The following is a 1,153,433-nucleotide window of genomic DNA, read 5'->3' on the forward strand; positions in this document are numbered from 1 at the left end:
GATAAAAAAATTGCCTGATAAAAAAGAATAAAAAAAAAGAGGAAAAAACTTGGCATATTGTGTATTGAATTGAAACGCGAGGCTAATTTAAATTTACTAATTAATCAGCAATATTTGGGAAGAGAAAGTTAAAATAAAAATTTGTATTATTTTTTCTTCTTTTGCACATACGTAAAGGTTTTGTGATCATCTTCTGGCTCATGAAATTCATTGAAACATTTCGAACAATACGAGTCTTTATAACAATCAATACATACTATAGAGGGTTCAGATTTACAAAATACACAATAATTTGGTGGTGAATCCGAATCATCTGATGATGAACCATCGTCAGCAGACATTTTTCCAGAATCTCTATCGTCATCTTCAACCATTTCATCTTCGACGTCATGCCTATGTAAACCTGGTCTTGAAAGTAATTCATTTACCACATCAGGCACACTTTTAAGTCTACCAATTTCCTTAAAACTTGCTTTTGGTGGGCCGAGTTCCCATACTTTCAATCTTTCCAATCTTCTACGGATTTGTGCATCAATTTCTGTTTTGTCTTTTCCGTACGCTTCGTCTAGCACTGATTCGTCAGTTAACTGTTTTAACAGATCATCTACCTGTTCAACGTTAGTCTTCTTTGACGGTTTTGGTAGGGAATCTGATTTTTCCGAAGTGAGAGAACCACTCGCGGCTTGTTCATCACATCTTAATTTTCTCAAACGCTCTCTGATTACTTCATCTACAGCACTCATGATGTTTTTTTCTGTTAACTTCACTAATAAATTCTCCACATAATATTGAAAACAACTAAGTGGACACAAACTACTTGTTATTGCGTCTATTGATAAGGAATTTTGGAAGGTTATTGCACTGTTGTACTTAAATTCAACAAACAATATTTAAAACATAAATTATTTCTATTTAAGTAACTGTTTGTCTGTTACGTAGGACATAAAAACATGTTTAATTTTTTCTTATTAAATTAACAGTAAACGAAATTCTGTACACGAAGAAATTATTCTGTTTTTTTTTTGAATTTTTAACCTAGAAGTTATTCTAGTTCAAGTGTGACAGTGGTTAGTAGTTACTTGTTACATTAAGTATGAGAGTGATTCCGTATAAGTATTAGGGGTTTCTTGTGTTAACTAACAGTATATGGTCTGATTTACGTTTTTTGAATAAATGTTCACAATTTATTTTAGAATTGCATTACTTGTGAAATTCCTAAAATGTGCAGTAACATAGTTTGGTTATTCTGTATATTATTTTTATTGATAGAAAATTATGCGGCTCTAACTAAGCAGACCTTCTTCAAAACCGATAGACTAATCAAAACTGTTGCATTTCAAAGTAGAAAAAACTGTAAGATTGAAAATAGTGATCAATTATTAAATGATCATGTTATTTTTGACGAATGTGAAGATAAACTTTTACCTTCATTAGAACGAAAAAACTATTTTAAAGAGAGGGATTATATTTTATGTTTTGCCTATTATGAAACTCTTTATGGACTTTGTCAATTCTATTTTGATGGTAAAAATAGTTTAGAACTAGACACTATTGAAGATACTAAAGTCTATGATAAAGTTTGTAATTTCTCTCATGATGTTTATTCCAAAATGTACTTGGATCATACGTCTGATGAAGTAAAAAAATGGTCGGAGTATGTTAAGGAATCTATGTCAAATCATACCATTTGCTTAAATTTATGTGTTTTCCTAGAAAAAGTTGATCCTAAATGTACATCTTTATTGAATTTGGCCTATCACTATAATGAAGTTAAATCTAAAGCAGTATTAAACCAGGATAGTAAAATAAGTAAGTAGTAATTTAAATTTCTAAACACTGATAAGTAAATTCGAAATATTTTAGTTTGTTTTCAATACTAAGTTGTAAACAGAGCACTTTAGATATCTCCGCAATTCCTATTTTCTTTAAACTAAACATTCTTGCCGTTGTGGTAAGTTACTGATCAAAGTAATTAATAAAAATGTTACAGGAGGCAGTTTAGAAAATAATTTTTTTAACATTAATAATAAAAATACTTCAACCACTAAAACTAAAAGCAAGGATGTTCCGCCGATAGTCACTAACCAAGTGGGCGCATCACCTCAGCAGGGTACCCCAAGTAAAAAGCAAGAACAATCAACGAATGGTAATAAGAATGAAAATTTAACCAGATTGCCAACAAAGATTGCTACGTTGAATGTTGAACAGGAAAACGAAAAACCAAATCAACCAGCTGTACAATCTGTTTCGGAAAAATTGCATGAACATTCAGCTTCTATAGAAAATGCAAATAAAATACATACAGTCAGTTCTACAACAAATTCATTGTTACCACAACAGGATGTGGAGGTGAGTTATTTGATTAACTGGTACTCTGTTTTACTTCTTTATTAAACGGAATAATTGTCACGCCAACTCGAAGTGTGTTTCTGAGTGGCCACTTCTGAAGCTTATGGTCATCTGAATTTCCGGCCCCCAAACTAGGAAAATATTTTTTTGACATCAAGTTCTTGTCAGGTGCCCAAACGTATCCCAACTCTATAAGTTGCGAGTAGTGCGCCGAGCTGTTTCAGAAGATGACAGCTCTGGAATTAATTAGGTATCCCCAGTAGTATGGTTTCCTGCCTCGATTGTAAACATAAAAAAATATGGCGTCTAAAAAGTCGGACATTCTTTTCGTTACTCTTATATGTATTTAAATTTGTATGCAATCACTTGTTAAATAATTGTGACGTTTCAGAAAGAATCAGTTATACAAAATATTCCCACTGAGTTTGAAAAGCCAGGACTGGACGGATTGGATGATTTTGGAGATGATAATAATCCACCATCAAGTGAAAAAGAAACTCAAGGTAGTTTTACCATCCAGTTGTAATCAAATTATTTCGTTAATAAGGATATTTGAACTAAGTTCGTATTTAGAATTTTAAACCTTAATTCCTGAAAACCAATTTTTTTACAAGAATTTTAATCAGGTGATCTGGTTACCAAACTTAACCCTTTTCTTTTTAATTCATGTCTCCGTGAAAACTAAGTCTATATTTTAATGGAAAAATAAAGAGACTGAGGTCGAACCAATAAGACCATGATGACTGGATGATGCCTTCTAGTCTGAATGGTCCAGGATGTATTTCTAAGATTTCACAGTGACCTGTCTTGGAGCCATTCCAAAACAAGGTGGCTACGACGAACACTTGAGGGCATATTGCAATGGGCGAGATCGTTGTCCGTTTACCAATAAAATGCTGTATTGCCAGTTCGGATAGATGTTGATAGTCTAAACTTTAGAATGATTTACAATTTTCATTGTTTTCTTTATGATAAGTAGGGTTTTTATTATTCAAAAAATTTTGGCATACTTAAATTTACATCTAGATTATATTACTGGGTCATATCTATAATATCTTTGAACCAATAAACTTCTTTTTTATTACTTTTCTTTGCCAAAACCTTCCGATTCTTTTAATCAACATATACATTATGAAATATAGGCGATAAAAAATTTCTGAGTGTCGAAGATACGTGGTTAGAATGGAGATTTCTAATGCACTATATAAAATTAGAGTATGTTGTAGCAAGTTAAACAATTTTTTAATGGAAATCCAGAATATGTTTCTACATAGCACTTTTTTTTTTAACTTGTGAATTAATGTTATTTATCATTTAATATTAAATAATTATCCTAACATCATTGTTCTGAATGTATAACACTTTTTATGTATTTCTTTTTATGAGAAGAACCTACCGATGAGGTTGCTAAGCCTCCACTTGATAAATCCGGTGAGTTTTTGTCTTAATTTTACACTTTTATGATAGACTGACTTTAACACGATATGTTAAACGTTTAAATATTCTTGCTTATCCAGATTTGTACTTTTTTTTTGCAGGCTTAGACGTCAGTGAAGCAGCATTAAAACCTGGAAACCAAGTTAATCCAAATGGTAAGCTTGTCTTTTGGTGTTTTATTAGCAAACATGGAGTACTAAAGTTACATTAACTATGCGAACGGACACATGTTCTAATCTCTAACATTAATTGTTTATTATTTATTAACCACGCATGTGTTTACAAAAAATGTGTTCTTAGAACGCTGATCTGTGTTCGCACTGCCTAGAGTGCTGTGTTAGCTTATCTTTACAACAACGTTATTTGATATTAAATTTATAAAATTAATATCCTTACTTATCTAGCTTTGTACTTTTTTGCAGGCTTAGACGTCAGTGAAGCAGCATTAAAACCTGGAAACCAAGTTAATTCAAATGGTAAGCTTGTCTTTTGGTATTTTATTAGCAAAGTTGCATTAACTGTGCGAACGGACACATGTTCTAACCTCGCCGCAGGCCAAAGCCTCTAAGCATTCTGCAAATTTATTGAAATGCTCTCTTGGTTGGTGTAAACGCCACGTGTTTACACAAAATGTGTACTTAGAACGCTGTACCTGTGTTCGCACTGCCTAGAGTGCTGTGCTAGCTGATCTTCACCACAACGTTATTTGATAATAAATTTTACACAAAATCTCACATTAGAAATACAGCGCATAACTAATAATTTCAATACATAATAGTGCTTTGATACTGTACAGGTGGGGGGGACATAATTATTTAAGATTTTCTTTTATTTAATTTCAGATCAAGAAATGGAAATTTTACCAGGTGGTGGTGAATTTATACGTGATAATTTTAAAGAAGCAGAAGATTCCAACTTTTTTGCGTATTTCTTAGTGATGACTGGAGGGTGTATAGTTGTTTACGTCCTCTTTCATAATAGAAACAAGGTGAGTTACTTCTAAATAGTTTTGTTTAAAATCCTTTTCGTGAGCTTCTTTTAATAAGACAAACAGATTCCTGTGTTTACAGGGTTTATTTAAATGCTACTGGGAAGTTTCAAGATATGGCGATAGCAACAAAGCTATATCCAGTACTCTTAGAATTTCTTCGAGTGAGTGGGGGTAGGGTTTGTTTTGAAAAATTACCCCGTTTTGTTTCATTTTAAAACTATTAGTCCATTTTAGGATACAACCTATTGACTTTCTTAATGAGATTGTTTCTGGGAATAAATAAGATATTAATGAGAATATAAGATACTAAAACGTATAAAAATAATTGCCTAACATTAATTGTTTATTATGTCTCTGTTGAGGTTCTCGGATGGCTCTAGGTCAGAAGTGATTGAATAAAGTTGACTAGCCAACTAGAAAGCGTTGGGTAGGCTTTGCTGTAGATTCATTTCGGAGTAATGTTTTTCAAACCGTTTTAATATTGATTAGAATTAAGTATGACTTAAGAGTTTCGGAGTATGGAGAAAATTCAAGTTCGGATCTTCATAATAATAGTTATAGAAAATTTGAAAGTGGTCACATCAGATTTTCTGTTATTCAGAACCTTATAATGCATATTTCTGGTGAAAATTCTGTGTAGAAAATTAGGCACGATCGCATGACTTCTTCTAAACAGAGGTAGAAAGTAATTTTTTTTTTTTTTTTTTGAAATTCAAGTTTTAGTTGATTAACACAAGAATTGTTACAGTTAATGGCCCTAGCTCTGGAAGGTCGTAAAGGAAGATCAGCCAGAGCTCGTGCGGGTGGCCGCCATAGTTCTGCCAGTTACAGTAAATTACATTCAAATCTGGAAGAAGCAATCGCCTCCAATGCTACCACACCGTCAGCTGCTAATGTGCTCTATTAATATAAAACTGTAAGAGAAGAATACGAATAATAAAGGAAACTAAATGATTCGCTGTTAAACATTTAAAAACTTTTTTGTTTATATATTGTAGTTTTAAGTTTTAACGTAGAATGTAATAAACACTAATTGTAACCTATAATTGGAAGAAGGATGTTCGACCTGGCCATTTTTTTTTTATGTAAAAAAAATCGTATATTTCCAATGGCCCATAGGAATTCTAAAGCTCGTGGAATTCTATTGCGATAAAGGAAAGTGACCCTTTGATTGAATCTCTAAGTATAGTCTCATAATATTCAACTGCTTATATTTGTTTGACAAATAGAGCTTATATTATTTGTTTGTTTTTTTTTCTATTGATCAATGAAGAGTGATGTTTCTGCAATTCTTTAGCATCTAATCTATTCTAGAATCGGGCCTGCATAAACGAGAAAGAAGTTCACTTGGGCTACATATTGTGCCTCTCGTAGAAATCATTTGTACACATAACGCTTGCTTTCTCCAAAGAAATAGAACGAAATTTCAATTCCTTGGCCACACTTCCTACGCATAGTTTCGTAGCTATCCAGCATATGTAGATTAATTGCCAAGAGGCAACGCGTGTAAGTAAGGGCAGTGATCTTCATTAGCTTCCTTTCCGTACTGCCAAGGAGTTATGTAGGGCGGTCTTGTCTTTTCAGTTTCTTTAAGAATCATCATTAATTAAGTTTGACAGTTTCCAGTTTTGCTAAAAATTCATACATTTTTAGTAATATGATTACAAATCTTTTGCTATACTCGCGTATTATCTGGTGCTATTAGTTTTGCAAAAAGAGTCAACAAATACTAAATAGAAATTTGTCATTGAATACAACATATATATTCAAACAAATACAAATTTTAAAGTGAAATAATATTTTGATACTTCAAATTAAGAAAACAAAGTTTAGTCCCCTTTATTTCAGAAAAAACTTATTCCTCTGAGATTTAATCTAATTGGGTGATTTAATAAAGTATAACTAATTTAATGGTTAATAAAAGAAATTTACAGTAAAGTATGTTTGCTAGTCGCCTCCGTCCACGACACCTAATTGGTAGTTGGACGTTAAGCCCCGCCTGAAAAAATAGGCGATTACTTTCCTTTTTTTAAAATAAAGTATAGGATGAATTGACGATAAGATTAGTTACTTATCAGTCGCATGAATTCAGTTACTTGTAATCGCTTAGTCGCTTTTGATCGTTTCTAAAAGACGAGAGGCCGAAATTATAGTTTAAAAATTTCTTCAATCTTCATTGTATTGTAAGATTATTGCTTATTTATTCTTGTCACTGATTTGTTTGTTTTTGTCAATTATTTTCGAAAAATGCTAAATGTTAGAAATTTTTTTTTTTACATTGAAACTTTCCCATGGGACAGATGTATGTTTAGGTTGATTGCGTGTAAGTATTATTAATCTATATATGTGAGATCAGTTCAGGTTTGGTGATATGATCTAAAGAATATATTGTGTAAATTTATATTTTGAAACTAACATCAGATTGATGCATGAATTCGTATTTTATTTCTGTTTTTTTTTTTCCACAGAAAAATATCAAAATGCAAAATAACAGTTTTAAAAGCAAATGTACATAGCTAGTCTATTTTGTTAATCTATCTCACATTAAGTAGTCTTAAAATTAATAATAAAGGAATAGATTATTAATTAGCACAGAGACGAGAACGGTAGATCAGAAGTTCCTGGTTTCGAGTTGCTCTGTTGCCCTTAGGCTGGAAACATAGTGGAGCGGCGAGCAAAGCGGCGATGATAGCGAAGAGCGAAGCGGCAAAAACAAAAACTAGAAATAGATAGAGTTGCTCTATCTTCGCTTTGCTCGCCACTATGCGCGGTCCCATATGTTTACTTGTATTTGATTTCGCCGCTTCGCTCTTCGCTATCAGCGCCGCTTTGCTCGCCGCTCCACTATGTTTCCAGCCTTAGACGCCTTGGCATCCGCAACCTACAGCTTACTTTCTCCCAGAAACCAGAGGAGAAGGTTCCAGGTGATCTGAGATGTGGTCGCGCCTTAATTAAAAATAATGTGAGAGCATAATTTTAAATTAATATAAGCTCCAAATTAACTGGCTATTTGCTAGCAAGAAATATGTACTTTTTAAGTTTTTCATGTATGCGTTAAGTAAAAAATACGACAAAAATAATAATATTTAAAAGCGCTCAAATATTTTAAAAATTAATAATTTTTTACTCAAAATATATTGCACATTATTTTCAAAAATTGTAATTGTATTTTAAAAAATTGAGTGGCACTTTTATAGCATTAACAATCTGTTTTAAAAAAAAACTATATATTTTAATTTAATTGAACTTAAAAATTCTCTTCTAATTGTTAGTGAATAAAATTTTAGGTTAGTGATATGTGATTTTTATATTTGGTTTGAGAGTTGTTAAATGTATTATAAACATTGGAAATGTGGTCAATATGTGAGAGGAATAGGTGTCTGATATAGAAAAAGCTTGGATTTCTTTCTTTTTTTTAAGATGATTTGGAGCAGAGTTGGGCCTTATATTTTTGAGAAAGCGAAAAGGATGAATTGAAACGATCTTGAAAAGTTTCTCTAGCAAGCTATATAACACTTTCTTTTTTTTAATGAGATTGTAAACTTCGATTAAGAATTTCTACCTCCTGTTATCAGGAAGGGTAAACCCTCCCTAATCCATCCAGGCCACCAAAACCTAGAATTTGGAAATATCCTGAGAAGGAGGATATTTTCTTCCTGTGACATCTGATAACTTCTAAATCTCCTGACAACATCCACTCTTTAGCCTATTTTGAATAGTCTGCTTTAAAGAACTGGCAAGAGCTATCTACGCTCAATTTGTCTTTGGCTGGAGAGCTAGATACATCCAGATTGATTTTCAGTTGTGACTGCCCCAACTTAGAAGAAGTTTTTTCTCAGATTCATAGTTTTTTTTTTTACAGTTCAAGATCACATCTCCAAGAGTCTAGAATAAGAACACACAAATATAAAACAATATGATTTTATATTATTTGTGAAGTTAGATACATTTTATTTTATTACATTTGAGCACTACTGATAAAAATTATTTACCATTATTATAAAGATTTTTTTTTTTTCCTTTCGATCCAGAAACTGTGTTAAGGGTTTTCTTTTTGGCGAAAAAGAAAACTGGTACCAAAATTTTTAAGAATTTAAAAATGGTGAGGTGGAAAGTGAACATTAGTTTTTTACAATTAATGTTCTTACACTGTGATTACCTTGTAAATAATTTGAAATATATTTGTAAAAAGCATTTTTATTCTTATTTATTCAAAGCCTGAGTAAAGAAATAAATCTTTTCCTTTAGCAATTTATTTATTTTAATTTAGTTGCAGCCTAGGTTTTTGTAATACAAAGAAAGATAGCTGACGATAATTAAAACTGTCCTGTAGTTGTATAAGGGTTGATCGTCAAAAAATGCACGAAAAAGCGTAACTTTGAAAAACACCCAACTTTGACAATTTTTTTTCTCTTTTCCTATAAAAGATAAAATTCCCAAATTTTCTTTATAATATAAGGCAAATCCACCTTTATAACTGTAATTTTTTTTGCAATAACCCAGATCTAATAGATTTCGTGAAATTGTTGTCAAAAATTGAGGGAAAAAAAAGGCATTTTCAGAAAATGTTGTTGTTCTTTTTCTTCTGCCTCTTGTTACCTTTTTTTGTAAACAACGTAGCGCCCAAACGCGCGAACCGATTTTCATGAATTCGAGCGCTATTCTTGACATTTACCGTTAGTTATAAAAGGTCAATAAAAGGAATATTTTATTTTTCAAAAAAATCATTTTGAGTAGGTTCTACCTTGGAGTTTAAAGTTGACCACTGCTCTTGAATAGAAAGTGATAGAAAAATTAAAATTTCAAAGGAAAAACGGTTCAAATAAACAGGAAAACTTGAAACTCATTAACAGTTTATGATGAATTTGGGAAAAGCAACGGATAAGACCACTTCTTATATGCAAGTGTGTAGCTGAATTAAAGTAACTTAGTTCTGGCTGTAGGCAGTCCACACAACAAAGATAAAAGTATCGTATTAAAAGAAAACGACCAAGAATAAGGTTACATCAATAAGAGAGTTGTCATAGTAACCAAGTATAACGGGGAAGTTTCGGGCCTATTGAGTATTCAAGTTATTTCTCTAAGAAGGGATTAATAATATTTTTTTTTTATCTAATTTTCTGAACAATGGGTGATCCAGTAAATTCAAAGTAAGTAGAAAAAAGAAACATTAATCACTTAGATAAATCGATTGTCCTAGACTAGCCTATTTTTTTTTATTGTCTGTCACTTCCGATAATGTTAATATTTTTTAACAATATTGCATGTTTCCAAAACTTGTCTCCAAGTCGCATATTGGCACGAAACTCGTGGTGATAATATATAAGTTTAGTAAAGAACGTTTACAAAATAGACTAACTTTTTTAAATATATTTTTTTTTTTTACTGAATAACTTTTGTTGTTTATTTGCAATAATGTTACGAAAAGCAACACAGGTCTAAGAGGGAGGTGCTCTGCTCGAGGCATGCGTAGGCCGGGCGCAGCCACTCTCCTAAAGAGTGTTTCATTGTTCTTTGCGAAGACATCAAGAGGACGTGAACAAGTCCACTTCAACGATATGAAGTCAGAAGGAAAGACGTCAAAAAGTGCAGACGTCATATTGAAGAAACCTACACATTTCACCAAGTATTTAACTTTTAATTTATGTTTCATATTTTAGGCTAATAACAAGAAAATTATTTTATTTTAAAACTGGAAAACAAGTAACCAAGTTTCTGACTTAATAATTTATAATTAGAAACAAGGACAATCGTTAAAGTTAAAAAGAACCACCATTATTTAACTCACAATAATATCACTGTCTCTAACAAAAACACAGTTTAAAGAAGTTTAGTACAAGGTTTGATTAAACGGTAAAAGGTACCCAAATCAGCAAGTACCTAACAATTCATTAATACTTCATTGAAATCATTTGAGTAATTTTACTGAATTAACATATCATTAATATTTTTTAGAATTTATTAGATGTCACAGACCCTTATGCTGGCCATTTCATTCATAATAATTTTTTGCTTTAATGATAAAATGTACATTACATATTCATAAAAAAAATAGGCCCTAGGTATATTTTAATTCTATTCCAAATTATTTTTCTAATTTATCTTTATTATGCTCTTGATTCTGTATAATCACATACACAATTAAAATAGAAAACCACAAAGTTAGTGTTGGTTACTGTTTAAATTTGAATCACGGAGGTAAAGCCAAAATTTGAATCTTAAATTCGTCTAAAAGAAGTATTCCAGAGCACAAATGACCACATAGTTAATAACAAGTAAATTATTCAATAATAATTGTTAAGTTTTCCATTGTAATTTACTGTAGTTCCTTTAATTGAGTACTTGTAGTAAAATAGTAGTCACGCAGTAAAGCTCGAACCACTTCCTCCTGCCAAACTTAATGTCAACTGGGAGAAGATTATTGATAATAGTTTAAAAGGGGTCTTACTTAAGTAACGCAAACTCCCTTTGTATTGTTGTAGAAGCACAAAAACAATATCCATATAGCATTTAGAGACGAATGTCAATTCATTCAAGTAAATAGGTTCACGAGTCAATAATTTGAACGATAGCAGTACTTCACTTGCTAGGCATAAAGGCAGGATAACACCTTAATGTCACGTAGAGAAGCCCAAACCTCCTGCCAAACATTATAAAAATCAGGATAAGATTTACCGAGAAATTACTATTAATACGTTAGATCTAAAGAGACCTTACATAAGTGGGGCAAACGTCCCACCTAAACTGTGTTAGCCTTGAGACCTAGAGTATCTCATTTACTATTATCACTAGAACATTGCAATTTACACCAGTTAATTTGAACGTATTTGCAAACTACTAAAACTTAACCTTTCATATCTTTTTAACTATTTACAATAAAACAATGGAATTTATACCAGTTATACATCTCACTTTTCTCTATAATTTGGTAAAGAAATCATTGAATTCTCTTCAATACAAAGAGAGATATAAAGGTTTGAATTTTCAACGTATTTGCAAACTACTAAAAATTTAACTTTCTATACCTCCTCTACACTAAAACAATAGAATTTATAGCAGTTATACAGCTCACTTTTCTCTACAATTTGTTAAAAAAATCATTGAATTCTGAACAGAACGAAGAGAGATATAAAGGTTTACGTTTTGAACGAATTTGAAAACCTTCAAAATTTAACCTTCCGTATCTCCTTAACTATTGAGACTAAAACATTGGAATTTTTACTACTTATACAGCTTACTTTTCTCTACAAATTGTTAAAAAAATCATTGAATTCTGAACAGTACGAAGAGAGATATAAAGGTTTGAAATTTGAAAGTATTTGCAAACCTCCAAACTTTAACCTTCCATATCTCTATAACTATTCATACTAAAAAATTGCAATTTAAAACAGTTATACATCCCACTTTTCTCTATAATTTGGTAAAGAAATCATTGAATTCTCTTCAATACAAAGAGAGATATAAAGGTTTGAATTTTCAACGTATTTGCAAACTACTAAAAATTTAACTTTCTATACTCCCTCTACACTAAAACAATAGAATTTATAGCAGTTATACAGCTCACTTTTCTCTACAATTTGTTAAAAAAATCATTGAATTCTGAACAGAACGAAGAGAGATATAAAGGTTTAAGTTTTGAACGAATTTGAAAACCTTCAAAATTTAACCTTCCATATCTCCTTAACTATTCACACTAAAACATAGGAATTTTTACCACTTATACAGCTTACTTTTCTCTACAATTGGGTAAAGAACTCACTGAATTCTCTACAGTACGAAGAGAGATATAAAGGTTTGAGTTTTGAACGAATTTGAAAACCTTCAAAATTTAACCTTCCATATCTCCTTAACTATTCACACTTAAACATTGGAATTTTTACTACTTATACAGCTTACTTTTCTCTACAATTTGTTAAAAAAATCATTGAATTCTGAACAGTACGAAGGGAGATATAAAGGTTTGAAATTTGAAAGTATTTGCAAACCTCCAAACTTTAACCTTCCATATCTCTATAACTATTCATACTAAAAAATTGCAATTTATACCAGTTATACATCTCACTTTTCTCTATAATTTGGTAAAGAAATCATTGAATTCTCTTCAATACAAAGAGAGATATAAAGGTTTGAATTTTCAACGTATTTGCAAACTACTAAAAATTTAACTTTCTATACCTCCCCTACACTAAAACAATAGAATTTATAGCAGTTATACAGCTCACTTTTCTCTACAATTTGTTAAAAAAATCATTGAATTCTGAACAGAACGAAGAGAGATATAAAGGTTTAAGTTTTGAACGAATTTGAAAACCTTCAAAATTTAACCTTCCATATCTCCTTAACTATTCAGACTAAAACAATGGAATTTTTACAACTTATACAGCTTACTTTTCTCTACAATTTGGTAAGGAAATCATGGAGTTCTCGACAGTACGAAGGGAGATATAAAGGTTCGAAATTTGAACGTATTTGCAAACTACTAAAATATTACCCTTTCATATCTTTTTAACTATTCCCACTAAAACATCGTTATTTATATCAGTTATACAACTAACTATTCCCTACAATTTAGTAAAGATTTCATTGAATTCTCAACAGTACGAAGAGAGATATAAGGATTTGAAAATTGAATGTATTTACAAACCTCTAAACTTTATCCTTCCATATCTCATTAACTATTCACACTAAAACATTGCAATTTATAAAAGTTATACAGTTAACTTTTATCTACAATTTGGTAAAGAAATCATAGAATTCTGAAACGTACGAAGAGAGATATAAAGGTTTGAGTTTTGAACGAATTTGAAAACCTTCAAAATTTAACCTTCCATATCTCCTTAACTATTCACACTTAAACATTGGAATTTTTACTACTTATACAGCTTACTTTTCTCTACAATTTGTTAAAAAAATCATTGAATTCTGAACAGTACGAAGGGAGATATAAAGGTTTGAAATTTGAAAGTATTTGCAAACCTCCAAACTTTAACCTTCCATATCTCTATAACTATTCATACTAAAAAATTGCAATTTATACCAGTTATACAGCTCACTTTTCTCTACAATTTGTTAAAAAAATCATTGAATTCTGAACAGAACGAAGAGAGATATAAAGGTTTAAGTTTTGAACGAATTTGAAAACCTTCAAAATTTAACCTTCCATATCTCCTTAACTATTCAGACTAAAACAATGGAATTTTTACAACTTATACAGCTTACTTTTCTCTACAATTTGGTAAGGAAATCATGGAGTTCTCGACAGTACGAAGGGAGATATAAAGGTTCGAAATTTGAACGTATTTGCAAACTACTAAAATATTACCCTTTCATATCTTTTTAACTATTCCCACTAAAACATCGTTATTTATATCAGTTATACAACTAACTATTCCCTACAATTTAGTAAAGATTTCATTGAATTCTCAACAGTACGAAGAGAGATATAAGGATTTGAAAATTGAATGTATTTACAAACCTCTAAACTTTATCCTTCCATATCTCATTAACTATTCACACTAAAACATTGGAATTTTTACTACTTATACAGCTTACTTTTCTCTACAATTTGTTAAAAAAATCATTGAATTCTGAACAGTACGAAGGGAGATATAAAGGTTTGAAATTTGAAAGTATTTGCAAACCTCCAAACTTTAACCTTCCATATCTCTATAACTATTCATACTAAAACATTGAAATTTTCACCACTTACACAGCTTACTTTTCTCTACAATTGGGTAAAGAAATCACTGAATTCTCTACATTACGAAGAGAGATATAAAGGTTTGAATTTTCAACGTATTTGCAAACTACTAAAAATTTAACTTTCTATATCTCCTCTACACTAAAACAATAGAATTTATAGCAGTTATACAGCTCACTTTTCTCTACAATTTGTTAAAAAAATCATTGAATTCTAAACAGTACGAAGAGAGATATAAAGGTTTAAATTTTGAAGGAATTTTAAAACCTTCAAAATTTAACCTTCCGTATCTCCTTAAGTATTCACACTAAAGTATTGCAATTTTTACCACTTACACACCTTACTTTTCTCTACAATTGGGTAAAGAAATCACTGAATTCTCTACAGTACGAAGAGAGATATAAAGGTTTGAAATTTGAATGTATTTGCAAACCTCCAAACTTTAACCTTCCTTATCTCTATAACTATTCATACTAAAAAATTGCAATTTAAAACAGTTATACATCCCACTTTTCTCTATAATTTGGTAAAGAAATCATTGAATTCTCTTCAATACAAAGAGAGATATAAAGGTTTGAATTTTCAACGTATTTGCAAACTACTAAAAATTTAACTTTCTATACTTCCTCTACACTAAAACAATAGAATTTATAGCAGTTATACAGCTCACTTTTCTCTACAATTTGTTAAAAAAATCATTGAATTCTGAACAGAACGAAGAGAGATATAAAGGTTTACGTTTTGAACGAATTTGAAAACCTTCAAAATTTAACCTTCCGTATCTCCTTAACTATTGAGACTAAAACATTGGAATTTTTACTACTTATACAGCTTACTTTTCTCTACAAATTGTTAAAAAAATCATTGAATTCTGAACAGTACGAAGAGAGATATAAAGGTTTGAAATTTGAAAGTATTTGCAAACCTCCAAACTTTAACCTTCCATATCTCTATAACTATTCATACTAAAAAATTGCAATTTAAAACAGTTATACATCCCACTTTTCTCTATAATTTGGTAAAGAAATCATTGAATTCTCTTCAATACAAAGAGAGATATAAAGGTTTGAATTTTCAACGTATTTGCAAACTACTAAAAATTTAACTTTCTATACTCCCTCTACACTAAAACAATAGAATTTATAGCAGTTATACAGCTCACTTTTCTCTACAATTTGTTAAAAAAATCATTGAATTCTGAACAGAACGAAGAGAGATATAAAGGTTTAAGTTTTGAACGAATTTGAAAACCTTCAAAATTTAACCTTCCATATCTCCTTAACTATTCACACTAAAACATAGGAATTTTTACCACTTATACAGCTTACTTTTCTCTACAATTGGGTAAAGAACTCACTGAATTCTCTACAGTACGAAGAGAGATATAAAGGTTTGAGTTTTGAACGAATTTGAAAACCTTCAAAATTTAACCTTCCATATCTCCTTAACTATTCACACTTAAACATTGGAATTTTTACTACTTATACAGCTTACTTTTCTCTACAATTTGTTAAAAAAATCATTGAATTCTGAACAGTACGAAGGGAGATATAAAGGTTTGAAATTTGAAAGTATTTGCAAACCTCCAAACTTTAACCTTCCATATCTCTATAACTATTCATACTAAAAAATTGCAATTTATACCAGTTATACATCTCACTTTTCTCTATAATTTGGTAAAGAAATCATTGAATTCTCTTCAATACAAAGAGAGATATAAAGGTTTGAATTTTCAACGTATTTGCAAACTACTAAAAATTTAACTTTCTATACCTCCCCTACACTAAAACAATAGAATTTATAGCAGTTATACAGCTCACTTTTCTCTACAATTTGTTAAAAAAATCATTGAATTCTGAACAGAACGAAGAGAGATATAAAGGTTTAAGTTTTGAACGAATTTGAAAACCTTCAAAATTTAACCTTCCATATCTCCTTAACTATTCAGACTAAAACAATGGAATTTTTACAACTTATACAGCTTACTTTTCTCTACAATTTGGTAAGGAAATCATGGAGTTCTCGACAGTACGAAGGGAGATATAAAGGTTCGAAATTTGAACGTATTTGCAAACTACTAAAATATTACCCTTTCATATCTTTTTAACTATTCCCACTAAAACATCGTTATTTATATCAGTTATACAACTAACTATTCCCTACAATTTAGTAAAGATTTCATTGAATTCTCAACAGTACGAAGAGAGATATAAGGATTTGAAAATTGAATGTATTTACAAACCTCTAAACTTTATCCTTCCATATCTCATTAACTATTCACACTAAAACATTGCAATTTATAAAAGTTATACAGTTAACTTTTATCTACAATTTGGTAAAGAAATCATAGAATTCTGAAACGTACGAAGAGAGATATAAAGGTTTGAGTTTTGAACGAATTTGAAAACCTTCAAAATTTAACCTTCCATATCTCCTTAACTATTCACACTTAAACATTGGAATTTTTACTACTTATACAGCTTACTTTTCTCTACAATTTGTTAAAAAAATCATTGAATTCTGAACAGTACGAAGGGAGATATAAAGGTTTGAAATTTGAAAGTATTTGCAAACCTCCAAACTTTAACCTTCCATATCTCTATAACTATTCATACTAAAAAATTGCAATTTATACCAGTTATACAGCTCACTTTTCTCTACAATTTGTTAAAAAAATCATTGAATTCTGAACAGAACGAAGAGAGATATAAAGGTTTAAGTTTTGAACGAATTTGAAAACCTTCAAAATTTAACCTTCCATATCTCCTTAACTATTCAGACTAAAACAATGGAATTTTTACAACTTATACAGCTTACTTTTCTCTACAATTTGGTAAGGAAATCATGGAGTTCTCGACAGTACGAAGGGAGATATAAAGGTTCGAAATTTGAACGTATTTGCAAACTACTAAAATATTACCCTTTCATATCTTTTTAACTATTCCCACTAAAACATCGTTATTTATATCAGTTATACAACTAACTATTCCCTACAATTTAGTAAAGATTTCATTGAATTCTCAACAGTACGAAGAGAGATATAAGGATTTGAAAATTGAATGTATTTACAAACCTCTAAACTTTATCCTTCCATATCTCATTAACTATTCACACTAAAACATTGGAATTTTTACTACTTATACAGCTTACTTTTCTCTACAATTGGGTAAAGAAATCACTGAATTCTCTACATTACGAAGAGAGATATAAAGGTTTGAATTTTCAACGTATTTGCAAACTACTAAAAATTTAACTTTCTATATCTCCTCTACACTAAAACAATAGAATTTATAGCAGTTATACAGCTCACTTTTCTCTACAATTTGTTAAAAAAATCATTGAATTCTAAACAGTACGAAGAGAGATATAAAGGTTTAAATTTTGAAGGAATTTTAAAACCTTCAAAATTTAACCTTCCGTATCTCCTTAAGTATTCACACTAAAGTATTGCAATTTTTACCACTTACACACCTTACTTTTCTCTACAATTGGGTAAAGAAATCACTGAATTCTCTACAGTACGAAGAGAGATATAAAGGTTTGAAATTTGAATGTATTTGCAAACCTCCAAACTTTAACCTTCCTTATCTCTATAACTATTCATACTAAAAAATTGCAATTTAAAACAGTTATACATCCCACTTTTCTCTATAATTTGGTAAAGAAATCATTGAATTCTCTTCAATACAAAGAGAGATATAAAGGTTTGAATTTTCAACGTATTTGCAAACTACTAAAAATTTAACTTTCTATACTTCCTCTACACTAAAACAATAGAATTTATAGCAGTTATACAGCTCACTTTTCTCTACAATTTGTTAAAAAAATCATTGAATTCTGAACAGAACGAAGAGAGATATAAAGGTTTAAGTTTTGAACGAATTTGAAAACCTTCAAAATTTAACCTTCCATATCTCCTTAACTATTCACACTAAAACATAGGAATTTTTACCACTTATACAGCTTACTTTTCTCTACAATTGGGTAAAGAACTCACTGAATTCTCTACAGTACGAAGAGAGATATAAAGGTTTGAGTTTTGAACGAATTTGAAAACCTTCAAAATTTAACCTTCCATATCTCCTTAACTATTCACACTAAAGCATTGGAATTTTTACCACTTATACAGCTTACTTTTCTCTACAATTTGGTAAGGAAATCATGGAGTTCTGAACAGTACGAAGAGAGATATAAAGGTTTGAGTTTTGAACGAATTTGAAAACCTTAAAAATTTAACCTTCCATATCTCCTTAACTATTCACACTAAAGCATTGGAATTTTTACTACTTATACAGCTTACTTTTCTCTACAATTTGGTAAAGAAATCATGGAGTTCTGAACAGTACGAAGAGAGATATAAAGGTTTGAGTTTTGAACGAATTTGAAAACCTTAAAAATTTAACCTTCCATATCTCCTTAAGTATTCCCACTAAAACATCGTTATTTATATCAGTTATACAACTAACTATTCCCTACAATTTAGTAAAGATTTCATTGAATTCTCAACAGTACGAAGAGAGATATAAGGATTTGAAAATTGAATGTATTTACAAACCTCTAAACTTTATCCTTCCATATCTCATTAACTATTCACACTAAAACATTGCAATTTATAAAAGTTATACAGTTAACTTTTATCTACAATTTGGTAAAGAAATCATTGAATTCTGAACAGTACGAAGAGAGATATAAAGGTTTAAGTTTTGAACGAATTTGAATCCTTTCGAAATTGAACATTCCATATGTCAATGACATATACCTAGAACATTGTAATTTCTTCCAGTTATAGAGATAACCTTTCTCTATAATTTCAGGAATATTTTATTAAAATCTGGAAAATACGAAAAGAGATATAAACGTTTGAAATTTGAATGAATTTGAAACTTCAGTTTGAAAGTATAATACGGTATAGAAGTAAGGCCTTCAGAGTTTCATTTAATGGTTTTTATAAGTTTGGACGAATTAGTGTAATATTTATCTAAATGTTGACGAAGGTTTAGGTAAAATTACTTTAGATCTTAGTATGTCCGTTGCAGCATAAAGGCCTTTTACATATATCGATCTCATGAAAGTATTGTACGACTGACACCTCACCTTTTTTTCTAATTCATTTATTTCGTTTCTATTAATACTCGCCCGACATTATTTATTAGCTGTAATGCCTATACTTGAAATTTATAATAGAGTTGGTTCAATAATAAATTTTGGAAGGAAAAAAAATTGTTTCTACTCATTTAAATTTCAATAAAACGTCCTTGATTTAGATTTTAAATTTTACTTTTTTAACCTTTATATAAATTTTTGTTTTCTTAGGTTTTTGTTTGCTTTTTTTCCAGACAAGAAACTGAAAGTTTATTGTTAATTTATGATAAACTTATGGGTGCTTCCAATCCCGATAACGAGAGCGCTCTGGTGGCAGCACCTGTACTAAGTACTAAGGTAAAATCTTCTTTTTTTTTAAACAGATTTTAATTATTTGGAAAATTCTCAAGTACACGCTCACATGTTGTTCTATTGCTAAATTCGAAAAAGTATCTTGAAACTTGAGATTTTTATTTCTAAAAAGAATGGCTCACAGTACTAAAATAATTTAAAACGGAAGAGTAGCCTCCCACAACAATTGCTCTCAAAATAAATTTTCAGAAAAGTATTTGGAATAAAAGTAATCGTTCAATATCTGAGTAGATTGGCTTTCCATATGGTTCAGAAGATTTTCTCCAAAATAAGGATTTTATTTTCAAATTTTAAACTTAACTGTCTAACACTAGGGTAAAACCGTACTATTCAATTGTAAAGGCACGTTATTCTACTTCCAACCATCCCTAGAATGCTTTAAAAAAAAATTATTTAATTTTTCAAGTTTAAAACAAAGGTTGCCGAAAATATTTCCATTCTTCGATTAAGAGGCATAAAATGATATTGCCTTCTCGTCAAAGCTTCGACGTCGTGTTTTTGATTTAAAAGTAAAAAATCGCAATAAGCTTGTACTCCATATTTCATTTGGGATCCACCAAGTTACCCGGACGTAACTGAGTAGTCACCATTTCTCGGCATTAACGTTTTATGCAATTTTTTTTTATATAATGGTTCGATTTTCTTGCAACGAAGCTTAATTATTCGTTTTAGCAAGTAATATTCGTTTAAGAAAATTCGTGTGCTGTGCAGGAAGCTGTAATACGTATGAAAAAGGGATTTTCATTTTTGGACATTTTCTGGAAATTGGCTGCAATGATTTTCAATAAACTTATTATACAAATTGTTCGTTATGATAGACAACTAAGTTTAACGGGAACATTTTGTAAGGAAAATTCAATTGTGTGCACTACTGGTGAAAGGCTTTCCTTTAAAGTAGCTTTCCAATTTAGTAAGGTACTGTATCTTACCATTTATTTGGAAAAGTAATGAATTATTTTTTAAAAAAAATTCACAACCTTACGTCACCATTTCAATAGATTTTTATTTTTTTGAAACTCTCCTTGACGTTTTGCCTTTTACGATTTTTTTCTAAGGTTTATCCCATATATTTTTTAAAAAATGAAGGGTGACAATTTAATACTTAACAAAACTTTTAGTTAGAAAGAATGTATAAGTTAGGGGAGTAAGTTCAATAAAATTCTGTGCCAGAAGAAAATTTCCTTATTAAAGTTTAATGATTGCAATAAATGTGAGAATTCAAATTAATTTTAAGGTTTTTCTAAAGTGATATGTGACCTAAATTTTGGAAGCGATCAATCCTCATAACAAAACAAAAGGGCGGACTGAAAGTTTTGTAATATTTTAAACAGTTTGATCGATATTGGAAAGAAGATTTGTTATTGTTTCACCCCCACTACACACCAAGAAGTTCCATCTGGTTATCATCTTGTATGTCTGTCAAAGTGGTTCCTTTTCTTTTTCCATCCTAGCTTTAGCCGTCACCGCGGAGAGAGTCTGGTTGTTAAAAATCAACTACTAGCATGCAATCTTTTTCTAATCCAGGATGTTTATTTATTTTTTTCTATTCACTGTAAAACACCGATAGTTTAGGAGAATCAACTTTATTTTAGCTACTCTTTCTCCTATGATGAAGTAATCCTTCTTAAAGGGGCAGATTTTTGGAATATCAGGGTTTACTGGAGATGTTTGTTTTGACAACCAAAGCCTGAAAGCCCGTGCAGACAACAGATGCAGATTCAAATGCTCTAGTAATAATGAGGCCAGTTTGTCTAGATTTACCGAAATACCTTGCGTTAGCAGCCGTACCCCAGTTTCCACTCTTTCTTCTACCTCTGGAATCTTACAAATTCATAAGATTAATACGATCGTACTTTAAGAGATCACATTGTAGTTTTAAAATAAAAATTAATGCATTTACTAAATAAAAACCAAACTCCGCCCATATATAATGTATACATAAAAATATTATATTACCTTTTTATAGGGCAAAGAAGGTTTAGAACGAGTTGTATTCCGCGACTTATTGCACAATACGTTCGGTGTGAACACTGAAGAAATATTAATGGATCGAATATTCTGTGCGTTTGACAGTTCGTGCGACGGCCTTGTCAAACAAGACGAATGGTTGATTGGAATGTCGTCATTTTTAAAAGGCAGCCTACTTGAGAAAACAGCTTTTGCTTTCTCCGTATATGATTTGAATAATGATGGATTCATTGTTAGAGAAGAGATGTTCAATTTACTTAGGTGAGTGCTTTTGTTTGTTTTGCATGTATAGAATTGTTTATGTTCTAAAAAAAAAAAAACAACTTTACAAGCAAACTTAGTAGTTGACATAGATATTTAAACATATTTTGGGCATGTATTTTTACTTTCTCTTTATAATAATAATAAATAATTTAAATAATAAATAATGTGCGAGAATTAACACAACGGATTACATAAGCAATATATGTACAGCGCGATATGTAACCGTCACGAAGGCTGATATGTATGTATATATAATTCAGAAATAAGTAATAAATGAATTCAAAAAATATGTTGTGTACATACACTACTTCGGAGTAATTTCAAAAAGAAAGAGAAAGAGATTTTTTCCTTTTTAACACTACCATTAATACAAATGGTATTAACAGATAGGATAGTACATACAGATAGATAAAATGGTATTTCAGAGCGGTAATCTATTCAGCCATAAATCGTACTTTACAACAAAAACTACCTTTACGGAAATACTTAATTTTCTCTAATAAAAACAATAATACAAAATGGAAGAAAGATAAACTTTATACTGCAGTATAGAATGGTTTATAGTCACGCAATTCAATGACATACAATAGTTGTTTAATTTAACTGTTATTCTGGACTGTAATTCTAAAAATCAAAAACTTTCCCTAGATAGTTTATTACACTTTTACTATTGGTTCTACTATAATGCACTTTTGATTCTTTGTTTACACTACAAACATTCACATCATTTGCTTAATGTTGGGCGTGTTTTAACGTTCTACTGGACAGTTTCTCCTCTGTCCTCTCATAACAAAATGATCACGATAATAGAAAACATGAAGAGAGCTCCCGATAATGCCTCAAAAATCAATTTTCCTAGAAAAATGTTTTAAACCAAAGCCTAACAAATGAAAAACCTTTAGCGTCTGTTTGGAAAATTAAAGAAAACTCGTAAACTTTGTTCTGAACAGAATATAATTCCGACGAACTGTGTTCTTCTAATTCGGATTTTGGTTACCCAGTCGGCATGGATAAGTATAAAAATATAATAAAGTAAAAGCTGCGCATTAAAAGTGAAAGCATCAAGTGTCTGAAAGCAATCGTGACAATAAAAATGAAAATAAAAGCTTAAATTAAAGAGAGAGTGCCTGCGGCAAATCGATGTCTGTTTGTAATTGCAAAAGCAATTTTGGAAGTCTGTCACTAATTGCTATCTTTGTATAAAATCGTAGTTAGGCCAATAGTAAAATATGGAAGCGATGTAAGTGTATTATAAAAAATTAAAGAGCCAAGTTGCTCAGGATATAATTTTGAAGTTCCAGGGGAAGCTTTTTAGCTTGAGGTTAGTAAATAATCAATGGTGGCTATGGTAGAATGAAGAACTGTATCACTTACATATAAACAGCAAGCTTTTCTAATCTTTACAAAAAAAGAAGAGTACACTCCTGTTGGCTGGTCATTAAAAATGAAAGAGTAACGGCTATCCAAAAGAAGTTTGGCTGGATGATCCTCAGAAGAAACTCAATAAAAATAAGGCACAGGTCAGCTGAGCTGAGCAGCGCCAATTACTGGACGAATTCTCGGATTTTGCAAGACTATAGAGCAGTAATGATGACATGTCCGTCAGTGTAAAAGACTTCCACTTGCCTGAAAAAAATAAATAAATATAATTAAAAAATAACGATAAAAATTATCATAGAAGGAAAAGTGTATCTCTGTGGTATTAGCTACTGGATTCCTACTTGAAGATCCTGGATTTGAACCAGCAGTCATACTTTAGAATTTCTTCTCTAGGAGCTTTACAGCCGGAGAACGAAAGAGTTGTCCGTAACGAGAGAACTGTCCAGTGCCTGACAGTGGCAGCAAAAGTTCCAAGGCGCCAATTTCCTTAGATGCAATTAAAAAAAATAGGGAAGGGATTAGCCCTGTGGTTAGCGCATTCTGAATTCAAAAGCAGCGATCCCGGGATAAAGCACATAATTTAAAAAAAAAAATGGAAACACATTTCGGGACTCCAAAATACGTATCTTTTGGCCATAACATAAATTCGAAAAACCTTCCTCTAATAGCAGTAAAAAGGCAATGCCAACAAAAAATTGCACTATTATTTTCATAAGAAAACAATTTATTAATTTATTTAAAAGTATTTTAAATGTAATAACTAATTGTGTCCCTTTTAATAACCTATCTTATCAGATTAACCTGCGAATACTTAAATATTTATCTTCTATACGGTTATGATTTGTAAACTTATTAACTTGAAACTTGACACGTTTTGCTTTACATACAATATTGTCAGATGAATCTCATGAAACAAATTTTAGAAATTTACTTTACTTAAGCAAAAAAATTAAATTTTCCTCTTTTTTTGTGTGTTACACAGAAATAGTTTGGTGAAACAACCACAAGATGAAGATCCAGATGAAGGTGTTAAAGAATTAGTAGAACTGGTGCTTAAGAAATTGGATCGAGATAAAGATGGTAAAGTTTCGTTTGAAGATTTCACCGAGGCTGTACAAGAAGAGCCTTTATTCTTAGAAGCTTTTGGCCAATGTTTACCATCAGATAATGCTGTTATAGCTTTCCTTTCCACATTATCTTAGAAGAAATTTGTCTAGCAAGATAACGTATTCAATATTTTTGTAAATATAAAACCAATTTACTGTAAATAAAGGATATTTTTTGTTTAATAGTTATTTTTTGTTTAATTAATTAAGAATGCAAAACATTTTCTTTTAATTTGTTTTAAATAATTTAGGCAACATGATTTAAGTAAAAGAAAACAAAGAAGTAATAACTCTAAACTTAACTCAAGGTACAAGAAGGAGCCAGAGAGAACTTTGCTAAGCAAAGTTTTGAATCTCTGTAATAACAGAGAGATTGAGACAGTTGAGAGTGTGGAAATTGAGTGAAAAATCACTCAATGATACCTTGGAATCCCTCTCTAAAGTAGAAACTAAAGGATGCTACAGGAGGAGCACTCACTCAAGAGATTTTAGGTAGCAGTGACATATACTGACTTGCCAAACCCCATGGAATCTAATCATACATACAAACATACGTCCAATAATTAATTAGATTCCAGAATTTTGTAAAGAATTCAGACTTTAGACAGATTATTTTTACACAGAAGTAAAATAGTTAATAAATTTTATCTCGTCAAACATAATGTACAGACTTTTTTAAAATAACATTATTCGCTGGTTCTTATTGGTAAACCATTACTTTTACCTACATTTATTTTTGGAAGGGGGAGTTAATCCTTAATACCATTCTAAGGGACACCTTGGATTCGAGCACAGTTATTGCCTAAAAACATCCAAGTATTCAAGAAATGTTAAAGACTATTCAATTGAATTTGAGCAATGGTCAAGTTATTTTAAGCGTTGACAAAAATCAGTGCTGGCTTTATGCCGACAAGCTGATACTGAACATAAATTTAAACATCTAATTAAAAAGAGATTTGATTGACTTAGGAAATTTAAATCACGCACTTGATTAAGAGGCTCATATAGTTATCATTTAGTTAATTAATTTCCATGAATTATTTTCAAACTTGCCATGCTATTAACAAAAAATAAAATGCATGCAATATGAAACAATGAAATTTTACATTACATGTTCGGAATTATCAATCGAATCAACAGATTTAATTGTTGAAGAAACAGACTCTTTTTAATTCAAAAGTTATTGAAAATAACACTTTACTTTTAGTTTAAATAGCAGACGTTATAAAATAAAAATGATGTAAAAGAACACAACCAACTTAGCTAAGATTTGTGAATTATGTAAATAAAATATGGCGTTTTTTCCAAAATCAGAAGACACAGGCTTAACAAAATAATAAAGTATAAGTTGAAAAATTAAACTGATATACGTTTGTATACTACAAATTAGCAAGAAATTAACAAAGATCAAATTAAACAAATATTTTTTTATCAAAATTTAATATTTCTTCAATAATTAAATAAATATTAATTTTAACGTAAAAACGAAATTAAGCTCCCATTGTTTGCCAAATTAAGTTCTAATCACTGAATTAAGAGCCGTCAAGTTGACTTGAAATGTCTAAACCATAAATGACCTGTTCCTAATAATTTTACATTTTTGGTCGGTCACCGGATGTAAAATAGAAACTACAGTAAAAAGCCGGCGTTTAAGGAAATTTTTGAAAATGCAAATTTTAAGGAGTAAGCATTTTTCTAGTACCTACCGTCCACTTAAGCTGGTGCTTCAGATATGATGTATCTCTTCAACTCCAGATTAACCAACGAACTTTACTGACTTCATTCTTATCTATAACAACATCTTCAGTTTAAGTAAGTTTAAGAATGGTTAATGAGTAATTACTATTCAGGTTTTATTCGGTTTTCTATGAATGATATAATTTCTTTTATAATTATTTTGTATCAATCAATATTTTGCACAATCTGTACATTTAAGGCAGTAACAAGTTATAAAAAATTAAAAGTAACCTTAGAGAAACTGACATTTTTACTTTCTCTTACTAGTTTTTACTTTGGGTACGGTAACCATTCACTTTAAATAACTGCAGTATTTATTTAGTTCAATAAATCAATATTTATTAGAAATTTATTTCTTGTGGACAGTAAGGGCATGAATTGAGAAATTCCCTGATGTCTAAGATTAACTTAATCTAATAAATTTACATAAGTAAGAAATTTGCTAAAACGCTTATCAATTGATTCGCTTATAGGAAAAATATCGATTAATCTAATGTATGTCGATATTCATAATATAAGATGCATGGAATCGAAGTTAGCATGTGCTGTGCTAACATCTAGTGTGATACTGTGATATTCTTTGCTCAGAACTTAAGTTTCTAAGGTTCCTTTTGGGTGACATATTTAATAGTAATTATGTTCTGTACTTAGTTACGAAGATATCTTTCATGAGATTATGCTTATACATAAGTAATTTCTCTGAACATTTGACGATTCGGCACTATGCTAAACAGCAGATTTTAATTCAATATAGAAAATGGTTTGAATGCAACTAAAAACATTTTGACTATTAACAGCATATTGCGTTATATTAATTTTAGGCAATAGCACAAATTAATCTCGTCTCTAGTTATTTCAGAGAAGAAATGTTTCGAAGAATTGAATGGAAAAAGAGGGAGTTGAGGAACTTTTAAGGCGATTGGAGCTGGAGAACCAAGCACCAATCAGACGGAAATTAATGTGGAAGATGTTTATAGGAAATATCGAAAGCAAGAGATAGTAATCCTATCCAATAGCGAGGCTGGCTACCATCCAAGCGTTGACTTTACAAGGTAACGGCATGCAAATTTGTTTGGAGAATGACTTGGAAACTGAATGTTATAATTAAAAGAAAATAAAATTACTCTATTTTGGCAGCTGGCTATGTTGGCATGATGGGAAACTAGGAAATGTACACTCTCGTCTTGTCGTGGGCAATTCCCTTCATGGGGCCTGACCTCAATGGTGAGATCAGCAACAGTCTTCTCCAAGAGGTGCTCAAAATGCGAGGAGAAAGCAACCTCACCTACTTTGACCTCTCAGGATTTAAACAAGTATAGTTCTGTCTTGGTAATTACAACCGGAAGAGATCTGAGGTATGTTTTTATCTAATTAAAAAACTTTTGAGAACAATACATTATTTCCTCTTGTTCAAATGATTATAATCCTCGTATTCTCCAATCTAACAATTTTACATTGGACGTTTTTAATTATCTATATAACAGTTGGGCCAATCATAAAATTACGTGCTGTTAATAAACTGATAGTTACACCATTTGCCAACTAATTACTCCAATATCTTATTCGAAAGTGTTTTCAAATTAAATCTGTCGTTTCTAAAACACGCGAAAACAATTTGTATTAGACATTTGTAACAAATAATAGTGAAAAAATAGCTTTCCAAATTTAATAAGTGCCATTTTTCGAAAATGATATGATGGAGATGGTTTCGTAATAGCAATTATAATAACAAAACAAGAGCGCTTCAATACGAAGCGTTTATTAATACTTGGCATTTTTGTCGATCGCTTTATCAATTAGTTGCGTAATTTCTTGCTTAATAATTATACAATTATACATTTGCGTAAATTATGTATATATTAATAAATAAGAAGGTGTAAAGATTATAATAAGTAATAAACCAGTAAAGTAAAAATATGTTACAAGAAATTTGTACACTAATAACAAAAATTATGAAATTTAAAAACCGCTAATATAAAAAAAAAGACCAGTTAAGATCATTACTTTCTGTAAATTACTTACATAAAAAGTACGATTTTTTTTTATTATTTAAATTATTATGCAAGTTTTATTTACTCAGCACATTAAATAGTTGTCGTGAAAAATGCAATTTTTAAATTCCCTCGAGAGCAATGCAGTAACCTCCCATTAGGTTTCAAGGCTGAGCTTAAAAATATTTTTATAAAAAAAAAAAAAAAAAAAGAGTAAAGTTTCTACTAGAATTTTTGTCACTACCAATATTTCAGCTTACGTATATTACGCTTTTTAAAACGAATCAATATGAGAATTATACCAACGGCAACAGCTTTTCGCCGCCTTCTACACTTGCGCAGTTCTTATTTGGTTGATAGCAGGTAGGAAGCGCGCATTGAGTTAAATCACATTTCATTTTAAACGAAATAACTACTTTCAAGTGCTCTGTTATCGTTCCAGTTTTAAAATTCTTCAATTCCGGGCAAGCGTATCCGCTGATTTGACTGATATTACAGCTTTAATTGAAATAGAAGATTTTACGGATACTTCATTAGAATCTCTGACTCTCTCTCTCTCTTCACTCATTAAAAGAATTGACAATAGAAGATTTGTTTTTATGTATTTCACTCGTGAAATTAATAATATTTAGATTTCTGTGCTAATTCAAATTTTAAAGGGGGTTCCTCCAGAGGGAAACAGCTCCCAACAATTCTCGTGACCTATATTTTATGACCACGACTTTGGAAAAGTTTTGCCTAAATTTTAAGGGTCGCTTTGTCCAGAGCCTTCTCATCGCCCTAAATCTTTTTTATTTTTGTCACTTTCAACCATGAAAAGTATTAGGAGCAAGCTAATATCCTAAAAGAAGAGCTAACTGTACAAAATATAACCTTCAAAGTTAAGAAACATTAATTATTTTGAAAACAAAATATTTTTTTTTAAATTGTAATTATATAGGTCAACGATTAGCTAACATACTGTAAATAAACTCAGTTAAGAATTTACAAACAGTCGCTACCGTTCTACTCTGCATACTAAACTTTTAATAAAGTAAAGATAATCTGTGAAGAAATTGACACTAAATATTGTACAACTTTTTAAAAGTTCTTAAAACTCCGGATATTACTATTTACTATTAACATGGCCAACTTCCGAAATGACACTTCAGAGGGAACGTACTCTATCCCATTATATATAGGATGCCATTAAAACAGTTTTCCCCACAAACATTATTCATATAAAAGTTATTAATTTAATGTATGTAATGTGTATGATTAGTTAAAAGGAAATCGTAGGAGTTTTCGAGAAAAAGATGTGAAAAGTGAAGCAAATACTTCCAGTAAGCACCAATTTCTTGGTGAAAACCAAGTTCCAAGCCAGGATCATGTGATAAAATCGTGGAGAAGAAGTCAATGATTGTGGTTCGGTCATTCCAAACTGTAAGGTTATATTCCTATGGGTTATGAAAAATGATTTGGAATCGCTCCAAAGATATAAAGTATGTTTGTAGCAGGTAGAAATAGATGGATTGCAGTCTTTGCTGTGTCTGGGGGCCTTTCATGGATCTTTAAGGCTCGGGGGGCCAGATGTGAGATGGGAGTCTTCAGAAATATACTCCAGAAAGTATATAAACTGACTGAAAGAGATTAAATACAAATAAATTACTTACTTTCATTGAATTGGAGTCGGAGAAGAAATCATTTTATTTCAAAGTCGCAATATCCAGTGATCAATTTAAGTATTTATTTTATTATCTGGTAACCAAAAAATGAAATCTCTGCAATTTAGGAAATAGATAAGAAAAAAAAAACCATTAAGAAAGATTTATGAGTCCTACCATACTCATATTTCCCTCAACATACACCTGAGAGCTTCAAAATAAAAAAAGGAACATTTGTAACAGTGTGGCGCCCCCTACAAAAACAAAAGTAAGTCGAAAGAAAGTAACTTCCCGTTGGAGATGGTTACTGTAGCTGGATGAATTGTTGGTGATTGTAAATAATAATGATAAAAATGGAGATAAATATTAGACTTGGTCACGCTACTGCGGGACTGGATCACTTCAAAGATGGGCTATAAAACATGACGACTTGTCTGAACTTGTTCAAGCTAAAGCATACAATATAAAGCTAGAAATTTTATTATTCTATTTTATCTTGAGCTTTATTATTTCTCTTGTCATGTCATCGCATGATAGTTTCAGTCTTTTTAACATTTAAGACAATCCTTTTTGGATCTAAACTGTTTTTTTTGGATTTGTATTTTAGTTTTTCTTAAACGCTGTTAAAAAAAGAAGAAACCTTCGAAAGGCCTCAGGATAATCAATCACTCTCTTACATTCTAGGTTGAAATCTCGCCATGAAGTCCAGTGCTTGACTCCCCTCTGGATGGTATGCAGAAAGAAGTCTTCTGGATTTGAGTAGTTGGACGTATGGTGTCAGCAAAGATGAAGTTGCCGATACCCTAGCCAAGAATGGAGCAGTCATTCCATTTACTGCAGAACCTGTTCTAACCAACGGCACGATGCGAACGTCTCAAGGAATGAACTATGGTAAGAAGCTAGTATAAAATATTACAAAAGGATGATAAAACTAATTGCCCAAAATCATTGTAATTCTTTACGATATATGTATCATAAAATTCAATGTTGGCCGACAGCTTAGGGCCCAATCTCTAGGCCAGTGGTTCTTAACCGGTGTTTCGCGGTCCAAGTGTTTCGCGAAATTTCAATTTTAAATGTATTGAAGATTAGAAAATTTTCTTATTCGTAGCAACGTACTTTTATGTTCATTGTTTGATTAATTTAATTTTCAGAATTTATTTTTTAAAACTTTGTAATAATTTATCCTTTTTAATTTTAATTAATACATATATCTTTTTTGAAAATTATATTCGATTTTTTATTATTCATTAATTTTATGTTCTTGCTAAATGCCGAATTTCAAATTTTTTAATGTTAGTGTTCCGCGAGAAAAATATATACATAATTGTGTTCCTCGTCTTTGAAAAGGTTAAGAACCACTGCTCTAGGCTAATGCTGAAAAGTTTGCCCTAAAACTGCTCTTCAGCACTCAGGATGTTCCATTGCCTTGTTTAAGGAAGATATCTCCTCCAAAGATATTACTTAATTAGTTCCTCTTGATTACCCTCTCCTTTGACCTAATCTTCTTTTTGTATATAACATATGTCCTATTTTAACGTTTCATTTCTGTCAGTGTTCGCCAGTAGATTTTGTTTCAATAAATTTAACATCTCCAGACTTGATTACTCCTCCAGGAAATCCAGTGTAATATCTATTATCCTTTAAAATTTTCAAAATATCATACTATTGGCTACATTAGGAATTACGAATCCATTTTTTTTGTCTCATTTGATTTTGAATGTGTGTATTTGGCTCGTATTAGTTACAAATTAATTTGAATCATCTAACATAGAACGCATTTTCATATTAGTTCTTTCATTCTCTCTCTAATCCTGTCTAGACAGGTGCATGAAGAATAGAGGTTTGATACCATGAAAGTTTGAAGAATTCTTGAATCCTCTAATTTCTGTACTGACCATTAGCTGAGTGGTCATCTGTTTTAGATTAACAAAAAAAGTTTATTTGGAAAAGTTAACAATAAACGTTAGTACTTATTACCTTATTTCTTTCCGAGTGATTTTAAAGTGAATTTTTAAGCACGCTTGAATTCTCAGATAGGCAAATGCTTGCCTTAAGTAATAGCAACACGACGTGCTGGGTAGCCCTTGTCGGAGAGTTTGATAGGTCTATCTTAATTTCTGAGATACGAGTGGAGTGCAGGTTAGCTTATTGTCGAGTTGTTACAATTGTCTGGTTTCTTTCACAGTAAGACGGCGTGGTTAAATTTTTGATGTTTGCTGCCTACAAAAGGTTAAAATTTTGGCGTCTTTTGTTCGTTCCTGTACGAATTGTGGAACATACCTCTTATTTTGTCTAATGCTATGTTTGTTTTTGCTATGGCTTCGAAAAGTCTGTATTGTATTTAATGAAAGAGAATATCGTCTGAACAAGTTGCAAGAATACATGTATTAAATGTCGGAGCGTCGTGTGTGTGGGTGTAGATTGTGAATTAGTTTGCTGTGAAGTGCATCGATGTCGAAAGCGGAAACTGTGCCTTATGTTACGACTGTCGAGTTAATAATATATCACTTGTTCTATAATTACAATGGGAATTAAATAACACAAGCCTCGCTCTCTAATGATATGTTCTTAGTAGTAGTAGCTGCTCTATAGATACTGAAGCGTAGCTACTGAACTATCATTTATCTCCTACCTACCCATTCTAGCACTATAGCTTCAATGCATGGTTGCAGGTCCCTTCTTCCCATGTCATGATCTAATGTCTAGTAAATAAATAAATAATCCTGATTACAAGGGCTCATGGTAGTAATATCACATTGGAACATTTTACAAGTTCCTATATTCCAGTTATCGTGGATTCCTAAAGACATACAAGACTCACCCAATGGGCAGTATTTTCATGGTGTAAACAGCTTGGGTTATTATTTTTTGTATGTAGGACATTTTAAGAAATAAGAAACGTTTTTAAGAATTTGGAAAATAAAAAAAAAACTTTACAGAAAAGAGGAACAAAAAAATTTGGCGTGTCTTCTATCCTAGCGGTTTGGATATCTTTGATGTTAACAAAGTAAACAATATTATAATTGTTAATGATAGTTTTTGGTTTTTCGACCTTTTTTAATTGATGATTTTGGGGAATATTGAGGTGCGGTTAATAAATTCACAAATTTCTATCTTCAAACCATGGGTATGGAATTTGTTTGTGAATTTATTAATTGCACCTCAATATTCCCCAGAATTATTAGTTATAATTGTTATAAGCGTTAGCCCTAAAGATAGTCTAGTCTTACAGGGATGGCGAACTTTTTTGAGATGTGGGTCAAATTTTGTTCATTTTTTGTTTAGTACTAGCTCTTGGGTCACTAATGCCCCATTTGCACAAGAGTTAAGTTTAAAAAATTTTAAAAATCCTTAAAATTCAGTTGGTTTAACTGGGTAAAACGGGACGAAACAAAGTGCTATGGAAGTCTCTTTTTTACAAACTTAACTGAACAAAACCTTACAAAAGTGTGTTTTATCTGAAGAAAAATCTAAATATGGTTATTTGCTTTGGGTTGTCGATTTTTTTTTTAACAAACAATATATGAGTAAAATTATACATTTTATTTGATATTTTGTAAACACCTTTGCTTTATTTCAAATAGTACAAAAGCATTTGCCGTCATTTGCGTTTTTATTTATTTATTTATTTATTTATTTGCGTTTTTAGAACTGTAATGATCAAACTAGAGCAGGGGTCGGGCAACCCGCGGGCTCGCGAGCCGCATGCGGCTCTTTTATCCCAATTGTGTGACTCTTCAGCCTGCCCAAAATATATTGTATATTCTAATTTCATTGAAACGAATGAAAATTCCATTTATTAAAGGTATTTTTTCAAAAATAATTTTAAATGCGATAGGTTCGAAATTGAATAGAATTATACAATATCAAAATAAAGTACTTGATTTATATTGTAATACTGCCGCCTTTTCATTCGTGAAGTTATTATTTATTTGTTTATTTACTTCGCAATATATGAAAATAAATATATAAAACAATTAAATGTTATTAAATAAGGCGCCACGGTAGCCGAGCGGGTTAAGTGGCGAGACCTGCAAAGCTAATGTGTATTGTGGTACTGGGTTCGATTCCTGGTCTTGGCCTTGGATTTTATTTGATAGTTAATAAAAGAAATTTACAGTAAAGTATGTTTGCTAGTCGCCTCCGTCCACGACACCTAATGGGTAGTTGGACGTAAAGCTTGCCTGAAAAAATAGTCAATTACTTTACTTTACTTTATTAAATATCGTAAAATAATAATTTGAGAATACAATTGATCTACAGAATTTTGTACATTATCATCCTTGCGGCTCTTGGTAAGATTTATTAAAATTATTTAAGGAGAAATGGCTCTCTACTTAAATTAGGTTGCCGACCCCTGGACTAAAGGTATTTAAATTGCTTTTGTGTCAATGCGTGATTGAAAAAAAAAAAATACAGATAGAATATAAATTATCCACAACAATTAGAAAATCTAAATCAGCTCGCGTAAACAAACAAATGGTTGGCTAGCAATTGTGGGTCAGTGAAAAAGCTTGCGCGGGTCAGTGTGTGACCCGCGGGTCATAGGTTAGCCTCACTAGTCTAGACCGCAGGTTGGGAGCTGCTAAAAAATAAATAAAAAAGCTTTTTCGATAAAATCGAAACTCAACACAATAATGGCATTTACTTCCTCATTTAAAATTAGACCATTCTAACTATAAGTTTTTTCATGCATAAAAAAAAAATTTCCCATTTATTTCCGGGCAGTTCAAAAAAAAAAAAAAAAACAGACTACAGGAAATGATTGCCTAAGTGGTCAACTATGTAACTGAACTGAAAAAAAAATTGATGACGTCCTTGAATGAGGTCAGTATTTATGTGTGTTGGCAATTCATACTGTACACTCTTGCCGCCTCGTCGAGATCCATGTTATTGGCACAAGTGTTTTCTAAACCTAGCTGTAAGAACTTTCTTGATAGACTGGTGTTTGTGTGTGGGGGGGGGGGATCTCCTGACGGTCTGGCTAGGAAGGGGGAACGTCCCAACTAAGAATCTTCATAGGGGAGCTGTTCTTGTTATCAAGTCGCTGTTTGACGAGGATTTTTATTACATTGCGAAGTGTTGTTTTGAATAAACCGTTGTTTTTTTTTTCTGTTTATTTCTAAAAAGAGGACCCTGATGCAGCAAAGTTGTGGATGTTCAAAAAGTTATGGTATGTTTATTTGTTATTTTTTCCCCTGATTCCCTGAATCCGAAATTACAACTTAGTGTGAACACACTCACACGACTTTTTCTTACCGCAATTTACGTAGAGATTTTTTCTTTAACTGTTCCTACACATTAAGAACAGGAAGTGATGCGATCGTGACAATTTTTTTTAACCGGAAATATCCATTTATAGGTCCCCTGAGTTCACAAAAGTGATTTTTATCAAATTGTTCAGTTTGTCTGTGAAATGGTGTGTCCAGCAATACGCAAAATAAACTTCAAATTTGATATTTGGTTTTATCCGATGCCGAACGGTTCTGACATTAGGCATTCTGGACAAAATTATCTAACCGGAAATGCCACTTAAATGAATAATTTTTTCAGTATTTGGAATTCTTCCTAGGAAACAGCTTCTACAATTTGTATTTGAACTGTTTATACTTACTTGCCCGTAAGGAGTTTGATCTTGAAAACTTCTATTTGTTCCAAGCGATTTATTTTAAATGCACTTCTAGACGAGGGACGTGATTAGCTATCCTGTAATGCTCCATTCCATTTAGGAACTTATCTATTAATTATTAATAAGGATTAAATAATCAAAGTTTCGAATTTGAAGAAAATGGCTGATTAGAAATGCATTTTCAATAAATAGATTTATGTTCTTCGAAAACAATTTCTTTCAAAGTGATTATTATGCATAAATTGAAGTCTTATAATTTTTAGGTACTAATTGTAAGATTGAAGTAAAATAATAATGACATATTTTATCATTTTCAACATCAGGAAAGCTGATTAGCTATAATTGGTCGGCCTATTGGATTCCCACACGGAGATGCCGGTTTCGAATCCAACTGTCTACCCTTAGATTTTCTCCACTTGGGATCTTCACTGTCCGTTGATGGTCAGTGTGGTCTGTATCAAGGGAACTCTGTCCGTAGGTCGGCTTAAAATATCTACAATGAGATCCGGGCGCACAATGATCTCAGTTAGATGTGTTATCTGCTAAGCGAAATGACAATTTTAACTTTTCTTTTTTTTATTATTCTGATAAAGTCTCGTTACCGCAAATTTCACAGCCTCCTAGCTCTCCATCCTAATCCTCTTGTAAAATAGCTCTCCTCTCCACACCTTCCAGACAATCCTCCTCGTCGCTTGAAGCGGAAGTGGCCTAGGGACCTATTGATGTGAGTGTAATATCCACTGAGAAATAGTTTCACCAATGGGTGGTTGCTCTTACATGACATTCATGAGAACCCAACCAGTTTCATCAAATTTACTTGATGCAACATTTGTTGCTGATGAATTACAGTTGTAAATGTACTAATAATGTGAAAAAAACACTTTTTTTAAAGAAGTTTTTGCTTGTGATGGACAAGCAAACACAGCTCACTTTGTTACGCATATCACCTTGAAGTTATTACTACCCAATTGTTGGTATTAAATGGCAATCAGCTGTCGCGGAGTCGCGACTCCGTTAAATCTATTGCCACAAACTCGTGCCCTAGAACGATTGAAGACAATGTAAAACTTTAATTTGCCTGTAGTGAAAACCGTTTTATCACCTATCTTATCTCATTAGCTTATCACGGAACAGAGTTGCCAACAGAGGAACAATGAATTAGTGACCGATTGCAGAAGGAAAGTGGCGCCCACTGCAGGGCGTTTCTTGATCTCACATTACAGGTCAACTGAATAACCTTCCATACACTATAAACTACATTCTATAAACTGCTGTAATAATTTGCAGAAAACTACACTGTTTGACATTTAGTAGTCTACTTAATTAAGAGCGTGATACGTACTGCGATCGTGTCTAATTTTCGCTTTTGATTTTGTATCGATAGCATTCGTTTTCGATAGTTTCGTGGTTGTGTGAACTAAATATCTCAAAAAAAAAGACGCTGCGAGCAGAAGCTTGATGATACAGTTGAGTCATTTTATTGCGGTTGGTTTGGAACACACTATAACTCAACTAGAAGTAGCACTCTACTAACTGGAGTAACATTACTGTTATTTTTTTTACTGTTTACTGTTGTCTTTGTTTAGACAGTCTATTAGAAAGATAAATATTGAAGTTGCGGAATAAAGATTTGGTTAGTTAGACGTTGAAAAGAGTGATGGATAGATAAATAGAGAGAGATCGAGATCTATACTCCCAGTTGGGGCAAGTGCATCGACCTTTCTTCTCGTTACCGGTTTAGTTACTACTAACTTTCCTGCAGAAAGTTTGTTTATGACCTTCATTGCTAATAAATTGTAGTTTATTTATTTTATGGGATACTTCAGGATATTGATTACTTCTTCATGGATGTGCATTCTGAGACGTATAAAGTTAGGACTCTTTAAATCTTTTAAGTCTTCTGAGTTTCGAATCATGTTTCCCTTGCTATTTTCTCGTACAGAAACTTTTACGTAACAAAATTTAAAGAGTAGGTATTAGTGAGTAATTTTGGGAACAATTAAATCAAGTTGTGATTGTGACAGTTATAGGAAGTCTAACAGTTTTATTCTATTAATATTCCATTCAAAGATTAATATTAAACAAATTTATTCTTGCGATAAACAAAGTAATGAAACATGTGTTTAAGATTTCTTGCAAGTTTCTGGAATTTTATTGGACAATAAAGTAATAGGGAATTATTACTTATAATACAATACTGTAAGGGATCGAAGTTGAGTTATCGATGTTTTGGAGAGGTTAACAGTAGTATTGTATTATGTTTTGTTGATGGTAATTGTAATAAAAGTTGTTTTTCTATAATAAGAAAAGTATTCATTGACATGGCGCAGTCGGAAGATGGCATAGGCAAAGTAAAAGGAAACCATGGTGATAGGAAGAAATCTTACGATGTAAAGATGAATAAGGGAGGAGAACTATGGCGTAATAGACGATTCATAAGAAAGGTTAAAAGGCCAGAAAAATATAAAGACTACGATTGTTCTTAACTTTAAAGTAACGAATTAAAAGAGGGAGATGTAAGGGATCGAAGTTGAGTTATCGATGATTTGGAGAGGTTATCCATAGGTTTTAATAGCAGTATTGTATTATGGGTGCGTTCCACTTGGCGACCACAACGACCAAAACATACTTTCAGGCGTTCCACTTGGCGACCGCGGTCGTTGTGGTCGTGGCGAAAACGTCACTAATGACGTCATTATTTTCGCCCACACAACGACCACAACGCCCCATCTATAGAGCTGGGTCGAAGTGGGCTTTCAGAGTTGGCGCAATTTTTAAAACAAAATATGGCGACCGAAAAAATTATCTCATGTAAATGAAAGTATTATTTCATGTAAATAATAGAATGTGTTTCTCGAAAGTCTCCAAAAAATAAATAAATAAATAATTACTTATCCCTTTACATACTAAATCACTGAATAACACAAAATCATTTACCTGAAATAACTTTTAAATTCTTCATTTGAATAAAGATCAATTACTCTGATAGCTAATAATACGTGGCCTAAGTTTTCGCCTTTTATCATTGCAATTTTGTAAAATTACATTCCACTCTAATCGGAACTAGATAAAGAACTTTCTAAAGCATTATTAATAAATATCCAACTGTTGCCACAAAAGACATTTTAATTTTATTTAAACGTAAATTTTATAAATACTCCACTAAAATGTAATATAAAAAATTGAATTATATATATTCTTTTAATATAAGTCAACTTTACCAATAATTAATAAAGTTTATTATAACTGCTTATAAATGGGGTTTAAATTAAAAAATAATCTCTTCAAGCTTCTAACTTATTTTCGAGGCCGCCATATGCAATGTTTACATGAACGGTTAAAACGCCCACAGTCCGTTCCACTTGCGTTTTCGATCGCAACGCTCACAAGCAAGTGGAACGGGCAAAATCGCGGTCGTGGTCGTGGTCGTTGTGGTCGCCAAGTGGAACGCACCCTATGTGTTTTGTTGATGGTAATTGTAATAAAAGTTGTTTTCTATAATAAGAAAAGTATTCATTGACAATTACCATAATTACAAAAAGCTGTACTTGCAAGTTATACTTAGAAGAATAAAGGGTCAAAATTTATTTAATACTTTTTGGAGAGCATTTCCTTTAAAGAGCGACTTAGCTAAGATTATTTAGCATAATTAACAACTCATCAGATCTCTAAGTAAGAAAAAATCAGAAAGAAATAGTAAAGAATTAAAAACAAGAGAGAATAAATTCACCTTTAACGATGGAGGAACATAGAAAACTTTGGGAACAAAGAAAGTTTCTTGAGATTTAGCAACAATATTATTTATCTTCTTTAGCGGTAACTTGCAGCAGCTAGTTTGCACGAAGTTCGTACGTTGTTCTTTGTAAAGTTTCTGTAATACTTCAACGTAGTAAGTCCTAGTCTAGGCAATAAACGGATGTAGAAGTAATTAGTGCTCTCTTAGTGAATTCTAGTCCACAGTCTAAAAAAGATATTTTCACTCATAAAACAAATATTGACATAAATACTGTTACCATGGCAATCTTGTTGCCAACAAAACATTCGCTTTTTACCCCCGATTACAGGGGCAGTGGGGCTTTTCTAGTGTTTACGTTGGCTGCATTCACAATAGGATTCTGTCTGTCCGCTGTGACAAACTTTCTCTCACTTCCATTGCCATTACATTGCACAAAGGTCAAGAGTATTTGCTGATTGCCTTCCTGAATTTAAAAAAGAAACTTAGGGGAATCAGGCCGATTGGAACTTTGTGAACTCACGTCATAACACATGACACACTTAATTGTTGATTTTGGTTGGGAGTTTTGAATCTCTTCAGAGCAGAATTAATTATTTTTTCACTTCTTTCCTTTTATGATCTGTTGAATGGTCTATCCTAGAGGCGAGTCTTTGTTGTAGAAGTTATGAGGATGGACTAATAAGTGTGAGATCTTGCGTATAACCACTTTTTATTTTGTGGAACTTCAGCTTTAGAGAATTTGTTCATTAAGTTTCTGGCGAAGGAGAAATCAAATTGAAATTATATATTCTTTTAACCGGCGGCGAATTTTTCTTATTGAGATATTTTGTAAAAACTCACAAAACTTCTCCAGCCTGGCTTAGGGATCCATCAAAAATGGATATTGCCGGTAAAAGCGTTACCATATCGAAAATTCGATTTGAAAGTCGAAGAAGAAAGTACAAACAAGTGAATGGAAAGGAAAATCAGTAGTGCGTAATAATTTCAACATTAATCGATGGATGTAATCGATATATATAACGTAATTTCAACATGGCAACAGGAGATACGTATTTACAGTGTAGGTTACGGTATGTTTTAGACTCAGATATCATCAGTTGCATGAAATTTACATGATATAAATCCACAGTAATTATATATGAAAGTTTATTTTTATTTTTTTACTTTCACAAGTTGTGATATTGTACGAGATTGGCAAAGGATGTTATGTTGTCGGTAATTACCAAGCGAGAATAATTGCAGTAGAATCTGTATTTTCTTTGAATTTCCTTTTTGCGGTTACGAAAACTTGCAGTTAATTGGTGCTACGATTAAAAATTACTAGCAACATCTTTTTCTTTTGTTAGCAGTGTATTCTGCTAACCAATCAATCTGTTTTGTGCCTCTGTGGGTAGGGTTCGAACCATGGGTATTGTAAGAGAAAATCATGAGGGGGCATGTGAATTCAAATCGGATTTTTTTCTTTCTCTTAACATGAGTGAAGCTAACATGATTAAGTGATTCTAGTGAGAACAACTCAATTACAACAATCACTATTTGGCTTACAAGTGTGAAAGAAAGCTTAGAACCTCTACAGCTTTTTAATATTTTATTAGAATGATCCACACAGCTCTACTGCGTTTCTTTTCACCTCCATCATTATTCAGTTGTTCTACTTCTTTTTTTTAAGCAATGTGAAAGTTAACCAACCTGCAGTGCATTAGCTCTGAGTACTCCCGCTCGAATGGCCCGCTTTTTTTTTTTTCACTTGCATTCACTTTTGCAATAGTGCAGAACATAATGCAGAAATGCACTCCCTCCTAAAAATATTGCACTACCATTCTGAGCGACCAGTTTGCTATTATTACTTAATCTACTCTAGGATTATTGATTATTATGTTTCTAACATTAAAAGAGAGTTCACATTGAGCGTACAGTTTCTGCAATAATTAACGCCACACCTTAATGAGAGATTATGTTCCATCAGAATCCTGAATCAGGTAACGTTTTCAGTTCTGGGCAATTTTTTTTTTTTTTGAGTAGGACTGGATGCTGTGCTCATCTTAAATCATCTACTTTTTACTTTCTCAAAGACAAAAACCACATTTTTGGAATCAGGGGATCTTGAAACGAAGATTTCAAATGTCACTTCACACTACGAGGGGGTACCCAAAAATAACCGGAATTGCGTTGTTGCGCATGGAGCTTATGTAGTACGCATTTCTGCCGCTAGACGTGTATAGCGCAATTCCTTGCCAGTTCAGTCCTGCCTGTGTTGTCTGCCTGGCTTGTTCTGTTCATCTGCAGTGATTGTTTTTACCAGCGCTGTTTTGTTCTTTTTTCGTTTTTTATGATGGCAAGTTTAAGTGAACAACGTGCAGCTCTGAAATTTTGTTTTCTACTCGGCAAAAATGCTGCTGAAAGTGTTTTAATGTTGAAAACAGCTTACATAGATGACGCTATGGGAAAAAACTCAAGTATACGAGTGGTTTACTCGGTTTAAAAATGGCGACATGTCGATTGATGACAAACCTCGTTCTGGACGTCCATCAACTGCCCGAATCGACGAAAATGTTGAAAAAATTCGAGAGCTGGTGTTCACAGACCGTCGACAGACAATTGATCAACTGTCAGAGAGTAGTGGGTTATCTTGGAGCTCGGTTCAGCGAATTTTAACGGAAGATTTGGGGATGAAAAGGGTTGCTGCCAAGTTTGTTCCTCGAGTTCTGACTGACAATCAAAAAGAACATCGAGTTGAAACATGTCGTGCTTTGAAACAACAGCTTGAAACTGATCCAGACTTTCTGTCAAAGGTCATTACTGGTGATGAGTCATGGTGCTATGGTTATGACCCAGAAACAAAGCAACAGTCGAGCCAATGGAAGACGTCATCTTCACCCCGACCAAAAAAATGTCGTCAAGTCAAGTCAAACATCAAAACAATGCTGATTTGCTTTTTTGATGCCAAAGGCGTAGTCCATTCAGAGTTTCTCCCCCCAGGTCAGACCGTCAATCAAATTCCGGTTTTTTTTGGGTACCCCCTCGTAATTTAGTGAAAGGAAATAAAACAATTTGAAAGAATAAATTACCAAATGATACGTGTTATTTGTTGGATTGAAGATCCATGATGAAATGTTCAATAAATAGGCGCTCTCTTTCTTTGATTCCAAAACTAGGTACTGAGTTTTATTTACTGCACTCCATTCTGATGAAGTAAGCACTAAATTGTATATTATTACACCATGTAAATTATGTAAAACAAAAATAAATACCAATCTATTTATCTTACAATTAATAATAATGGAAATAAAACTGTATTTTCGATTCTTTAAAAATTGCAATCAACTTTACAAATTTTATATTGTCTAAGTCGAAGTTATTGACTAATTGGTGTTACAATAATGCATTTATCTTCTCTTGTTTTGCTGCAGAAGAAAATCGAAGTGACTCCGTGCTCATTTGCGACTGTGATGAACAGAAATAGTTATTTATTTAACAAGTGCGGAAAGTAGTACTTTTCCACTCCAGTTGAATATTATAGTTTTCCTGCAACCATTAGGGTTATTAACTAAAAAAATTAAAAATTTCATTTTTACAGTCACTAGAATCACTAGAATCCATTTTAAATTTCTATAAGGTAACTATATAACCTTTTTACCTGTTATAATTAAGAATATCTAATTATTTATTAAAGTATTATTTTTATTTCTATATTCCTTTCAATTTTTATTTTATTTTTTTAATATTCGTATTTTAATTATTTAGATAAAATAAATTTAAATAAGCTTATTAAAGTTTTACAGAAAATATTTAATAACAAAACTTCTTATATCAAGGAAGCACAATAAAGTTTTTCTACTCACTAGTGAGGAAATTGACACTAATGGGAATTTTTCCCCACTAGTGAGGTAAAGTTGGGCATTACACAGCTGATTTTAATTGAGTAATGAGAACATTCCTACATGGTTGCAGAAAAAACGTAATTACTATCTTAGTTTACAGGCCGCGCTGACAAATAATATGAATAGCATCAAAACCTCGGTTTATCTTTACAATATTTAATACTGGTGCAAAGTATCTAAAGTACCTCCTAAATGCCAATATTTGTGTGGACAATTCAATTGGTGTAATTCAGTAAAAATTGCAAATTGAAATCGATTTGTTACAACGTGATGGAAGTAAAAATGACATTTAGAAAGGATTCAACTGTTTGTGCAACATATAACATAATTTTTTACTTCAGCTGTTTTGAAACAGAAACATTAAATGATAGCGACAAATGAGCATTAAATTATATATATATCGATAAGAAAGGAAGTAAAAGTGACAGGGCAATCGTTTTTTTTCTTGTGTCATTTTTTTTAATTGGTCATTTTTTTTTTAGAGGCAATTTTGCAAAAATTGGAAAAAATGAAGCAAAATTTATCTGAAATGCATTTTTAATGGTCCTAATTTCGATAATCTTGTTTCAAATTTTTGTATTTCATTGGAAAAACCCATTTTGAGGCTTTTTGTTTCTTATAAAATAGTTTTTAGCTTTGTGTGTGAGTCTTTTCGTTAAAATGTTTAAAAAAAAAATTGCATTAATCTGAGGCGATTTTTCCATTTAGTACCACCAGAGGATAGCCATCAAAATACCCCATCCGGAAAAGTTTTTCCCCAAGTTTTCTGCGCCTCTCCCACAATTAGTTAGCTTTCACCTTAACAACCTATTCATATTCCCTAGATTCATAGTGACCTTGGATCTGCTCTCTCTCATGTACTAAAAATACATGTAATAAAATTGAGATAATAGTTACCATCCTTTGAATAGCTGGCTTTAAAAAAAAAGAAAATAGATACTTTTGTTAACCTAATGCATTGTTATGTTAAAAAATGTTATTTTCAAGAGAACTAACCTTTTTCTTTTCACAGAATGAATGACAGGAAGATAACAGAAAAAAAATTTGAAAAAGTGAGGTTAACCAATCAACAGCAACCATGCTGACAATAGCAAAGAGAATAACCGATACGGTACATGACAAAGAGCCGTATGTGGAAATAAACGACAAGAGGTCAGTAGTGTTTGTGGTCTAATTTAAATAAACTAATTTATCTATTCAATTCTTTAACCGCAGGGGGGGGCGTGCTACTGGTGGACTAATTCGGGATAATTTTGGTGCACGATATGATTTCAAGGTTTGTAAATAAGCCGACTTTCGTCAAAGTCTAGCTACTTTAATGGAAGGTATTGCTATCGATTCAAATATATAAAATAACGAGTGTTCACAAGAAATATCCGTTTTAAGTCCAGATCCCCCTGAGACAGAAAAACGGGTCAGAGGCGCTACAACAGTTGAATGGTTATAGGCGAGGCCCGCCAAAGATAAGATGTATTGTGGTTTAGTGGGTACGATTCTTAGTCCAGGTTTTGGATTTTTTTATTTAATGATTAGTAAGAGAAATTTCAAGTTCAACTACTAGCTTATGCAGACGATATTGATATCGTCAGCCGGTCGGAAGCTGGAGTAAAAGAGGCGTTCAAAGCACTGGAAGCATCAGCTAAAAAATTGGGACTCGTAATAAGGGGCCGTACTTAAATTACGTAACGCAATTTAAAGAGCTTTTTAATCCCTCCCCCCCCGATGTAACAGATCGTAACAAAATGTCAACCTCCCCTCCCCCCCTAGCCAAATGTACGTAATTTTTTGTTATGGAATATCGTCATTGCATAGTATTTAATTAAAATCAAACATATATTTTTTATTTATTACTTATTTAATTACATTATCACTTAGTATGAAGGTTGGCTATAGTAGAATTTGGCGCGAAAAATATCGTTAGTATTTTTCCATTAATGACCAAAAAATTATAGATTCAATTGGAAAAATTACGTACAAGCATTAAAAAAACCCCTCCCCCGAACCATAACGAATGGTAACAATCGAGCCTTACCCCCCTCCCCCCTTGCGTTCGTTACGTAATTTAAGTACGGCCCCTAAATGAAAAAAAGACCCAAGTATGTGGTAGTCGGAAGAAGTTGCTCTACTCCTTACCTGCAAATTGAAAATTACAAGTTCGAAGTAGTTCAGGTTTTTTTTTTATCTGGGTACTTTATGTAAATGCCGCAAAATATCCTCTCAAAAGAAATTGAAAAGAGAATAGCGTCAGCTAGTAGATGCTATTATGGACTTTAGTTCGAGACTAATTTCACAAAACACCAAGGCTACTCTATATAAAACTTTAGTTCGGCCAATATTAACTTACGGTTCAGAATGCTGGACTCTCAAAAAAGTGGACGAGCAAAAAATTGCTAATTTTTGAAAGAAAAATTTCAAGACGGATTTATGGACCAGTTCAAGTTAATGGTGAATGGAGAAGGAGACATAATTCAAGAGCTCTACGATAAATTTGAGTACACTACGGCGCAGTGCAAGTAATCCCGCATTAATAGGCTCCGGTGGGTAGGGGACATATTCTGAGGATGGAAGGCGGCAGAATGCCGAAGAAAGTTTTGGAACTACAGTGTCATCGGTACTAGAAAGGTTGGACGCCCGAGGGCTCGATGGATGGACCAGGCTGGGCGCGCGGAATTGGCGGTCTAAGGCTTTGGATAGGGACGATTGGGGTCAATTTATTTTGGAGGCTAAGGCCTGACCCGGGCTGTAGCACCAGGGAAGGAAGTAAGTAAGAGAAATTTATGGCAAAAAGTACGTTTACTAATCCGTCTTTCCAACCACGACACCTAATTTGTTAGTTGGACGTAATACCCACCAGAAAAAATAGGCAACTTAAAAGTCGTATCACCATTTTCTTTTTCTTTCGTAGCAAAATGGAATAGTTAGCCAATAGTTTTCGTGCATGTTATCACAGTTGATTGCTAATGAATACTCGATACGGCTCATAGACTATGACGTGATGTCACGCTAGTTAGCGATGGTCACGCTATCCAAGGGTTCAAACTAATCCAGCCGGATAGTTGTTACTATCGCTTAGGAAAACACAATCAGTTCTGCAATCACCATTCCCCGACACAGCAATCATCCTAATCGCTTTGAACTGGAAATTTTTATTGGATTGAGATTAGTAACGAAATTTTCAATCAATCCGTGACTTGGCAGCATTAAAACCAAGTGTTTAACGCTTAACTCCGAACATTTTAGAGTTACATCTTAAAAAAGAAAAGAGTTACCATTCTGGTTTGACCCTCTTCTAACCTCTAGCGGATTTTTGCTGTAGTTGTGTATACTTTTACCCTTTCTATTTGAATTCAAATCAATCCTCGAAAGTAATTAGATAAAACAAAATATTTGTTCTTAATTTTGGATGAGGAAATTACTATTTTATTTTATAATTATTCTACTAGAAAACGATTGATTACAAAAAAAAACCTTGAAAACGTACAAATTGTTATTTGAAAAATAGGTTCAGACATGCGCACTACAAATATCATGAAAATTTCTTCATTGACACAAATTTCCACTACCAGTGAAAATGAGGGAGGTTCCTCCTTTTAACCTTGAAAGAAAAAACTAAAAAACTGCAAACTGCCCGGGAAAACTTTAGAGCTATAGTAAAAAAGAAAAACCGTGGGAAAATTCTCCTCAGGAGTTTCTCCCCCCCTACATTATTTTCATACAAAATGACCAGAAATTTCCACAAAAATGGAATATCTAGTATCAGGTGTACAGAATTCTATAGGAGCTCAGTAAAAATCAATTTTTCCCTTAGTGAGAGTGTGAGAGAGTTGGCTGCCGCCCGTTGCATGGCAACCGTTTAGAAGAGGATCTGGTACAGGGAAATTGTTTTATTTTGGAGTAAATATGTCAGAGGGAAAAGTTTTTTTTATGAATAACAATAAATTTTATGAATACAATTTTTATACTGTTGGTATGTAGCTATGTTTGCTCGGAACCGAGTTTTTTAAAGGTATTTCATATTTTTGAAGTAGCAAAAAGGTTTTTGGGAATGATTTTTGTGGGTAATTGGTCAGCGTTACAACTTTTATTTAAATTCGATCAGCCGAAAATGCCACCTTTAAGAATTATTCAAGTTTTTTAAAAGAACAATCTATGAGTTTCTTTAAGCATTAAATACGCCCACATATATGTAGTTCTATAACATGTATTTGAAACATTTGTTCAAGGAAAACTTTACCTTATTAGGGTTAAGCCTTAGAACACCCGTATTGTGATTAATAATGGCGTGTGTAAATAATATTAAAGCCTTTAAATGAATTTGTACTTAAAATTCAGAGTGTTCAAAAAGTGTTGATTAAAACAACTTCGTAATTGCAGAAAAGAAAATTATGAGCTAGCTGACCCTTTCTGTGGTAAAAGGTACAAGATACTTTTTAGGCTCTAAAATATTTGTAAATATGAAATAAAAGATTTCAAAATAAAAATTGTTAAAAAACAGGAAAAAACAAAAAAATATCCCAATTTAATTAGGTTAACAGTATGTTTGCAAAACAAAAGTATTAAATAAATAACTATTGATTATAAACAAAAGTTACATGGTCAAAAAACTATTAATAAATATTTTTAAAGTAACAAAGTAAATTTAAGCGCACAAAAAATAAATAGGTTTACTAAAATTGATAATGTATACTGTTTTATACGTACGTATTTATTAAAATGGGCGGAACTCTGTAGCGTCATCAAGATTGAACGGTGAAAGCATAGTTCATTTTCAAAACATAACCTTTCATTTTTGAACTTCTCTATAGTTTTCCTTGTTGGTTAAATAATATTAAACTCATAGTGTTTGTAGAAAAAAAAGTTGTAATTTTTAGTTATAATTTCAGATAAACTGTAATCGCCAAGAAAAACTTCACAAACTAAAATAGTTGTACAGTTCGCCTTTTCTTAATTACTTTTACGGGGTAAACAAAATGAAAAGTTTGATGAGAGAAAAACTTGTATGGTTTAAGAAGTTTGTACGTGTTCAAGAGTAGTTTTCCCAAGTATACTGCTACTCGATTATAATTAAAAGTTTTTCTTAATGTAAAAGTAGTAATAAAAAACAAAAAAAATTAAATAAATAATTACTTAAATGTGTATGTTTGTTAGAAGTTCGTGTCAAAAGCTCGTTTTATGACGGAAGTCACGCGAACTTAGATAGCAGGTGTAAACAAGTTTAAGAAACATTGCATGTGAACAGGTAAAAAGTTTTTATCTAAATCAACAAGTTGCAGTATGAAACAGTAACGGATGTTTCGTGTAATAGGGGAGATGGAGTATCATCCTCTTTTTCAGGGATATTAGAACTGCCCTGTGTTGATTTCCTGGCGTAGATTATTATACTAGAATGGCGTTTCCTATACGGACAGTGAGCTGTAAGAAACTCCTAGGAAGAGAAAATCTAAGGGTCAGCAGCTGGATTCGAACACGGGACCTCCGCGTGGGAGTCCAGTATGCTAACCTCATAGCTAATCCCTTCCCTTACTACTATTTTTTTTTTTTTTTTTTTTTTTTTTTTTTTTTTTTTTTTGGCGCATCAACAGCTAAGGTCATTAGCGCCCGGAGCTTTTTCCAGTGCACTGCCGGCCTCCGGACAGTGTTCTCTCGTTACAGACAACACTGTCCATCACCGGACAGTGAGCTGTAAGAAGCTCCTAGGAAGAGAAAATCTAAGGGTCAGCTGCTGGATTCGAACCCGGGACCTCCGCGTGGGAGTCCAGTATGCTAACCTCATAGCTAATCCCTTCCCTTACTACTACTATTATTATTATTATTATTATTATTATTATTATTGATATTTTTTTTTTTTTTTTTTTTTTTCAAATCCCTCGCGGCCCGCAGGCAAGGGAGGAACCTGTTTTCTTTATCTGGTATTACGGTTCTAACTGGAACCGGACAATTGTCCTATGATAAAGACAAAAGAAAAAGAAAAATATGTCCGTGCTAGTCTCTGGCGTCTTCCCTTAGCACTTCCCTTACAATGCGGCAGGTGTGGAGAACCACAGCCTGCTGCATCTCGTATATGATGGTCCTCCTGATTCCCATCATGCAAAGGCCCTCCCCCAGCGACCGCGGCACAAGTCCCGTGGCTGAAATAATCAACGGGACTATCTCCACCCCTGAGACTCCTCTCCATATAGCAGATATTTCTGCCGCCAGTGGCCTGTATTTAGCCAATTTCGTGGTATACCCGCGGGCTATGTTATTATTATTTTTTTTTTTTTTTTTTTGCGCATCAACAGCTGAGGTTATTAGCGCCCGGAGCTTTTTCCAGTGCACTGCCGGCCTCCGGACAGTGTTCTCTCGTTACAGACAACACTGTCCATCACCGGACAGTGAGCTGTAAGAAGCTCCTAGGAAGAGAAAATCTTAAGGGTCAGCTGCTGGATTCGAACCCGGGACCTCCGCGTGGGAGTCCAGTATGCTAACCTCATAGCTAATCCCTTTCCTTACTACTATTATTATTATTATTATTATTATTATTATTATTATTATTATTATTATTATTATTTGGTTAAGTGATTATTCATAAAGATATTTAAAAAGATTATTGCCAATTTCAGTTGTATTTTTTGTATTTATTTTATTGCTAAACTTTTGATCTGGGGACTAGGACATCTTCTGCTTGTTCACAGTATGTTCCACAGGCCTTAAGATGCTCTGGTCCCCAGTTCGAAAGCTCCACAGTAAAACAAATAATAAAATTATGACTGAAATTGACAATAATCTTTCTTCCTCTAGTAATTTCTTGTCACTAGTATGATCTGCAAGGAAACTGGGTTCTATTTCCTCCATGGGGATTCTTCTTCGTTGGTAACGAGCCTTTGTCCAAATAGCCTCGCCATACCTTGGAACGCTAAACAGAAACAGCTGCGTATAATAACCACCTCCTTATGCACCACGTGCTTGGTGTTAGTTTTTGGGACTTCCCAGTCACTTCCTGTTCGAGGGTCTCCTGTGTCAAGCGGAATTCTTACTCCTTTCTTTATTATATAATAAAAATGTTTTTTTTTTTGTTTTTTTTTTAGCCATTCACCATCACTGCAGTGGTGAAAGTAATCCAACTATAGACGAGCATAATCGGCTCCTCCCTTTTCTGCATTCTTCCATAAACGTGTTTCCTGTTCATTTACTTATTTCCTGTTTAGTCCTCCCATTAATCTCCGCAGTGACTTTATCGGTGATAGACTTTTGTTGGAGTAATTAGTATATTGAGTTTAAAGAAATCAGCTGGTGTGGTTTACGAGAAAATCTTGTAAATCTGTGGGTGGGGGGACGGAAATTTCGTACTTCTGACGTCATCGTTGCCTTAAAACTGGACTTTTAAACAGCAGATTTTAATTCAAATTTAAATTGAAAAAAAACCTCTATCCCAGAAGAGCTCTTAATTTATCCTAGAAATTTCAAATAAAAGTTTCAGGCTGCCCTGAGAACGAACAATGAAAATCCATTCAGTACTTCCGTTTAAGGGGATTTGATCACGTAACCCTCTAGTCCCACTTGCTAAAAACAGTTTTTCAGTGTTAGGCTGGAAACATAGTGGAGCGTCAAGCAAAGCGGCGATGATAGCGAAGAGCAAAGCGGCGAAATCAAACACAAGTTAACATATGGGACCGCGCATAGTGGCGAGCAAAGCGAAGATAGAGCAACGCTATCTATAAAGAGTAGAGCGAAGCGTTATGACATGTTTGATTTCTTCGCTCTCATCGCGCTCAATTTGTAAAGGTTATTTTTCAAAGGTTATGGATATTGATACATTATTGGTTTAGTTTGTTTAAAGAAACCTCTGTGGGGCCATAGTATTTGTGAAGCTACAATAGTTTTTAATAATTAATTAACAATTAGTAGTTAATGGAGAATTCAGGTAATTTTTGCTACATTTAATTTGGTTCTCAATCCCTTAATGCTAACTCTCATCTAAATACTAGGCAAAATTAAATTACATTTTCACGTCCTACTACTTCTGATCAGGACGAATTCTCCAATTCTTCTTCTGTAGCGTCGTACTACTCCAGTTTTTCAGATGAACAACATTAATTTACGACAAATCATGGTGTAGTGATTTAATAAAATTATTGTGTTTTTTTAATTGACTAATTTCTTTTTATCTGCATATATTTCTATTTTATTTTTATTTATTTTGATTTTCTTATCTTAAAGTAACTGCTAGGAGTAATGGGGCTACACAGATTTGTATTTAGTTAATAACCTACATAGTTAATTTTTCTATATTGTGCCTAACTCATGTTATGAGCTGTATTACTCAAAAACAATATTTGATTTTGATTAATGGGGTTACACTGGGCTAGTATGTAATCAAATGTTGATATAGACATTCGAAAATACGCATGAAACTTGCCAGGATGCTCCCGAAGTTGTTGGTACAAGTGATGAAATTCACCAAGTTCATTTCTAAACTTATTTATGTCATGTACATTGCAGCTCCTACTACTAAGCTGCTGCAAATATCAAAGTTTCAACGAAGAATTTTCATATAAAAATAGTTCCTCCATCTTGTTTTGTCAAAAGGAGAACGCGACTAAGCTCGTCACTATGTGCATGCGAATCTTTGCTCGCTGCTCGTCGCTCTCTTTGATTTGAAGCAGCTATCATCGCCGCTTTGCTCGCCGCGCCACTATGTTTCCAGCCTTAGGGGCTGGAAAACAAATACTACGGTGAAAAATCAAAATCGAAAATCTGCACTAATGCAGTAACTCTTTTACGAGAGGTAATAGGATAAACAAAATGGACACATAATCTGTTCATTTAGTTTTACATGCATACATATGTATTTATATTCTTACCTTTAGTATTATTTTTCGTCAATTAAGTTTTAAACTTGCATCATACTGAAAGAACGAAATTATCAATATTTAGAACAAAAAATTGTAAACAAAATAAATGTTGACCTTGTTAACTTGTTATCAGTTTCTAGATAATAAGCACATTTTTTATTTTTTAAATATTTCTTTTTTTCTTACTATAGTAATCACTCAAAAAACTAATTGTACTATGCCTGTGACTAACAGATCCACGATATGGACCAATTCAATATACGATCAGCTGTTGATATTACTGGAGGTGATTTTATTATTTTTGAAAATGTTTCTGGCTGGATTGGAATCAATAATCAAATTTTTTGTACCACCATATGAGAAAACTTTAGCTGGAGAAATTATTTTGGTACGTATAAAATAAAAAAAAATTATTAAAAAAATAATGATAACTTCTTGTTATTGATTAGTTTGTTACTAATTTCGATTAAATCTATCGATTACTTTTCTATCTGATAAGTTGTATACCCAATGTGCGCGGAATAGAATTGGCTCCTCTACTGGGTTCTTTTAATATTATTAAGGAAAGTATTTTCGTGAAAATATTACTCCAAATATAAAGAAAATCGTAGGAACCGATTTTGGAGAAATTCTTGAAAACTGCCTTTAATAACGCAGATATTTCAGGTTGACAGATTTCCAAAAACAACTATGGCGTCCTCTAAGCGACATATCAAATATTCTTGAGTTATGGTGAATATACAGAGTGAACCAGTAAGTATTGTCCATAGGCCTACTGTGTGTAGTACATCTAAAGTGGGAGTTCAATGACGTATTGGCCAACTTCATATTTTCCACTGTTCTTGAGTGACGTCACATTTAATTTTTTTTTCTAAAACCATTACTTTTTTCCAATAAAAATGTTATTACTCAGAAAGTTTTAGTCCGAATTCGATTCTGATGACACGGTTAGAAAGACAGATAAATTTTCTAAAAATTGATACCATTTCGAAGCATAAGTTATTCTTCAAACAGCCTCAATCTTCCTCCTGGATACTGGATAAAAATAAGAGTAATCGAAATTTTTAAGAAAACTCATTAGGCCCTTATAGGGATCATTATCAGGCCTAGGTACTGGCACTTTTTATAAAAGTTTCCTTGTCTAATGGGCTTTCAAACGGTATATCATTTTCCTGGATTCCTTTTATCTTCGTAGGAGAAATTACATTTGTTTTACAAGAAAACGTGTTCACGAGCACTCAACAGTGTTAGTTATATATATACCAATTTATAAAATAATATTTGTAACTTTCTAGGTAACTGGTACAGGCCACGGAATCGGCCGGGAATTGGTGTTGCAATTAGCATCAGAAGGATGCACACTAGTCTGCTGGGATGTGAACGAAGAAGGAAATGCAGAAACAAGGAAGCTGCTGAAAGAAAAAGGACTGGGCAATAAATGCCACTTCTATACGTAAGTTGAAAGCACCTTTACTCGCTAATAAAGACTTAAATAACTTTCTTATTGCATAAATATACTCGAATGACACCTCATTCATGAAAATCGGTTCACGTGTTTAGGTGCTACGCAGTTTACAAAAGAGGTAACAACAACAAGTAGAAGAAGAACAACAAAAACAAGAACAATTTTTGAAAACGCCGTTTTTGCTCATTTTCAGCATCTTCTTTCTCAAAATCTATCAGATCTGGGTTGTTGCAAAAAAATTATAGTTGTTAAGGAAGATTTTTTATATATTATAAAGAAAATTTGGGAATTCTATCTTACATAGAAAAAGATAAACAAAAAATTGTCAAAGTTGGACGTTTTTTACTCTTTTTCGTGCAGTTTTTTACGATTAACCCTTATATGTTACCGGTAGGACAGTTGTAATAAACGTGTTGGAGCGAAATTCCACAAAGTAGAAATTTGAAAATTATCGCCATAATAATTTGATAATGGTGAAACAAGCTGTTGAGAACAGCTAGAATTATATTGTTTATAAATTTAGACAAGATTCAAATAAAATAATCAGATAAGGTCTTCAAAAATTGTTATCTATTGGTTAAAAATAAACAATTTGACTCCTAAAACGAGTTTTTCTTACTTCAATTTGATGAGGTACAGGATCATTTTTCAAACAAAATTATTTAAATAAAAAAATGTTGATCAATTTTCCTAAGTTTGGGTCCCCTAAACATTTAAATGAAAATTTTAGACTAAACAGGTTCCATGTGGATTCGAATTATAAAGAAAATTGTTGGAGCCAGCTTTGAGAAAATGTCGTAACAAAAGAAAAAAAAAAAAATTATAATCCAATATTAAGTGGAAAAATTCCTGTTGAGAGATTATTCTTAAGTTTGTTTTCATACATGGACACACATACCCTCAGGCGACCATTTTCTGAACTACAAAAAAAAAACTTCCCGGACTCAGCGAATCTCAAAACCTTCTGTGGAAATTCATGGGTAAAACAATTGACATAATCGCCATGCTTCCTCTTTTCTAGTAAGGGAAAGCGGAAATGACAACACTAACAGGCTGTGTTTAGCACGTACCAATAAAGGCCAATGCTGGACGTCGCAAAAGTCCCAGCGAATCGATTCCTCCACTGTCTCTACCTGCAGCTTGTGTTATCTTCCTTTCATTTTACTTCGGCCTCAGATATCTCTTTAATATTTTGTAGTTTACATGAATATTTACTTTATTTGAAGTGGAGTACAAAATGTGACATTATGCACAATCGTTAGCCAATGGGGACTGATAGTGTGGATTCCATGGTCAGCTAGTGTCCGTGACATTAATATTAAATTACTTCCAGATTTTTTTTTGTTTCAATTTGTCAGTCCGCCTTGAATGCTATACTTAGCATTTCCGTTGGGGAATTGAAAATAATTGACCATGAACATCATACTCAAAAAAGATTATTTTTAAACTTCTCTTAAATTTTGATAACATTATTTAAATAAATGTACGTTAAGATAAATCAATAAAGTTCAGTAATTTCGATTCATCAAAAAACATCGATCATCGATAACTACAATTTTTATTGTTCTAACCTATACATTCTCTTCCAAACTTTGAATTGAAACCAATTTAATCCTACCTAACATTAATACAGATGTTAATACCATACTTTAGAGAGACGCCTAACCTTAACCTCTTTCAGAACTAAAAAGTAAACAAGTATTCAATTAAAGGTTAAGTTATGGAGATCAATCTGTACATTGAGAGTGTACATCATAGAAGTTTCTTAACTAACTAGACAGGCAAATTTCATCTCAGATCTAAAAAAAAAATATATATATATTTACAAATGAATCAGTGAATTGCAATCCTTGACTTTGATCTTGTTTTCAGGTGTGACGTAACCAGCAGAGAAGATATTTTAAATTTGGCGCAAAAAGTGGGACAAGAAATTGGTGACGTAACTATAGTAATAAATAATGCTGGAATTATGCATTGTAAACCGTTACATCAACAGTCTAATGAAGTAATTGAAAAAATATTCAACGTTAACGTTTTCTCACATTTTTGGGTGAGTAGCTTTTTGGCTTGCATTATTTATTTTTGTTACTTCAATAGTAAGAGATAGTAATTGGAATCGTTGAGTCCATTGAGTATCAAAAATAGTTTTTTTAACCTTCCAGTGGGCGCGCCCAAAAACTTACAAAAACGGGGCTGCGTATCTTACAGATAAACTTTGGTATTTTTAATTTTTTCGATCAATAGAAGAAATGAAATTAATTAAATAACATCTAATTATTAAAATTGAAATAACAAATAAAAAAAGGCTCAGAAAACGACGGTACTTTTTATTTTTTATAAGCCAATAAGTGTAATAATTACAATTAGCATGTTCAGCCACTAGACTGTCTGAAAGTTTTCGCAGATATTTCCTCCTCGTATCTGAGAAAAAGAAATTCTTATAAACAATGTTGAAAATAGTTCAATTTGATGGACATGGAGAAGAAATAATTTAAATAATTGGTAAGACTGGAAACTTACTAGATTGGTCGCGAGTATATGTCAGGCACGGATCGACAATTGCAAAGAAATGTACAACCCCAAACAAGATGAGATTAGCACTGAAGGAAACTAGTCATGAGGGTGTAGTATTGCTTAAAGGACAGCATCCTCCGCCGCTCCGTCACTAAACTGCGATTATTTTAGTCTTAGTCTGTATCTGTGAGATACTCGCGCCCGCTAGAAGGTTAAATAAATTGTTCATTGTATATCGGTCTGCTTGACACAAATTTGGAATTTTAATTTTTCACTAAAATACCACCAAAGAAGACTAGAATCCGTCTCCCATATGAGAACATATGTTCACATTTGTGATAATGTTGCGATGATAAATTATTATTTATTTATTTTTCAATTATTTTCAGGTATTGGAAGCATTTTTACCGAAAATGAGAGAAAGAAATTCAGGCCATATTGTAGCAGTGTGCTCAATGTGCGGCATCATAGGGTTGCCTTATGCTGTGCCTTATTCAGCTTCGAAATTCGCCGTTCGAGGTAAAATAAGTGTGTAAATTTTCCTTCCTCTTTCTAGGTAAGGAAGAATAATGAGATCATGTTTTCGATTTTTGAGTTCTCATTGGAAATATCCGTTTTAAAAACCCCAATAATCAGAAAGAAATGGTCCAATGCTTAGTTAGGAAGTGTTAACTTTAATTTACTTCTGATAATGGATGAAAGTTCGAAACGAGTCAGGGATACCCCGAGGAATATGGCAGATTAAATCAAAGATATTATCCAGCACATTGTCTAAGTTCATTATTTTGACCTTACTTTTTTTTTATCTTAAACTAAATACCTTTTTTTTTGTTTTTACCTCTTGAAGGATTGATGGAAGCATTATCAGAGGAATACAGGAAATGTGAAGAAACTTCCGCCATTAAGTTTACAACAGTCTACCCAATAATGGTGAACACAGGATTGGCAAAGAAGCCGAAAAATAGGTAACTTTAATCTAACTTAGATTAGATACAGGGATGGGCAACCTTTTTCTGTAAAGGTCCGCATTGGTTTATTACCGAGGGCCGCAAAAGGTTATTGGTTTACCACCGAGGGCCTCAGTATATAAGTATATACATATATATATATATATTTCTTTTTTAAGAATTAATTTGTATTTATTTTGGGTTCTTATTTATTAATTATTTTTATTTATTTATAATACAGATTATTAATTTATTATAATGCAATTTTATTAACAAATCAACATACAAACGGCTTTAGTGACTTCTATGAAATTGCTTCACATCTTCCTTCATCATTTTTTCTGTTAAAAGCCGGACGAAATAGAAATAATTCGATTGCATTCACAATTGTACATCAACTGTTGCACCATAAAATAAATAACTAGGGAAGAAGCGAAAATCTATAGCTTCGACGACGAGAACACGCTTTCACACTGGTGTCAAAGTGGGGTACTAAAAGTCACGGGATACTAATTGTAACGCTGAGACAGCAAATTGTACCAGCGAAAATTACCAAATTTTGAATAACATCAAATTTTGACATATTTTATTATTTAACTTTTTATTATTTGCCGTTGTGTGTAGCGGGCCGCAGGAAAATGTTAGAAGGGCCGCTGCACGTTGCCCACCCCTCGACTAGAACATGATGCAAGGTGTGCCTGTCTTCTTGATAGTACAGCGTAGAAGATTCTTATGTGATTTCTTGATCTCCTAGTAGAAGTTTCAGCTTATAAAGCCCTGCATACACTTGTTATCACAAGACATGTCTTTTACCATTGTAAAACATTCACTGATCAGAGATAAATATGACGAAATATTTATTATTATGTGTAATTTTACGCATATCACTTTTGCATCGAACGATAAGCACAGGGACTTTAAGGATTTTTTTTTTTTTTGGAACACCCAGACAGATTGGGTGTCCCAAACCCTCGTAAAAGCTTGATATTACTGTTTTAATTAGTTAAGAGCTCTACTAAATCCATTTTCCGCAAAGTGTGTTGCGATATTGATAGATATGCTTCATATTACTAGATCATTTCTAATATTTTTTTGTTTTCTGTGGTTGCAGGTTTCCATCATTAATCAATATCCTACAACCAGAACATGTGGCCGCGGAGATTATAAAAGCAACCAAAAGAGAATCATATGAAATTGCATTGCCTTCTTTTATGTTAACGTTTGATAGAATTACCAGGTGAGTTATTTTTTATAATTGTTTCCTGTATTTGTTCAGTATAGTTAGTATTGCGATCAAATTCAAAATAAAAATTTCAAATTCGAGTTTACAACCGAAAGATCCATTTTATGGTTCTTTGAGGCCCCCCCAAAAAATTGGTTTCTGGAGAATGGTCTGCGTTTTGAGTATGTCTTCCTGATTTATGGAAGAAGCATAGCTCAAAAAACGAAAATTCCCAGCTAGTATAACTTTTATTTGAATGAAACAACAATTTTCTCCTGATAACGCTTTTTCAGTTTTGGAGGAACCATCGTCTCAAGACGATGCACTCAAGTGCAATTTAAGAATAACGTAAGACCATTATTACCTTTTTTTTTTTTTTTAGGAGTTCAATATGTAAACCAAATCTCGTGATTTTGTTTTGAAGCCATGAGAAGATTAAATAAATATAGTTCAAAAAATTTGCGTAAAGATTTTTTTTTTATTCATAACTAACAAAAACGAAAAATTGCCCAAAAATAATAGCTCATCAAGGTCTAGGATCAAGAACTGCCATTATACCTTTAATTACTTTTACTTAACTTTACTTGAGTAATTGTTCTTTGCAGATTAATGCCTAGGAAAGCGATCCAATATGCAAAAGATTTTTTGGATACAGGTGTCGAACCAGAATAAATATTCGTCTGGATTTGTGGTGTACATATTTTAATAAAGTGTTCGATACTAATTATAAGGTTAGTTAATTGTTGTTTTTTAATTTAATTTTTTAAAAATCTTGTTAAAATTGAAATGAGACTAAGTTAAGAATTAAGATTTTAGTAAACAGAAACTATATTTGACGTTATATTATAGAAAGGAAAATATGTTAATCATTCGTTCTGTTTGCCTGTCTGAAAATGATTTTTTTAGGCTAAGAAATTTAAAAAAAAAAATGAATGAATAAAGATCTCTAATGTTACCTATTTATCAGATTTGAAAGTTTATAAAAAAAAGAAGAAAAGTTTATAAAGAAGAAATACTATTTTCAGAGTGTTGGACATTTGTTTTCATATCTACATGCAGTGACCCTTTCTTATCGATCGTATCAGCTTTTTGAATTCTATTTCTCTAAAATTCAAAGTGTGGTCAAAAATGAAGCTAAATTGGTCTTTCGATTAAGATCTATTGTGACTGTTCTTCTAGGTTTCACTACAATTTATCTACGAATTATAAATGAGCAGTTGTTCTCTGTAAGCTCTTAGGATATATTGTTCATTGTATGAGCGTTTAGCACAGCATATTGTGACCCGCAGAGACGGGAATTATCCAGATTAGGTATCTCTTAGCTGTACCTAATGTTTCACCAAGGGGGTGATGGTGGTGGTCTTACCGAACAAATTCCTGACACCCAATTCTTTAGTCTAAAAATTGGACTTAAGCGTAGTTAGATTAGATTGCATGGGGATTGGTAACCTAACAGGAATCCGTTGTAGCAATCTCTTAGTTGGAGCATTCTTCACCAGTCCTGTTTTTAAGAGGATTAAACTCCAGATAGAAAGTTGCGAGGACATGACTTTTTATTCCTCAAGAGTATAGGACTCTCAGCGATGCAGATAAATGTGATGCTTAGTACAGGTGGAGCTGCTAATTCTATCTAAAAAAACGTGTTCTATTTGGTCAAGAGACTTAACTGCGTCATTGATGGTGAACACTTAAATCAATGTATTGCGAGTGACTAGTAATTGCTAGTGACCTGCTCCACTGTGACTTTTTCGCTACATCCTTTAAAGGAGCAACGAGAAGCTCCCAAGCCAAGCAGGTTGTCGTGTCCATATGTCCTCCAATGTCCGAACATTCTGACAATACGGTCAATGTTCAACAACTTCCTAATCAATGTTTAGATTTAAAAACTATAGTCTGCATCTGTATATGTGTAAAATTGTAACTTTTACGAAGTTCAGTTTATAAATTGGAATGTTGTATATTTTTTAAGAAAATATGAAAGATTTGTGTTTTAGTTTCTTGTAGGTTTCCTTTACGAGCAGTAGTACTATTTAGATATACACTTCTTTTGTATTTACATATTATATACATCGAAAATTTTGTATTTTATAGATTTTACATTAAATAAACAATTCCTAAAGCGAAGTATTTGTTATTTCAAATCGACCTAAAGCCCGATTTTTTGTATTTTATTTTAGGTCGAAAAGACTTAAAATAGGCTCTCACAAAACAGTAATTGCACTGTTATCCCTAAAGCCAACTTAATGAAGAATTTAGAGGATTATCTATATGAACAAATACGAATCACATGTATAAGGATTTTTAAAAATCAGTCCCTGTAAAAATAAAATATCTATCAATGGGATTGAAAAAATAACTGCCATTTCAGTCTAGTAAAATTTATTTTGCCGAGCTAGGGACTAGGTCATCTTCAGGGCTAGTTTAGAAATTAATACTATTACATTTCAGAGTTGGTGTGTCTTCTGTCTTGTCTGTTCGTGGATTGAGTGTTCTCTCAAAGATGACGCTTATCAATTATGACGAAAGTACAATATTTTGTAATCGAGACACAGTCACCCCTCACTTCTGAACACTCCAGTGTCCGGAGACCTACTGAACAAGAAATCAAATTTGTGTCTCCCATAAACTTACAACAATGAAAGGCCAGTAAGTGTTGATATCTAGTGACGATTTCTGAAACTACATTTTTTGCTGTCTAATAAGTGCTGTTTTCTGGTGACAACTTCTTAAACTACTACTTTTGTTGTCCAGTAAGTGCTGTTACCTGGCAGTTTTTGGAACTTCTTTTTTGTTTCAGTCGTACTTTGATATGCAGGTTTTATTTTTAAATTTGTATTCGAGACTTTTATATCCTTAACACTTTTTTTGCGAGTGAATAATCAGATTAAGTTCTATTTTTTAACTCAGGTTTTACTGATTTTTTAAAAATACTTTCTCTTCTTTTTATAATAATTTTAATCTTTTTCTATTAAAAAATTAATCTAACTATAAAAATACCTTTTTTGCGAAAAATTGGTAAATAAGTTAAGATGAATTATCTTAGCAAATATACATTTATTTCTTTTTAAACACAAAATACTTTCAAGTAAATATTTTCATAATAAATTAGTTTATAAAATAAAATCGTTTTGTTTTTTATATGGGGTAGATTATTACTTTTCATTGTGGCTTAAATAGATGAATAGTTTTGCAGGCAATTATTTAAGAAAAATAAAGTTTTTACTGAGTTTAATTTTGTACAAAAAGTTGTACGTATATTGATGCTAAAAATTAAAAATTAACGAGTAATTAAAGATATGTACATTATTTTTTTCTTTAAAAAATTAAAGTTCAAATATTTGAAACAGACTGATATTTTAGAATAAATACACAGCATTGAGAATCTGACACTTTACTGATTATTGATCAATATGGAATTATTTGGATCTTATTCACTACCATTTTGGTATTGTAGTAATCACGGATTTCTTTTTACAAACAAAAGGAACTATTTTGCATTCAACTAACTTAATTTTTTAATTTATAATTGTTCATAGTACGACGTTTGATTAGGTATTTTACAAACATTTATAAAGATATAAATATAATTGAATTTTTTGTTAAATATACTTATGTGGGCTTTAAACAAATTAGAAAAAAAATAAGTTAAACAAAAGTAAGTATGTGATGAACATTACATCAAAGAAAATAAACATTTAAAAGTTTAGTAGTGGCTTACAAAAACAACATGAACTATAAAGCATGAGAGATATTCAAACAGTTCTTAAAGAATTCTTAACATCTCTTGTCTACACAATTTAACTTACGAAAGGTAGTCGACCTTGTGCAGAAGAAATTTTAGATATTAATGAAAAGAAAAGAGTTTAATACGCATTGACATTTTGGAATTCTGAATTGGATATTTGATTTTTCTTTTTTTTAAATTCCAGCTTGTTGTTTTCCATTACATAACACATAACGAACTTACTTTGTTCCCACAAAGAGCTTTACAACATCTGTTTCTTTCGAATGCCTAGTCCTGGCCGAATTTCTGTAATCTGTAACCAGAGAATAAATTCACTATTTGTAAGTGAAAAAGAATCTTTGAAATAACCTGAAGAACGATTTTGTAAACAATAATGGCGATCGTCTGCCTAGGCAGTTATAAATGTTACAGAATTGAGGAGCCCAGAAAAAACTTCGGGTCTGGAAACGCTCTTGTACCTGCAGAGACGGAGAGAACTCCAATGTGCCTCCTAACTGGCTGAGAAGCTGAGGAACATTTAGACTATAAGAAATTACCAGGAGTTAAAGAGTAGGATGTACCCTTCTCCTAGATCTGGGATGTCTCTATTATCTGTGAGTGAAAGGGACTCTCATATCGCAACAGTAAGGGAGGACAAAATACCGAAGGGCTTTGTTACAAAAATCTGGAACTCAATCTTAATGCACTCTTCAGTAGTTAAGTAAAATTTGCATATGAGAGGAGTAATTCTTTTCATTCTGCGCAAGGTGGGGCTTATCAGCTCGGAGCCGTTGTGCAGATTATGTCAGGAAGAGGAGGAAACGGCCTCGCACCTGTTGTTCGATTGCGTTGCAATCGAACGTTTGCGCTATGAAACCTTTGGAACGTTGAGGCCGAAGGAGATAGTAGCGCAAAAAGAACTAGTAGGGAAAGTCCTTGACCTCTTTAGGAGGGGAGGGTTCGCCTACTAGAACTAAGAAGGGACTGGCACAATAAGTCTTCTGTGGCTGCGGTGCCTTGGGGCATAGGTCCCGTCCCATCTACTATCTAATCTAATCTAATTCTTTTCATTAGGATTTGAAATCTGCTACAAACCTACTTTTAAGAATCTAAACGCAGCATACGAGTATGTCTTATGTTTACTTCCCTCTTCTTTAACTTCAAGGGCTCATAGCTAGTTATCTAATCCTAAAGTACTAAAGAAATTGAAGAATCTGAATCCAAAATGACAACTTATTTCTAACAGATTTTACATACCTTGACGGAGAAAAACAAAATTTGTTATCCACGATCGGTCAGGTCTGAACCATGAATATTCTCGCACTTCAGTACAGATCGGCATTTCTGAACAATTTCACAATTTTCAATGTTATTTCCTTCTTTCACAATGATCGTTAGTTTTCTTTGAGTTGATTGTTGGGGACATTTTTCCTTATTGAATGCCATCATTAGCTGGAACAAACAATTATCTTGTGTAACGTATCAAATAAGTATAATGAGCAAGCATTTATTATAAACATAATGTCTTTTGATGTTTATTTCTATTTTGTATCGATACTCGCGAAGATAGTGTAAACAAAAGTGCCATAAATCTTTTAACAGAAGCCATAAACTACAATCACCGCCTCCTATAAATGGATACGTGCATAATTCAATGTGTAAGAAAACGCATATTTTATTGAAACGGTTTGTAAGAGATTGATTGATCTCTAGCTATGTATTTTAAAAATATGGGTAGGGAAAATTAAATTTATTGTAAAGTGTACTATTTATACAACTTTTTCAAGCGATGTGTAAGGTGTGATAAAACTTTTTTCAAGTGTTCAAGATTTTTTTTTTTTCTACAATCGTTTAAACAAAATAAAAAACTTACCTAATAATAAAGAGGTTGTTCTGTGAAGGTTAAGTAGGTAAATGAATTTATATCTATTTTTGGAGTATATTGAATCAACTTGAGCTGTAGAAGTGTTTATAAGACAAATTGAAATTGCTAACTTATATTTTACTAACAAAAAATTGAATCCGTAACTGCATGGCAGGCAATCTTGCTGTTTGATTAGTTGCTATTACTATATTAGTAAGCTTTAAGTAAGTTATCTACTAGTTATCTAGCACTGATTTAATATTAGGAGGAGATTATCATAAAAAATTACTATTACAAGAACTTCGTTACAGAGTTTATCAACCTATAGTGGATCAGTAGGTAAGAAGGTTTTTCTTAGGTTACAGCGCAGAGGTCACTCAAATTTCATAAAATATTGTAAAAATGTTGCTAATTTATAATTTTAAATTGTATTTATTTAAAATTCAGAATTAAATATTCTTTTAAATTTATAAATATTACACGACTCACACAGCTGATTAAATGAGAACTAGATAATTATAGATACTCTAAAAACAGTTCTTTCTTTGAAGGGGTGACTCTTTTTTTCTCAAAAACAAATGTAAACGACTACACACCAAACACATTTCAATTCCCCCGCTGCAAGACTGGAACAGCATGGCAACAAGTTATGGAGTAAAATTATGAGTTCAAAGCAAATCATCTGAATGCTAATTCACTTTTAACTGACCCGAAAAGTTAGATTTTATGAAGATAAAATCCACAACAAAGTACAACAACCCTTGGCCTTTTCTAATCTCATACAATCCTTCTTAGTAAATATCCTCTATAATTAAAATACTTACTTAATAATTAAAAAAAAAGCACCGGGAGACGATCAAATCTGACTGCTAATAAATCTGTTTTGGAAAAGGATTGACTTTTAACGTGCATCCTTAAGGCTGGTCTTCGATTAGGATACTTTCCTAGATAACGGGAAAACGCTACTGCTAATAATAGTACTTTATAACCTGGTAAATGAAAAATTGATATAACCTAGAAAACTAACAGCCGGTAGCCCTACTGAACTCTCTTACAGAAATATTCTACAACAAACTTTTTTAAACTACTGGACTCTGTTAAACACAAATTCCACAAGAACAATTCGGATTTAGACCGAAATACCCGAAAGTAAATCAACTCTAAGAGAATGACAGAAGACGTTATATACAATTTTGAGGATAAGACGTTCACGGCGGTGATATTTCTTAACGTAGTGGCCGCATTTGACTGAGTTTGGTACTCTGATACCAGACTGAATGAAATAATAATATAACTAAAAACACTACAGTAGCCGTGAGGTTAGAAGAGTGCGAGGCTCGCAAAACTAATATTATATAATGTATTCTGCGTTCGATTCTCGATCTAAGCCTTGGATTTCATTTAATGTTAATACAACGGATTTACAGTAAAGAATGTTTGGCTACCCATCCTAGTCCGCGAAAAGGTAATCAAGTAAAGCTCGCCTGAAAAAAAAAAATTATCGGCATTACTTTACTTAATATTTGTTTTGTTTACCAATAATAATCAGCTTCTAAAACAATATGCATTTCTAGAAATAAAATATCCTCCACCATTCGCAGGCATATAGAATTTCCGAAAATTAGGTTTTATATTTAACTCAACACAATTTGATATTTGTTTATATTTGATATTTGATAATTGTAATTTAATCTTTTGATAATTTATTATCTTTTATAACATCGAATTAATAATATTTTAAAATAGACAATTACAATAGCTATATTATGCGTATTGAACATTCTATGTTTTGTACGCTTTTACAAAGTGTAGGTCGGTAAGAGACTTAAATAAGACTCAAATGTTCGGATTTTTTTTTTTTTAATTGTTAATTAGAATCGAGAACAGCGGTAAAATGAAGTCATGAATATTATAACATTGAATTTATACTGTTGTTTTATAGTATTTACTTCATTGTATTAGTCAAACTTGCATACTTGGAAAAATGAATGCAACTAGTTAAATATCATTACTTACAACTTCTTGTTTTGCTCTGTTTTGAGCCACCCCCTCTTTTGCTCTTGCTCAGACTTACTCACTCATCAGTCTCTCTCTCACTTTCACTCGTTTACTCGCAGACATCCCCTCTTATCTCTTTAGTCTCTCGCACTCTTCCTAAGTCAATCACTCTCTCTCCAATTTATACTCTCTGTGCGTGCTGTGCGTGCTGTGTGTGTGTGTGTCAACCGTGACGCAAAATGAGAAACCACATAAAGTTCAAAGTTCGTATGGATGGATTATTCGCTAGACTTTTCTCTTCATTCATCAAATAAATACTATTTCATTGAGTAAATTTACTCTAATTTGTATTGCATTTATTTTTACTAAACGCTTCAGTTTTCCTTCAAATTGAAGGGGATTTATAACTGCCATAAATTGTCAGTTATGAACAGTAGTGTTTTATCGAGATGGTTAGCACGATTTTCTTCATACCTGTTATACTCCAATTGCAACCCGTCTTCTGAAGAGCGGGTAGCCTGTGACTCGTAAATACCGACCTCTCCCACAGAACCGCCCTTACACTAATTTTCTTGGGAAAATGTAAAAAAAAAATTAAAATTTATAGACTAAAATTGAGACACACGCCATTGTTGAGAAATGGTCAAAAATCTGTTCAGAAATGAGGTACCTAATCGAAATGTGTAGTTTCAGCTTTCTGTTAATTTTTTAAACCTAAAAATGATTATTTCTAGTCCAAAGTGGATATCGAAATATTTGATGCGATCCTAACATTTCCTTTTATGTTACTTTAGTATAACCAGAAAAATGGCATTCAACAAACAAACAGTAAGTAGCAATTTGATTCATACCAATAAGTTTATTTTTAATTTTTGTTATGATTTAAGGCACGTCAACAACTAAGGTTATTGGCGCCCGAAGCTTTTTTTCAGTGCACTGTACGGCCTCCGGACAGTGTTCTCTCGTTACACTACACAACACTATCCATCACCGGGACAGTGAGCTGTAAGAAGCTCCTAGGAAGAGAAAATCTAAGGGGGCAGCAGCTGGATTCGAATCCAACTGGGGACCTCCGCGTGGGAATCCAATACGCTAACCGCTATGGCTAATCCCTTACCCTCACAGACATCCCCCCCTCTTATCACTAGTCTCTCGCACTCTTCCCTAAGTAATCACTTAACTAGTAATAGTTAACCTCAAATTAACTATTTGACCTCTATCAAACCACTCTAGTTCCAATAAAATATTCACGATGTTCCAGCAACTTGTTCAATATCGATCGATCCCATCAGTGGTGTCCATCACATACAATATGTGTGGTTTCTCCCCCCCCCCCAAAAAAAAAATTCCGATCTGTAAATCGATATTGTACAATTATTATTCTTTTTACATAGTTATCATTTTTTTTTTTTTTTTTTGGGCGCATCAACAGCTGAGGTCATTAGCGCCCGGAGCTTTTTCCAGTGCACTGCCGGCCTCCGGACAGTGTTCTCTCGTTACAGACAACACTGTCCATCACCGGACAGTGAGCTGTAAGAAGCTCCTAGGAAGAGAAAATCTAAGGGTCAGCTGCTGGATTCGAACCCGGGACCTCCGCGTGGGAGTCCAGTATGCTAACCTCATAGCTAATCCCTTCCCTTATCATTTAAATGTGTCTTAATTACTAAATTTTTGTTATGGGTGTCTCTCCCACAACCATGAGTCCGAAAAAGTGGTTTCTAGAATTGCTTCTTTCTGTGTGTTATATGAACAAAATATTTCTAAAATGAAAAATTAAAACTATATTCATTTTATTTTATTTATTATTACACCTATAATAAATCAAATTTTATAGTACACTATAATATTACTATTTCTAACAGAAAATAGTGTTATTAAAAATTTTTATAAAGGAAAAATACATACAAAATATCAATAAATAAGAAATACTATTTTTAACAAAACTTATCACATAGTTGCTTATTGGAATTCTTATCAAACCCTATAATTAGGTAGTTCCTATTTTTGAACTAATTAAAAATTATATCTAATGAGAAATTTGAGGTGCAATAAACAAACAAGTAGATTATAAATAACATATTTAGTAAAAACCTAAATAAAATAGGTAAGAACTATCGCAAGATGTTCTTTCACAATAATTTAAGCGATTAAATTTGTCTTAAAACCTAAAACATAGATAATAAATTTTAACTTCAATTAACTTCACTATCTTTAGTAATAAAATGGAACTCTAGAAGAATGTAACGTCATAGCTTAGCTCTCAATAATCAATAATATTTTTTTCAATCTTTAAACTCATAAATCTTTTCTAAAAACAATTTACGCAAAGAATGAACCTAAACTCTATAGATGGATGAAAGTTCGAATCCTGTCTGAAAAATGTGTGCAACTACTGATGAAATCCACAAAAAATATTAAAGCATTAGAATTGTACTCGTATTATGTACATATAATAAACGGCAATGTATGTAGAGCTTTCAATCGCTCACACTTTGTGAAAAAAGCATTTCACTTCTTTTGAAAAAGAAGTTTGCTCGGAAATGTTTCAAATGAAAATATTAGACTTGTGTAATACGAGTACAGGTGCTAAATAAAACTTGTAAAACAACATAGAAACCATTTTCAGTGAAAATAACATATCGGAAAAACTGAAAGATCTATTCAGTCAAAAATAGCCCACTTTCAGTCGATTGATTTTCTTCAAATTTTAAATTTTCCTTACTTATCTATTTGCTATTGATGCAGAAACAACTGGCGCGGCTATAGATTACTCTGAAGAGAGGCACTATAGAGGAAAACCTTTAGATTGATTGCTTTAGATGGGTGGTTCCACCAGAAAGGGGAAGGTACGCAGGCAATCCAAAATGCTCATTGTTCCCCGCCCACCCCTCATCTCATCAGAGATATCGGGGTTTAAAAAACAAATCCGGCTAAGGGTTGCCAGATGCCAATACAATAAACTAATAAAGTAGCAACAGGACCCTAGGGAGCATGGCTACTCAATCGCCCAGTGCAATGGAATAATCCAAGAAAGTTCTGGTAAAGATTACTAGATACCACAATCTCCGGTAGGGAGACATTTGCCCTATCGAAGACAAGGAATCTAGTTTTAGAATAAACGGGGCACACCTCTACAAAGTGCCGCACAGTCTCATTGGACTCACCACAGCCAGCGTTGATTGGCGAGACTGGGTAAGTTTTGTAAAAGATGGTACGCTAAATTCGCATTTCCCTCTCAACATCTGAACCAACTGGCGGATCCGAGACCTGCTAAAACCAACCATATTCGTTTTTGACAGACCAAGAATTTCCTTAGCCTGGCGGCAGTCAGCTCGGGATCTCCACCGTTTCCGATGTTCCTCCACAAAATCCACTGCTCCACCACTGTTTTCTACAACGTCGATAGGATACACAGGAATAATGTGGGCTGAGGAGTCATTGATTATCATCGCAGCTCCCTTCCTTTGCTGTTTCATCAGCAAGTTCGTTACCCGGAATCCCAGAATGACCAGGGGACCAAGCAACCGAAACATGTTCTCACCTTTACTCCAAAAGTGCTCTTGTGTGATTACTCTAAAGAGCAAATATTTCAAAAAATAGTTACACATCTGTTCGCTGTGAATATAAGAAGTGGAAAAAAAAATCCATTGAAGCCATTTTCGTGAAAATTCCCAAAGAAAATTGAACAATCGATTAAATACATTAGGCTGATTTTTTTCCTGAAAGCTTATTTCATTGGGGTTCATCATGAAACACAAATTAAACAAGTAATGTTGAATTTGTAACCGTTTTCCTCTCGTACAGATAGAAAAAATGTTAGATAACATTAGTAGTGAAAAAGATAATAACAAAGTGTTTACTTTTTGTTAGCAATTTTGAATTTGTTAGCAGTTTTTCTGGTCTCAAGTGGATCTTAAAACTAAAAATATTGTTTGTGCATGAACGACGATCAAGTTCAAGTGAGGGAAGTAGAAGAAAAATGATATTCACCTTAGAGGAAACCTCCAACTTGGATTTCCGTTAGAATGCTCGAACTTCTTCCTAAGAAACGATCTTAATAAAAGTGCCCAATTAGATTTTGGCAACATTATTATCATTATTTTTGGGCTGCCCTAAAAAATAAAGCAAAGAAGTATAATATTAGTAATATTTCGTATGTTTTGCATTAAAACATACATACATCATATACACACACAGAAATGTTGGTAGTTCGGATGATTCTCGCCATACCCACTAGTGGTGGGGTCCAGCAGATATGTTGGTAGCGATAGTCCGCGGCCTTTCAAAAGCTACGTTGTAGCGGGGTGAAAATATATTACATTCAAACCGGCTCCACGACCACAGTAACATAAGTACGTGTGTTTCCGGAACAACTGGCAACTCTTTTAAAGTGTTTGCTAATTTTTAGAAAACCAGCAATAATAACCTCAGCTGGTTTGTTTTCTTTTTCTGATCGATTTTTAGTTTTTGTTTGTTTTGACTACCTTTTTTTTTTCCAACAATCGACCGTCACAATGATCGATAATGAAAGGTAGGTTAAATATTGATTTTTGTTTTAATTATTTATAAGCCAAGCTCGCAATACAATTTAAATATACTAATAACGAGTTTGATAAGAATTAATTCTAATTTACCAATTTACACTAGAAAAACTAACTTATCACTAATATCAATTTTTTTTAAATATTTTTGATTTCCCTCACCTCTCTTAAGAAGAATTAGTATTAGAACAGGATTTTCTACATTCAATTTGTTACAGGAAAAACTCTTTCCCAGGTCCACTGAGTACGAGTAACAGGTTGCGTGTGTGAAAATGCGGTTTTAATTAAAAATCTGAACCATCACTTACTTAAATTACATCAATTTATCTAATTAAATATTCTTCAACACTTTAATTAGTACCAAAAATACTGTTGACTTAATTGGTAAACGTTCACTTGAATACAACCATATTTAATAAAGTGATAAATTTTCACATTACATTGAAATGGCACGTTAGAGAACTCTCTCTCTCTCTCTCTCTCCAGAAGTTTGCTTAATACGAGTTTTTCTCGGATAATGTTTAAAAATTAAAATAGTTCTAGATTAGTCAGCTTCATGATTTGTCAAGATTTTAAATTAAAAATCTCTGGTCATTGTCAGCATAATACTTCCAGCTGATCAAAAGTTCGTACAAAATCTTAATATCATGCATCCTTACACAGAGAAAGCGAATTAACAAATTTAAAGATTCTGAAGATTCTCATACTTTTTAGATCTTCAGATCTTAAAAAGTAGAAAATCTTCAGAATTCAAGTACCTTTACTTCCTTGAGTAAGTGTAAATAATTTGTATAGATGAACTTACTCGGTGGATATTCTGTCCCAGCGTGTTTTGGTCCAGCAAGTAAACTTCAACTTGTCACCGCGAGCAACTATTTATTTGCAATCTGCTTCTTTTTATATGCACTGGAATCTGCGCTCCACTATATAACATTTAAAAAAATAGTTATTTATTCAACAAGTGTGGAAAGTAGTACTTTTCCTCACACGAGGCAGGGTATGCACGCACGAGCGAGCAAAGCGAGGCGAGTGCAAGTGCAAATTGCCGAGTGTGAGGAAAATACTTTACGCTCGAGTTAAATATTATATTTTTTCTGCAACCATTAGGGTTATTAACTAAAAAAAAAAAAAACTAAACAGGAATCACTAGAATCCATTTTAAATTTCTATAAGGTAAAACTATAACCTTTTTAACTGTTATAATTAAGAATATCTAATTATTTATTAAAATATTATTTTTATTTCTATATTCCTTTCAATTTTTATTTAATTTTTTTAATAAAATAAATTTAAATAAGCTTATTAAGGTTTTACAGAAAATATTTAATAACAAAACTTCTTATATCAAGGAAGCACAATAAAGTTTTTTCACTCACTAGTGAGGAAAGTGACACTAATGGGAACTTTTCTTTTATCCAAACTGTGGGGCTCTTCAGCCTGTCTAAAATATATTCTATATTTTGATTTCGTTGAAAAAAAATGAAAATTTCATTTATTAAAGTAAAGATATTTTTTCAAAAAGAATTTTAAATTGAGATTTGGTTTGAAATTGAATAGAATTATATTAAAATGCAGTACGCAATTATATAGGACTGCCGCCTTTTCATTCGTTCTTATTTATTTGTATATTTACTTTGCAATATGTAAAAATAAATGTATAAAACATTTAAATGTTATTGAATACCATAAAATAATAATTTGAGAATACAATTGATCTACAGAATTTTGTACATTATCATCCTTGCGGCTCTTGGTAAGATTTAGTAAAATTATATAAGGAGAAATGGTTCTCTATTTAAATTAGGGTTGCCGACCCCTGTCTTAGACTGAAATTAAAACGAAGTGCACTGAAAAAAAAAAGCTGGTGATAACACTCGTATCGATATCTTTAATCAATTTGGCAATTTGCTGAATTCTCTCTTCAGCCAAAATTTTATTTTAGTAAATCTGCACAACTTTTTTTTTTATTTTTTCAGAAATAAGAAATTGTGTAGCGTGGAAAATTGTTGAACATTCAAGTTTGATCATTGGTTTAGGTTTCCAGCAATAAGATTTCGATAAAATCTGCTTCAATTGGAAGTGAAACTTTCAACCAAATCGATTTTTCAGATTTTTTTTTTTAAACAATTAAAACTACTTTCTTTAATTTAAGTTTTCCTCATCACAATCCACTGGAACAAACATCTTCCAGAATATTTCCAGACAACACTTCCAGACGTCTTAAAAGACAGTGGCCTCGCGATCTCCTCTCTGTTGACGAGAATCCATAGAAAGTAAAATTCATATTGGTGTGTTACCGCTGGATAACTTCTCCACTCTGAGTTATATGTTATGTTATATGTTTTGTTTGACCGGGATGGTCCCGGTTTGAGATCCCTCTCCCGGCGTCCCGGTCAAACTTGAACAACACCGACACCCCGGCCGATCGTTCCCCCGCGCCCATTTATCAATATCTTTTCAGTTCTTAATAATTTTGATTGCATTTCAAATATGAAAAACACAAATTAAGCGAAAAGCAAAACGAAAATGAGCCTCTTCCTCCTCTGCGTCCCGGTTTGGCTCTCCGTAATTATGGTAAGCCTATTTATAGTTATCATTGTTGCTTATAACGGAATAAAATGCGCTGATTGTAACTAAATAAACAATAAAAAAAAAAAATGTAATACATTAATATTTAATGTAATTACATTTTTCTGGTAAACTTCATTTAACAGACGTTCTTAGGGAGATGGTGAAGTTATGTTAAGTTCTCCTCTAAAGCCGCAATATCAGGATACTGCACGGCACCCGAATACTTGTATATTTATGAGTATTTAAATGAGTGGCTAAAATTTCGAATTAGAAAAATACAGTTTACCGGAAGTTGAACAAATTAAGTAAAAAAGTAAAAGTAAAGTAATCGCCTATTTTTTCGGGCGGGCTTAACGTCCAACTACCAAATTAGGTGTCGTGGACGGAGTTGACTAGCAAACATACTTAACAGTAAATTACATTTATTAACCATTAAATAAAATGCAAAGCCTAGAGACCGGGAATCGAACCCACTAAACCAACAATACATCTTAGCTTTGCGGGTCTAGCCTATAACCGCCTAACATACTTTACTATAAATTTCTCATATTAACCATTAAATAAAATCCAAGACCTAGACCTGGGGGAATCGAACCCAATAAACCAACAATACATCTTAGCTTTGCGGGTCTAGCCTATAACCGCCTAACATACTTTACTATAAATTTTACGTATTAACCATTAAATAAAATGCAAGGCCTAGACCGGGAATCGAACCCACTAAACCAACAATACATCTTAGCTTTGCGGGTCTAGCCTATAACCGCCTTACATACTTTACTTTCAATTTCTTATATTAACCATCAAATAAAATCCAAGGCCTAGATACCGGGGGAATCGAACCCACTAAACCAACAATACATCTTAGCTCTGCGAGTCGCTAAGAAAAATTAAATTAAAGCGCTAAGAAATTAATGGAATCTTGAGAGAGGCCTGATTTAGATAGATCGAAGAGAGCAATTTATGACTGAATGTAAAAATATACACATCAAGCATTTGCTTTATTTCTTTTCTCTCTATTAACGAAACCAGAATTTAAGGACATTAAGATAGGGTAAAAGCGAGCGAACAGCAATAAAATATATCGATCGTTACACAGTTGCAACTACAATTGAATGAAACATTGCATAGTAACGGTAATTGCATTAATTGAAACCGCAACACGTTTTGTCGTTTATCGTTATTACTAACCAATAACACATTTCATTACATCATCATCTCATTACAGGGTAATAAAACATTAATTGCAGGCTAATTTTATAATAATCTATAACTCAAGCGTTTTAAATTGCCATAATTAAAACAATAATTATGTAAATTGCAAAAAATATCAATAGTTTTCTTTTATTTCCGACCAAATGCAATTAACTTATTTTTTTCTATGAGTATATACTCGTATTGTGGCAATTATTTCTAAAAATATGCACCACTGCATTCTCCAAGATTGGATATGATCGTAGGGCAACTTTCTCGTAAAGAAAAAAAAAAATTAGTGCAGTAAAGAAGTGACCCTTCTTCAAATTTGGAAATTTGAAGCAATTAAAATTCTGAAAAAACTGCTTCAATAAAGCGAAATTTTTGTTTGAACAATTTAATCACAACCATATTGTAGCATCCTCTGGTGATATATCTTACTTTTTTTAGTTTTTCGTTAATGAGATTTGTGATATGTTCGATGGAGATAATATATCACGGTTCGCCTAGAACGATTTTAATTGAAAAGTTCACCAACATTAAAAAAAATTTTTTCTCCTTATTATTTGGGTCAAAACTAACCAAAATCCACTGAAAACCAAATTGGTTTACGTTGCGGATTTTTTTTATTTTTTTATTTTTTAGGTCAAAAAACGGTTTGTTTTTGCATTGTTAAGCTTAATAAGGAAAAACAATACAGTTTTCTGCAAAACCAATGCATGCATTTTGAAGCTGAGGGAATTTCCGACAGATTGATGTATTTTATAAATGATAAAAATGAAATTTCGACATTCAAAATCAATAAAAAAATTTTTTTTGAGCAAAATAAGGCAAAAACAAGGTGTTTCTCGCATTTCAAAGCTTACTTAACAAATAAATCATCGTTTTTTTTGTGGAAGGGAATGGGACTTTTCAAAAATGGGAAAAATTCCTGCAAAATACAATATTTATACACTGGGAAAAGGGAAATTTTCCAATTCAAATTCATTTAATGAAACTTTTTGGATTAAAAGACAAATGATTACATTTTTTTTTTTTTTTAATACTTTATTAAACTCATAGGAAAGTGCAAGTACCATACGGCATGGAAATACCAAAGTATGGTGAAAGACTTCTTCGTTCTATTGTTGTTTACAACTGTAATCATTTGTAATTTCTTTTGTTGACAAAATAATTTATATCATAATATATGACATCAAAGTATTGTACTATCGTTGTTCACGATAAAATTATTGAGATTTTTGTTAAAAGTTGATAATTACTTTAAATTTTTATATTTATGTACATGTACATAAATGTCTTTTTTGTGAAAAAGGGGTAGCGGAATAAGAGGGGTCTGGCGGCCCCCACCGGTTTTGATACAATCGACCCAAAAACCTTGGAGGAGACCGAAAAAAAATTTTTTGAAAATTTTTCCGACCCTCTCCAACCCCATAAAAACCCGTAAACGAGAAAAATGTGTTTTTTTTATATTTTAATTTTTTTCGAGCGTTCAAATCATTTTAAAGCGGTTCCAACGCAACTAAAAATTTATTTTGGATGTGTAGATGTTACCTGAATTTTTCCGGTTTTTACTGTACAGTTAAATGAAGTGAAACATAGCTTTGAATCCAAAAAAATCGTTAAAAATCGGGATTTTTTAAAAACAAGTCTTCGGCATTTTGGGCTGACTCGATGGAAAATGACGGCCTAACTATGGTTGAAAGATACACTCTTACTCTACAAAATGGCGCAATTGAAACTCAATTTGGTTGCTTGTTGTCTGCGATAACTCAATTTGAGTAAAACGCGAATTTAAAAGGTATGCGATTTTGGCCTATAAAATAAGTCACAATTTAATTAAACAAAAAAAGTACCAAAAATAATGTTCGTATAAAGGTATTCTAAATCGCTGATCAAGAATTTGATGTCAAAACCATGTTTTGACAATTGACAGCTGTTAAAAATGCTGTCAACAAAAAACGAAGAATTCATTTTTTTTAAATGCACGGATAATTGTTTTTATTTTCAATTCATTGAGGTAATTATAATCTGAATTTGATGATAAAAGTATATGTTGATAAAACGTCATATCACATTTTTTTAGTTTAATTTTGTCGAAGATGTTAATTTTTTGAATTTTTTTTTACCAAAAAAACGAAAACTTCCAAATGATGAATGAATGATGAACCTGTAAAAAGGATCTTCAAATCTTTTTCTGTCATTTCGGGAAAGTCTGATACATCGTCTGATGTCAGTGGTTTGAAGATCCTGATGCTGACAAGTTTGAGAGTTCTGATAATTGTCGTTCCACACGATCACGATCTTGCGGAAAAGTTTCGTGATGACTGTGGCTTGTTGATGGTAGATTCGGATCCGAGGAATTGGCATCTGGCGGAGAAGTTACATGGAGATCGTGGCTCATCGATGATAGGTTCGGATCCGCACTGACTAGACGAGTTGAACGACGACTTTCCGCACAGAACGTTTCCTACAACCACTTCTTTGTCCAGTTCAACCGAAAACAAGTTGGCTTCTTCTTCTGAAGTAATGACTTTTTTTTTGCCCGGTGCCGTATCGCAACAGTAGGTCGCATTTTATGCACCTTTCATCATTTGGAAGTTTTCAAATCCAATTCCTCGGATCTGAATCTACCATCACGAGCCTGACTTATTTGTTAGTGACTTATTTTATAGGCCAAAATCGCATACCTTTTAAATTCGCGTTTTACTCAAATTGAGTTATCGCAGACAACAAGCAACCAAATTGAGTTTCAATTGCGCCATTTTGTAGAGTAAGAGTGTATCTTTCAACCATAGTTAGGCCGTCATTTTCCATCGAGTCAGCCCAAAATGCCGAAGACTTGTTTTTAAAAAATCCCGATTTTTAACGATTTTTTTGGATTCAAAGCTATGTTTCACTTCATTTAACTGTACAGTAAAAACCGGAAAAATTCAGGTAACATCTACACATCCAAAATAAATTTTTAGTTGCGTTGGAACCGCTTTAAAATGATTTGAACGCTCGAAAAAAATTAAAATATAAAAAAAACACATTTTTCTCGTTTACGGGTTTTTATGGGGTTGGAGAGGGTCGGAAAAATTTTCAAAAAATTTTTTTTCGGTCTCCTCCAAGGTTTTTGGGTCGATTGTATCAAAACCGGTGGGGGCCGCCAGACCCCTCTTATTCCGCTACCCCTTTTAATTTCTATGAATATCTATCTTTATTCAAATAAAGTAAAAAATGTTGACTAAAAAAACTTAAAAATAATTGAGTAAGTTCTTCACAACCTCTGCTGTCAATCACAATGTCTCCAATAGCAAAAACTTTAATTTTTTTTGTTACTAAGCCCTGCAATGCGATAAAAAATTATTTGGGCTCTTTTAATTCAAAAAGTTTCATTAAATGAATTTGAATTGGAAAATTTCCCTTTTCCCGGTGTATAAATATTGTATTTTGCAGGAATTTCTCTCATTTTTGAAAAGTCCCATTCCCTTCCACAAAAAAACGATGATTTATTTGTTAAGTAAGCTTTGAAATGCGAGAAACGCCTTGTTTTTGCCTTAGTTTGCTCAAAAATTTCTTTTTTATTGATTTTGAATGTCGAAATTTCATTTTTATCATTTATAAAATACATCAATCTGTCGGAAATTCCCTCAGCTTCAAAATGCATGCATTGGTTTTGCAAAAAACTGTATTGTTTTTCCTTATTAAGCTTAACAATGCAAAAAAAAAAGCCGTTTTTTGACCTAAAAAATTAAAAAAAAAAAATCCGCATCGTAAACCGATTTGGTTTTCAGTGGATTTTGGTTAGTTTTGACCCAAATAATAAGGAGAAAGAAAAATGTTTCATGTTGGTGAACTTTTCAATTAAAATCGTTCTAGGCGAACCGTGATATACACACCCCAAAACCGTTTTTAAAAATCTCTTTTTAGTACCCAGGGCCTTAAAACTAAATATTTCTGGAGAAATTTTAAAATTGAAAAAAATGCTCGATTACAATAAAAGTAAAGTAATTGCCTATTTTTTCAGGCGGCGCTTAACGTCCAACTACCATTTACTAGGTGTCGTGGACGGAGGCGACTAGCAAACGTACTTTACTATTTCTCATTTAACCATTAAGTAAAATACAAGGCCAAGACCGGGAATCGGACCCCAGTACCACAATGCATATTAGCTTTGCAGGTCTCGCCTCTTAACCCGCTCGGCTACCGTGGCGCCCTATAAATTACAATATTTGCTCTTACAAATGACGTAAGAGAAATTAATTTAGATGAACTTGGTGCAATAATATACTACTGCCATAAATGTTATCTTTGAACTTAGAATGGAATGCAAACGATAAACGCTAGCAATTGGTGATAACGCATATTTTTATCTCTTTAGTCCATCCGGAATTTATACAGAATTACTTAACAAAATTTATTGCATGATCGATATGTATTCTAGATACTAAATCATTTTTTTTTAATTAGAAATAAGCTCCTAAAGCAGGGGTCGGCAACCTAATTTAAGTAGAGAGCCATTTCTCCTTAAATAATTTTAATAAATCTTACCAAGAGCCGCAAGGATGATAATGTACAAAATTCTGTAGATCAATTGTATTCTCAAATTATTATTTTATGATATTCAACAACATTTAATTGTTTTATATATTTATTTTCACATATTGCAAAGTAAATAAACAAATAAATAGTAACTTAACGAATGAAAAGGCGGCACTCTTATGTAATTATGTACTTCATTTTAATATAATTCTATTCAATTTCAAACCAAATCTCAATTTAAAATTCTTTTTGAAAAGATATCTTTACTTTAATAAATGAAATCTTCATTTTTTTTCAACGAAATAAAAATATACAATATATTTTGGGCAGGCTGAAGAGCCACACAATTTGGATAAAAGAGCAGCGCGTTGCCGACCCCTGGTCTAAAGCGTTACCTTTAAAATCTCTTCTAAAAATCGATTCAAGCTGGCACTTTTTTTTTAATCTCTTGACTCTTTCACTTTCTATGAAACCAACGACGAGCGCTACTCGTATCTTCATCTTTTTCAAATATTGAAAAAAAAAATCCAACTCCTTATCTTAATTGAAAATGAATCTCTATCCTCTTGATTAACAAATTATGCCGAAGGATACACTAATTGAATGGAGAATACCAGGTTCGGTAAACGCTTAATGGGAGAGTCCGTTGAACTTCCTTTAGGGAGTGGAAGTGGTCTAACCACTTTTTTTATTTCAAGGATTATCGACAAGTTTCCTTGACGATTTTGACAGCACATTTAAGTCACACTTCACGTTTTTTGAGCCACGCTCTGCAGAAGGCACTTTTCAGAAATAGTTTTTCAATTTCAGTTTATGGCTCTTGCGAACATGTTGCAACAGGAAATAAAGAAGATGGAGTATCAATTTTTTTTTTTTTTTTTTACTCAGTCATGCACGGAAATAGCGTTGAATTTTTTCGCCAACCAAAAAAAGTAAAGTAAGTGCCTATTTTTTCTGGCGGGTTTTACGTCCAACTACCAATTAGGTGTCGTGGACGGAGGCGACTAGCAAACATACTTTACTGTAAATTTCTATTGTATTATTAACTATTAGATAAAATCCAAGACCTAGACCGGGGAATCGAACCCACTAAACCAACAATACACCTTAGCTTTGCGGGTCTAGCCTATAACCGCCTAACATACTTTACTATAAATTTCTCATATTAACTATTAAGTAAAATCCAAGGCGTCTAGAACGAGAATCGAACCCACTAAACCAACAATACATCTTAGCTTTGCGGGTCTAGCCTATAACCGCCAAACATACTTTACTATAAATTTCTCATATTAACCATTAAATAAAATCCAAGGCCTAGCGACAGGGAATCGAACCCACTAAACCAACAATACATCTTAGCTTTGCGGGTCTAGCCTATAACCGCCTAACATACTTTACTATAAATTTCTCATATTAACCATTAAATAAAATCCAAGGCCTAGCGACAGGGAATCGAACCCACTAAACCAACAATACATCTTAGCTATGCGGGTCTAGCCTATAACCGCCTAACATACTTTACTATAAATTTCTCATATTAACCATTAAATAAAATCCAAGGCCTAAGACCGGGAATCGAACCCACTAAACCAACAATACATCTTAGCTATGCGGGTCTAGCCTATAACCGCCTAACATACTTTACTATAAATTTCTCATATTAACCATTAAATAAAATCCAAGGCCTAGAGACCGGGAATCGAACCCAGTACCACAGTGCATATTAGCTTTACACGTCTCGCCTCTAACCTTCTACGAATTTTTTTTTTTTTTTTGCAAACGTAGAATAGTGATTACAAAACATATAAAACTATAACTTCTATTGGAAATTTTTTTTCCGGCAATTCCAAATAAATAAAGCAATTCAGCGTGTGGAATGAGTAGTTTCCTTAGAAACTGATAAGAATTAGGTGTAACTCAAGACGTTCAAAGATTAAAGAAAGATTTGTAGCTTTGAAAGGTTAAGAGAAAGAGACGTTCAGATCATCTAATATGACAAATGCAAATAAAATAACTTTTTAAAATGTATCCATGAATTTTTGAACATATTTATATGTTCTTATTTTAAAAGTAAATAAGATGAGAGAGATACTTGAGATAACAAAAAGTAAATAAGCACTAAAATTATTTTGAAATAAGCTGATAAAGATAAACAAATTTTAATAATAAAGCATTTGACATTCAAAATAAAGTTTCTAAATTGACTTACTGGTTACCAAAAAACTCTAAACTATATTTTTTTTTTTTGTATTTTTCATAAATAAAAAACATTTTTTAGTATTAAAATCGTTTTATTTTAGCTTCTTATTACCATTTATGTAGTTTCGATCGCGTGACTGTAAATATCAATTTAAAAAAACGTCCTATTCAGATATTATGATTTTAATTCCCTAAAATAAAAAACGGATATTTCCAGGAAAAGCCAAAATCAAAATTCTGCCCGATTTTCCCTTAATTAGGCTGGAAACATAGTGGAGCGGCGAGCAAAGCGGCGATGATAGCGAAGAGCAAAGCGGCGATGATAGCGAAAAGCAAAGCGGCAACAACAAAAACTAGAAATAGATAGAGTTGCTCTATCTTCGCTTTGCTCTCCACTATGCGCGGTCCCATATGTTTACTTGTGTTTGATTTCGCCGCTTCGCTCTTCGCTATCATCGCCGCTTTGCTCTTCGCTCCACTATGTTTCCAGCCTTAGAGACAAAGAGTGTGAAAATAAGACAGAAATTGGTAATAATTTCTTGTTTCTAATTAGAAAATCTATTTTCTACAAAATAGCAATTATAGCTTTCCTAGATTAACGGAAACATTAGCCCCATTATAGTAAGTTAAATCCATTAAATATTTCTGTGTAAATTTAGAGACCTGTCATAAATTTTAAGCAATTAATTATTTCAACAGACCCACTCAAAATAGTTGTTATTGTATAAACCAGTTTAATCAAAGCAACAAAAATAAAAAAAAAAACCAAAATACCTAAGGAGGTGGGAGTAAACATTGGCTGGAGATGTTGCAGGAATAGAACAGAACCGCCTCAGTCGCGACCGTGAACTTGCCGAAGTGAAAGTACGACGGCTACGACTGGTTACACTGGCTGGTCGCTGGTAGAATATTTTACTTTCAGTCCTTGTAAACAGCTGTTCGTAGGAAGCATTTCTTTTTTTGCATTTAACTCTATCAGCACGTCAAAAGCGGAAGGACTGCCGTTCATGTCAGATTTTTGAAAATGAGTTTTCACCAAAAAAAAAAAAACGGTCTGGCGCACGAACATACACGAATTTATCTTACAATAAGATTAGATTTACTTTCAATCCCGCTTGCTCTAAGCGATGTAATTACATTTCTTAATCATCGACAATGTTCTTCGAGGGTGAAACTGTAGATAATTACATCATCCAGGAAAACCAGACACTCCACCCTTTTGATTTCCGCCAATAAATGGTCCATCAAACGTTGAAACGCAGCCAGCACGTTAACCACCACCAAAAGCCATCCTCCTATACTCAAAATGGTGGAAAAAGCGGTATTTTCACAATCCTCTGGCTGGATGGGGATTTGGTGGTTACCACTGGCCAATTCGATTGTTGTAAAGTACCGGCTTCCACCTAAGTTTTCCAACGTTTCCATTATTTGTGGTAGTGACTTCATTAAATCCCCTAAAATCAGTTCAGAAACTGTATTTACAAGTGATGTCACTACTTTTATTTTTCCTTCCCATCAATCATTCGTTGTGACCTGGTTACCTTTTTGTCAGCGGGTTACCTTTACTCCGAGCTCGCATACTCTTGTCTTCTCGAGACCGATTAGGGTTCCTCCCTTTATTCTATGAGCTTTTAATTACTATTAATAACAGATAACGTAATGCCATTAGTTCTACTGCAGTCAGCTTGTTACGAGCTTTCCAACAATACCCCACAAATCTCCAAGAATTTCTTTAATCGCCTAAATTTCGCATGAATGAAGCTACATTCTTCAAACTTATCATTTCAGTATATTGTACGGTTTTACAAACTGCACAATTGTGGCAACTGAATAATTTGTATAAGAAAGCAAGTGAGCGTTAAAGACAGATTTGTTTTTATTTATAAACAGAAAAATGTAATACTTCCGGCGCTACAGACTTTGGACACGTACAAATCTGATTCCGGTCAGAGCTATAATAAAACTACGCAAAACGTGTTTTAAACCCGTTTAAATAATTTTGTTATTTAAACTGTATACAAAATAAACGTTCGTGACTGTTAAAAATCATTTAAACCAAGGTTACACTGCTCGGAGACTCGATTATAGTTTATAAAAAGTTTATGGAAGATAGATGTTGTTCTAATACACTTGTATACTGCAGAGTGAGTAATTATATTGTTTACAACAACATTTAGACGACGTTCACACTTTTACGTTAAGGTCACGCTAAGCTAACTTAGTTAATTGACGAAGTTCCTATTTATTATTAATATTATTACCAAAAGATATACAGAGTGTTCAGCATAAGACTACCGAGACTTCGGAAGGCGATTCTGGGCATCATTTGCCACAAAAAATTCTATATAAACTATGGCTCGATTCGGCTCCGTTTTGTAGATATTTTTAATTTTATGTTTTTTCAAGGTACTACTACTTTTTAGCAAACAATTGTCTATATTTCTTAAACTACTAAAGCTACAGCAATTTCAATAAGCTCATTAGAAAGAAGGTTAAGTTTCCTTTTAAATAAGCTAATTTATATTTCAAAATAATTATATTAAGTACTTCACTTTGTAGCCCAAACTTAAGAAATAGCAAGTTTCTAATTTTCTCCAAAAACTTTGACTTCATTTTTCTCAAAAATATTATATAAGTTTAAAACGTGCACTATTCATGAAACACATCTACATACGATCACCTTTCGAAAGGTATACAATGCATTGGGGTTATTTTAAAAATTGATGCAGAAATTGGTGATTAATTGCAAAAAAGTAGGCCTCAAAACAGCGACGGCATTATGAAAGGAATTCACCTACCATAAGAATATAACTGATCAGAATCATCAAATCCAGTACGTTTGCAAACGTGTAATTTAATAATTAATTTATTTAAGAACTATATTCAAAAATATAAAATTTACATTGTAAATAATAAATTAAATGAGTTTTGTGAATGAGTGTAAAATGAGTAAATTAGCTTATTTAAAAGGAAATTTAACCTTCTTTGTAATGAGCTCATTGAAATCACCTTAGCTTTAATAGTTTGAGAAATATAGACAACTATTTGCTAAAAAGTAGAAGTACCTTGAAAAAACATAAAATTAAAAATATCTATAAAATGGAGCCGAATCGAGCCATAGTTTATATGGAATTTTTTGTTGCAAATGATGCCCAGAATCGCCTTCCGAAGTAACGGTAGTCTTATGTTATGCTGAACACTTAAACTTAAAATGAGCTTAAATGCTGCTATCTGTGGGCGGGTCTTACAATTTCCTTTGGAAGGAGTTTTCATCAGAGAAACATTACTTTACTCTCTCTAACCCTTCTAGTAAGAAAGAAGGAAGTATTTATATCCGTCTTAGAAGATTTTTGGTTTTCAGATTTCACTGAAAATATCCGTTTAAATAAGAAAAAGGGATATAAACAAATTGGTGTGTTTGTTTATATCTCCATTGTAACTCAAAAACAGTTTGATTGTCCGTCTTAGAAACTTACGATACCGCAATAAGGCTTAGGCTAAAACCGCTCCAACACTTTACTAAATGTCCAAGATTGGATTTTCTTCAAACTTAGTACAGTACCAATCACTTAGCTGTAGAACTATGAGTTTTTCTTAAAACATTTTCCCAGAAAACCCGTTTAAGAGAGAATTTCTGGGAGAGGTTTGTTTAGTGGTTACCTCTAGAATGCTGTAATGTACCGTCTTTGCACAGTGTTATCTCTCGCACTGTACTGAAGTGGGTGAAGGGTGTTGCTAAGTAGAGGTTAAAACCCAAGGGTTTTTTTTTACTTAAAACTAAAATGTCTTCAGCCCTTTTCTGGAAAATTCCTATAAATACCCATTGATTTAAACCTCTTTCTTTGTGATCATTTTTTCTTTAATTTTGACGAGAAATAGTGAGTATACAAAACAATGTAGTGTAAGAAAATAAATAGTTAAAATCGACAGAATTTATAAATATAGAAATAGTTTGAAAGGGCAAACAAAGGTTCTGATAAGATCAAGGCCGTTTATAGAACTATTTCTCTCTAATGTGTCTTTTAAGAAACTGACCAAGAAGCGTTATGATTGTAGTTCCGAGGATTCTGGATCTGGACATTATCTGGATCTTAAATTTTAGTAAGATAGTTTCTAGTTTTGTAATTATCTCTCACTTCTAAGTTAGTACTAATGCCAGCCAATAAACTATATAGCATTCAAATCTATTTTTAATTCCACGAGCGCCATTTCTAGTCTATTCCACGCAATTTACCGCTTAATTACAAGGAAATACTACCACGGCAGGTAATATCTGTTAAGTCTAAATCATTCCATTAAATCTTTCAATTCTAAAATAAAAACATTAATAACTGACAGTAACTTATAATTAAGATACCTCCGTCACGTGTAGTATATTTTTGGGGTCGTATCATGGCTTGGGCCCCAATACACACCCTTTTCCGAAAATTTTCTCCGTCTGAGAAGAGCTTCCCCTAGAGTAGAGCTTCCAAATTAAGAAATTTGAAAGAATATATATCCCTCAACACTTGAGTACTTCACAGATCCCTAGTTGAAGTTCTGGAGGAATAGAGAAGGCCCAGCAGTCAGGGAATCCCTTTTTTCGCAATTAGGAAAATCGAAATCGAATATATATTAGAATTTTCTTTTCCGAGGGTTAAGAGAAGATAAGGAAAAGTCAAGATAAATGAAAAGCGACAATTGCTGTGAATGATAATTTTATTCCATTTCATCTTCGTCAGTTTCCAGTTCCTCAGTTACTACTGAGGCAACTTCTTTCCTCCTGCCCATCTTCTTTCTACCTTTATCGCCCTCCTTCGGCTTGTCTGCAGCAGTTTTCTTTTCTTTTTTCTTCTTCTTCTCATCAAAATCAATCTCTTTAAAAGATTGTTTCTCCTCTTCATCCTCAAAATCGTCTTCCGACATTGTAGTTAGCGATTCCTTTTTCTCTTCAACAGCTTCCGTTGTATCGTCTTTCCCACATTCCTCAGTTCTTTCATCATCCACTGTGGTTTCCTCTGATCCAGAAACTTCTTTACTTTCCTCCTCAGTATTGCTTTCTTCTTCACCAATAATTTCTTCGTCAGATTCTATGCCACCCATACTTTCTATACCACATTCGTATGAGCTAGACACTTCAAGTAATAAGTCCTCTCGACCAAGATCGATAGTCTCGGTTGCATCTTCAAATTCTTCATCACTTGTGGAAGAATCCTTCTCATCCAAGTCCATACTCAGTTCTTTCAATTCATCTTGTACTTCTAATTCAACACCTGTACTATCCGCAGTTACAGCTTCTACTTCTTTCTCCATTTCTTCCTCTTCTGATACTTCTTCTTCGACTATCACCTCTTCTTCATCCCCGGCTTCAATTGATTCTACTTCATCATCTTCCATTAGATCTTCTTCATCGTAATCTTCATCATCATAGATATATTCATCTATATCCTCATCATCTAATATGTTAACCTGTTTAACAACTTCTTGTTCTTCATCTTCATCTACTTCAGATTCTCTTTCTTCAACTTTGAAAGAAGCTTCCTCGATGATTTTATTAAAGATTTCATTTAAATGATCTTGTGAGAAAGGTGCCATCTGCAATTTGAGTAGATTCTTCTCCCTGGCAGCTGGTCCTTCCGCTGCAGTATCCGTTTCTTTCTCATATATAAATTTCACGTGGTGAGTGGTGACTAGATGGGTGAAGGTAGTTAAAAATGTGTACACGGCTAACCGGTCGGGAAATATTTGCCCAAGTGCTTGCAACAATGGAGGTTGCTCCAGGATGGCCTCTTTAAATCGGTTGTAAGAGATTTTCTTTTCATCGTACGGATCAAACATTTGTAATATATATGAAAAATATTCCTGGAAAATAGGAGAATTCAAAGTTAATCCAAAGAAGTATTTTAAGTGTTTTATATAAATTGTTTGATTCTTTAACTTTTGTTTGTTTTTTCTCCCGATTACACTGTATGAAAGTAATTTTGATGTAGAGTTCTGATTAAGAAAAAAATGTTTTTTAAAAAAAGGAACGGCTGCGGATTTTCAAGGTTCTATTCTCTTACTTCTGAGGTCAGAATGCATTCTATTAGCTTGCATCGCTACTGACTGCACAGTGGAGGTTCCAGGTGAGAGGGGTACGACTCCGCGTTCTAGGTTCCTTACAAATTTTCCTTTGCAAAATATAGAAAGAGGTACGACAGAGGTTTTAATAGAATTTCACAATCCTAGAGCTAAAAAAATAAAAAGTATTGCGGCATTCATTAACATCAAATTGAAGTACCCAGAATGCAGTCATCCGCAACGTAGTACCCAGCATGATTGATGATGAGTTAAAAGTGTTTGCTCGTGAGTCCGCTTAACCCATATAGTTGTACCATCTACCCACATGTGCAGGCCGTGAGTGTAGGGTTTGATAGAAGACTGGTATATCCACCAAGTAGTGAAAATCTACAAAGAAATAAGACATAATTTTAAAATAGCTCACCAGATAAATGATCCTCAAAACATCACTCAAACGTCATTCACACGTCCAATCTAGATGTCATTAAAAACCATCAAACTTATTTACCAATTAATCGTATTTTTAATCAGCAATACTATTAATAACCTCGCTTTAAGCACTGCCTTAATCACTTTTCTTATTGAACGTTAATGGAATTAATTGGAAAATAATTAACTAAAACACTACATATTCAGCTACCTTTTAATGTGCATAGTTAACAAAAAATAAACTGCCAACAACCTTGTAACACGGACATAACCTTCCATGTAAACTTTTATCTCATGTTAAGTAATGAATAAAACATTTTATTAGAAAATAAAAAGTGGGACTACATTGATTACCTTCTCTCTCTTTTACATTTAGATGACACTTTTAAGATAAATTTAGACGGAAGGATATTTTTAAATGAAACTGATAAATTTAAACAGGTAATTAGTAATCTAAATTTAGAGACGATGTAACAATTTCCGACAAGAAGCGAAAATAAAAACAAAACGAATAGCAACCTCTGATTGGCTGATTTTAACCAAAAGCTTTCAAGTAAGCACTTGAATATAGTACATAAATTTCATTTTTAAGCTAAGGTGGAAACGTACATAAAAAAATTCCAATTTCAAACTCAAGAGGGCATAATGACGGATGTTTCCACTAAAAAGTCAAGATCGAAGAGCTGCCCGATTAAATTTTTTTTTCTTCTTTTTGACAGTAAAGATGAACTAACGATTGGCGGATTTCTGCCGTAAACATGACGTTGAGGTGACGGTGAGAGTCAAACGGAAGAAAAAAGTTAAGTTTTTGTGCTTCCTGATTTTGTTTATTTCACACACTCGTAAATTTTCAAATGTGTGTTCATTCTTCTAAAAATAACGTACTCTGACTTTAAGAAACTTAAAATAAGTAGAGTTTTATGAAAAAAAAAGCAAAACATAAACTTCTCGGAAATTACTGTTCATTATTTTTGGTGACTGAATCATACTTTCAATAGGATGAAAAAATTAATGCCAGTTTCAGTCATTAAAAACTTTATTCTGCCGAGCTTTCGACCTAGAGGGACTAGGTCATCTTCAGGGCTGTGGAACATATTTACAGTGTGTTAACAATAATTATATTACAATGACTACGTATAATGTAACGAAAATTTACAAAAATATTTACCTAATTTACATTTCGTTACATTATAACTACATATTCATTGTAATATAATTGTTAACACGCTGTTCCACAGCCCTGAAGATGACCTAGTCCCTCTAGGTCGAAAGCTCGGCAGAATAAAGTTTTTAATGACTGAAACTGGCATTAATTTTTTCATCCCATCTTCTCGAAAATGTTTTTCCACGATCTTAATGAAATGCTAATAGTAAACAAAAATGTGAAAAACTGTAGTGGAAGTACGCGAAGGTTTTGAAGAGGGGTTGTTAGGTTCTTAATTGCTCCACAGGTAGGTTGCAGGTGCTACAATAGCCGCTGAAGCCACATTTAGCAGTGGTCCTGGTAGTGAAGGTCACATTTGATGATAGGATACTGACCATGTGTTCTCAATTAAAGTCGCCAAACTCGGACATAGACCTTGGGCTCTAAGCGTCAGTTTTCGTTTTGGAATTTAATAATATTTCTATTCTCTTTTTTTTTTTAGTCTGTTGATTTCATTTTGTTTGGTTATATAAAACAAACTAAATGTTTAATTTCATTATATCGCACCAGCCTTTATGGTTATATAACCAAACGGAAATATTTTTTAGAAATACCAGTATAAACAAATATGAAGTGGACAGTCACTCAGCTAAAGACTTTAAAGCTTGTTAGAACCATCTTCTCCTCTGCTAAGTACCCTGACTTAAATGTGCTTGTATTCGAAAAGTTCTCTTCATACTTAGAATTATCACTAAATATCAGTTGGCTTTAGTTCACTAAATGAAAAGGAACTTGGAAGAAAAGTCAATTTTCTGAATGAATTTTTCACTTTTTGGTGATAAATCTCGGAAATGGATTCTATTTTCTCTAAATTTCTTACTTATAACTTGTATTAACTTTACCAAGCTGATGTATAACTTCTATTTGAATAAACTTTCTCGAAAAATTAGTTTTAGGGCAATGTGAGTAAAAGTTAAATTTGTTTTGAAATTTTTTGGTTCGCTAATTGTTCACATCAAACTTTTCACTTTCTCATCTTTCAAGGTAATGCGAACACGAAACATTTTTAGAAATTAGGTTTTCACAAGAAATATGTGTTTTGAAGCCCATCTTAATTTGTAAAATAATTGGAGCTAGAGAAAGTCTAATGGTTTCCCTTTCAAGATTTTCCCTAAAACATCAATTCGGGAACAGCGAACTTTTAGTATTAAATTTAGATTTACAGTTTGACCTTGTTGCCTCAAAAAATATAATGTAGATTAGAAACTGCTTAGGACTTGGGAATCTATTGTGTGAACCAATTCTTATAGATGAGGCCGTGCGAATTGTACCGTTTTTAATTACTTAAAAAGATTACTAATAACACGGTATTATTCAAATTAGTACCTTTTTTTTCCCTGAGAATAATCCTCACAGATTAAATATTACCATTGTTGCACCAGTTATTGAAATGTAATTAAAAAAAAAGAAATCAAGGTTGGGTCCTCGCAAGATTTTTTGTGAAATTTCAAAACATCTTAAAATTTCATTTGCTAGAAACTTACATACTTCACTGTTACTATAGTTTGTAAAACTGTAAATTTCACGAAAATTTTTCTTTGAAGGAGGAAAAATCCATGCTTTCTTGGCCATTTGGTTTTCCTTTATATACACTATATACTCACGATTTTGAGAAAATCATAAGAGCATTAGTAAAAAGCACAAAACAAATTTAAAGTCTACTCAGCAAAGAGTAAAGCCATTTCTATCGCATGTTTCATTGGAACACCAATCTACATGTTAGGATTGCCCAACTGTAATTGGGCTCATTAAAAGTGTCTCTTTACCAATTTCATGATTTTATTTTTAATTCAATTTCACTATATTTACAAAAATATTTAGTTGTTTAGTAAAAATTTTAAATAACATACACACGCATGATACGTAACCTCTCGCACTCAGTCAGCAAATGTAGTGTAAGACGAAAACAGCTGAAGTCAAATTCTCTAAACCAGGGGCTACCAACCTTACTCCTAAAAAAAAATTCACTCGAACTTCACGCCCCCTGAAATTTATATTTTGCTCAAAGATAAATATAACAAAAAAAAAAAATCAAACACATAGATTATTAACAAAGAAAGTATACTTTACAAAAAAATTATAATTTCCTTGAAATATGTGCAAGAGAATTAGAAATATGAAAAATATTTGAACAGTACTAACAGAGGGAAGGGATTAGCTATGCGGTAAGCGTACGCTTATCCCACGCGGAGGTACCGGATTCGAATCCAGCAGCTGACCCTTAGATTTTCTCTTCCTAGGAGCTTCTTACAGCTCACTGTGCGGTGATGGACAGTGTTGTCGGTAACGAGAGAACCGGCAGTGCACTGAAAAAAAAAAGCTCCGGGCGCCAATAACCTTAGATGTTGACGCGCCATAAATCATAAAAAAAAAAAAAAACAGTACTAACAATATCCTATTTATCTGGACATTTCTCGCACCCCAGGTTGGGAACCCCTGCACTAAACCGTCGTGATTAATTAATCTGTAATGATGGATGAAAATCCGAAACCGTTCAGGGATAAAAAAACCTATTTCATTAGAAACATTTTACTTGTATAACATTTAAGTCTAACTGCCATTTTGATACAAAGCTTAACTTTATGCTTAACAAGATAATTATTAGCGTAAATTGCGATAAAGAGGAAGTCGTTAATGGTTCACAATAGTTTTTTTTTTTGTCACTCTTGTTATAATTTACGATCGTGTCTTTTAAAAGACAATAAAGTTCCTCAACATAACACGTAACACTTGTAGCAGTTATTGTTTGACAATATTTCAGTATTTATAGTTTACTGTCGGCTATTGTAATAAAAGCGTAATTACGTGCTCACCTCACGGTCGAACTGGGTCATCAGTCCGGATAAAAACCACCTACGTTTTTTTATCTTCCGGTCAGTGTGTTTGTGTTCAGTACGGGAGGAAAAGCTCCACACAGTGGGCGCATTTATTATCCTACATTGGAAGTGTATCAATAGTAATCTTTTTATTTTCGTAAAGAAATACTTTTGTGCGATTTATTTACAAGCGAAATAAATCACATTAATCGATACATTAGTTTGTATCGACCAGCATTTTTTTTCTTTTTACACATTTTTAAGAAGGTAATATTTTTCTTATTTTTTTTTTTTTTCTTAAATTTTAGTTATTTTTAACTTAATACTATTTTTCCTATATAATCATATTCTTTGCCAGTGTATTTTAGCTATCTCGAGTGTAATTTTTTTACTAGATTCTCTTTGAGTGTTTATCTTCAAAAAATATAAGATAGCCTCACACTTATTTTTATTAGTCACAATCTTTACAAATAAATAGTTCGGATGGTAATTATGAATAAAATATGTTACATGAAATTGTGAGGCTTATACAGTTAATTAGTGACAACTGCTATTGAAAAATTTCTGGTTTATAATTGATGAACACAAGAAACTTTGTATAAGAAGTTCATTGCAAAATGTTTTAATTAGTAATGAACATGACTTGCTGACGAATTGTTAGCAAAATGTAAAATTGTGACAAATAAAAAATAAGTCAGAAACTATTTAGATTGTTTTTTTAGATGAGTTTTCAGAGAAAATACCCATTTTGAGGTCCTCCTGTGTCTGAAAAATGATCTACGTGAGAACAAAATTCTCCAAAACCAAAAACCTCAGGAAGCTAAAACTTTCAATTTCGATTGAGCCCTACAAGAGCAAAAATCAAAATCTCTGACATGAAAATACCACATAGCAGAATGCATTTATTTATATATTTTGATGTAACATAAATCAAGCACGGCCGAGAACACGACACCTTGTTCTAAAAGAAGGGTTCTAACTTGTCCTGTGAGCCATGCTCGCTCAACCAATTATTACCTATTATCGTTAATTTTATTTGTTAAAAATAATAAATAAACTCAGATGATATAATTACCTTTGGTTCATAATCTATAAGTCTATTTTGCATGCCCTTCTTGTAGAAAGTCCTGCGTATATATTTCATCACAGTTTCTTCGGATAAGAAACCGGCACCTTGATCGTAAACCTACAGATAAATACAACATTATTAAACAATAACAATAGATAAAATTTATTCTCTAATTCAATTTATATAAAGAGACAATAAAATCACTGAAAATGAAACTTGCTACAAGTTTCTAGGAACATAAGTACATTGCCCCAGCATTTCTCTCAAACACAACCACTTCCACGGATATGCGCGAACCATTCTCCTGAAATTCTAACTTCGTCACTATTTCTTTACAAAGCATTTTCTAACAGACGAAAGATGTCATGAAAAATGTGACTTAAATCTAAATCTGCTGGAGCGTTTAGATGTTGCAACAAAATATATAATAACCACAACGCAAATGGATACTCCACTAAGTACGGTGGATGGGCCCCGTATCAATTGAGGATACAGGCTTCAAAATTACTGTGGAGAATAACCAGCTAGAAATCCCTTGATAAATAAATACCCCTGATGAGAAGCCTCTGAAGATTTCTGGGAGGAATTCCCTCTAAAGTGCCATCTCTATGTTATGTACAGATGTAGTACCTCTCATGACCTCTAGAGGTCAACTACCATTTTAGTACAAATTGTAAGAGGAGGTAAGAGGAAATCGCGCGATTGGTTCCCACCAGATGTTTTATATATTGTATTATTTCACGATTAAATGTTACATAAGTGAATAAATTTAGTTAAAAGAGAAGATAATGAAAACTCAAAGGTCAAGAGCCGCTTATTTTTAGTTCGAGAAAAGAGATTATTTTAATTTTTTTTTTTAAAGAGCGATAACTCGGATACAGAGCTGTACTACTCAACCACTGTATTATCTTGCTCTGTGTGATAAGTGTTTAGGTGTAGTGTCTCTCTGATAAGGCTCATTCTAAATAGAAGATTTTTAAATTCTGATTTTTTTTTTGGTTTTTTTCTTGAGTATCTATCAAAATATTTTGACAAAGAGATTCTGTCCATCATTAGATCGTCTCAGGATATAAGTAGTTGATCGATATATTCTAGATTTCGACTTCACCTTGGAATTTTTGGACAAAAAAAAGGTACTTATCGTTATATTTCTATATTTTATTTGACTTTAGAAGGATATTACGGGCTAATTACCATCCGTTTGCGTTACGCTTGCATTGACGTCACAGGAAGTGCACCTAATCATGATTAACATTTCTTGGTAAAAAAAAAAAAACAAGTCTAATAAAGATTTTCAAGGCTTAAAATTGTACGCAAAAACACTAGCATACAGATTAAACTTAAAAAAACGCCACTTTTATACTCTCTTACTATTAATAAGGAAAATCTTGCGATCATATCCCATTTTTGAATCTGAATAATCATCAGAAATGAATGTTTTTAAGGAGTTTCCTTGAGTCGGAAGCAGTAGTTTTTTAGAAGTAAAGCTAAACGGAATTCTTTATTTTGAATTTTGTCAATAATGGCTTTAAAATTTACAATGAACATTGAACACACGTTGCGTTTATGAAAGACTACAATATTTTTAACGGGAAATTCGACTAAAAGGCACTTCTTGGAAATGAAGTCGATAGGTATCCTTCTAAAAGTGTAATTTCAACGAAATGAACGGTCAAATAATTAAAATATATTGCTAAAGTTGCGGGTTAAAAGAAAATATCACTTTTAGGGAGGTTTCTTTTTTTAATGATCAAAATAGTAAAATCGCCTAATTCTCAAACTCGGCAGTTTTGAGATAAGACCAGCGGGCTGTTTATTAGCGGTAACCCGAGAAGAGGTGTGCCTTCGGCCTTGACCAGTCAAGACAGTTGGGATAGAACTGTAAGATGTGACACGCCCATCCTAAGTAACTATGTAATTGCCTCTCTTGTTTAACGGCTCCAAAATCCATAGTTGATCCTAGTATCATCCACATTGGCCCAAATTTGGTAACAGACATCCCATTTTGGGTAACAATCACGGAAAAGTAGATATAAATAATCTCTTGTGCTTCCCGTCCAGCTCAACAGTAATAGTCAACCTCCAGTTCACAAGTCTATGGTTCTTCTTAGAAAGTACATTTATTGGAAGTATATCTGTAGATATAAAATCAAGTGAAGCCAAGATTGCTAAAAGTATTATGATCTCTCTTCAATCTATTAGCTTTTGCAGTGTTCTTGTCTGCAATCATGGTAACTGCGTTTCATTTTTCGGAGATATGTATTGCAGTTTGCTTGATTTTTCACGAAATAATATTTTTGTGCGAAAGAAGTAAGTGAATAAGTCCATATAAACTCAAAGTTTACAAGTCCACATCGCCGGCTTGGTAGCTTATACATATTACTCGTTTGCGGCTACACTGAGATGAAGAAGAAAAAGACACGGTAGAGATGCTGATCAACAGGACGGGTAGCGAGCTATTGCATTCATCTTAATAGAGCTCAACGAATGTAGTTCCTATTTTTTAAACATTTCATGAACTTGTGTGAGTTTTTTATTTTATTTATTACTTGATTTAAATAAAGTTTTTTCCTTATTTATTTATTTTTATAAAGTTGATTAAAATAAAACTTTACATCATAAATAACCGGATCCAAATCTTGTGTTGCATCATAACATAAGTAAATTGTGTAAAACAAGAGGATTTAGTTAACCTATTTCTTCATTGATAGCTGTAAAAGAAGAAAATTTTTGTAATATCTCAGGGAAGTGTTTACAGGGGAGTTAGCGGATCCCGGCGATACTTCACGGAATAGACAAGGTGATCAATATCTTGTGCCGCAATTAACAAGCTAAAAATAATCACCATATAGTTAAACTATCGCTTAAAATTACCTTCAAAAACTTGTTTACGTTTTACGTAGAGGTATAAAAGTGCATGCTTTTTTTATGTTAGACCGCCTAGTTGTCAATTAACTGGAACTATCCCAAGGTTTACAGGAAAAGCTTGTCTAGTTTACCAGAAACTGGGTAATGAAAAACCGTTATAAGGAATATTATAAAAGACTAAAATTCTAATTATGGAGCTAGTAAAATAATCGAATGGCCAATAAAAAATAGCGACAGGCTAAAACTATTTGCAGTAGTGTACCTTCCTCTCCTCCTCGATCTTTAGATTTATCTTCTTTGTTTGGTTCTTACGCAAAATCGTGAATCTGAAGGCTAGCCAACATTATTTATCCGCCTAACTGTAATTGTAATTGTTCCGACTTGTATTTCAGTTCCTATTTGTACTTCTAACTTACATTTCTGATTTCCTCATTCGACAACATGACAATTATTGGAAAATAATCGAAAACATAAGTTCTTCTTCTTGAATATAAAAATATTCTTGTTTTACATCTAATTTGTTTAATTAAAATTTCAAGTATTCACAAAGGTTTATTATTTTACTCCTTACTTTATTTTTTTAACAAGAGAAAAAAGTATTGGGATTTAGTCAAACTTTTCATTCAAGTTTTCAATAGAAAAAAAAAAAGCTTCAACATAATCGCAATATTCTAAGGAAAATTTGGTTATTTGAGAGGACTTTAAACCCCGGCCGTCTGGGGCTGCATTTACGGAGACTCAGACACGGATGACGCTCTGCACACTTTTTTTTTTGAATGTACACATTGGGTACAGGAAAGAAGAAGAAGATTGCAGGAGGGGGTTACCGGTCCGATAACTCCGGATAGCATCGTCGGGCGGATGCTGGAAAATGAGGAAGCCTGGGCGAGGGACTCTTCCATGGTAAGGAGGATCCTAATAAGAAAAAGAAAGGACCTGGAATAATTGCAGGTGTAATTGAAGAGGAAAGCCAAGTTTACGAGGCGCTATCCGGAAGTAATGCTGTTTGGCGGTTCCGGGATGGACATTTTACGCCTGAAGGGGAGGGTTTTTTTTTAGTGGGTCGAGCCCCGCACACCCGACAGATCGTCGGAAGGTGCCTTTAGCATTTTTCCCCCTCGCAAAAAAAAAAAACAAAACAAGAAATCTAATTGAAGTAAGGTTCTTAGGATGGGATGAATGCTCTCCTCTCAAGTGAGCTTTCGGAGTAATATACAGTTTTATTACTTGTACAATATTTATGAATTTCAAATGTATAATATTTCCAAATAAGTGATAATAAAAGCTCATTGGAAGTTCGACTGGATAGAACAACTTTTTTCGAATTTAAGGCAGTCATCAAAGAAGTTCTTTTGAACTTGAGGATAAGGTATTTTATAGCACAATCACTATGGCTTTCGCAAGAATAATTGACTTAAGTGGAGTTTTGGGGGGGGAGCTGTGACTTCAAGATTCCTTCAACAGTAAAATTTATAACATTAAAAATCTTCTTTTTTTTTTTGCACAAATTAAAAAAATAATAATAATAAGAAACAGGTGTCCGCACGCGCCGCGTTTTGAGTAACGCACTTAATTATTTCTTTTCCACTTCTTAAACACTTGCGTGCAAGAATTAAGACTAATAAATTATCTGTTAAAATTTGATGCAAATAACAAAATGGTAATAGCCAAGGCCATCAACTTTAAAAAAAAAAAAAGGAAAAAGCTTTGAAATTATTTAAACTTAAAAAATATATTCACTCATTGAAAAATAGTTCTGCGGGACGGGGCGTGAACGCACGATTGCCAAGGACAGACGGAATCAGCTTCCTTTCCACTACATTATATAATCATACACCTCGAGTGAAAAAAATTCACTTTTTTCCCCAAAAAAAGTTTTGGATACATCATTCTATATTTTTTAGATAATGTTTCTTGATTAGTGCATTGAGAATTTATGTTATTAGTTCCAAGTTTTTTGGAAGAACATTTAGATTAAGTTACTGGCGAAAACAAACATCTTTACTAATGCATTCAATTCTCGTGAGTTCTGTAGAGATAATAGATTTGTACATCAGATTGAAACAGCCCATTGAACAAAGGAAGTCCTCGAGCCATGAAATGCCTTAAAATGGATATTCCTAGGAAAACGTTTCATATAAAAGTTTTAGATTTATATTTTATTTATTCACACATGTATTTACACTAAGTGATTTCGGTATATCTTCTAAAGGACTATTTCAGTATGATCTGCAAATCTATCATTTGTACTTAACAAACGAGGAAAGAACAACATTTTAAAAATGTTATTCAATAAAACACAAGTATTCTGTTTTCATCCTGCTCTTAAGGGGAAGTTTGCAATAAGGGAAATTCCCTCAGAAATACACGTTACGGTCCCTTGGTGATGGGTACGTGCATCCATCACGACTCCAATACATCCAAATCCCAGAAACTTAAAACTGTTATTGCGTTTAGATGAAGTTACAGTAAACGTTTGGCCAAAATAGTTTGTTTTTCTATGGAAATCCATTTAAGAGTACTTCAAGGGTAGGGTTGCAAGTAGTTCTCCTGAACTATATCTTTTAGTTTCCCTGGACCCTCTTACTCACTTACTTATCTTAATTAAAACAAAAACTAAAGTGATTACCCTGAAAGCGAAACTAATTTTCTCCTCTAAAGATCCTCGGCAGAATATTGACAGCATGATGACAAACTGGGCCGGACCAATCCGACTATGGCCTTCAGTCAATTTTTTCTCTTTCAAAAAATTATATATCAATTTGATCATATAAGAATTTGTCATGCCGAACACATGATACAGAAAAAACTGAAATTCCACAACGTTCATCCGGGCGATCTGCGTCATCTTCCAGTACATGTGCAACAATCTTTCCGCTTCAAAATCATGGAAATGGGTACGCCCTTTCAACTCTTTCCGCACATTCTGCATCTGTTGTCTGGCCTTACTGTTAGCACTGTTCGACATCGTTAAGTCCAACTTGTCCATTAGAATACAACCACTCTAAAAACCATCAACATGTTTTTAATTTTATCAAATCAGAGAAGATTGAGCTTTTTGGAATTCTGAAGATGCGATCCCGTAACTAGGATTTCCAACACCTCAACAAAATTTTCCTAGGCAGTTATTTAATCAGTAACTAACATTCTATGGCCACATCCTTCGAAAGCTACTCATTGGCGGGTCTTAGTAGCCAAAAGCTCCTAAAAACCTTTCTCCGAAGCAGCCTTTCGGTCTTCCTATATGGAATGTCCCTGAGCTCTAATCTTCCAATAATACCCTAGATAATGTTGTACGTCGAACCAATTTAACCTACGATTGGAGAAAAAGTGACTGAATCAGAATGCATCCCTAATATCTTCTTCAAATTTATGAATCATCAGTACTAAAAGTCCTTTCCATTTTGTGTGAAAGGCTATACTTATTCTCTACAGAATTTGTTGCTGTTCAGGTTTGATGAATCAGTAACAAAATCTAAAATTGACAATAATTCCTTTTTGTTTTTTTATCAGAGCCTTCAAGGCTCCAACATGCGCCAGGCGTTGTTTATCTTTATGCTGAAACTCTATAGCAACAATAAGTTCTTTTAGTGGAAAATGTATACTGAAATCTCGCCACTATACACGTCCGCGGATGACTGCTGCTGATCAGATTACAACTGGATCGGCTTTATCATTAAGGACAGGATTATTGATCTAATTTTCTTCTAGTTCTATCTACGATGTCATTATTATTTCCCATATTAACCCACTATTCAGTTTTTGAATTAAAAAAAAAAAGTAATTGAACTTACGTCATCTTTTTTTTGAAAAAGATCCACAAATTTTTTATTCTCTGGTTTACAAACAGATTTGACTGGGTTTGTTGACCCCATTTTGTACTTCTTATGCTTAAAACAATTCTGCTAAACAAAACTTCAAAACTGGAAAATTTTAAACAGATTTTTAGATTTATTTTAAGTCATAGTAATATTATTTATACGGTGAAGTAATTTAAATAGATTAACATATGTTCTCTTTATAATAAGGTTATAAAATATCGTACAAGTTAATCATTCCAACCTTAGTAGAAAACTTGAAGATAAAACATGTTTTGCTTATTTATAAAATGAATTTTTGGAATAAGAAATCCATGTAAAACATACTAATGATAGTCTCAATTTTAAAGTATTTTACTGATTTACTATTTTCAAGAAAGTGCATATAACCAGCAAACGAACTAAAAAAATATATAAAATATGCTACGAACAACTGCACGACTTTCTCTTAAAAATCTTAAAATTTTGTTCATACTTACTTTATTAAAAGTCATCCGAATTTCAGTTCAGAGATTTAACTGGAATATACCAACTTGCTGTTGGTGTTGTACCGAAAGATGTTTTAGCAGTTACTCCCTGTGAAAATAAATGAAAAATAGCAGATTATTCTAACCTATGAACATCTCTCAGTAAATTTACCACATGATAGACGAACTCATTATAATAGAATATTTAATAATGGCATGCGTTTATTCTGTTCTATGACGTTATGGAATACTGGTTTATATCGAGCACTGAGCGGGTCGGTCCCTTTTTTTGACCTTTCGTTCCGTGGCAATTTGTTTCTAGACGCTGATTTATCCTGTTCTGTGATAATGTACAGGAAATATACATACATTTCTACTTGCTAAATTTTAATCATATAAAAACATTAGTACTTATTAACGATCATATAAATCCCAAGACTATTACGCCATTGATCCAAAATTCAATACGCCTCAAGTCAAGCACCTTTAGTTGAAACAATATTTCGATACAAATTATTTTATTCAACGAGCGTTTTGAATTAAAATCTAACCATAATGCCTTTTAGTCCACAACGTTCCAACTTTAGATCAGCAACTTCATGTATTCAATAGTTTTAATCACTTACAAAAGTATTGCGGATTCTCAGGTCGATTTTCTTGCTATAAGATAATAAATAGATGATAGAAGCCTGAACACCCTACTACAAAAGTATTCTTATTAGCATGCAGTTTAATAAAAAAAAAACAAATGAATCTTTGAAAAGACCATCTCGAAACTTTCTCTTAGCAAAACAACAGAAAGTAAAAATTGGAAAAACCTTTCTGTGGTAATGTACTTCCGAATAATCGATTTTGACCAAAATCTAATTATGACATCTAAAGGAAATATAACTGTGATTTTCGATATTATAATTTTGACGGATTTAATAAAGCACACAGAGTAGTTCTCGTATAATTTGTTTGTTTACCTAAGGTAACTTTAAACAACAAAAAAGTATTTCTAATGAATACTCAAAATATAAAATCTACAATAACTTCACATTTTTTTTAAATGAGGGTTAAAAGAAAGTAAACAAAAATTAAAGGCGAGCGGTTAACCTCCAATTTTGTTAAAATGCGTTACTTATTCATGTAAACAATTATTTAAAAACATAACCAAATCAGTTTTATTAATACTAATGTATTTTCAGTCAGTACTTTTTTCCCACGTTTCATAAAATTCACCTAATTTGATTGTACGTCTTTAAAAAAAAAATTATGAATTTCAAATTGCACTCAATTCTTGATTTTCTCATTATCTGCACTGATAATATTTAATTTTTTCCCCTAAGAATCACCGTTTTTGTGAATTTGTTCTATTTCTTCACAGATTTAGTTAAATTTATTTTTCTTTGTAGTTTACCATTACTTTCTAGCCGATAAATCCATGTACAATAGGCAAAAAAAGTATTTGCACACCCTGTTATTTCAAGGTTTCATATAAAAAAAAATCGCTTTTTTACCCAAATTACGTTTATTTAACTTCTTAAATCAAGCACTATAAGATGATAAATAAAAATATGCAAAAGAGTCAAATAAATTAAGTATAAAGAACATAATATTATTTTATACTGCAAAAAAAGTATTTGCACAGCTGTATTTGGGATCTCTTGACATGTAAATAAAACAAATGCCCTAACAAAAGAGGATTAACGTCACCTTTGGTACTGTCTATAGTCCCTTTACTAGATTCATTAGTTTTAATAGTGTTTTCAACTGGTGCATTGAGATGGCTCCAAAATCTAAAAAAAATTCCTGTGAGTGTGAGACAGGAAGTGCTTATATTACATCGTGCTAGAAACAGTAATAGAGAAATGGGAAATAAAGTAAATTTATCGTTTTTAACAGTGAGGTATATCATTGAAAGAGGAACAACAGAAAATAAACAGCGAACAGGTCGACCAAGAGCCTTAAATGAACGGGAGAGGAGGAAGGTCGTCAAAGACGCGCTGAGGAAACCAACTCACAGCGCTCAAAAACTTGCGCATGACCTGGCGTCTTGTTCAGGAAAGACGGTTACACCTCAAACAATAAGAAACGTCCTTCACAATAAAGGCATACGAGGCAGGCGACCCTTAAAAAAGCCATTTATCAGTGAGGTTAATAGGAAAAAACGTCTTGAGTTCGCCAAAGAATTTGTTAAAAAACCTGTTGAATTTCGGGAAAAAATTATTTTTTTTCTGATGGAAGCAAGATTGAGTTTTTTAAACCACAAAATATAATAACAATTTGGATAAGAAATAAAACTGGTTTGAATACAAAAAATATATTAAAAACTGTTAAGCATGGAGGAGGAAATATTTTGGTTTGGGGCAGTATGGCTTACTCTGGGGTGGGTAATTTTGAAGTTCTTGAGGGCATAATAACAGCCCGGTCTTATTTGGAGGTGATGCGAGGCAACTTGAAGGCAAGTGCTGTAAAATTAGATTTGGAGAACGATTTTCATTTCCACCAGGATAACCAGCCAGAACATACGGCCAACGTTACAAAAGAATGGCTTCTTTATAATGCCCCAAGAAGATTACTGACCCCACCTCAATCACCAGACCTCAACCCAATTGAAAATCTGTGGCATATCCTGGACAGGAAAGTCCGCCAGACCTCTATTACAAGTAAGGAGCACTTAAGACAAGTGTTAGTTAATTCCTGGAACAATTTATCAGATGAGGTGACAAGAAATTTAGTTGAATCAATGCCAAGGCGTTACAAGCCGTAATTTAAGCTAAAGAGATGCACACTAAATATTAAGGGCAATGTTATGATTGGTTATGGGTCAACCAAATTATTTTTTGAAATATTTAACTAGGTGTGCAAATACTTTTTTTGCAGTATAAAATAACATTATGTTTTTTATACTTAATTTATCTGACTCTTTTGCATATTTATATTTATCATCTTATAGTGCTTGATTTAAGAAGTTAAATAAACTTAACTTAAAATAAATTTGGGTAAAAAAGCGAATTTTGTTTTTATATGAAACCTTAAAATAACAGGGTGTGCAAATACTTTTTTTGCCTATTGTATGTAGTGCCTTAATTTTATGTAAGTTAGTGTTCCGCAAGAAAAACATCAAGTAGAAAGTGTTCGGAATTTCTAAAAAGGATTGAGAACCATTTCTTTAGAAAAGCATTAGAGCAATCTGATCTTGTAAATTTTCATTTTAAAAGTTACCATAAAAATTGCAATTAGAACATACGGCGCCTTCCAGCGTCAACAGCATGCATTACTTCTTCAAAGTACTTGATTCGTCCCTAGCATTTAACTTATTTATAAAATTCAATTAACTGGAATTTAAAATTATCATTTCACACGTAATAATATAAATTTTCATATCTATTTCTGAATTTTATTTATAAAAGAAAGTATAATCTTCAATTGGTTGGCATTACTTCTGAAAGAAGTTCATACGATTCATAAGTCTGTCAAAGTGCTAAATAATTCTTGATGTAGTTTATGAAATAAAACTAGTATATTAGATGTATCACTTAAAATATTCATCAGCAAATTTAGAATTTGAGAGTCACTCGTCTCAAAAGTCAGAAATTAAATAGTCTTGTAACATGTAACAGTTCATTACCTCCTCTAACCATGGAGGGCTAACGAGTTCTATTCTAGTCAAATTTAGTTTTTAATTTTTTTACTGAATTTAGTATTTGAATAGATGGTACAGTGGTAAAGCTTATCAATGTTTGTTTATGTACAAAAAAATAAAATCTTAATAATTGCCATGCTCGAATTTAGAATGACCATTTGTTTATCTTTCAAGGGAGGAGAACACAATGCTCCTCAGACTATACTCCATTGGAATATTATTCCTCGACATATTAAGCATGATGCTCAAAGCATGTTATGCATCCTTAGAGGCCATATATCTGGCAATAATACCTCCAGCAGAGAAATCCGTTGCTGGTGAAATAGTGTTGGTAAGTACTTTCTTATTTTGCATCTTTATTAACTAAATTTTAACAATCACAGTGGTTGCTACACGAAATAAACAGTATAGGCTGCATAAAACACAGGGAGTGTAACCGAAACTATATTGCGGTGTTCAGTTTTAATTGGGCGTAAAACTAATGCTTATAGATTTGCCAGGATTAAAAAATAAACATGCATTAAGAGAAATGATATCCTATCTAATAGTTACACTTTAAAGAGATGACCTCCAATTAATTTATCCAATCCACTTAATCAGCCAATGATTAGGGGAGTTTTTATAAAGATGTAGATCCAAAATCCACATAACAAATCTTGTATACCGAATATATTCTAAATAAGAATATAATCTTGTTCTAAAAAAGGATAAAATCAGTTCCACAGAGGCCAGAGTGCACACGGAGATCCAAGGAGTCAATTGGGACACCCACTATTTAGAAAACCTCTTCCAGTCCTGTTTGTTTCATAGAAATACTGGTGTCTTGAAACAGTATGAAGTGAACATTTTTTTTTTCCGAAGGGACTTACTCCAAAGAATATGTTTTCTTTGGACTGCAACTTAAGAGTCATTTAGATATGTTACAAAAAGGTTCAGGTCCTATGAAACCCTACAAAGGTTTTCCTCCTAGGCCTCATTTCATCTATATCCGAAATGGCCTTATTGTATTTTCCGATCCTCTTAGAATTACCAAGCAGTTAAACATTAGCCTAGAACAGAATTCATAGAATGATAACGAGGAAGTAGAAGTTTAAATAGGAACATATATTTTTGTTGTTATTATGTCATAAAGTAGAAAATTTGGTTCATCTAAAGATGAGTTGCTCATATTTCAGTCAGCAAAGGGATTTTCTATTTTGTTCATTAGGCTTAGCGCACTTACTGCACATACTACAGTTAAGATTACAAAAAAAAGTAAAGGCATTACAATTGCCAGATGTGTTGTGAAAAATATACATGAAATGGGGTTTTAAAATTTAAGATTGTTACATTTCTCTAGCTATAAAATTTGGAAAAGGAAAGAAAGGCCTTACTAGGGTCCTATTCAATCCCTATTCGGATTTAGTCAATGAATCAATTACATCAGGAAAAAAAAGTTGTAGACTTAGAAATAATTATATTCTGCGATTATTTGCAGGTTACTGGAGCAGGGCACGGTATTGGCCAAGAACTTGCCGTACAGTTTGGTGAACTTGGTGCCGTAGTTGTTTGTTTAGATATTAATGAAAAAGGCAATGAAGAAACTATACAGCTGTTAAAAGAAAAAGGATGTACAAGAGCTCATGCTTACAAGTAAGTAACTATTGGAAATTTTAATAGATTTATATTACATACGTAGTTTTGAAAAACAGTGTAGAGATGAAAATATTTATTAAAGCACTCAAGCCGTGTTTAGAAAAGGAACTGGTAGAGGCAGAATTTGAAGGCAACAACCAATCATGATTGGTTCCGCAATGACATACATTTCCAATCGTATAATGATAATGACTTATTTAATGGAGAAGAATTCTGAAAGGGGTCGATGTTGAAATTGTATCAGCCAATATCGAAGAACTAATATAGCCATCTAGATAATTTAGGCTGGAAGCACTCTACAAATTAAAATAAGATCGAAATGATTCCACAATATCCCTTATCTTCAAAAGCCCTCTTCAATATGTGCACTGACTACTACTCTCTTTTAAATATTCATATATAGCGAACTTCTATCTCTATATTCGAGCCGATATATCTTAGTGAATGCAGCAATATTAAATCTTCGTAGTTGTTATATAATTACTTTTGTAGACGAGAACGTGCCTTATATTTTACAGAAAATTTTGTGTTTTATATAAAAAGTATAAAATAATTGTCCTTGTTGGGTGTTTTCCAACGTTACGCTTTTTCGGGCACATTTTGACGATCAACCCTTATCCTACTGGACAGTTTTAAACAAATTTTAAATAAATTACATTAATTACCTAAAAACTGTCTTGAATTAAACTACTTTTCTTTGTTGAACTTAGATGCGATGTTACATCACGAGAGGAAGTACTTGCCACTGTAGATAGGATTACCAAAGAAGTAGGAGCTGTTACAGTTTTGGTCAACAATGCTGGTATAATGCCTTGCCATAGATTTCTAGATCATAAACCTGAAGAAATAAAAAAAATGTTTGACGTTAACATTTTATCACATTTTTGGGTAAAGTGTTATTTTGTTATAAGGATACAATATTGTTTGCTTTAAACAGAATTATCCTATTTTGTTTTTTTTAATTTAGGTAATGTTATTTCTCTAATTTGTTTTTTAATTACAGTTACTTGAAGCAGTATTACCAGATATGGTCAATAAAAATCACGGACATATTGTTGCTTTATCTTCTATAGCTGGACTAGTGGGCCTCAAAAATCTCGTACCTTATTGTGCTACTAAATTTGCTGTCAAAGGTTCGTATATGAACGCTTAAGTTCATTTTCTTAAACAATATTCTTGACAAAGTTTTCTTCACAAATTCTATCTTTGAAATAAACAAACAAAGCATAGGCTCCAAGCTGCTTTGCTCAGAAAGGTATATAGTGTTTGAAAGCCAGAAGGTTACGCGTGCCGACCTAGCACAATCAAATGACAATAGGAATGAGATAGGCTAAGTGATCAGAGTACTGGATTTCCATGCGGAGTTCCTGGTTCGAATCTAGCTGCTGGCTTTTTGATTCTCTTTACCTGGGAGCTCTTTACAACTCTAACTGTCCGGTTAGAACATCGCGTTTTGAGACAACACTATTCAGAGACCGTCCCGGGTACCAATAACCTCAGATGTGGATGTGTTTTAAATAAAAACAAAAAATAAAACATTTAAATTGAACAAGAAATTAACGTTTTTTTCAAAATATTGATTTGGTTCTACAAGATTCTTTTAAATTGCAGGTTTAATGGAATCACTGATAGAAGAATTTCGAGAAGAAGGAAAAGCGCCTGATGTAAAATTTACTTGCATTTTCCCATATATGGTTAACACTGGACTGTGTAAAAAACCTAAAATAAGGTTTGTTTATATTTTTACTAGTTCCTTTTTTTTAGTTCTTAAGAAAAAATGTCTGTTTTAAAAAGTTATTCTAAAAAATGTTAATTAACTGATAAGCTTTTACCAAATAAATTATAATATTGGGATCGTTTACAATTTTCAACAGATATAATTCGCTTTACAGAACACCTGAGTTCCAAAATGATGTTCTTTTGTGAATACTAGCTTCTAATATTAGAATAATCATTCTTCTGTGATTTTAGCTCAATTCCACGTAGGAAGCACTGTGCAAATTTTTGCCGCTTTTGTAAATGATTCAGCCCATCTCCAAGTTACAAATTTGTTTTAATGCTAATAGATGAACTGCTTACATCTCCGAACTGCCCATTTCTGAAAAATGAGTTTCACTTTCAGCTTCTAACATCAAGGATCCTCCTGTGAAATGTTGAAATCGATAATTTCAAATCGTATTACAAAGATCGTCGTAATAATTAGGTAGAAGGTTAAAAAAAAAAAAATTATAGTATGTAAAATGTTTTATTTTATTATTTTATTTTCAGATTCGAAGGAGTAATGGGTCTTGTGAGTCCTAAAGATTGTGCTAGTGATATTATCAAAGCGATGAGACGCAATGCATTAGGCGTCACCATACCTTCATTTTTGTTAGTTATCCACGATGTAGTTAGGTAAGACTATTTTTGGTGAAGTTATAATTTTATATTTCTCCCTGATTTTTCAGTTAACAACTCTCATTTCTTCATCTCTTTAATATTGCTATCTCTTCGATACTTCTTTAACCCAACTCCATTTATTTTTTCTTCTTCTTCTTATCACTTTATCCAATCTAGTCCACCAGAATTTTTTTCAGAACTACAAATTGCTTGAAAATAATAATGCCGTACTCATGGCAACCTTAACTTAAGAGTCTTGCAGCCCAATATATCCTGCTGCATAGGGCATCTCCATAAAGCGGATGCTTTATACGATATCCTATTCTGTTCATGACGACACAAGGTGCAGTGTTTCAACGCCGGTACGTTACAGATTGTTTTTTTTAATAATCATGGCACATTAATTAACCTCTTGAAACAGTGCTCCTACCTAGCTAATTGGTCCAGCCAATTCTATTAGCCTTCCCATAGCTGCCAGCTTTGCCATTCCACTAACCTAAAATTATTACTACTCGAGACGCTCAAGAAGATGATTTCATTATGAGTAAACATCTTCCTCTTTGGCTTATTCACAGAGTTTATTCTAGTCCGAAGAGTCCGCAATGACCGGGAATCCAGTGCTATTGTGGCACTTTTAACCTTTTAAAGAGCTAACAGCTCTTTGTATCGAGGAGCTATCACCCCTCAAATTTAAATGCAGACTTGAAAAATCAGTCTTTCTCAATAATAATTAAAAAAAAAAAAAAAAACTGTAGGTCGATGACCCAAAATAAAGCAGGCTTAATTGTAAAGACTTCGACAGACATGAATTTGAAATATAATATTTATCTATTTTATTTAATTATTTATTTACTTTTATTTTGCAGACTATTTCCACATAAAGTTGGTCAGATTGTAAAAGATTTCTGTGATAGTGGTGTAGAAGCTGTTGATTGATCTCTTTATTACTTATCAATTCGGAGGAGAAGGGGGAGTTAAACCTTCAAAAAGAAACAGTGAAGATTGATTAACAGAAATTTGATCGAAAAATGAAAAATGGCACCCTATGTACTTCAATGCAACAAACATATTCAATAAAACCGAATTTGCACATCGCTAATGATAAAACTGTGAAATGCTTTAAATAGTTTTTAAAATAAAAGATTTTATTTTTAAATATTTTTTTTTTTTAGTTTTTGTAACTAAATTATTACGTCTTAAACATTTTATAAAATATTTACTAGTCTCTTGCTTGTTTGAAATTTAAAAATATTGTATGGTACAAAAATGATGTAAATAATACCGATTCAGTTGCCTTTTTTCGAACCAGTTCATTTTTTAAAACAAAAGTATAAGGCTAAGAAATTTACATTTTACTGCTAAAAGACTTGAATTTACTTCTACTATTTTTATAAAACGTTGAATAATACGAATTTTGATACACTTTTTATAAATGAAAATGGTTCACCTTTTCAAAAAATAAAAATAAATCTATATTTGTAAGTTAAAATTTTAATATGGATTGTTTTTCAAATCAAAATAGAAACTAGTCCTCGCTTATGTAATAAACTGTTTGTTACCTTCCATAATTAAGCTTTTTTTTTTTTGTTTATAAAATAATTCAAAACGATTAATTTTAAACCTACTAATTTTATAACAGCAGAAAATATTTAATTCGCATTTCTAAGTGTTACCTGTAATTATAATTTTAATTAAATGTGTGTATTTAATTCAAATATCAATTTTCAATTACCTATGCGTTAGGTGTACAAATTTTCTTAATTAAAAAAAAGAAAAAGAATTTAAAAAACAAGTAATAAAATAAAGGATTAAAATTTAATGAAAATTGGGTATTGTCTTGTTTTACCAATCCTTAAATGTGGCTTATTTATATTTGGAATCTTATTAAGTAAAGATTAGCTGCTCTTTCAAATAAATAAATAAAAATAAGTGCTTAAATAAATTTATTTAATCTAAAACTTTAATATTTAGTTTAGATTTGATTAAATTCCGAGAGGATTACCTAATCAATCTTTTCTCTTCGACTTAGAAAGCACCTTTCCAGTCCTGTAAGTTCAATTTCATTTAAGATCTGGGTAGGGACTCCTGCGTATAACTTGAAGGTACGGTTTTTAGTGCCGGACTCTCAGCTATACACGCTTTTCTTTAATGACAGAAAATACTTAATATGTAAAGGGCCGTTTCTTCTTCTTTCCGTTGATTGGCTCATGCGATGTACGTATGTGTTCACTCAGACGGGTATGGCGCTTTAAGAGGCTTACAATCGTTCGAATAGCCTTCCGCTCCAACCAAGTGTTATCATGGCTCGGATTGTACCGAACGCCCCAACTCCGCCCTTTCACAAAGTTTTGGAAACGTCCAAGTACCACACAAAATCATTAAAGTAATGTCTATCGATTATTGCTTATTTTGTAGTTAAAGAGATCATGTTACGTAAATTATTTTTCAAAAAAAATTCTCAGAAACCATTTCATTGAGAAAAAGATTGTGTTGCATTTTAAATGAAAAAGTAATAGCTATACTTCTTAAACGAAGAAAAATAGAGTGGCCGAAATACAATGGATCTGCTAACTAAATTATAGCCTATGAAAAGTTATTGACGCCTACTTAAGTCCGATTGGCAAAAAGACCAACCTACAGCAGTTGCCATCAGACGGATTGAATCTATGGCAAGATCATATCCCAAAACGAAGACTATTTTTTTTTTTTTTTTAATCAAACAGAAGTAGTGCGTAGCCTTTTAAACGCTTAGCCAGAATTTCAAATTTTAAAAATAGACGGAAGTGGGACTGGTTTGGGTTCCTTTTTAACTTTATTGTACATAATCACTTATATTTAGTGAAAAATCTTTTATTTTCCATGTAAATCTGGACTTCCCAAAACTAAACTAAACAGAAAAATATGGATATTGAGCATTTTACTTAGCGGATTTAGGTTCGGGACTCGGAGCACATGCCTCGGCTGACAGGTAAAAAATTATTTGACGAGAGGTTGGAATTTATCCCCCCAAATCATCTGACCCACAATCCTGGCAGAATCAATTTCCCATTCTCTCTTATTATTTTAAATGATCATTTATTCAAAAGACAATTTTTCCAGATTTGTTTCTTAATTTAGTTTTACGATTTCTGATTAGAATTAATATTTAATGGAAATTATCTATATTTATTCTATTATTTAATGACGGCGGCTTGTTTTGGTACTGAACATTAATATGGAATTTTATTTATCTATCTAAGAAAACTTACCAGATTGTTTCTGTCAATTCCAAACTGTCTTGTAAAAAAAACTCTTTTTCAAGAACTAGATAAACTTTTCTTTAAAAATCCATTCGAAGTGTCCAGACATCATTTATATATCCTCTGTTTCCATAAATTCCTGTATAAATATGACAATATATGAAAGCATCTGGTGTCCACCCTCGTTAACAAGACTTTCATTTACTACAATTCTTTAAGTATTATGATTCACAGATTTTCTCCACATTCCACAAATAAAAATTGTGAAACATATTTTACATTTCTTACTTACAAATAAAGTTCGTAAGAAATAAACTTCTTATTCACAAAATCAAATTTTGGAAGTACTCAGAGAACCGTTTCTTTCCACTATTTTCTTATTTGAGAAATTCAAGGAGGTTCGACTTTCCGAGAGTGATTCTTCTAATTATTATAAATTTAAATATCGTCGAATCTTCTCGAACTCAAATGAAAAGACTGAGAAGAAACCTTCTAAGTACTTCAACAAGATGTTTGAGTAGAGAACTAGCGAAATCTTATTAAACCTTTTGCTTTAAAAAAAAAAAAAAAAAATCGGCTATTTGCACAGAAAAAAAGCTGTACCATTCGATTAAATTACTTAATGAATGCGTCTAGTGTAGGAAACATATTGCTGCCCATATCAGGAAAATAATATTTACTTATGTAAAAATATTACTTATGAACAATAAGTGCTAAAAATATATAAATATAATTTTATCCATTAGTATTACTAGTTTATTCGTCGGAAATTACGATTGTCGATAGTTGTAGATCGTAGCGTCCCGAAAAATAGCCTTTAGTTCCGCACAACTAGCTGATTTTTGTTGTTCATTCTTTTTGCTGACTGATTCATAGTTTCAATAGGATGAAAAAATAATTACCATTTCAGTCGTGATACATTTATTCTGCCCAGCTTTCGTCCTAGGGACTAGGTCATCTTCAGGGCTTGTCCATAGGTCGAAAGCTTGGCAGAATAAATGTATCACGACTGAAATGGCAATTATTTTTTCATCCTAGCTGATTTTTTGTTCAAAACAGAGTTTTGTTTGATCTCGTATGCTTCTCACACTACGTTTGGTGGTAGTAGGATATCTTAACATAGAAACGGAAGAAGTATGAAAGAGGAAACGTCTACAGGTCTAAGGCTGACTTTAATTTTTTTTTTTGTTATTCAATTTTTTGTCGATTTTTTTTTGGTTCCACTTCAAAGTGATGATAATGAAGGAGAGAATTTTGGGCTCGCCTCTAAAATGAGCTTCTTTTTTTTTTTTTTTAGAAACTCTTAGCTTTAACCGCCAACAATTTGTTTCTTTAATTAAATGAGCTGCCAAATCTCGCAAGTTTGTGGAAAAATCTGCCAATAGTCACTGTGAGAATTATAGTAAACAGTGTTTTGTTCACAAGTATTTACACCATTTTTTTGCTGGGAAAGTCACAATAAATAATTTGCTGATTAAAAGATTTTTCATTGAAAAAATAAAATTAAATAATTACAATAATAAGTAGTTCTTTTTTTCATTAAATAAAATTAATTTTTAAACTTTTTTCCCTTCTTTTTTCCACGTACATTTTATGCACAATTAAACCAAAAAAATTCGCTCCACAAATTTCCATATTTCGCTCCAAAATACTCAATTTTTCTAAATTAACATAATAATAAATATAACACATTATTCAAAATTATATTACATAAATATTGTACTTCTTTTTTTTTTTTTTAAATGAAATCATTTACCTTTCAATAGGATTTTCTTCTTTCTTCACCGCTCACAAATTACACCAAATATAATATTTATTTATTATATAATATAATCAACGAAAAATATATATTTATATATATCTTAAAATAAAATTATGACGTAGATTCTTGTTCAGTCGTTAGATTAATTTGTTGCTCAAAATTGAAACAATTGGTCAACTGATCTAAGATCGTCTGCAGACTGGCTCGCTCTTCCATTAGCTGGGCCAGGGTGACTTGTAATTGATGGCAGTGTTGTCGCAACACTGCATTGTGCGCCTCTCGCATAACAACGCTGGAAGGGGGGAAAAACAAAAAAAGAATTTTAATAAGATTCAATGAATAAATTTTTCTTTTAATACTCTGCTCCACAAAAAAAGTGGCGCACTTTAAAAATGCGTTATTTTTTTTTCTCTGTAACTTTTTTGTTCTACTTATTATTTTAGTTAGCAAATATAAGAAGTATAAAGTTACGGGAGGGCTAAAATAAAATAAAAAATGATCTAAAAGAAATGAAAACCTTTAATTTAACAAAAAAGTACTTCTCGGCAAAAAATGAATTTGAAAAAAAAAGTATTTCTTCCGATTAAAAAAGAGAAAAAGAATTTTAGTAACGTGTATTGCTCGCATTACTGCATCCGATCTCCTCGGCATACTCCTTATTAAATTTCTCACGAAATCTTGTGTTAATTCCTCCCATATCTCCACCAGGGCACCTCGCAACTCTTCTAAGCTCCTGGGAGGATTATTTCTCCATCTTAATCGCCTACCAAGCTCATCCCAAAGATGTTCAATTGGATTTAATTCCGGGCTGCGTGCTGGCCACCTCAAAACACGAATGCTAGTATCCTGTAGATATTGAACAACACAGGCGGCAGTGTGTGGTCGGGCATTATCTTGCATAAAAATAAAATTTTCCCCAATAAATAGTGCATAGGGTATCACATATTGCTGCAAAATTTCCCTCACATACAAATCTGCATTCAAAATTGCCCTGTTGAACACGTGGAGCTCAGTCTAAGCCCCCAAAGAAATCCCAGCCCACACCATCACTGAAACACCTCCGAATGGTAGTCTACCAGAAATATTGCACGGAGCGTAGCGCTCCCCAGGCCTTCGGTAAACTCGTCGCCTCCCATCAGGTGCGTAGAGAGCAAAACGGGACTCGTCTGAAAAGAGAACGTTTCTCCAATCGTTCTCAGACCAGTTGCGGTGTTCCCTAGCGAACTCTAGACGGGCTCTCCGATGGTCTACGGTGAGCAATGGTCCTGTGGCTTGCTTCCTAGGGCGTAAATTCATTTCAGCGAGCCTTCTTCGTACGGTTTCGGCACTGAATGAAACTCCACGAACAGTAAGCAGTGTTTGAGCAGTTTCAGAAGGAGTTGATGTACGATTTTTCAGAGTGTGAATTCTAATAAATTGGTCATCAATTGCTTCTGTGGCTCTTGGTCGACCCGAACCTTGTCTGCGAGTGCAGAGGCCTGTCTCCCGGTAACGATGGATGGCTCTACGGACGGTGGTTTCAGGCAACCCTAACGTTCGTGCTGCGTACCGGTGACTCCGTCCATCCTCAACTGATGCAATAATACGGGCCACTTGCTCTGCTGTAATTGAGAGTTTGCAATGCTTTCAGCTTGAAAAAAGTCGAAACGCAACTGTAGAGGTCAATAAATTTATTTACTGTTGAGGTGAAGTTCATGTTGTTGTTTACACAAAAAGACCGAAGGGGATTAAACGAGGAATTGCTTCTCTATTTACAAGAAACTTTGGACCTTGTTTCGATTAATTGTTCCCTGACAGTTTATGAAAATAATTAAAACTAATAATCTTTCCCCAAAATGTGATAAAACAAAAAATAAACGCTTTTTTAAAGTGCGCCACTTTTTTTGTGGAGCAGTTTACATATAAAAGTACCATCAGAGGGGGCTGCCGACAACGCCACACAGCCTGAAGGTTAGGTTATAGTCTAGGAAGGTTTAGCGTCATTTTAGAGTGTTTACGTTAGTTTTTCAAAGTGTTTAACGACAGTGAAATATAACTAGTAATTTAATTATTCTTTACAGTTATTTTATTGTCTTAATTATTTATGTATGTATGTATTAATATTTTGTATTAATTTATTTATAAAATTATATTCTTTACAGAATAATAAAATCTGTTTTTGAAAACCGTCTTACATATATACAAAAATTAGAGGAAATTTTTGCAAAAGATTCAAATTTTAGACAAGTTTTCACAGGAAAAATAAGTTTTGAGGTTAACTGAATCCAAAAAAAAGATTGTTTTTAACCAATTATTCAGAATACGGTGCATGGATAGGTCTGACTGAGGAGTTTGCAACTCAAAAATGAAAAATCGCAGAATTTCAAATTGGAAATCTGGTTTAGTTGCCATTGAATCGACGCCTCTTCATTAACAACGATTTTTTTTTCCAGTTTTTCTTTTTTTTGCGATTTTCTCAACAATGCCTCAAAACGATTATTGTAAAAAAATTGTAATATTTTGCACAAAAAAATAAGTTTTATAACTTCTGAATTAAAATATCTTTAAAAAAATTAAGATTATGTTGTATTTGTTGATTAAATTTTGCGTTTAATGTAAATTCCATTTCATTTAAAGGCTTCTTAACTTTTCCAAGAGATTTTCCTTAAAAATAGTCTTTAACAATTTTCTTTAAACTTTCTATTCTCGCGGAACTAGTGTTGGCCTACAACCTTTATTTTTCTCTAGGGTAGATTTCTCTAGAGCGTTTTCAATATAGTGGAAGTACTCTGCGCGTTTTATGATTAGAAAAGGGTAAGTTAAATGTCGATAAAACTCCGAGAAGGTGGAAAATTTCAAAAGTACCGGGAAGTACACGTTACTCGTATGGTTTTTCTTTTACTTTGCTGAAATTTTTTTCGAAAATACCTCCAAATTTTCTTTAAACTGACCATCAATTAAAGTCTAATTACTGAAATAAGAAATAAGCCCTTGAGAGTATTTCACTCCAATTAAAAAAGAAGAAATCAAATATCAATTTGCTGATATTTGTTTATTAAACAACTTAGACAGTAACATACCTGACGTCCAATGGTATTTCCGCGGGTGACCACTGACCAGCTTCAGTAGTTTCCGAAACTAAATTGTGTTTTGTTACGTTAGTATTTCCTGAACATTACCAAAAGTAAAAAAATGGCACATTACCCTTCAGAAAAAAAAAAAAAATTTAAACTTACAATATCCAAAACATAAAACTTACCAGGTTTCCTATATACTTGGAATGCACCAGCGTTTACTTGTTTTTTATCGTCAGGAAACTGGGCAAAATTTGCAAATCCAGACTCTATTTCATTACTCTTTTCAACAACTGATTGCTTTCTTGGTGACACCTACATTAAAGCAAAAAAAAAGATAAAAATCAATCATTTCGTAAAAACTGAATAATAAAAGTGATAAAATAAGTTTTACGTTATTAATTACGCGACTATAAAGAAGATTGCAGTATTTTAATTTTAAAAAAAAGGGCGTCGACTGAATAATAAAAAAAATATTATTTTAACCATTCTTGAAGACCACCAAATATTAAAATGCTTCACTATAAAATCAAAAATTTAAATTTAAAATTACCGTGCCAGGCGAAGTTCTTGGAGGAACTGTAGGTGGCATATTCAATAAAATACTTGCTTTACCTGTTGAAACAGAAAATGTATATTAAGAAGATTAATATAGAAAATATATAAAAATTAATTGATTCAGTTTAAAAAAACTCTATTAACCTAGTCTGGTTAGGTCCAAAGATGAACTACGTGTATGGTGTCTATAAGGCCTTGGAGGCGGCGGAGGAGGTGGCTCTTTCTTACCACATCTGCGAACAAAAGGTCAATGTAGAAAATGAGATTAGGTCCGCCCTGCTGGATAATGTAGCTGAATTTATCCGTTGATGCATATGGATGGTTTTCATCTCTCTTACTTGGGTAAGAAAAAAATTGCGATCAAGTCAAATTTTCGACCTTTCACCAGAAATATCCTATATGAGATCCTCTGAGTCCGAAAAATTGCTTTTCTAGAAAGTTGTGTGTGTCTGTGTATGAGAACTAGTTAATATTGAAAATACTGGTCCTTTACATGAGAATAGTCTTAAGAGTATCCTGCAAATGCAAAAGCTACGCGATGGTACATGAGGAAGATCTCTTATATCAATTAAGGAAAGGATTTGCATGTGAAGAGGCAAGAGGAAATTCTGGATTTAAGACGAATTCCTAACGCACATGCTATGCGATTATCCAAAAGAGCATCTGAGATTACGGAATAAAAAGTCTGTTAAAATCGTTGAAAAAATCCAAGCACTCTCAGGAAACTCTAGCGGAAGAAAAAAAGAACAAGAAACGTTTATGTCTTAAAATGTTGTCGTAACATAAATTAGAGATAACTGGGGATATGAAACATAATCTTGAGGAATCCCTGCGATTAAAGTATTCCATAGATAAAACTTTCCACTCGATAATATTCAATTGTTGCTGTTGCTTCTACACTTCGATTTGACTTGTGAACAACCCTACAACTATTTTTATCACTATTCCAAATTTTTTTTTGGTACTTACATTACACTATCTTCAGGGGCAGCTTGAGCAGGCGGAGGAGGTATCGCTCCAGGTCCTGGGGCTGAAAAATATTTTTTGATTTAGATTCAAGAACAAAATTATTATTAGATTTTCATACTGGGCAGTGTAAACATATCCCAGACAATATCAAATAAATTTTATCTTTTTTTAAAAATAGAGTCCTCGTGAAAGCGCCTATTGAAGAAATAATGGTTACTATCATTAGAAAGAGGAGCGAATAGTGGTTATGAAGCGAGGAATTTTAAGTAGGAGACCCACCAGTCGTACTCTATTTTTAAAAAAAGAGAGTTCTATTTCTTATTTATTATTAAAATATTTAACAGTAGATTATGTCCTTCAGTTTCCCGACCATGATACACTTAATCAGTAGTTGGACATAAAGCCCAGCCTGAAAAAATTGGTGATTTCTTCACTTTTTTAGTTGTTTAGAAAGAAATATGGTTTCAACGAAATGGAACCTCAGATTACTCGACAAGAGTTTTGATTTAAGATGTTTGTGGAATGATCGATGTCCCCAGAACAAAACAACCACGCTAAGTTGATTTATTGCGATTACACTTGTGGGATTATGATGCAAAAGCTCTTTGATAAATTTTGCTGAGAGAGCTATTTGAGAGAGGATCTTGCAACAATGCTAGAATGAAAATGATGTTAAGTGTGATTTCAACCCTTGAAGAAAAGAAATCAAAACGTCATTTTTTTTTTTTTTTTTTTTTTTTTAGAAATTATTAATCAAAAGTATAACTGAATTTACAGCAAGTTCAATTTTGTCTACGAGTTAGATAAGTGCCGATTTTTCTTATTGCATTCATACCAATCGTCGAATCACAAAAAAAACGAATGCATTACTAATCGAAAAGTTTTAACTTCTATTAAGAGATTACTTCTTTTCTTAAACTGTAGAACAAAAGTAAAGTTACCTGTATGTTTCTTAGGCTGAGGACGTTGAATAGGCCTGATTTCAGCAACCGAAGAAGCTTCTTCAACCTCACCCGGACCTGGAGTAACTCTTAAAGCGACCGGATGCAAGATTTTAGGATCCTAAAAAAAGGAAACCAAATAAGCTCTGCTAAATCAATTTTAATAAAAATAAGGGGACAAAACTTATTATTGATAAACAGAAATATCAAAGAAAATTGGAATAAGAAAAACAAACCTGTTCAACGGATGCTTTTTGAAAATCAAAATTGACTGGTTTAGGCCCAGGAGAAGAAATTGAACTGGTCGGCGATTCAACAAACTTTGTCCACTGAAAAAGAAACATGAATGCTGAGATGTAATTACTATTTTAAATGTTGGTATAGACAACTATATAATAGTACTCAAAATATGCAGCTGCTGCCGAGATACATTTAAGACTCCATTTGAATTAGTTTATACGGTGAATGAAGATTTACCCCAAACTCAGATACCCGAAATTTTTAGTGGTGTTTGATAGGAAAAAATGTTTGATATAACTGCAATCAACTTCACATTATTTGGGAAGGAGTAATAAATATTTAATAATTGTTGTACATACTAGATTATTACTAAACTTCTTAAATATTCTTTGTTGGACAATAGTATACAAATTTCTGTAATTTCAGACGTAGGGTTTTTTCTTTTCACTTTATTGTTCATTATATTTAGTTTTGTGTTTCTCTTAAGTTTATTAATTTTAATGAAATTTGAGAGTAAAATTGAATACGTATCTTAATAATTGTTTTAACAATTCTTACCCGCACGATCCCACTAATCATCGGGTTAGTTTATTATTATTTGCTTTTTATTGTTTACATTAAAGTGCTGAAAATAAAGACAAGTCATCAATCTACTTACTCCCATTTTTAATGTAAATTATAACAAATAGATTCAGTAAATACAGAATCTTTCCTTCAATAGGTCAGTTTAGAATAATTAAGTTCTAAATTTCCCAGATCCCTCTAGTTACAGTAGAAGGGCTACTTATACTTCGTGCCCATTGGGCAACTTTAATTAGCTTTTTAGGTTTGATGAAAAGTACGACTTTGAGAAAAAACCCTTTTTTAAATAAGTATTTTCTTAATTTAAATTTGATTGCTTAAATTGTCTCAGCAAAGTAAGTAAAATTATACTAAATAGTTTAACCTGTTTTCCGCGATGTGGAGATGTCCTGAGGGAAGATGAAGCAGTACTGGTGGCAGCTGGGCTGGAAGGTATGAGACAAGGAGGCAACGAATCTGGCAACGGGATGTGATTCCTTCTTAAAACCACCAAATGCATGGCCGTATTGAATTCTTCTAAGGATAACGCACCATCTTTACTCACATCAGACAGTTGCCTTAAGAAAAAAAAAAATTACAACAAAAAATAAAGATTTGCTCTGGAGTAATGATAATAAAAAAATAAAATAAAAAAAATACAAACCATATCTTTCTTAACTCAGTTACAGGGAGCTTAGATTTTTCGAAAAACGCTCTGGCAACTGTACCCGGCAGTAGACCATGACAATCCGGTTGCAACGATAGAAACTGGGCACGATAATAGTCCCTCTGCTCGTCTGTCACTTCCCAGACATCTTCTTCCGCAGTACAAGAGGTAACAACTCCGCCGGCTGCACCTACTGCAGCTGTTTCACCATCACAATCGCTTTGTCTGTCCGATGAATCCTCTTCAGTGCCAAGTAGTTGTCTCTGTTCTTCACACACTGTAGGCAACAGTAAAACCTAATAATCTTTTCAGTTGTAAAATTTTGTAATTTCTAGAAACAAAGTCTAGACAATGAAAAAAGCTATACAAAGAACAAGAACCGTTGCAACAGTTTTCTTTTATTCTGACATTGCAATTGAATGTATGGAGAATTTACCCCCGATTGAGTTTCAATCCCGTTACAGAGTGAATTAGCGCTTTGGACTGCCACAAAAAGAGATAAGGTTCCCTGGAGAACACACATAACGAGGATGAATTTTAGTCGTGCTAGATTATAGGCCAAAAGAAAATGTTTAGGAGTTACTTCAAGAAAAAAGTCTGATGGTATATCCTTAATTTGGAAATGCTGTCGAAAAACATCTGGGAATCTTTGATGAGATGGATGTATGGATTAGCATGGTATCTCTGCAATTCGCTCAAATTAGCGCTTCCTTAGGGTACCTGGTAGTTAACAGGTAATGAGGGAAGTGTTTTACAGTAACTAAAAAGAGCTTTAAAGGGAAGATATGATTTGAGTCAGTTTCGTAATATACTCTAACTTGCGGCTTCCACCGCTCATTTTAGAGAACCTAGGTGAGTTTCCATTAAATAAAGGGACTAAACCATCAGACACTTGTTGCGGCACAATACGACTTCTTTTCAGTTTAAATGCTAAACATCAGATAATTTAGAAATATGGAGCACAGACTCTATTTACCAGTCTCGTCGATTCTACAAACTATCAAAACCCATGAAAGAAAGAAAGAATGGATATTAAATATAAATTAAACTTGGCATGAAAAAGCTTAAATCAATAGGCCAATCTTCCATAAGTAAAAAAATGACATCAAAAAAGAAAGTATGTCATTTGCCAACTGAAAAAAACAGGTTACTGTTGGAATAATGTTCAATTAAGGAGAATCTAAGCTTTCTAATTTAGCTTAGAATAAATTTAAATAATCAAGTTTCATTAGCTTTAAGTAAATACGAAAAACTTATTTAAAAAAATATATAAATTTCACTGTGACTTTAATGCATTAATCACTGATATTTCAATTTTATCAATAAAACCTAAATACATAAAGTCTGAAGGTTTTGGAACCGCCTACGTAAGATCGTGCACAACTATTGATGTTATGTGCTAACTTAATGAATAATTTCAAACTATCAGAAAATACCCACTGACATAAATAGTATATGTTTAAAGTGGAACTAATTATACTTACAGTTTTTTCCCCTTAATCTAATTGGAAATCCAAGCTACGCTTTATTGAATTATTCCAAGCTGACATTGTGACATTGAATTTTCTAATATTATTAAATATAATCCTAACCTCAAAGAACATATTTTAAAAAAATCTTAACGGAGATAGTCTTGCTTGAAAAAAAGAAAAAGATTTTAAATATTTTTTAACTTACCTAAAGCCTGCCAATGCGTCGTATACCAATTCTTTTCGTGTACACTGTTCGTTGGTGTTGGGGAATCACTAGCCGTACTTGATGCTTCTGGTGAAGTCGTAATCGGCTTTGGTAGCCCATTACTTTTAATAGGTTCAATATCTTCTGATGAGACACCAATGTCATCCTAGATTTCAAAAATTGGATTTATAAGATTAATACTCCGGAAATGTGTTTCTTAAGCTGGGATTTTTAATTAACTGAATTCCAATATAAATGTAATCACTAGCACTAGGTACTCACATCATTTCTAAATACTGACATTTCAATAAAAAATATAATATTAATTTCTAAAATGACCCCAATATATTTACATCACACATTTTCCCTAATTAATGACATCAAGACGTTGCACTAAATTCTCCTCCTGTGCAGGACATACCACACGGTACAAACCAGATCAACAGTTACTTAAAAACTCAGTGTTACCAAGTGACAATTGGTTTTAAGTTAATGAGCCTTTATGTTTAATACGATTTTTTTTTCTCTCTAATACGCAATTTTTATAAAATTCTAAAATAAAATATTTTACTTTGTTCTACGAAATTTGTTTATTTGGATGACAAGGAATAAACTCTAGAAATTTGAAATTTCTAAATTACGTACGAGGGGGGATAATACCTCCTTAACTCTAGTGAACAGACGATGAACTAACTTTAAACAAAAAAAATCTGAAGATTTAAATATAATAAGACAAATAGTGAGACTATATATATAAAAAAAAGTAAACAATTTCTTAAATCAAGGGAAGGAGTCATCACAGAAATTATCGAAATTCATTAAGACCACTGGCCTTATAGTGAATCCGTAAATATTGTTGCTTATTAAAGCAATCAATATTGTTGTTTATTGTAAATATTCTATGTATTGAAGTAAGATCCGCAAAAAAGTTAATTACAAATATATATAACTATAAAATGAGGATTCGGAGAGGAAAGACGTTTACAAAAGGATTGAAACTGCCTGATACGAATCAATCCTGCATAAAGATTGAAAAAAAGTTAAATTAACAGTAAAAGTCCCAGTTTGAAATTACCCAAATTTTATTTTTTTTGTTGAAACTATTTAAACAACTTTTACCGAATTAGGCCAACATTTGTAAATTAACCAATATAAATATGTATAAAAAAATGAAATATCAGCAACAGTTAATGAGTTCTGAAATCTCCGAATTTTGACATTTTTTTTCTTAGCTGAATGTTGCTTTTTGTTTACATTATAACTGCACGAAGGCGTGGTTCGATTTTGATAAATGAGGTATCATTCTACTCAGAATTTAATGTAGATATTGCTTTTCTTAGTTTCATGTGGAAGGGTCTTGAGAGGAAGGGTTTTCAGAGGAAAGCTTAAGTTAAGATTCAGTTACCCTGAACTTTATAAAAAAAAAATTGAAGAGAAAATACTAAGTGTGCTTTCCAAATTTAGACGTTTCGTATACTTATAATATTCATGATCACAAATTGTACAACTAAGCGTTAATTTGTATGATTATAGTAAATTAAAAATTCATCACAACAACTAAGGAAGGGAAGCTGGATATTTTGTCTTCTATAAATACTATAGCAAATTTGTTACCTAAGATAGTTTTGAGGATCTGTTCAAAACTTTTTTCAATTGTAGAGAGGAAAACATTTCATACATGAATAAAGAGAAAGTTTATATATAAAAAAAATCAATCATTTTCTAACATACGGTAAGTATTGATTATGGTTTATATTTTAAATTATATAATCTTAAGGCTTCTAATGGAGCCACTAATGGTCTGTATCAGCTCCTGAGCGGTAGTCTATGCACCCATACATTTCTGCCTGCCATTTTCTACCTTGTGATTTGTGCCAGGCCTATTGCACCATAATTATGAAGTTGAAAGTTGAACAATATTCAATAATATAAGAAAATTGTATAAAATAAATGGTAAATATTGCAATAAACGGAAGTAGTGTGTGTTCACTCTAGATTTTTGTAGTTACTAATCATCTAATTTTTTTGACAATTGAATATCTATGTTAGAAATTCTAGGCTCTTATGCTGCCTACGATCGGAATTAATTAAAAAAAAAATGGCCCTCTAGTACATAAATATTGCCCACTCCTGTTAACTAGCTCTGCCCAGAGGTGTATTTACCAGCCAATTTCTACCTGAAATGTGGTTTATGCCTGGCATATTGCACCAGAACTATGAAGAAAGGAAGTTCAACAATATTCAATGAGTTATATTTTTTTGCGTATTCAACCTTTTCTATTCAAAAATAAAGAAGAGACTTGATCTGACCTCTTTTAAGAATACAATACTAAAAGAAGATTGTATCAAGATCATGACTAATCCAGACTTTTTTTCTCAACTTTGTTCTTGACAAACTCATATCCGAGAGACAGGATTCTAGACTAACGGGACCAATGACTGTATGGAAATCGGTATAGGTAACTCACGATAATTTTGGCATTATAGCTTCATCGTCAATGATTTCCTAAATCCATTGCGCTTAGCTTTGGACATGAGACTTACTAATGTGACAAAACATAAAAATAAATAATACAAAACTTAATTTAATAAATTTATTCCAGAATACATTAGTTTACACACATTGCACAAGATAAATGTTTTGTGGGCCAAAGATTTCGAGAAAGGAAGGATATTTATTAAGGAATTTTTGGAAATTATAAAAATAATTTATTTATTTTTATAAAAAAATCACTTTTGAAAGAATATCATCCACAAAATTATTTGTTGATTGATTCGATTTTTTGAACTTTCGTTTCTCAATTCGGGATGATATGATGAACTTAAATATTAATTATAAAAATAGATTTCATATATGTATAAGCGTATAAATTTGTTGTTTTTTTTTTGAAAACGGATTTTCCTTTAGTTTATTTTCTGAACGAGAGTGAATGTGCTAAGAACAAGAGAAATCTGGAAATCACTATGTTTATTCAACTTTTTTAATTCCATCCTACATTTTTATTTTCTACATAACATTTCCGCTCAAGTAGTTCAAGTTTCCTGTTTTGTTCTGTTTTTTAAATTTAGTTTCGATCCACCCGTTAAATTATTTCGATATGTATAAATATATTTGTTATGCAATACAATCCTTTTCTTTGCATTTCACCAGCAAAATTAATAAATTGTAAAATTCTTGAACGGGAGAAATGTGTTGATTCGTATTTAATTTTTTGTTTTATTTTTTAAACATTTCTTAAACGTTCCTTTGAGGATTTGTATGAGATACATTTAAAAAATATGCTTTCTATCATATTAAAAACTGTATCGGCTGGTTTGGAAGCATCAATCTTATAATGTATGCCTGGAATAAAAATTTAGTAAAAACACACACAAAAGGCGGATGTTAAAAATATTTAGCATAAAAGCAATCAAAATAAATTGGCCATCATCAGTCCTTCAAGCCAGTGATCATCAAGCTGCAGATAAACACTGGTAAATTAAGCTAGAACTATTATCTATGGAAATAAGATGTCAGAATATTTAAAAAACCGGGACAAATTCGAGCTTATTCAAAAGCGAAATTCGCCTCTTTTACTATACGGCTATGATTTAAAAGGCCAAGTAGCGAACTAATTACTAAATATTTACAACTTTGTAATAAAAATTTAGTTATTCATTATCACGACTAGAGACTGACCTGGACTCCACTCGTTAAAGGCTTTCGAACCCTCAAATACCTGTTTTCTCTAATTAACTTAAGGAGACTTTTGAAATCTCACTGCTCTAGCCTTTTGTAATCATCTACGCTCAGACAATTACTGACTCATGTGCAAGGGACTGTAATGAATCTGGCTACAGGTTTTCCAAAACAAAGTGCTGCATATCCTTTGGGAGTATCACTGAATGAAGAAACATACAGAGAGCTAGAAGTACCCACAATAAAAAAGACATAATGATTAAAACTACAAACGTATTTATACTGAACCTACGTAAACAGAGGCGGACAACTTGGACAGAATATGGTTATACTTTAACTTCAAGATGAGATACTTCCAAAATTTTATAAAAAAAACCGCCAGTGATAATTTTAAACGTGTACTTTGTTTCTTAAAGAATTCTTTATTTTTTAATTGCGTCGAAATTTCAATACAACTTGAATTGTAAGCAATTTAGCCAATGCACCTCATTCTTTATTATAGAAAAAATCCTTTTATGTATGCAGATATGCCTATCAGGCTGGGAATGAATCCCATAAATTACATGATATCAAATTTTGCGTTTAGTACAAACCGTATATATTTCACATTCACAGAAACAATCAGATAAATCATATTAATTTTGGGTGATTTTGGCTAAACGTTGTCTGTTTGTAAACTTGGGTTTGGAATTTCAAGCAAACCTCGTAAATCGTCATTATAAATTAAAAAGCCAAACTATAAAAAAAATTCTATAAAAATGTTTTCATTAATAAAAAAAAAAAATTAAATAAACCGTTTTGGAAGAATTTAAAAAAAATTTAAAAGCACACAGCGTTTGTGATCCAAGATGGTTTATTAGAACAAAATAAAATGGGCAGCCAGCCACAAAATGTTGCAAACACATCGAAAGTAGAAATATTTACTAGGAATAAATTATATATTTGTTCTCGCAACTCTTCGAGCGATTAACTGAACGATTTGACGTACCTTTGCCTCTGTAATAGTTTTTAAGCTATTTCTCTAAGAAAACTTTGAATATACAAGAAGAGAAAAGTTAGAAATTTCACTATGAAGAACCACCAAGTTCGCAGAAGAAAGGACGTTGATTATCTTGAGAGTCACCAGTATATCACACAAGGTCATTACAGTAAAAGAAGAAGCTAATTCCTTCCCTAATACTTTCTTTTAATTCAAATCTTTCCTTCGCCATCAGAATGCACCTGATAAGAACCAAGGTCTTCTTTGGACAACAGCATCTCAGACCATCTACAGGTAAATCCTTCTGCTGATTCCGTCATGTTCCAGTTCTTGATGGTGAAGTCCTCTCACTTAAAGATCACCGTTAGGATAACCAATGTGTTTCGATGAAGATTTTGAATAAAAGATCTTAGCTTCAAACAATATTTCCTATTAGAAGTATAGAATGTGCCCAATCTGAATTCCCTTAGCAGATGCACTAATTCCCACCGTTTTTAACTCTAGTTTCGGATCTCACAAAATCTGATGATGGTCTTAAAGATGATAAACAAAAAGAAATGAACTTGAAAATAATTTTTTTTAATACCTTGTTTGCGATAATAATCAATAAGCGGTGATGTTTGTTTATGGTAGCTATCTAGACGTTTCTTAAGGGCATCTACGTTGTCATCTGACCTTTTGATTAATGGCTCACCAGTCAACTAAATAATTTATATTAATATTAAATAATAATAATAATAATAATAATAATAATAATAATAATAAAATTCAAATTTTAAATAAATATGAGAAATGATGTGGATAACATCATATAAATCTTACATCATCCTTCATTGGCACTTTTGGTGGATGAAATTCTTCATGGTAAGATCTTCCACTAGCTGGGTGGAACAATCGACCAGTTATTCTTCTAACCAATAGATTGTCATCAATACTAAATTCTACTGCAGCATCTAAATATGTACGCCTTTTCTCCAACAATTTGTCCAACTGCAATATAATAAATAAAAAAGTCACAAACGAAAATTTTAACTAACAAAGCTTCTTTGATAGGAAGATCAGAGGTTTTGCGAGTATGAAAGAAAGGTTTCAAGAACTTTTTAACCTGTACAGTCTCATGATGGCTGTAGAATGACGAACCGAAGAGAAGTTATAGAATTCTTTGGTAAACCGTATTGTAGATATTGTAGCTACTATTCAATTCAATTGCGACGGTTGGGACACTTGCATAGGATGGAGAAAACCTTTGTAAGATCGGTTCGGGGCTGGCCAAAATTGAAATGTCTGCAGAATAAGAGTGAGGAGGATTTGAAATCATCAGGTCAGTTGGGGTGTAATTTATTATGATTTTCTAGACTCGTTTAAATATACACATTGCACATTAAGGGAGACTAAAGGCAGGTTTAAACGGTTAAATTTTGACGAGCTTACAGGATGATGGATGAACAAGCAGTGATATGTTCAATGATGATTCTCCAAGACGATTAATCTAGAGTGATAGTTAATAGCTAATGGTCTCTGCCTGTAAGCAGCATCAACTACTTTTAACCTTATTTCCACTACCATAAACTCACAAATTGGCACAAATAATTCTAGTAACCAACCTTTTGTGCTTGTACAATTGTCCTAGGAAATCCATCAAGAAGAAATCCGTATTTACATTCTGGCTTATCAAGATTGCTATCAATTAGATCACACACAAGATCATCACTAACCAGCTGACCTGTAGTTAAAAAAATGTTATATATAAATTAAAAAATGTGCTTTCGAATGGCCCAATATATCTAATTTAATAATAATTGAATTTTATAATTTAAAAACCTATTTAAAGCACACAAGAATTATTCTGATGTTTCAAGGTCAACTGTAATATCGTTATCATTACATAACATAAACTAACGCAACACATTACAAGGAAAAAAAAATGCCTTAAACAGGGAATTGAGAATGTATTAAGTCAACGAAGTATGATTCAAATATAAAAAAATTACAACTCATTTTACCTGCATCCATTACTTTTTTAATTCTTTGCCCAAGGGAAGATCCAGTAGCAACCTCAGCACGTAGCATATCACCTGTTGCTAGATGGCATACCGAAAAGCGGTTTTTCAGCAAAGGAGCCTACAAAAATATATATATGTATAATTTAAATCTCTTCAGTACATTGATTTAGCTTTCAATTATATTTTCAAACCCTATAATAAGAAGATATTACTATAGAAAACATATTGATAAGGAACGTTACCGTGTGTTATATTTAAATGTTAGGAGTAAAATTCATTAAGGGAATAATTTTAAAGAAATAATTAAATTTACTTGGGTTCCTTTTCCAGATCCTGGCGGTCCCAAAAATACAGCACGTAAAGTGTCTTCATTATCATCTCTGACCTGTAATGCCGGTTTAGCTTGCGGGGCCATGATGTGAATTTTGTTATTTCTTTCTCGCTTCCTTGTAGGACACTACTGTGACACAATCCCCGTTATAAAAAGCAGTCGATTTGTCTTAAACGAGTGGAACCTTTTAATATGGGTCACGTGCTAGATCGTTATTTCGAAGGCGTTAATACCAACTAGGCAAATATAACAATTTCAAATTTATATTAAATAATTCTATTGTTCCATTTTGTAATGATTTCAATAAAAAATAAACTAAAACAAATGTACAACATAATAAGAACGACAATATTAGAGAATTTGGACAAACTACTGAAGGTAGCCATCAATGGCAGTGGTTGAGGTAAGGTAACACCAGCTGTATTTTGGTGCAAAATATTTCCAACGGAAAGATGGCAGCAGCTTTGGCAAATGCTGCATTAAAAACAAGCTCCCTAGGAGTAGCAGTTAGTCGAAGTTTTTTAAAAAATTGCTGTCCTCTTTTTATTGCAAGGTAAGAATTTTTCTTTGTGTATTATGAAAATTAGGGAATCTAATTATAGCTGATTTGTTAACATGAGTTTCAATAAAAATAGATTTGATCACGCAGTAATTGAATAGAATTTGTTGTTTATTCTTTCGAAAAATTTTAATAATGATCTACAATTAAGGTCATCGTATAGAAAATGAAATGTGTAGTATGAATATCGGGTCGTTTGAAGGTTATTATCAAAGTACAAGCTGCTAGGTGCGTAATTTAATTTTAATTTTTGGCAATTCCCGCGCAGCAATTGATAAAGCAGTCGTTTCAGTTTCATATTTTAAAGGTTTTTAGAGTCCAAGTATGAATAAATATACAACTTGGAATACGGCAGTATCAGATGAAGTAGTTTGCGGTGCAGCTTCTCAAGTGAGTTGTTGTTAATTGAGGGTTATATAATCAAGTTAAATGAGAATTTGAACAAGGTGGCAACTGCTAATTTTCGAAAGCCAGATCAAAAGCTCCTTGCCCTCAACAATAAGTCTCCCTCTATTACCCATCCTATTCAAGCCGGCATTTTGATGAGCTGATGAACAGGAGCAGCATTATCATTCACGAAATGCGGAATTCTTTTGTTTAGTCACAGTGTTTGCCCCAAAATATGTTATCTAACGGTAGATAAGTATGCTGTGTTAAACATCTTAACGTAGTAAAGTAGCACCACTTTAATTTGTTTATATAATGTAATTAAGCTCCTATTTCACTAAAATATTTATTATTTTAGCTCGAATAGATATGCATCAAAATGGTATCCAGATATAGATTTTTTCAAACAACAAGGTGGCCCTGTTATGTACCCTGATGAGATCACATCCAAATGGAAGGTGAAACAATGGAATCCAGAGTATCCAATAGCAGAGAAAGCTGTGAGAAATTTGTCTTTAAACTTTGGTCCACAGCATCCTGCAGCCCATGGCGTACTTAGGCTGGTTCTTGAACTTGATGGAGAGGTAAGTTTTAAGATATTAAACATTCATAAAAACTAATGAAATGAGTTTCAATGAGTGTTTTGATCTATTGAATTCACAATTTTTGTGCAGTATGTGGTACGAGCTGATCCGCACATTGGACTTCTACATAGAGGAACAGAGAAATTAATTGAGTACAAAACTTATACGCAAGCTTTGCCATATTTTGACAGATTGGATTATGTTTCAATGATGTGCAACGAGCAGTGCTACTCTCTCGCAGTGGAAAAATTATTAAATATTGATGTTCCAATAAGAGCAAAATATATTAGAAGTGAGTAATTATACTTAATAATTCATAGCCGTAAAATATTTCACGGAAAAACGCAAGATTTATTGGCTACATTATAAACATTCATTTTTTTTTTCAAAAGGGGAAAATTATGAGAGTAGAAAGTATAGTTTCCTTACGCTTTGTGCTTATAATTTAAAGTATCAATAAAGAAACTGCTTTTCTTGTAATAATGTTTAGTTATTCTCAAACTTGACGCTATCGTGGACTACGCACATAACACCAAAATTAAGGCATAATTACCAAACTCAGACAGCTCTCGTTTCCGATTAATCGATGGTCACTTTTAAAAGACTTTGGACATTTTTTATCACGTATTATCTTTCCCATTTTTTTATTTAATTGTAATAAAAGTTGACATAAGTTTATATTTGTTAAAAACTGTAAATGTATGAAGAAAACCCACTCTTAAAATTTCCTACTGAGAGCACTTAAATGTTTCTTAACATCAAATTGAAGCTAACTACTGAGTAATTATTTAAGTAATAATTTGTATTCCTGATTGGATTTTTGTGTCAGTATTTATTGAAAATAATTAACATGCAATTTTATTCGTGAAATTAAGGTCTATAATAATAATAATGAAAATAGTTTAATTTTCTTTTTTAGCACTGTTTGCTGAAATTACCAGACTTTTGAATCACATAATGGCCGTGGGAACGCATGCTCTTGATATTGGGGCTATGACGCCATTCTTCTGGCTGTTTGAAGAACGTGAAAAAATGATGGAATTTTATGAAAGAGTTTCCGGCGCTAGGATGCATGCTGCGTATATAAGACCTGGTGGAGTTGCTTTGGTAAATATATATATTTTTTCTACAATTATTAAATTCAAGTCCTGATAGTGAGATGTTGGAATTAAACGCACCTCTCTTAGGCTCCTGGTTAGATCTTTTACTACGTACAATAGTTTGGGGATAGCTATCTGTAAACTATGTGAATGACCCTATTTTAGAGTGGGCAAGGCAGAGTAAAAACATGCATCCATATTATAACGGATTAGTTTGGCATCTAACTGGCCTGTATCAAAGGATATCTCTGGAACCTCAAGCATTCTCGATGAACAAATGCCTTTGTAGAACACTAAACTTTTTATTGGTGAAACTCTTTATCAAGGCGTGCTATTGACTGTAGGGAAATAAGGTAATGGGCATCCTACCTGCTTCCTTTTATAAAGCAGCAACCTTCAATCACCCTCCAGTACTGTTGAAGTCTTAATTTTTAATTTATCTGTCCGAAAATTTCTTGATGACGTTCATTTTTACAGGATATACCGTTAGGGTTGTTAGAAGATATTTATGATTTTATAACCAAATTCCCTGAACGCTTGGACGAAACTGAAGATATGCTTACTAATAACAGGATATGGAAAGAAAGAACCATAGATGTTGGAATCGTCAGCGCAGAAGATGCTCTTAATTATGGATTTAGGTTAGAATTACTAACGTTGATTTTAATTATTTTTGTGAAAAACGTTTTCAGCATTATTTTATTTTGTTTACATTGTTTAGCGGTGTCATGTTAAGAGGATCTGGAATAAAATGGGACCTTAGAAAAGCGCAGCCTTATGATGCCTACCATCTTGTGGAATTTGATGTTCCTCTTGGAACCAAAGGAGATTGTTACGATAGGTATGCAGGAAGTTACTTATTACGGCTATTTTTACTTTGCTTTCAATACTTTCGAGAAAAATATTAGAGCTCCTTTTAGTAAAGGGAATTGTTACTTATCTTCTAGTAGTTTAAGAAAGGTTGAACCAGTTATTTAGAAGAAGAGGGCTAGTCCCTTCCATTTTTGCGAAAAAGCTGTCGCTTCTACGTTCTTAAGCTCATCACTATGTTTAGGGAAGGATATTTAGGAAATATGAGACATGTGTAAAGTTTAAAAATAATAATAGATTAGGAAATATATTATTAAAATTATAATAATCGGAATTAGAGAAAGAGTAGTGGAGTGTTCACCTCAGAAGTTTCACTTTTTCTGAGCATTTTGATGTCTCTTGAATGTTGACTGGGAAATCGTTTTGAATTTTTTTCAATTTTCACTTTCTTAAGTTATATGAATTTTTATTTTTTAATCTTTTATTTCTTTCTTTTAGATATCTTTGTCGAGTGGAAGAGATGCGACAATCAATGAAAATTATAGAGCAATGTCTAAATCAAATGCCAGAAGGTGAAATTAAAACGGACGATATGAAGATATCGACTCCTTCAAGAGCGGAAATGAAGGTAGGTAATCTCTCGTAAAAATCTGCAAGAACTTTTATCTATTGAGTAATATATAAGAAGAAGAAAAATTACCTGGAAAACTCCTAAGATTTGCTTCAAAGTTTTTGTACAATTATTGCGCATAAGAATTTTACACTTTTGGTTCAAATTGTGTGTTTAAAGAAAATTTAATTATGTACAATGCGGTAACAGTAAGTCGTGAGCGTGTCATCTCGAGATTCTTACTTTATTAATTTATCTTGCCACTTTTAAACAAGGTTTTTCTGGAAATTTTCAGCAAATTCAAATGTAATTTAAATGGTGTAAGATGACTATTTCTGGCTTTTCATAAACAAATACCATTTATGGGTTGGTGGCCAATCAAATTAGATGTTCAGGGGTGGAAACGAAAGAAATAGAATTCAATATTTTCAGTTCGTTAGGAAATTGTTCAAAGTTTGTAATTGCAAAAAAAATATATATATATATTTGTTCAACCTTATTGAGGCATAAAGGCCACAAATTTAGAGCGTAGGTAGGCCATTTTCAGCCATCCTTTTTTTTTTTTTTTTTTTTTTTTTTTTTTTTTTTTTTTTTTTTTTTTTTTTTTTTTTTTTTTTTTTTGGCGCATCAACAGCTGAGGTCATTAGCGCCCGGAGCTTTTTCCAGTGCACTGCGGGCCTCCGGACAGTGTTCTCTCGTTACAGACAACACTGTCCATCACCGGACAGCGAGCTGTAAGAAGCTCCTAGGAAGAGAAAATCTAAGGGTCAGCTGCTGGATTCGAACCCGGGACCTCCGCGTGGGAGTCCAGTATGCTAACCTCATAGCTAATCCCTTCCCTCAGCCATTCTTTGCACACTCATTGCTCAACTAAACACTTATTGGTGTTTTTAAATAAACTACACAGTTTAAGAAATTTACCCATTTTCCACCAAAAAAAATGGTAGTTTTTTTGTAATATTGTTTTCCTTACAATCTTTCCAAATAAAAACAGTATTTTCCATTATCATTGCAGACATCCATGGAAGCCTTAATTCATCATTTCAAATTATTCACCCAAGGATATCAAGTACCGGCCGGAGCAACTTATACAGCTGTAGAAGCACCAAAAGGTATTGCATCTATTTATTTGATGCTTTGTTTTTAAATGATTCAACATTTTTATCATTAATATTTTTGTATCTAGGTGAATTCGGTGTGTATTTAGTATCAGATGGAGGTTCACGGCCTTATAGATGCAAGATTAAAGCACCTGGTTTTGCCCATTTAGCAGCTCTAGAAAAACTAGGCAAAGGACTGCTGCTAGCTGATATTGTTGCCATCATTGGTAAGACATAATTGTAACTTACTCCAGTTCGGGGGGAAAAAATATTGCGAACCAGGCGGTTTTCCTCTCTTTTTTTCCCCCTTTTTTCAATTCCCTTCGTTCATCAAACTTTTCTAGTTAAAAAAGTTTAGAAACATAGATGCTACGCTTCTGAATCGATTTTCTTAGAACTAAGTACACATATTGAACACTTCTACTGCTTTTATTAATGTTTTTTGTCGTCTTCCGGGAAATTAAAAAAAAAAATCAACTAATTATTGTTTTAATATGTTTCAGGAACATTGGATGTTGTATTTGGCGAAATTGATCGATAAGAGGGTTATCATTTCTGACAAATAGTGTAAAATAGTTTAATTATTTATGAATTGTTTAGAGCAATTGGATTTACCCGAACAATTGAAGCAATTTTTGTTTATTGTAAATATAGACATATATTTTTTAACATAATTTGAAAGTAATAATTTGCTTTCCTTATAATTTTTGATCCAGAAATTATTTCATGTTATGAATTGATATTTATTCTTCATCAATCGGAGAAAGTTCTGTTCGATTAAGAACTAATAAGTTGTATATAATAAAAACAGAAAATAAACTAATCTTTGTTTTTCCATTTTAATGCCCTAGTTCTACCATTATTTACTTCAATTATCTGAAATTTCTAAAGATAGTTCTTGAATCGTATGCTGCGGAATAAATATAAATACCCTGTCTGTATCATCTAGCACTTATTTCTTATTGAAAAATGCCCATATTTCTGACTAAACCATGAGTATAATATCACATTTAGGAGATCTTTGTTCCCATATTTCAAGATATCAACGAATCGGACTGTACCGTACCATCCACTACAGAACTAGCTTCGAAATAAAATGTAAGAAGGAAAAATGCTGAATTTCTGATCAAGTTAACAGCATATTCTCACTTTTAGTGTTTGTACACTATAATTTCCAGATAAGGACGGCTCTGACGGCATTTTCCAGCCCTGTCTTAAGAATCATATTACTTAGGAAAAAATGCAATGTTTTCAGACGAAAGTAAGAGAATATACACTCAATTTAGTTTGATTTTTGCATTAACATTTACGGATTATGTCGACTTCGTCTGCACCACCTACTAGAGACTTTGAAATAGAACGTTTAAAGGAGAAATGCAGTATTTCAAGGTTTACTAAAAGAATATAACGACATTTAGTGTGGTAATATAATGACACTAGTGTAAAATTAAAAGGTGAAATGAGTAATTAAATTAAATTAAAAAATAATTTGGCCCGAATTTGGAACTGCAATTGCAAAATTAATAGTTTGTAAAAATAACAGACGTAACTTCCACCAGGCAACCCTTTGTTTGCGTTCCAACTCTGGATTAATTATTAACACGCTGAAACCGAAATCTTAATTCTCCTTGTTAAACTAGACGAGGATTCCCCTTGTATTTTCATTAATTTTGAAACTTCAAAAGATTGACTGCCATAAAAGAAGACGGCTAATCTTCAGAATAGCGACCGGGACCGTTTTAGTTTTTTGATCGTGTTATTTACTGCGAAATGTTTGATTTAATTGACTTACGCCTCATGATTTCTTCCACAAAAGGGGTCCACTGAGGCTCTGTCGCCCAAAAGCCCAAAAAAAGCTGGAGCTGGCCAGTTATGGTACAAAGAAAAATCTATAATAATTTCTGCCCATTTACGAGAGTATAATCTCATTTAGTTTAATAGTATCACTCTTTTGCTTTGCTATTGATTGTTGGAGGAAGAATTTTTTGTTTATGTCAAATTGTTTGACAGTACATTATTCCTTTTCTGATTTTCTTTTTAACTATATAATTTGTTTCAGATTTTGAAAATTATTGGGATTCGATGAAACGTTATCTTTATTATGAGGCACATTAAGAAATATAGTTTTTTGAGTTTTATCAATGATTCTATAAAAATAATTGTGAAATTATAATTCTATTTCTACTTTATGCCGCTAGATGACTGATGCTTCTAGTTTGTGCGTATAGGTTTTTCTGGGTTATCTTTCTGTTGTTACTATATTCTATTATCATTTAAAAATCACGACTTAATACGATGTATTCACAGTGTATTTATAACAAATACTTTGATAACATGTCAGTATTAATGAAACTTATGTTTTAATTAAGAATTTTAGGATATAATTGTAGTTAGTAATGGTTAAGTAAATGAAACTCTCACACACCTGTTTTTACATCAGATTTTTTAAAGAGTGAAAATGAAGATTTATTTTTTTCTTTAATTAAGAATTTTCTCAGCTGGTAAATGAAATTAGTAAAATGTACGCAGCATTACATAATGTTCAAGGGATAATTGGTAGAAAGGTTTTAAGCTGGCGAATACTTAATAAAACATTCAATCAAACGAGATATAGTAGTTCGAATGAGAGTAAGTTCGTAAGGTAGTTATTTCCTTTTTACTCAGTGAATTTTTCGGTTATTATAGAAAAAAAATATTTTCTGGAAATTGACTGCTAAACTTAATGCAAACTTGGAGATAAATGTTTGAAAAGTTAATGCTGAGATACTTTTTTTCCTGAAGTATAACTAGTATTTTTGTGGTTGGCTGTTTTACTTTAATGAATATGGAAAGTATAAGACTTGCCAATTGATACTTTAAAGTATAATATAAAAGTTTTATACTTAAAAAGAAGTAAAGAAGTAGGGATCGAAATAAGTGGTAGTCTGATGGAGTAACTCACACATTGACAGGTTTTGGTAAAGGCAATCAGTTTGCCGAAATATCGGTAAAAAAAAAGAAGTATTTTATTTCCGTACCACTCTGAATAGAAATTAATTTATATAGGCTATTTATGTAGTAACCTAAAAAATAACTTTATAATGCTTATCTATCCTAACAATATTTTTCTAGCTAAATTGGGCACATGAATACAAAATCCAATTATTAGTGTAGTTTTTTTTTTTTTTTTTTACAGTGGCAAGAAAATATGGTACCCAGATATAGAACATTTCGCAGAACAAAGTGGCCCGGTTATGTATCCGGATGAGGTAACATCCAAGTGGTGGGTTAGGCACTGGAATCCGGAATCTGCCTGTCCAGCTAAAGAAAAATGTTTTCGCACTATGACAATCAATTTCGGGCCTCAACATCCAGCAGCTCATGGTGTCCTAAGATTAATATTGGAACTAGATGGCGAGGTAAGTTTGTGCAGACTATAGCTTTAGCTGGAGTTTCAACATACACGATTTGCTCTTTCTCCAGTGGCTTACATAATAATATTTTAGCTCACTTACTGTCTTCAGACAATTGGTTTTCCATCAATAAGTGTGGACGTAGGAATAATGACGATTATGTCACAGGAATCATTGTATAACAATAATTAGTATTATTGTTCACACGTTCTTAATTCAGATATTATATTACCATACTCCATTAGCTTAATATCCGGCAATCTTGTTCTAGTATGTCGTTCGAGCAGATCCACATGTAGGACTGCTCCATCGTGGCACGGAGAAATTGATCGAATACAAAACTTACTTGCAATCTATGCCATATTTCGATCGACTTGATTACATATCCTGTGTTTGCAGTGAACTAGTATTCTGCATAGCTGTTGAAAAATTGATGAATATAGAGGTACCAATCAGAGCGAAGTACATTAGAAGTAAGTCTTAAGAATTTTATATAAATTCTAAAAACATTAGTAGAAAATTTAGATTCCTCTCTTTTTCTGAGTGGAATTGGGTTATCGTTTCATGCCTTTTTTCCGAAGTTAAAGGGTGGTACAATGTTTGACCCGGACTAAGATTTGAGGGACCCGTACTCTCTTGACATTGAAAAATATATCGTAAGAATAGTCACTGAAGATTGAACGTAAGTTATGATCGTGACTGTTCGGTAGAGCCTTCAGGCATAAGGCAGTCGAAAAGGGTTTTTGTAAAATGCATAAAGTTCGTTTCTTTGAAGATGGTAAAAAACATAGCCTTAACTTTGACCTCCCTGGCTCCTCACCAGACAATCTTAGTCTAAATAATCAGACAGTTCTGGAGGATATGCTCTTATTAGCACCCTTTTGGGAGGCGATGGCCAAGCCTTTCGGACCACCTCGCCTGGAGTATAATCTACTAATATTATTTAGTTTGTATAACCGATCGTCACGTGAAATAACACTTTAGAGGGAATATTAACTTCTAACCTTTTCCCGGAATTGCCGTACAAAGAATTTTCATAGAAAAATATTTACAAAAATAGTTACAGATCTATGTATGTGTAATGTATGTAATTGAAAGAAAATCTTAAGCAGTATATTATGAAAATTTAACCAAAATGAATATATAATGAAAATTCCAGAAATAAGTGGACTTTCTTATATTTGTTTCTTCTGTAACAGCGATGCTGTGTGAATTGACACGTCTCACAAATCACACGTTAGGCGTGGGCGCTCACATTCTAGACGTAGGCGCCATTACACCATTGTTTTGGTTTTTTGAAGAACGAGAGAAAATGTATGAATTCTTTGAGAGAGCCTGCGGAGCAAGAATGCATACTGCTTACGTGAGACCCGGAGGAGTAGCTCAGGTAAGTGTAGTCCATTTCAAAATTTATCACGCTTTGAATAGAAAACGAATTGGTTTAAAAATACTTACAGAAATCCAGGAAAAAGCACTTTCTTGTAACGCCTAACATCTCTAGCTTTTCCAATTTGGATTAGGAGGTTGTACAATTTTTTTTATCAAAGATTCTAATTACTTCTTGCGAAAAAAAGTAAAATGAAGTAATGCCTATTTCAGGCGACTAACAAATATTCTTTACTGTAAATTTCTTTTATTAACCATTAAATAAAATGCAAGGCTTAAAGACCGGGAATCGAACCCAGTACTTTTTTGGCTCTTTAACCGATCGCAAACAGTGAAGCCTACGAAATGTCCATACATTTTACTTTATATAGTATACTTTATTTATATGTATACAAGCACTTCTCTAACGACGTTTCTGTTTCATTACATAACTAATAATACTTTAACTTATTACTGAAATCCTTTGGAAGGAAGAAACTGCACGACCAAAGATACCCTGATGTTTTAACGAAGAGGTTGCAGGACTTGTCCTGTTGTCTTGGCTTTAGAGTTAGGTTTCTAGTCCGGGTTGCTTGCTAACTAAGATTGGGGAGGTTTTTTTGGGGGGTGGGGCGGTTCTTGAATAGGCGTTTGTCACTGCGATCTTTGTCTAACGTGGTCCAGAAGCTGTTCCGAGGGACATTCCCATTATTACGAGGGTCGTTTGAAAAGTCCGTGCAAAAATAAAAACTACTTAATTTTTTGGGGTAAACCTTTTTTATTTTTCAACATAGTCTCCTTTTAGGCTTATACACTTGGTCCAACGCTGCTCTAGTTTGTTGATCCCTTCCGAATAATAGGATTTGTCCAAGTCTGAAAAATAGCCATTCGTTTCTGCAATCACCTCCTCGTTTGAATAAAATCTCTTTCCCGCCAGCCATTTCTTCATATTGGGGAACAAATAGTAGTCCGAGGGAGCCAAGTCTGGAGAATAAGGGGGGATGTGAAACGAGTTGGAACCCTATTTCCATTAATTTTGCGACCACAACTGCTGAGGTGTGAGCTGGTGCGTTGTCGTGATGGAAAAGGACTTTTTTTGTGGGCCAATCGTGGGCGTTTTTCTTGCAGCTCGGTTTTCAAACGGTCCAATAACGATAAATAATATGCACCTGTAATAGTTTTACCCTTTTCCAGATAGTCGATGAGGATTATTCCTTGCGAATCCCAAAAGACAGTCGCCATAATCTTTCCGGCCGAAGGAACGGTCTTCGCCTTTTTTGGCGCAGATTCCCCCTTGGTAACCCATTGTTTAGATTGTTCTTTGGTCTCAGGAGTGTAGTGATGTATCCATGTTTCATCCACAGTGACGAAACGACGCTTAAAGTCCTGCGGATTCTTCTGGAACAGCTGCAAACCGTCCTTGCAACACTCCACACGATTTCGTTTTTGGTCAAGCGTGAGCAATCGCGGCACCCATCTTGCGGATAGCTTTGTCATGTCCAAATGTTGATGCAAATTATTATGTACCCGTTCATTCGAGATGCCCACAGCACTAGCAATCTCACGCACCTTCACTGTTCTGTCATCCATCACCATATCATGGATTTTATCAATGATTTCTGGAGTAGTAACCTCAACAGGGCGTCCAGAACGTTCAGCGTCACTTGTGCCCATATGGCCAATCCGAAAATTTTGAAACCACTTATAAACTGTTCTAATCGAAGGTGCAGAGTCACCATAATGTTTATCAAGCTTCTCTTTAGTCTCCTGAGGCGTTTTGCCTTTCATAAAGTAGTGTTTAATCAACACACGAAATTCTTTTCCGTCCATTTTTTGAAAATCACTCGACTTCCTCGATTCAAACGAATGCCAAACACAATGAAATAGACCGATCTGGCTGAAACTTGGTGTGTGTTCTTCCAAGAGATGCTACTAACTAAACATAACCTCGATACGCGCCAGTGGTGCTATCTCTCTGACTTTGCACAGACTTTTCAAACGACCCTCGTACAATCTATATAGCTAGGCGACCATGTAATGTATACTGGAAATTTTTTGGCGAGAAAATTACAATCATTGAAATATCCATACTGTGAAGTGGTCTTCCTTTTTAAACAAGATTCTCCAAACTTGGCATTGAAGCATCTCATTTAATTCTACTTAATACTATCAATGTTTTAATAAGGACGTTCATTAGAATAAAAAGGTACTTTATACTACTCTAAAGTACCCTAAGAGGTACTTATGAAAAGTTCTACTCACAGCCCTGTCCCATTATGGCCCATAATAGAATTTTCTTGGAAAAATGTTACAAATAAAAGTTTTAAATCTACATGTGTTCAATTAGTATGCGTAATTTGAGGAAAATCTTTGAAAAGCCATTTTTTTTTAAAGAAAATCTTGAAGAAGTAAAAAAATATTGTAATTGGTTGTTCAGGTTAAGATAATATGAGAGTTGATATAAAAATATCTCAATAGGATGAAAAAATAACTGCCAGTTTCAGTCATGATAAACTTTATTATGCCGAGCTTTCGAACTAGGGACTAGGTCATCTTCAGGACTGTGGAACATATTTACAGTGTGTTAACAATAAATATATTACAATGAATATGTATAATATGACGAAATTTATATTGATTTATATTTATATATTGTGATGAAAAAATATTTACCTAATTTACAATGTACTTACGCCAACACTGTCTTCCTCAAAACCAAACACATATCACTCACAGACCGATCATACTCAGTCCATGAACAGACAAGACAGAAGACACTCCAACCCTATGATTTAAAATAGAATAGTACATTGTAAATTACGTAAATATTTTTCCATCACAATATATAAATATAAATCAATATGAATTTCGTCACATTATACATATTCATTGTAATAAAATTATTGTTAACGCACTGTAAATATGTTTCCCTAATCCAGCTCGCAGCTCGCGAGCCGCATGCGGCTCTTTTATCCAAATTTTGTGGCTCTTCAGCCTGTCCAAAATATATTGTATATTTTAATTTTATTGAAACAAATGAAAATTTCATTTATTAAAGTAAAGATATTCTTTCAAAAAGAATTTTAAATGTGATAGGTTTGAAATTGAATAGAATTATATTAAAATACAGTACGTAATTATACAATACTTTCATTCAAACACAGGTTTAGGTATTATTTATTTACTTCGCAATATGTGAAAATAAATGTATAAAACATTTAAATATTATTGAATATCATAAAATAATAATTTGTGAATACAAATGATCTACAGAGTGTGTTTACACTACCATCCTTGCGGCTCTTGGTAAGATTTATTAAAATTATTTAAGGAAAAATGGCTCTCTATTTGAAATAGGTTACCGACCCCTGCCCTAGTCCACAAGTCAAAAACTCGGCATAATAAAGTTTATCATGACTAAAACTGGCAATAATTTTTCATCCTATTGAAACTATAAATCAGTCACCAAAAATAATGAACAGTAAAAATATCTCTTTGTAACCGGCAGGTCCCATTTTGGGCTTTCCCAAAAACATAGTCAGCTTTCTGAGATTTTTTTTGTTTTCATTTTTGATCTCAGTGACCCACATCATACTCTGAGTCTGTGTTCTAAAAACCATTTTTTTTTTTAGCCTCAAAATAAGATATAATTTTTGAAATAATTTGAAACGGGCACCAAGGATTTACCAAAAAAACTTAAGAATGTTCACTGCCTCTTATACTTTTAAAGTAAAGAAATGCCTATTTTTTTTTTTTTTTTTTTGGCAGGGCTGAACGTCCAACTTCTAAATTAGCTGTTTATTTGTTAAATTATAATTATTGCAATAAAAGATGTCCTATGAATGTTCGATCTAATTTGAGGGGTAGAGGAAAAAATGGTTTACAGGAAATATGAAGGTTTCCTTACTTGAAAATCCAATACCATTTCAAGCTCCATATCTTTTCAGGACTTACCCATAGGATTCCTCCATGATCTTTATGATTTTATTAGAAAATATAGAGACAGACTGGACGAAATAGAAGATGTAGTAACGGATAATCGTATCTGGAAGGAAAGAACAATCGGCGTTGGCGTTATTTCCGCTGAAGATGCTCTTAATTTTGCTTGTAGGTAAGTAGGCAAAATGGATGAATACTAGTCACATGAAAAGAATGTCATTTTATTGCAATTTTAGCCCTAGGATTAGGGCATTTCTTTAATCCTTCATTATCTCTTTTCGCAACTCCATTAGATGTAAATAGATTGCAATAGTTTGCTGTTTTATTGTCTTTAAGTAAGTGGTGTAGTCTAGTGAGCTTAGATAACCAGCTCACGTTACCACTGTCACAGGTTCGCAGCTCGCTGAGTACGAACGTAGAACTCTTCACTTATTGTCTTTAAAGCTATCACAAAAAAAAAAATTCTAACGGAAGTAAGGATTAAATGATCTGCTAAAAATTACTTTTTTTTTTTTTTTGCAAACATTGTTCCAAAACTTGTGTAAATGTAAGAGAAAGATGTGTTAGTATTACCCAATAATATTTTTGTTGCTTTTTGTTTCGAATATCTTTAGGGGGCCCATCTTCAGAAGCTTCTTTATTATAGTACAGATAACTTCGCAATCAGTTAAACGATTTAATTTATCCGGTTTTCCAATTCTAATGAATTTGTTTATTTATATATTTTTAAACATGTTATAGTGGACCAATTTTGAGAGGTTCTGGTATCAAGTGGGACATGAGAAAGGTACAACCTTACGATGCGTATCCTTTCGTGGACTTTGATGTGCCAATCGGAACACACGGCGACTGCTATGACAGGTAATTGATTTAACTTAAATCGAATATCGATATGTTTGGTTGGAACAGTGGGGCCATTGATAAATAGGAACCTAGATCATCTCAACAGTTCTGTAGTGAGGCTACAATAAGTAGCTGCAGGCCTTTGCAGCTTTTTAATTGGAAAAAAAATTCATTCATCATTTTCATTCATTTTATACCTTGACGTGTATAACATAATTTTAACAATAATTGAGGTTAACGAATTAGATAATAAATATTCATTACAAATTATTTGTGCTTTTTTTTTTTTTTAGATACCTGTGCCGAATGCTAGAAATGCGAGAATCTTTGAAAATAATGGAACAATGTATAAATCAGATGCCAGAAGGGGAAATTAAAACAGATGATATGAAAATTTCCCCGCCAAAAAGAGCAGAAATGAAGGTTAGTTTTTTGATTAATAAAACCTAGAAAACAAAAAACGGTAGGAATATCCGGATAGTCATTTTAGGATTTATTTTTTTCCTTTAATTTTAATATCCAGACATCCATGGAAGCGCTGATCCATCACTTCAAGCTGTTCTCGCAAGGATTCGAGGTGCCACCTGGTGCTACATATACGGCCGTAGAGACTCCTAAAGGTGAGCACAAATGTAATACGTAATTTTGTGATTTAATACATGTCTTGAATAAACTTTTAAGCACAAAACTTTAAACGTGAAAACTTAGAAAGGGAAGAATTATTAAACTTAAATACTAGTTTGGGTAGATTGAGACTTTAATAATTTCACATCCACACTCCTATAAGTTAGGCCCCATTAACTTCTAGGCTCTTCTTTAACTGTCCTCTCCATATGCTTAAAAACAGACCAAAATAATTTAAACCGATCTTGCACTTAAGAAGCCGGATTTGTTTTTAAACCCCGGTATCTCTTATGAGATGAGAAGTGGGCGGGGAACAATGGGCATTTTGGATTGTCTGCGTTCCTTCCCCTTTCTGGTGGAACCGCCCGACTAATACAATCTACAATCTGTTGTTGGAAAGTGTTGCTGGATTTAAAGGTAAAAATATTCTTGGTAATAAGACCTGTAAAGCTAAGATGTATTGTGGTGCTGGGTTCGATTCCCGGTCTTAGGCCTAGGGTTTTATTTAATGGTTATTACGTATGAGAAATTTACAGTAAAGTATGTTTGCTAGTCGCCTCCGTCCGCGACATCTAATTGGTAGTTGGACGTAAAGCCCACCTGAAAAAATAGGCAATTACTTATTCTTGGTAATAAATTATTATTATATTAAGTATTGTGCTTAATATTATAATGTCAGCAAAATACACTTATTTAAAAGTGAGAATACAAAAAAAACAAAAACATTCTAAACAATAAATAAAAGCAACCTTGCTAAGTTGGGGCTGTAAAACATGTTGTTAACAATGACAAACCCAGGTTCCTAACTATTAGTAGAATCTTTAAGTTACATTATTAATTAAATATAATTTTAAATTGTTAACTCGGTGATTTCATCGTGAAAATAGTTCTGAAATTCAAATTTCGTTTCATATTACGACTGCTGGTTAAACAAAAGAAAAAGACAAGTACATATTATATAAATAAAAAAGGGCTATAGGGGTTATGTTTTTTATGTGGAAGGGTTCGGGAATGGATATGGTTTTTCGGTAATTTAATTAATTTTTTCCAACAGGTGAACTGGGAGTCTATCTAGTTTCAGACGGATCGTCCCGACCGTATAGATGCCGTATAAGATCGCCTGGATTCACCCATTTGGCTACAATGAAAACAATGGGGCCTAATCATTTTCTAGCCGACGTGGTCGCCATTGTAGGTTAGTAACTTTCTTTTAAAAAATTTTAAAGATATACTCTGGGAATGTGTATCAAGATGATTGTTTATTTTGGCTTTCATTATCTCAAAATGACCTATACTTAGTGAAAACATTGGTCCATCACTTCAAGCTGTTCTTGCTAGGACGTGCCGCCTAGTGTTATATTTCTCTGAACTCTGGTTCAACACAAGTTCTGAAGATAAACAAGAATGCGGTATCTTTCCCTTACATCTTTCGCTAAATCTTTAAATCTCCCTAAGAATATCTTAGCAAGGCTTCTTTATTAATAATAAAGTAAAAATTCATTTTTCTGTATAGATTTGCTGCGTTTCAGTCTATTCCTACTTAATTCTGAAACTCCTGCGCTTTTAGTCCCGTAATTCCGCGGGCATAATTACTCAGATCAGGAAACCTTTCTTTAAGCAATTTCTTACCTCAGAACAGTACATTCTTGACTAGAAGCTGTGGGAGAGTTCTTCAGTGCTCTTTAAAAGCTACTCGCTTGCCTTTGAAACCTCTATCTCGTTTCTTTTAAAAGAAGCAGCACTACAACGGTAAATATTAAGGTGGACTGAGGATGGCTATCTACTTGTCTAAATCTCTGATAAAGAAACATGGATGTAATCCAATCATCTTCAAAAAAAGAAAAATAATTAACAACTGGTTTTCCAGGTTCTTTGGACGTAGTTTTTGGTGAGGTAGATCGATGAATTATTCGATTGTTTTTGTGTTTTGGTTTTCTAGTTTGGGAGAAGACCCAAAGATTATGGAAGTTGCTTAAAATAAAGAAATAAATAATAGAAAAGAGGGCTAAAATTTAAAAAAATAAACTTTTTTTAACAAGTGTTTTGCAGTTTTTTTAAAGTAGCTCTTTCAGAAACGCGCTAGTTCTGTTTGGGCTCAACTAGGGATTATTTTAAGACAGTATAAATGCATGTAAGAAGAATGACCGTCAGTGATGAAACATTGAATTCTGATGTTTCTTAAGATCAAGGTTCACCATTGGCAATGATAATTCGCCGACAGACTTTTCTGCAGATCATCTTTACTAAATGTTTAATGGATAGTGTTGGCGAATAGAATATATGGCGAAATGGAAGAGTCTGTAAGCAGAGGTGGGCCATTCATCTGGACCAATGGATGGTTTGATGCATGCTGGACCTATACAGTCAAGAGCGAAGGTTGAACTTGTAGGTAAATTTAAATGTTTGGTATTTGAGTGGCTACCCAGTAGAGGGATGACCGTTAGGTGGTTGCAGGTAGTAAGTGACATTCTTCACTTTAGTTTTGTCGCTCTTTATGTATGTTATGTTTTATGTGTGTTATGCCTTATGAATTAAGTGAATAAACTATACTTATGTTAATTTATGTTTAAATTCACCCTTATAATTTGTATGTAGTAAAATTACTTAAAATAATATCAATGAAATGTTGGGTACTAGCTGATTTGTGTACCTTTTGGCGTTTAATCAACCCTTATACTTAATTAACATTTTAAACTGTAAGTTTTTGTTAAAGAGATTTTTGTACCTTTTGGATAGATTTTCTTTTTTGTATGTTTTGCAAAGTTACATATCTGCTTTTCAGATTTTATTAAAATTGGGAATAAATTTAATTTTATCATTATAACCTGAAAAGGTGTTAAGTCGGAGTTACTACCACTGGACAGATCTTTTTAAAGAATGATTATAGTTGCGGTCCCCAAACCATCCTCAATAACAATTTTTTTGAGAAAGCGTTTTGAATAAAATAGGAAGGTAATTTGTACGTAAATAGCAAAATTAAACTGCGATTTCAGTACTTCCCTTTAAGAGGAGTAAGAAAAATAAACTGCGATTACAGTACTTCTCCCTAAAAGGCAAAGAGGCAAAGATTTTGAATCGAACTACAATTCATTGATGAAAATCGGTTCACTCATTGAAAATTTTAACGATTGCAATACTTCCTCTTAGTAGGTGTAAGAGCATGATGGCACTTCACAGCCACGTAGAGGAGCTTTAACCACTTCTTCTTACTAAATTTTATCAAAATCGGACTAACCGTTATAGAAATATTGGTAATAATAGTTTTAGAAAGGGCCTTACTTGGGTGGGGCAAACTCCCCTCCTTATGAGGCACAGCGTCGAGACTTTTAAAGTGCAAATCTGTACAAAATTTCGATTCGAATGACACTTTATTCATGAAAATCGGTTTACGTTTCGATAATTTGAAACGATTGCTATACTTCCCCTTAACAAGTGTAAGAGCAGATTGTCGCTTTAATGTTACGTAGGGGAGCCCTAACCCTGTCATCCTACCAAATTTTATCAAAATCGGGCTAAGATTTACAGAGTAATTAATGATAATAATTTTGGAGGGGGCCTTACATAAAAGGGGCTAACTCCTCTCCCATTCCATGTACAGCGTCGCGACCCCCAAAAGGCACATCTACATAAAATTCCGAATCGAATGACATCTCATTCATGAAAATCGGTTCACGCGTTTAGGCGCTACGTTGTTTACAAAAAAGGTAACAACAACAACAACAACAACAACAAGAAGAAGAAGAAGAAGAACAAGAAGAACAAGAACAAGAACATTTTTTGAAAATGCCGTTTTTGCTCATTTTGAGCATCTTTTTTCTCAATATCTATCAAATCTAGGTTGTTGCAAAAAAATTACAGTTATAAAGGAGGATTTGCCCTATATTTTAAAGAAAATTTGGGAATTTTATCTTTTATAGAAAAAGAGAAAAAAATTGTCAAAGTTGGGTGTTTTTCAACGTTACGCTTTTTCATGCAGTTTTTGATGATCAACCCTTATACAACTGTCCTACCGGACAGTTTTAATATAATCAAAGTATATAATTATTATTGTTGTTAGTGTTTAGTTTTAGTTTTTCTCTCATTTTTTTATTTTTTACAAACTAAAGGTCTCGAAACTGAATGAAATCGCCTTATAAATCGTCCGCCCATTGTTGGCCAAATAAAAAACCATACAACATGTTCTCCCCTCCATAATCGGCTCAAACTATATTAAAAGTTGGGGCATGGAGGTCTTACCTTCACTGCCCGCTAGCTAATTACGTATGAGTTTGACAAAAACAAAAACAAACAAAGAACAAAAAAATAAGGAATTAAACCAGCAGCTGACCCTTAGATTTTCTCTTCCTAGGAGCTTCTTACAGCTCACTGTCCGGTGATGGACAGTGTTGTCTGTAACGAGAGAACACTGTCCGGAGGCCGGCAGTGCACTGGAAAAAGCTCCGGGCGCTAATAACCTCAGCTGTTGATGCGCCAAAAAAAAAAAAAAAAAAAAATAAGGAATTAAAACAAATCATTCAAAATATATAGCTAAGATAAAGTTTAGCTAACAGCTGTAGATCCCAATATATACCAGTTTTGTATAATTGTTGTTCAAGGTTAAAATAGAGATTTGTAAAGGAATTTATCAGTGTTTGGCTTGGAAGATTAATGTTGAGCAGTGTTGTTATTAAGGCGAAATCTAATTAATCTATGGACGGCCAGCTGGCTTAGTGTTGCCAGTACAGTCCTCTTCATCTATTTAGACAACAATTGAAACAACACTTCTAAAGCGGCTTCAATCCCGAACTGTAATCTTCAGTTACCCCTTTGTTTAGATCTAATAAAATTTTGATTAGCGAGGAAATTTAACTCTAATATTCTTGGATTAAAAACAATTCTGTTTGATATTTATTTATTATTGATTGATTTTGAATAAATTTAATAATAGATTCTGAAATTGTTCTTCAAAATAGCAATGGTCCCGTCAACCCAGGATAAAAAGGCCCTGAAACCAAGGAAGAAGTAATCCTCCTCATTTCAACTTTCTTGGTTGTACCTAGTAGAAAACTCTTGGAATAACTCGTCTTCTTCTTCAGTAAAGTGTAAGTCTAGTGTAAGTCATACTTCCCACAGGGAGTTTTAAAGGAAATGCTTCAACAAAGATTAGGAAATGGGAGTTACTCTTAGAGAACCCTTTTTTTTTTGGCAGAAATCAAGTAATTAATCAAGGAAATTAAGTAGATAAATCTGACAAGAAATGAACCACCTCCTCTTACCTAAGTAAATTAAAAGTAAAGCGTCCAACTTCCATTCAGATTACGAAATAGAAACAATGTGTACAACATACTATTTCATAAATTTAATGGAGAGGTAAAGAATTCCTTTTTTTGGTCTCTCAAAAACAAAAACTTATCTAAAAACAAATTATGTAGTTTATTTTGAAAGGAAACAAAAAAAGGAATAGAAGTTATATGTATGTAGATATCAGAAGCACGTCGTGGGGGGTCTGTTTGTATGAGGATGAGTTCACGTACATGAAAATGTAACAAGAAAGTGAGTATGTCAGGATGACGATAATGGTGAAGGTGCTGCTTGAAATGAATACCAACAGTAGCTGCGAAGGATATCCTACCTGTCGGCTTCCAGAGAGAAATAAAAACGTAACACCTTTCACCAACATTCTCTTCTACTTCGAACTTTACAGTCTCATTTACATATCTTTTTAAATTGATTTTAAGGGCAGTTCTGGGAAAGTTTAGATAATGTGGTTTTCGCCTAAACTATCATTTCATTGGATTGTCCGATGCTTTCTATTAAAATTAATCATATGGCTGGAATTCTGAGTTGATGGCAAATCGCTGGACCATTTCAATGAAAATCTCAAAAGAATGAAAAATCGCTTCAGTAAAGACGCACACCCGATTGACCAATATTAAATACAAAATTTGAGTTATCAACGACATTTAAGCTATCAACAATTCTAAATTTGAGTTATCAACGACATTTAAGCTATCAACAATTCCAAATTTTGATTTATCAATGACATTTAAGCTATGAAGGACTTTTGTTTTTGTAGATATTCTATTAATCTCGAAAACTAATAAATCTATGTTATTACTAAAAAATTTCACTTATAAAGAAGGATTTGCCCTACATTATAAAGAAAATTTTGGAATTTTATATTTTTTAGAAAAAGAGAAAAATTGTCAAAGTTGAGTGTTTTTCAACGTTACGCTTTTTCGTGCAGTTTTTGACGATCAACCCTTATACAACTGTCCTACCGGACAGTTTTAATACATTTTTTCCTGCAATCAGCTAATAGTGGCCCCAATTATTATACAAAATTCAAATTTTGATCAGTGTTATTTAGTAAGTTCTTATTTTTAAACAATCATAACAACAAAATAATTAAGTAAAATTACTAATCTATTAAGTTATAGATTGGTAAATTCAGTATAATAAATACAAATTTAATTTTAAAATAACTAGCTAACAATTCCCTAATTAAAAATTTTATAAGAAATTTTGTAAACAACCTTGATCTATAACCTAAGAAAAACCTTCTTACATACTGGCCGATCATTAAGCAGTAACTTTACATTCAGGATCAGTGTTTTTCTGTAAATAATCATTTTAAATTAAATTAGTTGCTATAAAATAATGAATAACTTACTTAAAACTTACAAATATATCACTAAACAACTAATCAGCAGCAAGATTACCATTCTCTGGCAGTTATGGAAACAAAATTGTAAGTACAATAAACATCTGTATTAAAAAAAAAACTAATTAGGTACATATCTTCAGCTCAAGTTAATCAAATAATCTAAATTCAATAACGTACCTAAACAACAGTGTGTAGCCTTTTCAGATTAATTTTAGAGTTCATTGTATTTTTTTAGAATTACTGAACAATTTAAGTAGTAGATTTTTTTATACTTCGTTCAAGGTGCTATGCTAAGTTAAAGCATAAAATTTCATGAACTTGGTGCACTATTTTAGAGTAAAGTAACTATTTTTTCGTGTTCAAGGGTCTTGAAATAAATACAAATTTTTTGCTTCAAACTTAACTTGGAAAAATTTGAAACCATCGCAAATACTTTACCATAAGTTCGTAAAGGGTAGTATTAAATGACTCAAAATAAACGTAAAACTACCGGAAGTTAAATATGATTTGGCATCAGACCAGAGTAAAAGAATAAGTAATAAAGATAATGAAATTAAACAGCTGGCCGAGAGGTTTACTTTGTTGACACCTTTTATGAAAATATAGCCCTTATAATTTACTAGCTTTAAATGCTAAGGGATGTCACTAAAAAAAGAAGGAACTCCAGGTCTTTTACCAGCTCGTAAGCTCAATAATTCAATGATAAGACTCTGGAGCAGAGAAACGGATGTAGCAGCAATTTTGTTTTTTTCCCCCCAAAGTCGTTTAACTAGGCATACATTAAACACATGTTCACGAGCAGTACTCCCTGATGGTTTACTACGTTAACCTTATCATTACTTCCGCTCCACCTACAAAACGAGTGGTATTGCAGAAAAAAAAGAGAGAAGGAAAATAATGGTCAGCATAAGTGGTTTTTTTTTGGGTTGAAAGTACTTAATTTTCAATTAGCTGGGACGTTAAAGATTAGTTGCAGTCACCGTTTAAAAGATTACAGCTGGGGATATTAAGCCTGCAGACTTTCTTGGCTATACAGAACCTGGCCGTCGGTAATCTCCCTTTCATGGTGTACTCCTACAAAATCCATTTAATGTATACTCTGTATATATCATGTCCATTATTCATTCCGTTAATTTATTTTCGACCTCCATTAAGGTAGTGTGTAAGTGTCTCTTCCAAATCTTTTTTTCTTATGGCTTTCTCTCAAAGAAATTTTCAAGATTCTAAACTTCTGGGAAATAGAATTGATCTTTTCGTGGAGATAACTTAAAGGTGTTCCGAGTTGAGATTAAAATTATGAAAACCATCTTTGGCATTGCGACATTCTGGCGATCGATAGAGGTCGATGTAGAGCTCTTAGCTGAATATGAACAATTTTTGAGAAGAGGTGATTCTGGAAAGATCAAATGAACACGTCGTAAGTGTGATAATGAGGTTAGGAGGAAACGTTGCCTTCCACCCACTAAATAGATCAGTTCCCTCCTTCACTGACGCTAATTAGGTTCTGTGCCCGGGATGAATACTCTGAACGGTAATGTTCCTGGAACTATGTTTCAAATACAAGTTACACATCTCCATCTATACCAGTGGTTCTCAACCTTTCTGATGCCGTGACCCCGCAATACAGTTCCTCATGTTGCGGTGACCCCAAACCAAAAAATAATTTTGGTGGCTACTTCATAACTGTAATTTTGCTACAGTTATGATTCGGAATGTAAATACCTGATGTGCATTATGTATTCTCATTGCTTCAAACATAGTGATTAATCACAAAAACAGTACTTAATTATATATTGAGAAATATTTATTACTAATTCCAATAAATAACATTAACGGCCATAACGACGTGCGTTCCAGCTGAATGGCGCTGCTGCAGACAGTAGCGCGGCTTCTTAGCGGCTGAAGCCATCGGAAATATGTATTTTCCGATGGCTTTAGGCGATCCCTGTGTTTTGGTCGTTCGACTCCCGCCGGGGTCGTGACCCACCGGTTGAGAACCGCTGATCTATACAATCTGGAAAATCGTTCCAGTTATTTTTGAAAGAATCGCAATAAAGTGAAAAGAACAAAGGATCTACGCCTAGCTGATGGCACCATATTCTAAATTTTATTTAATAAATAATGTGTCTGGATAGGGAAGAATCAGTTGTAAAATTTGGTATTCAATCAAATGTGATTGATTGGTAGGTGTTAGAACTGAGAAGATAAAAGCAAATATTCCCTGGTTAGGGAAGTTTTGGCTAAATAGTAAGACAAATAGGTAGCAGTATTAGATCTAGGTCTAATTGGAGGAAACAAGACTTTAACAGTTGGCAGATTTCGTTCGACCAGAGGGTGAGGTCGTAAATATAGAAAAGGGAGATTGTGATAAAGAGGGCAAGAACTACTTAATTCACCTTAGACAGGGTGGGTAATTATTTCCACCCAGGGTTTAGGGCTGATGAGGTTTGTGGAAATAGCTTCTAGTAGATTGTGAGCCCGGAAGTAGGAGGTAAATGTCTGGATGTTTCTTGTGGGCACACTTAGATACATTAATCAACCAGAAACGTTTGCTTGAGCTACACAGAGGCTTGTAATCCAGAAAATCCTGAAACCTTTTTGGTTAGAGAGAGAGAGAGGGGGGGGAGTAGTTGGCCGCTGGTTCTGATGGTGGTCGATTTATCCCCAAGCCTGCTTCTTCCCCATCCGCAAACCTACCAAAAACACCTAGCCCTAGTAGGATCACCGATTTTATTTCTCCTCCTCTTACTCTATCTACCCAACTCCCAACTACAAGGTTATACCGTTCTCCGAACTAGAGCTGGATTTGGGTTTAAGGTGGTTGCATACAGAGGGAACATTGTCAACAGTAACAGTATAACTTTAATTATTCCCTGTAAGCCAATGGTTCATAGGAACCAGCCACAAGTAATGCAATGCTTCCGCGTTAGCACACACCCTGCTGATGACCAAGAAACGTGCTGACGATCAGGGTAGTCTAAGAGAAGGAGGATTCACTTAGTTGGAGGCACCCAGTGAAAACATACCAACATTGATGTTCTACTTATAATCAATTACTTACTTACTGTAGGGCGCTACGGTCCTGTAAGGACCTTGGCTTCTTTCAGCACAGCATTCCACTCGTCCCTGTCCAAAGCACGGATTCTCCATCTTCTGACTTCGTCATCGGTTTCGACATCGTCCCGCCATGACGTGCTCTTTTTCCCCTTCCACCTGGATTTCCATATAACAATTTTTTTTTTTTAGAATCCTTGTTTCGGGCATCCTTTCTACGTGCCTTAACCATCTTAATCTGGCGGCTTTAATGAAACAGACTTACTTACTTAACTTATAATCAATAATACGCAGATATTTTTGTCAATGAAACAACTAAAAAGAAAGCAACTTGGCTTCGTCTTTCGCTCATACAACCTGAACATCTTTTTATTGTTTGTAGCTTTAATATTTTCCTTTTTTTTTTTCCAAGCAGCGTTTCCAGTTAATCAAAGGGAAAAGCTGTCCTCCGCAGCTTTATTCCCGTAAGTCCTCAGAGTTTGGAGGATAGTATTGTATCAATCGCTTTTATTTTCTAAAAACTTGACCGCCTAGTCCCTTTCGTCAAGTCATTGACTGTTTAGTCGGAGAAAGGACTTCAACCGGGAACGAAGAAGTACCGTGTCGTAAGAGGAGTGTTTTCTACGCCTTATTACTTAACTTAGAGAGCAAGGCATTGCCTTGTTTAGATACTTGGCTACTTCCTATGCATTCAATGACTTCTTGTAAGAACAGTGAAGGAATTTTTTCATTGCTTCTCGTGCTGCAATTTTGATTTAAGTCGTATCTTCTTCACATTCGTCTTAATGCTACTTTTACTTGGTTTAGTTTGTGGTTAGTATTTTAGCTCTGTTTTATTATTCTTATGTACCACTTTCCCGCACGGGAATCAGGTAAAATTAAATGCGATCACACTTACGCGAAATTAACCTTTTTCTGTAAATTCTTTTTTTCACGTATTTCAATTCAATCAAATACGTCCTAAAAATACGGCAATGATCAGCTACGTATTCTGAAACTAGAGAACACTATCCGGGTGCCGGTAATATACTCGTAGAAAGATTACTCCGTGTTTCAACGATCATAAATGTAGAGCGTATTTTATTTTATAACGTAATTATTTTTTCCTAAACTATTGTGAAAACATGCATTTTTTTTTAAATGCCATATTCGTCATTACAAATCATTTTAACATATTTCTCAGTCACTTAGTGTGAAGTTAAAGTGAGATAGTTTCAGCGTGGAAATCGGGTTACCAGCATTGTTCCTGCAATTCCTTGTTCCAGATGTTGTTTATTTTAGTTTTTTTATTTTGTTTATTATTTTGAAAACTAGTTTCTTCTCCCTAGTACTGATTTGATTCTGTAAAATTTAATTTAAAAAGGAAGTTGGCGAATTAAAATTATTGTTGTAATAATTGAGAGGGAAGTCGTCTTAGTCGTATAAGTAGGATGTTGTTAAGTTTGTTTAAATAGATCTATATTTAGTTATCTAAAAAGATTAATTATTGATGGCAGTAAAATCGGGTATCGAGAGGTTATGGTAGGCATATATAACAGTGTAGGAAGGTTTCCCATTTGATTGCGTTCTATCTTGTTGCTTTAGAATTTATGGTCAAATAAAAGTGAAGCCACATAAAGCCGAAAAGCCTCACCTCATCCCTGGATGCTTTTTCTCTCTCCCTTTACCCCCTCTCCTCGCCATACTTTAATCCTTTGGTTCGGCCCTTCATCATCTTACCAAGTAATATTCTCAGTTATTCCGGCCCCAAACAGTTCTACGTAGTTCTTTATATTTTATTCATGATTTTTTTTGAAGAAAGTCATATTTATAGTTGGGCGAAAAAGAACATAATGCTAGCGAGATTGAAATTTCTCACAGTCGTGGTCTTGCAATTTCACGTAATTTAAACATCGTCGTCAGATGTGAATGTCTACCCAACTGGACATGACGTCGTAGGTGCTAAGCATCCACTTATCTTCCCGGGAAGCCGAATTTCGTGGTTAATCCTTCCAGAAAAAATAGGAAAGGGATTAGCCCTTAGATTAGCGTAATCTTACGCGGCGATCCTGGGTACATATTCATCTACAGGCCCTTAGACTTTTCTTCCTCCTAATGAGCAGTCCTTCTTACAGCTAACTGTTCAGTGAGATGGACAGTGGTTATCTGGCGACCGGCAGTTCACAGTAAAAACTTCACTAGATTAAAAAGACTCAATTATGAATTTAGCTAAATATGGTAATGCGGTTTCCGGCGGATGTATGGTGTGGGTGTTACAACTGGTGATTCATTTGGTGTTATAATAAATAAATAATAGATTTTTATTTATTAAATGAAAATAAATACATATGTACAATGGAGTTCCAGTACGAATACTATAACCTCCAGCAATAATTACAAAAAATTGTATAAAATATAAAACATAAAATTGGAAAATGAGGCAAAAAACTCGTGAAAAAAGACTCAGCCTCTAAGGAAGGTTTTACTTCAGGGAGTCCTTAACTCTCCTGTGCCTGTGCACCGTGTCCAAACTAAATATTTGTCTGCATAGGTGGTTTGTGACTTGATTCACACTTACTAAAGAAACCAGTAGCGAGGTACTTGATGTAGAGGTTCTACATAGTCCATGTTGGTGTTAGAGTGTAAGTCTATAATAAGGTCTGTAGCGGGGGGAAGTTGTGACCGGGTCTGAGGAATTGGTTTTGGATGATCTGCTGCGAGGCGATATTGGATCGACATGTCAGACTCCAGGAGGGAGACAAGCATAAAGTAACATGGGCCTAACCATTACCTTGTACAGGAAGAGTTTTTTTCTCTGGGGACAGTTTAGAGTCCCAGCAGAACAGTGGGAATAGTGCTCGAATGGCTGCTTTGCCTTTATCATTTGGTATTCTTTAGCTACTGTCCGCCCCTGACTAGTCCTTCAAGGCGGGGAGATGATGGTAAATAGTATTCGAACTATTTCTCCCACTCTCGAACCAGCTACATTTCATCTACCCACTTCCGGTGTTCGTCTTTTAATTTTCTAATCCTAAATTCGAGATCATCCTTATCTTTTCAATTAACTACCTGGTCTTCATGTTCTTACCTGTCTATTTATATTCTTAAAATTGGTTGGTTGCTAAAAAATTAATAAAAATTAAAAATTACAATTAAATATCTAAAGAAGACTTAGTCCTGAATACAGACGGCCATAAAATGGCGACCGGAAGTATCGGAATGTGTGTGCACAGCAGCGCGTATGAACGAACAGTTTGGGGAAATTTAAGCAAGTTATGGCGGCCAAGAAGATTGGCTCATGGTTGCCAACCTAATTGAACCCGCCCCCAACCCCTCTCACTAAAACTTATATTGATAGACTTTACCACAATCTAGTTATATTACTACTATATACTGTAACTAACCTGATACTAGAATGGTACGTACATAACTTTGTTTTGCTTAAAGTTTGTGAAAGAGTACACGCTTTCCAGTCAGTCCTCTGGAGTTGTGGAAGCTGGAAGACAGAGTTTCTTAATAGTCTTGACCCTGGAGGACATATTCCTGTTCAACGTCCCACCCACCCAGATCGGTAATAAAATAACTTCTAAGGGAACACTCCCTGGGGGATTTGCTTAGGTTTTGTCAAAAGCATTTCTCGATACAAAACGCGATATTTACAACTAAAAAGAGGAAGGAGTTAATTTTGAAATCTTGGAGTTTAAAGCGGAAATGAATATTTTAAAATTTTTGCGAAACTACATTTTCATTTTCTCCGATAACTGGTTAGAAAAAGTTCGTACTTTAATCGTGCTTATTTTTTTTATTTTATTTTTTTTTTAATGTTTAAGGCGCGTCAACATCTAAGGTTATTGGCGCCCGGAGCTTTTTTCAGAGCACTGCCGGCCTCCGGACAGTGTTCTCTCGTTACAGACAACACTGTCCATCACCTTCCGGACAGTGAGCTGTAAGAAGCTTCTAGGTTGGGTTATGTTAGGTTGGGTTAGATTTGGTTAGGTTAGGTTAGGTTAGGTTAGGTTGGGTTGGGTTGGGTTGGGTTGGGTTAGGTTAGGTTAGGTTAGGTTGGGTTGGGTTAGGTTAGGTTAGGTTAGGTTAGGTTGGGTTAGGTTAGGTTAGGTTAGGTTAGGTTAGGTTAGGTTGGGTTGGGTTGGGTTGGGTTGGGTTGGGTTGGGTTGGGTTGGGTTAGGTTAGGTTAGGTTAGTTTAGTTTAGGTTAGTTTAGGTTAAGTTGCGTTTGGTGAAGTCAGGTTAAGATGGGTTTGGGTTGGTTAGGTTAGGTTGGGTTAGGTTAGGTAAAGTTAGGTTAGGTTGGGTTAGTTTCTTCTTACAGTATTCCCGTTTGCATTCTTCTTCGCAGAATTCATTCTCCTAGCATTCATCCATTACAGCATCTTTATACTACCTGTTGTTGTGATTTAATTTAATTTCATTCTCATCATTTTCACTTCCTGTCTCTTTGTTTACTTCCTTCTTAAATTTTGTTTTTAATTTTAATATTTCAGTGTTGTGTATTGCTCACCACTTTCTGTTGGATCTTTGTTTTCTTGATGCCGTCAGCAAACTCCTTATGGTGGACACCTTTCAATTTTAGGAACTCTCTTCCATTCTTTCACTAAAATTATATTCTTCGGAAAAAGATTCAAGGAATCCAGCGAACCTTTACAGATTCGAAGTCTTTACAAATTAGCTGTCGCATTAATCTACCTCTATATCCTCTATATGACGTTTCCTCATACTTCTACTCTAACGTGCTGCCATCGATCGTGGGAAGCGCCCTTCCAATTTATCAAGAGCCATTAATACAGGTGTCTCTGCCTTAATCTGAGTATAATTCGATTGCTTCTTGATGCGATATCTTTTATGTGCCAAAAAACTTTATGACAGAGGAAAACGAGTGTGAAAAATAAAGCAAAAAACGGAAAGAAATATGAAAGACCTTTTATCAAAAAACTTAAAAACTTGAAATATTTGATCTCTTTTAATCTCGGTTCAGGCTTACGTCTTCTCTTGTCTTGCCATTCTTCTGGTAGCAGGTCTTTTTCTCAACCCCACTTAGGCCGTCTAGAGCCATCTAGCGGCTTCAACGCGTAGCTAGGTTACAGCATAATGTGTTAAGGTGGGAAATCCTGCTAAGAATGTCATTTACGCCTCAATAAATAAACTAGTTTCACTCCTAAAAGGGTTTTAATGAAGAAGTAGTAGTAGAATTAGAAGAAAGATAACTTTCGAAACGTTCGCGTCGGCTCAATTTATTGTAGAGGAAATATAAACCTAACAGCACTGTTATGATTGGGCAAACATAGCAAAGTTGTGGTAATCCCAGATATAGGGTGTAAATATTTAAATGTGGTTAACACCCTAGCTATTATTACCAAGCAGATTTAAAACGATATTTAGCCAGCAATTAACCCAATCTGTTTCACCGTTAATGTTATTGCCTATTATTATTTTCGATTATTATTGAATTTTATTGTGTAAAATTAAATCATGGCCAAACTCCATAAAATTTTATTTCATTATAAAAATAAAGTTTGGATTGGCTTTTTGAACCTTTTTTGGAAATGGAAAACAGCATCGTATCCTTGAACCCCCTGAATTCGAAAATTGAAGTTTCTAACGGTAACTTTTCTCGAAACTTAATATTACGCATAATATTGTAACGAAGTTGACCTGGGCAGAAACGAAAGGCCTAGATTGTTCTAGGGGTTGAGCGACCAAAGTCGGTAACAGGCCGCCACTGCATTAACAAAAGGGCGGTATCTACCTGTGGCAGAGAAGAAAGGCCTAGATTGTTCTAGGGGTTAAGCGACCAAAGTCGGTATCTGGCCACCACTGTGTAGACAAAAGGGCCGGTCTCTATCTGAACTAGAAAGGAAAGAGCTAGATTGTTCAAGGAGTTAGTGACCTATGTAAAAGCCAGCTAAGAGAAAGGCCTCAGTTGGGGTGGTGGCATATGTGTTTTCCCAGCCAGTGATTGACAGGTAGGAGCGAGACAGAGAGTAGGAGGAGGGCGGCCCCAGCTGAGGTGGTGGCACTAGTTGTGTAAGTAAAGTTCTTTCTTAGTAAAAGAACAAGAAAAACTTTCCAATATGTTATTGCAGATGTTGTTTACACATTGGGTATTTTCTTTTATTTGAAAACTAGCGCCCACCATTTTCTTGAATCGATGTTAACATTATTTATCGATTTTTTCAACATTTTCTTGAATCGATGTTAACATTATTTATCGATTTTTCTCAAGATTTTCTTGGATCGATTTTTGCACTATTTATCGATTTTTTAAAAACCTTTTCTTGAATCGATGTTAACATTATCGATTTTTTCAACTTTTTTTTGAATCGATGTTTGCACTATTAATCGATTTTTTCTTCAAAAATTGACACTTTCCTACAGATTGAAGTCAGTTAGTAAAAGTGGTTTGTTACAAGAAAATTTAATTACGTATATTACGAAATAGAAAGTCGTGTGTGAGTGTGTGTGTACAGCAGATTTGTTCTTGTTGCAATCAACATTTAACCCCAAACACATGATTTCTGGGCGATTTGTGAAATACAAATTTAATGTTTCCTCTTTGTAAAATTGTCTGCAAAGAAAATTTATCATATCCTAAAACTGAGATAAATTTCCGGCTCCGAGAGAGAGAGAGAGAGAGAGAGTGAGGGAGAGAGGGAGTGAGTGAGTGAGAGAGAGAGCAGCGAATGCTTGCCATTGAGATCAATGTTGAACGTGGTTGAACTATTTTATTATATTTAGAGGAGAAGGCACCGCCTCCACAATCAGAACACGCCCCACAATATTTCATACACTTCATTAGTATTCACATTTAGATATCTCTATGGCTGTGGTAATTTTAATAATTATTTCCAATGGTAATTATAATTGTTAAAACCAATTGGTTATCATTTAAAGCTCACACATATTATGGTTACGACTTTGTCGACTGTTCCAGGCAGATAAGTTTCCAATGTTTCCAGTGTGTATCCAAATAATTTATTACAACGTATATTTTTGATGTAGAAGCAGTTTTAATGAACGTTGATTTTAATTGGTGCGCTCAGCGATATTTAAATAGTACACTAAAAATAAGTACGCCAATCGTCAACATTGTTGCGTCACATTTTCGATATAGATTTTTTTTATATGATTGTTTGTCTGTCTTGTGTTTGAATGTGCGACTGTCCGAAGGTAATGGCGTGGCTAGTAAGTTTCCTTTTAGCTAGAAGTACCTCCTGTAATGAATGGCTTTTCCGGGATATCCAGTTTTTACAGCGCACTGCCAGCCTATGGGCAGGGTTCTCTTGTTACAGGACAACATCCATGACCATCACCGGACAGTGAGAAGCAGTAAGAAGATCCTAGGGCAGTGATGGCGAACCTATGACCCGCGCAAGCTTTTTCACTGACCCACAATTGCTAGGCAACCATTTGTTTGTTTACGTGGGTTGATTTAGATTTTCTAATTATGTGGACAATTTATATTCTATCTGTATTGTTTTCAATCACAAATTGACACAAAAGCTATCTATAATCTTTAGTTTGATCATTACAGTTCTAAAAGCGCAAATGACGACAAATGCTTTTGTAGTGTTTGAAATAAAGCAAAAGTGTTTACAAAATATCAAATAAAATGTTTAATTTTACTCATATTTTGCTTGTTAAAAAAATCGACAACCCAAAGCACAAATAACCATATTAAGATTGTTCTTCAGATAAAACACACTTTAGTAAGGTTTTGTTCAGTTATGTTTGTAAAAAGAGACTTCCATAGCCACTTGTTTCGTCCCCGTTTTATCCGTTAAGCCAACTGAATTTTAAAGATGTTTAGTTTTGAAAATATTCAGTTTAACATTTTTAAACTTAACTTTTTGTGCAAATGGGCATCAGTGACCCAAGAACTAGTTCTGAAAAAAAATGAACAAAATTTGGCCCACGTCTCAAAAAGGTTCGCCATCCCTGTCCTGGGGGAACAGAAAATCTAAGAGCTAGATTTAAATCCAGAATCTTCCAGTTCGCTAAACTCGCACAAAGCTAAAATCCCTCTGTTTTTCAGTGTAGTATAACGGATGCAACTTGTAGTTCGAACGAAGTGAATAAGTAAGATACTAGGGAATTGATAGAGAAGATCGTTTGTGGGTCCATCCCATTGTTTAGTCTTAACAAAGATTTTTTCTTGGACACAAAAACTGAATATTTGGTGATTGTCACAATCACAAACGACTCACTTTTAAGACATTTTTAATCACCGTGGAACCTCTTCCGGTAAAAAACAATCTATTTGAAGAAAACCAGTGGTCCCAGTGGGAAGGGGAGAAATATGAAGAATTTATAATAATGGTTAGTAGGGGAAGTAAGATCCCAATGGTTGGTGGACCAGTTTGGAGAAGGTGTGCAATGTGCGGAAGTGACGAGGCAGAGGGGTGTAGTTGTGGGTTACACGCTGCCCCCAAGGTAAGCAGCGGTTGCAAGTGAAAAGGCCATCCCATAAGTTGGTTCTATAGGCCCCCATGGAGCGAATATTGGCAAGTCCTGTGGCCGCCACCTGACGCTTCCATAAAGTAGCGTTCAACGGGGAGGCCGAAGCAGGTCTCTGGAGGCTACCTGCTTACTCACAATCCCTTTACACCCTTTTTCCTTGTTGTCCCTTGGTTTTCCATTTACCCACTTTCCCTATAAGAAAACTATCGTAAGATCCTCTCTCTCTCTCTCTCCACATTTCACGTCTTAACCACTCCATGGAGACGCATAGAGGACATCTGCGTTCTTCCTTAAGTCCACACTGTTCCAGCTGATTTATAGTCAAGTACCCACCTTCATGCAGAGAGTTCTTTCTGTAAGCTTTAGTCAAATTGACTGCCTCTCAAACTGGACATCACTTCCTACCATTTCGGCGAAGTATTGGTTTCGAACCCTACATTGAGAAAAATCTGGCATGACTTTCTCTTATCAAAGTTTACCTAATTAAATGTTCTTGCAGCTGGATTCGAACCCGGGATTTTTTGCGTGCTACGGAATTCAGTTCACTGTCCACGTAGCTAATCCCTTACTTTTTAATCCCCAATAGTGCTTCAACAGATAAGTCCATAAATTCCTCTAAAATGTTACTTCCAAAGATAGTCGGCTAGTTTGCTCCACCACTCCTCTGGATCGGAAGAACTCTTATTCGCAATTTCCCGGGAAAATGTTTCAAAGAAAATGTGTAAAGCGGATGAGCAATAAACGTACCAAGTTTACTGAAAGTCCTATGCGATCTTTTATTATATTTATTTGGTTTAAATTCTAATTTAATTATTTATTTTGAAAATTTACAAAACCCAGAAAAAGTGGGCATAAAAATAGTGACTAAAAGTTGCCTTTTTGAAAGTCAGTGATTATAAGATAAGCTAAATTATAGAGCTTCAAAGCCTGATTATAATGTTAACGCTGAAAGTTAACGCTAGAAATATGGTTACGTATTTATTAGTAGTCTAAATCCGTAGTCTAAGAGCCGGGCTTAGGCCCTCCCCCCCCACTTAAATTCCCCTAAAATCCTCCCCATAATTACAAAGTTGAAGTAAATTGGCGCCTGCGGCATCACTAGTATAGATAAAGTGAAGTAGCTTAATTTGAATCAATAGATGCTGATAATTAATAGACTCTTGGCTTGGAGAATAGACTTTCGGGAATTATGCTAGCAACAAGATGGCGTTGGAAAAGTTTGTTCTTCTTCTGCACTCCTACATCCACTCCTTACCGTGCTGGGAGGATGTCCCAATGACTGGGAGAAGGCTTTCTACAAAGAAAGTAGAGGATTTCCGTCCAACAAAATCAAGACTACTATTTCCGATTTCACTTATTATTCTAAAGAACAAGTTTTTATTGGATTTTTTATTTTTGAAGAAAATTTCCATTTTCCGGGTGGAGGGGGGATTTCAAGCCATGCACCCTCTCCCTAACTTCGTCATTTCTGTGCATTGTACGGTTTTTCAATCATCCTAAATGATTGAATAAGATGTAGAATATTGTTCATCATTTTTTTGATTTCTGATTCATTAATTCATCAAAGAAGAACGATTATTCCCAATTTCATTCATAATTTTTTATTTATTTTTTTAAGACAACTACGTCATCTTAAGGGCTTATAACACCATTAGGCAAGTAAAGAGATATCTCGATAGGAAATTTGTTGGGCGTGTTATATCAACACGGGAGACTGTTCACCGGATTTGACACCTATGGACTATTTCCTTTGGGGATACCTGAAAAACAAGGTGATTATTCATAACTTTTTTCTTTCTTTCCTTATTTCTGCTTATCTAAAAGCATTTCTAAATCTAGGTGTATCAGAATCAAGACGGAATTGCATCTGTAGATGAACTAAAGCAGAGAATAATAGATGCCTGTTAAACTCGGTTAAAGCAGAATCTATTTCTTTGGCAGTAAGCAACAATTGGCAGGAAAGAGCATGTCTATGCATCTCACAATGGTGGAGGCCATTTCGAACATGATCTGAAAATATTAATGGAGGAGTAAAATTTATAATAAAATAGTACTTTTCTTCTTATTCAATCAAAAAAACCCGTTATAATATCATTTTGAAATTTCTTATAAGAATCATGATTTCATTCATAACTTGTAAAATATCGCTCACAGAAAAAAATCGGTCAAGTAAATTTTTCTTAAAAAAATAGAGGAATCTAGTTCTGAAATAAAAACCAAACCTCCCCATTTGAAAAAATGAAGTTGGTGCCTGTATCTCGCTTCTGGAAGCACCGAAAAAAATTTACAAATTAAATTTGGATTTCTAACAAAAAACTAAGGGAACACGTATTTTTTAGTTTTTTTTTAGCTATCTTAGTTTCCGAGAAAAAGTCGTTATCCATATAGCTTGGGACACCCTGTATTTGAAAATAAAACAAACAGGCTTAAGGTAAGAACATAAGTTTAGTACAGAACTTAAGTAAGTACAAGTCTAAATATATTTTAATAATATATAACGAATGAAGATTCAATTTAAAGGTTAACCTTTTAAGAGCATTTAAATTCTATTAAGGATATAACTAAATGCTGTTCTATTATTAAATTGTTTATTACCATTTACTTTACAAACAACAACAACCGTGGAACAAGTAGTTTAATTACCAAACAACTATTGTATCTTCGTGGTTTATGGTAGAAACTTTCATCCAAATATCAAGTCAAGAATATTAGAGATATAGTTGGCATTTTGCAAGCATCAAGTGTTATCATTTATCATTTTGGTGAAAATTTTCTTTCTCATGACGACAGAGACTGTAGTCACGGTGTTTAACCTTTCTCCCGCTCCGGGAAATCGCTAAGTGTTAGCAAAATTCACCAAGACTAGGTCCATAGTCAAAAGAGATTTCCAGGATTAAATGGTACAAACCAAATTAAATTGGAACCTAACAGTGACTAGGGATCCTAGTTAAGTAGAGTATTGGTAGAGGGGAACTGGTAGAATTGGGAACAGTTACGAGTTGGTTTTAGCAGTTAACGTTTCTCAGTTTTATTGTGTTGTTAGTTAACTCTCCTCTCCCTCTCCTCGGATGTTTGGTGAAAGTGTGGTGGGGGGGGGATCGGAAGGAGGGTATGGGAGATGTTAAGATCGCATGGGTGTGATCGTGTGGTTATGTCAAGTGAAATTTTAGGAGTACAAGAGTTTACGTGAGCGGAAATATTGGTGGGAGGCGTATGGGGGTTTGAGTAGGGGTTGGTAGTTAGGATTAGTGAATTGTTTTATGGTGGTGGTGGTGGGGGTTCGAGAACTGTTCAGGTTCATGCATGCTCACCTCGTTACCCCCCACCACCACCACCACAGTTCACTTTACTAGTTTAGGAACCTCCTTACTTGGCGGCGCCCTTGTTGGCAGGCTTTAGCAGTTTAGTTTGATAAATTATTACTATATTCATTAGAGCAATGTATAAGTGTGCGCCCAGGTGTGATATATATATATATATATATATATATACAGAGTTTCAAAACAATCGCACACTAGCAATGTTGCCTTTGTGCATTTGTATTCATTTTGGACTCGAAAGCTAAGTTTAAGTTTAGCATAGTAATTACAACGTTCAACTAAATTTAACAAACTATATTTATTAATGAGTTGTGAACTTCAATTAAAAACTAGCATTTTAATAATTTCATCTCAATCTTTTTTTTTTTCATCCCCGGTTTTAAAAAGGAAGTGATGTAATAGTTATTTATTTAACAAGTGTGGAAAGTAGTGCTTTTCCTCACGCGAGGCAGGGTTTGCACGCACGAGCGAGCGAAGCGAGTATCTTTTCTGCAATCATTAGGGTTATTAACTAAAAAAAAAAAAAAAACTAAACAGGAATCACCAGAATCCATTTTAAATTTCTATAAGGTAACACTATAACCTTTTTAACTGTTCTAATTAAAAATATCTAATTATTTATTAAAGTATTATTTTTATTTCTATATTCCTTTCAATTTTTATTTTATTTTTTAATATTCGTTTTTTAATTATTTAGTTACGTTAAATAAGCTTATTAAAGTTTTACAGAAAATATTTAATAACAAAACTTCTTATATCAAGGAAGCACAATAAAGTTTTTCCACTCACTAGTGAGGAAAGTGACACTAATGGGAACTTTCCCCCACTAGTGAGGTAAAGTTGGGCATTACACAGCTGATTTTAATTGAGTAATGAGAACATTCCTACATGGTTGCAGAAATTAGTTATTTTCTTAATGATGGGTTTTTTTTTTTTTTTTTTGACCGTTATTGTTGGATCATTTTTGGGGAATATCGAGGTGCGGTCTTAAATAAAAACAACTTTTCTGCTTTATACCAACGTTTCGGTAATTTTTATCACCTTTTTTATTCTAACTTTTTTTATAACAACCTGAAGAAGAAGGAGTTCTTAAATTGTGTTTTTAAAAATAGTAAAATTAGCAACCAATATTTTAGATCGCAGTGGCCATGGATTACCATCAAGCGAGCGAACACACGTTCTAACTACATGAAAATATATTGGAATGCTCGCTCGGTTGGTGTAAGCTTGCTCCCCGAAAACCAGCCGTTATCTTAACTAATTTATAAGAAGAAATATAAGAAGTTTCTTTCAGCTTCAGCATTCAGGTTTTCTGTTTTGATATACAGTCGGCGGTTATCCGCCACCCTTTTATCCGTCTATTCCAATTGACCGTCACTCTCCTCAGTATTTAAAAATTATAAAAAAAAAAAAAAAACCAAAAAATTATTTTAAAAAGAAAACTATTTAAAAATTTATTTTAAGTGTCCAGAAATTTTAAAGAGTCCTTTTTAGCCTTAAAAAAAGAGTCCTTTTGTCTTAAAAAAAATATCTGGGGTTTACCCCATTTGATATGGTACTTAAAAGCAAATACATACACAACGCGGAGTGTGAATATTTTCTTTTGACATTTTTTCCTTTGTCTTTTAGGTACATACTCGTGTCCATCATTCGACAGTTTGTGGGGTTTTTTTTTCCTAAAAAGATCAACCACAAACAAAACCGCCCACAAAACCCGATTAGATGTCGCCCGACATTGTATTCATTAATTTTAATACCCAATAGAATGAATTGAATAATGAAAGATACCTGGACCTTTAAGGCTTAAGCGTATAAACGTATAAAATATGTATACCAGCTAATACAAAGTTTTATACACGTTAAACAAAATAATCTGGAAATTTTCCTGTTTTTTTCCATTATCCGTCTATTCGACTATCCGTCACGTGTCCCGGTCCCGGTCATGACGGATAACCGAAGACTCCACTGTATTTTGTAAAGATATTTCCGGGGACTTTTAACATAGATATTTCCGGAGATTTTAAACATAGATATTTCCGGTGAAAAATCGATCTGGCACGATCTCAATTACCCTCTTTACTTAGGGGTAAGAAAAACAAAAAAAAGTATAGACCGTGTAGCAAATGTAATTTCTCCAAATATTTCTATTTCCCTTAACTCATCCAAGCTTCTTCCGTCTATCTTATAGCCAATGACCTATGGTAGAGACTATATCGTACAGTTCGGAAACAGCTTATTAATATAAAGTAATACTTTTAGCACTCTATATATCTGGGACAGCTAATAGGATTTGAAAATAGGAATGAAAAGAGTGGTAGAAAGAAGAATTACATTAGCGTGGAGAAAATATTGGTCGCTGAAGCATCTAATGAAGAACCGCAAAGTGCCAATAAAGAAAAAAAGGAAAAATATTAGATTGCTGTGTAATGCCTTGCTTAACATATGGATGTCAAACATGGACATTAACAAAGAAAATAATTAATAAGTTAATAAAAGTGACGCAAAGGGCAATGGAAAAAAGTATGAAAGGTGTGAAAAGAAAAGACAGAATCAGAAGCTCAATAATTAGGCAAGAAACGTTAAGTTAAAGATATAGAGAAGACCCTGAAATGGAAATGTGCTGGCCATGTTGTGCGATGTAATGATGGAAGATGGTCTAGGACATGCAACTTTATGGACGGCCCTTTTATGGCAGCAGGAAGAAAGGAAGGCAGAAAATGAGATGGCAGGATGACATTGTAATGGTAGCCGAACACAAGTGGTATAAAAGAGTCTACAATAGAGGCGAATGGACAGAGATGGGAGAGGCCTGTGCTCAATGATTGGGCCTGCTTTCAAATAATTAAGTTTTATTCTATTTTATGCAAAAAAGTAGTTTTTGTTTATATTTTTGTTTTTGATTAAATATTTTGATTTATAATTAACTGAAAAGAAAAAAGAATAAATAAATTATGTTAAATTTTATAAATCAGTTAATATGTATGTAAATAGAAATAGAAAAGAAATTTAGTATTCTGGGACAATTGTCCCCTAAGAATAAATACAGGTACAAATAGAGGCCTTAACAGTTTGGCCTGTGATTATACAAAAATTAAATAAATAAATAAGTATTTACAAAAGTGAAAATATAATAAGTGAAAATGAAAGTGAAAATAAAATAATAAAACTGCAGAAATTAAGGAAATAAATTAAAACAATTAGGATTTCGGAGGAAGCTGAATAGAAAGTAGATAACTGAATAGACGGGATTTAAAGATGGATAGGGTAGGAGCATGGCGGACAGATGATGGTAAGGAGTTCCAGAGAGAGGTAGCACGTATTAGGAAGGACTTGTCAAAGGATGAGGTACGGTGAGAGGGAATATAGAGATCAGATGAGCGAGATCTAGTGTTACGGGTATGGATGGAGGATTTAAACTTAAGGAGTTGAAAAATATAGGAAGGCCTTTGAGATTGGATGACTTGAAAAAGGAAAGAAGCCAAAAAATATTGGCGGCGATAGACAGGAAAAAGCCACTTCAACTCATCGTAGCAGTGCGAAATGCGGGAGTCTCTGGAAATGGAAATATGTAAAGAAACCAATAAAGGCTTATCATTATTATTATTATTAATACTTTTTGAACCACATTCTAACGAATATTTTTTTTAAAAAAAAGGCCAACAAACAAAGAGGAAAACAAAGTTATCCACAAAACGAAAGAAGTTTTTAAAGAAATGAATATTAGGCGGCATCAAGATAAAAGTAAAAAGAAAATAAAATAAAAAATAAATGTAAAATAAAATGCAAGTAATAAAAGATATAAAAGATAAGTTTATTGCATCTCAGTTCTTTTTTATTTTCCTTTTTTAAACATTCATTTTGTTAAAAGCTTTTCAACTTATTTTGGGTTTATTCCAGAATTCGTTTTCCCTTTTTTATTTATATTTTATTTTTTTCAATTCTTTTTTTATCTCATAACTTTCTTGTAAGTTTGTCTTCTGCTCTTTACAGCAGTGCGAATAGAATGCACAAAAAATGTTCTTTATTAAAAATTAAATTCTTTTTTTATAAAGTCCATGTTTTAACTTTAATAATCTAATGTTTTCCAAAACGAAGAGGAAGTATGTAGGTGTGTGAGTGAGACAGTGAAAATGAGAAATACAGAGAAAAACAAATCGCGTTAGAGTATTGTTAGCTATTAGTTTAGCCATTACTTATTAATGATTACGTAATAAATAAAAATGAGACCTGTAAAGCTAATATGTATTGTTGGTTTAGTGGGTTCGATTCCTGGTGACTAGGACTTGGATTTTATTTAATGGTTAATATGAGAAATTTACAGTAAAGTATGTTAGGCGGTTATAGGCTAGACCCGCAAAGCTAAGATGTATTGTTGGTTTAGTGGGTTCGATTCTCCCTGTCTAGGCCTTGGATTTTATTTAATGGTTAATATGAGAAATTTGCAGTAAAGTATGTTAGGCGGTTATAGGCTAGACCCGCAAAGCTAAGATGTATTGTTGGTTTAGTCGGTTCGATTCCCCCTAGTCTATGCCTTGAATTTTATTTAATGGTTAAGATGAGAAATTTACAGTAAAGTATGTTAGGCGGTTATAGGCTAGACCCGCAAAGCTAAGATGTATTGTTGGTTTAGTGGGTACGATTCCCCCTAGTCTAAGCCTTGGATTTTATTTAATGGTTAATATGAGAAATTTACAGTAAAGTATGTAAGGCGGTTATAGGCTAGACCCGCAAAGCTAAGGTGTATTGTTGGTTTAGTGGGTTCGATTCCCCCTAGTCTAAGCCTTGGATTTTATTTAATGGTTAATATGAGAAATTTACAGTAAAGTATGTTAGGCGGTTATAGGCTAGACCCGCAAAGCTAAGCTGTATTGTTGGTTTAGTGGGTTCGATTCCCCCTAGTCTAAGCCTTGGATTTTATTTAATGGTTAATATGAGAAATTTGCAGTAGAGTATGTTAGGCGGTTATAGGCTAGACCCGCAGAGCTAAGATGTATTGTTGGTTTAGTGGGTTCAATTCCCCCTAGTCTATGCCTTGAATTTTATTTAATGGTTAAGATGAGAAATTTACAGTAAAGTATGTTAGGCGGTTATAGGCTAGACCCGCAAAGCTAAGATGTATTGTTGGTTTAGTGGGTTCTATTCCCCCTAGTCTAAGCCTTGGATTTTATTTAATGGTTAATATGAGAAATTTGCAGTAAAGTATGTTAGGCGGTTATAGGCTAGACCCGCAAAGCTAAGATGTATTGTTGGTTTAGTGGGTTCGATTCCCCCTAGTCTAAGCCTTGGATTTTATTTAATGGTTAATATGAGAAATTTACAGTAAAGTATGTTAGGCGGTTATAGGCTAGACCCGCAAAGCTAAGGTGTATTGTTGGTTTAGTGGGTTCGATTCCCCTGTTCAGATTTTATTTAATAGTTAATATGAGAAATTTATAGTAAAGTATGTTTGCTAGTCGCCTCCGTCCACGACATCTAATTGGGCAGTTGGACGTAAAGCCCTGCCTGAAAAAATAGGCAATTACTTTACTTTACTAATAAATAAAAATAAAAAATCAAGAAGCTGATTGTAATAGAAAAATCTCTTACCGGAAATTAATATGATGTTAAAAAATAAGAGGGATATTTTCCTCTCTCTTTTCCTTTGGGGGCGTTGGAGGAGTTGAGTCAAAAAAAAAAAAGAAAAACTGAATTAAGGAGGGAAGTAAAAAGTTGGCGGAGAAAGGAAAATACGGCGGGATAATGGAGGGGGATTTTTTTTATTTTATTTAGGAAACTAGTAATCTAGGAGCGGAAGTTGCAGGTCACGAAGAGTTCACTCTTTCTGTTGGCTACCTGTAGAATGCAGCACTTTATTATTTTAGTTATTTATTTTTAGGTTAACTTTATTTAATTTTTTTGGGGGGGGCGGGGGAGGGAAAATAAATTCAAACAGCTGTTGATGTTGAAATACTTGGCCATGTATTTTATTTTCCCTGTTTCACCTGGAAATAGAGGCCATTTCCGGTATTGCGATCTTGTTTCCAAATTAATAAACATAATTTCTTAAACTTGCGTTTTACTTTAAAGGGCCACTTTCTCGTGAGTTATCGAGATTCTGTAAACTTCCTGTAATACATCGCATGCGTATAGCTTTATGGCGTTTACTACAATTATCTTTCTGTAAAAAATCAGTTTTAGGCCCACTTTTGAAAAGTGGAAAGAACCTTAATTGGATTTCCTTTGAGGTGAATGAAGAAATTACTCTTAGGATTTCCTATAAACCTCATATGTAAATACGCTAGGCGCAACGGTAGCCGAGCGGTTATAGGCTAGACCCGCAAAGCTAAGATGTATTGTTGGTTTAGTGGGTTCGATTCCCCTGTTCAGATTTTATGTAATGGTTAATATGAGAAATTTATAGTAAAGTATGTTAGGCTAGACCCGCAAAGTTAAGATGTATTGTTGGTTTAGTGGGTTCGATTTCTGGTCTCTAGGCCTTGGATTTTATTTAATGGTTAATATGAGAAATTTATAGTAAAGTATGTTAGGCGGTTATAGGCTAGACCCGCAAAGCTAAGATGTATTGTTGGTTTAGTAGGTTCGATTCCCCCGGTCTAGGTCTTGGATTTTATTTAATGGTTAATATGAGAAATTTATAATAAAGTATGTTAGGCGGTTATAGGCTAGACCCGCAAAGCTAAGGTGTATTGTTGGTTTAGTGGGTTCGATTCCCGGTGTCTAGGTCTTGGATTTTATTTAATGGTTAATATGAGAAATTTATAGTAAAGTATGTTAGGCGGTTATAGGCTAGACCCGCAAAGCTAAGATGTATTGTTGGTTTAGTGGGTTCGATTCCCCCAGGTCTAGGCCTTGGATTTTATTTAATGGCTAATATGAGAAATTTATAATAAAGTATGTTAGGAGGTTATAGGCTAGACCCGCAAAGCTAAGATGTATTGCTGGTTTAGTGGGTTCGATTCCCGGTCTTAGGCCTTGGATTTATTTATTCTTAATCGCACAAAAAATTAATTTATACAAGACTTTATCAAATGTAATAATAATTTACTCAGTGTTATTGAAGAAAGAGGTTTGAATTTGATTATACAGTGTTTATACCACTTCGCTAAACTTATATAAAGCGGAAATATATTTGGCTGTTGGCGGCGCAGTATTGCTTTGTGGTTCAGGTTGCTAAATCAATAATGAGCAAAACGCATCCTGTTACCTTTCACAAGAGCTCGACATTATAATAAAGCCTTTGGTGAAATCTTGGTATCCATGTGTTTGTATGTGTAAGAGAACAAGTGTGTTGTCGGCGGGTACTTGCTTTATAGCATTACTACATTGACATAAGGTTTATGCTTTCATTATACAAAGCTTACCCATGCTTTCTAAAGCATAGCTTCCACTTCACTAGTGACATGTACGCCTGTGCTTCTCTCAAGCTAAGCCTTACTGCTACTATCCTGTTCCTTAGCTGCTCTCCAATACTCTAGTCTTGTCGCCATTAACCTACCACCTCTCTCTTTCTCCGTTAGAAGGATCAAACACATCCGCTGATTGCTATACATAGGATTCTCTTCTGCCAGTCGCATGCATTAATGCTGTATACTATACCTTTCTGGTCAGGATATCTTGGGTGCGTGCGTATGGTTTCTCTCTTCCTTTTCCTGTCAAATCCTCGTTTCCTCTTCTTCTTCTTCTGCTGCTCCTTATGTTTCCTTATAAAAGCGTTGATCATGTCTGCAAGCATTTTGCCATATATCTGAAGTTATTAAATTTTAATTAGGCAACATATTGTCTGAAACCAATTTCAGTATATCGCTGAATATTGGTTAGTGCTAACAGAGGATTGGCTAAAATTATGTTTTGGTCAAAATCGATATACCGGAAGTACCGCATTACTTACTCGTATTTTTTTTTTAAGCTTATCTCGTAAGTAGCTCTTTACACAATGGATTGATCGTTGCTTTTTTACTCAATGGATTGTTCCTTACTTTTTACTCAATGGATTGATCGTTACTTTTTTACTCAATGAATTGATCATTACTTTTTACTCAATGGATTGATCGTTGCTTTTTTACTCAATGGATTGATCATTACTTTTTGCTCAATGGATTGATCGTTGCTTTTTTACTCAATGGATTGATCATTGCTTTTTACTCAATAGATTGATCATTGCTTTTTACTCAATGGATTGTTCATTTTCAAAGTGACTTCGACACTTTCGGTAATCATTTATTAACTTTACATAAACTCATACATTTTTTATATACGAGGGTCGTTTGAAAAGTCCGTGCAAAGTCAGAGAGATAGCACCACTGGCGCTTATCGAGGTTATGTTTAGTTAGTAGCATTCTTGGAAGAACACACACCAAGTTTCAGCCAGATCGGTCTATTTCTTTGTGTTTGGCATTCGTTTGAATCGAGGAAGTCGAGTGATTTTCAAAAAATGGACGAAAAAGAATTTCGTGTGTTGATTAAACACTACTTTATGAAAGGCAAAACGCCTGAGGAGACTAAAGAGAAGCTTGATAAACATTATGGTGACTCTGCACCTTCGATTAGAACAGTTTATAAGTGGTTTCAAAATTTTCGGAGTGGCCATATGGGCACAAGTGACACTGAACGTTCTGGACGCCCTGTTGAGGATACTACTCCAGAAATCATTGATAAAATCCATGATATGGTGATGGATGACAGAAGAGTGAAGGTGCGTGAGATTGCTAGTGCTGTGGGCATCTCGAATGAACGGGTACATAATATTTTGCATCAACATTTGGACATGACAAAGCTATCCCGCAAGATGGGTGCCGCGATTGCTCACGCTTGACCAAAAACGAAATCGTGTGTAGTGTTGCAAGGACGGTTTGCAGCTGTTCCAGAAGAATCTGCAGGACTTTAAGCGTCGTTTCGTCACTGTGGATGAAACATGGATACATCACTACACTCCTGAGACCAAAGAACAATCTAAACAATAGGTTACCAAGGGGGGAATCTGCGCCAAAAAAGGCGAAGACCGTTCCTTCGGCCGGAAAGATTATGGCGACTGTCTTTTGGGATTCGCAAGGAATAATCCTCATCGACTATCTGGAAAAGGGTAAAACTATTACAGGTGCATATTATTCATCGTTATTGGACCGTTTGAAAACCGAGCTGCAAGAAAAACGCCCACGATTGGCCCACAAAAAAGTCCTTTTCCATCACGACAACGCACCAGCTCACACCTCAGCAGTTGTGGTCACAAAATTAATGGAAATAGGGTTCCAACTCGTTTCACATCCCCCCTATTCTCCAGACTTGGCTCCCTCGGACTGCTATTTGTTCCCCAATATGAAGAAATGGCTGGCGGGAAAAAGATTTTATTCAAACGAGGAGGTGATTGCAGAAACGAATGGCTATTTTTCAGACTTGGACGAATCCTATTATTCGGAAGGGATCAACAAACTAGAGCAGCGTTGGACGAAGTATATAAGCCTAAAAGGAGACTATGTTGAAAAATAAAAAAGGTTTACCCCAAAAAATTAAGTAGTTTTTATTTTTGCACGGACTTTTCAAACGACCCTCGTAATTTTCATTATCATTATTTTTTTTTTTTTAAAGAAAAATTCGTTTAGGACATTTAATTAGGAGAGTTTAGGATTTTTCTTAATCCCGTGAAATTTACTGGTACAAACTGAATTACAACGGTGAGCTAATACTGGGTTAAAAAATATTTTTGAGTTAGAACGTTGTTGAGATTGGTAATGAGAGAAAATCGTTTGTGCTCAAATTTTTACTTTTCATTTAAGAAAAACAAAAATTGTATCGTATTTAAGATCTAATAGCTGAATGAATTTTCCAGTATTTCACTATATTTACTTGAGATAATTAATTTTGTAGATGGCTCTATCAAATCATCGCCGATAATGGTCTGTTCTGAGTAATTGGCTCTAAACTCCTTGTGGCAGCAATAAATGAAATGAAGAAAGTGATGAAATGATGATGGTAGTTCTCTGGAGAGATATATGGTGGGGGTAAATGTCGAAGGTAGAGATACAATTGATCAGCATCAGCCCAGCGGCTAGGAAAGGTGAAAGAGGCGAGATAAAAGAGCTGTTGTTAATTTCTGTAATTAATCTTGTTCTTGAACACATAAGAGAGCTCTGCTAGCTAAAGATATAAGCTGAAACTTCCCCCCTCCCCACACACAGAGTCTATTATTGTCGTCTTTGTTTGTCGACTGGGTAAGAGCCGTGAACAACTTGATCCAACCCAATGGTGTGAAGTAATTAATGGTAGTAATAATGTACTCTAGCCAACCTTTTAAACAATTTGTAATAGTATTTTGATTTGCTAGGAGGAAGTTGTTTTGTTTTACCACCGGAAGTGGAATTGTCGTGGTATCGTTGCGTTTGCCTCTGTTGTATAAAAAGAAAACTTTAACTTCAAATAACATGAAAACTACTCGATAGATTTTGTTTATATTTTACATGTATATGAAGACTACTATTGTCTATAATAGTGCAAATTTTAGTAAAAATCTATTGAGTAGTTTTCGAGATTTTTTTAGTTAAAGTTTGTCTCTGTTGTATAAAGTGAAAATATTTAACATCAAATATCTCGAAAACTACTCGATAGATTTTGTTTACATTTTAGCTGTATATGGAGACTACTATTGTGTATAATAGTGTAAATTTTAGTAAAATTCTATTGAGTAGATTTCGAGATTTTTTGAGTTAAAGTTTGTCTCTGTTGGGTAAAGTGAAAACTTTAACTTCAAATATCTCGAAAACTGCTAGATAGATTTTGTTTATATTTTAGCTGTATATGGAGAATACTATTGTCTATAATTGTGTAAATTTTAGTAAAAATCTATTGAGTAGTTTTCGAGATTTTTTGAGTAAAGTTTGTCTCTGTTGGGTAAAGTGAAAAGTTTAACTTCAAATATCTCGAAAACTGCTTAATAGATTTTGTATATATATTAGCTGTATACGGAGTCTACTATTGTCTATAATTGTGTAAATTTTAGTAATAATCTATCGAGTAGTTTTTGAGATTTTTTGAGTTAAAGTTTGTCTCGGTTGTATAAAGTGAACACTTTAACTTCAAATTTCTCGAAAACTACGCAATAGATTTTGTTTACATTTTAGCTGTATATGGAGACTACTATTGTGTATAATAGTGTAAATTTTAGTAAAATTCTATTGAGTAGATTTCGAGATTTCTTGAGTTAAAGTTTGTCTCTGTAGTATAAAGTGAAAAGTTTAACTTCAAATATCTCGAAAACTGCTTAATAGATTTTGTATATATATTAGCTGTATACGGAGACTACTATTGTCTATAATTGTGTAAATTTTAGTAATAATCTATCGAGTAGTTTTTGAGATTTTTTGAGTTAAAGTTTGTCTCTGTTGTATAAAGTGAACACTTTAACTTCAAATATCTCGTAAATTACACGATAGATTTTGTTTATATTTTAGCTGTATATGGAGAATACTATTGTCTATAATTGTGTAAATTTTAGTAAAAATCTATTGAGTAGTTTTCGAGATTTTTTGAGTAAAGTTTGTCTCTGTTGGGTAAAGTGAAAAGTTTAACTTCAAATATCTCGAAAACTGCTTAATAGATTTTGTATATATATTAGCTGTATACGGAGACTACTATTGTCTATAATTGTGTAAATTTTAGTAATAATCTATCGAGTAGTTTTTGAGATTTTTTGAGTTAAAGTTTGTCTCGGTTGTATAAAGTGAACACTTTAACTTCAAATTTCTCGAAAACTACGCAATAGATTTTGTTTATATTTTAGCTGTATATGGAGAATACTATTGTCTATAATTGTGTAAATTTTAGTAATAATCTATTGAGTAGTTTTTGAGATTTTTTTGAGTTAAAGTTTGTCTCGGTTGTATAAAGTGAACACTTTAACTTCAAATTTCTCGAAAACTACGCAATAGATTTTGTTTATATTTTAGCTGTATATGGAGAATACTATTGTCTATAATTGTGTAAATTTTAGTAAAAATCTATCGAGTAGTATTCGAGATTTTTGGAGTAAAGTTTGTGTCTGTTGTATAAGGTGAAGAAGAAAATGCTAAGGAATGGGCTCTCAATGAGTGCACTTATGCTAGTTTGATATTGGCCAAAACTTTATTTGCAAGGGCTCCCCCTCCCTAATTTGTATCTGAACATCAAATTTGAAATTAAAAAGAAAACATGTTTTCCTGAAAATAAACTCTGCCCGATTGAGATACTCCTTTTTACAGGTGGGGGATGAAATACTGGAAAAACATTTCCACTTGGCTTTGATGTTCCCGCTTTGCGAGGGTGGCACAAAATGCTTACGTAATGGAAGAGTCCACCCACACTTAGATAAATTCTGTGCTGGAGAAAGGGGAGATAAAGCTGTTACAAAACAGGAACTAAGTAAAACTAGAATAGAAGCCCACCTGGTGTAAAATATCTATAGAGGAAAGTATTGTAGTGTGAACTATAGTTTAATATTAAATTGTATCAGACTTTCTGGAACATTCATTATCTCATATCACAGTTTTCCAGCTGTAACAATACTCCTTTATTTTCACCCACACTTCTGGTTTTTCTACTCGAAATACATTGAATAGAAAAAGAAGTAAAGGGAAATTAGTTAGGGTGCTGAATTCCCATGCGGAAATCCCCAGATTCCAGAACTAAGCTGATGGTGCTTAGGATTTCCTCTTTCCAGGAACTTCTTTACAGCTCATTGTCTGGTGATGGAACAGTATTGTCTGTAAAGAGAGAACATTACTAAGTGAACATGACTGACAGTGCACTAGGAAAAAAAGCTCGGGACGCCAATAACTTCAGACGTTGAAAAAATATATTTAAAAAACGTTTCAACGCATTGTCTGTACTTTTGTTTGTTCGTTACCTTTATCTAATTCAGTTTTCAGATCGAAATTTAGCCAACCGGAAGTGTCAATTACATAACCAATTTTTGTTTTTTTTTTTCTTTAAATATTCCAAAACTTATTTAGCATAAATGATTTTACAACTTCCTTTTCAGAAAATTTTTCCCGGCAAAATAGGGTTAAGAGCGGGGAAATGATTGAGTTCTCCCTCTCTAACGTGTCATTTCAGTGCCGTGTATGGACCCGCCACCAAATATTAATTAAGATAAAATATTTTATTTCGGATTTTGAAATTATTTCAGAAGTTCATTTTACGTAAATATAGATTTTGTTTTTTTTTTTAAATTTTATAGCAATTTCTTCGAAAACTGTTTTCCGCTAAAGTAAACTAGTGTGACCATGGACAACTAGTATCGTTTCAGTACAAATTGGAAGTATACAGAAAATGAATTACGTAAATTGGGGTTAGCGGAAGTCGTGTGAGTGTCCATGCTAGATATATTTTTTTTTCTAGCTTTAAGCCTAGATTTAATCACAGCTTTTAACTAGAAAATCATAGTTTAAACGCTGTAAGTTGTCTATTACTTAAATAAAGCTTAGATGTTGCTGTGTACGTATGTTGTACGTGCGCGCATGCGTGGACCTTATAGCCGTGAAGGTTACAATATGCAGATGGGACTGCTTGTGAAGGACCCCCCATATGGGACTGGGCGAGAAGGTTATTCCCTGGGATAATCCAATTCTAGGGGGGACTTCAACTTCTGAACGCTAAACTTAACTAGTTGTATGCATTAGGGCGATATCTCGGGAAGAGATGGAGGAGAGTTTTCAGACCAACTTAAGCACAAGTCCCTCTTTGTTATAAAATAATTGTTGGTAAGCATCGAGAAGCTTTGCGGTGGTAAGCCTGGAGTATATCCTCCTTTAAAGCTTAATACCCTGTGAAAGCACGTTAAGCATAAAATGTTTACGTTTAGAAATTTTTTTTTTTTTGACTTCCGCTTATTTTTCTTCTGCATGCTCCTAGCTGAAACGGAAGTAATCGTATAGATTTTTAGATGATAAGTTTTCACCAGTTTTTCACCCAAGATTCTGTTTTATGTTACTGCGTGAATCACTTAAATTTTACGTACAATCGAGTATTAAATCGACATTAAAATATTGTTGATTCTACAGTGTGTTCAGCATAAGACTACGGTAACTTCGGGAGGCGATTCTGGGCATCATTTGCCACAAAAAATTCTATATTAACTATGGCTCGATTCGGCTCCGTTTTATAGATATTTTTAATTTTTTGTTTTTTTCAAGGTACTACTACTTTTTAGCAAACAATTGTCTATATTTCTTAAACTACTAAAGCTACAGCAATTTCAATTAGCTCATTCGAAAGAAGGATAAATTTCCTTTTAAATAAGCTAATTTATATTCCAAAATAGTAATATTAAGTACTTCACTTTGTAGCCCAAACATAAGAAATAGCAAGTTTCTAATTTTTTCCAAAAACTTATAACTTCATTTCTCTCAAAAATATTTTATATGAAAAAAACGTGCACTATTCATGGAAAACATCTACATACGATCACCTTTCGAAAGGTATATAATGCATTGGGGTTATGTTAAAAATTGATGCAGAAATTGGTGATTAATTGCAAAAAAGTAGGCCTCAAAACAGCGTCGGCATTATGAAAGGAATTCACCTACCATAAGAATATATATAAGTTGTTCAGAATTTATTCTATTTTATTATTTATAATGTAGATTATATATTTTTGAATATAGTTCTTAAATAAATAATCATTAAATTACACGTTTGCAAAAAATGGTACTGGATTTGATGATTCTGATCAATTATATTCTTATGGTAGGTGAATTCCTTTCATAATGCCGTCGCTGTTTTGAGGCCTACTTTTTTGCAAATTAATCACAAATTTCTGCATCAATTTTTAAAATAACCCCAATGCATTGTATACCTTTCGAAAGGTGAGTGTATATAGATGTTTTTCATGAATAGTGCAAGTTTTAAACTTATAAAATATTTTTGAGAAAAATGAAGTCAAAGTTTTTGGATAAAATTAGAAACTTGCTATTTCTTAAGTTTGGGCCACAAAGTGAAGTACTTTTTTTTTTTTTTTTGCTTTTTTTGGCATTGGCTTCCGCCATACAGCCAGCATCGTCTAGGTGCTTATCACTAGAATATCACTCACTCTCCATTCTTACCTACAAATACATTCGCTTCACACATTCATCATTCTACTATATACCGCTATTTACATAAACTACTGCTAATGGATGGAGCAGCACTCTGTGCTCCTGCCATCCTTATAGCTTAACCAAAATTAAAATCACGTAATCCTTCTCTAATCATTTTCTTCCATTCATTCTAATCGGCTATAACTTTTAAATACAATCATATTTCTTAGCTAGCTCTGCTACAGATTTAAGCACATAGATGTTGCTGGAGAATATTATGTCTTCGTAGCGAAATGGTGCATCTAAATACCTGTATATGTCGTCAAACATTCGTTTCCTGTCTACCACATTACGTGTACATATCATTATTACATGTTTGAAATCCTCCTCCTCATTGCAATCTACGCAAAGAGGAGAGGACCTTTTGTTGATCCGATCCTGTGTAGATACGATCCGCACACCGCGTGGTTCGCTCTCAGCCTGCTTATTGTCGTAAGTGAAGTACTTAATATTATTATTTTGGAATATAAATTAGCTTATTTAAAAGAAAATTTAACCTTCTTTCTAATGAGCTTATTAAAATTGCTGTAGCTTTAATAGTTTGAGAAATATAGACAAAAGTAGTAACACCTTGAAAAAACATAAAATTAAAAATATCTACAAAACGGAGCCGAATGGGGCCATACTTTATATGGAATATTTTGTAGCAAATGATGCCCAGAATCGCCTCCCGAAGTAACGGTAGTCTAATGCTGAACACCCTGTATAAATAAACAGCGCTTTAAGCATATTTTGACGTAAATACCTTTTTTTTTGTTATTTTTTTCCCCTTGAATATGTAAATATGTTCCCTTTTAATCTATACTAATATTTACCTGATGAGTGTATATAAGGCGCCAAGCTTGTAACCTCTATTTCTGTATTCTCTCATTTTTGTGTACATACGTCAAGTTTTGTAAATAAATAAATTATTATTATAAATAAGAAAATAATTGCGTAAATAAAATTAATACCTAATAAATTCTCTTACATCGAGCCAGAGGTTCTAAAAATTGATAAAGAAAATAAATATGATAAAAGCGGAGCCAAGTGGGCAAACATTGAATTTATTTTTATTATTTGATTTGAAAAAGTGAAGAGACTGGCGGAATAAAGAGCTACGTAGTTTGTTTTACCGGAAATAAAGATGTTAAATAAATACAGAGACGAACGAATAAACATACGAGTATATAACGTATCGATAGATTACGTTGAAAGGTGATTTATACAGAGAGGTATTTTTTTTTTATTTTCTTATTTATTTAGTTTTTTTCTTACTGTTTATAAGAGGAAAATCTTTTAAAACTCGTGTTTTACTACAAAAATTTGTGATTTTATGCGTGTGGTTCCCACTTTCAGTCCTAATCTAACTCTACCTGGAAAAAAAGCAAACTTTTTCTTTTGCAAATTTCTGGTTCTTAGGGAGGGGCAAAAACAATATGGCCCCTTTTCTCTAAGACGAGAAAAAAAAAAAATCAATTTTCTCGACTAGTTCAAAGAAAAATGGTGTTTACAATGTGGTGTAAGTGTTTGTCTGTGCAGTATATTTGGGCCAACTAAGAGCACCATTTTACTGAATAATTTTTTGATTTCATTTGATTATTATATTTATTTTTTTTTTTTTAAGAAGTTCATAAAATTTTTGTCTAAGATTTCGTTTAAATTTGGTATCTTTATTGCATATAAGTAAGTTCTAAGACTTTTGACGTGAATACGTCTTTAAATTTGCTATCATATGGAGGCAATCCAAAAAACCTAATGATAACAAAATCGGGGGATACAGTTTGGCATTATAGTTTCCAATCTATCGTCTACATCCAAAATTAAATTAGACCATTGGATAGCCAAAGGATCAAAGAATTCATTACGATAAGCGAAGACTGTGACGCATCGCGCGCGATGGAGGGGGAAGCGCCGCCATTTTGAGATCATTTTGCTGCGTATCGAGATTTGCAATTGGTATAACTTTTGACTCGGAGAAGCTACGATTTTCGTTTAAGTTTCAATCGTCAGCTGTCGTCACAATCTATTGATTGTATATAAAACATTAGTGTAAAATAGTGACAGTGAATATAATAAGGTGTTAGAATAAAAAAATATTATCAAAAATATATAATGTCGGCCTATACACGTTGAAAAGTCAAAACCAAATACAGAGATCCCGTATACGGTTGGAAAGGGCTTCTCAAGAACAATCGAATGGTAATAATAAAACACGATATGACCGAGTCAAGCTGTGCCGGGAACGTAAAAGAATGAATGCGGCCGAGCGGATCAACGACGACGGTGTCAGTACATCTGCAGCTGGGGCGGTTGAAATTATGCAAGTGGTTGATGAAATCGCTTCTTCATCGACAATGGACTGTATAGGCATTGATTGTGCTCGATCGTCGATTATGACGACGCATTGGACAGCAGCCTAGTGCACGTTTCACTACGACGTTTGTCAACAATCCATTCGGACATAAGTGAGGTGTGTGTGATCGTCTATGGTTTCTGCGCTTATTGAAGCTAACAAAAGAAAAACACTCACCGCTGCTTAATAATATATTATTATTTTTATAAAAAATAACCCGTTACGTGAACGTATTCACGTACAACACACGGCCGTGTCCATGACACAGCCACACGTTAATTTTTATTTGACGCATTTATCCAAGGAAAAAATTCAGTGCACTGTCAGTCTCGGGACAATGTTCTCTCGTTAAAGTCTTACAGACAGTAGTTTCCATCACCGAAGCAGAAGAAGAAGAAGAAGAAGCAGGCCCTCCAAGTACACCAAGAACGTGAGCTGTAAGAAGGAAGTTCTTAGGGCTACAGAAAAATCTAAAGGCCAGCAATTGGATTCAAACCCGGAGGGTTTCTTTGTGGAAATCCAGTTCGCTAATCCATTTCCTGTACAGAGACTTTTTTTTTTGTTTCACTTTATTTGTATATTTACAACTACAACAAATGTTGCATCAAGTAAATTTGATCTTACTGGTTCAGTTCATTGGTTAGAGCAATCACCCACTGGTGAAACTCTTTCACAATGATTTAATCACAGCAATAGATCTCTAGGCCATTTCCGCTTCAAACGACGAGGAGGATAGTCTAGTAGGATTGAGGAGAGGAGAGATGTTGTACAAGAGGATTAGGATTGAGAGGGATAGGAGGCTGTGAAAGTTGCGGTAGCGAGACTTTATTAGGTCAGGGACAAAAGGGATGTGAAGGTCCAGTGTGTATGGTAAGGTTAGAGATGTAGTATGGAGCATTTAGGATTTTCCTGTAGGATTTTAGACTGTACTGTCTGCTGGCGTCTGGAGAGACTTATTACCAATTAAATATTGATACAACTTAAATATGTAACTAAAATTTCAAACGAGAAGAAAACTTAGCGGAAGTTAGGATTTAGAAGTGGAAATGTCTTAGAAAATCGTCGGTTAAAAATCATTTATCTTCTACTAGTCTACACCACCGGAGCCTTTTTGACTCCCCCGCTTTCACTGGTCCATTCCGGGAGAGAGAGAGGGCGGAAGTTGGATCTCAAAAAATTCACTTCCTCCCAGAATTTCACTGGCCTTAATTCCCCTCCACTCATATTTGAAAAGTACATTTATTAAAGCATCATCAGAACTTTATTTATTTCTTTATTTTTTCCTTTGAACATGGAAAAAGAAAAATTATATCAATTCTAAAGATGAAAAACGAGATGGTTGTTTCAATCTTTTTAGCTTGATTGACCCCGCCCACACCCCCCACCAACTTGAGAGAAATATTTTTGAAAATTCGTTAAGAAAAGTTTTCCACTTTGATATTCAAGTATCTTTGATATTTTCCTTTTTTACTAAATAAATTATGCTTACCTTAAAGTAGCAGGATACATATTTTTCCCCAAGAGGGGCAGGGGGGAAAACTCTGTAAATGGTAAACAAATATAACTTCCATATTTGAATAAAAATTGGAGTGGGGGAACCAAGTCTGACCTAAAAAAATGAAAAACTTTTTTAATTTATTCAAATCGAATAACAGAAATCATGACGAAAATCACGGTAAATGATCAAACTTCAGAAATTATTTATCTCTTGCAATATTAATTTTTAATAAATAATTAAATTATATTTATAATTATAATTATTAAAGTAAAAAGTAGAGTAAAGTAATCGCCTATTTTTTCAGACGGGGCTTATCGTCCAACTACAAATTAGGTGTCGTGGCGGAGGCGACTAGCAAACATATTAGCCATTAAATAAAATCCAAGGCCTAGACTAGGGGAATCGAACCCACTAAACCAACAATACATCTTAGCATTGCGGGTCTAGTCTATAACCAACTGACACGCTTTACTATAAATTTCTTTTATTAACCATTAAATAAAATCCAAGGCCTCTAGACCTGGGGGAATCGAACCCACTAAACCAACAATACATCTTATCTTTGCGGGTCTAGCCTATAACCGCCTGACATACTTTACTGTAAATGTCTCATATTAACCATTAAATAAAATCCAAGACCTAGACCGGGGGAATCGAACCCACTAAACCAACAATACATCTTAGCATTGCGGGTCTAGTCTCTTAACCGCCTAACATACTTTACTATAAATTTCTTTTATTAACCATTAAATAAAATCCAAGGCCTCTAGACCTGGGGGAATCGAACCCACTAAACCAACAATACATCTTATCTTTGCGGGTCTAGCCTATAACCGCCTGACATACTTTACTGTAAATGTCTCATATTAACCATTAAATAAAATCCAAAACCTTGACCGGGGGAATCGAACCCACTAAACCAACAATACATCTTAGCATTGCGGGTCTAGTCTGTAACCGCCACATACTTTACTATAAATTTCTCATATTAGCCATTAAATAAAATCCAAGGCTTAGAACAGTGGAATCGAACCCACTAAACCAACAATACATCCTAGCATTGCGGGTCTAGTCTATAACCGCCTGACATACTTTACTATAAATTTCTTTTATTAACCATCAAATAAAATCCAAGGCCTAAAACAGGGAATCGAACCCACTAAACCAACAATACTTGTTAGCATTGCGGGTTTAGTCTATAACCGCTCGGCTACCGTGGCGCCTTTATAATTATTACAATACTGGATACTTTCTCCAAAATGATCTGTGAAGGACTGTATTACACTTTACTGGAGAGAGAGCTGAAGTACTTAAAATTGCCAATATTGCTCAAAAGACGACTTAAAAAGAAATCGATAAAATAATATCCCTAATTCGATAAATACATATTCACTAATTAAATTTTTATTTTTATTTTTGTAGATTTTGTGGATGAAAATAAATGAAAAGAAAAAGCAAAGTTAGTCAACCTGCTCAATTTATCAGCTGATCTGCCTGTGGCCTTCCTTAACGCGTTACTGGTGTCTATTCGTTAACATGAAGTAAATATAAGTGAGTGTTAACGTAAAATACTACGTAGTACATGATATTGAGTTTTATTGAGATTAGTGTTGTGAATCATTCTAAGAAGAGTCAAGTGTCAAGTACTATTGGAATGGTGATCTTTTAAATGTTGATGAACTTAGCTATTAAGATTATTCCTTAAACAAAATAAAATTTAAATCTGAATTATATTTTATTAATCTTCCTTAAGACTAGCATCCTATCTTGTATTCTTTAATTTTTTCCTTTAACCTTCTACATCTCAGTAAGTATTGTAGCTAAAACATTGCTATATATATCAGTTATAGAGGTAAGTTTTCTCTACAGTTCGGTAAAGAATTAATTTAAATCGGAACAGTAGAAACAGAGATATAAAGGTCTGAAATATTAATGATTTTCAATATCTCCAAACTTTAACCTTCTATATCTCTATAGGTATTGTAGCTAAAACATTGCTATTTATATCAGTTATAGAGGTAAGTTTTCTCTACAGTTCGGTAAAGAATTAATTTAAATCGGAACAGTAGAAACAGAGATATAAAGGTCTGAAATAATAATGATTTTCAATATCTCCAAACTTTAACCTTCTATATCTCTATAGGTATTGTAGCTAAAACATTGCTATTTATATCAGTTATAGAGGTAAGTTTTCTCTACAGTTCGGTAAAGAATTAATTTAAATCGGAACAGTAGAAACAGAGATATAAAGGTCTGAAATATTAATGATTTTCAATATCTCCAAACTTTAACCTTCTATATCTCTATAGGTATTGTAGCTAAAACATTGCTATTTATATCAGTTATAGAGGTAAGTTTTCTCTACAGTTCGGTAAAGAATTAATTTAAATCGGAACAGTAGAAACAGAGATATAAAGGTCTGAAATATTAATGATTTTCAATATCTCCAAACTTTAACCTTCTATATCTCTATAGGTATTGTAGCTAAAACATTGCTATTTATATCAGTTATAGAGGTAAGTTTTCTCTACAGTTCGGTAAAGAATTAATTTAAATCGGAACAGTAGAAACAGAGATATAAAGGTCTGAAATATTAATGATTTTCAATATCTCCAAACTTTAACCTTCTATATCTCTATAGGTATTGTAGCTAAAACATTGCTATTTATATCAGTTATAGAGGTAAGTTTTCTCTACAGTTCGGTAAAGAATTAATTTAAATCGGAACAGTAGAAACAGAGATATAAAGGTCTGAAATATTAATGATTTTCAATATCTCCAAACTTTAATCTTCTATATCTCTATAGGTATTGTAGCTAAAACATTGCTATTTATATCAGTTATAGAGGTAAGTTTTCTCTACAGTTCGGTAAAGAATTAATTTAAATCGGAACAGTAGAAACAGAGATATAAAGGTCTGAAATATTAATGATTTTCAATATCTCCAAACTTTAACCTTCTATATCTCTATAGGTATTGTAGCTAAAACATTGCTATTTATATCAGTTATAGAGGTAAGTTTTCTCTACAGTTCGGTAAAGAATTGATTAAAATCGGAACAGTAGAAACAGAGATATAAAGGTTTGAAATTTTAATGATTTGCAAAACCTCCAAACTTTAACCTTCTATATCTCAGTAAGTATTGTGGCTAAAACTTAATTTTCCTCGCTAGTGTAGTAACTATTTTAATGAGAAAATTATTTACCATTTTTTTAAATAATAACGTCATAAAAATAATATTTTTGATTAGCGTAATTAAAAATAAATAACAATGAAAACAAAAGGTGAATAAATGAAGCGACAAAAGGATGGGAAGAAAATGCTTTAAATTGTTTATATTAATTTTGGCAGGTTTTTCCTATTTTCTTGTTAATAACAGGGCAGCACCTCGCTTTTTTTTTTAAATGGAAATATTCTAAGATTATGCGAGTGCGTAAAGAAGAGTTTAATAAAGTATTACAAAACTTTAAGTGTACTTTAATGAAAGTAAACGGTTAATATTATACTGCATCAAGGAGATGCGTTAATTAAGATAACTTTGTGCTGAACTTCTAAAACAATGGAGAAATTTTTTTATTTTTATTCTCTCTCCCTCTCAGTAAAGTTCAGAATGTTGTTTTTTCCCTCTTTTCTCTCTTTTTCTCCTGGAAAAAGAGAAAAAACCTGATTTGCACTTTCTCTTACTGGAGTTTTCTTAATTAAATTCTAAAGAAACCAACAATTTATACTAAAAATTTGGTACGAATATTTACACTAAATTCACTCCAGTATTATTCCCAAGATTTGGGGCTGGGTGTTGGTGTAGTGGTTAGGAGGAGATGTGGTTATGTAAAAGTGGGAGATTCCCTAGTTTGAAACCTGTGTGTGTACCTCTAAATACTATTTCTTTGATTCGTTGAAGCCTTGGTTGACTTCAGATTTTCAGTCATCATCAGAGAGTAGATTTAGAATTAATTTAGATCGTTGTCTCGGAACTGTATCTGCTCATTGAGCCAATATACTTAATCTATACTATACTAATACTACTTCGATTTTTTTTAATTTCATGTTCTTTTTAAAGGTGCTCAACATCTCAGGTTCTTGGCACTGACAATGTTGATGAATGACACTATACTAGCTCATTCTAAACTAAAACAATCATTCTACTAAAATACAAACTCATGCATATAAATACATTCATCCACAAATAAATGCAATCACACACATTAAATCTAGCTAAAATGCATTTTTGTTCGTTCAGTCACTTTAAATTTACTTATACTAGTCGCAATTTGTGATATTTGATATTGTACGCATCACATTAATAACCTAATCTAAGATGAAAACTTATACATATACATACTGACATACTTATGTACAGAGGCGCCACGGTAGCCGAGCGGTTAGAGGCGAGACCTGTAAAGCTAAGATGTATTGTTGGTTTAGTGGGTTCGATTCCCCCGGTCTAGAGGCCTTGGATTTTATTTAATAGTTAATATGAGAAATTTGTAGTAAAGTATGTTAGGCGGTTATAGGCTAGACCCGCAATGCTAAGATGTATTGTTGGTTTAGTGGGTTCGATTCCCCTGGTCTAGGTCTTGGATTTTATTTAATGGTTAATATGAGAAATTTATAGTAAAGTATGTTAGGCGGTTATAGGCTAGACCCGCAATGCTAAGATGTATTGTTGGTTTAGTGGGTTCGATTCCCCTGGTCTAGGTCTTGGATTTTATTTAATGGTTAATATGAGAAATTTATAGTAATGTGTGTTAGGCGGTTATAGGCTAGACTAGCAAAGCTGAGATGTATTGTTGGTTTAGTGGGTTCGATTCCCCTGGTCTAGGTCTTGGATTTTATTTAATGGTTAATAAATTTATAGTAAAGTATGTTAGGCGGTTATAGGCTAGACCCGCAAAGCTAAGATGTATTGTCGGTTTAGTGGGTTCGATTCCCCCGGTCTAGTCCTTGGATTTTATTTAATGGTTCATAAAAGAATTTAACAGTAAAGTATGTTTGCTAGTCGCCTCCGTCCACGAAACCTAAATGGTAGTTGAACGTATAGCCCGCCTAAAAAAAAATAGGCAATTACTTTACTTATGTACAGAACATTCATACGGCCATTCACACATATGTCAGGGAGCCAATCCCGGACATGGACCCACCCACCAGAATACAGTGGCTCCTGAAATAAGCGGAGAGAATCGATTTTTAACCAAAACCTTATTATGGCGTCCTTCGTTGGCACAACTACCGGAAATATCAAATCTCATCTTTCTGCAGGTTTTTCTTTTTCCCCATTTCTAAGTTACGATTGGTTCATAACACACATGCAGACCGAATTTCAGCTAATAACTTCCCCCCCCCTAGACTCTGGGGACCCTCAAAAAAAAGGGTTACTTCCGGCAAGAACTCATTGTAGGAAATCTGCAGGAAAAGAAGGACTTCTCTTAATCTAGTGGAGTGTAAATTTTAACTTATTAAGAAAATGGTGTTTCGTAAATTACGATGAGACGAGGTCGAGGGAGTGTTTCGAAACTTCTATTATATCCTATCTAAAGTTCCTTTACTAGTTATCTGGATTCATCAAAATCCGCGTTGACTATTGGGAACTGCCGATAATGGGGGGAAGGGTGGAGAACAAAATAAAAGTCCATTAGATTGGATTGGAAGTACAAGACTTGGAAAGAATATTATTGTTCGGAAGTGACTTTCGCACTGGTTACAATCCGGAATACAAATACGAGATTTTATGCAGTTTGGTGGTGTGCGGGGGCGGGAAATACTACAAGAAGCAATCGAATTTCACCATCTTTAGCGTCATGTCCTGCCACACACAATGAAAACAATACTGTTGTTACCTTCATTGTGTGTGACACTGGTAAACCTTTAGTAAAGGAAATACACTTCTCCGAGTGTTCAGGGTTGGTATCACTGTTTGCTAGAAGAAGCTCATCCTGTGCCATTCCACTAAAATGTCTCACAAACACTCACGTACAAAGACACACACAACACAATGTAGGGAAAATTCTATTAGTAATTCTAAGCATACTAGCTTTTCAATGATGTTTTGCATTTGTAAATAGTAGAGCGCACGACTTTCCATGAGAAAAGTTAGAAAAAGCAAGGTGGATCACTAAAAGGGGGAAATGAAAGAACAGTGTACTTGGATGTAGTCAGACTCACTGGGGGAAGCTCTAGGTAGTTCTGGGATATTTGCTGACCAGTGTCGAAGTATCCTTCTTCCACCGTCTAGAAGTACCGAGAATGGCATTTCCAAATTAAGGAAATCTGAAATGGGTTTTTTATTTTTTTTTTTTTTAAAGTTGCTCTCTTGATGTTACCTGGAAAGAGCTGGGAGTCTGCAGTCAGAGATAACCACTGTCTTGATATCAGTACTTCCATCTTCCATTGTTTCAAGGATGGGGCTCTGGATATTAAGAGATTGTGAGAGGGTTTTTCTTTTTTGGAGGTTTGGTTTTCTCCTCCAACTCTGCAAACCCGTCTGAGAAAAGCTTTAGAAAAACAGCAGAGAGCTGGCAATCAAGGATAATTCACTCCTTGGAGTAACCCTTCTAAATATTTTGAGGATGATTCCCTTTAACTGCAACTCACTAGGCGAAGATTGAGAATTAGCTAAAAGACGAAAAAGGACCTAAAGGTTAGAGACGAATCTCATATTAGCACTTTTAGCAATGTTAAAGCTGAGATTTGGAAGGTTAAATTTTGGAGGTTTTGCAAATCATTAAAATTTTAAAGCTCTATATCTCTGTTTCTACGGTTCCGATTTTAATCAATTCATTACCGAATTGTAGAGAAAACTTACCTCTATAACTGATATAAATAGCAATGTTTTAGCAATAATATTTATTGAGATATAGAAGTTTCTAAATGCAGTCGCCCGGGTAGGAGTACGCATTCAGGTTTGGTCTCCCATTATACTTAAGTCAAATTATTGACTTTAAATGCCCCCTCACAATGCACCGGAAAGATTTTTACTAGAAAAATTAAAGAAAATCGTAAAGGGTCACTTCCTGCTTGGGGATTTCAATGGCTAAGTTACCGTCAAGTCCTCTGGTGCGACCCAAACTAACATAAACATTAAATTTCAGTTTCCGGCAGTTTTTTTGTCTTATTTTGTTCACAAAAACTCTAAAACCAAAAAAAGGGGCATTTCCGGTCAAAACTGGAAACCGGAAGTTTTTACGTAATCACAATACTTTCCTTGCCTAAACCAGAAAGAAAAAATAAATGAATAAAATATTTTTTTTTTTTTTCTTTAAACAATTTTACAAAATTAAAATAAAGAAAGTTGTATATAAACAAATTATGAAAAATATTCAGTGTTTTTCCCAAGTTTTCCCAGGTGGGGCAGGATTTGCTGGAAATAATAAGGCCTAGGTAATACTGTTGGAAAATAGCTCCCCCACCTCCACAAACTCACTCTAAACCGTGTCCTCCCTCTTGCTCAGTCTGGTCTACTCCGTGACGTTATACCTACAGTCAGGTTCGTGCTTGGAATTTTAATTCATTGCCAAGTAATTCAAGTTGCTTTTCCAGGCAGTGCGTAGGAAGGCGCCACTCAGCGGAGTATCTAATAATAGGAAAGGGATTTCCCTTTAGTGTTTAGCGTACTGGATTCCCACGCTGGGGTCTTGTGTTCGAACCCAGCAGCTAGCTCTGAAGTCTTCTTTTCAGGAGCTTTCTTACTATCTATTGTCTGCAACGAGAGAAAACTGTCTGAGGGCTAGCAGTGCGCTGGAAAAAAAACAACTCCGTCCGCCCCATATGTTGACCCGCCTTAAATTTAAAAATAATAATAATAAAGAGGGAAGGATGTGGTCATTCCAGTGTGCCCTAATGATCTGAAAATACTAATGAAAGAGGTCATGATAAGTAAATGGCAGAATCTGTGGAACCTCACGAGTGATAAATTGAAAGACGTGAAGCCTTTAGTAAGAACCAGGCAAGTCGAGAATCTCCCGCGGCGAGAGTCGGTTATAATCACGAGGCTGAGGATTGGGCACACTCGAGTGACCCATGGGCATCTCCTCATTGGGGCTAGAAGACCGAGGTGCTCATGGTGCAATGAAAGGCTAACTGTGGCACATGTGTTGGAAGAATGCCAGACCCTGCGTCAACATAGAGCTCAAGCAGGTCTGCCAGATGATTTGCGTGCCGTGCTAGAAATAGGGTCTTCTCACAAAAAAAGGCTTTTTGCATTTTTGAAGAAAATTCAATTTTACCATAAAATTTAGGATTAGGTTTGTAACGGTGGTGGTGAGGAGAAGAAGCAGCAGTAGAGTGGGGAGCGCTCGATAGTAGTGGAGTGGGGCAAGCGGCCGGTTGGTCTGTGAGGTAGTATCGGCCGAAGCGAGGCCTGGAATGCAGCTGCATTAAACAAACAGTAAATTCAACTACAGATCAGTAATTATACCGCTGCTTATACCGCATCACCTGGAGCACCTTGCTCGGTCTGAGCTAAGAGAGAGAGAGAGGTGCAGGTGAAGAGAGGAGCAGAGGTGTGAGGCACTGCTTGACTGGGCCCAGACGGAAGGAAGCGACAGCGAGGATTCTTGCGTGAGGCACTTGTGTACTTTCATGTGTTAACCGCTAACCCGGGGGAGTTATTTGAAGGGACTTTGATTCTGTAGGCTTAAGTTAAATTAGAATTAAGATATTAAATTAAGTATTAGTTCTGTAGTTATTATTATTATTATTATTATTATTTATTATTTATATTGTATTGGGGATCATTTAGTAATTATTAATATTCTGTACGCATTCAGCTGAATGGCAGGGGTATTTTATTAGTTAAAAAGAAGCGTAGTTATTTATATTGTAATTATAAAAATATATGTTTATAACCTCTGAACTAACCATGTTGTACTCTAAACACAACCCAATTCCCTCTCCTTACAGGTTATTTAATAGTTAGGTTAGCTAATAGGTTAGTTTAACAAAAGGGGAGAGGAATATCGAGTACTCTCCCCTCTGGATGGACGAAGTATGAATGTATCAGTAGTCATGAATGTATTTATCAGCGTGAATGTATTTATCAGCGAGAGTGTGTTTATAAGCATAAATGTATTTATAAGCATGAATGTTTCAATTAAGAAGAATGTAGGTATAAATGAGTGTAAATATTGTACATATAGCTAGGCTTAGTGTATTGTAAGGGGTGTAGGAATATTTATAAGAGTACTACACCCCACAGTTCAGAACTGATAGCTAGGATAGTTTAGGAAAGGATATAGATGCAAATAGCCTTTAGCTAGTAAATAAAATTGAGACAAGACGAATGAGTTGGGTAAGAAGAGGATGGCACTACTGGGTACCCGCACTCCCTCTTGTCGGCTGGACCGATAACCTATGAAGGGAAGTGTGGACCTAGGTCGGATTACCCGGGGCTCCGCCATGCCTCACTGGATGAGACATTGGTTGGACGCTAATCGGGTGGAGAGACATGTGCCATCCTAGTTCGAGAAAAGAACGCAGCTCTAGGGGCGCTAATGACCACAGTCGTCGATGCGCCGAAAAAAAAAAAAATAAAGAGGGAAGGGATTAGCTATGAGGTTAGCATACTGGACTCCCACGCGGAGGTCCCGGGTTTGAACCCAGCTGCTGACCCTTAGATTTTCTCTTCCTAGGAGCTTCTCACAGCTCTCTGTCCGGTGATGGACAGTATTGTCTGTAAACGAGAGAACACTGGAAAAAGCTCCGGGCGCCAATAACCTTAGCTGTTGATGCAAAAAATAATAATAATAATAATAGCAATAATAATAAAGACGTCTTAACTATTCTAACAAGATTTTGGTTCATATTATTTTTGGTTAAACAAAAATCCAAATTGTTTAATCTGTTTACAGTTTGTTTAAATCGATAGTATTAGAACTTAACTTTATATGGTGAGCTTAGAATCAAGTTGTAGATTTACCGGTTAGGTAAGTACCAAAACTTTCGCTAAAAGATCTTATCGAAGCTTTCACTATTAACTCCGCAAGTTTTAGCAAACTGTTTCCGCTTACCTTCCTGGTCAATCGGTTTTACCTATCGGTAGGTTGGATCCTGGGAAGTAGTTTAATACAAGGTTATAAGGAGCAGGTTTTGGTTTGAGCGGTGGTGGTGGTGGTGGTGGTGGTGGGGGGCTGGTTTGGACAAAGAGAGTTCTGGAATGTGGAGTTTTTGGGGATGGATAGATCTAATGTGATTGGCTACAACTTATTTACACAAAGTGGTCAAAACCTTTGGCAACTTGTTGAAGAACTAAGATGTTCCGGTTTTGTGGTGGCGCCGGAAGTTAGAAGATTCACTAACTTAAAACGCTACAACTTTTGCGTGCAGTAATGCTGGTGTTATAAATATTTTAACCCTAGAAAACGGAAATTGAAAACCCAGGGTGCGTTCCTCTAAGCGCTCTCAACGATCAAAATGTACCTTCAGCCGAATGGCACCACTTGACGACCGCGGTCGTTGTGGTCTCGGCGAAAATGTCACTAATGACGTCATTATTTTTGCTCACGCAAGGCCCACAACGCCCCATCTATAGAGCTGGGTCGAAGTGGGCGTTCAGAAATTTGGCGCAATGTTTAAAAGAAATGATGGTGACCGAAAAAAATATATCGGGTAAATGAAAGTCTTATCTCATGTAAATAATTGAATGTGTTTCTCGAAAGTCTAAAAAAAATAATAAAATGAAAAATTACTTACCCTTTAACATACTAAATCACTCAATAACTATCAATTAAACTTTTGTAGTTAATAATACGTGGCCTAAGTTTTCGCTTTTCAACATTGCGATTTTGTAAAATTGCATTCCACTTTTCATCGGATCTAGATGAAGAACTTTCTAAAGCATTATCACGTTGCATTAATAAATAACCAACTGTTGCCACAAAAGACATTTTAATTTTATTTAAACGTAAATTTTATAAATACTCCACTAAAATGTAATATAAAAAATTGTATTATGCAGGGTGTTCATTTTAAGACGGCTCAAATGCATTTTCATGCTTAAACGGTCAATCTGAGCTAAAAATGGTAAAGGAAAAAGTTGTTACCCGTCACCTCTAGTTTCAGAATATGTGACTTGATTTTAGATTCCTGCCCGCATACGCGTCTGACGCGCGACCAAAAGTGAGGGTTCGCAGTTGACCCCCATTTTCATAAATACACTTTTAAAGAGAATAAAAAGTTATGAAAGATACCGGAAACCGCAATTCGATATGTTCAAAATTAAAGGTGTTAGGCCATTTCAAAATCTGATATTTACTAATCATATTTCAATTTTTTAACTTGTTATCAAAGAGAAAGAAGAGCACGCGATAGGTCAGTTTTATGTATTTTTTTTATCCCCTTTCTACTAAAAATATTGCCAAGGCAGTAAAGCTAGTATTTTTCTTAATACCGGGAAATAAGTAGTTTTCCGAGTGATTTTTTAAAAAGAAAAATCAAATGTTAAGAGAGCTTTAGATGTTCTCAAGCATACACAAAATGGCTAAAAATTAATTTTACATCTGTTACAATCAAGAAGGTTTAATAATTACTTGGTAATTTTGGGAGAGTTGCGTTTAATTACCAAAAAAATTGGAAACCTCCTGTCACATACGAGTATCTAAGTAATCAATATCTTTCATTTAAAGGATCAAACTTATTCCTTAATTTATCAAATAATGCAGTTTAAGCAACTTGTGAAGCATGTACTATGCCTTCAAAGGTGCCTCCTCAGATACAGAGAGCAGTTGATAACCTCCTGGCTAACCTGGCTTGCGAGCCAGAGGAGGCACCCTTGAAGGCACCTTTGCTTATAAACCGGGTTAAAATTAAAAAACAACCTCTTCAAGCTTCTGACTTATTTTCGAGGTCGCCATTTGTAATGTTTGCACGAACGGTTAAAACGACCCCGTAGTCCATTCCACTTGGGTTTTCAATTGTAACGCTCGCAAGTGCAAGTGGAACGGGCAAAACCGCGTGGTCGTGAGCGTGATCGTTGTGGAACGCACCCACAGTACATCGTCTATAACCTCTCGGTTTCTCATCACAGGCAACACTTGAATCTGTTGAGACAATCCTATCATTTACTATACAGAGGTAGTTATTATGAGCAACCATTTGTGTTTAGCGTCCATCAGGAAAAACTCATCTTCGGCCAATCACAAACCTTTTTACTTTCTACCAGAAACAGGAAGTATGGTAATCGTGTAAATTTTAGATTTTCAGATTTCACCCGAAATATTTGGGAGTTATGATTTACAAATTCTGTCTGTAAGTCTGTAGCATTATTTTGCAACTTTTTATATTTTTTGAGACGATTTGATTTTTTTTTCCTTCCTGTTTCTCTTTTCTCTTACAGATGTAAGAGAAAAAAAAAGTACTAAAATAGAAATACATAAATTTTATTGCCAACATTATAAGGAAAGCTAAAAATACTCGTACATCTACACACACTCCAATATGTTTTCTTTTACTGTAAGCGGACATTTATTTTTCTCTAAGAAAAACAAAAAAACAAAAAATTACATTTTCCATTGTACTTTATATTTCCCCAGGGGTCGGAAAAGCCGAAAAGTATTTTCTTTTAGGTATATATAAAATAGCAATAACTATAATATAGCCCAAGGGGGTCATCCCCACATTTAAAACGGAAGAATGATGCGAAAATATAAATATAAAGGTAAAATTCATCTTATTTTAAACATACAAGATTACTTTAATATTCACCTTTAATGTTAGCTTCAACAAAATATAAAATTGTAATTATTTTTGTCTGTCTGTCTGAAATAATATCCCAAATAAAGCAGCGGGATATGGTCCTGCTGGAATTCCATGAATTCATTTTTTTTTTTTAGCCAGAATCCTTCTCGCGTTTATTGGGATAAAACAAAATTCCCATCATTTCAAAATCGATATAAACTTAACTCACGCTGTATTAGTAATACGTAGGTTGTAGGACGAACATTTTAGGAAACCATTTTAGAACATTAAAATGAGATTTTAAAGGAAAGCAAAGTCACTCTCTACCACCGGAAGTACTCTTAATTGAATTTTCCTATAATTTTTTTAATCTGGAAAAACATACCACTTCTTTTTACCGCCTTTAGTTGATCCAATTTTTTTTTTAAGATTATTTGAATGATAAAATTGTTAAAAACTAGTATCATTTAATCAGTTTAACGGCACTTCCGCTCGAAAATTTCTGTTAATATTTGGGCGGATGTTTAGTATACGAGGTGTGTTCAAAAAGTAACGGGAATTTTCGTTTTTTGAAAAAAATATTTATTTATTCATCTACATTAATATTGTCGCCTTCAAAGTAGTCCCCTTCGCATACAATACACTTGTGCCAGCGCTTTTTCCAATCCTCGAAACACTTCTGAAACTCGATCTTTGTGATAGCTTTCAGCTCTTTCAGCGATTCGCTTTTAATGTCATCTATGCTTGTAAAACGACGGCCTTTTAATGTTCTCTTTATGTTTGGAAATAGAAAAAAGTCACATGGAGCCATGTCTGGCGAATATGGAGGCTGGGGCATCGTTAAAGTTTTGTTTTTGGCCAAAAATTCACGAACAAGCAATGAAGTGTGAGCAGGTGCATTATCGTGGTGCAAAATCCATGAATTGTTTTGCCACAAATCCGGGCGTTTTTTTCGGATTGCTTCACGCAAACGGCGTTGAACTTGTAGGTAGTACTCATTGATTGTTTGACCTTGTGGCAAGAATTCATGATGCACTATGCCATTAAAATCGAAGAACACAGTGAGCATAACCTTCACATTCGACCGCACTTGTCGAGCCTTTTTCGGTCTTGGCGATCCAGAATGCCTCCACTGGGACGATTGATCCTTAGTTTCGACATCATATCCGTAAACCCATGTTTCGTCACCTGTTATAACACGTTTCAGTAGATCCGCATCGTTGTCGACTTCATTGAGTGACTCTTGAGCAACTTCCATTCTCCGCTGTTTTTGTTCGAAATTCAACAATTTTGGAACAAATTTTGCTGCCACACGTTTCATACCCAAAACATCCGAAAAAATTTCATGGCATGAGCCAATTGATATGGCAACATCATCAGCGACTTCTCTGATTGTGATTCGGCGATCGTTCATAACCATTTCTTTCACTTTTTTCACGTTTTCATCGGTTGTTGATGTGCTTGGACGTCCAGGTCGTTCGTCATCTTCAACGTTTTCGCGGCCATCCTGGAAACGCTTATACCACTCGTAAATCCTTGTTTTACTCATAGAAGACTCACCATATGCCTTTATTAACATTTCACACACTTTATTTCATTTTTTACGCAAAATTTAATACAAATTCTTTGATCCATTTTTTTTAACAAACAAAAATCGCCAAGCTCGAAAAACACGTCTAACCTTAACGGCTGCCACTTAAGAAGTAAACAATGAATATTACTGAAAATTTTATCGTACTTCAGGGGCATGTGTACCAACATAATAAAAAAAAAAAATTTCACAATCAGACTCTCCAAACCCGCGAAATTTAAAAATTCCCGTTACTTTTTGAACACACCTCGTATAAAGAAAATTTAATTTTGATGCTGTATTTTGGTATCGTAACAGCGCCTCGAATGCGGAAGCTGATTAACTTGAGGAAAAAGAAAATTTAAAATGTAAAGTATCGTTAATTAAAATTATTATACTGTAAAGTTTTTCTTGTCCTTTTACTAAGAAAGAACTTTACTTACACAACTAATGTCTGCCACTAGTTATTAAATAATATGTGGGTTTGATAAATAATAAAACTCGCTAAAGTTGTAAGTAATAACCTGATTTATTAACACGTTAACATTACTCACATTAACATTTACAAGCAACTAACGCTATTCATTACAGTCACCATTTACAGTCACAACAGTCACAACAGTTTACTGTTACTTACTCACTACGTAACGCCACAAAACTGTTCCACGACTGACCACTGGTCCGCACTGCACCGAATTGCACTAGGCTCAGCTGCACTAACACAGCTCTACTCATCAACTGACTAATTGCCCAACTAGCTACCACTGAAGCACTCCGCAACACTGACTCTCTCAAACTATGTCTCAACACTGACTCTCCAAGACTAACTGAACTCTAAACTCTCTAAACTCAATAACTTGATTAAAACTGATTAAAAACTCGTTAAGAACTCCTTAAAACTGACTTCTCCAGCGGTGTCTGCCTCCTTTTAACTGCGACTGCCCCACTCCGTCTGTGTCACGCCTACCGGCCGGTCACTGGCTGAGGAAAACACATACTGCCACCACCCCAATTGGGGCCGCCCTCCTCCAACCTTCTGTCACACTCCAACTCCGCCTGTCTTGCTCCCACCTGCCGCTCATTGGCTGGAAAACACATACTGCCACATTCACAACTAGGGCCGCCTCCTCCAATTCTCTGTCTCTCTCCAACTCCGTCTGTCTCACTCTCACCTGTCAATCACTGGCTGGGAAAACACATATGCTACCACCCCAACTGAGGCCTTTCTCTTAGCTGGCTTTTACACAGCGGTGGACCATTACAGGCTACGGTCACTAAACTCCTTGAACAATCTAGCCCTTTCCTTTCTAGTTATACTTAGGATGAATGATTTGCGAGGAATCGGTCAAATAAAACAACTCGTCTCTTTGCCAACGCTTCGACAAATATATTGTCCTCTTCAGAGCCTGGATATTACAAATACAAAACAATTTACAGAGTCAGTAACATAGAAAAAACAGTAAAAATCAGTAATACAAAAATAAACAGTAAAATACAATATCTTTATAATTATTGAAAACTTACGTGGCTATGCCGGGTTGGTTGAGTTACAGGAACTAAGAGCCAGAACTGGAGAACAGGTAAATTTATACAGATATAGCGGGACTTACACGGGAATTTTGGTAATGACAATGGGTACAGATACAACAGACTAATAACAATGATCAATTTGACAAAAGAGTAAATAAAATAGATATTGGGAAATTTCTTTTAATACAAAAACGTTAAAGACAAAACATCGGAAAAACCAAAAACCCTTATGAAATTAAATACTATAAGAACCAAATGATTAGAAGTAAATTTAAAAAAACCCAGCAATAATTATTTACTTTAAGAAGTTGGATATCTTTTTATTTTTTTAATGATACGAATTGTAGCAATTGTAGCGATTCCTCGCCAATCTTGAATCCTTAGTTTAATAATTTACGGTCACGAAGCCTAGATATTCATAAAATTATTATGATAATTATTTTACTTAAAGCTCGCTAATATCCTAATAGTGAATCCTGTAAAATAAATATGGGCATCTATTTCCGCTCAACTATCGCATCTCGTATGCGTGTTAATATTTCCTGTTTGGGAATTTTTCAACTTCTAGATTAAGTATGCAATATTGATTTAGAGTTCTGTGCGTTTCAAAGGAGAATTTTTTTTTTTTTGTCTGGGTTAGATGGCCTGTAAAAGAGTTCAACCCGGTTAGATCAGGATAGCCTTCAAGCGCTTTCCTCCGGAGAATGAGGTGGAAAGAGAGTTCTCCTCCAAGTGTGGCTTTCAGTTAGCATACTAAGACTAAAGTTTGAAAACTGGCGGGGGCGGTGCACTAAGTACGGACAATAAAGCCGGGAGGCAAAGCCCCACCGCCCCCATACTCTCCAGTAAAGTACCACAATACGTAACACAACTTCCCACCAGCACCGTTGCAGCACAATCTGTCCCCTCCCCGTTACCAACTAGCGGTGGTGATGGTAGTGGCTGGAATAACGCTTAACAGAACTTTATAATTAAAGTTAATTAATTTCATTATCACTTTAACGAGCTTCTCGCCCACCCCCGCTCGCTGCACACCCTGGCGGCCGCTTGCCAAACCACTCTCTCTCTCTCTCTCTTTCTCAGTTCTTGCGGGGCAACCAATCAAAAGCATTCGTTTTCCTTCATTCCCCCCTTATTCCCCCATCAGACAAGTTCCAGTTGTACAAGACACGTTTACTTGTTCCTCTCTCGCCATGTTTCCGGTCAGTAGACAGCAATAACCGTTCTCTTTGTCTCTTGTGGTTATTATTATTCTAGGATAGTATCTTGTCTCTTTTAGGTCTCGGTCGTACTCTTATAGAAATGAGAATAGACGATAGACGCAAAAAATTTGCTTTAAAATTAAAGTTATTCGCTGTTTTTGCAAATGGTTCCAGCAATCGTGTTTCGTTCCGTACAATTTATTTTAATCTCCTTTTAGGCTACTTTTCTTATTGTAAGGATGTACTCTTAGGGCGCCCTTCTATTGTGCCAAATTAGGTACTTTCCAATATTTTTAGGATAAAATTTAATTAAGAAAAAATGAAAAATATCCGAGTAGGAAAAAAAGAAATAACAAAACACAGGAAGTGCCCCTTTTCAGAAAGGCTTTTTCTTTAATTTTCACTAGCTTTTCCTAAATTCATTTGAACGTGGAAAAAACTACGTAGGTCTATCAGTATGATTTAAAACCTTTTTTTTGTCAGAGAATCTCGTTCTTTGCAACCTTACTCTCAGAGAATATCATAGTTTGAAACCTTTCTCACAGAGAACATCGTTTTTTTGCAACCCTTCTCTCACTGAATATCGTAGTCTGCCATCTTTTTCTCAAAGAATATCGTGGTTTGAAACTTTTTTCTTAGAGAACCTCCTTCTTATTAATCTTTTTCTCAGAGAAAATCTTGGTTTAAAACTTTTTTTTTTCTGAGAATATCGTGGTTTAAAACCTATTTCTCAGAGAATATGGTTTGAAACCTTTCTCTCAGAGAACATCGTTTTTTGCAACCTTTCTCTCAGAGAGTATCGTGGTTTGAAACCTATTTCTCAGAGAACCTCTTCCTTTGCAACCTTTCTCTCAGAGAGTATCGTGGTTTGAAACCTATTTCTCAGAGAAACTCTTCCTTTGCAACCTTTCTCTCAGAGAGTATCGTGGTTTGAAACCTATTTCTCAAAGAATCTCTTTCTTTGCAATCTTTTTCTCAAAGAATATCGTGGTTTGAAGTTTTTTTCTTATAGAACCTCTTTCTTATTAATCTTTTCCTCAGAGAATATCGTGGTTTAAAACCTTTTTCTTTGAGAATATCGTGTACTTCTGAGAAACTTTGGCGTCACCTATTTTTTATAATATTCTAGAAGTGTCCGTGGTTTGTCTCTGAAAAATTATCATATTTAATTAATGCATTAATGGTGTCAAATTCTTCAAAGTATATTTCTTATGTTTTATATTTAAAATAATAATTAATGCAAAATATTATCATTTTGGTCCAGTGAGTAAATTTTATAACCATTGTAAGAGGATTTACTACCATGTAAGAGACTTAAACTCTGTGGTAGATGGAAGGGAGGTTGGGCTCTTAGTCCGAAGAGGGGCCACTTTACCTGGATACAGCCACTTCAGAACTAGCAGCGCATCTTCTCTACCTCATCTTAACAATAACAATGCTCCCCCCTACAATAACTTAAACTTTATCTCTCATTTTGGGGCAGCATCACTTACTTTACCATAATTAACTTCAACTGCTGACTCCGAATAAATGCATAATTCCTCTACAAAATCCTTAAAACGTCTCTCTCTCTCTCATTCACTCTGTTGTACACCTATCCTTACTTATTCCAGGAAACAAGGGAAACTAACTGGAAGCTAGGGAATTTGGACCACTAACTAACAGTTCCACTATTCTGGTCCTATCCCCAGAAATAATTATTAAAAAAATGCGGTTAGGTCCGGAGGTTAGGACGCCGTAACACGTTGTATCCATTTCCGGTTTCGGAGTCAACAAGTGCGTAGTAAGATAAGGAAACATAACTACGCTGTTAAATTCTTTATATCAAACTAATTAATCTATATCTGATGATGCATCAAAGTCCGAAATGCTACGATCAATAACATCTAAGATTTAAATTTCTTTTATTTTAAATGTTCACACAATTTCTTTAGCAGTAAGTCAGCTGTTTCGTGCTACACAAATAATTAGTTTCAAGTACAGGGTAAGCCGTATGTCCTGTGACGTAACTTGTGTTTTTACTTAAAAAAAATAAAGATTAAAAACATTTTATCCCAATTTGGTAACTGTCACAAGCACACCTGTTACTACTACAAAACTTCTACTTACGTTTATCTGTTCGTCTTTTCCTAATTCTTTTTTACGTCTTTATTCCCAGCTCTATTTTTATAGCATTTCTTAACAGGTTTTGGGGGATGTTATCTCTTCTCTCCCTCTTTATTCCATTCCTACATTTTCATCATTTTTAGTCCCACGTATAAAAAAATAAAAATAAAAGAACCATCAAGCACAACTTGTGTGTTCTAAACTTTGAACTCAATTTTAAGTTTAAAACTTTATTCTCTGAGGTATACGTAACTTTATTCCCTTTATTACGTGAGGATTGTAAAAAAAAGGGGATATTTTCCTTTTCTGTTCTAGATATTCTGTTTTATTCATTCATATAGCTTCAGTTTTTCCTCCTGCCTTTACTATTAAATGGAAATCTGTCTTCCTGTATGTCTGTAGATCAAGAATTAGCTCTCTTAGTGACTTTTGTAAGGGTTTCTGTGTTGTGCCCTTAGCATTCTTTTTTTTTTTTTTTTTTATCCCTTAAGCGTGGACTTAAGGTGGTAGGAAGTTATCTAGTAGCACTCTTTCCGTTTTTTTTTTCGACGAAATCTAAAGGAAATTGGGTTGACCGGAAATTGCCCTTATTTTATTATTAAACATAGGTTTAGTCCAGGGGTTGGCAACCTATTTGAAGTAGAGAGCCATTTCTCCTTAAATAATTTCAATAAATCTTACCAAGAGCCGCAAGGATGATAATGAACAAAATTCTGTAGATCATTTGTATTCACAAATTGTGATATACAATAACATTTAAATGTTTTATATTATTTTTACGATACTTAGGACTGTACATTGACAAGAGACTCTCGTGGAACCCCACATACTCGACTGAAACGACAAGACGTGAACAGACGCGCTACAAGCTACTTAGTAGACTACTTGACCGCAGATCCAAACTCGACGTGAATCACAAACTGGCTATTTACAAGACACTGTTAAAACCCATATGGACATACGGAGCAGAAGTGTGGGGCTCAACCAAACCCTCTAATTCCAAAACGCCTGCAGACACTACAGTCTAAAATCTTACGGAAAATCCTGAATGCTCCATACTACATTTCTAACCTTACCATACACACTGGACCCTTCACATTCCTTTTGTCACTGATCTAATAAAGTCTCGCTACTGCATCTTTCACAGCCTCCTTGCTCTCCATCCTAATCCTCTTGCCCAACAACTCTCCTCTCCTCACCTGCCAGACAATCCTCCTTGTCGCTTGAAGCGGAGGTGGCCTAGGGACCTACTGTTGTGAGTGCAATCCACTAGAAAGAGTTCCATCAATGGGTGGTTGCTCTTACATGACTTTCATGTGAACTTAACCAGTTTCATCAAATTTACTTGATGCAACATTTGTTGTAGGTGTAAATATGGCTAATAAAGTGAATATATATATATATATATATATATATATATATATATATATATTATTTTTACAATTTGCGAAGTAAATAAACAAATAAATAATAACTAAACGAATGAAAAGGTGGCAGTCTTACAAAATAATACATAATCAAGTACTTTATTTAGATATTGTACTATAATTCTATTCAATTTCGAACCTATCATATTTGAAATTATTTTTGAAAAAATACCTTTAATAAATGAAATTTACATTTGTTTTAATAAAATTAAAATATACAATATATTTTGGGCAGGCGGAAGAGTCATACAAATTGGATAAATGAGCCGCGGGTTGCTGACTCCTGGACTACCATTTTTGTCTGTATCATTTGTTTTTTTGCGGACAACTTCATTTCAGTACCTTGAACGGTTATACTAAGTTGTAATTATAATTATGAGCATCAGTTGTATTTCGTCAAAATTGGGAAAATTTAATTCAACTAAGACTTTTTTATGTGTGTTTTCTGGACGGAAGCAAAGACTCTCTTGCTCTTAACGTTTCCTGTGTGAGTATGTCCGTATTGTTAACACCAAATATTCCTGGGAGCCTTGTTTAAGCAGTCCTCTAACAAGCTGCAAGAGTATGGTGTCTACGTGTGGGGGCTGTGTGTATATGTGTGAGACAGCACGAAGAGTCTTAGTGTTAAGGTCTCCTAAGTTGGAGCTAAACAGAACGCCCACCTCTAGAACAGCGCACAGATTGGGAGTAAGCCACTTCGCCGCGATGGTGATAAGAGGGTGTGCACGATGTGCGGGGGGAGTGCTTTAAGTGAATCGTTAATGGCATTTTGATGGCATTGTGGCTCGGCCACGGTGAGATGACTGGGTTAGGCTGGAAGTGATAGAGGAAGTCCGCTTGCATCTAGTGGAGAGGACCAACGTCGCGGGGCAGTACTTCCACAAAGAGAGGTACACTGTACATCACGAAGCGAGTGTAGAACGTGTTGGTGTCCCGCTATCTGCGTGTGTCACTGTGAGTAAAGTCAACACCCAGAGCCAGCCAATGAGCCGTCGCTCCATTAATATCTGACGTCATTACTGACACTATCACCAAAAAGCCTTGAAACGTGCCATAAACTGTAAATTAGCAGTGCTAACCCAGCTGACTATTGATTGCTGTGGGTTAACCAAACTCTTATTACTTCCTGGAGATCTTTCAAATGAGACTTGCTGACGACTACCATGCTCTTCTAAAAAAAATTAAAGAACCACAACTTCCTTTTTTCTGATAAGAGGAACCAAATCTCCGTGGGGAAGAAAAAATATCCGGAGTAAAGTTCATTCAATTGACTCTTACTACAGTTAGCAGGGTTCTATCTGGCTCACATGTTTCCTTTGAACTCCGATTTAGAAAAAAAAAGGTTCCGGAAAAATCTGGATAATTCGCTCAGGAAAGCACTATTTATGAGAAATTTCCTTTCAACTCGGAATTTCCGCTAAACATTCTTCTTCCGCACTATCCTGAATAATAAAGGAGAAGCAGGGAAGGGATTAGCTATGCGGTTAGCGTACGGGACTCCCACGCGGAGAATCCAGTTGCTGACCCTTAGATTTTCTCTTCCTAGGAGCTTCTCACAGCTCACTGTCCGGTGATGGACAGTGTTGTCTGTAACGAGAGAACACTGTCCGGAGGTCGGCAGTGCACTGAAAAAAGCTCCGGACCTTAGATGTTGTCGCGACTTAAATCATTAAAAAAAAAAATAAATAAAATAAAGGAGCAGCGATAAGGACCGCCATAATGGTGCTTTAGAGGGAAACTCTACTGTAACTAGGGCTTTTCATAACATTTTCCGGGAAAAATGTTACAAATAGAAGTACAGATTTAAATATGATAAGTTTGCTAGAATTATTTGCGCATCCAAATTTTTCGGATCATCCGATCTTCAACATTGGACTGTGTAAAGATAACGCAGCTTTTGCTGCTACATATATTTCAATTATATTATATAAATACAGCTATATGACAATAAAACAAATTCTTTTTGTTTTGTGTGCTCTAGGAATAAACAAAAACTTAAGCTTCTAGAATCCAACTAAAGGCTGGAGTTTTTGGCAGCCTTCTGCACATGCTCAGTGGTGAGTCTCTCTTCTTTTACAGTGCGCATCTCTCTTCCTATTTGTTTTTAAGACCAGTATTTTGTGACTTCCACAAATATAAGTCCAATAATTCGGAGAAGTTCGTTAGAAAGAAGTTTTACCTGATATAATTATTGATGATTCACCCCCCGGCTACAGCCTACCCTGATCAAAAAGCACGTTACGCTTCGTATTTTTCTGGTACTATAGATCCGTTATATGTCAAGAAGGAAGAAGGGGTCTGTCTCTACTGAGTATACGTACATAACCTTTCATCTTTTATGAACGCGTGCACTCTCATTTACATGTCTGACCTATTCAAAATTTTCCTTTGATGATGGGAAATTTACATTAAACGCCTCTAGCCACACTTTGCGCATGCGTTCAAGATTCGTTTGGTATACCTACATGTGTAAACATGTACACAGTCATACCAACTAGCGTCTTTGTTGTGTAATAAGTGGTCAATGTGTATGCAAATGTTGACGAGAGTAAGTTAATGCTGGGTCCATGGAGAGCAGAAATGAGTGCTCCTCATGTTTACCAGGGTGATCCTGTATAGTCATAATTAAGTATAAATATTTATCTAAGACATCAAATTGGAGTGAAATGGTTTTGAAAGACTAATAACTTTCACAAATTAGTCTGAAAATTGAACTGTAAATTACGTCTTTCCTCTGTAGTCAACAGACTGCCTTGAACATTCAAGTTCTGGTACAGTCTACCTCAGCATTCTCTTTTAGTTTCCAGGATAATTTTATTTTCCTTTATTTTGTGCTACAATCAGCGCGTTGGCGCTATAAGTAACAATGATAGAAGTAAATTGTAGTGGATACAAACGAGTGGAGAAGTTACCGCAGTGGTAACACTTTAGACCATTTTCTTCACTTGAGAGGAGATCACGAGGCCTCTGTCTCTTAAGGCGTCTTGTCCGGATTATCAGAAAGAGTTCTTGAAGAAAGATTCTGAGGCTAGAGGATTTATATGAGATTGCAGGCTGAAGTGGAGTCTCCTTTATCGTGTTTTCAGCGACTTGTGCGATAAAAGGAATGTTAAGGTCAGTGTGTATAGTCAGAGGTTGGAGACATAAAATGGAGCGTTTACTATAGTTCGAAGTATTTTTGATTGAAAAGATTGAATCCTTTGGAGATTTGTGCGTTCGGTTGAATCCCACAGCTCTATTCCATACGCCCAGATGGGTTTTAAAAATAGTAGCATAAATCAATCTTTTGTTATCTAGAGAGAGTTTTGATCTATCGGGTACCAGGAAAATTGAATGAGTCTTTTTTTGATTTCGAGACCTCTGATCAGATCATGTAAATTAAAGTTTTCCTCAAATGCTGTTCTGTAGAAAGCGACTCATTTCCACGAAGGTCTAAATTGAATAAATACTATCCTCAAGTACACTTTATAGATCGGCTACCCAAAATTCAGTACTATTCCCAAATAATAATGCCAAGTGAGGAATCACGCGAAAAAATTAACTTCTAAGACTTGTGCAATAAATAATATAGAATCTCCTTAACAAAAACTTACAGTTTAAAATGTTAAGTATAAGGGTTATTAAACGCCAAAAGGTACACAAATCAGCAAGTACCCAACATTTCATTAATACTTCATTGATATTATTTAGGAAATTTTACTGCATTAATTTTCATTAATATTTTTTTGAATTTATTAGATGTCACGGACCCTTATGCTGGAAATTTCGATATACAAAATATTTATTCATTAAAGTGAATTTGTAAACGCGAATTTCCTCTACATTTTAAAGAAAATTTAGGGAATTTTCTTTGTCAAAGTTGGGTGTTTTTCAACGTTACGTTTTTCGTGCAGTTTTTGACGATCAACTCTTAACCAGTTAAGCGGTGGAATTTAGTTAAAACAAAAAACAAAAAACCCACAGTGTGCGGAATTAAAATCACGACAATGACGTGTATACAAGTCGAACGCAGGGGACAAAACAACCAAAAGTTTACAATAGTCGGTAATAGTCACTGCAAGCGACTTTTTCTGCAATCTCTCTGGGGGCTTACAGATTACAGAGCATTCTGTGCTCATTCAAAAATCTTGCACAGCTTTACGTATGCATTGCTCTAGTTATAACTAGGGACGTAAGAGCTTTTTTTACAAGGAAGAAAAGAGCTTTTTGAATTCTGTGCAAAATGAATTCTGAATCTCTATCTAAAAGGTAAAAAACGGGCATTGCACCAAGGATTGAGAGCTTCTATTTGTGTGCCTAATTCCCCAATCTCTAAGGGGGGAGACCAAACATGTACCAACCACTTATCATTTGGCTGACTCCCTCCACTACCCTCCGTATAAAATACTTGGCAGTTCTATTGGTAAGATAAAGGAAACATCCCACCAAATAATATTCTTATTGTATTTTATTAAAATTTCGAGTTTTTATAGTTAATGGCAATTTTATATTTTTCACAACGAGTATACAAGTCGAACGCACCGTAACAGAGATTTGGTTTGACGTGTATACACGTCAAACGCGCTTCACTGGTTCCACTGTAACTGAAAACCACTGTCCAACTGGAGTCAGTTTTTGTAACTGTTATTGTTAATACTTTTAATAAAGATATCCACGTAGAAACTTTTCTCCACTATTTGAGGTATCTCACTATTTGATGAAATCTACATCTGTCACACTTCCGCCATGGTCGTAAAGATGAAGACGTACTTTTCTGCAAGGTGTTGATGAGTATAAGCTGTGGTACGTGAGCTCCTCCCCTAATCCAACTACAACTACCAACAACACCACAATACACAGAGCCTGTGAAAGTGTGCCCAACAAACTATAACTATCTTAAAAATGGCCAACACTATAGTGAGTTTTCTTTGTACCCACCTGTGACCATAAAGAGAGCATCCCCACAATCCTGCGTGTGTTCCCCCCTTCTCCTTCCTTCTATGTCCCTAGATCCCCCACCCACCTTGGGGAAAATACTCTCCTGTATACATTGTATCTGCTCTTTTCACTTCTTTTTTTAGGAATTTCCCCCTGCTCTGTTGTTGGAAGTTTCCTTCTTCTCTTCTACTTATTTTACTCCCTTTTTTCCCTTCTATCCCACCTCCAAAAGCTCCCCATACTCCATACTAACCGACCACAAAGTGTATGAAAGCAGAGGAAACATGAGAAAGAAGTTCTCGGTTATGGACTACGATATTACAAAACTCAATAGGACAGACATCGCTACCACTAAGGACACGATACTTAGGTCCTAAACTGCTACTTATTGCTTTACCTCCCTCGCCCTTTTGGTACTTGTAGCAAAGGTTAAGTACTACCCGATAAACTCCCCTCTACCTCTTTTTTGGGCAAGAAAAGTACTTGTTTTTTTTCTATTTGTACTTAAACTTAATTTACTTTTTCTTTTTAGTTTTTCAAAGAAAACTAAGCATAACCCACATCTTGGGTATTAATTCAATTTTCTTTACCCAAATTTCCTTTTCGAGACCATTCCTGGAAATTGAAAGATGTCTTCATATGGCTGAGGCTTTCAACACTTCTAGGGCTGCTCTAAAAAATTAACAAGCTCCTCAGTTCCGCCCACTCCCGCTCCTCCTGCAATCCAAATTGACGGAACGCTAATGCAGAGTGTGAGATGAGCCATTAAAGTCTCCCATTTACACGTTTAGGGTAGTAATTCTGTTACCATCTACACAGCCGATATCCCCCAGACTGTAGCCCTATGCGGATTACCCCCTCTTATTCCACTCTGACTTACCTACTTTATTACAGGAAATAAGATCAACTTGACTACTAGTTGGAGTCACTGTTCTTGCAGTAGATGAGCACTCCGGTGCTCAAGTAAACCATCTTTCTTTGACCCTGTTGCTCTCTAGCCTAAGGTACTTCATTATTGGACTTACCATCAATAAGATCTGTGGAATCCTATTTGCAAATTCCTGTACTGATATTGGTTCTTTGAGCTCAGTTGTCCCTTCAGGCTTTTTCGCATTTTATTTTTTTTTTGCATGGTAGTAGGTTAGTATGAGTGGATGAATTCAGCGGAAATGGAGTCTTTTTTATTTATTTATTTGATCGTTACAATGACAAAATCTCAAGTGATGCAGGTCTTACTGAGTGCAGAAACTACCCAGTGGTACCAATTTCCGGTAAGAGATTTAATAACTTCTATCAGTTGTATCTCTTCCAGCAAATCATGACGCCATTGGCCTTACGTAAACCGTTCCTTACATAAACCGTCTCTTACATACACCGTTCCTAACATAAACCGTTCCTTACACAAACCGTTCCTTACATAAACCGTTCCTTACATAAACTCATTTAGGCGATACATATAATTGAACATGAAGGAAATAATGTAGGATTTTTTTTAAAATATTTACTTATTATCTTGAAAAACATATAAGAAATTGTTCACAGGGGAAAAAAAAGAAAAAAAAATTATTTAACGATGAAAATCATCACTTTTTCCATTTTCCCTTGTCTCCACCATTACTTGCTATTCAGTAATTTTCTTTGTTCCTTGCTACTCAGTTTCCCTCCCCCTCCCTTGATTTATAATTAAAAAAATGCAAATAGATTCAATCATCTGACAAGACATTGGAGGGAGGTGAATTTCTCCGAGTTTACAATTTAATTTTGAGTCATTTCTATTCGCGCTTTTTTTTAATTTCCTTTTTTTTAAAAAAGGAAGTTGTTTTGCCCACAATTATATTACCACCCGACTTGTTAAGCCCCAACAAAAATTAAATTTTAAATGAAAGTAAATAAAGTGAAGCTGAATCTTTTTTTTTTTTTTTTTAAAAAAAAACGGAAATACTTATTTCGGTGTTCCTTCAGTTACGAAAAAATGGCTGTATCAAAATGGTGAACGCGCGTCCACCATAACTTCAATAAAACAAACACAAATAATGGACAAATCACAAAATAATAAAACTTAGTTTTTTTGGGTTCGGACGACGCTCTAAACCAGGGTTTTGGCGAAAATAAGGTTCTGGTCTAAATCTTCTAACCGGAAGTGCGTCTTTAAAGAGGATGTTTTACTTCTTTCTTTCTTTTTTCTTTTTGAAATTTTCTTTTAAATGACCGCTAAGTTGTACTTCAAACATTGTGCACACATATACGAAGATTTTTTTGGAGGCAAATTCTATTAGGGTATGAGGCTTTTCATTGAAGTATCATTTCAGTATAATGTATGGTTCTTGTAAAATACGTTTGAGGATTAAATATGGTGGCTGAAATTTAGAGATTTGAAGGGAATTCTACAAACCGGATGTACCATTTTACTGATTAACCAGTTAAGCGTGTTTTAAGTCAAACCAAATCTCTATTACGGTGCGTTCGACGTGTATACTCGTTGTGTAAAATACATAAAATTACCATTAACTATAAAAACTCGAAATTTTAATAAAATATTATAAGCAATATTATTTGGAGGGATGTTTCCTTTATCTTACCTATAGAACTGCTAATTATCTTATACGGAGGTGGGAGTCAGCCAAATGATAAGTGGTTGGTACATGTTTGGTCTCCCGCATTAGAGATTGGGGAATTACGCACACAAATAGAAGCTCTCAACCCCTTGTGCAATGTCCGTTTTTTTACCTTTTAGTTAGAGGTTCAGGACCTCAGTATGAGCATGATTTCATTTTGGTACAGAATTCAAAGCTCTTTTCTTCCTTGTAAAAAAAAAAGCTCTTGCGTCCCTAGTTATAACTAGAGCACAATGCATAACGTGAAGAAGCGGTGCAAGAGTTTTTGAATGAGCATAGAATGCTCTGTAATCTGTAAGCCCCAGAGATTGCAGTGACTATTACGACTATTGTAAACGTTTTGGTTGTTTTGCCCCCCTGCGTTCGACGGTGTACACGTCACTGTCTGATTTTAATTCCGCACTCTGTGGGTTCTTTTTTCTAAAACTAAATTCCACCGCTTAACTGTTTTTTTTCACATTCCACAGAATTTGTCTTTTAGAAGGAAATTTCTTTTACGGTTTTTCCTAGACTTGGTGGAAATGTTACTTATACGTATGTTGGTGAATTATACCTGATACCAAGGAAAATCATTTTCATGGCATTCTGTGAACGGATTTAGGGTTTTCTTTGATAGTCTATTTCCGGTGTACGAGGTCTGTAAATTAAGTAATGAGACTGATTTTTTTAAATTTTTTTGTTAAAAAAGAATTACAATTCTATATTGTCACCTTCAAAATAAGCCACTCAGCGCTGGAGACGTTTCTTCCACTCCTCATAGCAGTGCTCGAACTGGAATAGCCTTCAGCTGGTCGGTTACAGCCGTTTGAATGTTTTCCGACTGTCCTAAAATGAGTTCCCTTGAGGTGATTTTGTCAACTTCGGGAAGAAAAAAAAAGTTACAAGGATTCGAAGTCAGGCGAATAAGGAGGCTGAGGAGCCAAAGGAATGTTTTTACTGCCCCAAAAAATAGTTTATTGAAATTGCTGTGTGACACGGAGCATTATCGTGATGCAACACCCAAATTGTTCTTAATGTTTGGTCTTGAGCCTTTTTCGATGTTTTTCAAGAACCTCTCAGTAAAAGTGTGTTGATTGACCGTTTGACCTTGAGATAGAAACTCTTTGTGGACGATTCCGTGGATATCGAAAAAGCAAATGTTCAGCTTTTCAATAATAGATTTGTTAGTGATAGTTTTGAAGCTGTTGACAAGTTTCTGCGGGGAAATTTTGATTAAATGCAGTTATGCAGTTAGGTGTGTAGACTTTCCTTTTTCCTTTATAGAGGAGATCGGCAAGATTTTTTATTTTATCAGCAGCAGAGAACCATTTTGTATGAAGTCAGATCAATGAGGCTGTGATTAGATTTTCTCCGAAATGAAGCAACTGATTTGGTTTGTCAACACGGTTTGACTAATTACTTTCTCTCCCCTCCACTTGGAATTATACCTGTATTAATTAAAAGGTACCCCGTATCTAGGCCTCAGCCTACAGCTTCCCCCTCCAACCTTTCTGGTGAGCAAGTTTTAATTACTTACACCTTTCTGAATATTCCATCTACATCAACTCATACTTTGAGCTTAGTACTGTACAAATATTAACTGTACCCGGAAATCATTTCATCTGTTCACTGAAATTGCTTAGCTTCCAGTTTGACTCGTACGAGTCTTAGCCTACTCAAAATCTTGGAAACACGAAAAAACATTGCCTTTTAAAATCTGTATTTTTCTCCTACTGCTAGAAAGAGAAAATACCCATTGCGGATCGATGAAATTCTAAATTTGGAACTTTTTACCGAAAATGCCTGGTTAGAGACCCGTAAAATTAGTGTTCACAAAATTGGTTTCTTCAATTTAGGCAGAGAATAGGTTGGGAAATGTGGTAAATGAAGTTGAATTTTTGAATTAATCTTTAGTAAAAAAAAACGAATATCCTGCACTAGATTTATACTAAATGACGATATCGAGCTTCAGCTCATCATTGTTTCAACAATGATGAATGATGACTGATCACATCGAATGATGGCAATATGGAGAGATGGTAGCGTTTGGAGCAGCGTTTCCCAGCGAGTTGCTGGTTGGTGGTACGCGAAAAATAATCAATAATGGCGGACATAAAAAAATTAAATCATAACAATATCATAGAAACGATTTTTTCCCTATAATTCATAAAAATTATTTTAATTAATAATATTGTACAGTAAAGTTGTTAATATGTACAGCAGTAGAGTAAAAAGGAGGCTTCTGGCTCAGTAAAGATGGCGGACTAGGATGAAGTAGGGGTGGCTGGTGCAGTTTATTCCTGCTCTATCCTTCTCTCCACACTATTAAGGTGCATCTTTCTCTTCTCTCCACACTATTAAGGTGCATCTCTCTCTCCTCTCTACACTACTAAGGTGCATCTCTCTCTCTCTCTCTCGCCCATCCATATTAGTTAAAACTAAATAATAGTTGATTTGAATTGTGAAAATAAAATACTTAAATGGGTGAATAACCTGAAAAATCTCAACTAGCCTGCGTCAACATGCTCAAACTCTCTCTCTCTCTCTCGGTTAGTTTCTCTTGCTGTAGACATCAACTACTTATATAATACTCATCATGTGTAGAGCGGTACAGTCCCACACATTCTCTACTTAGAGAGGGACCGGTTTTAAAAGACTATATAATAATACTATTGCAAATACGACACAGTCAGTCAACTTGCTTTGACTCCATTGAGCACTTCCTGCAGATTCTTCTATTATTAATTAAAAAATGGCAGATCAATGGAAAGTGATTTCAGTGAGGGATAATTATAATAAGTTTGTTACAACATTTCCCACCATTACACTAGCCGATTTGGATTTAGTACTAGCTTATATCAATCTACGTGATGATTTGAAATCTTTAGAAAATTACTCTAAAGAATATATTGTTAAGACTGCTAATGATTAACTGTGTTTGGTCCAATCCGAAGCAGACTGTTGGGCCTGATACTTGCCCTTGTTCGAACATTGCTTGGTTATCCCACCACATTACCAAAGAATTAAATCTGCTATGCAAAGAAGGGATAGATGATGAGAATTAGTGTGACATAGTCAGTTTGTGACAAGATGGCGAGTGGTACAGGATTGCAGCTTACAACCAGCTTCTCGTTGAACGCCAAACACTCAAAACAACTGGTAACAGGCTTGTCTGAAGATGGTGCACCACTTATTGCATTCAAAACTACTTACAGCATTAAGCAATAAGGTTAGTCTGTCTCAAGATATTCGAGAAAATATAACAGCACATTTAACAGGATTAAAATTGTCTTTCATGGGCATATTTTCCAAAACCCGAAAATATAATTGATAATTGGATTTCTAAAAGATAACCCCTAAAAGATAAAGAAAATTTAATAGAATTATCATGTGACAGAACTTAAATGATAACCTTAGGATGGAAGATTTGCGTGGAATCGGTCAAATAAAACAACTCGTCTCTTTGCCAACGTTTCGACAATTTGTATTGTCCTCTTCAAGGCCTTAGACACGTCGAATTTGGCCAACTGCTACAATTTTATCATTAAAAAATAAATAGATATCCAAATTTTGTACATAATTATTGCTGGGTTTGTTTTAATTTACTTCAAATCTTTTGGTTATTTGTTATTTAGTTCATAAGAGTTATTTGGTTCTCCTGTGTTTTGTTTTTAACGGTTTTTATTGTTTAAAGAAATTTCCCAATATTTATTGTATTTACTCTTTTGTTGTAATTAGTCTATTGTATCTGTTCAATTGTAATTACCAAAATTCCCGTGTAAGTCTCGCTATATCTGTATATACGAGTATATATGTTATACCTGTTCTCCAGTTCTGGCTCTTAGTTTCTGTAACTCAACCAACCCGCATAGCCACGTAAGTTTTCAATAATTATAAAGAATTTATTGTATTTTACTGTTTATTTTTGTATTACTGATTTTTACTGTTTTTCTACTGTAAATTGTTTTGTATTTTTAATATCCAGGCCCTGAAGAGGACAATATATTTGTCAAAACGTTGGCAAAGAGACGAGTTGTTTTATTTGACCGATTCCTCGCAAATCATTCATCCTAAGTATAACAATTTACGGTCACGAAACCTATAAATTCTTAAATGATAACTATATAAAAATCTGCTTAAAGAGAGACTGGATTGTAATGAGTAAACTCTATCCAAGCAACATTAAATTTAATTGGTACTTACAGGTAGTTGGATGCTTAAAAGAAATTAATTTAGAAGATTTGGGCACAAATATAACAATCCTAAAGGAGAACTTTGTTAATTAATTTAGAATTTAGCATGATTGTACTTACTACCAAATGGTACGCGTGCCCAAAAAAGAGGGTTCGGGAAAGGCTGTCCTAAGTCGTGGCTAGTGGAAAGTTGGTTTGAACAGGACATACGTCACCACTATTAACTTACGTCATCGACCACTACTCTGCCGTCATTAACTGCTAATAAATTTTGGAATAAAACAGCCAATACGGAATTGCCATTTCACTGAATCGATTTCTGTACCAAAAAGGAAGTAAAGTCATGCCAATTTTATTTTGAGGTGGACTGTACCTACCATCTACCAAATTGGGGTGATTTTTTTTTACTAAAATCTTGGTTATTTTATGCTTATGCTTACTGGCCTCACCGTATATTCTTACGAATTTAAATGTGGCCCATAAATTTGAGCCAAAAAAGGAACCAATCGGGATAAACTAAGCCCTGAACGATAACGTTATTATTTGATTGCAGAAAAATGTTATGACTAATATTTATTTAAGTACGTTTGGAGGGAAAAATTGGCCCATTCCCTTAATATTTTTCTTTTTACTTTTCCTTCTTACTGGGATTTCCAGGAGAAATGATAAAAAGTAAACCATTTCCAAGATTTTTTTTTTTACCTTGGGGAAGAAGTTTTTCCTTTTGGTTGTGTGCCTCTATTGGAAGGGATGGATGGACACAGGACCGACGGAAGTTGGAGTACCTCCGTCTATCCGCATACCGACTGACAGAACCTAGTTTGTCTGGGCCTCTTCCAGACTACATGCATAAAAACATCGTCTCAGAGAGAGCTATCTAGCTCTACTCGCAAGATATCTTTTACCTACTTCGGCTTCTATCTCCTCTCTCTCTCTCTCACTCCCAAGACTTACATATCTACTTTTACTAAACATAAGACCTCCCCCTCCACCATCCCGTATTACATATTTATGTAGGTGAATAATTTGTAATACATTGAATTATGTATTAAAGAAGGGATTTCTCAATTTTTTCTTTTTTTCTGTATTTGTATTTTGCGCTCCACTGCAGGTTTGTCCTCCTCTTACCTAAGGGTGTTTTTTTTTGTCGTCCTCCTGGTTAGTAAGAAAAGGGACAAAGGTACGTCAAGGATGATCAGTTAACCCGAGCAGAAAGGAAGCAAGGTTAGTTTTCTATGTTGCTTTATTTTTTTACATTTTCTTACTACGTAGAAACGGATTTCCTGCGATCGGCGATTGCTTTGTAAAACATACCTTCAATAGATTAATTCCTGTTTTTTCGAACTCAGGATACCTGAAAATGGATACTTCCGGCGGAAAACTTAGTATTCCTAATTTAACACGATCGTAATACTTTACTTCTTCATACTGACGAGCAAGGTAATAAATACTTCTGAAAGTAACAACAACAGCAGAAAAAAAAAAGTGTTAGTATAAGACCTCTATTTTCCACCCACCATTGTACGCTATATCAGCAATAAGTAAGGAAAAACAAATTTCCACAAGTTTTCCTTTCTCCTTTTATTTTCTTTCAAAGTTAGTAACAGTGAACACATTGATTGTTCGGTAGCCCAGAACTTTTCCCCCTACACACATTCGAGTGAGGAAAAAGGCTTTGAAAAATTACTCTCGACTTGAAAGACGACTAACACCACAGGAGATAAGTTCTTCAAAAGGGGAAAAAGTGAATCTTCCCGCGTGTTTGTATGTATGTATGTTCGTCTATTACATGTGCGCATGCGTTTTACTTTGAGGCTAGGAGAAAAGATCTGTCAGAAAGCATGTAATAAGAGACACTAGAAAACATTCTTTTGAAGCAATTTGTATCCCACATCAGCTGTGTTGAGAAAGGAAAATCCATCTTATATAGCGCCAAGTACCCGTCAGTATTATTACTTTAACTTTCTGGTTACTTCCGCAACAGGAATCGATTCATACGAGTTTTCTTTTGTTTCTTTTGAGTAAGTCCCATTTTGAAATTCCAACGCATGCGCGCTGTGCACCTAGATCTGACAGGAAGATACTAGACGCTATTACGGAAACATATTCCACACCGCCTTTACGTTTGATTGTATTTAAAATGCCTCTCCCCCACCCCCTAGATTGTGAATGCCTCCGTCTGTGATGAAATACGCGCTCTGTGATTCGCTTTTCTTAGGTGTTAAAGCGCTAGAAATTCATCAGTGAAATTCATCGATTTTTCAATAGACTTTTACGGTTTTCTATCAAAAAGGATACTTTAATGTGTTTTTGCTCAAGCTCGAAACCGGAAGGATATCATATTATCAACTTTAATGCGTACTTATGAGAATAATAATTATTGATAACACTGATTAATCTATATTTTGTTTTTTAAGAAATAAAGTTGTTTCATGCAACTTTTGTTGTTCATAAACAGGAAAAAAACAAAAGAAAAAGTTTTAATTATATAATGTCTTTAAAACACAAAACAAAGTAAAAATAAATAAACTTTTAAGGAGCTTGCGGAAGCAGCTTAACGGTAAAAAAAATGTGAAGAGCTTATTCTTTTTTGTTTAACGAAGAATGACGTGTTGGTTTTGGCGGTACGGAGGCTTGGCGGTAAATATTTAGAGGACTTTGCTGGTTTTAAAGGATTTTTTTTTTTTTTCAAGAAGTCCACGATGAACAAGGGGATGGGCATACTTCAAGTCCTGGTTGAGGGTATAAGTCATCCAGTGGAGGGACTTAAAGTCAACAACACAAAACAATGAAGTTCAGTCTATTAAAAGAGGCTAAAAAATAAATAAATGAATTTTTTTTAATGGACTATAAAAATTTGATCTCAAATTTATGATTATGATGTAACAATAGTTTTATTAAAATCACTTTTCGCCATACAGCCAGCATCGTCTAGGTGCTCATCACTAGAATATCGCTCACTCTCCATTCTTACTTATAAATACATTCATCCCTCTACTAAAGTAAAGTAATCGCCTATTTTTTTCAGGCGGGGCTTAACGTCCAACTACATATTAGCTGTCGTGGACGGAGGCGATTAGCAAACATACTTTACTGTAAATTTCTTTTATTAACCATTAAATAAAATTCAAGGACTAGATTGGGGGAATCGAACCCACTAAACCAACAATACATCTTAGCTTTGCGGGTCTAGCCTATAACCGCCAAACACACTTTACTATAAATTTCTCATATTAACCATTAGATAAAATCCAAGGCCCAGAGACCAGGGGTATCGAACCCACTAACCAACAATACATCTTAGCTTTGCGGGTCTAGCCTATAACCGCCAAACACACTTTACTATAAATTTCTCATATTAACCATTAAATAAAATCCAAGGTCTAGACCGGGGGAATCGAACCTACTAAACCAACAATACATCTTAGCATTGCGGGTCTAGCCTATAACCCCCTAACATACTTTACTGTAAATTTCTCATATTAACCATTAAATAAAATCCAAGGCTTAAGACCAGGAATCGAACCCACTAAACCAACAATACATCTTAGCTTTGCGGGTCTAGCCTGATGCAGGATTTAAGCACATAGATGTTACTGGAGAATATTATGTCTTCGTAGCGAAATGGTGGATCTAAATACCTGTATAAGTCGTCAAACATTCGTTTCCTTTCTACTGTATAACGTGGGACGTATCATTATTATATGTTTGAAATCCTAATTCATTGCAATCTACGCAAAGAGGAGAGAGGACCTTTTTGTAGATTTTGTGAAGATACGATCCGCACACAGCGTGGTTCGCACTCAGCCTGCTTATTGCCGTAACAACCCATTTATTAGTGACAGTTCCCTTAAACCATGGTTGTCTAGGTAACTGATCTGCCATAGTTTTATAGAATCTCCCTTTATTACCATTACTGTAATCTGTCGGCCATTTTTTTTTTAGTGCACTTTTTTTGTGGTTTAACCGACAAAATTGACCATTTTTTATAGAACAGTACATTTAGCCTTTTACAAGAAGAGGTCTTGATAGATTTTGGAACGATGAATCAACGGAAGTTGATTGCTTGCTTCGAGCACCTTCGAAATATGGAAACATTCTCCGTGGATACCTTTTAGGTAAGCGCAATCGACTTCTACGATTAAATTGTGCTGATCGTTTATTGTGTTGATTGATTTTCTTAATTTTTTTGTTTTTTTCTTGATGCGGCGAGAGAACTTGAGGCTCTTGAAAGCTTCTTCCGTTCTCGTAATCTTCGAAGAAGGAGAAGAAGAAGAAGAGTTGTTACGGGGAAAGAGGTACCATCTTGAAGAGAATTCACAAAGTTACTTTATACATATAGAAAACGTCTGCGCAGCCGCCCATGTTTACATAACCTTACCCACACTATTAACACAAAAGCGCGCTAAGTGCAATGTTTAAATATTTAAGGATAACCCTCACCATAACCTCCCCGCTAGACTGGCCCAGATGTTGTGTTGCTACAGTACTCCTACTTGCCGCGGCCAAATATTAAAGGCCATTCTAAAGTGCCGCCTCAGTGTAGTTGTGTAGGAGCAGGAAGTGTTGGTGTCAGCGTCGAAGTCCACCGTCCGTCCCCACACCTGTGTGTTGATGCCACTGTGAAAGCACTAGCTTGACTAGCTCTGTTTTAATGGGTTTCAAACCTAGAAGCTTGGCCAAATGGTAATATGGTTGGGAAATGGTTAAAGTCAAATACCTCCTTCCTCCTTACTCCTGCAGCCAGATCTCCTCCGCTCTCCAGGACAACATCTGGCTAGAACACCTTCTTCTTTTAGCTGGGCAACAGGCCAGGTAGGGTTACCGCCGGGAATTTAAGAGCCTATTTCGTTGCCTTGTATCCAATAAAAATTTTAAAAGGTTAGAAAAAAAAAAATAATCACCGAAGCATGTGAAAGCCTTTTTAGCCGATGTTCTGCCTTTAAGCCTAGTTAAACTTTCTGCATATTTATTTTTTTGCCTTGCATAATAATATATATATTATATAATTTCAACTTCAAACTAACTAATTACTAAATTTTTCCCTTTTTGCCTAAAATATTCTGAGGTGATGCGATAAATATGTTGTGAACCACTCACACGACTTCCGGTTACTGCAGTTGACGTAATTGAATTTTCTCGAAAGAGAAAAGTATGTTACATCAGTTTTACACATGTCCACATTAAGGGTAAAATTTTCTTTAAAGAAAAATCGCTAACAATTACAAAGTTATGGTAAATGATACTTCCGGTCTGTCAAATTTCTTGAAATTTTTCCTTGAATATCTAATCTTGAATATTACCTTGAGAATTACCTCTAGGTCCCTAGAACTACTGGCTTGGCACAATAAAGTTCGGCTAGAATGGGTGCCGGGTCATTTGGGGGGATTAAGGGGAATGAGAGAGCTGATCGACTGGCCAGGAATGGAGCTAACACTCCTTTCATCGGCCTAGAGCCTGTCCTGGGGATCACCAAGGGTTCGGCTCGTCAGGAAGATTGTGTTACAATCGCAGTGGTTGCGCTATGAAACCTTTGGAACGTTGAGACCAAAGGAGGTATTGTAGCGCAAAAAGAACTAGTAGGGAAAGACCTCCACCTCTTTAGTAGAGGAGGTCCAAAGGAGGAAAGCACATTAAGCCTCTAGCGGCTGCGATGCCGTGGGGCATGGGTCCCGTCCCTTTTTCCAATCTTAATCTTACCAGTGATACTTTCGCAACAGAGAACTGTATCTGCAGACTGTTGGGCTCTCTTTTCTCTTCATATAGGCCTCTGGGTTAACCCATGTGCTAGATATCCTAGTAATTCCTGTGCGAAGTATTGGGGTAGAGGGTATCACACCAAAAAGTGGTTATGCACTACCGGCAATAGACTGAGAGACCATGTTTTTTTTTTTTTTTTTTTTTTTTTTTTGCAACTCCCAGATGTTGAGGTTAGATTCAGACTGGACAGGGTTCCGGGAAATCAGAGAAGGTTAATATTTGATACATAGAAAAGTCCATCTGAGAAAGACTAGTGCTTGCGTCAAATTAAAAGACTAGAAACTCAATTAGTCGCACCAGGATTTTGTCTAGACCATGTTCTTTGGACTTCCTTGGCCCAGGAAGACAACTAGTGCCAGAAATGGACAGCTAAGGAAGGGGAGAATGTCGTGAAAGAGGATTGTTAGAGGGAGAATGTGGAAGAACAACTAGGAGTACCGTAGAGAGGAAGGTCAACTCCTTAAATCTCCTCCCGAAACTCCCTCCTTCAAATTTCTTTTCCAATTGAAAAGTCTCTGAGTAAGATAAGAGATAGACACTAAACATGAATATTTAAGATTGAAGAAAGACAAAAAATTAGATGAGAGAAATAGTCTTTTCATTTTAGTACTCAGTCGTCATTTTCTCTTCTAAAGAAGAAAATCAAAAGTAAAATAAATTCTATTAGGATTATTCAATTTTATTTTCATTTCCCGCCTTCCCGCGCTATTCATCTCGGCCTTCCCCCCCGCCAAAAAAAATTTTCTTTGACTCCCAACCTCCTCTTATAAATATGCATTTCATTCCAAACTTGCGATATAATGGAGAGTGAGCGAGCGAAAGAAGTGGTGGGTTCAAAAGAAATATCTGAGTACTGACGAACGGACGGGCTAGTATTCTTGAGAGATCTGGCAAAATAAAAAACTCCATTAATGATTGAACTTCTTCTTCAAGGAACAATACACTCTTGAAGACATCATTAACTTTGCTTTGACGTTGATGGCCATCAAGACAAGAGAGCTGGTTCTAAAGAATACATGTTTATATACGCAGCAAATAAAAAATAATTCAATTTACTTGAACGGCGACCATTCAGCTTACACTTTGACGCCGAGGCCACCTCTGCTTCCGTCTACTATGTAGGCTTGACGGAAGTCGCGGGTGAAATGAGTGGAATGTTTTTTCCCCCCTTGGTAACGGCATTAGGTATTAGGTCTGGGATGAATGGAATATTTTGGTTGATCGTTTAGCAGTTCCATTGGGGGCTATTTAAAAAAAAAGGTTTCAAACATAAGATCTAATACTATATGAGTATTTCAGATAAGGTCGACCCTGGGCCGGTTATTGACTTGGCAGGGGACAGCATCTGTTCTAAATACAGTTTCGAGACTCCATTTCAGGTATGTATTAAACCGAGGACTGAATGGAGGGTGAACTGGACGGACCAGTACCGGAAGGGAGGTATTTGGTTTACCGATGGCTCCAAGATGGACTGTAGAACTGGGTCTGGAGTGTATGGGGTTAAACCCGAGGTACTCATTGAGAGATACGCCACAGTCTTCCAGGCCGAGGTTTTTGCTATTAAAATATATGCTGAGGAACACCTGCGGATGGAACCTAGAAATAGGGAGATTTGCATCTTTTCGGTCAGCCAGGCTGCACTGAAGGCACTTGTATCCTTCAGAATGACCTCTTCCCTGGTTTGGGAATGCAGGAAGGCCTTGGAACTGGCGCGGCACAACAAAGTTCGGCTGGAATGGGTGCCAAGTCATGTGTAGGTATTGAAGGGAATGAAAAAGCTGATCATCTGATCTAACACTCCTTTCATCGGCCCGGAGCTGGTCCTGGGGATCACCAGGGGTTCGGTTCGTGCGGCTCTCGGAGATTGGATCTGGAGGGAGCACGAAAAGAACTGGGTGATGTGTCCTGGGGTTAAACACAGCAAGACCATGATGCCTTGGCTGTGTAAGCAAAAAACCAAAGAGACCCTATGCTTGGGTAGAAATCAGATTACTCTGTTTACAGGCCTATTCACGGGGTAAGGTAGGTTCAGGACGCATCTGCGCAAGGTGGGGCTTATTAGCTCGGAACCATTGTGCAGATAATGTCAGGAAGAGGAGGAAACGGCCTCTCACCTGTAGTTCGATTGCGTTGCAATCGAGCGTTTGCGCTATGAAACCTTTGGAACGCTGAGACCGAAAAGTAGCGCAAAAAAAAGAACTAGTAGGGAAAGTCCTCAACCTCTTTAGGAGGGGAGAGTTCGCTTACTAGAACTAAGAAGGGGCTGGCACAATAAGTCTTTTGTGGCTGCGGTGCCGTGGGGCGTAGGTCCTGTCCCATCTATTATTCTATTCTATTCTAAGATCTAATATGTTTCGAAACTCTACATGAAGTTTTAGCGAAATCGTTGGTACCAATTTCGAGAAATCTTAGAATACTGAAAAAAAAATCTATTTAATTACTTCCGGTTTACTTGGGCGAAATTTACAAAGTAACAAACAGACAGACACACTGTCCATTTCCGTAAAAATCACTTTTTGCAGACTGAGAGAGAGAAAAACGGGATTTTTCTGGTGGAAATTCAAAATAATAAAAGAAATATCACGTTTACAATTACGATTTTCTAACTACAAGTTGAGTCTGCGAAGATACGAGTAATTAACGATTTACAATATGATGATTTAATAGACGATTTTTTTTAAATTTATTTATGATCGAGGTTTTTATCGGCAATGGACGAAGTAGTTTTTGGTACCTTTCATCAGCTGAGTACCTGAAAAGACTGAACCAACATCATAACTTCCTGTTCTTCTAAATACGCTCCTGACTGAAAAGTGCCTACTGTACCGGAAATTGGTCTCCTACAACCTTTGCCGATAAAAAACTTATCATTAAAAATTTATTATCTTGCCCAAGTACTACTTAGTGACGATAATTTTGTACTCAATTTCGAAAATATGATAGTTATTCTTACCCAGCATCAGAATATAAAAACCTTTAAAGCTAAATATGATTCTAAATAAAATAGATCGAGAGCTGACAATGGTCGTAACTGTTATACAGATCTTTAAAATGGTCCATAGTGGCAGTCTGTGCGCTTAACATTTATTGTCCTGCTCATCCATTAATCGGGATTATATGGAAATTAGTACATAACTAATCTGCAGCAACAGCCTTCTGCTGTTAACGGTCCAATTTTATTGGGTCTGGAGTGAGGGGACAATTTTCATATTACAAGGGTTCAAATTTGTGGAACCCTCATTCAGGAAATTTTATTGTCATGAAAATGGGAAATCTTCCTAGGTTGAAATTCTTTCCTATCTTATGGAGGTAATGGAATGAGTGAATGCTGTCGTAGCAGAGTTGGTAAGTCCTGGGGGATCGTTTTCAATCTAGCCTGGAGTGTGATACGTAATAGGACATGTGTGACTTGACTGACTGACTGGGCGGGCGGTTGTGTCAGGATCGGTCAGGATTGGTATGTCCCCTGTAAAGCGGGACATCTCTTTGACCTGTCACACACTCTGCTGCGATGTGTTGGAAGCAACCCAAACATTCTGTCGGCGGAAGTGATGCGTGAGAGCCAATCTTTTCCATGCCCAGGAATGCCACTGCCTTCTAGAGAACACCGGTTCTTCACAAGCGTGCCTTCCTGTTCTTTCTAAATATAACATACATCTAAAGACTTGCGATTTTCTGTAACCGCAGATTATATAATAAAATTTGATTGAAATTTCCTATTTGATAATAAAGTTATCAACTTCCGGATTGTAACGTTGAAGTTTCTATTTCCGAAAAAAATCGCTACCAAGAGCTACGAAAATCTATCCTGGGAAGTACTTCCGGTAGCCATAAAAGAGAGGGCATAATTTTTTTTTTACGCATGTTTGTTGGAATCCCTGACCTATATCGTACTTTCATCCATTACCAGAGGTGTATTAATCGGTTTTGCTGACACATTTCTTTTTAAACATCAGTCGTATACTTTTTTTTTTCCAAAGAATGGAAATTAGTGGAAAAGTCATGAGTCTAAACATTTTCTTTCGAGGAGAGGAAGATAGTAAAACAAAGAGTGATTAATATGGGTTTTGCTTAAGGAAGGAGCTGCGATGATAACTATGAAATCCTCAGCCCATTATCCCCGTATCCTATCGACCTTGTAGAACAGAGCAGTGGATTTTTGAAGGAACATCGGAAACGGTGGAGATCCCGAGCTGACTGCCGTCAGGCTAAAGAGAAATTCTTGGCCTGTCAAAAACGGCTATAGTTGGTTTTAGCAGGTCCCGGATCCACCAGTTAGTTCGGACATGCGAATTTAGCGTACCATCTTTTACAAATGTGGCCTTATCCAGTCTCGCCAATTTGCGCTGGCTGTGGTGAGTCCAATGAGACTGTGCGGCACTTTGTAGGAGGTGTGTCCCGTTTATTCTAAAACTAGATTTCTCGTCTTCGGAAGGTCAAATGTCTCTCCCTACCGGGGATTGTGGCATCTGGTAATCTTTACCAGAACTTTCTAGGTTTATTCCAGTGCACTGTGGCGATTGAGTTGCCATGCTCCCTAGTGTCACCACCCCAAAATCGTCAAGATCAGTCTTATCCATTTCTGCATCTGCTCTGATTGATTTAAAATTTTTTTTACATATCAGCTGTCGAGTAACTCTGTTTTACACCACCAACGAAAAAGTGGTAGGCATTCAGTTTTCATTAAGGGTACTAGTTAAAATAAAAAGTAAAGTAATTGCCTATTTTTTCAGGCGGGTCTTAACGTCCAATTACCAATTAGATGTCGTGGACGGAGGCCACTAGCAAACGTACTTTACTGTAAATTTCTTTTAAATCATTAAATAAAATCCAAGGCCTAAGACCGGAAATCGAACCCAGTACCACAATACATATTAGCTTCGCAGGTCTCGCCTCTAACCGCTCGGCTACCGTGGCGCCTTACTAGTTTTACTAAGTATTGTTTGGGTGAAAAAAAATCGAAGGGGACTTTAACTTGTCAGGGACTTATTTATTTATTTTTTTTAAAAAAAAAGCAAGTGCGCTACCTTTATTACGTATTCAAGTTGTGCGCTACTTTTAGAAACATGCTGAAAACAAAAAAAAAATTTAGATAAGAATTACGTCACCAACAAGAACGTACCATCTTTTCTCTCCGTTTCAGCAAATGGAGTCACTTTCAGTGGCACTAAGTATTGATAGTGACAGTTGTGTCTACTGTGTTGGTGGAGCCTGAAACTCTTCAGCAAACTGAAGGAAGAAGAGAAACAGCAGCGCCATGTAACACCACGTCACCACTCCCCGATGTGACGTAATAGTGTCTCATCTTTGCCACTCTAGTTACCCCATGGAAGTTATACGTGTATCCCTAGTTTCCTCTGTTTGCCCTTTCACTGAAACACACTCGAAAAGTTCCTTCCTTCGTCTCACTTATTCACTCACTCAGTCAGTATCTTGTCGGCTGGTTCGCTTTACGAACTTTACGACGACCACCCTACCCACTTGCCCAAAACTTAAGTGATTACCCAGGGAGTTCATACCCGTAGGAATAAATCTAAATAACAAATTACTTATTAATTTGGAGAGAGAGAAGGACAGTGCATAGTCCTCGGGGATTGGATGTAGAGGTAAACTCCTCCTTGGTGGGTGACGAAAGTTCTGGATGGTCTCTAGGTCCTGGTGGAGCCGAAGAAGAAAGTAGTTTGTCAACAGAAGATGTTACTAAAAACTTTACTTTCTTTTGAACTAGGGAACAAAATCGGATGTAAAAAATACCCTAATTCTTATCAGTATTTAATGGTGATCCAAGAAAAAACATTACAATGTAAGTAAAGTAATTGCCTATTATTTCAGGCGGGGCTTAACGTCCAACTACCAATTAGGTGTCGTGGACGGAGGCGACTAGCAAACATACTTTACTATAAATTTCTCATATTAACCATTAAATAAAATCCAAGGCCTAAGACCGGGAATTGAATCCACTAAACCAACAATACATCTTAGCTTTGCTGGTCTAGCCTATAACCGCCTAACATACTTTACTATAAATTTCTCATATTAACCATTAAATAAAATCCAAGGCCTAAGACCGGGAATTGAATCCACTAAACCAACAATACATCTTAGCTTTGCTGGTCTAGCCTATAACCGCCTAACATACTTTACTATAAATTTCTCATATTAACCATTAAATAAAATCCAAGGCCTAAGACCGGGAATTGAATCCACTAAACCAACAATACATCTTAGCTTTGCGGGACTAGCCTATAACCGCCTAACATACTTTACTATAAATTTCTCTTATTAACCATTAAATAAAATCCAAGGCCAAGTTTACGTATGTTCCGACTTACGTCGAAAAAACGGTTTTTTCGACGCCGCTTAGGAACGAATCAACGTCGTAAGTCGAGGACTACCTGTACTCGGAAGTATCTGCAGAGGAAGTTGTTGAATATAATGGGTTAATCGAACCCTCGAACAAAACACGTTGGAAATTGGACGCAGTAAACTAGTAATCTAGATAAGTTAGCAAAAAAATCCGTACGTTTTTTAAAATTCTGGGTAAAATAGAAAAAAAAAGTGTAATCTAAGCGGCAACCCTTGTGAACATTTAGCTCCATATATTTTTTAATTACCACTAGCGAATGTAGTGTCCGATACTGTAATTACATTTTTAAAACTACCATTTACTTTTCTCCCCTTGTTTGGCTCCGCCTCAGTTCACTTCAGGAAACATATATAACAACCAATGAAATGTAAGTATCCCAAGTTGTTCAGTCTGGCGTTTGTTTATTTGCTCGTTGGTAATAAATCGAAACGTGGGAACTTTTACCATTTGGTTGGGTTTTTACCATTGTAAATATTACACACACAACTCTTTTAATGTATTGTAACTACACTACCCCTACATACACACATAAGTGTGCACCCTTTAGAAGAAGTAAGCTGCTGCGATGTTTTAATACGAACAAAAACATCTATAGATTATACTCTATATAGTTTATTGGGAATCTATAGAAAACTTTTCTATTGTCTGGCAATCGTGTAATAATGTGACAATTATTTTATTAATGGAAAAAGTAATGTTTGATTTTTATTTACAATCATTAGCAGTCATTTGTTTTCTACTTGAAGTGAACTTCAAGCATTTGAACTGAAGACTCCACATATACTTAGGTGAGTAAAGTCTTAGTTTTTATCACTAGTGATGGAAAGAGAAGGACAACCATTAGTAAAAAAGTAAAGTAAAGCTACTAGCAAACAGACTTTACTGTAAATTTCTCATATTAACCATTAAATAAAATACAAGGTCTAGACGGGGGAATCGAACCCACTAAACCAACCATACATCTTAGCATTGCGGGTCTAGCCTATAACCGCCTAACATACTTTACTATAAATTTCTCATATTTACCATTAAATAAAATCCAAGACCTAGACCGGGGGAACAGAACATACTAAACCAACAATACATCTTAGCTTTGCGGGTCTAACCTATAACCGCCTAACAAACTTTACTATAAATTTCTCATATTTACCATTAAATAAAATCCAAGACCTAGAACAGGGGAATCGAACCCACTAAACCAACAATACATCCTAGCTTTGCAGGTGTCACCTATAACCGCTCGGCTACCGTGGCGCCTGTATTGTTCCAATTTTAGTATATGTACCGCCGAAGCGAGATTATCCTGCGACAACGCATTACTTTTAACCATTTGTGAATTTCCCCTAAAAGAAAGTAGTGGGTGGGAGTAAGATATGATAAGATTCTAGAGGGGCGGCCCCTTAAGGCCTACGTGCCACTGCGATCTCTTTGGATCTATTGTGGCTCTCACTACTCTAGAGCCGTCGGTTTAATCAGACTCTTAATTCTGGAGAGTGGCTCCTGGGTAAAGCTCTCACAGGCCTTGGTTTTACCTCCCCGAGAAGTAACATCCTTAGCCAGACAAGCCCCTCACACTGACACAACACGTGCAGTGCCGTTTCCTCCTCCTTTTGATACAGAACCTACAAAAGGTTATCATCTGCCAGGCCCATGCGTTGCATCTGTTTTCTGAGCCTGTAGTGGGCCCAGTTTAATTGGCCTACAATTATCCTTATAGCCCCGCACGGCCCTGACGGATTAATTCTGCGGTCAGCCTTGGTGAATAGCCCATTATGAACTCCTTCGCCTGTCTCTGCCCTGTGGGTGCCAAGCCACCACTTCTGAGACCTAGTCTCATACCCATAGTTTAATGGCCGCAGTCTTAAGAAACTTGGGAGACCCCCAAAATAGGGCTACGGGCCAAACGATGTGGTCCCGCACAGCCTTACCTGGCCAATAAATCTGCCGCTTCGTTTTACTTTTTTCCTTATGTCCCTGAATGACCAGGCACCCGCACTAGAAAGACCTTATTTTGTTCACTAAATTTCCTTCAGGGCACCCAGACAGTCCCATACCAGTCATGAATTGACCTGGTAGGCACCGATAGCTCGCAGAGCTCCAAGCTGATGAAAACAACAGTTATGTTTTAACTTTTTTAACCCACTTAAAAAAATATGTTTGCAAAATAATAAAATGGATAAAAATGGTGGCATAGAATAGAATAGCAAGAATATTTACTTTTTTATTATGGCTGTACACCATTGATGATATTGCGGGACATTAAGGAGGAAGGAGTTGTGGGTTACTTTGTGGTTACCTTGGAAGTATTACCTTGAGCGAATATCCCGGGTAGGTTTTATTGTAATAGGTTATTCTCGTAGTGGAGCCACTTATTCAGCTGTTCTGCTTAGTTTCAATTTTCTTTCGTGCTGTCCATCCGTTGTTGTGTGTGTGGGGGGGGGGGTTCATGCGATTTGATATGGTTGCAACATTTAGGATTGAACATTACTAGGCTCTCTATTAACGGAACTATCCTCTGGTTGGTTAATGGTCAGTCAGCGACATACATATTGACCATTTAGCTGTGGGTGGATTACCATTATTTTTATCCTAGGTCTTTTAGGGTACAACCTTTCTGTTTTAGTATTCCATTTCTCAGTAACGTGTTTTCTGGAGAACTGGAAATAATTTTTTTATTATTTTTTTTTTGGGGGGGTTACATTAATCAGTTAAGCGTGGAATTTAGTTTTAAAAAAAAACCCACAGTGTGCGGAAATTAAAATCAGACAATGATGACGTGTATACACGTCGAGCGCAGGGCGCAAAAACAACCAAAAGTTTACAATAGTCGTAATAGACATTGCAAGCGACTTTTTCTGCAATCTCTCTGGGGCTTGAGATTACAGAGCATTCTGTGCATTTCATATATATGCATTGCCTAGTTAACTAGGGACGCAAGAGCTTTGAATTCTGTGCAAAATGAAATCATGCTCATATACTGAGGTTTGAATCTCTATCTAAAAGGTAAAAACGTCATTGCCCAAGGGTTGAGAGCTTCTATTTGTGTGCGTAATTCCCCAATCTCTAATGCAAGAGACCAAACATGTACCAACCGCTTATCATTTGGGCTGGCTCCCACCGTATAAAATACTTAGCAGTTCTATTGGTAAGATAAAGGAAACATCCCACCAAAAAATATTCTTATTGTATTTTATTAAAATTTCAAGTTTTTATAGTTAATGGCAATTTTATATTTTTCACAACGAGTATACACGTCGAACGCACCGTAACAGAGATTTGGTTTGACGTGTATACACGTCAAACGCGCTTAGCTGGTTCCACTGTAACTGAAAACCACTGTCCAACTGGAGTCAGTTTTTGTAACTGTTATTGTTAATACTTTTAATAAAGATATCCACGTAGAAACTTTTCTCCACTATTTGAGGTATCTCACTATTTGATGAAATCTACATCTGTCACACTTCCGCCATAGTCGTAAAGATGAAGACGTACTTTTCTGCATGGTGTTGATGAGTATAATAGTTAATGCCAATGCCATATTTTTCACAACGTGTATACACGTCAAACACAACTTAACAGGTTAAAATTCAAGAATTAGTTGTTCATTCATCTAAGTACAGGGGTCGGCAACCCTAATTTAAGTAGAGGAGCCATTTCTCCTAAAATAATTTTAATATATCTTACCAAAAGCCGCAAGGATGATAGTGTAAAAAAACTCTCTAGATCATTTGTAATCTCAAATTATTACTTTATGATATTCAATAACATAAAACTGTTTTATATATTTATTTTCACATATTGCAAAGTAAATAAACAAATAAATTATAACTTAACCTGTGTTTGAATGAAAATGGCGACAGTCCTATATATTACGTACTGTATTTTAATATAATTCTATTCAATTTCAAACCTATCACATTTAAAATTCTTTTTGAAAAAAATATCTTTACTTTAATAAATGAAATTTTCCCTTTTTTGCAATAAAATTGAAATATACAATTTATTTTGGACAGGCTGAAGAGCCACAAAATTTGGATAAAAGAGCCGCATGCGACTCACGAGCCGCGGGTTGCCGACCCCTGGTCTAAGATAATGAATATGAGTCTGCTTTTTCTTTTTTTTTTAGTGGAAAAGTGTTTTTCCGGTTTGAACATGTACTGTGTTTCCTGTAAGACATCATCCTTAAGATATACGATAATTGATGTTTGGTGCAAATCACCCATCCAGTTATCCAACTTCTTCTTTGAAAAACTAAGAACAATTCTCATCCAGAATTTTTCTTTTAAATAAAAGAATAGATCGGAAGTCCAGAGAGTGTTAAACCAAAAAAAATGACCGGAAGTTCCTGCAGTTCATGCTTGGAATCCCGTTCCCAAACACTGTTTACCAATCTTACTTGTAGTAAGATTTATTGTCCTGATGAATTGTTTTTGTTTTGCGCGAGTTATTATCCCTACGTCCTCTTGCGTTGTATTCATCAATTTTTGTTAACCCTTGTTTGTTTTTCTTTTCTTCAAGGTAATCAATAAAAAGAAACCCATTTCCCAACCCAGAAAACATTTTGCGGTGGTTGAAACCGGGTTGTAACCCATTATTTTGATTCATGTTTTATTTATGGCGCGTAAATGGGAACCCACAATAAAAAATTGGCGCTCAAAATCAGCTGGATCGTTTTCGCAAACATGTGTTTGGTTAAGTTTTGTTTAGCAAAAAAAAACACAAAGCTTGGATGTAAAATCTACCAAACCGTTTCTTGTAATATCAGCGACATTGTCAGCCTATCTCGTGCCCCCGTTAATCGCCGATCTACCATCGCTATCTTACTCGTTTTTTTTTTTTTCTGGTATAATTTTAAAACGAAACTAGATTTCCCCTCTGATGTCATGCTCACACTAACTTGTTCTTGTAATCACAATTCTTGGTGGGGGTAAACCTTTTCTAAAAACGTCACACCCATTAAATCCATGTATCCACCATCCTCTGGCGCTATGTTTGTTAATTACAGTCTGCCAGAGAGGAAGGAAGTGCTCTCCACCTCCTAACCAACAATTCAACTGCTGTCGAGTTCTCTGTCTCTTTCTCATTCTCTCTCTCTGTCTCTCTCTCTCTCTCGGCCATTCAGTGTGCCTGTGGAATGTGACAGGTCTCTTGACTGCCGGTCTCCGTGAAGCCACAGCTTCTCAAACTACCCTAGCAAACCTAAAATCTCCTTGTTCCATCCACATTCCAATCTTTCTCGCTAAACTGATGGATCGCTTTTAATTAAGTTTACCTGAAAAGATTTAATTTGAATATATATACAATATATAAACAAAAAAAAAAAAAATGTCATTACCTCCAGAATCATTTTGCAATCCTGATACTTTTTTTTTTTTTTTTTTTTTTTAAATCAACAATTTCGAGCTCTTCTCTTGACTCCTGATACATTTATTATTAGCATTATTTCCTCTTATCCTTTCTTAACAGGAAGTCTTTTTACGCGACGATTTTTCTATTCATAGTTTGCACCGGAAATACACGACTTGGATGAATTCTTTTGAATGACCAAAAAAAAGTAGTTTTTACAAATTGTTCACTGTCCTGTGATGTATTCGTCAAAAAGAATCGGCCAAGACGCTGAATTTAAATTATCAGGTCTCTCTTTTTTCAATTTCATCAATCAATTTTCTAAGAATCATTGCCTTTTTCTCCTGCACTGAGTCATTATTTTGAAGCCTAAATAAATGTGGTAGTAAATGCCATGTTCTATTATATTGGGCATCCTTTTGGTTCCTAGTGGACCATTAACATTTTTAGCCCAAAATAACCTCTCTTTAATGATAGTCGAAAAAATCTTCAGCCTCATGATCATGCAAGTCCACACAGCTTCTCAATCTACCTCAAAATTGAATGAGCTATTTCAGATTATTAATAATAATAATAGTAATAATAGGTAATAATAATAATAGTTATTAATAATAATAATAGTAATAATAATAGGTATTAATAATAATAATAATAGTAATAATAATAATAATAGGTAATAATAATAATAGGTAATAATAATAACAGGTAATAATAATAACAGGTAATAATAATAACAGGTAATAATAATAACAGGTAATAATAATAACAGGTAATAATAATAATAGGTATTAATAATAATAATAATAGGTAATAATAATAATAGGTATTAATAATAATAATAATAATAGTAATAATAATAATAGGTATTAATATATAGGGAAGGGATTAGCTATGAGGTTAGCATACTGGACTCCCACGCGGAGGTCCCGGGTTCGAATCCAGCTGCTGACCCTTGGATTTTCTCTTCCTAGGAGCTTCTTACAGCTCACTGTCCGGTGATGGACAGTGTTGTCTGTAACGAGAGAACACTGTCCGGAGGCCGGCAGTGCACGGGAAAAAGCTCCGGGCGCCAATAACCTTAGATGTTGACGCTCCTTAAACATTAAAAATAAAAAAAAAAATAGGTAATAATAATAATACTTAAGTATTTTACTGCAAGTATTCAATTAAAGGGACTACAGTAATTACAATAGAGAAATAAATAATTATTGTTGAATAATTTAACTGTTATTTACTGTGTGTAATTAGTGCTCTCGAATACTCAGATTTTGTTTTATCTGCGTGATCAAATTTCAACAGTAATCAACTCTAATTTCGTCTTTTTCTACTTTAACGTGCATGTACGAGTCGTATATGTGACTACTCAGAATAAAGGGCATAATAAATCATGAGAAAAATAATTTGGAATAAAGTTAAAATAAAGTGCCTATTTCTTTATGAAGATGTAATGTACATCTTATCATTATTAAAACATAAAAAATTATTATGAATGAACTGGCCAGCATAAGGGACTGTGACTGTCAAAAAAAATATTAATGAAAAGTTAATGCAGTAAATTTTCTTACTTGATATCAATGAAGTATTAATGAAATGTTGGGTACCTTGCTGATTTGTGTACATTTTGGCGTTTAATTAACCCTTATACTTAACTTTTTAAACTGTAAGTTTTGTTAAAGAGATAATAATATTAAGGGAAGGGTTTAGCTATGCGGTTAGAGTATTGGAGGCCCCGGGTTCCAAGTCATGCTGCTGGCCCTTAGATTTTTCTCTTCTAGGAGCTTCTTACAGCTCACTGTCCGGTGATAGGCAGTGTTGTCTGTAACGAGAGAACACTGTATGGAGGCCGGCAGTGCACTGGAAAAAGCTCCGGGCGCCAATAACCTGAGATGTTGAGGCGCTATTAAGAAAAATTAAATAAAATAATGGCTAAACAGGGTAAACATTTTACTTTGAAAGAGAATTTGAAAGTAGACGTTATCTTCCAAAGAGGAATCGATAAAACATGGGTTAAATGATATAAAAATCTTAGCCAAGTGGATCTCAAAAAATATAAACTTCCGCTTTGATCAGAGCAAGTTAATATACTCGTCTTCCAGAAAATGAGTTCTAGAAGTGTTTGTTCGTGGAAATCTGTTTATGGAAAAAGTTCAAAGTAAATTATGTTACCTTTCTCTGAAGAAGATCACTTCGTATAAGGGATTCTTAGTACAAGAGGCTTTGTTCTATTGAGAACAAAGCGCACGTTTGTGCACGTAGATTTTCGACGTAAACTTCATTCCTAGTACTACATTATAAACCTGGTTTTAATCTTATTCTAATTACGCAAGAAGTTGCGGAAGCAGAAAGTGAAAGGTGGAACAGGAAGAGGAAGCCAAGGAGATGGAAATCCACACACGTACTTCTTCATCCTTCATCCCAACAACGCAGCATCTCCCTTTGGAACTCACTTCATCGCCGCCAAAAGGCCATTTTCCTTTCTACTCACTGACAACGTATCTGACTGTATATCTATCTTGGCAAGAAAAGGAGTTTATTACATTCCTTCTGTTTCTTGCAACACCTTATAGCAGCAACAACAACAATCATATCTCTCACTCTCTTTCAGCCTAAATTGTTCCATTCTCTTGAACTCCTAAAGGGAAGCTTAGTTCAGAAAAGGAGCCCAACCACATTCTGACTAATTGACTTCATCACGAGCTACACTTAATTAGTAATTTGTGTACATAATGATGTTGACGTTTATAACTGGTTGTTTCCGGTCTATATGTTTTAAAACAAAATTCAGATGATTGTCTTACAACCGGAAATGGGAGAAAGCAAAACCACGTAAACTTTTAAGGAACAAAGAGTTACACAAGACCGTTTTACACCACTTTTTTACCCAGAAAAAATTTATTTTTTAAGTCCTATTAAGATATCTCTTGTTTCCGTGTACAAAGATTAAGTTAAAGCTTGGGTCTGGGACACTGCAACCAAACAGGCTTATACCTCATTCCATAAATGTCAATTTTTCTACCTCATATATAGGTCGAATTGTTTTCGATCTAGAATATTCTATCAAGTGAACACTTGCAAAAAAAATTAGGGGTGTGTGACTAAACGCGCTCTTCACTTGTAAGTTTAAGTGCTTTACTTTAAAATCCAATTCTTCGAGTGTTTGTGTGAGTTGAATCGGAATTGAAGTTTTTTCAACTTAGTTTCTTCAACTTTGTGCGCCGAAGTACTGCCTACAAGCACTAGGTCTAATACAGTTTCCTGATGGTGATATCGCTTGCCGATCTGCTGCTACTGCTTCTTCTTTTCTTTTTTTTTACAAGTACAAACAGGCAAAAAGGGTTCTCTCTCTATTTCTTATTGGTTTCCAATTGTTCAAGGGTAGGGGATGATCTGTTTGTAAAATACTTTTTACTTCTTCTTAAGTCTTTCCGTTCAAGAGCTGGGTGTTTCTAAAACTCAATTGTCTATGTATCGTCTGTGATGTTAAACAGTTTCTCATATTGCAGTAGGTTAACAGAAAGCATTGCTGCGACTTTTAATTTCCACCGGAAATAGCCTTCCTGATCTTCCCTTCCAAGCAGCCACTGTCCTGCAGTTCCCAGCCGATCATTAACTGCGGTTTATCTCGCCTCGGTCTACCTCGAATTACTCACTAATTAACTGAGTAATGTAGCCTTACGTGAGATCTTTCTAATCCAGGAACGTCCTACAAAACGAGGTTAAGCAAAGAAGAAAGGGAAGTAGCAGTAACATGGTGATGAGTAGTAGATAGATTGATAAAGCAATAGACTAATTAATGCGATAAAAAAGTAAGTTAATATGAGAGCAGGATGGTCCTACATAAGTCTAGTGAGTCATCAGCATGGTTAAATATGTGTGTAAGATAGTTCTATATAAGTCTAGTGAGTCGTCAGATGGTTAAATATAAGTGTAAGATAGTTCTATATGCGTAAGTCTAGCTAATTACCTACATAGTTGAATGTGAGAGTAAGGGTACGTTCACAACGGAGCTGTGAGTATAGATGATAGCGGAGATGATAGCAGTGATGCATCAGCGCTTATAGAATAACCTAGTACATTCTTATGTGAGCGTGCACAACGAAGCTTCGACTAGTGACTCATACTCGCTGCTATAAACGAGCATAGATGATAGAATTGAATTTTTCATTTTTCTGCTAGCTGAACTCCAGTATCGCAGCTTCAAAATGGACGTCGAAAAATTATTTAGTGCTGTCTTTACTCATTATTTTTGGTTATTATTTTATTATTTACTTTTAAACAATATTTTGTTTTTTAAATCGTGCTTACATTTATTTTCATGTGTATTTATTTGGTTTTTTTTTCAATCAAATCATTACTAACCTAAGAGTAATCAATAGTTTTTCTTCTATGGTTATAGGATTTCCATGACAATTTTTCCAAAGTTTTCTTAATTTTGACCTTATTTTTTCTAAAATATAGTTGAATGTGGGTGGACCCATCCTCACATATTCAAAAAAACGATCCGGATAATTTCTAAGTTCCTTAGAATAACCTAGTAAAAAAGTTAAATTCTTAGAATAACCTAGTTAAAAAACCTAGTAAATGGTGAAATTCGCCCAAAGTACTTCGTTTTTTATTTATGGTATGTACATGATATTTTCTAAAGCGTTTTTTCTTTAAAATATACCTTTTTGTTGCTGCTGAACATAAAAACTCTTCTTCACTACTCGACATGTTGCATGTATCACTGCTCCGTTGTGCACACTAATCAGCGATTATATTTTACTCTATCAGTTATCATCTCTGCTATCATCTATACTCACAGCTCCGTTGTAAACGTACCCTAAGGTAGTTCTATATAACTCTAGTTAGTCGTCAACAAGGTTAAATGTGAATATAGAAACTGCATTTATGTTTACAGAAATTGCCACTAGAGTTCTCCACCTGATGGAGTGTGAAGTAAGCTTACAGCTTATTTAATGGCGGCTAACAAGCCTATTTCTCTTTAATCTATTTCACGATTAAACAATACAAATTCTGAAGTTTTTTGTCTCTTTTAACGATAATTGTGTAAAACATGAGGAATTATTCCAAAAGAAATATTATTTATCATATTTTTAATGGCATTTTTTTTTCTTGCTTAAATCGAAAGTTTATCAAATACCTATGGGAGAAATGTTGGAAAAAAAATTTTAAATTAATTATTTCATTGAAATTATTGAGCTTAAAGTAGTGGCCAATCACAGCGTAGTAAGGTTATAGACTGTGGGCGGGTCATGCCCACCTCTAGTTTAGTCACGCCTACATCTAGTGTAGTCACGCCCCATCCAACCAGTTATGGGCTGGTCAAAGCGTATTTAACAATGGTGCTTCAATATCTTTTACTTATTTTTCTAAATCGTTTATTATTTTCTCATATTTTATTAACTTTTTTTTTGTTATTTTAGAAATAATAATCTTATGTAGATATTGAGTTAAAATTATTCGAAAAAAAATCATTCTTAATTTTCAAGTAATTTTTCATAAATTAAGATAGTTTTCGCCAATATTCGACAGTTTCCCTTTACTTTCGCATGAAAAGAATCTCGTATGAACACTCACATGACTTTTTCTTACCATAATTTACGAATATAATTGAATTTTCTTGTAACTTAGAATTGCATTATAAAAATGAAAAAGAGATCATACGTACATATTTAATAATAATTTAGACAGGATGTGATATATTCCCTGTGAACCAAATTATTAATTAAGAAAACATTAAAAGCCAAACTGCTTAAGCTGCTTTAAGCTTAAGTACGCCAATAGATCAGCTTCAAATGAATTTGTTTGGCAAATTCATAGTAAATTACAGAGAAAGCCTTTCTTTAAAATTGCACTTCCGGTGTATTAATTTTCTATCTTCTTGGAAGTTTGATTAGAAATTTAATAATCAAATACTTAGGAGGTAGTAAAACCTTAAAATATCTAAAATGGAAGTTTAGAAAAACCTTAATTAAGCCATTTTAAATTGAGAGTATAAGATGGTCCTATGTAGGTGTAGTGAGGCACCAACACCGGTTAAATGTGAGTGTAAGGATGGGACCTATCTTGGTTTAGTGAATCGTATGCTTGTGAAGTCGTAAGTATTGGAAAGATGGCCTCGCCAAAACGTGGTCCGAACAATTACTTGAGTAAGTCCATATAGTGATTGATTAAATCAATTTGATTAACGATTAAATTTGAAATTTAGCTCACTGATTAATTGTCATATGATTAAAAGTACGATTAATTTCATCGATTAAATTCTGATTTAAATTTTTAAAACAAAAATAGTTAATTAAATTGTATTTTTAATTAGTGCCTATCTCAGGTCCGTGCCATGTTACAGCTATATGATAGATTCGGACTATTAGGACGTCGTCTAATTCCAAAAGCCTTCCGGACCTTCTCCGTTTTACTCTTGATCATCGCGCTGATCTTTGCCGGAAATCCATTTCAACAGCTCTAAGTGGGACTACTACTTAACAGAACGAGGGGGGGAAGGAAGTAAACAAATTATGATTCAGTAAGGCAAAGTTTGTGTTTCTTTTTCTATTTGCATAATGTAGTTTTGTGGTAGGCTTTATAGCCTTAATGGCTATTAAGTTTGCTGGTACCGAATGAGGCTGGAAGAGTGGAAGCTGCAACAGTGGACCACGAGTTAAGAGACAGAGAGAGAGAGTCCCCCACCAACATGGGCACATTAGAGGCAGATTCCGCAGATTCAGTAACAAACTCGAGTTCAGTGAGTTCTCTCACTGAGTAAGCCACATGATTCAACTGTTCTGTCATAAACAAAAGGTACATTACCTGCCGTGGCAGATAGTTACCAACAAAACACTGTGGCAACGGCCACTCTTTTACTGTGTACTGGGTCTCGCTAAATGAGATCTCTGCATCGTGTGGACCATTTCATCTCTCTAGCCAAAGTGTATGCGTACTAAAATGCTGCTTCACCATCAACACACCTAGTGCGTGTTTTCTATGTATCATTTCCCCCGCTGAACCCCGCCTATTTTTCTTCACTCTTTTCTAGCATATCAAATTTCTTTCCACTTTTATATTCTTTTAGATGTTTTTCTATTGTAGAGTGCAGTTTCTATTTTGGAGTTGATTGCAAAGAGGGTTTCGGAGGAGATAATGTGTTTGGGTCCATTTTCCAAAGGTCCCATTTAATAATAATAATAATAATAATAATATATATTTTTTTTTTATATTTGAAAGGAGGTGAAATGCTTTTTACGCACGGAGTGCCGGACTCCCAACAAAATGGCCTACCGGCTAAAACACCCCTCTTCATCCCTGGATCTAGCCTGGATTCACTTGTGCAGCATTACATCAGGCTAGGCCTCCCATCCTGACCCTAATTAGGGATTCGCTTCCTCCTCATCCAACTCCCTTTTTTTACTTATTAACACCTCTCTGGCAAAAGTGGTGACCGCACTCCAATTCGCTCTGCTTGTGAGCACTATACTTTGGAATCGGTCAGGAGTCTACCGGCCGACGCTCCCCTCCAAATCCCTTCTGAGACGACCCCACCTTTCACACTCAAAAAAAGTGTGATGGGCATCGTCCCTCATCCCTATACAATGGGGGCAGTTCCCTCCCGGCCTCTTGCCCATTTCCTTCAGATAGTCTCGGAAGTAGCCGTGACCAGTGAGGAGCTGGGTGAGATAGTAATCTACCTCACCGTAAGACCGTCCGGTCCAGCTATTCACGTCCGAGACTAACTTCGCAGTCCACCTTCCTCTGGTCTCCTCCAGCCATGCAGCCTGCCATTCCGACATAGTACGCATCCGCTCCTCTGAGTGACTGCTGCCTTGTCCACTTCCCTCCTTCTCCCGAAGATTCTCTTTCGTTCGGAGGCGAGAAATGAAATAGGAATGACCCCCGCAATTACCATCACAGCTGGCTCCGAAACAGTCCGGTATGCAGAGGCTATCCGGAGAGCACCAAGCCTCTGCACCCGCGCCAATCGTTTCCTATATGTATCTCTGTTGTAATAATAATATATGTATATAATATAATATCCTATATGTATATGTAATAATAATTTTTTTTTTCCGAGGGGGAAAAATGCCACAGGCACCTTCCAGACTAAAACTGGGTGTGAGGGGCTCCACCCACTAAAAAGAAAAACCTCCTCTTCAGGCATTACGTCCACCCCGGAACCGCCATAAGCATTACTTCAGGGTGGTGCCTCGTATTAAATGCAACTATCTTTGATTTGTCTAATTGTCTGGACCGTAGACCCTAACGACGGTCTAGCTCCCTCTTCTTACTTTTTAGCAGAGACCTAACGAAGTACGAAACTTCCTCCCATAGGTCTGGGCTAACCAGCATTAGTATCAACTACATTATGCGACGAAAGCGGACCAGTCCTTGCTTGCAGTCTCGCTCTTTCCTCCACCCATCTTTCACATTCGAAGAACGTATGATGCGCATCATCATAGGCAGAATCCCCGGATATACAATTTTGCGTGGCCACTTTACCCATTTTGCCAAGATACGAGGAAAAGTATCCATGGCCGGTCAAAAACTGGGTTAGGTAGTAGTCTACCTCGCCGTGTCTCCTATCCGCCCAAATTGCAGGATCTCCGATGAGACTAGCTGTCCATCGACCCCGAGTTTCAGCCAACCATCGTTCGCGCCTGTTTAACATACTCTCTTGCTTGCGCCTTAGCTACGCATTTCCCTAGGGCATCCTTCTGCAAATGGATCAACCTTCTGGCTTGAGCGAGCAGATCTATAGGTGTCACTCCAGCCACCACTAAAACCGCCGGTTCAGACACTGTTCTATATGCACTAGCTACTCTAAGTGCACCCCTTTTTTTGCACCACAGCCAACCGCTTACGGTACTTTTCTTTGCTGAGTACATCAGCCCAGAACTCGCTACCGTACAGCAAGATGGCATTGGCAGTAGACATCAATAGGCGTCGTCTGCTAGGTCCTCCAGTGTTCGCCATCAACCCGCTCAATGCGGAAGTGACTTTTGCGGCTTTCATTGCTGCATGTTTAAGCTGGGCACCAAACGTGAGCTTTGTGTCTAAACGTACACCAAGATACTTGACTTCACTCTTCGTTTCCACGGCCAAGGCCCCTACCTGTACACGAACATTTGTGGGAATATGCCTTCTGGTTATCATTAAAACATCAGAGGAGCGTAAAACCCCGGCAGTTGCGCACAACAACTACCCCTTGCAGGAATAATAATAATAATAATAATAATAATAATAAAGAGGGAACGGATTAGCTATGCGGTTAGCGTACTGGACGCAGAGGTCCCGGGTTTGAATCCAGTTGCTGACCCTTAGATTTTCTCTTCCTAGGAGCTTCTTCTTACAGCTCACTGTCCAGTGATGAACATTGTTGCCTGAAACGAAAAAACACTGTCCGGAGGCCGGCAGTGCACTGAAAAAAGCACCGGGCGCTAATAACCTTAGATGTTGACGCGCCTTAAATCATTAAAAAAAAAAAAATGGGTAATAATAATAATAATAATAATAGATAATAGTAGGCAACCCCGAAAACCATTTCCCACTATCATTGAGGTCATTGGCAGCCGGAGCTTTTCCACTGTTCTCTCGTTACATCACAGGATAGTGAGGGAGAGAAAAATTAACAACCAGCAGCTGGATTCGAACCCAAGATTTTTCTTCTTCTTCTCTTAAGATTCACCTCCAGATTTCTCTTTCTATCTCGCCAGGAATGCAACTTCCTTTTATTCCTAAAAAAAAAAAGGAAAGAGATGGTAAAAAAAATAATTGAAGAAAATCATGAAGTGGAAAATTGAATTACACGCTTTAAGAACTTCCAGCGGAGAGGTGGGGGGGGGGGAAATTGTTTAATGGAAATTGGCCATTGTGGGAGTAGATAATGGATTGTGCAGCCAAAGTCTCAAAAAAGATAATTTTATTGTCTAAAAATTTTATTCGCAAAATTAGGGTGCGTTTTTATTCTAAAGACGACTTTCAAAAAGGGGCGAAAAGAACTAGGAGAACAGAAACATCCCCCTTCTAGGAGCTCTTTCCTTCTCAAAAAAAAAACCCTGGTAAGCTCCTCCTCCAGCTTTTTTGAACAGAATTCCCAAATCCTAGTAGCATGCTTGTACTGTGCAAAACATTTCAGGGATCATGAAGGAGTTCCCACCATTTTCCAATGGTACTAAGCTATTTCCACCCAGTTTGGTCCAGTTTCTTGAAGCTCTCCATGACTTTGCCATGAGGTAGTAACTCGTGATCGTATTCTATCTAGATTCTAAGAGAGAGAAATACAGCGTAATTTTCTGTGATTCTGACGTTTTAGGAAACCTCCTGTCAGGACAGGAAAAAATTGCTTTTCTGGGGCTGAAGTTTTAAATTTTTTTTTGCTGAAATGGGTGATTTCTGGCCTTAAGGGTCGCGAGATTATGATTTTCTTTGCGAAGATCAAGAAGAATTCCAGCTAGTTCATCCACTTTCTATTAATATTGAAAAGTTTATTTACAATTTAAAAAACAGTTGTACAAATATACGTATATACAAAAGGAGGTTTCAGGCTGCAGTGCCTATATACACTCCACAACCATGATTTTTTACTTTGATAAATAGTCCAAACTTAATATGAGGCAAAAAATCTTACAACATAAGAGTTAAATTATAGCAGGATATGTTTTAGCTTTATGTGCTTATATTTTTTTTATAACTAAGTGAACTTAAGTTGTCTAAAAATTTTATTCGCAAAATTAGGGTGCGCTTTTATTTTAATATCGACTTTCAAAAGATCAGGCAACTTTCAAGAAGGGGCGGGAAGAAATAGGAGAACAAAATTCTCCCGCTCCTAGGAGCTCTTTCCTTCTTAAAAAAAAAAAAACCCTGGTGAGCTCCTAATCCAGCTCTTTGGAACAGAATTCAGAATTTAGTCTATAATACCTCTTACATGCGGGTAGGAACTGTGTATACAGGAAGTTACAAAGTTTTCTGTGGCGCTACAGATAAATGTAGACACGCTGGCAACATCACTTTCTAATTGACACCTAATCTATTGTCATTGCCCTGGTACATTAGGGTTTCTTTTCTACGTAAGTGAGTGGATACAGCCAGCAATCTGTCATTGACCAAGTAACCATATGGCCTTGTTTGACTGCAGGAGTAGATCCCAATCCGCCTGTCATTAAAAATTCGCTTTAAAATTTTGGTTTTTGACGTGAATACCGTCTTTAAATTTGCTATCATATGGAGGCAATCCAAAAAAACCTAATGATAACAAAATCGGGGGGATATAGTTTGGCATTATAAGTTTCGAATCTCCAACATCCAAAATTAAATTAGACCACTGGATAGCTAAAGCGAGTACTGTAACGCATTGCGCGCGGTGGAGGGGGAAGCGCCGCCATTTTGAGATCAATTTGCTGCGTATCGAGATTTGCAATTAGTATAACTTTTTTGACTCGGAGAAGCTACGATGTTCGTTTAAGTTTTAATCGTCAGCTGTCGTCACAATCTATCGATTGTACACATAAAACATTCGTGTAAAATAGTGACAGTGAATATAATATGGTGTTAGAATAAAAAAAATATATAATGTTGGCCTATATTTGGTACAGATCATAATAGACACAATCTTTGCTTGGTACTCACTGGCCCATTTCCCTTGGCTCTCCCCCCCCCCAAAAAAGGTTATTCGACTTCCGGCAATAAATACCGCCTCCAATTTGTACTGTACTCTTAGAACCACCAGTACTCCGATCAGAATCAGCCGGTGCACAAGTACCTGAGGCTAATTCAGAAAATCGAGAAATATTAATGAAAAAAAAATATAATTTCATTAATTTTACAATTGAAAAGATGAATGAAAACATTTGTACAGACACACCCGCTCTCCATCAATTTATACACACATCAAGGATCTTACAAACATACAAACAAATTAAACTGACTACATATGTATAGATGTACACACACATAGCTTATAAGTGGAGTACGTGGGGGATGGTTTGTAAGCTTTCAATTTTCGTAAACAAATATTTGTGAAATTCCGCCGCTGGCTGTTCGATATATGTGGCTGTAAGCGAGAGAGAGGGAGAGAGTGAGAGAGAGAGGAAGTGAGAGTGGGGGCGAAGAGTTTTTGAAATGAGAGTTTAAGTTTTGGATTTCTTGAGGGTCTTATATGGTAGTGGGTCTTCTTTGCCAGTGCCTTCGAAAATATATTTACACAATTTTTAAAGTAAGTACATATTTTGTTGCAGACTTTTCAATTTTGTTTTTTTTTTCTTCCTCTTTCACTTCCGCTATGTAAGAGGAAGTAAGTAGTGTTTTATAAATTGAGTTTTAACCGGAAACATAACGTTTTTAACAACATTTTGAATACGAAAAGAAAAAAATTGTTTTTAGATAATGTTCTGTGTGAATCTTATGGAGGTGATTTGATTGTATGGTAGGAGGTACATTTTTGGAAGGGGAAGTGGAGGGGAAGTTCTTCCCCAAAATTTTGTTTATTACTCGGTCATAAAATAATTGGCGGAAACATTGGCTAAATCCGGAAGTATTTTGTATTGTAGAACTTATTTAAAGTTATGTTTCATTTTTTTTTTTGGATCAGAATTCCCAGAAATTTGTTTTTGTTTTACGTACGCAAAGCTGCAGAAAGGTTTACAATATTTGTATTAAAGTACGGCTACCTTGGACTGTACCTAGAAGCAAACGGTTGACATGGAATCCCCCAGACTAGACTGAAAAGACAAGAAACTAACCAACGTTACAAAACTTCTCGCCAGACTACTTGACAAACGTTCGAAACTTAACCTAGATAACAAAAGACTCCTTATATCTAATGTTACTGCGACCCATTTGGTCATACGGCCATCGAAGTATGGGGGATCGACTAAAAGCGTTCCAGCTCACTACGCCTCCAGGGACATTACAGTCCAAAATACTTCGAAAACTTCTTAACGCTCCATTCTACATTTCTAACCTCACCATTCATAATGACCTCAAAATCCCTTTCATTAACGACCATTGGTTGGACGCTAATCGGGCGGAGAGACATGTGCCATCCTAGTCCGAGATAAGAACATAGCTCTAGGGGCGCTAATGACCATAGTCGTCGATGCGCAAAAAAAAAATTAAAAAAAAAAATTAACGACCTTACTAAAACTTGTTTCTTAAAATTTCATCCCTTTACAGCAGCTCATCCTAATCCTTTAATATAGTGGTTCTCAACCTTTCTAATGCCGTGACCCCGTAAGTTTCTCATGTTGCGGTGACCCCAAACCAAAAAATAATTTTGGTGGCTACTTCATAACTGTAATTTTGCTATAGTTATGATTCGGAATGTAAATACCTGATATGCATTATGTATTCTCATTGCTACAAATCAAACATAATTTAAACATAGTGATTAATCAACAAAAACAATATTCAATTATAAAGGCGTGCGTTCCAGCTGAATAGCGCGGCTTATCAGCGGCTAAAGCCATCGGAAATATGTATTTTCCGATGGCTTTAGGCGATCCCTGTGTTTTGGTCGTTCGACCCCCACCGGGGTCGCGACCCACAGGTTGAGAACCGCTGCTTTAATAGAACACCTATCTTCTTCCACATTACCAGGCACAATCCTCCAAGGAGATTGAAGAGAAGATGGCCCCCCCGCGACCTACTCTCCTCATAAGAGCAGTATAGTGCATCTATTCACGTTAATGGAGTGTCGCCACTGGGTCGCCTTCTCCAATCTTCAATCACTACATTATGCTACATCGCATTTGCTTGTTGCAACAATCGTTGCAACAAGCAACAATCGTTGCAACAAGCAACAATCGTTGCAACAAGCAACAATCGTTGCAACAAGCAACAATCGTTGCAACAAGCAACAATCGTTGCAGTCGCGAATTTCAATAAAAGATTTAAAAAAAATTTGTTGGTTTTCTCCAGCAAAATTCAATGTCCAGGCGCACTTCTCTTTCAAAGGGATTGGATAGAAATCTGCCCACCTAAAATGTGTATTCAATCACACTGGCGTAAAAATCCAAAATTTGGTTTAGAATTTCGACTCACACTACTTTTGGCTAACTCAGTCAAGATGAAATCTCTCCTCTGTAAGCAAACTGATTAAGATTAAGTCCCTAAAACCGGTCAGGGATAAAATCAAAATTTATATCATCCCCCCCCTTTAAAAAATTAGCCCAGTCGTCTCAGATTCTGGATAATTAGGATAGAGCCGAATAAAAGGACATCTCTTTAATAATTTAAAATTTATCGTTAAAAATAATAAAAAGGGTTCAGAGTGAAATATTGGCTTTGATATAATCCCTAAGAAAGGGTTTCCGCTTCAAGGGCGCAAGTGCTCACAAATAAATAAATAAATAAATTAAAAAAATACAAATCTAAATAAAAAATAATTGTGTCAGTTTAAAGGTTTTGTAGTTCACATTAAAGTGGAGACATTTTGAAATGTTCAGCCATTCAATAAAGATGGTTCAAAAGGGGAAATACGTCCTTTTGAACCACTTAAAAGCGGCCCACCCCTTCGGAGAGAAATAAAGGTATCCAGAAAAAATAAAAGATTAAAAACGATATTTATGGTTTTACTCTTTTTTATTAAAGCTCGGTGACCCAATCAAATCGCTTTTTGAAGAATTTTACCCATACACTCACGATACTCACAAAACAGGAAACTATGTCCGGTCGGGTTTATGGATAGGGTTACCCTTTCACCTGGTACTTAGAACGGACAACAGAGTACTACCTTCCAAGCAGTTAACTTACTTTTTTTAAGTATCTTTCTTGTTATTTGAAGTACTTTGAAGTTGTAACCAATTTTATATTATGTTACGAGCACCTCTTCACTCAAACCATTTTTGATTGTTGTTTTAGTCTTAATCAGTTTTGTGGATTTATGTAAAGGATATATCCTGCGATTGCACGTTGTATAGTACATAATAAAGACTTCACTACAAATTATTATTATTACATATTATTATTAAAGTAAAGTTATTGCCTATTTTTTCAAGCGGGCTTTACGTCCAACTAGCAATTAGGTGTCGTGGACGGAGGCGACTAGCAAACATACTTTACTACAAATTTCTCATATTAACCATTAAATAAAATCCAAGACAAAGACCAGGGGGAATCGAACCCACTAAACCAACAATACATCTTAGCATTGCGGGTCTAGCCTATAACCGCCAAATATACTTTACTATAAATTACTCATATTAACCATTAAATAAAATCCAAGACAGACCAGGGGGAATCGAACCCACTAAACCAACAATACATGTTAGCTTTGCGGGTCTAGCCTATAACCGCCAAACATACTTTACTATAAATTTCTCATATTAACCGTTAAATAAAATCCAAGACCTAGACTGGGAATCGAACCCACTAACCAACAATACATATTAGCTTTGCGGGTCTAGCCTATAACCGCCTAACATACTTTATTGTAAATTGCTCATATTAACCGTTAAATAAAATCCAAGGCCTAGTCCAGGGGGAATCGAACCCACTAAACCAACAATACATCTTAGCTTTGCGGGTCTAGCCTATAACCGCCTAACATACTTTACTGTAAATTTCTCATATTAACCATTAAATAAAATCCAAGGCCTAGAGACCGGGGGGGAATCTAACCCTCTAAACCAACAATACATTTTATCATTGCAGGTCTAGCCTATAACCGCCTAACATACTTTACTATAAATTTCTCATATTACCCATTAAATAAAATCCAAGGCCTCTAGATCGGGAATCGAATCCAGTACCACAATACATATTTGTTTTACAAGTCTCGCCTCTAACCGCTCGGCTACCGTGGCGCCTATTATTATTATTATTATTACTACTTTAAGGATTTAAATTGGCGAGTCCAAATAAAAAACAACAACTCGTCTGTTTTGTAAAGAATCTGAGTGATCCTAGGGAAACTGTGGAAAGTTGTTGCATGTGGTACAGCTGTATTGGTGAAACTGAAGAGAGAAATTGAACAGTTTTCACTGGGGAGGAACCATTTCGGGAAAAGCCCGTTGACACAAGAGCTGACCCCGGATCTCATGTGAAGCTCCACCATTTTCAAGGGCAACCATTTACATGTGCGTGTGTGTGTTTAGTAAAACTATCTTTCAGTTCCTCCCCACCATCTCCAATACCTCTTTTCTTTCAGGAAACGGCCGTAACATTTTTGTATTGCCGGTGGTGGAGGCTACAGCTGACTTTCCCTCCAAAAAAAAATCAAACAGGTTCTACATCGAAGTAAACATGATAGGAAGAAAATTTCTCTTTTCCTTCGTGCCTTCTATATATCGTCTTCTCTTCCCCCCTCACCGTCTAGACCTACTCTTTTCCTCCATAGAACAATAGTTTCATTGTTTTTTTTTGTCAGAAAGTTTTCCCAGAGAGAGGGTGAAGATGACAAATTTATGTCTCAAGCATTATTATTATTGTCATCTTTTACAGCTACGTAAAAAAGGAAGTGGCTACACGGTCATGTCTAGTTTCTTAAAATTGAATATTTCCCGTACGAACATGTATTTTTTGTTTTTTACCAACCGGAAGTAGGGCTCTTTTTTGGCTATTGATCTTGTTATTTTCTCCAGCTGCCAAGAGATCGGCACAAGAATTCCCAGTAGGAAATGCGTTTCACTGTTTCCGGCAACCTATAAGTTGATTTAGGTAAATTTTTGGGGAAGGAGAAAAAAAAAGAATTTGACCGAAAAATTGCTGTATATAAAATTAAGAGGAATCAATAGGTGCCATTTTGTGAGATTTTCTTTTAGTAAAGAAAAATTCTTTTAAGTTTATGTTATTTCCGTTTGAAAAAAAGTATTCTTAGCTTTTAAATTCTATTGACACTTTTAGGGCTCAATTTGTATTGTAAAGTGATTGATTCGTACATTACCCTGAAATGGTACTTTAGTCAGCGATTTCCAAGTCTTAGTGTGCCTTAGTCGAATTTCGAATACTATGTTCATAAAATTGAATCGTCGGAGAAATTTAAAAAAATAATCCACTCATCAAAATGATATTCCCGGTTGTTTTACTTTTGTCGAAAAATTTTTTGTTCGATCCATTATTCGGTTCTAATTTTTTTTTTTTCTCGATTTTTTTGTTTATCAGGTTATTTTGACTGTACATTCCCGCGGAAGGACAAAGAACCGGTTTACACGTACATTGTAAATATCCAATTCGTGAAAAACACTTTTTTATCGTCTTTAATAGATTTTAAAATGTGATTTCCGGTTTAAACATAACATGTAAACTCTAAACATCGCCAGAGAGAAGGAGATGGTAAAAAAAAACAAAAAAACAAAGATTAAGTACAAAAAGAGAAGCCATGTTTTTACTAATTTCAAGGAGTAACCTGTGACCCCTTTTTACTGCCGCTTGAACTTTATACCGATGTCCAGCTATAATAATGTACCTAAAAACTGTTTAGATAGAACTGAGCGTAGGGTCCCCATTGTAAGTTCATGAAGCACTGAATGTGCGTGTGCAAATGATGCTTACTATTTACTAAGTCTGTACATATGTCTGTAGATATTTGTATAACCTCTTTCATATACATATGTTTACTTTGTAAACATATGTCCACCACATTCTGGATTTATATATATGATAACATGAATATAGTTGTAACTTTTGTTATGACAGATCTCTCAGACTCCATCTCTATTATTACCACCAGAACTCTAAATTTTCACTGACACATACCGTGCCCCCTTACTCGGTTTTATATTTTGTACAATGATTTGATTTATATTCCCAATATTTACCTTCATTAACTTGTATTCTGTGGGGAATATATATATATATAAAAAATGAATTATTAAATTTTGTAAAAATTCTGTTAATAGCGTTGCATTTGAATAATGAATTATTCAAAGAATACAAATTATCTAACTATTATTCAAAAATTGTAATCAAATTTATTAACTTAAAATCATACATCCATAAAAACTGACTGTCAAAAAAAAAGTACCGGAAAAAGAGGATTACACTTCAGCCTTCAATATCTCAATAACTATTATCACTAATACAATGCTATTTATATAAGTTATAGAGCTTACTTTTCCCTCCAATTGGGTGAAGAAATCATTGAATTCGGAGCGATAGAAATAGAGATATAAAGGTTTGAAATTTGAATGATCTACAAAACCATCAAAATTTAACCTTCTATATCTCAATAACTATTATCACTAATACAATGTTATTTAAAATAATAAAATAAAATAAAAAGAAGGTACCAATTTCGAAAGAAAGGATTTTCGTTTGACGAGTTTACATCCGTGTATTATTCTTTAGTTAATTAAAGAAATATGCCAAATAATGTGAATAAATAACAGATTTTCTTGAACTACTCAACAAACATTTGGAATTAACAGGTTGTGAAGAGCTAATGAATAAGCCGAACACAGGAGATTGTGGAGAGCTAATGAATAAGCCAAGAACTTATTACTCGCTCTGATCCCCAAATTAAATAATAGTGGATGGAATACTTCACGGGACCGCCAGTACACCTCCACGATCGTCTTAGCGTTCGGAACACCCTATCAGAAAACATCTAGAATACTCCCACCTAGCTTTTCCACTATTCCAATCTACGAAACCTTAGGTGTACAACATAACGCGATATTCAATATTCGAATTCGTTGGCATATTGATAGCAAAATGACAACTAAATATCTAATGAAAATGTAGACTTTAAACTATCTTTTCTTCTTGTTGTATTTATTTATAAATGCAACTATATTTTTGAGTATAGTTCTTAAATAAACTAATTATTCAATTACACGTTTGCAAAAAATCGTACTGGATTTGATGATTCTGATCAGTTATATTCTTATGGTAGGTGAATTCCTTTCATAATGCCGACGCATTATGTTATGAGGCCTACTTTTTTGCCATTAATCACAGATTTCTGCATCAATTTTTAACATAACCCCAATTATTGTATACCGTTCGAAAGGTGATCGTATGTAGATGTTTTTCCTGAATAGTGCACGGTTTTTTCATAGCAAGCTATAGTTATATTGTGTACCGATCTATAATTTGAGAAGATATTGAGAATTGAAATTTTTTTGTGTCATGGTTTTTTGTGAAATTAGGCCCACTATATATCTCCTTTTGTATAGAAAATATTAGTATGAAATTTGGTACTCTTATACACTCGGTTTTCCTCAGTAATAAGCTATAGTTCTTTTGTGTACCGATCTATAAATTGAGAAGATATTGAGAATTGAAATTTTTTTGGGTCATGGTTTTTTGTGAAATTAGGCCCACTATATATCTCCATTTGTATAGAACGTATTAGTATGAAATTTGGTTCTCTTATACACTCGGTTTTCCTCAGTAATAAGCTATAGTTCTTTTGTGTACCGATCTATAAATTGAGGAGATATTGAGAGTTGAAATTTTTTTGGGTCATGGTCTTTTGTGAAATTAGGCCCACTATATATCTCCTTTTGTATAGCACATATTAGTATGAAATTTGGTTCTCTTATACACTCGGTTTTCCTCAGTAATAAGCTATAGTAATATTGTGTACCGATCTATAATTTGAGAAGATATTGAGAATTGAAATTTTTTTGGGTCATGGTCTTTTGTGAAATTAGGCCCACTATATATCTCCTTTTGTATAGCACATATTAGTATGAAATTTGGTACTCTTATACACTCGGTTTTCCTCAGTAATAAGCTATAGTTATATTGTGTACCGATCTATAAATTGAGAAGATATTGAGAATTGAAATTTTTTTGGGTCATGGTTTTTTGTGAAATTAGGCCCACTATATATCTCCTTTTGTACAGAACGTATTAGTATGAAATTTTGTTCTCTTATACACTCGGTTTTCCTCAGTAATAAGCTATAGTTATTTTCTGTACCGATCTATGAATTGAGGAGATATTGAGAGTTGAAATTTTTTTGGGTCATGGTTTTTTGTGAAATTAGGCCCACTATATATCTCGATTTGTATAGAATATATTAGTATGAAATTTGGTTCTCTTATACACTCGGTTTTCCTTAGTAATAAGCTATAGTTATTTTGTGTACCGATCTATAATTTGTGAAGATATTGAGAATTGAAATTTTTTTGGGTCATGGTTTTTTGTGAAATTAGGCCCACTATATATCTCCATTTGTATAGAACGTATTAGTATGAAATTTGGTTCTCTTATACACTCGGTTTTCCTCAGTAATAAGCTATAGTTATTTTCTGTACCGATCTATGAATTGAGGAGATATTGAGAGTTGAAATTTTTTTGGGTCATGGTTTTTTGTGAAATTAGGCCCACTATATATCTCCTTTTGTACAGAACGTATTAGTATAAAATTTGGTTCTCTTATACACTCGGTTTTCCTTAGTAATAAGCTATAGTTATTTTGTGTACCGATCTATAATTTGAGAAGATATTGAGAATTGAAATTTTTTTGGGTCATGGTTTTTTGTGAAATTAGGCACACTACATATCTCCTTTTGTACAGAACGTATTAGTATAAAATTTGGTTCTCTTATACACTCGGTTTTCCTCAGTAATGAGCTATAGTTATATTGTGTACCGATCTATAAATTGAGAAGATATTGAGAATTGAAATTTTTTTGGGTCATGGTTTTTTGTGAAATTAGGCCCACTATATATCTCCTTTTGTACAGAACGTATTAGTATGAAATTTTGTTCTCTTATATACTCGGTTTTCCTCAGTAATAAGCTATAGTTATATTGTGTACTGATCTATAAATTGAGAAGATATTGAGAATTGAAATTTTTTTGGGTCATGGTTTTTTGTGAAATTAGGCCCACTATATATCTCCTTTTGTACAGAACGTATTAGTATGAAATTTTGTTCTCTTATACACTCGGTTTTCCTCAGTAATAAGCTATAGTTATATTGTGTACCGATCTATAAATTGAGAAGATATTGAGAATTGAAATTTTTTTGGGTCATGGTTTTTTGTGAAATTAGGCCCACTATATATCTCCTTTTGTACAGAACGTATTAGTATGAAATTTTGTTCTCTTATATACTCGGTTTTCCTCAGTAATAAGGTATAGTTATATTGTGTACCGATCTATAAATTGAGAAGATATTGAGAATTGAAATTTTTTTGGGTCATGGTTTTTTGTGAAATTAGGCCCACTATATATCTCCTTTTGTACAGAACGTATTAGTATGAAATTTTGTTCTCTTATACACTCGGTTTTCCTCAGTAATAAGCTATAGTTATATTGTGTACCGATCTATGAATTGAGGAGATATTGAGAGTTGAAATTTTTTTGGGTCATGGTTTTTTGTGAAATTAGGCCCACTATATATCTCGATTTGTATAGAATATATTAGTATGAAATTTGGTTCTCTTATACACTCGGTTTTCCTTAGTAATAAGCTATAGTTATTTTGTGTACCGATCTATAATTTGGGAAGATATTGAGAATTGAAATTTTTTTGGGTCATGGTTTTTTGTGAAATTAGGCCCACTATATATCTCCATTTGTATAGAACGTATTAGTATGAAATTTTGTTCTCTTATACACTCGGTTTTCCTCAGTAATAAGCTATAGTTATTTTCTGTACCGATCTATGAATTGAGGAGATATTGAGAGTTGAAATTTTATTGGGTTATGGTTTTTTGTGAAATTAGGCCCACTATATATCTCCATTTGTATAGAACATATTAGTATGAAATTTGGTTCTCTTATACACTCGGTTTTCCTTAGTAATAAGCTATAGTTATTTTGTGTACCGATCTATAATTTGAGAAGATATTGAGAATTGAAATTTTTTTGGGTCATGGTTTTTTGTGAAATTAGGCCCACTATATATCTCCTTTTGTACAGAACGTATTAGTATGAAATTTGGTTCTCTTATACACTCGGTTTCCCTCAGTAATAAGGTATAGTTATATTGTGTACCGATCTATAAATTGAGAAGATATTGAGAATTGAAATTTTTTTGGGTCATGGTTTTTTGTGAAATTAGGCCCACCATATATCTCCTTTTGTACAGAACGTATTAGTATGAAATTTTGTTCTCTTATACACTCGGTTTTCCTCAGTAATAAGCTATAGTTATTTTCTGTACCGATCTATGAATTGAGGAGATATTGAGAGTTGAAATTTTTTTGGGTCATGGTTTTTTGTGAAATTAGGCCCACTATATATCTCGATTTGTATAGAACGTATTAGTATGAAATTTGGTTCTCTTATACACTCGGTTTTCCTCAGTAATAAGCTATAGTTATATTGTGTACCGATCTATAAATTGAGAAGATATTGAGAATTGAAATTTTTTTGGGTCATGGTTTTTTGTGAAATTAGGCCCACTATATATCTCCTTTTGTATAGAACATATTAGTATGAAATTTGGTTCTCTTATACACTCGGTTTTCCTCAGTAATAAGCTATAGTTATATTGTGTACCGATCTATAAATTGAGGAGATATTGAGAATTGAAATTTTTTTGGGTCATGGTTTTTTGTGAAATTAGGCCCACTATATATCTCCTTTTGTATAGAACATATTAGTATGAAATTTGGTTCCCTTATACACTCGGTTTTCCTCAGTAATAAGCTATAGTTCTTTTGTGTACCGATCTATAAATTGAGAAGATATTGAGAATTGAAATTTTTTTGGGTCATGGTTTTTTGTGAAATTAGGCCCACTATATATCTCCATTTGTATAGAACGTATTAGTATGAAATTTGGTTCTCTTATACACTCGGTTTTCCTCAGTAATAAGCTATAGTTATTTTGTGTACCGATCTATAATTTGAGAAGATATTGAGAATTGAAATTTTTTTGGGTCATGGTTTTTTGTGAAATTAGGCCCACTATATATCTCCTTTTGTACAGAACGTATTAGTATGAAATTTGGTTCTCTTATACACTCGGTTTTCCTCAGTAATGAGCTATAGTTATATTGTGTACCGATCTATAAATTGAGAAGATATTGAGAATTGAAATTTTTTTGGGTCATGGTTTTTTGTGAAATTAGGCCCACTATATATCTCCTTTTGTACAGAACGTATTAGTATGAAATTTTGTTCTCTTATACACTTGGTTTTCCTCAGTAATAAGCTATAGTTATATTGTGTACCGATCTATAAATTGAGAAGATATTGAGAATTGAAATTTTTTTGGGTCATGGTTTTTTGTGAAATTAGGCCCACTATATATCTCCTTTTGTACAGAACGTATTAGTATGAAATTTTGTTCTCTTATATACTCGGTTTTCCTCAGTAATAAGCTATAGTTATATTGTGTACTGATCTATAAATTGAGAAGATATTGAGAATTGAAATTTTTTTGGGTCATGGTTTTTTGTGAAATTAGGCCCACTATATATCTCCTTTTGTACAGAACGTATTAGTATGAAATTTGGTTCTCTTATACACTCGGTTTTCCTCAGTAATAAGCTATAGTTATATTGTGTACCGATCTATAAATTGAGAAGATATTGAGAATTGAAATTTTTTTGGGTCATGGTTTTTTGTGAAATTAGGCCCACTATATATCTCCTTTTGTACAGAACGTATTAGTATGAAATTTTGTTCTCTTATATACTCGGTTTTCCTCAGTAATAAGGTATAGTTATATTGTGTACCGATCTATAAATTGAGAAGATATTGAGAATTGAAATTTTTTTGGGTCATGGTTTTTTGTGAAATTAGGCCCACTATATATCTCCTTTTGCACAGAACGTATAAGTATGAAATTTGGTTCTCTTATACACTCGGTTTTCCTCAGTAATAAGCTATAGTTATATTGTGTACCGATCTATAAATTGAGAAGATATTGAGAATTGAAATTTTTTTGGGTCATGGTTTTTTGTGAAATTAGGCCCACTATATATCTCCTTTTGTATAGAACATATTAGTATGAAATTTTGTTCTCTTATACACTCGGTTTTCCTCAGTAATAAGCTATAGTTATATTGTGTACCGATCTATAAATTGAGAAGATATTGAGAATTGAAATTTTTTTGGGTCATGGTTTTTTGTGAAATTAGGCCCACTATATATCTCCTTTTGTACAGAACGTATTAGTATGAAATTTTGTTCTCTTATATACTCGGTTTTCCTCAGTAATAAGCTATAGTTATATTGTGTACTGATCTATAAATTGAGAAGATATTGAGAATTAAAATTTTTTTGGGTCATGGTTTTTTGTGAAATTAGGCCCACTATATATCTCCTTTTGTACAGAACGTATTAGTATGAAATTTGGTTCTCTTATACACTCGGTTTTCCTCAGTAATAAGCTATAGTTATATTGTGTACCGATCTATAAATTGAGAAGATATTGAGAATTGAAATTTTTTTGGGTCATGGTTTTTTGTGAAATTAGGCCCACTATATATCTCCTTTTGTACAGAACGTATTAGTATGAAATTTTGTTCTCTTATATACTCGGTTTTCCTCAGTAATAAGGTATAGTTATATTGTGTACCGATCTATAAATTGAGAAGATATTGAGAATTGAAATTTTTTTGGGTCATGGTTTTTTGTGAAATTAGGCCCACTATATATCTCCTTTTGTACAGAACGTATTAGTATGAAATTTGGTTCTCTTATACACTCGGTTTTCCTCAGTAATAAGCTATAGTTATATTGTGTACCGATCTATAAATTGAGAAGATATTGAGAATTGAAATTTTTTTGGGTCATGGTTTTTTGTGAAATTAGGCCCACTATATATCTCCTTTTGTATAGAACATATTAGTATGAAATTTGGTTCTCTTATACACTCGGTTTTCCTCAGTAATAAGCTATAGTTATATTGTGTACCGATCTATAAATTGAGGAGATATTGGGAGTTGAAATTTTTTCGGGTCATGGTTTTTTGTGAAATTAGGCCCACTATATATCTCCTTTTGTATAGCACATATTAGTATGAAATTTGGTTCTCTTATACACTCGGTTCTCCTCAGTAATAAGCTATAGTTATATTGTGTACCGATCTATAAATTGAGAAGATATTGAGAATTGAAATTTTTTTGGGTCATGGTTTTTTGTGAAATTAGGCCCACTACATATCTCCTTTTGTATAGAACATATTAGTATGAAATTTGGTTCTCTTATACACTCGGTTTTCCTCAGTAATAAGCTATAGTTCTTTTGTGTACCGATCTATAAATTGAGAAAATATTGAGAATTGAAATTTTTTTGGGTCATGGTTTTTTGTGAAATGAGGCCCACTATATATCTCCTTTTGTACAGAACGTATTAGTATGAAATTTTGTTCTCTTATACACTCGGTTTTCCTCAGTAATAAGCTATAGTTATTTTCTGTACCGATCTATGAATTGAGGAGATATTGAGAGTTGAAATTTTTTTGGGTCATGGTTTTTTGTGAAATTAGGCCCACTATATATCTCCATTTGTATAGAACATATTAGTATGAAATTTGGTTCTCTTATACACTCGGTTTTCCTTAGTAATAAGCTATAGTTATTTTGTGTACCGATCTATAATTTGAGAAGATATTGAGAATTGAAATTTTTTTGGGTCATGGTTTTTTGTGAAATTAGGCCCACTATATATCTCCTTTTGTACAGAACGTATTAGTATGAAATTTTGTTCTCTTATACACTTGGTTTTCCTCAGTAATAAGCTATAGTTATATTGTGTACCGATCTATAAATTGAGAAGATATTGAGAATTGAAATTTTTTTGGGTCATGGTTTTTTGTGAAATTAGGCCCACTATATATCTCCTTTTGTACAGAACGTATTAGTATGAAATTTTGTTCTCTTATATACTCGGTTTTCCTCAGTAATAAGGTATAGTTATATTGTGTACCGATCTATAAATTGAGAAGATATTGAGAATTGAAATTTTTTTGGGTCATGGTTTTTTGTGAAATTAGGCCCACTATATATCTCCTTTTGTACAGAACGTATTAGTATGAAATTTGGTTCTCTTATACACTCGGTTTTCCTCAGTAATAAGCTATAGTTATATTGTGTACCGATCTATAAATTGAGAAGATATTGAGAATTGAATTTTTTTTGGGTCATGGTTTTTTGTGAAATTAGGCCCACCATATATCTCCTTTTGTACAGAACGTATTAGTATGAAATTTTGTTCTCTTATACACTCGGTTTTCCTCAGTAATAAGCTATAGTTATATTGTGTACCGATCTATAAATTGAGGAGATATTGGGAGTTGAAATTTTTTCGGGTCATGGTTTTTTGTGAAATTAGGCCCACTATATATCTCCTTTTGTATAGCACATATTAGTATGAAATTTGGTTCTCTTATACACTCGGTTTTCCTCAGTAATAAGCTATAGTTATTTTCTGTACCGATCTATGAATTGAGGAGATATTGAGAGTTGAAATTTTTTTGGGTCATGGTTTTTTGTGAAATTAGGCCCACTATATATCTCCATTTGTATAGAACATATTAGTATGAAATTTGGTTCTCTTATACACTCGGTTTCCTCAGTAATAAGCTATAGTTCTTTTGTGTACCGATCTATAAATTGAGAAGATATTGAGAATTGAAATTTTTTTGGGTCATGGTTTTTTGTGAAATTAGGCCCACTATATATCTCCTTTTGTACAGAACGTATTAGTATGAAATTTTGTTCTCTTATACACTCGGTTTTCCTCAGTAATAAGCTATAGTTATTTTCTGTACCGATCTATGAATTGAGGAGATATTGAGAGTTGAAATTTTTTTGGGTCATGGTTTTTTGTGAAATTAGGCCCACTATATATCTCCATTTGTATAGAACATATTAGTATGAAATTTGGTTCTCTTATACACTCGGTTTTCCTTAGTAATAAGCTATAGTTATTTTGTGTACCGATCTATAATTTGAGAAGATATTGAGAATTGAAATTTTTTTGGGTCATGGTTTTTTGTGAAATTAGGCCCACTATATATCTCCTTTTGTACAGAACGTATTAGTATGAAATTTTGTTCTCTTATACACTCGGTTTTCCTCAGTAATAAGCTATAGTTATATTGTGTACCGATCTATAAATTGAGAAGATATTGAGAATTGAAATTTTTTTGGGTCATGGTTTTTTGTGAAATTAGGCCCACTATATATCTCCTTTTGTACAGAACGTATTAGTATGAAATTTTGTTCTCTTATATACTCGGTTTTCCTCAGTAATAAGGTATAGTTATATTGTGTACCGATCTATAAATTGAGAAGATATTGAGAATTGAAATTTTTTTGGGTCATGGTTTTTTGTGAAATTAGGCCCACTATATATCTCCTTTTGTACAGAACGTATTAGTATGAAATTTGGTTCTCTTATACACTCGGTTTTCCTCAGTAATAAGCTATAGTTATATTGTGTACCGATCTATAAATTGAGAAGATATTGAGAATTGAATTTTTTTTGGGTCATGGTTTTTTGTGAAATTAGGCCCACCATATATCTCCTTTTGTACAGAACGTATTAGTATGAAATTTTGTTCTCTTATACACTCGGTTTTCCTCAGTAATAAGCTATAGTTATATTGTGTACCGATCTATAAATTGAGGAGATATAGACAACGTTTTGCTAAAAAGTAGTAATACCTAGAAAAAACATAAAATTAAAAATATCTATAAAACGGAGCCGAATCGAGCCATAGTTTATATGGAATTTTTTGTTGCAAATGATGCCCAGAATCGCCTCCCGAAGTTACCGTAGTCTTATGCTGAACACCCTGTATACTCTGTAATGTATATTATAGTTCCTCCATTTGATTTGATATTGGTGAGCTGGAATTAATATTTGCATTAAAATGTTTCTCTCTCTCTCTCTGGTGTAATAACTAATACTTCTTTGATTTTTCTATTTTATTTTATTTTTTTACTTTTTTATGTTTTCAATGTTTATTTCCTAATTATATTTCAAAATATTAATAATCCAGGTCTGCTAGTGATAATGTTTGTTAGAGGCAAAATGCTATGTTTCTAGTTTTTTTGGTTGTTTTTGAAGTGTTCTTTGTTAACTAGGTGCTTTTTCCTGAAAGAGGCGTTGTTGGTCATATTATCTTCGATTTCTACTTTTGGTCGGTGCAAATATGGTTGGGGTAGGAGCGGGATAAGCCGCCATTTTGCGCAGATAATTTTGTTAGAATTTTTATTTCTCCATTTCTTACCCAGAAATTAGGGTACTCTGGATGACATTTATGCTGGCAGCCATAAAGGGTCGTTGAAAACATCTGAATCTGTGGTAATGACTAAGACTAGCAGTTCTGTTGTCTTCTGGTGCGCCGAATTACCTAGGATTTCTGCAAATTATATTACTGGAGAATGAACATCTTTCTTTTGCCTAGCTGTTAACTACCATACTTGTTTCCTTTGGATTGTCTTGAGGTTCTAATAGAAGAAAGCTTTCATCAATTAACTGCAGAGATTAGGTAGTATGCTGTGTTTTTACATCGCTTAAGTGAAGGCACAGGATAATTGGTGAGGTGTGCTGTGGTGTTTTCTTAACATTTTGTTAGATAAAAGACCTCCTTCTACATCTTTTGTGGTTGTTGAACAAGTCTTGGTGATGATGCAGCTGTAGATGGCGTCTTCTTCTTCTTCTTCTTCTTGTACCAGACACCACAGTTATGAGGTCTCCATTATACAGGAAGAGTACCAGTATTTGTGTGCGTCCCTGCCAGGCTAAAAATCTTCGAAACGCACAGAAAACAATCTCTTCCCAAGTATTTTACTATCTAGCGGTGATCAACTGCCATGCGTAGCTGGTGGCACCGCGTCTTTCCAGTGTCACACTGACATCCCTGTGGAACATGATTGCTTCTTAGAACAAGTACCTGGAGATTTATATATCTGCTTATATAATGTTGTCACAATGGTAAAGTCTTCCCCGTTTGGAGGTGGTGGTGTCCCCCATTTACTGCTACAAACATTACAAGCTACTGCGCCTGCGTAAACTCACTTTTTCGCTACTTTCTCTTCCCCCCCCTCTCACTCTGTCAAACACACACACACACACACACACACACACACAGACAGACACACAATGGGTTGGGCATTCCCCCTTTCACCACATTAGCCCTGTTTTTGACACACGTTATTACACCTAAATTTATATCTACCAATTCCCAAATGTTCACAGGATATTAAAATAAATCTGTTGCGAATCTCTTATTACCATTCTCAGGGTTCTAACTCATTATATTCTCCCAAACAGGGCACAAGGGATAGGATCGTCGACCCTCCATGTCCTTACTCCCAGATTTCTAATGTCTTCTTCCACATTATCCAGCCCACCTAATCCTCTCGGTCTTCCTCTTTTTACACCATTTATACTTCATACTTTTCTTTCAAAAAACAGGAAGTAACAAGATGTTGGAGTATTGGAGAGTAATCAGGAGGTGTTCTAGTTTTTTTTTTTTTTTTTTTTTTTTTTTTTTACGTACCTTCTCTGATCCTGTGACTCTGGTGAAAGCTCAAGTTGCGGCAGGCGCTGCTTGGGATCTGCGTACCCTCTCAGATTCTGAGTCTTCTAGAATATTTGAAATAAAAAGTGCAGAATACTAGATCTAGGAAGATCTCAGTGTGCCACTTTCCTTTCCTATTTACCTAAGATGAATATACCAAAAAAACCGAAGACGATAAACCAGGCTTGTCCATGGAACATATTTTTCTGTCCCATCCCATCCCATCCCATGGCAATTTATGCCTGTCCCATTCCATCCCACGGGATTCCCATTATAATATTAATATGGAATACAGTTCAAATAAAATTATTAAATTTATGAAAGTTTACGTTTAGTGTCTACTAAATAGAACTACATGTACAAAGAGACATGCAAAACGACTAAATTTATTAACTTTATTAACTTTAACACTCAAAAGTATAATGACAATTCAGTATCATTCTGACACTCTCATTCTATTTCTGAGTCACTCTGCTCGTTCAGCACACTATCAATTTCCTGCTCATCGACCGTTTCTAATAATTCAGTTAATCCAGGTAATCCCTGAACCATTTCAGATGATGAATGAATTCTATTTTGTTGCACTTACGCAACTGCAAATTTCAGCCTGAATTTATTTTACAATATCAAGTATCGACTACCATGGGAAATACAAATGTGTGCTGTCCCATCCCATCCAATCCTATGGGACGTTTCCCGTGGGAATAACATTCCTATGGACAACACTGCGATAAACCAGATCCCCCTTCAAAAAAAATAGGGCCATAAGGGGGGGACTTTCTAGAGTGACTCTCCACTCGGCCCCCAAGTCAACCCCACCTCCACGTGCTGCGGCCTGGGCACCTTGCCTATCCAGATTATAGGGCGAACAAGGTGGCAACTTAGCCAGTGGTCAGGTTAACCTATTAATCCCACCTGAAGGTCTTCCTCCCTTATCTCTATGTAAGATCGATTGTCCTCGAAACTCGATCCATATTTTACTACAGACTTGATTTCTGTCCGCTTCTCCTATAGCCACATTCAGAGTCGTCCAAATCGTTGTTTCAACTTAAAGTATTTTGTATGTCACTTCCCACGTTGGTCGTTACTCCAAATTCCATTCTAGATCGAGTAAGCAATTTATTGTGTAGAAGATGTTCCGAGTATAAAAGCAGGACAAATATCTCTCTCTCTCTTTTAGAGTAGAGATCGTATCGTATTGATTTCTTAGCGTTGAGTTTTATTCCCAAGGGTTTTAGCCCAGGAGAAAGGTACATCCAGGTGTTGCAGATTGTATAATACTTGTGCGCGTCAAATTAAGATTGAAGATTGCTGTTCCTGTCTGCAAATTGGCTGCTGTGAATTTACTGGTGTGAAATTGTGAAAAAGGATGTAGTAGCGAACTGGCAACTCATCCTTGATATATTCCTATTCCCGTCTGGAACTAGTTAGCGAACTTTATTGCATGTAATTTAATTTAGAAGACTTTGTTGTTGGGCTTTAGAACTGACGTGTCTACCAGCCGTACCCTGTCATTTCCGTCACAGAACTTATGAACGAAAATTTAAATTATTTAAATATTTTAGTAAAATAACGAATCATTTTCTATTTTCGGGGGAAAAAAATCTGCTGTGACCACTCACAGGACTTTCTGTTAGTGTAATTCTTGAGTTGTTGACTCATAGGAACACTTTAATTTCCGCCACAAAATGTCCAAAAAGAATTTACCAAGAATTAACTTTTTTATCAAAAAATTTTTCGAGAAAATTTTGAGGAGCCCTTTTCGAAAAAAAAATACTGTAGAAATCTATTCATTATTTCCCACTTCCGGTCTGCTGTTTCTTTTAAATCTATGCCTTTAGTACCACATTTGATTCTCATTATTTATTATACAGGTGACAATACAGCGTAATAATAACAGTAATGGCACTTTAAACGGAAGTTCATACCCCGGAAGTGCTCTTAATCGAATTAGCAACTGCATATATCACATCACAGGTTTAAGGAAGTCGTTGAAGCCGTTTTCGTGAAAATCCTTTTAAAAAAAAAACTGAAAAATTGCTAGTTCCGGTCGATGGATTTCGATCTAAACTGTATCGTGGCGTGCTCTGTTGGGCACCTACGTGAAATATCAAATTTGAGCTCTGCACGATTTTTCTTTATCGAGTTATGGTGGGATATAAACATACATACAGACAGAAGATCGATTTGTGAAAAAACCATTTTCCTGAATTAAGGTACCTCGAGAAAAGGGGTTTTCTAATAAAAGTCAATATGGAAAATCCAGAAAATTAAAATATAATTTCTCTTATTAAGTAAAAATTTCCTAGTGAAATTAAAAAGAAAGTAGAAAAAAAAGGAGGGCTTATAAAGATAACTAATTTTCTTTTTTTTGTTAAAGAAAATTTAAATTCGGAATTAGTAGTAAGGATCTTCTTTCATTTACAGCATCCACAACCTCTTGTAAGAGTTTTCCCAACTAAATTGCCCGCTTCTAATAGATTCGCACGGTTCTTCTCTTTTAAGAAAAGTAAAAGCGGAAAATAAATTTCATTAACATGCTTTTCATCTCTCTATCTCTGGCATCGTTCACGTGAGAGAGAGAGAGAAGCTTTCCCGAAGTGATATTTGTTTTTCCCCCCTATTAAACTAGGATGTTTTCTGCACCGTATCTCTTTCTGTTCAATTGGATCCTACTTTAGGATCGTTATTTGCTATAAATTTGTTTAAAATAGAGAGAGAAAAAGAAAGGCAGTGTTAACACTTCCGGTAACTTCCTTTCTTTTTGCAATACAGTATCAAGGTCTACCATTAACATTTTCTTCTAACTATGCATTTTTACTGAAAAATTATTTGTTTTATTTACCACTGATTGTCAGTAATACTTTCTACACTAAACTCTTGAAAATAAACAAAAACGTGTGATGAATGAAAATCCGAAACGAATCAGGAAAAAGCGAACCATCAACGTAAATTTTCCCTTCTGTTTGGCAGGATAATGTTACGTGTAAATGTAATGTAATCGTCTCCAGTGGTTTTATGTACAGTCGAGCCTCCTATAAAGGACACTCTCACTAGCGACCACCTACATTTACGGGTCAGTTTTTGGATTTCCCCGTTTTACCCCTATTCATTTTCTATATAAAAGAACCTCCGACTAACGGACACTCTACAAAGACATTGTTTTTGGGGAACAGATTATATGTTTCACCTCCCAACCAACGACCACCTTATTATTAAAAGTTCGTTTGTCGCGGCGATCAAAATAATTATCCCCTCTCAAGTTTTTCTGGTTTTCTTTCTGGTTTTTCCTAAAGTTTCCTATATATAAGCTCCATACATTTTGTACCATTTTAATCTCATCTTTCAATATTACTTTGGACGAACAATATTATTTTTTTCCGATATGTCTCTCAAACGAAAGTGGTTAACTCTAGAAGAGAAAATAAATGTGTTGGAAGATTTTGTAAAATACCAAATCGAGCCATCGTCAACTTGCCGAAAGGTTTGTTCTATTTTTCTAATAATAGATGATAGTATGATGATAATTTATAATTTACCATAAATTATTATTGTTATGAATAAGTGTGATGATTATTATAAAAATTATTAAATAAGTCAATGATATGTAGTTTTTGATAAATTTTTTGGATAATTAAGAAAAATTTGATGCATATCATATAGCTAAATAAAGGTAGACGAGCGGTTAGAGGCGAGACCTGCGAAGCTAATATTTATTGTGGTACTGTACTGGATTCGATTCCCGGTCTTTAGGTCTTGGATTTTATTTAATGGTTAATATGAGAAATTTACAGTAAAGTATGTTTGCTAGTCGCCTCCGTCCACGACACCTAATTGGTAGTTGGACGTTAAGCCCCGCCTGAAAAAATAGGCGATTACTTTTTACTTTTTAAATGTAATCGTCTCTAGTGCTTTTATATATTTAAAAAGAATGGATAGGCTGACCGGAAATGCAGACATAGACACACAAACTTGTACTCAAGAATCTCGAAAATATTCCCAGGGAGAAAAACTCAAAATTTAAATTTTGACCCAATCGAAGTACTTGCTGAAACCGTTAGAAAGAGGAAATAAAAATTTCATTCCTACGCTAGTCCTTCTACTTATCAAGTAGTCACAGCCATCTTTTGTTCGCCAGGTTACTTATGCAACTACTTACATACATTTTGGACCATAATATGCTGTAAGAGGAGAGACAGACTTCGCATCACCTTTCCCTTATGTAAATCGTATTCATTTATGATTCAAACATAAAGTACACCGTCGGGTAACCCTTTATGCTGGGCTCTCATCACCACGAGCATATATGTATGTACCAGATGGAGTTCCCAGTCCCTTAGTGCGCGAGACCCTCACAGGTCTGTTTTATGAAGTTCATCTAAAATTTAATCTCAGCCTCTTAGGTTTCCACTGGATGGAGAATTATTTAAACCAAAACATCATCTTATTTCAATCAGTGTACTGTATTCCTTTTCCAGACAAATTTTCATTTACTTAGTTTATAGAGAAAAGAGCATTGCAAGTAGGGAAATTGAATATTTTTTTAAAGGAAAATGGAGAAGAAATGCAACCTTCCCAATACTCTTGAAAGAAGACCTTGAACTGGAAATCGTTCCTGACGCATTCCTCCTACGTAAACCCTTGGTCTTCCTCTGGCTTTTTACCCCGGCAATTCGGTTTCACCTACCTTTTTCGAGTTAAAGCTAAGAATAAACTTTTATCTATTTTTGGATACTTCCCATTGATGAATTCTTCCGTTCCCTTAATTCTTTTGGAAACGGAAGTATTAAGTGTACTGCTAAATTCCTGTTTGACGTGAATTCCTTAACCGGAAATAGCTTTTCTCGAAAATTGGCTCCAAGGTTTTCCAGTAAACTTTGTATTGGTAAACTTCTCTGTAAGGTTACATTGCAGCGTAGTGTTCATTTTTTTAAGAACTACAATGTTGATGAGAATGAATGTGCGTCAAATATTCGGAATTTGGAGAATATTAATGAGTTAGATTTAGATTTGAACGGCGGGACGGGACCCATGCCCCACGGCACCGCAGCCACCAAGAGGTTTATTGTGCCTTCTTTTAAGTCTAGTAGATGAAACCTCCCCTTCTAAGAAGGTTAAGGGATTTCCCTATCAGTTCTTTCTGCGCTATAATCTCCTTTGGTCTCAAGGTACCAAAGATATCTGTAGCGCAGTCTCTAACAGGAAAGAGGCCGTTTCTTCCTCTTCCTGGCACAATCTGCACAACGGTTCCGAGCTAATAAGCCCTATCTTGTGCAGGTGCTTTCTGAACCTTCCGCGCCCCTGTGAATAGGCCTGTAATCAGAGTGATCTGATTCCTGCCCAAACCTAGAATCACTTTGGTTCTTTATTTACACAGCAAGGGCATGACACTCTTGCTGTGTTTGAACCCAGGAAGCATCACCCTGTTCTTTTCATGCTCTCCCCAGATACAATCTCTGAGAGCCTCACGAACTGCACCCCTAGTGATCCTTAGGACTGGCTTTTTACTTTCCCAGACCAGGGAAGAGGTAGTTCTGAAGGAAGAGAGGGCCTTCAGTGCCGCTTGACTGTCCGAAAAATTGCAAATCTCCCTATATTAATGAGTTAGAGCTACCAGACTTCTTCTTTTTTATTTATTATAACTTACAGCTATTTTTTTTTTTTTTTTTTGAACGGATGTAGATTTTTTTGATGATAAATGATGGAAAAACACAAGTTATCAATTATCAACGTATTACAGCCCGAGAATTTCCGGTGCCCCTAAACTCCATCTACGGTCTCACGCACCTTTCCTTCAGAGGTTGTCCCCCGTGTTCGCCCAAAAGTTAAACTATAAACGTGCTCAACCTACCCTCAAACCGCCGTTCCTTTACTCTCCAGTCACAGTAGCGTTACTCTTCTCTGTTAGTTACCAGACTTTAATTACTGCTGTGGTGATGATGATTAGACGTTTCTCTCATGGAGGAGTTTGTTGCAGCAGACGCTACATGCTAGTTAGTTTCATCAGTTATGAATGTCACGTAACACTCCTAATGATCTAGGAAACATTGGCTGCATATTGTTATTATTACTATTGTGTGTGCCTTACGACAAATACATAGACGAGCAGACAGATAGTGTGCTCACAATAGAAGTAACATGTGCCTTTTCTTCCTTTTGAACTTCACGTGCACATTATTTAGTAACCATTAAGGGCAGGGAAATTCACGGAATTCGAACGTTTAATCTACGTTGATATTGTACGTATATTCAATTCATCTACATTTTGAACGAACAAACAAAATCTCCTTTTAATGTTAATTAAGATCAAAGTTAGGTTAACATTTAGAGACGTACTCAAGCTTACCTTTTAACAAATTTTAGCTTAGTCTAGAATCAAATTTTTTATTTGCAGTACAATTCAATAATTCTATTTGTTAAACAAACTTCATTATAAATTTCTCATAATAACCATTAAATAAAATCCAAGACCTAGACACCGGGGAATCGAACCCACTAAACCAACAATACATCTTAGCATTGCGGGTCTAGTCTATAACCGCCTAACATACTTTACTATAAATTTCTCATATTAACCATTAAATAAAATCCAAGGCCTAGAGACAGGGAATCGAACCCACTAAACCAACAATACATCTTAGCTTTGCGGGTCTAGCCTATTACCGCCTAGATTAGATTAGATTAGACTAGGGCGGCCTCAAGGCCTACGCCACTGCGACTCCTTTGGATCTATTGTGGCTCCCCTCACTTTAAAGCTCACCCTCCAGACCTGTCCTTCTAATCAGACTCTTAATGCTGGAGAGCGACTCTTGGGTAAAGCTCACAGGCCTTGGCTTTTCCTCCCCGAGAAGTAACATCCTTAGCCACATGAGCCCCTCACACTGACACAACACGTGCAGTGCCGTTTCCTCCTCTTCCTGACAGAGCCTACATAGGCTATCATCTGCCAGGCCCATGCGATGCATGTGTTTCCTGAGCCTACAGTGGCCAGTTAATAGGCCTACAATCATCCTTATAGCCCCACGGCCTTGACGGATTAATTCTGCAGTCAGCCTCGGCGAATAGCCTTTAATAAACTCCTTCGCCTGTCTCTGTCCAGTGGTGGCAAGACCGCCTAACACACTTTACTATAAATTTCTCATATTAACCATTAAATAAAATCCAAGGCATAGAGACCAGAAATCGAACCCACTAAACCAACAATACATCTTAGCTTTGCGGGTCTAGCCTATAACCGTCTAACATACTTTACTATAAATTTCTCATATTAACCATTAAATAAAATCCAAGACCTGGACCGGGGGTATCGAATCCACTAAACCAACAATACATCTTAGCTTTGCGGGTCTAGCCTATAACCGCCTAACATACTTTGCTATAAATTTCTCATATTAACCATTAAATAAAATCCAAGGCTTAGACCGGGGGTATCGAATCCACTAAACCAACAATACATCTTAGCTTTGCGGGTCTAGCCTATAACCGCCTAACATACTTTGCTATAAATTTCTCATATTAACCATTAAATAAAATCCAAGGCTTAGACCGGGGGAATCGAACCTACTAAACCAACAATACATCTTAGCTTTGCGGGTCTAGCCTTCAACCGTCTAACATACTTTACTATAAATTTCTCATATTAACCATTAAATAAAATCCAAGACCTGGACCGGGGGTATCGAATCCACTAAACCAACAATACATCTTAGCTTTGCGGGTCTAGCCTTCAACCGAGGCAGACAAACTGTTTTCTGAAACAAAAAAGAACATGTATAAATAAATATAATTACATGTAAAATTCAAAAATGTTCGCTAGATGTCTTGCGTAGCTAGTTAGTATATATATATGTGTGTGTATGCGTTATATTTACTTGAAAAGAACCAATCAATTATCCAGAAATACCGTGATGTAATTTGCCATTTGTTAATTGTTTTTCACAAAAACTGATTGATGTATGGGGTGGGTTTGGAGTGGGAGTGGATTGTACGAGATGAATTGTTTTTCGTTTTTTCGCGTATGTATGTATCTGTAAATGTATGCGTTTGCTTTGTATGTATTGATACTGCTATGTATCGAGTTTGACCAATGTATCGAATATATAGAAAAGTAGGTAGAATATGAGGGCACATGCGCAAATGTGCTTGTAAATTTTGGGTTTCCCTTCACACAACTACAGTACGCACTAAAATCTCATGTTATCCTCTTCAACCAATCACATACACTCGAATCGGTTGCTCTCCGCCAGTAGAGTTAGACAATAAATCAACTTTCCAATGATATGATGTCACAATATAAACTCCTCCCTTCGTGCCATACTGTTGGCTGTTATTGATATCGTCATCGTAAATTTCACACATATCTATCCTAGAGGATATTTCCGCTTGAATATCGCTATTTAAAAAAAGTCTGCACCATTATAGTACCGTCTCCTTATTGGTAGAATAATGAAATGATTAATAATAATTGAATGTATTTTCCTATTCATAATGGCGTATAAATATCTGTTTCCATGATGTTGAAAACATAAGGTCCAATTAGTATAATTATTTGGAGCAATTTGAATGGCTCAAGAGAAAATTGGACCTCCAATAATAATTGAATATTAATTAATGAATGGTTGAAAGATAATTAGTCTGTCCTCGATTTATTGTTGCAAAATTTATCTGTGGTGAAGAATGAAGAATAAGAAGAAGAAATATAGCCGACTGGTGGGGGGGGGGAGAAGTTGAGATAAATAAATGATCTCAAGGAAGAATGTGGCTTTAAAAGCCTGGGGAAGATATAACATGGGCTAGAAATTAAGATAGAATTCTAAAAAGGGCCAAAGATAGCGCTGTGGTTTGAAGCTCCTTTTCTAAACCGCTTTATGTTCCAATTTATTCAAGCTCTGAATCAGCAGCTGTAGCTTACTCCAAGCCCACCTGTAAAGTTGAAACTTTCAATGTTTTATCAGATGATAAGATCCTTCTTTTTCTTCTTTCTTTTATTTCCTTTAAATGCCTTTACTTCCTTTTTTCGCTTCTCTCCCCCCCATGCCCAAAGAAGAAGTGATCTTGCAGATTCCAGAAAAATACATGCAATTTTATGGTCCTCTGAGATCGATAAAATGGGTTTTACAAAAAGCTCTTCGTGTCTGTCCAAGTTAAGGTGCCAAACTTAGGATCCGATTGAAGCGTGTGTACCGAAAGTGATCAAACCGGAAGTTAAACATTGAGATTTGTATAAGTCTTTGTTTTGATAGGATTTCCTTTAAAAAGCATTTTCCAAGGAAATTGCTCTTTTTTTTTAAGTAACTTATTTTATTTTCATTTTTTTTTCCTCTGCTGGTAAGAAAACCAAACATTAATACGTTCGTGCCAAATGTTTGTGAGTTTTTGTAAGCGCATGGACAAAAAACACTTTCAAACATGTAAAATCTAGAAAATTCTAATTTGATATTTCATATCGATAATAAGCTTTTGAATAATTACAGCTGGTAAGTTTTACCAAGTCGATTTTCCAGTTTTGGGGGGGGGGGTACTTACAGTGCGTGACTTCTTCTAGGCAATCATGTCATGGGTTAACCTTATTCAGTTAATCGATCAGGATATCGATGAAGTGAAATCAAAAGATGCTCTCTTCTATCATCTGCGATCACAAGACCGTTGTCGCTTCAGCCTTTGCAGAGATTCAAGGGAACAGGTTGCCAAGTTTTTGGAAAATTTGGAATGAAATTTGATGTTTGCTGGATTTGGCTAGATCAAGGACAAGTGTGAATAGTCCGATTGCTAACGTAGGAAGATGCGTTAACGATGGAGCGGTTAAGATTGGAGCGCTTAGCTGTACTGCATAGTTCTAGTCCCTAAGTCCGGAATGGAGCGCTTTGCTGTACCGCACTGATCTAGTCCCTAAGTCCAGATTGGAGCGCTTAGCTGTACCGCACAGATCCAGTCCCTAAGTCCAGATTAGAGCGCTTAGCTGTACAGCACAGTTCTAGTCCCTAAGCCCAGATTGGACCGCTTAGCTGTACCGCACAGTTCTAGTCCTTAAGTCCAGATTGGAGCGCTTAGATGTACCGCACAGTTCTAGTCCCTAAGACCAGATTGGAGCGCTTAGCTGTACCGCACAGTTCTAGTCCCTAAGTCCAGATTGGAGCGCTTAGCTGTACCGCACAGTTCTAGTCCCTAAGTCCAGATTAGAGCGCTTAGCTGTACCGCACAGATCCAGTCCCTAAGTCCAGATTGGAGCGCTTTGCTATACCGCACAGTTCTAGTCCCTAAGTCCAGATTCAGGCTAACAGGACTGTATAGTTTCTTTTTCTTCATTGGAGTCAATATGGATCGTTTGTCGATGTCTTTTGATTTTATTCAGTAACTTAAGTTGAGTTCACGTTGCTTGAGTTGGGTCCACGTTTTCCAGAGGAGGTACAGTCCAAGATATCGCACATTGTCTGCCGGAAGTATAGGAACATGGTTCAGATTAGTGGGAATACTTTTTAAGATTGAGCATAAAGGTTTTTTAGTGGGATAAAATCTTTTTAGATTTGTAGAAGTTCCAATTCTTCATTCACAATGCTTTTATATATCTAATTCCAACACGGAAAGGGTTATGCTTTCCGTATCATTGTCGCCATCATACATCATATAATTCATCCATTTAAAATGATGATGATCCTGTTCGCAACCACTAACAGTAACAACACTCCTGCTGGAACCACAAAAACTCGTATGGAATTTAATACCTCTTCTCATTTTATAAAATCGTTGCCTATAATACCGGGGGCGACAAAATCTCCGAACTATTCGGCGACGACGATACATAATAGGCATCCCTACTAGTAGAAGTAGTAATAACGTCTTCGTCCGTAACTTATTGATAATTCAATAAGTTAAGTAAAATTCATTGTTACGAAATAATTTGAAACAAATGATAAAAAAATTACTATTGTAAGAGAAATAGTAAGAGAAAAACTTAAGGAAAAATAAAGTAATGCTGTTGCTGTGAATAAGTACATATAGTAAGTACAGAATGAAGTACCTTGCCTCCAAACTATCTCATCATCTTTTGGTCTCTCTCTCGTTCTCTCAGTTTCTCTCTTAGATCAGCAGAATGTGCTTAGAGCAGCCAGTACAATGGCTGACGTTTGTGGTTATGGTGGGGGAAAGTCTTCAGGCTCAAGTATGACGCCGAAGCTCGGTCAAGAGGGTGTCTCTTCTTCTTCTTCTTTTTTTTTTTTTATGGCGACATTCTCACAACAGTGACGTTCAATTTTCCTACGTCATCATCTTTTATAACACATCACACAGCGGCGCTAGGTCCCTGCAAGTTATTATATAGGGAGGGAGGGGGCTCTCTTTCAAATCTTCAGGATATGGCTTAGATATGACCTCATTTAGCTCAGCCCTTTCAAAGACAGTAATGAAGTACCTTTCTCATCCAACTACTTGACGCTTGCAATCCATCTGGATAATCCCAAACCATCCGTCCAGGTTCTCACCATTTAGGACGCTCTGCCGACAGTTTACCTCAATGTCATCCCCACATCTTTCGTACTGCCAACGTTTCACTTCTCTCCAGGGTGCTGCCCGCAGTTCCCCCCCCCCCCCCCCGTACATACATGACTTGTCAGGTCGTACTCTCTCTCCTCAGTTATCCACTTCCAAATAACTCGGTCAGTTTCTCAACAGCTTTCCCTAAAAAATTCTTCTCTCAGACAATTAGTTTTGAAAATGTGGTTAGGTTGGCAGTGGTGGATAATATCCGTCGTTGCACGCACCGGTTTCGAACATCGGAAGTAGATTAATCAGTTTCGTGTAGAGATTTCGACATCACTACGTGTAACCGTTTTCCACCTTCACTTGCTTAATGGGTCACCCACTAAAACACGGCACTAGGTTTCATTAATTTTATAAAAAATGTTTTACGGAATATTTAAATTTAAATTAACACGCGCATACACTTTAAGGAAGAAAGGTTCAGTCATGATTTTGTATTTTTTTATTTTATTTTTTTGCCAATCTTTCGATCTAGGCACCATGTCACCTTCAAAGCAGTAGAACATATGTTTTACAGAACTAGATTACAAGTTACATTCATTTGATTTAATAAATTGTTTACCCAACTTTTTTGCAGTATACTGTTAGCGTATGTGTGTGTGTGTTCTGTCCTGACGGTTTAGGTTTTGATTGGACGATCTTATTACGTGCAACCAAGTTAAAGAAAAACGTAGCAAAATCGTTTTTGTTAAAATCTCAAGAAACTAAAAAAAAAAAATCCATTCCTGTAAATAGGCACTTCCGGTGGTCAGATTTAGTCCGTTTCGATAAATTTCGAAAAATTATATTTCAAAATCAATTCCTGTATGAGTTATATGCTGCCTACAAACTCCACTGAACAGACTCATCCACGTAATGGGTTATATTTTTTATATAAAATATTTTTATTTATGTATTTTGGATGAAATTAAGGAAACAAATAATTACATAAACTGATGTCACATCAGCATGACTCGGTCATATGGTGTTTTATTATTACCATTCGATTGTTCTTGAGAAGCCATTTCCAACCGTATACGATCTCTCTGAATTTGGTTTTGGCTTTTCGACGCGTATAGCCGACATTATATATTTTTGATAATAATTTTTTTATTCTAACACCTTATTATATTCACTGTCACTATTTTACACTAATGTTTTATATACAATCGATAGATTGTGACGACAGCTGACGATTAAAACTTAAACGAACATCGTAGCTTCTCCGAGTCAAAAAAGTTATACTAATTACAAATCTCGATACGCAGCAAAATGATCTCAAAATGGCGGCGCTTCCCCCTCCACCGCGCGCGATGCGTCACAGTCCTCGCTTATCGTGATGAATTCTTTGATCCTTTAGCTATCCAGTGGTCTAATTTAATTTTGGATGTAGACGATAGATTCGTAGAACTATAATGCCAAAATGTATCCCCCAATTTTGTTATCATTAGGTTTTTTGGATTGCCTCCATATGATAGCAAATTTAAAGACGTATTCACGTCTAAAGAATACTTCCGGAGAAAAGTGGAAGTCAATAATTTGACACGATTGCAGTAACTTTCTCTTATCTAGTACAGTAAGATGGGGGGGGGGAGCTCTGTGTCCTCCATCATTGAACTTATGGGCCCCCAAAAATTTCAAAATTATTCTGTAGTCTCGGCTGAATTTAGGTTTATTTCCTATGGGAATTTTAGGGAATTTCAGGTTAAGAATTGGTGTTCTATAGTGGAACTAACAGTGTAGTGTATAGTTTTGTTTCCGTTGTAGTTGATTTATCGGTTTGTCGTTGAGAATTTGACCTTTAAAAGTAAAAATCACGTGAGCATACACAACAGAATTGTTTACTCAACAAATTTTAATTATTTAAATATCCCAAAAAACAAACAGGAATTTTGGGATAATTTTTCTTCCCAAATAATTTGAATAGCTAAATTGAATTAGATTATTACTTACAGGTGAAATTAATAATAGATCTTTAATTATGAATCATGTATAGATTTCTGTGATTATAGATGGATGTAGGTTTAGAGACATTAAGCTTATGGGAGCTGTTCGCATTAGCTATCCTAATCGCTCCGGAAGGCCTAATATTGATTGAGGTCACCTACAGACCTAGTGCTTGCTGGTTATTACAGTGACTTGGTCCACGGGCTGCATAACACTGGGGTAGGCTCTGTTCCAAATGAGATAATTAATTCAGTAGAGATTCCTTGGGGGATTACATCGCAATGCTGTAATCCAAGCTCCCCGGGGCTGTGTGCTTGTATAGGCGATAGTTGTACTAGTGGTAGTACGAGTAGTTGCTGGAAGCAAAGCTGATGGTAATATTTGTGCAATGCTTTATAATATCACGCCGCATCTTGATTAATGATTTACTGCATTTCATTTGTTCTTATAGTAGTTTTCTTCTTGAACTACGTAGGCGCCCATGGTAGCCGTGCGGTTAGAGGCGAGACCTGCAAAGTTAATATGTATGTATTTGTGGTACTGGGTTCGATTCACTGTCTTAGGTCTTTGATTTTATTTAATGGTTAATATGAGAAATTTATAGTAAAGTATGTTAGGCGGTTATAGGCTAGTCCCGCAAAGCTAAGATGTATTGTTGGTTTAGTGGGTTCGATTTCCAGTGTCTAGGCCTTGGATTTTATTTAATGGTTTATATAAGAAATTTATAGTAAAGTATGTTTGCTAGTTGCCTCCGTCCATGGCACATAATTTGGCAGTTGGAAGTCAAGCTCGCCTGAAAAAATAGGCAATTACTTTACTTTTTTTACTCTCTTGATCTTCTGGTACCTTCCTTTGTATTGATTAGAGTCAAAGTAACCGCTCTCTCTTTGACTCTAAGACCATAGAACTATGTCCTTGCCTTTTCTTCTCATTTCCGGCATCATACATGTCATCTCTCTCTCTCACACCACATCTTGGTCTTCCGCTTTGATGTCCTCCCACACTCTAACCACTTTATCATGACATGTTCTAACCATTTTAGCTTCTTTCTTTTTTTCAGGACTTCAGTGACTGGACGGACGTCCCTCTAATCTTCTTCATTCCTATTTTAAACAAAGCTTCTCCCAGTGGTTATAAGGATTCTTCAAATATCAAGTATTTTGTGATCTTTGCAGCTTTTGGGTAGCAGTACATAGACATACATATGGAAAAAAATTTATAAAAACTACTTTTTTCGGATTCTGAGGACCTTAAATCAGATAGTTCTACTGAAAGCTGAAACCAAATCTGCATGAAAAAACATGCTAGGTTTTTGCCGCTCTATTTTTGTTCGTTATTTATTTTTTTTCTCTTCATTCTTTGCCTTTAAAATAAAATTATTTAACCAAAAATAAATAAAATTAAGGAAAAATCAGTGATGAATAGCAGGCCTCGTAACTAGACACCCTTGGACTGCCCCTCCCCCCCTCACCAGGCCTTATCACCTACACACTGACAGAGAGCGGGCTGTGTACGCGCATGCCCGCCAAACCTGGAGAGCTGTTCGTGTCAGTCACAGACCGGCAGTTTCGCGGTTATAATAGTACCCTCCTAAATTCTATTCAAACGTATATATGTATATACATATACGATATATATGTACTATATATATATATATATATAATATTAATATATAATTTTTAGTGAAATAAATCATAATAGTGCATCAACTAAAGTACAAAATCTGGCCATAGTTATATTTATTTTTAATTAATTAATTTAAATCAGCTGATTTCAACTATAATCAGCTGATTCCGTTGGAAAGTGATGATTTTTTAATTGAAAAAAATTGATATATATTCAAATTAGTATTGTTAAATCGAAAATCTAATTAAAAAATGTTTATTATTAATATTAATTTAATTTAAATAAAAATAAAGTGCGCCAAATTTTACAAAAATCGCGTTTTTACGTTTAAATTTTTTTTTTTTTTTTGAAAAATAAGAATTATTACTGAGTGTTTTTTTGGAGTTTGTCGTTTTTTTGTTTGTTTTGTTTTCTGGTTATTAATTTTGGTAATTTCTTAAAGTGATAATGGTAACACATTGCATTCGTTTGACAAGAATTAAGTACAACATTCTGTAAAAGGTATGTACGTATTTATGTAAATCACTAATCTAGTAATTGTTAGTTGTATTGTTAGATTATCTGGTTAAATTTTTGAATCTAAAAAGTTACGTAGATTTTTTTTTGGCGATTCTGGCTCAGCATTTGCCCTTGATTTTGTTAATGTTCGTACTGTGATTGATGGATAGAATTCAAAACAAAATTTTAGTTCTAAAATCGGTTAAATAATTAAAAGAGATTGCCTATTTTGGGAGTCTTCGGCCATAGTTGGACTCGATTCTGGAGAGCTCTTAGTTGCTAGTCAGGACTCAAAACCACTGCACTAAACCCACCTTCTAACTGCGCTTCAAGACCCATTTAAAGTCGGACACTTTCCTGTCTATTCCTGCTTAAAGAAAAAGGAATCTGTCACCAAACAACCTCCAATTCTTCAGCTAGTCGATGAATTGTTTCGATATGTGGGAGTCCATGTAAGGTCTGGCTCTAACACTTCTCTTCTAAGAGAAGATCTTGTAACTCCTGTCCGTTGTTTGGCGGAGATTTACTATGTTTAGGCTTACCATACGTACCGGTTTGACCGGGATGGTTCCGGTTTGAGATCTCTGTCCCGACGTCCCGGTCAAACTTGAACAACACCGACACCCCGGCCGATCGTTACCCCCCCGCGCTCAATTATTAATATGTTTTCAGTTCTTAATAATTTTGATTGCATTTCAAATATGAAAAACACAAATTAAGCGAAAAGCAAAACGAAAATGAGCCTCTTCCTCCTCTGCGTCCCGGTTTGGCTCTTCGTAATTATGGTAAGCCTATCTATGTTCATTGCGTACTTGGAACTTGACAGTACATCAAGATTTCCGACGAAGTAGTTGATGGCCTTCCCCCTAGTCTTGAAAGACCCCCGTATTAACCATAAACAATAAAGAATAACTCTGGTGGGACGAGCGTCCCGAATTTTCGCGGGTGGTTGTACCATAAAGTGGGTTACGGGCAAAAAAAAAAAACAAAAACAAAATGGAACTAAAAAATGTATAGAACATTTATTGAGACTAATTATGTTTACTAAAAATCCCAAGTTTGCGGAAAATTTATCAATTTAAACCTTGAGAACTAAAAGGGAAAGTCGTACCAGTAACAGCAACATAATTTTTAATTTTTTACAAATATTAAACGGAAGTGCGTAACAATGAAACTATCAAAACTATAAAAATTGTTTTTTCTTTTAAACTTTCTTTTAAAATAATAAACGATTTACTGTTTGTTGCAATAGTTATTTTAGAATAATGATTCTCAAACCAATGATTGATGCAAATTGAAAGTGAGTGTAGACATATACGTACGTCTTTATAAAACGTTTGACAATTCCATTAATTGGAAAGTGTTAGTCTCTGGAACAGAGAAAAAGAGTTTCCGGTTGAAGGAAGACCAGTCGAAAGTTAGCGATCAGTTAGCAGAAGAGCCGCGTGAAATCGTGAAATTGTTGCTCGAGGAGGGGGGAGGGGAACACACGCCAATAAATTCGAAGCGCCGAGTGAATTAGAAGAAGAAGATGTAGTCGAAGAGTAGCTGTACTCCCTGATGTTTATTGATCGTAAAAATTAATTAAAATAGGACACCATCATCTTACATTGACCCATTCTGGGCGGGTACAGAGTAAAAAATGAATAGCGCTAAGATTTTGGCCATGATTTCCTGTGTAACCAAACCTTTCACCTCCAGACTTGAGATGCTGGAACAAAGACTATTTATTGCCTAGATTTCCAATAATCCAAGAATGCAAGAACTGCATCCAGTTGCCCCCTCTAAATACCTCCCTCTGCAAACTGAATTGGGGTGGTGTGGGGGGAGAAAAACCTTCCAGTTCTGCATAAGGAAAAGCTGTGGTCTGTCAGATTTTCCCCTCGTGGAAACTGGCTCTTGTTTTATTTTATTTTATTTTCTCAGGATGTTGGAAATGGCTAATAGTTGGCCGTAGTTTATTTTTTTTAAGAACATGTTTGGGGATGCTGGTGTTGTTTATGAGTTAGACCTTTTGTTTGGGTTCCAGCCAAATGTTTTGCTTGGATCTTCGGGATGGGTTTAAGTGGACAATTGAGATGGTGTAGAGGGGCTGGATAGTTCTGGGATACCCGGGATAAATAAATGATTTCACAGACCCCCTCACTTCTCCTTCTGTGGCTATATATTTTGTTGGGCCTTTTATTTAGACCCTATTTACATCTTTTCTGACTCCGGTTGGTGGCCCTTTCTAAGATCTTTATTATCATTTAGTTACTTCTTGAATCTTTTAGACAAGATGTTTTTTTTTTGCCCTTTATTTAATTTTGTTCAAGGCAGCATCGCCGCATCCCTTTCGTTTCTTTTTAAAAACTACACTTTTGTGGTTCCCCTGAAATCTGGAATTAATATTCAATCGACTTTGAACCAGCTTAATGCACTTCTCATGAGCTTAGAACAATGCTCAAGGGATACTTAAAACTTTGATTTTTTTTTTTTTTAAACAAAGAGTTGATATCTTCCTGGTTAACTTAATAAAGAGGAAAAATTGAGGGACTAATGAGTCCCAGTAAAAAGTAAAGTAATCGCCTATTTTTTCAGGCGGGGCTTAACGCCCAACTACTAATTAGGTGTCGTGGACGGAGGCGACTAACTAACATACTTTACTGTAAATTTCTTTTATTAACCATTAAATAAAATCCAAAGCCTAGACCGAGGGAATCGATCCCACTAAACCAACAATACTTCTTAGCTTTGCGGGTCTAGCCTATAACCGCCAAACATACTTTACTATAAATTTCTCATATTAACCATTAAATAAAATCCAAGTTCTCTAGACCGGGGAATCGAACCCACTAAACCAACAATACATATTAGCTACGCAGGTCTCGCCACCCAACCGCTCGGCTACCGTGGCGCCCTCCTGTGATGTAACGAGAGAACAGTGGAAAGCCAATGACCGGCAGCCAATGACCTCAATGATTATGGGAAATTGTGTTTTTTTTGGGGGTAGCCTATTATTACCTATTATAATGAGTCCCAGTACTCCTCATGAAAATCCATTTTTCTGAAAAGTGTTTCAAACAAAAGGGGATAGCACTTGTAAGTGAGTCGTGTATGTCTTTATAAAACCTCTTACCGGAAGCGTGAGTCTCTGGAAGGGAGAAAAAGAGATTCACATTTCCGGCGGAAGGAAGACCAGTCAAAGTTAGCGATCCAAATCAGGAAGTGACGATTCAATAAAGAGATTACTTCCTTTTACTATTAATAAATAGACTTTCCCAATTAAAGTTCCTACGGATTCATTTAAATTTGCATTTAAAATGCAGTAATTACAAAAACATATACGTAAATCCTACAAGTTAGGCTTCAAACATTGTTGTCTTTGTCGGAAAATTCCATTTAAAGGGTTGGGTTAATCCCTTCTAAAGTTTTCCATTTTTCCTGTTTAAGTACGGCCCTTACCTTTAGGGTGCACACATTGAAGGAGGGGGAAATGTATAGTTAAAATTGAGTTTAAAGTGAATTCCTGTACCGGAAGTACCCCCCTTTATTCAATAGTTTCTGGAAAATGGGCTCCCCTAGGATACGCACTGGTAGGGATAGGCTTCTTCTTTGTAAGGTGGAATTTCGGTGTAGCGGAAGATTTTGCGTATTGCTATTTTGGTATTATGAACATTTATTTTTCTCGAAGGATTCCTGTGAATCAAGTTCGATAGATGGTTGATTTCTGATTGGACCATCAGATAGAATTAGTTTTTTTTTTTAGTATTTTCCTTCAGGACATTGATACAGAATTGGATCTGCTCTGATTCCTGAAAGAAAAGCTTAGATTGAAAGAGCCCAAAAAAAAATCCCCCTCTTCACCTCTGCCCATCTCTCGCAGTCTGTGATGCTCTGTTTTAATATCAAGGAATGAGAATCCCCTGCTGTATCTTATATTGTCTTTGCTCGGTGTCCCGTCCACTATCAATATATCTTCCAGCAGCTGGAAATAGTGCCCCTCTTCTACTTCTTCTTCATGTTCTCCTTCTGCTTTATGAAGTTACAGCAATTGGATCACTTCTCATAATGGAAGATCTTCCAGCCTCCTTGGTGCCCCTAGTGGGCAGCCAGCCACACCGACACACACGCCTGTCAAAAGGTTCCCGTGCTTTCCCATCTCTCGTTTACCCATGATATTTTACTCATTTTCCACGTTGAAGTTAATCTAAGCCCAGGCTCCATATCTCTCTTCTTATTTCTTTTTTCTCTCCTCACCTTCTTTATCACCAGTTTCCTGATTCTCCTTTCTTTTTACCGGCATGTCCGCTCTTCCGCCTTTCTGCTTCATGCGTCGTAACTTCTGCAGACTTCTATTCTACTTTACTTCAAGTTATTAAATTATAATTTGACCGGTAATCTTGCGTAAGGAAGGACAAGTTGTATGTATTCGGCCAAAAATGGAAAATTATTCAATTTTCTTTAGAATTTAACCTGAAAAATTAATATTCAATTGCTTCTTCCTCTTATTCTAGTAAGAGAAGCTTTACGTCCAACTACCAATCAGGTGTCGTGTACGGAAGCGTCTAGCAAAAATACTTTATTTACTATAAATTTCTCATATTAAACCATTAAATAAAATCCAAGGCCTAGACCGGGGAAATCGAACCCACTAAACCAACAATACATCTTAGCTTTGCGGGTCTAGCCTATTACCGCCTAACATACTTTACTGTAAATTTCTCATATTAACCATTAAATAAAATCCAAGGCCTAGACCGGGGAAATCGAACCCACTAAACCAACAATACATCTTAGCTTTGCGGGTCTAGCCTATATAACCGCCTAACATACTTTACTGTAATTTCTCATATTAACCATTAAATAAAATCCAAGGCCTAGACTAGGGGAATCGAACCCAATAAACTAACAATACATTTTAGCATTTCGGGTCTAGCCTATAACCGCCTAACATACTTTACTGTTAAATTCTTTGTAATACCCATTAAATAAAATCCAAGGCCTAAGACCGGGGGAATCGTACCCACTAAACCAACAATACATTTTAGCATTTCGGGTCTAGCCTATAACCGCCTAACATACTTTACTGTTAAATTCTTTGTAATACCCATTAAATAAAATCCAAGGCCTAAGACCGAGGGAATCGAACCCACTAAACCAACAATACGTCTTAGCATTGCGGGTCTAGCCTATAACCGCCTAACATACTTTACTGTAAATTTCTCATATTAACCATTATATAATTCTCATATTAACCATTATATAATACCTAAAGGGAATCAAACCCAGTAACGCATCTTAGTTTTTGGTACATAGTTGACTTTACACCCCAACGATCGCCGGGTAGGTCCAGATTTAAAGCTGAGCCCTTTACTATTGCGCCAATAACAAGGAATGCAAATCTGGAATGTCGAACCGGACATGCCTTCTGAATAACTGAAATGCGTACATCTTTTAAGATTTTTTGTTTGTTTTGTTTTAAAATAAATCCTGATAGATCCTGTATTGGCAGCAGGATAGGTCGGGAGCTGAGTTATTTAAAACCCATATTCCCAGATTTTTCATCTGCGCTTCGTATTTCCTTCTATGAATCACTCTTCGCACAACGGAAATGAAAATATATTTTTACGAACAAGAGAAATGACATGCGATTTCCTTTATTTTTTCCTTTCCAATATTTCCTCGGCGCTGTGTTCTCGCTTGCTAAGGCTGGAGAGAAAGAGATTTGGTTATCTACTATCCATTCCCCCATCCATTTAAATCCAAAATCCATTCCGCACGTATCATGCATTAAACCTTCTGCTATATATGTAATCCTGTTTCTTATTTTTCTTCTTTTTTTTTTTTTTTTAGTCGATTCAACTGAGCTCCTGTTTACTCCCTCTTTTCCACTCTACTCCTGGTAGAGGTTTTGGATTGTGGGATTAGGTTATTGCTGATAAAAAATACTAACCATTTTTATTGGCTACATTCTAACTCCAATGAAATCCTCGCACGACCAAATTTACTGGCAGCCAGTTAAGGGGTTAGTGTTTCATTCTAATGGATTTACCTGAATCTGCCAAACTTTATTATTAATTTTGTATTTGAGGGAATTAAAACTGACTCCGGTAGGACAGTTGTATAAGGGTTGATCGTCAAAAAGAGCACGAAAAAGCGTAACGTTGAAAAACACCCAACTTTGTCAATTTTTTTCTCTTTTTCTATAAAAGATAAAATTCCCAAATTTTCTTTATAATATAGTGATAGTATAATGATAGAGTAAATACTTTTTCAAGTTTAAAATAATACTAGTCCAGCCATTTAGGATATCCTGTGTATATAACCTTAATAAAAACTTACAGTTTAAAAAGTTAATCATAAGGGTTGAGTAAACGATAAAAGGTACACAAATCAGAAATACCCCACATTTAATTTAAACTTCAGATCCTATTACAGCATCCATATAGAAATATTCAAAAAGCAGGTATTTAACTAAAATATAACAATTAATATCATTTAGGTAATTTTACTGTATTAAATTTTATACTGTATTATAATCATTAATATTGTATTAGACCCTTATGCTGGCTATTTCATTATAATAATTTCTAATAGGGAATATCATCCCAATCCTAGGTAGAGATTTTGGTAAAATTACATAATTTGATTGGTTTCTCTGAGTTTTTACGTTTAATTGATGCCTAAACCTTTTCATAGGATCAAATAAATAAAAATCTGTTTCTATGTAGTGGTGAGGGGGGCCACATTTGAACAGAATTTACATTTTTTGTTACAGAGTGCGCACAGAATCTGTATTGTTGAACCTTTTTATTTTGTTTTCTACAAACTTTCAAGTCTTCTTGAACGGATCTATATCAATAAACGGTACTTTACATACATGTCTATATTTTTAAATTTTTAAAAATGTGGTGCTCAATGTTAATATCTGCCCCACTGGTGGGGGTAGCTTTGAACACAATATAAAATAGAAAGAAATGATAATACTTTACTCTGAATCTACCTTCTATCAGTTATTTCTCTCGACTACTACATTACTTTCTCTTTTAAACCACTGGAATCTAGTTCAAAAATCAAGTTCGGGATGTTGTATCCGAATTGTGATGGGTTCAGGAAGTTTGAACGTAATATCCGGTTTCATTGCGCTTCTTAATGTAGTGGTTCGAACCATTTTCCCCTTCTCTGCGATTAAATAAAAAAAAAGTCACAAACTTGCAGGAGTCAGTAGGGCGGCACATTTTAACTGGTGATGTTGAAATGTGGTGCCCCTCTCCTTCCATAAAAGAGAAAATATAATATCCAACACTTTTTGCAAGCAAATTGACTTTTTGTAAATACTAGATTTTAAAAATACTAATTCCAAATGTTAATATGGACCAATAATACTTACACCTTGTCCACTACAATCTTCACCAATACACTTCACAAAGCTGCAACAAAAAATTTTACTTCCACCTTACAAAATATAACCATTCCTCAATTCTGGACTTTACCAAACAATGAAAACGAAGGGTAACTTTGTCAATTATACACAACAGGTCTACCACATATGGAGAAAATTACCAATCATAAATTTCTTAAATATTTAGCGGGAAATTAAAACTGTTCAAATGTGGCCCCTCTCTCCCCTATTTTTAAAGATCTATTTAATAAAAATTATAAATGCTACGTTGAATTCAAATATTGAACTTCAAAACAATTTTGACGCACTATACAACTTATAAACTGAACTTGTTTATTTATAATATTTACATGCTTCTTAAACTAAACTTTGATTACAATCTATCGATATACTTTAATAAAAAAAGAGAGAAAAGTCACTTCATTACATTCGATAAATCGAAACCTTTGTAACAGAGAATCGATAAAAGTATCACTGTTCACTTTGCCAATTATTTTTGGTAAAAAAACTTTTCGATTTTTTTCTGGCGTTGAGGAAAGCCGGAAAAGTATTTTCTCGTCAAAAAATCGATTTAGAAAACATTTTTTATTACCATCGAAATATTCTTGGTTGTGTTTTAATCAACCATTTCAAGTTAAAACTCTCCCCACCCACCCAAATCTTATTTGTGAATTAATAATTATAATAGGAATTAACTTTTTTTAAAATGAATTTTCTTATATCTGTTACAGACTAAACCTTCCGTAATGATAGCATTAGGGAAGGTTACACAATCCGGACCATCCAGGATGCTGAGAGGATACTGGCCGTTTAGAGTGACCATGATCGCGGTATTGGTTATGTTCGCACCGTTAACAGGTTAGTGCTTTCCTTTATAATCTGTTTGTGGTGGTAAATGGGGTAACATTTCCTAAAAAAATTTGTTGAGTTATTTTGAGTTTTAAATTGTGGTTAGGCTTCTATTCTCTAAATTTAAGCACCTTAGTGGTTATCATTTTAAGCAGCCTGGACCCGTCTGTGGATGATTCTTCTTATTTATCTTCCTGGTTTTTCTTCTTCTTCTTCTTTCTCTTAGAGACCCTCGAAGAATGGTCAGTGTAGTATCACATAATCACTTCATAAGGAAATTGATGCAATACAAGTTCTTATGCTGCAGTTCTAGGCTCTTCCCCTTAACATTTCTTTAATTAAAAACATCACACATTTTTAATGCAGTTTTAAATAAAATTGCAATGATACTCCAAAGTTGAAACTTTCCAGTCATAAGTGACGTCAATAAATGCAACGACATGGTTGAGAGTTTGAAGAAGAGTTCCGTCCTTACAATTTTTAAGAGGAAAAGGTAGATTTTGATTTTTCTGGCAGCTGATTACTCTGGTTTTGGATAGAGAGGGAATGAAAATAAAAAAAACTTGAAGATAGAATGAAAAGTTCTTAAAGAATACCTCGGAAAATTGAATAATCTGGACACAAGATATAAAGCCAGCTTTTATTTTGGATGAAGAATCAGGTTTGGTGTAGAAAGAAATGGGGTTTTCGGACGTTCTCGGAAAGCAAAACACTGTATCTTTTCTAATGAGGCCCTGAACCTTAAGTGAGTTAAGCAAAAAGGTTTGTAAAGGGAGGGAGATGCTTAAGCTGTGCAAGTAATTTCTCAGGACTACGAGTATGTCAGGGCAACTATAAAACGGAAGAGATCAGAAGCAAGCTGTGGTTTTTAGTCTATGTAAGAATTCGGGCATTGTCAACTCGAAAGAGAGCAGTTACAAGATAGTTCACTGCAGATTTTACAAGGAGTTGGAACACTTAGGCTGGAAACATAGTGGAGCGGCGAGCAAAGCGGCGAAAACAAACACTCTCTATAGATAACGTTGCTCCATCTTCGCTTTGCTCCCCACTATGCGCGGTCCCATATGTTAACTTGTGTTTAATTTCGCCGCTTTGCTCGCCGCTCCACTATGTTTCCAGCCTTAGGATGATTATGGAAAATTTGGGAAGATAGTGGCTGATGGTTCAGGAGGATACAACCATTTAGAATCCATCCAGATTCAAGATATTTCCCAGATTATTTTGGTGGTGTCTTTACTTTAAGACGCAGGCGTCACGATAGCCGAGCGGTTAAGAGGCGAGCAGAGGACATTTTTATTTAAAACCAATTATTATGAAACTGGCATAATTTGTGGTTATATTTAAACGATAAATATAGTCAACATTTACTTTCGTATTTCACTAACAATTTTTTTTAATTCAAACACCTTTGGTTATGCATTGTGCATATTGGGTTCGATTCCCGGTCTATAGACCTTGGATTTTATTTAATGGTTAATATGAGAAATTTATAGTAAAGTGTGTTCGGCTAGGCTAGACCCGCAAAGCTAAGATGTATTGTTGGTTTAGTGGGTTCGATTCCCCAGGTCTAGGCCTTGGATTTTATTTAATGGTTAATAATAGAAATTTATAGTAAAGTATGTTAGGAGCTTATATGCTAGACCCGCAAAGCTAAGATGTATTGTTGGTTTAGTGGGTTCGATTCCCCAGGTCTAGGCCTTGGATTTTATTTAATGGTTAATAATAGAAATTTATAGTAAAGTATGTTAGGAGCTTATATGCTAGACCCGCAAAGCTAAGATGTATTGTTGGTTTAGTGGGTTCGATTCCCCCGGTCTAGGTCTTGGATTTTATTTAATGGTTAATAAAAGAAATTTATAGTAAAGTATGTTAGGAGCTTATATGCTAGACCCGCAAAGCTAAGATGTATTGTTGGTTTAGTGGGTTCGATTCCCCCGGTCTAGGTCTTGGATTTTATTTAATGGTTAATAAAAGAAATTTATAGTAAAGTATGTTTGCTAGTCGCCTCCGTCCACGACACCTAATTGGTAGTTGGACATAAAGCCCGCCTGGAAAAAATAGGCAATTACTTTACTTTACTTAAGACACAGAAGAGGAGTGTTAATGGAGATTTGGTCATGGGAGCTGTATACCAATTTCACATTCCTCTATTTCCAGCACTCCCAATAATTTTAAGACGCAACAAAAGATCTTTGAGTGCCCTGGAAGGTGGAAGTAATTCTCTTCAAGTTTTGCAGAAGTAACTACGATAGATACTTCGGCTAGGGCGTGCTTTGGCTCTAGCTGGTCTAAGCACAAGTCATAAGAGCGGGGGGAGGGGCCTTTAAGCTAGAAAGTTTATGGTTTTTCTTTCTTTTATTGTTTAAACTTGAAATTAACTATGCGGAAAAATTATACTTGATAAGTCCTGGATAATTTACACAATGTTAGTCTGTAATTTAGCCATGATTTACATTTTAATTGTAGTTAAAAGAGTTCACCAAAATGCTGTGGTTTCAGTGGCCATGCTAAAAAGATGGAATGGAAAGTTACTACTTAATTCCCGCCCCGCTAAAGCTCGCTTTGCCCCCCAAAGTAAGCCGACTCTACTTCTCCCCCCACACGCACGCATAATACAAACTTTTTTAAAAAACTTAGTCATGATATTTAATCAAGAGGTTTTTTTTCTTTTTTGTTACTTAGATGAGCTTAACTAAAACTTTCAGCAAGCCTCTTCATCTTGAATTCATTTTCGGTCAGCAGACATCCTGTTTTTTTTTTTGGCGTCGACGTCATCTTCGATGGCTTCAGCTTCCTTTTTAATTTTGGCGCTGCTTCTTCGATAGTTTCTAAATTTTGAGATTTTCGTTTTTTTTTTTTTTTCAATCATCTCCTCATATCTATCATCTTTTGCATTTTTTGTTCATTACATCTTCTTCGCAGTCGTCGTTCCGCTAGCACTAATCCATTACAGCATCTTTATTTTCTGTATTTGTTATTTCTTCCTTAATTTTATTCTCACAAGATCTCGTCTCTTCGTTTGCTTCCTTTTGCTTCCTTTTTAAAGTTCATTCTGTTTTATCTGCTCACCACAAATGCTCTTTCTGTTTGATCTTCGCTTTCAAAGCCAACTAGGGTACTCACTTTTCTGACAGGCAGGCTATTCAACTTCAATAACTGTCGAATCTTCCATTGAAATGATTAGATTCTTCGGCGAAGACTCGATGAATCCAGCGAACTAATATCTCCACTGCAGTGCGATGGAGGAGATGCCATTCATCAGATGCCACCTCTAATCACAGAATTACAATGCCCCACTGGGAAATAGAACGGTGAAATAGAACTGGATGTTGTCACACCCAGTACTTCCAACGGACGACTGTTGTACTAATCATCTTCACCGTCACAGTTCTTCTTATCGTTTTCATCCTTTAAGCTCTTTGTTTAGTTCTCAGCAGTGACGTAATTTTGGTTATTGTGATCACGCTAGGCTGTAATTGGCGGTTAATCTTCAATTTTACAACAGCAAAAACTTCGAACTCCCTCGAATATAAAGGAATTTCGTGTGAAATATTTTGATTTAGCGCCCAATTTCCTGTGACAGAAATGAGGAGTAAATTTTTTCCATGAAGCGTCCTCAATGAGGGAGATTTTGAGTAGACCTAGAAAGAGAAGAAGAAAGACGGAAATTTCATACGTTAAGGCTTTTTCAAGATCTACACAACGACCTCAACATCCCCCCCTTCATAGAAACAACTCGCCAAGACTAAATATCACAAGTCCCATTCTGCTCTCTCTACTTTCTCTAATCCTTTCGTTCAACCTCTCGCCTCCTCTGACATCCCTAACAATCCTCCTCGTCGACTGATTCATCGATGGCCCCGCGATTTCCTCGCAGTCTGAAGCTTATAATCATTGCCATTCATATCCTGTAGAGTGCTCCGCTGGGTAGTTTCTCTCCTCCTGCCTTTTACGCATCCATTTATCCTGTAAATTACTAAAGTAAAGTAATTGCCTATTTTTTCAGGCGGGCTTTACGTCCAACTACCACGACGGAGGCGACTAGCAAACATACTTCACTATAAATTGTATTTAAATTAAAAATACAATGCCAAGATCAGAGGGAATCGAACCTACTAAACCAACAATACATCTTAGCTTTGCGGGTCTAGCCTATAGCCGCCTAACATACTTTACTATAAATTTCTCATATTAACCATTAAATAAAATCCAAGGCCTAAGACTGCGGATCGAACTCAATACCACAATGCATATTAGCTTTGCAGGTTTCGCCTCTTAACCGCTCGGCTACTGTGGCGCCTTATATATATATATATATATACAGATTGTAAATAACTAAATAAACAAAAAAAATAGTTTTCAAGCTCGACTAATGACCATGATTTCCGATTTACGCAGATAATATACTATATAATTGAGTAAGAACGTATTTTCATATTTCAGTTGATCATAATTCAATGTAAATTAAATTTGAATCCCTCACATCTAAAATCAAATTCCATACACAACAAATCAACAAAGGAGTTAAACGCTTCTCTGGAATTTAGGAACAGATTATTCTGTAGAGCTAGTTATTCAGAATAATTATTATTTAATAACGCTGCATCTTTAAACTGAAATATTGGTACCTTTCGTAGACTATTCCCGCTCCCCCCTCTCTCCGCGCAAAATATTGTGGGGAAGCTCAGCTTTGGAGCCTTAAAAGGAAGCTGCGCGTCACTGGTTCTTAGAATTAAGCAGATTTATCGATCTTCTGTTTTGATTATATTCTGGCTAATTCATGGATATACGTATATATAAACCATTTTGAAGGACGGAAGGAAGCCGTACAAATTCTTAGTGCGCTATTTACGTGTACTTCCGACGACTAGAAAATTATTCATCTGTCAATGAAAACATTTGTGTGGTTGTGTGTAAGTTGGATTAAAGTTCTGGACATTTCAGCGGAAATGACGTATAGAGAGCTCAAACCTCCATCCATTGTGCCTGGATTTAGTGCGGAGCGTAAGGGTGGTTCTTTTTCGATTGGTATCAATTTGTCAAATCGTGCTGCTAGCTGAGTGATTTATATACGTACGTGCCCAGCAGCGAATGAAATTTCACAATTTTATCTAATACCTAGTATACGAGGTGTGGCTATTAAATAACGAGACTGATGATGTAAAACATTTTCTTTCAAATTTGTACATATTTAGTTATTATACCATTGTTCGAAACAGTGCTGGAAGTCTTTTTCTGTGAGCTCCTGCATGAAGCGTGCCGCTTTTTCTTTCACAGCTTCATCGGACTGAAATCGTGTTCCTTTTAATGCAGATTTGACTTTGGGGAAGAGATAAAAGTCACATGGGGCGGCCAGGTCAGGCGAATAAGGCGGTTGGCCTAAAACTGGGATGTTGTACCTGGCTAGAAACGTCGTCTTGACAGACAATGCAGTGTGAGCTGGCACGTTGTCTTGATGGAGAACCCGCGTGACTTGTTCTTCCACAAATCGGTTCGTTTTTTCCTTACTCTTTCACCAGAGTTGAGCAAGCACCTCACCGGTAGTAATGTTGATTAATTATAATCGATGCAAGAGTCATTTTCAGCTCTTTAGTACGGAGTAGAGCTCCCTAAGGCTGGAATCATAGTGGAGCGGCGAGCAAAGCGGCGATGATAGTTGTTTCAAATCAAAGAGACCGACAAGCAACGAGCTGAAAGATTTTTCATGAGATATAGTTTTTCTACGAGGTGTTGCTATTAAATAATGAAACTATTGCTGTAAAACATTTTATTTTAAATGTAAACATATTTAGTTATTATCACCTTCAATATACACCCCACCCCAATCCCTAAAACGCTCCATGCGAATTTAACATTGTTCGAAACAGTGCTGGAAGTCTTTTTCTTTCAGCTCCTGCATGACGCGTGCCGCTTTTTCTTTCACAGCTTCAACGGACTGCTGAAATTGTGTTACTTTTAATGCAGTTTTGACTTTGGGGAACAGACAAAAGTCATATTGGGTCAGGTCAGGCGAATAAGGCGGATGGCCTAAAACCAACAATCAAATTATGTGTCGTGCAAACATACTTCACTATTAAATTCCATTAAATAAAATCCAAGGCGATGGGACCGGTGGAATTGAACCCACTAAACCAACAATACATCTTAGCCTATAACCGCCTAACATACTTTACTATAAATTTCTCATATTAACCTGGGCTAGAAACATCGTCTTGACAGACAATGCAGTGTGAGCCGGCGCGCTGTCTTGATGGAGAACCCCCGTGACTTGTTCTTCCACAAATCGGTTCGTTTTTTCCTTACTCTTTCACCAGAGTTGAGCAAGCACCTCACCGGTAGTAATGTTGATTAATTATAATCGATGCAAGAGTCATTTTCAGCTCTTTGGTACGGAGCAGAGCTCCCTAAGGCTGGAATTATAGTGGAGCGGCGAGCAAAGCGGCGGTTGATAGTTGCTTCAACTCAAAGAGGCCGACAAGCAGCGAGCAAAGAGTCGCATGGACACAGTTACGAGTTTAGTCGCGTTCTCCTTTCGAAGAGACATGATGGAGGAATTATTTCTGTATGAAAATTCTTAGAAGCAGGAGCTGCGGTGTTCATGTTAAAAAAACAGGACTAGACATGAACATGGTGTATTCCATCACTTGAACCAACAACTTCGGGAGCATCCTGGCAAGTTTCATGCGTATTTTCGAATGTCTATTTCAACATTTGATTACATACTAACCAGTGTTGAAGGCATGTTAATCAAGAATAGGACGAATTTCAATGTTAACCTCATTAATCCTGCCCCATTTCTTATCCAACACAAATCGGTTGTGATGTAGAGAATCCTGTTGGTCCCTCAAGAGGTTTCTTTAAAAAAACTACACCAATAACTGCAGCAATATCCATTTTAGCGAAGAAATCAAACATGTCACAACGCGTTGCTCTATCTTCGCTTTGCTCTCCACTATGCGCGGTCCCATATGTTAACTTGTGTTTGTTTTTGCCGCTTTGCTCTTCGCTATCATCGCCGCTTTGCTCGCCGCTCCACTATGTTTCCAGCCTAACATCAATACTCGGGGGGTCTGCAATAGCCAACGCGTGGTGTTCTAAGGGCAAATTGCAACGTAAGTAATGATTGTTCCCAAGATCAAACTTAAGCGCTCTGTAGTAAGGGATAAGCATCATGTACTATAAGTTTGTTCGCAATTTCCGCTTTGAAGTTTAAGCTAATCCATTTTTCATCTTTTTTTTCTTTTTTTTTATTGATTCATGAAATGGTTTAGAACTCCAAAGCAAATTTTTTCCCATTTATTAATTACTAAAAAACACATTTGATCCTCTACTTTTCAAATGGTTAAAGTTTGCCCTATCTGTAGTATAGAGTTCTTCCACCCATACGCTATTTTTCACAAGCAACTGCTGGTTGTTGCTGTTAAAAGATAAAAACAACTTTGATAAGTGTGTTGGGTACTTGAATGAAGTGCTTACCTGCTTTCTGCTCATGTTGCTTACCTTGTAGTAGTTGCGGAAAGGTAGGTGGCCCCGGGTAGCTTATTCTCATTATTCGTAAGCACATGCTTCCCTTCAGTTGCCTCCTTTCTGATACTTCTTCTTCATCACCATCATCTTCGCTTTCCTGACGTAATGATGGTATCTAGTGAAGCGTATACCTACTTATATATACACTGGTTCATACGTATATACATATTCATTATATGAACTTTTTATAATTCTCCGTTCTTATATAATTTTACCTTACTTTATATAATATATTTTACAATGATTATAAAAATTCATTAGCTCTTCTTTTTTTTTGCCGGGATGGGGGCTTATGGAACGGAAATATGCAAATTTATCGTTTCATGGGATCTAGAGTGAGGCCCTAAAGCGGATGTTTTTATAATTTTTCATTTTTTCCCCGCAGGAAAAAAGTCAAAAATAAGGGCCTACCTTCATTTACAAGGATATACGATTGTAAATGCTGGCCAATTATTCGAGTATAAGGAACATCCTAAGAGCCATTAGATATACAAACTCAGTCCTAATATTAGGCTATATGTGTTGCTGAATTTCGATTCCAAGAACAACCCCACCCTCGATTTTCTAGATTTTTCTCCAAAATTGCTCTCTAGATTTTCCATTAACATCGTACATATTACGCACGTAGATTTATTATTGATTTTTCTGGTGGAAAAAAAAAATTTTGATTTAGAACATTTCTTGGATTTTCAGTGTTACATAAAATTATGTGAAAACACACACAGAAACGACTTTTCCTTTTATGCATATGAATATGTTTTATTTCAATTATGATGTGCCTAATTTTGGTTTGATAGAAGTATTTTGTCGGAATAAAACAGTAAAGTTAAAAAATACATTAATTTTTGTCGTAATAATTTTTATTGCATAAACTGATTCTTTATGAAATACCTACGGAGGAAAAAATAGTAAAAAAATTCTAAACTACTGTTTTATTAGAAATATTAAGCATTAAAAATCCTAATGGCGGATCGATGAAAGGTCTAGTGGGCGTGTATACTGGCCAATAGAACCGTAGGTAGGTGGGAGTAAACCACACACAATTACACGCCCACATACCACTTCTAACTTCCACCATTATGATATTTTACTCGTTTTTTTCGTATCAAAAATGTACTCCAGAATTTTTTCACTATTTTTTCCTCCATAGGTATTCAATAAAGAATGATATAATGCAAAAATAAAAATAAATTATTTTCAAGATTTATTTTACGTCACACCATCAACTACGGTTTATGAATGATTGCAGAATATGTTTTATTTCAATTATGATGTGCCTAATTTTGATTTGATTGAAGAATTTTGTCGGAATAAAACAGTAAAGTTAAAAAATACATTAATTTTAGTCGTAATAATTTTTATTGCCTAAATTGATTCTTTATGAAATACCTACGGAGGAAAAAATAGTAAAAAAATTCTAAACTACTGTTTTATTAGAAATATTGAACATTAAAAATCTTAATGGCGGATCGAAAAAGGGTCTAGTGGGCGTGTATACTGGCCAATAGAACTGTAGGTAGGTGGGGTCAATTACACGCCCACATGCCACTTCTACGTTCCACCATTACGACTTTTTAGAGCTAAAATTCTTGACAAAAATGTACCCTAGAATTTTTTCACTATTTTTTCCTCCATAGGTATTTAATAAAGAATGATATAATGCAAAAATAAAAATAAATTATTTTCAAGATTTATTTTACGTCACACCATCAACTACGGTTTATGAATGATTGCAGAATATGTTTTATTTCAATTATGATGAGCCTAATTTTGATTTGATTGAAGAGTTTGGTCGGAATAAAACAGTAAAGTTATGAAATACAATAATTTTTGTCGTAATAATTTTTATTGCCTAAATTGATTCTTTATGAAATACCTACAGAGGAAAAAATAGTAAAACAATTCTAAACTACTGTTTTATTAGAAATATTGAACATTAAAAATCTTAATGGCGGATCGAAAAAGGGTCTAGTGGGCGTGTATACTGGCCAATAGAACTGTAGGTAGGTGGGGTCAATTACACGCCCACATGCCACTTCTACGTTCCACCATTACGACTTTTTAGAGCTAAAATTCTTGACAAAAATGTACCCTAGAATTTTTTCACTATTTTTTCCTCCATAGGTATTTAATAAAGAATGATATAATGCAAAAATAAAAATAAATTATTTTCAAGATTTATTTTACGTCACACCATCAACTACGGTTTATGAATGATTGCAGAATATGTTTTATTTCAATTATGATGAGCCTAATTTTGGTTTGATAGAAGTATTTTGTCGGAATAAAACAGTAAAGTTAAAAAATACATTAATTTTTGTCGTAATAATTTTTATTGCATAAACTGATTCTTTATGAAATACCTACGGAGGAAAAAATAGTAAAAAAATTCTAAACTACTGTTTTATTAGAAATATTAAGCATTAAAAATCCTAATGGCGGATCGATGAAAGGTCTAGTGGGCGTGTATACTGGCCAATAGAACCGTAGGTAGGTGGGAGTAAACCACACACAATTACACGCCCACATACCACTTCTAACTTCCACCATTATGATATTTTACTCGTTTTTTTCGTATCAAAAATGTACTCCAGAATTTTTTCACTATTTTTTCCTCCATAGGTATTCAATAAAGAATGATATAATGCAAAAATAAAAATAAATTATTTTCAAGATTTATTTTACGTCACACCATCAACTACGGTTTATGAATGATTGCAGAATATGTTTTATTTCAATTATGATGTGCCTAATTTTGATTTGATTGAAGAATTTTGTCGGAATAAAACAGTAAAGTTAAAAAATACATTAATTTTAGTCGTAATAATTTTTATTGCCTAAATTGATTCTTTATGAAATACCTACGGAGGAAAAAATAGTAAAAAAATTCTAAACTACTGTTTTATTAGAAATATTGAACATTAAAAATCTTAATGGCGGATCGAAAAAGGGTCTAGTGGGCGTGTATACTGGCCAATAGAACTGTAGGTAGGTGGGGTCAATTACACGCCCACATGCCACTTCTACGTTCCACCATTACGACTTTTTAGAGCTAAAATTCTTGACAAAAATGTACCCTAGAATTTTTTCACTATTTTTTCCTCCATAGGTATTTAATAAAGAATGATATAATGCAAAAATAAAAATAAATTATTTTCAAGATTTATTTTACGTCACACCATCAACTACGGTTTATGAATGATTGCAGAATATGTTTTATTTCAATTATGATGAGCCTAATTTTGATTTGATTGAAGAGTTTGGTCGGAATAAAACAGTAAAGTTATGAAATACAATAATTTTTGTCGTAATAATTTTTATTGCCTAAATTGATTCTTTATGAAATACCTACAGAGGAAAAAATAGTAAAACAATTCTAAACTACTGTTTTATTAGAAATATTGAACATTAAAAATCTTAATGGCGGATCGAAAAAGGGTCTAGTGGGCGTGTATACTGGCCAATAGAACTGTAGGTAGGTGGGGTCAATTACACGCCCACAGGCCACTTCTACGTTCCACCATTAATCCTTTTTAGAGCTAAAATTCTTGACAAAAATGTACCCTAGAATTTTTTCACTATTTTTTCCTCCATAGGTATTCAATAAAGAATGATATAATGCAAAAATAAAAATAAATTATTTTCAAGATTTATTTTACGTCACACCATCAACTACGGTTTATGAATGATTGCAGAATATGTTTTATTTCAATTATGATGAGCCTAATTTTGATTTGATTGAAGAGTTTGGTCGGAATAAAACAGTAAAGTTATGAAATACAATAATTTTTGTCGTAATAATTTTTATTGCCTAAATTGATTCTTTATGAAATACCTACAGAGGAAAAAATAGTAAAACAATTCTAAACTACTGTTTTATTAGAAATATTGAACATTAAAAATCTTAATGGCGGATCGAAAAAGGGTCTAGTGGGCGTGTATACTGGCCAATAGAACTGTAGGTAGGTGGGGTCAATTACACGCCCACAGGCCACTTCTACGTTCCACCATTAATCCTTTTTAGAGCTAAAATTCTTGACAAAAATGTACCCTAGAATTTTTTCACTATTTTTTCCTCCATAGGTATTCAATAAAGAATGATATAATGCAAAAATAAAAATAAATTATTTTCAAGATTTATTTTACGTCACACCATCAACTACGGTTTATGAATGATTGCAGAATATGTTTTATTTCAATTATGATGAGCCTAATTTTGATTTGATTGAAGAGTTTGGTCGGAATAAAACAGTAAAGTTATGAAATACAATAATTTTTGTCGTAATAATTTTTATTGCCTAAATTGATTCTTTATGAAATACCTACAGAGGAAAAAATAGTAAAACAATTCTAAACTACTGTTTTATTAGAAATATTGAACATTAAAAATCTTAATGGCGGATCGAAAAAGGGTCTAGTGGGCGTGTATACTGGCCAATAGAACTGTAGGTAGGTGGGGTCAATTACACGCCCACATGCCACTTCTACGTTCCACCATTACGACTTTTTAGAGCTAAAATTCTTGACAAAAATGTACCCTAGAATTTTTTCACTATTTTTTCCTCCATAGGTATTTAATAAAGAATGATATAATGCAAAAATAAAAATAAATTATTTTCAAGATTTATTTTACGTCACACCATCAACTACGGTTTATGAATGATTGCAGAATATGTTTTATTTCAATTATGATGAGCCTAATTTTGATTTGATTGAAGAGTTTGGTCGGAATAAAACAGTAAAGTTATGAAATACAATAATTTTTGTCGTAATAATTTTTATTGCCTAAATTGATTCTTTATGAAATACCTACAGAGGAAAAAATAGTAAAACAATTCTAAACTACTGTTTTATTAGAAATATTGAACATTAAAAATCTTAATGGCGGATCGAAAAAGGGTCTAGTGGGCGTGTATACTGGCCAATAGAACTGTAGGTAGGTGGGGTCAATTACACGCCCACAGGCCACTTCTACGTTCCACCATTAATCCTTTTTAGAGCTAAAATTCTTGACAAAAATGTACCCTAGAATTTTTTCACTATTTTTTCCTCCATAGGTATTCAATAAAGAATGATATAATGCAAAAATAAAAATAAATTATTTTCAAGATTTATTTTACGTCACACCATCAACTACGGTTTATGAATGATTGCAGAATATGTTTTATTTCAATTATGATGAGCCTAATTTTGATTTGATTGAAGAGTTTGGTCGGAATAAAACAGTAAAGTTATGAAATACAATAATTTTAGTCGTAATAATTTTTATTGCCTAAATTGATTCTTTATGAAATACCTACAGAGGAAAAAATAGTAAAACAATTCTAAACTACTGTTTTATTAGAAATATTGAACATTAAAAATCTTAATGGCGGATCGAAAAAGGGTCTAGTGGGCGTGTATACTGGCCAATAGAACTGTAGGTAGGTGGGGTCAATTACACGCCCACATGCCACTTCTACGTTCCACCATTAAGACTTTTTAGACCTAAAATTCTTAACAAAAATGTACTCCAGAATTTTTTCACTATTTTTTCCTCCATAGGTATTTAATAAAGAATGATATAATGCAAAAATAAAAATAAATTATTTTCAAGATTTATTTTACGTTTCACCAACAACTGAGCTTTATGAATGATTGCAGAATATGTTTTATTTCAATTATGATGAGCCTAATTTTGATTTGATTGAAGAGTTTTGTCGGAATAAAACAGTAAAGTTATGAAATACAATAATTTTTGTCGTAATAATTTTTATTGCCTAAATTGATTCTTTATGAAATACCTACGGAGGAAAAAATAGTAAAAAAATTCTAAACTACTGTTTTATTAGAAATATTGAACATTAAAAATCTTAATGGCGGATCGAAAAAGGGTCTAGTGGGCGTGTATACTGGCCAATAGAACTGTAGGTAGGTGGGGTCAATTACACGCCCACATACCACTTCTACGTTCCACCATTACGACTTTTTAGACCTAAAATTCTTAACAAAAATGTACCCTAGAATTTTTTCACTATTTTTTCCTCCATAGGTATTTAATAAAGAATGAAATTATGCAAAAACAAAAATAATTTTTTTTTGCAGCTTAGCAACAGCCTGCTTTCTTCCTTGATCTTGAACTGCTGATACAAATAACCTTCCACTAATACCAAGGAACCTTACAATAATTAATATCTTTCTGGAAATGCTGCCCCAAGGTTTCTTAGTAGTAACTAAAACTGAAAGAATCCCCACTACGAACGGCTCATATCCCTTATAATACCGTTTTTATTGCTTGAATGTCAATTACTGGTGCCAAATCGATTACTGGTCCCTTTACTCTAGTTTTTTAGCAATCTTCTTTTTCTTAATTTTCTTCTTTTAACGTTCTGTCAACTCGGTGCTTCTTTTCGCCCACGCAGTTTCTAGAACTTCGGCCAGTAAGAAATAATGTTTCGTGCTGCAATTTTTTTAATATACAATTTTTTTGGGGGAAATGTTTAATTTTATTTGGATGGATCATCAAATCATTGTAAAGTGTAGGCGGGACCATGGGGAATAAATGATGGGATATGTTTCAGCGATGTACTATATCGGCCATGTGTAACTCTTCTTGCCTGTTTCCGCCGGATGGTTGATGTACGAGAAGACGTATGTGACGTAATGATTTCTATACGTCAATGTGTGACGTATAGTGTGGACGACAGTGGCCAGAAAAAAGTTGCCAAACCTTTATCCCCAGATAACCTGTACTTTAGACAGGATCTAAGGAGGCTGTCCACTTTATACCAATTAAGTATAAACAGTGTGAATACTATGAATAGGTTTAATTAGGAAGCCCCCCCAGTTTCAATAAAATTTAAATCGATGCCCCCCTTCCTCGAAAATTCGATTATCAATTTCCTCGATTATTTTGCTCATTAAAGAAGCCAGCCAGCTGACAATAAATCCTAGTTAATCCGTTCAGATTTCCGTTCGTTCGCTTATTAGCTGGAATTGTAGGGATTTGGATTTAAAAAAAAAAAAAAAATTGATAATCCCCCCCCCTAATTTTTTTCCCCCTATATCTTTATTTTTACTTTTTAAAATAATCCAGAATTATTTTTTTGGGGGGGTGCCCCTGTTTGTTACATTTTACTAGAAACGTGTTTTATGTTGAGATCGTCCAATTAGTGGTAGACTTAAACCGATATTAGCGTTCCAATTTTTATTTTTGGGTGGGGGGTGTTATCCCTAGAGGCTCATCTTTTATTGGGTATAAAATTTCCTCTCTTATTTCTCTTTCTATAAAGTAGCCAATAGAATTTTTATTAATAATTTCATTAATTATTTTAAATAAAATAGGGAACATATGAAAGCAATTAGGTTTTAACAATAATCTCCATTCATAAACTCTTATAACTAAATCGATATAGATTTCTTGATAAACAAAAAGGTATATTTTACAGAAAAAACGCTTTAGAAAATATCATGTACATCCCATAAATAAAAAACGAAGTACTTTGGGCGAATTTCACCATTTATATAAGGAACTTAGAAATTATCCGGATCGTTTTTTTGAATATGTGAGGATGGGTCCACCCACATTCGACTATATTTTAGAAAAAATAAGAGGGCATCCATAAATGACGTAACGCCACTATGGGGGGGTAGGGGTAGAAAAATTGTGACAGTTTGCGACAAGAGGGGGTTAGGGGGATAGAATCAGCGTCACGCTTTTTTAAATCACTTTTTCATTTCCTTTTTTTTTTTTTGAATAGCGCGCGTTTTGTGTATCATTATGATTTCATCGTTTTCATCGACTGGGTTTTATCGATATGTCGGTATATACAAGAGCGCTACTCAAAGACTGTTGTTTTGCGTTGGTTTTTATGGCTGCCCGTAGGGAAATTCGTTGCAACTAAAATTAATCGCGTTTGATTCCTACCGTTTGTTGACAATAAGATCGGAAATTTATATTATAAAATGTCAGAAAATCTTAATCAACGTTTTTACAAAGCTGTAATAGTAGCAATATCCTTCAATACAAGGAAAATTTTTAATGAAAATGTATAAGGGGGGGGAAACCAAGATGTGACGACATTTTTAGGGGGGGAGGTGGAAAAACTTGTGACTCAGGGTGACAAAGGGGTGGCAGGGGGTCAAAAAGGGAGATTTTTAGCGTTACGTCATTTATGGACGTCCCCTAAGGTCAAAATTAAGAAAACGGAAAAATTGTCATGGACTTCCTATAACCGTAGAAGAAAAACTAGTGATTACTCTTAGGTAAGTGATGGTTTTATTGAGTAAAAACAAATAAATACACATGAAAATAAATGTAAGCACGATTTAAAAAACAAAATATTGTTTAAAAGTAAATAATAACAAAAAATAATGAGTGAAGACAACACTAATTAATTTTTCTACGTCCATCTTGAAGCTGCGATACTGGAGTTCAGCTAGCAGAAAGATGAAATATTCAATTCTATCATCTATGCTCGTTGATAGCAGCGAGTATGAGCCACTAGTCGCAGCTTCGTTGTGCACACTCACATTCGAATGTATTATGTCTTTCTTTAAGCGCTGATGCCTCATCACGCCTATCATCTCCGCTATCATCTATGCTCACAGCTCCGTTGTGAGCGTACCATAAAGATTCAAGATTGGCGAGCAATCGGTCAAATAAAAAACAAACTCGTGTTTTTTTTCTAACGATTCGACAAATATATTATCCTCTTCAGGGCGTGGTTGAGTTTCAAGAAAATCGCTTAACTTTCCTTTTAACCATTATTATTGGAGGAATTTTTATGAAACACTTAACATGATTTACGTAGTTACGAGGGTCGTTTGAAAAGTCCGTGCAAAAATAAAAACTACTTAATTTTTTGGGGTAAACCTTTTTTATTTTTCAACATAGTCTCCTTTTAGGCTTAAACACTTCGTCCAACGCTGCTCTAGTTTGTTGATCCCTTCCGAATAATAGGATTTGTCCAAGTCTGGAAAATAGCCATTCGTTTCTGCAATCACCTCCTCGTTTGAATAAAATCTTTTTCCCGCCAGCCATTTCTTCATATCGGGGAACAAATAGTAGTCCGAGGGAGCCAAGTCTGGAGAATAGGGGGGATGTGAAACGAGTTGGAACCCTATTTCCATTAATTTTGCGACCACAACTGCTGAGGTGTGAGCTGGTGCGTTGTCCTGATAGAAAAGGACAAACTTCTCTTTAGTCTCCTGAGGCGTTTTGCCTTTCATAAAGTAGTGTTTAATCAACACACGAAATTCTTTTTTGTCCATTTTTTGAAAATCACTCGACTTCCTCGATTCAAACGAATGCCAAACACAAAGAAATAGACCGATCTGGCTGAAACTTGGTGTGTGTTCTTCCAAGAGATGCTACTAACTAAACATAATCTCGATACGCGCCAGTGGTGCTATCTCTCTGACTTTGCACGGACTTTTCAAACGACCCTCGTAAAGGATGGGGCTGTTATATTCTAGGACTTTTTCGCTTAAAACCTTTTTCTATGTAATGAAGGGGACCTCAAAGCAAGAATTCCCGATAAAAGCTAATTTCGGAAATTTGATAAAATCGTAATCATTTTCCTTACCGGAAGTGAGATAATCATGCGCTCGCTTATTAATGGCACCACAGTCCAACGTACTGTGAATACTTCTTACAACATTGTAAACAGTTCGGTTTTACAAGTATGTAAGCGATTAAAGTATACTCAGTACTTTCTACTGCATTTTCACAGCCATTACCGATGGTTTACTAAATAAAAACAGATGTTTCTATGCCACACACACATTACAACATTTTCCCGCCCCCACAAAACACACACACACACACACACATACACATTTTACAAGACCGCTAATGTGTAGATAAATTTATTATCACCTACATTCCCTCTAATTACTAGTCAGCTGCTCTAATTACTATACGAAATAGAGTATCACATGGTTAATACTGCTGCCACCTAGATATTTTTTCGTAATAATATAGTGAGCAATATAAAAAGTAATTTTAAGTTTTCTTCTCCCTTTTAGTTTATTTTATAGTTTCGAAGTCCGCTGGGTCCAAAAAAGGGATTTTTAGAAAATATTCTGGGTGCGAGTCCTGTAAAATTTAGGGCTTTGCAAGTTTCCTCATACGCTCACAAACATAAGATAAGGAAAAAATTTCAGTAAAAGAAGTAAGGGAAACATTTTTTTATGCTTACAAATAGCAATTGGCCATCTATCCCCCCCACTGGGTTGGGTGAGTTGGCCAATGTAACTTGGGAGAGATGGCCACACATTGTAAATGAAATTGCACTAGTAAAACGTAATAATAACAGAAAAAAATGAATGGTTACTTAATATTTACTTATTCTTCTTCTTTTTAAATGCGCTTTTACTTCAATTTCGGCAAGCGTATGCAAAAGAAGAGCAATTTTCGTGAAATCACTTCCGGCATATTATGCATTCCAACCAATCTTTGTTTTCTGCTCTTGTTATAGCTTTCCCCCATATCCTGTACATTCAGTTTCATCGATTTCTGAAATGGCATCACTTTCCACTTCAAATTCGATTCCTGTTTCATCCTCTTCATCGGAACTTGGGGAAGGTGAGCGTTTTCTTTTTCAGACAATCCTTTCTTTCAGAATTATCTCTCTTTGGGGATGGCTATTTCTTGTTGGTTTGGATTTCTTTGCAACTCCGGTTTTTCACAACAGCAATGTGCTCGGATGAAGTTAATAAAGTGGCAACAGACTTGGCTCGTTTTCTTGCAGAGACGACAGTTTCGTGGGTGTGGGGTAAATACGATCTCAAATTTTCTTCAGTAAAATTTCCTCGGTTAGTGTTCTGTCTTTTATGCTGAGTTGGCATTTTTCTGCAGTGAATTGGAAACTGAGCGAAAGTATAACAAAATAAAAAAGTAAAAATAATTGGCCATCTATCCCTACTGTTTGATGACCATCTGTCCCGAATGCTAGAGAGAGATGGCCAACATGATAAACATAACTCAACGCATAATTTTTGACAGTTTTAGAAGTTAGGATTCGTTAATGTATACTGTACTTTCCTAATATGTAACTAAATACAACACTAAAATTTCGACACATACATTCACTGCAGCACGCAGTATGTAACTATCATAAAATTTTTTGTTGAGACGATAATGCAGACCAAAATAAGCTCACTGTAGTCAGACATGAATGTTCATCACTTGAGAGGTCACGCAGCGCCGTCGGACTACATTTCGGTTAAATTTCGGCTGTTGGCCATCTCTCCCGATTGGCCATCTCACCCGACTTTACCCTACTATAAAAAAAAAAAACATTAAATTTCTTGATTAAATTTTGAAAAATTTCCCAAACCGGAAATCCACAAAATCGATCAACCTGTCAACTGAATAGATTTCTCAAAACCTCCTCCTCCTTACTTACTCGTACAAGACTAAAAAGGAACAATATCAAGTATGTCTGTATAAAATTTAAAAAAAAAAAAAGAAACGGAAGTAGTTAGCTAGTTAGAGAGTGAGTTGTTTAAAAATTAATCAAGAAAAGTTGTAAAAAGCACTTTTCCGTAGACTTTTACATTTTCTTCTTCTTTCTCCCTACTTATTTAGTAAGCACGTTGTTAAACATTTATGCTTACTTTAAAATAACTTTTGTCGTTTACCCTTTCTCCACCACCAGTGCTTCTTCTTTTCTTTGTGTGTTTATTTTCCATTTAAGAATGCTTAGTAAGAAAATTTAAAATTTATTTTTTAATTACTTAATTGTTTCTTATTTAAATTAACACTGGACCTGTCTTTATCCCTTCTCTCTGTCGTGCTATTCTTGGGGTCACGCTCGCTCGATCTGAGGTAATTAAAGTGGGCATCACGGGAAGATTTCATTCTCATTGTTTCTAACCATCTAATTAGAACTCAATCCTTCGGGATCTACTCTTTCTTCGTTTTCGCATTCTCGTGCAGGTGGGCTGCTGGCTCCGGAGAGAGCTAGAACTTCCGATGGACCGTAAGATAAGCCCAGACTGGAAAGGAATAAAGAAAATTACAGATTAACCTCTTCAAGAAGGCAGTTCCTGTACGCAGACTCCTTTAAAATCTCTGGTCCTCCTTCCTCCATAATACACACACATGGAAAAAGGTTTTAAGCGAAAAAGTCTTAGAATACAAAAGCCCCATCCTTTAACTTCGTAAATCATGTTAAGTTTTTCAAAAAATTCCTCCAATAATAATGGTTAAAAGGGAAAGGGAATAGGTTCAAGGGTAAATACAATATATGTGGGAAATTTCAACGCAGAGATCCTCGGGGTTCGAATCCAGCTGCTGGCCCTTAGATTTTTACCCTTCCAAGAAGCATTTTTACAGCTCACTTTTCGGTGATGGATCGTGTTATCTGTGAAGTGAGAACACTATAAGGAGGCCGCCGGCATTGCACTGAGAAAAAAAACTCTGGACACTTCAGATCTTAACGCTCTTTACAAAAAAATTATAACAATTAATTATTAAGAAAAATTATTTCGTGTTTTATTTCCCATCCAAAGCCAGAATTCATTGTGAATGGTATTTATAACATTAAAGTATTTACGTAAGTAAATAATAAGTATTTACTTAGATATTAGTACTTATTGGTGCGATTGTGAATGCTTGAGTAACCAAACTAAAGTAAATATGGTTTAGCAGCTGTGAATAGCAGATTTGGTATATTCGTAGAGAATAAAAGCGCTTCTAGCAAATCATATTTCTGATAAGAGATAGATTATTTCTATTTATCTAGCTCTTAAAGCCAGTACAAGAGATACCCTAGCATAGAAAAAGCTTTAAGCATTCAATAGCATGATCAAAATTAGTAAACTTGAACCTTGTTCTAAACACACGTGCAGAGAAAATGACTAAATTTTGTCACTTCCTAATACTTTTTTTTTTTAATCATTTATTTAGTTACAATCAACGCATTTTGCGTTATAAGCAACAATGATAACCATAGATAACATTCACACATATCAGAGTGGAGAAGTTACCCAGCGGTAACTTCTCCAAAAACATTCTAAATTCTACTGACTCTCTCCATCAGAGAGGAGATCGCGAGGCCACCTGTCTTTTAAGACGTTTGGAAGTGTTGTCTGGAAATGTTCTGGAAGATAGATGTTTTTTACAAGTGGACTGTGATGTGATTTGAATGTTAAAATGGAATTTTCTGTATCATGTTTTCAGCCACTTGTGTGACGAAAGGAATGTTCCAAGTCTGTGTGAATGGTTTGATTGGTGACGTAGAAAGGAGCGTTTACTATAGAACGAAGAATTTTAGACTGCAAGGACTGAATCCTTTGCAGATTTGAGCGTTTGGTTGAACCCCACAGTTCGATGCCGTAAGCCCAGACTAGCTTTAGTATATGTAAGTACATATATTAGTCTTTTGTTGTCCAGAGTGAGTTTTGATCTGTTGCCGAGTAGTCTTTTCAGTTGTCGGAAGCGTCTGTTGAGTTCTGTTCTCTTAAGTCTGAGTATGAGGGTTCCATGTAAGTCTTCTGTCATGGTAAAGCCCAAGATAGCGGACTACGTTGACTACTGGTAAAGGAATTAATTTGTAAAAGACAGGAGGAAGAGTGATGCGTCGAAGAGTGAAAGTAATGTTTTGAGATTTTGTTTCGTTCAGTTTGATAGCCCCATTTTTTGAACCATTTTTCTAAGGAGGTGAGATGAGACTGAAGGTTTCTATGAGCTATTAATGGATCTTTGTTAGTAGATAAGATGACAGTATCGTCAGCATAGGTGAGAAGAGTAGTTCAAGGATGAGTAGGTATGTCTGAGGAGTAGATTGTGTACAGAATGGGGCCTAGTATGCTGCCTTGCCGGAACTCCAGCGTCAGCATAGCTGAATGGAGAAAGAATAGTTCCTACCTTCACTCTAAAATGTCTTGTCAGTCAAGTATGATTACAAAATGAGGAAATAGGTGGCTGGAAGGATGGTAACTTCCTAATATTAAATTATAAAAATGGCATTTAATTTGGCGCTTCTTAAATTGCGTGGAAATAAATCCGCGTAAATCTTTTATTTTACTCTAGATACTCTACGTTCTTCAACTTCAACTGTTCTTATCTTGGAACTTCCGGATCCTGTGAAACCGTACCCAGGCCATGGTCTTCTTCATCATAACTTACCCTAGGCATTCCCCGCTTCTTTGTTCCTTCAATCTCCCGCTCAACCATGGGTATTAGGTATTCTTCCGTTCTAAATGGGAAGGATGTCTAGACCATTTCAATTCTAAAGCATGACGCATGTTCCGTTTATCTGTATCTTAAATATTCACGTACATCCTTTTCCTGTATTATAAAATTCATTTCACAATATTTTGGTAATAAATATAGTGAATAAACTACTAAAAATAATAATCACGGGCCACTAAACTACACAAACTACACGTTGTTTCTGATAATTTATTTCGCAGAACTCAAAAATTATATTTCCTGCGAACAATTTTGGGTGGGGGAAATTTAACATGTGATTGCTATAGTTCCTAATTCCAGTGGGAAGAGGAAGTATACCCCCCCCCCCCCCCGAGTAGCAAGGGTGAGTCTCATTAGAATTTCTCTAGCGTAAGTTAACTGAGGGTGACTTTAAATATTTTCCATTTCATTGGAGCACTTAGTTAAGAAAATATCAACTACTGTGATGTAATTGAAATGTGTGGGTGACGTAAATATTGGGAAATTATGCATACAGTAACTACCCTCCCCCACCCACCCAATCACCGTTTTTGTTTCCCCGCAAACAGCTGTTTGGCAGGCGTTATCTCCCCCCGCGAACCATTTCTTCCCGCTCGTACAATACACATCATACAGATATTTCCGCTAAATTTACTGAAATGTAAATTAGTCAACTAAAATTTGAATGTAGATATTTTTAAAATAAACACAATGTTAGCTAAAATTTTGCTTTTTTTTTTATATATATATCTCTTACTGATGGAAACAGGATGTTAGTGATCGTGAAAAATTTTCCTACATTAATTAATTCACGTTAAAGTCCTGTTTGTCCAATAAAAATTGTAGAATCTCAGGTAGCGGATATTTTAGAATATATGGTGCCACCTTAATATTATTTTGCTTTGGATGGTCGATCGTCAACGGAAATTATCCGAATTTATTTTACCTAATGTCAAATTACTGGGCATAAGTGAGGTAAAGATTGTATTTATAGGGGGTTTGATTGTATAATACGAGTAAATGTTACACTTTTGGGTTAGGGTATTCTAGGGAAGATTAAGATTAAGATTAGAAAACGGGACGGGACCTACGCCCCACGGCACCGCAAGAGACTTATTGTGCCTTCCCCTTTTTGAGTCTAGTAGACGAAACCTCCCCTACTAAAAGAGGTGGAGGACTTTCCCCTACTAGTTCTTTTTGCGATACTATCTCCTTTGGTCTGAAAGAGCCAAAGGTTTCATAACGCAACCAACTAGATTGCAACACAATCGAACAGCCAGTGAGAGGCCGTCTCCTTCTCTTCCTGACACAGCCTGCACAACGGTTCCGAGCTTAATAAGCCCCCCACCTTGTGCACATGTTTCCTGACATCCTACCATGCCCTAGTTAATACCATTCTAGGGAAGCTGGGTACATGTTGCTAGATTAAAAACCAGTAAGCGGACCCAAGCAAGGATGATGATAATCTACAGACTACAGACATGGCATATACGAGGTGTGGCTATTAAATAATGAGACTGATGCCGCTACAGAAGAACAATGCATGCGCCAAATCCTAATGACCACGACAGCTGTGCAGCGTAAGGCATTCTCTTTCGATTGCAGCGTCTCACATATTTGTAAAAAGAAATCTGTCTGACCGGAACCGTCGTTTGGGTAATAGGTATTAGTTTCGTTTTTGCCGAAAACATGATACCTACACATGTAGTAGAGCAACGAATTGTCGTAAAATTTCACCGCTACTGAAACTTATCTTTTATTAAAAGAAGTTTATAGCGATGAATGTTAATCACGTGCGCGAGTTTTTGAATGGTTCAAGCGTTTCCAAGATGGCCGAGAAGACGTCGGAGATGATGACCGCTCGGGTCGCCCTTCCACGTCCGAAACGGATGAAAATATCGATTATAATTAAACAGCATTACTACCGGTGAAGTGCTTGCTCAACTCCGTGAAAGAGTAAGGAAAAAACGACCCGATTTGTGGAAGAACAAGTCACGGGGTTCTCCATCAAGACAGCGCGCTGGCTCACACTGTATTGTCTGTCAAGACGTTACTAGCCAAGTAAAACATCCCCAGTTTTAGGCCATCCGCCTTAATCGTCTGACCTGGCCGCCCCATGTGACTTTAGATCTGTCCCCCAAAGTCAAATCTGCATTAAAAGGAACACGATTTCAGTCTGTTGAAGCTGTGAAAGAAAAAGCGGCACGCGTCATGAAGGAGTTTACAGAAAAAGACTTCCAGCACGGCTTCTGAACAATGGTAAATTCGCTTGGAGCGTTGTAGGGATAGGGGAGGGGTGTATATTGAAGGTGATAATAACTATGTACTGCCGTCTTTATTTTCCACACCCAAGAATTGGTTTAGATGGACAAATGAAGAAGAGGGACGGCTATAAAGAAGCGGTGATGGACGTGCACGAGATATTTCATGCTGTACCGATCATGGGTGTAAAATATCGTCAAAGCGGCACTAATGACCACTAATTTTCCGGGTGGAAAATGGGGTCTTCCTAGTCTTTTGTTAGCTCTAAGTAGCTAATTGCTTCAATGGACAAGCTGCCAGGTGTTTCTCTTGCTTAAAAATCAGAGGGTTGCCCTGGTCTCTGGAGCAACCCTTACGGGAGCAGGCAAGTTGGAACCCTCTCTCTGAACACCAGTCCCCCCAACTTATGGACTTCACCACAGACACGGAATTGACGGAAGTCCCAATACTCCAGAGACATAAAAAAAAGGGCACACCACTCCTTCCCCTTACTAAAGCAACAAAAGATATGGAGATATCCTAATATTTATTTATTTTTAGCTACAATCAATAATCTGGGACCGTAAAATGGGAATTTACGAGTTGTAGTTGCACTTTCTTTGTTTTGTTTTTAATTTAATTTTGTTTTTATTGAAGTGACTTTTTTTTTTGTACTTTATGTGGACTTGATTGAAACTTAGTTTCTAGTTTTATGATCACAATCCAAAAACAAGCAGTAACACAGCATCCGCTGGCCAGAGGAAGTATTTCCAATATGTCTGGGATACACATTTAGATGAAATCTACTCTAGCTTAGCAACTGTGTAGGCATCGTTTGCATAATGATACAGTTGTGCTCGGTTGCTCTCCTTCGGGTTGGTTGCAGACAATTTTCTCTATAACAGGCGACCATTCTCTTGATGTCGAAGATATAAGTAAATTGGTTTTCATTCGACCTCCTATAGTTTTTTATTTACAGAGTTTTTATCGATTTGGTCATATAAAAACTGTTAGATACATTTAATAAAAAAGATTTCATTGGATTACGAGTACTTTTCATCTTATTCTTGAAAGGAAAAACTGAGAGGAAATAAGATTTTCTCGTATAATACACGTTCCCTTTTTTGTGGTCTTATGAAATAATCTGAAACAATTTTTCCTGATTTTTCTATTATACTTTCCATTTTTCTTTTCTTTTTCTTTTATTTTTTCGTAATTTAAGGCGCGACATCTGCGGTTATTGGCGCCTAAAGCTCTTCGTTTTGTTTTAACGCACTGATGGTTTCCGGATTGGGTTCTCTCGTAAGAAGCTCCTAGGAAGAGAAGCCGGGTATCCGCTAAACATGAACTAATCCTTTCCTCTTTATTATTATTATTAATCCTATTTTTAAAAGGGACTTTTTTTTTTAAATCTGAATTGCTCTTAGGATTAGCTACCAATAATCTCTCGCTAAGCGGAAACCAATTAGGAATTACTGCGATCTACTTTATGCGATTACGCTCAGTGGCACCATCCGCTGAAGGATATTCAACGTAACTGTGAATTACTAATTACTAATTAATCCCTTAGGATTTGCTTCTTCAGAGATCTACTTCTTTCCCTGGGAAATCAGGTTTAGCGGTTTCTTTTTTTTTCCGCTCTAGAATTTGGTTCGAGGAAAATCTGTTTACTGTTGGACTACAGTTTTGAGTTCATTGAAAATTTCTCGAAAAATGACTGCATCGGGTTGCATTAATGATAAATCTTCATCGACTTCCACATAGCTATAAAGGAAATAGGACTTAAGAAGTAAATCACGAAGTTAGATACGGGATGAAACTTGGGCTAAGACGCTGGAGCATTTGGGAAAAATATTTCCGTTTTAAATAGATGACGAATTCAATTATCTAGATATATTCTAAATATATTCTAACCTTCTTCAGGGTATTTTAATATTTGTGGGGTTTAACGTTAAGCTACGTCATCATAACTGTTGATGATTAAACGTTGGTATAAAGAGACAAAATTTGTATTTTGTATTTATTGAGCACACCTCAATATTTCCCAAAATCATCAATTAACTCGATGAGTAAAGTAAAGTAATTGCCTATTTTTTCAGGCTGGCTTTACGTCCAACTACCAATTAGGACAGAGGCGACTAGAAAAATATACTTTACTGTAAATTTCTCATATTAACCATTGCATAAAATCCAAGGCCTAGACCAAGAATCGAACCCACTAAACCAACAATACATCTTAGCTTTGCGGGTCTAGCCTATAACCGCCTAACTTACTTTGCTGTAAATTTCTCATATTAACCATTAAATAAGATCCAAGACCTAGACCGGGGGAATCGAACCCACTAAACCAACAATACATCTTAGCTTTGCGGGTCTAGCCTATAACCGGCTAACATACTTTACTATAAATTTCTCATATTAACCATTAAATAAGATCCAAGACCTAGACCGGGGGAATCGAACCCACTAAACCAACAATACATCTTAGCTTTGCGGGTCTAGCCTATAACCGGCTAACATACTTTACTATAAATTTCTCATATTAACCATTAAATAAAATCCAAGGCCTAAACTTAACCTCTCGGCTACCATGGCGCCTCGTCTACCTCGTGGAAGTGTACTACTGAACTTAGATCGCTAGTCTAATTTATATCCGTCAGATCTGCTCAGTTGAGGAACTCGAAGATTGTGGGAATCAGGAATTAGATATAACTTTTTTGACAGGAAGTCGATGTAATATGAGCTAAATTAAACAGGGCAGGATACCTAAGAAGGATGAATCATGTAAAAGAGTCAAAGAGATCCTGAAAGAAGACAGATTAAGGAACTAAGATCCAGGACTTTCCTTGGAATCCATCCTCCTGCAACCACTCCCTTTTCTTTACGCAAAGAAGTGAATATAATTGGAAACTAAAAAAAAAAATTAATCTACGCAACCCAAATTTAAATTAGTAAATTTATTGGCATAATTTCAGTAATGGATTAAGGTAGAGTGGTGCCCGCCATAAATTTCGCCAGTTCATTTAGTTAATTGGGTTAAATTTAAGCGGGAAAAAATGGTACTCAAGTAGAAGTAGCGCGCGCTTTCCTGATAAATAGCAGCTGTTTTTCGTTCTAATTTATTCTTCCCCCACTCCTGACATCTAGCGTTTTTTTTCTAAAGTTAAATTAGCTTATTAATTTTTCTGTAGAAATAATAATTGGTCTTCTTTCTTTACCTTATTTGGCTAATTCAAACTGGACGAGCTGACACACCCTTATTTCGTAGGGCATTCTGTAAAGAAAGTGTTGCATTTTACTAAGAAATGGGTTAGATTTGGAAATATAATATTTGCTTTTTAAGACGTTTCTAAATTAGATTCACAGGAAACTCTTCAAGTTCATAAAGTATTCATAAATTTCAACTTATTTGCGTCTCAAAAAATTTTGGCCGCTTTACTTCACGTCCGGTTTGAAGTTGTAAAAAATTTGAACTTTTACTGCATTTTTTTTCTTTTTTTACATTCTTCTGTTAAAAGGAAGGGAGTGGAGTTTCCCGATTTCAAGTTGGTAACCGTATATTATACTGAAATCTTGCAGGGCCTCTTACACTAACTACACCCAAGAACTGCTTTCAACCCGAATTCTTCTAGGATAAATGATAAATCTGGGTGCATGTAATGGGTATATGAAGAAAAACTTTGTGGGAGCCATTTACGGGAGGAAATCGAACAAGTGAAGGGCTACTTCCTTCCGGTTGAAGGATTTTCCTTAAAAAAAAAATCGAGTTTTAGCAACTCATTTATCAGTGTACACAGGAAACAGGACCGTACATTAGTGAAAAATTGCACATTTAAAGAGAAACTACCCACCGCCGCTGCCACCACCTCTTTTTCTCCAGGAGTGTCCTTAAACGAATTTTCCAGGAAAATTGAGTGGAGAAGGTGTTAAATGGTGGGGTCCTGCCAGGTCCTGGAAGTGTAGAGTCGAGGGATTGAATCTTGGCAGCACCAAGTGCAAGTAATAAACGACTTTTCCGCAATTTCCTTTTTTTTTTGCAGTTAAGCTGGCAGGAAAAAGAAAATCTGATGTGCCCACTGACAAGAGTGGCTCAGCCATTTAAGGTTCTAACAAAATTTCCAAATAGGGCCGAGAAGGGACGAGAGAAAATCTATCTGTTACCCAGAAAGGCTCTTAATAGAATTTCCCGGGGAAAAATTGTTTCAAAGAAAAGTTATACACGCAGGATGTCTTAGAGTAAAGAAAGAGCCTCCAAGGAAGGGAACCCTAGAGTGAGAAAGGCGATGATGTCCTATGTAGGGGTTAGGCACTTGGAACACTCTCTGTCTGCTGAACTGAGTGCTCTCTACCTTGCTGGATGCTGGGGTGATTATGAGGGAATACTATTTTCTGAAGAGCACGAGATAATGCGTCTGGAGAAACACAACAGCATCATCCCTACCAAGGTGTGTCTGTCTGCCATTCTGCCAAACCCAAGCTAAACCGTCCGTGTCTCCTATTTTCCTTCAGGAATTATTCCCTTCTTCTTCTTCTCCTCTTAAAATTATAGTCTCCCCCAACACCGACCGCTTTTCCCATCCAGAAAGCCCTTTTCCATGAACAAGATCTTGCACGCAGTTTTTAAGAGCTATCCCGTTGAATTTCAAAGTGGATAGGGGAGTTGCTTTCGCTTATTTTACTTTTATGCGCATACCCGGTTGAATTCCTCTCCTATCTCAGTGAACTGAATTTTCTCACAGACCTTTCTCTTTTCTCACATCTTTTCCATTCCACAGCATCTGGTTAACTCCTACAGTCTTCTCTTGAGAGTTATGGTGCATTCACGGGAGATGATTCCTTGGTTTCACTTATTTGAATGGCTCCTTGATAGATTTGCTCAATTTTCGGCATATAATGTACAGGTCAAGACCTTCAAAGCTAATATGCATTATGGTACTAGATTCGATTCCCTGTCTTAGGCCTTGGATTTTATTTAATGGTTAATAATAGAAATTTACAGTAAAGTATGTTAGGCGGTTATAGGCTAGACCCGCAAAGCTAAGATGTATTGTTGGTTTAGTGGGTTCGATTCCCGGTCTAGGTCTTGCTTTTTTTTTAATGGTTAATATGAGAAATTTATAGTAAAGTATGTTAGGCGGTTATAGACTAGACCCGCAAAGCTAAGATGTATTGTTGGTTTAGTGGGTTCGATTCCCGGTCTTAGACCTTAGATTTTATTTAATGGTTAATATGAGAAATTTATAGTAAAGTAAGTAAGGCGGTTATAGACTAGACCCGCAAAGCTAAGATGTATTGTTGGTTTAGTGGGTTCGATTCCCGGTCTAGGCCTTGCATTTTATTTAATGGTTAATATGAGAAATTTATAGTAAAGTAAGTAAGGCGGTTATAGACTAGACCCGCAAAGCTAAGATGTATTGTTGGTTTAGTGGGTTCGATTCCCGGTCTTAGACCTTAGATTTTATTTAATGGTTAATATGAGAAATTTATAGTAAAGTAAGTAAGGCGGTTATAGACTAGACCCGCAAAGCTAAGATGTATTGTTGGTTTAGTGGGTTCGATTCCCGGTCTTAGACCTTAGATTTTATTTAATGGTTAATATGAGAAATTTACAGCAAAGTATGTTAGGCGGTTATAGGCTAGACCCGCAAAGCTAAGATGTATTGTTGGTTTAGTGGGTTCGATTCCCGGTCTAGGCCTTGTATTTTATTTAATGGTTAAAAATAGAAATTTATAGTAAAGTATGTTAGGCAGTTATAGGCTAGACCCGCAAAGCTAAATGTATTGTTGGTTTAGTGGGTTTGATTCCCCCGGTCTAGGTCTTGGATTTTATTTAATGGTTAATAAAAGAAATTTATAGTAAAGTATGTTTGCTAGTCGCCTCCGTCCACGACACCTAATTGGTAGTTGGACGTTAAGCCCCGCCTGAAAAAATAGGCGATTACTTTACTTTACTAATGGTACAGGTTAAATGATTTGTTGTTTTTAATTTACTGCCCGTTGATAGTGTTGTCTGTAACGAGAGAACATTGTCCAGAGAACGGCAGTGAATTAAATAAGTTGTTGTAATACTTTATTTTCGACATCATTTTTAAACAAAAAATAAAAATAATGGAACCTCTTTTTATCTTGAAAATTATATTTTGAATGCTTGTGTGATATCACCCGGACGGGCAAGAATGTACAGGATTTCTCTTCCACCCAGGATGGGAATGACATGGTGGAGGCAGGCACTGATGTCACTGGTGACTACCCTACGCAATGTCAGAGTGGAAATAAAATGGAAAATTCCAAGGATATATTTTTGTTTTTGTTTTTTGTTTTTGTTTTTGTTATTCTGACACACAAAAGACAAGAGACACTTGGGACAATGACAATGCTGACGTATAGGCGTACACATGCGTTCGGGGATTTCTGATAAGAGTGTAATAGCTCCGCCCCCTCTACTTGTTTGATTTTTTTTTTGACGTCATTGCTTTCTCGTTAAAGTTAATGATTTTGGCTTTAATTGAAAGTGAAAAATCTCTGGAATAATTTAACTTCATTTCCAATAAACAGTTTCGTATGTATTTCTGACAGGAAAATGGAAAAAATGTTATTTTAACTTTCTGTTCTAGATAGACACAAATTTTTCTTGAAAATATTTACGTACATAACACCAATGTATGAACATTAAAACTTCTGTACATAATTTTAAGGTAGAACTAGGATATTATATGAGGGGAAAAACGTACAGCTGGTGAAAAATGTTAAAGGTGGATATCTTTAATTCTTTTATAACTTCAGCATTTGAAAAACCAAGTGAATGAATAACAAAATATTTAAAACAACTTTTTTTTAGGATGAAATTCGGAAAAAATGATTTTTATAAAACCAAGCTTTTGATAAGGTGTGTTCTGTGGCCCCGTCTTGTTGAAACCACACAGTTATCCAGATCATTTTCTTGGTGAACAGAGGTAAGAAGAATTGTAAGGATCATTGCCGCTTAACGGTCTGTATTGATTGGTAACAACAGCACAACCGTTTTCTTGATATAAAAAGTTTTAGCCCCCTCCTGATTACTTTCTATGGGGGGGGGGTTATCTCAAGTTTAAAAGGATCTGGAAGACCTGCGGGAACAATATCCGAGCCCCAAAATTGACAATATCCCGGTCGATTAGGTGGATAGAGTGATTCAAAAAAACTTCCAAAATCGACTGAATCAGTGTAAATGACAAAGGAGGGTGCTGCATTTAAAATTCGTTGTGTTTAAAACTGTGTAAATTCAAGTTTCCAATGTTGTTGTGGTGGGCGGAAAATAAGAATAGAGAGAAACCAGGAAGTTTGCCAACCCCCCCCCCCCCCACCCTGTACAATTTTTAAATAACCTGGAGATAAAAGCAAGATTGAAACTGCTAGAGTATTCCGACTGTGTTGGGCAGGATAATGGGATTCTCTAAAGGGGAGGAGGACAGTGACGCTGCTCTAGGACAGATAAGATATATATAGAGTTCAAAGGGATTGTTTGATGTTGCCGACAATACGCCCTGTTTAGTAAATTGTACTACGTCCTCCTATTTCTCTCGCATGTGTTTCCAGGCCAACCAACCAACCGCTGGAGGACGATTGTGAGTGTGGCTAGCAACTGCACAACATTACACTGTCTTGTAATTCTAGGGAAGTATTTTTAGCCATCTATTACAGTGAAATGCAGTTTTAGAGACAATCTGACTGAAAAAAATGTAGTAAGTTGTTAGTCTCTTAATGGCCAACGATTGCTGGCAGAAAAAAGGCACGGAATGCTCAAATGTGTTAGTCTGTTTTTTGGGAATAATTGTCACAGCCGACAATAGGCCGAAAAGTGCCTAGAAGAGCGAATTCAAGGAAGTGTTCTCTGATTTTCAATTTCTTTTCTAATAACTTCGAAAATTTAGCCATCCTGAAGTCCATGAACTTTATTACCCTCTCTTGCTAAGTAAGCGGAAGTAATGTGGCTGATAATATTTTCGATACCGGAAGTGTTCTTGTGAAGATCCACTGACTTCGAAAAAGGAAAAAAAATGCTGCAAACAATGATGCTCTTCAGGATTAAGAGATATGAACTTGGGTCTTTATTTCTACCTTTAAGAAGATTGCTCAATGTTTATGGTTGTATCTGTTTATGGCGTCTTATCTTTAATAGGAAATATAATGAATGGAACGGGTAATTAAAACTGTCCGGTAGGACAGTTGTATAAGGGTTGACCATCAAAAACTGCACGAAAAAGTGTAACGTTGAAAAACACCCAACTTTGACAATTTTTTTCTCTTTTTCTATAAAAGATAAAATTCCCAAATTTTCTTTAAATCTTACTCCAAACCCTCCTTTATAACTGTAATTTTTTTGCAACCACCCAGATCTAATAGGTTTCGAGAAAAAAGTTGCCGAAAATGAGCAAAAACGGCTTTTTCAAAAAATGTTCTTGTTCTTGTTGTTGTTGTTGTTGTTGTTGTTGTTGTTGTTGTTGTTGTTGTTGTTGTTGTTGTTGTTCTTGTTACCTTTTTTGTAAACAACGTAGCGCCTAAACGCGTGAACCGATTTTCATGAATGAGGTGTCATTCGATTCGGAATTTTATGTAGATGTGCCTTTTGGGGGTCTCGGCCCTGTACATCGAATGGGAGAGGAGTTAGCCCCCTTTATGTAAGGCCCCCTCCAAAATTATTATTACTAATTACACTGTAAATCTTGGCCCGATTTTGATAAAATTTGGTAGGATGATAGGGTTAGGGCTCCCCTACCTAACAATAAAGCGACGATCTGCTCTTACACTTGTTAAGGGGAAGTATAGCAATCGTTTCAAATTATCGACACGTGAACCGATTTTCATGAATGAAGTGTCATTCGAATCGAAATTTTGTACAGATTTGTACTTTAAAAGTCTCGACGCTATGCCTCATAAGGAGGGGAGTTCGCCCCACCCAAATAAGGCCCTTTCTAAAACTATTATTACCAATATTTCTACAAAGCTTAGTCCGATTTTGATAAAATTTAGCTCAAATAAAGTGGTTAAAGCTCCTCTACGTGGCTGTGAAGTGCCATCATGCTCTTACACCTACTAAGAGGAAGTACTGCAATCGTTAAAATTATCAATGAGTGAACCGATTTACATCAATGAATTGTCGTTCGATTCAAAATCTTTGCCTTTTAGGGAGAAGTACTGTAATCGCAGTTTATTTTTCTTGCTCCTCTTAAAAGGAAGTACTGAAATCGCAGTTTAATTTTGCTATTTACGTACAAATACCTTCCTATTTTATTCAAAACGCTTTCTCAAAAAAATGGTTATTGAGGATGGTTTGGGGATCATTCTATAAAAAGATCTCTCCAGTGGTAGTTACGGTTCCGATTTAACACCTTATCAGGTTATAATGATAGAATAGCTTATTCCAAATTTTAAAAAATCTGAAAAGCAGACGTAACTTTGCAAATAGACAAAAAGGAAAATCTATCCAAAAGGTACAAAAATCTCCTTAACAAAAACTTACAGTTTTAAAAGTTAGGTATAAGGGTTGATTAAACGCCAAAAGGTACACAAATCAGCAGTTCCCAACATTTCATTCATACTTCATTGATATAATTTAAGTAATTTTACTGCATTAACTTTTCCTTCGCATTTTTTAGAATTTATTAGATGTCACAGACCCTTATGCTGGCCAGTTCATTCATAATATTTTTTTATTATAATTATGATAAAATGAGTGATGAATTATTCTGAGTAGTCACATATACATGCATGTTAAAGTAGAAAAAAACAAAGTTAGAGTCGGCCACTTTTTAAATTTCAATCACGGAGGATTCAAAACAATATTTCAGTCTTAAATTCGTCTTACCGAAATATTCGTGAGCACAAATAACATACATTTAATAACAAGTAGATTATTCAACAATATTTACTCATTTCTCAATTGTAATTTAATTTAGTCCCCCTAATTTTACTTATGGTAAAATACTGGAATAATTAGCTGTCCTAAAAATATGCATATCTTTATTTTCTTTATTTTATATTACATATATATAACATTGTGGGAAGAACACCTAGATTGAGAATGTAATTGAAGAAAACTATATTATTTGCGATAAAGCCAGATTATTTATTACTTATTATTACAAACGTTTGACTACAACATAAAATAACAATTACTTTAATCGAAGAATGAACTTAAACCAATGATTTTTATTTAAAAATAAAAATAAATGCATAAAATCATTGATGTAAAAAAAGTTTATGAATTTTTTAGCCTCTTATTTTTTTTATATTTTTTATAACGTTTTCTTTTTCACCTGTGATTAATAGTTTGATTATTATAGATAAATAGATATTACAGTCAATCTAAGTTAAATGGTGTGCTACTTGAGTAAATATTTTGTAGACGAAAATGGCCAGCATAAGGGTCTGTGACATCTAATAAATTCTAAAAAATGTGAAGGAAAAGTTAATGCAGTAAAATTACTTAAATTATATCAATGAAGTATTAATGAAATGTTGGGAACTGCTGATTTGTGTACCTTTTGGCGTTTAATCAACCCTTATACTTAACTTTTAAAACTGTAAGTTTTTGTTAAGGATTATTAAGATGAAGCGGCTAGTTAACGTGGTACGATTACAAAGAAAATTATTAAAAATGGTAATATAAGGCCAAGATAACCAGTTTGTGCGGTATTATGGGAAGATCCTAGGCGGCTTAATAAAGCTCACAAAGTGGCTACAAACACATTTGTATCCTAACAAAAACAAGACCTTAGATTTTAGGCACAAATAAGTTTTCCCTTACATTGATTACGTCTTTAAAGGGTGTCCTAAATTTTGAAATGATAATTAACATGGTCCTTAGATTGTCTCCTTGTAATTCTGATAAGATTATGGATCCCCCAGTGTAATTTCTATGAATTACAACTGAATTTTCATCTTCATATCCAGTAAAACAGAAACACTACAGTAAAATGTCCATACCTTATAAAAAGTGCCGAAATTTTTAAAAATTAAGAGAAATTTGAAAGAAACAATTTAAAAGAAAATGAAGCAGAAAACAGGATCTAAACAATTTACTTCAATTGTAGGAATCAATGTGTAATATCGATAGATTTTATACATCGAAAAAACGCATGTTTATTTTATTCCTGACCGGTACCAGACTTCATCCATCATCAGAGAGGTAGATAAGTCAGTATAGTGTAGAACATTTGACTTCACTTACATTACCATCAGATTTTCTAAACTAAACTGAATAATTTACCTCTGACTATGCATGAAAGTCTGAAATCGGTCAGGATACAATAAACATGCGTGATTCGATCTACGTATATTTTTTATTATTATTATTTTTTTTTTTAATTTATTTTGTAATTTACAATCTGTATAAATACATACAATAAGTAAATAGGAGGTGAATGAGATGAACAGGAGCGGGAAGAGCAGGAGGAGAGAAGCTACCCAGTGGTAGCACTCTCTATAGAAGAGAGGCGAATGTGAGGAGGAGAATATGAGGAGGAGAGAGGAGAGATTTAGTTCTTCAGACCTCAAGGAAGTCGCGGGGCCACTGGCGATTCAGTCGGCGAGATTGTTAGGGATGTCAGAGGAGGCGAGAGACTGTACAAGAGGATTAGAGCAAGTAGAGAGAGCAGTATGGAATTTTTGATATTTAGTCTTGGCGAGTTGTTTGTACGAATGGGGATGTTGAGGTCGTTGTGAAAGGGTGAGGTTAGTCACCGTAGAAAGGTGCGTCAGCTATCTGTGTCGGAGGAGTTTTGATTGAAACGTTCTGTACAGTCCGTATGTTTGTAGATTTGGCTGAACCCCAGTCAGCTCTAGTCCGTAAATCCCACATAGGTTTGAGGATAGTACTGTAGGTATGTTAAGCGTTTGAATTCAATGGGTAATTTGGGAGCGTTGTCCAAGAAGTCTGTAAAGCAGTTTAGCACGTTTTGTCATTGCAAAGTCTTTTAAGTCTAGTGTGGTGGGTTCCAAGTGAGTCTTGTGTCTTTGTAGAGCCCAAGGTAGCGTACCCAGATCTGTGTACAAGGAAGGAGGATTGCTGTTGAAGAGGACAGGTGTGCAGGAGCCCCGCCGTAGAGTAAACGTGGCATTTCTGTGAGTTCATTTTCATCCGCCACTTATTTGCCCAGGATTCTATTTTATGTAAATGTGTCCTGTAACTTGTATGAAGCTGATGTAGGATATGTACTTGTGGCTAATATGGCTGTGTCGTCTCGATGTACGTATAAAATCCATCGATATTAGCAAGCGCTGAGCACACCAAACCACACAATATACAACGTTATATCGTTAATATCTTAAAATTGAGAATAAAAATCCCTCGTACCTTTTTTGGTAAACATGCGTAACAAACAAACGGTTAGTTGTTTGGTAACTGGACGAAAATAGTTATAATTAATTAAAAATCGATACTTAAAAAGTAACCGTAGTAACAGGTTCCCCGGTTGTGTGTTTAGTAAATGAATAAATAAAATCGACTGTTATATAAGTTGTTTTAGAGGGAGAAGTGGATGTGTTAATAATTAAATGGCCGTTTGTTTTGCCAAAATTCGAGGCAAAATAATATTGTTAAGCAATTGAAAAAAAAACAAAATGTTATATTAAATTTTTGTTGATATCAATTATAAATAAATATATTCTAGAAACGTTTACAATATATTAATGCAGAATTATTAATTATTTTATATTATTTAAATCATTTTTTTCCAAACTGGTATGTTACATTATTAAATAATAAAAAAACGACCTCTCTGTATTTGGTTTTGACTTTTCGACGCGTATAGGACGACATTATATATTTTTGATAATATTTTTTTATTCTAACACCTTATTATATTCACTGTCACTATTTTACACTAATGTTTTATATACAATCGATAGATCGTGACGACAGCTGACGATTAAAACTTAACCGAACATCGTAGCTTCTCCGAATCAAAAGTTATACTAATTGCAAATTTTGATACGCAGCAAAATGATCTCAAAATGGCGGCGCTTCCCCCTCCACCCGCGCGCGATGCGTCACAGTCCTCACTTATCGTAATGAATTCTTTGATCCTTTAGCTATCCAGTGGTCTAATTTAATTTTGGATGTAGACGATAGATTCGAAACTATAACGCCAAACTGTATCCCCCGATTTTGTTATCATTAGGTTTTTTGGATTGCCTCCATATGATAGCAAATTTAAAGACGTATTTGCGTCAAAATGTTTTAACTTTTTCTCTTATAGCTTATCAGTAAGAGAAAATATATTGATTTGGAGTTTATATTTCTCAGCTGTTTTTAGAGTAAAAATGTCTACCATATCCAATACGCAGTCTACTGAGTTTTTTTTTTTTGGAATTCAGTATGGTTTTCTCTACTTTATGATGATTTAAATTCCTGTCAATTACTTTGAACATTATTGATTGGTTCCTAGAATATTGGTTTGTTGGCATCAAATGTTTCTTTTTTAATTACAGCGCGCTGAATTTGGATAAAGCTGATTTTATTATAATTGTTTGATGTATACTGTAATTTGTTTTTTCGATATCATATTGTTAAGCTTAATTAGCGATGAAACTCTTAATTGGTGCTTTAAATACCCACTTAGCCCACTTTTTCTATTCAATTGTTATTGATTTTCTTCTCAGACTGACACTAGTTTGGTTCCGTATTATTCATTCAAGAGCTCCATATTACTGAGCTCCATATTATTGAGCTCCATTTTCTATCGCCTGTTCCTGGTGCTTTTTTTCTGGAAATAGATAGGGCGTTTCTCGCGAGCCTACCACTTAATCCATGATTCGTATCTAGCTGTCCGTTTCTTCTGAGTGCCATCTGGCTCCGGTGGTGTTCTTGCTCCCATCTTTTTACACCTTTTAAAGATTATCTTCAGAATTGTAGATATTGTTAAAAATCCAGGTAAACAGTTCTTCGTGTTCTTGGCTTACGATCAGTCACTCGAAAGTTGGTTCGCGATAATCCAGAGATTCTCTCCATTAACTCCAACCATCTCTATCTTTCTTACCGAGTTCTTTTACTTCCATATTGATTCTCATCCTCTACTCCCTATTCTCGAACAGAGGCCCATGGCTGTACCTTTTTCTTCTGTTCAACTCTTTTCACGAGTTGCTGAATTGAAACGCAATTTCTGTCTGTCCAGCACTGCAGTGAGAGAAAGTAAAAAGACAAACAAGTAATGCCTATTTTTTTGAGGCGGCCTTTACGACTAGCAAACATACTTTACTATACATTTGTCATATTAACCATTAAATGAAATAAAAGGCCTAAGACCGGGTAATCGAACCCACTATACCTACAATACATCTTAGCATTGCGGGTTTAGCCTATAACGCGCCTAACTTACTTTGCTGTAAATTTCTCATATTAACCATTAAATAAGATCCAAGACCTAGACAGGGGGAATCGAACCCCCTAAACCAACAATACATCTTAGCTTTGCGGGTCTAGCCTATAACCGCCTAACATACTTTACTGTAAATTTCTCATATTAACTATTAAATAAAATCCAAGGCCTAGAGATAGGGGAATCGAACCCACTAAACCAACAATACATTTTAGCTTTGCGGGTCTAGTCTATAACCGCCTAACATACTTTACTATAAATTTCTCATATTAAGTATTAAATAAAATCGAAGGCCTAGACAGGGGGAATCGAACCCACTAAACCAACAATACATCTTAGCTGTGCGGGCCTTGTCTATAACCGCTCGGCTACCGTGGCGTACTGTACTAGTTAAGTTCAGGTTGGAATGAATGAATATTAAATAAATGAGAGAATAAGTATTTTTGTTTAATTAATATTTTGCTCAGAGTAAAGTTCAGTTCACTTTATTTATGTTACAAAACAGATGTGTAACAGAATAGCCTCTCTTTATTGATAGCATGGAAGCCATAATCCCGTTTATTTGCCATTATTTAATATCTGGATGTATTGAATAGGTTCGTGGAAATGATGGATAACAAATGAAAATATTGGTGAACTCTTTGGAAAACACTTTTTTTTGTTCAACCCTTTCTCATATTTACAATTTTGTGCTAAAAGTTCAGGTTATGAAAATTCTATTTTCATTTAAGGGTTCATGTTTTTGTTATGATTTGTTTTCCAGCACTAGACTACAGGATAGAATAGCTTATTGAAAAATTAATCTATTTCCGGCTTTGATCAATAGTTTGTCTGAATTGTGTTGAGAATTTTTTGCTTGGTCGTTTTTTCTTTAAATATTGAGTAGTCGCTTTTTTTTTTGTCCCAGATTGAAAGATTAATGTTTATCTAAGTTCTTGCAAGTTTTCCGATTTAAAGTGGCGTTTCTTCTCTCACAACTTTAGCTGAGTAATTCTAGTAAATAATTACTGCAGACAAATTTTTTTTGGTTTTCTCCCAATCTGCTACAGTAAGAGAAATCGTGCGGATATTAGGGATTTCCTTTCGCCGGAAATACTCGTATTGAGAGTTTCCTGAGTGAGAGAAAGTGCTCTTTTCAAAATGGTGTCTTTCTCTCTCTCTCTATCTCTCTCTCTCTCTCTCTCTCTCTAACAAAATTTCTAAAACTTTGTGCCAGCTTAAATACAATAGGAATATTCTGCCTATTTCGCTAAGAAAACAGCTGATTACTACACTTATATTTCCGCATTTAGATTACTGTTCGCTAGTGTACAATGATTTAACAGCTGAATTGAACATAAAATTACAAAGGTCAATAAATTCCTGTGTTCGTTTTATTCTAAATGTAAGAAGAGATGAGCATATTACTCCTCATTTTATTTTTCTTAATTGGTTGAATGTCAAGTATAGAAGGAAGTATTTATTGGGAAGGTTTCTGTTTATGCTTCTAAAAAATAAACGTCCTGAATATTTATTTAATCTGTTTATTAGGAAGGCCCAATTAGATTTAAAAAATACCAGAACTGCTAATTCCAAATTTTATATTTCTCCATATCGAACAGTTACCTATAAAAATTCATTTCTTGTGCAATCTTCCCTTTTCTGGAATTCTTTACCTCTTACATTAATTCATAAAAGTACAATAGCTTCATTTAAAAATGCATTGTATGATTTCTTAATGCGGTCCTTCATAGAAGACGCTTCTCATTAGAGAATTTATTATTTAGTTTTATATCTATTAATTAAGTGCATTTCAATGTAATTTTTGTTATAATAATTTTACTTTTATATTGCTTTTACTTATAGAGAACTTATTGTAATTAATTTTGTAATTTAAATTTTGTTTGTTGTCCTTAAGGGATATTGTCCCAGGACAAAATAAAAGTTTCTTTCTTTCTTTCTTTCTCTCTCTCTCTCTCTCTCTCTCTCTCTCTCTCTCTCTACAGTTCTAACCAGTTCACATCGTGTCTGATTAAATTTGTTTTTTTATTGTGGTTTTTGGAGGTTTTATGTGCTGATTTTTTGCATAAATATTTGCCAATAGATTAGCTGAATTTTGTGCCATTCAGAACAATTTTCTGTTAAATAGTTCTTCGTTATTCATATAGGAATAGTTAACTCAATAAATAGCAGGTTGGTACGTTTTCAATCTATTCTATACAATCTGTTGTTTGTTGTTTGAACTTTGATAAGTAACTATGGCAAAGTGTGGTAAGTGCAATGTTGTTCTAACGCGCGGCCCTAACAGTACACACGCACAATGCATAAAATGTAAGTTGTTGTTTCATTTAGATTGTGTTAGTTTATCCACAGATGACTGGTCAACTTTTAAAGAATTAAACAAACCATGGATATGTATACATTGTAATAAAGAATTAAGAACTACACGTACTGATTTTACACCTGCATCACCTATTATTGCAAAGCCAATAACATCAAATAAAGAAATTACATCTTTAAATGATGTACTACATGCCATACAAATGAATACTACAGCTTTGAATGCGTTTATTGAAAATCAAAAAGCTCAGAATGCTGACATAATAAAATCTCTAGATGAATGTCATGCTTGCATTAAAGAAAATACTTCTTCAGTTACTAGTTTGCAGACTAAAGTTGATTCCTTGTTAGCTCAGGTTGATTATCTAACAAATGAGAAGAAGATACTTGAGAGTAAGGTCTCTGAATTACACTTGACTGTTGAATTACTGAAGCAGGCATCTCGAAGTAAAACAGTTGAAATACATAATATACCGACTACGCAAGGTGAGAATGTAGTTGAATTACTAAATAAAATTGGTACTGCACTCGATGTTGATGTCAGTGAAGTTGATGTTGTATATAGGACTAGACCAACTGCTACTACATTTGATCCACCTCGGCTTCCGCCTATCATTGTAACTTTTCTCAGCCAGAGTACTAGGGACAGTCTCATAGCTAAAAGGAAGGTCAAGAGAGACTTCGCTACTAGGCATATTGGCTGGAATTCTCAAGAGAATTTTACCATCTACATAAATGAATCATTAACTCCTTACTTTAAAAAATTATACGGTGCAGCTCGTGCAGCGAAGAAATCTAATATTGTTAAGTATGTATGGGTTAAGAACGGTAGAATTTTGATACGAAAAACTGATGGGGCTCCTGTCATCACAGTCCACACACTAAACGACATCCCGACAGCATGAACAGCTTTCATCGTTTACTATGTTATATTAATTATTTTAGCATTTATTATCATTATTCTCATTAATTTCAAAGATTTAACGGTTCTTTTAATTTTTTACAATTGTTTTTATTTGTTTGGCTTTTTTTCTGTTTACATATTAATTTATAAAGGCAAATATTTCAGTTTCATTATTATGCTCATTGGTTTTATTTTTATTACTATTATCTGTATTATGATACTCATTATTACTGTTCAGAAAATCAATTTATTTCTTGGTTTAGGATATTGTAACTGCTTTTCTTTTTGGCGTGTAATGGATTTTATTTTGGTTGTATTTGTAGTTTTCACAGGATTTTTTCTCTTTTTTTGCGAAGATCAATCTGGATACGTTAACACTCGGGCATCGACTGACTATTCAGCTGCATTGTTGCTGGTTATTTGCAATACAAGCCTATTTAATCATTTTAATGTCAAGTAATTTAATTGTTTGTCACGTTAATTGCCAGTCTTTATTAGCACATATAGATGAGTTTCGTTATTTTTTTTCAAAGAATTTCTATCATGTTGTTGCTGTATCTGAATCATGGTTGAAACCGCATATTAGTGATGCGGCTGTCAGTCTTGCAGGTTATAGTTTAATTAGATGGGACCGTTTAGGAAGGATAGGTGGAGGTGTGGCTCTATACATCCACCAGTCTTTATCTGCCAAAATATTAGCAACTTCAACTGCACAATATTGTTTTCGACCTGAATTTCTCCTAACTGAAATAATCGGACACCAATCATCTAAAATATTATTCGGTGTGCTTTATCGTCCACCTAAGATTGGTTTTATATCAGATTTTGAAAATGTGTTTCATCAATATTATCAGCATTACAATCATATCATTATAGCAGGAGATTGGAATACTGATATGAATGTTGTCTCCTTTGACAGCACTTATATCAATAATTTCTTATACGAAACCAACCTATTCCTTGTTCCTTTCTATTCTACCCATCACACTGCCACCTCACATACCTGGCTTGATCTTTTTATAGTAGACGATGAAGATAAAGTTCTGGAACATTGTCAACATCCAGTTCCATTTCTTTCCAATCACGATCTAATCCAAATTAAATATTCCTTTAAAGTTCCACGTACTAGTTGCGATAACATCGTGATTAGGGATTTTAAACAATTTTCTGCCGATGATTACATAGATGACTTACAGAATTGTGAGTGGTCTGATCTGTATAATTCTACATCTATTGATGATAAAATACAAATGTTTAATACTTATATTATAGACACAATGAATAAACATGCTCCACTGCGTTCTATTCGAGTAAGACGTCCACCAGCTCCTTGGTTATCAGATGATATTCGGAATTTAATGCGTGAACGAGATAAGCTCAGAAGAGCCTTTATCAGGACGCGTAAAGAAGACTTACATATTAAGTTTAAAACACTTAGAAATGTGGTTCAAAATAAAATTAGAAATGCGAAACGTTCGTATTACTCAAATGTTTTTTCAAACTTAAACAATAGCAAAATAACCTGGAAAGAACTTAGGAAGTTAGGATTAATTAAAACTCGTTCTCAACTAAGTAATATTCCTTACAATTGCAATGAAATAAATAAACATTTTGCTTCATTTATCAATAAAACTACAGATTATGATACTCTGGAAATAACTCATACAGAGAAACCTTTCAATGAAAATAGTTTTTATTTCAAACATATTACCTTAGATACACTTTTATGTAATCTCTTCCACAGTAAATCTGAAGCCAAAGGTGTTGATGAAATTTCAATAAATTTTCTGAAAAAATCCATGCCTGTCATCATTCCTCCTCTATTAGACATTTACAATTTCTCCTTAAATCATTCGACATTTCCTTCCTTATGGAAACATTCCTTGATTCGAGCCTTCCCTAAAACTAAACATCCATCCTCACTAAAAGATCTGCGTCCTATTTCATTGCTGTCTGCTGTTTCTAAGCCTTTGGAAAGAATGGTATGCCATCAGCTTAAGGAATACTTGGAAAATAATAATCTCATGGATCCGTTTCAATCCGGTTATCGTGAGTGTCACAGTACACAGAGTGTGTTACTAAAAGTTACAGATGATATTCGTTTTGCTATTGATAAGCGCATGTTAACCATTTTAGTGTTGTTTGATTTTACAAAGGCTTTCGAATCAGTTAATCACACTCTTCTTCTAAAAAAATTAAAATTATTGGAATTTTCTGATGCAACTCTTAGATGGTTTCAATCATATTTGTGTAATAGAAAACAGTCCGTTGTCTCTGGGCATGGAGATTATTCATCATGGGAACCAGTTTATTCGGGTGTACCCCAAGGTTCTGTTCTAGGTCCTCTTCTGTTCTCTCTGTATATCAATGATATCTCATCATCTATCAAGCATTGCAAATATAGTCTATATGCAGATGATTTACAGATATACCTTCATTGCCCATTGTCTGAATTAGAACAGGGTATAGCCCAAGTCAATTCCGATGTTTATTTAATTAATGAATGGGTGAAACAAAATTGTATTGAGTTTAATGTTTCCAAAACCAAAGCCATGATTGTTGGAAGTGCCAGATATGTCAACGATATTGATGTGAGTTCTATTTCAAAAATAACAATAGATCAGGCTTCTATTCCTTATGTAGATTCTGCTAAATGTTTGGGTGTCACTATTACTAGTACTCTATCATGGAATAATCATGTTGGTGACATATCTAACAAAATTTCTAAAACTTTGTGCCAGCTTAAATACAATAGGAATATTCTGCCTATTTCGCTAAGAAAACAGCTGATTACTACACTTATATTTCCGCATTTAGATTACTGTTCGCTAGTGTACAATGATTTAACAGCTGAATTGAACATAAAATTACAAAGGTCAATAAATTCCTGTGTTCGTTTTATTCTAAATGTAAGAAGAGATGAGCATATCACTCCTCATTTTATTTTTCTTAATTGGTTGAATGTCAAGTATAGAAGGAAGTATTTATTGGGAAGGTTTCTGTTTATGCTTCTAAAAAATAAACGTCCTGAATATTTATTTAATCGGTTTATTAGGAAGGCCCAATTAGATTTAAAAAATACCAGAACTGCTAATTTCAAATTTTATATTTCTCCATATCGAACAGTTACCTATAAAAATTCATTTCTTGTGCAATCTTCTCTTTTCTGGAATTCTTTACCTCTTACATTAATTCATAAAAGTACAATAGCTTCATTTAAAAATGCATTGTATGATTTCTTAATGCGGTCCTTCATAGTAGACGCTTCTCATTAGAGAATTTATTATTTAGTTTTATATCTATAAATTAAGTGCATTTCAATGTAATTTTTGTTATAATAATTTTACTTTTATATTATAGAGAACTTATTGTAATTAATTTTGTAATTTAAATTTTGTTTGTTGTCCTTAAGGGATATTGTCCCAGGACAAAATAAAAGTTTCTTTCTTTCTTTCTTTCTTTCTCTCTCTCTCTCTCTCTCGACAAGTGGATACAAAGTTGTACACGCCCACACCTAGGACTGCAACCTATCAAAATTCTTTTTATTTAAAAGCTTGCAGGTTATGGAACTCACTTCCGATTGGTTTGCGTGCAAAGTCTGTCAATACGTTTAAACCTCATTTATACGAACATCTTATCAAAAGTTATCTAAATCAGTGATTTATTATTAAAGTTATTATTATCATTACTATTATTACTTCTTTGTTCTAATTATTATCTTTATTTTGTCATGTTTTCCTCTACTTATTATCACTATCACTATTACTATTATTATTGATATTATTGTTATTAATGTTACTATTACCATTATATAATTATTATACTGTAAGCAGTAGACCTATTCTTCTCTTTTAAGTTAACATTTTTATTTAGGTATTGATTTGTGTATATATTTAAAACGGAAATGGAATTTTAGTTTTATTTTTTATCTTTTTGTTTTACTCTGTATATATTGTAAATATTAATTTGGCAGCAACTCAGAAGAGAAATTTTAGTTTATTAAATTTATGTATATACTTTTTGTTGTCCTTAAGGGACTAATGTCCCAGGACATTAATAAACGTATTTCTTTCTTCCTTTCTTTCTTTCTCTCTCTCGCACACTCACTGAGGGGTCTGTCTGTCCATATCCACCGAATTTCAAAGATGGGAAAATCGCAGAAAAATTTAATTTCTATAATTCGCGTAGATGCCAACATTATGGACGCCACGATGTGGATTTTTTGCTCCTAAAATTTTCATTTAAAGTGCCATTTTTCTATGAAAAACTACGGCCCTAACTTTTATCTTACTGTCAAGTGGTGGGGAGTTGTTAAAATCGAGTTTCAAGAAAAACCCATTACCGGAAGTGCCACTTTAATACGTGTATTTTCAGTGGAATTCTCAAAAAATTTGCTGCACAATCGCAGTACTGCCTGTTACTAGAAGGCAGAGAAAGAGAGAGAGAGTGAGAGAGAAAATGAATGTGGAACAACATGCCAGTCAGAAGCTTGTCACGCAAAAACCAAAACATTGTCAACATCCAGATTACCCAACTTACGTTTCCATAGATTTTTGTAAAGCAAAAAAAGATATGCATCGGTTATTTAGTTAAGCGTCAAAAAAAACTTTAATTTTTTTTTTTTTTATCGATTTGTAACCCATCCCGAGTGCTCTACATCCTTTACAACATTTGTGACCTATATAAATATGCGCAGCGGTTTTTCCCAGTATGTGCATACACGAATATAGTGAAGAGAATATTTCCGGATTTTTGTCCAGTTACTGTTGTCACCTTCCTTTTTTTTGGCGCCTCTTGCCCATTTTCCGCAAACATTTTTCTCTAATGCTGTAAAAACTGGACCAGTTGGTGAAACTGGTTCTGTTGCTGTGGTATCAAGGTGGCCATTGTATGTTTTCCGAGCTATCCACTCTCTTCCGTTCTTGCCTTTACTCACTTCCTCACTCTCTCTCTCTCTAATACCGGATGCAAGTTACCTGTAACTAGCACACACGTACTCTCTCAATTCGCTCGCTTATTCCCTCACAGTCTGCTTTGGCCTCGATTTTATCTCGTTACAATAAAAGAAAAAGAGAGCACCAATCGTCTATTTAACTTTTTTAGCACTCAGAGCTTTTTCATTTGACGCTCAGAGCGAGCTTTTTTACTTTCTCTTACTTTACTACAGTAAAAGTATTGCAATCCTCACAATTACAGATTTAGTCCCTCTTTCTTTGTAAGTGTAAGTCTGTCCTGTCTAAAGAGGAGTAAGAGTAAAGTAATCGCCTATTTTTTCAGGCGGGGCTTAACGTCCCAACTACCAATTAGGTGTCGTGGACGGAGGCGACTAGTAAACATACTTTACTGTTAAATTTTTCTTTTATTAGATATAAAAATCCAAGGCCTAGAGATAGGGGAATCGAACCCACTAAACCAACAATACATCTTAGCTTTGCGGGTCTAGTCTATAACCGCCTAACATACTTTACTATAAATTTCTCATATTAAGTATTAAATAAAACCAAAGGCCTAGACCAGGGGAATCGAACCCCCTAAACCAACAATACATCTTAGCTTTGCGGGTCTAGCCTATAACCGCCTAACATACTTTACTGTAAATTTCTCATATTAACTATTAAATAAAATCCAAAGCCTAAAGAGGTGTAAGTGTATAATTTAGAAGGTGAAGTAAAAATTAGTTTAAATACCAACTTCCAATCAATAAAATGTTTAACAAAATTCTGGTTGCTGATTTTTGGCGCTTTACGGAGTAGATTTTCTAAATTCTTTTAAATAGCAATTGGACATTTATTTAAGTAGTATTGTAATGATGAAATTAGTAACCAAAATTCTAAAAATTGAGTAGAATTAGCTGTGCAGGAAGTTCATTACTCTTAATAGATTTTTAAATTGAACATGTATAATATTGAAGTTAATATCGCTATTTAGCATCAATTGAAAACTTAAGACAAAAAAAAAAAATATGACGTAAACTCTCTCCCCTCTGTCGACTGTAGTCGATAGTCAAATGGTTGGAGAGGAAAGATGTGCTCCAGTGTCCCTCGTCTCCATACTGCTTCCTGATGGAAGCTGTAAAAGATGTAACGAGGAAGGAGGAGGTACCATCCGAGTTAGAGGGGATTTTAAGGGACGAGACAGCGCTAATGACCAAGCTGTCGATGCGCCGGGGGGGGGGGAGAATTATGACGTAAACTCAGGAAGTCGCGTTGAGTGTTCACAACGAATTGTTGAAAACATAGTCACCACTTCCTGGACTGAGATCTTTTCATTTTGCCTTACCTTTTACACAGGATTTCCCTAAAGAACATGTAAAGGGACATACGATTTGGTTGGCTGGAGCTGTATGCTTTATTTTTCCTTATTGTTATTTAGGAAATTTAGGAATTTAGTTCTTATTGGGTTATTTAGGAGTTTTATGGGTTATTTGGGAACATTTTCTGGTGCTAAAACATTAGTTTGGGTTATGCCTACATATGTTTTTTGATCTGGAATACTCATTAAATGAAAATTGTGGAACCTTTGAATGAAGATTCATTTATAGTAACAAGGAAAACGGAACTAAATATGAAGTTACAAAGGGGAAATGAGTCACTCACATTAGCAAGTACCAAGGAAATAATATTTACTGCGGTGTAGTTTATTCATGGTTATGAACATGCCTTCTTGATTAAGTTTTGATTATAGCAAAGAACAAAGCATCACGTACATTCCTTATTAATTTGTTAATTAAGTGTAAAGTTTCTCTCTAAGCATTTTAAATTAAGTTTTGTAGCATTTGAAGAGAGAAGTAAACTTTAACAAGCTAGCGGTCAGTTGGGTTATCCTGGCTACCAGAAGAAGATAGTGGTGTTTTTTTTTTTTTGAAGGGCCACATGTTTTTGGTCGAGTCTCCTTAGAGAGGGGAAATACATTCCTTTCTTATAAACTAACATGTTCCTCCCCCCTCGGACCATCTTGGTTAGTACGGTTCAGATTGTTTCTGGGAGTACCCAAAGAGATTTAATAAAGAGAGAGTTATAAAGGAGAGGTTTGGATTTTGCTCCTTCACTTCCTCTTCCGGCTGCAGTCTTCCCCTACACTGTTGGCGTTTTCTTTATAAATCCGTAGCTGCAGAGCGTAGGCACGGCTAGCTCCTTCTTCTGGTCGCACTCCCAGCACTCCGCTCTACCCAAAGATGAGCGCCTCATCATTCCGCTCCTCCCACTCTAGTTTTTTCCCCCCCATTGTAATTGCCTTCATATGTCCTTCTATTATTATTCTCTCCCCATTCTTTATTCTTCCACTTTAATTTAGAAGTGCCTTTCACATATTTTACTGTCAGATTTTGAAATTACAAATCTTATCCATTATATCAATAAAAACAAAAAATCCGGTAGGCACCACGATAGCCGAGCTGTTATAGGCTAGACCCGCAAAGCTAAGATGTATTGTTGGTTTAGTGGATTCGATTTCCCCGGTCTAAGCCTTGGATTTTATTTAATGGTTAATATGAGAAATTTATAGTAAAGTATGATAGGTGGTTATAGGATAGACCCGCAAAGCTAAGATGTATTGTTGGTTTAGTAGGTTCGATTCCCCTGTTCTAGGTCTTGGATTTTATTTAATGGTTAATATGAGAAATTTATAGTAAAGTATGTTAGGCGGTTATAGGCTAGACCCGCAAAGCTAAGATGTATTGTTGGTTTAGTGGGTTCGATTCGCCCGATCTAGGCCTTGGATTTTATTTAATGGTTAATATGAGAAATTTATAGTAAAGTATGTTTGCTAGTCGCCTCCGCCCACGACACCTAATTGGCAGTTGGACGTAAAGCCAGCTTGAAAAATAGGCAATTACTTTACAAATTACTTTTTACAAAAGAATCTGGATACCATTTGATAGAATCCTCTAAATAATTTATTAGGAACAGTCATGAATCAATTTTTAAGCCTTGACTGGGAGTATGTCCGGAAGTACATTCCTTCTATCGCTTATATCTGTCTACTTTTAACCGCTCTTACTCAGATAAGACTTCCGCTTCTAGAGCGGATTGTGTAGTAGGTTGGGTTTAGAGTGCTCGGATTAGAAGTTTTGATCTTCAAGCCTACTTTGAGACTGGAACTCACTTGTTGAGTGAATCACTGTTTTCTCGGTGGAGATTTGATGCTGTTTTTTCATTTTTACCAGAGGAGTAGGTATTTAAGGCACGTCAAGATCTAGAGGTTATTGACGCCCTGAGCTTTTTTTTTTTTTAGTGCACTGCCGTTGTTATAGATAACACTTTCCCTTTACCGGACAGTTAGCTGTAAGAAACTCGTAAGAAGAGAGAAAAAAATCTTAGAGCCAGCAACTGGATTCGAACTTATGATCTCCTCACTAGAAACGGTAACCACTCAGCCTAATTTCCCTATTTTATAGACTTTATTAATCCCAGAATTACGTCACAGGAGTAAAAAGTAAGTAAAGTAATCGCCTATTTTTTCAGGCGGGGCTTAACGTCCAACTACCAATTAGATGTCGTGGACGGAGGCTTCTAGCAAACATACTTTAGTATAAATTTCTCATATTAACCATTAAACAAAATTCAAGGGGAATCGAACCCACTAAACCAACAATACACCTTAGCATTGCGGGTCTAGCCTATAACTGCCTAACATACTTTAATATAAATTTATCATATTAACCATTAAATAAAATCCAAGGCCTAGACCGGGAGGAATCGAACCCACTAAACCAACAATACATCTTAGCTTTGCGGGTCTAGCCTATAGCCGCCTAACTTACTTTACTGTAAATTTCTGATATTAACCATTAAATAAAATCCAAGACCTAGACCTGTGGAATGGAACCCACTAAACAAACAATACATCTTAGCTGTGCGGGTCTAGCCTATAACCGCCTAACATACTATACTATGAATTTATCATATTAACCATTAAATAAAATCCAAGACCTAGACTAGTCTCTTAACCATTCGGCAACCGTGGCGCCTCAGAAAGATTAAAAAATATTAATAATTTGGAGATGACTGTAATGATTGGGTTTACAAAAAACTATTTATCTTTTTTTTCTGTTTTGTTTTTTAAAATCTCTTTTGGGCTTTTTTTTTATTTATCTTTATTTTCTTTTTATCTCCCTTCTGAATGAGTAAATAAATTAATAAATACTAATAAATACTAAAGCTCTGAAAAGCACAGACTTGATGATGGACTGCAAATATGATGAGTTGGACAGGCTTTATGGGTAAATAAATCTACGTCCAGACCGCAAGCGTGCACCCCCCCACCCCTTCTGAAATTTTTAGATGCTGACAAATCAGTAAAAAAGGAAAGCAGGGGGTTGGTGGGGGGAACTTACCCCCCTCATCGTTAGCCCATTATTCCAGCGTATATTCCGCTGGCTGATAATAATGTGTGACCAAGCATATTCTCACACAAAGATATAGATTTAGGCATATACTGTGATGGTATACTGTAAATATACATAACTCTTATATATACATATATACACACACGTGTATATATATGTAATTTTTAGAATGATGTTCTTTCGACCGAACATTGGCTGAGAACTGTATGCGTATGTATGCGTTTGTTTCAGTGTTTGTTTTAACATTAAAAAAATTTAAAAAAAATAATAACATGGGTTTATTCTAGCTTCCAGTTGCAGACTCTCTGTTATTGGTTGGTTGTACTGTGGTGGGGAGAATTCACTGGAATGTGTGGTAAACACAGTCAGCGAATAATAAACAGCAAAAAAAAAAAAAGTTAGAAAACTTTACAAAATACATATAACTTTAAATATCTATTCAACTAGTTATTTTTTCTTTCAGTTTCCATTTTTTTTTTTTGGAGAGGGGGATATATGTGCCTGTCGAAACATGTTCTTTTGTTGATTGCAATATTAATAATAATAATAATAATAAAAGTTATGAGACATAAATCATGACGTTACAGAAGTCCTGGAACAACTCTCCAGACTACATACTGTTGTCAACAACATATATACGTATACTTTTTTTAACAAATCCAGATCTCTCTCTCTCTCTCTTCTCTCTCTCTCTCTCTCTCTCTCTCTCTCTCTCTCTCTCTCTCTCTCTGCTCAGTTTGCTAACCGGCTTCACCCAGTTATAAACTCAAAATACGGTTCAAACTATACAAAACTCCACCCATAACTACAGTCAGAGACACAAACGTACAGGCACAAACACACACACACAAAAAAAAAACGAACTCACTGGGGAGTCCTTATTACATTTGACACATACGATGCGAAGGTTTGTTGTATATGTTGGCCTAGTCCCTTAAGTGACGAGAGTTACACTGGGATGGGGGAGGAGGTTGGGACCCAAAAAAAAGGGAACAGAATCTGTCCCTGGCAAAAAAAAAAAAAACAAAAACAGAATTGCAAGCCGCCCTACGGTGAATGAGAAGACCATAGTGGGGAGCGGCGTGGATCTGTATAAATCAAGATGTGTGCTCATATTTATTCAGTTTCACGCAGCTTCTCTTCTCGTTGTACTTCCCAGCATCTCTCTTGGACCCAAGTCCATTCCTCTCACTCTCCCTATTTCATCTCCTCTAAAAAAGTTTTTCATTTAAATTTAATTTAATCTCCTATAAGTTTTGTTTTTCCCCACTGGTGATGGTTGGATGTTGTTGAAGAGAGAAAGAATGGTCCACCATGTTGCAATGTAAATCTGCAGATTTTCTTCTTTTTTTTTTGGTAACGAGAATAACGAGAATAACGAGAGAATAACATTTCTCTTGAATTTGGTAAGTATTCCAAAAGAAAATCAAATCTCTTGTTAGTCCGATTGATTGGTTCTGTGCTGCCGAGATTGACGGGCAAGGAATTATTGATTCTCGGATAGTCAGGCTGCTCTACGAGCTACTAGTTCCTATCAGGTCAACTCGAAGGCTGGTTTGGGACTGTCTGGGAGTCCCTGAAGTGAAATTAGTGACCAAAATAAGGTCTTTCTGGTTTTGGGTACCCGGTCATTCAGGACATAAGGGAGAATGAAGCGGCAGATTTATTGGCCCCGGGAAGGCTCTGCGGGACACTTCGTTTGGCCCGGAGCCCTGTTTTCGGGGTTTCGAAGTGTGTGTGAAGACTGCGGCTATTAACTTATGGGTGCAGAGTAGGTCTCAAGAGTGGTGGCTTGCCACCCACAGGGCAGAGACAGGCGAAGGAGTTCATCAGAGGCTATTCGCCGAGGCTAATGATATACTTGAGGTTAGCAGGTGGGACGATACAAAGATTGCCTGAGGAGCTACCATTTCTTGTATTCAATTTAGATTCACAGTTTCTTCAGGGTATTGGCTACCACTGGGTAGAGACAGGCGAAGTAGTTCATTAAAGGCTATTCGCCAAGGCTGACTGCAGAATTAAATCCGTCAAGGCCGTGGGGCTATAAGGATAATTGTAGGCCTATTAAACTGGCCCACTGCAGGCTCAGGAAACACATGCATCGCATGGGCTTGGCAGATGATAGCCTGTCAGGAAGAAGAGGAGGAAACGGCACTCTGCACGTGATGTATCAGTGCGAGGGGCTCGTGTGGCTAAGGATGTTACTTCTCGGGGAGGGAAAACCAAAGGCCTGTGAGAGCTTTACCCAAGAGCTGCTCTCCAGCATCAAGAGTCTGATTAAAAGGACGGGGTCTGGAGGGCGAGCTCTATAGAGTGGTGGGAGCCACAATAGATCCAAAGGGGTCGCAATGGCGTAGGCCTTGAGGCCGCCCTTAGTTTAATCTATCTATCTATCTAGTCCGATTGGTTGGTAGAGAAAATGGAAAATTCTAGTGAAAAACATTTGAACATTATTCTCACCAAAAAAAAAGTTGGACCGGAAATGGTGGAATTCAGGTATGAAATGGGGGTTGAGAAGCATGTTGATGGCTAGAGATTCCACCAGCGGTAACGTCACTTGGGCTTAATTTCAAAAACAAGTACCACCCTCCACTTCAAGACATTCCAGTGACACCCGAAGAAGACCCAAACATTTGCTCCACACACTCCGGGCGCCATCCTTGTGAAAATTTAATTTCACGCATGCGTAAACATTGGCACTTAAGAAAGGGTTTCCGGCCACTAGTCTGCTGCTTCCCCCTCCATTCAGTTACTTACTTCTAAAACACCTCCTGGGATACCCACTACTTGAGAAAACATTGTTATGTGGACACGGTACACATGTTTTCATTGTGCTCTTCTATAAGAAGTTTAAAGGCTGGGTAAATCTCTTCTTTTCCTTTTTTTTTAATAGAAAAAGAGGAAAAAGGAAGAGATAAGCTGGACCAATTGTGTAGCCTCTCACAATGTCCAGTTTTTTTCTGGAGTACTCAGAGAAGAACGAAGGGGCAGCGGATTTAGCTCTTATAATGGGGCTATCAGTACCCCCAACTGATTCTAACAAAATAAACTCTTCTAACGACAGTAATACGGAGGTCAATATTTACTTTATAACATCAAGTTTGATCTAACAACAATCAAAATACGTCAAATGTAATATCTGATGAAGTAACACAACGAAATTAACTCGCCTTTATTTTACGTCGTATTTATTAGTTTTTACAATTTTGTTTTCATTCCGTTCGTTTATTGTTTATTTCATTTGTTCAGCGAGTTAACTGGAATTTTCTGATATTTTTGTTCTGTTACGTATTTCACTATCAGTGGCCTGTGAATGTTATCACTAAGTTTCTTCTAGAAATATGTAAAAGCTTGCATGTGAACATTGACTGGGAATTTCTCTTATCGTAGTTTACGTGTTTAAATTTTTCTTACGACTTGCAATTTTTACTAAAATTTGATGAGTAAAGTAAAAATTGATGCCTGGTTTTTTTTTTCTAGTCGGGCTTTACGTCTATCAATGAATTAGGTGGTGCCGTGGACGGAGGCGACTAGCAAACATACTTTACTATAAATATCTTATATTAACCATTGAATAAAATCCAAGGCCAAGACCGAGGGAATCCGAACCCACTAAACCAACAATACATCTTAGCTTTGCGGGTCTAGCCTATAACCGCCTAACATACTTTACTATAAATTTCTTTTATTAACCATTAAATAAAATCCAACTCCTAGACCGAGGGGATCCGAATCCACTAAACCAACAATACATCTTAGCTTTGCGGGTCTAGCCTATAACCGCCTAACTTACTTTACTATAAATTTCTTTTATTAACCATTAAATAAAATCCAACTCCTAGACCGAGGGAATCCGAACCCACTAAACCAACAATACATCTTAGCTTTGCGGGTCTAGCCTATAGCCGCCTAACATACTTTACTGTAAATTTCTGATATTAACCATTAAATAAAATCCAAGACCTAGACCTGAGGAATGGAACCCACTAAACAAATAATACATCTTAGCTGTGCGGGTCTAGCCTATAACCGCCTAACATACTATACTATGAATTTATCATATTAACCATTAAATAAAATCCAAGACCTAGACCTGAGGAATGGAACCCACTAAACAAACAATACATCTTAGCTGTGCGGGTCTAGCCTATAACCGCCTAACATACTATACTATGAATTTATCATATTAACCATTAAATAAAATCCAAGACCTAGACCTGAGGAATCGAACCCACTAAACCAACAATACATCTTAGCTTTGCGGGTCTAGCCTATAACCGCCTAACATACTTTACTATAAATTTCTCATATTAACCATTAAATAAAATCCAAGGCCTAGACCGGGGGAATCGAACCCACTAAACCAACAATACATCTTAGCTTTGCGGGTCTAGCCTATAACCTCACGGCTATCGTGGCGTCGAATTCGATGAATAATATACTTAAAAAAATTGTATTTTCGATAAAAATCTAGAAAACTAATTGGGAAAAATCTGAGGTGCCTTCAAAATTTTCCGGAAAAATCTTTAAATAAAAGTTTGTTTAGCTACATCTGAGCAATTAGTATGCTAGCCTAAAAACAAAAAAACGAAAAATCATACTAGCGGTTTTTACGAAAATCTTAAAATATTTTATATTCAGTTAAGTATCATTTCCGTTCGGTTGGATGGGTCGATAAGCTTATTGTTTGGATGCTCCTAAGATATCAAATTTGTACTTCCTGTGAATTAGCACTTTCGTGTTACCCTGGCCACCCTTCAAAGACAACTTCCATTTTTTTTTTTTTGTACTCTAGGAACTTCAAATCGTATGTCTGCGATTTAAACTCGATATCTAAATTTTGATACTTCCTTTAAACGTCGGATGAGAGAAAATGAAACAAGCTAGAAAGGAATGACGTCACACTTTTTAACGTTATTACCTCAAAAAGCAAAAGGAAAAGGTCTTGGTAACAACCAAAAAGCTTTGGCTCCACAAAGAGCGGAGAGGCAATCCTCTTGACGTCGGATAACAAGACAGTCACAGAGGTTGCCCTCTGGTGACAGAAATGGTAAACACCCTCTCATTTCTTGCTGCTAACAGATAAAAGGAAATAGCACGGCTACGTAGTTGTTAACAAGCTGTAGTTTTCTGTTTGATTATTTGTTTCAACTAGGCTGGTTTTTTAACTCGGATTGAAGAAAGTATTTGTGAGTTTAACAACCGCAAAGACATTGATGTGATTTCTCGCAAGATTAAGCACTATTAGACTCATTTAGTAACTAATCCTGCAGTTAAAGTCTCCCGTTATAAGTTTCATGTTTTTCTACTATAGATCGCATTACAAGGCTTGGTCCCACTGATTACAATTAATGTAAACTAGCCTAACATAATTAAAATCGCGGTTACACTTTATTGTAATTAGGCATCTATTTGTAATTTTACATAAATCATCCGTTATCTTTCTTATCTTGCCTGACACTAATATCACTTCCGCCTGAAGCAGCTCTTCCTTTTAGTTGGCCCCAACAAAAATGTTGGAAAGTTTTTGATTAATGCAGAAGCGAGTTCCATATCTTTTTCTTCAGTCTAACTTTCACACATCGAATTTCCTAAGATCTTCAAGGAGAATTACAAATTATTTAATTTTCCTTTTAGATCGCCAATGTTGTGCGCCAAAATAGGGGAGGCAATTTATAATTGATCGTTATGTTTTTTAGAAGCGCCACGGTAGCTGAGCGTTTAGAGGCGATACCTGTAAGGCTAAGATGTATTGTTGGTTTAGTGGGTTCGATTTCCCCGGTCTAGGCCTTGGATTTTATTTAATGGTTAATAAAAGAAATTTATAGTAAAGTACGCTAGGCGGTTATAGGCTAGACCCGCAAAGCTAGGATGTATTGTTGGTTTAGTGGGTTCGATTCCCCCGCTCTAGGCCTTGCATTTTATTTAATGGTTAATATGAGAAATTTATAGTAAAGTATGTTAGGCGGTTATAGGCTAGACCCGCAAAGCTAAGATGTATTGTTGGTTAGTAGATTCGATTCTCCCGGTTTAGGCCTTGGATTTTATTTAATGGTTAATATGAGAAATTTACAGTAAAGTATGTTTGTTAGTCGCCTCCGTCCACGACACCTAATTGGTAGTTGGACGTAAAGCTCGTCTGAAAAAAAATAGGTAATTACTTTACTTTACTTATGTTTTTTAGTTTCACCTCTGGATGATCCTCTCGCTGGCTCAAGCTCGTCGGAAGTATCTAAACTGCACTAGATTTGTTTTAATACTTCCGGGGAAGAAAACTGAAAGTAGCCGTTTTTTTTGTTCCTGTTGGAGATTTCTACATTTTCGTGTTCAATGAGCTAGAGCATATTTCAGCATTGCAAAACTTGGCCTGCTCGCCGTGCTTGAATTAGTTGTAAATTTCACCTAATTTCAATTCTTCTCTTTCGAAAAATCTTGCACAATATGCATGTATCCTTGGGGATGCTTGGGACGTCTTCTAAGTCTTCCTGGCTTTAACCCTTTAAAACCTTTCACAGCCACTTCTTCCAACTTTTGATTACTCCTAATTCTAAGACCCTACTTCCTTCAATTGAACTGTCAACTTTCAAGCTCATTTGACTTATTACACTCAAGGAAAGTATTGCGGAATTCACCGGAAATAGCCGTTTTACATTTCGTGTGTGTAACTGATTGGGTAATTTTTCCCGAAGAATTTGAGGCAGTTCCGGGCTGGGAGGTGCGTCGGAGTTTCCGCCAACGTCACAGCGTTATAATGCACGCTATTGGTAAGCTGTATTAATTTCAGTTAGAGTTAAATATGCTCGGAAAATTGCCGGAATTTGAATAAAATGTATCGGCTAAAAAAAGACAGTTTTGAGATTGAGTTAAATGTGTGGGTGTCCTTGTTTGTGGATTCAGTAATAACTGACTGGTTGCCACAGTCAGAGCGTGACAGTCAGTGTGGGGGGAATAATTCGCTCACAGTAACTACACTGGCAAACTCTGGGAGGCTGTGTAAGCAAGCGGAAGTGGGACAAGGAAGGCCCGCACGCAGACTGTTTGGCTGTCCCAAAGTGCTGCCCATTAGGATGGTCGTTTCATAAAAAGCTGTTGGAATAGCAACAGCGACAACAACATGGTCCCTTCTCTCTTCCCTTTCTCTCTCACTCTCTCTCTCTCTCTCTCTCTCTCTCTCTCTCTGCTTATCCCCTCCCTCAACCCCTGAAGACCATACTTACGTAATGATGTTCACAACCTCGAGCACATCGTCCACATTTCCTGCTGCGACCCTTTAACGGGAATAAACTGATAAAACTCTTTTCTTATGATTTTCCTAAAGGTTTTCTTTTATGGATGGGGAAAAAGGCTCTACCCAAATTTTCTTTACCAACACATCCCTCCCAACCACAAGCCAGCTTTTACCATAGATTTTCCTATTTAATTGATTGTCCACATTAACTTTTTGTTTAATGATTCTCCTCGTACTGACGCTAAAGTGGAAGGTGGACCCTATTTCCAATAACTTACTAGCATAAGAAAATTTATCAGCCCTTGACATTTATCAGCTTCGCTCCCTAGAGTAAGCGATATCCTTGAAGCTTCATCCTACCATGGAGTTTTGGGAGTTTACGAAAAGCTGCGATGGGGTTGGAACAGAAGAACGATCATTCTTGTTCAGTTTTTTGGTCGATTACCTCCCAAAAAAAGAAGGCCATGCTTTTCTTTGGCATACTTTTACAGGTCTGTTACTTCCGCTTGGAAAAATTTTCCATGAACATTATTCTAAGGGAATCTCTAAGAAAGGGCGCAATAAAAATGCTGAGATTGGGGGAGTATCGTGACTTAAAAAAAATGAAGACCATACTTACGTAATGATAAAAAAAAGAAGAACCTGTGCATTCACAAGGTTATCCCCTCTCTTAAGGATGGGTGTTTAGGTCACCGGAAGAGATTTTTTTTTTTCCAATCTGGTAAGTTCTCTTCTCTTTCTTGACTCACCTAGAAAGCCTTGGTAGTTATCAGAAGTTGAAGCTGTAGATATATCCTGCAAGAGAAGAGGTTCCATTTCCATGGTACAGGACTATTTCAGCACTATTCACTCATTTTGCAGCCATTACTTATCCTTGTAAAAGTGCCCTATCCTTGTTTCTTCCCTTAATTAGAAGGGTTCACTTTCCTGTGTTTCCTATTCCGTAATTAATTCCTAATGATTTTTGGGGAATATCTAGCAGCGGTCATCAATAAATACAACTTTTTTGCTTTATACTAACGTTTCGGTAATTTTTACTATCTTCTTTAGGGTATTATAAAACAGTTTGTGAAGTTTAATGTAGAGTTATATCATCATAATTGTTGTTCAACGTTGGTATAAAGCAAAAAAGTTGTATTTATTGATGACCGCACCCCGATATTCCCCAAAAATGATCCAACAATAACGGTCGGGAAAAACCATAACCATCATTTACGTAATTTCTAATATTTTTTTTTTTTTTTTTTTTTAATCTTTTATTGCAATTTACCACTGCAACAGTTGTTGCAACAAGCAAATACGGTGAAAGGGAAAAGAAATAACGGGAAATCATGATTGGAGAAGGCACCCAGTGGTGCCACTCCAGTAACGTGCTTAAGATAAGAGAAGATCACGAGGCCATCTTCTCTTCAATCTCCTTAGAGGATTACCTGGTAATGTGGAGGAAGATAGGTGATCTATGAGAGGGTTAGGATGAGCTGCTGTAGAGGAATGAAATTTGAAGAAACGAGTGTTAGCAAGATCTGTAATGAAAGGAATTTTGAGGTCATTATGGATAGTGAGGTTAGATACATAGAACGGAGCGTTAAGAAGTTTTCGAAGTATTTTTGACTGTAATGTCTGGAGGCGTAGTGAGTTGGAACGCTTAGTCGATCCCCATACTTCGATGCCGTATGACCAAATGGGTCGCAGTAACATTAGATATAAGAGTCTTTTGTTATGTAGGTTAAGTTTCAAACGTTTGTCAAGTAGTCTGGCGAGAAGTTTGTAGCGTTGGTTAGCTTCTTGTCTTTTCAGTCTAGTATGGGGATTCCATGTCAACCGTTTGTCTAGGTGCAGTCCAAGGTAACGTACTTTGTCCACAGCTGGTATAGGAGTTTGGTTCAAGATGACAGGAGGTAGGATTTTCCGTCTGAGAGTAAATACTATAAACTTAGACTTCGTAACGTTGGTTTTGATTCTCCATTTGAAAAGCCAGTCCTGTAAGTGGTTGATGTGTGTTTGTAGAGTTCGTGTAGCGATAAGAGGATCGGAATGTGGAGATAAGATAGCAGTATCGTCAGCAAAGGTGGAGAGGATAGTATTTGGATGTTGAGGTATGTCTGCTGTATACAAGGAGTAAAGAATAGGACCTAGGACACTGCCCTGAGGAACACCAGCTCGAGCTAGACGGATATCAGAGTCTGCTGCTCCACAGTTGACTCTGAAATATCGATCTTTTAGGCAAGATTTGAGGATTTCTAATATTATACTTATAAATTTTTAGACTAATGTTTTTACACTAGTTTAGTAAGATTGTTCCAGAACGTTTCTAATACAAGATGATTCATGAGTTTTAGACTCTGGTTAATTATATTACCGTACCCTTTAGTACAGACAGGAAATACAAATTTTTTTGAGTCAAAAGTAACGGAAGTAAAAGATTAAAAGAGTTGAAAACAGACAGGAAATATTAATTAAAGGAAAATGGGTACGATGTGCAGGTTTGTCTTGGGGGAAATAGATGTGGGAAAATTTTAGTCTTAAACAAAAAAAAAGAAAATGAATAAATAGCTGGAAAATCTGCACGCTCGTAAAAACCTGAAAAATTATTGCCGACAATTTGTTCATTAAAAGGTAGTGGGGGGCACTTGCTAGTCCTTCATAGAAAAAAGAAAGAAAGAAACGGAAATGGCAGTTGTACTTTTGTCACAGCCGGTGTTGTGGTTGTTTTGCAGTCGGGTAAATCTTCCTTTTCTCTGGGATTCCCTCTTCCCTGTTAAAACCGGGTAGTAATTTAGCGACTACCGTGACAGGGATACCCCAAAAGGAAGTTTTTGGTCTTTAAGGAGAGTTTTCAAGTGTGGAGAATGGTGGAACGGTGCTTCAGGATGCTGTAAGTACATGATTAGGGGAATAATACTCTCCACTCGAGATACTTTGCTAAAAGTAATGGTATAAAAACACACACACACACACACACACACAAACCCAAACCCACATCCGGATCCTCTCTTTCTCTCCTGCATTCAGTTAACAGCGTCAAGTAACTTCCCGTTTCTGGAAGTTGAGCCTTTAATATATTGAGGACATTGCACCCTCTAATTATCACTTCAAACTTCATGATTATTATTTAGGAAAAGATTTGATGGTTTTAATTTCATTTTCCCTTCTGAAGAGGAAGTAGAGCAATAGTGCAGTTTTAGGAATTGAAGATTCTAGCGGAAAGACACGTTTTATAGCCCCAAGTTGGTTCCGAGTAAAGATTTCGAAACTGAATGCCTAACTATATTAAATTCATTAATTTTTAATAATTATTTATTGCATTGATGCAAGTTGTGCTTGCATTAAAAAAGAATTTGTGTGGTCTGTACCACACTTAATTGGAGAGAGATTAATAATAATAATAATAATTTTTTTTTTTTTTTTTTTTTAATGGAGGGGGAAAATGCATTATGCATCATCGTGGGGAAATGCCCACGGTATGTGGGACCCTCACCCACTAAAAAACCCACCTCCCCTAGGGGCATTGAAACCCACCCTGGAACCACTTACGCATTACTTCAGGGTGGTGCCTCACAATAGCTCATGCGAGCTCCCACCGGCCTTTATTAGACTCTATCACGACAGGAGCAGACGGAAGTCCAAATCATTGTTACTATCTTCTACAGGAAAATGTGCATTCATTGCTTTAAACACTCTCTTTTCCGGTTTTTGCTAGGATACGCGCAGGATTGCCAAGATCCTGTGGAAGAAGTCGGAAGTGTTAACAACAGATTTTTTTGTTTCCCTCTTCTTTGATGTGAGTTGAAAAGTAAGTTATAAGAATTTCTGGAAAGCAACAGGCTTCAACGCCCTTGAATTAGGGAAGAGTTGATAAAATGGGAAGGAATATACCTTATCACATACTGTTCTGTTGAGTTGGTGAGTTGGGGCGGCTGACAGTCATGGTACTGACACCGGAAGAGAGAGAGACAGAAGATGAGTGAATGAATACTTTAGAATTTCCATATCTCGCAACAAAGTTCCCACGTCGCTAAGCCTTCCTTGCCAAACTTATCTTAACTCCCCTGCAGGCATATGTTAAAGAAACGCCAAGAATACACCGTGTCTCTGTTGGTAAACTTCTTCCCTCTTCTTCCTCTTCTTGGGTAGCAATTTCGAATCAGGTGTATCTTCACAGTTCCCACGGTATGATCAGTTGAGAAGTAGATGGCTCACGAAGGAGGGTAACTTTAATTTCTTGTGCACAAGAAGTCCTCCCCAGCTAAGGCTGACTTCTTCTCCATTACGAAAGTTTTGGTCACAGATAAAACTTCTTGTTTTTTTTTTCTTGGCGTATGAGACGAGAGGATCAGTCATATACATGATTGCCACAATTTTAGAAGTTATATTACTTTTTTTCTTATTTCCTGTTGCTCCTGCAAGGAGGATTTACGGTTCCGCCGGAAATAGATCTTCTGAGAACCGCTGCTTACAAAAAAAAACAAAAAACCGGATGTGAACACACACACACACACACTCGATTTTCTCGTACTTTCTCATATCCTCGAAAGTCCTAAATCACTAATTTCCTTCAAACTTCGTGACAACTTCCAAGAGATCTGCCCCGGATAGTCGTGACTGAATTCTTCTAATCTCCCCTCGGAAGTGTTTGAAAATTCCACGGCACTGGAGGAATATCTTTTGCCAAGGATTTAGTTCTTTCTCTCTCACTCTCCCTCCGCCTGAGACATGTTCGGACATGTCTATCCGTCGATGGAGTCTGTGCTCAGCATAACCCAAAAATGATAATTGAAAGGCTACCCGAATTACCGGAAACACAATCATCCAACCGATAATGCCTCTTTACTAAATACGTAAATACTTTTACGTAAGTGAAGCTGAAATCTCTACACCAAACTGATTCATCTATCTAATGGATTTAAGTGCGATACCGGGATACAATTAACTTCCAGCTACAGATTTTTAAATTAAATTTTGAATTAAAGTTGTTTACCGATCCTCTTACCGCTAAACGGGCTCTTCAAACACACATCAGCCATTTACAGGACTGGCTTATCAAATGGCGAATCAAAACTAACGTTACTGACTCAAAATACGAGTAGGTACATAGTATTTACCCTTAAAGGTAGGATCTTTATCTTCCATCTTCATCAGCCAAACTCCTGCACCAACTGTGAACAAAGTACGCTACCTTGGACTGCACCTAGAAGCAAACGGTTGATATGGAATCCCTCCATACTAGACTGAAAAAGACAAGGAACTAACCAACGCTACAAAACTTCTCGCCAGAACTACTTGATAAACTATCAAAACTCGACCTGCACAACAAAAAAGACTCTTATACCGTCTGTTACTGCGACCTATTTGGTCATACAGCATCGTCGAAGTATGGGGATAAGCGTTCCAATTCTCTAAGCATCCAGACACTACAATCAATAATTCTTCGGAAAATCTTAACGCTCCGTTTTTCTGTTTCTTACCTCACCCACCCATAATGATCTCAGAATCCCTTCCGTTAAAGATCTTGCTGGAACTCGTTTCTTAAAATTTCATTCCTCCACAGCAGCTGAATCCCTCTAATTGAACAATCTTCTTCTGCAATACCAGGCGATCCTCCAAGAAGATTGAAGAGAAGATGGCCTCGCGATCTACTGTCATCATAGCATTACATACATACGTATGTCCAAGATAATGGAGTGACACTGCTGGGTGCCTTCTCCAATCATATATTTTCACGTATATTTTTTGTTGCTTGTTGCAACAATCGTTGCAGTTGTAAATTTCAATAAAAGATTAAAACAAGAAAAGAAAAGTTGTTTACATTTATTATAATTAATTTACCTAATTAATTGTTAATTAAAAAAACATGTTCGGTTTAAAGAAAATGTAAAAAAAAGGGAATTAAGAAAAAATTAATTGCAATCCAGGGACCCAGGGCCTGGATAAGCAAAAAATTACACAAGAAAGGAGGTGGTACGTGTGTAGGCATACGAGATGGAGAAACGTGATTGCGGAGTCTGTTTACAGGTGGTGGTAAATTTAACTTCCTCTTAAATAAAAGATCGCTCTTAAAAGGAAATTATTCATTTTCTTTCTCTTCTTTTTCGCTGGCTTAAGAGTGGCTTAATGAAGTGGTCAGGATTTACTTAGCGTGCTTAATATACGTACACATGGGGAACTCTTTAAAGCTGAAGTGGTAATATTGAGTTTCAGTTACTTAGAGTGTAGGGATTAACTAAGTGATTGGATTGCCGGGCAGAGGATCCCCTGGTTCGTGGGGTCCTTTTAGGATCTCCTTACAGCATCAAGCGGGAAAGATAGTTTCTTTCAAATCAATCTAAGGATGGATTTCTTAGTAAAGATAGTTTAGTCTTATATATTCTCAATCGATTTAAGGTCTATCTGCGACAGAATTAGGAAGGGCAGAATATGATAAAGTAAGATCAGTTTTCAAGGTGAAAGAAGTTCCAAAAAAAGAAAAGCCACTGGTTTGGTGAACTTGTAAAAATCTTGAAGAACTAAAATTTCGAACTTCTGGAAAAACGATTTTCTTCATAAAATTTGAATAACTAAAATAACACTTTAGAGAGATTTCTTTTCCCCTTGACACAACCAGAAGTGTTGCCCTGGTTTTTTTACGATATACTCAAAGCTCCTTCTCAAAACTCTCTATTGAAATTTTTTGTCACGATCAAAGGATGAGGGGGGGGGAAATTAATGTAAAACCAAAAAAAAACATGTTCGAACATGTCTTTGTGCGATATGCTTCAAAACGTGTTATTTATCATATGGTAGGCTTTATAATATGTATTTATAAGCTTTCCTGTGATAACAAAGTTACTGGGGCTACTAGCTTTGTAGCGAACTTTTCGTGTTGCAGTTTGTTTGTATGTATGTTTGTATTTATGTAGAGGAGTTATGTATGTGTATGTTTGTTGCAGCTTTGTAACTATGTCAAGCTTGACGTTTTCTATTTCCATGAGATATTACTGTATAACTAAACTTTATACATTATATATTTACTTTAAGCGTCCATATATTATATTGTGTACATATGTCTGTCGCTTTGTATTATATTTTATGTTCGGTATTAAGTATATCGCATTTACATATTTCTATTTCAATAGGTTCAACTGTGTTTTTTTAAAAAAAAGGTTAAGTGATTGCGAATTTGCCGATTTGAGCTTTCAGCGGAAATGATTTCCATGAATTAGTGTTTTCCTGATGAATAAATATTAGAGGTCTCGAAATCTGGGTAGCTTCTAAGGAGACTATGTGGTCCTCCGATTAGTTGGTAACTTTTCAGGCTTCTGAAACGCATTTTCTGTGTCTCCTCACAGAATCAGCTGGCGCCAATCAGCGTTCCTTACGCTTCATTGTACTGGCTTCCAAATCTGCTGGAATGCCTTCCTGTAGCCAATCAGTGGGGGAGTTCTTGTGCCTTGATCAACCATACTTGAAGAACTTATTTTGTTTACTTATTTTGAACATACTTATTATGCAGCGATGTCCTGAGTTTCTAACGTCTTTTGTGCGTGGACAGAGAGCAGTGAAAGTCTTCAGTAATCTGTCAAACGCGTCTTGTAAGATCTGGAGTATTCCCTGGAAATGTCCAGAGATCAGAGATTTCAACGTTAAGTGACTACTTAACCTCTTTAGCTTTAGATTCCCTTTTGTATATTAAGAATTCTGGTGTAAATCCTATCCTCTGCGAAGTGCTCCCCCTCCAATGTCTTCATCAGTTCAATGAAGTGGCCATTTGTATGACGGCCTTCTCATATAGGAAGGAAAAACGAACGAATTAAAAGGAAAATAAAACTAATATGGCGGATGACCACCGGTCGGTATCGTAAGTGGTATTTTATAAGAGAATATTTTGTATGCGTACAGTCTCTCTCTCTTTACCCCATACACAATCTTTCTCCCTACTCTGAGTTTGTACAAGCATGTTTCAACATGCAGAGCTTGTCAATGAATGCGTGCGCATATGTATGGGTGTGTGTGTGTGTGTGTTAAATTCACCCGACAGAGTCGCGAGTATAGCCTGTATATATCCGTGTGTTTTTATATGGTTCAGAGTTATACTATTCTGGTCTCCCGCGCGCGCTCCACTCTAATGACATAGCCTATCGGAAACCCATTCAATTTTTGCCGCAAATTCTTCTGATATTGCATTGTTGCCAACATACCATAATAAAAAGGAAAATAAAACAACAGGAAATAAAAAAAAAAAAAAAAAAAAAATGATAAAAGCAAAGTCATCAGTTATTGTTATTGGTTTGTATGTACTACATACTTCTTCACATATATATGAATACTTCGCAATTTATATATATAAAACATGGAGGTCTACCCGGGTTAACTTATCAATGAATTTATTTTCTTTGCTCTACTGTATTCTTTCCCGGTTAATAAAAATCAGACAATTTGTATTTTTTTATACAAATATTTGTATTAGTTTTTATATTTTATCTTCTTCTTTTTTATACAAATATTTATTCATACAATAATAATTATTGTATTCGTAGATTAACTGAGACAATTGTGCAGCGCGGCGTTCAGAAAATGAAATAGACGATCATGAAATAAAACAAAACGGAACATCTGCAAGATTCGAGATACTTCCTCTTCCGTTTACGCTGGAGAAATTAAATATTGAAACAGTTTTGTAAAATTACAAAAGACAAAAGCTACCCATTACTAAACAAGTGGATAGGGTATTTAAGAGCGGGTTTTCCAGTCTATGGGGGCTAAAGAAAAGCAAAATTGATATTGGAAAAGAAGAAAAACTACATGGTTACCGGGAAATGGGAGAAAATTTTGTACAGTTAGCAGTGGTGGTGGGAGGGAAATAGGAAAACTGTGCTCGCGACAGAAGAAATGAATGAACAATCAGAAGTAGCTTTTTGCAGAGAGCGAGCAATGTTTGATAGGCTGGTCGGTTTCGATGTTACTTTTTGCGAAGAGTGGGGCCTCTTTTCAATGCTTTCTCCTATGGGGCGGGGGCCCCCCCTTATCGATTCACTCTACACCACTTTTCATTCCCCTCCATTCCTTACAGACTCAATCGACCATTCTACAGATGAAGTTCACCACATTGCCCTGCCGAACACATTACCAAGAGAGGGTGATAAATCCAATTCTGAAATTGGAAAACGTCTATTTCCTTATTCTTTGATGAAAGAGGCTAAACTAGTCTATATCGTTCATAGGTTCCCTCTCACCCACCCCGCCAAAAAAAGAGCAGGAAGCGTGACGTACTTGTTACGGTTAAAAAGCAGTAAGAAATACATTTATATTACTTCCGCTTCTATTTTCATTTTCTCTAACTCTATAACAGTAGGAGAAGGTTACTGTAATCGTGCAGATTTCCGATTTTTGAGTTTTAATACCGGAAGTATCCCTTTTGAGGCCCCCTGAGTTCGAAAAAGTCGCTTTTACAACTGTGCCCCTCCCTCTCATCCCTCTCTAGTGTGTATATTCACCGAATCTCAAAAGAACGGATAGCCTCTAATAATTATTAGACCTTCTTGTTTGTAACAGATGTAAAATTAATTTTTAGCCATTTTGTGTATGCTTGAGAACATCTAAAGCTCTTAACATTAGCTTATTGCTTAGAAAATCACTTGGAAAACGACTTATTTCCCGATATTAAGAAAAATACTAGCTTTACTGCCTTGGCAATATTTTTAGTAGAAAGGGGATGAAAAAATACATAAAAATGACCTATGGCGTGCTCTTCTTTCTCTCTGATAACGAGTTAAAAAAATTAAAATATGATTATTAAATACCAGATTTTGAAATGGCCTAGCAACTTTAATTTTGAAGTTATCGAATTGTGGTTTCCGGTTTCTTTCATAACTTTTTATTCCATTTAAAACTGGGTAGGTATATGAAAATGAGGGTCAACTGCGAACCCTCACTTTTGGTCGCGCGTCAGTCGCGTATGCGGGCAGGAATCTAAAATCAAGTTACGTATTCTGAAACTAGAAGTAACAGGCAACAATTTTTTCCTCTACCATTTTTTGCTCAGATTAACCGTTTAAGCCTTGAAATGCATTTGAGCCGTCTTAAAAAGTTAAAATGAACACCGTGTATTTTTTTTTTCATTTTATTAGTACATTTACAACTGTAATTCATCAGCAACAAATGTTGCATCAAGTAAATTTGATGAAACTGGTTAAGTTCTCATGAAAGTCTTGGTAAGAGCAACCACCCATTGGTGGAACTCTTTCTCAGTGGATTGCACTCATATCAGTAGGTCCCTAGGCCACTTCCGCTTCAAGCGACGAGGAGGATTGTCTGGAAGTTTAGGAGAAGAGAGCTGTTTTACAAGAGGATTAGGATGGTGGAGAGCTAGGAGGCTGTGAAAGTTGCGGTAGCGAGACTTTATTAGATCAGTGAAGGTCAGTGTGATTGGTGAGGTTAGAAATGTAGTATGGAGCATTAAGGAATTTCCGTAGGAGTTTAAACTGTACTGTCTTCAGGTATTTTGGAGTTGGAGGGTTTGGAATCGTATATTTGTGTTTTTTTAATGGTGTGTGAGTACGCACTTTCTGAATATTTGTGAGTAAGCTTGCCCAAAAAACGTAAAAAATCACAATTAAGTGCAAAGCTAGCTGTCCCTTTAAAGTTTCCCCATTAAAATTTCACATCATTAAAATGTTCAGTTCAATCATTCATTTCCTGAAACTTCATGATGTTTATTGCCTAAAAATATGATAAATGTAAATAATGATGAATGTAGGTAGCCCAGGCCAAAAAGCCATTAACTCCAGTCTCTGGAATCCTCTCTCTCTCTGGATTCCCTTTATGAAGGTATACGAATGAAATTATAGTACATAATGAATTCCTGGTTGCCGCCGGTGAATTAGACGTGACGGCCCATATGGAGGTTGACAGAATCGCCTAGCCTAGTCGGGGGCCGCACATTTAGGTTGATAAATGTTTGAGGGGGTGAGCGCTGAATGTAGCCACAGTAGGTGTGCGCCTACAATATAGTTATATATAGCAATGAGGACATATATATATATATATATATAATGTAATGTGCGCGTGCATGAGTGATAAGGGGCGTATTGCCCTAGTGGCAAAGAGCTGCCCCAGCCCGTCCGCCAGTCCTATACTGTAACGTACGTTCACACCCATCACGTGGGCGTACAGGCCCTTTGTAGGGTCCATTGTGGCCTTCGCTCCACAGTTGACTGATGGGGCCACTAAGGCCATTTGCAAATTATTGCGGTAATGTGGGAAAGGCCCTTCGTAGTTGTAGTTTGAGAGGAACTGAGAGAGTAATATTTCCTATATTGTCCTCTCTTTCTTCCTGTGCAAGAAAGTATAGAATTGCTGTTGCTTCAGATTTTCGAAGTGTTTCTCCGTATTCTCTCAAGTCAGAGAATTGTTCTCAGTAAATGGTCAACGTGGTGCTTGGATACGTGTGGGTATCTATATCCAAGGTGTTAATAAAGACACGACAGCCAGTCTGTTGAAGGGTTAAGGCTCCCATCCATACTTAATGAAAAGACTATGTGAGAAGCATGAGGAAAACCTCGATTAGGATCTATCCTCTGACAGAAGATATTATTATTATTATTATTACTATTATTATTATTATTATTATTATTATTATTATTATTATTATTATTTAGAAGAATAATTCAAATACAAATTATAGATCTACATCTATGGGTACATTAGTGTCTGTTTTGAAGTTTAAACTGTTATTTGTCTTAGATATGTACGAGGGTCGTTTGAAAAGTCCGTGCAAAGTCAGAGAGATAGCACCACTGGCGCGTATCGAGGTTATGTTTAGTTAGTAGCATCTCTTGGAAGAACACACACCAAGTTTCAGCCAGATCGGTCTATTTCTTTGTGTTTGGCATTCGTTTGAATCGAGGAAGTCGAGTGATTTTCAAAAAATGGACGAAAAAGAATTTCGTGTGTTGATTAAACACTACTTTATGAAAGGCAAAACGCCTCAGGAGACTAAAGAGAAGCTTGATAAACATTATGGTGACTCTGCACCTTCGATTAGAACAGTTTATAAGTGGTTTCAAAATTTTCGGAGTGGCCATATGGGCACAAGTGACGCTGAACGTTCTGGACGCCCTGTTGAGGTTACTACTCCAGAAATCATTGATAAAATCCATGATATGGTGATGGATGACAGAAGAGTGAAGGTGCGTGAGATTGCTAGTGCTGTGGGCATCTCGAATGAACGGGTACATAATATTTTGCATCAACATTTGGACATGACAAAGCTATCCGCAAGATGGGTGCCGCGATTGCTTACGCTTGACCAAAAACGAAATCGTGTGAAGTGTTGCAAGGACGGTTTGCAGCTGTTCCAGAAGAATCCGCAGGACTTTAAGCGTCGTTTCGTCACTGTGGATGAAACATGGATACATCACTACACTCCTGAGACCAAAGAACAATCTAAACAATGGGTTAACAAGGGGGAATCTGCGCCAAAAAAGGCGAAGACCGTTCCTTCGGCCGGAAAGATTATGGCGAATGTCTTTTGGGATTCGCAAGGAATAATCCTCATCGACTATCTGGAAAAGGGTAAAACTATTACTGGTGCATATTATTCATCGTTATTGGACCGTTTGAAAACCGAGCTGCAAGAAAAACGCCCACGATTGGCCCACAAAAAAGTCCTTTTCCATCACGACAACGCACCAGCTCACACCTCAGCAGTTGTGGTCGCAAAATTAATGGAAATAGGGTTCCAACTCGTTTCACATCCCCCCTATTCTCCAGACTTGGCTCCCTCGGACTACTATTTGTTCCCCAATATGAAGAAATGGCTGTCGGGAAAAAGATTTTATTCAAACGAGGAGGTGATTGCAGAAACGAATGGCTATTTTTCAGACTTGGACGAATCCTATTATTCGGAAGGGATCAACAAACTAGAGCAGCGTTGGACGAAGTGTATAAGCCTAAAAGGAGACTATGTTGAAAAATAAAAAAGGTTTACCCCAAAAAATTAAGTAGTTTTTGTTTTTGCACGGACTTTTCAAACGACCCTCGTATATCATTTCCAGAACTTTCCTTTTTTGTGTGTTGGTTTCTGATTTAAGTATCTTTGAGTTTGGGAAAATCGAAAGTGTGATGATTTTCTGTGCTGTGTAAGGAAAGTGCTGGGTGTTCTTTTTTAGTTTTGTGTCAGAAGAGTGTTGGTACAGACTTTTTTTTTAAATATTGTTATGTTTCGTCTATATATTTTTTGTGACAGTCTTTGCATTCAGTTTCGTATATAAGATTTGAACTAAAAAAGAACACCACAGCACTTTCCTTACACAGCACAGAAAATCATCACACTTTCGATTTTCCCAAACTCAAAGATACTTAAATCAGAAACCAACACAAAAAAAAGGAAAGTTCTGGAAATGATATACATATCTAAGACAGAAAACAGTTTAAACTTCAAAACAGACACGAACAATTTAAACAACATATACGGCCAACTTACTGCGAAAATACTTGACAATTGGCAACACTGACTTCCACACAACTTAACACATTACACATAGACCGATCACACTCAGTCCATGAACAGACAAGACAGAAGACACACCAACCCTGAAATGTAAAAGTATTACTTTCTAAACTAGGTAAATAATTTTTGTAAATTTCGTTATATTATACATATTCATTTTAATAGAATCATTGTTAACACACTGTAAATATGTTCCACAGCCCTGAAGATGACCTAGTCCCTGAGGTCGAAAGCTCGGCAGAATAAATGTATCATGACTGAAAACTAGCATTTATTTTTTCAATCCCACTAAGATGTATTGTTGGTTTAGTGGATTCGATTCCCTGGTGTAGGTCTTGGATTTTATTTAATGGTCAATATGAGCAATTTATAGTAAAGTTATATACGTCGCCTCCGTCCACGACACCTAATTGGTAGTTGGACGTTAAGCCTGCCTGAAAAAATAGGCGATTACTTTACTTATTATGCGTGTTCAGGAAGGATAAGTGCACCTAGACTAGGTGCGTTTGAATGAAATAATCAAGCTACGTCACTGTATACGGGCACTTCCTCTTTGCCCAATTTGTTTTTTTCAGCCCCTGCATCCTTAATTTAGTATCTTAATTATTCCTTGAAAGTATTGTGGAAAAGCAGCAAATAATCCAGAGTATAAATTTTCTGTTTTCTTTAGGAAAACACTTTCAAAGAAAAAGGTTTTTCTTTCTGATGTTTATAGTTGGATACTTCTTCTTGGGTGGCTGCTGGTGGAGCGTTAAGAGAAATTAAATCCCACTAGTTTTATTTACCGTCTCCAAGGTTGGAGGTGTTAAAACTCGTTTTTTTTTTTTTTTATCCACTTGCTTTATGGTGCTGACGAAATTAGAATTCTTTAAACAGATTTACAACTGACAAAGCACAAGTAAAACTCTTGGGCTTGGGCTATATATCTGGCGAAAAGGAGAGGGAGAGCTTCATTGGTGACGAAGGCGGTGCTGGGTAGTCTGTAGAAATGGTGTAGAGTGAGAGCATTAGAGGGAACATAACGTGCAAGAAAGAAGGCTGAAAAATGAATGGCAAAAGACAAGCGTAATAGTGTTGGTAGAAGTTGGCTCAATGCAAGAAGAAGAAGAAGAAGAAGAAGAAGAAGAAGAAGAAGAAGAATAATACCAGGTCCCTGGAAGAAGGGAGAGTCTTGAAGAAGAACTTGAGAATAAGGGGGTTGGCAGGGTTGAATGTGATGTGGATTTTAAAGAGGGTAACTACTACTTACTTTACTCTCCTCGAGGAACGGTGGACAGGTATACACCTAGGTGGTTATAGATCAACGGGAGTTAGGTATTAACGGGAGTCCTAAGGCAAGGTAGAGGACAGCTTCCCATCAATACAGCGTGTTCTCTGTGCGTTTATTTGGTATGTAGCTTGTTCTTTTTTTTTTGTCAGTGTGTGTTCGTATTTGTGTTATTTAGTTGTGTCCTATATATAAGCTGAACACTATTTCTTGCTAGTAAATGGCCTTCTTTGCTAAGAGATACAAGAAAAATCAATTCCCACAGGAGCCTCTAAAAGGTATGGCTCAGCACGATGAGAAAAAAAATTGCGGAACATTGCAATTAGTAGTGTACCTGTAAGTAGTGTACCTGTAAGTAGTGTACCTGTAAGTAGTGTACCTGTAAGTAGTGTACCTGTAAGTAGTGTACCTGTAAGTAGTGAACTTAAAGAGGTAACCATGCTGATCCGGCTGACAGTGTACCGGGGATGAGTGCATCCAAGTTTAGACGAAGAGCTTTGTGAAAATTTGGTCCAAGGATTTGTCAGCTGTTTCTAGAATGGCTCTAGAAATCCTCTGGGGCTGGAGCGAAATTCCATCCCTGTTTTACGATTAGGAAGTGACGACATTTGCAGTCTTCTCCCAATCAGTCTTCCGGCTCCACTGTTGTTTCCGCCTTCCATGTGCCAGTGCAGCTGCTATTCAAAGGTCCCCATAGTAAACATATGCTCTAATCCAGGGGCCGGCAACCTATTTGAAGTAGAGAGCCATTTTTCCTTAAATAATTTTAATAAATCTTACCAAGAGCCGCACAAGGATGATAATGTACAAAATTCTGTAGATCATTTGTATTCACAAAATTATTATTTTATGATATTCAATAACATTTAAATGTTTTATATACATATTTATTTTCACATAGTGCAAAGTAAATAAACAAATAAATAATAACTTAACGAATGAAAAGGCGGCAGTCTTACAATATAAATCAAGTACTTTATTTTGATATTGTATAATTCTATTCAATTTCGAACCTATCACATTTAAAATTATTTTTGAAAAATGAAATTAAAATATACAATATATTTTGGACAGGCTGAAGAGCCCACACAATTGGGATAAAAGAGCCGCATGCGGCTCGCGAGCCGCGGGTTGCCGACCCCTGCTCTAATCCAATCAAAAGCATACGATGGTATTCACAGACATGATTAGAACACATTAATTAGTGATCGTTCGGCCTCAAAGTTTACTAGTATCAAAAGTGGGGCTGATTTTTCCCCAACTTGAAGAAAATCTGAAAACATTTTTTATCTTTACCTACTATTAGGTTCTTCTGTTTCTTGAGATATTTCCACAAACGGCTCTTACTAATTTTACAACTTTTACTGGACACATTTTTAGATTAAGGGTACTTCTGAGAGGGGAAATGGGTACGAAAAAAATCACGTCACCTTTAAAGCGACCATTCTTTCGGTTCAACGATGTAACCAAAATCTTACTTCCATTTAGGGATCTTCGTGGGCTTCCGCTTAGTCTATTTGTACTTACAATTGTATTAAATGAGCAATACTTTCTCTTAAAAAGTGTAAGAAAAAGGATTGAATTTTAAAATAATAAAATAAAATTATATGCACAATTTAATAATTATTAAATATAATAAAAGTATTTTTCTTACTTTGAAATCCAATATTAAAAAAAATAAAAATTAAAGAAATGTTTCCGCCCGGGATCGAACCGGGGACCTTGTGCGTGTGAAGCACACGTGATAACCACTACACTACGGAAACCTCTGAAGACGCCGTAGCTATGAATGTGGATTTTAAGTATGAATTAACTTACTTTCAGATACATAAAGTAATTCCATTCTTATTATTTTTTTAATAAATCATAAAGTAATACAATTTTTAATAATAAATTAATTTTAGGAATTAATTTTAATTCTAATTTTATTTTGTTCATTTTTGAGAGATTGTGGATGCATACTCGACACTCTATTCAGTAAAAACTCTACGTGCTCAAAAAATCTATATTAACTGAGAAAACTCTGAATTAAATTCAACACGATTACAATACTGTCTCCGTTAGAGGTGGAAGAGAATGGAGAAAAAACTGTTAATTAATGTGGCACTTCCGGTTGAAGTACGAGTATTTTGTTCGGTAACTTCCTGTCATATTCTATGAGAGGATCTAATCAGACCTAATGAGACTCGCACTTACATACAGAAACCAGAAGGGAGGCATTTGGTTTACCGTTGGCTCCAAGATGGACTGTGGGACTGGGTCTGGAGTGTATGGGGTTAAACCCGAGGTACTCATTGAGAGATCTCTTGGGAGTTACGCCACAGTCTTCCAGGCCGAGGTATTTGCTATTAAAATATGTGCTGAGGAAAACCTGCGGATGGAACCTAGGAATAGGTTCGCATCTTTTCGGACAGCCAGGCTGTACTGAAGGCTCTTGTATCCTTCAGAATGACCTCTTCCCTGGTTTGGTAATGTAGGAAGGCCCTAGAACTACTGGCGCGGCACAACAAAGTTCGGTTGGAATGGGTGCCGGGTCATGTGGGTATTGAAGGGAATGAAAAAGCTGATCATCTGGCCAGGAATGGATCTAACACTCCTTTTATCGGTCCGGAGCATGTCCTGGGGATCACCAGAGGTTCGGTTCGTGCGGCCCTCAGAAACTGGATCTGGAGGGAGCACGAAAAGAACTGGGTGATGTGTCCAGGGGTTAAACACAGCAAGACCATGATGCCTTGGCTGTGTAAGCAAAGAACCAAAGAGACCCTGTGTTTGGGTAGAAATCAGATTACTCTGATTACAGGCCTATTACAGGGGCACGGTAGGTTTAGGAAGCATCTACACAAGGTGGGGCTTATTAGCTCGGAACCATTGTGCAGATTATGTCAGGAAGAGGAGGAAACGGCCTCTCACCTGTTGTTCGATTGCGTTGCAATCGAGCGTTTGCGCTATGAAACCTTTGGAACGCTGAGGCCGAAGGAGATAGTAGCGCAAAAATGAACTAGTAGGGAAGGTCCTCAACCTCTTTAGGAGGGGAGGGTTCGCTTACTAGAACTAAGAAGGGGCTGGCACAATAAGTTTTTGTGGCTGCGGTGCCGTGGGGCATAAGGTCCCGTCCCATCTACTATCTTATCTTATCTTACATACAGACACACTAATATACTTAGTGTGACCTAGGCGTTCCTCAAAAGCGGATGTGTCCGATGAAAAGTCAAAATAAAAAAAATCTTTGCGCGATCGCAGTAACATACTTCCTCTTCTAACCAGAAGTAAGGAGAAAGTAAAATGACCAGTGACCTTATTATTTTCCCGAAGCTGGGCTGTTAATATGAGCATATCGATCGGCCAAGGAGAAGCTGTCACCTGCTGTGGCCATTAATGCTAAATTAGCTCTGTGTTTTCATTTATTCAGGTGAATGACTTCCCCTTCAGATTGTTATTGAGCTAATCAGACTCGTACCAGGTGGTCGATGGCGGAAGTGTGCCGTGACGTATACTCCAATCTGTCTACCTGTTACAGGTTATACACTAATCAAGTCTTATAACACGCGCTTTACTCTTTTATCATTACCGGGATATTTCTTGTTAAGCGGGGCATTAGACCGTTCGGTTTGTCTTGAGTTGGATTAAAAAAAAATTCATCATTTCCTGCTCAGGTTTGTCCTTAAGCGTGCTTATGTTTGCAATTTCCGGAATGAACTCTAAAAATTCAGTTCTTTATTGAACATATTTAATAGTACATAAAATGTGGATCTAAACGCAGAGAAGTAGCAGCTATCGTTGGGACTCTACAAAGGTTTGGAATATGGCTTTATCACAGGAGGATAATCGTCGTTTTTAGACAGTTTGTGGGTTTTTCTGGGATAACTGGGTAGATCAGTGCCGAAGGGAAACATGAGCGGATTAGTTCGGAGTAATAGGTCTTTATAGAGAAGGTATGATTGGAAACATAGGAAGGAGCATTGTCGATGCTGAGGACTTCCGATTGGTTAGACAGTATCTCTGGTTGTTGCAGGTGACTGATGAATTTCGCTCAGTAAGATCGTTCTTGCCGTAAAAGTTAGTTTTTGTCTGTGAGTTCGCAGTGGAATTCAGTCTTAGTACTAATCGTTTACAGAAACTGTAACTCCTGATTAGTTCTGGTCTTGGTCGAATTGTGGGTTCAAAATTTTCTTTTTTTGTTGGGCTTTCAAGGGAGTCCAGGTAAGAGGAAAGAGCAAAGGTGTCGTCTAGTTTGGTAGTGATCTTTGTATTTGGATTAGGTTAGGCATGTCTGCTGAATACATAAATGGGTTTCAGGATGGATTGCCTGAATCTCAGTCAAGTACGGATTTCATGCCTAAATATTCATCCTCACCGGCAACTTTGAAGGAGTAGGGTAGGATTTTAGGATGGCGTCGTATTTGCTAGAAAGGAAGTACTAAGTGTACCTTGAATAGGAGTTACTAAAAAAAAAAAAAACTGTACAGCGGAAGTGCTAATTTTAAGGTTCTTTTGGCAATTTTTTTTTTGCGCATAAAATTGAATCAAGGCAATTTCTTTATGTAAATTGCGGAATTTTGGGAAACTCAAATGAGAGTTCGCAACGGATTGATGGATATATTCTGGGAGTAGAAGGATTCTGGCGTCAACAATCCTGGATATTCATGGATCTTTAAATTAATCATAATCATAATTACAGTAGAACCTCGATTAACCGGGCTGACCTCCCCGGAAAACTGAAATCCCGGGTAAACCGAATACACAGTATTACATAAGTACATTTGTACCTATGAATGTACATATGTATATAAGTATGTATGTATTATACGGGTGCAAAAGGTACACTGGATCAGTAAGATGCCTATGTGGAAATATGTAAATTAAGAAGCCGTTTCGTCACGTAAATCCCATCGTCTTTTGTAAGATCGTGGTAAATCCCAAGAAATTCCGTACTAATTGCACCATATTTTTTTTTTTAAATAAGGAGTCCAGAGTTTTGGCTTGCCTATTCGTTAATTGTGCCCAGTTTGAACAGATTCTTTAAAAAAAAAATAACGTAATTTTGACAATAAACTGAAATTTGTTTTTCATATTTTAAATTATCATAACTTTCGAAAAACCTAACCGATTTCAAAAATTATTTTTTTGTTTTTTTTAGGAGCTAAATTTCTATAAAAATATAACGATCCATTTGAAAAACAAAAGTTGGATGCTGTATCTCGAGGTACAGAGGTTTAAAAAAATGGGTCAATCACTGAAAATAAACAAGACTAAAAATGATTAAATACGTGTTTTTTATTTTTTCGAAATTTTCAGCCGTTAAAAAAAATTGGGTGGAGCATATAACTTTGGTCACCCTGTATAATAAATTTAGTAAATTTTTAAATTTTCTCTCACTTTTCGCTCTCTCTTCAGGGTTTAAAAAATAATTAATTATCGACTGATTAAATTAGACGTAATTATTTACAAATCAAGATGAAGACGTCTAAATAAAAAAAAAAAAAAAAAAAAAAGAGAGAAGCATTCCAATTTTATTAAATATTTATCAAATTAATAATTGATTTGAAAAACTCTCTTAATTCTTTTCAATCACATTCTCTCGAAATCCTACACAAATTCGGTGATATGTCCATGGACTGGTACGTGAAAACAATTTACTGAATACGGATTTGGTAACGAACAAATGAGTGTTAACTAAAACACACACACATCAACATAGATAGGAGCAGATCATACTGATTAATATTCTATGGCCAACTCACCTAAATCACGATCAAGAGAGATAAAATAAAATATTCATTAAAATTAATTTGATTAAATTAAAAAAAAAAATAAAAAAAAAATTTAGCTTATTTAGTTTTAAATTTAAAATTAAATATTTACAAAATTCTACTGCGTTATTGTGGGCCAAAATAATTCCTTTAACTCGGGCGCCACGGCTAGCCGAGCGGTTATAGGCAAGGCCCGCAAAGCTAATATGTATTGTTGGTTTAGTGGGTTCAATTCCCCCTGGTCTAGGCCTTGCATTTTATATTTAATGGTTAATATGAGAAATTTATACTAAATTATGTTAGGTGGTTATAGGCAAGACCCGCAATGCTAATACGTATTGTTGGTTTAGTGGGTTCTATTCCCTGGTCCCTTCGCCTTGGATTTTATTTAATGGAATTTAATAGTGAAGTATGTTTGCACGACACATAATTTGATTGTTGGACATAATGACCTCCTGAAATAGAGGTCATTACTAATTTTCTCTTACTCCAATTAACGTGGAGCTCTTTCAAATGATCAGGCATTGCAGCCAATAAGAAGGCTTACAGTGTGCTTAGACCGTGTTTTAGGTCTAGTTGGAGCTACTGCCAAGCGTTTTTTTGCACCTTTATTTGCAACCAATAAACTCTTATTTTAAGCCCAGTAGCTGAAACGAACAGGGAGAAGCTGGGGCGATTTTAAGTAAGGTTTTTCGGCCCTAATCAAATTATTGATTAGTAATAAAGACTAAAGGAATTTAAAAACATAAAAATAAATTGTAGCGTCGTCAGGTGGTGTCTATGAGAAATATTAATATACAACGCTTATCAGCTTCGCTTAATATTAGTTTCCGTTTTTGGGTTACGGTGAGTACAGGCGCACGTACACAAAGAGAACGAGATCAATGTGTAAAAAAAAAACAATTTTTCGGACTCATGGGGCCTCAGAACCCAACATTTCCAGCGTAATTTCAAATCGAAATCCTGCAAAATCAATTCGATATACACCTTCTCCAAAAGTGCTAATTTTATCATCAAACTTGTGGCGTCATTTTTTTTTTAAAAAAAGAACACCAACAAGCGGAAATGCTGGAGCCTCTCTGGAGTCTCACTCAATTCCACCGCTAAGTGGGCAACTCCCGACTGGAGCCGGTCACTAATTGATCCTCCACAGCAATCAGGTCCTCTGTCTCTAACAGGTTGTTTTTCGCTTACTCTGCTAGCACTGTAGTATGAGAAATAGCGTTAAATGTTTCGCAAAAGTGGAATGTTGTAGAGAAATCGGTCTGACCGGAACCGTCGTTTGTGTAAGAGGTGTTAGTTTCGTTTTGACGAAAACATGATTACTACACATGTAGTAGAGCAACGAATTGTCGTGAAATTTCACTGTAAAACTACTGAATACCGCTACTGAAACTTATCTTTTAATAAAAAAAGTTTATGGCGATGAATGTTTGTCACGTGCGCAAGTTTTTTGGTGGTTCAAGCGTTTCCAAGATGGCCGAGAAGACGTCGCGGAGATGATGACCGCCCGGGGTCGCCTTTCCACGTCCAAAAACGGATGAAAATATCGATTATAATTGAATCAACATTACTACCGGTGAGCTGCTTGCTCAACTCTGTAAGGAAAAAAAAAACGACCCGATTTGTGGAAGAACAAGTCACGGGGTTCTCCATCAAGACAGCGCGCCGGCTCACACTGCATTGTCTGTCAAGACGACGTTTCTAGCCCAAAGTACAACATCCCAGTTTTAGGCCATCCACCTTATTCGCCTGACCTGACCCCATATGACTTTTGTCTGTTCCCCAAAGTCAAAACTGCATTAAAAGTAAAACGATTTCAGCAGTCCGTTGAAGCTGTGAAAGAAAAAGCGGCACGCGTCATGCAGGAGCTCACAGAAGAAGACTTACCAGCACTGTTTTGAACAATGGTAAATTCGCATGGAGCGTTGTAGTGATAGGGGAGGGGTGTATATTGAAGGTGATAATAACTAAATATGTTTACATTTAAAATGAAATGTTTTACAGCATCAGTCTCGTTATTTAATAGCCACATCTTGTAGAAAAACTATATCTCATGAAAAATCTGTCAGTAAACAAAAAAGAAATTCATATAACGTAAGTCTACAACTTCCGTTCAAAATACTGCCACTGGAAATACCTATCGAGGTAGTGGCTAAAATCGATTTTTCCTTAACTCGATAAATCCACTGCATACTTGATCTTTTGGCTTCTGTTATTTTCTTTTTCTTTTTTGTTTTGAACAGGAAGTTCTAATATTCAAAATAACATGTTTCTAGCACACCTTTTTCATCAATTGTTTTCTAATTAAATATCAAATTAGCCCTTTGCTAGCCCTGTAGGTATTTCTCAACTAATTCAATGTTAGTGCTTTGTACCCGGGTTTAATAGGCAAGACAAAGTTGTTTGAATAGCTTTAATAGTCCGATCTGGGGCACACGGGGATGTTGATTAGTTTCTCTCATCTGAGGAGGTACTCTCACTTACTCGTAAATAACTATCTACCAGGATTAGACGAGTTGGGGGGAAATTGCGTGACGGGATGTCGAACTGCTTTTTTCCGTTTTCCAAATCGAAAACTTCTATTGTTTATTTCTTAAGGTTCTGTACACTAACCACTGCAATACTTTAACAAAACGGTATTTTTGTTTTGAATTTTTTTTTTTTTTAAAATAAAAATAAGTTCTTTAACACCTTCCTCCTCTAACGTGCTATTTAAGTAAATTGAGCATCTACACAACCCAGTATTATTTTTAAGAGAATTAATAAGTTGCTATATTTAGTATCTCATTTAGTATATTATTTCGGTAATTAGCTTCTTCAATATTTAGGGAGCACTTCCGACTTCCGGACAATATGCACTCATTAAAGACAACACTGTCGATCTCTGGACAGTAAGCTGTAAGCATCTTCTAGGAAGAGAAAGACGTGAGGATCTGAGAACTGGATCCGAACCAGCAGGGATCTCTCCAGTGTTGTCCATAGGAATGTTATTCCCATGGGAAACGTCCCATGGGATGGGATGAGATGGGACAGCACACATTTGTATTTCCCATGGTAGTCGATACTTGATATTGTAAAATAAATTTAGGCTGAAATTTGCAGTTGCGTTAAGTGCAACAAAACAGAATTCATTCATCATCTATGCAACTGCATGGTGCTATGAGAAGGATATCGAGTCTAAAGAATAATTCAGGTTTTCCTAGATTTTTTAAAGGCTCTGTCTAGGTTTTCTAAATTTAACGAGCGATAACACTGCCAGACTGGCACATTGGATGGGATGGGATGGGACAGAAAAATATGTCCAATGGACAAGCCTGGATCTCTCCTCGTGCGAATCCAGTTCGCCATGTCTACTGAGCGCGTATCTCTTCCCTGCATTGAGTTTCTTTTCAAGGATTCAAAGATTTGGTACTAAAGTCGAAAGCAGTTTTTTTTTTTTACGGCAATAGATGCACTTGTACCATTTAATAGATCTAGCATAGAAGATGGTTCTAAATTTGCATTCTTTTTTTTTAAATCCGTGTTTAAACCAATGGACGGATGCTGGTAGAGTGGGTTTTGTGAGTTAAGATGATTGGGCTCCCCCACCCCGCCCACCACAGACACGAAAAGATTCACTTGGACTAGGTGGAGAGGGGGATGACTTTTTATGTAGTAGAAGATCAGAAAAAAGGGTTTGAGTAAATGTACGTACATAGTCACAGGATTTTAGCTCAGCCTTGAGTTACTGGGTGAGTTAATGCAGCCGAGCATGTCCCTAAGCTGGGCCCCTTCTCCCCCCCCACCACTCAAGGGTTTCTTAATAATCCTGCTGCTATCCCATCCCAGCAATTTTCCATTAGTTCTCCTCTTCCTTAGCTCCAATCTCACTCTCACTCCCTCTAAATCTACTTCATCCACCCCACAGAGTTACAAGGGTCCCGGGATCTTTGTGGAAGGGAGAAGGTTTGTTAGACCCTGGGTTGTAATACGTTTCCAATTAAAATTGGCATTTCCAACCCTTACCACTACTACTTCTTCTTCTTCTTCTTCTTCGCCGTCGTACACTCACACATCCATTAATATATGAGAATTGGAAAGGCAATGTCTGGAAATACTGGTTTCCTATGGGATAGAAGCTGGAGAGGCTGAGAGTACGTACAAGAACTAATAGCCTAGACTTCGGCCCCATATATTCCTTTACCACCTCACACACACACACACTCGATCGTGGAATTCTTCTGTACTAGCTACCATGTGAAGGGTATGGGCAAGTTATTATCATAGCACCCTGGCTAAGCTTCGGATACCCGTTTCTCTTTTTGGTTAAAAACTTTTTTCTTATTTTATTTTTTATGGTACCATGATTGGAACCAATAATTCTGCACTCTATATTTTCAGTAGAAAAATTAAAAAAAAAAAATATACTTTTTTAGGGCTTTCACATGATTTAATAATTTTAATTTTTTTAATATAAGGCGCGTCAACATCTGAGGTTATTGCACCCTGAAATGCCCTTTTATTCTCCATCAATTAGCTGCCTTTACCAGGCAAATCAAGACCATACAGTTCGGTAAAAATTTATAAACTTACTCTACAATATTGCCATCTCTTAGCTCGCTTTAGAAATGTTGAATTGCAATCTGGAACACCCCCCACACCAGAAATAATAATAAAAAAAAAAGAATAATAAATTCCCCCCCTTCACCCTGGGAGAAAAGCTAATATCAGTTTCAGATTTATTACAGCAATTTTATGTCACAATATAAAAACTTTTATAGCACGCTGAAATTGCTGTGACATTTCATTTAAGCATCAAACATTTTTTTTCTTTTTTTGAGGTTTTAAAAACTTCGAACAATAAAACTCTCTAGACTAAATCAAGATTTTTGGTTTACAGATTCTGTACGAGTGCATGATGCATTTTTTTCTCCTTACTGCAGAAGAAACGTTGCAGCGTTCAGTACTGATAGTCTTGTTAAAGATCGTTACTTGGGCTCATTTACTTCACACACCCTAGCTTTGAAGTAACGTCACTTACAGACGATATTCTTATTAACACTGCATTGCCAATGCTCGAACTTAGTCAGTTATTGCCCAATGTGCAGTCATATTGACTCCATAATTTATTTTTATCTTTTTTTTTTTAAATCGATTTCAATTTTAATAATAAAATTTGCATGAAAAAAATGAGAAAGGATAGGAATTAAGAACGAAAAACAAATTTTGTCCTCAAATCGTCTTTAAAATTTCACGCAGAAGGCATTAACTTCAACATTAGGATCGCAGTAATTTCAGTATTTTCTAGAACCCTGACTGGACTGCCTACTGATCAGGGGCTTTTTCATTTTTTTAATTACATTCACTATTTTTTCAATTACTATGTGCTACAGTGAGAAGGATCAGAAATTACCCAATTCTCTGCTAAGTTTTTGCTGCAATTCGGACAGAAAATCAATTCTAGAAAGAGGCTTTTTATTTTGTTCCTTGAAACTTTCTATGAAAATTATGTAAATTTATCAAATAAGCTTTTAGGCAATCATCTGGAGTTAAGTTAATAACAGAAAATCTACTAATATATTACCAATCTGGAGTCAAAATGACTCTTATGATTCAAGCAAACTAATCTGCAAAAAAAACCTAAGAATTCCATGGTCTTCAGCTCGTGACAATCGAATGGTGAGAGAGTGGGGGATAACATATCTAAGAGCATTTTGGGATAGCTATGAGATGTGGGGAATCAGAGACCATACCTATTTTTTTTTTTTTTTTTGGAGTCAAATTGACTTCGGGGTTGGCAATGCAGTGTTAAAGATCGTTACTTATGCGCTCGTTTACTTCACACACACTAGCTTTGAAGTACCGTCACTTACAGACGATAGTCTTATTAAAGATCATTATTTACGCCTTACGTTCAGAGAAGCAAGTCTTTGAATACCATTAAACACTCTGATCGCAACCACCTGGAAGGTCTTTGTCCTTCTAGATCACCATTGAGTTAATCCACAATTCAGCCAGCTGTAGTCAGTGTTGCATAAAAGAAAAAAACCATACCGAAGTAAAATAGTCGTATCAAATAGACAAAAAAAAAAATCTATTTTGTTAGCATCACTGATACAGATGATCGTAAAATATATATATGTATCTTCAACTTCTAACCAAGCTTCAGGGTAAGAGCGTCATATCTTTTCTTAGCCCCGAAAAGAGTATGCTCTGACATAATGCACGTATATACATCATGGGACAAGAAACCTCTCTAGTGCTCCACACGTTACTACAACCTCCATGCGTTATCTCTATACTGGTTCTCTTAAAAGTAGTCACAAGTGATATAATAAACTGATAGCCAGTGTTCACAAACCACTTTACCCAGCGAACGGCCGCTGTGCTCTTTTTGTAGGGTAAGAAGTGGAAGAAGATCTTGGAAGGTTACTATCATCAAATCAGGCTATAAAAACTGGCGCTTTACAAAACTGTACGCTGGATATCTCTCAACATAGTTACACTTCACTACCCCATTCTTAGTAACACATTTACACTTTTACTACGCTCACAAACTACAAAAACTCGTAGTTTATATAGTTTGGTTCAGTGGTCTCTCTCTCTCTCTCACACTCTCTCTCTCTCTTTAGGACTTTTCATCTGGCCAATAGCGCAATTTGTTTCTTCACACTCCATGTTTATACGACCTCTCTAACTCCAAGGGAACCAATGAAAAAGTCTTCTACGTACTAAAACAAAAAAAGGAAGGGGAAAATAATACACGTAAAAAAGGTAATATTTTCCTCTTTTAAATAAATATTAAAATGGTTGTTAGTAGGACCGGAAACATTAATAAACTTGATAGAAAACTCACACGACCGCCTCCAATCTTTCAATTGAGAGAGTTTCTAGCTTATGAATTTTTCTTCGAACTCGAGTTTCAAAACATAAGATAAGATAATAAACCTACGCCCCACGGCACCGCAGCCACAAAAGACTTATTGTGCCAGCCCCTTCTTAGTTCTAGTAAGCGTACCCTCCCCTCCTAAAGAGGTTGAGGACCTTCCCTACTAGTTCTTTTTGCGCTACTATCTCCTTCGTCCTCAACGGTTCCAAAGGTTTCACAGCGCAAACGCTCGATTGCAACGCAATCGAACAACAGGTGAGAGGCCGTTTCCTCCTCTTCCTGACAAAATCTGCACAATGGTTCCGAGCTAATAAGCCCCCCCACCTTGTTTGCAGATGCTTCCTGAACCTACCGTGCCCCTGTGAATAGGTCTGTAATCAGAGTAATCTGATTTCTACCCAAGCACAGGGTCTCTTTAGTTCTTTACTTACACAGCCAAGACATCATAGTCTTGCTGTGTTTAACCCCAGGACACATCACCCAGTTCTTTTCGTGCTCCCTCCAGATCCCAGATCTCTGAGAGCCGCCCGAACCGAACCCCTGGTGATCCCCAGGACAGGCTCCGGGCCGATGAAAGGAGTGTTAGCTCCATTCCTGGCCAGATGATCAGCTTTCTCATTCCCTTCAATTCCTACACATGGCCCGGCACCCATTCCAGCCGAACTTTGTTGTACCGAGCCAGTAGTTTCAGGGCCTTCTTGCATTCCCAGACCAGGGAAGAGGTCATTCTGAAAGCTGCAAGTGCCTTCAGTGCAGCCTGGCTGTCCGAAAAGATACGAATCTCCCTATTTCTATAGGTTCCATCCGCAGGTTTTCCTCAGAACATATTTCAAAACATATTAGATAGTTTAGATAGATTGCTTTAGACGGGCGGTTCCACCAAAAAGGGAAAGGAACGCAGGCAATCCAAAATGTCCATTGTTCCCCGCCCACCCCTCATCACATAAGAGATACCGGGGTTTAAAAACAAATCCGGCTAAAAGTTGCCAGACGCTAATATAATAAACTAATAAAGTAGCGACAGGATACTAGGGAGCATGGCGACTCAATCGCCCAGTGCACTGAATAAACCTAGAGAGTTCTGGTAAAGATTACCAGATGCCACAATCTCCGAGGAATCTAGTTTTAGAATAAACTGGACACACCTCAACGAAGTGCCGCACAGTTTCATCGGACTCACCACAGCCAGCGCAAATTGGCGACTGGGTAAGGCCGCATTTGAAAAGATGATTCGCATGTCCACTCAACACCTGAACCAAACTGGCGGATCTGGGACCTGCTAAAACCAACCATATCCGTTTTTGACAGGCCAAGGATTTCCTTAGCCCTGACGGCAGTCAGCTCGAGATCTCCACCGTTTCCGATGTTCCTTTAAAAATCCACTGCTCCACCTCTGTTCTACAACGTCGATAGGATACAGGGATAATGTGGGCTGAGGAGTCATTGTTATCAACGCAGCTTCTTCCTTTGCTGTTTCATCATATTACTCGAAAATTCTTTCATTTTCGAACAGGTTCTGACATGCCTACCGGACAATTTTAATTACTATGGAATTCAATGTTGATCATAAATGGAATTATTAAGAAAATACTGAGTAAAAAGCAAAAAACTCTCATTATTGATATTGTAACTTAGTGGAGGGTAGTTCGTTAATTAATTGACCGTTCGTGTGTTAGTGAGTTAATGTGTTTCAAGTGTTTTTGTGTGGATGAGAAGTCGCATCTCTTGAGAATGTAAGGGCTGTTTGCCTCCCCACCACCGCAGAGAGCGGGACTAAATATCAAATATTTTACATTTCTTTTATTGTTTTTATTTTATAGTAGCCCATACAAAACTGCATATGGACCACGGATGTATCTGCTTTAGAGATTTGTGTGCGTGTACCCTTTTGGTCGCCTCTTACGACAAGCAGAGAGTCCAGAGGGTGAAGGCCCCCACCCACAGGGCCAAAATGTGAAAAGTAATTCGTGAAAAACTTGATTCAAGGGTTATTTTGAATGAAGATTAAATAATAATCAGTCTTTGACACTGAACAAACAATTATTCCCCTGTTAATCTATAATATGTAGAATTTGCAATAACACACAATATATATGCAACAAACATTCTAGCCGTAGATAGGTTATCTCGTAGTATAATCAGACATTAAATTTGTTAGTTTCTATGTAATAATATGGATATACGTACACATTGTTTGTTATGGTATGTCGACCAAATATTCTAACGTATTATATTGAATTTGCATTGTTGTAAACATACGTTGAATTATTAGAATCTATTATGTATGGTTTTCAACAATAACAGATCTTCCCTCTTTGTCCATTTTATTGAGGCTATTGTACTGTTATTGGTACTGTCACAGTACTGTTCGTTCTGATGTCTGTGTGGTAATATGTTCCTTTCATGTGGTTACAAGTGATTCCCGGTTAAAAAGTAATTCAGTACAATGAAATCTTCCTGCAGGAGCTAACTTCCTGGAAAAAATGCTGTCAAACAACCATGAAGGCCTCCCTCAAGCCCCCGCTCTGTCCTTCACCGATCTATAGTCCTTTTTCACTGCACCTTCCAAGGAAATAAGGCGCCACAATAGTCGAGCGGTTATAGGCTAGACCCGCAAAGCTAAGATGTATTGTTGGTTTAGTGGGTTCGATTCTCCCTGGTCTAGGCCTTGGTTTTCATTTAATGGTTAATGTGAGAAATTTACAGTAAAGTATGTTAGGCGGTTATAGGCTAGACCCGCAAAGCTAAGATGTATTGTTGGTTTAGTAGGTTCGATTCCACTGTTCTAAGCCTTAGATTTTATTTAATGGCTAATAAAAGAAATTTACAGTAAAGTATGTTAGGCGGTTATAGGCTGGACCCGCAAAGCTAAGATGTATTGATGGTTTAGTGGGTTCGATTCCCCCGGTCTAGGCTTTGGTTTTTATTTAATGGTTAATGTGAGAAATTTACAATAAAGTATGTTAGGCGGTTATAGGCTAGACCCGCAAAGCTAAGATGTATTGATGGTTTAGTGGGTTCGATTCCCCCGGTCTAGGCTTTGGTTTTTATTTAATGGTTAATGTGAGAAATTTACAATAAAGTATGTTAGGCGGTTATAGGCTAGACCCGCAAAGCTAAGATGTATTGATGGTTTAGTGGGTTCGATTCCCCCGGTCAAGGCCTTGGATTTTATTTAATGGTTAATATGAGAAATTTACAGTAAAGTAAGTTTGCTAGAAGCCTAATTGGTATTTGGACTTAAAACCCACCTGAATCCCTAATTTTACGATACTTCTATCATTTTTAGTAAATATTTGGCGTGTGTTAGATGATCTCCTGATAATAGAGAGCATTACGTTAGCGCTTGCAAGGAGTATTCTTGTAAGTTTTTAAAACCATTTTGAAAGGCTATATTTATCAATTGACAGAGAAAAAGAAATCAAACATTTTGTAGTTCTTATAAAAAATTTAATCAGTAGAAGGTTTAGTTTGTTTGTGAGAGGGGGTTTGAAACCATATGATATTATTGGCAAAAAGAAAGCACTGAAAGACATGCAATCCTGATCACTAAAACTATAGGATTGTAGTTAACCAAGAGTTGCCTTTAAAAGTCAAACCGCACTGTGTACTCTCGATCGTCTACTGCGTACAGTTTTGCGCAGTACGGCCCCGAAGTAAATGGTAGTTGACTTCTCCCCTTTCTTTTTTTTTTTCTCTATCAGGAGGGGACCCCCTCATTTATAGGAGTCAAATAGCTTGCTCATGATTTTTGGAAAGGAAATAAAGACAAGAAAACTTACCGGAAATAAAGGTTTTAGGCCACACCAGGGGAGTTTCGTGCTATGTTCATAGAGAGAGTTACTCTACAACTCGGCACTCTATGGTCGGAAAGTTAATTTTAGAGAAATATCTTTGGCCCAATTTGAGAAGGAAAAACATTGAAAGCACTAAGCACGAATTCCAAAGAAGCTTTGGGTTTTTATTTTGGAGATAAACATTATTGTGATATCATAAAACGTTGTAAATCTTTTGAGGATGAAGCAAAACATGATTCTATACGATAAAATATTACTGATCTCCCGAAAAGAATTAGGAGAACTACGTGACGGGCAACGTTTCAAGCTCGATAAGTAAAACTTTAAGAAGAAAATTTTGGAAAATATTTTTCTCTACAAAAAAAAGAAGAGGATCTTGTTTTTCATTTGTGAAAAACATGGTAAATGTATTTGAAAGAAGTTTTGCCGTTCAGAAAGCCGCACAGAAAGCCGCGCAGAAAGCCTCCGCAATAGTGTGCTTTCATTTCTATGTGAACGAACACAATCTTCGGCTATTGAACTGCGGTCAAGCTCTTTTTTAGCGCAGCAGTCCGACCCCCCCGAAGTATTTGATAAATGGTTGTTGACTTCTCCCTTCCCCCATCAGGAGGAGGACCCCCCCGATAAATAAATCATGAGCAAAAATAGTGCATGATATGAAGCTCCAGTTTTCAGCGCTTACGCTCAACTCGATCGTCTACCGCGTACGTACAGTGGGTTAAACTTCCGTTCAGCTTAGTTATTTATTTATTTTTAGGGACCACTTCCGTTCTTCGGTAAAATATTGAGGCTTTAGAGTATAAAACTGGTGTTGAAAGTTCCATGTTTCTATTTTTATTTTGTAAGATTTATTGCTTTGTTTTCTCTCGCCGTTTATCTTTTATATTAAAAATCAAGATGTCAAGCGATACGCGGATTGTATTTTCAAATTCAGGGTTTCGTGAAACTGGTGATTAGTTTTAGTATTTGGTTTTCAGTATTGATGAATGATGTTTGAAGGATTAGTTTTGCTCGTGAGAGGTATACTTTGGAATTATAAGGGCATAATTCAGGGGTAAAAAAGACTCGGAGAGACGAGCACATTCTGACCAATCACTGTACACTACTTTTTCAGGGTCAAGGTCAAATCAAAACATGTTTTTTTTCCGGTGAAGACTTTTACAGAGCGTTAAAAGGAAGTAAAAAAAAAAAAAAGGAGATACACTTAGGATCATCTTTTCACCAGCGTTTACTGATTGATTTGTCATTACAACAAAAGGATTACCGGGGCGCCACGGTAGCCGAGCAGTTATAGTCTACAGGCTAGACCCGCAAAGCTAAGATGTGTTGTTGGTTTAGTGGGTTCGATTCCCCCGGTCTAGGCCTTGGATTTTATTTAATGGTTAATATGAGAAATTTATAGTAAATCGTATGTTAGGCGGTTATAGGCTAGACCCGGAAAGCTAAGATGTATTGTTGGTTTAGTGGGTTCGATTCCCCCAGTCTAGACCTTAGATATTATTTAATACAAAGAATTTAACAGTAAAGAATGTTTGCTAGTCGCCTCCGTCCACGACACCTAATTGGTAGTTAGACGTTAAGCCCCGCCTGAAAAAAATAGGCGATTACTTTACTTTTTTTTTTATTTTACAACAAAAGGATAGATTGGCGGCGGTAATTACTAGATGAAAATTAGAGGCGGAAGAAGGTAAAGGAGGCGGCTGTCATTCTGGGGAGATTTTCTTTTTAAAGCTGTGACTTTTTACTTGGAGAATATCTCGCGTAAACTTTACACTTTTCGTGATGACATCTTGGTGAGTCACTCAATATTCTTCAGCGCTTCTTTGGAGGCGCAAGACCGGGGAAAGGTTAAACTTCGGGGTGGCAAAGAAAAAATAAAGAAAATTACTTACGTCAATATTTAACTTCAAATTTTTTTTCTTATCTTTTCCCACTTCTATCAAATTCATTCATCATTTTTCTATCCTCTCTACAGTTGGTTTCTTCTTATTGCTGCTGCGTCTTCTTCGAGGCTGCTTCAGGATGGTTGAGCAATTCCAAAACAGAAAGGAAGTAAAGATCAAGTGACTGAATATTAATTTTTCATCTCAAAACGAGTAAAGAAGATACCGGAAATTGCTTTTGGCCATGCAATAACTATGTTAGTTTTATTTAGCGTTGTTTACACACGTGTGTATGTATGTGTGCGCTTGCTCAGTAGCTTTTCTGATCCGCACCAAAAATACATCTGAAATACTAACCTTTAAGGGGGAAGCGGAAGAGCAGTAAAAGAGGGGTGCTGGAAATATTTACGCTAGCCAATAGGATGAACAGATAGAAAACCCAAACATACAGTTCGCCCATGGTTCGTTAGTAAATACACAACTACAATTTCATTGGTGTAGGAGGGAATTTCGTTTCTTTTCACCTGTCTGCCAATAATATTTGTATTTATTTTATTTACCAATTTCCTTTGTTTTCTCTGAAGGTCTTTTTATTTTCCCAGCTGTAATTGTAGACAGAAATGTAAACAGCAGACGTTCTCCTCCACCCCCCTTCTCGTGGAAAATTTTATTTTTAAAATTAAATTAAATAATTGGTAAAACATGCGGCCATTTGTAGAATTTTCTACGAAACTTTTAGTGAAAAGAAAAATTAGAAAAATAAAAAAAAAAGTCTTGTTGGGTTTTCTTTGTCCGTGGAAATCACAAATTCAAAAAATAGAAACACGCACACAGGCGTGCTTCTTCAAATCAGATGTTCCAGTGTAAAAAACCCGGAAGTGACGATCTTCAATTTTCTCTCTAAAAAGTTTTTTGATTTTTTTTGTTAAACCTTTTGAGAATCTACTCTCGAGAGTTAGTCGTGGAATGCCCATATCAGGATTTGCTATTCTATCCCACGAAAGCAGTTTCCATAGGGCTGCAAGTCCAATGTGCCTCAAGACCTTGGGCACCCTGATTTTTGGAGGCTCAAAAAATTTTCTGTTCATATTATGATTTAAAGTTGATGCTGTGAAAGTTTCCAAATTGTAATGTTGGCCCCCTCCCCCTAAGCATGGACTACATCAATTCTTCCTGACCAAGTCTCCAGAATGGAAAAAATTCCAAAATTTCTTAAGTACCTGGAGAATGTGATGCAGGGAGCTCAAAGAACTTGAAAAAAAACTTGATTGCTTACCCTCTTCAGCGACCCCAGTTTATTGGATCATGTTATTGAGAAGGTTATTAGTAGAAGTTAGGTTTCCATCGGGAGGGAAAATTAAAAAAAAAACACTGGGCGGAAAAACTAGATGATGAAGAGAAAAACAGAGCGGGCAATATGTTGTGATGTTGATTTTATCCGTAAGTAGCGCTATATGTCAACGTCTACCTTCTATTACGTCATCCATCACCAGCTTCAACCTGTTCTCACGGAACCGTCGCCTTTCATGTAAGTGAAAATTCACGTATCCCGCCATATATCTTATTTCCCGAGAAAAATATTATAGTTTACATTTCCTTTTTTCTTTTTTTTTATTATCATTATACATAAACGTCAGTTACACGTCCTGTGCTATCTACCTTTTTCCGAGCTTGAAAGGAGAGGCAACGTAATGCAGTAAATCATGAATATTGATCTCTTCTAAAGAAAGGTCCATGACTTTAGTACTGATCATCAATACAAACAATCTGCAATACTCGTAAAGTGTGTAGAGTATTTGTTCATAGTTAATGAACAATACATCAACATATTAGTTTAAGCACGAAGTTTAAGCGGAAAATCCTAGGATCGAGTTTCAATAGAGTTGAAAAGTTGAGTTGAGTATAGGCTTCGGATTATGTACTTGAGATTGAGGAATTTTCCCTCCTTACCAGTACACAATAGTAAGGTCCATAAATTACCCAAGAATTTCACTTAAGATGAAGTCTATAATTTTTACATTGTTTACATTAAAGGTGGTGAATCTTGGGGCCCTGACTCTTTAGGTACCTGACTGTTCATTTTTTCAGGCGGGCTTTAGGTTCAACTACCAAATTAGGTGTCGTGGACAGAGGCGACTAGCCTATAACTGCCTAACATACTTTACTATAAATTTCTCATATTAGTCGTTAAATAAAATCCAAGGCCCAGACCGAGGGAATCGAACCCACTAAACCAACAATACATCTTAGCATTGCGGGTCTAGCCTATAACCGTCTAACATACTTTACTGTAAATTTCTCATATTAACCATTAAATAAAATGCAAGGCCTAGAGACCGGGGGCATTGAACCCACTAAACCAACAATACATCTGAGCTTTGCGGGTCTAGCCTATAACCGTCTAACATACTTTACTATAAATTTCTCATATTAACCATTAAATAAAATGCAAGGCCTAGAGACCGGGGGCATTGAACCCACTAAACCAACAATACATCTTAGCTTTGCGGGTCTAGCCTATAACCGCTCGGCTACCGTGACGCCATCATTATCATTGTTATAAAGCATAAGCCCTGAAGATGGCCTTAGTACCTAAGTCGATAACTTAGCAACAAAAAAAAATCGATCTTTCTTAGTTTTGGATTCAGTAACCAAAAACTTATTAACAATAATCTACAAATAGTAGATTGTAACATATACACTGACGTAGTATCTCAAGATATAAATTGATATAGCCACATCAATAGTATTCAATATCTTGTAAAATTCTAAGTTTTTTACCAAAAAAAGGCGGTTGTCAAGATAAATTATGATTTCATAGATTAGATTTTAATTAGAACTGATATTGTTGATCGATGTAGCATCGAATTGTATCAACTAACTTTATTAGCATTAACGTTAACCCTCAGGAGAGTGCATCCAAATCGATTAACAATGGGTTGATTAACAGCTACTTATCGAGTAATGAATGTATCATGTCACCTCCAGGACCTATACTACTCTTGCCCCTGGGGGAATCGATGGCCACAAGCCATTTAAATTGTAATTGTAATGATATACTCAGCTCTAGAGATAGTTACTTGCAACCTCCATTGTTTCATAGTTGTAATAAATCTGTCAGCTGTTGCCAATTTTTTTTAATTGAAACCTGCTTTATGGTTTTTCCAGGTACGTGGAAAAGTTATCTTGTTACCTGTAGATGATCTGAATAATTAAGGTATGTTAATAACATCAATTTAGATTACGTCTTATTTTGAACAAACCAATGAGCTCAGTTTTCAAACACTAAACATTGGTAACAGTCCAATTATATGAACAAAAATTTTACCTGCAGTAAATGTTATAACAGTAATTTAATTTATCAACAATTAGTTTCCTGTACTACGAATGAACTGCATTAAACTGCAACTGCACAAGTATAAAATGCACAATCATATGAGAGATAGTTGAAATGCCCCAATTCCAAACTCAATATTTCGCTAGTCATTCATCAGATCATTATGAAATTGTAAAGAAATGTAACCTACAATGGCTACAATAACCTAATATAACCTAATATGACTAATAACAATATGATCTCTTTCGATGGATTAATGAAGGAAATACTCAAATGAGACCAAACGGAAAATCGGTGATGCATTTCCTTTAGCCAGCTCCTAAGACAAGGCACCAATAGGTTAATTAAAACTGTCCGGTAGGAAAGCTGTATAAGGGTTGATCGTCAAAAACTGCACGAAAAAGCGAAACGTTGAAAAACATCCAACTTTGACAATTTTTTTCTCTTTATCTATAGAAGATAACATTCTCAAATTTTCTTTAAAATAAAGGGCAAATCCTCCTTTATAACTGTAATTTTGTTGCAACAACAAAGATTAAATAAATTTCGAGAAATATGTTGATGAAAATGGGCCAAAACGGCATTTTCAGAAAATGTTCTTGTTCTTGTTGTTCTTGTTGTTATTTTTCTTGTTGTTCTTCTTGTTACCTGTTTTTGTAAACAACGTAGCGCCTAAACGCGTTAGCCGTTTTTCATGAATATTTATAAGAATCAATTATGGTACTAAATTTATAGCTCTACGGAAGTGCCAAAAAACTCTACGGAACATCAACCGACTTCAAACCTTACAGTCTAAAATCCTGTGAACAATATAGTTAGCGCTCTCTTATACGTCTCCAATCACACTATACACTCTGATCTAAATATTCCTCTCGACTCTGGAAATAGCCCCAATCTCGGATACACAAAACTCCACTCAAATCTACACAGTCATTACAACCCTCTGATCCACAATATGTCTACTACAAGCGCTTCCTTCAAATCCACATCGCAGACTAAAGCGGAGGTGGCCACGCGACCATCTCAACACATATCGCCGATTTCCTCCTAGGATGGTTGCTGTGTAAGCTTGCCAATCTGGCGAACTAACGGCTTCCATCACTGGATGGTCGTCGTTCACTCCATTCACGGCCCTTGGCGCACACGCATGTGCGTGCACGTGTATTTGCGCCATTTCCTTATCTCTCATCACTTTTGCCTATTGTACTAGATACAGTCGCAAAATAAATAAATTGAAAATAAAAATTATAAATTTGAGAATATTATTGGCTGACCGGATGTTGGTACAAATTTTTAAGAGTTTCGAGTGAATTTGAGAGAATATAACTTTGGAAATATAGCTCGTGAGTATTTACACCATATTATTAAAGTTATTTCCGGCGAAACTGTGGGTGAAAATAATATTTCCTATTCTAAAAAAACTACTTTAATAAAGTTTTAACAATACGAGAAAATTCCGCGAAAAAGAAAATAGGCGGGTATAAGAAGGATGGAAAAAGATTTAGTTCCGGTTCAGAAAAGTTTAATTCACCACAAGAATTGGTTTGTGCAGCTGTATGAAGAACAGTGAGCCGTGTGGGTTCTGTTCTGTGTGGTGGGTTTTTGTGAAATAGGATTGGGATTGGGGGAGCAAAATGGGGATAGCAGCTTGAATGCTATTGGATGAAAATACTCATTCCCTCTCTGGTTTTCTTTTTTCCCATCCCTGCTCTGTATTTGGGTCTTTCACTAAAACTTTTGGACCAGACTGCGCTGTTAACTACTGTTCGATTCCATCCTATTCTATCCTGGTCCAAAATTAGCCTCCATTTCTTATTCTGGCTTTCATTAGAGGAGTGTGTGTGTGTATTTTCATTGGCTGGACTTTATTAATTTATTAATTTTCCAGCACTGTGCTGGTGTTGAAGAGTACTTTACACTTTGGTAGGGGATCCAGTATTTGTAGGATTCGTTTTGCGATTAGGTTAGCGTCCGGCAAAAGTTTGTATTACGTATAAAACTAAGGCTCCTGAGTTCATTTTCCTTATTGTCTCTTTTCTAACTGGGTATCTAAGTTGGGAATTACTAGCATGAAGAGCATTTTAGTCAAACTGAACTTCTTCTTCCACTTCCTCGCCGGGTCCAGTTAAAACTTGCGCTCTTAAAATCCCCCGCATCCACTCTGTGGCTATTGCTGTGTGTCCTTCTAATTCAGTTCCGGAACATTTCCTTTGGCCCGAGACAACTTATACGGGTCCTCCCTCCGCACCAAGGCGAATTTCTCTCTCTCACTCTCTAACAGTTCTCTACTGGAGTCACCAAGAAAGATTCTTCAACTCCCACCGGTTGGAGATCGAGGCTTCGCCAAGAACTAAGTAAATTCCAAAGAGTTACCACCAAGTTAGAAGAACTTGACAAACATTGATTGTAGAGTATTCTATATTGCTGTACAATTACAGCGATTACATTACACGCGTTTGATGTAATTTATAATCGTAATTAAAGCCAGATATATTTTTGAGCTTTGAACCTCGAGAATAGATATTTAGAAAGGGATTAGACCCACAATAGTTTCTGTTACTATTATTCTCAACCTTCTAACCCAGAGGTCGCCAAACCTTTTTTTGCACAGTAACTGACAAAACGTCATGGGCAGACTACGTCATCATTATGCACAAAACTTACAAACCAGAACCGAAAACTCTGAGAAAAACATGAAAAACCAAATTCAAAAAAACAAGGATATTTACTTAATAAAGAAAAAATAAAATTATATTTCGTAAAAATCTGTCGAGTAGAAAACGAGATATTTTGAGTTAAATTTTGGTTTCGTTTGAAACAGTGAAATCTTTAACTTGAAATATCTCGTAAACTACTCGATAGATTTTGTTTATATTTTACCTCTATATGGAGACAACTTTTGTCTATAATTGTATAAAATATCGTAAAAATCTGTCGAGTAGAAAACGAGATATTTTGAGTTAAGTTTTGGTTTCGTTTGAAACAGTGAAATCTTTAACTTGAAATATCTCGTAAACTACTCGATAGATTTTGTTTATATTTTACCTCTATATGGAGACACCATTTGTCTATAATTGTATAAAATTTCGTAAAAATCGGTCGTGTAGGAAACGAGATATTTAGAGTTGAATTTTGGTTTCGTTTGAAACAGTGAAATCTTTAACTTGAAATATCTCGTAAACTACTCGATAGATTTTGTTTATATTTTACCTCTATATGGAGACAACTTTTGTCTATAATTGTATAAAATATCGTAAAAATCTGTCGAGTAGAAAACGAGATATTTTGAGTTAAGTTTTGGTTTCGTTTGAAACAGTGAAATCTTTAACTTGAAATATCTCGTAAACTACTCGATAGATTTTGTTTATATTTTACCTCTATATGGAGACAACCTTTGTCTATAATTGTATAAAATATCGTAAAAATCGGTCGAGTAGAAAACGAGATATTTTAAGTTAAATTTTGGTTTCGTTTGAAACTGTGAAATCTTTAACTTGAAATATCTCGTAAACTACTCGATAGATTTTGTTTATATTTTACCTCTATATGGAGACAACTTTTGCCTATAATTGTATAAAATATCGTAAGAATCTGTCGAGTAGAAAACGAGATATTTAGAGTTAAATTTTGGTTTTGTTTGAAACAGTAAAATCTTTAACTTGAAATATCTCGTAAACTACTCGATAGATTTTGTTTATATTTTACCGCTATATGGAGACACCATTTGTCTATAATTGTATAAAATTTCGTAAAAATCGGTCGTGTAGGAAACAAGATATCTTCAGTTGTGGAAGCAATGCTTACACTATGGGCACATAGCTCTGCAGAAGTGGATAAAGTAGAGCAACTCTTTGGAGTTTAGCGAACCAAATAGGCCACCACATCCACTCACACTACAATTCTTTTACAGACGCCTAAAATCCGGGTAAAAAACTCAGACACAGATGATCACAATAAATATTTTAGGTTCTTAGTAAAAATACGGCCTACAAAACAAAGTGGTTAAATTAAATGAACCAGGAATTTGGTAATTTTCAAAAGTTTTATTACTAAGAGGTTCATTTTTCTTCTTTTTTTTAAGCGACGCTTAGAAACGTTCTGATGAGAGTAACTTGCTCATTTATTTTACTCATTCTCCTCAGAGTGAGTGAGAGAATGTGGAAGAGGTGGCAATATATAACTCTCAGTGGAACAATAAACTACGCAGTAGCGGATGCTGTGAGTTTAAAGTCTAGTCTGGCAACTATTAGCGGTTTCAACGAGCCGAAAGACGCAGCCGGGGCTATAAGACTGGTCAGGGACAAATATCTCTGCTATTTATTCAGATGGTGTAGTTGCTGGAGTACTCACAGAGAGAGAGAGACAGACAGACTTACTGGCACACAGAGAGAGTTTATTGTTCTAGTTCCTACATTAACCACTTAGGCCGCCACTGGGCCAGTAAACATAATTCCCTGTAGTATAATCTATCAGGACCGGGGCATTGTCTTAGTGTGCAACCTCCTATACACTCCTACTTCAAATCCTAATCCTAGCGAGTTTATCTAATTAGAATTGTTGATGGGGACCCTCGCCCCGGAACTGTGGCCCCAAACAGTAGTCTTTAAAGGCCATTACCGGGCCCCCCCCCAAAAAAAACTCATCCACCATACTTTTGCCCCCTCTGTGTGCGTGGCTCTTTAAAGATAATAAGTTTTTGACTTTGCAAAGCGGTTTGTTCTACAATTTCGATAATAAAACCTCAATATTTCTTGAAAAACTATTGACTACAGTGCCACTTTTCAATGATCGAATTCTCCTCTTAAATTTTATTACAGATTTTTTTACCCATTGACTTGTGAGTCTCCATGACAACAACGGGTATTTCCTCTTACTCACGCTGGGAAATACTTCCGGTTTGAGCACTCTCTCTCTCTCTCTCTCTCTCTCTCTCTCTCTCTCTCTAACTTCTCTTCTCAAGTTTCTTTCACAATAATATTCATCATAATCCGAATATTTAGAAAACACTTAATTTTTATATTATTTTGAAAAGGAGTTATCTTAGATTGAAATCAAATGGAAATACGTACAACTAGGTAAAAACTCGTATGTACAATTTTAAAGTATTCGTTTACCTCTACAATTGTGCACAATTCCAGCTTTATAGCAGTATTTTTAGAGGAGATATAAGGTGTCAAAATGTTTGGGAGTTTTGCTCATATTTCCTTCATATTTTGAATTGCTGTATCTCCTCTCTTATTGGTGTAATCTCTGCGGAAATGTGTACAATTAAATTACACGTTTACCTCTACAATTATGCCCAATTCCAGCTTTCTGGGTGGCATTTTTTGAAGAAGATATAAGGTAATAAAGTTCGGCATATCCTTCAAATTTCGACGTGCTATATCTCCTGTCCTATTGGCGTAATTTCTGCGGAAATACGTACAATTTGAAGTAATCGTTTACCTCTGCGGAAAAATGTACAATTTGACCCAAGGGGTACTAGTTTACCCCTACAATTTTGCATAATTCCAACTTTCTGGCAGTATTATTGAAAAAGAAGGGGATAAAATTTGGGAGTTTTACATTTCCTTCACATTTCCTCTCTTTTTTTATGAACTAAGTAAAGTAATCGCCTATTTTATGAGGCGGGGCTTAACGTCCAACTACCAATTAGGTGTCGTGGACGGAGGAGACTAGCAAACATACTTTACTGATTTTATTAACCATTAAATAAAATGCAAGGCCTAGACCGGGGGAATCGAACCCACTAAACCAACAATACAGCTTAGCTTTGCAGGTCTAGTCTATAACTGCCTAACATACTTTACTATAAATTTCTCATATTTACCATTAAATAAAGTCCAAGGCCTAAGCCCGGGGAATCGAACCCAGTACCACAATGCAGGTCTCGCCTCTAACCGCTCAGCTACCGTGGCGCCTATATTATCTATGTTTCTTTGTATGAATAATAATTCATTCTGTTTTGTTTGTTTTGGGGTTTTGTAAGGTGCGCAACAACAAGGGTCCTTTGCACCTAAACTATACTGTAGAATAGACACTTTACTACACAGCCTAACCTAGTCAATCTGATCGATACAAACCTAACGGTTGGCCTAACTCCTATTTTCTTCTAACCTAACTAACTAATATTGGGGTGGAGTACTCGATATTCCTCGCACCCCATAGAGATCTAACCTAAATTTTAAAAAAACCTATTTACACAAAATTTATATGTACACTCATATACTCATCTTATTAATTACATTCATCCTAATAAATACAATCATCCTAATAAATACAATCATCCTAATAAATAAATTCATCCTAATAAATACATTCATCCTAATAAATACATTCATCCTAATAGTTATATTCCTATATTCTGTTTTGAATATTCACTTGTAAAAATATTTGTATTTGGTCCAGTCTAATAGATACACATTATAATTGTATAAGCGGCACGCAGGCTTATTAATGAATTTCCTAATTGGCCCACACGATCATTTGGTATGGCCACCCGCCCCCCTGTCTTTAAAGATCACATTGGAAAAAAAAAGGAACAATGGGTTACCTGTACTTGAACGAACGTATTGGGTTACTAGGTCAGCGTGTTCCTCCTAACCCAGCCTTCTTGGTGCAAGGTTTGAGAAGACTAGATAGGGTTTCCTGAGAAGGTTACACCCCCTCCCAAGTGCGGTAGTGGGGTTACCGATATTGAATTCAAGAGTGATTCCACACCCTTACTGCTGTATGTGCACGCATGGGCAACATCTAAAACTCTTCCTCCACACAACGCTGACACGCTAAGGTTAGAATTGCGGGGGGCGGGGCGGCGAAGTATCGATGAAATTTATGTCCTCTTCTTCTTTTCTTTACTTTTCTATCCTTCTTCAACCTTTCCTTACCGCCTGTTTCCTGTTCCTCCTTGAAACCTTTTCTTTGCGAGAGTAACGTCTAGATGTATGCGTTCCACCTTTACTGCCAGACTGACATCTAAAGAAATATGTGCTCTGGAGTATTGCTGTTACCTAGAATACATTTTCCCCCCGGGGATCCCGTTGGAATTCTTCCTGTATCACACAAGGAGTCCTAGAAATTCACAAATCTATCAGTGGGCAAAAAAAAAGAAAAGAAATAAACACGTTAACAAACTGTACTGCAATTTAAGTAATTACATTTCCTTGAAATTAGAATTTTTACTTTAAAAAAAGACACTTGACTTCAATATTATACTCGTTCAGTTGTAATAAAGATTCTGTTTGTAGAGAGCACGAGATCCCAGCATCTCAAAACTCCAATCTTTTTTCCTCTGAGAAGTTTTAAACTTAAGTGAATGTTTCTTCATGTAATAATGTCGCAAGTTCAAATATAAATTTTTGGCTCAGCTTCACTCCCATAAATAATATCAAATGTTAGAACCGTACAATATATTCCTTTTTTGACGTGAATACGTCTTTAAATTTGCTATCATATGGAGACAATCCAAAAGACCTAATGATAACAAAATCGGGGGGATACAGTTCGGCTTTATAATTTCGAATCTATCGTCTACATCCAAAATTAAATTAGACCACTGGATAGCTAAAGGATCAAAGAATTCATTACGATAAGCGAGGACTGTGACGGTAGAGGGGGAAGCGCCGCTATTTTGAGATCATTTTGCTGCGTATCGAAATTTGCAATTGCTATAACTTTTGACTCGGAGAAGATACGAAGTTCGTTTAAGTTTTAATCGTCGGCTGTCGTCACAATCTATCGATTGTATATAAAACATTAGTGTAAAATAGTGACAGTTAAAATAATAAGGTGTTAGAATAAAAAAATATTATCAAAAATATATAATGTCGGCCTATGCGCGTCGAAAAGCCAAAACCAAATGTAGAGATCGTATACGGTTGGAAAGGGCTTCTCAAGAACTATCGAATGGTAATAATAAAACAGCATATGACCGAGTCAAGCTGTGCCGGAAACGTAAAAGAATGAATGCGGCCGTGCGGATCAACGACGGTGTCCAGTACATCTGCAGCAGGGGCGGTTGAAATTATGCAAGTGGATGATGAAATCGCTTCTACATCGACAAAGGACTGTATAGCCATAGATTGTGTTCGATCGTCGAATTGTTTCCTTGATTTCATCCTAAATACATAAATAAAAATATTTTCTATAAAAAATATAACCCGTTACATAAACGTATTCACGTACAACACATGGCCGAGTCCATGACGCAGCCACACGTTAATTTTTCTCTCTCTCTCTTACCTCTTCTTGGTTTGAAGCAAATCCATCATGCCTCTCGCTGCTCAATAACAGCTGAACAACATTAAATTAAGTGATACTTCCTGTTTTAATAGTTTCGAACCCAATAGTTTTCTTATTAAGGTATTTAAGGAATCAAAGAGGCTGACCCAAAATTGAATTAGTCGTTTCGAGGTGACATCAAGAGAGCTCAGAGTATTATACATCGCAGTGGTGTTCTTGCGTACAGACCCTCCCGACTGTGCCGGATCTTCGTCTACACTTTCCAGCCCCAGATCAAGTGGGTTCCACAAAACCATCCGCGCAGTAAAACTTATAAACAACTTGTTCTTTGTTATCCTCCATGAAAGATCTTGTGCTTCTACCCGAACAAATCAGATCAATAGAGGGGTTATGCAAAAAAAAAAAATATACTCAACTTTGACCTGGTCATCCATTCTATAAGATTATTCAGGATTTTTCAAGTCATTTCTTCCAAGAAACAAAAAGGAGGTTACCCTTTACTAGCCACGGTTATCATTAAAGTTCCTTAAATGAGGGTGATTTCTTAAGTCCTTTTTTCTTTTCTTTTTTATGAACAACTTCAGCCAAAGGTTCCTTGAACTTTATCATTCTCCAAACTCCAGGATCGACGGAGTTAATCTTCCTGACTCCATTCTCCTCTTATCTGCAGTATTCTTCTTCCTTGCTTGCACCTCGACTTCACCCGTTGTTCCTTTAAATAATTTTTTCATTCCTCTCCAACATTGTTGAGCAAGAGATTATTTTGTTTCTTTATCGTTCATCTCTAGAGGATTGTTTACCTTTTTCTCAGTTTCAGATTCATTAATACAATCTACTAATTAACAGTTATTTATTTTTCATAGCCAACATTAAAGGTTGGTGTTTCCCTATGTACTATGTACTCAGCAACAATATCCAAGAAAATTTGTTTAAACGTTACTAATGGTGGAGGAACATCTAAGGGAACTGGGTGGTTGATTGCGTGAATATTTCGGGTCTAAATATTGTTCGTGTTGTTACTCTAGGACACACAGGGCCAAGAAGATCCCTGTAGAAGTGGCTAGTCTACTTCTTCCGATGGGGATCAACATCCCTTAATTATTAAAAAAGAGTAATAAAAGTGCCAAATTTAGAAGAAAAAGGAGTTGATCACCAGCCCATCTTGAAAGAGTAAGATGATGCAAAGTAAATGAAGAGAAGATAAAATAAGAAAAATAAATATAAAATCGAATAATCGTGGGAACCTACGTTGGGGGGACTAGATAGACCGATGTACCGGAAGGAAGTAGTGTAAGGAAATGGCGTTCTTGCTAAATCAGCTCTAGATATCCCCTACATACACACCACCAGAAACACACACAGAAAGATACCTATATAATAAATTCATATACCTGAAAAAAAAAAAAAATCTGAATTGAGGACACCTGATTTTTTCTTACCTATAATTAGGTTACTTCGATAATAATTGAAACACATTTAAAAAATCAATTGGTTATGGCAATTAATTAGGATATAAAATCACAACTCTCAATACCTCCTCAATTTATGGATAGGTACATACCAATAATCGGCTGATTACTGAAAAGGCCATAGAGGCACCATATTACAGCAAACCATGACCCAAAAAAATTCAACTCCCAACATCTCCTCAATTTATAGATCAGTACACAAAATAACTAAAGCTTATTACTGAGGAAAACAGAATGTATAAGAGAACTAAATTTCATACTAATATGTGCTATACAAAAGAAGATATATATTTCACAAAAAACCATGACCCAAAAAAATTTCAACTCTCAATATCTCCTCAATTTATGGATCGGTACACAAAATAACTATAGCTTATTACTGAGGAAAACAAAGTGTATAAGAGAACAAAATTTCATACTAATATATGCTATACAAAAGGAGATATATAGTGGGCCTAATTTCACAAAAAACCATGATCCAAAAAAATTTCAACTCTCAATATCTCCTCAATTTATGGATCGGTACACAAAATAACTATAGCTTATTACTGAGGAAAACAGAATGTATAAGAGAACTAAATTTCATACTAATATTTGCTATACAAAAGGAGATATGTAGTGGGCCTAATTTCATAAAAAACCATGACCCAAAAAAATTTCAACTCTCAATATCTCCTCAATTTATGGATCGGTACACAAAATAACTATAGCTTATTACTGAGGAAAACAAAGTGTATAAGAGAACAAAATTTCATACTAATATGTGCTATACAAAAGGAGATATATAGTGGGCCTAATTTCATAAAAAACCATGACCCAAAAAAATTTCAACTCTCAATATCTCCTCAATTTATGGATCGGTACACAAAATAACTATAGCTTATTACTGAGGAAAACAAAGTGTATAAGAGAACAAAATTTCATACTAATATGTGCTATACAAAAGGAGATATATAGTGGGCCTAATTTCATAAAAAACCATGACCCAAAAAAATTTCAACTCCCAACATCTCCTCAATTTATAGATCGGTACACAAAATAACTATAGCTTATTACTGAGGAAAACAAAGTGTATAAGAGAACAAAATTTCATACTAATATGTGCTATACAAAAGGAGATATATAGTGAGCCTAATTTCACAAAAAACCATGACCCAAAAAAATTTCAACTCTCAATATCTCCTCAATTTATGGATCGGTACACAAAATAACTATAGCTTATTACTGAGGAAAACAAAGTGTATAAGAGAACAAAATTTCATACTAATATGTGCTGTACAAAAGGAGATATATAGTGGGCCTAATTTCACAAAAACCATGACCCAAAAAAATTTCAACTCTCAATATCTCCTCAATTTATGGATCGGTACACAAAATAACTATAGCCTAATACTGAGGAAAACAGAGTGTATAAGAGAACAAAATTTCATACTAATATGTGCTGTACAAAAGGAGATATATAGTGGTCCTAATTTCACAAAAAACCATGACCCAAACAAATTTCAACTCTCAATATCTCCTCAATTTATGGATCGGTACACAAAATAACTACAGCTTATTACTGAGGAAAACAGAATGTATAAGAGAACAAAATTTCATACTAATATGTGCTGTACAAAAGGAGATATATAGTGGTCCTAATTTCACAAAAAACCATGACCCAAAAAAATTTCAATTCTCAATATCTCCTCAATTTATGGATCGGTACACAAAATAACTATAGCCTAATACTGAGGAAAACAGAGTGTATAAGAGAACAAAATTTCATACTAATATGTGCTGTACAAACGGAGATATATAGTAGGCCTAATTTCATAAAAAACCATGACCCAAAAAAATTTCAACTCTCAATATCTCCTCAATTTATGGATCGGTACACAAAATAACTATAGCTTATTACTGAGGAAAACAAAGTGTATAAGAGAACAAAATTTCATACTAATATGTGCTATACAAAAGGAGATATATAGTGGGCCTAATTTCACAAAAACCATGACCCAAAAAAATTTCAACTCTCAATATCTCCTCAATTTATGGATCGGTACACAAAATAACTATAGCTTATTACTGAGGAAAACAAAGTGTATAAGAGAACAAAATTTCATACTAATATGTGCTATACAAAAGGAGATATATAGTGGGCCTAATTTCACAAAAAACCATGACCCAAAAAAGTTTCAACTCAATATCTCCTCAATTTATGGATCGGTACACAAAATAACTATAGCTTATTACTGAAAAAACAGAATGTATAAGTGAACAAAATTTCATACTAATATGTGCTGTACAAAAGGAGATATATAGTGGGCCTAATTTCACAAAAAACCATGACCCAAAAAAATTTCAACTCTCAATATCTCCTCAATTTATGGATCGGTACACAAAATAACTATAGCTTAATACTGAGGAAAACAGAGTGTATAAGAGAACAAAATTTCATACTAATATGTGCTATACAAAAGAAGATATATAGTGAGCTTAATTTCACAAAAAACCATGACCCAAAAAAATTTCAATTCTCAATATCTCCTCAATTTATGGATCGGTACACAAAATAACTATAGCCTAATACTGAGGAAAACAGAGTGTATAAGAGAACAAAATTTCATACTAATATGTGCTGTACAAAAGGAGATATATAGTGGTCCTAATTTCACAAAAAACCATGACCCAAACAAATTTCAACTCTCAATATCTCCTCAATTTATGGATCGGTACACAAAATAACTACAGCTTATTACTGAGGAAAACAGAATGTATAAGAGAACAAAATTTCATACTAATATGTGCTGTACAAAAGGAGATATATAGTGGTCCTAATTTCACAAAAAACCATGACCCAAACAAATTTTAACTCTCAATATCTCCTCAATTTATGGATCGGTACACAAAATAACTATAGCTTATTACTGAGGAAAACGGAGTGTATAAGAGAACATAATTTCATACTAACATGTGCTATACAAAAGGAGATATATAGTAGGCCTAATTTCATAAAAAACCATGACCCAAAAAAATTTCAACTCTCAATATGTCCTCAATTTATGGATCGGTACACAAAATACCTACAGCTTATTACTGAGGAAAACAGAATGTATAAGAGAACTAAATTTCATACTAATATTTGCTATACAAAAGGAGATATATAGTGAGCCTAATTTCACAAAAAACAATGACCCAAAAAAATTTCAATTCTGAATATCTCCTCAATTTATGGATCGGTACACAAACTAACTATAGCTTAATACTGAGAAAAACAGAGTGTATAAGAGAACAAAATTTCATACTAATATGTGCTATACAAAAGGAGATATATAGTGAGCTTAATTTCACAAAAAACCATGACCGAAAAAAATTTCAACTCTCAATATCTCCTCAATTTGTGGATCGGTACACAAAATAACTATAGCTTATTACTGAGGAAAACAAAGTGTATAAGAGAACAAAATTTCATACTAATATGTGCTGTACAAACGGAGATATATAGTGGTCCTAATTTCACAAAAAACCATGACCCAAACAAATTTCAACTCTCAATATCTTCTCAATTTATGGATCGGTACACAAAATAACTATAGCTTATTACTGAGGAAAACGGAGTGTATAAGAGAACAAAATTTCATACTAACATGTGCTATACAAAAGGAGATATATAGTAGGCCTAATTTCATAAAAAACCATGACCCAAAAAAATTTCAATTCTCAATATCTCCTCAATTTATGGATCGGTACACAAAATACCTACAGCTTATTACTGAGGAAAACAGAATGTATAAGAGAACTAAATTTCATACTAATATTTGCTATACAAAAGGAGATATATAGTGAGCCTAATTTCACAAAAAACCATGTCCCAAAAAAATTTCAACTTTCAATATCTCCTCAATTATGGATCGGTACACAAAATAACTATAGCTTATTACTGAAAAAAACAGAATGTATAAGAGAACTAAATTTCATACTAATATTTGCTATACAAAAGGAGATATGTTGTGAGCCTAATTTCACAAAAAACCATGACCCAAAAAAATTTCAACTCTCAATTTCTCCTCAATTTATGGATCGGTACACAAAATAACTATAGCTTATTACTGAGCAAAACAAAGTGTATAAGAGAACAAAATTTCATACTAATATGTGCTGTACAAAAGGAGATATATAGTGGGCCTAATTTCACAAAAAACCATGACCCAAAAAAATTTCAATTCTCAATATCTCCTCAATTTATGGATCGGTACACAAAATAACTATAGCTTAATACTGAGGAAAACAGAGTGTATAAGAGAACAAAATTTCATACTAATATGTGCTATACAAAAGAAGATATATAGTGAGCTTAATTTCACAAAAAACCATGACCCAAAAAAATTTCATCTCTCAATATCTCCTCAATTTGTGGATCGGTACACAAAATAACTATAGCTTATTACTGAGGAAAACAAAGTGTATAAGAGAACAAAATTTCATACTAATATGTGCTGTACAAAAGGAGATATATAGTGGGCCTAATTTCACAAAAAACCATGACACAAAAAAATTTCAACTCTCAATATCTCCTCAATTTAGGGATCGGTACACAAAATAACTATAGCTTATTACTGAGGAAAACGGAGTGTATAAGAGAACAAAATTTCATACTAATATGTGCTATACAAAAGGAGATATATAGTGAGCCTAATTTCACAAAAAACCATGACCCAAAAAAATTTCAACTCTCAATATCTCCTCAATTTATGGATCGGTACACAAAATAACTATAGCTTATTACTGAGGAAAACAGAATGTATAAGAGGACTAAATTTCATACTAATATTTGCTATACAAAAGGAGATATATATAGTGAGCCTAATTTCACAAAAAACCATGACCCAAAAAAATTTCAACTCTCAATATCTTCTCAATTTATGGATCGGTACACAAAATAACTATAGCTTATTACTGAGCAAAACAAAGTGTATAAGAGAACTAAATTTCATACTAATATTTGCTATACAAAAGGAGATATGTAGTGGGCCTAATTTCTCAAAAGACCATGACCCAAAAAAATTTCAACTCTCAATATCTTCTCAATTTATAGATCGGTACACAAAATAACTGTTCATCTTTACTGTTCTTTAGCCCATCTTAAAGCCCAGCCTTATCCAGTTGATACCCCAATCATCCTATCCCAGAAAGCTGCCTCAAATATCTCAGATAATGTCTTAAATCGTTTAATCCCTTGGCATTGCGCCTTCCTTTTTGGCTATTTAAGAATTACGGTGGAAAAACTTATCAAATAATATAGTTTTTAAATGAGTAGTTTTTAATTATTTCATTCGTGCAAAATGTAAACTTTTCTCTCTTAAAACTGTGACAATTTGTAACAAAAACGCGCCACTCAGAGTTAAAATTATTTATGGACGTTTCGGTCTGATGAGGCCACCATTAGCATATTATGATTCACTGTGTTGTTGGCCTGGAATACACCACTTATTGTATATAATTGACTTAATTTATTAGTTGCTCTAGCTATGCATTGGTAACATTTACTTCTTTCACTGTAGTTAAACTTCATTTTTTCCTTTTTTTAATATTAACTGGATGGATTATTTACGGTTTTAAAATTTCCATCGAAACGCAAAATTGAAAATTTTGACGATTCCAATACATCCACTTATGAAAAGATGGCAACAGTTATCCTAAAACATAATTATGTTCCGGTATGGCACTTCAGTCATGGAATCTATTGATTGAGAAAAGCACCGGACAAAGTGCTCGGATATGGGACGAAACTAGGAAGAATAACTTTCCCTAGGGAACGATTGGCTCAACCAATACCAACGCGGAGATGCTGGATTTAAATCCTGCTGCTAGCTCTTAGAGTTTCTCTTCTTACAGCTCTCATTCCGGTGGTCTGTAACGAGAGAGCACTCGGATACCGGCAGGGCACTGAAAAAAGCTCCAGCGAGCCAATAACCTCAGGTGTCGATGCGCCCTAAATTTAAAACATAGCCAACCTTTTGTTGTCCAATCCAGAAGTTTTCATTTTTATCTTGTCCCCCAATTCTACGTCGCACCACGTATCACGTCATTCAAGGCAGCCCCAGAGTTGGCCCTAGGGCATTATAGGAAAATCTCTTTCTCTTCTTCAATGGCTGCCACTATTGGTTCATGTCAGCTAAACAGACTGTCGTAATTATAGAAGGTTCCCCTTGTACGTACTTTCTCTCATAGGTGTGAATCTGTCTCATAATTCCTCGGACAACAAAGCCCGTACCGAAGGGGTAGTTTTACTGGTGGCAACTGTAACATATCGTATGGAATTTCTTTTCCTGTTATCCACTGCTGGTCCAGCGAACCTCCTGCATTGCAACTATGTCCAATCTATAGTAGTCAATTTCTTTGAGAAAAATTTGAAGTTCTCCTGGTTCATATAAAGTTAAAACGTTCCAGAATCTAATTCTGAAGTCCATTATGCGATTCCCATTGTCTTTTACCCTAAATCAATCCGGCGTTATCTCTTTGGGGTCTCACAATAATAGTGATTTAAGGCGAGCAGGTTATATCAGACTACTACTGAAGGGGCTGCCTTTTTAGTGCCTCCTGACTTGCTCCCCTGATCTGGCGTGGCTTCCTAGGGACGGTAACCCTACGGCGTGTACTGTTTATGCCTTAAAGTTTTGTACACCTTTGTGTAAATGCAATGTGTATGGACGTGGTGAGTATGCTTGGTGTGGTGACCCGTGGGGACGCTGCTCCCCAAGTAGCTGCAAGTAACAGCTACACCCCTTGCGCGGTACGCGGCCCAGAGTTTTTTCAACCTACATCTACATAGACAGGATTTCCTTTTTATGAGCAATGTAATCAAGATGAGAATTTGGTAGCCCTAGACTATAGACGACCAGATTTCCAAACAGTTTACTCTGGATCCACTCCTATAAGAATCACACTCACCCCGGGTGGAATCTCACCTGTGTCTAGAAATAGTTAAGAAGTATTTCCTTTGTTCGGCACCGTTCTGTAAGCTCCCAGACCCGCAGAAGGGAAAAACACCTTCCTTTTCCACCCTCATGACCTATCCCAGGTTGGTCCCAAACGATCAATTCCTTCCACCTCACAAAAAAAAAGAAATCATTCTCCCCTATTGTTGTGAAACGAACAGTACAATACTGATTTCCACTTCTCAAGAACACAATAGTCAGGCGAAGGATGAAGGAGATGGGGGAAACATTGAATGAGTGGGGTTATGAGAGAAAGGTTGCAGAAAAACAGTCCATCTTCTTTATATAATCGTAAAAAGTACTTTTTTAAATTGTGCTCTAGTCGCACCCTGCCGGCCATCTTTTATTTCTTGCAATTCAAAAGTTTTTATTGTCTCCATATTGTTGAACCGATGTAAAATTTTTCTATTAGAATATTTTATTCCTTTTAATTGTTTTCTTACTCTTATTATAGTTGGAAAGAGGCGCCACAATAGACGAGCGGTTATAGGCTAGACCCGCCATGGTTTGGTTGGTTTAGTGGGTTCGATTCCCTCGGTCTATGCCTTGGATTTTATTTAATGGTTAATATGGGAAATTTATAGTAAAGTATGTTGGGCGGTTATAGGCTAGACCCGCAAAGCTAAGATGTATTGTTGGTTTAGTGGGTTCGATTCCACCGGTCTAGGTCTTGGATTTTATTTAATGGTTAATATGAGAAATTTATAGTAAAGTATGTTAGGCGGTTATAGGCTAGACCCGCAAAGCTAAGATGTATTGTTGGTTTAGTGGGTTCGATTCCCCGGGGTCTAGGCTTTGGATTTTATTTAATAGTTAATATTAGAAATTTATAGTAGAGTAAGTTAGGCTAGACCCGCAAAACTAAGATGTATTGTTGGTTTAGTGGGTTCGATTACCGGACTAAGCCTTGGATTTGGTTATTAAGAGAAATTTATAGCCAAGTACTTTTGCTAATCGCCTCCGTCCCTGATACCTGATTGGTGGTTGGATGTTAAGCTCGGCTGAAAAAAAAAAAATACGCATAATATATATGTGCGCGCATGTGTATGTGTATTTGTAATCAGCATAACTCTAAACTGAAAAACGCAGTAAGTTCAAATTCGATATTTGGTCTACAGTTGCCATCGCTGTATTCCTCAAAACGGAAGTGCGCTAACCACTTATGAATGACCCTACTGAGTGCAACTATTTGGAGTATATCGAACTCACAGAACATCTTACTTACACAGACGTAATACATTCAATGTATTCGACGTCCACATTCAGCGGACACATAGTGACAAATAAGGGGGGGCTTCAACCTTGCCAACATAGTAGCATATTCAATCGGCTAAGTTTAAAGTTAAAAACGTCACAAACATGGTGCTTATCATCGTGAGAACTTAGAAATGTTAGACAGCCAATTCAAGAACAATTTAACAAAGTGTGTAACAAAGTTGTTGGAAACTTGAAACTTAATAATGAAAATTTGATTGGCCAGTAAAGATGAAGCTATTGATTGATTGGAAATTGCATGAATATTAATTAGCATTTTATTATTTTTTATTGATTTTTGAATTATTTTTTCAGAATTAATTATTTTTCACAATTTATTACAAAAATAAAAAATAAGTAATTAAGAAAGAAAAAAGTTCAATATTGAGTTCTTTTCTGGGTTTTTTTATACAAAATTCTTTTAACAGAAAATGAGACCTGAAACTTTTTGCGGACCTGGTGGATTTTGATCTTGAATGGCTGCCTCTGTTGATTCATGTCAGCTAAACAGACTGTCGTAATTATAGAAGGTTCCCCTTGTACGTACTTTCTCTCATAGGTGTGAATCTGTCTCATAATTCCTCGGACAACAAAGCCCGTACCGAAGGGGTAGTTTTACTGGTTTTACTGGTGGGTAGTATTTCTTGATCCACAGATGATGACAACTATTATGATGGTTGGACGTTACTTCCACCACATCTTCAACGATCTTGGTGTCCCCTGTGGATATTCCAGTCAAACAAAACAATTGTCTAAATGTTCACTCAATACACTGTAGTAGGGCTTAGAAATTTGATGTGAGCCCTGACTGAGTTTAAGAAACCTGTATCCAAAATTTAGCTCACCATTATGTACAAGGTGTTCAGCATACGGTAGTCTTATGCTTAACTTCGGGAGGCGATTCTGGGCATCATTTGCAACAAAAAATTCTATATAAACTATGGCTTGATACGGCTCCGTTTTGTAGATATTTTTAATTTTGTTTTTTTCAAGGTACTACTACTTTTTAGCAAACAGTTGTCTATATTTCTCAAACTATTAAAGCAAAAGCGATTTCAATGAGCTCATTAGAAAGAAGGTTAAATTTCCTTTTAAATAAGCTAATTTGTATTCCATAATAATAATATTAAGTATTTTACTTTGTGGCCTAAACATTACAAATAGCAAGTTTCTAATTTTTTTTTCAAAAACTTTCGACTTCATTTTTCTCAAAAACATTTTATATGAAAAAACCGTGCACTATTCAGGAAAAACATCTATATACACTCACCTTTCGAAAGGTATACAATGCATTGGGGTTATGTTAAAAATTGATGCAGAAATCTGTGATTAATTGCAAAAAAAAAGTAGGCCTCAAAACAGCGCCGGCATTATGAAAGGAATTCACCTACCATAAGAATATAACTGATCAGAATCATCAAATCCAGCACGATTTTTTGCAAACGTGTAATTTAATAATTAATTTATTTAAAAACTATATTCAATTATTATAATCTACATTATAAATAATAAAATAAAAAGAAGAAAAATGAATATGATGTTAAATGAGTGTTAGGTACCAGTTTCGAAAGAAAGGATTTTCGTTTAACGAGTTTAGGACTGTGCTATTCTTAAGTTAATTCACAAATATGCTAAATAATTTGAATAAAAAACACAGATTGTTTTGAACTACTCAACAAACTTTTGGAACTAGGCGGTTGTGGAGAGCTAATAAGTAATCGAGAACTTACTTAAAGGCTCTAATCCCCGAGTTAAAAACTGTCAAGTTTTATCCTAATACGGAACTGCCCCAAATCTAGACTAATGTGCACATCAAATAATTTTTCAATTGAAAATGAGATCATAAGTCTGCTGGATAAAATCAGCAATTTTTCTTATTCTTGTTTTGTGATTTCCTCTTCATTGGACCAACTCCTGATTGCTTTGAAGAGATCTTTCACTCAACCCAGCATCCCCACTCCCAAAACATCTACAATGACAAATTTTTTGTCATAGTTTCTTTTATAAAGGGAAGATGAATCCAGTTCTACGTATTTTTTTTTTTTTGTTTATAGTGTGCCTTTTAAAAAGGGAGGAAGAAAAAGAAAATTTCTATATTTGGCAATTCTTTCTCCTGAGGGACCCAGGATTTTATCTGGAATTGGGAGCTATAACAAGCACTAGTTTGTGAGGTTCTCCCAGGAGTTGTGGGTCGCGTGAATATACGTGGGTGCGTGACGCTTTCTGTGGGCTAGATTAGAGAGAGAAAGTAATTGAATTGACGCATTGATTGGAACGTCTGTTAATTGCGGCAGGATATACCGCCCCCATACTTCCTCTACAGTCCGCCCAAAACTTGATCTCGATACTCCCTAAATTGAATACACCATTTCCGCTCAACACTGGTACACCTAATTTCCGGATAGCGTTCACACATTCATCAAGAGTCTAGTCCATCATTCAAGTAATGCCACGATTTCTTTCCATTGAAGATATTCAATTTCGTTTTATATGTACGCCTGGATCTGGACATAATTTCTTTACCTAATTTATTTACTTAATAATAAATAATGTATTTCTTTAAAAATAATTCTTAATTAGTCAGCAAGTGTAGTCCAAGACGGTAACATGAGTGAAGTCGCAATCTCTACATCAAACTGTTTAATGAACCTCTGATGATGGAAGTAAGTTCGAAACCATCAGATTTTACAATAAATTTAAAGGGAAGGGATTAGCTATTCGGTTAGCGTACAGGACTCCCACGCGGAGGTCCCGGGTTCGAATCCAGCTGCTGACCCATAGATTTTCTCTTCCTAGGAGCTTCTTACAGCTCACTGTCCAGTGATGGACAGTGTTGTCTGTGACGAGAGAACACTGTCCGGAGGCCGGCAGTGCACTGAAAAAGGTCCGGGCGCCAATAACCTTAGATGTTGACGCGCCTTAAATGCTAAATAAATAAATAAACATGCACGGCTACGACAGGAAAAAATCAAATTATGACGAGCGGACTGGAAGAACACTGCTATCTGCATGCTGCTGCAATATTAATGAGAATATTGATGTTGTGTGTATGTAGGGTTGCCAACTGCCCTTTTTTTTTTTTTTGGAAAGGACAGTCCTTTTTTAACACCTGGTTGTCCTTGTCCTTTCTTAAATTAGGAAAGGACGCCTTTGGTCCTGTTTTTGGCAGATATTGTTCGCACAAATCTAATTTATTTTATTGTATTTTTTGATTTAAGTTCTGAGATTTCTGAGACTTCTTCATTTGGAGTGTTGTTTTTCTGTTCTAACTGAACTGAATAGGTCAACAGGTTATTGACGTAACGATGAACTTTTCATGAATAAGTATCTAAGATATAAATGTACCCAAGCCATATTACAGACGGGGGAGAGGGGACTTCTTCCCGGGGCCTGGAGCCGGAGTCTCTGCTTGTACACCTAAAAGAAAAAGGAATACGAATGATATACAGGGTGAATCAGTAAGTATTGTCAATAGGCCTACTGCTTGTAGTACATCTAAAGCGGAGTTCAATGACGTATTGGCCAAGTTCATATTTTCCTCTGTTCTTGAGTGACGTCACTTTAAAGTTTTTTTCTAAAATCATTACTTTTTTCCAGTAAAAATGTTATTACTCAGAAAGACAGATAAATTTTCTAAAAATTGACACCATTTTGAAGCATAAATTATTCTCCTAACTGCCTTAATCTTCCACCGGAACCTAGGAAAATAAAAGTAATCGAAATTTTTAAAAAAAACTCATTAGGCTCTTATGTGATCATTTTCAGGCCTAGGTGCTGGCACATTTTAGTAAAAGTTTCCTTGTCTAATGTGCTTTCAAACGGTATATCATTTTCCAGGATTCCTTTTATCTTCGTATGAGAAATTGCGTTTGTTTTGCAAGAAAACGTGTTCACGAGCATACAGCAGTGATATTGTATTGTGTTGTTTAATTCATTAAACTCTTGTGGATGGAGCTGTAGTCAATTTTTAAAGTAGATTGTTTTAAAATAAGGTAGTCTAAGGTTACTTATTGCACATAAAAAAATAAAATAAAAAATTAGCCTTCGATTATAAAAATAGCACTTGTTTAAAATATTTTCCAACATTTTGTCAAATATTTCAGTTTAGATTTTTTGAGTTTATCTAAAATTTCGATTACTTGTATTTTCCTAGGTTCCGGTGGAAGATTAAGGCAGTTTGGAGAATAATTTATGCTTCAATTTTTAGGAAATTTATCTGTCTTTCTAACCATGTCATTAGAATCGAATTCGGACTAAAACTTTCTGAGTAATAACATTTTTATTGGAAAAAAGTAATGATTTTAGAAAAAAAACTTTAAAGTGACGTCACTCAAGAACAGTGGAAAATATGAAGTTGGCCAATACGTCATTGAACTCCACTTTAGATGTGCCTACACGCAGTAGGCCTATTGACAATACTTACTGGTTCACCCTGTATATTCCCGGGCCCAAAAATCCTGTCGACTGCCCTGAATGTACTTTATAGAGTTGGCAACCCTATGTATATAAATAAAAAGTAGGTACACGTATCGATAGGGGTGAGTCTGGGTCAGTAAAAGTTAAGCTAACCAGGACAGTGGAGTTAGTTAAGCCCATTTTGAGGCCAGTCCCCCCCCAAAAAAAAACCTATACAGTAATTCCTGCCCCATTATAAAAATAGGAAAGGTTAGTGATGCGATAAAAAAAAAAACAACGGAAATATGATTAATGTAAATTATTATCAAACCAGCACAAGGTAAAATTTTTGTTATTTTACAAAACAGAAAAGTTGATAGTTTAAAATTTATCGTTTACGCCATTTTTTAGTTTACCCTTCCTACAACTAACCACAACAAACTGTCACCCCCCCCCCCCACAAATCCTGAATAAACGATTTCAAGCGTTATATTTAACGATAAACTTTACGATTAGATCATGAAAGCTAAGCTTCACGCCTGTGTTTGTGCGTCAGTGCACCCATGCTGTTGTTTTTGTTTGTAAATTAATTATTAATTTTCTGTACAAACAACATCAATAATATTTTACTACATGCATGCTCACTGATCACATTACAAATTTTATCACTTGGAAATTATGAATGCCATTTCATGTTTTACCTAATCACGTACGTTCAATCGTGTACATTTTAAAACATGCGAATAAATACGTACTTTAATATAGAAGGCAGTGGGGGATCAGTTAACCGAGTAATGTTGATTTTTTGTTTTGTTTTTCATTTAATTTAGGTTGGTATTACTTTATTTATAGCTTTGTTTCATCGGCTAAGTAATTACCGTGATCATGTCGATTTTTTTTTCAATTTCCGGTTTGGACCGGAAATATCCTTTTCCGGAGTTTTCACTGATTCTAAAAGATTTTTCTTTTTTTTTTTAAACTAATAGATTTTTATATCAGCGTCTTATGGTATTATTATTAATGCTGGAATGTTAATTTTATATTTAAGACGCCACAACAACACCTGTATCTCGTTTACAAACAGGAACAGATAGACGGGATTCGATCCCGAGATTTCCGCGGTTTACTCCACTTACCACTAAATTATAATCCCTTTCTTCTGGAGCGTTCTTGCTTTGAAATAGACGACTTCTGTAATTATTTTTTATGTGACGTAAATAATTTTATCGTCAGTAATTAATAAGTGTTATTCTGAGAAATAGACTTTATAATGGACAGAAGACGGCGCAGGGTGTTCTTGGGAGTCCTTCATTAGAAGTTCTGGTGGGCCCTTAGACTTCAAAGTAGCAAGCACCCCCTGTTCTATCTAAATCAACGTTTAACAAACGTCTTTTAACACTAGCTAAGTCAACAAAATCAACATGAACACAATTAAACTTAATCACACTTCCCTTTACCCAAGAAGGAAATGAACCGTACTTATGAAGTTGTGCAGGGGGTGGAGATGCTGTAGTTGACCACAAGAAGAAACTAGGAAGGCGGGTACACTATGTGAGAACTAGACGGGATGAGTTTCCCTAAGGACAAGGCTGTTAGTAAAGAGGATTTCCAATATCTGATATAAAGGAGAGTGCAAGTTTAGCCGCTCCTGGTCAGCTATACAACCAGGTTTTAAAGGAGACATGAAGTTCTTGAGGCTCTGCTTTCTCCTATAATCCTCTCTCTCTCTCGCACACTAAAGTTCTATCTCTTGGGGTCAGATAGTTGGCAACCAGCAGGAAAAGCTGGGTAAATGGAAGCAAGAGCCTAGTTATCTTCGTGTGAAAGGGCAATTACCTATGGAGGATTAGATTTAGATCAGTTGCTAGTTGGGTAAACTCTCCAGCCCTCCAGCAGCCCATTCTGGCTGGATTGTAGTGGTCTTGTGAAGAGATCTTGTCTAGTTCCGACCATCCGCTTTGCCAAACCTTCCGTGGTCCAGTCTCTTTCCCCTTTTCATCTTTTTTGTGCCTTAACTCTGGACACTGTCCAACATTAACTTTGGAACTTTAGTAGAACATACAGAGATTGTTACTTCCTTTCCATCGATATCTAGATCACATTATAGAAATGAAAGCCGCCAAAATGATTGGTGTTTGACAAAAAAGAAAAATTATACTAAGTCCTTCAGCTAGCTCCACATCCTGACCGGAGCAGCTACAATTTCCTTAAGAGTTCGCCGATTATAAATAAATTACAGCAACTCAGTGGTGAGCACTATTGTTGTATCAGTGCAAAGCTGGTATTAGTAGCTACCTTAAGTAATTTAGGTCTGAGAAAGTTTAGGTTTTGCAAAAGATGTTTCAATAACATTATACACGTTTACGATTAGTCGTGACTGAAAACTTAACGCTAATGAACGTTGCTTTAACTTAAAGATAACGATTTACGTAAGAACGCAAATGAACGTTGCTTTAACCTGAAGATAACATTTCATATAGAACGCAAATGAAAGTTGCTTTAACTTAAAGATAACGTTTCACGTAAGAACGCAAATGAAAGTTGCTTTAACCTAAAGATAACCATTCACATAAGAAAGCAAATGAACGTTGCTTTAATCTAAAGATAACCTTTCACGTAAGAACGCAAATGAACGTTGCTTTAAATTTAAGATAACGTTTGACTTAAGAATGCAAATGAACGTTGCATTAACTTAAAGATAACGTTTCATGCAAGAACGCAAATGAACGTTGCTTTAATCTTTCACGTATAACGTTGCTTTAACTTAAAGATAACCTTTCACGTATGAACACAAATGACCGTTGCTTTAATCTAAAGATAACCTTTCACGTAAGAACGCAAATGAACGTTGCTTTAATCTTTCACGTATAACGTTGCTTTAACTTAAAGATAACCTTTCACGTATGAACACAAATGAACGTTGCATTAACTTAAAGATAACGTTTCATGCAAGAACGCAAATGAACGTTGCTTTAATCTTTCACGTATAACGTTGCTTTAACTTAAAGATAACCTTTCACGTATGAACACAAATGACCGTTGCTTTAATCTAAAGATAACCTTTCACGTAAGAACGCAAATGAACGTTGCTTTAATCTTTCACGTATAACGTTGCTTTAACTTAAAGATAACCTTTCACGTATGAACACAAATGAACGTTGCTTTAATCTAAAGATAACCTTTCACGTAAGAACGCAAATGAACGTTGCTTTAAATTTAAGATAACGTTTGACTTAAGAATGCAATTGAACGTTGCATTAACTTAAAGATAACGTTTCATGCTAGAACGCAAATGAACGTTGCTTTAATCTTTCACGTATGAACGCAAATTAACGTTGCTTTAACTTAAAGATAACCTTTCACGTATGAACACAAATGAACGTTGCTTTAACTTAAAGATAACCTTTCACGTAAGAACGCAAATGAAAGTTGCTTTAATCTTTCACGTATGAACGCAAATTAACGTTGCTTTAACTTAAAGATAACGTTTCACGTAAGAACTCAAATGAATTTGCTTTAACCTAAAGGTAACCTTTCACGTAATGTAATGGTTTTTGAGGAGATGTTGGTTGTAGACGTTGATGGATAAATAACACTTTAGTATCGGTATAAGATTTTGTATATATATATGACTGACTGCCAAGGACTGTATACTTTACACTACAAGAACAGAACAGACTGACTGACGTGGCTAAACGATGTGTACAACTGAAGTGTAAAACTTTGAACCGAATCACAGAATCTCTTTTTGACTTTCCTCTCGTTCTTATATACATTCACCGAGCCTCCCTTCTCTGTGTGCCGAGGGGGCTGTCTCTCTCTCTCTCTCTGGCTAGAGTGGGTGAGTGGTGGGGTTTCACTACCCCTACGCTAGAGTGGATGAGTGGTGGAGTTTCACTACCCTTACACGTAAGAACGCAAATGAACGTTGCTTTAACCTAAAGATAACCTTTCATGTAAGAACGCAAATGAAAGTTGTTTTAACTTAAAGATAACCTTTCACGTAATAACGCAAATACACTTTAAACGTTTAAAAGAAAAGAAAAAAACTGCCTATCGTTAAACTGAAGACACCACGCGCCCGGTCGTGAACAGAGCGCTCCATTTGACGGTTACCAAAAAGAAAGTAATGATTTTTAAACTGCCAGAATTACGCAAAATCTAATTACAAAGAAGTTTAACTTTTTTAAGTAACATAATCCGGGAGTTGGTATTGAGCATTTGTAGAGTGCGGACGTAATTGACTGTTCTGTTTTAGTTTCTGTTTTTCTCTAAGTTAAATTCGAATTACTTAGTTAAATTTAGTATCAGTTTTTTCAGTTTTCTGCCTGCTTTTTAGTGATAATAATTTCATAAATAAGTTGTTTGGCTTCCTTTGATAATTTAAGAAAAACTTAAAATAATTACTGTTAAAAATAATCAAGTTTAGAAGAAATTATGTACGGTAAAAATCAAAGTTCAGTTGGTGGGGATGTGCAGAGTGACAGTGTGCCGGGGAGTAGTGGGGGCACCGACTCTAGTAGCGTAATACTGGCCCGACTGGATTATATTTTCACTGAACTGCGAGATTTAAAAGCTGATCGAGCGGAAGTTGTTCATCTGTAAACGCTTGTAAAAACGATATTGTCACAGCCATTTCTGCGATTGATGAGAGAATAAAAAAATGTAACGACGACAATCGTCAGCTTAAAAAAGCTAACATGAAACTGCAGAAAGAACATGGAGAAAGAAGTTAAGCTACAAATAAATGAGCTAATTCAGTCTACACAATATAATAGCTCTGTTTGGATAAATAATGTCCCTTACACTGAGCAGGAAAATGTGTATAATATTGTACAAAAAATAGGCCTAGCTATTGGCTTTGAAGTAAGGGAGGAGCGTATTTGTTCCTGTTATCGACAATTCTTTAAAAAATTGACGGCCAATTATAGAGAGGAAACTGTCTGCCCTTCAATTATTTTGAAATTTGTGAATACTAAAGATAAAAACGAATTCCTGAAAAGTAAGAAAATAAATAGAGCTAAACTAACCACCGAATTATTCAGTGCTACTTCACCTGGTAAACCTATCTTTATAAACGAAAATATGTCTCCTTATCATTACAAATTATTTAAGAAAGTTAAAGAGCTTCAAAAACAAATTATGATAAAGTATGTTTGGTTTCAAAATGGGTGCATCAAGGTTCGAGTATCTGATACTACGTATGTGAAGTCTGTAAAAAGTGAAAATGATTTAATTTCCCTTCAGTTGGGCTTTACGGGGCAAAAGGAAACTGCTGAGCTGGGCGGAGAGTCAGAATATGACGAACCGGATACTGATGCCTCGGGCATCTCAACTGCATCCACACAAAGCAGCAAGAAAAGGAAATTGAAGAATTTGAAGAAAAACTCAGACTCCAGCTCGATTCTTCCTTTTTTACGAGGCCGACCTCAGCGTCCACTGAGTCAAGGGGAAAAGAACAAGGAGGAGAAGAAATAGAATTTAAAAACAGTCTGGACGGATCTCTGGTAACGATTTTGGCTTACAATGTTTGTGGTATGAAAAGTAAAAAATTTAATTCTGGTTTTTTTAATTACATAAAAAGGTATGAAATTTTTCTCTTATTTGAAACTTTTTTAGTTGAGGAGGAGTTTTCGTTTTTTGTTTCTCTGTTTGATGATTATGAGCTCAAGTTTATACCCGCAGTTCGCGTGTCAAATTATGGTAGAGCCAGTGGGGGTTTTTTGTTCGGCATTAAAAAATCTATTTATAATTTTAATTCAGTGAGATATGTAAATATTAATGGCTTTTTTACAATTAATTTATGTAGCTGTGATAATATGTCTGTATATGTTCTGCCAGTGTACTTAAATTGTAACAGATGGGAAGCTGATTTTATTTTGTTAAGTAATTTAATAACTGAATATCAAGATGAAAATTTCATCTTATTGGGCGATTTCAATGGAAGAATAGGAGATTTACAAAATAAATTATCTAGTAAGCAAATAGAGAATGTTGAATTTATGAACGTAGTCAGAAATAGTAAAGACAATGTAGTAAATAAAAACGGGCTAAGTCTAATTGAGTTATTTGATAACTACGACTTTATTGTATTGAATGGTAGATCACGAGGAGATATATTTGGTGAATTTTCATTTTTAGGCCCTACTGGTTCGTCTACAATTGATTTGTGCTGTGTGTCTAGAGAATGTTTGCCTGTTGTCTTGGATTTTAAAATTGATTCTCAAATTTACTCTGACCACATGCCCATCATAGTTACTTGCAAATTAAAAAGGCAATTCAAGTACGACCAGTCGTTAAATCTAATTCCGAAACTAAATTGGAAAATTCAAAACAAATCAGATTACCAATTTAAACTTGAAATAAGTACCGAAAAATTTATTTATGAATATAATACCACGAACTTAGAGTCTATTTATCAACTAATATTTATCTCTTCACATAATAACCTTTTGTACACAAACAATAATAACATAAAATACAATAGAATGAAAGAACAGCCCTGGTTTGATAAAGAATGTTTTCAAGCTCGTAAAATTTCTTTTAGTTCACTTAGATTGTACAGAAAGACAAATAATATTAATGATAGAAATAATTATTGTATTTATAATAAAGAATTTAAAGATGTTTTTAAAAGGAAACGTATAGAATACTATAGAAATATAATTGGAAAATTTTTTGAAATAAAAGATACCAAAGAATTTTGGGAAATAGTTCGATCTTTTAAAACTAAATCTTACGTCACTGGACCGGATATCTCGTTGAACCAATGGTTAATGCACTTCAGTGATATGTATAATCCACCCTTGCTTGCAAATCGCATTCATTTCTGCCCACCTTTTATGACTAATGAGTTTTTGGGCGCTCCATTTAGTTTTCCAGAATTAAAACAAGTTTTGAATACAGTTAAATGTGATAAAGCACCAGGTACAGATCGAATCCCGTACGAATTCTATAAATATGCCCCAGAAAACTTTTTAAATGTATTACTTAATTTTTATAACAACATTTTAGAAAATGGTAATATTCCAAAGCGTTTTAATGAAGCAATAATATTTCCTTTACATAAGAAGGGCAACACTAATTGTGTAGAAAATTACAGGGGGATCTCTTTTGAGAACACCGTCGGGAAAATATTTTCCGGGTTAGTTTTGCAAAGATTAAACCAGTGGTTCACTGAAAATGATATTTTAAAAGAATTTCAGGCGGGTTTCCGCCGTAATTACTCAACAATAGACAATGTGTTTACGTTAATTTCTCTGGTAAAAATCAAATTAAGCGTCAAAAGGCAAAAAGTGTACGCCTTTTTTGTCGACTTCAGTGCGGCATTCGATCGAATTGATCGACATGGACTAATTTATAAATTATACAATAATGGGCTCTCTTATAAAATAATTAAACTTATTTTTGGTCTTCACAATGATACTTATGGCAGGGTCTGGTGTAGGGAAGGTTTGTCAGACTCATTTAAAATCGCGATGGGAGTTAAACAGGGTGCACTTTTGAGTCCTCTCCTTTTTTCTGTATTTATTAATGATCTGGAGGAGTATTTAGATGGCGGAGTGAATATTGGTGCATCTAATGTTAAACTTTTAGCGTACGCCGATGACATTGTCTTGCTTGCGTCGTCGCCCATTTCACTACAAAAAATGATAAATTCATTGCACAGTTATTGTAGTACTTGGAATTTGGTTGTTAATCTTGCAAAATCAAAAATCATTGTTTTTAGAAACGGCGGTAAAATCTCTTCAAATAACAAGTGGTGGTATGGAGCTGAACAAATTGAAATTGTAAACAATTATAAATATCTTGGAATCAATATCACGCCAACCCTTTGTCTGACTAATCATTTTAAAAATAAATTAAAAAGTTCAAAGTCTTGTCTAAATTCCGTTTGGAAAAGTTTTATTTTAAACAAAGATATTGGCTTCGAAAGTAAATTAAAAATATTTAATTCTATATCTAGAGCAAGTATCTGCTACGGAGCTCAAGTGTGGGGAGGCCAAAAATTTAATGATGTGGAAAAACTATTAGTATTCTTTATTAAGAAAGTATTTAAATTGCCAGTAAATACTCCAAATTATTTATTATATCTTGAGACAAAGCTTTGCCCATTATTTACTTTCACGCTTAATTTACATCATAAATATATTTTAAAAGTACTGAAAATGCCCGACTTTAGATTTCCGAAAATTCTTGCCCAGTTTGCTATAAAAAAAAATTTATATTGGTTCAAGATTCAAAATGAATTGTTTCATTCGCACGGAATTCGATTTGATGTGGGTGCTGTAAATCCAGAAGCCCTTAATAATAGCTTTAATAAATTAAGAGAACAAATAAGTTTTAAATTTCTGGAAGATTGCGTAAATGCAGCTACCTCGTCTAAAACCTCAGTAATTTATAAAGATTTAAAATACGATTTAAACTTCATAAATGAGTGGCTCTCCTTAAATGATCTTACCTGGATAATAAAAGCTAGAGGGGAATTGATTTGTTTGAACTACAAACGTTATGGAACAAGCGCATCATCCCTCTGTTCGCTTTGCAATCTTTCACAGCAGGAGGACATTTACCACTTCATTGCAATCTGTCCAATACTAAAAGAGTTTCGCGTGAAGTGGTTAAAAAAGGCTGTACTTACACGGGAAGAATTAATAAACTACTTAAATGGTGCCGATTTTAAAGCATTGATTAATTACTGCAAAACGGCCTGGCAGTACAGGTATTTCCTAGTACAGGAATTTAATTATTAATCTTTAATGTAACAATCCCTATACGTTCCCTTTCACTTGTATTTCATTGGTTTTGTTTATAAAATGTAGTATTTATTTTTATTTTTGTTTGTTAATTTGGAGTATTTTTGTAATGTATCCGAGTCAGAAGTACCATCTTATAACTTATATGCAGAATGTTGTTTTATTTTTATTTTATTTTTATTATTTATTTTTGTTTATTAATGCCAGCTCCCTCTGATGGTTTATTAAACCAAGAGTATTATCTTTATATTGTCAGTGATTGTTTTGTTTTCATCTCTTTCTAATTTGGCTTAATAAAGATATTATTATTATTATTATTATTATTATTAATCCGGATTAATATCCGTTTGTATAAACAATCTTACAGATCACAGTAATCAGCACAGTGAGGTTTAGCTGAAGGTGATACTTGTCAGTTATATTATACATCGCACCAACACTGTGTAAGCAGTAAATGCTTTACGAGTAATTTATGCACTCCTTTATAAACATTGTTGCAAGCTAATTGCAACAAAAAAAGAAAGAAAAAAATGCAAATTATGGATAGAATATAAATGTGCAAACATAAAGGGCTTTTCTTTTTGTTTATTTCAAGCTAAATTTACATTGGAAAAATAAATTGTTTAGCGAATCCAAGCGGATTGGTTAGATCTGTATGTTTAGATCTGTACGATACAGAATCAGCTTTTTAATTAGCAGAGTAAAGCCACTTTAACTAAAACACTGGGAGTCTGTTAATTCGCTTGACATAAAATTACTTTAATGAATTAGATTAGAGTTACAACCATAACCTTTTCCATTCTTTGAATGTCATTATGTTTAGTCTGGCTTCCTGTGTTTATTCTTTTTGCTTCCGTCCAACAAATAAAACTTGGAAAAGTCACGTAAAGATTCTCTCCACTCAAAGAATTCTTTAGAAAAAATGTAGTATCCTGGGCGTGGGTTCAAGTGATGAGATTACTTTTAATTAAATTGGGAACGGAAGTGAAGTTACCGAAGACTCTCCAATGAAGAGAGGTAGTTCAAAGAAGTGTTACCACCGTCTCTGTACGAGTGTCTATTGACTAAGTTTTGTTTGTGGCATTATTTCCGTTTACAGTCCGGAATTGTTTTGCAATAATGGCGCTTGTCTGAAGAGAGACAGCAAAAATGATCGATAAAGTGGTTTCATCTACAGAGCTGGAAAATATCTATTAATTTTATCGATGGTAGGGCGCAATCGAATTTCAAATTTAACGGAAGCTTTTTCAATCGAAATTTTCAATCGGAGGTTGCACTTTGTAGTAGTTATAAAGGAACCGGAACAAAGTAGTAGAGTAATCGCCTATTTTTTCAGGCGGGGCAAAACGTCCAACTACCAATTAGGCGACTAGCAAACATACTTTACTGTAAATTTCTCATATTAACCATTAAATCAAAACCAAGGTCTAGACCGGGAATCGAACTCACTAAACCAACAATACATCTTAGCTTTGCGGGTCTAGCCTATAACCACCTAACATACTTTACTGTAAATTTCTCATATTAACCATTAAATAAAATCCAACGCCTAGACAGTGGGGATCGAACCCACTAAACCAACAATACATCTTAGCTTTGCGGGTCTAGCCTATAACCGCCTAACATACTTTACTATAAATTTCTCATATTAACCTTTAAATAAAATACCAGGCCTAGACCGGGGGAATCGAACCCACTAAACCAACAATACATCTTAGCATTGCGGGTCTAGCCTATAACCGCCTAACATACTTTACTATAAATTTCTCATATTAACCATTAAATAAAATCCAAGGCCTAAGACCGGGGGAATCGAACCCACTAAACCAACAATACATCTTAGCTTTGCGGGTCTAGCCTATAACTGCCTAACATACTTTACTGTATATTTCTCATATTAACCATTAAATAAAATCCAAGGGCTAAGACCAGGAATCGAACCCAGTACCACAATACATCTTAGCTTTGCAGGTCTAGCCTATAATCGCTCGGCTCCCGTGGTGCCTCAACCGGAACAAGGGTGTCCTAAAGTAAGGACATGACGTCACTTTTTATGTCCGGTAGTTGCCACAAAATGGCCACCCAATAATAAATTTCTATTAATATTATTAATCTATGCAAAACATATGTTGATTTAATATGATATAAACCCAGGCAGAAACCCAAAGTTGAAATATATATATGGACATTCAGGATTATGGTTACTGGTAACCCCGAACGTGGGAATTGGCATATCTATTATTAGTGGGACACCTGGCTTTATCCCTCTCCTCTTCTCTCATAGGTTATCTATTGCTAATAGACTTAACTCGGTGGAGCTCCTAGCAACATCCTCTTAATGGAACAACTATGGCTGCTATTCAAACTTAGCCTTACCAAGGTCGGACGTCCGAGCCAATAGGTTAACTCAGTCAGTGTTGCTAGGGATTGTAGCTGGGCTGTTACAACAATCCGATCTTCTAATACTATTATTAGGGCCTACGCCAAACCAAAACTTACTTTAGTCCAGTGATTGTGAACCACTGTGCCGCCAAATTTTAGAAATGCATACAAAATATGAGAGTAGCATTATCATTTATACGCCCAAATATAAACTGTAATTATCAAAAAACATCAAGCTCAAATTTCTCGTTAAAAGTATTCTGTATTATTAACTAATAATTAATCCCTTACTAAACATATACACTGTTGTTTTTGTAGTACATATTATTTTATTTTATATTGAAAATAAACATAAACTATTTTATTATGGATAAGTAAAATACTTTTAAACTTATCTTATTGTTAGTGTATCGCCAAATTTTGTAATTGTTAAAAGTGTGCCGCCGCGACAAAAAAATAAGGTCGAGCATCACTGGTCTAGTCCTGGCCTAGCATGTCTTTGCACGTATTTAATTATCTATTTACTTTGCTGTGTCACTGTTGAGTTACTTCCTCTTGATATCCAATGATGATTGGATAGAATTATTTTTTTAAAAAAAGGGATTTTTAGCCAATACGATCACAAAAAAAACTCTTGATCAGCTGTTTCCGTTTAGTCCATCTGTCTGTATAGAGCAGGGCTCCCCAAACTACGGCCCGCGGGCCACATGCGGCTCGCTGAGGACATTTGATCCGGCCCCCTGCCGCACTTTCGGAAGGGGCATCTCTTTCATTGGTGGTCAGTGAGAGGAGCACTATGGCGGTGCCACGAAGCGCTGCGTCGCTCATGCACGGTACTACTTCCGATGAAGCGGGACGCACGCGTCACGGCTCCGAAAAATAACAGCAGAAGTAGGAAGAAAGGTAAAGCACTACAACTAAACCGGACATTGACCATCTCATTAGCCAAAAGCAGGCCCATAGTTCCCATTGAAGAAATTCAGGGCAGTTTATTGATTTAAATTTACTTGTTCTTTATTTGAAATACTGTATTTGTTCCCGTTTTTTACTTTTTCTCTAAAATAAGATATGTGCAATGTGCATAGAGATTTGTTCATAGTTTTCTTTATAGTCCAGCCCTCCATCGGTCTGAGGGACAGTGAACTGGCCCCCTGTGTAAAATTTTGGGGATCCCTGGTCTAGAGCATATCCACAGTGGATGGATCTATTTCTTGTTTCCATCCTCTATGGAAGTTTTAAAAGAGGAAATAGTCTACGACATTAATGACTACGATAAGATGCGATCGCTATTCCGCTGGCACTTAAGAAAAACACCAGAGGAGAAAGCAAGCGAAAACTCTTCGCTTTGTAAGATGCGAGAGGAATTTCGCCTTCTAGAAACTACAAGGAGGGTGGCTTAACTCTTTTTTTTCAGGAGTGCCTGTACAATCGGCTCTTGTTCCCAGTTCAACAACTCCCATATCCTTTAATTTTGACAAATTATCTCCGGAAATTACTTTTTCTCAGATTTCTCCGCGCAGTTGCTTTGTTAACGGGTCCTCTTTTTAACTTTTTAGCTAGCTGTAATTTCTGTACCTTTTTGAACATTACTATTTGAGGGAAATCAGAATGGTTAATTTTCTACGCCAAATTTTCTTTTTTTTTCAACCCCCTCTCATTCTTTCCCTCTCTCTCACTAAATTACGACTCTATTTCCGGTAATGATTTCCAAAAGTTGCTGACTGAATCTTTTCATTATAATTTTCCAGTAAATGAAAGTCATTTTCCAGCGCCATATTGTTTTGTGGTTTCCATATTGTGAAATTAATTTCAAAGCCTGTCATATTGCAGGTTTCAATGGATATATGTGTGAGTGTGCAGGTAAAGGTATATATATATATATATATATTCGCACTTGCGCATAGCTTTGCTACAGTTAGTCTGCGTAGGTGTTTAATTAATATTTATGCATATATATATGCTGTGAAAAGCTCGCATCTACTGTGATACGGTCTTAAATTAATTATTTTAAAATGAATTTTGGCATTCCCATATTAAAGATAAGGAGTTGGTGAATTATATCACCCATCGCTTTTGGTTGCGGGTAGCAACCTCAGGAAGGAGTTGTCTCTAGAACTAGAGGAATGCCCGTAAAGTAACTCAGGAAAAAGGAAGCATCGTGGGCGGGCCAAGAATCAGATGATTTGGTTTGATGATTTTGATGATGAGTTTGTGAGAGAATACGTTAGAAAATTAATTTTCTTTCAAAGTCTAATAAAACTTAATGAGATTAAGTTGTTCCACGTCACAAAGTTCCGGTGGCAAAGCTGTCATAGATGAAACAGCGAATTTTGTATTCTCACCTCCGGGTTAGGAAGGAAATGATCGGATGAACACCGGAATATCTGCTCACAGTTATTTCACTTCCTTTTGGTTAAGACATTGGGGGGGGGGGAAATTGACCGTAATAAGGACTAATTTTTAGCAATACCATAGGGAACTCACCCGTATTCCGATTACTTCCATAAATAGGACAGATTTACCCTTAAAGGAAGTGGCTTAGCCACGTTGACAATCCTCAAAAAACTCGCACGAAAGGGCCAGCGTAGTTAGTTGATATGTGCAAATATTGTGAGTACTATTCCTGTCCAATTATATAAAAGTTATGCAACCATTGTCAAAAGGTTGATGGATGACCCCATGGTGTGGAGAATAGAGGCTAACCTTTTGGAGAATCTAACCATTCCTTCCACTAACTGAAACTTTTTCAATAAGCACTTCGTATTGGCGTGAATGTATTTATTGGCATGAATGTATTTATTGGTGTGAATGATTTTATCAGTATAAGTGTATTTATTGCGAGAATGTTGGTACGAATGTTAGATTTAGGCTTTTAATCCGGGGTTGAAAGAAATTTATAAAAGTATTTCAACCCCCCCCTTAGGTTTAAATTCATTTAGGATTAGGTCCCACTTTTAGAGTGTGCAGGAACATTTGTTAAAAGTACTGCACACTCGAGTTAGATTCTACGGAAATAGCCTCCTTACGATAGACTATATACTTGAAGCGGATAAGGCATCGTGATTATATAGTATATATGTTTAGTTGAAGCTAAACCCAAATAATTTACTTTAATTGATTGATTCTTGACCAAATGTGAGTTTAAGAATTAAGGGATGGTACCATCGGCGAAACCGCATTCCCCCTCGTCGACCAGTTCGATGATGTAAGAGGGGAGCGCGGTCCGATATCCGATAGCCTAGGCTCCACCTTGCCTTGCTATGCAAGATATGTATGTGGTAGCCCGATAGGCCAATAGGTACCATCCCAGCTCTAGTGGCCATTGAATAAGAAAAGAGATAACGTGTGGTGGGCGCTAATGGCCATAGACGTCGATGCGCCGGCAAAAAAAAAAAAAAAAAAAAAAAAAATAAGCACTTCGTTGCTACCAGGTTATAGGGTATATTCCCTATTGAGAGTGGAGAGTGTTTAGACGTCACGTTATCCCCAGTCTACTGGTTCCCCTTTTATCCTGTGGCCTTCCATTGACATAGAACTCTCCGTAGAAATCTTGCAACTTCTTAAATCTTTTTGAATATCTGGTAAAAGTGTTACAAGAAGATGTGCATTGGGTTGCCAGGAAGTAATTATTCCCTGGCAACTAGATCTTCTTTATCCCTTGAACTTTTTTAGTGAGGACGATGGGCTTTTTTGAGGGGATGCTCCATCCTCAGGATATCTAAGGAGCTTTAGGAAGGAAGTATATACAGGGTGAACCAGTAAGTATTGTCCATAGGTCTACTGTGTGTAGTACATCTAAAATGGAGTTCAATGACGTATTGGCCAGCTTCATATTTTCTACTGTTCTTGAGTGACGTCATTTAAAAAAAAAGAAAAAAGGGTTGTTGAGGTTTATTCACATTATTTCCTTTTTCACAGTGTAGTTGTGTGTGAAATAGTAATTTGGAGTAAATACAAACTATATGAATTTTTGTTAATAAAAAATAGTACTTTTTTAAAATATTTCCTAACATTTTCTCAAATATTTTAGTAAGATCAGAAGTAAATGTTGTAAAGTGCAATTCGTAAACCTTTGACTTCCTTATTTTTAAGACAGCCTACTTTAAAAATTGACTACTGGTCCATCTAAAAGAGTTTTCAATGAATTAAACAACTTGATAACTAACACTGTTGAAGTGCTCGTGAACACGTTTTCTTGCAAAACAAACGTAATTTCTCGTACGAAGATAAAAGGAATCTTGGAAAATGATATACCGTTTGAAAGCCCATTAAACAAGGAAACTTTGATAAAAAGTGCCAGCACCTAGGTCGGATAATGATCATGTAAGGGCCTAATGAGTTTTCTTTAAAATTTCGATTTCTTTTTCTTTTTCCAGCATTCGGAGGAAGATTGAGGCTCTTTGGAGAATAGCTTATGCTTTAAAATGGTATCAATTTTTAGAAAATTTATCTGTCTTTCTTAGCCGAGTCATCAGAATCGAATTCGGACTAAAACTTTCTGAGTAATAACATTTTTATTGCAAAAAAGCGTAATGTTTTTAGAAAAGTGACGTCACTCAAGAACAGTGGAAAATATGAAGTTGTCGAATACGTCATTGAACTCCACTTTAGATGTACTACACACAGTAGGCCTATGGACAATACTTACTGGTTCACCCTGTGTATACCAGGGAATAGAGTTATCCCTAACTTCCGAGTTCTTGCTATTCCTAGCACTTCCCTCGTATCATTAGGAGAAGTTGCAGAAGAATCTAGCGTATCTAGAATTTCGTCTTTTATTTTTAAGGAATCTTCATCCCTTATTTTCTGAATTCCACAGCTCATCCTAGAAATTCCCTGGGTAAAACATGGATAATTTTATTTTGCATTTTTTTTTTTTTTTTTTTTTTTCAATCACTTTAGGGTGCTTTTTAGTATCTCACCTTCCCCAGATCGGAGAACTGATCTCTCTGATCAGTGCAGCATAGCAAACTAAACTGTACAGGCAGAGAAGCTGATCACTCATTTTCGTCTCTAGAGTCTTCAAAGCGTGCATTTTCAGGGCAAACTCAAAAATGAAAGTTTTGATCGATTACTATTCTTCCTCTTACTAAGGGCGCGAGACCATTAACCTCGTATAAATGATAAGTAGACAATCAAATTTCCCACATCATATTTATGACGTCAGCCCTATAAAATATGGATGTTCAGAACATCGCCTTACTCGGCCTACTCGATATGACCCCCCTGCTGAGTAAGCACTTTATTTAACATCTTCCCTCTTCTTCTTCCCTCTATACAAAAGCTCCACGTGAAGTTCACAGCTTCCTCTGTGCTTCCTTTTATTTACCGAGCTTTAAAACTTAATTAAGCTAACCTTATATATTTATAAGGTAATAAAGAAATTTAGAATTATAGGTTAGCGAGGAATCGGTCAAATAAACTGCAACTCGTCTTTTTGCCAACGTTTCGACAAATATATTGTCCTCATCAGGGACTGGATATTACAAATACAAAAATACAAACAATTCAGTAACACAGAAAATCAGTAAAAAAACAGTAATAAAAATATAAAATAAATATAAATAATATAAAATACAATAAATTCTTTATAATTATTGAAAAACTTACGAGGCTATGCCGGGTTGGTTGAGTTACAGAAAATAAGAGTCAGAACTGGAGAACAGGTAAATATATAGGTACAGATATAGCGGGACTTACACGGGAATTTTGGTAATGACAATGGGACAAATAGAATAGAGTAATTACAATGTTCAATTTTGACAATAAAATAGATATTGGGAAATTTCTTTTAATACAAAAAGCCAGAAAAACCAAAAACCCTTTTATATTTATCGAAACGTTGGCAAAAAGACGAGTTGTTTTATTTGACCGATTCCTCGCTAACCTAGAATTCTGAGTTTAACAATTTACGGTCACGAAACCTATATATTCATAGTTATAAAGAAATACATCAAAAGATGTCGTTAAGATTGGGAAAAGAGGAGAAAAACTATTTCCGTTGTAGCTCAATGTTTATACCCCTTATCTGTGCTTCCTGGACCCCATCAAATACGTACGCGAATCTCAAAACTGATACGATTTCCTTTATCCCAAAACCAGCTTCTGGGAACTTGAAATAAAAGGAGAACACAATATAAGACACTCCAAAGACGTCTGAAAAGTTCTGGGAAACTCTGATAACCTCTCTTGATCCTCCTGGACAGAAAGAAAGTTGAGGAAGTAAGATTACTTTTCTCTGTCACAATCCTTAGGATTTAAAAGGAAACATCTTGAAAAAGGGATTATCTAGTTATCATGTAGGAAGATTAAAACTGTTCGTAAAACATTTTGATTTTGCCTGTCACAGCGTGCATGTTTATCGTATCGGTTTCGGAGTTTCATCCATCTTCAGTTTGTGTGTGTGTGTGTGTGTGTGTGTGCTGTTCAAAATTTTAATCACTTTGAAAGTAATAAACATTTAAAACTCTAGTCAGATTTATTTAGTTTAAAACTCCAAAAAAGCATGTCTAAATTCTCCCTTTGTTTTTTAATAAATAATTCCAGATTAAATTGTATCAGTGTAAAATTAAGAAATTAGATTTTAAAATAACAGCAAAGAGATTTAATTCAATTAAGCTCTGAAGCTTTGTAAAAGCTCAAAACAGTATTAGTTGGGCAAAAGATTAATTATTTAAAGTATTATTTCCGTCGTTTTTTAGCAGATGAGAATTTTAAAATTTCAAGGAATAAATAATAAATCTTTAGTACACTTTATTCCTCCTTTATTCTCTTTGTTCTCATTTAGCGTCATAACTAACAAAAAAAAAGAAAAGATATTTTAGAAATTAAAAAGAGAACCAAAAAACATGGTTTTTCTGTTCTCCTAATCATCACAAAAAGGTGATTTAGAGATTGTGTCCAGATTTCGAAACTATATCTTCAATGGAAATACAGAGTGGTGCCAAATAAGAAATCTGTGTTTCCTAAATTTGTTAATTTTCAGTAAACTAGAAAACGATGATAATGTCCTATATTATATAAAGACAATTAGGAAATTTTATCTTTTATTGTAAAAGAGAAAAAAAAATGGTGAAAGTAAAGAAAAGTAAAGTAATCGCCTATTTTTTTCAGGCGGGGCTTAACGTCCAACTACCAATTAGGTGTCGTGGACGGAGGCGACTAACAAACATACTTTATACTGTAAATTTCTCATATTAACCATTAAATAAAATCCAAGGCCTAGACCGGGAATCGAACCCACTAAACCAACAATACATCTTAGCATTGCGGGTCTAGCCTATAAACGCCTAACATACTTTACTATAAATTTCTCATATTAACCATTAAATAAAAATCTATGGGCTAGACCGAGGGAATCGAACCCACTAAACCAACAATACATCTTAGCATTGCGGGTCTAGCCTATAAGCGCCTAATATACTTTACTGTTAAATTTCTCATATTAACTATTAAATAAAGTCCAAGACCTAGACTGGGGGAATCGAACCCACTAAACCAACAATACGAGTACATCTTAGCTTTTGGTCTAGCCTATAACCGCCAAACATACTTTACTATAAATTTCTCATATTAACCATTAAATAAAAATCTATGGGCTAGACCGAGGGAATCGAACCCACTAAACCAACAATACATCTTAGCATTGCGGGTCTAGCCTAACTTACTCTACTATAAATTTCTCATATTAACCATTAAATAAAATCCAAGGCCCAGACCGAGGGAATCGAACCCACTAAACCAACAATACATCTCAGCGTTGCGGGTCTCACTTCTAACCGTTCGGCTACCGTAGCGCCTAAATGGTGAAAGTTGGGTCTTTTTCAACGTTACATTTTTTCCTGCACTTTTTGACGATAAAAAAAAAAATGCATTCTCTAATACAAATACAAATAAAAATAGGTCCTCCACCTACAGGTGGGACCTATTTAAGGAGCTAATGCTTCTGTGGACAAAAACTTTGTAGTCCAACAGTGAACTGGAGTCTATTCTTTCTCCCGACAAATTCTTCGGGTGCTATCGCGTTCCAGCTTCTTCTGGTGGCAACCGAGTCACGTAAAGAAACCATTTTTAGCTTAAGAAGCCTATTTCTCTTTTTTGTACTCATCTTAGGTGGTTTTCGGAAGGAAGCGTTAAAAGGATATCACAAACGCCTTCGACAAACTGTCGACGTACCTACAACAGTCGAGGTTCGAAATCAAGGCAATGGTACCAACTTCCTGTGCTCTCAAGCTCCGATTATAATTGCTCAAATTGATCTTCAGCTGTCTCAAGCCTGCATCCTTCTTTTTTGGGCTTCTTCTAAAGTATTCTGTCGCCAGAATATTCTACAGAAAAGTTGGGTTCCCATTAAGGGAAATACAGTACTCAGCATTGCCAAGGTATCTGTTTTGTTCATTCCCATCAATCTCTTCTTTCTAGGAAGTCCACCCTAACTAAGAAGAAAGACAGTGTGTCTGGAAGAAAAGAGGAATTAAATTTTCTTGATCTTTGAACATTTATGGGAAACCAAAGAATGACTGGGGGGGGAAAACGTGTTCAAAGAACTTCTTATAAAGGTCCAGGTTACATCCTCTGCTTCAAGACTATCCAAAATATCGATTCCCAAGTGTCTATGCGAGGAAATTAAATAACATATAGACATGTTACTTAGATGAGACCGCTATGCAAAGATGTCGGTCAGTATGCAGAAGTTTTACTGAATAACAATCGACGAGTGTCTAGGGGGATGTAGCCTACCCAGATAAAATTAAGGGAAACAATTACATTTCTCTCAACAGCATTTTCAGGAAATTGTAGCGAGCACAGTTAGACTTATAAATAAGTTGAAATTAAATCATTACAGTTATCCAAATTTATAGCCCCGTATTGGTTAAGTTTTGTAATAATATTTGGGCTCCAGGATAAGTGGGTTTGGGTGTATAACATCCAATCTTGTGGATTTAGCCAATTAGTGGACAGTTCTCGCACGTCTAAAGAGGTTAGGCCGCAAAAACCACAAGCGTTCACGTGTTGTGTGGCTCGGGCGGGAATTTATTAATGTGTGGGGGGCATAATGCCGGGAGAGAAATGGAGGGAAAAATAATTTAACGTCATAAATCTGGGTCTCAAGATATAAATTATTAGATGGGGGAGCATTTTGGGTGCGCGTAGTATTTATTAGTTTCATTATCCCTAGGGAGCATCTACATGCCTCACACACTTTCTTTTGTAAGGCAACCCACAAGTTTTGTACGGTAGATCCCGAGTAGTCCGAGTATATTACAACCTCCACAGGGACAGCAGGTTATATTACGTTAGCAATGCGACTATCCCGGGTGTTCTATTATCAAACGCGAGTCCATGTTTTTCGTTTTTGCGCCTTGTAGATTGTAGATTGTAGATTAGAAGGGCGGTTCCTTCAAAAAGGGGAAGGAACGCTGGCGAATCCAAAATGCCCATTTTTTTCCCCGCCCATCCCTCATCTTATGAGAGATATCGGGGGCTTCAAGACCAACAAATCCGTCTAAGAGTTTCCGGATAGCAGTACAATTAACTAATAAAGTAAAAGTAAAGTAATTGCCTATTTTTTCAGGCGGGGCTTACGTCCAACTACCAAATTAGGTGTCGTGGACGGAGACGACTAGCAAACATACTTTACTGTAAATTTCTCATATTACCCATTAAATAAAATCCTAGGCCTAAGGCCGGGAATCGAACCCAGTACCACAATACATATTAGCTTCGCAGGTCTCGTCTCTAACCGCTCGGCTACCATGGCGAACTAATAAAGTACCAACAGCACACTAGGGAGCATGGCGACTCAATTGCCAAAGTGGACTCAATAAACCTAGGAAGTTCTGGTAAAGATCACCAGAAGCCACAATCTCCGGTAGGTGAACAAGGCGCCTTAGCCCGAGTTGACTCTCTGTCAGTGCTGAGGTCTATGGTATAATATAGTTGGCTGGCTTTCCATGAAGAAGATATTCAGCCGGCATTGCACTTCTTCTCTCAGATCTGTCCACGAAATGATGTTAATCGTTGGTAGTTTCGGCCCAATCGACGGTATAAAAAGCATCAGGAATTTTTGTTTTATTTCGCTCCATTTGGCAACATCCCATCATTATTCTTCCAGAGAGATCCAGAGTCCATCCTTTTACCCGCTTCATACAACCATCTTCCAGATAAAAGAAAAAAAAAAAAAAGGGAAGAGCAACCTCCCAGAAACCTATCAACATAATTCTATTGTAATAAGTCAACGTCACCAAAAAAAACCGAAGTTGTTGATGTGCCTACTATCCCTTGTCAAGCTAGCCACCCAGTCCAAACTCCCCCCCCTCAATGGCTTGTACCCTTCAATAATAAAAGAGAGTTTAGAGCAAAGTTTGGCCACGCCCCCTCTCATAGTTTCACTCATCATAGTGTTTTCTTGTCGCCAAAGTTTATCAGTTTGGTGAAAAAAAAAGCTTCTTGACAAGTTTTGCTCCAAGATTTACTCCCATATTACGTCATTTTTTTTTTTTTACTTCGTTCTGAGAGAGTATTGCGATTACGTCAACTTTTCACCGGAAATATACCGTTTCAGGTGCTAATAGTCGGATTGTAAAGTAAAGTAATCGGCTATTTTTTCAGGCGGGGCTTAACGTCCAACTACCAATTAGGTGTCGTGGACGGAGGCGACTAGCAAACATACTTTACTGTAAATTTCTCATATTAACACATTAAATAAAAATAAAATCCAAGGCCTAAGACCGGGGAATCGAACCCACTAACCAGCAATACATTTTAGCTTTGCGGGTCTAGCCTATAACCGCCTAACATACTTTACTATAAATTTCTCATATTAACCATTAAATAAAATCTAAGACCTAGACCGAGGGAATCGAACCCACTAAACCAACAATACATCTTAGCTTTGCGGGTCTAGCCTATAACCTCCCTAACATACTTTACTATTAATTTCTCATATTAACCATTAAATAAAATTCTAAGGGCTAGACCGGGGGAATCGAACCCACTAAACCAACAATACATCTTAGCTTTGCGGTTCTAGCCTATAACTGCCTAACATACATTAATGTAAATTTCTTTTATTAACCATTAAATAAAATCCAAGGCCTAGAGATAGGGGAATCGAACCCACTAAACCAACAATACATCTTAGCTTTGCGGGTCTAGCCTATAACCTCTCTAACATACTTTACTATTAATTTCTCATATTAACCATTAAATAAAATTCTAAGGGCTAGACCGGGGGAATCGAACCCACTAAACCAACAATACATCTTAGCTTTGCGGTTCTAGCCTATAACTGCCTAACATACATTAATGTAAATTTCTTTTATTAACCATTAAATAAAATCCAAGGCCTAGAGATAGGGGAATCGAACCCACTAAACCAACAATACATCTTAGCTTTGCGGGTCTAGCCTATAACCTCCTAACATACTTTACTATAAATTTCTCATATTAAACATTAAATCCAAAGCCTAAGGCGGGGATTCGAACCCAGTACCACAATACATATTAGCTTCGCAGGATTGTTTTATTTTATTTTATTTTAATTTTTTTCAAAATGTTCCATTTAACCTGCAAGAATGCAGTATCTTCTCTAACTGGAAGGAAGTAATACTAGCCGGGTAATTAATGCAGGAGTTCTACAACAAAATTTTAACTTCTGATCAGGACAGTTTTCTAAAATTGGGTTTTTATCGGGAAAACCTTTTTTTGAGCGCTTTCGGGACTAGCAGAAAGTGTTCTAAGTATTCTAAATACGAGCTGTAGTAATGATTAGCGATAATTGTATGGCCGACAGCTGGATAGGAGATCTCCGCGAGAGTAATCCAATAAATGGTAACCACTGGGTTAGCCCTTTCTCCCTCTATTGTACCGTTTTTAACGGCCATATCTTTACAACCCAATCTAAATTATTCTCGTTTAATTAATTCGGTTTTAATCAAATAATTACTATTTCCTTTATCAATTCCTACAACCCCAGTTATTACTAACTGCCCTCTGTAGTTGAACAACCATTGTCTCTGTCTCGCTCTAGTTAATTGTAATTTTAGCTCAAGCCTGGCCCCTATAGTGTTCAGGTAACCTGGGTAAGCAGGAATTAAAGGTATTTATCTTGCATGTGATGAAGCTATTAAATGAAATAATGTTTGCATAGCAATTATATATGTACAACGTTTCAATGAAGCCCCCCCAGAGCGCTCCCCCTCCAATAGGGAGGGCAAATACTTTATGAAGCAATCAGTAGCAATTATGTTGCTGATATATTTACATGTTTATTTTATGTTTTAGGGTAAACCCTAGAGCCTGTCGCTTCCTTTTTCCCTTCAATAGCGATTTCATTGCTTCCCAATGAAATGAATGCCCTATACACAAATTGGAAGGCTTACAACGTTATTTTATTTTTTCCATTATTATTATTATTATTATTATTTTTTTTTTTTTGGCGCATCAACAGCTGAGGTCATTAGCGCCCGGAGCTTTTTCCAGTGCACTGCCGGCCTCCGGACAGTGTTCTCTCGTTACAGACAACACTGTCCATCACCGGACAGTGAGCTGTAAGAAGCTCCTAGGAAGAGAAAATCTAAGGGTCAGCTGCTGAATTCGAACCCGGGACCTCCGCGTGGGAGTCCAGTATGCTAACCTCATAGCTAATCCCTTCCCTTATTATTATTATTATTATTATTATCCCGGGGTCGATAGACAGCTAGTCTCACCAGAGATCCTGCAGCTTGGGCTGATAGGAGAGACGGCGGGGTAGACTACTACCTAATCCCTTTCCTGATCGGCCATGGATACTTTTGTTCGTATCAGCTCACGATGATGCGAATCATACCTTCTTCGAATTTAGAAAGATATTCGGAGGAAAGAACGAGACTGCAGGAAAGAACTGGTCCTCTCTCACCGCACAATATAGTGGATACTATGCTGGCTAGCCTGGGACCTATGGGAGGAAGTTTCCTATTTTGTTAGAGGTCTGTGCTAAGAACTAAGAAGCAGGAGCTAGACCGTCGATAAGATCTACGGGGCTAGACAATTTGCTAATTTACAGTTAGTTGCATTCAATACGAGGCACCACCCTGAAGTAATGCTTATGGCGGTTCCGGAGTGGACGTTACGCCTGAGGAGGAGGGTTTTTTTTAGTGGGTGGAGACCCACACACCCAGTCTTAATCTGGAAGGAGTTTGTGGCATTTTTCCCCCTCGGAAAAAACAATTATTATTATTATTATTATTATATATTATATATTATTATTATTATTATTTTTTTTTTTGGCGCATCAACAGCTGAGGTCATTAGCGCCCGGAGCTTTTTCCAGTGCACTGCCGGTCTCCGGACAGTGAGCTGTAAGAAGCTCCTAGGAAGAGAAAATCTAAGGGTCAGCTGCTGGATTCGAACCCGGGACCTCCGCGTGGGAGTCCAGTATGCTAACCTCATAGCTAATCCCTTCCCTTATATATTATTATTATTATTATTATTATTATTATTATATTATTATTATTATTATCGAGGGTGTTGGTCTAGTGGTCAAGAGCTTGGCTTTGTAAGTGGGAGATCTCCAGTTCGAATCCCGCGTGACTACTTTTTATTTGTTAGAAAACAATGTTAATACTGAAGTATAAGCTTCCGCTCCCGTCCTTGCCATCTAATTGGTAGATGGACGTTAAGCCCCGCCTTAAAAAAAAAAGAAAAAAAGTTTCCTGAAAATAGCTAAAAGTTACCCACTTTTCTAATTATGGATTTACAATGAATAGTACTGGCTAGTTGTAGTCGCCTCCGACCACGACACCTAATTGGTAGTTGGACGTTAAGCCCCGCCTGAAAAAATAGGCGATTACTACTTACTTTTACTGGCTATTTGTTGTGGAAAAAATTATTGAGTAATAATAGTTTTTCATTTAATTTTTTAATTAGGTTTTCGCGAATACACACAAACACACAGACATACACGAGTTAGTTTGTTAATACTTCCCTTTTTTGGGGGGACTTAGGGGGGCCATGAAAATGGAAAACACCAATGAAAACTTAAATATTCCTGGAATTTACTCGGCTTTTCCTTGCCAGAATGTCCGCCCCCTTTAAAGTCAAGAATCTCTTCCTCTTTGAGAAAGGAAATATTCTTTCTTGTACTCAGAAATTTGGTGCCAAATAAGATTTAGTTGGGGGCAGGAAGTGATACCCCTTATTGTCGGCCACCACAAAGCCAGGCCACGAGTTACAGACAATACGATTGGCTTACAGTCCTCTCTATCCTGTCACACAATATAACCTAATAGGGAGTAACCTAGAGGGGGTGTAAGAAGGAAGGAAGCAGTTTGAGGCACCAAAGGCAGAGGAGATACCTTCTCTCTTTTTCATTTCCTATCTCACTACTTGTCAATGCGTAAAGCTAAATTACAATCAGATAGAACACCAGCTGACAGCTAACTGTAAACCACAGTCCTAGTGTTGTTTCTGTAATCAAAGAGGATTGGATCTTCCGCTATCCTGTTTGTTAACACCCTGTCTTGGCAACACTTCTACACTGCTTCTTGATGCTTACACCAACATACCCTTAACTATTTACTGTTACGGTCGCCTAAAGTTACTTTGATTTTATTACAAGTTTTGAAACTTGTGTCGTTTTTAAACGGAAGTAAGTAGATAATATTGTTTTTTTTTATCAAATTATTAACAAGCGGGAATATTTCTCGTCACCTATTTTTATACTTCCTCTTACTGCACTAGTAGAAAGTATTGTAATCGTGCAGTGTAATCGATTTTCAAGATTGCACCGGAAATATTCGTTTTGAGATTCGCTAAGTATGTGTGGGTATCCCACCTTAACTCAAAATGAAAAAAAAGATCATTGAAAGCGGAACTTTAGTATTTCGCTCGGGTGCCAATTGAAGAAGCTCTAACTGGGTTTTGGTCAAGCTGAAGTCGACCGGAAGTATTACTTACTGAATCGTTTCAATTTTTTAAGGACGAAAACGACTTTGATCTAGTTCAGGGGTCGGCAAGAGCCGCAAGGATGATAGTGTATGATCTGTAGATCATTTGCATACACAAATTATTATTTTATGATATTCAATAACATTTAATTGTTTTATATATTTATTTTCACTTATTACAAAGTAAATAAACAAATAAATAATAACTTAAGGAATGAAAAGGCGGCAGTCTTACAATATAAGTCAAGTACTTTATTTTAATATTGTATAATTCTATTCAATTTCGAACCCAACACATTTGAAATTATTTTTGAAAAAATGCCTTTAATAAATGGAATTTTCATTTGTTTCAATAAAATTGAAATATACAATATATTTTGGGCAGGCTGAAGAGCCACAAAATTTGTATAAAAGAGCCGCATGCGGCTCGCGAGCCGTGGGTTGCCGACCCCTGATCTAGTTAAACGAATTTTTTTCAAAACTGTATTTTGTAGGTCCGTTCTATTTGGGTTGATTCATTAAATCTCTAAGTGATTACGGTCATCTTGATGGCGTTATTGAGTGGTACTTTTTTCAGCCAGACATACCGTTTCATCTTAGATTAGATTATTAGATTACGTGGAGTAAGGAAGTTAGGAAGTAAGGACCTCACGGCACCGCAGCCACAAAGAGGCTTATTGTGCCTTCCCCTTTTTGGATCTAGAAGACGAAACCTCCCCTACTAAGGAGGTTGAGGGCTTTCCCTACTCGTTCTTTTTGCGCTACAATCTCCTTTGGTCTCAAAGATCCAAAGGTTTCATAGAGCAATCGAACAGCCAGTGAGAGACCTCATTCTGACACAATCTGCACAACGGTTCCGAGAGCTAATAAGCCCCTCCTTGAACAGATGGCTATGCCCTATGTTTACTGGGTAAAAGTATTGGGGGTGTAACAGTATATGGTTCATGTAGTTAGGCAGAGTCGCCAAGTACCCTGAAAAAGTTAGGCTAATCCACTTCCTCCCTATGAGGACCGTTTTATCTTACTTAACTTCCGACTCCTCCACCATTGATTTTACCGTTCGACCAAAAAATTACGCATAATGTATTCGTCACCCTCTGTATTCGAAGTATTCACGACCTGTCCGTAAATTCACCAAATTATCACTCGACTTTAAATCACCCTTGTGTGAATCAGTGAAAAGTATTCAGTTTAGACTTAATGACCGGCATCTATGCTTTAGATTGCACCAAATCTTAAGGTAATGTTTTCTAATTTTGTTACAGGTGAGAGAGCGGATTGGTTTATCTCGTCGCTAAGATTTGTGAGTGATTATTTTGTTCTATTTATTAAAAGTCATTTTTGAATTAAAAAAAAATAATAATAATTTTAAAAACCAGTTATTTGTATTAATAATCGTGTAAACTGGGAGTAACGATCTTCCTTGATGGTGATGACGTCATAGCAATTTCCTGTATTTAAATGCTTCCGCCCCCTCTCCCCAAAAAAAGGTAGAGCTAGAGACTTTTGGTGTAATAAAATTTGATTAGCTTATTTAAACTAGTAATAATATTAAAATTTGTGGATGAGAAAGTTAGGCAATGTATTTAACAAGGTGAATATAATGAACATAACAGAACTGGATAATAAAGCGGTGAGAATATAAGGCAATAGAAGGAGGAGGATGATAATCCTTGGCGAAGAGGAAGCGAGATTATATCCACCCTGTCGCCATCATTCTCGACAACTAGTTAGCATTGGGGGATCCGTTAAGTGTTATTCGTAAAGTTTCAGGAAGTGAAGTGTATTAAAACTCTGGGACTCTTACTTGTAACTTCCTTTAATATTGCCACTGTCTTTTCCGTTTGGAAGACGTCTCTCTCTCATTCACTCACTGTGACCTATTTCCGTTTATTTCCTCCTGGAATATGTGAACTATTCCCTGAAGTGTTACTTAAAATGGATTCAAAACACAAAACCTGCACTTGCTATTCATAAAATGCTTGGAATGATGGAGAAAATTATTGATGTGTCTTAATGGGTTTGTCCTCGACTTTAATTGATGAAGCCAATATCAATTACGTCAAAGGAAATAATGGAAGAAAAAAAAAATGGAGTGCGAGCCCAAAGAATCCTTTCTAATTAGTGCGATCTTTAAGAATCTACTGGAACATCCTCAGTAACCAATGTTAGCCGATTGCTTAGAGCATATACGTACGCAAGGCCTAATGCACACAGTCAGGTCTAAAATTAAAACCTTCACTTGCTATTCATAAAAAGCTTGGAATGATGGAGAAATTATTGATGTGTGTTAATGGGTTTGTCCTTGACTTTAATTGATGAATCCAATATCAATTACGTCAAAGGAAATAATGGAAGAATAAAAATTAGAGTGCTATCCTTAAGGATCTACTGTAACATCCTCAATAACCAATGTTAGCCGACTGCTAAGAGCATATACGCAAGACCTAATGCACACAATTAGGTCTCAAAAGGCTCCCTGAGTTAATTGTCACCGAAAGTAATTCAACGGAGGAATTTTCACCTTTCCCATGCCCTCACTTTGGTAAAGGACATGAAGCAGTCTTAAAGTTAGCTCAAGCTAGCAAAATAATGGAAAGAATCATTATTTACCAACGTAAAACGCTTAACGCCCAACTACCAATTAGGTGTTTTGTGGACGTTGGCGGAAGCTCATATTTTACTACGTATAAACAATTTTATCAACTAGACCAACCACTAGACCAACGCCCATCCCTAGATCCTGCAGTATAAGGAGCCTGAATACCCACCTGAATAATATCTTAAGAATCCTTATACCTCGTTAAACAACTCCTTTTTTTTCAGTCTTTGGTAGGTAGAATCTAGACCTTAGAATGATTTCGTCACTGCTGAAAGAACACGGTACAATCAATATAGAGGGCCTACAAAGGCAGATTCATTCTGCGCAAGTATGATGAAAGCATCTTTTTTTAGCACAGCACTAGAAATTGAACAACTTCCAAGTTGAAAGTGCATATTCACTAGAGGCAAGCGCACAAACTAGACAAAAAAATAAAAGGGATCGTAGCGAGTCCTAGGAATGATACCCAATTTTCGCCTTCAAACTATAGTGGGATCATTTCAACTTCCTTGCTAGAATTTGGCACTTCAAGGGAGCTAAATGGATCGTACAAAGAAACGTAAACTACTCGTACACTTCCTTCCTTCATATTGCTAGAACTCCGCCTCCTTTTGCATCCACCAAGACAGGAAACTATTGACAATAAAAGTGATGAAAGAAGTACTCTGTGATTTTTTTTTTTTTTTTAAATGCATTTCAACGTACATATTTCTGGGATCGTCATAGAATTATCCTAGATATGGGACTGGCTAGACATTTATGAGGAGGTTATGAGAAGTGCTCTGTGGAGTGGGGGATGGATATAAACATCGGCAGGACTTCGTATTAATGCTCAAACTGAATTGACAAAGTTCATTAAAAAGCTAAGTCTTTTTACTGTTTTGGTAATTAAATTCTTGTCTTCTGAAATCCTGCCTTGAGCTGGGTTTAAGTAACCTGGGTTTAAGGTAAACCCTAAACCTGATGGATAGCCTACACCCTTTAAAAAAAAGGGAAGAAACGCTTACTTTCTCGAATGTTCTAATTCTCTTTAACATATATAACTCTTTTGCTAATATGTACCTTCTCCTTTCAAGCATAACCGGAAACAGGGCAAATGTCTTACATCTTTGCCAACATTATGATTTATGTTGACACAAAATGAGGGACTGAACAATTTATCTCCCAGTTGGGAGAACATTGTAAACTATTTCTCTTTTTTCTTTTTGTAAAGAGAGAATTAGTTTGGGATGGTGATAACGGAAAAAAGAGTTTCCCTAACAGTGAAATTGGAAAAGTGAGTGAAGTGAAAAGAAAACTTGAAGAAAAACTAGCTATTACCCAGAGTCACGTACCAACGAATAGATCTTCCAACTCGTAATGCCAAAAGAGTAGCGCTACCTCAGTTTTCTTATCCAATGCTTGCTTGCCAACGCTGTTTACTATATATATAGCTAAGGTACTGGAACTTGTGCAAACGTATCCACCAATAAACTAAAAAGGAACTGTGGGTTTTTTTGGGGGTCGAGGGGATGGGGCTGGAATAAGGACGTTTGAGCAGGGGAGTAGGGGGAGGTTTTCGGTTTCTAAACGGAAGAGGGGGCGTGAAAAGCGGAAGTAAAGATTTAAGGAAGTTGGCATAATTATGTTCGCCGCAGTGTACAGATCTCTACTGCAATCTCTTTATGGCTAATTGCTGATTTATATGAATATTATAAAATAATCGATCCACTGAAAATCGAATCATTTTTTATTTTTCATGGGCAGTACAGATTGAGCTAAAATACTTAGCACTTCACGAGCGCTGAAAAACAATTCAGTCTACAATTCCTTTTCAGCCGCAGTGTACGTCCCATTCATAATACCAAATTACCTAGCTGGTTTCCTGATTCAAACAGTATGTCGACTTCATTTAAACTTGAAACTGAATATAGAATGGTAGCATACTTAAATGGTTAACTCCAAATTTTAATTGATGGCTCCCAGAAGAATTCCTTGCAGTTAGGTCAAGCAGGATTCCGCTGACAGAATTTTGTAGCACAATTGAAAAGAACGCTGAAGAGATTGCAGATTGTGTAGTTGGCACTGGAGACAGAAAAAAAAACCTACCTTCCCCCCGGAAGTACCCGGCTATGATGTATTGTTGGTTAGTAGGTTCGATTACCCCGGTCTAGGCCTTGGATTTTATTTAATAGTTAATGTGAGAAATTTATAGTAAAGTATGTTAGGCGGTTATAGGCTAGACTCGCAAAGCTAAGATGTATTGTTGGTATAGTGGGTTCGATTCCCAGTCTTAGGCTTTGGATTTTATTTAATGCTTAATAAGACAAGAGAAATTTACAGTAAAGTATGTTTGCTAGTCGCCTCCGTCCACGACTCCTAATTTGGTAGTTGGACGTAAAGCCAACCTGAAAAAATAGGCGATTACTTTACTTCATTTACAGCTCAACGTGGGCACTTTTAGAAGCCTACCAAACAACTCAATCGCCCTAATCTGAAAACAGCATGCCAAGTCCACTAGAAGAACCGATGAAGTTACCACTCATGCAGCAGATTACTCGTTTAAGACGGCCAACTACGAATTCAACGTCGACTGTTCAGTGTAGCAGACGTGAACCTCCTGCCATGGTCTGCTAACGCTGGATGGCCGTCCTTCACGTCAGTTTCATGATTGTGGGCTAAGATAATGTTTTATCAACATCATTGTTTGTACGAGTTATGTTGGTCGCTTAATTTCCTAAAATTTAAGCATGTGACGCAATAAAAAAATGGTTTACAACTACCTGAAGTATTTGTTCTTTCTTAAGACATTACAGTTGTCTGGTTAATACTGGTATTAACCAGTATTACGAAAGGACCTACAATAGTGAGAAAAAAATATCAAACCTAAATGAGGTTCAATAAAGCGTTCTCTAATTGGTCGCCATTGAATTAATATTGTGTTCATTTAATCGTCGTGACTTAAACCTAATCATCTTCCACTATCTCTCACCATATCTTCTCTTGTAAACTAGAAGCTGAGAATTAGAAGTTTATATGATATTGTTAAGTGACTGTATCATGTACAGTTATCGACAAAAACTTTCAAAGCTCATCAACGATTATCAAGAAACGTTCCAGTTTTTGCTTTACATCGTACAATGTATATAAAAGAATAAAGTTCTTATAACATACTTCTAAGTACACATTTCATAGCAGTTCCAGTCGTTAAAGTTATGACCAATCAAGATTACAAAATGGCCACCGCTTCTATGAACACCAATCAAAAAAGTCTTAAGCTATATTTGTTTTAATGTTTATTAGAAATTTGTCCTGAAACTATTATTTTACCAAAATAGAACATCTCTAAACTGGACTATTTTTTTCCTCCAGTAGATAAAGACAGCTTCGTGTTCTATTATCTAGCTAAGAAATAAACTATCGGCTAACTGTCCAGTATCTAGTTTACATAACAAGAGCTAGGAGGGCAATCATTGAAGCTGTAGTTAACCAGTTAAGCGTGGAATTAGGTTTTTAAAAACCTCCCCACAGTGTGCGGAATTAAAATCACGACAATGACGTGTATACAAGTCGAACGCAGGGGGCAAAACAATCAAATGTTTACAATAGTCGTAATAGTCACTGCAAGCGACTTTTTCTGCAATCTCTCGGGGGGCTTGAGATTACCAGAGCATTCTGTGCTCATTCAAAATCTTGCACCGCTTCTTCACGTATGCATTGCCTAGTTAACTAGGGACGCAAGAGCTTTTACAAGAAAGAAAAGAGTTTTGTATTTTGTGTAATGCGGGAGACCAAACATGTACCAACCACTTATCATTTGGCTGACTCCCTCCTCCGTATAAGATAATCAGCAGTTCTATTGCTGAGATAAAGGAAACATCCCACCAAATTTCGATTTTTTATAGTTAATGGCAATTTTATATTTTTCACAACGAGTATATACGTCGAACGCACTGTAATAGAGATTTGGTTTGACGTGTATACACGTCAAACACGCTTAATTGGTTAAGTTAAAAGGAGATATGATGATGTGCTAGTTGTATGATGATGAATCGCGTAAAACGATTCTCTTGCATGTTATTTCCGCTTTTCTTACGATTCTGTTACTTGTATCGGAGGGGTTTTTATCTTCGCGACTTCCTTTCGACTTACTTATAGACTTTTATTTTTAAATATTTATTTACGTATTTAATAATTTTTGGGCGTGGCTGGTGATTAAACCTCAGGGCAATAAATCAATAATTCTGTGCGTTTCTATTTACTAAATACTTCGAATACATAACATTGCAGGAAAATGTAACTTTATATACTAATTAGGTCTATTCAGAAAACTCAGCTGGGTAATTTGAGCGGTCCAAAATACCTGAACCGGATGCCCCTCTGTATTTTTATTGAATACATTATTCACTTTTATTTTTGACACTTTCTTGGAAATTGGTCTAAAAGTTTTTCTTGTATCAGGAAAAATATCTTGTTACAGACAACACTGTCCATCATCGGGTGAAGTGTTTTCTGTAAGAAACTCCAGGGAAATGAAAAATCTATGGGGGCTCTATCAACTGGGTTTTTCCCAAAATGTTTATGATTAAATTAAGGTTACTGGAAAATTATAAATAGTTATTTTTTTAAGACCACGGTTTAGAGATTTACAAAGGTTTTCCAACTCTTATGGAAATCGGCCAAAAAAGAAAAAAAACTTGTGAAGTTTTTCCCCCCTTTTTCTTGTTAAAACTTTTCTTAAATGTTCTTCTATAACCGGTTTTATAAGATTTTCACCCGCTCCTAAATAAAGTAGGGAAAACTTTTTGCCTCAAACAACACGGCCATCTACAACCATTCGAACTAAGTGTTGTTGTACTCCTGGCACTTTTATTTCGTACTTAACACAGGATTTGGCTATGGTACTTCATTTTTTATGGTCCCGCATTAGCGCTGAACTTAATAACTTGGCGCCAGCTAGTACATTGGGCTTTCCTCTTGAGTTGGTTGTCATAACAACTGTACATTGTGCTCCCCCCCCACATTTTCAAGGCACAATATGTACACACTTTAATTCTTTTAATTCTTAAGTTATTATTGTCGCTAAGGCTGCACTAGGGACCTGAATCCTTACTTAAGACATCTGGAGTATCTATAACTTCCATTCCTTGTCGACCGAAATCTGTTCGCTTCCTAACAATCCTTAACATCTTCCACAACCACTTTCAAACAATGCAGACGATGCAGTCTTTGATAAAGTAAAGCCGTAAATCCAATGATAATTTTGGATCGAATTCTTGTTTTTTGGTACTTGATGATATCACAGTGAATCAAGTTGATTTCAATAAATAATTTTCTAATTTCGAGTTTTTTATTTTTTTTATTTTTTATTTTTTTATTTTTTGGCATTGGCTTCCGCCATACAGCCAGCATCGTCTAGGTGCTTATCACTAGAATATCACTCACTCTCCATTCTTACCTACAAATACATTCGCTTCACACATTCATCATTCTACTATATACCGCTATTTACATAAACTACTGCTAATGGATGGAGCAGCACTCTGTGCTCCTGCCATCCTTATAGCTTAACCAAAATTAAAATCACGTAATCCTTCTCTAAGCATTTTCTTCCATTCCTTCTAATTCGGCTATCGCTTTTAAATTAATTTCGAGTTACAAGAAACCTTATTTGCAGCTATATCTTTTAGAATAAAAGTAAAGTTTCAGGCAGTGCTTAACGTCCAACTACCAATTAGGTGTCGTGGACGGAGGCGACTAGCAAACATACTTTACTGTAAATTTCTTTTAACCATTAAATAAAATCCAAGACCTAGACCGGGGGAATCGAACCTACTAAACCTACAATACATCTTAGTTTTGCGGGTCTAGCCTATAACCGGTCGGCTACCGTGGCGCCCTCTTTTAGAATAACTCGTTTTGACTCTTATAAAAATCGTTGCCCTTCGTTTAGATATAGGATTCAAGTCAAGGCTAGCTATCCAAATTTTGGGCCAAATATGGAAGTCCTCTTGGGCGATCGTTGGACGTCCAATTCTGGCTTTTCTGGTCTTACTTCAAATCCATTAAAGCAGCATCTTCGTTTTTTTTAAAGAACTCTAGCACCACCTAGAAACAATTTTTGACCAATAAACGGCCTTCATTAATTATTGTGCCATTTTATGATAAAGATTTTGATTCGCTTTAATGTCGAAGATCAACGATCTGTTCAAAGATTTTTAGCTACAGAAGATTTCTTTAAACCCAGCTTTATTTTATAGAACGCTCTCTAGATTGAAATCTGAATCCTACCTGAAACCTGAGGCGTTTTAACGCCTCTTAGAGGAACGATATCCGTCCCCTTTGGGAACTTTGATCTAAAGACTAATTGATTTTTGGGCCAGGGATTTGGACCATGGATAGATCAAAGGATTTTGTACTTTTTTTTTGAGTTGTACATTCGGGAAACTAAAGAAGAAAGGCCTAGAAATAAGGAAACAAGGAAAGAATCCAAATAATAGGTTTTGCAAATGAAAGAAAAGTCCTTAAGTAGTTCTATGGATGGCCTGATGGAATTAGGAGATGACAAAGGAAGCTGTTAAACGACACGAATGCAAAATAAAAAGTAGATTGAAGAAGGAATTTGCGTGCACTGATAAAAAGCTAATTGGAAACGTCCTGAAGTAGTTTCCTGAGACCAGTTCGCAGGCCTGTAGTGCCCGTGCATCCCATGAAGATCGAGATATGTATAAAAAAAGATACTTTCGTAGCAAAGACTGTGTCCTAATCTGTTAGTTTTGTTGGTCGAATGAGACTATGAGAAATACATCAAGAATAAAATGTGTTAAAACTTGCACACAAATCGAAAAACCACTGGACGGACGTTCACTACTACCAGAAACCAGACTAAGGTCTGAGGTTTATTGTGACCACAATATATTACGTTTGGAATGCCTTCCATTTCTTGGCCTCTTCCCTCTTAACCCGACACAAACACATTTTATCCTTTAGGATGAACGCACACAAATCCCTTTACTTGGAGTGAAAAGTGATTGCTGACCACATTCCGACACCATCTTACTCTGTAACTGGACCACAGCTACAATTCGCTTCCAAATCATCCTACCCAAACTTGGTGATCAAAAGCCAAGATAGATACAGAATTCAGTTTCTTTGCAAGTACCTCTAGCAGTAAGTGAACTGAAAACTTTAATTTCATAAAAATATTCTATAAAAATTTATATAAATACCTAAATAATAAGAAAGAAATGCGAAATAAGGGAATAATAAATAATGGCGAAACAATGTAATACCTGTCATCATATAAAGAAAATTATTACAATTTTTAAGAGGAAAGAAAATTTAAGAAAAGTGCCTAGTTTACAGTTTAGAGATGCGTGGAAAATATGTTGTGGTAATATGGCTACCGCTGGAGCTTATAGTCAAGTGTTCGTGTGGTACCTTGGAGATACTGTGCCCTGCAGGAAGTGAAAGAAACTGTGCTACAGTCGGCCCAGGTAGGAGGGTGTAAAATATTGTCATGACCTCTCCCTGAAGTCCTTAGCCGATACGAATATTGGAGAAGGTTGTGGTTAAAGGAAAAAGTAGAAATGAAAAGGCTACATGAGAATTTTTGCAAGGTATGAAGCAGAAGGTTGTTGGAAAATGGGATACGGCATGTGTATATGTGGGCAAGTTTTCCTGAAACTGGGAAGAAAAAGGAACAACGGGAAACCGACGGGGAGTCAGTGCAAAAGAAGGGAGGTTAAATAGTTTTTTTTTTGTTTTTTGTTTTAAAGGAGGTTAGTGTGGTTGGGGGAAGGATTAGGATTCAAGGTTTGGAGAGCAGGCAGTCCTCTTCTACTTTCTAGGGAGTATAATAGAAGAGGAAGAGGGTGTAGGCGCTCCACCGACAGAGGGTGTAACCCAAGAAATATTCTGGCTAGTTTTTTTTGCTGCTACAGAACCCACAGGCAAGATGACACTGGAATCTATTTTCGCACCCATCTTATAAGCCTGACTCACATGGAATAATACCCATGGCAAGGAGTACGCATGCGCACATTCTACTATGTAAATAAATCCTTCTTTCTCATACCCATGGACCTGCACACACACACCCACACACATACGTTGTGCCACATCCTTTTCCTTTCTAGGAGTTTCATCCTAAGTTTATAACCAAGCTTCTATGTGGACTTCCACACTCCTCTGCCGTGTGAGCTGTGCTCCTTAGAATCTTGGTACGACCTCATGGTATTCCCCCCTCACCCCACGAATCCCTGGAATGTTCAGAGTCTTCACCCTCCCATATCCAATATGAGAAGACGGCTAAGTCTCATCTCGCACCAATAAATACAAGGGGGAAAAAAGGACTCACTATTGTCTGAGCTACTCACGGAAAACTAAACAATTTATTCAGCGACATGTCCCAACATGTTCCTGAGTTTCCCCCCTCTTCACTAAGCCAACAAACCAATAGTATTCACACAATGCCATTCTTTCTCCCCCTCACCACCCCTCCCTTTAAAAAAAGGGAAAACACCCTTCTTTTTTCAACGCGAAGAAAATGTCTCCAATCTAAATGTAAAAAATGGCTGCTTTCTTATCTTTAGTGCTGTGGAGCGGATGTTTTTTTTTTTTCCTTAGAACCGACTGATGTACGATTGTACTTCCGCTTTCTCTTTGTACAGAATTGAAATCGTAAAGATATTCCAAAATTTTGACTATTTTGACGGGAAAATTCGTTTTGTTTTCCCAGAGTAAGATAAAGTAGTTTTTTTTATAAAAATCTACTCTTACGTGTCAACAGAGAAACACGACGCCAATTCTCTGAAATAAATAACAATTTTCTGGATCATCTTGGATCGGCTGTTCTCAGATTTCCTGCTTCAACGATCTGACTTCCTCATTTAGCAAAGCCACAAGCTGACTCATTGATGATTAATATACAAAAAAAAATTACGTCACGGATCGCACACTAAATTACCCGCTTTATTATAAATTAATAAAAATGAATGAAATTCAACCAAAATTGGGTAAATTCTAAGTCGCAGGCAAAAATTTGGGCCTTTTATAATATAAAACAAAAAATTAAATAACAAAAAGCAAGCTACTATTGGGTACAAAAAAAACAATGGCGTATTTTATTAATAAATTAATATTAGAACATATAAATTAATTTTATAAATTAAATTATCTTGGAAATAATGAACCAATATTTAAAATAAAGTTTAAAATTATGTTTCTTAAAAAAATAATAAATATATATTATTATATAATGTTTTATCTAATTATTAAAAAATGGAATCTATATTTTAATTAATTTACTAATTTAAATGGAACTGTTGCTGTTATTAGTAATACACTAGTTCAATGGGATTGTTTCCATTCTCAATGTAGTTATTAATCAATAGATATCGCCTTGATTAAAGAGATAAATACGTAATAAATGTTTTTTATTTGTTTGTTTTTTTTTTTTTTTTTTTTAATAATATCAATGTATGTGCCTTCACCTAATTGGTAGTTTGCTGAATTTCTTCCAAAACTTTGCAAAATATTGTCAAAAATTGAATCGTGTTTAATTGAGTGGGGGGTTGGGTAAAGTTTTATCGAGGCCAGTAGTTTCATTTAAAGCTCAGTTAGTTTCGAGATGTTCAATGGCGCATGAAACATTGGATTAACTATTGCTCCCTCGAGTTCTTATTTTTTTTTTTTTTTTTTTTTTTTTTTTTTTTTTTTTTTTTTTTTTTTTTTTTTTTTTTTGTTGGAAGAGACGAGAAACTAAGATAAGTAACGGAAGTACAGGAGAGTGAGAGTGGAGGAAGGAATCTCTGGTTAAGGCTACTGTGACCATCGTCTCCATTATGTTCAATGACGCGCAAAAAAAGATATTAAGCAGAACCATAGCGTGGTAGATACTCGTACTTTTATCTTGGATAGGCAGACGGAATTTTCAGTCCTATTTCAATGACGATTTCCACTGAAAATTCCAGAGAAAAACTGCTTCACTTTGAATTTTAATTCAATCGATTAATCTAAATAATAATATCCACTTTCTTGACGGAAATACAGGAAGCAGTTTGTACATACGTAACTGTTTTTTTAAAAAAAATAACGTGTCCATTTCCGGTCAAACATTCTTGTAAAAACATTACGAATCGATTTTTTTGACGTGAATACGTCTTTAAATTTGCTATCATATGGTGACAATCCAAAAAAAACCTAATGATAACAAAATCGGGGGATACAGTTTGGCGTTATAGTTTCGAATCTATCGACTACAAGGGTCGTTTGAAAAGTCCGTGCAAAGTCAGAGAGATAGCACCACTGGCGCGTATCGAGGTTATGTTTAGTTAGTAGCATCTCTTGCAAGAACACACACCAAGTTTCAGCCAGATCGGTCTATTTCTTTGTGTTTGACATTCGTTTGAATCGAGGAAGTCGAGTGATTTTCAAAAAATGGACGAAAAAGAATTTCGTGTGTTGATTAAACACTACTTTATGAAAAGGCAAAACGCCTCAGGAGACTAAAGAGAAGCTTGATAAACATTATGGTGACTCTGCACCATCGATTAGAACAGTTTATAAGTGGTTTCAAAATTTTCGGAGTGGCCATATGGGCACAAGTGTGACGCTGAACGTTCTGGACGCCCTGTTGAGGTTACTACTCCAGAAATCATTGATAAAATCCATGATATGGTGATGGATGACAGAAGAGTGAAGGTGCGTGAGATTGCTAGTGCTGTGGGCATCTCGAATGAACGGGTACATAATATTTTGCATCAACATTTGGACATGACAAAGCTATCCGCAAGATGGGTGCCGCGATTGCTCACGCTTGACCAAAAACGAAATCGTGTGAAGTGTTGCAAGGTCGGTTTGCAGCTGTTCCAGAAGAATCCGCATGACTTTAAGCGTCGTTTCGTCACTGTGGATGAAACATGGATACATCACTACACTCCTGAGACCAAAGAACAATCTAAACAATGGGTTACCAAGGGGAAATCTGCGCCAAAAAAGGCGAAGACCGTTCCTTCGGCCGGAAAGATTATGGCGACTGTCTTTTGGGATTCGCAAGGAATAATCCTCATCGACTATCTGGAAAAGGGTAAAACTATTACAGGTGCATATTATTCATCGTTATTGGACCGTTTGAAAACCGAGCTGCAAGAAAAACGCCCACGATTGGCCCACAAAAAAGTCCTTTTCCATCACGACAACGCACCAGCTCACACCTCAGCAGTTGTGGTCGCAAAATTAATGGAAATAGGGTTCCAACTCGTTTCACATCCCCCCTATTCTCCAGACTTGGCTCCCTCGGACTACTATTTGTTCCCCAATATGAAGAAATGGCTGGCGGGAAAAAGATTTTATTCAAACGAGGAGGTGATTGCAGAAACGAATGGCTATTTTTCAGACTTGGACAAATCCTATTATTCGGAAGGGATCAACAAACTAGAGCAGCGTTGGACGAAGTGTATAAGCCTAAAAGGAGACTATGTTGAAAAATAAAAAAGGTTTACCCCAAAAAATTAAGTAGTTTTTATTTTTGCACGGACTTTTCAAACGACCCTCGTACATCCAAAATTAAATTAGACCACTGGATAGCTAAAGGATCAAAGAATTCATTACGATAAGCGAGGACTGTGACGCATCGCGCGCGGTGGAGGGGGAAGCGCCGCCATTTTGAGGTCATTTTATCGAGATTTGCAACTTTGTATAACTTTTGACTCGGAGAAGCTACGATGTTCGTTTAAGTTTTAATCGTCAACTGTCGTCACAATCTATCGATTGTGTATAAAACATTAGTGTAAAATAGTGACAGTGAATATATCGTAATAAGGTGTTAGAATAATAAAATATTATCAAAAATATATAATGTCGGCCTATAAGCGTCGAAAAGCCAAAACCAAATACAGAGATCGTATACGGTTGGAAAAGGGCTTCTCAAGAACAATGACCGAGTCAAGCTGTGCCGGGAACGTAAAAGAATGAATGCGGCCGAGCGGATCAACGACGACGGTGTCAGTACATCTGCAGCTGGGGCGGTTGAAATTATGCAAGTGGATGATGGAAATCGCTTCTACATCGACAACGGACTGTATAGGCATAGATTGTGTTCGATCGTCGATTTGTTTCCTTGATTTCATCCTAAATACATAAATAAAAAATATTTTATATAAAAAATATAACCCTTTAGGTAAACGTATTCACGTACAACACACGGCCGTGTACATGATACAGTCACAGTTTTTTTGTTTTTCCTTTTATAAATGATGCATTTTTAGCCTGAAATATAGATAGCTGCTGCAAAAAAACAATATTGCCTTTGTTCATCAAATAATTGTGGTATGGAAGGTCCAGCCTTCGAGGCTAAAGGGAAGCTACGTCACTGATACCAAGAAAAGTGTTTTCTTACTTTTCTCTTGTTAAACTCTTACTTAATTTTTTATCTTTAAAGTTCCGCTTAATTAAAGTAACTTTCTAATTGCAAAGGGATCGCTTACTCCAATCAGAAATCTTCTTCCCTAATGACTTTCATCTATGAGAAAGGGTCCATTCAGCAGGGGGAAAAAAAGGTGGTTGAGGGAAGTTAGAGGGGAATTGTAGCTCCGACATTTCTATTGGACGGAAGCGTAATAAGAAGAAAGGGCCGGAAAGTGGGAAAAGAAAGGGACAAAAGGGAAAGTATTGGTAAAGGACAGAATATAGGGCGGCGAAACTTCTTCAAGAAATCACATCATCGCTCACCCAATCTCTCTCTGTCTCTCTCTTTCACTGCCTTCTTTATTTTAAAAAGCTTTTTACTTTTTTATTTAGACTACATAGTCTTAATAGTCAAGATAGTTGTTACGCACAATTTTGATTTCCCCCCCTAATATAATTAAAAACACAAAAAATACGATCTTCAGAACCTACTTAATGATCTTAGAGCGTACTCCCCTCCACCACGTTCTTTGTCCTACAGCTATGATCTAAGACAAGATCAGTATTGCAGCATTCCATTTTATGAATTAATCATCATCATTAGATTCCTAATTGGGATCGATACTAATCATGGAATGAGCACTTCCTTACTGGAACGGTGAATGCTTTTGCCACCTAGCCTTGTTATCAACGATTACCTTAGCAAACCTTAATTGAAGTCTCCATGTCCTATAATTGATTACAGAAAGAATCATTGGCTATGAAATAGCTTTGGTTCATTATCTTTGTCCACAATCCTAGAATTGTTGGCATGTTGGGGGATTTCTATGCTAAGTCCGGTATTTCCTTCTACAACGCTTCTTGGTTCATAATATAAAAAAAGGGATTGATGGTAAAGCGCAGTAGGTAAGCTGCAAACTTATGTTCGGCTAGAGTAAATTTTTACTATAATTAAGGGCTTTTGGTGAGAATTGAGAGATTCCAGAACTTATTCCATGGAATGAATTCCTACATTGAATGAAGATACGAACCCCAATCTGACTTCTACAGCCTTCTCCAGAGTGTGTCCCGGTAGAGTTCGCGTTTACGTAAGAAGTTAGGATTGGGTAGTCTCTCAATTTGATGAAAAATTTGAATTCTGTTTCGGTTGCTTGGTCCCCTGTGGTCACTCCGGGATTCCGGGTAACGAATTTGCTGATAAAACAGCAAAGGAAGGAGCTGCGATGATAATCAATGACTCCTCAGCCCGCATTATCCCTATGTATCCTATCGACTTTGTAGATTACAGAGGTGGAGCATTGGATTTTGGAAGGAACATCGGAAACGGTGGAAATCTAGAGCTGGTTGCCGTCAGGGCTAAGGAAATTCTTGGCCTGTGGTTGGTTTTAGCAGGTCCCGGATCCGCCAGTTGGTTCAGGTTGGTTGAGTGGACATGCGAATTTAGCGTACCATCTTTTACAAATGTGGCCTTACCCAGTCTCGCCAATTTGCGCTGACTGTGGTGAGTCCAGTGAGACTGTGCGGCACTTTGTAGGAGGTGTGCCCCGTTTATTCTAAAACTAGATTTCTCGTCTTCGGGAGAGTTTAAATGTTTCCTTACCGGGGATTGTGGCATCTGGTAATCTTTACCAGAACTTTCTAGGTTTATTCCAGTGTACTGTGGCGATTGAGTCGCCATGCTCCCTAGTGTCCTGTTGTTTCAATGCCTCGGTATCTCTCATGAGATGAGGGGTGGGCGGGGAACAATGGGCATTTTGGATTGCCTGCGTTCCTTCCCCTTTCTGGTGGAACCACCCATCTAATACAATCTACAATCTACAAGAACTGGGTAGTCCAAATTTTTATGGCATTCAATTTATTTTTGATGAAAAAGCTATTAAAAAAAAGAAAAAAAAGGGAATCAAAATCCCTATACAATCTTTTACCACTAATCCCCGGGGAAAAGGAAATCATCCCAAAATCCCCACCAATCACAACTGATCGCCGAGTCAAGGTCAAAACGGGGCACAAATCTTCACGTTTGTGAAAAACTAGGGAAGCTTTGGGGGCAGGCAGACCAAAATGAGCAACAGAAAAGGGAGTAAAAAAAATCTTTCCACAAACTGCCACCCTCCAACTGCTGCTTCCAGTTCGACGGCTATTCTAACCCTTCTTGGGAAAACTCTTATTTAATATTTATCCACTCTTTTGGTCCGACACTTCTTTTATAAAAAGAAAAGAAAAGCAATGCTGCTATGCATCGCTCTCTCGGAGCCAGCTGTTTTCTCCCAGAATATTAGCCGCCTCCGGACGGCCAAAGTTGCCGCTCCTCAATCCTACTTTCTTTCTTTCTTTTTAATAAAAGGCTTGTCTTTAATTTGCCAACAACCCATTGAATTATTTAAAACCTTCAACTAGTACACTTGAATTAAGCATGACTTCTGTTTCCGGTCTTTGGACACAACGTCACTACCTCACCCAGCCAATCAGCTTTTAAATTAAGTCACGACCAGGCAATTTCCTTACTTTATTTTATTTTATTTTTCCTTACTACCTCGTCTTTTCTTTCATCAGCTTTTCATTCCTCGTTTCCTTCCCACTTTTGATTATTTTTATTTTTAGTTGTCCTTAATTGTTAAATAACAAAAAAAAACTAAATCTGGATTGAACCACTCCTTGTTTTGCTCTTATACAATTATTCCCAACTTCTTCCCCAAGAAGTGCTCTATTTTTCTGAAAAGAGGCTTCAATCCGGAGGACATCAAAGCGGATATTGAGGAGGAAGATTTCAAACATATAATAATGATATGTCCACGTTATGTGGTAGAAAGGAAACGAATGTTTTGACGTCTTATACAGGTATTTAGATGCACCATTTCGCTACGATGACATAATATTCTCCACCAACATATACGAGGTGTGTTCAAAAAGTAACGGGAATTTTTTAAATTTCGCGGGTTTGGAGAGTCTGATTGTAAAATTTTTTTTTTTATTATGTTGGTACACATGCCCCTGAAGTACGATAAAATTTTAAGTAATATTCATTGTTTACTTCTTAAGTGGCAGCCGTTAAGGTTAGACGTGTTTTTCGAGCTTGGCGATTTTTGTTTGTTAAAAAAAATGGATCAAAGAATTTGTATTAAATTTTGCGTAAAAAATGAAATAAAGTGTGTGAAATGTTAATAAAGGCATATGGTGAGTCTGCTATGAGTAAAACAAGGATTTACGAGTGGTATAAGCGTTTCCAAGATGGCCGCGAAAACGTTGAAGATGACGAACGACCTGGACGTCCAAGCACATCAACAACCGATGAAAACGTGAAAAAAGTGAAAGAAATGGTTATGAACGATCGCCGAATCACAATCAGAGAAGTCGCTGATGATGTTGCCATATCAATTGGCTCATGCCATGAAATTTTTTCTGATGTTTTGGGTATGAAACGTGTGGCAGCAAAATTTGTTCCAAAATTGTTGAATTTCGAACAAAAACAGCGGAGAATGGAAGTTGCTCAAGAGTCACTCAATGAAGTCGACAACGATGCGGATCTACTGAAACGTGTTATAACAGGTGACGAAACATGGGTTTACGGATATGATGTCGAAACTAAGGATCAATCGTCCCAGTGGAGGCATTCTGGATCGCCAAGACCGAAAAAGGCTCGACAAGTGCGGTCGAATGTGAAGGTTATGCTCACTGTGTTCTTCGATTTTAATGGCATAATGCATCATGAATTCTTGCCACAAGGTCAAACAATCAATAAGGAGTACTACCTACAAGTTCAACGCCGTTTGCGTGAAGCAATCCGAAAAAAACGCCCGGATTTGTGGCAAAACAATTCATGGATTTTGCACCACGATAATGCACCTGCTCACACTTCATTGCTTGTTCGGGAATTTTTGACCAAAAACAAAACTTTAACGATGCCCCAGCCTCCATATTCGCCAGACATGGCTCCATGTGACTTTTTTCTATTTCCAAACATAAAGAGAACATTAAAAGGCTGTCGTTTTACAAGCATAGATGACATTAAAAGCGAATTGCTGAAAGAGCTGAAAGCTATCACAAAGATCGAGTTTCAGAAGTGTTTCGAGGATTGGAAAAAGCGCTGGCACAAGTGTATTGTATGCGAAGGGGACTACTTTGAAGGCGACAATATTAATGTAGGTGAATAAATAAATATTTTTTTCAAAAAACGAAAATTCCCGTTACTTTTTGAACACACCTCGTATGTGCTTATAAGTCTGTAGCAGAGCTAGCAGTTAAATATGAATGTATTTAAAAGTTATAGCCGATTAGAATGAATGGAAGAAAATGATTAGAGAAGGTTAAGCTATAAGGATGGCAGGAATATAGAGTACTGAACCATCCATTAGTTGTAAGTTTGTAAGTAAATAGTTGTATATACTAGAGGGATGAATGTGTGAAGCGAATGTATTTATAAGTAAGAATGGAGAGTGAGTGATATTCTAGTGATAAGCACGTAGACGAAGCTGACTGTATGGCGGAAGCCAATGCCAAAAAAAAAAAAAAAAATAAAGTGGATATTCTTGATGACTTCTGGTATTCGAAAATCTGCACTAAGTAGAGTGTTCTCGAGTCCATTGAGCTGTAAGAATCTCTATAGGAGAAGAAATCATAATGGCCAGCAGCTAGATTCGAACCCAGAATCTCTGCGTGTGAATCCAATATACTCTAACCAATCAGCTAATCCCTTTCCAACAAGCAAAGGATTGCTTCTTTCCGTTTTGTGTTTACAAAACGATCAATATTACATCCACCCTTATTGGCGGGACCATCATCAATTTCTTTTACCCGGTAATCCTTGCTTTGCCGCCAAATCTAAAAATAAGTTGCAAGAAAAATAAAAGAACTTGGAAGAAACTCACTTGACCAATCAGTACACACAACAACAGACAGGAAAAAGCGATAACTCTGTTAGTTTCCTCCACTTTTCCCACTTTTGGAACACCCTCTCTAAAAATGTACTTGTTTGTTTTTCCTTTTTAAGAAGAGTTGGTTGGAGTAGGGGATTGTCTTTAATATAGATTTATTTACGTGAAAAACAAACTTTTCCATTAGAACTCAGTTTTTCCTCTACCCTCCCTCTCGTCTTTGGATTGTTCAGTAAAGTGGTGAAAAGTGTAGTGAAAACTTTTCAACTTTGGATTATAAATTGGAAAATAACCTATAATCTCTCAATAGTTGTAAGGAAATTTATTGTACTTTATTTCTATAGTTTTCTATTAATGTTTATTACTAAACATTTTCCCCCAACATTATTATTTGTTCAACTATATTTTTCTGTTTTCTCTAATAATGAAGATAAACTATCGCAGAATTGTTCTAAACTTTTGTTTTTCCTCCATTATTTGTTACTCTTTCCCCCACCCATAAGAACTATTGCAGATTTTCCAGGGTGTTCTTTCCCCCCCCCCCCACAGGAAAACTACGATTTCCGGTCTCTTGTACTAATTGGGCTGAGGTGTATCTTTTGTGAGTGTGTAGATGGATAATGGAAATCAGTTTTCACGACAAAATGTAGCGAACCGGAACTCCCATTCTAAGTCATTACTTCTTGTGTACAAGTAGGCGTATCAGCGGATTGAAGTAAAGTAAAGTAATTGCCTTTTTTTTCAGGTGGGTTTTACGTCCAACTACTAAATTAGGTGTCGTGGACGGAGGCGACTAGCAAAGATACTTTACTATAAATTTCTTTTATTAACCATTAAATAAAATCCAAGACCTAGTGTGGGAATCGAACCCACTAAACCAACAATTCATCTTAGCTTTGCGGGTCTAGCCTATAACCGCCTGACATACTTTACTATAAATTCCTCATATTAACCATTAAATAAAATCCAAGGCCTAGACCGGGGGAATTGAACCCACTAAACCAACAATACATCTTAGCTTTGCGGGTCTAGCCTATAACCACCTAACATACTTTATTGTAAATTTCTCATGTTAACCATTAAATAAAATCTATGGCCTAGACCGGGGTAATCGAACCCACTAAACCAACAATACATCTTAGCATTGCTGGTCTAGCCTATAACCGCCTAACATACTTTACTATAAATTTCTCATATTAACCATTAAATAAAATCCATGGCCTAAACCGGGGGAATCGAACCCACTAAACCAACAATACATCTTAGCATTGCGGGTCTAGCCTATAACCGCCTAACATACTTTACTATAAATTTCTCATATTAGCCATTAAATAAAATACAAGTCCTAGACCAGGGGAATCGATCCCACTAAACCAACAATACATCTTTTCTTTTTTTTTTTATGATTTAGGGCGCGTCAACATCTTAGGTTATTGGCGACCGGAGCTTTTTTCAGTGCACTGCCGGCCTCCGGACAGTGTTCTCTCGTTACAGACAACTCTGTACATCACTGAGTGAGCTGTAAGAAGCTCCTAGGAAGAGAAAATCTAAGGGTCAGCTGCTGGATTCGAACCCGGGACCTTCGCGTGGGAGTCCAGTATGCTAACCTCATAGCTAATCCCTTCCCTACAATACATCTTAGCTTTGCGGGTCTAGCCTATAACCGCTCGTCTACCATGGCGCCTCTATTAGCGAATTGAGAAATTATTATTATTTTTATTACTACTATTATGGAAAATGGTTAAGCATTATGACATTGTTGGAAAGGCTTCTTCCAATTAATAAAATCGAATATGTTATGAATGAATCTATTGGCAAAATTTTCTTCTGGCATCATTGGGATCATTTGGCCATCATTTTTTTTTTATTATTATTTTGGGAATTTAGCGGAAATATCTGCTTATAGGTCACCTGAGTACCAAAAAAAAAAGAGGTAATTTTCACTAATTAGGGTGTGTTTAAGTAAGCGTGTAACACAAAATCACAAAAATAGGAGAACGTTCAAAAAATTAGATTCCCAAAAAATAAGATTCTGTTCCAGATTGGTTCAACCGGATGTACCACTTAAATACTCGGAAGGGTTTCCTCTTTCGTAAGAGAGAGAGAGAAAAACAAATATAAATTCGGGTTGTTTGTAATTTGTATATTTTTTTTTATTCTAGCAAGAATATGACGCCAATTGTAGGTTAGGACGATGTCAGGTTATTTTTAGTAATGCTTATGTATATATGTATGTGCATAAGTTTGCTTGTGGGCTTTATGTAGCGTTAAATACATAGAAAGTGGGTGGTTCAGGAGTGTAGCGGTGGAAAAACTACTGTTGTAAAAGCAGGCGTTAACAGTGTCTGGGGCTACCTGCTGCAATTCAATGGTGTTTTGTCTGAGAGTGAACGTTGTTAGTGTAGTTAACATTTATTGTGTGTGTAACTGTAAATATGTGCATATAGTTTTGTATAGTCTCTCCATGTCCATTTTTGCGGTAAGTCCTGAAGTAGGGGATAAAAAATAAAAATAAAAGAGGAGTTCGTCTGTCTTTGCTGAACAGCATCTTGCTATTGTCCTTTCCGGAAAGGAGTTCTTGTCCTTTCCGGAAGCGGTACGCGTGAGTCTGCGTTGTATAGATTATTTGTTTAAAATGAGTTGGAAGGGATTTCTATGCCCCCCCCCCCCCCAGGAACAGTGTAAAACATGAGTATGTGCGTACAATGTTGGCCAGTTTCCGTGCATTTATGGATTTCCAGTAACTTTCCATCCCAAACCATAACGGTACAAGCTCAAAAAGCTATCTTAAAAGTCTGGGTTTTGCCAGTTCTTCGATCAATCGCGCTCTCTTTGTCTGATCGAGAGGTTATCAGGGCGCAGTGCAAGGCCTTGCACTTTCATCTTTGCAAGATCTTATACTATTGTTGATAAAAACAGAATTTGTCAATCAGTTTTTGTGACAATTGAGTATATCGTTGTCTATTTCGCCCTGTAAAGTGGGGATTAAACTTCTTTTGTAAATGATCAAATATCTACTTCTTCGACTAAGCAATTATTCGACTTTCTTAAGATGCATTTTTCTAAGAAAATGTTACCAATAAAAGATTTGCATCTACAAGTTTGGGTATACAAGTAAAAGTGACCATTTCCGTTAGTAGATTCCTTAGAGAAACCTAATATAGTCCTGTCCCTTAGAAAACCAAATATCACATTTCCCTTTAGGAAAACAGATACTTCCGGTGAAAAGTCCAATTCAAAAATCTGCACGATCACTTGGGAATATAAGGGATAAGAGATATTAGAAACAATATTAAAAATCAACAGTTTCTGTAACTCAACCAACCCCCACATAGCCACACTCTGAAGAGGACAATATATTTGTCGAAACGTTGGCAAAAAGACGAGTTGTTTGTTTTTATTTGGACCAATTCCTCTCCAATCTTGAATCCTTAATTGAATAATTTACGGTCACGAAACCTATAATATTCATAGATATAAATTAGAACTTGGAGAAAATTAAAGTAAGAAAAAGTTCTTTTTTTTTTGCATGTTCAGACATGAAAATTGTAAGGGAAAAGTAGAAAAACTTTTGTCACATCGTAAAAAAAAAGAAAATTGAAATAAACTCCCGAAAGAATGAAGTACCCGTTCATGTATATTAAATTTGACATTTTACGACATGCGAAGGGAGGAAAAGTGATTGCTCCCAAAGAATTTTCCTTAAAAGTGTACTTATGTGGAAAATTATCTCTGCATACTTTTGCAGACAATATATCAAGAAATATATGATCTAGATAGATAAATATAACAATTCTAGGGATCTCTGAGTATATTTATGTAAAGAAAGAATTGGAATAGAAGTAGAAATGATATTAACCTATATTTCAAAAAAATAGAAGCTCTTGGGGAAATGTCGTGAAAGATTTTCCCCCCCATACCCCCTTTGCATACACACACACATTCACGCGCTCGAAAGTTTAGGGAAAATCAGTGCAATGTCTGTGTACGAGTGTGTGCAGATCGAGCTGTAGGTCGGTTGTTGCGCATGTCATGAAGATAACATAGTCATACTTTTGCTATCACTCTCTCTCTCTTCCGCTTTCTCAAGGACATTTACTGCTATTTCACACATTTCCTGCGCACCCAGTTCTCAGTGTAGGGGAGGGGGAGGATCTTTACTTTAGTCGTCTCGTAAACTGTCTCTCAATCTGCCAATTGATATCGAACGGAATAAAATGTTTAAATCTAAGGGCAATAAGCCAAATACATTCATAATACAAAAAAAAAGGAAGGAAATAAGGTAGTTCTAGAAGGCGCCACGGTAGCCGAGCGGTTAAGAGGTGAGACCTGCAAACCTAAGATGTATTGTGGTACTGGATTCGATTCCCGGTCTGTAGGCTTTGGATTTTAATGTTTAATATGAGAAATTTATAGTAAAGTATGTTAGGCGGTTATAGGCTAGATCCGCAATGCTAAGATCTATTGTTGGTTTAGTGGGTTCGATTCCCCCTACCTAGGCCTTCGATTTTATTTAATGGTTAATATGAGAAATTTATAGTAAAGTATGTTAGGTGGTTATAGGCTAGACCCGCAAAGCTAAGATGTATTGTTGGTTTAGTGGGTTCGATTCCCCCTACCTAGGCCTTCGATTTTATTTAATGGTTAATATGAGAAATTTATAGTAAAGTATGTTAGGTGGTTATAGGCTAGACCCGCAAAGCTAAGATGTATTGTTGGTTTAGTGGGTTCGATTCCCCCGTCTTTAGGCCTTGGATTTTATTTAATGGTTAATAAAAGGAAATTTATAGTAAAGTATGTTAGGCGGTTATAGGCTAGACCCGCAAAGCTAAGATGTATTGTTCGTTTAGTGGGTTCGATTCCCCCGACTTTAGGCCTTGGATTTTATTTAATGGTTAATAAAAGGAAATTTATAGTAAAGTATGTTAGGCGGTTATAGGCTAGACCCGCAAAGCTAAGATGTATTGTTGGTTTAGTGGGTTCGATTCCCCCGTCTTTAGGCCTTGGATTTTATTTAATGGTTAATAAAAGGAAATTTATAGTAAAGTATGTTAGGCGGTTATAGGCTAGACTCGCGAAGCTAAGATGTATTGTTGGTTTAGTGGGTTCGATTCCCCCGTCTTTAGGCCTTGGATTTTATTTAATGGTTAATAAAAGGAAATTTATAGTAAAGTATGTTAGGCGGTTATAGGCTAGACCCGCAAAGCTAAGATGTATTGTTGGTTTAGTGGGTTCGATTCCCCCCGTCTTTAGGCCTTGGATTTTATTTAATGGTTAATAAAAGGAAATTTATAGTAAAGTATGTTAGGCGGTTATAGGCTAGACCCGCAAAGCTAAGATGTATTGTTGGTTTAGTGGGTTCAATTCCCCTGGTCTAGGTCTTGGATTTTATTTAATGGTTAATATGAGTATTTTAACAGTAAAGTAAGTTAGGTGGTTATAGGCTAGACCCGCAAAGCTAAGATGTATTGTTGGTTTAGTGGGTTCGATTCCCCCGGTCTAGGCCTTGGATTTTATTTAATGGTTAATACAAAGAAATTTACAGTAAAGTATGTTTTTCTAGTCGCCTCCGTCCACGACATCTAATTGAGTAGTTGGACGTAAAGTCTCGCCTGCAAAAATAGGCAGAAAAGAAGAAGGTAGTTCTAGATTTTCCTAGACTTTTTTTTTTTAGTCCTTCAGGAATTTTCTAAAGAAGCAACCAATCAGAAGTTAAAGCAACGCCAGGTTTACAGAAAATCGCGATAGTCATTTGCGAATCAAAAATTGATTGGAGAGAGTTTTTTTCGAAAGCGGAAATCTTAATTTTGTAAAGTCCGCCTGATGAAATTTATACGAAAAGTTGAAAATTTGAGTTCTACTGACATATACACCCGATTTATAAAAATAAAAACAAAAAATCACCACAGGATGTCGTCAACACTCTCTCCAACGAAACGGAAAGGAATGTTTACTTCCACTAAATCAATGTTCAAATCACTTTACTCGACCAAAAAAAACAAAAACAAAAAAAAAGAACAATTCTGGTAGACATTGTCTTTTATTGTCGCAGCATAAATCAAAACTTGTCGAATTTCATTGGTGCCAGTTATATAGTGGCGTTGAAATACAACAATATTAACGATCAAGTTGCACAACAACTAGACTATGGTGGAGGGGACTTGTCTTTGTGCGGACACAAGGGCAGTTTAGCCCTATATATATATATATATATATATATATATATATATATATATATATATATACGGAAATATCTGTTTATACAAGCACAGGAAAACTGTTGCCCTTTATAAAGTACACTCAGATTTATGAATGGTTGCCAGTTCTGTTTTACTAAAAAGCATATTTCACTTACTACGCAGTCGCAGCAACAAACGGCGGACATTGTGTCTGTGCGTGTGAATGTAGTCGCAACTAGTTATTAGTTGGGAAATGTAGAGGGCTCTCACTCTGAACTATGGTATTTCTTCCGCGTGTTTCTGTTTGTGTACAATACAACAATACAAGCTATCCAGAGAAACCCGGGTTTACGTACAGTTATTACAATATATTAGGACATAGACATACGCTTCTGTGGACCTTGCCAATAATGCAACGGCAATCCAACTATGCTACCCCTAGTGGAACACTGACAGATACATCGCTACATCAGTGTTGGGTGCGCTTTTGGGTTGTTTTTGTGGGGTGAGAGGGAACCCACGGAGTCCAGATAATCCTCAAACTAGTCGGATCTAGTCGGATACCAAAAGACAATCTCTAGCCCAAAAAATAGCACGCGCCAAGACCACCACCAATCTGTTGCAAGCGTTAAAGCAACCTTGGTATCACTTTTGACCAAAACCTATCTTGGAAAAACCATGATTCCCAAATCTCTCGTCGTTCCATCCATATCCTTAAGCAGTTTAATAGTTCCCTGACACCTTTTTCCAATTAAGACCCGGCAACTTCTAGTTTCCTCTCTTATATTCCGCCATTTCGACTATGGTTGTTTAGTGTATGGCCGGTCTTTCTGGTGATATTGAAGCTAAGCTCGAGCGCCTCATGAACTGCTTCATCAGATTTATTTTCAGCATTTCCAGAGACTCCCGCATTTCACCACTGCTACGATGAGTTGAAGTGGCTTTTTCCTGTCTATCGCCGCCGATATTTTTTGGCTTCTTTCCTTTTTCAAGTCATCCAGTCTCAAAGGCCATCCTATATTTTTCAACTACTTAAATTTAAGTCCTCGATACATTCCCGTAACACTAGATCTCGCTCATCTGATCTCTATACTCCCTCACACCGTACCTCATCCTTTGACAAGTCCTTCCTAATACGTGCTACCTCTCTCTGGAACTCCTTGCCTTCATCTGTCCGCCATGCTCCTACCCTATCTATCTTTAAATCCCGTCAATTCAGTTATCTCATTCAGCTTCCTCCGAAATTCTAATTGTTTTAATTTATTTCCTTAATTTCTGCTGTTATTTTTATTTTCACTTTTTGTAAATACTTATTTATTTATTTATTTTCTGTATAATCACTGGCCAAACTGTTAAGGCCTTTATTTGTACCTGTATTTATTCTAAGGAGACAATTGTCCCAGAATAATAAATTTCTTTTCTATTCTATAGCCAATCTAAGGCCCAATTAATAATTACTGTAGAAAACCTGTTGCAATATTATCACAATCAACCCACCAATAATTAGGCAATCTGTGGCCAATGAATTGCCAGCATTATAGCCAATCTAAGGCCCTATGGCTAAAATTACTGTAAAAAACCTGTTGCAATATTATCACAATCAACCCACCAATAATTAGGCAATCTGTGGCCAATGAATTGCCAGCATTATAGCCAATCTAAGGCCCTATGGCTAAAATTACTGTGGAAAACCTGTTGCAATATTATCATAATAAACTTTTACTCAATTATAACACGTCACCATTATTCGCTCATAACGTTTTACCACTCCTCCTGAGTAGCAAAAAAATGGAAATAACATTACATGCCCAAAGTTAATTCTGTTGAAATATGAGGTCTGTAAATTAAGTAATGAGACTGATTTTTTTAAAATTTTTTTTTATTCAAAAAGAATTACAATTCTATATTGTCACCTTCAAAATAACTTCCTTCTGAAGCCACACAGCGCTGGAGACGTTTCTTCCACTCCTCATAGCAGTGCTCGAACTCCGATACTGGAATAGCCTTCAGCTGGTCGGTTACAGCCGTTTGAATGTTTTCCAACTGTCCCAAAATGAGTTCACCTTGAGGTGATTTTTCAACTTCGGGAAGAGAAAAAAAAAAGTCACAAGGGCTCAAGCCAGGCGAATAAGGAGGCTGAGGAGCCACAGGAATGTTTTTACTGGCCAATAAAACTCGTTTATTGAAATTGCTGTGTGGACAAGGAGCATTATCGTGATAAAAATTGCTCTTGATGTTTGGTCTCACACGAATGACTCTTTTTCAAGAACCTCTCGGTAAAAGTGTTGATTGACCGTTTGACCTTGAGGTAGAAACTCTTTGTGGACTACGAAAAAGGGTCATTCGTGTGGGACCATTAGACCGCCTCTAAGACTTCCGTTCTTAGAGAGGGCTCGTCAGTAGATAGATATTATCAAAATGATAAAACTCATGTGTGGATTTGTGAATCGTTAAGAAGAAATCGTTCAATAGAGTCTCAAGTCAATAAAATCTCATGATAATAATACGGTATAGGTAATAAATTAATATCGTGATAAATAAATAAATTAATTAATTAATATCACCAACCTATATTAACAAATGTTTTTTGTGTGTAAATAGAAATTAAAAAAAATTACTGGACAACCATTAATTAATTAAATGAGCTCGTATTTTTAATATATTGGACAAAAATTAATATAATAATAAATTACAAATATAACATTTTGACCGCAATAACTTTAACACCGATGGTTAAACATCATTTAACCGCCACAACATGGTGCACACAAACAGACTTACAGACTTACACAAATACTGGGAGATGTATTTGTAAAGCTAAGGGAATGTTTGGGAAATTTGAACTCTTAATGAGTTTGTACCCACACATGTGTGGGTGTGGTTTTTTTTGTTTTTATAATGGTAGATCTATCTGCAGAACCGGAAATCGTTGCAGTGGTTGGGAAGGGGTTAAAGGAGGATGAAGAGGCGTTAACAGAGGAAACTGACTTTCCTCATTGGTTCCAAGTCCGGAAACATGGTACGGTAAATATGTGGTTCTGGGAAAACACATTCCAAACACACGCACACACACAAATATACAGAGAGAGGGAATGAGAGTTGAAAACGGGAGTTACTAAGAACTGGAAATGGTGGATATTGGAGTTGGACGGTAAAGGAAACATTGCTAAGCCCTTTCCATGATATTGGTGGTGGACTTTCTTTTCAAGTCGAAGGCTTTGTAATAATGAAGGCCACTTGGGTATATAGTGCGCTGAGGGTGGAGAAATATACTTTTCAGGCCAATATGAAGTCCGTGACTGTAGCCTCGAGGTACTTGAAGAGGGCTTTCAGAGTGGCTGTGGGTCTCCATCACATATACGCTCTTAAAGCTTCCTGCTAAGAAGAAAGAATTGTTCTTCGCCAGTTTCCTGTCCAGAGTATGAGGAATACATTGGGGCTGGAGAGTACATCCATGGCTGTACCAACTGGGGCTTTACTAGGAGCCTTGGAAGTAGTAGGAAACCATCCCACTTATTTCCTTTAAAAAAAAAAAAAAAAAAATGCTTTGAGCTTCAGGGTAGGAAAGTATGATGTCACATCCGCTAGATTTCGTACCTTATTTTAAATAATCATCCCTATTGAATTGAAGCGAGATAAAACCACAGTATGGAGGGGAAAAAATCCCACTAAATTACCTGGAAGTGAAATCTTGTGGGACATGAAAATAAAATCTGTAACGCCCACAGGAATTCCTCTATTAAAAACAAGCATTCAGCGCTCCAGATTGAGACAATAAATTTACAGAGAGGTATCCGGGCTAAAAGGAATCCCGGGGTTATTTTTCTGTATGTAAATCACCCATGAGAATATCTATAAAGAGGAGTCAAAAGAAAAAAAAGGGTTTTCCCTGATTAGCGTCAGTAAGTCCAAGAAGTAGGAATGAGAATGGTTACGGATAGAAGCCATAGAAATGGATAATGGGTGTTAAAATAAGAAAGGAAAAAAAGTAATTTTTCCCAAAGGAAAAGCTTTAAAAGAGGAATTTCCCCGGAAAAACGCGGAGAATTCTAGAAAAAAAAAGTCATAACCTTACAAAATAAGGAAACATTCGACTGGAGCCGGAAAACCAAGTACAAAAACAGGGGGGGATTCTAGTTATTATTTCGCCGCCAACATGGGGGTGGCAAAAAAAACGCGAAGGCGGCAACAGATTTATAGCCACCACCGGGGGAGTCTTTGGGTATATCTACTAAGGGCCTACTAACTTCGTGTTCAGTGTACCAGGAAAGGGTATTTCTTTTCCTCCTTTTTTTTTTTTTTTGGAAGAGGATGGAGGAAGAGGAGAGGAGTGTATCCAAAGGTGGAGACGTTAGCGGAAGGGATAATAAGGAAGAATGAGGTACCACTGGGTTGGCTAAGTAAAAGCGGGACTGGACTGTACTAGGTGTAAAGAGAAGTCCCCCTAGGGTGTTTTGGGTTGTTGCAAGAAAACGATGGAAAGAGAGGGTGAGTCTTCGGTGGAGGAGAACTGAGAAAGGAGCAAATAGTACAGGGCTTTGGTAAGGGCGAAAAAGGGAGTTTAGCAAAAAAGAAACGAAGGCATAAGAAATGGAATAGTAATTGAATTATGTGAAGGGTTATTTTTTTGTTTTTTAGGGCACGAGAAAAGTAAAACAAGACCTAGAGTTTGGGAAAGTTCCTCCCCAGAGTCCGCCAGCAGGAAGTACAGATTCTGGAAGGGGGTTTTAACTTTTTACATTTTCCCAAATTCAAGAGTTAGAAGCGTTTAAAATTGACTATTTTACTTGCATGGTGGTTAGTATGTACCCGTACCCCCTACTGAGAAGGTTGTGTAAAAGGAGGGGAAGAAACTGTTTTTCCATTCTTGGTGTGTAATCAGGATGGAGGTTTTTTTTTTTGGTCCAGAAATAGGAAGGATCTTCTGTGAGTATGTGCGTCTAACTGTAGAAAATATTGGCGACTGTAAAGGGTAGCCAAGGTCCTCCCTATCTAGGTCCTCAGAGAGCCTATTGGGCCAATACCTCCTTTTGGACCTCTCGTATCAATTTGATACTCGACCAAAATAAAGACCATTAGTTCTAGAGTACCAAGTGATATCATCTATCCAGATATTATATATTATTTAAGATCTGGACCATTAAACAAGAAAACTATTAATAGTTCTCTCTCCCCTCCCAAGATAACCCTTTTACTTTCTCCTCTGGGAAGAGAAAATATTTTTCAGCCGGCGGTTCTGCAGTGTAGATGGAAGATCACTGCATGTATAAGACTTCTTTTCCCCAGGCATAGATTGGCTCTAAATCGTGGTCAGTTTTAGGAGTCGGGTGCTTCCTTGGTAAATATGGCGACAGGATACGATACATAGAGAAAATTCGAGACCCTGTAAAGCTAAGATGTATTGTTGGTTTAGTGGGTTCGATTCCCCTGTTCTAGGCCTTTGGATTTTATTTAAAGGTTAATATGAGAAATTTACAGTTAAGTATGTTAGGCGGTTATAGGCTAGACCCGCAAAGCTAAGATGTATCGTTGGTTTAGTGGGTTCGATTCCCCTGTTCTAGGCCTTTGGATTTTATTTAATAGTTAATATGAGACATTTATAGTAAAGTATGTTAGGCGGTTATAGGCTAGACCCGCAAAGCTAAGATGTATCGTTGGTTTAGTGGGTTCGATTCCCCTGTTCTAGGCCTTTGGATTTTATTTAATAGTTAATATGAGACATTTATAGTAAAGTATGTTAGGCGGTTATAGGCTAGACCCGCAAAGCTAAGATGCATTGTTGGTTTAGTTGGTTCGATTCCCCTGATCTAGGCCTTTGAATTTTATTTAATGGTTAATATGAGAAATTTACATAAAGTATGTTAGGCGGTTATAGGCTAGACCCGCAAAGCTAAGATGTATTGTTGGTTTAGTGGGTTCGATTCCCCTATCTCTAGGCCTTAGATTAGATTAGATTAGATTAGACTAGGGCGGCCTCAGGGCCTACGCCACTGCGACCCCTTTGGGTCTATTGTGGCTCCCCTAACTTTAAAGCTCACCCTCCAGACCTGTCCTTTTAATTAGACTCTTAATGCTGGACAGTGACTTTTGGGTAAAACTCACAGGCCTTGGTTTTTCCTCCCCGAGAAGTAACATCCTTAGCCACACGAGCCCCTCACACTGACACAACACGTGTAGTGCCGTTTCCTCTTCTTCCTGACAGAACCTACAGAGGCTATCATCTGCCAGGCCCATGCGATGCATGTGTTTTCTGAGTCTGCAGTGCCCAGTTAATAGGCCTACAATCATCCTGATAGCCCCACGGCCTTGACGGATTAATTCTTCAGTCAGCCTCGGCGAATAGCCTTTAATAAACTCCTTCGCCTGTCTCTGCACCCATAAGTTAATGGTCGCAGTCTTAACACACTTCGGAACCCCAAAACAGGGCTCCGGGCCAACGATGTATCCCGCAGAGCCTTCCCGGGCCAATAAATCTGCCGCTTCGTTACCCTTATGTCCTGAATGACCAGGTACCCAGACCAGAAAGACCTTATTTTGGTCACTAATTTCCTTCAGGGCACCCAGACAGTCCCAAACCAGTTTTGAGTTAACCTGATAGGAACTAATTGCCCGTAGAGCAGCCTGACTATCCGAGAAAATTACGACCTTAGAATTAATAATTCCTCGCCCTTCAATCTCGGTAGCACAGAACCTAATTGCAGCTAGCTCAGCCTGAAAAACTGTTGCTAGTTTCCCTAGGCTAACCGAAAAGCTACATTTCGGCTTCACCCCGTACACTCCCGCTCCCACACCCTCCTCCATCTTGGAGCCATCAGTGTACCACATTGAATCTCCCAACACGTGGTCTCCAATACAGACTTTGAACGGCTTGTCGAAGTTATATTTGGGAGTCATAAAATCCGAAGGCAGGCCCAAAATAGGATCGGCCTCCAGCTCCTCGTATAACTCTTGATATGCTCCTCCATGCCTGACGGTAATAGGAGCTTGTCCTTCCATAAGCCTAACGACAACGGCCCTTGTAACGCCCTGAATGTATATGTGCAGTGGGGGCATAAAGTATGTTAGGCGGTTATAGGCTAGACCCGCAAAGCTAAGATGTATTGTTGGTTTAGTGGGTTCGATTCCCCGGTCTAGAGGCCTTGAATTTTATTTAATGGTTAATAAAAGAAATTTACAGTAAAGTATGTTTGCTAGTCGCCTCAGTCCACGATTTCTAAATGGTAGTTGGACGTAAAGACTGCCTGAAAAACTAGGCAATTACTAACAGAGAAAAGATGGCCATTCTTACATTATTTCCTTTAGATCTTATCAGGGGAGTTCAAGATGTCTTAAGAAAATAAACCGCTGATGTAAACTGCAGAGGTTAGACCAATGTTGCTATATGCCTACCTGGAACTTGGCTTGTCTTTCCAGCGTTTGCCTTGTTCCAGTTGTTTTAGATATTAACGAGATCTTCACATTGTTAGTTACACAGATTGAGTGGACTCAATTATTGGGAACTGTGAGTAACTACGATCTCTGTAGAGAAAGATTTGGAACTATAACTTGGCGTCACAGAGGAGTAAAGAATGCCGTTATAGCTTGGGTTTAATTTTGTTGAAAAAAGTTTTAATTCTATTAGAAAATGCTAAGAAATCTGAACAAAGATCTATTATCTAGAACTTATTCCGTACTTAATTCTTACTCACCAATAAGTTGAAGAATATAAGTGAAATGGCTTTATTCCTACAGGAAATGAAAATTTAATTTTGAGAAAGCATTTTAAGATTTAAGCAATTGAAAGAAACAGAGCGTACCTAAGTCGCCGAAATTAGAATCAAATTGTAAGAAAGTGATGTTTAAAAAGAAAAATGAACAAAGGACAATGATATTCAAATAAAGGAAATTAACAAAGATGAGTTAGAAGTGAAAAGCCGGAAGTTAAGTGAGAGGATTTTTTTTATGTAGAACACTCCTGGAAAATTCCAGTACGATCTCTATCCTGAGACAATGTCCTCTCTGTTTTCTTTAAAGAGAAAATCTACAACAAAGTGAGTGAGATAAAGCGAGCCAATTAGCAAGCAAAAGGAGTGATTCACAAATTGGGGAAACTGTTTCTATCTCGGACTGATTTTTAATGAAATTTTCCACTAGAAGAAAGAAATCGGAAGCTTTGAACTCCTATTAATTAACTCTCTTGGCATTCATCTCGTTTGTTTCCGGCGATAAAAATAAATACTTACAATGCAACAAAAAAGAAAATATACGTATATTAAAATTATTAATTGATTTCAGTTGTCACAATAATGGTGGAAAATGGAAATTGGAAACTAAACGTGGGAAACTTCGCAATAATGTTATTTTGGAGGTAAAATGAAGTGGAAGATTTGGTTGGAAACGGAATCCTGGTACTTTTAGGAAGAAGGCTAGCCCCATACTTCTGCATCCTAGATGTTCCTGCAGGTAAACCAGCCTAACAACACTCCTTGATAGTTGCAGTGCTCTTTACTTCTTGAGAGTAAGAGAGCTAAGAAACTTTTAGCTTAGAAGACTTTTTCTCTATCCTTAATCAACATTTGACCGGTCAGGCAACCCTTTTCTAAATTGTAGTTAAGTTAAGCTGTCTCTTGAACTGTGCTCTCTTGGGGTTCTGTAAAAGAAGGAATCTGTTAAGACCATCTAACGTAAAACAAACTGGAGTAGAAGGACAGGAATGAAAGTCGAACCCCTGGAGAGGAAATTCTCCTGGACTGCATTTATTGTCAACTGCAATAGCATCTGGTATTATCGATTGAAATTGTTCTACCATGGATAAATGTAGATTGGATGGCAACTTAGATTGAAAAAGGAGTATGTCTTAAACGTCACAGATAGATTTTTTAGAAGAAATTCGAATGGCTCTGAATATGGTAACTAATATCATTGGATTTACGTTTTTGAGATTTTTATAACTCAAAGCCAATGGGAGTCTTCGTTGTAGTGATTCTTGACAATATCGCTAAGGCTTTTATATTATTTTTTTGATGCACCCGTAGCAACTACATCCGGACGGCACCAGAGGAATGCGGGTTAATTATCCAGGTTAAGTTGGTGGCGCTCCCGAATTCCGCTTAGGTTAACTGCTCTGGATATTTCAGGTTGAACTTGCTTAAGAAAAGAAAAAGTAGAACCTGAAATAAGTAGAAGGAAATGGGTTCTACACCATAATCTAATAAACCTTGGTCTGCTTTTCAACCGTTTTCTATTCTGGAATGAGCAATTTTTATATCAATTTATACATATAAACAATTTTCACGAATTTTTCATTTGAATTAACAGAAGATTTTAGACTTTCTAGATTTTTTCTTTAATAGTTTCATATCCGAGTAAGAAACAGTAAGAGTATATGATTTTGAAGAGAATTAATTAAAGAATGTTTTTACAGGTCGATGGCGCTCGTTGTTCAAACAAATATTGTGAGCTAAAATAATTTCAAATTTCACAAATTATATTTATTTAATTTCAAGGTCACAAATGATTCTATCTCTTATAATAATAAGCAAAATTATATCATCATCTTATACGAAAATTTAAATTGCTTTCGATTGGTAAAATTAAAAATTTGCTATAGCGAAAAACCATCCTGAAACATTAAAATTGTAAGCGCCACGGTAGCCGAGTGGTTATAGTAGGCTAGACCCGCAAAGCTAAGATGTATTGTTGGTTAGTGGGTTCGATTCCCCTGGTCTAGGTCTTGGATTTTATTTAATGGTTAATATGAGAAATTTACAGTAAAGTATGTTAGGCGGTTATAGGCTAGACCCGCAAAGCTAAGATGTATTGTAGGTTAGTGGGTTCAATTCCCCAGGTCTAGGCCTTGGATTTTATTTAATGGGTAATATAAAGAATTTAACTGTAAATTATGGTTGCTAGCTACCTCCATCCAAGGCACCCGAAAACAAAGGCATCTCTTTACTTAGCATTAAAAACGTTTTAGGAAAACGGTGCCCGCAATAACGGGAAGTAGAATTACTTTCTTTCCTTCGCCTTGTCCTCTATTGAAGTTAACAAAACGTGGGAGATAACTAAACTGTCGCCTAACTAATCGCCAGATGCATTATCAGTCTGTCATTAAGTTTCCAAAGTTGATGGAAATTTCGTTAATAAAGTTTGTGCTGAAAGCCAGAGGTTTCCAGATGGATTTCTGGAATCCAAAACTTCTCCCTAAACTACTAGAGCAAAACAAACAGATTTGTGTGCATGTCAGTGTGTGTGGGTAGGTCTATAGTCCTAATCATCGTTGCGTGAGTGATGTGCTATTATGGAAACTTGAGCAACGTACCCTCGCTGATGGCCTCAGCTAGGAGTTGGTATTGGTTGTTTTACTAATATAACATTATCAACATTACTAAAGCAAATGCACACATCATTTTGAGCCGATGCTTCATCTACTTCTCTTTCCATTTGCTTTCCCAAAGTCCTTCCTCTTGTCCTCATCTCTCATTTTCCATCTAACCAGGGATGTTTATCATTTCTGCTCGGTTGAATGATGGGCGGCCTCCACACTGTTTGTACTGTTTCTAGAGTTTTAGGTCAGTTTTGCTTGATCATGTATATATGTGTGAGTGCACTAATCCATTAAGCATGTAGCATAATTAAGTTTATTCATTTGAGTATACCATTTGAAGCTTGTATTGAAGCTGGTTCCCATTGTTCTAAATTAAAAGCTAACATTCTCTGGATGATAGATTAAAACACTTTCTAAAAGTCTTACCCAATCCATTTCTGTGTTTCAACATTAGGATCTTTTCCAATCCATTTCACTCTTTTCATTCCCCACTCCACCCACTTACTCTCTCTCTCTCTCTCTTCCTGTACCTTTCACCGCCGGCTATAACTTAGCAACGAAAGGGAAAATTAGAATGTTAGGCAACTCATTTCAATACCAGTTAGCAAACATGTAAATGAAATTGAAACAACATCTCAAATATAAACATAATTTACTTTGCTTCACAGTTGGACCTTCATCAGTTTCCCTATTCAATAACAGGAGCATCTTCTCCCCTTTTATAGCGCACCAGGAATTTTCCCCTAAATCCACCCCCACCCCTACACCAATTTGAGCTTTTCTTGTAAAATGATTTCAAATGAGCACAGCTGATGTGTGCCAAGAAAATGGGACCTTTAATTGCTACGTTTGTTTTTATAAGTAGCTTTACAAGTGCCCAAATTTATTTAGTTTCAAATTATTTTTGTATTAGAATGGAAAATTCAAAAAAGTATAAGGTGCACAAAAGATAAGAGAAAATTGATTAAAAACTAGAACGCTATCCAGAGCTGGGGGCCAGTAGTGCACTGAAAAAAATCTCCGGATGCTGGATGTTAATTTAAAAAAAAAAAGAATTAAACCTATTCTAGAGAATCTGATTAGTTCTTTAAAATTTATTTCGTTATTTACAATCTGTATACATATTTACAATAAGTAAATAGGAATACGTAGGATAAATGAGTTCGTGAAAGGCAGGAGGAGAGAAACTACCTAGCGGTAGCACTTTCTACTTTCTAGAGATACTATTAGTGATGTTTAGATCTTTGGACTGCAAGGAGGTCGCAGGGGATTTAGTCGGCGAGGAGGATTGTTAAGGATGTCAGAGGAGACGAGAGACTGTACCTAAAGAGTGGAGCATGTAGAGAGAGCAGTATAGTACTGGCGATTCAGCCGGTGAGGAGTATTGTTAGGGATGTCAGAGGAGGCGAGAGACTGTACCTAGAGGATTGGAGCAAGTAGAGAGAGCAGTATATATTCAGCAATATATTTACTGAAACTGGCGATTCAGTTGGCGAGGAGGATTGTTAAGGATGTCGGAGGTGACGAGAAACAGTACGAGAAGATTAGAGCAAGTAGAGAGAGCAGTATAGTACTGGCGATTCAGTTAGCTAGGAGGATTGTTAGGGATGTCAGAGGAGGCGAGAGACAGTACGAGAGGATTAGAACAAGTAGAGAGAGCAGTATAGTACTGGCGATTCAGTCGGCGAGGAAGATTGTTAGGGATGTCAAAGGAGGCGAGAGACTGTACTAGAGGATTTGAGCAAGTAGAGAGAGCAATATAGTACTGGCGATTCAGTCGGCTAGAAGGACTGTTAGGGAGGTCAGAGGAGGCGATAGACAGTACGAGAGGATTAGAGCTAGTAGAGAGAGCAGTATGGAACTTTTGATATCACGTCTTGACGAGTTGATGTACGAATGGGATGTTGAGGTCGTTGTGAAGAATGAGGTTAGTCACCGTAGAAAGAAGTGCAACTACCTGTCAGAATAGTTTTTGATTGGAATGTCTTGTACTGTCCGTATGATTATAGGTTTGGCTGAACCCCACTGCTCTAGTCCGTAAATCCACATAGGTTTGAGGATAGTATTGTATATCAACTCGAGCGTCGTCCAAGTAGTCTGTAAAGCAGTTTCGCACGTTTTGTTATTACTTGTCTTCAGAAATCATTGAAGAGGATTTCTATCGAAGAAGACAGGTGGACAAGAGCCACGCCGGAGAGTAAACGTGGCTTTGCTGGCATTTATGTAGGGAATCTGATTGGTAATATATTTACACTATCTGTGAATAATACATCAAATACGTGATCCAACATCCACGATTAAATTTAATCAAACTATTTGGAGGGTGGTACACTAGGCAATCCTGACGAACATTAGGGCATCCAGGGCTTGCTCCAAATCCATTTGGCAAGCTGTGCGTGCTCTCATAAAAGTTGCATACAGAAACCCCAACCGAAATTGAGAGATTTAACAATACAATTGTACTTAGAATTTAATTGCTTCAATAATGATTGGAGAATTAAACTTACACCCACAATTAACAGTTAAGCCCCCCTTATACCTTTAATATTTAATTAACCCATTATTTTAATTAACTAAAAAACACATTTCATTGAATTTACTAATCATACCTCAGATTGCAATTATAAATGCCAAGTAATTATTAGTAGCTAATATAATATTTATGTAATAAAGGTGAAATTTAATGGAATATTTGATACAGTTGCTAGAAGCATAAATTATCAGCGATAAAGTTGATTTTATTAGGCCATGAATAAATTGCAGTAAAATACCAAGATATAATCAACAGGTTTTTATGGGCGAGTTACTTATTTAATGGGTAATCATTTTATAGATTTTATGATTATCCCAGAATAATAATAATTTTGTAATATTCATGAATAATGCAATATATGGGCAAAGGGTCCTTCAATTACCCTTCTATGCAAAATCATAAAACATCGATAGTAAAATAATGCCTATTTTATTTTTTTAAGGGGTGCTTGACGTCTAACTACCAAATTAGGTTTCCTGTACGGAACTGAACTAGCAAAATTTACTATAAATTTCTCATATTACCGATTAAATAAAATCGAAGAGTTAGAGACCGGGGGAATCGAACCCACTAAACCAACAATACATCTTAGCTTTGCGGGTCTAGCCTATAACCGCCTAACATACTTTACTACAAATTTCTCATATTAACTATTAAATAAAATCCAAGGCTTAGACCGGGGGAATCGAACCCGCTAAACCAACAATACATCTTAGCTTTGCGGGTTTAGCCTATAACCGCCTAACATACTTTACTACAAATTTCTCATATTAACTATTAAATAAAATCCAAGGCCTAAGACCGGGGGAATAGAACCCACTAAACCAACAATACATCTTAGCATTGCGGGTCTAGCCTATAACCGCCTAACATACTTTACTATAAATTTCTCATATTAACGATTAAATAAAATCCAAGGCCTAAGACCGGGGGAATAGAACCCACTAAACCAACAATACATCTTAGCTTTGCGGGTCTAGCCTATAACCGCCTAACATACTTTACTATAAATTTCTCATATTAACCATTAAATAAAATCCAAGACCTAGACCGGGGGAATCGAACCCACTAAACCAACAATACATCTTAGCTTTGCGGGTCTAGCCTATAACCGCCTAACATACTTTACTATAAATTTCTCATATTAACTATTAAATAAAATCCAAGGCCTAAGACCGGGGGAATAGAACCCACTAAACCAACAATACATCTTAGCTTTGCGGGTCTAGCCTATAACCGCCTAACATACTTTACTATAAATTTCTCATATTAACCATTAAATAAAATCCATGACCTAGACCGGGGGAATAGAACCCACTAAACCAACAATACATCTTAGCTTTGCGGGTCTAGCCTATAACCGTCTATCAAACACACTTTACTATAAAATTCAAGACCTAGACCAAGAATCGAACCTAATGCTACAAAATACATTACGTTACTCTTTTTTCGTACCGTTTTTTTGACGATCAACCCATATACAATTATCCTATTGGACATAAAAGGGTTCATTTCACCAAAATCGTCGCTCTTCCGAAACCAGTTAGGTATACACTAAACATGCGATTTACAACGGATAAAATTAAAGATATTATGCAGCCCCATATTTTTAAACGCTGTTAATGGAAATTGATCAATCAACGATTACCAGCTTTTAAGGGGTAAATGCATTATTGATACGATTGATCCAGCATTCGGTTGCTTAAGTAGATTTTAATATTTATAGTCAACATATCGACTTTTGTTTTTTTCCTGAAGTAATGATTAAAAAAAGATAGAAGCACCTGTATCGATTTTGTTACAATTACCAATTAAGTCATTTCTTAATTCCATTTTTACCGGTGTGAAGGGTGAATTATTATTTATATTCACCTTGCTGTGAATGTGTATTGTGAGTCCATCGTAGCTCAAAAGAGAATGAAATTAATAAGAGTACGAATTTTGGATATTTCGCTTAGCTGCCACCAGGAGGCGCCGATAAGTTTGGGACTAAAATTGGTTAACAGGGAATCCTACTTAATTGAATCGTTTTTTCAGTTTTTTTTGAGATTGTGCCTCGAAAATAACGCTCCAGTAGTTCTACAATTTCGAAACTGTTTTCCCAGATAATACCGATTAAGGACAGACACTACTGGACTTTGAGGTGTGATTGAGTTTTTCAGGGAGACTGATTCTTTGTATTCAGGAGATCTCAAAGTGGATATATACCTACCACAATATGTACTACTAAAGTTATACACCAACGATACATTCTAGGGTTAGGTTTTACGGAAGTATTTAAGCTACCAGTGATGCGGAAGTAAACAAAATAAATAAACAATTATTTTAGAGTTGAAGGAAGCAGCGTTAAATAGAAGATGAAGTTGAGAACTGAATCATCGCAAGGCAAAACGAAACGGATGAAATTATTCTATATATATATATATCCAGATTCCATTAGGGGTTCCGTTATTCCCCCCTCACGGCCCGTAGGCTCTCCTCAATATCCTTCCCTTTTATCTACCGCCCAGTACTACCAACTTGCTGCCAACAAAATAAATTTTCCCTTCAGTTCAGCGTGAAAAACTACGTAGGTAGGACCCAAATAATAGAAAATAAATTCAAATCTCAAGCGGTTTCTAAACTAAACTAAATAGAATTTTCTTTAAGAATATCTTCGATTTTCTCTCTTGCTTTCCTTTCTGTTACATTACTGAGTAAGAGAAAGAGAGAGAAGGGATTAGCTATGCGGTTAGCGTATTTGATTCCCACCTGGAGGTCCCCCGGGTTCGAATTCAGCTGCTGACCCTTAGATTTTCTCTTCCTAGGAGCTTCTTACAGCTCACTGTGTTGTCTGTAACGAGAGAACACTGTCCGGAGGCCGGCAGTGCACTGGAAAAAGCTCCGGGCGCTAATGACCTCAGCTGTTGATGCGCCAAAAAAAAAAAAAAAAAAATACAGGTATTCTGAGTAGATCAATATTACAAATTCACAAGGTAATGTGCTTATTGCATGCTTATATCTAAGACCTTTAACGTTGTCTAAACTTCAAAAGTAAATTTCAGAAATTTAACGTACATCTACCCAAGCGGAAGTTAAACACTGTCAACATAACTGCACACATACACGAACATATCTAGAGAGATATGAGCATGTTATAATAACTTTATTTACCGTGTTGAATATGTCGACACCTGTTGCATTCAACAAGATCTACGCACATATCTACGCCCTTCGTTATCTAGTATAATTTATACTAGTCTTCCCCCCCCCCCCCCCCCAAGAATCTAAATTAGTAAGATGAAACCCAAAATGGAGAATTAAAAACATGAAACAAAAATTAAAACAGCCAAAGTGTAGATATTTAAGATTTTATCTCTCTTTTTAAGAGGCATAATCTCGCAGCTTATTCACGTAACTAAGACTCCCAAATTCACTAAGTAGTATGAATCAGTTACCTTGAATAGCTACTCGACTAGAATGAAGACTCTACCTGGAATCCAACCCTAGGAAACCACCCGCCACCAGGAACTTCTCTCTCTTAAGCCTCCTTGACAGACGCTCAAAACTCTTTGTTGCGAACAAAAGACTAGAAATTGTGGGATTACTAATTTGGGGTAGGGAATTCAGAGTCCTTTCAATCCAAAATGGGTAGGAAAATAGTGAATATTCCCTAGTACGGTGGCTAACCTTACAATGACCTCGCGAATCCCTTTCTTGCGAAATCCTGTTTAATCCAGTTTAATTCCTTCACAGAAGGCCATCCATATGTATTAATCGAACGTCTTCATTTCTACATTATTCCATCTAACCCAAAGTAAATAAAAATAATCAGTACAGAAACTTCTCCAAGTCTCGTATCCCGTGAAGTTAGTAGATTGCTGAGCTGAGACCTGTAAAACATAGATGTATTGTTGGTTCGATTCCCGGTCTAGGCCATGGATTTTATTTAATGGTTAATATGAGAAATTTACAATAAAGTATGTTAGATGGTTATAGGCTAGACCCGCAAAGCTAAGATGTATTGTTGGTTTAGTGGGTTCGATTCCCCCGGTCTAGGTCTTGGATTTTATTTAATGATTAATATGAGAAATTTATAGTAAAGTATGTTAGGCGGTTATAGGCTAGACCCGCAAAGCTAAGATGTATTGTTGGTTTAGCGGGTTCGATTCCCCCAGTCTAGGCCTGGGATTTTATTTAATGGTTAACATGAGAAATTTATAGTAAAGTATGTTCACTAGTCGCCTCCATCCACGACACCTAATTTTGGAAAAAAATAGACTACTTTATCAATTCATAAAAACTACTATTTCTGATTCAGGAGGCCTTAAAAACGATCATTTCCGGTGAAAACTGTCCGAATATAATGCCTACTTTTACTAGGAGAAAGAGAAGTAAAAAAATAAATAAAATGTCCACAATTCTCATGACAACGTGACAGCTTTGAACACATTATCGTTAAATATAGTGAATGAGCCGGAAACGTTCCTCTTTTTTTTTTTTAAAAAAAGTTAAAGATCTAGTTAACACTGTCTTAATAGTACGTCTAAAAAAAAAAAGATTAGTTGAAGCCCATACGTTATAATTATGACATCATCCAACTTATTTTTAGTTTCCCCCTTTAAAATTCTTCTCCCCCCACTTTGTCCACTTATTCATTTTTTAAAATATTATTTACCTCTTTGTTTTTTGGCTAAAAATAATTCTAGAGTAGCATGATTTATATTGGAGGTTTAAAAAAATTTGTCTTTAGACTTCGGAAATGTTTTGGTATATTTTTAAAAATTAACATACCTAGCTGAAGTATTGGCATTCGAGGCGGAAGAAAGATCTCTTAGGATCTGAGAGTGTTCTAAGGAACGTATATCTTCAACCCAGCTTCTTTAGAACTTCCCAGATATCGAAATCTTCCTTGTTAATGACATTATAACCATTCAGAAGGTGTACAGAAGTTTTTCTCTATTTTCCTACAGAGTTTTTAGATACTTTTTGAGTCGCCTTGCTCTGTCAGGAAATCCGTGAGCTTACGGGGACTTATTTTCACTCAATTTGAGCTTTTTCCGGTCAGAGCTTTGCCTGTTTCAAACCGAGAGTGGCTGTTCCAGAGCGTTATCCTTCACACCACCTGTCAAATTTTATTGTCAAATAAAAACTAATAATAACTTCGACTAAATTTCTATGGTTACCTTGGAGATTCAGTTATTGATTTTTGCAATAATATTGTTTAAAAAATTCATACAAGAAACGCAAAAAATATAATTAAAAAAAAGTACAGTTTTAGTTGTTTAAAAAAAGTGATCTTAATTTCGTCCCCTCGGCCACAAGTAAAATAAAAAAAATATTGTGTAATAAAGAATATTGTGTTTTTATAATACTATACTATATATTGATACACAAATCTCAAATAAGATGAAAAGTCAAAACTTTGAACTTTCACAAACAAATTTTTGTTTGTTTGTGAAAAAATTGGCATGTCTTTTGTTTGTGAAATAGCCGTACTCATTTTCAACCCGCTTTTTGATTTGATGCAGAAAAAAAGGTGAGGCAAATTGTTCTTCTTAGCTAACTGAAACGCCATACGTGGCAAGGCTCCGACGGTTCACCCGTAGAAGTTTTTTCTATTGTCAGGCAGCTATTCTGCAAGCATTTGCTCGATGACTTTGGGCAGAACTGTTGGTCGGCCAATATTAACCATAACCTCTGGTTCTATTGAGGATTGGACATAATCCTTCAGCGTTGCTCTTGGAACTTGGAATGTTTTTGCTGCCGTTTTGTATCCCATTTCTTTTTTTCTCACCGCCTTCACTGCTTCTACCATTGCCTTAGGATTCCATTGCTTACATCCATTGCCATCTAAATCGAAAGCAAATAATCAACTGTTTTCTATAACTTTTTCAAATATGAAATAAAAGTCCCGGGGACGAAATTTAGACTATTTAAGGGGACGGAATTAGGAACAATCACATTTTTAAAATTAGCTACCACTATAGAAACAACGCATGAATGAACTGGCGTTTCGTTGAAGAAGTTCAAAATAAAGACAGTATGTGACATGCCCTAAGCAACATCAATATTTTAACGAACCTTTAAAAGACTGGAATACTGGTTTTGAAACACTACCAAATATAACAACTTATTATGACTAAAAATATAACACTTCAAAACTCGGCTGGACATGAACCGTACCCCGGAGTTGACGTTTCCAAACGATTACTGTTGCCTCAATGTAGCTTTCTTAAAATTGCCATTAGTATGCAATACTTGGCGATTGTTTTAAATAGGGGGGACGAAATTAGGCGCAGGGACGAAATTTGGGCACTTTACCCTAATTGTACTAGCGAAAATTACCAAACTTTATGTGACATAAAATTTGAAATATTATATGAATTAGATATTTATTATTTGCCACATTTGTGTCGCGGGCCGCAGGAAGATGTTAGAAGGGCCGCACGTTGCCCACCCCTGCTATAGAGAGCTTAAACTGAACGCACGTTCTTAATGCGTGATTTCTCCAAAAATTCATCCAGACTTTTTTTTGGGATAGGCAACTTGTGGAGGCAGCCATTTACTCCAAGAAATCTTTCAGGTAGCGCTTTCTCTTAAGATTGCCAGGTAGTATTTGCGAGCAAACAACAAAACGGAAGTAGGAAAAAAAAATTAGTATAGGGCAAACAAATAGAAATAGAAATAGAAATAGAAAAGAAATTTAGTATTCTGGGACAGTTGCCCCCTAAGAATAAATACAGGAACAAATAGAGGCCTTAACAGTTTGGCCTGTGATTATACAGAAAATAAATAAATAAGTATTTTCAAAAAGTGAAAATAAAAATAACAGCAGAAATTAAGGAAATAAATTAAAACAATTAGAATTTCGGAGGAAGCTGAATAGAAAGTAGATAACTGAATAGACGGGATTTAAAGATGGATAGGGTAGGAGCATGGCGGACAGATGAAGGCAAGGAGTTCCAGAGAGAGGTAGCACGTATCAGGAAGGACTTGTCAAAGGATGAGGTACGGTGAGAGGGAATATAGAGATCAGATGAGCGAGATCTAGTGTTACGGGTATGGATGGAGGATTTAAACTTAAGGAGTTGAAAAATATAGGAAGGCCTTTGAGACTGGGATGACTTGAAAAAGGAAAGAAGCCAAAAAATATTGGCGGCGATAGACAGGAAAAAGCCACTTCAACTCATCGTAGCAGTGGCGAAATGCGAGAGTCTCTGGAAATGCTGAAAATAAATCTTATGAAGCAGTTCATGAGGCGCTTAAGCTTAGCTTCAATATCACCAGAAAGACCACCATAGTCGAAATGGGGGAATATAAGAGAGGAAACTAGGAGTTGCCGGGTCTTAATTAGAAAAAGGTGACGGGAACTATTAAACTGCTTAAGGATATGGATGGAACGACGAGAGATTTGGGAATAATGGTTTTTCCAGGATAGGTTTTGATCGAAAGTGATACCAAGGTTTTTCACAGAGGAACAATATTTTATTGGGGTATTGTAAAGGAAAAGATTAGGAAGAGGAGCCAATGATTTAAGGAGTGGGTTGGAGCCAATAACAATAGCTTTGGTCTTTTCTACATTCAGGATAAGCTTATTAGGAAGAGGAAATCTTCTTCTTTGTTTTTTGTTTTTAAAGTGAGTAGCAAGGAAACGGTGGACAATTACAACGTGACCGAGGCAGGAAGTGCGCGGACGGCCAGAAGGCGACCTTTATTAGGCGAAGAAGAAGGAGGCAATGCAGAGAAGAAAAGAAATGAGCTGTAAACTAGAATTTCGAAAGCGGGTCAAAGGGTGCGCGGATAAGTGTGATGGACCTCAGCCCTGAGCAATCTCAGGGAGCCCCACCACCACGTCACGGTAGAGCACCCGGTGGGGTCAAGGCTTGAAGGGCCGAGGAGAAGGGCTAAGAGAGCAATGAGCAAGAGAAAGACTCTCTTATAGCTTAAAGAGAAAATTAATTAATATTTCATACTAACTTCTTGTTTATTTTAAATTTTATAAAATTCTTTAAAATTTTAAAATACTAAAAAATAAAATTAATCTTTCGCATTCATCAACCTGATAACAATTTTTTTGAGGTATTTTTCTTTAGCTTTGTATTCAAAAACCTAAAAAAAAAATCGCTAAACCTCCTCAGATCGATTCTCGAACTGAAAATCTTCGATATAGGAACAAATGAAGTTACTCGTTACTTCTATTGTTCAGGACCAAGATGAGAGACCAAGTTTACGACCTGGCCAATGAAAGACCGTGTGCTCATTACTTCTCCTCTTACTGAGAAAGAGAAGGAAGCACTGTGATCGGAGTATTTACTAGTTTTCATTGGAGACATCCGTTTTGAGGTATGAGTGTTATTAGCACGAATAATTTCTGTAACTCCAGAAGCCCGAAGTATTTTCCCTGCCTGGAGAGCTGGACATGTTTGTCCCCTGATAAGATTTGTTACCAATTTACAAGCTCCTGTCCGCGGCCAGCTTCAGTGGAGACGGGCTGGATCGAAAAGGGAACTAAACTTGGATAAATAAATATAATAATGTTATTAGAAATTAACGATGAAATATGTTGAGCGCCACGCTGTTTATTTTGTTACCGTAGCAACAGCGAACCTACGGATAAAATAGTAGACAAAGAAAATGAAAAATTAAATAAACCAAAAGATGTATATATTATACCAAAATATATATATCAAGGAGAATAATGCAGGTATTAAATAGCAAATGTACTAAATAGCTTTTCTATAACAATAAAAAGTAATTGAATAATCAAAAAAATATCTATAAATAGTCCAAACAGTATCTGGGTGAAATCACTCTCTCACCAAATAACCCTGGATGGCTTCTCTCTTCGGGCCCAGTTCTTCCAGTTCCTTTTGTCTAAGTAAAAAATCCAGAGTTGCTTCCACCTGCTACCTATTTCTTCACCTGAAGATTGAAACAGAATTTCCGGCAACGCCGATCGCAAGGCAGATGTGCACTCGATGCTTGCTTCAAAACTACTCCTCGGTTGATCTTCGTCTCTCGTTGTTATTTTTTTGATTTTCTCTTGTTTTTTTTTTTTTTATATAATTTCATATGGTCTATAGTAGAATTTTGGACAGTTGAAATATATATGTGTTTTCTACTAACATATTGAAAACCTTGTGCTTTAGACTATTCTTTTCGAATTAATTGGCGTACATTTGCTAATTAAATATTTAATAAACTATTATAGAATTTTCCTAAAAATCTAATGTAGCCGATTTTTATCGGTAACATTTTAGCATTTTTACAAAATCTTTTTTTGCATTTTGTTATCTCTTGTTTCTGTACAGTTTCTCCCCTCTTTTTGTGTACTTATTATTTGTCTCGATTTGTCTGTAAGTACGTATGTCTTCAACTAATTTGGCTTTGTGGTCATTTTTTTTTCGCGGTGAATCCGGATGTTGAGAAAACGTCATGAATGGCTCTAGAGCAATACGGAAATTTTATTTAAACAAAACAAATACATGATATAACATGATTATAATAACCGACAAAATGGAAAAAATATGAAATTTGTAACAAATTTAAAAAAAAACTAACTACTTCCCGTTTATTTAAATTTTACAAATTTTGTTAAATTATTTTATTAAATTTTAATCGATTGAAAAATTGTTCTGATCTTAAATTTAATTTTTTGAAGCTATTTTTACATAGCCACAATTGTCTAACATAATGTTAATGAGTCTTTCTGACAACCCAAGTGCGTTGTCAGAAAGAAAATAAATAAATAAAAACTTTGGAGTGACAACATCAAAATGACGTTTAGAAGAACGTTAAAGGAAGTAACGCTTAGGGGAACGGATATTGAAGTCTAACTGAGGTTAAGTCATTATGTCAGTTCCTAATTTGAGAATGTTTCTCTCGCAGTTCTTCAGTTTGATTAACTTTTGAGTCTTATTGTTAAACATTTTGTCGTATCTTAAGTAAGTGTTGTTTTATTTGGTACTTACGCAACTGCACATGTCTTATGAGTATACGATACTTACATATATATACGTAAGAACACAACTGGAATTGCAAGACACCGGTCGACTGGCAAGGAACTTGAGAACAAGTGGATATCTAATTCCGAGATTCTATTTAAAAAGAAGTGCTTGGAGGGAGTAACGCTGCTGAAAGGGAATGACTGATAAATAGGGGGTCAAGTCCCTGAAGATAAAATTTCTGTCAAGTGTCTAGTGGAAGACACTAACAGCCAACTCAAACATTATCAGTTCCCAGGAATTAGTATAGGATCCATATTTTAAAAGAATCCAGATCATAATGGATTTGGATGATATGGACCCCTTGGGATGTGTGTGCGTCGGAACGAACTGGGACGACTTCTTCATACTCTGTTCCTAGCTGGACTCCGCAGGGTACGGCCATTAATTTAGAAAACTATGCACTAACGGTTGGCATGCTGACCTGCTTCTCACCTAATATCTCATTTCGATGGATTTAAACAGGGGAATTGCACAAAATTCATAGACTTATTACTTTGTTTAAAATTCTTATCGCAATCCACTTCCTAGTATTTTTTACTATTCTTCTTTTAAACCTTCACTTTGCTTGCATTAATGCCATTTTCAATCATGACAAACTTTTATTATGCCAAGCTTTCGGCACCTAGGGACTAGGGTCATCTTCAGGGCCAATTTACAAAGTTTACAATGTTTTACATCATTTACAATGTCTTCTGTCTTGTCTGTTCATGGACTGACCCATACCGCATCAGGGAGAACACCTCAAAACGGATGTCTCCTATTAAAACAAGTAAATACTCCCGATCATAGTACTACCTTCTTTCTCAGTCAGAGGAAGTAAAGAGCACACGGTCTTTCATTGGCCAGGCCGTAAACTTCTCTCATCTTGGTCTTGAACAATAGAAGTGACAAAGTAACTTCCTTTTGTTTCTGTGTAGAAGATTTTAAGTTCGAGAATCGATCTGAAGAGGTTTCTCGATTTTTAGGTTTTTGAATAAAAAGCTAAAGAAATACCTCAAAAAAAAATTATTATCATGGTTGATGAATGTGAAACATTAATTTTATTTTTCTAGAATTTTAAAATTTAAAGAATTTTATAAAATTTAAAATAAACGAGAAGTTATAATTAATTTCTAAAATCAAAATTGACGTAGTCAATTCCAATAAATATAAAATTGTGTAAGTCACGCGTGTATTACGTTTAAAGCATTTGGAAAATACACTGCTCCACAAAAAAAGTGGTGCACTTTAAAAATGCGTTATTTTTTTTTCTCTGTAACTTTTTTGTTCTACATTTTATTTTAGTTAGCAAATATAAGAATTATAAAGTTACGGGAGGGCTAAAATAAAATAAAAAATGATCTAAAAGAAATAAAAACCTTTAATTTAACAAAAAAGTACTTCTCGGCAAAAAATGAATTTGAAAAAAAAAGTATTTCTTCCGATTAAAAAAAGAGAAAAAGAATTTTAGTCACGTGTATTGCTCGCATTACTGCATCCGATCTCCTCGGCATACTCCTTATTAAATCTCTCACGAAATCTTGGGTTAATTCCTCCCATATCTCCACCAGAGCACCTCGCAACTCTTCTGAGCTCCTGGGAGGATTATTTCTCCATCTTAATCGCCTACCCAGCTCATCCCAAAGATGTTCAATTGGATTTAAATCCGGGCTGCGTGCTGGCCACCTCAAAACACGAATGCTAGTATCCTGTAGATATTGAACAACACAGGCGGCAGTGTATGGTCGGGCATTATCTTGCATAAAAATAAAATTTTCCCCAATAATTGGTGCATAGGGTATCACATATTGCTGCAAAATTTCCCTCACATACAAATCTGCACTCAAGATTGCCGTGTTGAAGACGTGGAGCTCAGTCTAAGCCCCCATAGAAATCCCAGCCCACACCATCACTGAACCACCTCCGAATGGTAGTCTACCAGAAATATTGCACGCTCCCCAGGCCTTCGATAAACTCGTCGCCTCCCATCAGTTGCGTAAAGAGCAAAACGGGACTCGTCTGAAAAGAGAACGTTTCTCCAATCGTTTCCAGACCAGTTGCGGTGTTCCCTAGCGAACTCTAGACGGGCTCTCCGATGGTCTACGGTGAGCAATGGTCCTGTGGCTTGCTTCCTAGAGCGTAAATTCATTTCAGCGAGCCTTCTTTGTACATTTTCGGCACTGTCTGAAACTCCACGAACAGTAAGCAGTGTTTGAGCTGTTTCAGAAGCAGTTGATGTACGATTTCTCAGAGTGTGAATTCTGATAAATCGGTCATCAAGTGCTTCTGTGGCTCTTGGTCGACCCGAATCTTGTCTGCGAGTGCAGAGGCCTGTCTCCTGGTAACAATGAATGGCTCTACGGACGGTGGACTCAGGCAACCCTAACGTTCGTGCTGCGAACCGCTGACTCCGTCCATCCTCAACTAATGAAATAATACGGGCCACTTGCTCTGCTGTAATTGAGAATTTGCAATGCTTTCAGCTTGAAAAAAGTCGAAACGCAACTGTAGAGGTCAATAAATTTATTTACTGTTGAGGTAAAGTTCATGTTGTTGTTTACACAAAGACCGAAGGGGATTAAACGAGGAATTGCTTCTCTATTTACAAGAAACTTTGGGCCTTGATTCGATTAATTGTTCCCTGACAGTTTATGAAAATAATTAAAACTAATAATCTTTCCCCAAAATGTGATAAAACAAAAAATAAACGCTTTTTCCAAAGTGCGCCACTTTTTTTGCGCCATTTTTCTTTCAATTTTCCATTAGATGGAAAGAACACACCAACAATTACATTTCAAAAATATGTTTTCAATAATTCGAGAACTAAAAAATAATAAGAAAATCAATGAAAATAATCATTTATTCCCGTTAAATTAATTTTTTTTAAAAATATTAAATTTCATATTTAAATTTTTTATAAAACAATTCATTCTGCAATTTGTTAGTTTTATAATTTTAATTTTTTGTAGCTATTTAACGTAGCCAGAGATTTTTTTTCTTATTTTTAAGATCTCAATAAAATTAAGCTCTCCGGACTTCGTACTGCTACGTTGTTCTTCAAGAAGGTATTAAGTATTGGTAGCTACTTAGAGGCCGATTCTAAAGAGGGTAGCTCCCATAAAAGGAAAGCCTTTTACCAGTTTTACCTAATCTAATCTAATCATTGACGCTACAGCCCATTAAGGGCCTTGGCCTCCATCAACAAATCTCTCCACTCGGAACGATCCCCGACTTTCCTCCTCCACTGCCCAATACGGAGTCTTTGGAGGTCTGCCTCCACATCCTGCAGCCTCGGGCGACCCCTTGGCCTTCTCCTTCCAGGATGTCCCTCATATATTTTGCGGGGCCATCTCTCCCTTTCCATCCGGTGCAGGTGACCCAACCACTGGAGCCTTCTCAATTTTACACATGAAACCAAGGTGTCCTCTCCGAACAGTTGGTATAGCTCCGTGTTTTTCCGAATCCGGAAAACCCCGTCTTCGCTCACTGGGCCAAATAGGCATCGTAGCACTTTCCTCTCCCAACAGTCCAATCTGGCTTCCTCTGCCACTGTCAGGGTCCAAGTCTCCGACCCGTACATCACTACAGGTCTAATCACTGTTTTGTATATGGTGATCTTGGCCTTCCTGGAAACATCTTTTTTCCGGAGCGTTCTTTTCAGAGCACCCAGGCACTTGTTTCCTGCCGTCAGTCTGCTCCTAATGTCCTGGCCTACCTCATTCTTGGATGTGAGGGTAGTTCCAAGATACTTGAAAGCCCCCACTCCTTCGAAACGGTGTTGCCCGACCTCGAGGTCGCAGAGCCTTCTTTCATTTCTTGTGGTCACCATATACTTAGTTTTTTCTTCATGGACCCGCAGTCCACACATAGCCGTACCCTCCTCCAGTTCCAAGAATTCTTTCTTTAGCTCTGTAACTGATCTCGCGATTATTACCACGTCATCAGCATACGCCAAGTGCTGTGTCATCCGGTTATAGATGGTCCCGCCTGGGTTGCTGGTAACTCGGACTTCGTACTGCTACGTTGTTCCTCAAGAAGGTATTAAGTATTGGTAGCTACTTAGATAGAGGCCGATTCTAAAGAGGGTAGCTCCCATAAAAGGAAAGCCTTTTACCAGTTTTACCACTTAAACATAATTTTAGTTATGATTTTATGTTTTTTGCCCAGTATTATTTTATAATTATTACGTATGTTTATTGTTGTAATTATTATTAATATTTTTATATCATTTAATTTAATCTATCTTAAGGGAAACTGTGTTTTTTTGAGTTTATTCTTATTTTCTTGGCTTTATTTATTAATTATTTTCTAATTTTTTTTTCTTTTTTTTATGATTCGACTCCACCGACGGTTGTAACCATGGTTTCTTCAATATGCGATATTTTGTAGAATAGAATAAATATTTATTATAATAAATATATACAATACATAAAATAAATATATGTATAAAAACATTTCAACCTTCTTAACTAAGTGAAGTAAGAGAAAAGTTAGGTGTGGAGGATTGGAATGCAGGGAAAAAAGGAGAGGAAAAACCTGCAGCTAGTGTAGAAAGTTAGAGTAGGATACGCTTCAGTCTTCTGTGTATGTTGAAGGATCTGCAGGAGGCTATGTCACGGCAGTGTGGTTTGGGATGGCAGTCTAGGATGGAAAGGAGTTTCAATAGACGATTTTGGATATAGAAGTGTACCGGGGGGGGGGGGGGATAATGGACGCAGTCTGCGTGGAGTGTGTCAATTCTAGTGCGCTGTGGAGAGTCAGTCGCTAGTCTCCAGAAATTTGTTTTGCGTTGTCCTGGAGTTTCTTGATGTTGCTACTACAAGTCAGGGGCTCCAGGCGTAGAGCAGGCGTAGAGCAACATCGGCCTAATGACTACTTTGTAAAGGAGTAGTTTGTTAGTCACAGTCATTTTGGAGTCACGTGAGAGAAGAGGAAATAGCAGTCGTGTAGACCAGTTTGCCTGCGTTTACTTTGTCCTGAACGTGGTGTAGTGAAAGTCAGTTTGTTGTCCCAAAGTTAGCCCCTAAGTACTTAACGTGGGTAGGACCACGGAATGAGAGTGTTATTACAACTGATTTGTTGGTTAAGAGTGGGTCTTCGTTTGGTGAAGAGTATAGCGTATTGTCTTGTCGTGGTTAATTTTAATTTTCCATTTGCTGCAGAATTTTGTAAGTCTGCCTATTGCAAGAGTAAGTCTGTTGGTGATGGTGTCCATTCTCCAAGATGAGACGTGTATAAGGCCACGTCATCAGCGTTCAAGGCAAGGTTGACATGAGGAGGTTTGGGTGCAGGATTTATGTAGGTGATAAACAGGATAGGACCTAGGATGGAACCTTGGGGAACGCCTGCTGCGATTGGATAAGGGTATGAGGAGGCAGTGCGATATTTTGTAGTTTATTTTGTCCTTAATGTATATACTTAAGGGAAAAAAAAGGACTAAAAATAAAAATAGTTATGAGCTTTACTAAGCGATTCTAAAAAGTATTATTTGGAAAAAATAGGCAAAGTGGATTTTAAACAAAACCAAAAATTAGTTAATTCTGTTGTTAATCGTTTCCAAAATGTAGCCAATACAAGGACGTAGTTTTTTCTAGGGTGTAGTTTTCTACTTCTTTTGCGGCTACTGCTTTAGTCAAGTTCCTGAGCGCTCTATTTTGAGAGATTGATTTTCTTTTAATTCTTCTTCTTCTTCAACGGCTAGACGGTCCTTAAAGGCACCTAGTCCTCCACCTGCATATCTTTCTGCCGCGTGTTCCGGTCCTTTTATCTCCAATTTCTGACTCCCATGGTCCGGAACTCCTCTTCTAGCTCATCCATCCTCCAGTTAAATGGGCATCCTTTGGGCTTTCTGCTTCCAGACTAACCTTTCATCGCTAAGCTCGGCTGCTCTCCAGATTTTCTCTTCCTACTTAATCTCAATATTTTCTTCAAACTACAATGTTTTACTAAAATAGTTAGTTGGCTTCAATGTAGATCCATCTAAACTGCTTCCGGTAGGACAGCTGTATAAGAGTTGATCGTCAAAAAACTGCACGAAAAAGCGTCAACGTTGAAAAACATCCAACTTTGACGATTTTTTTTTTCGTTTTTTCTTAAAATTAAAGGAATTTAGACGGGATCATGAAATGTTGCTCCTCCTTTGCCTGGGATGTTTGAAGGAATTTTAAATCGCATATCTATTTATTTATGACTAATATTACTTAGGCATTGGCACTTCCTTTAGAATGTATTAGTTTATAAAGTTGTGAATTAGAGTAAGGGATCATATCCCTGTAGAGCAGATTTTTATTTACTTTTAAACATGTTTTTTTTTTTTAAGGGATACATCCCTTACTAAAGGGAACTTTGGAGCTGTATCGGTAAATTAGTTTACTCTGTACTTTCGCTATCTGTAGGCAGTACAGGGAAACACCATTTGGTAAGTTAGGATCTGTCTGTGTGAGAAAGAGTGCGGTGGAGTGGGTAATTCCTCTTGGGAACGTGGTCCAATAGGGGGGAAGAGGGAGATGGGCAGGAAGTTTGCCAGGGAATAGATAGATGGAAAGAGAAGAAGGCAAGGTTATTGTGAAAGCAGGAATGGAGTTTTTAGTAGGACCGTAACCTGCGGGTTCTGTAGTAGCTCTACAGCCGCCAGTAAAAACCAGTAAAAAGAAAAAAAATAGAGGGTCCTTTTCTTTATGAGAGGGGAAACTACTGGCTCAGGATCTTGTTTACCCTAAGACCTGGGATAGACGGGACCCCCCCCCCCCCAATAAAATAAACATGAGTGGAATTAATCAATACTGCATCAATATGAAGTTGGAAACACCTGGTCAACATGACGTCACTGTTATCTCGTTGATAAATGATTCTAATTATCGATTATCGTAAGTGTTTATTTGTGCTTAACTCCAAAAGGTATCACTTAAATTTATTTATCGTTTTCTCAATATAAAAGGGTAACCATGGTTACATGCTCCACCCACTTTTTTTTTAAAACGGCGGTAAATTTCGAAAAAATAAAAAACACGTATATAATCATTTTTGGTCTAGTTTATTTTCATTGATTGACCCATTTTTTTAAAGCCCTGTATCTCGAGATACAGCATCCAACTTTTGTTTTTCAAATTGAACGTTATATTTTTTGTTGCATATTTTTATAGTATTTGAGCTCCTAAAAAAAACAAAAAAAATTTTTTTGAAATCGGTTAGGTTTTTCAAAAGTTATGGTAATTTAAAATATGAAAAACAAATTTCAGTTTACTGTCAAAATTACGTTTTATTTTTTTTTAAAGAATCTATTCAAACTGGGCACAATCAACGGATAGGCAAGCCAAAACACTGGACTCCCACGCTCTGTTTGTAGCAGCACTTATGGTGGCAAAGTCCAAGATCTCGGCAGGCTAGAGTTATTCTCTTTCTCGTACTCTTAATTAATGTTCGATTCAAATTATCGATATTTAAATTACCGGAAGTAGAGTTTTGTGAAATCTACGATTTTGAATATCTCAAAATCTGAAAATCGTAAATATCTCAACGTAGGTTTTTCCAATTTGGTTCTACTATCGCTTCAGATAGCAAATAGTTTATTATTCTCTTATAAGGGGCCGAATAGACGTTCTGATCATCGAGGACCTCTGGATGCTGCAGAATGAGGAAACAATTGCAACCTATGGATCTGTATTGAGGGAACTTCCTAATTAAATTATTTTAAGTTCCGTTGTTAATAAAATTATTATAAATACGATGTTTGTCAGGGACAAAGTCTAATAAAAAATTTATTCCATTAATAAATTAAAACTTTGTCTAAGTTGAAGTTTTATAAATGAAATACTTTGTTTTTTAACTTCATTACCTTCCTACTAATATATAAGCACTTTTCATGAACTTATCGCTGATGGGACTTATTTCTTATTAAAACTTTTTGGCTTTTTTTTTAGCTTGAATAATTTATTATGTCAGAGAAACATTTCATCTTTGTGTTCTTTTTACAATCATAAACTACGAGTTCTTCAAATCTCTGGTCATGAACAGAGAAGTTTGTGCGAATTCTGAACCGGTGCTGAGGCAGCTGTAGATTTAGATTGAAATGGCAAGATTATTTTACGACAGATTGTAGAAACCTCTCTCATGTTCAAGAAAATTTGGAAGGAAGTAGCACAAGAAGAAGTCTCCGTGAGGTTAACGAGGTTCCTCATCCGGTTGTAATTGTAGGCGGTTTCCTAACCGGAATAGGTAAAAGTAAGTGAGGAACCCTCCAATATTTATTTGAAGTACTATTAGACAAAGACGCTTTCTGTAGCGAGAATCCTCAAGAAAAGGCTTCCGACATAGATAAAGACGCTTTCTAGAGCGAGAAGGAAAGTTAATACTTCCTCAAGAAAATGCTTTTGACTTAGATAAAGACGCTTTCTAGAGCGAGAATCCTCAAGAAAATACTTCCGAATTAGATAAAGACGCTTTCTAGAGCGAGAAAGAAAGCTAATAATTCCTCAAGAAAAGACTTCCGACTTAGATAAAGACGCTTTCTAGAGCGAGAAAGAAAGCTAATACTTTTTTTTTTTTTTTTTGGCATTGGCTTCCGCCATACAGCCAGCATCGTCTAGGAGCATATCACTCACTCTCCATTCTTACTTATAAATACATTCCCTTCACACATTCATCCCTCTACTATATACAACTATTTACATACAAACTTACAACTAATGGATGGATCAGTACTCTATATTCCTGCCATCCTTATAGCTTAACCTAAATTAGAATCACGTAATGCTTCTCTAGTCATTTTCTTCCATTCATTCTATAACTTTTAAATACATTCATATTTCTTAGCTGGCTCTGCTACAGATGTTGGTGGAGAATATTGTGTTTTCGTAGCGAAATGGTGCATCTAAATACCTGTATATGTTGTCAAACATTCGTTTCCTTTCTACTACATTATTATTATATGTTTGAAATTCTACTCCTCCTCATTGCAATCAACGCAAAGAGGAGAGAGAACCTTTTTGTTGATCCTGTGAAGATACGCTCCGCACACCGCGTGGTTCGCTCTCAGCCTGCTTATTGTCGTAACAACCCATTTATTAGTGACAGTTCCCTTAAACCATGGTTATCTAGGTAACTGATCTACACATAGTTTTATAGGATCTTCCTTTATTACCATTATTGTAATCTGTCTGCCATTTTTGTAGTGGTGCTTTTGCAATTATACACTTGATATCGGTGTGTGAAGTTAATACTTCCTCAAGAAAATACTTCCGACTTAGTTAAAGACGCTTTCTAGAGAAAGAAGGAAAGCTAATACTTCCTCAAGAAAAGACTTCCTACTTAGAAAAAGACGCTTTCTAGAGCGAGATGGAAAGGTAATACTTCCTCATGAAAAGACTTCCGGCTACTGGTCTTTTTTTATTTCTGGATGACGACGCAGCATGATTTCCTTCAAAAATCGTTATTAAAGAACACCCATAGACGTTGTATTGAATCGGTGACAAACAGTACCGTAACCTTACTTAGGATGCTTACTGAGCTTACCTGGTTAAAAGCACCATACTGTCCCTAGATTCTGCGTGCTTTTTTTTTTGCAAGCTGCTTTAATCTTGACTTTCAGCTGGTGCCGGTTAAGCCTAGTTTTAGCAGTGTTTGTCCCCTAGTCATACTGTTTCGCTCACTATAGTCTCACTTTAGGAGAACACAGGCGGTAGGTACATCCTCCAGTGAATGCGTTTGTTGCCTCATTTTCAGTTTAGATGCGACGAGTTAGTTTTAATTTTTGTATCTCGCAATCTCTCTTCACGAAATTACAGGAAGTATAAATTAGATTAGATTAGATTAAATTTGGGTGGCCTCAAGGCCTGCGCCACCGCGACCCCTATGGATCTATTGTGGCTCACCGGCTTTAGAGCTCACCCTCCAGACCCGTCCGTTTAATCAGACTCTTAATTCTGGAGAGTGGCTCCTGGGTAAAGCTCTCAGGCCTTGGTTTTTCCTCCCCGAGAAGTAACATCCTTAGCCATACGAGCCCCTCACACTGACACAACACGTGTAGTGCCGTTTCTTCCTCTTCCTGACAGAACCTACAAAGGCTATCATCTGCCAGGCCCATGCGATGCATGTGCTTTCTGAGCCTGCAGTGGCCCGTTAATAGGCCTACAATTATCCTTATAGCCCCACGGCCTTGACGGATTAATTCTGCGGTCAGCCTCGGGGAGTAGCCTCTGATGAACTCCTTCGCCTGTCGCAGCCCAGTGGTGGCAAACCACCACTCCTGAGCCTTACTCTGCACCCATGCATTGATGGCCGCAGACTTAACACATTTCGAAACCCCAAAGCAGGGCTCCGGGCCAACGAAGTGTCCCGCAGAGCCTTCCCGGGCCAATAAATCTGCCACTTCGTTCCCCCTGTGTCCTGAATGACCAGGAACCCAAACTAGAAAGACCATATTCTGGTCACTAATTTCCTTCAGGGCACCCAGACAGTCCCAAACCAGCCTTGAATTGACCTGGTAGGAACTAATTGCCCGTAGAGCAGCCTGACTATCCGAGAAAATTACGACCTTAGAGTTAATAATTCTTCGCCCTTTAATCTCGGTAGCACAGAACCTAATTGCAGCTAGCTCAGCCTGAAAAACTGTAGCTAGTTTTCCTAGGCTAACCGAAAAGCTACATTTCGGTTTCGCCCCGTACACTCCCGCTCCTACTCCCTCCTCCAACTTGGAGCCATCTGTGTACCACATTGAATCTCCCACAACTGGGGGTCCACTTTTCCAAGCCTCCCGGTCCCCAATACAGACTTTGAAAGGCTTGTTGAAGTTATATTTGGGAGTCATAAAGTCCGAGGGCAGGCCCAGAATTGGGTCGGCCTCCAGCTCCTCATATAACTCTTGATACGCTCCTCCATGCCTAACGGTAATGGGGGCTTGTCCTGTCATAAGCCTAATGACAACGGCCTTTGCAACGCCTTGAATATATATGTGCAATGGGGGCAAGTTTAATAAAACCTCCAAGGCCGCAGTAGGGGAAGTCCTCATGGCCCCAGTGACACTCAGGCAAACCAGCCTTTGAATACCACTAAGTGCTCGGATTCCCCCCCCTGCAAGGTTTTCGCCCACCACGCCACCGCACCGTGTGACACCATGGGTCTAACCACACTTTTATAGATCCAGAGCGTCATCCTAGGGCTTAATCCCCAACTTTTCCCACACAGCCTTTTGCAGCATCCTAAGGAAACCTTAGCCTTGTGGGAAATCAAAGGAAGTATAAATACGAATAATAATAATTTTAAAATATATTTATTTAAAATGATCGGCTATTCATCCTTCAGATGATACATTTGTTCTTAAAATCTCCTTTTTTTTGAGATCATTAATTTATATTCCATGTAATTTCCTTTACATTACAATTTGTTTAGCGTTCTCTCTCTAACAACGGAAGTACGGAGCGGAGGACACGCATTATCTCAGTCCGTCTTTCCGGTTATCTCTCACTTATCTAGAGATAATTTATGTAGAAACCGACCCCCCCGTCCTTCATCGTGTTCCAGTTTGGGCCCCGTGCTGGTGCTCTTAGTTACGAATTCATCCTTTATCTTTCATTTTCTCGTTTAGCATTGTCACTCTACTCTAGTTATCCTGAAGACCCAAGTACGCTACACTCTGTCTCTCTGTCTCTCTCTCTCTCTCTCTCCAAGAACTTCTTTTCAGCATCTTACTCCTCTTCTTGCTTACACTTCTCCAATGGTACCATTTTCACTCATTCTTCTACTACCACGCAAATTTTGTGACAAAAGCCATTTCTTGTTATTTATCTCGTTTTGCATAATAGCATTGGCTTAATGTGCAATTTGCCAGTCTAAATTATCAAGATACTTTCTTTATTCCTTTTTATATTTTTTATTCAACATTCTCTTACTTGCACCAAGAAGAAGCCAAAAGATCTCCGAGGTTATTTTTTTGCTTGCCGGTTTCTACCCGGAAATAAGAAAGAAGAGATGATCCTTTGTATGTGTGACTGCTGAGAAGAAAATACTTTTGCCATTTATGCTAGTAAAAAAAGAGTGCCTATTTTTTCAGGCGGGGCTTAACGTCCAACTACCAAATTAGGTGTCGTCGACGGAGGCGACTAGCAAACATACTTTACTGTAAATTTCTCATATTAACAATTAAATAAAATCCAAGACCTAGACCGGGGGAATCGAACCCACTAAACCAACAATACATCTTAGCTTTGCGTGTCTAGTCTATAACCGCTAAACATACTTTACTGTAAATTTCTCATATTAACAATTAAATAAAATCCAAGACCTAGACCAAGGGAATCGAAACCAACAATACATCTTAGCTTTGCGGGTCTAGCCTACAAACGCCTAACATACTTTACTATAAATTTCTCAAATTAACCATTAAATAAAATCCAAGACCTAGAACAGGGGAATCGAACCCACTAAACCAACAATACATCTTAGCATTGCGGGTCTAGCCTATAACCACTCGGCTACCGTGGCGCCTAAATGGTGCTAAAAGCTATTAAGACAGTTTGGTTTTTCTCTGAAGACTTTTCTCCAGAGATTTATCCGCTTTGGGTGGGGTCCTCTGAGTTCGAAAAGTGGTTATCGCAAATTGGCCATTTGTGAGTAGCACAACATGCGCAGAAAATTGAGAAAGTTCTAAAATTTTAAATTTAGACTGCTTTCCACCGTGTGAAAGTATAATAGGGGGAAATACTCAGTCTACCGGAAGTGACACTGTATTGAATCGATTTTTCTCAGTTTTTTTCATGGTCTTTCCAGTTTTTTTTTTGTTCTCGAAAATGGAAAGTTTCATGGAAATTACCACCAGATTATCCTTCATTTATTTCACATCCTCCTTGCTTATCTCCTCCTAGAATTTCTAAAAAGGGGAACAAAATCTTAGCCCCCTTCCACCCCTCCCAAAACGAAAGCAACCTGGTGAATACATTAGCAACAGGAGCAAACAGCTAGATAACTCTGGTCTTCGCTCAATCTACGAGTCCTTGTTCTTCTTCCTTCTCCTCCTCCTCGCTTTCTCACCAGTTCTTCCTTTGATGTCTTGTGAACATTAAGAATAGGGGAAGAAGAGGATAATGTAGGCGATGCTTCTTCCACTTCAGTACACAAAAAGAAAAGAGAAGGAAATGGTGAAAGAGAAGACAAAAAAAAAACTTGAAGTCACTCAAGTCTTCTAACATGGTTGTAAGATTCGTTCTCAATGGTCCTTCTTCGACGTCCTCCAAGTCTTCTTCTGAAAGAACTCAAAAAAAGAGAAAAAAAATACTGGCAAGAGGGACAAATATTATATAAGAGCAAGACAGAGTGGGAGTTTTCCATCTTATTTTCCCTTTTCCTTTTAGCATCTGTTCACTTAGCCTTGGAGTCTCCTTTTATTCAACTCCTCCCTCTACCCCTTAACGCAAAAGGATTTTTCTGTACACCCACCCCTACTCTAGAGTTTTCTTCAGTAATTTGATTGGTTTTCCCAAATGAACGTTGTCCTAGTTTTCTTTCTTTATTTTCACTTCTTTTTACATTTTCTTTTTTGTATTATTATGTATTCTTTTTTTTTTCCTTTTAAACTGAAATCCTGTTACATTTTGTAAAGACAGTGAGCTTAATCTAAAGAATATGAATTTTTATGACTTTTTTTAAGATCCTGAAAAGCTAACCAAATTTCCATGATTTGATGTTTTGTCGCGCAGAAAACTTTGTGGGAGGTGGTTAGTTTTTTTTTTTTTTTTTTTTTTTTAGAGTTAGGTTCTTCAGTCTGTGACGTGTTTTGTTGGGACGTCATCCTGTTCTAACCCTGATTGACCTGGTGGTCATCTGAAACCATTTCTACTGTACTATGGATATTTCAGTTCATCATGCTATCTTTTGGAGTTTTTAAAGCAGATTTAGAACTAGAAAATGATCTACATTACAAGTCTACTTCTACTAGCTTCTTTCTGCTGGTTACTGGCACACATCCTGGAAGTCCAGACCGATATAAGTGGCCACAGGTTTCGATCCAGTCAAAGGCTGAGAAGAACCTCCTTCTGAGCTTATTTTTTTTTGATGGCATTGGTATTACCCATACAGCCAGCATATCATTTATTTGTATACACAATTGTATCCACGTAATAAAAAATTTAGAGTAAAACCTTTTACTACAAATATTTAAATTCTGTATTTTATTTTTCTTTAAATTTCGCGTCAAAATGCTAATAATACTATCTGTTAAACCTTAATGTCTGCTTCTATTAGAAAACCATACAACAATCTGTATAGATTTTTACTTAGGATGGAAGATTTGCGAGGAATCGGTCAAATTTTGATTAGTTTTGTCAGAGGGTACGATTAATATGTTCGGGCTATTCCTTGAGGAAGTGTGTGTTTCCTTCGATAGTTTCTGAAGTAAGTCCTGTGTTTTGTATGTTGTTGTTTGTGGTGCATGTAGTTAGTAATGGCGTTAATGGATTGTGATCGGATAAGATCCCTATGTTCTGTATTATCAATAAATGATAAGCTATATTCAAGGATGCTAATTAAATGAAAAGTTGAAACGTTTTTGACATTGTGATCTAGGGCAAATTTAGGACCAAGGGATAGAAATTTACTAACATTTTCATCAGAAATTTAACTTCCTGTTATTTGCCTCCCCTAAATATAAAGTATGCTACCTATACGTAAAGTCCGAAAAGTGGTATTTGTGCACTCAAAATGTGCGTTTCTGTGTGCAAAGAAAAGTAAGGGGACGTCCATAAATGATGTAACGCTAAAAATCTCCTTTTTGTACCCCCTGCCCCCTTTGTCACACTGAGTCACCATTTTTTCCTCCTCCCCCCGCTAAAAATTATGTCACATCTTGGTTCCCCCCCCCTAAAAAAAGAAATCTAATTTCTTCTTACTTCCTGCTGCAATTTCAGACAATTTTCTTGAATCTCTTTTTCCGTAATTTCCTTCAAATCTACAGAATTTTTTGACTTCCTTTTTAATTCATTCCATTTTTCATTTACTTTGTTCTGCAGATCTTTTTCTTGTATTGAAGGATTATGCTACTCTTACAGCTTTGTAAAAACGTTGATAAAGATTTTCTGACATTTTATAATATAAATTTCCGATCTTATTGTCAACAAACGGTAGAATCAATCGCGATTAATTTTAGTTCAACGAATTCACTGCGGGCAGCCATAAAAACCAATGCAAAACAACAGTCTTTGAGTAGCGCTCTTGTATATATATACCGACATATCGATAAAACCCAGTCGATGAAAACGAAAATCATATGGTACACAAAACGCGCGCTATTCAAAAAAAAAGGAAATGAAAAAGTGATTTAAAAAAGCGTGAAATAACGCTGATTCTATCCCCCTAACCCCCTCTTGTCGCAAAGTGTCACAATTTTTCTACCCCTCCCCCCATAGTGGCGTTACGTCATTTATGGATGCCCCCTAACTTGTAAGTACGAAAAAAATCATATCATTCAATTGGGTTTCCAAAATGGAGGCAAGACTTGTAACTTTCCGGTTCAAAATCCCTAAACCGGAAGTTTCACTCTATCGATTATGGATTTACTTCCGCTTTTTTGAAATTCCCCCCTCCAAGAAAAATGGCTTGCAAATTCTGCTCATTTTTTTTTTTTTTTTTTTTTTTTTTTTTTTTTTTTTTTTTTTAATTTATTTGTTAAGTTACACCAGCGCTAGATGCACTATTAGTAACAATGTCAATAGCTGATACCACTACAAACTCACTAATTGAGGGGAGAAGTTACCCAGTGATAACACTCCCTAAGTCATCTCTAGGATTAGCTACTCTCCTCAGAAGAGAGAAAATCGCGAGGCCACTGGCGTTTTAGTCGTCTGGGAGGATGATCTGGATGGTGATGAGATGATAAGTGGCGGATAAGAGGATTGGAATGAGAGTGCATGTTCTGATGAAAACTTTTATAGCGAGTTCGTGCAACCTGACCAACAAACGGAATTTCCGGGTCTGTGTGGATGGTTAGATTAGAAACATAAAATGGAGCGTTAACGATAGTGCGGAGAATTTTAGACTGAAGAGATTGAATTCGTTGAAGATTGGAGCGTTTCGTTGAACCCCACAGTTCAATACCGTACGTCCAGGCGGGTTTTAGTATGGAATTGTAAATCAGTCGTTTGTTATTAAGTGAAAGTTTTGAACGTTGGTCTAGAAGTCTTTTAAGTAGTCGATAACGCCTGTTAACTTCAGTTCGTTTAAGTCGTGTGTGCGGGTCTGCTTCATTTAATTATAAAATTTTACTCATGGCGGTGAATATTAATTAAATATAAATACAACTACCAAAATGTAATTGAGAATAATTAAATTACGAGCAAAATTTATTTGTGTATCCATTGCAATGGTAAGGTGCCCTCTCCTCCCCCTGGCACCTCCCACCCATCACCACAAGGAACGTCCTCTCTGATTATGCTAACAATGTACTAATTGGGTTCCAAAGCAAAATTAGCATCTAATATTGAACAGACCCAATTAAATTTAGCAAGCTCCCAAACTCGGACCAGCAAGCTTGGATTCCTTAATTGTAACTGATAAAACCGAGATAATTATAAGGTAAACAAAGATTCATTAATTATCAATTGTAAATATGGAATTTTTATTGTTATTATAGTCGAATAATGGAGAAACATTAATTAAGAATCCAAATTATTATTTATCTAGATTATTTTTAAATTAAACCACTCTAGTTAAGAAAACCAGCTTATTAGGCTTAAACTGCCCAAAAATTGTATTAGTAGAATAATATTTTGTTGACAGTTTTGAGCTATTAATTTGAGCCTTGCGTAAACCAATACCTGAATATTAAATGCAGAACTTTTAACTCAACAATTATCATTTGGGCTTAAAAAAAAAAAGATGGTAAAGACGTAAAACCGGAAGGAAGAGTTGCTAATATTAATATTGAGTTATTTGAAACGCAACAGGAAGTTAACCTTATAGCCAGCAATCCGATAAAGTGTTGAATTTAAAAAAAATTTCCGGTTCAAAAACTAGTTCGGCTATAAACTGTAGGGTCAGATGGGAAATAAGGTTTTCTTGGGTGCCAGGTCATGTATTTGGATTGAGGATGTAGTGACATACTACATGTAGTCGTAGAATTAGGAAATTCCTAAGTTGGAAAAAAAAGTGGTTGTGTGAGGTTTAAAAGGTTTTAAAGCCCCAGGTAGGAGCTAAGAACAATAGGAGCTGCCCCAGATATAAGGACGCCAAGCTCGGAACACCCAATCGCATTCAGGGCATTGCATTCACTCCCTGAGGATTCATTCTTACACTCTCTTCCCGACGTTACTCTACTCCGTCATTCAGTTTAACCAATTCTTTTAGAAAGGTTTAGAAGGGCCTAGGTAGGGCTCAGTACAATAGGAGCTGCCCCAGATATAAGGACGCCAAGCTCGGGACACTCAATCGCATTCAGGGCTTGCATTCACTCCCTGAGGATTCATTCTTACACTCTCTTCACGACGTCACTCTACTCATCATTCAGTTTAGCCAATTCTTTTAGAAGGGTTTAAAGCCCCAGGTAGGGGCTCAGAACAGTAGAAGCTGCCCCAGATATAAGGACACCAAGCTCGGGACACTCAATCGCATTCAGGACATTGCATTCACTCACTGAGGATTCATTCTTACACTCTCTTCTCGACGTTACTCTACTCCGTCATTCAGTCTAGTCAATTCTTTTAGAAGGGTTTAAAGCCCCAGGTAGGGGCTCAGAACAGTAGAAGCTGCCCCAGATATAAGGACACCAAGCTCGGGACACTCAATCGCATTCAGGACATTGCATTCACTCACTGAGGATTTTCACTCTTTTCACGACGTTACTCTACTCCGTCATCCAGTTTAGCCTATTCTTTTAGAAGGGTTTAAGCCCCAGTTAGGGGCTCAGAACAGTAGAAGTAGCCCAAACATCAGAGTATGTAAGGTCACCAGAGCATCGCTCGCAGGCAGACTCTCTCTGTACATCTTCAACGATCTCGGTACCCCTTCCTGTGAAGATTAAGAGTAAGAATACAAAGAATATTTTGAAAATAAGAATTAGAAAAAACATCATTCCACCAATAAAATTACGTTTCAGCAAAAAAATAAAATAAATTAGAATAAAAAAAGCAAACAAATTTTAATAACAGCATTTTCAGACCGTCCAACAGGTTGTTATTGCAGCGATTCACAGTCTGCAGACAGATCTACTGACAGCCGAACTATGTAAGGACGCATGGCTCTTCTATGTTTAGGATATCTTGGCGAGGAAATAAAAGGCACAAAGATTTATATAAATTTATTTCTCTTAAAATAAAGTGGGCGTTAAAGAGAGAGAGAGAGAGGCTCTTCCGGTTGTGCGTCCTTATTACTGTTGTGAGTCCTTATTTATAGTGTAGTAAAGTGGATTTTTTTTTTGCATTATCTTGATGTCTGCAAAAGCCCTTTGATAAAAGCGTCGGTTAATTTTAGAATTGAAGGCTGCTTTCCATTATCTTCTGTAGATGAATTCAAGATAACTCTTTTGCAAATCTTGTTTATTACAAGTATTATTACAAATTTTATTAATTAATACAAATTATTAAATATTAAAATTGTATTAACTTATTATAAATTTCATTTTCACGTAACTTCTTCTTCTTCTTCTTCTTCTTCTTCCTTTGGCACTACGGCCCTTGTAGGACCTTGGTGAATCTGCATTTTTTGGAGGTCATCCTCCACATCTTGTAGCCAACAGAGTCGAGGTCTTTTCGCCCCAGGATGTCCTTCAAAAGCTTTGCGTGGGCCTCTCCCAGATCCATTCTTTCTAGGTGCCCCAGCCATCTCAGTCTTCCGACTTTAATAGCGGTCACCAGGTCTGCGTAAGGATGCAGAGCTTTATAAGGATAAAGCTCCTTCAGCTCGATGTTCTTTCTACTACATCTGAAAACTCCATTGTCAGCTATAGGTCCGTAGATAGTTTCACGTAACTACTTTTAATTATTTAATATAACTACTCAATGGTGACTCCAATTGATAAGTTTAGTTTTATTCAACCAAACGCTCCAATCTCCAAAGGATTCAATCTCTACAGTCTAAAATTCTTCGAACTACATATTTATTGTAAACGCTCCATTTTATGTCTCTAACCTGGGCTCTATACACACTGACCTTAACATTCCATTTATCACCAAAGTTGCAAAAACACAATACAGAAAACTTCATTTTAACCTGCAATCTCATATAAATCCTCCAGCTCAAAATCTTTCTTCTAGAACTCTTCTTGACAACCCGTACAAGACGCCTTAAGAGTGTGGCCTCCATGATCTCCTCTCAAGTGAAGAGAGTGACTAACAGTCTTATTAGGATGAAAAAAATAATTGCCATTTCAGTCGTGATACATTTATTCTGCTGAGCTTTCGACCTAGGGACTAGGTCCTGTTCAGGGCTAGTTTACAAAGTAATATTTTACATTACATGGTTGGTGTGTCTTCTGTTTTGTACTGTTCATGGACAGCTCGGCAGAATAAATTTTTTCATCCTATTGAAACTATGAATCAGTCACCAAAAATAATTAACAGCAATAACAGTCTTATGTTTTGGAGTGTAACCACTGGGTAACTTCTCCACTCGTTACCTCATCATTTATTACTATATTATCACTGTTACTTATAGCGCCAACGGGCTGATTGTAGCACAAATAAACGCAAACAAAAAAAGTTGCGTTTATTTTTATTTAAATATGTAATGACCTCAAAATCCCTTTCATTACAGTTCAAAGCAAACACTCGTTTTCTCAAATTTCATTCCTCTACAGCAGCTCATCCTAACCCTCTCATAGAACACCTATCTTCCTCCACATTACCAGGCAATCCTCTAAGGAGATTGAAGAGAAGATGGCCTCGTGATCTTCTCTTTTCGTGAGAGTAAAGCACGTTACTGGAGTGGCACCACTGGGTGCCTTCTCCACTCGTGATTTTCTTTTATTTCTTTTTTCTTTTACCATATTTGCTTGTTGCAATGGTAAATTACAATAAAAGATTAAAAGAAAAAATATGAAATTAATAATTTAATAATTATATATTTGAATATTACATAATTAGTTGAATTTTTAAGCTCAAAATATACGCAAAAATTTATCAGTTTTAAAAGAGATTTTCACGTGTTAAACTTCTTATATTTACTGCATTTTTTCCTTGCCCTTAATATTGAGTCCCGGGGCATGATCAAAGTTTCTGTCTTCCTTCTGCGTTTTGTGGATGTAGAACAGCATCATCTTGTTCATTTGTATCCATTCACAGATAACAGTGGATCAACAGGAATGGTTTTGCAGAAATTAATAGTTTTATTCCTTCCTATTGTTAAGGAATATTATTAGCACAATATTTCCGGCATCCATTCTCTTCTCTCCATCACTCTTTGCCAGAGTTCTTCTACTCCATGGATGACCAATAAAGAGATCTACTACATCCTTCGGGAAGAACGATTTTTTCTATTTTCCCAGAACTCTAAATTTTCTTCAACAGTAAAGATTAATAAAGAAAAACGCTTGTATGAGATGAAAACAAGATTTTTTTCTCTCTCTTTCTCACCATTACTAATTGATATTGTTTTCCCCGATTTCATAACCCTTTTCCCTTCCAGTATAGGGAGCCTTGGAAAACTCTTGTCCCTTCCTACATTTCCACACCATAAAATCTGAACAATGTGAAAGGATTTTTCTTTTCCCCTTTGGCCCACGAGTGTTTTAGTTTCTCGTGAACATACTTTAATATCTTTTCTTCAATTGGAAAGCTTTTCCAAGTAAAAACCATTGGATTTTCTTTTGTCTTGATTAGTCGCTGTCTCTCTCTCTATCCTGATTAAAGTTCAGGACACAAAGGTTTTATCCCATTCATAGAAATAGGCATTATTGCTTCCCCTATTTTTAGGGAATAATAATTTTAATAATTCATTGGTTTTCAAGAATTGAAAATTGTTCTTTCTAAATCATTAATAACTTGAATAACCCAAATTTTATATAGAAAATAACATCGCTACAAACATTAAGTAGCATTTATAAAAGGAAACAAAAAATTAAACCTTTGTTTTTATCCGTTGTAGCGAGTTTCGAATATTCATCCATTGTCAGAGGTAGAATACTCAGTTTGGTGGAGAGATTTTCACTTCATTAGGAGATTAGGATTGGTAGATTCCCTCTAAAATGACCCCCCTTTTTTTCAAAGAAACGTTTCCATCTTTTGTATCGTATATAGTTCAGGAGGGCATTTAAATTTATAACTGAAATAAGGTTAGATGAATATTTTCAGGCAGAAGTACCTCTTCCGGAAATGCTGTTCTTTAAACTACATATTCTTTAAACCATGTTTCCCAAATCTCTCGTCGTTCCATCCATATCCTTAAGCAGTTTAATAGTTCCCTGACACCTTTTTCCCAATTAAGACCCGGCAACTCCTAGTTTCCTCTCTTATGTTCCCCCATTTCGACTAGTTTAGTGTATGGCGCGGTCTTTCTGGTGATATTGAAGGTAAGCTCAAGCGCCTCTCATGAACTGCTTCATCAGATTTATTTTCAGCATTTCCAGAGACTCTCGCATTTCGCACTGCTACGATGAGTTGAAGTAGCTTTTTCCTGCCTATCGCCGGCAATATTTTTTGGCTACTTTCCTTTTTCAAGTCATCCAGTCTCAAAGGCCTTCCTATATTTTTCAACTTCTTAAGTTCAAATCCTTGATCCATTCTCGTAATACCAGATCTCGCTCATCCGATCTCTATATTCCCTCTCACCGTACCTCATCCTTTGACAAATCCTTCCTGATACGTGCTACCTCTCTCTCTGAAACTCCTTACCATCATCTGTCCGCCATGCTCCTACCCTATCTATCTTTAAATCCCGTCTATTCAGTTATCTCCTTTCTATTCAGCTTCCTCCGAAATTCTAATTGTTTTAATTTATTTCCTTAATTTCTGCTGTTATTTTTATTTTCACTTTTTGTAAATACTTATTTATTTATTTATTTTCTGTATAATCACAGGCCAAACTGTTAAGGCCTCTATTTGTACCTGTATTTATTCTTAGGGGACAATTGTCCCAGAATAATAAATTTCTTTTCTATTTCTATTTCTATTTCTATTTCTATTAGTTGTCGTAGGCTTCTGTAATCAAGTAATATACGTCTTTCCTAACTATAATGTTGGTGAGCATTAAATATGGGGGTCAAATACTCCGCGAGTTTAGAGAATATTAATGAGTTCAAACCTTGATGACGTAGTTGGAACAGGAAGTCTTGTGAGTGTGTCATTTTAGATTTATTTTATACTTACAATTTCCCTTTCTAAGCTTATTTTGTTAATAAAAAATACAAAAGCAGAAAGTAAAAACTAATTGATTTAAAATAATACCTCTTTCCGTTATGGATTTATAATTAAATGAGACTTAAATATTACTTAGTTAATCCCCGATTTCTTCAGGGAAACTTCACTTAAATATAACAAGCTTATAAGCTCCTCTGCAGGTGACAACTCAATGAGCTTTGTCACTCCCTTGTTCGTCACTACGACAGGCCTGCTAGCTGGATAGCGTTACCTGACAAGGTCAAAGGGAGTTTTGTATCCTTTAAAACGATTTATGTTCCCATAGTAACCAACTTAGTTAATGATAATGGGGGCGGATAAGAGGCGAGAAAAGATGGCGGCAAACAAGTAGAAAAATTGGAAACCATTTTGTAGCGAGTGCCAAGGATAGGGTTGAGAATGGAAGCGCTTATTCTGGTTATTGTTCGATTTATTTGTACGACTATGAATTTCCGGTGACTAAAGTCTGCGACTGGAGTTTTGTCCAAGGCGGGTTTTGGTGTTTTAATTGATCAAGAACTTGGGATTTGAAAGTGGGAGTAAAAATGTTAGGAAATATTTTAAACAAGTACTATTTTTATAAACAAAAATTTATATGTACTTACTCCAAATTACAATTTCACAGACAACTACACTGTTGGAAAGGAAAATAATGTGAATAAGCCTTAATAAATAAGGGCCTGATGAGTTTTCTTCAAAAATTACCGATCACTTTTATTTTTCCAGGTATCCAGTAGGATGATTGAGACGGTTTGGGGAATAACTTATGCTTCGAAATGGTATCAATTTTTAGTAAATTTATCTGTCTTTCTAACCGTGTCATCAGAATGGAATTCGGACTAAAACTTTCGGAGTAATAACATTTTTATTGGAAAAAAGTAATGAACTTTAAAGTGACGTCACTCAAGAACAGTGGAAAATATGAAGTTGGCCAATACGTCTTTGAACTCCACTTTAGATGTACTACACACAGTAGGCCTTTGGACAATACTTACTGATTCATATTGTATGTGTATTAAAGCGAGGGAAGGGAGCCTTGAATAGCATGGGGTGCCCCGCTCCAAGGTTCAACATCAAATAAATGGACAAAGAATTTGTTTAAATTTACTGCTAAATTACACCGATAGTTTCGTTGAGAGCGTGCTTTTAGGGAGCTACAACTCTCTGCTTAGAGCCACCATATTTCTCGTCGGTAATCTACATAAATCTACCATTAGTAACTTTGCTTTTTACCAGCAATTTTCCTTTGAATGGAAAACACCATCGCCGCCGCCCGAGGATATCAATTTCAATCAAATAGTCCTTAAAACCAAATTTGGAAACAATCATCTCCATCCAACCAAAATGAAGGAACACGATTGATGGCAGCAGTGAGTGTATTAGTTTGGAGACCAGAGCCGGGCTATCATCTATTGGTTCAGACGATGGCTATCCACAAGACAATGAAAACAAATGTATATTCGGCTTTAGAATACAGCCGTTGAACGTCAAAAAGATTGATCCTAAAGTGTTGTATGTTTGTTTTGCCTGAATGTGTATTTGTGGTGGGGAGCGATTTTTTGTTTTTCTTTTTTGTTGTTTACAGATTGTGACTGATTGATTGAAACCCAAACCAATCATCAGTGAAAACAGTGAGAAACTTTTTCTCCCCAACCAATCAATCATTGCTATAAAAAAAAAAAACAAAAATGTTTTGACAACAGTCTAATCTAAAATCACCGGGATTCTGCCCCTCCCCTCACCCCACTCACCTTTCATATCTGGATATTGAGATATATGACGCCATAAAAGCAGAAAGAGGAAGGGATAAGTTTCAAGTTGATTAGAGATTTTGGTCCGGGATGAAGAAGGGTTTTAGGGCTTCAGGGCTTTTTGAGAACTCGGTAACATTACTCATGATGAGAAATGATAAGCAAACAGTTTGTCAAGTAATTGTTTTTACTTTCTCTTACAATTATAAAAAGGAAGTACTCTAATCGTGCGAATTTGCGATATTTCACCGGAAATGTCCCAATAAACAACAAGGAGGTCCCGGATTCTAATCCAGCAGCTGGATCCTTAGATTTTCTCTTACAGCTCACTTGTCCGGTGATAGACAGTGTTGTCTGTAACGAGAGAACACTGTCCGTAGGCCGGCAGTGAACTGAAAAAAAGCTCCGGGCGCCCGAATAACCTTCAGATATTGACGCGCCTTAAATCTTTTAAAAAATAATAATAAACGACTGACTCGTTACTCATTACTAACACACTGATTCAAAACTTAGAATCACAAACGTATCAGACTATAGTCAGACTATTCCAGTCTATAGGCGACTTATACTAATCTTGAATTTAATACAAAACCTTCTAGGTGGGACTTAATAATAGAACTAGGCCGACCAATTCTAACTGGACTTCCCCCAATGGGCGACCATGAGTATCGCAACACTTCACATCTCTTTGCTTTGGACAAAGCTGAACCTGTTTCTATGATTTTTAGCTACACACACACACACACACACACAATCCCAGATTCTGGGGAAGGAAGGAGTATGTCGAGCATTGTTGAAGGAGTTCCAGTGGATTTTTTTTTTTTTTTTTGAAAGAACAAAGGAAGAAGACACAAATTGTGTTTCTTAAAACGGGTTCCTCTTTATGTAGAGGACTGTAGCGTTTATGGTAGATTCTTTGTCTTCTAGATTTCCGTTTCATAATGATCGCCAAGTCGCCTTGTTGTTCAAGCCTACAAAATCAAGAAAATGGATCATTGCATAAATTTTTTTAAAAATTTATTTGTAATTTACAATCTGTATACATTATATACAATAAGTAAATGAGAAGAATATGATGAACTGGTGCGGAAGGAGAGCAGGAGGAGAGAAGCAGCCCAGAGGTAGCACTCTCTATAGGAGAGAGGAGAATGTGAGGAGGAGAGTGTGAGGTGGAGAGAGGAGAGATAGGAGAATAATGATATAGGCCTTCAGACTACAAGGAAGTCGCGGGGCCACTGGCGATTCAGTCGGCTTTGGAGTATTAAGGATGTCAGTGGAAGCGAGAGACAGAACAAGAGGATTAGAGCTAGTCGAGAGAGTAGTATGGAATTTCTGGTATTTAGTCTTGGCCTTGTTGGTCTATGAAGGGAATGCTGAGCTCGTCATGAACGAAGAGTGAGGTTAGTCACCGTAGAAAGGAGCGTCAGCTATCTGAGTCGGAGGAGTTTTGACTGTACAGTCCGTATGTTTTGTAGGCTTGGCAGAACCCCAGACAGCTCTAGTCCGTAAGTCTCACTTATGTTTGAGTATAGTGTTGTGTTCAATGGGCAATTTGGGAGCGTCGTCCAAGAAGTCTTGTAAAGCAGTTTCGCACGTTTTTTGTCATTGCTCGTCTTTTAAGTCTAGTGTGTGGGTTCCACGTGAGTCGTTTGCCTCTATCTAGAGCCCAATTATAGCGCACCCAGTTCTGTACAAGGAAGAGGATTGCTGTTGAAGAGGACGACCGGTGGACGCAAAAATTTTTAAATTTTTTAATTTCAAATCATGTGCAACCATGGAGGAGAACTGTAGATAATAAACTTTTTAAGACGTAACAACCAAAACCGGAAGTGAAAAAAAGAGAAAAGAAAACACTATCATGGTTTAAATCTCAGATAGCCATAAACTACTACAATAAACTGTGGAAACCACCTTACATAAACTAAACCACCCAATGGGTTGCCTAGAAAACTAACATGAAAATAAATTTTTCACCACCAGAGCGCTCTTTCTACTCACAAAGAGCCGTAAAAAAGAAAAAAAAGTTAGATTCTTTAGTACGCATATAGGTATGTACTACGTCACCTTACCACCCTTTTTTTTCACTTATTTATTGCCCTCCTAAGTTCTGTGGACGGAAAATGCGGGTATTTTCCTTTTTCTCTCACTGTGGAGATGATTTGCTATGGTAACATGAGAAAATTTCCTTTCATAATAGTAGCCGCCTTTTACTTTTTTCTTTTTTCTATTTTCTTTTGAACTCAGAATTAATTCCCGCCCAGGGGAGGAAAAAAAGAAGGCAATAACTTCCTGTGAGCGAATGTGTGGAGCTGAAATGGGTTTGATCTTGGGTGGGACGGAAACGAACACAAAAGTTAAGCGGTTGGCAAGCTTGTATGGACCTTCGTTACGCTGAGATTAAAAAAAAAGAAAAAAAAGAAGAGCGGCATTTTCTCTGGTTTTTCTAGGGGGCTTCCTTTCCGGTCGTCCTGCTTTTCCTACCCAATCCCAGTGGGCTGAGGTGAGATACTGCAAATAACTTTTCCATCCAACGGAGTTTTCTTCCTCTTTGCGGCTTGACCATAGTCATTCCTTTTTACTTCCATTTTCCCCTCGGGATGCTAGCCTAACGTCTCCAGCCCCCAAATTTCGTGGGGTCATAGGGTGGCTAGTTTTTTAGGGTTAGGTCTCTGAAGTACTATAAGTGTAGGCCATTTTGTTGGGGTGAGTCTTTGGATTGAAGTAAAGCATTTCTCATTTCACCAACACTGGGTTGTCCCGCGCGGATAGCTCTGTCCAGTTCCAGACATAATGGTATGGCACGCTTGCGTCACACAAATCCATTGCACAAGACTCTGATTTTTGAGGGTTTTGTTCTGTGTAATCCACGCCATCTCAATCCTACCTTATATTTCTCGGTAAAACAACTCTAACTGCCCAGCTTTCATCTCCTTTTTTCCAGTCTCTCTGCAGGCTGAAACGGAACAAGAGGGGAAAACAGGATTTCATATTCCATAAAGATACTCGCAATGGTTTAAGACTTTTAGTACACCGCCAAAGGATACAGGCAGAACGTTTAGGGAAAAATTAAACGGAGGCATTAGGCATGAGGTAAAGTAAAGTAATCGCCTATTTTTTCAGGCGGGGCTTAACGTCCAACTACCAATTAGGTGTCGTGGACGGAGGCGACTAGCAAACATACTTTACTATTTCTCATTTAACCATTAAATAAAATCCAAGGCCTAAGACCGGGGAATCGAATCCAGTACCACAATGCTTATTAGCTTTGCAGGTCTCGCCTCTTAACCGCTCGGCTACCGTGGCGCCTTGGCATTAGGCAAGATATAGGGGTACTACCAAAAGTGTTAACAGTGAGTGTGTATGGTTATGAGCTGGAGTTCGCCTGAGGGGGGTCGCTAAAAACTAAAATAGTTGCACCCATCAACTGCATCTCTGCAGGCCCCTATTATACGAGTGTTTGTTGCGTTCAGAGTAAGTGTAGTTCGTGTTTTTAGGCTGGGCCTATCCGCAAGGGATGTCAAGTTTCCTGAAGAAGTGGCTAGTCCACTTCTCCCAGGCGCCACGGTAGCTGGGCGAGTTAAGAGGCGAAACCTGCGAAGCTAATATGTATTGTGGTACTGGGTTCGATTCCCGGTCTTGGCCTTGGATTTTATTTAATGGTTAACTGAGAAATAGTAAAGTACGTTTGCTAGTCGCCTCCGTCCACGACATCTAGTAAAAGGTAGTTGGACGTTAAGCCCCGCCTGAAAAAATAGGCGATTACTTTACTTTACTTTTACTTACTTAGTCCACTTCTCCCGTACAGGTTACCAGAAAGATAAAAATAAACAATCATAAAGGGAAACTACACAAAAGATTTTAAAGTTGCTAAGAACTCATTACCATCTTTAAATCCTATAAAATGCTCTAGGACTCAATAATGAAAGTGCCGTCTAGGGTAGTGAAATTCTTGTGGTCTAGTATAGTACCAATACCGAATTTTCCTTGGTACCTTTCCTTTTAAGGCTGGAAACATAGTGGAGGCGGCGAGCAAAGCGGCGAAATCAAACACTATAGATAGCGTTGCTCCGTCTTCGCATTGCTCTGCACTATGCGCGGTCCCATACGGTTAACTTGTGTTTGATTTCGCCGCTTTGCTCTTCGCTATCATTGCCGCTTTGCTCGCCGCTCCACTATGTTTCCAGCCTTATATAGACTCGGGAAATTTCTCTTTTCCGGTTTGATAGACGTCATTCATCTCGTATCTCAGAGTCAGAACTAAGTCCACTGCATCCGTACTGCTATCCCATGAAAGCAATAATATGTAAGTCCAATTGGGTCGTTTTCCGTGGACCTCCTGAAAGAATTAATTAACTTTTTGATTTGTTCACCAAAAAAAAAGAATCAGTGAAACTTATGAAAAAATCTTTCACGTCACACATTTAGTTTTCTCTCTTAATTGTGGTAAATTGTTAAAATTAAATCTTTTGTCTGGAATTTTCCGTTTTACAGACTAGACAAGGATTAGATCTCTCAGTGAATTAAAACAAAAGCTCAAGGCCTTTAAATTTGATAAGAATTAGTAGATCTTGAAGAAGCTTGAAAGTAATAAGTCAAGCTACTCTGGTCGGCCGAACGAACTTCATCTCGCCGAGATTAGTGGTTAGCCCGTACACCCCTAAACCCCTTGTGGTTTTTTTTCCAGTCCAAAGGCTGGATTCCAATTAAATGGCCTGGAACATATTTTATTTCCAAAAAAAACGTGAAACAGCTGATTGCATTACAATGTTCGACCAATTTCTTCTTTTTGTTTATTATTGTTTGTTCTGTTAGTTTTCTAGTTAAGGTGGGGGTTGAAGAGCGAAAAGTTGTACGGTTCCCTCTTGTGTATTTTGCCTTTATATTTGCCGCTTGATTGCTATAAACGAAAACAACTGAATAATAACGGTTAAAAGGAAATCATGCGCAAGCAATTTTTATTGGTACATGGACTTCATTTGATTCACTTCACTTTATTCATTTGTTTTAGGTAATTGAAAAAACAAAAAACAAGAACTTTAATTGATTTTTTCTTCTTCCTCTTAACATCAAGCTGTTCTTTTGTTATTGGGTGATTATAAGTCTGACCGGTGAAATGTCATTTCGTGAAATATGTGTGAATTAAATATATATATACAGTCGAGCCTCCCATAAAGAACATTCTTCCCTTCTTACCCGTTCCTTTGTAGTACTAGGGGTTCTTAAGGGGTCCGTTTCTATCCTTTCGGATTTACCAGACCCCCTGTGCAAGCACAGGGTCGTTTTACAAGAGAAGGATGTCACCACCACGGAGAGGCTGATGTGCTAGGCCTCACCCTGGCAGAAGTGCCAACCCAGGCACTCCCCCGCTTGGCCTCCGGAGAGACGTGTTGAGATCACGCTCAACCAGCGCATGGAGGCTTTCACTCCCAGATCGTGGAGAAGGCAATCTCTACTTTAGCTCTGGTCAGCCGCACCTTCCAGCAACAGCACTTCCATCGTCAAGCGATGGCTGGATGACTCATTTATATTGCGGTGCACCCTTCCGCCCAGCTCATGTCCGAGGACAGCGGAGCTCTTGTTTAACCAACGACCACTACGAGTCCTACCTCAATCGCAAGCAATTGGGCTTGGAACCTGGCGCTTGCGCCCGTAGTTCAGTACTTCGCTATTTTATCAATAGCAGCGTGACTGATCGCACGCCCGATGAACTAACTACTTATTATCTACTGATTTGACCCGTTGCCTCAGGGGTCAGGTATACAGTATCCTAGGAGCCAAGAACCAACATGACTACAAAACCTTGGGGGACGGGAATGAAGGAAGGGATGTGGAAGGGGATAGGTATTGAATCTCCCCAACCTGGAGAACCAGTGGCTGTTGCATCTCACTGAGATGGGCGATGGTATCGCCACACACTTAGGCCAAACCCATAAAGGACACTCTCACTAGCAACCACCTCCATTTACGGGTCAGTTTTTGGATTTCCCCGTTTCACCCCTATACACTTTCTATATAAAAGAACCTCCGCCGTCTAACGGACACTCTACATAGCGACCGCGGACATTGATTTTGGGGAATGGATTATATGTTTTCACCTCCCTCCAAGGACCACCTTATTCTTAAAAGTTCCTTTGACGCGGTGATCAAAATAATTATCCCCTTCTCCAGGTTTTTGGTTTTTTTTTTTCTGGTTTTTCCTAAAGTTTCCCTTTATAAGCTCCATACATCTTGTACCATTTTAATCTTTTTTTTCAATATTACTTTGGACGAACAATATTATTTTTTCCCATAATATGTCTCCCAAAACGAAAGTGGTTAACCGTAGAAGAGAAAATAAATGTGTTGGAAGATTTTGCAAAAAACAAATCGAGCCATCGTCAACTTTGCCGATAGGTTTGTTCTATTTTTCTAATAATAGATGATAGTGTGATGATAATTTTACCATAAATTATTATTGTTATGGATAAATGTGATGATTATTATGAAAATTATTAAATAAGTCAATAATTTGTAGTTTTTTGATAAATTTTGTTTGGATAATTAAGAAAATAGCTGCAATAATTATGCCATTTTTTTTTATGATTTAAGGCGCGTCAACATCTAAGGTTATTAGCGCCCGGAGCTTTTTCCAGTGCACTGCCGGCCTCCAGACAGTGTTCTCTCGTTACAGACAACACTGTCCATCACTGGACAGTGTTGTCTGTAAGAAGCTCCTAGGAAGAGAAAATCTAAGGGTCAGCAGAATAATTATGCAATTATGTACGTTTTTAAATCTATTAATAATAAACAATTTTAAATAGATGTTTGGAAAAAAAACCCATATTTTTTCATTATGAAACTCGCCTACCTCCTTCTAACGGCCACCTCCAAACAGCGGCCACTTTGCTTTCCCCCGCCAGTGTCTGTTATTGGGAGGTTCGACTGTATTTTTTTTTTTTCTTTTTAAGGCAATGTTTTAAGTTGGCAAACGTGTGTGAAATAATTTCATTTTGTAATCATATGGTTCCTCTTAAGATATAAAAACTAGTCTTTTAATTGAAATACCCTCCAAAATATATTGAACCTATCTTGATCTCTTTGAGCATTTGAAAAAGAAAAAGTTGAGTACGTGTATGGACCACATTTTATCTTCCTTTTTTTTTTGTGTGGGGGGGACCGCATTTCTCTCTATCCAAACCAGAAAAATTTATTAAATTGGGTGAAATTAGCTTGGAAGAAGAAGGGGAGACTAGTAGGGACTGGAAGCAATTAGGACTAGAAGAAATAGTGGGCAGTTTTCTCCCAAGGGATAAAGACCGTACCAAATGAAGGAATAGCGGAACGGAGTTAGGGAGCAAGGAAGGAAAAGAAGATTGAGATGCAGACATGTGCAGGAGAAGAAAAGAGGATGTTCTTAGCTGCGGATGGAAGTTGTGGGAACAGTTTGGCGCGGAAAACCCCCAAATAGGGGAGAGTTTTTATCCCGGGGAGTGTTCGCCCGCTCGCAGGGAGAGGATACATACAGTTGGTACGTGTTCGTGGTATGGTTTGTCCAAAAAAAAAAAAGACAAGGAGAAGACTTAGCGTAAGGGGGTGTCCCGCAGAGGCTCACAACTTTGTACAGTGGGGCGACCAACCTACCAGCGGAGGTGGGTTACAACCAGGGCTGAACCCCCACTAACTCACACGCACCAGAAGAGAAGCCCAGCTTCTCTCTCGTTCCCTGGTTTTCCTAATGGGTCCATACTGACCCATCACTCTTGACTGATGCACTCCCTAAAAACCCAACAAAGTATCCCTCGTCGCATCTTGTCAAATTAAAGGGTCTTCTGCTTCTTCTTCTTCAAGAGAGAGAGAGAGAGAGAAAGAGCAGAACCATCTCACTCTCTCTCTCTCTCTTCCTCTCCACTACTCCCATGTCTTTACTTTGTCCGGTTGCTCGGAAAACTTCAAACTTCCCACAGGAACACACAGCCCTCTTCTTGCGTTAATGTTATAAAACATTTAGCCTTAAAAAAAAAAAAAAAAGACAAAAGATAAATCTACATTTTCTTTCTCTGTCTTTCTGTAGGAGCTTTGCAATCCTTCCAGATGTGATGATGGTAAATTGCCTACATCTTTGTCTTCTCCATTCCTCTTGTCCACAAAGTTTCGCTGTACTTCTTCTTTCTTCGTATTTCTTCAACCATTATTCTCTGTCTCCCAATAGTTGTAGAAGTACAATATTTTCTCGCAGGAACAATGATATATTTTTTTTATTTTTATCCGTTGTAGCACTCATGTTTATTTTAATCCCTACAATAAACAGGAAATGCATATACACTCTATGCAACCTCCCTCGCTCAGCCAACAATTGCAGCTCTAGACGGGAACAAAATAAAGTCGGAAATCTTTACACCAAACCGATTAATCTACGTTTCGAAACCGCTCAGAGATACAATAAACATGCATACTACGACCAATAAATACAATAATGCTGCATAACATTGGTTCTATGAGAAAATATATCTAAAACTAGAAGTACAGTCGAACCTCTCAATAACGGACACTGGCGGGGGCAAGCAAAGTGGCCGCTGTTTGGAGGTGGTCGTTAGAAGGAGGTAGGCAAGTTTCATAATGAAAAAATATGGGTTTTTTTCCCCAAACATCTATTTAAAAATTGTTTACCTGAAGCTGTGCTACTGAGTGCGACGCTGAATTTTCTTTTAGTTAAATAGCTTTTTACAAAATAAATTAAATATCTCGGAAAGCCATTCTCAATTAATTTATAGATAAGACCAAACACAATCGAAGGCTTATTATTAATAGATTTAAAAACGTGCATTATAAATTGCATAATTATTTAGCTATATGCATCAAATTTTTCTTAATAATCCAAAAAATTTATCAAAAAACTACATATTATTGATTTAATTAATAATTTTCATAATAATCATCACATTTATTCATAACAATAATAATTTATGGTAAAATTATCATCATACTATCATCTATTATTAGAAAAATAGAACAAACCTTTCGGCAAGTTGACGATGGCTCGATTTGGTATTTTGCAAAATCTTCCAATACATTTATTTTCTCTTCTAGGGTTAACCACTTTCGTTTGAGAGACATATCAGGAAAAAATAATATTGTTCGTACAAAGTAATATTGAAAAATGAGATTAAAATAGTACAAGATGTATGGAGCTTATATAGGGAAACTTTAGGAAAACCCAGAAAGAAACAAAAACTTGAGAGGGGATCACCGCGTCAAACGAACTTTTAATAATAAGTTGGTCGTTGGTGGGAGGTGAAACATATAATCCGTTCCCCGAAAAATCAATGTCCGCGGTCGCTAAGTAGAGTGTCCGTTAGACGGAGGTTCTTTTATATAGAAAGTGTATAGGGGTAAAACGGGGAAATCCAAAAAACTGACCCGTAAATGGAGGTGGTCGCTAGTGAGAGTGTCCTTAATAGGAGGCTCGAGTGTAGTTACAAGAAGAACGACGAATATATAAAAAAGGAAAAAACAAACGAGAATTATGGATCTGAGCAAACATAGGGAAGACCTAATATTGATTTTATCATCCATCCTGTTTGGGCCAGAATTTTTGAAAAGTTTGAACAGGAAGCATAAGATCTAGTGTAGTTAACTGTAGCTGGATTCCTACAAGGAGATCCCGAATTTTTGAATATCCAGCTGATGTCCCTTAAAGATTCTCTTCCAGTAATGCGGACACATCTCACTGTCCGTCTGTAACGAGAGAACACTGCTTATACCAGCCGAATAAAAAAACTGTGGCTGCGTCATGGACCCGGCCGTGTGTTGTACGTGAATACGTTTACGTAACGGGTTATATTTTTTATATAAAATATTTTTATTTTTGTATTTAGGATGAAATCAAGGAAACAATTCGACGATCGAACACAATCTATGCCTATACATTTCTATGACTCAATCTATGACTGCAGATATACTGACACCGTCGTTGATCCGCTCGGCCGCATTCATTCTTTCACGTTCCCGGCACAGCTTGACTCGGTCATATGGTGTTTTATTATTACCATTCGATAGTTCTTGTGATGCCCTTTCCAACCGTATACGATCTCTGTATTTGGTTTTGGCTTTTCGACGCGTATAGGTCGACATTATATATTTTTGATATTTTTTTATTCTAACACCTTATTATATTCACTGTCACTATTTTACACTAATGTTTTGTATGCAATCGATAGATTGTAACGACAGCTGACGATTAAAACTTAACCGAACATCGTAGCTTCTGCGAATCAAAAGTTATACTAATTGCAAATTTTGATAGTAGCAAAATGATCTCAAAATGGCGGCGCTTTTCCCTCCACCGCGCGCGATGCGTCACAGTCCTCACTTATCGTAATGAATTCTTTGATCCTTTAGCTATCCAGTGGTCTAATTTAATTTTGGATGTAGGCGATAGATTCGAAACTGTAATGCCAAACTGTATCCCCCGATTTTGTTATCATTAGGTTTTTTGGATTGCCTCCATATGATAGCAAATTTAAAGATGTATTCACGTCAAAAGCTCCAGAGTGCCAATCACCATAAATGTTGTTGCGTCTTAAAATTAAAAAAATACATCCACGTTTTACGGTTTTGGTGCCTAATGAACCATCAATCTATGTTGAGATTATTTGAGACTGAAACTAATTGTTGATAAATGAAGATAAACTCAGAAAAAATAATGATCAAAATAAGTAAAAAAAAAAAAAGAAAAAGCTTGCTTTATTATTCATCCGTTAATGACGCGAAAATGATAGCCGAGAGACGAGCACCGGAAGGATACCGTAAAGGAAGTAAATATGATACTCCAGTAAGGAGGGGGGATGGGTAGTGAATGATTAAATAAATCCAGTCTGGAGAAGAGAGGCTGCAGAAGCGAAAAAGTGGAGGAACGTTGAAACTGGAAATGCTGCAGCCTGGAGCGCGGGGGAGGAGGGGAAGGAAGAGAAATTGTAGTCAGTCAGTGGAGTATCCAATATACAGACAGAGTACATCCGCTCCGGACAGTTTCAAATGGGCCTTCAGCTTAACTGTGATTACTGTCTGAATAATAGAAGACCAATCTAGGATTTTCTTTTAGAAAATGGGTTTTTCCAAAAAAGAAAAAGGAATGAGGAATACAATCATTAAAATCTGTTTTCCCGATGCGCTTTCCACTTACTTCCTCTTATCTTTAATAATTTAGGTAATCAAATTATACTTGAAACATAATAATTTTATAATGCACCCGGAATGAAGTCAAGCGAAACTGGTGGAGAAGAAGCATGATCAGAGAGCCAGCGTCTAAGATCAAAAGTTGGAAATGTAATGCTAGATCTACAAACTAAGTATCAAAATTGTAAGCAGGTATTGTAAAGAAGAACCTAAGCTGGACTACCTAACTAGGAGATGGACAGACCTAATTCTCCCTTATTGGCCTACCGTTTAACACTTGTGTCCAGTTTTCCAGACTTCAACGGCCACGTAGCATTTTCATCCTAATACGAGGTGTGGCTATTAAATAACGAGTCTGATGCTGCTATAGAAGAACCATGCATGCGCCAAATCCTAACGCGACCGACAGCTGTGCAGCGTAAAGCCCTACTCTTTCGATTGCAGTGTCTCACGTGTTTTTGTAGAGAAATCTGTCTGACCGGAACCGTCGTTTTTTGTAAGAGATATTAGTTTCGTTTTGCCGAAAACATGATACCCACACGCAACGAATTGTCGTGAAATTTCAAAACTTGGTAAAACCGCTACTGAAACTTATCTTTTATTAAAAAAAGTTTATACGAGGTGTGGATATTAAGTAACGAGACTGATGCTGCTACAAAAGAACTACGCATGTGCCAAATCCTAACGACCGACAGCTTGCAGCGTAAAGCCTTCTCTTTCAATTGCAGCGTCTCACGTGTTTGTAGAGAAATCTGATGAATGTTTATCACGTGCGCAAGTTTTTGAGTGGTTCAAGCGTTTCCAAGATGGCCGGAGAAGACGTCGGAGATGATGACCGCCCGGGTCGCCCTTCCACGTCCAAAACGGATGAAAATATCGATTATAATTAATCAACATTACTTACTTACTACCGCGTGAGGTGCTTGCTCAACTCTGGTGAAAGAGTAAGGAAAAAAACGACCCGATTTGTGGAAGAACAAGTCATGGGAATTCTCCATCAAAACAGCGCGCCAGCTCACACTGCATTGTCTGTCAAGACGTTTCTAGCCAAGTACAACATCCCAGTTTTAGGCCATCCGCCTTATTCGCCTGACCTGGTCGTCCCATGTGACTCCCCATGTGACGCCCCATCTGTTTCCCAAATTCAAATCTGCATTAAAAGGTTCACGATTTCAAGTCCGTTGAAGCTGAGAAAGAAAAAGCGGCACGCGTCCTGCAGGAGCTCAAAGCTAAAGACTTCCAGCACTGTTTCGAACAATGGTAATTTCGCTTGGAGCGTTGTAGGGATAGGGAACGGGTGTATAGTGAAGATGATAATAACTAAATATGTATAAATTTAAAATAAAATGTTTTACAGCAATAGTCTGGTTACGTAAAAGCTACACCTCGTAGACACCTGTAGACTGTTGAAAGCAAAAAGAAATTGTTGATTCGGCGGGGCATGGTACGGGAAGTCGATTCATGGATCACACTCAGACACTTGATTGAAGATCTCTCTGGGTATTGTGCTTTAAGGAGACGTATCCACAAAATAGGGCCTATGCCTGATCCCTTCGGTGGGGTTTTGTGAGACGGAGAAGGAAACGCCCATCCATCTTGTGATTAGGTATGCGTGGAGGATAGGGTTTAGGATCTTTAGCAAGAATAGGTTGATTTTAGAGGTTCCTTATTAGTTAGAGCCATCAACTCTCGGAAATGAGCCAGGCGATCGTGTCAGGTTAAGAAGGAGTATTGGAATAAAAATTGAGTGACGTAAGGATGATTAAGGAGTCTTCGTAAAGAGGAAGCATTTCCGGTTCACCAATATTTGGGCAGTAGACCAACATTTTTACTATAAATAATATTTCCTTTCTGCGTATTTTCCTAACCCAATTACGTTGGGCAGCTGTAGAATTCTTTATTTTAGGGCCCAGTAATGAGGTAGGTAGAATAAAAAAAAAAGGGGTACACGGGGCAGGAGGACCTGTGGAGCCATAGGTTAAAGTGAGCTTTCAAAAGAACCCAACTGGGACTCCTTAGAAAGATAAGAAGAGAAAGTTCTTGCCGCGGTCTAGAGAGGCTGGCAGAGAGAGAGAGAGGGGAAGTTTATTCCCTAAAGCCTCTTTAGTTGTGACGTAACAAAACAAGCCGCTTCGCCCCTCCAATGGGAGGAATGGGGGGATTTAACCCTCAATCTCCTTACCTCAAACCTAAAAACCTCCCAATTGTTTCCAAAAATACAACCTTCCCAATTACTTAATCGTTTTTGTTTTCTCCTTTATTGATAGAGCCAGAGGAACTTTAAGACCGCTTTTCAACTTCGGTCTTAAATCCTTTCGCTCTGTTGCAAACTTCTTCAATATTTATTCAATCTTTCTTTCTTTGAATTCAATTAATGAAATTCAAATGATTTTTCTTTTTCCAAGGAAAAGATATCAGAAGATTTTCTTGGACTCACTATAGATATCAAGGACCACCAGAAATGCACGTTTTGGGGTTCCACACTTTTTCGCCATAATCATTTTAGATATATTATGTAGACCATTACTTACTACTCATTCTCAAAAGTAGATGAAGACGTAGGTAAGTTATTGTCTTAACGAAACAAATATCGCCCTTACATAAATTTAAACATGAATATGAGAACGATGAAACTTTTAACTTCCTGGATATCGAAGATACAACAACTTAGAATTCGGAATATTCAGAAAGCCCATGTCTAGTGACGCTATTATACACAACAGTTCCTACCATCCTATTCAATATAAACTAGTCGCTCTCAGACACATGACAGATTGAAAACTAAACTTCTTGTACTGACCAAAACAAAACACTATCACAAAAACAAAACACTGTCTCAGAAACAAAACACTATCACAAAAACAAAACACTATCACAAAAACAAAACACTGTCTCAGAAACAAAACACTATCACAAAACAAAACACTATCACAAAAACAAAACACTATCTCAAAAACAAAACACTATCACAAAAACAAAACACTATCACAAAAACAAAACACTATCACAAAAACAAAACACTATCTCAGAAACAAAACACTATCTCAGAAACAAAACACCATCACAAAAACAAAACACTATCATTTTTATAATAAGTGCAAGTTTAGCCCAGCAGAAGGATGTAAAAATCGTTGGTTAAGTTCATTGTTCAATTAAACTGATTGGTACTTTACTTTATGCAGTAGTTAAGCATTAATAATAGTATGTAATTAATAATTAATCTAGTTTATCAATATTAAATGTTAATGTAATTTTCTTCAATTACATTGTTAATCTAGGTGTTTTCCCCACAGTGTTATATTTATGTCATATAAAGTAGATATGCATATTTTTAGTTGGTTATCAGATAGTGATAGTGTATCTCAGATTTCTTTCTGAGATAGTGTTGGTGTGTTAGTGTTGGTTTTAGTTGGTTAGCTTTTCAACAAGTACTCAATTAAATTAGAGTTTGAAAATGAATGAATTATAATTACAAGTATTACAAGTAGCTCTAAGTTGTTTACAAAAAAAAGTAACAACAAGAACAAGAATAATTTTTGAAAATGCTATTTTTGCTCATTTTGGAAACTTTTATCTCCAAATCTGTTAAATCTACGTAGGTGTATAAAGTTACTCTTTTAAAAGAGGATATCTCCCATATTTTAGAGAAAAAAATATATTGTCGAAAGTTGCGTATTTTTTCAAAGTTACACTTTTTCGTGCAATTTTTCGACCATCAACCCTTTTAAATACAACTGGTCCTACCAGGACAGTTTTACTACCAAAGGAGGAAGTTGCCCCAATACCGTAACCCCACACCCGGTCACGTCACTGAGCTCAAATATCCAATTTGCTAGCTTCTACCGGAGACACTGCTCAATATATATATTTTTAGCGGAATTGCTCTCCAGAGAATGGACGCGAGAAGGTAGAGGCACAAAAGGCACAAGAATACCAGGAAGGGTTAGAAGTGGCAGGACTAGGGAAGCTGGAAAGTTACAGGAATAAGGCCAAAACAAACAACTAGACTCAACACAGAACTTACACACGCACAATCACAATCACATAAAACACATTGTTTTTAAACAGACCGAGAGAAAAACAAACATTGTGAAAAAGTAAAAAACTACCACTGGCCTCCTTAGTTTATCTTTCTTTACTACACATTCTCATCACTTGGAGCAGCACTAGTGCTCCTGTATCCTGCTGAATCCTATCGTTCAAACGATTACATCCTTCAGGTAACGTGAACATTTTTCTCTCTCTCTCTCTCTCTCTCTCTCTCTCTCTCTCTCTCTCTCTACCTCTTACTGAACAAGAAGAGAAATATGGCCACCCAACTCACTGTCTCATTTATTTCCACGTGTGTTTCTTTAGACGGATCTGGAGGAATGTTTATGGTTAGCTCGCTGCCGGAAATGCTAGATGTCGGAGAAGGGAACATAGAAATGATCTCCCCCTCCCCAGCAAAACAACTTCTTCAAAGATTTATTGCGAAAAACTGGGCAATCATTCTAAGTTTCTCTGAAATTATTACCAACTTCTTGTTTTTCCCCGAGCCCGGAAAAAAGAAAAGCCACTCTCTCTTTCCTTCTCACTCTTTCCGCTAGTGTGTCTGTCTTTGTTTAGTAAAAGTCGGAAATCAAAAAGTTAGGTTGAACTGCAATAAAGTTTAAGTCCAAATCGATCAACTGAAAGTGAAGCTTTAATAATCGATTTTAATGTTATTTATTTAAACTCGGTATATCGATTGCATTAAAGGAAATTTATAACTTTTATTAGAAAATTTTCCGGAAAATTTAATTTCAGAAGAGGGTTCTTTTATGTCCCATTTTTTTTTATATTTATTTTTTTTATTACCCTTTTGATAATTAGAATATCGAGAACCTTATCAACAAATTGGTTCTATGTAATTGATGGCTATAGTATTGCTAGTGTAATACAATTCATAAGTACAACTTGGAATGTTAAGAGTATGGGTAAAATTTGCAAAGGTTGGTTTAATAAAGCTGGAAGGAAGGAAAAGAAAGAAGGATGTGAGGTTATATTTAGGTTTTATTCCACATACGAGAACTAATGGCGCTTCCGTTTCAAGCATCCAGACAACCAAACAATATTAAACTCTACAGTCGTTCAGCTGAATGCCATTACAAGCAATTGGATTATTGGAAAGTATGGTTGGCAGAACAGTGTACTCTGCAGGTTGTTGGAACAGATGAGGTTAGGGTAGGTAATAATGTTTTTTTAGCAAGGCCTCTTGTTTTGTGTCTATCTACACTTCCGCATCGCAGGAAGGGCATCGCTTCCGCATTTAGTTTTGCCGCCTCTTGATCAAAGCTTAACTCATTTTCCCTAAATCCAGTTTTAAAACGTATTTCGGACAAAATTTTCAAATGTATTTCTTCTCCCAAAGTTTTTGTTTTTTGGTACACACTTTCATATCTTTGGGATTCTGTAATTATTGTAGTTGGTCAAGATGAAGACGAGGAAACTGTGGAAGAGGAAGATAGGAAGATAATGAAGTGATGTTCAGGGTAGAGATTTCCAGAGATAAGGGTTGCCCCTCTAAGAGAATGAGGGAATTAGGAGAAATAGCCACTTCTCCCTCCCAGGGGAATTACACTGCATTACCACCTTTTAAATCTATTGCCCCATTTATTGGTGTCTGGTGAGTCCTTACAGCATCCAAGAAACCCCAAGATCTGAAGCTGAATATGACCTAGAACCCTTCTACGTCCAGCTTTTAGACTAGTTACGGAAATCAGTCTAGAAATAGATCATCAGGATGACCCTCAGAAATAAAATCCTACACAGACTTGTTTTACCATTGGCTGATCAAAAAACTGGAATTAATTAAAGTAAAGTAAAGTAATTGCCTATTTTTTCAGGGGGGTATTACGTCCAACTACCAATTAGGTGTCGTGGACGGAGGCGACCAGCAAACATACTTCACTGTAAATTTCTTTTATTAACCATTAAATAAAAACCAAGGCCTAGACACCAGGAATCGAACCCACTAAACCAACAATACATCTTAGCTTTGCGGGTCTAGCCTATAACAGCCTAACATACTTTACTATAAATTTCTCATATTAACCATTAAATAAAATCCAAGGCCTAGAGACCGGGAATCGAACCCACTAAACCAACAAAACATCTTAGCTTTGCGGGTCTAGCCTATAACAGCCTAACATACTTTACTATAAATTTCTCATAATAACCATTAATAAAATGCAAGACCTAGAGACTGGGAATCGAACCCACTAAACCAACAATACATCTTAGCTTTGCGGGTCTAGCCTATAACAGCCTAACATACTTTACTATAAATTTCTCATAATAACCATTAATAAAATGCAAGGCCTAGAGACCGGGAATCGAACCCACTAAACCAACAAAACATCTTAGCTTTGCGGGTCTAGCCTATAACAGCCTAACATACTTTACTATAAATTTCTCGTATTAACCATTAATAAAATGCAAGACCTAGAGACCGGGAATCGAACCCACTAAACCAACAATACATCTTAGCTTTGCAGGTCTAGCCTATAACCACCTAACATACTTTACTATAAATTTCTCATATTAACCTCTAAATAAAATCCAAGGCCTCTAGACCAAGAATCGAACCCACTAAACCAACAATACATCTTTGCTTTGCAGGTCTAGCCTCTTAACCGCTCGGCTACCGTGGCGCCTAACTGGAAGTAATTAGTTTAAAGGAAGTCGTAGATTTAGAACATTTTGAATAGTTTTATTCTGAACAAATTATGTTATTGATTTATTGCGCAGATTAGTGAGGGGCAACTACGTCATGAAGTTTTAGTTTCCGCTACACTTGTAAGAATTGGTTTAGCCAGAAGATTCACTGTAAACAGGTGAATTAAAAGAAAAAAAAAACTTATTTTAGAAAAGATACAGAAAATTGAATTAAATTAGATTAAAAGTAAATCTAATATAAAATTAATTACAAAAAAAAAGTAATGTTAGAGCTAAGTGCTGAAGAGAGAGGCACCGGAAAGAGAGCGAAAGACATATTTATGAGTGGGCGGATAGAAGTGAGATAGAAGACGGTACCTCTCTCTCTCTCTAAAACTAGATTTTGGAACCGCGCCATCGTGCTTAACGCTGGAATTAGTATGTACAATCTAATTAATACTAACTTCCCTCGTTGTTACGAAAATTAACATCCGTTTTTTTTTCTTTCTTTCTGTATTAGAAAATAAAAAAAATAAATTGAAAAATAAAGGATACGGGGAGGGGCCCCTTCATGAATTTTTCATTAATGGTCGTGAAAATATGAATTAGAAAATTAATTTATTCTGATTATTGGTACTCAATTAATTTAAGCCAAATCGGCAGCGATTTTAAAGGTCTACGAGGTGTGGCTATTAAATAACGAGACTGACGCTGCTACAGAAGAACTGAGCATGCGCCAATTCCTAACGCGACCGACAGCTGTGCAGCGTAAAGCCTTCTCTTTCGATTGCAGCGTCTCACGTGTTTGTAAAGAAATCAGTCTGACCGGAACCATCGTTGTAAGAAGTGTTAGTTTCCGTTTTGCCAAAAACATGATACCTACACATGTAGTAGAGCAACGAATTGTCGTGAAATTTCACATGAAACTGGGTACGCTACTGAAACTTATCTTTTATTAAAAGAAGAAGTTTATGGCGATAAATGTTTAGCACGTGCGCAAGTTTTTGAGTGATTCAAGCGTTTCCAAGATGGTCGGAGAAGACGTCGCGGAGATGATGACAGCCCGGGTCGCCCTTCTACGTCCAAAACGGATGAAAATATCGATTATAATTAATCAACATTACTACCGGTGAAGTGTTTGCTCAACTCCGTGAAAGAGTAAGAAAAAAAACGACCCGATTTGTGGAAGAACAAGTCAAGTCACGCGGGTTCTCCACCAAAACAACGCGCCGGCTCACACTACATTGTCTGTAAAGACGTTTCTAGCCAAGTACAACATTCCAGTTTTAGGCCATCCGTCTTATTCGCCTGACCTGACCCCATATGACTTTTTCTGTTCCCTAAAGGTACACGATTTCAGTCCTTTGAATCTGTGAAAGAAAAATCGGTACGCGTCATGCAGGAGCTCACAGAAAAAGATTTCCAGCACTGTTTCGAAAAATTGGTAAATTCGCATGGAGCGTTGTAAGGATAGGGGAGGGATGTATATTGAAGGTGATAATAACTAAATATGTATATATTTAAAATAAAAGGTTTTACAGCATCAGTCTCGTTATTTAATAGCCACACCTCGTAAGTTAAACTGAAGGAATCTGTTTACCACACTTTTGACTATCTTTACAAGCTGTATGGGAATTGTGTGGAATTCGTGTTGTTAGGCTGGGATATCCGCAGGGTCGCAAAAATCCCTGAAGACGTGGCTAGTCCACTTCCCACACTGCGGAACAGTTAAAGACTCAGTTTTCTACCCAATTTCACCCACCAAAACAGTGTGCGTCATCAACATCTCTTATTGTATAGAGAGAGATAATTGTTCACATTGGGCCAATACTCCTAAAGACTGGAGAACAGAACACAAAGAGGCAGACGTAACAAAAGCTGGAGAAACAGCCGGATAATTATTTTAAGCAAGAGTATTAGTAATGCCTGGAATACACTCTCTGTGTGCTTCTTGTTCTGTCCATGTACAGCATCTTGAACCAGAATTGCTAGCCAAGCCTTCCAGTATAGAAGCAACTCCTAATACTTAACTAATTGGTACTTTAAAAGGAGTACCACCAATGAAGGGAAACGTCTGTCGTCAAGGTTGGACAAGGCGATGAACTGGTGTTTCCTTCCCCTTTGGCTATTCCCGCCCTCTGAACTTGGAATGATCTTGGTTTGTGTAGAAGATAATCTGTAATAGTAGTTCATAATCTTTCGAAGAGAGTGGTTAAACTAGAGACTATATCCTTAGGGAGTTAACACACTTAACTCTACTTGTAAAGGAAAACCACTTTGACGGGCTTGGTTCCTTGTTTAACCCCCTCAAGAGGCTATAAATTGGTCCATCGCCTCTTTCAGTAGCCTCACTTCTTGGAGAATGTTTCCTTCGCCCCCTCGCGGACACTTGAAATTAATTAGCTACAGTCTGCTGGCTTAGCTATTTATAGCTACCGGATATTCAAGATTATCTTAAAATAAACATCGTATGGGTGACATCACCTAATTAAAGGAGAACTACTTACAAGAAAAGTTTGTATCCTTTGATTTTCACTTTCTCTTACTGCTCATAAAGTAACCCTAATAGATTTTTCCGGGATACACTTACAAATAATAGCTATAGATCTACAAATATACAATTAACACGTAATGAAAAATCGTACGAGTCGTTCCCGAGAAAATGTCAAAAACCTGAAAAGTCTAACATTAAATGACACCTTGTCCCAAAATTTTATTCTCAGTATAATTATACAATTAATTTTCCTTCGTAATTTTGTCGTTTTTCAATTAACGATGGTTAACGAACAGACAAACACTTAAGACCCTCACAAAATGGTTATTTCCGGTTGGGGGAGAAAAAAAAAAGATCGACAATCTACTCAATTACAATATCTTCTCTTTAGTTAATAGAGCGTCAGAAAATAAATTAAAGGGCTAAAAATTAATTAATAATTAAATTGAATAATAAAATAAAATCTCAATTAATTTTTCAGAGCGGTATTAATTAATTTCAGAAAAAAATTCAATTAAAAAAAGTTGATTAAGATTTTTTAATTGAAGAAATTATTTACATTTCTTGGATAATTAACTTTTTTTTTACAGCCAAGCCAATCTAGGTGGGGTAATTGATTAAAAATACGGGTAGATTAAACTGCATTAATGCTCACAATAATTAGTAATTATTTAATAGAGTACTTTGTCATTTGATAGCGATAGACACGTTAGAGGCAGTGACGTTTTCTGACTTTTTGGACCAAGTCTTCAGTCTTCAGTTTTCTTCTGTTTTATGAAGCATCTAATCATATCCTTTGATAGGATTGGCATAACTTGTTGCTTTGTCCTGATCGCCATCTAATGTGTCGATGTTCTACGTACAACTGCAAAAAGAATGGTTTTGCTCAGCCAAATTATTGATCAGAGTACGAGGGTCGTTTGAAAAGTCCGTGCAAAGTCAGAGAGATAGCACCACTGGCGCGTATCGAGGTTATGTTTAGTTAGTAGCATCTCTTGGAAGAACACACACCAAGTTTCAGCCAGATCGGTCTATTTCTTTGTGTTTGGCATTCGTTTGAATCGAGGAAGTCGAGTGATTTTCAAAAAATGGACGAAAAAGAATTTCGTGTGTTGATTAAACACTACTTTATGAAAGGCAAAACGCCTCAGGAGACTAAAGAGAAGCTTGATAAACATTATGGTGACTCTGCACCTTCGATTAGAACAGTTTATAAGTGGTTTCAAAATTTTCGGAGTGGCCATATGGGCACAAGTGACGCTGAACGTTCTGGGACGCCCTGTTGAGGTTACTACTCCAGAAATCATTGATAAAATCCATGATATGGTGAAGGATGACAGAAGAGTGAAGGTGCGTGAGATTGCTAGTGCTGTGGGCATCTCGAATGAACGGGTACATAATATTTTGCATCATACATTTGGACCATGACAAAGCTATCCGCAAGATGGGTGCCGCGATTGCTCACGCTTGACCAAAAACGAAATCGTGTGAAGTGTTGCAAGGACGGTTTGCAGCTGTTCCAGAAGAATCCGCAGGACTTTAAGCGTCGTTTCGTCACTGTGGATGAAACATGGATACATCACTACACTCCTGAGACCAAAGGACAATCTAACCAATGGGTTACCAAAGGGGAATCTGCGCCAAAAAAAGGGCGAAGACCGTTCCTTTGGCCGGAAAGATTATGGCGACTGACTTTTGGGATTCGCAAGGAATAATCCTCATCGACTATCTGGAAAAGGGTAAAACTATTACAGGTGCATATTATTCATCGTTATTGGACCGTTTGAAAACCGAGCTGCAAGAAAAACGCCCACAATTGGCCCACAAAAAACTCCTTTTCCATCACGACAACGCACCAGCTCACACCTCAGCAGTTGTGGTCGGAAAATTAATGGAAATAAGGTTCCAACTCGTTTCACATCCCCCCTATTCTCCAGACTTGGCTCTCTCGGACTACTATTTGTTCCCCAATATGAAGAAATGGCTGGCGGGAAAAAGATTTTATTCAAACGAGGAGGTGATTGCAGACTTGGACAAATCCTATTATTCGGAAGGGATCAACAAACTAGAGCAGCGTTGGACGAAGTGTATAAGCCTAAAAGGAGACTATGTTGAAAAATAAAAAAGGTTTACCCCAAAAAATTAAGTAGTTTTTATTTTTGCACAGACTTTTCAAACGACCCTCGTATTGATCTAGATTAGCGTTACCCAATCTTTTTTTTTTTTTTTTTGTCTCGCGTACCACAATCATGCTAAATTACACCACTTTGTAAAAAAGATTGTATTTTGTGAAATTTGTTATTCCGAGTGTGTTATTTTATTATTATTATCATATTTATTTGTATAGAGATACAATGTATCTGTAACAAAGGAGTTCCAAGTTCATGTTCACTTTATTAAACTTCGTAAAGTGTAAGATCTTAGTTTTAAAACTTTTTTTGAAATAATTAAAAATCGCATACATATTTTTCTCTTCCAAAATATTAATTACTTTACAAAGTTCTTCTTTAAGGATTATTATATTTGTGCCCAAAATCTTCTAAATTAATTTCAACTACCTGTAAGTACCAATTAAGTTTAATGTGGCTTGGATAGAGCTTACTCATTACAATCAGTCTCTTTAAGCAGCTCTTTACACAGTTATCATTTAAGTTCTGTCACATGATAATTCTATTAAATTTTCTTTATCTTTTATCGATAATGATGTAGCTTTTCCTAAATTTTCTTTATAGAAGGGGGTTTGAAATCTAATTATCATTTGTGTTTTCGAAAATACTTTTTTCAAAATTTTAATCCTGTTAAATGTGCTATTAAATTTTCTCCGAGGATTGGAGGGTAGCGCAGTTGAAGACAAGTTTGCAGCTAAAGGGTTGGGGGATGAAATGAGAGTTTTTGATGAAAATTTTTATATCGGATTTTGGCAAGTTCGGTGATGAGTGGAATTTGGAGATCTGTATGTATTGTGTGTGGTTGCTAACATGTAGAATGGGAGCGTCTTACTATGCGGCGGAGTATTTTGGATTTTGGAGTGTTTGCACAGTCTATTGATGTTGGATTTTTTTTAGCTGTTCCGTAAAGTTTGAGTCCGTAAGTCCATATTGGTGGTGAGAAGTGCTGTATAGAGTCGTCGTTTGTTCTGTAGTGAGAGTTTTGAGCGTTTACCGAGTTGTCTGGCTAGAAGTTTGTATCGTTTGTTTAGTTCGTATGGGGGTTCCAGGTAAGTCTCTTGTCTAGGTACATTCCAAGGTACCGCACCATGGTCGGCTGGTGGGATAAGTGTATGGTGTAAGAAGACAGGAGGTGGTGATATTTTTATGATTTAATTTTATTAAGTCCGCCATTATTGATTATTTTTCGTGTACCACCAACCAGCAACTCGCTTGCCACGCGTTGGAAAACGCTGATCTAGATTGAATTTCGAGAAATTAAATTCTAACGATTAAACTGAAGGAAAATTCTTGCTTTTCTTTTTTCTAATCGCTCACCTTCCCGCCTAATTTCTTAGTTTTCTTGGACGGAAGTTTATCAAATACTTTTCTTTCTGTTAATATCTTTCCACTCACGCATCTATTAAGAGGAAATTGGTTTTTTAGTCTCAGCGCAGATATTTTAATTGGTCATAGTTTGTCAACTAGGTTCACCACTGCATCCGGTTCATGTAAATTATCTCCTAATAAATCAATAAAATCTAATCTAGATGAAAAAAAATATAATTAATACTGTAATAAAGTATGTTGTAGTTCCGGTTTGCAGAAAATCGCCGGGGTAAATCTATTTTAAAGGGTCTTCCATCTTAGTCCGTTGGACATTTTTTAAAACGAGGATACTGATGAGGCAACACGGGTGGGTGTTTCAATAAATATAATGACTCCCCAACCGGATTTTCTTGTATTTCTACCGGTGTTGTACAATGGAGATAGATTAGTAGAATTTAAAAGAACACCGGAAGTGGTCTCTCAACAATTGCAGTATATTAGCGGAAAACTGAATAAAAGAAAATTAAAATGAAACAGTGAGCTGGAAAATGAAAGAAAATGGATCTATAATATAACCTGACTTGTACAAAACAACTCGCTTCCTCACTGGTAAAGTAAGTAACCTGGACTCTCTTTTCCACTAGTGCCTTTTGTGAATTTTCCCCTCTTGTACTACCGCTTTTCCAACTTTACCCAATGAAAAGAGGACTAATTAACGGACATTGATTGAATAATGGCTTTTCATTTGAGACGACCCATCCCTTCGAGCTTGAGCAAAAGGAAAAAATCTTTGACCCTGCCTAGTCTGCTGTATTAAATTACTTTCTCTTTGGATGATGATAAATTATAAGATTGCTAAAAAAAAAATGTTTCAGATTTTGCGAATTCCCTCTTTCAGAATCCTTTTAAAAAGTTAACTTCCCTTCATTGCCTTCCGCGAACACGCTCCATCCTTTCTGTTCCTACAGCTCTCAATGCTTCCTTTGAATCGTAACGGAAGAAGGAAGTCAATCTTATCCCGAAGTAAGAAAACCTTTCAGCAGCATAATAAAAGCTACCTCCAGAATCTATCCTACCCTTTTAGAGAGATAGAGATAACAATCACACCTAAGGGCGTTAAAGTTCAAGAAACGCCTAATAAGGCTCGTCTTATAAGGATCGTGTAATGTTCAAGACTGATTCTTTCAGATATCTTAAAAATTCGAGTTTCAATCACGCTGTACTTGGCTAGAATCAGAGTATCCATTATTGGCTAATGGTGTTAATATTGAATCACCCCACTAAATCAAATATTTAGTTATTACTTCCGGGCAGCGAGGAACTTAGTGTTGCCATTTCTTACTCGGGACCCCCTCGAATAAAGTACAACACCATTTTTTTATGATTCTCAAGTCTTAGATAGTTGAAGTTAATTGGAGAGGTTGTTTATTTAGTGTAGTTTTCCTCTTTAACCGAAATTTTTCTCCAAGAAAATTGATTTTTCTTGGAGAAGAGGGGAGTTCTACATGTGACGACATGTTAAGCTCCCCTTAAAAAACACATTACTTGGACTTGGAGGCTTAGAATGATCTTAGCTTCCGCTAATCTCTTCAATTAAATTTTATTCAACTAATTTTTTTGGGAATAGACGATTTTACTCATAAATTCAAGTTCAAGGTCATTTTATGGCTGATTTAAATTAGCTATGAGGTAATTCAAGATAAATCAGCCATTGAAAACGTTAACCTTCCGTTAAATAAAGTTCAATGAATCGTTAATAAAGTTGTGAAGTTCAAAATTGGAAAATAATTAAACTAATGGTCTTTAAACTAATAAGTTGTTAGTAAGTTTAATGTGTTTTATTGCTTGCTATAAACATCAAGCACAAGCGCTCGGTAAGCTGAAAGTTTAGTAATAAGTTGTATAGTTTATAATTTCTATATTATGTAGCGATTATTTTTGCTCAATAATCGATGTTATTACAAAGTTGTGTGTAAAACTTAATACAGATTCCCATTAAAAAATGTTTTTCCTACTCTAAGGTCTATAAAATTATTATCGATGTTTTTCGTACTCTAAGGACTACAAAATTGTTATCGACGTTTTTCGTACTCTAAGGACTACAAAATTGTTATCGACGTTTTTCGTACTTTAAGGACCATACAATTAGTATCGACGCTTTTCTTATTCTAAGGTCAATAAAATTATTATCGATGTTTTTCGTATTCTGTCTATAAAATTATTATCGATGAGAATCCTTTTTTTTACGGAAATTCACTGTTACATCCTGTTTTCTCAGTGGATCGAGACTAGAGATTCCAGAGCTCATTTGAGAAAAGTGAAAAATCCATTGAGTAATATGTACTTCCGGTAATTTTGGGAATTATCTACGAGCAAGGAAATTCAATCGAGGCACTCAACTGCCACCTCTATAGTATGAATCAAGCAGAATCTCACAATATACTGTTAGCGAGAAGAATAGCTAAGCCCCTCTCTTCCTTCCTTTAATTTAATGCTCCAGGAAAATCTATCAAAAGAAAGAAGTAGACGCAAGCAGCTCAATGTTTAATTAAATTGATTGGAGTTGAATAAAATCTCTAAGAGTAAATAATCGATTATCTAAAATGGTACTTCCTGTAAAATGACTTTGAATGCTATAGTTTCAACTTCCTGCAATTTTTAGGCTATTTTGTTGTACACAAACCCAAGACACAAGATCACTTTCTAAAAAAACACTTTCTTTTTCACAAACACTTCCTGTGATAAGTCGAAAATCGAAAATTTAGATTTATTACCATAATTTCTTGGCCTAGTAAAAATTCGACTATAATTCAACCAATATAATTAATTTCATTTAAGTTTGAATCGGTCCAAATAAAGAACTGAATATTCCCAAGTGCTTGATGCCAAAGTTAGATTCCCGGTTCTGTGGTCGAGATCGGATGCTGAGAATTCTGTGTAAGTGCGTCTCCGTTCATGACAGTTTGTAACGGACGTTACACTAATGAATGTATAAATATATATGTACCATTTGGAAGGATTCTAAAATTAACCCGAGAACACGCTCATTTATGAGTCAGTATGTTTCACCGACTCCAAGTCCTCTTACTCCAACTCCACTTCCTCTCCAAAGCCAAAGCCTTCTTAATTTCCTCTCCACATGCCGCTCCCCGCCATAAACATCCAACCAAAACATCCCGTCCTACAGTTTGAGCGCGAGAGGGAATCCATTCATTTATTTCTAGCCGTGTCTCTCTACTAGAACATCATTTAGTTTTGACACTTATATTTCCGGTTTTAATTAATTTTAATATTTATGTTCTAATCTTATATACTCATAAGACTACCATCCAGCTGCTACGCTAAATATTCCTCAAAATCGGGAAATATATTGGCATTAATTAAACATGTTGGTACAGGCATAAATTTGGAGACAGAGAGCGCGTTAACAGTATGCAACTTCGGATTGCAGGGATTGGACTCTCTGAATGTCTTAAGATTTTGTAGAACTCCTTAAGACCAGAACAAATGTGATCTCAGATATTTGTTCTAAATTGTCTAGAGTTGTTGAATAAATTTAACTAATCTTTACAATTTTATTTAATTTAACTAAATTAATAAAACTAATAATCTAAATACTATATAGGTATATTGGAAATTCACTTAATTTAACAAAACTCGACAAGATGACAGCTGTACAAAATATAGCAGCTGTAACATTCTATTTCTGTATTAAAACATGTGCTATTCGCTGGAAATGCTCGTATACTTCAAAAATATAATCTATCGATGTGATTTTGACGTAAAACTGACTTCCTGTATTTATATATATTTCTTTCCTGTGACTTCGCTATTAAAAAATACGATTCCGGATGTTAGAAAACGCGATTTGATATGTAGTAATTTTCTCTGCTAATTAAAAATACCATCTTTTAGAAGGTTGCCGGAAGTAAAAAAAAATTGCCAAACTTCTGTTTATTCTAATCACTCACCAGGTGTGTTTCGATGTCCTCCGTGACTTGGTTCACTTCATTTGACAGGTGTAGATGTGACAGCATCTTCTTAGTAGAGATCATATTGCAAATTAGTTGAATTTATTTTAAAAAGATTTAGTTTCTTTTTTTTTTTTTTTAAGATAACAAATTTGGGTTTAACATAACTCATTACGGAGGAGATTAGCCCCAGTGGTTAGTACACTGGATCCCACGCGGTGATTAGAAGTATTGCGAATTTTTTTTTGGAAAGAACGGCAAAGCATTTTGGTCTAAAGTGCGATTTCAGAATCATGAATGGCTTCATCGTCTGCATAATATTTGTAAGAACGATATATATCTTTTTCAACAGTACAATTGTAATTTGTAGTAAAATACAAACTATATGAATTTTTATTTAAGTACTTGTTTAAAATATTTCCTAAGATTTTCTCAAATACTTCAGATAGATCAGAAGTAAATTTGGTAAAGTGCAATTTGTAACCTTTGACATCTTTATTTTAAGACAATCTACTTTAAAAATTGACTACTGGTCCATCTAAAAGAGTTTTCAATGAATTAAACAACTTGATAACTAACACTGGAGACTTGTAAAGCTAATATGTACTGGGTTCGATTCCCGGTCCAGGCCTTGGATTTTATTTAATGGTTAATACAAGAAATTTACAGTAAAGTATGTTTGCTGGGGCGCCTCCGTCCACGACACCTAATTTGTTAGTTGGACGTAGAGCCTGCCTGAAAAAAATAGGCAAAACTAACACTGTTGACTGTTCGTGAACACGTTTTCTTGCAAAAACAAACGTAATTTCTCTTTTACGAAGATAAAAGGAATCCTGGATAATGATATACCGCGTTTGAAAGCCCACATTAGACAAGGAAACTTTTTACAGAAAAGTGCCAGCACCTAGGCCTGATAATGATCCCCATAAGCGCCTAATGAGTTTTCTTAAAAATTTCCGATTACTTTTATTTTTCCCAGTATCCAGGAGGAAGATTCAAGGCTGTTTGGAGAATAACTTATGCTTCGAAATGGTGTCAATTTTTAGAAAATTTATCTGTCTATTTCTAACCGTGTCATCAGAATCGAATTCGGACTAAAACTTTCTGAGTAATAACATTTTTATTGCAAAAAAAAAAGTAATGATTTTAGAAAAAAAATTTAAAGTGACGTCACTCAAGAACAGTGGAAAATATGAAGTTGGCCAATACGTCATTGAACTCCCACATTAGATGTACTACACACAGTAGGCCTATGGACATTTTACTTACTTGTTCATCCTGTATACACTGGTTTGGCCAGTGTATCGCTTTAGATTTAAAATTTGCTTTAGAGTATCACTAGAGAATAAGGAATCTAGGTGAGCTTTTACGTTGTGCTTCATTAGTAGAATCATTTAAGTACGGTTATCTGTATACTAATGAAGCTTGCCCACCTTTGAGGTCAAAATATAAATTTTAAGAAAACTAAAAATACGTAAACTATGAAACTAGATAAAAAAAATGTCGTGTGACTCTTCACAGCTGTTTAATATTACCGAAGCCTTGAGATTATAAAAGGCAGTGGCTAGAGACCAATTCCTCTGCGATCTAAATTATTAAATACGACTCACCAATTCCTTTTAAGAATTTTCCACAAACTCAAAAATATTTTAGTCTTATTTTAAATTCTTACCAACAGTTTTCAATTTGTGAGTGTTAATTACGTAAAATTAACGGAAACAACTTACCGCGTTTTCCTGTTCGTGAGTTACGATAGGGGTGATTCTCGTGTGACCTCAAAAATTGGTAATTACTGGAGAAAAATAACCCAATATCGAAAAATCAGCTGACTAATAGAAAGATAAATAAAGTTACTTTTAACTGCCAACAAGTCTCAGCCGGTCACTGACTTCCCAAACTGTCCGGAAATGCTATTTCCGAGCTCATCCGGTCTCCGGTGTATACTACACACCCATTCCACCTTGTAAAAATAACGAAGATCTATATTTTTACTAAAATAGAGAAGTCATGTCCAACTAGCCAAGATATCCTTCACTGCTACCAACTGTCCGCGCTAAATTTATTTATATAATATATTCCCTTTTTTTTTTTTAAATAAATAAATAAACACGTAGACTTCCTTTCCGTTACGTCAGTTTAGTTTTTATTTATTTAGTTTATTTTTGGATAGATTTGATTGGGTGATACATTCCAGCAATTTTCATCAAACCATTACATCACTGGGTTTTCCAATTGAATAAACTTCTGGTGTGAAAAAAAAAACACGCCCAATATGGTCAAATCTGTGAAGTGAAAAGTGGTCACTCTCACCAACCTGTTGTGAGGCCCCCCCCCCAAAAAATATATATTTTTCAGAAAATAGTTTTCCTCTAGAGTTGAGGAAATCGCCACCTAGTGCCCGAAAAGCACCTTTTTCTGCAACCATGTAGGAATGTTCTCATTACTCAATTAAAATCAGCTGTGTAATGCCCAACTTTACCTCACTAGTGGGGGAAAATTCCCATTAGTGTCACTTTCCTCACTGGTGAGTGGAAAAACTTTATTGTGCTTCCTTGATATAAGAAGTTTTGTTATTAACATAAATATTTTCTGTAAAACTTTAATAACCTTATTTAACGTAACTAAATAATTAAAAAACGAATATTAAAAAATAAAATAAAAATTGAAAGGAATATAGAAATAAAAATAATACTTTAATAAATAATTAGATGTTTTTAATTATAACAGTTAAAAAGGTTATAGTGTTACCTTATAGAAATTTAAAATGGATTCTAGTGATTCCTGTTTAGTTTTTTTTTTCTTAGTTAATAACCCTAATGGTTGCAGAAAAGATATAATATTTAACTCGAGTGTAAAGTATTTTCCTCACACGAGGCAGGGTTTGCACGCACGAGCGAGCGAAACGAGGCGAGTGCAAGTGTAAATTGCCGAGTGTGAGGAAAAGTACTACTTTCCACACTTGTTAAATAAATAACTATTACCTCCTTTCACTGTTTTTCCTAGATATCCTGAAGAATATCTCTTTCAATTTAAATAAACGCTGGAAGGAATCTAGTTATAACTAGGGTTTCCATGGGCTTGATAGCCATCCCTGGGGCTTACTAGAAAGAGCGGAAACTGTATTTGGAGGAGTTGTTTTTTGTACCCTTTCGGAATTCTTAAGCTGGGGGAAGCTTCAATTTTGGAAAAAAAATCTGGTGATAAGCAGTAAATCTCATGGACAACAAGCAAAATCTCTTAATCTCGAAAGAGGAAGTGAAGAGAAACCATTTCCGGTTAACAAAGAGACCGTGTTTATCACTCTCACTTTCCTTTAAGCCAGTACAGGTATTCTCGAACTAGCCAGATAAAACACGTAAAAACGGTTCATTCTAGTTAATCAGAGCCCAATTTTACAAGATTTTTTTTATAGTTGCAGTCGATCAAACAGCGTTAAAAAATGTTGGGTATAAAAAAAAGTGGTTCATCTCAAAAAGAACGGGATAATTGCCTTCGTTCTGACTGGAATGAAGGGAGCGTAATTAGGACGCACACTGTCTCTCACTGAATGCGAAATGGTTTGTATTGTGCCGATACAGAGCATCACACACTGGTCGGTCTTCTGACAATAATAAAATCTCCATCCAATTCATTGCCAGCTTCCGCCAATTCGATTGAATATTGTGCCTGGTCTATAGAAACGATTTACGCGGGTGGGCTGAATGGTTACACACTTCGAAGACATCAGCAGCAACACTTCCAATCTTTATAATGTCCATAGTTCTGCTTTATCTTCATTGCTATAAGTTATAGCATTACCCTCTAAAGCAGCGGTTCCCAATCTTTTTTCATTGTGTACCCCTTTACCTGATTGTTTCCTTAGTGTGTGCCCCTAACATATATATATATATATATATATATATATATATATATATATATATATATAAATAAATAAATAAAAAAAATAAATAATCGTATTCTTGATTTTACGTATTTTAACTTTAAATTAACAGCCAAACAATCTGAATATACGAGGGTCGTTTGAAAAGTCCGTGCAAAGTCAGAGAGATAGCACCACTGGCGCGTATCGAGGTTATGTTTAGTTAGTAGCATCTCTTGGAAGAACACACACCAAGTTTCAGCCAGATCGGTCTATTTCTTTGTGTTTGGCATTCGTTTGAATCGAGGAAGTCGAGTGATTTTCAAAAATGGACGAAAAAAAATTTCGTGTGTTGATTAAACACTACTTTATGAAAAGGCAAAACGCCTCAGGAGACTAAAGAGAAGCTTGATAAACCTTATGGTGACTCTGCACCTTCGATTAGAACAGTTTATAAGTGGTTTCAAAATTTTCGGAGTGGCCATATGGGCACAAGTGACGCTGAACGTTCTGGACGCCCTGTTGAGGTTACTACTCCAGAAATCATTGATAAAATCCATGATATGGTGATGGATGACAGAAGAGTGAAGGTGCGTGAGATTGTTAGTGCTGTGGGCATCTCGAATGAACGGGTACATAATATTTTGCATCATACATTTGGACCATGACAAAGCTATCCGCAAGATGGGTGCCGCGATTGCTCACGCTTTAACAAAAACGAAATCGTGTGAAGTGTTGCAAGGACGGTTTGCAGCTGTTCCAGAAGAATCCGCAGTACTTTAAGCGTCGTTTCGTCACTGTGGACGAAACATGGATACATCACTACACTCCTGAGACCAAAGAACAATCTAAACAATGGGTTACCAAGGGGGAATCTGCGCCAAAAAAAGGCGAAGACCGTTCCTTCGGCCGGAAAGATTATGGCGACTGTCTTTTAGGATTCGCAAGGAATAATCCTCATCGACTATCGGGTAAAACTATTACAGGTGCATATTATAAATCGTTATTGGACCGTTTGAAAACCGGACCGCAAGAAAAACGCCCACGATTGGCCCACAAAAAAGTCCTTTTCCATCACGACAAACGCACCAGCTCACACCTCAGCAGTTGTGGTCGCGAAATTAATGGAAATAGGGTTCCAACTCGTTTCACATCCCCCCCTATTCTCCAGACTTGGCTCCCTCGGACTACTATTTGTTCCCCAATATGAAGAAATGGCTGGCGGGAAAAAGATTTTATTCAAACGAGGAGGTGATTGCAGAAACGAATGGCTATTTATTCAGACTTGGACAAATCCTATTATTCGGAAGGGATCAACAAACTAGAGCAGCGTTGGACGAAGTGTATAAGCCTAAAAGGAGACTATGTTGAAAAATAAAAAAGGTTTACCCCAAAAAATTAAGTAGTTTTTATTTTTGCACGGACTTTTCAAACGACCCTCGTATAATATGTCTTGTAAAGAACATATACATATGATATGTTCCTATTAAAAAAATCATCTATGAATAGGTAAACATTTCAAACCAATAACTATTGCGGGGGTCGTAAATTGAAACAGCAAAGCGTTAATAGAGGAGAAATAAATTATATGCGCGCCATGTCTAATATTAGTCAAAACTAAAGCATCATTTTTTCGAATTTTCACATTTTCAAGAAATCATTTAATAATTTTTGATATACAAATATATTTACTTTAAAAAAAATACTGCAGTATCGAATGAGTTCTTAATTCTTGTCAATTTATATGTTATTCAGTTTTATTATAATAATTTTGTAATTAAGTTGTAGGAATCATTTATTATATAATTTTTTTCTCATTAATAATATATCTGCATAATTTTTATATCTTCCGCCATAACTTTTTTTTCGCGTCCTCCAGGTTGGGAACCGCTGCTCTAAAAAAAAAGGAAGGTAATATTAACCTTTCGACCTCCACTAAGTGGTCCTCAAGTAACTTCCGCTTTTTAGCTAAGGTTTATTTCATTTTTTAGCTTACTTGTTTCCAAAGACAGAAAGTTTAAAATAATGAGGAAACTGCTGCTGACCCTTAGATTTTCTCTACCTAGGAGCTTCTTACAGCTCACTGGTCCGATGAGGGACAGTGTTGTCTGTAACGAGAGAAAACTGTCCGGAGGCCGACAGTGCACTGAAAAAATTTCCGGGCGCCATTAATCTTAAATGTTGACGTGCCTTAAATCATTAAAAAAACAAAAAAATAATAAGGAAAGTGGAAAAAAAATCGACCATTTCCCCATAAGTACCAAAAAAACACGTTCCGTTCTTAGTCAAAACAAGCTCCTGTCAAAGTCGAAGACAAAATTTAATTAAAAATGTTCTTCTGTAATAAAATAAACTTAATTATAAATTATAAAACAAAGCACAGCCCCCCTGGGAGCTTTTTTCGTCCCCCCCTTTAAGTTGACACGCCTAAAAATACAAAGCTTTCCTCTGACACAAACAGAAGCTTTTCCAATTGATTCTCCCAATTCTGTTACAGCAAAATTTACTTTCCCTTACAGCTTGTTAAAGACAGAGTAAACAGAATCAAAAATATGATCATCTATATTTAGTATGGTTTCGAAACTGTCAAGCAACAAAAAAATAATAGAAACAGTTAATAATTACTCGTAAAAATGTTAATTAAAGCAAATGTTGCTTATACGAGCCAGTAAGAAGTGAAGTCGAAATCTGGCCAAAAAAAAACTCATTAATCTACCCCTGACGATGAATGTAAGTTCGAATCGGTTTGTGAAACAAGAAAACAAATCAAAGATATCAATCATAAAAGATTGGCTGAATAAATCTATTTCTCCAATCGGTGAATGTGAAATAGAGAGAGAGAGAGAGAGAGAGAGAGATGTTTTCACTCAAGGTTTGTCCAATAACAGTGCCTAGCTAAATGTTAGTAAAAACTCCTACTTTAAGAAAAATGAGAGCTACATTTTTTTAATAAAGGAATTCATGTGAGTATATAAAATAGGTTTTTTTATTTTATTTTTATTACGTGATCTTTTATTTATTTAATAATCATATATTCTAGCATTTTATACACTTCCAATAAATTACAGGAAAAAAAAGCGCTTCGACTACAACTCTCTCTCGCAGCTTTTCAACGAACTACAATACCATAGCAAGCAGCCATTCATATATCACGTTCTAGGTTTCAGCCAATCAATTCACTCTTTCCACACTACACCAAACTGGATAGGATGGTTAAAAACCAATTATTTATTCACTTACAATTTTTTACCCTCCCCCCCTCTCAGAAACCTGTTCTCATCCAAATACACGCCATTTTTTTTTTTAGATGCTACCTGGCTGGAGGTTATATAAATGAAAGAGGTTATGATTATCTCCCATTTTTTTCCCCCCCAAAATATAGTTCATGTGAAAAAGAGCGTGAATATTTGAAATCGGCTTTCGTTTTACTTGATTGGTCAATTAGCTTCTTTTTTTTTTTATTGGTTTGTTACGTGTATTGAAAAGAATTTCCACCAATTAGGATGGATATTTTATTTTTAAAGAGTTTTATTATTGAATGTAAAATGTATATCATTTATTTGTATATATGTATGTAGGAAAAGAGAAGGAGAAGAATAGTATAGAAGAAGGGTGGAGAGGAAGGAAGGATGTTAGAGTGAGTAATCCGTTTGAGTTACGTAGTTGTTATCAAGTTGTACCAGTTGAAGACGCTCTTTTGATTTAAGCAGTACACAGCTGATTAAAGGAGTTTGCTTATTAAGGTTGCTAGGTTACGGGTATGTGTTTTTATTTGCTAATGGAGGAGTTAACGTTGAGATATTGTAAGAGAAATACAGTTTTTTTTGGCATTGGCTTTCACCATACAGCCAGCATCGTCTAGGTGCTTATCACTAGAATATCACTCACTCTTCATTCTTACTTATAAATACATTCGCTTCACACATTCATCCCTCTACTATATACAACTATTTACATACAAACTTACAACTAATGGGTAGATCAGTACTCTATATTCCTGCCATCCTTATAGCTTAACCTAAATTAAAATCTCGTAATTCTTCTCTAATCATTTTCTTGCATTCGTTTTATAAGTTTTAAATACACACATATTTCATTGCTAGCTCTGCTACAGATTTAAGCACATAGATGTTGGTGGAGAATATTATGTCTTCGTAGCGAAATGGTGCATCTAAATACCTGTATATGTCGTCAAACATTCGTTTCCTTTCTACTACATAACGTGGACATATCATTATTATAGGTTTGAAATCCTCCTCCTACTCGTTGCAATCTACGCGGAATTTACAGTTCTTTATGAGTTCAGTTTTTTGTAAAAAAAAAAAAAAGAAGCTGTTATGTGTTATAATTCTTGAATCAGTTGGATTGAGCTTTATATTTTGAAAGTTGAATAAAACAGTGCTTTGTGAAGTTATCTCAAATTAAAAGCCTTCTTCAATCAAATCCCCGTACACTATACACTAATGTAGTAAAGTGAGGCGGGGTTTAACGTCCAACTACTAACTAGGACGGTATCGTGGACGGAGGCGGAAGCTCATACTTTACTAACCAAAATTTTTTCCAACAAATATAAAAAAGTAGCACAAGCGGGATTCGAACCGGGGATCTTTCAAAGCAAAGTAGAACAACACCCTTGTGGTCTTAAGCCTTGTGAAAAGGGGGATTTTAGGCCATTCGGGAGTTGGTAAAATCATACCTTCAAGATGTCAACAATAATATAATGAAGACAACAGTGAATGAAGCCTAAAAGTTGAGACTGGATTTAAAGAAAGGTATAATAATCAGTTTGAACTCATTAAAACATTTGTTGTTCCGTCTTACAAAACTTACGAAGACTCAGAAGTTGAGGGAATCTAATTTTAGAAATAATTCTCTTTAGAATCTAATTATAAAATAAGTACAGATGGAAACACGTTTAAGCAATATATAATATATAATAATTTCATTTCCGAGACTGTTTTAATTTTCTTTATTACGCAGTTATATTATACGGAATAAATACTAATAATAGAATAACCCAGAGACTTTATAACATATCTAGTAAAAGGTTCATTTATTTAATAACATAGAATTACATTATCCATCTCCCTTTCTTGGGTTCATCCACTTTGACCCTCACTTAATGTAACTAGATGTTGCATTAAACATACCATTCTTTAGTATTATAATAATGAATTTAGATGTTACCATAAATTGTTCAGTATTTCTACTTTTGAAAGATTAATATTGATTCTATCTTGTCTTGTTTACCGTTACTTGTCATTAATCAGCTGTTTCAGTAAATAGCTGTTTTAAATTAGATAGGTATTCCTTTAAAAGATAGCACTGTATATTGCAAAATTTGTTTACTTTATTTAGCTTACATCACTTAAATTGAAATTTCTGTTATTTAATTAATGTGATTTCTGTTTTGTGGTAATAAAATTAATGACACTATTGTTTGGTGAAAAGCATTTTGAATTTCGAAACATGTCTCTGTTTTTACTAATGTTATAAAGTTTGTTAATCCGTACATTATCCTGAAATGAAACTTAAGATAGGGAAGTAATAAACCACAGAAATCCCCCCCCCCCACCGATTTGCGTTTTAAATAACAAAGAAATATTAAAATAAAATTTGAGATATATTAAAAATGTGGTAAGGTTGGCAGTGCTGGGTTTATATCCGCCATCTTTGATTCCAAATATCTTTGATATTATCCTGTCGCAGTTCGGCCAGCTTATTGTATCGATTTCGTACCTTCATCCAACATCAGAGGTTGATCAGGTTTGTGTAGAGGATATATGTTTCTGTCTACACCAAACTGTTTAATTAAGCTCTAATGAGGTACTTACGAGGTGTGGCTAATAATAAATAACGAGACTGATGCTGCTTTACAGAAGAACTATGCATGCGCCAAATCCTAACGACCTAGCAGCTGTGCAGCGTAAAGCCTTCACTTTCGATTTAACAGCGTCTCACGAGTTTGTAGAGAAATCTGTCTGACCGGGAACCGTCGTTTGTGTAAGACGTGTTAGTTTCCGTTTTGCCGAAAACATGATACTACACATTGTAGTAGGAGCAACGAATTGTCGGTGAAATTTCACATCAAAACTTGGTAAAACCGCTACTGAAACTTATCTTTTATTAAAAGAATGATTTATGGCGATTAATGTTAAATCACGTGCGCAAGTTTTTGAGTGGTTCAAGCGTTTCCAAGATGGCCGGAGAAGACGTCGGAGTTTGATGACCGCCCGGATCGCCCTGCCACGTCCAAAACGGATGAAAATATCGATTACAATTAATCAACATTACTACTGGTGAGGTGCTTCCTCAACTCCGTTGAAAGAGTAAGAACAAGTCATGGGTTCTCTCTATCAAGACAACGTACAAACTAGGATTGTCACAATGAATCAGCTGCTGAACTCTTTAAAATTAGTAAATTCAATTTTTTCATGTGTTTTTCATATTAAATTTTGTTTTAAGAAAATTCATAAATTAAAATTGAACTATGGCAAATTGCAGCATTAATTAGTGCATGACGCATATACCATAAATTTTCCCCGCGAACTATATGGTCACTAATAAAAACTAACGATACGTCTACCACCCGGTTATTTGTGGTTATTTTCAGTGCAAAAAGAAAAACCTCCTTAACCAACCTTCCTCTCATTTCGAGGGAAGATATATATTTCCCAGTTGGGGAAAAATAGGAGAGGCCAGGGCAATATTGAAGTAGAAGAAAAAGGAGCCTTCGTGTCGGGTAAAAATTTGGAGCCAGCTTAGATGAAGAAGTGGGAATCTAGTGATTTCCCTTAGGGTTTAGGACCTCCCCAGTCTAGACATTCAATCATTATTGATTAGAGCGTGGGTGAGGCGTAGGAGGCTGAGAGGACGGTCCTCCTGATGATGATGAGCTCCACTAATAAGACGGAGTGGCTGAAAGTTCTTGGGGAGTAAGAACAGAATCATGGTGGGCCAAGATTAGCTGGTATAATCTTGGTACTTAAACTGGGAGATTAAGTTTCATCCTAGAGCTCAGTTTTTGTTTTTCTTCTCCTTTAATGAGTGCCAAACTCTGATGCTGTATTAAATTTTAATTAATTACTTACCACTACCCCTTAACCAAATTACCTTCAATTTTTATCAACAAAAAGAGTGAGCTCCTACAAAAACTGTGATTTTTCACTCCACGCGGTCCAGAAATGCTGTCGATATTATCTTCAGTTTTTTTATTTTTTGTTTATTTTTGTCTATGCGGGTTCCAAGTGAATCAAATGAATGGCTAGCTAACGGACAACTATAGCAAGATGGGGTTGGAACTGAGTCACTGAAGATGCCTTTGAAACACTAGATCACGATTCTGCAAGACTTCCTGTATCTAGATGTAAACTGATAGAGCTTTTAATTTAATTTAAGGAATAATTAAAAAGATTCCCTATCTTAGTTAAAGTGCTGAACAAAAAAAAAAAAAAAAAAAAAAAAGCTTTAAAGATGAAATCTTTAAAGCTTTGATTTAATTTCTTTAAATTATCTTTACCCTTCTTGTTTTTCCTTGCTTTTCACCAGACTTTTCTCCCCCACCAAACTTAGGGTTTTTCTCCTAAAACCAAAATAACTTTTTCTACTTGTTTTTAATTAAAGAAAACTCTCCATGGAGGGTAATATCTTAGTTGCCCACTTAGGTGAAAAGAAAACGAAGCGTTTATCACAGAAAGGAAGTTAATTTTATTACTGTGCACAACTTCTGGGGCTGTGGCTATGGATTATCGTCGAGTGGCCAGCATCTTTTCAAAGGATATATTCTTAATTAGAGACAGGTAAACCTGAATGGCTAGGTAAACATTTATTTCGTGATCATCTTGTTTGATTCTGCGATATCATTAAAAGAAAAAAAATTGTCCCTCTTAGCCGAGCTGTGTGACTTTTAGTATAGGGACTGGTTTTACCAGCCATTCGCTCATTTTTCAAGATATCGGCAATAAAGGGCTTACAAGGTTTTACTGTTCCGTAACACCCTTGCGTAACCGTAAGAAATCAAATATTGTTATTAAATTTGAAGCTTGATAAAGATCACATATTTACAAAAACATGTTCAAGAAACTGTCATTATCAGTATCATTATCTGACCAGACCCGCAAAGCTAAGATGTATTGTTGGTTTAGTGGGTTCGATTCCCCCGGTCTAGGCCTTGGATTTTATTTAATGGTTAATATGAGAACTTTATAGTAAAGTATGTTTATCAGTTTGTATAATATAGTCTGTACTGATCTTACTCTATTTGTAAAAACTTATGTTTACACAAATAAATTATTATTATATTATATATATTGTAAAGTTTTTCCCAAAAAAAATAACTTTACTTACACAACTAGTGCCTGCCACTAGTTATTTTAATAATATGTGGGTTTGTTTAAATAATAAAACTCGCTAAAGTTGTAAGTAATAACCTGATTTATTAACACGTTAACATTACTCACATTAACATTTACTAGCAACTAACGCTATTCATTACAGTCACCATTTACAACAGTCACAACAGTTTACTGTTACTTACTCACTTCGTAACGCCACAAAACTGTTCCCCGACTGACCACTGGTCCGCACTGCACCGAATTGCACTAGTCTCAGCTGCACTAACACAGCTCTACTCATCAACTGACTAATTGCCCAACTAGCTACCACTGAAGCACTCCGCAACACTGACTCTCTCAACACTAACTCCGAACTTGACTAAAACTCTCTAAAACTTGATTGAAACTTAATTGAAAACTCAATTGAAAACTTAATTGAAAACTGACTTCTCCAGCTGTGTCGGCCTCCTTTTAACTGCGTGCCTCCCTCCAACTGGGACTGCCCTCCTCCAACTCTCTGAGCATAAGTTTCCACGCCCTCCTGATGTTCATTGGCTGGAGAAAACATACTGCCACCACCTCAGCTGTGAGCCGCCTCCTCCCATTCTCCGTCTCTCTCCAACTCCGTCTGTCTCCCTCTCACCTGTCAATCACAGGCTGGGAAACACATATGCCACCACCCCAACTGAGGCCTTTCTCTTAGCTGGCTTTTACACAGGTCACTAACTCCTTGAACAATCTAGCCCTTTCCTTTCTAGTTCAATAAAGACCGGCCCTTTTGTCTACACAGTGGTGGCCTGTTACCGGCTTTAGTCGCTTAACCCCTAGAACAATCTAGGCCTTTCTTTTCTGCCAAAAGTAGATACCGCCCCTTTTGTTTATGCAGTGGCGGCCTGTTACTGACTTTGGTCGTTCAACCTCTAGAACAATCTAGGCCTTTCTTCTCCGCCCAGGTCAACTTCGTTACACTGCTCCCCTCTTAGAACTGTTCGTCCCGAACAGAAGTCTCCTTCGTGATGTAGGGCAGCAATCGGTCCAAGTGTACCACCTTCATCTTGGATCTGGGCGTGCGTTGAATCCGTTACACCAGGTCGTTGAGCCGTGAGACAGTGGTGTAAGATCCTACCCAGCAACTTAGGAGGTTTTCCCTTTTTGCGGACACGCTTGTACGACCAAACTTTCCCACCTCTCTGGAACGTTCTTCCGATGGCCTGCCTGCCATACAAAGTCCTCGTCCGGCCACCCTCCTGTTTCATTCTATCGTGTACCTGTCTACGTGCGGCTCTCCACTTATGGCAAAGGTCCGCAGCACAGCTATCCACGTCCACTTCGTCCGTTCCTAGGCTGCCAATTAAAACGTCACTGGGTCGTCGAAACTCCCAGCCAAACACAATGCTTGCAAGCATTCGCTCTGTGGTCTCTGGAACTGCTGATCGGTTCGCCATCTTTAGGGGAGGCGTATGTTCATCCCAGTCCCCCGGATGTTCATTCCCCAAAGACCTCTGATGGCCTTCTAGGGTCCTGATGCTTCGCTCTACCATGCCGTCAGAGTGAGGGTGTAGCGGCGTCGTCCTTGTCCTCCTGACGCCGAGGATCTGGTAGACCGTCGATGCTGCAGCTGCCGTTGACGCGTCCTGATCTGCTACGCCGTGGGCCCCTGCCCACTTACTGAAGTGGTCCCTCGTAAACAGGTTACAGCGCATTCTTCGTCTGTAATCAGGAGAAGGTCCTGCCATATCAATGGCTATCCTCTTGCACGGAACTCCAACCTTGTATTGCCTCAGGGCACCATGGGTTTCGCGGCTGGGTCCCTTCCTTGCTACCCACTCGGTGCACCGACTAGCCCAGTCTGCACCATCTTCCTGGTAGCCTACCCAAGAGAACCGCTGCTTCCGCTTGGCCCATGCCCTCTTCACTCCAAAGTGACTCCCGGCGATACCTCCGTGAATTTCCGCTGATAGCTCCTCTTCCTTTCTCGATGCTAGCAGGATTACCCGTTTCCCCTCTTCTTTGCTGTCCACCCTTTTCCGGGCTGGTTCTTCCTGACATTTGAGCACAGACACAATGTTCTCACCCTGGAGTTGTTCCTCCCTGGTCGCTTCAGTGCTACATTCCACTCCTGGTTTAACAATAGTTCCCTTACCTTGGTCTTGCTCTTCCTGTCCGTTGCAGTTTTCAATTCTTTCTTCTTCCCACGCAGCTTTCTGAACTTCTACATGGCTACGTCCTCGTTTAAACTGGTCACCTTCTAAGTCTGACCTGCTATCTGCATCATCCTTACTTCCTTCATGTTCCTCTTGTACGTTCTTTGCTTCTTGGCCCTTGTTTGATCCGGCCTTTATTCCTTCAGGTATGTCGTTTACTTCTCTTTTTATTTCACCTTTTATTCCGTCATGGCCTGTTTTCATCTCGTTCCGCCAGTTTCTCATATCTTCTCTCATTTCGTCTTTCCACTTCCTATGATCTTCTTTTATCTCCTTCATCATTGCTATTAACTCTTCCATGCTGGGCTTCTTAGTACTCACGGGCATACAACACTCGTCGGTTTTCTAGAACTTCCAGCAATTTACCCGATCTAATAAAATCAACACTTACTCGTCTAGCAGTTTTACTATATCCCACTTCTGACACCAATGTAAAGTTTTTCCCAAAAAAAATAACTTTACTTACACAACTAGTGCCTGCCACTAGTTATTTTAATAATATGTGGGTTTGTTTAAATAATAAAACTCGCTAAAGTTGTAAGTAATAACCTGATTTATTAACACGTTAACATTACTCACATTAACATTTACTAGCAACTAACGCTATTCATTACAGTCACCATTTACAACAGTCACAACAGTTTACTGTTACTTACTCACTTCGTAACGCCACAAAACTGTTCCCCGACTGACCACTGGTCCGCACTGCACCGAATTGCACTAGTCTCAGCTGCACTAACACAGCTCTACTCATCAACTGACTAATTGCCCAACTAGCTACCACTGAAGCACTCCGCAACACTGACTCTCTCAACACTAACTCCGAACTTGACTAAAACTCTCTAAAACTTGATTGAAACTTAATTGAAAACTCAATTGAAAACTTAATTGAAAACTGACTTCTCCAGCTGTGTCGGCCTCCTTTTAACTGCGTGCCTCCCTCCAACTGGGACTGCCCTCCTCCAACTCTCTGAGCATAAGTTTCCACGCCCTCCTGATGTTCATTGGCTGGAGAAAACATACTGCCACCACCTCAGCTGTGAGCCGCCTCCTCCCATTCTCCGTCTCTCTCCAACTCCGTCTGTCTCCCTCTCACCTGTCAATCACAGGCTGGGAAACACATATGCCACCACCCCAACTGAGGCCTTTCTCTTAGCTGGCTTTTACACAGGTCACTAACTCCTTGAACAATCTAGCCCTTTCCTTTCTAGTTCAATAAAGACCGGCCCTTTTGTCTACACAGTGGTGGCCTGTTACCGGCTTTAGTCGCTTAACCCCTAGAACAATCTAGGCCTTTCTTTTCTGCCAAAAGTAGATACCGCCCCTTTTGTTTATGCAGTGGCGGCCTGTTACTGACTTTGGTCGTTCAACCTCTAGAACAATCTAGGCCTTTCTTCTCCGCCCAGGTCAACTTCGTTACAATATTATAGTAAAGTATGTTAGGCGGTTATAGGCTAGACCCGCAAAGCTAAGATGTACTGTTGGTTTAGTGGGTTCGATTCCCCCGGTCTAGCCCTTAGATTTTATTTAATGGTTAATATGACAACTTTATAGTTAAGTATGTTAGGCGGTTATAGGCTAGACCCGCAAAGCTAAGATGTACTGTTGGTTTAGTGGGTTCGATTCCCCCGGTCTAGGTCTTGGATTTTATTTAATGGTTAATATGAGAAATTTATAGTAAAGTATGTTAGGCAGTTATAGGCTACACCCGCAAAGCTAAGATGTATTATTGGTTTAGTGGGTTCTATTCCCCCGGTCTAGGCCTTGGATTTTATTTAATGGTTAATAAAAGAAATGAGTAAAGTATGTTTGCTAGTTGTCTCCGTCCAAGACACCTAATTGGTAGTTGGACGTTAAGTCCTGCCTGAAAAAATAGGCGATTACTTTACTTTACTTTTTATCTGACCAAACTTCAGTAAATACGATATCAAAGTACTTGGTTCTAATTACATCCTTTTTTACTGGCTACCACTGTTCAGAGTTAGTTCTTTCTTTTGATTGGCTGATTAGTCACATTTGCGCACGAACTTCGGGAATTATCATGTTAGAGGATTATCCCTTGTCGTAGATTTGTGCGTTAGGTTGAATGGAAGTGTTCGTGATAGTGAAGCGTTAACGATCTGATTCGCTTTGCAGCCCCTAACCTAATGCACAAATGCCTTCTTATTTCCGTCATGATCTTCACAGAGCAGATGTAAGAAATCGCCCCTTCAGTATTAGTTAGATCTTTTTTTCAGATCTCTGGCAGAGGATTTGAGGATTCAGGTTTTCCGGACATTCTACACGGAAAGGTATAGTAAAGAGTGCTAGATATAAAAGTATAATTTGCACCCGACAATACCATCCCGAAATAGAACTGCATGAATCAATAAACAAATCAAATAATTTAGTGGTGCAGAGGAAAATCTATCTTACTGGATTGGAAATCGGAAATAATAATAAAAAAACTAGGTCATCTAGACTTGGATTGTGCGCACTGGCACCTGTTTATATATATATATTCCCTTTGGAGAAGGTATGAGAAATATTGGGAACGGCTTTAATAGGGCCATTAGCCGGTAAAGTCGTTTGTTTCCTGCGGGGCTCAACAAACTCCAGCTCGGTGAATATTGGGAAGGCTAACCGATATCGATACTTTAGTGCGGCTATCAGCACTCTTTCACCAACTTCCGGCTAATGGGTCGCGCCTTCATTCTATATAAAGATATTTTTTTTTTCCTTATTCTTCTTCTTCTACCATAAAATATTCATTAAACAATATATGTTTTTTCTTTACTTAACTTAAAAAGAAAGTATTTTCTTAAAAAAGGATGTACGTAAAAAATGATTTGGTGGAAATGCGTGTGGGATTATAAAGTTTATCAAAGTTTTCGTATTTGAAGAAAATCGGATTTCCGTAAGAACACCTTTTTCATATTTTGACTATTTTCCCTGGTGGAACTAGGACGAAGCAACAAATGATAAATAAGCTTCAGGACAAAATCAGGAAACCGGGAAGTACCAAGTCACGAATTGTTTTTCCAGTTTGAAAATGGCTCCTACGATTTCTCAGGGAAATTTTATTTTTAAAGGCACTTCTAGGCAAAGAACTGGATTGGGCTTTTCTCTAAAGTACTTTTCCAGTGAATGTGTAGACTTCAGGGAATCAGCGGACTGTCAAAGCTGAGAAGAAGCATTTGGAAAGAAGGGCTAGCAGCTGGATTCGGAGTTTTATTGTGTAAATTGCAGTGAATTGATTGTCCCCATTAGACTCCTGATCTCTCTTAAAATTGCTCCTGTGCTTGCACTGACACACATACAAAGCATGTACGTGTCGAAAAAAATTGTTTAAACACTCCTGATATGAACTCAGTTTCGAAAATTCCTAGTAATACTAGGAATTAAGAGAAAAGAAATTATTTTAATACTTGAACTAACAGGAGGTAATAAAATTTAAGGAGTTAGAACTGTATCAACGAAAGAGCTCTTAATCTTTATAAGTTAAATAGATCGTAAAATCTAATTAAACACCTATCAAGTATCAATAAAGATTAAATATGTACCCAAAATTCCGTCGTATTCGAAGGAAATTGATTAACCAAAAGCGTTTTTCACGGATTATAATGGTACTTGGAACATACGTATACAGGGTACGTATTTGGTGTTCCATTTGAAAAAACAAAGTTGGATGCTGTATCTCGAGATACAGGCGTTTAAAAAAATAGGTCAATCACTGAAAATAAACTAGACTAAAAATGATTAAATACGTGTTTTTTATTTTTTCAAAATTTCCCGCCGTTTAAAAAAAAAAGTGGGTGGAGCTTATAACTCTGGTCACCCTGTATAATTTTAAAGTCGACTAATTTTTTTAGTAATTTTTAAGAAAATGTAATTACGCAGACCACGGTAAGGGAAAGTGGTGTGAGTGGTCACAGCTGATCTTTAGCTATTCTTATCCACGTGCACGCATTCCTTCTTTTTGTAAAAAAAAAAGACATTTGTTCCTACTTAAAAACGAGTACCTAAAAGAACTAGTATTTCCGATTTAAGCTCAATTTTTCAAAGAACTTGAAGCGATCCCGTTACTTCCTATCATAAATCTCGAGTAAATAAGCGCTAGTGGAAACTATATTCTAGAGATTTCAATAACTATTTGTCTGTTCTACGTGTCAAGTTATACATCATATTTCATGCTGGATGATTTAGGAGCATCTAGTTAGTGCGTACTCCACTGTCATGGCGGAGGTATATTACCCTCAGAGAAATGTATTCGTCCAAATACATTATTGTTCTAGGTTTCTTTATGCATGCTACGCATATATTATACTCTTGTGTTGCCAGGCCAGAGGTAGTGTATTGCAAATTGCATGTCTAAATAGTAAGAATTATAATGTACGTTGAGTCTGTGCTAATATATCACGGATATGATTTAAAAGTAGCAAAAACTAATAAATTCACTCGGGGTTTAGTTTACTTCCACCTTTTTCCTTACAGGAAGTGATGTAATCTCTAATTTTCGATATATTTTTCATTTAACACATGTTTTTAAACGTTTAGCTTCCTCTTAAGGAAATTCCAGTTTAAACACGACAATGCTCACAAGCCTAAGTTGCAACCTTCACAGTCGATTGAAAAGACAATAATTTAACTGTAAACTTACGAACAAAACTATATAGTATTCATGAAACAGTATTTCGTCCTATTTGGAAATAAGGAGCGGACCTTTTGGGATCCATCTCAAAATCCTTGGATTTTACTTAATGGTTAATAAAAGAAATTTATAGTAAAGTATGTTAGGAGGTTATAGGCTAAGCCCGCAAAACTAAGATGTATTGTTGGTTTAGTGGGTTCGATTCCCCCAGTCTAGGCTTTGAATTTTATTTAATGGTTAATAAGAGAAATTTACAGTAAAGTATGTTAGGCGGTTATAGGCTAGACTCGCAAAGCTAAGATGTATTGTTGGTTTAGTGGGTTCGATTCCCCTGGTCTAGGTCTTGGATTTTATTTAATGGTTAATAAAAGAAATTTAACAATAAAGTATGTTTGCTAGTCGCCTCCGTCCACGAAACCTAATTGGTAGTTGGACGTAAAGCCCCCCTGAAAAAAAATAGGCAATTACTACTACTATGATACCCTCCATAAAGGCCTCATTATCCTTTTATTTTCGAACTAATCGGCTTTGGCTTCCTTACTTTTTACCTTAATCCTAATCCAGCCATCCTAATCCTGGAGCTTAAACTCCTCTTAAGCCCAGACAATGGAATACGCCAGCTGAAACAGCGATGGCTCCATGATTTCCTGATGTGACCAAATCAAGTCCCAGAAAAGAGGTTCTGAGCAATAGCTGGCGTCTTTCGTCACGTCCCGATTAGTACGTGCTGTACATAATCACCATATTGTTCAGGATGCAAAATACATAGAAATTTTTGAATAAACCCTTCCTGATCCAGAAAGGACAATCCAATCCTTAAAAAGTAAATGTCAGCTACTTTTTAGTAAAACTGAACCATACGGTTCGGTTTCAGGAAGAGGAAATAAACAACGAACCAATGGACGTAAATTTTCCTAATTTTTTTGCTTTTTCTTTGTTTATTACATAATGTGCACAGTTGGTAAAATGAAAAGATATTAATATATTTCCTTTAGATGAGAATTAGGTTACTGTAATCTTTCTTTATTAATGTTGACGTCAGCATATCAGCTGATTCAGGTGCCTTATCTGTGGCGGTGTGGATATAATTAATGTAGCCGCGCTTATCCATGAGACTAACCGCCATAAATCAACAGCTGCTTTTGGTGCCATCATAAATAATTCTAAACGTTTTAAAGAATATTAACTTAATTTTGTTATTATTTTTTTTTTAAATGCTGCTTTAAGTGAAAATAACTTTTAAATGAATTAGCATTTTTTTTTTTTTATCTTGAGTTCCTGCTTAGAAATCTATTCAATTTTTAGCTTCCGTTAATGCGATAAAACACTCTCATGCACACGCAAACAGTTCAGCTTCCTGGATTACCGACAGTTTGGAATCATTTTACTTCCTGATTCCTGTACTCCGGAAATACTACTACTTTTCTTTTACATGCTACCATTGGCTTCGTCAATAAGGCTCGAATTTCACCACTTTTCAGACAAACACTGTCCATCACCGGCACTGTCAAAGCTGTAAGAAGCTTTTAGGAAGAAGAGAGAGTCTAAGGGGCTAGCAACTGGATTCGAAGTTTTATTGTGTAAATTGCGGTGAATTGATTGTCCCAATTAGACTCCTGTTCTATCTCTCACAATTGCTCCTGTGCTTGCACTGACACACACAAATATACAAAGCATTTACGTGTCGAAAAAAATTAAACACTCCTGATATGAACTCAGTTTCGAAAATTCCTTACGTTACTAGGAATTAAGAGAAAAGAAATTCTTTTATTACTTGAACTAACAGGAGGTAATAAAATTTTAAGGAGTTAGAACTGTATTAACGAAAGAGCTCTTAATCTTTATAAATTAAATAGATCGTAAAATCTAATTACAAAATGTTTTATGCGTATATAGCACCAGTTTAATACCTACACCCTAACTACTACACACGCTTAGGTAATGGATATTTCAGTTTAATTTAGGCACGTTGGTAAAGTTACCTCTCCCTCAGTTAGAACCTTGTTCAGTTTAACATGTCCATAATGTTGAATTTAGGGACTAACAAGGGCCTCTTTGCTATTATAAAGAGTGGGAGAGGAACAGCGAGTGGCCTCTAGATAGGGAACTTGGGTTAGGTGCTGCCATCTTGTTGATTGAAATGTAATGGCGTAATAGTTGAGTTGAGGGTCTGCGATAGGGCATGAATGAGGGGATGAAGTAGCGGGGTCAAGTATATACTTACATAGCTTTGCGAACCGCTTAACAGGAAGGCCTTTGACTAATACTTCTCCGCTGCTACTAAGAAGGAAATGGCCATGGAAAACGGCATCGTGTATGGGTACAAGGTTTGGCCTATTTAATGTTTTATCCTTAAAGGGTTAAAGACAATAAAGTAAATTGTAAATTTTACATCAAGCACTTAGCGTTAATATCCCCTCCCCCTGCCCTGAGCCTGCCCGATGCTATTACACAGTTAACCTTGGTCGCCTGGCTAGGGCTAGCTCGCTTAACACACCTGGGCCAGACATTGCCAATTAGTCTCCTTGAACTATCTTCTTCAAACCTGTGCCCCCAAGATTTGGAGCTTCTAGTCATTTCTCAAGGTTTTATGTGCGCCAGAATCCCCTCATTTCTCCTACTTTCATGTACACATAAAGTAACCTTCGTTCTCCCCTCCCTCTCTCACTCTCACACAAACATAAATTATTTAACACATTGACATTAATATATACTTTAAGGAGAATCCATCTTGGAACGAAACAACCATTTACGATGTTGTACGGCTGGAATAGGATATAACACCAAACTTAAGTGCCTATAAAAACCAAAACATTAAGGTATAATTTAAACAAACTTTAATTTAAACTAAATAAAATTGGTGTAGTGGTTATGAAGTGTGGACTTGTAAGTGAAAGAATCCTTAAGTTCGAATCCCGATTGTAGCCGCATTTTATTTGACACAAAAAAAAAGTTAATAGTAAAGTTTATGTTGCACGTCCAGCCCACGACACTTAATTTAGTAACAGGAACTTGTAAGCCCCACCTGAAAATCAGCAAGAACATAATACAGTGCTCGCTTAGTAAGTTGAACAGTTAGCAAGTGTGAGATAGAAACTTAGTTGAAGTCAAATTGCGATATATCAGGGATGATAAATCGGCGACATGGTTATAGTAAATGGAAGAGTAATTACGACGTGAAGGTGAAGTTTCGAGAATAACTTGAGCTCAAAATCATCGCTTAAACCATTGTTCTCATGAGGAGGATCTCATGATCGTAGGAAAGTCTAGCTTCTCTGCATTGAATATTCAAATATTCTTTCAAGTCCTGATCGCGACTTATTTATTCTTTGTCTGTTTGTTCAAAGAATAACTATAAACAATTTTATAGTTGAGTAAATTAAAACTGTCCGGTAGGACAGTTGTATAAGGGTTGATCGTCAAAAACTGCACGAAAAAGCTGTAACGTTCAAAAACACCCAACTTTGTCAATTTTTTTCTCTTTTTCTACAAAAGATAAAATTCCCAAATTTTCTTTAAATTATAGGGCAAATCCTCCTTTATAACTGTAATTTTTTTTTGTAATAACATAGATCTAATAGATTTCCAGAAAAAAAGTTATCAAAAACTGGAAAAAACGACATTTTCAGAAAATTTTCTTGTTCTTGTTACTTTTTTTGTAAACAACGTAGCGCCTAATCGCGCGAACCGATTTTAATGAATAAGGTGTCATTCGATTCGTAATTTTATGTAGATGTGCATTTTGGGGGTCTCGACGCTGTAAGACACCGAATGGGGGAGGAGTTAACCCCATTTATGTGAGGCTCTCTCCAAAATTATTATTACTAATAACTCTGTAAATCTTCGCCCGATTTTGATAAAATTTGGCTGGTAGAAAGGGTTATTAAAGATTATAAAACATTAAAGCGACGTTCTTCTCTTACTCCTATTAAGGGGAAGTAATGCAATAGTTTCATATTATCGCCGCATGCACCTTTTTCATTGAATGAATGGTCATTTATTTCAAAATTTATTTAAAATAGAGTGGGGGAGAGCATAAAGATGCAGATTCCTATTATATTTGGTGGTCCATAGAGAGAACTAGGACACCGCCGAATAGGGTTTAGAGGTATGCTAGTAGCGGTCACATGTATTGAATATATTTCAATGTAGGTGAGCAGATCGTGGCCGATGAGAGGGGCAGAGGCGGCGACGGCGGCAGGCGAACAGCTCGTGAGGGATGGCAAAAGCGATCAGAATATTAAGAGAGGTCGTTACAGCATCACTGTATACATTTCGTGCACCTGATAGTAATTTTACGATCAGAGTCTCCCTGTGGGCACGGAGAGTTCACAGCCGAGGACCCTTCCTCAGAACATTTCTTACAGACTTAGTCCTTGCTTTGGGAGGGGGGAGGGTGAGAGGTTTTTGATAAGAGAGCCACGTTCACCGAGAATTTTATTTTCAGTGGAAAAGTGTTCATCCGGGAAAATCCCTGTGTCATCTTTTTTTTTCTTTTTTTTTTTTCTTTTTCATCCCTCCCTAGGAGAGGACTGTAAGGAAAATTTCTTTGAATTAAAAAACTTATTACTGTGCGGGAGTTTGTAACAAATCCACAGAGATCTATAAGCTTTCCTTGGAGACACTGGAAAACTTCAGATTTGTTTTGGGAAAATAAACAATTTTTTTTGTGGCATCCAAAACAGGAAATACAAATTCTGAAAAATGTAAATTTATACATCCTGTTAAAAGGCAGAAAACATTCCAGTAATAATGCTCCATCACCCTGGTCACTATATTGAAAAAACAAATCAGCATGCCTTTGATCTTCGCCATCCTTGCTTTTTTGGGCCTTGGAGAGGTTGAAGTGTGCCAATCCATGCTCTGGCGCGGTTGGTTTCTGGGTCGTACTCAAACCCACCTGACTTAAGTCCTTGCGACTTTTTTTCTCTTCCCGAAGTTGAAAAATCAAGGGAACTCATATTGGGACAGTGGAAAACATTAAAACGGCTGTAAGGCTATTCCAGTATCGGAGTTCGAGCACTGCTATGAGGAGTGGAAGAAACGTCTCCAGCGCTGTGTGGCTTCAGAAGGAAGTTATTTTAAAAGTGACAATATAGAATTGTAATTCTTTTTGAATAATTTTTTTTTTTTTTAAATATCAGTCTTATTATTTAATTTACAGACCTCGTATAAGAACACAGTCTACGCTGTACAGGAGCATTTTAGATTCAACAGCATCCCAGCGATATTTTACTTGAACGTTATACGTCTCTGCACGTTCAGCCAATCCTTCTTCTCATTTTTTTGTTTCGTTTTAATGATTTTAGGCGCATCAACATCTGAGATTATTGGCGCCCGGAGCTTTTACTCAGTGCACTGCCGGCCTCCGTTACAGACAACACCGCCCCTATCAGCGGGCAGTTAGCTGTAAGAAGCTCCTAAGAACAGAAAATCTAAGAGCTAGCAGCTGGATTTGAACCCGGGATCTCCGCGTGGGAATCCAATGCGCTTATCGCATAGCTAATCCCTTTTTTTTTTTTTTTTTTTTTGGCATTGGCTTCCGCCATACAGCCAGCATCATCTAGGTGCTTATCACTAGAATATCACTCACTCTCCATTCTTACTTATAAATACATTCGCTTCACACATTCATCCCTCTACTGTATACAACTATTTACATACAAACTTACAACTAATGGATGGATCAGTACTCTATGTTCCTGCCATCCTTATAGCTTAACCGAAATTAAAATCACGTAATCCTTCTCTAATCATTTTCTATCATTCATTCTAATTCGGCTATAACTTTTAAATACATTCGTATTTCATTGCTAGCTCTGCTACAGATTTAAGCACATAGATGTTGCTGGAGAATATTATGTCTTCGCAACGAAATGGGGCATCTAAATACGTATATGTTGTCAAACATTCGTTTCCTTTCTAGTACATAACGTGGACATATCATTATTATATGTTTCGAAATCCTCCTCCTCATTGCAATCTACACAAAGAGGAGACGGGACCTTTTTGTTGATCCTGTGAAGATACGATCCGCACACAGCGTGGTTCGCTCTCAGCCTGCTTATTGTCGTAACAACCCATTTATTAGTAACAGTTCCCTTAAACCATGTGGTAGTCTAGAGCTAATCCCTTTCCTTCTACTTATCGTACTTTAATTTAGGGCGCATGAAGATCAGAGATCATTGGGCGCCCGGACTTACGCTTAGAATTGTTCCTTCTTTTTATCTCATTTAAACGTTCCTATTGAAGAGCGTCCCAAAACTGAGTCACTGATGAAAACATAGCGATATTGGTCCATCAGCTAGGAGACATCCTACGCATATCGTATTTAGAATAGAAGAGTACATCACTCAAGACGTTTTACGCACAGCCGGGTCACCATCAACAATTTTTTTTTTTTCTGGTGGAAGGGGCAAAGAAGAGGTACCACAACGATCCATCTTGGTCATGTCTTTATAAAGTTTTATATATATATTTGCCTTATCTATACAACCTACTTAATGCGTTCACATCAGGGCGAAAGCGCTCGATAAGACTTTGTCCCATCTATACAACTTTTTATTTATTTTTTTTACTTTCTTCAGGGAAGCGACCCATCATTGCGGAACAGGAAGTAGTCAGGCCTGGCATTTGGTCTCTTCTATCTAAATATACCTTTAGAATTTCCCCACAGTTTAAGTTGGCGCTACTGATAGCAGAAAATTCACAATCTTTGAGACTATATTTCTTCAAACATGTTTAATTTTTTTTCCCCAACTTTCTTTAACTTTGCGTCCATTTTTATACTTTTACCCCAGCCTAACAACATTTTTGATTCTTTTAACAATTATACATCGCCTGTATGCAGGACATGTAGAGATAGTTGCTGGGTGCCATTGATTGGGTATAGAGAATCCCTGCAGGTACCCCTGAATAAGATAAAGTTGTTAATAAAAACTTACGTGTGTTAGAGAGAATGAAAGATGGAATGAGTTCTGGTTTGCGTAACCGTTCGCAAAACAGAGGCTTCTGTTACCAGACCAACTAAGAATCAGCATGATAATAAGCATCTTTTGTCTGTAGAACAGTTGCTTTTGGAATAAGACCCATCTTAAGCAGGTATGAAAGTAAAAGAACCCTCTATAATAATGTAGAAGGACTTAGTTATTAGTTTGAATGTGGCTAAGTATCTCAAACTTCGTTTAGTTAGGGAAGTAATACAGTAAGTAATAAGACACTTTGGTTTTACTCGGAATTACTCAAAGTGGTGAACTTACCCTAAGTTCTAAGAAATAAGTCAACAAGCACGCATGCGTGCCGAAAGTGAACTATAAAGCCTTTCCAGTTGCCATATTTCGGATAAAATTTTAAAGCAAATATCTGATTGGTCGTTTGGTAGAAGGGAGGGTGGCGAAGTACTTTTTTAAATCTACCAATGGAATGCCAAAATAAAAATTTATAAGAAAGAATATGTAGATGGCATTTTAGGTTAAAATTGTTGCAATAGCCTGTTTTAGTAACCCTATCTTAATAAATTTTTGGTTCACCTGAAGTTTAATACACTAATTTCCTATACAATGTAAAAGTAAAGTAATCGCCTATTTTTTCAGGCGAGGCTTAACGTCCAACTACCAATTAGGTGTCGTGGACGGAGTCGACTAGCAAACATACTTTACTGTAAATTTCTCATATTAACCATTAAATAAAATCCAAGGCCTAGACCGGGAATTGAACCCACTAAACCAACAATACTTCTTAGCATTGCGGGTCAGCCTATACAATGTATTTACTTGTATATTTTGGAATAATAATGGTAGTAGACGATTAGCTCTTCTATCATTTACTCTTACTCATAATTAAACTTGTAAAACTTGAAAAATTGAAAAAGCCGAAGAGGGCATTTGGAATCACTCATGAAATTTGTATATAGTTCTCCCCAGGGAGATGGAAGATGCACACCCACCACCACCACTAGTGTTCCTGGAGAGTTAGTGCATAATAAATGGTACCTATTAAAAGGAAGGGAACATCTTTCCACAAGGCTGGACGGCCGTTAAATGTTGAAGTTGAAGTTCAGGAGAGCAATTGACTCCCCAAACTGATTCATAGCTAAAGATGTCCCCTACTTTTTTTTTGATCCGGGAGAGAGGAGAGAGAGAAAGAGAGGTGTGGTCGGCTTCCTCTCCAATACTTGGTGGTAATTCCCAGTTCCAGCTCCCTACTGTTAACTCTATTCCAAATCGTCTGCTACCTCTTTCTCCTTCATGGAGATTAATTTTAAATAATCTACTCCCCTCCAGCGGCGACCGATTTACCCTTCTTTTTAGTGCCCCAGCTTCTCTTTGGGGCAAATCCAACGCTTGAAAATGTTCCCCCCTACTTCCTAGTTTCACACGGTTCCTCTCTTTCTAGAAGCAAGCTTCATTTTAATACTCATCCAAGCGAAAAAGGTAAGAGCAGGGAGACAAACTGAGCGAAACGATTTCCAGACAGTAGAAACCGGTGTGGGGAGGAGAGGTAAAAACGGATACTTTAGCCCTTTTCCAGCAACCTCTTTGGAGGAAAGAGCAAATGGGGGGAAAAACTAGGGAAATGAGGCTAGTAGTTTTAAAGGAAAAGTGGCACGAAATCTTTAATGTAAAGAGGATGAAACTCGCTTCTCGAGTGGACGAGGAGATGCCGAGTCAAACCATGTGGAACCGAAGCGATAAAACTCTACTCTCTCTAAGCGTATTATTCAAAAAGAGAGAGTTTTAATCTCCCATTACTTTTGCCACCATCTTAAAATAGTGTAAATTCTTGCTGTAAACTGAAAACTGTGGAGAAAATCTTTCGCCTGTGTCTTTGTGTGATATAGGGACACACACATATATAGGAAAATTTAAAACCTGTGTGGGTGGAAGAATTGTGAAGGTATTTATTTGGAAATGCATTAGATTTTTGTGGGCTTTGATTTTTCATCTCTCACTCTGTCTCTCTCCTCTCACACGTCTTGTATGAGAGGTGTATGTGATCTAGTTCAATCTATTGATTTTGAGCTTTCTCTTGAGGGGGGGCCGATACTTTTACAGTTTTCCCTATCTTTCCTGAAAATGGTTTCTTTAAAGTTAAATATGTATTTTTTGTTTATTTCTTTTTCTTGGTGCATTATTTCATATACAAAAGTCTACAAGTATATACAAAAGGGAAAACAAACTAGCCAACAACGATTTGCTAGAATTCAAAGAATTAATCAAAGTTATTAAAAATGCCTGATTCTAGATTGCCTAGGATTTGTTTTTTGAATGCGGTTAGAATGCAAGGGGGGGGGTCAATGGATTATAATTGGGCCTTACAATTGAGATCACTGTTAATAATGGTTCGTGGTGATAATTCATGGTTGCAACTAGATTTGCTATCCATTCAGTACATTTTTGTTAAGAATTTTAGGTCTAAAAAGTCTTAATGGTGGAATGTACACGAGGTATGTGGGCGTGTAATTGTGTGTGGTTTACCCCCACCTACCTACGGTTCTATTGGCCAGTTTACACGCCCACTAGTCCTCTGTTCGTTCCGCCATTACGATTTTCAATTGTATTTATTTGTATTAAAAGAGTAGTTTAGATTTTTTTTACTATTTTTTCCTCCGTAGGTATTTCATAAAGAATCAATTTAAGCAATAAAAATTATTACGACAAAAATTATTGTATTTCATAACTTTACTGTTTTATTCCGACAAAATTCATTAATCAAATCAAAATTAGGCACATCATAATTGAAATAAAACATATTCTGCAATCATTCATAAATCTCAGTTAATGGTGAACCGTAAAATAAATATTGAAAATAATTTATTTTTGTTTTTGCATACTTTCATTCTTTACTAAATACCTATGGAGGAAAAAATGGTGAAAAAAATACTGGAGTACATTTTTGTTAAGAATTTTAGGTCTAAAAAGTATTAATGGTGGAACTTAGACGTAGTATGTGGGCGTGCAATTGTGTGTGGTTTACGCCCACCTACCTACGGTTCTATTGGCCGGTGTACACGCCCACTAGACCCTTTCTCGATCCGCTATTACGATTTTTAATTGTATTTATTTGTACTAAAATAGTAGTTTAGAATTTTTTTACTATTTTTTCCTCCGTAGGTATTTTATAAAGAATCAATTTATGCAATAAAAATTATTACGACAAAAATTATTGTATTCCATAACTTTACTGTTTTATTCCGACAAAATTCATTAATCAAATCAAAATTAGGCACATCATAATTGAAATAAAACATATTCTGCAATCATTCATAAACCTTAGTTAATGGTGTGACGTAAAATAAATCTTCAAAATATTTTTTTTTGTTTTTCCATAATTTTATTCTTTATTAAATACCTATGGAGGAAAAAATGGTGAAAAAAATTCTGGAGTACACTTTTGTTAAGAATTTTGGGTCAAAAAAGTATTAATGGTGGAATGTGGAAGTGGTATGTGGGCGTGTAATTGTGTGTGGTTTACTCCCATTTACCTATGGTTCTATTGGACAGTATACACGCCCACTAGACCCCTTTTCGATCCGCCATTACGATTTTCAATTGTATTTATTCGTATTAAAACAATAGTTTAGAATTTTTTTACTATTTTTTCCTCCGTAGGTATTTCATAAAGAATCAGTTTATACAATAAAAATTAATTATTAAAGATTTATTTTACGTCACACCATCCACTACGATTTATGAATGATTGCAGAATAAGTTTTATTTCAAATATGAGGTGCCTAATTTTTATTTGATTAAAGAATTTCGTCGGAATAAAACAGTAAAGTTGCAACAACGAGTTGGGCAACAACACTTGCTTTTCAAATTGCGTTCCTTGTACAAGTCACCAGACGCATCCCACAACTCTGGTAGAACTTCACAAGCCGCTAGATGAGGAGCTTTGTTTCCTCTTTCGTCCACTGCAGGATATTAAAATTGATGCAGGTGGTGGCATTTTAGTTTGAAAAATATCAAACTGCTCTAGGGAAAAGTTTCATCTGTGTGAAACTAGGAGACACTAATCTCAGACACTTATTGGTCACTGTCTACAAGCGTGTACTCTAGAGAAAAGCCGACACTTCCCGATACTGGTGGTGGGGATACAACTCGGTCTAGGAGGCTGCTCTAGGAACCGTCCACATTGCGAGATTCTGCTCTAGCTAGACGCTCTAGCTACTCTAAGTGTCTCCGTGTATACCTTCCTTAAGGAATATTATAAATTAATTATTTTCCGAGATTTGTTTTAAGTAATTCATCCCAAGTATTCCTTTTTGTTTATTTTTATAAATTATTTTTTTTTTATATCCCAGAATTTTCTGTTCTATTTGTTCTTGTTTACAGCAAAATGCCTTTTGTTTGTTTTTATAATTTTGTAATTAAAGTTGTTTTTATATTTACTATAAAGCTTTATTTTATATTCTTTTTATCTCAATACTATTATTATATTATATTATATTTTGTACTGAACTTACTCTATTTGTAAAAACTTATGTTTAAACAAATAAATTATTATTATATAAAAAAGTCTACTAGTTTGGGCCCCCAGCTTTTATTTCCTCGGATAGTATGAGTAATTGCAAGTACCTGCCGGAACGGCTACTGTTCCGTCCCACCAGGGTAGTTCTGCAGTGGGTCCCAGCTCACTGTGGACTACTAAGTAACGAGGAAGCCGACAAACTAGCAAAACTGGGTGCCCAAAAGGTACAGCCCGAAAACGCGATTAAATACCTTTACACAAAGAAGAATATTAAGGGTCACATGTTGGGAAAACTACAAGAAATGCTGAAAATCTGGGGTTCATTGTTAAATCTGGCAGATTGTGTTCCCACAAACCATCCATGTGTAAACGTGCCATGACTATTTACCGTCTCCATTTACATCGCATTGGTGTTGCTGGATCACCAATATGCCCGTTATGCAGTTTAGAAATTATGACTGCTTCGCATTTAGACGACTGCGTATCTCTGCAGGATGTACGTAGCAGCAACTGCTGCAAATCTGATTTATATTGGGCTGCACACAGTTGCATGGCCGGAGTAGCCAGCGACCAATGGCATAGGATAAAAAAAAAAAACTAGTATTTTTTTTTTAGTATATACGAAGGGGAAAACAAACTAGCCTACAAAGAATTGCTAGAATTCAAAGCATTGTTAGAGCTATAAGAGGGCCGTGCCCCATAGGCACCCAAGGGGGCGAAGCCTCCTAGTATAAATCATATAAAATGAAGTTGGAACATATATTTAAATGAGTTGTTAAATTTATGCAATCATTAGTTCATAGTAGAATTTATTACAATACTGTAAATTACGTTAGTACACAGATTCTGGGATGGAGTTTTGGTTGATTACATTGTACAACAACTGTAAGCACTCAGCCGGCTAGGATGCTGCTTTAATTATACGACTTGTACTTTGTAAGGTCCTGGTTGGAGATAGTTTATTGCGCCGGGATGGGGCCAAGAACGCTTCTTGTTTCCCCCAATATTGTAGGAGACGGTCCGTCCAACCAGCTGGGATCTCTTCTAAAGCAACCGGGGCCTTAAATGCGGGCGGCAAGATGGTAGCCAAGATGAGACAATCTGTTGGAAGTTCTTGGACACACTATATTTATTTATCTCGTAGGATATGCTACGGTTCCTTGATTTCGTCCAGGTTTATAATCATCACAAGAACAAACTTAGTTGCAGTTTAACTCAGGACGTTCGGTTTTTAATTTTTTTTTTTGAGTGGAAAGCGGAACAATAAGCACAACTTATGTCTCAAGGTTCGAGCTAAACAAGTTTTGGAGATTTCATTTCCTGTGTTCGTACAAAACATCCTCTTTTTAAACTTCTATTCGTAGGAAAGGAAGTATTGCAGTCGTACTGACTTACGACATTAAGCTTTCACGGAAATATCCTCTTTCTTACGAAACATTAAGGATTAAGGGCACTTCTGAGAGAGGAGAAGGGGATGGTTTCCCTCTCTTTTTAAACCAAAAGCTTTTATTAAAGAGAAAGAAAACTTAAAAGTGGCCGTTCCCGTAGAGTCCACAAAAACAATTTTCTTGGGAAAACGATTCGAATGAAATATGAAGATATTTTTGTTCGTGAATAACAAAACTAAACTGCGATTACAGTACATCCTTCTAACAAGAGTAAAAAAAAAAAAAACTCCCATTACATTACTGTTTCGTCAAAAGGCAAAGCTAAATTAAACATTATATATGAACGATCGGAATACTTCCCATTAATAGCTGTAAGAATAGCACTTTAATGACGCGAATTAAAGCTCAACAACTTTTTCCAGCTTAATTTAATCAAAATCGGGCTAACTTTTAACTGATTAAAAGGGGCCTTACATAATTGGAGCAAACTACCTTTTCGATTGCTATAGACATCCAAGATCCACAAAAACTATATCAACCTAAAAAATCGAATCGAATGACAATTCATTCATGTAAACCGGTTCACCAGTCAATAATGTGAACGATTGAATCACTTAACTTAGTAGGGGTAATGGAAGGATAAAACCTTAATGTCACGTAGAGAAGCAAGCAAAACTTTTTCAGAATCAGGCTAGGATTTCTAGAGAAATTAGCAATAATAGTTTCAGACGGCATAGCAAACGTCTCTTCATAACTGGGTTGAGCGTCGAGACCGGCAACAGCTATATCTTTTACTGAAAATTTACCGAACTATTACTCAATAACTACAACGACTAAAACAAAGCTATTTATATCAGCTGTAAAGTAAACTTTTCGCTACAATTTGGTAAAGAAATCATTAAAATCGGAACGATTGAAACAGAGATAAAGAGAAGTGAAATTTGAACGAGTTGCAAAACCTACAAAATTTAACCTTCTATATCTCAATAACTACAATCACTATTGCAATGCTATTTATATCATTAATAGAGTAAATTCTTCTCTACAATTCGGTAAAGAAATCATTGAAATCGGAACAATTGAAACAGAGATAAAGAGAAGTGAAATTTGAACGTGTTGCAAAACCTACAAAATTTAACCTTCTATATCTCAATAACTACAATCACTATTGCAATGCTATTTATATCATTAATAGAGTAAACTCTTCTCTACAATTTGGTAAAGAAATCATTGAATTCGGTACAATAGAAACTGAGATATAGAGGTTTTAAATTTGAATAATTAAATATTATTAGCGTACAACGAGAAAAATGTATTCATGCCTGAAAGGAAATGAGGGGTTTTAAAATCTGAAATAAAGTAGGGATGTACATAATTATTTTTTTTTTAGTATATTATGTAAATGAACGTGTATCAATGTTGATAGTTTCGTCGATAAAATTTAGTAAAATAGATCGATACTAGATTATGTTCTTTCTTTGATCTCCACAAATATATTACGCACATACGCTAACACCATATATTTGTCACTCTACTGATGATCGAACAATGAGGTCGATTGAGAAGTTACTAATGCTTGTTAAGAGTTCAATCAACTATCCAACTACACACAATTACACAACGGTCTGTGGTTAATATATTGGTTTGTGTGTGTGTGTCAGAGTTGGGCAAAAATTTAATCAATTAAAAAACAATTGAATTAAACCGAAATTTAATTTTAATCATGATTAAAATTAAAAAATTTAATCGGCCAAAATTAGTTGATTAAAATTAAATTCACTTTTAATTTAATCGGAATTTAATCAATTAAAATTTTTAATCATAACTAAAAATTAAAATTAAAATTAAAATTAAATAATCATAATTTTAATTGATTGAATTAAATTCCAATTTTAGTTTTAATCACTTTGGACGATTAAATTTTTTAATTTAATCAAAATTTGAGAGATTAAACTTTTAAAACCAAACATTGCCAATGGTTAAACCAGAATCGGACCAATGCATCTTTATTCCGCCTAGCTGGTGCCTCTTCTCTATCAATATTATCACTTTTCCTAAACTTGGCACCTTCATTCTACCATTCTGGTGTCTCATCTATACCATGTTGGTGACTCTCAAGACTTACATAGGACCACCTTACACTCACATTTAACTATGTTTACCACTCACTAGACTTAGATAGGACCACCTTACACTCACATTTAACCATGTTGGCGATTCACTAAACTTAGATAGGACCACCTTACTCTCACATTTAACCATGTTTACTACTCACTATACTTAGATAGGACCACCTTACACTCACATTTAACCATGTTGGCGATTCACTAAACTTAGATAGGACCACCTTACTCTCACATTTAACCATGTTTACCACTCACTATACTTAGATAGGACAACATTACACTCACATTTAACCTAGTTGGCGACTCAATAGACTCATGAACAGGGTGACCAGAGTTATGTGCTCCACCCCCTTTTTTTTAAACGGCGGGAAATTTCAAAAAAATAGAAAACACGTATTTAATCAAATCTAGTTTTTTTCAGTAAATGACCCATTTTTTAAACCCCAATTTCCCCAGATACAGTATCTAAGTTTTTTTCAAATGGAACAAACCAGATCTAGACAGGCTAGAGCTATTCGATATTCCAGATCTTCGATTGAAGCCAAGGGATTAAGGTTACTGTACACTTTATTTTTTAGATATCCCCTCTGAAAATAGTCTATTGGGGTTAAATCCGTAGTTCGAGGTCAAAATCGAGCTCTTCTTGAACCGGATGATAACTGGGGATGAAAAGTAAATTACCTACGAAAACATCGTAAGGAAAAGGACATATTGTGAACCCGGAAAACCTAGCCCTTCCACCTGTAAACCTAATTTCACTCTGAATAGAGAATGTTGTGTATATAGTGGGACATTAAAGGACCTACACATTATGAGCTTTTAAAACCGAACGAAAAGCTAAATTCGGAGAAGTATTGTTAGCAAATGCATAATTTAAAGACAGCAGTCCAAGAAACAAGGCCGGCGATGTTCAATAGGAAGAACATCACACTGCATCATGATAATGCCAGGCCAAATGCTGCTTTAAAGACTCGTCTAAAAATTGCAGAACAAGGCTGGAAAATTCTGTCGCATCCACCATATTCCCCGAACTTAGCACCCTCCGACTATCACTTCTTTTTCTCCTTACAAAATTTGTTGAAGGGCGAAACATTTAAAAATGAAGTAGATATCAAACAAGTACTGGTTCAATTTCTCGCATCAAAAAATAATACATTTTTCAAAAATGAAATACATAAATTGCGCTCACGCTGGCGAGATATCATTAATAATAATGGCAATTATATTATTTAATAAAGTATATTGATAAGAAAAATTTGTATTTTCTTTTATACCAAAAACGGACAGAACTTTCCGGTAGACCGTATATAAGTCTAGTGAGTCGCCAACATGGTTAAATGTTAGTGCAAGGTGGTCCTATTTAAGTCTAGTGAGTAGTATGGAATTTTTTTCTCTTATACACTTTGTTTTTCTCAATTATAAACTATAGTTATTTTGTGCACAGATCTAAAAAGGTAGAAGATATAAAGGGTTGAAAATTTTTTGGGTCATGAAATTCTTCAAAATTATGGCCGTTCTATATCTCCCACTGTGAACCACGTATTGATATGGAATTTTGTTCTCTTGTACACTTTGTTTTTCTCAATTATAAACTATAGTTATTTTGTGCACAGATCTAAAAAGGTAGATGATATAAAGGGTTGAAAATTTTTTGGGTCATGAAATTCTTCAAAATTATGGCCGTTCTATATCTCCCACTGTGAACCACGTATTGATATGGAATTTTGTTCTCTTGTACACTTTGTTTTTCTCAATTATAAACTATAGTTATTTTGTGCATAGATCTATAAATGTAGAAGATATCAAGGGTTGAAAAATTTTTGGGTCATGAAATTCTGTAAAATAATGGCCGTTCTATATCTCCCACGGTGAACCACGTATTGGTATGGAATTTTGTTCTCTTGTACACTTTGTTTTTCTCAATTATAAACTATAGTTATTTTGTGCACAGATCTAAAAAGGTAGAAGATATAGAGTGTTGAAAATTTTTTGGGTCATGAAATTCTTCAAAATTATGGCCTTTCTATATCTCCCACTGTGAACCACGTATTGGTATAGAATTTTGTTCTCTTGTACACTTTGTTTTTCTCAATTATAAACTATAGTTATTTTGTGCATAGATCTATAAATGTAGAAGATATCAAGGGTTGAAAAATTTTTGGGTCATGAAATTCTGTAAAATAATGGCCGTTCTATATCTCCCACTGTGAACCACGTATTGATATGGAATTTTGTTCTCTTGTACACTTTGTTTTTCTCAATTATAAACTATAGTTATTTTGTGCACAGATCTAAAAAGGTAGAAGATATAGAGTGTTGAAAATTTTTTGGGTCATGAAATTCTTCAAAATTATGGCCTTTCTATATCTCCCACTGTGAACCACGTATTGATATGGAATTTTGTTCTCTTGTACACTTTGTTTTTCTCAATTTTAAACTATAGTTATTTTGTGCACAGATCTATAAATGTAGAAGATATCAAGGGTTGAAAATTTTTTGGGTCATGAAATTCTGTAAAATTATGGCCGTTCTATATCTCCCATTGTGAACCACGTATTGATATGGAATTATGTTCTCTTGTACACTTTGTTTTTCTCAATTATAAACTATAGTTATTTTGTGCACAGATCTAAAAAGGTAGAAGATATAGAGTGTTGAAAATTTTTTGGGTCATGAAATTCTTCAAAATTATGGCCGTTCTATATCTCCCACTGTGAACCACGTATTGGTATGGAATTTTGTTCTCTTGTACACTTTGTTTTTCTCAATTATAAACTATAGTTATTTTGTGCATAGATCTATAAATGTAGAAGATATCAAGGGTTGAAAATTTTTTGGGTCAGGAAATTCTGTAAAATTATGGCCGTTCTATATCTCCCACTGTGAACCACGTATTGGTATGGAATTTTGTTCTCTTGTACACTTTGATATTCTCAATTATAAACTATAGTTATTTTATGCACAGATCTAAAAAGGTAGAAGATATAGAGTGTTGAAAATTGTTTGGGTCATGAAATTCTTCAAAATTATGGCCGTTCTATATCTCCCACTGTGAACCACGTATTGATATGGAATTTTGTTCTCTTGTACACTTTGTTTTTCTCAATTATAAACTATAGTTATTTTGTGCACAGATCTAAAAAGGTAGAAGATATAGAGTGTTGAAAATTGTTTGGGTCATGAAATTCTTCAAAATTATGGCCGTTCTATATCTCCCATTGTGAACCACGTATTATTGGTATGGAATTTTGTTCTCTTGTACACTTTGTTTTTCTCAATTAAAAACTATAGTTATTTTGTGCACAGATCTAAAAAGGTAGAAGATATAGAGTGTTGAAAATTTTTTGGGTCATGAAATTCTTTAAAATTATGGCCGTTCTATATCTCCCACTGTGAACCACGTATTGATATGGAATTTTGTTCTCTTGTACACTTTGTTTTTCTCAATTTTAAACTATAGTTATTTTGTGCACAGATCTATAAATGTAGAAGATATCAAGGGTTGAAAATTTTTTGGGTCATGAAATTCTGTAAAATTATGGCCGTTCTATATCTCCCATTGTGAACCACGTATTGATATGGAATTATGTTCTCTTGTACACTTTGTTTTTCTCAATTATAAACTATAGTTATTTTGTGCACAGATCTAAAAAGGTAGAAGATATAGAGTGTTGAAAATTTTTTGGGTCATGAAATTCTTCAAAATTATGGCCGTTCTATATCTCCCACTGTGAACCACGTATTGGTATGGAATTTTGTTCTCTTGTACACTTTGTTTTTCTCAATTATAAACTATAGTTATTTTGTGCATAGATCTATAAATGTAGAAGATATCAAGGGTTGAAAATTTTTTGGGTCAGGAAATTCTGTAAAATTATGGCCGTTCTATATCTCCCACTGTGAACCACGTATTGGTATGGAATTTTGTTCTCTTGTACACTTTGATATTCTCAATTATAAACTATAGTTATTTTATGCACAGATCTAAAAAGGTAGAAGATATAAAGGGTTGGAAATTTTTTGGGTCATGAAATTCATTAAAATTATGGCCGTTCTATATCTCCCATTGTGAACCACGTATTATTGGTATGGAATTTTGTTCTCTTGTACACTTTGTTTTTCTCAATTTTAAACTATAGTTATTTTGTGCACAGATCTATAAATGTAGAAGATATCAAGGGTTGAAAATTTTTTGGGTCATGAAATTCTGTAAAATTATGGCCGTTCTATATCTCCCATTGTGAACCACGTATTGATATGGAATTATGTTCTCTTGTACACTTTGTTTTTCTCAATTATAAACTATAGTTATTTTGTGCACAGATCTAAAAAGGTAGAAGATATAGAGTGTTGAAAATTTTTTGGGTCATGAAATTCTTCAAAATTATGGCCGTTCTATATCTCCCACTGTGAACCACGTATTGGTATGGAATTTTGTTCTCTTGTACACTTTGTTTTTCTCAATTATAAACCATAGTTATTTTGTGCATAGATCTATAAATGTAGAAGATATCAAGGGTTGAAAATTTTTTGGGTCAGGAAATTCTGTAAAATTATGGCCGTTCTATATCTCCCACTGTGAACCACGTATTGGTATGGAATTTTGTTCTCTTGTACACTTTGATATTCTCAATTATAAACTATAGTTATTTTATGCACAGATCTAAAAAGGTAGAAGATATAAAGGGTTGGAAATTTTTTGGGTCATGAAATTCATTAAAATTATGGCCGTTCTATATCTCCCACTGTGAACCACGTATTGATATGGAATTTTGTTCTCTTGTACACTTTGTTTTTCTCAATTATAAACTATAGTTGTTTTGTGCACAGATCTAAAAAGGTAGAAGATATAGAGTGTTGAAAATTGTTTGGGTCATGAAATTCTTCAAAATTATGGCCGTTCTATATCTCCCACTGTGAACCACGTATTGATATGGAATTTTGTTCTCTTGTACACTTTGTTTTTCTCAATTATAAACTATAGTTATTTTGTGCACAGATCTAAAAAGGTAGAAGATATAGAGTGTTGAAAATTGTTTGGGTCATGAAATTCTTCAAAATTATGGCCGTTCTATATCTCCCACTGTGAACCACGTATTGATATGGAATTTTGTTCTCTTGTACACTTTGTTTTTCTCAATTATAAACTATAGTTATTTTGTGCACAGATCTATAAATGTAGAAGATATCAAGGGTTGAAAATTTTTTGGGTCATGAAATTCTGTTAAATTATGGCCGTTCTATATCTCCCATTGTGAACCACGTATTGATATGGAATTATGTTCTCTTGTACACTTTGTTTTTCTCAATTATAAACTATAGTTATTTTGTGCACAGATCTAAAAAGGTAGAAGATATAGAGTGTTGAAAATTTTTTGGGTCATGAAATTCTTCAAAATTATGGCCGTTCTATATCTCCCACGGTGAACCACGTATTGGTATGGAATTTTGTTCTCTTGTACACTTTGTTTTTCTCAATTATAAACTATAGTTATTTTGTGCATAGATCTATAAATGTAGAAGATATCAAGGGTTGAAAATTTTTTGGGTCAGGAAATTCTGTAAAATTATGGCCGTTCTATATCTCCCATTGTGAACCACGTATTATTGGTATGGAATTTTGTTCTCTTGTACACTTTGTTTTTCTCAATTATAAACTATAGTTATTTTGTGCACAGATCTAAAAAGGTAGAAGATATAAAGGGTTGGAAATTTTTTGGGTCATGAAATTCATTAAAATTATGGCCGTTCTATATCTCCCACTGTGAACCACGTATTGATATGGAATTTTGTTCTCTTGTACACTTTGTTTTTCTCAATTATAAACTATAGTTATTTTGTGCACAGATCTATAAATGTAGAAAATATTAAGGGTTGAAAATTTTTTGGGTCATGAAATTCTTTAAAATTATGGCCGTTCTATATCTCCCACTGTGAACCACGTATTGATATGGAATTTTGTTCTCTTGTACACTTTGTTTTTCTCAATTATAAACTATAGTTATTTTGTGCACAGATCTATAAATGTAGAAGATATCAAGGGTTGAAAATTTTTGGGTCATGAAATTCTTTAAAATTATGGCCGTTCTATATCTCCCACTGTGAACCACGTATTGATATGGAATTTTGTTCTCTTGTACACTTTGTTTTTCTCAATTATAAACTATAGTTATTTTGTGCACAGATCTATAAATGTAGAAGATATCAAGGGTTGAAAATTTTTTGGGTCATGAAATTCTGTTAAATTATGGCCGTTCTATATCTCCCATTGTGAACCACGTATTGATATGGAATTATGTTCTCTTGTACACTTTGTTTTTCTCAATTATAAACTATAGTTATTTTGTGCACAGATCTAAAAAGGTAGAAGATATAGAGTGTTGAAAATTTTTTGGGTCATGAAATTCTTCAAAATTATGGCCGTTCTATATCTCCCACGGTGAACCACGTATTGGTATGGAATTTTGTTCTCTTGTACACTTTGTTTTTCTCAATTATAAACTATAGTTATTTTGTGCATAGATCTATAAATGTAGAAGATATCAAGGGTTGAAAATTTTTTGGGTCAGGAAATTCTGTAAAATTATGGCCGTTCTATATCTCCCATTGTGAACCACGTATTATTGGTATGGAATTTTGTTCTCTTGTACACTTTGTTTTTCTCAATTATAAACTATAGTTATTTTGTGCACAGATCTAAAAAGGTAGAAGATATAGAGTGTTGAAAATTGTTTGGGTCATGAAATTCTTCAAAATTATGGCCGTTCTATATCTCCCACTGTGAACCACGTATTGATATGGAATTTTGTTCTCTTGTACACTTTGTTTTTCTCAATTATAAACTATAGTTATTTTGTGCACAGATCTAAAAAGGTAGATGATATAAAGGGTTGAAAATTTTTTGGGTCATGAAATTCTTCAAAATTATGGCCGTTCTATATCTCCCACTGTGAACCACGTATTGATATGGAATTTTGTTCTCTTGTACACTTTGTTTTTCTCAATTATAAACTATAGTTATTTTGTGCATAGATCTATAAATGTAGAAGATATCAAGGGTTGAAAAATTTTTGGGTCATGAAATTCTGTAAAATAATGGCCGTTCTATATCTCCCACGGTGAACCACGTATTGGTATGGAATTTTGTTCTCTTGTACACTTTGTTTTTCTCAATTATAAACTATAGTTATTTTGTGCACAGATCTAAAAAGGTAGAAGATATAGAGTGTTGAAAATTTTTTGGGTCATGAAATTCTTCAAAATTATGGCCTTTCTATATCTCCCACTGTGAACCACGTATTGGTATAGAATTTTGTTCTCTTGTACACTTTGTTTTTCTCAATTATAAACTATAGTTATTTTGTGCATAGATCTATAAATGTAGAAGATATCAAGGGTTGAAAAATTTTTGGGTCATGAAATTCTGTAAAATAATGGCCGTTCTATATCTCCCACTGTGAACCACGTATTGATATGGAATTTTGTTCTCTTGTACACTTTGTTTTTCTCAATTATAAACTATAGTTATTTTGTGCACAGATCTAAAAAGGTAGAAGATATAGAGTGTTGAAAATTTTTTGGGTCATGAAATTCTTCAAAATTATGGCCTTTCTATATCTCCCACTGTGAACCACGTATTGATATGGAATTTTGTTCTCTTGTACACTTTGTTTTTCTCAATTTTAAACTATAGTTATTTTGTGCACAGATCTATAAATGTAGAAGATATCAAGGGTTGAAAATTTTTTGGGTCATGAAATTCTGTAAAATTATGGCCGTTCTATATCTCCCATTGTGAACCACGTATTGATATGGAATTATGTTCTCTTGTACACTTTGTTTTTCTCAATTATAAACTATAGTTATTTTGTGCACAGATCTAAAAAGGTAGAAGATATAGAGTGTTGAAAATTTTTTGGGTCATGAAATTCTTCAAAATTATGGCCGTTCTATATCTCCCACTGTGAACCACGTATTGGTATGGAATTTTGTTCTCTTGTACACTTTGTTTTTCTCAATTATAAACTATAGTTATTTTGTGCATAGATCTATAAATGTAGAAGATATCAAGGGTTGAAAATTTTTTGGGTCAGGAAATTCTGTAAAATTATGGCCGTTCTATATCTCCCACTGTGAACCACGTATTGGTATGGAATTTTGTTCTCTTGTACACTTTGATATTCTCAATTATAAACTATAGTTATTTTATGCACAGATCTAAAAAGGTAGAAGATATAAAGGGTTGGAAATTTTTTGGGTCATGAAATTCATTAAAATTATGGCCGTTCTATATCTCCCATTGTGAACCACGTATTATTGGTATGGAATTTTGTTCTCTTGTACACTGTGTTTTTCTCAATTATAAACTATAGTTGTTTTGTGCACAGATCTAAAAAGGTAGAAGATATAGAGTGTTGAAAATTGTTTGGGTCATGAAATTCTTCAAAATTATGGCCGTTCTATATCTCCCACTGTGAACCACGTATTGATATGGAATTTTGTTCTCTTGTACACTTTGTTTTTCTCAATTATAAACTATAGTTATTTTGTGCACAGATCTAAAAAGGTAGAAGATATAGAGTGTTGAAAATTGTTTGGGTCATGAAATTCTTCAAAATTATGGCCGTTCTATATCTCCCACTGTGAACCACGTATTGATATGGAATTTTGTTCTCTTGTACACTTTGTTTTTCTCAATTATAAACTATAGTTATTTTGTGCACAGATCTAAAAAGGTAGAAGATATAGAGTGTTGAAAATTGTTTGGGTCATGAAATTCTTCAAAATTATGGCCGTTCTATATCTCCCACTGTGAACCACGTATTGATATGGAATTTTGTTCTCTTGTACACTTTGTTTTTCTCAATTATAAACTATAGTTATTTTGTGCACAGATCTAAAAAGGTAGAAGATATAGAGTGTTGAAAATTTTTTGGGTCATGAAATTCATTAAAATTATGGCCGTTCTATATCTCCCACTGTGAACCACGTATTGATATGGAATTTGGTTCTCTTGTACACTTTGTTTTTCTCAATTATAAACTATAGTTATTTTGTGCACAGATCTATAAATGTAGAAGATATCAAGGGTTGAAAATTTTTTGGGTCATGAAATTCTGTAAAATTATGGCCGTTCTATATCTCCCACTGTGAACCACGTATTGGTATGGAATTTTGTTCTCTTGTACACTTTGATATTCTCAATTATAAACTATAGTTATTTTATGCACAGATCTAAAAAGGTATAAGATATAAAGGGTTGGAAATTTTTTGGGTCATGAAATTCATTAAAATTATGGCCGTTCTATATCTCCCATTGTGAACCACGTATTATTGGTATGGAATTTTGTTCTCTTGTACACTTTGTTTTTCTCAATTATAAACTATAGTTATTTTGTGCACAGATCTAAAAAGGTAGAAGATATAGTGTGTTGAAAATTTTTTGGGTCATGAAATTCATTAAAATTATGGCCGTTCTATATCTCCCACTGTGAACCACGTATTGATATGGAATTTTGTTCTCTTGTACACTTTGTTTTTCTCAATTATAAACTATAGTTATCTTGTGCACAGATCTAAAAAGGTAGAAGATATAGAGTGTTGAATATTGTTTGGGTCATGAAATTCTTCAAAATTATGGCCGTTCTATATCTCCCACTGTGAACCACGTATTGATATGGAATTTTGTTCTCTTGTACACTTTGTTTTTCTCAATTATAAACTATAGTTATTTTGTGCACAGATCTAAAAAGGTAGAAGATATAGAGTGTTGAAAATTTTTTGGGTCATGAAATTCATTAAAATTATGGCCGTTCTATATCTCCCATTGTGAACCACGTATTATTGGTATGGAATTTTGTTCTCTTGTACACTTTGTTTTTCTCAATTATAAACTATAGTTATTTTGTGCACAGATCTAAAAAGGTAGAAGATATAGAGTGTTGAAAATTGTTTGGGTCATGAAATTCTTCAAAATTATGGCCGTTCTATATCTCCCACTGTGAACCACGTATTGATATGGAATTTTGTTCTCTTGTACACTTTGTTTTTCTCAATTATAAACTATAGTTATTTTATGCACAGATCTAAAAAGGTATAAGATATAAAGGGTTGGAAATTTTTTGGGTCATGAAATTCTGTAAATATATGGCCGTTCTATATCTCCCACTGTGAACCACGTATTGGTATGGAATTTTGTTCTCTTGTACACTTTGTTTTTCTCAATTATAAACTATAGTTATTTTGTGCACAGATCTATAAATGTAGAAGATATCAAGGGTTGAAAATTTTTTGGGTCATGAAATTCTGTAAAATTATGGCCGTTCTATATCTCCCACTGTGAACCACGTATTGGTATGGAATTTTGTTCTCTTGTACACTTTGTTTTTCTCAATTATAAACTATAGTTATTTTGTGCACAGATCTATAATTTTAGATGATATAAAGCAGTGGTTCTTAACCGGTGTTCCGCGAATATGGTCCATGTGTTCAGCGAAATTTCAGTTTTAAATGTATTGAAATTTAGAAACTTAGGAAAGATACGAAAACAAAAAATGGTTCCTTTTTTTTAATTTGAATTTAATTTTAAGTTCTTGCTAATTACCGAATTTCAAATTATTTAATGTTAGTGTTCCGCGTGGAAAATATATAGATGTAATTTTGTTCCGCGTCTATGAAAAGGTTAAGAACCACTGGTCTAGAGACTCGTGAAGAAGTCCAAGTCTACAAAAATTAACCGAAAATTATTTATTGAAGACGCTTAGAAAAATGGCCTCGCCAAAACGTGGTTCGAACCATTGGTTGAAAAGCCATAAAAGTGGATGATTAAATTAGTTTGATTAACGATTAAATCTGAAATTTAATTGATTAAATAATTGTCATATGATTAAAATTACGATTAAATTCTGATTAAAATTAATAATAATTTTAATCAATTAAAAAATTTAATCAATTAAATGTAGAATTTAATTTTTTTTTAATCAGTGCCCAACTCTGGTGTGTGTGAGTGTGATTAGAATTTAAGTTTCCGTATCACGAATTGATCGAGTGTTTACAATGTACGTGTCGTGCGTATGTTGATGATGTCAAAATTATAATAATACAAATCATCAAGATATGGCCACCATTGATGTGTATTCTTCTTCCTCTTCTTCTTCTTGCTGTTGTTGCTGATGATGATGGTGTTGATGACGAAACAGTTCGATGTGTTGGTAATTTGTATGTATCTGTTCTACTTTGTGTATGTGTATGTAAAATAGGCAGCTTAAGAGATAGGAGATTTTCTAAGGAGATTTGTTGGTTGTCATGGTGACAGGGATGATTGATTGCTAACATCTTTCGCATTATTATTCATACCAGCTGATGACTCTTCTAAGTTGGTATTGTCAACTTTCATTTTACTTAAAGGAAAAAAACTTTTGTGAATGGTCTTGTCTATTCTATCCGCTGTCCAATCTTACTTTTACTTGTTAACCACTACTATGAGCTTCTAAACGGAAACAGCATTTGGTTTAGGGAGACAGCTGCGCCTCTTACTTCTTATAAAAGGGGCTAGCTGACTTGGCAGAGGCCTAGAGAAGTAAGTTCTTGCCATTAGAGAACCATTTTTCATCCTGCTGAAACAGTTCTAATAGGTTGGCTTCGTGTCAGCGGGTCGCTGAAAAAGACTCGATACTTAGGCTAGAATTCCTTGATTGATAGTCGTTGGGTATTGTTTATTTCCTTTCTATAAGATCCATCAATATAAGATGTCCAGCTTCGTCTGAAGAATGGTCTGCCTTTAAACTGGCTGCGGTTAGAATTAATATTGCTTTCGGCGCAGTGAGAACATGCCTTTTGATGAGGGTAATTCTCAACGATGCGAAATCGACCTACTAACTAGGGGTGAGACCATTCATCGAAATCTCCTGATGAGGCTAATTCTCAACGATGCGAAATCGACCTACTAACTAGGGGTGAGACCATTCATCGAAATCTCCTGAAGAGGGTAATTCTCAACGATGCGAAATCGACCTACTAACTAGGGGTAAGACCATTCATCGAAATCTCCTGATGAGGGTAATTCTCAACGATGCGAAATCGACCAACTAATTAGGTAATTAGGGGTAAGACATTCATCGAAATCTCCTGATGAGGGTAATTCTCAACGATGCGAAATCGACCTACTAACTAGGGGTGAGACCATTCATCGAAATCTCCTGATGAGGCTAATTCTCAACGATGCGAAATCGACCTACTAACTAGGGGTAAGACCATTCATCGAAATCTCCTGATGAGGCTAATTCTCAACGATGCGAAATCGACCTACTAACTAGGGGTAAGACCATTCATCGAAATCTCCTGATGAGGGTAATTCTCAACGATGCGAAATCGACCTACTAACTAGGGGTAAGACCATTCATCGAAATCTCCTGATGAGGGTAATTGTCAACGATGCGAAATCAACCTACTTTAGGAGCTTTTTTTTTCCGTACACTATTCTTTCGTTGCAAACAGCTAAGCAGGACAGTAAGCAGTAAGGAGCTGCTGGGAGGAGAAAACCGAAGAGCCAGTAGCTAGGATTCGAACCTGCGGATCTTTACACTAACCACTTAGCTAAAATCCCCTCCATATATTTTGTAATTATAATCAATACCACTAAAGCGCTTACAGTCTTGGCACCTGACGTGCTTTGTATAAATTAAATTCTAATTATTATTAATATATTAATTTTATTTGTGACAGGTGTCCAGTAAAAATCCTCTGGTAGTTACGGACAACTTAATTACACTCACTCTCTTTCTATTACCCTCTCTCTTTTCACGTGTCAAATTATGACGTCATTTTAAATCACGTGATTATTAATAAATTAAAAATTCCTATAATTAGCAAATATGTAATAAGTCCTTTTAATTAGGTCATACGTGTAGCTAAATCGATATCATTTCCGGATTGAAAATGACGTTAAATTTGTAATTTATTATTAGTATGTTGTCGTATTAAATGAAAATAAAAAATGAGAAAAATAAACAGGAATTTCCACTTTACTCGATAGATTTCCTTGAACTTTTTTCTGGAAAAGCCTGTCAAACGATTTTTCATTAAACTGCGTATTCACTTGGAAAAATCCATCGTAAGTTCCTACGGTCTTATAACATGTTAACTGCATTATTGGGAAATCTTTGTGAAAGTTAAGTACAAGAACAATCACAATACTTCCACTTTCCAAGTAAGAAACGGAAATGAAGAAAAGCTACTATAGAATTGTTCATGTTGCTTACTTGTCTTGTCATCGTCACAGACAGCTACATCAACAATAGACAAAATGACAGGCTGTCTTATCATCACGCCCTAGGGAAATTATACCAATATTGGCACAGACTGTAAACGGGTACGCTGAGTGGAAAATTCTAATTAAATGTGCAACACAAGGTGAAAAACAAATTTAATTTATTTTTCATTTTATTTTCACCATTTCGTAATTATTAAGATATCATTTGGTACAGTTGTTGTTGTTGTTGCAAACAACATTATGAAAGATTTAAAATAGAAAATAGAAAATCAAAAGTTCAAAAAGGGATCATAAAATACTCGTATGAGTTTGGGACTTTTACTTTGTCTTTGGTGCTTCATGTTCAACTATTTATCACCCTTTTTCATAATTTCTAGGACAGAAACCACCCTGTAAAAACTGGGTAAATGATTGAATTCTTTCATGAGCTTGAAGCTAAAAAGGGTAGCTGCTAATTAAGGACTGGCAGACTGACAGAATTATTGATAGAAACAGATCTGATCTACTTGTTCACCAATAAAAACACAGGTCCTCTGTTTTACTGGATAATTTTGGTAATTTCATAATTTGCAACTTTAGGATGTCTTTTTTTCTTGTTGAGTCGATCGCTGTAGTAAATACTAAATGCTGAGGATGGCGCCACGGTAGCCGAGCGGTTATAGGCAAGACCCGCCAAGCTAAGATGTATTGTTGGTTTAGTGGGTTCAATTCCCTGGTCTAGAGGCCTTGTGTTTTATTTAATGGTTAATATGAGAAATTTATAGTAAAGTATGTTAGGCGTTTATAGGCTAGACCCGCAAAGCTAAGATGTATTGTTGGTTTAGTGGGTTCGATTCCTGGTCTTAGACCTTGGATTTTATTTAATGGTTAATAAAAGAAATTTACAGTGAAGTATGTATGTTAGTCGCCTCCGTCCACGACCCAAATTGGTAGTTGGACGTAAAGCCGGCCTGAAAAAATTGACAGTTACTTTATTTTACTTAATTAATAAATGTAAGGAGTTCAGAATACAAATAATAGGATAGAGAACGCAAACGATAACTTGGAAGATTAATACTGAGTCATGTGGAGATAAGTTTAGATTTAAGAATGAAAAGTTCTCGTTATTTTAAAAGACGAATTTTTTAAAAAAATTCTGTTGGTTGTTCTGATTTTGCTGAAGTCTCAAGATAACAGACGGTGAAGAGCGACAGGAACAGACCAGATCGCATGGGACCTTATCAATGCATGCCCTAAAAGGGCTAACTTTTCTGCCCCAACTTCAGTGAACCACTAGAAAATCTTAGGGGGAGTTTATTTCAAGGCGGGCGCCCTATGACCAAGGCCATAGATGGACTCTTCTGTCCTAACGCTTCTTGGCGAACCCTACATCTTCTCCAACCCTAACAATCAATCTTCCCACTGGTTGTTACCCTTAAATTTCCCACTGTATTCTTACCGTTCCTGTCAAAAATGGTCTCTTCTACACGGTGAAATTATTCCGTTAATGATCTGGTTCCTCTGCAGCCTAACCCAACAAACAATGTTCTCCTTCTACGTCGCTCCAGACTCTCACTGATGCGTGCACTTTACAAAACATCAAGAGACATTATCTTACAAAGTTTCTGTACAACATCATCCGTAATAATTTTCGAATAGTCTTCGGAGCAAGTGCAACCTACTCAGAAGTGTCGACTAGCAGCATCTTACGACCAGTATCTCCATCTTAAAACTTAACAGAAGCAACTGGAACTTCAGATGTACTTGAGATTCCACAATTCATGCACTGCTAAAAGGGACTTAGCCTCAATTCAGATAGGCAATAGGCCCCCAGCTATACTTATACAAACAAGTACAATCTGCGCCGTTCGATACTATCTTCCAGAAACTGAATGTGATTCATGTCTGCAGTTTTCCGAGCAAGAAAACTGGGCTATCTTTTCCCTACTTTACCCAATTTTCTCTTCAACCATTTATTTTACAATTTTATCTTAAACTGTAGTAAAGATTTTTCTTCGTTTCTTGTTTTCCAGTAGTGTTTGCTTCTCTCTTTGCACCCTTCATTCTCTGGCCATATTTCTTTTCCTGGACGGAGGAATTCTTTGCCTACTTCTTCTTCTTCTTCCTGCTTAATTACTTTTTATCTCAGTACTCCTGGCGGCGTGAAATCTAGGGCAGAAGAGATTTTTCTTTCCTTTTTTAACTTCCGATGTACATGTCTCTGTAAGTCAGACAAGCTGTGAACTGACTGCAACATTTGCCCTCCGTCTTATTTTATCTTCAACCGTCTCTCATACCAGCCCTTGGTTTTCTTCTCTTCTATCTCTTCTTTCTCTAATTGTGTTTTATCTTTTTTTTTTTCTTCAAGAAACTCTGTCTTTTATCCAGCTTTTTCCCGAGTCTGAACTGTTACCTGTTTCAATTCGTTTACATTCTACCATTTCACCAGAGCACTTTACTCTGCTCTCCTACAAAAAAAACTATGTACATATCAAGTACGAGCAACTTATGAAAAAAAAGTCACAATAAGTTCAAATTCTATTCAAAAATTTTAAAAACTTTGGATAATCAATACATATGTGCAGATCTTTGGATAGATACATTACGATATTAAACAGGTAAATAATATATACATATTACGACTTCGTAATCCATCAGTGTTACTGCATAGAATGTATCCGTCTGTTAAGTATGAAATATATATAAAAGTAAGTAAAGTAAAGTAATTGCCTATTTTTTTCAGGCGGGACTTAACGTCCAGCTACCAATTAGCTGTCGTGGACAGAGGTGACTAGCAAACATACTTTACTGTAAATTTCTTTTATTAACAATAAAATCCAAGGCCTAAGACCGGGGGAATCGAACCCAGCACCACAAAATACATCTTAGCTTTGCGGGTCTAGCCTGTAACCGCTCGGCTACTGTGGCGCCTGTATGAAATATAATATACTCGTATATTGTTCACATCAACTTTCTCCACAAATCTTATTTGAATTGTGAGCATGTTTCAGATGTCAGAGTTTGTGTTGTTCATGTTTGTAGACGGGGACACCCGCAGGGACTCTACGGGAAATTCTATAAAACACTTTTTGGGATAGATTGGCTAAACCTCTTTAATTCCATTCTAACGTAATATTTCATGCATTAAATATTAATATAGACATTGCAAGAGGCAAACTTTGAGGTTATTTATAATATATTTTTACAAAACTATGATGTTATTTCTTTTTACAGGTGTCCGTGGTTTAAAATCCGTATGGTTGAAGGCACCGGTAGCAGTGACTCCTGGCCAGAGTGCTACATTGCAGTGCAATTACGATCTAGAAGGTGAGGAATTGTACACAGTCAAGTGGTACAAAGGTCGTGAGGAATTCTTTAGATACGTGCCTAAAGAGCATCCTCATACCAGGATTTTTCCTCTGCCTGGGGTCAACGTTGATGTAAGTAACTTTTCTTTTTTCAACTTTTTCCTTCTGCTTAACAGAAATTTGAAATTGGGGAAACCCAACTGTAGCGGGTATATCTCCCGACTGTTTTCAGAATCGATTCGTTGCATTCAGGACAGATGAAATTCTTAAGATACTTGAAAGAAGTCGAAATTACGATAAGGAATGGTGGAAGAACCCTACTTTTAAAAAAAATCTTCTCTCGAATAAACGACTCAGAACGAGGTTGAAGTTAGGTAAGAAGAGAGCAGTGCCCTGAGGATCTCACGCCCACGACTCCGGGAATAAGAGAACAACATACAAACAGAAAAGCACACATATATTCGCTTTAGCGGAAGTTGCTGGAATTATTGTCGACGAAAACTTCATTTTTATTAATTTAACTTTATGTGTTTGCTTCCAGTTTCCCTGAAGGCGAATCTTATTAAGTGTGGGAGAAATGGAAAGTGGGTTACGCTAAAATTGAATGGCATGCTTACTGCCATTGTTCTGAGAGGTGCTCTGATGAGTTTCCCTGAAAGAGAGGAGAAAGAGAATTCAGGATAGAATACTCCAAAACTCAATTTTACTTCATCTAACCCACCAACATTCTTGGTTGACCCAAAGAACAACTCATAATGACCAAACTAACCGAGGACCACCTACCCAACTTAGTACTGATCAACTTGGTTTTTTTGTGCCCACCATACCCAACACACAATGGCAAAAAAAACAACACCCCATCCTGGTAGAACATATCCAAGGGCATAACATGAACCACCCGCTAAGGACAAAGAAATAAACCCTACCAACCCCTTCTTCTAATAACACCTGCAACAGAGAGGACATATTCCAAACTAATCCCTGATGATGATGATGGTGAGGACCAAAATTTAGGGACTTGACCAAAACACCGTCACCTTAATATACAATTCACCCCCACACCGCTCGGCCCCTCTTGTTGTGTTTATCAATTAAATTCCATGTAGAAACTTTGGGTACTAAAGGGGAGCTGAGGAGGGGAGGAACACTCACAGCTGTGGAGGGGAGGAACACTCACAGCTGATGTAATTAACTTGGGGAGTTTCATTCTACAGCCCTATCAGATAATTGCTGATGGGCTGAAACCCTTCTCTACCTGTTCTACTCTGCTGCTCCCTGTATTCCTTACAAAACCCTAAAGCTCTATTTACATTACGTGTTCAAATTTACTTTACTATTTATCTCATTTATTTACACTTATTTTTTTTTTTTTACTTTATTTTGTTTAGATTTTCTTCCTTAATTTTTTGTTGTACTTTAATCAACTAACTTAATTGCTAAGTGGTTTTTAAGGCCTTCCCGTTCTTGTACTTATTTCAGCCGCTTCCGAAGTCCCTATATCCTGGTCTTTCGCATTTCCTATCTAAACACTTTAATTTTAAGCGACTCTTAATCATACTCCCTTTCTTTTTGTTTAGAAATATCTTTAACATGTTAGTTAAACTGCTGTTATCCCTCATACATTAAGGCGGCTTTGAAAGGAATGGTCTTTGTCCATTTTCCTTGTTTTTCTTTCTGGAGGGAGGGAATAACAATGCATTGCAATCTTCAAAATCTATTATGTCCCCATTTACCGGTGCCTGGCAGATATTCCTACAACACTCATCTAAAATAATAAACTCAGGTTCCGAAAGGATTACTAGGGAGTAAGGAGGTGTAACTCCAGAGTTACCCACGAGCGATAGCATCCTGGATGACCGGCCGGCGTCTTTTATCGACGTCCAGGTCTATTAGATCCGCCGAGTTCTGTACAAAATAACAGGGCCACTTCTAGAAGGTTGCAGTATAAAACTAGATGCTGCGCTCGGACGGTCTTAAAGGAATAGCAGGTGAAGCCCTGCTCTATTCCCACTGGGTTGAGTGTGGTCATGCCACCCCCTCATCCCTTGACCACTAGTTTGATGTAACCACCCCCTGGAGTTACTCGGAAGTCAATTATTTTCAAAAAATGTTCAAAAGTCCTGTTGAACTTCCTGGCCAACTATTTATCTATTTATTTATTTTATGCAATCACATACAGTCAAAGAGTTGAGCTCATTAATACAAAAGTAAACTAATACTTTCAAAAACCGAATAAGTAAAGAAAGAAACTTTCATTAAGTAAATAGTAATAAGAAATATAAATGAAACTGAATAAACTATAAGATTAGTACACAAAATTAAGATAAAGTTGGGCTCTTCTTCTCAGACAATCTTTTAAATAAATAAATACATAATTCATAATAAATTTATCATTTTGATCCTAACAGAGAGGATGATACAAGAAGAACATCTTTCTAAATATTTCTGTCCAATTGAGAAATACGCTGGACCAATAAACAATATCTGTGGCAAATCTTCCTTCACTTTCAAATCACAAAACTGACAAAAGTTTTTGGATTGATTGTATACTTATTGTTATTGTTGTTTAATGAAATACTGTATTGAGCTGAAGTTGTAAACTGTGCAAATACTCTAGTTACTGCTAACGGTACTTTATGTAGAAGGTATTTTTGAGGTTGCAAACTGTAGTGATTCAGACCATAATAGTAGAGACTAAAATTGGAGTTATTAAGAGATTCAATATCTGCATTCTTTAAATAAAGATCTTATTTGGACAGTACTATAGGGATTATTTTCTTAAAATCAACGGGATCTTCTATAGACAAGACATGTGCTTGATCTACACTCTGCAAGAAAATAGAAAGCTGAGAGAACCAATTATATTTGGGTAAATTATGAACTTTGGCGTAGTTACTTCCTGGACAACTATTTATTAGTGTTTTTTTTTTCTAAGATGGTTCGTTCTGGGAGGCCTGAAAAAACTGTCAAATCCTATGAAGTTTCAGAAGTTAGATTTGAGGGAACAGCTGATGTGAGAGCAAAAGTAGAAAATTTAAGATTATTTCTATCTAAGTACATCATTCCAAAATGAATGATGTCATTCCAATGGTACGCTGAAGATGATATTTTATATCCGCTTCCTAAAGTGATGGCGTCATCAGCAAGATATTGTTACAGTACTCACTTTTTGGCGGGTGCCGCAGTTTTCTACTCCTTGAAAGTAAAAGCATTAAAAGGAGAACTTTTCCCCCACTTCCTGGAGCGATACGCTCATGAGAAAAAAAAAACAGAAACTTGGGTGGTGATGATGATGAGGAGTCACTTCCTCTTTCTCATACTTACACCCACGTATACACTCTATGGAGTACTCAGGCGACATATAAACTATGACTGGGTTTCATCTAGGTCAGTAAACTACCTCCATGTTTTTTTTTTTTTCAAGAAAACCCATTTTTCCCATGCTCCCCCTTCATAGCCCGCAACATTCCTCTCCTGTGCTCGCATCTACAGTTCAGAAGAGAATTTTGGCTCATCTAAATATCTCCACCAACCCCTGTTATTCTTCAAAACTTTGATGGTTTAGTAGTACTAGAGGTTGTTGTTCTATTGCCTAAAACCAGTTTATATTTCCTACTAACATAGTCTTTCCATTTTCCAGAGAAGCTTTCCCAGAAGCTGTGGCTTGAAGGCAATATAGTCTTGTACACTTTCCTCGCCTTCACCCATTATCCTTTCCACACGCTAGTGGAGTGTTTCTCCATCTTTATTGTAGTACAGTACAGCCAAAGTGGTTCAACTTAAAATGTTACAGGCTCTCGGGAAGTTGTTGGGATTCATTGTCAGTTAAGTGGGCTGTTTTGGGTGACAATTCTATTGTTGTTTCAATAGTTTCGGAAGTTTGTGGGCAGAGGTTTATTTTCCGATGGTCTGCGGGGGGGATGAGAAAGGAGTAAGATGTGGTATTTCCTCTTGAGACAGACTTAAGTACAGAAAGAAGTACTTAAAGTATTGCAAATACAAGAAAGATGGCCATGAGTTTTGAATTTAAGTTTTTGAAATTTCTAGTTTATCACCGAAATAAACCATTTTGAAGTCTCCTTAGTCCAACAATCTGATTTCTATAATCTGTCTGTCCATCCGGTTGTATCTGTACCATAAACGCAACAATATGGCACATTGGGAGAAGGGATTAGCTATGCAGTTAGCGTATTGGATTCCCCCGCGGAGGTCCCGGGTTTGAATCCGGCTGTTGACCCTTTAGATTTTCTCTTCCTTGGAGCTGCTTACAGCTTACTGTCCGGTGATGGACAGTGTTGACGTAACGAAAGAACACTGTACGGAGGCCGGCAGTGCACTGAAAAAAGCTACGGGCGCCAATAACCTGAGATGTTGACGCGCCTTAAATCATTTTTTTTTATAAAAATGGCACATTCTTTTTTCATTAGACTCACAACAAGTTGGTGATCCGGTAAGGACGTGATTGAATAGCTACTGGATTCGAAACCAGAAAGAAAAAGTCGTATAGTACACTCTAGTGTTATTTAAAAACAAAAAATTCAACGCCCTTTAAAAATGGTGAATACATTCTCCGGTTTTGATTGGTGGTAGGCTTTGAGGTTATGATACAGTAAACGCCTCTTTTTTTTCAGGCGGGGCTTAACGACCAACTACCAATTAGATGTCGTGAGCGTGGACCAGGAAGCTCATATTTTACTATAAATAATTTTTTCTAACAAATAAAAAGTAGTTATAAGATTGGGTGGCCCAATATGTTACTAAATTTAAAATCAATAATGTAATTTTGTCACAATCAAACCCAAAGATCATTGTTTAATGTGTAAATAAGAACGAGCCGGAAACATTAATTGTTTATCAGCTGCCAGTCTATGAAAGTTTTAGAATCCAACTCCATATAAACAAATATAATAATCCTAAAGAACTTTGTAAATTAATTAATAATTTTGAAGAGAAAAATATGTAAGCAATTTTTAATTATTTAAAAAAAGTTTTAAAATTAAGATCTTACACTTTACAAAGTTTATAAACTGAACATGAACTTGGAACTCCTTAGTAACAGATACATTGTATCTCTATACAAATAAAGTTTGCATTGAATTGAAAAATAAAAAGTAGTCTTAAGCGGCGATCTCCCACTTACAAAGTCACGCTCTTGACCACTAAACCAAAACCCTCCTCCCCCGGCTATAATATAAGTTAGAGAAAATTTGAGAATCGCAAACTAAGAGCAAAGAGAATTTGTAATCAGGACCGTTTCACTAAGAACCCAGGTCTCTTTGATTTAGGGTCTTTGGCAAGAGAAATTAGCGCCTTGGGTTGGTGTTTGTGTGCTTTAATTTATACAGTAGCGGTTTATATTGAGAGGCTTATATAGCTTTGACAGTACTTTGTGCCCTAGCTAGAGCTAGGGTATCAAGAGAAGTCTCTTTGCATCGAGCCTTCGGGTTGCAATGAGATGTTGAAGTGAATGGGCTAAAATAAGGGGAAAGCGGTGAGAAATTGATAAAGGAAGGTAATGCAGAGTAGGTTAGTGTCATCCCCTCCCAATACTACTTCCCTCCTCCCACTATTGTCGTATGAAATGCAAGACCTACCTCTTAACCTCACACCCTTGTTACTTTCTCTAACAGCTGCTATTAAAGAGAAAAAAAAACATTTGTAATAATGTCAAATTTCTCTCAGTATCCATTCGAATTGAGAATTCATTATTGAGCTCGCCCAAATCAAAAGTGAAGTAAAGTTTCTGGCAGATTTGGTTTCCAAAACGCAGACTTCTACCAGAAATATCTCTTTGTTCATGTATAAACATGCAATAAAAGTTTAGGTATTTGCCTCATTACTATTTCACTGTAATAAATATTGTCTTTTTCGTTCGCTTTCTCTTAATAAAGCATACTTTTAAGAGAATTCGTTTTAGAGAAGTTCAAAGTTGGGATAAACTATCCCTGTAAGTGGTCATTTCATTGAAATTCCCAATTTAACAATCTAAAATTAGTAAAAGGAAGAAAGACTTCGTTTTCTTGGCAAATATAACCCTCTACTTGGAGCCTAACAAAGAAAATGGAAGATAGGCTATTTGGCCTTAGAAATGGAATTCTGGAGAAGAAGCTGTGGGGTCTCCAAGATATGGCACGTGCCTAATTCGGAAATCCGAAGACGTGTTGGAATACAAAAAAAAAAAACATTTTGTATTCCATTGAAACACTGAAATTAAAATGGTACGGCCACGTGATGCGTATGAGTGGTGAGAGATGGCCTAGGAGGATGATTGATTTCATTCCTAGTGAGAGGAGAAGGGAAGGAAGGCCTAGGAAAACTTGGATGGAGGGAATTACCGAGGGAATGGCCTCTAGAGGCCTTCGGGAAGGGCAGTGGGAGGACAGGAAATCTTGGATATTTGGGATTGGGGATAAGACTATCGCTAAATATTTTGTACGAAGCTTGCAACCTAGGGACTAAGTTATCTTCAGGGCTTACGCTTTTTTAGCACCTAAACAGTCAGAACTGAAGGCGCACCAACCTTTTAATGTTAAAAATGTAGAAAATGCCATACTTGTCCGTAGGCACAAGCCCTGAAGATAGTCTCTAGGTCCGTAAGCTTAGTAAAACAAAAGAAATTGACTGAAATTGGGAATAGATTTTCTTCCTTTTACATCAGAGATTCAGTCACCAAAAAAACGATGAACAACATTCCATTGTATAAAGGTTTGAATGGAAATACCTAGTTTGACAAAAAGAATTGTGGTATGGAAAAGTTGCTTGAATTTTCACAAGAGATTTATTTGCAGCATCATTTCTTCTTGCACACTCAGAGTTATAACATTTCAAAAAAAAATAAAGTTCGAAAAAAAAACCCTATACATTTTATTTCTTTTTAAGCTGACGCACTCCTTAATCCAGCTCTTCTTTGAACACAGTTTCCAGGTAACCTTAATACAGAAGAAACGTGTATTATGCTTTCATGTTTTATAGATAGATTACGGGATACTTTAGATACATCGTGCTACCTTCCCACAGTTGCTATTTCATCTCAAGTTTTCTTTCTTCCAGCTCATATTGCTCACTTGAAGTATATTCCCAAGTATGTGTAATAACGTATCCAATATAAAATCCAACGTTTCGAAGATCAAGCGAGATCATGATCAAGAAGTTTTCCCAGTTTTCTTTTGTGAAATAAAAAAGATGAGAGAGAGCGTAGGAAAAGCAATATGAGAAATTGTGTTGTAGAATGAAGTAGTAAGGGAGTACTTATGCTAGGAATACTTGATATTTTCGTGTTAACTGCTTTGAACAAGTTCGCCAACTTCCGCAAGGAAATAGCAAAGCTGTTTCCATGAACTTCCTGTTTTGAATCAATCCTCAGACTAAAAACCTTTAGAATAATGGATTGCTGCCCACTTTAGCTGCCCGCAAATATTCTAAGATATTATTAGCGATTAAAATCAGTAGAATGTTTTGAGGTTGTTCCAATTTTCTTTGGTCTTGCTTTGAAGGGAGAACAACTTCGATGAGTGAAGCTCAAAGTAAGTTGGGCATCTGCAAAGTTTAAGTGATTCACCACAGCCGATTTGTCCTTTCAAAACATAAATGTGGTAAATACCATGTTATGTATGTGCTAGTTCTGAAGGTGTATGTTGCTTCAGGAAACATTTTCTTTAAGGTAAGTCATCCAATGAGAGAATAGCGACCTGAGGGTGCTATCTGTTTCTGGGCAGGTACAGTCGTTACTGTAATTCCAACCTGGTCCGAGTTAATCTTTTTTTTTTTCTTTTTTTATATTTATTTATTTATTTCTGTATTTATACAAAGTTGCGTGTTACAGAAAGAGTTAACCTTTTACTGTACTATGAGAATTAAGATTTAAAAAAACAAACTTATACAGAACTTAAACGTGACTCCTTAACAAAAACTTACAGTTTAAAATGTTAAGTATAAGGGTTGATTAAACGCCAAAAGGTACACAAATCAGCAAGTACCCAACATTTCATTAATACTTCATTGATATTATTTAAGTAATTTTACCGCATTAATTTTCATTAATATTTTTTAAGAATTTATTAGATGTCACATACCCTTATGCTGGCCATTTTCATCTACAAAATATTTGTTCAAGTAGCACACCATTTAACTTAGATTGACTGTAATATCTATTTATCTATAATAATCAAACTATTGATTACAGGTAAAAAAGAGAACGTTATAAAAAATAAAAAAATATGAGGCTAAAAAATTCATAAAATTTTTTAAAAATTGCTTACACCAACATTCGTACATCAATGATTTTATTTATTTATTTTTATTTTTAAATAAAAATCGTCGGTTTAAGTTCTTTCTTCGGTTAAAGTAATTGTTATTTTATGTAGTAGTCAAACGTTTGTAATAATAAGTAATAAATAATCTGGCTTTATCGCAAATAATATAGTTTTCTTCAATTACATTCTCAATCTAGGTGTTCTTCCCACAATGTTGTATACATGTAATATAAAATAAATAAGATATGCATATTTTTAGGGCAGCTAATTATTCCAGTATTTTACCATAAGTAAAATTAGGGGAACTAAATTAAATTACAATTGAGAAATGAATAAATAATGTTGAATAATCTACTTGTTATTAACTGTGTGTTATTTGTCATCACGAATATTTCGGTAAGACGAATTCAAGACTGAAATATTGCTTATTTAAACAGTAGCCGACTCTAAATTTGTCTTTTTCTAATTTAACATGCATGTATATGTGACAACTTCAGAATCAGAAGAATAATTTGGAATAGAGTTAAAATAAAGTACCTATTTATACGAAGATATAATATACATTTTATCACAATTATAACTATTATGAATGAACTGGCCAGCATAAGGGTATGTGACATCTAATAAATTCTTAAAAAATATTAATGAAAATTAATGCGGTAAAATTACTTAAATAATATCAATGAAGTATTAATGAAATGTTGGGTACTTGCTGATTTGTGTACCTTTTGGCGTTTAATCAACCCTTATACTTAACATTTTAAACTGTAAGTTTTTGTTAAGGAGATTTTTGTACCTTTTGGATAGATTTTCCTTTTTGTCTATTAGCAAAGTTACGTCTGCTTTACAGATTTTTTTAAAATTTGGAATAAGCTATTCTATCATTATAACCTGATATGGTGTTAAATCGGAACCGTAACTACCACTGGAGAGATCTTTTTAAAGAATGGTTATAGTTGCGGTCCCCAAACCATCCTCAATAACCATTTTTTTTTGAGAAAGCGTTTTGAATAAAATAGGAAGGTATTTTTACGTAAATAGCAAAATTAAACTGCGATTTCAGTACTTCCTTTTAAGAGGAGCAAGAAAAATAAACTGCGATTACAGTACTTCTCCCTAAAAGGCAAAGATTTTGAATCGAACGACAATTCATTAATGTAAATCGGTTCACTCATTGATAATTTTAACGATTGCAGTACTTCCTCTTAGTAGGTGTAAGAGCATGATGGCACTTCACAGCCATGTAGAGGAGCTTTAATCACTTCTTTGTGCTAAATTTTATCAAAATCGGACTAAGCTTTGTAGAAATATTAGTAATAATAGTTTTAGAAAGGGCCTTATTTGGGTGGGGCAAACTTCCCTTCTTATGAGGCATAGCGTCGAGACTTTTAAAGTACAAATCTGTACAAAATTTTGATTCGAATGACACTTCATTCATGAAAATCGGTTCACGTGTCGATAATTTGAAACGATTGCTATACTTCCCCTTAACAAGTGTAAGAGCAGATCGTCGCTTTATTGTTATGTAGGGGAGCCCTAACCCTATCATCCTATCAAATTTTATCAAAATCGGGCCAAGATTTACAGAGTAATTAGTAATAATAATTTTGGAGGGGGCCTTACATAAAGGGGGCTAACTCCTCTCCCATTCGATGTACAGGGCCGAGACCCCCAAAAGGCACATCTACATAAAATTCCGAATCGAATGACACCTTATTCATGAAAATCGGTTCACGCGTTTAGGCGCTACGTTGTTTACAAAAAAGGTAACAACAAGAACAACAAGAAGAAGAAGAAGAAGAACAAGAACAAGAACAAGAACATTTTTTGAAAAAGCCGTTTTTGCTCATTTTCGGCAACTTTTTTCTCGAAACCTATTAGATCTGGGTGGTTGCAAAAAAATTACAGCTATAAAGGAGTGTTTGCTCTATATTTTAAAGAAAATTTGGAAATTTTATCTTTTATAGAAAAAGAGAAAAAAATTGTCAAAGTTGGGTGTTTTTCAACGTTACGCTTTTTCGTGCAGTTTTTGATGGTCAACCCTTATACAACTGTCCTACCGGACAGTTTTAATACATCTACAGGTGAACTTAAAGAGAAAAAGGAAAATGAAACTCAACAGAACATAAACTGTTAGTAAATAGGAATCTAGGCGATACAAAATCATAAATAAAACCTCCGCATTACTGACTGAAATAATAACATTACACATAGTTTTAATAGGCGAAGATTGAACATTACTCTTGTAACAAAATACTACGTAATCTCATTGCCTTAGTAATATCGTAAAGTTATACACGTCAAATACTTGAGCTTTGTTCGTACATACAAGAATGTTTGTTAAAGAAGTATCTGACTGACTATTAAGGTATCTAAACGTCCGAGTTAATCTATTCCCTTATTACTGTTCATAATTTTTGGTGACCGAATCATGGTTTCAATAGGATGAAAAATTAATGCCATTTTCAGTCTTGACAAACTTTATTATGCCTAGCTTTCGACCTAGGGATCTAGGGTCATCTTCAGGGCCAATTTACAAAGTTTACAATGTTCTACATCAGGGATGAGCAACACGCGGCCCGCCAAGCATTTCTAAAATTGAATTTATTTAATCGACTTTCTCCCATCAATATATTGTTATAAAATTAATTATAATAAAATGGTAGTACATACTAAACCGAAATATTTTTTTATGGCGAGTTACTTGTCGACGACGTGTTTAAACATGCAATACGGACGTTTAGTAAATTATTAGTAAGAGTTAATCTATGTGCGGCCCGCAAAAAAAATTTTAAATTTAAATTGGCCCATTGATTAAAAAGGTTGCTCACCTCTGTTCTACATCATTGGTTGGTGTGTCTTCTGTCTTGTCCATGTCATTCCTTGCCTATTCCCTATTCCCTTATGCTTATCATTCGTCAAAAGAGCGACGAGACATTTCCAGTTTCCATGGAAATAGTTTCTTCTTCATCTGGAAAGGATGGAGAATGATGGAGGAGCAAGAAAAGTAAGGGAAAAAAAAACCTTGCTGGCGGTAGCCTGGAATCACTAAATCTTCAAGAACTTAGAATAATTATGAAGTTGAAAAACCCTAGTTTTTCCTGCAGGCAGAAAAAGGAGCGGAAAACCCGATAGGGTGCAGGGGTATAATCTGAAACAAAATTTTAACCCGTCCACGGTTTATGTATTATGGAATATGGGTTTATTAAAATAAATGCTGGAAATATGTAAGCCATATTATTTATGAAACAATATATTTGGGAAAATTACTATCTAAATTTTCACGATTCAGTGGAAATTAAAGCAATATGTTTGTAAATATAACAGGGATAGTTTTTCCACTCAAATTCATTTATGTAACGAATTTAATTTTCATTTATATTTCATGTACGTATACTTCTTCTCCGCTATAAATACGTAATTATTTCTTGTGGAAAAGCTTTCATTATTGTTTAGTGAAAATTTCTCTATATCTACGAACGAATAGTGCTGCATTTAATTACACTATTACCTACTTTTCATAATACATGTAGTATAATAAAATCATCCCTCCAAATGGGCGCCACGGAAGCCGAGCGGTTAGAGGCGAGATCTGCAAAGCTAATATGCATTGTGGTACTGGGTTTGATTCCCGGTCTCTAGGCCTTGGATTTTATTTAACGGTTAATATGAGAAATTTACAGTAAAGTATGTTAGGCGGTTATAGGCTAGACCCGCAATGCTAAGATGTATTGCTGGTTTAGTGTGTTCAATTCCCCCGGTCTAGGCCTTGGATTTTATTTAATGGTTAATATGAGAATTTTATAGTAAAGTAAGTTAGGCGGTTATAGGCTAGACCCGCAAAGCTAAGATGTATTGCTGGTTTAGTGTGTTCAATTCCCCCGGTCTAGGCCTTGGATTTTATTTAACGGTTTAATATGAGAAATTTAACGGTAAAGTATGTTTGCTAGTCGCCTCCGTCCACGACACCTAATTTAGTAGTTGGACGTAAAGCCCCGCCTGAAAAAAAATAAAATCATCCCACCAAATTGATTATAGTTAGTAGTTTTTAAAACGAAATCAATGCGTCCTCAAAAAATTTAAATGTTTCCCTTCTCCAGGTGTTTCGCTAAACTATATATAACGTGAAAACACTTTTTTAGTGCCTTTTGGTTTCTCTGCATAATAGAAGTTTCAGGGTTTCCTGAAACAAGTATATTTCAACGAATTTATTGCGTAATATCTACATGATTCTGTCATGCTTCTTCCATCTGTGAAATTATTGTTTACATGATATGAATCCTTCACATCAAAGTCCAACATAAGAAGCTTATCACACATAGATTTCTACGACCATATTCATTAGCGATATTAATACGAATTAATTTAATACAATAAGGTTATGTTATGTAAATGTTGTATTGATTTCTATATGAGATACAGCTTTAAATATTTACTTTCTACATAGAATAAAGTTGTATTTGATGTGAGTTCAAGATTATTTTGAGAATATACTTCTGATATTGCTACAAGAAGGCAACTATTAAAGCTCAAAGAAAAAGTCATTGGAGCTTTTTTTGGGAAACTCTCAAAATGCTCAAAAAAAAGTTCGAGTAAAGTAGCACTTCCTTCCGTTAAGCAGTTTACGCCCCCAAAACTGTCGCATTTTCAGTTGGCTGCTAAGCCACATATTGAATTTATTAAACTTACTGCGATTTTAAACTTTTTGATAACCCCTCAAAGTTGATGCTTCAAAATAGTCTCTACAACTACTTAATACTTCATCGCTTCAATTATTAAGTTCATATCGATTGTATTAATTGAAAACCGGATTCCTGCTAAGGCTTTGCGTTAAGATTTCCTAGTAGCAGGAAGGAACTGTCTCTCTCTCTCTCTCTCTCTCTCTCTCTTTCTTCCTAGCTTAGTTCCTTAATTGGTCTTGGGATCTCCCAAAAGGATTTAGGAAACCATCTTCCCCCCCTCGTCACCGCTTTCTTTAGTGCTAGAACAGCTTTGCTCTAGAAGATAGGGAGGTTAGAGTGCGCGCACCAGCGGATAAGTGAAAGATGGAAAATTACTCCAAGCCAGGGGAAGTGATGCAGAGGTCCTTAGTGTTGTAGAACGGGGTAATATTTAGGTGGCTTATAGAAGCGGAAGTGGCTATATTAGAAGAGTTTGGTGCAACTATCTCTCTCTCTCACTCACTCACTGACAGGATTGTCTGGGCAATCCTTGTTTATCCTGGTTCCAGAGGTCCCAGGATAAGGTAAGAAGAAGAGCTCTTCGTGTATTTGTAGTAGTTCGTTTATGGTGGAGAAGTGGTGCAGGAAATAGTAAAAAGGGATAAATCTATGGGAATTGGAAGGCTTTAGGGTGTGGAACAGAAGGGTAACAGTATAAGGCCCTAGGATAGTGGAGTAGAGGGGGTGGGGAGGCTATAGCCGAGGATAACTCAGTTTTGCAGGTTGATGGAGACGCCGATAGCAGCTAGAAGTGGTCTCTTTGGTGGTAGTATTGGAAGGCCATCTCAGTTCGTCAGGACCTCTTTGGTCCAAACCGATAACTAACAGCCACTGGCGTTCAGCCAATAAATAACATTGCTACCACTTCCTGTCCAAAAGAAAAGTATACATATCCTCTTATATTTCCTTAATATAATATTGACAACTATGAAATAGTTATTGGACATTTGATTTTTCACTTTATCTTACACCGCTAAGAGAAACCATTGTATTTCTTGCAGATTTTCTAATTTTGACTTTTCTACTGAAATATCCAGAGGTCCCCTGAGTCCGAAAAGTGATATTTTAATAAATTGTTCACTATTGTAAATAAATTTTTGTCGTGAATACGTCTTTAAATTTGAATCATATGGAGGCAATCCAAAAAAACCTAATGATAACAAAATCGGGGGATACAGTTTGGCATTATAGTTTCGAATCTATCGTCTACATCCAAAATTAAATTAGACCACTGGATAGCTAAAGGATCAAAGAATTCATTACGATAAGCGAGGACTGTGACACATCGCGCGAGGTGGAGGGGGAAGCGCCGCCATTTTGAGATAATTTTGCTGCGTATCGAGATTTGCAATTAGCATAACTTTTGACTCGGAGAAGCTAAGATGTTTGTTTAAGTTTTAATCGTCAGCTGTCGTCACAATCTATCGATTGTATGTGAAACATTAGTGTAAAATAGTGTCAGTGAATAAAATAAAGATGTTAGAATAAAAAAATATTATCAAAAATATATAATGTCGGCCTTTACGCGTCGAAAAGCCAAAACCAAATACAGAGATCGTATACGGTTGGAAAGGGCTTCTCAAGAACAATCGAATGGTAAAAGTCGCAAAGCCGGTGGAGTCGCCATATATCGCAACATCAATAGCTTTCACTGATTGTAATAGAGTTAACATTGACATTTCGGAAATTTATTTGGAAATGAAAGACGCAGAAGCTGGTGATGTCTGTCTGGTAAACGAAAAAGGCCAATGGCATCTTCAAATTCGTACTCGGGTGTGTGTATATCCATCCGGGCACAGCGTTAGCAGAAATTAAACTCTTTATGTTACGATCGTTGTTAAAATATTCCAAAATCATCTCTAAAATTATACCCGATTACGAGCCTGATCTTACTACTACAATTATGGTAGTTGGAGACTTTAATGATGTCTCACAAAACCGCTCATTGCCCGACTTCATGCTCAATGCGAGTTCAATTTGTCTTATATTGAAACTTCTCCAACAACGTTAGGTAATGCCTACATTGATTTAACGTTTACCAGAAATGTATCTTGTGTGCCATTTGTGTCGTACTATTCGTATCAAAGTCCTATAATTAATAAAGTTATATTGTAACACAGTAATTATTTGTTTCCTTGATTTCATCCTAAATACATAAATAAAAATATTTTATATAAAAAATTAACCCGTTACGTAAACGTATTCACGTACAACACACGGCCGTGTCCATGATACAGCCACAGTAGAGCTTTTTTTATTTTTCTTAGTGGGTGAACAATACTTGGGAGAATTGGGAGATATTTATTTAGGGAATACAAGTCCTTTATTCCTTGAACGGTACAGAGAGAGTGGGAGCGAGAGAGAGAGGGTGAAGTGTTATGTGTGTTTTGAGAGGAAACGAAGAAGTTCCCTTTTGTTCTGGATGATGTAGCCCTTTTGTTCGCCCTTCAATGGCTGTTCTTATATAGTGGGTTGAAAGATGTCAACTTTCGCTTGCCAGTACATTTATGTAGTAGGTAAACTCCTTGAGGTTTGCGTTTGTCCTTTTTCTCCCTTAATGAAAAGGGCACTAACAAGTAAAAGCTACGTAAATGGTCAACATTTAACCATCAACCTTTTTTTTTTTTTATTGTATTTTCCCTTAACGATGGTAATTTTTCGAAGTTGAGATTTTCATTTATCAGTATCAGCTTCACTTATTGCAGAAATGTGGTGCAGTTGTGAAAATAAAGTAAAAAAATAACGGTCCCTAACTTTTTTGAATGCAAGCTTTAGGCAAGTTTTGAGTACGAAAGCGTAAAGCAAGATACTTAACTTCCACGTCTTAACTCTTAGCTTAAACTAACCCAGTATCACATCACAGCTCTGTAATTCTCGCCTCTAACCGCACGGCTATCCTTATGTCTAGCATCTTGTGTCCTCAAAAGTATTGATAATACTTAAGACGTACTTAATACTTAAGGTTACCCAACGCAGGCAAACTGGACTCTACGACTGTTATTTCCTCTTCTCTCACGTGACTCCAAAATGACTGTGGACCAACAAACTACTCCTTCACAAAGTAGTCATCAGGCCGATGTTGCTCTACGCCTGCTCCGCCTGGAGCCCCTGACTTGTAGTAGCAACATCAAACAACTTCAGATAACCCTGAACAAAATTCTGGTGACTCGCAACAGACTCTCCACGACGCACTAGAATTGACTCACTCCATGGAGACTGCGTCCATTATCCCCCCCCCGGTACACTCCTATATCCAAAATCGTCTGCTCAAACTCCTTTCCATCCTAGACTGCCATCCTAATCCATTCTGCCGCGACATAGCCTCCTACAGATCCTTCTACAACATACAGACACAGAAGACTAAAACATATCCTACTCTAACTCTCTACACTAGCTGCAGGTTTTTCCTCTCCTTTTTTCCCTGCATTCCAATCCTCCTCACCTAACTTTTCTCTTACTTCTCTTAGTTAAGAAGGTTGAAATGTTTTTTATACATTTATACTTCTTTATTTATTTTATGTATTGTATATATTTATTAAAATAAATATTTATTCTTCTTCTTCTTATAAAGGTTACCAAGATGACTAGACATATCGAATTAATAGAAAGACATTCCCAGTTTTTTTTTTTAGTCCCTGTTCCTTGTTGCAAACATTATTTAAGGATATGCCTTAGTTTTGAATATATTGTGCAGGATTAATTTTTTAAACCAAACCAAAAACTGTTTACAATCGGGCAGTGAGTTGTAAGAAGCTCCTTAAGGAAGAGGAAATGTAAGGAGCTGAGTTCGTTCCTGGCATCTCTCAAGCGAGGGAATTTCGCCTTCAAAAAAATCTTTTCTTTTTTATTTAAAACGGATCTTTCTGGAGAAAAGTCCAAATCTTAATTTGTACAAAAAAGGTAAAAAAATTAAATAACTCCACCACCTGTCTTCTTACATCATACACCTATCCCACCAGCCGACCATGTGCGGTACCTTGGAATGTACCTAGACAAGGGACTTACCTGGAACCCCCATACGAGACTTAAACGTACCGAACTGTAACAAACGATACAAACTTCTAGCCAGACTACTCGCTCAAAACGCTCAAAACTCTCACTACAGAACAAATAACAGCTCTCTGCTCACACCAATATGGACTTACAGACTCGGAACTTTACGGAACAGCTAAAAAAATCCAACATCAATAGACTGTGCAAACACTCCAAAATCCCATTCTATATGTTAGTAGACGCTCCCATTCTATATGTTAGCAACCACACACAATACATACAGATCTCCAAATTCCACTCATCTTCGAACTTGCCAAAATTCGATTTAAAAATTTACATCAAAATCTCTCATTTCATCCCAACCCTTTAGCTGCGAACTTGTCTTCAACTGAGGCTACCCTCCAGTCCTCGGAGACGGCTGTGGCGCCGTTGGCCCCGTGACCAACTCTAGGTGACTAATGGCGGCCATCACTGGATGACCGTCATTCACGTCTGCGACGTTACTGTATACCTACATTTATCTCATTTACTTATTGTACCCTGTAGGTTCAGGTGTAAATTTCATTAAAAGGATATAAAACAAAAAATAATAATAATAATAATAATTCAGTTAAAAACTGATAAAAAATGTGTTCCTGTGAGCGAAGTAAATTAACCAAATAACAGTTGACCTAGACAGTGAATAAGGCAACAAAACATGGCCATAAAAATGAGATAAAGATAAAGTTCCCCAGTAAAACAAAATGGATAAGATAGAAATTCCCCCCCACTTCTGGAGGCCACAAACAATGTGTGTGTGTTTGTGTAAAGTAAAATTGTAAACATTAAAGCACACATATACGAAAATTTGTTTTTGTGGAATTAACTGTGGTTGGGGAGGGGGCTACAAAAAATAAAAAATAAAATAACAAAGTTAAAGTTGATATCTTTGTTTACCAGTAGTTTCATTCATGGCGATACCCAAACTGAAAATCGCCAAACATCTGAACCGTCCACCAACTTGTCGTACCATTGATATATGTAGCTATTTATTAGGCGTTTTGGATGTTGGCCAAAGATCGTCTTTGCCCTAACTTCCACCCACAAACTGATATACAAACTACTACACTAACACTAGCACACCAACATCTTCACTTACATACAAAAAAACCTGTACAGGAAGTATCCCTCGTCTTCTTCTTTTTCAGCTGCCTACATATCTCGAGATCTATTTTTGTAAATGATAAATATTTAAAAAGAAATATACTTTTAAATTGATTAGTTTAAAAATTAAACTATATTCAGAGGTTTTATTGAATTTACACTTTCTCTTATTTTAGAGGAGGTACACGAGGTGTGGCTATTAAATAACGAGACTGATGCTGCTACAGGAAGAACTATGCATGCGCCAAATCCTAACGCGACCGATAGCTGTGCAGCGTAAAGCCTTCTCTTTCGATTTAACAGCGTCTCACGTGTTTTTGTAGAGAAATCTGTCTGACCGGAACCTGAAGTGTTTGTATACTTAGAGGTGTTAGTTTCGTTTTGCCGAAAACATGATATACTACACATGTAGTAGGAGCAACGAATTGTCGGTGAAATTTCACATCAAAACTTGGTAAAACCGCTACTGAAACGTATCTTTTATTAAAAAGAAGTTTATGGCGAAGAATGTTAATCACGTGCGCAAGTTTTTGAGTGGTTCAAGCGTTTCCAAGATGGCTGGAGAAGACGTCGGAGATGATGACCGCCCGGGTCGCCCTTCCACGTCCAAAACGGGTGAAAATATCGATTATAATTAATCAACATTACTACCGGCGAGGTGCTTGCTCAACTCTGGTGAAAGAGTAAGGAAAAAAAAACGACAAGATTTGTGGAAGAACAAGTCATGGGGGTTCTCCATCAAGACGACGCGCTGCCAGCTACACTGCATTGTCTGTCGCAAGTCGTTTCTAGCCAAGTACAACATCCCAGTTTTAGGCCATCCGCCTTATTCGCCTGACCTGGGCGCCCCATGTGACTTTAGATCTGTTCCCCAAAGTCAAATCTGCCTTAAAAGGAACACGATTTCAGCAGTCCGTTGAAGCTGTGAAAGGAAAAGCGACACGCTACATACAGGAGCTGACAGAAAAAGACTTCCAGCACTGTTTCTGAACAATGGTAAATACTCATGGAGCGTTGAAGGGATAGGGGAGGGGTGTTTATTGAAGGTGATAATAACTAAATATGTATAAATTTAAAATAAAATGTTTTACAGCAATAGTCTCCTTATTTAATAGCCACACCTCGTAGTACCGTCGGCTGGACTAGCTTTAGAGGGCACAACATATCTAAGTTGGCCGCACTGCTAACCTTCCTCCCTGAAACATCTGAAACGGTTAATCAATTCCAGAGTCATTATTTTCCGTAATAGCCAGGGGAAAAAAAGTCAATATGAACTGTTGGGACTTACTGGATTAAATTGCAGGAAATGTGTCTTGGCATCGCGTGAACTTGAGACAAAAAAAAGAAAAGGAACATGCAATTCGATTGTAACACATGCATTAGTTCCGATAATGTTGAACTCGATTTGTTGCGAGACTGTCAATACTTTTTGTTGCCTAATGTTTTATTCAAAATAAGGCAGTAATGCTCTCAGTAGAATAAGTTGGAAGGGGAGAACTGCTAGGCGCCTTGGAATAAATAACAAGATGCTAACAAGACATTCAATCAAAGGCTGGACCAAATTTTTATTTTCCAAGGAGGTTACAGCTGGAAGGAAAATTGTTCGTAAAGTGTACAAAACAAAAGAGCTGGGTAATCTGTTGGTTGTCCATAGTTGTCGTACTTAGGAGTGTAAGAAACCTCTAACATATATTTAAGATTGTTTACTTTTACAATGATCTTTGGCGTTGGGCAGTATTGCGTAACGATGTGCTATATTGCGGAAATTGTGCTATAGTTTGTACAGCTTTTAGGTCATTTGCGAAGGCAGCGTAGAAGTAATCACATGTTATGGAAGGAGAGATGTGTGAATAGTGGAGTGATTGTGATGAATGGGAAGCAATTTACTGATTGATTGCGTTGTGACTGGGTGAAACAAAAATCTTCGCATTAGTATTGATTTTTAGTATAATACGTAGTATTGGTAAAGGGTTATTTAGAGGTACACAGGAGAATTGTTTGTCTGGAATGAATGTAATTTATTGATTGAATAGGAATCATTGAATTTAAACTTCAATTCGTTGGTTTTAATGCAGGTTTTAGGTAGCAATGAGCCTTTCAGGGAATATAGTGGAATCCTAGGAGGAGTGGGGTAAGCTGGCTCTGGAGCAGGATCGTGTATCCGGGTTTTCCTGGACTGGTTCACGCAGATCTTGACTATTTCCGCTGCATTATTACAGGACGGTATGAGTGAAAGCTTCCTGGCCCCTTAATAGTTCATTAAGGGTCACTTTTAGGCTTAGTACTTATCATACTGAGAGATTCAGTAGCACTGCTGATAAAACTGCTTCCTAATCAGTGAATAATGACCATAATGCAGAAAACTATGTGAATGCAAATCAATGACTGAACATACAATTGACTGAAACTTGCTCTACTTCAAGTTTCATCTTTCTAGGGAGGATGAATTTCGGAAAATCTATTGGACCAGTCCTCGAAAATCTCTTTGAAATTTCACCCACTTTGCGGAGCTGGATGGGTATCACTGTTACCGAGGTAATCTCTTACAAAGTATTTTTTTTTCAAATTCAGGGGACCTCAATATATTTCTGCAATAAGTGAAGCTGATAAAACAAGATACATAGAATAAGTGCATGAATAGCATGAGAGGAGAATTCACCCATAGGTGAAACTCCCAAAGAGGTACAGTTCCAACTATTGTTTACTAGCACTTACTTCATTTAGAAGATCATGAGGCCACCTGCGCTCTTCAACCACCTAGGAGGATTTCCTGGTAGAGTAGTAAGTTGGGCTACTAGAGGATTGGGACGTGAGGTGGATTGAAGTTGTGGAATTTAATGTAACGGGATCTTACAGCTTCTGGAAACATAGGGAACCAGGAAATCTCTGGTGCAAGATAGAGTTAGGATACAAAGTAAGGAGCATTAGCGATTCTACGGAGTGTTTTTGACTGGAAGGATTGGATTCTTGTAGATATTGGAAGCTTTAGCTGAGCCCTTAAGTTCCATTCCGTAAGTCCAGGCAGGTTTCAGTATCATGGAGTAGGATAAGTCGTTTATTCTGTAGTGAGAGTTTAGATCGCTTGTCGGGAAGTCTGAATCTTCTGTTCAGTTATTTCCGTCTGAGTCTTTTTTAAATTTTTGTTTACTAAAGAAACAATCTTTACCTACATCTGCGTAACTCCAAGGAGGGGGTTTTCTTCCCTAGGGAACTTCCAAACTGAACTTAGTTTTTATTAATCACTATAAATACCATTTAAGAGCTATTAAGTGTTAAAATCATTTACTCAAACTTTAGTGGTTTTCATTAGATATTACTATCTTGTATACATAAACCTAAGGGCCTCCGCTATCCCCCCCCTTTAGCAGCGATAAGGTAGTCAATTAAATGTACTATCTCCTTTGGTTAGAACATCGCTTCGCAAAATCACTTGCTTCTACTTCCCAGATTTTGGGGGCCCTAGCCAAATCTTCTCTAATCAGTTTAACCATTCAATAGCTTCTTACCACCTTTATCCCCTCCTTGCTCTATACAAGACCTGCTGAATTGAGTTAAATTCCTTGTGAAAGCAAAGATATATATTATTTGTGTTGAACTAATTTTAGTTATTAAGATGAACCCAACTATAGAAAGAGGATGGTAATATTAGTGTATGATTTGTTACAGCATTACTTAGGAGCATGGTAAAGTACCAGTTATTATACTGAGAGAAGAGCTTAAACTTGCAAAACTTCCTTACGAATCCCGTTTAAATGAAGTTTCCGGTAAAAATTGTTCGAATAAGTGTAAGAGACTTCGAATTCAGTTTAAGTGCTAAGTTAAAAAAACAAATAATAATGGAAACTATTTCCGCTAAAGGAAAAAAAAATGAGAAAATCTATTCACTAAAGAGATATTTCCGGTTCAAAATTGTTAAAAAACGATTTGAAATTTCCTTCTTCAATTCAATATTAATATTATTAACGTGATGGAGGCCATGAGTTTCCTCGGATATGACCTATCAGAGGAAAGTTCCTTATCTGCCTCAATAATGCTGTGCAATTCATCCCTCTCTTGGGCCGCTCTTCTCCATCTTCTTACGCCCAAATCTCTCCAGATCCTGTTCAACATTGTCCAGCCATCTCACCCGGGGCCTCCGTCTCCTTCTAGCCCTCATGGATGTCCAAAAAATAGTTTCTTGGCTATTCTTTCCTCCCCCTTTCGTTCCAAGTTACCTAACCATCTAATTCTTCTTTGTTTGATAAAGGCCAACTAGGTCCCCAGATCAGCATAAAGGTCTCTGACTTCCTTGTTGGTCCTTAACCTCCATCTGTCCCCTTCCAGAATGGAGCCATATATTCTTCTCAAAATTGTTTCTCTTCCAGGCAGTAAGGAAGCGTTTCATCCTTCTTAGTAAGAGCCCACGTTTCGCTCCCGTACATCATAATAGGTCGCAAAATCGTCTTGTAAGCATGTAATTTTTGACAATCTATAAATCTATTTAGAAGACAGGACCGTACATTATATTGAGATGAAATTTAAGAAAGATGCCTGTCCACACCTGTGTTCCCGAATTTTCTCACTTGTAATAGAATTTTTTTTTTTGGGAATAATATTTCGAATAAACTTTGAAGACTAACGTGAGCGCAATGTGAAAATTTAAAGAAAATTATTGGAGCCATTTTGGGGGGGGGAATAGAGACGTCAATTGATTAGAGTGGTACTTCCGGTGGTTGAGGAATTTTGTTGCCAAGGTTACAGGTAGAATCCTCTGGTTGGTTCCAAATGAAATTATAACGATTTAGTTAACTGCAAGTTTTAAGTTCATTGTTTAAACTAGCGTCCGTTTTATTCATTAAACATTTAATATTTATAATAAATAATACATAATTTATTTTGACAAAGAAATACATTACTGTAAGAATATACAGAAGTGGTCGGCTTGCGTAGAAAACTTTTGGTAACGCCTGTGAATAAACATACAGCCACCAAACACACATCTGGAGCACTTTATAAGCTGCTTGCTATGTGTTAGTATTTAGAATCACGGTTTCCTGTTCCCCATTTTGGTACGTGCGTGTGTGTGTGTGTGTGTGTGTGTGTACGCGTCCAAATTACCACCAAGAGTGTCTGTTGTTCCTCTGGAACTTTGTTACCTTCATTAGTTTAGATATACGGCTGGGACCAAAGCAGGTCTCAAAATGGCGGAGAATGGATAAGTTTGTACAGTAGAGGACCATAACGCACCGACCTAGAAAGAGCAAAACAGTTTGTTAGTTACTAGATATGTGTTCCGGCCAGCGACAACGACGAGCAACATCTGTGGTGTTTTTAGCGCGTGTTGTACTTGATTTAGTGTCATAAAGCAAAACATCTGTTCAATGATGAGTTTAGGAATAATAATTCATTCTTTTTGCCCCCTCTAACCATTTTTTTTTGGGAGGGGAAGGGGGAAATGTCCCCAAAGTTTGGGAAAGCGTTTTAAACCTAAAAAGAATTACTAATTAAATGCTTTAGAAACTTATCGATTGATAACTTCCTTTGCTTGAAATATTCCTACAATTTAATGATAGTATAAATAAAGATTATTTTGTTTGTATGTTTCAGTTGAACGCATCCGGTCCAGATCGTGTTGTACTGCGAGATGTACAAATGAATCTTGCCGGCAGATACAGCTGCGAAGTTTCAGCGGATGCGCCCAACTTTCACACTACTGTTGTGTCTGTTTCGATGCAAGTTGTTCGTAAGTACAAGTCAAAAATTATTGCCATTTTTATTTTTAATTCTTTATCTTATTATAATCCAGGAAAATTAGCAGCTTTTTCGAGCTTTTTATAGGGTATTTACTTTTAATATCAATTTTGACACCTTCTAAGAAAAAGTTCACTGCTTTAAGCACTGTCAGTACAGCAAAAAACAAGGACATCTACAAGCCAGAAATGCGAATAGAGAAGTACATAACTCGTTCCTGCTGCGAGTCAACTATCATTTACTCCAAAATCAGATGATATTCACTAACCTTCCCCAAATCTTTAGGACAGAACCCTGTCTATTCTCTGCCAAGTTGGCAGCAGTCTATTTGAATGAAGAACCATTTAAATTAATAGTTCGAGGAACAGAGGATCTATGGGCGGCAAGAAGGTTGTTTTGGTGAGGAGATTCCTTCTCTACTGCAGAGTCCCCTGGTTTCTTCCAGGAATGAGATTGTTTCATTTTAAGCAAATTAATTGGTTTTACACTAAATCAGCCCTACTCGTCCTCTCCGTTTTCTGCTGTAACCTTACTTTCTCCATCTTATTTCCTTCCTTTTGGGCTTCAGTTACGGAATATTCCAGTTCTCATTTGGTTATTTGCAATCCCTTATATTGGAACAGATTTTAGTAAGGGATGACATTAGCCTAAATAACACTGCGACCTAAAATATTTTGTAACGTGAACGTAATTGGGAGATTTTAATTTTATAGGATGTCATTACTAAAGATTACGCAGAATAAAGGAACTATCAGATATTTGTAAAGTTATTTGGCCCCAAAGTTCCATTTTTTCGATATAACTTTGGGGTTAGTAGGAAAACAACTCACCAGGGGTTGTTGCTGGCGACTGTATGGTGGAATTCGAGGCCAAAAAAGTAAAAATTGGTTTGGCCAAACCAGACATATATTATGCCAAAGTATTGCCCTCGGCATGGGGCGCCACGGTAGCCGAGCGGTTATAGGCTAGACCCGCAATGCTAAGATGTATTGTTGGTTTAGTGGGTTCGATTCCCCTGGTCTAGGCCTTGGATTTTATTTAATGGTTAATATGAGAAATTTATAGTAAAGTATGTTAGGCGGTTATAGGCTAGACCTGCAATGCTAAGATGTATTGTTGGTTTAGTGGGTTCGATTCCCCTGGTCTAGGCCTTGGATTTTATTTAATGGTTAATATGAGAAATTTATAATAAAGAATGTCAGGCGGTTATAGGCTAGACCCGCAATGCTCAGATGTATTGTTGGTTTAGTGGGTTCGATTCCCCCGGTCTAGGTCTTGGATTTTATTTAATGGTTAATATGAGAAATTTATAGTAAAGAATGTCAGGCGGTTATAGGCTAGACCCGCAATGCTAAGATGTATTGTTGGTTTAGTGGGTTTGATTCCCCTGGTCTAGGCCTTGGATTTTATTTAATGGTTAATATGAGAAATTTATAGTAAAGAATGTCAGGCGGTTATAGGCTAGACCCGCAATGCTAAGATGTATTGTTGGTTTAGTGGGTTCGATTCCACCTGGTTTAGGCCTTGGATTTTATTTAATGATTAATAAAAGAAATTTACAGTAAAGTATGATTGCTAGTGCCTCCGTCAACGACACCTAATTGGTAGTTGGACGCTAAGCCCCGCCTGAAAAAATGGACGATTACTTTACTTTACTTTTTTTTATTGCCCTCTGTATCAACTTTAAGACGTCATAGGCTTAGAGCAGCGTTTCCCAACCTGTGGTACGCGAGTTGCTGGTTGGTGGTAGCCGAAAAATAATCAATAATGGCGGTCATAAAAAATTGAAGCATAAAAGTATCATAGAAACGTTTTTTCCTATAATTCTTATGAATTATTTTTATTAATAATTATTATACAGTAAAGTTAATATGTACAGTTAGTCTGTACTAATAATGTTAAGTCTGTCTCAAGATATATACAAGAAAATATAATAGCACATTTAACAGGATTAAAATTGTCGGACTACTTTCCAAACACCGAAAACACAAATGATAATTGGATTTTAAACCTTTTCTATAAAGAAAATTTATGAAAATTATCATGTGACTGAACTTAAGTGATAACTATGTAAAAATCTACTTTAAAAGACTGAAATGAGTAAGCTCTATCCAAGTAACATTAAATTTAATTGGTACTTACAGGTAGCTAGATGCTTAAAAGTTATTAATTTAGAAGATTTGGTTACAAATATAATAATCCTAAAGAAGAACTTTGTAAAATAAATGATAATTTTGAGGAGAAAAATATGTACGCAATTTTTTATTATTAAAAAAAAGTTTTAAACCTAAGATCTTACACTTTACAAAGATTATAAGGTGAACATGGACTTGGAACTCCTTTGTAACAGATTAATTGTATTTCTTTTGAAATAATCATGATAATAATTATAAAATAACTTACTCGGAATAACAAATTTCACGAAATACAATCATTTTTACGAAGTGGTACAATTTAGCATCATGTACTACCAAGTGGTACGCGAGCAGAAAAAGGTTAGGAAACGCTGGCTTAGAGTATTAAGAGTTAAAATTTCCGCCTACAGTAAGGGCTAGGCATAAAAGTGATGAGCCTAATTCTCTTAAGGTCCATAGCCCTTTTGCATTCACCAGTTAGAAGCTAGAACACCAATTTCCTTTTAGTGATTTTCCCCGTCCGAGAAAACAACACCAAGGCACACAATGCTCCCTGATTAATTCCTCCCGGAGGAAATAAAACAAAATGTCCAAACATCCATCAGTGGCACTCGCCAACCGCTAGTTTTAAATTACCCTGAATTTGAATAAACCATTTCCTGGAGTCTCACATCCGGGGTGAAATAGCAGCGGCAGAATTGTAGCTTCCCCTCTCTTTCTCTCTTCCCCTTTTAATTTCAGGTATTTCCATAAGTCTTACTTTAAAACATGTTCAAATATAAGACCCCCCTCCTGATGCCCCTACAAATACAAGGTCTTAAAATAAATGTTTTTTAACCCATTCCTCGTTTTAAAACCGACCACCGCGCGGTTCTATACTAAAAAGGGGAAATTACGAAAATGGGTTTCCACTTGTGTTTTGTTGTAGTATACTGTTTTAGTAGTTGCGAGGGGGGCAGGAAGTAGAGGGAGTAGTATTGGGAGAAGGAAGTAGGATAATTAATTACATGAGGGGGGAGCAAAGGCATTATGTGCCGTTATAGGCACGGCTCAACTGGAAACAGACGGCGGTGCTGCTTCTCTCTCCACCACTTCGCCGACCATCCTATCCTCTCCACGCCACGCACAAGTGGTACTAAATAATTAATTAGGAAGCGACCGGAGGTGAAATAAATTACTCGCTTTTGTCTTGTGAAAGCAATTAGCGATGATACTGGCCGGAAAGGAAGTGAAGTTGTTAATGTTGATAATAGCAAGAAAAGCGGAAGGAATAAGGTCCGCTGATTTCCGTTTTTCGGATGTAAGAAGTTCGGATAAAGAAAGGACAACTGTTTTATACTCAAATTTTAAAAAAATCTGATACTTGATAAGGTTCAACAAATGTAACCATCCACGTACTCAAAAATCTCATCTTAAAGAACGATTCTTTCAAGTCAAACAAAACTACCAAATCCCTCCTCACTCTTTGAAGATACCGGAAGTAACGCTGCATCCCTAACTAGCTAAACATTAATGGTCAATGATGGCTGGCTGAAATTAATGTCAATTGAACACAAAAAGTTTTTGAGTTAGGACTTTCAGCAGTCGATCTGCTGATACGCCCTTTACTGGAGAATTCTGCCTTCTTGTTAGCCAGCCCCCATCTAGCTTGGGTACCATGGTATGGTTTTAGCTATGTCCCTAAGTCTTCTAGGGATAGAAAGTGGAAGGTGGATTATTGTTAGGGCAGAACCTTTTTTAGAGCTTTTCTTTTGTTGGTAGGTTTTTTGTTCAAAGCCACGCCCTTTACACAGCTGAGATTCTGCAATCCAATCGTACGGCCCGCTGCCTCCTTTATGCATGACACAATTTTTACTGTCAACAAATCCAGATCCTCCTTGAAAACCAAAATCTTGAACTTGATCTTCCTCCTGTACAGCAACAAAATTCCCATTCTTGTTGTTAACATCATCAAATATCCCCTAGGTTTGTGGATGGACTAAAGACTTCAACGAGATGAACACACGTTGAAGGCCTTTTTCTTAGACTTTAAAGACTAGTTCTCAGACTTACCAAAACTCTCAGCAAACAACTATTTATTGATCCAGAAATCAATTTTGCAAAACAATGGGGCATCTGCAAGATTACAAAAGATCCAACTGCAAATAATCTATTCGTTATACCAAGGGCAAAATTTATCAAGTCCATAACTAACGTGTCCAACTTGACCTTAACAGGAATTCCTTTCGCCTAAGTAATTAAAAGTAAAGTAATGCCTATTTTATGAGGCGGGACGTCCAATTACCAATTAGTTGTCGTGGACGGAGGAGTCTAGCAAAGATACTTTACTGTAAATTTCTCATATTAACCATTAAATAAAATCCAAGACCTAGAACGGGGGAATCGAACCCACTAACCAACAATACATCTTAGCTTTGCGAGTCTAGCCTATAACCGCCTAACATACCTTACTATAAATTTCTTTTATTAACCATTAAATAAAATCCAAGACCTAGACCGGGGGAATCGAACCCACTAACCAACAATACATCTTAGCTTTGCGGGTCTAGCCTATAGCCGCCTAACATACTTTACTGTAAATTTCTCATATTAACCATTAAATAAAATCCAAGACCTAGACCGGGGGAATCGAACCCACTAAACAAACAATACATCTTAGCTTTGCGGTTATAGCCTATAACTGCTCAGCTACCGTGGCGCCTGCTTAGGAAATTAGATGATCCCAAATTTTGTAATGACCTCTTCCCATATCGGGTTGCACATTTTAAATTTAAAGAAGCTGTGGTTCAAATGAAGCCAGATAAACTGCGATCTAAAAGATCTATTAAGGCCACCAGGGGAAAGAAAAATAGGTACCAAGAAAATACATCCTTAAGCTTAATTCCTGAAGAATCTCTTTGGATAGAAAAATATCCCTCGAAGGATATCCTTGACAATATAAAATTTTAAAAGAACGAGTTCATATCTGTTCGCCAAAGAGGTTTGCATTATTAATAATAAAGCTTTACCAAAAGCTTCTCTCTTTTTTGGATTTTAAGAGCTTTTTAAAAGGGCAGTTTGTGAAATCAATAAAGTTCCACTTTTTCGGCTTGTTCAATTAAAGAAAAATATGATAATTATTAACGCATCAAAGCGGGACTTGATATGTAAGCTACTAAGTTCTTAAGTTTTCTTTTGAAAAGCTTTTTTCCCCAGCTTATCAGCGGAGGAAATTAATCAAAACTGAAAGAAAGAAAACTTCTTGACCAGATTCTTTCCCCCTACCGCTTTTTCACTTTATTTTCATTTTTCCTCGCTCCTACCACTGTTATTCTTCCTTCCGCTGTGCCCTTAAGAAGAGGAGAGAGAGAGATATAGAGGACGCTCTCTCTCTCTCTCGTCTCTGGAATTTTTTATTAACCCTTGGGTTATGGTTAGGGTTAGAGAATTTACCACTTTCTCCCTCAACCCACTTTTCCAACATATTCAGCGCATTTTCTCTCGGCAAGTCGATAGCGGCTAGAGAAAGAAAACAGAATTTCCACCAGTATGGTGTGGTGTTATTAGCAAAGAGAGGGGAAAAACTGGTTTTTGCCCCTTAAACCACTGTTGAGGGAAGTTTCAGTGTGGTCGCGAGTTTCACTTTTCTCTTTTTTTTTTCTGGAGTTTTAAAGGATGCTGGTAAAGGAGTGGTTATGTTTCTGGTGTTCTCCACAAAAATCTGCTTTAGTTATTTTCTGGATATCGGACTGTGAATCTGATTTTACCACTCTTTTCATCTTCCTCCTCTTTCTTTCTAACGTCTTAATCTCCTTTCTGAAGATATCCAAAAAAAACTTTGCTAATAATAATTGCAAAGAAAATATAAATACATGATCTGAAACACCCTTGATACTCTCTGACATTTCAATCATTACAGATGACACTTTGCAAATTGTTAAAAACTAGAATGAGGTATTTATAGAAACAGGTAAAGATCATCCCAATCTGCAGGCTTCCCTCTCTTTGAGGCAATTTTTAGCTCAAGGGTACAGCACAGTTGTTTGTTGCAGTGAGTCTTTATTCACAAATATAGCAACTTGGCAACTCTCCGGATTTCTCTTGAGAACCTGGACGGGAAGGATATATCCTCCTCTTCAGTGACAACTCCTTAATTTGTAGTTCCACTTTTGGAATATTAGGAAGGTCGTTGCAAGAGTATAGATCCCCCTGACTAAAAGCTCCCTGAGATATTCTTAGACTGGAAACATAGTGGAGCGGCGAGCCAAGCGGCGGTTGATAGTTGCTTCAACTCAAAGAGGCCGACAAGCAGCGTGCACATAGTAACCGAGTTTAGTCGCCTTTCTCCTTTCGACGAGAAGATGATGGAGGAATTATTTCTATATGAAAATTCTTCCTTGAAAATTTGGTATTTACAGCAGCTTATTAGCAGGAGCTGCAGTGTTCATGATATAAAACAGGACTAGGCATGAACTTGGTGAATTCCATTACCTGTACCAACAACTTCGGGAGCATCCTGGCAAGTTTCATGCGTATTTTCGAATGTCTGTTTCAACATCTGATTACATACTAACCAGTGTTGAAGGCATGTTAATCAAGAAAAAGACGAATTTCAAGGTTAACCCCATTAATCCTGTCCCATTTCTTATCCAACACAAATCGGTTGTGATGTACTCGTAGAAGATCCTTTTGGTCTTACAGAGGTTTCTTTAAAAAAACTACACCAACAAATGCAGCAGTATCCATCTTAACCTTTGAAAATTGAACGCAATAGGAGCGAAGAAATCATACATGTCACAACACGTTGCTCTACTCTCTCTCTTGGTAGCGTTGCTCTATCTTCGCTTTGCTCCTCACTATGCGCGGTCCGTATGTTAACTTGTGTTTGTATTCGCCGCTTTGCTCTTCGCTATGTTTCCAGCCTTAGGGAGCGGCAGAATTCGGTATTGCATCAGGATGAATCCTCTTCAAGGAGAGTTATATCTCGTAGAAGAGAGTGTTGTATTATTGATTAGTTATTCTCGATTCTAGGTTCCCCATTCCTCCAAATGAGAACTTGGACTAGAAGAGAGTACCTTCTTAAATAACCTCCTTAACTTGAAGTCTCCTCCTAACCATAGGCTCCTCCCTCTCTGTTCTTAGAACTTTCTTGGACAGCCTGGTTCCATTAATTAGAGGAACCATCCCTTAAGAGCGTTTGGGGAATGGCCTGGAGTTTCAGTAAGTGGTTAACCTCCTGCCTTGATAGATATTGAAAGAGAAATATATCCTTAGACTTTTTTTAATTTTGGGACTGTCTTATTCAAAATGTAGAGGGGCCTTTGTAGATTGTAGATTGTATTAGAAGGGTGGTTCCACCAAAAAGGGGAAGGAACGCAGGCAATCCAAATTGCCCATTGTTGCCCGTCCACCACTCATCTCATGAGAGATACCGGGGCTTTAATAAAACAACAAATCCGGCTGAAGGTTGCCAGAAGCTAATATTATAAACTAATAAAGTAGCAACAGGACACTAGGGATCATGGCGACTCAATCGCCCCAGTGCACTGAATAAACCTAGAAAGTTCTGGTAAAGATTACCAGATGCCACAATCTCTGGGAGAGGAAACATTTAACCTCCCGAAGACGAGAAATCTAGTTTTCAGAATAAACTGGGCACACCTCTACAGAGTGCCGCACAGTCTCATTGGACACAACGCAGCCCGACGCAAATTGGTGACTGGGTAAGGCCCTCATTTGAAATAGAGGGGCCTTTGAAAAAAGGAATGTTGATTTGGCATCCAGGAAAGCTTATCCCATGATAAGCCAGATCCACAAAAAAAATTATTGACTCAAAACTATGAGCCCTAAAAATGTTAGTACTGAAAAATCTGTGCGTATGGAAAATGCTCTCATGGAGACCGGATGTGGTGGAAAAAACAAAACAAAAATTAAAAAACTCACAACTTCCGCGTTTTTTAAGCTGTCTTAGTATTCTGAAATAGTAGCAGTTCTTGACCATTGATATTATTGTTGGGGAAGAATCATGAGTCCCTGAAGATGAACTAAATACGATATCTTCCGAAAAGTTTGGCGTAATAATATTCTTTTTTTATGTAACTAACCAAACTCAAGATTCCTCAAAAATAATATTTCTAGTAAAAGTTCTAAGTTTTAAGAAAATGTAATTACATAATAAAATAAATATTTAAAAGTATAATAAATATGTCAGAAATATTTAAGTCAGAAAAAAAGGGATTTTAGAAATTCATTAGCTAACTTGCTTTAATTACAATCACGGCCAATTAAAAAACGGAAAATACAACTAAATATCATGTACCGAAAACCCGTTTTTCCCTTGCTTTATTATTAAAATTGTTTTAAAAAATTTCCTTTGTTCATCGTACCACTAAACAGAAACGTATTAAACAGATTTTCTTTTAACAAAAACTAAAAGAAAAAAGAAAAATAATAATAATAACAATCTAAAGGGAGAACACTCATTATAATTACAAATAGGAGAAATGTAGAAAAAGGGAAAATCCTTTTCTAACTTGATAAGTTTTCCCTTTCAAAAAATAACGAAACAAGTGGAGTGGTGGCCAGAATCACAGGGAAAAACAAGTCGGAAATAAGAAAATGGAAAGTAAGAAAGAAAACAGAAGCTTTTCTAATGGAATAAAAAGGAAGAAGAAAACTATCTATGACGCGGAAGAAAAGGAAAAGTTATTCGGTGGGAGAAGGGGAATAATTAGGGAAACCGAGAAGAAGGAAGTGGGGGGGGCATTACTTAATTAAGTATCAACCTGGTTGGGACTTACCACTTCACTTACCATCGACTGGTCCTTGCAGAAGTTGTTACAAATAATTCAATTTTCTTCTTTTTGGTTTTTCCTAACCCCTAAATCATTTCCCTATCCTTATTTATGAAACAGAGATACTTCACAAAATAAAAGGAAAATTCTATTGGAAATCAAGTTTTGAGCTTTAATATTTTGTGAAAAGGTTTTCCTTTATTAAAATTAATTTTTCTTTAAAATTTTTATTTTTAAGAAAATCTAGAGGTAAACTAGTGTTGTTCAAGAGCTGTGAGCTTTAATAAGGCTTTAAGGTTCGAACCTGGAGCGCTCGAGCTCTCTGGGTTCAGCGGATGGCTCGAGTCAAAGAGCTCGAGCTGAAGTCTCACAGAGAGCTCGGTGAGCCTCCAAGGCTTGGCTCAAAAGGCTCGTTTTTTTTTTTGTTTTTTATATGGAGCATTTTATTTGTACTAATTAAAAAAATTCATTTCTTAAAATGAACACGAACTCTACAAACACACATCAACCACTTACAGGACTGGCTTACACAAATGGAGAATCAAAACTAACGTTACGAAATCAAAGTTTATACGAGGGTCGTTTGAAAAGTCCGTGCAAAAATAAAAACTACTTAATTTTTTGGGGTAAACCTTTTTTATTTTTCAACATAGTCTCCTTTTAGGCTTATACACTTCGTCCAACGCTGCTCTAATTTGTTGATCCCTTCCGAATAATAGGATTTGTCCAAGTCTGAAAAATAGCCATTCGTTTCTGCAATCACCTCCTCGTCTGAATAAAATCTTTTTCCCGCCAGCCATTTCTTCATATTGGGGAACAAATAGTAGTCCGAGGGAGCCAAGTCTGGAGAATAGGGGGGATGTGAAACGAGTTGGAACCCTATTTCCATTAATTTTGCGACCACAACTGCTGAGGTGTGAGCTGGTGCGTTGTCGTGATGGAAAAGGACTTTTTTGTGGGCCAATCGTGGGCGTTTTTCTTGCAGCTCGGTTTTCAAACGGTCCAATAACGATGAATAATATGCACCTGTAATAGTTTTACCCTTTTCCAGATAGTCGATGAGGATTATTTCTTGCGAATCCCAAAAGACAGTCGCCATAATCTTTCCGGCCGAAGGAAGGTCTTCGCCTTTTTTGGCGCAGATTTCCCCTTGGTAACCCATTGTTTAGATTGTTCTTTGGTCTCAGGAGTGTAGTGATGTATCCATGTTTCATCCACAGTGACGAAACGACGCTTAAAGTCCTGCGGATTCTTCTGGAACAGCTGCAAACCGTCCTTGCAACACTTCACACGATTTCGTTTTTGGTCAAGCGTGAGCAATCGCGGCACCTATTTTGCGGATAGCTTTGTCATGTCCAAATGTTGATGCAAAATATTATGTACCCGTTCATTCGAGATGCCCACAGCACTAGCAATCTCACGCACCTTCACTCTTCTGTCATTCATCACCATATCATGGATTTTATCAATGATTTCTGGAGTAGTAACCTCAGCAGGGCGTTCATCGTCACTTGTGCCCATATGGCCACTCCGAAAATTTTGAAACCACTTATAAACTGTTCTAATCGAAGGTGCAGAGTCACCATAATGTTTATCAAGCTTCTCTTTAGTCTCCTGAGGCGTTTTGCCTTTCATAAAGTAGTGTTTAATCAACACACGAAATTCTTTTTCGTCCATTTTTTGATAATCACTCGACTTCCTCGATTCAAACGAATGCCAAACATAAAGAAATAGACCGATCTGGCTGAAACTTGGTGTATGTTGTTCAAAGAGATGCTACTAACTAAACATAACCTCGATACGCACCAGTGGTGCTATCTCTCCGACTTTACACGGACTTTTCAAACGACCCTCGTAGTATTTACTCTCAGACGGAAAATCCTATCTCCTATCATCTTGAACCAAACTCCTATACCAGCTGTGGACAAAGTACGCTACCTTGGACTACGAGGTATACCTAGAAGCAAACGGTTGACATGGAATCGCCCAGACTAGACTGAAAAGACAAGAAACTAACCAACGCTACAAAACTTCTCGCCAGACTACTTGACAAACGTTCGAAACTTTACCTACAGAAACAAAAGACTCTTATATCTACTGTTACTGCGACCTATTTGGTCATACGGCATCGAAGTACTTATTGGGGGATCAACTAAACCGTTCCAACTCACTAAACGCCTCCAGGCATTACAGTCCAAAAATACTTCGAAAACTTCTTAACGCTCCGTTCTATGTACGTATCTATCCTCACTATCCACAATGATCTCAAAAATCCCTTTCATTACAGATTAGCAAGAACACTCGTTTCTTCAAATTTCATTCCACTCTACAGCAGCATATCGTGGACTGATTACCCCAGAGTTGCCTGAAATAAAATTCAGTCTAACTGGGCGCACTAAAAAACAAAGCAATAAGTGACGTAAGCCGATATTCTGAGCGTCATAAAATTATAAAATATTTATTTATTGCCATTCATTATTAAAAATGACAAAAAAAACAAAAAACGCATCACCCTCACAAGATATTAATATTGCTAACAACTTGAATGAAATGTTATTCCCACAATCAAAAAAATTGATGGTCAAAAAATAAAAATAAATAAAAAAAAAAAAGCAATTACCAATAAAAACTCCCCACATACTAGAAAACTTGACACAAAAGTATTTTTCAATTTCTATTGGGCTATAAATTATTTTATCATCCAATAGCTTGCGGCTGGGCGTGCTTCTATATACCAATTGGGCCGTTTCAATTGCCCTAATAACGGTAACACTTATTTCATTTTTTTTTTTTACCAGTTTTCAAGCGAAGGGCGCAAAAATTTAATCAATTAAATTCCAATTGTATTAAATCAAAAAAATTAATTTTAATCGTGGGGGGGGGAAAGCGATTGGGAAAGGAATCGTTAATTAATATTAAATGATTGGAATGTTTGTGATTCGAATTAGATAAACGGATGTGAAAAAATAAATGCGACTTTTTCCAATAATTTTTCCAGTCTCTTACGCCAGGAAATTTTGCGTCAAAAGTTTTCTTAAATTTTACTTGAAAAACTATACATCAACGATTTACTTTAAAATTATTTAGTTTTTTTTAAAAAAAATAGGGGAAATATCGTCATTTCCAGTTCATGTCGTCATTAATCTGATGTTCTAACTTCTTCCTGTGTAAATAATGGTAGGGTGGGAGATTTCCAGCGTTAGTGGAAATGATCGTCTGGAAGAAGAGCCGTAAACTGTCTGGAACAGTGATTCTTTTGCGTGCCGCAAAAGTTTTGAAGTGTGCCGCCAAATTTTAGAAATGCATCCTATAAAAATTATATATTAAATATGTAGAAGACGATATGAGAGTAGCATTATCATTTATACGACCAAAACTATAAACTGTAATTAACAAAAAAAGAACATCAAGCTCAAATTTCTCACTAAAAATATTCTTAATATTAACTTGTAATTAATCTCTTAACCAGTTAAGCGTGTTCGACGTCTATACTTGTGAAAAATACATAAAATTACCATTAACTATAAAAACTCGAAATTTTAATAAAATACAATAAGAATAATTATTTGGTGGGATGTTTCCTTTATCTTACCAATAGAACTGCCAAGTATTTTATACGGAGGGGGTTGGTGGGAGTCAGCCAAATGATAAGTGGTTGGTACATGTTTGGTCTCCCGCATTAGAGATTGGGGAATTAAGCACACAAATAGAAGCTCTCAACCCTTGTGCAATGCCCGTTTTTTTACCTTTTAGACCTCTAAGTACGAGCATGATTTCATTTTGCAAAGAATTCAAAGCTCTTTTCTTCCTTGTAAAAAAAGCTCTTGCGTCCCCTAGTTAACTAGAGCAATGCGTAACGTGAAGCGGTGCAAGATTTTTTTGAATAAGCACAGAATGCTATGTAATCTCAAGCCCCCAGAGAGATTGCAGCAGAAAAAGTCAGCTTGCAGTGACTATTACGACTATTGTAAACTTTTGGTTGTTTTGCCCTGCGTTCGACACGTGTATACACGTCATTGTCTGATTTTAATTCCGCACACTGTGAGGGTTTTTTAAAGCTAAATTCTACGCTTAACTGGTTAATAAACATATACTGTTGTTTTTATAGTACGTATTCTTTTATTTTATATTGAAAATGAACATAAACTATTTTACACAGTGTATTATGGATAAGTACCTAAAATACTTTTAGAACTATCGTTAGTGTACCGCCAAATTTTGAAATTGTTTTAAAGTGTGCCGCCGCGACAAAAAAACAAAAAAAGGTTGAGAATTATTGGTCTAGAACATGGGTTACAAACTTATCTCTTGTTACAAATTTTAACCCGAAACTAATCAATAAACGCGTTCTATGATAACATTTAAAGACATAATTCAATTGAAACTTACCACGGTTTTTCCATTTTGGAGTTATGCTGCACACATCCTTAAACCCAATCTCAAATAGTGAACTGCCGGCAAAACCCCCCAAAAAAATAACGGTGCGATTGTAATAATACTTCCTCTTTCGAGGCTACAGGAAGTGCAAAAAAAAGAAAATTTAGATCTCTGATGGCATGAGAAACATTGTAAATCTTGAAAAGAAGAAAAAGAAATATTGGAAAAGTGAAAAATACGGAGAAAAGTTTTTATATAGTAGAGTTAAATTGTAAGGCTTTCCCCCCTTTGCTATGTGTGGAGGGGGAAAAACAGGCGATGGTAAGTTTGGAGGGTGCATTTGTGTGTGTGAGGACCAAGAGAAATAGGAAAAGTAACCTTACAATGGAAGTAACCTTCCTCTAGCCCTGGTGTTACGAACATCTGCTACCAATACACTCTCTTAACAACCGCACCAAAAAAAGAAGTAGAAGTAGAAGAAAGAAAAATTCAATATAATATGAATATAAAAGTTCCAGATACGTCGACTAGAATGCGGTTTATGAACGATCTTGGAGAGAGGTTGGATATTCCAAGAGTGGGATACCTAACAGTTCCCCAAGATTGAGAGCAACTTTCTTGCAGCACACTTCCTGTCTGAAACTCTTTCAGATCCAATATGTACTTCCTTTAGTTTACGTCCTCTAAAGTCACTTGTTACTTCCGTTCCTCTCCAAATGGAGGCACTGCTTTACTCGCATATTGGAGTATAAATCCTAAACCACATTTTGATTACCCGTTCCTTTGGTTTATAGTACCGGCTACCTTTGACTGGTTCCATCCCTTAACCTGTCGTATGCATAAGGTCTCTTCCACTTGCTCATCTTCAGAGATAAATTATTCGAATAGTCAAAGGAATGGTCAAAGCACTTAGATCATAAAAAATATGCAATTATTATTATTATTATTTTATTTTTACGCATCATATCCTCGTTTTAAATAAGTCAGTAAGGAGGGGGCACATGGATACACCGGATCCACCTTTTGATCTTTGTCATCTCTTTACAGAATGTAAAAATTTTAGATTGGCTGAGAAATAAATTCTTACTATTTCATTTTCAAGAGGAGCAGGTTTCTAACTTAGTCTAATTTGAAAGATTATTGTGCTTAGATGATAACAAAGCAAACAATATTTGTAAATTTACTATCGAGGGATTAAGAGTAAGATCAATGTAGGGCTTAAACATGTACTATTCAAGCGCCTCATGAACTGTTTCATAAGATTTATTTTCAGCATTTCCAGAGACTCTCGCATTTCGCACTGCTACGATGAGTTGAAGTGGCTTTTTCCTGTCTATCGTCGCCCAATATCTTTTGGCTTCTTTCCTTTTTCAAGTCATCCAGTCTCAAAGGCCTTCCTATATTTTTCAACTCCTTAAGTTTAAATTCTCGATACATTCCCGTAATACCAGATCTCGCTCATCTGATCTCTATATTAACTCTCATCGTACCTCATCCTTTGACAAATCCTTCCTAATACGTGCTACCTCTCTCTGGAACTCCTTGCCTTCATCTGTCCGCCATGCTCCTACCCTATCTATCTTTAAATCCCTTCTATTCAGTTATCTCCTTTCTATTCAGCTTCCTCCGAAATTCTAATTGTTTTAATTTATTTCCTTAATTCTTATTGTTAGTTTGATTTTCACTTTTTGTAAATACTTATTTATTTTCTTTCAATCACAGGCCAAACTATTAAGGCCTGTGTTTATTCTTAGGGGACAATTGTCCCAGAATAATAAATTTCTTTTCTATTTTATTCTATTGGTTGTCTCTTTTGTACTTTTGTGTTTGAATTATATTCTGGCATAACATCCATTTCTTCAAAATATCATTATAATTACTGTCCATTTATCTATATGTTAGGATGCTGAAGATTTCCATTGTATTGTCTAAATAAGGTTTTTTAATACCCATATGTATTTTTTATGTAAATTTCGCTATTTTACAGGATTTCAAAGAACCCAGCACTAGTGACAGATTGATATTTTGTAATGTTTATTATGTTATCAGTTTTGTATGCTCACCCCATTGCTATGGTGGTAACTTGAAAGCAATAAATTTATTATTATTATTATTATATATTATTTTTACATTTATAAAAAATACGAATTTGTACAGTATAGATGGTACAATGGTACTGTGACTTACATTTTGTTACGATTCAAAAATATTAATACTAATATTTATAAATTAAATAATTGATAATAACAAAAAATCAAAACGTAACTGTAAAATACAAAAATAAAAAGTACTTCAATCAAGAGAACATAATAAAACAGAACTATACTTCTGACAAAGATTTCCTAAAATCTAAACAGTCAATAACAAATTTATGGATATCCATAATATGAGTTTTGTCTTGTAATAGTTAATACATTTTCAGCAGTAATTGGAAAGTATTTAGAAAGGGTACTTTTGTCTCATTACACTGTAACCCGGACAGCTGATAAAAATATGAGCTAAATTCAAGGACAAAGTTCAAGGCTGTTTATCTCATTACGGTTACCTTTACCGTAGATAACACACAAGTTATCTGAAGCCATTCTAATTTTTTGACTAGCATTTTCTAACATTTAGCCTCAAATATGAATTAAAATTGTGCTTGTTAGCTATCAAACTATAAATGGAACTATACGTAGAATTATTGATTCTAACCAAATCGTCAGTAATTAAATGTTGTTTCAGGTCGCACAGTAATTTTTCTTTTTTAAAAAAATATGCAGTTATATTGAATACATTTTTCCAAACAAGCATTTTTACTTGGTCCTTTTTTTTTTCTAATTACTGAGTTATCAGTGTTATTCTCTTTTATATGCTTTTTTTAAGTTATTCCCCTTAGAATGGCCACGAGCAGTACTCGTAATTGGAGGTGGCAAGTTACCTCCCTATTTTTTTGACCTTCTTAATACGCTAACCTGGTAAATAACGCTTAAAGATCATAATGGAATCTTCCTGTAAGGCCCTTCTATATACAGCCGTAGGTAAAGCTCATTAAACCGTCCAATGATTACATCGCTCGTAGATGATAAAACTTTATGTCTGGCAGCATTAGGTATCCCCGAAGTCCTGTTTCAATTTGCTCACCCACTAACTACATCCCCATTATCTCTCCTGGTTTCTTGTTTTAGGATTTTTTTTTTTTTCTACTCTAACTAATGACTTAATAACTGTGGTTAGATGGTTATAGTTGATGAGTTTCTTGATGTATAAATTTGTAGGTTCAAATTTAAGAAATTGCTCATGGTGTAGTTATAAACAATGACTTTTTACAATAAATTAACTATTATTGTAGATCATTCAATAGAAAATTCACTTGCAATGGCAATCATGAAATCTCTTCTTGGTAACGTTGAAAGATGTTTCTTTTTTGTGTCTCGAAATCCATTTAGTAGGTAAATATATATATATATATATTATTTATCCTTTTAATGTAATTTACACCTGTACCTACAGGGTACAATAAGTAAATGAGATAAATGTTTGTATACAGTAACGTGGCAGACGTGAATGACGGTCATCCAGTGATGACCGTCATTAGTCACCCAGAGTTGGTCACGGGGACAACGGCGCCTCAGCCGTCTTCCAGGATTGGAGGGTAGCCGCAGTTGAAGACAAGTTTGCAGCTAAAGGGTTGGGATGAAATGAAAGTTTTTATCTCGGAATTTGGGCAAGTTCGAAGATGAGTGGAATTTGGAGATCTGTATGTATTGTGTGGTTGCTAACATAGAATGGGAGCGTCTACTATGCGGCGGAGTATTTTGGATTGAAGTGTTTACAGTCTATTGATGTTGGATTTTTTAGCTGTTCCGTGAAAAGTTCGAGTCCGTAAGTCCATATTGGTGTGAGCAGAGAGCTGTATAGAGTCTTCGTTTGGTTCTGTAGTGACAGTTTTGAGCGTTTGTAGAGTAGTCTGGCTAGAAGTTTGTATCGTTTGTTTAGTTCGGTACGTTTAAGTCTCGTATGGAGGTTTCAGGTAAGTCTCTTGTCTAGGTACATTCCAAGGTACCACACATGGTCGGCTGGTGGGATAGGTGTATGATGTAAGAAGACAAGTGGTGGAGTTAGACGTTTAATTTAAACACATTTTTCATTATATTGATTTCCGTAATCAATGTAATCAATACATTCATTTTAGTGTAATAGGTAAAGTTTTCTTCACTATTTTCTATTTTTTCCTTAATTCTCATTTCGTCCCCCATTAATCACCTCTGAGGAAATGAACCCTTCGTCGAGAGGCAGCCTTTCAAGTAGATGGACATTGAGTAATGGTCAACAACCCGGGGGGGTTAAGTAAATACTCAATTCTCTACTTAGCCAAATAATCACCTGCAGCGACTTTAATTTCCACTTCAACTGACTTTTCTTTTTTCTTTTTCTCTTTTAATCACAAATTGACATCGTGATAGTTTTCTTCTTAAATCGATATTTTTTAAACACTAGTCAAAATTGACTCGAATAATAGGAGAAGCCTGGAATACTGATGAGACAGGAGTACTTAGGTGCTGTATTGGAATAGGCAAGTGCTTACTCTGGTAGTGGATGAATACAACTATTCAGGGTTTAGGGTATCAACTAGCTAACTCTAGCTCACCAGTTTCCAAAGCATGTGGAAACCACCAACCCCCAGTAGCTGGTAAAAAAAACAGTCGAGCCTCCCATAAAGGACACTCTCACTAGCAACCACCTCCATTTACGGAACAGTTTTGGATTTCCCCGTTTTTACCCCTATACACTTTCTATATAAAAGAACCTCCGTCTAACGGACACTCTACATAGCGACCGCGCGGACATTGATTTTGGGAAACGGATTATATGTTTTCACCTCCCACCAACGACCATCTTATTATTAAAAGTTCCTTTGACGCGGTGATCAAAATAATTATCCCCCTCTCCAGGTTTTTGTTTTTTTTTCTGGTTTTTCCTAAAGTTTCCTATATAAGCTCCATACATCTTGTACCATTTTAATCTCATTTTTTCAATATTACTTTGGACGAACAATATTATTTTTGCCGATATGTCTCTCAAACGAAAGTGGTTAACTCTAGAAGAGAAAATAAATGTGTTGGAAGATTTTGCAAAATACCAAATAGAGCCATCGACAACTTGCCGAAAGGTTTGTTCTATTTTTCTAATAATAGATGGATAGTATGATGATAATTTTACCATAAATTATTATTGTTATGAATAAAAATGTGATGATTATTATAAAAATTGTTAATTAAGTCAATAATATGTAGTTTTTGATAAATTTTTTGGATAATTAAGAGAAAATTTGATGCATATCATACAGCTGCAATAATTATGCAATTATATATGTTTTTAAATCAATTAATAATAAACAATTTTTAAATAGATGTTTGGAAAAAAAACCCATATTTTTTCATTATGAAACTTGCCTACCTCCTTCTAACGGCCACCTCCAAACAGCGGCCGTTATTGAGAGGTTCGACTGTAGTTATGTCAATAAAGATAGTTATGAAATTAAGGAAAACATGGATATTACTCTATGTAGATTAAAAATCAACCATTTATATAGTTAACCAACTCGCCAGCTCAATATCATTGATCGAATTCAAGCAATAAGAGGCACAAAAGCTTGAAAATATTACTACTTTATTATACGTACAACTTTTCAGATTAATGTTTGCATGTTCAAAGCTCATTTTAGTCATAGACAATCAGTTATTGGGGGGGGGGGGGCGGAATTAGCGGGCGAAAAGTTAACAATACTGCAGTTTAGATAGACGTTTTGTAATATTGACGAGGCAAATACTATAGTATTGGATTTTTTTTAGTAGGTTTTAATAATACTGGTGGCGCTCCCAGCGTACTTTGTAGAAAGAAGAATGTGAGAAGGAGGCAGTCTAAGCCCTTCTGGTGAAAGCAAGTGGCTTTTAACAATGGTGTGGATAAATAGTAGGCCAGTAAGGGGTGGGGGACATACCTAGTCATCTCGCACTAACCCTACACCCTCCACAATCCACAGACCCACGTCATATTTATTGGTTTCATAAACTACAATTTTTTTTTTTCATGTTTTGTAACGTAATTTATGGCCAGAAGCCGCCTATGCATTCTACTATTGTGGGGGGAGAATGTGGTAAACCAACAGTTCGAACTACATCTATCTCTACACATACAATCGTCCAACCAATGACAGTAATTAAAACACAATAATAAAATATGATCATTTCCGGTTGCCTTTGTCACCCAATTCAAAAAAAAAAAAAACCTCTCTCCCCCCACTCCGTGTCAAATTCAATATTGCGCTACAGTAGCTCGTCCCCCCCAACCTAAACTCATCATGAGTCATTGCCTTGCTCACATATTTTTGAAAGTTATTGAATTCTGGCAAATCTCCATCTCGCCCTTTCCCCCCCCCCTCACCCGCCTGTTGGGAAAACCAATATTTTCCTTTCCATTTTCATTTGACCCAGTTTTATTCCAAAATGTAAAAAATATTATGAAGAATTGAAGCTATAGCTGTTGAAGGCGCGTTGAATGCAAATGGTTAAGTTATATAGAGTTTTTATTAGGGAGTTCTATCCCTGGGTAGTTGCTCGCCTCCTGCTCTTCATGCGCCATTTACATCTTCACTCGCATTTACTTATTGTGTATGTTTATATAGAGATTTTAAATTACTGAATAAATTTAAAATAGATATATATGTATATATATATATATATATATATATATATATGTATATATATATATATATGCATGTAGATATATTGTTGAGGAGCCACGGTAGCCGAGCGGTTATAGGCTAGACCCGCAAAGCTAAGATGTATTGTTGATTTAGTGGTTCGATTCCTGGTGTCTAGGCCTTGGAATCTATTTAATGGTTAAAATGAGGAATTTACAGTAAAGTAAGTTAGGGGGTTATAGGCTAGACCCGCAAAGCTAAGATGTATTGTTGTTTAGTGGTTCGATTCCTGGTGTCTAGGCCTTGGAATCGATTTAATGGTTAAAATGAGAAATTTACAGTAAAGTAAGTTAGGCGGTTATAGGCTAGACCCGCAAAGCTAAGATGTATTGTTGGTTTAGTGGTTCGATTCCTGGTGTCTAGGCCTTGGAATCTATTTAATGGTTAAAATGAAAAATTTACAGTAAAGTAAGTTAGGCGGTTATAGGCTAGACCCGCAAAGCTAAGATGTATTGTTGGTTTAGTGGTTCGATTCCTGGTGTCTAGGCCTTGGAATCTATCTAATGGTTAAAATGAGAAATTTACATTAAAATAAGTTAGGCGGTTAAAGGCTAGACCCGCAAAGCTGAGATGTATTGTTGGTTTAGTGGGTTCGATTCCCTCGGTCTAGGCCTTGGAAAAGTTTTAAACATATCTTGCTTTAATTAACTGTATGTAGTAAAGTTTTTTTTAAAATTTTTTGCCTTAGTATTAAGTTCGACTTATTAACCAAGATAAATATTAAAGTTGTGGAGAATATATAGGCACTGCAGCCTGAAACATCCTTTTATATATATTTGTATAAAAAAAATTTAATTTAATTTCAAAAATTTCAAATTCAAATTCAATAATTTTAGACATTACCGTTTTGGTTTTCCTTGAGTAGTATAGTTTTAGGAATTTGGAGATAGGCTTTCTTCCAGAATGGCTTTCGAGTAAACTTCATTGTTTAAATGAGAATTTATAATGTTTCTAAAAATTTGAGTCACACACCGGAATCGAAATCTATTGATCGATCTATTTAATTTAAAGCCACTTCAACATCTGACGCCATTAGAGTTTGGATCTTTTTTTTCAGTTCACTGCTGGGCTTTGGACGGTAAGCTCTCTCTTTCTTTCTCCATCACTGGACGGTGAGCTATAAGAAGTTTCTAAAGTAGAGAAAATCTCAGGGCCTGCAGCTGGATTCGAACCTGGAAACCCAATTAACCCAATCTAATTCATTCGTAGAAAACTGTTTATTGCTTAGTTTTCTGATCATCAAAGACCTACTGCTTTTAAAAATGAAATTATTTTGAATCAAAAAATTGATTTTGTCATGCTTGTACCGCTTCTCTCCAAAGTACTGTTACTGTAAACTACGAAACTGTACTGTAAACAAAGTACTGTAAACTACGGAACAAAAAAAATGTAGAGACAGTCAAGTGATTGTTCTCTGCAGGATTTTTTTTGTTTTTATTACTGCTCAAAATCTGGAATTAAATATTAAAAAAGTTAAGGATAAAAAGAAAGAAGCCTTGAAATCCGTGTAATTGTATTAATTTATTAAAGTCAGTATTCCTTGGGTTTTTGGTTTTGGGTTTTGTTAGAAAAAGGCATAAATCTTTCGGTAGAAAAGGTCGCGGACGTGTTTCACATGGAGTAATAGATAAGTAATGGTGGGAGAAGAGTGTGTGTGTGTGTTTAAGAGAGCAGAGAGAGAGACAGATGGGAGGCTGTGGTCCATAAGAACTGAGACTGGGTTTTAGTATGTGAAGAGGTTGAGTAGGTTCCAGTGCTGGTTTTAGCTGTGAGGTTATACTAGAAGGTGGTGGGCGGTATAAAGGGTCAAGAATTAGTAGCACTTGCTGTTCGCTGTCCGCCTTCTAACCCAGCCATTCCAACCTGATAGTGTTCTTTAGCCGTACCAAACTCCATTGGAATAGTTACAAAGAGATCCCGGCCGTCCAAAGAGAGAGAACAAGAGGCCGTCCTCCCCACCTAGGATATGGAGGACACTAGGGCCATAGGAATACGCTGTCTGAATATGCAACACACTTCTCTGGGCCTCCATCACGAGAAAGAAGGGAACCGTGTTCCCAAGTTAGTCCCACAGAGTACCCTACCTCTCACCCTGGGTCTTGTTTTGGGACGTTTTGTCTGCGACTGTGTGTGTGTGTGTAGAGGGAACTAATGCCACTAGCTCTTCTCTACTGTACCACACACACAGTTCATCCCCTAACACTACGTTAAATAGAGATATATCTTTAGCTTTTTTGGTCCGCAACAGATTTACGAGAAGGGTTGGAATTGTTTCTGGGTGCCCCATTCTGTCGGGGAATGACGCGGAAAGGGCGAATGAGGCAATATTGTGGGCGGACCGGTGTAAGCGTGTTAGTTTGCGGATTTTAATCCTAGAACTTGATCATAATTAATAACCTTTGCAACATCCATCCTTATGTTAGTCCATCCCCTTTTTTAACTTACTTAGTAAACAGAAACTGTAGTAATCGGGCAAATTTCGGGTTATCATCTAAGGTCCCGAGGGTTTGCAAAAGTGCTTGTTAACAATGTATTTGCTTGTATGTGTTTGTATATACTCCATCATTCAAAAAACCAAAAATCGCGATAAGTTTATATTTGACATTTTGCTGAGATTGACAACAGTAGATCAACGATGATCAAAACGTCTACACCAAAGTACTGCTTTCCTTATTTTTTATCTTCAGTTTTGTCACAATTTTCTCAAAAATGGCCCTACGATTCTCTTTTAAATAGAAACTCTAATTGTAGATCGTAGATCTAATTTATTTGAACCTTTTACCCGGAAAAAAGTCAATTTTCTGGGAACTTCTGGGAAAAGAGTTTGGGGGTAGATTCCCTCCAAGGTGTCAATTTTCTTCTGTAAATGTAATGGGTATTATCCCGAGGCTGACTGCAGAATTAATCTGTCAAGGCCGTGTGGGGGATATAAGGATGATTGTAGGCCAATTAAACTGGGCCCACTGCAGGATCAGAAAACACATGCATCGCGCATGCGCCTGGCAGATGATAGCCTTTTGTAGGTTCTGTGTCAGGAGAAGGAGGAGGAGGAAACGGCACTCTCTGCACGTGTTGTGTCAGTGTGAGGGGCTTGTCTGGGCTAAAGATGTTGCTTCTCGGGGAGGGAAAAAAACCAAGGTCTGTGAGTGCTTTACCCAAGAGTCGCTCTCCAGGAATTAATAGTCTGATTAAAAGGACGGGGTCTGGGAGGGTGAGCTTTAGAGTGAGGGGAGCCACTTGTGACCGGCTACGGGAGAGAGAGATCCCTCTCTCTTAAGGGACGGTATCCTTGCGGGCGCCAGATAGCCGAAGCTATCAGATACGAGATCCCTAACCAGCCTCAAACAGAAAAATACCCTTAAGGGTGTCTCTGGCGGGATAGCTCACTGGTGAGAGGAGGGAGGGTCCTGGAGACAATCACCAGAGGCGACAGGGAGTAAAATAAAATTCTCTCTGGTGCTTACTGAACAAACAACAGAATACCATTTTCTTAAGAAAAGATTGATACAGAAAGGAGAATTACACTAAATACAAAATAATAATAAGGAAAATATAAGACTCACAGACGATAAGATATTCAGGCACTGGCCAGGCCGAGCGTACGGTAGAGAATGAATCTCATATTTTTTTTGGAATGTTAGCTGTAAATAGCACATCGGTCTTGCAGTTCAAAGGTCAAATTTATATTATGCAGCAGCTCCTGCCATCTATGACTATTTTTCGGTTACACACTATAAATCCAAAGAGGTCGCAGTGGCGTAGGCCTTGAGGCCGCCCTAGCTGAATCTAATCTAAGGGTATTATCACTTTTAAATAATAAAACGAACTTTTAAAAAATAGTAGAAAAGTGGTTAGTGCATTATATTTCAACGCTGAAATCCCGGGTTTGTATCCAATTACTAGCTCCTAGATTTTTTTTATTTTATTTTAGGAGCTCCTTCTTACAGCACCCTGTAAGTATTGTCTGTAACGAGAGGTCCACTTTACGGAGCACTGAATAAAGCTCCAGGCGCCAATGAGCTACGCTATTGCCGCGACTTTAATATTTTTTAATATTTAGTCCAGTAAAAGGTTTTGGGAAATTAAAGAGCGCCATATAAATTTGGGATAGCTAGTGAAATTATCTAGGTTATTTGAGGTGCCCTAAAGATGGAAAAATAAAAATGAAAAAAGAGTTGAATTCCACAAAAACGAGAAGCCAGACAGACAGATTATTCCCAGTAACAGCTTGAGCACATAGTGGTAAAACTGATACTAGGAATATAATTTATTCAAGCGCCAAGTTTTACCAGAAGTACGTGATGTCATCTTTTTAAACAGACAAACAGACACATGCGCACAAATATAATAACAATGGCTGTCCCCTATCTGTAGCAAAGAACGTACAACTAGATGGAAACCATAGCAAAGGGGTCCCTTTAGGACCATACCAAACCAAACTACACTACAATGCGGGCTGGGGATATCCCTTAGGGAGGGATCTTTGTAAGACAAACATTTTACCACCCTGTATAGGTTGGGAAACTTTAGTGGCATCACACTGTATTCATTGTAGTAAGGCGTACCTAACCGTTCCCAAGTTCTAAATAGGAAGAAACGTCCTGGTTTGGGCACTTATTTAGATTTTTTAAAAATAATTTTGTTTAATTTAACTCCGAACAGAATAAAGTATAAGATAAAGTTTCGACAGATCCTGCCGGAGGAGAACCAATTCTATTTTTAATTACATTTAATTTTATCGTGATTCCATTTTTGAGAATGATATTCTTAAACAAAGTTCGAACATAATCCCAAACACGATAAATAAGTAAGTAAGTAAAGTAATGGCTATTTTCCGCAGGCGGGCTTTACGTCCAACTACCAATTAGGTGTCGTGTACGGAAGCGACTAGCAAACATACTTTACTGTAAATATCTCATATTAACCATTAAATAAAATCGAATCCAATAACCAACAATACATCTTAGCTTTGCGGGTCTAGCCTATAACTGCCTTACATACTTTTCTATAAATTTCTCATATTAACCATTAAATAAAATCGAATCCAATAACCATCAATACATCTTAGCTTTGCGGGTCTAGCCTATAACCGCCTTACATGCTTTTCTATAAATTTCTCATATTAACCATTAAATAAAATCGAATCCAATAACCAACAGTACATCTTAGCTTTGCGGGTCTAGCGTATAACCGCCTACATACTTTACTATAAATTTCTCATATTAACCATTAAATAAAATCCAAGACCTAGACCGGGGGAATCGAACCCACTAAACCAACAATACATCTTAGCTTTGCGGGTCTAGCCTATAACCGCTCGGCAACCAACACGATAAATGTAATAAAATAATTATAATAATTGCAAAGATTGATTTCTAGTTATAATAGTAATAGTACAGTTATATAGCAATAGTACAGTTATATTTATAGCATAAATAACTCAATAGTTTAGACGTTTTACCATTTCTCACGCTAGAATAGAGAAAACGTTTAAAGGAGGATAAACTAGTGAATAGAGAGATTCATCGAGTACGGAAATGTCTGTCAAGATTCACTTCACTTTGAACAACTCCGTCTAACATACATGTTCTAAAGTGCATAGCGGTTGTTAAAATGAACCCATGACAATGGACCACCCACCCATGGAGTTTGAAGTAAATGGATATTTTGGATGTGCTACATCTGGATGATTCCTGGGGAAAAAGAGAAACGAGATCTTGTTGTAAAATGGTTTCCATTCAATCGTGAGTTTTCGTGTGAGCGAGGTTGTATAAGTACTGTGGGTGGGTGGGAGTTAAGTAGAGCAGAGTGGGGGAGGGAAACATACCTTGTGCCTGTAGTGGTTGTTATCGTTACAAAGCATCTAGAAATACACAAATATGGAGTGTGTATATATATATATATATATATATATATGCATGCAGTTGATATGTCTGTTGATAGGATGTTGTAGTTGTAAATGTAGGTACGCGGCTTAAAATCCAATTTAAGTTGAAGTGTGTATCCGTCGGTTATGTGTGTACGCGCGCGTGTGTGTGTGTGTGTGTGTGTGTGTGTGTGTGTGTGTGTGTGAGAGAGAGAGAGAGAGAGAGAAAGATTGAGCAAGAGAGATATTTACACATATAGATATTGCGTATGTTCTCCGTCCGTCCTAACCTAATCAACCACTACCTCTATTGAGCGAAAATAGTAGCAGCAAAGAGCACATTTTGGTACACATTTACCAGTAAAATATATTATTCCATCGATCATTCCTGTTCGTACATGAATTCTCTCTCTCTCCCTCTCTCTCATTCACTCCTTGTTGAACATTTATGTATTGCTTATAAAGCAATGCTGCTCTAGTTATTATCTAAAGGCGCTTATGTATCCTTTTAATTAATTCCAACGTACTGAAAAAACCTAAACATTATGTTACTTAGTAATGTAATTTTTGAAAATCTGTAAATTAAATCTCAGAACTGTGACGCACAAGGAATAAAAATTTTCACTCTTACTTTTTTAAGATCATATTGACTTGCGAAATAGCTAAATTTTTCCTAGCGTTATTGTGATGGTTCACGACGATTTCTAAATGTGCGATCCTAGCTACTACATAAAATCTGCCCCACTTTAGAAAAATTCTGTATGACCTGTGAAAAAGAAGAGGTCATTGATTTTCTTGGAGACTTTGGGAAACGACCTTGGATTTCTTCTGCATAGCAGGCTGGAGGTAGTAACTGCCTTATCATATCTTTGACTGTTTTGCACCTTGCAGCTAGATTTGCGGGAAGAGATTGCGCGATTACCATGAGACGTGAAGATTAAAATCGCAAAAGATTCTGTTCTGTATGTCCCTCGGACCTCGTAAAGAGAGAAGGAGTAACTTTACAGGATGGCAAGGGGAATACCAAATTCAGGTTCAGGAAAAAGGAAAATTTTATGCGGCAATTGAACCATTCATCCCCAAAAAGCCATGGTTCTATGGCTTTAGCGCGGAGAGAAGGTTTTATGGCACAATAACCCGGTTGAGGCTAAACCACAATTACACCCCCCATCATCTGGCAAGAATAGGCGTCAACATCAACGGAACCTGTTCCTGCGATTCAGAATCGGATGCTGACGCCAATCATTTAATTCTGGCATGCCTACAATTCTCAAAAAACAGAGACGAATTATGGAAGGCAATTATAGCCTCAAACTGCACGCTCCCACCAAACTTAAATTCCATCCTAGTGACAAAAGACCCCATAGTATACATGGAACTATTCAAGTACATTAAATCAAATCAAATAACAATATAACGGTTTATACTGTTAATACCCTCTGGCTAATTAGCAAGAACTAAAGGCTATTTATAAAAAAAAAAAAATTTACAGGAATTCTCAGCGAACTTTGGCTGGTAGTGCTTTAGGGAACAGGTCTCGCCGCGTGCTGTAATTCAATATCAACGAACTGAAGTGGGGATGCTTTTTGCCAAATCTTAAATTATATACTCAGCTGTTTTGGTCCTAATTCGGAGATTTCATTTTTAATGAGAAAGTATCTTTAATAAGATTAATACGATAATCTTTAATAAGAAACTAGTAGCCATAAAATTTGAAAAGCGTCTTAAAACGATAAGAAAAAGCGAAACAAAGATATATTTATAAAGATAAGTTATCGTGGAAAATGCCGACACATTCTAACACCAGAAATGAAAGAGCGGAAGTCTTCTACACAGATAAAATGTTACGTAGGAATAATGTTCTCTTACGTGTCCACGTGCTGGAGACACGTGCTTTTTACCTTGATACACCTACACCAGGACACAACCACGGCTATATTATTGTCACTATTGTATGCGATGAAAACTGTTTATCTTTTCCCAAATGTCAAATGTAAAAGCTTGTGTTGTTTTCTGTCTGTTCAGAGCGTCCACTCTTGACATATTTTGCTATTAAAATGTAGTTTGTTTATAGGGAAAATTTAAAAATGAAAACTAAAAATTTTCTCTAAACATTTAAGAGAAGAATTGCATTTTCTTATGACCTTCGCTTGCCACCATTTTCTAAGTACTAACACAAAAACAAATAGGAAAGAAATAAAAAAGATTATTTTAAAGGAGGATATACAAAAATATTCCAAAAAAACACATAGAAAATAGAAATTATACGAGATGTGGCTATTAAATAACGAGAGTGATGCTGCTACGGAAGAACTATGCATGCGCCAAATCCTAACGGGACCGACAGCTGTGCAGCCTTCTCTTTCGATTGCAGCGTCTCTCACGTGTTTGTAAAGAAATCTGTCTGACCGGAATCGTCGTTTGTGTAAGAGGTGTTAGTTTCGTTTTGCCGAAAACATGATACCTACACATGTACGAGTAGTAGAGCAACGAATTGTTGTGAAATTTCACATGAAACTTGGGTAAAACCGCTACTGAAACTTATCTTTTATTAAAAAGAAGTTTATGACGTTGAATGTTAAATCACGGGCGCAAGTTATTGAGATGATGACCGCCTGGGTCGCCCTTCCACGTCCAAAACGGATGGAAATATCGATTATAATTGATTAACATTACTACCGTGAGGTGCTTGCTCAACTCTGGTGAAAGAGTAAGGAAAAAAAAACGATCCGATTTGTGGAAGAACAAGTCATGAGGGTTCTCCATCAAGACAACGCGCCGGCTCACACTGCATTGTCTGTCAAATCGACGTTTCTAGCCAAATACAAACATCCCAGTTTTAGGCCATCCGCATTATTCGCCTCACCTGGCCCCATGTGAGAGGTAGATATAAACGCAGTGTTGGTGGTGAAGCCAAGTTAGAGCTGTATGAATTGATTTTTACAGAAACAAAATCAAACCTAATGCATTCTAAACCAAGAGTGTTTTTTTTGCAGTTTCGCGGCTGACAGATTCCTGCGTGTACATCCTGTACACGCAGGAATCCGTCAGCCGCGAAACTGCAAAAAAAACACTTTACCCACGCTGCTCTTGGATGCCAAAAATTCTTGCAAACTAAATGTAAAGTGTAGAGATCATTGTAAAAAGAAAAACAAACAAAACGAAAGGAAACTGATTGATTAGGTTCTGCTTTTATTTCTATGACATCATCAGATTGTGAGGTCACAATAAAACGGGGGCGTATTCTTCTCTCTTTTTCATTTTTCAACATGAATATGACGTCACAGGATTCTGTTCTGTTGAATGTGTTCAAAAGGCAGTGATGTTTGTTCCTCTTTTTTGGAGGGGGCACATGAAATGTTTTTATGGGATGTATACAGAAATAGTTTGGGACAGAAGTGGGATGAATTTTTTTGATTGACCCTCGAGTTTTTTTTTTTATTTAGATATTTAGTAAGGTAAGACATTAGTGAGCTTTTAAGGCCCAGTTTTCTTATTTAAACCTCTTTGAAGTTCTCCAGAAGTTTCTTAAGTTATTCACAATCGTTACAGATCGTCCTGTGAATGTACATAAAGTACAAATTATGTAGTAAAGTAAAGTAATGCCTATTTCTTTTCTGGCGGGCTTTATGACCAACTACCAAATTAGGTGTCGTGGACGGAGGCCACTAGCACACATTCTTTACTGTAAATTTCACATATTAACCATTAAATAAAATACAAGGGCTGCAGACCGGGAATCGAACCCACTAAACCAACAATACATCTTAGCTTTGCGGGTCTAGCCTATAACCTCCTAACATTCTTTACTGTAAATTTCTCATATTAAACATTAAATAAAATCCAAGGCCTAGACCAGGGGAATTGAATCCACTAAACCAACAATACATATTAGCTTTGCGGGCCTAATCTATAACCGCTCGGCTACCTTGGCGCCTTACAAAATGTATAATATTATGTTTATTAAAGGTTAATAATAAAGGATCAGCGGGGCTAGTAATAATTGAAAATTCTAAAATAGCTTCGCAGCATAATTTTAGTTTACTTTTTTTCCCAAAGTTGGAATGATTTCAAAGCGATAACAGTTTTCTTTTGTTTTTTCTTTAATTAGAAAGCAACTGCCGGAAAACAGTTTTTCCTTTTTTTTCAACTACCCTAACGGCGAGATTTAATTTTCATTAAATTGCCTAAATAGAACTAATTTCAAGGCTGTTTCACCCAATATTGGTAAATCCAAAGTGTGGAACGTGACCAGTGCCAAGCACTACCCCTCTACCCCCCCCCCCACCACCACCAAGTCACACTCTCTCCACGTCTGGGTCCAAGCCTCTCACTTCCTTCCAAATTACTCTCGCCAGGACTAACTACGTGCTTCTATAACAATTCATTGTAAACTGTCGGTAGTGTTTGTATTATATTGGGATACAACACGTGCGTATCCTGGTGATCCTGTCCGCTGCGAGGCGTAGGGGGTAACCTTGGGGGATCTCAACTTGACAATATTAGTGAAGCGTGTTTAGAATTCAAGCTAGCCACGGGGGTATTACTAATCTACCCAGACAAAGTTCGAGTTTCTTTTTTACTCTCATCTCTGGTGAACGAAAATATTGAATGTTTTTTCCCCTCTCATTTGTTCTTGAAATTTCCAAGCAAATTGTTTCAAAGATTAGCTAAAGTGAAGTTAGTGAAGATTTACTCTTCAATGATAATACCTATATGAATGAATTATGGTTTGATGACTGACTGAAAAGAATAGATTTATGTTTAAACTCAATGACAATACCTTTATGAATGAATTATGGAATAATGGCTGACTGAAATGAACGGACTTATGTTTAACTCAATGACAGTACCTTTATGAATGAGTTATGGAATGATAACTGACAGAAATGAACGGACTTAAGTTTAAACTCAATGTCAATACCTATATGTATGAATTATGGTTTGATGACTGACTGAAAAGAATAGATTTATGTTTAAACTCAATGACAATACCTTTATGAATGAATTATGGAATAATGGCTGACTGAAATGAACGGACTTATGTTTAACTCAATGACAGTACCTTTATGAATGAGTTATGGAATGATAACTGACAGAAATGAACGGACTTAAGTTTAAACTCAATGTCAATACCTATATGAATGAATTATGGTTTGATGACTGACTGAAAAGAATAGATTTATGTTTAAACTCAATGACAATACCTTTATGAATGAATTATGGAATAATGGCTGACTGAAATGAACGGACTTATGTTTAACTCAATGACAGTACCTTTATGAATGAGTTATGGAATGATAACTGACAGAAATGAACGGACTTAAGTTTAAACTCAATGTCAATACCTATATGTATGAATTATGGTTTGATGACTGACTGAAAAGAATAGATTTATGTTTAAACTCAATGACAATACGTAGATGAATGAATTATGGAATGATGACTGACTGAAATGAACGTACTTAAGTTTAAACTAAATGGCAATACCTTTATGAATGAATTATGAAATGATGACTGATTGAAATGAACTGATTTATAGCTGTTCATTATTTTTGGTGACTGATTCATAGTTTCAATAGGGTGAAAATAAATGCCAGTTTTCAGTCGTGATACATTTATTCTGCCGAGCTTTCGACCTAGGGACTAGGTAGGGAACGGATTCGTATGTATTTACATATTTTTTTCTAGGCAATTTACAGACGTTTTTCAACTAGAAGTATTCATACTGACACTTTTTAAGCCGTTTGAGCCTACTTTTATTTCACATATTTCCACATATTTGGATGTTATAGCATATTTATATATATTTGATTAAAATAAATAAATATTTCTACATATTTAATCAAAATATGTACATATTTTTTCATATTTTTCATTTTGGGCATATTTTCATAATTGGGAGGTGGTTGACAGGAACTATGAACCACAGACTGTAGGGCTGTGAATCACAGTGGGTACAATGGTTATTGTAATTTACACAGAATGCTGCTAAACAGTGACGGGCACTTGTTAGTTTTTTGAAGTTGTCTGTTCTTTCAGCTCGTTCGTTGAAGTGTCCAATTCATTTCGTTCGGTCACTTAGTGTATTCTTTTTGGGGTGAAATGCCACGAACATCGTTCAAACAAACAACTGGTTGCTAAATATCTTCGCGAGTTTCCAGCAGAACTTTTTCGAAGTGATGGAGACATTTTGTACTTCACAGCTTGTGACATGCGCGTTTCTTGCTCTCAACGTTCCCGAGTCACCCAACATATTGCCACCGGATCGCACATAGAGAATAAAAACAGAAAGAAAGAGAGGACGTCCTATCAAGCCTTCCTTACATCTCCATCATCAAGTAAGTCTACTCTGAGTACAGATCTGTGTCGGGCTTTGGTTAGAGCAGATATCCCTTTCCACAAACTTAAAAAATCCTCATTTCAAAGGATTTTAGTAGTTACAAGTCCATCTTACGCCCAAATCGTCGCCACTTTACGTTCTAACATTTGAAATTTCATGTGGTTGCAAACAATTTCGAAGAGTGAAGTTTTCAAAATTGAAAATTTAACACATCTTTTTATAAATAGTAAAAATGTTCTTTGTTGTATAAATCATTATAACTTGTAAAAACAAATTATTTTGTTCCTAATAAATTATTATAAATTGTAAAAATGTTCTTTTCTTGTATAAATAATTATAACTCCCCCCCCCCAAAATTCCATTTTCATAAAAAAAAAATGTCCATTTTACTTAAATATTCCAGAAAATATTTTAAGAAAATCACATATTTTCCACATAATTGACGAAAATAAATGCATATTTTAATTAAATATTTGGCATTTTTAAATACATAAAAATCCGTTCCTTAGGACTAGGTCATCTTCAGGGCTAGTTTACAAAGTAATATTTTACATTACAGGGTTGGTGTGTCTTCTGTCTTGGCTATTCTTGGACTGTTAGTATCACGACTGAAAACTGGCATTTATTTTTTCTTCCTATTGGAACTGATGTTTAAACATCGATGACAATATCTAGCTAAATGAATGTAACATAAAAAACTGACTGAAATGTACAATTTTTCTTGCCTACTAACAGAAATTAAAAGTGGGGTACCCAACGAATTCATTATAGTCGAAATATTAACTTTTTCCCGTATAAAAATGCGGGACATTGCGATTTTTAATGTGGGTACCAAAATTAATAATATTATCTTTTATTTTAGGGTGGGGATGGTTGTTTTTTTTTTTTTTTGTTAAGACGATGTTTATATTAAGAATAAAATTTGTTAAATGGCGCTTTTAAAGTGTGAAACTTGTTTCCAAGATGGAGGAACATTTTCCACAAGATTAAACTGCCCTGTTTTCAAGGTTTTGTTTTCATTGTTTCAATATTTAATGTGAATAAATCTACAAGGATTTATTTTATAGTAAAACTAATTACTTTAAAACTAAATTGTGTGTTGTGCGCCATTTTGAGACAACCATTGTGGTTCTAAATTTACAAGTGTATATATAGAGTTTATTAAACACCAGTGCCGACAAACACCTCCGCTCCCTCCCATCAATCCTTACATTCAATGTTTTAACCCAAAACCACAAATGCCTCAAACCCATTTTAGAGCTAGGCTTTTCCCTTTAATGTAACCATTTTCCAACCTGGGATAATGTTTTCCCAAATAGATTTCACTATGAATTTGGTTTTTAAATAATTTTTTATTGATTTTTTTTATTTTTTTTAAAGAAAAAATATTTAAATTTTGTAACAAATTTGTGACGCAATAAATTCCGAGTTTTAAGAGCGTAATTTTTACACGATCTTTTTTCTTTTCCGTGAAGTCCTTGAATTTTCATTTGCATATTTGTTTTCCCCCGGAAAAGTACTTTTCCAGAAAAATTTAGGGAAAAGAATGCTTTAGATAACCCTTTAAAGGGTTTTTAAACCAGAGAATTATCAGGGAGAATTCAATGTGTTACTGAAAGACATTAGTTTTAAGGAGAAAAAAAGAAGCTTTTCCGGAAGTTATATACACAGAGAAGAATCTGACGAATTCAAACGGAAGTCATAAAAACAAGAATTAAACTTGCTTCTAATCTAATGATGGCTTCATTCTAAAGGTCATAAAAGGTGAATCCCATTCAGTAGCCCATTTAATAACAACTTACAACATCCATGCATAATTCAAGAACGCCTCAGCAGCAGATGAAACCCGAAGAATTCAACCTCCAGTTCGGCTCTAGATTTCAGACTCCTGAAATTATTTACGAAAACATAACACGTTTCCCAGGGCATATTTCCTAGCCCTTTTGAAGATGCTTTGATTTTGGGGCAGAAATCTTCCTTAGCTCCTTAGCCGAAGAACTTGCAGTTCAATTTGCATATAATATTGATTCTCTGGCCGGATTTGAACTTCCATTTACCATCAATGGTTGTTTGAACAGTTTGATGTAGATAATTTGACTTCTACAATGTTACTACACGCACACTCTCTCGGCAAATAACTTGGAAGTCAAATTCTATACTCCAAACTTGTTTAATCTCACCTCTGATGATACATGAAAGTCCGAAACTGGTCAGGAGGTATAAGAAAATAACATTGAAGTCAAATTCTATACTCCAAACTTGTTTAATCTCACCTCTGATGATACATGAAAGTCCGAAACTGGTCAGGAGGTATAAGAAAATAACATTGAAGTCAAAGTCTATACTCCAAACTTGTTTAATCTCACCTCTGATGATACATGAAAGTCCGAAACTGGTCAGGAGGTATAAGAAAATAACATTGAAGTCAAATTCTATACTCCAAACTTGTTTAATCTCACCTCTGATGATACATGAAAGTCCGAAACTGGTCAGGAGGTATAAGAAAATAACATTGAAGTCAAATTCTATACTCCAAACTTGTTTAATCTCACCTCTGATGATACATGAAAGTCCGAAACTGGTCAGGAGGTATAAGAAAATAACATTGAAGTAAAATTCTATACTCCAAACTTGTTTAATCTCACCTCTGATGATACATGAAAGTCCGAAACTGGTCGGGAGGTATAAGAAAATAACATTGAAGTCAAATTCTATACTCCAAACTTGTTTAATCTCACCTCTGATGATACATGAAAGTCCGAAACTGGTCAGGAGGTATAAGAAAATAACATTGAAGTAAAATTCTATACTCCAAACTTGTTTAATCTCACCTCTGATGATACATGAAAGTCCGAAACTGGTCAGGAGGTACAAAAAAAAAAAAAAAATGCATGTTACGACAGGATAAAATCAACGATATAACTAATTAATATTACCTTCAGCGAAATTTCAACTAATACAACAACCATTAAGCCCTAAAATTTTAAGCGTAATCTTGAAGCTCTTTTTTTCGGAAAATTTAATAGTTACTTAAATCGATAAGTTATGAAATTTTTATACTTTATTAACTAGAAGGAAAATAACTTTTTATTATTTAACCGTAATAATATGATATCATATAAATCGAATTATCGACCTATAAACTAGAATGAAGTTACAAATAACAGCTATACCTATTGCATACGTCGAATAAACTATATCAGCTGTGTTCATCATTTTTTTTTTTTTTTTTGTTTCACAGTTGTAACATTTTTTTTTTTTGTATCGATTATCGTAAAGTTTTTATATCTTTTTAACGGACGATTTTTTTTGTACTATAAAAAGAAACCCCAAGGGTTTGCTCTGTAATATTACTCTTTTTTATTAAAGCTTAGTAAGCAATTTTTGGGAATTTCTTGTCTTTGACGTAAATTTTTATCTTATCTATTTTTTAGTGCTTTGCTACATTAAATTTTACTTTTTTATATAAGTGTATGGGCTGTTTCATTTTATGTTTCTTTTTGTTATTCTTTTTCTCGATTATTTCTTTAGAATAAAAATTAAATAACCAAGATTATGGACGACTTAGAAAAAGATGTAAAAGATAAATAGTGGATTTTGTCTTTTTGTAAGGTTCTATTAAACCGGAAATCAATATTTTCGCTTTCACTAACTTCTAGTTAGAGCTGTTAATGTCAATTTGAGTTTTTCGTAGTAATTTCAAAATATTTTAAAGTGGTAGATAATTTTGTTCCCCCCGAAACGCTGTTTCATTTCCGGAACTTCCTTTTTTCTTTTTTTTGGAAAATTTCCCCTGAAAAATTGATTATATATTAGAAAAAAATAAATCATATCATAGAAAACCATTACTAGAAATCGAGAGGAAGAAAATTAAAAGTTCAACATATTTTAAATATCTAGGTTACCAACCATCCTCGAAGTAGATGGCGGCTCTAGGAGAGCAAGTGTCAAGGAGGATCACTGAGGGTCGCAGAAGGCCATAGGGTTGCTTAATCCTCTACTGTGGAGCAGTAACATACTACCGTTCGTTAAGAGGCTGATTTACAGTTTTAAAAGTTAAGTATAAGGGTTGATTAAACGCCGAAATGTTGTACAAATCAGCGAGTACCCAATATTTCATTCGTACTTCTAGTATCATAATTTTTAGAATTATTAGATGTCACAGATGCTGGCCTTTTAACACCCATAAATACTTTTTCTGTTAGAATATTAAAAGATGTATTAAAAGGGCACTTCATTTTAACTCTATTCCAAATTATATATAATTCCATAGTAGATAGCATTATACTGGTACAGTAGTGAAACATGGACTCCAGGAAGTCAAGAGAGATTGAGGGAAATTGTTGGCAACCGAGATGGATTTTTTTTAGGAGAAAATCCCGTTTAGAAAGAGTTTAGAAATTTGGTGATAAGAAATACTATGGAAGTAGAGAAGGACATCCTCTAAAAGGATTACGAAGGAAAAGGTTGGAATGGCTCGGACATGTTTCAAGAGGAATGGAAGAGCAAAGAATTCCTAGACGGTCCATAGAAGGAGAAGAGGCAGGCCGAAGCTGTGATGGTTGAATATGGCTAAGGAGGGTATGACTGGGAAAAAAATAAATGAGTTTGGGTGAGGGAATCCTCTCTGTGGTGAAAACCCTTTGGACAAAAAAATAAATAAAGAAAAATAAAATAAAGAAAACCAGGAATACAAGGACGAAAACAAAATTGTAACACGAAAAGCTGGATTCCAACGCGAAGATCACGGGTACAAATCCAGCTGCTGGCCTTAACAGTGTTGTTTGTAACGAGAGAACACTGTCCGGCAGTGAAATGAAAGAAACTTCAATGTTGATGCGCCTTAAGAACAAAAAAAATAAACTAAACAAACTCAAAAAGAAGAGCTTTAAAAAAAAAGGAATAGATCAACGATGAAATAAGCTGTTAAAAGGAGAAATTTTTCTTCATTTTACAAGATTTGGTTAATTAAAAGGCAGGCTATAAAAACTTTTGATATATATATTATAAAAAGGCACTGTAAACTCAAAACCAGCATTCATAAAACCAGCAATAGACCTACAGTCTTTTACAAAATATAGACTAAAAGTATGCCTAAAAAAAATACGTCTTTATATAAATGTTAATAATCTATAATGTACATAAATGTAATAAATTTGAAGATTACAAATGGAGCTTTTATCCAAAAAAAGTAGCAATAATTCCATATAAAAAACCTATGTAATAATGAAAAGCTGGAAAAACTTTATTGGGAGGGTGAAATGGAGGGGGGGTGAAAGAAAAGTTGAAGTATCGCGGGAAATACTGTTGGAAAAACACCTGAACTTAACTCTGGGTGAGAGGGTGACGCGATATTGGGTAAAGTTTCTCGTTCTGGCACTTAGCAGTATGGGTAACACTTCCGGCTATTCTGCTATTCCGGAACTTAGCTGAAAGACGAAGGGACATGCTTATAAATCTGATTAAGGTTTTATTAATGATCGATTACTTTTTCTTGTGCTAGAAAGTAAGAGAAGGAGGAACTGTAATTATTAATCGATTTTGGGTTTAACCGGAAGTATCCATTTTGAATTCCTCTGAATCGCTCTCTCTCTTTTAAAGATTATTTCCTTTTTTTAAAGAAGGTTATTTTATATATTTTCTATTGTTTGATTGGGAATCGTAATTTTTAGTTTACACTGTGATTAATGAAGTCTTATATGAACCTATTTGTATGTGGTAGAGGATTCACAGATTAATACATTAAAACTGTCCGGCAGTACAGTTGTACTCGTATAAGGGTTGATCGTCAAAAAGTGCGCGAAAAAGCGTAATGTTGAAAAACACACCCAACTTTGACAATTTTTTTCTCTTTTTCTATAAAAGATAAAATTCCCAAATTTTCTTTAAATTATAGGGCAAATCCTCCTTTATAACTGTAATTTTTTTGCAATAACATAGATTAAATAGTTTTCTAGAAAAACGATGCCAAAAATGGGCAAAAACTACATTTTGAAAAATTGTTCTTGTTCTTGTTACCTTTTTTGTAAACTGCGTAGCGCCTAAACGCGCGAACCGATTTTAATGAATGAGGTGTCGTTCGATTTGGAATTTTATGTAGATGTGCCTTTTGGGGGTCTCGACGCTGTACATCGAACGGGAGAGGAGTTAGCTCCATGTATGTAAGGCCCCCTTCAAAATTATTATTATTACTAATTACTCTGTAAATCTTAGCCCGATTTTGTTCAAATTGGGTAGGATGAAAGGGTTTGGGCTCCCCTACGTAACATTTAAGCAACGATATGCTCTTACACCAGTTAAGGGAAAGTATAGCAATCGTTTCAAATTATCGGACGCGTGAACTGATTTACATCAATGAATTGTTGTCATTCGATTCGAAATTTTATGTGGATAAAGCTTTTTTGGATCTCGATGTTTTCAACATTAGAAACGGAGTTTACTCCACTTATGTAAGGCCCGCCTTACAAATTAGGGTTTTTTTTTTATTAAGGTTTAATTCATTAAAATAAAAAATAAATAGTTTTAGTTTAGAAAGACCCTGAAATCAAAAAGTTAAAAAAACTTCGAAGAAATAGTTCCTCAAAGAAGCGGAATACAATTTGATTATCTGGAGGTGTGAAGCATATTTAGCAGTAATGAAGGCGCCTACAATAACTAGGCATGCACACACATATGCATGGGCGTTTATGAGTAGATATGCAACTGAATGTTTGCCAAAGAGCTCTGGAGAGAGAACTTAAACCACATTGCGGTTTTAACATATCAAACTAGCGTCAACATGTTGTGTATACACGAGAGAACTTGCAGAACAACGTCATGAATGTGTAAACCTGTCAAGCTAAATTTGGCATTGTCGCGGATATTAGCCCAGATTTACTACACCTATATCATTCAACTATTGGTACGTCATAGGTATGCAAATTAATTAACTGCAATCGCCATGGTAACCGTACGGGGAACTATAGTCAAATTTAATTGGATTATTTTAACCTAAAGTGATCTGTTAATTTGTAATTGATATTTTACAAAGTCAGCTGATCACTGTATGAGACGTAGATTTTGTAAAGGAAGTGGTGGTCCTCTGCGACCCAAAAGATCTATTTTTCTGTGACAGTGTTTGTGCATAAGATTTATTTTATTTTAAATTTGCAGCTAAATATGTGGAGTAAGAGGCGCCACGGTAGCCCAGCGGTTAAGGTACTAGACCCGCATTGCTAAGATGTATTGTTGGTTTAGTGGGTTCGATTCCCCCCGGTCTTGGGACTTGGATTTTATTAAATGGTTAATATGAGAAATTTATAGTAAAGGATGTTAGGCGGTTATAGGCTAGACCCTCAAATCTAAGATGTATTGTTGGTTTAGTGGGTTCGATTCCCCCCGGTCTTGGGACTTGGATTTTATTAAATGGTTAATATGAGAAATTTATAGTAAAGGATGTTAGGCGGTTATAGGCTAGACCCGCATTGCTAAGATGTATTGTTGGTTTAGTGGGTTCGATTCCCCCCGGTCTTGGGCCTTGGATTTTATTAAATGGTTAATATGAGAAATTCATAGTAAAGGATGTTAGGCGGTTATAGGCTAGACCCTCAAATCTAAGATGTATTGTTGGTTTAGTGGGTTCGATTCCCGGTCTAGGCCTTGGATTTTATTTAATGGTTAATAAAAGAATTTAATAGTAAAGTATGTTTGCTAGTCGCCTCCGTCCTCGACACCTAATTGGTAGTTGGACGTAAAGCCCGCCTGAAAAAGTTGGCAATTACTTTACTTTACTTTACTTCACTTTTACATATGTGGAGTAACAAGTAATCTGATGGAAAAAGTAAATTGAATTGTGAACTTTCATTACTGAATATCCCGGAACCGAAGCTTTTGCGCTAACTCGGTGCTAACATCGCAGTTTATCTCTTTGTGGCCCGTGCATTCCCACCTAGTATCCCAATTAAATTAATATTCTTTGAATGATGTTATTCTTAATGAGGCAACATCAAAAATATTTAAAAAAATCTATTTAACAAATTTTATAAACGAATAAATGAAGTAATTAAAATGAATGCAGCTGTGGCAATTTTAATAAGCAAGATTAAGTAGGCACTTCTTCTCTTTCTATTGAGTAAAAAAAAAGATGGAAAAGGTTGGGAAAAGCTGTTGCTGGAAAAGCTGTTGTTGAAAGAAAGAAGTTTTCCCTTTGTCAGAGGGTACGGGCCGATATCACAAGTTAGAAGGGCTTCTCCAGCTTGCATAGGACAGTTCACTTTTCTAGTTTAATTAAGGTCTAGTCCTTGCCCTTTGACCTCGTTGCATTTCTTCTGGTCTCCCTCTTCTCAGCCCTCTGCTCTTCCTTTTTTGTGTTTTCTCTCTTTTCTCGTACCCTTACTGTACTAGACAAGAGGAACTACTGCAATTGTAATAAATGTTTTTGTATCAAGTTTTCAAGATAGAGGTTTTCGCTTTGATGTAGGTAAAGTTGAATGGAAATGATCCAAGGTGAATCGTAACACACAGTTCATGGAATAAGCCCACCACAGGATACAAATCGCTACAAGAGCTGTGCGCTCTTTTGATGTCGATATTCGACTCGGATATCTCGACGAAAGTGCACTCAGTGAATTCGTTGGTTCTCAGACATAATAATAATAATAATACTGTATTTATGCAATATTACATATTACAGGAAGTCAGTTTCGTACACCATTACAAATAAAAGAAATAAATGAAAATGAGAATAATTAGTTAAATAATAAACTCCTTTTGAAAACAAATTAATTAAAGATAAGTAAGTAAATAAATAAATAGCTCCATATAAATTAAAGTAAACATTTTAAGGAAACATAAATTAAGTAAAATAAAATAACTTAAAATAAATTCAACGCAAAATCTCTTCTTTTAATAACAGCCAGCATAAAGAACGCCATAGATTTCAGTTTGTTCAAATCATTAATCATTAATAAATTTACTGAATTTTCTTCCTCGCTGATATTTTTGTCATTGTATCTTTGTAGGAATTGGTCTCTAGATAATTTATAGTACGGGCATCTAAAAAGTACATGTGAAAGGGACTCATATTCATTACAATTACACATTTCACATTTTTCCTCCGCATTAATTATGTGAGACTCCCCATCAATATACAATCTTACTAGGGTTTTATTTGACAATCTTAATTGGGCGACAATTCTAATATATTTGAGATTGCAATTGTAGTTAAGGTATTGTCCGCCACCAATAAATGAAGCCATCAATCTGTAACTGTTATTATTATCTCGAATTAAGGATCCTTTCAATGTCTTTACTTTGTAAGTGATTAGCCCATTTGCTTAGAATGTCATCACAGTTATCGGCAATAGTTTTACAATCGTAAGTCTTATCTAAAATTGAGGGACATGCACAAAGTGCACTCAGTGAATTCGTTGGTTCTCAGACATAATATTCGTCCTCCGTTCAGTCCTATCTGATCCATTGTCGGACGTAGATGTTCGCCAGTTAAAATGAGCATTTCTTTTTTACTTTTAAACTTGATGAAAAGGTAACGTGAATGCTGCTGATTGTAATATTTACAAAGCAGCTTTAAGTAGTGCTGCACGAGACCGAGACGAGGCGAGACTTTATGCAGTCTCGATCTCGGTCTCGGTCTCGTCGAGATATCTCGGTCTCGGTCTCGGTTTATTGAATTTTTGTTTAAGTATTAAAAGCGGTTTGCTATTAATAACTTTTCAAAAAATGTTATTATTTTCTAATAATTATTTTAATTTATATATTGGTAATGAAAATGTGTGTAAAAGAAAACAACTACTTACACTTCAATGCATCATATATTACTATTACTGTTATATATCTTTATATAATTTCAAAAAGATGTTAAAAACGCGCCAAATGAAAGACCCCAGATAACATATCTGCCTGCTATAACAAGTCGATTCGTGAGATAAAAAATACACCTCCCAACAAACTTCCCGCTCCATTAGTTATGGCTGTTGGTGAAGATAAAGAATCTGATGATTCACCTTTTGACGACGACGACGACTGCATCAATATTTTTGCACCATTTGCTCAAAAATTAGCAAATATCACCGAAGCATGGAAGACAGAAATAATTAATTACACCAAATTGGTGTAAACTAATTGGTAGTTGGACGTAAAGCCCCGCCTGAAAAAATAGGCGATTACTTTACTTTGCTTACTTTACTTATGTAATTCGAAGTCAAATAGATGTAGTAATATTGAACATATATAATAAAATCGTATCTTTTAATAATTAATTCAATACCTGTAATGATTATTTATTAATAAAGAACACAATTTTATAATTTTGTAGCTAAAAATTAATATTTGAAAAACCGAGACGAGACCGAGATTTCTCGACGAGATATATATCATGTCTCGATCTCGGTCTCGGTCTCGGTCTCGGTACCGAGACCGAGATTTGTCTCGTTTCTCGTGCAGCACTAGCTTTAAGCCGCAGGGGCAGAGTTACCTTATCTACAGTTTGGTATTTTTTGGGTGTGTGCGTGTGTTTGTATGGGAGGGTGCAGTTTGGTAAGTTGGGGGGGGGGCAAAAGGGCAGAAAGCAGCAATAAGGTTCTGTGTGCTGCCTCCGCTACGTGCGATATCATTTATCTCTTCGCTCCGGACAGCCAGGGCCTTGCCCCACCTGAACTTCAAATCTCCCGCTCCCCGCTACACCCCAGAGCAAAATGGCTCACTGTACAGGTTATCATTACCTAAAATATCCGCACTCAAACAATCACCCAGCCGTTCCTAATCACACCATTCGCTAACCCAATTCGAGGAGGTTTGATCTGAAATAAAAATTTCGGAAAATTGCATTAAGCCAAAAATGAATTTCAACAACAACGGGGGGGGGGAAACTCCTGAAGATATCAACTTTGTTTTCCCAGGGATTTCCACACAGTTGGGTAGAAAACTGACTTGATGTTGATTGTGTTCAGTACCCAGAATAGTTTTAATTAAAAAAGTTTCCTTCTGCGCACTTTTATCCTTGTTCCAAACCACTTTCAAGGCCACAGAAACGTTTCCTCGTGGCCGGAAGTAAACAGAAGTAAGATGTAGAAAAGAAGCTACCAAAAAGCTCGTCAGATTATTGTCAGCTTCAACAACCGGAACTTCCTTTAGAAACCTCACACTTCATGGAAGCCTATTCATAAAAAAGGAGCAACTCTACCCCTGTATTGAAAAATTGATTAAATAATTGACTTACTTTAAAATTAAGTAAAAAAAAAAAAACGATATTTAAAATGAAATGAAAAGAGATGCCCACTTTTCCAGGATCATTTTGTGGGAAAAGTGTTAGACACACACAAAGAAGGATAGAGATAGGATAGCACTGTTTCCTCCGGGGTCTCGTTTGGGACCCTATTAGGGGCATACTCCCACGGCTGTACAAGTTGTGGCCATTCAAACTGGGTCAGATGTTAATGTTTCTGGTTGGGTAGGAGTTGAAGAAATAAAGAGGAATACCACAGAGAAATACCCCCGTGTTAGGGGGGAAAAAGGTCCGGGTGTTAATGGGTACCCATTGTGGGCTGCTGGATAGTATTCTGCAGCGGCCATTACAATTAACTTTATTTCTTGGCCTTCCCGCCGGCTAACAACAAAGTACTATTTGCTAAGAAAATCTACTTCAGCTAGCATAATGAAGATGAAAATTGGGGAAATTGTTATATAATTGCTCTAGAATGAACTTTTAAAGTTTAAAAATACTTTTAAAGTTTATTTTTACTTCCGGTTTTCGGTATTTTACTCTCAATAATGGCGGCAAACAAAGTGTACCGTTTTCTTTTAACCATATTTTCAGACCCAAAGCAGGTATTTCCCGTAATAACTCAGTTAGGTAAACTAGCTTATTACTTTTCTTCCGGTTACTACGTAAAAGGAAGTAAATATCTGGCGATAAACACACCAGAAAATTGTTTGTGAACAAAGTAAGACCTAACTTTAGCGATGAAAAGCTCGCTTCTAACAACTCGGCTACCGTGGCGCCGGAGTAAGTAATGCCTATTTTTTCAGGCAGGCTTTACGTCCAACTACCAATTAGGTGTCGTGCACGGAGGCGACTAGCAAACATACTTTACTGTAAATTTTTCATATTAACTATTAAATAAAATCCAAGGCCAGGGAATCGAACCCACTAAACCAACAATACATCTTAGCTTTGCGGGTCTAGCCTATAGCCGCCTAACATACTTTACTAAAAATTTCTCATATTAACCATTAAATAAAATCCAAGGCCTAGATCGGGGGAATCGAACCCACTAAACCAGCAATACATCTTAGCTTTGCGGGTCTAGCCTATAACCGCCTAACATACTTTACTATAAATTTCTCATATTAACCATTAAATAAAATCCAAGGCCTATACTAAACCGCAATACATCTTAGCTTTGCGGGTCTAGTCTATAACCGCTCGGCTACCGTGAAGTATATTCATTATTTTAGTGTTACTTCTAAATTAAATAGTCCACACCATACTAGCTTCTGGAACCCCCCCCCCCCCCATCATCAAAGATTAACCTTATTATCAGGGAAATTCCTGAAACGAATGAAACGAAGTTGTGGAAATTTAATTAATAAACTGCATTACAAAACCTGAATCAAAGTTTAAAAGGAAATTAGTTTTCATAGGAGCTTCAGCATCAACAAAAGTCTTCCATAAAAGTAGGTAAACTAATAATAATAATAAAAAAAAAAGAGGTATAAAAGAAGGGAGCCGAACAATGAACGAACTAAACCAAAAGCAGAGAAAGATAATTAAATTCTTTCGTAAATTACGTTTTCAAAGGAAAGAAAGAAATACCGGAAACTACTGTAACTGTGTGAAGCTGAGCAATTGAAGAATGTAATAGTAACGGAAGTTATGCAGATTGCAAAACTCTCTGTGGCGGTTGGGGGTGGGGGAAGCACCAGGTTTTATTGTGGAATTAAAGATTCAAATTTTGGAGTTTTTTTTTTAATTATTGTTATCCAAGAAATTTGAACGATGCAAAATTTTGTATTTGTTTATTTAAAATAGTCGTATAAACCGTTGTAAACAGTATTAACTGGAACGTTTATATAAACAGAAATAATAATAAGCTCAGAATATTGATCATATTTGTTTGTGACAGATTCATTATTCTAAAAAGAGAAAAAGATTATTTATTGCCAATTTCAGTATCAATATATTACAATATTCTCTGCTAAGCCAGCTAGGGACTAAGTCATCTTCAGGGCTTATATTTTATTACCAATAAGAAATTGTTTTCCGTATCATTGATTTTATTTCCGTCGCATGTTTATTGGCATCCCTGATCAGTGTCCGTAGTTTCATCCATCATTAGGGATTAATTAATCAGTTTGGTGTAAGAGAAATTTTGCCTTCAACTAATGTTATATGGCTGACCTCGGCGAGACGTTAATTTATAAGTGAATTGGAAATTTTTAAACAGATTAATCTATCCCTGAAGATCTGCAGGCTCAGAAAACACATGCATCGCGCATGGGCACCTGGCAGATGATAGCCTTTTGTAGGTTCTGTGTCAGGAGGAGGAGGAGGAAACGGCACTCTGCAAGTGTTGTGTCAGTGTGAGGGGCTTGTCTGGCTAAGGATGTTACTTCTCAGGGGAGGAAAAAACCAAGACCTGTGAGAGCTTTACACAGGAGTCGCTCTCCAGAATTAAAAGTCTGATTAAGCGGACGGGTCTGGAGGGTGAGCTCTAAAGTCGGGGGGCCACAATAGATCCAATGGGGGTCACGGTGGCGTAGGCCTTGAGGTCGCCCTAATTTAATCTAATCTAATTCCTGAAGATGGATGGAACTCCGAAACCAATCAGAGATACAATAATCATGCCATGCTACGACGAACAAAATCCAAGTTATTATCCAACTTTAACCCCACATTTCCAACCCTTTCAACGTGTCTCGGCTATTATGTCCTACATAGAACTGAGGGTCTTCAACCTTTTACCGTTTTAGGAACCCTTCGGAGCTCATGGTCTTTCTTGGAAGGAACCTCATGTTTAAGTAGCAGAAAAAATAGTTTATCAAAGCTTTTATTCTACTCAAATTCACAAAATTATTCTTGAATCTTTATTTAATCTTAATACAAAAATCTTAATAAGACAATGAACAGTTGGAGGTAGCGAATCAGGTTTTTTTTTTATTTATCTTCTAGAATACATTTTATGAATAATTAACTTTTAAGGAAGGAGCTGCATTGATAACAATGACTCTTCAGCCCATTATCCCTGTATCCTATCGACGTTGTAGAACAGAGATGGAGCAGTGGATTTGGAAAGAACATCGGAAACGGTGGAGATCCCGAGCTGACTGCCGCCAGGCTAAGGAAATCCTTGGCCTGTCAAAAACGGATATGGTTGGTCTTAGCAGGTCCCGGAATCCGCCAGTTTGGTTCAGGTGTTGAGTGGATATGCGAATTTAGCATACTATCTTTTCAAATGCGGCCTTATCCAGTCTCGCCAATTCGCGCTGGCTGTGGTGAGTCCAATGAGACTGTGCGGCACTTTGTAAAGGTGTGTCCCGTTTATTCTAAAACTAGATTTCTCGTCTTCGGAAGGTCAAATGTCTCCCCCTACCGGAGATTGTGGCATCTGGTAATCTTTACCAGAACTTTCTAGGTTTATTCAGTGCACAGGGCGATTGAGTCGCCATGCTCCCTAGTGTCCTGTTCTGGCAACCTTTAGCCGGATTTGTTGTTTTAAAGCCCCCGGTATCTCTCATGAGATAAGGGTAGGGGGGGGGGGAACAATGGGCATTTTGTATTGCCTACGTTCCTTCCCCTTTCTGGTGGAACCGCCCTTCTAATTATATTAATATTGTAATTTTTACTTAAATATTATATTAAATATTAGATTAATCTAATATTTTACTAAGACAGTCCACTACCCCGTTCCTGCATGAAAAATTCTTTGTATAGGTGATCTCCATTTTACGTGCGTTTTGCCTGAGCTAATAGTGATCACTTCCGGAACCCCTGAGGGAACCCTAAGGTTCCGCGGAACCCAGGTTAAAGACTTCTGACTTAGAATAAAGGTTTGAATGTCTTAAGTCTTCGACTTTTTTGATTTTCTTAAAAGAAGTAATTCAGGAATTTGGAAAGTTTTAGTAAAAGTAGGTCGTGTGAGCTTTCCACCAAATTTTGTTTTTCAATGAAAATTTGAAAGAAAAATGCACTCTAACGAACTGAAATTTAACCATTATTCCATTTTCTAGTTGGGGGAAAATGTGTGACGACAGCTGTGGGTGAATCACCGACCTAAACTAGTGGGTGGCTAGTTTCACAGAGTGGTTAGTGTACTGGTCTAGAGATGGATTTTCCTACTGAATCTGATACACACACATACATGGGTAAAATAATTTAAACAAGCACTGGACACGAAGTTACCCCGGGTTTACGTCGCTATGTATACCCTTGTATACATGTTGGTCCACCCACCGGCGGAGTCTGTGCGAACAAAAATGGACTGTGCGGGGACGGGCGGAGGTAGTGCATAATATTATCTGTAGCACAAAGTCACTTCATAATCCGCCCCACCTTGTGCTCCTTGTGCACACCGAAAGCAGCGCGGTTTAGGTACATGAACACGAACTACTTGGTAACTCTTGGACCCGTGTTTGGATCAGCATCAGGACCGCTGTGACTTTGCTAAACACAACACTTGGCAAATTGTAAATGAACGCACCAGCTGTGCTACCACCCTTAACACAGGTCGGCCATTCATAGTTCGTTCTCTAGATTCCCTAGCCTACTTCTCATGGCTGTTGGTGTTGTAGTTGTTGTTTATTCAGTCTCCATACTTATAACTGTCTAGCCCGTCACCAGCATTGCCAGCATTCAGTGTTTTTTATTTTTGTTGACTTCCTTTTCATCTAGAGCGTAACCTCATATGGAAAATGCTATTGTATGGTTCACAGCATCCCTGCACATTTGTCTTTATGTATTGAAGAACCAAAATTGTCCTTTAAAAAAAACTGCGAACACACACACAGATATATATACAGGGTGTCCCCCAAGGTATATGGGATAACGACTTTTTCTCGGAAACTAAGATAGCTAGAAAAAAAACTAAAAAAGTACGTGTCCCCTTAGTTTTTTTGTTAGAAATCCAAATTTAATATGTAAATTTTTTTCGGTTCTTCCAGAAGCGAGTTACAGGCACCAACTTCACTTTTTCCAATGAGAAAAGTACTATTTTATTATAAATTTTACTCCTACACCATCAGGCATGTAGAGATATCTCGACAGGCAATTTATGTTATATCGACTCGGGGGGCGATTCAGTGGCCACCTCGTTCACCGGATTTGACACCTATGGACTATTTCCTCTGGGGATACCTGAAAAACAAGGTGATTATTCATAACTTTTTTCTTTCTTTCCTTATTTCTGCTTACCTAGAAGCATTTCTAAATCTAGGTGTATCAGAATCAAGCCGGAATTGCATCTGTAGATGAACTAAAGCAGAGAATAATAGATGCCTGTTAAACTCGGTTAAAGCCGAGTCTTTATCCATATAGCTTGGGACACCCTGTACATACGAGGCATAAGTACATCCACACAGAAAAATTAATAAAAAAACTTTTTCGAACTCGGAGGACTTCAAAACGGATATTTCCTGTGAAACTCATGATTGAAAATCTGCACGATTTCCAGATCTTCTCTTACTACTAGAATAAATTGTGGACGTAACAAACTGATCTTCACATAAATGATTTAGATGGTCACTAGCAGCTGGGAAGACCCATAACTATGGGAAACATACCCTATAAGATCTTGAAGCTGTTTTCCACAGAAAGAAATGTAGTGCTCCATTGTTTTATAGGTTTGTTCATCAGCATCCCATCTCTGAAAAAAAAAGAAGAAAAAGTCTTCGGTAACTCAAGGTAACATACTACAAGGTGACATACTACAAGGTAACCTACTACAAGGTGACCTACTACAAGGTAACATACTACAAGGTGACATACTACATACAGTTGCTATACTTCCCGTCTAATAAAAACATCAACAATAGTATTGATTGGGAAATTCAAAGAAGGCGGGTCTATAATTCGGGAAATAAGTTTTCAAATTCCATTTCCCTCCCGCCTTTTTTTTTTTTTTTTGATGTATTTCAAAATTATCTTCTTCAGATTGCATTGATGACTTCATAGTTTTTAGTACAAATAAAAGAGATAGTTTATTACGTCGGAGGTCAGAGATGGAGATTGATGATGATGATGAAGGAGGGGTGGATCTATTCTGGGAAATGTCCCAGTGGCAGTAGTGGGGGGTAGAAACAGTTACAAAACTTTTGCCTCGCTTTCATAACGTTGTATAAATTCATCTTCTATAGTTCAGCCCGTGTATATCTGTATGGAACAAACAAAAGGAGATTATATAGAAATGGACTAACCCATTCTGAGCCAGGAGGGGGAGAGCACCATTCTGTGATTAACCCCCCACTCTCTCTCCCATAACCCCCACCCTACTCAAAGCCCCACCCCTCACCAATCCAATCCACTCTCAGCGCACCAACACTGGCGCAATCAATGCACAGCTAGCTTTAAATTAAATGATTTACATTCCAATATTAGCTGAAAACAACCTGTTCGCCTAACTATTATTACCTTCCCCTCCAACTACCCCCACCATCAGTTTACTAAACACACCCCCACTAGCCGAGCTAATAATATTCGCGTTAGATTAATTATTACGTCAACACCCCTTTAGTGAACCACATTCATCTTTACTATTATTGTTATTGCTATTGTTATTGTTATTGTTATTGTTATAATTACTTTATCAAGCGAAAAGCTGATAATCATTTAGCTGACAATTCATTCACGTAATTACCAAAAAAAAAAATTAAGGTTAAAAATAAAGAACCACTCTTCAAGACATCAATTACGTCATAATAAAACGCTATCATCACACGTCATTGATTCTAATCTTTCTAGCGTTTTTTGGTTTCATTTAAACTGTTTTAATTCAAAGTTACGATCGTAAAGCAATCACTTATAATTCAAATTAGGATTTAATTGAAAGAGAACAGATTTTACTCTGGTAAACTGAGAGTGATCGCGATTCTTTTGAGCTTTGCGTGATTTTGGAAAATCTTAACTCTGGTGCCGTCTCATACGAGGTGTGGCTATTAAATAACGAGACTGATGCTACAACAGAAAAACTATGCATGCGCCAAATCCTAACGACCGACAGCTGTGCAGCGTTAAGCCTTCTCTTTCGATTGCAGCGTCTCACGTGTTTGTAGAGAAATCTGTCTAACCGGAACCGTCGTTTGTGTAAGAGGTGTTAGTTTCGTTTGGCCGAAAACATGATACCTACATATGTAGTAGAGCAACGAATTGTTGGTGAAATTTCACATGATACTTGGTAAAACCGCTACTGAAACTTATCTTTTATTAAAAGAAGTTTATGGTGATGAATGTTGCGAGTTTTTGAGTGGTTCAAGCGTTTCCAAGATGGCCGAGAAGAAGTCGGAGATGATGACCGCCCGGGGTCGTCCTTCCACGTCCATAACGGATAAAAATATCGATTATAATTAATCAACATTACTACCGGTGAGATGCTTGCTCAACTCTGGTGAAAGAGTAAGGAAAAAAAACGACCCGATTTGTGGAAGAACAAGTCATGGGGGTTCTCCATCAAGACAACGCGCCGCCAGCTCACACTGCATTGTCTGTCAAGACGACGTTTCTAGTCAAGTACAACATCCCAGTTTTAGGCCATCCGTCTTATTCGCCTGACCTGGCCCCATGTGACTTTTATCTGAAATCTGCATTAAAAGGAACACGATTTCAGCAGTCCGTTGAAGCTGTGAAAGAAAAAGCGGAACGCATCATGCAAAAGCTGACAGAAAAAGACTTTCAGCACTGTTTCTGAACAATAGTAAATTCACATGGAGCGTTGTAGGGATAGGGGTGGGGTGTATATTGAAGGTGATAATAACTAAATATGTATAAATTTAAAATAAAATGTTTTACAGCAATATTCTTGTTATTTAATAGCCACACTTCATATATTGAAATATTCCCAATTTTTTTGATATTTCCCAAACCATAGTAGCAATAAAGATTTCATTATCCATTATCCACTTTATGATCCATGATCTGTGGGAAGCTGGCCAGACCCTTTATTCTCAGTAAATACCCGTACTTTCTCCAAAGCACTCCACAAATTGCTGTATTATTAGAAAATTATATAATAATTTTTTGTTTGTCTCTATCGATGCGTACCGCCCAAAATGAGTGCACGCGTGTGATAGATTCTCCATCACGGAGTATCTTTGTAGAATGAAGGAAGTAGGGATGGATCAAAGTATATAACAGGATGAGCGATAGACGGAACGGAGAAATGAGTGCCTTGTAGGCTCTGGAATGAACTGCCATATGTAGCAGAGGTTTTGCTATATACAGTAGTAGGATGTGATTCTCTTATCTATACTCCTCTTTGTCTTCCTGTGGCGCCATTACACCAATATAATTTCTTTCTGTTAATTTGCGATTAAAAAAAACAAAACAAATGATTTTATTTAAAGAACCGTACCTCTTGAAAATTAAATTTTACTTTTTATTACTTTGCCTTCGTATTATTATTAATTTTTCTTTCATTTTCCATCTTGGTACGTGTATACATAAAGAAAAACCTACATTTAATTTCCTCTTTTACTTTCTCTAACTCTCTTTATATTTTCATCATAAATTTTACATTTTTCACAATGAACTTAAATAAAATGGGAAAATATAAAGTCTCAGCTGGAACTTTTCTTGTTTTTCGCGCCCTACATGGAAGATGTTTTAACGTTGTTGTATATTCGAAGCAGAAAAGATATTACGCTTCGTATAAATTCGTGGAGTTTGCTTTGGTCTGTTTTTACTTTATTTCCGTTTTTTATTTTTTTATTTTTTGCTTCTCTCTTCTAAGTAAAGCTGTCAAGGTGTAGTGAGCGATGGAAATTTATTGAAGTAACGTTCTCTTCCCCAACACCCGTGGAAGCCCCCTTCCGGTAGCACGGGTAGTATATACAGCGTTTCACGTTAACTTTATACGCTACTGCTAAACTCTTTTCATATCCGCTGATGGTGGGGGGAAACTAAAAGTGGGGACTTTACCCCCACCACAGACTCTAGACTTTGCGTAGCTTTTAAATCAATCATTTTTTTTTCTTTTTTTCGCGGAGGATTCTTTAAAACTTACTTTACTGTGATTCAATATGGTTGTTTTATTTTATGTACCAACATATTGCAAATAATTATATCACTTAGGCTAGACCCGCAAAGCTAAGATGTATTGTTGGTTTAGTGGGTTCGATTCCCCCCGGTCTAGACCTTGGATTTTATTTAATGGTTAATATGAGAAATTTATAGTAAAGTATGTCAGGCGGTTATAGGCTAGACCCGCAAAGCTGAGATGTATTGTTGGTTTAGTGGGTTCGATTCCCCCCGGTCTAGACCTTGGATTTTATTTAATGGCTAATATAAGAAATTTATAGTAAAGTATGTCAGGCGGCTATAGGCTAGACCCGCAAAGCTAAGATGTTTTGTTGGTTTAGTGGGTTTGATTCCCCAGTGTCTAGGCCTTGGATTTTATTTAATGGTTAATATGAGAATGTAACAGTAAAGTATGTTTGTTAGTCGCCTTCGCTGACGACACCTAATTGGTAGTTGGACGTGAAGCCCCGCCTGAAACAATAAGCATTACTCTACTTAATTATACCACGTCCTCTCTATAAACGTAGTTTTCTCCTGCGGCTAACTAGATTGCATTCAAATAGAAAGTGTATAGATATAAATTGGAAAATAAATAAGACATAATATGAGCTCATTTGTGTAGGCAAAATAAGGCACCTTGTGTTTTCGATTTTATTTCCGCTTCCTTCTCTAAATTCAGAAAGCATTGTTTCTAACCGCTTGGCTACTATCGCGCCTAATAGAACAATTTGTAGAATGTTTATAATTTTTTTTTTTTTTTACCTTGTGGAACCATAAAATGAAGTTAAAATTAAGTTCTAAAAATAGACTTAGGATTCAAGATTGGCGAGAAAACGGTCAAATAAAAAACAAACACATCTTCTTGCCAACATTCCCGTGTAAGTCCCGCTTTATCTGTATATCTGTATACATCGTATTCCTGTTCTCCAGTTCTGGCTCTTAGTTTCTGTAACTCAACCAACCCGGCATAGCCACGTAAGTTTTCAATAATTATAAAGAATTTATTGTATTTTCTTTTTTATATTACTGTTTTTTACTGATTTTCTGTATTCTGAATTGTTTGTATTTGTGTATTTGTAATATCCAGGCCCTGAAGAGGACAATATATTTGTCGAAACGTTGGCAAGAAGACGAGTTTGTTTTTTATTTGACCGATTCCTCTCCAATCTTGAATTCTTAGTTTAACAAATTACGGTCACGAAACCTGTATATTCTAAAAATAGAACACGCCCGTAATACTTCCTGTTATAAGGTGAGGAAACAAATATATTATCTGTGGTATTCGAAATATGCTCAATTTAGGTAATATCGTTTTTTTGGAAAATTAATTGTACAATAATTATGAGGTAATATGAAGCTATTAAGTTGGTCCATAGGGGTTAATGTGTTTATATGTGGTAAATAGGATTGCGATTACATCAGCTGATCTGTTTGTGCGTTGCAGAGGAATGTCGATAAGGGTGGCACTGGTGATTGTTTAAATGGTTTTTGGAGTAACTTACTCGCCCCCGTCCCGTCCCACTGGCACCCAAATTCATTTCTAATTAGTGAGCGTCTGGAATGTTGAGTGTGTTAGTGTGAGTATGAATGGGAGGCTGGAGAACATATTTGCATAAAACTGGCTGATTTGAAAACCAAATAGTGTTAATTTGTTTGCATTCCATTTGTATGGAAGTCGTGGGTGGTAGAAGCTGCGATTTGACTCCTCTCAACCAGTGCCTTAGCCAAGGGGATTCCACCCACGCTGCTATATACACAGAGCCTATACTCTCTTTAAACTGACAAAACTCTTCTAATTAAACTTCATCCTTGCAGACACTCCCCTTACACAAACCTTCCCCCTGTAGTTACCTCTTTACTTTCAAACAAATCCCTGGTCCATTCTGCTTCCTACACAAAAACCCTTTTCACCAAGACTTTAATCGCTCAGCGCTTCCTCAGTTTGAGGAAGTACCAAGTTTGAAAATTAAGATTTAGCAAATTATCTCTCTCTCTCTCTCTCTCGCTCCCCCTAATTCAAGCACAGCATCATTTGCTACCACCATTACTCTAGCTAACTTACGTTCATTTTAGCTGATAAAATTACCTACACCCTTCTAACACTCTTGCACAAGGTGCTCGTGCAGGTCTGGTTGAGAAAGCAGGTTATATGATAAGTTTTTTTTTTTTTTCTGGCACGGCTTAACGTCCAACTACCAATTTGGTGTCGTGGACGGAGGCTACTAGCAAACATACTTTACTAGGAATTTCTCACATTGACCATTAAATAAAATCCAAGCCCTAGACCGGGGGAATCGAACCCACTAAACTAACAATACATCTTAGCTTTGCGGGTCTAGCCTATAACCGCTCGGTTACCGTGGCGCCCATGTGACAAGTTGCCAAGCAGATGGTCTACGCACAGGTCAGCAGATCGTAAATGTGGGACTTCTGTTTGTAAAATAAAAAACCAAAAAAGGCATAAGGCGGAATTATCCGATACGGCTACTTTAGCAACCCTAATGGCTTCCAGTGGCCATAAATGGCTAGGGGGTATCAAATCCTTCGCGTTGTACTGTGTTGCGAGCACAACTCCGCCATGTGAATAAGGCGTGGCTATTCCACAAAAACGACCCATTGAGTCCATCCTCAAACTCGCTCACATAGTGCAAACATGGCCAAAAACAGCCCTAGTTGGGCTAAGCAATTGGAATATCCTACCACAGCCTGCCTATTCCTCCCAGATGAGAACCTCGCCTAATTCGTTCTCAGTCTATTGCATTTCGCAGGTTTTGCAAAATAATCCCCAGAATTTTCGCGATAAGTATTTTTTTGCAGCAGCAAAAACCATCATGTTCTTTCAAGAAAGACAGTCTAGATCTTCCAAACCATTGCGAAAAAAAAGAAAAAAATAATGAACAATGGTCTTTTTTTTTTTTAAGGTACAAAGGTTTTCAAGATAACCTTTTGGTGATTACGTATTAGGATAGATTGAACGATGTATAGTAGAGGCATGACAGCATAGAGGAATGACTGACCAGGTGATGAAGTGACTATGTGGACGGAAGCTGTGAGAGCTAGGGTAGCGATAAAGTTTATTAAATCCCTGGAAGTAAGCGCCCGGACATGCAGGGCGATTCCTCCCTCACCTCTGTTCCTATCTAGAGAGGCTTGTTGTATGTGCACACAACACACAAACTTCAGCCAGAGAGAGCATTGTGCTGGCCGAACACAAAGAGATGATACTTTGTGTTGTTGTGTCGCCCCTAAAATACACACCCTCACTGGGAGGGGGACTGCATACACTAACCTTGCTAGATGTCTGTGTATGTATGGGCCCTTCACTTCCCTCTCACGGACACTGCTAGACAATCCGTTATTCATGCGACGTCCTTTGGGAACATACTGCCTAGGGACAGCCGATGATTTAAACGCAGTTATTATTCCCTTCACCTAGTTGCAGCTCTTATCGCCAGCAGAGCTCTTTTCCCTTCTGAATAGACTTTTGTAAAGCAACAAGTTTCTATCAGCAGGTTAAAGATAATAATCTGATTTGAACCATTCACACGACTTCCTCTTACTACTACGTCATCAAGGTTCGAACTCATTAATAATATTCAAACTGGCAATAATAATAATAATAATAATAATAGTCTTTATTCAAGACTGCCTCCTGGCCATCGACCATCGGGGGAGTCGGTCATCTCATACATTAAATTAAACAGCACATTACTAGTAAAATACAAAAACCAAATAAAAAGTACAAAATACAAAAGAAATGAGATGGAAAATTTACACAAAAACAATACAAACGGGAAAATAAAAGAAAAACTTCTCCAAATAAGCAAAAGCAAAATAAATTGAAAACTTGTATGCTTATGCAAAAAATAAAAACAGAATAAAGCAAAAAATAATTTAATTAATTAATAAAAGATAAATGAGAAAAAAGAAAAAAAAGAAAAGAAATAAAAACAAATAAATAGCTAAAATAGATAACAGTAATATAGAAAAATAATCATCTCACATTTTATCTACGCACTAGAGTTTACATTTTGACGTAATCTTGAGGCAATCTTACTGGCAATATTTGACCCCATATTAATTCACACCAAAATTATAGTCTGTAAAATTGTAAATTACTCTGAACAATAACCTTACAGAGAAGCCTACCCCAGCCATAAAGAAGTAAAAATATCCTAGAAGCCATTTAACGAGATTATCGAGAAATTAATCATTGAATAAAGAGCAACATCCGATCAAAGAATTTTACATCAACATTCGCCTCCCAAAAGATGCAGTACACAAAAATTACAGAGGAAATCTAACATAAGCACGACCTCACACAAAAGTACAAAAGTTTGTGGTTCAGCCAAACCTACAAACATACGGACTATACAAACATTTTAATCACAATTACTAAGACAGATAGTTGACGCTTCGTTTTATTGGACAGTACCTACACTTTCTTTAAGTACTTTCATAAAGAAATTAATTTTCAGTTAAATTTGATAATTTGTAAGAGAAACTAGAAAGTCATTAAAACCAGTGAGAAAACTGAAAAAATAAAAAGACGTAATTTAGATACGTGGCAAACAATGTTAAGATGTATTGTTGGTTTAGTGGGTTCGATTCCCTCTCCTAGGATTTGCGTTTTATTTAATGGTTAATATGAGAAATTTACAGTAAAGTATGTTAGGCGGTTATAGGCTAGACCAGCAAAGCTAAGATGTATTGTTGGTTTAGTGGGTTCGAATCCCCAGGTCTAGGTCTTAGATTTTATTTAATGGTTAATATGGGAAATTTATAGTAAAGTATGTTTGCTAGTCGCCTCCGTCCACGACACCTAATTGGTAGTTGGACGTAAAGCCTGCCTGCGGAAAAAGGGGCAATTACTTATACTTTATTAAAGAAACATTTGGCCAAAATCAACTCCTTCTTCAAACACAGATATCTCATGCTTAGAACTAAATTATTATTAACGTTCCTTTTTCCCGCTGGTTTACAGGACTGTTTTTTCCCCCACAGGCTCTTCGCTCCTCCATTACCATTGGGAATGTATGACATATCCACAGCTAATCTAGGGTTTTGGGAAATTAAGTAAACAGCCTCTGTACAGCACAAAACCTATTCCATTCTCTGGACATCTCATTTGAAACAGATTACTACTTAGATTAGTTCCCGTTTAGTAGAAAGGATGAAAATTAGTAGCACAAAACGTATGCATAATTTATCCAAATGGGGAGACCTTCATGATCCCACTCGATTACGAATTCAAACTCTGGGATATATAATTTATTAAAGGATATTCGAACATTTCCTGAGACTACTACATAGATGGTTAAATTTTGAGGGTTTTGTAAGTCATTCAAATTTCAAACCACTATATTTCTTTTTCTATCGTTTAGAATTTAATGATTTCTTCACCAAATTGGAGGGAAAAGAAAGCTCTATAACTGACATAAATAGCATTGTATTAGTCATGATAGTTATTGAGATATAGAAGGTTAAATTTTGAGGGTTTTGTAAGTCATTCAAATTTCAAACCTCTATATCTCTTTTTCTATCGTTTAGAATTCAATGATTTCTTCACCAAATTGGAGGAAAAAGAAAGCTCTATAACTGACATAAATAGCATTGTATTAGTGATAGTAGTTATTGAGATATAGAAGGTTAAATTTTGAGGGTTTTGTAAGTCATTCAAATTTCAAACCTCTATATCTCTTTTTCTATCGTTTAGAATTCAATGATTTCTTCACCCAATTGGAGGGAAAAGAAAGCTCTATAACTGACATAAATAGCATTGTATTAGTGATAGTAGTTATTGAGATATAGAAGGTTAAATTTTGAGGGTTTTGTAAGTCATTCAAATTTCAAACCTCTATATCTCTATTTCTATCGCTCCGAATTCAATGATTTCTTCACCTAACTTTAGGGAAACGTAAGCTCTATAACTGACATAAATAGCATTGTATTAGTGATAGTAGTTATTGAGATATAGAAGGTTAAATTTTGAGGGTTTTGTAAGTCATTCAAATTTCAAACCTCTATATCTCTATTTCTATCGCTCCGATTTCAATGATTTCTTCACCTAACTTTAGGGAAACGTAAGCTCTATAACTGACATAAATAGCATTGTATTAGTGATAGTAGTTATTGAGATATAGAAGGTTAAATTTTGAGGGTTTTGTAAGTCATTCAAATTTCAAACCTCTATATCTCTTTTTCTATCGTTCCGATTTCAATGATTTCTTCACCCAATTGTAGGGAAAAGTAAGCTCTATAACTGACATAAATAGCAACCTTCTAGTGACAATAGTTATTTAGATATAGAAGGTTAAATTTTGAAAGTATTGTAAAAGGGACAAATTTCAAACCTCTATATCTCTTTTTCTATCGTTCCGAATTCAATGATTTCTTCACCCAATTGGAGGGAAAAGAAAGCTCTATAACTGACATAAATAGCATTGTATTAGTGATAGTAGTTATTGAGATATAGAAGGTTAAATTTTGAGGGTTTTGTAAGTCATTCAAATTTCAAACCTCTATATCTCTTTTTCTATCGTTTAGAATTCAATGATTTCTTCACCCAATTGGAGGGAAAAGAAAGCTCTATAACTGACATAAATAGCATTGTATTAGTGATAGTAGTTATTGAGATATAGAAGGTTAAATTTTGAGGGTTTTGTAAGTCATTCAAATTTCAAACCTCTATATCTCTTTTTCTATCGTTCCGAATTCAATGATTTCTTCACCCAATTGGAGGGAAAAGAAAGCTCTATAACTGACATAAATAGCATTGTATTAGTGATAGTAGTTATTGAGATATAGAAGGTTAAATTTTGAGGGTTTTGTAAGTCATTCAAATTTCAAACCTCTATATCTCTATTTCTATCGCTCCGAATTCAATGATTTCTTCACCTAACTTTAGGGAAACGTAAGCTCTATAACTGACATAAATAGCATTGTATTAGTGATAGTAGTTATTGAGATATAGAAGGTTAAATTTTGAGGGTTTTGTAAGTCATTCAAATTTCAAACCTCTATATCTCTATTTCTATCGCTCCGATTTCAATGATTTCTTCACCTAACTTTAGGGAAACGTAAGCTCTATAACTGACATAAATAGCATTGTATTAGTGATAGTAGTTATTGAGATATAGAAGGTTAAATTTTGAGGGTTTTGTAAGTCATTCAAATTTCAAACCTCTATATCTCTTTTTCTATCGTTCCGATTTCAATGATTTCTTCACCCAATTGTAGGGAAAAGTAAGCTCTATAACTGACATAAATAGCAACCTTCTAGTGACAATAGTTATTTAGATATAGAAGGTTAAATTTTGAAAGTATTGTAAAAGGGACAAATTTCAAACCTCTATATCTCTTTTTCTATCGTTCCGAATTCAATGATTTCTTCACCCAATTGGAGGGAAAAGAAAGCTCTATAACTGACATAAATAGCATTGTATTAGTGATAGTAGTTATTGAGATATAGAAGGTTAAATTTTGAGGGTTTTGTAAGTCATTCAAATTTCAAACCTCTATATCTCTTTTTCTATCGTTTAGAATTCAATGATTTCTTCACCCAATTGGAGGGAAAAGAAAGCTCTATAACTGACATAAATAGCATTGTATTAGTGATAGTAGTTATTGAGATATAGAAGGTTAAATTTTGAGGGTTTTGTAAGTCATTCAAATTTCAAACCTCTATATCTCTTTTTCTATCGTTCCGAATTCAATGATTTCTTCACCCAATTGGAGGGAAAAGAAAGCTCTATAACTGACATAAATAGCATTGTATTAGTGATAGTAGTTATTGAGATATAGAAGGTTAAATTTTGAGGGTTTTGTAAGTCATTCAAATTTCAAACCTCTATATCTCTTTTTCTATCGTTCCGAATTCAATGATTTCTTCACCCAATTGGAGGGAAAAGAAAGCTCTATAACTGACATAAATAGCATTGTATTAGTGATAGTAGTTATTGAGATATAGAAGGTTAAATTTTGAGGGTTTTGTAAGTCATTCAAATTTCAAACCTCTATATCTCTTTTTCTATCGTTTAGAATTCAATGATTTCTTCACCCAATTGGAGGGAAAAGAAAGCTCTATAACTGACATAAATAGCATTGTATTAGTGATAGTAGTTATTGAGATATAGAAGGTTAAATTTTGAGGGTTTTGTAAGTCATTCAAATTTCAAACCTCTATATCTCTTTTTCTATCGTTTAGAATTCAATGATTTCTTCACCCAATTGGAGGGAAAAGAAAGCTCTATAACTGACATAAATAGCATTGTATTAGTGATAGTAGTTATTGAGATATAGAAGGTTAAATTTTGAGGGTTTTGTAAGTCATTCAAATTTCAAACCTCTATATCTCTTTTTCTATCGTTTAGAATTCAATGATTTCTTCACCCAATTGGAGGGAAAAGAAAGCTCTATAACTGACATAAATAGCATTGTATTAGTGATAGTAGTTATTGAGATATAGAAGGTTAAATTTTGAGGGTTTTGTAAGTCATTCAAATTTCAAACCTCTATATCTCTTTTTCTATCGTTTAGAATTCAATGATTTCTTCACCCAATTGGAGGGAAAAGAAAGCTCTATAACTGACATAAATAGCATTGTATTAGTGATAGTAGTTATTGAGATATAGAAGGTTAAATTTTGAGGGTTTTGTAAGTCATTCAAATTTCAAACCTCTATATCTCTTTTTCTATCGTTCCGAATTCAATGATTTCTTCACCCAATTGGAGGGAAAAGAAAGCTCTATAACTGACATAAATAGCATTGTATTAGTGATAGTAGTTATTGAGATATAGAAGGTTAAATTTTGAGGGTTTTGTAAGTCATTCAAATTTCAAACCTCTATATCTCTTTTTCTATCGTTTAGAATTCAATGATTTCTTCACCCAATTGGAGGGAAAAGAAAGCTCTATAACTGACATAAATAGCATTGTATTAGTGATAGTAGTTATTGAGATATAGAAGGTTAAATTTTGAGGGTTTTGTAAGTCATTCAAATTTCAAACCTCTATATCTCTTTTTCTATCGTTTAGAATTCAATGATTTCTTCACCCAATTGGAGGGAAAAGAAAGCTCTATAACTGACATAAATAGCATTGTATTAGTGATAGTAGTTATTGAGATATAGAAGGTTAAATTTTGAGGGTTTTGTAAGTCATTCAAATTTCAAACCTCTATATCTCTTTTTCTATCGTTTAGAATTCAATGATTTCTTCACCCAATTGGAGGGAAAAGAAAGCTCTATAACTGACATAAATAGCATTGTATTAGTGATAGTAGTTATTGAGATATAGAAGGTTAAATTTTGAGGGTTTTGTAAGTCATTCAAATTTCAAACCTCTATATCTCTTTTTCTATCGTTTAGAATTCAATGATTTCTTCACCCAATTGGAGGGAAAAGAAAGCTCTATAACTGACATAAATAGCATTGTATTAGTGATAGTAGTTATTGAGATATAGAAGGTTAAATTTTGAGGGTTTTGTAAGTCATTCAAATTTCAAACCTCTATATCTCTTTTTCTATCGTTCCGAATTCAATGATTTCTTCACCCAATTGGAGGGAAAAGAAAGCTCTATAACTGACATAAATAGCATTGTATTAGTGATAGTAGTTATTGAGATATAGAAGGTTAAATTTTGAGGGTTTTGTAAGTCATTCAAATTTCAAACCTCTATATCTCTATTTCTATCGCTCCGAATTCAATGATTTCTTCACCTAACTTTAGGGAAACGTAAGCTCTATAACTGACATAAATAGCATTGTATTAGTGATAGTAGTTATTGAGATATAGAAGGTTAAATTTTGAGGGTTTTGTAAGTCATTCAAATTTCAAACCTCTATATCTCTATTTCTATCGCTCCGATTTCAATGATTTCTTCACCTAACTTTAGGGAAACGTAAGCTCTATAACTGACATAAATAGCATTGTATTAGTGATAGTAGTTATTGAGATATAGAAGGTTAAATTTTGAGGGTTTTGTAAGTCATTCAAATTTCAAACCTCTATATCTCTTTTTCTATCGTTCCGATTTCAATGATTTCTTCACCCAATTGTAGGGAAAAGTAAGCTCTATAACTGACATAAATAGCAACCTTCTAGTGACAATAGTTATTTAGATATAGAAGGTTAAATTTTGAAAGTATTGTAAAAGGGACAAATTTCAAACCTCTATATCTCTTTTTCTATCGTTCCGAATTCAATGATTTCTTCACCCAATTGGAGGGAAAAGAAAGCTCTATAACTGACATAAATAGCATTGTATTAGTGATAGTAGTTATTGAGATATAGAAGGTTAAATTTTGAGGGTTTTGTAAGTCATTCAAATTTCAAACCTCTATATCTCTTTTTCTATCGTTTAGAATTCAATGATTTCTTCACCCAATTGGAGGGAAAAGAAAGCTCTATAACTGACATAAATAGCATTGTATTAGTGATAGTAGTTATTGAGATATAGAAGGTTAAATTTTGAGGGTTTTGTAAGTCATTCAAATTTCAAACCTCTATATCTCTATTTCTATCGCTCCGAATTCAATGATTTCTTCACCTAACTTTAGGGAAACGTAAGCTCTATAACTGACATAAATAGCATTGTATTAGTGATAGTAGTTATTGAGATATAGAAGGTTAAATTTTGAGGGTTTTGTAAGTCATTCAAATTTCAAACCTCTATATCTCTTTTTCTATCGTTCCGAATTCAATGATTTCTTCACCCAATTGGAGGGAAAAGAAAGCTCTATAACTGACATAAATAGCATTGTATTAGTGATAGTAGTTATTGAGATATAGAAGGTTAAATTTTGAGGGTTTTGTAAGTCATTCAAATTTCAAACCTCTATATCTCTATTTCTATCGCTCCGAATTCAATGATTTCTTCACCTAACTTTAGGGAAACGTAAGCTCTATAACTGACATAAATAGCATTGTATTAGTGATAGTAGTTATTGAGATATAGAAGGTTAAATTTTGAGGGTTTTGTAAGTCATTCAAATTTCAAACCTCTATATCTCTATTTCTATCGCTCCGATTTCAATGATTTCTTCACCTAACTTTAGGGAAACGTAAGCTCTATAACTGACATAAATAGCATTGTATTAGTGATAGTAGTTATTGAGATATAAAAGGTTAAATTTTGAGGGTTTTGTAAGTCATTCAAATTTCAAACCTCTATATCTCTTTTTCTATCGTTCCGATTTCAATGATTTCTTCACCCAATTGTAGGGAAAAGTAAGCTCTATAACTGACATAAATACCAACCTTCTAGTGACAATAGTTATTTAGATATAGAAGGTTAAATTTTGAAAGTATTGTAAAAGGGACAAATTTCAAACCTCTATATCTCTTTTTCTATCGTTCCGAATTCAATGATTTCTTCACCCAATTGGAGGGAAAAGAAAGCTCTATAACTGACATAAATAGCATTGTATTAGTGATAGTAGTTATTGAGATATAGAAGGTTAAATTTTGAGGGTTTTGTAAGTCATTCAAATTTCAAACCTCTATATCTCTTTTTCTATCGTTTAGAATTCAATGATTTCTTCACCCAATTGGAGGGAAAAGAAAGCTCTATAACTGACATAAATAGCATTGTATTAGTGATAGTAGTTATTGAGATATAGAAGGTTAAATTTTGAGGGTTTTGTAAGTCATTCAAATTTCAAACCTCTATATCTCTATTTCTATCGCTCCGAATTCAATGATTTCTTCGACTAATTTTAGGGAAAAGAAAGCTCTGTAACTGACATAAATAGCATTGTGCTAGTGATAATAGTTATTGAGATATAGAAGGTTAAATTTTGGAGGTTTTGCAACTCGTTTATATTTCCTCCTGATGTATTTTTGCATCGATACTCGCAATGATAATCAGAAAAAGTTTACATCAGCAATAGCATGAAGAACTTGAAGAAGAATAACGTTTGAAAATGCCGTTTTTGCTCATTTTCCGCATTGTTTTTTTCTGGTAATCGATTAGATATTGGTTGTTGTAAAAATATTACAGTTATAAAGGAGGATTTGCCTTACATTATAAAGAAAATAGGGGAATTTCATCTTTTACAATAAAAGGGAATAAAAAAAATTTTCAAAGTTGGGTGTTTTTGGAACGATACGTTTTTACGAGCAATTTTTTGACGTTGAACCCTTATACTATACAGGAAGTTTAAAAATTTCATTTTCATGAACGAAAGAATGGAAACTAGAGTGACGAAAATCGGAATTGCAATTTCCTTTTCTCAGTTTTATTGGGATCATTTGGGAATATGAGATCTTCTAGAAAAATGGGCTCTTCCGCTAACGATAACTTCTCTTTCTCGCTTACGCTGTCATTATTAACTTTCTCAAGACCAGAAGGTGCTGCAGAAAAAGAAGATGATTTTTTAGAAGTAAAGCCTAAAAAAAGAAAGTATTAAGGAAGGAAGTTGAATCCATTCTTCAAATTAAGATTAAAGACAGGAGATTAAGGTTGAAATAAAGATTGGTGAGAGTAGAAAAATGTGTTCTGAGATGCTGTCAGCAAGAGTGGGGAAATTCTATCTGCGAAGGAGGCGGAGACCTACATCAAGGCTAAGTCAGTATTATTACATTCCTAACAACGCAGAATCCCTGCCTCTCGCCAAGAGGGAGTATGGGGTCAGAGTGATAAAGGGGAGAGACAGTTCAGATCACTCATATCCGTGGGAATATCAGATTTCTTTCATTAATCACTAATAAAACAACCACCCTCTACGTCTAGCTGGATATTTCGGTTGTCATTTCCGCTTCAAAGATTATGCAATTTCTAATAATTTTCTTAAATATTTTCCGGTCTTTGACAAATTCTTAGATTTATGTCAATTTGCTTTCAGTAACGTTTATTATCGTAACTGGTATTTTTCATTTTATAACAACTTTCTGTGCTAAAGGGAAAACATTTCTTGGTCTTATATATAAAGAAATTTATGTTACGTAAAAGTAAAGCCTATCTCTTAAGGCTGGCATTATGTCCAACTACCAAATTAGGTGTCGCGAATGGAGATTTAGGAAACATATAAAGTAAAGAAATTGCCTATTTTCCGCAGGCGGGCTTTACGTCCAACTACCAATTAGGAGTCGTGGACGGAGGCGATTAGCAAACATACTTTACTATAAATTACTCATATTAACCATTAAATAAAATCCAAGGCCTAGTCCAGGGGAAATCGAACCCACTAAACCAACAATACATCTTAGCATTGCGGGTCTAGCGTATAACCGCCTAACATGCTTTACTGTAAATTTCTCATATTAACAATTAAATAAAATCCAAGACCCAGACCTGGGAGAATTGAACCCACTAAACCAACTGTACATCTTAGCTTTGCGGGTCTAGCCTATAACCACCTAACATACTTTACTATAAATTACTCATATTAACCATTACATAAAATGCAAGGCTTAGACCAGGGGAATCGAACCCACTAAACCAACAATACATCTTAGCTTTGCGGGTCTAGCCTATAACCGCCGAACATACTTTACTATAAATTTCTCACATTAACCATTAAATAAAATCCAAAGCCTAGACCAGGGGAATCGAACCCACTAAACCAACAATACATCTTAGCTTTGCGGGTCTAGCCTATAACCGCTTAACTTACTTTACTATAAATTTCTCATATTAACCATTAAATAAAATCCAAAGCCTAGACCGGGGGAATCGAACCCACTAAACCAACAATACATCTTAGCTTTGCGGGTCTCGCCGCTTAACCGCTCGGCTGTAAACATATATTATTATGCTTAAAAAAAAAAAATCACAGTTCAAAAGATGGCTAATTGACTAAAGAAGATACAGAAGAAGAAATCAGCAAGCGCCCAAAATTTCATTCATACTTCAGTTCACAATTTCAGCCAATTAGAAACGTTCGAAAAGCTTATTTGTATTAATGAAATTTGTTTCCGATTTTTCACCTATTTTTCTGTGAATTGATTTCTCTCATTGGTGTTTTCTAAGTCTTTTATTAACTTCGGAAGTTCGAAAAATTTATTCTTGAATTTGACAGAATATGGTAAAGATACATAAAATTAACTGTGGAAATGTTTTTTTCCATTTCAATTGATATTATTTAAGTAATTTTAAAGCATTAAATTTTCAATAATATTAGGCCTTAGGCTGGCCGTTTTTCATCTACAAAATAAATATTGGTTTAGCGAACAGTAGGATTCTACAGTAGTTGATTGTAATAGAAGGTTCGAAACTATTAATGCATTGGTTTCTAAAAAGTGCTACTGAATTAGTCGCGCCTAATTTTACAAAATAATTCTTATTAATATCAGCCTTTTTTTTTTAGTTATGGCGGATACATAAAACACAAACACCAAGACCAATTTGTAGAACTCACTTTTCCGGGCTCAGAGGACTTGGAAAATCAATACGAATACCTTTCCTTTAAAGGAAATAAGAGAAAACAGAGAAAAACGTAAATATTTCCGGCAGAAAAAAAAAAACAACCCTTTAGAATTTCCCACCATTTCGACGTTATCTTCATTATGCGGGAACACACTCCTGCTAGTTTTTCTTACCATTTTCTTTATATACTTCACTAGGACGCATGGTAGTAACTCCCTAGGGGCTGTATGTGGAAAACTCGTAACTTACATCACCCTATATCTTCTTGATACTCTACCATCCCCCCTTCTACCAAAACTCTACCACGTGAGAGTTGTTCGGCCTCTTTTCAACCCTGTTGCCTGAGGAACGGTGGTGTACGTGAGGTGAAAGGAGAAGAAAAATAAGGGGGGAGGAAAAGAAGTAGAAGAAGAGGAAGAAGAAGAAGAAAACCCTCAGGAAAGTTGGAATGAAAGGTTACAGTAGGAGATGGTATTTTTCTATTTTGGACAGGACAAAGTAGGGAACTGGTGTACCCTGGAAGGTTTACGTTACAGATGGCGACGCCTCTTCAACTACGATAATGAGCATTCAACAAACCCTCCGTCCATCAGCCCTTAGGGCTGCCACGGACAACGTTCATTCCCAGATGTATGGCTGCGTTTGGCGTCACAAAGTGAATTCAGATTTTTCTTTTTTCTATTTTTACAAACTGCGTAAACCTTTTTTTTTTTATAAAAGTAGTCGCGTCGCTACCAAAAGCTATTCATATACCACTTGCATTGTTATAAGAAAGATATCCGAGACTTTTTGTCTGGTTTTTACCATTTCACTTTACTCTGAAGACGAAAGAGCATTGAAATAGATGAAATAGAATAAGGAGGGAAACGTTTTAGCCTTTCCTTATCTTCCTTATCACTTGAAATAAAAAAGTTTTGTTATTTTGAATATATAAAAATAGGTAATTTAAAAATTGTTTTGAATGAAGTAAAGTACAGTAATTGCCTATTTTTATAGGCGGGCTTTAGGTCCAACTACCTAATTAGGTGTCGTGCACTGGGGGCGACTAGCAAACATACTTTACTATAAATTTCTCATATTAACCATTAAATAAAATCCAAGGCCTAGACACGGGGAATCGAACCTACTAAACCAACAATACGAGTACATCTTAGCTTTGCGGGTCTAGCCTATAACCGCCTAACATACTTTACTACAAATTTCTCATATTAACCATTAAATAAAATCCAAGGGCAAGAGACCGGGAATCGAACGCACTAAACCAACAATACATCTTAGCTTTGCGGGTCTAGCCTATAACCGCCTAACATACTTTACTATAAATTTCTCATATTAACCATTAAATAAAAACAAAGGCATAGACCGGGGGAATCGAACCCACTAAACCAACAATACATCTTAGCTTTGCGGGTCTAGCCTATAACCGCTCGGCAACGTGGCGCCTTGCTTTTACTAATTAGTACATTCCATTCCTGGCTCCCAAAAAATTGTTTACTTAATGATATCTTTATTAATTAAAACCGACAGGTAAAATGTTGCACTAAGTTAGAATGAGAGCTGATGGGGGGTTGCAGTTCCACAGTTCTATAAGAAGAAGAACGAAATGGAATCCTCCAGAGGTGAAAATGGATGTCAGAGTGTAGATGTATTAAGCAAATTTCATTCACATCTCTCTCTGTTTTAAATGAGTCTGATGCAATTAACGTACTCAGGCAAGTGAAATAAATAGGGTAGAATTGCGTGTGTGGGGTAACGGTGGATGGAGAGGTGTAGTACACGTATGGTAGAAGTTCCAGAGAGACGGGCAGCTTCCAGAGTACCGCTGTTGGTGTTGGAAGAAGCCTTCTTGCAGTGTTGTCTCTATTAATATTTATTTAGGACTGTTTGAGGTTGGAAACAATGAGTCATCTCCTACCTCCGCACTCACTTCCTTCCAATCTCTTTCGCTCGCCCTCTCTCTCACTCTCTCTCTCTCTCTCTATATATATATATGTATATATATTCAGAGCAAGTATAAAGCTGGAAAAGTGGTTTCCATGATGAAGAAGAAGGCGTAGGAAATGCCAAAACGGCAGTCTGCACAATTACAGCAGTAGATCTCTTAGATTAAAGTAACGACCACATATCTTCAGAGCAGCTTGTATTACAAAATTGCATTTAGTTAACCAGCTAGGGACTTACCCACACTGGAATTCTCCATAATTCCCCCCCCCCCAAAACTGGACATACACATCTTGGTATCTTTCCCTCCAAGTGGATGAACAAGCAGCTTACTGAATTCAGTGAAATAACTGAATTTTATTCTCTGTAGGGAGGTGAGGGGGGGGGAGATGAATAAATAGAGGTGAAAAAGGGTAAAATCTTATTTCATCCCATTTTCCTGGACTCCAGGCTTAATAGCCTGGGATTCTTCTTATACTGAGAGATATCCATGAGTGTAGGAAGATAGATGGGTATTTAGGCAGAGTAGAAGCCACCTAGCTGGGATTTCTGAACCTCCTCTCCGACCAGTATAGGGTTTATATTACATCCATTCCCCTTAACTCTTTAGCTCTCTCACCCTAGGGTTCAGTAGTCGGCTACTGGCCCGGGAAAGATATAGGCTGAATAAAGGGGGAAAAGCTAGGAAGCTGGGGAGGTGGGTCTCAATAATTCAACAGAGAGCCGGGATCAACCTATCCCATTTCCTCGCACCAGCATGCGGCCTCGTACGTTACCCCTATCTAAAGCATTTTTAGGGTTCGCTCACCTTTCACTCTAATTTCATTGCCCAGACACTCCTTCCACTTCTTGTTGGTCAGCACTAAACCACATGTTCCCTCTTTCCATAGAGGGGGACCTCACTTATAACCAGGACTTCCAGCAATAACCAACCATACACACACACCCAAACCCACAAACTCCTGGTGAACATTTATTAAAACTAATTAATTACCGGAAACACAATTCTAATCATGGATTTACCAGATTTCTGGACTGTTGGTTTGGTTGGTTACAATTTCCCAGTGGTTTCAACAGGGGGGGAGAGACACCCAGTCCCGCAGTAAATTTTTCGCCATCCCAAGGGATTCTGCTGTGACCATCATCATCCTTTTACTACTGTTCCAACACAACATTATCAGCATTTCTGGTGAATATTTTACTTTTATGATAACCTAGGAAATGCAAATGGATAAGTGGAAACTGCGAGTAGCTCTTATCATTGAAAACTTAATATCGATAATAATTTCTACGATTTGTATTGTATTAATCCCAGTTTAGCAGAAATATGGAATTTAATATTGCCTGATCGATTTCGTACCTAGATAATCAACCAAAAATTCCATACTACACTCTTGACTAGCTCTAATCCTCTTGTACTGTCTCTTGCTTCCTCTGACATCTCTAATACTCCTCGCCGACTGAATCGCCAGTGGCCCCGCGACTTCCTTGTAGGCTGAAGACCTAAATTATTACTCTCCTCTCTCTCCTCTCTCCTCCTCACATTCTCCTCCTCGTATTCTCCTCCTCATATTCTCCTCCTCATGTTCTCCTCTCTCCTATAGAGAGTGCTACCGCTGGGTAGTTTCTCTCCTATAGAGAGTGCTACCGCTGGGTAGTTTCTCTCCTATAGAGAGTGCTACCGCTGGGTAGTTTCTCTCCTATAGAGAGTGCTACCGCTGGGTAGTTTCTCTCCTATAGAGAGTGCTACCGCTGGGTAGTTTCTCTCCTATAGAGAGTGCTACCGCTGGGTAGTTTCTCTCCTATAGAGAGTGCTACCGCTGGGTAGTTTCTCTCCTATAGAGAGTGCTACCGCTCGGTGTGTGTGGTAATTTATAATTAGCCATTTCCCCCACTATTGGCGGCTTCCTTTGCAAGTTTATCAACAATTTCATTTTCTTTTATACCACAATGAAATCTTACCCACGAAAGGGACTATTCTTTCCCGGCCCCAAGCGGATAGTACATTGTACAGTTCTATTACCCATTTCCTGATAAAAAGTGTCAAATATTAAATTAAATTTTCACAAGCTTTTCCTAATCAGGCTAACTTAATTAATACCGCCTACTTGAACTGCAAATAGAACTTATAACATTAATTATTAAAATTAGACAAATTTCAAAATATCAAATCATTTTAAATTTGATGAGCACTAACTAAATTACCAGTAAAGTTATTGGGAACAAGAATTTAACGCCAAACCCCCCACTCAACTTGCTCTGTCTCATGCAGATAAATTGTGGAAACAGAGAGCGATAGTAACAGCAATTTAGGGGCGCGGCGTATATATTGTTGAGGAGAAGTTTCTGCCACTACAGTTGCTGGTCAGTAATTAGACTTGAAGCTGACGTTATGTTGTTTTGCTAACTACGTAGTGGGTGAGTGGGGGCAGTGGGCAGAGTCTTGTCATAGGGAAGTTCCGGTCGGCGATGGGGGACAGAGGAAGTACCAGGAGACGGGGAGCGGCAAAATAAGCTGAACATTTTAACATCTACGAGGTTACCATGTTACCACGAATAAGTTCTTGATATGTTGGTACATCTGTTCGCTCGCCTAAAGCATAACTCCAAAACAAATCTCGTAACATTTGCAAAAGACACGGGAGTGGACGGACGAACGTGAAGAGAGAAGAGGCATCTCTCTCTCTGCAACAGCATCCTCACACTACTCAAATCACACGCAATTCTAATTAAATACAGTCAGGATAAAGAGGGATGCCACATTAGTTTCCGCAGTTACTCCTTCCTGTGTGTGGAATGTGTGTATGTCTGTGCGTTTAAAAGAGAACGCCAAGAGCGACAGAAAAACTAGCGAACCTGCTCACGGCTATTGCTGATTATTAAACTTTATCTTTGGATGAAATAAGAGCGCTAACCATTCATCCATACCCCTTACGGGAGTCCAAGCGGAAATGAAGAAAAGTCAAATACAGTAACCACAGTAAGAGAGCGTAAAATTAGGTGGATTTTGCATCTTCTCTTGTAAGTAAGTCATTTAAGTAAATAACACCCTGAACTGAAATTGCTGATATACTATGGCAAGATGAAAAGTTGATCATAAACTTGATCCTCTGTGGTATTGATGTCTCTTTAAATAAAAAACGAGGCGCCCGGGGAAGCCGAGCGGTTAGAGGCGAGACCTGTGAAGCTAATATGTATTGTCCCAGTCTTAGCCCTTGGATTTTATTTAATGGTTAATAAAAAAAATTTATAGTAAAGTATCTTAGGCGGTTATAGGCTAGACCAGCAAAACTAAGGTGTATTGTTGGTTTAGTGGGTTCGGTTCCCCTGTTCTAGGTCTTGGATTTTATTTAATGGTTAATACAAAGAATTTAACAGCAAAGTATGTGTGCTAGTCGCCTTCGTCCGCGACACCTAATTTGCTAGTTGGGCGTATACAGTCTGCCTTCGAAAATAGGCAATTACTTTACTTTTACTGACTTTTGGACATTCTCCGATGCTACCCTATAAATAAAATAAGGGCAAAAAAAAAAGAAAAGTGAGAGGGCCTCGTTTTACCTATAATCCTTGAGTTAATTCTAACTACTAAATGAAACATACTTTATAAATTAGAACATTAATTATTTTTTACCCTGTTTCCTGTTGCAGATATGTTACAAGATGATCCAACGATAATATTAGAGAAGAACAGGTATTCAGTTGGTGACGTGTTGAGAGGAAATTGTACGACTCCGCCCTCAGATCCGGCCGCCAATATCACCTGGTTCATCAACGGCAATGAGGTAGGCATTTTATTTTATTTTTTTAGCCAATTTTTCATTGGACATTTGGCTAGTCCACTTCCGCTACGGAGCTTAGAAGAGAGAGAGAGAGAGAGAGAGCGCATACAAGATCTGCATAATTTTCTGCAGTATAATTATTCTGCATAATCTAAACAGAAAGTGAGCATAGTAAATAAATATTTACTTAAAAATTGTATTTATTTTATTAATGTATTCAGTAAAGCTTAATTTAAAATGTATTAAGCACCGATATATAAATCTATTAAACTAAACACTAGAAACTACATTAAGCCCAAAGTAAACACAAATTCTAGAATCAATAAAATTTCTCTCTTTAAATTGTAATTAATTGTAAACAGTTCTTATTTACTTTAGTCTTCCTTTACATTTACTATTAAAAAGGCTTTTAACTATTTAAATAAACAATAAGGCAGGAGATAAATAGTAAACTATTACCTTAGCCTTATTTTTAGGACCTTAAGGGAGTAAACGTGAACATCTCAGACGTTCTCAATTAAGAAGTATATTGCCTATTTTTTCAGGCGGGCTTTACGTCCAATTAGGTGTCGTGGACGGAGGCAACTAGCAAATATAATTTACTATAAATTTCTCATATTAACCATTAAATAAAATCTAAAACCCAGACCGAAGGAATCGAACCCACATACTTTACTATAAATTTCTCTTATTAACCATTAAATAAAATTCTGTAATCTCCTGATGTCAGTGACTTGGTATGGTAGTTAATATTTGGAGGTATCTGGGTATCTTATCCCTGTGTACTTTATGGTTAGCCTCTTTTTTAATGGAAAAGAGGGTTCCCACCCCCACCCCCACCCCAAAAAATGAGTCATAAGCTAAATGCTGGCTAATGGCAGCATAAATGCAAAAAATCTAAAATGCTGATTAGAAGTTTGGTAGTACAAGGATTTGGAAACTCGCCTGGTCACCACTTAGAATTATTTATGGATCCTTTTTGTGGATACCAGGTCCAGGATATTTTGCCGTTTGCAGAATTCTGAAGTTAAAAGAGGGAATCACGGCATCATCTCATGAATGCTGAGGTTGTGAGTAGACATGATTCTGGATAGGATGTTCGATTGAGACTGAGTTTAGCGGTGGGCCAGCTTAGCTGGCTTTCAAGTTCGATTGGTTCGTACAGCCTAGCTCAAGTTGGGCCTTAATTGTTGATCCCATGGTCAGTTTCTTTGCTTTGGGCCTAGTCCCAGGTCCCGAAATAATCCTCAACAACCAAGCTTGCTTAGGGTTTGTTTTCCAAATGTGTTTCCGAACACAATTCAGGCTCTTTCCAATCTCTAGGATTGGGATTGAGAACGTGTTGATTGCTTTGAGTAGATTGTTTCTATGTGTTTTTCGCAGCCTAATTAAAAAGCAAACTATTAATAACTCTCACTGCTCTTCATCAGTTCCGGCAAGCTGTCTTATTTCCTGTATTACTGCCGGTGTTGCTCTACGCCAGCTTCGCCTGGAGTCCCTGACTTGTATTAGTAGCAACATCCAGAAACTCCAGGACAACGCAAAACAAATTTCTGAGACTAGCGACAGACTCTAGAATTGACTCCACTCCACGGAGACTGCGTCTCCGTACATTCCTATATCCAAAATCGTCAGCTCAAAACTCCTTTCCATCCTAGACTGCCATTCTAATCCACTATGCCGCGACATAGCCTTAAACTAAAACATATCCTACTCTAACTCTCTACACCAGCTGCAGGTTTTTCCTCTCCTTTTTTCCCTGCATTCCAATCCTCCTCACCTAACTTTTCTCTTACTTCACTTAGCTTAGAAGGTTGAAATGTTTTATACATTTATACTTCTATATTTATTTTATGTATTGTATATATTTATTATAATAAATATTTATTCTTCTTCTCTCTTCCTGTATTACGCATCTGTATTAGATTAATTCTTACTTCTATCCAATCATCTTTAAAAAAAAAAAAAAATCTACTTTCATCGAGCTTTATTATGTTGAGAGGAAAATTAACCTATTTATTCTTATTTTCCCATGTAATTAATTCGTTTCCTACAAGTTTTCCCTTGTTCAGTACAATTCTCGATAATCTGAGAACACACCCAATAATAAAAAATACAAAAGTATTCAAAAAGAATACTTTTTTTTGTATAAACGAAAAACTCAAACAGACAGTAAAAGCTCAATTTCCCTACAAAAAAGAAAAGCTTTGAAATTTATCCAAAGCTCTACGCATAATCGCCTACATTCACCGCAGTTTTATCACAGAACTTTTCATCCTGTTTTTATTAGCTAATAAAAAAAAGGAAATAAAATAAAAAAAAATTATAAACAAAAATAATAATAAACAGCTCTGTTTTATATTTAGTTTCTCTCTCTCTCTCTCTCTCTCTTTCGTTCTTGCATTTTCTCTCTCTTTCTTCCTCAACAGTGGTACCAACCTTGAATAATAAACACTTTCATTCTTTTTTCTTTTTTTTTCTGTACTAGGGCTGTTTATATTTCCACGGCTGCCTTGTTTATTATCACGTAATAAAGAGTTCTGGGAAATATAAATTATGTTTTCCGTTCACTGTTTTTTAAAAAAGAAAATTATTTAAAAAGAAAAATAATAATCGTGCAAGCTTATTGTGTATGTTTTCATTAAAAAAAAAAAAAAAAAAAAAATCTATTATAATAACTGAGAAAAATGGTAATTTCGTTGTTATGTTTTGGTACCTCCTTCTAACTAAGGACCTGGCATCCAAAAATAAATCTAATAACATCAAAATAATGAATAATGAACGGCTACTGTTGGCTTCTAATGCCTCCTTTAAAAAAAGTAAAGTAAGTAAAGAAATTGCCTATTTTTTCAGGTGGGGCTTAACGTCCAACTACCGAATTAGATGTCCTGGACGGAGGCGACTAGCTAGCATACTTTACTGTAATTTTCTCGTATTAACCATTCAATAAAATCCAAGCTTAAAGACAGGGAATAGAACCCACTAAACCAGCAATACATCTTAGCATTGCGGGTCTAGCCTATATCCGCCTAACTTACATTACTCTAAATTTCTCATATTAACCATTAAATAAAATACAACGCCTATACCGGGGGAATCAAACCACTAAACCAGCAATACATCTTAGCATTGCGGGTCTAGCCTATAACTGCCTAACTTACATTACTCTAAATTTCTCATATTAACCAATAAATAAAATCCAAGACCTAGACCTCGAATCGAACCCACTAAACCAGCAATACATCTTAGCATTGCGGGTCTAGCCTATAACTGCCTAACTTACATTACTATTTTCTTTTATTAATGAATTATTTTGATTCGTTTAGGTCCCCCCTTACCTTCTCTTGTTCCTATTAACAGGAAATAGGATGAAAAAAAACGGCAAAATAAAAAAAAATGGAGAAAAACTTTGTGAATTTCCGAGTGGAAAAATCCAGAGTGAAGCTGCAAGTTTTTCCTTCAATTTCCCCCCCTCACTTTTCCACACGACAATATAATTGAAAAAGTTTATGAAGAGCTTTTGAGCTTTTAGAAGACAGGATGATTGAATTATCGCCGTTTAAGGATTTGTGCAATATCATCGCTTCCGCTTTTTTTTCCAACCCCCCCCTTCAGTTTAACTTTTCTAAGTGCCCCTGTAATTTTTCCTGCAAAGCAGAGATTGGGTGTTGTAGTAGTAGTAGTAGTAGTAGTAAAACCAGTTTTAGTAGGATTATCATAAATAGCCTGTCTAGGATTTCATTTCCAAGTTATTTATTAGCGCGATGTCACACTGATGGAATAGAATAGAATAGAATAGAATAGAAAAGAAATTTATTATTCTGGGACAATTGTCCCCTAAGAATAAATACAGGTACAAATAGAGGCCTTAATAGTTTGGCCTGTGATTATACAGAAATTAAATAAATAAATAAATATTTACAAAAGTGAAAATGAAAGTAAAAATAAAATAATAAAACAGCAGAAATTAAGGAAATGAATTAAAACAATTAGAATTTCGGAGGAAGCTGAATAGAAAGGAGATAACTGAATAGACGGGATTTAAAGATGGATAGGGTAGGAGCATGGCGGACAGATGAAGGCAAGGAGTTCCATAGAGAGGTAGCACGTATGAGGAAGGACTTGTCAAAGGATGAGGTACGGTGAGAGGGAATATAAAGATCAGATGAGCGAGATCTAGTGTTACGGGAATGGATGGAGGATTTAAACTTAAGGAGTTGAAAAATATAGGAAGGCCTTTGAGACTGGATGACTTGAAAAAGGAAAGAAGCCAAAAAATATTGGCGGCGATAGACAGGAAAAAGCCACTTCAACTCATCGTAGCAGTGCGAAATGCGAGAGTCTCTGGAAATGCTGAAAATAAATCTTATGAAGCAGTTCATGAGGCGCTTAAGCTTAGCTTCAATATCACCAGATAGACCGCCATACACTAAACAACCATAGTCGAAATGGGGGAATATAAGAGAGGAAACTAGGAGTTGCCGGGTCTTAATTGGAAAAAGGTGACGGGAACTATTAAACTGCTTAAGGATATGGATGGAACGGCGAGAGATTTGGGAAACATTTGGGAATCTGTTGAAAGAATGTTGAAGGATTTTTTTTATCACTGGTTATTCCTCCCCGTTCCTGGAGAACCTGAGGGAAGGTTACCTGGTATTTTTTTTTTGTTTTTTTTTGGAAGTTATTTATTGTGTTTGTGTGCTCTTGTTTGGATATTAACCATTATTGTTTATGAGGGCTGGAAAGAAACGATGTATTGGTATTCACGGCTACTGTTGGCTTCTAATGCCTCCTTTAAAAAAAGTAAAGTAAGTAAAGAAATTGCCTATTTTTTCAGGTGGGGCTTAACGTCCAACTACCGAATTAGGTGTCCTGGACGGAGGCGACTAGCTAGCATACTTTACTGTAATTTTCTCGTATTAACCATTCAATAAAATCCAAGCTTAAAGACAGGGAATAGAACCCACTAAACCAGCAATACATCTTAGCATTGTGGGTCTAGCCTATATCCGCCTAACTTACATTACTCTAAATTTCTCATATTAACCATTAAATAAAATCCAAGGCCTACAAGCGGGAATCGAACCCACTAAACCAACAATACACCTTAGCTTTGCGGGTCTAGCCTATAACCGCCTAACATACTTTACTATAAATTTCTCATATTAACCATTAAATAAAATCCAAGGCCTCTAGACCGAGGGAATTGAACCCACTAAACCAACACTACATCTTAGCATTGCGGGTCTAGCCTATAACCGCCTAACATACTTAACTGTAAATTTCGACAAGACATGTTATACGCTGACCGGCACCACATTATTTAGAACTTAAAGTTGCACCCCTATAAGTCGTAATCTCTTTAAGGCCATGGCTGCAGAGAAGATGAGTTAATTAATAAAATTAACGATAACAAGAATCTTTGAGGATTTTGCAAAACTTGAAGGTGGAAAAGCCAAGTGAGAAAAAGTCGCAAGTTTTGGTAGACTACCTAATTATGAAGATTGTGTTCAGATCTGATAAGGTTTTTTTTTTTTTTTGTCACAATAACATCATCTTAGCTTCGTGGGTCAAAACTTTAAACGCCCGTTCGACTATCGTGACCACTTGCTTCTATTAACATGAGTTTTTGTAAGTATAAAAAAAATCGAATGAATATTTCAAATATTTACAATACAAAATGCCTCTTATACTTTGTAGCAGTTTTCCCCTACCCTCCTTATCCTTTCGTAGTAATTTAAATTTTCAAAGGATGTGTACACCAGAGCGTAAAACGCTGGTCCATTCAACATTAAAGAGAATTCTTTATAATGACAGTTTTTATCTTTCGATACATAAAATACAAAATATTTTTTTATCAAAAGAAAATATATAAAGTAATAATAAATTAATTCATACTTTATTAATAAATATAATTAATTTAAAAAAAAGATTAATTTATATAATGGGGGAAAAACATTTCCTGTAAAAGAAAAATTAAAAAAAAGAAGAGAAAAACCAGTGGAAATTCTCTGTAGTGAGAAACAGCCAATAAATTGTTCCCATTTAATTAATTAAATGAACATTTATGATTGTAGTAGGGGCTGGCTGTTTGTTTTCGCATTGATTGCGTGTCATAATGCTCTAGCAATTTATTTCAATTCCAGCTAAAAAAAATTATTAATTAATTAAAAAAAAAGATTTACTCTTACTTCAAAAAAATATTTAATTCAAGGCGCGACTTGAACACTGTACACCCACCTTATAAGTGTTATTCCAACTTAGCGAAGATGCCGATCATGGTTTTTAGAGGATGTCTTGAGAGTATGTTCATACCAGATTTTTCAATTCCATTTTCCACCACACTTTATTAATAGAGACAATATTTAAAAAGGAAGCGGTGATAAAAAAAAGAAAAGAAAAAGTCTATTAAAGAGATGTACGTAGCAATATTGGAGAACAGTCATGAGGATGAACAGGATCTGTAGAGGAATACTGGGATGTTTATAGTATCGGAGTAGGCCCAGGATGTGTGCCAAGTTGAGCACAAAAAGAAGGAGTGCAGAGGAAGAGAGAGAGGGAGCTATATTGGAAAGCAGCTGATTAAATCCGGATTTCCCAGCTTCAGAGCCGTCTCCCAGGGGTTTTTTTTGCATTAGCAAACCAAATTCTAGGGGGCGCCACAATTGGCGAAAGATTTCCCTTCTCTGCGGTCCAGCTGGATGACAATCTTCTGGATGACACTCCGCTGCTAATCGCTTTACGAATATCTCTCTCTCTCTTCTCTCAGTGCTCATCTTTCCACCAATCGTGGGCGCTCATACTAAATCCTCCCTACTTATCTCCCAAATTTTATTTTATTTCCTACCTGTTTTCTTTGCATTTACTTATTGAGGTTTGGAAGACGAAGTATAAGATGAATTATACTTTAAAAAAGAAGTAAATCTTACGAGAAAAAAAAGATTAAAGAAACGCTAGTAAAGATGCTGCACTCATTAAATAATTTCTCATACTGCCAAAATTCCCTTCTTTTTTTTTAATTTCTCTGACAAAGGTAAGAGAAAAATTAATTTTGTATTTTCACAGGAAATACACGTAATTGTTCTGTAAGAGATAAAGTTCGTCAGTCTATGTACGTCACTAAAATCAGGTAGACAATCACCTTGAGACACACCGACAAACTCAAATAAGCCACAACTTGATATGCCATTTTACTGGTTAGTATTTTCCAGTTTTGGTTTAATACTTATGAAGGCTGCATTAGATCACACTTTTTCGGAATACGCCGATTTAGTAAAGGACCAAGGCGCCACGGTAGCCGAGCGGTTATAGGCTAGACCCGCAAAGCTAAGATGTATTGTTGGTTTAGTGGGTTCGATTCCCCCGGTCTAGGTCTTGGATTTTATTTAATGGTTAATATGAGAAATTCAATAGTAAAGTATGTTAGGCGGTTATAGGCTAGACCCGCAAAGCTAATGTGTATTGTTGGTTTAGTGGGTTCGATTCCTCGGTCTCTAGGTCTTGCATTTTATTTAATGGTTAATAAAAGAAATTTGCAGTAAAGTATGTTTGCTAGTCGTCTCCGTCCACGACACCTAATTGGGTAGTTGGACGTATATAATACGTAGTATGAACTTTAACTTAACATTTTTAACATCTATGAGTACATTAGATCTAATAGCAGTGTCAGTTTCTCTATAAAGTATCATTTATGGAAGTACAGATTTTTTACTTTAAATATTTTTAAAAAAATTGGTGTTAAAACTACATCCGGTTTTTTCATTTTTGCTGTACACTCTGCGTTAACTACTTTTACTCACGAAATTGGGCTCTCATAAATTTTGTTACTTCCGGTTAAAGACTAAATTCCCAAATTTGTGTGCTAGGACTATTTTGTTTAATTAAGCTGCATCAATATCTGAAGTCGTTGACGCCCGGAGCTTTATACAGGGCACAGCCGGCCTCTGTACAGTGTTGTTTCCATACAGACAGTACTGTCCATTACCGGATAGTGAACTGTAAGAAGGCTTCTAGGGCTTAGGGCAAAAAAAAACTAGGACCATAGTTCCTAATTATCATACGCCCTCAAGAGAAAGGGTCTCCAAAGTTGTTTGATGTAAATTTTGATGTCTTTGAAGAAAAATAGTTCCCTAGTTCTTCTTTAGAATAAAACAGTCTATTTTCTGGGTCACATGTTTTTACATACTTATTTCCTCGTCTTTTACACAATGTTTCTTTCCCACGTTTCCACTTGAAGAATAAATGATGTATTCTTGACGTCCGCCGCCCGCTTTTACTAGGTGGAAACTAGTAGGGCGGAAATCCGTCCCTTGAACACATACACACACACACACACACACCCAAGGCTCGTACTTCCTTCTACCATTCAATGACGGGCTAACAACTTCTCGCCAAAACGCCAATGATAAATTACCAAGCTGTTCGGTGTTTAAGTAGTTTTTTTTTTAAGTTGCAACTCAGAACTTTAGTTGAACAGATGAGTGCCTTGGGCTACTTACTTTACAGCCATATAGATTTACATTTTTCTCACGCAGGGGCACACTTTTGAATCTAGTTTTTTTTTTTTTTACGACATTCGAATAATGCAGCTGATTATTTCTATCGGTCGACCTTTGGTTTAAATAAAAATGAGAAAAAATAGTTAATTGTTGCGGATCTCTGCTTTCTTATTGTATTATTAATATGTTAATAGTTAGTTGCTAAGATTTAGACTTCACTTATGTTTCCATCACGCTTTACACTTGCTGGCTCTGATAAGTTTATCTCTGGTGATCGGGTATATGATCGAAACCAGCCAGAGCTACAATAAAACACATTTCCAACAGTTTCCTCTTTTTTTCCTGATTGTGAACATACAAGAGAAAAAATCACGCGTATGTTCATGTTCACAGATATTGCTGACGACAATTTGGACAACAGTTGGTTGCAAGCATCATCATAGCTGATGCTGTCCTCCATTTAATATGAGTGAAATTAGTCACTAGTCGAGGGCAGCATATGTTTTCTGTGGGCGAAAAGCGATGAAAAAGGGTAAATTATTGAGGAAAATTCCCACAGCCTCCAGCGTGATTCAATCATCAATCTGTTGGGGGTGGTAAGGGGGGTCGTATGATCTCTGCCGCCCTCTACATTATTTGAATTCATAACAAGTTATAGGGGCGGAAGCCACGCCGTCAAATCAGAATCCAAGGCCAGGGGGTGGATGTATACTGGGAATATATTGGGTATATTAAAGTGATGGGTATAGGGTTCCCCTTTGCTCCACCCAGGACCATGTCAAGCCATAACAATATATCACACTCACACACATACACACAGACACACTCACACCAAACCTATGATTATATTGCATCAATTTCAAAGCAATATACATGTAATAATACTTATTTGTTAAAGCCTCCGAAATGAAATGATTTTAGAATAAAATCATTGGCTATTTTTTCGATTTGGATTTTTTCGAATATTTTGTGATTGGTTGAAAGCAATATTGACAATATCCAATCGTGTGTTTTGTTAATCGATATTGTGAAAAATGTTCAACAATCACATTGTGATTGAATTTGTGGAAGTTAAGACGCTAAGCCCCTGATTAAAGTAGTCGGACCTATCGTATTTTCCTGTGCTGCAAGCAGCTAGGCAAAACTTAACTCTTTGAGGCGCACGATTTTAAAAAAAATAAAAGCTCTAGTTGCACAGAATCTCTTTTATTATAAAAAAATGGAAATAAACATTCATTTCCATTATTTTACGTATATAATCATCCCTCCCAAATAATCATCACTCTCAAAATACGGAAAAAAGAAAAGAAAAAATTAATACCATTTCAATAGTCCTTTTTTAGTGTGGGGCGCTGGTATTGTATAATACCACTATGCAACTAATGCTTTATATGATGTTCATTCAAACACATCTTTTTACCAAAACAAAGCGGAACTTTGCAGATAGTTCAGCACTGTCCTTCAGCGCACTGTTCCTTGAAATGTTTAAGTTCCCATGTTTTGATCCAATTTTTTATAAACAATATATGAATTAAACAACAGCTGCATCCAAATAATAGAACAGTATGCGGTGCCACCATTATTTTACAATCGGTCAAGTTTATAATAAATATAAAAATTATTTCACTTATTTTCGCATTTACCATTGGTGCATAGCACTGCCAACTGAATGAAAAACTTTAAAATAACATATTAAGGTGTATGTATGAATAACTTCCAACTTTTCGAGGTGGGTTAAAATACGAGTATATCCCACCATGCAGCAAAAAAGCTAAGCAAAAGGTGGGACAGTTTTTAACCCACCTGGCCCCAAAGAGTTAAAATAATGAAAACTTTTAAAGATTTTAAAATAAACAAATGAATGAATGTAGATTTATTACAAAATAGCAATAAAAGGAAAACTAGGAAAATATTTAATAATGAATAGAAAATAAAAATAAAAAAAAAAACAACTGGACAGAGTGGAAAACGTCATTTCAAATTAAGTTGGCCCTTTAAATTATTTGAGCAGAAAGCGCCCCAAACAATTTGTTTGAATAATTCAAATGTAATTACTAAAGCTACCACCAGATAGCTTTACTTACACACACACTGATTCAATCTATGCGGACAGACACACCCAATCTCATAAAGCGAAATAAAACTTCCAAAGCTTTTTTTGCACACTAGAACTTGGATAGTTGGAACAAACGATTTTTTTTCTTCATTCCATAGCCTCCATTTTGTTTTTTGTTTATAATAAATTTTCAACGCGATCACTTTGAGCTAGAATGCACCTTATGTGACTACTCTCTTTATCAGCTGTTTAATTTTTGTTTTTGTTTGAACGTTACCAAGTTATTTACCCCATTGTTTTGATTTTTTCCTTCTTAAAACAAACAATTATTGGTTATCTATTTATTGTGAGACTTTGCTTCATGAAAATTAAAAATTATTATTTTTTTTTTTTTTAATAAAGTTGGTCTTTTGGTTGCTAAATCATTGTCGTCATGTGGTACCCCTGCTGTTTGTGTGATGATGAGCTTAAGTTTGCCTGTGGTTTTGCTAAGTTGTTCATGTGTATTGTGTGAGTATTTAGGGCTTGTGTTAGTGTTAAGTGTTGTTAGTGCGATGACGAACTTAAGTTTACCTGTGGTTTTGCTAAGTTGTTCATGTGTATTGTGTGAGTAAATTAGGCTTATGGTAGTGTTAAGTGTTGTTAGTGCGATGACGAACTTAAGTTTACCTGTGGTTTTGCTAAGTTGTTCATGTGTATTGTGTGAGTAAATTAGGCTTATGGTAGTGTTAAGTGTTGTTAGTGCGATGACGAACTTAAGTTTACCTGTGGTTTTGCTAAGTTGTTCATGTGTATTTTGTGAGTAAATTAGGCTTATGGTAGTGTTAAGTGTTGTTAGTGCGATGACGAACTTAAGTTTACCTGTGGTTTTGCTAAGTTGTTCATGTGTATTGTGTGAGTATTTAGGGCTTGTGTTAGTGTTAAGTGTTGTTAGTGCGATGACGAACTTAAGTTTACCTGTGGTTTTGCTAAGTTGTTCATGTGTATTGTGTGAGTAAATTAGGCTTATGGTAGTGTTAAGTGTTGTTAGTGCGATGACGAACTTAAGTTTACCTGTGGTTTTGCTAAGTTGTTCATGTGTATTGTGTGAGTAAATTAGGCTTGTGGTAGTGTTAAGTGTTGTTAGTGCGATGACGAACTTAAGTTTACCTGTGGTTTTGCTAAGTTGTTCATGTGTATTGTGTGAGTATTTAGGGCTTGTGTTAGTGTTAAGTGTTGTTAGTGCGATGATGAACTTAAGTACGCCTGTGGTTTTGCTAAGGTGTTCATGTGTATTGTGTGAGTATTTAGGGCTTATGTTAGTGTTAAGTGTTGTTAGTGCGATGACGAACTTAAGTTTACCTGTGGTTTTGCTAAGTTGTTCATGTGTATTGTGTGAGTAAATTAGGCTTATGGTAGTGTTAAGTGTTGTTAGTGCGATGACGAACTTAAGTTTACCTGTGGTTTTGCTAAGTTGTTCATGTGTATTGTGTGAGTAAATTAGGCTTATGGTAGTGTTAAGTGTTGTTAGTGCGATGATGAACTTAAGTACGCCTGTGGTTTTGCTAAGGTGTTCATGTGTATTGTGTGAGTATTTAGGGCTTACTTTAGTGTTAAGTGTTGTTTGTGTGATGATGAGCTTAAGTTTGCCTGTGGTTTTGCTAAGTTGTTCATGTGTATTGTGTGAGTAAATTAGGCTTATGTTAGTGAATATATTGGTTTTGTGACCGTAAATTACTAAATTAAGGATTTAGAATTGGCGAGGAATCGGTCAAATAAAACAACTCGTCTTTTTGCCAACGTTTCGACAAATATATATTGTCCTCTTCAGGGCCTGGATATTACAAATACAAAACAATTTACAGAGTCAGTTACATAGAAAATCAGTAAAAATAGTAATATAAAAATAAAATACAATGCCTACATTCTTTATAATTATGGAAACCGTACGTGGCTATGCGGGTTGGTTGAGCTACAGAAAGCTAAGAGCCAGAACTGGAGAACAGGTATATATAAATATATTCAGATTCAGCGGGGCTTACACTGAAGAGGACAATATATTTGTGGAAACGTTGGCAATAAGACGAGTTGTTGTTTTTATTTGACCGATTCCTCGTCAATCTTGAATCCTTAGCTTATTTTAGTATTAAGTGTTGGTTGTGCTGTTTTGGCTGGGATAACCATAGGGACGCTAAGATCAACTGAAGAAGTGGCTTGTCCATTTCCCCCCCCTTTGGCGATTGTCAAAAGTTGTTTAGAAAGCTGCTAGTCATATAGCTTTCCAATCTGTCTGGAATGGTCTGTCTGTAAGTCTTAACAGTGAGTTTATAGACCCCCCCCCCAAAAAAAAATGGCTCAATACTCTAGAATTCTGAGTGTCGATCAAGGATTATACTTGAGGTACGAGGACAGATGATTTAGGATTACAATTCTCCATATATAAAGTTATTAATTTATAATTGATGAAGTTTGTCACGTTAAAAGTGCCACGCTGCTATGGAATCGACCCCGAAGTTGATTGGTTTTTGATTCCTCTTGAACCATTTATTGACTCACCCTGGAGTGCTGTATCCTGGACTTTAGATGGGAATAATTCATGCCTCATTGTCACCCTCTTAAGTGAACGCAATGTCTTGCGATGTCACCCCTTTCATCTCCTCGAAGATGCATAAGTTTTCTTCTTCAGAAGTTCATTGATTGCTTCCTATTTTACTCTATGATGGCATCAAAAAAAAACCCAAGAGCATGATGTTATAAGGACAAAAAACACAAAGCATGTTCTGCTGTTCCAAACTTTTTGCCGCATCTGCGACAGTGAAGAAGGGTTCAACATCTTCCAAAGATTGCCTGAAACTCTGTCTGAAACTCGTAATTTACGTTAAAAAAACTTGTTTTTTTTAAAACGAATCTTTGCATGCATTAACTAATCAGACCCAAAAATATGCCTTTGTTTAAATTTTCTAAGAATTTAATTTAGACTTTGCTTGAGTTTCATAACAACTTTCTTTTTATCCATCCCCTACTACTTTCTAAAGCTCACAGAATATAAAGGCGGCTTAAGGAACTTTAATATTTGAAGGACGAAAAAAGGAAAATGAAGTAGTATTTTCATTTCCTTTAAAACAAAAAGGAAAAAGAATTCAGAAAGGGCGAGACTCGAAAGATACAATTGGCGCAGAAACTACATTACTTCTGGAGTCAGTACAGGGCTTCCCCCCCCCCCTGTATCTGCTAATCTAGAAGTCCATGGACTTACTTACTCTGAGATGCTCTTGGGCTGTGAGGAGTACAAGAACTTGAACAGTGAAGAGCAGCCGAAATCTTGAGACGAGAAGTGAGAGATATTTTAGGGTGTTAATTTGGGAGGGCTACGATATGTCCCTCTAAAGGGAAGTATCCACTTTCTCACAGCCTACAAAGGGTTCTTGGATCGTCCTTTCTCCTTTTCGCGCCCTTCATCAGACCTTGGACAACCTAATATTCCCTTAAATGAAATTCTCATCCAATAACCTTCACAGAGATCCCTCATTCCAACACAATGATGCTGCTCATACTCCATATTGCATTTCACTTGAGAATCCTTTACAGCTCTCATCCAAGGATGTGTGAGGTTGTACTGCTATTTCCTGTATCAATGATATATCCACCTTTCTCATGAGCAGAGAATCGCAGAATCTATTAAGTTGACCCTCTACGTTCACATAATTCGCTCCACACCTCATCGTGGTTTCTATTTTCGCAAATCGACCACTTACTGCAGAAATGATCCTGTAGAAGTAAGGCGCCACGGTAGCCGAGCGGTTAAGAGGCGAGACCTGCAAGGCTAATGTGTATTGTGGTACTGGGTTCAATTCCCGGTCTTAGGCCTTGGATTTTATTTAATGGTTAATAAAAGAAATTTACAGTAAAGTATGTTTGCTAGTCGCCTCCGTCCACGACCCCTAATTGGGTAGTTGGCCGTTAAGCCCGCTTGAAAAAAATAGGCAATTACTTTACTTTTAATTCGCTCCAGATCCTAGAGTAGTGTAATTTCCCGGTACAAAAAGCTGGTTGTAGTAAATGGTTCTTTGTACTTTATTCGACCTAGATCCCTTTTAGATCAACATAATTTCCTTCAAAATTTTTCCAATGAATAGATTTCATTGTGTAAAGGTGTGCAGAACGCCTACCTTTGAGATTATGCTTAAAGAAGACGAAAAAGTACCATTTACATATGAGCAAAAGTCAGCCATTAAGTAGCGTATGGAGGTCAAATGCCCATTAAAATGCAAACACCATACCCAATGTCGTCGACCAGTGCAAAGGTCATTAAGGATGATTGCAACGTCTACATTCAATGACAAATTCCAGTCTGCCACCTGTTATATTGATTAGAAATTATAATTGCCTAAGACACTTTAATTTACAGATCCACCGTGCGTATAATATTAAAGTATAGATTGTAGTTTGTACGGCGAAGGTAGAAGTCTTTTACAATCGATTTTTTTTGTCACGATTTTTCACGTTTGCTGGGAACAGTAATTATATTAAGTTGATAACTATTTATCGTAATTAGATTTATTATTTATAGCAAGCCCATAGTTAAGTTAAAGGACAAAATTTTGACCTTCAAAAAAGAAAGAAATAAAAATGATATCTTGTCCCAGTTGGCAACTCGCCTGATGTGTATATAATGAGCTAGAACATTTCTCTTGGTATGTCAAGTTATGAAATGCCTAAATTTACTATACTTTAAGTGTATTCCCTTTTTTTTCCCTCCTGCGGAATGGCCGGGAGAAGTGGTATTGCACAGGGACTTTTGGAAGCTGAGAATTCATCACAACGGAGGGGAAACAAAAAAACTCCTGATCTCCTGGTCTCCTGGTCGTAGGCTAACACGACAGGAGCTACTCACCAGTTTTACTGGGATCTAACTGTCCTCAACGAAACATCCTTAATCAAACTTGCGGGAAAAATGTTTCCAGTTAAAGGGTTTTCGTAATTTAAATTGCTAAGTTTAAGAAAAATCGTGAAATATGGAAAATCTTGAAATATGGGAAAAATTTATTCAGAAAAAATTGTCTTTTCCGGCCAGCTGATTTACATAAAAGTTTTTTTAAAAAAAATTTCTAGCATTTGATTCTTATCATTTTACAGATGGCAAACTACAGTACAATAAACTGTAATGGCAGTTCAGAGGCAATACTAATCACCCTTGCCTCTCAGGAGTGCCATTAATCGATTTTTTTATTTTTAGAGGAAAAATTTGCAATAAAAAAAACTGCGGCTGTGTCATGGACCCGGCCGCGTGTTGTACGTGAATACGTTTAGGTAACGGGTTATATTTTTTATATAAAATACGAGGTGTGTTCAAAAAGTAACGGGAATTTTTAAATTTCGCGGGTTTGGAGAGTCTGATTGTAAATTTTTTTTTTTATTATGTTGGTACACATGCCCCTGAAGTACGATAAAATTTTCAGTAATATTCATTGTTTACTTCTTAAGTGGCAGCCGTTAAGGTTAGACGTGTTTTTCGAGCTTGGCGATTTTTGTTTGTTAAAAAAAATGGATCAAAGAATTTGTATTAAATTTTGCGTAAAAAATGAAATAAAGTGTGTGAAATGTTAATAAAGGCATATGGTGAGTCTGCTATGAGTAAAACAAGGATTTACGAGTGGTATAAGCGTTTCCAAGATGGCCGCGAAAACGTTGAAGATGACGAACGACCTGGACGTCCAAGCACATCAACAACCGATGAAAACGTGAAAAAAGTGAAAGAAATGGTTATGAACGATCGCCGAATCACAATCAGAGAAGTCGCTGATGATGTTGCCATATCAATTGGCTCATGCCATGAAATTTTTTCTGATGTTTTGGGTATGAAACGTGTGGCAGCAAAATTTGTTCCAAAATTGTTGAATTTCGAACAAAAACAGCGGAGAATGGAAGTTGCTCAAGAGTCACTCAATGAAGTCGACAACGATGCGGATCTACTGAAACGCGTTATAACAGGTGACGAAACATGGGTTTACGGATATGATGTCAAAACTAAGGCTCAATCGTCCCAGTGGAGGCATTCTGGATCGCCAAGACCGAAAAAGGCTCGACAAGTGCGGTCGAATGTGAAGGTTATGCTCACTGTGTTCTTCGATTTTAATGGCATAGTGCATCATGAATTCTTGCCACAAGGTCAAACAATCAATAAGGAGTACTACCTACAAGTTCAACGCCGTTTGCGTGAAGCAATCCGAAAAAAACGCCCGGATTTGTGACAAAACAATTCATGGATTTTGCACCACGATAATGCACCTGCTCACACTTCATTGCTTGTTCGTGAATTTTTGGCCAAAAACAAAACTTTAACGATGCCCCAGCCTCCATATTCGCCAGACATGGCTCCATGTGACTTTTTTCTATTTCCAAACATAAACAGAACATTAAAAGGCCGTCGTTTTACAAGCATAGATGACATTAAAAGCGAATCGCTGAAAGAGCTGAAAGCTATCACAAAGATCGAGTTTCAGAAGTGTTTCGAGGATTGGAAAAAGCGCTGGCACAAGTGTATTGTATGCGAAGGGGACTACTTTGAAGGCGACAATATTAATGTAGATGAATAAATAAATATTTTTTTCAAAAAACGAAAATTCCCGTTACTTTTTGAACACACCTCGTATTTTTATTTATGTATTTAGGATGAAACAATGTGTCTTCATAATCGACGATCGAACACAATCTATGCCTATACAGTCCGTAGTCGATGTAGAAGCGATTTCATCATCCTCCTGCATAATATCAACCGCCCCAGCTGCAGATGTACTGGACACCGTCGTTGTTGATCCGCTCGGCCGCATTCATTCTTTTACGTTCCCGGCACAGCTTGACTCGGTCATATGGTGTTTTATTATTCCCATTCGATTGTTCTTGAGAAGCCTTTCCAACCGTATACGATCTCTGTATTTGGTTTTGGCTTTTCGACGCGTATAGGCCGACATTATATATTTTTGATAATATTTTTTTATTCTAACACCTTATTATATTAACTGTCACTATTTTACTCTAATGTTTTATAAACAATCGATAGATTGTGACGACAGCTGACGATTAAAACTTGTACGAACATCGTAGCTTCTCCGAGTCAAAAAAGTTATACTAATTGCAAATCTCGATACGCAGCAAAATGATCTCAAAATGGCGGCCCTTCCCCTCCACCGCGCGCAATGCGTCACAGTCCTCGTTTATCGTAATGGATTCTTTGATCCTTTAGCTATCCAGTGGTCTAATTTAATTTTGAATGAAGACGATAGATTCGAAACTATAATGCCAAACTGTATCCCCCGATTTTGTTATCATTAGGTTTTTTTGGATTGCCTCCATATGATAGCAGATTTAAAGACGTATTCACGTCAAAATTTTACATCCGGTTATGAACCTAAACGTACATATTCGTTTAAAGAAACACCTAGAAGTCATTTTTTTTTTCAAATCCCCCAAAAAACGGAAAAAAGAAAGATTTTCGTTCCGAAAACCTAATTGCGGCGCCCATTGTTGACAGCTACGCTAAATATCGATTTTTCGTTTTCGATTTAAGTTGGGTACATACACACAGATGTACATAAACACTTACATACACCTGCGCACACAAGATCAATTTGTAAAAACCACACTTTTTCGTCCTTTAGAGGACCTTAAAATGGATATTTCCGGCGGAAGCTCAGAACCGGAAATTATGCACGATTACGTTAGCCTTATCTCTTACTACAGTAAGAGAAGGTAAAAAATAATATTACTAAATTTCAGTTATGTAAAATTTCATTTTAAAATTTGATTTTAATTTGGAATTAATAATCTCTTTTAGTAATGTTATTTAATTAGTTTGGAGTAGTTATTAGTTGTTCTAGTGAACTTTGTTACCGTTATATTTGTTAATAATATGGAAAATGGTGCAATTTCAGTTTTAACTGTAACTAAACTATCGTAATTTTAATTAAAAATGGTTGGATGATTTTCAATATTAATTTACTTAGTGCATTAAATTAATTCAATTTTCTTTGTATTAATCAATACATCCAGTGTTAATAGGGAATCCGCCCGAAGTGATTGACCTGGAGCTACAAGAAGTGGGGAAGGGTATGGTAAATTAAAATTGATGTTGGATGTAGAAACAAGCTGGTGATAGACGCTGGTGGGAGTTCAAAGATCTGAACTGTCGGAATTGTTTCCAATCCAGGATTTAATTACACTATCCTGGTGGAAACAGTCCGTCTATATTGCAACACTCAGGAGTCGATATCCAGGGTGCTCAAAACCAGGATCACTGATTTTTTTTTTTTGTTTCCTCTGAATTAAAGTGGCCTTTATACATCCACTGTGTCCTGTAGGAAGCTAGATGTGACTCTGAATCACCACTAGCTAATGGAAATAACACAACCAAGTACTGTGGAGAAGTTTTAGAAAAAAGTGGGAGAAGCTGGACAGTTGGGGATAACATGTAATCCCTCCTTGTTCTGAGAAAGGTATCCCAATTTTAGAGAATTAGGCTAAACCAGGAAAGTCTTAGAGAATGCAGTCTGGGATAACCATTTCCTAATGTCCAATGCTTTATCTGTGGGCCTGTACCCAAGATTAGGAACACTCCCAGTGCCACCATGAGGATCAGATTAGGAACCCCCATCATCCTTACCCAGTAGATCTCTTTGTTTCTCTTCTACTCCTCCATCACATCCACTGAATGCAACCTTTTTTTTAACTAACCCATTCATTCTTTCAGATTCCAGCAAGTTATATATCCAGAAGGCATACCAAAGAAAACAAGTTCATCACTGAAGCTGGCCTGGAATATGAAGTGAACACCTTCTCTTCGGGGAAGATGGAGGTAATCTGTCGAGCGGATGTATTCGCCATCTACTCCACCCAGTCGGAAGTATTCCTCGATGAGGAAAGGCCAAGATTGGCTTCGGTAGTTGGTCAGTAGATGTTTTATTTAAATTTCTTTTATTTTTCGTTTTTCAATTTTTCATTTTTTGAATAACATTTATACAAGAATTTTGACTCTCAGTATTTTTTACTTTCTTACGATAGTTCAGAGCCTTGAAAATTGTCATTGCCATTATAATCTTAATTAAAATTGCTTAACAGCTGAGCAGTTCGGTTTCTTTCCTTATTCTGTAAAGATTACAATCAGTAAATATGATGAGTCAGCATCACTAGCAAGTACAACACGAAACAGCCATCCAATGATGGTCATGTGTCAATTAAGGAGATCTTAAGCCGAGGTCCAGGATATCCTCGGATGTTTGGGAAGATTAGCTTTGCATGATAAAAGGATTTGTGCGATGGAATAGTGATTTATGGGAATATTTGTAACAGAAAAGGGCTGGGGTCCTTGTTGATCAGTGTGGGGGCACTAAATTTGAGGGCGTTTTGGGCGATATTGCGGAGAATTTTGTCAAAAGCAAACCAATAAACCGGAAATACTAATTAAATAAGTCGATTTTCCATCGTTTCCAGCGATTTTCATTAAGCTTAATGAACTAACTGTATATCATATATTCGTGAGGATTTTCAAATATTAGTTGTCCCCCATAAAACATTTACTTTCAGATCCCACAAAAGTAAAAAAACATTCCTGTGAAGTAAGTAGAGTTTAGTCGCATGATAAGAGGATACTTTTGGGAATTTTGAACTATAATAAATAGATTGGATCTTTTATTTGAAATTGGAAACTGGATTATTTTCAGCTGAACCCCACAACTTACTTTCGATTTGTCCCTGTCAATTTTTGTTATCTATTGATAGTGACGTGTGAAGAATTGAAAGAAATTATTCTTTAATTAAACCAATGACCTTATCAAAGAGGATGGATGATAATAAACCTGAAATTAATTAGGGAAGTTAATTAAGTACCGTTATGGAATATTGGTAATTAAAAGGTAATAAAGTTAATTAAGGACTCATTAAATTTAACTTTTTCGCTGTTCAAATTAACTCCCTTCCTTAATAGTTCTTCCTAAATATGAAAAAGAGGAATATGCTATTAGAATGCAGGAAAATAAAAACAAAACAAAAATTAATTATGTTTTCGGAGTTTTGTACATTTTCAAAAAATGTATCCAGATCAAGAATGGATTCTGGGGAATCCTAAGAGAGTCTCTCAAGACGTAAAGGTGTAAAAAAAAATATATATATATATACTTGTGGAGATTTTCTTTTTTGGCCTTAGCAACCTACATCCCCCTAATAGCCTTGAATTCAGTCAACAACGTCACAGAATTAGGACATTTCCAAAGTTAGGAGAAAAGGTGGCTGTGAAAGGTTTAAGAGGTTAAAGCCCCAGGTAGAGGGGCTCAGAACAATAGAAGCTGCCCCAGATATAAGGACGCCAAGCTCGGGACACTCAATCGCATTCAGAGCATTGCATTCACTCCCTGAGGATTCATTCTTACATTTCTCTTCACGACGCCACTCTACTCCGTCAGTCAGTTTAGCCAATTCTTTTAGGAGGGTCTAAGCCCAGGTAGGGCTCAGAACAGTAGAAGCTGCCCCAGATATAAGGACGCCAAGCTCGAGTCACTCAATCGCATTCAGGGCATTGCATTCACTCCCTGAGGATTCATTCTTACACTCTCTTCACGACGCCACTCTACTCCGTCAGTCAGTTCAGCCAATTCTTTTAGGAGTGTCTAAGCCCAGGTAGGGCTCAGAACAGTAGAAGCTGCCCCAGATATAAGGACGCCAAGCTCGAGTCTCTCAATCGCATTCAGGGCATTGCATTCACTCCCTGAGGATTCATTCTTACACTCTCTTCACGACCTTACTCTACACCGTCAGTCAGTTTAGCCAATTCTTTTAGATGGATTAAAGCCCCAGGTAGGGCTCAGAACAGTAGAAGCTGCCCCAGATATAAGGACGCCAAGCTCGAGTCACTCAATCGCATTCAGGGCATTGCATTCACTCCTTGAGGATTCATTCTTACACTCTGTTCACGACGCCACTCTACTCCGTCAGTCAGTTCAGCCAATTCTTTTAGGAGGGTCTAAGCCCAGGTAGGGCTCAGAACAGTAGAAGCTGCCCCAGATATAAGGACGCCAAGCTCGAGTCACTCAATCGCATTCAGGGCATTGCATTCACTCCCTGAGGATTCATTCTTACACTCTCTTCACGACGCCACTCTACTCCGTCAGTCAGTTCAGCCAATTCTTTTAGGAGGGTCTAAGCCCAGGTAGGGCTCAGAACAGTAGAAGCTGCCCCAGATATAAGGACGCCAAGCTCGAGTCACTCAATCGCATTCAGGGCATTGCATTCACTCCCTGAGGATTCATTCTTACACTCTCTTCACGACCTTACTCTACACCGTCAGTCAGTTTAGCCAATTCTTTTAGATGGATTAAAGCCCCAGGTAGGGCTCAGAACAATAGAAGCTGCCCCAGATATAAGGACGCCAAGCTCGGGATAACTAGCCGATAACTCGTAGCCAGTAATTCAGCCTAGTTAATCCGATCACTATATTCCGCTCTTGCCTATCGAATTATAGCTACTAAAATCTCCTTATCGTGGCCGTACGCATCGACATCAACCTCCCCTTCAGCTAAAGTACCCCCCTTCTCTCGAGATTACCTCACAATTTCTGTGTGAAGACTTCTTACATAAACTTACAATGATACTTCCTCTTCTTGCGTAAGACGTTAGAACAATTTTTTTTTAAAAAAAAAAAATGCAATATTGAGAAGTGATAATATTATTTTCTACAACGGAAGTTATGCTGAGAGAAAAGAGAAGTTACAAGATCTCAGATAAAGAACCACCTGACGATATATAGTACTCTATTGTAGCTCCTGTGTATTGGGAATGAACATTGTGAAACACAATAGGCTAAATACTACTGATGGTGTTTGAGAGGCTGTACGAGAGGAGCTGGACCACTTCAGCAGTGGCTAATGTTCAGTACGCGCTCAACTTACTATACAGCTTTCTGATTCGAGGACTGTTGATCCACACGCCCCGCAGGCTTCAAGAAGTACGGGAGTTTTCAATTGTCTTGGAAAGGAGCACTTAAACACTACCCCTCTCTCTCTGTCCAATCGACCCATTCCCAATAGACTCTTTTTTTGCTCCCCCTAAAAGAGAAGGAAAGCCCAACTTGTGGAGGAAAAAAGCTTTCCTGCCCCGCACCTTAAAGCTTAGTGGTTGTTCCTAGAATTTACATTTAGTTTGGCTTCGTTTTCTTCCTTTACTTCCTTTACATTACTTATTCGGTCCCCATTGTCTAATACAATTACCACTTTCTCTAGTGCTGTTCTGGAAAATGAAAATGTTTACTCTGATGAGGAAAATATTTTTAAAAGAAAAACTGGGGACAGGAAGAGAGATAGAAACAGATTTTCTTGGAACGCGTAGTTTTGAAACAATTGTTGCAGCTAGTTTTTGCTAAAGGAATAGGGAACATTTTCCAGGATAATGATATAGGAAAAGTCCCGAATACATTTTTAATAATACATACAAAAATCACCTCGAAACGAGGACGAAGGAATCGCCTCTTCTTATGATGAGATTATTGAACGAATCATCAGATATCAGTCATCAGTATCCTCTGTTTTCACTTGACGGATGGAGTTAGGCTACCCCAGCCTAACGTTCATGAACGTTTACCAAGCAGGCGTCAGCGTTCCCGTGTATACGATAGACGAGAGGCTAGCGTTCTTATTGTTACTATTACGACATTCCAAAACTGGGCTCTGTTATTACCTGGTGATTTGTGTACATTAATGGAAGGCACAAACCCATTGGGTTTCTGTGGGTTTAGTGAGAGAGAGAGAGAGAGAGAATGTAGACAGTTGTCAACATGATCATGAGAGTAACATTTGTATCACACATACATATGTACCAGGAGGAACTGGGACCTATACCAGATCCGCTTGAATCCTCTTGCTCTACAAATCATACCATAATGCTAACCCACTTTCTGGGTATAACACCCATACTCTGCTGGAGCGTCGTTGGATGGTCCCCCAACACCCCAACCAACACACTGGTCCTTTAATTTCAAATCATCTACATATCCTAGACCGCTTCTAACCATTTGCTCACTACTATTCTGGGATATCCCATTTTGCTACCACTATGATAAACCGGTACAGTCCAGTTAACCCTTTACACTTCTCCATACAAAATTTCCTAGCCTAGATCTCTGAACTAAAACCCAACAGACACTGGTCATGGCCATGGTCAGTGTGATACGGTTTCACCAATTAGCCAACCACGGTATTACACTGAAATATATATATATGCAAACACATACACCACGCTGTTGGTACCATGTTTTGGATGGTACATTCCATTTTGGTGGAGGGGTGGAGCGGGGAGATACATAAAGTGAATGCAGTTTGCGTTGACAATGAGTCTAATAGTCAGGTGTTGCAAAGTGGAGGGGGAGCCTGTGTCCAAGGTTGTCCCTAGTTTAGGGCTATTCATATAATTTATTTTGGTAATCTAGGTCTAACTAATTTAATGGTTTATTTGCATAATAAATGAACCTCTAATCCTTTAAGGGCTCAAATTTAAGACCCCCCTAATGTATAAAATTCATCCGATATATACAGGGTGAACCAGTAAGTATTGTCCATAGGCCTACTGTGTAAAGTACATCTAAAGTGGAGTTCAATGACTTACTGGCCAACTTTATATTTTCCACTGTTCTTGAGTGACGTCACTTTAAATTTTTTTCTAAAATCGTTACTTTTTTTGCAATAAAAATGTTATTACTCAGAAAGTTTTAGTCCGAATTCGATTCTAATGACACAATTAGAAAGACAGATAAATTTTCTAAAAATTGACACCATTTTGAAGCATAAGTTATTTTCCAAACAGCCTAAATCTTCCTCCAGAAACTGGGAAAATAAAAGTAATCGAAATTTTTGAAGAAAACTCATTAGGCCCTTATTTGATCATTATCAGACCTAGGTGCTGGCAACTTTTATACAAAGTTTCCTTGTTTAATGGGCTCTCTAACGTGGTATATTATTTTCCAGGATTCATTTTTATCTTCGTAAAAGAGAAATTACGTTTGTTTTTGCAAGTTAAAACGTGTTCACGAGCACCACAACAGTATTAGTTTAATTCAAGTTATTTAATTCATTGAAAAAACTCTTTTAGATAGACCAGTAGTCAATTTTTAGAGTAGGCTGTCTTAAAATAAGGAAGTCAAAAGTTACAAATTGCACTTGAAAAAAAAAATTCTGATCTCTCTGAAATATTTGAGAAAATGTTAGGTGACAAGTCCCATAAAATCCATAAATTTCCTGTAACTGCATAGATTGGATAGATTAGTTCAAGATTATCTTGGATTCAAGATATACTAGGTAAGGGGAAACATGGGTTGATTTATTCAAGAATAAGAAGATATACTACGGTAAATCAAATATAAATGGTAATTTTGCTATTCTTCTTAGAGTGCAGGTCCTACCTACGTAGGTAATGTTGTGTGGAGTAGATGTTTGGTTCATGAGGAGTGGGGGAACCGGTCTGGTTAGCGTTCAAGGTCGCCATTGCCGTCAGTACAGCCATTACCGAGCAAGAGGTCCCTTCGTCTGTTGCGCAGCGGATTATCATAAAGTTTTTAATCAATGAAGGCGTTAAACCGTCGGAAATTTTAACTGCGGGCACAGTTTGGGGCCAGTACACTGTCTTAGAATCGTGTGTTTGCTTGGGCGACCTGGACCTGTTTTTGGTTTTCAGTCAATAACCTCGGAATCCCACCGAGCACTAATTTTTCTGAAACCGAGTTGATCAGTGATTATGGATTGAACACTTCCATAGCTGATACACACACTTCTGATGAAATTTTTTCCACGGTTAACCGGCGATCACGTTCAATAAGCTCTCGAACGGCAGGAATATTGGTCATCTGTAAGGCTTGTCCTTGGGCGTCGATCATCACTTTCGTTTATCGAACCCGTTCTCGTCCGTCCTTAAATTCTCTCGCCCACGCAAACACACGATTCTGAGACAGTGTACTGTCCCCCAAAACTGTGCCCGCAAACGAGTTAAAATTTCCGACGGTTCTCATTAATTAAAAACTTTATGTTAATCCGCTGCGCAACAGACTGAAGAAGGGGTCCCTTGCTCGGTTATGGCTTTACTGACGTCAATGGCGACCTTGAACGCTAACCAGACCGGTTCCCCAACTCCTCATGAACTAAACATCTACTCCACACAACATTATCTATGTAGGACCTTGCACTCTAAGAAGAATACCAAAATTTCCGACGGTTCTCATTAATTAAAAACTTTATGTTAATCCGCTGCGCAACAGACTGAAGAAGGGGTCCCTTGCTCGGTTATGGCTTTACTGACGTCAATGGCGACCTTCAACGCTAACCAGACCGGTTCCCCAACTCCTCATGAACTAAACATCTACTCCACACAACATTATCTATGTAGGACCTTGCACTCTAAGAAGAATACCAAAATTTCCGACGGTTCTCATTAATTAAAAACTTTATGTTAATCCGCTGCGCAACAGACTGAAGAAGGGGTCCCTTGCTCGGTTATGGCTTTACTGACGTCAATGGCGACCTTGAACGCTAACCAGACCGGTTCCCCAACTCCTCATGAACTAAACATCTACTCCACACAACATTATCTATGTAGGACCTTGCACTCTAAGAAGAATACCAAAATTTCCGACGGTTCTCATTAATTAAAAACTTTATGTTAATCCGCTGCGCAACAGACTGAAGAAGGGGTCCCTTGCTCGGTTATGGCTTTACTGACGTCAATGGCGACCTTGAACGCTAACCAGACCGGTTCCCCAACTCCTCATGAACTAAACATCTACTCCACACAACATTATCTATGTAGGACCTTGCACTCTAAGAAGAATACCAAAATTTCCGACGGTTCTCATTAATTAAAAACTTTATGTTAATCCGCTGCGCAACAGACTGAAGAAGGGGTCCCTTGCTCGGTTATGGCTTTACTGACGTCAATGGCGACCTTGAACGCTAACCAGACCGGTTCCCCAACTCCTCATGAACTAAGCATCTACTCCACACAACATTATCTTTGTAGGACCTTGCACTCTAAGAAGAATACCAAAATTTCCGACGGTTCTCATTAATTAAAAACTTTATGTTAATCCGCTGCGCAACAGACTGAAGAAGGGGTCCCTTGCTCGGTTATGGCTTTACTGACGTCAATGGCGACCTTGAACGCTAACCAGACCGGTTCCCCAACTCCTCATGAACTAAACATCTACTCCACACAACATTATCTATGTAGGACCTTGCACTCTAAGAAGAATACCAAAATTTCCGACGGTTCTCATTAATTAAAAACTTTATGTTAATCCGCTGCGCAACAGACTGAAGAAGGGGTCCCTTGCTCGGTTATGGCTTTACTGACGTCAATGGCGACCTTGAACGCTAACCAGACCGGTTCCCCAACTCCTCATGAACTAAACATCTACTCCACACAACATTATCTAGGTAGGACCTTGCACTCTAAGAAGAATACCAAAATTACCGTTTATATTTGATTTACCGTAGTATTCAGGACTTTGTGGAGGTTGTATCATTGGAAAAGTTAAGAGGAATGGTCACGAATAGTGTTGCAAGTAATAAGTAGCTCGATTAGTAAATTATTTCAAAATACTAAGTAGTGCATGAATCTGTATCTAAGTTTTCAAGCAACCATTTTAAAACGAAAAGCATTTAATATTAAAAATATTAGCTCTTATCTTTTCTAGCAAATTGAGAAAAGAAGTTAATAAACAGCAAAAGTTAAAAATAAAATAATTTGTACCAAAAATAAATAAATAAATAAATAAATACAGTCCCTTTATTTATGAACTCTGACGTAATTTCATAAAGGATGCAAACTGAGAGACGAAGAGTTTTAAAGAGCGGTAGGGGGAGCGGAAGGAAGGAGGGAAGGACTGCTTCACAAAGGGACTTCAGTCTTCATCACGTCACCCCCTAACTTTGATATCACTGCCACCATACTCTAGGGTCACGGTCCCCTTTGTGGTGTCGTGGGCCAGAGTAACTAAACAACTTTGTCCAGCACAATATTAACTTGCAAGTGAAGCGTTTTCTCTCTCTCTCTCTCTCTCTCGCTCTATCTCTCTCTCTCACACACACACAATGAAATTACATTAAACAAAATTATAACTTCAACTTTATTGTTGTGCAAAGCTCTCTGTAAAAAAGAGAGAGCAAAAAGGAACAAAAAATTAAATACTTCAAACTGAAGAAATGAACATAACCTTTCTGGTTGTACTCACACTGCTGTATTTATCTATAACATTTGGGGTGGGTGTTGGTCTAGTGGTCAAGATAGTGGCTTTGTATGATGGAGATCCCCAGATCGAATCCCAAGTATGACTACTTTTTATTTGTTACAAAAAAAAAAAAAAATTGTTTATTGTAAAGTATGAGCTTCCGCCCCCTGTCCACGACCTAATTACTATCTAATTGGTAGTTGGACGTTCAGTCCCACCTGAAAAAAAACAGGCGATTACTTTACTTTTATCTGTAACACTTTCAAACACAAGAAAACCTTTTTACTGGCTTTTATTTCATCGTTTAATACTCTGAGACGAAATCCTATAGATCTATTGTACACTCCAATGGAGCCCAGGGTAAGACCCGCGTTTAAAAAAAATAAAAAAAACAATTCATCCAGATTGGTCCTAGCGAGGTCCCAAGAACTGCGAGGAGCCAGCAGTTAAGATAAAGAGATCTCTCCCAACAAAACATCTGCCTACAGTATTTGGAAGTAGTCTCAGCTAATTAAAAGAAGGTTCTGCAGAGGATGCTGGAATGTGTATAGCCGGGGGGCTCCTAAAACCAAGTTAGGCTAAGATCCGGGCTTTTCTGGTAAAAAAAATACCACGGGAAAATGCGGGAAGTCAATTTTCATGATTAAAATAAGTTAGAACAACTATTTTTGGAAGTAGAAGCAGTTTAGAGAATAATTTCTTAGAATGACGATACCAAAAAGTCAACCCAACAAGTGTGTAAGCAAAAGAAAATGGTTGCAACTTAAAAAGAAAAAGAAAAGAAAATAGCAAATAAATAAATCAGTTAAAATAATTTCATCCCTAAAGTTGGAGATGATTCAGAAAACAGGGAACGTTGTGGAAAATAATCCATTTTAAGAGGAGATATAAATACTAGTTAGCGCACGCCCTGACAAACTAGTTGTAAGAGATCTTTTATAATACTAAGGATCTATGTGTTAAAAAGGACCAACTATTTCTGGATTACCAAGAAGGAGAAGTTAAAGATCCCTAATTTCCCGCGGGATATAGTATGAGACTGAGTGTGAGGAATTGAGAGAAAGAAAGTGAAAAAAAAGGAAATAGAGGTTTTGATAGATCTTCTGGAAGAAGAAGAGGAAAAGGGCTAGAATAGAGAAGTAGGAATGGGGGTATTGCTGGAAAATGTATAATACAAGGAGGAAGTACAACTAATAAGATGAAGTACAAAAAAAAAACAAAATGGAGAACGGAAGCAAAAAGTAATATGTAAAGAAAATGTGTTAGCCCTTTCAGTTTTCCTAGGGTAAGTGTCCGCCAGGAAGTGCCACCGCTGGAAATCAAGTGCCCACTTCCTTTTTACAAGAGAAAAGGAACAAGTAGAACAAGTACAATGAAAAGTTTAAAAAGTCCTTGGATTTTCTTTCTTTTCATTTCCTTCCGGTTTGCATTCCTTTTCCCCTATTTTCATTTTCCTTTCTACCCCCAGTCTCTCTCTAAATAGAGCTAGACCCTGGTTTAGATTGAAAATTTTCTTCATATATTTCTTTTTTGTATTCATTCTGTGACGTGGCAATTTTCTTTGTCCTAAATACAGATCAATTTTTTGTAGTCGAAGTTAATTCATTCTTTTTGTTTGTCTTCGACCTGTAGAGCTAAAGTGGCGGACAAGTGTACAGCATTTCACTTTATTGAACTCTTTTTCCTTTTCCGTTGCCTTCTATCTCGGACATAATCGGAAATAGAATTAATTTTACTTTTCTCTAAAGCTGTGCAAGGTCGCACATTTAGATGACCAATGGGCAAGTTGCGTAGTTTTGGGCACTCTACATGAGTAATTCAAGATTCTATCACCATAATAAACGACTCGCTTAAATTTTCAAATAAAGCATTACTTCCGGGAAATAAGGCGCCACGGTAGCCGAGCGGTTAAAGGCTAGACCCGCAAAGCTAGTATGCATTGTGGTACTGGGTTCGATTCCCGGTCTTAGGCCTTGGATTTTATTTAATGCTTAATATGAGAAATTTACAGTAAAGTATGTTTGCTAGTCGCCTCCGTCCACGACACCTAATTGGTAGTTGGACGTTAAGCCCCACCTGAAAAAATAGGCGCTTACTTTACTTTACTTTTACTTCCGGGAAATAAACCGTTTTAGATTTTTTTTTGGTGAGTTTTCTGAAGTTGAAAAAATTTTCATGCGCATAACCATTTAGTTTAGATTGCGCTCGTTAGATAAAGAAAGCAGGCAAAGAGCACTGCCCATTGTTCGCCTCTCCTGACCAAAGCCAGTATCCGAGCTTCAGGAAGTACCATCTAGCTGGCCAGTCATAATTGACCGGATGCATTTAATGCTATTATAGCAGATTAGAAGTCGTAGCGATCTAAGAAGGTTCATTTTACTTACGTCAAGTCAGGGGAAGGAAGTCCCTAAAGGTGAAATATTTGGACTTTCACGCATAGTCAAGAAGTCTCCCTACATACAAAGGACCAATACTTAGTCAATAATTGTCCTGCTGCCCTCATCCTTTTTTGGAGGCAATGAAAATTGTTACAGTTTCCTTTCATTTCCGTGAGTATTTACAAAAATGAAACTCTTAGTAATTTTACAAAAATACTTTAAATCTTGTAAGAAATATGCAACGTATTTAAGAACGTAGATTCCTTCGCGTAACACCACTTTCACTCCGCCCTTTAAAAACCGCTCTACTAAGTTATCCCTTTTTTCTTTTTTGCGCGCGCGGTAAAGCCCAGAGATTAGGGTGGAAAAGAGATCAGCTTGCCGCGAGGAACAAAAAAAAAAAGGGAGTTAGCCCTTTTCTCTTTTGGCAGTTCCATTAAGTTAAGTGCTAATTCCCCCAGTACTGTTAACAAGGTTGGAAGAAATTCTTCCCCAGGGAGATTATAAGGCTATTCTTAGCCTTGCTAAAAGGCGCTTTCCCTTTGCTTACCTAACTAAGCAGCACAAGTAAGCAGGAAGGATCATGTTACTGCTGCCTTTTTTTGCCCATTGTTTAACTTATATTTTCACGCCTTATCTTTCTTCCATTGTTTAAAATCTAAAAAAAATCACTTTAATATCCCTAATCCATAATAATTAACTGGAACTCCATTTATAAATGTCTTTCTTAATACTTCTATAGGAATACTTGTCCATTGCCATCGTTCCAAACAAGTAGTATGTCTTTATCAAAGCTTGTTATTATTATTATTTTGGTGCAGAATCAATTTTAAGAAATCTCGGGTAAATGACTCATAAGTTATAAACATTTATTCCCAAATTTTCTTTGTAATATAGGGCAGGGATGGCGAACCTTTTTGAGCGTGGGTCAAATTTTATTCATTTGGGGGGGGGGGTCACTAATGCTCATTTTCACAAGAGATAAGTTTAAAAAAGTTTAAACTGAATATTTTCAAAACTAAACATCTTTAAAACATTCAGTTGGCTTAACGGGTAAAACGGGGACGAAACAAGTGCTATGGAAGTCTCTTTTTACAAAACATAACTGAACAAAACCTTACAAAAGTGTGTTTTCTCAGAAGGAAAATCTAAATATGGTTATTTGCTTTGGGTTGTCCGATTTTTTTTTAACAAACAAAATATGAGTAAAATTATACATTTTATTATGATATGTTGTAAACACTTTTGCTTTATTTCAAATACTACAAAAAGCATTTGTCGTCATTTGCTTTTTAGAACTGTAATGATCAAACTAAAGGTTATACGAGATAGCATTTAAATTGCTTTTGTGTCAATGCGTGATTGAAAAAAAATACAGATAGAATATAAATTATCCACACAATTAGCAAAATCTAAATCAAACCCGCGTAAACAAACAAATGGTTGCCTAGCCATTTGTGGGTCAGTGTCTGACCCGCGGGTCATAGGTTTGCCATCACTGATATATGGAAAATCCTTCTTTATGACTCTAATTTTTCTGCAACAATCCTCAGATCTAATAGTTTTCGTGAAAAACAGTTGCTAAAAAATTGAGCTAACACGGCTGTTTCAGAAAATGTTCTTGTTGTTGTTGTTGTTTAATTATATATATTATATTTTAAAAATTTAGAATTTGAAAAAAAAAATGTGTAATTTGGGATTAGACGTCAGTGAAAGTAGAGTGAGTCTTCACGATGGATACTGATTATACAGGGTGAACCAGTAAGTATTGTCCATAGACCTACTGGGTGTAGTAACATACATCTAAAGTGGAGTTCAATGACGTATTGGCCAACTTCATATTTCCCACTGTTCTTGAGTGACGTCACTTTTCTAAAAACATTACTTTTTTCGCAATAAAAATGTTATTACTCAGAAAGTTTTAGTCCGAATTCGATTCTGATGACTCGGTTAAGAAAGACGGATGAATTTTCTATAAATTGACACCATTTTGAAGCCTAAGTTATTCTCCAAACAGCCTTAATCTTCCTACTGGATACTGGGAAAAATAAAAGTAATCGGAAATTTTTAAGAAAACTCATTAGGCCCTTACGTGATCATTATCAGACCTAGGTGCTGGCACTTTTCTGTAAAAAGTTTCCTTTGTCTAATGTGGGCTTTCAAAAGCGGTATATCATTTTTCCAGGATTCCTTTTATCTTCGTATGAGAGAAATTACGTTTGCTTTTGCAAGTTAAAACGTGTTCACGAGCATCACAACAGTGTTAGTTTAATTCAAGTTGTTTAATTCATTGAAAACTCTTTTAGATGGACTAGTAGTCAATTTTTAAAGTAGGCTGCCAACATAAGGAAGTCAAAGGTTACAAATTGCCCTTTACAATATTTACTTCTGATCTCTCTGAAATATTTGAGAAAATGTTAGGAAATATTTTAAACAAGTGCTATATGAAGTTGGCCAATACGTCATTGAACTCCACTTTAGTTGTACTACACACAGTAGGCCTATGGACAATACTTACTGGTTCATCTTGTATAAGTGTATGTTTGTATGTTTGTAAGAGTTTTAAGTTCGGTTTGGTGGTTGCGAGTAAATGTTAAAGGAAGAGAGAATATTCCACCTCTCCGAAAAGAGATAAACTATCAGAGTATGTTTCATTGAAAGGCTACTCTACATTAAAGAAGAAGACAAAGGGAAAACCCAATCCTTCCAAGGTCAAAGAGTTGGTTTTAAATATATATATATATAATAAAATAAAAACCTCCAAAGAATGATTCGAGCGCAACCATTCGCAAATGGACAAAAGCGACCCTGCCATAAATCTTGGGCAAGAGTAATGTTCTCCTACAGGCTCCTGTGTGTGCTTGTGAGCAGTGAAAATAAGGTGGAGGAGAAAGGAAAAACCAACTATCCCAGGGATCCTGTTGGCTTTCTGAGGAAAAACAAAAAACCACTCCCTGCTCCCCCCCCAAAAAAAAACAACTTGACAAAGAAAATAAGTGAAAAATTTCTCGAACCATTTTCCTTTTTTTTGGCGGTCCTAAACTCTAGTTTTCTATTTTCTCTCTCTTCTTTTTTTTTTTTAGAAAGGAAAACTCATCCCTGTTTTCATCCTTATAAATATTCACTGGCCAAAATGGGGAGGTTTCTATGTCCATAAAAGTGGCTCGAAGATAGAAAAGGCTGTGGCAGATGTTTTCTTCCTCTCTGACGTCATATTCACTTAAATACAAGAAAATTATAAAGGAGTTAGAATAGAATAGATTAAATTAGGGCGGCCTCAAGGCCTTCGCCACTGCGACCCCTTTGTATCTATTGTGGCTCCTCTCACTCTAAAGCTCACCCCCCCCAGACCTGTCCTTTTAATCAGACTCTTAATTCTGGAGAGCGACTTTTGGGTAAAGCTCCTCAGGCCTTGGTTTTTCCTACCCGAGAAGTAACATCTTTAGCCAGGACAAGCCCCTCACACTGACACAACACGTGCAGTGCAGTTTCCTCTTCTTCCTGGCAGAACCTACAAAGGCTGTCATCTGCCAGACCCATGCACGTGTTTTCTTAGCCGGCAGTGGCTCAGTTTAATTGGCCTACAATTATCCTTATAGCCCCACGCGGGCCTTGACGGAATAATTCTGCAGTCAGTCACGGCGAATAGCCTCTGATGAACTCCTTCGCCTGTCTCTGTCCAGTGGTGGCGAGCCACCACTCCTGAAACCTACTCTGCACCCACGAATTAATGGCCGGAGTCTTAACACACTTCGAAACCTCAAAACTGCCAACGAAGTGTCCCGCAGAGCCTTCCCGGGCCAATGAATCTTCGAATGACCAGGTACCCAAACCAGAAAGACCTTATTCTGATCACTAATTTCCTTCAGCAACTCCCAGACAGTCCCAAACCAGCCTTGAGTTGACCTGGTAGGGAACCAATAGCTCGTAGAGCAGCCTGACTATCCGAGAAAATTATGACCTTAGAATTAATAATTCCTCGCCCCTTAATATAAGGGAGTTTCGGGGCGCCACGGTAGCCGAGCGGTTAGTGACGAGACCTGCGAAGGTAATATGTATTGTGGTACTGGGTTCGATTCCCAGTCTTTAGGCCTTGGATTTTATTTAATGGTTAATAAAAGAAATTTACAGTAAAGTATGTTTTTGCTAGTCGCCTCCGTCCACGAAATCTAATTGGTAGTTGGACGTTAAGCCCCGCCTGAAAAAATAGGCGATTACTTTACTCTTTTTTTTTTATAAGGGAGTTTCTTGCTCTTCAGCGTTAGGTGGGAGGTGATCATTTTTAGGACTTATTCAGGACCATCACTCCGGCCCACTTTTAGTTTATCCCATTTCCCTGAATGGATCCTGTTTAACATGATGCTTAAAAATGGGTATGGATTTTTTTTTTCGCGCCAAAGTTTAAATTATTAAAAGTCAACAGTTGTGCGGCGGAAATACGAAGCTGTATTTCCATACCATTAGTTTAGTCCCTGTGTGTGGTTACCAGAAAATCTGTCAGGTACCTTGAGAATAGTATTTTAGTTTTCCCCTAAGATTGAAGAAAATGTAATTATGAAAATTGCGGTAAAAGTTTCTTCGAGTTTGAAAACAAAAAAAAATATTTGGATGATGTGCATGTTACAACCTGTCTCTATGTAACGGCCATCTCTGCTATCACAACTTGAAAAAAAAAAAAATGAAATGAAATAAATAAATATTGGAAAGTTCACGCCTCTTGTTTTAGTGATAAAAACGTTTATATTTATTTATTTATTTATTTTTAGAGTACGTGATTTACGATATGCCGTGAATTTATCACTTTCTGTTTTTATGAAATACTTCTACGAGTGTAGAGAATAAAGTGTCTATCTAGCGGTACTGAAAGTGAAATAGATGACAGCGCACTACGCCCCAAGTGGCGATCAACACAACTATCACAAAAGCCAGTTTAAATTTATTTCTAAAGTAAATTTAAATAACAGAAAAATGAATGAACCGTTTTGTTTTTAGATAATTTTGATTTATGTTTTAAGAAAAGATCATTTTTGTTTAAGTTGCTTTTTAAATAAAAGTTTCTGGTTATCCCCTCCCCTCGGAGTTTAATATTAACCTTTTAAGTGTGTTTGACGTGTATACACGTGAAAACCAAATCTCTATTACGGTGCGTTCGACGTGTACGAGGGTCGTTTGAAAAGTCCGTGCAAAGTCAGAGAGATAGCACTACTGGCCCGTATCGAGGTTATGTTTAGTTAGTAGCATCTCTTGGAAGAACACACACCAAGTTTCAGCCAGATCGGTCTATTTCTTTGTGTTTGACATTCGTTTGAATCGAGGAAGTCGAGTGATTTTCAAAAAATGGACGAAAAAGAATTTCGTGTGTTGATTAAACACTACTTTATGAAAGGCAAAACGCCTCAGGAGACTAAAGAGAAGCTTGATAAACATTATGGTGACTCTGCACCTTCGATTAGAACAGTTTATAAGTGGTTTCAAAACTTTCAGAGTGGCCACATGGGCACAAGGGACGCTGAACGTTCTGGACGCCCTGTTGAGGTTACTACTCCAGAAATCATTGATAAAATCCATGATATGGTGATGGATGACAGAAGAGTGAAGGTGCGTGAGATTGCTAGTGCTGTGGGCATCTCGAATGAACGGGTACATAATATTTTGCATCAACATTTGGACCATGACAAAGCTATCCGCAAGATGGGGGTGCCGCGATTGCTCACGCTTGACCAAAAACGAAATCGTGTGAAGTGTTGCAAGGACGGTTTGCAGCTGTTCCAGAAGAATCCGCAGGACTTTAAGCGTCGTTTCGTCACTGTGGATGAAACATGCGATACATCACTACACTCCTGAGACCAAAGAACAATCTAAACAATGGGTTACCAAGGGGGAATCTGCGCCAAAAAAGGCGAAGACCGTTCCTTCGGCTGGAAAGATTATGGCGACTGTCTTTTGGGATTCGCAAGGAATAATCCTCATCGACTATCTGGAAAAGGGTAAAACTATTACAGGTGCATATTATTCATCGTTATTTGACCGTTTGAAAACCGAGATGCAAGAAAAACGCCCACGATTGGCCCACAAAAAAGTCCTTTTCCATCACGACAACGCACCAGCTCACACCTCAGCAGTTGTGGTCGCAAAATTAATGGAAATAGGGTTCCAACTCGTTTCACATCCCCCCTATTCTCCAGACTTGGCTCCCTCGGACTACTATTTGTTCCCCAATATGAAGAAATGGCTGGCGGGAAAAAGATTTTATTCAAACGAGGAGGTGATTGCAGAAACGAATGGCTATTTTTCAGACTTGGACAAATCCTATTATTCGGAAGAGATCAACAAACTAGAGCAGCGTTGGACGAAGTGTATAAGCCTAAAAGGAGACTATGTTGAAAAATAAAAAAGGTTTACCCCAAAAAATTGAGTAGTTTTTATTTTTGCACGGACTTTTCAAACGACCCTCGTATACTCGTTGTGAAAATTATAAAATTGCCATTAACTATAAAAACTCGAAATTTTAATTAAATACAAGCGGTACAAGATTTTGAATGAGCACAGAATGCTCTGCAATCTCAAGCCCCCTAGAGCAGGGGTCGGCAACTCCATGCGCATGCGGCCCTTTTATCCAAATTCTGTGGCTCTTCAGCCTGTCCAAAATAAATTGTATATTTCAATTTTATTAAAACAAATGAAAATTTCATTTATTAAAGTAAAGATTTTTTTTCAAAAAGAATTTTAAATGTGATAGGTTTGAAATTGAATAGAATTATATTAAAATAAAGCATGTAATTATAAAAGACTGCCGCCATTTTCATTCAAACACAGGTTCAGTTATTATTTATTTGCTTATTTACTTAGCAATATGTGAAAATAAATGTATAAAATAGTCTAAATTGGGTGTTTTTCAACGTTACGCTTTTTCGTGCAGTTTTTGACGATCAACCCTTTTACCACTGTCTTACCGGACAGTTTTAAAGCATTTTAATGTTATTAAATATCATAAAATAATAATTTGTGAATACAAATGATCTACAGAGTTATTTACACTATCATCCTTGCGGCTCTTGGTAAGATTTATTAAAATTATTTAAGGAGTAATGGCTCTCTACTTAAAATAGGTTGCCGACCCCTGCCCTAGAGAGATTGCAGAAAAAGTGCTTGCAGTGACTATTATGATTATTGTAAACTTTTGGTTGTTTTGCCCTGCCTGCGTTTCACGTGTATATACACTGTGGGGGGGTTTTTAAAAAACTAAATTCCACGCTTAATTGGTTAATAAGTTCCAAGGGCTTATAGTCTGTCTACAATAAAGTACCTATGATGTTCTAAAACTCTAATCCCTCTATAGGTAGACTTACTAGGAGAAATCGATGACCTAGGTGGTGACCCATAATTCTCTTGGGTAGAGACAATTCATCCTTTTTATTTCTTAGACATTCAAGCGTACTCAAGCACTACATTGAACTCTTAACTGTGTCCTTCTTAATGAGGTAAAGCAACTTCAAAGCATCTGCTTTAATTTCGTTCATAAAACTTGAATACAACTTTCTAGGCGTTTCTTCCATTTTTTCATTAAAGTCCCTTTACTTATAATTTCACTACCACCGAAACTGCTTCAAGATGGCAAACGCTGGCTTAAGATCAGAAACTACATAGCGTTTTGCGCTGCTTTCTCAGCCATGTCCAGGACCATGGAAAAGCTGCAAGTTACTTTTTCCAGTTGCTGGAAAAGACGTATGTGTAGTTAGACTGTAGATGAGTAGAGCCACGAAAAGGAGATTTCAGTAGCTATTAATCAATAGGCTCGAGCGGAATATTGTGATTGGATTAGAAAGGATGAACATTAACACTAACTTAGAAAAGAGCGGAAGTTACAATAACTAACTGGGGATAAACTAACTATAAACTATTTCTAAAAGAATTGGGAAAACTGAATGACGAGTAGAGTAAGGTCGTGAAGAGAGTGTAAGAATGAATCCTCAGGGAGTGAATGCAATGCCCTGGATGCGATTGAGTGTCCCGAGCTTGGTGTCCTTATATCTGGGCAGCTTCTACTGTTCTGAGCCCTACCTGGGCTTTAACCCTTCTAAAAGAATTGGCTAAACTGAATGACGGAGTAGAGTGACGTCGTGAAGAGAGTGTAAGAATGCATCCTCAGGGAGTGAATGCAATGCCCTGAATGTGACTGAGTGCCCCGAGCTTGGCGTCCTTATATCTGGGGCAGCTTCTATTGTTCTGAGCCCTACCTTGGCTTTAAACCTTTCAAAGTCACTTTTTCCAATATTTGGGTTTTCCTTATTCGGTGACACTGCAATAATATTAACATCCCCTGAATTCTGAATGTATAATCTGGACCAGGAACTAACCCATTAAGTATTATTATTTAATTTCACGAAATTGCCTAATTCACCAAAATAGGCAGTTTAGTTTTTTCCTTCATGTTTATTGCCTAATGGGCAAGGAAAAAAAAGAAAAGAAAGGTTTGTGCATAAACAGTTTTCCTGGATTTGTTGATTAAGGAGAAGAGAGCTGAAGATGGAAGGAGGTTTGATTGGAGCTGGAAGTGTGGGTAAAGTAATGCTCAGAGTGGTGTAATTTTTTATTTTTACATTATTGTGAAAACGTGCACAGGAAAAATAGTACATCTTGTGGGAAAATTCTTCACTTCTAAACTCGCGTAGTTTTCTTTAATATATTGCTTCGTATTGAAAAGCAATAGATTGTCACCAGTCCCCTTGACATCGTAATATCGCTGCTTGTATGGTACAGTACGCGGATCAAGTAGTCCTGGATGAAATAAACTGGAACATAGTCGCAAGTTTGAGCTAACCTCTCTCTCTCTAGCCAGCAATAGTACTTAATGTTTCTGCTTTTGTGGATAAGGAGGTGCTTATAGTTGTTGGCGGCGGCAAGGCGGAAGGCGATAAGTCGCTGCGATGGCAGCAAACACTGACGCATAAATCTAGACCGGAACTAAACTTAGTGTTTCTAAAAGCGGTAGGAGAAGGGGAAGTTTCGAAGTGTAAGAGACATTATCATTGGGGGAGAGAGAGAGAGAACCCAGGGTATTACGTCACGCGCTCAAGTGGGCACTAGCCTGCTGGTGGGTTTCCACTATAAATCATCCACAATATCCGGTCTAACAGTGGATCAGAGACACTTACAGACAATTGTAAACTAGGCAACACGACCTTGCTATGTGTGTGTATGGGTATGTACTCCATCCGTCTGTGCGTTCAAGTGCTCTAGGGCTAGTCCTACACAACATGGCAGCACCGTCAATCCTGCAAAGCAAAACAACGCATCTACAAATTATCTAGCACATCTACAAAACTTGATGATGTGACTCAAGTTTCAAATTTCTCCCACCCCTCCAAACAAGACAACCCAGAAATGTGATGTAGAGAGCGCCCTGGCGGTAAAGCCCCACTAAAGTCAAATGAAATATCAACATTCATTGTCCCGTTTTAGGGATTGTGACAATCGACACTAGGAGTAGCAGATTGAAATGTCCACATGAAAACGAAGCTATTCTGCGGCTTATTTGCGGCAAAAAAGCTTTTTTAATAGTGCTTTAAACAGGGAAGGGATTAGCTACGCGGTTAGCATACTGGACTCCCACGCGGAGGTCCCGGGTTCGAATCCAGCAGCTGACCCTTAGATTTTCTCTTCCTAGGAGCTTCTTACAGCTCACTGTCCGGTGATGGACAGTGTTGTCTGTAACGAGAGAACACTGTCCGGAGGCCGGCAGTGCACTGGAAAAAGCTCCGGGCGCTAATAACCTCAGCTATTGATGCGCCAAAAAAAAAAATAGTGCTTTAAAGCTTCAAAGACTTTAAGTTCACTATGAGCTTAAAACTACAGCAAAAAATTTAACTTTACGAAAATGTCTTTTGGCATTGTTATGTGTACATACTTCTCAAAAATGGTATAATCTAAAACGTTAAATGTATCGATTTAAATAACTTACTGCATCTCTGTTACTTATTTAGCAATTTCTTTTAAAAAATATTCGTCAACAGAAACCAAATTATTTATTTTTATATTTTTCCTTAAAGGGCCCTTGCGTTTTCAAAATATTTTCTTGAGAGAAAATTGTATCATTGAACATTTAATATTATAAAGCTGGTACTTTGCCTTTTTTTTTAAATTTTAATTAATTTTTTAGGTTAAAATATTTTTTTTTTTTTTTTTAATGATTTAAGGCGCGTCAACATGCTAGGTTATTAGCGCCCGGAGCTTTTTCCAGTGCATTGCCGGCCTCCGGACAGTGTTCTCTCGTTACAGACAACACTGTCCATCACCGGACAGTGAGCTGTAAGAAGCTCCTAGGAAGAGAAAATTTAAGGGTCAGCTGCTGGATTCGAACCCGGCACCTCCGCGTGGGAGTCCAGTATGCTAACCTCATAGCTAATCCCTTCCCTATTATTATTATTATACAGGAAAGTTTTTTTTACTTCCGGTGGATGGAATTTGCTCAAAAATCTTATTATAGCTTCCTCTGTTGATGCAGAATCAAATTTGAACTTTCTGCCATTTTGAGTTATGAGTGGATAATATATGTGAACCAATTTGAGACTCGCAGGACTTCAAACTGGGATATTTCTGGTGAAAAGGCAAAAACGAAAAGTTTTTAACATGATTGCAACACTTCCTCTAATGGAAATTAAGAGAAGAACAAAAAAAGCGAGATAACATTTATGCTTTGCAAGTTATTAAGCACTAAGATATTATTAGATATGGAAATTATCAGCGTAATCATGACTATGCTAATCATGATGAACCCTTGACGTTTGTTTTCTGTGCAAAAGCATTATTAGATTAACCTGGCTGGAAAGAGTCGGCGTCGTGGTAGATTAGATGAGCATTAAGCATGTAGTAAGAGAGAGAGAGTTGTTGAAGCTTTCCCGAGCTTTTCCATGTAGAGGAAGGTGTAGCCCCACAACGTAGCCTGGCAAAGCTTTTACTCTGCCAACATTTTACAGTTCTCTATCGTTATTAATATTCTCCCGCCAGTGGCTTGGCCATCAACATTCACCTCACTCTACTCTCTTTCTGCCTCGCTTTACTTTCGTTTCTATGGTTCCCACTTCATTCTTAAAGGGGGAGCCCCCAACTAGGGGGGAATTCAACGGGAACGAAAAAAAGGGGTGAGAAGCTGTAGCACTTTAGTTATGTGGGAGAAAGGAGACTACCCATCCACACGTTTCATTATCATACACTTCATTTACTTGCAAATTCCCTGTTTGACATATAATCTAGTTGGCAGTGAGTTGATGACGTAGGTAAAGAGAGATGTGCTGAGAATGTTAAAGAGTTAGGGTACTATGGATACAGTTAATGTACCCAGCTCACAAGGGAGATTCCTCCTAGGTCCTATGGGTAGTCAGAGAGAGAGGGAGTGAGAGAGAGAGAGAGAGAACAGATTGATGGTGGAGATATGGGGAATTAGAACTCTGATCAGCTGCTGCGACAGGCTTGATTGATCGGCAGTTGTGTACCCCCCAAAAAAAGTATTCTTCCGTTAATTCGCTACCGGAAATACAGCGCTTCCTGCCTTTCTACATCCTCTCACTCTACTTTAGTAAAAAGGGTTTTATACTCGGGCAGATTTTGAAATTTTACTGGATTAAATTTGAATGTATTCAACGTAAAATTATGATTGATTAAATGATTAAAATTGGATATTTTACGAAGGCGCCTCGAGTCAAGAGATGGGCACTAATTAAAAATTCAATTTAATCATAAATTTAATTAAATCGATTTTTTTTTTACATTTTAATTGATTTTAACTGATGCTTACTTAAGCGTATTTAAGTTTAAATGTCAGTTTGGCTTGTAATTTTTTATTAATTAATAGTTTGCTTCACATGAAATGAGTCGCATTCTATCAACATTATTATTAAATTGTTCTTTTTTTATTATGCAATTCTAAATTACAATAAAATTCAATTATATTCGTGAATTATGATAGGAAAAAGTCGTGCGAGTGTTCAAATGAGATTACTTTTCATGATTATGAAAAATTAATTGAAAATTAAGAATAATTTTTTTTTTCGAATAATTTGTTAGCATTATTTCTGTATATCTACGTAACATTGATATTATTTCTAAAATAACCAAAAAAAGATTAATAAAACATGAGAAAATAATAAAAGATTTAGAAAAATGAGTAAAAAGTAGTCAAGGCAAGGCCCTGGACTAGCTAACACTGGATGGGGCGTGACTACACTAGTGGTGGGCGTGACTAAACTAGAGGTGGGCAGGACCCGCCCACAGTCTGCCATCCTACTACGCTGTGATTGGCCACTACTTTAAGCTCAATAATTTCAATGAAATAATTAATTTAAAAATTTTTCTCCAACATTTCTCCCATAGGTATTTGATAGACTATCGATTAAAACAAGAAAAAAAAATTCCTTTAAAAATACGATAAATAATATTTCTTTTGGAATAATACTTCATGTTTTACACAATTATCGTTAAAAGAAACAAAAAAACTTCAGAATTTGTATTGTTTAATCGTGAAATAGATAATAGAGAAATAGGCTAGTTAGCCGCCATTAAATAGGATGTAAGCTTACTTTACACTCCTTCCTGTGGAGAACTCTAGTGGCAATTTCTGTAAACTAAATGCAGTTCTACGTCACATTTAACCATGTTGATGAATCACTAGACTTATGTAGCTTATAACTACATATCTTACACTCATATTTAACCATGTAGGTAAGTCACTAGTTATATGTACCTTACACTCATATTTAACTATGTTGACGACTCACTAGACTTATATAGAACTATCTAACACTCATATTCAACTATGTAGGTAAGTCACTAGACTTATGCAGGACCACCTTACACTCATATTCAACCATGTAGGTAAGTCACTAGTTATATGTAGGACCACCTTACACTCATATTTAACCATGTTTACACTAGACTTATATAGAACTATCTAACACTCATATTTATAACACTTATATGGGCTCATGTTACACTCATATTTAACCATAAGTAACTAGTTATACGAGTATGTAGGTAAGTCACTAGTTATATGAAGGACCACCTTACACTCATATTTAACCATGTTGAGGACTCACTAGACTTATATAGAACTATCTAACACGTATTTAACCATGTAGGTAAGTCACTAGACTCATATGGGCTCACGTTACACTCATATTTAACCATGTAGGTAACTAACTAGTTATACGAGTATGTAGATCCACCTTACGCTCATATTTAACCAAGTAGGTAAGTCGCTAGTTATATGTAGGACTATCTTACACACATATTTAACCATATTGACGACACACTGGACTTATATAGAACTATCTTACACTCATATTTAACTATGTTGACGACTCAATAGACTTATATAGAACCTTTCCACAATCACATTTCACAATGTTGGTTACTCACTAGATTTATATAGGTCCACTTTATACACATATTTAACCATGTTGACGACTCACTGGACTTAAATAGAACTATTTTTACATTCAGATTTAACCATGTTGACGACTCACTAGATTATATAGGACCTTCACACAATCACATTTAACCATGTTGTTGTTGTTGTTGTTGTTACTCCTCCAGTAATTACTTTATCCACAATATTCTCTGTGGTACTTAGAATGCAGACATATCTGCAACTGGTTTGTGATCATCTGAAGAAAAGATACTCTCTTACTCAAGGGCAAGAAAAGATATAAAATGCCTTAAAATAGATAAAAAGGGTGAAACTAAAGATATTACTAATACATTTTTATCTAAAAAATAAAAAAGAACATTAAACAAGAAAATTGTTGATAGCAAATAAATGAGTAGTAACGCCTTTTACATTTAACAAGGTTGGGAAAACTTAGATAATAAGGCATGACAGAGACCAGACACTTTTCCTGAGTAACGAAGGAGAGAAGTCTTGGCCAAGAAAATTAGAAGAAAAGCCAAAGGGTTTTCTTTCATTTCAATCCACTTGCTCACTTCCTTTCTCTTGCTGGAAAACTGACCTCACACTCCACAGTTTTTCCATTTGATTTTCTCATCTATCCCAATGTCCTGAAAAGGAAGAAGAAAAAAGAACTCTCAATTACTCACCATTATTGAAAAAACTTGTCGATGGGAAGGGGCGCTTCAGTTTAGCTTATTTATTTCATCACAGTAAATTTTCCAGTCCAGAAAATTTTGGTACCCGGATTATCAAATTAAAATTTAATTAAAAAAAAAGAAGAAGAACTTACTCCAGCATCTGAAGCCAATCTTTGAACAAAAATGTTGACCGGAATTCAATTAGGATTCACAGCCTCCGAACAAAGAGGAAAGTAACCAATTATTAGAAGCGCTTTGTCCACCGTTAGCCTATTTCTTTGTAAGATCCTAACAATCAAACAGCCCAAAAACATCTGTCACGAAACCACCTGTTCTATAGCTCAAATACTGTACAGACTCCGTACTTTAGGTAAGAGACGTAATTGTTTCAAAAATATCTCCTTGAATCATAGTGGCTCAATAAGAGATCCAAGTAGAAGGCTGAGAGATCTTTCTAAAAGACAAAACAAAAAAACACAGCATTTTAGGCATCCGAACAACAAAAGAAATGTTTTTAAAACTATGAATACAAAAATTGATATACTTATGAACAATAGAAGAAAGTCACGTGATATATGACACGTGCCAGTCTTTGCAGACCCCCGTGATCATACTTTGGAGAAATTGACGCTCTCATTTTCCATCTCTCTCAGATTGTGTGCACCCATAACATTAGCGTTTCCGTTCAATCGTACAGGAACAGGATATATTGTTTAATGAAACCTTCACATTCCTAGTGTTACGGATTTTCTACACAGCATCCGGACTTGTTTAAGAAAAGATATTTGAAATAATTAATTTCTTATCACTTATTTTTTTTTTTTTGTTATTTTGTATTTGATTGTTGTTTTCATGACTTTAGAGGTATTTTGGCGGACAGCAGAAGTTGAAATTAGTAATTTGTAACAAATAAAAACTATCGCAAAGCAACATCTTCATATCATTACTACACCTTTTGTAACTTCACAGCCACTGAAGAAGGTACATATCTTTTCATCTGAAAAGTTTGTCAGTTTAGTAGTATTAAAAGACCTTCTTTAAGGCACAGTTACTCTTCAAAATTATTTCCACTTTAGGGCCAGAGATTTCATTTAGACTGTCTACGTAACAATCAATGACGTTTGCACGTTTATTACGCAATAATACCTTTCTATAAGTTGTCAAGTTCAAACTATATTAACTACTGTAAGTTGTCAGTTTTAAACTATATTGACGTCCTCGGCAGATAAAGTTTTAACAAGCAAATATTTAGTTGTAAAACATAGTTGCTAATTATATTGATTGAAATCAACAAACTAGTGTTGTTCGCATGTTAACAATTCAATAATAAAACTATTTCTATTTTCATTATAACATCCTACATTTTCTATTTTAACATTCCAGTCCTAGGCTGACAATGTCTCAACATTGATGCGACTAAATCAATAATCATATTATTGATTATGGGAAAGTGATTTATTTGTGGGATGATCCAATATAGCCACCACACTAGACCTACCTCGGACCAGAGGTTTAAGTTAAACTGTAGACAAAACTATAGGTGACAATCTCCTAGCTGAAATGTCTGCGAAAATTTTCTACTATTTACTGATGATTTAGCGATAATAGTCAGGTAGCGTACTGTGGGCACTGCTTCGTATCCCACCGCAGAATCCGTAAAAAAAGTAATGAGGATAGATGGTGCAGTGATGCTATCCCTAAATCCCTGTAAAAACTATAAGGTGGGTCCCTTTCTCTAGCTAAAAAGTGAAGTAATTGCCTATTTTTTCACGCGGGCTTTGCGACCAACTACCAATTAGATGTCGTGGATGGAGGCAACTAGCAAACATACTTTACTGTTAAATTATTTGTATTAACCATTAAATAAAATCCATAGGCCTAGACTGGGAATCGAACCCACTAAACCAACAATACATCTTAGCTTTGCGGATCTAGCCTATAACCACCTAACATACTTTACTATAAATTCTCATATTAACCATTAAATAAAATCCATAGGCCTAGACCGGGGGAACCGAACCCACTAAACCAACAATACATCTTTGCTTTGCGGTTCTAGCCTACAATCGCTCGACTACCGTGGCGCCTCTCAAATCTAATTACCTAGGTCAGGGGTCGTCAACCCGCGGCTCGCGAGCCGCATGCGGCTCTTTTATCCCAATTGTGTGACTGTTCAGCCTGCCCAAAATATATTGTATATTTCAATTTTATTGAAACAAATTAAAATTTCATTTATTAAAGGTATTTTTTCAAAAATAATTTTAAATGTGATAGGTTCGAAATTGAATAGAATTATACAATATCAAAATAAAGTACTTGATTTATATTGTAAGACTGCCGCCTTTTCATTCGTTAAGTTATTATTTATTTGTATATTTACTTTGCAATATGTGGAAATAAATATATAAAACACTTAAATGTTATTGAAAATCATAAAATTATAATTTGCGAATACAAATGATTTTCATAGATTTTTACATAATCATCCTTGCGGCTCTTGGTAAGATTTATTAAAATTATTTAAGGAGAAATGGCTCTCTACTTAAAATAGGTTGCCGACCCCTGACCTAGGTGCTTTTTTTTTTTTTTACTTTTGACCTAAAGCTTTCATGAATTCAACACCTGGAATAATTACACTCAAGGCCAGGTGCAAATTATTGTATTTTTCTCCCGCTCTAACCAATATAGGTACCCATCATAGTCTGGACAAACTAGTTTGTAAATTCCGCTGTCGTGAGTTGTTACTTTTGGACTTGTACTCGTATCCTGGATTCCTAGTTTGTTCAACGGTTTTCATGTCCAGTAATCGTTCTCATTCAGTTAAGTGATAAGTGAAATGGAAGTCCAAGATCTCTATACTTAAAACTGATTAATCAAATCTTTGATGACGTATTAAAATGCCAGAAAACGGACAGAGACCCCCCAAAAAAAATAAAACATCCTCCCTGGATAATGTCAGCGATTTCATCCCAGCGCTGCGGTAATAGCTAGATACTCTACAGAATTAAATATTGTACGCTGTCATATTACGGATATCATTATGGTGCTTGAATTAATAGGAAAAGTCCCTTTGGAGATGCATTTTAAGCGCGTTTTTCTTTTGTGCCTTAAATTGAATACTACGTTTATATTAATTTAAAACAGACATAATTAAAAAGCCAACCATTTTATTTAAATTCATTCAGAAGAAAAGTCACATTATGTGGATATAAAATTCAAAAGATAGAAAAATGACAAAATTGCCATTCAAAAAATTAATTGCTGTTACATGGAAATAATTAATTGCTGTTACATGGAAATAATTCTATGTAAATACCATTCAAACTTCTTTTTAAAATATTAAAAACCATATTAATTAAATAACATAGAATAAACCGCTCTTTCTAAGTGTTCCTATAAACTCGTTTTTCTAAAACCCATGAGAGAGCGTTTGTCGCGATAGCCTGGAGGTGTGTAAGACCCAACGCTTTCAACCAACCATTTTATAACCCCACAATTTATAACCTCATTAGTTGCATGTGTCGTCGGGGTTAAAGCCTTGTTGAGAGGGGGGAGGAAACTAGTGCTCTCTCTCTCTCTCTCTGTTCAGCCGTAACTACTGAAATGAAGTGGGGGGGTGGCGAAGAGCTAGAAGGAACTAGGGGAAACACGAGTTCTTCTCCATTTGCTGGCATTTCGAAAAAGCGTCCTTAAAGTAAGGGCTCATATAAACTATGCGGAAGGAAAAAATAGCACGGCCAGCTGTTCGTATTATCTTCTAAATTTTTAAATTTCCTGTTTTTAGCTGCAGACTGAATAAGAAAAAAATCAGCTGCGAACACTCCCACGACTTGATCTAACCACTGCCCCCCCCTACCATGTTCTCTCTCACCAATTCTCTTTAATCTCTCTCTCTCTCAATTCTTATAATTTTACTAGGAATATACCCACCTCAAAATCGATACTCATAAATCGATTTTTCAGTATTAATATTTCCGGTAAAAGTTTGTAGATTTTATTTGTCTTCAATCGCTATTCAAAAGTTTTAAATAAAATCTTAGCAGCCGCTTGCTGTGAAAATCTCCAAATACTGGAAAATTCTGCTCGGAAAAGTGGCATTTCCGGTCAGCCTATTTTTTTTTAACTTTGGAAAATTTAGTTCCACATTTGATTCTTATTAATATTGTACAGGTGGTAAGACGGTACATTAAACAGTAATGGTACATTAGTGGCAGTTTAACCATCTCCCTCTCCTTAAAGTACTCTTAATTGAACTTTTTCTGGAATACATACATATATATATATATATATATATATAATTGTACCTCGGAAGGAAACGGCACCATGTCTATTTTTTCGATTTTCGGATTTTGGCATCATTTTACAATTTTTTTTGTTGCTCTTTCTAGAGGTGTACTAAAGCACTATGTCCTAAGTTCAATATTAAGCGATTTATGTGTTTTTAAAAAGCACTACGATACTTCATTACTTAAGGGTAAAAGGCACTACATGGGCATACATGTTTTCACAATGGAGATCAAAATAAAAAATTTTTAAAATATGGGAGTCAAAGTGGCCACACCCACTATAATAATTATGGTGAAGAAGTTCAGGAAAGGGTTCAACCGGAAAGGTAGAACTAAAATGAATTTGGAAAAATATCTTTATTTAACTCTCCTGTAAAATTTACTTTTTGTGATATGGTGCCTTTTCCTTTATTTTAATATTACGTAAAGTTATTTTCATCGTTTTCTTTTATGTGTAAGTCTGTAAGTTTGCACAGGTTTGAGGATAGAATATATCATCCTTTAAGTTCTACGAGCAATTTGAAAACGTCGTTTGTAAAAAAGTTTCGTACGTTTTGTCTGTCATTTCTTTCCGTATTAAGTCCAATGTCATTCATTAAACTAAAAGGCTAAAAAAATTATTACCATTTTCAGTTTTGCTTTTATTTGTAAGTAAAGTAAAGTAATGCTTATTTTTTCAGACGTGATTTACGTCCAACTACCAAATTAGGTGTCGTGGACGGAGGCGACTAATAAACATACTTTACTGTAAATTTCTTAAATTAACCATTAAATAAAATGCAAGGCCTAGACTAGGGGGAATCGAACCCACTAAACCAACAATACATATTAGCATTGCGGGTCTAGCCTATAACCGCCTAACATACTTTACTATAAATTTCTCATATTAACCATTAAATAAAATCCAAGGCCTAGACCGGGGGAATCGAACCCACTAAACCAACAATACATCTCAGCTTTGCGGGTCTAGCCTACAACCGCTCGGCTACCCTGGCGCCTACTTTTATTTGTATTAATTGCATGTTTTTTTTTACTTACGGTTCACATTAACAGTGTACGATACTAATCAAACGGAATTCTACAGTAGAACAATTTTGCTTTACCAATTTGACGTGAAATATTAGGACCTTGCTTTGGTACATTTGATTTCCTTTGGGACAAAGGTTCACAGCTGACGAAATAATTATCGGGTGCTTTGAAGTATGATTAAATATACCAATATATATATATATTTAGTTTAGAATTTGATTTCTCATTAATTAATTACTCTGATAATAATTGGTGCCTTTCATCAGATGAACTTTAAAAACGACCATCTGTTTAATTAATGTTACAGATTCATCAAAATATGTACTCTATAAGATGTTATTGAATGTTTGAAACATAAATAAAGTAAGGTAAAATAATCACATGTACTGTCAGGTAGGACTTAACGTCTAACTACCTTGAAACTGAAATATTTTGCTATCTTTAAAATATTATTGATAACAGATAGAGCAAATTTTGTGTGAAGATGTAAATGATACGTGAAGAGCAGCAGGAGGAGAGAAACTACCCAGCAGGAGCGTTCTCTACAGTGTATAGATGATCTACAGACTTCACGTGAATCTCGAGGCTACTGGCAATTTAGTTGACTTGGTGGGTTGTCTGGGAAGACAGTAAGAGGCGAGAGACTGAACGAAAGGATTATAGCTAGTCGAGAGAGCAGTATGGAACTTGTGATATTTTGTCTTGGCGAGTTGTACGAATGGGGGATGTTGAGGTCGTTGTGAGGAGTGAGGTTAGTCACTGTAGTCGGAGTAGTTTTGACTGAAATGTTTGTACGAGGTGTGGCTATTAAATAAAGTGACTATTGCTGTAAAACATTTTATTTTAAATTTATACATATTTAGTTATTATCGCCTTCAATATACACCCCTCCCCTATCCCTTCAACGCTCCATGCGAATTTACCATTGTTCGAAACAGTGCTGGAAGTCTTTTTCTGTCTGAGCTCCTGCATGACCCGTTCCGCTTTTTCTTTCACAGCTTCAAATGACTGAAATCGTGTACCTTTTAAAGCAGATTTGACTTTAGGGAACAGATAAAAGTCATATGGGGCCAGGTCAGGCGAATAAGGCGGATGGCCTAAAACTGGGATGTTTTACTTGGCTAGAAACGTCTTGACAGACAATGCAGTGTGAGCCGGCGCGTTGACATGATGGAGAACCCATGACTTGTTCTTCCACAAATCGGGTCGTTTTTTTTCCTTACTCTTTCACGGAGTTAAGCAAGCACCTCACGGTAGTAATGTTGATTAAGTATAATCGATATTTTCATCTGTTTTGGACGTGGAAGGGCGATCCGGGCGGTCACCATCTCCGACGTCTTCTCGGCCATCTTGGAACCACTCAAAAACTCGCGCACGTGATTAACATTCATCGCCATAAACTTCTTTTAATAAAAGATAAGTTTCAATAGCGGTTTTGTCAAGTTTTGCTGTGAAATTTCACGACAATTCGTTGCTCTACTACATGTGTAGGTATCATGTTTTCGGCAAAACGAAACTAACACCATATTACACAAACGACGGTTCCCGGTCGGACAGATTTCTCTACAAACACGTGAGACGCCGGCAATCGAAAGAGAAGGCTTTACGCTGCACAGCTGTCAGGTCGATAAGATTTGGCGCATGCATAGTTTTTCTGTAGCAGCATCAGTCTCGTTTTTTAATAGCCACACCTCGTATATTCCGTATGTTTGTAGGTTTGGCTGGACCCCACAGTCCGCGCATAGGGTTGAGGATAGTATTACGCTATATATCAATCGTTTATGTTCTACAGGCAATTCAGAACGTCATCTGTAAAAAAGTTTCGTACGTTTTATCATTTCTTGTCTATTAAGTACAATATATGGGTTCCATGTTAATCCGTTGGTCTATGAAGAAAGACCAAGTTAGCGAACCAGGTGTGTAGCGAGAAAGAGGATTGCTGTCAAAGAAGACAGGAGACAGGTACCCACCGTGTGGCATGCTGTGGCATTTCTGTGGGTTCATTTGGATGCACCACTTCTCTTCCCAAGATTTGTAGTGGTATTATAGTGCAATCAAAAACTGCATTATTGCTTAGCAAGTGACCCTTGCGTACGTATAATGAATTAACCTTTCAGTTCCGCATCTAAAAAGATTTGGTTGTGCGAACCCCTCAATAACCAGTTCTTTCTAATTTCGAGGCCTCAAAGAATTTAAACCAATTATTTTAAGGCAATTTATCAACCTAGATCTGCTAGAATTACAATACAGTCAAGAGTCGAGCGGATGTTCCGCAGAAGTCTTAAAGAAGAATGAATTGGTAAACCTGATAAGAACATGTAATTCTACATGGCAGTGGCATAACAGTTCTCTCTCTCTCTCTCGCTCTCTCTCCTACCCACACTTCCCCACTACATCATTAACGGTTGTGGGCCCCATTTTCATGTATATTTTCCTAAGACCCCACACCACCGCCGTCCAAGTATATATGTACACACTCTGCACTATATACACAGATACAATCTTTGACAACTTGGTCTTGGTGACTTCCAGTTGCCAGTTCAATGGAGCTGAATCTCTTTGTGTATTCCTAGCAAATATCATCCCCCTCACCCCAGCTCCATTTCAGTTTTCCTTATCATCTTGGCACCGCGTGTGTGTACTTTAATAGTAAGGCACGCAAATTGTAACCACACCTTGTCCTACATTAAGCCATACATACTAACTTAATATACTTTATTTTGTACATTGTGTAAACAAATATTAATTTTACCAAGAGTTCAGAGTTTGTGATGCAAATTTTTTGCATAACACGTCTGCTATTATTGTCTAATGTTAAAAATGGTGTGATGACTCACAAGACTTCCTCTTACTACAATTCTCGAGTTTAGCACGCCTCAAAATACCCAAAAAGAATTTTCCGAGACAAAATTATCCAAATAAAAGGTTTGATATAAATACAAATTTAAAAGTGATTTTCCCAAATAAAAGAATCTTAAAAATGTGAAAAACCCCATTGAGTACAGCAGTATTTCCGGTAGTTTTAAGAATTTCGCGCAAACTAGGAATCTAAAGGCCCTTCTTTACCTACTACAAAATACGTAAAGTCAAAAATCGTACGGAAATGGTACTTTAGTGAGAAGAATAGCCGCCCCCATCCTGCAAAGGAGCCCCTTTAATCGACAGGAAAAATTTATCAAAAAATAAAAGTTACAGCCCAACACTAGGACAACGAGAATAGAAAATGTAAAGGTAATATTGGGGGGGGCATCCTTTAAATAAGCCCCCCCAAGGCTTATCCAAAATCCAAGGCCTAGACCAGGGGAATCGAACCCACTAAACCAACAATACATCTTAGCTTTGCAGGTCTAGCCTCTTAACCGCTCGGCTACCGTGGCGCCTAAATAAAAAATGATATTAAGAAAATATAAAATAGTTCACTTACAGTGGCGGTAACGATATTCAAGGCAGTGGCCAGGACGAGCGTACCGGAATAGAATGAATCTCTCAAAATTTATAATAACGCGGCTGCTTCTGTCTGCGGTTACAATTTTAAAGAAAATTTGGAATGAATATGGGGGAAAAAATGGTCAAATTTGGGTGTTTTTCAATGATACCCTTTTTCGTGCAGTTTTTTTTTGACGATCAATTCTTATACAGCTGTCCTATAGGACTGTTTTTAATATTAACTGTTACAGTGTGGTACTTATTTATCTACGTATTTTATCATTTACACTTAGAACTGGAAAACTCCAAGTGAATTCGAGAAAATTTGTAATTCTGCTGGGAAGTATAGTATTATAGTCAGAGATTGTCCGTGTGAATGTTTCACACAAGAGTTACTTCCTTTGCTCTCCTAATGCTCCAAGATGTGGAGCCGCTTATTTGATATAAGTTGTCCAGGACGATAATAGATAGAGGAGGGAGAAGTTATGCATTTTATGGTTGTAAGTTTTGGGTAGGTATAAGAAGTAAAGTGTTAAGGAAATTCTAGTGTTAGTGTGTGTAAGTAGTGCGTAAAACTTAACGCTACGTTCAGGGGAGAAATTTCCTTACTGGGTGCTCCTGGTGTAAAGGTGAGTTTTCCTTCATTGCCACTGTCAATGGGGGGGGAAAACTGGAATTAGTGTGAGTTTACGGAACCTCTAGGAGACAGAGTTTGGAAAGTCTCTACGCGCAAATGTTTGGGTAAGGGGAGGATGTTTTTTGTAAGGAGCGTAAGTTTGGAAGGTGAGGAGCAGGGGGTAAGCATTTTGTGTGACTAAAAGCTGTGACAGTGAGTGGGTACCCCACTTTGAGAGCTGTAGCTAAATAAATCCCTAGACAGTTCTAGTCAGAGGTACCATTTCCGCTCTGGGGGGGACCCTTGTTAACACAATAACCGAATTTTGCTTGTATCTGTGTGTGTGTGTCTGTATTTTAGTATTTAATACCAGCCAGTGGGGGAAAGCAGGAGGAAAGCAACCTTGGTTGTATTTCCACACGACCTCCGCCTCTGTGTTTTCCGTCTCTTCTTCCCTTCAGCTAACCAATTACCAAGCTCGTTTAACACCTGAAGAAAACGAGGGGTGGGGGAGAATGTAAGAAATAAAGTTGAGAGGACGGGGGGTGGTAGAGGAAAACGCTTTAGTGAAAGTTTCCCTTGCTTATTTAAGGAGCAAGAGAACGGAAGTAAGAGCAGTGCCTAGGAAAAGCGACTAGCGAGGCTAGGCCGGTAGAAGGAAATGTTTCGGCCGGAAGTAGTACGAGGGAAAGTGCAACCAAAAAAATAAGTTTTCCTTAACCCCCTCTACTTACGACGTTTTCCAGTTCAGTTAGAGAAAAAGAAAAACCTCAAAGTTTTCTTTCTCCAAATTTTCTGCGACTAATTGCCATCAAATTAAAGTAACTTGATTCATCCGCTTCCTCAATTTCCCAAGTTTTTCTTCCGTAATTTTTTGTTTTTTTGTTTTTAAAGACAAATTTACTACCTAATTTTAATGACATTGATGGAGACAAAATTTAATAAAGGCCCTTACGCTTGGTGATACATTTTTGGGCTTTACAAAAGTGAAATTGCGTTCAGGCAGCCTTGCATCTTTGAAGCTGATGCTTTTTTGGGGGTCAGTATTTTTGTGAACAGCCTTCTGGGCAGTTGCCGCAGGGCAGTATGGCACAAATATTTCAGTAAAAACCCCAAATTACGAGGTCTGTAAATTAAGTAATGAGACTGATTTTTGGATTTTTTTTTTTTATTCAAAAAGAATTACAATTCTATATAATATTTTTATTTAATTTTTTAATTAACCTTTAAATAAAATCCAAGGCCTAGAGAATGCAAGACCGGGAATCGAACCCACTAAACCAACAATACATCTTAGCTGTGCGGGTCTAGCCTATAACCGCTCATCTACCGTGGCGCCTAAATAAAAAATAATATTAAGAAAATATAAAATAGTTCACTTATAGTGGCGGTAACGATATTCAAGTCAGTGGCCAGGACGAGTGTGTTTATTTTGCTCCCTATCGGATAGCACCTTCAAAATAACTTCCTTCTGAAGCCACACAGCGCTGAAGACGTTTCTTCCACTCCTCATAGCAGCGCTCGAACTCCGATACTGGAATAGCCTTCAGCTGCTGCTCGGTTACAGCCGTTTGAATGTTTTCCGACTGTCCTAAAATGAGTTCCCTAGAGGTGATTTTTTTTTCAACTTCGGAAAGAGAAAAAAAGTCACAAGGAGACTCAAGTCAGGCGAATAAGGAGGCTGTGAGTAGCCACAGGTATGTTTTTACAGGGCCAAAAACTCGTTTATTTTGAAATTGCTGTGTGTGACAAGGAGCATTATCGTGATGCACAACACCCAAATTGTTCTTGATGTTTGGCCTCAGACGAATGAGAACCTTTTTCGAAGTTTTTTTTCAAGAACCTCTCGGTAAAAATGTTGATTGACCGTTTGACCTTGTGGTAGAAACTCTTTGTGGACGATTCCTGTGGATATCGAAAAAAAAAACAAATCAGCGTGCTCCTTGCCCACACAGCAATTTAAAAAAAAAAACGAGTTTTTGAGCCAGTAAAAACATTCCTGTGGCTCCTCAGCCTCCTTATTCGCCTGACTTGAGTCCTTGTGACTTTTTTTCTCTTCCCGAAGTTGGAAAAAAATCACCTCAAGGGAACTCATTTTGGGACAGTCGGAAAACATTCAAACGGCTGTAACCGAGCAGCAGCTGAAGGCTATTCCAGTATCGGAGTTCGAGCACTGCTATGAGGAGTGGAAGAAACGTCTCCAGCGCTGTGTGGCTTCAGAAGGAAGTTATTCTGAAGGTGACAATATAGAATTGTAATTCATTTTGAATAAACAAATTTTAAAAAAATCAGTCTCATTACTTAATTTACAGACTTCGTATTTCAAAATAATTTCCAAATGAATTCCTTTTGTTTTATGGCAACAGTTCTAAAATTCATTTTTAAACAGTTTTATTCGGTTTCCTGTTTACAGCGAAACGAGTAAAGTGCCAGGGAAGTTAAGAATTGAGCAACAACAACATTCTTTTAACTTTTTTATTGCTATTTAAAAAGTTATTCGTCTACATTCTAAATCTAAATAAAATTGCAGTAGGGCGGAGAACCCTGTAAGAGAACAAGAACAAGAAATTAAAGAACAAGAGAAAAAAAAGGGCCCAGAAGTGAAGGGCAAACAAATTAATGGTAATAAAGTTTGTTCCTTGTTTTGTTCTACAATTTCTTTTATTCCACTTGTTTTCATTTTATTATTCTGTTCTGGAATTCACTTTCTTCTTTGTTCAAATTTTAGTTGGTTCAGTTATTTTTTATTTTCCCTAAATATGTAAGGAAAATATTGTGCCCTAGTCAAATTTCTGGATACAGAAGTAATTTTTTGTTTATTTATTTAATTGCAACTGTACAAAGTATACATCTAGCAAAAGAGTAGTACAAAGAAACATTTGATTGTGTCACAGAGCTCTGGCTCAGTGCCACAACCAGGATGACGGGATGAGAGAAACCAGCCAGCGCTGGAACTCTCTAGGAACTTATTGGGGATTTAGGAACCAATGAGGTCCACGTGGCCAACGCCGTTTTAAGAGTGACGTAGAGGGTTGTCAGGATGGGACGATGTGGATGAGTGATTGAGCCACAGGATTTGGGTGCACGCGAGAGAGTTTGCTGTGGAAATTTCAGGAATCGGGGGTGTGGATTAACTTCATTTACGTGGGGAATATATTGAGATCATGATGAAGGGTGCGGTTGGAGACACATAGAATCTGTACGTTAACCATACGGCGGAGGACTTTAGACTGGAGAGATTGGATAGATTGGATGTTGAACGGTTTTAGCGGAGCCTCACACAATTCTGCTCCATATATCTGTCCACCATATTGGTCGGTAATAGTGTTTTGTAAAGTGTAAATTTGTTTTTTACGTTCATGGAGGATTTCGGTCCAAGGAGTCTCCTTAGTAGTCTGTAACGTCTGTTCAGTTCTTGTCTTTTAAGTCTTGTGTGAGGGTTCCAGGTTAGACGGCTGTCTAGGTATAGCCCTAGATAACGAACCTGTGTGGAAGACAGGTAGGTCAGTATTGTTAATAGTTAGTGGAGGGCAGGTCTGTCTTCGTAATGTGAATGTCACCTGTATACATTTGGTAGTGTTAAGTTTAATTCTCCATGTTCGGCACCAAGCTGAACTATGAGCTCAGGGTGTTCTTCGACAATGTTAGAGACTTGAAGAGGATCAGGGTGGGAAGATGATACCGCCATACGGCGGTGTCCATCGGCGTAGGTTGTGATTAGGGTTTGGGGATGGGTTGGGATGTCAGCAGTATAGATGGTGTATAGGAGCGGTCCAAGTATGCTGCCCTGTGGCAACAGAACTTTACTAACTATAGCGGAGTAAGTAAGGAAAAATAGTTACAACTAATCAATAGTTATTTATTTAACAAGTGTGGGAAGTAGTACTTTTCCTCACGCGAGGCAGGGTTTGCACGCACGAGCGAGCGAAGCGAGGCGAGTGCAAGTGTAAATTGCCGAGTGTGAGGAAAATACTTTACACTCGAGTTAAATATTATATTTTTTCTGCAACCATTAGATTTATGGACTAAAAAAATTAAGAATTTCATTTTTACAGTCTACAAAAAGTAATTTATTTATTATAAACATTTATTGTTATATTACAATTATTTACATTACTTACGTATTTACATTACTTATTACATTTTCTGCTGTTTCTTTTATTGATGGAGGAGTGTTTTCTAAACAGGAATCACTAGAATCCATTTTAAATTTCTATAAGGTAACACTATAACCTTTTTAACTGTTATAATTAAAAATATCTAATTATTTATTAAAGTATTATTTTTATTTCTATATTCCTTTCAATTTTTATTTTATTTTTTAATATTCGTTTTTTAATTATTTAAATAAAATAAATTTAAATAAGCTTATTAGAGTTTTACAGAAAATATTTATGTTAATAACAAAACTTCTTATATCAAGGAAGCACAATAAAGTTTTTCCACTCACTTGTGCGGAAAGTGACACTAATGGGAATTTCCCTCCACTAGTGTGGGAAGTTGGGCATTACACAGCTGATTTTAATTGAGTAATGAGAACATTCCTACATGGTTGCAGAAAAAAGATTTTTTTACTATTTTTGCAGTGAAATGTAGATATAAGAGTGCAGATACTTTTACTTTTGAAACAAAAATTCCTGCCGTGAAAGGGTTAAACAACACAATGAAAACTAGATGTCCTGGAGAGAGAAAGATTGGGAAACTCACTCACAAAAAGAGAAAGAAAGAAAGAAAACAGGGCGCTATTTTGCAGAATGGAAAATTGATGACACAAGCCAGAAATGGAGATGTTACCACGCGAGACACGAGATAGAAAATGTAAATGAGGATAGAGATAAAGAGGAACTAGGTGAATGGGTATCGGAGGAAAGATGCAGATGATGTTTTCTTCGTGGATAGGAGAGAAGCCCGCAAAGAGAAGTCCGGGAGAGAGCTAGGCGTTGTTGTTCAAGCAACATTCTTATTGGTGAACGGTATAACCAATCACAGATGTACAGCTTACCCAAATAGCTGGGAACTATAGAGAGAGAGAAAGGAGCTAAACAGTGTGATGGAACTGAAACTATTCTATTTCTGTTGGTCCTGGAAGTTGTACTTAAAGGAGGGGAATCTAACCCCCTAAATCTTCAGATAAGATACGGGTTTGTTTTTTTTTTTTGAGAGAAGTATTTGTACCTTCTAGTCCTCTATTTCACTAGTTCGGAAAACCCCTCAGGAAACTTGCACCTAAAAGGAATTTCACTCCATTTCACGAAACTTAAGAGATACTTCCTTCCTGATTTTCCCTCTCGCCCTCTACAGTCCAGCAACTTTCATTGGATATAATCTTGACCATTCTTGATATTGTAACCTTTAACCAGATTAAAGGCTGCAAGTGTTTCTCGTCATTGTTTCCGCTTTTGACTCAAAAGCATATCCTTGGCTACGTCATTTAATCTGTTCGAAGGAAATACCTCCTTCTTTTCCAGAAATTGCGGATGTTTCCTTTCCAGAAGAATGTCCTAGTGTTGTGCACCAGAGCTCTGCAACCGGTGTGTCGTTGGCAATGCCCTAGATGTATGCATCAAAGCCCGCAGCATAATATTAGGTACGAGGGTAAATCAAATATAAACGGTAATTTTGCTATTCTTCTTAGAGTGCAGGTCCTTCCTACCTAAATAATGTTGTGTAGAGTAGAGGTTTGGTTCATAAGGAGTGGGGGGGAACCGGTCTGGTTAGCGTTCAAGGTCGCCATTGCCGTCAGTACAGCCATGACCGAGCAAGAGGTCCCTTCGTCTGTTGCGCAGCGGATTATCATAAAGTTTTTAATTAATGAAGGCGTTAAACCGTCGGAAATTTTAACTGCGGGCAAAGTTTGGGGCCAGTACACTGTCAGAATGTCTCAGAATCGTGTGTTTGCGTGGGCGACCTGGCCTGTTTTTGGTTTTCAGTCAATAACCTCGGAACCCATTGAGCACTAATTTTTCTGAAACCGAGTTGATCAGTGATTGCAGATTGAACACTTCCATAGCTGATACACACTTCTGATGAAATTTCTTCCACGCTTAACCAGCGATCACGCTCAATAAGCTCTCGAACGGCACGAATATTGTCATCTGTAAGGCTTGTCCTTGGGCGTCGATTATGACTTTCGTTTTCAACCCGTTCTCGTCCGCCCTTAAATTCTCTCGCCCACGCAAACACACAATTCTGAGACAGTGTACTGTCCCCAAACTGTGCCTGCAAACGAGTAAAAATTTCCGACGGTTTTACGCCTTCATTAATTAAAAACTTTCCACGACACCTAATTGGTAGTTGGACGTAAAGCCCCGTCTGAAAAAAAAAAAAAAAAATTAAAAACTTTATGATAATCCGCTGCGCAACAGACGAAAGGATCTCTTGCTCGGTCATGGCTATACTGACGGCAATGGCGACCTTGAACGCTAACCAGACCGGTTCCCCCACTCCTCATCAACCAAACATCTACTCCACACAACATTATCTGGGTAGGACCTTGCACTCTAAGAAGAATAGCAAAATTACCGTTTATATTTGATTTACCGTAGTAGAATGCAGCTCAATATCAATAATGATGATCTTAATAATACCAACAATAACGCAAAAAGGGAAGGGATTAGCTATGCGGCTACCGTACTGGACTTCCACACGAAGGTCCCGAGTTCGAATCCAGCTGCTGACCCTTAGATTTTCTCTTCCTAGGAGCTTCTTACAGCTCACTGTCCGGTAATGGACAGTGTTGTCTGTAACGAGAGAACGCGGTCCGGAGGCCGGTAGTGCACTGAAAAAAAACCTCCGGACGCCAATAACCTTAGATGTTGACGCGCCTTAAATCATGAAAAAAAATTAATAATAATAATACCAACAATAAAGCAAAAATGAAGTAATGAAATGAAGAAATATTGTGATGCTGCATTGATTGCTCTTTTCTAAGCGAGAAAATTTTTCAAAATACTAAAGTTTTAATTTTACTCAAGAATAGGAGAATTCAGTAAGGAAAGTGGTGTAGCTAATCTAGCAAAAGATCATAAAAAAAAAAAAAGGTCTTTGGAAATGAGGGTAAGTACGTATTTTCATGGGGAAAAAGAAGGAGGCACAGAATAATTTAGTGGAAATTTCAAAAGCACCAAGCATACACAGTAACAAGGTCCACACTTTGAAAGGAGGAAAAACTATTAAAGAAAAGAAAATGGTGAACAACCCGAGACAAGACTTAGTGGAAAGCCCGCAAGCTCATAAAAAGTTTAAAGATTTGGAGTGTTCATAACGAAGTAAAAGTCTGTCAAGTGTTTGGTGGCGGAGGATTTGGCAGAGTAGGGTGCGGTAACGGTGGTCACAATGCAAGCTCGCCAGCCCCCGCTGATACTGTTTCCTTTTCTTCTTCTGTTAGTGTTGGCATTTTTAAAGCCAAACAGTAGGGGCTTTGGTGTTTTAGCGTAGAAACCCCCTTTCTCAGTGGTTTTAAAGGATTAAGAAACACCCGTCCTTCAGCATTAGTTTGCATGAGGTTGGTGGGCGGCAATGATGGGTAAGGAGGCAGCCAAACTGTACGATGAAGTTCCTGGAACAGAAAGGAACACAAGAGGAGAAGCCGGCATTTTGTGACGCTAGTTTTACAAGAGAGAGAGAGTCCTCTTCTGGAAGGAACGTAAGAAAAGAGTTCCTGGGCTTGGCTAATGGGATGGGACCCATCCTGGGCCTTCACCACCCACCACCTGGTTGTCCTGGTGTAATTTATTTTTATTAACCTCCAGAGTATGTACAGGCGATTCTATAAAGCCAAAGAGAAAGACACTTCTAAAGGAAGTGTTGATAAAGTTTCTTATCACTTTTGTCCTAGAAGATATTATCACTTTGTTAAGTGCTTCCATGGAGAAGCACACACCTCCAGTGTCTTCCAACTTCTAATTCATTCAATTTCCTGGCGCCCTGGGTATTCGTTGAAGTTTTTTTTTTTTTCCTTTCTAAAGTGTGCCGAAGTTGAATGGCCTAAAATGAATGATCCCACAGTCTCTATTGACTAGTTAAGGCGAGGTTTTTAATTAAGGAAATTTCCGTGACAGCTTCTCGTTTTTCCTTCCTTCCCCTTGTAAAGACGTAAGGAGTCAACGTTGAACTCAGCGCGTTTCCGGTCATGCCTTTGAACAACTTAAAAATATATGTAATGATTAATAAATATTAGGATGCACTCACTACTTCGAAATGTCACATTTAAAAGGGAAAAAATCACAGTTAAAGGTGAAAATTAATAAGAGCATGTAAAGTAAAAAGTAAAGAAATTGCCTATTTTTTTCGGGGCGGGCTTTACGTCCAACTACCAAATTAGGTGCCGTGGACGGAGGCGACTAGCAAACATACTTTACTGTAAATTTCTGATATTAATCATTAAACAAAAACCAAGGCCTAAGGCCGGGAATCGAACTCACTAAACCAACAATACATCTTAGCTGTGCGGGTCTAGCCTATAACCGCCTAACATACTTTACTATAAATTTCCTTTTATTAACCATTAAAAAAAATCCAAGACCTAGACTGGGGGAATCGAACCCACTAAACCAACAATACATCTTAGCTTTACAGGTCTTGCACATAAGAATGTGGAATTTTCTTCAAATTGGGAAATTTAGCTACAAATTTATCACTCCTTTAAAATATTTAAGACATATTGCTATACATTGTACTGAAATGATGTATTAAGGGAAAGCTTGCCCAACTCTCCCTCATTCCCACGCTTTTAATCGAATATTCCACGGAAAATGTTTTCCGCTGAGAACTCGCATTTAAACAAAAAAAAAAAAAGGAAAGCCATTTCCTGTTTAATAAATCATCTGCTTAACGAGGGAGATCATTATCGTACGATTTCCTTAATGAAAGAAATGCCTACTTGAAATCACTTTTGCCAAGTTCTTTGCAAAGAACCATGTTTATAGCAAAGGTATGCAGTTGAGGAAAAATAAAAAAAAATATATATATAGCAGAAAAAGTTGCAAGTTAAAATGGAAACGGAGCGGTCCCTGTTGCAAGATAAGGACCTACAAACGATCTAGTTGAGGTTCGTTAGGTGAATATACTTTTGGTACATAAACGAGGCTTACCGCCCGCACTTCTCCTCATCTTAGCTTTTCCCACGGCTGTACTCATTTTCTTTGCCCCTATTTTCATATTTCCCTTTTTTCCCCATTTGGTCCCAGGAATAGACGAGCATCGCAAGAGAGGGAGCAATTTCCATCCACTATTTTTTAAAAAAAAATACCACACTTTTTCCAGAATAGTTCTTTTTATGGGTCAATTTAAGTCTGTTGTAATATCTAAGTTGCGATAACTTTGTGAAGTTAGATAGAAATGAATGTATTCATTGAAAATGAATATTTCGAGTTGTGTTAGTGTGCATGTATGCTGTGTGTAGTGTATTCCGCACTGCGACTAAGTTAGATATATTGTGGCCATCCCATTGGTGTTTAGTGTGACTACCTCAACCTACTACAACCCCTTAAGTACTCACCGACAGTGACTGAGAACCGGCTCCAGTCAATAACCAATTGGCCCCTCCACTAAATAGCCTAAAATAATCATTCTCCCTCAAATTAAAGGCAAAGAATTCTAGATACGAGTAAGTAAAGTAAAGTAATCGCCTATTTTTTCAGGCGGGGCTTAACGGTGTCGTGGACGGAGGCGACTAGCAAACATACTTTACTATAAATTTCTCATATTAACAATTAAATAAAATCCAAGGCCTAGACAGAGAATTGAACTCACTAAACCAACAATATATCTTAGCTTTGCAGGTCTAGCCTATATCCGCCTAACTTACTTTACTATAAATTTCTCATGTTAACAATTAAATAAAATCCAAGGCCTAGACAGAGAATCGAACTCACTAAACCAACAATACATCTTAGCTTTGCGGGTCTAGCCTATATCCGCCTAACTTACTTTACTATAAAGTTGTCATATTAACAATTAAATAAAATCCAAGACCTAGACCGGGGGAATCGAACCCACTAAACCAACAATACATCTTAGCTTTGCGGGTCTAACCTATAGCCGCCTAACATATTTTACTATAAATTTCTCATATTAACAATTAAATAAAATCCAAGACCTAGACCGGGGGAATCGAACCCACTAAACCAACAATACATCTTAGTTTTGCGGGTCTAGCCTGAAACCGAGATACGAGTATTACTACCTGCTAACTAAACATCCATTCCAGGAAAACCTCAAATAAAAAGGGATTTCGGTGTTTTGGATAACCAATTCCTGGTGCAAATCAAGGCTGCCCCCCCCTCGGCTCCGCAGATGTTCCAGGAAGATTCAGGGAAATCCTTTATCATAATCACTCCTCTTGAGTCCTAGCTACCCAGATATACCAAAAAAATCCTCCCAAATTAAGAATTAGTGAGAGTTTCTATGGGACGTCTACATCCCTTCATTCTTGGTGATAACCCAGACTTCTTAGGGAAGTCACGGAAAGATAGGGTTATCCAAACTTGCTGGTGCCTATTTCCTCTCTTCCATTCAACGAGAGGAATATTATCCTCCTGCAATGTCTAGTATCAAAGATGGCTTTCTGTGAAATTCAAATCCCTACCTAGTTACTCTGAGGGGGTCTCTGGTACCTAGACGACACAGTCACCGCTTCGGCACCAATCAATACCTTGGGTGAGTTTGAGTTTGTGTGCTCCATTTTCGCAACACAAAAGTATTGCATTTTTTTTTTTTCATCGCATTCTAACTTGTAATGAAAAAGAGGTTGTTGCGTAGCATACGTCCTGGACAGTAGTTGGAAAAACCTGAGCTCCAAAAAACACTTCCCGTAGACCAAACCCTGTAAGCAAAAGGTGAATGGAGACTGGATGACCGACCAGTCTTTTGGAACAGCAGTGGAAACTTCAAGGTACAAAGGAATTGCCAAGAATTGGACGAAATGCATTCCGGAAGTTGAGCCAAGTGCTACCAGCATTGTTCAATAGAAGAAGATCCTGTTGCTTGACTACGGACGCCCACGCACTCCATTTTCTTACCATTAAAGAAAAATAAGAAGAGTTTAATATCAAAGATCTGCCGCTTGAGGGGCGGCTGTTGGTTTAGGAAGCTTAGGCTTTGTAAGTGGGAGATCCCCGGTTCGAACCCCCATGTAGCCACTTTTACTTGTTAGAAACCGTTCTCATGAAGCCGCTGTATGTTCCCGCTGGATCTGGCACAGCATCCCTTCAAATCGCTCCATTTTCAGCTACTCTACTCTTCCACACTTTATCACCCTAATCTGTGGTGGTAATAAGAGATGATAATTTCTTTTAGAATGCGGTAGAAAAATTCTTTTTTGCGCAGTTTAACTTTTCTCTCAATAATTTTATATTTTTAAATCTTTTCTTACACTTTTTGACAACAAAGAAGGATTACTGTGAAAATAAAATCTAAAATCTAAAAGCTAAGAGAGGCAATCTTCTCTCTTTAATACGAGCTTGTTAAAAAAAACATCCTAACATGATGCGAGCTTCTACCCACCTCCATATTTTCGAAAGACGGGCTTAACTACAAATGAAAGCAGCCAGGCGACTTTACCTCGTTGTCGAATCCAACTTAATATCCTTTGTTAAAACGCTGCTACTTCTTTTTTAAGCATTTGGGAAAATATATTACTTTTAGATTTTTTTTCAAATGGTTTGGGAAATGGAACAGAATGGTGAGATAAGAAAAAATGATGACTGGGTGTAGTGAGATTGAGGCAAAGCAGAAGTACCAGATTCTCGTCGCAATTAGATTGGTTTTGAACCAATCTCTTGACTTTTTTCTTACTTCTATCCTCAGGTTTCGAACTCATTAATAGGCTTCAAACTCCGGAATATTTGGCCTACCATTCATTCTCACTGACATTATTGCCCTAGCCCCGTAAGTACATATAGATTTGAAGGGTAGTATGTGAATCGTTGTGAGTTGCATAGGCAATTTAAGAGTTTCGTTCAATTAAACTGTCAATAAGTTTTGTAAATTGTGTCATTGCTTAAGTTTTGTACGTGAGTTCTAAGTTAGACGTTTGTCTATGGAGAAGCCCAAATAGCTCTCTAGATCTCTGTACCAAAAAGAAGAATTTGACTACAGAAATCTCTCTTTCGAGATGACTCTTATCCAAAATCCCACACATAAAGGTACAAAGGTATACCAAAGAACAATGTACAAATTTACTATCAAAAAGTGACTTTACTTAGACAGATTTAGGCTGTTACTTGGAGTTAAAGGGCCCCATGATGGTGTTCTCCCTTCTATGTATCCTTTTATGTTTTTATAATTAATCCTAGCTCAATACTTTGTATTACCAAACGAGGTAAACGCAGGTGAGTTAATTAAGATAACTGCAACAACAATAAAGAAGCCCTTCAGAGAAAAGGCTACCCTGAGGATGCTGGGCATTGTTGATACTGATGTTACTTATTTTTTTAAAAAATGGCGCCCTAAGCAGTTTTCATCGATTTTTAATTTATAAGAAAAATATTTGAGAAAATTCTTTTTTATCGAAGGGTATTCAAAATGAACTCTTCTGGGAAATATATTTTCCAGAACGACGAAGTAAACATCGTTAAAGGTTATTGAAGAAGCCTCCAATTATTCTTATGTTAAGGGGAGATATCCAAATATCTTGATTCTGGATAAAAATTGGAGATAAAAAAGCCCAAAGGCAAAGAATAATACAATAAGAGTTTACGATTACAGCCAAGAGCCTTATTAGCTTCACGTTTATTGTTACTCATTAAAACGTTAAAAGTCGAACTGATTGGCTTTATTTAAATTTATTAACTCCAGCCAGCTTAAAATTGCGAGTATATTTTATTTACAATTAAACTAAACATGACTTAAGTGCCATAATAGACGAGCGATTATAGGCTAGACCAGCGTTTCCCAAACTTTTTTGACCGCGGCCCGCTACAAGATTTTAAATTTTTTCGCGCCCCACCTTATAAAAAAAAAACATTTATTTACAAAACAAATTTTATTTTTTAATAAAAATAAAATTGCAAAATAATTATATAACAAAAACATAAGTAATTAAAGACAATCCATTATCTTCATTTAAAACTTAAAGTAAATTTTGTTTTACATATTTTGACCTTAGTGCGAAGGAGGATGTTGTTTTTCATCACATAGTAATTTCAAATTAGGACTTAATGATGTTAATTTTATTCTCAAATTAGGTTCGACATCCAATCTGTTTCGATACTTATTTTTCAAGTACACTAAGGCTGAGAACGCAATTTCACACGTATAAGTGGTGACAAAAGGCATTAAAAATTGTATCGTTTTTTCGCTTACGCTTAGATATTCCTTTTGACAGCGCAACCAAAAATTAATTAGTGGTACAGTTTCAAACACTTTTTTAAAATCGGTTTCGCATGAAATTTCAATTAAATTATCAACTTCTGGTTCACTAAGATTAAACATTTCTTCCTTTTCAATATCGACAGAAGGCACTGAATGACTGAATCGAAATCAGCCAATCAGAGCATCCGAATTTAAATGGTCCGGTAGGAAACGGTGGTAAAAGGTTGTTGCCACCTGCAGTACTTGAAAAAGTTTCGAAAAATATTAAATTTAGAGCAAAATTTTATAGATTTTTTTTTGTGTTTTTACAATTTCTGCCACAAGCCAGTTGAATTTTCCTGCGACCCAGAGCCGGGTCGCGACCCACACTTTGGGAAACGCTGGGCTAGACCCGCAAAGCTAATATGTATTGTTGGTTAAGTGGGTTCGATTCCCCTGGTGTAGGCCTTGGATTTTATTTAATGGTTAATATGAGAAATTTATAGTAAAGTATGTTTGCTAGTCGACTCCGTTCATATCTAATCAGAAAAAAAGCTCTAATTTTACATTAGATCAATGTTAAATAAAGAATCAATCACACGCAAATCCTCTAGCTCAAATCTTTCTTTAGAACTCTTCTTGAGAACTTAACAATTCGTCTTAAAAGACAGTGGTCTCATGATCTCCTCTCTAGTGAAGAGAGGGACTAAATAGATCATTGTTTTGGAGTATTACAACTGGGCAACTTCTCCACTCGTTTGTATCCACTACTTGTACTTATTTAACGCATTACAACAATAAGAAACTTAATCTAGACCCGTAATTCATTTTTTACGGGCCGTACCAAACCGTTCGGCTACTGTGGCGCCTATGTACGAGAAAATGAAAACTAATTCAATCCATTTGTGAAAATTATGAAAATGGAATCAATTATTCAGCAACAGATTATCAATGCAAATATAATTACCCGAACTAATCCTACTAGCGAGCTCTTCCTCCTCCAATCTGGATTACTAGTTTGATTGGATTACAAATAATTGAAGATTATGGAATTCACGTTATAAACAATGAAATCCACTGGAGAGTAAAATAATTTTATTAAATATTGGGTTGTCCGGAGAATAATGCAGGATTATGGTTTTAAAAGAAAAAAAGAAAAATAATAATTAATAACTGTTTTTATTAATCAAAATAGTCTCCATTACTTTCTATACATTTCTGCCAACGTGTGGGTAACTTTTCCATACCCCTCTGCATTTTCGCATTTTTCTTTGGTCAATAAATTGTTTATTTTGTACAATATAACCTCGCCAAAACCATAATTTCCCGACCAATTAAAAGAGAAAATAGCAAAGAAAATTCATTGCAGCTATTTCTAATTTTTTTTTTTCTTTTTATTTATTTTTACTACGTCACAACTTGTCCAGCCTACCCCCCTGTCCCTTAACCTTAACTTTTCTAGAACCTTAGGTACTTGCGTCATCCCTGTAGAGAGAGAGAGAGAGAGAGCTCTTGGTACGCTACTGGCCTCTACTTCTTAAGATGGAAAGTTACGAGATAAACTTTTATTATTGAATTTTTCTGTAGTAAAGGAGGGGGCTCTCTTAAATAATACATTGGCACTCCTAGTTTCCTTGTGTGCCCTTAATGGCAACACCGCGAGGAAAGTAAAAGAAAAGCGAGGCATTGAATAAAAGGAAAACATAATAAAAGGAAAGCCGAAGATAAAAGTCAATAAAACTGGTTAATACATTCTTAAGTTTCAAGTATTTAATTTGGCGCACTTGATTGGGTCATTAGTGTTTCACTCTAGTAATTAAGAGTAGTTTATTGTAATCGATAAGCAGATTTCCGATTTGTAGTCGATCACCAGATATAATCTGGTTTCTGATTTCCTCTGATGACGCAGAGATAAACATTGCAGTAATTTGATATTTCGTTTTTGTTACGAATTAGAGAGGACGCCACTGTAAGGATTTAGTCAAGCTCGATCTACCGGAAGTACCCCTTAAATGAAGCAATTTTTCAGTTCCTCCTCCCCCCAAAAAAGCTCCTAAAATTTTATTGAAACTTTACCGTACTATCGTAAATTGTATATTCCAATTTTTCCTGGGCACTTTTAAGAATGACGAAACGTGCGAAACTGCTTTACAGGACTACTTGGATGACGCTCCCAAATTGCCCATTGAACTCAAACGTTTAATTTACAGTACTATTCTCCAAACCTGTGTGGACTTACGGGCTAAAGCTGACTGGGGTTCAGCCATACCTACAAAACATACGGACAGTACAGGACATTTCAGTCAAAACTCCTTCGACTCAGATAGGTCTTTCCTTTCTACGGTGACTAACCTCACTCTTCACACCGACCTCAACATTCCCTTCATAGACCAACTAGCCAAGACTAAATATCAAAAATTCCATACTGCTCTCTCTACTTGCTCAAATCCTCTTGGTACAGTCTCTTGCCTCCTCTGACATCCCTAACAATCCTACTCGCCGACTGAATCGCCAGTACTATACTGCTCTCTCTACTTGCTCTAATCCTCTTGTTCTGTCTGTCGCTTCCTCTAACATCCCTAACAATTCTCTTCGCCGACTGAATTGCCAGTAGTATACTGCTCTCTCTTCTTGCTCTAATCCTCTTGGTACAGTCTCTCGCCTCTTCTGACATCCCTAACAATCCTACTCGCCGATTCAATCGCCAGAACTATACTGCTCTCTCTACTTGCTCAAATCCTCTTGGTACAGTCTCTCGCCTCCTCTAACATCCCTAACAATCCTACTCGCCGACTGAATCGCCAGTGGCTCTGCGACTTCCTTGCAGTCTGAAGATCTAAACGTCATTATTCTCCTGTCTCTCCTCTCTCCTACTCATATTCTCCTCCTCACATTCTCCTCTCTCCTATAGAGAGTGCTACCACTGGGCAGCTTCTCTCCTCCTGCTCTCCTCCCGCACCAGTTCATCTTATTCACCTCCTATTTACTTATTGTATACAATGTATACAGATTGTAAATTACTAAATAAAATTAAAAAAAATACGTGTGGCTGTGTCATGGACCCGGCCGTGTGTTGTACGTGAATACGTTTACGTAACGGGTTATATTTTTTATATAAAATATTTTTATTTATGTATTTAGGATGAAACAATGTGTCTTCATAATCGACGATCGAACACAATCTATGCCTATACAGTCCGTTGTCGATGTAGAAGCTATTTTTATCATCCACTTGCATAATTTCAACAGCCCCAGCTGCAGATGTACTGACACCGTCGTTGATCCGCTCGGCCGCATTCATTCTTTTACGTTCCCGGCACAGCTTGACTCGGTCATATGGTGTTTTATTATTACCATTCGATTGTTCTTGAGAAGCCCTTTCCAACCCTATAGGATCTCTCTGTATTTGGTTTTGGCTTTTCGACGCTTATAGGACGTCATTATATATTTTTGATAATATTTTTTTATTCTAACAACTTATTATATTCACTGTCACTATTTTACACTAATGTTTTATATACAATCGATAGATTGTGACGACAGCTGACGATTAAAACTTAAACGTACATCGCAGCTTCTCCGAGTCAAAAATTATACTAATTGCAAATCTCGATACGCAGCAAAATGATCTCAAAATGGTCCCCCTCCACCAAGCGCGATGCGTCACAGTTATCGCTTATCGTAATGAATTCTTTGATCCTTTAGCTATCCAGTGGTCTAATTTAATTTTGGATGTAGACGATAGATTCGTAGAACTATAATGCCAAACTGTATCCCCCCGATTTTGTTATCATTAGGTTTTTTGGATTGCCTCCATATGATAGCAAATTTAAAGACGTTTCACGTCAAAAAAAAAAAAAAAGATCGTTAGGTTTTCTTCAAAAGTGCCATTACCGTTTAATGTACCGCCTTATCACCTGTTTAATATTAATAAGAATCAAATATGGGATTGAATTTCCAAATTTGAAGCAAATAGGCCGACCGGAAGTGCCACTTAAAAGAAGAGGAAGTTAATGTGGGCTGAATAGATTTTTTTTTCTTTTTAGTATTTTGATAGTCAAAAATGGCAAGAATAAGTACAAAAAAAACTAGCATGACTATCTTTAAAAGGGGACTAATTATTCTTAGGAAAGCTGTAGTGACGTCGTAAGAATAAATCTAGCGAATTTGTTTTGAACTTCTTTTTTTCCCCCTTTTTACATATGTTTTGCGACTAAGTTGTAATGCACATTACCAAGGTTACAGTACTGATCTGGGTGGTTGGTTATTTATCAATATTTAGTAGGCTATGGGTATGGAGGAAACGAGTGACGTTAAGATAAAGTGGGTCCCATAAAGGTTTCCTTTTCCCTTTCACCTGTGTGATCTTCCCTAAAGCATTGTACTACCCAAAACCCGTGGAACAAACTAGGATTCTAGTAGCGAAGTTAGGGGGGGTGATATACCACATTCTATTTTTAAAGGTAGACTCACTTAGGTGAATGAGGTAGTTTTGGAAAAGCAACGAGAGATGGCGTTGCTTTAACAAGAAGCTAATGCTCTCTGGAGGATTTTTCCAGCAGCCCTTTTACTACTACCACTAACTTCAAACCTTCTCCTTGAATATATACAGATTTATTTACTACCACACACACATGTAGCAAATGTTTGAATATTTAGATTCAGTGTACAGCCACTATATGGCACTGGAGGGAGGGGTAATCTGCCTGCGATGTTTGTCTCCCTCTCTCTGTGTTCAGTACGAGTTGTTGATCTCCCTACTACGGGAGACAGGGAGTAGTTTTTCTCCCCAGTAAAGGAGAGCCAATGATAAAGTACATTCTGGTCTTCGTAGGGGTTAGTGAAACACACTGTATAAAAGGGGATATATAGGGTAGAGTCCTGCTATTTTTTGGGTCTGCAAGGACGACAGGCAGGAATAGTAAAGGTTTTTGTTTGTTTATTTTACCGTCTTGTTAACCATGATCCAGAGTAGCCCTTTTCTCCTGCAATGAGGACGGGGGGGATGAATAAAAAAGAGTCTCCAAACTATCCTGCTTTAGACTACCTCCAATCCCAGTAATTCTTAAGGATCCTCTTCCCTTTTTTTTTGGTCGGTTGGGGGGGTCAAACTGGACATGGAGGATCTCCCGCACTGTGACAGGGTGGGAAGGAAAGCAAGGTGAAGAAGAAAACCTTTTTTTCCCCTCCTGTAAAGGGCCTTTTAAAAGTCCTTGATGTATGGACGAAAAAGGAAGCCATGCTTAGTGCAAACCAAAAAGGAAATAAGGAGGCTTAAAGCTTTTTTTGTACTTCCTTCCATAAACCTGCGGGGGGGGCCGTAGAAAGTACGGAGTAAGGGCCCTTATATATCAAGCTTTACCCTAAACATGGATGATTGATGTCCCCTTCCTCTGCGAGACATATCATTGTCCATTATCTTTGCGTGACTTTTTAAGTAAAAAAGAGTACAAATGAAGAAAACTGACTTAAGCGGAATCTAGGCTTCCGGGGTTCTACTGTGGAAGCTCCCCCAGAAAATATTTCCACATTTTCTCAACTGCTATCTTTCTAACGAGGGGCTCGCGTCATCGTAGAAATTGCCCCCCCGGGTTGACTCTGCAGGTATTCCTCCAAACTGCACTCTAACCTAACAATCATCACGATACAGCCATTTCTATCCTCTCATTCTGATACAATTAAGAGCGCTTACACCTAGCAGGAACAGTGGGACAGTGCGATACCGTAGGGAAGAAAAATGAAATGTAGTTGCTTGATATCATTTTTTCACCCACCGCCGGACCGTTTACCCTTCGTTTTATTTACACCAAACTACCATTTCTTAAACTATAAATAAGAGATAAAAATTCAGAAAAAGATAAGTTCATTAACCCCGAACATTTAGCACGCAAAACAACACCCTAATTTTATAAAGTAAAGTAATTGCCTATTTTTTCAGGGGGGCTTTACGTCCAACTACCAATTAGGTGTCGTGGACGGAGGCGACTAGCAAACATACTTACTATAAATTTCTCATATTAACCATTAAATAAAATCCATGGCCTAGACTAGGGAGAATCGAACAATACATCTTAGCTTTGCGGGTCTAGCCTATAACCACCTAACATACTTTACTATGAATTTCTCATATTAACCATTAAATAAAATCCAAGGCCTAGACTAGGGGGAATCGAACCCACTAAACCAACAATACATCTTAGCTTTGCGGGTCTAGCCTATCATACTTTACTATAAATTTCTCATATTAACCATTAAATAAAATCCAAGGCCTAGACTAGAGGGAATCGAACCCACTAAACCAACAATACATCTTAGCTTTGCGGGTCTAGCCTATCATACTTTACTATAAATTTCTCATATTAACCATTAAATAAAATCAAAGGCCTAGACTAGGGGGAATCGAACCCACTAAACCAACAATACATCTTAGCTATGCGGGTCTAGCCTATAACCGCCTAACATACTTTACTATAAATTTCTCATATTAACCACTAAATAAAATCCAAAGCCTAGACTAGGGGGAATCGAACCCACTAAACCAACAATACATCTTAGCTTTGCGGGTCTAGCCTATAACCGCCTAACATACTTTACTGTAAATTTCTCATATTAACCATTAAATAAAATCTAAGGCCTAGACTAGGGGGAATCGAACCCACTAAACCAACAATACATCTTAGCTATGCGGGTCTAGCCTATAACCGCCTAACATACTTTACTGTAAATTTCTCATATTAACCATTAAATAAAATCTAAAGCCTAGACTGGGGGAATCGAACCCACTAAACCAACAATACATCTTAGCTTTGCGGGTCTAGCCTATAACCGCTCGGCTACCTTGGCGCCTTCCTATTTATATTCCTCGTATTTTGGGTTTAAAGAATTTTTATTTTTATTTTTTTCCGTTTTTTGGACACGTCACCATAAAGAAGTATCTTGGGCGGCCAATAAACAGCCTTCCTAAAGCTAACCTTATCGGGAAAACTGTTATACCACTAAATAAAAGTGATTGTACAGAAAAGAAAAACAAGGTCGTTTCCGCTCTTTTTTTTTCCTCATATTTCGATCGCCTTGATTGTGGTTGATTGTTTTTATCTACTCCTTATTTAGATCTATTTGTGTATGGGGGGAGCTTATGATTTGATTAATTGTTACGTCACAATGAAAAATCAAGAAAAACACAAAACAGTGAATAGGGTAGGTTACACAAAAAAGACTGATGGCTATCCCTTTATATATGTACATATATACAAAAAAGAGGAAGTCGGATGCTTGTAGTTAGGAGGACCAACATTCAATCAACTGCCCTAAACTTCCGTTCATTTAGTTTCGAAACCGAACACTCTAACATAAAAAATAAATAAAATAAGATAAAAAACAATTTTGTCCATTGCAAGTTGAAACTGCTGTAACTATTTAATTTCTAGAATTAACTTTATTTTTCTTTTAATATTCCCAATGTTTCAGGAGGTGTTTGCAGCGGAAGACTCTGCGGATGGAAACTGCTCAGCATGCTGCTATTAATCGTTTATTGCTCACGGTAGCCGGGAGGCTTTCCAAACAGCCACTTGTTTGATCCCTTAACTCAATAAATTTTCTACAATCATTCGATGTAAGAATTTTTTTTGTTTTTTTTAATAATAACAAAATTTAAAAAAAAGAAAAAAGAAAAAGAATACCTCCTTCACTTCCGTTTTATTGTTATAAATATATACAAAATCAATCCTAATGTACCATATATTCAAAATTTCATCTCTCTTTTAGACAAATTTGAAGAAATGAAATTGTGCAAGAATAATCATAAAAAGATGAAGGTTTTTTTCCATTAAGAAATAATTGTTATATTTTAAGATGTATTTAAAAATTGTAAAAATTCATTGTCATTGTTTTAAAGTAAGCTTTACGCGAATTGTTGAATTCCTGGTTGAAACTAATCCCTGACTTAAGCCCCCCCCCCAAAAAAACTGCCTCCTACTCCTAGGTTGCATCGTTGTAGATGGTGGATAAAATTTTTTGTAGTCGGTTGAAGTTATAGGGTGTAAAGGAATTAAAGTAATTTGTTCTGAAGAAGAGTTTTGGAATTGTAGAATGTCTGTGCTTTATTTTAGTTGAAAGCGAACTTGTTTTTGGATCTGAAGAACTAGTGACGGTCTAGGACCTGTTTCTGTGCCACACAGGAAGAATGGGAAAGAATCCCTTTTGAGATGTACTACTCCTGAACGCAGGAAGCTAAAATAATTTGGGAAACAGGCAAAACATAGTCTAAACACTGCTTCCCCATTTATAGTCTTTAATACCTCGCGATGATAGTGCCTAAGAGATCAGCACAACTCTCCCACACAGAAACTGGGAGAACTCATCTCCCCACATCTCACCTTGACTGATCCCCTTTTTGAAAGACGAACCCGGTTCAGTGTCTTAGACATCAGGAGTCGGCAACCTATTTTAAGTAGAGGAGCCATTTCTCCTTAAATAATTTTAATAAATCTTACCAAGAGCCGCAAGGATGATAGTGTAAATAACCCTGTAGATCATTTGTATTCACAAATTATTATTTTATGATATTCAATTACATTTAAATGTTTTATATCATATTTATTTTCACATATTGCTAAGTAAATAAACGAATAAATAATAACTAAACCTGTATTTGAATGAAAATGGCGGCAGTCCTATATAATTACGTACTGTATTTTAATATAATTCTATTCAATTTCAAACCAAATCTCAATTTAAAATTTTCATTTGTTTCAGTAAAATTGAAATATACAATATATTTTGGGCTGGCTGAAGAGCCACAAAATTTCGGCTCGCGAGCCGTGGGTTGCCGACCCCTGGACTAGGACCTATCTATTTCGGACACCACTTCCTCTACTCCCCCCCCTATCTAGCTGGTGGTTTTGAAACCACAGAACCGGTACTGATTACCCACTCACCCCCCCCAAAACTCCAGCTAGCTTTAGTCAACTTCCTCTTTCATTCAACATCCCCAACCACATATCCCAGGATATCCTATGTTTTGATGTAAAAATAATTGAAATAAATCCTAAGACTCACACTCTTGGTTTTACTACGTAAAAATAAATAAATCGCTATTCACTTTAATTGCACACGATAAGTCCCCACAGAGCCAGAAAGATTTATAATCGTGATCCAACAATGTTTTTCTGCAAACTTTCTGGACTCGTATAGTTTGGGAAAAGTTGGTCTTTTCGGATAGAAAATCCCTTTTTTGTTTTATTATATGGGCATAAAAAAGTAGGAAAATAATTAATAATATCCAGGGATTCATTAAAAAATTATCCAAATGTAAAAATTGTTATCCTCTAAAAGTGTTTTTTCTAATGTTAATTTTTCTTTCACGAATAATTTGACAAAGGAAAATGTTTTTCCGTTTACAATTTAGACTCTCGTTTAATGAATTCTATAAAATGAAAAAATGGAAAACAATACATTTCATATATTATATTGTCTCTATTTATGAAAATAAATATAAATACTGTAAAATATTATTAAAAATTAATTGAAAATAATTTTGTTTTTTTTAATTAGAGAATTTGTTTTGTTTAAAAATAATAATAATCAATAAAAAGAGAAAAACTCCTTTTAATGGTGGAAAAACATTTAAAAAGAAAATGGGGGAAAAATAAATAAATATAATAAAAGCCCCCCATTTAAAAGTTAGGTGCCAATTTTTCTATGTAAATAATATAAATAAAGAACAAATAGTATATAAATAAATAAAAATGTTTAGCGTATTCAAAAATAAATAATAAATTTATTGTTTGTAATAAATATATAATGTATAAATTCCAGTTTAAATAAACTATGTACATAAAGAGGGGGGAAAAAAAAAATTAAAAGAGTTGGTTGATGTGTATAACAAAAAAAAAAACGTAAAAATAAATAAATAAATAAAAAGTATTTATTGTAAAAAATAATTATTAAATATAATAAATATTTGTATGTATGTTGGGAAAACGTTTTTATGGGAGACAAAAAAAAATTAATAAATAAAAAATGTTATTGAAAATTAATATTTTCTTCTTTTTTTTTAATGTATATTAATAGTGCTGCACGAGACCGAGACGAGGCGAGACTTTATGCAGTCTCGATCTCGGTCTCGGTCTCGGTCGCTCAAGTCTCGGTCTCGTCGAGATATCTCGGTCTCGGTTTTTTGAATTTTTGTTTAAGTATTAAAAGCGGTTTGCTATTTTTTTTTTTTTTTTTTTTTTTAGCGCATCAACAGCTGAGGTCATTAGCGCCCGGAGCTTTTTCCAGTGCACTGCCGGCCTCCGGACAGTGTTCTCTCGTTACAGACAGCACTGTCCATCACCGGACAGTGAGCTGTAAGAAGCTCCTAGGAAGAGAAAATCTAAGGGTCAGCTGATGGATTCGAACCCGGGACCTCCGCGTGGGAGTCCAGTATGCTAACCTCATAGCTAATACCTTCCCTGCGTTTTGCTATTAATAATCTTTTCAAAAAATGTTATTATTTTCTAATAATTATTTTAATTTATATATTGGTAATGAAAATGTGTGTAAAAGAAGACAACTACTTACACTTCAATGCATCGTATATTACTATTACTGTTACATATCTTTATATAATTTCAAAAAGATGTTAAAAACGCGCCATATAACATATCTGCCTGCTATAACAAGTCGATTCGTGAAATAAAAAATACACCTCCCAACAAACTTCCCGCTCCATTAGTTATGGCTGTTGGTGAAGATAAAGAATCTGATGATTCACCTTTTGACGACGACGACGACGACGACTGCATCAATATTTTTGCACCATTTGCTCAAAAATCAGCAAATGTCACCGAAGCATGGAAGGCAGAAATAATTAATTACACCAAATTAGACCAAGCACCAGTAGACGTTGACATTTTAGAATGGTGGAAAACACTTGAGAATTCCTTCAAAAATTTGTCTAGAATGGCGAAAGATATTTTTAGTATCTGTGCAACTTCAGTGCCATCGGAAAGATTATTTTCGCAAGCTGCGATGATAATGACCAATAGAAGATCTTCTCTAACTTCTGTCTCAGTAAAAGCTCTTTTATGTATCAATGCTTTGGCAAGGTGTATCTTAAAAACGAAAATTTGTGGCAATATTTTTTAGGTGCATAGATAGTCTTTTTTTTTTCAAATTCAATAATTCCAAAATTCTAAAATATAATACAAATAATATCTAAGTTTAAAGTATTAGATTATTAATAGTGAAATTTATGAAATTGAATGAATGAATGATATGAATAGTAAAATTTAATGAATTTATGTAAAAATTATGTAATTCGAAGGGGGCCGCCACGGTAGCCGAGCGGTGCGAGACTTGCGAAGCTAATGTGTATTGTGGTACTGGGTTCGATTCCCGGTCTTAGGCCTTGGATTTTATTTAATGGTTAATATGAAAAATTTACAGTAAAGTATGTTTGCTAGTCGCCTCCATCCACCACACCTAATTGGTAGTTGGACGTAAAGCCCAGCCTGAAAAAATAGGCGATTACTTTACTTTGCTTACTTTACTTATGTAATTCGAAGTCAAATAGATGTAGTAATATTGAACATATATAATAAAATCGTATCTTTTAATAATTAATTCAATACCCGTAATGATTATTTATTAATAAAGAACACAATTTTATAATTTTGTAGCTAAAAATTAATATTTGAAAAACCGAGACGAGACCGAGATTTGTCTCGTTTCTCGTGCAGCACTATACAGGGTGTTCAGCATAAGACTACGGTAACTTCGGGAGGCAATTCTGGGCATCATTTGCAACAAAAAATTCCATATAAACTATGGCTTGATTCGGCTCCGTTTTACAGATATTTTTAATTTTATGTTTTTTCAAGATGTTACTACATCTTAGCAAAAAGTTGTCTATATTTCTCAAACTATTAATGCTACAGCTATTTTAATAAGCTCATTAGAAAGAAGGTTAAATTTACTTTTAAATAAGCTAATTTGTAATCCAAAATAATAATATTAAGTATTTTACTTTGTGACCCAAACATAAGAAATAGCAAGTTTAGTAACATCTTGAAAAAACATAAAATTAAAAATATCTACAAAACGGAGCCGAATCGAGCCATAGTTTATATGGAATTTTTTGTTGCAAATGATGCCCAGAATCGCCTCCCGAAGTTACCGTAGTCTTATGCTGAACACCCTGTATATTAACGAACAAATAAAAATAAATTAACATTTATTAAGTTATTTAGTTCTTAGGGGGGAAAAAAATTATTTAAAAAAATAAAATGTAATAAAAATGATTTAAAAAATTAATATTTGAAGAATTTTTATCATTTAAAAAATAAATAAAAAATATAGATTTTTATATTCATAAATGTTCACACCAAAATCCAATAAAAATAAAGTTCAAAGAATCTGCTCATTTGTATAAAAAATAAATAAATAAATAATTTAAAAAAATTAATAAAAAATTATTGTATCTATGGACATTAATTTCCCTGTCTGTATGTATATGTGTTCGAATAAAAGTGTTTTTTTTTCTATAATAAGAGAAAAAAAAATAAATAACTCGATTTGTTTGTATGGGAGGTACATCCGGTGAAGTGCAGTCGCAAAGAGAAAGAGATTCAAAAGATAGTCAAACCTAGCGGAAATCAGTCAGGCCTTTGGGGCTACTTCCTGGCAATGGAAAGGCACAAAAAAAACTTGATGTTTACACTTTCTTGACTTCCTGTATCACGTAATTAAATTTTCTTAAAACTTATTATTTTTCCCTGAAAAGGAAGTTGATTTCAATGTTGTACTTGAGTTTACTTTAAAGGTTTTTTTTTTTATATTTTTCGTAATTAAAATACAAAAAAAAAAAGGAAATGGGCTGAGAAATCGATTCTTATCGATTTATCGAAGTAAAAGGTTACTTTCAGTAGATAGATTATATATTACAGATATCATTGATTTTTAACATTCTACAGACAACACTGAGCAGTAACTAGTATTGTTCAGTTGAGGTCCGAGCTGAAGGCTCAACCGAGAGTCGAGCTTCGACTCAAGCCTTTAAGGCTCAAATTGGAGGCTCACAAACCTGGAGTTGAAGGCTCATAAAGTGCGAGCCTTTTTAAATTCTTTAGGAATGACGAGTAATAAATTTCAATGAGCAACGAACATTTTAAAAAACTATTGTATTCATTTATACCAAAAAATATGTTTGAAAAATTCATTAGCTGCTATAAGTTGATTTTATTTTAAGAAATGAATTTATTAATTAGTTCAAAATAAAATGCTTCATATAAAAAAAAAAAAACTCGAGCCTTTTGAGTGGAGCCTTGGAGGCTCACCGGGCTCTCTGTGAGGCTTCAGCTTGAGCTCTGGCTCCAGCCACCCGCTGAGCCTTGAGAGCTCGAGCGCTTAAGGCTTGAACCTTATAGCCTTATGGCTCAGCTCTTGAACAACACTAGCAGTAACAATCTCCAAGGAAGGTAAAAAAAAAAAAAAAACTCTAAGGGCCAGCCACAGCTGGGATTCGAACCCGTGATCTTCGCGTTGAAATCCCCAATATTCGCTAACCACTTCGAGCTTAATCCCTTCCCATAACTTCCCTGTTACTGTAATTGTACAAGATTTTCGATTTTTTAGGTTTTCCGCCGGAAAATATTGAGTCAAATTAACTGAATCAAATTTTTTTTTCCCCAGTTTTTCAGCAAATTTTCTGAAAAATAGTTACCATAATTTTCTTTTAAAGTCTGTGTTAATTCCTTAAATTTTGTATTTATGAAATCTATAAATCTTATGTCTTCTTCTTCTTCTTCTGTACTTCAGGGATTAGGCAACATGCCTGTTCCGTCTTCACAATATTTTATTTATTTATTTTTTTGTTTTGTTTTCATCTCCATCTTTTCAATGGTCGTCCTACACTACGTTTTCCTCTAGGCCTGTATTTATTGACCATTACAGGTATTCTTGTAGTTGACATACGGTTAAGATGTTCCCTCCATCTATCTCTAATTTCTTCTATAAATTCATTGATATTGTATATATCCAATACCTCCCGTATGTCAACATTCCGTATTCTTTCTCTTTTTGTGCAACCCTTCACTCTTAAATCTTATGTAAAAGATATTTCCGATGAAATATGAATTAAGAGTACACATGTACGAACATTTTAATCATATTTCAGCTCATAATTTCATCCAAAAAAAGACTCCATTTTTTTATTTACATTAAAATTTGTAAAACTGAAATTTTTTTATTAAGAAGTACGTTAATTTTGCGCTGCATTTCCGGTTGCTTGCACTCCTAAAATAAAAGAACTTCCTAAGACGATTTTAGCGCCAACAATAATAAAAAGAACAACCATATAAATGATATAAAAGAAATAAAATTTCAAAAAAAAAAAAGAGATTAACTAAAAAATAGAACAACCCATGAAATTTACCACAACAAATTTTGTAAAGTTAATAAAAAAATAAATATATAGTTGTCTCAATAGTTAAAGTTTTGTTTCAAGATAAATTTAAATATATTGGCTGTGTATCTCTGAAAAGTGTTTTTATGTATCTGTTAATTAAAGAAATGTACATATTAAATTACAACGATAATAACAACTGGAATGTGTAAAGTATTGAACGTTATAAATATTATTCCTGAATGTATAATGATACATGATTATGGCGATGTAAATAATTAATATAGATTACATAATTATATAATAGATTAAAGAAAAAAGAAAATTATGTACACAAGAATACCATAAAAATAAAAAATAAGTAAATATAAGATTGTATTGGTTATAAAAAGATAAGGTTTTGATAAATGAAAAGGATAATTGTTACGTTATTTTCAGGAGAAAAACATAAATGAAAAATTTGTAGAAAAAAGAAAAACTCATGCGTCATTATTTTACTGAATCTTTTTTTGGTTTTCTAAATACATCCCCCCAAAAAAAAAAAAAATTTGTATAAAATATCTAATTTGTGAATAAAATATGGATGTTATTTCAATGATTTTGAGTTTTTCATTTTTCCTAAATCAATATTTTGGGCCTGGCAGATGACAGCTTCTGTAGATTCTGTCAGGAAGAGGAGGAAACGGCCACTGCACGTGTTTTGTGCAGGTGTGAGGGGCTTGTCTGGGGCTAAGGATGTTATTTCTCGGGGAGGAAAAAACCCAAGGCCTGTGAGCTTGCTTTACCCAAGAGTCGCTCTCTCCAGAATTAAGAGTATGATTAAAAGGACGGGGTCTGGGGGTGAGCTTTAAAATGAGGGGGAGAATAACTTATGCTTCGAAATGGTATCAATTTTTAAGAAAATTTATCTGTCTTTCTAATCGTGTCAACAAGAATCGAATTCAGACTAAAACTTTCTGAGTAATAACATTTTTATTGGAAAAAAAGTAATGATTTAAGAAAACAAAAATTTAAAGTGACGTCACTCAAGAACAGTGGAAAATATGAAGTTGGCCAATACGTCATTGAACTCCACTTTAGATGTACTACACACAGTAGGCCTATGGACAATACTTACTGGTTCACCCTGTATATGCGTGCACGTGTATTTGCGCCATTTCCTTACCTTCATCTCTTTTGCTTGTTGTATCTATTATGTACAGTAAAATAAATAAACAATTTTTAAAAAAATAAAACATATTTAATGCGAAAATATGCAACAAAATATTGGCTAACTAGGAAATCCCTGTCTTTTCCTAGGCCAAGTTGGAAGTACGATAAGCCTAGAGTTTAAGTTCTGTTTTCTGGGTTTAAGACAACTATATAGTGTCCAGGACTCTTTTTGCCCAGGACTGGGTCACATCTATATATCTTTTTAGATCCTAGGAATTTGGTTACTTCGTACTCACTTTCTGTCTCAGCGGTGGAAGGAAGAAAGTAAATGATGGTGTCCAGTAATATATAAAAAAAAGATGGGAAGATGAATAAGTTAGTAGCAAAGAAGGGAGTCTTTAGTCTTGGGAAGCGGGATAAGTAGATCCCTAGTTCATAGACTGGCCGAGGGGACTTGTCGCATGAAGTTGGTGTGAGAGGAGATTGTTAATGCAAAGAGGTAACCAGAAAATAGGGGGTAGGGGAAAGCTCCAAGAATTTAGAAGAAGGAATAAGGAAGGCTAAAAAACCCCCGGAGTTTTGTGTTCAGTGAATTCAACCCAACTTGAATCCTGACAAATATGCTTTTGAAAGAGCAGCCACATCAGTAAAACTGGACAAAACAGAAGAAATGTGAGGGGGGGTGAGATAATGGAGGAAAAAGTGGAGGAATAGATGAATAAAGTAAAGAAATGAACACAGAATGGTGCCCAAGAGATTCAAGATCCTCACCCACTACGTGCCCATAGTGGACCAAAATACCAGGGATTCTGCAGAGAGTGGTTTGTTATACTCTCTATCTCTATCTCAACAGTTCGTCTTCCCAGTCCGGTCTTCAATACCCATCTCCCTGCATCTACACTACCCAAAGAATGAAGGTCCATCTAGAGGGGCATTCATCATGCAGACAAATGACATTCCCCCCTTTTTTACAGCTTCCTTAGGATTCGCCTCTTATCCTAAATATTCCTAGACTACTGCCATCCATATCTTTTTAAAGTTGGCAACATAAATACGAGAAAATTATTGAATAAAATAGAGGAAATAGATATCGCCTGCTTTGGAAGTAGGAAAAATAAAATCAGAATTTGAAAACTAACAACTTTTATTAGATTTTAGCTGTGACGTAACACGCATATTTGTTGTATTTCCGGCTGATTTCGTACTTCAATTCATCACCAGAGAGTGATTAATCTGTTTGCAAGTGTAAAGCGAGAGGGAAAAATAAATAGTGTCAAATCCGGTAGGACAGTTGTATAAGGGTTGATCGTCAAAAAGAGCACGAAAAAGCTTCACGTTGAAAAACACCCAAATTTGACAATTTTCATCAAGGGTCATCCTTTTGTTGTGAAATGGGGCCCTTATAACTCCCACAGTAAACAACAGATTATTCGTATTGTAAAGTTTTTCCCAAAAAAACTTTACTTACACAACTAATGCCTGCCACTAGTTATTTTAATAATATGTGGGTTTGTTTAAATAATAAAACTCGCTAAAGTTGTAAGTAATAACCTGATTTATTAACACGTTAACATTACTCACATTAACATTTACAAGCAACTAACGCTATTCATTACAGTCACCATTTACAACAGTCACAACAGTTTACTGTTACTCACTTCGTAACGCCACAAAACTGTTCCCCGACTGACCACTGGTCCGCACTGCACCGAATTGCACTAGTCTCAGCTACACTAACACAGCTCTACTCATCAACTGACTAATTGCCCAACTAGCTACCACTGAAGCACTCCGCAACACTGACTCTCCAAGACTAACTCATAAACTTGACTAACTATAAACTCTAATAACTCCTTAAAACTTGCTTAAAAACTCTTAAAAACTGCTTAAAAACTAGATTGAAACTGACTTTGGTCGTTCAACCTCTAGAACAATCTAGGCCTTTCTTTTCCGCCCAGGTCAACTTCGTTACACTGCTCCCCTCTTAGAACTGTTCGTCCCGAACAGAAGTCTCCTTCGTGATGTAGGGCAGCAATCGGTCCAAGTGTACCACCTTCATCTTGGATCTGGGCGTGCGTTGAAACCGTTACACCAGGTCGTTGAGCCGACAGGCAATGGTGCAAGTTCCTTCCCAGCAACTTAGGAGGTTTTCCCTTTTTTGCGGACACGTTTAAACGCCCGAATTTTCTGGCCTCTCCGGAACGTTCTTCCGATGACCTGCCTTCTTCCGGTCACCATCCTGCTTCATCTGGTCGCGTACCTTTTCACGCACAGCTCTCAACTTACGGCGAAGTTCCGTAGTACAGCTATCCACGTCCGATTCGTCCGTCTCTTGGCTGCCAAATAAAATGTCTCTGGGTAGTGGAAGCTCCCTACCGAACACATCGCTAGCAGGTGTCCGGCCAGTGGTCTCCAGAACTGCCGATCTGTACGCCATCGTTATGGGAGGTGTATGTACAACCCAGTCCTCCTGATGTTCATCCCCCAAAGACCTCTGATGGCCTTCTAGGGTCCTGTTGATTCGCTCCAGCGGCGTCGTCCGTGTTCTCCTGATGCCGACGATCTGGTAGGCCGCCGATGCTGCAGCTGCCGTTGACGCGTCCTGATCTGCTACGTCGTGGGCCTCTGCCCACTCACTGAAGTGGTCCATCGCAACCAGAATGTAGCGCATCTCTCTTCTGGAATCAGGAGAGGGTGCTGCCATATCGCTGGCTATCCTCTTGCACGGAGTTCCTACCTTGTCCTGCCTCAGGGCGCCATTGGTTCCTCGGCTGGTTCTCTTCATTGCTACCCACTCGGTGCAACGACTAACCCAGTCTACACCGTCCTCGTGGTAGCCTACCAAAGAGAACCGCTGCCTCCGCTTGGCCAATGCCCTCTTCACTGCAAGATGGATCCCGGTGTTACCTCCGTGGATGTCCGATAGCCCTTCGTCCCTTTGCGATCCTGGCAGCAGTACTTGAACTCCCTCTTCATTCCTGTCCGCTTCATTCTTAAATTCGAGCACTGACCCAATGTACTCACCCTGGAGTTGTTCCTCCCTGGACGCTTCAGGGCCCCATTCCACTCCTGGTTGAACAATAATGGTACTCTTACCTTGGTCTTGCTCTTCCTATCCGCTGCAGTTTTCTAGCGCTCCTGTTCTTTCTTTTGCCCACGCAGCTTCTCGAGCTTCTACACGGCAATGTCTTCCCTTAATCTGGTCACATTCACCTCCAGTGTCCGACCTGATTCCTGCGTCGTCCTTGCTGCCTTCGTCTTCTTCTTGTATGTTCTCTGTTTCGGCCTTCATTTCTTCTGGTATCTCTTTTTCCCTTTTTATTTCTCCTTTTATTCCGTCAGGGCCTGTTTTCGTCTCGTCCTGCCAGTTTCTCATACCTTCTAACATTTTATCTTGGACCTTTTTCATTTCTCTCACATCTTCTCTCATCTCCTTCGCCAGTGCTATTAACTCCTCCATGTTTTACTTCTCTGCGTAATCACGGGCATACAACACTCGTCGGTTTTCCAAAACTTTCCGGCAATTCACCCGAACTAATAAAATCAACACTTACTCGTATTAGCGGTTTTACTAGATCCCACTTCTGACACCAATGTAAAGTTTTTCTTAAAAAAAAAAACTTTACTTACACAACTAATGCCTGCCACTAGTTATTTTAATAATATGTGGGTTTGTTTAAATAATAAAACTCGCTAAAGTTGTAAGTAATAACCTGATTTATTAACACGTTAACATTACTCACATTAACATTTACAAGCAACTAACGCTATTCATTACAGTCACCATTTACAACAGTCACAACAGTTTACTGTTACTTACTCACTTCGTAACGCCACAAAACTGTTCCCCGACTGACCTCTGGTCCGCACTGCACCGAATTGCACTAGTCTCAGCTACACTAACACAGCTCTACTCATCAACTGACTAATTGCCCAACTAGCTACCACTGAAGCACTCCGCAACACTGACTCTCCAAGACTAACTCATAAACTTGACTAATAACTATAAACTCTAATAACTCCTTAAAACTTGCTTAAAAACTCTTAAAAACTGCTTAAAAACTAGATTGAAACTGACTTTGGTCGTTCAACCTCTAGAACAATCTAGGCCTTTCTTTTCCGCCCAGGTCAACTTCGTTACAGTATGTAATTTTGTGCACTTACACACTCTGTTTTACTGAGTAGTATGCTATAGTTTTCTTGAGTACAGATCCATTAGTTGAGAAGATATTGAGAGTTGAAATTTTTTTGGGTCATGGTTTTGCCGTGAAATGGGGCCCTTATAACTCCCACAGTAAAAACAGATTATTCGTATGAAATTTTGTGCTCTTATACACTCGGTTTTACTGAGTAGTATGCTATAGTTTTCTTGAGTACAGATCCATTAGTTGAGAAGATATTGAGAGTTGAAATTTTTTTGGGTCATGGTTTTGCCGTGAAATGGGGCCCTTATAACTCCCACAGTAAACAACAGATTATTCGTATGAAATTTTGTGCTCTTATACACTCGGTTTTACTGAGTAGTATGCTATAGTTTTCTTGAGTACAGATCCATTAGTTGAGAAGATATTGAGAGTTGAAATTTTTTTGGGTCATGGTTTTGTTGTGAAATGGGGCCCTTATAACTCCCACAGTAAACAACAGATTATTCGTATGTAATTTTGTGCTCTTACACACCCTGTTTTACTTAGTAGTATGCTATAGTTTTCTTGTGTACAGATCCATTAGTTGAGAAGATATTGAGAGTTGAAATTTTTTTGGGTCATGGTTTTGTTGTGAAATGGGGCCCTTATAACTCCCACAGTAAACAACAGATTATTCGTATGTAATTTTGTGCTCTTACACACTCTGTTTTACTGAGTAGTATGCTATAGTTTCCTTGAGTACAGATCCATTAGTTGAGAAGATATTGAGAGTTGAAATTTTTTTGGGTCATGGTTTTGTTGTGAAATGGGGCTCTTATAACACCCACAGTAAACAACAGATTATTCGTATGTAATTTTGTGCTCTTACACACCCTGTTTTACTTAGTAGTATGCTATAGTTTTCTTGTGTACAGATCCATTAGTTGAGAAGATATTGAGAGTTGAAATTTTTTTGGGTCATGGTTTTGTTGTGAAATGGGGCCCTTATAACTCCCACAGTAAACAACAGATTATTCGTATGTAATTTTGTGCTCTTACACACTCTGTTTTACTGAGTAGTATGCTATAGTTTTCTTGAGTACAGATCCATTAGTTGAGAAGATATTGAGAGTTGAAATTTATTTGGGTCATGGTTTTGTTGTGAAATGGGGCCCTTATAACTCCCACAGTAAACAACAGATTATTCGTATGAAATTTTGTGCTCCTACACACTCTGTTTTACTGAGTAGTATGCTATAGTTTTCTTGAGTACAGATCCATTAGTTGAGAAGATATTGAGAGTTGAAATTTTTTTGGGTCATGGTTTTGCCGTGAAATGGGGCCCTTATAACTCCCACAGTAAACAACAGATTATTCGTATGTAATTTTGTGCTCTTACACACCCGGTTTTACTTAGTAGTATGCTATAGTTTTCTTGTGTACAGATCCATTAGTTGAGAAGATATTGAGAGTTGAAATTTTTTTGGGTCATGGTTTTGTTGTGAAATGGGGCCCTTATAACTCCCACAGTAAACAACAGATTATTCGTATGTAATTTTGTGCTCTTACACACTCTGTTTTACTGAGTAGTATGCTATAGTTTCCTTGAGTACAGATCCATTAGTTGAGAAGATATTGAGAGTTGAAATTTTTTTGGGTCATGGTTTTGTTGTGAAATGGGGCTCTTATAACACCCACAGTAAACAACAGATTATTCGTATGTAATTTTGTGCTCTTACACACCCTGTTTTACTTAGTAGTATGCTATAGTTTTCTTGTGTACAGATCCATTAGTTGAGAAGATATTGAGAGTTGAAATTTTTTTGGGTCATGGTTTTGTTGTGAAATGGGGCCCTTATAACTCCCACAGTAAACAACAGATTATTCGTATGTAATTTTGTGCTCTTACACACTCTGTTTTACTGAGTAGTATGCTATAGTTTTCTTGAGTACAGATCCATTAGTTGAGAAGATATTGAGAGTTGAAATTTATTTGGGTCATGGTTTTGTTGTGAAATGGGGCCCTTATAACTCCCACAGTAAACAACAGATTATTCGTATGAAATTTTGTGCTCCTACACACTCTGTTTTACTGAGTAGTATGCTATAGTTTTCTTGAGTACAGATCCATTAGTTGAAAAGATATTGAGAGTTGTAATTTTTTTGGGTCATGGTTTTGCTGTGAAATTGGGCCCTAACAATTACCACTGTAAACAACTGATTATTCGTATGAAATTTTGTGCTCTTACACACTCTGTTTTACTGAATAGTATGCTATAGTTTTCTTGAGTACAGATCCATTCGTTGAGAAGATATTGAGAGTTGAAATTTTTTTGGGTCATGGTTTTGTTGTGAAATGGGGCCCTTATAACTCCCACAGTAAACAACAGATTATTCGTATGTAATTTTGTGCTCTTACACACTCTGTTTTACTGAGTAGTATGCTATAGTTTTCATGAGTACAGATCCATTAGTTGAGAAGATATTGAGAGTTGAAATTTTTTTGGGTCATGGTTTTGTTGTGAAATGGGGCCCTTATAACTCCCACAGTAAACAACAGATTATTCGTATGTAATTTTGTGCTCTTACACACTCTGTTTTACTGAGTAGTATGCTATAGTTTGCTTGAGTACAGATCCATTAGTTGAAAAGATATTGAGAGTTGTAATTTTTTTGGGTCATGGTTTTGTTGTGAAATGGGGCCCTTATAACTCCCACAGTAAACAACAGATTATTCGTATGTAATTTTGTGCTCTTACACACCCTGTTTTACTTAGTAGTATGCTATAGTTTTCTTGAGTACAGATCCATTAGTTGATAAGATATTGAGAGTAGAAATTTTTTTGGGTCATGGTTTTGCCGTGAAATGGGGCCCTTATAACTCCCACAGTAAACAACAGATTATTCGTATGTAATTTTGTGCTCTTACACACTCTGTTTTACTTAGTAGTATGCTATAGTTTTCTTGAGTACAGATCCATTAGTTGAGAAGATATTGAGAGTTGTAATTTTTTTGGGTCATGGTTTTGCTGTGAAATTGGGCCCTTACAAATACCACTGTAAACAACTGATTATTCGTATGAAATTTTGTGCTCTTACACACTCTGTTTTACTGAGTAGTATGCTATAGTTTTCTTGAGTACAGATCTATTAGTTGAGAAGATATTGAGAGTTGAAATTTTTTTGGGTCATGGTTTTGTTGTGAAATGGGGCCCTTATAACTCCCACAGTAAACAACAGATTATTCGTATGTAATTTTGTGCTCTTACACACTCTGTTTTACTGAGTAGTATGCTATAGTTTTCTTGAGTACAGATCCATTAGTTGAGAAGATATTGAGAGTTGAAATTTTTTTGGTTCATGGTTTTGCTGTGAAATTGGGCCCTTATAATTCCCGCAGTAAACAACAGATTATTTGTATGATATTTTGTGCTCTTGCACACTCTATTTTACTGTGCAGGATGCTATATTTTTCTTGAGTTCAGATCCATTAGTTGAGAAGATATTGAGAGTTGAAATTTTTTTGGGTCATGGTTTTGTTGTGAAATGGGGCCCTTATAACTCCCACAGTAAACAACAGATTATTCGTATGTAATTTTGTGCTCTTACACACTCTGTTTTACTGAGTAGTATGCTATAGTTTCCTTGAGTACAGATCCATTAGTTGAGAAGATATTGAGAGTTGAAATTTTTTTGGTTCATGGTTTTGCCGTGAATTGGGGCCCTTATAACTCCCACAGTAAACAACAGATTATTCGTATGTAATTTTGTGCTCTTACACACTCTGTTTTACTGAGTAGTATGCTATAGTTTTCTTGAGTACAGATCTATTAGTTCGGAAGATATTGAGAGTTGAAATTTTTTTGGGTCATGGTTTTGCTGTGAAATTGGGCCCTTACAATTATCACTGTAAACAACAGTTTATTCGTATGAAATTTTGTGCTCTTACACACTCTGTTTTACTGAGTAGTATGCTATAGTTTTCTTGAGTACAGATCCATTAGTTGAGAAGATATTGAGAGTTGATATTTTTTTGGGTCATGGTTTTGCCGTGAAATGGGGCCCTTATAACTCCCACAGTAAACAACAGATTATTCGTATGTAATTTTGTGCTCTTACACACTCTGTTTTACTTAGTAGTATGCTATAGTTTTCTTGAGTACAGATCCATTAGTTGAGAAGATATTGAGAGTTGTAATTTTTTTGGGTCATGGTTTTGCTGTGAAATTGGGCCCTTACAATTAACACTGTAAACAACTGATTATTCGTATGAAATTTTGTGCTCTTACACACTCTGTTTTACTGAGTAGTATGCTATAGTTTTCTTGAGTACAGATCCATTAGTTGAGAAGATATTGAGAGTTGAAATTTTTTTGGGTCATGGTTTTGCCGTGAAATGGGGCCCTTATAACTCCCACAGTAAACAACAGATTATTCGTATGAAATTTTGTGCTTTTACACACTCTATTTTACCGAGCAGGATGCTATAGTTTTCTTGAGTAAAGGTCCATTAGTTGAGAAGGTATTGAGAGTTGAAATTTTTTTGGGTCATGGTTTTGCTGTGAAATTGGGCCCTTATAATTGCCGCAGTAAACAACAGATTATTTGTATGATATTTTGTGCTCTTGCACACTCTATTTTACTGTGCAGGATGCTATATTTTTCTTGAGTTCAGATCCATTAGTTCAGAAGATATTGAGAGTTGTAATTTTTTTGGGTCATGGTTTTGCTGTGAAATTGGGCCCTTACAATTACCACTGTAAACAACTGATTATTCGTATGAAATTTTGTGCTCTTACACACTCTGTTTTACTGAGTATTATGCTATAGTTTTCTTGAGTACAGATCCATTAGTTGAGAAGATATTGAGAGTTGAAATTTTTTTGGATCATGGTTTTGCTGTGGGAGTTATAACGGCCCTATTTCATAGCTGAACTGTCAATTGGTAAATACAATAGATCTTACAATCTTTTTTATGTTATTAATGCGTAACATCACAAAGTCACCAACTCTCCACGTAAGTTTGATTTCGCACCTGGTACTTTTCTTGAGGGAGCTTCATTTTTTCTCGGTCCGTTTTTTTTGATGGAATTCTATTGTTCAGCCATTTCCTCCCTTTCTTCTTTTTCATGTGGCTAGGACCCAAAACTGAGGGAGAATGAGAGACTTTCCAACTCCGATAAGTGGGCGTCGTTTTTATCAATCACTTAGGCCTCGGAAGCTGTTCGGCGATCACGATTATTCCTGTTTGTTGTTCATACATTGTTGTTCTGTACAGAATAATCATTCTGCATGCCCTCTTGAAATAAGGCGTACATTTGCTAATTCATTAATTTAAACATATTTTGTTGGAAGTTTTACTATTTATTTTATGTTGCCGATTTTTATCAATGATTTTATTTTACAATGTATTGAATTTTTAATTATAATAAAATTTATCATCCTATCTTATCATTTTCCCAGGAAGTCAATCACTGGTTCCGAAAAAAAAAGCTGTAGGACTAGTAATTGACATGTATGTCAATTACTGGGCAGATTGCCGTTTCTAGGACCAGTGATTGACAGCCCCATTTTAATCCTCAATGCTTCTTATAATTAAAAAAAAAAACTACATAAATGAAATCTACAAGTAATACTAATTATTACAGAACATTGATAACCACACGAATATATGAACAAATAAACGAAAAATAAGAAAAAAGAAAAATTATTTTCTTATCAATCCTCCTTAGCAACGGCTTGTTTTTTCCTTGATTTTGAACTTTTAACACAAATAACCTTCCACTGATACCAAGGAACCTTCCAATAATTAATATTTTTCTGAAACTGCTGCCCAAATGCTTCTCAATAACGAAATTGAAAGAATCACCACTAAAAACGGCTCATATCCCTTATAATACCAGTTTATTTCTGGTATGTCAATTACTGGTGCCCAGTAAATTACTGGTCCCTTCACCCTACTTGATAGATATTGTTTATATTATATCCGAATATGGAGACTACTATTCTCTATAATTATGAAAAAATTTAGTAAAAATCTATTGAGCAGAAAACAAGATATTTAGGGTTAAATTTTGTTTTTATTCTATAAACTGAAACATTTAACTTCAAATATCTTGAAAACTACTCGATAGATTTTGTTTATATTTTATCTGTATATGGAGACTACTATTGTCTATAATTGTGTAAAATTTAGTAAAAATATATTGAGCAGAAACCGAGATATTTAGGGTTAAAGTTTGATTCCGTTTGAAACGTTTGAAAACTTTAACTTGAAATATCTCGAAATCTGCTCGATAGATTCTGTTTATATTTTATCCGTACATGGAGACTACTATTCTCTATAATTGTGAAAAGTATAGTAAAAATCTATTGAGCAGAAAACGAAATATTTAGGATTAAAGTTTGTTTTCGTTTAAAAAAGTGAAAATTTTAACTTCAAATATCTCGAAAACTACTCGATAGATTTTGTTTATATTTTATCTGTATATGGAGACTACTATTCTCTATAAATGTGTAAAATTTAGTGAAAATCTATCGAGCAGAAAACGAGAGCAGACTAGGTCGCCCGCTTTTTTTATTGTAAGTTTTAAAACCAGTGGAAAACGACGGAATACCGGCCTCGATTCAGCAAATGAACTCATTTTTAATCAGAAATAACAATTTATTTAGGCAGGGTTGGTTGTTACATACTAGGTCGCCTTTATTTCTTATTACAAGTTTAAGAACCAGTGGAAAACGTCGGAATACCGGCCACGATTGAGCAAATGAACTTATTTTTAATCAGAAGTAACAATTAATAAAGACAGGGTTGGTTGTTACATACTAGGTCGCCTTGATTTCTTATTACAAGTTTAAGAACCAGTGGAAAACGTCGAAATTCCGGTCCAGATTCAGCAAATGAACTTATTTTTAATCACGAATTACAATTTATATAGGCAGGGTTGGTTGTTACATACTAGGTCGCCTTGATTTCTTATTACAAGTTTAAGAACCAGTGGAAAACGTCGAAATTCCGGTCCAGATTCAGCAAATGAACTTATTTTTAATCACGAATTACAATTTATATAGGCAGGGTTGGTTGTTACATACTAGGTCGCCCTTATTTCTTATTACATGTTTTAAAACCAGAGGAAAACGTCGGAATACCGGCCACGATTGAGCAAATGAACTTATTTTTAATCACGAATTACAATTTATATAGGCAGGGTTGGTTGTTACATACTAGGTCGCCCTTATTTCTTATTACATGTTTTAAAACCAGAGGAAAACGTCGGAATACCGGCCACGATTGAGCAAATGAACTTATTTTTAATCACGAATTACAATTTATATAGGCAGGGTTGGTTGTTACATACTAGGTCGCCTTGATTTCTTATTACATGTTTTAAAACCAGTGGAAAACGTCGGAATACCGGCCACGATTGAGCAAATGAACTTATTTTTAATCACGAATTACAATTTATATAGGCAGGGTTGGTTGTTACATACTAGGTCGCCCTTATTTCTTATTACATGTTTTAAAACCAGAGGAAAACGTCGGAATACCGGCCACGATTGAGCAAATGAACTTATTTTTAATCACGAATTACAATTTATATAGGCAGGGTTGGTTGTTACATACTAGGTCGCCCTTATTTCTTATTACATGTTTTAAAACCAGAGGAAAACGTCGGAATACCGGCCACGATTGAGCAAATGAACTTATTTTTAATCACGAATTACAATTTATATAGGCAGGGTTGGTTGTTACATACTAGGTCGCCTTGATTTCTTATTACATGTTTTAAAACCAGTGGAAAACGTCGGAATACCGGCCACGATTGAGCAAATGAACTTATTTTTAATCACGAATTACAATTTATATAGGCAGGGTTGGTTGTTACATACTAGGTCGCCCTTATTTCTTATTACATGTTTTAAAACCAGAGGAAAACGTCGGAATACCGGCCACGATTGAGCAAATGAACTTATTTTTAATCACGAATTACAATTTATATAGGCAGGGTTGGTTGTTACATACTAGGTCGCCCTTATTTCTTATTACATGTTTTAAAACCAGAGGAAAACGTCGGAATACCGGCCACGATTGAGCAAATGAACTTATTTTTAATCACGAATTACAATTTATATAGGCAGGGTTGGTTGTTACATACTAGGTCGCCTTGATTTCTTATTACATGTTTTAAAACCAGTGGAAAACGTCGGAATACCGGCCACGATTGAGCAAATGAACTTATTTTTAATCACGAATTACAATTTATATAGGCAGGGTTGGTTGTTACATACTAGGTCGCCCTTATTTCTTATTACATGTTTTAAAACCAGAGGAAAACGTCGGAATACCGGCCACGATTGAGCAAATGAACTTATTTTTAATCACGAATTACAATTTATATAGGCAGGGTTGGTTGTTACATACTAGGTCGCCTTGATTTCTTATTACAAGTTTAAGAACCAGTGGAAAACGTCGAAATTCCGGTCCAGATTCAGCAAATGAACTTATTTTTAATCACGAATTACAATTTATATAGGCAGGGTTGGTTGTTACATACTAGGTCGCCCTTATTTCTTATTACATGTTTTAAAACCAGTGGAAAACGTCGGAATACCGGCCACGATTGAGCAAATGAACTTATTTTTAATCAGAAGTAACAATTTATAAAGACAGGGTTGGTTGTTACATACTAGGTCGCCCTTATTTCTTATTACAACTTCAAAAAACCAGTCAAAAGCCTTTGTTTTGGATCATTAGGGAGATAATTAGTCTGGTTTGAGCCTAAATAGTCTAGGATTTCCGATTCAGTGCATACTTTTTTTAAAATTTTATTTTCAAATTTTGTGAGATGTAGTAAGTAATATTCATCACTTGCTTAATTGGTTGATTTAAATTTTGAATTCATTTTGTCCAGATTGGCCGAATATTTTTAAGTAGAATTAGAAATAATACTTCCAGATTTGAGAGATCTAAGATAGATTGTTGGTCGTTTGAGATTCCAAAAATGATGTAAGGAATATCTGTATCCCTATCTGGAGAACCATCAGAACGCCTGTCTTTTCGGTAATTAAATCACCTTCGACTCAGGGATTTAGTGCTAAAGATATTCAATGTCCAAGTAAGGAAGATTTGTTACCATTATTTTAAATAATATTATTGTTTGTGTATAATTTTTTTTCTCTCTCTCTTAAGGATGACTTATCCGTCTTTGTGTTCTTGTTTTAAACAAATATCTACCAATTTGTGGTTATGTACATTTTATGGTTTAAGTTAAAATGTTTCTATAAATCTGCATTTTGTGGATTGTAGCGAGAGGAGTGGTGGAGCAACTTTGGAAAAATAGTTGCAATTTTGTATCCTAATAGTAAAACAAAAACAACCCTTTGTTTAAAGTAAAAACATTTATTTTTCCAAATGTATATATAAGATGTATATAAATACTTTACATGTATAATTTTATATTTATTTATATCTTTGTACAAATATCAAATCACAAACATCATGTAAACATAACAAACAAAAAAAAAAAAAATGGGCTAAAGGTTGTTGTACCAGAATCTTGTTTTTTTGATTGCACAGAGCATAGGCAATACTAAAAAATATTCTGAACAATTCAAAACCAATTAGAAGTTCTGTTTGAAACAAACTAGAGTAAAATGTGTTTTTTTACATTGATGTCACAGGACGCTGGGAATTTTTGTTTTTTTCCCCCAATGCTCTGCCGGCCTGTGGTCAAGTATTCTTTCTCGGGGTACAACCAACACTTTCCATTTCCCGGACAGAGAGCTGTGAGCAAAAAAAAAAAAGCTCCTAGGAAGAGAAAATCTAAAGGACCAAAGCTGGATTCAAACCCGGGATTCTCCGCATTAGAATCTAGCATATGTTGTTACCCAATGAGCAGATTGATCCCTTCCTAACAAAAAAAAAAATTTTTTACATGCATTTGTTATTTAAAAAGCAGTAGCTGCCAAGGGACATATTTATTTACAAATGGAGAGCCTATAATTAAGAAAATTTAAGAGATATAAACAATTTGTTATTCAAATTTCGTTGACTTTATAGTTTTTCGTAATTTAAACATTTCTAAGAAGAAACGTTGAAGTAATGTATGTGTAAACCCAATTCATTTCAATTTATTATTATATCACAAAACACTAAATTTATTCGCATTGCACATATTTTCAACACAATTTAAATTTTAGTTCAATCAGGCTTAAATATGCGCACTTTTTAATTAGTTTTTTTGTTTGGAATTGTATTTATTATTATAGCTTAAAAATTTGTGATTATCTTTTTTTTTTTTAATTATAATTAATAAGCATTTAAATATTAATTCTCATTGAAAATCATCTTTCAAAAATGTTTTTTTGATAAAAAAAAAAAAACAAATACATTAGCTATTGGTTATTAACGAAGTTTCGATAAAACAGTTTTTAAAAAAGCATTCAGTTAAGTACTACTTTCGTTTGACCAATTTTGACTAACACATTATTGTGGCATGTAAAAGGGATGATCAGAGTAAGAGCAAGTTAGTGGCTAAGTGGAAACTTACAGGAGGGAAAAGAAAAACAAGTTGACGAGATTTTCCAACCAGGTCCAAAATAAAAGGAGGGTGTAAACTGGCAGAGGAAATCTTTATCTATCTTATTGCGAGCAGCAAGGAGGCGAAAAACTCCTAATTTAGGAACGACCAGATTATCATTGAAATTAAATTTTAAGACAAGGGCACAGATACTTTTCATTTCTCTGTGAGAAAAGTGGAAGTATAATTAAAAGACAATAATTTTTTCTTAGAAACGTAGTTGATACTTTTGTTTTTTTTTATTTTTATAGGTAAGAATGTAAATAAGGTTTCAAAAAAGGCGTGAGAGCTCTATGAAGTAAATGACTAAAAATACGTCTTTGTCGAGTTAAAACATATTTTGCTTGTTATTGACTTAACCGGTGTCTACTAAATCAATTCTGATAACTAAAGAAAAAGTGTTGCACTGGAACAAGGAGATCGGGTCCCGTTTTAGGATACGATGCTTCTGTTAGCAATAAAATATAGGTAACTTCAGGGAATCAGAATTTCCCATTTTTCAAATAAGATTTTCAAAAAGTAAACAGATCAAAATCTCTTAACTTAAACTTTGTCTAGATAAACCTATACTATAAGTATAAGTCAAAACTAGCTTGTTGGTTCATATAGATAACATAAGTTAAATACAGTCGACTCTCGATAAATCGAAATCCAAGGGACTACAAGCAAAATTCGAATTATCGAGACTTCGAATTATCAAGAAGGGGAAAAAAATTCGAATTATTAAGAGTTTTTATTGAAAATACGTATGAGCTTACCTAAGTTTTAGACATATAGCCTCAAGTAAAAAAGTAAAAATAATGAAAACGACAAAAAAAAAAAAAAAAATAAAATAAATATGTATTAACACTTCAATAAACAATAATATACATATGTACCTAATTAAAAAAATGAAGAACAGTTTTTGTTTCAATGTGGCTTGACTTAGACAAGTGACTTGGAATTGTAGAAAGCGTTGATGGTGGAATATTGAAAGTTTTGGCGATATCTTTTTTTTTTTTCGAACCACTTTTCACGGCTGCGATAATTTTTTTTTTTTTGTGGGACACAGTAAGGGAGACGTACTTCCCCATCGTGAAAAACTAAAAAAAGAGAATTGGAAAGTTAAACTGGGCTGAAAGGAGAGGGAAAACATTACGCAGAAAATGAACAATAAGCGGAAAATGAGAAGTAAACATTACTAGGGAAAATTCGAATTATAAAGAGGGGCATGCGGCCTCGTTCGAATTATAGAGCCTTCTCTCCCCCTGTTGTTAAGAAAAGGATTTTGAATTATCGAGCGTATCTAAATTATACTGAATTTTTTCGATTTACCGAAGTTAACAGCTGTAGAGTTTGAATTATCGAAAAATTCGAATTATCGAGAGTCGACTGTATAAGTTTCGACAGTTATAAGTTCAGTTTCTGGTGAGATTTTCACTATTAAAATCAGCTACTTTGAAAATTTTAACATAAATTCCAATACAAAGCTAAAAAACCAAATTTTTATTAGTATATTTTCAAGCAACAGGACAAGCTTTCTCATTTACGACATTTAAACGCTTTGAACAGACGCCCATACATAGTTTTAAGTGATTGTATTTCAAAATAATTGAGCACTGATTATATTAAAAAAAAATTGTATTCCAAATCCTCCTACTTTGAATACGATGCGATATTTGCAATAAAATATGAAGACAACTCAAAACACCAATTGAGTTAAAAATACGCTTAACTTTACAAAGAAATTATTCATAATGAAAATTCTTCACTACGAATCATTCACATAATACTTAAGCTTAAGCTCTTCTTAAAAACAAGGACAATAAACACTCAATTTATTTTTGCTTTTAAGTAATATTAGTCATTACAATTAATTACATGTAAGTACTTAATAATTAAAAAGCATTAAATTCATCACATTTTTTTTTCTAACAATAAAATTACCGTTTCTTTTTAAAACAAGGAAGGCACAATTTGTAAAACATAATATAAAAGTAAAAATAAAATAAATTAAAAAGAATTATATTTAATTTTTTTTTCCTTGAATAAAAAATTAAAACTATTGGAAGACTTGAAAAGAAAAACTAATTATAATTCAAAATCTTAAACTTAGTAAATAAATCTTCTTTAATAGTAAAAAAAAAAAAAAATTAAAAGAATCGAAACGTTAATGCAAAAAGAAAAAAAAGCATGCATTGCAAAATAACTCTACATTATTTATAGTAAAAAGACAATACACTTGCAAAATAACAATTTCTTAATAATAAAAGTCCTTATTTTAATTTTAAAAATATGGCCATGGTGATAAAACATCAAAGGAATTTTTATTTAAAAAATCTAATATTTATATTTTTTAGATTCTTTTTTTCGATGTATATAATCGAAAATTAAAAAACAAATAACATCACGAGATTAAAAATTGCAAAAAAAAAAATCTTTAAAATGTCATGACATCTTTAGAGAAGCAAAATCGTGGTTAGTTTATAATCTGAATATCACCATAGTAACTAATCCTGAAAAAAAAAAAAAATTATATTAGAAAATATTTTATTAAAAAGTTAAAATAATAAATATACTCTTAAAGAAAAGTTGCCAAAAATAGGCTTTAATTTAAAATGTTAAATTAGAACTTTTATTAAATTAGAATTTACTAACTAGTCGAAAACAATCAAATTTTCTAATAAAATTTGTTAACACTAGTACATCGAATTTCTATCATCTTACCTAATACGTACGAGAAGACTAATTTGAGATAATGGGAAATTTGAAAGGGGACAGCATTTGGTTCACCTTCATTTGGTAATAATAAACCTATTATACACACCAATCCAGTCAGCAGAATTATAGGATGTACTGAACCTCCGGCACGACTACTACCTGCAATTTAGAACAATATCTGTCTTAGCAAAGAATAGTATCATAGGAATTTCAGCCACATTTGGGTGCTAAAAAATTATTAAAATTTGGTGACGTATCAAAGATCACATCAATTTTTAACAAAAAAAAATTATGATACACTCACTAATTTCGCAAAATCAAATTAGTTCAAAATTCTAATTGGCAAATTAAAAAAAAAAAAAAACTAAGATTTTCTCTATGATCAAGTTTTTCCTTTTTTTTTCTCTCTAGATCGTGGAGGTGTCATGAAACTGGTGACAGGTACTAGTTTTTAAAGTTAGACTTCTAGTCTAGAACGCTTGCTATATAAATTGGATCGAAGTGAGAGGCCCTATAGGGAATCGTGGACATCCAGCCCCATTGGGCGAGTCCTTTTACTTAGATTCAGATGCGAAGACCAGTCAGCCCTTGGGACTGTAGAGGTATTTACTAATTAGCTGAGACTCTGCTGATCTATGCAAATGTACACCAAGTCCTTAGCTCATTCGGTCTTAATATGGAATTAGCCTTTTTTGCTGGGCACACAATAGGTTGTAAAAATATCTTCACAGGATGCCCTACATTAACTAATAAAATAATTACTTTTCTAGAATAATTACAAACAATGCAAGAATTGATCAATCTACTATACATTATGATATCAATGCAATCTAATGGATCAATTTTACGTATACATTAAATATAAAATTAAAATGCACTTTTAGATGTGAAAGAGAAAACTAGATACACTTTGGCAACATAATTACAGAGGTAATTACAGTTGGTTAATGTTAGGGATTACAGAAGGCAGGGAAGTCCGTAGACTTGGCTCTGGACGACCTAAATAGGCTACTCCAGAAGTCGCTTGACGACAAGGAAATCGCGGTAGCCACCTTTTTGGATATAGAGGGCGCCTTTAACAATGTGTCCTCAGAGTCTCTTGTTGGTGCACTGACAAGAAGGGGCACGCCCCCTACGATTAGTCAGTGGATAAGGACTAGTCTTTTGGGAAGGACTAATATAGCCACCATCGACAATTCATCTCTTGTGGCCAGGGTAAGCAGAGGCTGTCCGCAGGGAGGCGTTTTGTCGCCATTGCTGTGGACGTTATTAGCCGATGAAATCCTGACCAAATTAACCGCGGAAGGTTTTCATTGCCTTGGGTTCGCGGACGATCTGGCGATCGTGGCGAGGGGGCGGTTCGCGGTAACCGTCTCGGAGCGCACTCAGGGGGCGCTCAATATTGTGAACAAATGGTGTAGAACGGAGGGTCTCTCCATCAATCCCCACAAAACTCAAGTGGTTCCTTTTACAAGGAGGAGAAATTTACAAGGCTTACAACAGCCAATGCTCGGAGGGGTTGTGATCCCCTTTGCCATGGAAGCCAAATATTTGGGAGTTATCTTTGACCGAAGGCTGACATGGAATTCTCATATTAATGCTACCGCACACAAAGCCAGAATCGCCATGGGTAGGTGCAGGAGGCTATGCGGTAAAAGTTGGGGATTAAGCCCGAAGATGACTCTGTGGATTTATACCTGTGTCGTGAGACCAATGGTAACCCACGGGGCGGTGGCGTGGTGGACGAAGACCTTGCAGATGGGGGGGCCGGGAGCGCTCGGAAGTATTCAAAGGCTGGCCTGCTTGAGTACGACGGGTGCCATGATGACTACCCCCACTGCGGCCTTGGAGGTCCTGTTAAACCTTCCACCACTCCACATTCACGTCCAAGGCGTGGCAAGAGCAGTTGTGGCACGACTACAACAGGGACAAGCGCCCATTTATCCCAGGCATACGGGGAAATATCAAGACCTATGGGAGGAGCTGGAGGCGGACCCGATTTTGGGCCTGCCTACGGACATAATGACTCCTAGGCATGACTTCCAAAAACCCTTCAAAGTCCTGATTTTAGACAGAGGGGCATGGAAGAATGGGCCGCCAATTACAGGCGAATCTATGTGGTACACGGACGGGTCTAAGATGGATGACGGAGTGGGAGCCGGCGTGTACGGGGCTCATCCGAGATGTAATATCTCGGTGAGCCTGGAAAGGCTAGCTACGGTCTTTCAGGCGGAGCTAGTCGCGATTATTATCTGCGCTACCGAAATAAGAAGGCGAGGAGTGTATAACTCCAGAGTTGTCATTTATTCGGACAGCCAGGCTGCTCTGCGGGCAATTGACTCGTGGGAGATCAGCTCAAGGCTGGTGTGGGACTGCCTAGGTGCACTGAAGGAAATCAGTAGCCATAATAAGGTCTTCCTGGTTTGGGTACCTGGGCACTCGGGTCACAGAGGCAATGAGGCGGCGGACCGCCTGGCCCGGGAGGGTTCAATGAGAGCGCTTATCGGGCCGGAGCCGTTCTGCGGTGTCTCAAGATGCCTCAGGAGCACATCCATTAAGTTATGGATGCAGGACCGATCAAGGGAATGGTGGGTCAAAACTCCAGGCCAGAGACAGGCGAAAAAGTTTATCCATAGCTACTCGCCCAAGCTAACTGCAGAACTACTCCAACTAGGCCGGGTGGCCATAAGGATAGCAGTTGGCATTCTCACTGGCCATTGTAGACTAAATAAGCACATGCATCGCATGGGCCTGGCAACGGATAGCCTGTGTAGGTTTTGTCAGGAAGAAGAGGAGACGGCACTGCATGTGGTATGTCAGTGCGAGGGGCTGGTCTGGCTAAGGTACCGACTCTTTGGCAAAGAGAAGCTGGTGCCAACAAGCCTCAGCCAGGGCCCTCTCTCGGACCTATTAAGGCTTTTAAGGCAAGCAGAACTCGAGAGGGTGCTCTGATGGCAGGTGCTCTGATCGACCACCTGGGAGCCCCCCCCCCAATTCCATAGTTTGGTTAAGGACAGGATAGGGAGAGGGTCTTCAACTAGGGGGATGCCACAATAGATCCTTGGGGTGTCGCGGTGGCGTAGGCTGAATAGCCAATTCCCCCGATGGAATCTAATCTAATCTAGGGATTACAGTTATAGTTAGTTAGTAACTAATCTTTTAAGACGTACACTTTGTGATGTGACTTCTGGTTTTAGAAGAACGACTGGTGGGAAATCCTAGATCTTGTAAAAAAATGAGAGGGTGAATGAAAAATGAGCTATTTATTAGACCTTTCAGGCGGTCGTCACAATCATTGGATGTAGTACTTGGGGTACCTAAGACCTACCCTCTGAAGGATCTAAGAATTTTTCAAAACCTCTCTCCCACTTTCAAAGAATTCATTAAAAAAAAACAAGAATTAGAGAAAAAGAAAAATCTGTAAATCCAGATTTCCGGCAAATCAAATTATCCGAAATCTTAGCATTGGAAGTGCAAGAATGCCTCGAAGTACACCAACATTGAACTACTTAAAATTTTCTGTTTTTCTTATTAAGAATTAAACTTCACTCTTATATAGAAAACCATTTTCTAAAGACACCTTCTTTCGATCTTAAGAATCAGATATTTCAAAATGAAACTCAACTTTAAAATATTAACTTAAATGCTTTAGTTAACACAAAAAATAATATTATTTAAAATAATGGTAACAAATCTTCCTTACTTGGACTTTGTATATCTTTAGCACCAAATCCCTGAGTCGAAGGTAATTTAATTTCTGAAGACAGGCGTTCTGATGGTTCCCCAGATGGGGATACAGATAATCTATCATCGTTTTTAGAATCTGGGACTCCAGGATGTAGAGTGGCTGGAATGTCCTTCTTCCCGATCACCTTTAAAAGAGGTATCATTCTTAAAGTCATTTTGAACTGTTTTTATATTGAAAGAAATGAAGAAAATAAATTCAAAAAGGGTTCAAACTTTACGTCTGAACAAGATACAGTTTAATATTGATTAAAGAATGGCGTATATAAATTCAGAGAAATGTGATAATAGGAAACGTTAGCCCTAAAATTTCGGAGAACCCGAAAAAAATAAACTTAATGAATTGAAAAAAAAAAGGATTAGAGAATACTAACCTGTTTGGTTGCATGATCTTGCAATTGTATCCTAAATTTATCCGTGACATTACAATTAGCTGGGATCAAAGCGTTATGTCTGAAGACCAAATCTATTTGGCACATAGGTTTTATAGATCCTTCAGGATCTACTACTATATATTTATCAGGAGCAGTGCAATAAACTGAAAGAAAAATTCTTATTTTTAAATATGTTCAAGGATACATAACATTAATTTTTAGTCAATCAAAAGTAGGCCATGTTATCACAAAAAAAAAATTATTCAGATAGTATAGAATAGATTCAACCAGAATGTAGGTTGATAAATTCTTTTGTTGTCCGCATTTCCTGTAAATTTTACTAGAACTTTAAAAAAAAAGAAAAAGAAGAAGAAGTGGAGATTATGAGTTCTGAATAAAATTATTTTATTAGTTTAATTTTGGTTGAGAGTTAAAAAAATTGCTTAGTAATCTTCTTTTTCTACAAAACCATAAACAACTTCAGCCCAGTCAAGCTAATATTATTAAATACTGTGCACCTAAACAAACTGTTAAACGTTTAGGAAGTACATGAAAAAGTTTTAATGCATAAAGACTAAAATCCTTAATTCCTATTATTTCGGTTAATTGAAACAAAATCAACAAGGTCATTTTGTTGTGAAAAGCTTATGAAAAATTCATTAAATTGTTTGTAAATGTAAAACAGGAAAACATTAAGTAAAAGTTTCAATGACAGGCAAAAATTTTAAAGAAAAATTTACAACTACAATAGTAAGGTGACATTTCTTTAACTCGTAAGAAATCTCTTACTTGATACGCAAATTGAATTAATAAGAAATAAATGAAATATTACAATCAAAAGTAGTAAAATTATAGTTTTCCTTATTCATTAATAATGAACATATTTAAGCACTTACCCTTAAAGCGTACAGCAAATTCATAAGGGTTATACAATGTAACTACCCTTTTGTAGGTACTCTGGCTGCCCAGGTAGAAATCCACAGAGGATGGAAAAGCAAATACAGGTACTTTGCCATCAAGGGCAGTCCCAGGCTGCATTCCATAAACTACCTATTCTAAAAAATGAATTGGTACTGATTTTTTTTAAAAAAATAAATAGCATATAGGAATAAAGATGTTTATAAGTGAATAATTTATTATTTTTATAGACAACAGAAAAACATTAGATTAAAAAAGGACCCACAAATCTATGCGAGTAAAAAAACTGCGCAATTAACTTTTTAGTGTAAAGGAGTTAATCTAACTCAATTGATGGAAAGAGTAAAAAATTAAAACTGTTGCAATAAAGCGAGAAAATAAATGAAATACAAAATAATTATACTTACATCAATGAGGTTTTGGTCATTCGAAAAAGGTTTTGAAATAGATAATGTAACTGTTCAATCATTTATAATAAAATAAAATAACATTGAATTCAAAACATTATTTTGCCTAACCGATGTCAAGATGCTTCTCCAACCACAACAACCTAAAATATCAGCTGTCGTTCCATTAAAAAGCTAAAAAAATAAATATGTATAAGAAAATGGTGGGGATACCATTAGTTATTTAGTTTAACGCTAGGCGTGTTTGTTTACGTTGGTGAGGTGTTGGTTTGTTACTTAATTCTATGTTTTAATTAATTGTTATTTTCATTTGAATTTTTAATTGTTAAATCATCAATGAAGAATTTTTCCTAGCTATGGATATAATTTCAAAGCATTCCACGATATATAAGTCTTGGAGGTATGCAGAGTTACCTATTCAAATTTTACGTTTATGGTTACATAGTGTTCAAAATAGATAACTTATTTCGTTTTTACTAAAAGTAATGAGTGCTAGTAATCCCGACCAAAAATATAAAATAAAAGTTTTCCAGTATCACTTTTATGTAAAATTCTAATTTTTTCTAAGGTGGGACTCCTGGACAGCAAAATAGATAAAAAGAATGCTTTTTGAGGAATGAGTGACACTGATGATACAGATGTACTCCTTTTAATACCACCAAACTTTTTCTTAATAAATACAGATCAAGAAGATAGTGGTTCAGATATTGAAAGAAATACTGATAGATCAATTGTTAGTAATTTATTATCGCAGGTATATAATTTAGAGACTAGAGTAAATCATATTGAGACATTGGCTAGTAATCCTTGTTCAGCTTCTTCGTTAAGTGATTTTGACAATCATTCTGTGGTGGTGAATAATGTTTCAGAATTCAGTGGCAATAATATTGTGCTTCACCCAGATTCTACTTCGGAAACTATAGATTCGGAATACAATTTTAGAGCAGAGGTGAAAGATAATTTGGAAATTGACTACATTAATAATAAAACTAAAGAAAACCTTCTTGGAGAAATAGATAGCTTTATAGATAATAAATACAAAGTTAAAACTATGGATAGATTTACCACTATAGACAGTCTTTTTCAAAACGGCAGCCCAACCAAAAGACTTGCTCTGCCAGAAGTGGACAAACTTTTAAAAGAAATGGAAACCACTCAAACGGAAATTGAGAATAAATTGCGTATGAGAGAAATTGAACATGGTATTATAGATAAAAATAAACAACAATTAGAGGTTTCACCTAGGAAAATGTATACAATGGGTGAAACTGTTAGTTCAATACCGGACCGTGGTTTTGGTATAAGGGATATGTTTGCCACGCAGAACACTCCTGGTAAAGCTGCAAATAATGTTTTACCATCTTCGGAAGAAACTTGTATAAGAAGGGATGCATATTTAGTGGGTAGCAGTAACAGTGATGAGGTCAGAAAGAGTCTTACATCTTCGTCATTATCTCGATCTCCAATGAAGGATTACACATCGCCTACAAAAGTGGCCACTGCTCCTTTAACGCCAGAAAGTAGAAGAAAGAGTTATTTGTCGCCAAGACGTCGTCTACAGATGAATTCAGATTTTGCCAATGGAGGCAAGTTGTCTAGTGCTAAATTATTGCCGGATCAGAGAACTGACTTTCCAGAGGAGCGTGCAAAACAAGATACTGGCGGAGCAGGTGATTCTCAAGAGCCTCGGTTTAAACCAGACGGAGGTTATAGCTCAAAAATACGAACTTTCAACAATCCCAGGTAATTATTGAAGAATGGATAGATTCTTAATTTTATATATATATTTAAGTACATCGTAACATTCAGTTTTCTTTTTTCTTTTTTTTTTCAGAGGTAATTTATTGAGTTTATCTGAGCTTTGGCGCAGTGAAAACGATCTTAATGTTGAAGATCCTATAAAACTTAAACAAAAGCTTGAAGAAGAGAAATACCGTAGATTAGTAAGTGTTTATCAGACTTCTTCATTTCCATTTTGAAATTCAGTATCTAAAGGAAATCGGAAGTATTAAAATTATTTTCTTTTTATAACACTACTTTTATAGCATCTTGAGAATACCGTACAAACTCTGCAAAGAAGAGTGTTAGAGGAACAGGAAAAAGTGGCTGTGGCTATGAAGGTTGACGAAGGAAAAGATAGGGCAATTGGACTAGTGACCGAAGCTTGGAAACAAATGGTGCAACATTGGCGACAAATCGAATCAGAACGTCATGCAATGTCGCAGACATTAATCACTGAAAGGTCGGAAATTGCCAAACAAAAGGATGATATTGAAAAGGTATTTGTTGATGTGACAGTGTTAGATTAAGGTAGAAAGAAAAATGAACCAAAATTTTTCTGTAGCCTATAAAGCCTAGTTAGGTAATATGGATTTTCTGAAATTCTGCATTTTTTTTCCTTGATATTTTGTCTTTTATCGTCTAGTTACACGCACCTAAAATTAGGATTCTGGAAAGTAAACAGAAGGTTGCGTGCCAGTTCAGAAAAACTTAATACAAACCAACTTGAACAAATAAGGCCTGTTTTTGATTTTTGGTTTAATTTTTCGTTTAGGATAACGCTGAGAAGTGGGTAGAAGTGGAACTAGTTATTGTTTAATATTTTATTAAGCTGAACTTTTGAAAATATTTCGAAAAGTTAAATAAGAGAAAAATTACCTGTTGAATTTCATGCATTTTATAACATTTAATGGTGAAAATTATTCTACTAAATCTAGTCTCTCAACCGAACGTTTGTTTTTTTGTGTATTCTTTGAAATTGACTAGTTCATTTTGCTTATTCGATCAATTTTCAAGAAAAATTAGGCAACATTTTTGAGAGGTCTACTTACTTAAGTTAGGCTTTATATAAGTACAATGCTGCTGAGAACGTTACAAAGGTTTTTAAGTTTCATTTTCTGTTTTTCAATGAGGTAATTTTATCTTTTGTATTTCATTAGTTCCTCTATTATTAAGTCATGAAAACGTGAACAAAAACCCATTGCAACCCACATGTACAATAAAACCCATTATAACGATAAATTTAGATGTATTAGTAGGCTACTGGAGAGAACAGAGTTTTGTGAAATTGATAGTGGGAATGATTAAAATGAAGCACCCCCACATAATTTTGTATTTTCATTATAAAAGTGCCCTATAAGGTATTAACAAAAACTTCATTCTTGAAAAATACTTACTGCTGACGTTCAATTAACTTTAAAAAAGCAATTTCAATAAAATTTACTCATTTAAAGGGTTTTTTAATTTTAATTTTTTTAATTTCCTCTAAAAAGCGACCGAAGGCTCCTATTGCATATCAATCTGCGCATTTATAAAATATTACTTTTTTAAAATCAATTGTGTGTATGTAATGGTATCAATTAGAGAAATTAATTTTTTATTTTTAAATAATTAACTATTTTAGTTTATCAACTCATCTGATCTTTTCTCTTATCGCTCTCTTTAGAAAATTACAAGATATGAAAAGGAGATGTCACAAACTTTGGATTTAGCTGAGGGATATAAGAAAAAATACGAATTACTGGAAAATGAATTAGCAGTTCTAAAGGAGAGCAGCGAACAGAGAATCAGAGAATTGGAAGAAGCTCTGGTTGAAAGAGAAGAAACTGTAAAAGAATTGAAAGATGAAAGAAAATCTCTAGCCGATAGGCTGCAAGTTTCAAAAGCTGCACATGAGGAGGTACGCAGGTTTAATTTAGGTTTTTGGAATAAGTGTTCGTGATTTGTTTTAATACTTTTAAACTATTCTATATGAATGGCCTTATTCTTCTAATTCTTATGACTAGATAGAACTATTGTTCTGCCATTTAATGGGTTGTTCGTAATACAAAGTCCACATCAGTCATTTGTCCATGTGACTTATGGCAGCAGCTATTTCCACAGCAAAATGTAGCTCACAGTATACCTTCTATCCTCCATTCCTCTTGGTACTTGGTCATCAAGATTCAGGTCCATGAATAGCTATGAGTTTCCTAATGCCATAGATTTTTTTTTTTTTTTAAACTTATTGACGTCTTCGGGTAACATTTTTGAATATACCGATCGACAAATAAGCGTCCTTTTATGTATGGATGGATAAAGGCGCTTGCCTTATAAGAAAAAGCTCGATTTTTCATTTGCAGCTCCACAGCCTAATGGGGATATAGGTAGTTAACGGTTTTCCATCAAGAATAAAACATAATTGGATAATTATTCTATCATAAAGTAGATTTTTTTCGTTACATATATGAATATCGTCTATTAGGTATATTCTAAGTTATCACGTTTAACTGTAACATATTTAATAAGAATAAAAACAATAACAGATTCACAACCAAATTTATATTTAAAGAATACATTAATAATTTTCAGATTACATTATGCGAACATCTTGACAAATGTCTTTCTTTCTTTTATACAGTGGTGAGTTTTATAATCACCGTAATAATAGTTTTGTACTGGTTAAATTTTATTGGTCTGTATATATTTCAATAGTTACTAGTCGATAATCTGGAATTTATCCTTGTATAAATAAAATTTTACCTGCCGTCATTTTAATTTAAATTTATTTTATCAAGAAGTTAAATGATTGGAATTCATAAATGTAATTACGTTAAAGCTGTCTGTTGCCCTGGCAACAAAAAAGGAATGTTTGCATAAAGACGAGGACGCGTGTTTAAATACGTAAAATTTTCAAATTTTTAATTTAATTTTTAAAATAATGAGTTACAAAAACTTACAGTTTTGTCAAACTCCTTAGACAACCACGAGTTGAATGTTAAATCGATAACTCAAGACAAGAACTAAAAGAAACCACCGTTTAAGTTTAAGAAATTTCTAACTTTTAAACCTATCAAATCCAATTATGGAGACTCTATCTATTGTATAATAAATTTGTTAGGTAACAAATAAATTGATCAAATTAATAATTTGAAGTATAAGGCCTAGACCGGGAATCGAACCCAGTATCATCCAATTCTGTTGAGAAACTCAAACCGGGAGGGTACAGTTATCTCAAGCTGTCACCAAGCAGGCGGATTCTGTTCCTATATGTTTTGATCACATTTACGCGGACATCCTTGATACGGGCTGACACAATCAAGTAACAGTTATCATTAATCCGAAATTCTTTTCCTTATCAATCTGGTTTAAGTGTGTGTAGAAGACTAAATGTTATCAGTCACAATTGTTATCACAAAGAAATCATTTTGATGGCAAGAAAAAAACAGTAAATTAATCTAACATATTATTTGCATGCAGATACAATATCTCATACCTTTTTCTTGAAAAACACCCACTTAAAAACGGAAATAACGATTACTTTAATTAAATTAATTAAACACTACTAACAAACTTCAATTTATTTTCACTTTTTTCTGAACAGGAAAAACGCCTAGTAGAATCTGCTAGACGTGATGTAAGTATGTTGCAAGAACAACTTTCGAAATGTGAAGCAGAATTGGCTGTTGTAAAAGAACAACGAGATCTTCTATCTACTAGACTTAAAGAAGAAAAAGGACGCAGCTCGATGCTTGATGGACAGAAGATGGCGTTAACTGAAGCTCTGGACGCTACCAACAGTAAATTGGTTAGTTCTAGCTTTTGTACTACATTAATTTGGGTTAGGAACTAAAAAAAAAGAAAGTCAAATCTACAGCTGACTTAAATATCGTAGATTTATTGATGGTCTCAAGTAGTGTTATGTAGGATTAAAGTTCTTAATTTTTAATTTCTTTGCCTAGATATAATTATTGATAAACAATATTCTCTTTAAGGCAAAAGCAGAAGAAGAAGTAAAAGCAACAGCTTTAGCTTTGGAAAAATCAAAAAGTGAACTACGAGCTGTCTATCAATCCCAACTGGAATCAGTGGTTCGTGATAAAGTGGCCGAATTTCAAGCACAATTAGACCGAGCACAAGCAGTAATGCAAGTAGAATTGGAGAATACTAAAAGACAAGCAGAAGAAGTTGCACACAGACAACAACAAGCATTGGTTAATAGCCATGTAGCTGAAATGCGTCGACTAGAGTCCATACATAAAGAAGAACTGAGAGCTATTGAAAGTAAACTGGCCGAAAGTGAACGCCGAAGAACACGACTGGAGAATGGTAAAAAGGATATTGCGCAGAGATTGCACGGTGTGATGGAATCACAATGGCGACAAGCGCTTAACATTATTACGAGTGAACTGTCTGTCAAACAGGTAAATTATGCTATTTAACTTCCTTCAGTTCATTCCTCACTAAATATAAATTTAAATTTGGAAATTTAGAAAAATTTGAGCCAAAGATAGGTTTTAGTTTGCATTCTTTTTTTCTTTAGGGTTCTACAATTGTTTCTACAGACGTTATATTACTATTTCAAACAATATTTTATTCTTCTTCTGCTTTGATTGATGTCTTAGCAACTCATCTCAATATTAGGTCACGATCCAAACGTTGAAAAACGCTGGACTAGAGCATGTCTTGCTGTTATACAGTGGATCTTAGGAACTAATGACTTACTTGTCTTAAGTTCAAGGGATTCTACTTCTGAATTTGGACATGGTCTCACCTGCGACATCCATCATTATCATTTTTACTACATAGTGATTATAATGCCTTTTAATATGTTGTGAAGAAAAAAGTATGGCTTTAGAAGATAGAAAACATGAATTGGTCCGACTTTCCTTCCGTTTTTTATTTTTTAAATTAATTAATCCATTCTTTAAGGGTTTAAGGAAAAATAGGGGCTTTTATTTTAAATAAAATATTATATATTCCCGTGTCCCATATTAATTGTATGCTGAAGATGAATGGATGATCGCCAGAACGAAGGAGGCCCCGGGGGAAGCCGTCTGGCACCATTGGACGCTGATCATACCTCTTATAAATACCAACAACGGAACCTGATGAACGATGACACTACTTCCATTCCCTCCAGTCGTAAGAGATTGAGCATTAAGAATACTGGGATTGGAGGGATACATTTACCGCCGGAATCCGAAGCCAGCGATGAAACACCATTTAATAAAGACGGCCAGATGACTTCTAGGTCGAATAACGTTGGACCATTGAAACAGCCTCAACTGATGGACTATATACAAACGGTAAGATTTATTTTATTTTTAATTATTTTATTTACTTGTATGGGTTAAAAAATCCTGAATTCCATTGACCTTTCCCCCTTCTTTTCGCTTCGATCCCTCCACCTTTCCGTTTAAAAAGCGAACCCTTGGGCTCCAGTAAATCTTTTACAGCTCTTGAAGGTACTCTTTACCGTGATCTGAGGGCTTCCTTGCGAGCACCTCAGCTTGAAACTGTTTCCCTGATACTTTTAACATTCAGAGATAGTTGATTTGTGCATTAATGTGGTTTTAGTGTAAACAATGGCACAAACTTTAGCTCATTACTCACTCGAATGCTCCCACTCACATAGGTCGTCTGGCGTGAGCAATTAAAAGGGTTAAAAACGCTTGGTTCAAATTTAAAAGCAATAATATTCGTTACTCCTCACAGAGCAATGTAACTCAGTGCTGCCCAAGGAGTCAAATATTACATATTTCGAAAATGTATTGATAAATTCATAGGGACTAATTTTTCATTAATTAATTGATAATAATAATAAATCAATTTAAGGAATTAATTTATTAATAATCATACTTTCTTGTTCCCTGTCTTGGAAGAAATTGTACGAACAGCAAGAAACTTAAGAAAACAAGATGAATAATACTCTGGAATTTGAAGAAAAGGTTGTACAAAAATTCTTCAGTTTTTCGAAGATATGCAAAGCAAGTTTTGTTTTTTAAGTTTTTACTTGTTGAATTTAATTATTTCTTTTATTTATCTTTATCGAGTAATTTACTTACATTTTGACTGAGTTCTGGCAGTTACTTTTTTGTGTAATTTTAAAGTTTCAATTTTAAATTTTTCTTAATATGGTGATTTGTAAAATAATGTTTGGATTAGAATAGGTTGCGTAGTGGTGGGCCTTAGTCAGCGCATCTAAAAGGGTCTATTGTGATATCTTTTGATTAAAGTACCTGCTCCAGTTTTGCAAGATACTCTTGGGCAGAGGGACATGACCTTTTTTTTTACCAAGGAAAACCCAAGCTAAAGAAAGAGCTCTAAGTCTTCATACCACAGGTCTAAATCTTTCATGCAGACTCAATACGGTGCTTTTTCTTCCACACAAATTCCATCACTATCCATCCATCAGGATAAAGCAGTGAATGTATTTCCTCAGAGTCAAGAGGCCCTTCAGGAGGCCTACAATTATCCAATGGCCGCACAGTCTGCTCTGTTGATGATTCACTATTATAAAGAAAAGTTTGTGTAAAATCGTTCGAACCGAAGTTAGAAAATGCTGTAAAGTTGTAGTTGGTTAAGGAATTTTAATCGCTAAGTTACCCCTGGGTGAAATGCAATCGAAATTCACTTTAAATTTACACTGTTTTTCTACTTGTAATTTCCAGCTTCTGGACAGACAACCAGGAAAGCCTGTGGACACGACTACTAGCAGTATTACTGGAGGCATGTGGCCAGACACGGATACAACGGGAGATCACAGTCAACACTGGGCCCAAATAATACAGGTAACTTTTCTTTTATTTATTTTTATGTGTTTTTAAAATAATGCTGATAAATGATGAATATTGGCGTCAAAACACCCCTCAGATCGCGCTAAAATCAACGTCTACTGTAAAAAGTCAAAAGCATATGTTAAGCCCAACATATGTTTAGAGCCAGAGTCGGATAATAATTGTGTATATCGATTTAACAGTCGGGACATCTCGAAATTTTAGCTTCCTGCGATTTTTGGGACATTTTATAAAACCCCCCACACATAATTAAAAAACAAAACAAAACACATTTTCTGATTTTGGGAACCGCAAAACAGATGTTTACAGTGAAAACTCTGTTTTAAAACTTTGTTATTTTCGCAATTTATTCCTTTACTCACTAAAATAAAGAGGAATAGCTAAAGAAATGAAAATACCATTGCCTAATTTCTAAATTAAATTGTTGTGACTATATCGATTTAGAACGTCTCAGGTGGGAAATACTTTTTCTTCGTTAAATAGAAAAGAAACCTGTATTTTAGAAATACAGTGAGCGTAGGCAGGCTAAATTTTTGTGCCTATTTTGTTTATAGAAAATACATTTTCTTGGCCGAAAAGCTGCATACTGAATTCAGTATTCAAAAATGTCCGCGTACAGATTTTGTACTGCTGCGAAGTTCTCCTTCTCATTGAACTTGACTCAATACCTCTTGCCTTTCAGATTTGGTCCGTTACCTTGACATGATCGTTAACCTACGGCTAAATAAATCGCTTGTGCTAAGCAGAAATGTAATTGATATAAAGTAAAAAAAAATACTTTTGTATTCCTGGATGCAATATCCGTGGCCTTTTTGATAGATGATTTTTTTATTTATACATTTATTTATTTTTTTCATTTTTTTATTTAACCATTGGTCAAATGTGGCACTCTTCTTCTTATGCAAATCTTTCTCATATTTAATTCGTGACATAAAAATCTACTCTAATTTTTCTTCTGATAGCTCATATATATTGTAATTAATCACCATTCGCCCGTAATTGTATTGTACAACTTCTTGACTATTTTATCTGGGCTTCCAGTTTTGGACCATCAATTCACGTTCATTATCCTTCAAAAGAAGTACGATCAAAATCGTCTGCTCAAACTCCTTTCCATCCTAGACTGCCATCCCAATCCACTATGCCGCGACATAGCCTCCTGCAGATACTACATAGCCTTCTACAACATACAGGACACAGAAGACTAAAACATATCCTACTCTAACTTTCTACACTAGCTGCAGGTTTTTCCTCCTTTTTCCCTGCATTTCAATCCTCCACACCTAACTTTTCTTTTACTTCACTTAGTTAAGAAGATTGAAATGTTTTTTATACATTTATACTTCTTTATTTATTTTATGTATTGTATATATTTATTAAAATAAATATTTATTCTTCTTCTTAGAAGTACGATCACGTTTAAATTCAGCCGCTCATTTCTTCATTGATAAAAAATGAAAGAGCTGACTTCTTTAAAACTTTCATCAAGTGTTGAAGAGAAAATTTTCTGTAGATTAACGATAAGCTGTCACCATGCGAAGAATTTTATGACGGCAACATATTCAGTTATAAATATTTCAACGAAATAAAGACAAGTCTCAAGTATCAAGTTAACACTGATATAAGATTTACACTATAGTGTTGTATGTACTGAAGTAAAAACTAAATTACAGTGATAACAACGCCAACTCTGAACGAGATCGAGAACATTTCACTTTTTCTCGTTGTTGGATGCTCTTATAATCTTCCCACCAATCTATTTATTTATTTTACAGAATAATCCGGCTATATTATCATCAAATGCTTCGGAAAGTATGAAACCATCGCAAACCTCAAAGAAACCTCCTTGGAAGCCTACCTAATGAAAAAAATAAAATAAAATATATAGTTTTTTACTAATGAAGTAGCTAATAAATGTTAATTTTTTCGTACAAAATAAAGTAAGTAAACGAAATTGACAATTAAATTACAAAATATAGTCTTTTTATACAAATATTATTCATAAATAAAATGCCTTTTCTGGTGTACAAATTATGTATATAAAAAAAAAAAATTATATATATGTTATATATAATTTATGTACAATAAAGCATTTAACAAATTATTTTTTATTTATTAGATAAATTTTTTAAATTAATAAAATCTAAAGTTTATTGTAAAATGAGGGGGGCCATTGAATGGAAACGGAATATAAATTAAAAAACAATATTTATTTGCAATAGATATCTTAAAAAGTTTTCTTTTTTTCTATTAAATGTGACAAGATTTTGTATTTTTAAAAATTTATAATGTGAATAAAATATTTTTTTATTAATTTACTGCATGATTTGTCTTCTTCGTATTGTTGTCCCATCTACCGAAAAAAACGACAGATTTTCACGAGAATTTCAATTTTTTTTGTTAAAAAATCATGGAATAACAAAAGAAATAATACAATTTGAGTTATTAATACCAAATATTTTAATACAAGAAATGAAATAATATATCTGTTTGTAGAGTCTCTGGCAAATAAGTAGTTTTTTACGTTTTCTGTGAGCTTTACATGTTTCTTTCTACATTTGTTTTCGCTCCACTTGAAGTTGATAATCGCTTATTTAATTTTTTAACATCCTCGATATGCCTTACGTATCTCTGAATTTGTTTTTTTCCTACTTGAAGTTGACAACTGATTAAATAATTCCTTATCTTCTTTAATTCTATTCATTGTTACAGTAAACTGGTCAAAATGATCCTAACACCTCCTTTTATCGATTTCTCAATTACGACACCCTCATATGACGGTTTCGTATGACGTTTTTTTTTTTACAAAAATGATCCGTCATGAAACAATTCCAGTAAAAACTTACTTAATGTTTCCCCACCAAATTAACAGTGGCATTTCATGTCGTTACGATTACTTTTTTTTAAACCAAATTACCCTCCTATAAAATATTTTCGATGTTTTAACAGAACGTTATCAAAACAGGAGAGAAAAACGTTTCATTTTTCATATCTTAAGAATACATATCTAATGAATTATCTGTTCAAAATGAAGTATGAAAGAAATAATATATTTTTAAAGATATTTAAATCGGGTTATTCTTAACGGCGTGAATCCTTTATCTTCTTGACTTGACTTTCCTGCTGAACGTCTACTTGATTTCTATCTATCTGACTTCCTCATTGGCAAATAATATTCCCTGGCCAGCTATATAGCATCTTAATCTATCTAATTGATTTCAAAATCTTGGATGTCTACAATGGACCAATAACGATAAGAAAATCTCTGCAACAATTCGTAAATTTAGGACATCAGAAATTTTATTTGTAGTCAAAATTTGCAATCCCCGAGTGATTCGTATATCTTGATTGTTAAAAGAGGTGGTATTCCTATAAATCCTTTGAAAAAAAGAGTTTTAGAAGAAATAGTTACTCTCCTGAGACGTGGCAGCTGGTTGGTCGAGGACAGTTCAGGAAAATATCAGATATGGACTGATAGAAATACAACTACATGTCATTTCTTTAAAAATTCTGTCAACCTTCATAATAATACATACTTAGGGAAAGGTGAAAGGAGCTTACTTCTGCTCGTGGAAAATCAAATTGACAATATATTCTTTGTATTATTTATTTATTTTTTTAAATTTGAATTTGTTTTATAACACTCGCAAACAAGATTTTTTTTTTGTTATATAAAAACTTGTATTATATAATAAAATCTATATATAAAATAATTTATAAGTAACTATATATATAATATGAACAAAGAGAAATAGTAAGAATCATAAATTGCAACAACAGTAATAAAAGAAAAACCAACGGGGAATTAAAAATGGATCAATTTACATTTTTTAATAAAAGACTGTATTCAACAATTATGAAATTAATATTGAAGATAAAAGAATTGAACATATATTTCTGATTTAAAAAAATAATAATAATGAAAACAACATCATATTAAAAAAACATTGACATAATAAATATGCCATAGAACATATAATATATATACAGATGTTTTACAGTTAAAAAAAATATGTATAATCAGGGAAATTCTCAAAAATTAAAATTAAAATTTAAAAAAATATGCGAGTCTAAATATTTAACATAAAATGTATTGAATTAAATAAAAATTAAATATACTATTTATAAAAAATAAAGAAATTAAAAAACAATTTATATCACACGAAAATAATAATTATAAAAAAACTCTCAAATGATTACAAATCTCTTATTTAGAGTGCGTTGTGTTCAGAAACTGAGACTTCATTTATTCACATAATTTTTTTGTACATTTTTTTTTTGTTTTACCAGAGCGAAATTCGTTTTTTTCGAAAAGAGATTTGTGCAACATTTTAATTTTCGAGCAACATGGACTGTAAAAAAAAACTCAATAATTCGTAAATTATTCAAGAGAAACAAAAGCTCAGCTTTTTTTTTGTTTTTCTCTAGATACACTAGCAATCCTTACTTTTCACGAATTTCACGATATTGAGCATCATTTTAGAGTTCTCGAGAAAAATTAATAATAAAAAAAATACGATCCTAAAAATAAAAAACTTCTATTTTCTTTTATTTAATTACACATTTATAAGGCACAATTAGGATGGATTAAATTGTTTCATATATTAAAAATAAGTATTTTTTACTTTTTATTACACCTATAATATTTTATCTCTTTTTTTCAAGAATACAAAAAAAAAAGTAGTTACAATTAAGTCCCTTCAACTTTGAAAATTAAGGTTTTTTTTATTTCTAAACTTTTTTATAAAATGGCACTTATTACAAAAAAAAAAAAAATCTGCGATAGTTTTTTTATTATTTATTTTGTTTTCTCAAATTTATTTCTTGGTATTTATCTAGTTTATTGTCTTATTATTACTATTATTTTTAATTATTGGACTTCCATTTCTATTTAACTTTTTTAAATAGAAAAAGAGAATTTCTAAAATACAAAATTAACATGTTAAATACATTATTACTGCATCGTACCACTCCTTAAATAAAACTAAGGATTACTATTTGTGGTTTGAGCAAGAAAGAAATTAAAAGTATTTAATTCATATTTTATGGCTCACTAATTCACTTAAAAAAAAGAAAATGGCATTAGATTATCTTCTTTTTATGGACAAAAAGATATAAGATAATCCACGTGAGCTTAAAATAAAAAAACGGAAACTTAAAATGTGGCACTCAATAAAGTCCATTAAAATATGAAATCAAAATATAAATTAAACAAACAAAAAAAAAAATAATAGCGTATTAAATTAATTAATTATGAAATTTTAATATTTTTTTAAGTTTGTTTTCTTTTCAGATGTCAGTTTTAAAATTATGAGAATGAATTTTCCTTGGAAATTGGGCGCCTTTTGAATTGCGCTGATTTGTGCATGTGCCAGGGCTACTTGGAATTTTGAAGTACTTAATTTTTCACGCTTTACAAAAATGTTTTGTCCTGTTGGATACAACAGCTAAATCGCTGGGTTTACAGGATAACATAGCGTATGTTTTTACTTTACTTCTGAAACAGGTTTAGAGATGATCTCAATATTAAGCTTAAACTGAATAGCTCCTTGTTCTAAGTCTTCTCTTTTTAAGATTTTGCTAAAAGGCTACAAAGGCAAGCTTTCTTTTTGGTAGCGGTTACTGGGGAACAGAACCCAGCTAACAACCTAGAATCTTAAATAGCAGTTGGTCAGATTTGAGCACTGTTTTTTGTTTTTAAATTAGGCCGTCATAAAAATAAAAAAATAAATTTTAAAACTGACAAAAAAAAAATAATGAAGATTTCCCATCATCGAGTAATACATTAAATTGCTGAAGAGTTACAGACAGAGAACTAGGAAAACCCAAATAATCGAAATCAAACATTTAAAAGAACATAAAAAATGTTGGTAAACAATAAAAGAGGTTATCTACACAAAATAGTGAAAACAAAACAAATAATCGTTATTTAAAATAAAAAATTAAGCTGATTTGGCTTAAATCTATAAACACAACGAAATATATATATCTATAGAAACATAATTTTCATTATTATTTATTATTATTATTGCTTTTTTTTAAAAAATAACATAAAATGATAAAAAATAAAGAACCTTATAATAAAGTATGAGTTAAGTAATTCTTGGCCTTTATTCTTATTTATTTATAATATAGGGCACTTGTTGGATTTCAACTTCTTATATATATATTTAATAATTATTTGAATATAACAATAATATTTTGCTCTATAAAAGTTGATTTTTTTTTTTTTGGACGGTTATTCAAAGATATTGCAAATATCCAAAACGTCAATCAAATATGAAATCATTATTTTTATCTCTTTGCAGAAAATATATTGATGTTTACAACTTTTTAAAATGAATTTTTTTTTCTTTTTTATTTTGCAATTAGAAAACAAACATACAGAAAAAATAATAATCTCAAACAAAAATCTGACCATATTGAGAGAAAATTAAAAAAAAGAAAAAAAGATACAGGTAGAATGCTAAGTAAAATTTTAAATTTTTGTAAAAATATATAATATTTATATATTTTCAATTAAAATAACAAAAGAACTTACATTTCCCCATTTCACAGCCACGTCAAACTGTTACCACCTTTGCTGGTAGGGTTTATCAGGGCTTGTACATCGTCCAATATGTCACTTGTAAACTCTTCGCCGAGCTAAAAGAGAGAGATAAAAAAATAAAATAATTAAGATGTAAAAATGTACTCATTCGATTCTTAAAGTAGGGAATTCAAAAATAAAAACATTGCTCACAAGGATGAGTCCACTTGATATTCGAGTTCATCCCTGAGGAAGGAAACTCAACTGATTTAGGACAAAAATCATTACCAGGCTAGAACTACTTAAGAATTCCATCTGTAAGAACAAATCTAGCAACCACCGTAAGGAGAAAAGCCATTGTTCCTCAACAGTCTAATCTACTTAAGATCATAAACCTAAATTCCTCACACCTATTCCGTCACAGAATGGATGGATGTATTCTCCTCGTCTCATTAACTCTACTTCTATAGGGATTGGGCAAGAGCCCTAATATCTAGAAGTGTTTCCTTAAACCACAATGCCAGTGAAGGAACCAACCAGGGGTTTGAAAAGTCCGTGAAAAACCCGACACTCAGGGCAGTACCTCACTGCTCTATAACTGGAAACCCGCCTTACTACACGACAACATAACAGACTGGAAGTAAGGCTTCCGATTGGCCAGCTTGTACACTTCTTTGTTGTTCGAAATCCCCATATGACCCGGCAGGTAGGCCAGAAGAGTGTTTTTTTATGAATTCTGGGCCTTCAATGTAATAAAAAATTTTTTTTTACCAGATAGTTGCAAATACGATCATATGAAACACAGCAAAGAATATCGTGACATTTCTTCATTCTTGATGAGACCAAACACTTGTTTCACATTGCAAACGTTTCACAGTACCAGACGGTGGCAAATCCAAAATATCCCCGATTGGAATGGCGGGAGATGCTACTAACATAGCACGGAGCCCAAAGGATAATGAACAGAGTTAATAAATATTATATACATAATAATTCCAATTATCATTATCATTCCAATAATTTTTCGTATTGTCAATAGTTTTGCTAGTAAATTTATTATAATCGAAACGTCCAGCACCAGCTAAGGTTATAATAACCTTCTAACAATTGCCATTATTTAATTGTGGGCATGTCGCGTTTGTGACTGTATGTGAGAAAGTTTGGGAACATTGGTCAAATTTTAAATCCTAATATAGAAGACAATATTTACAAACACATGTTAGAAGTTGTGTTTATATTTTTCTATAATAAAAAAAATGATGCGACAAATACTAAAACGGAACGTTCATATCTACTAGGAAACATTTAACCGTTGGATAAGCCATTATTTTTACAGTCAAACACCTTGCCATTTAAATTTGATGCAGTTTCAATGTAAGTAACACTTAAAAATTCAGCTAAAAGATTTTATTATATTTAGTAGCATCTGGCTAGCCTGAATCCTCATTCCCGTTCAATAGAAATTTAATTTTTCTTTCACTAATACACATCAAGCAACGTCAAGAAATTATAAACCATGTATTGTTTGAAATAACTTTTTTTTTTTATAGAAAATAGAGATGACACTCCTGATTTAAACAATGTAGAAACATTCACAAGACATCCTCTTCGTTTATTCTCAAAGTTTGCTTTTTATCTCCGAATTGTAACTGAAGTGTTTGACTTCATTTATGAGATTCACTACCATAAAAAGTTTTTTGAAAGTAGCCTGACATCTTAGGACCACTCCTTCTTAAAATCTGTTTAGAAAATTCCAACCTTCATCACCACAGAGGAGCACAAGCATAGACCTACTTATACAGTTCGCTTCAAGGCTTGACTCGTTCACCAATCAGGGCGCTAATCATTCGGTAGAAAACGCTATTCTTTATTCTATTCTATACTTCCTCGGCGATATTTCCATCGCATTTTATACAAACCACAAACGCAGTTACCTCAAATTTTTTCTCCTCTTTGTATACGTACATTACACCTGTAACTACATATGTTTTGTCAAAGTTTCCATCAAAATTAGTCAAGAGGCTTTGAAAGTTTTGTTCAGGGAATGCGCTCTAACTGAGCTACATAATTTATGCAGTAAAAGATTAGTTAGTAAATGGTTTTTATAATGGTCCTTAAAATGAGATGAAATGCCTATAAAGTCCAAGAAAGCCAAAGAAGTAAATCCCAAGTAATCTTTAAGTCAAATTAACTTGTCCAATGAGAAAAGGAAAGTTTATATCCTAAGTTTCCTTTTTACTTTAAAAGACCAAAAAGTAGAACCTATAAAATACATACCTGCAAGGAAGGTACGAGGTCATCTGTAGAGTCAATATTGTCACTTAATGATGTAATCTCGTGGGAATCTAATCCGGTCATTTCGCTGGCCGTACCTCCATCTGTAACCACAAAGATAAGTTTATAAGCATTTGAATAGCTTCAATAGATTAAAAAGAATGTGGTTGACATTTATTCAAATAATTACTAAATTCACGAACTCCTGCATCTTAACTGTAATTGTAAGCTACAAATAAGTTAAAAGTGAAGTAATTTTTAGTTTTTTAAACAGTTCTTATTTACATGATGGACGTCTCGGGCGAAGAGCGGATAGTGAACAATCTTTTACACGCGGTAAAAACATGAATTTCTTTTGTTAAGTAACAAAAGTGAAGATCAAGAACGTGATTCAAACCCCAGCACAACCAATGCGCCTTCAAATGCTAAGAATTTACAATTAGATGAAACTTTGTTTCTCAAACTCTTCCTTCTTATTATCCAGCTCTTACTCCTAAAACTGGTTTCATTTAAAAATAAGAGAAAATAAAAATGAAATGTTTTTCCAGAAGTTCTGCAGAGACTGGTGAACGCGATTAAGTAGACCAGAATGGAGTCTAACTCAAATATTTCGCTGCATGGAACTGACAAATATACCAGCAAGACTTTTTTCCATAGGAGGCCTTACATTTGAAATTTCGCCTTTTTGGCTGTTTATTGAACATCGATCTAAAGTAGTCCAACTTAGCCTCAGGTACGCCTTTTAACTCTCTGAGCAAAATTAATTTTTTTTGCAGAATCGATAATTCGATAATTTATGAGGTTTTTTTTTGAAGACTTATCTTAGAATGATTGGTTTAAGGCTTACGAATTGTATGGAAATATGTTTTCAAAAACGCATGCTGGAGAAATTTCCATATTTACTGAACGCCCCTGAAGTAACGGTAATGTTTTAAAGTCGAAGGCCTGTGATCCACGAAATAAGATAATTTAAGTTCAATTCATATATTTCTTATTTCACAATAGTTTAATAGTATATTTAAATTAAGAAAAATCTCTTACCAGAAACTGAAGCGTCCATATCCATCGATGTCAGAAAATCATCTGGCGTCTGAGGCAGCGAATATGAATTTCCTAAACCAAGACCACTATCTGCTGATTCTTGTCTAGAATGGTCCGTAACACCTGGCAAGAATGGATCTAGACCAGTTGTGGCAGGTGCATCGCGTAACATCAGTTCTTGCTGCAATAAACATAATTAGTTATTATCATTTTATAATAATTTGTTTCTTATATCCTATTTGATTATGTTGATATGATTGTTCGGTGATATGGATTGTTTGGAATTCTGGAAGAGATGTTAGTTAAATAAAAATGGGAAAAACCTGTACTTTGTGGGAAGTTTTCCCTACTAGACCCCCAGAAGGCACAATAAACTGGTTTCAAGGACTATCACATTACCGAATCTTAAACTCAAATCCTAATCCTCAATTTTCGGGGGAGATTTTAAGTCGCTAGATTTAAGTAACTAGAGGAGGTTTACTGTGCCACCAAGGTACCGATACCGTTTTCCCCCTTAGTTCCATTTTCCAAGTGAATTTCTATAAGAAATTGTAGCAAACTCTAGTTATGTCTAGGATATTTTCTCTTCCAACCAGTAAGCAGGATTCTAAAACTTTCTGAATGAGGAATTGTAATCTTTCGGCTGAATAGAAGTCCACTCCTTGGCCAACCAATCGGTCTCCTTGTTCGCTCTTATGGCTTTGTCTCTTGATTCCCAGCTTAGCCTTACGGACTTAAATACAATATTTAAAACCTAAACCTCTTCCGCTTAAAACTCTTAAGATAGGCTTGACTGTCAAAGAAGATGACAGTTTCTTTTTACTGTAGTGCCCTTTATCTCACAGACCATGGTCTCTTTTGAAGCACTGCTGGGGAAGATTGAAGAAAATGAAACCATTGTCTCATAGATGAAAATATAATTCAAGAGAAGGTTTACTACAGTCATTTATTTCGAGGAATATTTGAATCATTATGGTCGATTTTTATTTTAGCCGGCATGGTTTCGAAAAACTAGCGCTTAAGGAATCGTTTAGATGATTAGGAAATTCGCAAAAGATTTAAATATTTGAACCAAAATAACTTCCGGGCTTAATATTAAGCGGCATTAGTGTTCAAAAAGCCAACATCATTAGTTTTAGACTTAAATTGTCGATTATTGAGTTTGAATGTGGAGGGAATGTTGTTTTGGACTAAAAACGGATATAGAGTATTAGAGTGGGACCAAAGCGAAATGTTGATTACACGGTATGTGTACGTTGCGTAGGTGAAAGAAATATAGCAGCATTAGAGGTTATTTTTGGACGTGCTGCTAGTAAGGTTTTAGTGTGTAGTCGATGAGGTTCAGTTTATTCTATAACATTTCTGTGTGCCGGTAAATATAGTGGGGGTCTGGACAACGCAGTTATAGAGGGCCGTGCGGGCATTCATAATTCAGTCTAGTCAAGTACCGACGCTTGAAACTAACCAGCAGTAGCTTTATTCTCACAGACGAACATGCTATCATTTACAGAAAACCAAATTAAGACACATAATTAAGGAGTAAAATGTTCTGCAAATGGCCAGAGGCAAATTCTTTGTATATTGGTGCCCAACAATTCGGGCTTTATCAGGGCTTCTGAAAATAGGAATTCTGAAAAATAGAATGGTGCCAAGGAGAAAATAACACTGTAATCAAAGATGATTAGGAAATATGATTTATGATTTAATTATTGCTGTTAAGTTTCTGGTTTATAGTTTCATTCATTAGACGCTCTAAAGAGTCTTATCTCCATTTATTATGTTTCTAAAATAATAAATAAAAAACAAATCGTCCGAGGAAGACCTGTGTTAGTCCCTTACTGCAAGCGGTTATTCCGAAGCGCTTACATCCCCAGTGTGGGGGCTTAAGGGACCAACTGTAAACTACTGATTCATAAAGTGCTGCAGATTGGAAAAATAGTGAATCACTAACGGATGTCAGCAACTTTGGAATCCGTGGGAATGCCTATAGTCTTGAGCTTTGAAGGGACACTCATTTAAGCCTGTCCCATTAAGAGTCGCTCCGTAGGTAATAGTAGATGGCAAGTAGAGAGATAAATGGAAAAACAAGGCCACGAAAAAAGTTGACAAGTTCTTTAAAACCCAATGCTCGACCCAGTAAAGGCTGCCTGCTTCAGGCTGTTAACGGGTCATAAGTTTCAGAAGTACCTTCGCCGTGTTAAGTGCAGATTTCCTGAACTTACCGCTTTGTAGCCCGACTAGATAGTAGAACATTTAGTTATCGGTTCTCCTCTCACTGACGATGCCAACATAACGCGAAAAATAAACAATAATTCAATCAGAAAGTATAGTGTGTCGCAGATAGCTAGGTAAAATGAGTCAGAAAATAACAAACATGCATGCTACGATGTATAAAGTCAATCCAACTAAGGCCTTAAAACACATTTTCTATGAAAATTATAATGTAGTTTACATTAGAATGAAAAGTCCATAACAAGTGAGATCCTTAACTACAAAATTGTAAATAGAATTCTAAGCCATCTTCAAGAAATGTTTCACAACTTTTAGCTACAGCAAATTTAATTACATCAACAGAAAAAAGATATGTTCAAATTTTGAAAAAATCTATAGTTATCAATTAATTAATTTTTTAATTCAATTTTACCGTTTTTTAGCTGTCAAATCATGTAAAACATTCGTAAATCCTTATACTCTTTTAACATTGAAATCAAGAACTAGATGTATGAAGTGCACTTATTTTCTAATCAAATAAATTTGGAGAGTGCAATAATGTGAACTTAAAAAACTAGGTTAAAAAATTATAATTATTTCTTTTTGTCACGTTTTTTTATTTTATTTTTGATATAAATATTAGAGATAAACTTAAAAGAAAATAAATAATTTTTCAATTCAACTATTATTTTCTAGCAAAAATGAAAATAATTTAGTGTCGCCAATTCAAAATTTGCGCCCCTTGCATTGTACGTATAAAATGAAACTTCAAATTTATGATTGCCAAACATTAATTATACACAAAATAAACATAAAGCTTAATTATATATTAATTTTTATTATCATTATTTTACTAATTAAAGAAAAATGTTTCTCTGAGGTGGTTAACATTATATTAACATATAACCTCCCTCAATCAGTCAGTAAGAGTAGTTGGTCATGTGAATGTTGTAAGGGCATTAAAAGTAAGTACAAAGTGTTGAACTAATCTCTATTGCGTGAAAAATCTGCAACCATTCAGTAAAATATGCTTGCTGAAACAGAGAAGATCAGCGATTTAATCGTAACCACATTTTCAGCTATCTCATTGATGCCAGCATATTACAATTTCTACCAAGTTGTTTGCCTCTGACACTAAAATATTTGATTTTCGAAAAAAGTGCAACTTTGTCAGTTCATTTAAATTTGTTTAGTATTAATGTTATTTAATGGTAAATAGGGTTGTTACCAGATCTACAAATTAAGTTTTTACTCTGATGAAATTAATAATAATACTGTTGCAATAATTAAGGTGAACTTTTTTTAATGCTGTTACAAAATGTTTTCTTTATATCCTTATTGGATCCATCCTTTTTCTTTTTTTTTATGGTATTGAATTTTCTATAACTTCTAATTAAAATAAAGAATTTCAAGATATCTCTTTCGATATAAAGCATTGCCAACGCGAAGACTTTCTTGTGAAATGAGTTTTTATGAGACTTTCAACAGATAAAAGTAATAAAAATCTTAAATAAGTTAATTTCATATCTGCACGTTCACAAATGTCCCAATCACTTAATAAGAGTGCATAAAATTTATAAATTTACAAAAATATAAGTTCCACTTTTTTCAGCAATCGAAAATCATAATCTGCTAATTACTATTGTTTAAATAGTGTTGAGATAATATGCATGTGTTTTCACACAAAGTGCAGAAAACATAATTTTCTTATTAAGAGTCCATTGTACAGATATTTCCAGAAAAATCTGGCATTAATGTTTATGTTTAATTGCAATACTTTTTCACAATAGTCCGAGAAAGTAACCAGCAAAATGAAAGTACAAGAAAAACCAGAAGGAAAACGAAAAACAAATTTGGTGAAATTAAGAACCAACACCATGGCTCTTTCGCGCTGGATATGCGCAAGTTCGGATATAAGTTCCACAAACTGGAGACAGGACATCACATCGTCATTATCAATCTGCAACCAACGTTCATTCAATTGTAACAGGTATTTCCCATTTATTAGTACTAACAAATACACTAATCAAACACTTCTCAGAACTCTTCCATTTTGAGTACAATACAAAAGTGGGTACTTTGAATCGCACTGAACACCCATTAGTTTCTTGGGCATTCACAAATAATTCTTATGTCAACACTCCATATTCATGCTTAAGGGAACCATCATCACATTCTATCACGTTAATGTTGTCGATTTAGACTTCCAGGGATCGATCTCGTCTTATGTGAAAAAAATGTCCAAAAAAACCTTTCATGGCTAATAAATCCTATCACATAATGTTTCATAATTTTATGTACCTATTCCCGCATTTTTAAATACTAAGTTTGCAGTAAAGTAAATAAACTGCTTGAACCAGATCATAACTTGTAACTTCCTCAGTATTTGTTTTGTTACTATTTTCAAGTGTTTACTACTCTGTAAGAACGAATTCCGTAAAATTGCGTATTGAAGAAATATTCATCTGAAAAAGTAGAAAATATTTTACTTTCAGAGCTAAAAAATGGTATGTTTTCCATTTAACTTGAATAATCACTTTTTCAATTTACTTACTGACCACAGAAAGCATCTGGTTTTGAGGTAAATTCTACATGGAATCATCTAATTCATCGAGAAGTTATTTATTCCAGGAGAATTCTTTAGTAACTTAGAACTTTACTACCACAAGTAAATAGAATGCAAGCAAAAATATCGTCAGAAATATCTAGCAATGTTTTTGTTTCAGATAATCCTCGAAAACCCAGTCAGACTAAAAAGCAAAAAACAGATGAACTTTACAGCACTGAACTTCTTTTCTTCTCTGAGGGCTCTCAGACAGTCCAGACTTATCTTCGTATACACCAATGAAAGCTGGAACTGGGTAAGATGGGAGTTGTTTTGATTCCAAAAGCTGAAGACGTGTTTCTAGATGTAATCCATCAGCCATTATGTGAAATTTAATGAACAGACGACCCATTTTAAAAGAAGTCATTACATCTTTAGAAGAATTTTTCTCAGACTCAGGTAATCTCAAAAAACATTGAATAAATCTAAACGTCTCCCCTCCTTTTTTTTTAGGAGGCAAGTGAAAATGGATGCAACAGTTTTCTGTAAGAAAAACTTGCTATTAGCCTGTATGGCCAGAGACTAGAATGGAAAGAGATCATTTTGGATAAGACGGTCGCGGGGAAGGATGTTTGGTCCAAACGTTTCTGTTAATAGACTCTTGCGTGGGTGTGTGTGTCAGCCAAACCCACGTCCCCTTCATCTGCTCATTCTCTTTTAGTTATTCCCTGTTTTAGTAAAACTTTAAGAGGGTTTTTCAAAACCTAGTTATAAGTAGAAAACCCTTAGTCTATGCTTAAGTGAAAGATAACCTATAAGAAAAGGAAAATTGCAATTTTAAACATTCAATTAGATTGAACAATTTTGAAAGTTATCAAATTTTTTAGACAAATTATATTTCAAAATCGAAGCATATTTAACGCAGTCGCGTTTACTTCAGTAATTTTGTTTGGGGAAGTGGAATACTGGCACTTCCACAGAATCGTAGTTTCTCTGCGGGTATTGCAGAGCCTATCAACATTAACGGCGACAGCTGTAAGATGGGTCTGCATAGGTAGTTGATTGCAACTATTTAATTAATAAAACCAATTAATCGAAAGGAAGGAAAAGAAAAACTGAGCAACGGTTAAAAACATAAAAAAGGCGGGAAATGAATAAGAAGAAAACTAGATTTGGCTAAGATGAGAAAGTTACTGAAGATCGAGGATCAACTATAAGTACTTTAAAAACTCTTAAGTTGAAATCTCACTTTATTTTAAACGGAATTAATTTCTTTTGCATTCAAATGAGACAGTAACATACATTACAAAAAAGAATGATCTCAAAAGAAGATACGGACCAATGAATTGAGACTTTAATGAATAGGTGAAAAGTCTCCATTTAACTCTATTAATTAAACCATTAGTAAAGTGAATACTTTCTAGATTATTAGCATAATATATGCTGAAATATAATTAGCGTTAGACTTCATTAGAATGCTATAATAATCACAGGCAACAGATGGCCTTATACTACAATTTAATAGCAAATGAATAAAGCAAAAAATCTAGTGTGAGAAATCAGGTTAATTTAAGGCAACTTAGCACTTGTTTAGGTAAGATATTTTCTGTAACTGGGAACTTTTATAAACCTTGAAGTTTGGTTAGGTACTAGGTAGATGTTCGGAAAAGCAAAACATTCTTAAGCAGTCGTGTATCCATTTGTTGTTTTCTGAAATTGTTCACCGTTCCACTGATGTAGCATAGTGCTACAGATGGTATTGATTTGATGGTTTTATCTTGTACCATTTTTGTTTCGAAGTCTAACAGTGTACCGAGGAGCTTCAACTATCATACTGTGCTACAGCAAGCTACTTCCTCTTATGAGGTATGAAGAAGTGCTAAGTAAATTAATTCGCAGTGATACCCGGGATAGATTTTTAACGCATCTTTCGACTCCTAGATGATTGTCTAGATAAAATGTGGAACCACTACTCACTGTACGACTAGAGTATGTAATAAAACTCCTTTAAAGGTGCAATACAATAAAACTGCCAACAATGCGTAATGATTAATAAAATTATTGATTTTTATTTCAACACTATTTTAACCGAAGAGATTGTGAAAAGATGTGTCACGTTCACGTTGCTAACAACATGTGAGATATTTTAGGCGGGATAGAAGCGGCAAACCAATCAAATATTCACTTTTAAGTGCCTTTATTTTATTTTTTCCCCCTTTTTCTACTTTACTAAGTTAAGTGTTTCGTGTCTAATGGTTGGCAAGAAAAGGAAATGAGCAACAGGTGGTTAAGTTGAACCTTGGGATTTCCCCGTGATACGATAATTGCTTTACATTGCCATTTCCCGCGCGGGTTTGTAACGCGTGCAGTCACATAGAAGAGAGTATCCTCTACGAATTGTTTTTTTTTTCCCATATTTTTATTAATTTTGAAAGAAATTAACAAGCAAATATTGGGCGCCTCGGTAGCCGAGCGGTTAGAGGGGAGACCTGCGAAGCTAATATAACATATATTGCGGTACTGGGTTCGATTCCCGGTGTCTAAGCCTTGGATTTTATTTAATGGTTAATAAAAGAAATTTATTGTATGTTTGCTAGTCGCCCCCGTCCACGACATCTAATTGAAAAAATAGGTAATTACTTTACTTTTTTTACAATTCGATTAGAATAATTAATGTTAACAAAGTTTCTTAAGTTAATGGAAAAGACAACGTTCAGCGCCACCATAAATTCAAGAGTGGCACTTAGTTGCCTCCAATGAACGACAGCCGCCTGCGATTTGCTCGTTTCCTAGGACGGCAATAACAGTTCGCGCGGTAGCAATACAATTTTTAGGGAAATCTTCATAATTTTTAGTTGATTTTATTTTTATTTTTAAGAAATCATGTTTTCTTAAGTTTAGTACGCCGGCATTAGTATCTGCTCCCAATCAGAGAACGTTGCGTTAAGATAACTGTCATGACAATTAAATCCAGGTATTCTTTTACACTCGCACGACTTTCTCTTTGTACTACGTCATCAAGGTTCGAACTCATTAATATTCTCCAAACTCGGAATATTTGCTTCATATTCCAATTCTTACCAACATTATAGTTTGTAAAACCGTACAATACAGTGAAATGTAACCTTACAGAAAGGTCTACACCAATACAAGTAACCAAGTTACCAATACGAAGTTTATAGAAAACCGTAAACAACCATTTTCGAAAAAGTGAAGAGGTAATTGCTCCGTTTGAGCAATTTTCTTCCTTATATAAAAATGAGGTTAAGAACCCTAAAACACCTAGGAAGAGAAGAGAAAACATCAACCAAATAACAACTTACTTGTCTCATAATTTCTTGCTGTCGTATTTTAAGTCGTTCTCTTTCCATTTGTAAAGATTGTAATCTTAGTTTCTGTTGAGTAGCCTGCAGAGTCTGCGATTGGGTGACCACTGGTTGCAGCCAGGACGGCAGAGCTCCCGTTGTTGAGGGGGCCCTCTGTAAGTGGACTGCTGCAAGAGAAAAAAAAAAAACAAAAAGAAATAAAAAAAGAGAGATTAATTTAAAAAAAAAATAATAATCAATCATTAGTTTCAAATTATTTAAAAAAATTAAAAATAAACAAAGCAATTCTTAACTAAAGCACAACTTAAAAAATTAGCTCTTAAAATTATAAGATTTATTTAAAATTAAAGACACTTTAATTATTTTTAATTATCAATCATTTAATGGCGCAATAAAAACTATATTATTAATAAATAAGTTTAGAAAAATATTTGTGTGTGTGTGCAAATTACTATTTTTTATTTTATTTATTTAAAATATAATCTAGAATGAAAGTTTCGCTACTGGATTAAGTTTATTAAAGTTTAAATTAAGTTTCTATGATAATAACTATTTTTATTGTTTTTAATTTTTTTTTTTTTACCTAATTAAATTATTACTAAGCACTGGCCTTTTGAAAGTTCTTTAACAGTTCTCTTGCTTGAGCATTGTAAATTTTTAACAAAACTTTGATTATCTATTTGTAATTAAACGTAAGATTATTTTTACTAATATCGAAAAAAATATTGTAATAAAAATGAACTTTAAAGCTTTATCAACTTATAAAAGTTTCCATTTAAGCAGAATTATACATAAAAGAAAATTAACTTTCGATTCTATTTTATAGATATAAGAACAGATCATAAAGTTGGACCACTTATCTTGAAATAGACACTACAGTTCTTATTATCTTTATACCGCGGTCTGGCCAAGAGGATTCATTTTCGACTAATAGTAGAAGTTTTCTTTCCAGGAGACGATAAGTGCACAACAAAGAGGTAAGCTCAAATAAACCAAGAACACTCAAATAACAGTTAAGGGAATTACAGAAGATCAACTCTATTTTCGAATTTTGGAGTCGATAACGCAATCAGAAGCTACGCGAAATTAGAAGCCAGGCTTCATTTTCTGCAATTTTAACTTAAGTAAGTAATTTTAGCTAGTTTAATAATCTTAAATGCAGCTTGATGTGACCAGCCATTTAGGGCTATATTATCATTAAGGGTAATTAAGGGATGAGATATTCTGAAGCTCTCCGATTAGGTGAAATTATCAAACATTACAGCAGCATACTTAACTAGTAATATTTGTTATTGTCAAATAAATCCCAAAGCTTAGAAACGAAAAAAGAAACAAAGAGCTTGTTTATTCATTGTAGGCCTAACAAAGGGAAGATTACCACCAAGGAAAAAGGGCTTTCTTAAGAAATCCGTACTTGCCAGAGATTCTTTTAATGGCAAGCACTGCCATAAATCTCCTTTATTCCGCGAATATATGCATTTCTTTGGTAATCGATTGCTAAGATTTGGGGACAGGAACACTATCGACCAGGAATAACTATAACTTCCCTCAATCCTTGGATTAATAACAAATACCCGATAGAAAAGCCGGATACACAATGTGTGCGCTTTTGGGGAAACTTCAGTTCCTTGGACTTTCTGACCACACCAAAGTCTTGTCTGGATAAAAGTGTGGTAGAAGTAGGAGACGGCGAGAAATTCCTGATTGAAAAATTATTGATTCTCCAACGTCTAACTTATTAATTTAAGTGGGACGGTTGAGTTGATAAAGAAAAAGAATTAAAGAGAAGAAGAATTCAGTTAAATTAGCAGGAGAAGCGAAACTATCTAGTGCTAGCACTCTATTCAAGATATCGCAAGTTCTAACCAGACTTTATGGAAATAGTGTGGCTATTGGCTATTTAGTCGACGAAATGCATTGTTAAGGTTTTTAAAAAGATGCAGATTCTGGGTATAAAGGCATTGGAACAGTAAGAGGTAATGTTTAATAGTGTAATGTTTTAAATTGGCGAGATTTTTGAAGAAATAGGTAAAAAGGAGTTGTTAATAACCGTCGGGTTAACTTATCTGAATAGATCGAACGTTAGTCAGTTTGACTGTTCCCATAATTCTAGCCTGAAGTTCAAATTGATTTGATTGTGGTACTGTAAATTAGTATTTAAATTTTCGTTGGTAATTTGGATCATCGTCCAAGTAGTCAGCTTATTCATTGCTTGTTTTGTGAGTCTTTTGATCCCAGGTTTGTCTATGAAGAGCCCAAGGTATAGCTCCAGGTCAATATCAGAAAGAGTATATATTACAGAAGTCCAAGAGCTCTAAGAAGGTTCCAAATTGAAAACATGCCCGATAATACAATAATTAGTTTTCTACTATTTGTAAAACTACAATGAAGAAGAATAAATTTATGAACAGGGGATTTAGATAAGAATTTAGCGTAATAGGTAACAAAATTGATAAAGTTTCCGTCTTATTGAGGTAATCGGTGAGCACTAGAAGGCTAACGGTTTACATTGTACTCTTTCATTGTTTCTTATGTAGCGGGGGGAGGGCAACAATTTCAGTAAATAGCAGAGCTCTTTACTCTTAATGTCGTCTTACAAGTATGAAGGCTAACATGTAGTTAGACATGAATGGGTGATTCGAAGAGGTGAGGATAACCAAGTCTGTGAATACTAATCAGGGGTAAATTGGCAGTATGCTAAGCAACGATCTTTAATTCCTTTGTACAGATTAACACTGGAGTACCATGATTTGTCCATAACTCTTTTTTTATTGTTTTTTCTAGAATTGAATCAAGGTTTCTTTATGGAATGAGTGATTTGATATGAAAACTGGAAATATTTGGAGATTATGTTGCACGGCTTACAGTTAGACAAGTTCTTCAAAGTTGAAGACAAGAAAAGAAAAAAGAAAAATAGGTTCCTTAGAAATGGTCCAGAAGAACATCCTGATTCCGGTAACTATTGCATCCACATTTAGGTTTAATTTTATACAAAGAGAAATGATCATTTTTTTTTTTTTTTTTTAAAATTATTTAAAATGAAAATAATTTAAAAATGAACTACTTTAACGGAGCTACATTTTAATTGTTTTTTTTTTTTTTTGAAACCAATTCAGTTTTACAATACTCACGTATCCTTGGGTCGAACCACGAGGTAGTCTTTGTTTGGTGGTTAATAAAATAAATTTCTCCTTCTGCGGTGGTCGCCTGTTCCCAACCGTCAGGCAATGGTCCTAGACCTGTGGACGCCGCTCCACTGGTGCCGGAATTGCTACCACTTCCACTTCCTGCACTTCCGTTCTTACCTGGCACACACACACATACACTCGTACAACTATAGTTTCCTGAAAATTTTGTTTGTTTTTTTGCTTTTATCTAAGAAAAAAAAGAAAAAAGTTTTCTTAATATCATCCTATAAAAGAAGAAGAAGATTGATTTCGCAATTCTCTGGATATAGGAAAGATGATGAACTGTGGGCCTTCAAAATTACAGGCCATTGACCACTTTAAAAGAAATGGAAATTAATGAATTTCCCAAGATTTCGATCACCAACATATAAAAGGAAAGCTCCGGGATACAATCGCTTTACGATAAAAACATTTTTCTTTAATTTTCCAACAAATGTACCTGCAATTTGTACCTTGAGGGAAGGTGAAAGATGAGCCGTCTAGTCCCGGACATTGTGGGTTAGGGGAACATTACACCTCATTTTGTCGCGATGTATCTCTTAAATAAGTGGAGATATTGATGCAGTCTCCGGCTGTGAAGTTTCTAGAGGTGATTAAAGCAAACATAAAAGTTACTTTTTATTAATCGAAGCGTCTAAGGGAAAGGTGAAACGTAGAGATGCAGGATCTTGCATTAGCGCGCTAGTTGTTATGCTTGAAAGGTTATTCTTATAAATATTTAAATACGCAATTTCTCTTTAAATTATTTTTTTTTTCCTAATAATATTCACAAGCATTAAAAGTATATAAGATTATATATTCTTTTGTACACACTTCCTTTTCTTTGTTTTAAATAAACTTTTGTTTAATTAGCCTAAATTTTCCCTTTTCTTTTATAATATTAAAAGAGAGATTGTGAAAATCGAATTGAATTGAATTGAAAATTTAAAGAAAAGATAGTGTAGTGAAAAAAAGAGTCTATTGGAGAGAGGAGCAATTTTCCAAGTACTTATTGTGTCTCCCTTTGCAACACTTCGCCCAGATTAAATTTGTCTGAGAAATCTCAGAATCTGGTAAGACTTATCTTCGCTAAAAAGCGGTAATACCCAGCATCTTGGTACGACCAACCGCAGTTATTAAGGGAGAAACCCCTAACTCAGTTTTTACAGCTCTTCATTCTTTGTACTTGAGTCAATCTTCCTGGAGGATTTCCTCTGTTAAGGAGGGGGAGATGCAGTGACTAGCCAAAGCCAGATTATTGTCCTCCTCATTTCCTGTCATGCCAAAATATAATGGAAACGTTAATTAATTTTGTACTCTGGGCATTGAGTTTATTATTGGTTCTAAATTAATTTTGAACTGGTAAAAAATGAAGTCAGCACTTAATAACTTCCTTGATTACTTCCTGATTCCAGCATTCCTTTCTGTGATCAAACTGGACTCATCTTCCAACTGAGGTTTAGAACGGCTGAACTAATAAATTAGTGTTAAATTTTAGAGAGAAGACCACAAGGGATTAATGAAAGAACAATAATGGCGCAGTGACGTTACTTTGATGGTCCCAGAGATGGTCCGGTCCAGCCATCCTGGAACTGGAGTCTGGTTACAGGATTGGAAAAAGAGAAGATGTTGGGTCCCATTTTCACCACTTGAAGATATAATGAGGTAAATATATAATTGTTATAGATTTTATGGCGTTTTTTTCCCCAGGTAATTGTCATAGTTAATTGCTCTACACTTGTTGAATGATCAAGCTGGAACCATCTTACAACAAGATTCCTTGGACTTCATGTTGTGGAAATTTGAGATAACCTACTCGTTAACCTAATAAAACCATGCGAAAGAGGTCGGAGCTTAAAACCCTACAGCAAACTTGGGATGAAATAGTACAAAGAGAACATCTACTTATCTTTGATTTTATCTATTGTAGCATGCATGTTAACTGCTGCATCCCAAACCATGTTCACGACTTCTATCGTTTCCGTTTGGCAATACCTTTCTGACCGAGTGACTCGGTGAGGAAGGTTACATGGTGAGTTTGGGGGTTATTCAAAATGTTAATGAATCATTATATATACAAATGTTTTACAATTCATTATCTTTTTCAATAACACACATTCACACTAAGTAACCTCCCTTAGACAGTCAGCACGTGTAGTGCAAGACGGTGAAGTAAGTGAAGTCGAAATTTCTACACCAAACTGATTAATCGATCTCTGATACAATAAATGTGCATGCTGCGACAGGATAAGGATAAAATCAAAGATACTGCAAATCTAATAAGATTTTTGTCTATCAGCTCATTTCTCACGTATTGTTAACCATGTTGTTGAAGCGCTTTATTTAACTTCTTGAACCCTCCCTTCCAACTTAAATAATTGTATTACTCAGGTTAGTTTACACTATGAGTAAGTTTCAAGCCTGTAACTTTGTTTTTTCTTTCTTCTGGGTGGTACTAATTCTTTGGCACAAGTTTGTATATCAAAGGAATTTAAAGACTGGAACCAAACCATTTGTAACCGTTATTCAATAACTCATGTCAGGGATTTTAGAATTTTTTGTTTTGTTTTGATTTGTTCCGTTTTCTTCTTAATTTTTTGCTCTTCTAATCTGAAAATAAATATGCCGAGTTACCATTTCTTTGTAGACTGAAAAAATAATTTCATTTCTGACTGTTATTTATTTTTATTTTATTTACTTGCCAAAGAAAACATTAATAGGAAGGCGGGAGAGAGGGCCACGTCTAGTGGAGATGGCCAAAAATAATACGGGGCCGGCCGACTGTATAATGTGGGGCAGTTCCAACTAATTCTTACTGTTTATCTAACATATATACATGGTAATTAAAATAAAATATTTACTAACTTTATTTAATGGTTTCTAAATAATATTTATTATTATTAGGATTCCATTATTCTCTAACCGCCATCTTTTTTTACTACCTCTTCTCGAAATGGTAAAGTGAAATCCCGGAATCCCTCAACGGAAGACTTTCATTTTTCTTTAAAATTAGTATGGTATGCTCGCATCTTTATTCGCCACTTTATTTGAAGTATTTTTCCTAGTTCCGTTTAGAGAGAACCTAAGGAAATAAGGCTACATTTCTTAGTGTTTGGTAACTGTACAGGCCTGCACTCATTACTTGTACGCCGTTCTCTGTTCTTGAGAAGCGCAGTAGTAAATCAGCCTTTGGTTTCTAATCTCTCCCACTCTTTAATGGAGATTGAAGCGATGTAAGTGGTGAATCAGAGAAGAAAAGTCTCCTCAGGACAGATGACTTCGTATAAGTACTTTTTTATTACCTTAGAATAAATAATGTGACTCAGTTTTCAATTTCTGTGACTAAAAATTTACAAAAAAAAAAATACGAAAATTGCTGATAATGTAATGATCTTTTACTTAACGCAGGTCACTGAATCCAGAGAAACTACAAACGGGGCGTGCGTATTCCTGGTCAAAAACTAGAATTCCAAATTAAGAAGAAACTCTGTTACCCACAGTGTACATTGACGACCACAGGTTGCTGAAAGATTTGGAGGTAAGTCTGCCATTAAACATGTGTTTGCAAGAGAGTTTCAATAACGGATGTAGATCGATGGAACCACTTTGAGTGTTTCTTCTGGTTTTACGTTTCTGTAAAATTTATCGTTTCTAGCGATTTAACGTTTTTGAATTTATTCTCTCTATGTTGCCAAACTACTGCCGCAGTTCCGATTACAAATTCAACATGCGAGTCTCATTAAAATTGAAATCCCTTCTTGAAATAACCCTTAAACCAATTTTTTCGGAGATAAAAAAAAAAGTTTCAAATAAAATTTATGGGTGCACTAATAGTTTTTGGAAGTTAAAGAACATCTTTGGAGTCACGATCGAGGAAATCGCGAAAAACTGAAAGGAATCGCATCAGTAAAAGAAAAATCTCCCTTCCATCAGACATAACTTTCATCAACATCCATAAATTAAAAACTTGAATTTCCCAAAGTCTCACAGTTTTAATGACAAAAGCGAAAAATAATAAAACACGAGATACCAAGTTTAAGCTTTATTTTGGTTCTGTTTTCTTTAGTCGAACGGCCAAATAATAATTATAAAAAAAAAATACAACGAGATCTCAACTAATTTTCTTGGTTATTTATGTATTTAGGGATGTAGCTATTTACAGTGTTTCACAGACCGAGGCAATCTAATCTGTCTGTTCATATAATGAGGTTATTAAGGTAAAAACTTATAGTTAAATATTCAGTTACTATGAATAGAAATAGCATCATTATTATTTTGGGAAAATATGCGTAGTTAATCCAGAAAAGCTAGTTAATTATGGAAACATATTTGAATAGATTTATCTAAGTTGTTCATCTAGTTGGATTTTCTCTGTTTAGAGTTCTCTATTATAGCGGAGGTATTTTCGAATCTTTCATTATCTTCAAAGCCAGATGGAAAATATATTCTACTTCTTTGTTTCCTATTATCCGCTGAAAGTGGAAATGTTACCATGACGAATTGCAAATCTGAGTTTTCCCAGGTAAAATGAATTCAGAATATCTCAAAAAACGCGAAAAGATGGAATGGGAATGTCAGACAGGGATTGGGAGTAACGGAAATGATGGAGCAGAGTATAGGAAAGAAAATATAAAAGTGTTACGGACATCTTAGAAGGATGCCTACTGTAGATGGCCAGAGAGATGGTTAGAGAACGGATCCCCCCAGCGGGATAGAAGAACACCGCCAAGAAAATGGAAAGAGGTGATGCTGCCTGTGGTAGGATCTGGAACTTTGGGGAGATGATTTGACCTGAACGGCAACCCAAAGTTGGTAAAATTGCCGCGATTGAGTAAGAGATCTGGGCCGTTCGAGATCAGACTGCAGCCTAACTATTTCGAAAACAAAAAGACTTAGAAAGTTTCAAGCTGAATATTCCGTTAAGATTAGCAAGGAACCAAAGGATGATCTTTATTCAGAGAGACTTCCAATGAACATACACTTTAATACATTTTTAAAGAACTATTACAAATATTTGGCGATTTTAGAAAATAAATAAACGCAAAACTACACTGAAAAATGATTAATAAAATACATGCTAGGCATAAAATAAAATAAAATTAAGTGAACTAACCTTGATGTGGTTGAGGTGACGTAGAATGGCCAGGAGAACTTGCTGCAGCATTCAGCAAATCTGAAGCTCTTTGTTGTACTACTGCATTCGCTTTTCGTGGATCTTCCCACGTTGTGGTCTGTGTGATGTGGCTGTAAAGAAACAAGTGAATAAGAAGGAGTCTAGAAATAGTTCTTTTAGAGCAACATTATTGTTGGGTTGTGATTTTGCTATTATTCACTATTTACATGTTTACAATTGCAATTGTCCTGTGAGACTTAGCGCCGTTGTTAGGGTAACCTGATGAAGCGATCCACCGCGTCGGAACTTCTACATAGAAGCCAGGTGCAAAGTTATTGAGAGGTCACATGGCCAACGACGTTGTGGCTCACGTGGAGGATAGTCTGGATAGGGGATATAGATATGGCTTTTGCGATTAAGGTGTGCTTTGGTTGGGTGTTGATAAGAAACTAAAGAAGCGAGATTAAACTAAAAGGTAGGAGCTAGCAAGATCATTGTCGGAGAGTTCAGTTTGAAGCGTAACAGGTCCCGAGGCCCTACGGCTCCCTGAAATGAGGAAAATAAAATAAAAAACTGTGCGACGGCTTCACTTCTTTTTTAACGAGCATAAATTATTATTAATAAATAGTGCTGGAGAGAAACGATACATTATAGATCTACATAAGTGCTGTAACCATCCGAAGTTAACAGTAGATCCGTTGGATCCGTTTTCGAGAAAATGCACCCAAAAGGATCGATTAATGAAACAAGAATGTACAAAATCGATTAAAGTGAAGTGGCATGTACTGATGGCTGGATGTGTTCAAAAGCTTTATCACCAGTACCCATGGTAGCATCAGTTCAAAAGATTAGGGTATGAAAAAGTTAAAATAGTAGATTAAAAAAAAAAAGCAAAAATCGTAAAAATACAAAGCAGATATACTAACCGATGCAAAAATGTGCCCTTGACAATTTGTTTGTGAATATTTAACGAATTGATTAACATCTACTATCGACAGTTATATAACAACGGAAAATAATACTAACTATCCGTTATTCATTAGGTGAATAATTTATATTGCATAATGTATGATGTAATAACGATTGAATAAATATGTAATTATATATTTATTGAGAGTTAGAAACACTTGTTTAGCTATAAAAAGGGCAACTTGGCACTAAAGATATTAGTGAGCGTAGATTTTCATAAATAGATTGACGAATTTAAAATCTAATTTTTACGGAACTTTAGTTTCTTAATAGTAAATAACTGGAGTTCCATAAATGTGATCGATCATTTAAGATGGCTAACGAATAAATAATGATTAGATTCATTTAGGACATTTTTAAATTTGTCGGGTCTATCTGAATATCACGACCCGTCATCCAGTTTCTCTTTTTCATCGAACTCTTCTTGGTGATATTTCGATTTATCGTAAAAATATCTCTTTCCTCCTCAAGATGTACCCTTTTTTTTTACGTGATTGTCGTCGTTCGTTCCAAAACCTCACGTTCGGATCGACAATCAAGAGCAAATCTAGTTGATCTAATTTTCTCTTAACTACACAATTCACTGTTGTCTCAGAGGATAATTATCTAAATTGAATTTTTTTATTACGAATATTCAAAATTTTTGACAAATGTTTTTTGATCTATCATTTTTTAATATTAAATATACATTTTTCTTGACCAGTAGCGGTTAGGGAATAAAGTTGAATGTAGCATGCTGGCCATAAGGGTCGCCATTGGATTAGAGTTGAAATCAGCCAGCGAACTCTATCACTTACTACTAATCCAGCGAAGTACCAGTACAAACTTAGACTGAAAGCCTAACTTTACTGCCAAAAGACATCATAAAAAGAAAAAACAAAATGTGAGGAGAAGTAATTAAAAAGCTCCTGGCTGCAATAAGAGGAGTTGTGCATCTTCTCGTCGTGACTTCGGTTCCTCCCGAACAGTGTCCCTACTGTAAATTCACTATGAAGCGTATAGATTTTTTTGTTCACTTCATCTTAAAATATATTTTAGCAAAAAAAAAAAGAATACATTATCACAAAAGTATTAAAAGCTTTGAAAGTAATTTCATGTAAATTCTGATAAATTGTTTTAACTGAGAATTTAGATAAACAACCTTGTTATTATTGGCTGTTAAGTGAAGACCGATAGTTCTCCTAGTTGTAATAACTCTTTTAACTCTTAGCTTTTTCTAGTAATACATTTTCCTTATCACATTGTTAATCTAATTTAGGTTTTCCCAACGATAAAGTCGGAGTGAGAAAAATAAAGAAAAAACAGCTAAGTTAAGTTTAACATAGTTTTTTCTCCTGCTTAAAGTATTAACTTACAAATTTTGGTCAAACATGGTATTCGCTAAGTTTCACCTGATTACTGCAGTCACTACAATATGTCAACAAAAATGCTTTTAGAAGGAAGGTCCTCCCTGAAACTCCCTAAAACCAATTATCCTTGAAGAATTAACCCTTCTCGTCCCTCTAAAACTCGGTAATTAAGTTTAATTCACTTTATTCTCATTAATATTACGTGATGGAGAGCTAAAGGTAATTTTTACATGCGTGACGTAGGTGATTTTTTTGTTTAGCATACAGAGGTGTTTGTTATGTTCCTTTGGGATAAGTCAGTACTTCGAGAATGGTTGAAAGATAAAGTTGTAAGGGTGCTTACACCAAATTTTTTACATTGCTTTTTGAATTAATTACTTTTATGAAGTTCTATCGTTTCTAGCCGAGATTAGTTCAATAAAATGAATATATAAACGTTGTAATTAGTATTTATTTATTGTGTTATTGGTCTTGTTTGCACATTAACCGTCTTCCTTTATTAGGGCTGGAAAAAAAAACCCAACATATTGGTTGGTATTCACAGTTACTGTCGGCTTCCGATTGGAATTGGCCAAAGAATGTTAATTATTTGTTACCCTTCTTGCCATAAGTTAAAATGACGCCAACTTTTATGGCACTATATTTAAAATCAATTGCAATGACAATAAAGTTACGGTAATGTTTAGTTAGAATAGTTACCATAGTAGCCGACAGAGTGCTATGTGTGATAATAAAAAAATACTGTTACATACCAAACTAGATGACTCACATCTTGGTGTAACCTTGGTAACGGTTCAAAAACAAATCTTTTATCATATTTTTTTGATTGATTACAGTTTTGTCTACTTTTATTTCTACTTTTATGTTTATTGTAAAAATTGTGATGTGACGACTGTACCTGTTGTTATTGTTAATATTTTTAATGTTTACCTAATTAATTTAAAAAAAAAAAAAAAATGAAAACATTAATTTTTGCGTTGTTTACAACAATGTTTACTGTTTTTTTTAATTCTTTACGTAATATTTTTGGGTAATAAATTCTACGTAAAATACACACACACACACAAACGACTTTTCCTTTTAACTTACAACTAGTAACAGAAACTGTGGCGACCGGTCTTCTATTTTTGGGTTTTCTGCGGGCAGTACACTTCTTGAGGTCTTTTGAGGCCAAAAATATGACTTTCATTTACTCCCAGTCATTAATAAATCTCTAATTTACTTCAAATGTTTAGCATTTGATTCTAAGGACAGATAATGGGCGTAGGTAGCGATTACGTAGGACTGTGAAAAGAAAAATGATTTATTACTCTACAGACCCGTAAAGGAAAGTGGACTAGCCACTTCCTTAGGGGCGTCCCTGCGGGTATCCCAGCCAAACATTACTTTCACACAAACAGCTTTTATTGGTCATTTAAAATTGCCCATATTTTAGCTAAAATTGCAGCTTTAGTTTTGATTATGGGCTTTACGAATAGATGAAGCATGAACGTTTAAGGATTAGACCAGAAGCTGATGCTTTTCGCAGCCTTCTGCATTTGCGCAGTTTTTCATTTCAGTTGTGACTAATCTTTCGGTTTTGGCTACATCTGCGAGTTGCCAGGGAATCGATTCATTCACTAATCAATTCGAACTAAAAAAAAAAATCTATTAAATGCTCTGTTACTTTCCATTGAGAAAATTCGTTGCATCAAACACGTACTAGCCTACCATGGGTGCATTAGCGTGTAATCTTTATTTACTAGTGAATTTTCAAATTAATTTAAATGCAAGGGATATGGTCAGATGGAAAATGAAAATTAGTTATTATTGGATGCTATTATTTTGTGTTGCCTTTTCTTATAAATTTTGTCACGATCGCACCACTTCTTCTAATTAGTTGTAAGAGTAAGTAAAAACTTTAAATATTGAAAAGTTCAAACTTAGAATTAAGTGTGAACTTCAGTGAGTTGTTGAGCCGAGATGGAAATTCTGTTCACAATGCTTTGGATAATACCCATTAAAGTCATTTTCTGTGAAAAAGTCACTAGATCACCTTGATATTTTACTGAAAAAACACAATAAAACAATTGTATATATATTTGTATATTTAAAATATCTAATCTGCTACTTCTTGTGAGTTGTAGAATGTTTTAAAATGTCTCGGAGACACAATGTGAAGTGATGATTGTGTTGAAAGATTTTTGAATTAATTTGAGACTTACTGTCTAAAATTTTCGGAGTTGGTAATCAATGGGAAGTGATCAGAGCAATGTATCACGCAGGCATTTTGAGATGATCCAATCTGCCTCTGATGGAATACAACTTTTCTCCATACTTTTTGGAATTGATCCCTTCCCCTGACAACTAATTGGTTCATCATAATTGTCTATTAAAAACTGCAGAATACAATTAGTGCCCGTAAGGGGAAGGAATGATTAGCTTTACTGGGGTCAGAACGCAAAGATTCAGTTCCCATGCGGGCACAAAAACGCCACCAGCTCTTAGTCCGGTGATGCGCAGAAAAAGGCTCCAGGCGCCAATGACCTCGGATTCTGAGGCGCCTTAAATTAAAAATAAACAAAGAAAAGAAATTACGTTTAATACAAGCTATTTATATATTTATTATTTCTCTATCAGTATTTCTAAATTTAACTACTCCTGAGAAAAGGGAGTGTTGTCAAGAAATAAAAGTCCTAAAAGAAGTAGTGGGAGTACAGAGTAGGAGCCGGCGACAAAACATAAAACTACCACAAGGAGTTCACGACACGTTAGAGACAACACCCACCTCAAGATAGCAGCACCAGTAATAGTTAGAGAAGTAGTGGTGGGTGTAAGATAGCCAGAGGGCGCCACTATCTCTCAAGGCTCCTCAGTGACTGACTGTAACAGTCACCAAACCTTAATGTCGTAGCACCGCCTAGAATGCTGACAAAATTAACACCCCGCTGGCCGCCGCGCTCGCCGAGGCCACCAGGAACTCCGAAGATAAATGAGAGACAGTGGCCGGTTGCTCACTAGGAGTGATGGTCCTACATTGTGGTCAGCAATCAGACTTCCTGTATGTTCTACGCAGACTCAGGTCTGGGAGACTCACGCGCTCGCACCCTCACGCACTTCCTCACATCCGCCAATCCATTCACCCTCAACAATTACGAACATTTCTTTCCTTAGTACTTTCCTCCTAAGAGGGCTCTTCCTGGGCAAGTTCCTTGTTTAAAACTTAATGGAAAACATCTTAGATAATGGTTATCCATAAACCTGGTCAACTTCACTTTTACCCTCGTAGCTACCGTCCTACCAAACAAGACTATCCCCAGAACTTCCACAGGCAAGGTCAGGAAAACGCATTCGATACTAATCAGCTCTGTGGTATTTGTACCACCTGAAGGAGTACAACTTTCCTCCTAGACCTCTTGGAATTGATTCAATCCCCTTATAACTAATTGTTTCGTCATATTGTCAATTAAAAACTCCAGGAATGTAATAAGTGTTGGTACTTCCAAATGAATATATATTGTATTCATATCAGTGCAAGTAATAAATTTAGCTTCTAAGATATTTATTTGTAATGATTAACTGTGAATATACCTAAATTAAATAGATCAATATTTTTACAGTCACATCGGGTTATAAGAGAGAGGAACTATTAGGTTATTGGACTCAGATCCGGGTTGAAGTCCAGCTTGCATCGATTCGGAGGCTGGCAGTGAACAGGAAAAACTTCTGGCCTTTCAATACAAAAGTGAATTTAAGATATTGGCGTACCATTATTAAAACCTAAAAAAAAGTAAGTCTTTTTGATTGCTTTTTGGTGTTTATTTTTTTATTAAATTAATGGTAAACAAATTTTCAAAATAAGTATTCGAGGTGCCCTAAATCAAAAGTTACTTTATTAAACGCAAACTCTGATTACGCCGTGCTTTATCAGAATCTCTCAACATTGTGAAATCGTAACTTGTTCTAATTCTTCAAATCACAGTAAAAAAAAAACTGCCCTATTTTCTCAAATTTTACTCTTTTTGGGGAAGGTATAGTGCGCTGCGAATATCCTAGATCTGTGTTCCTCGCATTAGGCTATTCTCTAAAGCATTTCCTCCAAAACGGGATATTGGAGAAATCCTAGAATCTGAGATGGTTCTCAGGAAGATGGTCCTTTTCCAACTTATCTGTACGTCCTAACCTCTGCCATCACCTAGGTGATCCTCTCCTTCTTACTAGGTCCAGTACCGCAACCTCTAGATAGCTTCGTAATACTCTTCCTGACAAAGCATACCCAGAGGTTTCAGTTCAAGAATTCCCCCCAGTGAAGGTGTTTTCAGATGTTCTGTAATGAGGTCAGTCATCAGAATAATCTTGAGTTTCCAACTTAGTTTTAATTTTCTCCTCTGATCGGGTATAATGACCGACTTTTTACTTTAAGAGGATTAAAGGACAACATCCGATCCCTTTTATTCCTTCTTTCCTGGATTACTCCTCCCCTCAGAGCTCCTCTAATATTAAAGAGTTTATTAATGTTTTGGGTGCATTATTCCTTTTTATGATTGTAGATTATATAAAAGAAATTGCATTAAAATTTCCAAAAAAAAAAAAACACTTTCAAATTGTTGCGATTTTTAAATTTTTAGGTTGTGCACATGTTGTTTTTCATACTGAGCTCAAAAAACTTGTTATTGTAAATGAAAACTCGAATTTAAAAAACTTGAGCACGATCCGAATACTTGTTCTGGCAAGAAAGAGAAAGTAAATAAGGCTGAATGGAGACTTTATAAGGGATTGTGTGGTATTCTTAAATCTATTTTCTTTCCCAACTAAACTAGCCACCACCTACTTCTAATTCGCTCCCACTCTTCTGATTATATTGCTACCAATAGAGTTGCTCTCAAGTGTTGATGATTTACAGGCAAATGTTGGCAACAAACACTGGGGCGGATGTTTTTCCCAACAAGATGTGTTTCTGTTTTGCTCACGTCATCTCCTCCTGTTCATTCTGATACTCACACGTTCGCAACTCGTGGCGATTTTTTTTTTTTTTTCAGTTCACTAAAAGCAAAGTACGCTATAAAATACAGATTGTGAAGGGGAATTTCAGCCCCTGCAAAAAAGAAAAAAACAAGGAGAATCATCTCTCTCTCTCTCTCTCTCTCTTAAGAGTCATTGTAATTTGAAGTTGAGTGACTGCGGCACCAGCAGGGCAAGTATTTTGATACATAGTGAGCTCCTTTCTTGAACAATATATTGGACTATTTTCCCTTGCCAGTGGTCGGAAGAGTCTTGCCGTTTTCGACAAAAGGCGGTTAAACTTCCAGAATACAGGGGACTGCTTGAGAAAAATCTATTACGGGCTAATTCAGTGAAGTGCTCTGCTAGATACCTGGACATGTCACTCTAGGAACCAGGTGATAAAAGGATTAGAGAAATCTAAGGGAGCTGTTCTCTTGAGGAAATGCTTGGGGGCTTACTTAAGTTTTATTCTGCCGATGCCCTAGGCTCCTCTGAGGGGGTAGTGCTCAAAAGAAGAAATTAGGCACTCCTTAAGAAATAACAATATCTAGCACATCCTAAAAATAGCAATGGCTCAAGCTAGCTTTGCAAATATCTCTGTTTGCCCGTTTCTGTCTCGGGATTGAAGCGGAAAAGCCCCATCAGTTTTCAATGTTTTTTGTAATTACTTTCACTTTTCCATTGATCAAATTATGCCAGTAAAACGTCTAACTGGGCTTTCCACAAATAGCTGAATTTATTCCCTCAGACGTTTCATCTAATCTTGAATCTGATTTTGCAGTATTCACAATAAGGGCCATCCTTCTCCACGTCTCCAGAACACCATTCATCAAACCTTCCGACGGATTCAACTTGTTGAAATCTCTTGTCGTTGAAGGGTTCTCGCCAAACGCAGCATTTCTGCCTCACTTTTTTAGAGGACGTAAACAATAGTGAAATAACAGTTCTGTCATGATGTCAAGGATACCAACTTCAGTAATGAAAGAATTCATTAATCTTTTATTAATTCTCTGTCTCTAACCTTCTAGTCCTTCGTAATTTATGACTACAAGCAGGAAGTTGTTAAGTAAATGTAAAGACCTACTTACACCATCCGTAGGCGCACAAATAAACCCAACATGAGAGTGTCCAATAGTGACGGATGGTCCAGGACTTTCTGTAGTGTGTTTGCATCCTTCGTGACTCAAAAAACGAAAAATCGCCCGGAAGTACCTTTATCTTGTGATCAAAAAACCGAAGAGAAAAATTATGAAAATGATTGTTTAAGGCTAAGAGGAAATTAGTGGACGTAGAAATAGTATAACGAGGAAAGAGAGAGTAGTATAAACATGCTAATTACGAATAAATTAATATATAATCTCTGGACGCAAACTGTAAGTACGCGCGCGTTCAAAACAGAGAATAGATTGAATAATGAAGGAGAGCCGAAGGACTGCGGCCGGCCTATATGTGTGGACTAGACAGGAAGGTAGCATGAGACGGCCTTGGAGGTTAGAAAGCGTGGGCTATAACCACCACATATCCACGCAAAACACATTTAGCAATCAGTATGAGTGCATACATTTCCAGGACTATTTCAACTAGCGGTAGAAAGGACCTAGATGTTAAGGACATCCAAAGAGGAAAGGACACAGTAACCTTCCTCGTCTTCAGTGATGGTACGGATAGCCGAGAGTGACGACAGCAGCAGATTATGCAATCAAGTTCCCACACAATCTGTTCGCGCAATCCAATTGGCCAAGTCTCGGGAGCATCTCAACTTTCTTTCACTCTACACACTGTCTAGGGTGTTGATCTTCACGCCCATTTGTTCCACTTCATTAGATTCTCAATGATTAGGTTGTATTTCAAGGACAGTTCCTCCGGTATAAATATATAGTAGATCACAAATCTGCGGTCATCATATTTTAAAATAATAAGGTTTAGAATGGAATTAAAGTTGAATGCGAAGTTTATCATTACTACGACAATATCATCATCTTATTGCTTGAACGTAATCTAGTTATTCTTATTTAAGAGCAGGTTGGGCTAGCCCAGCATCTTCTTCATCAGCGTCACAAATTACCAACTTGCCTTCTTGAATCTATGAAGCGAAAAACTTCCCGCAATACCTGGTATCCTCAGATATTCTAGCATTCACAGTCTTTACAGTGACTTCATTTCTTTTCGTGGTAACACCTCCCAGGTACCTGGACTACTTCAATGTTGTGATCTCCGAATTGTATTGCTTCTCGTTTAGATGTATTCCTGTAGTCTACATATATTTAGCTCCAACTTCATGTAGCTCTCTATGAATCTTGATATAAATTAACTCTTTCTATGAATTTTTAAAAGCTTCCTAAGAAGTGCCGCCTGCGATCGGGCCGAAAGAAACATCTTAAGCGAACGCCAAATATTGGCTGAATCTGTTATAAATGGTTCCTCCAGGTTTTGGTTCCCATAGCGTCAAATACCCTTTTCCAGGGAACGGATAGTAAAAATATGGGGAAAGAGGATCTCTTTGTCTTAATTCCCTTGATATAGGGAAACCATTGGATACAGAACCCAAGGAAATTCACCGAGTACCCGAACTAAGACAAATTGATTTTCTTGGGGAAATGATTCAAATAAAAGTGATTCATTTTTTGTAAATAAACTTCCTTCCGGTTTGAAAGGATTTCGGCTACATTCTTTGTGCCAAAAAAAAAATAACTAGTTTTAACTTTCTGAGAGTTTTTACTTTTTCAGATATTTTGCTCGCAAAACCGCAAATAAATTTTTTCGCATTAAAAAAATCTTAAATCATTTATTTGCGCTGAAAACTAAATTCGAAAAACTTACACGACCGCAATACTTCCCTCTTTCTTGGAGGTAAAGAAATGTATATCTTGCAGCTAACTAACGCTTAGTAAAAACTCAATGTTCAAAGGAAACTTTAGGAGAATGTTTTTATAATATTTTGTACAGATTTTTTCCTTACTTTTTTTCCGTTAGGGCAAGCTAAAGAGTAAGAAAATAAAACTGTTATCTCAAGAACACGGCCACACCCAAGAAGTAATACGTGACTTCCGTTTCATAGGCAGGAAGTACTTGATTTGTGTGTGTAAGTGTGTTTGAGAGTTTCAGTAAAATAAATGTTTTTAAAGTAGACACACTCAGTAGTTAGTTTGGTTTGTTAAAAGTGTTTTGTGGTAGAAGCGCCGTTGTGCGCGAGATCCGGAGGTGTGGGCCTTGTAGACGGACCAACTCCACAGACTGACTGAGTAAGAGAGGGGGTACGGAGAGTGACGAGGGAGTTGGGCCAGCACGTGGGCACAGCAGCACATTGCTCAGTTAAGTGATTACTGGGATGATGTGGCCGAGAAGGGGTGTGAGGAGGGACGAACATGAACACAGCCTGGCTGTCGGCCCTAACAAACCCACCTCGCAGACTTACCGTCTTATTTATAAACTACTAGAGTAGTTGTAACTATCTTTACCTCCACGACTAATACTAAGCGCCAACTACTCCAGTAGAGTAAACGCCGTCCTTGTTAGGTTTGAAAAAAAAGTTTTCTTTAGATCGAGAGTGAGACCCTCAGAGGGTTGTTGCACTTAGACCAAAATTAGAACCATTACCAATGGGCTAATCCCTATCCCTGAAGGGCTATTGTCGAGTATTGTTCATGGTGTGGACCTTTTCTTTTACTTCTTAATACTTTAAAACTCCCTTTAAAGCTTGAAAGCTAGGCTGGTTTTATTTGAAAAAGTTTCCGCCATTCAGGTGTGCACCGCGCAAGAGAAACGTGATCTATATCACTACATCCCATCGTGGGTACAATTAGGTGAATTGAAAACTGTAATCGATGTCTCCATGTCATAAGTTTCGATTATCAGTGCACCCCTTTTTTTCCTATTTCTGGCCAGTTTTTTCAGATTTCCAATCATCAGAAAATGATTCATCGATAAGTATTTAAGGATTCTTTATGGTTTGGTCATACGTAATATTTCAATAAAGTAGGCATTGTATTTTATAAGAGCGGGCGCGATAATTTAAGTGGCAACACTGGATTAACCAATCTCTTATCTGCATTTCTTCTGGGCAATTAATTGTTAAACTAAATATTTATAAACTAAGGATATCACTTGATAAATAATGCGTAAAAAAGTAAAATGTATTAGAGAGCTGTAAAGGATAAATGCAACAAGCTAATAAAATTATTTATTTATTTATTTTTTATAGAGTTGTGTTGCTCTTTGATAAGCATGTTGATTTCTTTCACTGAGTCAACGAGATTAGTGAGGACAGAAACATATTGAAAGTCAAATTCTCTACACCAAACTGATGAATCTAATGATGGATGAAAATCTGAACTTGACCACATTCTCTAGTGTAGTTGAATATTTAATTTATTTTAACTTTTTTTAATTCGTCATCTACTAAACATACACAAATAATTTTAATCAAATATATTATAACCCATTATAAACAAAACCTAATCAAGAAGGCAGTGGCAATTGACAGTTCGATCACCTGGTTGTAACCACCACCGAGTGTAACCTACACATGGTATTCACCGAGAATAACCTTCACACGTAGCACACTTCAGCCACAATTAGCAGCATTCAAATAAGGACTCAACATCCTGGTAGAAACGTACGGGTTTTCAATAGACCCCACAGCAAAACGGGAGTTCAAAACTTAAAGGTTAGTACAAAATTAAGTGAATACTAACTTCAAAAAGTTAAGGGTCTTTTTTTTTACAAGGCTTTAATTGAAGTTCCCTAAAAGAGGTTCAAAGAACCTTAATAAACAAATGTCTTCCAAGTTTCTATGAATGAATAGAGACATTTGGTGGCGTCACTTGGTAATATTATAAAAAGAGAGGGTTAACCTTTTTTTTTATTATTGTAAATACGACTATAATTAAGACGGCTGTGTATTGCGGAGTATGAGAACGGAAATAAGTTCACTCTCCCAGTGCTGACTAAAAGTACCACAGGCTACTGAACTTTTTCGTCTGCGAACCAGAAATTATAACTATTGTTCTTGAACGCTTTTTTAATTCCACTCATTCAAGAAAATTGAATCTTTTTCGTCCGTTAGGAGGAGATCGTGAGACTAAAAGCTGGAAGATTTCGCGTCATAGCCAAGTAGTGTACTTACTTTTGTATTCAAAATGGCTAACTCGTAGTGCACAGGAAGAGCGGCTACGAATACATGGTTGCTCATCGTCTGGAATTACTTGAAAACTGTCTGCATTGGATGCGGATTCATAAGTTAGGAACAGTGGATTGTAGAAGCATGTTCTTCTTAAGATCAGAGACGCCTAGTGGAAGAACTGCCTCTGAGTCCCATTACGAAACAAAAGTTCTCCAGATAAACCGCCAAAACCGGATCCAGTTGGTTTGATGTACAGTTTATTGGAAAGATATTGCGACCAAACAACCAGGATGCAGACGAGCATAACCAATTAACTTTCTCCACATTGTCTATGGGAATATCTCTTATTAATATTGATTTTTACCGCTACTTTATATACTTACTATTGCTGTCCGCAATGCGAACTCCAATCAAGACAAATAGACGCGATTTTAACAGAAACCGATAACAAACAATCGTTTAATAGTTCATCCATCAGGACAAGCGATTTTCTTTAAATTTTTTAGCCCAAAATTGAATTTTAACTAATAGCTAATAGAAAGTAACTTTTAATTTAAGAACTGCACATTTTGATGGGTAACCCACACATAAGAATCAGTCGCATTATTCAGTCTTCATTTACTGCGTAATTACAATTTTAGTGGACTAATTTTTAACTGGTTGAAACATTTATTTGCCCTAAAGAAAATCAGATCCATTCGCAGGTATTTTAAGAGCATTATTTATATAAAATATTATATATAGGTTATAAAATATATAATTTATATACATACATAAATCAATATACAAAAGATATAAGATTAATCCCATAGGAAGAAAGATTATTACCAATTTCAGCATTTTTTTATTTCCTTCAATGGCAAGCTTTCGATCTTAGAGACTGTCTTCTTCAGGGCTGTTTACATATTTTGAAAATACTTCTATGTTGATTAACTGTGAAGTGCTAATTATTTATGTCAGAAACTATCACTTTTATTCGGTTCAATCTTCCATAACAAAATATTTCAACAAAACGTGTAAACAAGCTTCTTTTGACGGAGTGCAGTTTGGTGAAAGATTAGGTAACTACCAGTTCACTTACATACTTTTGACTTGCGATAGGAGCCTTATTGATACTTAGGTAACTGAGAACGTCAGTTCAATGTATATAACTCTTTAACAAAAACTTACAGTTTAAAATGTTAAGTATAAGGGATGATTAAACGCCAAAAGGTACACAAATCAGCAAGCACCCAACATTTCATTAATTCTTCATTAATATTTAAGTAATTTTACTGCATTATTTTTCATTAATATTTTTTAGAATTTATTAGATGTCACAGACCCTTATGCTGGCCATTTTCGTCTACAAAATACATGTTCAAGTAGCACTGTAGATTGACTGCAATATCTAGTTATTTATAATAATAAACTGTTAATTACAGGTTAAAAAGAAAAACGTTATAAAAAAAAAAATTATGAGGCTAAAAAATTCAAAACTTTTTTTTATAAAAAAAAATGTAATATGTAATATAAAGTAAATAAGATATGTATATTTTTAGGACAGCTAATTATTCCAGTATTTTACTATAAGTAAAATTAAGGGGACTAAATTAAATTACAATTGAGAAATGAATAATTGTTGTTGAATAAGCTACTTGTTATTAACTGTGTGTTATTTGTGCTCACACAGTTATGAATATTTCGGTAAGACGAATTCAAGACAGTAGCCTACTCTAACTTTGTCTTTTTCTACTTTAACATGCATGTACGTATGTGTGATTTATCATAATTATAACAAAAAAATATTATAAATGAAGTGGCCAGCATAAGGGTCTGTGACATCTAATAAATTCTAAAAAATATTAATGAATATTAATGCAGTAAAATTACTTAAATATTAATGAAGAATTAATGAAATGAAATGTTGGGTGCTTGCTGATTTGTGTACCTTTTGGCGTTTAATCAACCCTTATACTTAACATTTTAAACTGTAAGTTTTTGTTAAAGAGATTTTTGTACCTTTTGGATAGATTTTCCTTTTTGTCTATTTTGCAAAGTTACATATCTGCTTTACAGATTTTTTTAAATTTGGAATAAGCAATTCTATCATTATAACCTGATAAGGTGGTAAGTCGGAACCGTAACTACCACTGGAGAGATCTTTTTAAAGAATGATTATAGTTGCGGTCCCCCAAACCATTCTCAATAACAACTTTTTTTAAAAAAGCGTTTTGAATAACATAGGTATTTGTACGTAAATAGCAAAATTAAACTGCGATTTCAGTACTTCCTTTTAAGAGGAGTAAGAAAAATAAACTACGATTGCAGTACTTCTTCCTAAAAGGCAAAGAGGCAAAGATTTTTTAATCTAACGACAATTCATTGATTTCAATCGGTTCACTCATTGATAATTTAAACGATTGCAGTACTTCCTCTTAGTAGGTGCAAGAGCATAGCAACGTAGACGAGCTTTAACCACTTATTCGAGCTGAATTTTATCAAAATCGGACTAAGCGTTATAGAAATATTGGTAATAATAGTTTTAGAAAGGGCCTTACTTGGGTGGGGCAAACTCCCCTCCTTATGAGGCACGGCGTCGAGACTTTTAAAGTGCAAATCTGTACTAAAATTTCGATTCGAATGACACTTCATTCATAAAAATCGGTTCACGTGTCGATAATTTGCAACGATTGCTATACTTCCCCTTAACAAGTGTAAGAGCTGATCGCCGCTTTAATGTTACGTAGGGGAGCCCTAACCCTATCATCCTACCAAATTTTATCAAAATCGGGCCATTCGATGTACAGCGTCGAGACCCCCAAAAGGCACATCTACATAAAATTCCGAATCGAATGACACCTCATTCATGAAAATCGGTTCGCGCGTTTAGGCGCTACGTTGTTTACAAAAAAGGTAACAAGAACAACAACAAGAAGAACAAGAACAAGAACATTTTTTGAAAAAGCCGTTTTTGATCATTTTCAGCATCTTTTTTCTCAAAATCTATCAGATCTAGGTTGGTGCAAAAAAATTGCAGTTATAAAGGAGGGTTTGCCCTTTATTTTAAAGAAAATTTGGGAATTTTATCTTTTATAGAAAAAGAGAAAAAAATTGACAAAGTTGGGTGTTTTTCAACGTTACGCTTTTTCGTACAGTTTTTGACGATCAACCCTTATACAACTGTCCTACCGGACAGTTTTAATGAGGAAAATGTAATATGTAGGAAGGTACATTTAGATTTAGTTTGTTCTCTGAACGTGAACTAAAAATTAAGTATATATCTGTTTAATTACATTACTTCCTTTCGCAAGGTGAATGAGAAGTTAGAAATTTAGTCTTGTCCCACATTCCTGTCAATCACTAGCCTAAAAAAAAAAAAACTCAATTAGAGATTTTTCTTTTAAATAATTGCAAACTTCCCCAATTGCTTGCTAATTTTAAATTTAAATAAAGCTAATAGAGATCTGTTTATATAATAAGTTTGAAAGTAAATAAAAAGAAAACGAATGACAAGAAAAAGGCAAAGGAAAAAGACATATGACAAGTAAGCAATGAGTAGTTTTGGGATTTGTCCAAAATGTCAATTAAAATTCATTATCTTTAAGGTAAAAGTGTCCGGGGCCAAAGACAAGTGTCCCGCCAACTAAAACAATGATTTAAAAAAAAACAAAAATCTAGTGTGGCACTTACTATTTTCAAAGTTCCAACTCAGAAATTGTCTTCCAATTTGGATTCTTAAAAACAGCTTGTGTACACTGTAATATAACCTTACCGAGATAACCTTCCCCGGACCCTCTTAGAAAAGCGCCCTAAAACTTACTTTTCTTAAGAGATTTCAAAAAAAAAAAATAATTCTCTGGAAAATTCAAAGCGATATATTAAATTTGGACTAACCTGCAATTTTTTGTTTTTCGGTTCAGGTAGATAGATACTACCCTCAAACAAAATAATTGTTCACATTATTTTACTCTCTAACCTTGGTACAAAGATTACAAACCCAGATCTATAATGCCTAAACAAAAATCTTTTTGTTAAAAATATAAAGTAAGATAACCATCGTTACAGAAACTCTGAACATTTTTAAGTAAATAAATAGGCGAAGGAGGGTGGGGGTGAAATCATCTAATCTAGTATATAAACAGTTGTTTTACGCAATAGAAAACACTCTGACGTCATAATTTAATCAACCTCATCATCATCAACAACGGTAAATACGAGAGGAGACAAGCTACAAGAAATAATAATAACAGCTGTGAGGCCGCCAACACGTCGTGAAAGTTCACCCCGTAAACAGTAATGACGTAATAATTTTGAAAGCGATTTAAACTTTATCCACACACACACACACATATATATTCTCATACAGGGGGGAGGAGGCAAGATATTATGGTCGGCCGCTGGACTGCGCTGATGTTCTAAATAAACTTTTTGTTACCATTAGGTTGTGGTTCTTGGACAAGTACTTCTCAGTTAGCTTATTTAGTAAATTGTTGCGTCCGTAACTTAGAGAACAAACTTTTCTTAATCAGTACATGGAAGCCCTATAAAAAGTCGAGATTTTAACACCAAGAGATGTCAATTACTGATAAAAATTTTCAATTTACAGAGTTTTTCCACTATTTTTTATTTTTTTTATTTCCTGCTCAGACAGAGAACTTAAAGCATGGTTTGAACTACTAAAACAAAACTCAAATCTGCTCAAACAACCCGTTTGATAATCGAATGAATCTTATTGTCCAACCTCATTTAACTTGTTCAGAATCCAATGGAATATCTCGATACTCATTAACATAAATTACTCAGTAATTCTTTTAATCTGTAATTAAAGAAAAAAGAAAAAAAAAATGGAAACAAAAATAGTGTTTAAAACAAAAATAAAAAAAAAAAAGACGAGACCGGAAATGGTTGGTAAAGATAGTGGACGCCAGTGCCAATTTTATAGCCGGCGTGGTAACTCCCCCGCCTTTAAATGATTCCCGCGCCTTGCTGCCCCCACTCCGCTGTTGCCCGCCTCAAAGATAGCCGCCAGCGCGCTCGTTCACACACTCCTAGATATACAGACAGACATAAATACCTCCCACTCTCTCTCTTTCTCTCTCACTCGCGTACAATACATACGTAAATACTTAATTCACGTCTATATCTTAATTATTAACCTCTTATAACTCATTTTACAGAAATATACTGGGTACATTAATGGGGCAGGAGAATGCTCCACCATCGCCTGGGTCATTCATTAATTCAATTCAAGCAAAATGTCTCTCTCTCTCTCTCGTCTTGATAGACGTCACATTACGAACGATCACACTGCGCTATTTTTAGCCTTTAGCAAAGACTCTGTAAAAACAAAAAAAAACCAGTGCGTTTACGAAATCACTGTCATTTTCTTGTACACAGCCTTGAGTCGATGATCAAATCTGCGTATTTTTTTCGAACATATTTTTTTCTTCTTTAAGAAATCTGAGTAGTGGGCGAGGAGAGGGGGTAAATGAAGAATTGGAAGAAAGCAGAAACGCGTAATTATTTCATTTCGAGTTGGCTGGGCGGCCAATGGCGATCCACTGCTCATGTTGCAGTCAAACTTCTTCTAAATGGCCACCTTTTTTGAAAGGTCGACCCATTAGGGTAATCTGATTGCACATCCTGATGAGAAATACAATGGGAACTCTGTTTAAGGGAACAAAATGTGTTAAACTTCCCACCTGGCTTTTTTTAAATGAAAGATTAATTAAGGATTCAAATTGAATCAATTACACAGTAATTCATCAGCTATCTACCCAGAAAAACAACAGAATATTCTACAAGAACATGAGCTGAAAATGAAGAACTACGCATGTGCACAAGGCTAAGACAATACAAAGCTTACGAGCATTCTGATTTAAATAGCATTTGAATATTCGCTTTTTAATGGGGCTGCGCCAAAAAGACGAGTGAACACATGTTTGGAGGGCTTACAAAATTTCGGGTTTTTTTGAGGGGGGTGGAAGGAGAGGGGGGGATTATGATGCTAAAGTTTGGGCCGAGATCCGTTGAGTACCGAAGCGATTTTTTAGTTGTTTCTATTTTCCCTTACTATTTTCTAACTGCCCAATGATTTTTTAAAAAAAGTAGTACATCACGATCACCACCTCCTTTTAAGTCCTAATAGTTTTTGATTAATTTTTTTTTGGGGGGGAGGGAGATGTATTTGCTCCGGGGAATTCAACCGCTAACATCAGCCAGTAGATTCAATCGCTGGGTAACAAGGACGTTAGAAGCATTTTTTTTTTTAATAGCAATAATAAAAAAGTAAACGTGCAAGTTATTACACTAGAATCTTAATATGATAGTAATGAGCATCTACGTAATAACACATATCACTGACCTGATTAATGATTACAATACTTAACGTACCAATTATGTAATATGTACATATAACTTATATAACAATCATGTACTACTTTACAATATTATAGTTTTTTATCGTTCAAATAATTCTGTAAAAATAAGAAAGTCAAAAATAACTGGTAAGCATTGTGAGGTGTGGGCTACTGCAGTTTTTAGTTCAATAAATCGCACGGCTTTTTCTTTTACAATTTAAATAATAATAGATGTTATAATAATGTACAAAAAAAATACAGGATTTCCGCTAGAAGATACCGGGTTCGAATCATATCCGGAAACTTGCTGGCCGATAAATTTTTCTTTTTTCCCGGGAATTTCTTACTAATGTTGTCTGAAACGAGAAAACACTTCAGAGGACTGACAAAGTTTTCAGGCGCCAATGACATTTAGATCTGTTGACGAGCTTTAAAATTCACATCTATGGAAACTTTAAACTCAATAAAACCTACGCAACTACCCCTCTAGTGGGCGGGCAAAATAAAAATAATAAAAAAAAATTAAAAAAAGTGAAGTATTTTTATACATTTTGTTAGGGGGCGCCCAATTTTACGGTCTTTGTCGTGTAGTAGTAGTTGTAGTAGCCAGCAGCTTACGTGCTTGCATTCACGCAAACACAAATCTTCTAAGAAATAGTTTTCTTTTTCTTTCTTTTTTATTCGTTTCGTGTGTGTACAGAGAGAGACGCACAAACTGCTGAAGAGGAAGGAAGCAAAGCAAGATGGAGGACTACACCATACATCACCCATAACTAACATGTTAGGCGCCATCGTGGGAACGCTCCATACAACACCAACTTACACACAGATTAAAGAAAAATAACACACTAATTTCTATATTTACATTATATACAAATGTTTGTAAATCTGTCAGTGTATATGTGCGCGCGCGCGCGTGTGTATTTCTTTGAAGATTACTCCAATATCGTCATGCCAACCGGACCAAAGCGACTTCTATTTTTTTTTTTTTTTCCCCACAAAAGCATTTTTTGTAAACTGTGTGTAACGCAGTAATGCCAATGTAAACTTTAAATGTCCCTATTTCCACGCCCTTATAATATTACCATTACGATATAACTTGTGAATTTTACACAGTGTTGCCAAAGTACATAAATGTTAAATATCCCCTATATTCATAGCCTGGGTCATTACTATTTTGGCTGAATTTTAAGTTTTCTTCTCAGAAAACCTGAAAAACAAGAAGTTATTTTTTTTTTTGCGTGCAAAACTCAAGTTTTCCAAAAAATTTCCCACCATCACCGGATTTTTTTTTATTAAAAAAATTCAAGATGGCCCCCCCCTCTTTATAAAACAAAATCTCCAAGTAGATTATAATTTAGTAATAATTGTTTTGTTCCCATTAAACTCGAAAGTATTATGGTAGTATGACTCAAAATTTCTTAGAAACTTCTGATTCATTCGTTCCACTTCTACTCAGGATCTATTAGATCGATTATTGTTCAAAATTTTATGATTCATTCATACTCATTTTTCATTCATTAGTACTCATTCATAAAGTGATAATACAAAACTTAGAATAAACTTGATGTTGTGGTGGTAATGGCGACGCTAGGGCGTCATACTTTCTTTAACAGCATAATTTTATTGCGTTCAACATGCTTAATACTAAGATAACGTGTCTTTTTTCGTTTCAGAAGAACTTATTCACGTAAACTGCAGTAATAGAAAGTCGTGTGAAAAGATGACGTATAATGACGTAGCAGAGAGCCACGATTGAAAAGAGAGAGGTAATAAAATGGAGGAGTGGCAGTGCTGGTGGCTTTTGTTCAGAGAGAGATAATTTCAAGTGTACCGTTCTACTAAGAGGAGAAGGAAGCTGTGGAGGCTGTTGGAAACAGGTCCTCTTTAACCAAATACACTGGGACCGGCCGAAAAATGCTTGCTTAGGCATGTTAATTATCCAAAACTAGACTCGAAGTGCTAGCGGTTCACATCGTCTCTTAGTTTGTCTGTCTAACAGGACATCAAACACACGCTGACCGCAGGTTATTACCAAAGCTGGAGTAATACTTTTTTCCATTCTCTTGCTGCTAGTAAGTAGAAGTATAGCGATCGTGTTGAGTTCACTCCGGAAATAAATGTTCAGTTCAGTTAGGAAATCTAGCGTGATTTTCTCTTACTAAAAGTTCAGACATTTCAATAGGATGAAAAAAATTGATGCCAGTTTCAGGCATTATAAACTTTATTATGCCAAGCTTTCGAACCTAGGGTCTAGGTCATCTTCAGGGCTAATTTACAATATACTGTTTTACATCATTAGAGAGTTGGTGTGTCTTCTGTCTTGTCTATTCAGGGACATTTCCTTAAAACTCGGAATATTTAGAAAATATTTAATTCTTAAAATCACATATTATAATAAAATGACCCATAAAGGGAAGTTCTAGCCATATCTATTTCCAGTACAGCTATGAATGACAATTCTCCTAGAAAAATGGTTCATATAAAAAATTATCAGTCTAACTGCACGAAATGTTAATACGAAGATACGATTAGAGAAAACTTTCGGAGTTACTTCGAAAAAACATCTTTAAAAAAACCAAAAATCCAATCAGTAAAGAGAGAAGTAAGTTTCTATATTACGGATACTATCTAAGCGGCCAGAAGGTGGATTCAAACCCGGAATCTCCGCGTCGAAATCAAACGGATCCGTTCATCAGCGTGCTTTGGTTATTTAGTAATATAAAGTAAAGTAATCGCCTATTATTTTTGGTCATGAGGGGCTCAACGTCCAGCTCATGTCGTGGACGTGGGTGGGAAGCTCATACTTTACTGTAAACAATTTTTTTTTTTCTAACAAATAAAAAGTAGTCATACACGGGATTCGAACTGGTGATCTCCTAATTACAAAGCCATTCTCTTGACCACTAGACCAACACCTGCCCTAGCATTAATAATATAATTACAGACTATATAGCTTACAAGTAAGTAAACACAGCTTACTTGTAATCAAATGTGACGGACCTCTGTAGCAGACAACTATTACATAATACAAAGAAGTTACACTAATTACGTAACACAAACACACTTGTATATTTATAATCAAAATCTCCATAGTTTTGAATGTTATCAAATTGCCTCTACAACTGTCAACTAAACATTGGCAATGAATTATATATATTTTTATATTCCTGGAAGTATGGATGTTATAGTTCTTAAAACAAAATATAATTAAAATACTGATAATATTTATTTTTAGGAATATCTAAAACAATCTATCGATATTATTCTAAGGTCGAAATTAAATTAATTATCTTTTCTAAGTATAGTGGCAATTATCGAATTTCTAATCAAATCTTTATAGTTTATTAACAATCTGTTTGAATATTCCTTTAGATTTAACATGTTTCTCTTTATTATTAGATAATAATAATAATAATAATAATAATAATAATAATAAATAATTTTTTAGAGGTAAATAAATCACTGTGACAAATTCTACAATATTTACAATACAATTCTATAAGTAATCGATTAAGAAATTACGCGTTCAATAAAAAAATTAGGGTTAAATAAATGCGCCTATTTTATCCATCTACACCGGAAATAGGTGTCGTAGACGGAGGCGGATAAATTGTTACGTATAATACATGAGTATTTGTGTTTGTTATTTGTTGGCTTCTGTGGATTGTGAATGTGAACAGCATAAATAATAATAATAATAATTAATAGATAAAAAACGCAAGAAGTACAAATTCAAATGTTTGTTTAGATGCAGCCATCAGACCCGTGATTAGCTTTAGGAGCAAATCAACCTACCGGAAGTGGCACTTTACGGCGGGAGAAAACTGGTTCACCGGAAGTAGTTTTCTCAGAACAGATTTTCCATGGGGACAGGTATAACAAGTTTTTTTAGTTCAAAAAGAAAAAATTTAATTACCATAAGAGAAATTAGTGCGATGTGTTCACATCAGTTTGTTTCACTAGTTATAAGATATGAATATTAATATAAGAGTGGAATTAAGTATATATGATAATGATATTGTAATAATAATGATAATAAAAATTTCAAGGTAAACCAATTAAAGGTAATTACAATTGCAGCGGACATAAATGTTACCTTGAAGGGATAATGACACGTCAAATCGTGAAATTTTTTTTCATTTTTCATGTTTGTTTTAGGTGTCAATTTATTAAAATTTCTAGGGGAGGGGGAAAAGAATCCTGACGAGAAAAGATATCGATTTCCTGTTTTACTATTATCGCTTATCTGGAGTATTGATAATGTTTTAACCAGCCCTTACTTTTATTCAAGAGGAAATTTTAGGATCACGTCAAATAATTTGAAAAAAATTTAAGTTTTACGTAATAGATTTACCAAAAAAGGAAACGGAAATGGTTAACGCATATTCACAAAGTGGGTGAGAATCAAACTGCTTGCGTGAATTCACTTTAAGTTAGTTTAAGCAACATTAATAATAATTTTTTGATGAGGAGTAAATTTATCTTTAAATAAAATAAGTAAAGTAATGCCTATTTTTACAGGCGGGGCTTTACGTGGACGTAACTACCAATTAGGTGTCGTGGACGGAGGCGACTAGCAAACATACTTTACTGTAAATTTCCTTTTATTAACCATTAAATAAAATCTAAGACCTAGACAAAGAATCGAATCTACAATAGATCAATAGCTTTGCGGGCCTCGCGTCTAAACGAATATTACGCATGTGACTTAAAAAAGGAATTATTCCCAGTAAGAGCCCAAAGTCTGCAGAATATCTTCCCTCTTCTCACTGTTCTAGTAAGAAAAAAGGTGTTAATTTAGGAATCTATTGCTGAAGAGAAACATCACCATAACTTCTAATTGTAACAACCCTGGGGATCTACACACAAATGGAATCACTAATAAATGTATTTACTGTGGTTATGCAGTAGTTACAGTAGAAAGTAACAGTGTAATCATATGTAACACACAATGACGTAGTATTATGAAGTTATGTGCTGTAAAAGCTAGTAATACAACTCTAACTAACTACTTAAAACTACATCATCAGCACAATTACTATTGCTACATGTAGTGGGAAAAAACAACAAAAAAACAACGGCAATTATGGATTGGTTTAGATGGAGATGTAGCCACTCGCACGACTCCTGATTTTCAAGTTTAGGAATTTAAATTCGACATCTGAGCAAATGTTTGTTTATCCTCTGCTGCACGCACATGTGGCTCTAAAACTTCGATTTAAAATCATCTTTCTTGGGTACTTCTGGCAGCATTTCTCGCAGGGAAATGGAGACTACCTTCTGAACAGCGATCTCAAAAAAAAAATCAACCCCAGAAGTATTTTACAGAAAGGTTTTTCCTCTTTTAGATTTCCTCGGTAAAAGCTCCCACGATTTTGCTTCAGATTTCCTGCACATAAACACAGCTTATTTTCTTCAGCCGGGCTTCACGTCCATCTAACTCATTTTCGGGGTAGCAATCGACTAGCGAACATACTTTACTATCCAAAAATGCAAGGTCTAGACCGGAAATCGAACCCAGAACCATAATATATCTTAGCTTTTACGGGCTTCGCCTCCAACCGTTCGGCTACCTACTTCTATCATAATAATTTGACTAAAGAAATAGTTTTAGGGCAGTTCTAACGTGTCTTTTTAGTATGGGGGGGGGGGCTTCACAAACTCTGTGTTATGTTACGAATAAGTAGAATATGTTTCAAAAATTAGGGAGTATTGAAAGTTTAAAACTTGATATTTGTAGATAAGTCTTCAGGAGTTTCTAATTTTTTTCCAAATGTTGCAAATTCTTGAAGGTCCAAGCGACTGATATAAAAACATTGTTTTTGCTGCTCTTAAACATCAGAAGCAGTAGCTGTGCCGTAACTTCTTGATGTCATTTAAATCAGGTAATTAAAAAGATTAGTACTAAAAAAAAGTGCATGTAGTTAATTTAGATTAAGACCTAATTGGGTTAATTAAATTGTTCAAAGTGATTTACTTCTTAATGGGGAAGATTGCAACACGTTACCCATGCTTATTACAACCTAACTGCACTAATCTGCAAGTCAGTGTTTGTTCTAGAAGCACTATAGTACGTTACGTTGCAGTTGATTCAACCGTATCATTATAATTGTATCGCTTTTCTAGGAACACTCGCTACTATTTCTTTCTTCATGTAATTTGCGAGAACTTCACTGATTTCGTCAGTGTCTTGTCGAGCTCAAACTAATTTCCACGATCAACCTCGTTGTGATTGCTATTGCAGTGAATCCCTAGACAGGGCAGAAGTTCTAGGTCTCAATAATGGTGACTTGGACATCTTTCTTCTTCTATTTTGCACACACAAAAAAAGTTGACATCCGGTTGCAATATTTTGGTTCTCATGTTAGGACCCAAAGGACGATTTTGCCCTCGAAACAATCACACAAATGCGGACCATTTTCTAAAAACCACTTTTACGGACTCAAGAATCCTAAAAAAACGGAGATATTACCGGTAAAAAAGGTCTTCATTTCGAAAAGTTAACATGATCGCCTTACTTCCCGTTTGTCTAGTAAGAGAAAGCGAAAAGATTACTTTTCAGTTTGAAGGCGGTAGAGGCAGGGCCCGCAAAGCTAAAAAGTCTTGGGTGTTACTGGGTTCGATTTCTGGAGTCTAGGTTTTGGATTTCTTTTTTTTTTTCAATCTTTTATTGGAATTTACCACTGCAACGGTTGTTGCAACAAGCAAATATGGTGAAAGAGAAAAGAAATAACGGGAAATCATGAGTGGAGAAGGCACCCAGTGGTGTCACTCCAGTAACGGGCTTTGCTCTCACGTTAGGTGTAGATCACGAGGCCATCTTCTCTTCAATCTCCTTAGAGGAGATTACCTGGTAATGTGGAGGCAGATAGGTGGGTGTTCTATGAGAGAGTTAGGATGAGCTGCTGTAGAGTGGAATGAAATTTGAGAAAATGAGTGTTAGCAAGATCTGTAATGAAAGGAATTTTGAGGTCATTATGGATAGTGAGGTTAGATACATAGAACGGAGCGTTAAGAAGTTTTCGAAGTATTTTTGGACTGTAATGCCTGGAGGCGTAGTGGGTTAGAACGCTTGGTCGATCCCCATACTTCGATGCCGTATGACCAAATGGGTCGCAGTAACAGTAGATATAAGAGTCTTTTGTTATCTAGGTTAAGTTTAGATCGTTTGTCAAGTAGTCTGGCGAGAAGTTTTGTAGCGTTGGTTAGTTTCTTGTCTTTTCACTCTAGTCTGGAGGATTCCATGTCAACCGTTTGCTTCTAGGTGCAGTCCAAGGTAGCGTTTTGGATTTAAAATTAGCAGTCAATAAATTTAAAATATTAAAGTTTGCTAGACACCTGTGTCTCCGAGAAAATTGGTAGCTGGACGCAAAGCACGCCTAAAGGAAAGTAGCCGTTACCTCGCTTTTAATTTCACTTGAAAATTAGGATTCCAAGCCCCGATTTCCTACCATTACCTACTTCCGGACAAGACTCCAGCCAAGGAACAATGGGATATTTAAGGTAATTGAGAGTAATCTTAAAATGAGTTCGCTATACTGTTATTTTTACTCTGAAACTATAGCAATGACATGGTGTGTAATTGGCGTGGGTTCATTAAAAGATAAAACAAAAAAAATAGGGTATTTTACAATTTGGATTCAATCTAATGAGCATTAACCTGCAAGAGGTGGACATCCGCTATTTGGAGGCGAGCGAAACAGTATGGACAGTTATTCATGATGAGGATTAGTGCCTAACAAATGGTGGACCGCGCCTGACCCAAAGGCGCAGGATTTCAGGCTTAATTCAGGAAGATTGATTGAAATTATTAAAGGACAATGATTGTTAGCAAAATTTATTCAGTTGGCGGTGGCTGTTAATCACATTGACGTCACTTTATAAAACCGCTTTTTACATAACTTTTTTTCCGGAAGCGAAAGCCTGTTAAGTCAATTTATTCAAAAATTAAAAAGTATCTGAATAATAGATACATCCTCAAAAGACTAAGTTTCCAAAATAAGAGAAAAAGTTTGCAGTTAAAATCCTCTGTCGAAATCCAAGTCCGGTAGACACTTAAACGAAATAAGTTTTTAGCTTATAGAGTTCTGAAGTGTTTCACCACAAAACTAACACACAGAGCGTTTTCTAAAAACTGGAAGTTTTGGGTTCAAAGTCACTAAAAACGTATATTGATCACCAAATTTCGAAATTCGCTCGCTTAAAATAAACTACCAGCATTGATGGAAGTTAATTACCTATAACTTTCAGTAAGTATACGTAATTCTTTAAATAAAAGGAAATCTAAGAGAAGACGTACAGAAAAGAGGAAAGAGATGTGAAAGGAAGCGGAACTAGTCTAGCTGTGAGGAGTGGATGTGCGAAGGAGCCATAGACCTGACGGCACTATTTCTAGCGACGGCCGCCAGAGTGGGCGGAAATAGGCTCACCTGGTCGCACGCGCCGCCCCACTACCCAGTGCAATGTTTTGGCCCCGGCGCTCTCTCGTATCCGCCAAGCGCCTCTGTTCGAGAGCAATAAAGGATAATCTCGAGAGTGGAAAGCCAGACACAGAGAAAGACGCCAAACACCTACGCAGCACTAATTACTATAGAAGTGTTTTTCTTTTTTTATTATTATTATTTCAAAGAATAACGCACATGATCCGGAAGTTAAATTTCCGTTGGTATTAAATCGACATATTTCGCGCTTTCCGCTTGCGTCACTGCGAATTGTTGGAGAATCACCTTGCCTAAAGCAAAAAATGTACTGCACTACGCTGCTGAATATTAAGTTCGAGTTAATCTCAAAGTAATGACCTCTGGTGTCATTGAATCGAAATATCGCCTCAGATCTTGGCGCTCTTGTTTTGCTTGAGTGTTAGCTGACCGACCATACGCACGCATGCAAATTTGTACAATCCAGTTTAATTATTATTATTATTTATTTATTTAATTATCTATGATCAGACCAGAATCTTAATCGCAGTACTTCCGGTAACTAATACTAGGATAGAGTACAAAAAATTAAGGATCCCTTGCAGCCTGCAAGTTGCAGGTGTTAAGGTCTTGCGGGACGATGTTGAAAAAACGGAATTTAAAATTTAATTTAATATAATGTCGCCACTTATAGCAATCAGGGAAAGTGGCATTACCAGTGTCCCAAAACTCATCCTAGACTCAACAAACTACAAAACAATTACCCCAGAGTGGGAGAATATCTAAAATAAGACGGTAAATTAAGAGAATACAAAAAAAGAAAGAAAAGAATCCAAGAATGTAAACAAACACGTACAGGGGTAGAAGTGTGAAACTAATAATGGAACCTTTATTTCGGGAGGAAGGAGTAACGAGAGGGTTCTATGCTGGAGGAGATGGGACAGAGAGCACTGTCTCTAGTAGAGCAAGATTAAAAAGATGAGACGACAGTAGCTAAGAGATAGAGAAGGCTGCGACGGTAGTAGTGCGTGACCGCAAACAGGGAGGGGTATTTCCTGTGTTAAAATAGAAGCCGTGATGTCTGAATATGTGTGTGTGTGTGATATATATTGTGTTCGTACGTCGGGGGGCCAAGCGGCCGGGGGGAATCTGTTCAAGAACAAAATGGAAACCTATGCTGTGAACTTACACCGCATTTTAAGTAAAATTAAATTTTCTTGAAATTTTTTGCATAAAATGGTTTGACTTCAATGTTATACATGTTCAAACATGATAAAGGTCAAAATCGCTAATAACTCCCAGAAGATCTGTTAATTAAAATGCACTTTCGGTTACCACAGTTTTCTTTAGAAAGTGTAGTGCAAGACGGAAAAAAACAAGTGAAATCGAAATCTCTAAACCAAACTAATTAATTCACCTCTAACGATGGACGAAAATCCGAAACCGGTTAAGAATACGATAAACATGCCTGCTTCGACAGGATAAATTAGAAAATATCCAGTACTGCCAACCTAACCATTTTTTTTTTTAAATTTAGTATTTTTTGGTAGCAATTTATACTTAGCAAACCGTATTAAAATATACACGCTGATAATTAGTTTTTGATTGTAATTAGCTGAAATTAATTAATAATGAAAGTAATGCAATATAATTGGTAGTACTTGAGATATTGGCGTGCGGCATCTTGTTTCAAGTGTAACTGGTTACGCACCAATTGTTGCATGTACGTTTCAATGACAACACAAGAACGTCATCAACACGTCACAACACAATGCAAGATGTCCGCTTCGTAACCTGCCTAATTGATACTTCATTCCATTTACCTCCATAGGATTCTTTTCTTCCGGTTAAAAGCTGATCAAACAACACCTCTAATTACACCCGACTTCCTGTATAGTTTGCCCGCGAACTTGAGCACGCACCAGAGAGCTAAAATACAGTGTCGAACAATACACTCTAGCGAAGAAGGTAGTGAGTAAATTTGCTTGAGCAAAGTGAGCAAATTAGAACTAGCCGAAAGTGTTTTCACATTGTTTTTCCAAGCCATTGCACAACTTAATCTTACTTAAAAACAAGAGAAAATTAGAGGTCCAAAAGAAGGAAAAAATTACAGACTTCTTACAGTGTTCAAAACATGTTTACAAAATTTTCAATACGTACTTTGAACAGAAAAAGCTTTGTATCGACGCTTTCTTGCGGAACCATGCTTTAAGGCGGAGTGTTTGCTAGCTTCGGTCAGAGAGTGATAAGCTTAATGCCACCATGAGTTAATTTATCACTTTTTTCCCCAATTTTCTCTTACTGCTCACAATTTTAAGAAAGTTTTCCCAAAGAATAACCTCTGAGTCCTGTCTTTATAACCACCGTAACTCCCAGGATATTTTACATTTTGTCTGATGGCTATGATTAATCGACAACTTTAACTACCAAAAATGTCCCCCCTGGAATACGATTAGAGGGTACCTCTGCGAGAAGAGAGTATAGGTAGATTTTCTCCTAAAGTGAAGAGAAATAAAAACATGGCTGGCAGTCTTGTGAGTGTCCACACTTTCTCTTACTTCTCATAATATTGATGATTTTTTTTTGCGTTTATTTATGCTACAATCAGCGCGTTAGCGCTAGAAGTAACAGGGATAACCGAGTAACAAATGATAAGTAACGAGTGGAGAAGTTACCCAGTGGTAACGCTCCCAAATATTAGATGTTTAGTCACTCTCTTCACTGGAGAGGAGATCACGAGGCCACCACTGTCTTTTAAGACGTCTTGTCCCCGGGTTATCAGGAAGAGTTCTAGAAGAAAGATTTTGAGCTAGAGTATTTATATGAGATTGCAGGTTGAAGTGTAGTTTTCTGTATCGTGTTTTCAGCGACTTGTGCGACAAAAGGAATGTTAAGGTCACAGTGTGTATAGTCAGTAGCGTGTACAATAGTTCGAAGTATTTTAGATTGAAGAGATTGAATCCTGTGGAGATTGGAGCGTTTGGTTGAACCCCACAGCTCCTATTCCATACGCCCAGATGGGTTTTATAAAATAGAAGTATAAATCAGTCTTTTGTTGTCCAGAGAGAGTTTTGATCTGTCGTCTAAGAGTCTTTTAAGTAGTCGATAGCGTCTGTTTAGTTCTGTTCTTTTAAGTCTAGTGTGGGAGTTCCAAGAAAGTCTTTAATATTGATGAAAATATTTTGTTCACAGACTTACTGGCATTTTTCTAAAACCAAGGTTCTTAGACTCAAAAGGCACTTTTAAAACTGATAATTTTTGTGAAGAAGCCACTGTAGGAATTTCGATGCGATTGTAATATTTCCTTTACCCCATTTAGGTATCTATAAAAAAAAGCTATTTTTTGTATATATAATATACATAAATAAATATAACAATATACCTAAATATAAATCATAATTCAAAATATTATATAAAATAAATAAATAATATAAATATAATAAATTAGCGGAATAAAGGTAGAAATAATTGTATTTATTATTCATATTTTTCTTTATTTAATAAACGCGCTGAAGAGAAGCGATAATGTGAGAAATAGTGCTGATTCACCTCCAAGATAAGATAACCGTCTACTCAGAATGTAACCTAACCACTTCAGCCTAACTCCTTACTCTTACCTTCAACTTAGCACATACAGTTTAGTCTTAATTTCTCTTATGCTTTAATTTGTCTTGGAGTCTTCGTAAAAATGGAGGGGGAAAAAAAGCCGCATGTGCACATATGAATTTCTCTTATTAATTACAAATTTCTCTACTGATAGTAAACTTTACTGGCTAAGTTATCTGTGTTTACTTTTAGGTAAAACCTATTAACCTATTATCCGTCAAGTTTGCAAGTATTTAAAATATATTCTAGATTTTAGCACGCTTGTTTATTGTACTAACTACTTTTTGACGTTCATCCATCAAATAAATGGTTATAGTAAATAGTTTAACAGAATAGTTTAGTTTGGTGTAAGATTTCGATTTGACAGCAAGAGTCAAACACCGTGTACCTGCATGGAAACGTAGGTGAAGTCGAAATCTCTAAACCACATTGATAATGATATAGTTTTTTCTTATCAATTTAATAAGTAATTATCTTACTCCAATCAGTGAAATATTTATAATATTATCCACTGATATACCAGTAATAAGTGAATTTCGTTCTTCTTCGATTAGATTTATTAAACTCTTTCCTTTGTCAGATGATCACGAAAACCAGACATTCGTTTAATATTCTCAAATATATTTACCAAAAAAAAAAAAAAAATATCAGCACTCTTTGTATTAGTTCCGAGTTAGAATTGAGTTCAAAAAATGTACGTATTGTAAAAGAGGGGATGTCGTATTTCCGGTTTTACGCAAGCGTCAGTAATACCCAAAACGGAACACAATGTACGAGCTTATTGATTTTAAAATTTTCCAGTACAAACACTCACTATAAGCACGTGCTAATTATTTTTCCACAACCAAGAGACTTAATTTCTTGTAAAAACTTAGCAGTCTCTTGGCGTTACGACTCTTACAAGAAGTGGGGAAAAAGAAATGTAGATGAAAAAATTGATTGCACCTAATTAAATTAATAAAACTTTTTATAAAATGAAGCAATTAACCACAATTAATATAAGTTGTAATCAAATTAACTGAATCTATTTACAGTTATTTGATTTTATTAAAAAGCTTATAACTATTTCATAGGTCATTTGCGCATTAATGTATACAATGAGAAGGTGTAATTTGAGTTAATCATTTATATTATTAATTTTAACAAATAATAATATATAATTGTATGGTTTTTACAATTAATTAACATTAATTGACATTCTTTATTTAACTAAGTAAATTGTTTAATTGTTTTTAGTAATGATGGAAGTGTGACGGAACAATTCTTGGAGAAAGGCTTTGAATTAGAAAATACTGAGCGCACAAAACCATGAGTTTTACACCTAAACTAAGGAAATATTCCCCTGAAGATGCAGGAAAGTCCGATAAACTGGTAAAAAGGCATTACTGTTTTAGATTTTACTTATTTGCTGATTTGATTTAAGGCAAAGTCAGGAAAATTATAGGCTTTTTTTTTTCCTGTAAGGGCCAAATTAGGTGTTGACTCCTCATTATGGGTGAATACACTAGAAAACTAAGCAAAACCTAGACAATAATGAATTTGAACAGATTTTTCAAGGGCTAAAAGTGAAGGGACCAGTGTACCTAGTGAAAGGGTTTAGACAGAATTTTCTTAAATACTTAACGACAAATACGGTCCCCGCAATTTTGTATACTCATTACTTTAGGGAGTACAATAAACCCAAAGGAATCCTGTAAGTTTTAACATGTCCAAACTTGTCAATATTACAAAATTCTTTGAAATCATAACAATTTACTGTTACGCAATCCATGTAAATGGATTATGCAACATATTTGGTACCATCGTTTCCAGGGATTTCTAGAAAATGGTACCAATAACTTTTCTGTAAATATCACGTACACACACTGAATGTCTTTAACTTTAATTATAAATACTTTTCCAAGGCTTTTTGTTTAGTCCCAATTTACAGAATATATTTTGGTTTAAACAAAACAACAACAACAGTAACAATATTAGACAAATTACAAGGAAAATTTTCAAGGGAAATAAGAGAGAATTTTCCCAGAATTCGACACTGTACAAAGAAATAAACAGAAGGTTACACACACAAAAACATATGGTTTTTCCTAGTTTTAGTCTTTGTCCTACACTTGTTCTTTTTTCATTTTTGTTTGTTAGTTTGGAAGTGGGAAAAATGACTTTGTTATTAAGAAAGAAATAGTCGAAAATAAGGAGAGATACACGATGAGTGAAGTGTAGACAAAGAGCTAAAGGAGGAAGACTCGAGAGGACAAACTTATCGTAGAGAATACACGGCCAATGAGAGAGAGGAGATGTTGAAGAATAGATCTCAAAGGTGGGAACAAAGACAAGTAGATTGGAGTGTGTGTGTGTGAAGATAGCCGAGGTGTTCTTGGAAGTGAGAGCTTATAAGAAGAACTTTGGAGTTGAAGAAGAGTTTAGAAAGAGAGAGAGAGAGAAATACTGGTGGAAGTAAGCTGTGGAATAAGATGGAGCGACAAAGACACGGCGACACGATGAGCGGTGGTGTGTGTGGCCTTGGAAATAGGTACCTTTCCCACGTCAGTGCACTGATCCTGTGTGAACTACCTCCCACCATGTATACCTGCAGCCCCAGGATCTGCTCCTACAGCGCTACCTTTACTACTGCTTCTGCTGCTAGGCTGCTTCTGTGATTGATAAACACTTCTCAAGATATCCCCACAACAATCACTCTGAAATCCTGCTTTTTACTATAAAAACACTAAACCTCGTAAATCTGAAGAGAAAAAGAGTCTTTTGTGGAATATCATGTTCTGTTAACCGAATTTCCGCAGTGGTGTGCACCTTAAGAGATGCTTAAGATTAGCATCAGTGGTTTTCCAACCTTTTCTCAAATATCTAGAATCTTCTTGGATCCCGGATTCAATAAAATAACACTTGCGGTAGGTTGATTCTGACGAGAAACTTAATGACGCAATTGGCTCCCGTGAACCCCAAATAAATTTTCAAAACACAATCACCTTGACAGCGATACAGCACGTCCCCATCACAGATTGTACAGCAATTATTTATTTAAATACAAATGTTATTAGTTCCTTTGTTGACACGTTTTTCTTGTATTATTGTTGTTTTCGCCATTATTTAATTTTCCAACAATTTATTTTCTTATCTACTCATTAACATTATGTACGTGACAAAAATATATCGGATAAATTATTAAAACTAACCATTTTCTCAATCAATCAATCACGTAATTTCTTCATTAAAAAGGTAAATAAGGGATAAACAGAGTGGAAAATGATAATCATTACAACGATTTTCTATTTTTTACGCAGTTTACGTCATCAATTTTTAAGAAAACTTGGAATTTATGCCCAAAAGACTTCTGTTAAAGAAGTACATGTTTACTTGCAAGATAGTGCAACATCACACATCTCCCTAAACCAGGGATCGGCAACCCGCAGCTCTTTCATTCAAATTTTGTGGCTCTTCAGCCTACCCCAAAATAAGAGGCTATTCGCCGAGGCTGACTGCAGAAGTAATCCGTCAAGGCCGGGGGGGCTATAAGGATAATTGTAGTCTTATTAACTGGCCACTGCAGACTCAGGAAACACATGCATTGCATGGGCCTGGCAGATGAGAGTCTTTGTAGGTTCTGCCAGGAAGAAGAGGAAACTGCACTGCACGTGTTGTGTCAGTGTGAGGGGCTTGTATGGCTAAGGATGTTACTTCTCGGGGAGGAAAAACCAAGGCCTGAGAGCTTTACCCAGGAGTCACTCTCCGGAATTAAGAGTCTAATTAAACGGACGGGTCTGGAGGGTGAGCTCTAAGGTCGGGAAGCCACAATAGATCCAAAGGGGTCGCAGTGGCGTAGGCCTTGAGGCCGCCCTAATTTAATCTAATCTAATCTACCCCAAAATAAATTGTATATTTCAATTTTATTGCAAAAAAAGGGCAAATTTCATTTATTAAAGTAAAGATATTTTTTCAAAAAGAACTTTAAATGTGATTTGGTTTGAAATTGAATAGAATTATATTAAAATACAGTACGTAATTATAAAAAGACTGCCACCATTTACTCGTACATTCAAATACAGGATTAGTTACTATTTATTTGTATATTTACTTCGAAATATGTAAAAATAAATATATAAAACATTTAAATGTTATTGAATATCATAAAATCATAATTTGTGAGTACAAATGATCTACAGAGTTGTTCACACTACCATCCTTGCGGCTCTTGGTAAGATTTATTAAAATTATTTAAGGAGAAATGGCTCTCTACTTAAAATAGGTTGCCGACCCCTGCCCTAAACCGTTCTCAAATCAATATAACTAAAGAAGTTTCAACCAAAGTGCTAGATCTACCGTAGTTTTACATCCAGTTCTAGTTGGAATGAAGCTCTTTATCACTGAAATGTTTTGGCTAGATATAGTGTGGCCAATTATCAAATTAGTCTGTTAGTAAGTGTCCAAAAATAGAAAAATTGCCGTGTTCAAATTTAATATTTCGCAAAGGTTATAACCCAGAATACTTCCTTCTATAAAAATATTTAATAGAAGTACGTACAAGACTCGTTAAATCATCTTAGGAACTACATCTGCTGTTCTGCTAATAAATTTACTGCTATATGACCGTAAATCTACAATAATCACATATCCCTTCAAAGAAACGGAAGACATTACAAAGTGATTTATGCAAAAAACGAACATTTACAAATATAAATATATATATAAAATGCACATGGTTAAATATTGCAGTAATTATTGCGAGAAGGAGAAAGAATTAAGGTAGTTGGCGAGAGTTTTTTTTTTACATCTCGGAAGGCTATTCTAAATAGCTAAGAGAGAGATATGGGGAGCTTGAAAATGTAGATTATTACCACCGTAATATGTGGTTCTGTGTAGAATGTAATAGCTTGACTTTAGCGTAATAAAAAGAAAATGAACGCTAGCAGATCTGCAAAAGAGCAAATGGCGACCACAAACAAATAAACCAAAAAATAAACAAAAAAGTTAAAGAGTGTTATTAAAATAAAATGCGACATGTGATTTATACCCAAACTAGCTGTACACAGTGCTATAAACTTTGCACCATTACCACCAGAGCGCACTGGCCAATAAATCCGCTACCTACTTATAATTCTACATTATGGCTAGTATAAACATTTATTCTCCCACTCCTCTGTCTCACTCTTGCTTTTATCAACATCAAAATTTCACAAATTTTTGTTTTTAGTTTATTAAAAATTATTTCTTAACCGATTGGTGTAAACAGCCATACAAAAGATGGTTAAGAAACCAGCACTATTTACTGTTAAGTTTTTTTAAAATATTACAAACAAGAATATATAGGTTTCGTGACCGTAAATTGTTAAACTTAGGATTGAAGATTGGCGAGGAATCGGTCCAAATAAAGAAACAAACTCGTCTTCTTGTCAAAGTTTCGACTAATATATCGTCCTCAAGCAGGGCCAGGATATTACAAATACAAACAATTCAGTAACACAGAAAATCAGTTTACTCAGGCCCTGAAGAGGACAATATATTTGTCGAAACGTTGGCAAGAAGACGAGTTTTTTATTTTTTTTTTATTTTTACCGAATCCTCGCCAATCTTGAATCCTATAAGATTACAAACAATGAGCAAACGAAAGCTTCAAAAGAAGTTTAAGAGATTCAAACTTCTAATGATTTTCATATAATCTGATAAATATTGCTAAGATGAAGTATTACCGTACACATCCCCGTGAAATAGTGCTTTAGAAGCCTATACGTACCTATTCCTAAATTTATAAAATAAAATTTCTGTGTCAGTAAATTTGGGGGGGGGAAATAATAATTTAGTATAAAGGTACTAAGTACTTAACGTACTAAGTATAAAGGCCTTATGCCTTCTGAGTAACACCGAGGATGTTACTTCTCGGGGAGGAAAATAACCAAGGCCTGTGAGAGCTTTACTCTCCAGCATCAAGAGTCTGATTAAAAGGACGGGATCTGGAGGGTGAAGCTTTAAAGTGAGGAGAGCCACAATAGATCCAAAGGGGTTGCAGTGGCGTAGGCCTTGAGGCCGCCATAGTTTAATCTATCTATCTAACACCGAGAACCGCAAATACCTAAAAAAACATTTTTTGGGGGGAAATTCGAACTTCTTATCGGGCCATTTTTTTTTTGTTTATCATTATACTCGGCATTTTTAGCAATTCACTTTAATTCTCAAATAAGTTGTATGCATCTAAGTACTCGATCGTCGGAACCGTAGATTCGAAAATGCTATTATTAACAAAACGAGAAATAAAAGAATAATATAAACTAGTTTGCGTTGTAGGCATTTTTGTATTTCTCTTTCTCTTAATGAAGGGAAATGTTGGAATCGTGCTATATTTTTTATTTTAGGGTGTACTGCTTTGAAGCTCGTGGACAGTTTCTAGAACTGGTAAACAGTTATTCTCCAAAAAATAATAAATAAGGCATCAACAGCTTAAAAACAGAAAAATTTAGCCTAAGAATATAAAGATCGATAGCTTAAAAAATTATTTTTAATGGTTTCTGGCGGTTGGATGCGACATCGTGTTACCAAACATTCTGAATCAGGGAGAAATTTGTCACATCTCTGTAGATTATATGGCAAGAGAGAGAGAGGAGTATAGGTGAGGAGACTTTGTTGGCATTAGATCTTTCTGGCATGAGAGCGATACAACTCGCACTGACGACACCGTCGGCGGCGAAGGCATCGAAGTGGAAGGGGTGACCCTATAAGAGATTGGAGATCCGGCGCCGGGCCATCATTTTAAAATCACAATCCGGCCACTTTTAACTAAAAATATTTTTAAAAAAAGAGTAAATATTTTTTTTTTTAAAGGCTTAACCTCGGCCATAGTAACTTTCACTGCTAAACTATCTGTGCCCCTCCACTTCAACTCCAAACTGGGTTTATTTATAAATTGGGTATTCCAAATGGGTTACTATTCATCTGAGGGAAAGGCGGGGACTAATTCACTGGGTTGTCTTCGTAATAAAACATAAAAACAGCTGTGATGAACCCAGTGGAGAGGTGAAACCCAGTAATTTCAGTACATTAAATTGGCTTAACACTCAAGTCCAACACTTCCCTCTCCTTGAAATGCCTTGAATTGAAGTTTTTGGTTTTGAAAACGTTCTCAAATAAAGTTAAAGACTTGAACAATGTGAACATCAAGTGAAAAATCAATAAATCACGGAAAATGGCTATTTCCATTCAACCTATATGCTTAAAATTTGAAGTATGTTTACATTTAATTTGATACGAGTATTGTGGTCGTAAATTGTACCGCATTTGGCACGTTAGAGGAAAAGATTAATATCTCCCTCTCTCAGAAGTGCTGTTGTCTGAATTTTCTTTGAAAAATATGTCAAGTAAACGTTTTATAGCTATAGATGTAAGCTGTGGGTAAAACGTTTTCAATAGAAAGAAATGAAGACGCAAAGTGGGACCTCTATTTGTGGCTGATTTCGACAAGATTATTGTCCGATTCAATGATAATTCCTAAACGAAATAATTGAACACTCTTCTTCAAGCTATGATAGATAATACTTCCAGACAGACAGACTAACAAATACCGACTTTTATACAAATTAATATAAATCGCAGACCGGATCCTCAAAACGCTAACATCAGGTATAAATCGGAAATCAGCGTACTTTACACTGAAAAGGCTTTCTAAAAAGAAAAAGCTTCAACATCACCATTGTCCCAAAATTTAATTTCCTGAGAAAGGCTTTCGAATAAAATTTGAAGCATTTAGGTGGGAAAATAGTGAAAATCCAGAACTGTTCTCGAAAAAATGAGAAATAAATTCTGTACGGTCGCATTTCCGGCAAAAAGACAAACTTAGAACCGGAAGCTCAACGGATTGTAAGTAGAGCTTTCTTTCTTTTTTCTTTTGTAAGACATCCGGTCCAAATTCATTGGTTCTCTCTCACTCAAACTCATGGAAGATAAGTTGGCCTATCATCAGCAATATTGGGGCCTTTAAGCAGCTGGACCCTCTCCAAACACCACAATATCGCATCCTCCAAAACTGCTAGCACCAGCAATCAGATTATGTTCGCCCTGATTACAATTTCCATCGACGCCCACAAAACTGACCACTCTGGAAGTAATTACAGTATTTACTCTAGGCCGTAATGCAGCTGGGTTTTGCGACACTTCCTAACCACAACTTGAGTTGTTTCTTGGATCCTGTAAAGGAAGACACCCATACTATTAATTATGGTTGACCTTCCTTTCAAGTTGTCCAAGTACAACCTTCTGCACTTCTTCGCCCCAAGATACTGCACTTCTCTTTCAGGAATAACGATCCAGTTACTTCATCCCCTTCAGGCTTGACTCATATTCTGGAGGGTTCTGGATTATGAAAACAAAACTCACTCCTTTATTTTATTTTTTTCATTCTTTTAAAAAAAGTAAAATATCCCCTCTAGTTTACCGGAATGACTCCCTATCCTGTAGTAGGTAGTAAATGATCGAAACTACTGTTCTCCCTCGTTTCTGTCTGCACTTAGGGACTAATCACATCATTTAACTTAAACGTGATATAAAATCTCCAATCAAAAATCTATCGGACAGTCACTGATACTCCGTTAAGTATCCACACCATCCCCGGTGAACTCGCATAATCCAACAGCAGTACATACTTCTCTCTTCGAAACCTCCTTGGAGGCTAAATCGCTAATAACCTCGCGTTCACCTGGCTGTGTCATCATCCAAACTTATTAAGGAGATAGGCTATCTTCTTATATATCTTTCACGGAATTTTACTCAATATCTGTGTAATATAGTGAGAATTAAATCTTTTTCTGAAATTTTCGAGTTTTGAAGAATTTTCACTTGAACCGGAAGTTAGTATTCCTTGAAAGGCCTCGTTTTTTTTAGCATCCGCTTCGGTGAGCTTAGAAACATTATCCGCTATTCTTGTGTGTGCTTAATATGTTGTGGATAATGTAGTTTTTTTAAAAAGAAAAACCATTCTTGAGTCAAGTTTTAATATATACTTAAATGTTATAAATTAATAGAATTACGGTTTGAATACAACCTTGAGGGTACCCAACAGATTTACCTGAACAGGTAGTGCCAAGATTTGCTTTTCAGTTTTTATTATTATTTTTTTTTAAATACGATACCTACCTGTTGCCCATACTTGTCTACCTGTTAGGTCTTTCATTTCTCTTTTAGAGATCTCCCACTTTTCTTTCAATTTTTGTGTTTTATTTTATTCTTTTTTTCTTTTTTTTTAATTAAAAGGCGCGTATAAGTACAGAAGTGGACGAAGCAGACCACAAAATAAATAAATAAAAAAAACAACCTTCAAAAGCTAAGTGATGAGATGGTTTAGAGTAGGGATGTGGGCAGTGTTGCCAGATCTCTTTTATTTCAGACACCCACTAGTTTCTGTGACGTAATAAGACGATATATTAATGCTAGGTAATACCCTAAACTGTAATGGGGAGGTTAATATACTTTGGACCTTTAATCAATTATAAAGTAATAGTGACAAGATGTGTAAAAAGAAGAAGAAAAAAAAAACTTACTTAAGGAAATAAACCTGGCCTTCAGAAGTGCGAGCTTGTTCCCAACCTGGAGGCAACGGGCCGAGTTCATCCAGTGCCGTTATATCGTAGGATCTCTGTTTAAGATGCTGCGGTTGTGTTTGTTGGGCCGAAGCGTAAGTCTGTTGCAAAGATGCTGGTGAACTATGCGCCCTAGGATGATTCACTTGCAGTCCAGTGACCGTTGTCGTAGCATTACCGAACGCAGAATCTGCTGAATTTTCCCGGCTGTGCGAGATCGACGAAACTGAGGGTGATTTAGAGCCGGTGGATGGAGGATTGAAGAAACTGTCCGGTAACTTTCTCATACGTAACGGCACTTGCAGTGGTCTTTTCGAACCTGGTTTTAATACGCTGTCGAATAGTGCTTGTAATTCTGAATCCGAATCTTGATCTATCCTAACGACCAGGCTACTCTTAAACTCTACGTCCGGATTTCCCGCCATTATTATTATATTCTATTTAAAAAAAAGTACTAATTTAAAATTGTTTAAGGGGGAAATTAATTATGTATATATATAAAAAAAAAATAAAAAAAACCTAGGGGATTACGGGACCACCTCTGCACTAAACACACATTGTTGACGTTACAGTTACTACTCAAAAGTGGATCCTTCAAGAGCGGACAGGAAGTTCACTTGTTGCAATTGCGCATGCGCCTATGCCACTCCCTTGTGGTTTTTTTTAAAAAGGCAGGTGGCAGCACCATTCACAGTGGCAAATAGTTGAATCTTGAATGAGTGCAGGTGGCGCCACCAGCTGGGACGAACATGTCGTCATTCCTAGATAATAACAGACCCTACCAATGGATTCAAGATTTCCTCCTTATTCTACAAAAAACATACCACCACCAGTTTTTAAGTAACCTCACGCGGAGAGATATTTCGTACAATTGAGTGATTCCTCGGGCGGATACCCAGTGCAGAACTACTAACCCCTAACATTCCGTGTTTTTCTTTAATGATAGGTTAACTTTTTAAAATAATTATTTTCAATTCAATGTGAATGTGTTTTTAATGTAATTCCTCTAAAAAAACATAACTCAGGAAGTAAACATGGTGCAGAAGAAAGTGAATGAAGATTTACAAAGAGAACGGGATAAAGGTACATTTAACCCAGAAGAACTGACAAATCTTATAGATGGTGGTGCTGATAAAACTGAAGAAAGACGTGAACTAGGTAATTAATATTATTTTTAATAATGCTAAAATTTTATGTATGTCCAGTTATTTGAAACAAAGTGACACAGAGAATTAACATATCTGTGTGTCACTTGAATAAGTGCAGAGACATTTGTTTACATTTTTTCTCGCCAGTTGATTTGAACTTATAAGTATGTAAATATTTATATTATAAGCTCAAGAAGGTTATAATAGGTAAGGAAAAGGTTATTGAGAAGTGCTTGTTGTTAAGTGAAAAGCTACGTTATTCCCGAATATTACATATTTCATGTAAATTTAATTCGCATAATTGTGAACTCACCTCCAAATTGAAAAACAAACTAATTACATATTAGAAGGGTTAAGCTGTAAAATAGGGGTTGCAAAGTCTTTTTTTTTTGGGTGTTGTTTACTTGTCAAAAAGTAAGTTCAACCCATCACTATGTTAGTTATTCAGTTGAAGGTTCTTTGAAGGTAAGTTTTTAATGTAACCTACTGTAAATTTTATTTGCTTCGTAAAGTTTTGATAATACTGCAATAAATGAGCCCTTAGATCATACTTTGAATTGTAGTGTGTGGAAGAAATTCTGTGTTTCATTGGTTTTTAGGGTATTCTGATGCAAATGTATGGTCTTTCATCTCTCTTCTTTATCATGGTGAAGTTGAATATTTGGTACGTTTCTGTTTGCTAAATAGATTTTTTTATTCCTCCAGAAGTACAAGAATTCTACTTAGAATTGCTGAATCGAGTTGAGATATGATGATTCGCCCTTCGGGCACCAACTTAACAAACAGTGCTTAAGTATTTGGAAAAAAGGGGTGACTTTCGTTACTCCCATTTCATTATACCACTTGTAAAGTATGTTTCACTTTTCAACTAACTGTTCATGCAGCTCTTCTGGTAATTTTGCTTGTTCTTGTTTTGTTAACTTCGATTTACTAGCGTCCATTTTGTTAATTACTAAAGAAACTCTTGTCGAAACTAACTTCATCTGTAACCAAGGTAAAATTTTAAATAATATGTAATGGATGAAGCTGAATTACCATCTTAAGTCCCGCTGATCATCATCGCCTCCTCCGTTCCCTTGTATCATTACTTAACGAGTAAGTCTTCTCTTTCTTCTTCCTACCGACACAGAGTAGTAAAATCTCTTTGCCCATTTCCCTTCCATCATTCGCATTACGTGGCTAAACCGAAATCTTCTTTTTTTGTTGTTATTAATGATAATAGTTTCTTTATTAACTTGTTGCTTATGGATGGAATTTGGGATTCTTTGGAGTCAATTATCTCATTTAGGAAAATATTCTTGATTTTATGTGCAAATCAAAGGCATGGAGGGTAAAGTATTTCAATTCAGATAAATGTTTTGATTTTCTAATTAGCAAATGGTTATCAAATGTAATAATTTGTTTGTTTTACGTAATTTTATTATCTATATGGGCTGAATAAATATATTGTGAAAGTATGAAATGTTGTACACGGTACTTTTTGTAAAATCTGATTTGCAAGCGTCTATTAAGAGATTGGTTTAGTAATGGTTCGCCAAACCTAAACAGTTGCAAACATTTCCTCTCTCTCTTTCTCTTTCTCTGCAGCCGACTTAGATGGTTAATTTATGAGAAAGTGGCATAATAAAGGCACTTTAAACTTCTGATCAATTCTGATTCCCTTAAATGGTTCCATCGATTTTCAGTAAATTTACTGTTTTGCTCAAAAAGCTGTTTTTACCTCCAAAGTGATTTTTATAGAAATTCATTCTACAAAATTTTTCTACAATTCATTGACAGATGTACTTTTTAATTGTTCAGCTAAAAATGCTGAGTTTGTTGAAAATGAAATTTCACTTGAAAAATTTGAGGAAAGAGAAAGTGGTGTCTGTTTCTCATTTTTGGAAGTCCTTTAACTCAGAATATTACACAATACTTGTACTTCTAATAACAACTTAATATCGAAAATTTTAGACAAAAATCGTATACTTATTAATCCCAGAAGTGTGAGAAATATGAAGTATTAACAATTTATGTGTCTAAATTTATGTTTTCTGTACTTTTTCTTTTGTAGTCGACTTCTTTGTTCGAGATCCTATATTTAATGAAAAAGTACCACCTGAATATCTCAGCTATGTTGAACGATACGAAGATGCTGTAAGGAAATCATGTTTAATGATCAAGAAAATAAATGACTGGACAGAAGTGAAAAACACTGGAGGAACAATTGATCTATATCAGTAAGATGTTTGCATTTTCTTTAAAAAAAATATTAATTGTTTTATTATAATTTACAATGCAAGAAAAATAAAAATAAATTAGCATTAATGTAAGCAGCAGATTTCCTTTTCACAAATATTTTTTTCTTTTATAATGGATAGAATTACTCAAGGTCAGTTTATTTATATAAATAGTATTAAGCAATCCTAAGTAAACAGTTGGATATGTTACAAAAGGTGCAAAGTCATTTTGAAAAGAATTGCTTTCTAATGGAAGTCATTAAGGAAATTAAAATTAAAATCTTCCATTATCCTTGTACGAGGGTCATTCAGTAAATAACCTGACAAACATATCTAGTGAAGGCGACGCTTAATGCAGGGAATTGAAACCTTAGTAAGTGTTAATTGGTAACCTTGTAAAGAGTGTCTGTCAGCTGTAGCCGCCATAAGTGTCTTTACCTCATCTAACTTGCGGTGTAGAAGTTTTACTTCTGATCTGTATTTTTCCAGAGATCTGGGGGGATTGGTCTACAGTCCTCTAGTGTATACTTATTGAGCAATAAGTTGCCAATTCTGTTACGATATTTGTCAATTAATAGCTCGTCAAAGCAATGTGCACTTTTTATTTATCATTTCAAGTGAAGGCTTTACCAAGTGCATCTTACTAGCTTACCGTCAGTCCGATGACGGTCAATGTTGCCTGTAACTAGAAAGCACTGTCTATAGTCAAGGGCTTGATGGGCATTTATTAGTGTTTTTTTTTTTTTTCATTTGATTTTAACATTTTTATCTTTAATTAATGAGAACCGCGGCCTTCGAAGATTACATTTCTTCCCATTATCCGGGCTCATATCGTTTATTTACAGATGGGTCCAAAATCAATAATAAAGTCGGAAGTGCTGTGTATGATCCGGTTCGGAACTATTTTACGATAATTAAATTAGAAGATGAGGCGTCCATCTATACAGCGGAGCTAATTGCTATTTTAACGGCTTTAAAATATATTTATTCGTTGTCGGAGAAAAAATATACCATTATTAGTGACAGCCAGAGTGCGTTGTGTAAATTATCACATATACACAACTAGTCTACAAGAATGAATCACATTATTGCAGAGATTGTAGAAACTATTGCCATTTTTAAAGAGAAGGGAGTCTGCATTAATTTTTTGTGGGTAAGGGGTCATTGTGGTATAAAAGAGAATGAAATTGTTGATACTCTTGCAAAGGAAGCCACCAATAGTGGGGAAATGGCTAATTATAAATTACCACACACCGATATCAAGGGTATAATTGCAAAAGCAGCACTACAAAAATGGCAGACAGATTACAATAATGGTGATAAAGTTAGATTCTATAAAACTATGGCAGATCAGTTACCTAGACAACCATGGTTTAAGGGAACTGTCACTAATAAATGGGTTGTTACGACAATAAGCAGGCTGAGAGCGAACCACGCGGTGTGCGGATCGTATCTACACAGGATCAACAAAAGGTCCTCTTCTCTTTGCGTAGATTGCAATGAGGAGGAGGATTTCAAACATGTAATAATGGATATGTCCACGTTATGTGGTAGAAAGGAAACGAATGTTTGACGATATATACAGGTATTTAGATGCACCATTTCGCTACGAAGACATTATATTCTCCACCAACATTTATGTGCTTAAGTCGATAGCAGAGCTAGCAATGAAATATGAATGTATTTAAAAGCTATAGCCGAATTAGAATGAATGGAAGAAAATGCTTAGAGAAGGATTACGTGATTTTAATTTTGGTTAAGCTATAAGCATGGCAGGAGCACAGAGTGCTGCTCCATCCATTAGCAGTAGTTTATGTAAATAGCAGTATATAGTAGAGGGATGAATGAGTGAAGCGAATGTATTTGTAGGTAAGAATGGAGAGTGAGTGATATTCTAGTGATAAGCACCTAGACGATGCTGGCTGTATGGCGGAAGCCAATGCCAAAAAAAAAAAAAAAAAAAAATCTTTAATTTATTTTCATCTAAAGTTATTACTTCATTATTTGATTACAGAGCGGTACTTGGCGGGTTATTGGGCTCGGCTGTACTAAAAGATGGCATGCCATTTGCCCTTCACTACGTTATGTTTCTTCCAACGTTGATGGGCCAAGGGAATATCGAACAACAAGCATATTGGATTGGACGAGCATGGAATTGTGAAATTATGGGAACTTATGCACAGGTTTAGTTGTTTTTGTTAGTTTGTATATTTTTAAAACATTATTTTGGTACAGCTGTTCCAACCTATGGGAAATAGGGATTTAAAGGAAATGAAATGTTCATTTTTATTTTCAAAAATCATGTTAATAACCCCTCTTAGCCTATGAATGTTCGGCCACGACAATAATTGAGCGAGATATCACCTACCCCTGGCATTGAAGATAGTTCTGCAGAAAATCTTGTCGCCATCCTGAAGTTCGATGCGGCAACAACTATTTGGGCTCCTGTTTTTTTCTTGACTGAAGACTCCCTTCCTCTCTTTTGTTTACCCAATTCCTTTAAATACAGCAAAAGAAATAACCATTCTTGCTGACCTGTACGTGATGGGTAAGTTCTTGTACAGTCCTCAGTGAGTTCTTAAATAGAAATAATCATCTCAGTACGATGACTTGTGCCTTCACTTTTTAGCAGTTTGCTAAGGAAACATTTGTTCAATTTCTTGCTTATTCATTCAAATGTAAGTTGAAAACCTAGTCACAATTCCTTTAATTTTAGTAATTGTATTTGGACACAAGCCACTATATCATACCACTTTAAAATATTTGTAAGAGTACATTTTTTGACAAACTCATCATTAAACGGTTCAGTTTCTTCGGCGCTTAGATGCATTTACGTTTTATCATTAGAAGAAGAACAACTGTTTTAAGCCGCACTTACTTCAGAGAGAGGGAGACAATTTCTTGCAGTTAGTGCTTAATGGAATATGTTCTTATAGCGACTTGAAGTGTAATTAAATCCTTATACAAATATAAATAAAAATTACTATTGATTTCAGACTGAACTAGGACATGGCACATTTATCAGAGGTCTTGAAACCACAGCCACTTATGATCCAAGTACTGAAGAGTTTGTTCTGCACAGTCCTACTCTTACATCGTACAAATGGTGGCCCGGAGGATGTAAGTAAACAATTAGAATTTTTGATTTGGTTTTTTGTAATATCTGTTTTGCTGATGAAGAAAATCAAAATTTTTTTCGTTAAATGTGTTGGAAATTTAGAAAATCAAAAATTTGGAAATCCAACTTGAAACATTTAGATTGAAAAAAGGGAAATTTTATCGCCAGGATCTAGGAAGAACGTAATTTTCTGAACCTTATTTAATTGCTCACATCATTGTATTTGAATCGAGATTTTGTAATTTCCTCGCAAGAACCAGATAATTTTAGCACAGGAGCGTCTGTGGATATTCGCAGTCTATTTTTTTAATTAGACTGATTTCGCAGAAACCTTTTACGGCCTTCTTGAATAAATAAGTCTTAGCTGATTCAGTTAGGAAATGATACTCCGTACCAATGTGCTTTGTCAGGTTTCCTTACTCTCCATGAGCTGTTCTTGGAGAGATGGGTGTAGGCTAGCTTCCTGTAAAAATGTCGGCGTTTGTATGTGACTATGAACCCTCTTATTCTAATGTGACAATTCAGTAAATTGTACAAAATTATGACCTATTGTTTTCTTAAGTGCAGTCGTCCTAAGAGTACCACGACGAAGAGCTAAAGCACACACCGAGTATTTCTCTTCAGTAACGGCAGTGTCAGTCCTAGAATGACTTGCGTATTATTAAAACAATCAGACATTATCTGTTGACCATCTTCAACGAAAAAATTAGTAATACGAGGGTCGTTTGAAAAGTCCGTGCAAAGTCAGAGAGATAGCACTACTGGCGCGTATCGAGGTTATGTTTAGTTAGTAGCATCTCTTGGAAGAACACACACCAAGTTTCAGCCAGATCGGTCTATTTCTTTGTGTTTGGCATTCGTTTGAATCGAGGAAGTCGAGTGATTTTCTCACGCTTGACCAAAAACGAAATCGTGTGAAGTGTTGCAAGGAAGGTTTGCAGCTGTTCCAGAAGAATCCGCATGACTTTAAGCGTCGTTTCGTCACTGTGGATGAAACATGGATACATCACTACACTCCTGAGACCAAAGAACAATCTAAACAATGGATTACCAAGGGGGAATCTGCGCCAAAAAAAGGCGAAGACCGTTCCTTCGGCCGGAAAGATTATGGCGACTGTCTTTTGGGATTCGCAAGGAATAATCCTCATCGACTATGTGGAAAAGGGTAAAACTATTACAGGTGCATATTATTCATCGTTATTGGACCGTTTGAAAACCGAGCTGCAAGAAAAACGCCCACGATTGGCCCACCAAAAAAGTCCTTTTCCATCACGACAACGCACCAGCTCACACCTCAGCAGTTGTGGTCGTAAAATTAATGGAAATAGGGTTCCAACTCGTTTCACATCCCCCCCTATTCTCCAGACTTGGCTCCCTCGGACTTACTATTTGTTCCCCAATATGAAGAAATGGCTGGCGGGAAAAAGATTTTATTCAAACGAGGAGGTGATTGCAGAAACGAATGGCTATTTTTCAGACTTGGACAAATCCTATTATTCGGAAGGGATCAACAAACTAGAGCAGCGTTGGACGAAGTGTATAAGCCTAAAAGGAGACTATGTTGAAAAATAAAAAAGGTTTACCCCCAAAAATTAAGTAGTTTTTATTTTTGCACGGACTTTTCAAACGACCCTCGTAAAGGAGGCCATTATTATGAAGGATTTGATAATTTATGTCTATTCATGTATTTATTTATTTTTTTACTGATAATACCGATAAAACAAACAGTTTCATCATTAAAACAAAATCAAAGTAATGTATATATTATAAGAAAATAATATTATGTATATGAAACTAAAAAAGGAAAAAGGAATTACAGTGTATTCAAAATTTAATTTAGAAAAATAATAGCAGAATTGGTTTGTAAATTATTAATTGTTTAAAAAATTATTTATTTAAATAGAATCTATTATTAAACATTTATGAAAAGTATGTCATTACATTGATCCAGTTATGATGATAAATATGTGTTAAACAAAAACAAAAAAAAATTAATAAAATCGAAATCAACCTTTGTACTATTCGAGATTAATTTGATTAAAAGCTTATTAAAATAAGTGAATAAATTGAAATGAGTCAACTATATCTGTTTGTCATTGGTATTTTGGAGAATCATGTTGTTTTTCATTTGTTTTGATTATCTAACAGCTTACGTTTATGATTTAGCGATTTTCAAGTACTTTTACTGCGAAGTAATGTTTGTTTAGGTTATTAATTGTCATTATATTATATGATTAAAAAAAAATTCAATGTAAAGCTTCAATAGCAACGAATTTTCAATCTCATGCTTACATTACAAAATTTTGCTGATTTGGACAGAAATCAATCCTGATACTTGATTCATGGACGTTATTATGATCAATTAAAGAAAGGGGAACGAATCTGCATGACGGCGAAAATTACTGATTGTTATCTTCCCAAAAATCTGTTCTACTTCAAAAAAAAAATACATTTTACATCCTCTAGTCCATTCCTACATTAGTCCATCCTCAGGATGTGATAAAAAAAGAAAGAAAAAAGTTCTTTACTCTTAAAGAAATTTTCGATCAAAATGGGGAATATAAGATAATAAACCTACCACTCATTGCCAACATGCAGGTATATTCCTTGTGAGGCATCAAAAAATAGGGAATACCTTTCTCAACTCGTAGAAGTTATTAAAATTCCACGGAAACTTGATTCTTCTGGAAAAAAAAAAAACAGGAAAGATAGTGAAGTTTAGGTACCAAACAGTGAATCAGGCTAACTTCTTTCTTAAGGTGTCCTTTCCCTACTGCGAATAACATTCTACTTTTTCTGTTCACAGTGGGACAAACGGCTAACTATGCCATAGTTGTGGCACAACTGTACACTAAAGGTGTATGCCATGGTATACATCCGTTTATCGTACAATTGAGAGACGAAGAATCTCATATGCCATTGCCAGGTTAGTAATTTAAAACGAATAAAAGGTTATTTTATTATGTTACTTATTTTGAGATTATCGTTCTTTTAATGTTTATTAATTTATTTATTCTAGGTGTTAAAATTGGAGAAATAGGTTGTAAACTAGGTATGAACGGAACAAATCAAGGTTATCTTGGATTTGAACATGTACGAATACCTAGAGAGAACATGCTTATGAAGAATTCTAAAGTATTGAAGGTAATACGTTCATTTTCCTTTCTGTATTCTTTTCTCTTTAAGCTCTTGAGGTTAAATTTTCGAAATTAAGTTTACATCAAGCAATACATGGTTTAAGTCCTTCCGAAAACGGTAACAAACCTGTAGGTTCACTGCACACAAACTACTTTAATAAATTATCTCGGAATAAAGATTATTATTTAGGATTTCTAAAATAAAATCAGTAATTCTTCTTCGAAAGTGCAAAGTATTTGGGCAAGTATGTTTGAAGATATCGTCGTGCTTTTGCAATTAGTGTACCAAGATTAAATAAAATCTTCTAGCCATTTTTGATCGACTAATTTTATTAAAATTTGTTGCAGACATAAAAATGTATTCATTTATTTCAAAGTTGGCATTTAAAAATTGTTATATTTAACGGTTCCACGCTGGATTGTTTTTTTTTTTTTAAATTATGAATATTTTTCTTCCTAGGATGGAAGTTATATGAAATCACCCAGTGACAAACTCACCTACGGTACAATGATCTTTGTCCGAGTAGCCCTTGTTAAAGGAATTGCAGCCTGTTATCTAGCCAAAGCAGTCACCATAGCTACTAGATACAGTGCAGTGCGAAGACAATCTGAGATTGTACCTGGGTAAATCTATTTATTGAAAATCATGAAATGTATTAATTTTTATTTGTTTGCAACTACAATTAATGTTATATTTATATTTATTTTTACTTGTTTTTCATCAGCGAACCGGAACCTCTAATTATAGAGTATAAAACCCAACAGTACAAACTGTTTCCTCATATTGCTTCTGCCTTGGTGATGATATTTGCTTCAAGATGGCTGTGGAATATATACAATGCTATCACTTCTGAACTGGAGCAAGGAGATCTTGAACGGTTACCTGAGGTAAAGTTTTTTTTTTTAAAAAAAAAAATCATTATATACAGATTCTTTGGGGGTTGGCTAGACAATTCAGGCAAATGATCGTTTTTTGACGTAGTGAGGTATATTATACGTTAACAGTACCGTTTTCAGTTTGAGTTAATAGATGTTTAGAGCTTGGAACCATCAAATATTGTTCTTCAATAAGACGTACACTGTTAATACTCTAAAGCTTTGGAAGTTCACGGCATCAGGCTTAGTGTTGCTTTTTCCTGAATATAAAATGCCTATCCGTTGACAACACATATAGAAAAATAGAAAAAGTCTACGGCGGCCAGTAAGGAGGCTTGCAATTGCAAGCATTGTGGACAATTGTCCAAGGGGACACTCGCCGAAAAGTTATATAATATAGTTTCAAATGTAATGGTTGTTCTAGATACTTTCAATTTATGATAGTAAGGAATTCCACAATTAAATTCAGGCTAATTTAACTGGTACTATGTTTTATAAATTGAAATTTCCTTGTATCTATTCAGTCCTAGTCCAATATTAGAAATTGATAATTTTATGTACAGTTGCACGCAATCTCCTGCTGTTTGAAAGCTGTATGCACGTCAGATGCTGCTCAGGGCATTGAAGAATGTAGAAAAGCGACTGGAGGTCATGGCTATATGACCTGCAGTAGTTTCCCTCTAACTTATGGGCTTGCTACGGCCGCAGAAACTTACGAAGGCGAGAATACAGTTATGCTATTGCAGACGTCTAGGTAAGGAAAACAAATATGGTCTTTTCTTATTGCTATTCTCAAAGTTTTCTTCAATATTTAATTTAAAAAAAAAAATATCCATTCTGAAAAACTGGAATTTTCAGTCAGACAACTTTTCTTCAGATTTAGAAGTGGGAACCTTATTATTATCATGTAGGTGCAACACCATTACAGTATGCAAAACTAGCACTTTAGAGGGATGTCTGATCAATTGTTCTGTAATCTCAGATCATTAAAAATAGCTTTTAACTTGAAGTTTTTTAATTTAAAATTTTTTTAAAGCTTGAATCCTAATAACATACTTCTTTTTCCACTGAATTGACAGATATCTCATGAAAGCTTGGCACCAGGCAAAAGCTGGCACTTCATTGACATCGATGACCAACTATATGATCGATTCTAATCTTTCCAACCGATCTACTTGGCAGAATAATATGGAATGTTTGCAGAGAACCTTCAGACAAGTAGCTTATGGGTGAGTTGAAATGATTATATCCTTTTATTTTTAAATTACTTTTCCATTGATCACATTCTTGTTCTGCAGACTGATAAAGGACACTACAGCAAAGGTAGATCGACTTATTGTGGTCACAGGGAAACAGCAGGAACATGTATGGAATTCCTGTTCAAATCTGCTTGTACAGTGTGCAGAGGTGTGTATTAAAAGTGGAAATAGCTCTTTATATTCCCATTAGTTGTCAATGAATACCAAGACTAATGTTTGGAAATTTTCTCTTTCTCCCAAAAAAGGCTCATTGTCGTTCATTCTTGGTTGATTGTTTCTACGAAGAAGTGAAAACTTCCCAAATATCTCCAGCAATGAAGACAGTTCTAACCCAGCTGTGCGAGTTGTACGGTGTTTACTTTCTACTTAAGAAGTTAGGACATTTCCTAATGGTAAGTTCTTTCGGAATGATAGAAAACTGTTCGGAAACCTCAGAACAGGTTTCTCAACGCTACAATTCTTTAGATTGAAAGATTCATAGTCTTACTTCCGAACATTATACTATTAGTACAATTGCACTTCTCGCTGAAATAAGAGCACATTAGAGTAGGGCTGCCAAATTTTAGGTGTTTTGACAGCGTCCGTGACATTTTGAATGTACAGGGGTTGGAAAAGTGAGAAAAATTTGTGATAAAGTCCAGTAAAAAAAAGTAGCTGTTATAAATAATTTATTTATTAATTTAAATAAAGTACAATTTAAAATAAAACTTGAAACCTGTGATCATTGTCACTGGTTATTGGTCCTAAAAACTTGTGACCTTATTTGCAAATATTTTGGTACATATTTTTCCAAATCTTATATTTAAAATTTGTAATTTGTACCATAATCATTTATTAGTGGCTAATATTATTCTATCATGTACCCACTATTTGAAAAAAGAGTACGATTAGGTTTGTTGTCACGTGATTGTAACCATTACATAGTATAACCTTCCGCAATGTGTACCGCATTAGTTCGTGTCCGTGTATCGTCAGCAAAAGGAGTACATACGTCCGTGCAGAAATGTTTTTGGCGTCAAGTATAGATTATAAAGTAAAAGTAAACTATCAACAAGTGAGCTAGCGAGAATGTTATATAAAAAATCAACTTTATATGTTAAGGGTAAGTTAAACCAAGTAGCTTTATTTTAGTTCCTTTTTCAAGCAAATACTTAATCGTCTCATAAAAAATCGTCCTAATACAAATTTTGAGTTTTTTTTATGTATTTTTCTCGAAACATTCTTGAAAAACTTAATTTTTGTTATTCAAATTTAGATTACATCTTCATCAATTTTAAGCATGGCATTTCATTTAGGGAATAAAATAAGCAAATAAACAAACAAAAATCTAACTACAAACTTATAATTGGACTCTATGACTTAACTTAAATCTGTTTTCGTTTTAAATTCTTCCAAATTAAGGCTTATTTTTTAAGACTTGAATTAAAACATCTTCCACATTTTTTGGCCGATTGTAAAACTTGTATTTCGGGTGTACTACTTTAAATTGAAAGCATGGTGCAATTGTAATAATTACTCTGATTGGGAGAAAGTTTAAGAAAAAGCGTGTCAGAGTTTACGTGAGAATTTATTCTTGGGACAAATTTATTGTGAAGTTTTTCGTTGTTTGGGCCAGTTTATTTTTCTACTAATTATTAAAAGAATCTATACAAAAACATCTTTATTTTCAGTATTCAGACGTCAGAATAGGTGATGTCCCCGCTATACAAGAATGGCAAGACAGACTACTAGAAGATTTAAGGCCAAATGCCGTAACGTTGGTGGATAGTTTTGATATTTGTGACGAAATATTAAATTCAGCTTTAGGTGCTTACGACGGAAATGTATACGAGAGGTTATTTGAGGAAGCAAATAGGTCCCCGTTGAACGCTCTGCCAGTAAATAAATCCTTCCATCAGTATTTAAAACCATTTCTTAAAGGTAATTTTTAATCTTTTTGTTTTGTAAAAAAGAAAAGAGATTGAAGGAAAACTCGGGAAAAGTGTGCCTTGACTAGTAAAGTTTTTTGTTTCCATTCTCATTTTGTAATAATTATGACAACCAAAGACATAATTTTGTTTATATAAAATTTTCATTGACTACTTGTTATAAATTTTGGAAACATCTTTTATGGCAAAACGGGAAATGATACAGAATTAGCTCATGGTATTGTATTGTGTTAACCAAAAATCACAAAAGCTGACAAATTTCAAAGACTTAATATTGATAATCTGTTTTAATGCCTATTGATGCCTCTTAGATTTTTTTTTTTTTTTAAAAAAACTGGTATAAGCAACATGAAGACGACCTTTTCTATCTGTTTCTCAAGATTCTCTTGCACAGGTAAGTTTTCTCAAATTTTTAACTTTTTTGAGTCATAGAATTTTTATCAGGGCTTTACCCTAATTGATTAAATTTTATCTTTCATATTATGATTAATCTGGGCTTAAGTTGGCATTCAAAGAATTTCTATTCAATGTGGCCATCTCTAAATTTTTAGTGAAAAGTGTGTTTAAAAAAAGCAGTACTCAGTTTTCACTTTTCCAATCTTTCTTCGACCACTTTTCTGTTCTTTAGAGAAATACTTCTTGTTTTGCAATTTCCTACGCAACGTGATCATGGCAAGGAAGTTCTGTCAATCCTGTCTTCCATCGACTATCCATTCTTGCCATGCCTGCGGTTTTTTCAGTGAATACGACGACCAAGTCTTGTTCTCCTGCTAGTTCAGCTATAAAAATACGTACAATTTCCATTCTTACAATGTAGCCTAGGTTGGGTACACAGAATTTGCAGCATTGAGAGGTTCAGCTTAGCATGTAGATTTTCTACTGTTTTTTAAAGGTTTTGTAGGATACAAGGTTACCAGAGCTGGACTGATTATTATCTTGTAGAGTAACACACAGATTGAAGGTAAGTTTTTTTTTTTTGATAACTCATGTGCAATGCAGTTGACTAGCAAAATATTCGTGTCCAGTTAGCCATCTAAAATATGCCACAAATTTGACTTCAAGGCAAACTTGATGTAGGTAAGTAATATGAAGCCTTCTCCTTCAGAGACTGCTTCTAGGGGTAAACGATTGCTATTTCCATCGAATTTCAGCGGAAATTTGCTCTTTTTGACATCTCACTACTCTTAGCGCCAATCGCCTGTTTCTTTTTTTTTTTTAATCGCTACAAACATTTTTTAAGTATTTTTGTTTTTTCTTCTTCTTTTTATGAAAAAGATTTTATAACCGGTTATTTTAACTTTTTTGTGCCGAAGTAGTCAATTTTTATATGAAACATATTATTTTATGATATTAAGTACTTTTTATTGAATAGAAAGAATTAATATAAATGAAAATAAAAAAATATTGTAGTTAATTTCTTAATTCTGTGATATGTTTTATAATTGCAATATCTTGACAATGAAATTCTTCTTTTTTATTATTGCCTGGACTAAAATTGTGACATCCAGAACCTAGAATTGAATTTCAAATTTCCATTTCCAGCTTAAAAAGTTCTTCCTGTTTTAAATGATTACTTTCTCTGGTTTATTACTTCCTTCTTAAAATTATTGGTGAGAAACTTTTTTTAAACTTTTTTTAAAAAAAAAGTTATGTTAAATAGGTATAATTTAGATTTTTAGGTAAAAATAAATAAATTGTTATTTTTTTTACAGAGATATATTTTATCGTTATTTTTGTTACTCTATGTTACATAATATTGTTTATTATATTTATATATATCTAAAAAATTGTTAGCTATTTCATACAATATAAAATTATTATTGGTAAAAGTCATTTTTATTCTTAAGTTCCTCTTGAAACTTATTCGTCTTTTCTTAATCATTATTGTACGAAACCGTTTTTATATTTTAATGTAACAGTTTAGTTTTAACGATATTTTTTTTAAATTAAAATAATAAAATACGAAGAAGACTAGTATTATATGTAAAGTAAAATTTGCTATAAAAATATAGGATATCACAAAAAAAATTTAACTAATAATCGCTGAATTGTATTTGTATTGCAGATTACTCGTTTTAATAATGAGTTTTGAAGAAAGAAAGATTTCAAAGTGATGATCATTTCAGCCACCTGCAAGCTGAAAAGCTGTGGAAAAACTTCGTGACGTCTATTTTCAGATCTATGACAACACCGTCTACTTATCTCGTAAGCCCATTGCGCACTCACTTGGGCGCCACTGATTCACTTTTCATTCCTACATTGTATTTTGCTTGGACAAGACAGGAAATGTATTAATATGCTGATATTTCGCGATAACCAATACCAATGGTTTATCAGCTTTTTCGGCATAGTTAACCAATGAAAGTTATTTGGAGATTGCTAACTAATAACGCGACTGTCTGACCTTTCAAATCAATTAAAATACGTAAAAAGGCAGATTCGTCCGTCCTCAGATTTGTATGATATATCATGGATTTTAATTTAATTCATTATTTTTGTGCTACTCTTGACTAATTATCAAGATAGTTCTCCGTACGCAGAGGGCCGCACGCTCTCCTCTGCCTTAGAGGTTTGCTGGTAAAGAAGATGCGATTAATGGTTGCTTAGGGACTGGGTAAAATAATGAGTTTCGGTTCTAAGATACAGGATGAGCTGAAATGCCAGCAAAGAATTGAAAATATGAATTCAGTTCTCTCCGATCTTTTCTTTGGTGGAGTCCAGATCATTTGAAAGGTAAGACAAATTACATCTTTATGTGTTCAGAAAAACTTTTTAGTAAATAGAAAAATGCCTGTGAAATAAATAATCTTCAAGGTTGTTAAACCTATTTGAAAGAAAATATTAAATCTGAGTTAAGCATAATTCAAGATCAACATTTTAATATAGTTTGTAAATTATTTTTGAGATATCTAGTCTCTAGATCGAAAACTTGGCAAAAAATAAAACTAAACTGTTTAATAATTTACTAATTTTTTCTAAAATGAATAATACTCTGCAATAGTAGAGCTCATGCTAAGATCTATCGTTTTAAAAATTAGGAATGTACATATTATTTCCTTTTGATGTTTCGTGAATTTTTATAATTAGCAAGGTTATTACAAAGATAATGGAAAACAAAAATTTAAAAGTCACTATTGCAATCAATGAAATTAAAAATTGGAAGCTTTTTTGTTGTAAGAGAGTTTCCAAAAATAACTTACGTAACTTATTTTGTTAATTGTAATTAAACTTGGATTACCCCATTTTTAGGATATAGGCTTGAAAAAACTTTCACTATCCAGACACTTCCAACAAATTAATTTTACTATGAAACGAATCGATAAAATAAATACTTCTTTTTGCGTATATAGATTCAAAATGAATGAAATGAGTTTCGAATATTAATAAACCTAGGATTAAAACAAATTACCGAAGTTGATAACCTTTATCTCAGCTTTGGTAATTGTTAATATTAAAATTGTAAGAATCATTTCAACACAAAGAACACTTAAAAAGCCTTCACATAAAACTTGATTTTGCAAACTTAGTACAGAACTAATGCAGAAAAAAAACAACTCAAAAAATAATACAAAAAAAAAATTATTTTTAATCAACAACAAATTCATGTTTATGTACATTTCTTTTTACAGAACAGTAATAACCTGTCAAAATCAAACCTATTCAGCTAAAAATGAAGGGAATAGAAAAGGAACAGTAAGGTAAATCTGAGTGCTCTAACGGTCAAATCAAAAACTACTACGTTGAGTTAGTTCTTTGTTCTTCCGATAGATGGCATGAGTATGCAGAATTCGTGCTTTAAACACGTTGTAAGTACACATTTTTCAACACTAATCTTTATTTTCTCTTAAGTTCGTATATAAAGTGCTTCTCTTCATCTCTCTTTTTTGCTATTCTGCTTGCATGATTAAGCGCATTTCTTAAATCTTACAACTTACCTTATTTATAGTTTCTTTCTGCTTTATATTCCATCTTTAAAGTAAGATTTCAAAATAAGAAGTGACTTTTGTATTAGGAATAAAAAAAAAGAAATAGATTATTCTACTTTAATATTAAAGTAGATTAAAATACTAATTTTTTATCGGTTACTTTGAAGTAAATAAAGCAATAAGATAAAAAGAATAAACACCACTATTGTATTGTGTGGGTTATATTTCGTTGTCACAAAATTTTACATTAAGAACATATTTATTTTCAAATTTAGGGCATCTTTAATTCATTTATTTAAATTAGATTTTTCTAACTTAGATACTAGTAAGGGATTGAAAAATCTTGAAAGTAACATGAAAAGAAATGTCTATTTAACCAATTTTTAATTTCTTTCTTATAAGTTTATAAATTTACTAAAAGATGTGTAAATTTGAATTTTTAATTTAAGGCTGCCTTAAGGAGGAATATAACTGCAAAAAATCAACCTATTCAAAAATAAATAGGAATGGAAAAGCTGCAAAAACTAGTGCCATAAAGGGTCGGCTCAGAAACCACTTAATTAGTTCTCTCTTTTTCCACTAGATAGCATAGGTATGTACATTTCAGTTTATTGCATGCATGCATGAATATTGTGCATTAAGCATGGGAGTTGTATTTAATCTTTTCAAACGAGTCGATGTTCGTTTAGTTTTCAAGATCTGCTGATTCCATAAATTTTTTTTTTTTTTTTTTTTCTAAAAAGGTTTTATATATAAAATGAAAACTCTCAGCTTGCTTAAATATTTAATTTATTTCGTTTAGTTACAAGTAAAATAACTTGTATAAAATAAAAAATAAGGAAATATTAGAAACTTGTTATTTCTCTCTCATATCTTATTGTTTTTTAAATTTTTTTTTAGAAGAATAGCAAATTAAGATCCGTAAAAGTAAATTATAATGTATTTATTATTTAAATATTTATTGTTAAAAGCTTTAAAATACATTATACTTAAGTTTTTTTACAAAATATTTAAAAAATACTATTTGATTCATATTCAAACTTTTTTTTAAACAACAATAGAACGTCAACAAACATTTAAAACAAAAGCAAAATGAAGCACAGAGAAAAATATATATATAAAAAGCTTTTATATTCAAGATTAACTCTGTTAAATAAATTGTTTATTTCATTGAATAATGATTTTCAGATTGGAAAAAGCCAATACTGTGGAGTACCTTACCTGCAAAACTGTCCATCAACTCAAGTGGAAATGAAAAAGACGGTGAGAAAACATCGATCAAATGGGTAAGTACAAACATCTTTTGTTATGAATCAATCATTTAAAAATGTTTCATTTATTTGCATGTTTATGTCACTATCTTATTTATTATATGATTTTTGGACTTAAAGTGACAATAACAAGTATTATTTAGTAGGAGAATGAATAAAAACTTTTTATTTAAACCATAAATCTATTTATTTGCATACCTATTTTTTTGTAAATAGTCTTAGTACTTTACATTCTATTATATGAAAAAATACACATATAAATACATAATACACAAAAAGAAGTGGAGAAAAAAAACTTTAAAACTAACAGAAAAACTTAAAGAATAAAGCAGGAGAATAAATAAAAAGTTAATTTATAAAAAAAAATTATTTATTAGCATGCCTATTTTGTTTTTACGTAACTTCATATTTTACATTATTTATATATAAATTAATAAAATACAAAAAGAAGTGATAAAAAATGTTCAAAACTAACAGAGAAACTTAAATTAATAAAGAAATTTAGGTAAAAAAAAATAAAAAAAAAATTAGTTCCAAAAAAATCCGCCAGAGGGCGCCACTTATCAGACAGGTGTGGAAATAGTTCCAGAAATGGCCACTAGGTAGCAGTGCTGTAGCCTTCCCTATATATACGGCAACACAGGTAATTGTCGTCAGTACGACTTGAGTAATGCAGGGGGGTAGGTCGCTCTGTCGCTCCCAAACATATCTATCTAGTCTAGTCTAACATTCATCACCATCTCTCTCAAATGAATCATGATGTCGGGAGATGTTGTTGCTTCGACGGTTCTCCCCACCCTACCCCTCCCTTTCAGCGAACTTAGTTATATAGCCTCCCAGAGCAAGATGGCGGCCAATTAACTCACCTGATCCACTGGCTCCTAGATCGCTCCAGCTGACTGTTAGCTCTTGCACACTCTCACGACTCTGCCAGCCATTTTTAACCTTCCCTCTAGGTTTTCCTTTTTTACTTCTACCACTCTCTAGACTTTGTAACCTTCCTTTTAGGTTATCTTTTTTATTTTTTCGCATTTTCTTCATCACTTTAGAATATTAATAAAATACTATTAATTTTTTACGTTTTATTTTTACTTTTTCATATTAATTAACAGATTTAATGTAAGAATAAATAAAATAATTTTTTTAAAGACTTTTTTACTAATTTTTTTTTTTACATGCAATTTTTAATTTTGATGAAATCATGCACATTACGTATAATAATTACATACTTTTTTTTTTATAGATTCCTAACCAATGTTTAGTGGAATATTCACACTGGATTGATGTTTTACGTCTTTTTCACTTGGGCTTCCATTGATGACTAGTTTTGGAGGCAGTACTCTTAGTATCACCAGTATTGATTCTGAAAATCATTATTATTTTGTAATTTAAATAATTAAAGTGCAATTTTTTTTTATAGAAGCTATTGTTTTATTATAGATTGTGCTAAAATAATGAAAAAAGGTGTATCCAATGTAAAATTGAAATAAAAAATGAAATTATAATATATAAACTATAATATAATTTATAGTTATGTATGAATTATGTAAAGTATTACTAAGTAATAGTTATGATTACTGTAAGAAAAGTACATATGTAAAAATGTAAAAAAAATTTATATTAAAAGAAAAACCTATTTAAAAAATACTGTTTTTTATTTACCTATCTTAAGGATATTATACTTATGAAACACTACAAAATTAATAAAAAGGGATATAAGATACCTTAAAAACGTTAAAAGAAAGTGAAAACTTTCAAAAAATTATTATACAAAAAAAAAACAATAAGATTAATTTGGCTGAATAATAACAATCATAATTGGTTCAATAACAAACATAATCTTCTAATACTCTCATTTTTTAATTATTTTTATGAAAATGAAATGAAATATTATTAGCTTGACTAAAAATAATCCTTTGTGATTGGAAAACGATAGAGAATGAACATGCACGTTTGATGTTGAATTCTTCAATCAAATTCAAGCCTTCATTCAACAAAAATTAAAACTTATTTTCCCAAATACAAAGGGAAATTTTGAAATTATATGAAAAAAAGTTTTACTTTATGTTCCCTTACTCTAAACGTAGTGATAAATGAAGATTACCTGAAGAACAGATCCATAGATAAAGTGTAGGTAAGTATAGCTTCTTGTTTAGTTTATAGCCAGAAATAGAGTCATCATTTCATATTTACGGTCGTGCTGCTGGATGTATAGAAGCGGCCCTTAATAATGAATCAATTTAGTTGTAAGCTGAGCTTTACTAGCTGCCATGTTACCAAAGAATTGAAAAAGCACATGGATGAAAGCACTGGAATAGAGAGAAATACTACATGAAAACCTCAGCACATAATTAGAATTTCACTTAAACTATTATAATATTAAAAATGTAAGATTTTTCACTTAAACTTTTCACTTAAAACTATCAATGACCTAACTCTAACACTAAGAACAAGGTATATGAAGTATATATCCCAAAACCTACTACCTATATTCTTTCAAAAACTTGAAAAAACCTAGTACATTAAGTACCAATCAATGACCTAACTCTAACACTAAGAACAAGGTATATGAAGTATATATCCCAAAACCTACTACCTATATTCTTCCAAAAACTTGAAAAAACCTAGTACATTAAGTACCTAACCAATCAATGACCTAACTCTAACACTAAGAACAAGGTATATGAAGTATATATCCCAAAACCTACTACCTATATTCTTTCAAAAACTTGAAAAAACCTAGTACATTAAGTACCAATCAATGACCTAACTCTAACACTAAGAACAAGGTATATGAAGTATATATCCCAAAACCTACTACCTATATTCTTCCAAAAACTTGAAAAGACCTAGTACATTAAGTACCTAACCAATCAATGACGTAACTCTAACACTAAGAACAAGGTATATGAAGTATATATCCCAAAACCTACTACCTATATTCTTCCAAAAACTTGAAAAGACCTAGTACATTAAGTACCTAACCAATCAATGACCTAACTCTAACACTAAGAACAAGGTATATGAAGTATATATCCCAAAACCTACTACCTATATTCTTTCAAAAACTTGAAAAAACCTAGTACATTAAGTACCAATCAATGACCTAACTCTAACACTAAGAACAAGGTATATGAAGTATATATCCCAAAACCTACTACCTATATTCTTCCAAAAACTTGAAAAGACCTAGTACATTAAGTACCTAACCAATCAATGACCTAACTCTAACACTAAGAACAAGGTATATGAAGTATATATCCCAAAACCTACTACCTATATTCTTCCAAAAACTTGAAAAAACCTAGTACATTAAGTACCAATCAATGACCTAACTCTAACACTAAGAACAAAGTATATGAAGTATATATCCTACTACCTATATTCTTCCAAAAACTTGAAAAAACCTAGTACATTAAGTACCAATCAATGACCTAACTCTAACACTAAGAACAAGGTATATGAAGTATATATCCCAAAACCTACTACCTATATTCTTCCAAAAACTTGAAAAAACCTAGTACATTAAGTACCTAACCAATCAATGACCTAACTCTAACACTAAGAACAAGGTATATGAAGTATATATCCCAAAACCTACTACCTATATTCTTTCAAAAACTTGAAAAAACCTAGTACATTAAGTACCAATCAATGACCTAACTCTAACACTAAGAACAAGGTATATGAAGTATATATCCCAAAACCTACTACCTATATTCTTCCAAAAACTTGAAAAGACCTAGTACATTAAGTACCTAACCAATCAATGACGTAACTCTAACACTAAGAACAAGGTATATGAAGTATATATCCCAAAACCTACTACCTATATTCTTCCAAAAACTTGAAAAGACCTAGTACATTAAGTACCTAACCAATCAATGACCTAACTCTAACACTAAGAACAAGGTATATGAAGTATATATCCCAAAACCTACTACCTATATTCTTTCAAAAACTTGAAAAAACCTAGTACATTAAGTACCAATCAATGACCTAACTCTAACACTAAGAACAAGGTATATGAAGTATATATCCCAAAACCTACTACCTATATTCTTCCAAAAACTTGAAAAGACCTAGTACATTAAGTACCTAACCAATCAATGACCTAACTCTAACACTAAGAACAAGGTATATGAAGTATATATCCCAAAACCTACTACCTATATTCTTCCAAAAACTTGAAAAAACCTAGTACATTAAGTACCAATCAATGACCTAACTCTAACACTAAGAACAAAGTATATGAAGTATATATCCTACTACCTATATTCTTCCAAAAACTTAAAAAAACCTAGTACATTAAGTACCTAACCAATCAATGACCTAACTCTAACACTAAGAACAAAGTATATGATGTATATATCCCAAAACCTACTACCTATATTCATCCAAAAACTTGAAAAGACCTAGTACATTAAGTACCTAACCAATCAATGACCTAACTCTAACTCTAAGAACAAGGTATATGAAGTATATATCCCAAAACCTACTACCTATATTCTTTCAAAAACTTGAAAAGACCTAGTACATTAAGTACCTAACCAATCAATGACCTAACTCTAACACTAAGAACAAGGTATATGAAGTATATATCCCAAAACCTACTACCTATATTCATCCAAAAACTTGAAAAGACCTAGTACATTAAGTACCTAACCAATCAATGACCTAACTCTAACACTAAGAACAAGGTATATGAAGTATATAACCCAAAATCTACTACCTATATTCTTTCAAAAACTTGAAAAGACCTAGTACATTAAGTACCTAACCAATCAATGACCTAACTCTACCACTAAGAACAAAGTATATGAAGTATATATCCCAAAACCTACTACCTATATTCTTCCAAAAACTTGAATAGACCTAGTACATTAAGTACCTAACCAATCAATGACCTAACTCTAACACTAAGAACAAGGTATATGAATATATAACCCAAAATCTACTACCTATATTCTTTCAAAAACTTGAATAGACCTAGTACATTAAGTACCTAACCAATCAATGACCTAACTCTAACACTAAGAACAAGGTATATGAAGTATATATCCCAAAACCTACTACCTATATACTTCCAAAAACTTGAAAAAACCTAGTACATTAAGTACCTAACCAATCAATGACCTAACTCGAACACTAAGAACAAGGTATATGAAGTATATATCCCAAAACCTACTACCTATATTCTTCCAAAAACTTGAAAAGACCTAGTACATTAAGTACCTAACCAATCAATGACCTAACTCTAACACTAAGAACAAGGTATATGAAGTATATATCCCAAAACCTACTACCTATATACTTCCAAAAACTTGAAAAAACCTAGTACATTAAGTACCTAACCAATCAATGACCTAACTCTAACACTAAGAACAAGGTATATGAATATATAACCCAAAATCTACTACCTATATTCTTTCAAAAACTTGAAAAGACCTAGTACATTAAGTACCTAACCAATCAATGACCTAACTCTAACACTAAGAACAAAGTATATGAAGTATATATCCTACTACCTATATTCTTCCAAAAACTTAAAAAGACCTAGTACATTAAGTACCTAACCAATCAATGACCTAACTCTAACACTAAGAACAAAGTATATGAAGTATATATCCCAAAACCTACTACCTATATTCTTCCAAAAACTTGAATAGACCTAGTACATTAAGTACCTAACCAATCAATGACCTAACTCTAACACTAAGAACAAGGTATATGAATATATAACCCAAAATCTACTACCTATATTCTTTCAAAAACTTGAATAGACCTAGTACATTAAGTACCTAACCAATCAATGACCTAACTCTAACACTAAGAACAAGGTATATGAAGTATATATCCCAAAACCTACTACCTATATACTTCCAAAAACTTGAAAAAACCTAGTACATTAAGTACCTAACCAATCAATGACCTAACTCGAACACTAAGAACAAGGTATATGAAGTATATATCCCAAAACCTACTACCTATATTCTTCCAAAAACTTGAAAAGACCTAGTACATTAAGTACCTAACCAATCAATGACCTAACTCTAACACTAAGAACAAGGTATATGAAGTATATATCCCAAAACCTACTACCTATATACTTCCAAAAACTTGAAAAAACCTAGTACATTAAGTACCTAACCAATCAATGACCTAACTCTAACACTAAGAACAAGGTATATGAATATATAACCCAAAATCTACTACCTATATTCTTTCAAAAACTTGAAAAGACCTAGTACATTAAGTACCTAACCAATCAATGACCTAACTCTAACACTAAGAACAAAGTATATGAAGTATATATCCTACTACCTATATTCTTCCAAAAACTTAAAAAGACCTAGTACATTAAGTACCTAACCAATCAATGACCTAACTCTAACACTAAGAACAAAGTATATGAAGTATATATCCCAAAACCTACTACCTATATTCTTCCAAAAACTTGAATAGACCTAGTACATTAAGTACCTAACCAATCAATGACCTAACTCTAACACTAAGAACAAAGTATATGAAGTATATAACCCAAAACCTACTAACTATATACTTCCCAAAACTTGAAAAGACCTAGTACCTTAAGTACCTAACCAATCAATGACCTAACTCTAACACTATGAACAAAGTATATGAAGTATATATCCTACTATATCCTACTACCTATATTCTTCCAAAAACTTGAATAGACCTAGTACATTAAGTACCTAACCAATCAATGACCTAACTCTAACACTAAGAACAAAGTATATGAAGTATATATCCTACTATATCTATCCTACTATATTCTACTACCTATATTCTTCCAAACACTTGAATAGACCTAGTACATTAAGTACCTAACCAATCAATGACCTAACTCGAACACTAAGAACAAGGTATATGAAGTATATAACCCAAAATCTACTACCTATATTCTTTCAAAAACTTGAAAAGACCTAGTACATTAAGTACCTAACCAATCAATGACCTAACTCTAACACTAAGAACAAGGTATATGAAGTATATATCCCAAAACCTACTACCTATATTCTTCCAAAAACTTAAAAAGACCTAGTACATTAAGTACCTAACCAATCAATGACCTAACTCTAACACTAAGAACAAGGTATATGAATATATAACCCAAAATCTACTACCTATATTCTTCCAAAAACTTGAAAAGACCTAGTACATTAAGTACCTAACCAATCAATGACCTAACTCTAACACTAAGAACAAGGTATATGAAGTATATATCCCAAAACCTACTACCTATATTCTTCCAAAAACTTGAAAAAACCTAGTACATTAAGTACCAATCAATGACCTAACTCTAACACTAAGAACAAAGTATATGAAGTATATATCCTACTACCTATATTCTTCCAAAAACTTGAAAAAACCTAGTACATTAAGTACCAATCAATGACCTAACTCTAACACTAAGAACAAGGTATATGAAGTATATATCCCAAAACCTACTACCTATATTCTTCCAAAAACTTGAAAAAACCTAGTACATTAAGTACCTAACCAATCAATGACCTAACTCTAACACTAAGAACAAGGTATATGAAGTATATATCCCAAAACCTACTACCTATATTCTTTCAAAAACTTGAAAAAACCTAGTACATTAAGTACCAATCAATGACCTAACTCTAACACTAAGAACAAGGTATATGAAGTATATATCCCAAAACCTACTACCTATATTCTTCCAAAAACTTGAAAAGACCTAGTACATTAAGTACCTAACCAATCAATGACGTAACTCTAACACTAAGAACAAGGTATATGAAGTATATATCCCAAAACCTACTACCTATATTCTTCCAAAAACTTGAAAAGACCTAGTACATTAAGTACCTAACCAATCAATGACCTAACTCTAACACTAAGAACAAGGTATATGAAGTATATATCCCAAAACCTACTACCTATATTCTTTCAAAAACTTGAAAAAACCTAGTACATTAAGTACCAATCAATGACCTAACTCTAACACTAAGAACAAGGTATATGAAGTATATATCCCAAAACCTACTACCTATATTCTTCCAAAAACTTGAAAAGACCTAGTACATTAAGTACCTAACCAATCAATGACCTAACTCTAACACTAAGAACAAGGTATATGAAGTATATATCCCAAAACCTACTACCTATATTCTTCCAAAAACTTGAAAAAACCTAGTACATTAAGTACCAATCAATGACCTAACTCTAACACTAAGAACAAAGTATATGAAGTATATATCCTACTACCTATATTCTTCCAAAAACTTAAAAAAACCTAGTACATTAAGTACCTAACCAATCAATGACCTAACTCTAACACTAAGAACAAAGTATATGATGTATATATCCCAAAACCTACTACCTATATTCATCCAAAAACTTGAAAAGACCTAGTACATTAAGTACCTAACCAATCAATGACCTAACTCTAACTCTAAGAACAAGGTATATGAAGTATATATCCCAAAACCTACTACCTATATTCTTTCAAAAACTTGAAAAGACCTAGTACATTAAGTACCTAACCAATCAATGACCTAACTCTAACACTAAGAACAAGGTATATGAAGTATATATCCCAAAACCTACTACCTATATTCATCCAAAAACTTGAAAAGACCTAGTACATTAAGTACCTAACCAATCAATGACCTAACTCTAACACTAAGAACAAGGTATATGAAGTATATAACCCAAAATCTACTACCTATATTCTTTCAAAAACTTGAAAAGACCTAGTACATTAAGTACCTAACCAATCAATGACCTAACTCTACCACTAAGAACAAAGTATATGAAGTATATATCCCAAAACCTACTACCTATATTCTTCCAAAAACTTGAATAGACCTAGTACATTAAGTACCTAACCAATCAATGACCTAACTCTAACACTAAGAACAAGGTATATGAATATATAACCCAAAATCTACTACCTATATTCTTTCAAAAACTTGAATAGACCTAGTACATTAAGTACCTAACCAATCAATGACCTAACTCTAACACTAAGAACAAGGTATATGAAGTATATATCCCAAAACCTACTACCTATATACTTCCAAAAACTTGAAAAAACCTAGTACATTAAGTACCTAACCAATCAATGACCTAACTCGAACACTAAGAACAAGGTATATGAAGTATATATCCCAAAACCTACTACCTATATTCTTCCAAAAACTTGAAAAGACCTAGTACATTAAGTACCTAACCAATCAATGACCTAACTCTAACACTAAGAACAAGGTATATGAAGTATATATCCCAAAACCTACTACCTATATACTTCCAAAAACTTGAAAAAACCTAGTACATTAAGTACCTAACCAATCAATGACCTAACTCTAACACTAAGAACAAGGTATATGAATATATAACCCAAAATCTACTACCTATATTCTTTCAAAAACTTGAAAAGACCTAGTACATTAAGTACCTAACCAATCAATGACCTAACTCTAACACTAAGAACAAAGTATATGAAGTATATATCCTACTACCTATATTCTTCCAAAAACTTAAAAAGACCTAGTACATTAAGTACCTAACCAATCAATGACCTAACTCTAACACTAAGAACAAAGTATATGAAGTATATATCCCAAAACCTACTACCTATATTCTTCCAAAAACTTGAATAGACCTAGTACATTAAGTACCTAACCAATCAATGACCTAACTCTAACACTAAGAACAAGGTATATGAATATATAACCCAAAATCTACTACCTATATTCTTTCAAAAACTTGAATAGACCTAGTACATTAAGTACCTAACCAATCAATGACCTAACTCTAACACTAAGAACAAGGTATATGAAGTATATATCCCAAAACCTACTACCTATATACTTCCAAAAACTTGAAAAAACCTAGTACATTAAGTACCTAACCAATCAATGACCTAACTCGAACACTAAGAACAAGGTATATGAAGTATATATCCCAAAACCTACTACCTATATTCTTCCAAAAACTTGAAAAGACCTAGTACATTAAGTACCTAACCAATCAATGACCTAACTCTAACACTAAGAACAAGGTATATGAAGTATATATCCCAAAACCTACTACCTATATACTTCCAAAAACTTGAAAAAACCTAGTACATTAAGTACCTAACCAATCAATGACCTAACTCTAACACTAAGAACAAGGTATATGAATATATAACCCAAAATCTACTACCTATATTCTTTCAAAAACTTGAAAAGACCTAGTACATTAAGTACCTAACCAATCAATGACCTAACTCTAACACTAAGAACAAAGTATATGAAGTATATATCCTACTACCTATATTCTTCCAAAAACTTAAAAAGACCTAGTACATTAAGTACCTAACCAATCAATGACCTAACTCTAACACTAAGAACAAAGTATATGAAGTATATATCCCAAAACCTACTACCTATATTCTTCCAAAAACTTGAATAGACCTAGTACATTAAGTACCTAACCAATCAATGACCTAACTCTAACACTAAGAACAAAGTATATGAAGTATATAACCCAAAACCTACTAACTATATACTTCCCAAAACTTGAAAAGACCTAGTACCTTAAGTACCTAACCAATCAATGACCTAACTCTAACACTATGAACAAAGTATATGAAGTATATATCCTACTATATCCTACTACCTATATTCTTCCAAAAACTTGAATAGACCTAGTACATTAAGTACCTAACCAATCAATGACCTAACTCTAACACTAAGAACAAAGTATATGAAGTATATATCCTACTATATCTATCCTACTATATTCTACTACCTATATTCTTCCAAACACTTGAATAGACCTAGTACATTAAGTACCTAACCAATCAATGACCTAACTCGAACACTAAGAACAAGGTATATGAAGTATATAACCCAAAATCTACTACCTATATTCTTTCAAAAACTTGAAAAGACCTAGTACATTAAGTACCTAACCAATCAATGACCTAACTCTAACACTAAGAACAAGGTATATGAAGTATATATCCCAAAACCTACTACCTATATTCTTCCAAAAACTTAAAAAGACCTAGTACATTAAGTACCTAACCAATCAATGACCTAACTCTAACACTAAGAACAAGGTATATGAATATATAACCCAAAATCTACTACCTATATTCTTTCAAAAACTTGAAAAGACCTAGTACATTAAGTACCTAACCAATCAATGACCTAACTCTAACACTAAGAACAAAGTATATGAAGTATATAACCCAAAACCTACTAACTATATACTTCCCAAAACTTCAAAAGATATGGTTGTACATTAAGAACACTACTAATCAATGACCTGACTCTAATACTAAATTAACTTAAGTTTAATTTCGCCTAGTTCTGTGTATGACTTTTGAAACAATGTCTTTATCAATTGAATTAACTCTAGAACAAATTACAAACAATATACAAAGTCTTGAAAGCCATAGATAGCAGATCGAAGGTCTACTACCTATGTACGTAGATTCTTAACAAAACTAAAAAAGATCTGGTAGCACACTAAATACATAACCAGCACCTAAGTACATACCAGTGTAACTAACAAATTCTAATAAGATCAAATATTTAGGAAGTCCAAATATACACGCAGATCGACTTGATTTAAAGATGAATCGATGCAACCATGTTAACATGAAATAATATTATGTTATATAATAAATTTTAAAACAAGTACTTACTCACAATTCAGCTCACAGTTGAATTAACCCAAATGTCTTTTCTCCAACACAGACTTTTATAAATAAACAGTTCAATTCATTTTTCAAACTAAAATTAGAAAAAGGAAAGAATGAATATTACAAAAAAGTATTTTTTTTTTACGTAAAATAATCGTAATGAAAGCAAATTAATTAGAATAACTACAGAAAAACACAAAGTTGATACACGAAAGCACACAAATCTCGAACGTACTGGTACTGTAACCAATAACCTCATGTTAGAAGCACGAGATTATAAACTAACAGGTTATATTGCCCAGATGATCGATTTCTTAATCACTGCCATTAAAGATAATCAATTAAAGTTAAAATGTAAAAATAAAATTTCTCCATACTAATTTATAAATTAATATAAAAATTTATTTTTAATTTTTAAATATGTTTCCGTTTTGTCGATGTTCATCAAGATCATGATTATAATAAACAAAATAGATGAAAATTATCAAAATAATATAATCAAATAAAAAAGAGGCACGTTGAAGAAACGAAATTGAAACTACAATTACTAGAAAACCCGGAATTGATAGACTTTATAATAAACAAATTCTAGAATGATTTGGTAAGGAACAATTTGGGCAAATGTTTTCATATTTTTCTTCTCGAAACCACATCTTGAATTAACCCGAACTGCATAATCTCCCCCCCAACGAATAATTCTGAAAATTTTTATAGACAGAGATCAACAGCCTTTTTGCTTTTCATCTATTTTCCACCTATTTATTTAATTCTTTCTGTCCCCTATGAAAATCGACGAGTGTTTATTTATCGCCTGAATAACGCTTCTTTGAGAGAACGAAGAATTACAAATGTGTGCACATTATTGCAATGAAAAATGATTGAATCTTTCTACTTTAATATTTACTTACGAAGCGCTAGGCTGGGTGTTGTAAAGTCAAAACCAAGGAAATCGTTGACAGCATTCAGTGTGTGGCGAGAGCAATGAGGACTTGTTCCAAAACCAGGATGGGGGATAATCCCTAATCTCACGAATTCACCAAAATTGTTTGCTGACCTTTTAATTGGGAATTTTTTAAGTGGGAGTTGAGCAACCCTTTTAGCCAAAGCACAAGCTGCCCCTGCACTGTCTAGTAGCAGAAAAAAAATCTAATCTCCGGGCTATAAAACACTCCTTGAAACGTGGGAGAGCAGATCAAGGACTGAAAACTGCGCCACCTAAAACTATGGCTGATGAGATTAAGGAAAACTGTTTAATTGAACTAATTAATTTTGAACTTGGTTGGTAACTGAATACTAATTTTAAAAAAAATAATTGATCAAAAAGGTTAAAATTAAAGAAAATCTCTCAAACATTATTAAGATAAATCTTTGTAAACTTTGCTAAATTACTAAGCTTGTTTAGTATGACTGAATAATGGATTACAGTTTCCAAATATTAAGAAATTATGCAGTATTACTTGTTCTTTTCAGTAACATTGCACAATAACGTGTCTACTTCTCGATTTCTTAGTGTTCTACACAAATACTTGAACTTCAAAATAATAATAATAAAGAAATATTCAACATTTTTACGACATATCGTCGTTGTCAAACCAATATCTGCTATGTGCACTTCTTAGGAGATTTCGACATTTTGACTATTATCACTAGTTTACTAACCAAATTTTCGTATAAAAAGACTGCTATGTGACTCTAGGCATCATTATACGATTAACTGTGGTCGCTAAATATGCTATGTGCATCAGCCAGAATAAAAACTAACAATCAAATAAGGTTACGAGCATCTAACCACTAATTTTCAGTCTATCAGAGCTGGTAAAAAAAATGATGATCCTACTGTGAATGGTATCAGAAGATGTTTATACAGGTCTAATAGAGAAAATGTGCTTCAAACTTCCATCATCCACGTGATTATGTTTTTCTTCAATTTCTCAAAGTTATACTTTTTGCACATAGTAGATATTGGTTTGTCAACGACGATATACACTTGTATGTTGAGATTTAAAAGAAATTTATAAATTTAAAACTGCAATTAAGAGCCATAGCTTGCAAAGCACAGAAGATTTGAGAAAAGAGCAGTCCTTCATTATTTTACTAAACTTACTCAGCTAGTAAGTTTTAAAATAATGGTCGAAATATCACACACAGGTGACATTAATTTCTTTGGTTTAAAAGAAACTAGAAGGATTCACTGCTTCGATGCTTAAAGTATAAAAACAACACTATAGTTGAAGGAACAATGTAAGCTTACCTTCTAGTCTTACTTAGTTGTGTGACCACAAACCATTGATAAATCCATCTAGTTTGTTTAAGCAAGAATAAAGTGCAATCTTATTGACACGTCCTTGTCTACGCACCATAATTTCTATCCCTCTCACAAGGCTTATAACAAAAGTTAGCAGCACTAAAAGAGGAAATAAGAGGTAGATCACTGGCAACTCCTAGCTTTAACGAGACGTAGAACTAGATCGGAATAGTTATTGTTTTTAGAACAAAACAACTAAAAATAGATAAAACAAACCCCAGGGACAGTAGGCAATGAAACACAGCTTGACTAGCCTGAGATAGGTAATGTATATCACAAAAGGTTATAAACAAAAGCATGTCTGCCAGTTCAGCTGTTAATTGCCAAGTATAAAATGGACACCATGGCATTCACAATAAACTAAATCGAGTTTTATCACCACAGATAATCATCTTTTGAAAAAGGTTCTATTTAAACTGTTCTGTGTATGCTCAGTATATATATACTGTATTTAGACTGCAGCATCGTATGTCATGAAAGAAGCATTCAATTAAAGCAAGTCCTTTTGTTTAATACTTATTTGAAAACAATACAGCCAACATAACAAACACTTTTGTCCCTTTTTTAATCTCTGAGTGGATAAAACTGACAAGTCCAAGAAATCAAAGAATGAAATTCCAAAAGTAAATTAAAAGATAATAATAATAGCCGTTATTTTGAATCGTTAGTAACCTTATACTAATTTTAACTTTTTTTTGTATTTTTTTTTTTAAAGTTTGTTTTGTGTACATTGTGTCTTTCGTATATTTCATTAAGAGAGGTTAAAAACTCAGGTATTTTTTATATAAAATTCATAAATTAATTATTTTTTTAAGTAATCAGATTGTGAAGAATGTTTTAAAAATGATTACTTTAAACATGGCTTACCTCTTGTTTTTCTCTCTTTAATTTTACACCACTTTCAAGACCATGGTTTCTTCTTCGTATCAAGGTCATTTTTGTTCTCCACTACCTGTCACCAATCTTTAGTAATACTCTTCTAGCCTGCAAAATAAAGCAATGGACCTTACCACATGAAGTTGATACTACAGCAAATCAAGGAGAGAGAAAAGGACACAGATCATGAGATACTTCTTTGAAATAAACAAAATTCCATCAAATCCCGCCAATTGTTTAGTTTGTAAGAATAACGTATCAATACTTTGGCGCTGCTATCTTCAGAACAACTGCTTTAGATTAGGATTAAATTCTGTGTGGGGGTGGATCAGAAAGTCCAAGTCATTGTGATCTAAAGCATTTATCGTTTTATCTACTGACTTGAGCACTTCTTTCACTTCACTCTGTTTAATTAGACTTATAAGGATTTCTAGGCGAAGCTTGAAGACAGTTTTTCTTCACTAAAAGCCAGAGCTCAGAACTCAGAGCCAAACAGAGTTGCCAGCTCACTATGGCCGTGCAAATCTCTAACAAACAACACACTGTTAACTTCTGGGAGTCAAACTAAGTTCGCTAGTCGCATCAATCTATCATAGAATACAATTCCTTTTTAGACTAAAGGTGCTGGCTAAATTTTATAAAACAAAAAGAAATATGCTGTAAATTCGTTAAGGGTTGTATTCTACGGCCCTTTTCTTTACACTTCTGGAAGCCATGATTGCGAGGAAAATTTTTAGAATAAAAAAAAAGTAATAATAATGGGTAGAAGGATTTTAAATACTATGGTTAACCAAAGTACTACCTTTTCTTTACCTTGAAATATGTACAAATGACAACCAAGTATATATAAATCCAGGTATTATATTCAAAACAAAGAATATACAAACAAGATAACCACCCAGGCAGAAGTTTAGATCATCAGCCAGTCGTGACGTCATTAAAACAAACTAAAGACGTCATAGTTGACGTGACATTGGCTGATGTCTTTGTTTTTAAACTATGTATATGCTTACCATCTTTCTAAACATATTCCCTCTCTGTCACATAGCCCACCACACACTCTAATCCTCCGTGTTCCTAAGCTAACCAAATCCATCTAAAAAGTGTATACGTATATACCAACAATGTCTGTGCTTTGTCCCCAGTCCGTCTGTCAGCCATTTTGTGTGGAATGGCCAATTAGCGTTGAAGGTAGTAAATCTCCGTCAGTTACTCACTCTTAAAAATCCATTTCCAGTGACATCTTTTTTTTTTGTGTCTCTGTGACAACACATATGTTCTTGAAAGATTTCACGACACTGCCTACTGTATTATAAACTACTTTTTTCTTCATGCACGTGTGCGTTTTACTTACGTAATGTATTGCTCATATAATAATGAGCTTATTAAAAGACATTTCTTGCGCATCAGGTGCAAAAAGCATTACATATAAAGGAACATAAAGTGTACAAGAACTTGCGAGCCATTACCACTGCTTCTTACGTAATTAAAATTGTCTTAATTATCTATTATCTAGGAATTTGTACCAATTGTTTCCTTCAATATTAAAAACGGAAACGTGGAATGTTATTTTTTCCACACACAAAGGATCTTCAAAGGATTGTACAATGGCATAGCTTTCCACGACAATTTGAATAAGGCCACTTCCTGGAGAATGAGATTGGCAGACGTCTCTAAAGTTCCACTTCAGTAAAATTCAGTACCACTTCAATTACCACTTCCAGCAAAACAATTTGTCAAGTCTTGCATACAAGACGACCTAGAGGTAGTTGAAGGGAAGGAGGTAAAGGTAGGTGTCATGTAATAGGAGTAGAGCTAGGGTGGGGGTAAATGGATGTCGTCGAATACCCTGATTGGTCGATTAAGAAGGGTGGGGATAGAAATGGGGGTAAAGGTGGTATCGTCCAATTCGCTGATTGATCGATTAAAAAGGATGAGGTGGGGGAAGGGGCTTGCCCTAAAGTCCTCGTCGAATTCGATGATTGGTCAATAAGGAGAGGTGGAAGTAGGGGCGTGGCTTAAACCCTCGTCGAATTCGATGATTGGTCCAATAAGTAGGGATGCGGTAGATGCGTGGGAAGGGTGGGGATGGCCGCCATTTTGTATTTTAGGTGTACCAGAACCGCCAAATCCTCTCTACGTGCTGAAATTCTGCATTTAAAAGAAACTCCATTACCGGAAGTGCCAGTGTATTGAAGAATTTTTTCATTTTACTGAGATTTTCATCAAAATGCCTCCTGCGATTTACCGTTCAATTTCATATATACGAGTATATGTATACTGAAGCCCAGATGGCACGATTATTCTCCAGAAGAGGCTCCGATCTACCTTTCTATCTTCACCAATAAATTCCTCTCGCTTTCCACCGAACCTTGGAGATATTCCTAGACAGACGATCAACTTGGATCTCAAAATACTACACTAAAAAGACTTGGCCAAGACACAAACTTCTTAACCTAACTAAGAACGGTCTCTCAACGGAACTGAAAAGACTATATACTCTAAAAACCAGATGAAATGAAAAAGTTAGAATCTAGAAAGTGAAAGCCGTGCTCAAAAAAGAAAGCCGAGCAAATGTTGATAATGAATTCATTTGCATATTAATAGCGTTCCACTGTGGTCCTCGTTTTAGATTGCTGCCATTACAGGAAAGCTAGCGTGCTAAATTGAGTTTAAAACTAGTATTTTTCACACGTTTTTTTCTCCCCCTTTTTGCTCGTTAAATTATCGTATAACGGGGAATTTCAATTTGTCATCTAATCGAGACATAAATTGATAATAAAATTTAAAGTCAATTAATCCAGCCAAGTAACTTACGTAGATAATATGTAAATTTGAAAATATTTTTATGCGTGTTTTTTTTTTAAATTTTTAAAGAGCCAATGGTGCCATAAATTTGGAAATAAATCCAGATAAGACTGTATTTTTTGGGGAGGCAATATTTGTGGCGGGAGGAGGTCAGTTAAAGTTAATGGAGCAGAAGAGTAGGGGTGGGAGAAGGAAGAAGTGAGACAGCACTCAAGGAATGCCAGAGCGGAAGAACAGCCGTGAAGTTCAGAGAGACCGCTTCAGTCACACGTGTCACAATAACTGATTAATATCTTGAGATAAATGATTTCTGACGTAAACTGAGGTGTGTCTCTGACGGGAAGTTGTTGATGAGATTGAGGCGCACGTAGCCCCAAAAAAGAAAAAAAGATTGGGGGAAGCTAGAGTGACAGGGGGAAGCGGGAAGAGGCGGACGTCACTTGAATAACTTTTTTTTTTTTGGCTGGCAAAAAGTTTGGATAAGATAAGATTCTAGAGGGGCGGCCCCTTAAGGCCTACGCCACTGTGACCCCTTTAGATCTATTGTGGCTCCCTAAACTCTAGAGCTCGCCCTCCAGACCTGTCCTTTTAATCAGACTCTTAATGCTGGAGAGCAACTCCTGGGTAAAGCTCTCACAGGCCTTGGTTTTTCCTCCCCCGAGAAGTAACATCCTTAGCCACAGACAAGCCCCCTCACACTGACACAACACGTGCAGAGTGCCATTTACTCCTCCTCCTGACCCAGAACCTACAAAAGGCTATCATCTGCCAGGACCATGCGCGATGCATGTGTTTTTTTGAGCCTGCAATGATCCAGTTTAATAGGCCTACAATTATCCCTTATACCCATACGCGGCCTTGACGGAATTAATTCTGCCAGTCAGCCAAAGGCGAATAGCCAATAGAATAATTTTTTTTTGGGGGGTTGGCAAAAATTTTTGATGCAAATCATTTTCAAAAAAAAATTGTAAAAATAGGTTTGTTGCCTTATTTGCAGAAATTTTCGTGCAGATTTTTTTTTTTGCATTCTCTTCCTTTTTTTCCCACAAATAGGGCAGATTTTCGATTTTTTGTTTTTGACCGGATATACAGCGTGTCCCCAAGCTATATGGATAACGACTTTTTCTCGGAAACTAAGATAGCTAGAAAAAAACTAAAAAATACGTGTTCCCTTAGTTTTTTGTTAGAAATCCAAATTTAATTTGTAAATTTTTTTCGGTGCTTCCAGAAGCGAGATACAGGCGCCAACTTCATTTTTTCAAATGGGGAGGTGTGGTTTTTATTTAAGAAATAGATTCCTCTATTTTTTTTTAAGAAAAATTTACTTGAACGGTTTTTTTCTGTGAACGTTAGTTTACAAGTTATGAATGAAAACATGATTCTTATAAGAAATTTCAAAATGATAATATTATAACGGTTTTTTGATTGAATATTTTCCAGAAGTAAAAGAAAGTAAAATCTAGATCGTTGAATGAAAGTGAAAGAGCACCATATTATGTACTGGATAACTGTGCTTTCATTGGTGTGGGAGTGGCTTACGGTGTCACTACGTCATCAGCTAAAGTCCGCCCACTTAACAGATCTCGTTCGCCAATGAGATTAGCCAATCGCTTTTGGTAATTATTTCTAGGAAAAATACTATTTTAATTTTTTTAACTAATTTTTCCCCCATAGGTATTTGATAAATTCTCGACTAATGCAATAAAAATTGATATCGTAAAAATGTCCAAAATTAACATGTTTTCAACATTATATTTCCGCTTTCATACTTCTAATGTAATGCAGAATCAACAAAGTTAATGAAATATTTTCCTGAAGTAAAAGAAAGTAAATTCTAGATCATTGTATGAAAGTGAAAGAGCACCATTTTATGTAATGGATAACTGTGCTTTTATTGGTGTGGGAGTGGCTTACGGTGTCACTACGTCATCAGCTAAAGTCCGCCCACTTAACAGATCTCGTTCGCCAATGAGATTAGCCAATCGTTTTTGGTAATTATTTCTAGGAAAAATACTATTTAAATTTTTTTTACTAATTTTCCCCCCATAGGTATTTGATAAATTATCAGATTATGCAATAAAAATTGATATCATAAAAATGTCCGAAATAAACATGTTTCTGAACATTATATTTCCGCTTTCATACTTCTAATGTAATGCAGAATCAACAAAGTTAATGAAATATTTTCCTGAAGTAAAAGAAAGTAAATTCTAGATCATTGTATGAAAGTGAAAGAGCACCATTTTATGTAATGGATAACTGTGCTTTTATTGGTGTGGGAGTGGCTTACGGTGTCACTACGTCATCAGCTACAGTCCGCCCACTTTACACATCCCGTTCGCCAATGAGATTAGCCAATCGTTTTTGGTAATTATTTCTAGGAAAAATACTATTTAAATTTTTTTTACTAATTTTCCCCCCATAGGTATTTGATAAATTATCAGATTATGCAATAAAAATTGATATCGTAAAAATGTCCGAAATAAACATGTTTGGATCATTATATTTGTGGTTTCATACTTCTAATGCAATGCAGAATCAAAAAGGTTAACGAAATATTTTTTTGAAGTAAAAGAAAGTAAAATCTAGATCATTGAATGAAAGTGAAAGAGCACCATTTTATGTACTGGATAACTGTGCTTTTATTGGTGTGGGAGTGGCTTACGGTGTCACTAAGTCATCAGCTAAAGTCCGCCCACTTAACAGATCTCGTTCGCCAATGAGATTAGCCAATCGCTTTTCGTAATTATTTCTAGGTTAAATACTATTTAAATTTTTTTTACTAATTTTTCCCCCATAGGTATTTGATAAATTCTCGACTAATGCAATAAAAATTGATATCGTAAAAATGTCCAAAATTAACATGTTTCTGAACATTATATTTCCGCTTTCATACTTCTAATGTAATGCAGAATCAACAAAGTTAATGAAATATTTTCCTGAAGTAAAAGAAAGTAAATTCTAGATCATTGTATGAAAGTGAAAGAGCACCATTTTATGTAATGGATAACTGTGCTTTTATTGGTGTGGGAGTGGCTTACGGTGTCACTACGTCATCAGCTAAAGTCCACCCACTTAACAGATCTCGTTCGCCAATGAGATTAGCCAATCGTTTTTGGTAATTATTTCTAGGAAAAATACTATTTAAATTTTTTTAACTAATTTTTCCCCCATAGGTATTTGATAAATTATCAAATAATGCAATAAAAATTGATATCGTAATAATGTCCAAAATTAACATATTTCTGAACATTATATTTCCGCTTTCATACTTCTAATGTAATGCAGAATCAACAAAGTTAATGAAATATTTTCCTGAAGTAAAAGAAAGTAAAATCTAGATCATTGAATGAAAGTGAAAGAGCACCATTTTATGTACTGGATAACTGTGCTTTTATTGGTGTGGGAGTGGCTTACGGTGTCACTAAGTCATCAGCTAAAGTCCGCCCACTTAACAGATCTCGTTCGCCAATGAGATTAGCCAATCGCTTTTGGTAATTATTTCTAGGTTAAATACTATTTAAATTTTTTTTACTAATTTTTCCCCCATAGGTATTTGATAAATTCTCGACTAATGCAATAAAAATTGATATCGTAAAAATGTCCAAAATTAACATGTTTCTGAACATTATATTTCCGCTTTCATACTTCTAATGTAATGCAGAATCAACAAAGTTAATGAAATATTTTCCTGAAGTAAAAGAAAGTAAATTCTAGATCATTGTATGAAAGTGAAAGAGCACCATTTTATGTAATGGATAACTGTGCTTTTATTGGTGTGGGAGTGGCTTACGGTGTCACTACGTCATCAGCTACAGTCCGCCCACTTTACACATCCCGTTCGCCAATGAGATTAGCGAATCGTTTTTGGTAATTATTTCTAGGAAAAATACTATTTAAATTTTTTTAACTAATTTTTCCCCCGTAGGTATTTGATAAATTATCAAATAATGCAATAAAAATTGATATCGTAAAAATGTCCAAAATTAACATGTTTCTGAACATTATATTTCCGCTTTCATACTTCTAATGTAATGCAGAATCAACAAAGTTAATGAAATATTTTCCTGAAGTAAAAGAAAGTAAATTCTAGATCATTGTATGAAAGTGAAAGAGCACCATTTTATGTAATGGATAACTGTGCTTTTATTGGTGTGGGAGTGGCTTACGGTGTCACTACGTCATCAGCTACAGTCCGCCCACTTTACACATCCCGTTCGCCAATGAGATTAGCGAATCGTTTTTGGTAATTATTTCTAGGAAAAATACTATTTAAATTTTTTTAACTAATTTTTCCCCAATTGGCAGGAATGAGCTTGTCTATGTATCTCTAATGGTGGAGCCCAGTTCGAGCATGATCTGTAATATTAATGAGGAGTAAAATTTATAATAAAATAGTAATTTTCTTCTTATTCAATCAAAAAACCGTTATAATATTATCATTTTGACATTTCTTATAAGAATCATGTTTTCATTCGTAACTTGTAAAATATCGCTCACAGAAAAAAACCGTTCAAGTAAATTTTTCTTTAAAAAAAAAATAGAGGAATCTATTTCTTAAATAAGAACCACACCTCCCTATTTGAAAAAATGAAGTTGGTGCCTGTATCTCGCTTCTGGAAGAACCGAAAAAGATTTACAAATTAAATTTGGATTCCTAACAAAAAACTAAGGGAACACGTATTTTTTAGTTTTTTTTTTAGCTATCTTAGTTTCCGAGAAAAAGTCGTTATCCATATAGCTTGGGACACCCTTTATACGTTTTATGGACTACTGAAAAAAAGATTTTGTTTTTTGCTTTTAAAATCACTAGTTTGGAAAAATGAAGTATTAAAACCTAGAAAATAGTGAGTAAATGTCGTGTGAGTGTGCGCATTCCACATTTATTTTAATGATTTTCTACCATTTTTAGTTTGTTTTTTTTTTTCAACTTTAATAGTTTAAAGCTATTCTTTGTTCCAATTGTAAAGTTAATCCATGAAACAATATTACTTACTCCATGGGGAGTTAAATGATCCTGGGATTTCCTTTTTTGGAACACCCATAAAAAAAAGGAAAAGGAGAAATGAAGCGATTTATAAATACAGAATAAGGATGTGGTAATAAAATTACAAAACTACATCCCATTAATTCACCTTCCTGCCTCTTCAAAGGTTTTTAATGTGCTCGCTAGAAGTATAAGTTCCCACGATCCTAGGCAAGAAAGCCTCTGGACTTACAGCAAGTCCCCGCGGGGATAAGTGAAGCACTAGGGTGGGTGTGGAAGGGGGAAAGAAATTGTCACTAGTCCACTGTATTAGAAGAAAAGTCCCCCTTAGTCCTACGAAGAAGTGACAGAGAGAGAGAGAGTGAGAGAGAGAGAGAGAATAAGAGATAAGAAGATAGACAAAAGGAGATTCTGTGTATATAAAATGCCATAAGTCTTTGTAAAGTAACTTGGGGAATCAGTTTACTTGAATAGCAAGAGTGACCCTTCTGGCGACGCCGAAGACAACGTGTACACTGTGAATGGTGGTTGGGTAATTGTAAAAGAAAAGGAAGCAGGATGCAACAGAAAAAAGTCTTTAAGATTTAAGGATGGGTAGAAATGGACAACTCTATCTCTTCAATTGGACAGGCGACTAGAAATGGAACAAGTTTTAAAAGTCGCATTGAACATCACATTGAAACTAGTAACCAGGAGAGCAGAAGAAGACATTAAACCATAGATCTATCGATCTATCACAGCTGATGAAACACAGTTGGAAAGGCTCCATTTTATATAAATATATTTCCCTGCCATACAATAAACCTTTTGGAATCCCTATTTATGCCCTTCACATACAGTACACATTATCCTTTTAGTATGGAGTTGAGTAATAACAAAAAAAAATAATAATATCAGAAACTCAGTTGGCAACACTGGTTCCCTACTTGATTCCAGGTATGCGCACACGCACCGTACTCTGCCCGCACCACATTAAACATTTATTAGATTTCCATCACCAATGTCTTCCAGATGGACATTTATACAGCATTGCTAAGTCTTCACTAGCGAAGAGCTCTTTGGAAGCCATAAAAAATCATTTCTAGGGCTTCTTCAAGCCGCTGAAGAACTTCGTTTAATGAAGTCTCTTTACTTTATCTTTATTTACTGCAGGTTTTATTATTCTTAGAGAAGGCATTGTTTTCATGTAGTTCTTTTTAGAGTTTTGACCCGAAATAAATCCGTTTTGTGTCTTACTTAGTTGTCTATGTCAAAATGGTAAATTCAGCCTTGAATTTCCAATATAAGTAGAGTGGTCTAGCCTATAACCGCCTAACATACTTTACTATAAATTTCTCATATTAACCATTAAATAAAATTCAAGGCCTAGACTAGGGGGAATCGAACCCACTAAATCAACAAAATATCTTAGCTTTGTGGGTCTAGCCTATAACCGCTTAACATACTTTACTATAAATTTCTCTCATATTAACCATTAAATAAAATCCAAGATCTAGACCGGGGGAATCGAACCCACTAAACCAACTATACATCTTAGCTTTGCGGGTCTAGCCTATAACCGCTTAACATACTTTACTATAAATTTCTCTCATATTAACCATTAAATAAAATCCAAGATCTAGACCGGGGGAATCGAACCCACTAAACCAACAATACATCTTAGCTTTGTGGGTCTAGCCTATAACCGCTTAACATACTTTACTATAAATTTCTCTCATATTAACCATTAAATAAAATCCAAGATCTAGACCGGGGGAATCGAACCCACTAAACCAACAATACATCTTAGCTTTGTGGGTCTAGCCTATAACCGCTTAACATACTTTACTATAAATTTCTCTCATATTAACCATTAAATAAAATCCAAGATCTAGACCGGGGGAATCGAACCCACTAAACCAACAATACATCTTAGCTTTGCGGGTCTAGCCTATAACCGCCTAACATACTTTACTATAAATTTCTCATATTAACCATTAAATAAAATCCAAGGCCTAGACCGGGGGAATCGAACCCACTAAACCAACAATACATCTTAGCTTTGTGGGTCTAGCCTATAACCGCCTAACTTACTTTACTATAAATTTCTCTCATATTAACCATTAAATAAAATCCAAGGCCTAGACCGGGAGAATCGAACCCACTAAACCAACAATACATCTTAGCTTTGCGGGCTTTGCCTATAACCGCTCGGCTACTGTGGCGCCTTAAATTTCCAATAATATAAAAATCTATTTTCATTTAATATCAAACTTAAATTGATGTTTTTTCAAATCAAATGAATTTTGTAAAAAATCTCTGGAGTGGTCACTCACACGACTTTATCTTTCAAATCATAAATTTCCTTTCCTCACGAATTCACAGCTTTAGATTATATTAGCAATTAAATATCTTGCAAGAAACTGTTTAATTGCAAAAAATCTCATTGCTGAAAATCATTTTATTATGTGCCATCATACAAAAAAGTAACCGATAGATTTATTACGCAATTTAAGTAAATTGAATAAAATAATGAAGACAAACTGGCCCCGAAATGAATGAACATGTTTGAACAAGAGGGCGGACAGACACAAGGACTTCTATATTGCGGCTGCGTTGACCTAGTTGTAAATACTATGTAATACCTAATGTAATGCAATGTATAAAAGCTTACAGGCTCTACCCAGTTCCGACTACTGTAGGTAGTTTATAGACTGCTTAAAATATCGTATATTCGAGATACAAACAGATCATCAACTCTGCACGCTGCAATTTGTTGCGCCCTCAATTCTATATTTTTTTGTTTACAGACCGAAATCTGTTCAGTGTTAGAGATTTATCTCTCTCTCTCTCTCTTCCTCACACACACACACACACACACACACACACACACATATATCTTCGCGTACGAAGACCCAACGTGAATTTCCGGCAAAATCTTCATTCATAAAAATTTTGGCGACGATTACGCCACTTCCTCTTAACTTACGAGTAAAGCAAAGGCAAATCGACCTGCTGCACACGTTGGATTTAGGTACTAAGAAGATAACCAATAATGTGGCTAATTCCCTATAAATAATGGATCACAACAGCTCAGGACCAAATATGGAGCCTGGTTATTGTTTAAAATGACAACAAATTTACATAATTCACTGTCAAACCCCTTAAACAAAACAAATACTTAAACCCATAATTTACTTTAACTATATATTGATATGTTGGTGTTAGCTATGTACATAAATACATACACAAATATGGTGCCTAAGTGCATGAGCTTCTAAAGAAATACTTGAAAATAAGTGATCTTTGTTTTTAAACTTCAAATTTTCTTTTTATTATGTTTTACCACCCACTTCGTTTATGATTTTTAAGTAACTATAGAAACAAAAAAAAGAAAAAAGGTTTATGAAACTATGGTTTCGTCACACACTTTTAAACTATGGGAACCAAGTTCCCATGGTTACCCATTCATTGATGTTATAGTTACTCTTTGCTAATCTAAGACCATTATGAGATATCATCACGATAGGTACGAGGGTCGTTTGAAAAGTCCGTGCAAAAATAAAAACTACTTAATTTTTTGGGGTAAACCTTTTTTATTTTTCAACATAGTCTCCTTTTAGGCTTATGCACTTCGTCCAACGCTGCTCTAGTTTGTTGATCCCTTCCGAATAATAGGATTTGTCCAAGTCTGAATAAATAGCCATTCGTTTCTGCAATCACCTCCTCGTTTGAATAAAATCTTTTTCCCGCCAGCCATTTCTTCATATTGGGGAACAAATAGTAGTGCGAGGGAGCCAAGTCTGGAGAATAGGGGGGATGTGAAACGAGTTAGAACCCTATTTCCATTAATTTTGCGACCACAACTGCTGAGGTGTGAGCTGGTGCGTTGTCGTGATGGAAAAGGACTTTTTTGTGGGCCAATCGTGGGCGTTTTTCTTGCAGCTCGGTTTTCAAACGGTCCAATAACGATGAATAATATGCACCTGTAATAGTTTTACCCTTTTCCAGATAGTCGATGAGGATTATTCCTTGCGAATCCCAAAAGACAGTCGCCATAATCTTTCCGGCCGAAGGAACGGTCTTCGCCTTTTTTGGCGCAGATTCCCCCTTGGTAACCCATTGTTTAGATTGTTCTTTGGTCTCAGGAGTGTAGTGATGTGTCCATGTTTCATGCACAGTGACGAAACGACGCTTAAAGTCCTGCGGATTCTTCTGGAACAGCTGCAAACCGTTCTTGCAACACTTCACACGATTTCGTTTTTGGTCAAGCGTGAGCAATCGCGGCACCCATCTTGCGGATAGCTTTGTCATGTCCAAATGTTGATGCAAAATATATGTACCCGTTCATTCGAGATGCCCACAGCACTAGCAATCTGACGCACCTTCACTCTTCTGTCATCCATCACCATATCATGGATTTTATCAATGATTTCTGGAGTAGTAACCTCAACAGGGCGTCCAGAACGTTCAGCGTCACTTGTGCCCATATGGCCACTCCGAAAATTTTGAAACCACTTATAAACTGTTCTAATCGAAGGTGCAGAGTCACCATAATGTTTATCAAGCTTCTCTTTAGTCTCCTGAGGCGTTTTGCCTTTCATAAAGTAGTGTTTAATCAACACACGAAATTCTTTTTCGTCCATTTTTTGAAAATCACTCGACTTCCTCGATTCAAACGAATGCCAAACACAAAGAAATAGACCGATCTGGCTGAAACTTGGTGTGTGTTCTTCCAAGAGATGCTACTAACTAAACATAACCTCGATACGCGCCAGTAGTGCTATCTCTCTGACTTTGCACGGACTTTTCAAACGACCCTCGTACTAGGTGTCGTGGACGGAGGCGACTAGCAAACTTACTTTACTATTTCTCTACTTTGCTATATATAACCTTCTTAGCTTCCTTTTTATTTTAATTTTTTGAATCCCTGAACTGGTTTATTACTGCAAATTATTGTTAGTGAGTCAGTCTTCTATCTATGGGAATCCCAGTAACACAAAAAAATCAAAAAAAAAGTTCTTACTTTGATATTACTTTACTGACGAGGTAAAGAGGAGAGGAGAGGTACCAAGGAGAGAACTCAGAAGAACGGTTGGGAAACTGGAAATACAAAGATTGTTCCACAAAGATATATATTTGAAGGAAACTGAACGTATCCAATAAGCCAATAATAATTAGGCATCAGGTGTTAAGCCGAGCCGAGAGCGTTCACACCAGATTTCGTAACATTTCAGGTCAAAAAAAACCAAAACCAGATTGTCCATTAATCAAAAGGTATTAAAAAAAAGTGAAAGATCATTGAAAGATGACCAAATGTCCAAAAACAAGTTTGACAATTATTTTTTTTGCAATAAAGTGGGCGAATTCTAGAGGCGAATCGATTATCTATTAATTTTATTCAATCGATGATTTTTTTTTTCTTTTGCAATAAAATTTGTATCATTTATGCAAATTATATTTTAAATTACGTAATTTTTTTTTTTTAATGATTACTAAAGTTACAATCATTATTTTTACATGAATAGACGGGTGGCCATTTCAAATATTAAAATCTAATTTTTTTTTTTTTTTACAGCTGATCATGAAAATATAAATAGAAAACTTATTAATATTAGTTCTTGGATTTTTCTAAATTAACTAAATAGATTATTTGTAAACTGTTTTTCTAATTTCTCTTTTATAGTTTAAATTATTATTATTATTATTATAACAACATCCAATTTACTGAAGGTTACTTTAGTGAGAGAAATTTACAAAAAATATATATGTATATAGTCGCAAGTATGAAAATCTGCCATTGGATCTTAGAAATAGGGAGATTTGCATTTTTTCGGACAGTCAAGCGGCACTGAAGGCCTTTACTTCCTTCAGAACTACCTCTTCCCTGGTCTGGGAATTTAATTAAAAAGGCCCTAGATCAACTGGCTCGGCACAACTAAGTCTGATTGGAATGGGTGCCGGGCCATGTGGGGATTAAGGGGAATGAAATAGCTGCTCAGTTGGCCAGGAATGGAGCTAGTACTCCCTTCATTGGCCCAGAACCAGTCCTGGGGATCACTAGGGGTGCAGTTCGTGAGGCTCTCAGAGAATGGATCTGGAGAAAACATGAAAGGTACTGGGTGATGCTTCTTGGGATCAAACACAGCCAGAGTGTCATGCCCTTGTAACAAAGAACCAAAGAACCAAAGTGACTCTAGGTTTCGGCAGGAATCAGTTCACTCTGATTACAGGCCTATTCACAGGGCACGGAAGATTCAGCAAGCACCTGCACAAGATAGGGCTTATTAGCTCAGAACCATTGTGCAGTTTGTGCCAGGAGGAGGAGGAAACGGCCTTTCACCTGTTGTTCTCGATTGCGTTGCAATTGAGAGACTGCGCTATGACATCTTTGGAACATTGAGGCCAAGAGAGATAATAGCGCAGAAGGAACTAGTAGGGAAAGCTCTCGACCTTCTTAGAAGGGGAGGTTTCACTCATTAGACTTCAGGGGAAGGCACAATAAGCCTCTTGCGGCTGCAGTGCCGTGGGGATAGGGTCCCGCCCCGTCATTTTTAAATCTAAAAAAAAAAAAAAATCTAGTCTCTAGTAGGAAAAGGCCCAATAGAACACCCGCTTATAAGTAAGTCATGGATTTAAACAGGTAAATTTGTTGGGCCTACACCAAAACTAATAAAAATTACAAAAGATGATGAAAAACGAGAAAAACAATAAAATAAACACACGAAAGAAAGAAAATCCTATGAATGATATTAAAAAGTGTGTAAAGAGATGGTGAAAAAGTGCAAAGAGACTAAGAAGGCGTTGGCATAAAAGAAGTCTTAGAAATAGGAAGTAGAATGTAGACAAAGACATGGAAATTGAGGGATTAGACAAAAGAGAAGAAAGCAGAAGAGAAAAAGGAAATGGAAAAAGCAGAAGAAGAATAATGCAAACAAAGACATTGGAGAAGAAACAATAATAATAATAAAAAAGAAAGAAATATAAAAGAAGACGAGATCAAAATCAAGGAAGAAGATGATGATCTAGCGGAAAAGCGGAAGATGGAAAGAGGGGACAGTCAAGATCAGGCATGATTGAAGACGAAGAATCAGGCAAGAAAGAAGGTTATGGAGAAGAAGATGACCAAAAAACAAAGAATATCTTCTCCAAGGGACCCTACTGGTTAAAGTGGTTTTCATAGTATGAGCAGCCATCGAATAGTAGGAGTGCAAGGAATATTAGAGGCAGAAACCCTAGGACGGAAGCAGATGAAAAGATTAGAAACTTAGGCCTAAAACATTCCTAAACTAGGACGAAGCGGAAAGGGCATTGTCTTCTTTCTTTCTTTTCTGAGCGAAGGGCTCTGAATAGTTTAATGTTCAGCCCTTTGGGAAAGAGAACCTTCATGTCTTCGTTTCTGAGACTCCTAAACGGGGGGAAGTGCTCTAACTAGTGGAATTAAGCTCCACACTGAACCCTCAGGGGTCACCATGGTTTTTTGGACCAACTCTATGGTGATCTTGTTTAAAGTTCAACATAAAAGTGATGTTAAATTTAGTTGCCCATGCTCAAGGCGAACTTGTTGAAGATTATACTAAGACAGCATCTTAAGACAGCCAAAATGTTTGGAAGCTTTTGTTGAAAAAATTGGTCTTCAGTTGAAATATAAAGTTTGGTAAATAAAGATCTTAATTTTTTTTTTTTTTTTGGTCCTAGCCCTGAATAATATGAGGCACCACGACCTTTTAGGGCAACCCATTAATTGTGTAAAAATTATGTCAAAAAAAAGAAGAAGAAGTTTTTGTCTCAGCAGGACGCTTTAAAGAGCCTTAAAAGAAACTATAAACTTTAAATCCTCCACAAAGCCCTAAATAGCTTTCAGCTTCTGTTCTTCCCTCCCAGACTGTACAGAGTGTCATCTCTACAATACCATAAACTGATGGTATCTAATTGGCCAGAGAGAGAGAATCAGTCCAAAGAATTAAATCAGAGATTTTAATGCCCGGCGTTTTAATATTGTTTTGAATTCACTGTACAATATTTTTAGTACTCTATTCCACCAATTGGGGCGCCCAAATAAGTTTTCAAATAAAATAAAAAATTTATTGTGAAAGGAATGTAAAGATTTGCTCGAGATTTCTACCTGGAGCTTGGGGGGGTATTTTTGTCCTGTTCACAATATTAGAGCCACGCTGCGTTCTTGTAAAGCTAAGTTACAAGATTCTTCAGGATAGAAATATGGGTCAATATATTAGGTGAATTTATTGATTTGAAAGAAAATGAAAAATATTTTGATAGTTTTAGTCCAATATACTCGTATTTTGAGTTTCTATTTATTTTATTTTCGTTGTTTTTATCTGTAGTTGCATGCATTTTTATGGTATTTCTAACCTATTTCGTACTTTCAACCATCATTAGAGATAGATAAACCAGTTTAGTGTAGTTGAATTCACTTATATTTCTCGTAATTTCGGGGGAATTCAATGCTCTTTATCAATTGTACGTTACTCAAATCTTTACCCAATCATTGCTCCAGTAATGAGGTTAGACTGTATCCCAGAAGTATTAAAACCAGGTACCCAAAGAAGTGATTCCCTAAGCAATAAACATCGTTTATACAACCCAAAAATAAAAATTGAATATCCAAAATTCATAAAAATTAGAAAGAATATCTGATGTCAATCAAATTAATTGAACAAAATAATTCAATTAAACACACGAACATGGCCAGCAGCAGATATCAGTAAAAATAATAATCAGCTGTTTCTAATAAAATTAAAAAACATTCTTTCAGGTGTCAAATATCAGCTGATTTTTATAATTATGCTATCTAAATCTCAAGTTAAAATAAATAAATAAATAAATGATTATAACTCCTAACTAATAATTAACTAGAGACAGAATAACATTATTATATGATATCTTTAATTAAACACTTGAAACGTGTTCTTTAAATAACAACTAATAACTTAAAATTTTCAATTTATTTATTTTGCTTTTTAATATAAGGCAAATTATGACAGGTGGAGTTATTTTGGTTTTTTTAGATTAATATTAATATCTTTGAAATAATCTTATTCTTCTGTTTTGTTTTTCTTTTCATTCCTTTTTCCCACCGTGGCCATTATATTAATATAATAAAATTTGTGAAATAATAATTTAATAGATATAATTAACAACTTAATAGTTAATTAACTTTTTTCGCTTTTTTTTGAGGGACTTTTTTTTTTGTTAATTTAGCAAATCTGATGAACTGTCACACAATCACGGTTTAATACGAAAACTATACAACTTTTTGTTACCACAATAATCAAGATTCAAACTTGTGATATTTCTCGATAGTCTGAATTTCAAAAATATTCTTCATCAAAACTAACATAATTCAGCTTAGGAAAAACCGTAAATTGCACTGAAATGAAACTTTAGAGGCAAGCATAAGCCGCCTACCTCACCCTAGAACTGTTCTAAAATGAACTTTCATAGAAAAATTACGATTATAGGCTAGACCCGCAAAGCTAAGATGTATTGTTGGTTTAGTGGTTTCGATTCCCCCGGTCTAGGACTTGGATTTTATTTAATAGTTAATATAATAACTTTATAGTAAAGTATGTCAGGGGTTATAGGCTAGACCCGCAAAGCTAAGATGTATTGTTGGTTTAGTGGGTTCGATTCCCCCGGTCTAGGTCTTGGTTTTTATTTAATGGTTAATATGAGAACTTTATAGTAAAATATGTTAGGCGGTTATAGGCTAGACCCGCAAAGCTAAGATGTACTGTTGGTTTAGTGGGTTCGATTCCCCCGGTCTAGGTCTTGGTTTTTATTTAATGGTTAATATGAGAACTTTATAGTAAAATATGTTAGGCGGTTGTATACTAGACCCGCAAAGCTAAGATGTATTGTTGGTTTAGAGGGTTCGATTCCCGGTCTCTAGACCTGTAATTGTTAATATGAGAACTTTATAGTAAAGTACTTTGCTAGTTGCCTCTAACTAATTGGTAGTTGGGCGTAAAACCCGACTGGAAAATGGGAATTACTTAACTTATAAGTAGATGAGGAAATCTCAAAGAAAGAGAAAAGTCCATTTAGTAAAATGATTTTCCTGCTGAGAGGCACACATAGAGAAGTTTCCTTAATCCAATTTTCAAAAGAAAATGATTCAAATAAAACTTATCGATTAATGTGCAATGAGTTTAAAAAATTTAAAATAAAACTTGGTTACCATTTTAGAGAATACTGATGGGTAAAGTTTTAAGAATCGATCATTTTTTTTATCGATAATAAATATACTCACAAACATATGTACCTTATAGAGACAATTTTCTCAGCACCATTTTTAACCTTTAACTAATTTCTGATGGGGAAAAAAACTTTTCCGGACTAATGTAACCACAAAACTGTGCATTTCTGGTGGCAAAAAAATAAACATTATAAAAAAAACGTTTACAAGATCGCCTGAAATCCGTTCTTCTGCTTTCAAGAGAATGTAATGATACGATCGCAAGGTGGAGGGGTAAGTGGGAGTGTCAACATCTACATTCTTACACACGTACACACCCTTAACGTTATAATCCTAACACATAGACACTAACAGCAAGTTGGCCATTAAATTAGCCAATTGGATTTCTTTTTACTTTTTTCTTGATTTACGAGTTTTGTTTCATTTAAATGACTGTCATTATTTGTAAAACGATTTGCTCATTCATAAATCGTTGCAAGAATGATGGAATAATTTTGTGCATGTATGTGTGTGAGAAAGAGATAGAAAATAGCCACTTGTGGGGGGGTGAAAATGTTGAAAGTAATCTACATTTCGAACTTCAAGATAATTTAGCAATTATAAATTGCATTTAATCTACGTAATTGTTTGACTAAGGCTGGAAACATAGTGGAACGGCGAGCAAAGCGGCGCTGATAGCGAAGAGCGAAGCGGCAAAAACAAAAACTAGAAATAGATAGAGTTGCTCTATCTTCGCTTTGCTCGCCACTATGCGCGTTCCCATATGTTAACTTGTGTTTGATTTCGCCGCTTCGCTCTTCGCTATCAGCGCCGCTTTGCTCGCCGCTCCACTATGTTTCCAGCCTAAGGAGAAGTATTATGGATTATGATAAATTTAACTGTTCATTATTTTTGGTAACTGATTCATAGTTTCAATAGGATGAAAAAATAACTGCCCGTTTCAGTCATGATAAACTTTATTATGCCGAGCTTCCGAACCCCTAGGGACTAGGTCATCTTCAGGCCTAATTTACAATGTAATATTTATACATCGTTAAAGGGGTTGGTGTGTCTTCTGTCTTGTCAGCTCATGGACTGACAGTACATTTAACGTTACATTGTAAATTAGCCCTGAAGATGAACCTAGTCCATTGAAGGCGAACCTATGACCCGCGCAAGCTTTTTCACTGACCCACAATTGCTAGGCAACTAGGTTTGTTTACGCGGGTTGATTTAGATTTTCTAATTGTGTGGATAGTTTGTATTGTATCTGAATTTTTTTATCAATCACAAATTGACACAAAAGCAAATTTAAATACTATCTATAAACCTTTAGTTTGATCATTACAGTTCTAAAATGCAAATGACGACAAATGGTTTTATAGTATTTGAAATAAAGCAAAAGTGTTTACAAAATATCAAATAAGTGTATAATTTTACCCATATTTTGTTTGTTAAAAATATCGACAACCCCTCCAGCAAAAGTCATGTAATTATCGTAAGTAAGTAAAGTAAAGTAATCGCCTATTTTTTTCAGGCGGGGCTTAACGTCCAACTACCAATTAGGTGTCGTAAACGGAGGCGACTAGCAAACATACTTTACTATAAACTTCTCTTATTAACCATTAAATCAAATCCAAGACCTAGACCAGGGGGAATCGAACCCTCTAAACCAACAATACATCTTAGCTTGGCGGGACTAGCCTATAACCACCTAACTTACTTTACTATAAATTTCTCATATTAACCATTAAATAAAATCCAAGACCTAGACCAGGGGAATCGAACCCATTAAACCAACAATGCATCTTAGCTTTGCGGGTCTAGCCTACAACCGCCTAACATACTTTACTATAAACTTCTCATATTAACCATTAAATAAAATCCAAGACCTAGACCAGGGGGAATCGAACCCACTAAACCAACAATACATCTTAGCTTTGCGGGTCTAGCCTATAACCACCTAACATACTTTACTATAAATTTCTCATATTAACCATTAAATAAAATCCAAGACCTAGACCAGGGGGAATCGAACCCACTAAACCAACAATACATATTAGCTTTGCGGGTCTAGCCTATATCCGCTCGGCTATCGTGGCGCCCCAAGGTCTTGCAGTTAATAATCGCCTTCTAACGGCTTACAATAGCCTAAAAGGGGTAACCATTGCTCAAAGATAACAATTTATAATTTGTACAAAACTAGGCGATTGAGAGTTATGTGAATGCTGCTGTTATCAGAATATTGGACTGGGTTACCAATAGGAAAGCCAAGATTCCTGGGGGAGATTTTTTTTTTTTCTATTACCCAACAGAAAATTAGTTTAAAAACTGTAATTAACCCCAAAAAATAAGTGCCATTATTACGTAATACTCCAAGAGGGAGAGTGGAAGAGCGATATGGGCTCATATGTCATAAATAATTTAGTTAATAGACGGACACCTGTTATTTCATTGATTTTAATTAAAAATTCTTGATTTCTTTAGGCTTTTTTTTTTTTGGTGAAAGCGGCATTAATTTGGTGAAACATTGAAAATTAGGCTGATGACGAAATGTCAAAACGTTTTTAAGTCATTCAAGAAATATTTTTATGGATTTCTGGTGATTAATTACGCAAAAAAAGAGATAGAACAGAACAAAAAAATTAATAACTTTAAAAAAACCTTAAATGAGAACAAAGTAGAAGTCAGTCAAAATGCTGAAATCTTTTACAAGAAATTAATGGTGAATTCTTCATGTTTTGAAATTTGGTTGTTGCTGTAAGGGCTGAATAACACTCGTCTTTGTCGGTTATAGAAAACAGTTTTTTTGGCATGAGATATGTGCCTAATATTATGTGCACATGTGTCTACATGAAAGCAGTTATTGACTATTGAGAAGGTTATACAACAGCTGATAGTAATGGCGGTGTTACCACAGCTGTTTGGATTTTGTTATTATTATTATTTTTTTGGTCCAACAAATGATGGTGTTATTGATGTTAAACTACAGTTTAGGTGTTATTCTATTCCAGTGATTCTCAACTTTCTTTTTTTCTTTGTTGCGGCAGTATCCAAGTGATTGTGAGTCCATCCCTTACAGAGACTTCAACAGGTGAACAGAAAACGTCTCTGATACACTTTCAATGTGCGCGTTGCTCAACTCTGCTACTTACAGTACTGAGAGGATAATATTTGAAAAAACTTTGGACTAGCCTAGCCCTAGGAGGAGTTGGACTGGCCTCTGAAGAGATCTAAGCAGACTGTGATAGGAAGAGTACGTAACAGCTTCACTGTCTACAATCGCTAGATTGTGGTAAAAGAGGACACGCTGAGATCAGATGAGATCATGGCGTAAAGACAGAGTAAAACCTGTGTACCACGTAAGGAGTAGATGGTGGTTTAATAATTTCAAAATTTGGCGGTACACTAACAATAAGTTTAAAAGTACTTTACTTATCCCATAATACACTGTGTGTAAAATAGTTTATGTTTATTTTCAATATAATATAAAATAATATGAACTTCAAAAATTAAAAATAGTATATTTTTATTAAGGTATTAATTACAAGTTAATAATAAGAATACTTTTAATGAGAAATTTGAGCTTGATGTTTTTATGATAATTTCAGTTTATATTTGATCGTATAAATGATAATGCTACTCTCATATCGTCTTCTTGCATTTAATAAATAATTTTTAATTTGTATGCATTTCTAAAATTTTGTCGGCACACTTCAAAAAACTTTCGCGGCACGCGTTGAGAATCACTGTTCTATTCTATTTGCCAATTGTTGCAAAATCTTGCAAAATTATTCCATTGGTGGTGGGGGTGGGGGTGGGGGGGTTGAATGTTTCTGTTTTTGTAAGTCACCGACTACGACGATAACCCATAAATGTAGGCGAACTTTATTACTTAATTACTACTGTTATTACTTTTAATGATTAACAGCGACTCTATATTAGTTATTCTCCTTTACTCTTAATATATGGTGTATTAACGGAAGTTTCTATGATGTTTTCAGCGAACGATTGATTGCTATTGCGTCATTAACATAAATTTGAAACCAATTTTAAATATTATAAAGCTTCAACTTCCTATGAATTTAAATTTTGTTAAAGAGAATTTGTCCCGCATATAAGACCCCCCCAACCTTTGAAATCCAATATGACATGATCAACACAGCTTCCTCACCAGTGTGAGAAAGGAAAAATACACATTTCACAAAAATGAAAACAAATATTTTTTTAATTACAGTTCATTTTACTGCTATTTGTAATCAATCGATATTAAACCAATTTTTTTATTACATTTTAATGACTTTAAACTACAAATAATTAATATATGAAGCACTTTTTCCCCCCCACACTGGTAACATAAAAAATAAAAGTTTATGTCTTCTAATAATTATAAGAAAAAATATAAAAAACAGAAAAGGAAATTATTGTTATTTCAGTTTTTATTTACGCCATGAAAATTTATTATTATAATTATTCTTATTATTGTAACGGTAAAAATTGTTTGCCAGCAATGGTATTTTCTGTAATTAAATCAAATAATTTATTTGTTTTCATCCACTTTGTGTCAAAAATAAAGAAATAATTTAAATTAATTTTTGTCATAAAGAAATAAAAAAAAAAAAAAAAAAAAATTAAAATGGATAAAAACCGTTGATTACTTACAGGTACACCATTTTGTCTAGAAGAAGTAGAAAATGCTAAAAATGGTTGATTTTATTGGTAACTAGTTTAACCTGTTGAAACATTAAGATCAGATCATGATTTTAACGCGGTTTCTAATTTTTTTTAATAAAAATAATCTGATAAGACTTTCTAGACCCATATTTTCTAGTAGCTTGGAATTTTTATTCTAACATTGTTTGTATATTGAATTTAGGTACACTATAATGATAATAATAATAAGAGGGAAGGGATTAGCTATGCGGTTAGCATACTGGACTCCCTCGTGGAAGTCCCGGGTTCGAATCCAGCTGCTGACCCTTAGATTTTTTTCTTCCTAGGAGCTTCTTATAGCTCACTGTCCGGTGATGGACAGTGTTGTCTGTAAACGAGAGAACACTGTCCGGAGGCCGGCAGTGCACTGAAAAAAGCTCCGGGCGCCAATAACCTTAGATGTTGACGTGCCTTAAATCATTAAAAATAATAATAATTTTTTTTTTTTATGGAAGGGGAAAAATGCATTATGCATCATCGGGGGGGAAATGCCCACGGTATGTGGGACCCTCACCCACTAATAAAAAACCACCCTGGAACCACTTTCGCATTACTTCAAGGTGGTGCCTCACAATAGCTCATACGAGCTCCCACCGGATTTATTTAGTCTCTATTACGACAGCAGCAGACTGAAGTCCAGCTCCTGTTTCTTTCCCCTGAACACCACCTTAACAAAGGCAACCACCAGGTCCCATCAGTCTCTGTGAGAGAGCATAATCCCTACTATGTTCTCGGGCGTGATTCTCCCGATCTCAATAATAATAATAATAATAATAATAATAATAATAATCAGGGGAGGGATTAGCTATGTGGTTAGCATACTGGACTCCCACGCGGAGGTCCCGGGTTCGAATCCAGCTGCTAGCCCTTAGATTTTCTCTTCCTAGGAGCTTCTTACAGCTCACTGTCCGGTGATGGACAGTGTTGTCTGTAACGAGAGAACACTGTCCGGAGGCCGGCAGTGCACTGAAAAAAGCTCCGAGCGCTAATAACCTCAGCTGTAGATGCGCAAAAATAATAATAATAATAATAATAATAATAGGAAATGCATTTTCCTTTTTAAAGTGAAAATTTTGGAAAAACAAAAATGCAAAACATAATCTCAGCATACCAGAAGGTGGTAAGAGAAAATGAAAAGCGGGAAATTCTGGTAGAAAAGTTATTTATAGATTCAACGGAAATTTAAAATGATAAAATCCTTGTATTTAAGAAGAAGTGTGACAAAAATTTCAAACTGGATTTTTTTTTTTTTTTTAAATTTAATTTAAACAAATTAATTCCCAAAAAATTAATTTAAATATTAACTCAATTTATGTCAAGCTATTTCATAAATTTTAAAATAATTTAATTATTTTTCCCTGAAATAGGTAAATATTAAATTTATTAGAGAATGATAGATACAAATTATTGGTTCTATAAAACATAAATCCTGGCCGTCCCTGGAAATAGGAGCATCACCTTAATTGCACCCGCCTCAAGCAGAGATTTTAGGATAGTGCCCTAATTAGTGAAGGAAGATGGCGTGTGCTTAGAGTGGGTCATCCAAAGTCTAGAATGGTTTATGTTATTCATTAGAGTTCTTTTTTTTTGGGAGGGGGGGATGATTATTATTTATTCTATGCGTGTACAAGTCAGTTAAGTGGTTGGAAGAATATATTAGCGAGCCAGCTGTGAAGAGCCCTGTAGCTACTTGGAAACAGCTGACTCTCGGCAGCTAGCTCCCATTCTAACTTGAGATTTATTAAAAATCATGTTTAAATAATTAGGTTGAACTAAAGCCAGAAGTTGCTACGTCCGTCAACAGCCAGCGCTGTTGTCCTGTTATACGCTGATGTATAAACAGCTTCTCTATATCTTTATATAGGCAAATTATATGTAAACATTTCTTTCCATTTCATATTTTTTATTATTATTATGTTCTGGTGATTTATTTCATTCTAACAGTAAAGTAAAAAAAATAATGTACAGTAATGCCTATTGTTTCAGGAATCGAACCCACTAAACCAACAATACATCTTAGCATTGCGGGTCTAGCCTATAACCGCCTAACTTATTTTTGCTATAAATTTCTCACATAAACCATTAAATAAAATCCAAGACCTAGACTGGGGGAATTGAACCTACTAAACCAACAATACATCTTAGCTTTGCGGGTCTAGCCTACAACCGCCTAACTTATTTTTGCTATAAATTTCTCACATAAACCATTAAATAAAATCCAAGACCTAGACTGGGGGAATTGAACCTACTAAACCAACAATACATCTTAGCTTTGCGGGTCTAGCCTATAATCGCCTGACATACTTAACTATAATGTTCTCATATTAACCATTAAATAAAATCCAAGACCTAGACTGGGGGAACCGAACCCCACTAAACCAACAATACATCTTAGCTTGGCGGGACTAGCCTATAACCACCTAACATACTTTACTATAAATTTCTCATATTAACCATTAAATAAAATCCAAAACCTAGACTGGGGGAATTGAACCTACTAAACCAACAATACATCTTAGCTTTGCGGGTCTAGCCTATAATCGCTTGACATACTTAACTATAATGTTCTCATATTAACCATTAAATAAAATCCAAGACCTAGAGCCGGGGGAACCGAACCCCACTAAACCAACAATACATCATAGGCATTGCGGATCTATCCTATAACCGCCAAACATACTTTACTATAAATTTCTCATATTAACCATTAAATAAAATCCAAGGCCTAGACCGGGGGAATTGAACCCACTTTACGTCCAAATTAGATGTCGAAGATTGTGCCGAACAGTAAAGTTACTGTACTACGTAGAGGTTTTTTCAAGAACAAAGCGGTAGTAAACAACGATCCTATGGTAGATGATCTTGAACTGCCATTTTTGTGTTGATTACCATATAGTTTGACCATATTAGATCCGCTGAAAAATCCTAGACGTCTACATCCGGCTGAAGGATATCCTTCAGCCACTAAATTTTTAACAATTCAGTAAACTCTTCTACAGAAGCATACAGCTCAAGGCCGTACATTATTAAGAAATTATTAAATGGTAAAATTGAAAGGAAAGTCATTTTCTAAAAACAAAAAAAATACACTCGAACTCAGGGGACCTAAAAACGGGTATTAAACAAAAACAAAAAAATTTATCGTAATATTTCTGATCGATAAGTGTTAATTTGTATTAAAATTTAGAACTCAATTCGTACAAAAAAAAAAAAATATGTTAAAGAAAACATTGGACCAATCAACGAGCAGATATTGATCAAAAATTCTCTAATTAAGAAATAAAAGACTTACACCATATAATTACTCTAAATTCTACGCAATTACACATGATACAATAATCGATTATCAATTTAAATAATCCTCCAATCTATCAAACCGTTTAGAAAGTGTTTATATATAATATATATATGTTGTTTAATATTTTTTAATATTATTTCTAATATTAATTTTTGAAAACAAGTTCTGAAATTAAGGGGTTAGGTTTAGACAGATGGACACCACAAACCAGCCATATCTATACAACCATAATTAAATCAAAAAAATGGGTTGATAATTAAAAAAAAAACAAAAATATTATTTTCAGTGAAACGTTTATAAGATGGCCAAGCAAATTATGGCGCGTCTATTACAAAACTTTTACCCGCCAAAAGAATTATGTATTTATAAATTCAATTTTTTAAATCTACAAACAAGAAAGTTTAGTTCTTCTTGTTATCTTCTTGTTCTTGAATTGTGAGAGGACTCTTCTTCCGCCATTCACTGCCTACCAAATCACATTGGTAAAGATATGTATATATTTGGTTACTAAGGAGATCGAATGTATTATATATTTATAATCTAAATGTAAATTAAATAAACAAAAAAAAAAAACATGGCCCTAACAAACTTTTGAACATATATAATGTATGTATTATGTATTTTACGCTGAACAGATCCGTTTATGTTACGTATTTATGTAGTTAACACAATTTTTTTTAGTATAATTTATTAACATGTTGTTATTATTAAATAGTTATAGTGTTGAGATATTAGTTAATATGTTTTTTATTATTCGACTTTCTAGTGACTTTTATGATAGGAAGTGACGCCATGAATTGGAAGTTGCGTGAGAGTCTAAAGAATAACTCAAAACCAGAAAGCGGACCAAGATAGCTTAAAGCTGATTTTCCGTTTTATCGATAGGCGGTTCTAGCGAAAGATTTAATCAATAATGAGCTTAAATTTAAATTAGTTTGACTATCAAAAATTACATGTTGTATTCATAGTTTTTTTTTTTTTTTTTTTAATTTCTCTTGTCGTAACTAATCAATAGAAAATATATCGAAAATATTTTGTTTTTTTGAGCTCTCCTGAGTTAAAAATAAATAAATAAATACGAGGGTCGTTTGAAAAGTCCGTGCAAAGTCAGAGAGATAGCACCACTGGCGCGTATCGAGGTTATGATTAGTTAGTAGCATCTCTTGGAAGAACACACACCAAGTTTCAGCCAGATCGGTCTATTTCTTTGTGTTTGGCATTCGTTTGAATCGAGGAAGTCGAGTGATTTTCAAAAAAATGGACGAAAAAGAATTTCGTGTGTTGATTAAACACTACTTTATGAAAGGCAAAACGCCTCATGAGACTAAAGAGAAGATTGATAAACATTATGGTGACTCTGCACCTTCGATTAGAACAGTTTATAAGTGGTTTCAAAATTTTCAGAGTGGCCATATGGGCACAAGTGACGCTGAACGTTCTGGACGCCCTGGAGTTGAGGTTACTACTCCAGAAATAATTGATAAAATCCATGATATGGTGATGGATGACAGAAGAGTGAAGGTGCGTGAGATTACTAGTGCTGTGAGCATCTCGAATGAACGGGTACATAATATTTTGCATCAACATTTGGACATGATAAAGCTATCCGCAAGATGGGTGCCGCGATTGCTCACGCTTGACCAAAAACGAAATCGTGTGAAGTGTTGCAAGGACGGTTTGCAGCTGTTCCAGAAGAATCCGCAAGACTTTAAGCGTCGTTTCGTCACTGTGGATGAAACATGGATACATCACTACACTCTTGAGACCAAAGAACAATCTAAAGAATGTGTTACCAAGGGGAAATCTGCGCCAAAAAAGGCGAAGAGCGTTCCTTCGGCCGGAAAGATTATGGCGACTGTCTTTTGGGATTCGCAAGGAATAATCCTCATCGACTATCTGGAAAAGGGTAAAACTATTACAGGTGCATATTATTCATCGTTATTGGACCGTTTGAAAACCGAGCTGCAAGAAAAACGCCCACGATTGGCCCACAAAAAAGTCCTTTTCCATCACGACAACGCACCAGCTCACACCTCAGCAGTTGTGGTCACAAAATTAATGGAAATAGGGTTCCAACTCGTTTCACATCCCCCCTATCCTCCAGACTTGGCTCCCTCGGACTACTATTTGTTCCCCAATATGAAGAAATGGCTGGCGGGAAAAAGATTTTATTCAAACGAGGAGGTGATTGCAGAAACGAATGGCTATTTTTCAGACTTGGACAAATCCTATTATTCGGAAGGGATCAACGAACTAGAGCAGCGTTGGACGAAGTGTATAAGCCTAAAAGGAGACTATGTTGAAAAATAAAAAAGGTTTACCCCAAAAAATTAAGTAGTTTTTATTTTTGCACGGACTTTTCAAACGACCCTCGTAGAGCTGTTCGTGTGAGTCGTCAGTATAACTCAACAAAAACAAGCCTGGGTACCTGGTACCTGGTTTCATGGGAGGGTATGTTAGGGTCTTATAACGTATTAAATTTTACTTAAGATGGGTTGTGACCCATCTTAGCGGGGTGTGACTGTATCCAAAATTCATTCGACTTAAAATTACTATTGTAGCTTCTAAATGTATTTAGAGATTAGGAATAAATGTGTAGGTGTGGGGGATGATGAGTTGGAGTTTGGCTGTGGGTACGCTAAGCCCCAAATAGTTGCGGCACATCAACTTACGTCTGCAGGCTCTCCATATCATGTAAGGAGTGAGTCAGTGTGGGTTTTTGACAGTTGTTAGACTAGGATATCCGCAGTAACACTAAGATGCTTACACTGACTGCAGAATTAATCCGTCAAGGCCGTGGGGCTATAAGGATGATTGTAGGCCTATTAACTGGCCTCTGCAGGTTCAGAAAACACATGCATCGCATGGACCTGGCAGATGATAGCCTTTGTAGGTTCTGTCAGGAAGAGGAGAAAACGGCACTGCACATGTTGTGTCAGTGTGAGGGGCTTGTCTTGGCTAAGGATGTTACTTCTCGAGGGGAGGAAACACCAAGGCCTATGAGCTTTACCCAAGGGTCGCTCTCCAGCATTAAGAGTCTGATTTAAGGTCTAGAGGGTGAGCTTTAAAGTGAGAAGAGCCATAATAGATCCAAAGAGGTCGCAGTGGCGTAGGTCTTGAGGCCGCCCTAGTCTAATCTAATCTAATCTAAGATGCTTATAGGATGTGACTGATCCACTTCTTCCTACGGGGGGAGAACAGGAAATGAAGCCCACAAGTGGAGCCTATTTTGGACTAGCTTAAGCCTACTCATGATCTTGGTTATCTCAGAATAAAAAAGAAAAAGGTAAAAAAAAACTCAAAACAAGTTTGAGGTATAAGTAAAACCTCTTCAAACTACAGCAGGACGACAATAACCTGTCTTAGAAGTGGCTAATCCTAGAAGGTGTTAAAAAACCACTCACTAAGTCCAAACTACCGAAACACATTAAATTGTTCTATAACTTGTCAATAATATTTTAGCCATTATCTCGTACTCAACGTGTGAGATACATGGTGGCAATTATCTCAAGCAGTGAGATAGAGTACTTGAATGAAACGACTGGTCCCATTCAAGAAATCTAATTTATTATTATTATCACCTTCTTCCCTTCCAATGACGTTTTTAAAATCATACCAAACATGGCGATAATGACAATGTGTCAGGATCGTAAGTTTATTCTCCCATTTAGATATTAAAAACACAGATTCCTGAAATTGATTTAACACCATGTTACTACTTAATGGGATGATAACTCTTGATGTCATCTTATTTCAGCTGCTCAATTATTAAATCGATGAAGAGGAAGACGAGGAAGAGGAAGAAATAACTTCAAGGATTATCAATTATCTCTTGATAATTTTTTTCTTTTTAAACATAAAAAACCAAAAAATGACAGTTAAACTTAGTGCTCCTCTTCATGACTACGTAGTTAAAGGAAGTACACTAAGTAATTTTGTAATTAAAGATGGACTCCGGAAGATTCGTAACGCTATAACCTAAGAAAATGGGCGATAACTTCCGGCTATTTCAATCTCTTACGTATTTTACTGATGGCAAACAGATCAAAGGAAATGACGTATTAATAAGAGTGAAGAAAAGACGTAAACTTCTAGACTGATTAGAATTAATTATTGCTATCCTCCGTATCACAATTGTGATCATACACATTTTTTTTTTGTATTTTGAGATTTTTCAGCAAAGATACACCTTTTTGAGATATCTACTGATCAAAAGAAAAATTACTTTTAACCAATTTATGTTATTTATTTACTCCCACACTAGACTTAAAAGAACAGAACTAAACAGACGCTATCGACTACTTAAAAGACTCTTAGACGATAGATCAAAACTCTCTCTCTGGGCAACAAAAGACTGATTTATACTTCTATTTTTGAAACCCATCTGGTTGTATGGAATATAGAGCTGTGGGGTTCAACCAAACGCTCCAATCTCCGAAAGGATTCAATCGCTACAATCTAAAATACGTCGAACTATAGTACACTGACTATACACACTGTGACCTAAACATTCCTTTTGTCACCACAAGTTGCTGAAGACAAGATACAGAAAAACTCCACTTCAGCCTGCAATCTCTCATATAAATCCTCTAGCTCCGAATCTTTCTTCAATAACTCTTCCTGACAACCCGGACAAGACGTCTTAAAAGACAGTGGTGGCCTCGTGATCTCCTCTCCAGTGAAGAGAGTGACTAACTATATGATGTTTTGGAGTGTTACCACTGGGTAACTTCTCCACTCGTTACCTTATCATTTATTACTCTATTGTTATCATTGTTACTTATAGCGCTAACGCGCTGATTGTAGCATAAATAAACGCAAAAAAAGAAAATGTTATTTATTTATGGAGAGAGAGGGAAGATTTTTATCGTAAACGGTTTCCACAAATTTTTGTAAGCTCATTAAATCTATATGTACATCTTAAACCCATTATTTGAAAACATTTTTCCTTGGAAAAGCTCATTTACAGGTAGTTAAGATGGCGAAGTGAGTATGGCTTCCTTCTATATTGTGGGCAGTATTAATAGAAATGAAAAAACGGAAGTAGCATCTCAAATTTGAGGAAAATTGATTAAACGGAAGTGCCACTTTTTCACTAAAAATACATTTTGTGTTTTTTTCTAACTATTTTCCCCCCTCATTACAAAATAGTTTTAATCAAATTTCTAGCAGAGAATTTTAGAGCAAAATCTAGAGAAAGGTTGCTCCAACAATAATCTCGGGTTAAACCTGATGTATTAATTTTAAATTAAGCTCAACTTGATAGGTACTTAGTGGACTACCTATAAATTAATCCACCAGCTATTAAACTTGAGTTTTGCGTGTTTTGTATTGCTTTTTTTTTTTTTTAAATAAACGTTTATTTAACGAACAGCATCATCCCATTACAGCTTCCGGGAACATTTAGATTTACAATTATTACATAGGGGGGAGGGGAAATAATGGAGAGCAAAAGTTAGAAAAAACAGAAATTATGTGGAATTAAAGGAAATAGCTGAAGTGTTAAAAGGAACGCTGCAACAGGTGGGCGGAACCAGAGTTCTGAAGTTGGAACGATTCAACTCCAATCTACAATTAGTGCGTTTCGAGTGGAATTACCAACAGTTTTTATTATTGCTTACGGTTGTTTGATAGCGTATTAGAAAAAATAGAATATAGGAAAAAATATTTATCGTTATAACTACTTTTCTAATTCATTTTCCATCCTAGCTCATAACTTTTATCTTTGTACTTTTATCGATTAAAACTAACAATTTTCTGTAATAACCATAAAAAAAAATAATAATAATAATAAACAATAAAAACTAGAAATAAGTGACCAGCTTAATGTAATTGTGAAATTTAAGAAACATAAAACAAAAAAATAATATATTTTAGTTTGTGCTAGAAGCGTAGATCATATTTAATTAAATACCAAGTTCGTAATGCTCGAATGATCATGGTTACCAAAGCAAAAGATTGATTTATGAAAACTTATTTTTCTTCTTTCGTCAACACATTAAAAGAAGTAAAGTATTTTTTAGGAATACTATAAGAGGTGCCACTATAGCCGAGTGGTTAAAGGCGCAGCCCGCAAAGCAAATATGTATTGTTGGTTTAGTAGGTTCGATTCTCGGTGTTTAGATCTTTGGTTTTTATTTAATGGTTATTAGGAGAATTTATTAGTAAAGTTTAGTTTAGCTAGTCGCCTTCGTCCACGACACCTAATTTGGTATTGGAGAATAATAATAAAAAAAAGAAGACTTCTACTAATGTGCTATTTCTGGATGTTGTACGGTTATACCACGTGTATTAATTATACTTCGAGTGTATAGAATAATACCTTAAACTTACGTTGTCGTGGTGATATTCACTCCTAACTTTTTATTTATTTATTTAATTAAGGAAGGGATTAGCTATTCGGTTAGCATACTGGACTCCCACGCGGAGGTCCCGGGTTCGAATCCAGCTGCTGACCCTTAGATTTTCTCTTCCTAGGAGCTTCTTACAGATCACTGTTCGGTGATGGACAGTGTTGTCTGTAACGAGAGAACACGGTCCAGAGGCCGACAGTGCACTGAAAAAAGCTCCGGGCGCCAATAACCTTAGATGTTCACACGCCTTAAAACATAAAAAAATTTATTTAATTTTAAAAAAGGATTTTTATAGTACATAACGAATACATAATAGCTAACATAATCTTTACAAAACTTCTATAATTAAGACGTTTTCTAATATAATGTATGTAATAAATATTTTTTTTTAAAAAACCTTCAATCACTTTATATTGGAGACAAAAACATGAAATAAAAGTACAGCAGCATGCCTCATCATTATTATTACGTACATTGTACAGACATACTCGTACAGAATAAAACAAGTGTTGACTCAATAGACATGAAGAGATTTAGAAGGCATTTCTATTATTATTATTATTTTTAAGTAGGTTATTTTATTTTTCTTTTCTTTTATTTTTTGTTTAAAGTAACCTCAACATGAAAGGGATTTCATGTTGATAGCAACAGGTGAAGGTAAAATTATTTTCTATAAATACATTTTACTAAGTAACCTGTCATTACGTTTTAGTTAGGCTAAGTTTAGGTTAGAAATGTATATAAAGAGTAAATTAACTCATACACGAAACATGTTTAACACCAGTCATACGATGTATATAAAAAAGAATACAACGTAAAACAGATACAAACGCTGTAAAAAAGTTTTATACACAAAAGATGGGGTTTAATACATGGCAAAGCTTAAATTCTAATGAAAGAATAAAAAGTGTTGGTCTATCTCTATTTGATTTTATTCCGTGAGTATGTCAGTTCAATTTAGTATGATAATAACATCTCCATGGTAACCAAAAAATAAAAGATGACCTAACTGTCAAACAGTTTAATTGTTGTTGTGTGTGACATACATAAAATTTTTTTTTTTCGGATCACGTCACAGAGGGAAGGTAACACCTAGTTATCTGGTTATAATTTTGATTACTTAATTAACATTATTCCCCTTTCTTTTAATTGTCTTTTCTGTTTTCTTTTAAAGTTCCTAGATCAAGCTTTAACTGTCATTTCAATTATCTGGCATTTTAATTAAAATTTGAAATTAGTTAGTCTTAGAAGGTGGAAGATTTTAAGTGAAGATGAAGTAGTGATAGATAAGGCGCCACGGTAGCCGAGCGGTTAATACGTATTGTGCTACTGGGTTCGATTCCCGGTCTCTAGGCCTTGGATTTTATTTAATTTTTAATATGAGAAATTTATAGTGAAGTAAGTTAGGCGGTTATAGGCTAGACCCGCAAAGCTAAGATGTATTGTTGGTTTAGTAGGTTCGATTCCCCTGGTCTAGGTCTTGGATTTTATTTAATGGTTAATATGAGAAATTTATAGTAAAGTATGTTAGGCGGTTATAGGCTAGACCCGCAAAGCTAAGATGTATTGTTGGTTTAGTGGGTTCGATTCCCGGTCTTAGGTCTTGGATTTTATTTAATGGTTCATATGAGAAATTATAGTAAATTAAGTTAGACAGCTATATGCTAGACCCGCACAGCTAAGATGTATTGTTGGTTTAGTGGGTTCGATTCCCCGGTCTTAGGCCTTGGATTTTTATTTAATGGTTAATATGGGAACTTTGTAGTAAAGTATGTTTGCTAGTCGCCTCCGTCTACTACACCTAATTTGGTAGTTAGACGTAAGGCCAGCCTGAAGAAATAGGCACCTAATTTACTTCACTAGTAGTGATAGATATAGAATACGGTATGGAATACATAGGACTTATATTCCCATGATACTAACTATATTATTCTTCAACTTGGATTTTTTTACTGAAATATTGCTTAGAGTTTTAGATTAAATTATGATAAAACATTGAATGGGTCATTATCTCGGCTACTGATCCACTTTTAGCTCTGGAAGGAGTAACCCCCCTTCCAAGTTTGTGAAGCTCACGATTAACCCATAAGTCGTTTCTAAACGATGTCAACTCTGGTCTTGAAAGTGTACATATCACTAACCAGCGATTACGGTGAATATCAGACACTGCGAATGTTTTACGACATATACAGGTATTTAGATGCACTATTTCGCTACGTTTGCAGCAGAGCTAGCAAAGAAATATGAATGTATTTAAAAGTTATAGCCGATTAGAATGAATGGAAGAAAATGATTACGTGATTTTAATTTAGGTTAAGCTATAAGGATGGCATGAATATAGAGTACTGATCCATCCATTAGTTGTAAGTTTGTACGTAAATAGTTGTATATAGTAGAGGGATGAATGTGCGAAGCGAATGTATTTATAAGTAAGAATGGAGAGTGAGTGATATTCTAGTGATAAGCACCTAGACGATGCTGGCTGTATACATAGACGATGCTGGCTGTATACATAGACGATGCTGGCTCTATACGTAGACGATGCTGGCTGTGTGGCGAAAGCCAATGCCAAGAAAAAAAAACAAAAAAAAATCAGACACTATATTTAGGGCATCATAGGAATCATTGCGGCGTTACATCCATCAAGAAGAAAGACCTACAGGTGATAAGGGTGCTGATAAGACTCTGACTTTTCACCATTCTTCTTATCGGGTCTCTCTTTCTCTTTTAACACTGCCATCTACCTGAGATACTCTGCCTGGTGGAAGCTGTATTACGTTCTATGAATCACCATATTCACTTATTTATTATCATTTTCACAGACCGAATATCCGTATGGCCCAGAAACGCTAATCGGCGAAGTGGCCTAATGTTTTGGATTGGCTCATGCCCTACATAATATTTACATCTTTATAAACATCGAAGGAATTCCGAGATATGTTTTCGTAATCAGCTGGACTTGTAAGCCTACAAAATAATAGCCATTTAAAATTTAAATGAATATTTAAAAATATGTTTAACATTGGGAGGGGAGAAGTTGTAAAATATAGATTATATACTACAAAGAAAATTTGTAACCAATCAAAAAATTACTTGTTAACCGATACACACCCGAATTTTGATCTCAATATTCTTAAAACCATAAATTATCTAGTTTGAAATTAAAAAATGTTAAAAATACTATATACAAAATTCGTGGTTCATTAATTTGTTGAAATATTCTATTTGTGTGAATCAATTATACAAATAATCATAAAATTGATTTATTTAAATAAAAGTAAAACAAAAAACACGAACAAACGCTCAAGCACAAACTGAGAATATTTTGTGTTATCATTTTGTAAAAATCGAATGCATAAATCAACTTAATTGGGTGTAGTATATCGACTACAAACGGTTTTGAATCGTTTAGATTTTTTTTTTTTTTTTTTTTTCACAAATTAAGACTTTAGCAACAAATAGGTTGTTTGGTGGAATTTGAAATTTGTAATTACTTTAATTTTAACCGTGTGTGTGTGTAGTAATATTTGTTCCATAGTTCTACAAAACTTTGTTGACTAACATAGCCTGTTATAATATTTTCTCTGGGTTTTGAAACTTTTTATTTGTAGATGTTATCTAGTTTCTAAGAGCCCCCACTACCTTAAATAGCTTTAAATAATCAAAGCCTGGGCGGTTATAGGCTAGACCTGCAAAGCTAAGATGTATTGCTGGTTTAGTGGGTTCGATTCCTGGTCTAAGTCTTGGATTCTATTTAATGGTTAATAAATACGAGAAATTTATAGTAAAGTGTGTTAGGTGGTTATAGGCTAGACCCGCAAAGCTAAGATGAATTGTTGGTTAGTGGGTTCGATTACCCCGGTCTAGACCTTATATTTTATTTAATGGTTAATATGAGAAATTTACAGTAAAGTATGTTTGCTAGTCACCTCCGTCCACAACACCTAATTGGTAGTTGGACGTAAAGTCCGCCTGAAAAAATAGGCGATTACTTTACTTTTACTAATCAAAGCCTTAAATAAATTAAAGCATTTGGTGAAGTGTTGATTCCTTCGAGTAATATTACAGCAAACTCCCCTATGTTCAGTCATGATGTGGTGATGAATAACGTGTTAGAAGTGAGCAATTTCTCTAAAAACAAACCTGATGATTGTGAATCACTGAAGATGGATGAAAACTTGATAAAAACAAGCATGATGGGTCGAGTGAAATCTTAAGATTAAAAGATTGGTGTCCAACTTCCATTGATAAGGTTAACAGGCCTAATATAACCTTCTTAGCTGAAGGTGAGAAACAGTCTCTTTCAATATAACCTTCCTGCTTACTTCTGCGCAAACGCCAGGAGCTTTATTTGGGGAGTTCTCCCTCCCCCGCCATAATTGCGGTTGCGAATGTCCCAGAGCAATCATCATCTGGGTCCTGTTTATTCTGGTGCCTTCAGGCGATTTTTCTGAAGACTGATGCTTGCAACTGTATTTCCTTTTTTTGAATACACCTTCCCAAAGCAGGAAATGATTATTCAAAGCAATGGTTTCTTGGATTTTGTAATAGAGTGCAAATCGGCAGGGAAAGAGATAAGATTTGGAAAGCGGAACTTACACGTGTAACTTCAAAACATTGAATTATTTTCCGGGTTCTTCTTACGGATGAATGGGGGTCTACAAATAGTTGCGATCTGTTCTGTGCCTTACATCATCAGATTCATCATTCTGTTACATTCCAATCCTATTTCACAAGTCACAGACACAGAAAAGAGGATGAACTGAACAGTGCAAAGCTTTCATTCTCCCTCGTTTCGATGAACGTTCCAGATGGAGGTATTCAGCATCTTCACTCCAGAAGATTCTTCTAATGACTCCAAGTTGATATAGGTGAAATCTAGACGCTCACTTCTTGCACTAAACTGCTGCTGCTAGACGATACCCCATTTTCAACCAGCACCGTCTTTTCATTCAGCTCTTTTAGGTAATGTTTTTCAAAGATTACGACAACTGTTAGTCAATTGTTGAATTAATCCAAAACTAACGGTATTTTTTAGGTGACGTAAACAAGATGTCTTTCTATTATAGTTTTTACTTTGTCATGAAACGGTTTTAAAGTACTTTATTTTGTTTTTTCTGACTCTTTCCAACAGTTTGATGTTTTGGAAAAGAAGTGGTAAAATATAGAAAGCCGTGTTTAATAACAGGTGGTACTCCAGGTGTCAAAAAGTCCTACACTAGATTGGGCCCTTCACTTTGAAATAAAAACAAAATGGAGGTGAAAGATCTTCAGTACTTAGCCCTTTTTTTCCCCTCTTTATATCTTTCAAGTACAATTCTCGTGAAGGTAGCTGGTTTGTGTGTCTGTCTGTAATCTATTTAAAGATGGACGTTCAAATTAGGCCTCAACCACGCACTCTTAAGATTTAACACCCCCAATCACCACCTTCTGTCACTACGGTGAGAAGCCGACTATATCATCAAATCCTTCTCTGTGATTATTTAAATAATGTCTTCATATTATCCAGGGTATCGGAAAGATCAGACCTCCAGGCCAGACAGAAAGAGAGAGAGAGAGAGAGAGAGATACCTGGAAGAACTGGAGAAGTTTTTGGGTCTCTGTTAACAAATATTTAGAAAGGAAATCAAAACGGTCGGCCACTTACTTACAACTTTTCCAAAATAGATTTTGTTATGTGGTCACGCTATTCCAGTAATCTTATGGTAGGATGGGAAGAAATTGTAATTTATGGTGACGTGGAGCCACTCTCTTTTTTGGTTTTTACCACGAACAAGGTAAACCGAGATGTTCGGAAAGTAAACAAGACGATGGCAGCTTCAAGAAGAACAAAGACGCTTACAAAAAAACAAACCTTCCCAGTCTTTAAAACGTGTGAACCTTTTATTGGATCGATTGGCTAACTTAATTGGACTGAATTACTAAGCCACCTCTTACAAAGCCATTAACCATTATTGTCAAATGGTCATTCAGCTGGATCCCAAAGCGGAGGTCCCGGGTTCGAATCCAGGCTGCAGCCCCTTAGATTTTCTCTTCCTACTGTTCTGAGCTTAGAAATGCATTAAAAACAAAGCTCCGGGCGCTAACCACCTCAGATATTGGTGCACCTTAAATAATAAATAAAACTAAAATAACTATAATCCATTGAGATATTAAAAAAAGATTATCTAGTCACTTGAAGTCATTCTAAGTTTTTTTCAATTTCTATTTTAATTAACGCTGTAGCAGCCAGTTGTCAGTGACTGCACTAAGTGATGTGTTGGGAATTACTCCAAGTGTGAATGAATGCTCATGTTTTCTCTGTTTATTATTACAATTAAAAAAAAAAAACTATATTATTTTATTAATGACTTAGATTCATTCATTACTGTCACTTTAATGGAAATTTTTATAGCACTTTCTACTTCATCTTTTTTAATTTTATTTCCTACGTAAGGAATAGTTTTTACTATCATTTACAGTTTTTACTTTCATTTACTGCACTGAACAGATAAACTGACGTATTGTAATCGCGCTGAATTTTCAATTTAAGGTTTTAATACCGGAAATAATCCTGTTTTAAGTTCGAAAAAGTGTTTTTTTTTTTTAGAAAAGGGTTCTAAACAGGAAGTTGAAACGTTAATTTAGTTTAGACCCACTCCCCTCGCCGACCTAATTCTGCTTCTTTCGAGGCATTACATCCTGTGAAGGGTTTAAGTCTCCTCAGTTTTCTAATTGAGGTTTTGTGACGTATTAAGGTTTTGCAGGATAGGGTTGTCGGCCTTGGATTTAATGAGTTCACTTCCTTTGACCGAAGCTATCTCCAAAGGAAGTTACGTGAAAGGTATTGTGTCCCTATTTTTATAGGGTAAGTGCATCAGTGCACTGTGCTAGGAACCCGTGGGTTTGCAACATCCAGGGAAGCTGCATGCAAACAGCCACCCCGCCCTGCGGGACCCCAGTTCTAATTATTTCAACCGGATGTACCATTTTACTAGAATAGACTTTTTATACTTCTTTTTTCAGACTTTCTTGAAAATAGCTTCCGTACTTGATTCTCCAACTCCTTCATTCAGTAATACTTAGAACACACTGCCATTCAAGGTGTCTACCGTTGATTTCATTCAGCGAGCAATGTCTACGCGTCAAGATTAACCCGAAAAAAAAGAGCCTAAGTTGGTGCTACATACGGACAGTGCAGGACATTTTAGACAAAACTATTCTGACACTTAATTGACGCTCCTTTCTACGGTGACTAACCTCACTGGCGAGAAGGATTGTTGGGGATATCGGAGGAGGCGTTGAGACTGTACCTAGAGGATTGGAGCAAGTGGAGAGAGAAGTATGGAATTTTTGATATTTAGTCTTGGCGAGTTGGTCTATTGAAGGGAATGTTAAGGTCGGTGTGAAGGGTGAGGTTAGTCATCGTAGAAAGGAGCGTCAGCTATCTGAGTCGGAGGAGTTTTGACTGAAATGTTCTATACTGCCCGTATGTACGAGTAGCACCAACTTATATTCTTTATTTCGGGTTAATCTTGACGCGTAGACATTGCTCGCTGAATGAAACCAACGGTAGACACCTTTAATGGCCGTGTGTCTAAGTATTACTGAAAGAAGGAGTTGAACTTTCTACGGTGACTAACCTTCCCTCTTCATGACGACCTCAACATCCCCTATTCATACAAACAACTCGCCAAGACTAAACATCAAAAGTACCAGACTGCTTTCTCCACTTGCTCCAATCCTCTTGAACTGTCAGACACCCTAACATCCCTAACAATCCTCCTAGCCGACTGAATCGCCAGTGCTATACTGCTCTCTCCACTTGCTCTAATCCTCTTGTTACAGTCTCTCGCCTTCTCTGACATCCCTAACAATTCTCCTCGCCGACTGAATCGCCAGTACTATACTGCTCTCTCCACTTGCTCTAAATCCTCTTGTACAGTCTCTTGCCTCCTCTGACATCCCTAACAATCCTCCTCGTCGACTGAATCGCCAATGACCCCGCGACTTCCTCACCGTCTGAAGACCTAATAAACATCATCCTTCTCCTATAGAGAGTGCTACCGCTGGGTAGTTTCTTTCCTCCTGCCTTTCACGCATCCATTTATCCTTCATTCTTCATTCTCCCTATCTACTTATTGTATATTATATTATACAGATAGTAAATAACGAAATAAATTAAAAAAAAAAAAAAATTAGTGCTTACTAAGACTTTTCAACTTTTAAGTTGCATTCCAAGTGCACAAACATAAAAAGTGCACAAAAAAAGTCGTATTCATAAATATTATTTCCCCGGAAATAAGTAGGTACGAGTATTTGAAAGTACATAATAATAATTAGCTTACAAATACAAAATCAATTTACATAAATACGATTATGTTTAGCAACCATTAAAATGATCTTTATTACGGTTCCAATTTTTATTAAGTTGTTATTGGAGGTGTTGCCTAAAACAAAATTATATTCTATACAGGAAATCTGCCATCTAAATCTACATCTCTAAAGAACAATTTAAATAAAGAAAAAAAAAATAAAATAAAATACTGGGCTAATGCAACACTCAGTTATATTTATTGCTAACATCGTTCCAAATTACATAAACCCCTGAGGCTCCCCCAAACTGCTATATACTATCGTCTCTTTTTCGTTTATTCTATTTATTTATTTATTTTTTGCCACAGCCAACCAGATCTTGTAGTAGCCACAATAATTAAGGTGAACTACCTAAATTATGATTCTAATTCTTTGAATGAGAGGAGGTTAGCAGCGCCAATTTTGATTCATATCATTGTTGGCAACATTGCTAATAGTGCGGGTGTTACCGCAATGATGTGATTATAGATTTTATAGAAAAAGAAAGAGAGATGTGTATATTACTTTCTCTTAAAATTATTAAGAAGTAGAAAGTAAAGTAAAGTAATTGCCTATTTTTTGTAGGCGGGGTTTACGTCCAACTACCAAATTAGGTGTCGAGGACGGAGGCGATTAACAAACATACTTTACTGTAAATTTCTCATATTAACCATTAAATAAAATGCAAGGCCTACACCAAGAATCGAACCCACTAAACCAACAATACATCTTAGCTTTGAGGGTCTAGCCTATAACCGCCTAACATACTCTACTATAAATTTCTCATATTAACCATTAAATAAAATGCAAGGCCTACACCAAGAATCGAACCCACTAAACCAACAATACATCTTAGCTTTGAGGGTCTAGCCTATAACCGCCTAACATACTCTACTATAAATTTCTCATATTAACCATTAAATAAAATGCAAGGCCTACACCAAGAATCGAACCCACTAAACCAACAATACATCTTAGCTTTGAGGGTCTAGCCTATAACCACTCGGCTACCGTGGCGTGAAGTAGTATTGCGATCATTTTTTCAAAATTTCGATATTTACTTTTTATCAGAAGTAAAGGTTTAAAGTTTTCCAGAGTTAGAGTGAGTTCTTTGTAGCGTTAAAGTCTTTTTCAATGTAGTTTCCTGATTAAATGTTTTATTTTCCGTACATTTCTATTCGCTTATGCTAGGAAAATTTGGAAAATAAATGAGCGCGGTGGAGGGAAGAATAAAGATAGAACGTATGTATTCAAATAATGGAATATTTTATAAACTGTGAGAATTCAAGTACATTTAATGTCCTCAAGAGCGTAAAGACTGGTCAGCTGGACCCCAGGGTGTGTGAAAACATTTCTAACATTAGAATTTAAATTCTTGGTGCTTAAATTTTTTTTAAATAATTGCAGAAAACGAATATTTATTTAATGGGAGGTAAATAAATCCGCACCGCCAAGTGATCACTTAATAACTTCGTCTAGTTTACCTAATCACTTAGCGCAGACCAACTGATAGACTCAACAACGTGTCTTCCGTTGCTCTCTACAACCGTAATAGTGGCAACACTGTCTTTCAGAAGGAGTTAGGAAGGTGCCGCCTTCCCGCTACTCCCCCTCTGCCGGGCTTTCAAGGTAATCACTCTGGTTAGCCTCCTAAGAGATCATTTATTTAAAAAGACCATATAAATTAGTGGAGCGCTGGTCCACAGCATCCACCACCACTCAGCCAACACTGAGGTCATTAATGATCTTAAAAACACTACTAAGAGAGAGAGAACTGGTCCTCGCGTTTGCCCAACACTGCTAATTACCCTAATTCCTGCTTTGTATTAATGGAAATCCATTAAATTAGGAATTATTTACGGTGGATAATGATTAATGTGAATGCTGTATTTTCATCAATGAAGGTCCAGCAGAAATGATTTAATTACAATAATTAGAAACAAATTAAAACTGAAAAAAATCAATGAATAACCTGTTCAATGAAAGATTTACAGTAAAGGTAAGAAGTTAGTCAATTTAAAAGACAAAGGAGCACTAAGGCTTAACTGTGACTAACATATATGTTTCAACTATGATTAAAATTTAAATAAATCGATAAAAATCGAATAGTCAATATATCGATCAAATTTTTGCTCATTAATTAAGTAAATACGAGTTAAGATGGCAGAATATAGGAAATAATCGCTTCACACAGTCAATTTGCGAGTATAATAAATACCATTAGACATTCCTTATTATTCCACAGACGGTTGCATTAGAATACTGGCAGGGCTCCACAAGAAACTAAATCTAGAACTGTAGATAAAATATTTCCTAACATTTTCTCAAATATTTCACAGAGATCAGAAGTAAATGTTTAAAAGGTAATTTGTAACCTTTGACTTCCTTATTTTTGAGACAGCCTTCTTTAAAAATTGACTACTGGACCATCTAAAAGAGTTTTCAATGAATTAAACTAACACTGTTGTGGTGCTCGTGAACACGTTTTCTCGCAGAAACAAATGTAATTTCTCTGTTAAGAAGATAAAAGGAATCCTGGAAAATGATATACCGTTGGAAAGCCCACATTAGACAAGGAAACTTTTACAAAAAAGTGCCAGCACCTAGGACTGATAATGATTTTTAGAAAGGCCTAATGCGTTTTTCTTCAAAAATTTCGATTACTTTTATTTTTATCCAGTATCCAGGAGGAAGATTGAGGCTCTTTGGAGAATATCTTATGCTTCAAAATAATGTCAATTTTTAGAAAATTTATCTGTCTTTCTAACCGTGTCATCAGAATCGAATTCGGACTAAAACTTTCTGAGTAATAACATTTCTAATGGAAAAAAGTAATGATTTTAGTGAAAAAAAATTTAAAGTGATGTCACTCAAGAACAGTGGAAAATATGAAGTTGGCCAATACATCTTTGAAGTCCACTTTAGATGTACTACACACAGTAGGCCTATGGACATTAGTTACTGGTTCACCCTGTATATTTCACAAAAGCATCTCACAGGTTATCCTAGGATTTCTGTTCTCAACTCTTACATCCGCAAATATGGGGAACCCAAATTTGTCTATCCACACATCCAATTCTTAAATTTCTTAATTCACAAACTCACATCAAATCTGGAAGAATTTTTTTTTACTGAATGAAGCATCTTTGCGCTTGAGGCCTCCAAAAAAATAAGCTTCCAAGTTATTGGTGTTATTATCAATATGGAGAATCATTATGTTGTCCTGGAAGATTTACAAGATCATCAAACTTTTTTATGAAAAAAGGGCCACATCCTCTAAACCTTATTGGAGCGGAGGAAGTCCTCCTTATAATAATATTTGTCTTTACTTCAAGTACTGATTATATATAAACAGTAGCTGTCAAATATATTAAAGTAACTATGTATATATATATTTTGTAAATAATAATAAAGGGCTAGAATTATAATGACAGACAACAAAACGAATATTCTTCTTACGGACTTGAATACGTAATTGCCCAAGGACTTAAAACTGACAGCAGTACACTCCAGAGATAGGTCGAGTCACAAGAAGGAAGAAAGGAAGTCAAGTTGGTGACGTCCCAGTTAATACTCGTGTCACAGGGTTACCGTAATCCCCACACTGGAGAGTGACACACTGAACTAAGAGACTATGTAAAGTAAACTAATTTCCTCGTTGTGGGCAGTGGAAGGAAACCTAGCGGTTGAAGTAAGATTACCTACAACCAGTCCATAAATCATCCTCTGATGATACCAGAAAATTTGAAATCGGTTAAAAATAGAACAAAAATAAAATGCATTCTACAACGAATAAAAAAATCAACGAGTTCTTTTTACTTTATTGAGATCATATTGCTTAAAATATTTTGATAAAAGGTGTACGAACTTCCGCCAATGGCCTTCCGGTCTAGAAGTAATGCCAAGGTTTTTTAAAATGTTTTTAAAAAGGAACTATTTCAATAGAATATCCACCTACCAAAACTATCCTTTCACACGACTCTACTTAGACCCAACCGGACATACGGTATCGGAGCTGTGAGGTTCAACTAAACCCTACAATATCTTCCCTTCAATCCTTTCAATCAAAAATCCACCATGATGCTCCCTATAATGTCTCCCTTCACTAAGATTTGAACTATCCCCTTGGACACCGAATTTATCGCAAAGCAACAGTTTGGTGCTTTTAGTTAATAAAACTTAGAAAACCTTCTTCTTAACCATTTAAAAGACCCTCCCCCGCCGAAAAACAATAACTAAATGAAAGAAAAGTAAAGAAAGTACTATAAATGCATAAGAAAAAAACTCAAAATTGAAATGCGGTACATGTATAATACGTTACAAATAGAGCAGGTTTTAACATGTAAATTTATAAATATTACATGCACAAAGATATGCCATTTTTCTTTCTTTTTGTTTTTTAGTAAGAAGGTCAAAACTTATTTTATGCACATTGAGCACTCACATTATAATACATAAAAGTATTAATATAATATAAGTTGACTATGTGCATTTATATCTTTTAATATGTGAATTCAAAAAATATATAACATGAAGACGAGTTTAGTTTACGGCATTTTCACTCTCATTTTACATAGTATTTGTTACCATGGAAATGTGCTATTTATATAAATCTTTATATTAGATGAGCATGTATTATAATTTTACATGCTAATTTTATGGACCGACTATGCTTTATTTGTTTTCGAGATTTATTTGACTGCTCTTCCTTCCTCCTCGCCCGCAAGAGAAAAGGCTCTTACTATTTAATGAAGAAGACCCTAAGAAAATAATAAGAAAACGAATTTAACAGCTGTTTAATATAAACTGAATTTAGAATTTATTTACGTTTAAAGGGTGCAATTTCAGATTCAAATTAAACGACTCATAAATTTCAACAGAAGAATTCCTAGTAGAATAACTGTAATTTAAACTAATTAAAATTGATGTAAATATACATAAATCTTATGCAAAAAATGTATATAATTTGCTTTGTGTATCGTTCTAACTTATTAAAATTCAACTTAACTCAGATTGAGGATAAGATATCTAGGGCTGTTCATGGATTAAAAGAAGTTATAAGTTGGGACTTAGTTGAATGATTGACATTAAAGATGCTGCTGCGAATAATTTACATTTTTCCCAATGGATCTAATTGCTGCTTTAAATTCGGAGCAGGTTACGCCCCTAAGTAGTGTGTAAAGTAAGTAAAGTAATTGCCTATTTTTTCAGGCGGGCTTTACGACCAACTACCAATTAGGTGTCGTGGATGAAGTTGACTAGCAAACATACTTTACTGTAAATTTCTTTTATTATTCATTAAATAAAATTCCAGGTCTAGACCGGGGGAATCGAACCCACTAAACCAACAATACACCTTAGCATAGCGGGTCTAGCCTATAACCCGCCTAACATACTTTACTATAAAGTTCTCATATTAAACATTAAATAAAAGGCAAGACCTATACCGGGGGAATCGAACCCACTAAACCAACAATATATCTTAGCTTTGCGGGTCTAGCCTATAACCGCTCGGCTACTGTGGCGTCTAATCCTAAGCAGTGTGCCCAAAATGTTTCTAGCCAATGACCTAAGTTAATCAATAACCAAAGTTTAAATAAAATCGTTGGAGACGTTTTCGAGAGAGAAAAAAGAAATAGTAAACAATCTAATTAGGTCAGCTGTTTTGTGAAAATTTAGCTTTTCATTAAAAACAGATGATTTAATCTAATCAGCTGATTGTGAAAAAAATATCTGATTGTAGTTATTGAAAGATGAAACGAAAAAAAGAAGAAAAATAGAATGAAAATAAAAAATAAATGATAGATAATCCTACTCTTCGAACACGTTTGTTTCATTCCCAATATGGCGATTTTTAGACGTTTTTATGGTGAATACACCAAAGGAAAGAAACGAACATGTAACGGCCCGCCTAACAACATATACACGCTCTTTCACTCGTATACACACAGACCGACAAACTATACAAAATACATTCTGGAAGTACATTGTAAAATATACTACCATGCATTTTACTTTCCCTGTAAATAAATACCTTTCCCTCCATACCAGGCGATATCTCAGGGATAGCAATACATACCAGCAGAAATCTTAAAACAACAGAGAGAGAGAGCGAGATAGAAAGAGATTTAACAGGGAATCCGTGCGTTTAGAATAAGGGGAAGATGTCTTTTTTTTGTATCCAAAGACACGCTGGAGCTATGGGTTAACTAGCCTTGTTAGGGAATAGCCGCTGGTACCTTTGAAGGGATAACCAAGAGGGATCTCTAAATAGGAGTGACGCCAAACTTTGTTAGGCAATACAATCTTATTCTAGGATGTGTTTCGGATAAAATTAATCAACATTTTTCCTCCCATTTATCTGGAGAGAACATGAAAAGAACTTGGTGATATGTTCTGGGGTCAATCACAGCAAGACTATTGATGCCTTGGCTGTGTAAACAAAGAGCCAAAGTGACTCTGTTCTTGGGCAGAAATTAAGATTATTCTGATCACAGGTCTATTCAGGCGGGGCATGGTAGGTTCAGGAAGCATCTGTGTACAAGGTAGGGGCTTATTAGCTTGGAACCGTAGTGCAGACTGTATCAGGAAGTGGAGGAAATGGCCTCTCACCTGTTGTTCGGTTGCGCTATGAAACTTTTAGCTCTTTAAGACCAAAGGAGATGGTAGCGCAAAAAGAACTAGTAGGGAAAGTCCTCAACCTCTTTAGAAGGGGAGGTTTCGTCTACTAAATCATAAGATGGAGGACATAATAAGCCTCTTTTGGCTGCGGTGCCATGGGGCAAAGATCCCGCCCCGCTATTTTAAACCTTAATTCTTCCCTCATTGCGTATTCCAGTACAAGCGAAAATAACTGTCCAATAGTACTGGAGGGTTTGGGGCCGGGTAAGAATAGTCCCAAGGTATCCCCTGCCTGTCGTAAGAGGCGACCAATAGAAGGGACGCGGTAGGTACGGAATACCATCTTCACCTGGAATGGTTGTAGTAAGTCCAGGAGAGTGCGGAGAAACCGAAAGCTCATGGTAACCATAACTGGGCCAGTGACCATTCTAGGCCTTAAGTAGGGTGTCATAGACCACGGGATCGTGAGCCACAGCCCGCTGGAGTTCTGTCTCCGCGCTCACCAGAGTTGAGGAAAGGTTTCGTGGTGGTCGAGGTATTGCAAGGATGATGGATATAGTCCCCCATGATCTATCGTGGCGGGGAGGAGGTTGGTTGTTTAGCCTTCGGGAAGAGTTACGCCACCTTCTCAATTCACCACGAGAACATGTCCAAAAGTACTGGAGGGTTTGGGATCCTGTTTTTTTTTTTTAGTCACACCCAGAGATTTGTAGGCGGAAGTTAAATGATCCTATCCTAATATAAAGAACCAAAAATCTGCTGTGACCACTCACCCTACTTCCTTTTACTATAATCCTGGAGTTGTTGACTCATAGGGACACTTTAATTTCCGCCTCAAAATGCCCAAAAAGAATTTCCAAAGAAAAATTGACAGATGGTAGTCCATTAGAGGAAACAGAAAAACAAAACTACCAACTCTCCTCGCCTAGAAGTACCAATTCGAACCTGGGAAATGTTCTAAACAAATGTTGAAGACAAACATGGGTACAAGGTGTTCGTTCATTGGTTTAAAGTGAATCGTTGGAGCCACGAGCAAGAGAGTGTAGTAAAGAAATCACTATTAATCTTTAATGATCTAAAAGTAATTACTTTAATGGATAATTAAATCAGAATATTAATAAAATTTAACGATTTTTTTGTTTTATTATGTACCTAACATCAGCTAATATGACATCACATATAATGCAATCAAAAGACATGTGAGACAGCGGCCGAAAGCAAAGACAAAAAATGAAATAAATGTAAGGCGAATAGAAATAAGATGATAATACTTTTCCAAAAAGAGAAAAAGGAAGGGATAAAGATTGAGCAACACCAAGACTCATCCTCTGGAATTCATCATCACGAAAACATCAGCAGAATAACATCATCATCTGAATATTCATGATGTATTTTTTTTATAAAAAAACCTGTCTAAGTTTTGAGGTTTTTTTGTAGTTTGTTTTTAAAGTTGCTCACTAACTTGTCCTGTACTAACAAAAAGATGAACTTCTAGAGCTTTTTATTTTTTGAGAGGTGGAGGGGGAACTTACTGATTTATCTATTATAATTGAATTTAAAATAAAACAAAAAAATTTCCATTCACATACACACGAGCACAAACTTTGCACGACAGATTAGGGCGCGTAGGAATCAAAATTTGCATTCAGTAGGTGATTATAGTAAAAAATACATTATATATATGTATATAAAGACACCCAATTCAAGTTCCTGAATTATATATATATATATAATATATATATAATTCCGGTGTGTATATTTATTATATTAAAAGTGATGGCAGACATTTATTTCCTTTAGAACTAAAGAAAGCAATTTTGTCGATCCCCCAAATCATTCATTTTTATTTAATAAAAAATAACTTCTGTATTAATATCGTAATATTAATATGCGTATATTAAATGAGAGAATTCATTGCCTTCTTATTAGATATATATATAAATTAATATTAATATGAGGTTATGGACTAAGATAAGGCATCTCTAATTAACTCTTTATTATTTCTAATTTAATTAGAATTCTAAAATACAATCAACAAGTTGTATTTTATTGCTAATCTGATTGGGTGGGACTAAGATGGACTATTTTATTTTGTTTCTATTGGTTTAAATTTCTCTTCAGAATTTTGATAACAATCATCACGTCAAGAGTTTTATAAGTAAATATATTAATTTAATAATATTGGGAATGAAACTGTTTTATCAGGGTTATTTACTGTTTCTGAATGAACAACTTCATGTAGAGGGACCGCTTATTATCAAACTCCAAGCTAGCAATATCCTGGGCACATCCTCTAATTCAGAGCTGTTTATTTCTCTGTCTTTTTCAGGACCACGGGAACTTAATACAGACTTCTAATATTTTTTTTTTTTTAATAAGCGAGAAAAACAGGGACTATCCTTAGTAGGAGAAGGATTGTTTGGTTACCAGGGAATTGGGGTTACCCGGGAGTTGCCCTCTATGTTCTCTGGGGGTTCCGGAATAAGCCTGGAGGATAGTTTGGCCTTGGCTTCCCAATCTGGCGTTCGATCCTTTTGGCCACAAGATTAGCCACGCACGTAACACCACCCCACTTTCCCCTAATTGACCTTGAAGGTGGTCCCTTAGAATCCTTTTTCTCCCATCATTTCTGTGAAGGAGCTCGCGAAATGCTGCAGACCAGGACTCGGCCCCAAACAGGACTACAGTTACAGAGAATTGTATTGATTTTAGAGCTAGTTTGGGACTACCGGGAGATTAGGAATTCAGGACCCTTAGAGTACGTGTTATGACTTATTCCCGGCCACAAGCCTATTCCTGATACACACCTCTGCTGAACGTTAATGAACTTTAAACAGTCCAAAATTCCCGCATTTAATTATCGAAAAAGATGTGCATATTAGTACTCTCCTTGTTTATCCCTTCGAAGGCTGAAAAGCGACCTTGTAAAAGAGATAAACATTCTTTGGGCGTTTAAAAGTAAGGCAGCCATTCGAGTGCTATTCCCGCTGTTCTGCAGGGACTCTAAACTGTCCCCAGAGAAAAAAAACTCCTCCTGTACAAGGTAGTGGTTAGACCCATGTTACTTTATGCTTGTCCCTCCTGGAGTCTGACGTGTCGATCCAATATCGCCTCGCTACAGATCATCCATAATAAATTCCTCATGCTTGTGACAACTTCCCTCCGCTACAGACCGTATTATAGACTTACAGTCTAACACCAAACTTGGACTAAGTAGAACACTACATCAAGTACCTCGCTACTGGTTTCTTCGGTAAGTGTGAATCAAGTCACTACCACCTATGCAGGCAAATAGGGGACTAAAGTTTGGACACGGTGCACAGGCACAGGAGAGTTAGGGACTCCATGAAGTAAAACTTTCCTCAGAGGCTGAGGGTTTTTCATTTGTTTTTTCCCCTCATTGCTTACTTTTATATTTTTATATTCTGTAACAATTTATGTAATTAGCTGGAGGTTATAGCATTTATACTGGCACTCCTATGTACTTATGTATATACTTTCAATTATTAAATAAATTTTTATCTATCTATCTATCTATTCTTTGGGCATAACATTTTAATATCTTCTCAAGATTAATGTCTCCGCAAATATCTTGGTAATCTTCACAATCTGCCCCGCACTACTCTGTTCCTGGAGCTTCCTTAAAAAAAGCCTCCTGCTCAACAGATGTTGAAGCGGGGAATGTAACCATCCTGGAAACTTCAGCACGTATAGCGAGAGACCGCGGGAAACTTAGTTGAATCTTAAAATTTTTTACACCAAACTGATGAATGAATCCACTGATAATGCATGAATATCAGATACAGAAATACGCATGACAGATAAAATCAACCAATAGGGTAAAACGCTCTTAACACTCTTTTTGAGGAAACAAAAGCTTACTGCTATCATATTTATAGCAATATAAAAACATTTTGACGATAATTCGTGATGAAAAGCAATTTTTTCAAAAGCAAAGAAATGGAGCAACGAAATGCCCTCTAGCGATCGATCCACCAACTAGTCTTGTGCTTCTAAATCTTGTTCTGTCGGCTAACTTTATTATTGTTCCGTTTTGTTCTTCAGTTAAGTGAAAAAAAGGTTATTCATCATGTTACAAAATATTAATAATTCATTTAATATGATGTTGTTGGTCGTATTACGTAGACAACAGCTGACTGAGATTGAAATCCCACAGTCACTGCAATCTAGTTTGTTTTTAAATCACTTTATATAAACATATGTTTTTATTAATTTAATATACAAGACAGCTGTTTCAGTTTTGATAAGATTTAAATGGAAGGAGAGATTATTATTTGTGTAGAGTGGAAGACCTATTTAATTCAGAGCTCCATAATAATTCTGTAGCTCATAAAAAAAAAAGGAGGGAATACAAGACCCTCTCGGTCATGGGTCACACCTGTCCCATCGATTTGTCAATCCCTTTCTGACCTTGCGAAAGGAAAGGTCAGGTAGTCGTAACTATACTAAGTAATGCATTTGCCGTCAATTACGAACATACAATGCTTGTGGGAATCAATTCCTTAATCTGATTTTCAAATCACCTGGACGCGCGAGAGGTACCTAATCAAAATATTCAAATTTTGTTTCCGCTTCTGTACGAAAGAGGAGGAATTATAGTTTGCTAAAGAGAAGCGTCACAAAAGTAGGGCGAACAAGATAACTAGATCTCATAGTCGAAACACTCCGTGTAAGTTTTAAATTTAATTTACGAACTCTCTAAGATGTAGGCAGCACTGGATAGTGGTACCATATGATTTATTCTTTAACATATGTTAGCATGTGTTGAGCGCTTGTCTAAAGAAATGAAAGAAAAATAAACTTTAGTTATACAATAAATTGAATATAACATATACCCAATTTAGGCGACTACCACCTGGCGAGATTTTTTTTAATCCAGCACCCTCTAAAATTTTTGAACAACGTAATTATTTATATTTGAATTACACAATTCATGAAATATGATATTTTATATTTTCAATAGAAATTCTGGATTTCTTGAGGGGGGAGTTCCGAAGAAATTCAATTAATTAGAAAAGGTACCGTGAAGAGGAATCAACACTGCATAAAATAACAGTTTTTTGCCTTTTAAACTTCAAAATTATTTCCAAATACTTTTGACTGTTTTATAGATTGGAAGTTAAATCGCCTGCGATGGTCTTCACGGAAATTCAATTTCTGGTTAGGAATATGCAAGCAGAACTGCAGGATATCCTGAATGATCTGAAGGAAATCCTAATACTATCATGCTACTGTGCTTAGGTGTAAGTTTAGTTCGTTTAGTTTTAGATGTTTTCATTCTTGTTCCTTGTGACAGCTGAATGTCACTTCAGTCACCCACAAGTGTAGTGCGAGACGATATCGAAAAGTGAGGTCGATACCTCTATCTCATACTGGTTATTCTACCACTGATGGTGGATGGAAGCCCGAAACCGGTCAGGGATACAAAAACACAAAATATGCTGCTCTGACGTTCAAATCAAAGACATTATCCAGCACTAAGAAACCACAAACTGATCCGTCGTAGAGCGTCCACTAAACCAACAATACATCTTAGCTTTGCGAGTCTAGTCTATAACCGCCTAACATACTTTACTGTAAATTTCTCATATTAACCATTAAATAAAATTCCAAAGACCGAGTATTGAATCTACTAAACCAACAATACATCTTAGCATTGCGGGTCTAGCCTATAACCGCCTAACATACTTTACTGTAAATTTCTCATATTAACCATTAAATAAAATCCAAAGACCGAGTATTGAATCCACTAAACCAACAATACATCTTAGCTTTGCGAGTCTAGTCTATAACCGCCTAACATACTTTACTGTAAATTTCTCATATTAACCATTAAATAAAATCCAAAGACCGAGTATTGAATCTACTAAACCAACAATACATCTTAGCATTGCGGGTCTAGCCTATAACCGCCTAACATACTTTACTGTAAATTTCTCATATTAACCATTAAATAAAATCCAAAGACCGAGTATTGAATCCACTAAACCAACAATACATCTTAGCTTTGCGAGTCTAGCCTATAACCGCCTAACATACTTTACTGTAAATTTCTCATATTAACCATTAAATAAAATCCAAAGACCGAGTATTGAATCCACTAAACCAACAATACATCTTAGCTTTGCGAGTCTAGCCTATAACCGCCTAACATACTTTACTGTAAATTTCTCATATTAACCATTAAATAAAATCCAAAGACCGAGTATTGAATCCACTAAACCAACAATACATCTTAGCTTTGCGAGTCTAGTCTATAACCGCCTAACATACTTTACTGTAAATTTCTCATATTAACCATTAAATAAAATCCAAAGACCGAGTATTGAATCTACTAAGCCAACAATACATCTTAGCATTGCGGGTCTAGCCTATAACCGCCTAACATACTTTACTGTAAATTTCTCATATTAACCATTAAATAAAATCCAAAGACCGAGTATTGAATCCACTAAACCAACAATACATCTTAGCTTTGCGAGTCTAGCCTATAACCGCCTAACATACTTTACTGTAAATTTCTCATATTAACCATTAAATAAAATCCAAAGACCGAGTATTGAATCCACTAAACCAACAATACATCTTAGCTTTGCGAGTCTAGTCTATAACCGCCTAACATACTTTACTATAAATTTCTCATATTAACCATTAAATAAAATCCAAAGACCGAGTATTGAATCCACTAAACCAACAATACATCTTAGCTTTGCGAGTCTAGCCTATAACCGCCTAACATACTTTACTGTAAATTTCTCATATTAACCATTAAATAAAATCCAAAGACCGAGTATTGAATCCACTAAACCAACAATACATCTTAGCTTTGCGAGTCTAGTCTATAACCGCCTAACATACTTTACTGTAAATTTCTCATATTAACCATTAAATAAAATCCAAAGACCGAGTATTGAATCCACTAAACCAACAATACATCTTAGCTTTGCGAGTCTAGTCTATAACCGCCTAACATACTTTACTATAAATTTCTCATATTAACCATTAAATAAAATCCAAAGACCGAGTATTGAATCCACTAAACCAACAATACATCTTAGCTTTGCGAGTCTAGTCTATAACCGCCTAACATACTTTACTATAAATTTCTCATATTAACCATTAAATAAAATCCAAAGACCGAGTATTGAATCCACTAAACCAACAATACATCTTAGCTTTGCGAGTCTAGCCTATAACCGCCTAACATACTTTACTGTAAATTTCTCATATTAACCATTAAATAAAATCCAAAGACCGAGTATTGAATCCACTAAACCAACAATACATCTTAGCTTTGCGAGTCTAGTCTATAACCGCCTAACATACTTTACTGTAAATTTCTCATATTAACCATTAAATAAAATCCAAAGACCGAGTATTGAATCCACTAAACCAACAATACATCTTAGCTTTGCGAGTCTAGTCTATAACCGCCTAACATACTTTACTATAAATTTCTCATATTAACCATTAAATAAAATCCAAAGACCGAGTATTGAATCCACTAAACCAACAATACATCTTAGCTTTGCGAGTCTAGTCTATAACCGCCTAACATACTTTACTATAAATTTCTCATATTAACCATTAAATAAAATCCAAGGCCTAGTCCAAGGAATCGAACCTACTAAACCAGCAATACATCTTAGCTTTGCGAGTCTAGCCTATAACCGCCTAACATACTTTACTGTAAATTTCTCATATTAACCATTAAATAAAATCCAAGACCTAGACCTGGGGAATCGAACCCACTAAACCAGCAATACATCTTAGCTTTGCGGGTCTAGCCTATAACCGCCTAACATACTTTACTACAAATTTCTCATATTAACCATTAAATAAAATCCAATGTCTATACTAGTACCGCAATACATCTTAGCTTTGCGGGATTGTCTTGATGCGCGATAATAACTGATGCAAGATCTAGAAAGTTTTTGGAGTAGTAATTTTCGATTTTGATTGATTTATTGAGGAAATTTATTGGCAAAAATATATTGCAGTACTAGATAATTTTACAAGGACGTCAGAAGCGTTAGTTTTGCGTTATATAAAAGCAATTAATGATACGGTTTCAGTAACAGCGCGTTCCTGGACAAAAATTATAATCATTTGCCAAAATTAAATATAGTAAACATGAACTATGAGTAGAACATAAAACCTGATGATTAAAGGGGAAAAAGATAGAGAAAGCCCCCGTGAAGAAGGAGCGGTAGAAAGGGGAATTTCTGTTAAATATATGGTTAGAGCTAATGTTTGAATGTGCGCTGGGCTGTAAGATGGGATCCATAGATAAAGAAGCTGCCAGTTGGTGAGTTATCTCCAGTAAATCTTATTTCTGCGAGATAAATATTGGGGCTATGTGTAAATGGGTTAATTTTGGGTTGTACACTTGTCCGCGCCAGCACACCAAGGTGTGACCATTTTAGTCACCTTCTCCTCTTATCGCGATTTACTCCTACCTAATTATCTGCCGTCTTTTTCTTTCTGTTTTTTAGTTTAGATTTTTTATTTTTTATTTTTTTGGTAACTTGATAAGCATCTTGTGGTCGGCACAAATGTGTTGCATAAATAATAATTAAAAAAGAAACTTTAAATAATAAAGACTCACACGACCTACTATTAATGCAATTATTACTTGTTTAATGAGGGTACATAAAATTTAAAGAAAAAGTTAGTTTTTCAAGATTTTTTACTATGTTGTTCTTTAGGACACTTAACTAAACACTAAAACCTTTGAATCCTTTATTTATACTGCTATAAAGGAGGATTTGCCCTACATTTTAGACAAAAATTAGAGAATTTTATCTTTCATAGGAAAAAGAGGAAAAAAAATTGTCAAAGTTGGGTGTTTTTCAACGTCACGCTTTTTCGTGCTCTTTTTTGACGGTCAATCCTTATACAACTGTCCTATCGGACCGTTTTAATCATTTAACATAATTTAAATTCTGATTGGTCAATCTGGATTTATCTTTTGTTTGCTCAATATGGCTATAAAAAACCAAATTTGAGTGATTCCAAGTGATTATTGGGGCAGCTTAGGCGCCACGGTAGCCGAGCGGTTAAGAGGCTAGACCCGCAAAGCTAAGATGTATTATTGGTTTAGTGGGTTCGATTTTATTTAATGGCTAATAAGGGAAATTTACAGTAAAGTATGTTAGGCGGTTGTAGGCTAGATCCGCAAAGCTAAGATGTATTGTTGGTTTAGTGGGTTCGATTCCCCCGGTCTTAGGCCTTGGATTTTATTTAATGGTTAATATGAGAAATTTATAGTAAAGTATGATAGGCGGTTATAGGCTAGACCCGCAAAGATAAGGTGTATTGTTGGTTTAGTGGGTTCGAGTCCCGGTCTAAGCCTTAAATTTTATTTAATGTTTAATAAAAGAAATTTATAGTAAAGTATGTTAGGCGGTTGTAGGCTAGATCCGCAAAGCTAAGATGTATTGTTGGTTTAGTGGGTTCGATTCCCCCGGTCTTAGGCCTTGGATTTTATTTAATGGTTAATATGAGAAATTTATAGTAAAGTATGATAGGCGGTTATAGGCTAGACCCGCAAAGATAAGGTGTATTGTTGGTTTAGTGGGTTCGAGTCCCGGTCTAAGCCTTAAATTTTATTTAATGTTTAATAAAAGAAATTTATAGTAAAGTATGTTTGCTAGTCGCCTCCGTCCACGACATCTAATTTGGTAGTTGGACAAATCCTTTTTTTTGGGTCCATCTTATAAAGTTATACCTATTTTTAAAGTTTTGGAATAACTGAAAATTAAGTTTAATTCAAACTATGTTCTGATAATGAAATGATTTCAATGATGACGATGTTAATGCTGCGAATCTGCGTAAAACTTTCTGATGGTTACGTTAATTAAAATAACTTTAAAGTGAAAATTACAAAAATTTAAGAAAAACTATTGATAAAATAAGCGTAGAAATTTTGTAATTTAAATTGTGAGCTAGCAGGAAGTCGTGTGTGATGTTGTACATCATTTTGAACAGAGATCTATTTGAGACATCCGGCTAGGAAAGGAAATGATTAGCTCAGTGGGGGTAGATTTTATTCGGATGACGTCGAATGGAATCCTAACACCTGCAGACTGTTAAGCAAGACTTAACGTAGACGTTAACATGGAAATAGTCATTGTCATTGGACGTGTAACATTACCGGAAATAAAAGTGTGTACTGGCTTTACAGTTAAGATATTTATCTAACAGGTAGTTGGTGTTGCTGTAGCACAATAAAAAAAGACAACAGCTGATTGGTCATACAGGTTTCTTTTTTTTAAAAAATGAATTTACACTACGCAGGCGCACAATAACAAATACAATAACCGTTTTAGTTTGCTACTTATCTATTCTAAATCGTTAAGAGGACAATTTCAGTTCGGTTGCACTGAACTGCATCAGTGGAGGAGTTGCAGCAAGTGAGAGAGAGATAGAGAGAAGACTGCAGCTTAGATTTTTATAATAGACTTCAGTAGATAATCTTTAACTAGAATCTAGCAACGTAATTATGCTTTGTGTCGGCAGAGTGCACCACATCTTTGCGAATGCAGTTTGGCTGTGTGTTCAATACAGTGTAAGTATCAAATAATAGAAGAGTACCAGCGCTAGAGTCAACCAACTACGTAGATAAAGCCTAGATATCTCCCGGTATATTGTTTTAATAGTTTGTGCAGTAGTCTAGTAGTTGCTATGTTGTTTTTCCGCCATGGTATTTATAAATGGCACAGATCACCAGGCACTATGGTAGCCACACAATCTTATTGCTTTGATCTTAAAAAGATCATAGAGAACCAATTTTATGGACTAGCTAGTTTCTTTCAAACTGTTCCTTTCAAACAATAACCAATAAATGAAATGAACTTTACCATCATGCCAGCCAATAATATGAAATCTTATAAGCTGATTAAATACAGACCGACTTTTAGCCAATGAAAGCACAGTTTTTCGTATCTTAGTATCTTGTAAGATATTACACTGTCTCTTCTCCTAATAATTTTTTTTTTTTTTTGTAAACTTGTAGATTATTGTTTTTTTTAAATTACACTGAGAACATCCGTTTTGAGCTATCCCGAGTACGTAAAAAATGCCCATACCAATTGGTGTATCTATCACGCAAATCTCTAAAACTCGCCAACTGGATAATTCGTTTAGGTAACACCTGAGGATGCCACAGTAAGGGTTTTTGAGGTGTGGCTAATAAATAACGAGACTGATGCTGCTACAGAAGAACTATGCATGCGCCAAATCCTAACGACCGACAGCTGTGCAGCGTAAAGCCTTCTCTTTGCAGATTGCAGCGTCTCACGTGTTGGTAGAGAAATTTGTCTGAAAGGAACCGTCGTTTGTGTACTAGAGGTGTTAGTTTCGTTTTGCCGAAAACATGATACCTACACATGTATAGTAGAGCAACGAATTGTCGTGAAATTTCACATGAAACTTATCTTTTATTAAAAGAAGTTTATGGCGATGAATGTTAACCACGTACGCGAGTTTTTGAGTGGTTCAAGCATTTCCAAGGTGGCCGACAAGACGTTGGAGATGATGACCGCCCAGGTCGCCCTTTCACCTCCAAAACCGATGAAAATATCGATTATAATTAATCAACATTACTACCGGTGAGGTGCTTGCTCAACTCCGTGAAAGAGTAAGGGACAAAAAACGACCCGATTTGTGGAAGAACAAGTCACGGGGTTCTCCAACAAGACAACGCGACGGCCCACACTGCATTGTCTGTCACAAGACGTTTCTAGCCAAGTACAACATCCCAGTTTTAGGCCTCGTCTATGTGACTTTAGATCTGATCCCCAAAGTCAAATCTGCATTAAAAAGGGACACGATTTCAGCAGTCCGTTGAAGCTGTGAAAGAAAAAGTGGCAAGCGTCATGCAGGAGCTCACTGAAAAAGACTTCCAGCACTATTTCGAACAATTGGTAAATTCGCATGGAGCGTTCTACGGATAGGGGAGGGGTGTATATTGAAGGTGATAGTAACTAAATATTGTATAAATTTAAAGTAAAATGTTTTACAGCAATAGTCTCGTTATTTAATAGCCTCACCTCGTATAGTACACCTAAAACGTTTATTTGTGAGATTTGGGGCGACGAATTGAAGGCAAATTGGGGCGACTATTAGATGAGAACATTTATTTATTTTTATACAGAGTTCAATTTAGACTAAAGCTTCCCCAATTATTTGCCTGAAATTTCCTTTTTTTTAAAAAAAAAAAAAATGGGATAATTCTGGATGAAATTTCTTAATAAAAATTATAGATCCACACGTTTACAGTAAAGATACTGAGTTTACAAAAAAACAAAGCCACTTCCGAGAAAATCCCCCTAAAAATAGACGTAAAATGGATTAAACAAACATAAGTGTCACTTCCGTTTACAAATTTTGTAAACCAGACTGACGTAAGACCAATTTTTTAAACACCCCACTTCCTCCAAACGTGTGTTTATTATAAGAATATAAAAAAACACGATTAGCGCAACAATATCTTTTACGAGATTATTAAGTAATATTATAATTAAATAATTCCAAAGAATTTGAAATAGTTTTGATCTTAAAAAAAAATAAATTAGAAATACGTACGCACTTTTTTCTAACCCTACCTTTCAAAAAAAATAGCATCAAGGTTTTTGAGATTTCATTGATCAAACAAAATTAATGGTTAAACGCAATCAAAAAAAAAATTTTGATTACAGGTTCGAAGTATTGATTGAGGAAGCACTGATAAGATATACATGTCACGTAGCTTTACTTCGTAATAGCTCCGCGCCCCACCACCAAAAGGGGCTCCCAAAAGGGGGAGCAAAAAATTGATTTTGTTTACCAAACTGCTGACTTACTTTCAATGAATCGAATGAATCGAAAGGTAAAGATTACCCCCCCCAAAAAAAGCAGCACCACAGACACATGGAAAGAAAGAAACGAAAGAAGTAAATAAATAAAGACGTTGTAGTAAACATAATTGAAGGTTATCAAACGATGAAGGTTAGGTTATTTTTTTTTTGCCTTGCATATTAAATTAGGATTCGAATTTCTATCAGAACTGATCTAGGCTCTATTTCAAGACGACTGTTCATCCGTAGAAGCTATTTCTACTTCCTTTAATAGATCGGTGTGTGCGTAGTTATAGATTCAGTATTAGGTACACACACCAATATACACGAGTACATACGTGCATTCAAGTGCAATTTCACTTTATTACAGTTATTGAATGAAACCTTTAAATAATAACAGATTCAGAACAATTTTTTATTTTATTTCATTTTCTAAATCTATTATTTTTGTTCTTAATCAATCAACAATTTCGATCATTTGAATTCGATACAGACAGATATACTTATGTGAATTTTGGATTATGTAATCTAAATAGGTTAGAGGTTTATTGATTTGATTTTGATTTTTTTTTAAAAAAAAGATCGATTAAATTAAAAAACGATGTACAACTTTTGTATATAACCTTGAGATTCTATTTTACTTAGTGTTTTTTAAATTATAGACAAAATTAGAGACGTGATTTGGATTACTAAGTAACTGTTTTTGTATTTTTAAATTGCATCCTGTGCAAATAAATATTGCATACACCGAATTGGTGTCTACAAACAATTTGGCCGTAAGTGCCCGCACCTTGAATGAGCACGTGATAGGTAGACGTTGGGGATTTGAGGAAAAAGTAGATCACGCGGCCGTTAAAGTTCAAGCAGGGTCTGAAGAAGTGGGTGGAAGATAGTAATGGAGCCGTTGCTATCTGCTAGGATGATTTGGATAGTTGGTAGAAGAAGATAAAGGAGACGTGAATGAATTTCATATTAACTATTAAATAAAATGCAAGACCTAGACTGGGAATCGAATCCACTAAACCAACAATACACCTTAGCTTTGCGGGTCTAGCCTATATCCGCCTAACTTACTTTACTATAAATTTTTCATATTAACCATTAAATAAAATGCAAGTCCTAGACCAGGGGAATCGAACCCACTAAACCAACAATACACCTTAGCTTTGCGTGTCTAGCCTATAACCGTCTAACATACTTTACTATAAATTTTTCATATTAACCATTAAATAAAATGCAAGTCCTAGACCAGGGGAATCGAACCCACTAAACCAACAATACACCTTAGCTTTGCGTGTCTAGTCTATAATAGTTGGTAGAAGAAGATAAAGGAGACGTAAATGGATTGGATTGAAAATTAAAGGCATATTGAGGGTCTTGATGGAGGATATCTTGAAGTCGTAAGAAGAAGGAGAGCGTTGAGGGAACTTTGAACAGAAAAGGACTGTAGTCTCTGGATATTGGCAACTTTAATGGATACCCCATAGTTTTTTGCTCATTGTGCCCATATTGGTCACAAAAATTTTGTTTGTATACAGTTTTATGTAGGCTTACCATACGTTCCGCCTTGACCGGGATGGTCCCGGTTAGAGATCCCTGTCCCGGCGTCCCGGTCTAACTTGAACAACACCGACACCCCGGCCGATCGTTCCCCCGCGCCTATTTATTAATATGTTTTCAGTTCTTAATAATTTTGATTGCATTTCAAATATGAAAAACACAAATTCAGCGAAAACCAAAACGAAAATGTGCCTCTTCCTCCTCTGCGTCCCGGTTTGGCTCTTCGTAATTATGGTAAGCCTAGTTTTATGGATAACGCTAAACTTCTCTGTTACTTTAAAATTCTGTAAAGACGATAAAGAAATATCTTTAAAAAAACGTGCTCACTATAAAAATCAACGACATAAACCAGAAACAACAGACTTCCACCATCGTATTACTAGTTCAACAGATTCCAGAAAATCAATGAAACAGGATTTCAAAGTTTTCACAAAAAAGGATCTATCAAATAGTTTATTTATTATCCACAGATATCTGGGGAAAACAACAATTAATCATTGACTAGATAATAAAACGCCTTGTAATAAATACCCACGTGCTTATTGGTTATTCCAATGAAATGATATGCAATAAAAGGACTGGAAATAATGCTGGACAACCAATCCAGGATCCTGGCCTACATAAATCTCTGTATTACGCACTATATAAATAATATTATATAGAATAATAGACTCCTTTGATATATAGGACAATGCTAATCTTCAAGGTTGGAGAGCACGTCAGTAAAAGAGAATCCTGCAACTCCCCCAGGATGTTAGAAGACGGAACTAGGACCACTCCCTCAGAACTCAGAGAATGTACGCTATCTAAATTATGCGAATTAATTTTGATATAATAATAAATATGTTCCCAAGATAATATTCTTTAAATATAATTAAGGAGAATTAAGGAGAAAAATTCAAATTCTCAATGTGACATTCTCTTACTCCAATTCTCACAGTCGTAAGAGAGAGAAACAGAAAAAAAATGATCTAAAGATTCTCAACAAAGACAGAATCATCAACATATTAAATTTGCAGCAACATTATAATGGTAGTACAATTGTGAATTGTATAAAAATCGCACTTTAATAGCTCAACAAAACTTACGTAATGGATGAAATCATTGGAATAAAATTTTATCTTATTATGGAGCCACTTTTACGGCTCGACTAGATTATATTTTAATCATCAATATTAAGCAGATGATTCTGCGCAAATTGACTCATCGATGAAGGTCGATTTTTTTTTTAAAGTCTCTAAAAAATTGAGTAATAGTACCTATGGTTAACTGATTTTGAACTACATTTTTTTCTTTTAAGTCGCGTTAACATCTGAGGTCATAGGTTGCCTGGAGCTTTTTGCAATTGCACTGCCAACGGGAAGAACTCTCGTTGCGGACAACACTGTCTCATCACCGGATAGTGAGCTGTAAGAAGCTCCTAGAAGGAGTAAATCTAAGGGCTCCAGAGCTGGATTCGAACTCGTGATCTACACGTGGGACACTCTAATCCCTCTTCCCTAACCAAAAAAATTTGTTGACGTAATTTCCTGATAACTCTAAGCGAAACGTAATATTTTAAATAACTGAGATTTTTGTTTTTTTTTGAGTAACGATGAATGTTTGGTTCTCAGGTGAATCTCAAAACGGTGAGTATCTCATAATCTCAATTTATTTAAGATTATCGCAATACTTCCAGTTCCTAGAGTAATAACAGGAAAAATAAAAAAAATAATGTTAAAGCCAAAATACAAGACAAACAAAAAAATGATAAAAATAAAATTAATTTTGAGATTTACCTCAGGGAGGGCACTCAGCAGATCAATCGCCATCTATCTGAAACAAAGAAAAATATTAGTAAGTAAAAAGTAATAAAGTAATCGCCTATTTTTTTCAGGCGAGGCTTTACGTCCAACTAGCAATTAGGTGTCGTGGACGGAGGCGACTAACAAATATACTTTACTGTAAATTTCTCATATTAACCATTAAATAAAATCCATGGCTTAGACCAGGAGAATCGAACCCACTAAACCAACAATACATCTTAGCTTTGCGGGTCTAGCCTATAACCGCCTAACATACTTTACTATAAATTTCTCATATTAACCATTTAATAAAATCCAAGACCTAGACCAGGGGAATCGAACCCACTAAACCAACAATACATCTTAGCTTCGCGGGTCTAGCCTATAGCCGCCTAACATACTTTACTGTAAATTTCTCGTATTAAACATTTAATAAAATCCAAAGTCTAGACCGAGGGAATCGAACCCACTAAACCAACAATACATCTTAGCTTTGCGGGTCTAAAGAAAAATATTATTGGATTTAATTTTTAAAATAATCTGGCAGGACCACACCCACGACTTCCTCGTTCACTCTCAAAGTTAACTCACACAAAAATATTTGGGAAGCCTACCCCAATTTCAACCCCTCTCCAAAAACCTGAGCCTAAAATTGATTGTTTCACAGAAAGATGATAAAAGTAAACGCCATGATTAAATATAGATTTTTTTTTTAAGGCGGGGGCCTAACGTCCAACTACCAATTAGGTATTGGACAGGGGGCGGAAGTTCTTACTTTACTATAAATAATTTTTGTTTTTAACAAATGAAAATAGTCATACGCGGGATTCGAACTAAGGGATCTTCCACTTACATAGCCACGCTCTTGAACATTAGACTACAACACTTTTGGAGTTAACGGTGAATAGGCACAAACCAATTTTTTGTTGTTTTTTTTTTATGAATAACTTTTTCTCCTCAAAATGAGTGTTTCCGGTTTAAAAAAATATGGCCGATAAGAATAACACTTCTCTGTTTACTTAGTAGAGTAAGAAAAGGTTAATCTATAACGAATTACGGCCACTCTGAAATTGCACAATTAAGTCTGGTATCTAAGAAGTAAGCAGTTATATGGAAATTGCCAATATAGATTACGCGACAATTGTGTGCTAATATTGTAAAAGAAATCCACCAATAACGAGCTGACAATTAAATCATTAACCAATGGAGACATGGAACACTTCTAATTTGACAGTGCTTCGTGGCCCAATTTGAGACACAATTAAATTTTGGGGGCCATCAATTATAACACTTTGACGAAATTCTATAATATTATTACGAAATTTAGAAGATTTAGAAACGGTAAAGATTAAAAAAATAATAATAATGAATAGACTTTTTTTATTTAACAAGAGTGTCTGATTTCAAACACGGTAGAACGAACTAACTGCATACAGCTTATTACGTCATACTGTGTACTTCATTAATTTGTTTCGTCATTATTTTTTTTTTTCCACACACCGTATACATCACTTTTAGTTAATACACCCTCATAATACGTCAATGTCAGTTTTTTATTAAAAAAAAAAAAATTATAATAAAACAACATGTACGACATTTTGAATATATGTTTTTACGTCTGTAATCAATAACAGAAGTATATATATAGTTGTACATGTGAGTTTTGGATGGGATTACATACGATAATTAATTTTAATGCAAAAATTAAAAAAAACATATGGTAAAATGAAAGAACATGGCTACTGTACAGAGCTGCCGGTAATTGGTCAAAATTTTGTAATTACAATTTTTTTTTGGCGTGCTAAAATTGTCGTATTAAATATTGTAAAATTCTCGTATCACGTTGGGCGCCTCTACCCCAAGAATTTTCTATGCTTTAAGTTATAAACCAATTGGCAGCTGACTAATATAATGATAAGGAAAGGCAGTAAAATACTACACGACACGTGACGTAACTAACATAATTAAAACCAACAGAACCAATAATTCACCAAAATTTTAAAGTAATTATAGGTAATAAATTAATGTCAATATTATAATTGTAACCCAAACTGGTCACAATACTTCCACACAATATATAGACGTTCTTTCCGGCGCTCGAATAAAGAGCAGAGAAGGTTGAAATGTGGTTGGTTGGTGAGGAGATGGCAGTGACATGAAGGGTCATCGATTAAAATGAATCTGAGAAAGGCTACTTAGAGCCTGAGAGCTATGTAGCTATTGGAGTTTGCCCTTCCCACTAACTATGCCAGGGAAAGAGTCCTCTAGTGTGGTGTCCTTTCACTTTGAAGGTCAACAGATAGACCTTTACTCAGCTTTACTTAATGATGAAGGTACTGTGTTACTCTTACAAAAAAAACTTAAATTTTGTGAAGCCTGTTAAGCTCGAACCAAACAGAATTCAAACGCACCATGAAGCACCATGCTTCTCAGAACTGAGCTTGAACATTTGGTTTCTTATGTGCTCATTTACAAGCGTGAGTTTTCTGAAGTTATAAGTAAAGTAATTGCCTGTTTTTTTTGAGCCGGCCTTAATGTCCAACTACCAAATTAGGTGTCGCAAACGGCAGCGATTAGCAAACATACTTTAATCTAAATTTCTCTTATTAAACCATTAAATAAAATCCAAGGCCTAGCCCGGGGGAATCGAATCCACTAACCAACAATACATCTTACCTTTGCGGGTCTAGCCTACAACCGCCTAACATACTTTACTATGAATTTCTCCACTAAACCACCCACTAAACCACTAATACATCTTACCTTTGCGGGTCTAGCCTATAACTGCCTAACATACTTTACTATAAATTTCTCGTATTAACCATTAAATAAAATCCAAGGGCTAGATGTGGGGAATCGAACCCACTAAACCAACAATACATCTTAGCTTTGCGGGTCTAGCCTATAGCCGCCTAACATACTTTACTATGAATTTCTCAATTTAACCATTAAATAAAATCCAAGGCCTAGACCAGGAGGAATCGAACCCACTAAACCAACAATACATCTTAGCTTTGCGGGTCTAGCCTATAGCCGCCTAACATACTTTACTATGAATTTCTCAATTTAACCATTAAATAAAATCCAAGGCCTAGACCAGGGGGAATCGAACCCACTAAACCAACAATACATCTTAGCTTTGCGGGTCTAGCCTATAGCCGCCTAACATACTTTACTATGAATTTCTCAATTTAACCATTAAATAAAATCCAAGGCCTAGACCAGGAGGAATCGAACCCACTAAACCAACAATACATCTTAGCTTTGCGGGTCTAGCCTATAGCCGCCTAACATACTTTACTATGAATTTCTCAATTTAACCATTAAATAAAATCCAAGGCCTAGACCAGGGGGAATCGAACCCACTAAACCAACAATACATCTTAGCTTTGCGGGTCTAGCCTATAGCCGCCTAACATACTTTACTATGAATTTCTCAATTTAACCATTAAATAAAATCCAAGGCCTAGATGTGGAGAATCGAACCCACTCAACCAACAATACACCTTAGCTTTGCGGGTCTTGCCTATAACCTCCTAACATACTTTACTATAAATTTCTCATATTAACCTATAAATAAAATCGAAGGTCTAGACCGGGGGAATCGAACCCACTAAACCAACAATACTTCTTTGTTTTGCGGGCCTTGCTTATAACCGCTCTCTGTACCTTATTATTATGATGACTAGTTCAAATCTCCTGTCCTGTATATTACGTAAATATGTCCACTGCTAAGCCTACAGAAGCGTAGCTACTAGTTTCTTAATCGTCCTGAATCTTTCGTACAGGAAACGAAACATCAAAATAGGTAAACATCATCATAAATTAAACACTCAGACGAAGTAATTATAATTTTAAATATCCTCCTTGGAAAAAAAAAAGAAAAGAAATCGATAGTAGAAGTCGTTTACCGTTTAACCAGAAGTATAGCGTTACACTTAAGTACCTTGACTCCATGTAATAGATCCCTGTATTTGAAGTAATTCTATCTGGAGATTAAGAACGTATCAGGGTATCGCTGTCAGAATGGAGACGACCGTCCGGATGTACGTCATTTCCAACTTAGACAAGACATTTTTCTAGAATTAATCGTCTTAATTATTTCTACATTTTGTTAATAAGCTTACAATTACTTTTTTAACAAAAACCCTTGGTAATCCTAAATATTGAGGAAGATAAGAGTATGTACTTCAATAATACTTTGTTCCAGCTTTTCAATTTTTACAGATATCCGTTTTTTTTTTTTTTTTTTTGACAGCTACTCCCAGAGATTAATAAGTCTGTCTGTCCCGATTAGGGCTTCCCAGGAAAATTAGATTTCGAGTTTCCAACACGGAAATATCCGTTTTGCGATCAACAAGATGTTTGTATGTGTGTAAGGTGTAAATAAAAAAAAAATATAGCGATAAAAATAAAGTCTCGTGAGGGTTAAAACCAATTTTTTCCCCCCAAGTTTTCTGATATTTTCTCCACCAATCCGAAATCATTGAAATAGACGCCCACAAATTTTTTGTTTTTACTAATTTCGTCAAAAAAAGGAAGTAGGAAAGTAAAAGCGATACTGGTACCAAAAGAAACAGATAAAAACGGAAATATCTTCTCTGAAAACTCTCTAAATTCCAATCGAACCATTAAAACGAGAAAAACCGATTGCTTAAGATGATTTTAAAATTTGTCTTCATCATTTGAAACCAATTAAAATTGGACTACCTTACCAATTAATCAACTAAATATTTTCTAAATTAAAAAAAAAACTGAAAGAGAAAACGTCCTTGATTTAGAAAGAGAAGCAGTCGATAGTCTTTTAAATAGATTGATCGTTAAATTATGATCGATTATTATAAATGATCGATCAAGATATTTTTTTTTATTGATTAATATTTTTTTCCCGTCTATCTTTATTAACTAAATAGTTAATTAGTCTAAATTAAATGTAGAGAGGAAACGAGAGGGCAGGAATTCACTGCCTACATGATTGATTGTTTCTTCGGCACATATTTTGTAGTTTTTGTTATTTATTTATGAGTACAAATTATGCTTATTTGAAGAAAAAAAATAAAATAAATAAAAATTACAAACAGAACTGCCATTAAAAACACTTATAACCTAAAACTGGAATAACCTTTACAAAAATTAAAATTAAAAATTAAAAATGAATGAAAATTAGGTCAACTTTGAATTTGATAAATTTTCTGTAAAAATAATAGAATACAAAATTTATTATATTTTATTTTAAAATAAACTAATTAATTTGTAGGTTAGTTATTTATTTTTAAAGTGTACGAGGTGTGGCTATTAAATAACGAGACTATTGCTGTAAAACATTTTATTTTAAATTTATACATATTTAGTTATTATCACCTTCAATATACACCCCTCCTCTATCCCTACAACGCTCCTTGCGAATTTACCATTGTTCGAAACAGTGCTGGAAGTATTTTTCTGTCAGCTCCTGCATAACGCATGCCGCTTTTTCTTTCACAGCTTCAACGGACCGAAATCGTGTTCCTTTTAATGCAGATTTGACTTTAGGGGAACAGATAAAAGAACACATGGGGCCAGATCAGGGAGGATGAGGCGGATGGCCTTAAACTGGGATGTTGTACTTGGCTAGAAACGTCTTGTGACAGACAATGCAGTGTGAGCTGGCGGCGCGTTGTCTTGATGGAGAACCAATGACAAATCTTCCACAAATCGGGACCGATTTTTTCCCTTACTCTTTCATGGAGTTGAGCAAGCAACTCACCGGTAGTAATGTTGATTAATTATAATCGGATATTTTCATCCGTTTTGGACGCGGAAGGGCGACCCGGGCGGTCATCATCTCCGCGACGTCTTCTCCGGCCATCTTGGTAGCGCTTAAACCACACAAAAACTTGCGCACGTGATTAACATTCATCGCCATAAACTTCTTTTAATATAAAAGATAAGTTTCAGTAGCGGTTTTATCAAGTTTTGATGTGAAATTTCACGACAATTCGTTGCTTTATACTATATGTGTAGTATCATGTTTTCGGCAAAACGAAACTAACACCTCCTTACACAAACGGACGGTTCCGGTCAGACTGATTTCTCTACAAACACGTGAGACGCTGAAATCGAAAGAGAAGGCTTTACGCTGCACAGCTGTGCCGGTCGTTAGGATTTGGCGCATGCATAGTTCTTCTGTAGCGCATCAGTCTCGTTATTTAATAGCCACACCTCATATAGCCTGTAGGAAATACTCGTAGTTTCGTAACATTGCAACAGCAGTAGTTCTAAAAGTGTGTTTTCTTTTTAAAATTTTAATTATTATTATTTTTCCAGCGTTTTCCAGCGCACTTCCGGCCCCAGACAGAGTTCTCACGTTACAGACAACACTGTTGTACATTGTAGCTCCTAGAAAGAGAAAATCTAAGAGCTACTGGTTTCTAAATCCGGGTTCTCCGTAAATAGGAATCCAGTATTCGCTAATAATCCTTTCCCTAATATTAGTGTTAATAAAAATAAAACACGCGTACACAAGTCTAAATTTTGAACAAAAAAAATAATCGCCATTTCTCTATATAGATTTTTAAGAATTTGTAGACAGTATGAATGCCATCATTAAGGAGAATCTGTTACAGATGGATTTTTTTTTGACGTGAATACGTCTTTAAATTTGCTATCATATGGAGGCAATCCAAAAAAAAACCTAATGATAACAAAATCGGGGGGTAACAGTTTGGCATTATAGTTTCGAATCTATCGTCTACATCCAAAATTAAATTAGACCACTGGATAGCTAAAGGATCAAAGAATTCATTACGATAAGCGAGGACTGTGACGCATCGCGCGCGGTGGAGGGGGGAAGCGCCGCCATTTTGAGATCATTTTGCAGCGTATCGAGATTTGCAATTAGTATAACTTTTGACTCGGAGAAGCTACGATGTTCGTTTAAGTTTTAATCGTCAGCTGTCGTCACAATCTATCGATCGCATACAAAACATTAGTGTAAAATAGTGACAGTGAATATAATAAGGTGTTAGAATAAAAAAATATTATCAAAAATATATAATGTCGGCCTATACGCGTCGAAAAGCCAAAACCAAATACAGAGATCGTATACGGTTGGAAAGGGCTTCTCAAGAACAATCGAATGGTAATAATAAAACACCATATGACCGAGTCAAGCTGTGCCGGGAACGTAAAAGAATGAATGCGGCCGAGCGGATCAACGACGGTGTCCAGTACATCTGTGCAACTGGGGGCCGGTTGAAATTATGCAAGTGGATGATGAAATCGCTTCTACATCGACTATGGACTGTATAGGCATAGATTGTGTTCAATCGTCGATTATGAAGACACATTGTTTCATCCTAAATACATAAATAAAAATATAACCCGTTACGTAAACGTATTCACGTACAACACACGGCCGTGTCCATGACACAGTCACAGTTTATTTTTTTTTTTTGAAGTTTCTGTAATTTTTTAGAAATCAGAAAGCGATTTGGATATAAACTGCAATTTAAACTTGGACTTAACTTGCTAAGTTTGATTAGATACTTTTTTTTCCCCCCCTCAGAGAAAATATTGATTTTAGCGGAGTTATGCCAGAAGCTGTGGCGTCACGATTACTCCCACTGAACATTATTAATACTGAAACTTTTTTGTACCAATTCTTTGTTTTTAAGATAAACTATTGTATGTAGGAGTATTTGTACGTCTTACACTGGGCCAAAGAACGGGAAGTAAAGGGATTGATGTCGACTGCTACAGTAGACATTCAGTGACAGGGCTAGTCCACTGCCTTCTAGTTTAAAGTGAAATATATATTATGTTGTCATGACAACTGTTAGCTAAGAGGGAAGTACTGGTTTCATTATACATGCATTTTTTACTTGTTACCTCTGTCTCTGTCTCTCTTGCACTTTTTTCCCCTGTTTTAAGGCGGCATCGCTCAGTCGTGACCCGGTCATTCCTTCATTCTGCGATAGCTCAATATGGCCGAGAGACAGAGAGAAAGAGAATAACTAAAAAAAGAAATATATATATCTGGATAGTTCAGGCACGAGAAGGTCCCGAGGGGACGGCAATCGGGTGGTGCGGAACCTCTACAGTGGTGGGTATCCTCTTGTCGTGTGGCCTCGCTTTACAAAAGAAAAAAAACAAAAAAAACAGAATACTTCTGCCCCTCTGGCAATACTTCTTACCTTCTCTGTGGATGCTGTAAACAGCAATACCAGGGCCTTTTGTGCAGCATCCTAACTCGTTATCTCAGTGGGGGAGAAATATTCAGAGAAACGTAAAGAGGAAGAATATAAAATAGACGGTAAATAAATTGAAAACTTAAAGTATAAGCAGACTCGAACTTGAACAACTTAACGAAAACGAGCATTTGTTAGTGGAGAGACAGATTGTTTACTCATCGTTACAAGAAAGTATTGGAATCGTGGGACTTCCGGTTATTAGTTCCTCTACCGGAAATATCCACTGAGTTTTTGTTATACGAATTAACCTTGTGTGAGTTAATCCATTCATAACTCAAAAACCAATAAAACACGTAGTTTTATTTTATTTTTTTTAAATTTATTTGCTATTCTCAATCTACAAAAAGAATAAAATGTAATAAGTGACTACGATAAAAGAACACTTCATGACAGGATCAAGAGGTCTCGGTGGGAGAAGCTGCCCACCGGCAACACTCTCGCTGGAGTTTCTTGTACGATACTATTGAAGCTGGCCACGAAGCCAACAGCGTTTCAATCGTCGTGGAGGACGATCTGGAATCGGTTTGGAGGCAAGATTTTGAACAAGAGGATTTGTAGAGAATGGAAGAGAGTCAAAGAATTTTCTATATTTAGATTTAGATTCGTCAGTTACGGATGAGATCTTGAGATCATTGTGGAGGGTGCAGTTAGAGACATAAAATGGAGAATTCGTGAACGACAGAGTATTTTGGATTAGAAGGACTGGATCTTTTGTGAATTGGAAAGTTTGTCTGAACCCCACAATTCAAGTCCGTAAGTCCAGATCGGTTTGAGTACACTGTTGTATATTAGTCTAAGTAAAGTTAAAAATTAGCGCCCCTAAGTTTTTGCCGAGTCACTGGACAGTGTTCTCTCGTTACCGGTAACACTAGTGATCTGTAAGATGGCTCCTAGGAAGAAAAAAATCTAAGGGCCACCTGATGGATTCGAACCCGGGAACGTGGAAATCCATTACACTAAACTAATCTCTTTCCTGTTCTAAACTAAAGTTCATCCGGTTTAACGACTTCTTCATTAATCTAAAGAGAGAAGAAAGATTATTACCAAATTCAGTCATAAAATTCTATTTAATATTCTTCTTATAAAAGTAATAGTAATTAAAACTGTCCGGTAGGACAGTTGTATAAGGGTTGATCGTCAAAAACTGCACGAAAAAGCGTAACGTTGAAAAACACCCAACTTTGACAATTTTTTTCTCTTTTTCTATAAAAGATAAAATTCCCAAATTTTCTTTAAAATAAAGGGCAAACCCTCCTTTATAACTAATTTTTTTTGCAACAACCCAAATCTAATTGGTTTCGAGAAAAAAGTTGCCGAAAATAAGCAAAAACGGCTTTTTCAAAAAATGTTCTTGTTCTTGTTCTTGTTGTTGTTACCTTTTTTGTAAACTGCGTAGCGCCTAAACGCGCGAACCGATTTTCATGAATGAGGTGTCATTCGATTCAGAATTTTATGTAGATGTGCCTTTTGGGGGTCTCGACGCTGTACATTGAATGGGAGAGGAGTTAGCCCCCTTTATGTAAAGCCCCCTCCAAAATTATTATTACTAATTACTCTGTAAATCTTATAAATAATATGACTGAAATTGGCAATGATCTATCTTCTCTTTGGGTTATTGAATCAGTCGCCAAAGTTGATTAACAATACTTCACAATTATTGATCTATCAGCAAAATCAATCTAAACCCAAAAATTATATAAAATCACAAAAAATATCCCCGGGGTGGGGAAATTGAAAAAGTGAAAAATCTTTTCAGTATAGTGAAACTTCCGGTTGTAGAATTTTCTTAAATGACAAACAAACAAAAATTTTTATTTCCGGTTTTAAACTCAAAAAATGTGACATAATCGTTATACTTCCTCTAATTAACTTTTACAGGGAACAACGCTGATTGTATTTACTCTAAAATTTTCCCAGTTTAAATGAAAAAATAAAAAAATAAATGAAAACTAGGAAAATTAGAAAGAAAATTGGGAAATAAAAGTTCGAAACAGAACTTTTCATTTGTGCAACCAGAGTGCATTGAATAAAAAAAAAAAAAAAACTGACATAAATCAATATTTATAGTACCCAGCTGTTGAAGATAGAGTGTGCAATGGTAGATTGTGCAGCATCGTGACAAATCGTGATAACTATATTACGGCAATATAGACAAGACTCAACATGAATGTATTTACTGCGCCTGCGCCTTCAAGCTAACTGTCGTAACCAGACTCATCGTTATGCTTTATCTATTTACATTTCATTTCATTTTTTTTTTTTTTTGTCTCCCTCATAATATTTATTTCATTGTAAAATATTTACATTTAACGTATAGTTCACGACGTTTTAAAAGCGATACAGGGTTTATTTATTTATATACAGTTTAAACATAACAGATTTAGATATGTTTAATTTCGTACTGCTGGACAGTATTACAACTTGAGCGCGCTGAGTAGTAACGCCCAAGGAGCGCGTGTTCTTACCATACTTGTGAAGTTATATTTATATGTCTTTGCCCCTTAGTTATGTGTTTTTATATATTTATGTTAAATTTATATGCAAATTAAAAATTAATTTCAAAGACCTTTAAAAAGTATTGATCTATCACCGGTGAAGTTAACCAATATCTAGTAAACATTCCAAGTTTTTGAGAAAAATCTAAAAGTTAGAACCTCGTGAATTGTGGGTGCAAGGCAATTAAGTGCAGATGACAGAATGTTTTTATCATTATATAATAAGCGAATTATGTAATTAGGCGCCACGAAAGCCGAGCGTTATAGGCTAGGCCCGCAAAGCTAAGATGTATTGCGGTACTAGTATAGGCCTTGGATTTTATTTAATGGTTAATATGAGAAATTTATAGTAAAGTATGTTTGCTAGTCGCCTCCGTCCACGACACCTAATTCGGTAGTTGGATGTAAAGACCGCCTGAAAAAATAGGCAATTACTTTACTTTTTTTATCTACGACTTCTAAATTAATGTTTAATAAATACAAAAAAAATGATATGAACAGACTCACAACTTGGTCTTAATACAATTTAAATGATAACACTTTCTTAAAACTAAGGCCTTTTACTAAAAAGACTACTGCACATGAACATGTGCATGAACGTATATAATCAGTGAACACTGATTATATGCAATTGAAGGGAGCTTTCTTTTTAATGAAAGGCACCAGAAAAATTTTGTACAAGGTTTTTAAACTTTTATTTCTGATGAACTGTTATTCATTACATTCGGAACTTGGGAAACACACGTCAGAAAGCACAAAATTTGGATTTCCGGTAAATAATTAAAAAAAAAAGCAATACATAATAAAAAATGCTTCTTCTTATAAGCGTAAGAGTTAGTAAAAGAAGGAGGTAATCTATTCCGGGACAGACTGAAGAGTACTTCCTTGCTTCTTCCTTAAGAAGAATACAGATAAAATACTTTTAACATCCTCGTGATCAACCAATCATGGTAGTTTCCGTACCTTAACATTTCCCACTATTTTATACCACTCTTCCCGCTCGCTCTTGCCCGCTCCCGCCCGCCCGCCCGCCCATTCTGGTCACCACTATGGCAATGCCAGCACCTGGTGTGATATCTGAGAGGCATAGAGATATTGTCCCATCTTATTTTACCTTTTTGTTTGCCCAGGTTATATACGTACATTTAACACCTGGTCTGGCCACAAGGTGTCAAAGCAGCATATTCTGCTTGGCTGCAGCGTGACTATCACTAACACCATAAGAACTTGTTTGCAACTGATATCCGTAAACTTTTGTCTCGGCTGTTATTCTGTCTGTACGTAAATATATATATTGTTGACATATTTTAACTGATTTATTGCTTAAGTGAGTGAGTAAAGTAACGCCTATTTTTTCAGGCGGGCTTTACGTCCAACTATCAATTGACGGAGGCGACTAGTAAACATACTTTACTGTAAATTTCTCATATTAATCATTAAATAAAAACCAAGGCATAGAACAGGGGAATCGAACCCACTAAACCAACAACACATCTTAGCTTTGCGGGTATAGTCTATAACCGCCTAACAAACTTTACTGTAAATTTCTCATATTAACCATTAAACAAAATCCAAGACCTAGACCGGGGCAACCGAACCCACTAAACCAACAATACATCTTAGCTTTGCGGGTCTAGCCTATAACCGCCTAACAAACTTTACTATAAATTTCTCATATTAACCATTAAATAAAATCCAAGGCCTAAGACCGGGGAATCGAACCCACTAAACCATCAATACATCTTAGCTTTGCGGGTCTAGCCTATAACCGCCTAACAAACTTTACTGTAAATTTCTTTTATTAACCATTAAATAAAATCCAAAACCTAGACCGGGGCAACCGAACCCACTAAACCAACAATACATCTTAGCTTTGCGGGTCTAGCCTATAACCGCTCGGCAATCGTGGCGCCTAATTACCTAATTCGATTACTATATAATGATAAAAAAGTTCAGTCATGTGCCCTTATTTGCGTTGCTCTCACAATTCACCAGGTTCTAACTTTTAGAATTTCCCCCAAATGTTGGATTTTTTTACTAAATATTGGTTAACTTCACCGGTGATAGATCAATACTTTTATAAAGGCATAGCCTTTGAAATTAATTTTTAAAACCATTTCTAAAAAAAAAACCTTCCAGATTTTTATAGCTTTAAACTAATTTTTTTTTAATGGATTTTTTCGTGATAAAACGTACAGTTTGAGGAAAAGGGTTCATTTAATGACACCTGCGTCCACATTTAATGCTTATCAAAACTCGATAAGTGATAAGCGTAAGAAAACGTGTGCTTCCGTTCAGAATTCAAATTCGAAAATGTTTTTTAACCAATATATTGAACTTCTTCTTAAAGCGGATGTAAGTGAAAGTAAATACGAATCTATAAGCTGATTCCAAAATAAGGTCACTTGTTTTCAAAACGTAAATGATCCAATTAAGTTACAGAAATTGAGCAATTTTACTGAATAATGGCCTGGCCAAACAATCTTGAAAAAAAACAAACTTGTAATATTAGTCTTGTTTACACTGACAAACAAACGGACTCAACGTTGTTAACTTCTTTTTAAACTTCATGGGGGCATAAATCATTTAAACTTATATATATATATTCTCTCTGCATATATTTGTGCTAACGATGTATGCTCTAGAAAGTGTATTAGCTATCTGTAACAAGTTGTGAATGAGGAAGTGTATGGCGATTGGGTCCAATTTTTGGGTGTTCAATTTTTACCGGAAATGAACCTTTCAAGAACTCTTGAGCCACCCCCCCCCCACAATAAAAGGTCTGTTGGACCGGAAAAAGATTTAATTATATTAATAAATGATAACTGAAAATTAGGTTTTCATAATTAGTTGGTGTGTCCGTTGTACGTCACCATATGCTACGAAACATTCCTTTCGTAAAGCAGCTAGCCAAGGAATAATACCGGAAATACCATAATACACTCTTTCATTGTCATAGTCCTTTCGTAAAGCAGCTAGCCCAGGAATAATACCGGAAATACCATAATACACTCTCTCATTGCCCTATAACCCTTTCGTAAAGCTGCTAGCCCAGGAATAATACGGAAATACCATAATACACTCTCTCATTGTCCTAATCGTAAAGCAGCTAGTCCAGGAATAATACCGGAAATACCATAATACACTCTTTCATTGCCCTAATCCTTTCGTAAAGCAGCTAGCCAAGGAATAATACCGGAAATACCATAATACACTCTCTCATTGCCCTAATCCTTTCGTAAAGCAGCTAGCCAAGGAATAATACCGGAAATACCATAATACACTCTCTCATTGCCCTAATCCTTTCGTAAAGCAGCTAGCCAAGGAATAATACCGGAAATACCATAATACACTCTCTCATTGCCCTAATCCTTTCGTAAAGCAGCTAGCCAAGGAATAATACCGGAAATACCATAATACACTCTCTCATTGCCCTAATCCTTTCGTAAAGCAGCTAGCCAAGGAATAATACCGGAAATACCATAATACACTCTCTCATTGCCCTAATCCTTTCGTAAAGCAGCTAGCCAAGGAATAATACCGGAAATACCATAATACACTCTCTCATTGTTCAAATCCTTTCGTAAAGCAGCTAGCCAAGGAATAATACCGGAAATACCATAATACACTCTCTCATTGTTCAAATCCTTTCGTAAAGCAGCTAGCCAAGGAATAATACCGGAAATGCCATAATACACTCTCTCATTGGCTTAATCCTTTCGTAAAGCAGCTAGCCAAGGAATAATACCGGAAATACCATAATACACTCTCTCATTGGCCAAATCCTTTCGTAAAGCAGCTAGCCAAGGAATAATACCGGAAATACCATAATACACTCTCTCATTAGCTTAATCCTTTCGTAAAGCAGCTAGCCCAGGAGCGCTTTCATGAGTAGGTTAACTTTAAAAAATTAAAATAGAACTTTCATCTTACATCCTCATTGGGCCTCAACTTCTAAATCTTCTTCTCCTTAAAACCTAAGAGCAAGTAGAACTGAATGAGTGGATTACCAGTAGGACAAAACTCGAGAGACTTTAACTCTCCACAACAAGCACCAGCGGAAGTTCTTTGTGGTGCTTACTTTTTTAAAGTTAGGTAAGTTAATTAACTGAACATTCTATAACCACAATGACAGTGAAAGCAATAATCTGTCATGACTAGTACATACGATAATATTACCAACGCCGTCTGATAAACGAAAGTAATCACAACTAGACTAACTAGCCTGCTAATGGATATTGGGGAAGACCTTGTAACATTTTGGAATGGCTCCTCGGAGATCCCCTGGCTACTTACCCGCGCAGTGAAAGGGAAATCTCTAATTGTCCCTAAATTAGGCCTCCCTATTATTTTCAAACCTTCACCCATTGTAAACATATCCATCATGAACTTTTTTTAAAAAAAGCCAGATCCCTTCAGGGCATTCTTTAAATTACTTTTAATGGAAACGCCATTAAGATTCCTCAGCAAGGAACAGCTGACAAGTTGAAACACCTGTTAATGTAATTATAGCAACGAAATACTTTTGGAAAATCTTTTGCTGGCATCCTGGAAATGACATTAAAGCGAAGCGACATCCGGTTTCAACTGGTGGGGGTGGGGGTGGATCTTTCAGAGTGGAGAAATGCGGCTGGTGCAATGTGAGAAAAAGTTCATTAGATGCGATTTCCTGTAATCATTACAGAAACTATGACATCATCATGAACACGTCACCGTTGCATGATTTTCTAAAAAAAAAAAAATCGCTGAAAATCATCAAATTCATTCAGTCACATGGAAAATCGTCACGTTAGCTATATTTTCTCTTAACGTTTCTGAGAGAAAATAAAAATGATTTTTTTTTCAAATTAGAAATGAAAAAATTAGAAAACTGTCATTGAAATCGAGCTTATAGTACGAAGTATTATTCAAGATTAACTGCTTAACCGGAAATAGATAATAGAAATCTAACAAAACATTCGAGACCGAAATGTTAATTTCCTCATTGACCATGAACTGTTAACGCCAAGTAAGGAACAAGCGTTTAATGTTATGATGTTGGCCACGCCAAATAACAAATATACAACACAAAGAACAACCGTATAACCATATAACTCTAACCAAACAAAGCACCTAGAACATGTGCGAAGTTAAATAAAGAACAACCAAGTTAAATACCAAGGTTCTTTGTGTTATTTAGGCTGTTTTCTATCAAATACGCAATAAATCAAGCAATTAAGTTTTGAATTCAGCGATGTTATTGGTGAGGTTGGTCCAATGAATATCGAGCTGTCACTCTACGTCATTATTTATTCAAATTAATTATGACGTGTAGAAGATATAAATAAATTATTATATATCTATTAGTATTAATTATTTTGAATAAACTCGTACCTATTAGTATTAGACTTTTCCGAACTTTTCCCGAGTAGATGACATGTGAGTTCAGGGCTCAGCATACTAGGATAAAATTTTCCTGATTCCTAATAATCCCTGTCTTCCGACTAAAATATGTTGGATAGCTTCCGGCTCATTTATGAATGTTAGTAATACTGGTGTTGTTACCTCATTCAATTTAGTACGACATACTCTGTATGAGCTATACCGGATGTTGACAGTGAGTTGATTGATGACACACAAACAGACAAAACTGTCCTATGATCTCATTTTTTAAGATGAGAAAAAGGATAATTTGATAAACACTATTTAACATCTAGCTGGTCATCGGATATCATCGGTTAATGATCGTGGATGATATCATTATATAAGACCTTTTTTATACACATGATTTGGTTTCCGGTGAATAGCAAGCAAAAAATTGAAACCAAAAATCTCCTATATCGCTCGATTGATTCATCTATCAAGAACTTGACGCCTACATTTAAATTTTTTTTTTTTTTGGCATTGGCTTTCGCCATACAGCCAGCATCGTCTAGGTGCTTATCACTAGAATATCACTCACTCTCCATTCTTACTTATAAATACATTCGCTTCACACATTCATCCCTCTACTATACGAGTATACAACTATAGTACATACAAGCTTACAACTAATGGATGGATCAGTACTCTATATTCCTGCCATCCTTATAGCTTAACCGAAATTAAAATCACCGTAATCCTTCTCTAATCATTTTCTTCCATTCATTCTATAAGTTTTAAATACATTCATATTTCATTGCTAGCTCTGCTATAGACTTAAGCACATATATGTTAGTGGAGAATATTATGTCTTCGTAGCGAAATGGTGCATCTAAATACCTGTATATGTCGTCAAACATTCGTTTCCTTTCTACTACATACAGTGGACATATCATTATTATATTGTCTTGAAATCCTCCTCCTCCTCATTGCAATCTACGCAAAGAGAAGAGGATCTTTTTGTTGATCGTGTGTAGATATGATCCGCACACCGCGTGGTTCGCTCTCAGCCTGCTTATTGTCGTAACAACCCATTTATTCAGTGACAGTTTCCTTAAACCATGGTTGTCTAGGTAACTGCTAGATGGTTGTCTAGGTAACTGCTAGATGGTTGTCTAGGTAACTGCTAGATGGTTGTCTAGGTAACTGCTAGATGGTTGTCTAGGTAACTGCTAGATGGTTGTCTAGATAGGTTTAAATTTTCGGTATTTTATATCCGGGCAGCCTGACAAGAAGATGCAGGAGAAAATCGAATAACTGCCCTTAGAAAACCCTTAGAAAATGACGACACAACAGGTTTCCCTTAATTGGCTCACAATGCGCAGCATATGTTTATCTATCTATATATATATACAAAACTAAACGCTGTGTCACGTGCGGATTCTTGTACACGGAAAAAAAAAATGGGGATCCCAAGTTGGTCACGCTTTTGCAAGGAGGATGGTGGTGATGACGTCAGCGCCGCCTCAGGGTGTACACGGTCCCTTCCTGAGTTATCTCCGCCCGACAATCCACCTTCGCGCTTTTGCATATTTACTCTCCTCCGTGGTCACAACCACGAGCGTTTTACTTTTACTTCTTATCCAATTTGGGCATAGTCGTACTCAATTAGTCAATTTGGACTATTTGTTTGGAGAAATAAATGAAAGGCCAGATAGAATGGGACAGAAGTTGAAATGTGAGTCAATCTGTAAAAGGATACGCGAGGATTTGTCGAAACGTTGGCGTAAAGACTGAGTTACTGTTCTTTATTTTAGCCGAATCCTAACTAGTTTCATCCTGTATATTAATAGTTTACGATCATTGAAAGGATTATACACATTCTTATATGAATTAATTACAGCACAAATTACGTAAGAATCGATTAGATTACTTTGCTCAAAAATCGATTACCATTAACTTTGTACAACCATTAAATCAAATAGGCACCCAATCTGGGAACTGGGAGCATGTATTTACAGCTAGATATATTGAAACACGATTTTAATTACAGTATACGTATATACTTTTTTCTCCTCTTTTTGCCGCATATATATATGTGTGTATGTATATTGATTATATACATAAACCTGTGTGACGCCCTACCCAACAGAGAGCAACGTGACTTACATAAAATGTATCCCACCTATATATGGCGAGGAAAAGATTAATAACAGACTGTATAATCTAAAATACGTGATGGCAGGTGTAAATATGATTTGGCAATGAAGCTGGAGGGTGGCTAAATACAATATCAGAACTGTTTTTTTCGTTAACTCGTATTAATAACTCTACTTTATATCAATCAGTAAATGTGTGAATACAGGATATATATAATACATGTTGTGATATCGAGCTAACTGAATTTAGGTTTAGGGAATCTCACTGAGTAGTCCGTGACGTCTGTTAAGTTAACTGTCTTGGATGAAGGTTCCTGGTTAGAGGATAGTCTAGTCCAGTGATGGCGAACCTATGACACGAGTGTCAGCACTGACACGCATCTTCAAAAATTAAAAAAAATTCATAATTCAAATAATATTAAGGACAAACAAACGGAATCTGTTTACAGATCAAGTCAGTGGCTTTTTGCTTGGCTTTGAAATGTACCGAAGTATAAACCCTAAAATAGAAGATTTAGCAGAACAAACTTCAGCACCAAAAAAGTCACTAATTTTTTTTTTTTTTTTCAAAGTGCAATTTGTAACCTCTGACTTCCTTATTTTAAGACAGCCTACTTTAAAAATTGACTACTCGTCCATCTAGAAAGAGTTTACAATTAAACAACTTGATAACTAACACTGTTGAGGTGCTCGTCAACACGTTTTCTTGTAAAACAAACGTAATTTCTCATACGAAGATAAAAGGAATCCTGGAAAATGATATACCGTTAGAAAGCCCATTAAACAAGGAAACTTTTTTTAAAAAGTGCCAGCACCTAGGTCTGATAATGATCACGTAAAGGCCTAATGAGTTTTCATAAAAAATTTTGATTACTTTTATTTTTCCCAGTATCCAGGAGGAAGATTGAGGCGGTTTGGAGAATAATTTATGCTTCAAAATGGTGTCAATTTTTAGAAAATTTATCTGTCTTTCTAAGCGTGTCATCAGAATCGAATTCGGACTAAAACTTTCTGAGTAATAACATTTTTATTGCAACAAAAAGTAATGTTTTTAGAAAAGTGTCGTCACTCAAGAACAGTGGGAAATATGAAGTTGGCCAATACGTCATTGAACTCCACTTTAGATGTACAACACACAGTAGGCCTATGGACAATACTTACTGGTTCACCCTGTATATTTCTTTGATTTTCTTTGTTAAGTGTCAATGAAATATGTAAAACAAGTCTCTAAATGTAAATCATTGGTTTCATAATTTTGGTTTTTGTACTTTAAATGGCATTAAACAAATAATTAACTTAAAAAAATTATAAATATTTCTATTATTTTTTTTAGTCTTTACTTTTGTGACGTGCGATGACACGCCACGAAAATTATGTTTCGATTTTTCAAAATTTTGAGACACACCGAGCTCAAAAGGTTCGCCATCACTGGTCTAGCTCTAAGTACTCCATACTTGGGGGGGGGTTATGTCAGAGTTATAAATTTGAGGAGAATCGCAGGTCTGACTTCGTCAAAGTCAAAGTTTAAGCCAAATAAAAATAATAATAATAAATTATCTGCAAATCTCCCCATCGCTACCAGTTTTGTTCCAAAACTCCCTGGATCCGGACACTCCCACGGGATGACGCCGTAAAGCTTATAAAAAATAAATAAACCATTATGATCTTTTTTTTTGCCTTTTTTTTGGCATTGGCTTCCGCCATACAGCCAGCATCGTCTAGGTGCTTATCACTAGAATATCACTCACTCTCCATTCTTACTTATAAATACATTCGCTTCACACATTCATCCCTCTACTATACGAGTATACAACTATAGTACATACAAATTTACAACTAATGGATGGATCAGTACTCTATATTCCTGCCATCTTTATAGCTTAACCGAAATTAAAATCACCGTAATCCTTCTCTAATCATTTTCTTCCATTCATTCTAATTCGGCTATAACTTTTAAATACATTCATATCATGGATCTTAATGGAGTTGCAAATTAGATCTCGTAGATCAATGCAAACTTGCCTTTAAAATGACATCACAAAATCTAATTACCAATTTTTACATCACATAATTAATATTACCAAATACTAATGCAAACGCTTGCGATATATATATATATATATATATATATATATCAAACAAAAAACTTTCAAATTAACCATTAATTTGATTTTGAACTGTTCTGCCAGTCTGATTGTGCAGATGATTTAATAAGAATTTCAAATTCATTATTACTATAAATATAAATATATGTTTGAAAATTAATTTTTCAAACACCCAATAATAGTTTTCTGCAGGACATAAATTACATGATTTATTTAGCCTAAAATATGTTTTATGTAAAAACATCATCCTCATATATTGAATTATGGACACCAAGAACGTAAATATATATATATATATATATAAAACATTCTTAGAAGGAGAAAAATAAATCAATGTTATATCTCTAATTTAAATAGCAATCATTATGGTGCCTAAGGCTGATTTCAACCAATCACTACGACCGTACTTAGCGAACTGCTACTTATTTTTGATTTTATTTTTTTTTTTACTTTTGGACAACATGATTGGGTAGAAAATTTCATAGCTTCCAAAACATATATTGTTTATATATGTTTACACGAGTGTTTTGCTTGGTGTGCTTTATTTAATAGATTAGTTATAACCAAAATGAGAGAGCATTCTGTGCCTTTTGGTAACACGTCAAAGTGAAAATTTTTTATTTTTTTTATGAATGATCAGACAGACTAATTAAATATACAAGAGTAGTAAATCATAACTCTAGGTGCCGCTGAATAGGGGTTTTCTATTGGAAGTTTTATCTTTATTTAAGAAAATTTAATAAGTTGTCTTTTAAAATAATAGCGACACTTTAATGGTCGAATTAGATTATCAACTTAATATAGGATCTCCACGAAGTATACAAACAAAATATTAAATTTAAAGTATACGCAATTATATGTTTTCCAGTTTAACAGACAAATACGAGGGTCGTTTGAAAAGTCCGTGCAAAGTCAGAGAGATAGCACTACTGGCGAGTATCGAGGTTATGTTTAGTTAGTAGCATCTCTTGGAAGAACACACACCAAGTTTCAGCCAGATCGGTCTATTTCTTTGTGTTTGGCATTCGTTTGAATCGAGGAAGTCTAGTGATTTTCAAAAAATGGACGAAAAAGAATTTCGTGTGTTGATTAATCACTACTTTATGAAAGGCAAAACGCCTCAGGAGACTAAAGAGAAGCTTGATAAACATTATGGTGACTCTGCACCTTCGATTAGAACAGTTTATAAGTGGTTTCAAAATTTTCGGAGTGGCCATGTGGGCACAAGTGACGCTGAACGTTCTGGACGCCCTGTTGAGGTTACTACTCCAGAAATCATTGATAAAATCCATGATATGGTGATGGATGACAGAAGAGTGAAAGTGCGTGAGATTGCTAGTGCTGTGGGCATCTCGAATGAACGGGTACATAATATTTTGCATCAACATTTGGACATGACAAAGCTATCCGCAAGATGGGTGCCGCGATTGCTCACGCTTGACCAAAAACGAAATCGTGTAAGGACGGTTTGCAGCTGTTCCAGAAGAATCCGCAGGACTTTAAGCGTCGTTTCGTCACTGTGGATGAAACATGGATACATCACTACACTCCTGAGACCAAAGAACAATCTAAACAATGGGTTACCAAGGGGGGAATCTGCGCCAAAAAAGGCGAAGACCGTTCCTTCGGCCGGAAAGATTATGGCGACTGTCTTTTGGGATTCGCAAGGAATAATCCTCATCGACTATCTGGAAAAGGGTAAAACTATTACAGGTGCATATTATTCATCGTTATTGGACCGTTTGAAAACCGAGCTGCAAGAATAACGCCCACGATTGGCCTACAAAAAAGTCCTTTTCCATCACGACAACGCACCAGCTCACACCTCAGCAGTTGTGGTCGCAAAATTAATGGAAATAGGGTTTCACATCCCCCCTATTCTCCAAACTAGGCTCCCTCGGACTACTATTTGTTCCCCAATATGAAGAAATGGCTGGCGGGAAAAAGATTTTATTCAAACGAGGAGGTGATTGCAGAAACGAATGGCTATTTTTCAGACTTGGACAAATCCTATTATTCGGAAGGGATCAACAAACTAGAGCAGCGTTGGACGAAGTGTATAAGCCTAAAAGGAGACTATGTTGAAAAATAAAAAAGGTTTACCCCAAAAAATTAAGTAGTTTTTATTTTTGCACGGACTTTTCAAACGACCCTCGTATACAGAAAAAAAAAAAAAATATTCAACATTGGATACGATAGCAATGCTATCTAGTATTAAGTGACAAAACGTAGAAGGGCAGAATTACATGTATAAACAGAGCTACACAGAAAAACTATTTACCTCTTATGCAAACCTGTAATACTTTATTGCATTTCAGGTATAGCATACCCCACCAATAGTTTTACTACAAAAAAAATAGTACAAAAGACCACATCAATTTATAAAGAAATACAAATAAATAATTCTATTTTATAAAAAGATATATTTGTTTTTAAGCAAAATAAATAGATAAAATAGATAAATAATCAAAGAAATTTAAAAAATAAAATAAACAGAAATACAAGTGTATAAAATAAAAGGTGATACACGCCCTGTATTTTATCTTCAGAACGATTTACATACAAATCTAATTTGTGTAAAATAACAGGAATAATCTACCTGTAAATACACTATTTCTACGTAAATAAAATGTAAATAAAAAAGAAATTCAAGAAAAAAAAAGACATGTATCAGCTGTTTGCTTAATAAAGAGAATAAATTGCCAATGCTAACTAAATAAAATGGAATAGTTTAAAGGGACATAAAAACATGAGATAGTTTCTAGTTTGTTGAAAAATATAAAAATAAACCAGAGTGAAAAAAAAAACAAAAAAACTTCTGCATTAATTTAATATTTATTTAAATGCAGGAAGATGTAAGAGGAGAATGGACTGACAAGAAATGCAACTGCACCAAAGATACATTTTTCCTTATGAAGGCCATACAATCAGATGCTGATATTTTCAGTAAATATTTTAAATTAAATGTATAAATAAAACTAGAGTTCAAAATGAACGTAAAAATACGCATAAACTAAAAAAAAAATAGTTTATAAATTGATCTAAATTATAAAAATTAATAAAGTTAGTATGAATAATTGGCTAAATACATCTTCAAAATATTACACGTTATGTTGATGAACTGGCTTGCGCACGAGCTCATTTCCAATTAAAGGAAATATTTCTTAAAAAAGAGTTTTCCTTCCGAGTATAAACCTTGATAAGTGGGCGCCGAAATTGATAATATTTCTTCAAAATTTCAAAGACTTCTTTGTATTACGTGAAGAAAAAATAATATTGAAGGTTTTAAACATTCGAATAATAAAACATCATGTATCTCCAAAACAATTAAATCTGAGAAGCTCTCATATACAATAATTCTCTACAATACGGTAAAGAAATCATTGAAATAAGAAGAATAGAAACAAAGATATGGAGGTTTGAAATTTGAACCAGTAGCAAAACCTACAAAATTTAACCTTCTATATCTCAATAACTACGATCACGAAAACAATGCTATTTATATCAGTGATAAAGTAAACTATTCTCTACAATTCGGTAAAGAAATCATTGAAATATGAAGAATAGAAACAGAGATATAGAGGTTTAAAATTTGAACTAGTTGCAAAACCTCCAAAATTTAACCTTCTATATCTCAATAACTACAATCGCTAAAACAATGCTATTTATATCAGTGATAAAGTAAACTATTCTCTACAATACGGTAAAGAAATCATTGAAATAAGAAGAATAAAAACAAAGATATGGAGGTTTGAAATTTGAACCAGTAGCAAAACCTACAAAATTTAACCTTCTATATCTCAATAACTACAATCGCTAAAACAATGCTATTTATATCAGTGATAAAGTAAACTATTCTCTACAATACGGTAAAGAAATCATTGAAATAAGAAGAATAAAAACAAAGATATGGAGGTTTGAAATTTGAACCAGTAGCAAAACCTACAAAATTTAACCTTCTATATCTCAATAACTACGATCACTAAAACAATGCTATTTATTTCAGTGATAAAGTAAACTATTCTCTACAATTTGGTAAAGAGATCATTGAAATAACAAGAATATAAACAGAGATATAGAGGTTGAAATTTGAACGAGTTGCAAAACCACCAAACTTTAACCTTCTATATCTCAATAACTACGATCACTAAAACAATGCTATTTATATCAGTAAAAGAGTGAACTATTCTCTACAATTCGGTAAAGAATTCATTGATATAAGAAGAATAGAAACGGAGATATAGAGGTTTAAACTCTGAACCAGTTGCAAAACTTCTCAAATTTAACCTTCTATATCTCATTAGCAGAAGTTGAATAACGAGAATATTGTAACTTATATTAGTTCTCTTCATTATAGTAGTAGTAAGTGTTTGATGGCGCTTTAGATTTACGTAGGGAAACTAAGTCTTTTTCTACGTTCTAAATTTTGTCCAAATCGGACTAAGCGTTGTAGAAATAGTAATAATAGTTTTATTGTGTCCTTACGTGCGTGAGGCAAATTATCCTTCTTAAGTGACACATTGTCGAGATTTCTAGAATGTATAATTCGATTGACACTTGATTCATGAAAATCGATTCACCGGTTGATCATTTTTAACGATTACCATAGTTTTCTTAATAGCAGGAAGTGCAGAACGTCGCTTTATAGTTACTTATGGGAGTGCTAGCTCTTTCATTCTGCCGAATTATGGAGCTATTAGTAATAATATTTTTGGAGGTCACCTCATATACTTGGGGCTAGCTTCTCTCCGATTCGATGTATCACATCAAAAAGATTTCTTAAAAGTACCACCTACATGAAATACCGAATTGAATGGCACCTCTTTCTTGAAAATTTGTTCGCGCGTTTCGGCTCTACGTTGTTTACAAATAGGTAAAAACAAGAAGAACATCAACAAGAACATTTTTCTTAAAAATTGCAGTTTTTGCTCATTTTCAGCAACTTTTTTCTCAAAATCTGTTGCAAAAAAAAAAAAATACAGTTTTAAAGGACGATTTGGCCTGTATTATAAACAAAATTAGGGAATTTTATCTTTCATAGGAAAACAGAGAAAATGCTCATAGTGCGGTGTTCTTCAACGTTACGCTTTTTCGTGTACTTTTTGACGATCAATTCCCCAATGCAACTGCCCTTATTTTTTATTTTATTATTATTTTTTGTTTTAATTATATATAACTAGAACTTAGAATAACTGTGAATCAATGTTAACTACTTCTGTCAAGAATTTCAACTTCACAATCACTCTTTGTAGATCCAATTAAATGTCTGTAAAAGGTGTGCTTGTCACAGAAGGTGTGCGGAGACTTGCAGTACAAGGAATAAATACAGGTAACATGTGGGAGAAGCAAGAAAAAATGCAATAAAAAGAAATGTAAGGTGTAGTTAAACAGTAGTAGGTGAGATAATTGCCGGTGTGCAGTTGTACGTAGTATACATGCAATTTGTACGATAGTTTGCCATGCTTTGAATACGGCCAAATGGCCGAACACTTGTAAAAGCCATGTCAATCAATGAGCTACTCGTAGTAGTTTCTGCTACGATTCTGACCTTTAGTTGGTCTGGGCTAACCAGCTGGTTGCTTGTTTAGTTATAAGGAACCATTTGCATGGTCTTTTGATTTTTATTTTGTATTAAATAGATCTGATGATGACTAGAGATCATAAAAGAATGAACTACAGATTACATAGATAAAATAGATATAGATAAAAATTTATTTAATATACAAAATACATACATATATACATTGGAGTGCCAGTTAAGTACTATAACCTCCAGATATAGTTCCATAAATTGTACAAACTAATGAAATTAAATTATATATTACGGGGAAAAACAATGAAAAACGCCCAGCTTTTAAGAGAGATTTCAATTCAGGGAGTCCCTAACTCTCCTGTGCCTGTGCACCGTGTCCAAACTATAGTCCCCTATTAGTCTGCACAGGTGGTTGTGACTTGATACACACTTACTGAAGAAACCAGCAGCAAAGTACTTGATGTAGTGTTCTCGTACATAGTCCATGTTGGTGTTAGAGTGTAAGTCTTATAATACGGTCTATAGCGGAGGGAAGTTGTCACAAGTCTGAGAAATTTATTTTGGATGATCTGCAGCGAGTCGATATTGGATCAACATGTCCAAACTCCAGGAGGGACAAGCATAAAGTAACATAGGCCTAACCACTACCTTGTACAGGAGGAGTTTATTCTCTTAGGGACAGTTTAGAGTCCCTGCAGAACAGCGGGGAATAGCACTCGAATGGCTGCCTTACCCTTTATTGACCCTGGTCCTTTATGTGAGGGGGTAAAGGTCTGGCCACGATCCAGTAATACTCCAAGGTACTTGATAGTGGCAGCCCACGGGCACAATCCGTCCCCCGAAGTGGACATACAGATTACAGGTTTAAGGGAAAACTTTAAGGGTATCACAAGGAAAATCAGAGCAATTTTCACAGGGCAATATAATCACATGGTCTTTTGATTGTTTTGTATTAAATAGATCTGATGATGACTAGAGAGTGTAAAAAAAAAATGAACTACAGATTACAGGTTTAAGGGAAAAACTTAAAGGGCATCACAAGGAAAAATCAGAGCAATTTTTACAGGGCAGTACAATCATAGGCGACCCCTAATTAAGGAACACTTATTAAGTTAACACAAGGCATCCTCGGTTAGAGATGAGGCCCGTAAAGCTAAGATTGTTGATACTGAGTTCAAGGCCTAGAAAGAAAGAAAAAAAAAAAACTTAAGAGCCCAACAGCTGGTTTCGAACCCAGGATCTCCAGTATGCGCTAAACACAGAGACCCTTCCCTACAGGATAAGTAGAAAGTGAAATTTTGTTGCACCAAAAGAACTCAGGGACATTTCGCTTTAATTAAGATTATCCTACTTACTTAAATGCAATAAAAACGCAAAATAAAAAGAAAAAAAATCACCTTCGTAATTACAACACGCTCTTACAAGAATTACCTGGCCGAAACACGCCTCCAAGTTATCAAACTTGCAACTGTAACAACACCTCCCACTAGTCCAGACGGCTATAAAAATAAAAACTCTTTAAATAATGCCTCCGGCGAACAGATAATTGGGGGGACGTTTGCGTTGACCTCGATGGCACAAAAAAAAAAATTATAACTGTGCACTCTTGGTGGAAGGAGAGGGGGGGGCGCCACTGGTGATTTTACTCTAGATAAACTCAGAATCTAGAGAAAAAAGAAGGGCGTAAAGAGAAGGAGTGTTCGAACTTTCAGTGAATCTATTTCGCAACAAACTACAGTACGATCCTCTGCCCAAAATTTAAATTTTTTGGCTAATAAGGGGGGGGGGTCTTGCTCTCAATTTGCTGCTCTCAATTTGTTGGTAGCTTTGAATACTGTTTCGGTTGCTTGGTCCCCTGGTCACTCTGGGATTCCGGGTGACGAACTTGCTGATCAAAACAGCAAAGGAAGGGAGCTGCGATGATAACAATGACTCCTCAGCCCACATTATCCCTGTGTATCCTATCGACGTTGTAGAATACAGAGGTGGAGCAGTGGATTTTGAAGGAACAATCGTCAGGCTAAAGAGAAATTCTTGGCCTATCAAAAACGGCTATTATTGGGTTTTAGCAAGTCCCGGATCCGCCAGTTTGGTTCAGGTTGGTTGAGTGGACATGCGAATTTAGGGTACCATCTTTTACAAATGTGGCCTTATCCAGTCTCGCCAATTTGCGCTGACTGTGGTGAGTCCAATGAGACTGTGCGGCACTTTGTAGGAGGTGTGCCCCGTTTATTCTAAAACTAGATTCCTCGTCTTCGGGAGAGGTTAAATGTTTCCCTACCGGAGATTGCGGCATCTGGTAATCTTTACCACAACTTTCTAGCTTTATTCCAGTGCACTGGGCGATTGAGTCGCCATGCTCCTTAGTGTCCGGACGCTACTTTATTAGTTTATTGTATTGGCATCTGCCAAACTTTAGCCGGATTTGTTGTTTTAAAGCCCCGGTATTTCTCATGAGATGAGGAGTGGGCGGGGAACAATGGGCATTTTGGATTGCCTGCGTTCCTTCCCCTTTTTGGTGAAACCGCCCTTCTAATACAATCTACAATCTACAATTATGCGATTATTAATTCCAGAATATATGCAATGAGGAAATCACTTACTAACATCATTAGGGCGAGAGTGTTTGTGTAATGGTTAAGAAGAGTGGATTTGTAAGTGTGTGTGTGTGTGTGTGTGTGTGTGTGTGGAGAGATCGTCAGGTTCGAATTCCCGAAAGGGAGTGAATTCCTTTTTATTTGTTAGGGACAAAAAAACAAATATAGTTTTATAGTGAATTAAGTGCTTCCACCTTCGTCACCAAACTTAAGGACGTTAAGCCCCTGGATTACTTGCCCAAATTCTAGGAGTTTGGAGATATTTTGTAAGCTAGATCCTTAAGGATAGCAGGAAGAGACCAGATTTTCTTCAACTATGAATGATGTCCTTAATTACTAGATTAAAATACTCCTTTTTTTTTTTACACTCTATCCTTTGAAAGATTCTGTACTAGCTCTTTACCGCTCAGCATCTTTTATTCGCTCTTTATTCCTCTCACATCTCACTTCCTTAATCATTCATTCGCTCTCTCTCTCTCTCTCTCTAAACTTAACGCTGCATCATTCTAGTTGATTGGACAGAAGGCTTGGAAGCATTAAAGTCTCTTTTATTCAATCTTGTTCTCTAGGTTAAGATTCGTCCTTGACCTTCCTCCAATGTTAGTCGTACTGTTTGTTGTTACATTAAAATACGTGAAGTAAAAACAAAAAAAACCCAAATCGTAACACAATAGTGGCAGCCTTCCGGACTGTATTATTAAGTTTTCAGAGTACCAGTATATCACTTTTCTTTACGCATATAAAGCTAGTAATTTTCTCCAACGATCGTGCCCGCTGGCACATGGAAGAACTGACAAAAGCTGCACGTTCACCCTTGGGCAAGGAGGGAAAGAACCCCCATTCCTCTGCTCTGTATAGGCTGTGAGATTTTTTTTTTTTTCAGACGCTACAAACTTCAAAGGAACGCTTAGGGCCATTGGCGGGCGGCTCTCCAGTTGTCATGGAAGATGGTTAGCAATATCTTTTTGCTAGAGTCAGTACAAAAGGATTGGTATATTATAGTGGTAAGAATGTAGGACGTTGAGGTCGTTGTGAGGAGTAAAGGTTGGCCATGTAGAAAAGTGTTTTACTTAGGAGGCCTGAGTGTAGGACATCAGTTTGTCAATATTGTCTGAGATGAGAGAACACTGTCCGGAAGCTTATAATGCACTGAAAAAAGCTCGGGGCGCCAATAAATGCGCAGACATTGACGCACCTTTAAATAATAATAATAATAATAATAATAATAATAATAATAATAATAATAATAATAATAATAATAGTAATAATAGGCGCCACGGTAGCCGAGCCTTTAGAGGCGAGACCTACAAAGCTAAGCTGCATTGTGGTACTGGGTTCGGTTCCCGGTCTTTAGGCCTTGGATTTTATTTAATGGTTTTAATATGAGAAATTTCTAGTAAAGTGTGCAAGGCGGTTATAGGCTAGACCCGCAAAGCTAAGATGTATTGTTGGTTTAGTGGGGTCGATTCCCCCGGTCTAGGTATTGGATTTTATTTAATGGTTAATATGAGAAATTTATAGTAAAGTATGTTAGGCTGTTGTGGACTAGACCCGCAAAGCTGAGATGTATTGTTGGTTTAGAGGGTTCGATTCCCCCGGTCTAGGTATTGGATTTTATTTAATGGTTAATATGAGAAATTTATAGTAAAGTATGTTAGGCTGTTGTGGACTAGACCCGCAAAGCTAAGATGTATTGTTGGTTTAGTGGGTTCGATTCCCCCGGTCTTTACGCTTTCTTTTTGTTTTTTACATTCTAAAGTTTGTAAATTAATTTCAATAAAGTGACTTATAATAATAATAATAATAGTAGTAGTAGTAGTAGTAAGGGAAGGGATTAGCTATGGGGTTAGCATACTGGACTCCCACGCGGAGGTCCCGGGTTCGAATCCAGCAGCTGACCCTTAGATTTTCTCTTCCTAGGAGCTTCTTATAGCTCACTGTCCGGTGATGGACAGTGTTGTCTGTAACGAGAGAACACTGTCCGGAGGCCGGCAGTGCACTGGAATAAGCTCCGGGCGCTAATAACCTCAGCTGTTGATGCGCCAGAAAAAAAAAAAAAAAAAAGGAAAAAAAAAAAAAAAAATAATAATAATAATTGAAATAATATTTTCATTTTGATTTTTATTAAGGTCAATATTAACAAATAAACTGAGATTACCGTAAGCCCATACTTCTGATTATGATTGTTTATCTACTACATATAGTGGGTATATTCGCTAATAAATTTGATGACGTCATCTTCCGGTTTACGACTTAACAGCTTTTTGTTTTTTTGTTTTTTTTTAATAACTAATAATGTTGATAACCCATTTTCCCGCGAATAAGTAGTAACAAACGGGAGCAAATGAAAGTTTAGCTTTATCCAATAATTGTGGCTATTAAAGTTTCAAAGCTGCGTCCAAAAGTTTGCGGTTGATGAAGTATTAAAACTTTAACCAGCTGTTATGCCTTAAAAAGTTCTTTTTTTTCTTGGATATTAATTGTTGAACTTGAAAGGAATTGTTTAGGAGTTCAGATCTCGGAACTCATTACATAGATGTATGTAATTGTAGGAATTAAAAAAATTATAATAATTTTTTTTTGGTGTGGGACCAAGTCTACTTTTACCACCTCCCGCTGATGATGGCTGAATAACAGGGACTTGACTGAGGAAATCTGTCAGAAAGTATACAAGCTGGAAGAGGTGACTTCTACAAACTTGATTGATCGTAATCTACGCTGTCAGCTATGATTGAAGCGGACGAGATTGTAGATAAAATTTTATTAGAGGGGAAAAAAATAACATAAAACAGTGCAATGACCTTGGGCGTTGCAAAACTGCATCCACAGGAATAGAAAATACTCACACAAACACACTTGCTCTGTTATGCACATACTACGAGTATATTCCCCAAGCTACTAGAAATGCAAATTGAATCGTCAACTTTAACGTTCGACTTTTATGTATCGATACAGCTTAAGGGGCGTATATGTTTGAATGCAGTGCATCTATAGATATGCAGTCAGTACCGTCTTAATATTATTTATTTCAAAAATAGATGAATAGTACAGAAAACTTTTATATCTATATCCAATCCTATGAAATATGCAACAGTATATCCTACAATAAAATGCCAGTGAATCTGTCCAATTTTATGGATTATAAATTGTTATTTTTTGAGTCTATTTTACCTGAGAGCTCAGTTCACTCCAAGGTAAGTTGGAAGAAATACGGTGTGGACACTCACAGGACTTTTCCTGGCTTAAATTTTCATATTTTTAACTCATTAAATTGCTTTAAGTAAAAAATGACTAGTTGCAAAGAAATGTTGGTGCAAAAAAAGGCAATCAGCTTAGAGGATCTCCGAATTATGGAGCGGAAATATTATAATACCAAAAAAAGTAATACATTGTAGCTTGGAATAAAGTATACCAAGATGGTATTCTACTGAGATTTGGACTTTGAATAAGTCATTAAGAGAAAAAAAAGCTTCCAGGCGCCCAGATGGATTACTGGCGAAGGGAAGCGCGAATAAAGCAAAGTAATCGCCTATTGTCTCAGGCGGGGCTTAACGTCCAGCTACCAATTAGGGGTCGTGGATGGAGGTGACTAGCAAACATACTTTACTATAAATTTCTCATATTAACCATTAAATAAAATCCAAGGCCTGACTAGGAATCGAACCCACTAAACCAACAATACATCTTAGCTTTGCGGGTCTAGCCTATAACCGCCTCACATACTTTACTATAAATTTCTCATATTAACCATTAAATAAAATCCAAGGCCTGACTAGGAATCGAACCCACTAAACCAACAATACATCTTAGCTTTGCGGGCCTAACCTATAACCGCTCGGCTACCGTGGCGCCTTGGGAAGCGCGAATATCAAGGCTTGATAGAATAAAGAAACGTAGAAATAAAAAAGAAAAATGTGCTGAAGAAGGTGGAGGAAAAGAAACTGGAAGAATGGCTAAGGAAGTCGTAGATTGGGAAGCCGAAGGAAGAAGAAGAAGAAGGGGCAGATTAAAGGACTAGTGGCAAGACGGCGTCCTAGAAAGCCTCCACGGTTACGGACTAAGAGAAGAGGATAACTGGGATAGATCCAGTTGGAAGCTGAAATTAAAAGAAATATTTGGTGAAGGAGTAACTCAGTATAACTGCTAAAGACAAAAAACTTGGTATATTTGGCCCAAATTAATTCTAACCAACATTATAGTTTTGTAAAACCGTACATTATACTTAAAAATATATCCTTACAGGGCAGACTTGGCCCCTCCATAAACACATTAAATCTACAACATCTGTTCCAGAAAATACGATTAACGGGTACTTCTGAGACGAGTAATGGGTTTATTCACTCTAAAGCACCATTTTTGTGTAAGGGACGGTCCTATTTTTTGGGTATTGTTGTGGGGGAGGAGAGAAGGTATTGTACAAGGAAAATAGTTTTCATACCGGAAGTACTTCCGAACTCAAAACTCACTATCACCCCCCCCAAAATTATTTTTAAGCATTTACATTTAAATGTAACGTGAAAGGAGTTGCCACCAATCAGAAAATTGATGAACTACGGAGCCAGAGCCCATTTAATTGACGGTTGAGATTATCAGGAAGAGCCCAAAGATGAAAGCTGTTTTTAATAAGGGGGTCCAGAGATGTAGAATCTTTTTTTTTTTTTATCTCCAGATGTTTTGTTCACAAAATAGAAAAATAAAACGAAGATAACAGACCAGCCATTATTAGATGTTAGTAAGACGAACTGGCAAAACTACTACTACTGTTCAGGTATTTAAAGATTGAAACACAAAATAAAAGGGAAAAGTGCCTTCTAGATTAACACCTTTGTAGTGAAATATTAATCTAGAAGGCCCAATTTTATTACCGAACTGTTCAAAAGGATTTCCGCTTTTTTGAAATTCTTTTTTTTTTCTCGAAACGATAAAAAAAATAAATAAAAAAAATAAATATTTTTTTTGGAAACAAAATTACAGCTGTTCATAAATCTAAAACTAGTGTTAGGTTGTTGGTATCTAGGTATTTTTAATGTTTTATTAAAGCGTCCAGTAAGGGGGAGACTCCAAGATGTACTGGAGAGTGCCTATGTCTCTCTGTCTGACATATTTAACGTATTTATGCACGCCTCTCTGCAACAGCTGCAAGAATATAGTAAGCTTTCAAAAGGGGATACATTAACTATGTATGATTTATTGGGCCTAGAAGCTTAGGCGGTTTACAAACCAGCACAACAACACCTTACACAGCCTTGTTGCCTGTACCAACAACTGTGCGCAGAAGAACTTGAAATATAACTAAAAGGAACACGAAGAAGCATTGTTTAAAGTGAGAGGTATTGAAAGCCAGAGATTGAGACTTGAGGCAAGTGGAAGCTGCAACAAAACTGGAGAAGATTGTTGTCTATGCAAAAGGGACTAAGCCAAGTTTCCTAGCAGCCACGCAGAACGGGTCGCTCTTTTCTTTGATTTAACGACAACAAAAGGGCACACAAAAAGAAGGTTGTGAAGGTGATAATTTTCAATTTCAGGGACCAGCGTTTGTAGCTAGGCTAGCTACATTTCATACGCACATAATCATAAACAAATATGGAAATCAACAAAATACGCATGCACACACAATGTCGTGTACATAAATTTCTCCAATTTCTGTAATTCTTTGCAACAAATCCTTCAGCCCCACCCGCCCCCTCATCGTCGTCCTGTAAATCTCTCCCCTCCACCCCTCCGCACATACTCGAGCAACACCCAGCTTATCCTGGTTATAACCACTTATTTGCATTACAATCGCTCGATACATCATACGTAATTTACGTAGTTCCTTCATTGTTATTTTGTTCTTGACCGCCAGTGTTTGTCTCTTTTGTGCTCTTTTGTTCGTAAGTTTTAGTTTAAGCTTGTTATGATTTCTTATTGTAGTTTAATTCATTCATTCAGTTTTCTTTTTTTACAGAGCTTTCCACTGGGAGTTTTCAGTTGAAAATAAAAATTGCGTTCAAGTTAAAAACTTGAACCTAACTGTAATCCTATCGCTGGCAGATCCGGAGACCTTTTATACGATTACCGACGAATAATCCTAACTCTGGCCTTACCACTAACGCCTAAATTGGGAGAAAACTGCAATTAAAGGCTGTGCTAGCAGTGGAAAGTGCTTATCTTGATGCGGTAAGGCTGGGTGACCGAGTGAAAGGCTGCGCTAGCAGCGGAAAGTGCTTATCTTGATGCAGCCAGGCTGGGTGACCAAGTACGATAAAAGGCTGTGCTAGCAGCGGAAAGTGCTTATCTTGATGCAGCCAGGCTGGGTGACCGAGTGAAAGGCTGTGCTAGCAGCGGAAAGTGCTTATCTTGATGCGGTCAGGCTGGGTGACCGAGTAAAAGGCTGTGCTAGCAGCGGAAAGTGCTTATCTTGATGCGGTCAGACTGGGTAACCGAGTGAAAGGCTGTACTTAGGCGTCAATAAATACTGTTAAGCTTGGAAAAGAATTTTCCAGCCAGGGCGAAACTCTTAACAACTTCAAACCAGATTGCCCAATCTCCTCTTCACCATTGTTACGCTATGGTATTAGGCACAAACTACCTTGTAACACTGCTCTAGATAAACATCATCAAGTTAACAAAGAAGATCAAGTACTTTCAAGAGGAAATCACCCTAGAGACTTCTGCAGAATCCAAGTCCCACATGGAGTTGTAAATAACATGTATTTGTATTTGTATTAAATTCAAGTTTCTTTTTAAAAACCTCACAAAAATAAATTTTAAATTTTAAAAACCCGCCTGGACGTACGGTATTGAACTGTAGGGGTTCAACGAAACGCTCCAATCTTCACAGAATTCAATCGCTTCAGTCTAAAATTCTCCGCACTATTGTTTTAACGCTCCATTTTACGTCTCAAATCTACAGACCTGGAAATTCCGTTTGTAGGTCCAGGTTGCACGAACTCGCTACAAAAATTTTCATCAGAACATGCACTCTCATTCCAATCCTCTTGTCCGTCATTTATCATCTCCTCACCATCCAGATCATCCTCCCAGGCGATTAAAACGCCAGTGGACTCGCGATTTTCTCTCTTCTGAAGAGAGTAGCCAATCCTGGGAGACGTCTTAGGGAGTGTTACCTCTGGGGTAACTTCTCCCCTCAATTAGTAGGAGTTTGTAGTGGTGTCAGTTATTGTCATTGTTACTTATGGCGTATCTAGCGCTGGTGTAACTTAACTAATAAAATAAAAATTTTAATGAAAGAAATTTATAAAAAAAGTAAAGTAATCGCCTATTTTTTCAGGCGGGGCTTAACGTCCAACTACCAATTAGGTGTCGTGGACGGAGGCGACTAGCAAACATACTTTACTGAGAATTTCTCACATTAACCATTAAATAAAATCCAAGGCCTAAAGACCGGGAATCGAACCCAGTACCACAATACATCTTAGCTTTGCGGGTCTAGCCTCTAACCGCTCGGCTACCGTGGCGCCTAAGAAATTTATAATAAAGTACTTACATCCGTGCTCTCTGCTGAAATGCCTGAAAAAAGAAAAAGAAAAACATTACTTTATACAATCATGGCTTACAAAAAACTAGATGACTAGAGCAATCATTTTAGGGTTTTAGGATAACCACAATTGGGTAACCACAGTACCAATCGTGTTCACTTCACAATGGTTCATCTTCATTCATACTTTCACAGAACACTACTCGATTATTTTTTTTTTGAGGAAAATGATATTGTGACGTCATGGGTATGACGCCTCAATTTTTTTGAAAGTTTTTTATTTTTTCACATGAGCCCCAACGTCTTAACAATCTAAATTAGGTGCCGCGAACTAAGACGCTAGAAGATATTTTACCATTAATATTTTTTTTTTTTCAAACCAATAAAAGAAGTAGCTAAACTTGGGTTTTGAAACCAGGAATAATCCACTTACTAAGGGTACGTTTACAACGGAGCTGTGAGTATAGATGATAGCAGAGATGATAACTGATAGAGTAAAATATAATCGCTGATTAGTGTGCACAACGGAGCTGTGATACATCCAACATGTCCGAGTAGTGAAGAAGAGTTTTTATGTTCAGCAGCAACGAATATTTTAAAGAAAAAACGCTTTAGAAAATATCATGTACATCCCATAAATAAAAAACGAAGTACTTTGGGCGAATTTCACTATTTATATAAGGAACTTAGAAATTATCCGGATCGTTTTTTTGAATATGTGAGGATGGGTCCACCCACATTCGACTATATTTTAGAAAAAATAAGGTCAAAATTAAGAAAACTTTGGAAAAATTGTCATGGAAATCCTATAAGCATAGAAGAAAAACTATTGATTACTCTTAGGTAAGTAATGGTTTTATTGAAAAAAAACAAATAAATACACATGAAAATAAATGTAAGCACGATTTAAAAAACAAAATATTGTTTAAAAGTAAATAATAAAATACTTACTTACTTATTCTCTTCCTCTTCTACCTTGCAGTGTAGAGGAAAGCCATTTGTTTGGATCCGATATTTGTCTTTCTTTGCTTACTTTTAATCAGAAATTTTCAGGTTTATGGGGGATTGGCCCATACACCCTAGCATAGTGGAGGGGCTGCCTCCTTTAGGCGTCTATACTCACCTTGGTGCTAGCTTCAATTCTATCATCTATGCTCGTTTATAGCAGCGAGTATGAGTCACTAGTCGAAGCTTCGTTGTGCACGCTCACAGTGTTGCTTACGATAACAAACACCTACTACCTGAGACAATCCGTTGTTCTGATCCAGTCAGGATGCACCTGTTGTCGGTTGTTTGGCTCATAGCCTAAGCTAATCTCCAGGGGGCACCACGAGGAGGCAACCGACTTCACCCCCCAAAATAATAAAATAATAACCAAAAATAATGAGTAAAGACAGCACTAAATAATTTTTCGACGTCCATTTTGAAGCTCCGATACTGGAGTTCAGCTAGCAGAAAAATGAAAAATTCAATTCTATCATCTATGCTCGTTTATAGCAGCGAGTATGAGTCACTAGTCGAAGCTTCGTTGTGCACGCTCACATAAAAATGTACTAGGTTATTTTATAAGCGCTGATGCATCACTGCTATCATCTCCGCTATCATCTATGCTCACAGCTCCGTTGTGAACGAACCCTAAGTCAGCACTCATAACCAAACAGTACGGCTCACTTCCGTTAGAGTAATTTTACTTCAAATATTTTACCAAATCAATTAATCTTCTTCCTTAAAAAATACGACCGTAAATTCTATTTACAAAAAAAAAAAAAAAAAATATAAATAACACGTCAGATGAAAACCCCACCAACTTCCTCATTGGTTTCCGCCCTTAACCGGATGTTCCTATAAGAACGTTCCTAATAAAAGTTGAACATCTACAGGTGTACAATAATTATTCAAAATTTAAAGAAAATTGATTAGGTAATATTTTAGAGGAAAATTAAAATTAAAAAAAATGAAAAATCCATTTTCCAAAAAGTTTTCTTCTAAAATTACTAATTTTCCTCTAAAATATCGTCTGATCCTTCGTAGGATCCAATTATTTCGCGATATATTTTTGTTTTACCACACAATGGCTATAAAAATAAAGAGTATTTCGAAAACTACAATTATCAGTGAAAAATAAAAAAAAAAAGCTTCGAAACTTTACCACATAATATCCTATCTTTTTATTTTTTTCTTATATAACAGTAAAAGAATAAAAATTAAAAAGAAAAGAAATTCAACAGGTGAGTCAAAACTGCCATTTATTTGTACAGAGCTATCTGTTAGCCAAAATTGGAACTTTTTTTTTGTAACGGCCACCTCCCCCCCCCCAAAAAAAAAGAAAGCAGTAATACCAACTGGTTCTACTAACAATAAAAAGCGTTAAATCCTGTCAACTTAAATTTTATTACTTGAAATAATTTTTGTAAAGACTAATTATCATTTGACAAATAACTGCAAGTAAATTTTAACTTTTATTGCGTGCATTTTGTTTTTTCGCAGCTCCTTCTCTTTCACTCCCTCACGCAAATATGTGTCGAGCCTCTGTCAGTCTGCAAAAATATTTGCAATCCAGAAATGTTTGCTAACAGCGCTTTCACATGACCAAAGTAGCTAACTAAACAACACACTTGAAGGAGGTCATGTCAATAAAATTAAATCGTTCTGAAATGTACACGTGCTTTTTTTTTTTTTGTTGTTGTTGTAGTCGTCGTTGTTGTTTGTTATTGTTATTGTTGTGGTAATTTGTTTTGAAGTCCTGAAATATTTAAGTACTGTATTGTCGGGCACCAAAATCAGAGCAAAGAAAAGGTGGGGAAAAAAGGTGATGTCAAGATGTTATTATAATTTTTTTTTTTTCTTAATCAATTACTCTCAATAATCGATTTTGAAATTTTTTTCGCGAAATCATTTAAATTCAACTTTTTCGATAAAAAAAAAGTTGTGTATTATATTAGTAGAGGTATTAATTAAAACCAATCGCACGTGTCACAATAATTATAATTTCAGTAAAAATAAAGAATCTACGGAATTTAAATACTCGATTACAAAATTTCGATAACATAAATTTCTTTTTTTTTCTCGCAAAAGAATTGAAGATGTCATGACAGCTGCTGAACTTACTGCGATTTCTGTTTTATTCAGGTGTATTTGAAAACACCACAAAGGCGCCACGATAGCCGAGCTTAGACCCGCTAAGCTAAGATGTATTGTTGGTTTAGTGGGTTCAATTCCCCGGGTCTAGGCCTTGAATTTTATTTAATGGTTATTAAAAGAAATTTATAGTAAAGTACGTTAGGCGGTTACAGGCTAGACCCGCTAAGCTAAGATGTATTGTTGGTTTAGTGGGTTCGATTCCCCACATCTAGCCCTTGGATTTTATTTAATGGTTAATACGAGAAATTTATAGTAAAGTACGTTAGGCGGTTACAGGCTAGACCCGCTAAGCTAAGATGTATTGTTGGTTTAGTGGGTTCGATTCCCCGGGTTTAGGTCTTAGATTTTATTTAATGGTTAATATGAGAAATTTATAGTAAAGTATGTTGGGCGGTTTTAGGCTAGACCTGCAAAGCTAAGATGTATTGTTGGTTTAGTAGGTTCGATTCCCCTGGTCTAAGCCTAGGATTTTATTTAACTGTTAATATTAGAAATTTATAGTAAAGTATGTTGGGCGGTTATAGGCTAGACCCGCAATACTAAGATGTATTGTTGGTTTAGTGGGTTAGATTTCCCTGTTCTAAGCCTTGGATTTTATTTAATGGTTAATAAAAGAAATTTATAGTAAAGTATGTTTGCTAGTCGCCTCCGTCCACGACACCTAATTAGGTAGTTGGACATAAAGCCCCGCCTATAAAAATAGGCGATTACTCGTACTTTACTTTAGTTTTTACTTTTATTAGAACACCACAATTCAAAATTCAATTTTCAAACTTTTGTCACGGGCCACCAAACTTAGAATAACTAGAGTGAAAAAAAAAAATGTATAACTGCCCTAAAGGGTACCTTTTCACCTATAGATAAAGCACGAATGATCATGAACAGAAGAAGGAGACAGAGGAAGCTGTGATTAGAAAGAACGAAGACTTATTAAATACAAGAAAGAGGGATTCACTCTAGTTTTCTACAATCTAGTGGGCGAACTGAAAACCACATTCTCGGCCGGTCGTTTGCATAAGATTGATTGTGTGAGTAAGCCAAACTAATACATTGAAAATGTGCTACACATTTTAACACCCACCTATTTATATACGTGTATTTAAATGTTTGCTTATACGATTGTGCACAATTGAACCTTATAGTGTAAGATAATGCTCACCTAAATGTTGTTATCAAGAATTTGAGATATATCGCATGAATTGAAGAACCGAAATTTCTAGAAATGGGAGCTAATTAAACTTAACCCTTCGTATAAGGTTATTTTGGACGATTCGATCTGCGTTAGGGGTGCCCCTGAGGAAAGCGCTCAGAGCAGTTGAATGGCAGAAGATTTGCGAGGGGACGCAAGGAAGTGGTAGACGTCGATTTTATCTTTTTCCTCGTTTACAACGTTTGCAGTTCTCCCCAAAACTGGTGGCTAATAATAGAAATAATAAATCAGCATTAGCTGACTCAGGGCCGGAAGTTACCCATCTCCTAACATCCCAAACGATTTCTACCATGAGTTGAAATAGAAGTCTTCCTCCTTAATCTTACAAATACTTTAAAAGAGGTCTAGATATGAGGAATGAGGACTAATACCTCCTCCTTAAACCGTAAGGCTTAGAAAAGAAAAAGTCCAAAACTGAGATGTCCCGAATCAGCATTGACAATCCACCGAGTTCCTACCTAAGGATGAAGACTGTGAAGTCTTCCCCATTCCTGGAAGCGCCTCATGAATTAAAACTGCAGAAGAGTTGATTTCCAAAAACCTGTACGAACAGAGTAATATCAATTAACACCCAACCCTGATAATTTTTCCCTATTTTTCTATAAGAGAGAAAATTACCAAATTTTCTTTAAAAGTAAATAGCATATATGCGTTACTAAGATTCTAAGGAAAAAAATTTGGCCCAGTGAAAAAAGAGGAAAAGGTCCAGAATTAGGAAGAACAGTGAAATAAGAGGAGCTGTACCAGGAGCAAGATTTAGTAGGACGGATTAAGAGGGTGAAGATTGAGATGGCTTGGGCATTTAGTGAGGATGGAAGATTCCAGATTTCCCATTAAGATAATGAATGGACACCCAGGGGGGAGGGGCGAGAAAAAGAGGAAGACCGAGGATTGGGTGGTTTAGATGATGTAGAGGAAGACATTAAAAGTCTGGGAGTAAGGGCATGGAGGAGGATTGTTTAGGTGAGAGAGGAGTGGATTAAGGGTGATAGAGGAAGCCCTTTGTGGACAGTAGGGCCAGAGGAGAGAGAGTAAGGACATGGAGGAGGATTGCTTAGGTGTGAGAGATATGGTTAATGGTTATAGAGGAGGCCCTTCGTGGACCGTACAGCCAGAGGAGAGAGAAAATAAGGACATGGAGGCGGATTGTTTAGGTGAGAGAGGAATGGATTAAGGGTGATATAGGAGGCCCTTCCTGCTCCAGAGGAGAGAGAGATAGACCACATATGCGTTTCTAAAACTGGGGTCCAGTATGAGAGGTTACTCCCGCAGTTTTTAACTAATTATCTTATTAACCTAGGGTCCCCTAGCGGTGCTTAAACAAATTATCAAATCTTCCGGCCATGTTTACGACTAACATACAAACATATAAAAGCCACTTCCTGTACCCCCGACCCTGAGGAAGTACGAACAAAAAACAAACAGAAAGAAACACTTGTCGACCTCCTGATTCACCAACGTTTCACCACATTCTGCAGTAAAAATTCTGTACAAACACCAAGATGTACAGTTCGCCCAATCTGTCTAACTTCAATTAACACATACCAATCTTCATTGATGCACGTTCACAGCTGGTTTTATTTTTTATTTAATTTCCTTAAACAGCTGGGCAATTATTTACTTTTCCCACACATTTAGATGCTGTAAAGAATTGCTTTTTCTTCTGTTTTCATAAATGAATTTAAAAAAAAAATAAAAAAAAAAAAAAAAATAATAATAATAATCAAAAGGCAATTACAAATTCATTTGCATATTACTAAGGAAGTTGGGTCGGAAAAGAAAGAATAGCCTAATCACTCATTGAATCACTCAATAATTCATTAGAAACAGCTGGTAGAGTTGAGTCAATAACGCTTGAGCACCTCCATATTCGGAAAAATCTTTAAAAAATCAATTTCTATTTATAAATATCGCCATTAACATTTGAATATCTCCTCCTGCATTTGTGGAGAGTCCTCTAAAACCCAAGCGATTCACCCATAAAATGGCTTATTGGTTGAAATACAACCAAGGGAAAACCTCCACCATATTTGTTTTCCCCAAAGATCCAGGAGATTTTCCGACAAGTCTTCTGGAGCATTAGATCCTCTACAATAAAATTTTTTGTCGAGGTCCTCCCCCCCCCCACTTCGGGAAAAACTAGCCACTTCGTTAGAATCAAGGACAAAATGTAAGGGACGGTGTTTTTCCCCCTTCCTTGCGATGTAAGCTGGAAGGGCTAGGGTCTCCAACAGTAGGAAACTTGTGTAATGTTTTCTGAAACCATCGTGCCCTTCTGTATCTAGCAAATAGTTTTTTTTTGGTCAATTTAGATTCTGATATTAACAAAATCAACTCGTTTAATAATTAATAACCAATAATAATATGTAAAAATAATAATAAAAATAAAAATAGATAATAATAATAATAAGAAATAGGTAATAATAATAATAATAGGTAATAATAATAATAGGTAATGAAAGTAAAAGCCTATTTTTTCAGGCGGGGCTTAAAAGCCAACTACCAATAAGGTGTCGTGGACGGAGGCGACTAGCAAACATACTTTACAGTAAATTTCTTTTATTAACCATTAAATAAAATACAAGACCCAGACCTGGGGAATCGAACCCACTAAACCAACAATACATCTTAGCTTTGCGGGTCTAGCCTATAACCGCTCGACTACCGTGGCGCTTATAGGTAATAATAATAATAGGTAATAATAATAATAATAATAATAATAGGATATAATAATAATAATAATAATAGGATATAATAATAATAATAATAATAGGATATAATAATAATAATAATAATAATAGGATATAATAATAATAATAATAATAATAATAATAGGATATAATAATAATAATAATAATAATAATAGGATATAATAATAATAATAATAATAATAATAGGATATAATAATAATAATAATAATAATAATAGGATATAATAATAATAATAATAATAATAATAATAGGATATAATAATAATAATAATAATAATAATAGGATATATAGGGAAGGGATTAGCTATGAGGTTAGCATACTGGACTCCCACGCGGAGGTCCCGGGTTCGAATCCAGCAGCTGACCCTTAGATTTTCTCTTCCTAGGAGCTTTTTACAGCTCACTGTCCGGTGATGGACAGTGTTGTCTATAACGAGAGAACACTGTCAGGAGGCCGACAGTGCACAGAAAAAAAAGCTCCGGGCGCCAATAACCTCTGAGACGTTGACGTGAGCTTAAAATTATTTAAAAAAATAAAAATAAAACAGTAAATTACTTTAAATATTTAAAAGACTTCCAGCAGAACCAACAAAGTGAACAATAATTTTTACTGGAAATCTGTCCAAAATGTTTTCCATGGTCAACTAATTCCATGAAATACCCCTTGAACACCTTAAAATAATTCGACAATGGGTTTCCTTAATTTTGTTTGCTATCTGGTAGTTTGAAATTTGTTTTTCTTGTTCAAGAAATATTGGTTATATGCATTGTGACGTCATAATTTCTTCAACAATTGTGAAAAAAATTACGATAATGGCGGCAAAAGATAAGTGAGTTTATACCAGATATTTATTCTTAGGGGTAAATAAGGGATTTTTTTATTTTTTTATTAAGTTTTCTTTTTCTATTCACTTCTTTCCTTTGATCTTAGTCGCGATGCTTGGTTGGACTTTAAGTTCCTGCTAGTCAAGAAGGCGTTACATTACTTAAAGATTACATTATTTGAAACAAGTTTCCTTGTAACTATCTCCAGTCCACTTTACAATTAAACTTATATAAAGGTAACGCCGACAGAATAGTAACAGACAGACAAACTCTTTTAGTAAGAAATAGGAAAGAAAAAAAAAATAAAAAAAAAAAAAAAAAATGGAAGATATATATGTAGCAAATTGAACTACAATCCTCTATTTCTCACGTTGATGTCTAAACAGTATTAGAAACCCCCATAGTGCCCCACCGTCAGGAGACTGGTCGGAGTGGCCAATGTAACAGGAGGAGGTGGGAGGCAGCCGATTTCTATTCTCCTGTGAGGAGGCGGTCAGTTGCTCCTGATAAGGTAATCCCGAGTTCATTAGAGCTCCTATTAGATCGTTGTTTACACTATTTACTATTTGTTACTTATAAATGCACAGCGGACTGTCCTGTACCGGTATCTGATTGCCACTAGACAAATAAATTACAAAAAAAAAAAAAAAAAACCTGGCACTACTTTCTCTATCATTTTCTGGTAAATAATGGTAAAATACATAAATAAATAAATCTAGAATTTAAATTAGAACAACCTGCGGATTTCTATTTAAATATTGAACATTTGATTAACGATCACAATACTTCCAATTTTTACCGGAAAAGGTAAGAAAAAGTATAAAGTGGAAAACCGGTAAAACAGCTGATATAATTACTGTCCTTGGAATCTCGCCCTGGTCTGATGAATAGGGAGAGAGTGCAGAGTCGAAGATAAATTACCCAAGTGGTTCCTCAAGCTACTGGGTACCTTATAAGGAGAAAATCGATATCAGTCATCTGACTTATGTACGTTTGTTTGTTTTTACTCATCGATTGTTTAAATTGAAAAAAAAGAATGAAAAAAAAAGGGAATTCCTCGAAGATACAGCATTTTTAAAATCTTCGTTGAAGAGATGAATCTGCAACATCTTCTTCACGTCTTACGTATAAAGGAAATAGTCCTCGATGTCTTTAGTCTGAAGTAGAGGGAAAAAAGTATTGAACTAAGTAAAAAAAAAAGATGTACAACTAGAATCTTGTAGATCGCTAATCTTAGATAAGCATTAATTGATTTTTCCTTTTTGAAGATTAATTAATACAGAGTATAGCAATGTTATTGATTGATCTGATATTGATTTATCGCTGTTATTATCTCGAACATCTACAATACATCGTTAGCTGTGATTAATTTTACAAATGATGAGAGCAGAAGCAACCATATAGTTGTTGTTTTTTTTTTGTCCAAGATGAACAGAACATCTTCGTGGGAAAGTAATTGGATAAATATTGTAGAATCTCTTATTCTAGGAACATTTGAACGGAAAGAAAAAAAAAATTAATTACAACAGCATCTGTTGATACAATCAGAGGGTATCAATTCAGCTGTCACCAAAATTGGGGGCAAAGCGTTAAAGTCTTTCAAGAAAAAAATAAGTAATGCTGGGGACAAATTTTCATTTTGACGTCACAGTCATCAGGAGCTCACTCAGACTCTCGCTTCGGCATCGCCCCCCCCACCAAAACTGGATTTAAAATAATCAAAGACCAAACCCACTTAAATTTAAACGCATATCTTCTGGGCTCAGATTATTCTAAGAAACAATTTGTCTTCTACGCTGAGGTCTATGCTACACGTCTTTCGAGTTTCCAGTAAAAAAAAAAAAAAAAATGAAGTGGTTTCAGTGAAATGGTCATGAAGATGGACTTCTAAGTTGAAAATTCTCCCCTCCCCGCCCATTAGTTCGAAGCCCACATTTGAATATTGAAAGTTAAAAAGTCTTTTTGACAACTATATATTTAAATAGATTTGTATAACGATCACAATTGAGTCTGCAAGCGTAGTGCGAGATGGAAATATAAGTGACGTGAAAATCTTTGCACCGAACTGATTATTCTACTACGTCGGATGCTTGTTGAAATTCGGAAATCCGTCGGGGGTACCAATATACAGGTGTGGCTATGACGGATAAAATCAACGATATGGATCTAACCAAATTTCCGGTATTCTACGCGTCACCGGAAAGTGTTCACACGTAATTGTTTAACTAATAATTGTAAGCAGCACTTAGGAAATCTTACAAGCTAGGCTAGAAATGAACTTAGAAAATTTCAAAAAAAAAAAAATCTATGAAGTACATTTTAATGTTCTATGTAAAATAAAATTTAAAAAAGGTAATTCAATTAATTTTTTGAATCCGGGAATTTTTACTGAAGAATTGAGGGATTAGCGAAAAGTTTCTCTTTAATCATTTTCCGCCGATGAAAAGACCAAGTATAGCCAAAAAATTTTTTTATCGCGCATTTTCTTTTATCTATAATTCCCTGAACAGATTTACAAATTTAGTGAAATTGAGCCTTACATTTGTATTTTATGAAAATTAAAGTAAGTAAAGTAATCGCCTATTTTTTCAGGCGGGAGCTTAACGTCCAACTACCAATTAGGTGTCGTGGACGGAGGCGTCTAGCAAACATACTTTACTGTAAATTTCTTTTATTAACCACTAAATAAAATCCAAGACCTAGACCGGGTGAATCGAACCCACTAAACCAACAATACATCTTAGTTTTGCGGGTCTAGCCTATAACCGCCAAACATACTTTACTATAAATTTCTCATATTAACCATTAAATAAAATCCAAGGCCTAGACCAAGGGGAATCGAACCTACTAAACCAACAATACATCTTAGCTTTGCGGGTCTAGCCTATAACCGCCTGGCATACTTTACTATTAAATTTTTCATATTAACCATTAAATAAAATCCAAGGCCTAGACCAGGGGGAATCGAACCTACTAAACCAACAATACATCTTAGCTTTGCAGGTCTAGCCTATAACTGCCTAACATACTTTACTATTAAATTTTTCATATTAACCATTAAATAAAATCCAAGGCCTAGACCAGGGGGAATCGAACCTACTAAACCAACAATACATCTTAGCTTTGCAGGTCTAGCCTATAACTGCCTAACATACTTTACTATTAAATTTTTCATATTAACCATTAAATAAAATCCAAGGCCTAGACCAAGGGGAATCGAACCCACTAAACCAACAATACATCTTAGCTTTACAGGTCTAGCCTATAACCTCCTGGCATACTTTACTATTAAATTTTTCATATTAACCATTAAATAAAATCCAAGGCCTAGACCGGGGGAATTGAACCCACTAAACCAACAATACATCTTAGTTTTGCAGGTCTAGCCTATAACCTCCTGGCATACTTTACTATTAAATTTTTCATATTAACCATTAAATAAAATCCAAGGCCTAGACCGGGGGAATTGAACCCACTAAACCAACAATACATCTTAGCTTTGCAGGTCTAGCCTATAACCTCTTGGCATACTTTACTATTAAATTTTTCATATTAACCATTAAATAAAATCCAAGGCCTAGACCAGGGGGAATCGAACCTACTAAACCAACAATACATCTTAGCTTTGCAGGTCTCACCTCTAACCGCTCGGTTACAGTGGCGCCTAAAGATTACGAAAATAGTGCCCTTTTTTTTACCAAGAAATTTTATTTTTACAATCAAACTTGTCAAATAAAAACCTACAAACATTTTTTTTTCACGTTTTAATTTGTTAGGGAGGTAATTTTTTCCCTCAGCATGAAAAACTGAAGATGTTGAAAGCCTCAAATTCATATTTAAGATGGAGGAAAGAAGAAAAATTTAGAAAATGTACTAAATATATTTTCCCGCGTCCTGTAAGCGTTTTGAATTGAAAACTGGACAGCTGCTGTAATCTTTTTCGATTTATAATTTTAAAAAAATAATTGTTGAAATTACTGCGCCAACTCCTTAAGATAGATAAGATTGTTGGGCCACTTGTTGAACAGAGTAGATTGATACATTTATTTATTTTATTTTTTTCTGTAACACCTTTCACGTGGAATTCTCACAAAATGTAGTAGTAAAAGGAAAATGGAGAAACAACTATCATAACATAAAAGGAGATACTAATTAAGTACAAAGATAATCAAATACACCTAGTTGGTTATTGATTGCACATTGACCACCTGATCTTCTTAAATTGGTTAGTTACTCAGTGTCTGCTGCCTACCATACCTGATCTTCGAGATAGAGAGAGAGAGAGAGAGAGAGAGAGAGTGTGTGACTGTAAGAGAGGGCGGATGTGTGTCACTATGGAGTAAAACACACAGCCAACTAGAGTGGCAAACGCGTATTAATGGGAGAGCATGTAATAATGCAAACTAATGGTACCACTTTACCAACAATCAGGTTACGTCTTAAATCGCACCAATTAAATCTCCACAAATGGGATATCTAAGAAATAAGAAGAAGGAGAAACCAGAAAAAAAAAAATAAAAGAAACCTGTTAAAAAAAAAGGAAAAACCGGTTGGCTCCTTTATAAAGTAATTTGTGTCAGTTTTTATTTTTATTTTGGAATAACTCTGGAGTTAATAAATTGGTGTTAACCAGGTGACACCTTAAAATCAATGATAGAAATACATCTCCGGAAACAGAGGGACCGTCAATAAAATTAGCGTGCACGTTTGTAAATGATAATCGCAGGAAAAAATACAAAAATTATCAGAATTTTATAAACTTTTGTTATTTCTTTATTTAGAAATTAAACATCTGGGTATTTAAGGACACAATAAGTGGATAAGTGGTACCTGTAAGAAGCGGAAGGTGGGAAACTACCTATTGGTAGCACTTCTCCGCGTAGTACCCATTTTGCTGGTCAGTCTTGAAGGAGATCTCGCGGCCAATTTAGTCGACGTGGAGGATTCTCCGGAATGGTTGGAGAGGCTGTAAGGATTAGGGCAATGAGAGAGTGTATTGTGGTATTTCTGGTATTATTTCTGGGCTAGCTGCTTTACAATTAGGGCAATGAGAGAGTGTATTATGGTATTTCCGGCATTATCCCTGGGCTAGCTGCTTTACAATTAGGGCAATGAGAGAGTGTATTATGGTATTTCCGGTATTATTCCTGGGCTAGCTGCTTTACGAAAGGATTAGGGCTATGAGAATGTATTATGGTATTTCCGGTATTATTCCTGGGCTAGCTGCTTTACAATTAGGGCAATGAGAGCGTGTATTATGGTATTTCCGGTATTATTCCTGGGCTAGCTGCTTTACGAAAGGATTAGGGCTATGAGAATGTATTATGGTATTTCCGGTATTATTCCTGGGCTAGCTGCTTTACAATTAGGGCAATGAGAGAGTGTATTATGGTATTTCCGATATTATTCCTGGGCTAGCTGCTTTACGAAAGGATTAGGGCTATGAGAATGTATTATGGTATTTCCGGTATTATTCCTGGGCTAGCTGCTTTACAATTAGGGCAATGAGAGCGTGTATTATGGTATTTCCGGTATTATTCCTGGGCTAACTGCTTTACAATTAGGGCAATGAGAGCGTGTATTATGGTATTTCCGGTATTATTCCTGGGCTAGCTGCTTTACAATTAGGGCAATGAGAGCGTGTATTATGGTATTTCCGGTATTATTCCTGGGCTAGCTGCTTTATAATTAGGGCAATGAGAGAGTGTATTATGGTATTTCCGGTATTATTCCTGGGCTAGCTTCTTTACAATTAGGGCAATGAGAGCCGTGTATTATGGTATTTCCGGTATTATTCCTGGGCTAGCTGCTTTACAATTAGGGCAGTGAGAGAGTGTATTATGGTATTTCCGGTATTATTCCTGGGCTAGCTGCTTTACAATTAGGGCAATGAGAGAGTGTATTATGGTATTTCCGGTATTATTCCTGGGCTAGCTGCTTTACGATTAGGGCAATGAGAGAGTGTATTATGGTATTTCCGACATTATTCCTGGGCTAGCTGCTTTACGAAAGGATTAGGGCAACGAGAGAGTGTGTTATGGTATTTCCGGCATTATTCCTGGGCTAGCTGCTTTATGATTAGGGCAATGAGAGAGTGTATTATGGTATTTTCGATATTATTCCTGGGTTTTACGAAAGGAATGTTCGACATCAGTGTATGGTTTGTGAGGTAGAACGGAGCACTATGGTCGTAGTATTTTAGATTAAGATATCTGTATTGTCCACACGTGTATGTCTGTACAGGTGAGCCCTAGAGTTTTAATCTGTAGATTATAGAGGTATAGAATACCCTTTATTTTTAAAGATCCTTTTAGATCTGTTTAGATTTTCGTACAAGTAGTCGTTTAAGAAGTTTTGGCACGTCATAGCCTGTCTTTTAAGAATAGTGTGCGGTTTCCATGTCTATCTATGAAGAGCCCAAGGATGCGCTCCAGATCTGTACACAAGAAGAGGATGCCTGTTGAAGAAGATGTTAAGAAAGACAGGAGCCCCGCCGAAGAGTGTAAAAACGTGGGTGTGCTGGAATTTTGAAATCTGGAAACAGGGCCAAGTGTACTCTCCTGCGGGACTCCTGGGCCTCTAAAGGAAGTGCCAAAGCTGCCCCAATATGGCCAGAAAGTATCTATAGGAGAGATCAAAGAACCTCAAATGTTGACGCGTCTAATATACAAAAAAAGGAACTACACATACACGAGACTCAAAACGTGCACTTTCGGTAAATATTTATATCGATAATTTGATCGATCTCTCCTTAGTAAGAGTAACAGGGGCGGGTGTTGGATCTTGTGGTCTAAAAGTCTAAAGTGTGGCTCTTTGTAAGTAATAGCTTCCCATTTCGAATCCCGCGAATAGCTACATTTTATTTGTTAGTAGTGAAGTATGAACTTCCGCCCCCTTTACTGGGACGTTAAGCCCTGCCTGAAAAAAATTAGCGATTACTTTACTTTACCTTCTTTGGTAGGAAACCACAAAAAGTAACGGAAACGGGTTTCTTTTATTCACCTCATTAGAATTAAGCGGAATCCAGATAAATATAATATATTATGGTACTGCAAAGTAAATAAAAGTTTATTTATATCACTAAATTTCCGGTAACAAGTTTTACTGAACGAATGTGTGCGCGTCAGTTTGAAGTAATTAAAAAACAAACTACAACTGACGACAAAATAGATCCCAATATTTATTGCAACCCCTTCCTTCCGCCATATCACTATATACGTAATAAAGATGGATTAAATATTATTAAATATGGATTACATGTAAATAAATGTAAAATCTTTCACTGTTATTATCTATCATAAATTGGTATAATGTGTATTTATGGTGACTTCTGATTAGAAGAGAGCCCAGAGTTCTTTTTTTCCAGTTTTGATATATTTCCAAGAATTTCTCGCCTGGAAGGCGTTTGGGTTTGCAGGGCTTACTTCAACATTCAACCAGTCAGTTGGAGACTAGGAAACATTAATCAGACAACTTCTAAGACTATCATCAGCAAGGTGTTTTTTTTTCTTCTAGTCCTACGTAGGTGTAAATGAATATGCAAGAAAAGTAGTGGATTTTAGTTCAAAGATGAAATAAAGATATTTGATTGGACCTAGGCGCCACGGTAGACGAGGAGTTATAGGCTAGACGCTAGACCCACAAATAATGGGTTGTTACGACAATAAGCAGGCTGAGCGGTGTGTGGATCGTATCTTTACAGGATCAACAAAAAGGTCCTCTCTCCTCTTTGCGTAGATAGCAATGAGGAGGAGGATTTCAAACAATATAATAATGAAATGTCCACGTTATGTGGTAGAAAGGAAACGACATATACAGGTATTTAGATGCACCATTTCGCTACGAAGACAAAATATTCTCCACCAACATCTATGTGCTTAAATCTATAGCAGAGCTAGCAAAGAAATATGAATGTATTTAAAAGTTATAGAATGAATGGAAGAAAATGATTAGAGAAGGATTACGGTGATTTTAAATTCGGTTAAGCTATAAGGATGGCAGGAATATAGAGTACTGATCCATCCATTAGTTGTAAGTTTGTATGTAAATAGTTGTATATAGTAGAGGGATGAATGTGTGAAGCGAATGTATTTATAAGTAAGAATGGAGAGTGAATGATATTCTAGTGATAAGCACCTAGACGATGCTGGCTGTATGGCGGAAGCCAATGCCAAAGAAAGAAAACAAACCCAAAAAAAATAATAATAATTAATACCAGTTTCAGTCATTATAAACTTCATTATGCCAAGCTTTCGAACCTAGGGACTAGGTTCATCTTCAGGGCTAATTTACAATATACTGTTTTACATTATTAGAGGGTTGATGTGTCTTCTGCATTGTCAAGATCGAAAGCTCGGCACAATGAAGTTTATAATGACTGAACTGGCATTAATTTTGCATTCTATTGAAATTTATTTTTATTCATTCAATCGCACTTACGATCATCCACATCTGATGATGGTTGAATTTACGAAACCGATCAAGGATAACATTCAAAGATACAAAAAAACTACTCTCTTACTGCATTATAGTACGAGGGTCGTTTGAAAAGTCCGTGCAAAGTCAGAGAGATAGCACTACTGGCGCGTATCGAGGTTATGTTTAGTTAGTAGCATCTCTTGGAAGAACACACACCAAGTTTCAGCCAGATCGGTCTATTTCTTTGTGTTTGGCAATCGTTTGAATCGAGGAAGTCGAGTGATTTTCAAAAAATGGACGAAAAAGAATTTCATGTGTTGATTAAACACTACTTTATGAAAGGCAAAACGCCTCAGGAGACTAAAGAGAAGCTTGATAAACATTATGGTGACTCTGCACCTTCGATTAGAACAGTTTATAAGTGGTTTCAAAATTTTCGGAGTGGCCATATGGGCGAAGACCGTTCCTTCGGTCGGAAAGATTATGGCGACTGTCTTTTGGGATTCGCAAGGAATAATCCTCATCGACTATCTGGAAAAGGGTAAAACTATTACAGGATGAATATTATTCATCGTTATTGGACCGTTTGAAAACCGAGTTGCAAGAAAAACGCCCACGATTGGCCCACAAAACAGTCCTTTTCCATCACGACAACGCACCAGCTCACACCTCAGCAGTTGTGGTCGCAAAATTAATGGAAATAGGGTTCCAACTCGTTTCACATCCCCCCCCTATTCTCCAGACTTGGCTCCCTCGGACTACTATTTGTTCCCCAATATGAAGAAATGGCTGGCGGGAAAAAGATTTTATTCAAACGAGGAGGTGATCGCAGAAACGAATGGCTATTTTTCAGACTTGGACAAATCCTATTATTCGGAAGGGATCAACAAACTAGAGCATCGTTGGACGAAGTGTATAAGCCTAAAAGAAGACTATATTGAAAAATAAAAAAGGTTTACTCCAAAAAATTAAGTAGTTTTTATTTTTGCACGGACTTTTCAAACGACCCTCGTAAGAGAAATTAAAAATTACCCCCCAGGAAGTGACCCACATACAAAGCTATTGATTGGCAGTAAATGTTTTTTTTTTTAAAAATAAAGCAATATCATTGGGTAATAAAATTAATACAACCAAATTCACATTATTTATTCCAATTAATTGATTGGATAAGAAAAGAAGAAAGGAGGTTTTTATATAAACAAAGCGAAACCCGTGCTGCAACCGGATGAGATGTTACCATGGATATTGAAATCAGAATCTGTCTCCACCCATACAATTTTTTATTATACGCTGATAGCCTTTTTTAGTGGCCGCGCTGAGATCTGGTTTTTTTACTTTTAGCTGGACCAGAAGACTCGATTCTTTCTTCTTTTTTTTTTAATATAAAGAAATATAATTAAATTAGTGAGATCGATTATATTCTGACCGATATATTTTTACGGGACATATATTTTTTTTGTTCAACTGCATGTAATGTGCTCAAGAAAGAAAAAATGCTTATATTAATTTAAAAACACAAATTTAAATGAATATTAACAAACATGTGTTATATAACCCAGTACAATGCGTCTACTGTTTGCAGAATATTGGTTTGTTAAGAATTAATTGCTTGTAAGACTTTGTTCTGATCGTTTTTCGATTTGTTTCGATTTTTTTTTTTTTTGACGTGAATACGTCTATAAATTTGCTATCATATGGAGGCAATCCAAAAAAACCTAATGATAACAAAATCGGGGGGATACAGTTTGGCATTATAGTTCTACGAATCTATCGTCTACATCCAAAATTAAACTAGACCACTGAATAACTAAAGGATCAAAGAATTCATTACGATAAGCGAGGACTGTGAAGCATCGTGCGCGGTGTAGGGGATGCGCCGCCATTTTGAGATCATTTTGCTGCGTATCGAGATTTTTCAATTAGTAGTAACTTTTGACTCGGAGAAGCTACGATGTTCGTTTAAGTTTTAATCGTCAGCTGTCTATCACAATCTATCGATTATATATAAAACATTAGCGTAAAATAGTGAAAAAAAGGTGTTAGAATAAAAATATATTATCAAAAAATATATAATGTCGGCCTATACGCGTCGAAAAGCCAAAACCAAATACAGAGATCGTATACGGTTGGAAAGGGCTTCTCAAGAACAATCGAATGGTAACAATAAAACACCATACGAGTATGTCAAGCTGTGCCGGGAACGTAAAAGAATGAATACAGCGGTGTCCAGTACATCTGCAGCTGGGCCGGTTGAAATTATGCAAGTGGATGATGAAATCGCTTCTACATCGACAACGGACTGTATAGGCATAGATTGTGTTCGATCGTCGAATTGTTTCCTTGATTTCATCCTAAATACATAAATAAAAATATTTTATATAAAAAATATAACCCGTTACGTAAACGTATTCACGTACAACACACGGCCGGGTCCATGACACAGCCACACGTTTTTTTTGTTTTGTTTAGGTTCGATTGTCCACATATTTATTTAAGAATTGTGATCATGCAAAATAACCATTTCAAAGATCTCTTTAAAGTCCAATAAAACTGGTCTGAAACCATTCTTAATTTGAACACCATAAACTAATTGTTTAAACACTCAGATAGCTTTCCCCCTCATTTTTGGGAGGGGGGGGGGGTTAAAAGGAACAGGAAGCTATAGTTTCATCGCACAAAAAAGGAAGTGGGAAAGACGATTATTGCAGCTTCTTATTTTTTTTTTGATGGCAGGAGGCACAGGGACGCACTTTTGAGCAGCGCTACCAAAATAAAAGAGTTCCGCTTATCGTCTGACCAGATAAGGTTGTGTCGACTTAAAAAAGAAAGTCTTAGTCTTATATATATATAAATATATATATATTTGCTTCAATCAAAAGTTATTGCAGGAAGAAATTGCAACAAACATACTTAGAGTGAAAGAAAGATACTTTAAAATTTCAGTTAGAAAAAAAGAAAAAGAAAGGAGAATAGAAATTACGCTTAATGTGTAAAGAACCGCAATAACAGAGCTTTAACCGCTTTAAAGCACAGTAGAGGCCTCTTTACAAAAACAAAAAAGACAGTTGACAAGTAAATAACTCTGTTACAAAGTGAAGAAGAACAAAACAAGAACAAAAATTTTTCACAAAAGGAAGCCGTGCACAAAAAATACAAAAAATACAAAAAAAAAATCGAATGAAAAACAAATCGTAAACATTATTCCAGTAATCGATTGTTTCCGATTAAAAAAAAAGAAGCAAAACACAAGATAAGAGAATAAGTAACTTAAAAAGCAATGTCATCTCGTAAGAAGTAGTCTCGTTTAGAAAAACCTGATTGATATATCAGCTGGTTTGATGACAATGGCTACCACAAAGTTTGTCTTTTTTTGGAGGTCCCCTTCCCAAATATATTTACACATAAAGAAAAAGGAAAAATACCAACGTCTTTTGTGTTGTCTTTTTTTGTCTTTTTTTGACCTACATATATTACCAATATCACAGAGCTACCCAGAATATTAGAATTTAAAAACAGCGAAAAGAAAAAAAAAATTGAAATGAACAAAATGGCTAGCAAATAAATATATCAAAAACTGGAATATTTTGGAATTTTAAACCCAATTTATTAGATGTGTTTTGGAGTTCATGGAAAGCTCATAAAGTGTTCATTTTTGTCGGAGCCTTGGTGGTTTAGTAAACTTTTTTTTTTCTGGTTGCTGGAATTCGACCGCTAATCTTGTGGCTACAGTTACAAGTGGTACCATTCTATTTTTTGGAAGCTTTTGGGGAAGGAGAGGATGCGACAAGTCTACCCTTGCAAGCCTCGGTTGGTTAAGACAAAGTCCCCACACCTTCTAGTGGTCGTAGTTCTTCATCCTAACCGACTTAAAACTGATTTTGTCCATTTTTATGGGGCTTAACAGGTCAGAAAACATTATACTACAGAGTAGGTAAGTCCAGCCACTCTGAAGACTATTAAAGAGGACAAGCCTCTTATACTCCATCAGATTGCGTTACACCTAGATCCCTCCGGTATTAAAGACTGGAGAAGATTATTCGATTATCTGGACTAGTTGGGAAAACCTCAGACCTTGTAAAAACCCCCATACGAGACTTAAACGTATCGAACTAAACAAACGATACAAACTTCTAGCCAGACTACTCGCTCAAAACTCTCACTACAGAACCAAACGTCGACTCTACGAGAGTCGTTTGAAAAGTCCGTGCAAAGTCAGAGAGATAGCACCACTGGCGCGTATCGAGGTTATGTTTAGTTTAGTAGCATCTCTTGGAAGAACACACACCAAGTTTCAGCCAGATCGGTCTATTTCTTTGTGTTTGGCATTCGTTTGAATCGAGGAAGTCGAGTGATTTTCAAAAAATGGCCGAAAAAGAATTTCGTGTGTTGATTAAACACTACTTTATGAAAGGCAAAACGCCTCAGGAGACTAAAGAGAAGCTTGATAAACATTATGGTGACTCTGCACCTTCGATTAGAACAGTTTATAAGTGGTTTCAAAATTTTCGGAGTGGCCATATGGGCACAAGTGAACGCTGAACGTTCTGGACGCCCTGTAGAGGTTACTACTCCAGAAATCATTGATAAAATCCATGATATGGTGATGGATGACAGAAGAGTGAAGGTGCGTGAGATTGCTAGTGCTGTGGGCATCTCGAATGAACGGGTACATAATATTTTGCATCATACATTTGGACGATGACAAAGCTATCCGCAAGATGGGTGCCGCGATTGCTTATGCTTGACCAAAAACGAAATCGTGTGAAGTGTTGCAAGGACGGTTTGCAGCTGTTTCAGAAGAATCCGCAGGACTTTAAGCGTCGTTTTGTCACTGTGGATGAAACATGGATACATCACTATACTCCTGAGACCAAAGAACAATCTAAACAATGGGTTACCAAGGGGGAATCTGCGCCAAAAAAGGCGAAGACCGTTCCTTCGGCCGGAAAGATTATGGCGACTGTCTTTTGGGATTCGCAAGGAATAATCCTCATCGACTATCTGGAAAAGGGTAAAACTATTACAGGTGCATATTATTCATCGTTATTGGACCGTTTGAAAACCGAGCTGCAAGAAAAACGCCCACGATTGGCCCACAAAAAAGACCTTTTCCATCACAACAACGCACCAGCTCACACCTCAGCAGTTGTGGTCGCAAAATTAATGGAAATAGGGTTCCAACTCGTTTCACATCCCCCCCTATTCTCCAGACTTGGCTCCCTCGGACTACTATTTGTTCCCCAATATGAAGAAATGGCTGGCGGGAAAAAGATTTTATTCAAACGAGGTCATTGCAGAAACGAATGGCAATTTTTCAGACTTGAACAAATCCTATTATTCAGAAGGGATCAACAAACTAGAGCAGCGTCGGACGAAGTGTATAAGCCTAAAAGGAGACTATGTTGAAAAATAGAAAAGGTTTACCCCAAAAAATTAAATAGTTTTTATTTTTGCACGGACTTTTCAAACGACCCTCGTATACAGCTCTCTGCTCACACCAATATGGACTTACGGACTCGAACTTTTTACGGAACAGCTAAAAAAAATCCAACATCAATAGAATCAATCCAAAATTCTCCGCCACATAGTAGACGCTCCATTCTATGTTAGCAACCACACAATCCATACAGATCTCCAAATTCCACTTATCTCTGAACTTGCCAAAATTCGATATAAACATTTTCATCAAAAACTCTCATTTCATCCCCCTAACCCTTTAGCTGCAAACTTGTCTTCAACTGCGGCTACCCTCCAATTCTCGAAGACGGCTGAGGCGCCGTTGGCCCCCGTGACCAACTGGGGTGACTAATGGCGGCCATCACTGGATGACCGTCATTTACGTCTGCAACGTTATCTATATATAAACTTATCGCATTTACTTATTGTACCCTGTAGGTACAGGTGTAAATTTCAATAAAAGGATAAATTAATAAAAAAGCAAGATTGTAAAAGAAAGCAAGATTTTTTTTTCTCAATAACTTGTCTTCCTCTGAATAAGGTTGATTTACCTGAAGGCCACTAACAGTGGATAGGTCAAGAAGTAAGAGGAAACTGTCTTTACCAGTTTCCAGACACGCTGATACCGGAGAAAACATTAAATTCAAAGGTAACCGCATAAGAGCAAAAACCCTGGATATCATAAAGATGGAGGAGGCTGCATCTTCTAGGCATCTAGAAAAATAAGCCATTCTGCGATAAGTCACACAAATTTAAGTCGCACCTCAAGTGAAGTAATGAAATTTTCACGCACCCAGGTAGCGCAAAGGAAGAAGAGAGAGGAGAGATACATTCCAGGGATTGTCATGATTTTCCAAATGTTTTCCTTACATAGCAGAAACAACTTAAAATACTGAAGTTAAGTCCATTAGAATAATTGCCATGAAAATGTTAGCCATATGCTGGTAAAAAAAAAAGTGCAGAGCCGTTACTCGTTTAAAGTGCTGTTTTTAGAAATGAAGTCGTATAATTTCTTCAGTAACAATAATTAGGGGGGACTTAATTCCACCATTTAACTTAACTTCTTTTATTAATGATAACAAATTTTTGTTAAAAATATTTTTAAGTCCTCAAAATGGGTAAATAATTCCTTATTTAGTCAATTCGTATTTTATTAATTAACATAAAATACGTACATATACAGGAAATTACAAAAAAATTTCTTTAGCGGATTATCCTTCTGATTCATGTTCAAACATGTACACTTTTTTGGTTTTGTTTTTGTTTTTAATTTATTACACTGTTGGCAATACTGGAAGTGATTTATAAAACAGTTGACTAGATTTTTAAATAAAATTTATTGCAGCCAACAGCGTGGTCCAAGAAGCATGAGTATCCTATACGCGTTTGTGTGTGTTGTTTTCCCTTTGAAGGCATATGGTTAAGAGTTTAAGTTGCATATTGGCGGCAAAACTAACCGCGACATTACTCGCATAACATGAAAAACTTTTACCCGTCTTATATTTCGTTGTAATACTTCTTCAAGGTGTCCACTATCTTGTTAAAGTGGAAACAGTGGAAGAAGAGCTAGAAAGGGCAAAGAAGTTAAAGTAGAAGTAAAAGAAGCATATGAAGCCAAGAGAGTATGGTATTGAGAGGCGGGAGCGGGAAACCGTGTACAAGTTGTAGTCTTGCTTTGGGGTCGGCGCGCAATAGTTTTGATCAGGTGGCCGCGGCCAATGCGCTCCAGCTGTTATAAAAGCGCTTTTAACCTCTTTGGAGCTCTCCACCACTGCCATATGTAGCGTTCTGTCAGATTTATACCACCAGCTGTTATATCTCTTCTAAATACCAATTCCTCCCCTCTCCTCACCCCCTCCGCTTACCATACTTCCAAAGCACTAGTATTTTCCTAGCAACACGAGCAATCTCGCCCAGTTTTACCGCCAATACTATAGTGCGGTGGACTCCACCACTATAAACTAGTATACATTCAATTTATTGTCTACTATAGGTTGTGGTACATCGTAGTAAATTCAATGCAGAACAGAAAATTATCGCCTAAGGAGGTAACTGAATCTGCTACTAACACTCTAGCCAATCTATTATTGTCTGCTACACCTTCACGGGACAGGATTCCATACCTCAGGCGTATTCAGGAATACACACATAAATCCTGTTCCCAGTTAGCCCTTATTTTAAAAAATCTAGTACGACTCCTCACACGACTGTTTCTTGCTAATATTCTCAAGTTTCTATATCTTATTCTATCTACTGCGACCTTAAATATGATCATCAAAGATATGATGAGGTCTGTAAATTAAGTAATGATTTTTTAAAAAAAAATTATTCCAAAAGAATTACAATTCTATATTGTCACCTTCAAAATAACTTCCTTCTGAAGCCACACAGCGCTGGAGACGTTTCTTCCACTCCTCATAGCAGTGCTCGAACTCCGATACTGGAATAGCCTTCAGCTGGTCGGTTACAGCCGTTTGAATGTTTTCCGACTCTCCCAAAATAAGTTCCCTTGAGGTGATTTTTTCAACTTCGGGAAGAGACTGGTGACGAGTCTTGGGAGTTTGAGAACGACCCAGAAACCAAGCGCCAGAGCATGGAGTGGCACTCTACAACCTTTCCAAGGCCAAAAAAAGCAAGGATAGCGAAGATCAAATGCATGCTGATTTGTTTTTTCGATATCCACGGAATCGTACGCAAAGAGTTTCTACCTCAAGGTCAAACGGTCAATAAACATTTTTACCGAGAGGTTCTTGAAAAACTTCGAAAAAGGGTCATTTGTGTGAGACCAAACATTAAGAACAAGTGGGTGTTACATCACGATAATGCTCCTTGTCACAAACAGCAATTTCAATAATCGAGTTTTTGGCCAGTAAAAACATTCCTGTGGCTCCTCAGCCTCCTTATTCGCCTGACTTGAGTCCTTGTGACTTTTTTTTCTTCCCGAAGTTGAAAAATCACCTCAAGGCAACTCATTTTGGACAGTCGAAAACATTCAAACGGCTGTAACCGACCAGCTGAAGGCTATTCTAGTATTGGAGTTCGAGCACTGCTATGAGGAGTGGAAGAAACGTCTCCAGCGCTGTGTGGCTTCAGAAGGAAGTTATTTTGAAGGTGACAATATAGAATCGTACGTAATTCTTTTTGAATAAAAAAATTTAAAAAAATCAGTCTCATTACTTAATTTACAGACCTCGTATGATACTGCAAAATGTATAATGGCTCAAATATCGTAATTAATTAGTTATCAATAAATCTTGGTAAGAACCCAATTGAATCTGGGTTCAAACCCAATTGAAATGGGTTTAATTAAAACAAAAAAATTAAGAAAATTCACATCTTAAGCTATGAGCTTAACTTTCAGCAGTTAAATTGGATAAAAAGATAATAAGCAATCTTGTGACCGCACTTACCATACCACTTAATGGCTAGTTAGTTACTTTATTTTATTTTAAGTTCGTTACTTAGTATTGACTTAAAAGTGAGCAGATCTTGATGACAGCAACCGCTTGGAATGCAAACGTTCCCATAGGAATTGAACGCGTCAGGGCTCCGTCCTCCAAAAACATTTGCATACATCTGCATACTGTAACACGTAATGCAGTGAGCAGAGCAACTACTTCGTCTAAAACACTGCACACATCCTGTCTCTTTCTCTCAACATGTACAGAGATCACTAAACTGTTTTCAAGATTTCCTAACTTCTATCGTCCTTACCATATTGAACTGAGTCTGTCTTCTGATCACATCCTGGTATATCTGAGCTTTGATTGTACAGAATGTGTTTTTTTTTTTTTTTTTTTTTTTAAGCACGCAACCAATTCATAAACGCGACTTCCGCTTGTCCACATTCTGGACTCACATAATTTCCTTCAAACTTCTTACGTTTGAATAAAATTTAATTTCTTAACATTTTTTTAAAAGAAATCTATTCTCCACCCCACTCGCTCGCTCTCTCTCTCTCTCTCTTTCTTTCTCTCTCTCAGTAGGAACCTCCCACCCCTAATCGAATTTCCGGTCAAAATGTTTCCTATAGTAAAAGCTTGTCGATTTATGTGTCTGTCATCACTGTGCGAAGATTAATGAAAATCGTCGGAGCCGCTTGCCGGAGGAAATCTCAAAATACCGGAAAATCTATTCAGTAACATGGCATTTCCGGCCAGCCGATTTTCACCACATATTTAGAACTTCCGGGGCCCACATTAGATCCTTATTAATATTGTACAGGTGGTAATACAGGACAATGAACAATAATGACACTTTAGAGGAAAACCTAGCTTACCCACTTCCCCCCAGAAGTGTTCTCAATCGATTTATTCTTGGGCAAAAAGTTACAATTAGAAGTATATAATATATTATATGCAAATAGAATGTTAAAGTCAAAGAAAAAAAAGATAATTTATATATACAATATGTATTAGACATTTAAATAAAAACACGTTCAAGCCCCAAAAAGTAACGTGCTTTAACAGGTGTTTTTACAAGGAAAAAAAATGAATGAATAATAAATAAAAAATAAATAAAATAAATAAAATAAATAAAAAATAAAGATAATGGTAGAAAATCAGTTATATTTAACTTTTTCTTTGCAAAGTAAACGCCATCTATATTTTACAAACTCGTCAAACATAAACTTTAACATTATACAATAATAGAAAGGAAATAACGTAATAAACTCACTACTGTTCTGGTGATGTATTTAGGGCAATTTTAAATAAGATTTATATATCATGTACTTTTATGTATCAGTATGTAAATAAAATAAAAAAAAAACAAAAAACTCTGTATTCAAAGTTATATATTTTTGGGAATAAACGATTTATTTATTAATTTTAACATTTATTCGAGTTAATTTCTCTCCTCCCGTTTAGTTAAAAAAAAGCATTTAAATAAGTTAATATATTACATTCTAGTAAAAAAGTAACTTTTGCTATCTATTTTCAAGCTAAAGAATCAGAGTGCGTTTAGTATTCGGAATGTTCCTGCGTAGGAAGTATCAAACTGCCTACTGTATTATGCCCTACGTGACAAAGACTACCACACTGAAAGTATTGGGCATATATTACCATCGATAAAGGCGCCACGGTAGCCGAGCGGTTAGAGGCGAGACCTGTGAAGCTAATATGTATTGTGGTACTGGGTTCGATTCCCGGTCTTTAGGCCTTGGATTTTATTTAATGGTTAATCAAAGAAATTCACAGTAAAGTATGTTTGCTAGTCGCCTCCGTCCACGACACCTAATTGGTAGTTGGACGTTAAGCCCCGCCTGAAAAAATAGGCGATTACTTTACTTTATTACCATCGATAATAAACGATAAAATATCTACAAAAAGGACGTAGCAGTCATATTACCTTACTATTCTGCATTAAACCCACAGCTTAAATGAACACTTTTTTTTTTTTTTTTGATTGATTAATTTAAGGTGTGAGGCGCCACGATAGTCGAGAACGGTTATAGGCAAGGCCCGCAAAGCTAAGATGTATTGCGGTACTAGTCTAGGTTTTGGTTTTTTATTTAATGGTTTATGAAAGAAATTTATATTAAAGTATGTTAGGCGGTTATAGGTTAGACCCGCAAAGCTAAGATGTATTGTTGGTTTAGTGGGTTCGATTCCCTGTCGCTAGGCCTTGGCTTTTATTTAATGGTTAATATGAGAAATTTATAGTAAAGTAAGTTAGGCGGTTATAGGCTAGACCCGCAAAGCTAAGATGTATTGTTGGTTTAGTGGGTTCGATTCCCCCGTTCTAGGCCTTGGATTTTATTTAATGGTTAATATGAGAAATTTATAGTAAAGTATGTTAGGTGGACCCGCAAAGCTAAGATGTATTGTTGGTTTAGTGGGTTCGATTCCCCCGGTTTAGGCCTTGGGTTTTATTTAATGGTTAATATGAGAAATTTATAGTAAAGTATGTTAGGCGGTTATAGGCTAGACCCGCAATGCTAAGATGTATTGCGGCACTAGTCTAGGCTTTGGATTTTATTTAACGGTTAATATGAGAAATTTATAGTAAAGTATGTTTGCTAGTCGCCACCGTACACGACACCTAATTTGGTATTTGGACGTAAAGTCCGTCTGAAAATGTAGGCAAATAATTAAATTTACTTTACTTTACTTAATTTAAGGTGTGACAACATCAAGAGGGCTATTACCACCTAGACGAAGAAAGATTCAAGGGAACTTTGGAGTCTTCTACGAAGAGAAAATTTAAAAATGGTAAGCCTGAATTTGAATCCAGAGACTTCCGACCCCGCTTGTAAGAATAAGCGCGGCTGGAACTATAACACGTAAAATTATTTGTCCCGGAAACCTGTCACAAATAAATGTGAACATAACGTCATCCTGAGACACCATAAAAGAAAGGAACAGTAACCTAAAATAAAGGCCTAAATCTAGTTAACAAAAAAATTCAGCGATTAGAACTTTTTTTAAAAATGTGGTTAGGTTGGTAATGCTGGATAATATATTCGATTTTATAGTAGCACGCTTGTTTATTGCATCACTGACTGGTTTTCGACTTTCATCCATCACCAGAGATTAACATACGTTAATCATGTTTAGTGTAGAAAATTAGGGCTTCACTTTCCGTTCAAGTGATTACAGTTTTAATGTTTCATGCTGTGAAACTTGTGCAGTGATAGTTTTTGTTTTTTGGACCTAAATGGTCAAGGGCTGCGAACAGACGGAACTATTTGGAAGGCAGTAAAGTTGCTAGTACTGTTTAAGGGACAACGTAACACCCAAGTTAGAGTAAGATGAAGAGATAGTTAGCTCGCAAAAGGAAGAAATGTTAGACAAGGGAATGTCAGATTTAGAGCTAAGATAGCAGTATATACATATAGCATGTGTGGGCTCATGGCTCACGACTCTTGTACGCCCCACTACCCACATTTTGTAAATGCGGACGACGACGACGACAACACTGGCTACCGGGACAACAAACACACAAACCAAAAAAAAAAAGAACTTAACTCCCTATTCTGGTTGCTACAGTAGCATGAGGCCACTGTTTTCTAGATCTGATATCGACACGTTTAGCTTCTGTATCTAAGTGTATATCCGTTGTACAGATGGCAGAGGCCGTGTAATAGGAGCTGATAAGCGAGAAAATGGATTGACAACATTCATGTTTATCAAACGTGTTGCACACGTATTTATTCCGAATATATTTTTGGTAGGTACTTTCCTTTTAATTTGTTTTCAGTTTTTCTAATTTAATAAATAAATTCTTCAACAATTTAACTTTTACTTTTTCCATTTTAATTAAATTTCTCACATTTCAGTGCATTTGGTAAATAAGGAAAGTTATTTAATATGTTATGTGAGGCAATGCCAAAATTAAGAAATCAAGTTTGAACACAAATATCCCTCTTATCCCATTTATTATTAGTAGCTAATCTTTATCTCCCACTGCTTCTCTTTGTCAGCAGTAATATCATAAGGAGGTAGCGCCGGGAGTAGTCTAGTCTGAGAGGCCGATTACATAAATAGGGCTGATGTGGGAGAAGGATAGTTGAGCAGCAGTATCTGATCCCAGATGGCGGCCGTCCCATGGGAGATCGCTTCAGCCTCAGCCCTCAGAGCTTTTGGGCAGGAAAGAAAAGGTAACTAGGACCAGCTTGCGAGTCCATCGCACTAGTCAAGGCAAAGGATACGCCACCTACAGCAGTCCCTCTTCGACCAAGCTGCGAATCCATACCTATCTAATCCATCTTTCTTCATTAATCTACCTACAAAACTACAAACCTACAAAACTTCCCACAGACTATATCATGAAATGCGGAAATAACTTTTTATATCCTGCGTATTTGTGAAGTAACTGTTGGTAATGTGAGACTTACGCTACTTACGAGACCAGATGAAGTGAAATGATTTCTCATTAAATGTTAAAAGAGATAAAAAAAACTAAGAAATGCTAGCCAGAAATTAATAGGCGCCACACGTTAGCCAAGCGGTTATAGGCTAGACCCGCAAAGCTAAGATGTATTGTTGGTTTAGAGGGTTCGATTCCCTCAGGTCTTAGGCCTTGGATTTTATTTAATGGTTAATATGAGAAATTTATAGTAAAGTATGTTAGGCGATTGTAGACTAGACCCGCAAAGCTAAGATGTTTTGTTGGTTTAGTGGGTTCGATTCTCCCGATCTAGGTCTTGGATTTTATTTAATGGTTAATATGAGAAATTTATAGTGAAGTAAGTTAGGCGATTGTAGACTAGACCCGCAAAGCTAAGATGTATTGTTGGTTTAGTGGGTTCGATTCTCCCGATCTAGGCCTCGTATTTTATTTAATGGTTAATATGAGAAATTTATAGTAAAGTATGTTAGGCGATTGTAGACTAGACCCGCAAAGCTAAGATATATTGTTGGTTTAGAGGGTTCGATTCCCCGATCTAGGCCTCGTATTTTATTTAATGGTTAATATGAGAAATTTATAGTAAAGTATGTTAGGCGATTGTAGACTAGACCCGCAAAGCTAAGATGTATTGTTGGTTTAGAGGGTTCGATTCCCCGATCTAGGCCTCGTATTTTATTTAATGGTTAATATGAGAAATTTATAGTAAAGTATGTTAGGCGATTGTAGACTAGACCCGCAAAGCTAAGATGTATTGTTGGTTTAGAGGGTTCGATTCCCCGATCTAGGCCTCGTATTTTATTTAATGGTTAATATGAGAAATTTATAGTAAAGTATGTTAGGCGATTGTAGACTAGACCCGCAAAGCTAAGATGTATTGTTGGTTTAGAGGGTTCGATTCCCCGATCTAGGCCTCGTATTTTATTTAATGGTTAATATGAGAAATTTATAGTAAAGTATGTTAGGCGATTGTAGACTAGACCCGCAAAGCTAAGATGTATTGTTGGTTTAGAGGGTTCGATTCCCCGATCTAGGCCTCGTATTTTATTTAATGGTTAATATGAGAAATTTATAGTAAAGTATGTTAGGCGATTGTAGACTAGACCCGCAAAGCTAAGATGTATTGTTGGTTTAGAGGGTTCGATTCCCCGGTCTAGGCCTCGTATTTTATTTAATGGTTAATATGAGAAATTTATAGTAAAGTATGTTAGGCGGTTATAGACTAGACCCGCAAAGCTAAGATGTATTGTTGGTTTAGTAGGTTCGATTCCCCCTAATCCTAGGCATTGGATTTTATTTAATGGTTAATATGAGAAATTTATAGTAAAGTATGTTAGGCGATTGTAGACTAGACCCGCAAAGCTAAGATGTATTATTGGTTTAGTGGGTTCGATTCTCCCGATCTAGGTCTTGGATTTTATTTAATGGTTAATATGAGAAATTTATAGTGAAGTACATTTGCTAGTCCCCTCCGTCCACGACAGCGTATTTTTTTATTCTCCCCTATTATAACGCTTGATTAAACCATCATTACAGTGAGAATTGTTTCTCTTACTTCAGTAAGAGATCTGAAAAAGTCAAGCTTTCTCTGACCACAGACCTGCCACGTGAAAAAGCGCCCCAAAAGTCAAATTTAAATTAATAATGAACCAGTCTCTCAGCACGTGCGCAATGGTAATCAGTTACGAACCAATGTTGTAACTAACATAATAAATTATAACAAATATATATATATATAAAGAACAGGAGCTCTAATTGGTCAATACCCACAAGGGTAGATCAAACGTAATAAAAACTGGATGAACGTTACGCCATCGGAGAACAGGTCAGATTTTAATGGCTTCTCATTGTAGGTGACCTAATAAAATGATAGAAATCCAAGCACGGCAAGCAGATGATGTATATTTTTAATTAATACATATGCTTTATTATGTATTCGACATATACACAGTAATATGGCCATTATTCAATCAGTAGTGGGCATTAATGCTTTAATCTTAAATTAATTGAATTTCAACCACTTTTTTTATTTATTGATTCATTAATTATTTGATGAGTATTGGGAAGGGACAAAGCCCCAGGCTGCCCAAAAGTTAGTCCCAAGAGATTGGTGTAGGGTTTGTGGGTTGGTGGGTTTTGTTAGAGGATGTAAGCGTGAGTGAGGGGTATGACGGTGAATTACAGTTCGCCTGTGGGTTCGTTAAACCCAAATTAGTTGCATCCCATACATCCACACACTCTGCAGACCAGCAGTGTATTGGTCTTAAGCATCCCAGGATTTCTAGATAAACTCATCCCCCGGACCGTTTTTTTTTTTTTACAATCTGCTATAATCCTAGGTGACTGATCGTGGCGCAAGAGAATCGTTTGGTTGAACTAAAAACTTTTTTTGCGCAAGGCCGCCTACTGAGATCTAACCTATTCGCAATCTACATAATGGACATGCGAGCTCGTCCTCAAACTATCCAACTACAACCTTCGCTAACGATAGCACTAATTATCTTGATCCTTCTTACGTCTCTACTTCTTCTTCTTCTTCTTGCAGCTCTACAACTCCTGTTTGGGCCTTGGCTTCTCTAATAATGTTACACCATTTATTCCTATCTCTTGCTTTTCCTCTCCAGTCAACTACTCCAACAGTCTTTAGATCTTCTTCAACCTTCTGAAGCCAATGCCTACGTGGACTTCCAACTCTTTTTTTTTTGGCCAAACATTGTACCAAACAGTAAACTGCGCGGTCTTCTATTTTCAGGCATTCTTTCCACGTGACCCAGCCACTCCATTCGACGACTCTAATAAAGTGCGTTACGACTTACGTCTCTACTTAGGCTAGGAATACCCGCAGGGTCGCCAACACCCCTACTGAAATGGCTAGTCCACTTCTCCCTACGGGAAATTTCTTAATCAATATCCTTTTTCATTTGGCTAGCATTACTGCAGGATTTAACTGAAGAGATAGGTTATGTAGAAGCACAGGATATATTTGGTCATGGTGGATATATACCCAATCTTACACAGACTTTCTCGCACATAAAGGACCTTTAAAACGGGGATATATTTGGTGAAATATCTCAAAATCGAATATCGAGATTAAATTCGATTTAATACCTAATATTAGAGCAGAGGTCGCCAAAGTGGTCTATAAAGACCCCCAGGGGTCTATTTAACAAAAGTATGGGGGTCGATCTGAGCCAGGGTGTCGAAGGAAAAACAATTTCAAACCCAATATAGCAGAACCTTGCACAGAAACACCAGGCAGTGTAATAATTAATTAATCTCATTAATTAAGAAGCAATACTTAATTAGTAGTTACTTTATGTACTTATTTAAAATTACTTATTATTTAATAAATATTAAGGTATTTTTTCAACATTATGATATTTTTCATAAAACTATTTTTACACAATGTAAAATTACTTTAATAAATGTTTTGTTTTTTCAATCATTTATTTAGTTACAATCAACGCATTTTGCGTTATAAGTAACAATGATAACAATAAGCAACATATCACACATATCAGAGTGGAGAAATTACCCAGCGGTAACACCACAAAAAACATTCTAAATTCTACTGACTCTCTTCATCAGCCACCACTGTCTTTTAAGACCGTCCTAGAAGTGTTGTCTGGAAATGTTCTGGAAGATAGATGTTTGTACAAGTGGATTGTGATGTGTTTGAATGTTAAGATGGAATTTCCTGTATCGTGTTTTCAGTAACTTGTGTTGCACGAAAGGAAATGGTTCAAGTCTGTGTGAATGGTTTGATTGGTGACGTTAGAAAGGAGCGTTTACTATAGAGCGAAGAATTTTAGACTGCAAGGACTGGATCCTTTGTAGATTTGAGCGTTTGGTTGAACCCCACACAGTTCGATGCCATAAGCCCAGACTGGCTTTAATATACTTTTTAAGTCTTTTGTTGTCCAGAGTGAGTTTTGATCTTTTGTCAAGTAGTCTTTTCAGTTGTCGGAAGCTTCTGTTAAGTTCTGTTCTCTTAAGTCGAGTATGAGGGTTCCATGTAAGTCTTCTGTCAAGGTAAAGCCCAAGGTAGCGGACTACGTTCGACTAATAAATGTTTAAAAACAAAATATACAAACACAGTACCTAATAGATAGTTTTATTTTTAATTAACTGAAAATTACTTTTATGGGGGCTCGATGGAGATTTCGAAAAATTATATATGGGCGTCCATGATCAAAAACGTTTGGCGACCCCTGTACTAGAGTAACAGAAAGTGATATAAAAAGTACCAAGTAGGAGAAAGTCTTTGAGCATTTCACACCTGATATCCCTTAAGTAACAAAAGTATCGCATGTAAATAAAGGATACATTATAATAAATAAATAAAATATAGTAAAGTCTCCCATTAATTACGGCTAACTAAACTGGTAATCTGTCCAGCTTCCGGAGATTTATTCTCCTCCAGTGTCTGTGTGGGCCGCCAGTCCAACGCCTCATGTATCTTCGAGATGTGTGACTGACGAACACTAGGTACCAGGAACACTAGACTATGTGATACCATTAGCTATCACGCGGCCAGCCATTTCATTCAGGCTCTAAATCTATTTAAACATATCTTTCCCAGAACAATATATCACTTCTCCTCCCCTTCTCCCCCACGAATAGAATTCCTTTCTCTCCAAATCTACATAGATAGAGCTTTGTAGATAAGGCTAAAAATAGTAATAAATCTATTTCTCAAATCTGTTTTTCCATGACCTAAATATTCAGATTAATTTAGATTCTTTCAGGTTTTTAATGATCTTTTTTGTATTTTTTTTTTTTTTTTAAACAAAAGGAAATAAATAAGTAGGTATTTGAGGGACGTCTTTGGGAATAGTTCACTTTTAAATATTCTTCCTGTGTAAGAGGTACTACAGTCAGCAAATCTAGTGCGAGATTGAAACATAAGTCGAAATCTCTACTGATTAACCCAACTCTTAAAAAAGGTTAAAAGTACAAAATCGGTAAGATATAAAAATCAACGATATTACCCAGAACTGTGCAACTAACCACATTTTCATTATTAACCTTTAAGCTATTTTCAGGTGGGGCTTAACGTCCAACTACCAAATTAGGTGTCGAGGACGGAGGCGACTAGCAAACATACATTACTGTAAATTTCTCATATTAACCATTAAATAAAATCCAAGGCCTAGACCGGGGGAATCGAACCCACTAAACCAACAATACATCTTAGCTTTGCAGGTCTAGCCTATAGCCGCCTAACATACTTTACTGCAAATTTCTCATATTAACCATTAAATAAAATCCAAGGCCTAGACACTGGGGAATCGAACCCACTAAACCAACAATACATCATAGCTTTGCAGGTCTAGCCTATAGCCGCCTAACATACTTTACTGCAAATTTCTCATATTAACCATTAAATAAAATCCAAGACCTAGACCGGGGAAATCGAACCCACTAAACCAACAATACATCTTAGCTTTGCAGGTCTAGCCTATAGCCGCCTAACATACTTTACTGCAAATTTCTCATATTAACCATTAAATAAAATCCAAGAACTAGACCGGGGGAATCGAACCCACTAAACCAACAATACATCTTAGTTTTGCGGGTCTAGCCTATAGCCGCCTAACATACTTTACTGCAAATTTCTCATATTAACCATTAAATAAAATCCAAGACCTAGACCGGGGGAATCGAACCCACTAAACCAACAATACATCTTAGTTTTGCGGGTCTAGCCTATAGCCGCCTAACATACTTTACTGCAAATTTCTCATATTAACCATTAAATAAAATCCAAGACCTAGACCGGGGGAATCGAACCCACTAAACCAACAATACATCTTAGCTTTGCGGGTCTAGCCTATAGCCGCCTAACATACTTTACTGCAAATTTCTCATATTAACCATTAAATAAAATCCAAGACCTAGACCGGGGGAATCGAACCCACTAAACCAACAATACATCTTAGCTTTGCGGGTCTAGCCTATAGCCGCCTAACATACTTTACTATAAATTTCTCATATTAACCATTAAATAAAATCCAAGACCTAGACTTTGGGGAATCGAACCCACTAAACCAACAATACATCTTAGCTTTGCGGGTCTCCCCTCTAATCGTATTAACCTTTAAGTTAAACTCTACAAACAAAAACAAACCTCAAAGTACCCATTCCTTTCTAAAAAAACCAAAAAATTGCTACTACAATTTAGCTCAACAGTAAATGTACTGTTAAAACCAGCGAAAAGCCCCCCTCTCCAGAGAAAAAAGTGAATTACGAGCTGAATAAAACAACACTGGTAGATTTATTTAAAAAAACACGCCCAAATTTTTAATGCTGTTCGTATCTCAATAAATTATAGTAAGATATATATGTATAAGATTGCTTTAGCAGTTTTTTGAAAGAACTTTTAACTGCAAAGTACTCCAATTATGTTATTAACCTCCCCTCCCAACTTGTTTTTAATTACTTCCAATTTTATTTTAAGTAACATCTAATAAAAAAAAGAAGTAATAATTGTAACAGGTCTCTTTTACCCTATAATTCGTTTAAAATATTATTTTTTTTTTTATTAACAAACCATTTTGGAAATATTGAAGGATAATGCGTGCTCATTTCAACTTGTTGCAATAATTGAACAATTACCTAAATAATTTAATCAATAAAACAAGAAATAATACACGTTGTAAAAAAAACATTTTGAGTTGGCGAACTTTACTGAATCAGAGATTTGAATTCCGTTTTCTTCGATTCTCCTCCACCGTTTGGTGTATAATACATTTTTAAAGTAATTGCCTATTTTTTCAGCCGGGCTTTACGTCCAACTACCAATTAGGTGTCGTGGACGGACGCGACTAGCAAACATACTTTACTGTTAAATTTCTCATATTAACCATTAAATAAAATCCAAGACCTACACACTGGGAATCGAACCCAGTAAACCAACAAATACATCTTAGCTTTGCGGGTCTAGCCTACAAACGCCTAACTTATTTTACTATAAATTTCTCATATTAACCATTAAATAAAATCGAAGGCCTAGACCTGGGAATCGAACCCACTAAACCAACAATACATCTTAGCTTTGCGGGTCTAGCCTATAACCGCCTAACATACTTTACTATAAATTTCTCATATTACCCATTAAATAAAATCCAATGCCTACACCTGGGAATCGAACCCCACTAAACCAACAATACATCTTAGCTTTGCGGGTCTAGCCTATAACCGCCTAACATACTTTACTATAAATTTCTCATATTAACCATTAAATAAAATCCAAGGCCTACACCTGGGAATCGAACCCACTAAACCAACAATACATCTTAGCTTTGCGGGTCTAGCCTATAACCGCCTAACATACTTTACTACAAATTTCTCATATTAACCATTAAATAAAATCCAAGGCCTACACCTGGGAATCGAACCCACTAAACCAACAATACATCTTAGCTTTGCGGGTCTAGCCTATAACCGCCTAAGATACTTTACTATAAATTTCTCATATTAACCATTAAATAAAATCCAAGTATATACTACACTGAAAATCATTTGACCCTTATGTAAATGTAAATATTTATAGTTACGTAAATATTTTTACCTTTTTTTTTATTTATTGTAGTAAAACGCACGCCAAAAAAAAAAATCCATAAATCAGGCCCAAAAAAAACATAAGAACCAAAAATTATCATATTTAAAAAAGTAACTAGTTCGCCTAAAGCTGTTTGTTTATTTTGTAACTTAGTTTGACAATAATTGATGGTGCTTTTTTTTTACTTATTTTTAGCTTTTTGCTTTGTTTACCATAAAGAATGGCTGCTGTTCAGAGTCATAAACCATACAAATTACACGTAATATAACAGCTAAAGGGACAGAAATGATTAAAGAGTAGCCATAAATATTACGAAGGACGGGAAAAAAATATCGTGATAATAACTTCATAATAGAAGGGATCAGCTCAGGAGTTCGCGAATACTGGAGTCCAACCAGGAGATCATAGGTTCGAATCCATCTGTTGGCGATTAGATTTCCTTAGAGCTCCTTACACTGTTCACTGTTCGGTCTGTAACCGGAATGCCCGGCAGTGCACCGAGAAAAAGCTCCGGGCGCTATTCAGTTTGACGCTCCCTAAATTAATAAAACAATTGGAAAAGTCCTCTTCCACTTTTAGGGAAAATCTGACATCCCTTTTTTTCTCCTAGCCAAAAAACAACATGGATGAATTATCCAAATAAATAAATACGCTGGTGTTCATCTTTAAATAAGAGACTGGGTTCGCTTGAAACTTCCTCAATAAATACTTCATGAATTATTTACAGACTAGCTGATTTGCAGTTCATTTTGGTGGGAACTTAAATAAATTTTTGGTTTTATTTAAATTCAGGGAATGTTGTTTTCGTTTAATTAACAAATAGGCAAAAAAAAGGCCTTTAAGGGGTTATAGGCAGTCAGAAATTTGAAAAAATCGATTTATTTTTTATTTTTTTATATTAAAGTGTAGTATCTCAGGAATGTTGTCCTAAAATTTCAAGTCGATCCGAGCAAAATTGTAAGAGTGAAAGTGTTTACAAGACCCGACCGTTCGAATTACCATCGCTGAGCACAGAGCTCAACTTGCTACGCGGGAGGCAAGAATCCTACGCAGACAGCAGAAATCGGAAAACTTGTACATTTTGGAAGACATGGAGGACTTATTTTATGGGCCTGAAATCGATGGAACTGTGTAAGTTGAAAAAAAGATTATCCAGGTTTTATTCGCAAACCTTTAACCTCTGAAAACTTTAAACGCGTTTTTCTCAAAACTACGTTTTCAAAGTTGGTGGACACGATATCTCAAAATCTACTGCACCGATCTTTTTGAAATTTTACGTATTTCTTTTACACATATTAAAATCGTACTTGGACGAAGGATTTTTTTTTTTCAATGAATAGAACTTGTTTTACAAACATAAAATGGTCAATTTTTTTAGTGAAAATCGTGAATCAAACTTTAAAGTTGTCCCAAAAATTAAAAATTCAATTTTTTTCTAAATCCTTCGGCCAAGTACGAGATAAAGTCATCTACTAACGAAATCTTTTCGAAATTTTGATTTCAGATGACCCAGTCTCAAGATATCATGTCCTCAAGAGGGTTGCATTTTTTTGACGTGTTGCATTAAAATATTCGCCATTAATACAATTATTATTAATTTGTAACGAAAAAATTACAATAAGTTCTTTAAACATGGACTGATATGACGCAAAAGTTCCCGAATAAAAAAGTAAACACGTTTTTCCCCTAAAAAAATTTGAAAAAATGACTTTCTTGACGCCTCTGACTGCCTATAACCCCTTAAAAATAATAAATCAGTCAATAAAGTAATAGTAATTAGGTGATCTCATTTATTTTGGCTAAATAAAGGAGATAATTAAAAAAATGCGTCCATTATTAAATGATTTGAAATTTTACTAGAGAATTAATTATAATAACATATGATTATGTTTGCTTTAAAAGATATAATATGTCTACGTAATAATTATGTCTGGAAGGCCAAGAATTTTTTATTTACTAATTTATTTATTGTAGCCTGCATCAAATACATACTATACATACATACATTTATGTATCTAGCAAATTGAATGAACAAAATATATAATTAAGTCTAATTGTCACTCCGCTGGGGCGATAGTGTTCCATAGGGTGGGGAAGGAATAATTGGGCTTGAGCTGCAGGATTAGGGTATTAAAGGAGAGATTATTGAGGAAGTGATTATGGGATCAATTCTAAAGGGACGCGACAGCCCAACTCACATCCAGTAATCAGACTAGAATTACATCTTAAACAAAAAAACCTAGTTCAGTGATGGTGAACCTATGACCCACAATTGCTAGGCAACCATTTGTTTGTTTACGCGGGCCTGATTTAGATTTTCTAATTGTGTGGATAATTTATATTCTATCTGTATTTTTTTTTTCATTTAAGCAATTTAAATGCTATCTACAACCTTTAGTTTGATCATTACAGTTCTAAAACGCAAATGACGACAACTGCTTTTGTAGTATTTGTAGTATTCTAAAAAAAACGACAACCCAAAGCAAATAACCATATTTAGATTCTTCTTCAGATAAAACACACTTTTGTAAGGTTTTGTTCAGTTATGTTTGTTAAAAAGAGACTTCCAAAGGCACTTGTTTCGTCCCCGTTTTACCCGTTAAGCCAACTGAATTTTTGAAGATGTTTAGTTTTGAAATTATTCAGTTTAAAATTTTTAAACAAAATTTGATCTAATTGTTTCAGTCTCCTTAGTACGTTCTAAGTGATTACACGTACTTCCGGAAACATGCCCAATTACGTACAATTTAAAATCATGATTACGAAAAAAACAACACTTACAAACATGTACTTCCGGTAGAAAAATACAAATTAAAAATTTTGCACGATTTTGTAATAGTTCCTCTCTTTCATGAGATAAGAGAAAGTAAAAGCTTTCTAGAATTTATAGAGAAGGCAGTGGTTTTTTTTAGATTCAGTTTGGAATATATAAACTCTTGTGGAATATAAGAATTAAGCACACTTCCTTCAAATTAATTAAAAACCTACAGTAATTAGTCGGTAATGGATAAAGCCGGTGGGTTTGAAAGACACAAGAATTTATGCGAAGAAGGATTTTTGGGGAAGAGCAAAGAACAGCGTGAAATAAGGAGTTAAAGATTAGAGAGAGATAGATAGATATTGATGTGGTGGCGAGTAAATTGTACGTATTCAATTAAGTTGATATATATTTATAATAAAGGAACTTAATTAACTTTTGACGTCACGGTTTCATATATTTATATATATGTGATTTTTTTTTTTCCTCTATTCCCTATTCGCTAGCTTTGTCGGTAGTGGCTCCCCACTGGGGAAGTTCGTTATCCTTCTTTTATTAATAGACAAGCTTTGAGAAACCAGTAGCATGCGCACTGATATATACAAATGGCAGGACCCTCCAAGTGTTTCCTGTGTGTGTGTGTGTGTGTGTGTGTGTGTGTGTGTGTGTGTGTGTGTGTGTGTGTATGCACGAAGACCCCCGACTGGAAATTTTGCGCGCTCTAACGGAAATACATATTTCAAGTTAAAACTACAAAGTTAGAAATGTAGAAAACATGTTAACTGATATCCAATGGTATAACATCAAATAGCCTAACTCTAGGCGCAAATATTGTATAACTTCCGTTTCTGCATAGTAATCGTGGTATTTTGGTTTTTAATTTAACATCTGTCGGTCATTGGCGCTCGGGACTTCTTTAAAGTGCATTGCTGGCCTCCAGATACGTAGTTTTCTCTCGGCTTAGGAGAAGAAGAACGATCTCTTGAACTTAGTAGGAGGATGGTATCGAAGAGATGTCGCGGTATAGCAATTGGAAGAATTGAAATAAAGTGAAAGTCTTCTTCGTTCTGACGGCAACCCTTGAAGAGAGGAAGAAACGTGGGTTTTTTAAGTGGGAGTTCTCCAGTTTCAGAATCCAGTAGCCTGTAGCTTACTTTTTATTGGATAGAAAAAAAATGTTATTAGTAAAGTACGCGTTTCCGTCCCCCATCCACGACACCTAATTAGGTAGTTGGACGTTAAACCCCGCCTGGACAAATAGGCGATTACTTTATTATCCTGTAAATAAATAAATTACTATTGTGATTTTTTAGGAGCGAACAAAATAAACTTTGAGTAGCGCCCCCCCCCCGAAAAAAAGCCTTGATGGGATTTGAGCCCCCCACAAAAAAAGTAAAAAATAAAATTTAAATATTTGTTTGCAATAACATTTTTTTCGCCGCGCAAAATCATCTGTAAGACATCATCTGTATTAATAGCCGTTGTAAGGGTAGTGAAACCCCACCACTCATCCACTCTAGCGTAGGGGTAGTGAAACCCCACCACTCACCCACTCTAGCCAGAGAGAGAGAGACAGCCCCCTTGGCACACAGAGAAGGGAGGCTCGGTGAATGTATATAAGAACGAGAGGAAAGTCAAAAAGGGATTCTCTGATTCTGTTCAAAGTCTTACACTTGAGTTGTACACATCGTTTAGCCACGTCAGTCAGTCTGTTCTGTTCTTGTAGTTAAAGTGTAGAGTCCTTGGCAGTCAGTCATATAAATATATAATATCTTATACCGATACTAAAAGTGTTATTTATCCATCAACATCCACAACCAACAAACTCCTCAAAAACCATTACAGCCGTTAATTCCTTTATCGGCTCTCCTAGAGCTAACTTTATATTCCTTTAAAGAAACATCCTGAAGACATCAAAGAAGATAGTAGGTCTTAAATTAAGATAATGGCTTAATTGAGAGTTTACGTTATTACAATCAATTCATTTTATGACTTTAGAAAATGCATCTGTAGCAGAAGTTCAGGATGTAGAAGAACAGATGGGGTTAGGGAGCTACCCCGAACGCCTCCCGGATCTAACCCATCCCGGATCTAATAGTGATAGGACAGCTATCCCTTTTTACAAGAGAGGTTGCATACAGGAAGGAGGACAGTCTCATCCAATCATCAATAAATCATTAAGCTCACTCAACTTTGTCGCTCAAGTTTAAAAGCATGAATCTACATTGTTCAACATGCTGAACAAACGCCATGTTTCTCCTAACAATTCATGCACATTCTACGTCAAAGTTTAACTATTTCAAAAGAGGTCACATAAAATCAAATGAAGTACTTTTTTTAAAAATTAAATTAAAGGATTAATTAAAATCCTACCTTTGAGGCGGAAGCTGACGCAATCCCTTGATGTCTCTTCTTCACACTGGACGGACACTGGACACAATTTAAAATTTCTTGTCGCAAAAGCTCTTTCAACGCATTTAAAATACATGAAATGAAATTTGGAATAACTGAATTACTTTTTTTATTACACGCACTGTTTAAAATATACGAATATATATTATTTTACAAAATAAGAAAAGAGATAAGCACTGAATTCCCGCAACAATCACTCCCGATTTCCCCTAAAACTCCCGCGCAAAATACCTGCAAAACAAAAACAAAAAGCAAGAGTCATTAATTAAATAATTATGAGAAGATAGCATTAGATGAAGTGCTCGGAAGCCACATAATGTTAAAAATAAAAATTAACAAATTTGAAAAAAAATGTTTGAACCAATCAAAGGAATGGGATTTTCCACAATTTTTGGAAATTTCCTGAAAATGGCTTCCATGATTTTCTTTAAATTTTATTGATAGCCTTCTACAAGGTTTTTCTTTTTCCATGGGAAATTCGATTAAGAAAAATGTTGTAAAAGGAAATCGTTTTGAGTGTTTGTCAAACCTCTGACATGATCGGCATTTTTTTCCCCCAGTTCACATCCGGTTCCTGGACAGTATAAGCTCGTTACAGACAGCTCTATCAATTATTCGACAATAAACTGTAAGAAACTCAATTTAGAAAGGAGAGAAAAAAAAAATCAAAGGGTTGATTCGAACCCCACGATCTTCGTGTTAGAATTGAGTTACGTATAATCACAAATCCACTCAGCTTATCCCAATCCCTCACATCAATTCTTCTCCCTCTGTTCTTGCAACTCAAAACACGAACTCAAATAACAACTCAATAAAATGAAAAACTAATTAAAGTAGTTCTGGAAGATTTATTTGAGTTTAAGTTTACTTAAGTCATTTAAGAGTTTTTCAACTCAAATTTCATTCCTATCCTCCCCCACTATTTGCATGTTAATACAGTAGGAATACATATTATATATTTTGCATACCCAAGAATGGATTATACAGAACACCTGTTACAGAAATTGATATTTCTTTTTACCACACAGATATATGACGTAATCCAACTATTAATCATACTAAAATATTTCTCTACAAATAAATACGTCATGTGTAGATGTATATTATATATTTCAATTAATTAATTTTATTTATGCATACATTTCTCCTCCAGTTAGTTAAAACCTAAGCCAATCAGATATTCAAACTGCCAGCGTCCCAAGCTAATTCTAAATAAAACATGACAATTTAGTGGTTGTAGGTCAACCGTAAAATAAATATGTCTTTATCGACGGCTAAATGAGCAGACAGATAACCAAATAACAGCACTCTGTGTCTTTTAAATTAGATTATTTTGTTTTATAATTAAGAAAAAAAGATTTTATTCCCAGTTATAATAATATCTAATATTATTAAGACAAATAAAAAAGGCTTGTAAATGCAAATTAAAAAAAAAAAAAATCGATTTAGCGGGTTAAAATGATTGAGAAATAAACACGCTTTTCTAATAAATGTGTCAGCTGGGTCCTGATCAGCTGATTTTATTTGATATATCTAAATTTAGGAGGCACTGATATTTTTTTTTTTTTAAATAAATACTTTGTAGGTTATCAGATGTTTCATTTTAGATTTTTTTTTTTTTAATTTAAATAAATATATAATATGAACAAAGAGAAATAGTAAGAATCATAAATTGCAACAACAGTAATAAAAGAAAAACCAACGGGGAATTAAAAATGGATAAATTTACATTTTTTAATAAAAGACTGTATTAAACAATTATGATATTAATATTGAAGATAAAAGAATTGAACATATATTTCTGATTAAAAATAATAATAACAGTGAAAACAACCAAACGCTCCAATCTCCAAACGCTCCAATCTCCAAAGGATTCAATCTCTTCAATCTAAAATACTTCGAACTACACGCTCCTGACTATACACACTGTGACCTTAACATTCATTTTTATCACCGAAGTTGCTAAAAACACGATACAGAAAAACTCCACTTCAGCCTGCAATCTCTGATATAAATCCTCTAGCTCCAGAATCTTTCTACTAGAACTCTTCCTGATAGCCCGGACAAGACGTCTTTGAGGAAAACACGATTTTAAAGAAAATAAAAGCCCTAGTTGCACAGAATTTCTTGTATTATAAAATAATGGAAATAAAGATTCATTTCCATTATCTGACACATGTAATCATCCCTCTCAAATAATCATCACTCTCGAAATAAGAGAAAAAGAAAAGAGAAAATTAATACCATTCCAATAGTCCTTTTTTAGTGTGAGGCGCTGGTATTGTATAATACCACTATGCAACTAATGCTTTATATGATGTTCATTCAAACAGAACTTTTTACCAAAACAAAGCGGAACTTTGCAGACAGTGCAGCACTGTCCTTCAGCGCACTGTTCCTTGAAATGTTTAAGTTCCCATGTTTTGACCCAATTTTTTAATAAATAATATATGAATTAACAACAGCTGCATCCAAATAATAGAACAGCATGCGGTGCCACCATTTTTTACTATCGGTCAAGTTTATAATAAATATAAAAATTATTTCACTTATCTTCGCAATTACCATTGGTGCATAGCACTGCCAACTGAATGAAAAACTTTAAATAACATATTAAGCTGTATGTATGAATAACTTCAACTTTTCGAGGTGGGTTAAAATAAATCCCACCATGCAGCAAAAGCTAAGCAAAAGGTGGGACAGTTTTTAACCCACCTAGCCGCAAAGAGTTAAAAGACAGTGGTGGCCTCGTGATCTCCTCTCAAGTGAAGAGAGTGGACTAACAGTCTGATGTTTTGGAGAGTTACGGACTGGAGTAACTTCTCCACTCGTTACCTTATCATTTATTACTCTGTTGTTATCATTGTTACTTATTATAGCGCCAACGCGTTGATTGTAGCACAAAAAAACGCAAAATAAATAAATATGTAAAAATAATAAAATGTTAAACTTTTAAAACTTATTTAATTCATTAAAAGTTAATACAGTATGGTATGTAACAATTTACTACGAACTTGGTGAGGGACTTAAAAAGTTGGAATAAGAACGTAAAAGGCAATTGGAAAACGGTCACGCCAGAGGTCGCGAAAGGGCGGTAGATTAAAGTAGTTTTTACCGCCAGTATTTACCATCTGTCTCTCTCACACACTCAGTAGGAGATCAATGCAAAGCGCATGTGCAAACAGATATGGGCGCGTGTACAAGAAAACGAAGTCTTCAGAACAGAGCTTCGTTATTAGGTAGTTTATTATAATTCTAGTTGCATGCAATTATTAGTGGATGCGCTGTACATTGTACATTGTGGAGGTGGAAAAAGGAAGTAATCTTAAGACGGCGAGAGAGAGCGAGAGACACACGACTTCTCGACCTCCCAGAGGGAAGTACGCCATCTATGACTTCCTCTCTTCATCCGGCTGGACACGTCACACTGAAACTACGTTTAAAAGTGGATTGCATGTGATCTGAACTTCTCTACACGTGCAACAACCATTTGTCTCAGAATGGAAAAACCATTTACTGCGCGCTTAAATAACTGATAACTATTTATAAAGAAGTTATTAGAGGTTTCTAGTTTTTAACATCGCCAAGAGGTCAAACTGATGCAGTTAAAATGATGCTGCAAGAAAGGTGATCTGCTAGAATGGGAGTGCCACGCTTTAGTTATTAAGCACTAAAAGCGGAGATCTCTTAAAGTTATAACTTAAGAGTCTTAGATGAGAATATAGCTAAATTTAAACTAATCTGTCTAGTTCTATGTTTTTACAACTTTCGTTTTATGTTTTCTGTAACTATTCCAGCATTCCAGGAATGAAGGCTTATCTCTACTGAACTATTACTATGGCTAGCGATTAGATCAACGAATTCAGAGCCATGGAGGAACTTCAGTAGCTAATCTTGCCTAGCCTCTGCTTTTCTTTATCTTTTAATTATCACAAGAGTTCCTCGGTCACTAATCAGCAACTTAAAGTTGATAATTACTCGGCGCTTTTCCAGATAACTTTATTTTCTGTAAGTGATTACTTTCTCTCTTACTACAAGAGGCAATACAGCGATCTTGCAACCGGAAATTAACGCTTTTAACAGTAGTTAAACGGCGCCGAGTGAAAATGGGAAAAAAAAAATGCAAAACCTAATGAGTCAGGTCCCATTTCCGGTTGATTCTTTTAGGGCCAAAACTATAAGATCCAAAGCGACAGTAAATAATAAAATGAAATTGTAAACAGAGGCAACAACAGCCAAGATTCTAATGAATCAAATCTTATTATTATTTATTTTATTTTTTGAGTAACTTGAATGCACATTCAGGCAACCAGATTCTGGAGATCTCAAACCAGAGATGATTAACTGAAAACTAAAAAAAAGCTGAACTTATTTCTTCTTTTAAAGGGGATGAAATTTAAAAAGTGACTGATCACTAGCGCCCCAATTGGTAATAATTGGAAACTTATAACGGCTAGATTAGCAATTGTAATAAATGGATGAAATTTTGAATATTAATTAATCTAGACCAAGCAATGAATAGTATTAAATGATATAAAAACAAAAAAAATTAATAAATCAATAAAAATATTAGAAATTAAATAAAATATCATGTCTCATAACACAATGTAGTGACTGAGAAAGAATTCACAATTACATGCTAATTTACATTTAAATAATGTATAATAGAATTACATATTCAAATGTTATTAATAATAATAAATGTAACAAAAAAAAAAGCTATGAAAATGTATGTTTTAGATGTAGTTCTAAACTATTTTTTTGTAGAATACAAATTCCAAAGATTGTGTTGTAACACCAGTATAAAAACGTTTTTATACTAATTTAACAATAAACAGCTTTAAATTTTGTAGATTTTAAATATGTATTAAAAATAACTACAATCACAATTAATTTAAACAATTTACATCTTTAAAGACTGATTTTAAAGATTGAAACAATAGTTAAATTAAAATGGACAATTGGAAGGGATAAAAATGGATTGTGAGATAGATTAGATTAGAAAAGGGATGGAACCTTTGCCCTACGGGACCGCAGCTAAATGAGGGCTTATTGTACCTTCTCCCTTTTGGATCTAGTTGACGAAAGCTCCCCTACTAAAGAGGTGGAGGACTTTCCCTACTAGTTCTATTTGCACTACAATATCTCCATAGGTTTCGGTTGTGCTATCGCTCGATTGAGGCCATTTCCTCCACTTCCTGACACAATCCGCACAACGGTCCCAAGCTGATAAGCCCTCACCTTATACATAGATGCTTCCTGAACCTACCGTGTCCCATGAATAGAGTAATCTTGATTTCTACCCCAAGAACAGAGTCACTCTGGTTCTTTGTTTACACAGCCAAAGCATCATACTCTTACTGTGTTTAACTTCCAGGACACATTACCCAGCTCTTTTCATGCTCTCTCTTTCTCTCTCCAGATCCAATCTTTGAGAGCCGCCACGAACCGAGCCCCTGATGATCCCCAGGACAGGATCACCAGGCCGATGAAAGGAGTTTTAGCTCCATTACTGGCCAGTTGATCTCAGGAAAAACTCATTCCCCTTAATCCCCATATGATCCGGCCGGCACCGAATTCCAGCCGAATGTGTATTTCCTCCCAGACCAGGGAAGAGGTCATTCTGAAGGAAACCAGGGCCTTCAGTGCCGCCTGGCTGTCCGAAAAGATGCATGCAGTTATGTAAATCAGGATAGTCATTAAAATAATCATTAAAAAATATAATAAATCTTGCACAAATTAAATGACTTTAATATACATAAATGAACGTTGAGGCGATATTAAGAATCAATCATAATTAATTATACGTTGTCCATTTATTAACGTTATACATGTACAAGACTAGATCTTTTTTCTGTTCTTTTTAATGTCAAACTGCTTTTAAAATAACTTATTTAAGTTATTTAAGTTATTTACATTTAATAATTTTATTTACTTGTTACTGGGTGATTGGGCGATTGGTATATAGAGTGATTATTACAAGAATTATAAGAAGGCCATTCAGTAGATACGTAATTAGGTTAAAATTGCAGGTTAGCTGGATGTTACAATTAAGGTTGATCTTTTCCTATTAATTCATTGCGATAAACGAAGAAAATACAAGGAAATGCGAGTTAGTTTGGGGTGGATATAGGAGTGTTTTCTGGTAAGAAGAATCACTGTACAGACCAGCCCTGGATGTTGTAACTAAGGGTTGATCTTTTTCTATTAAAAATTAAAGTAAAGTAATTGTCTATTTTTTCAGGTGGGCTTTATGTCCAACTACCAAATTAGGTATCTTAGACAGAGGTGACTAGCAAACATACTTTACTGTACAGTTCCCATATTAACCATTAAATAAAATCCAAGACCTAGACGGGGAAAACCGAACCTACTAAACCAACAATACATCTTAGCGATGCGGGTCTAGTCTAACATTACTGTAAATTTCTCATATTAATCACGAAATAAGACCAAAGGACTAGACCAGGGGATCGAACCCACTAAACCAACAATACATCTTAGCTTTGCAGGTCTCGCCTCTTAACCGTGGCTCGGCTACCGTGGCGCCTTCCTTTTCTATTAATTTATTGAGTTAAATGAAGGAAATAAAAGGAAATGCGAGCTCCTTTGAATGTACTTATACAAACTATATTCCATTAGCAATGATTTAAACATTAATAAAACAGCTGATTACCATATTATCCAATATCCATTTAATTAATCAGTAATACTATAATTTAAAAGTCTTTTATACTTTCGACTACTGTATTGAAAGTATTGTCGTGTCAAATTTAAAAAGGAAAAGTCTGGCGTTGATGATCGTGGTTACGAATTTTTGTAAGTGGAAGATCCCTGGTTCGAATCCCGCGTATATCTACTTTTTTTTGTCAAAAAAAAAAAAATTAATAGCTAAGTATGAGCTTCCGCCTCGGTCCTTGCCACCTAATTGGTAGTTTGGACGTTAAGACTCGCCCTAATATAAATAATTTTACTTTACTATTTTAGATCGAGATAAATTTTTTAAAGTACGTAAAAGGGGTTTCAAATGTTTATTTCATTGGGAGGCTATTTTTATCTATTTATTATATTTAAACAGTATAAATTTATTTCGTTAATTTCGAGAGGATAAAATAATATTGGAAAGGCAGAGATTTTTAGAAGCGTGTCGCGTCGTCTCACATACACACCTTGGTGTTACCGAACGGATATATTTAGGTGGCACTGTCTTAGCCTTCTCTACCCCCACCATTCGCAATCGCCCACCAATGGCCACATTGCCGCTAGTAAATCTGCTCTACATTTCTTATGCAACATCCCGCATACAACACAATATTTGCTATTCCAAACGAGACGAGCGCTGTGTTGTGCCCTTGTGTAGTCATGCATGAAGCTATTGCGGTGGCTGTGGTGCTCTCTTGTTATTATTCTGAAGGCAGTGAGTTTTTTTTTTTGTGAACGGCATTAACTCACTCTTTCTCTCTCTCTCACTCTCTCGCTCGCTAACCCTACCCCTCTTGACGATGGTCGTTCGCTGCTGCTAGATAGTAGTTCATTTTAACTTTCTCTTAATGTATGCAATCGATACCGCGTATCGATTCCAGCATTTTTCGTATTGTAACGAATTTTATAATAGAATAAAAAAACTTTATTTGGATTAGCTCACAGTGGTTAGGCACTCTGGATTCCCACGCGAAGATCCCGACTTCGAATACAGCTACTGGCCCTTACAATTTTCTTTTCCTAGAGGAACTTCTTACAGCTCACTTTCCGTTTAGTTTAGTCTGTAACGAGAGAACACTGCTCGGAGACCCCCCCAAAAAAATCAATAAAACAAATTGCAAGTCCGTTTGTTAAGCTACTTTCTTACTTGAAGTCGCTTAGGTGTGAAAAATCCCATTTAAAAGAAATTGGATTTCTATTTTAGATGCCACTATCGGGCAACAAAATCAGGTTTTTTCTTTTTTTTAATACAAAAATCAGTCGATCGGAAGTATCACTTAAGGAAATAAATTTCTAATTTTCTTTTTAGTATTTTCCCCAAAAAACGGCTCCAACGATTTTCTCTAATCCTTTTTTTTTTTCCAGAAAAATCCGATTAAAGGCACTTTTCTCTACAGTAGCTATTATTGTTTATTATACCGTCCTGCCTTGGGTGCCACGGTAGCCGAGCGGTTATAGGCTAAACCCGCAAAGCTAAGATGTATTGTTGGTTTAGTGGGTTCGATTCCCCTGGTCTAGGTCTTGGATTTTATTTAATGGTTAATATGAGAAATTTATAGTAAATTAAGTAAGGCGGTTAAGAAACTAGACCCGCAACGCTAAGATGTATTGTTGGTTTAGTAGGTTCGATTCCCCTGGTCTAGGCCTTGGATTTCATTTAATGGTTAATATGAGATATTTGTAATAAATTAAGTTAGGCGGTAATAGACTAGACCCGCAAAGCTAAGATGTATTGTTGGTTTAGTGGGTTCGATTCTCGGTTTCTAGACCCTGTACGTATTTTATCTAATGGTTAATACAAAGCATTTAACAGTAAAGTATGTTTGCTAGTCGCCTCCGCCCACGACACCTAATTGGTAGTTGGACGTAAAGCCATCTATATAATATTTAGCTATAAGAAACAAGTACGTGGGAATAAAATTCTAAAATTAAAAGCAAATCAGCTGATTTATATATTTTAATCTCTTTGTGATATTTCACTAGAAATTGTTGCGAGCCTTTTTCTTTATATCTTAATGTGTTTATACTCGTATCTTAACCGTTGACTAGGTTTCATTAATTTTCATTTCATTATTCTTTTTACATTTTTTTTTTTTTTTTTTTTTTTTTACATTACGTAAACATTTTGTATAACACACATATAACCTCCTTCACTCAGTCCGATAAGTTTTAATGATGGTAACGTAAGTGAAATCGAAATCTCTATGCTAAATCGATTAATCTACTTTTGATGATGAATTAAAATCGGAAAGCGGTCAGGGATACAGTCAAAAATTACAAAAAATCGATGTTTAAAGTAAACCTTGACGAACTGTGCTAAGAAGAAGAAGAAGGAGGAGGAAGAGAAGGAGAAGGAGGAAAAAAGGGGAGAGATTAATTAATTAATTCAAAATTAGTAAAATTAAAATTTTAATCCTTGATTCTTTGTATGTAATATATAAGGAGTCTGCGCGCAAAAAAAAAAAAAAAAATCCAATGCAACAGGTAGGAGTGTCTTAGCAATGTCAACATCTATGCCCAATGGTAGGGGGATGGTAGGCTAGCGTACTTGGAGGAGTAGCCATACAGGTATACAGAATTCCCTCCTCGGGTGGGGAAAAAAAAGCAACAGAAGGAGATTACGTATCTCCGAGTAGGTTGTGCGTAGTGTACACAAGGATCAGCAGGCATTCAGCAGTCGCGTATGTATGTCGGTAGTGCAAAAAAAAAAAAAAAGAAAAAAGAGGGGAGATTCCCCTCCCGCAGGCTGGGGCAGTTCCCCTTCACTTTGGGGCCGCAATAAATAAAAAAAAACTTTAAAAATTGAATGAGGAAGGCTAAACACGAGTCACACTCTAGTAGAGTGCGGGCGGGTGGATGGGAGGTGGGTGGAGAGGGGGGGGAGTCGCACACGACCAAGTTTCATTCTAATTTATGTAAACATTCTCTACGTCTCGTCACTCGTCCAATCCCAGCCCAAACTACATCCACTACGTCCACCACAACTCGTTCTATAACGTGTTCTGTTCTACTTTACTTTTACTTCGTCTTAGAAATTCCATACAAAACTAATTAGGACAGTTTTTTTTTAAAATTATCAATTATTTATTTGGTGCTCTTTGAGAACAACCAGAGCACGGATAAATGGACGTAAAACAGGAAGGAAAATCATCAATGGATTTTTCTTTTCTCAATTAATTCATTCATAATATTCAGATTCATTTCTTCTTCAATTATCACTTTGAAGAAGTGGTTTTCCACTTTTTCATAAAGCAAAAAAATTTTCAGCTTTTTTGAGACCAAATTTGTGTTTCAGCTCGCAGCAGTGCTGGATAAAATTCTTTAATTTTATCAGCAATTTTATTTTTTTTATTGGATCCCTGACTTGTTTTTGAACCATCAGAGGCTATATTAAGCAGTCATGTGTTAAAGATATCTATTTCAATTTAGTTACTGACTCGCTACTACACTTGCCTAATAGGATTTTTTTTTTGCAACGTTTTTCTCAAAATCTATTAACTCTTAACTTGTTGCCAATAAAAAAAAAATTACAGTTATAAAGGAGGATTTTCCCTATAATTTAAAGAAAATTTGGGAATTTTATCTTTTATAGGAAAAGAGAAAAAAATTGTCAAAGTTGGGTGTCTTTTTAACATTACGCTTTTTCGTGCAGTTTTTGACGTGTAACCCTTATACAACTGTCCTACCGTAACACTTTTTTTGGACTAAAAACAGAGCTCCCTAAAAACAGATATTTCATTTCCGAAATAAGCTGTACAATTACAATATTTCATCTCAGTAGAGTAAGATTAGAAAACGGGACGGCGTCTACGCCCCACGGCACCGCAGCCACTAGAGGCTTATTGTGTCTTCCCCTTTTGAGTCTAGTAGTTGAAAACTCCCCTTCTAAGAAGGTTAAGGACTTTCCCTACCAGTTCCTTCTGCGCTACAATCTTCTTTGGTCTCAACGTTCCAAAGGTTTCATAGCAACACAATCGAACAACAAGTGAGAGGCCGTCTCCACCTCTTCCTGGCCACAGTCTGCACAGCGGTTCCCGAGCTAATAAGCCCCCCAACTTGTTTGCAGATGTTTCCTGAACCTATCGTGCCCCGCGTGCATAGGCCTGTGATCAGTGTAATCTGATTCCTACCCAAACCCAGAGTCTCTTTGGCTCTTTGCTTACACATCCAAGGCATCCACAGTACTGCTGCTTTTTTTTTTAACCCCAAAGACACATCACCCAGCTCTTCTCGTGCTCCCTCCAAATCAAATCTCTGAGAGCCGCACGAGCCGAACCCTCGGTGATCCCCAGGACAGGCTCTGGGCTGATGAAAGGAGTGTTAGCTCCGTTCCTGCCCAGTCGATCAACTGTCTCATTTCCCTTAATCCCCAAATGATTCGGCACCCAATCTAGCCGAACTTTATTGTGCCGAGCCAGTAGTTCTAGGACCTTTCTACATTCCCAGACTCAGTAGAGTAAGTTGAAAATAATAATAATAATAAAGTGAACCAAGCATCAAAAAGGTTACTATTATTTTTTGAATACATGAATAGATGAATAAATAATAAATAAAGTAAAATACAAAATATTGTCTGTAAACACCCCGATTTTACGATTACTTTTATTTGGAGGCAATTTGGATATTTATGCAGCGCTATTTCATATTTCAACGCCATTTTGGTTGAACTCTCTCCCTCTCATTCCCTCTCTCTCACTCAATCATTCTCTCTCTCTCATACACACACACACACACACGCAGAATGAGAGAAATTTATGGAGCGTGAATAGAGGCCTGTTAACAGCTAAAGATGATTACTAAACACAGTAGGTAAAATATACTTCTTTTTTTTAAGACACAAATTTATCTATAAAATATTTATTATTAAACCAAGGTGAAAACAGCATCTATCTGCTCTGCAGCCTAGCCAAACTACAGCAACAACAACGGAAAAATCAGTCAACTGTAAACGTGTTTAAAATATCTAATCATAAAAAAAGAAAAGAAAAGATTTCTATAACTTCCTGGTCCAGAGAAAGGTACCATAACTTGCCAGATGTTGTGCTTAAATGTTATTTAGTTTATTTAGAAGGCATTGGTTTTTTGGAAATAATAAAACATCTGTTTTGGAAAAGAAGTTTTGAAACTTTAATTAGTAAAAAAAGTGTTAGTATCTTAAAAAATTGAAAACTTTACTAAGCTCAAACTTTTAAAGTATTTAACAAAGTACAACATCAGGGAACAATATCCTTCAATAGAACGAAATACATAAACTAAGTGTGAGTTTACTGATCAGAACTCCTCAATATAAAACCATGGTAACGCTTCTCCTGAAGGCATAAGCTCTTATCTGTTCCCCGTTTTCCCTGTTTTTGGGTCTACCTTTTTTGTAAGAAAGCTGTTAAATACAATATTGATAAGCCATTTCCAAATTCAGGAAACCCACCAGAATGGTTAGGAAGCTATAAACAGCTCCAAATCTTCTCCGCAGAGGAGACTTTTGAGTGGTAAGCTTGGCTAGACTAGCTATAGTCTTTTAGTTGGAGGAGATTGGAATATTTCTTTAAGCAGGTCACATCTAAAAAGAAATAATCACATTACACCTCTTGGAGAACCTAAGATCTTCCTCGTCTAAATGTAAAAGAGGAGCTTGGAGATTTCCACCGGTACCCAAAACCTTTTATAGCATTGGAAAATGCTTCATAAACGCAACCATCAATGAACTGAAGTGAGTAGTTGGGGTTGGTGGACGTATACCCCCCCCAGGCGATATCGAACTTTATTATTAGGAATCATTATTTCAGGCTGAAAGAACACATGCACCCGCATGCTAGCGGACGGTTATTTCAGGAATACCTGTCGTATTGCGTCGGCGTAAAGCAAAGGTGACCTAGGGCCTAGGCTAACTGGGCAATTTGAGGCTTTCTTTAGAATTAAAAAATAAAACACACACATATACAAATTAGTGTAAATGCCACGTTAGCCGAACGGTTATAGGCTAGACCCGCAAAGCTAAGATGTATTGTTGGTTTAGTGGGTTCGATTCCCCTGTTCTATGCCTTGGATTTTATTTAATGGTTAATATGAGAAATTTACAGTAAAGTATGTTAGGCGGTTATAGGCTAGACCCGCAAAGCTAAGATGTATTGTTGGTTTAGTGGGTTCGATTCCCCTGTTCTATGCCTTGGATTTTATTTAATGGTTAATATGAGAAATTTATAGTAAAGTATGTTAGGAGGTTATAGGCTAGACCCGCAAAGCTAAGATGTATTGTTGGTTTAGTGGGTTCGATTCCCCCTGTTCTATGCCTTGGATTTTATTTAATGATTAATATGAGAAATTTACAGTAAAGTATGTTAGGCGGTTATAGGCTAGACCCGCAAAGCTAAGATGTATTGTTGGTTTAGTGGGTTCGATTCCCCTGTTCTATGCCTTGGATTTTATTTAATGGCTAATATGAGAAATTTACAGTAAAGTATGTTAGGCGTTTATAGGCTAGACCCGCAAAGCTAAGATGTATTGTTGGTTTAATGGGTTCGATTCCCCCTAGTCTAGGCCTTGGATTTTATTCAATGGTTAATATGTGAAATTTATAGTAAAGTACATATGTTAGGCGGTTATAGGCTAGACCCGCAAAGCTAAGATGTATTGTTGGTTTAGTGGGTTCGATTCCCCTTTTCTATGCCTTGGATTTTATTTAATGGTTAATATGTGAAATTTATAGTAAAGTACATATGTTAGGCGGCTATAGGCTAGACCCGCAAAGCTAAGATGTATTGTTGGTTTAGTGGGTTCGATTCCCCTGTTCTATGCCTTGGATTTTATTTAATGGTTAATATGAGTTTATAGTGAAGTACATATGTTAGGCGGTTATAGGCTAGACCCGCAAAGCTAAGATGTATTGTTGGTTTAGTGGGTTTGATTCTCGGTCTACGCCTTAAATTTTATTTAATGAAAAATTTATAGTAATGTATGTTTGTTAGTCGCCTCCGTCCATAACACCTAATTTGGTAGATGAACATATAAAGCCTGCCTGAAAAAATAGGCATTACTTTACTTTTTTATTTTATTTATTTACTTTTTATTTTTGAAGGAAGTTTATTTGAAGATCTGTCAAATTAAACATTAGATTAGAAACATTAGACCTTTTTAAAAATTATGGTGACCTCATTCCTAAACAGGAAAGGACTATGATATTAAATTAGTTTTTTTCTAATTGTCTTCATAATAAATATCAATTCATAAATATATTTCTAAGATTTATGTATTTATAATAAAAAAAATAAATTAGTGAATAAATAAACTATAAAGACTGGTTCTTTGTCCAATAATTTTAATAACTGGTCTTTTCAACAGTTTTATATTAAATTATTATAATTAAAATATAATTTGAAAGGCAGTGGAATAACATAAAATATTTTTTTTAAAAATAAAATAAAATGAAGCCTGTTGGGCAAATCTTTATTTTCAGGCTTACTATTGTAAGTCTGGGGGGGGGAAGCTAAGAAGTTGTAAACGCAATAAAAAAAAGCTCAATTCTCGACAATCTATTCGAACGATTGAAACCATTTACCACAATATTTCAAAATAATCACGAACGATTATCGTATTAGCGAACATTTTCAATTTTGGCCATCTTTAAGGACAGAACCGTTCAGGAAAGAATTTACAATTCTTCTTTTTTCTACTTACTAGAGTAAGAGAAAGTAGAAAAGGTCAGAATAATAATCATTGCTTTGAAAATTTACACCGAAAGCTTTCTCACAAACCATAAGAAAAGTAGACGTACAAATTTTAACACAAACTTCATTCATAAACTTTATCCATAAATTTATGGATGAAAACGAAAAACGTCATTAAAATTTTATCCACCATTATCACACTAAATCCAAAAAGTAAAACCATTTAATTATAAATTAATTAAAAATCATAACCAAAAAAAAAAGACCATGTTTTGGCGTACAACGTTGAAAATGGTCACCGAGTCGCCATGCTGATTTGTAACACATGACTTTTGTGGTGAGACGTCAACAAATTAGGAAAATATTAATTCTTCTTTAAGATAAGTTGTGGATCTGCCTCTTCCGACTACTCTCTGGCACGGGCTGGTGTACCTCAAGGTAGTATTCTCGGACCGCTCCTCTATACTGTGTACACATCTGACCTACCAACTGACTCAAACACACTGCTCTGCACTTACGCTGACGATACTGCTATTCTCTCTTCTAACTCAGACGCCATTACCGCTTCCTCTCATCTACAGACACATCTACACAAACTAGAACCCTGGGCCAAAAAGTGGAGAGTCAAATTCAATCCTCAAAAGTGCGAACAGATAACTTTTACTCTGCGTCGTAATTCTTGTCCCTCTGTAAGTTTCAACTCCATTCCTCTTCCTTCTGCTAATTTAGTTCGCTACCTTGGGATGTACATCGACAAAAGACTAACGTGGAATCCGCACACTAAACTGAAAAGACTTGAACTCAACCGACGAAACAAATTACTACTGCGACTAATTGGCAGACAATCCAAACTACCACTGGAACATAAACGACTAATATACAACAGCGTACTCAAACCGATCTGGACTTATGGACTCGAACTGTGGGGTTCAGCCAAACTTTCTAATTCACAAAAAATACAGTCCTTCCAATCAAAAATTCTCCGTCAGATTACGAATTCTCCATTTTATGTCTCTAACTCCACCCTCCATAACGATCTCAAAATCTCATACGTAACTGACGAATCCAAATCTAAATATAGAAAATTCTTTGACTCTCTTCCATTCTGTACCAATCCTCTTATTCAAAATCTTGCCTCCACAACGATTCCAGATCGTCCTCCACGACGATTGAAACGCTGTTGGCCTCGTGACCAGCTCCAGTAATGTAAGGAACTCCAGCGAGAGTGTTGCCGGAGGGCAGCTTCTCTCCTCAAGCTGATCCAGCCATAAAGTCTACTTTCATCATATTCACTGATTGCATTTTATTCTATTGTAGATTGTGAATAACAAATAAATTACAAAAAAAAATTAATTAATAAATAGATCGATTAATAAATAAATATATCGATCGCATAATTGAATTCTTAATTAATTAAAATATTATGATAAAATTAATGTGACAGGTGGAAAAGAAGTTGGTGCCGAACAGTTTCATAACTAATTTAATGAATTTTAAATTTAAGAAATCTTAATTGACATTTTATTACGCTTCAGTAAATATTGAAGCGTAATGTGTTAAGTTTAAAAATTTTTTTGTTCTTTATTTGCGTGAATAAAGAAATATATAACTTTACTTTCTCTTGTTAAGAAAATGTCCGGTAGAATTGATTGTCAAAAAAAAATGAAGTACACAAAAAGAACGTAATATTAAATACAATCATTCAACTTTCTCGTAAACGGCTATTCTAAGTTAGGATATTCTTTACCAGCTGTAGATAGACGAGGCGTGTTTTTTTACAGTAAGTACCATTTTGAAATTCGGCCGCTGCAGTGCTGCGGTCGACTTTTGGCGCATGCGCGCTGTGCATCTATATCTGTCAGAAAGAAACCAGACTCTATAGAGGAAACATTCGAAAGCATTTTTGGTGAGTATTTAAAATGCCTTTGCCGATTCAAGTTACCCGCTGATTGTATACGTTTTCTTAGTGGTAAAGCTTGTGAAAGTGGCTGAAATTTTGTCTTGAGATCAGTGAATTTTATGTAGAATATGAGCAGTGAAAGAATGGCCGCACGAATGTTCCCGATGAGGAACGAATTGGACCAACCTCGCAAGGTCATTACTGAAGATGTTGGCGCCAGTAAGTTGACCAAAAAGGTGAAAGAGAACAGACGCTTTACGATTTCAAAAAAAGTTACCAAAAGGGGTTTCCACCAAGTGACCAAGAAGTGTCTCTCTCTCCATGAAACTGTAATCGGAAGCTTGAATTAGCGGAAGTTCATGCTGGGTTACCCTGGGAAATGTTGACTGAGATATTCACGTGCGTTAAGTTTCTCAGTTAATTGACTACCACCTGTTTCTGCATTTGAAGATGCATCTGGATGGTCAGTGATATGATGATGAAGTCACAAAACAACCGTGTTGCAGTGGCTGTCAAATTAAGCGGCAGACTTCGATGAGGATGGGATTCAAAAAGCTGGGTTCTACGATACGATAAGTGCCTTAATATTAGGGACAATTACGCGGAAAAGTAGATTAAGGTACTAGGCTTTCATGTTCAAGAAAAGTATACTTGTTTTTCTTTTACTTCAAAACGGCACGCCTAGTATTTTACAGTCTTACCACCTGTGTACCTAATTTAAAAAAAAAAAATGCTCTGAACGGAAGTACAACTTAATTGAATGGAATCTTCAATATTTTGAGATTTTTGTAAAAACTACTTTTAAAATTTACTGTTAGAGTCACTGTAAAGTTGGCCAATAAAAGTATTGTGAATAATTTTGTATGTTTACAGAACAAAAACACACATACGTACACAATTAGTGTAATTTCCCATAAAACTTTTATTTTGAAAGCCAAAAAAATTGCTGCGACTACCTATCTAATCAATGAACTCATAGTTTTGACTTTCTAATCATTCCTTCATTCATAAAAAAAAATGGTACTTTATGGATGGAAACAAAAGACGTAACATACGTCATTAAAATTTTATCTACCATTATCAGACTAAAACCAAAAGTAAAAGTGATTGTTCTTAAGTTGTGAAAAGTTGGAAAAACCAAAATGTGAAATATCTACCATACGAAGGCTTTTCATTTTTTGTGGCATTTAAACTGTAGAATAGATTACTAGAGTTAAGCCATTAGGAAAGGCTCTGTGTCATCCGGTTTTATATAAGCGCTACCACGATTTAAATAGACACAAACACAGAAAATGAAAAATTACCCACATATTTATGGAAGTTTTGAAACATGTTTCAACGTCACTAAACTAAATATCTAACCATGACCTTGTTATGTATCCCATGAGAAATAAAATATAAATGTTCGGCCATTATAAAGAAATGATTTACATATCAGAGTGTTTAATAGTCAGCTGACTGTGAAAAAAGGACAGGAAAGATTCTCTCTCTCTTTCTCTTTTTCTGTAGTAAAAGAAGAAGATTCAGATATGAGTGGTGTATGCTGGAGAAAGAATAATTATTACAGATGGCACTGATAGTATTTACGAAATTTTACTCTTTAGAGGAGTGGCCAGCTTCCCTAGCACAATTGGGTAGAGAAAAAAAAAGAAGAAGAAGAAGTTTCTTGTTAGGTGAAGAAGATGAACAACTATGGATGCTGGGACAAGCTGGACCAACAATAAAGATAAAAAATGACCATTACAGATTACTTCAGTATGCGCCAAACTACAACGTCTTCCTTGGTTCTGTCTACCCGCCAAAGAAACAGCTTGACATTGCGGATGGTTATTAACAAGAAGACTTGATGTTATCTTTTACTCTTAGCTATTTTTTGAGGATACTGGAATGATACTTTGAGGTCCCTCTGAAGAAAATATAGGTGCCTAAAATTTTTGAGGCCCCTCGAATATTGAAATCTTTTGAGATTTTTTTAGAAATTAATGTTTGTCTAATCACCATTATCTCAAAAAAGAAAATTTTATATTTCCACCAGGTTTTACCGCGTTCAGAGCAGGTAATAAAAAAGATTTTTCCAACAAAAATCGATCAACCAAAACAGTGAAAACTTTACTATTATAGTAATAGTAGTAATCGCCTATTTTTGAATGCGGGCTTTACTTCCAACTACCTAATTAGGTGTCGTGGAGGGAGGCGACTAGAAAACGTACTTTACTATTTCTCATTAAACAATTAAATAAAATCCAAGGCCCAAGACCGGGAATCGAACCCAGTACCACAATTCATAAATTAGCTTTGCAGGTCTCCTTCGATTATTGCTAGTTGAAAACTTTTACTTTACTAACATATTCGTCACTGGAGAGAGAAACTAAGCTCCTTATGGCTGACCCAAAGGAAAACCCAAAACCGGAACTAACTAGGATGAAAATCCCCCCCCCCCCACTTTCTGGTTTGAGAGGAAACAGCTTAAGCTCCAACACTGTCCTCCAGTTCCGGCCAAAGATCCTAAATCTAGACTCCTTCACTACCTAAACAATTCGTCCATAATGTGCTTCCTCCTAAGTCGCACGAGCTCCAAAAAATGGAATTACGTAACAGTCCTAACTAAGGAGGAAATCAACCAAACGTCGGAGAAAGAAAGAGGCCCGTATAAGAACCAATATCATCCCACAATCTAAACCCGGATGAGCCCCGATTTAGCAGAACTAAAAAAACATAGTTAAAAATAAGAAATTCAAATTTAGCTTCTATTTTTAGACGTCACTCTTGAACTCTTGAACCAAAAGTCAGCCAACCGGAAGCGTTCCGCTTTATTAAATCGATTTTCCAGTTTTTCCTCGCAAATAGCTACCACCATTTTCTGACCGGAAATTTGATTATGGGTACTTCTAAGCGGAGGGGAAAAGTTGTGCTTACCTCTAAAGTGTCATTACTGGTTATTGCACTATTTTACCACCTATATATTAATTTTTTTTTCCTTTATTCTTAAATTCGCAACTGCGTAATACAAAACGCAACAAGCAAATATGATATCGGATCGTACATAAATGCGATATAGAAAAATAAAATATAAAGTAAAAACTAAGTAAAATAATAAATAAATAGGTAAGTAAATAAAATAAAAATCACTGGAACAGCGTTAATGAAGGCCATCCAACTATGATCATCATAAGTCGGTTAAAGTAAAATACCGGAATGGATTGAATACGAAGGTTTATCTCTCGACCAGGTGATCCCGAGGCCACCGGCGCTTCAGTCTGCGAGGTGGTTAGTGCAGGACAGGTTGCTGATTAAGGGGATTATGATGTTGGTAAAGTATTGGAGTGGAATTTGATGTAGCGGGGTCTGGGCAAGGTCAGAAACAAGATGGGATTCGCAGGTCGGTGTGGATGGTAAGGTTGCTCACAGGTAGAAGGGTGCATCAGTGATGGTTCGAAGGATTTTTGGACTGGAGGGTTTGGGATTCTGTTTATGTTTGAACGCTTAGCTGTTCCGTACAGTTCAAGTCCGTAAGTCTAGATGGTGAGCTAGTAGGGCTGTTTATAGTCGTTTCTTGTTTGTCAGAGTCAGTTTTAGACCGTTTGTCAAGTAGTCTCTTCAGCATTCGACCAACCTCTGGTTTAGTTCAATTTCGTTTGAGTCTAGCATGTTGGATTCCATGTGAGTTGCTTGTCAAGGTATATTCCCAGATAACGAACGGGTATCCGCTACAGGAATCGGAATGTGATTCAGGTATATACTGGAGGGAGTATTTTTCTATTGAAAAGTGAAGGATATGCAGCGCGAATTTATTTCCGTTTATTCTCCATTTGCGGAACCCAGGGTTCGAGGATATTTAGATAAGCGGAAGGATCTAGTGGCTATAATCGGATCGGTGTTATGGGAGAGGATAGCAGTATCGTCTGCGAAGGCATATAATAATAAAAATCAAATTTTGAACTAAATTCCCCAATTTATAAAAACAAAAATAATTGACCGGAAGTGGATTTCACTTTTTAATTTAAACTGTGGAAGGAGAAGGTCGTGTTAATATCAGATTATTTTAGAAACATTCTCTAAAATAATTGGTCTGGAAAAAAGTATTTTTTTCTTTTTTTGCCTTCTAACTTCATTATCTTTTAATTACTTTTCTTTTTTCTTTTTAATTAAAGTCACTCTCTCTTGAAGTTCTTTAATGAGCAATTCAGGTGAGGTTTCATTGACAATTAACAATCTATCAACAAGCGTGCACGTAAACTAACACCATATTGTCTCCAAGTGAGTTCCAAGTCTGTTCTGTCTGTCTGTACTAAGACAGCCAGTGTGAGAACCTACTAGAGACTTCCTCCTCTGCCCCTACTACGCCCCCAGATCGTTTCACCTAGAGTAATCAGACTTTTAATTGTAACTGTAACAAATACGACAAAGAGTGGACTAAATGTGAACATTTACAATCAGCAAGGGTACAGATAATAGTGCTTTTTTTTGTTTTGCCCTTCTTTCCTGTTGCGTACATCAATTTTATCGTTGTGACGTAGTGCTGGCCATCTTTCTCTTCACCAGCTTCCTTTTTTTCCCTAACATTTAATTCATCCACTTCTTCATTATTTCTATATCTTTTTTTCTTTTATTTTACATTAAGTCTCCTTGAAGTAGTAAGAGAGAGAACACTCCAACGTTGCTCATTCAAACGTGAAACAACGTGCAACGTAAAGAGAGCAAAGTTCAGGAAAAGAATCCTATTTGAACTAAACTGAACAAAAAAAAAGAACTCTAGAAAAAAGTACGAGTAGCCATCATTAGTAATAGAGCACTTTTCTGATTGTTGTTGTTGCTGCTATCTTCTTGAAGTGGTGGAATTCAACAAAGTTGATTTACCCCAAGTCTGTTATGTAAGCGTGGGAATCATTTATTTCTTTTTCTTTTTTCTTTATTGTTCACTTTTATGGACGGAATATTGCTTCTGAAGGGCGCCACGGTAACCGAGCGGTTAAGTGGCTAGACCCGCAAAGCTAAGATGTATTGTTGGTTTAGTGGGTTCGATTCCCCCGGTCTGGGTCTTGGATTTTATTTAATGGTTAATTTGAGAAATTTATAGTAAAGTGTGTTAGGCGGTTATAGGCTAGACCCGCAAAGCTAAGATGTATTGTTGGTTTAGTGGGTTCGATTCCCCCGGTCTAGGCCTTAGATTTTATTTAATGGTTAATATGAGAAATTTATAGTGAAGTATGTTAGGCGGTTATAGGCTAGACCTGCAAAGCTAAGATGTATTGTTGGTTTAGTGGGTTCGATTCCCCCGGTCTAGGTCTTGTATTTTATTTAATGGTTAATATGAGAAATTTACAGTAAAGTATGTCTGCTAATCGCCTCCGTCCACGACACCTAATTTGGCAGTTGGACGTGAAGCCAGCAATTACTTTACTACAGCTTCTGAATTAGTTATTAGGTTAGAATGATTATTAAGACTGATAGAATAGTGTGGTTTGAGGGACTTAGTCCAAGGATCAAGCACGGCATTTGGATCATGGGTTAATATTATTATGGTAGCAAATCCTGATGGGTTTCTTATCCATCTTAGCCCAAACCATGAAAAACTTTAAGAGTCCTACCCAGGGATACCCTAACTGTTTTGCTTATACTTAAAGCCAAACATCCCCAAGTTTCCAAAATCTTTCATGGGTTTTTAGGCTGCACCTACAAAAAACGTGATGACACTTGATGCAGATTCTTCTGGATTGAAGAAACTAAAAAATAAACTACACTAACTCAAGTTAAATAAAAGATTTGGTAACCTAGACAACCCCATAGTTGTTGAAAACGGATTTATGCTTTTCGAAGTTTCTATCAGAATACCTCTCAGTTTTTTGGCCAGAGTACTGTAGGGTGTGTAAGGGTGCATGCGGCCCTTATAGAAGGGTAGAACTGACATTATTGGTCTGTATAGAAGGATCCTTTATCCCAAAGCAATAATAATGTTAAATTATTGTATATATACACCTATGTAAAAATATTCCTGTTAATAAACATTAATAAATAAATAAAAAATATAGAAGGATCCTTTATAAGGGCATTAGAACTAATGATGAAGGATTTCTGACTTCTATTCAGTGTATATGTCTACGTTTAACTTATTATTTATGCACACTGCTTAACGCTGAACGGGGACAGGATTTGAATGATTGAAGCTCAGAGTCTACTTTGTCTCATTCAACAGTACGTAATGAATGACCCTAAACATCGTTGGAAGTCAAATTCTCTTCAGTAAACTGAGATGAATCGCACACTGATGACCCATGAAAATCCGAACCCAATCAGAACTTAGAAAAAAAAAAAGAAACGCATTCAACGTCGAACAAAATAGACGAAATGATAATAATTATATTGTAAATAACAATTACAACTACATGTACATCACAGTTATCAGCTCAAGCCAATGAAGACGTTCATCTTTATCGTACAGATTTACCAATAATTGATAAAATATAAATTATATAAAAATAAAAATTGGATCAGATTATAAAGTTATTCTACCAAAAAAGAAAAAGTGTCATTAATGACAATAAATCAGCGAATAATAAAAATAAAGTAATATAAAGCAGGAAGCAATTTGAAAATTTATTACTGAGCATGCGCAAAAATATTTTAAGCAATATAATTTTTATTTTCGCTACTGGGAGCGCTGCCCAGCTCATTATCTAATCGTTCGACCTAAGGAAATAATGTAGAAAAAAAAAAGATACAAGCACACATATATATATATATTTTGGAGCATGAAAAATATATCTAAATTAACATAATGTTATGTATATATATATATATATGTAGGTAAGATGGTTGATATATCAAGAAGGCAGTTTCGTTATCTAGTTCCTGTTCGCTACACAGGTCTGCGATCTCTAAAGATGTATTTATTTATTTATTTATTTCTTCTTTCAGGTCAATAATAAATTATATTTATGTCCGATGATTAATTAACGGCTACGAATTATGCAATTTAAATTATTATACTTGCATGTATTTATTAATAATAATAATTATAATAATAGCCATAATAATAACCCAACAATTCTTAATGGACCAGCGTAAGAATTTTAAAGATAATATTTTATTAATGAGCTACCAAATTTGGAAACTACCTGCATGTATTTATTTGGCAGTTTTATTTATTATTATCATTTTAAAAATTTTTGAATTCTTATTTATTATTTGTAATCTCTTTTTTATTGCTCCATAAAAATGGGGTGTTAACTATGTAGATTTAATTTTGCAGTATTCCAGTGGCAGAATAATTAAGACTTCCTTGAAGAGGTGCACCAAAACGGAGCAATGAAACCTCTTTTCCTAGAACACATTGGGGGAATGTGCGATCTTGTGGTCTCCAAGGACCGATCGATAATGACTCCTGAGGAAACCAGGACTTGAGTGTTTGTGCCAAGGACCCAGGTATTCGGCGACATTGAGGAAAATGCTTTAGAACCTTCCAGACGGAAATAGTGCTGCACGAGAATCGAGACAAATCTCGGTCTCGGTCTTGTCTTGGTTTTTCAAATATTAATTTTTAGAGACCTGCGACTCACTGACTGGGAAAGCACACACTGCCTCCACCCCAACTGGCGCCGCTTCCTTGGCTTTTATACAACGGACCGTTATAGGCTTCGGTCACTAAACTCCCAGAACAATCTAGCCCTTTCTTCTCCGGCTCAGGTTAAGTCTGGCCTTCTGGTGTAGATATAATATATATGTATATTATACAGATATAGCGGGACTTACACGGGAATGTCGGTAATGACTATAAAGAGACGGGGCAGATACAATAGACTAATTACAATGTTAAACTTTGACAAAAGAGTAAATACAGTTGATATCGGGAAATTTCTTTTAATACAAATTACGTTAAACACAAAACATCGGAAAAAAACCAAAAACCCTTATGAACCCTTATATAGATACAGAATTAGTAGTCAACATAATTGCCCAAAAAATGGAACACTATAAAACAATACACACAGATACCGCCACAGAAGTTAGGTTTTTCCGATGTTTTGTGTTTAACGTTTTTGTTAATTGTTAATTTTGTTAACTGATTTTCTATGTTACTGATTCTCTAGATTGTTTGTATTTGTGATATCCAGGCCCTGAAGAAGGCAATATATTTGTCGAAACGTTGGCGAAAAAGACGAGTTCTTGTTTTTATTTGACCGATTCCTCGCCAATACTAAATCCTTAATTTAGTAATTTACGGTCACGAAACCAATATATTCAAAAATAAAAAGTAAAAATAATTGGCCATCTATCCCTACTGTTTGATGGCCATCTGTCCCGAATGCTAGAGAGAGATGGCCAATATGATAAACATAACTCAACGCGTACTTTTTGACAGTTTTAAAAGTTAGGATTCATTAATGTATATTGTACTTTCCTAATATGTAAAAAACGACACTAACATTTCGACATACATTCGCTGCAGCACGCAATATGCAACTATCATAAAATTTTTTGTTGAGACGATAATGTTTTTATTCTCTGAGTTAATTAATAACGCTTTGACGCAGACCAAAATATACTCACTTCAGTCAAACATGAAGGTTCATCACTTGAGAGGTCACGCAGCGCCGTCGGACGACATTTCGGTTAAATTTCGGCTGTTGGCCATCTCTCCCGATTGGCCAACTCACCCGACTTTACCCTATAGAAAAAGAGAAAAAAAAAATTCAAAGTTGGGTGTTTTTCAACGTTACGCTTTTTCGTGCAGTTTTTGACGATCAACCCTTATACAACTGTCCTACCGGACAGTTTTAATAATAACAATTTTTGAAAATATTATTAATAACAAACCATTTTTTTATTCGTTTTGATTGCCTCAGATATTGGGTTCATTTTTTTTTCAATTTTAATACTTATACAAAAATTCAAAAAAAAAAAACGAGATATCGAGACGAGACCGAGACCGAGATTAGAGCGACCGAGTCCGAGACCGAGATCGAGACGAGCACTTGTCATACGAGACCGAGATTAGAGCGACCGAGACCGAGACCGAGACCGAGATCGAGACGAGCACTTGTCATACGAGACCGAGACCGAGACTGCATAAAGTCTCGCCTCGTCTCGGTCTCGTGCAGCACTAGACGGAAATTCATGTCATAGGAAGAAGCCTTGACAGAAAATATTGGCATCAAGAGAGATTTATTTTCTGACCCTTCGCCGTTAATGTGCTCGGCAGCTTTAACAGCTCAACAGCCGGAAAATGTTTTTTTTGGGGGGGGATGTCTTGGCAAAAATCAAATGAACTTGGGGAAATGAGGAAAAAGAAAAACAAGGAAGTCAACTTATTTTGGGGGTTTACTGAGGCGTAATGGCGTGGAAGGAAATTAGATGGCCGTCGCCCCAGGAGAGGTAATGTGCCCAGCCCCTACCTCTCGGGTTTGAACCCTTTTTGCGGACTCCCCAAGGAGCAGGAGCAGGAGGAGGAGAGGGGACTGTAGGGAGATAATATGTTATCAAGATTATTTCCTTCCTTAGGTGAAAGAAATTTCATTCTAAGTTAAATAGGTATAGTTATATACCACAAGAAACAATCAAGTACTTGGTATTAATTAGGTATATGTAGTACCTGTTTAAAGAAAGAGTGAATCTAGAGTCAATTTATTTATTTTTAACATTTTAAGACGATAAGTTCTTTGGTTTTAAACCTTTAAGGAGTTCTTTTTATGGCAGAACATAACGCAAGTTTTTTAGTGACTTTAATGATGCCACATTTGAGGAAGCAGTGACTAGTATTCAGAGGAGATAGATTTCTAGTTTGGGATGCTTGGTACCTAAAGATCCCTTTGAGAAACGTAGGTATCTTACATTTACGGTACAGTAGCATTTACTCTGGACCAACCACCCAGTTAGGAGGCTGGGCAAGGATGGTTCAGTGAAAATTAAGGCCAGAATAAGACAGAAACGAAATGCTTCGCCAACTAAAAGATTACCTCAACGGAGTTCTGTCGACCAAGAAGCTAATTTTGTCCTAAATTTTATATTCAGAATCAATAGTGGTGCCTAGTCGATATATTAAATTTGATCCTTCACGTAATTTTCGATTTTTTTACTAGAAGTAAAAAAAATAGTTATATTTTTTTCTATTATTGTTTAATTTACCAATTATAATTTCTTTGAAATTTGAATAGCGGCAATGGTTGGTTAAAAGGTAAAAGAAATTCGATAGTAATCAAAAGATCGATAATTTAAATTTCTGGAATAACAAATTTAAAACAGATTAAATGTATACACTTTTTTTAAAATATTGACAGTTCTGTCAGAGTTTTTTTTACTCTTTATTTTAGCTGGTGTTAGGCGGCTCCAGATTCTGGAGATTTCGGTTCATTAAAAAAGAAAAAAACCTACTGGACGAGGCTGTCTGGAGAAATGAAACAGTAAAAAGTAAAAGAAAAAAAAAGAAGTCAATTTTGCATTTAGACATGAGGAAGTAAGTATAGCTTCACATTTTTAGTCTACTTGGCCACAAGTCTTATATGTAGATATATAGAACAAAACTGGTCTATCTTCTCGGGTATTAGTCTTTCAATCTTTAATCTCCTTAATTGACAGCCGTGTGATGAGGTGCTGCAGTCTCCACACACACACACACACACACACACACACACACTTCTGGACCGCAACCACCTCCTATAGCTTCAGATACTCTAAAGATTGTATCTGAAACCCCCCCCCACGGCCCAAGTTGTCCAAGTTGGAGAACTAGTGGACAAGATGGCAGCAGCAATAGTGGAGGAGAGCCCAAAGCAAGTCGAAGACAGGAAGACAGTTCACCCCCAAAGTCTTCGCTAGTACTCAAAGAAATATCTTTTTTCTTTTTTAAGGAACTGACAATTTATTACTAACAATTTACCTTACATCAATAAGGCAATCTACATTCCTGTTTTTTTTTTTTTCCAAAGAGTTATTTATCCTGCATATTAGCAGAGAACCCAGTAACCATTCCTTGCCGGATTGTTCTACCAAAAACTAAAAAAAAAAACATCTAATTTAAATTAATGATAACGGAAACGATTATTTCTCCTACTACAGACCAGATTTAGTATTAATGACCGTGTCAAATTTTCACCGGAAGTATACTATTTTGGGGGTCCTTGAAGTTCGAAAAAATGGATAGGGAATCTAATCGAATTAAGGCGCCACGGTAGCCGAGCGGTTAAGATACTAGACCCGCAAAGCTAAGATGTATTGTTGGTTTAGTAGGTTCGATTCCCCAGGTCTTGGATTTTGTTTAATGGTCAATATGAGAAATTTATAGTAAACTATGTTTGCTAATCGCCTCCGTCCACGACACCTAATTTGGTAGTTGGACGTAAAGCCCGCGTGAAAAAATAGGCAATTACTTTACTTTACTTACTTTTACATCACAATTTGTACTATTAAAACCTTTAGTCGACTTCACTATAATGACTAAATCACTTTAAAGGAATCATTTACGAAGAAAATCGCTAATAACTTAACAACTATTCCATTGTCAGCTTGAAAATGCTTAAAAATGATTCTCCAAAGATAAAAGTCTGTTCTTTATCATATTGAGCGCTAGATTACTCGTAAATTGTTTGAATATGTTTCTTGTAGGTAACTTAATTTTGGGGATGTTCTGGGATATGAGGAGTCTATAACTACAAAGTTAATTTATGAGTAATTAATTTTTTAAATTTCGTTTTATTTTTATTTGGAGATTTTTTACTTATTTATTTCATTAATTTAAAGCTCCCGGGAGCTTTTTTCAGTGCAGTGCCAGCCTCCGGACAGTGTTCTCTCGTTACAGACAACACTGTCCACCACCGGACGGTGAGCTGTAAGAAGTTCCTAGAAAGAGAAAAATCTAAGAGCCTGCAGCTGGATTCAAACCCAGGAATCAGCGCGTGAGAATCTAGTATTACGCTAACCACTAAGCTAATCCCCCATTTCCGTTCAAGATGTTTATTACATTTTAGCCTGTAAATAAATAAATAATAGGATGAAAAAATAACTGCCAGTTTCGGTCATGATATATTTTTATTATGCCGAGCTTTCGACCTAGGGACAGAGGTCATCTTCAGGGCTGTGGAACATATTTGCAGTGTTAATAATAATTTTATGAAATGAATACGTAACAATAACCATGTTTCCCAAATCTCTCGTCGTTCCATCCATATCCTTAAGCAGTTTAATAGCTCCCATCACCTTTTTCCCAATTTAGACCCGGCAACTCCTAGTTTCCTCTCTTATATTCCCCCATTTCGACTATGGTTGTTTAGTGTGTGGCGGTCTTTCTGGTGATATTGAAGCTAAGCTTAAACGCCTCATGAACTGCTTCATAAGATTTATTTTCAGCATTTCCAGAGACTCTTGCATTTCGCACTGCTACGATGAGTTGAAGTAGCTTTTTCCTGTCTATCGCCGCCAATATTTTTTGGCTTCTTTCCTTTTTCAAGTCATCCAGTCTCAAAGGCCTTCCTATATTTTTCAACTCCTTAAGTTTAAATCCTCCATCCATTCCCGTAACACTAGATTTCGCTCATCTGATCTCTAAATTCCCTCTCACCGTACCTCATCCTTTGACAAGTCCTTCCTAATACGTGCTACCTCTCTCTGGAACTCCTTGCCATCATCTGTCCGCCATGCTCCTACCCTATCTATCTTTAAATCCCGTCTATTCAGTTATCTCCTTTCTATCCAGCTTCCTCCGAAATTCTAATTGTTTTAATTTATTTCCTTAATTTCTGCTGTTATTTTTATTTTCACTTTTTGTAAATACTTATTTATTTATTTAATTTCTGTTTAATCACAGGCCAAACTGTTAAGGCCTCTATTTGTTCCTGTATTTATTCTTAGGGGACAATTGTCCCAGAATAATAAATTTCTTTTCTATTTCTATTCTATTCTATAATTATTGTTAACACACTGAAAATATGTTCCACAGTCCTGAACAGCCCTAGGTCCGAAAGCTCGGAATAATAAAAATATATCATGACTGAAACTGGCAGTTATTTTTTTCATCCTATTGAATCCAATGAATTAGTCACTGTAGGGGTAGTGAACCCCCCACAACTCATCCACTCTAGCGTAGGGGTAGTGAAACCCCACCACTCATCCACTCTAGCCGGAGGGAGAGGTTCAGCCCCCTTGGCACACAGAGAAGGGAGGCTCGACGAATATATCCTCTTGTTCTTATATATCTTCGTCGAGCCTCCCTTCTCTGTGTGCCAAGGGGGCTGAACCTCTCCCTCCGGCTAGAGTGGATGAGTGGTGGGGTTTCACTACCCCTACGCTAGAGTGGATGAGTTGGGGTTCACTAGTGAACCCCCCACAGTCACCAAAAAAATAATGAACAGTAATAACTAAGTAATGTTTCTGAAATTTTTGAGTATGAAGCAAAGTTTCTAAGTTAGTAACTTGAGAGCTAAGTGATTGTCATGTCAAGTTAACGCCAGATTATATTTTAAAGTTGAAAGTATGTTAAGTTGAACTTGACGGGAGCTCTATTTAGAGCAAGAGCCATGTTACAATAAAGCTCCTGTCATGTTTTAATACGAAATGTGAAACAAAGCTGTATTGTTAAAAGTCTGACTTAATGTTTCCTTCAAGCAATTTAAAATGAATAGAATTAAGCATTAAAATACCGTTCAAGTAAAAGAAAAAAAAAACGAACAGATGGACAGACAAACTCCTTAATTTCATTTCCCTTTATGTCAAGATGGCCCAGATCAAGATCTTCGTGCTTGTAGAATCAAGTTGGCTGTGATAGGTGGATTGTGAACGTGCTGTCTGCTGATATAGAATCAAACTAGTAAAAAACTATACGATAGAAGAAGGGACAAGTAATCGCCTATAAATAGTAAACTGTGTGTTGTCGTAAAGTCAACTATTTCTACAGGTTGTGAATTTGAATCGTGATATTTTCACTTTCAATATGACTCATTTAATACTAAAAACTATTGTAAATGTTTCTCCATTCATTGAACATAATATATATAAAGACACGAACTGTATACGTGCTACGAACAGACAGGCAAACTTATAAATGACAAAAAAAGATCGCAATGTGATTGGGTGGGGGGAGCAACTTCAATGAAATTCACCAACGATTTCTGAAATCTGGTGTTAAGACTCACATGACTTCCTCTTTTGACAATTCTCACGCAACTAGCTTATAAATTTTTGGTTTAAAATTCATCCGTTTTGGGTGATTAGGCGCCAGAATGTGGTTATCCTAAATTGCTGGCTTCCCTCTCTTTTCGGAGCTTCCCTGAGGAGCCAGGGTAGTTAATAGATCTTGAAGTGACTCCCCAAGAAGGTTTTTTGGAGAGAGGAGAGAAACCACTTATCCCAATTTCGAATTTCTGGAACTCCCTCAAGAACTCCGCCTGGGTGGTTACTAACCACCCAGGAAGTGGTAATCACCGTCTGCCTGCTTCCATTATCTTTCTGAGACTTCCCTAAAAAAGAGCCCTCTCTTTTCGTGATCTTCCCTGAAGAGCCAGGGTAGTAAGTAGGACATGAAGGCAGCATGGAAGAGTAGATGCTACTGAACCGAGTACATATGCACGCATAATGCAGGAGATAACTGCAACCTCCCGAAAGGTCAACTTTAGGTATACCAAGCATTCCAAAAACTAGAAATCTATCTCCGAGTAAATATGCTCTTTGGACTCCCAAGAAGGCTTTTTGGAGAGAGAGAGAGAGAGAGAGGACGTTGTAGATTGTAGATTTTTGATTAGAAGGGCGTTTCCACCAGAAAGGGGAAGGAACGCAGGCAATCCAAAATGCCCATTGTTCCCCGCCCACCCATCATCACATCAGAGATACCGGGGGCTTTAAAAATAACAAATCCGGCTAACGTTTGCCAGATGCCAATACGATAAACTAATGAAGTAGTAACAGGACACTAGGAAACCTAGAAAGTTCGTTAAGATTAACAGATGCTACAATCTCCGGTAGGGAGACATAGAAAAACAACTTAACGTAATCCCTTATTTCTGGAATTCCCCCCATGAACGCCGCCCGGGTGGTTACCAACCAAATTTGGAGAGAATTTACTACCATTGTTGAATGCTTCAAATGGGTGGAGGGTGCCATCTTTAGGGAATATCATTATTTCCGGGAAAAAATTAAAAATAAATGGATAATCTCCAAAGAATTCTGGAGAAGAGACTGGTGGGAGTGGCAGAGGACATATTCCAAAGATGGAAGAGCAAAGGATGCTGTAGACGGATCTTGGAATGGGATCCAAAGAGAGAAGAAGAAGTAGAAGAGGCAGTAAGAAGCTGTCATGGTTGAAGATGGCTAAGGAGATTATGTCTGGGATGTGGCCTTTCAAATTGAAGACGCAAAGAACAGAAGACATTTGGAAAAGAAAAGAATTAAATGAGTTTGAGGGCGAGTGAAACCTCAATGTGGGTAAGACAAGATGGCCGTAATTCTTCTTAAAACAGACGCACTTCCTGATAGAAGAATTCAAGACTTATATTTCCGTTGTCGGCGTTAAGAAGTTAAAAAAGAAAAGAATAACACTAAACCAGAATCTTAAAATTCAAATAATTAGAAACGTAGAAATTTTTAAACATACTATAACTCAAAGAATGGTGGAAGATAAACTACGGGGTTCCAAAAAGGAAAAAAGAAGAAGTTGAAGAGTTAAAATAAAAGTAAAATACGATAAACAAACTACTAAGTAATGTCAAAACAATAAGAAATAGTAGTTCACAATTACTAACCATTTAATCAACTGTCAACTATTTAATTTAGTGAGATTTTATTTTTTTGTAAATACTTTTATAGGATATTACAAAGTGTATCGAACTACGGACAAACTGAACTACGGACAGAAGCAGGTAATTTTTTGTCGTTGTTGTTGTTGTTGGAAGTATTTTTATTTTTTGATTGTATTTTAAAAAGGTTCATATATTTTATTTAAAGCTTATGTTAGGAACAAAGAACAAAGAACAAAATACATTAACCCTTTCACAAACTACTGGACCATTTAAAGGACGAAGAAAAGTATACGAGATTACTTTTTAACACTTTCTAAAGAAATCAACAGGTCTAGAGGGCTTCTTTTTTTTTGTAAAGTAGTCACTGAAAGAAATATTTCTCTAAACTGCGGCTCCCCCCCAACCCATTAATGATACGTCCCACTACCCGAAACAAAGTGTGTCCTCAATAATCTTTTCAGATCAAGCTCCCAAAAGTGTTGGGATACTTTTTTTGATCTTCTAAATCAAAGAAACATTAATTTTAATGACATTATCAAGATTATTTCCTTCCTTAGGTGAAAGAAATTTCATTCTAAGTTAAATAGGTATAGTTATATACCACAAGAAACAAACAAGCACTGTTTACCTGGTATTAATTAGGTATATGAAGTACCTGTTTAAAGAAAGAGTGAATCTAGAGTCAATTTATTTATTTTTAACAATTTTAGACGACAAGTCTTACGATTTTAGTCGTTTAAGGAGTTCTTTTTTATGGCAGAAAATAACACAAGTTTTTTAGTGACTTTAATGATGCCACATTTGAGGAAGCAAGGACTAGTATTCAGAGGAGATAGATTTCTAGTTTGGGATGCTTGGTACCTAAAGTTTACCTTTGGGAAACCGTAGGTATCCTTACCTTTACGGTACAGTAGCATTTACTCTTCCTCGGATCATTCAAACTGAAACATTTCAGCTACTTAAAGCTATCATGCATTCATCTAGTACTGGTTAAGTCAAATAAGCACATCTTCTAATATAAACTCACCAACATGCCTTGTCTTTGGAGAGATAAAAAGCTTTACCGTGCTTTAGATTTTTTTAAAAAAAAGTAAAGTAGTAAATTAATTGCCTATTTTTTCAGGCGGGCTTTACGTCCAACTACCTAATTAGGTGTCGTGGACGGAGGCGACCAGCAAACATACTTTACTATAAATTTCTTATATTAAACATTAAATAAAATCCAAGACCTAGACACAGGTAATCGAACCCACTAAACCAACAACACATCTTAGCTTTGCGGGTATAGTATCTTATCTGCCAAACATACTTAGCTATAAATTTCTCATATTAACCATTAAATAAATTCAAGACCTAGACCGGGGGAATTGAACCCACTAACCAACAATACATCTTAGCATTGCGGGTCTAGCCTATAACCGCCTAACATACTTTACTATAAATTTCTCATATTAACCATTAAATAAAATCCAAGGCCTCAAGACTGGGAATCGAACCCACTAAACCAACAATACATCTTAGCTTTGCAGGTCTCGCATCTTAACCGCTCGGCTACCGTGGCGCCTAACGCCAAGAGAAAACATTTAGCCATTCGGTGAAATCTTGAATTCGAGCATCAGCACGATTACAATACTCTTCTCTTACTTCCGTAAAATAAGAGGAAGTGTAAAAAAAAAAAAAATCAATTAAATGATTAAAGCGTCTAATTTATTACCTATTTATACACAATTAATAAATAATTAAGGCGGATATCAGGTAAGAAAGGCATGTTTCTTATATTATCTCCTTTAAAACTAGTACATATAATTTTTATTTTCACAATTAAATACTTTGAGACAAGTGTAAGAATGCTGGAGGAAAAAAATCAACCTGTTGCAGGACCTGTAGCTATGCTCTAATTGGTTGGATAGTTAACAGCGCCGACATGATCTGGTATACGTTACTCTTACCTCTATTAAGAAGTGGGCGTTATAGAGCTTCAACTAAAAGGAAGTTACAAAAGAAAAACTCTTTTTTTTACCCCCACCCCCGCCCCTCGTTCTACTTCTTTCTGACAGAAGTGGAGAAGCCGAAGAAATACGATAGATAGAAAGAGACAATGATAATAATAAAGAAGAGAACTTCAGATTCACTCTTTATAAGTAAAAATCTTAGAAACGTGATTGTATTTAAGTAGATTGTAACCAATAGCAGAATGTAGAAAACTGGAATTGCGTACTTACAAGAGAGGGGGAATGAATTACATTTTAAAAAATACTGAACTTTATTGTTGGCCGACAAACGACACGATTACAATGTAGTAGTTAAAAGCTCCTTTGTAACTTATTTTATTGTTATAAAAATAAGAACTACGTCACCGTAAATACAGGAGACAGAGTTTCCTACATTAGGAACAGTTTTCACGCCAAGAGTAACTTAAAAGTAAAGTAATTGCCTATTTTTTTAGGCGGTCTACCAATTAGGTAGACGTGGACGGAGGCGACTAGCAAACATACTTTACTGTAAAAATTTCTAGTATTAACCTCTAAATAAAATCCAAGGCCTAAGACCGGGGGATTCAAACCCACTAAACCAACAATACATCTTAGCTTTGCGGGTCTCGCCTCTTCTTAAACGCTCGGCTACCGTGGCGCCTAACGTCAAGAGAAAACAATTAGCCATGTTGAAATGTTGTTAGTCGTAGGAAAGTTGTAGCCAAGATGGGAATTGATTTTAATCAGCTGATTTATAACCTAAGATAACCTTTCAAGTGTTAATTTAAATAAGTTTACAATTTGATATAAAATATTAATAACATTTTGATTTAAAGTAGAATTCTAAATACTTAATTCTCTTACTAGTATTCACTAGATTCTAATTTACACACTTTTTTACAAATTATGAATTTGGAAACTGGGAATTGATTTTAATCAGCTGATTTATAACCTGAGATAACCTTCCAAGTGTTAATTTAAATAAGTTTATAATTTGATTAAATATTAATAACATTTTGATTTACTATCAAACTCTTTTAAAGTAGAATTCTAAATATTTAATTCTTTTACTAATATTCATTAGATTCTAATTTACATACTTTTTTACAAACTATAAATTTGGAAACATGATTAATTAATGACCAAGAGTGCTAGTAAGAAACGAGGATCATTCGAAAAAATTAAAAAGCAAAAAAAAATTAAGGCGTCGCTTATTGTGGAGGGAATTTTGGGAAGTGTTTTAGTTGGCAACCTTGCGAATAATGTCAAGTCCAGCTGTCCAGATTAATATTCACGTAAACATAACCTTTAAGGTTAAGCTGGCAAGTTCGCTGTTGAAGAACAGCGTGATCCGATTTTTTTGATTCGTTTTATAAGCAAAGTTTTTGAGACCATCCCGAAAAGTGTTTTCAAAAAAGATTATTAATCAAAAATTCGGCAAATTGGCAAATTGATTAAGCTGGTGTCAGATTGACGAATGAACCACTTCAGTTCACTTTTAAGAATATAAGACAAAATACCAATTTGAATTAAATTATGTGGAACTATTTTATCAAAACACTCGCAGCTTCATGCATCGTATTAGTTTAATTTTGATACTATAAATATGCCTTCATTCACCTACTGTATTTTTTGTTTTTGTTTTAATTTATTAGTTGAAGTTACACCAGCGCTATAATGACAATAACTGACATCAAACTAACTAATTGAGGGGAGAAGCTACCCAGTGATAACACTCCCTAGGTCGTCTCCAGGATTAGCTACTCTCTTCAGAAGAGAGAAAATCGCGAGGCCACTGGCTGATTTTAATAGTCTGGGAGGATGATCTGGATGGTGATGAGATGATAAATGGCGGATAAGAGGATTGGAATGAGAGTGCAAGTTCTGATGAAAACTTTTACGAGGGTCGTTTGAAAAGTGCGAGCAAAGTCAGAGAGATAGTACCACTGGCGCGTATCGAGGTTATGTTTAGTTAGTAGCATCTCTTGGAAGAACACACACCAAGTTTCAGCCAGATCGGTCTATTTCTTTGTGTTTGGCATTCGTTTGAATCGAGGAAGTCGAGTGATTTTCAAAAAATGGACGAAAAAGAATTTCGTGTGTTGATTAAACACTACTTTATGAAAGGCAAAATGCCTCAGGAGACTAAAGAGAAGCTTGATAAACATTATGGTGACTCTGCACCTTCGATTAGAACAGTTTATAAGTGGTTTCAAAATTTTCGGAGTGGCCATATGGGCACAAGTGACGCTGAACGTTCTGGACGCCCTGTTGAGGTTACTGCTCAAGAAACCATTGATAAAATCCATGATAGGGTGATGGATGACAGAAGAGTGAAGGTGCGTGAGATTGCTAGTGCTGTGGGCATCTCGAATGAACGGGTACATAATATTTTGCATCAACATTTGGACATGACAAAGCTATCCGCAAGATGGGTGCCGCGATTGCTCACGCTTGACCAAAAACGAAATCGTGAGACGTGTTGCAAGGACGGTTTGCAGCTGTTCCAGAAGAATCCGCAGGACTTTAAGCGTCGTTTCGTCACTGTGGATGAAACATGGATACATCACTACACTCCTGAGACCAAAGAACAATCTAAACAATGAGTTACCAAGGGGGAATCTGCGCCAAAAAAGGCGAAGACCGTTACTTCGGCCGGAAAGATTATGGCGACTGTCTTTTGGGATTCGCAAGGAATAATCCTCATCGACTATCTGGAAAAGGGTAAAACTATTACAGGTGCATATTATTCATCGTTATTGGACCGTTTGAAAACCGAGCTGCTAGAAAAACGCCCACGATTGGCCCACAAAAAAGTCCTTTTCCATCACGACAACGCACCAGCTCACACCTCAGCAGTTGTGGTCGCAAAATTAATGGAAATAGGGTTCCAACTCGTTTCACATCCCCCCTATTCTCCAGACTTGGCTCCCTCGGACTACTATTTGTTCCCCAATATGAAGAAATGGCTGGCGGGAAAAAGATTTTATTCAAACGAGGAGGTGATTGCAGAAACGAATGGCTATTTTTCAGACTTGGACAAATCCTATTATTCGGAAGGGATCAACAAACTAGAGCAGCGTTGGACGAAGTGTATAAGCCTAAAAGGAGACTATGTTGAAAAATAAAAAAGGTTTACCCCAAAAAATTAAGTAGTTTTTATTTTTGCACGGACTTTTCAAACGACCCTCGTAGTTTACAGGTATTGAAAGGGAACACATATCCGAAATTGTCTAGGGAGAGTTTGCTTCCGAGTATTGAGAGGAGACAAAGTAGGGAAGGGTCCTTCTGCTAAGTACTGGATTTGGATTTTCTTCTATGAACTTTAACAGTGAACCTAAGTGAGTTGATAGCCTGAACCTTGGATAAATTCAGATACTACTTACTCCGAGAAGGAGCTTGGAGCTTCTTTCACGACTCGTTTATCCCATAGGACCTCTACATTTCGGCACAGAACGCATGTCATCTTTTATTGCGTAGAACTAAAGTTTATCATATGAGTTCAGTAAGCCCAATTAGTTTACACCCAGGAGGGTTATTGTTCTGTTCGACTAGGATGCACGCGCTGAATCTCCAAGTTCCCTGTAGAAGTGGGAAACATACAAGTAACCCTAAATTTGGGGGGGGGGGAATCTGAAGATAATTTTCAAAAAATCCAAACGTAATTTGTCACCAGCAACGAGGACAATTATCGTCTGAATAAAAAGGCTTAACCGTTAACGGCATACATTTTTTTGAAGTTATTAAACGTTTTGAGGAGCCGGAGTTACTTTATTTATTTCTTCAGAAAAGAAATTATCTTCACGTATTTATAAATGCTGACACTTTAAATGAATCTAAAGTCACATCCTTTTTAATTAAGTTAGAATTTTATTTAGAGCACAATGATAAAATCTAACAAAGTAAGACCAAAAAATTAATAAATAAATAATAAATAAATAGGTATGTCAGTCTGTATTCCAACTACAAATAGATAAATAAAATCTAAAAACAATTTGTCTCTGACTATAGTTTCTACATTATCCAACCTCCTCATCAACAGGATGACTGTCTCCTAATGTATGGTTGCCTTGGTCACCATCTCCTTGGAGATAAGAAGACGAGGTTCACACATGCGCAGGTGGAGAGTTATTTTTTTTTTTATTTATTTAGTTTTGAAGGGAAAAGTGGATAGTTTTGAACTATTTATTATGTGCCCACCTAATCAATAGTTTGCATCATTTTTCTAAAAGCACTATAATTAATAAAATTATAAGAATTATTTACATAATTATATTTCCTAAGCCTCGTTACAATCTTCAGAAGAGAAAAAGACAAAAAATTAAATTAGAATGGACCAATAATTCAGAAAATAAGATAGGTTATCTAACTTGGTTTTATATTTAATTTTAAAAAAAAAACGTCAAGTTCAAATAAACAGTGGTTTACTTCCGGTTTTATCAAGCTTTACACAATTCGCGGATTCAATAAACCGCTGAAGAATACAAATAAATGCATAGTATTTTCCGCCAACCTCTATATGTTTAAATCTATAGCAGAGCTAGCAATGAAATATGAATGTATTTAAAACTTATAGCCGAATTAGAATGAATGCAAGAAAATGATTAGAGAAGGATTACGGTGATTTTAATTTCGGTTAAGCTATAAGGATGGCAGGAATATAGAGTACTGATCCATCCATTAGTCAGTAAGTTTGTATGTAAATAGTTGTATATAGTAGGGGGATGAATGTGTGAAGCGAATGTATTTATAATTAAGAATGGAGAGTGAGTGATATTCAAGTGATAAGCACCTAGAGGATGCTGGCTGTTTGGCGAAAGCCAATGCCAAAAAAAAAGGGAAAAGAAAAAACGCTAGGTCGTATAAAAATGCAGCGAAATTAGTAAAAGTAAAGTAAAGTAAAGTAATTGCCTATTTTTTCAGGCGGGGCTTAACGTCCAACTACCAATTAGGTGTCGTGGACGGAGGCGACTAGCAAACATACTTTACTGTAAATAAAGCGATAAAAGTGATAAATAAAGCGATGCCTTTTTTTTCTCTAAAAGGTTTTAATTCCAACTACCAAATTAGGTGACATGGACGGAGGCGACTAAAAAACATTCTTTACAATAAATTTCTCATATTAACCATTAAATAAAATCCAAGACCTAGACCGGGGGAATCGAACCCACTAAACCAACATACATCTTAGCTTTGCGGGTCTAGCCTATAACCTCCTAACATACTTTCCTATAAATTTCTCTTATTAACCATTAAATAAAATCCAAGGCCTAGACCGGGGGAATCAAACCCACTAAACCAACAATACATCTTAGCTTCGCGGGTCTAGTCTATAACCGCTCGGCTACCGTGGCTACCTCCAGCGAAATAAGTATAAATATTTGGGTAATTCATACACGAAAGAAAATGTGCATAGACATAGGAAATGGGATTCCGTTTAGGGGAAGCAAAAGGAGCTCCTTTTGAAAGGGATTAGCTATGCGGTTAGCGTATTTGATGGGGCTTGTATGGCTAAGGATGTTACTTCTCGGGGAGGAAAAAAACCAAGGCCTGTGAGAGCTTTACCTAAGAGTCCCGCTCCGGAATTAAGAATCTGATCAAAAGGACAGGTCTGGAGGGTGAGCTTTAGAGTGAGGGGAGCCACAATTGATCCAAAGGGGTCGCAGTGGCGTAGGCCTTGAGGTCTAATCTAATCTAGCATATTGGATTCCCAAGCGGCTGAACCCGGGTTCAAATCCAGCAGCTGATCCTTAGATTTTTCTCTTTTTCTAGGAGCTTTTGTTTTAATAGATCAAGGTCCAGTGATGGTGGGTGTTGTCTGTAGCGAGAGAACACTGTCCGGAGATCGGCAGTGCATTAAAAAAAAAGTCAGGCTTAAAGTTAAATAAAAATAAATAATATTTACGTATAAAATAGTAAATGATTTCTTGTCACTTTTTTCGTTCTTAGTTAAACACAAAAAATGATGTTTACATTGAAACTATAGAACTGCCATCTATATATAACGGTGGAGAGTTATGTATAATATACTAATCATACATATATAATACATATTTTATAAATGAATGTGGAAAGTTAAGGCGGGAGAAGCCTGCCTCTAGTTCTATCTTGTACCAATTTATTAAAGACAAGTTATCTTTGACCAATCTGGATATAATTGGACCAGATAAGATATTATTAGAGAGTTAATTGGAAATAATTAAATAAAATAAATTTCTTGAAATATTTCATTGGATAAAAGTGTAAAATAAAAAAGATATAAATTTTGATTGTTAAATTTAAGTGGAGGTTATTTTGTTTTGTAATTTATTTGTATTTGTATTTTTTTTGTAATTGAATTTTCGTTGAGCACAATTGTAATTAGGGAAATTATTTTCTAGTCTTTTTTTGTTAAGGTACCTTCGTTAAACGTAATTGAAATTAGGGAAATTATTGTCTAGTCTTTTTTTTGTAATGGTACCTTCGTTAAACGTAATTGAAATTAGGGAAATTATTGTCTAGTCTTTTTTTGTAATGGTACCTTCGTTAAACGTAATTGAAATTAGGGAAATTATTGTCTAGTCTTTTTTTGTTATGGTACCTTCGTTGAGCGTAATTGAAATTAGGGAAATTTTTGTCTGGTCTTTTTTTGTAATTTTAACCAACATTCAAACGCACAAACGTAGAATGAAACATAAAAAGAAAGAGATGGATGCTAAGATGTGAGATACGATAAGATCTGATAAAGAGCCATATTAGAGGAATTGAAGTGCCATTAATAAGGTGGTTTTATAAGGACTCTGTTATTCCCATTATTAGATATTTGACAGGTTAACATAAAAACATATACAAACACTGGTGCGCGCACACTTTGGTTTTTAAGAAGAGGTAGGCGTTAAAAAAGAAATCGCCTAAGGATGAAAAAGGAACAAGCAGTCATAATTCTCCATGAACATGTTTGTGGTTATACGAAAGAAAGGAATGGAAATATTAAAAAGAGAGAGAAATAAAAGGAAGGAAGAGAGAACAGAAGAGGAAGTAGTACGGTAGTGGATGATTTAGGCAGCTGTGGTGGTGGTGGCTGAATGCGGTGCAACTCTAATGAGACAGCTAGCAACTTATTACCTCCAGGATGTGAGGGATACAACACTTGCAAAGTAGTTTCAAAAGTTTTGGTTTGTGTGTGTGTGAGTACGCACAAGAAGATGGAAGCTTCCGCTTAGTCTTGTAAGTTTCTTTAACAACTTCCGCTCTGTCAGAATCCAAAAAGCGTAACTTGGTTCTACTTTTTTTTTAAAGCACAATGCTTTATCAAGTTTTTTACTTTCTTATACCAGGTAAGCAAGTCTAGCAATCAAGTCTAATGAAATGAAGTTTGGCCTATATTTTAGATATTTATAAACCAGAAATAGGCATGCATTTACAAAAATAAGAATTAAAATTAAGGAAATAAATGCATTCTATTATTATTTCGAAGGAAGTTGTGTATGAATGTATTTAAAAGTTATAGCCGATTAGAATGAATGGAAGAAAATGATTAGAGAAGGTTAAGCTATAAGGATGGCAGGAATATAGAGTACTGATCCATCCATTAGTCAGTAAGTTTGTATGTAAATAGTTGTATATAGTAGGGGGATGAATGTGTGAAGCGAATGTATTTATAATTAAGAATGGAGAGTGAGTGATATTCTAGTGATAAGCACCTAGAGGATGCTGGCTGTACGGCGAAAGCCAATGCCAGAAAAAAATAAAAAGCTGTGTAGAAAGATCATTGAACAGAAGGGATTTAAAGATGGAAAGGGTAGGAGCATGGCGGACAGATGATGGCAAGGAGTTCCAGAGAGAGGTAGCGCGTATTAGGAAGGATCTGTCAAAGAATGAAGTACGATGTGAGGGGATATAGAGATCAGAGGAACTTGAAGAGTTGGAAAATATAAGAATGGTCTCTTTGAGATTGGATAACCTGGAAAAGGAATGAAGCCAAAAAAATACTGGGCGGCTGTAGACAGGGGAAAAGCCACTTAAACTCATCGTAGTAGTGCGAAATGCGAGAGTCTCACGAGAATGCTTAAAATAAATCGTATGAAGCAGTTCATTAAGGCGCTTGAGCTTAACTTCGAGATCACCCGAAAGCATATACTAAGCAACCATAGTCGAAATGAGGGGGAAACCAGAGAGGAAACCTGGAGTTGCCGGGTCTTAATTGGTGACGGGAACTATTAAAAACTACTTCAGGATGTGGATCGAGCGGCGAGAGATTTGGGAAACATGCATCTGTAATATTCTTCAAAACAAATTTAAAGTAACTTTCATGGGGAAGAGTTTTCCAGGGATAGGCTTCCCTTTAGAGCGCCATATTAGGGTGTCTTAAGAGGAGGGAATTGCTGCAGAATGGGGAAACTATGACAACAAGTGGGAAGGCACAAGTGCCAGCTCGAAGTATACGGCCTAACTATAATCATGAGCTTTGGGAAGGCATTTTCCTTCTCTAGAAAGAATGCGCGATTTCCGGTTAGTGGTGGTAAAAAAAAAGATGTTCAAAGATCCTGCCTGAATTAAGGAAGTGATCATCAACCAGTACAATTTCTATCGGCTCCTTAATCCTTGGGAATAACAGAGGGACAGCCTGGGTGGTGTAACCAAAGATAGACGTTGCCGTAATACCCCCCTTTAAGAACACTTTGAACTTCCGTAAAGTCGGCCCTAGTTTAAGGTGCCATTCTTGGAATGAGGATTGAAAGCGTTTCTCGGAGTGATTACACCGGATTAGCGGCTCCCATCTATCCCTGATAAGCCTCCGAAAAGCCTGATTTACTTGAGAGATCCGAAAGAGAGAGGCAACGCTGAACTATTGAGGGGTTATTCCTAACAATATTTGGAACTTACCGAAGAATCCTGAGTAGCTATTCGGGAAATCAACTCAGGATTAAATGTGACTCAAGCGTTGGGAAATTGAAGAAAATTTGTGAGTTAGAACTTTGAGAAATTAGTAAGAGAAAGTCGAGTGTGTTTTCTCATTTAATGAGAAAATAAAGTCACGAGATTTTCTTCAGCCGTCTGTAAAATTTTGTTTTTTTTTAAATTAAAGCTTTAATTTCTGACGTAATAAATTGATTCAATGACGTAATTTTCAATTTTCATTTACATATAACTCAAAAAAAAAAAATTATGCAAGAAAGCAGTGTTTTGGTAGTCCGGAAATGGAAAACAAATTTTCCTAATGTCAGATAACAAAGCACTTAAGTTTGTGAGTACAAAATGACGAGTTTGACGCGTGTTTAGGGTTGTTTAGGATTTCTGGAAAGGAGTAGAAAAGCTAGGCCGTTCGTGATTGAAGTCTTGAAAGTGATCATCACCAGTTCAAAATGCAGGAGGCTGTAAAAAGTGCCAGCCTTCAAAATGAGTTTGTCTTTTTTTTTTTTCTTTATTAACCGCACTTTCCTGCAGAAATTTACGTACTATTACCGGAAGTTTCCACAAAACAAAACAAAAAAAGCAGCAGAATGGCGACAAAATACACGTACATGATCACCCTGAAAGGGCGTGTCCAACTGCACCTGTATAATAAATATGCACATCGAATTTAAAAGAGGACAAAAAAACTGTATGCATTTTCACACCTACAGATCTTAATTCAAGCTTAAACTCAGCAAACAAATCTCACGAACTTTTAACTTCAAAGCATTTCAATTTTTTTTTTTTTTTTTTTTTTTAACAGTATAACCATTCACGGAAAATTGTAGACAATAAAACATTGCGCGCATGTACCAACCTGTCATATTTATGATTTAGCCTAGTACCAACATGCGCACTAGGAAAACTCCTACGCAGAATCTTGGCAATCATAAATTCTTATAGATATACGTGGACGTAACAATAAACTATCTAGCAAAATAATAATCATTCTTCTTTAAAGAAACGTGTCCGAGAAACAGTGAAGAGTCTTTTAAAAAATTTTTTATTTACTATATAAAGAAATAAATTATATTTTCTTAGTGTTATAAATATTTACTCAGTATGAGAAGTATTGCCATCGTTCCAAATTTTAATTTTACGAGATTTTGCAGCAACGCCAAGCTAACCACATTTCCCGTTTTTATAGTTTAGTATGAGCTAGTTGGAGATGAGCTCGTCTGAAAAAAAAAATCAATACTTGACTAAAGAATAAGATTTTGGTACTCACTTTGGCTTCTGCGTAGGAATTCACCTGAAAAACAAAGAAAAAGTATTATGCAATGGTTATAGGCTAGACCCGCAAAGCTAAGATGTATTGTTGGTTTAGTGGGTTCGATTCCCCCTGGTCTAGGCCTTGGATTTTATTTAATTGTTAATAATAGAAATTTACAGTGAAGTTTGTTAGGAGGATATAGGCTAGACCCGCAAAGCTAAGATGTATTGTTGGTTAGTGGATTCGATTCCCAGTTTAGGCCTTGTATTTTATTTAATGGTTAATATGAGAAATTTATAGTAAAGTATGTTAGGCGGTTATAGGCTAGACCCGCAATGCAAGATGTATTGTTGGTTTAGTGGGTTCGATTCCCCCGGTCTAAGCCTTGGATTTTATTTAATGGTTAATATGAGAAATTTATAGTAAAGTATGTTAGGTGGCTATAGGCTAGATCCGCAAAGCTAATATGTATTGTTGGTTTAGTGGGTTCGATTCGTAAACAAAAATTCAATCCTCTATGCGCATGCCTTTTTTTCTCTCTCTCTCTCTCTCTCTCACCCTCTCTTTCTCTCTCTTTACCGTAAAGAAAGATAATTGAAATAAATGCAAATAGGAAGACAGGAAAAAAGAAAATTAAAAAATAAACTAAAGGCTTCTCATTTTAATTCCCTCATGGAGAATTAATAATACTTTAATAAAGTGGCAATCAATTCACCTAAATTATTACAAGTAATTAATATATGTAAAAAGAGAAGAAAAGCCATTTAATACAAAAACTGGTCACGATGATAGCGCATGCGCCTTTAATTCCCTTCTCCTACTGGTTGCTGTTTATTATACTTCGTGCAATAAAAAAAGAAAGAAGGGAAGGTTACAATATGTAAAAAGGTTACAATTAATTTGCACACTTCCATTACATTAACTGTAAGTTGCAATTGAATAGTATTGACTTTAGTTATCATGATTACAACAAATAGTGTTTAAAACATCATTAAACAGCTCCCTTAAAAAAAAAACCCTAGGTTATCTTCTTTTAAGGTTTAAAATTGTTCAGCCCTTTCGCCACCAAAAGCGGGAGATTTTGTGGTTTGCTTATAGAAGGAAATCCTAGATTAGGCGCCACGGTAGCCGAGCGGTTATATGCTGGACCCGCAAAGCTAAGATGTATTGTTGGTTTAGTGGGTTCGATTCCCCCGGTCTTAGGCCTTAGATTTTATTTAATGGTTAATTTAACAGTATTTAAGAAAGAGTTAATCCTCAAATTCTGGTTTCCCATTCTTCCTAAAGATTCCCGGAGAGCCTATGTAATTTAAGAGGTGGTTTTTCTTTAATGACTCCTCTCCAAGAACATTCCTGTTCCATTAAAATGTGAGGAGCCATCAGCTGATGAAGAGGATGTAGAGGAGTGGACAATTCTAAATACCTACTTTCCCGCTTTTCCTAGCAATTTATTAGGGAATCTAGATGGGAACCTTCATCTCTTGAGGGTAATGTACAAATTGATCGCAGTGCCTGCCTACCCTGTTCACGATAAAAGAAAACTATGCTACCTCGAAGATACGTAAGAGGTGGGAAATTGGACAGTGAGGCCTGAGTTAGGCTTTAAGAAAGCTAATCCCAAGTAGAGACTAGTTGCAACTTAAGAGGCGTCCACACGGAATCTGGATGAAGACAATAAATCCCCGTGGAAGGAGGAGTTATTCTTTAAAAAACTGATCTCAACAAATCAACCCAATTTTTGGTTTTATTTTAATTATTTCTTTTTTAATTTGACGTGTTCTTTAGAACTTCTTCTTTTAGCTCGCATAAGTAGATGTTGATTGGCTTATATTGGAAGAATTAAATTACTTACATTCTAATGAATCCCGCCCCCTACTATTAATGAGCATTTCAGACAACAACAGCATCCAAGTGAACGGGCCACACACGAACATAAACTTAAACAAAACAGTTTAGATCATTAAGGCTAAGCATTTCCGATCATACAACTAAAGCGCAATACCATTCTCTACATGCATAACAAGTGGATTGTTTGTTTGTTTTGTTCTTTGTTCTTTGTTTGTTGTTGTTCAAGTTGTTTGTTTAATTAAATGAAAAAACCTAACTACTACACAAGTCTAATTGAGAGGTAATACCATCTCTATAAGATGAGTTAGTTGAAAGTTCGTGGTGCTTAAGAATAGGTACTTAATAGTAAGCATTATTTAATGTAACTAATAGGGTACTTCATGCAAACCTCGAGAGCCCAGTCGCGTGAAGAAGGACAAATCCAGTTAAGCAATCACAGCTTCCCAACGTGCAGTGATTTTGAATATCTAGGGTCACTTGTTACAAACAATAATGACATAACCGCAGAAATAAAGGCGAGAATAGCGGCAGGAAACAGATGCCTCTTCGCTATTCAAAAGGTTTTGCGGTTTAAGGATTTGTCCCGCAAGGCTAAGATAATAGCCTATAAAACAATAATCAGACCCATCGTCACATACGCCAGCGAAACCTGGGTGCTCAGCAAAGAAAGTGAAAAGATACTCGGGGCTTGGGAAAGAAAAATATTAAGAAAGATATTTAGCCCGAAGTGCGAGAATGGCGACTGGAAAATCAGAAAGAACCATGAATTGATGGAAATGTTTGGAGAACCAGACATAGTCGCCCCGAAATAAAGAAGGGGAGATTGAGATGGTTGGGACACATGGAGAGGATGCCTGCGGGAAGGGTGCCCCGAAAAGTATTAAATGAAAACCCAGGAGGCAGAAGAATTTGAGGGCGCCCTCGACTTAGATGGCTGCATGATGTAGAGGAAGACCTTCGACGGGATGGAATAAGAAGATGGCGCCTTAAGGCCGCAGACCAGGACGAACGGGGACAACTTGTTGAGGAGGTCCAGGTCCTACTTCAAGGGCTGTTGCACCAGATAGTAAGTAAGTAATAGGGTACTTCATGAAGTTATATAAAAAAAAAGAGTTACAATATGCTAATAACTTTATTAATTATTTTATCCCAGGGAATATTAAGGAGCAGTCAAATATTTTGTAGACAAATTTCTTTTTTATCGAAGTTTCGGCAGCAAATTTATTGCCTTCATCAGGGTAATTATGGGTTTTAACTACATCATCATAACATATAGTAATGCTTTAAAACATTTTCAACCTTCATCAATATAAACAGGAATGTTGAAAATGTGGTTAGAACTACAGAAGTGCTGTAATAATATTGCTGATCTTATCAAAGGTAGCGCGCGTGTTTATAAAAACCCTAACAGGAAAAACTGTTTAATCTACCTCTAGTGATGGATAAAGGTGAGAAACCAGTTTGGGATACAACAATAAACGGGCCTGTCACGACAGGATAAAATCAGTTTTATTCAGAAATGGATGCAGTCAATGGATTCCTACTTCAAGTGCAAGAAAAATAATGCACTCTTACTAGAACGGTGAATTGCAAAACAAAAACAAAAAAAAAAAAAATTGGAAGATGACATTAAACATTGCACATCACCTTCACAAAAGGACTCCAGATAAGTCCCGGCTCCCAAACAAGTCCTGGGGTTGTTACGCGTATTGAATAAGTATTATTTATAAGCAATAACGTCAACTTGTACGCTGTAGATAAACTGAGCTCAAAAGTGAAGACAAAGAAGAAGCAGAAGAAGAAGAACAAGTGAATGAATAAGAAGTGACCGAGAACTTCTCATTGTGCAACAAGACTGCATTAAATGACTGCTTTGGTAAAAGGAAGTAACACGATCTTTAGAAAACTTGGTCGTCTCTGTCAACCGGATATCTTTAGTACCATTAACTATAATTTCAAAACTGTTGCCCTTAAAGTAAAAAACTTATAGACAGTATTTATAAGTTCCAGTATAGTTCAGACAATATATTGAATAACCAAACCCCCCCCCCCCCCCCCCCTCTGTCTCCTATGTAAACCCAAATATGGTTTTTTAAAAACAAAAAAAACTATAACCATAATGCACATAATATCCAACATTGTTTCTATTTTCAAAGTTCATTGGGGTCTTATAATACTGGACGACCATAAATGGCCAAGAGTTATGTATCAAATTGCCATAGAAAGCAACGATTTATGGGCTCGCTGAAAGACTATAAATACATGTAAGACATAAGATGTTTTCTCTTTTTTCTTTTTGTTTTTTACAAGAATCATACAAATGTTTTTCAGACAAATCTTTACTAATATATAATTTTTCTCCCAATCTAGGTATCTCTTAAAAATTTAGTAGTTTGAAGTCAACAGGTCTAGTGCTTTTTTTTTTTTTTTGTTCTTAAGGATGAAGATTTTTTTGATGGTGGAAGTGATTTCAATCTGGAAATACTGGAGAGCAATAAGATGGCCAATGCCCTAGGGGGAATTCTCCTCCAAATTCAGACACTTTCATGAGTCCTGAAGCCTTTCATTTGTGACCTTTCGTGTGGTTGGCATGGCTTTTTTTTTTCTACTGGAGGAGTTGAAAAAAGATAGAAAGAAGTCTGCACTCAGAAAAACAGCTTTTGTGGGCCCATAGTTTAGGAAACTCACATTAACTTCCAACTAACTGAGATACCACTAATCCAAGGTAGAGTTGGAGATATCACTGGAACTCCATCAGATCATAGGATATCTAAAAAAATCTAGAACTGTACCCTAATGGGGTATGATTCAATTGCAAGACTCAAGACAGTTGACACGTTTGGTTTGCAGAGGTTATAGGCTAGACCCGCAAAGCTAAGATGTATTGTTGGTTTAGTGGGTTCGATTCCCCCAGTCTAGGCCTTGGATTTTATTTAATGGTTAATATGAGAAATTTATAGTAAAGTATGTCAGGCGGTTATAGGCTAGACCCGCAAAGCTAAGATGTATTGTTGGTTTAGTGGATTCCCCCAGTCTAGGCCTTGGATTTTATTTAATGGTTAATATGAGAAATTTATAGTAAAGTAAGTTAGGCGGTAATAGGCTAGACCCGCAAAGCTAAGACGTATTGTTGGTTTAGTGGGTTCGATTCCCCCAGTCTAGGCCTTGGATTTTATTTAATGGTTAATATGAGAAATTTATAGTAAAGTATGTCAGGCGGTTATAGGCTAGACCCGCAAAGCTAAGATTGGTTTAGCGGGTTGAAATCGTTGAAACCATTCTCGTGAAACTTTAAAATGCACTTCTGGTATGAGCTTTTGGCCTTATGTTCATGTCCCTTGCTTTGATATTCAGTCGTAATATCAAACTTTAAACTTCGTACTTTTTCTAAACTTTTAAGTTTTAATTATGCTGACAACGCACCATAAATTTTTTTTTTAAACACTTTTACATCACAGGTGTCCTCTAAACGCGCGAAAGTGTAAAATTAATATTTAAATTTAGAAATTAACGTTTTAGAAAAAAAAAAAAAAAATACATAACAATCTTCCTATAATATCAGTTTTAAGATGTTTTGACGGTCTTAAGAAATGGATAAAAAAAAAACAGAGACGGGCGTGGTGAGTTTGTCTGTGTGTGCAAGCAAGCCATATTAAAGTGGGTATAAAATCTTGAAAAGATTACGTATACAAAAAATCAAGCAACGTTTAGATGACCTAAATATTTTTGAAAATAAAAACAAAATACATCCAGCTTCTTTCATAAATTATTATATCATATCTTTAAATATACATCTTAATTATAATCCTTTAAATATTGGTTTCTTGTAAAAATAATATAAAAATATTTTATTAACACTATTATTAAATTCACTTTGGATTTATTATAGATGATGTCATTAAAAATATGACGACCCTATAATTCATTTATTAGGGAATTTATGGAGAGAATAAATTCCTAATTTTTAGAGGGAAAGACCTGTTGGTTTTAAAATCTGATTTGAACAGCCACAACGTGTTCTCTATAATTTTCTTCAAAATTCAGAATTATTACTAAATCTTAATTACCATCATTATAATAAAAAGTTAATCAGCTTCTCTGTAATATCAGTAACACTTTAAGGAAGAAGTATTATTGCCAATCACAGACATAATCTTAATTTATTTGGATAAAAGAATCGTTCACCTAACACGATGAACAATAGTAGTAGTAATTGCCTATTTTTTCAGGCGGGCTTTACGTCCAACTACCTAATTAGGTGTCGTGGACGGAGGCGACTAGCAAAAATACTTTACAGTAAATTTCTCATATTAACCATTAAATAAAATCCAAGGCCTAGACCGGGGGAATCGAACCCACTAAACCAACAATACATCTTAGCATTGCGGGTCTAGCCTATAACCGCCTAACATACTTTACTGTAAATTTCTCATATTAACCATTGAATAAAATCCAAGACCTAGATCAGGGGGAATCGAACCCACTAAACCAACAATACATCTTAGCTTTACGGGTCTAGCCTATAGCCGCCTATCATACTTTACTGTAAATGCCTCATATTAACCATTAAATAAAATCCAAGACCTACACCAGGGGGAATCGAACCCACTAACCAACAATACATCTTAGCTTTGCGGGTCTAGCCTATAACCGCCTAACATACTTTACTATAAATTTCTCATATTAACCATTAAATAAAATCCAAGGCCTCTAAGACCGGGAATCGAACCCAGTACCACAGTGCATATTAGCTTTGCAGATACGATGAACAATATTCTACAGCATAAGTACTTTATAGGGAAGTCTGACGTTTCGAAACCACTCTTTAAAATTAATTTTTATAAAACTGATTTCTGATAAAGAAATACTCTTTTTTTTTTTTTTTAATGGCGCGTCAACGTCTCAAGTCAACTTTGGCGCCCGGAATTTGCATAAATACACTACCGATCTCCGGATCCTTGTAGAAGCTCCTAGGTAGAGAAAAGATAAGGGCCAGCATATGCATTGATACACCTTTTACTGGTACAGTTTTTTGGAGGGAGGAGAAGGGAAACGGAAAAGAAACTGTTCGATTTCCACACTTCCAGTTAAGTGATTTTTCATAAATAATGGAATTTCAGTAAATAAAAAGGTCCTTCCGTTAAAAGGGGATTAGCTGAGTGGTTGGCGTACTAGATTCCCATGAGGAGAATATTTAAGAAATCATCTTAAGTGAGTTTTGAAAACAAAGAAGAAAACTAAGAAAACTTACGAAAATCCGGAAGTGTAAAATTAAAAAAAAAAATATTTTCGGAAGATTAACCAATGTATAATTAATTGAGGCTGTGCAGATTTAATAAAACATCCACAGTTTCAGATAAATAAAATCATTTGACACTCCTCGCACAGAACAGGAACTTATCAGATGACATGTGTGGGTGGGTGGGCTAGTCTTCACTAACGAGCTCTCCTTGTCCACACACTGACACAGGTGACTACAACCTGGACACCTCTCCAGAACAAACAGATTATCTACAGGTATAAGAAGTATTCGTGTCCTGTGATGTTACTCTAAGATACTAGCCTAATTACTGCTCTAAAGGGGGGAAAGTGCATTACACACGGGACAGCTGTACACTTGGTACTAACATTCAACAGGTAACTAAATATTACTACTTAAGAGTATATTGTTCATCGGTTTCTTCTTTTTATAGTCACTGATTGAATAATCCAAATACAAGAAAAACTATTGGCAATTTCAGGCAATGAAACAATTTAAAAAATTATGATTGGAATTGGTAATAAAAAGTAAAGTAATGCATATTCATACAGGCGAGCTTTTCGAGTAAAACTACCAAATTAGGTGTGGTGTCCACCTCCGTCCGGAGGCGATTAGCAAACATACTTTACTGTTAAATGCTCTCATATTAACCATTAAATAAAATCCAAGACCTAAACAGGGGAATCAAACCCACTAACCAACAATACATCTTAGCATTGCGGGTCTAGCCTATAACCGCCTAACATACTTTACTATAAATTTCTCATATTAACCATTAAATAAAATCCAAGGTCTATACTAGTACCGCAACACATCTTAGCTTTGCGGGTCTTGTGCTTATTAGAAGTGCTTCTTCCATAATGAGTAGCCTGTCTAATTTTTAATGTTTTTCAATTTTCAAGATCGTTGAAATGGGCAAAATTTGAAAAAAAATACTGTAGTAAAGATGAAATTACAGCCTGAATTCTGACCAATAAACTTCATATCCGCTGAGAAGTTGGTGTCTAAACAGTAACTTAAATTTAAACCTCCTCTCACTTTTCGAAGGGTACCTCGATGAGTTGCTGCATCACCGGAGGGTCTTTTAGAAAGGGACACAATGGGCCTAAATAAACGTTGCAGCACAGAAGGTTCGAAAAATAAAAACCACAAACTAAATAAATCATTTAAAAAATAAATTAAAAAAAAAATACTCACTGTTGCAGATCCATCAATTCCGCCTCTTCTCCTCCTCATCACACTGGACACAATTTTAAATTTATGAACACAAAAATATTGCTTAACGCATTTTAGATTTCCGGAATTTATAAGACGCGAATATACATATATATTTTTTTTTTTTACGCACTAGTTAAAAAAAATTAATCACTTCTTTATTTATTGGAATTTAGAAAAACACTCCTGGTATCCTAACACTCCTGGTATACTAACACTCCTGGTATACTAACACTTCCGGTATGCTAACACTCCCGGTATACTAACACTCCCGGGGACTTTAACACTCCAGCACTACCTGGAAAATACAAAAAAAAAGTTAATTAATGTTGTAACTTAAATGTTTAATAAAGATTGAGTTCAAAACAAAAAGAAATTATGCACAAAATATTTTGAAAATTTTCCAGAAATAAATTCACTTCCTGATATTATTTTAAAAAATGCACTGTCGGCCTCCGAACAGTGTTCTCTCGTTACAGACAACACTGTCCATCACCGTACAGTGAGCTGGAAGAAGCTCCGAGAAAGAGAAAATCTAGGGGTCAGCTGCTGTGTAAGTTTCTGAGGTAGCCTCCAAAAATTACTAATACACAACTTCTACAAAATAGATGACGTTATATTTCATGGAGGGAACTAAATTAACTTAACAGAGAGAGAGCGAGAATGTGTAAGAGATGATCAATAAGGCAGTGTATCTACTGGAGTTTCCAATTTAGGAAGTCATCTTTGCAGCTTCCACCTTCTGCTAATTTTGCGCGCCACTACAAAACTGTTAAATATTTTATTTTTTTCTGATTGGTTTCCCACTAAGCCCATAAAAAAGATTTACTACAAATTAGTTCAAACCGACTGACAAATATATTTTGTAAGCAAAAGAAAGCTTATAACCATAAGTTGTTACTTGTCCTACCACCCCCCTTCCTCCTCATACAACAAAACATTGACAACAACTTACTGTTCCTTTAAACAATAATTTTTCAACTAATAATGCTTTTTAGAAAATAAATAAATATATAAATGTATTCAGTTATGTATACTAAGTTGCATGAAATATATGCGGTAATTATATTTAATCACATTAAACTGGAAGCGTGTAATGCTTAGCAACATAAAGTTGTCTAAAGCATGTGCTGCTTATCTTAAGTTAGGTATCTTGTAAAAGATGACACCATAATGTAATTTGTAATAGTTTATTACAGTTGAAAAAATGCTTAAACTATTTTTTTTCTTCCACTTTCTACTAATAAGTGGTAATGACTGCAATCGTGTAAAATTCTCTACATAAATTTTTATTTGAAACCCCCCGTTTTTAAGGTCCTATACACGTTTGCCTGACTCATATTAACCATTAAATAAAATCCATAGCCTAGACACCGGGGAATCGAACCCACTAAACCAACAATACATCTTAGCTTTGCGGGTCTAGCCTATAACCGCCTAACATACTTTACTATAAATTTCTCATATTAACCATTAAATAAAATCCAAAGCCTAGACCGGGGGAAGCGAACCCACTAAACCAACAATACATCTCAGCTTTGCGGGTCTAGCCTATACCGTGGCGCCTATCTGTAGAGTTAGTAGTCAACATAACTAATAAAAATACCTTAAAATGGCATAAACTTGCAATTAGTTAGCTTAGTTACCGCCATCGGACCCGATAATTCGCTTTCGCGAGTGAAATCACATCCTACCGTAAGCCCTATTTCGCAGAATGAGGTATTTATTTTTTTACATATTTTGGGTGTTAAGTAATAAATAATAAATATATAAATGGAAGGCAGGTTATCAGCTAGTGAAAATATCAAATTAGATTTGGTTTTTTTTTTAATCAAAAGTATAACCGGCCATGTTGTTTGTGAATGCGCAGTCCTGAAATAGCATTTTGTGAAACGAATCACAGATTTTTACTAATGCTGTAACTTCAAATATTTAAAGCATGATAATACTTTGTCTAACTAATTAATGCAGATATATGCACGAACAAGGAAAGTTAAGGCTGCTCGATGAAAACGTTGTTTATGGAAAAATTTTAAGATTTTTTTTCGGGAAAGCTTAATTAAGAGTGAGAGAGAAAACACAGAGTAAACGGAAGGAAAATATCTTTTTCTTCCATATCTTTTCTTCAGAAAAATAAAGACATTAAATCACATACCATTATCCAGTAATTTAACTTCTTGTATGTATGACATCTAAAACCAGCTATTAAGTAAAAGGTAATAGAAGTGAGGAAGTGAATGGTTGGTTGGACTTATACTTAGTAGATACTTAGCTACATGCTTTACGTGCAGTAATTGTATTAGTAAGAACTGTCGGTACGTGTGTGTGTGTGTATATCTGTGAATGTGCACGCATATATTTCACTAAAGAGGATGCTGGAACGATCTTGATACGGTTAGTCACAGGGGTGTGGTTCCCAATGTACGACCACTGGAAAACACACTCCAGTGCACATACACAGTACACAGAGAAACCTGTGGTAGAGAGATAAGACCGTACGCCCCGTTACTGGAAGGAACAAAGAGAGAGCGGTCAGCAAATCCAAAACAGGGACCTAACCAAAGAAGCTGTTGCTGCAAAGAGTATACCATGTGATCACTTATCTTATTATAAAGTTGGATATATCCGCTCTACGGAGCGCACTCTCCCGGCTACATAGTCTTTAGCACAGACCATACATAGTATTGTAGTTAATGTATGCACAGTAAACTAAACAGCTGTGACCAACGATTAATGGCTGCATTGGAAAGAAAAGGAAAAAAAGACGATAAAAATTATCACCAAATTTAATCGAAAACAGACGTTAATAAAGAAGTTTAAAACTCTACGAACACTTTATCCACGATTTAACCCAAATTATCTGCTCAATAAATTACAATTTTTTGGTCCACTAACTAGATCGGGAAAGTATTGCAATCAAGTAAAATTGTTGTTTTGAAGTTTTCCCCCCCAAAAAATTCGTTTTGAGGTGCCCAAAATCTGGAAAAGTTGTACAACTACATGTATTATACAATTGGAAGGCGCCATGTAGCCGAGCGGTTATAGGCTACACCAGAAATGCTAAGATGTATTGCGGTACTAGTCTAGGCCTTGTATTTTATTTAATGGTTAATAAAGAAATTTACAGTAAAGTATGTTAGGCGGTTATAGGCTAGACCCGCAAAGCTAAGATGTATTGTTGGTTTAGTGGGTTCGATACCCGGTCTAGGCCTTGTATTTTATTTAATGTTTAATAAGAGAAATTTATAGTAAAGTATGTTAGGCGGTTATTGGCTAGACCCGCAAAGCTAAGGTGTATTGTTGGTTTAGTGGGTTCGATTCCCCCGGTCTAGGCCTTGGATTTTATTTAATGGGTAATATGAGAAATTTATAGTAGAGTATGTTAGGAGGTTATAGGCTAGACCCGCAAAGCTAAGATGTATTGTTAGTTTAGTGGGTTCGATTCCCCCTGGTCTAGGTCTTGGATTTTATTTAATGGTTAATATGAGAAATTTATAGTAAAGTATGTTAGGCGGTTATAGGCTAGACCCGCAATGCTAAGATGTATTGTTGGTTTAGTGGGTTCGATTCCCCCTGATCTAGGTCTTGGATTTTATTTAATGGTTAATAAAGAAATTTACAGTAAAGTAAGTTAGGCGGTTATAGGCTAGACCCGCAAAGCTAAGATGTATTGTTGGTTTAGTGGGTTCGATACTCGGTCTAGGCCTTGGATTTTATTTAATGTTATTTATGATAATTTATTAGTAAGATATGTTTGCTAGTCGCCTTCGTTCTCGATACCTAATTAGGTAGCAGGGCTTAAAGACTGCCTCAAAAAATAGGCACAAGTTCAAAGAAAATGGTTTAGGTCGTTTTTTAAGGAAATCGTTTCAGTAAAGTAATACTTTACAGTTGACTGATTTTTAAACTAAATTCTTCTTTCTGGAAATTCTCTGTTCACTGGACTATTCCAAAATTCTCGCCCAAACACTCTAAAAATTTTAACCCACCACATTGTCCTGGAATATTTCCCTACATCAAAGTCCTTATATCGTTTCAAACATTTCCATAATTCACTATCACACTAGCACACAAATCTCCCCTTTTGCTTAACTTTCTTTACATCCCAGGGAAATCTTGGACTTCTAGCTGAACAGCTCCTTAATTGATAGTTAACTTAATTATAGGGCAGACCCTACATTTGATGGCTACATCATCAAGTTGAAGCTGACAGTGATGCTGCCTCATCATATTTACTAATATTATACAGTTGTATAATTCAAAATAAAGATAGATAAAACGATTTAAAAAAAGAAGAAGAAGCACAAGGAAATGTACTCGAGGGGCCCCCCCAAAAAAAGCAGTCCTGGAGAAAACTAAAACCAGGAAGTCGTAAAGCCGGAAGTTACGAGAAAGTCGTGAGGGTGCTTAAACCAGATGCTTTTCAGTTGCAATCTAATGATGCATTTCTGATAATAAAGAGCACCATTAACCACAGCTTCAAAGCCTAACTGAATTGTCATTGATTAATTTAATAACTTTAAAACTTGTTATAGTAGGCAGATATGTTATTTGGGTCTTTCATTTGGCGCGTTTTTAACATCTTTTTGAAATTATATAAAGATATATAACAGAAATAGTAACATATGATGCATTGAAGTGTAAGTAGTTGTCTTCTTTTACACACATTTTCATTACCAATATATAAATTAAAATAATTATTAGAAAATAATAACATTTTTTGAAAAGATTATTAATAGCAAACCACTTTTAATACTTAAACAAAAATTCAAAAAAACTGAAACCGAGACCGAGATATCTCGACGAGATCGAGACCGAGACCGAGATCGAGACTGCATAAAGTCTCGCCTCGTCTCGGTCTCGTGCAGCACTAGGTCCTGGAGAAAACTAAAACCAGGAAGTCGTAAAGCCGGAAGTTACGAGAAAGTCGTGAAGGTGCTTAAACCAGATGCTTTTCAGTTGCAATCTAATGATGCATTTCTGATAATAAAGAGCACCTTTAACCACAGCTTCAAAGCCTAACTGAATTGTCATTGATTAATTTAATAACTTTAAAAAATAAATCTTTGAAAAGTAAATTAACTATAATTTATCTAGATTACTTTGGTATGTTTTCGCTATCAATAAAATTGGATGCTGACAATGAAAAATTTAAATTAATAGTATTAAAAGGCAAAAATAAATAAATAAATACGATGAGATATTAAAGAAGCAGCATCAGTGCTACTGTTTCAAACGGACAGCCATTTCCATCTGATATCGTGGACAGATAACCCAAAATATCATTTATAATTTTTTTTTTTGTATCAGCTGTTAGAAATCAGCTGCTAATATATAGGTATTTTAAGATTTGAATAAATTTAATACTATGCGATCAGAATACTTGATGACTATAGAAATATTTTAATAAAATCAATACCACGTTTATTATTTTGTGTGTTTGTATAAAGGAAGATAGAAATACTCTAATTCAGGATTAAAAAGAGAAGAAAACTTCCTGTATAGCAGCTGGCGTGTATCAGTTTTTGGCGTTGAGAGAGAGTATAGATTACGAGTTTTTTTTTTTTAATGGATATTCTTTAGAAGAGACATTCAAATTATCGACTAATTGATACTGATGTTTAAAAGAATCGATATTTGCGTATATATTGCTTTTAATGGTTAAACGATTTTTTTTTTTTGTTTTTTTGTATTTTTAATTTACGTATTTAAACTTTGTTAATTATTAGAACTTATGAATATTAAAATATGGATGCTCCTATTAAAAGCTTCATTCGCTTGATATAATTTTTCTTTTTTTTTAATTTTGTAATTAATTTAAATTAAGTTTGATACTATTTTTAGTGTATTAGGAAAAACTTCTTGTACGAACACTAACACACTACAATTCTGGAGTGGTTAACTTACATAGTTTTTCCAAAACTTCGAATTTTGAAAACATAATCATTTTTATTAACATTATCAAGATGATTATAAATCTAGATATTACACCAAAATGGCCGTATGTAGGGAATCTTCCCCCTCTCCAAGAATCAAAAAGGCTAAACAAAAAATTATTTCCAGTTTTCGATCTGTTAGTTACTGATTTATACGTGTAGTTATCTATATAATGATGTTTAGGTACAATTTTAGAAGAAGATACCATTTTCAAATTCGTATTTTCAAAAAAATCGATCTCCAAAAAGTGAATTAAAAAGAAAATTCATTCCATAAAGCGCTTTTTCCGGTTTTGGAATTTCCTTCCGATTTGGTATAATTAAGCAACCCAGATAATCCACTTAAAAGCATCCAAAGCACAGAACCGTTTTACTGAAATGGTGCTTTAAAGAGATAGAGAAAGAAAGAGACCTACTCTCTCTCTCTCTCTCTCTAAATGTTGAATACAGAAGGCAATATTGTTTAGGTGCCTTTATTTATTTTCTGTTCAAAAATAGAGCGCCAGATTATCTGTATTCACTATTTAGTAGCAAAGAACAGTTGCACTTGAGAACCACTCGCCAAGTGGATACAAAGTTGTACACGCCCACACCTAGAACTGCAACCTATCAAAATTCTTTTTATTTAAAAGCTTGCAAGTTATGGAACTCACTTCCGATTGGTTTGCGTGCAAAGTCTGTCAATACGTTTAAACCTCATTTATACGAACATCTTATCAAAAGTTATCTAATCAGTGATTTATTATTAAAGTTATTATTATCATTACTATTATTACTTCTTTGTTCTAATTATTATCTTTATTTTGTCATGTTTTCCTCTACTTATTATCACTATCACTATTACTATTATTATTGATATTATTGTTATTAATGTTACTATTATCATTATATAATTATTATATTGTAAGCAGTAGACCTATTCTTCTCTTTTAAGTTAACATTTTTATTTAGGTATTGATTTGTGTATATATTTAAAACGGAAATGGAATTTTAGTTTTATTTTTTATCTTTTTGTTTTACACTGTATATATTGTATATATTAATTTGGCAGCAACTCAGAAGAGAAATTTTAGTTCATTAAATTTATGTATATACTTTTTGTTGTCCTTAAGGGACTAATGTCCCAGGACATTAATAAACGTATTTCTTTCTTTCTTCTTTCTTTCTTTCTCTCTCTCTCTTGTAGATGTGAGATTAATAGAATTTTCCAGAGGCGGGGGAAAAAATTGTACCAATAAATGTTGTATTCTTCCGGAAAATGTTGTGAGAAAATCTCCCGCCTAACAAAAAGGTAAAAAATCCATTCTCTACAGTGGTAATTTTTTGTTGTGAAAATTTGATCGCAAAGTTACAGGTGGCTTTCCAATTTAGGATTTGAATTTTCCGAATTTTATGAGTTTCTCGCTAACCGCTCTCGTTTCATTACAAGTATAACAATTTTAAAGTCGTTTTAATCTGATTAAAGTACAAAATATAATGAGTTAGTAAGTTTTAGAAACAGTCGTGTGTGGGTAAATTACAAAAAATATTATTCCCAAATTTATCCCCGGAAATCCCAGGAAAAAATGAGAAGGAGAGTACTGGTTGAGGATCTGAAAATTTGGTAGAGACGCCTTATGAGGCCCTGGAGGCTCCTAGGTGGTTGTTCTTAATGCAATGGTGGCGATAATGAACATTAAAGATGTGAGTAAATGATGCTCTTTATCATCTTTTAGCTAAACAAAATTGTTAAGTTCAATTACGCAAAATATATCTAGCTTTAACCATCTGGCGAAATAATAAAAAGAAAAAAAACCAAACAGGCGGAAGAAAGCAGAAGACAAATTTAAATTAAGAGTTCCAAAGAGGAAATCAACCAACTACAAGAGTTATTTCAAACGGTCTCCACAGACCGACAAACATGTAGAACAATTTAATCATTCAAAGTATGTAGTTCGATGCTGTTTTTTTCTTTTTTCTATTCCCTTCTAGCGAGAGCTAGATTGATAGCTAAGGAGCCAATCAAACTGCGTTCTAAAAAGAGAAAAGACGAAGGAGCTTCAATTACTGATGATGGCGCACCTTTACTTTGGTCCGGTCGTTACATAGTTTGTGTATGGTTAATTGGCGAGGTTGGTTTAGTTGGCCGGATGGAGGAAGAAACTAGCTTGGAAGAAACGGCTTAACATGGCGGTAGTGCAAATAAAGTAGCTAAGTTCGACTTCACCTTGAGAGGTTCCCCCCTTCTCCTCACGTAAAGGCAGTGAGAAGTCCCGCTCCACTCACAAAGCATCGCGCCCAGCTCTACTTGTCACATGTCGTTTTGCCTAAGTCCTCCTCACTGCTTGGTGTTGCCGCCAAAGTGCCAACTTTGTTCACAAGTCTTCCACAAGCTTTAGTTGTTGTTACTACTCCCCACTTACTTAGTAAAGTCACGTCTGTATCGCTGGGTTTCCTTTTGCTTGATTATATAGTTCTCCTCTTCAAAAAACCAGAAGCACTCCAGCCGCTTGTTTCGAACTTATCATTAAACGGCGCAATAAAACTATGTTATGATCACATGATTTTCTTCTAACTCATACTTTCCTCATAAGTTCTAACTCATTAATCTTCTAACTCCGAACGTTTGAGTTACAATTAATTTTGGAATTCGGTAAAGTGATACTTCTGGTAGACAGATTTGCACTAAAACCTTATAACATCATCATCTTTTAGCATCTAAGCGAAATGTCAAATTTGTTTGTTTGTTTGTTTTATTTCTTTTGCAATTATTCGTTTTTAAGTTACAGAGTGGAGCGCCACGGTGGCCGAGCGGTTATAGGCTAGACCCGCAAAGCTAAGATGTATTGTTGGTTTAGTGGGTTCGATTCCCCCGGTCTAGGTCTTGGATTTTATTTAATGGTTAATATGGGAACTGTACAGTAAAGTATGTTAGGCGGTTATAGGCTAGACCCGCAAAGCTAAGATGTATTGTTTGTTTAGTAGGTTCGATTCCCCCGGTCTTAGGCCTTGGATTTTATTTAATTTTTAATATGAGAAATTTATAGTAAAGTAAGTTATGCGGTTATAGGCTAGACCCGCAAAGCTAAGATGTATTGTTTGTTTAGTAGGTTCGATTCCCCCGGTCTTAGGCCTTGGATTTTATTTAATTTTTAATATGAGAAATTTATAGTAAAGTAAGTTAGGCGGTTATAGGCTAGACCCGTAAAGCTAAGATGTATTGTTGGTTTAGTAGGTTCGATTCCCCCGGTCTTAGGCCTTGGATTTTATTTAATTTTTAATATGAGAAATTTATAGTGAAGTATGTTAGGCGGTTATAGGCTAGACCCGCAAAGCTAAGATGTATTGTTGGTTTAGTAGGTTCGATTCCCCCGGTCTTAGGCCTTGGATTTTATTTAATTTTTAATATGAGAAATTTATAGTAAAGTAAGTTATGCGGTTATAGGCTAGACCCGCAAAGCTAAGATGTATTGTTTGTTTAGTAGGTTCGATTCCCCCGGTCTTAGGCCTTGGATTTTATTTAATTTTTAATATGAGAAATTTATAGTAAAGTAAGTTAGGCGGTTATAGGCTAGACCCGTAAAGCTAAGATGTATTGTTGGTTTAGTAGGTTCGATTCCCCCGGTCTTAGGCCTTGGATTTTATTTAATTTTTAATATGAGAAATTTATAGTGAAGTAAGTTAGGCGGTTATAGGCTAGACCCGCAAAGCTAAGATGTATTGTTGGTTTAGTAGGTTCGATTTCCGGGCTTTAGGCCTTGGATTTTATTTAATGGTTAATAAAAGAAATTTACAGTAAAGTATGTTTGCTAGTCGCCTCCGTCCACGACACCTAATTTAGAAGTTAGACGTAAAAGCAGCCTAGAAAAAATAGGCGATTACTTTACTTTACTTTACTACTATAAGTTACAGAGAGGATAAAATGCCTAAATACATACATACATCGCCTTAACAAAGACTTACAATTTAAAAAACAGGATGAGACATGTTTGATTATGCTCCTTGCCAAAACTTTGGACTTTCCCTGTGACTTAATTACTGATCACAAAAAAAAAAAAAAAAATGCAGTCAATTAAGTAAGCGCATTTTAATATTGAGCAATTTTGATACCAAAGTTATGTTCGGTTCTAAAATGTACGAAAATATAAAACTTTGAACTTCCGGTAATCAATCGAAAACACACAGACCGTTTCCTTAAAAAAAAATGTATTTCCGGTAGAAAATTAGAGGAAATGTAACACGATCACAGTACTTCCACAATGAGAGTAAGCGGAAGTAAAAACGAGAAAAAAAGGAAGTATTTAACAGATTATTTAACTCTGTAAGTGAATTTTAATAAAGCTAAACTAATTAGAAAAGTGCCTGCTTCCTGTTATAGTGTGTGGAGTGGTGGGAGGGGGAGGAGAGGGAACGTGATGCTCTTAAAAACTTGTTTTAGTTTAAGAAGTTCTTAAGAAGAGGTCGTGCCAGACTGAAGAGCTAGATAAATAGACAAAGAGGCTGTGTGGTGCGGGGGGCAGATCTCTGTCTCTCTCTCTCTCTCTCTGACACTCTCTTCGCCAACTACACCTTCACATTGTGAAGTCCTCTTGCACTAGATGTCGTGCTAGAAGCTTTGGACCACGTGCTTTTTTTTTTTTTACACCACCCCACAAAAGATAGGCTGTACTTGTCACGCCATTTCTTGGCCAAGAAGTAGGAAGCCCCCGAGGAACACGTGTCAACACTTTACACCACTGCTATCTATATCTAGGCTATATTTTTTACCCACAATGCAACAAAAAACAGAAAACATGGAGAGCCATTTAAAATATTATTCTTCCAGATACATTTTAGACCTAATTAATAATAAATTGGAATTTTCATCTATTTTTATTTATTTATTAATTATTTATTGTAAGAAAACTTTACAAATTTTATTTGGTTTCATTTATTTAATTATTTATTGTGGATGGAGAGAATTGTTAGAATATTAACAAGAACGAAAACCTGGGTTGCTACAAGGTGCGAAGATAGCTCAGTACATAGGATGGAAGATTTGCGAGGAATCGGTCAAATAAAACAACTCGTCTCTTTGCCAACGTTTCGACAATTTATATTGTCCTCTTCAGGGCCTGGATATTACAAATACAAAACAATTTACAGTAGAAAAACAGTAAAAATCAGTAATACAAAAATAAACAGTAAAATACAATGCGGGCTCTTAGTTTTCTGTAACTCAACCAACCCGCATAGCCACGTAAGTTTTCAATAATTATAAAGAATTTATTGTATTTTACTGTTTATTTTTGTATTACTGATTTTTTACTGGTTTTTCTATGTTACTGACTCTGTAAATTGTTTTGTATTTGTAATATCCATGGCCCTGAAGAGAACAATATAAATTGTCGAAACGTTGGCAAAGAGACGAGTTGTTTTATTTGATCGATTCCTCGCAAATCTTCCATCCTAAGTATAACAATTTAAGGTCACGAAACCTATATATTCATAGCTCAGTACATTAGAAAATGGATTGTTGCAATAAGCGTCAGAAGAAAACAAGATGAAATTAAGTAAGAGATGAAGATATCAAGAAAGTAAGGAAATGGTGGTTAACCAGTTAAGCGGTGGAATTTAGTTTTAACCCCCCCCCCCCCCCACACAGTGTGCGGAATTAAAATTAGACAATGATGACGTGTATACAGATCGAACGCAGGAGACAAAACAACCAAAAGTTTACAATATTAGTAATAGTCACTGCAAGCGACTTTTTCTGCAATCTCTCTGGGTCTTCTTGAGATTACAGAGGAGCATTCTGTGCTCTTTCAAAATCTTACACCGCTTCACGTTATACATTGCTCGTAGTTAACTAGGGACGCGCAAATAAAAGAGAGAGAGAGAGAGAGAGAGAGAGCGAGAGAGAGATAAGAACTTTTTGTCATTTCCCAAGTATTTTTTGGCTCATTCACAAAACACCAGAAGAAAAACACTTTTCCGAGATAGGAGCCTCTTCAAAATTTTCCTTGGGAAAAACTCAAAAATCTGAACCAATAAAATAGCTTCTCCCACCAGAAAAGAGGGAGGCAAAATGAAAACAATAAATAAAAAAAATTAAGAACAATAAAAACAAACAATAATAATATAGACTCAATTAAGTGCAATCGTTGATGTAAATAATTTATTTACATCATCATCATTATTTACCAACCCAAATTTGTTTACATTACAAAAAACAATGGCCAAATAAACATGAGCTGTTTGGAAGAATAAGTTTATGCTAAGATGGAAGAAGAGTAACTATCATAATCTACTCAACATTGATCTACATAATTGACGGTTTCAAAGATTAAGAATTTTGATGAACACAAAAGAAGAAGAAGAATCAATTCATAAATAAATCAAATTAAAGATGATACAATGCACAGCAAGAAGGTGCTTTTCAAAACAAGAAATGAAACAAAAAGAAATTACAAGGTCATCTCTATAATTTTTATTTTGCATTAAATGCAACGACTTTATTGTTAGCTATAGTAAAAAAGTCATTATTCAAAGTTATGTGTAAATGTTCAGCTGTCTTCAAATTTTGTCATACAAGGTGTGTGTGTGTGTGTTTGTAATAAGTCATTTAATGACACAATTAACACTTTATGATGGAGGATTTAAAAAGCAATAATCAAAGTTACCTAGTCATTAAAATCATTTATATGTGTATACATTAACTGATGAGCATGCGTATAAAACAATTAAAGACTACATTTTTATTACTGTAATTAATGTTGGTAAACATTCAATTCTGGTATTTAATAGCTAAACTTCTTATTACTTTTGATATGACCGTATTTTTTTCTACATTAGTAAGGATATAATAATTATTCAACCAGAAAAATGAATGAAAATTACTTTTTAACCACTAGTGATTAAAATGTTATTTACAATGAGAAAAAAAAGAATGGCTCTTAAGGAAGAACGAAGAAGAAAAAAAACAAAATGAATAAAGTGAGGAGCAAACACAACATAACCCTTTCTTGTAACCATTATCAAGGTTTTATCTCATACTTTCTCGGGCGCCACGGTAGCCGAGCGGTTAAGAGGCTAGACCCGCAATGCTAAGATGTTTTGTTGGTTTAGTGGGTTCGATTCTCCCGGTCTAGAGGCCTTGGATTTTATTTAATGGTTAATATGAGACATTTACAGTAAAGTATGATAGGCGGCTATAGGCTAGACCCGTAAAGCTAAGATGTATTGTTGGTTTAGTGGGTTCGATTCCCCAGTGTCTAGGTCTTGGATTTTATTTAATGGTTAATATGAGGCATTTACAGTAAAGTATGATAGGCGGTTATAGGCTAGACCCGCAAAGCTGAGATGTATTGTTGGTTTAGTGGGTTCGATTCCCCCGGTCTAGGCCTTGGATTTTATTTAATGTTTAATATGAGAAATTTACAGTAAAGTATGTTTGCTAGTCGCCTCCGTCCACGACACCTAATTGGATTACTTTACTCCTATACTTTCTCTACAAACATCAAATCTTATTTATTTTTTATTTCTTACCTCTTACTCCCGGCAATATCTAAAGCTTTCTGAGGAGGTTGGGTTGTTATTAAGTATTGAAAGGGTGTCCATCCTACCAAAAACAAAAAACCTCTAGAGGAGCTTGTTTCAAAAATTTTTTTGTGGCGAGCTAAAAGGTGGTGAAATGTGTCTATAGAAACTCCTCTTACTCCTACAGAACTTCTTTAGGGTATTCTGTTTCATCATCCTTTGGGCTCTAAACTGGGCACCAGATGGGAGAAAAAAAATGGGTTCTACTTTGAGAATACACCACCAATAATTTGTACAATTCTTTGGAATAAAGCTGGACTCTAGATCAGGGAATTTTCTTCTAAGTCGAAATTTTGATAACAACTATGTTCCACCTTATCAGTGCACAAAAGACAGGACTGTACATTTCAAAAACATGATACTTTAAAGGAAATCTGAAAACTCTATTTTGAAAAGTGGTACTTCTATAAATTTGGAAATTTACGCTAAAAATTTGAAGTCTTAAAGCTGGCAAGATAGCAAAATATATAGAAATGGCACCACTACCCATAACTGTCACCTTTTAAATAGACTTTTGCTGGAATAATTTTTGATATAAGAGTTCTAGTTCAACAAATATTTAATTAGAATACCAAGTTTGAAAAAATAAAATAAATCTTTGAAACCGATTTTAAGAAAATCTCCAATACCTAGAAAAAATTTATTCAGTAATAATGGTAAATTTGGTAGACCGATTTTGGTAGTAAACTTATTTGTGTCTGCATTCTGGTGGCATTTAAATGAAATATATCAGAACCTAGATAATGGGTGAAAGAACTCAAAATAAAGAATCAAAACGATTACAATACTTCCACTGTTAATGTAGTAAGAGAAAGTGTTTAAAAACAAAAAATAGAGAAAATAATGTAAAAAGAAATGTGATAAAATTGATAATCCGAGAAAATACTAGCTAGACTAGACAAATAGACGAGGTAAACACCAGTTCAATAGAACACCTACCTAATTTTATAAAATCCTAGGGTTGTCATAATAATATTTTATATTATAAATAGTAATCTTATGTATGCACATTGTAGAATAACTTGTGCAAATTGTGTGCATTTCTGCATTTATTCATGCAAATGCAATCAATGTTTTTTGCCTTGTCTTGTCTGCCTGGTTCTTGTCTATTTTTTTTGCAAAAATAATCTTAGAAAGTTAACGATTTCCCCCTTTCGGTTAGCCAACATTTCATACTCTGTGTCACTGTGAAATATTATTTATGAACTGTGAGAATTATACCAGAATGAATATAATATAGAAATGGGATTTAATTAAATTGAATATATGTATAAATTATTTTATATAGAACAGGTTTTATATTATATTATTTATATGTGGGAGGTATTTGTTGATGCCCGAACAAGGATTTAATTTTTCTATTTTGGGTGGGAGAGAAGATTTCATGCAGGTACTTAACTGGGATAATGCATTAGTTCCAGGAGATGCAAAAAACTAATTGCAGTCTTGGTAGAATGGACACATTCGATTATTATTGACACGAGGAAAGACAGAAGTCTTGCGCCTGACTGATGCACACTCAAGCTGGGAATTGAAGTGCTCACTTATGAATATGGGGCAAACTCCCCTCCTTATGAGGCATAGCGTCGAGACTTTAATAGTGCAAATCTGCACAAAATTTCGATTCGAATAATAAGACACTTCATTCATGAAAATCGGTTCACGTGTCAATAATTTAAAACGATTGCTATAATTCCCTTTAAAAAATGTAAGAGCAGAACGTCGCTCTGATGTCACGTAGAGGAGCCCTAACCCTATCATCCTACCAAGATTAACCAAGAGTAATTAGTAATAATAATTTTGGAGGGGGGGCCTTACATAAAGGGGGCTAACTCCTCTCCCATTCGATGTGCAGCGTCGAGACCCCCAAAAGGCACATCTACATAAAATTCCGAATCGAATGACAACCCTCATTCATGAAAATCGGTTCGCGCGTTTAGGTGCTACGTTGTTTACAAAAAAGGTAACAACAAGAACAATTTTTGAAAATGCCGTTTTTGCTCATTTTCAGCAACTTTGTATCTACGCTCCTAAGGTTTTCCTTTACAAATTTTATTCAAATAAAACATTTTCACCTAAATACCAAGTTAAAAGAAAATTTTAGTAGGCATTCTCCTCTTTATAAGAAGGTCTTCTGCTAAGCATTCAATTTCCCTAAAATTTTATTGGACTCATGATGTGCAATACAGTAGAACAGGAGTAATTTTTACATTTTTACAAGTGGAGCACCTGAGGGAATCAAAGAGAGGGTAAGCTACCCTAATTTAGTAAGCATGTTTTCGTTTATTGCTTAGATTCTCTTGACTAAGCATAACATTTAAATATTAAACTCAATATCTAAATGTTATAATTTATTACATTTATTACTTTTAAATAAATCTATCTACAATGCTTCTATTACATTTTAATGCAAGTCAGGCCTAATGCATGCATAGCAGTCGCTCTATGTACCATTCCTAAATTGTCTCATAATTTCAATAAATCCTAAAAAATTTTCACCAGTAAATGCAGTAAAGTATTAATGCATCTCTTAGAAAGTGGAAATTAAAAATGGAACAAAAGAAAATTGTACAAAAGAAAACTGAGTAAAACTTTTCCTAAAAAGAAAATGTATGGTTGTTTTGAGTGTTGCATTATACACAATATCAGCCTAGAGAAATCAATGTACAACCATATAAAAGATGTTTAGATGCTGAAAGATTTGTACCCTGAACTGTATCAGAGAAATCTGAGGAAAATCAGATTCAGTTAGATCAGAGCTCTGGAAGAAAGAAGTATCTTTTTAAAGTTTCCAACAACAAGTTATCTTAGAATTATGTTAATTTCCAATTCTTAGATCTAACAAATTCTATTGACGGTCAAAAAGAATTCAAGGCAACAAATAAGTTATGCCCCTGAGTACTTCAAAATACAAGAATCTTGAGTTAAAAGCTGAAATGTCGGCTGTCAAGAACTTACAGTATCTTTTGAAGATTTCTATTTTTGAAAACCATCAATGAAGAAAAAAAAAAATTGCATCAAAAGTTGTCTAAAATCCTGGGAAAACAGCAAAAGTGAACTTATGGCTCGGTTTGTGAAGAATGGCAATGAAGGCGATCGAGGCTGAGAACGTTAATATCTTAAGACAGGTTTCAGTAACTTCGGTTGGTGCTGCAGAAATTCTTTCAGAAATTGCCACCGATCTTTTAAGTTAAAAAGTCATTTAAAACTTCTGGGTTAATTGTTAGTTAATTTAAAGATTCTGTATGAAGTACCACAATAGAAGGAAACTCTCAATTGCAATTAGTGATTGATCAGAAAAAAAAAAAATTAAGAGTATGTACGAGGGTCGTTTGAAAAGTCCGTGCAAAAATAAAAACTACTTAATTTTTTGGGATAAACCTTTTTTATTTTTCAACATAGTCTCCTTTTAGGCTTATACACTTCGTCCAACGCTGCTCTAGTTTGTTGATCCCTTCCGAATAATAGGATTTGTCCAAGTCTGAAAAATAGCCATTCGTTTCTGCAATCACCTCCTCGTTTGAATAAAATCTTTTTCCCGCCAGCCATTTCTTCATATTGGGGAACAAATAGTAGTCCGAGGGAGCCAAGTCTGGAGAATAGGAGGGATGTGAAACGAGTTGGAACCCTATTTCCATTAATTTTGCGACCACAACTGCTGAAATGTGAGCTGGTGCGTTGTCGTGATGGAAAAGGATTTTTTTGTGGGCCAATCGTGGGCGTTTTTCTTGCAGCTCGGTTTTCAAACGGTCCATTAACGATGAATAATATGCACCTGTAATAGTTTTACCCTTTTCCAGATAGTCGATGAGGATTATTCCTTGCGAATCCCAAAAGACAGTCGCCATAATCTTTCCGGCCGAAGGAACGGTCTTCGCCTTTTTTGGCGCAGATTTCCCCTTGGTAACCCATTGTTTAGATTGTTCTTTGGTCTCAGGAGTGTAGTGATGTATCCATGTTTCATCCACAGTGACGAAACGACGCTTAAAGTCCTGCGGATTCTTCTGGAACAGCTGCAAACCGTCCTTGCAATACTTCATACGATTTCGTTTTTGGTCAAGCGTGAGCAATCGCGGCACCCATCTTGCGGATAGCTTTGTCATGTCCAAATGTTGATGCAAAATATTATGTACCCGTTCATTCGAGATGCCCACAGCACTAGCAATCTCACGCACCTTCACTCTTCTGTCATCCATCACCATATCATGGATTTTATCAATGATTTCTGGAGTAGTAACCTCAACAGGGCGTCCAGAACGTTCAGCGTCACTTGTGCCCATATGGCCACTCCGAAAATTTTGAAACCACTTATAAACTGTTCTAATCGAAGGTGCAGAGTCACCATAATGTTTATCAAGCTTCTCTTTAGTCTCCTGAGGCGTTTTGCCTTTCATAAAGTAGTGTTTAATCAACACACGAAATTCTTTTTCGTCCATTTTTTGAAAATCACTCGACTTCCTCGATTCAAACGAATGCCAAACTCAAAGAAATAGACCGATCTGGCTGAAACTTGGTGTGTGTTCTTCCAAGAGATGCTACTAACTAAACATAACCTCGATACGCGCCAGTGGTGCTATCTCTCTGACTTTGCACGGACTTTTCAAACGACCCTCGTAATGCCAATTAAAATTTAACTCCTACTAACTAATATATTCAAAGTTAATAAGATCCATTTATCCTTAAAATGCAAGTTCAACAAAGATTACTGCACCAACGATGCATTTCCAAAAAAACATGTTGCGAAATGCGTCATATTGTGAAACTGCAATTACTTCTTTTAAAAGAATTTTCGCATCTTTGAAAAGTTTCTTTCGTTTCTTAATTTTAAAGAAAACTGCAAAGATCTAACTGCCTATTTGGAAGCTGCCAGCGATTGGTAGCATGTTATCTCTTTCTCTGAGCCTTAATCTATCAGAAGGCAAAAGTCATACCAGTCATCCATGAATAATGAAAAAATTCTGATGATCAACAAGACAACTAAGTAATGCGAGGAAAGTCTCATTAACTCTTCAACTTTGATCTTTAACTGTCCATAAATCAGTAAATGAAAAAGTTGCAAATAGATGATTCTCTTCAAGTTGATGATGGCTCAAAACTAAAAATACACATCATCAGGGAGGAAATGCAAGTTGAGAGACATTCACGATCAACATGCAACCATTTGGGAAAAATAAGAAAAAGCCGTAGAGAAAAACCTGCGTCTAAAATTGCTTAAAGTCCAGAGAGGCTACAACTGAACCATACCTCGATTCGTGAAGAAGGAAACAGCTGATTTCTTAGGCAAGGCCGCCTGCTCTTCATGGTTCAACAAACTTAAGATCCCCCTATTAATTAGAAGATTTTTAAAATCTGAGCACGAAGCTTCGTTATTCTGTCGCCAAAGGTTTGTGCTTACATCATAAACCTAGCACCAATTCATTCGCTCACAAACTGTGTAAATGAGATGAGAAGGAATGCCCCAAGATTGTAACCACCAATTGTTCTTTGGTAGTTAAAATCGCTAACTTCTTTGGAAGCACATTTTGGTTAATAATATGGCTCAGCCCAACTAATTTTTAATTTAAATCAAACGTAGGGCTGCTGGAGAAGTTCAAATTCAAATAATACTGAAGTTTAAACTGAAGTTCTCAGTTTACTCATGAAGAAGATCAGATGAAATTATACAAGATTAAAGATGAAAAATTTCCAAATATTAAGAATAAATGCTTACCATTATTAATTATTGCATAACCTACAATGCTGAACTTAATATTGGACTTAAATTAGGGGGGAAAAAAAGCTAGAAAACCACTACCTAAATCAAATCAAAGCTGGCTCGATAAGCTAAGGAGATTTTGATAATTTGAAAAACCCAAAACTGTTGAACACAAAAACTAAAACTAATTTTCCATAGACATATATGTTGTAGATATTGAAAAACTATAAAACTATTAAGATAATTTAACTATTAACTTGTCATTAAGCGAAATAAGTAATAATGGCAAAGAAATTACACTAAAATTATTCTTTGTGCTATTTTTAACATATTTTGCTAAAGGTAATAATATAATTTTAATAATAAGAACTAATATGTAATTAAATGTCTAGAAAGACATTTTACTTTGGGTATAGGTCAAGAAGAAAATGTATTTACATGAAAATTTATTCATTAAAGCTAAAATTATAGTCTCAGTGTATTCAATCAATAAGAAATAAAGGGATAAATTAGCAAATATTCAAGTGATTAAGAACAATAATTTCTTATTGAATCATCTGAAGAACTCATTCAATTCAAGGCCGAACTGCCCAGTTAAGATTAGTTAAGATGGAAAATCAATTTACAAAAAAAGAAAAAAACCATCAACCATCAATTTAATGAATTACATACAAACTATGTTCAAATGATAGTAAAAATTTCACAAAATTAATAAACTTAATTAGTAACAAATAGAAAAATTCACATACCACAAGTTTGGCCAGCAAAAGCTCAGCTTCATCTTTGAGTTTGATTTAAATTATTGCATTTTAAGTTAGTAAAAATTTGATTTTACACTAAATTTTATAAGTAAAATTAAAATATAATTCACTTTACAATTAAATAATTACTAGATTTGATTATGGATATAATTTAAAAAAGAAATAATTCACTTCAATTACTCAGTAATGGCCGACACGACGAACTATGTCTGGAAAAAATAAAGAGTAACATAATCGTTGAAAAATAATCTTGAAAAACAATTAAAATACTACAATAATATTATTTAATAATAAAAAAATATCATTATTAATAATTATTTAAAACTAAAATTCAATAAAAAATAATTTAATACTTAACACAACTGACGTAGAGATTTGAGTGACAAAATTGGTAAAATGGAAAAGCAAAATTTGTTATAAACAATTAAAATACTACAATATTATTTAATAATAAAAATATAATTATTAATAATTACTTGAAACTAAAATTAAATAAAAAATAATTTTATATGCACTTACTTCTAATAAGTACGTCATCACCATATAGTCACCCAATACTGGACGCCCTTAAGTCTTGGATCTGGGATTAATTTCGTAAGTAGAATTAAAGATATTATTTAAATTATAATGAATTATGTTAAATATTTACCAAAAATCTTACTTTAAAATGAAATAACAATAATGAAACAAAAGAAATACTCAGATAGGTCAGTGAAAAACTTTTATTTTAATAATCAAAACTGATGAACAGCTATTCCAGAAATAATGGCCTTGGTAAATTTAAATTTTTACATTTAATTCATTATTAATCATAAATATAGCTTATAAAGAATAACTTAACAACTTATTTTATTAAATATTGGGGATAATGAAAAAGGTTTGAGTTATTTTAATAGCGGATTACTTAGTTAAAAAGTATTTTAAAAATTAAGCCCATTTGGATAATCTGGCTAATCCAATATGGATGCCAAAGTTGAGCTAGTAATTAGTAACTAACTATTGTTATTTTAATGAAAAATGGGAAAAAATATTGGAAAACAGTTATTTAGACCAATATAATAAAAGGTTATTTATATTACAAATTAATATTATGCAATTCGTGATCTGTAAAGTTGTAAAAAAAGATGTACAGATCTAATTGCAATCTAATTGTACTCGGTTTAATAGATTTTTGTGAAGAAATATAGGAAAAGTGGTCACATCTTTTAAAATTTGTTAACTAGGTATTTAAATTACTATTTAAATACTTTAACGAGTTTTATAAGTTGCTATTGGAGCTTTCAAGGTTACTGTTAACAATATTAACGATGTAAAAAAATTAGAAAATTGCTAGACATACCTGTTAAGTGTAAATTCGGATTTTAACAATTCAGAATAGCATTTGATTTCTCTTCTTAGTTTCGTTAGATGGGAGTCAAATCTTTCATAAAGTTCAGGGTAACCAATAATTCCAAATATATTGTTTCAATTTAGTAAAACACTTCTAGAAAAAAGAAAAGATGCACTGAACATGTTTAACTAATGTAAAATATAACTTTTACATAAGAATGGTACATTTTATAAGGATAAATTGTGTACCTACCCTGTTCGGATATGTCTTATAGAAGCAATATCTTCTTTTAAATAAACCTATCTTTGGTATTACTTCAGTTTTCAATACAAAGAAATTAAGATTATAACTTCTGATTACAGGCGAACGTGCTTTCGGTGGTGTTAAGGTTAAGTGTGTGCTTCCAAGATTATTCTTCAGATTGCAAGGACCATAATCTGTTACAAGAAGTTGAAAAAAGGTAAGAAAAATTTGATACAAGAACTGATTAATTAATTTTACTGCATGTTTACAGTACATAAACTTTCTTAAAACAGTTTATTTCAATTCAAAAGTATTAAACAGTTAAGATTATCATTATAATTTTGGAACTATTTTTTGAAATTGAAGTAAAACTTCAACAGAGAGAAGCAGCATGTTTAATTAATTTTAAAGAAACTTTAAAGTTTTGCACGTGCAAGCTTACCTTATTAAAGCACACTTCCATCCAAAAAGTTCTTTTGCATTTAAACACTTTTGTCTTGTACATCTCTTGAATAAAACCAAATACTGATCACTGATAGCATATGAAATGCCCATAATTTTCTGAATCCAGCTCGTACATTTTACTAATTTGCCATCAATAATTTACATAAAACGAAACCTAACCTAAACTTTACATTATTTGGCTATGGAGTCACGGCAAACAGAAGCCAACTTTTCTCCCACCAAGTAATTAATTTTTGATTTGCGAACACTATCTATGAATCATCTTTATAAACTAGATTCATGTCTTAATGGTAAATTGAATATTTTTTGTATTTTTTTTTACAGGAGTTTTTTTTGTTAAAGTTCTTAGATACAAATCGTATATAATTTAGAGTTTACTTAATGTTTAATAAAATTTTCTTTGATGAATACGTTTTCAATTTAATATTTTGACTATTTTCTATGATCTAATTGTCCTGAATCTTATATGGTTAGTTGCTGACAATTTTTTTTAAAAAACTTACTAGAGAATTTCTACTTTTTGCTATGCACTTTGCTCTAAATTTAGTTTGTAATGGTGGCAGTCATTTCTTTTATGGTTTTATGACAAATAAAATAGTAAGTTTACTCTAAATGTAGGCTCTTATATCCAACTTAAGAGGAGTTGGATTTCTTTCTTAGGTTTTGGTAGTGAACAGTTCTTGAACTGAATTTCATTATGAATACAGAATTAGTGTAATGAATTTATTCTACATCTTCAAATCATTGATTCTCGAACATATGTTTTGCAGCTGTGAATAAGAAAATAAATACTCTTAATTAAAATGACTGAGTAATTGCTACTATTCTAAACATCAAAAGGATATTCAAGAACTTGTTTAGCTGTTAGCTGTACCGTTTACATTCTTCCTAGTTTAAAACACCATTAGATTTATCCATTAGTTTCTTATTATGGGCCGATTTCCTTCTGGGTTGCTGATTTAACAATTATATAGAAGGTTCAGCTGATTGTCTGGTCTTGTTTAACCACTTGTCACTACAATCTGGATTTTACTTTTCAGCTTACTTGTAGAATTCTGCTGATGAATCCTAGATTATCCAATAGTTTTCAGTGTTAGAGTTTAGCTATACAGCCTGTAGCTAAATTATTAATTTAATCTATGATCTATGATTTGATTAACAGTAGATAAGCATTGTGACTGTTTCATTAAACCAAAAGGGAAAGAAATATTATTGCCAATTCAATCATAATTTTTTGTTCATAATTAACTTATAATTTGTTTTATTACATTGTTAAGTTCAAAGGTTTCGAATGGTGGAGTACCTAAACAGTTAGTATAGAAGTTCATACAACAAACCAATGACGTTAACAATGTGAAACAAATTATAATCGTTAACTCGTTCGATGTAATTGGTTGACTGTGATATTCATTCGTTCATTAATCCAGTGTCTTCGAAGAGATTTTTACCTTCGATTTGTGAAAGTATATTTTTTAAACTGTTGATTCTTTTTCTTTTTCCTCCCGACTTTGTGAAAAATATTTTTCAAAGAAATGTGACTGATGTATTCTTCTTTAAACAGAATTTTTTTTGTAGAGTTAGATTTTTCTTCATGGAAAGCAGCATCACTGAGCTAGTTTGTCCATTACTCTTGTTCTTTAAGCTGAAAAGTTCTTTTAACCCATCTGAAACTCAAGGAAACATCTATGTTTTGAAGTGTGAGGATTTTTTCTCTAGCTACCTTCATTGTACCTTCATACGTTTTCCAACTTATGAAGAACATTCTGGCGCTCACTCAGAATGGCAATCTTGGGATGCATTAGTTAGATACTGTAGAGCCATTGAATATTGGCTAATATTGCGGCTATACGAGTATTCACAGTTATCAATAGTAGTAAATAATATTTTTCTTCAGGCTCATTTAGAGTATCGTAATGTATCTTCTATTTACGGTGTCCCCATGTTAAGAGCCTTACGATTGTCGGTGGCTGATATGACCGAAGATTACCGGTTATGGTTTAGGGAAAGAATGTATGGCGAAGTGGAAGAGGAATTGAATCGGGAATGGAGGAATAGGTGGCGAGCGTCAACTAAGGGAAGAACAACCTTTCCACTGAGATGCCATATGCAGTTGCACGATTGGTCACGGGACACAGTATGTTGCGCGCCAAAATGTTCGAAATGGGCTTAGCAACGGACCCATATTGCGCTTGTGGAGACCCAGAGACAGCGGAGCACATTATTATGGAATGTGATCTTTATGATGATTTGCGCTGTATTATGTGGCGGAGAGTGGGATTTCCGTTCTGCTTGGCTGGAGACGTTTTCCCCTTGTTACTGGAGAACGCGTCTGCGTATGTGGCTTTCCGCGAATTCGCGCAGGCGGCCTTTGAGAGGCGGATGACCTCGGTGGTTGGTAGATGAAGTAGATCTGGTTGGTTGGTTGAAGGGTGTTGTTGGGAGTTTGATTTGGTGCGTATTTTTCGAGTTTGTGTTTGGTGTGTGCGAGTGTGTGTGTGATTTTATTTGTTTTATTTATTTGTAATTGTGTGATTGTTGTTGATGATTTGTTGTTGTTGTTGTTGTTATTGTTGTTGTGTTGTGTTGTGTTGTTGTTGAGATTGTCTGTGCCTGTTGGCTTTATTGCTTTGTTGGCCGGGACTTGTGAGTGTTGAGAGCTCATTTTGTGGTCGTTTGGTTGAACGGAGGAGTGTACACGTGGGGCGGGTATGAGCTAGCGCTCGGGGACCGCCCCTTAAAAAAAAAAAAAAAATCTTCTATTTAGGGGCCGTCCTTGTACCGTCCTGCCAGGGAGTTTGAAGCCCATCTAGTACAACTGAAACTCCGAAGATATCCAGGATAGATTAGAAATATCCCCCAGGTTGATTTAAGATTCTAAACAACATTGGAGCTTGTGATGGACCCAATTAATGAAGACTATGTCTCCACGCCCTTTTATACTTTCTCGTATTCTTGACTCAACTAACAGCTCATGGGATATCCCCAGCACTGTTGTTTGGTGTTGACTTCTTAATCTCGGCCACAGACTCCACATTCTAGTTCTAAAACTAAAGGTTGGAGTTACGTAAATCTTGCCAATTGTTACGTCATGTTCAGTCAGAGTTCGCAATAATTGAATTAGGTTTTCTTTAAAAACAAAGACTCTTTCTGTAACTCTTTGGCTTCTTATCATTTACCATCCTGTCCGGGTGAGGTACACTTTTTGGGGCTGCTTCCAAAAGTCCCTTAACTTAAAAGCCAGCAGTTGAAGTCTCTTCCAATCTAGATCCTTCTTCTGGTGAATGTTTCGGCTTCTTATACTTTTAAGCAATCTTCTAGATCACTGGAAGCTATTTTTTTTTCTACCATTCTTTCTAGATGTCTTTCTTTATTGTCTAGCTCAGTCTTATTTCCCTTTATTTCACAACCATTTTTCCTTATTTTAGTTTTTAGATTAACCATTGTATGCAATACAGGCAAATCTTTTTCTTATAAGTATTTAATAGTTTTTAATAAAACCTAGTTGTTCCTGTTCTCTTTTTGTTTGCTGAAACCGATGTAAGTTTTGCTGAAACTATTTGGGAATTCAAAAAAACACATTAAAATATGATTTTTGCTTTTTAAAATTACTCGAACTAAGTAAATTACTGATATTGACAGATTTCCATCGGTTTTTCCACTTGTTTTTTAGCCTCTCTTAAGAAGAAAAAAATGCTACTTTGTAGATGTGAGTCTTTAAAACTAAGAAATCACACAATGTCGAAACTTAGTTCTCCGTTTTGATGGTGTTATCACTTCTGGCACTAAACTTTCAACATTTTGTAGGATTTTGGCTTAATTTTTAATGTTTAACGATGATAATCGAAAGTCGTTAAATGTAAAATACCCCAACATGAATTGAATTCTACGGACGGACGTCCTGTTTATCGTTCGATTAAGGAGGTCGCCAGGTCCAGGAGTGAGTGGAGTATATAGTACATTGTGTACTATTAGGGTTTATGATGTAGGGAAAGTTTGGGAGAGGAAATCGGGTTTAGCGGGATTTACAGAATGCGATTCACAGATCATTGTAGATGGTATGGTTGCTCACATAACTGCAGGGTTTCGGATCCTGTCAAAAGACAGGTTTGAACGCTTCACTGCTCCATACAGTTCAAGTCCGTAAGTCCAAGAAGCAATTAAGGGTTAAGTACATTCTTTTCTTGTTTTTTTTTTTTTTAAGTGCCAATTTTTGATCGTTTGTCAAGTAGTTTCTTGGAGCATTCGGTATCTCTGGTTGAGTTCAAATCTTTTGAGTCTAGTATGTGGATAACGAAGATAAGGAACGGTATCCGCTGCTGGTAGAGGAATGTGATTTAGGTATTCTGCAGGGAGTGTTTTTCTATACTAAGAGCGATGGAAATGCAGTGGAATTTTGAAATTTTCAAGATACTGACTGGTGGAAAGTCCCACTAAATTGAACATATTTTTATTTATAGTTTTCCAGCGATTTTTTCCTAAACTAAACTTATTTTTTTAGTGCAAATTGTAAGTTTTTGAGTAAATTTACTTACGTAAACTATAAGAGAAAGAGAGCGGTTAGAGAATGTTGTGTAAATCTTGTCTCCAGATTACTCAGTTGTTGTTTTGGGAAAGACTTGAAATAGCCCCAGTAATCGTGTTGAACTCCATTTCTATCTTTTTTTTTTTTGATGATGTTGTTTATTGTTTCCTTACCAATTTGGGTGCACTAACTTGCTAAGTTATAACGAGCTAGTTTTTTACTGGCCACTAGTCGTTAGGAGCTAACTTCTTTACCTTGACACTAATGTACATCAGCGAACTACATTAGACTTGTTTTTTTTTGACAGTGCACTCAACAACTAGGGATTTAGCGTCTGACTATCTGTAGATGTTGTTGTTATAACTACAGTAAATGAAGAGGGTAATTTAGGAAGTTAAAAACTATACGAGAGTGCACTCCTTGTCATGGTTAACCTTATTAGCTAACTACTTCACTTAACCACTAAAAAAAGGGGATACCAAAAAAGAAATAGAGAAGGGGGAAGAAAAGGAACAATTTATGGGAGCAACAATTAGATGCTACTTTTTAGTTCGAGTTTTTTGTCCACCTGATTTAATTTAAGGCACTACAACAGGTGGGGCCATTGGCGCTAGAAGCTTTTTTTTCATCATAAATTCCATCACCAGACCGTGGGCTGGGAAAAGGAAATCTAAGGGGCCAGCGGCTAGCCCTGGATTCTCGAACCCTTACTTCTGGGAAGGAATTGGGATACGCTTCCGCCTTTTTTGCATGTAACAGGAAGTTTGTAATTGCGTTTGTGCGTCATTGATCAGTATTTTAAGCTTTTCGCTTAAAGTTCAAGCGGTTTTTTTATGATTAAGCTCCTTGACTGAAGTACTGATAGATGAATAATCTTATAATATAATAATAATAGGTAGATAAACAATGTTAGGCGGTTATAGGCTAGACCCGCAAAGCTGAGATGTATTGTTGGTTTAGTGGGTTCGATTCCCCGGTCTTAGGCTTTGGATTTTATTTAATGGTTAATATGAGAAATTTATAATAAAGTATGTTAGGCGGTTATAGGCTATACACGCTAAGCTAAGATTTATTGTTGGTTTAGTGAGTTCGATTCCTCTAAGCCTTGAATTTCATTTAACCACGACACCTAATTTGGTGGTTGCACGTAAAGCCCGCCTGAAAAAATAGGCAATTACTTTAGATGAAGTGCCAGTGAATAATACTATCAAAAAACCGAGAACCAAGTTACAGCCAGTAAATTAACTAGTTTAAATAGATTGATCTAAAATTAAATTAAACTCAATATAGGGAAGGGATTAGCTATACGTAGTGTTGTCCATAGGAATGTTATTCCCATGGGAATCCCATGGGAAACTTCCCATGGGAATCCCATGGGAAACTTCCCATGGGATTGGATGGGATGGGACAGTATTTCCCATGGTGGTCGATACTTGATATTGTAAAATAAATTCAGGCTGAAATTTGCAGTTGCGTAAGTGCAACAAAATTGATAGGAAATTGATAGTGTGCTGAATGAGCAGAGTGACTCAGAAATAGAATGAGAGTGTCAGAATGTTACTGAATTGTCATACTTAGATTATACTTTTGAGTGTTAAAGTTAATAAAGTTAATAAATTTAGTCGTTTTGCATGTCTCATTGTACATGTAGTCCTATTTAGTAGACACTAAACGTAAACTTTCATAAATTTAATAATTTTATTTGAACTGTATTCCATATTAATATTATAATGGGAATCCCGTGGGATGGAATGGGACAGGCATAAATTGCCATGGGATCGGATGGAACAGAAAAATATGTCCCATGGACAAGCCTGGCTATACGGTTAGCATACTGGATTTCTCCCACGCGAAGGTCCCGGATTCGAATTCAGCTGCTGGCCCTTTGGTTTTCTCTTCCTAGGGAGCTTCTTACAGCTCACTGTCTGGTTGTCAGCAACGAGAGAACACTATCCGGAGGCCGGCAGTGCCCTAAAAAAGCTCCGGGTGCCAAAAACCTTAGATGTTGATGCGCCTTAAATAATAAAAATAATACAAAAAATAGATCAGATTATTTTGACTTTTATTAAATTAATAAATTAAAAAAAAACAAAATTAATGATAGTTTCTATGTTGATGGTAATAATGACGATGTTGAAGTGGTTATTTCGGCATGACGTCATCAGATATTTGACATGAAGCGTCACAAGATTATGCTAGACCGTGTGTGCTGTATAATACTCGTATTCTCACTTTAGAAGTGTTAATGGATTCTTTATGATTAAAGGAGAGAAAAAAAGGCCCAAAACGAAGCCACTAAGAGAAGCACTTCACTTTCGTCTTTTTAAATCTTTATTAAAAGTATCAGTCATTGAATCATTTATTTTTATTTATTTATTTATTTTTATTTTTTCTAAAATTGTTTCTGTAGAACGATGGCCAGGTGTGTTGTTGTGTCATCTCGGTTCACTTCTTTATTTTATTTATTTTTTTGTTTCATCCGCCCCCCTTTTCCTTTGAAGTCCTCCAGCCAATCATAACATTCACTATTATCAAGAAGGGCACCTTTAGCTTTCAGTCCATACCTTCACCTTCACTTTGAACTACGTGCCATGACTTGGCTACCTCTTATAGGCATCACCTATTCGCCCCATCTATCATACTCTTCTCTTAACCTTCTTATTCATTTCTTTTTATGCTTCTATTATTACTAATGTTTGGATGTATCTCCGTGTAAATGGAGGCAGGTGAAAGTTTTGACAACCTAATATAAGTATTGGAACTAATAAAATTGTCTGATAGAAAATATCAATCATTGAAATTTTTTCTTTATTTGGAAAAATTTAGAAAAACACAAAATTTTTCTATCGTAAGTAAGAAAATTACAAGTAAATAGTCGTTCGAATGTGATTAAATCCTTTTTTTGGGGGTGGGGAAAGGATGCTGCACAGTTCAGAGGAAGTCTCTGGTCATTCGGGTCAAAAGAATTGGATCAGAGAATCAAGGAATATCTCGTCTATATTAAATTATTACCTAGTTACTTCAGATCTTTGTTTATCTTGGAATTTACATTTCTCTTATACTTATACTAGGTGAAAAGAATCTTAGCGTCTAACAGAAGCTGTTACAGCTTGATCAAGCATTTTCAGGAAATCAAGCAAGGGCATGAAACGTAATGAATTTGTACAGGATCCCAGAGTAAACCTGCCTTTATTAAAAGGGCTACGCATGCTGGGTCCTGGAAAAGAAAGTGGATTATCCCAGGATTTGTTCTTTACAGGAAGCTGTGAAGGAAAACGATGTTTGGGGGCTCTAAATCAGATTTCGGAGTGACATGTGCTTAGAATGGAAGATGTTAGTTGTTCTTTAGAGAATTATGTGGTATGGTGGGTGGGGTGATTTCTAATTTTGGAAAACAAGGTTGACATGCAATTAGGAGCTCAATTTCTTTGACTACGCCTACCTTGCTTTGAAGGGTTTCATAGCTTTTCCAAAATGTATGATACATGAAAATGTAAGCATGTTGTCTGTTCTTTTAAATTGGGTTTTGGCCATTGGAAAAGCTACTGTCCAGAATGTTTCTTGTTTGCAGAAACCATTTTCCTTTCATCATAAATATCGATTCGATTCGAAGATAAGGTTCTTTTTTGTTCTACAATTTGTTCTAGCTGATTGTTCTCATCTTGAGGTACTAGTTTTTCACATTTCCAATGTGCTTGAGCCGTCTTAAAAATTGCCAACGTCCAGTTGGCTCTACAATCATTCGAATCAGATGAACGCTGAAATTGGGGCTGCTCCATGGCGGTCGTAGTTGATGATGATTTAGTCTCAAAGTCATAAATAATAAATTACAAAATTTGACAATTCTAGTTGATTGTTCTCATCTTGAGGTACTAGTTTTTCACATTTCCAATGTGCTTGAGCCGTCTTAAAAATTGCCAACGTCCAGTTAGCTCTACAATCACTCGAATCAGATGAATGCTGAAATGGAGGCTACTCCATGACGATCGTAGTTGATGATGGTTTAGTTAAGATGATAAGATTATGGGAGTAACTAGTTATTTAAATGAAGCTGAAAATTACACCACCTAGCCAGTCAATATCGCAACCCATACAAACACCATTCCAGTAAGTTTTTGCTATCGTTATGGGCTCCTGTTACACCATCTGCTAACTGAAAATCTATTCTGACGTCAGTGAAAGTAATTCTAGGAGTAATCAAGTAATTAAATTTATCCTAATAGGAGCTCTGATTTAAAAAGACAAAAAAATCAATTAATTACAAAAACAGTGTGAATGAATTATTAATGGATTTTTCCTCATAAAAGTAAAGTAATAAATGTCATTTTTTTTGTACAATCATAAAAAAAATGATTTAGATAATTACGTTTTATTATTTTTTTTTGAATTTAATTAAAAATAATTGAGCCGTTATTTTTTTTTTTGCCCAATAAAATTATTCAAATTTCTTGTAAGTCCCAAATAAATGCTAATTTTTGTTTTTTCTTTTTAATTTAAAAATTTAATTAAATCGTTGGAAATCAAATTAAATGAGCGAGCGTTTCCTAAATTGGAATTTCCATCAATAGTTATCTACCAATGACATGCGATCATTTTTATCTAAATTAAAGCAGGGCTAGAATTCGAAATTGAGAAAAAATTCGCTTTATTAACCGGATGTAACGAAAGTAACGTACTTTTTTTAATTAGATATTTTACTTAGCATTCGCCGGAAAGACTATGCCACCACCATGATGTCGAAAACTTTCTAGCTCAACTTAAGACAAAATTTGGTTAACCGGTTGTAAAAAAAATTGCAGGATACTTTTCTAAATAAGGCCAAAATTAGCTCTTCCACCACCATAATGTATAAAAGTGACATAAATGGCCAGCCTTAAGAGAGTATTTTCTCTTGCTAAGACATTTTTTTTCCCTATAAGAGGTTGTAACAGGCTCCAAGGAGGAAAACTTTCAAGGATAAGCATCCCGAAACCGGGGATTTTCTTGTGGGAGTCCATTAATATTAACCACTAAGCTGATTATGAACATTAATATTAACCGGAAATTTGTCAAATTAGAATAGTTAATCTCTTTAATAGCTACGTGTCGTGTGATTGATCGAACCAGCTTTTTTCTAAAATTTGTATTTAATATAGTCTTTAATTGAAAGATATTGAACCACGGGTGCAACGTTCAGCAGCTGAGAATCTCCCGCGGCGAGAATCGGTAATAATTACGAGGCTGAGGATTGGACACACTCGAGTGACCCATGGGCATCTTCTCATTGGGGCTAGAAGACCTAGGTGCTCATGGTGCAATTAAAGGCTGACTGTGGCACATGTGTTGGAAGAGTGCCAGACCCTGCGTCAACATAGAGCTCAAGCAGGTCTGCCAGATGATTTGCGTGCAGTGCTAGAAATAGGGTCTTCCCACAAAAAAAAGGCTATTTGCATTTTTGAAGAAAATTCAACTTTATCATAAAATTTAGGATTAGGTTTTCTAATAGTTAGGTTAGCTAATAGGTTAGTTTAACAAAAGGGGAGAGGAATATCGAGTACTCTCCCCTCTGGATGGACGATGTATGAATGTATTAGTAGTCATGAATGTATTTATCAGCGTGAGAGTATTTATCAGCGTGAGTGTATTTATCAGCGTGAGTGTATTTATCAGCGTGAGTGTATTTATCAGCGAGAGTGTATTTATAAGCGTAAATGTATTTATAAGCATGAATGTTTTAATTAAGAAAAATGTAGGTATAAGTGAGTGTATATATTGTACATATTGCTAGGCTTAGTGTATTGTAAGGGGTGTAGGAATATTTATAAGAGTACTACACCCCAAAGTTTCAAAACTGATAGCTAGGATAGTTTGGTTAAGGATATAAATGCAAATAGCCTTTAGGTGGTTAATAAAACTGAGATGAGACAAATGAGTTGGGTAAGAAGAGGATGGCACTACAGGGTACCCGCACTCCCTCTTGTCGGCTGGACCGATAACCTACGAAGGGTAGTGTGGACCTAGGTCGGATTACCCGGGGCTCCGCCATGCCTCACTGGTGATATATTGGTAGGACGTTAATCGGGTGGAGAGACATGTGCCATCCTAGTTCGAGAAAAGAACACAGCTCTAGGGGCGCTAATGACCATGGTCGTCGATGCGCAAAAAAAAAAAAAAAAAAATAGCTACGTGTCGTGTGATTGATCGAACCAGCTTTTTTCTAAAATTTGTATTTAATATAATATAGCACCACACCACTCCTTAAATCATTGGCTCCTCTTCCTAATCTTTTCCTTTACAATACCCCAATAAAATATTGTTCCTCTGTGAAAAACCTTGGTATCACTTTCGATCAAAACCTATCCTGGAAAAACCATGTTTCCCAAATCTCTCGTCGTTCCATCCATATCCTTAAGCAGTTTAATAGTTCCCGTCACCTTTTTCCCAATTAAAACCCGGCAACTCCTAGTTTCCTCTCTTATATTCCCCCCATTTCGACTATGGTTGTTTAGTGTATGGCGCTCTTTCTGGGTGATATTGAAGCTAAGCTTAAGCGCCTCATGAACTGCTTCATAAGATTTATTTTCAGCATTCCCCAGAGACTCTCGCATTTCGCACTGCTACGATGAGTTGAAGTGGCTTTTTCCTGTCTATCGCCGCCAATATTTTTTGGCTTCTTTCCTTTTTCAAGTCATCCAGTCTCAAAGGCCTTCCTATATTTTTTAACTCCTTAAGTTTAAATCCTCCATCCATTCCCGTAACACTAGATCTCGCTCATCTGATCTCTATATTCCCTCTCACCGTACCTCATCCTTTGACAAGTCCTTCCTAATACGTGCTACCTCTCTCTGGAACTCCTTGCCTTCATCTGTCCGCCATGCTCCTACCCTATCCATCTTTAAATCCCGTCTATTCAGTTATCTCCTTTCTATTCAGCTTTCTCCGAAATTCTAATTGTTTTAATTTATTTCCTTAATTTCTGCTGTTTTATTATTTTATTTTTACTTTCATTTTCACTTATTATATTTTCACTCTTTGTAAATACTTAATTATTTATTTAATTTCTGTATAATCACAGGCCAAACTGTTAAGGCCTCTATTTGTTCCTGTATTTATTCTTAGGGGACAATTGTCCCAGAATAATAAATTTATTTTCTATTTCTATTTCTATATTATATTAGCATAAATAGGCAATTTAGAAATCAAGATATTAGGCAAAATATATTTTAAAAAAAATTTTAAGGCTTAAAATTTATTATAGATAATTAAGTGAAATAGAATTTTATGGCACAGTTATACAACAAACTGTTATTATTATTTTTTTAATAAAAATTATAAAAAGTAATCCAACAAGTTACTTTAAATTTTAAATTGTGGTCAAACACGTGTTTTTTTAAAAAGGAAAATTAATAATAATAATAATAAATATACAATTTATTAAAATTGTAACCATCTTGTTTTAACTCAAGTTAAACTTTTTATGCGTAAATATTTTTAGCTTAAATAAAAAATTGAGTTAAGTATATTATTATTTTTCGTAATTACTCTCGGCACAGCTTACTAAATTACAACTTGTGCAATTAAACGAAATCAGCTGGGTATAAAAAATTATTTTCCTCGTTTAATTACCAATCATGTGTTTACTAAAAAAAAAATATTAATGGCACTGAGTACGTGATCTAAATACTAAAAATACAAAAATTTTACATGTGGATAATGAAAGATGAAAAATAAATAATAATTGGTTCATAATTATGACGTTGCAAGAGATAACTTTTTTTATTTGTAACCACTGTTTAGAGGATCGCTGGGAAAATCGTGAATTTAGAGCTTTTTTGGTGTGGAGAGATTGAGCTTTTCATGGACGATTGATTGTATCATCAGATTTTATTACTGAATTCTCTTGATTGTGGTAGCACTTCTGCTTATAAAGTAGTGTTGTTCAGTTGAGGTTTGCGAGCTGAAGGCTTTACGGCTTGAGCCTTACAGCCCTCAAAGCTGGAGCCGTGAAGCTCAAGTTGGAGGCTCACAAAAGTGCAAGCCTTTTTAAATTCTTAAGGAATGACCAGATAATCAATGAACAACGAACATTTTAAAAAATTATTATATTCATTTATACAAAAAAAAATATGTTTGAAAAATTCATTAGCTGCTTTGAACTTGATTTTAGATCTTCTAGAAATGAATTTATTAATTAGTACCAAATAAAATGCTCCATATAAAATACAAAATAAAAAAGCTCCAGCCTTTTGAGCCGAGCTCTCTGGTGAGGCTTCAGCTCGAGCACTCTGACTCGAACCACCCGCTGAACCCTGAGAGCTCTCGAGCGCTCAAGGCTCGAACCTTATAGCCTTATAAGGTTATATGGCTCAGCTCTAGAACAACACTAGCCTTAAAGTAGAAGATGCACTTACGTATTGTTGGATTCGATTCGCCACTTTTTCAATCGATTTTTTCAATTCAGTTTTAATCGATTTTCAATTGATAATTAGTGATTTTTTTTTTTGTTTGAACGCCAAGTTGTCAACACTCGGTGTCTACACGATGTACACCATTCAAACAGGTGTAGCCTCTTTCGGAAAAAAAATGGACGCACACTAATTCGATTATCTCTTACTACAACTCACAAAGTTACAACTTTTTATACATTTTTTTCAAATTCCGATTACTAAAACATAGTTAATTATATTACTAATTATAATATTAATTACAAAAATCATAAAAGTTAACATTAAATTGGAAAAAAACTCTTAGAAAAGTGAAAAATCCATTCAATGAGGTGTTACTTCCGGTCGCCTTCAAGCACGAAGTTTTAGTCGCTCATTTAACCCCCACTCACTTTATTATTTTGCCAATCCACCTACAGATAACCGTCATCTGTGTATCTGCACGGAAGATATGAAGCGGATATCTAGAAGAGAAAGAGAGATAGCAGTCGTTATTATTTATTAACTTAGACACAATGATGATATAAAGGATCCATCCAGGAAGGAAATACCAATAGAAATAACAATGCTCATGAGATCTCGTTTTTCAAAGAGATAGTTTTACACGCGTATAAATGTTTTTTAATTTTTTTAGTAGGATGTTCCTTTACATCATGTCTGTCTGTCTGTTGGGAAATACAATAGTATTTCTGTGTAATACATTCTGTTATAATATCTTATCTATTATATTCTTCATATTGTATTAAGATGAACTCAAAATGAATTTCACTGTAATATTTACTACCGCCTACGTAACGTATTTTTTTTTTTTTAATATAAAAATATTTCGACGTGAACTTTTTAGTAAAACATGATAATTTAAAATACGTTCTTAGTGCGAATGACTTCTATAACTTATTTTTATAAAACGGAAATCACTATCTCCAGCTTGAAAACAATTTATTATTATAAGACAAAAACTTAATATTCTATTTGCATATTTGCAGGTCTATAACTTTAATTTGGGAACAGTTTTTCCAGGAAAAATCGATTTATTACAGCACTTCCGGTAGTGAGAGAGCGATGGTTAGGCATCCCTCTAATAGTGCCAATAATATTAATTGCACTCATTACTAGATATACAGGGTGAACCAGTAAGTAATGTCCGTAGGCCTACTGTGTGTAGTACGAGGGTCGTTTGAAAAGTCCGTGCAAAGTCAGAGAGATAGCACTACTGGCGCGTATCGAGGTTATGTTTAGTTAGTAGCATCTCTTGGAAGAACACACACCAAGTTTCAGCCAGATCGGTCTATTTCTTTGTGTTTGGCATTCGTTAGAATCGAGGAAGTCGAGTGATTTTTTCAAAAAATGGACGAAAAAGAATTTCGTGTGTTGATTAAACATTACTTTATGAAAGGCAAAACGCCTCAGGAAACTAAAGAGAAGCTTGATAAACATTAAGGTGACTCTGCACCTTCGATTAGAACAGTTTATAAGTGGTTTCAAAATTTTCGGAGTGGCCATATGGGCACAAGTGACGCTGAACGTTCTGGACGCCCCTGTTGAGGTTACAACTCCAGAAATCATTGATAAAATCCATGATATGGTGATGGATGACAGAAGAGTGAAGGTGCGTGAGATTGCTAGTGCTGTGGGCATCTCGAATGAACGGGTACATAATATTTTGCATCAACATTTGGACATGACAAAGCTATCCGCAAGATGGGTGCCGCGATTGCTCACACTTTGACCAAAAACGAAATCGTGTGAAGTGTTGCAAGGACGGTTTGCAGCTGTTCCAGAAGAATCCGCAGGACTTTAAGCGTCGTTTCGTCACTGTGGATGAAACATGGATGCATCACTACACTCCTGAGACCAAAGAACAATCTAAACAATGGGTTACCAAGGGGGGAATCTGCGCCAAATAAGGCGAAGACCGTTCCTTCGGCCGGAAAGATTATGGCGACTGTCTTTTGGGATTCGCAAGGAATAATCCTCATCGACTATCTGGAAAAGGGTAAAACTATTACAGGTGCATATTATTCATCGTTATTGGACCGTTTGAAAACCGAGCTGCAAGAAAAACGCCCACGATTGGCCCACAAAAAAGTCCTTTTCCATCACGACAACGCACCAGCTCACACCTCAGCAGTTGTGGTCGCAAAATTAATGGAAATAGGGTTCCAACTCGTTTCACATCCCCCCTATTCTCCAGACTTGGCCCCCTCGGACTACTATTTGTTCCCCAATATGAAGAAATGGCTGGCGGGAAAAAGATTTTATTCAAACGAGGAGGTGATTGCAGAAACGAATGGCTATTTTTCAGACTTGGACAAATCCTATTATTCGGAAGGGATCAACAAACTAGAGCAGCGTTGGACGAAGTGTATAAGCCTAAAAGGAGACTATGTTGGAAAATAAAAAAGGTTTACCCCAAAAAATTAAGTAGTTTTTATTTTTGCACGGACTTTTCAAACGACCCTCGTACATCTAAAGTGGAGTTCAATGACGTATTGGCCAACTTCATATTTTCCACTGTTCTTGAGTGACGTCACTTTTCTAAAAACTACTTTTTTTTAACAATAAAAATGTTATTACTCAGAAAGTTTTAGTCCGACACGGTTAAGAAAGACAGATAAATTTTCTAAAAACTGATAACATTTCGAAGCATAAGTTATTCTCCAAACAACCTCAATCTTCCTCCGGATGCTGGAAAAATAAAAGTGATCGAAATTTTCAAGAAAACTCGCTAGGCTCTTACGTGATGATTATCAGGACCTAGGTGCTGGCACTTTTTATGTAAAAGTTTCCTTGACTAATGGGCTTTCTAACGCGGTATATCATTTTCCAGGATTCCTTTTATCTTCGTATGAGAAATTACGTTTGTTTTGCAAGAAAACGTGTTCACGAGCACCTCAACAGTGTTAGTTTATCAAGTTGTTTAATTCATTGAAAACTCTTTTAGATGGACCAGTAGTCAATTTTTAAAGTAGGCTGTCTCAAAATAAGGAAGTCAAAGGTTACAAATTGCATTTTACAACATTTACTTCTGATCTCTCTGAAATATTTCGAGAAAATGTTAAGAAATATTTTAAACACTGTCTTTCTAACCGTGTCTTCAGAATCGAATTCGGACTAATACTTTCTGAATAATAACATTTTTATTGGACAAAAGTAATGTTTTAGAAAAGTGACGTCACTCAAGAACAGTGGGAAATATGAAGTTGGCCAATACGTCATTGAACTCCACTTTAGATGTATTGTACTACACACAGTAGGCCTTTGGACTTATTACTTACTGGTTCACCCAGTATATTGTTAATCAAAATCAAATGTAGATCTAAATTTTCTATTTAAAATAAAATCAGGGAAATGGGTACTTTAGTTAGTAGTTTGAGTTTTCCACAAAAAATACGACAAAATTTTTGTTGAAATATCGTCTAGTTATTTCTAAGGGATGGGATTAGCTATGCGGTTAGCGTACTGGACTCCCACGCGGAGGTCCCGGGTTCGAATCCAGCTGCTGACCCTTAGATTTTCTCTTCCTAGGAGCTTCTTACAGCTCACTGTCCGGTGATGGACAGTGTTGTCTGTAACGAGAGAACACTGTCCGGAGGCCGGCAGTGCACTGAAAAAAGCTCCGGGCGCCAATAACCATAGATGTTGACGCGCCTTAAATCATAAAAAAAAAAAAATAGTTATTTCTAGAAATGTACAAACACGTGTGAACCGTTATATTCAGTTTACAATATTGAGTTTGGCAGATATAATCATGTAATCTGTGGGAATTATAACAAATTATAGTATATATGTATTATTTTTATTTATTAGTTAATAAATAGCCTCATGAAGGGGGGGGGGAAACGCAATAAAGACATAAAAGTAGGTTGTTCTGTTGGGTAAAAATAAAAGTGTAGGAGCGATGGAGATGCAGAAGCTGGTTACTATGGCAATGACATTTGATGATGACTGATCACATTTTTCGTTGGCAAGAATCGTGCACCGTGTGAGTGAGATAGCGCTGTAAATTATGACTGTAGCACCTGACTCTTACCTTAATTCGCTCTATCAACACTATCATTACGTTCAAGGAGAATTGCTGTTAAGGATGCAAAAAAAAAAAGACAGAAGGATACTTATGTTGACAGTTCTGTTCTGGGATGGTACTTATATATCGTATATATATGTATAAACTCCAAATGGTGATAATTTACAGCACCCCACCAACTAGTTTACATTATTCTTCTTCGTATAATCTAGCTAGTTGTTAGCTAACATAAACTGCCTTACACTAAGAACCAGGTACAATAAATACAAAAAAAAAAAAATTTCACCCTCTTTTTTCCAAGTATCTTGTACTTCCTCTTAGACAGAATTACTCTTAGATTTTTCCAGTTTCCCACAAAAAGTACGCAGATTTTGGTTTTAGCGTGTATGTTCCTCCTAGAATTCAATATCCAAAATAGAATTGAAAATTCTAGGATGTCAACAAGAGGAGGGCCGATAATATGGTTTTGGGTTAAAAAAAAACGAAAAATAATTTGTTAACCGGAAGTACCCAAATTACACATGGGATTGTTTCCGTAGCCGGAGGCCGGAAGTACGTATTTTACTACTAACCTTTTTTTTTTTTCTTTTTAATCAAATAAAAAGTTAGCTACATGCGGGATTTGAACTGAGGATCGTTAGTTTTCAATTAATTTAGTCTGTTTGTGTATATTTCAATGATGATCGTTTGTCCATATGTAACCCAATCTGTCAGATGTAGAAAGCAACATATTATTGAATTAGATGGTGCACCGTGTAAAACAGTAAACTGCGGGAAAAGGAAATCACGTGAGGGTTCATTTCGAGAACAGACAGGAAAACGTAAAACAAGAGTGATCGCGCAAAGTCCAATTTTAAAGTAAAAGAAAGTAAAAAAAAAAAAAACGGAAGGGAAAAACAAATTTGTTTTGTTCTTGTTTATAATACGTACACTCAAATATTTTGTAAAAGATGAATGTGTTTTGTGTAGAGCTAGGTGAAGTGAGAAAGTGTTATTAGGGAGTGAAGCGAGTGTGAGAGGAGGAGGTGATAGGAGAGCAGCAATAATATTAATGGATTGACCCTATCCTGAACAGGAGCTCAAGGACTTGAAAAAAAAAAAAATATGAGCTCCTCGTGCCTTCAAGTTTGTGGGTAAACTGTGTGTGCCAGGACGGGGGCCACCACGTCAGAATGAAACCAGTGAGTAGAAGTTTTTTTTGGGGGGGGGGGCGGTGTGTTTTCTAGTTTTGTTTCATTCTTTGATCAGGAGTCAACGAGTAGGAGTTTGGAACTGTGTGTGCGTGTGTCTGTCAGTCCTTAAAGAGAGAAAAGAATCAGGAACAGCAGGAGCTCGTTAGCTATCAGTCAAAGCGTAAGACCCAGCAAGTTCTCTTTTTCTCTTCTACTCCTTTATATCGATCTACACTATCGATACTGCTCCATTTTATTACTTTTACTTTCGCTTAACCCGTTTAAGTAGAAGTGTTGAAAGCATAATTCGATTTTTGATTTAAACTTTATGGAAATTACATGTCTTCATTTCTCATGAACACGAAGAAAAATAAGTTTTTCTAATTTTTCCTACAACTGGTTAGAAAAAATATTTTGCGACCTCCAAACTGATTAATTCCTAGCCTACTGATGATGGTTGAAAATCGTCCAAAACCGGTCCAGGGATTTCCGTCAAAGATAACTCTCAGCACTACCACAATTTTCAGAATAAAATGTTCGTCGTCAAGAAGAAAAAACCCGGGTTAGGACTTTGAGAGAATTTTACTCAGAGAAAGTCGTTGGTTCTGCTTCAAAGTAAAGTCATTAAACTTCATCCCAAAAACTTTACCTTCATTGCAAACATGTGCTCTATGCTGATGATCTGCAAATATATTTACACTGTTTACCGTCAGAATTAGAAGCTGGCATTGAGAAAGTTAAGCTTGATGTGAATTCCATCCTTAGCTGGACACAGTCAAATTTTATTGCATTTAACATAACAAAATCAAAAGCAATGATAATTGGCAGTAGAAAATATATAAATACAATCAATTTGGACCTAATTTCTAAAATTACTGTTAATAACATAAATATACCTTATGTTACGACTGCAAAATGTTTAGGTGTGACGATTTCTAACACGTTATCTTGGAATAGTCATGTTAGTAATATTTGTAATAGTATTCATAAATCTCTATACCAGCTAAAACTCCATAAAAATATGTTGCCTATACCTCTCCGTCAACAGTTAGTTAGTACTCTCATGTTTCCTCATTTTGATTACTGTTGCCTGGTATATGCTGATCTTACCTCGGAACTTAATACCAAACTCCAGAGATCACTTAACTCTTGTATTCGTTTTATACTAAATATTAGGAAAGACGAACATATTACACCACATTACTTTACTTTAAATTGGCTTACTGTTGACTACCGTAGAAAATACTTTATGGGTAATTTCATATACCAATTGTTTAGAACACAGACTCCAAAATACTTATATGACATGTTTACACAAAAAGCTGCACTAGACTTAAGAACTACAAGGACTGTCGATTCCAGACTTTACATACAACCACATAGGACTGTAACGTATCAAAACTCTTTTACTGTTGCTGCCAGTAGACTTTGGAACGACTTACCTACTGACTTGACCAACAAGAAATTACTGCCTAGTTTTAAGTTTTTCTATTACAATCATTTGTTTGAATTGTACAAAAGAGATTTTTAAGTTTGTATATAGAAGATATTTTTCTTTTTTTTGTTTGTTTTTGTTTTACATTATTATATTAATAATTATTATTACTATTATTATTATTATTTTATTAATTCATTATAATTAGTAATTTTTATATATGTACATATTTTATATAAAATTATGGATGTAAATAGTTGTCAAGGATTTATTTCAGTTTAATCTCTCAGATCAGAGAAAATATTTTTAACATTGTAAATTTTATTGGTTGCTCTTAAGGGACATAAGTCCCAGAGCATAATAAATTTATCTTTCTTTCTTTCTTTCTTCTTTCTCCTGCTTAAACTCTCTAATAAAACCCAAACACTATTATGTAACAACCAATTAGGAAGAGTTACTCAGCTATGTATTATACATAGTATACGGTTACACAATGAAGGCACATTCTCTACTTCCCCCAGCCCCCCTTAACGCCCAAATAAATAAAAGAAAATTCTATTTACTGCGTAGGTGGGAAAGCGATAACTATTATAGAAAATAGTAACTAAATAAATTCAATGGTTTCGAACTTATGATTGGCCTGTTGCTTCATTTTTACTACTATTTAAAATCTCACTAAATATTTATATTTGTTGGAATTTTTTGTTTCCAAAATACAAATTTTTCTATTTTATTGTAATAATGTTTCAAATAGGTAAAATAGTGGTCTTTTATTGGTTTAGTTTCGTTTTTCTATTGCTTTTTATGTTTTTACTGTACTTTTAACTACTCGATCAGTTATCGTGGACGGAGGGTGACGTATTTTACTATAAATCTCTCTTATTATATAAAGATAATAAATCCAAGTGCAATGCCTAGATCTGGGCATTGAAATTGGGATAATCTCAAACTATGGAGTTTGGGCAGTCCCAAGAAACTTCTGTTGTGAAATTGCTCATGACACTGTAGACTGCACAAGATGGGGGAGGGGGCTTATCAGCTCGGAACCGTTGTTGCAGATTGTGCCAGGAAGAGGAGGAAAACGGCCTCTTACTTGTTGTTCGATTGCAATCGAGCGGCTGTGCTACAGATATCTTTGGAACTTTCGAGGCCAAAGGAGATTGGTAGCGCAGCAAGGAAATTGGTAGGGAAAGTCCTCATTTTTTTTAGAAGGGGAGGTTTCGGCTATTAGACTCAAAAGGGTAAGGCACAATAAGCCTCTTGTGGGGCTGCGGTGCCTTGGAGCGTGGGACCCTTCCCGCTTCTAATCTAATCTGTAGACTGAATTCTGTTTGGTACAGTTCCTTTTTCGGCTTGCCCCGTGTCATTCTTCCCGTTTTGATAAACGGGCCACCCAGCTCCTGGATTAGTCCTTGGTCTTCAAGTTGTACTTTTTTTTTTCCTTTATGAAACCATAGTTAAGTCGTAAAATTACTTTTTCGAAACCTTGAGCCTCTTTTCGCCCATCTTTAGGCCCTTTAATTTCCTAAGATGCGTTTTTTTACCACATGCAATTATGACGCATGCATGCCCAAATGGATGTCAGGCTGATCTATTAGCTGCACCCTAATGAAATTTTTATCGATGCTCACAACAGCTCCTTCTACAAGTAAGTTGTTGATCCTATTTTCATTGATACACAGCCTTACTATCCACGGCTACCTTAATCAGCCCAAGTAATACTCGTAGCTTCCTTCCTTAACTTAAATAACCTTCCAATAATACCCACATCTTCCGCCTCGGTCACAATACCTATCCACAGACTTATGTATTAGCTTCCCAGGTAACCTTTTACTAAGTCTACATAGAAAAGGAGATCCGATAGACCATCGTCTTGGCCAAGAAGGAAAATTCGATAATTTCCGATTTCCGGTTTCGAAATTTCGCCACCATGTAGCCTTCCCTAGTACAGTTATTTTTTACAATTGCAAAAAATAAAACTCAGCATGTCCAGTTCATTAATTACGTTAATAAAATATGAATATTTATTAATACAAAAACAATATTGAAATATTTGTTATAAATTGTATTAAATTATTACAAATGGACCAATATATATATAATATTACAAAATTTATTTATTTATATATAATACAAACATGCAAGTTAATAACGGAACAGTTTTGTGTGGTTCAGTGCCAGTTTCCATATAAATACCTTACAACTACTAACTATCATATATTCTGCTCTCTGTGAGGCAGGAAATTGAAATATTCAAATGTATTTTTATGTATTTCTTTTTCCTTGTAAAGATAAGATGTAAATAAATAAATAAATTTCAAATAACAACGTAAATCCGTGTAAAAGAAATAATCAACAACAAGTGGTTTGGATTCTTGAAGATCAGAATTGATTCTAGTTGAAATTTGATTAGTTTCTTATACTAGGATTTATTCAATATTTGCATTTAAAAGATAAAATGTCTTGGGTATAAATAAAGGGTGTGTTCCACTAAGCGCTCAGCCGTTCCACATGACGACCGCGGCGGTCGCAGTGGTCATGGCGAAAACGTCACTAATGATGTCATTATTTTCGCTCACGCGAAGCTCACAACGCCCCCCACCTTAAGAGCTGGGTCGAAGTGGATCGTTCAGAAATTTGGCGTAATTTTTAAAAGTAAAGATGGCGACCGGAAAAAATTATCTCATGTAAATGAAAGTATTATCTCTTGTAAATATAATTGAATGTGTTTCTCGAAAGTCTAAAAAAGAAAATAATAAAATGAAAAATTACTTATCCCTTTATATACTAAATCACTGAATAACTATCAATTACACTTTGGTAGTTAATAGTACGTGGCCTAAGTTTTCGTTTTTCACTATTGCGATTTTGTAAACTTGCATTCCACTCTTCATCGGAACTAGATGAAGAAGTTTCTAAAGCATTATCACGTTGCATTAATAAATATCCTACTGTTGCCATAAAAGACATTTTAATTTTATTGAAACGTAAATTTTATAAATACTCCACGAAAATGTAATATAACAAATTGTATTATATAAGCTCAACTTTACCAATAATTAATAAAGTTTATTATAACTGCATATAAACGGGGTTAAAATTAAAAAATAACCTCTTCAAGCTTCTGACTTATTTTGGAGGTCGCCATTTGTAATGTTTACGTGAACGGTAGAAACGTTCCGTAGTCCATTCCACTTGATTTTTCGATTTTTAACGTTTGCAAGCAAGTGGAACGGGCAAAACCGCGCGGTCGTGAGCATGATCGTTGTGAACGCTTAGTGGAACGCACCCAAATTAATAAGAACCTGGTGTGATCATTTTACAAGACTTGAGGGGGGGGGGAATCTATCATCGATCAAATGACTTCAAAACTAATTGTCTAAAATTCTAAGAAACAATATTTTCAAGCTCCTTTCTATATGTTCTACCACACACACACACACACACACACACACACACAAAACTTTGAGCTCCTCTCATTTCTGAAATAACTCCACTCAATTCTTACATCCCATTGATTCACAACATGTCCACCATTCCTTTATTTATTTCATTGTTTGCTGCTTTTCTGTTGTAAAAACGATTTTATTTCAAGCAAATAAAAATAAAAATCGATCTCTGTGTACAATAACTATAGAAAAACCATCATGGTAAAAAATAACGATAATCATAACAATAAGAAAAATGATAATTTCTTACGAGTCTATTGAATGAATTTTTGTATTGGGTATTGTAGCAGTTATAGGAGTTAGATCGCGTAAAGAGCTCCTTTTTTTTGACAGATTTTACGCGACTCATATGCCATCTAACGCCCATGCAAAACACAATAAACCACGTCACAAACTAGCCATAATAATAGCATACAATTGTATTGCCATCGCGATATATACGTAAGCTGTATAGTGTATGTATTTTCAAAATACATATGTATCTGTATGGCGGTGGACATGTATCTATAGTGGATACATGGTCCCATTTCCTGATCACTCCCTCTCTCTCACACACTCTCTCTTTTGTTCCTTTCAAACATACAAAACATTATATCCGGTTTATAACCTTCCTTAACTATAAATTATGTCCAATTATGCTTCAAACTTTCCTTGTCTTTTTCAATATCTTCTTCTACTTCTTCAGCTGCGAGATCTTTATTTAGTTTTTTAAGTGCTTCATTTTGACGTGGAATGGACCAATCATAATCTGAATGGGGGTCTTCTATTTCCTACTTTCGGATATATATTGTTCATCTCATTTCCTTTATTCACACGTCATTTCCTTTATGGAAATATCGTTAAATATGGTGACAAATTTAATTAAAAAAAAAAGGAAATATATGTTGCAAACAATTACGTGACTTTATTTTCATACCGCAATTTACGTGATTACAATAAATTTTCATTAAAACTAGGAATTTCTACTAAATAGATAGTTGACCTCAATATTCTATTAAAACGTGACAACATCTGAGGTCACTGGCGCCCAGAACTTCTTTTTTCTTCTCAGTGCACTGCTGACCTCTGGACAGGGTTCTCTAGTGTCGTCTATAAGAAGAAGGAAATCTAAAGGGGCCAACAGCTGGATTCAAAACTCGGGATCTCGGCGAAGGAATCCCCAGGACTTGAGCGGAAAATTGCCTTCAATTTCATGGGTCATTGTTTGGAGTTTTGAAGTGCAGGATCAAAGTTCGGAATAAGTTGATGGTGCTTAGGTTGTAGGTTATTGTTCGGATTGTAAGTTACTTAAATCCAGGTCTGGGATTTCCTATCCTAGGGTTGCTTTGAGTTGGATTTCTATAGGATAGTTAGATTGTTTAGGGCTTTCTGCCTCTCCTTAAAGACCAAAACCCCTACCTCACTAGTTTTTCTAGCCTAAATTATTAAATCAGAAATAATTTCATTAATAATGGGACTCTAAGACGATACGTGAAACAATTGGTGGCAATGTTAAACCCGGACATGATGTCTACTTACGCACTTGATAATAATAACGCATTTGATCACACATATCCTTTTCCTACATGCTTGCTACATCATTCCACATTAGGTTTCTCTTTTCACCGGCAAAGTGAGTACAAATGGGAATCCAATAATAATCTCTTTGTCGTATCACGTCAGTGTGTACAACCAATAATAATCTAACGAGACTTTTGATTACTCTCGCTAGAGATCGTTTAAACTTCTACTTTTACAAGTTGCTCGCGTTCTCATCACGTTCGAAATCTTGCTTTTTTTTATTTTTACTTTCTCTGAACTTAATCGAGACATTCCTTTAAAAAAACCGTTGGAGACTTGGATTTGTTTGTTTTGTTTTGTTTGGGTTTAAACAGTTTTACAAGACAAACTAGATCTCCTTCCGTTTTAGTTTTAAATACGTATTGTAATAAAAAAAATTCAGAGAATTTCCACAGAGTTTATAGTAGAGGAAGTTAGGTTTTTTCCCTCTTAAGTGCCATTACTGTTTACTGTACAGGCTTACCCACCTTCATAATATTAATAAGAATTAAGGATTCAAAATTGGCGAGAAATCGGTCAAATAAAAAACAAACTCGTCTTTTTTGCCAACGTTTCGACAAATATATTGTCTTCTTCAGGGCGTGGCTATGCAGGTTGGTTGAGTTACAGAAAACTACAGTTTTCTGTAAAGTGAAAGTGTTTTCTGTAACTCAACCAACCCGCATAGGACAATTTACGGTCACAAAACCTATATATTCATTAATAAGAATCAAATATAAGACTTAATTTCTAAATTTGCTGAAAAATCGGTTGAACGAAAGTCTTCAACTCCCTTTGCTGAATAGAATTTCCCACACTTTGGAGGTTTTTCTCGCAAACCGTTTTATCGAAAACTTTTACTGGAAATCATTTTTCCCTAAAAAAATTCTGTTAGAGGGGGGGCGGGTAAGATTCCTTTTTAAAGTATTAAATATGGCTTAAACGTCCCCCAGGACTTGCGGAAGGAAATTTGTGAGTTGGAATTTTGAGGATAGCAGTAGGCGGAAGTGCCCATTATAGATTTTTTATTATTTTTTTTATTTAAACATAACAAGTTACTCACAACTATTTCCGTACCATAACAATGTTTATTTAAAACAATAAACTTCCGTGATATTCTTCGTCAAGATTATGGGTGGGCAGCACAGAAAAGATATGAATGGGAAGAGTATTCCCTTCCTCCCAAAGTGTCTTGCATGAACACTCCCTCAGGATATGCACGATCCACGAAAGAGGAGGAGGTGGAGATGCCCCGGTGTACCATTCTTTATGTCCAGAAGTAGAGGCATGTAGAAGGGAATTTCTTGTCTTACTCTTTATAGGTTTTTTTCTTTTATCTCCTAGGGCATTTCTAAAATTAGAGTTACGAAGGCCCTTCTATTTTGCATGTGAAGCTGTTTTTGTATTTCAAAAAAATAATAATGATAAAGAGTAAACTAATAAAGGATAGACAAAGGAGATTAGAAAGATTATGTTGTCTAATGTCTTCGGCTTTAGATTAAAGTCCAATTTTAAAATGTATTGCTAAAAAATTTGAGCTCAAAGGAAACAGTACAAGCGGAAGTGTCCCTTTTAAAGTGTTTCCCCCCCAAATTAGCTTTAAGCTTTTCATTTAAGCGATTTTTCTTAAAACTGTGTAATTTTCTTATTACTTACTTACTACGTAGCTCTACAGCCCGGGGTGGGCCTGGGCTTCCTTAACAATTCGACTCCAGACACCTTTATTGGCTGTTTTTGCTTTCCATCCCGATACATCAAGGATTCTCAAGTCCTCCTCATCAAGCCAACACTCTTCTTCATGCCTATGACGGTACCACGCGCAGCAATCTGCTCGGCATCCTGTCTTCTAGCATTCTTGCAATGTAGCCCCTAACCATTCCAATCATCTAGTCTTCATGAAACGGACCACACATTCTCATCCCCATACAGAGCATATAAAGCTCACGGTTCTTTCTGTGTCTCCATGTGCGAGAAGTGGTGTCGAAAACTGGACCTTAAACCCTCCTTAAGATCAAAAACATTGAGACTATTTATCTTGGCAGAGATGTAAACGTCCATGTTTCAGCACCGGCCTGATTAAGCTTCTATAAAGCCTTATCTTCTGAGGTTCAGGACAGAAAGGAGGATAATTTTCTTATTAAACTCAATTAATTTTCAACTTTTATTTGCAGAACGTTTCCGGCATAAGAACTATTTTTGGGCCGGGGGGCGAATGATTGTTAGCTTTTCCTCGAAAGTAGTATGAGTTTTGAGAATAGTTCAAAACCGGGAAATACCTCTTTATTATAGGGATTTTTTTTTTCAATTTTCTGAGAAATATTTTTTTGTTTTACACATTTTGACGTATGGTCACATTTTCTATGGCAGGAAGTGAAAGTTGACGTAATAGTATGAATGGTAGTGGACATATTGGGTAAGTTATAAATTTGCCGGAAAATTCTTGAAATTACTGGTGTTTCAAAAGGGTAAAATCGTTCCAAAGAATGGATGGCTGCAAGAATAGATAGCTTCAAGAATGGATGGCTTCAAGAATGGATGGCTTCAAGGTTGGATGACTTCAAGAATGGATGGCTTCAAGAATGGATGGCTGCAAGAATGGATGACTTCAAGGATGATGGCTTCAAGAGTGGATGGCTTCAAGAATGGATGGCTGCAAGAATGGATGACTTCAAGAATGGATGGCTTCAAGGTTGGATGACTGCAAGAATGGATGGCTTCAAGAGTGGATGGCTTCAAGAATGGATGGCTGCAAGAATGGATGACTTCAAGTATAGATGAAAAAGTTTGAACTGATTTGCTACTGAAACGCTTCTAGAGTTAATTTATGCTGAAAAAAAAGGCTTCTGTAATTACAAATTTATTTTCAAATCGCCTCAGGGAAGAACTGATAATAAGCTAGTGGCTCAATAAAATATGGTAAAAAGTGTTTTAAGTATTTAAATATGGATGCCCATTTTTTCTTTTTAAGAACAGAGCTGTTGAGAGTCGGGTACAATGATCCCATTAGAGGGAAGAGCATGTTCACAATCTTAGTGGTCTCCCGCGGGGCATCCCAACAACAGATAGTGCGGTTCGCTCTTCTGCACTCCTGGGGGAATAAAAGAAAAGAAAAAAAACATCTCCAACTGCTTTTAAAACTTCTTCCATCCACAGTGCCGCTCATTGGCGCTCTCTTTGAAAAATCAGCAAAAATTTATGTGAACTATACTGCAGTATAGTAAATACGAGGGTCGTTTGAAAAGTCCGTGCAAAGTCAGAGAGATAGCACCACTGGCGCGTGTCGAGGTTATGTTTAGTTAGTAGCATCTCTTGGAAGAACACACACCAAGTTTCAGCCAGATCGGTCTATTTCTTTGTGTTTGGCATTCGTTTGAATCGAGGAAGTCGAGTGATTTTCAAAAAATGGACGAAAAAGAATTTCGTGTGTTGATTAAACACTACTTTATGAAAGGCAAAACGCCTCAGGAGACTAAAGAGAAGCTTGATAAACATTATGGTGACTCTGCACCTTTGGTTAGAACAGTTTATAAGTGGTTTCAAAATTTTCGGAGTGGCCATATGGGCACAAGTGACGCTGAACGTTCTGGACGCCCTGTTGAGGTTACTACTCCAGAAATCATTGATAAAATCCATGATATGGTGATGGATTGCGTGAGATTGCTAGTGCTGTGGGCATCTCGAATGAACGGGTACATAATATTTTGCATCAACATTTGGACATGACAAAGCTATCCATCCGCAAGATGGGTGCCGCGATTGCTCACGCTTGACCAAAAACGAAATCGTGTGAAGTGTTGCAAGGACGGTTTGCAGCTGTTCCAGAAGAATCCGCAGGACTTTAAGCGTCGTTTCGTCACTGTGGATGAAACATGGATACATCACTACACTCCTGAGACCAAAGAACAATCAAAACATTGGGTTACCAAGGGGGAATCTGCGCCAAAAAAGGCGAAGACCGTTCCTTCGGCCGGAAAGATTATGACGACTGTCTTTTGGGATTCGCAAGGAATAATCCTCATCGACTATCTGGAAAAGGGTAAAACTATTACAGGTGCATTTTATTCATCGTTATTGGACCGTTTGAAAACCGAGCTGCAAGAAAAACGCCCACGATTGGCCCACAAAAAAAAGTCCTTTTCCATCACGACAACCAGCAGCATCTCACACCTCAGCAGTTGTGGTCGCAAAATTAATGGAAATAGGGTTCCAACTCGTTTCACATCCCCCCTATTCTCCAGACTTGGCTCGCTCGGACTACTATTTGTTTCCCAATATGAAGAAATGGCTGGCGGGAAAAAGATTTTATTCAAACGAGGAGGTGATTGCAGAAACGAATGGCTATTTTTCAGACTTGGACAAATCCTATTATTCGGAAGCGATCAACAAACTAGAGCAGCGTTGGACGAAGTGTGTAAGCCTAAAAGGAGACTATGTGGAAAAATAAAAAAGGTTTACCCCAAAAAATTAAGTAGTTTTTATTTTTGCACGGACTTTTCAAACGACCCTCGTAGTAAAGCATGCATTATACTTTAATAGTTTGGACATAAAATCAAAGCTTTAATCACTAGTGTGGAAAGATTAAGTTTAGAAGTGAGAGATTGCTACCAGATTTCTATGTGGAACCTCTATTTGTGTTTAGACTTCATGGACATCTTATTCATCAGTATGCCCCCAACGTAATTCCTCTTCTTCCCGTGAGAGGAACGTCCATCCTTAGTACTCCTTAATTCAGGGATCTAGGCTAGTGGTTTCCAAGGTTTCTGGAGCGTCGTTTCGCTTTTTGTTTACTAAAAAATTGTTGCACCTGATTGGTCCAGAGTTTTATGATGGGTTGTCCTTAAGCTTTAAGTCCAGCTTATTATTTTTATTTTAACTGCAAATTCTTAAATGCAAGCTTGGTAAGTAGGATAATGAAAATAATCTAATGTGTAGACTCGCATGACGTTTTCTTACTAATTTTTTTTTTTAAATTAACATCAATGCACTCCGGACAGTGTTCTCCCGTTACAGACAACACTGTCTATCACCGGGACAGTGAGCTATAAGAAGCTCCTAGGAAGAGAAAATCTAAGGGTCAGAAGCTGGGTTCGAACCCGGGACCTCCGCGTCCCTTCCCTTTTTTTCTTTCTAATATTGCCAAGATTCTAACTTACAAAACATTTTTTTTTTAACTTACAATTTAAAAAACCTGATTTTCATTCTTACAAACATTACCCACTTTTTTAAAATCCACAATTACACCAAAATGAACTTCAGTAATCTACCCTTATCACTCCTCAGAATGCTCTAAATAAAAAAAAAATTATTCAATGGTGAAAATTGAAAATCTATGTGTTACGTAGTACATGAAAAGTTAAGAGAAAATTGCAAGAAAATATTTTCGAATAAGTCCAGGAAAAGCGAGAAAAAAAAACACAGTCAAGTAGTACTTCCCGAGTGGTGGAAATGACTTCCAACTCTATAAAACGGTTAAATGTTATTTTAAAATAGAAAAATCAACCAACCAGCCCTTCTAGAATTGTCCTTAATCAATTTCGTGTAGACAAAAGTACTTAAATTGTGTACAGGTATTATAGGGACCTAACTTGAACCTAATTAATATTCAGTAACAATTCTAAGTTTGAGGAAATATTAACTAAATAGAACATTGTTGTCGATGTTCTGATTGCTTCGATCTATAGAATTGCTTCTAACGTCGTTACATCTTAAATAACCCACTTTTGTGGCGATCTTCTACAAAACCATGTACAGACAGAAATCCTAATTCGATTAATAAGATTATAGAGTCATCTAGTTACTGGAGGAATTGATTTTGATTTCGATTATTAGGGTAGAAAGGAATCAGTTGTTTATTTTGAATTTGTTTTTTACGATTTTATTATGCTTGTTACTAGAATTAAATTACACTTTTTTTTTCTCTTTTTTTTTTGACTAACGTAGTCTTTCTTTTCATACGTGTTCGATTGATTACTACAATCGATTTTCTTAAATAACTAGCTTATTATTATTGGATTGGCCTTGATCTCACTATTAATTACGTAACTATTTTAGCTATCCTAGAATAAATTAAAATAAATCAGACTATCTTCTAGGCGGTTTTATAATTTATGCTCACGCACATGCGCACTTATCCCCTCCCCCCAGATTTTTATTTTATTTTAAATAGTTTTTTTTTATTTTAAGTGAAGCCAGAGAAAGTTACATGGCAAGATTTGTTATTTTAAATTAAATAGTTTGTTTATTAGATCTGAATTATCCAATTTTTAAAATAAAATAAAGGCCTTAGATTTTATTTAATGGTTAATATGAGAAATTTATGGTAAAGTATAATAGGCGGTTATAGGCTAGACCCGCAAAGCTAAGATGTATTGTTGGTTTAGTGGGTTCGATTCCCGGTGTCTAGGTCTTGGATTTTATTTAATGGTTAATATGAGAAATTTATAGTAAAGTATGTTAGGAGGTTATAGGCTAGACCCGCACAGCTAAGATGTATTGTTGGTTTAGTGGGGTTCGATTCCCGGTGTCTAGGCCTTAGATTTTATTTAATGGTTAATATGAGAAATTTATGGTAAAGTATAATAGGCGGTTATAGGCTAGACCCGCAAAGCTAAGATGTATTGTTGGTTTAGTGGGTTCGATTCCCGGTGTCTAGGCCTTAGATTTTATTTAATGGTTAATATGAGAAATTTATGGTAAAGTATAATAGGCGGTTATAGGCTAGACCCGCAAAGCTAAGATGTATTGTTGGTTTAGTGGGGTTCGATTCCCGGTGTCTAGGTCTTGGATTTTATTTAATGGTTAATATGAGAAATTTATAGTAAAGTATGTTAGGAGGTTATAGGCTAGACCCGCACAGCTAAGATGTATTGTTGGTTTAGTGGGTTCGATTCCCCCGGTCTAGGTCTTGGATTTTATTTGATGGTTAATACGTAAAATTTATAGTAAAGTATGTTAGGCGGTTATAGGCTAGACCCGCAAAGCTCAGATGTATTGTTGGTTTAGTGGGTTCGATTCCCGGTGTCTAGGTCTTGGATTTTATTTAATGGTTAATATGAGAAATTAGCAGTAAAGTATGTTAGGCGGTTATAGGCTAGACCCGCGAAGCTAAGATGTATTGTTGGTTTAGTGGGTTCGATTCCCCCGGTCTAGGTCTTGGATTTTATTTAATGGTTAATATTTCACAATTAACAAAAAAAATGACCTATAATAGTCCCTCGTGTTAACATATTTATTTAAATTGTACGTAAAAAATAAACCACAACCTGTTTTTTGTTTGAACCTGTTTATTTTTCTCGCGGCGGCAACATCTGTCGTGGATAAAAAAAAACAGCTTCCGTTCATTTGCACACAACAACCATATCCTCTCTTTGGTGCTGGACTAGCAGACTGTCCTGCTTTTATTGATGCTATAGTCATTTTCGATTAAGATTTCAATCTCTATGTTTGTGTTTGCCACTGCGTTCTTTATATTTACGGTGTGTGTGTGTGAGAGAGAGAGAGAGAGAGAAAGATACTGACACGGGGGACTGATGGTACGGGGTGGGTGGGGGACATTATCTAAGAATGTCATCGCTGGCCGCCGCGAGTTCTTCTGTCATGGTGACAGGGTTTTCTGCTACGCTGTAGAACTGAACGTGTTATAGTGATGCGGCAGTGCAAAAATACCATCTATGGAATAGAGTTACATCGGCCTTCATTGGTTTGGCATACTTGAAACGAACGAACAAACAAACCAAAAAACAAAATGCAATAATCGAAAGAGCCATTCTGTCATTCCAATTTTATGGCATGATGGTCCCTTAGTCTGAATTTTTGTACTTCCTCTTACTGTAGCAAGAGGTGGTATTGTGATCGTGCAGATATTCAATTTTGAAATTTCACACTGAAATATCGATTTTTGAGAACAGAATGAGAAAAAACGGATTTTTAAAAAATTAGTTTCCGTTATCTAGGTATCTTTCAAAAGCGAAATATTGCAGGATGTACGAATTTTATATTTTGCTCAGGTGTGTCATCAGTTAACACTAAAATAAGCTTCCGGTCAAAATAGCTCCACCAGAAGTACTACTTCTTAGCTTTGCGGGTCTAGCCTATAACCTCCTAACATACTTTACTATAAATATCTCATATTAACCATTAAATAAAATCCAAGGCCTGCCTAGGAATCGAACCCACTAAACCAACAGTACATCTTAGCTTTGCGGGTCTAGCCTATAACCTCCTAACATACTTTACTATAAATATCTCATATTAACCATTAAATAAAATCCAAGGCCTGCCTAGGAATCGAACCCACTAAACCAACAATACATCTTAGCTTTGCGGGTCTTGCCTATAACCGCCTAACATACTTTACTGTAAATTTCTCATATTAACCATTAAATAAAATCCAAGGCCTAAGACCGAGGGAATCGAACCCACTAAACCAACAATACATCTTAGCTTTGCGGGTCTAGTATATAACCGCCTAACATACTTTACTATAAATTTCTCATATTAACCATTAACCATTAAATAAAATCCAAAGCCTAGAGACCGAGAATCGAACCCAGTACCACAATGCATATTAGCTTTGTAGGTCTCGATTTACAAAGATAATTCACCTTTATCTTTACCTTTTCTGGATGGTACAACTCTTTTTTTTTTAAAGAAGTTTATCACATCATACATTATTGACTACGTGAAGATGATTTTAGTGATTACAGAAAATAATACGCGATATCTCCTAACACAAATGACAATTGAAACGTCACAATTAATTTATAGAGTAAAATAGGTGTACAAATATGTGATCTATGTTGCCAATGGTGATGATAAAGATCCCTGGACAAGAACTCTGGAGTTTATTTCTCCAGGTAAGAAAGAGAATAGGAACGCATTCCTTGCAAATAATTATAAAAATGTTCATTATCAAGTTAGTGATTAGATGTGGCTATTTAAAGAAAAAGAGAAAAATAATTAGCCTTACATCTAATAATGATGGCACGAAGAAAGGATACAAAGAAATGATGATGAAGGTCATAAAATTGCGCAAAAGAATGATGATTAAGTGAGCTAGAACTGACTTAATGGTCGTAAAACTGGAAGATGAAGTGACATGAAGAAAGAGAATGTGCGCGCGGCTCGTAAAGCGGCGGTGCGTATAAACTGGCCAACTATGTTAAGCTTTACTATTGGCGGACAAGACAGGAAGTGGACAGATTGTTTCGTTGGAATTCACCAAATGGATGATCTACCGGAAATATATATTTTGTTGTACCACGAAAATGAAAAAGAAAATTATTGTTATTATTTTTACTTGATGTTATTAGGATTGTGAGTATTCGGGGAAATTGATCAAACTTGGTTTTCCATTGAGTGACGTCTTTGTATGACCACTCTCATGACTTCCTCTTTCTAATTATTCTCAAATGTTCTAACACAAATTTTCTCCAAAATTCGAACATTTGAGTTATACTTTATAACTGTACAACGCCCTGAAATATTGGGATAACCGAACCTTAGAAGGAAGGCTAATCCTAAAAGGGATTGCCCTTTATAGAACTATCCTAAAATGAATTTTTATAGAAATGATAAATATATTTGTTCATTTGTAACCGTATTTACGAAGTTTTCAGGAAAAGCCTAGAAACTATTTCGAGAAAGTTGACAGTTTTTCTGAGTACTTCCGGTTAGGAAAATTTTCTTTAAAATCGATTTAAATTATCAGAACTTACAGTCCGCATTCCAATCCTATTGTCCGCCATTTATCATCTCATCACCTTCCAGATCATCCTCCCAGACAATTAAAAATACTAACATTTTTGATTCGCCTTAATTGGTCACAAGAGATAAGGGCGTTACAGATTATGCAGTAATTATAATCGAAACTAGCAACAATGTTGATTTCCTTTTTGGTTAATGAATCAATCACCAAAAAAGAAAAATGATGAACAGAAGGAAATTCTTCGACCAAATTTTTTCATTTTCCTTGAAAAATTTTCTTTAAACGTTTTTAATACACATTGATCTCAACAACTTATCACAGTAATTTTTCGTGAATAATTCATTTTATTACCGGGATTTAGGATTAAAATTCCTTACAAAGTATCATTTCTCTTTGATTTCCGGTTTTTAAAAATTGATAATTTTAATCAGAATTTAAATATATTTCTAAATTTGTAGTTATAAGTTAAATCTCTAAGTTAAAACCTCGAGATAACAAACGACTGATTTACGAGGGTCGTTTGAAAAGTCCGTGCAAAGTCAGAGAGATAGCACCACTGGCGCGTATCGAGGTTTTGTTTAGTTAGTAGCATCTCTTAGAAGAACACACACCAAGTTTCGGCCAGATCGGTCTATTTCTTTGTGTTTGGCATTCGTTTGAATCGAGGAAGTCGAGTGATTTTCAAAAAAATGGACGAAAAAGAATTTCGTGTGTTGATTAAACACTACTTTATGAAAGGCAAAACGCCTCAGGAGACTAAAGCTTGATAAACATTATGGTGACTCTGCACCTTCGATTAGAACAGTTTATAAGTGGTTTCAAAATTTTCGGAGTGGCCATATGGGCACAAGTGACGCTGAACGTTCTGGACGCCCTGTTGAGGTTACTACTCCAGAAATCATTGATAAAATCCATGATATGGTGATGGATGACAGAAGAGTGAAGGTGCGTGAGATTGCTAGTGCTGTGGGCATCTCGAATGAACGGGTACATAATATTTTGCATCAACATTTGGACATGACAAAGCTATCCGCAAGATGGGTGCCGCGATTGCTCACGCTTGACCAAAAACGAAATCATGTGAAGTGTTGCAAGGACGGTTTGCAGCTGTTCCAGAAGAATCCGCAGGACTTTAAGCGTCGTTTCGTCACTGTGGATGAAACATGGATACATCACTACACTCCTGAGACCAAAGAACAATCTAAACAATGGGTTACCAAGGGGGAATCTGCGCCAAAAAAGGCGAAGACCGTTCCTTCGGCCGGAAAGATTATGGCGACTGTCTTTTGGGATTCGCAAGGAATAATCCTCATCGACTATCTGGAAAAGGGTAAAACTATTACAGGTGCATATTATTCATCGTTATTGGACCGTTTGAAAACCGAGCTGCAAGAAAAACGCCCACGATTGGCCCACAAAAAAGTCCTTTTCCATCACGACAACGCACCAGCTCACACCTCAGCAGTTGTGGTCGCAAAATTAATGGAAATAGGGTTCCAACTCGTTTCACATCCCCCCTATTCTCCAGACTTGGCTCCCTCGGACTACTATTTGTTCCCCAATATGAAGAAATGGCTGGCGGGAAAAAGATTTTATTCAAACGAGGAGGTGATTGCAGAAACGAATGGCTATTTTTCAGACTTGGACTAATCCTAATATTCGGAAGGGATCAACTAACTAGAGCAGCGTTGGACGAAGTGTATAAGCCTAAAAGGAGACTATGTTGAAAAATAAAAAAGGTTTACCCCAAAAAATTAAGTAGTTTTTATTTTTGCACGGACTTTTCAAACGACCCTCGTGTACTAAAACCCGCCTGGACGTACGGTATTGAACTGTGGGGTTCAACTAAACGCTCGAATCTTCACAGAATTCAATCTCTTCAGTCTAAAATTCTCCGCACTATCGTTAAACAGCTCCATTTTATGTTTCAAATCTAACCATCCACCGCAGACCTGGGAAATTCCGTTTGTAAGTCCAGGTTGCTGGAACTCGCTACGGAAACTTTGATCAGAACTTACAGTCCGCATTCCAATCCTGTTGTCCGCCATTTATCATCTCATCACCTTCCAGATCATCCTCCCAGACGATTAAAATCAGCCAGTGGCTTCGCGATTTTCTCTCTCTTCTGAAGAGAGTTGCTAAACCTGGGAGACGACTTAGGGAGTGTTAACACTGGGTAACTTCTCCCCTCAATTAGTGAGTTTGTCGTGGTGTCAGTTATTGCCATTGTTACTAATAATGTATCTAGCGCTGGTTGTGACTTAACAAATAAATAATAACACGAGAATTTTATTAAAAGGAAGTCGTATGAGTGTTTGCAACAAATTTTTAAAATTTATTTTGCAGGGGAGGCGAAAAAAAACAAATTTTTTTGCCAATCTTTTTTAAAAGCTTTGTCCTCAATTCCTACCGTAAAAATGCGATAATTCATCATAATTATTAAAATGTAAACATCCTGAATTTGAATAATACTTCGAGATAAGTTAAGAAAAAAATTATAAAAAAAAAAAAAAAAAAATAGAATAACGGACTTCAGGACTTATTGTAACTCATCATTCATTTCAACTCAGAATTTACATAATATCCGTCCGTCCGTCCGTCTGTCTGCATTTGTTTAAATTCATCTTCATTCAAATGAGATGAAGGCTGCGGTTTGGTCACGGAATACAGAAATTATTTTCAGATTGTGGGCAATCACTTTAATACGATTGGACATGCCGTGTGCTCGTCTATATTTGCTCTATAGCCACGCTGAGCATGATTCTTCAGTTATGCTGCCAATTATCTGCTGCGGCAGAGCTTCGTGCCAGAAATGAACACTGAGCTACAGCCTATGCTTTTTGTAGCCTTCTGCAGTTGCGCATTCTTCAGTCTAGTTATTTAACCACTAGGTACCCCCCCCCCAACAATTGAATGACGAGAAAATTGAGGAACCTCTAGGCTTTTTTTTTTAGCATTGGCTTCCGCCATACAGCCAGCATCGTCTAAGTGCTTATCACTAGAATATCACTCACTCTCCATTCTTACTTATAAATACATTCGCTTCACACATTCATCCCTCTACTATATACAGCGGAGTCTTCGGTTATCCGTCATGACCGGGACCGGACTCGTGACGGATAGTCGAATAGACGGATAATGGAAAAAAACAGGAAAATTTCCAGATTCTTTTGTTTAACGTGTATAAAACTTTGTATTAACTGGTATACATATTTTATACGTTTATACGCTTAAGCCTTAAAGGTCAGCTATCTTTCATTATTCAATTCATTCTATTGTGTATTAAAATTAATGAATACAATGTCTGCGACATCTAATCGGTTTTGTGGGCGGTTTTGTTTGTGGTTGATCTTTTTAGGGAAAAAAACCCACAAACTGTCGAATGATGGACACGAGTATGTACCTAAAAGACAAAGGAAAAAATCTCAAAAGAAAATATTCACACTCAGCGTTGAACAGGTTTTTTATTTTTATTTTTAAATACTGAGGACAGTGACGGTTAATTGGAATAGACGGATAAAAGGGTGAAGGGTAACCGAGACTCCACTGTACAACTATTTACATAAACTAATGGATGGATCAGTACTCTATATTCCTGCCATCCTTATAGCTTAACCTGAATTAAACTCAGGTAATCCTGCTCTAATCATTTTCTTCCATTCATTCTAATTCGGCTATAACTTTTAAATACATTCATATTTCTTTGTTAGCTCTGCTACAGATTTAAGCACATAGATGTTGATGGAGAATATTATGTCTTCGTAGCGAAATGGTGCATCTAAATACCTGTATAAGTCGTCAAAACATTCGTTTCCTTTCTACTACATAACGTGAACATATCCATTATTATATGTTTGAAATCCTCCTCCTCATTGTCTCCTTCCGCAAAGAAGCTTAGCAAATGCGCTTTCAACTCCTCTAAAACTTTAAATCGTAATGAATTCGGTTCAACTAGAATTCAGTCTTACAGTAATCTTTTTCTGAGTTTAATTATTATTAATTTTTATAGCTTAAGCATTTACGGGAACCGGGGCCTATTTTTGGTTAAAGTGGCCCTAAAGGACTGGCGCAAATCTAATATCACTAATTAATAATAAAATAATTATTGTGTTTATTCAAGAACTTACAAACATAGAAAAACAAAATATTTATCCTAACTCTAAGCAAAATAATCAAAACATTTCTTTAATTCAAAACAAAACACACCCTGTTCCCCTTTTGTTCCAAATATGTCTGATCCTGATATCAGGAATACGTAAGACGAGCGCCATTCCAGTTCTGGTGGAATTAGCTTCTGGAGGTTTATGGAGGCTGAGAGACGCTAATAATTTATAAGATTTGATGCGCCAAAAAAAAAAAAATTATTTCATTGATATTATTCACGCAAGTTTGTTGCCTCCCTGACCGGCCTTTGACGATGCATGAATATCGGATACCGGTCAGGGATACAATAAACGTGTGCTCATAACGATATTGTCTAGCTCTGCAAATCTAACCACTTTTCCAATAATTTGTATTTATTTATTAATAAATTATATTTTTAATTTTAATTATTTTATTTTTTTTTCAGATGACTTAGAGTGACTTAAGTGTTCCGGGAGTGATAATTAACGGAAGTGATATTTCTTTTAAATAAAGAGCAGTGATTTATCTTTAACCAGTGCGCAAAAAGAAAATGCGGGTATTCAAAAATTTTCCGCATTGTTGGAGTTTGCGTCATACTTTTCTTTAACTTGTGTCCAGTGTCCAGTGAAGATGAGGCGAAGAAGACATCGATGGATGAATGTAACTGGCGAGACAATGGGTTACATTATCCCAACCGACAGCAAAACCAGGTAGGAACGGGGAATTTCTAGTGGTCCATGTAAATATATATTCTCTTGGCGGCTGGGGAGAGAGAGAGAGAGAGAGAGAATGATTTCTCATCTAAATTCACAATAATTATAGTTCTACTTATTCTAGGGCGCATGTTCTTGCATGTTCAAATGACACTAGTCATTTAAAATAAGTCAGAATTATAATTATTTAAAACATTTATATGGCCACTATTAATATCCTTCTTCGGAACTTCAAGTCCAAGTAGAGCAGTTAAAGGTAAGTCCATTCTGCATGTTACTAAGCTTGTTTAAATGTTAAATCTAAATGTATGTATATTTTACTTAATATTTTGCTGAATGTTTCAGCAGGAACCACCATTATTTAATCCAGATATTTTTAAGGGGATTTATGGATATCCTCTTTCGGGAGTGTTTGCAATTCGGAGTTGGTCTTTTTGTCCAAAAAAATGGTATCAAATTTTCTTATTTAAACTGTGCGCACAAGAAAAGTAATTCGGGTATTCCAAATTCCGGAAATAAATATTTAATCCGTTGAAAGTTTTTCTCCGTGATATTTTTGTAAACTGTGATTGGTGCTAAATAAAGGAAGTGAACAAAACAGTAAATAGAATCTCTACCAACCAAATTTGGGGACCACAACGATGGACAGACATCAAAATATTGAGAGGTAAGTTTGGGGAATGATTAGAAATACTTGATTGATTCATTATTATCATGATGAACTTACGTAATAAGACCGCGCTCATTTCGTCCATCATTGTATGCCTGCTTTTCCTTTAATTATGATTGATTTCCGATTTAGCTTTTCTCTTCAAAGTTTAATTTATTAGATTAAATTAAAGAAAACAACCAAACGCGGAATCCAAATTGTTGCAATTTCCTTTTATTAAGTGATTCAGTCAACCAGATTGACCAATTTCCGGTGAAATATTCCATTTATTGAAAACTTGACACGATCCGTTTCCTCTTTGTGGACAATAATAGAAAGTAATAAAGGAAAGACATTTGAAATGCTTCATTTAAGTGCAATCTGCACTTTACCTTTGCTGCAACAAGGACAGAACCAACTTCTTGAACCCTCTCTCATTCGTAACTACCTCCTCTCTCTCTCTATCTCTCCCACTCTCTCTCTTGGCCGTTAGCTATTAGTATTCACTAATAAACTAGTGAACCAACTGGGTGACTAGTTTTTATCTATGGAGGAAGAGTGTTTTGTCGTTAAAGACTTTTAAAGTTTCTGATATCTGGTGCCTATTTAAAATGGATATACCTTTCGCTTGGACTTCTAGTCTGTAACTGATGACAACGACATGTAACTCATTAACTGTATATAATGTAAGTGGATGAGTGTGTAATGGAGAGCTAAGGAATTGGCTAAGACGTTGAGCACATCTACTACCTCAGCAAGCCCTGTGGATACTGAGTGACTGTTACAGGTGTCAGTGTGACTGACTATTATTTGTGTTGTTAGGAAGGCCAGAACTTTATTAGCAACTACTGCGGAATTATTTCAGTGAAACCTGATTACCATTAGGAAGATCATAAGTCTTTTCATTGGCCATTGTAGACTGAATAAACGCATACATGTTAATAGTCTGGCGGATGATAGATTTAAATGAACGGACAGAAAGTGCGTCGAAATAAATGGCTTCAATGTATTGAGTAGATTAGATTAGATTAAATTTGGGTGGCCTCAAGGCCTGCGCCACCGCGACCCCTATGGATCTATTGTGGCTCCCCGACTTTAGAGCTCACCCTCCAGACCCGTCCGTTTAATCAGACTCTTAATTCTGGAGAGTGGCTCCTGGGTAAAGCTCTCAGGCCTTGGTTTTTCCTCCCCGAGAAGTAACATCCTTAGCCATACGAGCCCCTCACACTGACACAACACGTGTAGTGCAGTTTCTTCCTTTTCCTGACAGAACCTACAAAGGCTATCATCTGCCAGGCCCATGCGATGCATGTGCTTTCTGAGCCTGCAGTGGCCCGTTAATAGGCCTACAATTATCCTTATAGCCCCACGGCCTTGACGGATTAATTCTGCGGTCAGCCTCGGCGAGTAGCCTCTGATGAACTCCTTCGCCTGTCGCAGCCCAGTGGTAGCAAGCCACCACTCCTGAGCCTTACTCTGCACCCATGCATTGATGGCCGCAGACTTAACACACTTCGAAACCCCAAAGCAGGGCTCCGGGCCAACGAAGTGTCCCGCAGAGCCTTCCCGGGCCAATAAATCTGCCACTTCGTTCCCCTTGTGTCCTGAATGTCCAGGTACCCAAACTAGAAAGACCATATTCTGGTCACTAATTTCCTTCAGGGCACCCAGACAGTCCCAAACCAGCCTTGAATTGACCTGGTAGGAACTAATTGCCCGTAGAGCAGCCTGACTATCCGAGAAAATTACGACCTTAGAGTTAATAATTCTTCGCCCTTTAATCTCGGTAGCACAGAACCTAATTGCAGCTAGCTCAGCCTGAAAAACTGTAGCTAGTTTTCCTAGGCTAACCGAAAAGCTACATTTCGGTTTCGCCCCGTACACTCCCGCTCCTACTCCCTCCTCCAACTTGGAGCCATCTGTGTACCACATTGAATCTCCCACAACTGGGGGTCCACTTTTCCAAGCCTCCCGGTCCCCAATACAGACTTTGAAAGGCTTGTAGAAGTTATATTTGGGAGTCATAAAGTCCGAGGGCAGGCCCAGAATTGGGTCGGCCTCCAGCTCCTCATATAACTCTTGATACGCTCCTCCATGCCTAACGGTAATGGGGGCTTGTCCTGTCATAAGCCTAATGACAACGGCCTTTGCAACGCCTTGAATATATATGTGCAATGGGGGCAAATTTAATAAAACCTCCAAGGCCGCAGTAGGGGAAGTCCTCATGGCCCCAGTGACACTCAGGCAAACCAGCCTTTGAATACCACTGAGTGTTCGGATTCCCCCCACCTGCAAGGTTTTCGCCCACCACGCCACCGCCCCATGTGACACCATGGGTCTAACCACACTTTTATAGATCCAGAGCGTCATCCTAGGGCTTAATCCCCAACTTTTCCCACACAGCCTTTTGCAGCATCCTAAGGAAACCTTAGCCTTGTGGGAAATCATATTTATGTGTGAATTCCATGTAAGCCTTTTATCGAAGATAACCCCAAGATATTTGGCCTCCATGGACAGGGGGATAGTAACTCCCCCCAGAGTTGGTTGCTCCAATCCACCCAGATTCCTCCTCCTCGTGAAGGGAACAACCCTAGTTTTATGAGGATTGATGGAGAGACCTTCCGCTCTACTCCATCTATCCACAATATTAAGCGCTCTTTGCATGCGCCCCGAGACCGTATGAGCGAATCGTCCTTTAACCACTACTGCCAGGTCATCCGCGAAACCTAGACAATAGAAACTCTCCGCCGTCATTTTCGCTAAGAGATCATCCACCAGAATCGTCCACAGAAGGGGTGACAAAACTCCCCCCTGCGGGCAACCCCTCACCACTCTGACCTCTACCGAACAGTTATCCAACGTGGCCATAACAATGCGGCCTAATAGGTTAGACTTAATCCACTGACAGATGGTTGGCGCCAAGCCTCTCCTTGACAGGGCATCAATCAGCGACATAGCCGAGACATTATTAAAAGCCCCTTGTATGTCTAAAAATGCGGCCATCGCAAATTCTTTGTCCTCTTGGGACTTTTGAAGTAGCCTATTAAAATCATCTAATGCAAGGTCCACAGACTTGCCTGCCTGATAGGCATATTGACGATCACTAAGGGGTTGAATTCTTAGGATTTCGTCCCGAATATGTCTGTCTAAAAGCCTTTCCAATGTTTTAAGCAGAAAGGACGACAGACTAATCGGTCTGAATGACTGCGGTGTTTGGTCCCCTAATCTCCCAACCTTAGGAAGGAACACGACCTTCACCCTTTGCCATACTTCAGGAATGAACCTCCAAGCCAAACAGCCTCTGAGGATTCTACACAGGAAGGGCATTAGCACCTCCCCTGCCTTTTGTAGAAAGGCTGGGTAAATTCCATCCGGCCCCGGGGATTTAAAGGGCTGGAACCTTGCGATCGCCCACCGCAGCCTATTTGGTTGAACGATGTGCGTCGCAATCCTCCAATCCGCTCTTGAAGGCCTTTTTGGAACCTCCGAGCTGACCTCTTCATCACCCGAGGCTGATAGTCGAGTGGACCCCGGAAAATGAGCACTCAAGAGTAATTCCAGGGTTTCCTCCATCGACTTAGTGTAGGTTCCATCATCTTTAGCCATGAAACCTACTCTGCCCGCAGTACCTTCTTTCGCCAAGACTCTATGTATTCTGGCGCATTCAGGGGTTTCTTTAATGTCCTCGCAGAATGACCGCCAGGCGCTTCGCTTGGCCTTCCTTATCTCCTTGTTGTACTGCGTCAGAGCTTGTCTATATGAGTCCCAGTCCTGGTTATGTTTGGCCTTATTGAACAGCCTTCTCACCTCTTTCCTCCTCTTTTCGAGGTGACTATTCCACCAGACTGTTTTCGACCTTTGTGGTCTGATCTTTTCCGGGCAGTTATCCTGATAGGCCTCTAATATCGCCTCATTAATATGGACCACTGCCTGTTCGATGCTCTCCGTCCTTCTAACATCAACCTTAAAGCTTGTTAGGGACTCTGTGAGCGCTTGAGTAAATCCCGCCCAGTGGGTTTCTCTAGGGCTTCGCAGCCTCTTGATAACCAGGGGCGGGACGCATATATCGAATCTGATATGCCTATGATCGGAACAAGACGGCTCGTTCGATACATGCCAATTAACTACGGTATTTGACATGCAACGCGTGGCTAGAGTTAAATCCAACACCTCCCTCCTAGTTGCAGTCACAAAAGTCGGGACTGATCCTATATTAGACACATGCAGCCCCTCACCAGAAATGAATTCTAAAAGTAACTTACCTCTGGCGTTGTCGTCGGTGCTCCCCCATGCAGTATTGTGTGCGTTGGCGTCACACCCCAGTATCAGCTGCAATCTCTCTCTCCGGCAGTGGGCAACAATGTCGCCTAACAGAGATGGAAGGCAGTCCTCATCACCGGGAAAATAGGCCGAGCAAACCACAAGTTTTCTTGGTCCTCCCTCGGTGATGATATTTAGAAGAGCTGTAACAAAATCTCCAGAGCATAGCTCCGGTATAAGTGTACATCCAATTCCATACTTAAGCACTATACAGGCTCTGGGTCTACTAGCAGACTTGCTGTATAGTGTCTTCCCCAATTTGGGATTAAGACCCCGGACAAACCCCCCATGGTACCATGGCTCCTGCAGTAGGGCTAAATCTAGCCCCTCGCTGTCAAACCTCCTACACACCACGGCCGAAGCAGCCTTGGCGTGGTGAAGGTTTGCCTGCACCACTTTCAGCACCATGTTAAGCGTCCAAGGTGGGCGGGGCGACGTCTCGAGTTCCCGCGGCTCCCCCCCGTGTTTCAGCGGATCCTGACTCTTGCTCCTGGCCGCTAGGCCTCTGGGGCAAGGGTCCGCTTCCACCCGGGAGTTCGCCCACGGAAACCTCCATCGCTTCCACCCTCTCTCCTTTGGGATATCCTACTCCCGCCGGTAATTCGGACAGAGCGGCACGGAGGGCCTCCATTTCCCCCTCCAGCCCACTCTGCCCCCCTGGCGTAGATTCTATTACAGGGTCTGTGGCTTCCAACATCAACCCCTCCTCTTCCGTTGATGTTTTGGCCTCTTCCGGGCCCTGATATTTTGAGGACTTCACCCTAAACTTCACCTGTCCCCAGCCGAAGAAAGGAGACATTTTCAGCCTCCTCAATTCGTCTAATGAGGCCCTGTCCATGGAGAAGGTCCACACCTGACCGCCCTCCACAGGTTTACAACCCCATACTTTCCAGTTGTCGGTGCATAACTTTTGATTGCCTACCTCCAACCGTTTCAGCACTATATCGGCCTCTACTCTGCTGCCATGCTCATCGGGGATAAATACTACTGCGGTTTCAGGCCTTGGAATATCATCCCCTAGCAACGGCAGCAGCCTGGCTCCATCCCAGGGTCTGAGCTTTGGGACAATGTCCCTAAGCCACTCTGCACTGAACTGGTCAGCACAGGTGGCCAAGACAAACCCTGGCCTATACATGCATTTGGCTAATCTAACCTGCATGCTCCCTTTTGGGATTTGATCGTATTCCTTCAGCACGGCCTGCTGGATGGCGGTAAGCCTTTCCGGAGCCAGCTGAGCTTCAGGGTACCCCTCCTGCACAATGGCAACTTTGACAAAGGAGAGGGCCTCACTGTAGGATTTCTCCCCAGCCCTAGCCTTAACCTTCTTTGCCGGCTGCCATTGTTGTGGAGATTCCCCCTCTGATCTGGGTCTTTTAGCTGCCTTAGAGGTTTGCTGGGCCCAGCGATTAAAATTTTCCCGGATTACTTGCCTTTTAGCTTCTACGTAATTCCGGCCCTCTCTAGTAAGGGCCATGACCCTCTTCTTTGAGCTACCCGAGATACGCGCCGCATGCACTTCTGCATCCGACATGTTCTCTATCGCCTCTAGGGAGTCTGCCCTAAAACTAGATCGTTGTCCACCTCCCGCCCCTAGGGCCTCAGGTGTCTTAGGTTTAATTATGCCGGCCATTTTGGTTGGAGGATTACCCATCCCCTTCCCTTGGCCTTTGCTGGGTTTTGCTTCCCCACTTGTACCAGCCATGGCCACATTAATGTATTGAGTAAGTTCTGTTTGAAAGATCGTGAAACAGAAATGAACTTATTGTGCCAATGTGAAGAGCTAATTTGGGTCACGATTAGGTGGGATCAAAAAAATCTACTTATTCATTAATTTGGCCTGGAGCCTTTCTCCAGACTTTTGGCTAAGGATGCTACTTCTCGGGGACGAAAAACCAAGGCTTGGGAGCCTTATTACCCAAGAGTCGCTCTTCAGAATGAAGAGTCCCAATTAAACGGACGGGTCTGGAGAGTAAACTCTAGAGTAGTGGAAGCTACAATAAATCCT

General features: G+C 35.5%; 15 protein-coding genes, 4 long non-coding RNA genes and 2 other non-coding genes across 54 annotated transcripts in view; 10 read left to right on the top strand and 11 right to left on the bottom strand.

The window, feature by feature from the left end:
- Positions 1-21, bottom strand: part of LOC141458600 (facilitated trehalose transporter Tret1-like) — a 7,609-nt gene extending 7,588 nt beyond the window's left edge. The window contains exon 1 of the mRNA XM_074136828.1: positions 1-21. This exon is cut by the window's left edge and continues 111 nt beyond it. The gene's annotated coding sequence lies outside the window, so the exon portion shown is untranslated.
- A 1,026-nt stretch (positions 22-1,047) lies between these two features.
- On the top strand, positions 1,048-5,753 carry LOC141458599 (uncharacterized). The gene is made up of 8 exons (XM_074136826.1): positions 1,048-1,809; positions 1,991-2,349; positions 2,741-2,852; positions 3,739-3,780; positions 3,888-3,941; positions 4,209-4,262; positions 4,629-4,774; positions 5,526-5,753. The coding sequence occupies exons 1-8, from the start codon at positions 1,221-1,223 to the stop codon at positions 5,682-5,684; spliced, it is 1,515 nt and encodes a 504-aa protein (XP_073992927.1). The 5' UTR covers positions 1,048-1,220; the 3' UTR covers positions 5,685-5,753.
- Positions 5,754-7,076: 1,323 nt separating this feature from the next.
- LOC141458604 (uncharacterized) lies at positions 7,077-9,683 on the bottom strand. Its single transcript, XR_012461077.1, has 2 exons — positions 7,635-9,683; positions 7,077-7,422 (listed from the first exon to the last, which is right to left on the bottom strand). It is a non-coding gene; the product is annotated as an uncharacterized lncRNA (long non-coding RNA).
- Positions 9,684-9,710: 27 nt separating this feature from the next.
- On the top strand, positions 9,711-24,838 carry LOC141458603 (calaxin-like). Its single transcript, XM_074136836.1, has 5 exons — positions 9,711-9,927; positions 10,206-10,403; positions 19,814-19,916; positions 21,898-22,160; positions 24,526-24,838. The coding sequence occupies exons 1-5, from the start codon at positions 9,905-9,907 to the stop codon at positions 24,743-24,745; spliced, it is 807 nt and encodes a 268-aa protein (XP_073992937.1). The 5' UTR covers positions 9,711-9,904; the 3' UTR covers positions 24,746-24,838.
- Positions 24,839-30,714: 5,876 nt separating this feature from the next.
- LOC141458601 (17-beta-hydroxysteroid dehydrogenase 13-like) lies at positions 30,715-60,364 on the top strand. Of its 4 annotated transcripts, none has more exons than XM_074136830.1 (9): positions 30,715-30,911; positions 44,282-44,421; positions 52,338-52,491; positions 53,399-53,556; positions 55,441-55,618; positions 56,472-56,601; positions 56,930-57,047; positions 58,141-58,266; positions 58,857-60,364. In XM_074136830.1, the coding sequence occupies exons 2-9, from the start codon at positions 44,348-44,350 to the stop codon at positions 58,921-58,923; spliced, it is 1,005 nt and encodes a 334-aa protein (XP_073992931.1). In that variant the 5' UTR covers positions 30,715-30,911; positions 44,282-44,347; the 3' UTR covers positions 58,924-60,364. The 4 variants fall into 4 exon arrangements, 3 of the variants coding, with proteins under 3 accessions (XP_073992931.1, XP_073992930.1, XP_073992932.1); XM_074136829.1 differs by lacking the exon at positions 30,715-30,911 and adding an exon at positions 34,935-35,196; XM_074136831.1 differs by lacking the exons at positions 30,715-30,911; positions 44,282-44,421 and adding an exon at positions 48,133-48,508.
- A 9,869-nt stretch (positions 60,365-70,233) lies between these two features.
- firl (firelighter) lies at positions 70,234-108,181 on the top strand. Of its 6 annotated transcripts, none has more exons than XM_074136844.1 (8): positions 70,234-70,368; positions 103,385-103,541; positions 104,688-104,842; positions 105,556-105,733; positions 105,849-105,978; positions 106,457-106,574; positions 107,114-107,239; positions 108,091-108,181. In XM_074136844.1, exons 1-8 carry the CDS (start codon positions 70,352-70,354, stop codon positions 108,158-108,160), a joined length of 951 nt encoding a protein of 316 aa, XP_073992945.1. In that variant the 5' UTR covers positions 70,234-70,351; the 3' UTR covers positions 108,161-108,181. The 6 variants fall into 6 exon arrangements, with proteins under 6 accessions (XP_073992945.1, XP_073992949.1, XP_073992948.1 ...); XM_074136848.1 differs by lacking the exon at positions 70,234-70,368 and adding an exon at positions 91,484-91,624; XM_074136847.1 differs by lacking the exon at positions 70,234-70,368 and adding an exon at positions 93,347-93,559.
- On the bottom strand, positions 85,550-105,529 carry LOC141458605 (uncharacterized). 4 transcript variants are annotated; one of them, XM_074136839.1, is made up of 6 exons: positions 105,511-105,529; positions 99,592-99,688; positions 99,089-99,217; positions 97,924-98,298; positions 92,433-92,543; positions 85,550-86,710 (listed from the first exon to the last, which is right to left on the bottom strand). In XM_074136839.1, exons 3-6 carry the CDS (start codon positions 99,167-99,169, stop codon positions 85,568-85,570), a joined length of 1,710 nt encoding a protein of 569 aa, XP_073992940.1. In that variant the 5' UTR covers positions 99,170-99,217; positions 99,592-99,688; positions 105,511-105,529; the 3' UTR covers positions 85,550-85,567. The 4 variants fall into 4 exon arrangements, with proteins under 4 accessions (XP_073992940.1, XP_073992939.1, XP_073992938.1 ...); XM_074136838.1 differs by lacking the exon at positions 105,511-105,529 and adding an exon at positions 100,206-100,434; XM_074136837.1 differs by lacking the exon at positions 105,511-105,529 and adding an exon at positions 100,131-100,434.
- A 3,534-nt stretch (positions 108,182-111,715) lies between the features above and the next one.
- Reps (RALBP1 associated Eps domain containing) lies at positions 111,716-121,351 on the bottom strand. Of its 2 annotated transcripts, XR_012461078.1 has the most exons (13): positions 121,174-121,351; positions 120,892-121,057; positions 119,212-119,491; positions 118,933-119,125; positions 117,983-118,075; positions 117,747-117,867; positions 116,806-116,866; positions 115,981-116,069; positions 115,832-115,893; positions 115,464-115,593; positions 115,285-115,372; positions 112,220-112,517; positions 111,716-112,124 (listed from the first exon to the last, which is right to left on the bottom strand). XR_012461078.1 is itself a non-coding variant. In XM_074136841.1 (12 exons), the coding sequence occupies exons 1-12, from the start codon at positions 121,192-121,194 to the stop codon at positions 112,337-112,339; spliced, it is 1,485 nt and encodes a 494-aa protein (XP_073992942.1). In that variant the 5' UTR covers positions 121,195-121,351; the 3' UTR covers positions 111,716-112,336. The 2 variants fall into 2 exon arrangements, 1 of the variants encoding a protein (XP_073992942.1); XM_074136841.1 differs by having other exon boundaries at positions 111,716-112,517.
- A 2,120-nt stretch (positions 121,352-123,471) lies between these two features.
- Positions 123,472-128,000, bottom strand: Ak2 (Adenylate kinase 2). Its single transcript, XM_074136850.1, has 6 exons — positions 127,866-128,000; positions 127,553-127,670; positions 127,154-127,272; positions 126,372-126,539; positions 126,136-126,250; positions 123,472-124,234 (listed from the first exon to the last, which is right to left on the bottom strand). Exons 1-6 carry the CDS (start codon positions 127,965-127,967, stop codon positions 124,116-124,118), a joined length of 741 nt encoding a protein of 246 aa, XP_073992951.1. The 5' UTR covers positions 127,968-128,000; the 3' UTR covers positions 123,472-124,115.
- Positions 128,001-128,300: 300 nt separating this feature from the next.
- Positions 128,301-133,876, top strand: LOC141458607 (NADH-ubiquinone oxidoreductase 49 kDa subunit-like). The gene is made up of 10 exons (XM_074136843.1): positions 128,301-128,436; positions 129,188-129,413; positions 129,504-129,705; positions 130,333-130,520; positions 130,991-131,154; positions 131,235-131,354; positions 131,822-131,951; positions 132,949-133,045; positions 133,120-133,260; positions 133,537-133,876. The coding sequence occupies exons 1-10, from the start codon at positions 128,336-128,338 to the stop codon at positions 133,572-133,574; spliced, it is 1,407 nt and encodes a 468-aa protein (XP_073992944.1). The 5' UTR covers positions 128,301-128,335; the 3' UTR covers positions 133,575-133,876.
- Positions 133,877-135,498: 1,622 nt separating this feature from the next.
- LOC141458025 (NADH dehydrogenase [ubiquinone] iron-sulfur protein 2, mitochondrial-like) lies at positions 135,499-145,236 on the top strand. Of its 2 annotated transcripts, none has more exons than XM_074135519.1 (10): positions 135,499-135,674; positions 136,209-136,431; positions 136,697-136,898; positions 137,625-137,812; positions 141,738-141,901; positions 142,471-142,590; positions 142,866-142,995; positions 143,096-143,192; positions 144,251-144,391; positions 145,064-145,236. In XM_074135519.1, exons 1-10 carry the CDS (start codon positions 135,553-135,555, stop codon positions 145,099-145,101), a joined length of 1,425 nt encoding a protein of 474 aa, XP_073991620.1. In that variant the 5' UTR covers positions 135,499-135,552; the 3' UTR covers positions 145,102-145,236. The 2 variants fall into 2 exon arrangements, with proteins under 2 accessions (XP_073991620.1, XP_073991621.1); XM_074135520.1 differs by having other exon boundaries at positions 135,509-135,661.
- A 4,482-nt stretch (positions 145,237-149,718) lies between these two features.
- On the top strand, positions 149,719-751,498 carry LOC141458844 (cell adhesion molecule 2-like). Of its 2 annotated transcripts, none has more exons than XM_074137381.1 (7): positions 149,719-149,926; positions 286,364-286,490; positions 580,532-580,737; positions 604,301-604,436; positions 676,862-676,995; positions 696,272-696,467; positions 751,357-751,498. In XM_074137381.1, the coding sequence occupies exons 2-7, from the start codon at positions 286,379-286,381 to the stop codon at positions 751,431-751,433; spliced, it is 861 nt and encodes a 286-aa protein (XP_073993482.1). In that variant the 5' UTR covers positions 149,719-149,926; positions 286,364-286,378; the 3' UTR covers positions 751,434-751,498. The 2 variants fall into 2 exon arrangements, with proteins under 2 accessions (XP_073993482.1, XP_073993481.1); XM_074137380.1 differs by lacking the exon at positions 149,719-149,926 and adding an exon at positions 277,719-278,251.
- Positions 149,898-150,521, bottom strand: LOC141458846 (uncharacterized). 2 transcript variants are annotated; one of them, XR_012461223.1, is made up of 3 exons: positions 150,281-150,521; positions 150,020-150,209; positions 149,898-149,943 (listed from the first exon to the last, which is right to left on the bottom strand). It is a non-coding gene; the product is annotated as an uncharacterized lncRNA (long non-coding RNA). The 2 variants fall into 2 exon arrangements; XR_012461222.1 differs by having other exon boundaries at positions 150,020-150,521.
- TRNAV-CAC (transfer RNA valine (anticodon CAC)) lies at positions 361,011-361,083 on the bottom strand. The gene has a single exon. It is a non-coding gene; the product is annotated as a tRNA-Val (tRNA).
- LOC141459024 (small nucleolar RNA U3) lies at positions 691,236-691,311 on the bottom strand. Its single transcript, XR_012461366.1, has one exon. It is a non-coding gene; the product is annotated as a small nucleolar RNA U3 (small nucleolar RNA).
- On the bottom strand, positions 720,945-727,203 carry LOC141458845 (uncharacterized). Its single transcript, XR_012461221.1, has 3 exons — positions 726,564-727,203; positions 721,392-721,693; positions 720,945-721,209 (listed from the first exon to the last, which is right to left on the bottom strand). It is a non-coding gene; the product is annotated as an uncharacterized lncRNA (long non-coding RNA).
- Positions 751,499-773,922: 22,424 nt separating the features above from the next.
- Positions 773,923-782,459, bottom strand: LOC141458150 (motile sperm domain-containing protein 1-like). Of its 2 annotated transcripts, none has more exons than XM_074135761.1 (6): positions 782,275-782,459; positions 781,846-782,004; positions 780,950-781,113; positions 780,535-780,703; positions 776,838-776,990; positions 773,923-776,626 (listed from the first exon to the last, which is right to left on the bottom strand). In XM_074135761.1, exons 2-6 carry the CDS (start codon positions 781,985-781,987, stop codon positions 776,595-776,597), a joined length of 660 nt encoding a protein of 219 aa, XP_073991862.1. In that variant the 5' UTR covers positions 781,988-782,004; positions 782,275-782,459; the 3' UTR covers positions 773,923-776,594. The 2 variants fall into 2 exon arrangements, with proteins under 2 accessions (XP_073991862.1, XP_073991863.1); XM_074135762.1 differs by having other exon boundaries at positions 781,846-781,999; positions 782,275-782,448.
- A 53-nt stretch (positions 782,460-782,512) lies between these two features.
- LOC141458147 (uncharacterized) lies at positions 782,513-793,155 on the top strand. 7 transcript variants are annotated; one of them, XR_012460758.1, is made up of 11 exons: positions 782,514-784,017; positions 784,109-784,217; positions 784,320-784,553; positions 785,720-785,953; positions 786,625-786,675; positions 787,637-787,840; positions 788,028-788,456; positions 789,063-789,341; positions 789,918-790,022; positions 790,707-790,826; positions 792,608-792,713. XR_012460758.1 is itself a non-coding variant. In XM_074135743.1 (11 exons), exons 2-11 carry the CDS (start codon positions 782,891-782,893, stop codon positions 792,692-792,694), a joined length of 2,874 nt encoding a protein of 957 aa, XP_073991844.1. In that variant the 5' UTR covers positions 782,519-782,674; positions 782,843-782,890; the 3' UTR covers positions 792,695-793,155. The 7 variants fall into 7 exon arrangements, 3 of the variants coding, with proteins under 3 accessions (XP_073991845.1, XP_073991844.1, XP_073991847.1); XM_074135743.1 differs by lacking the exon at positions 789,918-790,022 and having other exon boundaries at positions 782,519-782,674; positions 782,843-784,017; positions 792,608-793,155; XM_074135746.1 differs by lacking the exon at positions 789,918-790,022 and having other exon boundaries at positions 782,604-783,007; positions 783,144-784,017; positions 792,608-793,155.
- Positions 793,156-794,423: 1,268 nt separating this feature from the next.
- yki (Transcriptional coactivator yki) lies at positions 794,424-857,993 on the bottom strand. Of its 4 annotated transcripts, none has more exons than XM_074135758.1 (7): positions 857,365-857,993; positions 817,039-817,169; positions 811,890-812,063; positions 808,756-808,922; positions 800,677-800,857; positions 799,639-799,739; positions 794,424-797,477 (listed from the first exon to the last, which is right to left on the bottom strand). In XM_074135758.1, exons 1-7 carry the CDS (start codon positions 857,826-857,828, stop codon positions 797,385-797,387), a joined length of 1,311 nt encoding a protein of 436 aa, XP_073991859.1. In that variant the 5' UTR covers positions 857,829-857,993; the 3' UTR covers positions 794,424-797,384. The 4 variants fall into 4 exon arrangements, with proteins under 4 accessions (XP_073991859.1, XP_073991858.1, XP_073991861.1 ...); XM_074135757.1 differs by having other exon boundaries at positions 808,756-808,925; XM_074135760.1 differs by lacking the exon at positions 811,890-812,063.
- ACOX1 (acyl-CoA oxidase 1) lies at positions 798,469-872,442 on the top strand. Of its 9 annotated transcripts, XM_074135750.1 has the most exons (27): positions 798,469-798,735; positions 800,184-800,368; positions 804,678-804,877; positions 805,614-805,891; positions 809,711-809,882; positions 811,543-811,713; positions 813,424-813,590; positions 815,334-815,463; positions 822,956-823,125; positions 836,503-837,829; positions 839,554-839,678; positions 841,598-841,690; positions 847,415-847,541; positions 849,065-849,199; positions 858,429-858,561; positions 860,605-860,770; positions 862,785-862,953; positions 863,767-863,890; positions 866,695-866,814; positions 866,908-867,032; positions 867,486-867,649; positions 867,751-867,913; positions 868,465-868,655; positions 868,981-869,130; positions 869,200-869,308; positions 869,406-869,552; positions 870,831-872,442. In XM_074135750.1, the coding sequence occupies exons 14-27, from the start codon at positions 849,137-849,139 to the stop codon at positions 871,089-871,091; spliced, it is 2,085 nt and encodes a 694-aa protein (XP_073991851.1). In that variant the 5' UTR covers positions 798,469-798,735; positions 800,184-800,368; positions 804,678-804,877; positions 805,614-805,891; positions 809,711-809,882; positions 811,543-811,713; positions 813,424-813,590; positions 815,334-815,463; positions 822,956-823,125; positions 836,503-837,829; positions 839,554-839,678; positions 841,598-841,690; positions 847,415-847,541; positions 849,065-849,136; the 3' UTR covers positions 871,092-872,442. The 9 variants fall into 9 exon arrangements, with proteins under 9 accessions (XP_073991851.1, XP_073991850.1, XP_073991856.1 ...); XM_074135749.1 differs by lacking the exon at positions 841,598-841,690; XM_074135755.1 differs by lacking the exon at positions 841,598-841,690 and having other exon boundaries at positions 836,503-837,571.
- Positions 872,443-873,048: 606 nt separating this feature from the next.
- Positions 873,049-876,458, top strand: LOC141458152 (uncharacterized). The gene is made up of 4 exons (XR_012460762.1): positions 873,049-873,821; positions 874,718-874,894; positions 875,464-875,606; positions 876,203-876,458. It is a non-coding gene; the product is annotated as an uncharacterized lncRNA (long non-coding RNA).
- The last annotated feature ends 276,975 nt before the right edge of the window (positions 876,459-1,153,433 follow it).

The sequence above is a fragment of the Rhodnius prolixus genome, unplaced genomic scaffold (genome assembly GCF_049639745.1).
Source record: "Rhodnius prolixus isolate KJV_2025 unplaced genomic scaffold, Rpr scaffold_5, whole genome shotgun sequence".
In the NCBI taxonomy this organism is placed as follows: Eukaryota; Metazoa; Arthropoda; class Insecta; order Hemiptera; family Reduviidae; genus Rhodnius; species Rhodnius prolixus.

What these genes read in the sequence shown, in the direction of transcription:
- LOC141458147 (XM_074135743.1), top strand. Translation starts at nt 782,891, where the DNA reads ATGAGTGACACTGATGATACAGATGTACTCCTTTTAATACCACCAAAC. An exon ending in TTTCTTTCTTTTATACAGTG is followed by an intron (nt 786,676 to 787,636) that starts GTGAGTTTTATA and finishes TTTTCTGAACAG; the next exon opens with GAAAAACGCCTAGTAGAATC. An exon ending in ACTGGGCCCAAATAATACAG is followed by an intron (nt 790,827 to 792,607) that starts GTAACTTTTCTT and finishes TTTATTTTACAG; the next exon opens with AATAATCCGGCTATATTATC.
- yki (XM_074135757.1), bottom strand. Translation starts at nt 857,828, where the DNA reads ATGGCGGGAAATCCGGACGTAGAGTTTAAGAGTAGCCTGGTCGTTAGG. An exon ending in GTCACCTCAACCACATCAAG is followed by an intron (nt 812,064 to 817,038) that starts GTTAGTTCACTT and finishes TGTGTGTGCCAG; the next exon opens with GTAAGAACGGAAGTGCAGGA. An exon ending in AGCAAGAAATTATGAGACAA is followed by an intron (nt 800,858 to 808,755) that starts GTAAGTTGTTAT and finishes TGTTTATTGCAG; the next exon opens with CAAGAACTGATGTTACGCGA.
- LOC141458599 (XM_074136826.1), top strand. Translation starts at nt 1,221, where the DNA reads ATGTGCAGTAACATAGTTTGGTTATTCTGTATATTATTTTTATTGATA. An exon ending in AAACCAGGATAGTAAAATAA is followed by an intron (nt 1,810 to 1,990) that starts GTAAGTAGTAAT and finishes AAAATGTTACAG; the next exon opens with GAGGCAGTTTAGAAAATAAT. An exon ending in TACCACAACAGGATGTGGAG is followed by an intron (nt 2,350 to 2,740) that starts GTGAGTTATTTG and finishes GTGACGTTTCAG; the next exon opens with AAAGAATCAGTTATACAAAA.
- LOC141458025 (XM_074135519.1), top strand. Translation starts at nt 135,553, where the DNA reads ATGTACGCAGCATTACATAATGTTCAAGGGATAATTGGTAGAAAGGTT. An exon ending in TATTGGAACTAGATGGCGAG is followed by an intron (nt 136,432 to 136,696) that starts GTAAGTTTGTGC and finishes ATCTTGTTCTAG; the next exon opens with TATGTCGTTCGAGCAGATCC. An exon ending in GCTCTTAATTTTGCTTGTAG is followed by an intron (nt 141,902 to 142,470) that starts GTAAGTAGGCAA and finishes AACATGTTATAG; the next exon opens with TGGACCAATTTTGAGAGGTT.
- LOC141458605 (XM_074136839.1), bottom strand. Translation starts at nt 99,169, where the DNA reads ATGGGGTCAACAAACCCAGTCAAATCTGTTTGTAAACCAGAGAATAAA. An exon ending in AAATTAGTTTCGCTTTCAGG is followed by an intron (nt 92,544 to 97,923) that starts GTAATCACTTTA and finishes ATTTATCTGTAG; the next exon opens with GTTTACGATCAAGGTGCCGG. An exon ending in TTATAGATTATGAACCAAAG is followed by an intron (nt 86,711 to 92,432) that starts GTAATTATATCA and finishes CCTATTTTCCAG; the next exon opens with GAATATTTTTCATATATATT.
- LOC141458844 (XM_074137381.1), top strand. Translation starts at nt 286,379, where the DNA reads ATGATAGCATTAGGGAAGGTTACACAATCCGGACCATCCAGGATGCTG. An exon ending in TGCCTGGGGTCAACGTTGAT is followed by an intron (nt 580,738 to 604,300) that starts GTAAGTAACTTT and finishes TGTATGTTTCAG; the next exon opens with TTGAACGCATCCGGTCCAGA. An exon ending in TGTTTCGATGCAAGTTGTTC is followed by an intron (nt 604,437 to 676,861) that starts GTAAGTACAAGT and finishes TTCCTGTTGCAG; the next exon opens with ATATGTTACAAGATGATCCA.
- Reps (XM_074136841.1), bottom strand. Translation starts at nt 121,194, where the DNA reads ATGTCAGTATTTAGAAATGAT. An exon ending in TCAGCCTAAGAAACATACAG is followed by an intron (nt 116,867 to 117,746) that starts GTAACTTTACTT and finishes AATATTTTTCAG; the next exon opens with CCCCAGGACCTGGAGCGATA. An exon ending in CAAGAACTTCGCCTGGCACG is followed by an intron (nt 115,594 to 115,831) that starts GTAATTTTAAAT and finishes GCTTTAATGTAG; the next exon opens with GTGTCACCAAGAAAGCAATC.
- LOC141458603 (XM_074136836.1), top strand. Translation starts at nt 9,905, where the DNA reads ATGGGTGATCCAGTAAATTCAAA. An exon ending in AAACCTACACATTTCACCAA is followed by an intron (nt 10,404 to 19,813) that starts GTATTTAACTTT and finishes CTTTTTTTCCAG; the next exon opens with ACAAGAAACTGAAAGTTTAT. An exon ending in CACCTGTACTAAGTACTAAG is followed by an intron (nt 19,917 to 21,897) that starts GTAAAATCTTCT and finishes ACCTTTTTATAG; the next exon opens with GGCAAAGAAGGTTTAGAACG.
- LOC141458150 (XM_074135761.1), bottom strand. Translation starts at nt 781,987, where the DNA reads ATGCAGCCTGGGACTGCCCTTGATGGCAAAGTACCTGTATTTGCTTTT. An exon ending in ATTTGCTGTACGCTTTAAGG is followed by an intron (nt 781,114 to 781,845) that starts GTAAGTGCTTAA and finishes TTTTTCTTTCAG; the next exon opens with TTTATTGCACTGCTCCTGAT. An exon ending in AAGATCATGCAACCAAACAG is followed by an intron (nt 780,704 to 780,949) that starts GTTAGTATTCTC and finishes CCTCTTTTAAAG; the next exon opens with GTGATCGGGAAGAAGGACAT.
- ACOX1 (XM_074135750.1), top strand. Translation starts at nt 849,137, where the DNA reads ATGAGTTTTACACCTAAACTAAGGAAATATTCCCCTGAAGATGCAGGA. An exon ending in TGAAGAAAGACGTGAACTAG is followed by an intron (nt 858,562 to 860,604) that starts GTAATTAATATT and finishes TTTCTTTTGTAG; the next exon opens with TCGACTTCTTTGTTCGAGAT. An exon ending in GGAACAATTGATCTATATCA is followed by an intron (nt 860,771 to 862,784) that starts GTAAGATGTTTG and finishes ATTTGATTACAG; the next exon opens with AGCGGTACTTGGCGGGTTAT.
- Ak2 (XM_074136850.1), bottom strand. Translation starts at nt 127,967, where the DNA reads ATGGCCCCGCAAGCTAAACCGGCATTACAGGTCAGAGATGATAATGAA. An exon ending in TAAAAAAGTAATGGATGCAG is followed by an intron (nt 127,273 to 127,552) that starts GTAAAATGAGTT and finishes TTTTAACTACAG; the next exon opens with GTCAGCTGGTTAGTGATGAT. An exon ending in TGATTATTATCGCAAACAAG is followed by an intron (nt 124,235 to 126,135) that starts GTATTAAAAAAA and finishes TTTTTATTCCAG; the next exon opens with GCATACATTATAAGATTGAT.
- firl (XM_074136844.1), top strand. An exon ending in TTGCTGGTGAAATAGTGTTG is followed by an intron (nt 103,542 to 104,687) that starts GTAAGTACTTTC and finishes GATTATTTGCAG; the next exon opens with GTTACTGGAGCAGGGCACGG. An exon ending in TACTAAATTTGCTGTCAAAG is followed by an intron (nt 105,979 to 106,456) that starts GTTCGTATATGA and finishes TTTAAATTGCAG; the next exon opens with GTTTAATGGAATCACTGATA.
- LOC141458607 (XM_074136843.1), top strand. Translation starts at nt 128,336, where the DNA reads ATGGCAGCAGCTTTGGCAAATGCTGCATTAAAAACAAGCTCCCTAGGA. An exon ending in CTTCAAGAGCGGAAATGAAG is followed by an intron (nt 131,952 to 132,948) that starts GTAGGTAATCTC and finishes TTATCATTGCAG; the next exon opens with ACATCCATGGAAGCCTTAAT. An exon ending in TGATATTGTTGCCATCATTG is followed by an intron (nt 133,261 to 133,536) that starts GTAAGACATAAT and finishes AATATGTTTCAG; the next exon opens with GAACATTGGATGTTGTATTT.
- LOC141458601 (XM_074136830.1), top strand. Translation starts at nt 44,348, where the DNA reads ATGCTGACAATAGCAAAGAGAATAACCGATACGGTACATGACAAAGAG. An exon ending in AATAAATGCCACTTCTATAC is followed by an intron (nt 53,557 to 55,440) that starts GTAAGTTGAAAG and finishes TCTTGTTTTCAG; the next exon opens with GTGTGACGTAACCAGCAGAG. An exon ending in GCAAAGAAGCCGAAAAATAG is followed by an intron (nt 57,048 to 58,140) that starts GTAACTTTAATC and finishes CTGTGGTTGCAG; the next exon opens with GTTTCCATCATTAATCAATA.